The sequence below is a fragment of the Mauremys mutica genome, chromosome 1, assembly GCF_020497125.1.
Source record: "Mauremys mutica isolate MM-2020 ecotype Southern chromosome 1, ASM2049712v1, whole genome shotgun sequence".
NCBI lineage: Eukaryota > Metazoa > Chordata > Testudines > Geoemydidae > Mauremys > Mauremys mutica.
In genome coordinates this window covers 110338270-111385075 of record NC_059072.1, presented here as the reverse complement: position 1 = coordinate 111385075, position 1046806 = coordinate 110338270, and the positions used below count along the sequence as shown (strand labels likewise).

At 47.8% G+C, this 1046806-nt stretch overlaps 11 protein-coding genes and 1 long non-coding RNA gene across 28 annotated transcripts; 7 read left to right on the top strand and 5 right to left on the bottom strand.

The window, feature by feature from the left end:
- The first annotated feature begins 38071 nt into the window (after nucleotides 1-38071).
- NINJ2 (ninjurin 2) lies at nucleotides 38072-124045 on the top strand. Of its 3 annotated transcripts, XR_006578111.1 has the most exons (6): nucleotides 38072-38219; nucleotides 45285-45539; nucleotides 114984-115215; nucleotides 118250-118430; nucleotides 120979-121155; nucleotides 121650-124045. XR_006578111.1 is itself a non-coding variant. In XM_045010037.1 (5 exons), the coding sequence occupies exons 2-4, from the start codon at nucleotides 45507-45509 to the stop codon at nucleotides 118405-118407; spliced, it is 423 nt and encodes a 140-aa protein (XP_044865972.1). In that variant the 5' UTR covers nucleotides 38076-38219; nucleotides 45285-45506; the 3' UTR covers nucleotides 118408-118430; nucleotides 121650-124045. The 3 variants fall into 3 exon arrangements, 2 of the variants coding, with proteins under 2 accessions (XP_044865972.1, XP_044865982.1); XM_045010037.1 differs by lacking the exon at nucleotides 120979-121155 and having other exon boundaries at nucleotides 38076-38219; XM_045010047.1 differs by lacking the exon at nucleotides 120979-121155 and having other exon boundaries at nucleotides 38091-38167.
- On the bottom strand, nucleotides 72053-105156 carry LOC123366513. Of its 2 annotated transcripts, none has more exons than XR_006578114.1 (3): nucleotides 104772-105156; nucleotides 99988-100133; nucleotides 72053-72645 (listed from the first exon to the last, which is right to left on the bottom strand). It is a non-coding gene; the product is annotated as an uncharacterized LOC123366513 (long non-coding RNA). The 2 variants fall into 2 exon arrangements; XR_006578112.1 differs by lacking the exon at nucleotides 72053-72645 and adding an exon at nucleotides 76130-76753.
- Nucleotides 124046-124606: 561 nt separating the features above from the next.
- B4GALNT3 (beta-1,4-N-acetyl-galactosaminyltransferase 3) lies at nucleotides 124607-234726 on the bottom strand. The gene is made up of 20 exons (XM_045002548.1): nucleotides 234577-234726; nucleotides 168295-168398; nucleotides 161154-161231; nucleotides 149438-149533; nucleotides 148941-149031; nucleotides 147793-147893; nucleotides 147375-147442; nucleotides 142832-142910; nucleotides 142322-142388; nucleotides 140753-140896; nucleotides 140241-140350; nucleotides 139548-139648; nucleotides 138008-138087; nucleotides 135960-136986; nucleotides 134813-135111; nucleotides 134166-134319; nucleotides 131185-131257; nucleotides 129869-130022; nucleotides 128683-128809; nucleotides 124607-127898 (listed from the first exon to the last, which is right to left on the bottom strand). The coding sequence occupies exons 1-20, from the start codon at nucleotides 234716-234718 to the stop codon at nucleotides 127790-127792; spliced, it is 3204 nt and encodes a 1067-aa protein (XP_044858483.1). The 5' UTR covers nucleotides 234719-234726; the 3' UTR covers nucleotides 124607-127789.
- A 14264-nt stretch (nucleotides 234727-248990) lies between these two features.
- Nucleotides 248991-266004, bottom strand: CCDC77 (coiled-coil domain containing 77). Of its 3 annotated transcripts, XM_045005797.1 has the most exons (13): nucleotides 265861-266004; nucleotides 265325-265379; nucleotides 263163-263379; nucleotides 261277-261419; nucleotides 259559-259655; nucleotides 257985-258057; nucleotides 257038-257135; nucleotides 254385-254533; nucleotides 253816-254062; nucleotides 252266-252391; nucleotides 251984-252136; nucleotides 251055-251176; nucleotides 250558-250682 (listed from the first exon to the last, which is right to left on the bottom strand). In XM_045005797.1, the coding sequence occupies exons 2-13, from the start codon at nucleotides 265360-265362 to the stop codon at nucleotides 250679-250681; spliced, it is 1467 nt and encodes a 488-aa protein (XP_044861732.1). In that variant the 5' UTR covers nucleotides 265363-265379; nucleotides 265861-266004; the 3' UTR covers nucleotides 250558-250678. The 3 variants fall into 3 exon arrangements, with proteins under 3 accessions (XP_044861569.1, XP_044861646.1, XP_044861732.1); XM_045005634.1 differs by lacking the exon at nucleotides 251055-251176 and having other exon boundaries at nucleotides 248991-250682; nucleotides 265861-266003; XM_045005711.1 differs by lacking the exons at nucleotides 251055-251176; nucleotides 265861-266004 and adding an exon at nucleotides 265690-265738 and having other exon boundaries at nucleotides 248991-250682.
- A 16503-nt stretch (nucleotides 266005-282507) lies between these two features.
- KDM5A (lysine demethylase 5A) lies at nucleotides 282508-365472 on the top strand. Of its 2 annotated transcripts, XM_044991077.1 has the most exons (28): nucleotides 282508-283163; nucleotides 286122-286199; nucleotides 288408-288530; nucleotides 290888-291058; nucleotides 291539-291673; nucleotides 298248-298353; nucleotides 299806-299894; nucleotides 305051-305209; nucleotides 306354-306473; nucleotides 310305-310463; nucleotides 312666-312847; nucleotides 316084-316246; nucleotides 319076-319195; nucleotides 320028-320222; nucleotides 320352-320533; nucleotides 320793-320917; nucleotides 321235-321385; nucleotides 331280-331397; nucleotides 343074-343429; nucleotides 343982-344120; nucleotides 345088-345267; nucleotides 345634-345789; nucleotides 349178-349729; nucleotides 350463-350606; nucleotides 354238-354397; nucleotides 354722-354942; nucleotides 357650-358060; nucleotides 363582-365472. In XM_044991077.1, exons 1-28 carry the CDS (start codon nucleotides 282984-282986, stop codon nucleotides 363792-363794), a joined length of 5088 nt encoding a protein of 1695 aa, XP_044847012.1. In that variant the 5' UTR covers nucleotides 282508-282983; the 3' UTR covers nucleotides 363795-365472. The 2 variants fall into 2 exon arrangements, with proteins under 2 accessions (XP_044847012.1, XP_044847021.1); XM_044991086.1 differs by lacking the exon at nucleotides 291539-291673 and having other exon boundaries at nucleotides 282510-283163.
- An 8231-nt stretch (nucleotides 365473-373703) lies between these two features.
- Nucleotides 373704-877508, top strand: LOC123351545 (sodium- and chloride-dependent GABA transporter 2). 3 transcript variants are annotated; one of them, XM_044990950.1, is made up of 15 exons: nucleotides 373704-373777; nucleotides 387221-387436; nucleotides 396497-396631; nucleotides 398988-399128; nucleotides 400300-400384; nucleotides 404609-404741; nucleotides 413853-413987; nucleotides 432747-432850; nucleotides 437188-437312; nucleotides 438035-438147; nucleotides 439122-439259; nucleotides 442461-442563; nucleotides 443007-443107; nucleotides 443938-444108; nucleotides 445593-446075. In XM_044990950.1, exons 2-15 carry the CDS (start codon nucleotides 387226-387228, stop codon nucleotides 445710-445712), a joined length of 1815 nt encoding a protein of 604 aa, XP_044846885.1. In that variant the 5' UTR covers nucleotides 373704-373777; nucleotides 387221-387225; the 3' UTR covers nucleotides 445713-446075. The 3 variants fall into 3 exon arrangements, with proteins under 3 accessions (XP_044846885.1, XP_044846894.1, XP_044846904.1); XM_044990969.1 differs by lacking the exon at nucleotides 373704-373777 and having other exon boundaries at nucleotides 387257-387353; nucleotides 387386-387436; XM_044990959.1 differs by lacking the exons at nucleotides 443007-443107; nucleotides 443938-444108; nucleotides 445593-446075 and adding exons at nucleotides 875944-876044; nucleotides 877375-877508.
- On the bottom strand, nucleotides 476098-534422 carry LOC123351556 (sodium- and chloride-dependent betaine transporter-like). Of its 2 annotated transcripts, none has more exons than XM_044990984.1 (15): nucleotides 534210-534422; nucleotides 528447-528657; nucleotides 524421-524555; nucleotides 523526-523666; nucleotides 520646-520733; nucleotides 518255-518387; nucleotides 516434-516568; nucleotides 514296-514399; nucleotides 513121-513245; nucleotides 512547-512659; nucleotides 511476-511613; nucleotides 509126-509228; nucleotides 490680-490780; nucleotides 489095-489265; nucleotides 476098-477104 (listed from the first exon to the last, which is right to left on the bottom strand). In XM_044990984.1, the coding sequence occupies exons 2-15, from the start codon at nucleotides 528592-528594 to the stop codon at nucleotides 476943-476945; spliced, it is 1797 nt and encodes a 598-aa protein (XP_044846919.1). In that variant the 5' UTR covers nucleotides 528595-528657; nucleotides 534210-534422; the 3' UTR covers nucleotides 476098-476942. The 2 variants fall into 2 exon arrangements, with proteins under 2 accessions (XP_044846919.1, XP_044846924.1); XM_044990989.1 differs by having other exon boundaries at nucleotides 476990-477104; nucleotides 489024-489265.
- LOC123351576 (sodium- and chloride-dependent betaine transporter-like) lies at nucleotides 554647-635966 on the bottom strand. Of its 3 annotated transcripts, XM_044991018.1 has the most exons (15): nucleotides 635867-635966; nucleotides 603441-603651; nucleotides 598859-598993; nucleotides 597964-598104; nucleotides 595081-595168; nucleotides 592686-592818; nucleotides 590870-591004; nucleotides 584108-584211; nucleotides 582935-583059; nucleotides 582309-582421; nucleotides 581228-581365; nucleotides 578946-579048; nucleotides 568786-568886; nucleotides 567175-567416; nucleotides 554647-554701 (listed from the first exon to the last, which is right to left on the bottom strand). In XM_044991018.1, the coding sequence occupies exons 2-14, from the start codon at nucleotides 603586-603588 to the stop codon at nucleotides 567186-567188; spliced, it is 1695 nt and encodes a 564-aa protein (XP_044846953.1). In that variant the 5' UTR covers nucleotides 603589-603651; nucleotides 635867-635966; the 3' UTR covers nucleotides 554647-554701; nucleotides 567175-567185. The 3 variants fall into 3 exon arrangements, 2 of the variants coding, with proteins under 2 accessions (XP_044846953.1, XP_044846961.1); XR_006574041.1 differs by lacking the exons at nucleotides 554647-554701; nucleotides 578946-579048 and having other exon boundaries at nucleotides 567291-567416; XM_044991026.1 differs by lacking the exons at nucleotides 554647-554701; nucleotides 567175-567416; nucleotides 568786-568886 and adding an exon at nucleotides 575699-575813.
- LOC123351519 (sodium- and chloride-dependent betaine transporter-like) lies at nucleotides 680706-755919 on the top strand. Of its 5 annotated transcripts, XM_044990908.1 has the most exons (16): nucleotides 683069-683142; nucleotides 694917-695105; nucleotides 705512-705722; nucleotides 711646-711780; nucleotides 712544-712684; nucleotides 714054-714141; nucleotides 716448-716580; nucleotides 719872-720006; nucleotides 722102-722205; nucleotides 725408-725532; nucleotides 726036-726148; nucleotides 727087-727224; nucleotides 729426-729528; nucleotides 738410-738510; nucleotides 739892-740062; nucleotides 751859-755919. In XM_044990908.1, the coding sequence occupies exons 2-16, from the start codon at nucleotides 695100-695102 to the stop codon at nucleotides 752018-752020; spliced, it is 1866 nt and encodes a 621-aa protein (XP_044846843.1). In that variant the 5' UTR covers nucleotides 683069-683142; nucleotides 694917-695099; the 3' UTR covers nucleotides 752021-755919. The 5 variants fall into 5 exon arrangements, with proteins under 5 accessions (XP_044846863.1, XP_044846849.1, XP_044846843.1 ...); XM_044990928.1 differs by lacking the exons at nucleotides 683069-683142; nucleotides 694917-695105 and adding an exon at nucleotides 680706-680801; XM_044990914.1 differs by lacking the exon at nucleotides 694917-695105 and having other exon boundaries at nucleotides 683016-683142.
- LOC123378074 (sodium- and chloride-dependent GABA transporter 1-like) lies at nucleotides 833518-868540 on the top strand. The gene is made up of 15 exons (XM_045031556.1): nucleotides 833518-833834; nucleotides 837245-837376; nucleotides 838238-838338; nucleotides 842500-842523; nucleotides 844215-844324; nucleotides 844782-844914; nucleotides 846397-846531; nucleotides 848979-849082; nucleotides 850187-850311; nucleotides 851681-851793; nucleotides 859449-859580; nucleotides 861092-861194; nucleotides 861972-862072; nucleotides 863372-863539; nucleotides 866603-868540. Exons 1-15 carry the CDS (start codon nucleotides 833597-833599, stop codon nucleotides 866705-866707), a joined length of 1824 nt encoding a protein of 607 aa, XP_044887491.1. The 5' UTR covers nucleotides 833518-833596; the 3' UTR covers nucleotides 866708-868540.
- A 42171-nt stretch (nucleotides 877509-919679) lies between the features above and the next one.
- Nucleotides 919680-969613, top strand: LOC123351589 (sodium- and chloride-dependent GABA transporter 1-like). Its single transcript, XM_044991043.1, has 18 exons — nucleotides 919680-919913; nucleotides 929199-929330; nucleotides 931158-931258; nucleotides 937230-937339; nucleotides 937797-937929; nucleotides 939416-939550; nucleotides 942810-942913; nucleotides 943559-943683; nucleotides 949306-949418; nucleotides 955820-955951; nucleotides 956831-956933; nucleotides 957711-957811; nucleotides 959109-959276; nucleotides 960935-960999; nucleotides 961961-962263; nucleotides 963859-963978; nucleotides 968147-968303; nucleotides 968980-969613. Exons 1-15 carry the CDS (start codon nucleotides 919787-919789, stop codon nucleotides 961974-961976), a joined length of 1665 nt encoding a protein of 554 aa, XP_044846978.1. The 5' UTR covers nucleotides 919680-919786; the 3' UTR covers nucleotides 961977-962263; nucleotides 963859-963978; nucleotides 968147-968303; nucleotides 968980-969613.
- A 41409-nt stretch (nucleotides 969614-1011022) lies between these two features.
- Nucleotides 1011023-1045950, top strand: LOC123351565 (sodium- and chloride-dependent GABA transporter 1-like). Of its 2 annotated transcripts, XM_044991008.1 has the most exons (15): nucleotides 1011023-1011362; nucleotides 1016396-1016527; nucleotides 1017407-1017507; nucleotides 1023455-1023564; nucleotides 1024022-1024154; nucleotides 1025642-1025776; nucleotides 1027910-1028013; nucleotides 1028659-1028783; nucleotides 1030131-1030243; nucleotides 1038904-1039035; nucleotides 1039915-1040017; nucleotides 1040795-1040895; nucleotides 1042226-1042393; nucleotides 1043991-1044055; nucleotides 1045821-1045900. In XM_044991008.1, the coding sequence occupies exons 1-15, from the start codon at nucleotides 1011125-1011127 to the stop codon at nucleotides 1045834-1045836; spliced, it is 1776 nt and encodes a 591-aa protein (XP_044846943.1). In that variant the 5' UTR covers nucleotides 1011023-1011124; the 3' UTR covers nucleotides 1045837-1045900. The 2 variants fall into 2 exon arrangements, with proteins under 2 accessions (XP_044846943.1, XP_044846935.1); XM_044991000.1 differs by lacking the exon at nucleotides 1043991-1044055 and having other exon boundaries at nucleotides 1045821-1045950.
- The last annotated feature ends 856 nt before the right edge of the window (nucleotides 1045951-1046806 follow it).

The following is a 1046806-nucleotide window of genomic DNA, read 5'->3' as shown; positions in this document are numbered from 1 at the left end:
ATCTTTCCATGATTTGCTTTTATAAATTAAAAGAAAAATAGTTTTTATCTAACCAAAAAGGATTCAGGGATAGCTCCTCAGCTGGTGTGAATTGGCATAGCAATGCGGAACAGGCCCTTCAACTTGTAACCATTCCCACTCTGAAGCAGTTTCTCCAACCTACACATCACACAGCAAGCAACTAGTGCCTGAGACAGAAAATAAATATAAACAAAAGTGAAACTGACCAGTGTATTTTCATTTATATATGTTGAGCACAATGCAAAAGATAAACAAACAGTATAAATAGTGAAAGGTATGAGAGATTTTAAATTCAGTTTTCATAACAAGGTGTTACATGTAACCATGCAAGTAAAATATATTTTTAAATATAAGATTTTTAATCTGACTGTGGGCTCAATCCTGCAAAATGAGCAAAGCATTTAGGCACATGCTTGATTTCAGCTGTGAGGGCAGTTAACCATTAAACACATCATTTGCTGGATCAGGGCCAAAGTGTTCAGCACCTTACAGGATCAAGCACTGAATCCCTTAAAGGTGGTGTTTCAAGTTCCCCTCCTACAATGAATGATTTTTGCTCTATGTATTATCAGGCATTTGGCTTCATATTTTTAACCAGCCCTCTCTAGCAGGTCTCCCATTTTCCTTCCACAAAACCATAGGCACATATAATTGTGGAAGCTATGTTGCACCCACAATTATTTATTTGTTTGTTTGTTTGTTTTTTCTAGTCACAGTTTAGGTCACTTGGACTTGTGACCTAAACAGCAGGAGCAAATAACTGCTGTGCAAAAGTGTGCCCCCAATTATTTTGCAGCTCCTAAAAGGCCAGCATTCTTAAATCTGACCCTTAAAAATGATCATTAGTCTAACTGTCACAGTTTGACACTCAACTCCAGTTATTATAGTTTAAATGGGGAAGATATAACACTCAGGATAATAAGGAAGGCAACATGAACATTCACACAAATCAGGAACTTCCAGAGAGTAAGAGGCACTGATAGAAACAACTCATGTGCTTTATTTATAAAGTATTCATCTTTTGTATAATGCACCAAGACCAAACATTTCTTCTTACACACAAGAGCAGTATATTAAAGTGGATGAGACTACTCTCATGAGTAAAGTAAAAGGGTTTGGACCCAAGTCTTTTATGCAACTGCATTTTTTAAATAACTGTAATAGAAATATTTTTGGAGATTTTTCTGTATAAACTATACATTTTATATTGGACAAATTAACACATATATTTCAAATACATCATTAAAAAAATTAAAACCAGCTAATATAGGAAATTGTGCATTACATCTCCCACAGAGAGGTCCCGATTCAGTCTACGTGCCTACACAGACTTTCAGGTGGTCCACAACACTGAACAATACATAACACTGAACTTGAGTGATTCTCTCACATACATATAGTCTTTATAGATGTTGATTGTAATACTGCACTACAAATGGAGCACCCATTATTTTCTGTATATCCATATACATATCTTATTAATAATAAAAATAATAATTAAAATACATAAATGATGAAATTCAACTCATTGCAGAGGGCCCATGTAAAGTCCTACTTGCACCACTTAGATCCTTATGAGTGGTGGGGCAGGATTTGCCTATAAGTATAGAAAGTGCTCCTTCTTTTGCAGTGTAATACGTGCAGCTCCACTGTGCAAAAGGGGGAATAGGATTGGGACGGTCATACAGAGAGTTTGCAATCCCTTAACAGCATGGATACCAATCTGTGAGGGCTCCAGGTTCAGATTTGTGTTTGGGAGCCTGGGACAGAGAGTGGACAAGGATGGAAGATCCACAGCTATACAGATCTTCTGGTTCTTTTCCTCTCCGGGAGGTAGGGTAAGGAGTAGGGTTGCAAGCTATTCCAGCTACTAGGCTGGAGCAGTGGCTGAAGAATGGTTTTGCTGCAGGTCTATGGCCTAGGAGGCAAGAATCCTTCTTTCTTGCCTTCCGAAAACATCCATAGCCCACAACCCAGTTATCCAGGCTGGGTGCTGAGGAAAAAAACATTGATCCTGATTTATCTTTACATTATTCCAGTTTTATGCCAGTGTAACTCTATGAACATAAAGCTGAAATAGCATTGGGATAAATCAAGCTTCTTGGTCTTAACATATGGTTTAAGTGGGGCTTACGTGTTGTGTAGGGCTTTGTCTGGGTTATATGTCACCGACAGTGATTAAATATATTTGCCCAGTGTTAGTTAAGTGAAACCCTTTAACAAAGAACGTTAAGCTTTGCAGGGTCTAAACACAAAAGGGCCTGAGGCTGACACATCAGAAACTGGGAGCATTATGTAAATAAGCATGTCATCCCAAGGGTCTGATTCTGCAAACGCTTAAACTCATGAGCAATCTCATTAAAGTCAAACAGGGTTATTTACCTGAATACAATATTTTCAGGGCTGACTCTCAAATTTCCTAACTCCTCTCACTAGCACCTCCGATGGTGAGAGGTGGGAGCAGTGCTCTGCCTCTGAAAGGCATAAAATGCCTCCTAGGCATTAAGTGACATGCGGGGACATGCCCCTTGCTATACATGATGTACAACAGATGTACTCAGTGCTTCCCCTCTTGCAGCACAACCATCCTGCAGCAGTACCTGCACTAACCTTGGCCCACAAACATCTTCTCTGTGGCTGCTAGCTCTGCCTACTGCCAGGAAATCAGAGGACAGGATGTGGTAGCAAAAGGATGAGGGCAGAACCACAGGCTATGTTCATACATGGAATGATGTAATCCTGAGGCTGCAGAAACAGCCATTTCATGGCTTGGAAGGGGGAAAACTCTTTTCCCAATGGAACCCAACAAAAGTCCCCAGCCTACAACTTACTCTGGTTACTCTGGCTGATTTGGCACTAAATGTTGTATAGTACTATACATCTAGATAGGGTTTGGTGCAGCCCCAAATGGGCTTCATTCTCACGTCCAGCCACATTCCAGTTGGCCCAGAGCTGAGTGAGAGCAGAGGAGAGGATTAGCACTACCTTTGCTCCTTCCCTTTCCTGGATTCTTCTGGCATCTCATTAGGCCTCTAGAAGGTTATGCAGCTTCAGGGCTGACCTAAGTAGCACCTGGCTGCCTATTGCCCCAACGGTTGCTCTCCAGCAACTCCCTCTTTCCTGATCATGGACCCTACCAACTCTCTGCAACAGGGGAAGCAGCACAGAGACATTATGGTATCTCTATGCCATATGGAGATACCTCCTATACTGGGAGAATTCCTTGGTGGCCAGATTTACCAGTTTTACAGTACCTTTTCCCAAATGGGGCCGGCATAATGGGCTCATTGCATGACAGTTAATCTGGCCCATGGCAGCCAATTATAAAACCCTCCCTGTCTTCAAGTTGTAGGATCAGGTCCCTGTCAACAATACATGTCAACTGTTCTGACTCGATCAGCTTGAAATATAGCTGATTAAACCAATTCTGTTAAAAGTACTTTCAAGTACTTCAGTTGTCATTGAGCTTCTCTGTCAATTTTTGTGGTTTTACAATCAGTTTTCTCTATGTTTTAATAGTATTTTTCTCTCCTGTTGCTGTGGGAAAGACCCACACAAACAACAGAAGAGTCTGACTCTACTGTAAAAACTATATACAAGGGAAAGACTGCCAATGACTTCAGTGGGCTTTTGATTAGGCCCAAAGTGCTGTCACATACATAAAGTAAAAACGTATTTTTTCTCTAATCTGTTCCAATTATAGTCATCTTGTTGTTACTTGTAACAATAATAGATAAAAAATAATTCTGATATACGTGTGACTTTAAAGTTGACTGGGACTCTTGAAACAGAAGCTGTTGTTCTGTTTTGTTTCATTTTGTATAATGCAGATTTCATTTGTTATTGGCATTCCTGACTTGCCCATGTGACACAATATTAATGTGAAACAGTTATATTTTTCCCACTTATGCAATACCTTACACAGTACAATTAGCATGTGATTTTTACTGCATAATTTAAATGTTAAAAAAAAACGTGCTTTCTACTATCGCAAAGTTTGACTGCACATTATGGAGCTATGATAGCACTCCATAATTAAGGTTATAACTAACACAATCGTGCCACCACAATTTCCTCAGAACAACTCCTTCCTTCTTGCCTTTTATCATGTCTACACTTCCGTCAGAGTATTTATTTATTTGTTGTTTTTTTTAAAGCTACAGGTTACTTCGACTTATTTCAGAACTACAAGAACTTGATTAAGAGTTTCACTTTCTGGAGAGTTTAATTTGTTCAGTATATTACATTTCATTGACATCTTGATTGAAAATCTTCACATTTATTTTATTTCTTTGTCTTTAATGAGGATTAGGGATTTACAGTAGTGTTGGAAGGTTGGGTGGTTCATTTTAGAAATATTAATTGGAAACTCTGAGAGGCCTCCAGGGTCTCTGATGGACTTAATTAAGTCTCCAAGGTCCCTGGCACTGTTAATAAAGTCTTCAGTGTCCTACATGGGACTTATGAAGGGTTTACAGACTGCAGAAGCAAAGACAACCTTCAGGACTGTGACACCCAGGAACATAATAAGTCCCGGTGGCCTAAGTTCCCTCTAAGTTGCATGGCTGTGCAGCAGGCTACCAAGGGCCATGCAGGTGCGCAGCCACAGGTGCCTGGCCTGGAGAGGAGAGAGGTAGGGGGCGTGCAGGGCTGCAGCTGGGAAAGGGGTTCTCCCCTTGCCCCGGGCAGTTGTGGCGAGAGAGGGCTGGGGGGAGTCCTCTCTCCCCGCTGTAACCTGCACTCCAAACCCTCAACCCAGGCCCCGTCTCAGAGTCCGCACTCCCAGCCAGAGCCCTCACCCCTCTGCTCCCCAACCCTTTGCCCTAGCCCCGAGCTCCTTCCTGCACCTAGGGCAGTGGTTCCCAAACTGGGGTTTGCGAAATGTTACAGGGGGTTCTTAGGAAAAAAAATCCCTAATGGTGTACAGAGCTGTCCCTGGGGATGCCAGGCAGCACAGGGCCAGCAGCCCAGAGCCCCTGGACTTCCAAGAGCTAAGCAGATCAAAGCAAGAATATCTATCACACTGAGGAGATTTAAACTTTAAGACTCCTTATAAGAATTGGAAAGGGAGGTGGATATTTTTTGCTGTTTTTTAAATTAAATAGGCAGCTAGTATTGTTTTTTAAATTATTATGAAGAACAAATTTAAGCTTTGTTGTAACGTGCGTTGTTTGCCTGGACTGCTCAAGACCTGAATGCTTGTGTAGGAGGAACTCTTTGAGTTGGCTTCTTAAATACCTTTGTGCTGTTTCACATCTGATACTCCTTGATGAAACATAGGAGCCTTGTCTTATAACAGGCTTATTCAAAGTGATACAAGCTACAAAAGTGAGATCTTTCATAATGTAATAAAAATACTGTAATGATATATAATAATTAATAATAAATAGTGTGTAATAAACAAGTCATAAAAAATGTTTTATATTTCCAAGATCACTGCTTTTATAATTTATACTCAGGTAAAGGAGAAAATCCCTGGAAATATTCATTTTTAGGCGGGGGTTTGCGAGACTTGACATTTTATTGAAAGGGATTCACAGGCTGTTAAAGTTTGGGAACCACTGACCTAGGGTGACCAGGTGTCTGGTTTTGGACTGGAATACCCAGCTGAAAAGGAATCCTGATGACTCTAGTCAGCACCGCTGACCAGGCCGTTGAATGTCCAGTTTGCAGGGCCACAGCAGGACTGGCAGACTCCCTGCTAGTGCCACGCCACGGCCCGTGTGGCTCCCGGGTCTGGAAGCAGTTTAGGGGCTGTCAGCGGGGGTCCACGTGCTTCCCCATCCCCCCACCCGCAGCTCCCATTGGCTGGGTCAGGGCAGGGGAAGAACTAGCACCACTCGTGAGCGCTCAACAGGCAGCTGTTGAGGGGTTGCCTGGCATATGCTTTTCCCACTGCTGCCCGGCCCTCTTCCCCTCACGCTCCTCATGTGGCTGGGCTTGAGCTGCAGCGTGTGCTCTGCTGCTAACTGCGGTCTGTTGCTCCATCACCGGCACCCAGGAGTTGGAGGTATGTGTACCCCCATCTCTGAGTGCTGGGAATGGGGCTGCACCCCCATCCCCCTTCACTGCATCCCTCCCTGTCCCAACCCTCCTGCACCCTCATCTCCCATCACTGCATTCCTCCCCATCCCAACCCCCCTGCACCCGCATACCGCCATCACTACATCCCTACCTGTCCCACATCCCTTGTCATTGCATCCCTCTCCCATCCCAGCCCATCCTGCCCCCCACACCTATCCATCCCAGCCCTGCACCACTTACAGCACTCTCTCACCCATCCTCTTCACTCCCAAAGCCGCCACCCCCATATCCCTCACCCCCCACCTCTGCACCCCATTCACCTCCATACACTGCTGCACTCCCATTGTGTACCTATACACCCCTGTGCCCCTCACATCCTCATGCACTTGTAACCTTCTGCCTCCCCCTGCATCCCCATCCATCCCACATATCCCTCCACCCCCTCCTCTCTACTTCACTGCCCCCTCTCATCCCCACCCTGCTCTTGTCCTTGGCCTCTTTCCAGGGGTGAAAGTAACTTAAGGGACTTACCGGCATGCAGGGAAGCCCGGAGCGCGGAGGGGAGGAGGGCCTCAACTGGAAGGGGTGGGGCTTCGGGCAGAAGGGGTGGGGCGGGGCCCAGACTTCCCCAGCCAGCTCTTCAGCACAGCCCGGCAGTGATTTAAAGGGCCCAGGGCACTGGACCTTTAAATTGCTGCTGGAGCCCCAGGGTCGTGGCTGGGAGCCCCAGGGCTCTGGCAGCAATTTAAAGGGCCAGGGGATCCAGCTGCAATAGTAGTGGCCAGAAGCCCCAGGCCCTTTCAATCATCACCGTAGCCCCATGGTAGTGGTAGCCGCGGCCGTGAGCCCTTTATGGTTGGCTGTGTACTGGCTCTTACCAGTACGCCGGACTGGACTGGACCAGCTTGCTTTCACCTCTGCCTCTTTCCCTCCCCATCCTCTCTCTTTTCCTCCCCATTCACCCTTCCCCCCTTTTTCCCCTCCAGCCCACGCTCCTCCCTTCCTGGCTGGGTGATATAGTCAGCCTCTGGAAAAGTGTATGAAAAAGTGTCTCTGTGTAGGCAAGTGTGTGCATGCATGCATTGTATGTGTGTAAGAGACTGTGTGTCTTTGTGTAGGGAGGTGCGTGTATTGCCACGTGTGTATACCTACGTGAATAAAATTTGCAGCTTAACTCTCTGACTTTTATTCATTTTGCTGGCTTGCACACAAGACAATTTATGACATAAAATATGTGTGTATTCATTTCATAACATTTAAAAAAGAAGGGAACTCTAAAAGAAATGTATTATTTCTTAAAAAGTGAATGTTGTTGACTAGTAATTGCAGAAGAGCCAATGTATCATACATTTCTCCCCACCTTTGTCTAGCTACATTATAAACTCTTTGTTGCAGACTCTCTCTTTTTATGTGTATGTCCAGCACCTACCACCCCGGAGCCTTAATCTTAGCTGGGGGTCTCTAGGCACTAAACAACAATTGTAATAATAAATAATGTGGAAGTATATGTGTTAGTACATGCTCGATGTGTACACATGAATATACATGTGTATCTGCATCTAGGTGTGGGAGTCAGTTTCTATGGATTTAGTTTGATAGGTATTTGGACAGTTTGAACTCCTCGGCCCCACCCCATGTAAAAAATTAGAGGGAAATTGCCTGTGGCCCAGCGGAACCTGGATAACCCAAGAGTTTATGGTCCTGCAGGGCTTAAAACGCTAAAGAAGTCCCCTATCTATCACCTTTCTTGCCCTTCATAGTTTATAAATTTGGAAGGGATACAGAGTGCACTATGGCTAGAACACCTGCAGAAACTGTGAGCTCCACTGGACCAGAGAGAGAGATCAAGATTGGGCCTTACATGGAGTTTATAAACTTCATAGGAGTAAGACTTGAGTCAAAAGTATGTGTTGACTAGAATAAAAAGATTGATGTAAAGAATATGTTAGCTACCACATTCTAATGCTGTAGTGCAGACAAGGGACATGGTACTTTAGCATGTGCTTGCTGGTTGAGTTGAAGCCTAGGCAGGGTCAGCCCTGCACCAAATGGCGCCCCAGGCAAGGAGCATCTTCGGCACTGCCCCTCCCCTCCCCCCAACCTTTGGTAAGCTTTTGAGCACCTTACAGCACCCAGAGCCTGGCATATACACACACCCCAACACAGCACCTCATGTGGTTGCCTGTGTCGCCTACCCCTAAATCCAGCACAGAGCCTAGGCTTGCCTCGCATTCCTTTGGCTTGTCTGCTGGAAGAAGTTGTTTAATTCTCTATCTTTCCCCTCTCACACGTTCTTGTTGAGCCAAGAGAGAACTGATCAAAGTTCTTTGTAAGCATATATCCCAGCTACCTGAATGCAACATTTCTCTCAAGAGCTGGTGCAGCAATGCACAGGTGGCTCCTAACCAAAGTCTTTGATTGTCAAAATACAAATTTCAGTTACATTAACCACTATTTTTAGACTGGAGCTCTTTGAACTCTGCATTGCTGTCTACTGGTGGTTTATATTTAATCAAATATTTTCTTTATTATTAATCTATCAACATATGTACAAAAACATGGTCCCTCCAAGGAAACAGAGGTCAAACCACAGGGGAAAACAAGAATATTTAAAAAAACACCTGACATAATACTTACCTAAGATATTTACTGTCCTACTTCAGAGCTACCAAACCATAATGATCAAATTCATTATCTCCTCCTCTTTTTATGATAGCTGATTGCTCTGTGTATTAAGTTTCATTTTCATGCCATGGTTCTTTATGTAGCATGTGTGGCCAGGTGTGGGGGTGGGGAGAAGGATGGGGGGCATGCAGCAGCCTGTAATCTTTGATTTAAGTATTCCCAATTAATAGTTTAAAGATAAGGAATAAAGCCAAAGTGAATTCTTTAAGGTTCCAGCCTCTAGGGTGGTTACAGATAATTTAATTTAATTTAGTGGAGGACTGTGAATGACACACGTGATAAAATGAAAGAATTTATTTAAAACAAAGTAGTTAGTTAAAACAAACAGCCATTACAGCATAACCATACACTGCATTTACAGGTCTATCACATCTTACGCTGGCATTACGTTCCGCAGTCAGTGCGTAAAGCAAAAATCGCATATAGTCAAAATTACATTGAGTGTAATGGCGGGCGGAGTTGACTGCACTACAGGTACAGTATTAAAATTGTTATTTTTCTCTCTTTTTTTTTTTTGTTTTTTGTTTTTGCCAACCACGTAAAGCTGAAATTGTACATGTTAAATGCGCATAAGATGCGACAGACCTGTATATTCATATTCTAAGATGAAATGATGCATCTAGGGATTACCAGACCCTGGATAGTAAGAATGGGTATAATCCTTTCTCTAACAGTACCTTGACGTACCTATCTAAAGTTAGCATGCTACCCTTTTTATAATCAATTATAATAATGCCTCTTAATTAATTAACATTAAATCCACCTTTTACCATAGCTATATTTCCATAATTAAATTTTATACTTTCTCACTGGCTATTTAACATTAAGCATAATCTTAATTAACATCTGCATAAATGCCATACCAATAATTATCAATAAAGATAGCATTTTCCAAAATATTTACATTTTAAACACTGCAAAAACCAGCTAGGATCAAAATGCGTTTACAGCATAACCTGAGGTTATGCTCTCACTTACGTCTAATTTGCCTCTGCATTGTCTCACTTCACTTGACTCATTTTTCAAGTTTTGTTCGACTATTGTCAAGCCTATTTTTGAGAAATAGATTTTTGGGCCTACTTACATCAACACATTTCTATATAATACAAGCAAACACCATCTATACAGGCTACAAGTCTGGATAGTGGGTGTTTGTTATGGGATCCTGAGTGTTTGCCAGAATGAACCTTTTACTCTGCGCTTCTATTTCCCTGTGGTGATTGCATGGATTACCTCCTTTATCAGATTGTTTTATTTATTTAATTTGTTTGTTTATTGATTTATTGCCTCTTAGGCTTGAGACAGTACTGTGTTTCTGCATCATAACATAGCTAAGGGAAAGGGAAAGGCAGAGGCACTGTTTCAATGAAGAGGAGAAGCTGTACAAGAGAGAAGGGATAGAGGAAGGTGTGAAAAGTAATGGCTTTTCACATGGGGATGATACTGTGCTTTTATTTTATCTGTTAGTGCTGCTATGGCACTTTCAACCTGGCTTTCTTGCCATCCTCCAGCTACAGCTGCTGAAAATCAATGGTTTCCCCTTGGAAGCTCAGTCCTATTCCCCTCTACATCAATGTAAAACAAAGGGCTTGTACACTCTACCACTTATGTCGGTATAACTTATGTCGCTCAGGGGTGTGAATAAGCCACCTCCGAGTGATGTGTTACACTGACCTAAGCGCCAGTGTGGACAGCGCTATATCGGCAGGAGAGCTTCTCCCGCCGACATAGCTACTATCTCTCGTGAAGGTGAAGTTAGTATGCTGTTAAGAGAGCACTCTCCCTTCAGCACAGAGCATCTTCACCAGATGCACTACAGCAGCACTCCTAAGGGCTTGGCTACACTGGAGAGTTGCAGCGCTGGTGGTGGCTTTACAGTGCTGCAACTTACTCACCGTCCACATTTGCAAGGCACATACAGTGCTGCATCTCCCTGGCTGCAGCGCTGGCTGTACTCCTGCTCTGCCTGGGGTATAAGGATTGCAGCGCTGGTGATGCAGCGCTGCTCCGCAAGTGTGGCCACCAAAAGCGCTGTAATTGGCCTCCGAGGTATTCGGAGGTATCCCAGAATGCCTGTTCAGCCACTCTGCTGTTTTGTTGTGAACTCCGGGCTCCCGGAGCTGGTTATCTAAAAAACAAACACAGCTCCTGTTTGCTCCAGCAGAGGCAGGCAGGGGGATTCTTTTGGAATGTTCACAGCTAGTGTTTGCTTGAGGAGAGAAGCAACACAGTGGTGGTGGGGGGGAGGTCCGTTTTGGAGCAGCTGCTTCTCTGGTCTGAAGGCTATTTGCATTTAGTGAATAAGAGAGGGGTGGGGGAAGGGGTCAAAACTTTTTAAATGATTGAAGGTTGGTGCTGTGTATCTTCCAGTCCTTAGAACTTGCAAGGCAGGGAGCTGACACAGTGTCAGCTCCAAAAATCCACTCTCTCTGTCTCCCCCATACTCCCTGTCACACTCCACCCCACCCCGCTCTTTTGAAAAGCACGTTGCAGCCACTTGAACGCTGGGATAGCTGCCCATAATGCACCACTCCCAACAGCGCTGCAAATGCTGCAAATGTGGCCACACTGCAGCGCTGGTAGCTGTCAGTGTGGCCACACTGCAGCGCTTTCCCTACACAGCTGTACGAAGACAGCTTTAACTCCCAGCGCTGTACAGTTGCAAGTGTAGCCATGGCCTAAGTATTCCAAATGGCTGATACTGGGAGGGCCAAATCACTCCTAAGAGTGAAGCCACGGATGAGATTGCCTCTGAGGCCATTTAAGCCATCCAGTCAAAATTCTAGGTGGTTACATAATAGCTAATCTCTTTCTCCTCAACACAGGGTTACATGAAAGGTTCCAAGTCGAGATGACACAACTTACTACATTTCAAAATTCAAATTAAAAATTCTGGTGAAAACAAGAGTTCTCACGATTAATAAACAAATCCCAACCCATAAAATATGCATGTGTGATGTTATATGGGCTGTGGCAGAACTGAATTTTGTAAAAAAAAATTAATGGATAATATAAATGTTTATTTTAAAGCATTTTTTATTTTTACCGATTTAAATTTTCACAGTTGTGGGAAATTTGGGGGTGTCAGACAATAGGAATGGTCAGACAATAATTGTAGGGCTTCTTGTGTAGAGTAGCCCAAAAATACCACTGATTTCACTCAGAGGAGGAGCAGGCCCAGTGCACAGCACAAACCACTGCTCCAGATCCTTCAAATGCATGTGAAAATCATGAATCTGTTTCTGTGCTATCTATCCTGGCTGTGATACTGGAAGATTCGCAGCATTCCTGAAAGATGCTGAACATTCCTGAGGGGAACTGAGTGCTTTCAATTCCCATTGAAGCCAGTGGGAGTTACAAGCACTCAGCACCTTATAGTAGTGCTCAGTAATTGATAGGAACAAGCCTTTAATGAGGTAGGGATACTATGGAAAAAACAGTATGTGATCATTTGATCAAAGATCATTTCACAGTTCTTTAGTGAGCTCCTTGGATCATTCCTTCTTCTCTCTTTGGAAAGCATTTGGAACACTGTTACTGAAAGAAATAGTGTTCATTTTGTGCATTTTACAGAAGTTTATGAATAGTTTGTTTCTGCTACAGAGTCAGTTAATCAATTTTCCCTGCTGTCTGCGTGAGTCTTTGAAAAAGCATAGCAGGGTGGGTGTCAGGAGTGGGGAGAAAGGGAGGCTGGAGCATCCTGCACTCCGGCAATCCCAGACTGGTGGATGGTCCCTGAGGGCTGGTCTTTAATGGTGACTTTTGCAATGGAGCAAACCATTACAGTGATATATCTCCCCAGTGTAAAGATTAACTTACACTAGTGCAGCTTTGAAACTCACATAAATCTCACCAGTGTAAGGGCTTGGCTACACTGGAGAGTTGCAGCGCTGGTGGTGGCTTTACAGCGCTGCGACTCACTCACCGTCCACACTTGCAAGGCACATACAACGCTGTATCTCCCTGGCTACAGTGCTGGTTGTACTCCACCTCGACCTGAGGAATAATGACTATAGCGCTGCTGATGCAGCGCTGCTCCGCCAGTGTGGCCACCAAAAGTGCTGTTATTGGCCTCCAGAGGTATTCGGAGGTATCCCAGAATGCCTGTTCAGCCACTCTGCTCATCAGTTCAAACTCTACTGCCCTGTACTCAGGTGACTAACTGTCAGATCCGTCCTTTAAATGCCCCAGGAATTTTAAAAATCCCCTTCCTGTTTGCTCAGCCAGGTGTGGAGTGCAATCAGTGAATCTTTCCACGTGACCATGCCTCCATGCAGCAAACGAGCCCCAGCATGGAGCAATGGCGAGTTGCTGGACCTCATCAGTGTTTGCGGGGAGAAAGCTGTGCAGTCCCAGCTGCGCTCCAGCAGTAGGAATTACAATACCTTTGGGCAGGTATCAAGGGCCATGCTGGAAAGGGGCCATGACCGGGACGCGCTGCAGCGCAGGGTTAAAGTGAAGGAGCTGCGGAGTGCCTACTGCAAAGCCCATGAGGGAAACTGCCGCTCTGGTGCTGCCCCCACGACCTGCCATTTTTACAAAGAGCTGGACGTGATACTTGGGGGTGACCCCACCTCCACTCCGAGGGCCACCATGGACACTTCAGAGCAGGGCGGGGGAGGAGGAGGAGGAGGAGGAAAGCGAGAGTGAGGGTACTGGGGTGGGAGGAGACACCCTCTTCTCAAGCCAGGAGGAAGGTAGGCAGTCGCAGCATCTGGTACTTGGTGGAGGACAAACAGAGGAGCGGGTTCCTGGTAAGCAGCTTTTATTTTCAGGATGGAAATTTTTCGGGAGAGGAGGGAGGGTTAGGGCTGCATGCATGCATGCCTAGATGCGGAACAGTGCATTGATGTGGTCTATCACGTCGCGGTAATCGGCCTTGGTAATCTCTTCAAAAGTTTCAGCCAGAGTGTGAGCAATGAACTTGCGCAAGTTTATTGGGAAAGCCACTGTGGTCCTTGTCCCAGTCAGGCTAACGCGGCCGCACCACTGTGCCAGGAGGGGTGGGGGGACCATTGCAAGACACAGGCAAGCTGCATAGGGGCCAGGGCAGAATCCGCATTGCAGTAGAAGACCCTCCCATGCTTCCCAGGTGACCCGCAGCAGCGAGATATCTTCCAGGATAACCTCCTGTGGAAAATTTTGGGATAGTGTTCAGTGTAGGTACCCCCTGCAGCTGTTTGTTTTCCCCAATGCACAGAAACCCCAATACAGCCCTGAACCAGTACAGCCTTACTCACCATTTCGGGGCTCCCGTGGGTTATGTGTGCTCTCTTTGGTATGGGAAAATTATGCTATTGTGAAGACTGTTACTGTGGGGGAATAACTCTGTTACTGTGGGGGAATAAACAATGCTGCCTCTGTTAAGTGTTGCATTTTGGCTTTACAGATGCAACCTTGAGATCTCGGCTGTTTGTGTTATCACTGGCTGAGAGACTACAAAACCTCCGGAAGAAGCCGTGAAAAAGCAAAGAAGACATGCTGCAAAAAGTTATGCAGCAATCTCTTACAGAGAATCAAAAAGCGCAGGACTGGAGGGAAAGGGAAAGCAGGATCCGCCAGAAAAACGCAGCGCAGAGGAAGAAAAGCACGAAGCAGCTGATAAGGCTCCTGGAGTGCCAAGCGGACTCTAACCAGGCGCTTGTAGCCATGCAGGCGGAGCACTACCATGGCCGCCCCCCCGCCCCGCCACCCTTGTCCCAAAGCTATTTCCTTGTGCCCCCATGTCAGCTCAAAACCCCCTTCCCCAGCATCCAGGTTCTTACCACCACTAGCTGCCTCCAACACCTGTATGTTCACCAACCAGCCCTGAGAACTACGACCCTTACCCTCTGCACTCAACCCCGCTCACCATGCAGTATAGCCATCCTGAAGTGCAGCAGTCATTGCACAGCACTCCAGACAGGACATATTCAAACCTGTGACTGTACAGTTACCCATCCCACCCCCTTGCCCTTTTAGGTTCCCAAAAAGTTGTGTGTCTGTCAATAAAGTAATTTTCTTTTCAATAAATGAATCTTGGCTTTGAAAAGAGTCTTTATTATTGCAGAAAGTCAAAGATACCTTAGCCCAGGAAAGAAACAGGCACTGCAAATCAGCTTAGGAAACACAGATTCCTACTAACATTGTAACCACTGCACTTCACTCACGTGCAAGGCACCAAACATTACTGTTGGTTTTCAGCCTCAAATTCCTCCCTCAAGGCATCCCTAATCCTTGCAGCCCTGTGCTGGGCCTCTCTAGTAGCCCTGCTCTCTGGCTGTGCAGATTCAGTCTCCAGGCGTTGAACCTCGGAGGTCTATGCCTGACTGAATCTTTCACCCTTCCCTTCACAAATATTATGGAGGGTACAGCACGCGGATATAACCGCAGGGATGCTGCTTTCCCCCAAGTCTAGCTTCCCATACAGAGATCGCCAGCGCCCCTTTAAACGGCCAAAAGCACACTCCACAGTCATTCGGCACCAGCTCAGCCTGTAGTTGAACCATTCCTTGCTGCTGTCAAGGCTCCCTGTGTACAGTTTCATGAGCCACGGCATTAACAGGTAAGCGGGGTCTCCAAGGATCACAATGGGCATTTCGACGTCCCCTACTGTGATCTTCCAGTCTGGGAAAAAAGTCCCTGCCTGCAGCTTCCTGAAGAGGCCAGTGTTCCGAAAGATGCGTGCATCATGCACCTTTCCGGACCAGCCTGCGTTAATGTCAATGAAACGCCCCCGGTGATCCACAAGCGCCTGGAGAACCATAGAGAAATACCCCTTCCGATTAACGTACTCGGATGCTAGGTGGGGTGGTGCCAGAATAGGAATATGCGTCCCATCTATCTATCGCAGAATGGGAAGAGGTGCTCTGTGGGATAGCTGCCCATAATGCACCACTCCCAACACTGCTGCAAATGCTGCAAATGTGGCCACACTGCAGCGCTGGTAGCTCTCAGGCCTTGGCTACACTTGCAAATTTGCAGCACTGCAGCAGGGTGTGAAAAGCGCCAGTGTGGTCAAAGCCCCAGCGTTGGAAGCGCAGCTCCCAGCGCTGTACGTTATTCCCCACAGGGAGGTGGAGTACGGACAGCGCTGGGAGAGCTCTCTCCCAGCACTGGCGCTTTGACTACACTTAGCGCTTCAAAGCGCTACCGCGGCAGCGCTGCTGCGGCAGCGCTTTGAAGTGCAAGTGTAGCCAAAGCCTCAGTGTGGCCACACTACAGCGCTTTCCCTACACAGCTGTACGAAGACAGCTTTAACTCCCAGCGCTGCACACCTCAGGGTTTGGCTACACTTGCAGGTGTGCAGCGCTGGGAGTTACAGCTGTCTTCGTGCAGCTGAGTAGGGAAAGCGCTGGAGTGTGGCCACACTGACAGCTACCAGCGCTGCAGTGTGGCCACATTTGCAGCATTTGCAGCAGTGTTGGGAGTGGTGCATTATGGGCAGCTATCCCAGCATTCAAGTGGCTGCAAGGTGCTTTTCAAAAGAGAGGGGTGGAGCGTGACAGAGAGCGTGGGGGAGAGAGAGAGAGGATTTTTGGAGCTGACACTGTGCGTCAGCTCCCTGCCTTGCAAGTTCCGATCCCTTCCTTTCTTTTAAGTTTGCCCAAGGCGATATCAGTGCAACCCTCAGCTCCTCTCACCTCCTCGTTCATGCTCCCTGTCTTGCAAATTCTGACCACTTCCCCGACCCCTCATTCACTCTTAAATGCAAATAGCCTGCAGACCAGATAAGCAGCTGCTCCGACAGACTCCCTTTCCCCCCCTCCCCGGCCCCCGCCGTGCTGTTTCTCTCCTCAAGCAAACACTAGCTGTGGACATTCATCCCCCTGCCTGCCTCATTCACAGCTGTTATATATTTTTAGATAAGCAGCTCCGGGAGCCCCGAGTTCACCACAAAACAAAGAGAGGCATCATAACAAAACAAAGAGAGTTCTTTAGTTAAAAGCATTACGGGAAAATTCCAGAAGTCAGTTACAGCGTAGTAAGATTAATCACTGTTTACACTGGCATTCCAGCGCTGCAGCACCAGCGCTGCAGTCGTTATTCCCCAGGCAGAGGTGGAGTACAGCCAGCGCTGTAGCCAGGGAGATACAGCGCTGTATGTGCCTTGCAAGTGTGGACGGTGAGTGAGTTGCAGCGCTGTAAAGCCACCACCAGCGCTGCAACTCTCCAGTGTAGCCAAGCCCTCAGTCACTTTTTATAGTTGTGCAGTATGCTTGCACTGGTGTAAGTACTTTGGTTTAACTATAGCTGCAAAACTCAGCAGTGTAAACCATCCCCTAAGAACGACTGCTTGCTAGCATAGGTTAGAATAGCTCGCTCTAACCTGCACCCAAGGCGGAACAGAAAAATCAAAGATCTGTAACTGGCTCACTGAGAACATCCTGCTTTCTGCTGAACTCCGTATAAGCTGAATGCAGCAGAGAATCTAGTTCATGTTTTCCAGAGTTCTTGTAATGCTTCTGAATGCCGTAAGAATCTATGTGGGAAAGAAGGGATCTGGAGGAGATAGCTGCGAGGGTGTGCATGCATAAGTTAGATCCTTGGCACAGTTCCCAAACTTAACTGGCCCCTTAGTATAGAGCCTGAATTTAGTTAGTCCAGCGTCAGGACTTCAAAACCTTTGGCAGCTCCCTGACAGAATTTCAGGGCTGTAGCAAATTGCTAGTGAATAACTCTATAACAAAACATTTTGTCCTCTCCAAAGCACCATTGTGCACTAGATCTCATCAAGAACACTTGATTAAAACAAATGTGAAGTTTCTAGGCCAACCCATTTTTGAGAAACAATGTGACAAAAAATGTAGATGTATTTTCAATAATGAAATAACACCTATTGTTTTCTACAGTCCTTATCTCAAAAACAACTTGTCCAATTTGTCTCAACATTTCCATAAAAACACTCCTCCAGCCAAAGACCACACATGGAAAATTTAATGACCACTATTAATATATCAGCAGCATCACACTCAATATATATATATATATAAAATCTGATTCTCCTTTTGCTTACACCAATATAAATCAGGAGTAGTTCAAATTAAGTAAATTATTTACACCAGGGTAAAACCAGAGCAAGTCAGAGGAAATTGAGCTATAACAATTGTAACATATATGTTAATACTCTTTTCTACCATGCTTTTTAAACTCCTTCCACCAAAAAAAAAAATAAAAAAAAATCCCTAAGCAAATGAAGGAGAGAACTATACAGGTAATATCGTAAACCAGGCAATCCAGTGTATGAAGTATAAAAGTCTTTTACACAGTTGTGGCAATTTATAAAAATACTTTTAATCATACTGTTCTAAAACAAATGTAATATTGAAATAGTGTAAATTCAATATAAGGTCTTCCTTGGATTATACAACTATTGACATAACTTAGTGTGAAGTATAGACCAAGGGCAGGCAACCTATGGCACGCATAAGAACATAAGAACATAAGAAAGGCCGTACCGGGTCAGACCAGAGGTCCATCTAGCCCAGTATCTGTCTACCGACAGTGGCCAATGCCAGGTGCCCCTGAGGGAGTGAACCTAACAGGCAATGATCAAGTGATCTCTCTCCTGCCATCCATCTCCATCCTCTGACGAACAGAGGCTAGGGACACCATTCTTACCCATCCTGGCTAATAGCCATTTATGGACTTAGCCACCATGAATTTATCCAGTCCCCTTTTAAACATTGTTATAGTCCTAGCCTTCACAACCTCCTCAGGTAAGGAGTTCCACAAGTTGACTGTGCGCTGCGTGAAGAAGAACTTCCTTTTATTTGTTTTAAACCTGCTGCCTATTAATTTCATTTGGTGACCCCTAGTTCTTGTATTATGGGAATAAGTAAATAACTTTTCCTTATCCACTTTCTCAACATCACTCATGATTTTATATACCTCTATCATGTCCCCCCTTAGTCTTCTCTTTTCCAAACTGAAGAGTCCTAGCCTCTTTAATCTTTCCTCATATGGGACCCTCTCTAAACCCCTAATCATTTTAGTTGCTCTTTTCTGAACCTTTTCTAGTGCTAGAATAGCACTAGAAAACGCATGCCGAAGGCGGTATGTGAGCTGATTTTCAGTGGCACTCACACTGCCTGTGTCCTGGCCACTGGTCCAGGGGGCTTTGCATTTTAATTTAATTTTAAATGAAGCTTCTTAAATAATTTGAAACCTTATTTACTTTACATACAACAATAGTTTAGTTATATATTATAGACTTATAGAAAGAGACCTTCTGAAAAGGTTAAAATGTATTACTGGCACGTGAAACCTTACATTAGAGTGAATAAATGAAGACTCAGCACACCGCTTCTGAAAGGTTGCCGACTCCTGGTATAGACTGTCAATACTATGTTTCTTGATGTAGTGATATCTTCCGCCTCATTCTTTGAAACAGCTGGACCCTGACAAGTTAGCGTTCTTTTTATCTGGCAGGTGGGAGGAATCTGAACTCTGCAGAGTGGCCTTCTTCTTGAGACAGTGGGAGAGTGGTGGCTGACAGTTGTTGGGCATTTTCCTCTTCAGCCTGGGGGGGATCAGTGGTGGAACCAGGGTGTGCAGCCTTTTCTTCTAGTGGTGGACACGACCCTGATTGGATAGTCATGTCCTCTGACACCAACACATTTCTGATCATTACAAGGGCTTCCACTATTTCAGTCCTGAGACCTCCTTGCATCATCTTAAAGCCATTTTTGGGTCTTTCTGCTTCATTTCATGTTCTTCCCCATCTTTTTCCCTGTTCACCTTCTCCATTTGATAATTCAGCCTGTTTTTCTTTGAGTTAGTGAGTCCAACTTCCTACATTTAATATTTCCATCATTCTGTTAATTTCCCCCATTGTCTGTTTCTTGTCTTTATGCCTGAGATCTTGATTTTAAATTTTTTAATGTTATTATTCACCAGCTTCAGCTCCAATGACAGGCATTTAACTTAGTTTTTCAGACTCATATCCTCTTCCAAATCTTTCTGATCCTTCTTTTCCATCCTCCTTTCTTCCGCTTTCTTTGGGACTGATTTGATTTCCTCTCTGGCTATTAACAACTCCACTGTCAGGAATTTTATTTTTTCTCTTAGCATTTCTTCTTCCCTCAGCCTCCTGTTCTCTCTCCTGTCTCTCATTGCAAAGGACACTTTGTAAAACATAAACTTTCCCAAAGCAGTTTTCTCAAAAAAATGGCCATGCTCCAATTGCTTCTCTCCACAAACTGTTAACTGCAGACCATGGCAACTGGGCAAACACTATGCATTGTGGGGACACAGGTGACATCCGTAAAGTTCTTCATAATGACATGATTCCAAGTGCTGTGGTTAAAACACACAGCAGTGTATGCCAATGCAGTTTTAAACTCTTGGAATATATTAAAAGTCTTGAAAATCCTGAAATCAAACATCAGTAGCTAAACAGATTTCAATACAAGATCGTAATGATGGCTATTTGGTGTGAATTTCAGGTGAAAAATTTAAATCTGCAATAAATAGACACAAATATTAATACCTCTAATTTATTAGTGATAAACTATATTTCCAAAACATCTTGTGTTCCTGGGAACATATTTGCAACATAGATCTTCTTTGCTGTACTGAACAGCCTCTGTGAAGAAACACTGTTTGTCTGGTCCAAGAAATGATCTTCAGTGCCAGATAGATTCGGCATAAACTGAGGCAGACATACCATGAAAGACTGAGATTGTGTAAATTCTGTACTTAGACGTTGCAGGAGTTCTTGTATGCAGTGAAAAATTCCAAGACAAAGCTCTGCTTCTCTCACAAAAATTCAAAATGGAGGCCACCCTTGACAAAGCCTCATTATTCCTTGCAATTGAATTTTTAGTGTCCTATCACTGCACTTTTCAATATGCCACATGACAAATGATATGTCACTCTTTAATGATCAGATTTACTGTCAGATCATCAAAGAAGGATCAAGTTAACAACCATGTGGCTATTTTATTCTTGTGTGTGGGATCACTACTTAACTCTTTTGAGCAGTATGAGATCTACTGATAAAAATGCTATATAAAAAGCTTGGTATTCTTTGTTATTATTACCAAATATAAATAGTTGTTGGTTTTCATTAGCCATCTTCTCCTTTCTGCACTTGTATGTGGCAACAGAATGATCTCTGTAAAGATCACCTGTATCAACCCATCTTCATCTCTTTTTTTCAGACCCTCTAATCATTCTTGTTTGTATCTAATGTGACAAAGTTCCTCCTCTACCTTGGTGGGTCCTGCGCTTATTGGCGGATTTGCTCACCTCAGTGATCTTCCCCTCTGGTGGATCCCACAGTCTGGGTGAACTCCTCCTGTGTCTGATCAGGAGTTGGGAGGTTTGGGGGGAACCTGGGCCTGCCCTCTACTCCGGGTTCCAGCCCAGGGCCCTGTGGATCGCAGCTGTCTATAGTGCCTCCTGGAACAGGTGCACAACAGCTACAACTCTCTGGGCTACTTCCCCATGGCCTCCTCCAAACACCTTCTTTATCCTCACCACAGGACCTTCCTCCTGGTGTCTGATAATGCTTGTACTCCTCAATCCTCCAGCAGCACACTCTCAGCTCCTTGCGCTTCTTGCTCCCAGCTCCTCACACCCGAATCTCACTGACTAACTGGGAGGCTTTTAACTAGTTCCAGCCAGCCCTTGATTGGCTTCAGGTGGCCCAATCAATGTAGCTATCTCCACTGCCTTCTAGAAAGATCTTAATTGGCTCCAGGTGTCTTGATTAACCTGGAGCAACTGCCATTTGGTTACCATGGCACTAGGGATTTGGTTAGCCTGGGGTTAACATACCTGTTCCTTACTACTGTACTGTAGCCATCTGGCCTTGCCCCATCACACTAATCATCACTTGTGTCACCTAATTCTACATGGACTAGAAAGAGTACGCCTTCGCTGACAACCACCTGGCCATTGAATGGGGTGTGTATGGTGAGGGTGGGGACAGGGTTGTAAACATCCAAGAGAGGACTTATTTATAGGGTGATACAAGGAAGTAGCAACAGGAATACTGGGATGAAAAGGAAAATGTATGCAGAATATCAGGAAGAGCTTTCTGACTGATGGCTGTGGAATAGTCTCCCAAGAGATGGAAGTGGATGCACCTTTACTTGACATGCTTTGGGTGACAACCCCCAAATGGTGCCCACACTCTGCTGAATTTAAAAAAAAGCTTAAATAAGAGACATACATAATTGAAGCCTATTAAAAATCTATACTTATTATTTGCACTAAATCCTATAAACAGAACCAAGTAGCCCTAACACTACCAATGGAATGAGCTCATAACTGCTAGTGAATGGTATTGGGACAGGTATCTAATTCAGAAAAAGTATGGTATATCTTGGATTTCATTTCCCCCCCTCCATTCTCACATTGTAATTGCGGACAATTCCACAGCCATCCTACATATCCAGCTTCAAGACCTGGTTGCCTTCTCTTTGTATTCCTTTAAAACTGATACTTTGCCAGGGTATCAGACTGTATCATCATTTTATCTGTGTAGATTGGTTGCATGTGTAAGGTACTCCTGAACAGAAGAGGGGAGTAATCATCATCATATGTAAGTGGCCTGCTGTTACCATCTCAATTTACTCAGCTGGCTTGGTACAGATTTTGTAAGAGTCCAAACTTTCAATAAAATGTTCCAAACATCGGACTAAGTATTTTTAGGAAAGTATATTTATTTAGTATAGTAGTTTGGTTCCATCCCGTCCTCCCCACCCCCCAAGTGCCCCAAGTAAGAATGAAACATTTTGCCTTAAAGCACTGATGGTATTTAGGAAAATATGTTTTGCATTTTCCCAAGGACTGTATTTAATGTAGTCTGTAACACTTTATCTATGCAGAAGCACCTTCATTCTAAACTCGCAAGACTGGGACAACACAGAATCCTAGCGCAACCTTCATTATTTTTCTTCTACATTTCCAGTAGCTTCCGCTGATGCAAATACGATGATGCCCAATGCACAAAAGGAGAAAATGTCGATGGCTCCCTAAGATGTCTCCACATCCCACTAGTGAGAATTTGAGGAGATAAAGCAGGACAAACACACAGTCTCTTAGCAACTTGAGAAAAGATGCCGAGGGACAAATATTCCTGGAGCTGAAGTGGGAGATAAGGAAGGAGTTAAAGCTGCAGGAGAGGGAATGAGAGAAGGAAGCTGCTGAGACATCTAGCAGATTACAGAATGCAGGACAATTAGAGACTGAGACTGCAGATGAAAGAAAGGGACCTAAACCAACACAAATACTTTTATTTATACTATTATTTTTTCCTATTTATATAGTTTGCTTGTCATAGTATGAACACAACAACTTTAATAACATGTAAAATAGTGCATGGAACATGAGATCTATATCAGGCAGATGGTGATAAAAAGTTTGCCTTAATTTATTAGGCAGAAGATTGAGAGATTTCATGATGTCATGAGAAAGGAACACCAAGATCTTAGCTGAGCATAACAACATAGCATCTCCTCCACCAGCTTCAGTTAAGTACTGTACCTTCCAGTCTAACAACTCCTATTTTATATTCTTCACACCCTCCAGACTTCCCTCTCACTGACTCCTGCACCCTTTCCCCATCCACTCAAGCAGTTCATCTTCCACATATTATTCTGATTGTTTGGACACGGTACTTCTGCATTAAAGTAACCTACAAATTATATCCTTACTTGAGCCTTGGTTTGTCAGATTTGGTTAGTGTGTATTCAATGTTTGTTATAAAATCTGTGGTGTCATTTTTGTTGTTCTGCTAGAGGAAATGACACCTTATTTTAAATGTTTTGATGAGTGTCAACAAGAGAGGTATATTAAAATAACTGGTGATTATGCTATCAGAAAAGTGTTCTATGTTCCCACCCCTTCCCACATATATGATGAAATAACCAAACATCATATTGGAAAAATGATGACTAACATCAGCTAATTCATTGCTCAATCTGTTGCTGGACTGATTCAAATCTGCTGGCACAGAGGGGTGCAATTTGTAGCCCTAGAGCCTGAGGGCAAATTAAGTCCCAGAGGTTCTTTTGGGAGACCACAATTTTAAACTGTAGCCAGAACTCCACAAGACCCTATCAGCAGAATGGAATGTTCTGAATCAGCATGTCCCCTGAATATGCTGGCCATGACCCTCCCTGGCCAGCACTGTCCATTTTTGGTGCCGTGTGCTAGCCAACTTCAGGCTCCCTTCTAAAGCAGTGGCTGCAGACTTTCTGCTGCTACATCTCTCTGGAACACAGGGACCCAAGAGGAAATCAAGCTCATTGGGTCTGGATGTCCATTTATATTTTTCTCCCCATTTGCTGCTGCAGAAGCAAAACCTTGGCAGAGGGCTTCCTGTATCACATTAGATCTGTGACACTTGCAGCAGTGTTGGACTCTAGCACCCTAGGCGTTTCCGGATGATGAGATGTAGTAACCCGTCCCGACTCCTCATTCCAGTCCTTACAGAAAACCTCCATTTTGTTTTCTCAAATGCTGGGCCAAATAAAACATGGCAAAATAATATCATGGACAGAGAAGGCACCTCCGGCCTCAGATTTTTCTTCCAGAGTCAGTTCACCTTTTGACTCTAGCTGAAGCAGTAGGTGGAGTAATCCTGGTATAATCCAGGCAAGGTTTCACTAGCATCAAATTATAATCCAAGCAGGTTTGCCAAGAATTGTTTTATGAACACAGACCCCCTTTTTCTCTTGTTTGTGGTGGGAAGAGTGTCTCTTTCTGTCTCTTCTCATACAAGGCAGAGTTCTTTGTGATGACTGGTGTTTGTTGGTGGTACCACATAATGGTAAGAGGTTTAGGCCTCTGTAAACTATGCCTCTACTCTATCCCCTGGGCCATCCCCAGGCCGGGTGGCAGCTTTTCTTTCATTGGGGTTTGACTTGACCCATTCTTCCAATTCTCTTTCTATACCTTCTTTCTCGCAATTATAGTAATTGTGGACAATTCAATGAAAACCATTCGGTGCACTGTGGTATTAAAAATACAAACAAAATGTTAGGATGCAAAAGGAATCAGATGGAAAATAATGCTGCAAATATTATAATGTCAATATATAAATTGATGGTGCATCCTCACTCTGCTCAGTTCTGGTCGCCGGCCCTAATTTCAAAAAAAGATATAGCAGAAAAAGAAGGGATTCAGAGATGAGCCACAGAAATTATTAGAGGCATAGGAAAAAAATCATCTGAAGAAAAAATGATTGTTGCACCAAGGAGGGTTTCTCTGGGGTAAAGGGATGGCTGCCAACTTTTGTGCTAAAGGTTCCATACAGAGTACAAAAATAAGAGTTTTGCCTGTGGTTTCCTATTGTTTAAAGCTGTCAGTACTATGCTGAGATCGGTATTGTTATTGGTGTACTTAAGAATAACATAAAATAGTAGATGAGTGGAAAAAGGGGAGCGGTGAAGGAGGAATAGGAAATGCCAGTGCTGCTGGAAAAGCAAAATATGTAGGATTCTTATTTAGACCACTTTTACACCAGTTGAACACCACTGACTTTTTTGGAGTGATTCCTGATTGACATTAGGAGAGGAGAATCATGCATTTATAAAGTAAAAGGCATTTAAAATATGAATAAAAATATTTAAATATAATAAATGGGGTTTTGAAGTGGGTTTTATTTTATTTTATTTTATTTTTTTAGGTTTTCATAGCTGTGGAACAGCAAGTTCCATTCCTGGCAGGCTCCACCAGGTCTGAACTAAACAGAGTCCCATGCAGTTTTTTGTGGGGGGATCTTTCAGACTTTCAAAACTAAAGTCCAGTCCACTCTACACTTTTCTTACAAGATGAGTTTTGCTCAAGTGTGATTGAACAAAATTTCTCCTTCCTGTTTATAGTGCAACTTGCTGTGCATGAGCGGGCTGCTTCCCTCAATCCCACAAGAGGATGCACTTCAATGGGTCAATGGCACTGATTCTGAAAATGCTTTTGTTATCTTACATTTTGAAAAGTGTTCTACAAATATACATTGTAATGTGATTATTTCTTAAAAAATTGTGCTACATTTTAGTTCCTGCTTCTGTTTCTGCAATTCAGTTTTCTAACATTTTTCTGTTGTTTAACCCAACACTCTAGCATGTAGGTATCAGGGATGGTTTAAAGCCCAGAGTGACTCAGTTTTACATACACAAAAACTCACGCACACGTGTAGGGCCCTACCAAATTCATAGCCATGGAAAATGTGTCACGGACTGTGAAATCTGGTCTCCCCCTGTTAAAACTGGTCTTTTGTGTGCGTTTACCCTGTACTATACAGAATTCACGGGGGAGACTAGTGTTTCTCAAATTGGGGATCCTGACCCAAAAGGGAGTTGTGGGGGGGAGGGGTTGCAAGGTTATTTCGGGGGGGGTCACGGTATTGCCACCCTTACTTCTGTGCTTCCTTCAGAGCTGGGCGGCTGGAGAGCAGTGGCTGTTGGCCAGGCGCCCAACTCTGAAGGCAGCCTCCCACCGGCAGCAGTGAAGAAGTAAGGGTGGCAATACCATACCATGCCATGCTTACTTCTGTGCTGCTGCCTTCACAGCTGGGAAGCTGGAGAGTGTCGGCTGCTGACTGAGGGCCCATTCCAATCTTTTTCTCACTCTTCTCCAGCCCACATCCCTCCGTGCCAGCGCAGTATTGCCCAGCACACTGCCAGCAACCTTTAGAGGAGAACAGCTTGGTTTGACACTCTCAAAGTAGAGAGGTGCTTAAGGCTCCAACCCTATATTTACAAGTGATCAAAATAAAATTTCAGTTTCATGGGAAGATATATCAGTCTGAATCTTTGTGCTGTCTGACAGAGAATTTTCCAAGCACAGTTTTCAAGGAAACAAATGACTGTTTATGCAAAAATAGTTCATATATTGACGTAGAGAAAAAACAAAACTTAGCCAGAATAAAGTACAGAGGGGTTTTAAATGTGGTTTTTTTATCTCTACTTCAGAGCTACAGAACCAAAATGAGTGGCAGTCCTGCCAGAATGGACATTCACAGTCCCCCTTTCGCATGGAAGCCGACCATTCCACTAAGTATTATGTCACACACAGACTGTGATTCTCCCTTGCCTGCCTATGTCACAATGTTCTATGTAACACCTACACCTTGGAATAGTCTAGAGACTGACTACCTCTGTGATAGAATCACCAGGGGCGTCTCTAGACATTTTGCTGCCTCAAGCACGGAAGGTCCGCTGGTCCTGCGGCTTCGGCGGACCTCTCGCAGGCACGCCTGTGGGAGGTCCGCTGAAGCCGCGGGACCAGCGGACCCTCCGCAGGCACGCCTGCAGGAGGTCCACCGAAGCCGCGGGACCAGCGGACCCTCCGCAGGCAAGCCGCCGAAGGCACCCTGCTTGCTGCTCCAGGCACGCGCTTGGAGCGCTGGTGCCTGGAGCCGCCCCTGAGGATCACAGATGTCTAACATAGTCAGTGTTGTACTTCACATTTCTATGAAGCTGTGATATTTGTATGGAGTGGCTCTATTATCATATTTCTTGGCATCTTCAACTCAGGCTTTTCTGTCCTACAATAACAATGTGTTTAATGGGCAAATGAAAAAATAGAATATTTTTCCTTTGGGAACATTTTTTTTCTATCATAATGATAGGGTTAGCTAGAAAAATTCCTAGTTTATTCCAAAATAAACTGTTAATGTTCTAAACTGTCTTTTGTAGGTTTCTATCTAATCTAATCTATCTAAAGTATTTCCAGAGCACCAGTCACGATAATACATTACAACACTGGTCTGCGTGAAACCAGTTGGGGGGTCTCAGTCCAGTTCCTAGTGGACAGCTATATCACAAAAAGCAATTGACACCTTTGTTGTCAGTCCCAGCAGAGAGGTCAAGGACTTAATGGGCCTGGCTTATGAACTCTGCTCAGAGTTAAGACATATTACCAGGGACCAGTATGAAGTTGGGTTCTAATGTTGCTTCCGGTGTAACTGTTCTGTAGATGGAAAAAGGACTCCATTGTCCAGGGCTATCAATCTGGCACCTTCCAAAGTATGAAATTCTCTAAGACCTAAGTTTGAGTTAAGTGGTTAGAAGTATTTATTTTATTTGCTGGCATGTCTAGGGTGCTTATCACCTAGTATATGGCTGTTGGCACATGTAGAGTTGCCAACAGTCCCTTATTATAAAGGATGTCCCTTATTTTTTTATCTCTGGTACAACAAGATTGGGAGTTGCTGAGTGCTGCAAAAAGGATCAAAAAATGCCCCGGCAAACGTAGGTGAGTACTGATTATTATTATTAAAATAAGGGACTGTTGTCTTAGCACACCCTCCCCATCCGTCCTCCCAATAATAATTAGTATTGGGAGGAAGGGTGGGATGGGGTGTTAAGAAAACAGTCCCTTGTTTTTGAAATACAATGTTGGCAACCCTAGGCACATGTAACCAGCCTCTGGGAATGGAAGGTCTTGGAGCACAGAAATTAGATCTTTTAATTACATAGTGTGGTGGCAGTGGTGTCCAACCCTATTACACAGGAGGGCCACATAAACCTAAACACAACCTTGTGTGGGCCAAATAGATTCTACATATTGTAGTAAGATATAAAGTCACCTGTATTGAGTTATATTTTAAGTTCAGCTTGTTTCGTATGTATTTAGATAGGTTGTTGCTATGTACAGTATTGTGTATTTACACACTTGTGTAAACCAAAATGATGTAAACATGACGACAAAACACTAAAGAACCAGCTATTAGTATAGTGTTTGAAGCAGGCCATGGGCCTTATGAAATGGTGGGCCGTGTATTGCCCATGGGCTATAGGTTGGGCATGATCCAACCTAGGGCATGATCCAATGCCCATTCAAGTCAATAGGAGTCTTTCCCCTGACTTCAATGCCCTGTGAATCAGGCCTGTCACAGTATTCCCTCCCCAGGGTGCCCCATGGCTCTTGGTGGGGCCCTGTACTCATTCAGGGCTCTGCTCTGCTGTGTCTGAGTGTTCCACCACATCAGTCCCGTTGTAAGAAGCTCAGTCCTCCAGCTGAGCCCTGGATAGTCTACCTCTTCCACAAAAAGAAATTAACACAAATGAATTGTTCCACAGGTGGACTAAGGGTCTCTTTCTTCAGAGGGCTTCTGTTAAGATATGGCCCCAACCAGCCTCTCCCCAAAATCATGGGGAAATAGTCCCATCAAAGGTGGCTCAGCATCAGGCCCCCCAGCCTTCTTCTTTCAAGTCTGCTCTCCTCTCTGGTCTGCTCAGGGCTGGTGCAACCATTTAGGCGACCTAGGCGGTCGCCTAGGGAGCTGGGATTTGGGGGGCACCATTTTCTTCGGCAGCAACCACAGTGGCCGGGTCTTCAGCCACCCCGGTCGCCTCCGGCATTTAGGCGGAGGGAGCTGGGGCAGGGGAGCGTGGGGAGGGCCGCCTGCAGCAAGTAATGGGGGGGGGCAGCATGCAGGGTAACTCCCCGCCCCAGCTCATCCCTGCCCCCACCTCCTCCCTGAGCACGCCATGGCTACTTCACTTCTCCCGCCTCCCATGCTTGCGGCGCCAATCAGCTTAGGCGCTGCAAGTCTGATAGGCGGGAGAAGTGAAGCAGCGATGGCATGCTTGGGGTGCTCGTGCATGGAGCAGGGGTGAGCTGGGGTGGGGAGCTGCTGTGGGGGGGGTGCCTCAGGGCAGAGTGGGGGAGCTGCCGCGGGGGGTGGAGGGGCACCTCAGGGCACGGGTGCGGGGAGAGGCGCAAGGTGGAAGTTTCACCTAGGGCGCAAAACATCCTTGCACTGGCCCTGGGTCTGCTACCAATTGTGTTGCATTTTCTCTTTTGAAGCTCCTCCCTCCCAGTCTGACATCTTTCACAGGTGTGGTGTGGTGGGGCCCCATAAGCCCACAATAACTCATTAACCTAGTGTTCCCTGGTATGCGGTTTGTATACCGCATCACACGGCCCTTAGAACTTTTGAAGTACGCATGTGTGCAGTCTTAGGATATCTTTAGCGTTCATGTCACAAAACCATCATTGCACCAGAGTTCAAGAAACTTGAGCACTTGGCATTGAACTTCTCTGATTCCTAGAGGTGGTCCCTTCAAGTTAGGGATGAAACACATTGGTAGGGTAGCATGGAGGAAAGTTTACACTGCCACTGGTAATTCTGTAGCCATATTATAGATAAAGAGAGAACTTTGTTTTGGGGGGGCTATTTAGCACTTCCCACAAGTACAGTACCACATTCTTTTTAATTTTATTGTTTCAAGAAAATAATAATTTTAAAAATATAGAAATAAAACAGAAAGAGGAGAAATATAAATAATCACTCTAAGGATTTCTTGCTATAGCCTAGGACTGACTGTTCTTGGATTCTCAGCACTCCTAACATTTCTATTGCACCTGTCATCCAAAGATTCTACAAGCACTCTACTAGATAATCACTGGTGTGTATATAGTATCTTTCATCCAAAGATCTCAATGCACTTAATAAACTTTACCAACTGCATATTAACTCTATATACAAATCGATTTTCACTCACCACTGAAATTCAGCCATCTTTGGGATGGAAGGTAGTATTTTAAATAGGGCCTAGCAATAGTACTTAATTGTTCTGGGCAGAAAGTTGAGAATACCATCTTCCAAGTGAAACTAAAAGGGAATTTTAGACAGGCAGAATTTCATTACCTATCTAGAATTTAGTCAGGATAATAGGATTAATGATACCCCTGCTCTTCAAAAAAAGTGTCATGGGATTCTTAATTGCCACAGATAGTCAGGACCCTAGTTTCAAAGCTGACTCAAAAGACGACACTTTCCAATAAATAGCCTGCTGGGAATTAACTCAGTTTTGACTCACAAGAAAGAATGCCACCTATTGAATTACCAACATCACTTTCTGTGGTACTAGATTTTCCTTGGGGGATGTAACCCCATCCCCCAACTTCTAGCACATAGAAACTGGTAGCACCATGAAAGATGGATTTGCAGGTCCACTGAAAACAGATAGGACAGGCGATTTCTCTCATTTTGTACCAGTTCCCCTCAGTGATATCAGCATGATTTACACAATAGTGGGAATAGGTTTAATCAGTCATCTGCTGGCTGTAGACTAGCAAAGAGAGCTTATACATTGTTTTTGGTGTGGCGGACAAAACTGATGGCAATTTTTTTCAGTTTACCTCCAGACACACACACACAGAGGAATGGATATGCTGATGTAATATGTTACAGGTCCTCCCTCTGGGCTGATCTGCAGAAGGTATGAATCTCTTATACCCCCCACTTCAATAGCCTTGCTGCTTTAGCGCGTTATGTAGCAGCTCATGTTTTTAATTCTAGAAGTCCCTGGTTCAATCCCTGGTATGTTGGCCAAGCTGGCTGTCATCACACTGACCCAAAAGTGGCTTTCTTCATGCATGCTCAGTGAAAGGTGACTATGCAGGCAGACTGCACCCCATTCTGCTCTCATTTAGTAATTGTGATGGGATTTCACAGGTACAGTGGAGAGCAGGACTTGGCTTACTTAAAGATATTCATTGGACTAGATTCAGATCTCAGCTACACCCATGTAAATTTGGAGAATCTCCAGTGAAACCAAATGAGTTACTTCAAATTTATACCAGAGTAAATGAAAACAAAATATGATCCCATAATACTTTAGTTAGGCCTGCTCCCTGCATGATTCCCAGTGCTATAAGAAATTATTCTAAACATTTCTCATCCCAGAAGACTAATTAAAGAAACAATGCTTTAACAACTGCTTGTCCTCACAGTCAGAAACATAATTTCTGACTTGGGATACACAGATGAATTCTGCTGTTGATGCGCTCTGGTTTTTAGTTTCCATGAATTCATGTCCCAGACCTGGTCTCAAAAGGTGCTGAACATGTGCAGTGGTGATGCCTGAAAGCAAGTGCATCATTGTTAATGCAACATAAAAGCAACTGAAGTCCAGAATTTACTGTACAAAATTTGCATTAATTTTTATATATGTAGAGAACCCTGGGCCAGTTTCTTAGATTGTTAACTTTTAACTTGTCTTTGTATGTGTTCATATAATACTTAGCACAATGAGTCTCTGATCCTGATTGAGTGCTACTGTAACAGAAATATGTATATATTGTTATTACCTCAGTTCCCCTAGTGTAAATCAGAAATAACTCTGCTGAAGTAAATGGAGTTGTTACACGAGTGCAAAACTGGTGAGAGTTAGATCAAAAATGGGACCACTGGGGGAAAAAGGCCATGTTTCATTTAATTAATCCTTCCGGTCTGACACTTTGGAGTATCCACTCAACTCACAAGCACATTTGGTGTTTTAGGAGCATTGTATTCAACAGTAGTAAATGTACTCAAGAACCAAGACAACAAATGAGAAATGAACACACACTGGGCCTGATTCAGATCTCACACCGGTGTAAATGAGAAGTGATTCCAACAATAACTGTGTTTGTTCGGAATTAAGCCCTCAGAAATAAGCAGAAGAAAAGACACTGTTGGGACTGATATTCATACATCTTGAACTACAAAGCTGTAATTGCATGGCTCTTCAAAAAGTTTCTTCAACAAATGTCATAAATGCTATGGAATTGACAATACAAAAGCAACAACATTTTACTTAGGTTTCACATAAGCACTGCAAAACGCAAGGTACCTGTCAGGCAGATTAAGAATAAGTTTTTGATTTGTAATTTGCAGCACAAAAATGAAGTCTGTCTGCAGGTTAAGCACACAGTTTACATTCAGTTACTTGATTGTCTGAAGCCTATTGAAGCCAAAAGAGAGTATTTCCACTGACAGACCCTAAGGGTACGTCTACACTACGGGATTATTCCGATTTTACATAAACCGGTTTAGCAAAACAGATTGTATAAAATCGAGTGCGTGCGGCCACACTAAACACACTAATTCGGTGGTGTGCGTCCATGGTCCGAGGCTAGCATCAATTACTGGAGCATTGCACTGTGGGTAGCTATTCCGTAGCTATCCCATAGTTCCCGCAGCCTCCCCCGCCCCTTGGAATTTCCGGGTTGAGATCCCAGTGCCTGATGGGGCAAAAATAATTGTCGCGGGTGGTTCTGAGGACAGCCTCACCGCTCCCTCCCTGAAAGCAGCAGACAACCATTTCACGCCTTTTTTGCTTGGTGAACTGTGCAGACGCCATAGCACAGCAAGCATGGACCCTGCTCAGCTCAATACCGCAATCGTGGATGTTTTAAACACCTCGCGCACTCTCGTGCAGTATATGGTGAACCAGGACCTTCAAACCGAGGCGAGTAAGAGGCGGATACGGCAGCGCGGCGATGACAGTGATGAGGACGTGGACACAGAATTATCTCAAACCGCGGGCCCCTGCGCTTTGGAGATCCTGATGGTAATGGGGCAGATTCTATCCATTGAACGCCGATTTTGGGCCCGGGAAACAAGCACTGACTGGTGGGACCGCATTGTGTTGCAGGTGTGGGACGATTCCCAGTGGCTGCAAAACTTTCGCCTGCGTAAGGGCACTTTCATGGAACTTTGTGACTTGCTTGCCCCTGCCCTGAAACGCCATAATACCAAGATGAGAGCAGCCCTCACAGTAGAGAAGCGAGTGGCGATAGCCCTGTGGAAGCTTGCAACGCCAGACAGCTACCGGTCAGTCGGGAATCAATTTGGAGTTGGAAAATCTACTGCGGGGGCTGCTGTGATGCAAGTAGCCAAAGCAATCACTAAGCTGCTGCTACGAAAGGTTGTGACTCTGGGAAACGTGCAGGCCATAGTGGATGGCTTTGCTGCACTGGGATTCCCTAACTGTGGGGGGGCGATAGATGGAACCCATATCCCTATCTTGGCACCGGAGCGCCAGGGCACCCAGTACGTAAACCGGAAGGGATACTTTTCAATGGTGCTGCAAGCACTGGTGGATCACAAGGGACGTTTCACAAACATCCACGTGGGATGGCCAGGGAGGGTTCATGACGCTCGCGTTTTCAGAAGCACTACTCTGTTTAAACGGCTGCAGCAAGGGAATTACTTCCCAGACCAGAAATTAACAGTTGGGGATGTTGAAATGCCTGTCGTTATCCTGGGGGACCCAGCCTACCCCTTGATGCCATGGCTCATGAAGCCATACACAGGCAGCCTGGACAGTGGTCAGGATCTGTTCAATTACAGGCTGAGCAAGTGCAGAATGGTGGTGGAATGTGCATTTGGCCATTTAAAGGCGCGCTGGCGGACATTACTGACTCGCTCAGACCTCAGCCAAACCAATGTCCCCTATGTTATTGCTGCTTGCTGTATTCTCCACAATCTCTGTGAGAGTAAGGGGGAGACCTTTATGGCGGGGTGGGAGGCTGAGGCAAATCATCTGGCCGCTGATTACGCGCAGCCAGACACCAGGGAGATTAGAAGAGCACACCAGGAAGCGGTGCGCATCAGAGAAGCTTTGAAAACGAGCTTCATCAATGGCCAGGGTACAGTGTGACTGCTGTGTTTGTTGATGAACACCCAACCCCCTTGATTGACTCATTCCCTGTAATCAACTCACCCTCCCCCTTCGAGTACAGCTTACTTATGCAAATAAAGTCACTCTCGTTTAAAAATCATGAATTCTTTATTAATTCATTATAAAAACAGGGAGAGAAGTAAGGGTGTGGTTTGGGAGGAGGATAGGAAGGATGGAGAAGGCCATTAAAAAAATTTCACAGTAACGACATCCTTCTGGTTGGGCTGTCCACGGGGGTGGAGTTGGCGGGTGCACGGAGCCTCCCCCCACGCGTTCTTACACGTCTGGGTGAGGGGGATATGGAACATGGTGAGGGTAGAGGGTGGTTATACAGGGGCTGCAGCGGCACTCTGTGATCCTGCTGCCGTTCCTGAAGCTCCACCAGACGCTGGAGCATGTCAGTTTGATCACGCAGCAGCCCCAGAGTTGCATCCCGCCACCTCTGATCTTCCTGCCGCCACCTCTGATTTTCCTGCCGGTCTTCCTGCCACCACCTCTCATCTCGGGTGTCTCTCCTGTCCTCACATTCACTGGCATCTTTCCTGTAATTTGATACCACGTCCTTCCACTCATTCAGATGAGCTCTTTCATTGCGTGTAACTTCCATAATATCCGAGAACATTTCATCTCTCGTCTTCTTTTTCCTCCGCCTTATCTGTGCTAGCCTTTGGGATGGAGGAGGCACGCTTGAAAAATTTGCAGCTGCATGAGGGAGAGAAATATTTAAAAAGATACATTTTACAGAACAATGGTTATACTCTTTCACAGTGAACAGCACTATTCACCTTACATAGCACATGTGATTTCCCTACAAGGTCGCATTTTTCATCTTAATAGTGAGTGCCTGCAGCTCTGGAGTTACAGATCTCACAGACACAGGTCCGGGCATCAGAATTCAGCTTGCATGCGGCCATGGTAAGCCACTGTCTTTCGGCTTCTGCAGTGATTTACCCCTCCCCCCAACGCATGGCTAATACCACGCTAGCTCCCTGCTAATCAACACCCTTCCCACCCCCCCACCCACTGCGTGGCAGGTAGCTTGGGGAAGATCGCCGGTGAACAAACACAAAAAAGATCATCGGCATTTCACTCCTCCCCTCCCCCAGCTTGGCTACGTGCAGGAAAGGTTTTTTTTTTAAGCTGCTGCTGTCCACGAACCCAGTAGGAAAATGGCCATCCCCCTTACTTAAATTCCTGATTTTTAACCAGGTTATCCTGAACGATATCACTTTGCTGAGGATCACACAGCGAGATAAAGAACGGATGCTTCTTGAATGCCAGCAATCACCAGGACCATACGCTGCTATGCTTTGCCATGCAATGATACCTGATTACTTGCTACATGCATGGCGTGGTAAAGTGTCCTACCATGGTGGGCGGAACAAGGCTGCCTTGCCCAGAAACCTTCTGCAAAGGCTTCTGGAGTACCTACAGGAGCGCTTCATCGAGATGTCCCTGGAGGATTTCCTCTCAATCCCCGGACATGTTAACAAACTTTTCTAAGTAACTATACTGTCTGCGAATGCATCCCAAGTCCTCAGGGCAAATCAATCATTAAAAAACGCTTGCTTAAAAAACAATGTTTGCTATTTGCAAAGGTACACTCACCAGAGGTCCCTTCCATGGCGTCATTGTCTGGGATAGTTGCTTGGGAGGGCTGGGAGGAGGGTAATTCCATCAGGGTGAGAAAAAGCTCCTGGCTGCTGGGGCTCACGGAGTGCTGTGTGCTCTCTGCTAGGTCTTCCTCCTCTTCTTCATCTTCATCTTCCCCGTCCGCATAATCCTCAGACATGGCAGAGATTACAACCCCCACCTCGGAATCCACGGTCAGGGGTGGGGTAGTTGTGGCGCAGCCCCCTAAAATTGCATGCAGCTCAGCATAGAAGCGGCATGTTTTTCGACCTGCCCCGGACCTTCCGTTTGCTTCTTTGGTTTTCTGGTAGGCTTGTCTGAGCTCCTTAACTTTCACTCTGCACTGCACTGAGTCCCTGCTGTGGCCTTTATCCGTCATAGCCTTAGAAATTCTTTCAAATACTTTTTCATTTCGTCTTTTGGAACGCAGTTCTGTTAGCACCGAATCCTCTCCCCATATAGCGATCAGATCCAGTACCTCCCGTGCAGTCCATGCTGGGGCTCTTTTTCGATTCTCAGGAGACTGCATTGTTACCTGTGCAGATGAGCTGTGCGTAGTCACCTGTGCTGATGAGCTCTCCACGCTGGGGAAGCAGGAAATGAATTTCAAAAGTTCGCGGGGCTTTTCCTGTCTACCTGGCCAGTGCATCTGAGTTCAGAATGCTGTCCAGAGCGGTCAGTGGTGCACTGTGGGATACCGCCCGGAGGCCAATACCGTCGATTTGCGGCCACACTAACCCTATTCCGATATGTTAATCCCGATATTAGCGCTACTCCTCTCGTCGGGGAGGAGTACAGAAACCGATTTAAAGAGCCATTAAAATCGATATAAGGTGCCTCTTAGTGTGGATGGGTGTGGCGTTAAATCGGTTTTACGCTCCTAAAACCCGTTTAAATGCCTAGTGTAGACCAGGCCTAAGTGAAATGTCTTCAATACCATCACTTTTTGAATGCTATATGTAGCTGCTCTTCTTATTTTTGTCTTGGCTTTATGCACTGTCCTTACCATAGCATTTGTAATACTAGGCAATTTAATAAATAGATTGTCTTTAAAAGGTGGGAATTTCTCAGTTGTATTGGAGAAACTTTTTGAAGATTCTAGAAATTAAATCCTTATAGTTCCCTATTTTGGGAGACCCAGATCCTATCAAGGAGGGACAGCATGTTTATAGCTCACCACGATGAAACTTTTTTTATCCCCGAGACTGAGAATTCTGTCTTCAGCCCAGAATCTGATGGCAAAGGATCAAACAAATATAGAAGTTAGAAATAATACCAATAACCACATTACGTTTTCCCATCTTATCTCCCTTTGTAGGATTTTTCCCTGTTGCTGTTGCACACTTACTAGCCAGGATCTGTTGCGAAGCCTAATAGATCATACTGTTAGGTAGGTTTTCTGATATTCAGCCAGAGTATTTCTTTAATTTAATTCCTTTGCTCCTAGTTATACCCTCGTGTACCTCCCTAAATTCCCCTCCCACCTTGATGTTTACATGCTTCCAAAATATGCAGATTATTTTTCTCTCCCAGCTCCTTTCACTCAGGGCTAAATCCAGAGCCCACTGTTATCAGTGGGAGTCTTTCAGTTGACTTCAAGGGGCTTTGGATCAGGCCATTAATCATCATTTAGCCAAGCACTGCTTACTTAACTTTTAAAAAGTTTCTTCATAAACTAGTCTTTCCAGTACCCCAGTAAATTTTTGTTATTCTTCGCTGAGTCGCTTGCAGTTTGTCAATATCTTTGTGGCAATGAGGTGTCTAGAACTAAATGCAGTGTTCCAGGTGCAGAGATGTATAGAAAGACTTGTGTCTCTGCCTTTTTACTTTCCTCTTACCTCATGATATCCTCTTAATGTCCACATTGCCAGGGGTCTCAAGTTATTTGACTTTGGGTGCAATGGGCATCAGATAAACAATAAGTAGAATCTTTGGCCTTAAGACTAGAAGTTCAGTAAGAAACATTTGGGTTTTGAGACAAAAGTTTTATGTAACTGGCTCCTGGATCTTTAATTGGTTACAGATTTCACAGCTGATATATCAGATTTTTTATTTCTCTGTTTTATCTGGGGATTTTGTCAGGCAGGGTAAGGGAGAGAATAGAGGAGACTGAAGTTTTTTACATGTTTAACTGGGGCATTAACCTGGTGTAATGAGGTGGAGTGGCCTCATTCCAATGCAGAGGGGATTAAATCACCCTATTGGACTCAGCTAACCCCACCCCATCCCCCTCACAGGAAGTACAGGATTGGGGCAGGAAGTATAAGAGCAGGGCCCTGCTGCTCAGTGAGAGCCAGGCCAGATGTCCTTTCCAGGGAGCCCATGACTGGCTGTGGTGGGTGATGACTCCTGAGAGCTGGCCTGAAGAGAAGGCAAAGTGCTCCCCCGTGGAGGAGCCCCACCAGATGCCGGTAGGAAGTAGTCCAGGGAAATCAGACTTTGGTCCTGTTGTGTTGCCAGGAGGTAAGGCAGTGACCCCATGTTTCCACGTTAAGCCTGTGATGGGGTCACCTGTTGCTTCTAGTGACTTGGGCTGGGACCTGGTGGAGTAGGGTGGGCCTGGGTCCCCCTACCCCAGGCCCTGCACTTCAGGTTGGGTGAGCGCTAACCCTTAGGCTGGACAGCCTGAGCTACTGACTGATTGCTCAGCCCTCATTCAGGAACAGTTGCCCAACTGCAAACCAAGACCCCCAATACACTAATCTGGCATGAGTGTTGATTCTCCTGATGCTGCTGAAGGGGACACCCAGACCCTGACATTCATAAACATTACACAAGGGAATGAAGAAAGATGTGTCCATGATTTTTTTTTTCAGGTTTACCGCACAACTTCATTGTTGGGTTAATTCCTTACCGTGCTTTTCATCTTCCTAACCCACATCAGGAGACCACAGTGGAAGGAAGCATGAGAGTCTGAAAGAGGGAATCAATTATCTGTTCTTTCCAGAGGCCTTCCTTCCTTCCTGCAGATGGGAATAACTTCCTCTGAAGCCAGTGAGAGTTATTTTGATCCTGTGAGGGAAGAATTAGGCTCCCCAAATGGCCCATGGTTGTGGGGCCCCATATGAACATCAAAACTTAGACCCTCATTCTGCCTCAAACTCATGAAATCTATGTCTAGGTTAAGTCTTTTTTTGCCATGGAAGGAATTCCATGAGAATGGATCACAGTGTTCAGAGGTGGAGATTTGGAGAGAAGAGGTTTTATGTGAGAACACTGGGAGGAGAGAGTGCAAATAGGAACACAGAGAGGTAGGTCACTGTTCTGACCATTTCCCAAGAGACAGGCTCAGAGGAGTCTCCCGGAAGAAGAAAAAGTGAGTGCATAAGAGGGAGTCACATGGGATTAGTTTTCTGACCTTCTCTCATCCTCACACTGGAGGATGGTTTTGAGAACTGCCAGTCACAGCAGGGTAGGAAACACTACTAGGGTCAAAGTCAGATCTGGGGTAAACTGGTCCAACTGCATTAAGGTCAATGGAGATACTCTAAGGATGATTTTATCCATATGAAGATAGTGAGTTTTTAGATTCAGAGATCCTACTGAAGGAGAAGTTCTTCTGGATGTTTGGAGAGTCAGAGGGGGAGGGTTTATGATGGCTATTGAAAGGCTGAGTTGCTGGTAACTATAAAGTAGCAGTAGCTGGGCCCTCTCCGATGTCGGGGGTGGGAAATAGGTATGTAAAACAAGACTCTGTGGTTGAATATAAACACAGAAAAAAACTAAATCGCAGGTCTGGGAAGAACTGAAACAGTCCCTTTAGTCTTATAATTCATATCTACAGGTTCCTTCTCTCTCCAGCTTCTTCGTCTCCTTCTCTTTTCTAACACAAGGACACCTATCTCTGAGTGGGGACCACAATACCAACTTTCTCGGAGACTGAAGACTGCATCTTGTAGATTGCAATCACCCTTCCCATGACACATATTTGTATTTTGCCTTTTGAAATTTTCCATCAGATTGATTGGAATCTTTTATTTGGTCTCTATTGATTTCTACTGGTCTTCATTTGCTTCTACTGGTCTCCCAGTTTGAACTGAAGAATCTGTAACCATATTAACTCATAGCCCCAGAAACCAGTAGCCCAGAAGATTTGTTGCCCTGTTCCTAATCCTAATTGTCATTTGGAATCAGTAAGAGCCAGCTGAAACCATTCAGCTGTAAGTTCCAGTACATATGCAGCCTATGGAAGGTGCAGTGTGTGGAGTAGCATGCATTGCATTGCTCTATCTTGATCCAAGCAGAAGGCTTTGCTCACTTCTTCTTCAAAGTACCCAGGGTGATGAGATTTTGCCTATTTCTTGAGTGATATCCTCTCCTGACATTGCTGTGGTTCTAATGTCAGCATGAGGCAGGGGCTGGAGCAGCTTCCTTAATCCCCAGTTCCCAGGGCAAGTGATGGTCTAGGAAAAATGATAAGCAGTCTGGCATCAAAGCCTTAAATTGAGGCTTCACCGAGATCTACTGCCCCTAACTGATCACAGTTTCACCTCTCTGAATCCTTCACTGAAAACCAAACCAAAACAAGACTGCAAAGCTTTCCTGGGAATTTCAGGAGCCATTTAGTAACAAGAGGTTTATCTGGTAATTGGAAGCTGATCTCTTGTAGCCTGGCCCATCCTCATCACAAAATTAAAATAAATTTAATTCTGCAGAAACAATCTCAGAGTGAATTGCCTGCCCTTTAGAGAAAAACACTACTTCCAGACAGAAGACCCAGGATAGTTACTAGACAAGAAAGAGATTGTTTCTGCAGAATTAAATTTATTTTAATTTTGTGATGAGGATGGGTGAAACTGTGATCAGTTAGGGGCAGTAGCAGCTTCCTTAATCCCCAGTTCCCAGGGCAAGTGATTGTAGACTGTGCCTTGAACTCCCACTATCAATCTACACATACAGGAGCTGCTTTCTCCACTGCCTAGAACCTTGCATTGCCATTTTCACCTTTGTAAAATGCCACCAAATCAGAATCATGCTACTAGCCTTTTACACTCACTCTTCCTGGGTGTGAATGACTACACAAGGTGCATGCAGAGGAAAACTGGACAAAGGGCCTCCCTGCTCCCACACAACCACTATCCATCTCTAGTCTGACTAGATCCTCAGCTAGCATAAACTGGCATAGTTCCATTGGTTTCATTGGAGCTACAGTGATTTACTCCTACTGAGGATCTGCCCCATAGTCTCACCCTTCCCTACTAGCCAGGTTGAGAACTGAGTCCAGAGCCTAAAGGTAAGGGGTTTTGAAAGGTGAACCCTGCAGAATTTCATTTCATAGGCTACCTATGCTGAAATGTAATATCCTTGAGCAGGTTAATTTGTAAAGCCTTCAGCTGTTGGAAACTGCTTAAGGAACACAAGCTAATGACATTTTACTCATCTATTAAAAAAAATTCATCTGGAGCAAGTAGGTGAGTAAAATTCCAATGTTCTGTCTTAGGGTATGATCAGCCAATGAGAGTTTATTCTTTTGATACAGTGCCTCTATCTTGTTTTCATTGGCTGAGCATGTTTTCACTCAGTATCCTGCAGAGAAAGTTTATAGATTATAAGGCCAGAAGAAACCACTATGAGCATCTAGTCTGAGGCCATACAATTTCTCTGAATTAATTTGTTTGAACTAGAGCATATCTTTTAGGTGGACTTCCGGCAGAATGGGTCTGAACTCAAATACACCGCTACCTCGATATAATGCCACCCGATATAACACGAATTTGGATATAACGCGGTAAAGCAGTGCTCCAGGGGGCAGTGCTGCGCACTCCGGTGGATCAAAGCAAGTTCAATATAACACGGTTTCACCTATAATGCGGTAAGATTTTTTGGCTCCCAAGGACAGCGTTATAACAAGGTAGAAGTGCATATTCTTGGTCCTGTAGTTTCAGTTAAACAATTGAATCAATCTCTTAATAAGAACAGTTGTTTTTCTTCTAACTCCCCATGAGTTTCATTTCCTCCAGTCAATACAATACAGTCTATATTCCCAATGGCCACCACAGGAGGAACTGATCCTGCCAGTTAATATTTAGACACTTAGACTATGTCTACACTAGAAATGCTGAAGTGGCAGCATTGTAAGCTCTGTAGTGTAGATACTTACTATAGCAATGGAAGGAGTTCTTCCATCACATAGGAAATCTGCCTCCACAAGAGGCAGTAGCTAGGTTGATGGAAGAATTAGGCTCCAAAATCACATAGGCACTTTTGAAAATTTTAACCTCTCTAGTATGCCCTACAATATGGGTTATCAGTCTGGGGGTTACAATGCCCCAGGGAAGGTGGCAAATGGGTCGTGATCATCCTCCTTTTCTTTGTGACAAGATTGCAGAGGTTCCCCAAAACTGTTGGAGGGAGAGTCTCAAAAATATTTTATCTTGTAACACGGGGTCACGGTATGGAAAAGGTTGAGAACTACTACCCTACAAACACACCTGTTCTCTTAATCAAGGCACAAGATTTGGAGCATCGCGATGCATCTTAGCGCTCCCAGGGAATATTTCTGTACCTCCCTAAAGACAGCATGTACTCCCCTCTGCAACCAGCAGTCTCTGCTGGCTAGTGCTGAGAGAACAGGGTCATGGCTCCACCTTCTTACCCAGTCCTGTTGCAGGTACTAGCACCATGAGTGGGACTAGCACTTTAAGTGCAAGAACTCCCTTTGTACCTGGGCCCTGTGTGAGGGGTGGGGAACAAAGGGAAGAGGCTCCTGTACCCTCTCACCCCCTAGCATAAGAGCTGGGTACAATCTGGCCCCAAATGGCAAATAGCTCCACAGTCACCTCATACTGCTCTCCTCTCTTTAGAGACTCTTTCCCCATCAAACTCCCCTTTGCATCCTCAAGTGTGTCTAAGAATTACTCTCTTCTACTCTGTTCAATCATCATTAGTTACACCAACAACCAACTCTGGAAATCGCTTGTTTTTCTGGTACATTCAAACTCTGTGCAGTATTTTATGTGCCCTAATTTACACCTTTAGCCATGTTGGTTGTGAAGAAAAGGCGTGGAGCTTAAAAGATTGTCTTTTTCACCAACAGAAGTTGGTCCAATAAAAAATATCACCTCACCCACCTTTCTCTCTAAGGATTATTAAAGGCATTTAAAAAAGTCATATTTACTCTTCTTTGCAATCAGAAGTAGTGATCAGAAAATATTTTCTGTTACCCTGGGATTTTCCTTTGATGAATTTCATCTTCCCCTGGCAGTTCTGAGAGTTAAATGGAAACAGACCCATTTTCCTGCATGTTTAGACTCATAGCTTTACTATTAATATGATATACAAAAATAATCTCCAAGAGAGATTTTGCTGTTTGAAGTTGTATCATTTTAATGCATTTGGCTCCAGATGCCCTCAGAGAAGCTGCATAGAGTCATTATTACTAATATGCTCTTGCAGAAAGATTCTTTCATGCTATCTTGGATTTAGCTTTGCTTGTCTGGAAGGACACAGGAGTTACTGTAGGTCTTGCTTAATTTCTCTGGATATTCTGAAAACACAGTTTAAGAGTATTATTCTTTGGGATATCTCCCCGGAGAGCAAAGCAAAAGTTTCAGCATAACACTTAGATAAGTGCTGGAGGGAAACTGGTATAAAAGACACATTGTTATATATCTTATGTTCTGGTCTGAAATTAGCTCCATACTAGTCTTTGGTTGTCTTCTAAAATAATAGCTAGACACTTCATCCAATTGTTACCAAAGAATGATATTTCTGGCCTACCACGATATAGGTAAGATACCTAAGGACAGCAAAACTTTGGCATGAACTCCTGGGTCTTTCCTCATAGACCCTATTCACAAAGAACAAGCTTAGCATGAACTCCTCTCAGGAGTAAGTTTGAAAGATGTGGTGGATGCCAGAATCAGATAAATGATTCATTAACAGACTGTGTCTATATATAATCTGAGCTGTGGCATCTTATTATAGACATCTTTAAGGAAAATAATTTAGAACAGGTAATTCTTTGTATTAGTGCCTCTGCAATAGTATGCTTATAGGGAAACGGGTAGGCAATACAGAAAGAGATTTCAATTCCTCCCTCTAAATAACAAGAAGAGCAAATCACTGCATGTTATTTTCAAAACTTCTTACGGAGAATTTAAAAAATCAAATGGGAAGCTGCTGTCATGACCGTCTGATGTAGATTAGGATTTAGAAGCCTGTATTCTGACCCCAACCTGTGCATCACAGGATAAAAGTAACAGTCACTGATTTCCATGCTAATAAGGCTCATGAATTGTGCATGATTACATGTGACGGACAGGTGACTTTAAAAATGGTTGTTAGATAAGTCTCTTATGTAAACTGATATAAACAGTAGTCACCTTTTAAGAGAACCAAAAATGTTTTTAACTTTTTCAGAAGTACATTACAATAGCTTTGACAGCTGCTGGTCTTTTTCATGCTTTCACACAAAAACTACATTGCCTGGCTCGCAAGGTACATGATGGGAGGAAAGTTGTTCATATAGATAAGCCACAGGACTGAGAGTAAGATGATCTGGGTTCTAGTCCTGACTCTGCTACAAATTTCCCATGTGAACCTTAAGCATGTCACTAACACGTACCTCTGTGCCTCAGTTTATCCATCTCTAAAATGGGGATATTATCTACTTCACAGGGATATTGTGAGGCTAAATTCATTAATGCTTTGAAATGGTGCCACAGAACTGCTAAGCATTAGTATCATTGTCAAATTAGGCCTCCTGTTGAGAAGTATCAGTACAATGGCAGTTCCCACTGAGAGAGACTTCAGCACCTTTCATAGGCCTGGAGATACAGAAACTGTGATGAACACTGGTTAACTACACAGCATGCTTCTTAACAAGATAATCTTCTTTAGTAATAATATAACTTTCTGTGCCATTGTAACTGATCAGTGAGGTTGTCCTTCAAAGGACAAAACCTCTCCACTTGAACCTTGGTTGATGTAAAACTTCATAGTTCCTCTGAAGTCAATGGGGCTATCCTGATTTTCACGGGCTGAGGATCCCACTTATATTCTGTTCATGCTTTGTGACTTGATTTTTGGCTGTGTACATTTCCATTCTAAATCAATTTTTGGTCACTTCTCACCTACCAATCAAAAGAAAACCTCATTTGGGGCTGATACCAGGAATAGAAATTCCAGACCTAAATGATGTTTTCTTGGTTGAGAAAGTGAGAAGTAACTGAGAATGGGTTTAGAATGGAAATTCCATCTCAGCCTTCTCTAGAGCTTTGCTGTAATGCTGTTCAGCAGTGAAGGAACGTGACTTTCTGGCCCGAACCTTCTCAGCCCCTAGTTTTCAAACCATCTTCATGTGGTAGCCCTGATATGAACAGAGGGGCTCTGTGGCTACAGAGGGGGTTCAGGATTGTTGCTAAATGCTCTGTACAGTCTGTGCCATGACCCTCATGGTACGCTAGCTGCATCACAGAATTCCAGCCTGAGTGATCTCACAGGGCTCAGCTGGACCAAGGGAGTTAGTGGAGATACATAGTGAACAAAACTGTCATAGTAAATCTAAGAGGGATGTTTATTCCACAGACCATTCAGCATTTTGAAGACAAAGAATTTGTATGCCACCCCTTTCTTCCCCCGCACTCTCGTGCCAAGACGGGCGTCTCACATCAGGCAGATGAATAGCAGGTCTGTTTCAGCAGCTGTGCTCTCCTACCCAGGGAAGCATTATAGAGTCCCTGGGACTGCAGAGTCCCAAGCTACTGTGCAGTCTGCAGAAGGCTGAGGAAGAGACCTAAGGGCAAAAGAATGGCATCAGAAGGGGAAATCATCAACCTTCAAGTGAGTCCATCTTGGGGAATTACCAAGAGGGAAGTGGGAGGGTAGAGGGAGGCAGTATCAATTCCTGTCATTTACACCTCTGTGTTGGTACTGTTTTGAAACATCTTTGCTGAAATTTTCAGCCCCCTTTGGAGAGAAGCTGATTGCAGGTTCGTCTCAACACTCTGCTAATGAAAGGGCTAATTAGCTCCTTATTGGGAAGGAGACAGGATGAAAGAAGAGCTGCAGGAGCTTACTAGAAAGAACTATTTTTGTGGAGAGAGTGAAACACCAGAGGTGGTTAGCGTCCAGGTCTGAGAGGGAAGCAGTGCGTATTTTACTAGCTGTAAGAGTTTGAGCTGTTCCCCTCCTCACAAAGCCCTTCTGTGTTTGGCAGAAAGTGCTCCCAGTCTAGAGAGGAGGAAAAGAAATACATATAGCAACTGCTGAGAGAGAGCACAAGCCGGGCTTTCCTATGTGGGGTTGATAGAGAAACAAAACGTACTGGTAAAGCTCCTTCAGTCCTATGTGTTTCCTTTTGCAGGTGTTTGTTTTTTAAGAAGCGTGTTTCTTTGGACTCAGTATGTCTTTTAGGAAAGGGCAACTCTCCAAGGGTTTGGAAAGACGTTATTAGAGATTGAAATCAAACCCCCGATCAGAAACATTTGCCAAATTTGGGAAAGTTCAGAGTCAGATCTGCACCTGGCAGCTGGCCCCTTCTCTAGAACTACACCAAACATAGTCCTAGACTCAACTCCCGGATCTGGGGAAGTTTGAACCAGTATCCAAACTTTGTAGTTGGCCTCCATCTTTAGAGGACTATAATGCAAAGAATTGGGCCTGTTGTTATGGAAATCATCAAAGGAGTAATGAAGAGGACTCATTCCCACAATCCCAAAATTTGATAACAGGGAATGGCAGAACAAAGAGAGTGACTGGCTGGGGCAGGGGCCTGATGCAGGCAGATTCACAAGGTCACTTCAGCAGCGGAATGAGATGCAGTGCAAGCTCTTAAAGGGCTGGAATGGGTGTCCTCAGATACAATAGGAGGAAAAAAGAGCAGTATTCAAAGATAGCTTTGCCAAGTGGTGAAGCTGGATACTGCTACGAATGCTTCTGTTTGATCAGGAAAGAGAGAGGGGTGATCTTTCCCAAAACAAGGTAGAAAGGGTGAAGGCAGAGAGGTATGCAAACCAGAACAATTGTAAAGGGAAACAGGTCAAGAAATATAAACTAAAGACAAGCCAAAACCCCTGCATATGAATCTACCACACTTGGGAAAAATTCAGATTTGTATCTGAGTTTTGTGCATGAACCCGGCCTCCATAACAGGACAAAACAACCCCCTGGATCCAGATACTCCTGACATTCAGAAAAGTTTTGTTCTGCATTCAGATTTGAACTTTGCAGCTTGGGTCCATCTCTAGTGTGACTGAAAAGCTGTTAAGGATCACTTCAGTCAAGGGAGGTAGTATGTGAACAACTGAGAAGAGAGAGATGGTTTGAATTTCAAAACTAAAATTAACATGTTTGTTTCTGAACCAGGCAAGGGCAGGATATCATCCGCTTCTCTGCAAAATCCCACAAGACAGAATGTTTTCCTGAGATTCTCCTAATGGCACCTCATGGGGATTTTGCTAAACCAGACTTTACAAAACTTAGGCAAATATTCATAGGTTCCTGCATACTTGTCACCAGGAAACCTCCTGGATGATACTGGCAAAGGAAAGAGAGCATTATGGATCATGTAGGCGAGGAAGTAGAGGGGTCCTTGGAGGGCCAGAGTGTAAAATAGCCTTAAAGGCAGAACAAAGGAAGCAGGAGATGAAAGAGAAAAAAAAGAAGAGTGAGGGAAAGATAGTGTATATGCTCTTTAATTAAAGGCACTTTTGACAGTACCCCTTGGTTCTTTGTTCTGGCTAATAAAATGCAGGTGTCCACTCTGAAGTCCAACAGCTACAGCCCTGGAGGCCCCTGTAGGTATAAGCACTGAACACTCTGGGGCAATCCCACAGCTGTTGCATTAATCTTTATCTGAAAGAACTACTGTATGCTATTACAGCAGTAGCCAAGAATTCTAACGTACATTTATATTGTTTTCATTTGGTTTTATTTTGTAGGCATTGTGTGCCCAAACGGCTGCTCACTGCCAACTAGAATTTTCATATTGAATCACATTTTGAGGCTTTCCATTTGAGAAAAGAATTCAAAACTTACGATCCTTTAGCCTGCAACGGAGGAGGTATTTAAGACTATGAAGGTTCTAGTGAGAACTGATTAGTCTCCTCTTTTTATTAGCCTGTCCCATAACACAAGAACAAGAGCTCACTAGATGAAGTTAACAGAATAAAAATAAATACTTCTTCTCTCAGCATGTAGTCAGCCTGTGGAATTCACTGTGTCCTGGAGCAGGTCACAGAGTTAAATATTGTAGCTGGCACTAAATAGGGGACAGGATAATTTTATGACCAATAACAACATTTGGAGTTATGCAAGCTACATGAGGCACTTTCAGATCTCCTACTTCAGCTTATGATATATGGACATCAGGAAGATTAGCCCTTCTGCCATCAAACACCACTATATAATTGCTCAGGTACATTGAAAAGGATACCTGCCAACTGTCCCAGTGTAGGAGCCACAGCTGCTTTCCTAACAGCAAAGTAGCTAGCATTTCCCACTCTCTTTCCCCCAAAAACTCTCCAAGTCCAGAGCACTTCTATGGAGTTTATTTTTCAACTCCCACTTCTAGGCACACGTACAAAATATCAAACTACACATAGATCCTAAAATGAGACGTCAACATGAAAAGTGCTCTATATCAAGCTAGAATTAAACCCCTCCCATCCAGCCAAAACCTGAGTAAACAGATAAAACTATAACCCGAATTCAAAGGTGTATCTGTATTTTTCACCCCAAACATCTCTATTTATGGCTTTCAGATTTTGCCAGCAATGGAAGCTTCATTTTTCTCTATAAAATATTTGGTTTTGGCTGTTGACAGGAAGTCAGACTAGGTGGACCAGTTTTCTGATCTGTTATGGCAAATTCCAAGCTGAGATAACTGGGAGCTGAAACAGCATTTGGGATATTGACATAAACAAAACAAAACCCATCACCAGGCAGCCCATCCTGCCTCAGAGTTGGTGTTTGATACCATGGTGATAAGTCCATTAGAAATTAAGAGATTGGTGAAATGTATTAGAGTTAGTTGAAAACCACAAGATAATATCAGTGAATGTATGCTCCAATTCTGATTGGCCATTCAGTGAGATCATAGTTGCCACCTTATTATTTGCTATCCATATATATCTGTGTGAATGGGTTTGGGTTCAAAGGGATGCTCACAGAATGAATATTGTTCATATTCCTAGGTGAACAATGATATTTGAAGATGACTGTCCTCTGTTCACTTTTGTCAGTTTTTTAGATAGCTGTTCTTAAAAAGTTCCAGTCATCCAATGCATGGGGCAGAAATTATATCTTGCAATCTAAGTGATTGATCACACAGTATAAATAAGAAAGAATGAACACATGAAGTAAGCAGTTTGAGAACACCCCATAGGCTAAAATTTGCTTGCATAAACTATTGAGTGATTACTTGCAAATATCAAGTACATTTCCAGAAATCAGAATGGATTCATAAACAATTTGTAACCAGAAAAAAAAGAGTTAAATTCATTACATAATTTACTCCCAACTGGTAGTTTGACCAGATCTAGATTAAATAGATTTTAGACAGGCAGATTAATAGAATTTGCATGACTTAATGAGTGGCAGCTGGGACTTTTCTAAAACATTCACAAAACGAATGGAAAGTCCCACATAAATCATAAATTCTCTCTCCCACATCTCACTTTCACACTGTGCCTGATGATGGAATGTAGGTAGGTTTGTGCACAACTGGATGAGACTTCTGTTTATTTTTGTTTTTGTGGCTTCAAGTTTTGACCTCAGGCAGCGTCGTGGTTACAAGTTCTCTGTCTGGATACATAGTTGTCTGCTTCTTCTGCAGGAACAGCCAATTTGTGCTTTCTAGTGCAGCAGAGACTTTTACCCTCATTCAGCAATTTCCAAGAAAAACACCTCTACCCCAATATAACGCTGTCCGTGGGAGCCAAAAAATCTTACCGCATTATAGGTGAAACCGCATTATATCGAACTTGCTTTGATCTGCTGGAGCGTGCAGCCCCCCCCCCCCCCCCGGAGCACTGCTTTACCACATTATATCTGAATTCGTGTTCTATCGGGTCATGTTATATCAGGGTAGAGGTGTATGACAATGTGATGTTATAGTCCAAGCAGTGTTCCTGTCCCAGAGGGCTTCAGTAATGTCATTTGGACACCGGGCAGAATTATAATACTGTATTTTAATAATGATACTCTGCATTCATATAGAGCCTTTCATGTGAAGATTCCAAGTGCTTTACAAACAGTAAGTAATATCCTTGGAAGGTAGGAAAGGATTATCCCTGTTTTTCAGATGGAGAAACTCAGCCACACAAGTGACTTATCTAACTGTGTGCGGTAGTTATTCAATGGCAGAGACAGGAATAGAGCCCAAGAGATCTCCCGTGCCCCCAACCTCTAACTATTAAATATCATTAACTCAAACTGTGAAATTTAGGAATAAGAACAGATTGTGTATAATGAAAAGTCTAGGGTAGGATGGGAGGAGTGTAGAGGGCTAGGGAGAAAATTCACTGTGAAAACAAAGCTCTTCTAATGTAGTCAGCAAAACAAGAGATGTGAAATCTGATATCAGACCGGGGAAAGGGAAAGATCTTATGTCTGTTCCCCAAGTCGTGGGGACTGTGATTCTGCACAGCACTATCCAGGCTATTCTCCAAGCTGCCTGTAACACTAATGCTAGAAGGCTTGGAGATGTGGTGCTAGCACATCACTGTGGAGAATGGGATTTTTTTACAGCAATACTAATTTGATCTTTGTTCTCGAATAACGTTGTGATATTTCTCCTCGCTCCTACAAATTCCTCCTGCTCCCCCTCTATTCCTCTCCCTGGATGTGGACAGCAACTTTACTTAGAATGGGAGGGGCACAATGGAAATTTTTCAAGCACAGTAATTTTGGGGGGGGAAGAGGGGTCTTGAAGAAATTGGATCAGTGCTAAAGGAGATCTAGAAACTGAGAGCATTGTGGAGTGTGATGCTCTCCATCACAGATTAGGGGCCAGATTCATCCATGGTGTAACTCCACTAAAATTAGAGGCCTTCAACAAGCATTAATTTGGTCCCAGGTGCTCCACCTCAGGGAGGTTTGGTGAGAGAAAGGTATCAACATTTTAATGAATGTTATTGAGGAGTCTTATCCATGCTACTTATTCAGAAGCACAGGACCACAATGGGGTTACAAATGTGAAAATATATATGGGAGTGGAAGATATTAATGGGTATTCTTTGATTATATGCAGAACACACTAAATAGTGAATTAATCCTGCTGACTGTAATTCTCCCTGAAACAATGTGCATGAAGAGGGATCATCACTGGATACCTGATCTTCCCCCAAATGCCACATTCAGAGACCCCATCAGACTATGTTGCCCCTCCTTCTAACCAAATGCTCTCCTTCATTCCCACTGTTAGATATATTGAAATATATATAGAAATACTGTTAGATGTATTTCACCTTTTATACACTGTGCACATGGGCTCCCTCACTGAGTGGATCGCTGTGTAGCAGAGAATCTGGCCCCCTATGTCCTGACATTGCATGGAAATTGACAGTGCTGCATTACCCCAATACATCTTTTGCTAGGTATCAATGCAGCAACATTCTCTTCTTGTTTTGTCACCTCCCACATGCTAAGTGGAGGTGTTTTGGCACTGTAATATGATGGGAGATCCTCGAGGATACCTAACTGCAAGAGGGAGTGGTGTTTAATGTTACAGTAGGTGGGACTTCTGATCATTTGTGGGCATCATAGAATCCATAGCATTCTTTGGAAGATATATTGGGCCAGACCCTCAGCTGGTGTAAATTAGCATAGCCCTACTCAAATCAATGGAGTTTTGTGAATTTACATGACTTGGGGATCTGGCCATGCTGTTCTGGCCAAAGTGCAACAGGGGTAATTATGTTCTCCTACCTAAACTGCCTCTGCAGTTTCTGCTGGAAACAGACTTTTGACTTCCAGTCCTTAACTGTTGTATAAGGCTACTGTATGCTGTTAAACAGCCACTCCACTTAACCCTAGGGGTGGATGGAGTGGATATCCTGTGTCAAGTTTGAAGATTAGTTTATGAAGATTAGTTTCTGATGAGAGCGCTACTGTACATGAAAACAAGATGTTATGTTTACTCTGTGCTGCCAAGCAACAGTTTGAATAATCCATGGCCTCACTCATGGGTAAGATTAGCATAATTCCTGCTACTACCAGGACCAGTATTAGAGGAGGAAAAAGTCAATGACTCAACACAAATGGTACCGTGAACTTTCCCTCAGGTACAGTGAACTTTCCCTCCAGTGCCTGTGAAGGTCACTTGCCATGCTGTAAATTACTCAAGTGAGAGGAAACAGATCCTGAAGATTCTTAAACTTAAGCCATGCTGGTAGTGAAGTCTGACCCTTGGCCTGCCTGAGTGGAGGACTGAGCAGGTGTAGCTGTTACATAAGCAATGTCCCTCTCTGTGCAATGGAAAGGGCTAGTGATGAGCAAGCCTCACAGGGTTTGGATGAAGATCCACACATTGTATCTATGCAGGTTTCTAAAAGGTAACCTACCTCTCAGAGTGCCTTCAGGTGCCAAATCTGTCCTTAGGGTAACTCTACGGAAGTCAATGGAGTTACCTCAGGGATAAATTTAATCCCTTAAATCTGAAATTCATGCGCCAACAGGCTCTCTCAGGAGGTTGTGGGTGCCTTCTTAGAACACCCTTCTTTATGTTTATTAAATATATATATTGCAGTACTGCCTAGAGACTTCAGCCAGATCAGGCACTGTACAAACATATAATATATGCACCAAAGAGTTTTTGTGACCCCTTTGCACAATGACTGGTGCAAGATTCCTTGTCAGCTCTAACCAATATGGGGCACAAGATGACAAACTAGAGCAGAAGTATAGTTTGTCCCTATTCTACAGTATCAGACCCATGAGCCCTATCCTGCTCCCACTATGTTTGTACAGCTCTGAGCACTCAGCCAGAGCTCATTATATAAAAATACTATCATCTGCTTCCATAGAATAGGCTTTTTCATTGCCTCACAAGTCCTCCTATCCCAGCCAGGATCCTGAAGTGAACAAAACCTTTTCTGAACATTTCAGAACCACCAAAAAACAATTAGTTCAACTCTGGAACTAGAAATAGGCGAAGGTTCTGGGAGTTTATTGTATAATAATCTGGAGTAATTTGCCCACCCCTAAAGAGGACAAAGGTGCGGCTGAGTCATCACAATGCCTTGAGCCAGGAGGATTCCAGCAATGGATCATATCCAATGCTGCAACATTCCCCAGGGTGAGCAAAAGCAGTGCTTGTGGATGTTGTGGCACAGGGTGTTGATACCCGACGAAGTGGGTATTCACCCACGAAACCTCATGCTCCAATACGTCTGTTAGTCTATAAGGTGCCACAGGACTCTTTGCTGCTTTTACGGTGTTGATACTAAAATCAGCCAATAGGATGAATGAGATGGAAACACATGATTCTTTGTCAGCAGTGCTTCCTGTGGACAGGGCTACCCTGAAATGTTTGGAAGCATGCAGGGTGAGACACAACGAGTTTGGGGAATGAAAGCATTTTAAGAATAAAATATAAGTGTTTTTCTTTGTCTGTTGTTAAAACTCACAAGAATGGAGGAGGAGGTAGTGGAGGGGGATGAAAAGCTTGGGAGAACCACAGAAACAGCAGGTGCATGGAAAGAGAGATGAGACACTCTGTGGCTGAAGAGGCAAGACAAACCCATGTGGATCTTGGGGAGAGGAATGGGGATGCCGAGGGCCTTTGCATTGAGTGGTACCATTTTCACACAGAAAGAGGCAGCAAGTCTGCACAGCTGCACCATGACCATGAACGAGGGGCAGCTTAGAAAAACAAGGTCAGCTGACAGGCGGAGTAAATAGGTCTGGGGACAAAAACATCCCCTCTTCCCTGTGCTCTTCCCTCCAGCCCATCCTGGTTTGTTTGGCAGCTTTTGTAGGTCAGTGGCCTTTGGTATTTTATTGTTTAGTTTTAGAGACTCCGCCTCAGCACACGGTAAGCGGGAGGCAGTCCAAAGCCACCTGGGAGCTCTCTTCCCTCAGAAGGGGCAAAGGAGAACACATGGCCTGTGAACTCCCCCACCTGCTCACAGGAAGGAACATTACAAGGCTGACAGTCCAAATGCCAAACAGCGAATGAGCCCTTGATTTCTGCTTAACATCACGGGGACAGTTACATGCCTCTGAACTAAGGGCCAGCCTGTGGTAAAGTCCCCTTTAGGGAAGGGGTGGCCAACTTGAGCCTGAGAAGCAGCCAGAATTTACCAATGTACATTGCCACAGAGCCACAGTAATAAGTCAGCTCCCACCCTCCAGCAGCCCCTCCGATCAGTGCCTCCTGCCTGCTGCAATCAGCTGTTTTGCATGTGCAGGAAGCTCTATGGGGGAGGGGGAGGAGTGAGGGCATGGCAAGCTCAGGGGAAGGGCTGGAGTGGGAGCAGGGCCTGGGGCAGAGCCAGGGGTTGAGCAGTGAGCACCCCCCGGCACACTGGAATATTAGCATCTGTAGCTTCATCCCCAGAGTTAGCGCCTATGCAAGGAGCCACATATTAACCTCTGAAGAGCCACAGGTTGGCCACCCCTGCCTTTAGGGGGTCTCACCCTCAGCACCAGCATGGAGTGTAGCCATCTCTGTTTTTTTCCAAATGGAAAAGCAGCTCTCCTCAGGCTCCTCCATCCTCAGTGTATCCCTTAAAAGCTTCTCCATGCTCCTGCTAGCCCACCATACAGCCCCTGCCTCCATATACAGAGACTTATGGTGCAACCCCACTGGGCTCCTCATTATTCAGTGCCAGTCAGTATGAGTAGAAGAATGGGTTTTGTTCAGCGTATAATCATAAGCCTAAGCATGGCTATGGTGATTTCCTGATCGTCCAGCTAAGATGATGAATTGTGATCTCAGAATAAAATAAAACAAGTCTTCCCCAGAGTTGATGGTTTTTGCGAGTAAATGTGTCCTTTGTAACTTACAAACCAAAGCAGATTAGCCAGGATGGGTAAGGAATGGTGTCCCTAGCCTCTGTTTGTCAGAGGGTGGAGATGGATGGCAGGAGAGAGATCACTTGATCATTACCTGTTAGGTTCACTCCCTCTGGGGCACCTGGCATTGGCCACTGTCGGCAGACAGGATACTGAGCTGGATGGACCTTTGGTCTGACCCAGTATGGCCATGCTTATGAATGACACTCCATATTGGTTTCCATGTCTTTCCTCAACGAGAACTGCACTTTATTGTCTACATCAGTCTGGACCTCTCCTCAGTTTCCACGTTCTCCCAGTTCCTAAGAATTGAGATGCTGTACCCATTCATCTTCCCAACTAGGGATCTATATGCTATGGTAATACAAATAATATATAATAATCATCACCAACCCTGCCATCCCAACAATTTAAACAAGAATTTAACTATCTTCATCTTTCTTCATGTCCTTCTTCTGTGAGCCAAACTCTTATGCTCGAACTAACCCTGAGAGTGCATAATCCTTTTACTAGAGCCTGTCTCAATTACACCAAGACCCCTTTTATAGTAGGTGTCATTTACATCCACTTTAATACCTCTTTACACTGTTAGAATGCTGTAAAGTCACCTTAGTGCAACTGAGACCCAGGCTAATTTTCAGTCTCTGTGTTAGCGCCTGTCCTCTACCCTTAGTCGGATCTCAGGTGCCTAGACAGTATGCTGATGGGTGCTCTAGAAATACATATTTAGATGGACAGCAAGTCTCTAAGTCCCTTCCCTCAATACCAGCTTTTGTGCTTCTTGCTTCCTTCCCTGCTAGAGCTGGGCCCATCCAATTTTCACAGCTTCTGAAAGAGTGGCTAAATCTGCTGCAGTAGCCACTAGATCTAGGGGATGTAAGACAATCTCTCCGAAGACTGGTGACATCTCTCAGAAGTTGTGGTTTCTACACCTGCCTCTTCAAGGGAGGTGCTGACTCTCATTCTCCATGACCTAAATGCATTCCTGTGCAAAGTGGATGTCATGAGCTATCATTCTGATTCTGTAGCATTTTATCCCCACTTTGCGCAGGTGTTAATGATGGCAGAAACTCATAGACTCATAGACTTTAAGGTCAGAAGGGACCATTTTGATCATCTAGTCCATTGTGTCATGGATGGATCATCTAGTCCATTTCAGCAAACAATCTGGACCAGAATTTTCAAATTCACAGCAAGGCCCCAAGATTGCTATTTAGGCACCTAAATAAAGGAAGTAGAGGGAGCTGACCACCAAATCTGAAGCTCTCATGATCTCCAGTGAGAGTCAAGGGTGCTCAGAAACTCTGAAAAAACAAGCCACTTGTTTGGGTGCTTGATTCTGGATGTAGGGGCATAACTTGAAGCCAACATTTTCAAAGTTGTCTGGTTAAACTGGTCAGGGCTTGCTTTCCTGTCTGTAAAATGGTGATAACATCACTTACCCACCTCACAGGGAAGTGAAGAGCCTGAGAGTTCATATTTGTAAAGCATGTTGAGAACCTTAGCTAAAAAGCACTACCAAAGGGCTAACTATTATTATACAAAGTGCCTGCAAAAATCTGCCTGTGTGTATACCATCATGTACAGATGGAGATATGTCCACAAGTGCAGGATTTGTGCTGGTACAAAGGGTGCAGGGGTGTTTTTAGTGGCATATCCATTGGGTCCACATCTGAAAATATGGCTTGGGAGTCAAATGTGTATAAAAACATCTCTGGAAGGATGGGATGTTCCTGAATCATCTGTACCTCATAGCACTCACCAGCACTATCATTTTGGATAGCCCCCAGCTGGGACTATGTAATAAGGAGTGTGTGAACTACGGCTACAGAAATCTGACACTAGTTTCTTTTTGCCTGGGAGAAGGATACACTCATGGACGCTGCAAGAGATTTGCATGTTAATGGCTACAGTTATAACTCATTGCAGCTTGTACACTGGGCAAGTCATAATTCCCTGTCATGTTACATAATGAAGTTGTGTGATGTTATAATTATGGTTGTAAAAACATTTCTATCCTGAGCTCTTATATTCATGCACGTATAAAGTTTCCCCCAAAATAAAACCCTTTGGGTTGAAATTTCTCATGCGTATTCTCAGCTCAAACATAAATTGATTCTGGAAAGTTTTGTGAAATCCCATCAGCTGTTTTTGAGTGATCACAATATGAAAAAAAGTTGTTGGGTTTTGGTTTCACCATTTAAAGATATTTTCGGGTTTTTTACTTTGCACACAGATACCGCAAATACAGCATTTTTTTAAAGAGCCCAAATTCACCACAAACTTTATTCCTCTGAAAGGACTTGTTTTTCTTCAATAGAAATGAAAGTGAAAGTACTCACCCTCACTATACTGTGTCTTTGTGTTGAAAGGATTCCTATTCACAGGCAATAACACAGTGATGCTTTACTCTTCCATAGCACTTTCTATTCCAAGATCTCAAAGCTTTTTGAAAACATCAATGAATTCGGCCTCACAATTCCCTTATGAAGTAGGAAGTCTTTTTATCCCCATTTTATTGATGGATAAACTGAGGCACAGATGGATTAAATTACTTTCCCAAGATCACATAGAAAGTCAATGGCAGAACCAGAAATGGAAGACAGGTCTTCTCTCACCTAGTCATGAGTTTTAAACAATGTATAGTGTGATAGATTTTCTTAAATATAGCAGTAGCACCAAGTAGGCAATCTGCTTTGAGCTTTGGCACATGGCTCGGATTGATTAATACTTGGTGGTCCTGGTGACACCATCAGTTTTTGAAAAAAATATTATTTTTTTTATCCATCACCATGGTATCTGGGCACCTCGCAAAACTTAAAGTGAAATATTAATTGAAGATCTCAATGAGAGGCTGAACATAGCACTTTTCTGCTACCTGTAGCAGAAGCTTTACCAGTCAGCTCGGAAGCAAATGTAGGGTTTGTCTACAGATAAAGTGCTGCAGCAATGCAGCTGCACCACTGCAATACATCTGGTCAGCATAATAAAACCACCTCCATGAGAGGCAGTAGCTATGTGGCAGGAGAAGCTCTCTCACCGACATAAGCACCGGTGTGGACAGCACTATGTCAGTGTAACTTATGTCACTCAGGGGGGCGGTTTATTCACACCCCTGAGCGACGTAAGTTATGCCGACATAAGCTGTAGTGTAGACAGAGCCTTAGTAAATTGGCAAGGCACAGAGGTATGTCTTGCACCTTTTTTGTGGCCAGATTCATGCTTAACCCTGTTTCTGCAGGGAGCAATTCCAAAGCCTTAGTATAACTGAGAATCAGGCCTCCAGTTGGGAAGGAAGGAAACCTTCCAAAGAATAACCAATGCTCTCCCATCTTCCCAAGTCTGCAGCCAGATGAAATTATAGCTATTTAAAAAGGCATGGAATGCCCCCATCCATCTCACTACAACATAATGATGATTATTTAATTGACCACATTTATTTCACTGTTGATCATTTTACCATCTGGCTCCCTTGGGATGGTGGGTAGAGGCCCTGTGCTGATTTGGGGTTTGCTCCAACCCTCCTCCTTTGCCCCCCTCCCTCTCCCTCACAGTCTCTTCACCTCAGTTTCACCTCAGTGACCGGCGCCTCTTGCCCATCCCTCCCCTTCCCTGTCTCTCTACCCTCCTTCCCTTTCTATGTAAACACAGCCAACAAAAATTAATAATTGTGGCACTAACATGACATTTGCCACATTGTTCACTCTGCTTGTGTGTTTTATCCCTTCCCTGTGTCTCTCTTGCTGTGATGGGGCACAAAGGCCCCACATGGGCAGCAAGGGGGTTAATGAGGCAGCTAGGCTCACTCTGGCAACCAGAGGATTAAGGAGCGTCTGTTGGCCCAACTCTGCTACATCTGCAATACACGTCAGGCATGGAGAGGGGCATTAAAAGGAGGAGACCTAGCTCAGCTCAGGGCTGAACAGGGAGGAGTGCACAGCTCTGCTTCGTCCTTGATGAAGGAAGCCTGGTTCGGCCAAGATCCTGAGACACTGCTACCTGGACAAGCCTCCCACTGGAGGAGACAACTAGACTCAGGAAGACTGATAAGAAAAGGACTAACTGAGACAAGCTCTGTGCAGAAGGGTGAGGTCTGCCAATGAATCCCGAGACTAGCCTGATTTTGAGTTCACTGGTTTTCCTTTCATGTTGGACCTTAATACCCCAGAAGAGGTCTTTAAATCATGATCTGAGGACTTCAGTCATTCAGCCAGTCAGAGATTATGGGCCCATTGCAAGTGTGGGTGGGTGAGGCTCTCTGGCCTGCCACGTACAGGAAGTCAGACTAGATGATCAGGATGGTCCCTTCTGGCCTTAAAATTGATGAGTTTAGGTAAGAGATAGGACTCAAGTGTGCCATAGGCAGAGGGCTAAAGCACCATAGCAATGGACCTGCGAGGAGCGATACTTAACTGTTGGGGACCTGCAGCTGGGTGAGCTGCCCCATGATGGGCCACAGGAGGGGACGGCTTAGGCAGCCTGGTTACACTTGTTTATTCAGATGATGTTGCCTAATTGTTTCCTTGTACTCTCCCATCTATGGTCTCTTGCCATATACATTAGACTGTAAACCCTCTGGGGCAGGAACTGTCTGTTCTGTTTGTATTTAGCACAATGGGGTCCTGGTATGTGACTGGGGCTTGGAGGTGCTATGATAACAGATTACAATAAAATGCCACTTGTGATACATGGAATCTATGGCTCTTCTTAAACAGAAGGCATTTAATAAAGAAAAAGATAGAAATACAGGCACAAAGAAAGGGATTTCCACACATGAACTCCAAATTTTTCTAGTTTGTTGACCAGGCACCACACCCTGTCTGGAACTCTGTACAGCACAGCGAAACAGCTAGTGACTGAATAGTGTATTGCAAGTAAACAAAATACACCACCACTTCTTTTTTCTCTTGATCAGACTAGCTTTGACCTCTGTCTTGATCTTCATGTGCTAGATTCTTGGGAGCTGGTGCTGGGCTGATTCCTTAGGCAGACTCCATTTCTGGCATGTAATCGTGAAAAAGTTGCTTGAGGAATATACACCATTTCAGTCTCACTGGTGAGCTTTGTCAAAAGGCTCTTGCTTTGACATGGTGGCTCCACATATATTTCTAAGGAATTTGGAGCTCTCACAAACTGTGGTTCTCCCTGTGGTGTTTGCTGTTCAGCTGCTCAGCAGCTTAGCCTTTAAAAAACATTGTGAAGAGGATCATGGGCGCCAACTCCATGGGTGCTCTGGGGCTGGAGCACCCACAGGAAAAACAGAGTGGGTGCTCGGCACTCACTGGTAGCCCCATTGATTAGCTCCTACCCTTCCCCCCAAGTGCTTCCTGCCTGCTGGCAGGTCCTACCAATCAGCTCCTCCCTCTCCCTCCCAGCGCCTCCTGCCCACCGGGGACCAATCAGCTGTTCAGCAGCATTCAGGAGGCGCTGGGGGGGAAGGAGTGGGAGCAAGAAGAGGCAGTGGAGGGAGCAGAATGGGGCAGGGTGGGAAGAGGCAGGGTGAGGATGGGGATTTGGGGGAAAGGGTGAAGTGGTGCCTGGAGTGGAGCGGGGGTCAAGAACCCCTCGGGAACTGGGGAAGTCAGTGCCTCTGAAGTGGATTGATTACATGTGAAAACTGTCAGCCTATTTAAATTCTGGGAATGGTGGGCAAAGCCCACCAGAACAACAGAAACCCCCTTCACAAATGAGGGCAGGGCCTCAGAACTTGACTGAATAGAGAGACGAAGAATGAAAAAACAGGGCTAGGGTGCAATCTGTCTGTCTTCTGGGAAAGGCGGGTGTGAGCCTACAGGAACAAAAGGCCCACCTCCCTTGGAGGTGGCATGAGCACAGGATGAGGAAACTACTAAATATAGGGGGCAATGAATGACAAAACAGGGACATGGGGTGAGGGTTGGGCAGACCTGGAGACTGAAATTCTCTATCCACAGAAAAGGGACAGCACAGACTTCCCCATGATACCCTGCCAATCAGCCACTAGCCTGAGCTGGAGGGACTCTATCAAGAGTGGGAGGTTAATTTAGTCTGAGTCTGCTGCAACAAAGGGTACAGTTAGCACCAACGGATGATGTTACAGAAGTGCTCTATGTCTGTATCTTTACACGGAGCTCCTAATAACCACTAGGGGTTGGACTCATTTCACAAAGGCCACTGAAGAACAGATAGCAACAGCTCTTGGTGACTACCGGCTTGAATCCATTTTCAGCTGGTGATGGCTCAGGAACCCATTACCAGCCCGCTGAGCTATCTCTGGCGATGAACCTCAAAGCACACTTCAGAGCTGCTGAGCTCAGTCAGCATTATAAGATTCACTCTCCGTGCAAGTTGAGTGTCAAAACAGTGATTCGCTGGGAACTAGTAATGGGGGAACAGTCTCAGAACTCTGGGAGTGGGATCACTGTGTTGGTGAGTTCAGGTGTTTACAACTCGGGCGGGGCAACGCTGATTTTAATAGGTCATTTGAAATCATTTCCTGTTGGCTCATTCCCACAATGTATAAACTGCAACATTATAGCTCCTATGGGAGAAGCTGACTCAGTCACTTGGCTGGCTGCAGAGAAAGGTGTTTGTCTAGCAGACTAATACACCCATGACAACCAATGGCAAAAAGCGGAGAAGAGATGCACCACCACTTGGGCACGTATGAGAGAAATCTACCCCTCTTTACTGTTATCTGAGCGTAATTCACTTTTTTGTCTGGTTCACTCCCTCTATTTTCTCCCTGTCTGATGAGAATTGGTTTCTCACTGGGCTAAGAGTAAGCAGTATCCTGTCTATCTATTAGTAATGTGCCCAACATCATTGTACCTGCACCCTAAAGTGGCTTCTGCTTTTGTTTATTAAATGCCACAGACATATTAAAAAGGGAAATGCACATGCTAAACAGACTGGTTTAAATGGTTTTGGACTGTTATCTTGGGGTTAAAACATAAAGTGGGAGCAATGAGCCCGAGGTTCTACTCCATACTCTGCCATTGATCATGTCACTTAATTGTTTTGTGTCTCAATTTACTGTGTGCATGTTTGGGTACGTCTACATTATAATCACAGGACAGATTGCAACTTGGATAGACATGCTTAAAGATAGCTCTAATAGCTAGCACAAATACCAATAACAGGGGGAAGATGCAGTGGCACAGATGTTGGCATGGGCTAGCAACACCAATAGGTACCCAGGATTCTGGGCAGGTCTGTGCAGCCTGTGCTGCCGCATCTTTGCCACTATTTTCAGAAGTGCTAGCTAAATTATAGCTAGCTCAAGTATGCCTGCATGAACTGCAAACCACACGTCCAATTCCAAGGTAGACATACCCTAAGTGTGTGTGCATGTACTTATAAAGAGTTTTGTGATCTTCAAATGAAAGGCACTGTGCATGTCCAAAGCGTAAGTCTGCTAGAGAAGCTCAGTATGCTGTGTTCCACTTCAACTGTTTTCAGACTCTGTTCCCTGCATACACTTTGCTGGGATAACCAGACAAACTTTCTTATTACCTGTCCAATCCTTACACCTTCTGAAGCAGATTCACTGATACTACTTGAGGAAGGACACCTACGGGAGGGAAGTCCTCCTTAACACAGGGAAAATACAAAGACTGAAGGGATTCTGGGATTTACTGATCACAACTTTCTTCTGGGAAGATTTGTGTTACTCCTGGAGGGATTCTGCGGGACTGCCCGCAGGAAACACCCCCCGCCCCCCCCCCCGCCAGATTTCCTGCGTTTCCCTACAGAAAATGGCAGGGAAGCAAAGGGAAGCCACCCTGGGGGAGGGGGCCATCATGAGGACAGTTTTGGGGGGGATTGCCCCCTCCAAGCAGAGGTGAGGCGAACAGAGTTACATGCCACTGCCCCGCACCTCCTTCTGCAAGCGCAGAGCTGCTCAGCTGAAGGAGGCTGTGTCTCAGCTCCGCTGACTCTGCAGCTGAATGCTGCCTCCTGGGTCCTAGTGCCAGTCAACCTCCCCTTCTGTGTGCGGAGAACCTTCCTGTTTTCTATTCTGTGCAACAGTGAGTGCCCACGGTGGGGCTGGGTAAGTGGGTGTGAGGGGAAGAGACAGTGGGGAAGAAAGGGCATGGAATAGGACAGGGCAGCAGGGGCGGCTCTAGCCATTTCGCCGCCCCAAGCACGGCGGCACGCCGCGGGGGGCGCTCAACGGTCGCTGGTCCTGCAGCTCCCGTGGACCTCCCGCAGGCGTGCCTGCGGAGGTCCACCGGAGCCGCCTGCCGCCCTCCCGGCGACCGGCAGAGCGCCCCCTGCGGCATGCCGCCTCAAGCACACGCTTGGCATGCTGGGGCCTGGAGCCGCCCCTCTGTGGGAGTGAGAGGAGGGGGATGGAGAAGAAAGGGGAAGCGGGAGCCCGGCATGCAGTGTCCCCTCAGCAGCAGCTGAGGCTCCCCTATTAATAAGGCCCATAGAACCCTCAACCTGACAAACCCTACCCCCTTACACCTGGACCCCCTACAGTTAGTCTCCCCCCACAGACCCAGACCCCGCCCCTCACTGATCCCCAACCAGCCGCACCTGGATCCCCACCCCATCAAGCCCCACTCCCTCAGCACCTGGACCCTCACCGACCCCCTGCTGAGCCCCATCTCCCCACACCCATCCCCCTCTCCTGAGCCTCAGCTACCTTCACCTGGATCCTCTGCAGAGTCCCATTGCCCCTGCACCCGGAAACCCCCAATGAGCCTCTACATCCAGATCTCCCACTGAGCCACCTGCACCCAGATTTCCCCACACAGAAACCTCTCACCCTACACCTGTATCCCCCCACACTAAGTCCCTCCACACTTGGATCCTGCTGGGCTGAGCCTGCATACCCACACCAGGTGCGCCTGGGGCAGAGGGGTGGGGCCCCAGGGTGTTTCTGGGGCAGGCCCAGCCCTTGCACTGTGTCAGGGTCGGGTGCATCCTCACTGCCGAGTCTCGGTACCAGAGGAGGTGGGGGCTTCAGGGTGATCTCCCACCTTAATACTGCCAGTGGCCTGTGCTCCCCACTGCCATGCAGGAGCCACATTTATTTATTGACAAATAACATTTGCAGAATTTTTCAGAATTTTAAAATATTGTGCACATAATTTTTAATTTTTGGCACATAATTTTTAGGCGCAGAGTTCCCTCAGGAGTATAATGTGTATACCATGAGGCCTATTCTCCTCTCAATACACTGGGGAGGGAGAATATACCTCTGTGACTTCTGTAGATAGTCCCAGAGCTTTTTGTCCAGAGAGACTATTAGATTAGTTACGGAGCAGCCTTTGGTCTGATTTTCACCTGGGGTACCTCTTGCACTTCTAGTCAGCACTAATATACCATAGTCTGAGAACAGAGAGAGGGCCATGTTAGGTGAATGAGGGCTGCTGTTTCACAGGGGTGAAGGTATTAGGCAGGTTGGTACATGCTAATTTTGCAAAGCTGTAAATAGGGAGATGTATAGGAAGAAGAATGGGGCAAACCTTTTAATAACAGCTAAATACACAGGGTTGGCAGAGTTAAGAGCCTCAAATAGGCTTTGGAAAGAATTATTTAGAATATTTTTTTTCAGAATATGCTTGACTTCTTCAGAAGGATCAACAAATACATGAATATTTGGTGCCAGATTCAAGGACAGAGGGAAACAAGGGTGAAAATTCTACTAAACAAATATCTTCCCAGCAGGGGTGTCCAGCATCTATGGAGGAATGTAGAGTTAGGAAGATGGATTATTGGAAATTATATTCTAATTTACTGAGGGAAGGGAATTTCTTTCCACACCCCCTTCTCTGATGGAGTATCATCTCCACTGCAGAAGTGTTCCTATATTTAGGAATGCCATAGACAACATGATGGAAGGATGCCTATGGTAACAGCAACAAGAAACAAAACTGCATGCATTTTTAGCTTGGGAGGGTGACTGGGGGGGAGCGGGGGAGAGAGAGAGAGAGAAAGAAGGGCAGCACAAAGCAGCTTCATGAGACCCTGTGCAACTTATGGGAAGTAAAGCTTATGGGACATGCAACACTGTGAGATGTAGAGACACTGAGACAAAGAGAATTACTGCAAAATAGCAAACCGTGGGGGAATTACTGCCACCTTTGCCTCCCCTGCCTTTGTGTCTGGACTTGTGTATCTAACTAGATGTACTATTGAGCAATAGGAGAGCAGAAGTACTGACTTCTTTGAGGATCTCGAGATAGCCCTGAGGCAAAATGTCTGCTCCAGATTCAGATTTCCTATCGCTTCTCTTCCCACCCACCCAACCCCCTACTCCCAAAAAATTCAAGAAGTTATTTGGATCCAAAGTTTTGTTCAACCCATTCTAATAATTAGCTTTTGCTGCAAAATTTGGGTTCTGGTTCTGAAATTCACCAGAGATCAGAAGCATTTGTTTTGCACGCTCCCCTTCAACTGTCCCCCTTATACAGACTCAATAGAGGATGGATATCAGATATATTAACAAATGCATACCAGTTTCTGGTGTTCCTGCTTGCTTCCTTTGTCCTGCCTTGGTGACTGAAATTTAAGTGCTTTCTAGACTTCAAGGAATTGCATATTATGTAATGATAATGTTCTAGTTGATAGACATTCCCTTCGACATCCCAGCTCAAAGGGACTTGCTCCCTTAACTCAGACTTTCCCCCTGCCTTGCACTAAGTTCTCATTTGCTATACTCACTCACGCAGTTAGGGCCGGCCCACAACATTTTGGCACCTGAGGTGGGGAGCTCAAATGATGCCCCCTCGCTTGGGCCAAAACTTTAAAAGGTCTCAATTCTGCCTTGTTCCTGTTCTACTCCTCTCATGGTACTGCTCTGATACCTACCCCAATAAAGGAGAACTAACAACTTAAAATGCCTTGTTCAAAAATTTTAAGTAACACTTAACTTTCAAACGCCTGAACAGCAAATGTAACTTTTCTTGTCTGCATAGTAAACACCGGCATTTTTATCTGTTTGAATAATCAAAGTGGTGCTTTCCGTGCCTTCTTGGTTGCAAAGATTTGAACTGCTTCCTGCTGATGATCCACAGTCTGGGCCAGCTCATGCTCTGTTGAGATGGTTGCAAGGCCAACCAGCCTCTCCTGTGTCATTGTGGAGCATAGATGGATTTTTATTAACTTCAGCTTGGAGAAGCTGCGTTCTCCACTGGCAACAGTTACAGAAAGTGTTAGAAGTATGCTCAGAGCAACAAAAGCATTTGGAAAGAGGATGGTCATCTTATTTGTGCACATATATTCCAGAACAGCCTTTGGAGTTGATCCTACTGAAATGTATCTTGAAAGGGCTTTCAGTTCATCACCTAAATCACTCGCATCAATATCGCGCATGCCATCATGTGTCAACGCTGTCTCTAGTGCCCTGCATTACTGGTGTAGGTCTTCTTCAGGTATAGTGAGGAGTTTTGGAATATCATATAACATCCCAAATATACTGCTGTGTTCCTTGGGCTGCATGAAACGTTCTTCAACTGATTGTATTGCACAATCTAGCATCTGGTTAAAGAATTCAACTTTGAATTGTTGTTTGGGGTCTCTCATGGGATTATCCCATGCCTCGTAATCAAAATGTCATCTTCTTCGGTGACTCTTGTATTCTTGAATGGGTGGGAAAATAGCTTCAGTGTGAAGTTTCTCTACCAACTTCTGTGCACTCTTCAGAACGTTTTGAAATCCCTCATCTGGCCGGTAAGACTGTAGATATGACTTTACTTTGTCCAGTTATTCCACTGCTCCATATATATCAAGGTCAACACCTTGGAGTTGGAAACTACAACATTTATTTGAAACAGTATGTCATGCCACAACACTAAGCCACACGGAAATTTGAAGTTATGTATGTTTCTAGTGATTCCATTTCCCTCTGCCACTGTTCTCCCACAAACAATTCCTGTCATAGGATTATCCTCCATAATGGCAACTATGGCATCATTGATCTTCCCAATTTGGTGTTTGATAGGCTTTATCGCCTCCACTTGACTTTCCCATCATGTGGCACTCGGTGATTTCAGTGCCAGAGAGGATGTTCCCAGATGTTGCTTCAAAATTTATCATCGATGAGCTGATGCAGAGAAAAATACATAGATGCTCTGAATTACATTAAAAAATTCAGCAGCCTCACTAGAAGCTGATGCTGCATCACTGAGCACCAAGTTCAGTGAATGAGAACTGCATGGGACAAAAAAACGCTCGAGGGTTTAACTCTCGGAGCTGTGTCTGCACTCCTCTGTTCTTTCCTCTCATGTTGGCATCATTATCGTAGCCCTGACCTGTCATGTCAGCTATCGCAATTCCCGTATCTTTCAGCTTTTAAAGAAGCACATTTGTCATACCAGCTCCTGTTTATTATTCAATGTCAATAAATTCTAGAAAATGCTCTCTGACAGTCACCATTGCAGGGACATTTTCACTAGGTTCTGTTGTTCTTACAAAACGCACCATTAAAGTCATTTGTTCCGTATGGCTGATGTCAGATGTGCAGTTCAGAATAACAGAGTAATATCTTGCCGACTTCAGATCTGCCACAATCTTCTATTTGACTTTTGTTGCCAGTAACTCTATGATCTCATTTTGAATTGTTTTTCCAAGGTAGTGGTGTGTGTACCTTTCTTGGGTGGTGACTCTTCTTAGATGCTCCCCGACTACAGCATCAAACTCAGCCCTCAGCTCCATAATTTTAAGGAAGTTTCCATTGTTTGACACATACAGCTGATCTGAAGTGCCACGCAGTGCTAGGTTTTGGATAGCAAGCAATGAGCCTTTTCAGAACATTTTGCCAGTAAAGAGACTCTGATGCAATCTTCTCTTAATGCTGATCATCTATGGTGGCCTTTAACCTTAGTCTCATCTCAAGCTCTTTCCACCTATGGAATGCTCTCTATTGATTTGCTGCCTTCTCATGGCATGCCAGATTTCTAGCCAGATTTTTCGAGTCCTTTGTTTCCGTAGAACCCAATGTGGCTGGAACATTAGACTGGAAGAGTTTGCAACAAAGACGGTATGCAGCATTCTGGGGTTTTGAGTACATAAGCCATGGCCTCTCCACTTTGTCACCATTGGGGATTTCATGCCAGTAATGTCTTCGATGGAAACTTCTATGTTCATTGTTTTTGGGGAACATGAAGTTTTTCACTTGCTGTGGCCCATCCAGTACAAGGAAGTCCCTCAGGCTACTGCTCAAATGGGTCCACAATTCTGTATCATCTAGACCAGGGGTCGGCAACCGGTGGCTTGCGGCTCGCCAGGGTAAGCACCCTGGCGGGCTGGCCCGGTTTGTTTATCTGCCGCGTCGGCAAGTTCGGCCGATCGCGGCTCCCACTGGCCGCGGTTCGCGGTCCCAGGCCAATGCGGGAGGCAGGAAGCCGCGGCCAGAACATCCCTCGGCTCGCGCCGCTTCCTGCCTCCTGCATTGGCCTGGGACCGCGAACCGCGGCCAGTGGGAGCCGCGATCGGCCGAACTTGCCGACGCGGCAGATAAACAAACCGGGCCGGCCCGCCAGGGTGCTTACCCTGGCGAGCCGCGAGCCACCGGTTGCCGACCTCTGATCTAGACTTAAGGAACTAAACTCAGCAGCAGCTGTTTCTTGCGCCTCCACCACACTCTTCTCTGATCTACACTTTTCTTCAGGAATGTGCATGGTTACATCCATTTGAGATGGAGATATGGATGCTGCAGTAGCTTCCAGGTCACCTGCACTCTGATTAACTGGAAGATCAGGCATCTCCTCACCACTCACGTCCTCACTGGGGCTGGAAGAATCACCGTGAACATTTGTGTCTATGTATCTCAGGAGAGCTCCTCCCTGCTTAGATAGAAAAGCTTTCTTTTGCTTTCTTTCTTTTTCTGAATGCTGCCCCCGAGGGGCATTTTCTTCTTTCACTCATGACTGCTGTTCTGTGCCAGCTATAGTGGCTCTCAACACTCAACTGAAGGGGACAAATAAGCAGGCTGGTAGCAGGGCCTGAGTGAGGTAAGATATCAGAGTCTTAAGGGCCTAGTTGGCTCCTACTACTTCAGTTGACTGTCTGTTCTCCTCAAGTGGGTTCAGGGAAGCAGCAGGAAACAGGAAGCTCCCTGAGAACCTGGTGTTAATCAATGCAGGCTTCTGGGGGTGCTAGAGAGGTACATAAGTGGCTCCTCCTCCTCTCTCTCCCTGCAGCTCCTGCTGCTTTCTGTTATTCCCTCTCACCTTTTCTCCTAGCTGCCTGTTCTGTCTCTTGTGCCCCCCTTCCTCCAGCACAGCACTCCACCATCTCTGTGCATCTAAAGCAGAGAGAATACATATGCTCCAGCAGCGGACACAATTTTCTATGCTCTGGGTCCTAGTGGTGCCCCCTCTCCCCCCAGTCTGCCACCTGAGGCTGCTGCCTCAGTTCTCCTCATGGTAAGGCCAGCCCTGCAGGCAGCATGGCCCAAAAGATCCCTGAAAATTATATCAACAAAAGTGACCTCTGCAAAACAAAGTCCTTACTGAGAGAGCAGGGGGATCTCACTGATTTCTGGGTGTATTGTGCCACAGCTTCCATCGCACACCTATCAGCCTCCCAAGGTCAGTTCTTTAGTGTTCAACCTCTCCACAGCATTCAGAGTTCACTGTAAAATCATGGGCCTGATTCTCCACCAGTTTGCCCTTTCACACTTGTGCAAAATTGGATGTAAAATGCTACCAAACCAGAATTTTCCACTCATTTACATCAGTGTTAACATTTTAAACCCACTTGGCACAGGTATTTTTTTTTAAAAAACCCTAGTAGCAAGATAGTGGGGGGAAAAAAAACAGGCTAAACTCTAAATGTGGCACCTGAACTACAAAAGGAAGGGGGTGGACATTGATCTAATTTGAGAACTCAATTCAAGGACACATGAGAAAACAGTAAATTTAGAGAGGATACCTAGGAATAGTTGTTGAAAGATTCAGAGGGTGTTCCTTTTGGCAGGACATCAGGTTCAAACAACAAGCACTGAGCTAACAATAACAATAATACTTTCTACACATAGGTAGTGCCTTTCATTTAAGGACCATGTCATAAACAAATAGTTAAGGGTTCATGTCTCTTTTACCTGTAAAGGGTTAAGAAGCTCAGTAAACCTGGCAGACACCTGACCAGAGGACCAATAAGGGGACAAGATACTTTCAAATCTTGGTGGAGGGAAGTCTTTTGTTTGTGCTCTTTGTTTTGGGGGTTGTTCGTTCTCGGGACTGAGAGGGACCAGACATCAATTTAGGCTCTGCAAATCTTTCTGAATCAGTCTCTCATGTTTTAAACTTGTAAGTAGCACAGGCAAGGCGTGTTAGTCTTATGTTTATTTTCTCAACCTGTAAATGTTCCTTTTTTGCTGAGAGGATTTTACCTCTGTTTGCTGTAACTTTGAACCTAGAGGGGCTAGAGGGGGAGTTTCTCTGGGCCATATAAATCTAAGTACCCTGTAAAGTATTTTCCATCCTGATTTTACAGAGATAATTTTTACCTTTTTTTCTATAATTACAAGTTCTCTTTTTAAGAACCTGATTGATTTTTTTCTTTCTTGTTTTAAGATCCCAGGGAATTGGGTCTGGACTCACCAGGAGTCGGTGGGGGAAAGGAGGGGGGGAATGGTTAATTTCTCCTTGTGTTAAGATCCAAGGGGTTGGATTGGTATCACCAGGGACTTGGTGGAAAAGCCTCAAGGCTATCCAGGGAGGGGAAAGTTTTGGGGGGACAGGGAGTGTGCCAGACACTGGAATTCTGGCTGGTGGCAGTGTTACCGGATCTAAACTTGTAATTAAGCTTAGAAGTGTCCATGCAGGTCCCCACATCTGTACCCTAAAGTTCAGAGTGGGGGAGGAAACCTTGACAGACCACAAGGGCTTTTACAAACAATTAATGACATGTTCTGGAAGAAAGGGGAATAGAGACTGTTGATAATTTGGTAGATGCCACAGATTCACTGATGTTGAAAGGCTTTTACATACACCTGGTGTTAGAGGAGATGGGGTCCCTATGTTAGTATTTGTGTGGAGGCCTTGTGAGCATTCTTTGTAGTAGACTTGGGTAAACTTTTTTCAATAACCCAGATGCCGAAGTGGTTACATGCAAAAATGTGTGTGCATGTGTGCAATCAGGTAACCATCCAAGCAAAAGATTAAATTGCATGTACTAGAGAGACATTTGGTGCTTGCATGTACAACTACCTGGTTTTGAATGTGTATTTTCATATACTGCGCTTGCAGTTGCCTGCATGCAGATTTATGTATGTTTTCTGGGATGAATTCAGTGACTTGTTTTTGAAAAATATCCATATGAACATATGAAAGGAGAGAGAGGCCCAAACTGAAACCCTATCTCTAAGTACTCCCAGACTCTGAATCCAGACCCAAACTTTGCAGTTTAGGACTATCTCTACTAGAAAGCAGCTCTAGCCTGTGCTACTTGCCTTTTCATAAGAACAAAGAAACAGGGCCATCCTTAACACACCTCCACTGGCTTCTTGTCCCTTTCAAGATGCAAGTCAAAATGTCCCTTTTTTTTTCAAAAACTTCCAAGGACTTGCTCCATCCTACCTCAATCATGTTAGGCCAAATACACATGGGAGTCTAAGGCAGTCTAAGATAGTGTACAGTTACACCTTCTTTCAGGCCACTAGGCACAAATTACACCATGTGGCTTGTCTACATAGCACTTTATTACAAGCCAGAGTGTGAAGCTACAGTGTAGCAGTTTGCCACACAGTAACGTCCCACGCGGACACTGCAATAGCACACTGAATATCCTGGAGTGTGGCTTAAGCCTTTAGACTACCCCCTGATTTTGGCACCGTATCTCTTGCTTTCTCTCCTCATTCACCGCAGTCCTTATTTCTGTCTCTTAACACAGTCTCACCATATATCACCCAGCAAGAGCTGATGATAAAGTGCCAGAGCCTTGTGACTTGTGCCCCTAAATCACTTAGCCTCTTTTGAAATCCCCACCCCGAGTCTGCATAAAAGAAGCTGCACAATGTGAGATATTTCTCTGTATTGCATTATGGTAATACAGACGCTCCCCGAGTTATGCAAGACCCGACTTATGCAAATTCATACTTACGGGGAAAAGTTCCATAAACCAGAAATAGGATTTTCAAGTTGCAGAAACTTTTGCGTAACGTACAGGTATACGTTTCCGACTTACTCCAAATTCGAGTTATGCAAGACTTTCTAGAATGAACAATTGCGTAAGTTGGGGTGGGAGGTCTGTAACTCTGAAGACTACGGCATGGTAATCAGTCTGAGGCATGAGTAACAGAGAGAATGAAAATCAGAGCCATGCGGATGTCACAAAACTATTCACTTTGTTTATGGTTTAATTGCTTTTATGTGGATGATTGAACCTTTTTTTCTCTTGGTATTTGGAGTAACAGTCAGGGCTGTTACCAGGGCAAGTGGGGCAGCCACCCAAGGCACAAAAATGTCATCCCCCCACAAGATTTCTGCCTGTCTTGTAGCACAGAGATTTTTCAAACTGTGGGGCACAGGCCCCAGTTTGAAAACCGTCACCTCCTGCCAGGAGCTGGTAGATTGGAAGCTGCCTGGCCCACTCAGGCTCCTGGCTCTACATGCTATGGGAGCTGGGGTGCTGGCTGGCTGCCCAGCAGCCCTCCTTGCCCTGCTTCCCGAGACTGGCTGCCTCTGCACTGCCAGGCACTCCCCAGGCAGGGTGGATGGCACAGCTCTGAGCTGCTCCTCAATGTGCTCTTGCCTCTCCCCCAAAGGAACCCAGCGCTGATTGGCAATGCCCACTGGAGCTGGCCCCTGCCTGCCGAACCCGGCTGCCATGAGATGCTCCCTGAGGTGCTCGCTCGCTGCTTCCCTGGTACTCCTGGTTCTGCTGCTGCTCCTCAGCCCAGAGGTGACGCACGGGGCAGTCATGTGGCTTATTCACACCCTTGAGCGACAAGTTCTACCGACGTACATAGCAGTGTAGACATAGCCAGAGTCTGGAAGTGAATTAGCAAATAACTGCTTTAGTGAGAAGCTAAATTCAACTATTAGACTAGGAGAAAGAAAAGACCGTCACCACTGTCTGTGTCATTCCCTAGAGAAGCTTCTGCAGCCTCTTGTCTTAGAATCTTAAGGAAGATTTTTATGCTCAGGTATCAAGATATATTTTCTACTATACAGGTGTTCATGGGATCCCATTACTCCAGACAGTATACCTAAGGCCTCTTTATTGAGTATAAATCCTTTCAGATCTTATCCATCTGTGTGAGTCATACTCACTGGGCTTCTCTCAGTCATCGGGCACTCTGTGAGCAATCACAGCTTCTGCTTCAACTGGGGAGACATCCCAATCCAAGATTACAGGTACAGTGTGTGCCCGAAGGCATGGACACCTGTGCAAGTGGCTAAGCCTGCTTCTCTGCACCAAATGGCTTTTGCAGTTTGTGACTCCACAGAAAGCACTCAGCATCTCACTTGCAGGATTGGGCCCTGATCAACAGCACATTCAGACAACATACAGCATTTTCGAGAGAGAGAGAGAGAGAAAAAACACTGTCCCATGATTATTTCCCCCATGCTGTATAAAACATCTGCCCAAATGCTTACCAGTTAGGTACACACAAAATGAATTTTTCCATGGTGGTTTGCAAAAGCCGCTCCTCTCAATAACACTGGTCAGCACAATATTGATGCTAACTTTATTATAATTATTTGTATTACCATAGCGCCTCGGAACCCCAGCTGCAAGCCAGGTCCCTGTTGTGGTAGGCTCTGAATGAACACAGAACAAAGACAGTACCTGTCCCAAACAATTTACAAATTTAAAAGGGTGAATTCCTTCAGTATCAACTGTGTCCTAAATTATAGTGTCTCAAAAAGGAACTTATTCCCTTTACTCTGAACCTGTAAACTTGTAGTCCACTTAATACCACTTCCAAGGGACACAAGTGCAGGTCTTTATTTCTTCAGATAAAAGAAGCCTAGTTCCTCAAGCTTCATGCCCTGACCTTCCTTTTTTGGGGACGGCTATCAAGAAAGTTGTGATGAAGCAACTTCAATATCATTTGGAATCCTCTGATTTTCTTGGCCCCTTTCAGCCTGGGATAGGATTGATAGCTGCCCAGCATCTCTGAGTGATCAACAAGGTCAGGTGTTGATATCAGTCCTTTTGGCTGCATCAGCAGGCTTGGATACTATTTACATTGATGTTTTGTTGACTCCCTTGTAGCTCACAGTAGCAGAGAAGTATTACTCTTTAATAATGGTTCTGTTCTTTCCTCCTACACAGAGCTCTCAGAAGGTAGTTATTAATTATACTGATGTATTATTTACTACAGCACCACAGCTGTATTTATCTCCAAAGCACCCTATGTGCAAGAAGACAAATCTCCTGCCCTCAAGACTTTACAATTTAAGGGCATAATCATGCAAGGTGATGAACACCCTACATTCTTAATTGCTTCAATGGGAATGAAGGATGCTCAGTACCTTGCAGGACTGATCCCTAAATTAGACAAAGGGACTTGATGTAACAAGTTATTTTAAATATGCATTGTTGACGTTTGGCAGTTAACGTGTAGGTCCACAATTTCTTTCTGAAAATACTGGGTGTTACAAAAATGTGAGCTTTTAGGAGGGATTTGAAGGAGGCACACAAGGTGGCTTGTAGCGGATCAGGGAGGCTATTCCAGGAATACTGGGCAGCAGGAAACAATTGCAGAGATTCTTGCATTTGCAAAGAGCGAACCTGCATGGAGGTTAATTTGAACAAATGAAATTTTATTAAGCCCGTAGACTGCTCTGTCCACATGGCTGAGTTGTTTCCAATCTAACTCCCCACATTCCTTGTTTCCTGGGTGTCTCCTCAGTAACAGTCTGACTCCAGTTCTGCTGAACTTGACTCAGAGATGTGAGTAAGAGGAGAGGAATAGTTTGCTGTGGCCAAAGGCATTGATAGAATATAGTGCATGAGCAGGGGTGTAGTATGAGTAAGGGCAAGCATTTAGGTGTAATTTAGACACATTAAACAGCTGCCTGAAAAGCCCCCCCTATCACCACTCCTGTTGAACTTCCATGTCAGGACACTGGAGGCAAGATGGTTTGGGCTGAAATGCCTTCAGCATGTGATGGATACATAGACTGACACCCTCCTTATTTTTTAAAATCAGACCTGGATGGTGAAGTCTCTGTTAGTTTTCTCTTATCAAAGCTCCTATTGCCATTTGGTGCTGAAGAAGCAAAACCTTTTGTCAAGGAAAAAAGAAACCTGTTGGTGGTAGGCAGGGAGGAGGATTAGGAGAGGAAGGTGAGTGTGGTGTCTACTCCTGTTATAAAGGGGCGTGTCTATCCTCTTACAAAGAGATTTGCAAGCCAGGGGTATTGTATTACATTGTATTATGATAATGGGAATTTACTGAAGACTTTTGTGTAGTGTCAGCAGTATGAAGCATGTATAATGGAGAATATGAAACTGGTTGTGTTATACTGTAATATTAGCTTTGTTTATGGTTTAATTCCTTTATATCCAAGTGATCCTGAATTTCCAGGTTGAATTGGTGGCCAGAAATGCCTCTTTTCCATCTGCAGTGGGCTAGGTAGTTGCACCCCATTTCGCTCTGATGTAGACCCCAATTCTACAGTGCAATGATTTCTCAAACAGATTACTACAACATGCTCTACAAAGGGGTATGTCCTGGCAAATTTCTTAGATGCTTCAGAGAGCACAGAAAGGGACTGTTGGCTTACTTACCCATGTCAGCCACAGCAACCATACAAGACCTGCTTTCTAATAGCTTCCCTGGTTTCCAATTCATTTCTAGATGTAATTTCAAGTGGTTGACTGTGATCTTGAAAGTTCCATATAATTTATGTCCTGTCTGTGGGAGAGGCCACCTCTCACCCGGTATATGTAGCCACAATAATTCAGATCAGCTGGGTGATTTTTCTAACATTCCATAGGTTTGAATGTCTTGGGGAGAGCAGCAGAGCTGTTTTGATAGAGCCTCTTGTTCTGTAATGTGCAACTAGTCCATCAGGGCCCAAATTGTTTAGTATCTCACACTGTGAAAATGAATCACTTGAGCTCTTACCTGAGTGAGAGTTGACTGCTGGGCAGTTATCAAGGTTTTTTTTTTTTTTCATATATTGGAGTCCATTTTGTACGATATTAACCAGTTGTGGGGATTTGGAATTTTTTGTGTCTATATCCAGATGTTGTATGACTGCGTAGAGCCCTGCACAGATACAAAGTTTGTATCCACATCTGATCCACAAAGATGGTCTTCAGATCTCCACATTTGCATCCGTGGATGCAGATATCCATAGATGGGTACATGTTATCAAGTTAAGAGGCCTGAAAAAACTAAAACAATTTCCCCTCGTGTTTCACACTGCCAAACCACATGTTTCACATCACTGGATAGCAGCCTCAGCTTTGAGATACTTCTGTAAAGTTATTTACAGGCGACAAATAATGATCCCCCCCCTATATTTTTCCATTCAGCTCTCTACATCACTAAAAGTCAGCATTATCAGATGCAGTTTTACATATTCACACTCTCTGTTCATTACATAAAGGCCCAGTTGTTTCATTATCTGACCATGTTTTCAAAAACAAAAACCAGACATTGTTATAGCAAGACGTTTTAGGGTGGCAAAATACTTCTACAAAAGACAATTGTTCACATTTTTAAATGTGTGCTGTTGTCACTACTGCCAGTTTCTGGCTCAGCAGTGACAGATGTGTATTTCTTGGGGAGGAGGATTTTTTCTAGTTTAGATTGTACCGAATGAGTTTTTCATGAAAAGTTGAACAAGTGTTACCGGTCACTTGGAGAAAAACGAACAACTGGTCAGTGTGTATTACAGATCTTCCTCTGTGCTTGATCCACAGAAGATGCAAGTCTGTTACTTCTTTTTTCAGCTTGAGAGTCTGGTTCTTAAACTCAAGCTGTAGAGACTTATGCTTTCACCTCTGGAGATACCCAGTTGAATCCCTGGAGTCAGCTCAAATAGCAGGTGTCACACAATAGTATCCTATACTAGAGCTGTGCAGGAATTGGAATTTCTGTTCTGGGGAAGTTCAAAGTTTTTCTTCTGTTGTCACTTGGAAAGAAGACAAATAATTTTGAAATTTCCCATGAAATGAAATTTCAGAAAAAGGTGGTGTGTGTCAATCAAAACATTTCAACAAAATAAAAAACTTTGTTTCAGTTTCAATGCTTTAAAAAAAATTGTTATAAGAAGAAATTTTAGAAATTAAAAGTAGTTTTGAAATGAAAAATCAAGATGTTCCATTTCAAAAGTATCAAAATGGAAAATCTTGACCTCATTTAAATATTTGTTTTAATTTTTTGCCCCTGAAATAAAATTTTGTTGAGATCTACATGTACACGCAGGAAACTGTTTGTCAAAACCAAAACATTCTCTGGTGGAAAAAATTGACAATATTTTTCCATCAGCTCTAACCTATCCTCATGGGATTTTCAGTTCCAGAACTGTTAATCACAGTGAGAACTTGTTCCGCTAGGCTGGTTGTTTCTGGTAAGCACAGAGAAAATTCTACTCTGTGTAGCAATATGTCTTGAACTAATATTTTGTAGTTAAAACACAATTAAAATGTTTTGATTGATTCAATGACAATAGGAAATTTCCGGTTTTCTGAAAGGGCATTGGGTAGAAATCTGGGATTCTCTCAATATAAACAGAACATATTTCCCTTTGTCTGCAGTTCTTTTTCTAAGATCTTTTGAAGATGTAAGACTAGCAGAAAGTACTCAACCATCTAGTACTTGCTTGTTGAGAGATTATATTATATATACACACACACACATCTTGTTAGCATTCCTGGGGTGCTAGGACAGAGAATGATGTCTGGGTCATGCTGATGCATTTTCTATCTTCTCCCAGTCCCCTTTTCCTGACCCAAAGACCAGCCTACCAGCTCCCTCCAATTTACCTACTCAGCTGAGCTTTTTGAGCTTGTTGGCCTTCATAAGGATCAGATGCTGTTCAGGCTATCCCCTGGCCCCAAGCCTCTCAGCCTCAGCTGGGAGGCAGCTGGTTAGTCTCCCCTTAGAAGGGCCAGTCACCCTGTGACATATCTTACCCTAAGAGCCTTGCCGGGTCCCAGGATAAGTTCTGCTCTCAATATTCTCACACAGAGTTCAGTCTCTACCTTTTAAAGCAGCCAACTCAGCTTTCAGGGTCTCTAATGTCTCATCCTTTTCTGCCAGGCTCTGGCTCTGCAGGAGGATTTCAGTGCCCAGCTTCATCAGCTCCTCCTCCTGAAGCAAGCGTTGGTGCTGCTCACTGTTCTCTTCTTTTACTCCAAGGCAAACCAGATCCTGCTCTCTTTATGGCTTGCATCCAAACCTTATCCCTGGAGGAGCATGTTTCTTCCAGCTCTTGCAAGCACTCTGGCATCTGAGTCAGTTGGCTGCTAAGTTGTGAAAAGACTTCAGCCCTATTCTTGTCAGCTACAGAAACCCTCTTTCCCCGATTTCTCATCTACTCCTAGATTAGTTTGCTCAGTAGCTGTTCAGACCGCTGCCATCACTGTCATGTCTGCCCCACACACCACCTCCAAGTTTGTGCTGGCCTATAGATCCAGTCCTCTACATCCCCAGTCTGGGATAGGACCCCAGTCTCCTCCTGCTTCACTTCAAGTGCCTCGGGCTGACATGGTTCAGTTAACAACCTGTGCTGTTCTCCCCCTTTTACTCTGAGGCCTACCTGTCTGTCCTTTGACTCTGAGTTCCTTGGGGCAGATACTGTACTTTCCTGAATGTCTAGAAATCACATTCTGGATGCTATCATAAACACACTTAACTTAGAGCAATTATTTATAATTGCAAAATGACTGTGTCCATAGTGGTCTCATGTTGAACCAGCATGAATATCAAGAAAAGTACATGCCAAAGTTCAGCCCTTCCCAAGCCTTTCAGTGTGAGAAACCCGTAATACAGCCTGAGCAGAAGGAGTAGGTCACCACATCCTGAATGTGGATGAAGCTTTAAACACACAGAGATGTGATTTGTAGGTAGGCTCATTAATCTATGCAACAGGCAGTGAATCTGGAAATATTTTTAAGTCATTTGCCTTCTGTGATGGGGTGTTTGCCTCACACCTGCCCTGAAAGGGTTAAGGAAGCTGAGAAAAGGCCACTTAGGGTACGTCTACACTACGGGACTATTCCGAATTTGCATAAACCGGTTTTGTAAAACAGATTTTATAAAATCGAGTGTGCGCGGCCACACTAAACACATTAAATCGGTGGTGTGCGTCCATGGTCCGAGGCTAGCGTCGATTTCTGGAGCGTTGCACTGTGGGTAGCTATCCCGTAGCTATCCCATAGTTCCCGCAGCCTCCCCCGCCCCTTGGCATTTCCGGGTTGAGATCCCAGTGCCTGATGGGGCAAAAATCATTTTCGCGGGTGGTTCTGGGTACAGCCTCACCCCTCCCTCCCTCCCTGACAGCGGCAGACAACCGTTTCGCGCCTTTTTTGCTTGGTGAACCGTGCAGACGCCATAGCACAGCAAGCATGGACCCTGCTCAGCTCCATACCGCAATCGTGGATGTTTTAAACACCTCGCGCACTCTCGTGCAGTATATGCTGAACCAGGACCTTCGAACCGAGGCGAGTAAGAGGCGGATACGGCAGCGCGGCGATGACAGTGATGAGGACGTGGACACAGAATTATCTCAAACCGCGGGCCCCGGCGCTTTGGAGATCCTGATGGTAATGGGGCAGATTCTATCCATTGAACGCCGATTTTGGGCCCGGGAAACAAGCACTGACTGGTGGGACCGCATTGTGTTGCAGGTGTGGGACGATTCCCAGTGGCTGCGAAACTTTCGCATGCGTAAGGGCACTTTCATGGAACTTTGTGACTTGCTTGCCCCTGCCCTGAAACGCCATAATACCAAGATGAGAGCAGCCCTCACAGTAGAGAAGCGAGTGGCGATAGCCCTGTGGAAGCTTGCAACGCCAGACAGCTACCGGTCAGTCGGGAATCAATTTGGAGTTGGAAAATCTACTGTGGGGGCTGCTGTGATGCAAGTAGCCAAAGCAATCACTAAGCTGCTGCTACGAAAGGTTGTGACTCTGGGAAACGTGCAGGCCATAGTGGATGGCTTTGCTGCAATGGGATTCCCTAACTGTGGGGGGGCGATAGATGGAACCCATATCCCTATCTTGGCACCGCAGCACCAGGGCACCCAGTACGTAAACCGGAAGGGGTACTTTTCAATGGTGCTGCAAGCACTGGTGGATCACAAGGGACGTTTCACAAACATCCACGCGGGATGGCCAGGGAGGGTTCATGACGCTCGCGTATTCAGAAGCACTACTCTGTTTAAACGGCTGCAACAAGGGACTTACTTCCCAGACCAGAAAATAACAGTTGGGGATGTTGAAATGCCTGTCGTTATCCTGGGGGACCCAGCCTACCCCTTGATGCCATGGCTCATGAAGCCATACACAGGCAGCCTGGACAGTGGTCAGGATCTGTTCAATTACAGGCTGAGCAAGTGCAGAATGGTGGTGGAATGTGCATTTGGCCGTTTAAAGGCGCGCTGGCGCACATTACTGACTCGCTCAGACCTCAGCCAAACCAATGTCCCCTATGTTATTGCTGCTTGCTGTATTCTCCACAATCTCTGTGAGAGTAAGGGGGAGACCTTTATGGCGGGGTGGGAGGCTGAGGCAAATCACCTGGCCGCTGATTACGCGCAGCCAGACACCAGGGAGATTAGAAGAGCACACCAGGAAGCGGTGCGCATCAGAGAAGCTTTGAAAACGAGCTTCATCAATGGCCAGGGTACAGTGTGACTGCTGTGTTTGTTGATGAACACCCAACCCCCTTGATTGACTCAGTCCCTGTAAGCAACTCCCCCTCCCCCTTCGAGTACAGCTTACTTATGCAAATAAAGTCACTCATTTAAAAAGCATGAATTCTTTATTGATTCATTATAAAAAGAGGGAGAGAAGTAAGGGTGTGCTTTGGGAGGAGGAAAGGAGGGATGGAGAAGGCCATTAAAAAAATAAAATTCAGAGTAACGACATCCTTCTGGTTGGGCTGTCCACGGGGTGGAGTGGGCGGGTGCACGGAGCCTCCCCCCACGCGTTCTTACACGTCTGGGTGAGGAGGCTAAGGAACATGGTGAGGGGGGAGGGTGGTTATACAGGGGCTGCAGCGGCACTCTGTGATCCTGCTGCCGTTCCTGAAGCTCCACAAGACGCCGGAGCATGTCAGTTTGATCACGCAGCAGCCCCAGAGTTGCATCCCGCCACCGCTGATCTTCCTGCCGCCACCGCTGATTTTCCTGCCGGTCTTCCTGCCGCCACCTCTCATCTCGGTTGTCCCTCCTGTCCTCACGTTCATCCCTCCTGTCCTCACGTTCACTGGCCTCTTTCCTGTAATTTGAAACCACGTCCTTCCACTCATTCAGATGAGCTCTTTCATTGCGTGTAACTTCCATAATATCCGAGAACATCTCATCTCGCGTCTTCTTTTTCCTCCGCCTTATCTGTGCTAGCCTTTGGGATGGAGGAGGGACGCTTGAAATATTTGCAGCTGCATGAGGGAGATAAATATTTAGAAAGATACATTTTACAGAACAATGGTTATACTCTTTCACAGTGAAAAGCACTATTCACCTTACATAGCACATGTGATTTCCCTACAAGGTCGCATTTTTCATCTTAATAGTGCCTGCTTGCAACTCTTGGGTTACAGATCTCAGACACAGGTCCAGGCATCAGGATTCAGCTTGCATGCGGCCATGGTAAGCCACTGTCTCAGTGATTTACCCCTCCCCCCCCAACGCATGGCTAATACCACGCTAGCTCCCTGCTAATCAACAACCTTCCCCCTCCCCCCCACCCACTGCTTGTCCGGTAGCTTGGGGAAGATCGCCTCGCCGGTGACCAAACAGAAAAGATCATCGGCATTTCACTCCTCCCCTCCCCCCGCTTCGCTACGTGCAGGAAAGTGTTTTTTTTAAGCTGCTGCATTCCACGAACCCAGTAGAAAAATGGCCACCCCCCCTTACTTAAATTCCTGATTTCTAACCAGGTTATCCTGAACGATATCACTTTGCTGAGGATAACAGAACAAGATAAAGAGCGCATGCTTCTTGAATGCCAGCAGTCACCGGGACCATACGCCGCTATGCTTTGCCACGCAATGATACCTGATTACTTGCTACATGCATGGCATGGTAAAGTGTCCTACCATGGTGGGCGGAACAAGGATGCTTTGCCCAGAAACCTTCTGCAAAGGCTTCTGGAGTACCTACAGGAGCGCTTCATCGAGATGTCCCTGGAGGATTTCCTCTCAATCCCCGGACATGTTAACAAACTTTTCTAAGTAACTATACTGTCTGCGAATGCGTCCCAAGTCCTCAGGGCAAATCAATCATTAAAAAAGGCTTGCTTAAAAAACACTGTTTGATATTTGCAAAGGTACACTCACCAGAGCTCCCTTCCATGGCGTCATTCTCTGGAATAGTTGCTTGTGAGGGCTGGGAGCAGGGTAATTCCGTCAGGGTGATAAAAAGCTCCTGGCTGCTGGGGGTCACGGAGTGCTGTGTGCTCTCTGCGAGGTCTTCCTCCTCTTCTTCATCTTCATCTTCCCCGTCTGACATGGCAGAGATTACAACCCCCACCTCGGAATCCACGGTCAGGGGTGGGGTACTTGTGGCGCAGCCCCCTAAAATTGCATGCAGCTCAGCATAGAAGCGGCATGTTTTTCGACCTGCCCCGGACCTTCCGTTTGCTTCTTTGGTTTTCTGGTAGGCTTGTCTGAGCTCCTTAACTTTCACTCTGCACTGCACGGAGTCCCTGCTGTGGCCTTTATCCGTCATAGACTTAGAAATTCTTTCAAATACTTTTTCATTTCGTCTTTTGGAACGCAGTTCTGTTAGCACTGAATCCTCTCCCCATATAGCGATCAGATCCATTACCTCCCGAGCGGTCCATGCTGGGGCTCTTTTTCGATTCTCAGGAGACTGCATTGTTAACTGTGCTGATGAGCTGTGCGTGGTCACCTGTGATGATGAGCTCTCCACGCTGGGGAAGCAGGAAATGAATTTCAAAAGTTCGCGGGGCTTTTCCTGTCTACCTGGCCAGTGCATCCGAGTTGAGAATGCTGTCCAGAGCGGTCAGTGGTGCACTGTGGGATAGCTCCCGGAGGCCAATACCGTCGATTGCGGCCACACTAACCCTATTCCGATATGTTAATACCGATATTAGCGCTACTCCTCTCGTCGGGCAGGAGTACAGAAACCGATTTAAAGAGCCATTAAAATCGATATAAGGTGCCTCCTAGTGTGGACGGTTGTGGCGTTAAATCGGTTTTAGGCTCCTAAAACCGATTTAAACGCCTAGTGTAGACCAGGCCTAATGAGACAGACCACACAAGGGGCTTAGGCTGGAGAACAAACCCCTGACTGAAAGATGAAGCTCAGTTGAGCAGATGTGGGCTAGGCAAGTATGAAGCCAGGAAGCTGGAAACAGAAGTGGCTGTAGTGAGAGAGTCTGTAGTTACCCTCTGTGCATTGGAGAGGGAAGGAGGGAACCCAGGGAAAGAATAGGACCCTGGCCCTGAGGGACGGGCATACCCAGAGAGAGAAGGGTGAGAAAAAAGCCTGTGGGCGGGGGTAGACAGCTCGGGGAAAGAGCAGCAAGGCTGGAGACTGAGCAGACCATGGCTGTGGGTTGTAGGGTCCCTGGGCTGGAATCCATAATAATCGGTGGGCCCAGGTTCCACTACCAGCCACTGATGTAGTAACATAGCCTAGACAGCAGATCCACTAAGCCTCCACACCCTGGAAGGGGGGTGCCACTTAGTGACCTGGCTGGAAGGCCAAGTCCTGAAGAGGGAGGGGCTACAGAGCGAGAGAGAGAAAGAGAGAGATCACAAGGAGAGGCGCTGCACCTGGAAGAGAGATAATCCAGGTGGAGGTACCACCTGCGGTGAGTGAGTTCCCTGTGACATCCTGACTAAGGGACCAGATAAGAATAGCTAAGACATTGCTCTTAAGGAGGTTGAGGAGCATTTCATTCCCCCAAAAAAGGACATGATACATTAACCGGCATGCTTTTACCAATGCGTGCAGAGGCCCAGGGAAAGCGTGAGAGCCTTTCTGAGGGTCCTGTATCTGCAAGTGGCGCACTGTAACTTTGGCTTCAGTGAGAAAGAACCTGTGAGCAATTGTCCAATAGTAGAGGTTTTAAACCAGGAACTTTAAGGAAAATTACAGTTAATGTTGGAGTGCCCTCTGGGTGCCAGTGGCATGGACACCTGAGCTAGTGAAAATGCAAGTCACCCAGTGAGAGAGAGTAGTGGGTGGCAGTATGGTCCAAGAAATAGCAAAGAAATAATTCCTTTGGGGAAAAGGGAAGTACCATTAAAAAAAACCCTATGGCTCTTAAAAGGACTAGTAGTGGGGGCAAAAGACATATCTGGCTTTAAGACTAAGCTTGATAAGTTTAAGGAGGGGATGGTATGATGGGATAGCCTAATTTTGGCAATTAATTTGGCAATTGATCTTTGATTATCAGCAGGTAAGTATGCCCAGTGGTCTGTGATGGGATGTTAGATGAGGTGGGATCTGAGTTACTACAGAGAATTCTTTCCTGGGTGCTGGCTGGTGAGTCTTGCCCACATGCTCAGGGTTTAACTGATCGCCATATTTGGGGTCGGGAAGGAATTTTCCTCCAGGGCAGATTGGCAGAGGCCCTGGAGGTTTTTCGCCTTCCTCTGCAGCATGGGGCACGGGTCACTTGCTGGAAGATTATCTGCACCTTGAGGTCTTCAAACCACGATTTGAGGACTTCAGTAGCTCAGACATAGGTTAGGGGTTTGTTACAGAAGTGGGTGGGTGAGATGCTGTGGCCTGCATTGTGCAGGAGGTCAGACTAGATGATCATAATGGTCCCTTCTGACCTTAAAGTCTATGAGACTAAATTCCATGGGCAGCTGGACTACTGTGTGATGCTAGTAGCAATGGTACTGCACAACCCAGCTGCTGTGAAAATCGATCTGAGAAGAGTTTTGCTAAATCCTATTGAATATGACTCTCCATCTTTTGGAATTTGATAATCTAGGTGAATCAATAAAGCAATCCTCAGTGCCAGAAGATAAACAGATCTGGATGAGCGGTCAAGAAAGTGACTCATGAAGATTTATGTTATTAAATATTAAGTCTTGTTAGATTGCTTACACCAGAAAAGTAAAAGGGGTATGCATGCAAGGGAGGGTGTGGCAGAGATCTGAGGATGTACGTGCTGTTTGCAGGAGTGGGGATGGGGAAGGTTTGCGGCAGAAGCTCTATCACCACACAGCGGGGTGCAGGGGAGAGGAGAGGAGAAGGGGGCTTTAGGGAGAATACTGTTTCCCTTATACTAATAAAACTCCTTGTTCAGCATAGAAAGAAAAGTGACTTTGTTTCTTCAACCTTGTCACATGACAGTCCCATCTATGAACACACTTGATGCTGTAATCTCTTACTCCTACATCTCTGCCATTAATGTTGAGTTCCCAGATAGTTAAAAACAAAACCTGATATACCTACTGGATTAGTTAGTAAAATGGAAAAAAAAAACTAATTAAGCCTACACCACGCCTATAATATTAGATGGATAGCTTAATTCGCCACTGAAATGTGGCATCTTTAGGGTGGAAGGCAATGCCATTTTAACAGTGCCCACCACACCTTTCAAGAGTTTAGAGGAGAAAGTGAAGAGTCATAGATTTTTGTTGTTGTTGTTGTTAAAAAGGCCAGAAGGGATCATTATATCATCTAATCTGACAATATCTAGTGGGCAATAGAATTTCATCCAGTTACTCCTATGCTGAGCCCAATAACTTGGCTTTGGCTAAAGCATATCTTCCAGAAAGCCATCCAGTCTTGATATGAAGACATCAAGAGATGGAGAATCCACCACTTCCCTTGGTACTTCTATACCATAACAAAATCAGTTCTTGATTATCTTTTTTATAAGCTAAACAGATTGATCTCCTTAAGTCTCTCAATGCGAGGGTCAATTTTTCCCAGTTCTTAATCATTTTGAGGCTCTTCCCTGCATTCTCTCCAATTGTTCAACATCCTTCTTAAAATGTTGAATTATATCCTAGAATTATATCCAGTGTCCATCTCACCAATGCTGCATAGAGGTAAAAATCACCTCCATACTCCTATGCACCACTCCCATGTTTATACAGCTAAGGATCATATTAGCTCTTTATGCTATAGTAGCGGTTCTCAACCAGGGGTACACATGCCCCTTGGAGGTACACAGAGATCTTCCAGGGGGTACATCAACTCACTTAGATATTTGTCTAGTTTTACCACAGGCTACATAAGAAGCACTAGTGAAGTCAGTACAAACCAAAATGTCATATGATTATACTGCTCTATATACTATACACTGAAATGTAAGTACAATATTTATATTCCAGTTGATTTATTTTATAATTATATGATAAAAATGAGAAAGTAAGCAATTTTTCATTAATAGTGAGCATGTTTATATCTGTTTATGTTTCATTAATAGTGAGCATGTTTATTTCATTAATAATCGTATGTTTATATCTGATTTCGCAAGCAAGTAGTTTTTAAGTGAGGTGAAAGTTGTGGGTACGCAAGACAAATCAGACTCCTGAAAGGGGTCCAGTAATCCAGAAAGGTTGAGAGCCACTGTGCTACAGCACTGCACTGGGAGCTCATGTTGAGCTATAGATCCATTTTGACCCCTAAATTCTTTTCAGAGAGTCACTACTTTCCTGGATACAGTCTCCTATTTTGTAAATATGGCCTACATTCTTTGTTCCTAGATGTATGACCTCGCATTTTATTTTAATGAGCCCAGCTTACTAAGTGATCCAGATTGTACTGTCTGATTGCCCAGTCTCGTCATTATTTACCATTGCCAATCTTTGTGCTAGCCACAAACTTTATGAGCAGTGATTTTATATCTATTTCCAGCTCATTGATGAAAATATTGAATAGCATTGGGCCTAGAACTGATCCCTGTAACATCCCACTAAAAACACTCCTATTTGATGACTATTCCCCTTTGACGGTTACTATCTATCTGAGATCTGTCAGTTAAGCAGTTCTTTATTCATTTAACATGCTTTATTTATATTGAATTTTTTACTTCATGTATCATGTACTAAGTCAAACACCTTACAAAAGTCTAAGTATGTTGGCCACTGCCTAGATGTATAAACCAAACTTATAATCTCAAAAAATAAAATCAGGTTTGGCTGACAAGCCCTATTTTCCATAAAACCATGTTGATTAGCATTAATTATATTCCCATCCTTTAATTCTTTATTGAGTGAATCTCACAACAGGTTTTCCCTTATTTTGCCCAGGACTGAGGTCAGGCTAACCCTCTTATAAATGACACAAGTAATTCCATTTGCCTCCCACTCTTCTAGAGTTTCCTTCATATTCAAGACTTATTAAAAAGTAACATCAGAGAGCCAAGTCTTGGGGTGCAGGTTATCTGGGTCTGCTAATTAAAGTAGATGCTTTCTAACATCCTTCTTAATTACTAATGGACTAGAATATACTTCATCATCCTCATGGTGTATGGGTCTATTAACCTGCTTCTTTCCAAATACAGAACAGAAATATTTATTTAACACTTCACAATCTTACCATCTTCCTCTTGAAATGGGTCTACAAATTTCTTAGGATTTCTTTTGTTCCTGCTGTATTTAAAAACTCTTCCTTACTGTCTTTAGGGAAAAATCCATGGCTGTTAAGGCTCTCTCTTTCCTTTTCAGTTTTCTATTGATTCCCATCTTTTCCCCCTTTTTTCCATTTGTTATATATATTTGTTTTGAAGTGTTATTTTTCACTTCCCCACTTAACCAGGGTGGGGTGGCTACTTTCACAACTGTGGAATTGTAGCTTTTGGGCCATCTTAAAAATAACTCCCAGTGTTCATTCAAATTTTTCTATCTAGATTTTTTTCTCAAATCAACTTCACTTAATTTCTTTAGTTTTTGGGAAACCACCCCTTTTGAAGCGCTAAGTGCATTCTGGTGAAATTTCACATATAACTGAGGCAGAAAGTAAATAGTGTACCTGAGTGAAATTTGGCCTGGGCCCTGTGGTTAACATGCCAACTCTTACAAAAATTGCACTGGAATAATGAGCACAGGAAATTAGGGCCTTGCTTTAACCATTCAGCAAAAATACAGTGCTTCTAGCATCCCTTCGCACTATACTGGGACATTGAGCCAGTACTGGCTCAAAGATGTCACAAAGTGAATCATTAATACCAATCATTAATACCATTTCCTGGTTGCCTCCCATCCACATATTAATCAAGAGCTGCTTAGTTATGAGATCATTCAAACATTTGTTATTCCCAGTGATACAGTTGTTGGAACAAAGGTGAGGATAGAGAGAAGAGACCCGAAAGGCTCAGAAAAGCATCCAAATTGTCAGTGCTTACCCATCACACCTTCTGGAGGTCTTCCAGTTATTAATGGCAATGACTGACCAGGTGTTGCTCCTCATGAGCTATGGGTGAATGAGAGTTTTACCAGAAAAAGTTCTGGCTATAGGTTGATACAGCAAGATCATCTATAGTGAAATTTGGAACATCTTGTTCATTGAAGCAAGCAGCACAGAACATTAAAAAAAAAAATGGATGAGGTCACTGTCTTTTTGTTGCTTTGCTACTGAATGCTGGCCCTGATTGAATGCAGTAAGCAGGGGCAAAACCCAGATTTTTTCTAAAGAGAGGACCCAGATTACCTGCACGGCTACCCCAAATTTGAGTGGTGTTGCAATATTGTGCATAGGATCATGATACCACTCAAATTTGGCTCAGCCACCCCTCTGTCATGCCATCAGCTATGGCCTTGGATGAATGCAGTGAAGCAGCAACTGGGTGTCTTTGGCACTGTGGTAGAAGGCTATTGAATTTCAGCAGGACCCACAGAGTGGCCAGTGACGAAGAGACTAAAGTCCTGATCCTTAAAGGTATTTAGGCTCCTAACTTCCAGGATCTGGGCCTAAATGGCTGTTTTGTTCTGTCTGAGCACTGTTGCTCATGAGAAAAATAGCTACACTGGGAAATGGCTGCTGTTCTACCAGTGGAGGAGAGAGTAGGTAGGAAAGCTAAAGATATGAGACACTGTGTGTGGAAGGGTCTGGCTAATAGTGACATGCACAGGTGAGACAGCTGGTCAGAAAGGAAAGAACTATCCTGAGTTTCAACAACTGGCTGATTCATCCCAGAAATATTTTATATTATTACTGCAGGCAGTGTAATGACTGTTGGGGTTGGGGTGTGTACTTATGCATAGTATTATAGTGTAGTAATAACAAAACCATAGTTAGATTTGTCTTCAGTGCCAAACAAAAAAAAAAAGTTTCACATCAAGATAGCTATTTCATCTTCGCTAACTCAATGTAAAATCCCATTGGAGACAAGACACTATAGTTTTTACCCTGACATAGCTAGTTGAAGTCAACTCTCTACCTTTCACTGGGGATTGACCTCAGCTAGCTTTGTCAGGGTAAAAGCTACAGTGCCTTATTCCCACTCAGATTTTACATTGCTAGCTAAGATGAAATAGCTATCTTGATGTGAAACTTTTTTTTTTGGCAGTGAAGACAAAGCCTGTAAGACTGTGCAAGAGAATTGTGTTTAACATGGGGGGAAATTGATACCTGCTAAATATTTTACTACAGGAAAAAAGCTGAAATAGACTACAAGAGGGCTTTTATTTTTCTGTGCATTTGGAATTTGTAGAGAAGTATTTTGGAAATGAGAAAAGATGGCTTTTAATACTGGGTCTTTAGTATCTCACTTTTTTTGGAAACCTTTTGCAAATTATACACATGAAAACTCCACATTAAACTTCTGGTCTAGTTTGTGTGACCTTTACAGTAGATACCACAGTTATTTTTTTTCCATTTTAGAATTTAAGAACAATGATTTTTATTTAGTAATAGATTTGCACCAATTTGAAACGGCCATATTAATAATAACGTTGCTTCATAGGCTGCCACCTGTGCAGATACATAGCAGCAGATTCATCAAATTCCAATGGCCCTGTTTACTTTAGTGTCACCAGTTTGAAAAACACTGCTTTAACTAATGGTGACATTCTTTAAGGTCCATCTCTTTTACACATGACAGCAGATTCAGTTTACATGGCCACATTTAATCTAATGTTGACATTTCTCCATAGTTGAATTTGCACTGCAGCTGCCATGTTCATTCACTACATCGCTTACAAAGAATGATGACAGTTTGCTTTTTATATTCCTTACCCTGCACCCATCACCAATTTACAGTTTCTTTAAAAATTAGGGAAAGTCTCAAGAAAAATTTTGTTTACGGTAAGTTATGGATGCTCTGGGATACTTTAATAACATTTCCCTCAAACACTGACAAGCTAGGCAATACAGAGTTATGATCAAGAACTACACTTCTGTCTACCTACCCCAATATAAAACTTATCAGTTTTTTCCTATTACTATCCTCCTTCTACAGCACGCTTAACACACTCAAGGCTTCATAATCTACTACGCAGCCTTAACTCAGATATACATGCATGTTGAAAGTAATTTCTTTTAAGATACAATTCTCTTTTTGGATTTCTTGCCAGGCAGGGACAGGGAGGGAAATATGTGTTTTTCTTTTATGTAGGTTTCCGCTAGGTACAAATAGTTTATCCAGTACTGCCACAAAGGAAGGTTATTGGTTTCCATAATGGGAATGGTTATGTATTTCTTGTTTTGGTCTGCCTCATAACCGGGAAGATGATGCAGTATGTTTGTGTGGTGCTTTTGTTGAGAGCAGTGCTGTGGCTTTGCCAGTGGTGATTTCATAGAGATGCTGAGTTCTGGTGGGGATGATGAGAACAGTGAAAATGCTGGTTAAAAGGTCATGTTGGAGGTGGTTGTGGTTGGCACGGATGCTCACTGTGGTATTAAAATATGCATGTTGTTTCTTAGTGAGTGGACGATCTTTCTTCCAAAAGGCTGTCTGGTGAAACCAGAAGCAATTTTAATCTTTCCCCTAGATGGGGAGTGTGCTGCTTTCTACATGTGAAATAATTATGAGCTGAATGTGAAGTGAAGGATCACTTCCTCCTGACCTACTTCTTAGGCAATAAAGCAGAACTCAGTGCCCTCCTGTTTGGAAAGGTAAAGTTATCTCCACATTCCTCAGGCTCCACATAATCCTCCATTGTTTGGTGCTAACTGCCCAGCTAATTACTGCACCTGAGATGCAATTTCCTTTAACAATTTCCTTCCATCTCCTGTCATCACACAGGCTGACTAACCAGACTGGTTTTTTTAGGCAGCTGTGTCCCTGTTTACACCTGTAAATAAATGTCTCATTTTAAATGTTTACCTTTACAGAGTACACATTGAAAATGACAATGCAGGGTTGGCTCAGGAAAGAGGTGGATCAATGTGAAACACTAGTGGACTGTGTGTGTCTGAATTGTGGTGATAGCACACTGGCTAGTAGAGGCTATTGTACTCAAGAGGCTGAGGGATGTGCCTTCTTACTTGGTCCCTGATCTATGAACCCAACCATCCTTTCCAGTGACTCCTAGGGTGTTAGATTAGGTCCAGAGTCTGAGTGTATGAATGCTGGTACTAGTTTTCTGGAGTGAAAGTCCCAATGCACAATTATGGAAATAGAGGCATTGTGCATCACTTCCACTGCACTCGTGGAGCATGGATCCCACTGCATGCAATAATTTATAGACCCGTCTGCCTCATCAAGACAATGCTAGGAATGCCAAATGGGCATTGTTTCACATCTCCCCAAGAGCTTGTCCTATGGTCCAATAGCCGTAGTGTGGCTGACATTCTACGCACAGATGATGGTATAAATAAACAGAGAAGTGATGCTATTCAATGCAGTCTACATTCTTACTGGAGGCTGAAGAATTATTCCTGAATTTTTTAGTTACATTGTTTCTTCACAGACGAGTGAATCTGGTGGGACAGTTGGATGCAGAAGAAATTCCCACTAGTGAAATGTAACAAATCATCTGTTTGTTAAACACAAGGCTGATTTCAGATCTCATTTCCAACAATGCAAATCAGGAGTAACTCCATTGAAATCAATGGAGTTACAGTGGCATAAAAGCCATGTGAGAAGAATCAGACCCAGTAACTCTTTTTCTGACCGCTTTGCTTAAGGTAAGGCCCTGAAAACACACCTTTTCCTGAAAGCCTCCTGCAGGATATAGCCTGAATAACATCCAGCCTTTCAGATCCAGTGTATCTGAATCACCTGCCAGACCCTGGAGTGTGTAAGTGAGAAGAGTAGAGAGGTTGAGGTACTGTTGAATTGCAGCATCTCTAGTTAGAGTGGAGACTATAGTTAAAATGCAGAAGAACAAACCGGTGAAGATGACATGCCATTCTAATTATTCTTCTCTTCCCCCCGCCCCCCCGTAATTTTCCCAAGTCTAAAGATTATTCTTCTAACTTCCAGTGCTGCAAACCACCAGGAATCTGAACATTCAGCTAGGTTCTTTTAGCGTCCGTGCTTTCCAATCCATAGTTGCTATGAAAAGCCTACACATTGGAATGAAGAGTTTGGCTAGCAACCATAAATTTTAATGTGACCATATTAGAGTCCATATTTGTCTGATCTCAGCCTGTTTCCCTCCTGAGCTGCACAATGCACTGACAAAGCTCTTTCCACAGAGAATATATTTCTGCTGTCAGAGGACCAGTTATCGGAAATCTCCTTAATGAGATTTGTGTTAGAATAATTTTAAAATAATTATGCCAAATCCCAGTTTAGTCTAAGCACATACAACTTTCCTGCCTTCAATGAAGTTATGTTCTCTTCCATAAAAGTTTGAATTTGTCCTCATTTTCTTAATTTATTCCTCTGACCTAATTAGAATGCTTGGCATTTTAAGACTGGCAAATATCTGGAAAAATAAGGAGATTCACACAAGAACCAAGAAATTTATACAATCCTATTGATACCCCACATTGTTATATGCTTTTGAAACTTGGCAAACGCTAGTAACCCACAACAATTAACTTAATGCATCCCATCAGAGATGCTTGTAAAGTATACTTGGTATTTGCTGGTGGGATAAAGTACCCAGTGCTGATGTGTTACAAAGGACTGGACAGCAAACTGTAAAGACAATGATTGCAGAAAGAAGGCTGAAGTGGTTTGGACATGTTGCATGGATGTCAAAAAATTATATTCCTAGCTCTTGACTGGGAAGGTGAAAAGCCCTGGTGGGAAGATAGAATGGAGGAGGACGACAACAGATGACATAAGAAAACCATTGAGAAAGATGTTGCTGTCATGGGAACAGGTTATAACAGAGCAAGAAACATGGCATCAGACTGGTGAAGGTGGAAAGACTGGGTTGCCTCATATGTCACAAGGCACAAGAGCATCTAGTAAATAATTAAAATGCGTATGTTTTGTTAGACGATGTCTCCATTTATATAAATATGGTCTGATTCACAGAAGCACCAGTATTCACAAATCCCACTGAAGTCACCAGGATGTGCAGGGGCTCACCACTACTGTCCATTAAATGTGTGATCCTGTTCTCCCTCTGAAGTCAGTGGAACTTTTCCCTAGCTTTCAGTGGGTCAAGACTGAGTCAGGTCAATGTCCAACAGGATCTTTGATTTAGTGTTGCGGGAACTGACTCATTGTTCAAAACAAATTTGCTTAAATACTGCCTGGCGCAAAGTGTCTCCCTTTGAACTTCAGGTACACCGGCAGAGTGAATCTCATCACACATTTCCAATCTCAGCCTCTTTCCAAGGGACTAGGTAGTGGAAAGTTGTACGCAAGCTCCAGTTTAACCCTCTGCTGTATTGCTAAAGAGAACAGTTTGTGGTTGAGAGAAGATTAACAATTCTTCTCTTACAAAATTAAAAATAAGTACTATGGATAAATCAACTAATGTTCCTTGCACCAAGGACTCTACACTGTTAGCTCCATTTCTTATAGGTCTCATTTACCACTGTCCCATGAATTTCAGGATGGGTGGCATGACAACAGGGGTGGCTCTCCTACATGCCCTGCTGGAGTGATCAGAGAGAGGCCTCTGCCAAGTCCTGGAATTCCTGCAGTGCTAGCCAGGAAGTCAATATGTACCTTCCTCTCAACACATGCCTGATGTTTGTACAGTGCTGTAATGGACTGTATTTTAGCCATGTGAGTGTCTTCAATAGCCTGCCAATGTCAGTCAAGATGCTGGATTAATTAACTCCTTTCTCTTCAGGTTTCCACAGAGCACCTGCCATACTAAAAATACCAAAACCTAGACAGGTCCCATTTTTCTGAGATTCTAATGAGTCTCTTTGACAGCCAATTCCCTTCCCTTGTTCCCCGCATCCACAAACTCCACAAGTATGTTCTGGGTTACTGGCAACTGCTGGGTGTCCCTTCTTCCATTAGACTCTGGTCAGGAGTAGATTTGCCTTTGAATAATTGGACTGGAGCATTCAGGGCAGGATGAATAGCTTCCAAAACTGAGACAGCTGAACAAAATTCTGCCATTGCTTCTACCCTGTTCATCATCATCAAGTTAAGTGATGTTTAGGTCAAGGGTGAGTTGGGTCCTAAGACACTACAAAGAATCTGATAATTAATATTACTCTAATAGAGCTGCACTGGTGGGAGAGACTATGCCTGAGGCACAATCCCTCCCCCAGCTCCTAGTGCAGCCTTCTTATCTGGTGCACCACTGCGGAGGGGATGGCACAGCCATGACCCTCACATTTCCCCCGTTTTGGGGTGATTTGCACTCCTGGATGCTCCAGGAGGAAGCTGCTATTATGGACCTTTCAGAGGTGGGGGTGAGAAGGGAAAAGGCTCCTGTACACCCAAGCTGTGACTAGGCACAATATAGCCCTAAACTGACAGGGACTAGGTTTGGAAGCAAGAAGTATAGCCCATGAGGCTTGTCAGGGAGAGATCAGACAAGCCTATGAGACTCAGAGAACTTTGCTTGAAGACAGAAGGGGAAGTCTTTACTGAGATAGTGTTTGGGGTGGGGGGGGGGGGAGAGGGGTTAGAAATCAGGGGCAATGTGGTGTTTGGAAGGATAGTATAAAAGGCCACAGAGCATTTAGAAAAACCACCACAAATTTATGAAGCTCTAATTTAACCTACATGATCAAGAGAGGGAGAACTCTCCCAGCAGGACAATCACTGAGTGACACCTTCATCCAAAGAAACAAATTGGAATTATTACATCATTAGAATGCTTTGGCTTTCCTGGAATTGTTACCAAGGTTTAATATTCTAGTTACAATTTACTCCAGGATTTTAGGTTTCATTTTATTCCCTTCATAGTTTTTTCCCCATAGATCACTGATATCAGGAAAGTTCATACAGTGTTAGCTCATAGATGTTATATTTTCAATGGTTTTAAACCCTACAGCATCAATTCTGAATCCTAAATAAGGTACATAACATATGTTGAAATAAAACCTAACATTTGCCTTCTGAACTCTTCACCCATAGACTTCACCCCCTAATCATGTAGGCTGCTCAGTGCAGCTTCCAAACTACACAAGTGCACTTGTGGTTTCTCCCAGAATTAGGATATTATCCAGATAACATATGACCCCTTTTAGTCATTCTATCTAAATCCATAATGCACTGAAAAACTGCTGGTACATTAGCCACAGCACAGGGTAACTGATTATGTTGCAAAATAATCCTTTCAAATGCATTCATCAGTGTATTGTTTAGATTTACTACCCAGCACCACCTGCTGGTTAGCTGGTGTCAAATCTAATTTGGTGACCCCCCCCCCCCGTCCCTCCTCCCATAAACATTGGGACAAATCTTGATTTTTAGGAGTGGGATATTTATCTATATAGGATTGGGCATTTGACCAATTCAAAATAATTGGTCAATTAACAAGTCAAATATTTTAAAGCACTAATTTATTAGAACATTAACAAAAAAATGACAAACCACCACAAGACTGTAAAAGCAGCAAAGACTCCTGTGGCATCTTATAGATTAACAGACGTATTGAATCCGACAAAGTGGGTATTCACCCCAAAAGCTCATGCTCCAATACGTCTGTTAGTCTATAAGGTGCCACAGGACTCTTTACTGCTTTTACAGATCCAGACTAACACGGCTACCCCTCTGATACTTGACACTGCAAGACTATGGTCTCTAATAGGTTTAACCTTAGATAGATATTTATGCCTAATTATAAGAGACAAGTTACTTAACTGAGTTATTTTAATTCAAATACAAAACAATGAAATTAAGTTCTAAAAAAAGTAAAATAAAAATTATAGAAATGTAGGGTTGGAAGGGACCTCAAGAGGTTATCTACTCCATCCCCCTGTGCTGCAGCAGGACCAAGTAAACCTGGAAGATCCCTGACAGGTGTTTGTGTAACCTGTTCTTAAAAAAATTCCAATGATGGAAACCTCCATCCTTCCCTAGAAGCCTTTCCAGAGCTTAACTATCCTTGTAGTTAGAAAGTTTTTCCTAATACCTAACTTAAATCTCCCTTACTGCACGTTACTTGTCCTACCTTCAGTTGATGTGGAGAATAACTGAAGATTGTTATAAAGGGGATGGTTATCAAATATGTTAAGGGCTGTTACGAGGTTCCCCTTCAGTCTTTTCTCAAGACTAAACATACCTAGTGTGTGTTTTGTTTTTTAAAAGCCTTTCTTCATAGGTCAGGTTTCCTACACCTTTTATCATTTTTGTTGCTCTCCTCTGGACTCTCTCTAGTTTGTCCACATATTGCTTAAAGTGTGGTACCCACAACTGGATACAGTATTCCAGCTGAGGCCTCACCAATGCCAAATCATGGGACAATTACCTCCCATGTCTTACATATGACATGTCTGTTAATACACCCCAGAATGATATTCGCTTATTTCACAACCATTCCATGATGCAATCAAAAAAGTAGGCAGCTTCCTACATCAAGGCATTTTTGCTGGAATATTTGACCGTGAGGTGGCCGGCTCACTAGTCCATAGACATTCTCTGACCCTTCAATTGACCAGCTTGCCAAGTCTAGATCCATAAAGGATCAAATGTTTTAACTGATACTGCTTGATCTGACAGTGAAGTTTGTACCTGGGACCTACCCGTGAACTTCTACCACTTGAGAAAAAGACTAAGCTGGAAAAAATACACAAACCTCACGTGGACCAGCCTCTAAACAGGGACAAATACCCATCCTCTTCTAGAATGTGTTACGATTGTCACCAAATGTTCCTCAAACTTTTCATTCCACCCTGTTTTAGATACATACACAAAAGATGGAGCCCACTAACCAGGAACAAAAATGCAGAAGCTATTCCTTCCTTTTCTAGCTAGTACCATTAGTTGCTGATTCCCAGCATCACTCAGTGAGTAAGGCACTGGCCTGGTTTGCAGAAATTTTAACTGGCTTTCCTTGAAAAATAATTTAGTCCCACGTCCCTTAACCATCATTGATTTGAACATAAGTCATATTTAGTACCCACTTCCTCTGTGTTTCAATAGTTTGGTTAACTCTTGGCCAGTCTAAATTTAATTTCTTAGTCTAATTTTGACTAAAAGAACACAAATGTTGTTTATCAATGTAATATTAGATCATCTGATCCTGACAACTTACTTGTGCTGGCATTTTGCCCAGTATTCTAGCTATTGCACAGTCAATATGGTCAGAACTACATTGATGGGTTACTATTTAAGATGTCTGAATTTAGGTTACGATATTCAAAGCCAGCCAAGTGATTTAGCCACGCAACTTCCATTATTTCAATAGGAGTTGTGTGGCTAAATCACCTAGTCTGCTTTGCCTGTATCAGTTTTAGTCTTCCAGAATTTTTCAGAAATAAGATATTCCTGCTCAGTAGCCATTTCCATTGTGATGCATACACCACTTCAGTTCATAATGTATGTAAATTATACTTGATCATAGTGTTCATTATATAGAGTCTCATATTAGTTCCCTCAGTTTTCTACATTTGGCTTCCCCGTTGTCATCAGAGCGGGGTGGAGACTGGAAGCAGACTTACTCTGTGCGCCATATTCTAAACACCATCTACTCTACAACCCACACAAGAAATCCACCAGCAAAACCAGAGAAGACCAAACTTGACATTTCTAATGTTAAGGAAAAACAAGCAGAACACGCCTACTCCAGCCCCCACCCCTTAAAAAACCCCACTTTCCTGGCCTTCACTATTCATCATAGTGAAGTGTACAATCCCAACTTAAAATGTAAGTATTCATAGGCGACCATTGAACACTGGAATCAAATATTTCCAACTTAGATGCCTGAAGTTTAAAACCCACATAGAAGCCTGATATTCAGTTGTGCTCTGCTCAAGTTTTCTCCATGGACAAGCAGATGGATAGATGTTAAGAAACGGCAATGAAATATTCTGTTATTGGTGACAAGCAAAGGGCTCATGGTGTGAACAGGTAAGTTGTGTTGCTAGGTTTCTGTGCCCTGCTGCCCTCTTGTGGAACCGAAAGGACCTGCTTGGATGTATTAGTTCTTTGTGGATGGAAGTGTTCACGCTCTGGGAAGGAGAGCTAAGCTAGTCCAGCTGCAGAACTTTGATCCAAAGCCCCTGGGTGCTATTATTTAGGTTCTCCATCTGGGTGGGAAGGAAAATATTTCAACATGAAAAATCATTTCTCTCCCCATCCTGTTCTCCAGGGCTGACCTCCTGATAGATCGTTAGAACCTACAGGGCTGGAACCATGGGGGTTCAGGGCCACCGATGCCTCCACCTTGCCAAAAGAGGCTTAGGCTGGGCTCCAGCGGGAGCACTCTGTGTAACTGGGTGCTACAGGAAGTACTGCCCAGCAGGATCAGAGTGGCAGCCTCAGACACCTCCCTCATTGGCTGATACCAGTATATATACAGGGAAGCCATAAAGGGGAGCTGTCTGAGTAGCCACACAGACTTCCTGCCTGTCTCTGTTCTAGACCCTGCTCATGGGAGACCCTAGAGTCTGGCTTCTGACCCTGCCTGACACCTGTCTCAGTTTGGTCTACCCTGGACTCTGACCTCCCAGTACCTGACTCCTGATCTGACCACTAGGACTAGGAAACAGCATGAAAGTATCATGGTAATCCTGCTGCAGCGATCTTGCATTGCAATTCAGGGTGAGAGTTCAGAGAAGGGGGATGGCCCTACCTGGATTTTCCAGTTGGTTCAGAAATGTAAGTTCTCTGAACAGCTGAATTCCAGGGCAAACCTCAGCATTTCTTTGGTGATATCTCATCCCCAGCACAATATCTCTGCCCAGAAGAGCCTGTGTCATCGAGGATTAAGCATGCAGAGAAAAGAAGGGAAAGCTGGAGAGAAAGGGCTGAAGGAACTGGACTAGGACTCAGGATGATGATTAAAGGAAGTGAGGCAAAACTGTATGTTTCAGAGAAAGCTTGTTCAGATTCTGGATTCAGTTCCCAGCTCTACCATTGACACTTCCCAGGTGACCTCAGGCAAGTCTGTGCCTCCGATCCCCATTTGAGGATTGGGAATATAATCCTTTCCCCATGTCTTCACTGGTCTTGTGTAGTTAGACTCCGAGCTCTTCAAGGCAGGGACTCTCTCTTACAGGGTGTTTGTACAGGGTGTAGCACAGTGGTATTCAGCCTTTGGTCTGCAGACCCCAGAGGGTACACAGACTATGTAAGATTTCAAAAGGGGTCCACACCACCATTTGACTTGGTGTGTGTGGGGGGGGGGGTTGAAAACCACTGGTCTAACATAATGGGGTCCCAATCTCAGTGGTTTTCTCTAGGCATTATATGAGTAAAGATAGCAACTACAACCTCAACCCTGCCCAGCCCTGGCCCTCGTTGCCACCTAGCTGAGGTTGGAACTGAGGTGGCACAATCACCCCCTCACAGTTTGTCCAGAATGCGACCAACCTGAGGGACAGTCCTGGACCCGCTGACCTCAATTACAAACTCCCATTGACTTCAGGAGGCACAGGATTGCACCCAAGACCCCCGTAACTGGATGTAAATCCCACCAAAGCCTTGCCCAATGGAATAATATCTTCCCATCTTTGGTTTCAAATACTCTATTTGATACAACCTTGTCGTTGACTGACCTGCTTTGCAGCACCTAAACAATATGTTTCCAAACAATTGCTTGGTCCACTGGCACAAAAAAGAGAAAAGGAATTTAAATGAATGAATCTCCTCTCAGCGAAAAAGCTTAGGGACAGACCTTAAAGAATCAATGTCCTAAGTGTAGCTGATAAATGTCTGATCTCCTAATTTGTGCATTAGTTGTGCTCAGCTATATTAATGAAAAAATAAAAATTGTACTTACTTTTCATTGCTGGGGGCCATCTCACATTTTATTGCTCCAGGGCAGTAACAGTGCTGATAGCCAAGGACTGGGAGGCAGGAGGCCTGGGTTCTACTCCCAATTGCCACAATCTGTCACCCTACCTCTCCGCTCCTTTGATTCCTCATCTGCAGAAGAGGGGATAATGGTCACATGGGAAAGGCGTTGAGCTCCTTGGGTGATGAGTGCTGCGTGTGAGTAAAGTAGTAATCCTTGTTAACAGGAAAGTTACCCTTTTAGAAGCCTATTCCTCCAATCTCATCTGCACCTTATTATCTAAGACTACAACTGAGACCAGGCCCCTGCTCTGCAAGATGTTGTACATATATAAAGTAGGAGACATTCCCTGCCCTGAAAAGCTCTTGATTTAGATGGACAAGATAAACAAAAGCAATATTATCCCCTTTTGCAGATGAGGGGCTGAGGTGCAGAGTTTAAGTGACTTGCCCAATGTCGTGCAGGAATTCTATGATAGTCCACAATTTATCCCAGATTTCTCAAGTCTCAGTCCAATGCCTTAACCCGCAAGGCCAACCTTCCACTCATAAGAAAAAAACCCACTAAAAATGTAATTAATAAATGGGCAGCTTGCCAAAATAAATCCCAGAACAGGTGCAATACCCTAGCTCAGACAATAAACAGAACTTACCCATAAGTGCAATAAGTTGACCCCACAAAAAGCAACATAAACTCAGCAACGTAAGGACAAAACCAAGCAAAGTCTTGAGCCTTGCTCAGAAGATGTTTCAGATGTACTCTGGGGTACCTGGAGGTGCTCACATGGACACGGTGGAGAATTGTGCCTCCTGCTAAGCATGGTGTTTCTTGTCCTTTCCAGACTACATTATGGAGAGATCAGCAGTTCCAGTCTTGACAAGACAGTTTCAATAACTATTGCCACAGCAGAACATCTAGAAACAGGGACAGCCCCTCAAACAGGCGGATTTAGTTGAAGGCTTTAATGCTAACTTAGTTGAAAAGCCATTGCTGTGCAGCACTGTGCATTTTCTCACATAAATGTGGTAGCCATTTGCTAGACCACTCCCCTAATGTGTTTAAATCTCTTTCCAAAAACAATCCATTCTGTTGCTCAAGCTAATAACATTTCCATTTTTTTCTGCCACTCTGCAGGCACAACTGTTATTAAACACCACACTAAAAAGAAGCAGCCCACTGTGGGCTTCCCTACACTACCACTCATTGATAATGATAATTACCTGCCCATTTAACCAGCTTGCTATCTTTATTCAATATCTGACAAAAAGCCCAAAACAACCCCACCCCCACACCAACCATTTGTATATTGTTCAAGGGTTTATTCAAGTCGAGATGGGCAACAGCACCTGTTTTTTGCTTTTAAATGACACAGGGCCAGCTCCTCAGCTTGTGTAAGTTTATATAGCTCCACTGAAGTGAGTAGATCTGGCCTTTTAGATCCAAAGATCCTTTTAGTCATAGGACTAAATCAATCACCTGTGTAACTTTCCTGACTTCAATGCACTTAAATCAGAGATTATCTGGTCCATTATGTAGTACATAGAAATAATACTTGGCACTTCTTAGCCATACATTTCACAGGACTTCACAAAGGGGAGCCATTCCCATTAACTTCATTTGACAAGTAGGGAAACTGAGGCACAGAGCAGTAAATTGACATGTTCAAGACCCCACAGCAAGTAAGTGACAGAGACAAGAATAAACCCAGACCTCCTGACTTGAAGCCCAGTACCCTATCCACCATGTTGTCTATGTTGTCTCAATATACCTGAGCAAACTAATGAAGTAGCCACCAGAAGCTCAGTGTTCTCTCAATATCAGAAATAGACCTGACCCCAAGCAGCAGTCACCCAAATCCGAACTTCTTTCAGATTTGGGGAACCAAACTTCAGATAGACAGACACTAGCCAGTGGGTGTAACTAAAATGATGGGCATGAACTCACTTTACCTTTGAAGGTGTCTTCAATCTATGCAGCCCAGGCCCAGCTTTTCTAAATATTTCAGAACATAAGCTATTCAGGCCTGGGGATTTATTCATCTTTACATTTTTAGCTTCGTAAGCACAATGCAATAGTTACTGTTGTGCCTCCCGGCTGCTCTTCATTGTTGTATAGGCTCATTTTCTCTGCTAACCTACTTTTAAATTTCTCATGCAAAGCTGGATGGCTGGTTTTAGTTTCTACTTGCTTTCTCAAGCACTAGGATAAATCTACCTCGGGTGTTAAACAGGAGTTACTGGAGTGTCTAGCCTGTACATCCTGGCTTTAATAGTTGTTCCAGCTAATCCTTTTCAGTGCACTCCCAGTATTCTGCATATTAAAGGGGGTTCCTCCTCCATGCAACTACTTCTGTTCATCAACCAACCCTCCCCACCCCCACCAGCAAGTGGTGATTGCTGGGGCCATGCTGTTCTTGGATTTCAAGTTCATTAATTCCTCTGGATTATGGAAATAAACTCCCCCACCAGCACCCCCTTCAAAGCATCCCGACAACCTAGGAAGGAAAGTTATCTTTCTTCTAATAGCAGCTCAATCCTGCTGCCTGCCAGTTGATTCCTGGACACCTTCAATTCAGTACTGTAAATACACTTAACTAGGAGGATGGATATATAGATATTTATTTATTTATTTGATAGGACAGTTATTTAAGTGATACATTATTTATGTTGCTTTGTAGCCCAGAAAGCCATATGGCAGCTGAGATTTGAATGGATCTGAGAACAGCAGTGCAGAGTGCCATTATGTGTGAGGAAGAAAGAAGGAGCACCTATGGACACAAGGCAGGGGAAAAAAGGGAGATGGATCTGCACAAGAGAAAGGCAGAACTCAGTGGAAGGAGAGGTGAAAGAGAAAAGGGGGAAGTACTGATGAGGAAGCAAGCAAGGGAAGGTGATGCTAGATCAAGGGAGAGGAGAGAAAGGGAAGCTGATGGGGCAAGCCAGATACTGAGACAAAAAGACAAGAGGAGTTGGAGAGAGGCAGAGCACACATTTGATCCAACAAGCAGGTCTCTGCAGGCTGTGAGCACCCAGCCAGACAGCTGGGAAGTGGAATCCTGTTGCAGTGTCAGCCGGAGGGCAAGGGCAAGAGGAGGAGTGTGGGTCTACGTGCAGCTATGTTACTTCATTACTCACCCAGGCTGCTCTTCTGAGTTCCAACTAGTTAGAGGACCCTTCTGCGAGCCACAGCCAGGAGACATCCTGGGCTTAAATATTCCTTTCCAGACATTACCCTGAAGATTTTAAAGGCTAAATTCCTTATCTTTGTGTGGTGTTAGGTTTCCATTTTAATCTTCTGTTCCTGGATATCTTCAGTACAGTAAGAAGTAATCAGACGAGCTATTAGGCAGACTCTCAGCTGGTATAAATCAGGGAGACTCCATTGATTTCAACCGGCTGGCACACTGGCTGAGAATCTGACCCATTTTTAAATATTACAGTAGTACTTAGGAACTCCAATCAAGGAGGAGGGCCTATTGTGCTAGGTGCGAAACAGAGAGGAAGACAACATTCCCTGTCCCAGAGAGTTTACAGTCTAAGTGCCAGACAGGACATAACAGGTGAATAAGACAAATTAAAGGGGTTTGAGTGTGAGACAAACTGAACAGGGTTTAGTAGAAAAATAGGCATCTCAGCTGGCCACTTGCCTGACCTTCCATTCCAGAAGTGGAGCTGGCTCTAACCCCTCAGGCTGCTATCCGCTTGCTGGAAAGTTCCTTTCTGGTTTCACAATTCTCTTTTGAGTGTCTGGTTACTAAGACCACTCCTTCACATTTAGGTGCTGCTCTGATTCCAGGAGGGCTGCATCTCTTGTCATCACCGGGATACACGAACTCTCTGAGAGGGCTCGTGATTAAGGCCCTCCAGGGGCTTTACATACCAGAAAGGTATCTCTATCCTGATTCCTGGGCCTGATCCAATGCCCGCTGAAGTCAATGGGAGTATTTCCATTGATGTCAATGGGCTTTGGATCAGATCCCTAGTGAGCAGAACGAGTGGTCATATTACACAAACCAACCACTACAATTGACCTCCTTGCTGGAAGCCTCAGCAGAGAGGCAAAGGAGGGAATGGGCCCTGAAGACTGAATTCACCTTTTGCTTGTAGCCTGCATGGCAGGGTTTATTATTGCTTTTATCTGCTGAACACTGCCAATGTGTTTGTTCTGTACAAAACCCAGAGATAGGCACAATCTCTACCTAAAGGGATTTATAATCTACATGTTTTAATCATTGTCCATACTGCTCTGTATGTACATGCCCTTGTATATGCCTAATAATCCAGGACCATTCATGTCACCCTTTCTACATATCTGTCCATGTCTCAGCACATGTACACTGGCATATATCTCTTTGATGAGGGGGCTGTCACAGGGCATGCCCACCTCCATAGCATCTCTTTGTACCAGGCCATGGCACGGTAGTGGTTACTTTAGCACCACTTTGTCCATGCTCCTGTTCTGCAACAGTGGAGCTTCCATAGCCCAGCCCTGTCATCTCACTGTCCCATCCCTTTCTAGGGTTAACAGGAAAGTCCAAAATAGGAAAACTCAGAGTCTAGAGGCCTGCATGCCTGGCCCTTGGTCCCCAGCTGGGGCTCATCATTCTTGGCCTTTGTCCTGTACTTCCTTTTCCTCTTGGTCTGGAGGAGAGGTAGGTGGAACCAGGATCACCTACCTGCCTGCTCACCCACCAACCCTCTCCTCTGGGTTCCAAAGGCAGCCAAGGGCTGATCCTTCAATCCCTCACCACTTCTCTCTACTGCTCCTACCTTTTTCCTGTTTGTCAGCATCTTCCACAGGTCTGGTAACTCCCCTATTCCCAACCTTGTATTTGTGGCTCATCGGCACTTTTCCCCAACCAGCTACTGAGGAGCTTCCTCAAAGCAGTTCCCAGCAATGCTGTGTCCTCTTTAGCAACAGCTGAGCAGTATTTCAAACAGTCCTTCTGGTATCCCTCATTAAGACAGGAGTCCCTCATCAACTCTCCTCCTGGAGCTGAAGAAGTTGTTCAGCCAATCTCTCTGCTTCTCCCTAAGGCAAAAGTCCACCAGCTTTCTTTCCTGGAGCTGAAGTTGTAAATTAGGCCAGCTGTAGGGCCTTAGCTAGCTTCTCCTTCAGCTGGCCTCTCTTTTCCAATTGGTCCTCAGGCTCAGAGAGTTTACCAGGCAGACCTCTTTCTGTTACAAGGGAAGAGGCAGCATATATGCAGTGCCCCTTCCCAAGGCTCATCCCAACTGGCTGAGAGAGAAGGGAACCTTGCCCAGCTCACTTCTGCAAGGCTTCTGGTCCCCAACCCTTAAAGGAACAGTAATAGGATTTCCTTCCTAACACTATTTATTCCCAGGACTGCTTCTTCTCTACCAATAACTATTTTTGTCTTTTACCATTTTTCTGTACCTGAACAAGAGATCTGTGTAGCTGGAAAACTTGTCTCATCCACCAGCAGAAGTTGATCCAATAAAGATATTACCTCTATCTTGTCTATTTGATATCTCCTAGGTCCTTTTATATATCAGACTCCACAAAATCTTAAAGGGCCACACCACAGGACACGGTGGGCTGACTGCTATGCCCCACTACCCTTAAGGAGACAGACTATTCCGTCACAGAGATCAACATGGTTTAGTGGTTAGAAAATGGATGAGGGGGAGCATAGTCTACTGGCTAGAGTAGAGGTGGGGGAATCAGGTGTATCCAGATTTTGTTCCCAACACTATCACTGACCCTGTGCATATTTAGGTATGTTATTCAGGTCAACATTTTTTAAAGTGGCTTCTTATTTTCAGTACCCAAACTTGACTCACTTTGGAGTCGATATTCAGAATTACTGAATAGTACACCCCCAAACCCGATGAAATAGTCTGGAGCTGCAGGTGCTAAGCATCTCTGAAAATCAGGTCAGAAGTGTCTAAAATAGGGCACCTAAAAATAGAGGGGGTATTTGAAAATGTGGCCTTTAAACCCTGCATCAATTTCTTCATTTTTGTAAAATGGAGATAAGGATACTTTCGTACGTTTCAAGGTTATTATTATTTTTTTAGCTTGGTCAATAAGTGTTTACAAAATACTTTTAAATTGTCAGAAGGAAAATGCTATGGAAGTGCCAAATATTTGTGTGTGTGGTGTTCTCTATGCATGTTTTCATATGTTTGCTAATATGTATTCATCTGAATTCAGATGTTTATCTGCCAGGATCTGTGAGTGAAATGCATGTCTCTACTCCTTTCCCTGTGTGTGCATTACCTCTCTCTCTCTCTTTTTCTGTGTGGTTTATTTGGCATTCCACAGCAGCTCCTTTGGAACTGGTGCTCAATAATACAGTGTCTCCCTAGACACTCCCTCTGCCGGCAAACTCTCATGAAGAAGATTATCATTCACATCTTTCTTTTTCTGTCTCATGCTGTTCCAGTGTCTCTTTTAGTCTCCCCTCACGAGTGTAATAAAAAACAGACTTGCAATAAGAGCTGGTCTGAAAAAAGTGTTCCTTCTCATGGAAATTTTCAACAAAGAAAACTTTTGCTTCTGCTGAAATTTTCTAGGTACATTTTAAGTTTTTGGCTGAAAACCAGAAAGTTTTTGGCCAAAATATTTTGACAAAAAAATTGTCTTCATGAAAAGCAGATACTTCTTACAAAAAAAAATTCTTTAATCAAAACCCTCATTTTCCTTTGAAAAACAATTTCGACAGACATTTTTCTACTAGCCTTTCTTGCAATGGAGTTGGCCTATGTACAGTAGTAGGCAGAGGCACTTTGGTGCACCCTCTTGTGGCCATATTGAGAATATACTGTCACTGTGACTTCATTGTTTGCTACAGTACATGCTCAACTAAAAAAGTCATAACTTAAACCCACCCACCCGCATTTCCCTACTCTCATTTCTAACACCATCAACAAAAAGAAGTTTAATCAAAACTACATTTTAAAATGCATTTGTTTTAAATGAAGGAATGAGGTTTTATAAAACCTTTTTTTTTTTTACACAAAACCTAAACATTGGACCCAAGCAACCCAAGTCTATCACTTTAATAAATAATATCATTGTGTCATATTTCACAAAAGGGAAAATAAAGGGAATTTGTCCAAGATCACAGCGAGTTTTGCACCAAGGATAGTAGTGTCACGGGCAAGAGCTTTGCTTAATTTGGAACAAATAGGACAGGGACACAGAGGACCTGGGTTCTCTCTTCAGCTCAACTTGTTCTATGATGTTTGGCAACTCTCTGGTGGCCTGTGATATACAGGAAATCAGACTACGTGATCTGGTGTTCCCCTCTACCATTAAACTCTATGACTTTACGTCTCTGTGGCTCAGTTTCCCTGTCTGTAAAAGAAGGATAATTATACTTGTCCATCTTTGTGATGCATTTTCAGTTGAGGTTTGCCTCATACTGGTCATTGCTATACATTATTACATACAGCCCAGCTTCAGGACAGTGCCTGGTGTCTGACTGCACTCTTCCCTGACAACATGGAGGGAGAAAAGTGGATTTCCCTATGCTACAGGAGAGTGAATAATTTCAAGATGGGACAAGAGCTCAGTTCTTTCACGTCAACATATAAAATACATCAATGAACCCTCTTGCGTGTACCTGGCTTTGCTTTATCTCAGACGGCTGCTGGCTTTGATAAGGCTCATATTGTCAGCAATCCCAGAGTAAAGGGACAACCTTGAAGTCACTCCAGGGCTGCCTTTATCCTGTGAGCAAATGTAACATTGCTATCCAAATGTTTATAGGGAAGTTTGGCATTATTGTTGTAATGGGGAGAATCCTCTACAAAGGCCAAAACCTGAATGCACTGAATTTCTGCAACTCAGCTGAAGTCCATGGGAGCTCGAGGTGCTCAGCACCTCTGACCAATCAGGTCATTTATTTAGTTGCCTGAAGATAGCTATCGGTGCCTAACTTTTGGCATCAAGTGTGAACATTTTGGTTACACTGCAGTGACAAGAGCTAAGCAAGGGGTAAAAGAACCACAGACCCAGAAGAGGAAGCACTGACTGGACAAGCCAGTCCTTTGGCAGTGAGTGAGCGTGTGCACCCATGAGAGATGTAGCCCTGTCTTTGGTCCCAGTGAGACAGAAAAAAGTTGCTTGTTTGTATTTTATTCCAAACACATACAGCTCATCACCTTTTCATACTGCACCATGCTAGTCACATCCATTTAAACAAGGGGATGAAAGAGGACCCAGGAAACTATAGACTTGTCAGCCTAACTTCAATACCTGGAAAGATACTGGAACAATTTATTAAACAATCAATTTGGAAGCACCTAAACGATAATAGGGTTATAATGAATAGCCAACATGGATGTATCAAGAACATACCATTTCAAACCAACCTAATTTCCTTCTTTGCTAGGGTTACTGGCCTAGTGGATAGGGGAACAGTAGCCATTAAATATCTTTATTTTAGAAAGGCTTTTGACACAGTCCCACATAATAGTCTCATAAGCAAACTAGGGAAATGTGGTCTAGATGAAATTACTGGGTGGGTGGAAAATTGGTTGAAAGACCATATTCAAAGAGTAATTATCAATGGTTCACTGTCAAACTGGACATTATCTAGTGAGGTCCTGTGGGGGGGTCTGTCCTGAGTCCAGTACCATGCATTACTTTAATTAACAATTTGGATAATGGAGCAGAGAGTATGCTTATAAAGTTTGTGAATGACACCAAGTTGGGAGGGGTTGCAAGCACTTTGGAAGATAGGATTAGAATTGTGTGACTTTATCTGATAAAATATGACCATGTAGATCATTTTTTCAACCACTGTTATATATTTACAACAAATCTTGTACAAAGGTTGTAAAGTAAGGTGTCTATGGAAAGGGTATGATTTGCTGAATATGATTACGCTATTTGTATGCATGTATCATTTTTGTACCTATACCTGGATTTCAAATGTTTGTTCCTGGAGTAACACCCGCACATCATGAAGGGACTATTCAAATAAAGTGGCTCATCAAGGGACACTTAACTCACAATTGACCATGAGAGATGCCCATCTACACTAAATGGACTTTCCTGTGGACGTTCCATCTGAAGTATAGGTAATGGCTTCCTGCTATGACTAAGCGAAATTGTGCATAGACATGTGGCTTGCCCATGTGACTCCAAACACCATCTTGTCACCTGTGATTTTTCACTAGCTGTGCTGAGGTCTTTGTTTGAAACAATGGATTTCCCTCCACATGGCAAAAGCTGTAAAGGCCATGGAAACACCTCCATTTTGCCTCTTTCCTACTCAAACCTCTGGACTATGGACTTATACTAATGGGAGCATTCTAACCAAGGGATCGAGGACCTTCCAATGATCCTCAATCCTCTGGTAGCAACCAGAGACTTGACTTAAGCCTGCAGTTTATTCCATCACTGCTACAAGCCTGATCCAAGAACTTTGCAATTATTTTATGTATTTGATTCCTTTAACCAACTTTAACTCTCACCTTTCTTTTTTCTTTTTATAAATAAACCTTTAGATTTTAGATACTAAAGGATTGGCAACAGTGTGATTTTTGAGATGTATAGTGACCTGGTTGTGTGGCTGGTCCTTTGGGATCAGATGAACCTTTTGTTTGGTGAGACTGTTTTTAAAGAACCACTCATCTTTAAATCCAATGTTTTTGGTGGTGATACAAAGACTGGAATGCCTAAGGAAACTGATTTTCTGACCTCGTATTAGCGAGTGTGGTGAAACAGAAGTTTACTTTTGTTGCTGGCATGGTATATCTCATGGGTGAATAACCTCCAGTTTTGGGGTGTATCTACCCTATTTTGTCCTAAATTCGGTATTCTCAGTTGTGACCCCCAAAGGCATGATCACACCTTGACTAATTGGAGGACTGGTCTGAAATCAACAAGATGCAATTCAATACAGACGAGTGCAACATGCGACATTTAGGAAGAAAAAAATTAAATGTACAAATACAAAATGGGGCATAAGTGTCTACACAGTAGTGCTGATTTACAAGGAAAAGTTACAAAAACTGGCCATGTTTAGTCTTGGGAAAAGAGTGAGGAGGAGCCTGATAACAGTCTTCAAATATGTTAAGGGCTGTTATAAGAAGGACAGTGATTAACTGTTCTTCTTGTCCACTGAAGGTAGGACAAGAAGTAACTGGCTTAATCTGTAGTCAGGGTGTTTTAGGTAAGATATTAAAAAACTTTCTAACTGTAAGGATAGTTAGACACTGGAATCCAAGGGAGGTTGTGGAATCCCTGTCATTTGAGATTTTTAAGAACTGGTTAGACAAGCACCTGTCAGGGATGGTCTTCTAGGTTTACTTGGTCATGCGTAAGCACAGAGGGCTGCACTAGTTGATGTCTTGAGGTTCCTGCCAGCCTTACATTTCTATGATTTCTCACTCAAGCTTAAGGGCTCAGTACCAGATTAAAAAAGGAAATGTTTTAATTTGAAAAAAAAATTGCTTTATTTGTCTCTGGGTAAGTGACTGGGAACAGATGGCTAAGCCTACTTGTGCCAGTCACTTGTTTGACAGAAGCACTGTCTTGTTTGCTTAGCTTCATTGTTCTCACATCCTTAACTCATCATTACACAAAGAAGCTATCAATGCCTAGTGTTATCCCACTGGGATGATGTGCTGCTTCCTCGAGAATGGGAAAAGAACCACAGGAGAAAACAATATAAATACAAAATACAGTTGCTTTACTCTGGCTTAGTACCCCACTGTATGGCCACCAATTTGTTGTGAGTGGACCCACTCACTGGGTCCCACATGATTCCAGCTCAACTAGATACAGGTAGCGTCTAGTCACTGTTTCTAGATCTGGGACTCCAGGATATCCCCCCCAGGCTCCGACCGCTTGTCAGACGCCTTTCCTTGGACATGGGATGCCACTGTCCAGCTGCCTTAGACCTTGAAAGCAGTGTCTCTCCTGAGCTTCCTGTTCACTTACACATGCTTCCCCAAAGCTCCACCTAGGCTGTGGGCACTCTGGGCTTCTAGTGTAACCCCTCTGGAAACAAAGTGGCAGGAAAGCAAGGAACACAGGCTTAGCAAAGGAATTTCTTAACCACAGTCTTTAATCTGAAAGCACTTGAGAGTTACAGAACATTAGACATAACAAGAGTTCTCAGATGCACCCTCCACTAGTCTGAGCTCACCCCTTCTTTTGAGTCCAAGGGTCAGCAGTGTTTCAGCATGCACAGAGTCCCTCCTGCCCTCTGTCTCCCGTCCGTACTTAAATGTGCCAATGGTTGGCCCCTCTCTGTCCTGCACAGAGCAGAAGAACCCTGTTCTTAAATAGAGCCTCTGTCTCTGAGCCATGTGGACAGATGGTATAGTTACAGATCCAGCAATCAGGTCTGTGTTCCCACCCCATGTGGGCTCATGTAGAAAAACCATTGCTTCCTGGGAGTGGGTCAATAACAAAATCAGTGGCCCTAGCTTGCAGTGTGATGGCTCTTAGTGTAGTTCTTCAATGAGATGTTAAACACTTCTCCTGAGCTGTGCCCAGTACGATAGGTTGCCCTCAGACAAGGTTAGCCTAGTAGTCAACATCTCTACAAAAAGAGCTCACAATTTGATACAGACATATCCTATTGTGTCACAAGAGTACTCTCCTGCCAGGAGAGAGGGATCAACAGCTTACAGCACAGGGAGCTAAAATTATCACCTTCAGGCTGCAGCTGGTTCTCTCTCATAGACTTAAAGGGCCAGCTAATGGGAGAGCCTATGAGGAAAAGCTCAGATAAAGCGGTAAACTCAAAATGGGGAGTTCAGTAAGGCCATGTAGTCAGAAAATCATGAGGTGGCTGATTTTCCAGCTTTCTAAAGGCTCTGGTGGATATGGGTGAGAAACAGCCTGTGTTATCCAAAACTGCAGCCCAGCATGCTACAGATTTCAACTAGTTATATATTTCCTTTACTCTGCTATGGTGTTAGATTATCAGGGTTGGATGAGCCCTCAGGAGATCATCTAGTCTAACCCCCTGCTCAAAGCAGGACCAATCCCCAACTAAATCCCCAAATGGCCCCCTCAGGGATTGAGCTCATAACCCTGGGTTTAGCAGGCCAGTGCTCAAACCATTGAGCTATCCTTCCCCTCCCCATGTTCTGCTGATATATTCTGGTTCTTCAAGATCTTAGCTCTTTCCTTCACTTGAGATTTGCTACCATGTCACCACACTCCCAGTGAATATTTAATTAAAGATCATCATCTCCTTCTCCCCCCTGCTTCTCTCACACTCTCCCGGCCCAGTGTCATTTGGGTCAGGGCAATGAGTCTAAACAAGCTGCAGGACTCAGAATTCAGTCAGGATGGCTGACAAAGGCAAAGGAGAGGAATTAGCTGATGGGATGTAGTAGTAGCTGGCTCTTCTCCTCTGTACTCTTTATTAAGTCAGGGGTAGCCAAAGGTGCAATCTGTAGGCCGAATGTGGCCCAGCAAGCCCTAAAATGCATCATCCCACATAAGAACATAAGAAAGGCCGTACCGGGTCAGACCAAAGGTCCATCTAGCCCAGTATCTGTCTACCGACAGTGGCCAATGCCAGGTGCCCCTGAGGGAGTGAACCTAAAAGGCAACGATCAAGTGATCTCTCTCCTGCCATCCATCTCCATCCTCTGACGAACAGAGGCTAGGGACACCATTCTTACCCATCCTGGCTAATAGCCATTTATGGACTTAGCCACCATGAATTTATCCAGTCCCCTTTTAAACATTGTTATAGTCCTAGCCTTCACAACCTCCTCAGGTAAGGAGTTCCACAAGTTGACTGTGCGCTGCGTGAAGAAGAACTTCCTTTTATTTGTTTTAAACCTGCTGCCTATTAATTTCATTTGGTGACCCCTAGTTCTTGTATTATGGGAATAAGTAAATAACTTTTCCTTATCCACTTTCTCAACATCACTCATGATTTTATATACCTCTATCATGTCCCCCCTTAGTCTTCTCTTTTCCAAACTGAAGAGTCCTAGCCTCTTTAATCTTTCCTCATATGGGACCCTCTCTAAACCCCTAATCATTTTAGTTGCTCTTTTCTGAACCTTTTCTAGTGCTAGAATATCTTTTTTGAGGTGAGGAGACCACATCTGTACACAGTATTCGAGATGTGGGCGTACCATGGATTTATATAAGGGCAATAATATATTCTCAGTCTTATTCTCTATCCCCTTTTTAATGATTCCTAACATCCTGTTTGCTTTTTTGACCGCCTCTGCACACTGCGTGGACATCTTCAGAGAACTATCCACGATAACTCCAAGATCTTTTTCCTGACTCGTTGTAGCTAAATTAGCCCCCATCATGTTGTATGTATAGTTGGGGTTATTTTTTCCAATGTGCATTACTTTACATTTATCCACATTAAATTTCATTTGCCATTTTGTTGCCCAATCACTTAGTTTTGTGAGATCTTTTTGAAGTTCTTCACAATCTGCTTTGGTCTTGACTATCTTGAGTAGTTTAGTATCATCTGCAACTGCCTTCATGTCCACTACAAAGCTGCAGCTCACAGACGGCAAGTCCCAGCTTCTCTGACCGAGCTTGGCTAGTATCTGGTGTATTTACAAGTTTACCCATCACTTCGTGCCTCTTCTGCTCCCTGTAGAGGCTGACCTACACCTACAGACCTTGTGTGTCTGTGTTTTAAAACAGCTGACAGTTCGGATGAGTGTTTCAAGAGTAGGAACATAGGAACTGCCAGACTGGATCAGACCCATAGTCCATCAAGTCTGGTATCCTGTCTCTGACAGCAGCCAGCACCAGATGCTTCAGAGGAAGGTGTGTAAGAACCCTGCTGTAGGCAGACCTGGAGTACCTTGTCCACGGGGGAATATTGCTCCCTAACAGGGCCGGCTCCAGGCACCAGCCGAGCAAGCTGGTGCTTGGGGCGGCAGATTCCAAGGGGCGGCAGTCCGCCCAAACCGTTTTTTTTTTTTTGCGATTCGCTGCTTCCGCTGCCCCTGCAGGATTTTTTCTTTTGGTTTGCTGCTCCTGCCGCCCTCTAGGGGGTGGCAGCGCAGAAGAGGGGAGCGGCTGGGAGCGGTGCCAGGTCTGCAGCAAGCTCGGCACGGCAGCCCGTGTCCCTCCCTGCCCGCCCACTGGAGCAGCGCCGAGCCCTCCCAGCAGGCGGCGCGGCAGGAGGGGGCCGCATGGCGAGCGCCCCGCTTAAGGCAGCCCTGGCTGCCCCCTTCTCTCTCTCTCCCCCTCCCGCCCCTAGCTGGGGTGTGCACTCCGCTGCCCGGGGTCTGCAGGGCTGGGAGTCCCCCTGCACCCGCGCGCCCGTCGCCCCGCAGGTTTTTTTTTCTTTTTGTTTTTTTTGTTTTTTCTTCCCTTTGCCGCTCCGGCCGGGCGGTTTGTTTCACGCCCCTCCCCCCCCTTCGTTGCTCCGACTGGCTGGCAGGTTTCCTGGAATTCCTGCCCCCCCCCCTTTGCTGCTCCAGCCGGGCGGCAGGTTGGTTCCCCCCCCGCTTTGCTGTTCCAGCTGGGCGGCAGGTTGGTTCCCCCCCCCCCCTTTGCTGCTCCAGCCGGGCGGCAGATTGGTTTCCTGCCCCCTCCCCCGCTTGCTGTTCCGGCTGCTGTGCAGGTTTTTTTTTTTTTTTGCTTGGGGCAGCAAAAAAGCTAGAGCCGGCCCTGCTCCCTAATCCCCCGTTAATGTAAGGTTGCTTTGTGCCTCCAAGAATGAGGGTTAAATATCCTTTCTTTCATAACTCCTGGGTTTTGTTAAGCCATATGACTAACACTGGCTATTCTTATTAATCATACAAATGTCCAATTCTTTTTTTAATCTTGCTAAATTTGTGGTCTCCCCAATTATCTTGTAGCAATGAGATTCACAGGCCAATTGTGGTGGGAGGGAGAAGGGTTTCTTTTAAATTTTCTGCCTGTCAGGTTCATGGAATGTGCCTTCTGAAAGCTTTCTAGATTTACCCCCTTGGTGGGGCTAATACTCAAGCCAGAATGGACTGGCCAGTCTGCTTAGGAATCTTACTCTCACTCTCCCTTCTACCCAGGCGGGGAATCCTGGCTCAAGGAGGGACAATCCAATCAACATCAACCACTATGCAACTAAGAAGAGTGTGGCAGAAAGTATGCTGGATGTGGCGCTGTTCATGGCCAATGTCACACAACTCAAAGCAGTGCTGGAGCAGGGGGTTTCATTCCAGTATTATGCCACCCTGATATCGCTCATCAGCATCTCTCTCTTCTTCCAGGTGGTGATTGGAATTCTTCTTATCATCATTGGTAAGATATCTTCTGAGCTGGTGTTTGCCTCCACTGTCAGCAGCAATCAGGGTCATGAAAGGAGGAATGGGGTGGCTGGTGCAAAGACCCACATTATTTCTCCTTCAAATTAGAGAATCTACCAGCAAATGCATTTCTTCCTTCTCCATCTTAGCCTCGAGCTTTACCACTCCTTCACTCCTCTGCTTTCCCATCACTGCACCCCTGTACTAGGGATGGGGAATTGTTTCTCCCATCTCCCCACACTGCACCCCTTCATGTTGCACTCCCCCAGCATGACCTGCACCACATCCTTGCACTCTGCCCTCCTCCATACTGTCCCTGGCTTGTGGCCTAACAGATTGATTCAGCCTGCAGTTCTATCCGACCCTCATTTAATTGATCCCAAACCTGTCCTTGTGCTGTGTGTACAAGAGCTAACGGGTCCCTAGTGTTTCAGCTGGTCCTAGACATGTGCCCAAAGGCCCCCTGCTGTTGTGGTTTGTAGTGGTTCTGTAGTCCTCCTCCCTGTCAGACTCAGAGGGAGGCCACCCTGCCTCACAACATCAAACAACAAGCAGTCAATTAGCAGACTAGGGCTCTGGCCCTCTGGTCAGAGCAGAGTAACAGGGACTCTGTAGTCCAAGAGACAATTTACACAGTCTGTAGGTCTGGCCCTCTGGGCAGGGCAGAGCAATGAGCAGTCTTTAGCCAAAGCCTCCTGGCTTGGGTAGACAGCAATTAACACCTGGGGCTCAGTCTTTAGCTTTAGCTTCAGACTTCAGGCTGGAGCAGACAGCAGTCACAGTCTAGGGCAGAGATCCCCAAACTGTGGGGCACACTCCCTTAGGGAGTGCAGAGGAACATTCAGAGAGCGTAGCTGGCCCAGGCCAGCCCCCCTGGGGTGCAGGGAAGAGCACCACCCAGCCCCTCCCTGCCACCAGCTCTGCTCCAACCCTGGCCCAACTCCTGTCCCTGTGCCTGGCCCCGTCTCCAGCCTCAGCCTCAGCCGCAGATCCACTCCCAGCCACAGGCCCAGCTGCCAGCCCCCACTGCAGGCTGGCTGTGGCTCTGATCCTGCCCCAGCCTTGGCCCCTGTCCACATCCCTGCTCTCAAACTCACCCTCAGCTGCAGCCCCCTTACCCCATCCATGCCCCACTCCCCAAAGCTGCAGGCCCTGCTCCCGGTCTGGGGGGTTGCGAACAGGGGCAAGAGGGGGGGCATGACCCTGAAAAGTTTGGGGACCACTGGTCTAGGGGCTTTCAGCCCCCTGGCTGGGACAAGCCACAAACAGGGCACAGGCCTGCTAGCCTAAGGTAGTAGGCCACCTCCCCAGGGGTGGTTTTAGCAGCAGGGGGTAGGGATACCCAGGCTCACACTGCTCCACCAGGTCCCACCCCAAGGCCCTAACAGTGTCGGTGATCCTGCCACCTGGTCAGCGGGGAAGTCACCAAAACACGCTGACTCATTTCCCGGCAAAACAAGTGGACTAAAGTCTGGTTCCCCTGGGCTACTTCCTACCACCCATCCTTGGCGTGGCTCCATAGTCCACGGGTCCTCAGGCTCCTCGGGGTAAATGGAGGATGGCAGTCCCAGCAACTCCTGTCCACAGTCAGTCTCCTCCAGGGGCAGGGCACTGCACAGCTCGGTCCCTGGTCCAGAGTTCAGCAGCAAGGTACAGCAACTGAGCTGAAGGGCCCGTCTTATCCCGCCCCCCTGCTGCCGGTACAGGAGGCAGGGCTGTCTTGACTTTGCTCACCAGGGGCATGGAGCAGTTCCTCCCCCTCAGGCTCAGAGGGAGGCCACTCTGCCTCACTACAGGGTGCCTGCTCTGTCAGCACACGTGTCTCCAGGGCCTCCCACACCTGCTCTGGCCCCCTTCTCCACACACCCACTTTGAAGGAGGAGCCAGCTCTCCCTAAGCACCTTTCCCCTCCCACTGCCACCTCATCCAGTGCCCTCACCACTTGTGGAAACCTTTCCTGACCCTCATTGACAAGCACACCAGTGCCTCTATCATGTGTCTAAAAGCCTCCCATTGCCTCCTCCCATGATACCAAGAGCCCTTCCTCTGCACCTCTGGGCTGGGCTATGCTAGAAAGTTAGGTTGACCCAGCTAGGTCACTCAGGGGTGTGAAAAATTTGCAGATTTATCACAGAAACAGGAGACCCCCCTTCCGTCACTGTAATAAGAGTCTACACTACAGCGCTGCAGCAGCACAGCGGCAGCTATGCTGCTCTAGTGTTTCTAGCTTAGACATAGTCTTACTTGGCAAAAGTCTCCACAGACCCCATCAGGCCTGGAGCCGCCCTTCAGCTGATAAACAAAGGCCTGTCAGAGTCAGCACTTGTGTGTGCTCCTGTTTGGCGCTGTAAGGAATGACAATGGAGCATGAGCCTGGACTATAGACAAAGGTAACTCCCTTGTTTTTTACGTAGGGCCTGATTGTCAGATTGACGTCATCGGGAGCTGTGGGTGCGCTTCAGAAAACAAGGCCCCTCTTGGTAACTTGCACTGTTCTGCCCCCTCGCCCCCCACTCACAAACCCTGTACTATAGTATTAATAAAATCATCCTCTCAGCTCCAATCCCTGGGACAACTTGCTGCCACTACCTCTCATGTGTTCAGCAGTCTGACCAGGACATGGTTCGTTTAGGCCAGGGTTTCTCAAACAGGGGTTGCCGCTTGTGTAGGGAAAGCCCCTGGTGGGCCGGGCCGGTGTGTTTACCTGCCCCGTCCGCAGGTCTGGCCAATCGCGGCTCCCACTGGCTGCGGATCACTGCTCCAGGCCAATGGGAGCTGCTGGAAGCAGCGGCCAGTAAGTCCCTCGGCCCGTGCCACTTCCCGCAGCTCCCATTGGTCTGGACCAGCGATCCGCAGCCAGTGGGAGCCACGATCGGCTGGACCTGCAGACGGGGCAGGTAAACACACCGGCCTGGCCCGCCAGGAGCTTTCCCTACACAAACAGCGACCCCTGTTTAAAAAACCCTGCTTTAGGCCATAAGGCTTTGAGCCAGTTTTCATTTCTCCCTTTGTTTTGTGCTGTGTCTCAGCTCGGCTGAACCTGAATGATGTGTCAAAGCAGCATCGCCTGAACGTGCTCAATAACACTGCCACGGCTCTGATCTTCATCACTGTCATCCTCAACATCTTCATCACTGGCTTTGGCGTGCAGAAGACTGGTCTCTACCCTACCAGGAGACGTTACTGAGGCTTGGAGCGCAAGGGAATCAGGTAATGAAGGGATGAGGGTCGACTACCACCCACCTTTGGAAGGGTCAACTGCTTCGGCAGTCAAAGGGTCTCAGAAATCATCAATGCGGTTGTGGAAGGAAAGGTGGGGGACAGCCCTACACATACACACATAGCTCCTTTTGTGCATAGTGTTGTCCCTTGGGAAGCCTGGGCTGTGTGACATGATCTCTCAGGAAAAGGAATTTCCTTGCTCCATCTCTAAAGCCAGGATGTCATGAGGCCACATTTACGGGATTCATCAGATATCTGGTAGCAGCAGTTGGTGTCCAGCAGCTAGCAAATCCCAACCTGGATCATGATAGGCACTATGAGAGGGGAGTCAGACAGTGGAAAGGAGGGTGTGGCAGGTATGTGAGAAAGCACCTGGTTCCCAAGAGCTATTCAGGCAGTGGGAGAGATCAGAAGAGGGACCAATGCTGGCAAGGGTGGTGGAAGGAAAGAGAGGCAGTAGGGAGGGAGCTTTTCAAAATGGCCACTGCTATGTGGTGGTGGTGGTGGCCATTTTAAGAATCTGATTTTTGACCTTTATTCCTGGATGAGAGTCATGTGACTAGGAGCAGGGGCAGCTCTGGGGATTTTGCCGCCCCAAGCACGGCAGGCAGGCTGCCTCTGGCGGTTTGCCTGCGGAGGGTCCGTTGGTCCCGCAGCTTTGGCAGACCTCCCGCAGGCACGCCTGCAGGAGATCCACCGAAGCTGCGGGACCAGGGGACCCTTTACAGGCATGCCACGGAAGGCAGCCTGCCTGCCCCCTCACAGCGTCGGCAGAACACCCCCCCTTGGTTTGCTGCCCCAAGCTCGCACTTGGCGTCCTGGGGCCTGGAGCCACCCCTGACTAGGAGTCCAGACAAATGGCTGGGTTTCCAAATCAAATCCAAACCAGGGATCACAGCTTTAAATTAGAGTGGGCTCTCAAGCCTGAGAGGGAACTAATGGCTTGTAGCTTTTGCCTTAATGGTTCCCACCAATAGGGTGACCACATTTGCCTATACTGAATATGGGACACTTGGTAAAATTACTTGTATTCAAGTGAGTTCAATGGCAATCAATCGTACAAATGTTCAAATTAACATTGAGTTGACTGAGCCCCTGTTAAAAAGAAATGCTGCTTAGTTGGATTCTTTTTATTTACCTTCTTATCTTTAAGGCTTTAGGGCTCACATGGGGAGGGGTGACACACACACCTCCCCTCCCACCTCCCCCGCCACACACACACACATAGGGAGAGGTCTCACACACACACTCTCTCTCTCTCTCTCATACAGGGTGTGTGTGTGTGTGTGACTGACCAACCTGACCCTCCCTGCCCGGTGCTCTCCACCCTCCATGCCTGGGTGGGCCCCCGGGACAGACCCGCCTCTCCTGGTACCTGGCATTCTGTCTTCCCAAGGCAACACGTGGGCAGAAGGCATGCAGGGTCACATGCCTTCCCTCCCCAGATTTCTGCCAGGGCTCACACCAGAATGTGGCCAGCAGCAGCCTTTCGGCACTGTGCGAGAGGGAAGGGACAGGAGCTGCTTCCAGCTGGATGGGAGGAGGAGGAGGCATGACCTGGTCTGTGTCTTTGCAGAGCTTCTCTTCCCCCCCCCACCCCCACATGTGTGGCTGGAAGCAGCTTGTCCCTTCCCGCCTGCACAGTGTTGAAAGGCAGCTAACATAACACCTCCCGGCTGGCCACCGATATAACCCAGCTGCCTCCTGTCCCCGCACTACAGGGTGAGCAGGAAGGGGTTAAGCCCAAAGGATGCATTGTGCACCAGGGCCCAAGGAACCTGACTGCAGGGGCTTCAGCGAACCAAGCCAGCGAGGTGGCTCAGCAGGGGAGGGTACGTAGGAGACAGAGCAGCCCCACGCTCCCTGGGGACAGGGCCCAGGGAGGGGCGGGGGTGGGAGGCGCAGGTGAAGAGGGTGCTAAGCCCCTGCCCCAGGGGCTGCTGTGACCCTGCAGGTTTGGGGCATAAACAGGCTGAAAATCGCTCCCACGCCGCTCCAGAGCTTAGCTGAGGGGCAGAGAGGCTTCCCCGTGCCAGCGCCGTGCAGGGCTTTGGCACATGCAGGGCTCGGCTCCTCCTGGCCAGTGCCCCAGGCATGAGGGTCTTGGGCTTTTCCAGGATGCCAGCCCAGCCAGAGGCAGTTGGGGAAGGAAGGAGCCTGCTTGCCAGGCTGCTAGTGAGCTGAGTCCTGGGACACTTGCAGGAGGGCTTAAATACGGGATTGTCCCTTTAAAAATTGGACATCTGGTCACCCAACCCCCAAGGATGCTGGGGCAATGGCCTGCAGGAGTGTCCCACGGAAATTTGGATTGGAGAGGGAGGTGGGATCCTGGATTCAGTGCAGAGGCACAAGGCTTCCATGAAGATGGCACTGGCTTTGGAGTTGCGAAATCTGTGGGATTTAGGGGCTGAACACCATATTTATTACGGCGGCAATTACTTCCCCTTTGAGTGTGATAGAGAACAACCCCTACAGATTAATACACAGGGAACCATACAACATTTTTAACTCCCTTCTCTGGGTTTTACTTCCATAGAATCAGTCAGGACTGGTTCATAGAATGCTTTGAGATTCTTCAGCTTGAAAAGCATGAAATAGCATTGTAAGGCCTCTAAATGCTGCCATAAGCCCTGATCCTGCAACACTTATGCGCATGTTAACTACAAGCACAGAAGTCATCCTATTGGACTAGAATGATGCAGTGCTAGAAGAGGTGATCACCATTGCTGGATGGAAATAAGGGAAAACTAAATGAAAACTAAGGAACGATGCTTTATTTTAAGGGACATTTTAGGGAAACCGCCATTTCCCTTAGCATAACACGTATTTTCTTTCAAGGGTATGTTTCTACTGCCTTCAAGTTTATGATACAATTATCATAAGCTTCAATGTTTAAAATGGTCACAGGACATCCTTTAAAATAAGGGACAGGCAGTCACCCTAGCTGGGGCTCCAGTATGAATTAAGGAAACTACTTAGGGCAAATAGCATGAAAAAATGTGACAATGGTGGCAAGCTTTCTTGGAATGGCCCTGTAGATGGGGTGGGGGTGGGGGGGTAGGGAGGGAAATGGATTGTGATAGGTAACACAGGCAGAGAGTAGAGGGAAAGCTGTCCTGGGATCCTGCTTATGAATCTTCTATGAAATACTTGCTGACCTGAGGAACCTAGTGGATTCTTATCTTGCATCTTTTGTTTTTCTTGCAGGTTGTGTGTGTGGCACCAACTTTAGGGTCCCTTCTTTCAATTTTTTTTTTACTGACCTCAGCAGAATCCTACCAGCTGAGTGGAGACAGAGAACTGAATTACTCTTTAAAAATTGTTTGCAAAGTATTTTATGCAGGTTGTTTGTATAAAGCATGTGTAGCTTTGCAGGAAAGAAATTTCCATTGATTTTTTTCAACGCTAGTGCAAGCTGTGCAGTGATTTCTAGAGAGCTTCACAAAAAGTTGCAAAAAAGCATTTTCCAAACATGCTCCTGTGCATAGGTAACAACAAACTTTTCTCTGATTTTAATTCTCTGCTTCTCATATTCAGTATTAACTAATTTTAGTTCCAGGTTGAGTTATATTTATTTGGTAAGCAAAACTAACCATACCGTGTCCAGATATTTTGTAACTGGCAACACTTAAAGTAACACTATCAAACAGTTTATGTCTCAAATATAGGTTGGTTGGTTGGTTGTTTTTGTGGGAGGAAAGGAGCGGGTGAGTGTGTTATGATGACTCATAGGAATAAAAATGTTTTCTTCAAGGTTGCTTAAAAAAAAAATCAAATGAGATGTTTTTTGAAAACCATTGAACATTCCTCTGCAGTGCAGGAAACCTAAACCCCACAGCAAATAGATACTTATGCTTAGATACCACCACAAGGACCTTGTTAGAAATCCTCTATGGATAACATGGGGGTACTGTAGGAGAAATAGGAAATGAAGCTGACTAAACACAGAAAGTGAAACAGACCAGTCTAGCTTCACTTGTCTACATTAACTGAGGTGCAAAAAGTAAACAAACAGCATATACATGTTCAAGAGCAAACTGGGTTTAAACCTTTTTTTGGTGTTATAATTAAAGGTTATCAGTAACAGGTATGCTGTTAAATACATGATTTTTATCCTGCTAGTTCTGATGAGAATTCTACTGTATTGGAAAGTGGTTTTACACAACCTCAAAGCAGTAATGAAAAGAAAAAGTATCTTCAGATCATTCTGAGTTATTTAGCAGGTTCTTTCTGGCAGCCTGATTTTTGGATTATTGGTGTTAAGTCAAAAATATCCAATTTTTGAGTGTGTCAGTTATTTGCATACTTGAGTACTATGTTTTCCTGTTTATTAAATGATTTTTCACTCAACGACAGAGTCAGATTTCAATATGGGTGAAATCCTATGTATCCAAGAAACTGATAGAAAATTCCTAAGGTTGACATGTACATTCCCATCACAGCTGGATAGGAAAGGAAAGGCAACAGTAACTGCATGATGATATTCACATATTCTCCTCAGAAGAGCTTCTAAGAGATACTGGATAGTGCTAATATGGCTGTTGCTGGCATGACTTTGGCAGGTGTCACTGTTTACCTCCCACAAGCTGAGCTGACCTCCTGTGTGTTTGACTTTTCAGATCTCCTTCAAGAAATCTACTCTGTTGCATTTCAATTTAAATCGGAGGTATTAGCTTCATCCTGGAGACAGGGGCAAATGACATTTCTGTAGCGTGTTCCACCCATGAATTAGCTGACTATAGAAAAGCAGAGGCATCATTACATTTCTAACTCTCCAGTAATTTGCTTTATAGGATATTGCCTACTGATCCTTCTGAGGGTTCTTCTATAGGCAAAAGCCCTATGGTGGGTATTTCTTAGTAGTAGCCATGACAGACTGTTTAGATTTTCTTGCTTCAGATTATACACACAATAATATTAATGATTACTTTGTAGTCATCCACCTTTGGTTATTTTGCCCAGGGGTAACTAAAGCTGCCTCATCTACATGCTAGAGGCACCGTCTCTAAAAGTTAGAGGGTTGTTTGCTCTCTGTGGTTATTTCATTCCTTGGCCTCTCTATGGAGCCAGCCAAGAAGTTGCTAGCAGGCGCAGCAGTGAGGATTTATGAGGTGGATATTTCCCCACTAGCAGCTAGACTGAGGCTATTTCAGACAGGCCACCAAGGAACTATCAGGTCATGGCTTTCAACTACTACTGACCTGACTGGGTTTAGGCAAAGGTGACAAGCTTCATATCCTTTTCTCAGGTGCAAACCACCCACTCCCTCATGGCCACAGCCTGCTCCACAGAGCCAGCGGCTGAGCAGTAATGGCTGAATGTCAAACAAATGACTCAGCAGAGGAGGAAGAGTTAACTTGGATGGCCTTCTCTCTCACAGAGATGCCAAGCCATGTAGTGCTGCATGTGAGGCATATTTGTGTGGGGACTGCTTCCCATTACTGAACATGACACAGCAGGAGACCAGCACACAGTGGGCAGGGGTGGTCTGCCCTTTATCACCTCTCAATCATGGAGTCAGAAGCACTGGCACTCCTGGCTGCCTTCTCACTTCTATGTATCAGACCTCAGCTCTGTTCTGACCTGCTTGCACTCCCATAGGCAGCAGGGAGGTTGTTGTTTGCTTTTTTAAACCAACCTTTTAAATAAACAATGTCTATGAAAGAACTGTTCTAATGTTTGTCCACTGTCTGTCTCAGAGACTGGGCTAAGCTCTGTGTTCCCTCCTGCACCTTACTGCATGAGATGGCCCCTGCCAGCTGAGGCAGAGATTGGTTTATCATTATGACTCTGTCACATTCCTCATAGTGCTCCTTGCTGCTTGGGGTAGAAATCTAGCCTGTATCAATGTTCTGTTCCATCTCCTGTGATGCATCCCTGATTAATAGGAGAGAAGCTCCTCTATGTCCTCCTGTCCCATTCCCTGCAGCCCCCATTGCTTGAGTGAGGAAAAAATTATCATGATCTGACCCCTGAATCCTCCCCTCTTTGTGTTGATCTCTGAAGCACCCCCGCTGGGGTACAGAGTGATCTATATCCCATGTATTAACTTTGTCTTTTGCCGGGTGAGACAAAGAGAGGAACATTTGACCTTTAATCACTGAAGAGTGTTGTTGGCAGATGTCTGAGGAACACACAGACAGAAGTGAGCTTTTGTAGGAAGAAACTGTATTTATAAACCCCTTGGGGTGCCAGCCTATCCCCCCTCCTAACAGAGGGGAGGCCTGGGAATCATCTTAAAGGCACAAAGCCACTTTAAGGTGTGGAATTCAGAGGTACAGTACAGAATTGAAACACCAGGCATTGGTGTCTGGATAACATTTCAGACATTTACAAACAATGAGAGAAGGCAAGACATTCATATGAGGGAAACATTAAAGACAATGACAAAACAGTCACATCGTGATCACACAACAGATTCTTTCATGATAAAACCCATTCTCTCCCAACCCCTTTGTTGGATTGCGAAACATCATGGAGTTCACAAGGCAGTGGAAAGGGTTGGATGCCTTCAAATAATGCCAATGGAAATGAGATTGAGTTTATGGAGAAGCCCACTTCCCCACTTTGGTAAAGCCAGGCTCCCCGTAGCCCTTTTGTGATCTCTGGGGAGCTGCCATTCCTGAGACATGTCTCCTTTCTGATAGAGGAGAACCCCATGACCCACCCAAATCCCATCAGTGCGTAAACTAGAGTGACATAGGCCAGAATCTATGAGTCTCAGCTTCCGCTCTATTCTTGATTTTGATTGGGGCAGGTTGGGGAGAAGAAGCATCCTTGGGGTTAAACCCTTGACTTTTTCGTATGCATTTCATGCTGGCCTGACAGCCCTGGAGCAGGTACTCCTCTCTTTCCCCACAACAAGTGGCAGTCTCAACCCGGACCTCTACTGACTACTTCAAGGGCTGATAGGCAGGTTCAGTCTCCATGGAGAATTTCCTCTGAGGATTCTCTGCTGAGGCTGCCAACTAGTGCCAATTGTGATGGTGGCTTTTGTGGTGTGCATAACTGCCCTCTGGGAATAGGACTGAGACTCTACCACCTATTTCACATAGACAACCAAAGAGCCCTTAAGGAAGTAAACAGTTTTGATCATTACCAATCTCACTGAAAGGCACAAAGGAAGGAGCATAGCTGAGTGAGCACCAGAAGACACCGGGTGAAATCCTAATCCCATTGAAGTCAATGAGAGTTTTGCCATTGATATTAATGGAGCAAGGATTGTACATAAGAACGGCCGTACTGGGTCAGACCAAAGGTCCATCTAGCCCAGTATCTGTCTACCCACAGTGTATCCCTTTTGATATGCCCAGCTCTATTACTGTGAGCCCTAGGGGCAGTCTCTGACCCTTCATGCTTCACTTTCCCCATTGGTAAAATGACACTCTTCTTCGAAAGTAAGTAATATTTCTAATTCATTGGATCCCACTGCTTATCTTCTAGGCCAGCCAGTCCCCATTCCACATGCATTTCTTTACAGAGCCAGTTCAGACATGCTATGAGACTTGCCATCCCAAGGAATCCAGAGTTTGGAAAGAGGGTTTGCAAGTATTAGAGATTTGTTATGCCCTGCAAGTATGTGCACAAGCCCCTGAATAAAGCAGCCCGATAGGACATGCACTAAAGATGCATATCAACTATTCCAGTCAGAAAACAATCAACTGCCACATTATTAAACTTCTAAAAACAGAGTTTTCATCTATCACCTCTTTTCCCCTCCAAAAATCATTTTCATGTTATTTCTCAGTCTCTAAATATGAAAAGTACCTTCCCTAGTTACAAAGACTGCTGTGATTTGCACTGGGTTTGATACTGCATCTTCTTAGATCCCAGATGGCTACAGTCCTACAAATATTTAATGGATTAAAAGACTCAGTAGCCCCTTGTACATTTTTCACCATTGCTCCACTCTGCATTGCATGCCCTCCCCAAACCTGGAGGTTGATGGTTAGTGGAGCACTGACTTAGCCCATACCAGCCAAGCTGTGGATCTCTGCACTCCTTGAATTATGAGAAAGGACCATACCCCAGTCATCAGGGGTGAAATCTTACCCCTACAGGAGTTTTACCATTGACTTTGGTGGGGGCAAGATTCCACCCTAGGTTTGGGCAGAGTTTGAACAAGGTCCCCTCCATATTCCTTTCACCAAAGCAAACTCCTTTCATCAGTGCAGTCACCAAACTTCCTTGGTCCTGTCACCAGTGCAAGCCCCAGGTCCTAAGTCCATCTCCCCAGTGCCAGCACAAGGCTCATCTGGTCCTTCTGTAAGTGCAACATTGTGAACTGCTCCTGTTCTTCCACTATGCAAACAAATAGTTCTTCACATACATAGAATCTACCATGGAAAACAACCGTGAAATCATAACTTATTAAATTAACCCCCAGATGCTGTGTTATAGACCAGGTCTGAGGAGCAGAAAAGTTCTCCTTCTCACTGACAAAGATATAGTATTTCAGACAATCAAATATTCCATTTCCCTCTGTTATGAGTTCCCAGCTATTGCTGGGACACACCCTTGTCTGACTGGGCTACAGCTGTCGATATGGCTTCCCAGTTCCTACTGAGATGGCCTCACCTGTCCTCTCCAAGTACCCAGCATGAGCCTCAGGCAGGAAACAACTAACCAAAGTGGGTTCTTAACATTAGCTCCAACCAGCTGCAGGCAAATGAGGTCTCTCATGAGGGAAAAGTGTTTGAGTCTCCAGATACAGCCCATGGTTTGTTGAACAGGAGTGTAAATTTTCCCAGTGATTTAGATGAAAGGGTGGCAAATAGGGCTAAGCACTGGCAGCCTAGAGTGCCTAACAGCTCCTCAGACTTTTCTGGGCTGGGCTGGTATATGGGGATGAGGACACAACACAGTTCAGAGAAGTTCCTTTGGTCCCCTGTCCAAAGACATGGGTGTCAGAGTTTTTCAAGTATCAAAAGAAGCAGCAGCTTTATTGTAAATAATCCATTCTGGTTGTACCTGGGATTTGTTCCTTTTCTTAAATTTGCACCATGCAAGACACTCTAGACAGCTTGCCACCACTTCTATCGTACCATCAGTCAGGGGCTCTAGGTGCCTCAGTGTCAGGGGTAACCAGTCCTTCGCTTGTCTAAGGCTCCCCCAAATACAGAGCGAGTCACTGATCCCCATGTTTGGGACCCAATAGCTCACGAGCGCCAAAGATAAGTTCCCACTTCTATATACTGATCATCCCTTTTCACAAACACCTATAAGTCTGATCTCCTAGGATGACTCTGGAGAGAGGAGGAGTGTGTACTCTCGGCTACGTGCCTAAACGAGGTGCATGCGCTGATATAAGGATGTTTGGCTCTGCCGGGCAGCTTTATGGCCGAACATTATAGTGTCCTCAGCTGTTGTCGGTTCCACATGCCCCGCTTGGAGTGAAATCGGTGAAAGAAGTTCCTCAGGGACAGTCGTTCCACTTCCAGGCCAGCCTGCATGATCCTGTGGGGGGAAGGAAGAGGAGGAAATTCAAGAGGAGATTAGTTCAATAAGACACTCCAAGGAAGGGTTGGCAGGGTTGGCTAGGGTCATGTGAAAGTCGCCTCTGTACAGTGTCACATACCAAACCATTGCACTAATATAATGGCCCAAAAGATTGCTACGGCCTACAACCAAGGGCTGCTGAGATCTAGGACTTGTACAGCATGCAAAAGAGCTGTCTGGCATGAAGGGGTGAAGGAAAGGGATACCTCATATCACAAACTTTTCAAAAAATGTAACTGCACCCCATGGAGTGACCTTACTCCAAATAGCTGCCTTGTTGGGCATTTATTATGTGTATTATTATGGAGCTTAGAGGCCCCAGCTGAGATCAGGGCCCCATTGTACTAAGCACTGTTCAAAGATCAGGAAGGGGTCGAAAATATGCACTGGGAGCATCTATGTGTGTCTGATCTACCCAATGCCTGCCAAGGGTGTGGCAGGAAGGTACCAGAATTCTGGAGATAGCTCTCTCCTTTCCTATGTCAGTGGCTATGATAAGGCATTCTGGTTATAGTAGCCCCCTTAGCTCTGACAACCAATGCGTTGCTCAAGGGGACATGCTCAGGGAGTCGCCCACTGATGGAGAATGCACACTGTGACCTTTGTCACCTTCATTTCTTACTTCTCTACTTCAGCAGGAATTCCAGCTCACTTCTCTCTCCGTCCCTACCACCTCAGAATCAAGGGGGACCGCTCTACTGAACTGCAGCATGGGCAGAGCTGGTGGAACATCTCCACTCACCTGTCCACGAGTTCCCAGTCCTCTCCTCCCCAGCGATCCCGGAACTCTTTGGTGTTCATCCCTCCAATCTTATCCAGGTCAGACTTGTATATGCCTAGGAGACCAAATCCATTCACCTCCCAATAGCCTGCGGACAAAACCAAAAGTCATCAACCATGCTTGCATCCTAAACCACTATTGAATGAAGCAGGAGATTCCCAGCCCTGGTGTTTCCTGCTTCCACAGAGACAAACAACCACACTTCCCTGGGACAATAACTGATCTAAACAACTGGGAGGGACACACAAACTAATCCCAGCACCCCTAGTCACAACAAATCTAACACCCAGCACCAAGGTACAAGGTGTTAATGTTTATGACACCCCAAGAACCAGTTCTGAAAGTGGCTAGAGAGCACATGCTCCTTTTAGCTCTGACAGATGCCCTCACCTCTCATGTAAAAGCAACATACTTTCTAATTCACCTGTATTATCCCAACATCGAGGGTCTGTCCCTGTCCCCTGGGTGTTAATACTGAAACTGGAATTTTGCCCTGATTTTGAGAGAAATCACAGGAAGTCCCACACTCCCTTCTTGGATGGCCCCCGTATCTAACAGCAGTGCTGCACTGTGCACACCTACACAGCTGTGCTGCCACCTGACCCAGGGCCTGCTGTCTCACAGCTCTTCTCAGCAGGGATGATCTATGCCCACTGAAAACAGACGAATGAGCTCAGACCAAAGCGAGACGTTCTAAGGCAGTGGCTTTGGTGGCTCTTGCATCAGTCCTCTTTGGGTCAGTCGTGGGCCCAGTGGAGATGAGTCTGGGAACAGTTATGGCCACAGCAGAAAGAAAAGAAGAGACCAGACAAGGAGCTGGAGTGAGGGGAGAGAATCTGAGAGAGAGGAGGGATTTTCTTGAGGAAGCCAAGTGTATAAAAAGACCCTAAATGGTGTCCAGCATAATCTTTGCGCATCCTGCATCAATACACCACTCACATGCATTATATGGCTCTGCTTGCTTAACACTCCGATACAATGCACAGTAACAGTCCCCTGGGCACCTGGCATTGAGATTTTAGCTCAGTTAAACCCAGTCCTACATCTAGTCACTCTCTTAGTGGCCCTGGTAATACCCACAAGGTCAAGATTTTGGAAGACCCTGATAATAGCGAAAGAACATATCCATAGAGCTCTGGCCTCTTACCCTCAGGCCATTGCGGAGATGCGCCACACTGCAACCTCATAACCATGGGTGCAAAGGCCATCTTGCCCTCTACGCAGTGCTTCCGAATTGAGTCGATGATGCTAGCCGGGAAGTGGATGTGGAGATCACACAGGAAGATGATACTGTGTGGATCCTGGAACCAAATCACACAGATATCAGTCATAGGGAGATTTCATCCACTGCCACAGACCTGGCACCAGAGTTTATCCATGGTGGGTGTGTGGGCACCACTTCGCTGACACTGCTATCAGCCACAGTATCCTACACTCACTTTCGACGATCTGGACTATCCAGCTTTTACCTATTGTTAAAACTGTTGAACTAGGGCAATTTTCCAACCCAGTCCTGCTGAATGATCCTAGTTATACACAAAGACTACAATGCCCACCTCTCTCACAGCCCAGGTAGGCAAAAGCCAACCACCAGCCAGCAATTGTTGCCCCATAGCTGTCCAAGATCCATAGGGTCTCATCCTCTTTCACAGTAGGGTCCCTTCACACTGCTCTGACATATATTGTACACCCCCTTTAAGGCCCCTCTATACTGACAGAGAAGTGTAAAGGGGCCCTTGTGTAAATAAGAATCAAGCCCCTAGTCTCTGCCCCACCATCAAGCCCAGAGATCCTGCCTAACTTGGGGCCATGGCTCTCATGCCACAAACAGCACACCCTCAGCTCACATAGGGCCCAAAAACCTCCTCTCAGATCTTAAGCCTGTACTGTGGCAGCACAATCAAACATGCTTCGATGTGATCTGTTCCCGCATCTCACTCAGAGCCTCACTGGGGAGTCTGCCTGGGGGACGGTGCTTTCTCATTTGGAAAATACAGACTGGATTAAAACAGGCCTGTCTAGGATGACCAAGTGGTGGGGGGTTAGGAATGAATTAAAACAGCCTTTCACCTCTAGGTCACAAATCCAAATCCAGCTTCAAGATGGTAAAGTTGTTGCCATGCAATGGCTGTTCAGTCACTTGTGTGAATTATGTTGTTGCCACAGTCTAGTTCCTTGCAGGCAGTGTTCACATCACAAAAGGAAGTCACTACAATTAGTATAGTCACAGGGGGGTTAAGAACTGAATGGGCCACAGAAACTGATCTCCTCAACGTGGCCTCTCCAGGTCATGATTGAGGCACACTGTCAAGGTAGCATGAACAGGACACTTGCACTGACCCTAGCCACACTGAACGACCAAGGTTTCAGTATGACAGGTGGTGCCTGAGTACACGGTGTCTGTGCTGTATAGAGACTACAGATTTTTCTGCAGCTCGGGCTCCACAGCAGCCAGGCACTCACCTTCACTAGGTCTATCCCAGCCTGCAGCCCTGCAGAGCGCTCAAAATTCCCCGTCAGCTTCAAGTACTGGTAACTGTTGGCAAGACAAACAGGAATTGGGTTAAGTTCCTTAGCCACACAACAACTTCTTCTAGCGAGGGATAGTGGGAGAGGAGAAAGGCCCTTGGTTCACTGCTCACTTACAACTCTTGGGAATGTTCAGTTTTACGTGTGGATGTTATTGTATTACACATTCACCCTTACCTTCAATCCCTATGTAGCACAGTGAACACCTTCCAGGGCCCAACAGGTGCCTGATATAATCAGGGCCTGGACAACCGAGATGTGTGCTTAACTGAGACCTGCATTCCAGAACAGATATCTCAGAAGTGCTTTGAGATCCACACACAAGTGCTTTGTCAGCACAAAGCACTATTAGTTGTATGATTTGGCACATATCTGAGATCTCATTCTGTGGAACTGCTCCTAGCTGGTTCCAAAGCAACCAAAGGGCAGCTCCACGACATGGTTACGAAAAAGGGGAAAACGCATTTGTAACTTTAATCAAACACTTTGTTAGTTCGCATCCCAGTCTTGTGTAATGGGGCTGTATCATGCCGTGTTTCTTTTTATTTACAGTATAGGGTCTCTTGTGAGGGCAGTCGTCAGTAGCCTGTTCAGCACCATTTGGCATTCCAGAGGTATGGACTAGTCTGCTAATGGGATGTGCTCTAGAACAGGGGGGTCTCAAACTTTTTTTTGCTGGGCCCATCTTTGAAAATATTTCAGGCTGTGATGACTCCCTCCCACCCCCTCCAGGGTTACCATATTTCAAGTTCCCAAATAGAGGACACTGCCAGGAGAAGTTGGAGAGGGAACAGGGGTACAGCCCGCTGGCTGCCCAGCTCTGAAGGCAGAGCCACCAGCAGCAGCAGTGCAGAATGGTGGCATGGTATGGCATTGCCATCCTAACTTCTGTGCTGCTGCTGGCAGTGACACTGCCTTCAGAACTGGGTGCCTGGCCAGCAGCCGCTGCTCTTGCGACTGCTCTACAATAGCCTTTTACCTCCTTTTGCATCGGAAACCCCAGTTTGAGAAAGGCTGCTCTAGCACACACTGGGGGGAGGGATAGCTCAGTGGTTTAAACATTGGCCTACTAAACCCAGGGTTGTGAGTTCAATCCTCCCGGGGCCCATTTAGGGATCTGGGGCAAAAATCATACTTGGTCCTGCTAGTGAAGGCAGGGGGCTGGATTCAAGGTCCCTTCTAGTTCAAGGAGATATACTTATCTCCAATTATTATTAAATTAAAATTTAGGGAAGGTGTGACAGTCTGTACCTCATGAGAACATCCTACAACCCCATGTTCATCCTTATAAAATGATTGTGTGGTATCCAATGCAGTTTGTCATGTTAGGTGTCTCTGGAAGGCTCATGATGCACTAAGCATTGTTGTTATAGTGATGTTATAGCAGCAAAGAGTCCTGTGGCACCTTATGCATCTGATGAAGTGGGTATTCACCCACGAAAGCTCATGCTCCAAAACGTCTGTTAGTCTATAAGGTGCCACAGGACTCTTTGCTGCTTTTACAGATCCAGACTAACACGGCTACCCCTCTGATACTTGACAGTAATGTTATAGGTTGTAATTTCATATATATAGTTATGAGGCTGAAAATGTGTCCTCCTGGCTTAAAACAAGCCCAGGCAAAACTCTCCAAGAGCAGAGGGGCAGTTCACACCTCATCAGGGCATATATGGGACAAACCCAGCCCAGCCGCACAGGAACAAAGGACACTGGCCTAGGCAGCAACAAAGGATCTGTTGGACTCTCGAGTGAGTCACCCCACTTCCTTTAGTCAGTAGGGACTACAATGAGGTAATGCTCACCTGACTCTGAAGGGGGGGGCGCAAAGCCAAGAGGGAAGGAGGACATGATAAAAGGGAGAGATGTTTGCCATGCTCTTCCTCTCTCTTCCACCTCCATCTATAGACATCAGCACCAAGCAACTGAAGCACTGATCAAAGGGGAGAGTCTGGCTGAAGGGCAACCAGCCAGCCTGTGGTGAGAAGCATTTAAGTTTGTAATGGCACTGAAAGTGTTAAGATCAGCTTAGAATGCATTTAGCTTTTCTTTCATTTGACCAAATCTGACTTATTAGGCTTGGACTTATAATCCCTTAAAATCTATCTTTTGTAGTTAATAAATTTGTTTGGTTTGAAGCATGTCAGAGACTCCCCTTGGAATAACAAGCCTGGTACATATCAATTTCTGTGTTAAACTGATGAACTCATATAAGCTTGCAGCGTCCAGCAGGCATAACTGGACACTGCAAGACGGAGGTTCCTAGGGTTATGTCTGGGACTGGAGATATTGGCTAGTTTCATTCGACTGTACAATCCAAGGAGCAGCTTACATGCCAGAAGCTGTGCGTGAACAGCCCAGGAGCTGAGGTTCTCACAGCAGAGCAGGGTAAGGCTGGCTCCCAGAGTCAAGGATTGGAGTGACCTAGCAGATCACTGATCTAGATATCACCAGGGGAATATCACAGAAAGTCCTGATGGTACTGTGTTGCAGATGACCACTTTAGATAATTGCTAAAGTTAGACACACAAGTTGGCTGAACGTGCAGCTTTCTAAATTTTCCCTTCTCTCAGTCTCATTCGTCACTGATTTGTCACCTTCTTGGTCTTTCCCCTTTCTCCATCACTAGGAGACTTGCCTTTGACCTTTTACTACAAACCTGAACAGGAGGTACAAAAAGGGAGATGCATCTGGATGGATGAACTGTGCAATAGGCATATGCGTGAAGTCAGATGGTGACACTGTACGTGGTATACAGGTGCAAGAGTGTGTGTGTGTGTGTGTGTGTGTGTGTGGCTTGTGTCTGTAGGGGTGCATGTGTTTGGCTTGCTATATGCAGATGGATGTGGATGGCCTGTATTCAGAGATTAATGTGTGTGCTGTGTTATGTAGTCCATGTGAATAGGTGGTATGCTCACCTGCGTAAGCTGGACCTTTTCAGAGCCTTCTCTACATCCATGTCATCACTGCTGTAGTCTGTGATGATGACATTGAAGTATGGGTCCTTGGTGACTCTAGACAGTTCCTCCATGTCAGAAATGAACTGCAGCACCCAGCGTGCCTGGTTTTTCACTAATCATGGTGGGGACAGGGGTAGGGAAGGAACAGAATCAAAGCAAAATTGATTTCATGCCTTGAAATGACTGCAGACAGCCAAGATTTTCAGCCTCCTGTCAGATCCAACTGAGACAGACAGGGGCGTCTGGGAGCAATCTAGGGACAGGCCCAAACTAAGCTTTGGGGCCATCTGGATCCAGATCTTAGCACTGCAGGGCGAACTCATTCCTAGTGTATTTTGGGAATCAGATTTCAGAGAGTTCAAACCACTCGTGGGGGTTGGGCCAGTTATATTTCTGATGCAATTTCATTTGGAGGGGAAGGAAGTTGAGAGTGACGTGAGCAAGGTGGTGGAGACTGGCACAGACACGGTGTTCAGAGCTGTCTCAGAACCGGTCCCTAGCAGCTTCACACTCAGAGGCTGGCTCAGGACCAGGCCCCACAACCTCCCCACTCATGTTCTATTTTGGAAGCACCTGGATCTCCTGCCCCATTACAAGGCCTTTACCTGGCACTATGAAGTGGACAACAGCACGATGGTTCCAGGAGAAGCCCAGTGGCCAGCACAGGTCTGGCTCCTTTGCAACTCCCATCAGTTGGCGCCGGCGGCCCCACGCCAGGTTCTTCATGTTCATCTCCTCCTGCTCGTCGCCGCTGATGCCCTGCCAGCCTCGTGCAAAGACATACTCTGAAAAGCGCACAAGTTGCCCTCCCCTCTCCAGCAGCTCCAGCTCCAGCAGGTAGCGGCTCCCACGCAGGCGGTCTTGGCGCTTCTCCACATTCACTACGCGCTGCAGGTGGAATCTCCTGCAGGGACGCAACATGGTTATATATGTTCCCCACACCAGTGCCCGGCAGCCACTTCTCCCCAGTTCATCTCAGCCAGTCCCTTGTCCAGGAATGTTATTAACCCTTTCACTCCCAGTCCACAGCTTTACTGCACCACTCCAGAACCCATGTCAGAGGGTTTAGGTTTTTGATTATCACCTGGCCTCAGGACTATTCACTTGGGATTAGATCTGGAATCCCAACAAAGATAAAATAGCTGATGAAGGAAGGGAAACAAAGATCATGCCAAAAAATAACTGTTTAAAAGTGAATTTAAGTTATGCTGGTGCTGATGAGAGGTGCTATATGCACAGCCCTGGAGACTACAGGCTTCTTAGGCACAGCATGGGTGACTGTAGCCTTCTTATATCCTTTCAGTGTATCTGAACCCTCAACTGGCAGGGAGAAGTTAGCTCAGTTCCTATGTCCATTCAATGCTTGGCTGTTCTGAGGAGACAGCCAACAGAGGGGCTAATGATGATGCTGGTTTACACATTCTGGGAACGTGCTTACTGGGAACTGGACTGAAACCTCCACTCATTTCACACCAGCCACCACCCAGCTGTCAAAGACCTTTCAGCCACTACTGACCTGGGTTACTGACCTCTTAGTGAGCTACAGTGAAGGTGTTTTCTCCCATTCTCATTCCACTCAGGTGTTTAGTGCCCCTTCCACTTTCACAGTTCATTTCCTAGGGTTGTATTTTCCACCTCTGGAGTTTGCTCCCTAACTTCTATTGGTTCCTTACACTGTCCTGTTGTTCCTATGCAGCATGGTATGGAGACCATAGGAGAGGACCACGGGCTGTGAGAGAGAGTTTGCCTTACCCTTTGTTTCTCTGGTTGAGTTTCTTCAGGAAGACGCGTGTGACCTCCAGGGCCTCCCTCTCTTTCAACAGCAGGTTCCCCGATGTGTTGCACTTCAGGTCAATCCAGTCTGTCCGCAGCGTGTGGAAGTCCAAGTTGCTTGCGCTGAAGGTCTGTTCCCAGTTCACTACCTGGTCAAATGGCATGTACTCAAATCCCTCCTTCTGCCACTCTGCTTCCCCTTCCACCTCTTCCTCCTCCTCTTCCACTGCCAGCACAGCAGGCTCAGGTTGAGATTCCACCTGCCCCCTTTCCATATCTACCTCAATGCCGTCAGCTGCCTTCTGCTCAGCAATGTACGACTCCACCTGGTTTAGCCACTGGGCCTGGTAAAGGGTCTGCTTGCTGAGGCTGGCAGCACTCACAGCTCTACTGCTTATTTTGCCAGAGACTGGACTTCGTCTCCTTGCTTGCATGTTGCCTGCTGGCTGGTCCTTGGTGCTGGTTGCATTGAGGTCTGTCTGAAGAGGGCCCACCTCCCCTGGAATCCTGTCAGTGGAGTTCCTGGAATTGCTGGGTATATGTTCCCAGGGCTCATGAGGTCTTGTGCTAGAAGGAGGGTCCTGGCCTCCCACTCTCCTCTTGGGCAGTGACTTCCTATGGATGCCCCTAACATGATGAGGAGGGTTTCTGGAACTGTCCTTGACCTTGATTTTTAGATGGGGCCTGCTCACTGGTAGGTTTCTTTCTAGACCAGTTTGATTGATGCTCTGGTTGGCTGAAGTCCTGTGAGCTGGCTTGATGAGGGGCGTTTTTGCGCCTCTCTTCTGCAGCACCTCTCCCACCTTACCATCTATGAGCGAGAGGAGCTTCCGAAGCCCCGGGAGGGAATAGTCATTGTAAATGTCATCATAGCCTGCTATCATGGTGGGGTTTGCCTCGACTCTCACCGGCTCTGCTCCCCACTTGCTGGGATTCCTTGTGAGGTTGGTGCTCTCTGCATCCTGGTCTGTGTACTGAAACTCATCAGGATTCCCATCCTCAGAGCCTGCAATATCAATCCTAGTTACATCTCTCATACCTGCTCTGCTGCCCCCGCCACCTTGACCCACACCCAAAAGGTGAAGGGAGTTAACCCATCCGCTCATCCCCCTTTATGTGTCCACCACTGAGGGAACTGTCTTTCTTGTTCTCATTCACTGTCGTAGTGTGGATGGTGAATATTCCCTCTTCCAATGCCCTGGGGGTGCTCTGGGGAGGGGAAGTAGTGCTAATTCTTGTACTAGTCTCCTTGGCATGTGTGGGCCAGTCTCACCAATGGCCATGGGTCTCTGGCATGTGTAAACTTGCCCCTCCCACCCAGCAATGGCCCTCTTTCACATGTGGACCAGGGTGGCCAAATGTGCACATTCGGCACTTCTCTCATGCCAGCCTGCAGCTCAGGTTGAATCTTATGTATGAAGATGTGAGCAGGAAACGCAGTTCCTACTGAGGCCATTAGAGCCCATGGTGGTGCCTGACAGGTGCCCATCCAACATGGAGCCTGCCCTGAGGAAGAGGCAGGGTGACAGCAGGGATCAAGGAGAATAGTGAATGAAGAACACTGAGATTGTGGAGGGGACTGAATGTTGAAACTGGGTGGGCTCTAAGGTAGGGGAGGGGACTGAGGTTTAGGGAGCAGATGGGGGAGAGAATAGGGCAGGGTCTGAAAAGGGCAAGGGGAGGCTGCCCCAGCCTGAGCTCTCTGTGATACCTTTAACCAGCAATAAAACCACATTTTTTTTTAAGATGAAGTTTAAGGCTTTATGCAAAATTATTAGTAAATAGGCAAGTCATATAATTAAATAATTTGCATGATGTGTCACATGTGCAGCTTCACAAAAAAAAAACTTAGCAGGTCTGATGGCCCTGCCCCCTCCTCCTGGCCACGGCTCTCTGGCACACGAGGGCCATGCTTTTCATTGCACGTGAAATCAGCTGCATCTTCCATCCATTCCAGGGAAAGGGAGCCAGAAAATTTTTTTTGACAAACGGGAGAGTCCTCCTGTCTCTCGCATTGGGGTCTCTACCTGGCTGCTTGGTTTTCTCCCCAGACTCCAGATTTCTCCTCTCTGGAAGGTCGATTTTCATATACTTATAGAATCCAAACCTTCAGGAGTAAGGAGGCAATGTAAGCACAACTGTATGTTACAGAGGAGTGTTTCTCTGCTGGAAGTATCACACCATGATAAATGCCGTCTTACCATCCCTTAAATCCATTCAAAATATGGCTGCAAAGACCATGTCTCATCACTCTGACTTTCCCAACCCCATTCTTGGCACCCCCTGGTCCCCTCTTTTCCTCTGTGTCAAACACAAACTACTTGTCTTCATGCTTATACTCGTTTCTAACACAGTTTTGAGTCATCAACCCCTCCTTTATTGTCCATCATGTCAATGTCCCCTCGAACACCTTCCTTCTTTCTCCCATGCTGCCCGGTATGAATAGGAAGAGCTCTCATTCATAGGGAGCAGCAGGTGCTGGGTGGTTACCTCTCTGCCCCTCAAAGATAAACCCTGCAGGGGGAAGAGAAGCCTTCATAGATTCCATTTGCAAGGTCCAAAGGGACTATTGTGATCATCTAGTCCAGTGGTTCTCAACTTATTTACCATTGTGGGCCACATATGCAGCTGTCTGTGTTTATGTGGATCGCATCCACCCAATATATATGTTACCTGTATGGCCCTGAGGATGTCACATGGGCCGCAGCTGTGTGCTGGTTGGGCCGCAAGCGGCCTTGCGGATTGAGAACCACTGAAGACTGACCTCCTGTATAGCACAGGCCATAGAACTTTCCCAAAATGATTCCTAGAGCTGATCTTTTAGAAAAACATCGAATCTTGATTTAAAAATCGTGAGTGATGGAGAATCCACCATGACACTTGCTAAATTGTTCCAATGGTTAATTATTCTCACTGTTAAAAATGTAAGCCTTATTTCCTAGCTTCAACTTCCAGCCATCATGATTGTGTTATACTGTTCACTGCTAGACTGAAGAGCCCATTATTAAATATTTATTCCCTGTGTACATACTTAACATACTGTAATTAAGTCATCCCTTAACTTAACAAAGAGAAGGTAAAATAGATTGAGCTCTTTGAGTCTAACAGTATGAAAGGCATGCTTTCTAATCCTTTAATCATTCTCATGGCTTTCTCTTACAGAAAGTCTGTATGTCAATACTATTACCTTTATCAATCAAATCTGCAATCTCATAGATTGACAGGATGTATTTTCCATAAACCCATGTTGATTTCCATTCATTACATTTCCCTCTGGGGGGCAGTTTTCTTTTAGGAGTTAAAAACATTTTCATTTAAAAAAAGTACATTGGCTATCTGCAGGATTTAAGCTCCAAGCTGGCGCACTCAATTCCCATTAACTTCAGTGGAGACTCTGGGTGTTTAATAAGAGAATTCTACAAATTTGCATGTAAAGTTCTATCCCAGTCTAAACCCTCATACTTCTCTGCTCCCCTTCCAGTGGTTAAATCCTAGAGTCTCAGCTATATGCCAAGGCAGTTGCTTCACCAACCAGTCCTGGACTGTGACTCAGGAGGATTGTTTTACCTCTCCAAGTAATAGTGGCTCTCCTGGTAGAAACATTTGTTGTCTGTCTCCATATGGCTCAAGCGGCTGTAATCATTTGGGTAAACAAAGGACAAATGAACCTGGGAAAGAGGGAAAAAATGCATGCACAAAAAATTATTGTATAGATGGGCATGAGCATCAGTGTTCAACTCCAGATGTGAGCTGTCAGAGCATGCAGATCTGGGGTTGTCCCATTACAGAAATCCAATCTGTCCTAGGGATGTTGGGATCTAGAGTTTTGATTTGGGCCCTGTATGAAGACAGGGGTGAGCTGCACAGTTCAGAAATTTATCCCAAGTTTTGCAGTGTTTGGCACTATCTGGACTTTGGGTTTGAGCCTAGATCTGTTTATTGTATGGCTTTAGAACTGATATTGGGGGATATGTTCTTCAAACCCCCCATTTGCATCTTGCTGTGTGTATCCAGTTGAGTAACAGTTCCCGCTGAATAGGAAATAGGGAAGCAGACATTGGATTGTTATACAGACAATGGAAGCAACACCCAAACCTCAGCAGGTATCATCTCTTGGGCTGCTCCACACATTATGAAAAGAACACCCTCCCTGCAAACAGGCATTGGTCCCAGCTACGTTCCATGTTCTACACAATGTACACTTTCCCCCACCACAGGGATGAGCTGGGCATACATCTCTGTTTAAGGAATTAGACTTACAAACTGAAGTCCTTGATAGCGCTGCAGTGGGAATCCATTCACTAGGTAACTGGGCTTGTAAGGGCAGTCTGGTAGGGTCCTGGGCAGGCGTGACTTACTAATCAAAGGCACTGAGAGGTAGAGAGAGAGAGAGAGACACACACACACACACACACAAAAAGAACAGTTACATGGGCAATGCACCAAACCAAATCTACCCTAAACTGATGCAATAGGACAGCCATCACTGTGGCCATTCCCTATTAATGTACCAATTTGCCACCACAGTGATGTCAGCTGCGTTAAACAAGCCATCCCACTGGGGTTATCCCGCTACATTAACCTCTTACATTTATAATTTAACCTTCATATGCTACAGCTCTCTTGGGTGTCCTGAAATGACAGGGCAGAGTGTGGAGCAGCTATTTCCTTATCCCAGTTTGGGGGAAACAGCTTATGAAACACCACTTTACTCAGTTGCCCCAGTTCATGTGATATGATCAGCTGCAACTGTCTGTTTGATGGTCTCTTACCTTTATAAATAGTATCTCGAGGGTCGGGCTTCAGCATGTCAGCTGGGTGTACCATGTTGCCCAGATTGGCCATAGGTGGGCTTGCATGGGTGGCCAATGTCTGTGGGATATGACCAACCTCATCCATCTTGAAGAGAGTCTCATCTAGAAACCAGAGACAGAATGAGGGAGGGAGGGAGGGAGGGAGGGAGGAAGGAACAATCCATCATTTCATCCATGCTAGTATTGTTCCACTCCTTCTAAAATTTGGCATCTCATCCCCAGAAATGGTTAAATATTATTTATATTATGGCAGTGTCCAAAAGCCCCCAGACAGGGTCAGGTCCCTCATTGTGCCAAGGACTGTACAGACACTTCCCTGGAAAGCTCAAAATCTAGAAGACACCAGAACAGATGAAGGGTGGAGATGGGGAAATCACACTCAAGCAATGAATGTAGTGACAATTGACACCACTCTGATAATTTCCTGATTTGCTATTTGAAAAAGGGGGCAGTGGCAGGGTGAAGGGGAATGGGGGGAATTAGTAAGAAGCAGGGAGCAAGGAAAGGAAGGGGACTGTCACAACTCATCATCTGCCCAGTCATGGTCACCTGGCAGGTTCTGAAGACATCACAGCAAAGGTGGTTTTCAAGGAGGGATTTGAAGAAAGAAAAGGTAGTGGCTGTACGGATGATATCAGGGAGTCTCCCCTATGCATGAAGCGTGGCCTGGGAGAAAGCCCAGGCGTGTTTGAGAGTGAAGCTGACACGGATGGTCAGTAAAGGCTGGGAACACTGGCAGAATGAAGGTGGGGTTGATACTAGAGACACGAGGTAGGGCCAGGCTAAGCTGTGAAGGGCCATAAATGCAATGACAAAAAACTTGTATTTGATGTTATGGAGAAAGGAGAGCCAGTGGAGGGACTTACAGGGGGAGGGTGACAGGGTCAGAGGAACAAGACAGGAAGATCTCAGCAGCAGCATTTTGAATGGACTTGAGGGGGTCAAAGCTGTAGTTGCATCCTCAGATATCTTCGGTGGCTTTCCTTTCATTCAGCATCCAGCACGAGAACTTCTCTCTAGCTTTAAAAAAATCCTTCACAGATCCATCCCCCTCATCTCGCTGTCCTCATTCCTGTCCATCTGCCAGCACATTCTCTTGGCTCTCATATTCCAGGCTCCATTCTGCTCCCCCGGGTCCCTGCACAGCAGGCAGTAGATCTTTCTCCCATACTACCAACACCATCTGGAACAGTTTCTCTGTTCCTTGCAGGCTCCTTTATGCTCTTCAGATCTCATCTCTTCTCCCTTGCAATGGACTCCAAATCTCTCTACATAACATTGAGATCCCACTCCATGAACCTCCCAATTTCCCCATGCTTAATAATGTTCCCCAAAACTTGGCCAGAGCGCATCTTCTGACCCAGACCCTGTTAAACCTCCAGCTGCTCCATGCTGCATACACTGCACATTATTTCCATGTGCCTGGATAGGCTGCAATCAGCTGTGAAGCATCTGTGATGCTTTGGAATGAACAATGAGATACATAGATAAATCTGTGAGGCATCAGCCTGTGGAGGAGACACTTACTAGCAAAAAGGGAGAGGAACTGGGAGTCGATGACGGTGAACTTAGTTTCTGGGTCACTCAGTCTCCACTGGAATAGAAAAAGAGATTAGTATGAAGCGTTTATTGAATTATTTCATCCAGCAGGAAAGGAAGAGCACGCATCTGTCCATAACCATATGGGACCTCTGAAAAGCCGCCTTCCCCAAATCAGTACAGAACATCTACCAGGAAAGGGAAGGGAATGGGAGCAAGTCTAAAATTCCCCAGGACTCAGTCTAATGGCAGGAAAGGAAAAGTATGGAGAGTGGGGGAAAGATGGAAGAGGTCAGGGACTAAGTGGGCCTGTCCCAGGCAGAATGAGATAAGGGGCCAGGATGGAAATAGGGCTGTCCCTCACTGAACAATGTAAAGGCTCAGGATGAGACGTCCCAGGCAAAGCGGGGAATTGGTAGGGGAGTGAAGTTGTCACCTAATCTCACTCTCAAACTCCATCAGTGCACACGCAGAACCTGGCTGCACAGGAGCACTTACTGCCACTTCCACATGGTCTGTTCCTCTGTCATTCTGTTTGTGAAGCACTTCAAAGTAGTACCTGCCTGAAGCTGATAATCTGTGAAAGAGAGAAACTCAGGTCTACCATTGGAAACATTCAGTGGCATTTGCTTGCTTCATTGCTCTCACACAGGGACTGTGGAGCAATCCTACCACACCTTGGCTTGCAACCTACCCTGGTCTCAAACTAAGTAAGGTTGGGCCTGGTCAGCTGTGGGATGTGAAACCTCCAGAGGAAGCCCAGATGCTGTACGCAGGGCGTGCTAATGATTTTGTACATGGCACTCTTCCTTGGGAGGCCATACTCAACTAATGCTCCCAGCCAGTCCTCTCCATGCTCTTAAAGGGTGCAAGGTGAGCCTCTACTTTCAGCTAATGATTCTGAACACCGGAATTTTAGTCCCACTGTTGGGTTTCTTGGCCTTTAGGAAACCTGGCCAGTTGCTAGGTGGAACCCTCTGCAAAATGTTGAATACGATCTCCTCTCTCTCTCTTTTTTTTTTCTAGAGGAGATTGTTGGATTCTTTTATTTTTGTGTTTGTTTCTTTAGGAGAAACCGTCTTCTCTCCTCAACATCAGTTCCCCAAGGACCTCTGCAAAATGTTGAATACGATCTCCTCTCTCTCTCTTTTTTTTTTTTTCCTAGAGGAGATTGTTGGATTCTTTTATTTTTGTGTTTGTTTCTTTAGGAGAAACCGTCTTCTCTCCTCAACATCACAGTTCCCCAAGGAATTCTAGTAGGCAACCACCAGGGGGAACACTATCACCATTTTAATGTACTCTGGATGCATCTGATAGGGATTCAAGCAGTTTTATAATCTAGCACAGTTTCCCCACTTTTAGGTCTCTTTCCCAATATTGCCACCCTAAAACATTCAAAAATCATGACATTAAAAATATATATTCTTTTTATTTCCCTTCTGGTTTCTGAGCCCTTAGGGTACATGGATTCACTCAAATCGCATTTTCAAGCTTTTCTCCAGTCATCAAGGCTAGAAACTTGCCTTTTTTTTTTTTTTTTAAGGAAAGTTAGGAGTCTCATGTGGTCACAACTCCAGATGCTGAGGTTATCAGTAAAATATCAAATACCGCAGAACTTGCAATAACATTGCAAAAACTGACAACACTGTTTTCTCGCGTGGTGGATTCTGTACAATCTGTCATCTGCCGGTGTCATGGATACCCAGAGCGTAGAGATCTTGGGGCACATCAGGGTTTACCAGGCCTGGGATTATTGGCCTGGGCCTTTTGGTAGGCCATCATAAGCTCCTTGGTCTCCCAGTACAGTAGCCCAGTTGGGTGGATTCCCATCTTGGCCAGTGTACAGCTTTGCATTTCAATTCTTGCTTCCAAAGCAGGGAGTCTTGCATCAGAATTCCATAAATGCCTCAGAGATGGCCTCTGGCCAGCTAGTGGCACACTCAGGGCATGTCTACACTTACCTTCAGAGTGATCGATCCAGTGGGAGTTGATTTATCGCGTCTAGTGAAGACGTGATAAATCGACTGCCGTGTGCTCTCCTGTTGACTCAGGTACGCCACTGGAGCGAGAAGCGTAGGCGGAGTCATTGGGGGAGCATCAGCAATCAACCTACTGCGGTGAAGACACCGTGGTAAATAGCTCTAAGTACATCGACTTCAGCTACACTATTTTCGTAGCTGAAGTTGCGTAACTTAGACTCACTTAGCTCCCTCCCCAGTGTAGACCAGGTCTCAGACAATGCACTCAGTGGGCACTGTAGAAGCTCTATACCAGAGATGATTGAAGTTGCTCGCATTGGAAGTCACACGTGACTAGGAACCAGGACACTGAGCAGTCTTATATACAGTGGTCAATGACTTCTAGCCAGAGAACAGAGAATAAATAGATGGCAAGATAGCAGGGCCGCCGGGGGGGGGGGGGGCAAGTGGGGCAATTTACCCCAGGCCCCGGGCCCAGCAGGGGCCCCCACGAGAGTTTTTCGGGGCCCCTGGAGCAGGGTCCTTCACTCGCTCCGGGGGCCCCGGAAAACTCTCGCGGGGCCCGGGCCCCCGGAGCTTCTTCGCTCCTGGTCTTCGCTGGCCAGGGGGTCCTTCCTCTCCGGGACAGAAGGACCCCCCCGCCGCGGAATTACCGCCGAAGCGGGACCCGCCGCCGGAGTGCAGCCGGGTCTTCGGCGGTAATTCGGCGGCGGGGGGGTCCGCCTAAGTGCCCCAAAGACCCACGGTGGGGGCTGCACTTAGGCGGCGGGTCCCGCTTCGGTGGTAATTCGGCGGAGGGGGGTCCCCCCTGTGGGTCTTTGGGGCACTTTGGCGGCGGGTCCCGGAACGGAAGGACCCCCCCGCCGCCGACTTACCGCCGAAGCGGGGCCCCCTGCCGCCGAAGACCCTGGGCCCCCGGAATCCTCTGGGCGGCCCTGCAAGATAGGCCACTGGATGTGGAACCTGGGGGGTTGTTGGAAGGCCCGGGAGGACCAGCAGCCATCGGCAGGGCCGGCTCCAGACCCCAGCGCGGCAAGCATGCGCGTGGGGCGGCATTTGCCGGCAGGGGCGGCGGGCTGGGCCGGTGGACCTGCCGCAGTCATGCCTGCGGGAGGTCCACCGGAGCCCCGGGACGACCGGACCTGCCGCAGGCATGACTGCGGAGGGGGCGCTCCTCCCGCGGTTCCAGTGGACCTCCTGCAGGCATGACTGCGGACGGTTCGCTGGTCCCGCAGCTCGGCTGGCCCCCCCGCGGGCATGACTGCGGAAGCTCCACTGGGAGCCGCCGGACCCGCCACCCGTCCGCAGCTGCGGGAGGTCCAGCCGAGCCGCGCGAGGGTCCGCTGGTCGCGCGGCTCGGCTGGACCACCCCCAGCTGCGGACCGTTGGCTGGTCCGGCGGCTCCCAGTGGAGCTTCCGCAGTCATGCCTGCGGGAGGTCCAGCCGAGCTGCGGGACCAGCGAACCGTCCGCAGTCATGCCTGCAGGAGGTCCACTGGAACCGCGGGAGGAGCGCCCCCTCCGCAGTCATGCCTGCGGCAGGTCCGGTCGTCCCGGGGCTCCGGTGGACCTCCCGCAGGCATGACTGCGGCAGGTCCACCGGCCCAGCCCGCCGCCCCTGCCGGCAAATGCCGCCCCACGCGCGTGCTTGCCGCGCTGGGGTCTGGAGCCAGCCCTGCCGATGGCTGCTGGTCCTCCCGGGCCTTCCAACAACCCCCCAGGTTCCACATCCAGTGGCCTATCTTGCAGGGCCGCCCAGAGGATTCCGGGGGCCCAGGGTCTTCGGCGGCAGGGGGCCCCGCTTCGGCGGTAAGTCGGCGGCGGGGGGGTCCTTCCGTTCCGGGACCTGCCGCCAAAGTGCCCCAAAGACCCACAGGGGGGACCCCCCTCCGCCGAATTACCACCGAAGCGGGACCCGCCGCCTAAGTGCAGCCCCCACCGTGGGTCTTTGGGGCACTTAGGCGGACCCCCCCGCCGCCGAATTACCGCCGAAGACCCGGCTGCACTCCGGCGGCGGGTCCCGCTTCGGCGGTAATTCCGCGGCGGGGGGGTCCTTCTGTCCCGGAGAGGAAGGACCCCCTGGCCAGCGAAGACCAGGAGCGAAGAAGCTCCGGGGGCCCGGGCCCCGCGAGTTTTCCGGGGCCCCCAGAGCGAGTGAAGGACCCTGCTCCAGGGGCCCCGAAAAACTCTCGTGGGGGCCCCTGCTGGGCCCGGGGTAAATTGCCCCACTTGCCCCCCCCCGCCCCCCCGGGTGGCCCTGCTATCTTGCCATCTATTTATTCTCTGTTCTCTGGCTAGAAGTCATTGACCACTGTATATAAGACTGCTCAGTGTCCTGGTTCCTAGTCACGTGTGACTTCCAATGCGAGCAACTTCAATCATCTCTGGTATAGAGCTTCTACTGGGAGGTCCGCTGCTCCCGGGGCTCTGGGGCGTCTCCCGCGCCTGACTGCTTGGAGCGGCCAAATATGTAGAGCCGCCCCTGGCCATCGGCTATTGTGTCATGGCACTAACCTGAATTCACACTAGAGAAAGTGAGGGAAGGTGGCTCATTCAGAGTCTGCCTTATACCCCAACCATGCCACCTACCCTGAGTAATGTCACCAGCAACTGGGGAGTTGTGTCTGGATAGGAAGCAAGTTAAAGGGAGCAGTCAAGCAATAACTTCAATTCAATTGCTTCAATTCAAGCCCTTACAGATAAGAAGGGATCAAACCACTGGATCCCAGCCCTGCATCCACACTCTGCTAGTAGGGAATTAAAGAAAGAAAAGAGGCCCATTTTGAAAATAAAATTTTTAGTTTTGACCCCCCCCCCCATGTGATTAAGATGACCAATCAGAACTGGGGCGGGCGGGGGGGGGGGGGGACACAAACAGAAAACAGTAAATGAAAACCAAAACCGGTAAATGAAAAACTGAAAATGGTAAATGAAAACCTTTGTAATTAGAGACACCAATAAAGCAAAACAGCAGGAAGTGGGTAAGTTTGGGACTAAACCCAACATGTGTAGATAGTGCTCTGAGCACTGGGGAAGTTGCAGCAACCCTTCCCGATCACTTACCTCACAGGCTTTGATTGCTGGCTCCGGAATTTCCCAAATTCTCCTGGTGCAGTCCACTCCTTGCCAGTCTGTGAAAGACAGAAAATTCCCAGGTTCCCTGGTTACTGTCCAGCTGTGGGGATTGTGCCCATCCTCCAGAGAAATCTGACATGAGCTCCAGTAGCTGGAAATAGAGCCAGGTCTGTTGATTACAGCCCAGGACTCCAGCAGCTCGGGAATAGGCCAAGCTGCCCCAGATATGCCATGTGGTGTAAATCCTCCATTTGCGGAGGCCTCCCACCGTTTGATCAGGGGGACAGCTTGGCTATTCCAGCCACCCTTTCTTCCTCCTGAAATACAACATAAACCATGAGGATTTTCATCCCCGCCCAGACATATTAGAATCTTGACTACAACAGCCATGCAGCATGCACTGTACCTTGCCTACACTGGCCAGCAGCTGGAGACCAGAGGTCTTTTCATCTGGACTCAACCAGAACTCAGCATTGTCATCTGCAGCAATAGCAAACTGAAAGTCCCCTGCCAAGAGATTTCTGGGATTAAGTGGTGCTCTCCATTAACAGGATCTATACACAAACAGAAAAAAGAGCTTCCACTCCTAGAGAGACGTAGCCTGATCCCCTCTGACACAGCACTTTCCCTATGCCCAACTACCCCTTCCCCTCTCTCTTTCAGAATTGTAAAACACTGCTGATGCTTTTAAATCTCATCTTCCCATTGCAACAAAATGAAGATTGTCTTCTTGTGCTCTACTTAGTGCAATTCCCCGTGCTATGCAGTTTGGCTGAAATCTAACAGAGGGGGAAGCTGAGAAGTCCACACAGATTCTCCTAAGATTCTCCTTTGCTTACTGAGTGTATGTCTGGGAATGTGCCCAAGGAAGCTCAGAGGCAGGCACAGATGTGTGGGCTTAGGTGTGCATGAGGCTTTGGAGTGCTGACCAGGATGCATGGGTGGAGGATTTCATAGGGGCTCAAGGGTGGTGTGTGCAGGTGCACATGGGTGGGGGTGGGTGCTTGGAAGGAGGCTGTGCATAGACAGAAGCATGTGGATGGGTGGATAGGGATGGGGTGGGTGGAAAGAGCATGGGTTGTGTGGATGCGGATAGGGACAGTGTGTGTGTGTGTGTGTGTGTGTGTGTGTGTGTGTGTGTGTGTGTGTGCACATGCAGGAGAATGTGGGCATGCGTACATGTGTGTGTAAATGCTAGTAGGTTGTGTGCATATGCATGTGTGGACAGCTATGTGCTCATGGGGAGCGTGCCTGAGCGTGCGTTTGTGTATGCGAATAGATGTTGTGTATGCAGGAGTGTCTGGTTTGCTTGTTCAGAAATTACATATGTTTTCTTCTGTTTTCTCCCTGCCCACCCCCCAGTGAAGAGCATGCACATATTATCCACGCCAACCAGTCTCTGTTGGAGTCAGAGCTGGACAGTATCTCTGGCTCCTGGCTAGAGAGCCATCAAGCTAGGATTTCCTGCATGAGAGCATTTCTGTTCGGTCTCAAGCAGGGGAAGGGAGGGCTAGGGCAGCATGACAACCCTGATCTGCCATGGCACCTCCTCACCATCAGTGAAAGGATGCAAATAACCGAAGAGACGGAGCCCATAGTTTGTCCATTTTGGTGATGCTGCTAGTTTCTTCAATGTGGTTCGTGTCTAAAGGTGGAAGAAAGAACAAAAATAATTAAATGGGATGGGATTGGGAGGTATCAGTATCAGAGGGGAGGGGACTGACAAAAGGAGAGACGGTGAGGAGGGGCCGATGAAGGGAATAGGATGGAGGGAGGGGCAGGTGGAACTGAAGGGGATGGGAACAGCAGGAGAGGGTGCAGAATGGGCAAGGGAGGAGCAAAAGGGAAAGAAGGGCCCGGGAGCAATGTGAGGAAGATGGGAATGGGAGGAAGAGTGAAAGGTAGGCTGGGGAGGGGAGAGGAAAGGGAAGAGGAGCAGGAGGAGAGGCAGTGAGGGTACAGTTAAGGGAAAGAAGAGGAAAGGAGGGGCAGTCTGGAGTAAAGATGCTGAGTTGTGCAGGGAAGGGGATAGGGAGTTGGCGTACACTCACATGGGGGTACAGTGGGAAGTGGAGGTTTCTTCTGAGCTGCTCGATGGAGCTGCCACACCAGTCTTCAAACACATGGAGATTGACTTGACCCTGGAACTACAGGAACATAGAAGCACAAGGAGAGATTCCCATTAATGGCTGTATCCCTCTTGGCTCCTCATAACTCTGCAGCAGAGCATGTCATTTGAGGACCCTGTGCCTATCATGGGAGAGGGTGGGTAACACTTGCCATTACTCTGGGAGTCTGTCTTACGGCAGCTGGCCACTTAAGGGGGGATGGGTTCAGCTCCTCCCCTGTGACCAACCAGCTGCCTCCCAGCTGAGTCTGTGGGGCCAGACGACAGAGGATAGTCTGAAGAGCACTTGATCCTTCTGGAGGCCAGCAATTGCTCAAGTGAATAGGTGACCTGGGAACAACTGTCCATGTTGGACTGAGGAACCACTTTAGATATTTTGCCAAGTTTTTATTTAATCAATACATTGCATCCTGAGGCAAGGGCCTGAATCAGAGTCCAGTGTGGCATCAGTCTTTCCTGGACTGGTATGAGAGAGCATCAGCTTACACTCGCTGAAGAAAAAAGGCATGTGGATTTGCCCCTAAAAATGAGATTAAATTGAGCCATTGTCATCAGAAAAGACAGGGGCAAAAATTTTTTTTTTTAAATGATATAGTTGGTGAGGTTTCTCTGGTGGACCCTCCTTCCTTCACCTTTCTTTGAAAGCAGCAGGAGGCAAAAATACTAGCAACAGGAGCGACTTCTGAAACAACTAGAGAAATAGGTTCCTGGAAGTCTTGCTGGTCCTGGCAAAGGTAGCACAGGCAGGCTGGGCCGTGGGTTAGTGATGTTGGGGTCAGAAGATAAATGTGAATGGGAAGCCAGAGCTGCCAGCTAGGAGGAGTCAACCTGGGTGGCCAGAGAGGTACCATTTCTGAAGGGAGAGACTGGGCAGTGTGCCAAACCTTGAGCGATGAGCAGTCTGGCTCATATCCTTCGGTAAAAGCTGCCATTTTAGACAAATTGGGACTGACTCCATAGGCATATCGTCACCACTTCCACATTGAACTGTTTCCACTGGGACCACACCTGAATGTAGCAGCACAACAGTTGCAGGACCTTCCTACCTGTTGGTTGTGTGTCCAGAGATGAGTTCTATTGACAGAATCAGGAACCTGGCATGCTTGCAACAATTTTGGCAGGTCCTGTGTAACCGGACTTCTGAGTCAGGAGCTGACTCAACAGCCTGTCACGCAAATCCCCACCAGTACAGGTTAACTGGGATCTAAGTGGAAGACCAACTAACAAGTAGGGCCACAGCTAAAGGGCTAATGAAAGGGAGAAGCAATCCCTGCAGCTGGGAGCTGATCAATAGAGAGGAAAGAAGCCCTGGGAAGAGGTGGTGCAGAGCCTGAAGGAAGGCAGAGCTGGTTGCTGCTAGTGCTGCTCCCTGTTCCCCTCGAAGAGAGGAGCTGACTGGGACTTGTATATATGTAAATAGTACTACGGGCGGTGGCCTGACAGAACACTATAATAAACAGTGTGATGATGAAGGTGGCCTGAGCATGGTTTGTATCTAAGGCAAGAGAGATTCCCAGGGGACCACCCTGTAACATCCTGCCTGTGGGAAACTCAAAGCTGGGCAAGGTGTTTCTGACCATCATCCATGAGTGAGGCAGTGGACAGTGGGTGGAGATGAAGGGAGCTGAGCAGCATGCCAGACCAGGAGTCTTCTTGGGAAGGCAAGAAGAGGTGATACCTTGACCTGGGGAGACCTCTGAAGGGGAGAATGTCCTTGTTAACTCTAGCCATAGAGTTCTGGATGAGCAACCAGCCTCCAATCATTCCCACAACCTGAGGTAGCAGGGAAACCAGTAGTATATTTTTCATGAGGGAAAGCAGGGCACATCAAAAGAGTGCTCACTAATGGGGTGCTATTTCACCCAAGTGGGTAGGCTGGGATCCCCTATTAACAGCTTGTCCCCTAGGCTGTGAGCAAGGTGTATCGAGTCACAGTAGTGGAAGGGTCACCCCAAGATCTCCTTTGGATGTTTGAAGATATAACATGTAGTGAAGGCATTACCTTTTGAGGACTGGGATCTCAGAAGTGGGTGATGGCCCTGGGAAAAACAGGGTCTGTGCACCAAGAGAAACAGTCCTCAGGCCTGAGAGTAAACAGGGGAGAACAGCGCAGGTTGTTAACTGAACCATGTCAACCCCAGGCACCTGAAGCGAAGCAGGAGGAGACAGGGGTCCTATCCCAGATTGGGGATGTAGAGGACTGGATCTATAGGCCAGCACAAAGTTGGAGGTGGTGTGTGGGGCAGACATGACAGTGATGGCAGCGGTCTGGACAGCTACTGAGCAAACCAATCTAGGAGTAGATGAGAAATCGGGGGAAGAGGGTTTCTGTGGCTGACAAGAATAGGGCTGAAGTCTTTGCACAATTTAGCCGCCAACCGACTCAGATGGCAGAGTGCTTGCAAGAGCTGGAAGAAACATGCTCCTCCAGGGATAAGGTTTGGATGCAAGCCATAAAGAGAGCAGGAGCTGGTCTGCCTTGGAGTAAAAGAAGAGAACAGTGAGCAGCACCAACGCTCGCTTCAGGAGGAGGAGCTGATGAAGTTGGGCACTGAAATCCTCCTGCAGAGCCAGAGCCTGGCAGAAAAGGATGAGACATTAGAGACCCTGGAAGCTGAGTTGGCTGCTTTAAAAGGTAGAGACTGAACTCTGGGTGAGAGCATCGAGAGTAGAATTTATCCTGGGACCCGGCAAGGCTCTTGAGGCAAGATATGTCACAGGGTGACTGGCTCTTCTAAGGGGAGACTAACCAGCTGCCTCCCAGCTGAGGCTGAGAGGCTTGGGGCCAGGTGATAGCTTGAAGAGCATCTGATCCTTATGAAGGCCAGCAAAAGCTCAGCTGAGTAGGTGAACTGGAGGGAGCTGGTAGGCTGGTCCTTGGGTCAGACAAGGGGGCTGGAAGAAGTATGGGAAAAGCCCCTGGGAGCTGTATTGGGCAGAGGCACTACTTTATTTTGATGTTTTGACCAAGTTTCTGTTTAACCAATAAAATTGTACCCTGTGGCAATGGCGTGAAATGGACTGGCTTGGCATCAATCCTTCCTGAGCTGGTGAGAGAGACCACCAGCTTACAGTCAGTGCTCCTACTACCGCTCCTTGTGAACTGTGCTCTGTGGTCGTGTACATAAAAATAATCTCTACGCACAAGAATACACACACTTTATTCACATCCACTGCTCCTCCTACCTGGTTTCTCATCAGCACTCCACCCTCTCTAGCTGAGTAACAAATGCTCCTGTGATGAGTGCTCCACTTAGGGTGACCAGACAGCAAATGTGAAAAACTGGGACAGGGGGTGGGGGGTAATAGGAGCCTATATAAAAAAAAAGACCCAAAAATCGGGACTGTCCCTATAAAATTGGGACATCTGGTCACCCTAGCTCCACTAGCTCTGCCTGGGTTCAGGATTTGCATTAGAACCAGCTGTACTTCAGCCATGAGCCCATTGTCTCCTCCTTTCCTCCTCTGCTGCCTTCCCACAATGAACTCAGTGCTGCCTATCAGAGGCAAGGCTACAGAAAAAAGTTCAATTCTCTAAGGTGATGCTAACTGAACTGTTCAGAATTACAGAGAGGAACAATAAAGAGGGTTCAGGGCAATGAGTTTCCTCTGGTGAAGGATTCAAAATCCTTGGAAGGATCTCACTGTTGGGTACTTGGGAATAAGCAGAGCATTATGATAGAAAGCATCTACTATAAAGCTGCTAAGATGGAATAGATCTCTGATTGCGGTGAACAGACAATGATACCACACAGTTATATACAGATTGTGGCCCAACAAGCTCAACGCTCTTTCTCAAGGCAGGTAAGTATTGTTATCCCATTTTACAGACAAGGAAGCTGAGGCCCAGAGAGTTTAAGTCACTTGCTCATGGTCCCACGGCAAGTCAGTGGCAGCGTCTGGAATAGAACACAATGGGTTCCGACGATGGGTGCCACTTTAACTGCTAAGTAATGTTGTCTTCTCCTTCACTCGCTGGGGAGGGAATCACACACATATCTCTGCACTGTGTGCAGCAAGCACACTACAGTATAAAATGCCTCTTGCAGAAGAGCACCCACAGGCTGTGGAGAGACTGGGCTGCTCCTTTACTGCTCCACAGACCATTACTTCATGGGTAATAACAGCTCTGTAGGCACTTCTCTGGATCCAAGACCTCAAAGGGGCCATAACAGTGGCAGCTGAGACACCAGAGCAGGACTTAAGTATGGAGAGCTCACAAGACAGTGACTAGACTTGCTCAGGTTATTGTAGGTGAGACACAAAGCAGGCCAGTCATGGTACAATTCACTTCTGAAGGAAGTCAGATACTGGATTTAAAGAGACTGGAGGACCAATAGCCCCATTTTAACTACCTTATAAGTTAAGTAAAGAGCACTCGGATTTCATGCTCCAGGGCATAAACTGATCACTGCTGGAATTGCCTCAACCCTACCTATACCATTGAACAATTAAGTGCATCTTTCAGGATGAGTTTCAGAGTAGCAGCTGTGTTAGTCTGTATCCGCAAAAAGAACAGGAGTACTTGTGGCACCTTAGAGACTAACAAATTTATTTCAGCATAAGCTTTCATGGGCTACAGCTCACTTCTTCGGATGCATAGAATGGAACACACAGACAGGAGATATTTATACATACAGAGAACATGAAAAGGTGGAAGTACACATACCAACAGGAAGAGTCTAATCAATTGAGATGAGCTATCATCAGCAGGAGAAAAAAAAACTTTTGAAGTGATAATTGAGATGACCCATAGAAGGTGTGAGGAGAACTTAACATAGGGAAATAGATTAAATTAGTGTAATGACCCAACCATTCCCAGTCTCTGTTTAAATCTAAGTTAATTGTATCTAATTTGCATATTAATTCAAGTTCAGCAGTCTCTCTTTGGAGTCTGTTTTTTAAGTTTTTTTTGTTGCAAAACTGCCACCTTCAAGTCTGTCGCTGAGCGGTTGGAGAGGTTGAAGTGTTCTCCCACTGGCTTTTGAATGTTATGATTCCTGATGTCAGATTTGTGTCCATTTATTCTTTTGTGTAGAGACTGTCCGGTTTGGCCAATGTACATGGCAGAGGGGCACTGCTGGCACATGATGGCATATATCACGTTGGTAGATGTGCAGGTGAACGAACCCCTGATGGCGTGGCTGATGTGATTAGGTCCTATGATGGTGTCACTTGAATAGATATGTGGACAGAGCTGGCATCGGGCTTTGTTGCAAGGATAGGTTCCTGGGTTAGTGTTTATGTTGTATGGTGTGCGGTTGCTGGTGAGTATTTGCTTCAGATTGGGGGTCTGTCTGTAAGTGAGGACTGGCCTGTCTCCCAAGATCTGTGAGAGTGAGGGATCATCTTTAAGTATAGGTTGTAGATCTTTGATGATGAGCTGGAGAGGTTTTAGTTGGGGGCTGTAGGTGATGACTAGTGGTGTTCTGTTATTTTCTTTGTTGGACCTGTCCTGTAGTAGGAGGCTTCTGGGTACTCTTCTGGCTCTGTCAATCTGTTTTTTCACTTCAGCAGGTGGGTACTGTAGTTTTAGGAATGCTTGATAGAGCTCTTGTACGTGTTTATCTCTGTCTGCTCGTTCACCTGCACATCTACCAATGATCTACCAACCAGAGACTGCTGAACTCGAATGAATCTGCAAATTAGATACAATTAACTTAGGGAAATAGATTAAATTAGTGTAATGACCCAACCATTCCCAGTCTCTGTTTAAACCTATATTAAGTTCTCCTCACACCTTCTATGGGTCATCTCAATTATCACTTCAAAAGTTTTTTTTCTCCTGCTGATGATAGCTCATCTCAATTGATTAGACTCTTCCTGTTGGTATGCGTACTTCCACCTTTTCATGTTCTCTGTATGTATAAATATCTCCTGTCTGTGTGTTCTATTCTATGCATCTGAAGAAGTGGGCTGTAGCCCACGAAAGCTTATGCTGAAATAAATTTGTTAGTCTCTAAGGTGCCACAAGTACTCCTGTTCTTTTTTCAGGGTGAGGTTGACCTTTACTTTCGTTCAAAGCATCAGATGTCAGCCACTTCCAGAGAGACACCATAGCTGAAGCAACAGTCTGATCCATTGCAGCATTGTCATTATTAGGACTGTAGCAATGCCTAGAGACACCAGTCAAGGATCAGAACCCCTCTATACACAGTAAGACAGACTCTGCCCTAAATCTAGGTTATTTTAAGATGCAACAGGTGGAGGAGAAGAACAGATGGGGGTGGAGGAGAAGAGGTCACAATAAAGTGAGTTAATCAGGATATCTGATTAGACAGAGCAGTTGTTTGATCAGGACTGCAGGAGGCAGCATGAGAGACTAAGACCAGTGGCCTGATATGGCACAGCAAATACTATAGGACATATTCTTAGGGTACGTCCATACTACCCGCCCGGGTCGGCGGGTAGCGATCGACTTCTCGGAGTTTGATATATCGCGTCTCATCTAGACGTGATATATCGAACTCCGAAAGCGCTCCCGTCGACACCGGAACTCCACCACCGCAAACGGCGGTGGCGGAGTCGACGGGGGAGCCGCGGACTTCGATCCTGCGCCGTGAGGACGGGTAAGTACTTCGAACTAAGGTACTTCGAGTTCAGCTATGCTATTCGCGTAGCTGAACTTGCGTACCTTAGTTTGAACCCCCCCAGTGTAGACCAGGACTTAGTAATACTGGGACCCCTTCATACCACTTTGGCAGTGTAAAGGGCCCTTAATATAAATGAGAATCTGCCCCTAAGTCACTATGATCAAAGGCAGCAGAGCAGGGCTTTACAAGGTGAGCTGAGGGCAGCCTCTGGTAGGCCCAGCTGTTAGGAGCTGATGGACTGGCCTCCCTTTGCTGGGCTCATGGCCACAAGAAAACATAAAGGCAAATAACAGTAATTCTTAGAACAGCAGTGCACAGGTTCAGAGTGGCATTTCCAAAGCAGCAGAGTTCAGTGGTACCAGAACTGGAGCAATCCAGTTTTACCTATGGGGAACAACAGGAGCTGCACAGACCATGTTTCTCCTGGATGTGGAGCAGAGGAACGCTATCAAACAGACAAGTGCCAGTTGCTGAAGGTGCTGCTGCAGGAGGGAAATCTGGAATTGGGCTTTAATTTTAGGTCCCTAAGAGTCATCAACACAGCAGCTGCAGACTGAAACCGTATAACCCTTGTTTTCTCCCAGCCTCTCCAGCTCAGGTCACCATTCCCTCTAGGAAGTGGGTGAGAAATTACTTTGGCTGCCATTGGGGACGGCAGAATAAAGGAATCATCGTTGGCACTTGTCACTGCATATCACAATGGCAGGCAAGTATCACAGTCATTCCCATTTTACATATGGGGACACTAAGGCAGAGAGAGGCCGACAGTCATATTTTAAGACGTGGCTTCTGATTTTGGGTTCTGAGTTGAGGCATCTCAGGCCTGGTTGTCAGCGATGCTGAGCAGCCTCCATTTCCACTGACTCCAGCGAGACTGTGGGTACTCAGTGCTTCTGAGAATCAGGCCTTAGGTGTAACATGTTGAGAACTCAAAAAAGTGGAAGCTCTCACCATCAGTGGCAACTTTGGAAAATTTTGGCCTAAGTGATTTCCTAAAGGCCACACAGCAAGTCATTGACAGAGCTAGGCATAGGACCCAGGAGTCCTGACTTCGAGTCCCGTTCCCTAGCCACTGGACCATGCCCCTGCCCAGCTGTACTACCAGCCTGTTCTCACCTTTAGAAAATCTCCATACTGCTAAGGATTATTTCCCACATACCCCTGGAGTCTCCTACCCAGTAAAGGACCCCTCCTGATGTGAAGTGTGGAACACTCCCTGAAGCTGCATCCTCTCTGGGCCACAATGAAGAGAGGTTGTCATAACAAGATCTTATGTGATTCCCAGTTAATAGAGCTCCATTTGTCTCACAGGTCTCTCCCCACCATCTTCCTGTCTCACTGCCTCTACCCCTCCTCCTTTTTACCACATCCTATGGAGGTGCTTACTCTAAACATCCCCCCCAGAATCAAAATGACTGTAGGGGGTATGGCCGGATCATTTTCACAGTGCACAGGAGGGTGGGCGCAGCAGTTGCCTGCAATAGTACTAGCAGAATTGGCACCAGGGATAAAAGGAAATTGTTCAGCGAGGATGGTTTATCGCAGGCCACTATCACCCTAAACTAGATGTCAGGCTGAAAGAAGGGGCTCTAACTCTGGAGGCGAGAGGATCCAGGCAGTATGTGATCACTATAAAGTAGCATTTGCAGGGAAGGTGGGGAGAAGACACTCCCAGTTTCACGTGTTCAATTAGCACTGGCACATTTGAATCCCTGGTTTTAAGGCTTAAATATTTCCACTTATTCCAGCAAGGAGTTTCAGGTTATCAGCACCCAGCCCCACCTGGAAAAACTACCTCAAGGAAGAGGCGGGTTCAGACACAGCAAAATTTCCTCCTCGGGGCCTGTCTTCCTCTATTCTGAAAGCACCACATTAGGGGCTCATCACAAAATAACACTTCCGTCTAAAGTGACAATGCCTGGGGAAGAAAGGCTAAAAGGGAGCAGAGATGAGAGACTCGCATAAAGCACTGCTACACACACAACCAGAAGCAAGGTGAAGGGACACAGGGGCAGGGTTACAACCCTGGAGAGGTGACTCCCTAGATTGTAACTGGAGCAGGAGGGAAGGAAAGGCCTTGCCTAATTTAATCTTTGATTGCTTGGTGTTTCAGGGGCAAATGAGCTGCTTACAATCCAAAGAATGCACAGCCCTGGGGAAGATAAACTGGACAAAAAGAGGGTCTGAGCCAGGGAAGAATGGAGACATTGTGCTGCCGATTAGAAATTCTGTAAGACGAGTTTATAAGACTCTTCTGTCTCCTCACAGCAGCCCTGGCCCCTCCTCTCGCCTCCATGAGCTCCCTTGACTGGGTGATATTCAGGAGCGAGCAGCTGGATGTTGCTGCAGTGTCTTCTGAAATGCAAGAGGGGGGGAAAAATCCCTCCCCCTCTGCACTGCACTGCTGCAAAGTTACTCAAACCCCTTTAATTATTCAAGTTTGTCATCAATATACATCACCTGTTCAAACAAAGCCTGGCTTCATGACCTGTAGGAACGGCCCCTTCCTCCCCCCCAGCACAGGAATCAGGCTGCAATTATGTTCTTATAGATGTCGTAGAGGGGACACAATAGGATCATAGATACCATGTAATTAATTTGTGCAGAGTTAAGCCTCTAAAACTGTCAACAGGTGATTAACAGTAAAGCAAGCAGCTCTCTAGTCCTATCTGTTCCCTCAGTGGCTGTGTTATACCAGGCACAGTGTAAACAGTAACACTGGAGTAACTCAGATGACTTCAGTGACACATTTACACAGGTGTAACGAGTAGCTAGAGTTGACCCTTTGGGTACAGGGACTGTGTCATGACAAACACAGGGGCAGAAAATATAGACAAGGACTGGGAATTGGTGAGAGAGGCCCTCACAGGGAGGTGAGCAGAGCAGGAGGAACCTTATGGGTGTGGGGGAGGACAACTGAATTGCCCACCCTCCAATTTGATTATTGTATCCACCAGTTTTCTCTTGTCAGATACCTAGAGACTGAAAGCCCTTTGGGGCAGGGACTGTCTTTGTTAGGTGCATGTACAGTGCCTACACTATGGGGGCCAATCCATGATTGGGGCTCTCTAGGAACTACTACAATAATATTAATATTAACAATAATCCTGTCCCTCCCTAACCAAACCTTGCTCTTCCTCTACAGTGCTATCAGAGCAGCCTTGCTACACAGCAGAGCATGGTTTTTACAGAGGGCCATACAGAGAATGACACAGGATGTCCTGGTCCCAGGTCCTCACCAGCCATTGGTGGGGTGCTGCCCTAACCCAGGCTGAGGCTCTCTCCCTTTGCTTTGCATGGTGCAGCATCGCTTGGGGCTCTCTACTTGTTTCCTATTTGGCAGCGTTGCAGGAGGAGAAGGTTTATGCCCTTGCTCTGTGCTTTGCCTGGCACAGCACTGCACAGGGGAGTGAAATTGTCTCATGTCCGGCATGATGATGGTTGGCACTTGCCCTGCTTGTGGTGTCCTGCATCTCCAGAGTACAACGCACATGCCACAGTCACACTTCTGTTACTGCAAACATGCCGAGCAATGGGTCTTCCTAAAACAAATCACACGGGCACCAAAGCCGTCACCAGAGACAAGCATGCTTCACATTGTTCTAAGCAATCGCTGGGAATCAGGGCCGCCCAGAGGATTCCGGGGGCCCGGGGTCTTCGGTGGCGGGGGGGCCCGTCCGTTCTGGGACCCGCCGCCGAAGTGCCCCAGGGGCCCCGGCGGAGACTCGGCGTTTGATGCGCTGAGGCTCCAGGAGAGGGGCGGAGGCGGGAGCCTCCGCTGTTCTCTTGGGGGCCCCTGCGGAGCCCGGGGCAAATTGCCCCCTTTGCCCCCCCCTCTGGGCGGCCCTGCTGGGAATTAGAGTCAACGAGCAAAACCCTATGCTGGCCAGGGAGGCACAAATGCCCATTACTGATGCTGTGGGAGAGGAGAGAAGAGAAGTTAGATATACCATGTGCATAGCAGCAATACCAACCGTGACATCCTGATGCCCTTCCGACAGTAGCTGCTCATGAGACACACAGCCCTGAGGCAGGGCAAAGTGCCAGGCACACAACCTACTACTGGGACAATGCCATGCAGGGGAAGGACTACATCAGACTCAAGCTGTCACCAGTCACCATAGCAGTTGCCTGCACAGCAGAACACAGTAATGATCCATCTTCCAGACTGGTTTTCTGTAGCGGACAGTGGCCACTACTGGACGCTTCAAGGAAAGCTTTAACTCCCTCATCATGCCCCAAACTATCCAACGCTATAGCCAGTGGGGAAATTCCTTCTTGCCTCCAGCTGGTGATCAGCTTATGTCTTGAAGCATCAGGACTGTAGTTTGTTTCCTAGCTAGAGCAACTGCAGAGGCCATTCTAATTTTTGTGTGTGTGGGTGTGTGTGTGTGTGTGTGTGTGAGAGAGTGTGTGTGTGTGTGTGTGTGTGTGGTCAGCTTTTGGAACTTGCTAAGTTAGCAAAACACCCAGTGGTTGGTGCTTCTCTCATTATCAACTTGCTGCATTGCTCTATTATCTGAAGAGAATTAGTACGATAAGGGGACAGTGGAGGGAAGAGTAAATGAGGCATTAAAAAAAACAAAGGAAATATTTATTCAGGTTCTTAAAGGTCACGTGAGAAGGTCTCCGCTCACCAGAAGGGTCAGTGAAGTGACGAGACCTCTATGAACAAGATACAGGGATTGGATAACAGGCAAGTACCAGAACAATAGCGCAGTGTGAGGCACTTACATGCCACAGTCATGTATTTGCCTGTTGAATTCTTTGTACTATTTCTCAGCTCCGAATAAACATCACCTTTAAGGGGGAAGCAATTTGGCTGCTTTCCAGAGGCTGAAGGTGGATTCCTGGTGCCTTGGTGGCTGGGTCAGAAGCCAAATCTCCAGGAATCTAGGGATTCCTGTCTTTCCAGATTTTTTCTTTGGTCTGCAGAACCAAAGCTTTCATTAAACAAGGATGGGGGTGGGAAACACTGGACTCCCAGAGAAGCAGAGGTCTCTAGTTACAATCCTCTAATAGGAAATGGTTCCAGAAAACACCAACCTCTGGGATCCAAGGGACGGAGATTTCCCTGGCTGGATAAATAGACCTATTCCTTGCACCTCTTTGCTGCTCTTGGTTCTAAGAGACATGGAGATAAAAGAAAAATAAACAATCTTATAAGTGACTGATCACATACATACAAGGTTGAAAAGCTTTCACAAGTCCATGTGAGCATGGGTACTGAACTCGGGGGGCAGGAGTTGCTGACACACGCTCTGGCTTGAGTGGTTTCTATCACATACAGGGTTTACAGTTTGGTTCAATGGCTCTCAGCACCCCCACTATACAAATTGTTCCAGGACCCCTGCATATGAGCAAACAGCAAGTACCCAGCAGCTTCTAAAAGGCCACAAGTAGTACTGGGTGGGAAAATGTCCTCGCAGCCCAGGGAATTTTTTAAGACTGAATTTTTCCAATCCTGAATCAGATTGAAAAGTTGGTTTGTGCAAATTTGCAATTTCAACAACCATGGGGAAGGGAGGGGTATATTGGTGTGGGTCAGTTGAACATTTCATTTTGATTTTGACCTTTTAAATTTTGTTAGTTTGTTTTTACTATAATTAGCTTAAATTTCTAAACAGTCATTTTGAAACAGAGGTGGCTCCAGGCCCCAGCACACCAAGCCCCCAGAAGCCGCGGGACCAGCGGACCCTCCGCAGACACGCCTGTGGGAGGTCCACCGGAGCCGCAGGACCGGCGAGCGGCAGAGCGCCCCCCGTGGCATGACGCCGTGCTTGGAGCGGCAAAATGTCTAGAGCCACCCCTGTTTTGAAAGCCCCCCTGCACCAAAAAGGGAATTTTTTTTTTTTTTTTTTTACAATATTGCATTTTTTCCCCTCCCAAAACTTGTCAAAGTGAGAAATCCATCAAAACTGATCTTTTCCCCATGAAACAGTTTTGGTTTTGACAAATCAGCATTTTTCCAATGGAAAAAACATTGTAAAAAAATTCCTGACCAGTCACAGGTGTAGTGAAACATAAGCACTCTCTGCCTTTGGGACTGATGACTACGGGTTTGTCTACACTACAGAGTTTTGTCGGCAAAAGTTTTGTTGACGATCAAAAAGCGCTGTAAGAAAATCGGTACTGCATGTTCACACTTCACTCCCGCTGTCTGCAGAGTGTGCCCACACTTGGGGCACTATCGACACTGAGAGCTGTGCACTGTTGATAGCTATCCCACAAGTTCAGCTCGACACCTTCTACTGCTAGGTCTTGTGGAAAGGTGAAGTGGATTGCAGCACATCATGGGTCTAGGCTCAACATCCCATGATGCATTACTTTCCTTCCAAGCATTCCAGGTGCTTCTGTCTTTGGTCTGTGGCATTTTTCAGTGGCCCTTGTTTGCTGTTCGTCCCACCATCTGTCTGAATGGATGGATCCTGCACTGCGCTCCAATGCTCTTCTGTCATTAACACATCACGGATGGAAGTGCAGTTTATTGTGAAGTTCCTAACTCAACAGGATTCACAGTTGCCTGATGTGCTGTCTGACATGGATAGGAGCAACATTAGATTACTTTTGGCATTCATGGAACAGTTGCACATGGTGGGATTGTATTGTCATGCAGGTCTGGGATGACAAGCTGTGGCTACCCTCCTGGAACTGTGTGCAGAGCTCCCCCCAGCTCTGCGGCGCAAGGACACCAAAATGAGAGCTGCCCTCTCAGTGGAGAAGCACATGGTGATTGGAGTCACCAGATTCCACATGCAGACTGCTACCAGTCAGTCACAAATCAGTTTGGAGTCAGGAAGTCAATCATTGGGGATGAGTTAAAGCAAGTGTGCAAGTCTATTAATCACATCCTGCTACGAAGGACCGTGACTCTTGGCAATGTGTGTGACATAGTGGATGGCTTTTCAGAAATGGGTTTCCCTAACTACGGAGGGGCAACAGATGGCACACATATTCCAATTTTGGCACTGGACCACTTTACAGTGGAGTACATCAATAGGAAAGCAGCAAAAAATCCTGTGGCACCTTATAGACTAACAGACGTTTTGCAGCATGAGCTTTCATGGGTGAATACCCACTTCTTCGGATGCAAGCAGTGGTATTCACCCACGAAAGCTCATGCTGCAAAACGTCTGTTAGTCTATAAGGTGCCACAGGATTCTTTGCTGCTTCTACAGAACCAGATTAACACGGCTACCCCTCTGATAATCAATAGGAAAGGGTACTTCTCCATGGTGTTGCAGGCACTTGTGGATCACCACAGGCATTTCACTGACATCAAGGGTAGGTGTGGGTCCAGAAAGGTGCATGACGACGTATCTTCAGGAACATTGGTCTGTACAGAAAGCTGCAAGTGAGGACTTTTTTTTCCAGACCAGAAGATTAAAGTGGGGAATGTTGAAATGCCCATAGTGATCCTGGAAGATCCAGCATACCTGTTAATGCCATGGCTCATGAAACCTTACATGGGAAACCTAGACAGCAGTAAGGAGCGGTTCACCAACAGGCTGAGTAGATGCAGGATGACCATGGAATGTGCATTTGGCAGATTAAAGGCGCACTGGCAATGCCTTTATGGCAGGTTAGATCTCAGTGAGGATAATATTCCCATGTGTCACAGCCCTGTGCTGTATGTTGCACAATATTTGTGAAGGTAAGGGTGAAAAGTTTGCTCAGGGGTGGACTGTTGAGGCTGAATTTGAGCAGCCACATACCAGGGCTATTAGAGGGGCACAAGGGGTGGGGGGGAGCAATTGGAATCAGGGAGGCTTTGAGGCAACACTCTGAAAATGAGAACCAGTAATGTATATTACTATGCTTGGGAATGCAATGCTTAATGAAATTGAGTTTTCCTAGGAAGTACTTGTGATTTTTGTGGCCTAGGATTCCAGTTAACAAATGATTAAACTGCTTGTGTATGTCTTGCTGCTGCCTGCTATCATATTTTTCAGGAAACAAATAAAGATTGCTTATCATTCAAAAACTTTGCTTTTATTGCACAGAAACCACCACCACCACCACCACCACACCACACGTGTTTGTTGGGAAAGGAGGTACCAAGGAAGGGCTGACTTTCAGAGCTGTGCATAAGTGCAGCTATCATTTGAAAAAGTGTCCATGGGGTGGAATGAACAGGAAAGCGAGAAGTCCAGGAAAGCAGAAAGGAATGCTCAGGTGGAGTTTGGGGAGGGCATGGGAAAGAGTTCTGAATGTGCTGAAGGGGAGGGTAGGCATGCATCTGCTCAGTCTATAGTGTTATGAGGGACTTCAGCATCTTAGTTTGCTCCTCCATAACTTTAATCATCCTCTTAGTAGTGTCCTTAACAAGGCCTAATTTTTTTTTCGGTCCTGCCTTTTGACTTCCCTCCACTCCATGCGTTCCCTCTTTTCTGCATCTGAGTATTGCAGCAGCTCCCAGAACGTCCCCGTTGCTCCATCTCGGGCATTTACTTAACTGGTGGAGGCGCTCTGCTGGTGTGTAGGGGGTGCCTCTGGAGGCCACATCTGCAGAAGCACAAGGAACAATACACAGAAGCATGATTGTTAAGTACATGCACAGCATGGAAACAGTACAGTAAAATACACCTCTAATAACATACCAATCACTTTCTCACTGACCCTTGACAAGCACACATGTCGGCGAACACCCCAAGCTTGGTGAGTTTACCCTGGGACAGAAGGCATTCTACATGCCTAGGACAATATTCTAAATTTTCCCATCCTTTTCCACAGGCAGGGGTCATTGTACCAGATATCTCACTCCTGAGGGTATGCAAGGACGCAAGGGTGCATTTAGTGCACAGTTGCGGCTTCTGACCCAGTCCCTATTCTGCTCATCTGTGTGCCGCTTTGGTCCCTGTGCAAGTGATTGCAGAATGGCACGGCAAAGTTTCCTTCAGTGGGGGAAGGAACAAAGCAGCTCTGCCAAGGAACCTTTGGCAGAGGATTGCTGGGTACCTCCAGGAAACTTTCCTAGAGATCTCTCTGGAGGATTCCCGTGAAATCTCAGTGTGCATCAATACCCTGTTCCACTGTACCTAGCTGCTCAAGGAAATGTCCAGCACACAGAAACACAGCCAGCCTTGTACATTTTTATGCCCTCAACCCACCTCCGCACTTCACAAAGCAAAGCCACTTACCAGGCGTCTCCTCTCTTGCTTCTTGCTCGCTGGAGTACGAATGCCAAGACTGGCTAGACACCTCCAGAGTGGAGAACAGCTCCTGACTGGACACACCACTGGGCAACCCCGCAGTGGGCTCCAAATCATCATCTAATTCCGCCTCTTCTTCAATGACTTTGTCCTTTGGGCTAGGCCCACTTTCCGCCAGCTCTGGGATCACTGAAGTATCCACGGGGCTCTTGGCACTGGAGGTGGGGTCGCCACCGAGGATAGCATCCAGCTCCTTATAGAAACGGCAGGTCCTTGGTGCACACTGGAGTGACAGTTTGCCTCCCTTGCCTTCTGGTACGCCTGCCTCAGCTCCTTGATCTTTGCTCTGCACTGCACCGTGTCCTGATCATAGACCTTTTCGCACAAGCCTCAAGAAATCTGCCCGTAAGTATTGAAATTCCTACGGCTGGAGTGCAGCTGGGACTGCACCGCCGCCTCTCCCCATATACTGATCAGATCCAGCAGCTCTCCAGTGGTCCAAGCGGGAGAGAGTCAGCTGTGTGGAACCGTCATGGTCAGCTGGGAAGGTGCGATGTGAGCTCTCCACGCCAAGCAAACAAAGCAAAATTCGCAGGGCTTTAAAGGGCAAGGGGCAGATGGTTGTTTACCTGGCTGCAGGGCAGCAGAATTGGAACTGGTGACCAGAGTGGTCAAGATGGGCATTGTGGGACACCTTCTGGAGGCCAATTAAAGCGATAAAATCACTGGCGCTTTGTCGACAAAACTTTTGCACAAAAAGCCTTATGTCCCTCGTTGAGGTGGTTTTATTTTGTTGCCAAACCTAAAGAATTTTGTTGCCAAAAGTGGCATCGCAGTGTGTACACCTTCACTCTTTTGCTGCCAAAAGCTGCCTTTTGCCAACAAAACTGTGTAGTGTAGACAAGGCATAAGCTAATTAAATCTATTTTTTCATGTCTCAATATCAGTGACATCATAACAAATTTTGAAAAGCCTTCACAATCCATCACTAACTTCGAGCACTCAGCAGCTGACCTTACAGTGATCTGCCACACATCATCCATCCATCTCCTTGCTGATCATGCCGTACTACGATGACCCTCCACCATTCCTTCCACAATAACTTTCTCAAGGTTATTTCCATCTCTATGCCTAATGTGACCAAAATATAGAAGTTTGAGTGTGTTGATTTCCAACACCATGGTCTGCTTCTCTCCAATAATATTTCTAGATTAGTGCAGGCTAGTTATGTAGTCTCTACTCTCATTCATGTCAGCTGAGGGACCCAAGTCACCCTAATAACTCCCTTTGTCCCCTTCACAAACTTTGAGCTTCTAGCGGGGTGGTCCCCTGCTCCTGCCCAGAAGGGCTTAAAACAGCCCTGGCAGAGGGCTGGGGCAAGGGAAAAGCTGGGCTGAGTGGGGAAGTGGCCGCAGCTGGGCCATGCCCCAATCGGGCCACAGCTGGCCTGTATAAAAAGTCTGTGAGCCAGAGGCCCAAGAGAATTCTCTCTCTCCCTCCAGGCTGGGAGAGAGCAAGGCCTGGCTGCCAGCAGGAAGGGTACTGGGAGTGAAGCAGGGCTGGGGAGAGCCAGCAGAGCCGGGGAGCTCCAGGCTGGCAACTCCCCAGGCTGCAGGGCCTGGTCCAAGGCCCATAGAGGTACTGGGAGGCAGAGGAAGGCAGCAGGTCCGAACCCCCTTGCCTATGATGAATGGCTTTTACACTGCAGTCTGCCACAGGGAGTGGGGGCTTGGTGATGACTGGCAGTAGCCCAGACTGAGGCAAGGTGGGGAATAGAGGGTTGGGGGTTCCCCAGAGAAGGGAGACCCATAGAGACTGGTGGGGGTGTTGCCAGGGGGAAGCCCCAGGGTAAAGGGGCACCGGGGTCCGGGAGGGACACGGGGCCAGCGACAAGCAGGATACCCGCCTGCAGAAAGTGCTCCGAAGGCTGAAAGAGCTAATTCCCTGAGACGACCAGCAGGAGGCGCTGCAGGGGCGAGTCCTGCACCTCTACAGAGCTGTAAATTAATTGTTAACATCTGTTTATTCTCCAGTGCTTTGACCAATCTCTAACACTTCCTTTGGAAGACTATTCCTTTGTGTGATACATCTCACCATTCATTACAAGCTTTTCCCTAGCAGCGATGGGGGTGTACCAACCCTGCAGTGCCTGACCAATCACTGTGGGCACAGGAGACCACACCCCGTCGCCCCTGCTGTGCATGCTCCAGGTGGAAGGGACAGATAAACGGAGGCAGGCCAGCTCAGTCTGGGCTGGCTGAGGAGGAGGAAGGATGTGTGCTGCAGGCTCCTGCAACTTTCCAAGCGGCAGGAACCATGGACCTGGACTATGCTGAACATGACCCGCTGACCGCAGAGACTGATTGGGATGCTGAGCCACTGCCAGCCGAGGAGATGCCCGAAATGCACCTTGCTGAGGAAGTGACCCAAGGAATGTAATAGAAGCTGATGCTTAAACCCTTAATGGGGAATTTCCCAACTTTATAGGGCCCTGGATCAGAACCCGGTAGAGTAGGGTAGGCCAAGGTTCCCCTACCTCCCACACCCGCCCCTGCCACTCGGCATGGTTAGTGTCTGCTGGATCTGCCCCACCCAGGGGCTGCAGACTGATTGTTTGCTCAGCCCCCCAGGGGTCCTGAGCCCTCCTTACTGCAATTGCCTGATCTCACAGGGACACCCGACACTTGTGTGGTGGGGTGTACCAACCTGGCACTGGGCCAATGGGGGAGGCCCTGCTCGAACACGCAGGACCCCACGCGACACTAGCTTTTAGCTTAAGTTCTCCTTTTCTTAATTTCATCTCCTCATTCTTAGTTATCCCTCCATTGTACTGATGTAAATCCAACATAACTCCATTGACTGCAGTGGGATTGGTTCTGTATTTACATTGGTGTAACTGAGATCAGTATAACTGAGATGAGAATTTGGTCCATGGGCTGCTCTCGTTCTGTGCATGAAGGAGTTGGGATCTGCCATGCAGATCTAGAGGGAGAATTTTCCCCTGAATGTTTAAGACGACCCCTGAGCCTCCTTACCTGGTGTACTGGCTTCTGAGGATAGTAAAATTGAAGGTTTGGGTCTACAGCAGGGATGTTCCTGTTTGCCAGGGCTTTAGCCAGTTCCCTCCAGCTCCCATATCCTGCAAAGAGGAGGGGAAAAGAGATGTCAAAACCCACCTCAAAGAAAAAGAAGAAACAACAGTGATGACTTCAGGTTGCACCCTCTCCTTCTGGGGTTTTACAGTAATGGGAGCCTAAATCTCCCTCTTCCCCCGGAAATATTCAGCTTGGCCAGTCAGTGACACAACTCCTGTTCTGTTATTGTCCAGCACCTTTCATTCAAGGTGCTCAAAGTGCTGCACAAAAAGTTAACAAATTAAGTCTACCAGGACCCCGCTATTGAAGCCAGGCCTGCCAGCTCCTTAGGTGGCTTCCTTAGCCACTGAACCATCGTGATACGTTGAACCGGTGCCTAACCAACAGCCTTAGTGCTCAAGGCTTACAGGCCCACAGCAGCCATACCACAGGCCCCTGACTGGATGGACAGGCTGCACTCATTAGATACCTGGGCTATATAAAGGCCCCAACAGCAAGAGGACCATTGCCTGCCGGTTGTTCCCTAGACCCCCTTGCCCTGCTGCCTCACCTGACCCTACCTTGCTGCTTTGCCTGACCTTGCCTCCCCAATCCAATGAACCAGCCCCTTGGGTTGGATCGTCCGGCTACTGATGCCTGAGAAAACTGACCGTTGCCCCAGATTGCTTCTGATATGAATTGACCTGCTGGCTACCTGACCATTGGCACATACTTGAGTACTGCTCCAGACTGTTCCCAATCCTGCCTCAGCCACCAGGCATTACAGTTTGCTCAGACCACTTCCGTTTCCTCCTAGACTCATCTTACCTGAAAGGGGTATGGAACTCACAGGTACGGCCAGGGGCGCTGGAACAATGTGTATAGTGGGGGTGGTTGAGAGCCATTGAACCAAACTGTAAACCTTCTATATGATGGAAACCACTTCAAGCCAGGGGGTGCAGCAGCATCTCAGCATCTCTAGTTCCAGCACCTATGGGTATTGTGCCACAGGGGCCACTGAGCCTGCAGGAGCAGACCGCTCACCTACAGGTGGAAAACCAAGCCTTACACGTCACAGTGGACCAGCTTCAGGCAGAAAAATGCACCCTGCAAGAACAGATCACAGGGCCACAGGTGGGAACATCTCCCACAGCACCACAGTACTGGTACCAGAGCTCTACAATGGGACCCTTAGCAAATTTGGGGGCTCCATTTACTGCCATGGCCCAATGCCTACCAGATGGACCAGGCAAAGGTGGGACTAGTCATGATTTTCTAATAGGTGAGGGTCTGGACAGGGTGACTGCTCTGCTAGAGCACCTATGCCTACCCCTACCCCTCTGCTAGAGGCCTACACCTTCCTGAGGGCCATTATGGCAATCTTCAATGACCCACACCAAGCTTGCACTGCAGAGGCAGCCCTACAAAGACTCCATCAGGCCTTGGGGTCAGCTCCAACAGATGCCGCCTGCTTCTGATTCCTGGCGGCAGATAGGGCTTGGAATGAGGCGGCCCAGCCACACCAATTCTGTCTTGCTCTCAGCGAAGAAATAAAAGATGAGCTTGCCTGCGTGGAGCCTCCCACTGATGTAGATTCATTTATTAAGCTGGGCCTCCAAATCGACACCAGACTTAGGGAATGGCATCTCGAAAGGAAAGGGATTCCACCCTGCATCCAGGCACTGCCCACAACCCCGGCAAAGGTCCCCCACCCAAGCCCACATAGGTGGACAGGGTATGGACCTGGCTGGACCAATGGTGAGAGTACTTGTGCTTCTACTGTCATGGCAATGACCCCATGGTGTTCGTCTCTCTCGCTATGTCCCTGAACTATGTGGTTCCAGTAAACAACCACGCCCAGCCTTGGTAAGGGGGTCAAGCCTGAGCAACATCGAGAAAACTCCCCTAAGTCCCCTCCAGCAATCCATTCTGGCTGCCTGGCCCAACATATTGAAAGTGTACCTGCACCTACAACTCCAGTTATGACTCTGGCTTCGGGACTCTGGACAGATACTTTGGCCCCAGTGTCAGTCAGGGCCATCTGTGAGGGTGATAACTTAATGGACACTATCTTGGCTCATGTACTCAGCCTATCCAAACAACCTAAGATGCCCCTGATTTAGTTGAGACAGTTGATGGATCACTGCTCACCTCCAGTCTCATCAGTCAGAAAACTATAGTTTTGGAGGTGATGGTTAGGGAGCACTATGAGCTTCTCCAATTTAGCCTGATCTGGTCCCCACAGTTCCCTTTGATATTCAGAATATCCTAGCTAGAGAAATGTGACCCGTATATCTCCTGGTGTCAGCAAACCATTACATTTAATTCTAAGTTTTGCCAGGACATCTGCCTCCTGACTTCCAAGCTTGAGACTCCAGAACCTCCAGTTGGATGCCTTGCCCGAGCTTCAGCAACACGGAGGGATGTTTGGGCAACACAGGAGGCCTACTTGCTACTAGGGTCAACCGTCACTCTCCGCAAAATACCAACTTTTCAGACGTATTTGAAAAACAAAATGGAGACACTACTTTCTCACAGGGAAAACATCTGCCTGATTGACTTAGAGCCTGGAGCCAAGATTCTGTTCAGCTGAATGCATTCCATGTTGGAACACGAATCAGCTGCCCTTAAGGATTACAGAATCTGAGAATCTGGAGAAGAGTTTCCTTGAGCAGTCCACATCCCTGGCTGGGGGCCCCGTCCTCTTTATGAAAAGGAATCATGGACTCATAGACTTTACGGTCAGAAGGGACCATTATGATCATCTAGTCTGACCCTCCTGCCCAATGCAGGCCACAGAATCTCACCCACCCACTCCTGTAACAAACCCCTAACTTATGTCTGAGTTATTGAAGTCCTCAAATCGTGGTTTAAAGACCTCAAGCTGCAGAGAATCCTCCAGCAAGTGACCCGTGCCCCACGTTGCAGAGGAAGGCGAAAAACCTCCAGGGCCTCTGCCAATCTGCCCTGGAGGAAAATTCCTTCCCGACCTCAAATATGGCAATCAGCTAAACCCTGAGCATATGGGCAAGACTCACCAGCCAGCACCCAGGAAAGAATTCTCTGTAGTAACTCAGATCCCAACCCATCTAACATCCCATCACAGGCCATTGGGCATATTTACCTGCTAATAATCAAAGATCAATTAATTGCCAAAATCAGGCTATCCCATCATACCATCCCCTCCACAAACTTATCAAGCTTAGTCTTGAAGCCAGATATGTCTTTTGCCCCCACTACTCCCCTTGGAAGGCTGTTCCAGAACTTCACTCCTCTGATGGTTAGAAATCTTCGTCTAATTTCGAGTCTAAACTTCCTGATAGACAGTTTATATAATAGATTTTGTGGTCAGAAGGGACCATTATGATCATCTAGTCTGACCTCCTGCACAATGCAGGCCACAGAATCTCACCCACCTACTCCTGTATCAAACCCCTAACCTATGTCTGAGCTACTGAAGTCCTCAAATCATGGTTTAAAAACTTCAAGGTGCAGAGAATCCTCCAGCAAGTGACCTGTATCCCATGCTGCAGAGGAAGGTAAAAAAACCCCAGGGCCTCTGCCAATCTGCCCTGGAGGAAAATTCCTTCCTGACCCCAAATATGGCAATCAGCTCAACCTTGAGCATATGGGCAAGACTCACCCAGGAAAGAATTCTCTGTAGTAACTCAGATCCCACCCCATATAACATCCCAAAGCATCTCAAGACAGGCAGATGTGTATGTAATCTAGACCACCAAGTACATAGGACCCTACTAGATCTGCAGGCAAATAAACCCAGTAACCTTTGAACTTCAACCTCCCCATTCCTTCAAGGTGCACCCTCTATTCCATGACTCCCTCCTTAAACCCTTCTCTGACAATCCCTTTCCCGAAAAAAAAACAGCCTCCCACTCCGCCAATCCAAGGCCAAGAAGAGTACCTTGTCCATGAGATCCTAGATTCCCAGATACAAAGAGGGAAGACATGATACCTCATCAACTGGGAAGGGCCTGAGCCATGTGAGGGTCCTGGGAACCAGACCATTTTGTGCACGCTTCCAAAGAAGTCAGAGCCTTCCACAGAGCCCATCCCGACAAGCCCAGCCCTTTGGTACCCCAAGGAAGGGGGATGATGTCAGGATCCCAATACTGAACCCAGGCCTGCCAGGTCCTTGGGTGCCCTCCTTCGTGGTTGTGCCACAGTGATTAACAGAACCGCTGACCCTGACAACAGCCCTAGTGCTAAAGGTCCACATGCCCATAGCAGCCATGCCCCAGACCTGACAGGATGGACAGGCAGCACTCATTGTTGTACCTGGACTATATAAAGGCCTAAACAGCAAGAGGAAACTGTCCGAGCAACAGACCACTGCCTGCTGGTTGCTCTTGAAACCGCCTTGTCCTGCCACCTTGCCTGACCCTGCCTGGCATGAACTTGCTTCCCCAAATCACTGACCGGGCCCCTTGGATCTTCTGGCTACTAATACCTGAGAGAACTCTGACCATTGCCCGAGACTGCCTCTGATATGATTGACCAGCCAGCTATCTGACCACTGGAGCACACTTGACTACTACTCTGGGTTGCCCCCAATCCCACCACAGTGAACAGGAATTAGTCTCACAAGCCCCTCATAAATTGGGTAGCGCTATCTGCATTTTGTTGGTGGGGAAAGTGAGGCATGGAGAGATGATGTCACACAGCAAGTCAAAGGCAGAACTGAGAATAAAACTCTTGGGCCTTATTCCTCTGCCACAGGATCTGAGCAACTTCCATTGAAACCAACAGGGCTCCAGTTATCTTGACTTCCAGATAGGGTGACCACATGTCACAATTTTATAGGGACAGTCCCGATTTTTGGGTCTTTTTCTTATATAGGGTCCTATTACCCTCCACCCCCTGTCCAGATTTTTCACATTTGCTGTCTGGTCACCCTACTTCCAGATGAGGCCCGAGGGTTGCCACTGTGACCCTTGGTGTTACAAAGTCTATTTCTCTTTCTCAACAATTCTTTGGGGGTGCCATCTGGAAAATACCACTGTTCTGGGGGTTAATCCCAGAAACCTTTACAAAACACAAAGGAGTGACCTTCAAAATCAAAGACTATTAGGTCAAAGATGCTGCTATTTGCAAATTAATAACTCAGTCTTCTTCCTGTGGGAAGTTTTAAATGACTGTGATGACAGTCCTTGATGGGGACGTTCAGCTGTAATGACTGAATTATTAGCAGTGAAATGGTTAACAGTGTCAGGATTTAAGTGGCCAATTTTCAGTTTCAAATTTAATTCCATTAGACACAGGGAAGAGACCCCTGTCATCCCACACACACCGGTTATCCTGTCACGAGCCTCAGTGAAGCCTCAGCCCAGATCTGATCTGATTTGCACCACTACAACCTCCTAATGTCTTTGGGATAACTCCTGATCTACACTAGGTTAAATGAGAGCAGAGCCAGGCCCTCTGCGTAACCAATCAGAGCATACTATTCAGCACAAGCCACACCTCCTTTCCAGAAACCTGCCTATCCTCAGCTATTCATATTCCAGGATGCCAGCTCTGAAGTCCATCTGAGCCAGTCGCCAGTTTTATTAGCAGTGCCAAAACCAGCATGTGAATTGGTGCCCTATAGAAATAATTGTTCTGATGAGGCTGCTGTGGAAGAGCAGTATTTCATGGTCTTGGGTAACATGCTCGTACTAGGTGGTTTTCAGGTCTGATAAATGCCTTGTCCTGGCTTTAGAGAGACAAGGTGGGTGAGGGAATATCTTTGACTGGGCCAACTTCTGTTGGTGAGAAAGACAAGCTTTCGAGCTTCACAGAGCTCTTCTTCAGGGCTGGGGAAGAAAGTTGTCTTTGCTTTGGCAGTTAAGTGGCCTGGCAGGAACTTAAAGCCTTGTGTACTGTTTGAAACAACACATTATAGCTTAATTAAGATGAAGGGAGAAAGCGCAAACACCTCTTGCTGCAGCTGTTTCAGTCTGTCTGGCTGCAGTCCAACAAAGTATCTGGGTTCAGGTTAACTTATCAGGGCTTTTTGTGCCAGAAGCCACTTTTTCTTTAAGAGAGAGTTTAGGTGGTAGAGAATACAGCAAATCTGTGGGAAGACTTTACATTCTCTGAGCTCACCCATGCCCCCGGATTTCTGTTGCCCCAATATGAAATGAGAAAACATACCCACTGAAGTAGATGAGAGAGCCAGATGAGAGAGCTGTCTTTATATAGGTACCACGTTCTCTCGGGATTCAGACAAGTTACACAACTGATATGGGCTCTGCTCTGGCTCTTATGTACAGCTCTTACAGAGCAAAGTGAACTAAAAACTGCCCTAAGTGGATAGCAGAGGATTCCCTTGACAATGAGGAATCATATACTGGCATAGCCATCTCTATGCCACCATCCTGCTGCACATGCTCCAGCAGTTCCCTTGAGGGCTGATGACAAGATAGCATTCTCTTGAGCACTCCCTGAGACTTCTTTCAACTGTGCTGAGGACAGTGCCAGTTGAAATCTAGCCCCAGGAATTGGATGCCACAAATGGCTCCCTTTCAGCAGCCCTTTCAGCTGTGCCCAGCCCTTTATCCATGGATTAGATCTACAGACAAGATTAGGGAGCTCAGTCAGCACTTGCTCCTGAATCTGAATACTGTGGCTCAGGACCACTGGCTTGCATATGAGCAGACTTCAAAGTGAGGATGATTTAGCCTGGAATGAAGGCAGAGGGAGGAGGGGCCTGACTGAGGTGTTATAATTGCAAAGGCTATAGAGAAGTCTCCTCGCTTCCTCTTCTTTACCCTGCCCCCTAACCTGTGAGAACAAGGGGGTCACTCAGCAAAATTAAAAGGCAGGACATATAGAACAAAAAAGGAAGGAAATAATCAGAGAAACCCAAGAAACCAAAATTCAGATTCAGTTTGGGATTTCACACTCCACAAAGTTTAGGGGCGACTGGATCTGAAGTCCAAGTTCAAATCAATAGAATTCAGCTATAAAATTGAAATCCAGGTTTGGACTCCAAATCTCATCCCACACACCCCAAAATTCTGATCTGAAGTTTTGGTCCATGCTTAGAAATAATACTTCACACTGTGTATTGTTAACCTGTGGAACTCACTATTGCAGGAGGTCATCAAGTTGGCTAACCTAATTCAGTGAAAAACCTTTCCAATTATGCAGCCTAATATCTAATCAAATGTCATGCTTCAAGGCACTAACTGACTACTACAGAAGTCAGGAAGGAATTACCTGCTTCCCACATAAAGCAATGCACAATTGGCTAGTTTCATCATTATGGGTATTTTCACTTTACTCTGAAGGACTAATCATTGGCTTATGTGATGGAGCAAGGCCGGGTAGCTACAGGAAAGTACTGAGGAACAGGTATGTTAGCCCCAGGCTAAGCAAATCCCTAGTACCATGGGAACCAAAATGGCAGTTGCTCCAGGATAATCAAGGCACCTGGGGCCAATTAAGAACTTTCTAGAAGGCACAGGAGAGAGCTACAGTGATTGGAGCACCTGCAGCCAATCAGGGCAGGCTAATCAAGGCACCTGAGAACAATTAAGAACTTTCTAGAAGGCACCGGAGAGAGCTACAGTGATTGGAGCACCTGCAGCCAATCAGGGCAGGCTAATCTGGGCACCTGGTATAAAAAGGGGAGCTCACGCCAGTCAGGGGAGGAGGAGCCAGAGAAAGGAAGTGTGAATGAGGAGCTGGGAGTTAGAGACACAAGGAACTAAGAGGGTGTACTACTGGAGGATTAAGGAAACACCATACAATCAAGCCGTATCAGACACCAGGAGGATCCTATGGTGAGGATAAAGAAGGTATTTGAAGGAGGTTATGGGGAAGTAGCCCAGGGAGCTGTAGCGGTCAATCAGTGGTTACAAGTAGCACTTTAGAGACTGCTACAATTCACAGGGCCCTGGGCTGGAACCCGGAGTAGAGGGCGGGCCCGGGTTCCCCCCAAGCCTCGCTACTCCTAATCAGACATAGGAGGAGTTGATCCAGACTGTGGGTTTCATCCAAGGGGAAGACCACTGAGGGGAGGAAATCCGCCAATAAGCGCAGGACCTACTAGAGGAGAGGAGGAACTTTGCCACACTACTCATTCTGAAATATCTCTAGATGAACCAATGGTCTGGTCTGTAATTGTGGCTTGAATGAGTGTTATGGCTCACAGTATGAATTCAGTGCTGATTATCTTCATGATTTGTTTTACCAATTTGGCTGCATCTTCCATAGGAGAGAGTGAAAAGAACGGAACTGTTAAGATTAGAGAGGAGACAGATAAGATGCAGGTATATAAAACAATGAATGGTATTGAGATGGTAAACTTGGCACTCCTAATTCACCCTTCCTGATAATAAAAGAACAAGGGGACCTTTGATTAAGGTGAAAGGTGTCATTTATCACCGATAAAAGGGAATCATATTTTTTACACAACTCAGAATTAAACTTAAAGGTTTAATGAGTCTTGAAAAGTGCTCAGGTGCCATGGTGATGAAGTGTCTAGAATCAGCCCCTACTGGAAACAGAATACAGGACTTGGTGAACCACTGGTCTGATCCAGTGTGGCAATTAAAAAAAGAAAAAGTTCCTGAACACAATTGGCACCAAACCCATTCCTGTAACGAATACAGCAGCCTGGCTTGAAATGAATGCCAGCTGCCAATATCGTGCTGGCATCAGCAGATGGCCTCAGAGATGATGAAGGAAGAGGTGGGGCTAATTCTCAGCACTGTACAAATATTTGCCTAACACACCAGTCACACTAGGAAACAGACACAAAGCAATTATAAGTTATTTGAGTCAGAGGTTTCCTTGCTATGTAATTTGTATTTCTATGGCTCGCTAAGATCCCAGGCAGTGGGAAATGCCTGGGAAGTGACTGAGAAAATAATGGATCTATGCATCCGAAGAAGTGAGCTGTCGCTCACGAAAGCTCATGCTAAAATAAATGTGTTAGTCTTTAAGGTGCCACAAGTACTCCTGTTCTTTTTACGGATACAGACTAACACGGCTGCTACTCTGAAACCTGAGAAAATAATGAGATCAAAATCCCTACCCCCTCTAGGTCTTCCCTTGGATTTCCCAGTTTCACCTCACAAGGGCCAACCTTTCCCTTGGGATTTCACACCTTTAGAGAAGAAACTGACTTTTCCCCTGGAGTTCTTGGTGCCTCTTGGAGAAATGGGAAGAGGGAGGCATGGAGGGTGAGACTGAAACATGTAAAACAGATGGGCGAAGGGGAAAGACAGGGCAGACAGAGTGGTACATACAGGGAGTCACAGACATTGATTGTAACCCCCAACCAGATTTGCAAAGTCCAGCTGATGGCATAGAATATCTACCCTATTATCATGGGTGGTGCATGAACCCTCCATTCAGGGAGGCTAGCCCTCCGTCCCACCCCTTCTGCCTGCTGGGGCCAGAGGAGCCCTGAGCCCCACACTGTGGCCGGAGCCGCCCCAAGCCCCAGCTGCCTGGAGGAGTCCCGAGCCAAAGAGGAAGCAATTCAGGGCTCTGCTCTCCCACTGGATCAACTGACTCAGTGTTTCAAATTGTTTCTGGCTCATGCAGGAAGATGCACTGGGTGGACACTGAGCCATTGGCACTATTGTTAGTGTAGGCCTCAGCTGGAAACAAGTATTCCAATGTCAGACCAGCCATGTAAGTAGCAGTGGTACTTGTGGCTTCCAGCATTTAAGTCCCTTCATCCTCCATACTGAGGTGTGACATGTTGCAGGACCAGCGATGCAACGTGCAGTATTTAGCAGTAGGGCAGCTACTTCTGTTGGACATGTCAGTGTAGGTGCACATGTGGGCAAACCAGTATTGCAGGGCGAGCTTTATGATTAGTGAAGACCCCAGCAAGAACCCAGGGGCGGAACTGGGCCTTGTGCATCACTGCTTCTCCAGTCCGGCTGCTGGAGGACGACACTGTGTGCTGAGTGAATACGTCCCTCATTAGTGTGATGAGGGAGCTGAAACATGAATTGCTGATGTTACTTGAGTCCGTGTGCTTTAGACCAGCTCTGGACTAGTAACAACTAATCGCACCTAGTGAGACCCCACTTCCAAGCCAGTAGCCACTGTTCACAAACTGATCTGCATCCCTACCCTGCACCCGTAGACATAGGGGCCAAATAGAGCAGGGGGTGCAAATAGTAGGTTTAGACATTGGATGTGAGGCCATCAGAAAATGGACGTAGCCTACAAACCAAGGGGCCAGAAAGACAGGTAAGGAATATAAAGAACACCCTGCTGTTAGTTATGGTAAGAGAAAGAAGGATGCCTCTCTCCTTATACTAGGCCTGGTTAGGGCCCAGGCACACTCTCCCTCCGAACGATGGCTGTTATTGCAGTCACGATAAGCCAGTCTCTTGGCAATGGCAAGGTCAGCAAACACAAGACAGAAAGAGAAAGAGAAGGTCTCATGTCTCATTCAACAGCAGGTGCTCCAGCTGAACAATTCAGCTTAAGCCCTCCTACAGAGTTAACAGTCCAAGAGCCAGAAATAATGACATACTAGAAGCTATCAGGTTTCAGGTTAGGAACATGATAGGAGCTGCCATATCTATTCAAACATTAGGTCCATCAAGTCCATTGTCCTGCCTGTGGCCCCAGCCAGCACTGATGTTTCAATTAGCCACATAAAGCACCTGGCCAATTGTGCAGGGGAAAATCTAGAGCATGTCACCCACTCCCTCAGATGATCAGTTTACACTCAAAAGGATGACAATTGACTCCCCTTGTGTCATTACTGTTGCTTGCTTAGCCACAAATGCTATTAATGCCCATAAATTATCCAGTCCTCATGATTAAGGCTGTGAGTTTGTCATGGATTCTGGGATCTCCGTGACTTCTGCAGAGGCTGGTGCAGCTGGCCTGGGGGCTGCCTGAGAAGCTCAGGCGGTCCCTGGGCCAGCTACACCGGCCACTGCTGGGGTAGTATCGGGCCACAGTACTCCCCCTCCTCCCCCCACAGCAGCAGGAGTTTGGGTGTGGGAGGGGGCTCAGCACGGGAGGGGGTGAGGGCTCTGGGTGGTGCTTAACTTGGGGAAAGGGGGCTCCCTGGAAGCAGTGACATCCCTCATCTCCTAGGTGGAGGCATGGCCAGGCAGCTCTGTGCACTGCCTCTGCCTGCAGGCACCCCCCCTGCAACTCCCACTGGCTGTGGCTCCCAGCCAATGGGAGCTGCGGAGCCAGTGCTCAGGGTGGAGGCTTCACGCAGAGCTGCCTGGCCACGCCTCCACCTAGGAGCTGAGGGAGGGGGATGTCGCCACTTCTGGACAGGCGCAGAGCCAGGTAGGGAGCCTGCCATCCCTGCCAACTGCCTCCCCAGCACCAGTGAGCGTCACAGGCTGTGTACTGCCCCCTGCCCTTCCCAGCACCAGTGGGGGGTCCCAGGCCTCCCCTCCCAGCACCCATGGCACCCCCTAGCCACCCCCCCACAAACACCAAGATTTAGTCAGGGGTATATAGTACAAGTCATGGACAGGTCACGGGCAGTGAATTTTTGTTTACTGACCGTGACCTGTCCATGACTTTTACTAAAAATACCCATGACAAATGTAGCCTTAATCATGATAAATTATTTGATTTAACAGCTTCCTGTGGCAGTGAAGTCTATAGGCTGGTTTCACATGAGGTATACAATCATAGTGAAGTGCTAGACGGGACCTTGAGAGATCATCTAGTTCATCGCCCTGCTCTGAGGCAGGATTAAGCATACCTAGGCCATCCTTAGACCATGTGGAAACATTTCCTTTTGATTTTAGTGTCCCACACAGTTCTCATGTTATAGGGAACAGGTTAGGGAAAAAAAAGAAAAGAAAAGAAGGGCAGACAAGGCTGATGAAAGGAGAAGACTACTGCACCAGCAGTTTTATCCTCAGACAGTCTACAAGCGAGGGCCAAGGCTTGCAGACACTTTCGCTGGAAGGACTGCTTAGTTCTAGGGTAAAAGGCGGCTTCCATCTTCAGAACCATCCACTGAACATGGGCTTCCCAACATTGCTGCACCAAGAACTAACTCTGTCCTTGATGGACTTACCCTATAACCATTCTGACCGTCTCCACGCTAGTCCAGCAATAAGACACTAAACACACCTCCCAATGAGTGTTGTACAGAATGAGGAAAGGTTTCAAGAAGAGGATACACTGGGGCCTTGTGTACATTGCAGTTACAAACATATTCGGTTCTGTCCTAACCATGTTACAACAAGGCTGGGTTTCTATGTGCTGACCTGAACAAACTGTGTTATAGCCAAGTTAACCCTGAGGGTTATAGCACAGTGCCCTTCACACAGCTATAACATGATGTGATCTGACCTACACAGAGAAAAATCAAAGCAAAACTGGCGTAACTAGGTTCCCAAACCTGGTTGTAATTGTAGCATAGACAAGGCCAGAGAGGGGAAGAATACAAGGGGCATGAGATATAGATGGAGAAGGATTAGAGAGAATGCTAGTGAAACTGGACACTCTTCCAGTTTGTCACTCTTGCCAGGTGCTTAGCCCTTGCAGGTATCTATGATGGATCCTTGTGGTCCTCACACGTTGCAGTGTCTATCACACTCCCTGATGCACAGGTCCCATTTACCTTTGCATCAAGTACGTAAACTCTAAATGAAGGGCTCCCATGCTGAATACCCTCCTGCCATTGAAAAAAACATCTACACCAATGCTGAAACCTGCTAAATGCCGTGATTCAATTGCATTCCACTTCTAATAACACTCCTGTCTGAGCAGCCAAGCCAGTACCATACACTTTCCAAGTATCATTAAAGGTGCACGAGAGAAATAGGCCTGAGAAGCCTGCGTCGTTGTTTGGAACAGTGCTGGGTAGAAGGTGACAGAGGTGCTCAGTTCAGTGGAGGAACTATTTTCAGTGTTTCACATACGCACACCACGCTATGATTGGTTACAGACGTTAACGGAAAAACGTTCCCCTAGCAAATGTACTGACCCAACCTCTCATCACACTATGCAGGAGAACATGCACTAACTTACTTTTACAGCACTCACCGACTAACGTAGACTGACCTATATCATTACACAAAAGGAACACAGAACTTAAATTAACTTTCCTAAAGACACACAGATGTGGTGGAATGATCAGGAAAAATGAAATGGCATTCAGTGATTTCTGGCTATACACCACGGGTGAAGTTTAAGTTAGGTGACGGAGAAGAGGGAGGAGTATTTTTATACATAAATGAGACCATATATACTGTGATAAATGAGGGGGGGGGAGGGGTAGTTCCTTTTTATGGACACCCAGCCAGCCAGTAGCTATAAAAATCCCTCTTAGTAGCTGTTCTTCAATTGCTCTAGCTGTAAAGAGTTAAAAAGTCTCACTGCTATGCATAGGTAAAAGGAAGTGAGTGGACACCTGGCCAAAAGAGCCAATGGGAAGGCTAGAACTTTAAAATGGAGAAAAGACTCTTCTTTTGTCTGTCTCTGTTTGTTCTCCTGGGGAGAGGCGGACAGGGCAACAGCTATGCTATAAGAAGCTTGGGCGAGGTATGAAAAATCATCAGTATCATGCCTAGAAACTACTAATTTAAAACCCCAGATATGTAAGTAGATCAGGAAACATCTAGGAAGATGCAATTAGGTTTATCCCTTTTATTTCTTTATGGCTTGTGGATTCCTCTGTGCTAACCCTGGGTGCTTTTGTTTTGCTTGTAACCTTTAAGCTGGACCTCAAGAGAGCTATTCTTGGTGCTTAATCTTTGTAGTTGCTCTTTTAAAATCTAGCAATAACCTGAGTTCTCAGATGTATTTTCTTTCCTTTTTTGTTTAATAAAATTTACCTTTAAGAACAAAATTGGATTTTTGTGTCTTAAGAGGTTTGTGCATGTTTAATTAGCTGGTGGCAACAGCTGATTTCCTTCCCCCCCCCTTCTCAGCTCTTCCCTGGGGCGGGGGGGGGGGTGAATGGGTTTGAGGGTCCCCTACAGGAAGGATTCCCAAGTGCACCTTCCTGGGCTCTCAAAGGGGTTCTACATTTGGGTGGTGGCAGCATATACTAATCCAAGGTCAGAGAAAAGTTATAACCTTGGAAATAATACAAACCTAGAGTGGCCAGTATTAATTTTTAGAGTCCTTGCGGGCCCCCACCTTCTGCACTCGAAGTGCCAGAGTGGGGAATCAGCCTTGACAGATATGATCAAAAAATCACTCCAGGGTGGAGATGGCTGTGATATGGATTCTATGTGATTACAAATTCCAGTTAATAAAATCTACAGGCACAAAGGAGTGAACCCATGCCCCCAGATCAGAATCTGAGTGACACTCATGTTTACAGAGATTCAAGAAGTTGCAAAATCTGCTTAGACTATGAGGAAATCAGTGGAAATCTCCCATTTCTGCTCTGCACAGGATTCTGCAAACCCCCTTGTTGGTCTTGCTCATGCAAAGACCACAAGTTGTAAACAGTTTGCGTTTGTGCAAACACAAATCCCTCCATTCGACTAAGCTCAAACACCAGCATTCAGGGGTCTGGTTCATTGCTTGCAAGTTTGCAGGATCCCAGTGCCTGTGAATTTGAGAGAGTCTGTAGGATCCTTCCATTGTTAATGCATAACCAAACCATTACTAAAATCAGACTAGGGTACTGAACGTAGGAATAAAGGTGATTTGAAAAAAAAAAGAAAAAGCTTTAAACAAACAATATACACAGGCAGCATCAGTTCCAGAGTTACACTCCTCAGGTGGGAGCTCACTATTGTTATTATGTAGCAATAGAGAACACATCGTTGTAGAAAAGAGACCAAAGATGGCCCAGTGGATAGAGCCCTAGTTTGGGCTGTAGAAAACCCGGGTTCAATTCCTGCGCTATTAAAAAAAAAATCCTTAGTGTGTGTGTGTGTCAGTTCCCAATCTACAAAATGGGGATAACAGCATCTATCTTATAGGGGCATTGTGAGGTTAAAGATTCTGAGATGTGAGGACAATGGAGTCTGACCTCAATGTATGAGGATTCAGGAAATGTTATAGTGAACATGTATTTGCAAGGTCAGACCAGTGCAAGAACTGCACACACAGTTACACATGGGACAGACAAGATTGTCCATGACCATCGCAGGCTGTTGAGTTCTTACTTTGTGCTGTTCACAAGGTGTTAATGTGCCTTGCTTCAAAACAGCTAATGGCGACGTGACAAAGCTACTCTGTCATGGGCTGTTGCTTCCTAACTGCTGGGGTCAACCTCTGATATGCTTTCAAGTTTGACTTCAGTGTGCCTTTATATTGTTTGTACTGGGTGCCCAGCTGACCAAAACCATGGCCTTGGGTATCCTCAAATCAGCCATATGAACAAGATGCTCAGACCAGTGTAGCTGAGCTTTTACGAGCCAGACATCTGACAATGATTAAGGATTATGATATTGGGAATTTTGTCCCCACTGTTTAACCCTGCAAACAGACCAAAGTCAGCACATATGGAACTGATCAAGTTTCTTAATGTGGTGCCACATGAGGCACTCGGGTACTAAGGTGATGGGGGGGGCCCCTACAAGATAGAGAGAGAGCATCCAAGCTGAGCACTGCTGTCAATCACAGCTCCATTGGGTTACAGTGATCATTGCACAGGAAGGATAATAGCATTCCTAATAGGGGCCTCTCCTGCAAGAGGGAACTATACAAGTTCATGGAGGATAAGTCCATCAATGGCTATTAGCCAGGATGGAAAGGGATGGTGTCTCTAGCCTCTGTTTGCCAGAAGCTGGGAATGGGCAACAGGGGATGGGTCAGTTGATAGTTACCTGCTCTGTTCATTCCCTCTGGGGCACCTGGCATTGGCCACTGTCGGAAGACAGGATACTGGGCTAGATGGACCTTTGGTTTGACCCAGTATGGCTGTTCTTATGTAACGTCAGGAGTGAAATTCATCCCTATTCATAAGGGCCTCTGAACCACTTAAGTCTCTAAACCAGCAGCGCCTCTGCACACGGGTGAAATTTCACATTGAAAGAGTAGAATCCAAGACTAGGAAGAAATATTTAATGGGAGATTGAATGGCAAAGTAGAGTCTATAAATGTAAAACCCACTGATCACACTATTTTCATTATTATCGGCATTCAGTTTGAATTAGAAGTGCAAATGGTTTAAGTAGCTCTGAGCACAAACAAACAAATATCCCACACCAAAAAGAGGAAGTAAAATCTGCCTGGAAAAATATAGGAATTTGTTTGTTTTTGTATAGAAATTCATAAAAAAGTGGAAATCCTGTCAAACACCATGAACATAATTGAAACCCAGATTGTGTAAGATCAGGATGGAAATGAAATGTAATAAAAAGAGAAAAGATGACAAATTAAAAAAAATCACCCAAGATATTTAGGCTGGCATTTTAAAAAGGTGTTAGGCAGCTAACTCATGGTGTAAGAACTTCTAAAGAATAGAATAATCCTTTAAGACTGCAATAAATTGACCTTTTCCCCAGTTCACAAAGGACTCACTGCCACACCCAGAGTCTTTTTCCAGGTGGTTTAAATTTCACAACATATGCACAATTAATAAAACCAGTTCCACAGCTCATCATGGGCTACAGCTGCCAGGGGATTTTCCCCTTTACCTCTCACCCTTCTTGCTTCAGGGTTTCCTGCAGGAATCTTCCATGCTCTATTCACTGAGCACTACCACCTAGGGCTTTCTCCATGGAAGCCTTTTTTCCCCAGCAGGTTCCCACTGCCTCCCATCCCTGGGGACTCTGGCAGCCTCTCCCAGGGGACTTCCACCTATTGCTAGTTCTTGTAGCTCTGAGTATGTCTACACTATGAAATTAGGTCGATTTTATAGAAGTAGATTTTTAGACATCGATTTTATACAGTCGATTCTGTATGTCCACACGGAGTGCATTAAGTCAGTGGAATGCATCCTCACTACCGTGGCTAGCATCGACTTACAGAGTGGTGCACTGTGGTGCTCAGGAACCCGCTGCTGTTGTGAACATTGTAAACACCTTGTGCATCATCCTGCAGTATGTGAAGAACCTGCAAAAGCAGGTGAAGAGGCGACGACAGCGCGATCACGATAGTGATGAGGACATGGACACAGACTTCTCTCAAAGCATAGGCCCTGGCAATTTGGACATCAAGGTGGTAATGGGGCAGGTTACTGCCATGGAATGCCAATTCTGGACCCGGGAAAGAAGCACAGACTGGTGGGATCGCATAGTGTTGCAGGTGTGGGATGATTCCCAGTGGCTGTGAAACTTTTGCATGGGTAAGGGCACTTTCATGGAACATTGTGACTTGCTTTCCCCTGCCCTGAAGTGCAAGAATACCAAGATCACAGCAGCCCTCACAGTTGAGAAGTGAGTGGTGATAGCCCTCTGGAAGCTTGCAACACCAGACAGCTACCAGTCAGCCAGAAATCAATTTGGAGTGGGTAAATCTACTGTGGGGACTGCTGTGATTCAAGCAGCCAATGCAATCATTGAGCTGCTGCTATCAAGGGTAGTGACTGTGGGAAATGTGCAGGTCATAGTGGGTGGCTTTGCTGCAATGGGGTTCCCTAACTGTGGTGTGGTGATAGACGGAATGCATATCCCTATCTTGGGACCGGACCACCTTGGCAGCCAGTACATAAACTGCAAGGGGTACTTTCCAATGGTGCTGCAAGCACTGGTGGATCACAAAGGGACGTTTCACCGACATCCATGTGGGATGGCCGGGAAAGGTGCATGACGCTCACATCTTCAGGAACTCTAGTCTGTTTGAACAGCTGCAGGAAGGAACTTACTTCCCAGACCAGAAAATTACTGTTGGGGATGTTGAAATGCCTCTAGTTATCCTTGGGGACCCAGCCTACCCCTTAATGCCATGGCTCATGAAGCCATACACAGGCACCCTGGACTGTAGTAAGGAGCAGTTCAACTACAGGCTGAGCAAGTGCGGAATGGTCGTAGACATAGGCGTGCACAGCACATTTCATTAGGGTGTGCACCCAGGGAAATTTATTTATTTATTTTTAAAGGCCGAACATTTATTGAATACTCAATCATAAAGGACATTATTTTTATTCATCAAACAAGCTAAAGAAACTAAAACTTAACTAAAAACTTAATTTTTTTTAAATTAACAACTAAACTTTACTTAAAAAATGAGACACCGTTCTTAACCGAGGAGTCCGAGGTATTTGCACTACTATCAGCACATGCATTATAATTCAGTTTGTCTGCTCCTTTTTTTTTTTTAATCTTAACTATGAACCGATCCATATTTTAAAATTAAAAGGGGGTATCATACGATTGAATTAAAATGTAAACCCATGGGCTTGTTATGCTATTTCAGTAGAGTACACGCGACAAAGATTACAAACACTGTTAGACACTGCTGGGCAGGCTTGATGCGGCCGCTTATATAGGTCAAAGAATTTTCTAGAATAGTAGTCGGAGGGGGAGGGGAGGACCAATGGTAATGCGGCGTCACAGTAGTGGGGACGCATGCTGCGAGCAAACGCAGGCTTTCTATACATTTCTACAACATCTATATTACACAATTTGGCACTTATTGCATAATACACCTCTACCCCGATCTAACGGGACCCGATATAACACGAATTCAGATATAACGCATTAAAGCAGCACTCCGGGGGCGGGGGGGCGCTGCGCCCTCCGGCGGATCAAAGCAAGTTCGATATAACGCGGTTTCACCTCTAACGCAGTAAGATTTTTTTTTTACTCCCGAGGACAGTGTTATATCGGGGTAGAGGTGTACAACAATCCATACTTTAAAACTAAAAGAGCATATCATGTGATTAAATTAAAATGCAAAGCCGAGGGCCACATCGGGGTGGGGAAATTGTATGCAGGGCCGGGGCAGGGGGTTGGGTGCGGGAAGGAGTGCGGGGTGTGGGAGGGAGTGCGGGGTGTGGGAACAGGCTCAGGGCAAGGGATTGGGGCAGAGGAGGGGTGCAGCATGTATGAGGGGGCTCAGGGAAGGGGGTTGGGGTGCAGGAGGGGTGTGGAATGCAGGCAGGGGGCTTAGGGCAGGAAGTTGGGATGCATGGGGATGCAGGGTGTGACGGGGGCTCAGGGCAGGGAGTTGGGGTGCAGGATGCAGCAGGGGGCACAGGGCAGGGGGTTGGAGTGAGAGGTGCAGGCAGAGGGCTTAGGGCAGGGAGTTGGGGTGCAGGAGAGGTGCGGGGTGCAGACAAGGGACTTAGGGCAGGGAGTTGGGGTGCAGGAGGGACCATCCCTGACAGGGGTTTGTCCAACCTGTTATTAAAAACCTCTAGTGATTGGGGATTCCACAACCTCCCTTGGAGGCTTATTCCAGAGCTTTAACTATCCTTATAGTTAGAAAAGTTTTTCCTAATATGTAACCTACATCTCCCTTGGAGATTTAGCCCATTACTTCTTGTCCTACTTTCAGTGGACATGAAAAACAAGTTATCACAGTCCTCTTTATAACAGCCCTTAGCATATTTGAAGACTGTTGTCAGGTACCGCCTCAGCCTTTTTTTCCCTCAAGATTAAACATGCCCAGTTTTGGTTTTTTTTAACCTTCCTTTGTAGGTCAGATTTTTTCAACCTTTTTCATTTGTGTTGCTCTCTAGTTTGTCCACATCTTTCCTAAGATGGGGTGCCCAGAATTGGATACTGTACCCTCCAGCTCAAGAGAAACATCTGGGGTCATCTGTGTATCAGTAAAGGGCAAGGAGAGAGCAGTCACTATTGTGGGTTTTTCTGTGTCACTGACAAGATCAAGGTCTGAGAACAGGGACACACATGCCTGGAACACATGATCACTCTGAACAGGTGAGAAGGCTTTATTTGGCATGGCTTTATGAGGCTGAGAGGCAAAGAGGGAAATTAATGAGGGTAAGGAGTTTGTTAGGGGTTACATACATTATTTTTAGGCTTGCCACAATTATGGCACAATTAGATTTTTATTTTTTTATAATTTTGATTGATAAAATTTGAAAAAATGCTTAAAATAAACATTGATGTTGCCGGCACAAAAGGCCTGAGGCTACAGCAACAGTGATTCGTTGCCCGGAGTGCCTCGCTCCAATTAGACACACCAGGGTGGAGAAGCAAAAAAAAGTTTATTTGAGATCTCAAAGCGCAGGATGCTTGGAGACACAGAAAGGTCTCAGATCAAGCACACCCCAGACAAGCAGCTCTCTGTCTTTATACATGATCTTAGCTAAGCATGTCTATTACCCCCAATGCCCAGCTCCCCCCTCCCTCCCCCTTTTCTCCCTCCTTTCTAGTTCCCATACATCAAGCACATTATGAAGCAGCAATTACTCTAAACAGGTTAGATCATACTTGGCAAAAAAAATACATTATCTCGTTAGTAACTTTTCTTGACCGGTCATTCTGTTTCACTCCCTTTAGCCAGGTGCAAGCAGGCTGTATAATTGCCTCCTGGTACTGATAACTAGTTGCCACACATTCCATTCTTTCCATCTAGCCTGTGGGGTTAATTAAAGTTTAAACATGGAAGCGGTTCAGACAAGCAGAGGCCTAATACAGGGAGCCTTCATTGGCACTGTCATTTTCCACCCCTCTGTCAACACTGGGTCATGCCTGGTGCCACCAACAATATTATCTATTTAAAATTTCACAGTTGAGGGAAATTATAGGGGGCAGAGAGTGATTATTTAATGACAGTAGACGTTGAAATTCAAAAATTTAAAGCTTTATAAATGTAAAGCTTTGTTAAAACACAAATTCTAACATTATATGTCAAAATAGATGAAGTAAATATCCTTAAATCAAACTCTAATAAGTTCTCAAACAACATTTTTCTTGCTTTGCCTATCAGTAAACTTTGATGATCATCAATGGAAATATTGTTTCATCGGTTTGTATGCGTATGGTGTAATGGATGTTTACCGACCTTTACAGATTAAAATCTATTCCTTTCAAGCCTAAATTATTTTCCTCATTCAGTATTATTTGAGACGATGGAGAAACTCCTCTTCTGAAGACACTTTGTATCGGAAACCAAGAATGCTCCCCTGACATAGACTGACATCTTGAAGAAGGAAGTTAAGAAGAAACTTGAGACTCTCAAGATGTAGGACCAGATGATTCTTATCTGAGAGTTCTCAGGGAGATCAAATGTGAAATAGCAGTCATACCAAGAAGGAAATGCAATATTAAGCAAAGGCAGGAAAGACAAATGAGTGTAACCCTTAGAGAAGTAGAACCTCATAGGGTAAAAGCAGAACAGCTTATGTGGGGAGAAATTGTGCCTCTCTAACCTGTGGTAGTGCTTTGGAAAAGTTAGTAGAGAATGCTGACTCAGTGGACACAGTTTACTGGGATTTGCACAAAGTTTTTAACAAAGACCCTCATATAAGCCTGTTATTAAAGAAAATAAATATCCAAGGATACAATGGGACATATTGTCAGAGCTTAAAAACTGGCTAAATCACATGCAAAAAAACCTTTGTTAACATGAGGAGCACAGGACACTGCTGAGTGCCAGGGGGATCTATGTGCTGCCCCTGCCCACAGGCGCTGGCCCCACACCTTCAATTGGCCATGGTTCTCAGCCAATGGGAGCTGTGGAGCCAGTGCTTGGGGTGGTGCCTGCAGGTGGGGGCAGTGCACGGAGCCCCCTTGGCCATCCCTCTGCCTAGGAGCTGGAGGGACATGCTGGCCACTTCCCAGAAGCCATACAGAACCTGCTGGTCCCACTGCGGCCAACCAGACTTTTAGTGGCCCAGTCAGCTGTGCTACCGGAGCCACCAGGATCCCTTTTCAAATGGGTACTCCAGTCGAAAACTATGCCTGGCAATCCTAGGGGGTATCCTGGTGCACTGTTTCAGTGTCAGTATTATTTTATGTGCGTATTAATTAGAGATGGATTAACAGGTTGGATTCAAAGTCCATTGAAGCCAATGAGAATCTTTCCATTAATTTTAGATGGCTTTGGATCAGGTTCTAAAACTGATACCTTCCTTGAATTCAAACTCCTGGATCCAAACTCACCTCTATGGTTTAGGTTCCAAATTCAAATCAGAAGGAGAGACTGTTTTCTGGTTTGGGTTTGAATGTGGCCAAACTCTCCCAAGAGTATTTTAGCATAAAACAAGGAATCTCATGTCATCAGTTGAGAGTGCCTGAAGTTTTACAGAAATACCTCCTGAGATTTTGACCCCACCAATTGTGAACCCAAAGTGCCAGCCTAAATCTAATCTGGCTCCACCTATAAACTCCACCTCTTTGGAAGAAATTATCATCCCAGTCATCAGCATGTAAAACATTGCCTCAAATTGCACCTAGCTATTTGTGCACTTTCATCTCCCTATGAAGCATAAGGTATTGGCCACGGGCAGAGGCAGGTAACCAAGCAAGCTGGTTCAGTAGTTTGATCTGCTATAGGAAATCCTATGTTCCTTTGCACTTGCCCTCTTAAAAACATAATAGGCCTCTCACACAGCATGGGAGTCAAGAGCTCTTCCAAACTCAGACAGATGGCACAGAACCAGAATTCTCGCACACAAATCAGGCCGCTCACCCTCCCATTCCAACACCCTGCCTCAGAGGGAACATACATTCCATAGTGGAAAGGACCTCACCGTAGACATTGAGTTCTGGGATCCCTTTACCAGGTTTATTTATATAGCCCTGTGTTGCCATGGCAAAGAACATTATTATGTAAAGGAAACTCTCTCTGTAAACTCTTACTCAATGGCAACAGAATGCCAAAACATGAACTTTTTTCATATTGTTATTCCTCCTCCTGCTGTGCTAACTTCCACCTAGCATCCTGCTCAAGGGCTCAAGCCTGCCTGTAAGACATTTATGGCAAAGTTCTTCCTAGGGATGAAACTAATCAGATTCCACAGAAATTATCCTAGCATTCACTAGATAACTGTCTCCTTTTGATAGGTGTTTTATCCATTCCATATAAGTGATATAATTCTCTATTAAACTCCATAGGGTGGTTCAAAAACCCCATAATAAAATTATCACTTTCAATTCAATTCAATTGGAATTTTCCATCTGAAGAGGAAGAGGGTCTCTTATTGTGTGATTCCAGGCCAGTAGGTGCCTAACAGATTCACAGGGCCAGAAGAGACCATTATGATCATATTCCTATTGACTGTATAGCACAGGCCAGAGAATGTCACACACTGCCTCCCACATCAACCCAGTACAAGAGTATTAGGATTAAAATCTTGCAGTGGCACTGCCAGCTTCACTTACTGGCTCTGACAGAGGACATTTACAGCCTCACCTGAGACTTCATCCAAAAACTGCTTCTGACCTTTATGGAAAAGTCCAACAGAATTTACCAAGGGCATGATCAACTGTCTATACCATTCTAGAGCAGGGATATAATTCCCTAAAGCATTCTACAGGTCGGTTCTAGAAACTCTATAGAAAGGCAGTCATTCTCTTTTAAATTCTATGGGTTTTTAGAGTAATTTCTAATGAACCCTTTGATTCTATCCCTTGTGACAAAGTTCCTCCTCTACCTTGGTGGGTCCTGCGCTTATTTGGCAGATTTGCTCACCTCAGTGATCTTCCCCACAGTCTGGGTCAACTCCTCCTGTGTCTGATCAGGAGTTGGGAGGTTTGGGGGGAACCAGGGCCTGCCCTCTACTCCAGGTTCCAGCTGTCTCTAGTGCCTCCTGTAACAGTTGCATGACAGCTACAACTCCCTGGGCTACTTCCCCATGGCCTCCTCCAAACACCTTCTTTATCCTCACCACAGGACCTTCCTCCTGGTGTCTGATAACACTTGTACTCCTCAATCCTCCAGCAGCACACCCTTTCACTCCCAGCTCCTCACACACACTCTCTCTCCTCTGGCTCCCCCCTCCCTGACTGGAGTGAGCTCCTTTTTAAACCCAGGGGCCCTGATTAGCCTGCCTTGATTGGCTGCAGGTGTTCTAATCAGCCTGTCTGCCTTAACTGGTTCTAGCAGGTTCCTGATTACTCTAGTGCAGCTCCTGCTCCGGTCACTCAGGGTATGGCTACACTTGAGATTTGCAGCACTGGCGGAGGCTTTCCAGTGCTGCAATTAGTAAGTGTCCACACCTGAAGGGCACATACAGTGCTGCAATTCCCTGGCTGCAGCGCTGGCCGTACACCTGGGTCTGCCTAGGGAATAAGCATTGCAGCGCTGGTGATCCAGCGCTGCTCATCAAGTGTGGACACACACGAGCGCTGTTATTGGCCTCCAGGGTATTAGCAGATATCCCAGAATGCTTTTAACTAAATTACTCTTTGTTTTGTTATGCAGCCTCTCTTTGTTTTGTTGTGAACTCAGAGCTCCGGCTCTGCTCCCAGAGCTGCTTATCTAAAAAACAAACACAGCTCCTGTTTGCTGTGATCAATCAAACGAGATAACCCCTGTGAATGAGGCAGGCAGGGAATGAGTGTTTGCTTGACAGAGAAGATGCAGGCTGTTTGCAATTAAGAGTTAAGAAGGGGTCGGGAACATTTTCTGATTTTTTCAAGGCAGGAAGCTAACATACAGTGTTGGCTCCAAAAATCCACTCTCTCTCTCTCCCCACGCTCCCTGTCACATTACACCCCACCCCACCCCCCTCTTTTGAAAAGCACGTTGCTGCCACTTGAACGCTGGGTTAGCTGCCCATAATGCATCACTCCCAACAGCGGCCACACACCAGTGCTGTTCCTACACAGCTGGATGACCAGCGCTGCAACTCGTAAGTGTAGCCATACCCTCAGGGAACAGAAAACTACTCAGCCAGTGACCAGTATATTTGCCCTCTTCCAGACTCTTGTACCCCACTGGCCTGGGTCTGTCACATCCTGTTCAATTCCACATGACTTTTCCATAAGGGGAAGTTTATAAACCCTTATACAAATTAACCACCCTGTCAATATATCAATATCTAATTACTTCTGCACAGGACGAACTAGCGAGAAGGCAGCTAGCCTGTTTACTATCTTTTTCACGTGAACCCCATGGGACAAGTTGTTAACCATCTTTCCCCAAGTGCCAATCAGGTACGCACTCATAAAGCTCCAGGTACATTTAACTGGAAACAGAGCTTTAGACCTCAGCGCTGACTGCCCATAAATGTATGCTGTAACTGACATGTTACATATTGTTATACAGCAATGAATTCTTACACTACAACACTTTCTGGGATGAAGGTGACTCCATAACTTTCTAACATCCACAAATAATCCATTGCAGTTTACACAATGATTGCTTGCTAAATCTATTCATGTTCAGCACACTGACACTCCTAAGGTACTTTGCAGATCCATTCACCACTGAAGGATAAACAGCATTTGTGGGAGTAAACTGTCCCACTCATGTCAATGGGTTGGTAACTCTGAAACCCAACATTTACAATTAAAGAGTGGAAAACTGCCTAAGTGACTTAGGAGCACAAATCCCATTGAAAAGCACTGGGACTTGTGCTCTGAAGTCCCACAGGAGCTTTTGAAAATCCCACCCTAAAATGGCAACATTGTGCTGATTGGTTTACCAGAAGCATCCAGCTACAGTAGCTCTCCCAAAATCCTAAATTACATGCCAGATCTTTTCAGGTTCCAGATATCTCAACTGCTCCCTGCCCAGCTGTCAAAATATCCAGCTTCACCCCTGACAACTTTCAGACAGTTATCACTACAAGAATCTGCAGCATATTAAACACTGAAAATGTAGGGTCAGTGTTAAATAAATTTCGTTTACTATCAAAATTAATTCCACAAGAGTTACTGGGCTAAAGTGTATTATTCTTGTTCTTAATTTATTCATGAAAACCTTTTATTTTCCTTTTAAATGATGCTGCCACAGAATTTTCAGAGTGCCAAGGGACCCAGGAATCTTGTTGTAGAATTTGGGCCCAGCTTGCTGTGGAGTACACAGGATCTTGCCTATTATATTGTGCAATATATACAGACAACATTACTACAGCCTACATACAATACCCAAAGTGGCGAAATTAGACTATCCCATTACCTGTGAACTTACCCACACAAAAAAAGTTCAAAATGTGGGTGCAATCCACTACTGTGTGCTAGAAAGTTAAGACATTGGCTGCTTATGTCAGGCCAGATGCTTTGCTGATGTAAACTGGTGTAAGCTCCTTGACTTCAATGGAACTATGCCAATTTAAATCAGCGCAAGATCTGGCCCATATTACGAAATGCATTCTGCACTGCTTCAAGGATTATTCAATGGGGCTCCCTTAGAAATCGATGGTAATTAGGAGGTGTACACTACACATCTTATTTCCTGATTTCCCAGATCAGATGTGCTGGTTGATAGAGATGTATCAGATATTTTCTAAGAATCAGTTTACTTCACAATTGTGACACAAGCCATTCTTGATTTCCACAGTATCTCCATTTTGGTGATGAATGGTGCTCCCAGCGCTGCACTATGTGAAAAAAGGTCTGCATAAGATAACCTAATATTCCAACAGCCTAAACGCAGCACAGATCATGCGCAGTACATACATCATGGGCTAAATTCAGAGCTGGTGCGAACTGGTGCTACTCTGTAGACAGCAGTGGAGATGCACTGGTTCACCACGCCATTAGTTTAGCTGGCGACATTTAGCATATTGATTTTCCAGTAGCACACAAATTGTTGCTTCAACCAAGACAGTATTTAAACATGGAAAGATAGATATGTAGAGACAAAGATCAGTCATTTCCTCTTGATCCAGCGCCTCTAGTCACATGCTGGAATATGTGGTTCAAAGCAGTGAAACATTACAGAGTATTTGGATACTTGCAAGGATGTCTTGAAGCAAAACTTGCTACAACAGGGGTTCTCAAACTGGGGGTCGGGACCCCTCAGGGGGTCGCGAGGCTATTACACGGGGGGTCACGAGCTGTCAGCCTCCACCCTAAACCCTGCTTTGCATCCAGCATTTATAATGGTGTTAAATATACAAAAAAGTATTTTTAATGTATAAGGGGTTCACACTCAGAGTCTTGCTGTGTGAAAGGGGTCACCGTTACAAAAGTTTGAGAACCACTGTGTTACAACAACTGACGCTCACAGCCCCTAATATTCTAAGGCTACTCCCCTGGCTGCAGCATAGCTGTAATTTGTAGCTTGTATTGGCAAACCCATGCTAGCGTTCATCTAGCTAGCACAGCTAAATATAACTGCGAGGATGTGGTTGTGCAGGAGTCAGTGTGGGCTGCACACCTGGCCTCCCAGGTATGCATTCACATTGTTAGCCTGTGCTGGAGCCTGCACCTCATTGCTATTTTTAGTGCGCTAGCTAGGTTAAAGCTGGCATGCGTACGTCTGCACGAGCTGCAAATGACCTCTGATTTTAGTGTAACTATAGCCTAAGTTTGATGCAAAAGGATACTGGTTTTATGATACTGCTTTCACAGCAGTGAATGCAGAGTCAGTCACTTCAAAGCCAAAGTGATGGGCCTGGTATAAGAACCCATATAGAATAGAAAAGAAACTCACTGTGGAATTTAAAAGGTGTTCTGTATCTAGCCATCTAATATACATTCATATAGCGGATCTCCTGCAAAGTGCGCACAACAGCATCATGTTGCTAGACAGAGGTGTACTATAGAGATCTGAGCACTGGTGTGGGAGCCAGGTATTCTCAAATTCCAATCCTAGCTCTGATACAGACTCCCACTTTGCCCCCTTCTACATACAGTTTCCCTTGTGTTAGGAATCTAGTTCTGAATGCAGTTTTTCGAAACATTTTCTGCAACGTGATTATGCTGAAGAGGTGCATAATATTTCAAAACTGATCAGTACCCAGTCCTGAATGCTTTACAAAAGGTTTTGCTTTTACAAAAAACAAACAAACAAACAAAAAGCTTTGTCTTGTTCACACCTCTAACATAACAGCATTTGCAGAAAAAAAAAAAAAAAGACTCTTAGTTAGGGCCTTAACCTCTCTGCCTCTCTTTCACCATCTATATAACGGTGAAAGTAATACTTAATTACCTCCCTCCCTCCCAGGAGTGTTGAAGCTTAATTAACTTGTGTTTGCAAAACACTAAAGATGAAAAGCACTAAGAGCCTGATTTACAGTAGGTGCTGAGCATTCAAGGTTTCCACTGACTTGATTTGCAATTGTAAGTGGCCATCACTTTTGAAAAATTGTGCCCCAGGTTTTGTGATTCTCATTAATAAAAAGAATCAGAGCTTGTCAATGAAATAAACGATGAACTGCAACAAAAAACGTGAACAGAGACTGGCTTGGCTACACTTACAAATTTGCAGCGCTGCAGCAGGGTGTGAAAACACACCCTCTCCAGCGCTGCAAATTGCGGCGCTGCAAAGCGACAGTGTAGTCAAAGCCCCAGCGCTGGGAGCACGGCTCCCAGCGCTGTCCGTTATTCCCCACAGGGAGGTGGAGTACGGACAGCGCTGGGAGAGCTTTCTCCCAGCGCTGGCGCTTTGACTACACTTAGTGCTTCAAAGCGCTGCCGCGGCAGCGCTTTGAAGTGTAAGTGTAGCCAAAGCCTGGACAAAAAAGAGTTCTCTCATCCTGGGATGTTTGCATTTCCTATCCATTGCAAGCACTAAAATTTGTAAATGAATCCGCACTGAATGTTATTTCAGTCTTTAACAATGCAGCATGGTCAGACATTGCAGCTTTCCAGTTCTGTGAATCTCAGCACAGCATCAAGGAAATGATAGTCACAGAGCTTTGGTTTGAAGTTAATGTACAGAGTTTGATCATATAGCTACTGTACAGTGACCGTATAGAAAGATCCTATACAATTGAATACATATTAATAACTTTGTTATTGTCTTTTTGGACCATCCTATAGAATTTCATAGAGAATTATATCCCCATTATAGAAATGTTAAAGGATAGTTTTAAAAGACTGTAGCAAGGATCTAATTCTCTATTACATTCTATAGGTTTTCAGAGTAATTTCTATAGAACCCTATTACATTTCTATAGAGCTCAACTGATTCTTTATTAAATTATATAGGACTTCTTTTAAGGGCAGGGTCTGTGATAATGATGCAGAAGGAGAAGTTTCTAAGTATAGATACGTGCTCACTAACCAATGCCACAGAATGAAAGGAGAGACTCTCTAGGTACCACATAATCATCAAGTTATTAGCAAACTAGAAGGAGATCACAGAAGTGCAAAAAATATGTGGGTTTTCTCCTGTCTTCAGTACAGTACGCCGGCTGGCTAGCCTTTCCCATCCCCTCCAGCGCCCTCTCTCTGCTGGCTTCTCTTTATAGTTCTCTTTAACCTCCCTTCTTTCCCCAGTTATTCCACAGCATTCTCTGACTCTCCCATTCTCCCCAGTTCTCAGTGGCCCTGTTCGCCTGCCCAGTTCACTGTGACCTCTCCTCTCTATTCCCAGCTCTGTGGCTCCCACCGTGACTGCAAGGTCTCTGTAAAGCCCCCTCCCTCTCTGAGTCTCTCCTTAAGCATCTCTGTGAGCTCAGTCTCCTTTTTCTCCATCTCTCCATAAGTTCTGCACGAGTCTTCCAGAGACAAAAGGAAACTCAACACTACAGTATTAATAAGTCATAGCCAGTCCCCTCGTTTCCCTTTCCTCTCCTCTTCTCAGGCAGGCAAGTAGTGATCTGCCTCTGGTAGGGATAACAACAGAAAGCCAGGCTTCCAAACCCAGCCATTACACTTTCACTCACCCCCACTAGACCATTCTGGGGCATGCTGCAGGCTGCAAAACAGTCTTCCAGACAAGTTAGCACCTGAACAGGTGGATAAGTGAACTAGGACTCATTGGCTGCTTCACAGCTCACACCAGCATCTCAGCTGACCAAAAACTGACAACAGGGGTCTGTTTTGGGGCCAAGATACTACATTATCTCCTCTTAATGGCTGTGACTTGCCGGGAAAACACAATCCGTCTTTTTTGCCACTTGCCCCAACCCTGGCAAGAACACGGGGCATCCTGGACTACCTGTTGTAAAGTTCATCCCTAACATGTGGGCACGGCCGGCTCTAGGTTTTTTGCCACCCCAAGCAACAAAAAAAAAACCTCCAAGAGCGCAACTGCTGAAGAAAAACAAACAAAAAAACCCCAACCCGGAATGCCGCCCCTGGAATTGTGCTGCCCCAAGCACGTGCTTGGTTTGCCGGCGCCTAGAGCTGGTCCTACATGTGGGGAAGGAGGTGGGACTAGAGACCACTGTGCAGCTAGGGTTAAATAGAGCCATCAGGACCCTGCGGGTACTTGTACTCCCCTGTCTTTCTGCATCCATCTGTTGTGTCTTGTCTTGTACTTAGATTGTAAGCCCCTTGAGGCAGGGACCATCTTTGTGTTCTGTGCTTGTACAGTGCCTAATGCAAGGGGGCCCGGCCCACGAATAAGGGGTGCTACAGCGATAGATAGATAGAAATAGATAGAGTGAAAATAGAATGGATTAAAGATATGCTGTATGTTCCTTTAAGCAGGAATGAGGAATGTTGAAATAAAGTTGTCAGGAAGAGAAACATTAAGGTATGGAACAATGGGTCCACCTAAGCTAATGGTGGGACATTAGCAAGAGATGGTAAGAGTTAAAAAGGAAATAAGAGATGTGTGTCTAGCCCCAGGTAAACTTATCAGTTCTGTTCCCTTTGTTATCTTGTTAAGTTCACACCTTTTTTATCTGTATAAATAAAGTAGTTTAAGCCTGGCATGGCACTCACACATTATCTGGGATCAGAGGGGTAGCCGTGTTAGTCTGGTTCTGTAGAAGCAGCAAAGAATCCTGTGGCACCTTATAGACTAACAGACGTTTTGAAGCATGAGCTTTCGTGGGTGAATACCCACTTCTTCGGATGCAAGTAGTAGAAATTTCCAGGGGCAGGTTTATATATGCTAGCAAGAAGCAAGCTAGAGATAACGAGGTTAGTTCAATCAGGGAGGATGAGGCCCTGTTCTAGCAGTTGAGGTGTGAAAACCAAGGGAGGAGAAACTGGTTCTGTAATTGGCAAGCCATTCACAGTCTTTGTTTAATCCTGAGCTGATGGTGTCAAATTTGCAGATGAACTGGAGCTCAGCAGTTTCTCTTTGAAGTCTGGTCCTGAAGTTTTTTTGCTGCAGGATGGCCACCTTAAGGTCTGCTATTGTGTGGCCAGGGAGGTTGAAGTGTTCTCCTACAGGTTTTTGTATATTGCCATTCCTAATGTCTGATTTGTGTCCATTTATCCTTTTCCTTAGAGACTGTCCAGTTTGGCCGATGTACATAGCAGAGGGGCATTGCTGGCATATGATGGCGTATATTACATTGGTGGACGTGCAGGTGAATGAACCGGTGATGGTGTGGCTGATCTGGTTAGGTTAGATGGTGTTGCTGGTGTAGATATGTGGGCAGAGTTGGCATCGAGGTTTGTTGCATGGATTCGTTCCTGAGCTAGAGTTACTATGGTGCGGTGTGCAGTTACTGGTGAGAATATGCTTCAGGTTGGCAGGTTGTCTGTGGGCGAGGACTGGCCTGCCACCCAAGGCCTGTGAAAGTGTGGGATCATTGTCCAGGATGGGTTGTAGATCCCTGATGATGCGCTGGAGGGGTTTTAGCTGGGGACTGTATGTGATGGCCAGTGGAGTCTCTAAGGAAAAGGATAAATGGACACTGTGACGGGGCGGGACAGCCCCGCACTGGTACAGCGGGGGTTAACCCTGCTTTGATAGCAGAGGAAGCCACGCCCAGGAAGCTCTGCTGGGCGTGCTCCAACTGGCAGACCGGTATAAAAGCCTGCAGGTCTGCTCAGTCGGGGCTGACCACCGGGGGAGAAGGACGCAGACCATCAGCTCCTGCAGAAGGAGAGCCAGTGCGCCTGGACCAGGGCGTCAGCCGAGCAGAGGCCGTACCGGAGACCCCGGGGGGGGGGGGGTAGGCGCCTGCCGGGAGGGACCTATGGGGGAACCGCTCCCACAACGCCGACGTCCGGCTAGACAGGGTAGGAAGTGACCCAGGGGACTGTCAAGACTGACAGCCTTAAAGCTGCAGTACCGCTCGGCGTGTTGCGGGCGGATCCCCGCCGAGCGGGGGAAGGGGTGTCTATGGACTCTGGCCGCTAGGCCGTGCTACCCCGCTGCGAAGAGGGGGGTCGTTGGACTCCGGCCGCTAGGCCGTGCTACCCCGCTCCGAAGAGGGGGGTCGTTGGACTCCGGCCGCTAGGCCGTGCTACCCCGCTCCGAAGGGGTGTCTATGGATGCCGGCCGCTAGGCCGTGCTACCCCACTCCGGAGAGGGGGCTTGTTGGACTCCGGCCGCTAGGCCGTGCTACCCCGCTCTGAGGAGGGGGGGTTGTTGGACTCCGGCCGCTAGGCCGTGCTACCCCGCTCCGAAGGGGTGTCTATGGACGCCGGCCGCTAAGCCGTGCTACCCCACTCCGGAGAGGGGGGTTGTTGGACTCCGGCCGCTAGGCCGTGCTACCCCGCTCCGAGGGGGTGTCTAGGGACTTTGGCCGCTAGGCTGTGCTACCCCGCCCTGAAGAGGGGGTTGTTGGACTCCGGCCGCTAGGCTGTGTTACCCCGCTCCGAGAGGGGGTGTTTATGTGACCTCTGGCCAGTAGGCCGTAATACGCCGGTTACCAGGGGCAGGCCGAAGAACAAGGGAGTGGCGGGGCTAGGCTCCAGCTCGCCCCCGCCACCAGGGGGTGCTGGGGTACCAGACCCGTCACAGACACAAATCAGACATTAGGAATGGCAATATACAAAAACCTGTAGGAGAACACTTCAACCTCCCTGGCCACACAATAGCAGACCGTCTTCACTGGGGCCGTGTGATTCCTGACCGTTTTTGCAGGATGACCATGGCAGCCAGCACCTGGGCATTTGTGTGTTGCACTGGGCATCACTCTGACAAACCCGAATTTCCTTCTTGTGCGACTGGTGTGTGTAAAGTCCTCCTGTATGGTAAACAGATGTCTAAGTCCGGACAGTTCCCTAAAGGAATGCCGGCTCATTTTATGCATTTTAGGAAGGGTCTGGACTCCTGTAAATTTCTGGAAAAATGGTCTAGGCTAACTCAGGGGAAATCCCAAAACTCAGTGGCCACTGTTAGGATCTTGGGACAAAGACCGAGTGGACATCTTAAAAGACAAACTCGGCCAACCTAAAACTAAATTGGCAAAAGGAGAGGTTGATTGTTTCATGCAGTGGTGGGAAGAGGCAAATTGCAGGTGGACAGAATCAAAATTCGCCCCTCTCAAAAATTCAAATGATAAGTTAAAAGCTTTATTGGAAGCCTCCTCTCCCACCACCAAACTGAGCGCTCCCCTTTACCCCGTTCTCCGAGAAGACTCGGATCGATCCCAATCCCTTATCCCCTTTCAAAACCTCTACCGGTCCAGGTTGGTCCCCTTTCTGCGGATCATGCATTCCTTCTCTCTGATTCCACTCTGGTAAACCTTTTGGGTAGGGATCTGTTACGTAAACTTGACTGTACCATCTACTGTTCCCCGGATGGTGTCTACTTACAAATCCCCCCCGTCCTCTCTGAGTGATTCTGTGGCCTCTCTGCTGTCTGAAACTTCCCTTTCCACTCCGGTCCCCTGTTGCCCATTGATCCCGTCCCTTGAACACCTAATTTTGCAGGTCCCATCCTCTCCGTGGCCAACCCACCCATCTGAAGTGGGCTGCTTAAATACTGACCCCGTCTGCATTACTGTTGACTTCTCCAAACCCCTGTCTCAATATCCTTTAAATCCCAAAGCAGAAGCTGGCATTGCTCCAGTCATGACCGCCCTGTGGGAACAAGGCATTATTGTCCCCTGTTCCAGCCCCTGTACCACCCCTTATCCTCCCAGTTTGAAAAGCTGATGGTAAATTGTGGCGGTTTATTCAGGATCTTCGAGCCATTAACTGCATTGTTATACCCGCCTTTCCTGTTGTCCCTAACCCAGCAATGATTCTGGCTTCTATCCCACCAAGTGCAACTCATTTTACGGTTGTTGATTTGTGCTCTGCTTTCTTTTCTGTCCCGGTTCACCCTGACTCCCAGTATCTTTTTGCCTTTTCTTACAAGGGGCAACAGTACACATGGACCACACTCCCTCAGGGGTATACTGAAAGCCCATCTTACTTTTCCCAAGCATTAGCCCGAGACCTCACTGACCTTGTTTTCCCATCCGGGTATGTAGGTGATCTACTCCTCTGTTCCCCTTTGTTGTCTGCCGCAAACTGATTCTTTAGTGCTCCTTACTGCCCTAGCAAACAAGGGTCACAAGGCTTCCCACTCTAAGCTACAGCTCTGTCAAGCCTCTGTCACATACCTTGGCTTTCTCCTCTCCCAGGGTTCCCGTACACTTTCTCCCACCCGCGTCCAAGCTATCCTTAGCTTTCCCCGACCCCGCTCCCCACGCCAGGTCCGAAAGTTTTGGGGCATGGCTGGATTTTGCAGGCAATGGATTCCCCAACATGCCTCCCTTGCAAAACCTCTCCAGGAACTCACTCGACTCTCTGTGCCTGACCCCAGGCTGTGGCCCCCTGAGGCCGACTCTGCCTTTCTTCCCCTCAAACAGGGTTTGCCTTCTGCCCCCACCTTAGGCATGCCTGACTATTCTAAGCCTTTTACCCTTTTCTGCCACAAAACAATCGGGGTGTGCACTAGGAGTTCTCACTCAGATGCACGGAGACAAGAACCGCTCCGTGGCTTATTTCTCTGCCACTTTGGACTCTGTTGCCCAAGGCTTGCCCCCCTGCCTGCGTGCTGTGGCTGCCGCAGCACGTCTAGTCGACATGTCTGAATCCCTTGTCCTCCACTCTTCTCTTACCCTCATGGTCCCTCATTCTGTGGAAACTCTCCTGCTACAACGTAACACAGGCCACCTCTCCTCCGCCCGCCTTACCAGGTACGAACTTTTACTGCTGTCGGCTTCGTATATTACCGTAAAGCGTTGTTCTCAGTTAAACCCTGCCACTCTCCTTCATTTATCTGATGATGGTGAACCACACGAGTGCCTTGCAACTGTCTCTGCTGTCATCCCTTTCTGATGTCCCTCTCCCTAACTCTGACCTTGTTTTGTTCACTGATGGTTCCTGTTTTCAAGACAACCAAAGTTGTCTCCTTGCAGGATACGCTGTAGTGTCACGCTCTGAAACCCTAGAAGCTGCGCCTTTACCTTCTGTGACCTCAGCGCAAATCGCCGAACTAATTGCCCTCACCCGTGCCTGCTTTTTGGCGGAGGGACGCTCCGCCACCATTTACACTGACTCCCGCTACACTTTTGGGGTTGTACATAACTTTGGCACCCTCAGGGTTTCCTTACCTCCGCCGGTACCCCTATTAAAAATGGCCCCTACATTGCTGCTTTCCTGTAAGCAGTTTTACTTCCCTCTGCCCTAGCTATTGTTAAGTGCCCTGGCCACTCGATGGCAGATACTGATATTGCTAAGGGTAACGCATTTGCTGACGCCTCTGCTAAACATGCTGCTGCCATAGAACCTTCCCCAGATGCATTTCTAGGTTCCCTTTCTATTTCTATACCACCGCCGTCCCTCACTAACCTCACCCTGCTCCCAGACTCTGCCCCAGAAGCCGAGAAAGACTCCTGGGTTGCCCAAGGTTGCTGTCTACATCCTGATCCCCTTTGGCGTTTGCCAACTGGTGCCTTTGTGGCCCCCTTTTCACTCTACTTGTCTCCGGCCACCCTGCTACATGGTGTTTCGCATGCTGGAAATGAGGGGATGGTCTCTGCTGTAACTAAGGCAGGATGGTGGGCCCCCCACTTCAGCTCTTTTGCAGCCCGTCACTGTGCCGCCTGTACCACTTGCCAAAGCCACAATATTGGTAAATCTGTAAAGGTGGCCTGCCCCAAGCACCATTTTTGCATTGGCAACTTGATTTTGTACAAATGCTTAAGTGTCAACTATATGAATTGATTTTGGTTATGGAATGTTTATTTTCTGATGGATTGAAGCCTTTCCTTGTTGCAAGGCTGACTCACTGTCTGTTGCCAAATGTTTGTTAAATCATATTATGCCTGCCAAGGGAATTCCTGCCACTCTGTCCAATGACCAGGGTACACATTTTACCGGACAACTTGTTCAACATCTGGATTGTATATTACAAATCACACACCTGTTGCACTGTCCCTACAACCCACAGAGCGCAGGTGCAGTTGAAAGATGAAATGGTGTACTTAAGAATAAGCTTGCTAAAATTTGTGACTCTACAGGGTTAAGCTGGCCAGCAGCCTTACCGTTGGCGCTTATGGAAATGCGATCCACTCCATCCCAAAGGCATAAATTGAGTCCCTTTGAAATTGTTATGGGACACCCTATGCGAGCTATGGCCACCATTACTCCAGTCCCAGACTTGAACTTGACTCACAGTACGCTCCTTCAATATTGCAAGGGACTAATGCAAGCTGTAAGTCACTTTCATTCATAGGTTCGAGCGGCCTGGCGGACGGAGGCCACCTCTGATGCTTGCCACGACCCTGAGCCATGTGATTGGGTCTACGTACGGTACCATCATCAAAAACACGCCTTGGAACCCCGGTGGAAGGGTCCTCATCAAGTACTGCTTACTACCCAGACAGCTGAAACTATCTGGCATCGCAGCGTGGATACATGCTTTGCAGTGTAACAAGGCACCATCCCCAGTGAACCAATCACCTCAGAACCAATTTTGACTCCTGAAGAAGACGTAGAGGAACAGCCTGCAATACCTTACAATCTACGGTCTCATAAGGGTTGCCAGAAGCAGACGACGACCTAAAGCAAGGCCTAAAAAGAAGCAGTAGCGAGCCTAGTGCCTACTGCCTGGTGGACATAAAACCAGGACTGTGATTCCCTCAGTTGAGGTTGTCAGAACCAGAAGGGCCTTGCCTCCAACATGCGCCTCTGGTGCTGTTCCTCAGCTGCTGGTGTCTTAAGGTCTGGGGAGTCCACGATGACAATTCTTTTATCCAGCAGCAAGTATGGATAGCTCAGACCTTTAATATTTCTAATTGCTGGGTCTGCAGCCACATCCCAGCCCACTCTCAAGCTGGTGTTCCTGTCCTGGCAATCCCACTCAATTCCCCAGACCTCACTGGAGGATCTCGTCCATTTAACAAAACATAGAACCAGGGGTGGCTCCAGGCCCCAGCATGCCAAGCGCGTGCTTGGGGCAGCATGCCGCGGGGGGCGCTCTGCCGGTCGCCGAGAGGGCGGCAGGCGGCTCCGGTCGACCTCCTGCAGGCGTGCCTGCGGAGGATCCGCTGGTCCTGCGGCTTCGGTGGAGCATCCACAGGCACGCCTGCGGGAGGTCCACCGGAGCCGCGGGACCAGCGACCGGCAGAGCGCCCCCCCCCCCCGCGGTGTGCCGCCGTGCTTGGGGTGGCGAAATGGTTAGAGCAATGACACTTGGGAAGCAGTGGGAATAAATGTATCTAAATGGATAAGTGTGGTGGAGGGAAAAGGTCACTGGTGTTGGGTGTGTAATGAGACCGGGCTGGATCTGGGGAAAAGCAGTTGCCTTCAGCACATTGTGGCCAGTGGCGTATGGGATTATTTGAACAAAACTAAAAAGTGGCGGGCTGGGTATGGGGATACGAATTTTTTTCTCAACCTGGGATCAATCTCATGTTCCCCCTACAGTAACCTTAGTGAAAACAATACAATCTTTCAATGCCATGCAAATAACATCACTCCTCGTAAGGAGAATTACCATGTGCCCTTTGGGGAATATTACTCCTTGTAGTGAGTCGGTGTGGCTCCCCTCCTGCCCGGCAGAGGGAGCTGCCCTGCCAACACCTCAGTGGGCGGAACTTCTGCCCCCAGTCCCCGCCCCCGGAAGTCAAGGGGCAGGGCAGGAAGTAGAAAAGGAGCACGCCCAAGCTCAGTCAGCACCCCGCCACCGCCGAGAGCAGACGTGCCTGCGGGAGCTCCCGGCTGGGAGCCCTCCTCGGCCCAAGGTAACTGCCCTGCCTGGCCGGAGCTTCCCCGCGCCCACTACCCAGAGGAGCCCGCGGAGCCTACCCGGAGCCCGTACTGGGAGGAGCCCCCAGGATTGCCGAGCGCCCGCTACGAGGAGGAGCCCCCTCGGCCCTGCTGTTACCCAGAGGAGCCGCCCGAGCAGTCCTGGCCCAACTTCCCAGAGGAGCTGCCGGACCTGCCGCCAAGCCCTCCACTGGAGCCGATGCAGACCGACTGGCCTGAACCGGGTGCGACGGACGAGGTAGGCCTTGAGGGGGAGATGGAGTGTAGCCCGGGGGTAGCCGACCCTTGTCCGGCTGAGGGCACTGATGTGCCCATGTCAGTGTGTTGCGGCCAGGATCCCCACTGACTGCAGCGGATCCACGCCGCTGCTAGGGCCCCGGGCTGGGACACAGTGGAGTGGGTGGGCCTGTGTGTCCCCCCCCTGCCACCCCACTCACGGGTGGCAGTCTCCCCCTCAACCCAGCGCTCCGGCATAGGAGCTTATACTTGCCTGTTGCTGCGCAGTTCCTGCTGCAAGGATCTGAGCCCCCTGAGCAATTGTTTGCTGCCCCGCCCTGATCGAGGGCTTGGGCTTTATAGACTTGAACTGCTGCTCAGCCCTGCCTGAGGGTCTGAGCTCTGCCTCTTGCTGTTGCCCGGCCCTGCTCCAGAGGGCCAGGGCTTATTGAACTGCTGTTGCTCTGCCCTGCTCCAGAGGGCCAGGGCTCATTTGAGCTGCCGTTGCTCTGCCCTGCTCCAGAGGGCCAGGGCTCATTTGAGCTGCCGTTGGCCTGCCCTGCTCCAGAGGGCCAGGGCTCATTTGAGCTGCCGTTGGCCTGCCCTGCTCCAGAGGGCCAGGGCTCATTTGAGCTGCCGTTGGCCTGCCCTGCTCCAGAGGGCCAGGGCTCATTTGAGCTGCCGTTGGCCTGCCCTGCTCCAGAGGGCCAGGGCTCATTTGAGCTGCCGTTGGCCTGCCCTGCTCCAGAGGGCCAGGGCTCATTTGAGCTGCCGTTGCCCTGCCCTGCTCCAGAGGGCCAGGGCTCATTTGAGCTGCCGTTGCCCTGCCCTGCTCCAGAGGGCCAGGGCTCATTTGAGCTGCCGTTGCCCTGCCCTGCTCCAGAGGGCCAGGGCTCATTTGAGCTGCCGTTGCCCTGCCCTGCTCCAGAGGGCCAGGGCTCATTTGAGCTGCCGTTGCCCTGCCCTGCTCCAGAGGGCCAGGGCTTATTTGAGCTGCCGTTGCCCTGCCCTGCTCCAGAGGGCCAGGGCTTATTTGAGCTGCCGTTGTCCTGCCCCGCTCCAGAGGGCCGGGGCTTATCTGTGCTACTGTGTGCCCAGCCCCTGCTCCCGAGGGCCTGGGCCCATTTGAGCTACTGTGTGCCCAGCCCCTGCTCCCGAGGGCCTGGGCCCATTTGAGCTACTGTGTGCCCAGCCCCTGCTCCTGAGGGCCTGGGCCCATTTGAACTACTGTCTGCCCAGCCCCTGCACCAGAGGGCCCGGCGATCTAACGTTGTTCCCCGTGACTCCTAAAGGCTAGCAGGCGAACAGAAGTGAGTCGGTGCGGCTCCCCTCCTGTCCGCTGGAGGGTCGAGCCCCGACCAACCGATTACACTCCTCCTTTGTAGACACCTATATGACAAATGGGTGCAACTGACCCTTCCTGGCCTTAATAGGGCATCATTGGATTTGTGGGATCAAAGCTTATACCACGTTACCAGCTAACTGGTCAGGTATCTGTTATCCCGCCCGACTCATCCCACAATTCCAAGTGCTAGGGTCCTTCCCGTGAGAACGCCTCCATAATTTCAGGCGGAAAAGAAGGGGCTTACCAGATGCCCAATGGTATGTAAATAACATAAGCCCCTTAACCTGGGAAGAGGCTATTAGCAGTTCCTTTATCCCACTTGGAGGAGTAATACACCAGGCAAAAAGGCTCCTGAGGTTACAAGCAGTAGTTGAAATAATGGCAAATGAAACCAGAGAAAGTTTAAGAGCCCTGGCCAAAGAAACAGGGGTGATCCCACAGATGGCCCTCCAAAACCGTCAGGCATTGGACATAGTGCTGGTGGCCAAAGGAGGGACCTGTGCTCTCATTGGAAAAGAATGTTGTGTGTATATACCTGACAACACCAATGAGGTAATAGATCGCGCTAGCCACTTAGAACAGATCACCTATCTTCCCCAGGAAGAGCCGAGTTCTTTATGGAAGTGGCTAAGTAACTTGTTCAATTTCTCTGGCATAGGAAACTGGTTGTTTCAGGGAGCCCTGACTATCCTGTTTGGAATCCTAATGATTTTTGTATGTTTTCAGTTAATCTCCTGTTGTGTCCAAAATTGTGTAAGTCATGCCACACAGATAGCTGCCCCAAACCAGAGTGCTAATATGATGGTTTTAAATATAGCCGATGAACAAAGAGACAAAGAACGGTTGATATATGGAACCCAGTAATTTTTGGTCATTGCATAGCTTGACCAAAAGGAGGGATTGTAAAAGTAGAATGGATTAAAAATATGCTGTATGTTCCTTTAAGCAGGAATGAGGAATGTTGAAATAAAGTTGTCAGGAAGAGAAACATTAAGGTATGGAACAATGGGTCCACCTAAGCTAATGGTGGGACATTAGCAGGAGATGGTAAGAGTTAAAAAGGAAATAAGATGTGTGTCTAGCCCCAGGTAAACTTATCAGTTCTGTTCCCTTTGTTATCTTTGTTAAGTTCACACCTTTTTTATCTGTATAAATAAAGTAGTTTAAGCCTGGCATGGCACTCACACATTATCTGGGTGTATTAGCAGAGCGCTTTGCTAATAAAACAGAGTGGTCTGACAAATTGTGAGTCCTGAATCTGACTTTGACAAATGATAGATAGATTACTTGTGGCAGGGGCTCTGGTGAACTTGGAGGTTAGTTGTAGTTACCCTCCCCAATGGACAGCTCCCCCATCAACCAATATTGTGCAAAACCCAGGACTCCTCTCCCCACAGCAGAGCATCCAGTCTGCTTACCCACATCTGACCGAGTGCTTGCTCAATGCCACCACCCATAAGGGCCTAGTCAGTGCCCTTACTCAAAGCACTCTCATCCAACTGAGCACCCAAACCCTAACCCAAGAGAAGGGTCTCACTCAAAAGAGCACCTGCCCAGCGTCCTCACTAAAAGGAATGCCTACATAGCACTCTCACCTAATAAAGCCCCCCAACTCACTGCCAGCTCAATTTAACCATGGCAGTTCCATGGAAACGATGAGACAACTGGTCTACTTTTCAAAGCTCCTCAGAGAGCTCAGCAGGTGCTCCCTTGTCCCCTCCCTCTCTGTGCCCAGCTCTCTTGCTTATTAAACCAATTAGACTAAATGATTCATATTGCACCCTTGGGCAAGAAGCTGAGAAAACAGCTAATGAAAGGACAGAGTGAAGGGTGAATGAGTTTTGTGTAAGTGCGCATTATAACCTCCCCCCTTTCCCTGGTCTCCCAGGCCTTTCCAGACCAAAAATAAAAAGCAACAATTAAACCTCTCTGTAAGATTCTGAAAGCTGTTGCTATGGCTGAATGTGACAGCAATTAAAAGGCTGCACTGATTCCTTATTGATACCTTGGAAAAACCCTCTCAGAGTCAAGGCTAATATGATGTGGGTTATTTATGATCTGGGATTTGACTTACTAGGGACAAAGAAGTCCTCCTACCCCCATCTGACAAGAGGTGACATTAAGGTCTGATCAACCAGTCAGAGCAGTGCTCAGTAAGATATGGGTTCTGCAGACCTCAGCTTGACTCCCCAAAGACATCCGTGCAGCATCAACACTGATGAACAGGTGAGGAGCTGCAGTTGAGAACACCTGCCCAGGAGGCCAATATGTTCACTTTAATCATGCACTGAGAGACATTAAAATGCACACATATAATTGACAGTACAAAAACATCAAGGGGTTCCACAGTGAGTCTCTCTCAACTGCTTCTTCATCCATTTTGCTCAGTTTCAAAATCAAAAGAGGTTGTTTATTTTAACTGCCAATGTCACAAACTGCAACCTCGAATCTGAAATTCAAGCCAGGTGCTTTGTGCTCCTCACTAGTAACAATGTTCATGCCCCTGGCACCCCGTGGTCAATTACCTTACAAACTGCACAGCTGCCTACTTATATTTAACCAGTTGTACAGCTATTAGTGCTGACTGACTACTTCAAAAATAATCACAAATATTAATTCAAATTTGAAAATGAATTTGCTTGGGTCCTGTCAATGCTCCTGTTGTGTTCGCTTGCCAAAAGTGTTTGTGACTGACTTATACTAGCACAAACAATTGAAAAGAGCGAACTTTAAGGCAGGGGTTCTCAAACAACCCCTTGGTGGGGGTGGGGGGCCCAAGCCCAAGGGCTTCAGCCCCAGGAAGGGGGCCTATAACCTGAGCCCCGCCCCCCCAGGGCTGAAGCCCTCAGGCTTCTGCTTTGGCCCTGGGCAGCAGAGCTTGGGCTTCGGCCCTGGGCCCCAGCAAGCCTAAGTCACCCCTGGTGACACCATTAAAATGGGGTCGCAACTCACTTTGGAGTCCCAACCCACAGTTTGAGAACTGCTAATGTAAGCTTAGACTTTTGATTTCTCAAAGAAAACAAAGTTTCAATTCACTTTCTACAAGCATTTATATCAGAAACTTGATTCTTATTCAGTCAGGAGACAGAAACAATATCATGTACCAATCACAACTAAACAACACAGATCCTATTTTGTCAAACATTAAATACATTTGAGAAGATTGTGCTCTGGTCATAAATGTTCCCTAAGCAAAACCCAGGTGAAATGTATTATATAAATTATTTTTTGAAAATTATGTACTCAGCACTAACAGTTCAACAGTTGTTGAACTAAACACAACTCACAGAGACCTATCAGCTTGCAGATGCTGTTCAAAAGCTCACCCAAGTTTGCTCATTTCAATTAGTGATCAATATTGGCACTTTAACTCCATGTAAGGAAGAGTTCTCTCTGAACAGGCATTGCCCACTCTACACCCTATGCCCATACATAATGCTCTCCCTGAGCATGCAGTGCAAGCTCAATGCAGGAATTTAGTGTTTATTATCCTGGATCAGACCATTGGTCCAGCCCATCAGATATCCTGGCTTTGGCAGTGGCCAGTTCCAGATGCTTTGGAGGCAGGACAAAAGAACCCTCAAGCACCTACAGTAGTATTGCTTTATGTGAAGGGAAAATGTCCCTCTGACCTCACATAGGCAATCAGCTTATGCCCTTAAGCACAAGAGCTAATTAGCTCTTATCTTAGTATGCATAGCTGTAAATGTTATTAGTCATAAAATTATCCAGCCTTCTAAAAAATTCAGCCAGGATATTTGCCTCATTGACCTCCTGTGGCACTGAATTAATGACGTTGACAATAGCCTACCCATTGCAGGATTGATTTGATTGCAAATTTACTGCTCTTAAATGGAGTGACTCCTTGTTCTTGTGTGATGGGTCAGGGTAAAATGGAGGAGACTGATCAATTTTCAGTGTAGCCTGCATAATTAAAATACCACTTGCAGGCCTGCTCTTAACTCTTCTCATTTCTTGGCTAAATATTCTTGTGAATATCTTCAGCCCTTAACTATCTTTGTTGGCCTTCTCTGGTCCTTTCCAAACTTCATTCTATCTTTCTGAATGTTGAAGTGTCCAGAATTAGTCACGGTGCTCCACATGGAGACGTATCCTTGCCCAACTAAATGTCAGAGTGCAATGAAATCAGAGACCCTCCACTTATTTCAGTTGGCTTTGGATCAGACCCAAAGCCTCCATCCTACTTGTTTTTTTAGCTACTGTAAACTGGACAGACAACTTAATCACTTAGCCAATTTTTAATACATGAAATATTGAACATAAGAATGGCCATACTGGGTCAGACCAAAGGTCCATCTAGCCCAGTATCCTGTCTTCCAACAGTGGCCAATCCCAGGTGCCCCAGAGGGAATGAACAGAACAAGTAATCATCAAGTGATCCATCTCCTGTTGCCCATTCCTACCTTCTGGCAAACAGAGGCTAGGGACACCATCCCTGCCCATCCTGGCTAATAGCCATTGATGGACCTATCCTCCATGAATTTACCTAGTTCTTTTTTGAACCTGTTCTAGTCTTCGCTTTCACAACATCCTCTGGCAAGAAGTTCTACAGGTTGACTGTGCGTTGTTTGAAGAAATACTTCCTTTTATTTGTTTTTAAACCTGCTGCCTATTAATTTAATTTAGTGAGCCCTAGTTCTTGTGTTATGAGAAGTAAATAACACTTCCTTATTTAATTTCTCCACACCAGTCATGATTTTATAGACCTCTATCATATCCCCCCTTAGTTGTCTCTTTTCCAAGCTGAAAAGTCCCACTCTTATTAATGGCTCCTCATATGGAAACTGTTCCATACCCCTAATCATTTTTGCTGACCTTTTCTGAACCCTTTCCAATTCCAATATATCTTTTTTGAGATGGGGCGACCACATCTGCATGCAATATTCAAGATATGGGCATACCATGGATTTATATAGAGGCAATATGATATTTTCTGTCTTATTATCTATCCCTTTCCTAGTGATTCCCAACATTCTGTTCGCTCTTTTGACTGCCGCTGCAGTGGATGTTTTCAGAGAATTATTCATGACTCCAAGATCTCTCTCTTGAGTGGTAACAGCTAATTTAGACCCCATCATTTTATATGGATAGTTGGGATGATGTTTTCCAGTGTGCATTACTTTGCATTTATCAACACTGAATTTCATCTGCCATTTTGTTGCCCAGTCACCCAGTTTTGTGAGATCCTTTTGTAGCTCTTCGCAGTCTGCTTGGAACTTAAATATCTTGAGTAGATTTGTATCATCTGCAAATTTTGGCGCCCCACTGTTTACCCCTTTTTTGAGATCTTTTATGAATATGTTGAATAGCACTGGTCTCAGTACAGACCCCTGGGGACACCACTATATACCGCTCTCCATTCTGAAAACTGACCATTTATTCCTACCCTTTGTTTCCTATCTTTTAACCAGTTACCAATCCATGAGAGCACCTTCCCACTTATCCCATGACAGTTTACTTTGCTTAAGGGCCTTTGGTGAGGGACCTTGTCAAAGGCTTTCTGAGAATCTAAGTATACTATATCCACTGGATTCCCCTTGTCCACATGCTTGTTGACCTCCTCAAAGAATTCTAGTAGGTTGTTAAGGCATGATTTCCCTTCACAAAAAACATGTTGACTCTTCCCCAACAAATTACGTTCATCTATGGGTCTGACAATTTTGTTCTTTACTATAGTTTCAACCAGTTTGCCCAGTACTGAAGTCAGGCTTACCGGCCTGTAATTACTAGGATCACTTCTGGAGCCCTTTTTAAAAATTGATGTCACATTAGCTATCCTTCAGTCATTTGGTACAGAAGCTGATTTAAATGATAGGTTACAAACTACAGTTAGGTTACAAACTACAGTTAGTAGTTCTACAATTTCACATTTGAGTTCCTTCAGAACTCTTGGGTGAATACCATCTGGTCTTGTTGACTTATTACTGTGTAGTTTATCAATTTGTTCCAAAATCTAGACACCTCAATCTGCAACAATTCCTCAGATTTGTCACCTAAAAAGAATGGCTCAGGTTTGGGAATTTCCCTCACATCCTCAGCCATGAAGACCAATGCGAAGAATTCATTTAGTTTTTCTGCAATGGCTTTATCGTCCCTGAGTGCTCCTTTAGCATCTCGATAGTCCAGTGGCCCCACTGGTTGTTTAGCAGGCTTCCTGCTTCTGATGTACTTAAAAAATAATAGCAAAAAAATTTTTTTTAAGTCTTTGACTAACAGTACTTCAAATTCTTTTTTGGCCTTCCTAATTATATTTTTACACTTAATTTGCTAGAGTTTATGTTCCTTTCTATTTTCCTCATTAGGATTTAACTTCTACCTTTTAAAAGATGCCTTTTTGTCTCACTGTTTCTTTTACTTTGTTGTTTAGCCACGGTGGCACTTTTTTGGTTCTCTTACTATGTTTTTTAATTCAGGGTATATATTTAAGTTGAGCCTCTATTATGGTGTCTTTAAAAAGTTTCCATGCAACTTGTAATTTCTGTTTAACTAACTTCCTCATTTTTGTGTAGTCCCCCTTTCTGAAATTAAATGCTACCATGTTGGGCTGCTGTGGTGTTTTCCCCACCACAGTGATGTTAAATTTAATTATATTATAGTCATTATTACCAAGCGGTCCAGCTATATTCACCTCTTGGACCAGATCCTGTGCTGCACTTAAGACTAAAATCAAGAATTACCTCTCCTCTTGTGGGTTCCAGGACTAGCTGCTCCAAGAAGCAGTGTTTTAAGGTGTTCTGCATCCCGTCCTGAGATGACATGTAGCCACTCAATATGAGGATAGTTGAAATCCCCCATTATTGAGTTTTTTATTTTTATAGTCTCTCTAATCTCCCTGAGCATTTCAGAGTCACTATCACCCTCCTGGTCAGGTGGTCGGTAATATATCCCCGCAGCCCAAGACCTGCAATCTTTGTCAGCTGATCCAGCTGTGGGTCTTTTACTGCTGTTTAGACGTACCTTTGGAGTCCAGACACAGGGCTCTGCAGCAGGGAAGCCGTCAGAGCCCCAGCTTGTGCCAGGTTTTTAGAAGCCGAGCTCCGAATGGGGCTCTCAGGTCTTCCAGGCTCCCTGCCTGGAAGAATGAAAACACACACACACACCCCTACCTTATGTCTACAATGAATTCCTCACAATTAGGCTTCTTGGCTGAGGTCAAGAGTGGACACGATTGGATAGGAAGGGAGTTACTAGCAGGAAGCGACACTCTCCATGGTATCATCTCCTTGGAAACCTATATGAACTTTCCCAAGTTCATGCTGACCTGCCAGCAGTAATTTACATTAACTCCCACTACTAGATGCCTTCAATTCTACCCCCATCCCCGAAGGAAAGCTTTTGAGCCAGGCACTGTTGGATAGGTCATGACAGCAGGTGACAGACCACCCGATGAATATCACAGAGGTCTGAGATGCCACATAGACACTCTGACTCTCTGCATGATCTCCCTATGGATCTGCGATATCCACAGATAAGGAGGGCCGTATCCCTGCTAACTTTGTGGGTGGCAGTATAGGCGCAGAGTTTCTAATGTGCTGGGGGGGTGCTCTGCCCCAGTCCCCACCCTATTCCACCCCTTCTCCCAAGGACCCAGCCCCACCCTGCCGCCTCTCCCAAGTGCGCCCAGTTCTCGCTCCTTACCCCCAGCACCTCCTGCACACCACTGAACAGCTGATAGCAGCAGGTGGGAGGCACTGATGGGAGGCTGCCAGTGGGTGCTGAGAACCCACCATTTTTTTCCCCATGGGTGCTCCAGGCCTGGAGCACCCACGGAGTCAATGCCTATGGGTGGCAGTGGGCCTTCTGATAGCCTAGATTGTGAGCGCTCTGGGACATGTACTGCCTTTGTGCCATTTGTCTGTACAGTGCCTTGCACCATGGAGCAGTACGGTGCTCCTGTGACAGAACTAGTAACCGGTAATAATGTGCGTTATGCTGGCTACGTGCAGGATGTGAGGACAGGGATGAGGCTGTTTTCAAAATGTCAAAACTTAATTATGGCTTCTCAGACTTTTAGACACTTGATTTTTTAACTACAACATTCTTCTGATGCTTAAGTGACTTATAATAACCTTAGCTCTGTTAGCAAAGACTTCGCCTAGAACTGTGAAGGTGCCCAAAAGCCTTTGGGCACTGGCACACCTGCCAGCATCTGAAAGGTGCAGACTGAGACATTTGGGATGACAGACAGGCAGACAACTTGTAACTTCAGCTAAAAAAAGATTAGACAGAAGGCATGATTACACTGAAGTTAGAGGTAAAATGCAGCGTGTGTATACATACTCCAGGCAGCTTTAATCTAGCTAGTTCAGGTGCAAATGGCTGTGAAGCTGTGGCAGCACGGGATCACCACCTGAGTAAGTGCCCGTGCTTCCGGGTGGGCTTGTAGAGCCCATGCAACTGCGGCTTAACTGCTACTGGTATCGGAGCTTGTCAGATTAATGCTAGCTTGGGTATATCTACGTGCGCTGCAAACACAACTTCAGCTGCAGTGCTGACATACCCTAAGAGGCTCTTTGAGAGGGTAGACTGGGGAAATGAGGAACATTATGCTAAAGATAGTGGGGATGGTCTCCCCTAAATTGGGATTCTGGGAATGGATGGCAATAAGCATCAACAAAACATCATCATTACGGTTACAGCCTTGTGCTTGGGGAGGTATGAACATTTCATTCAGTTACATCATTATCTGGAGCCCCACTTACACTCTTGAATGAGGAGAGGCCCAGGGTTGGGATAGCAAAGGGCGCGGCTGATCAGGGCTGAGGTGCATTTGGAGGGCTATGTGGGAGCTCAGATCTGACTTATCAGAGGGTGCGGAAGAACAGGAGTGAAACTTGCTGGCAGAGCAGCGGAAGGGCCAAGACTACAACAGCTAGAAATGCTGTACATTGGGGCCCAATTTCGATGCACAACCAGGGTGCGTTTTTCAATCCCATGAGCTCAATCAAGTTAGCCTAACATGACTGAAAAGCCCCACTCAGATGCAGCCTGAAGCCATATTAGCAGGCTGAGGGCTTGGCTACACTTGCAAGTTGCAGCGCTGGTAGAGGCTTTCCAGCGCTGCAATTAGTAACCGTCCACACCTGCAAGGCACATCCAGCGCTGCAACTCCCTGGCTGCAGCGCTGGCTGTACACCTGGCCAGGTTGGGGTGTAGCGATTGCAGGGCTGGTGATCCAGCGCTGCTCATCAAGTGTGGACACACACCAGCGCTTTTATTGGCCTCCAGGGAATAAGGAGATATCCCAGAATGCTTTTAACTAAATTACTCCCTTTGTTTTGTTATGCAGCCTCTCTTTGTTTTGTTGTGAACCTCCGGAGCTCCGTTTCTACCGGAGCTGCTTATCAGCTCCTGTTTGCTGTGATCAATCTGTGAACAATCAAATGAGATCCTCCTCCCTGTTGTGAACGAGCTCTGTGGAGCTCCTCCCTTGCTGCTGCTGCTATCTAAAAAACAAACAGAGCTCCTGTTTGCTGTGATCATCTGAACCTGGCTGTAAACAATCAAATGAGAGGCAGGCAGGGAAACAGCAGGGACTCGTGTTGCCTGCAGGCTGTTTGCAATTAAGAGTTAAGACTAAGGGGTGGGAAAAATGTTCTGATTTTTCAAGTCAGGAAGCTAACACACAGTGTTGGCTCCAAAAATCCACTCTCTCTCTCTCCCCCCGCTCCCTGTCACACTAGACCCCACTCCACCCCCCTCTTTTGAAAAGCATGTTGCGGCCACTTGAACGCTGGGATAGCTGCCCATAATGCATCACTCCCAACAGCGCTGGAAATGCTGCAAATGTGGCCACACACCAGCGCTGGTAGCTGTGAGTGTGGCCACACACCAGCGCTGCTCCTACACAGCTGGATGACCTGCGCTGCAAACTACCAGCGCTGCAAACTGTAAGTGTAGCCAAGCCCTGAGTTGTAGTTTGGTGGGGAACTTGCCTATGAGGGAAAGGGGTGGGGCAGGACTGAAATAACACGGGGTGCTGCAGGTCAGGAGTGAGGTGCTTTGGCAGAGCTCTGAAGAGTCCCAGGGCTGGAATCTCTGGAGATGACAGCAAGTCAGGACTGAAGTGCACTGGGAAAGCTGTGTGAGAAGCCTGGGAGGGTGGGTGCTGGAGGTATGCACGGAGGTGCACAGTCAGAAATATGTAAGGGAAGTTTGCAAATGCCATACTCACATCTTAATTTAGCTAACGTCCTTCATTTCCATTAGCATTACTCACCCTCCAAAGAAACCAGGAAGAGAAAAATATTGTAACAGAAAATGAATTGTACAATGTGCATTGCCTGGCAAAACTGAGCAGTGTCTGCCATGTGCATGTCTTTCAGGGGCAAGGGCATGTGCAGGGGAGCAGCATGCATGTGTGGGAATTCTGTGGATCCAATAATGTTTAGATACATGCATGTATGAGGAGGGGTATGCATGTGGTGCCTGTTTGAGTGAATGGCAGGAAATGTGTAGGGAGTGTATCTGTGTTCTGGGAAAGAATGTGGAGGAGCACGTGTCAGTATGTAGGTAGAAATATGGTATGTATTCAATAGTAAATGCAGGAATGTAGTGTGCAGAAGGGAGGAGGGGCAGTCTGTATGTGGGAGAGGTGGAATTGCTCTGTGTATTGGCATTGGGTGTGTTTCTGTATGCGTTAAATGTGAATGTTTATATGGGCATATGGGTGGGTGGTTGTATATGGGAAGGGGTGCACTGTGTGAGCGGTGTGTGTATACCACAGAGTGTGGGGATAGTGTGTGTGTGGTGCATGGATGCAGGGCCGCCCAGAGGATTCCGGGGGCCCGGGGTCTTCGGCGGCGGGGGGGGCCCTTCCGTTCCGGGACCCGCCACCAAAGTGCCCCGAAGACCTGCGGCGGGAGCCCCCCGCCGCCGAATTACGCCGAAGCAGGACCGCCGCCGAAGCGCAGCCCGGTCTTTGGCGGTAATTCGGTGGCGGGGGGGGGGTCCCCGCCGCGGGCCTTCCGGGCACTTAGGCGGCAGGTCCCGGAACAGAAGGGGCCCCCCGCCGCCGAAGACCGGGCTGCGCTTCGGCGGCGGCGGGTCCCGCCCCCGGCCCCGACGGTCCCGCTCCTCCCCCCCGCCCCGGTCCCGGCCCCAGCCTCTTACCGAACACGTCTCCGGCGGGGCCTGAGCTCCGTCCCGCTCAGAGCCGCGTGGTGAGGGGGCGGGGCTGTGAGCTCCACGCCGAGCGGAGGCAGCTGCCCCGCCCCCTCCCCACGGCGCTCTGAGCGGGGCGGGGCTCAGGCCCCGCCAGAGACGTGCTCGGTAAGAGGCTGGGGCTGGGGCCGGGGCCGGGGCGGGACCGTCTCTGAGCGGGCCGGGGCTCAGGGGCCCCGCCGGAGACGCTGAGGCTCCAGGAGAGGGGCGGAGGCGGGAGCCTCCGCTCTTCTCTTGGGGGCCCCTGCGGAGCCCGGGGCCCGGGGCAAATTGCCCCCTTTGCCCCCCCCCCTCTGGGCGGCCCTGCATGGATGTGGGTACAGGATTGTGTAGGGAAACAGTAGCATACACATCTATAGTGTGTGTGCACACACAGTTCCTTAGGATCCCATGGCTGGGCCACAGCAGCACCAGCAGGGACCTCTACAAGCACTTTTTGTTTTGAATTAACTCTTTCACCTCTGATGCCCTCACTGATCAGTAGCTCCCACAACAGGATCTCTTGGCACCACAACTATGGCAGGGAGGGAAAAAGGCAGCAAGTGAGGTCCTATTATAAACACTCTTTAGTGTTTTTTTTTTTCTTCTCTTATCTCAATGACAGAACCATGATGAAAACCAGTCCCTGCCCCAATAGGAGAATGCAGCCTCCTTCCCTCGCTCCTAGTAATGTAATACAGTTTCTAAGTCTGCTATCAAAAAATCATAGGCTGTGATTTAATATTAACCCTGGGAAGTCTCACAGGGTGTAATTACTGGACACGGTGCACAGCCACTCCACAGAGAAAATATCATTGACTACAGGCACATTAGGGAGGAGTGACATCCAGTCAAGCATACAGGCAACACTTGGCCCTTGACTCTGGCACAATGCACCAGACAGTGCTACGAGGTGGCTTACACATAACAGTGCCTCTGACAAACTGCCAGATTCCTCACCCCCCACTCCACACCAAGGGGATTCTGTACTCAGTGGAGTGAAGGAAGATCATGCTGAATCTAAACAAGATGTTCATTGCTAGCCATCTCCAAAGACCTTCTGTGCACAGGCCCGGCCTGTGTAACACCTTTCCTACTCCCTCAGTGATGTGCTACATGAGGAAATTCAGAGCAAAACTGTGATGTCACAGCCACTGGGAAAGGTAACAGTGGCCTGTAAGGTGTGTGTTCCACAGCTACTCCACTGGGAATGCCAGGTTCTTGGGTGCTTGGACTTACTTTCAGACAGGCACTGGTTACAGTTGCTTTGGAAGCGTTACGAACGTGGGCATATTGGAACAGAATACAGGTACAAAGATCATGTAGATAGGACCCTCTTTGTCCCCCTGAACATAATGCAAAGTTGTGGTGCAGCATTTTCCTTTTAAAGGTTTCTATATTTTATTTTTGAGATATTCACCAGCTACTTCTTGGTGTCATTTCTGGTCTGAACAGCCATACGCACACATCTGAATACTCATACTGACGTGACACACAAGAGCAGAGACACCAACACAAAGTCATCCACAGGGAAACAGCTACAGAAAAACTTGCGCACACATGTTTATTCACAATCATGCAAACACACAGAGAGACATGCACACATATGGAAAAAAACCATGTATCTAACTTCCTTGCTAACCTCTTCCTGATTTCATTCCCCCTCCTCTTTTTTTGTTCAAACACATCCAGCCTGACGCTCTCCATGAAGTACTGCCAAGTTCAAAGACAACTCTGGTAATACTCACCTCTGCTATCCTCACCAGCAGGCTTCATAGCTAGACTGATGATGCAAGCAGCCCAATGCACCCTTTGCCCAGAAGAGTCCCCTGTTACCACTCAACCAGTACTAAAGACTAAGTTACTTTTGCACTGACCTATGTTACTCGGCAATAAACAAACACACGTGGAACCAATCCTAGCAATAGCTACAGGGCCCAGGAAGTGGCAGCTCTGAGTCAACCTGATCATGAAATGCTCTGTTAGCAGGTTTAAACCACTCCTCTCCTGTCGAGTTGATCTGAGAATAATGAGCAATCTTAACATCTACAGATCCAAAGGAAGAGATCTCAGTGGAAAATTCAGGAGCTTGGCCCAGAGGGCGGGATCACCTTCAAGAATTCAAATGCCTGGCTGGAGAAAGGGGGAAGTAGGATACTGTTACAGTGGGATTTAACAGACTGGTTTAATGCCTTAGTTCAGTGGTGCCCAACCTTATTACACAGGAAAGCCACATAAACCTCAGCACAACCTTGTGTGGGCCAAACAGATTCTACATATTTTAATAAGTCACCTGTATTGATTTATATTTTAAGTTCAGATTGTTTCATATGTATTTAGATAGGCTGTTTCTATGAACAGTATTGTGTATTTACACACTTAATGTAAACTAAAATGATGTAAGCATGATGACAAAACACTAATGAATCAGCCATTAGTATATTGTGTTGAAGTAGGCTGCAGGCCTTATAAAATTCTCCAGCGGGCTGTAGGTTGGGCATCCCTGCCTTAGCTGATAGGGTCCAGCTAAATGTATTTGTCCAGCAGGCCCAGCTAGTCTTGATTTTCTTCCAAGTGAAGCCTTGGGGGCAGTTCAGTCCCAGCCTGAGGGTACCAGCATATTGGAGTGCAGCAAGTAACCTGAGTTTTCAGCTCATGATAGTTACCTATCAAACTTTACCATCCAGCCCTTTAAACGTCCCATCAGTTCTGACAACAGGAAATCTCAAGCATCTGCTAATGGACTGCAGAGTGAGGAAGCGATTCCCAACAGCCCCCAACCATATACATACAGCCTTCTTCACTTGGCCAAATTCATTATCAGGATTTGGGGGGGGAGGGGGGACTTCCTCTGAAACATCAGGCACTGGTCACTGTCAAGTGGCAGGACACCGACTTCATAGAGCTACGCTCTCCTCCACTGTGGCTGATCCTAATGCATGTTCCCATGCACTGTGATTTGGACCCATTCCTAATAAAAAAGCAAGGCTAATGGATCTACACTGGGGGGGTGTTGCTTTGATCAGCGTCCCCTCCCCCAGTGGCCGAGCACAAATTGTCTCTTTCTTTTTTCATGTTAAAAATACCCTGATGGCCCCAAAGCAGCCACTTCTTCTTTGGCCTCTGGCAAAGAAAAGGAAAGGGAAGCCAGAGACCCACTTGAAAGTTTGATTCTTATTTAACTGGAATGAAAATTACAGAGCGGTGCTGCTGGGAGGGAGGTGTCCTTGTTCAGATCAGTTGTGCACATGGTTGACATGACAGCAAGGCGGGGAAGCTGTCACTCCCTTAGTTCCTCCTCTTGGAGCCCTCTCTCTCCACAGAAAATGGTCAGCTTTAGTCCCCAGCTCATTTTACTGTAACATCTAATGAAAAGGAGACCAAACAAGGGGCTCCCTAGGATGACCAGATAGCAAGTATGGAAAATCAGGACAAGGGGTGGGGGTAATAGGGGCCTTTATAAAACAAAGCCTCGAAAATTGGGACATCTGGTCACCCTAGGGCTCCCACACATCTGTGTATGTCCTACCAGGGGGATTAAGTGGCTGCATCACAGCTAGGTGGACAGATGCCCAGACTCTCCAACTTCATCCATCCCATCTGCCCTGGTTTCTCAGTTAATAATAGGGAAAGTGGGATTTTGCCTCCATTTCAGTGCAAGTTGTTGTCTGGCAACCACTCCCAAGCTTGAGATCAGGCCTCTCTTTGTTTTTACTGCCCTTCTGATTGTAGTCCTTCCCTCTCTGGGGCTCAGATTCCTTCATGCTGGGCCTTTGTGCACTGCCTGTTGGCATCCCTTTTACACTATCTGTACCCAATAGAGTATGGACATTCTGTATCTCTTAGCTACCCTAGCCTATGGCCTCAACTGTCTGCTGCTGAACAGCCTCACTACCTCCTCCCCATAACATGGTTTCACCTCCCTACTCTCCCTATTTTATGCAGCCCCAGCTCTCACACCCATCGTGACACCCGTTGGACTCAGCTCTACACCACTCCAACCTCTTGCTGAATATCTTAACTTTGGCCTTTAATACATTATTTTGGACTTCATTAAAACACGGGATTTGCCAAACTGGATCAGACCCAGTGTCTATCAACTCCAGGATCCTGTCTCCGAGAGTGGCCAGCACCAGGTGCCTCAGGTACATGAAGCCCTGCTGATGCTGAAGGCAGATGGGGGGTAATCTGCCCCCCATATTAGGTCTTATCCTGATCTCTAATAGCTAGAGAGTGGCTTAAGCCTTAAAGCAGAGATTTAATATCCCTTAAAAATGTGTTAGCCTTATTTATAACAACTCTGCATCGTTCTGTTAACCATGTAAATGTGCCACCCCTTTTTGAATCTTACTAAGTTCTTGGTCACATCATCATCTTGTGGCAAAGAGTTCTATACTTACTTTTTCACAACAATGTGTAATTATTTCCTTTTATCCGCTTTGTACTTGCCACTTATTAATTTCATTGACTGTCCCCTTGTTGTGGTGTTATGCAACGGGGAGAGCAGACGTTCTCCATCTACCTTCTCTGTACCATTCATTGTTTGATACACTTTTATCACATATCCTCTTATTTGACTCCTTTCCGAGGTAAACTATCCCAGTCTTTTCAATCTCTCTTCATCTGAGTGTTTCCAGGCCCTTCATCATTACTGTTGCCCCTCTCTGAGCCACCTCTAATTCTGCAATATTCTCTTTGAGATGGGGTGACCAGTGCTGTACACGGCATTCCAGGAGACTGCATCACTGATTTCTACAAAGGCATCATATTATTCTCTGTATTGATCTCCATCCAACCTATAGGAATCCTAACATCTGGTTTGCTTTTCTGATCACAGCTGAATGTTGAACCAAGGTCTTCATTGAGCTGTCCTGAGTGACATCCACATCCTTTTCCTGAGCTCATATAGTTAATTTAGAACATTCTAAGGTGTAGGAATAGTTTAATTTTTCTCTGCAATGTGCATTACTGTGCATTTATTGACACCAAACTTCATTTGCCATCAGGCTGCCCATTCACCTGGCTTGACTGAGTTCCTCTGAAGTTCACAGTCCACTCCAAAACTAATTCCTCTCCTCCACCCTCTCTTCTCTTCTGGAGGCTACAGTCCAGGCAAGTTTCGTGAGTGGGAAGCCATGAGACGTTCGAGTGTGACCCATGGCTGCCTCATTGGATTTTGTTGTAGTAATGCACTCATCAGCAGAGCAGGCTACATAATAAAGGCAGAACAGGTAAGTGCCTAGACTAGCAGTGGCACGAAGGCAGAACAGGCTGGGTCTAGTATAAAAGACAGCAACAATACAGCCTACTCCAGAACTCCTACTGAAGCCTATATAAGGCTTCACATCTATACATATTAAGCACTTCACAAGGATGAGTAAAGCAGCAGCAGCAATTTTACAAACTCGGTAAGCTGAGGTACAGATAGAACAAGTGACCATTTAGGCAGCTAAATATTAGCGGCAGTAAAATCTTTGGTAGCTGGTTATTGAGGGTCTGGGAGGGGGCGTGGATAGATGCCCATTTTCCTAAGGCAACAAAACCCCAGCTCTGCCCATCAGTGAACCCCTCCTTAAAAATGGGGAGATGCCTGCTCCAAAGAGCGATACTGAGACTGATGGAAGAGTAGGGTTTCCTACGAAGCCCTATGACTCCACCTGCACTGCCCCATCCTAGCTGGGACTCCCAAGGTTTGCCTCTGAGGCACCTCATATCCCTGAGTGTGACACTTCCGCTTCTCATCTCAAAGGGACTTTTGAAAAGCAAGGGACTCTGGGCTCTCTGCAGAGAGATTTAATACCATTCTCCTCTCTGACCCAGCCAAGCCTGGAAAGACAGACACAGCTCTTGGCAAGAAACATCCTATCTAAATTTAGCCTCCAGCTCTCCACCCAGGCAGCTCAAATGCTTTGGAAGCCTGGGCAATGGTGAGGTAATGACTGGGAGATTCTTTCTTTAGGCAGCCCACATGGCCACATACTGCCAGCTAAATATAAACCTGGTGAATGGAAGAACTTGTGTTGGTTCTGGATGAAGCAGCTCCCATTGAGCGTCTCACAAAGAGGGAGAAAGACCAATTTCAGCTTCCAGGGAACCTTGGGTTACCAGATGTCCCAATTTTATAGGGACAGTCCTGATATTTGAGGCTTTGTCTTCTATGGGTGCCTATCACCCCCTGGCCCCTGTCCTGATTTTTCAAACTTGCTCTCTGGTCACCCTAAGGGAACCAGGGTTTTTGGCGCAGGGAGACGTCATTAGTAATACTCAGTCCCCATCAGAGCACAGGTCTGCCTTTGCCTATTGGATTTTCAGGCCTCTTTCACAAACATATGTGGTCTAAATCTTTAGAGAAAGATCAAGGCCCAATACCTTGGAAACCAGCGCACAATTCAAAGCAAATTTATTCATTGGAACATCACATAGCTGATAAGGCATGAATGAGAACTGGCCTCATTCCCCATTCCTTTCCACAGTGCTACATCTGGCGAGAAAGGCACAGCTGATGAAAAGCTAAAGCATACAGCATTCTACCAGGATGCAGCTTTTCTTGAACCACTACTGCCTCACAACTGCCTGAGTTTGCACGTGCAACATAGTATGATACTAATGCTACTGGTTTCAGAGTGGTAGCCGTGTTAGTCTGTATCAGCAAAAAGAACGAGGAGTACTTATGGCACCTTAGAGACTAACACATTTATTTGGGCATAAGCTTTCGTGAGCTAAAACCCACTTCATCGGATGCATGCAGTGGAAGATACGGTAGGAAGATATATATACACAGAGAACACGGAAAAATGGGTGTTGCTATACCAATTATAACGAGACTAATCAATTAAGGTGGGCTATTATCAGCAGGAGAAAAAAAACTTTTGTAGTGATAATCAGGATGGCCCATTTCCAACACTTGACAAGAAAGTGTGAGTAATATTAAGGGAAAAAATTAGCATGGGGAAATAGTTTTACTTTGTGTAATCACCCATCCACTCCCAGTCTTTATTCAAGCCTAATTTAATGGTGCCCAGTTTGCAAATTAATTCCAATTCAGCAGTTTCTCAGTGGAGTCTGTTTTTGAAGTTTTTTTGTTAGAGTATTGTGACTTTTAGGTCTGTAATTGAATGACCAGGGAGGATGAAGTGTTCTCCGACTCGTTTTTGAATGTTATAATTCTTGATGTCTGATTTGTGTCCATTTATTCTTTTGCATAGAGACTATCCAGTTTGGCCAATGTACATGGCAGAGGGGCATTGCTGGCACATGATGGCATATATCACATTGGTAGATGTGCAGGTGAACGAGCCCCTGATGGTGTGGCTGATGTGATTAGGTCCTATAATGGTGTCTCTTGAATAGATATGTGGACAGAGTTGGCAACAGGCTTTGTTGCAAAGATAGGTTCCTGGGTTAGTGTTTTTGTTGTGCGGTTGCTGGTGAGTATTTGCTTCAGGTTGGGGGCTGTCTGTAAGCAAGGACTGGCCTGTCTCCGAAGATCTTCAAAAACAGACTCCAATGAGAAACTGCTGAATTGAAATTAATTTGCAAACTGGGCACCATTAAATTAGGCTTGAATAAAGACTGGGAGTGGATAGGTCATTACACAAAGTAAAACTATTTCCCCATGCTAATTTTCCCCTACTGTTACTCACACCTTCTTGTCAACTGTTGGAAATGGGCCATCCTGATTATCACTACAAAAGTTTTTTTCCTCCTGCTGATAATTGCCCACCTTAATTGATTAGTCTTGTTATAGTTGGTATAGCAACACCCATTTTTTCATGTTCTGTGTATATATAACTTCCTACTGTATTTTCCACTGCATGCATCCGATGAAATGGATTTTAGCCCACAAAAGCTTATGTCCAAATAAATGTGTTAGTCTTTAAGGTGCCACAAGTACTCCTCATTCTTTTTACTAATGCTACAGTTACATGTGGTTCAAATGCAAACCTCATGCCCAGATAAACTCTCAAGAGACATTAGCATTCACCTGACACAGAAAGAAGGAATCAGGCTGTTGCACCACCAGGACACAGGTGCAATGTGCCCTTGAGTAATCACAGCCCAACCTGACTCACCAAGGCAGGAGGGAGTAGCTTGGGAACATGTACTGTGCAGAAGTCTTGGCATCTCCGCATATGCCAGTCATACATGTCATGGGTAAACAAATGGGGTTTTACAACAGTCTGTTAGTCTATAAGGTGCCACAGGATTCTTTGCTGCTTTTATAGTCCCTTTGTAATAATCCTATATAACATTTGTACGGCACCTTCACCACAGAGGGATCCCCAAACCTTTTACAAACTATGGGCCTCATTCCAAGAATGCTAAGCACTTGCACCTCACATTGACTGCAGTGGGAGGCACAGACTCTCAGGATCAGACCCTGCATATACACAGGAATCACATCACAACTGAAATGAAGTGCAAGGGAAACAGCTAGGCAAACATATAACTTGCAGCATCCCACAGAGCAGTGGTGAAGAGGTATTTTGTCCCATGACAGATAATAATAGGCAGTGTTAGTCCAACATCCCCCACATGGCCCTGCCAACATGCCTCATGACTGACCTGAAGGGACCATCTGCAGGAACAAGAGAGAAGATCAGTCTTGGTGGCCTTAGCTTCTCTGCTGAGAATGCCAATAAAGAAACCAATTATAATGGTGGTTCTTGTGATGTGGACACACATCCATTAGGGTCTGGACTGAGATCCATCAACTCCACCCAGGCCATTAAGCCGCCGACAGATGGTAATGACTTCTGCTCATTCCCCCCCTCACCTAGAGTTAAATGGATGATGTAGAAGAGAAAGTCTCCATACCCCATTAGCAATATCCAGTGGCATCTAGTGCCTCCTTCCCCCTCCCTTTAGTTTATTAGATGGCAATGCATCCTGTGTTCTAATCTAGGGAACTAGATTCCTGGAAAAGTGTGTGTTTGAGGCTATATGGAAGAACATCTCCTAGGTCCTTCAAAAGCATAGGAACATCACAGGCAGACCTGGAAGTGAGGGCATTTTTCTGCTGCTAGCACCTTCCATGAGGCAATCATTTTGAAGGTGTTACCTTTTAGTTTGCTGTCTTTTCCCTTTGGCTTATAGTTTGTACTCAATGCATACAAGAAAAGTACATGCAGCCAGAAATCAGCGAGTCTCTGCCCATGAGCATTGCATAACCCTGCATGCAAATAATCATGCACAACACTGCAAATGTATGTGTAATGTGTGTGCCCATGAACCTCTGTATGTAAATCTACTCTGAAAGATCCCTCTGTGTTTCTGGGCACACTTGTTTCTTAGTGTGCTTGGGCACAGCAGCTAGAGAGAGAAGATGACACACTTGAACAAACCGGGGTTAGTTTCAAGGTAGTAGCCTTGGGCTGCACCCAGCTTGCTGCTTTCCTTGTACACAAATGCACACACATCTGCCACTACTATGTCCAGATTCTGAGCAATTCATAGTGCTACATCATACCCTGGAGGCAAAAGAGCCCACTCCCAGGAAAGAGAAAAGGGCCTGCTCTGGGGAGGCATGGAGGGAAGGGAGCCAGGAGTTGCATGCTGGGAGAAGGAAAGAAGGTCCTGCCAAAAGAGGCCCATGGCCCTTTAAAAGGGGTATTATTAGCTCATTTGTCTAGTTTCTTCGGAGCCCTCCTCATTCTCCACCTCAGACACTGGGACTATGCACTATTGTGTTAGGAGAGCTGCTGCACTAGACTCTGGAAACCAGACAGAACCATTTGTTGCTCAGTCCATCACAAACAAGACAGAAAGACAGTACACTCCTAGCATCAGTGAACGACGCAGTGGGGTAGAGCTGCCACCAAAGTGCCACCAATCACGGCTTCTTTCCCCTCTCCCTCCCCCCCCCCACTTGGGGCAACAAAAACACTGGAGCTGGCCCGTGTGGCAAATTGCCAGCACTATTATGATGGGGGCTCACACTGTCTCTTCTTTGGAAGGGGTTCAGGGCACCATTTCTTGCCCCTGAATTGGAATATTAATTGCTCCACTAGTGTCCTTGAGGAGGGGAGTGGAGAGGGAGGGACCTGGTCCTGCCCTCTACTCCAGGTCCCAGCCCAAGGGCCCTGAGGATAGCGGTGAACCACTTGAACTGGCAGTTCCATCCCCTGGGCTACTTCCCTCTCCTGCCCTTTAGCTTGTGGGGGGCTTCCTGCCCTCCCTCTGCACAAGCCAGGTGCCCCTTACCTAGGATCTTGGACTTCTTAGCCCACCACAGCACTCCTCCAAACTTTCCTCTATTTCCATTCAAACTGTTCTCCACTCCAACTCCCACACTGTCTGATTGAAGCAGGGGGGGGTTTATTATGTGACTGACTGCAGGTGCTCTAATTGGCTTCAGGTGCTCTAGTTAATCTATAGCAAACTTTCTTCCCCTTACAGGGAATAAGGCTCCCTTCTAACACTCTCCTGCGGCCCTCTGGCCAAGCTGTATCACACCCTGCATAAAGAAATGAGGAGGAACAGAGAAGAGTGGGAGGGACAAGTTTAGGAACGGCCTCTGATTACCTTGTTCCAACCAGTGACCCCCTCCAAGCAATCTAATCCAATCCTTCACACAGAGGTCTTGATTACTCAGTGTGACATTCACACCTGCAAGAAGGAAATTCAATGCTTGTTGGGACTGTTTGTACTTTTTATAGCTTCATGAGACACCTCTGCCCCTGCTGCAGAATGTATCACAGTCTATGCAAGAACAGCTGATATTTTCAAAATCCCTAAAAGCAGAGGAAAAGCTCCCCTGATGCTTCCGGCTTTGACCCTGCTCCCTTGACATTTCCCCTCCATCTTAGATGGTGACATGAGGATTTGCCAGGCAAGGGACTGTGAAATGAAAGCAGCAGGAGCTGGTGCTTGACTGGGCAGTTCCTATAGTTTCCAGGCTTTCCACCAGGGGATGGTACAGAAACAGCATCTGATGGGACAAGATGTAGTGGCCCAGCCAGAAGCCCTCTACCCACCTCCGTGCCATGAAGTCAATGGTGTTGTGTGTGAGCATAATTCAGAGCAGATAATTTGGCTTCCAGTGTTCTATTGAGAGAGGGCTTCAATTTCCAGTATGGTCAGTTCAGCACCTTTCCCGAACAATACATTCCATTTAGAAAAAACAAAGCTGCTCCATCTCCAGCACTCAAGCTGCAGGAGGCACTTGACTGCAAAGTTTTTCCACTAACAGCCCCACATCAAAGAGTTTAGCTCCTGTCAATGGTGGGGGGGATAAACAAACTGTCTATGACTCCTCAGATTCCTTCCCAGAGGGTCAATTTACTGCCTGCGGCAGCTTATTTCAAATGATGGCAGATGTACCCTGGGTGAGAAGAGCTGCCCATCACTGACCCACTGCTTTGCTTTCCCTGTGTTGTTTGCAGCTCATGCCAGTTTCCTTGTTTTTCCTCACTTGATTGTCAACATGTTCATTTAACGATCCTAAAAATCCCAGTCAGACAAACAAGTTATTTTACTACTGCCAATGAGAGGTCACATTCTTATCAGTCAGACTTCCAGGCAATAAGCAATAGCTTGGAAAAATTAAATGTGATCAGAAACTAACAACTTAATTGAACTGAAATCTGGAGGGCAGGGTGTGTGTGTGTGCAGTGATTGCTGATTCGAGCATCTCTCTGAAAGCAGTGGACTCAGTCCTTCAAGGATGATGGTCCATGCTCTAATTTGCTACTTTGATGTATTCCCTTCTGTAGCAGGGTGGCCACCCTGTTCCTGCCTGGAGGGGTTAAAACAGCCCTGGAGAGGGCTACAGCTGGGAAAAGAAAGGCTGATTGGGAGAAGTAGCCACAGCTGGGGTCACACCCCAATCAGGCCACAGCTGGCCCTATAAGAGGGCTGAGCACCAGAGACTGGAACAGACACTCTCTCTAGCTTCATTGAGAGAGAAGGACCTGGCTGCCTGGGAAGTTGAGAAGGGTATCTAGGGTGGAGCAGTGCTGGGGAGATCCAGCCTGCAGGCCAAGCTAAGGGCCCACAAAAGGGTACTAAGACTGCAGAGGGGCAGCCCAGATATAGGCAGAGGCAGCTGCTCCAACCCCCTGCCTTTGCTAATGATGAGTGGTTTATAGACTGCAGTCTGCCCCAGTGAAGGAGGGCTAGATAATGACCGGCAGTAGCCACTAAGGCAAGGGGAGTATAGAGGGTTGGGGGCTCCCTTGGGTGGGGAGACCCAGAGACTGTGGAGGTACTGCAGAGGGCAGAACCCTGAGAGAAAGGGCACTAGGGTCTGGGGAGGCAGTGGCACGTGAGCCACTAGCCTGCAGAGGGCGCTCTGGGCTGGAAAAACCTAATTCCCAGGATGGCCAGCAGGAGGCACTGCACTGGTGAGTTGTTGCCCTGCCATACCTTCATTCACAGAAAGTCCCCCCCATTCTACTATAAAATAGCCCAAACCACCCACCTCAGTCCAAACATCTGATCCAGACTGCATGTTCTGAATCAAAACTAGCAAAGAATCCTGTGGCACCTTATAGACTAACAGACGTTTTGCAGCATGAGCTTTCGTGGGTGAATACCCACTTCTTCGACTTGCATCCGAAGAAGTGGGTATTCACCCACGAAAGCTCATGCTGCAAAACGTCTGTTAGTCTATAAGGTGCCACAGGATTCTTTGCTGCTTTTACAGAACCAGACTAACACGGCTACCTCTCTGATACTTGACATCTAGAGACAGTTGAGAGAACTCAGTCACAAACCTAGTAATGGAAATATTGATCTACAGTAGGACCCCTTCCAATCCTAACAGTTCTAGGATTCTCTGCCACTGAAGGAGAGAGTCTAAGCTCTCTTGCCTGGAAAATTACTGAAAATGAATTGCCCATGGGTTTTAAAACAACAAACACAGAGGCTGTTGCATCAGAAAAGTTGCTAATATAAATGCTGACTGGTGCCTTGTTGTGCCTTGCAGCAGGTATTTCCACCTAGGAGACTGGGAAGGAAGGGGATCCAAAAACAAGAGAAGACTGAATAGCTCTGAAAACCTCCCTTCTCCTTCAGTTCTCAGGGGTCTCAGAAAAGACCACCACAATAGAATCAAAACCAAAGCTGCCTCTGCCCCCAACAGGTGGAACATTTACTGAGCTGTACTAGCCCAAGGGAAACAAACACTATTTGTTTTTCATTCCTACCTTTGATTTCTTTTCAAACAAAACAGGTCTTTGTAGGTAATGAGGTAGGAGGGAGAGTCACAGATGACCTTTTGTTACTGTTGGCAGTTAGCATGGTCCTCCCCACCATGCTAGGAAAATAGGACTCTAGATTATTAAGGTGTTGAGGGAGACTGAGCTCTCCGAGCACTCCTTGTATATGCACGTTTGCTCTGTCCCTGCTGTACTGCAGCCTAGTGCCCGCTATCTGTTTATTCATTTTAGCATTTTAAAAGTACTATCTGATCACCTTCTACATAAAACCAAGAGCAAGGTCCCCAGCAGGCTTCATGGAGTCTCCAGCAGGGGTCTGGAGAGACAAAATGTTTTGTGTGTGTGTGTGTGGTGGTTTTTTTTTTTAAGAGATGTTACTAGATTTCCTTATATGGTGGGAGGCTGGTAGGGGTGACAGTATTGTGAGTGCCTTTCTTAAGATGAAAAGGCTTTCACCTAGCACAAGGACTTTTCCCATGTGCTAGTGCAATTCATACCTCCAGGAGCAGAGAAGGAAACACAACACAAATCACAATAAGGTTTACTTGCTCCTTGTCCTTGTCTCTCTTTACTTTCTTGCTCTTGCTACTTGTGCCTTCCTACCATCTCCTCACTGCTAGTATGAAAGCTTTTTCTTTGGTGGCTCATGACATCTGAAACTATGACTCTTTTGAAATACCTCAAAATATCCCATTTTGAACTTTGTCCATGTCTCCTCATTCTACCATTCCTCTGTCATTTAGGAGTTTGCATTCAAGGGATACAGTTTTAGACACTTGATGGATAGATTGTATAGAAGGTATTATACAAAGGAAAATTGTATTGTACTCTATTTCCATTTTCTGCAGCAAACAAACCCCAATGAATGCCCCTAGTTGTAAAAGCTGTCCATAGCTGAAGGTCAGTTTAAATCAACAGGCTTGATTACAGAGCATCATAGCTAGGAGGATTAAACCTCTGTCATTGTTAAAAGCAGCAGTTCAACCGAAAAAAAAATGTTGTTTCACCCAAGAGAACAGAGTTGACATAACAGGTGGGCCTAGTGTAAAGCCCAGCTCCTGCAATGAACGCTGTGAAGGTGGACACCTGTGCGGTCATGAAGCTCAGGTTTTGGCTCAGGTTTTGATTTTCAGAATTTAGGCCCCGATCCCCTTGTCTCTTAAAACTAAGGATCAGATGATTTAAGATGTGTGTGGGAAATGGGATGCTTAAAAGCATTAATAGTTAAAAGGGCCAAAGTGGGGTGTGAAGAGAGACAGCTCAGATTTGGCCCAAAATGTAGATTTGTCTAAAACCTAAACAGGCCATCAAAATGTTCCTAAAATCCACTCATGGAAATAGTTGTTTCCAAATAAACACCTGCAATAGCAACATTTCCCAAACTTTTGAAAGCTCAGTCCTCTTCAGACAAATGAAACCAATTGTACCTGCTTACAACCCAGCTAGGTTATTAAGGGCCTCCCCAAAACGAGCAGTGACTCAGAACATCCTATGTAAATCTTCAAAATATACTTCATCTCCATTTTAACAGGCTTTAATGAAGATTGACATAGTTAACACCACTGACAAGTACCATAGCATCTGAGTTAGCACCCACCAAAATGAAGGAACGCGACAACTCACACCAAAGAGTTATTGTTCCAGGCTCTTTGCAAACTCAGGTAAACATTGCTGCATGGATTACAGTTGGGTCACATTTTGAAAGTTTTGTTTGCATCAGGACAGCTAGAGGCTCACAGTTTTAAAAAAATGAAAGCTAAGACTTTGGAGAGTATTGCAAAGCCTGTCTGCAACCAGGGCTAATTCTTTATGCATATGCCACACTGTGGGAAACACCATTGTATTAGGAACCAATGCTTTTGCAGGCTGGAGAACCTGAAAATAAAATTGACTAAAAACAAATGGGAAACTGACTTCTTTGATTTTCATGGCCAAATGGGGAAGAAATGCAAATAGGAAAGAAATAACGATCAGGAAACAGTGACTGTAAATGGGATATTTACCATCCTCTAGTGTTCTAATCTGTGTTACCAACCCAGGGAAGGGGATGGGTTTGTTTAGAAGACAAGCTTAGTCTGATAGTGTCCCACGTTTATGATAAGTGGGAGGGTCCTCTGTTTCCAGGTGTTCTCTATATGGAAGCAATACCGAGCGGAGAGAAGGAAGGGCCAGGTGGCAGGAAACACATAAGATTCCCCGTCCACGTCAAAATGCAGACGACAATGCTGCGCCCCCTCACCTTTCCCTCTCCCTCCCCAGACAGCACGCGTCCCCCCACGGGCAGCGTCCGAGCTAGGGATTCCGCCTTTCTGTGGGCAGCGACACCACTCGCCGGCGCTGGGAGGTAGCAGCCCGCCCGTGCCCCCGTCCCGATGAGCGCAGGGCTCTGCCCCGCAGCTCCGCCCTCGCCCCTTTCCGAGCTGTGCCGCGAGCTGCGGTGGGGCCACATGGCAGAGAGGGGGGGGCAGGATCAGGGCTCCCCTCCTGGGCCGGGGAGGCTCCGCACCCCGGCAAGTCCCGCGGACCCAGCCCTGCCCGCCTCGCCCCTGGGGAGACTCACTGTGGTTCAGGGGGTGCCCGCTGGCCTCCGCCGACGCCACCAGCTCCAGGTAGGCGGCCCAGAGCCCCACGACCAGCACCCCGAAGGCCAGCAGCAGCCAGAACTGCCTCCGCAGCACCTTCCCCAGCGGGCGGCTCCTCATCCCGCTGCTCAGGTCGCCCAGTGCCAGCCTGCCGCGGGGCTCCGGGACATGCTGTGCCCGCGGGGGTTGGGGGGAGCCCCGCCCCAGCCGTCACCTGCTCGCCCCACGGTCTCTAGGCTCGGGCTCTGCTCGACTCCCACCCTGTCCCTCTCTGCAAGCGCGGCCGCCGAGCCCGGCTTGCCCTGCCGCCTCGCGCTCGGCAGCCCCAGGCACACCCCTCTCCAGGGGCGGGACTCCAGCCTCCTTCTCCGGTTACCCCGCGGCTCTTCCCCGCTGCCTCTCTCGCGCCGCGCTTGGCCCTGCTGGTGGCTCAGGCGGGGGAGCCCTGGGCGCCAGCTGCCCCACGTTCGCCCTCCTGCCAGTGCCAGCCACCCCCGGCGGGCTTTCCCGGGGGCCTGGCAACCTGGGAGGGGAGGGGATCTCGCTATGTGTCCTGCCCTGCGGGGGGGAGGACAGGGGGCCTGTCCCAGTCACCGGAGAAGGCTAGAAAAGCCTGGGGGATCCTCTCCCCGAGAAGGTTTTGGCTAATCCTTCCCCTTAGTGCAATCCGGTGCTTTCTCCGAGAGTGGGGAGGGAGAAGAGGATGTTCGTGGGGACAGCCAGGCCACAGAGGGGAATGTGCTCCCACAAGGCATCCTCTGCTCCCCCTCCCATTCGCCCCCTCAGATCAGCAATGGCTGTTCCTTAGAGCATGGGCATCTCCCACTCTTTGGAGTCCTATGTGGCCTGATTTTCCAGTGGTCCTAACACCCCCCCCCCCGTGCCTGTTATTGAATTCAGGGAGCTACAGGTGCCCAGCACCTATGCAATTTGGCAAATCAGGCCAGTGCAGAATGATCTTTACCCAGTGTTGTTGATTGGCTGCAGTGGCACATTTAAGCCTCAGTTTTGCCTACCCAATTTCAAATGTAACTTTTGGCCACTCTGTTCAAAAGGAAGAGTCTAGCTAAGATCCCAGGGTCCTGGCAGTTTATTTCATGGTTGGAATCCCCAGCGCCAGCCACTTACCCATAAGGTGCTGTGGACAGTCTCATCTGGTCAGTGACGCTCACTCAGGTGTGAGGATCTCTGAGAGAGCAGCTTTTGTTGACTATGCGGAATCTGTGACAGTCTGTACCTCTGGGGAACACCCTGCACCCCCATGTTCATCCTTACAATATGATTGTGTGGTATCCAATGCAAAGTTTGTCATGTCGGATGTCTTTGGAAGGCTCATGATGCACTGAGCATTGTTGTTATAAGTTGTAATTTCTTGTATATAGTTATGAGGCTGAAAAATGTGTCCTCCTGGCTTAAAACAAGCCCAAGCAAAACTCTCCAAGAGCAGAGGGGCAGTTCACACCTCATCAGGGCATGTATGGGACAAACCCAGCCCAGCCTCACAGGAACAAAGGACACTGACTGCCCTAGGCAGGAACAAAGAATCTGTTGGACTCTTGAGTGAGTCACCCCCCTTCCCTTGGTCAGATTGGGACTATGATGAGGTAATGCTCACCAGACTTTGAAGTGCGGGGTGTGGGAAGGGGGGGGCAAAGCCAGGAGGGAAGAAAGAACATGATAAAAGGGAGAGACATTTGCCCTGCTCTCTGTCTCTTCCATCTCTCTGTACAGACACCACCACCAAGTGACTGACATGCTGATCAAAGGGGAGAGCCTATCTGAAGGGCAACCAGCCAGTCTGTGGTGAGAAGCATCTAAATTTGTAAGGGCATTGAAAGTGTTAAAATCAGCTTAGAATGCATTTTGCTTTTATTTCATTTAACCAAATCTGACTTCTTGTGCTTTGACTTATAATCACTTAAAATCTATCTTTTGTAGTTAATAAATCTGTGTTTGTTCTACCTGAAGCAGTGTGTTTGGTTTGAGGTGTGTCAGAGACTCCCCTTGGGATAACAAGCCTGGTGCATATCAATTTCTTTGTTAAAGTGATGAACTCATATAAGCTTGCAGCATCCATCGGGAATAACTGGACACTGCAAGATGGAGGTTCCTCGGGTTGTGTCTGGGACCGGAAATATTGGCTAGTGTCATTCGGTGGCACAATCCAAGCAGCGGCTGGCCAAAAGTGCTCACTAACGTACCTGGGAGCAGCTTACATTCTAGAGGCTGTGCGTGAACAGCCTGGGAGTGGGGGTTCTCACAGCAGAGCAAGGTAAGGCTGGCTCCCAGAGTCAACGATTGGAGTGACCCCAGCAGATCACTGGTCCAAATAGCACCACATCATCACAAACCTTTTGTAATTATTTTTAGAAAAATAGAAAGAAAGTAGAAATTTTTTTTGTAAATTTCCCTGGTGTAGACATGGGTTGAGTGTGAAGAATCAAGCTGGCCACACAGCAGTCATATTAGCTAAATCCATTTTTATAGTGGTTTCAGTCTAACGTGGGTTTAAGATGCTCCTCAGGAGGGACGAGGCTATTGGCATGTGACCATGTTTCAAAAGTTGTTTTCTAAAATGGACTGCACCTTATTTTACCTGTCCCGTGCCAATCAGAGAAGTGTCCTTTGTATTGCATTCACACCTACAGACCCCAGCCAGGGATTGGAGCCCTCTTTGTTCTAGGCACAGTACATACATAATGAACCTGTGTTAGATTGAAACTCATTTTAAAAATGGGTTCAGCTAACATGGACATTGGAGGGTACAGGCCTTTAACTTCTTTGTGTGGTGTTCTGCCTGAGTGGGAGGATAGGAGAGATGAAACTTGCTTTATGTTTAGCTACAGACAAAGTGCCGGGACCCTGCAGGGAGCATGATGGGGCATGCAAATTAAACGGCTAAAATCACTTTGAAAAAAAGAAATGCCCTTTCTTTTTAAAAATCATTGTAGCGCCCCAAAGCCATTCCTTTACAGCAGCTTAGTGAAACAAGAGGTGGCTTCGCACCCTAGCGTTGCTTGCTGCTACGGCAGAAAGAATAAGAGGGGGGGAAGGGTTATCTGCTCAGATTATTTTGAGATTGATTTGCCCTAAGTTATGATTGCATTTAAGTAATAAAATGATGCTGGAGGCCCTGTGTCTATTATTAGTTATTTAGCACAGATGATGGACTTGGTGCAGGACAGTACACAAAAATAAAGACAGCTGCTGCTCCCAAAGAGCTCGGAATTTAAAAGGCAGACATAGAAGACAGGATGCACTGGAAAATCGAGAAGGGGCTGGGGGGGGGAAGGAAGATTAATTATATTTTATTAATATATATATATATATATATATATATATATATATATATTAACTTCTTATGAACAGGTCTGTGAGTGCCTCATGACATTTTTTCTCCCTCTCCTTATCCAGAGGGCTTTTATTGTGGGACATTTACAACAAGCAGAGAGATTTATATTTTGTTCTGGAGGTGGAGAGAATTGAGGTGGTTCTGATATCAGTTGGAAGGGAATTCTGTGGGCTGACAAAATAGCTTTGTTTCCTGTGCCTCCAAATCTCACCCTTGTTGATGGCTCTTCTAATCTTCCTATGGAACGTGGCTGTCATGGGAAGTCACTGCTGCAAATGCAAAGTGGCTGCTCATGCATGTGGGGTCAAGTCAATGGAGGTCTTTGAACAAAAGGACTGACTCTTTAAACAATATCACCCATTATTTACTGGGGAGCTAATGTAGTGAGCAAAGCACAGGGTGATGTGCTCTAGGTGGCCTGTGTCACTAAGCCAGCAGGCTGCTGCATTCTCAACTACCTGAAAACACTTCACCCTGAAAAGCTTCATTCCTAGGTACAATCGCTATATTAGAAGTCACAAATGTGAAGTCACAATGATCAAAGTCTGAATCTGCCACTGCGGGGTGCAGCCTCCTAATCAGCTGTTGGTGGAATTTTAGCAGACCTTGCTGTCTGGATATCCAGTAGCCATGAGTAGCCCTAAGGAAACTTGACCTTGTGAGCCATCTTGATGATCTGAAAGGTGGACACCTGCATAGGCGGCAGGTTTGTATAATTTTTGGTGGGGCCCAAAATGGTGGTGCCCCCCCGCTCCCACCCTGTAAGCCGATATAAAATGAAGCTACAACGCGTCAGTGCCACAAGATTACAAGGGTCAATTAAAAGTGGAAAGTCAGAAGCAACACTTGCCTACTTCAATATACAGTATTATATTTTGTTGCACCTGTTGTGATGAAGTGGGAATGTTCTTAATATTTTCTCTGAATACTGTGTGGGTGCCTCAGTTTCCCCTGCAAGATGCCAACTGAAGGTGTTGGGGACAAAGAGATCAGGTGGCCTCCTTGTCCAGAAGAGACACAGAGGCCAGAGGAGGGAGTGTCAGTTTGGAGCTGGCTGGGGAAATGGGGAGAGACCCAGAACTTGGTTCTGGGCTCCCCACCCCCCAAGATGGACCTGACAGAGGGGTTCTGTTTTCTGTACCAACAAGCTCTGTTTAAACTGTGTTCCCATCATCTAATAAACCTTCTGTTTTACTGTCTGGCTGAGAGTCACATCTGACTGCGGAGTTGGGGTGCAGGGCCCTCTGGTTGCCCCAGGACCAGCCTGGGCAGACTCACTTTGGAAAGTGCATGACGTGGAAGGGCATGCTGAATGCTCCGAGGTCAGACCCAGGAAGGTGTAAGCTTCTTGCCCTGGAGACAGTATGCTCAGAGAGGAGGCTCCCCCAGAGTCCTGACTGGCTTTGTATGGAGTTGTTCCAAAGCATCACAGCATCCCCTTCCACACCATGCGCTTCCCGGAAGTCTGCACAGGCACTGACACTCCCTCCTCCGGCCTTTGTCTCTTTTCCAGGCATTAGGAGGCCACCCGATCTCTCTCTTCTCCAACACCTTCAGTTGGCACCTTGCAGGGGAAGCTGATTTGGGAGAAATGAAGTAAAAGCTGCCCAAACCGAGCTTGAGCACTCCTGAATTTTGAGGTGTTCAAATCTAGAAGGCAGGTGCTGGGGGTGGGAGAGGGCTGTGGGCTCCATGGGGGAGCACGGCAGCAACTGTCTGGAGCTGCACGGAGCCAGACACGCTGGTCTGAGTGGCACAGTAAGCGGTTTGGGGGTTGGAGAAGAGGTAGGGAGTTCCGGGGGCAGTCAAGGGACAAGGAGCAGGGGGGGTTGGATGGGGCAGAGGTTCGGAGCGCAGTCAGGGGACAGGCAGCAATTGGATAGGCATGGGAGTCTAGGAGGTTTATCAGGGGACGGGTAGGGGGTGCGGTCCTGGGGGGGAAGTTGGGTGGGGTCTCAGGAGCGGGCAGTTGGGGACAAGGAGAAAGGAGGCTTAGATGGGGCCGAGGTCCCAAGGGGCAGTTAGGGGCAGGGGTCTCGGGAGGGGGTAATCGGGGAACAAGGACCAGTGGTACTTAGATAGGGGGTGGAGGTCCTGGGGGGCAGTTGGGGCAGGAGTCTGGGGAGGGGGCAATCAGCGGCCAGGGGCTGGGATTTAAAGGGCTCTAGACTGCTGGCAGCCGCGGGGATCCCAGAGCCCTTTAAATCCCAGCCCCGGCTGGGAGTCAGAGGGCTCTGGGCTGCCTGCAACCAAGGGAGCCCAGAGCCTTTTAAATCCCAGCCCGCGGCTGGGATTTAAAGGGCTCTGGGCTGCCTGCAATCGCGGGGAGCCCACAGCCTTTTAAATCCCAGCCGCAGCCAGGAATCAGAGGGCTCTGGGCTGCCCGCTGCGGCGGGGAGCTCAGAGCCCTTTAAATCTCAGCCGCGGCTGGGATTTAAAGGGCTCTGGGCTGCCTGCAACCGCGGGGAGCCCAGAGCCTTTTAAATCCCAGCCGCGGCCGGGATTTAAAGGGCTCTGGGCTGCTGGCAGCGCAGAGCAGGGGAGAAACCTAGCTCCAAATATTGCTGGAGCAGAGCCCCTGTCTGTGAATATTCCTGGGGCTAAAGCCCCAGGAGCCCATATAAGTTGGCGCCCATGGACACCTGGGATGATATTGTGGTGATGGTGAGTTCTTCATTAGCATTAACTCCATCTTGTTTGGGTTTATTTTCAGCCAGGTGCTCCTCATTCAGGCACTGATCTCTCTCAGGAAAGGCCCTTGTCCATCAGCACCAACAGTAATAATTCTGTGTGGTGGTATGAATCCCATGTGGGAAAGAAGCCTTTTATGAGCAGTGGGTAGGTGAAGTTGAAATAGGCTCTTTGCTAGGTTCTCTATTAGCTTGTTCAGAAAGGGGAGGTTAGACACTGGGGCTGGTGTTGGCATAGTTGATTTCCTTGAGCAATGGTTTCTTCAATACTAGTCAAAAACACTGTATGTTTTAGGGGTGGGAGGCATAGTTCCCTCTTCAAAGGAAGTATCAATAATCTGTCTATTGAACCAGCTAGAATTTTTTGGTTAATTTCTTGATAAAATAAATGCAGCCTTTGAATTGAGGGCCTACTCTGTAGCTATACTATACAGGCATTGTGATGGGTTGGATCACAGAAACCCCCTCAGGACTACCAGCTGATGTGCTGAGACTACTTCTAACCTGTTTTCCCTGCCAGCTTGGGACTCCAGAACCCTGCCTGTTTCAGCCAGACACGCTAGCCTGCTACAAACCCAGACCCAGGTCTGAACAACGTCCAGCAAAAGCTGCAGGCTTAACTGAAAACAGCTTAAGAAGTGTTCCTGTCTCCATCACCCAGATGCCCAGTTCCCAATGGGGGTCCAAACCCCAAATAAATCCGTTTTACCCTGTATAAAGCTTATACAGGGTAAACTCATAAATTGTTCGCCCTCTATAACACTGATAGAGAGAGATGCATAGCTGTTTGCTTCTCCCCCCCCAGGTATTAATATATACTCTGGGTTAATTAATAAGTAAAAAATTATTTTATTAAATACAAAAAGTCGGATTTCAGGGGTTCCAAATAGTAACAGACAGAAAAAAATGAATTACCAAGCAAAATAAAATAAAACACGCAAGTCTAAACCAAATACAGTAAGAAAACTGATTACAGATAAAATCGCACCCTCAGATGTTTCAATAAGTTTCTATCACAGTTTTGCTTCTAGTTACCAAATCACTGTTTCTACAAATGGCTTTTAGCGCTGTGCCAAGGCCCCTCCTCTGTGGAGTTGCAAAAGTTTCAATTCTCTGCCTTTTTTCCTTTCTGTCTACCACTCCCATTTCCGTCATATTTTCACTAATTACCAGCTCTATAGTGATGATACCCAACTATACATAACTTTCAGCAGCTTTACTGACTCTTTTTTGCCCCTCCATCCCCACCTACATTCTGTATGATGGTCTCAGTCACATTATGTCTCAACCACATAAACTTGGGGCTTCATCTCAGCTTCCTTAATCAAAATGTCTCAGAGGCAGAAGTGTTTCTCTTAGGCAAAAGCAGCATCTTAAAACACAACTCCTAACCTCCCTTCTTGACTCAGACTTCCTATTCGTTTCCATCATCTATACCACAGTTCACCTGCTCCTTGTACAACTCCTGTGTCTGTAATATCTGTTCATTGCCACCCATTACCTTCTAGGCTTCTGTATACTTGACAGTTACATCAGCATAACGACATCTGCCAGGGGTGTGAAAAAACACACCTCGGACTGACATAGCTGTGCCGACATTACCCCCAGTGTAGATGCAGCTGTGTTGACAGAAGAATGCTTCTGTCGATGTAGCTGATGTTGTTCGGGGAAGTGGTGTTCCTTTACTGGTAGAAAAACCCCTTTTGTCGGTGTAGACTATGTCTATGCTATAGGGCTACGCAGGCACAGCTATGACAGTATAGTTCCCTTAGTGTAGGCATACTCCTTCACACCATTGCATCAGCAGTCCCCACTCCCTCCCCATTTGCTGAAAGCTTCATTCATGCTTTTATCTCCTCAGGCCTTGACTATGGAACTCCCCAAGTCCCAGCTGTCCAGACTCCAGAATTAGTGTTGCCAGGTGTCCGGTTTTCAACCAGAACGCCCAGTCGGCAGTGCTAAAGCAGGCTAGTCCGTACCTGTCCTGTCACCGTGCTGCACCCTGGAAGTGGCCAGCAGGTCCAGCTCCTAGGTGGGGGGCCGAGACTCTGCACGCTGTCCCCGCCTCAAGCACTGGCTCCATACTCCCATGGTCTGGGAACCACAGCTAATGGGATCTGGGGGTGGGGGGTGCGGCAGTGCCTGTGGGTGAGAGCAGCGCATGGAACTTCCTAGCCCCCCCGCCTTGGAGCTGGACCTGCTGGCCGCTTCTGGGGTGCAGCACGGAGTCAGGACAAGCAGGGAACCTGCCTTAGCCCCACTGCGCCGCTGACCGGGAGCCGCCAGAGATAAGCCCACACCGCAAGCCCCTGCCCCATCCCTAAGCCCTCCTCCAAACCTGGAGCCCCCTCCTGTACTCAAAACCCCTCATCCTTGGGCCCACCCCAGAGCACACACCCCTAGCTAGAGCCCTCAGCCCTCCTGCACCCCAATCCCCTGCCCTAGCCAAGAGCCCCCTCTCACCCTCTGGCCCCACCCCAGAGCTCATACCCGCTCCTGCACCCAACCCCCTGCCTCAACCTGCAGACCCCTCCCACACTCCAAATCCCTCGGCCCCACCCCCAAGCCTGGAGCCCCTGCCTGCACCCCAAACCCCTCATCCCCAGCTCCACCCCAGAACCCCCACCCCCAGCCCAGAGCCTATATCACCCTCCCACACTGCAACCCCCTGCCTCAACCCACAGCCCCTTCCCATATTCCAAATCCCTTGGCCCCACCCCCCAGCCTGAAGGCCCCTCCTGCACCCCAAATCCCTCATCCCCAGCCGCATCCCAGAGCCTGCACCCCCAACCAGAGCCCTCACCCCCTCTCACATCCCACCCCTGCCCCAGCCAGTGAAAGGGAGGGAGGGAGGGAGGGGGAATGTAGTGAGCAGGGGGTGGAGCCATGAGGAAGGGGCAGGGCTAGGGTGTCTGGTTTTGTGCGATTAGAACGGGAGTTCTCAAACTTCATTGCACTGCAACCCCCTTCTGACAACAAAAATTACTACATGACACCAGGAGGAGGGAATGAAGCCTTGGCCCACCCAAGCCCCCAATTAGGGCAGTGGGGGGCCAAAGCCAAAGGACTTCAGATCTGGGCGGGGGAGCCTGTAACGTCCAGGAATGAAGCTGAAGCCTGAGCCCCACAGGTTTCAGCTTTGGCCCTGGACAGTGGGGCTCAGGCTTTGGCTTCGGCTCCGGGCAATGGGGCTCAGGCTTTGGCCCCAGGTGGTGGGGCGTGGACTTTGGCTTCAGCCCCAGGCTCCAGCAAACCTAATGCCAGCCCTGGCCACCCCATGATAGGGGTCGCCAGGTGTCCTGATTTTATAGGGATAGTAGCGATTTTTGGGTCTTTTTCTTATATAGGCTCCTATTACACCCCACCCCACCACCTCCATCCTGATTTTTCACATTTGCTGTCTGGTCACCCTACCCCATGAAAACAGGGTCATGACCCACTTTGGGTTCCCAATCCACAGTTTGAGAACCGCTGGATTAGAAAGTTGGCAACCCTATCCAGAATGTGTGGCATGAAGCTCCGTACCCTTTTTAGATGTACTGACAATAGTTTTAATATCAGCTCCTTCTCCAAACATCTCCACTGGCTCATTCATTTCAAGATCCAGGTGAAAACTACCATCCTTGACTGCAAGGCACTTTGTCTTTTTCTATTCAGGACCTCACAATTGCCTCTCCTTGCATATCTAGAGCCTATCTTCTTTTAATCTCTTCCCACAGTTTGCATTTTCAGTTCCTGCAATCAGGAGCAGATTTTCTGCATCTCTCCACCTCATGGATTCTCCAGCTGAGATTTTTCAAAGCAGTCTAGGGGATTTATAAACACTTTTCATTAATTGTAATGGAAGGCATATGTCTGAATCCCTTGAAAAATCTCAACTTCCCTCTCTCTCTTTTTTTTTTTTAAATCTCATATTTAAAATACATTTAGTGCCTTGCCTACATTTCCTCCTCTCTCTCTTATTTGCCTTATAACTAAATGCTTTACATTTTAAATTACAAAATGTGTTGCACATGCAATATGTTTTCTGTAACTTATATACTATCCAGTTTAATTCTGTAAAGCATGTTGCAGTCATGGGCAGCAGGTATCATAGGCAAAGGGAGGCTTTGCCTCCCCAAACTGCCTAGCGTGGCCCCACCCCCAGGCCAGAGTGCCTCCTGTAGCGACTTGGGGCTGCCAGGGCAGCTGGTGCTGGGCCGCTTGAGCACCGCAACTGGGGGCGCGGCGACCGCACTGCCTGGCTCCCCGGAGCCCTGGGGCTGCAGGTGCTCTGGCCACACTGCCCAGAGGTAGTGGGCGCTGAGGCTGTGGCACACAAGGGCTGGGGCCTCGCCCACCCAGACGTCTGGCGCTGGGGCCACAGTGGGGGTGCTTTGAGTTCCTGCAGGGGAGGGGGAGGCAGAAGGGAAAGGAGGGCCGGGGCCTCGGGCACAAGGGGAGGCCCCGGAGGTTAGCCTTCCCAGGAGGCTGGTCACCAGCCACTCATGGTTGCAGTAGTTTTTATGAAAGATGCTACATAAAATAAAACTCTGTAGTATTGTGTCTGTGAAAATGCTGAGCAGGTTGCAATTTGCACATCTACAACTGAAAAATGATGATGTATTGGATAACATATCAGAACCTTGGTACTGTGTGTTATAACCACAGCCTAAGATAGATGTTTACAGTAAAAGCAACAGCAGCAGATCTTTAAATCAATATAGCAGAGTTCAGAGAGTCCTGGATAAGTATGGTTGGTGAAATCCAAGCTTGTTCTTTAAATCACACTCATTTCAATCAATGCAGCCCTTGTTGTCTGTGTAGCAAGACACCCACTTGCATTGGTATTGAAGCTCTGTTGTGTAACAAAGCACCCACTTGGATTTCCTTAATAAAACAATAAACTACTATTATTAATAACTTGTAATGTGTTCCCGCACCCAAAGCAATAGAGTTCATAAGACATGGTTTTTACTCAGTTTAAGTGGACATCCAGTCCCTGTCTAGATGCCCTGAGTATGCAGCCTGACTGCTAGTAGGAGGGGTTCAAAGCAGGCAGTTGTACAACTTAACTGAAGGGGGGGGGCAGCTGTTTGGACACTTCAGTAAAGAGGTCCTTTCTTCAGATCGTTCACTAGTCACTGGAGGGATTAACAACAAGCAACCAAAAAAAAAGGTTGTAAATAATCTGCCTAAGACTCCTTTACCCTCTCAATTGCTCAGCATTTGGTCACTTGTGATGGCACAGTTTCACTAGTTCTTCATTCACCAAGGAACCTCCCAGAGCAGAGAAGGCCTGCACTAATGGGAAACACAAATAAGGAAAATTCACCTTTCCTGTTTTGGCTCAGGCCTTACACTAAAATGGGGCACAAGTGAAAGCCTGCCTTGTTTTTATTTCACTATCATCTCCAACCCCATGTCCCTGCCACCCTTGCTGTAAACTAAATATGTGGTGCAGAATCCCAGCTAGTAGGAGATCTTAAAGCTGTGTACCGTGGCAACTTGGCTCACATGCTTGGGAATGACTGTTTAGGCTGTGCCATTTTCCAAGGGGAAAACAAGGGTAGAATTACAATTCAGAGTGACTTATGAATATTAGTACAAAATAGTGTCAAACTTTTTAAAGCCAGCTGTCATACAGTTTTTCATTTTTTAAAAAAGGCCCTTTGTCAATTAAAAAAATCAACTGAAAAATTTCAACTAACTCTAGTGATTATGCAGTTTTGAATGTGGGAGAACCTGACCTGCATACTGGCCAGGATCCTGATTGAGCAGATCTATGTACTTTACTGTAACAGACAGTATTAAATGCATGTTTGTTATAAGAAGAAATTATCTGACACCATTACACCATTTCATAATATGCAAAAATCTAACTGTAGAGGAAAGTGAGACATTCAGGAGGGGATCTTGGTCCGTCAATTAAAGGCTTTAAAAGTTAAAACTGAACTCAGTCTCATATCCTGTTGAAGTGCCTGCTTGCGTTATCATAGAGTTGTTTATGATTACTGGGTTGGTACATTCCAGCGCCTGAACGCTGGACTGCATGCACAAGGTCCATCTACACTAGCAACATTTGTAAGTGCTTTTCCAAAGCAGTGTTACTAACGGTGTAAGCAGTTGTGTAGACTGGACACAGGTGTTTTTACCTCTGAGTCGTGTAAACTTGCTCTGAGCAGGTTAGCTGAGGTAATGGCTATAGTATGTTGTTGATAGAGGTGCAACTGCATGATGGCTGAAAAAATCTCACAAATATTCCACTTATAGAAAATTCTGAGTTTAAGGCCAGATGAGACCATTAGATCATCTAGTCTGACCTCCTATGTATCACAGGCTATTACATTCCACCTATGTACCCCTGTATGGAGCCCAATAACTTGTTTGCCTAAAGCATATCTTCCAGAAAAGCGTCCAATCTTGATATGAAGACATCAAGAGAGAGAGAGAATCCCCCATTTCCCTTGATAGTTTGTTTCAATGGTTGCTCACTCTCACTGATAAAAGATTTGCATCTTATTTAAATTTGTCTGGTTTCAGTTTTCAGCCACTGGTTTCTGTTATGCCTTTCTCTGCTGAAGAGCCCTTTAGTATTTGGTATTGTCTCCCTATTAAGGTACTTACACACTGTCATCAAGTCACTTCTCAATCTTCTTTTGGGAAGCTAAACAGATGAAGATCTTTAGGTCTTGCTGCAAGGCTTTTTCTTGACTCTAGCGATAAAAATTAGTCAGTCATTCTCCAATGTTTTAACATCCCTTTTAAAATATGGATACCAAAATTGTACACAGTATTCTGGTATCGGTCTCACCAATGCTGTATACTTCTCTACTCCCTTGTGTATACATTCAAGGATCACATTAGCTCTTTTTGCCACAGGATTGCACTGGGAGCTCATGTTGAGTTGCTTGTGCTAGTCTACTATGACCCCTAAATCCTTTTCAAAGTCTCTGCTCTCCAGGATACAATTCCCCTATTCTGTAGATATGGCCTGCATTCCTTGTTCCTAGACGTATGTTAATACAGCCAAATGCAAAGTTATACATTTTGCTCAAATGGGTATGTATGACGGCCTTCTCCTTATCATGTACCACTCCACCAGTCTCTGTGGCATCTGCAAATTTTACCAGCAGTGATTTTATATTTGCTTTCAGACCATTGATTAAAATGTTGAATAGCATTGGGCCTAGTACCTTTCCCCATGGAACCCCACCAGAAACACCCCCCTTTGATAATGATTCTCCATTAGCTACTACTTTTTGAGATCTGTCAGTGGCACAGTGATCGGTTATTTAGAGTCACTTTTGAGCTTTGGACCCCTGGCATGGTTTGTTTTGGATACGGACATTGGAAGCAATGCTTTTAAATATACATCACATGGATTTATCAGATGTAAGAAAAACTAAAGTAACACTTTGTGCCTTCTGCCCTTGGAGGTGACCTATGACAGTTTCCAAAATAAAGAAAGGGATTTACAGAGTCAACAGTAGTATAATTTTTGCAGTGGGGAGGGGTTCACGTCCTAGGGACACACTGAAAATCAAGCGGCTTGGGCAGCGCTTGGGTTTTGCTGGATAGATGCCTTGACAGGCACAATAGCAGTACCGGGAGGTTTGCTTTGCAATAAGCACAGGGCCGTTGCCATGCTGCTGGGTTTTGCCTTTCACATGACACTCAGTACTGGAAATAGGGAGCTGTGAAGAGAGAAAAATTTATTTAAATAACCCGGAATTAAACAACCTGCACCTACTGGCTGTCATGTAAGGAAATGCAAATATCTAACTCGATGAGCAATTCCTTAACTCAAAGGAGCTGAAAAATTGATAGAGCTCAGGAAGCCAAGTGCTAGCTTCTTATGAGCAAAAACTTAAGGTAGATGGAAGCTGCAGCACAAGCAGCTAACATTTCATTACATAGTGTGCTTCAGTAAGGCCATCAGGAGCCAGATTTTTATATCTTAACTCACAGTGAGGAGAGCATATGAGAACTCCCATTGACTTAAGGGAACTCTTGAGTAGTAAGGTGAGACTATTGGGACCTCCGGCCACAGGAATATGCCCCCACCCACCTGGCTAATTAGCAGAGATTGTCAGAGGCAGCAAGTCTATTACAAAGAGATTGCACCCATGCAAGAGGACCCTTTGCCTCACCTTCCTCTCACACACAATATGAGCCAGGATCCACTTTGGCTACCACCCACCAGCCTGACTGAGAGGTTGGCTATACTTATCCTTCTTGTGGGACTTTCAGCAAGAAGAAGCGCTAGCAGTATATCTGATTGGAACGGGGAGGGGGCCCTGTGTTAGCCACACCCTTCAAAGAGAGAAGAAAGGGAACCACTTGACAAGGAAACTTCCAACTTCATTTTTAATTTTAAAAGTCTGGATTATAAAAATTAAAAAAAAATCACAAAAATTGATTCTTTGTCCAGTAAAAAAATAAATTAATTAAAAAAAATCAGAAGCCCTGGTGGGGTATGCCAGAGATCCCAGAAAGGGATCAGCTTTCTGACATCACATTTGGGAAGAATGGTAGAGTTACAGCAAGAAACTCCATCAGGGCACTGAGACATCTTTATAAACACGTCTTCTTCCCTTAGTTTGTGCGTAGGAGGTAAAGTGGGGAGTTCAAGTTGCAATATGCTGCATTACAAGTAAAGGACTGTATACCCTGCAAATACAATTAGGCTTTAGACTAGTTACAAACCACTGCTAAGGTCTAGCCTATGCTCCAAACGGAAATCATCTTGTTACCTGGTTTGGGAACGAGGGTAATGCAACCAGGGTTGTATTTATAGTATAGACAAGCTCTTTGGCCTCATCTGCTCTAGCCTTTATGCTCCTTCAAAAGTTTTCCACCATTGTTACTGCCCATTTATATCCAGCAGCAGTCAGAGGTGCCAAGGGCTGCTAGTAGTTTAACCACCGTGTTGTTCAGACTGTAGGGTTAGACAACATTGGCAGTTAAAAAGGCAATGGCTGGTCTTTATCAGGACTTCCATCACTGGTGGAGATGAACTGATGGTGCCCTCAGTGGGACCTTTTAGTGAAAAAAGTGTTAGAGGGAACACAGCTCTGGAGTGGGGGGGGGGGGGGAGAGAAGGTTATGGAGATTTGAGATGAAATATCACAAAAGGAGCTTTATAAGGTGAATGTTTCTCTTTCTGGCCTGTCCAGGCTGGCAGAGAATCATGTGAAGAGAAGCAATTTGAAAACACGCTTATGCTGCCCAGGATATATAGGATTTCAGAGTGTTTAGGCAGAATTAAATAGACACTTTCCAGATGTAGTAGGTATCTAGTTTAGAAAATGCAAATTATGTCCTGGGTGCATTAGACATCATCATAATGTTTAGTCTTTGTTTAAAAACTGTTCTCTTAATACAGTTCCCATGACTGTAGAACAGGGCCTTATACAGTCCCTCACTTCTTGAACAGAGTCAGGAGAGAATATTTGAGTCCTGGAGGATTAGTTCCTCTCCATGATTATCAGTTACACATGTAGCTTTTGTTGTGTTCGGCTGCATTCTGGACAGCAGGACATTTTGCCCTGTGCTAATAGTAGGTGAAGGTGCCTAGAGGCTGTAAATATGTCCTATGGAAACACTATAGAAGTTACAAGATGACTTCGATACAGTCTACAAATGATCCCATCTACTAGGAAAGGGCAGTAGAGCAAGGCATGCTAAGATGAAAGGAATTTCCCCACACACACAACCTAGCATTAATTTCTACAAACTATCCAAGCCCCACAGCACACTGATATACCCTTGATTCACAGCAGGTTATGTGTTCTGAAGTTTCTGTCACAGGATGCCGGAAAGCAGATTTATGAAAGTTTTTCTTGAGAATGTGACCATCCTAGCCAGCACTGGTCATGTTCCGTGCACCATTGTGCTGGGTGATGCATCTATGTCAGCAAATCCGTAGCTCGTTCTCCAAGCCATAGATTTTTGCCTTCAGGTTTCTTAGCTCCCCTTGAATTTTCCGGGTTCGTCTGTTCCCTTGGCGGACCTCATGCAGAATTGCGAGGTCCTGGTCTGGTCCAATGTTCATGGTCACCTAGAGAGAGAGAGAGAGAGAGAGAGAAAAATAAAACCAGAAAGACTTGGTCTATAGTGTATGATATGGAGAAAGTTATGAAGAGAACAATCCTGTCCAAGGAGATTCACTGTGCCTAGCAAGGGGGAACTACAACCACAGTGTGTCTGAGCTGCCCTGACATCATACATGGAAAGGAGCCCCAGGATGGATTGTAGATAATGTAGGTGTCTTGTTAGTACCATGTGGGTGTGTCCTGCAAGTGCAGTGGAAGAGGGATCTCTAAAGTGTAACCGGAAATCTATCAGTAAATGGTCAGTTGTTTAAGAAATCATTTCCAGTATGATTTAAAAGGACTCATTAAAATGTGACAAATTATATATTTCTTATTACCCAGCTTTTTTGTACTTAAGTCTCAATTGTAGTCTCAGGAGACATCCTCTACAGGTGGTAGTGAGGATCATATCTTGCCTTGGCAGAAGACTGCATTTGGTTATCAAATAGTTCTTTTTGACCTAGAATAACCAGAATGATTTAGGATCATGGTTGTTATTTCTCACTTGTATGTTGTATTTTACTCATGCACCCCCTTCTGGTCAAGTATGTAATAAGAACAGGACAATACAATTAGGCTGAAATAATTAACTAGGTATTGACATGGATTTGATTAACCATTTCCTTTTCTTTTCTTAATTTCTGCAAGTTAACCATTCCTTGTGGTACCATGTGAATAACCCTTCCTATGCAGGATATTCCAGAAATCATTATATTCTATACACGACCACCTGAGCTTACTTCTGCACTTTGAGCCTTAATTCTTTGCGCCAAGTACACAGGTCTGCTCACACTGAAGTTGATGACAAAGCTCTCACTGACTTCACTGAGAGCAGAATCAGTATCTAGAACCATCAGGAGAAAAGCCAAACAGGTCTGCAACACTCCATACAGAATATACTTCTGCAGTCAATACTTGCCTCACAGTGGTGTTGGAAGAATCAGATTTTGTAAAGTGCTTGGAGATATCAGATGAAAAGCATTAAAGTAGCAGCATAACTCGGTGCCCTAACTACATCCACTGTATAATCATACCAATCCCTAGTAATCTGGATGCCTATTCAATTAACAGCTATGAGTATTTTTCTCTTCACAATATACATATAACCTGTAACTTTCCATAACACTGAAAGGTACCACATGTTACAAAGGCCCAAGTGAGGAAACACAGGAATTTCCAATAACTTAGGCTCCAAGGATCCGAATATTCAACCCTCCCACAAGCCAATTCCATCTCAGCCCTTGCCCCAAAGATGATCAATTATTACCTTGAAGAGCTGTTTCTCTATGTCCTTCAACCTCTGCCGAAGTTGCTTGATATCATTCTTGAAGCCCTCCACTTCCATGCTACGCCGTTTCTCCAGGGCCTCATATCGTTGGGTCATTAGCTGCAAACGCTTCCCCATCTTCTCTGAGCGCTCCTGGGGATAGGAAAGCACAATAGAATTTGTAGGGAAGGGCACCATCAACAACACAAATATGGAGAAGGGGAAATCAGACAACCCCAAGAGGCTGCAAACCCGTCCTGCAGCTGCAGACAGAGGAGTTACCTTGAAAAGCTCTCGGCCAACATCTCCTTCTTCACGAATTCTAGCCAGCTCACCCTCCAGAGCAACACACTGCTCTCGGTACATATCTGCCAATCGGTGTGCCTGTGTTAGCTGCTCCTGTAAGGACTGGAGCCCAAGAGAAATAATTAGGATTAACAGATGCTGGAGGCAGGCACAACACCTCCCTCCCTAAAGAACAAAGGTGGGGCGCAAGGCAATTGTCACAGCTCTGTGAGTGCTCTTTGGTGGAGATATGGCAGAAAATAACCAAATGAGTAGCCCTAGAAATTGGAGTTGGTGCAGGTAGCCAGACAAGAAAGATTAGAGATCTAAGTATGCAAAAACTCCTTCAAATTACAGGAGCAACTCTGTTCAGATGAGACATTAAAGGACAAAACAAGCCTGGTTCTATCCACCATGTAGTCATTAGAACCCACAACTTTTTAAAAAAAATAGCAAGAGTTGGTCCCACTATCCTCAGTCAAAAATTCCCCATCTCACATCTGTTTGGTTGCTGCTCTCCATCTCAGAGGTGGCTGCATTTCAGTGGTGGATAAAGCAATTACTTTAGGTATATACCAGGGGTCGGCAACCTTTCAGAAGTGGTGTGCCGAGTCTTCATTTATTCACTCTAATTTAAGGTTTCGCATGCCAGTAATACATTTTAACATTTTTAGAAGGTCTCTTTCTATATATCTATAATATTCAACTAAACTATTGTTGTATGTAAAGTAAATATGGTTTTTAAAATGTTTACGAAGCTTCTTTTAAAATTAAATTAAAATGCAGAGCCTCCCTTAACCGGTGGCCAAGACCCAGGCAGTGTGAGTGCCACTGAAAATCAGCTCTGATTTTCCGAAGGCAGCACGCGTGCCATAGGTTGTCTACCCCTGGTATATACTGTGGTTAGTAAACTATTATGGGTACATGTAATATGAGGGCAGTACAAGTTCCCATGGTTCTCCGTGCAAGTACATTAGTTGATGAAGAAAAAAAACAAAACAGACTGCTGGATGGGAGCAGCAGAATTGTGAGCAATGTTATTCCCAAAAAAGCAGTGTTCTCACAACAGCAGGCAAAACTCAGAGTGTGTTCTTCCTGCCAGCAGTCAACAGAATTTATTCCAAAGGATGATTGCCCATTTCATGTTTGGAAATACCTAGTCCTAATAAAGAGCTTGAGAGCTGTGCAACGATATGCCACTTGGCAGGTGGAACAAGCTGAGGAGCTACATGCTTGTTTTGGGTGCGGAAGGAGAGGGGGATATTAGTCTTGTGAGACAAAATCCCTGGAGCGCCATTATAAACTAACAAGAGTTCTAGCTACACAGCATTTTATCTTTAAAGTCAATAAGCAACAACATCCCCTGTAAAGTGAATCTTTCTATGCTTCAGACAGCATAACAAATGTATCCCGGTATGGAGAATTCCCTCTCTAAAACAAGGAACACCAGTTTTTCAGTAAAGCACCATGGTGAGATCCAATCCTAGACTCTCTCAAACCTCCATCCATAAACAGGTGGATTTCTTTTCCAAGGGAACAGCAATTACCTTGAGTTCTCCACTCTGTGCTTTCCAAATTTCACTCTCTGCTTGAGAAATTGGCTTGATGTCTCTCTCCTTCTTCTTCTCTCTCTCTGGCTCCCTGCTGATGATAAGCTGATCCCTACTTACATCAAGCTTCCTCAACAGACAGTCCTTCTCTGCCATCCATGATTTCTCATTGGCTCGTGCATCGAACTTCAGCTGAAGGAAGTCACGCGTACTCTCATACAGCAGGTTTTGAGTCTGATGGAGCCTGAAGACAGGGATTGCACTAAAGTAATAATATCACTGCCTTCCCCAATTCCCTTCATCATTCACCTGTATTCTCACTGGGAGTTGGGGTGGGCATGGGAAGAGAGAGGCCAGGAGCTTCCCTCACATATTTTCAAGGGCCAAGTTCTCCAGGGATGAAAAAGGATTTTTAGTTTGTAATTTATTCAATCAATCTCCAATTACATACCAAGCAACTGACCAAATACTCTGCTTTTCTGCCTATTAGGTTGCAAACCTGTAGGTGATTTTTATATTCTGCGTTTCCTGCCATGATTAAACCAGAACCATTCTCTTGCACTCACTTATCTGTTAGGCTTTTGATCCTGTCCTGGTCCCTCTGATGCTGGACCTGCACTTCTTCTATGTGAATCCGCCTGTCCTCTAGCAGTGCATCAAGCTGCTCTTTGGATAACCGGGTCTGCTCTTCCATCTGAGCCTGCAGGGCCTCCACCTGGATTGGCCCACAGGGAAGGCATAGAGTGAGATCCTACACCAGGCATGCTGCCCTGCTTGAGAGTCCTGTTTAAATTCCAGATTAGGCACACAGTGAGAAAACACCCCCTGCCCTGTAATGCTTTATTATATAGGTCTAATTTCTCTGCAGGCCTTGAAGTTAGGAGTAATCTGCTTTGGCGCTCTAGAAGTTTCCTGTAACAGATTTCCCTGCCTGGTGTGAGAGACACTTTACAGAAGGTGGGTCAGATTCTTCATTCATTTCCTGCATTGGGCACAGGAAGGAAAGTGGAGGGGCAAAGATGAATTCAAGTCCCTTTTGTGCATCACTAATCCTGGCCACTGTTGTAATTTAGAGCAGCCCTAGGGCTCTGTAGACGGGCCGGACTCACCCCTGCGGCGCCTCCTGCTGGTGACTCCGGGAATTAGCTCAGTCCAGCGCTGGAGCGCCCTCTGCAGGCCGGTGATCCGCCTGTCCTCTGGCCCCCATGTCCCTCCCTGGACCCGGTGCCCTTTCACATGGGGTGCTGCCCCTGGCAGTAACCCCTTTCTCTCTGGGTTTCCCCTCCTTGGGGAACACCCACCCTCTATCCCCACCTTGCCTCAGTATTGGCTACTGCCAGTTATTGTCTAGCCCCACACTCTGGGGCAGACTGCAGTATCAGCCTACTCATCACAGGCAAAGGGGTTTGGACCTGCTGCCTTGGCCTAGCCCTGGGCTGCCCCCTGCAACCCCCAGTACCTGTTGGCCCTCTGCTAGGCCACAGCCTGGGGCTTTCCAGACTGGAGCTCCCCAGCTCCTCAGCCTTTCCCCAGCCCTGCTCCCCTCAGGTATCCAGTCTCAAGCTCCCTGCAGCTAGGCCCTTCTCTCTCTGAAGGCAGAGAGAGACTGTCTTGGCTTCTGGCTTCCCTGGCCTTCTTATAAGGCCCTCTGGCTCAGTTTGGGGCATGGCCCCAGCTGCAGCCACTTCCCCCAATCAGCCCAGCCTAAAGGCTGTTTTCTTGAGCCTCGGCCCCTTCCCAGGGCTGTTTTTAACCCCTTCAGGGCCAGAGCAGGGATCCACCCTGCTACAGGCTCTCATCACCCAAATGCTATTCTTGTTTCTTGCCAACCTTACCCCCTTTGTAAGTCCACTGCAGAGAGAGCTAAATAGATTGGGAGTAAGTGGGAGGCACTGCCAAGGTAGCATAGAGGGGAGATGGGCATGCCCAATGTAGGGATAGAGGGGATAGGCAAGCAGCATGTTGTGTCGTATAAACCCATGTGTGACATTGTATGGAATATGTGGAACACCATATGTGGTCACCAATATTATAAAATTGCAAGGAATCTGATCAGATATGTTGTGTGAGGTATCTACAAAAATGTTACAATTTGCCAAGCATGATAATCTGTTTTTTTTGTATCACCTCTGTATTATGAGTTATAGATATGTATGGTATATCTGTATTTCAAACTGGTGCTATGCATCTGGATGACACCCCCAGACAGATTGGCATCAGCACCACCTAGCCTGCTTGATGGCCCATCAAGGGACATCAGCTGTACAATAAACCAATTAAAAGATCAGGGACCACACCTGATGAGTCAGCAAGCCATGTATGGATATGCCTATGGACAGAGAACTCTAAGGTTTTTCCATGTGCTGTGAAGCCAGTGTTTGGAACACAGGAAGTGCAAGCCTTACGGCAAAAGAATACAAAAGGGAGCTGCATCTTCTCCATTTTGCCTTCAATCCTGCTTCCTACCTCTGGAGTAACTTTTCTATAACTGAAGCTCTGAACAAAGGACTGAATGACCCATCCAAGCTGTGGATGTGTTCCAGAGTGACTTTCAAGCCAGCAAACTCACCAACACTGCTAAGAACCTGATACAACATGGACTTTGTAGTCTGATGTATGTACCAAATTGCTTTACATTTAACAACTCTCATCTTGTTCTCTTTTATAATAAATGTTTAGTTTTAGACACTAAAGGATTCTCTGGCAGTTTGGTATTTTGGGTAAGAGCCAAACCTATACTGACCTAGTAAGGTGACAGGTTTCAGTGGTAGCCGTGTTAGTCTGTATCAGCGCAAAAAAAAAAAGAGAGGAGTCCTTGTGGTGTATCTAAGGTGCCACAAGGACTCCTCATTTTGGGTTTTTTTTTTGACCTAGTAAGGTGGCTGTCACTTTGGGTAAGAAGAACATTTTGTATATGTGAGCAGAGTTTTAAAATAACTCCTCATTGTACTGGACCGAGTGCTGACTGGGAGCCAGAGAACTGGAATGCAGTAAGAGGGCTGTGTGATTCCTACCCCCCTTGATAACTAATGTGGGGGATCAGAAGCACAGTTTGTGACTGGTTGGTGAGTGTTAGCCACCAGTCTATGGGAGAATCTGCTCTCCCTTTTGCAGCGTGCCCTGACCTTGCCATTTCCAGTGAAGGCACCCCTGTGTCACCACGGGTCACACCATGCACAAGCAGAAGTTGCATCTGTTGATCAGTAAATGCTCTTTTACCTGCAGTAAGAGTGTTTGATTGTCTCTGTGATATCTCTCAGGACTTTCTGGTTTCTCTCCTTTTGCTACTGGCTTTGATGTGCTTCTTTTAGTGCCGGCTGCAAAGAACAAGATTAATTGAGATTTAAAAGCAGCAAAGAGTCTTGTGGCACCTTATAGTTTATCAGGTGCCACAAGACTCTTTGCTGATTTTACAGATCCAGACTAACACGGCTACCCCTCTGATACTTGAGATTTAAAAGTTTATTAGAAAATGTTTAAAAATAGATGATACAGAGAGTTTGAAACGTCAGTTATTGGTCATCGGGGGTAACATACAGAGTATAGGGGGATGCTAGTATTTTGGTATTGGACAGCACATAACATATACAGTCTGCAATGTCCCCAATGGGGGGGTATACGGTGGGTGAGATCAAGATACAGTCAGCAAGCAGTGAGGGTACATCACTCATACAAAAAAGTTACAGACAGTCATGGGTATAAATAAGCGGGCCGGGTAATGGGGATAGGATGACCCTCACATGGTGGAGTTCAGTTCGGTTCGGTGGGTACAGGGCTCAGGGGATAAAGTCCAGCAGGGGAGGTTTACAGGTCTCTTCCCCCTTGTGGGTGCACAAAGTCACGCCGGCTCACTCCTGGTATTGGCGGTGGCTGGTGATGTGCTCTGTAACTACTCTACTCCTTTCTCCTAGCCTATGTGTGAGACTTTGCCCAGCAGGGAATATTGTAGGTGTGCTGGCTGGCCTGAAGGAAAAGGAAAGGGAGAGCTTGCAGCTACTGCACCACAGCATCTTCCGGCAGGAGTCACTGCAGAAAACATTCTAGCACTGGCTTTGGGGAGCTCCTGGAGACTGCATGCTTTTTACACATCCAGCACTATTGTGATATTTAGCCACCCTCCAAGTACTTGTCTTCTTGGCTGGTATGGAAAGTCACTTTTGGGGTACCTGTTCTGGAAGTGTAAGTATCGCTCCGTTCATGTGGATCCCTGGATTTGATTGGTTTTTGAGGAACGGTGACCTAGAGGAGCAAAAACAGATTTGTTACCTGAACGTCCTGCATTCTGTTCTCTGAGCCCAGTCATCAAGAATGAACACTAGGGTGTGTGGAAAAAGACTTAAAAGCGCAGCATGCCCATCGGTGCAGCAGGAGCAAGGTAAAGACATTTGCAAAAGAAATACCAGCATTGAGAGCAGATGCCCGCTACGATGGGGTGCTTGAATGTTACATTTTCCACCTCTTACACCACTGTATAGTTCTCAATGATTGGGGACTGGTGACTTCAATGGGAACAGGATTAGGCCTTTAGCAGAAGATCCAGCATTCAGATGTGGGAGGGAAAGGAGGAGCAACAATGTGCTTTCTTCTCCACTTACCCTCTTGCCAGCTGGCGCACTGAGAAACATTTATACAACAAATCTACGTATACCCATCCACTTAAACCCAAGAAGAAATCAAAGGCAAGAACTAACTGCTTGGTGCAGCTATTGATCCTGATCTAACTTGTGTGCTGAGATCCACTCAATGCAAGAAGAAAAAGCGGCCATCAGGGAGCTGATACAGTTCCCTTGTTCTCATGGCACTTCTGCAATGGCTCCAGCTCCAGTGTTTACACCAGCTGGCCACAATCCCCAAGACACAGTATGCCAGTAAGGAATTAGCTCTGGACATGTCCTTTCCCCACTCCCTTTGCCAGGGCCAGTTAAACTATCTGAACCAACTGAGAGCTCCCGCATACCAAAGTAAATTCAGGGCTGCTTTCAGGGACTTTTGCACAACCTGAGCAGTGCAGAGAGCAGCAAGCAACCTTTTAAAGCTTTTTTTTTTAAAGCAGATTACACAACCGGGAGCCAATCACGCTCTCCGGCGAAAAATTAAAACAAACACAAACAAAAAAAGCAGAAGCCCAGCCCTCATGGGCAAGCCCCAAAACAAGCAACACAACACACTACTTAAAGAAATGAATAGGCAATTACATACACAAAAGAAGTCTATATAGGCTTGCTGGGCACCACTTGGCAGCCTGCAGGAGGGACTAGACAACAGCAGAGAATGTGGCCCATTATTTCAAGTCTCACACTGCCCCCCCTTCATGCCCTGAATCAGTCGTGACCTTTCTGGTCAAACAGGATTTGTGTATGAGACTTCAGATCCATAAACACACTGCTGCTGAGAGTCACCACTCTTGAAACCTGTCACACTTGCTCACCTGGAGGACAACACACTTCCTTTGCAGCTTTCCTGCACAGGAAATGAAACCCTGATTTCCCAGCACTAACTACCAAAACAGAGGGAAGGCCTCACTCTTTGTCTCTAGTCCTATCGCTAGCTTATTACAGCACATATCAGACCAACACAAAGCCAGCTGAATTCAAACATCCATGTTTTCTGGCAACACTCTCCATAGTTCTGTTTTGTCTCTTTGGCTCCTCAGTGGCAACACACTGCGTAAAGCTTCTAGGGGCTGAACCCAAAGCAAAGTCTGCCAGAGAAACAGGCTATTCCCAATGAATGGTCTTACCTTGTGTGGAGGCTCCTTATGAAAATAAGTAATTTCTCCTGTGTCTGTTCCCACCAAAGCCAAGAGATGCTGAATCTTTTTTCTGTCTTCCAGCTCCCTGGAATTCATGGAGAAGCATCAGCACATTTCTATTCCAAAATGCATCAAGCCTGTACTCTCTCTAGAGGTTGTTACTGTAGTTAAAGGAGCAGCTCTAACCTGTTCTTCACATTGTCACAGCCCATGAGACAATGTTGTCCTTAAGCCAGACTGCTAGAGATCCTGTTAACACTGAAGATGCATGCAGGGGCGCCTCCAGGCCCCAGCACGCCAAGCGCGTGCTTGGGGCGGCATGCCGCGGGGGGCACTCTGCCTGTTGGGCTGCAGGCGGCTCCGGTGGACCTCCCGCAGGCGTGCCTGCGGAGGGTCCGCTGGTCCCACGGCTTCGGTGGAGCATCCGCAGGCACGCCTGCAGGAGGTCCACCGGAGCCGCGGGACCGGCGACCGGCAGAGCGCCCCCTGCGGCATGCCGCCGTGCTTGGGGCGGCGAAATGGCTAGAGCTGCCCCTGGATGCATGGGAGGAGTTTCCATTTCTGCTGGTGCAGTGAGGAATTCCCCTTTTAGTACAGCCTGATAGTGGTACATGAGCTTATATAGGGAAGGCAGATGCTGAAAGGACAGGGTCTGTGAATTTATTAATAAAAGCTCATAGTCCAGGGGGAATATGACCTAGTTAGGATGATTTCAATCCTGTAGATGTTCTACTTTTCAGAAGACTGAGAACCTTGTTTGCCTTAGAAGCCCATGTATTCCACCACAATCTGGAATGTGATGGATATACAGGGTTTTAGGCACCCCTTTGAGGGTACACAAGAACACTACCCACCACACATAAAAGGAGACCCCATCAAGCCAACCAAAAATCGCTGAGATTAATTCTCAGCCAGAGTTCAGAAGCATCTTAGGGAGATGTGCTACTGAGAGCTAATTTGGTGCAGCTGCGCCTATTCAGGCTCATTACTTTAAGAAAGACAAACAGTGACCAGAAGACAAAACAGGTAGCTCTGGGGAAAACAGAGAAGTTACCCTCTTTGGTCTGTTTTCTATGAGTTTCCTGCTTCTAAAACTGCAGAGAGGAAATGCAGCTAAAGAATTATGCCAAGCTCATGTCAAGTTGAGTTAAACCAGAACTTCCAAGCTGACGTAGGTGATTTTGTGATCGAACCTGACCCTTTGGTAAACTTTTGCTCTTTGTTATACCCCGGCCCTGTTTTGTGGGCCTATATTCTGCAGCAAGATCCTTGGATCCTCGGTTTCTCTGGTACAGCAGACTAGGAGTCCTGCAGCACAGTCATCTCACTTTTTTAAAAAAAGGAAGTTTGGAATAATTGAATAATGGTCAGATCTGCATAGAAGGGAGAAGCAACACTAGCATTTCTTTTGTCCAGTTCAGCATTTGGGAAGATTGCATAGGGCCTGATCCTCAGAAGCGTGGCACACCTGCAACTTCCACTGACTTTAGACCCATAGTGAGATTAATAACAGCTTGTATTACAGTGCCTAAGTGCTCCAGTTACAGAGCAGGACACTGCAATGTGCTGTACAGACACAGAATAAAAAGCTTTCAAGATGGCTCTACTAATTCACATGGCTTCTAGAAACACTACCTGCCCATGAGAAACAGCAAGAAAACTCTTCCCCCTACCATCTCCATCCCTATCCCCTCCCAGCTCCGCACCTGATTTTCAGCCGGTCATTCTCAGCATAGAGGCGCAGCACATGTTCCCTCTCCTGGAAGAGGTAAACTTGCATGTCACTCAAAGCCTTCTGTAACTCTGCAATCTCCTGTTCCCGTTGACGCATTTCCCACTGTAGTTTGTGCTATGGAGAGAAAACAGGGCACGTGAAATGATACTGAGCATCTGACAACAGAGACAAAGAGCATCTTTTGCCTCAGATGACCCTAGTCTGCATCTAAAACTAGCAGCTGTTAGTGTGTCAAATGACTAGGATTGGCAGAATTTGCTTTTTATTTTTTTTATAATTGATTAATACTACTGAATTTTATTTTTATCAATTTAAGTTTTCACGGTTGAGGAAAATTATGTTTTAAAGCATTTTTTTCAATATTTATCACTTAAATTTTCACAGTTGTGGGAGCTTATGGGGATGGGGTAGGTCAGACAATTTGATGACAGTAAACATTGAGATTCAAAATATTAAAGCTTTATAACCATTAAAACATTAATTATCGTATGTCAAAACATACAAAGTAAACAGACTTAAATCAAACTCTAACAAGTCCTCAAGTGGCATTTTTCTTACTTTGCCTGTCCGTAAATTTTGATCATTGATGGAAATACGTTTTTCATTGGTTTGTGTGTGTACCCTGAAATAGATTTCTCAATATTTACTGATAAAAACCCAATTCTTCCAAGCTCACAAATGACTGTCTTAAATTGGACCACCAAACTTTAACCAGCAGAGGGCAGTATTGGCAGCTTGTCTGGAGAAGACTTTTCAACAGTGAGCAACTCCCACCATGCAATCCTCTTCCTTGATCCAAGTGATCACAAACTATTAAACATGATGGAGCAACCTACCCTACATGTTATTCTCAAAAACCTCCCCTGGGTTAAGGTTGGGGTACTGCGGGCTTTAATAATAAGCCTTCTGACCAATTACAAAATTGTCTCAGCGATCATGGTTTTCATGGGGGAGAAGTAACTAATTCATCAGAAGAGCATTCCTGTAGGAAAGGGACTTGGGAGATCTGCAATGTTTGGCGCCTTTCCCCACTTTGACCCAGATGTGCAGCTGAGATATTTCCTACATCTCCTGAGGGTTCTCAATCTGGTTCAGAGCTGGCTGATTCACGAGCAGCTCAGTGCATAATGTTTTAAAAGGTGGTCACTCCTCACTCCTCTGCCAGCTACCTCCTCAGCAGAAAAAGTGCCAATTTTACAGGATACAGCTACACAACCACCCTGTGTCTGATGTAGTGAGGCATTAGGAGATCATCCTGCTTGTTAGAAGAGGCTCCATTTTGTAGGATAGTTTTTACTTAGATTATAAGCTCTTTGGGCCAGAAACCATTTTTACTGTGTTTGTACAGCACCTAACACAATGAGGTCATGGTCCATGACTGGGGCTTCTAGGTGCTACTGCAATATAAATAAAGTCTGTCCCAATAAAATGCTCATTAATTTTGGCCAAATGACCATTCACTCTTCACAGGTCCACTGTGGAGTGCAGGGCAAAGAAAAAGGGTAGTGCAACAGACCAGGTGAACATCTAACCCAGTGTTCAAAGGTTAAGAAAAGCCCAAACAGTGTAAAGGCTTCCCAAAAGGAGAGCCCAATAAACTAAAACAAAAGGACTTCTCTCAGTTAGCATTTTTCCTCCACTGGCTCCTAAATTGGGAGACCAGATGGCAAGAATTCACTCACTTCTAGTAGCTCAATACATAGTGATTCCCCTTCAGCTCAGTTCTGCCACATTCCCCAGCAATTCCCTTCATGAATTATGTCAGCTATGTTAAGTCTTCAACTAAAGGAGGGTATTAAACCTTTCTCTGACAACCAATGGTGTATATATATAGTCCATCACCAGTAAGCTATTTACCTGCTCATCATACGATCCTTTGTATCTCTCTAGCCTTTTCAAAAGGTCCTCGTGTTCTTCATCAAACTCAACGATCTTCTTGCGATAATATTCCAGCAGCTCCCGGGAGGGACGGAGGAAGGCCAGGCGCTCACTGATGGAAGGGAGAGGAGTAGAATCCCCCTGACTTGGAGCTGGAGAATTGGTATATCTGGAGGAGACACGGGGGGCTGCCAATCTGGACAGAATGGTGGAACACACACACAAACACACACACAAAAATAGGTTTCAGAGTGGTAGCAGTGTTAGTCTGTATCAGCAAAAACAATGAGTCCTTCTGGCACCTTAGAGACTAGGGTTTTAGCCCACAAAAGTATATGCCCAAATAAATTTGTTAAAGTTGGTCCAATGAAAGATATTACCTCACCCACCTTGTCTCTTTAGTGTGGAACTGTTTGCCCACCCAAGTGTGATGGGAAGGGGGAAAAGGGTGGGTGATGGTTTTTGTGGGAGAAGGGTCAAGGGGAATGGGACAAGGTTGATGGGGAGAGGGAATCTGAGAAAAAGCAGGGGCAGAGAAAGAATAAGCGTTACTGGGGATAGTAAAAAAGTCTTCTGCTAGACATAAACACACAAAAACCAGACACTAGATAGAGGATATACACACAGAGGAAAAAGATGTGAGGTACCAGTAAGCCAGGTCAATCTAGGGAAAGATGTCAGAGATGACAGTATCAGAGCACTGAAGTGAAGGAGGAGGAGGGAGAGAAGAAAACTCCATTCAATCAGAAAAGATGTCTGACTGCTGAGTCTAATGTACATTCTCAGGGTCCTACTGGATTATCTCTGCTCCTTGACGCAACAGCAGCTAGAAATGGCTTTACAAGTTCTGGTTCAACAGGAGACTGCACCCTTTCTTTTAAGCTGCACAGAAATCAAACTCTCACACTCTGACAGCGAGGGACAGAGAGAAACTTTTAAATGTGTGTATTTGGCACCTAAATAGGATATTTAGGGATACACTATCATCACATTCATATATATATATATGTCAGCATGCAAAATCCACATGCAATTGTGATTCTTAATTTTGACACAAAAACTGAGCTTTGTGAATCATTAATTTGTAAATTTGGAATGTGTTTGAGCAAGTGCAAGTGTAGATGTGCATCTGCACACAGACCTCGGGCTTTGCTCTGAAAACTTGGCCCTTAGTAGCCATGTTGAGTAGACTGCCTGGGTTTTCAGATGTCAACTGTAAAAGGACTCAGAATAAGGGTACGTCCACACTACCCGCCGGATAGCGATCAATCAATCGGGGATCGATTTGGAGACGTGATAAATCGATCCCCAAACGCGCTCCCCGTTGACTCGCGAACTCCACCAGGGCGAGAGGCAGAAGCGGAGTCAACAGGGGAGCCGCGGCCGTCGATCCTGCGCCGTGAGGACGGGAGATAAGTCAATCTAAGATATGTTGACTTCAGCTACGCTATTCTCGTAGCTGAAGTTGTGTATCTTAGATCGACACCCCCCTCCCCCCCAGTGTAGACCAGGCCTAAGAAAGCAGCTTAAGTAAGTAATTATTTGCTAAACAAATCCATTGCCAGAACCTGGCTGGACACTTAGACCTCAAGAGCCAGCCAGATGCCTCATGAATGCATGAGATCAAAGTGATGTTCCCAATAGTGTCACTATCTAGAGACCTGTTATCAATATTGCTGCTCACATCAGGTTTTTGATATATTAGAAACCTGAGGAATTCAAGACCTTTAATCTCCAGACATCTTAGGTGAGTGCTGAAGATACATTAATACAACCATTTTGTATAGCAGATTTCACACCAACTGTATATGAAATTGCTTTAGAGTTAAATAATACAGTTATAGACAGACAACAGCAAAGGGAGAAAATAAATATAATTATGAGTAAAAAAATGGTTTTAAATTATTTGACTTAGAGTACTGTTGAGGAGTTGCAGAGTAGAAGACTCTCACAGCAACAGTGATAACACTATGGGATAGAAGAGATTGGACGCTGGCGTTAGACCAGTGTAACAAGTGGAAAAGGAAGATTGGAGCTATGCAATATGACAGAGGTTAGAGCAAGTCCCAGGAGAGCAATTTAGAAGCTAAATGAATGGGGAGGCAGAGGAGCTGTTTGAGGACAGCAGCAGTCACACTCACCTTTTGGAGGTGGGGGACATTCCTGGAGAGGAATCCATGGTGTTCACTCCACCACCTACAGAAATGACAACAATGTACATTCTAGGAGCAGAGAGCATATGGCCAGCTAGGCCGGAAAAACATATTAACACCTCTCTAGTGACGGGTATGGAATCGGGGTCCCTGGTAGAACAATGACTAAGACTGTGCCAAACATGCCCAGTGATGTTCAAAAACCACTGACTGGGCAGGATTTGTGCAGTTCCTTCTCAATTGCATGAAACTGGTCCCTAGATTCCTGGGGGGGGGAGGGAGGGAGAAACCCAAACACCTGTGAAACACTCAAACCCCCCCCCCCCATCCCTATAGCTATTGAGAGCAAACACCTTGCACTTTCCAGAGTTCTGAATTTCCCTGTATTTCAAATTGCCCCGCGCTGCCCAGCCAGCCGGTCCCTGCCCCGCGCCCCCAGCCAGCCGGTCCCTGCCCCGCGCCCCCAGCCAGCCGGTCCCTGCCCCGCGCCCCCAGCAGCCCGGACGGGCCCCCGCTTCCCCCACCCTTTGCCGCCTCCCAGCAACGATCCCAGAGCGGCGCCCTCGCCTCCCGGAGCGCGAACCCAAGCGCCAGCGGCGGCTCAACGGACACGAGCCCGACCAAACAGCGCGGCGGCGCCAGCCAACCACACGCCGCTGCCGCGTTCAGCTCCGCGCGCCGCGCCGCGCGGCGGGGCCAGCTCTGCGCAAGGCCCTCTGGGAAGCGTAGTTCTCAGCGCCCTCCGCGGGTGTGCGCGGGAGGCCGGGCCCCACGAGGCAGAACTGGGGGCGCTGTGTGTGTACTTAGGCATCAGATGTTGGGGCTGCGTGCGGACCTTATCTCTATTTGCTGTTTGAATGTGTTGGAACTGACAGGCAAAGTTGGAAATGAGAAAACCCTGTAGGTGAAAAGAAAAAACCCTAGAATTTCTGTTCCCATTAGTGTGTAGAAATTTCGAACTTTTCCAAATTTCCTGATCAGCTCTAATTTATGTTAAAATGTTACCATGTACTGGTCTATGCAGGCTGTGTTGTGATGATGATCTCTCTCTCTCTCTCCTTTGCACACACACACTTTATTTCCTGAACTGGGGTAGTTCCATGTTTAGAACTAGTTACCAGCCAGCCTTGCACAAAATAGATCCTAGCTTTAATATACATTGATTCAGTGCCATATACACTATACTATTAAGTACATTATTATTAATACCATATGTGAGTGCAGTGTTGTCTCTGTAAATATTAGGGATTAGGATAAAACCTTCATGAAGAGCAGATTATCCCACCTCTATCTACTGGGGGCTTTTTTTATACCTTTCTCTTTCCTTTTATACTTCCATATTACAGTATGGCAATTCCTATGTTCCTAACAAAGCCATCAGCTGTTAAATAATATAAAATATTACTTGTGTACATTAGTAGCATAAATCACAATGTACACTTACTGTAGCATAATGTATCTCACCTACTATTTCTTTCAAAGTGACAAGATTATTAATTATTAAGCCTGCAGAATTGGATCATTGCTGTCTCTTGACAGAAAAAGCTGGTCAGTTGCATGGGCACTGGAACAATTTGTACAGTGGGGGTGCTGGAAGCCAATGTACCAAACTGTAATCTCTGTATATAATGGAAACCATTTCAGGCCAGGAGGTGCAGCAGCACCCCTAGTTCCAGCACCTATGGTCAGCTGGTAAAAGAAAAAAGAAGATTGTAATATCCTGGCAACATTTGTCTGAATGACGCATCTCTGTATGCACTAGCAAAACCCAGTGTATTTTAAACTTTCTGTGTATTAGAGGCCCCCGACTCTGGAGGTTTTGGAAGCTTCTTCTGAAAACCTCCCACATATTCTACATGTAGTTTTCTAAAATCAATCTTGTTGTCAGTTGGAGGCCCTGGTCCATTTTGTTAGGAGGGAATCTGAGGTGCTGGATGCTCCTATGATGGAGTATAAACTTAGGATAGAGACTGACAGGGAAAGAGTTAACCTCTCCTTCTGGGTAGAGGCAGGACCACAGTGGCCTGTCATGAGCAGAGGGTTTTACATGGTAGCAAGGCTCAGCCTTCTGAGGGGAATGAATTAATACAAGCACCATGATGGAAAATCATCACCCAACCAATAGCAAACAAGTGATATGATTTAAATTCAGCTAAAAGAGGAAAGGTTCATGATTTCATTGTCAGAGATCCCAAGTTCAAATGTCATGGTTTATGGATTGTTTAGGTCAGTAGTTCTCAACTTTTGTACTGGTGACCCCTTTCACATAGCAAGCCTCTGAGTGCAACCCCCCCCCTTATAAATTAAAAACACTTTTTTATATCTTTAACACCATTATAAATGCTGGAGGTAAAGCGCGGTTTGGGGTGGAGTCTGACAGCTTGTGACACCCCATATAATACCCTTGTGAACCCCTGAGGGGTCCCGACCCCCAGTTTGAGAACTTCTGAATTAGGTGTTACTCTTGCACCCCACAACCAGTGCTTAGTGTTATTTTCACAGTCTGAGGCTCACTTCTCATGTAAAATATTTAATCTTCTAAAGCAGGGGTCGGCAACCTTTCAGAAGTGGTGTGCCGAGTCTTCATTTATTCACTCTAAGTTAAGGTTTCGCGTGCCAGTAATACATTTTAATATTTTTAGAAGGTCTCTTTCTATAAGTCTATAATATACAACTAAACTATTGTTGTATGTAAAGTAAATAAGGTTTTTAAAATGTTTAATTAGCTTCATTTAAAATTAAATTAAAATGCAGAGCCCCCTGGACTGGTGGCCAGGACCCAGGCAGTGTGAGTGCCACTGAAAATCAGCTCTCGTGCCGCCTTCGGCACGTGTGCCATAGGTTGCCTACCCCTGTTCTAATGAAAGTGTAGTGTAAGTATGCAGGAAAAATTGCAAGTTTCCAAACCAGCTTTGTTTCTTAACCCCTTTCTTAAATATTACAATCAAAACGTTCTTAATATACTTATAAAGCTGTGAGTTTTGTCAGATCACTTTCCCCAACAAAACCCAGACTGACAAACATAAACAATAAGAAGACAGGAAAGTGGAAGAGGAAGAAAGAACAGATGCTTTTTTTAAGGGTCCACTATTAGCTGGCTGGTGATTGTTGCTAGCTGCAGGCTGGAGTTGTGGCTGTCTCCTTGGATATGCAGAGTTCTCTAGCTCATCTGAGGTCAGGTTGGAAAGGCTAGATCAGAGGCGAAATCCTACAGCATGACAGTTTCCTCTTCTTTCCCAGGGGAAGGAGACTATGCAGGTAGCCTCACATGAGCAAAAAACAAACAAAAAACCCCACAAATGTATGACTGGCTTGTGTACATTGATAATATTTGATAAACACCATGGCCTAAGGTTCAATAAGTTACGCACCCTAAATTGGAGCAGAAAGTTAGGGGAAGCAAAATTAAAACACACACACACACACAATACAAGACAAACTGTCCTTTCCAAGTTATTCTGGGGTTTATACTTCTCAGTCCATCAATTTAGAACTACTATGCTGCTCACAGCAGTCTTTTCCAAAGAGCTCCACTAGTCTTTTAACCCAAACATTTTAAATCAAAACCAAAACAACCTTGAGCAGTCTCAAAACATATCAACTAGAAACCAGCTCTCAAAACAAGATTCTCAAACATATCGGGCCCTTTCTAGCATGACTTTTAGTTAAATGATTTTAGACTTTTCCCAAGTGTTCCAAGGGCCTTTCTGTTGTATCAAGCAGGCAAGGTACTAACAAGCTTCAACAGGACTTTATTTTTACAGTGGAAACCTCTTTACCAAGCTGCTGCTGCACACTCTGTAACTCTCACTCAGCCTCCTCAACTCCTCCCCCCTCGTTCCTGTTTCCTGTCCTTTCAGACTCCCAACAGCCAGTGCTCCCAGTTCTAATAATTACAAGCACATCTAAACACCACATTCCCTCCTCTCTTAAGAAACTCTCCCAATTAAGATAAACATTGTTGTTCTAACCACAGGAACAAATAGGAAACAAGACACTATACTATTGGCAGAAATATTACACTGGAAACACTGTAGATACTACATAACATAGTCTTGAGTCCAGACAGGTGGTCGTCTGGGTCTGACAGGCCATCTCTCAAGCCCTGGTTCCAGTGCAATGTCTTGTTGTGTTGGTTCTATGGTGAAGTCATCCAATGCAGACTGGGTGTTGGCATAACCTCCTCTTGGTGCATAGGCAGGTGCAAGATAAGAAGCATTCCATACCCGCCCATCAGAAAGTCGATAGATGTAAGGTCTCTTCTTCGCTATGATTTTAAGAGGAGCTGTGAATTTATGGTCCCCTTTGCGTAAAATTCCAGGTTTTTGTATTCTAACTAGGGTGACCAGGTGTCCCAATTTTATAGGGACAGTCCCAATTTTGGGGTCTTTTTCTTATATAGGCTCCTATTACCCCCTACCCCCAACCCCATTTTTCACACTTGCTCTTTGGTCACCCTAATTCTAATGAAGGAACCACACTCAAACTTTGGTTCCTTAGCACCCCGCCACTTGTCTGTGAAAGCCTTATACTTTGCTTGGTTCTGTTCAACTGTTTTTCTCACATCATCCTCATTTGGGGCATCAGGTCGTGCCTTTAACAATCCAGCAATGTTCAGTTTAGTATTCATCTGTTTCCCATGCAGTAACTGTGGGTGATCTTTGCGTTGTGGCACGTCGTGTAGCCTGGTATGCTTGCAAGAAATCAGTAGTGAAGTATCCACAATCACCCTTCCAGTTTAGCTGTTTGCAAACTCTCTTTCAAACTTCTGTTAAACTGTTCCATTTCCCCATTGGCTTGAGGGTAATATAGGGATGACCTTCTGTGTAAAATGTTCCTCTCTGCTAGAAAGGTTTCAAACTCCAGGGAAGTAAATTGACTACCATTATTGGAAACCAGTTCTTTGGGGTTACCTTCCCTGCTAAAAACTGGAGAGAGGAACTTAATTACTGTAGCGGAAGAGATTTGCGATGTAAACGCTACCTCAGGCCATTTACTGAAATGGTCTATTAAAGTGATGGCATAACGACAGTCAATTGGAGCAGTATCAAAGGGTCCTACAATGTCAATTGCCACTTTTTCCCATGCAGATTCAGGAAGAGGAACAGGCTGTAATGGAGGGGTACATGTCACTGCTGTCTTATGCATTTGGCAAGTAACACAGGATTTTATGAGTGCTTCAGTCTGAGAGTCCATCTCTGGTCACCAATACAGATCCCATAGTCGTTGTTTGGTTCTGACAATTCCTTGATGAGTATCGTGTGCCAGGTGTATGAGTTTTGACTGTAATTCTTCTGGAACAAGTAGCCGGTGTGTACCTCGTAGCACACAGCCATCGAGTAAAGAAAGTTCATCCCGAACTCTCAAATAAGGCAGCAAAACTGGGTCAAGGTTTTTAGGGTTACTGGGCCATCTCTTTGTCAGAAATTCCCATAGTTTTTGTTGAATTGGACATGCTGAACAAGCAGCTTGAAATTGTTCTCTTGTAACTGCAGTAAGAGTGCTTGTAATAAGTGCAACTACTACATCCTCATCCTCCGGTGGACCATCTGGTGAAGGCAAAGGCAGGCAAGAAAGGCAATCAGCTACCACATTTTTGTTTCCAGGCTTATATTCCAGGTCATAATTGAAAGAGAGTAGTCTTGCAGACCATCTAGCAATATGATAGCCTGCTCTTCCCAGTCCTTTCGTGATGAGCAATGTCGTCAAAGGGCTGTGGTCTGTACACCACTTGAACATGCGGCCCCACAGGTAAGTTCTCCATTTTTCAGTAGCCCAGACACAAGCAAGTGCTTCTTTTTCGACTGTAGAATATTTTCTCTCAGCATTACTCAGTGTCCTAGAAGCAAATGCAACAGTCCTCTCTGTGTTGTCCTCATGGAGTTGTGCGAGGACAGCCCCAAGTCCATAATCAGAAGCATCAGTAGTTACAATTGTGGACAATGCGGGACTGAATAGTGCAAGTACTGGACTACGTACAATCAAGTCTTTCACCTTTTCGAAACTAGCTTGTGCACCCAGTGTCCACACTAAGGTTGAACTTCTCCGTAGTAATTCTCATAACAGTTCAATGACAGAAGCATAATTGGGAATGAATTTGGCATACCAGGAGGTAAGACCCAAGAAGGAACGTAAGGTTTGCAAATCTGTTGGAGGAAGAGCATTTGAAATTGCCAGGATATGATCTGGATCAGGTTTTAGTCCAGCCTGTGAAATTGTATGCCCCAGAAAGGAGAGTTCAGTTTGTCTAAATTTGCATTTGGACCTATTGAGCTTGAGGCCTGCTTTGCTGATGCAGTTTAGTACAGACTGCAGGTTATTGTCATGCTCCTCAGTAGTATTTCCAAACACGATAATATCATCCAAATAGCACTGAACTCCATGTTGATTCTTCAGAATCAATGACACCATTTTTGGAAGGCACTTGGGGCTGATGCGAGACCCGTATGGAACACATTTAAAATGAAATAGTCCCTCATGTGTAATAAATGCTGTGAGGTCTCTGCTCTCTTCATGCAACATAAGCTGGTGGTATGCGCTCTGCAAATCAAGAGTAGAAAACATCTTTGCTCCACAGAGTTCTGCAAATACTTCTTCTGTGTGAGGAAGAGGATGTCTGTCAATCACAATAGCTTTATTTGGCTCCCTTAAGTCCACACAAAGGCGAATGCCTCCACCCTTCTTCTGCGTCACTACTATAGGTGAAACCCATTCCGAGGAGTTAATCTCTTCAATAATGTCATTTTTAACAAGTTTTCTAAGTTCCTCTGAAACAGCTTCCCTGACTGAAAATGGTAAGAGCTGTAATTTCTGTTGTACAGGCATCACGTTATTCCGCATTTTAACTTTATGCAGAAACCCATAAGCACAGCCAAGTTTCTCCTCAACCTGGTGTTGAGTCCCAGCTGAAACTGGTGTGTGTACCGCAAGAGTGCTTTGCTGAGGAAGATCAATTTGTCCATTAACTACCCTGAGATTTAAAGCAGCCAATAAATCTCTGCCAAGGATAAAAGTGCCTTTGTGGACAATGTAGAACTCTGCAGTTACACAGCAATCACCAAAAGTAACTATTGCTGGCAGGCAGCCATGTACTGGAATATGTTTTTTCAAATAGCACACCAACTGAAGTTTGGGTTCAGTAAGAGGCACATCTTTAAAGTAATGCAAATAAATGGAATCAGGTAGTATAGATACTGCTGAGCCAGTGTCCAACATTAGCTGAATAGAGTGTGATTTGCCTGAGGGTATGGCGGAAATGTTTATAGCGCACTTTATCTGTTCTGGGATATGTGCACTAGTGATTTTGTCCACACTCAGCACAGTAGCATCTGGTATTGTAACTGCATTCACCTGTTGATTGAACTGGCTACTGCAACATACTTTAGCAAAATGCCCAATCTTTTTGCAATGATTGCACTGAGCTACTTTTGCTGGACATCCTGTGTAGCTTGCAAGATGTTGTGGGGATCCACAGCAAAAACATGCTTTTACTGTATTTTGCATTTGCTGATTCAGTGGCTTTTTAATAGTTTTCCTCTTGCAATTGTTTGTCTGCAGCGATAGTGAACTTTTCTGCAAAGGAGTCACACGTGGATTGTGCCTCCTGTATCTCTGTTCATTATTTTGGCTTCAGCTGTAGCTGACTCAATCCGAGTAGCAATGGTTATTGCTTTTTCTAGTTTAAGTTGTGGTTCTAGAAGTAAGCGTTCTCTTACACGAAGCATGGTTGTTTTCTCAATGAGCTGGTCTCTAATCATCTCATCTGCCATGTTCTCAAAGTCACAAGTTACAATCAGACTCCTCAGGGAAGCAATATACTGCATTATAGTCTCCCCTGGTTTCTGCTCACGCTGGTGAAATCTGTAGCGATTAGCTACTACATTCACTTTTGGCACAAAAAAGTTCTTTAATGCAGTGAGTGCAGTCCCATATTTATCATCTGCAAGGGGAAAAGTGTAAAATATACGCTGCTCTTCTGCTCCAAGGCAGTAGATTAGCAGAACACACTGATTGCAAGCAGATAAGTCTCAAACATATGGATCCAGACAGTAAAAGCAATTAGAGGCTCACCTGGGCTTTGCAGAAAGGGTGCAGGTGGGTTCAGAGGCAGGAGATCCATCCTCATCGCCAAAATGTTGTGTCAAGCAGGCAAGGTACTAACAAGCTTCAACAGGACTTTATTTTTACAGTGGAAACCTCTTTACCAAGCTGCTGCTGCACACTCCAACTTTCACTCAGCCTCCTTAACTCCTTTCTCCCCTTCCTGTTTCCTGTCCTTTCAGACTCCCAACAGCCAGTGCTCCCAGTTCTAATAATTACAAGCACATCTAAACACCACACTTTCATCTATTATATTCTCTCTCTGTGAGGTCAGCCATGTTGGTTGGTCTGTTGACATAACAGACCCGGTGGGAGTAGAGAATGATTCATCTATACACCCACCTCCAAGAAAGTGTCTGGTGTAGTTCCTGAGGGACAGCTAAGAAGCTCAACAGAAGCACTTGCGTCCCCCTCCCCATGGAACATGGAATGGTTTATTGGGGTGGGATGGGGTTGTTTCTCTCTCTTGAGAGAGACAGCTGGTGTTGGGTGTCATATACACAGCCAAACTCATCAGACGTTAGGGCAGCCTTGCGAACGGGGGAAAAACAACTTTCTGCAAAAATATTATAGGTAGGTAGCAATGCCTGTAGTTAAGATTGCCTAACATTTTCTATTATAAGATCTTTATCAAGTTTAACTGTTTGGACTTAAATTTTCTGTCAGGTGTCTGCTTCAGGCTGAATGTTTAGGGAAAGTTTCAGTATACAGTTAAACCCTGTTATCTCGACGGCCTAGGGGTTTGCCAAAAGCCATCGAGATAACCAATGATCGAGATAACGGACGGGCGGACGGGCAAGCGGAGGGCGGGCGGGCGGCAGGCGAAGCCGGGACCAGGTATGTGGGCGGGGACGGGCAGGGACCAGGTATGCGGGCCGGGCGGGTGGGCGGGGACAGGCAGGGACCGGGTATGCGGGGCGGGGAAGCGGGGACCGGCGGCGGGGAACCGGAGCCGGCGGGCGGGCGGCAGGAGAAGCCGGGACCAGGTATGTGGGCGGGGACAGGCGGGGACGGGCAGGGACCAGGTATGCGGGCCGGGCGGGCGGGCGGGGACAGGCAGGGACCGGGTATGCGGAGCGGGGACCGGCGGGCGGGGAAGCGGAGCCCAGGAGAAGCCGGGACCAGGTATGTGGGGCGGGCGGGCGGCGGCAGGAGAAGCCGGGACCAGGTATGTGGCGGGGACGGGCGGGGACGGGCAGGGACCAGCGGCGGGGACAGGCAGGGACCGGGTATGCGGGGCGGGGAAGCGGGGACCGCGGGCGGGGAAGCGGAGCCGGCGGGCGGGCGGCAGGAGAAGCCGGGACCAGGTATGTGGGGCGGGGACGGGTGGGGACGGGCAGGGACCGGGTATGCGGGGCCGGGCGGGCGGGCGGCGAAGCGAAGCGCGGCGGAGGGGCGGGCGGCAAAGCGGGGAGCCGGGCGGGCAGGCGGCAGGCAAAGCGGGGACCAGGTATGCGGGGACGGGCTGGCAGGGACGGGCAGGGACCGGGTATGCGGGGCCGGGCGGGCGGGGACGGGCAGGGACCGGGTATGCGGGGGTGGGCGGGTGGCTGGGGACGCGGGGAGCGGGCGGCTGGGGAACCGCGCGGCTGGAGAGCCAGGGAGCGGGTGGCTGGGGACGCGGGGAGCCGGGCTCGAGATATTAGGGTTGGGCAAATCGACATAACAGATGAGAAGCCCATAAGATAAAGAGGGAGTTTGGCGGTTCCACTTCTAAAACCTCGAGTTAATAGGATTGGCAAGTTAACCGAGGTCGACATAAATGGGTTCGACTGTAAATGGTTAAATGATTCAGACTAGGAGAAAAATACATTGTTTTGCCCATTTTAAATTTTTTTTCTTACAACTGTTTTGTTGGGAAATACTAGTGTCTCCATACATTGGAGCAGGGAACTGAAATTGGCAGGGGTGACCTTTGTGTCAGGAATGTGTTTTTTGCTGTCCCTGTGAAAAAACACCTATATTTGACCAAGGTATAAGCCTTTCAAAAAAGTCTCCATAGGGACATATTCAGTAGAGACCTGTTAAAATTTGGCAGCTAAATTCTGTGAAGATTCCGTCTCAGAGAATTCCATCTGTACTGAGCATGCTCCAGCCCAGGATGTAGGAGGCTGAGTAGGACTACATCTTAAATTGCTGTTCCTGGCTGCAAGGTGACTGGGACCCAGAGGAGACAGAGATTGGATGATGAGCTGGAGTAGTGTTGTGGAGGAGACTGGGACTGGCTAGGTGAGGACCCCTGCCTTATTCAGTGCACAGGATGGATGGTGCTCTGGGTAGGCATCAGGATTGTGTAGTGAAGACAGTTGTTGTCTATAGGACCCTGCCTCCTGTGTTGCAGAAGTCGGTAGGTATATAGTGGATCTGGGGCCATATGTTGAACCATGAGAATAAAACGAAATACTGAACAACTGCTCATTCAATGGGCACTCTCAGTCCTGTGCTCTAAATGAGGAAGGGGACTGACTGGTGGAAAAAATAGTATGTGATCACGCAATTAAATTCTTTATCATGCATTTGCATAAGGGAGCCAAATTAAAGTTGCAAAGGCAATCTTAATTCTGGCACATCCTAGCTTTTGAGCAATTGATAGAATTCCATGATTTTTTTGTTATTTAAAAAATATTTTTTCATTTATTTTTGAATTTCATATTATTTTGTTTTACCCTGCCCATGGGGGCTAGGTGGCTCTGGGGGTGGGGGGTAGGGTCCTGCCCCTGGGAGTTGTGTGGGAGGTAGGGTGACCAGATAGCAAGTGTGAAAAATCAGCAGAGGGCGTGGGGGGTAATAGTTGCCTATATAAGTGCCAGCAAGTTAAAAAGTATGGATTGGATGAATGGACTGTAAGGTGGATAGAAAGCTGGCTAGATTGTTGGGCTCAATGAGTAGTGATCAATGGCTTGATGTCTAGGTGGCAGCAGGTATGAAGCGGAGTGTCCCAGGGGTCAGTCCTGGGGCCGGTTTTGGTCAACCTCTTTATTAATGATCTGGATGGTGGGATTAATTGCACCCTCAGCAAGTTCACAGATGACACTAAACTGGGGGGAGAGGTAGATACGATGGAGGGTAGGGATAGGGTCCAGAGTGACCTAGACAAATTGGAGGACTGGGCCAAAAGAAATCTGACGAGGTTCAACAAGGACAAGTGCAGAGTTCTGCACTTAGGAAGGAAGAATCCCATGCACTGCTACAGGCTGGGGACTGACTGGCTAAACAGCAGTTCTGCAGAAAAGGACCTGGGGATTACAATGGACGAGAAGCTGCATATGAGTCAGCAGTGTGCCCTTGTTGCCAAGAAGGCTAATGGCATATTGGGCTATATTAGTAGGAGCATTGCCAGCAGATAGAGGGAAATGATTATTCCCCTCTATTTGGCACTGGTGAGGCCACACCTGGAGTATTGTGTCCAGTTTTGGTCCCCCCACTACAGAAGGGATGTGAACAAATTGGAGAGAGTCCAGCAGAGGGCAACGAAAATGGTTAGGTGGCTGGGGCACATGACTTACGAGGAGAGGCTAAGGGAACTGGGGTTATTTAGTCTGCAGAAGAGAAGAGTGAGGGGGGATTTGATAGCAGCCTTCAATTACCTGAAGGGGGGTTCCAAAGAGAATGGAACTGTTCTCAGTGGTGGCAGATGACAGAACAAGAAGAAATGGTCTCAAATTGCAGTGGGGGAGGTCTAGGTTGGATATTAGGAAACACTGTTTCACTTGGAGGGTGGTGAAGCATGGGAATGGGTTACCTAGGGAGGTGGTGGAATCTCCATCTGTTGGTGTCATTAGGCATGACTCTAGGTAACTCAGGAGGGTGGAAAACCATAAGTGTCAATAAAGCCTTCTGTAGTAGGCCTGAATGAACTAAAGTCACTCCATGTCTGACCAAAGCGCTTCCATGTTTATGTTTGAACTTTAATTGACCTAACAGGCCGGCAACAAAGAATGGTTATCAGTTACAACACCTGTACCAGCAAACAGGGAGTAAAACAAGATAACTGTTCACAGAAGAGTTACTAACGAGCTAAAGTGGTTTTTGCCAAGTATGATTTAACCTGCTTAATGTAATTGCCATTGCAAAGTGTATTTGCTACATGTGAATAGACGGGAGGGACAAGAAGGGGGGGTAAAGGGGAACGAGTAGTGTGGGGGGTGATGGGAAGGCTTAGCTGAAATCATGTGTAAAGAGGGGAAAACTGCTTGTAGGGGTGTGCAGGATTTGAGATTGCTATGTCTCCCTTGCACCTTATTTGGGCTCAAATAAACATTGTTTGCTTCTCCACCTTGGTGTGTTTATTGGAGCGAAGCACACCGGGCAACAAATCACTGTTTGCTGCCTCGGGGCCTCTGTGCCGGCAACACATCCTTAGAGGTTTTTAAGGCCCAGCTTGACAAAGCCCTGGCTGGGATGATTTAGTTGGTGTTGGTCCTCCTGAGGTCTCTTCCAACCCTAATATTCTATGATTCTAAAACAAAGCCCCGAATATTGGGACTGTCTTTATACAATTGGGACATCTGATCACCCTAGTGGGAGGAGAGGGATCTGCAGGGGGATTCACCCTACACTCACCCTGCAGCCCTGTAGGACAGGAGCAACAGGAGCCACAGTTGTAGGATGAGTTTTCCTTTTATGAGTTCTCTTTCATTTTATGTCACATTTGCAAAAAACATAACGCTCTAGTGATTGATTTAGCAACCTTACCGTTCTCTAATGTAGCTTTTTGTGTGTAATGGGATAGAGGACAAGGGACTATGTGTGACATGCTGCAGGTGAGCTCAGATGGTTAGTCATCTACTAGAACTCTTGAAGTCTCTGCTTGCTTGTTGGATTGAGAGCTGCTAGCAGTCCTACTTTGCTCCCCACTTGGCATCCTTTGATCTACACTGAAGAAAAGGAGAGAGGAGATGGGGCCTGCGAGTGTCCCCTTATATGCCAGGACCTCTCTCTCTCTTCTAGGCTGATCTTACTGTGGGAGAGGACTTGGGGGTGGGAACACTCAAAGGATTTGTCCCCTCCACTCTCAAGATCAAAGGGCAACCAGAAGGGGAGTGCATCGGGCTGTGCTGGCTCAGACAGGAAGTAGTGAGGAGGGCAGGAAGCTCAGCATTCAGGGCCTAGGTTGGTATAGCTGCCAATGGACCTGGCATATTGATTGTAACATCAGTTACCTGATATAGGTTTTAAAAATCCAAGACTATGCTGGCCAAAGCAGGGCAGTTGGCCCTGACAACCGCTGTTCTTTGGCATTAGAAAGATCCTCTGGGTATTGCAAATGTGGAATAATTGTCCATTGGGTTGTGCAGGCAGTGGGCATAGCCTAGAGGAATGAGTTGGCGTTGCAGACCCAGGATATGTCTACACTACCATTTATGTCAGTGTAAGTTATGTCGCTCAGGGGTGCGAATAAGCCACCGCCCTGAGCAACATAAGTTACACCGACCTAAGTGCTGGTGTGAACAATGCTATGTCAGCGGGAGAGCTTCTCCTGTCGACATAGCTGCTGCTGCTTGTTGGGGGGTGGATTAATGAAATTGAGGGGAGAGCTCTCTCCCATTGGCTTAGAGCAGCTGCGTGACATAGTTTACAGCAGCGCAGCTGCATCAGTTAATCTGTGATGCTGTAAACTCTCTATTGTAGCCATAGCCCCAGGAAATCCTGATTCTATTCCTTGCTTTGCCATGAACTTGTGTGACCTTGGCAAGTCATTTAACATCTCTGTGCCTTTGTTTCCTCTTCTGTATAATGGGAGTAATTTTTCCTTATCTCGCAGTACTGCTGTGACATTTAGTAAATGTTTGTACAGCACTTTGAATATATAAAACACAAGTTCCTTAATATGGATGCATGTAGTAGGGACTGGTGGCCTGGGTTGGGCAGCCAGTGGCACCTAATGGCTGATGTCCTGAATTCCAGACAGAAAAGACTGAGGCTATGGCTACATTAGAGAGTTTACAGTGGTGCAGCTGCACCAATGCAGCTATGCTGCTGTTAGCTCTCTAATGTAGCTACTCTAAGATGACGGGAGAGAGCTCCCCATCGGTTTAACTACTCCAGGCCATGTGAGCGAAGCGCTGCCCACACCAATGCTTATGTCAGTGTAACTTATGTAGCTGAGAGGGGGGTTTATTCACATCCCTCAGCAACATATCATGCTAACATAAGTTGTAGTGTACATATGCCCTTAGTAGCCCAGAAGCATCCTTACAACCTAGCAAATATCTTAGAAGAGACACAGGAAGTATAAAGCAGGAAAATAGATTAAGAATATATAGAGAAGAGAAGGAACACTAGTTGTTATAAAGGCCTATGCATACTGTTGCTGGTGTAGTATTTGGGGATAGAGTGAAAATTAGAAACAGGTGTGTTTATACATATTTTAAAGAGAGTCACAGAGTTTCAGATTAGTTCTTGTCACTTGCGAGGACTGCAGAGTTAGTGTTAGTTGATAAGAATCTCTTCACCAGTTTTTTAATTTTCAGAGTTGCAGACATTTACTTTTTCAGCTTTAAAAATAACAAGGCTTATCTGTGCATGGCAAACTCGAATACCTGAACTTTAAAAACTGAAACTTTCTCTATGGTTACTCACTGCTGAAGACTAGTTTCCTGACATTTTTAATGGAAATATGGACTAAATTAAAAAAATTATAAACTACTGAAAAATTCCTTCTGCTGTGTGCAGTACAGAACTTCTAATTTAAGGGATATTTTATTATTTAAATGACTGACACACTGTAATGGGATACTGGCCTTTTAAGGCCAGAGGAGGTAGTTATCTTGTTCCATGTGTCCAGGGAGGCCTTGAAGTCATCATTTGGAGAGAGGAAGTTGGTTCTAGAGAAGTCACTTTCTGAGAGAGAGAAGGTATAGGAAAAAAGTCCAGATTACCATTCCTTTAACAGTTGTTGGACCAGGAATCTTGTAGAGTGGGCGAGACAAGGCTTCTCTGTCTTCCAATTGGCACAGGTGTTTGGGATAACCTGGGAAGGGTCAAGGAGTGGTCAGGTGATTGGGGGTGCAGGTGACTCAAACAAGAGGGCCCAAGCCCAGTCAGGGAAAGAGCCATTTAAGCTAGTTGCTAAGGAAAAAGCTCAGCCTTAGTGCCCAGCCTGAAGGAGAACAGCAGAAGGGAAGGCTAGGGTTGAAAGCAAAACACCCAGCATCAGGAAGAGGGGGAGGCTGTGAAAGCCCCTTAACTTAAGGGGACAAGAGTTGGAAGCTAGGGAGGACAGGACTTAAAGGACACAGTCCCTTGCGGGAGGGCTGTGAAATCCTGGACTTCGAGAGGGGCGAAAAGCGGCTCTTTAGAGAAGTGGATGGTGCTTTTTGCCGGAAGTTGGGAATGAGCAACAGGGAATGAATCCCTTGATGATTACCTATTCTGTTCATTCCCTCTGGGGCACCTAGCATTGGCCACTGCTGGAAGACAGGATACTGAGCTATATGGACCTTTGATCTGACCCAGTATGGCCATTCTTATGTTCTTCTTAATAAATTAGACCCTGGGAGAATGGGCATATTACCCTAAATACTTCTTGCTACAAGTAAGTTATTTCTGGGGACCACAGAGGGAAACTGAGGCAGAGCCTCTGCAACACCACCCCAGGCCACGAATGGGCACCTGGGAATGACATCCATTTATATATACAACCACTACAATAGGATTGTTGGATAACGACATATGCACTTTTTGATGTTTTACTGCATAATTTAATAGCTGCATGTGCTTAATGTACTTTTTGAAAGCATATGAGAAATCAGTAGAGAGAGAGGAGTAATTGTTGCCTTTTGTTTTTCTTAAGTACACTGCTACCTCGATATAACGCCACCCAATATAACACAAATTTGGATATAATGCGGTAAAGGAGTGCTCTGGGGGTGGGGTGGGGCTGGGCTGCACACTCCAGTGGATCAAAGCAAGTTCAATATAACACAGTTTCACCTATAACATGGTAAGATTTTTTTTGGCTCCCAAAGGACAGCGTTGTATCGAGGTAGAGGTGTATCTACAAAATTAGGTAACTAAAGTCAATAAAAGGTTATGAAATGAAAAAGTTCTTCTAGGAATTTAAGATTGTTCAGATTACACCTAGAGGCCCAAATTGCAGTTTGGTGCAGGCAGATGTAGCTCCTGTTGTCTTTAGTGGGAGATGCTGCTGCTGCTGGTGGTGCTGAATGTTTCCAGTTAGTCTGTTAATTATACCTTGCTGTTTATAAAGGTTTCTAACTTTTGTTTTTCTTTGATTACTAGCTACCTTTGCAACTTTTACTTTTTTTTGTTGTTGAATTGGTTTATACCCATTTTATAGATGGTTACACGGAGCCACTGGGAGGGTGACCTGCTGCTAGCTCCCTGTCACCCTGGGCAAAGCTGGAACTAGAATCCCCTCCCCCTAGACTCTCCTCTCCCTAGCTAATACTCTTTAGCTTATAGCTAAGAACGAAGTATGAGTGGGAGCTACTTGGATACCTTTGGTAAGAGGCACAGTATCAGACACTCAAAAGTCAAGCAGCACCAAGTGGACCTCACTCCCCACCTTGCAAAACTAAAAGGTGCCTAGAACACCACTGAGACTTCGGGCCCCATTTTGGATCAGTACAATCATCATGGGATAATCCCGTGGAGCAAGAGGAGGTAAAAGTCTGAGCAATTACTCTCTGGGCAGGAGGCAACTAGAGTTGCCAATTTTGGTTGGACGTTTCCTGGAGATTCCATCACATGGTATAATCTTTAATTAAAAAGCATTCTTTAATTCCTGGAGACTCCAGGACAATCCTGGAGGGTTAGCAACCATAGAGGCAACTGTTTTCAACCAGGCTGGACGGCGCTGGCCCCCTCTCAGCCCTGCCAGTCACACTCTGCCGGCAGCGAGGAGAAGGGGCTGCGGCCTGGGGTGAGGGATCTGCGGGGAGGGGCTGTGGGCGGTACTAGAAGGGGGGGGAGGGGAGAGGTCAGTCGCTCCCTTGCATTCGTCCAGACAATGGGGGAAATGGAATGTCGCCACCGGAAGTGAATCCGTCCAGCCGCTTCACACATTCCTCCGCGCCGGAAGTGGATGCGGCTGCCGCCGTGGCCGGTCTCAAGGGCAGGGAGCGGGCTCTAGACCGGCTGTTGCCGGATCTCTGCGCCCCGGAAAGGGTGCGAGGCGTAGGCTTCCGCGCGTCCTGCTGGGCTCAGGGACTCTTTTTCTGAGTTGGAGGCGGAGGGGCACCGTGTCCTTCGCTTCCGGCGGAGGGATTTTTTCGGTACACGTAACTTCCGGCCGAGCCGGAGTCAGAGAGGAGGAGGAGGAGGAAAAAAAAAAAACCCCGAAGGGGAAACAAAAACAAACGGGAGGAGCCGCCGCCGCGGCGGGCACCTGAGACCCCGGCCTGGCCAGCGAGCCCGGGCCCCTCCCCAGCTTCCTGCCCGGCTGCAGCCGGGGCCCGTAGGATGCGCCTCAGCCCCCGGCCCGGCTGGCCCTGGCGGTGACCCGGCCCCGGGAGCGGAGGAGAAGGAGCCCGTGGCCCCCGTCCCCGGCTGTTCCTGCGGAGCCGGTGCCCCCCGCGCCGCCATGTCGGGGGGGGGCGGCGGCGGCGGCGGCGGGTCGCGCTACGCGGCGGAGTTCGTGCCCCCGCCCGAGTGTCCCGTGTTCGAGCCCAGCTGGGAGGAGTTCAGCGACCCGCTCGGCTTCATCGGCCGGATCCGCGGCCTGGCCGAGAAAACCGGCATCTGCAAGATCCGGCCCCCCAAGGTACCGTGCGGAGGGGGGGACTGGTCACGCCCACGAGCAGAAGGGGCCTGAGGTGACTCGGGGGGGGGGCGGGCCCCCAGGGGTCCCGTTTCCTACGATCTCTCCCTAGTGGGTGTGAGAGGCCCCGAGGGCACCTCCCCGTCGCCCCGGGGCTTTGCTCAGCCTCGGGAGGCGGCTCCCGGTTCTCCGGCTTCGTGAGGCCGGGAGCAGCCACGGACGCTCCGGCATTTGCACTGCGGCCAGGCCGCAGGTGATACTTGTGAGAGCCTTTCGCCACTGCGTGCGATGTAAAAAGCAGCTGAAGTAATATGTCTGATAATGATGCAAAACTGTTGTCTACCCCCCCCCCCCCGAAAAAAACATGGCTGGGATTTAAAGCCCTTCCGCTTGTGTTGCCTTTCGGGTAGCAGATCAGTAAACCATGGTGTCTGTGTTAGGGACACGCAGTTTCTGTGTATTTTTTGAGCCTCAGAAACAGGGTTGTGATAAGCCCGTGGACACGTTAATACTGGTGAATAATTGTACCCACTGCTGATGTCTGAGACTTCACTGATCTGTTACTCTTCAAAACATCATTTGTTTGGATCTTAAACTTGCAAAGTGGCTTACATTAAAACTGTAGTTGATTCTTTAGGGGGGAAGAAGGATTTGTCATTATAACATACTACTGTGTAGAAACATATTTCTCTAATTTTCATAAGAACTGTCAGTGATCTGTTTTCAAACAGGAAAATTGGTATTTGTGTATTGTAGTTTAAAAAATAAAAGCCTAAAAACTAGGTCAGAGTAGCCAGATTATATCTGCAGCATTATTTTATGACAACTTGCCCTGCAGAGGCTTCTGGTAAATGCAGCAGCTTCTCAGTAAGATGCACTTGAAACGATTTCACATTACAATACAATTCTTAGGTGCAGACAAGAATAAATCAACTTTAAAATAGAGTAGCAAAAATAAAAAGATGAAAATGGTTGAGGGAGGAAGGAGAGGTGAACCCACAGAGCTGGTGTAGCAGTGAAGGTAATAGTGGCAAAAGCTATTGCTTACATTTTGTGTTCCTCAGGTTTTTTGCTTCTGTTCTCTCTGATTTCCTGGAATCTGCTTAGTTGGCTTTGTGATATGGTGAAAGCTGGACTTCCAAGGAGTTACCCTTTCTAAACAAAGCAGAAACCTTTGGCTTGATTGTGGAAACCAGGAGATCTGAAGAAACTATTCAAGATTCTGTCCAGTAAAACAGCTTTTGATTTTTTTTTTTGCAGCTGAACTCTTGGTTTTGGCTTTGTGTGATTGATTATCAGGTTGCATTGCAGTGATCTTGAAGTGGAACAGTCGGGTTCGGTTTAAAATCTGCAGTAATGATTAGATGAAACACTTTACACTAATCTTACTTATTCATTATTCTTCTCTGTTGTTTGAAGTTGCACATATTTTATAGCCCTGATCAGGGCCTTTAAGTGCTACTGTACTACAAATAATGAACAATTTTTAGTTTGTCAGCTGGAATATCGTATTCTCATTTTATTGTAGATATGCTGTATAATTTCTTAAATGTTTCTTAAAGTACTAGAAAACATATTTTGCTTCCTTGGACGTTAACACCAAATTTGAGTAACAAAGTTGGGTTGCACTGAGTTTTTTCTGTCTGTTTGACTTTTTTGGCCTGTGATGCTCTAAGATCCCATATATGAGGGTTAAATTTCTCATCTTTATTACATGTCTATCTCCCTTCACGTCCATATGTGCCATCATCTCTGCCTCAAGCACTGTAGTTGATTTGAAGTTAGTTGCTTTTATTAGTTAGACTTTGAAATATCCAGTGTTTACAGACCTTTTTTAAAAGTCCTACAGGTGGTAGCCCTACTATATGGTTCTGTCCTTGAAAGCCTCCCCTATGTTCTAACTCAGTCTAAGGCAGTGGTTCCCAAACTGGGGTTTGTGAGCCCCTGGGGGTTCACAAAATGTTACAGGGGGTTCTTGGGAAAAAATTCCGTAATGGTGGATAGAGCTGTCCCTAGGAAACGCAGGCAGAATGGGGCCAGCAGCCCGGAGCCCCTGGACTTCCAAGAGCTAAGCAGATCAAAGCAAGCATATCTATCACACTGAGGAGATTTAAGCTTCAAGACTCCTTATAAGAAATGGAAAGGGAGGTGGATATTTTTGCTGTTTTTAAAATTAAATAGGCAGCTAGTATTGTTTTTAAAATTGTTATGAAGAACAAGTTTAAGCTTTGTTGTAACGTGTGTTGTTTGCCTGGACTGCTCAAGACCTGAATGCTTGTGTAGGAGGAACTCTTTGAGTTGGCTTCTTAAATACCTTCATGCTGCTTCACCTCTGATACTCCTTGATGAAACATAGGAGCCTTGTCTTATAACAGGCTTATTCAAAGTGATACAAGCTATGAAAGTGAGATCTTGGAAGAGTGTTGCTGTTTTCATAATGTAATAAAAATACTGTAATGATAAATAAGTAGTGTGTAATCATGTCATAAAAACCAATTTATATTTCCAAGATTACTGCTTTTATAATTTACACTCGGGTAAAAAAGAAAATCCCTGGAAATATTAATTTTTAGGAGGGGGTTCGTGAGACTTGACATTTTAGTGAAAGGGGTTCACGGGCTGCTACAGTTTGGGAACCACTGGTCTAAAGTAATATCAATCTAAATATTTTAAGCTATGGTATAGTTTATATTTCTACTTTCATAAGCAACTCAATAGCTTTTCCTTACTCCTAACTCAAATATTGGGAGAAGCTAATTAATTATGAAATTGTTGTGGTTTTCTAAAATGGAAAATTCTCAGACGGATTAGAATACTAAAAATCCTTGATTTGCTCTTTCTGTGATCATCTGATGATTTGCATTGTTTTGAAATTCTCAGGAGACTTTTTTGCATTTGTGGAGAAGTTATGGCACAGCCCTTATATCTTTGAAGCAGTAAAATCTCTCTCTCTCTGTTTAGGACTGGCAGCCTCCATTTGCATGTGAAGTACAAAGTTTTCGTTTTACCCCACGAGTCCAGCGCTTGAATGAACTGGAGGTGAGCTTTTGCACCATTGACATAATTCTGTATTTACACACAAAGCAATAGGTCTCCTTGCTTGAGTTTTGCATCTTGACTGCTTTCTGGATTCGTAGACTTTAATATCCCACAGACCACATGAGTGCTTACAATTGGCACTAGCAGAGTTTGGATAAAGTAACCCTCAAAGACTTTGAGAAGTCTGGTTTTTATTTTATTATTCAAAATAACCGCAAGAAGTTTTTTGTCCTCAGCTGGAAACGTCTAAAATGAATGCCAAGGACCATGTTGTGTAGTAAGAGTAGCTAGTGTTCAGCCCTCAGAACTCCCCACTGTTTTTTCATAAGGTATTTACTGCTGTTCTTAATCCCCAAATTGCCTAATATTTAACCACTTTGATAATATCTCTTAAATCCTTTAAAACAAACAACAAAAACTTCACCTCTAATAGTTCCTTTTATAGGTCTAGCCAGGTTAATTTTTAGGACTGAAAATTAACGGAAGGCTTTTTAAAAATTAGTGCAAGTACCTTTGGAAAAATCTGGACAGAAAGGGATCTCTCCTTTCCCCATACTAGTTTTTAAATCCCCATCCTATTCCGATACCAAACCATCATGAGCTAGGTTCACAAAAGGACCTAAGGGCCTTATTGCCACTTTAGTCGCCTGAGTTCCAGAGTCAGTCCCCACTGGCATTCACAAAATCCCTGCTCAGCTACCGCCAAACCTTATAGGTTCGTAAACTGGTTTGGTGCCTATGTTTTTGCAGTAAAAGTTCCCTAGATGCCTATGCTTTTGCCTCTGTATATGTGCACTGTAGCCTCACTCTAGGCGTCTGGATGTCTAAGCTCCGGAGTGATACATGAATCAGGGGAAGATAGGCATTCCTCTGCCTAACATGCTTGCAGGGCCATATCAAAGTAGAAGAGAACCTCCCTCATAATTTTGAGCCTGATAGAGTACTCACTTGGGATGTGAGATACCCCCAGTTCAAGTCCTCCCACCACCTGAGTGGGAGAAGGGATTTGAACAGGGATTGGCCACCTCTCAGGTATGTGCCCTAACCACTGGCCTATAGGATATTCTGATGTGGGGCTCCCTCAGTATCTGGGCTAAAAGTTAAGGTAGGTCCTGTCTCCCTCCCGCCCTTTGTCAAGCCTCCCCCTCCCCGCCCAGCTTCTTGCAAAAAAACAAACAAAAACCCAACCAAACCAAAAAAAAATGTAGGTGCCTAATGCCAAAAGAGTGTTTGCAGCTGAGAATCCCAAACAAATTGGGGTGCCTCCCTGTAACAGGAATTAGGTGCTGAACTCCTGGAGAGTGGCAGGGCTGAGGACACATCCCTCAGCTGGGCATCTCCTGTTGGCTAGCTTGGGCAAGAAGCCACTCAGAATGTTCGCTTTTGTGAATCCTGTTCTGACGTGCCTATCTGCCTCCATTTATAAACCTCTCACTGCCGGATGCTGGGTCTGCTTGACAGGGGATGGATCACTTGATAATTTCCCTGTTCTGTTCATTCCCTTTGAAGTATCTGGCATTGGCCATTATTGGAAGATGGTACTGGGGGTAAGTGGACCACTGGTCTGACCCAGGATGGCATTCTTATGTATTTCTTTGTTGTATGGGACGTCTGAGTACCTAACCCAGCCTTTGTGAATCCCAGTGATTTTCTAGACACCTAAAAGTTAGGCAAGGTGATGCTGAGCATTACCATGCTTAAGTTCTTCTGTGAATCAAGCCTTATTTGTCTCTTGGCTTGTGAGTGAGTCTCCTTGTGCAACAAGAACACTGAGTGCTCCAGAAATACTCCAGGAGACCACCTTGCATAGTCCAAGGCATGTAGTAGGTCTGCTGTTCCTAATTTTTTTTTAATATTAACAGATAATTTAATAGATGATCTTACATTCCTGCCTAGAATGTTTGTTTGTTTTTTCACGACTTTACATCTTGGCTTTAAAAAGAAAAAATGTTCTGGGTAGGAAATTGTCTCATAAGATATCAACAAGAGTGCAAAGTTTTTAAAACAAAAGTTTATGAAGATTTTCTCCATTATTGACATTTCTGCCTCCAGTTGTTTTACAGGGCAAATTAATAGTAAAGTGTCACATTCATAGTTATATTATGAACATGTAAATACTGTTCTTTGATGCCTAGAATCTAGACAGAAAGGAATTTCTTTCATGTCTGACTAGGTTCAGACCCATGTGTATTCTTGTTGTGATTATAGGCAATGACCAGAGTGAAACTCGACTTCTTGGATCAGTTAGCAAAATTTTGGGAACTTCAAGGTTCCACTTTAAAAATTCCTGTGGTGGAGAGAAAAATCTTGGATCTCTATTCTCTGAGCAAGGTGAGTAAGATTCTTCGGGATTTGGGGAAGCAGGACTACCTGGGGTGATGGTAGTGGTTTTGTGCAGATTGTGTGCTGGATAAACCGTGAAAATGAGATACTTAAAATATTTGTAACCCGAATGATTATAAGGAAATGGCAGACAATTACAAGTACAGATAACAATTACATTTGTTGTGTTGGTGGCTCAATATGCAATATGAAAGTCCAGCAAAATTAACCAGTAGCTTTATTGGCCAGTTCTTCTTAGTTGCTCTCTACACATTGTAGGGCAGAGCTGTAGGAGTGTAGAGCTCTTGGCAAGATTAAGGGCATGTCTATACTTGGAAATTTACCAAAATAGCTACTCTGGAATAATTATTTCATAGGGGGCAATGTGTGCCAGCATAATAGGTGCCAGCCCCAAGTCGGAAGGAGAGCTTAGAACAGCTATGTTGGTATAAGTTGGAATAAGAGTGCTTTTTTCCAATTTAGCTGCTAAAAGCAGCATTTTGCCAATATAAACTGCATCTACACAAGAAAGGTTTTGCTTATATAGCTGTAGCAACAAACCTTTTTTAGTGTAGATTAGGCCTATGAATGTGTGGTGGTACTAGCACTGCTAGATCAAAGACCCAGTTTCCACTTACTCATTAAAATGTACTTGTCTCAGGTGAGTGGAAATTTGTGGGGTGTGCAGTAGGGTAAGTGGCACTGAACAATTTGTAGAGTGAGGGTGCTGAAAGCCATTGAATAAAACTTGTAAACCCTGTATATGATGGAAACTACTTCAAGCTGCGGGTGCTGCTGCATTCCTAGTTCTGGCACCCTTGGGTAGGGTACATTGCTTTAAAAGTTTAGAATAATTTGTTTTTCATAGACAGCCTTATGGGGAATGTGTATGTTTAACTTTGCTTAGCTATCTTTGGAAAGAATTGAAGGTTTATTTCCATGTCTGCCATGGTTTGTTAGGAAATGATACAATAGTCTTTGCATAATGCCAATGGGAATGATATTTGGGACACTGGCGTGAGTTAGAGCAGGGACCTCAGTTCTGTATGAGTTAAAACTTTAGTTGTCTAACTAGTTGATGGCACAAATTACTTGTTTTGTTTAGGTTTCAGAGTAGCAGCCGTGTTAGTCTGTATCCGCAAAAAAAACAGGAGTACTTGTGGCACCTTAAAGACTAACAAATTTATTGTAGCATGAGCTTTCGTGAGCTAAAGCTCACTTCTTCAGATGCATAGAATGGAACACACAGACAGGAGATATTTATACATACAGAGAACATGAAAAGGTGGAAGTATGCATACCAACAGGCAGAGTCTAATCAATTGAGATGAGCTATCGCCATCTTAATTATCACTTCAAAAAGTTTTTTTTCCTCCTGCTAACGATAGCTCATCTCAATTGATTAGACTCTGCCTGTTGGTATGCATACTTCCACCTTTTCATGTTCTCTGTATGTATAAATATCTCCTGTCTGTGTGTTCCATTCTATGCATCTGAAGAAGTGAGCTTTAGCTCACGAAAGCTCATGCTACAATAAATTTGTTAGTCTTTAAGGTGCCACAAGTACTCCTGTTTTTTTTGTTTTGTTTAGTGGAAACTCATTGCCCTATGATTGCAAAGGTTGTTTTTATTATGTTAGTATCTAGGTAATTGGCCATTATTGTTCAGAATGAGTGGGTATAAACTTTGGTTGCTTTCACTGTGTTGCTCATCTTATAGAGTGAGTCACAGCTGCATTAACTCATTATGGGCACTCCATGAAGCTTGGTTATTCTAAGCTAAGGGATAATCATAGCTTTACATAAAGGATTCTCTAATTACTTTTAAAAACTGAACTGGAGAATACCTTGTAATGTGAAAAAACAAAGGAAATAGAGGAAAGTGTGATTTTAATTTTTACTTGTGTTAAATGATTATAAAAACTGATTACTTAAAATCTAAATTACTTTTCACTTAGGCTGTTACACTTTTGCACTCAGTTTAGAAGCTAAATTGATAAGGTTTTCACTTTTTAGTTCCACTGCAGTAATAATGCTTTGGTGTCTGGGTTTCCATCAGTCCCTGCAGTGTTAGGCATATAACTTGGGCTCTTTGAGCAGGGAAAAAGTTTACCACCAAACTTTAGATGTGTAGAAATGTTGAGAATCTTTACAAAATGTAAATGAAACCAGGATTGGTATATTTTGCTTTTAAACTGTTTCTCAGTGACCCAGGAAAAATCTCCATATCATAACTATGAGTCTCTGAGTTTCACAGAACCTCTGAAGGTTTGGTCTGTATATCATGTATGGTTCATACACAATGGTTAAAGGAACCCAATCTTCCTTTAAAAAGTTTCTAAAAAAATAAAATGTGTTTTGTTTCAGATTGTTGCCAGCAAAGGAGGCTTTGAGGTGGTCACTAAAGAGAAGAAATGGTCCAAAGTAGCTAGTCGGCTAGGCTACCTGCCAGGAAAAGGCACTGGGTCACTGCTGAAGTCTCACTATGAACGGATACTGTACCCCTATGAACTCTTCCAGTCTGGGGTTAGCCTTATGGTGAGAGACTTGTTCCCTTTCATGATAGAAAGATCAAACGGCATCCGTTTGTTGGCATGTGACCAAACTGTCACATGTGGTTCTGTGCTCCTGAAAGCAGCAACTACTTTCATCAAAGCAGCACCTCTTCACATTTGGAAGAATAGAGTTAGAAGTTGCATTGTGATCTGGAGTAGTGATTGTACTTTTAGGTTTCTTTTATAGGTGTGAGATCAGTTTTGTTGGGAATGGGATACAGGGCAAAGAGTGATGTACCTGTTTGGGAAGGTGTCTTTATTACTCTTCGTTAGGCAGCAGTCAAGATTCAATCTTCTTATTTCAGACTGCATGCAGTGATTTCTGTCTGGTCCAAATGGCATGTGTACTGCAGTATGACTTCACTGGTAGCCCTATTCCTCAACAAACAGGATGATTCACAGACCATAGAGTCTGATCCCCTGATCAATCAACCCAGTGTCCTTCTGTGCTCTGATCCTTTAGGGCATCCAAAAGCCAAACTTGGACCTTAAGGAAAAAGTGGAGGCAGAGGACCTCGGCTCTGATGCCCAGGCTTCCCCAAAGCAGGGCACAAGAATGAACGTTGTGCTGAAGAGAACCAGACGCATCAAATCCCAGGTACCCACATTACTTGGCCACTACAGACAGAGTGCATTTATTTTTTGCACGAGTGCAATAGCACTGAGAGTGCAACAGCCTTTGTCTGGCCATGGGAGCCCACTCAAACGTGCCACGAGGAAGCAGTCCTTTTGTTAAACTCCAGAGACATGTATCTCTTTGGCCTGGTCTATTCACAGAAATCATATCAGCTTAACTAAAGTTTGCTTTTATAAACAGATATAGTTAAACTATTTTCATATTTTCAACTGGCTTATATTGTGTTGGTATGCATCAGTGAATGCACCAATGCAAGCTAAAGAGATATAAGCTAGTTGTAAATTGATATAAAAGTGTGTCGACGTGAGGCTTGCATCCATTTAACTAATTTTTTTTATTTTAAACACACCTTTATTTAAACAGATGTAAGCTTGTGTGCAGACAAGGCTTTGCAGTCAGTGGAAAACTGTGGAAATGGGACCAATTATCACAAGATTGACTGACAGTTTTTTGTGAAGAGCTTGCAGCAGGGAGGGAAAATGCAGAGTGATGGCTGGGAAATCTGTTCCAGTTCCACAGCTTTTCTCCTGAAAATAAGCAGTCTCTTTTGTGTAGGTTAAGGCTGCTATTGCTACAGTAACATCTGATATTTTACTAGGCAATATCGAAATTCCACAAAGATGGTCAGTAACTTTCCCTTCAAACTGAAACAGCATCACTTTACATGTCAGTACATCAAAAAAGACCTTGCAGTCTTGGCCTGTTTTTCCTCCTCTTTGTTTCTTTCCCTGCAGTCTTGTTTAAGCAGGCCATCTCTGTTTCTTATAAAATAACATGCTTGTAAAAAAAGAATCTCTGAAAGTTTTTTGGACTGGGTCCATGTGGCACGTTCTAGTGGCTTCTTGCTGGCCAGTCAGTGGGACGTGGCTGAAAGCTGGGTTTTAATTTAATCTTTTTTGCTATTTGCGCCATGCCATTCTGGACATATTTTAAGCACACTGAAATTTCTTTTCCATATCTAATGCTATCAAAAACATGTCTGTCTCTTTCCAAAGTGCACATCTCATGCCACTCAGGCTTCTTGCTTTTGCTGGGTATCCCTCAGCTTTAGTAAATAGTGTGTTTTGTTTCTCTTAGGTTATGGTTCATTTAGACAGGGTTGTCTTTTATCTGATCTCCTCACTTTCTGGCAGACTTGCTACATTTATTTGTATAATGTAACCATATTAAAAAACATCAATAGTCCTAGGCTGTGATCATGTGACATCTCTCAAACTATGTTGTCTTGGGTATGGTCAGTACATGGATGGGAGATACCCACCCAAGAAAAATCCAGCATGTTACAGAAACTGCTGCTCCTCACTAAGTATGTGGAACTCTTCTGAGTTGGAATTGAGCCATTGTCTAGGGGGCACTATGCTGTTGTGTCTTTTTCAGATGAGGTATAAAAGAGACACTACATCATTAAGATCTCATCGCTCTTTTTACAAGACTGCTTTCAGTAGTTTCAGTAAAACAATGGTATTCCTCACTCTCCCTTCTAAAAACTGTTCGTAGTGTTCCTGGCACAGAACAGCTGCTGCATTTCATTGGTGGGTGAGTTATCTTTACACATATAGTCTGCAAAGCTCTTTATTGTTGACTTGTACAAAAATGATTTATAAAATCTAAGCATGCTTTCAATTATTTTAGCACTTAATACAAGAAATGAAAGAAGTGAATTCTCCAACCTGTGAGAAACTCAGCTCACTCACTTCACTTAATCAGCAAAAGCCCAAATATTTTTTATGATGCATTCAGAAGGTCTAATAAACTTGTTGGACTAACTGGGGAACTGAGTTCAAAGCAGAGACCTGTCCCTTATTCTCCTGTTGAGAACACCCTGCTGCCATCTGCAAATAGCATGACTGCAAATCTATGGACTGTTTGCAAAATGTGCCAGGTTTTAGTTGCAGGGCAGGTGCTTATGGAGAGAAGCAGTCTCTACTGTAGGCAGGAATCCAAACCACCTAGCCCTTTGTAGATTAAAGTGAACACCTTGATTTGTATCTAAACCAGCTGGGGAGCCTCCAGAACGCTCATGTTTAATATGCCTCAGATGTGAATATCCATCAGATAAACATGCTCCTGTATTCTGCATCAGATGAAGATGTCCTATGTAGAGTTTGTTGCCAGTAATCCAACTGCAGGTAACAGTTATGGCTAACTGGTGATCTCTTTATCTGAGAAGAGTTTCTAAGTGACAGGCAATATTACATTCTAAAAAGCAGAGAAAGCATTGTGGACCTATTCTTTACAGATCAATTAGCTAAGAATGAGAATAGCAACAGTTTGGAACTAGCGACTGCAAGTTACTTGAATTAAGTATGGTACTGCTGCATTTGTGAAACAAAGGTACTAGATTTCAGGAAAGCCAGCTTTTAAGAAATTTAATAGAGATGTGAGAGAAGGATATTTTAAAATTCTCTATTGTAAAAGAAGGCTGGGAATCTTTAGATACTATAATTAAACCAGAACTGGCTACAAACCCTCTGAAAAATAACTGAAGGAACAAGAAGAGGCAGATTGGTTTTGGAAAGACTTGGCAAAGATCTATTTTAACCAGTCCCATTCTTTTTCCCATTACCCCAAAATAAAACTCTTGTAAATGGGAATGGTGGGGAAGGCAAGCAATAACTTAGTAAAGGCGTGCAAGGAAAGGAAGAGAAGTGAAAAAGATTAACTCTACAAAATTAGGATGACTTTACAAATGTTGGAAAGCAGGTCACTTATTAGATGAGGAGTGATATTAATAACTGAAAAATGGCTTAGGTACATTTTTGTTTTACTGCTTAATTTAACAAAGTTTTAAGGGAAATCCTGTTTAAAAACAAAGAGCAGATTGGGAATACTGGAAAATATGGAGTAAAGACAAATAAGCCATAAGGATGCATCTTGGGCTGTTAAGGGATTTGACTAATGAGCTTACTGAACCGCTGATAATTTATTTCTAAAAAATCATTGAACTGGAAGGAAAGAAAAACCAATGTTGCTCTAATCTTTTAAAAGGTGATACTATTAAAGTGACACGAACAGCTTCAAGTTTTTAGAAGAGTTAAGTTGCAGGCAACACTTCTGCCCCAAGTTACCATACCAATTTTTGTGGTTTGACAATCACACTTTAATATTTTGAAAACATTTCTGTGTTAGTGTGGGAAATAATTGCAGTGGAAACTGCTCAAAAAACAATTTAACGTACTATATAAAAAGTGCTGGGAAATGCACAAAGTAATAATAAAAAAAAAGTTATGTTATCAATTATAATAATCTTAGGTACTACTTGTAATAATAGAAGTTTAAAAATACACCTCTACCCCGATATAATGCGATCTGATATAACACGAATTTGGATATAACCCGGTAAAGCAGTGCTCCAGGGGGGCGGGGCTGCGCACTCCAGTGGATCAAAGCAAATTCGATATAACGTGGTTTTACCTATAACGTGGTAAGATTTTTTGGCTCTCGAGGACAGCGTTATATCGGGGTAGAGGTGTATCTCATAGAAGTGACTTTTGAAGTTGATGGTGTCTCTTGAAAGGATGAAGTACTTAAACCCATAATTGGATCCTGTTACAGTGTTTTCTGATGTGGAGGAAAAATACTTGATTTTTCAGTTTAGCAATTGTGGGATGATGGAGTAAATAGAGAAATCCGTTAAAATAGAGGAAAAAGATGGTGATGACAAGTCTACTTCATTGCATGCTCACTCACAAACCCTAGTTAGGAATAATAACATTGTGCGCTTATTAAATCACAATGTTAAGGCAGAATAACTTCATAAAAAACTTGTATTGTGTGATTGTTGATAGAAGTGTGTCTGAGGTTATTCATTTTTTTTTTTTGCTAGAGTGCAAGTTTGACATTGTGATATATATGGCTTTTTGGTATCTGTTGGAGAGGGAAGTGAAAAGCCTCATGGAAAGTTGGAGCACGTTCTGCTGTAAAAGTGGCATGAGACTTTTCTAATCCTATCCCTTTAATTCCATGCTCTCACAATTTTGAGTTTGGAGGTGGCTTGATGCAACCTTAAGTGTCACCAAATGAAGTGTGGGTTTTAATAATCTTGAATGTTTTTGATATTTGTTCTACAGGCATTTATTAGATTTTGTTTTGTTTGTTTGTTTTAAGTATGTTTTCTTCTGGTCACAACTTGTACTTTTGATACATATGGTGTTCCCTTTACCGATGAGAAGAATTAGTGGTTATAGATGAACTCATCATTACCTTTTAAAATTGTGTTCACTTAGAAGTATAATGGAATTAGAAGGAATAAGAATTGAGAAACATGGTTTATACTAAAAAATAAACTAGGCAGATAAACTTGATTTAATTTTATAATTCTATCAAAAAGCAATATGAGAAGAGAACTTGATAGATGTAATTTGTGGATTTTAGTAAAGAATGATATTCATGTTAATTTTTTAAATGAAAGTAAGGATTGGGATTATGACAGGCAAATGGACTAAAAATCGCCTGAAAATCTGTAAATAAAGAGTGAAGATTTAATGAGAACATTGTGTTATTTGGAGGAAGGAGGTAATCTGATACCACTGGGATCTCATAAATCCCATTTTATCTGTTTTCATTAATCAGATGGAGTAGCAGGAAAACAGTGTTCCCATAAAATTAAAGGGACGCCAACTTGAAAAATCACATTTGTCTGAATGGTGTACCTCAGCAATAAAATATTTTAGTATAATGTTTTTGGTTTATATGCTTTGTACAGTCTCATGGACATCAAGATCAGTTACACCATTGTCCAATGTCAGACAGTTTTTCACTTGCTAGAAAGATTTCTATAAAAATAAAGAGGTGAACAGAAAAACCCTTTAAAATGTAAGGAATAAAAAAAAAGTCGGGATGTATCACTTAGAGTGCTGTATCAAACTGGATTTTAAAGTCAATTTTTAAAAATTCAGGTTGATAAGTGTTGCTTTAAATTATAAGGCATTGCGATTACTAGTGAGAACAGAGGCATAACACAGATGATCTACAGATATTTGAACATGAATGGAAAATAACTGATATTCAGAATGGAAAGTTACAAGTTAATATACTGGGTGAGAAAACAAGCCCAAACACTGAATCCAGTCGGAGGGAAATATCTGGACAGCAGTAGTGCTTAAAACAAACAAACAAACCTATGGTGACTAGCAAATGAGACTTGCATTTCAGTCCATTTTGGCAGCCAACTAAAAGAACAAACATGAAAATTTGACATGAATACATGGAAATTATATTATCTGTTTGTAGCATTATTGTCACTGCACATGAAGTTTCTCATTCAGTGAGCACCCGATTACCAGAAAGCTTTTTTTGTTGTTTCTGTTGTTGACGTCACCGCAGATTGTGATAGGTGCCTTGCAGTACCAGCAGAGACCTGATTCATGCCCTCAAGGAGCTAGCAAACTTATCTCAGGCATAATACAATAAGAGTAATAAGTTTGTAAAGGGGAGCAGGAGAAGGAAGGGCAGGGTAACATCAGTAAGATACTGCAGTTTCTCAGTGAGCATTAGTGGGCAGCGTGATGGATTAAAAATGTTTTAGTCGACTGGCTTGAAGGCTTTGTAGGAGCAGCAGGTCTTTAGGAGAGACTTGAATGAAGAAAAGGTAGTTTCCTTCCTGAGCTGGTACACCAGGCCATTCCAAGAGTAGGCGGTAGCATAAAAGAAAGTTTGTGGACTAAGTGAGAAAGTTTTTGAGAAGTAAGTGGACAAAAGATGTATTGAGGTTCCCATCTCTGGTGGAGTGGAGGCAATGATGGAATAAAACAAGGTTGGATAAGCCTATAGCACCTAGTACAGTGGAGGCTGGGTTCATGACTAGGACTCCTAGGCACTATGGTGATACAAAAATAATGAGAGGCTCAGAGTTATGTAGGACTGTGAATGAATGGACAGGAAGGGACAAACCAACATTAAAGGAGAACAACCCTGCATTGTCAGGGGGATGGCCTGGATGACCTAATAAATATTTTTCACATGATTTAAAGCACACCATGCGTAGGTAGGGGCTGTGGGGAATAGTAATTCTGCCATTGCATCTGAAAATCCAAGCCCAGCCAAGGAATCAAGAAGACCTGTGAACATCATTAATAGTTTGTGGATATATCCACCCACTCAAGGGAGCAGATGAAATGTGCCACATAAATAATGTATTTATTAATATCAAACTTTTCCTGATCCATAGTAACTTGGAAAGTGTTGCATTGGTGATTAATTGTTTTTGCCAGAAGTCAAACCTAGTTCTCCGTGATCACTTGATGTATAGATCAACCTTTGTAACAAAACTCTTTAATGCTAAACGTGGAGACATCTGTTTGGAGAATTGGAAGAGAAGTTCCAGTCTGTTTCATTGCATTCCCTTTCTTGCATCTGGATACTGGGTTTGGGGATGAAAAATCAGGCCTTCCATCTTCTAATGGGTAAAGCGGATGATGTGATTGTGAATGGGGCAATGAGAGGAAGAGAGTAGAGATACAAGTGTACAGTGAGTAGTGGAGACCTGGAAGGTGAATGCTGATGGTGTTGTGTTGTGCTTTGGTCTTGTTTTCAGGCAGAGGCAGGAGAGATGAGTAGAAATACTGAGCTGAAGAAGCTGCAGATCTTCGGAGCTGGACCCAAGATGGTGGGACTGGCATTGGGAGCAAAGGATAAAGAAGGTAAATAAACTTCTGGCTTATCTTGTGGGTAAGGGTGGTAAGGGCACAGTAGCCTGTCTCTAGACTCTGAAACAGTCTTTTGAACCAAACCTCTCTGCTCTCTCTGGAGACAAGTGGGAAGAGGTAAAAATGAGCCACTATGATGTGAAAAAGTTAATCATGTGGGGATTTAATTCATGTGGAGGTTGACAGAACTCATGGTGGCTAACCCCATTGGCTGGGCTCTTTTAATTTGATAGTCATATTTCTTTATTATTTAGGAAATGTACTGTACCAGTTGAGAATTACTAGACTTGAAAAAAGGGTTGATAAATGTTGACACCAATCATACTAGATAAGCACCTAAATTATGAGGGTAATCCACTTTGCTTCATGATGTTCCTGGATCTCCTGTGAAGATCAGCAAGGGAGAGTTTACTCTTTCCCCAGTCATATACAGCTTGATACAACTGACAGTTTACTTCTGGGGGGATTCTGTGCCAAAAAATTAAAAATTATGTGCACAATATTTTAAAATTCATATTTTATTTGTCAAAATAACACAATATGATCACTCCAGTTTCAATTATTTATTTCAAAATACCTGTCAACAAGTATGTCGTCAATACAGACAACAGCAAAAAAGATTCTCCCATGAGTAAAGAGTTAAAGAAACGCCTACAACAGCCCAGTTCCAGTTGGGAGGTGCCTCCAGAGCCTAGACACCTGCACTCCCATTCGCTCAGAGCCCAGCTGCGGGGCAACCCCTGGCCCAGACACCCTCACCCTCTGCCTCCCAGAGCTCAGCCACAGAGCACACCCTACCCCTCCCCCCCAGCCCAGACACCAGCATCCCACCTCCCCCACAGAGCCCAGCCACAGGGCACCCTCTGGTCCAGACACCTATACACCCCTCCCCATGGAGCCCAGCCACGGGGCAGTCCCTGGCCCAGACGCCTCATGTCTCCTCCCCATGCCCCCAGAGCTCAGCCGTGAGGCAGCCCCCAACTCACACACCAGCACCCTCTTTACTCCCCCCAACTTCTTTACTGTCCCGCCAGGGGACATGGTGTGGTGCAACCCTGCCCTTCCTCACCCTTTGCCGGAGCTGGCTGGGTCTCCCAGGCCTCTCCTGTCCCAGGAGAATGAGGATCCAAGAGCGTGCAGCCTCAAGCCCTGCCAGGCTGGGCACTCCACTCACTGCGAACTGGGCTCTGCAGAGTCCAGTGACCCCTTAGTGGCGGCCAGAAACAGGGGGAACCAGGGAATTCTGTGAAATTCTGCAGTGGCGCAGAATTCCCCCAGGAGTAAACTGGTCAGGTACACCAAAGAGTTCTGGCTTTCTCTCTACAGCATTAAGTAGTAGTTGCTGCCAAAGGCAGGGTAGCAGGCTGGTCTCTATATGATCCCTATATGTGGGATCTTTCTTTATGCTAGATTAATGAAATGTATGTAACTTTATTTTGCTTCAAGACGAGGTCTCTCGAAGACGCAAAGGCACCAAGTCAGAAGCATTTGGCATGCAGATGAGGCAGCGCAAAGGGACAATTTCTGTCAACTTTGTAAGTGTGATTTCTTTGCTCTGGAGCACATGAGCATAGGATATGAAGCGGTCAGCTTGGGTTACTTTTGTGCCATTGGGAAAATATGGCACTGTAACAGATAACATTATCTGCTGTAAGGTGAGAATTTGAATTAATCACAGTAAAAACGTTCCATTCTAGGTTGTGATTCCACCTTAGATTATCAGAAAAGGCTGATAAAGCCTAAAGACTGGCCTGAGACTCAAGAGATCTGGGTTCAATTCTCTGTTCTGCCACAGACGTTCTGTATGATCTTGGGCAAATTGCTTAGTATCTCTGTGCTTCAGTTCTCCATCTGTAAAATGGAAATAGTAGTACTTTCCTTCCTTAGTGGTATTATAAAGAAAAATACATTAGATTATGAGTGCTCATATACTACAGTAATGGAGGCCATATAAGTATCTGAGATAGTTTAAACTTTTTGATACAAGGGACTGGCTTGCTGCCATCCTAAGCTGTGTCAGGGAAATCTCTGGAACCAGTGCCAGTCAACCGACTGGTCGTTGAGAAACACTGGTTTAAACTACAGAAAACAGGACTAATTTTGTCTCAAACAGCTGTCTTGAGTTGAAATGTCTAGTTTATTAGTCTACCAGGGAGAAAAATAAAGGGAAGAAATAAAATCTGTGTAGCTGTTTGATACTTGAGCATGGAAAAACAGGGTATAGTTTCTTTTATTTTATTAGATAATTCAAATGGCTTTATTTAAACTATCATACTTGGTACATGTAGAGTCCTGAATAAGAGTCTTCTAACATGTTTGAAGAAATTAAGTTCTGTGCACTTCAAAAACAGCATATTGAGCATACAGAATGCATTATTTTTCCTTAGCTTCAGAAAGTCTTCCCAAAACTTGTTGTGGTTATTTGAAATGTTAGTTATTCCCAGTTCCAGGAGAGGCCGTGAGACTTTAACAAAAACTCAGATGAAATCTTTTAGAAGAAGAAATGGCTTCTGATTTGAAGTATGGGGGCTATAAACTGCCATTTAAAGCAGCAGCAACTAGGTGCTTGGAAGCAGATGGGGTTACCAGTGTGAATAGGCCCGAGATTGTCTCATTTTCAAAACTAAAAGCATTGGATCCCTTTAGTGCTTAGATGAGTTACTTGCTGAGAGTATATGGTATTTCTAGGCTTGCTGTTTCTCCATGGCAGGAATGGCTGCTATTAGTGGTTTTCATTTTTTAAATAAGATTTTATTGGAAAAATTTTCTGACCCAGTCAGTTTTCACTCATCAGTACACCTGAGTTTGATTCTTATTTGTGTTATCTCTCACTTGTGGCAGGGGTTCAAATAAGGTAGCAATAAACCCAGACCTTGCAGCTATATTGCCTTGGCTGTGGTCTTGTAGAACCTCTATAAATGAATGCTTGTTGGGCATGGATAGTACTTGAATGAGAGACCTTCAAGGAAATGAGTCTCTGAAATGTACATATCTTGTACGTCAGTCTACAGTTGTCATCTGAAGAATATACTACTGTAGTTCTGGTTGTCCTTCCCTACCCATTTATTATTTTACCTTTGTGTAAAATGGTAATTCTGTGCAAAAAATGCACAAATGCAAAAAACTTGAGGATTTAATTGCAAAAAAGTCAAGATTTGAGATTCCCACAGCAACCATAAATCTGCTTTTGCATGTTTGCTTTACAGTAGGGCTTTGATATTTAATCACATGTTAACTGTGCTGTAATATAAAATGTTGCACATATTTATGAAAAAAAGGCAGTACCTTAGGATCATAGTGATTGCTTGGTGGCAGTTGCTATAGTAAGTGTGCAAAACAGTTTCAGTTGTAATCCCCTATTTTCTACACACTGTGTTTCTGAAAGTAACCTGTCTGGGTGATGCCTTCCATCTAGAGCCTCTGCCATATCCGTTTTCTTGAGTTTGTTTGAGATGAGGGTGTATTTTTCCTCCCCCCGCCCCTTCTCTGTGTTTATAAAATAAATAAAACCCCAAAACAAAAATCCCACCTGTAGAGGGGCTTTGGCGAGGTTGGTCTCTCAGCAGGGCTGTGGGGTATCCCACCGCTTCGTTCTAAGTCGCCGTCAGTCCGGGCTCTGTGACAGTGTGGGATGGCAAGCACACGGTTAGGGGCTCAGACCTTTAAGCAGGGGCTGAGTCAGTAGTGGAATAGCAGCCCCGGCCCTAGGTCAGGGCGGGGCAGCAACTAAATAGTCGAGGACTCAGGCCCTTAAGCAGGGGCTGAGTCAATAGTCAAGTTGTCCTAGCCTCCCCAGGCCAGGAAAAGGACAAGAGGGAGCCTGTCACCCAGGAGTGGGTGGCAGGGGGGGACGCAGGCCCTCCCTCTCCACTGCGTCCCAGCCCGGGGCCCTAGCAGCAGCAAAGACTCGCTGCTGTCAGTGGGGATCCTGGCCACAACACACTGACTTAGGTTCAGGCAGTGCTGCAGCCAGACTGGGGTCGGCTGCCCCCGGGCTACTTCCACACTCCCCCTCGTAGGGTACCTGGGTCGTGCTAGCGTCCTTGGCGGTCTCGAACACCATCGGTTCCTCGGGGTACGCAGCGAAGGGCAGGCTCGGCTCCTCCTTGGGGTAGCTGGGAAGGGGCAGGCTCGGCTCCTCCTTGGGGTAGCTGGGAAGGGGCAGGCTCGGCCAGTCCTCGGGGTAGCTGGGAAGGGGCAGACCCGTCCAGTCCTCGGGGTACCGAGCGAGGGGTAGGCTCGGCTGGCCCGGTGCGACCTCCGGCCAGCCGGGGCCTGCTGCTGTCTCCCAAGAGGGAGCTCGGTCGCAGACGTCTGGTCTCTGCGGCGGCTGGTTCTCCACTGAGCTCTGCCGGTGAACTTTTATACTTCCGGGTCGGCGCCGTGACCTCTGAGGGGCGGGCGCAGGACCCAGTGGCTCCGCCCACCTTGGTGTTAGGGGCGGTTCGTCCCTCAGCGGGGCTGTGGGGTATCCCACCGCCTCGCTACACCACCACACTTTTAGACATTGTTAAAACACAAATAGCTTAAGTTTGAAACTTGGCCTGGATGTGATCTTCCATGAGGAGGGCTAGTATTTTCACTAAGTCTGGAAAATGGTGGACTTTTGCAGAATTTTGACCATTTGAAAATTTCCTGTCAAGCATGTGTAATTGAAAATGGTGAGATTTTTAAGGAGCATTGCATGCTTGCACACCTAGGGTGTGCATACTCTCCTAAACAAGGTGAAATAACAGTAAGGCTTTGTCTTATATGATGCATTCCTATTGTGTTTCAATTTCTTAAAAGACTTAATATTGTAGTGACTTAGTTAAAACTAGTGTCATCCTGTCTTGCTTTTTGGGCTACATAATAAAAAGATACAAGCTGGGTTGTCTCTCATCTGATGGGAATAATGGGAGAATTTAGATCAAGTAATGTATTAAATTTGAGTGCTTCCAATAAATGATTAAACATAAAATCATTCTTCAGATACAGTAAGTGAGTAACTGACTAACGTATTTAGATTGGATCACAGCTCGGTAGTTTTCTAAAACATTTTAGGGGCTTGGGTATATTTTAGGGAGAAAAATAGCTGATCTTTACTGATACTGGAGCTATACTTCTGTGACAAGCTCTAGCACAGCGGTGGGCAAACTTTTTGGCCCGAGGGCCACATGTGGGTATGGAAATTGTATGGCGGGCCGTGAATGCTCATGAAATTGGGAGTTGGGGTGTGTGTGTATGGGGGGGGGGTTAAGGGCTCTGGCTGGGGGTGTGGGGTCTGGGATGGGGCCAGAAATTAGGAGTTCAGGGTGTGGGAGAGGGCTCCGGGCTGGGGCAGGGGGTTGGAGTGCGAAGGGGGGGTGAGGGCTCTGACTGGGGGTACAGGCTCTGGGTTGGGGTTGCAAGAGGTTGCTGTGGGCTGAGACCAAGGGGTTTGGAAGGTGGGAGGGGGATCAGGTTAGGGGTTCTGGCGTGGGAGGGCGTCGGGGTGCAGGCTCCAGACAGCACTTACCTCAAGCAGCTTCTGGAAGCAGCAGCATGTCCCTTCTCCAGCTCCTGCGTGGAGGCGCAGCCAGGCGGCTTGGCGTGCTGTTCAATCTGCAGGCGCCACTGCTGCAGCTCCCATTGGCCCTGGTTCCTGGCCAATGGGAGCTGCGGAGCCCCTTGGCTGACCCTATGCATAGGAGCCGGAGGGTGGACATGCTGCTGCTTCCGGGATCCGTGCGGCTCCATAGCACGCGCAGAGCGGGGCAAGCCCCCGGCTGGAGTGCCGGAGCGGGGCGAGCCCTGGACCCTGCTCCCCAGCAAGAGCTCAAGGACTGGATTAAAAAGTCTGAAGGGCCGGATGTGGCCTCTGGGCTGTAGTTTTCCCACCCCTTGCTCTAGCAGGAGGGAATTTGTGACCTTGATTGTGCAGTAATCTCCTTGGTTTTTGAGACAGTTCTTCAAGTCAATGCTTTTCTGGTTGGGCAGACCGTAAATGAGGAAGTGGTGTGCTGGAGCATGAATTCTTACACTTTTACTTTGATACTTGGAATCCTTACCTTTGTGTAATCAGAGAAGAGTAAAGATCAAGGGGAAGGATTGTTAGCACCAATGCATGTAGCTTTTGCCCTTGGATTCTCAGCTTGTAATTTGCAATGTTTCTCTGTTCCTGGCCTGGTCTGTTTTTTGTCCCTGCATTTGAGAACAGCTTCAGATATAATTACACTTGTATCATGGATACTGATGCAGTGCCTATTTTTGATCTAGCCATGGGGGCTCTTGCAGAGTGCACTGTGCAGAGATCTAATTTGAATTAACCTTCATCGTTGGGGTTCAGATGGATCCTCATCTTCTCAAATTAAAATTAATGTAAATGAATTCTTCAAGTTATCTGTCTGGAAGATACTTGATCATGCCCTTCCTCCTCCTGTAGCTCAGCTGGATGGATATTCCCTGGCTCCCTACCACCTTGTGTTTTTTCAGATTCTCAGATGCATGGCTGCCTTGGGAAGCAGGAGCTCAGTGGAGGTTTATCAGTGCTTCTCTTGTGGGCTAATGGGGTGGGAGGGAGAGGATTACCTAATGTCAAAGTATCATATTTCAGCACTGTGTACTGTGTTATATAGCTAGTAAGACTCTAGCAAGGCAGCTTATGGAAGGCAGCATCTGGGTAATGGAGACTGATCATAACATTACACTGACTTTTTTTTTTCCTCCACAGGTTGATCTGTATGTTTGCTTGTTTTGTGGCCGGGGAAACAATGAGGACAAACTGCTACTGTGTGATGGGTGTGATGATAGCTACCACACTTTTTGCTTGATTCCCCCTTTGCCTGATGTGCCCAAGGGTGACTGGAGATGCCCGAAATGTGTTGCTGAGGTACAGAGAACTACTCAAGCTCTCTGCATCTATTTATGCTATTAGGAAGAGCCATTTACAATGGTTGCTCAGCCCTTTGAGCTCTGTCCTCTTCCTCTCGTCTTTGGAGCAGAATGTGTAGTTTTATATTTAGTTGGGGATATTGTCAAGATGTGATCTGTGACTGCTGCTGTGACTGAGTCTCCAGAAGCCCCTTGTTCAGCAAATGAAGCTGTTGGGCAGCATAAGAAGGAAGAGCGTCTGCCAGAGGAAGCCTAAAATTCTCTGGGCAGCCGAACTCTGCATGTTAAGAGCTGGGATTGAATTTGAGTTATTAGAGGGTGTTAATAAAAAAGTAACTAGCCATCAGCGGTCTGGCATGTTTGCATGTTCAGATACACTGTCAGAGGGCTCTATTGGTATTGAAAGGGGCATTGCGGAAATAGGGAAGGTGGAATAGCCTGTCATGTGACTGAGGCTGCTATTTCCCCCCTCTCTGTGGATAAGACAGTGAAAGAAGCTCCTCTGAATCTATGCATGTCAGATGACTTGAGTTACTAACCAATTAGCATAAAACTATTATACCAAAGCAGTTATCCGAATAAACCCTCTTACCCTTCTCTCCCTCTCTCCACATATGCTTATCTTCTCCACAGCTAAACCAGCTACTGACTTACTAAGACACGGTGGGTGAGGTAATATCTTTTATTGGACCAACTTCTGTTGGTTACCTCTCCTGCCTTGTCTCTCTAACATCCTGGGACCGACATGGCTACAATTACACTGCATTACTAAGACTAAGGCAGTTGTAAGTTTTGCTGTAGGACAGTTCTGCTACAGCTGCTTGTCTTAGTGCCTGAATCTCACATAATCCCCTTTTAGCTTAAGGCTACCTCAGTATCTTTGCTGTCCCTTGTCGTTCTGCCTACTTCAGCAAGTGCTGAGACGGTGCCTTTGGTAGTGCAGGTGAAGCTGCATGGCAGTTAGTTTGGCTGCCCAACTGGTAGTTGTGTGGTAGGAACTGCCCCATCTGGAGAAAGCAGTTGAAACCAGTGTTTTGCGTTTGTATTAGCCAAGGAAACTGACTTAGACACTGATCTCCTCCAGTAAGAGCCTGGCTGCTTGTCATCAGTTGCAGGAGTAATATTTGTATTGCCTCTCTTAGGAATGTAACAAACCACGTGAGGCCTTTGGATTTGAGCAGGCTGTCAGGGAGTACACCCTCCAGAGCTTTGGAGAGATGGCAGATAACTTCAAATCTGATTATTTCAACATGCCAGTCCATGTAAGTATCCCTATTTGTCAGGATTTGTTACTGGGGAAGGCACTGAAGTGAAGCTGACACACAGTTTTTGATGGGCATCTCATGATTGACTTAAAGGGACAATATCAGTTTGAAATATGTAAACAAATGGTTTAGCTCTCTGGCATCTGGTCACGTCTCCTTCAGTTTCCCCTCTTTCTGCTGGTGGTCTGCTGTTTCCTTCTGATGGATGGGTGACTTAGGCCTATACCCCAGCAAAGTACTTTGGTCAAACTATTAAATTCCTTCCTTTTTCAGGGTTCATCAAACCAGACAGTCCAAATAATGTATTTATTCTTCCTTGTTGGCACAGGGTTCTTCCTCCAGCCCTTCACCTTGTATAATCCTTTTGACTCAGGCATGGTTCAAGTCTTTCGACCCCTGTTACAAACCTGGCTGAGTGTCCTCCTCACCCCCTCCATGGATGGTCACCAGACTGCTGTATTGGAACCAATATTTGAATTGCACATGCGTCCATATCCATTGGGTTTGAGCAGCATCCAGACTCTCATTCTAGTTCTTGCTTCTCAGGCACACTCCAGGGGTGCAGACTCCCTGTCTGGCATCCTCTCCCTTAGGATGTGGGATCCTGCAGTCGAGCTGCCTTGGGTTCAAAGTCAAGTGTTGACACCCTCCGCCCCTCCCCATCCTCCCACTTAAGTCTCCACACCAGCTAGTGCACGTTTTCCCTAGCGATCAGCTCTCATGGACATTCTGGTATTCAGTTGAGCTCTTTGGGGATGCATGGCAGATAAAGTAAGGTACACCAGTTTTGTAAAGGAACTTTTTAACCACACATGCATGCACATGTGTGTATGTGCACACACACAACTTTACTCTTAGACAGTACAGGGAATATACATCTCTATGCTTAAACAACAAAGAGCTGAATGCATTTCCTTCCTTCAGTCCTCTACTTCTGAGACACTTTTAGGGTTTAGTCTGCCTTCTTCAGGGGAACCAGGTCATTCTGACTCTCCACTCCTTCTGCTCAGTCTTCTGGTTCTGGTGAAGGGCTTCCCTCCTCTTGTCAGAGTGTATGTGTCCCTTTTAAAAGCAAGGTCTGATGCTTCTTCCTGCTTCTTTTGTCATACTGGGATTTTCCCTTCTCCCTGCTTTCAGGTAGGGTTGCTGAGAGAGGGTCAATAAAATCAGTGCCACAGACTGTTGCACCCACGGTACCATCTGGGAATGGCTCTTCAGTTGTTGATGGTCCTGTTTCAGATTCTCAGACCTAGTCTATCTTCTACCATAAAATGGAACAGATTAGTCATAAATAGAGTTCATAAAGTCAAATGGAGTTCAGACCTTTCTTGAGTTCAATCAGTGGTCTTCACTAGGATTAACCAGCTGATGCAGGGCTGAAAGGAGGACTTTGTCCCTTGCTGGAAGCCCCCAAGCAAAACCAATCCCACCGGGTCTTGAGCTCCTACTAGTGATGTGCTGCCTCAAGCCTTTCCTCCTTATTTCACCTCATCCTGAGCCCATTCTATGAACTCTGTTCTTGTTTACAGCCCACTTTCTGGACTTGGTGTTCTCTTGATGGAGAGCCCTTCAGTTTTCACTTCCTGGTCTCTGCAGTCACCTTCTGCTCCTTGCAGATATTTGGACTCTGAATAGCCTTCTTCCAAGTCCTACCCTCTCTCTTCTTAACTGAGCCATAGGCTTCTTGTATAGTTCAGTCATTTGACTGCCCACCCTCATGATCACATGAGCCTCTGGGACTACATTGCTCATCAATCCCTCCTGGGGACTATCACCCAGCATGATGCTCTTTAAAGGGCTGAGCTCTATAAGATTTGTATTAGTGGCACTTGCTCTTAAAGAGCCCAGTATACTCTGTTACCCTAGCCGGTTTAACAAGTTTCAGATACCTCTGCCCTCAGCTCCTTACCAAGTTTTATTTTTAAAAACTACTTTTTCTTGTTTATAAAAATGTCTCCGATGTTGTGTGTGTGAGCCATACAAACTGGAGAAACAGACTGTGGTCTGATTATACCGAAAGATCTGTCAAATGTGTAATACACAATATATGAGCCCTCAAATATGAGAGAGGTTTCCCCAGTAATCTTTTTTGCTGTAATAATCTAGGGATGGAGTTGTGATTCAGTCACAGGACTGAAATGGAAGCTCTAGGTTCTGTTACTGGTTCTGCTGTAGATTTCCCGTAGCATAACACTTTGAACAAGACACATAATCTCTCTGCTTTGTTTCTTCCATCTGTAAAATGGAGATAGTACTTCCTTAGCTGATAGGGTATGTGCAGCTAAATTAATGTTTGTGAAATACTGTGGTGATAAGCACGTAGAAAAGCCAATATTAAAAAACGTCAGTGTTACTTTCAGCAATGATAGATTAAAAAAAGCTTCGGACAAATGCGATTACGTTTATGGTATCCCATTAACACTCCAGAATTAGTGAATAGTTTCCTTTTTGGAAAGGAGCACCCTTGCTGAAGTAGAAACAAAGAATCTTTCTGCCTCTTGTATTTCTTATAAATCTGTGGGTGGCTGAGAGCTTAGGGGTTGGGGGAAGAGGACATTGGTCAGCTTGATCCAAATGGGCAGCTGTTATCCAATTTGTTGTGATAGATGCACAATCTGGTTCTTTGTTCAGTGAATATCAGTCTGTTCTGAAGACCCAATTGAATTATTGGATATGTCATGGTTGCTGTCTTCCTTTCTGATGGGTATGTGCATAACCTGGCCTGGTGATAAAATTACTTAAAAACGGCCATACTAGGTCAGACCAAAGGTCCATCTAGTCCAGGTTCCTGTCTTCCAACAGTGGCCAGTGCCAGGTGCCCCAGAGGGACTGAACAGAACAGGTAATCATCAAGGGATCCATCCCTTGTCGCCCACTCCCAGCTTCTGGCAAAACAGAGGCTAAGGACACCATCCCTGTCTATCCTGGCTAATAGCCATTGTTGGACCTATCCTCCGTGAACTTATCTAGTTCTTTTTAAAACCCTGTTATAGTCTTGGCCTTTACAACATCCTCTGGCAAGGAGTTCCACAGGTTTACTGTGTGTTATGTGAAAAATTACCCCATAGCATGATGTAGTAGTCCTTAATGGACACATTTGGAGTGCAGGGCATTTGCTCACTTTTTTTATTCTTACAGAATTATGGGGCTATTTGTTTTTATTAATTTTTCTAACTAGAACTGTAGCTGGGCACTTTGCCTCTAATCATCCTACCTTTTTTTTCCCACCTACTCCTTACCACACAATGTGACATACTGCTTCTAAAGCCTGGTAAGCCTGTAAGGCTCCTTACCGTTGCTGCTGACATAAGTTGCACAGTACACCGACCTAACAACTCCACCTCAGCAAGAGGAATAGTGCTTAGGTTGATGTAGTTAGGATGACGCAGTGTCCGTGTAGACACTGCATTACTTACATTGCCTGTTGATTGTCAGCCTCCAGAGCTGACAGCTGGAGCTCTCCTTGTGCCCCTGGGAGTGACAACTGTCAGCCCCCCACACTATCCCACTTAAGTCAGTGCAGTCACGCACCACCTACAGAAGGAGGGTAGTGTGGACATGAAAAACCCCAGTAATTACTGTGGTAGCTGTATGTTGACCTTAATTAGGTCAATTTAATTTTGTGTAGATAAGGTGTAAGGAATGGCAAAAAAAAAAAAAAAAAAAATTCCATGGAATTTGATTCTCATGTGTGGTGTGGGAGGAGACTGGATTTAATGTCTGATCTGTGAGGTGTTGGGAAAGGTACATTATCAGTTTTGGGTGTTTTTTTTTTTTAACCCTGGGATAATGCTGTATGTATGCCCTGGAATGCCTTTGTCTTTACAGATGGTTCCCACTGAGCTGGTGGAGAAGGAGTTCTGGCGACTGGTGAGCAGCATTGAGGAGGATGTCATTGTGGAATATGGGGCTGATATCTCATCCAAGGACTTTGGAAGTGGTTTCCCTGTGAAGGATGGCCGTCGAAAGATGATGCCAGAAGAGGAGGTGTGAACGGGGAAATGTTAACTGACCCAAACTTTGCAGAACAGGAAGTTGCACTTCATTTAGGACTGAAATTGATGGGGATTTTTACAATTTTGTGAAGAAAAATGGTGATAGCTTTTACATGTGCCAACATTTCTTTAAGGAGAATGTGATCTGGAGGCTAAAGCAGGGGGATTAGAGTCAAGAGACCTAGGTTTCATTCCTGGCACAGTCACTGCTTTACTATGACTGACAAATTATTTTTCCTTGCTGCAGTCTGCACCTGTTTTGCGTGGCTGTTCCAAGGGTTAATCTTTGTAAAGTGCTTAGATCTTCAGGTGAAGGTTGTGATAGAAATGCAAAGTATTAAGGCAGTACTCGGCGTGCATTTCTGAACAGTTCTCAGCATAAGGAGACTGACAAGATTTTTTCATGAACTCTTCAACCTTCTGTTAACTACCAGAACATCAGCCTTCTCATCCAGATGTCCTATATTTAGAATCTATTGAGGATAAGTTAAACGGATTGGTTTTCAGTTGTTCTCCTTACCTGTATCTTCTCATACTCACAGCATACAGCATATGCCATGCTATCATAAGTAGAAGAAAGGGACTCAAGTTATCTCAGTACCCACTAGGACTCAAGTTATCTCAGTACCCTTTCATGGCTTCTGCTCTGTTTAAATTAATTTTAGCCAATATGAGTTGCTGATGATAGCCTGCAATACATCTGCCATCCTGGAATGTGGTCTGGTGTGAAGGAACTATGATGAGCATTTGAGGCATGTTATATATGAGCACAGTTCTTAACTTAGTCTTTCTGGTGGAGGCATGTTGAGGTGTCTGTAGTTAGAGGTGAATTTGGGATCATCTGAGTGGTGATTGTTGTTCTTTTGCCTCTATACTTTTTTACCATTGCAAGTGTTATTTACTCTATCCCATAATACAAAAACTAGTGTCACGTGATAAAATTAATAGGCAGCAGGCTTAATTCAAACCACAGGAAATAATTTTTCCATACAATGTACAGTTAACCTGTGGAACTCATTGCCATGGGGTGTTATGGTGGCCAAAAGTATAACTAGTTCAAAAACTAACTAGATAAGTTCATGGAGGATAGGACCATCAATGACTGTTTGCCTCCCTGACCATCTTGGCTACACCAAGCTTGGGGTTACTAAACCACTGGCTGCCAGAAGCTGGAAGGGAATGATGGTTGTATCACTCCAACTGCCCTATTCTGTACACTCCCTATGTAGTTCTGGCATTGACCAATGTCGGAGACAGGATACTGGGCTAGATGGACCATTGGTCTGACCGGGTATGGCAGTTTGTATGATCTTAGCAAGGACAGTGAGGGAGTTCTCCTGTTTTAAGTATGTACCCTTCAAGCAGTTTTTGTAAAGAAGGTTAAGATCAGTCATTCTGCAGTAAAATGGGCCTTTGAGTAACTGATTTCCCAGAACATGTTTCATAAAGATGTAGTAAGGCTTGGGTTTCATGATTTCTTTGAAGTGTGTTCCAGGCTTGAATTTTGTCTTCAGGATATCATGCAGATGTCATTTGCCACCCACTTTGTAGGGACCAGTGCTTTACTTAGAGCAAAAGAACAGGGAAAAGTGAAAATATCTTAAGCATGTTTAGGTTACTATCTAAACCAATATCTAGTGAGAGAATTACTTCAGTGCAGTCCTGCAGGATTGGCTGCTAGATTAAGGTCTAAGGAGTAGTTGGAAGACTTGATTAAGGGTACGTCCATACTACCCGCCCGGATTGGCGGGTAGCAATCGACTTCTCAGAGTTTGATATATCGCGTCTCATCTAGACGCGATATATTGAACTCCGATCGCGCTCCCGTCGACTCCGCAACTCCACCACCGCGAACGGCGGTGGCGGAGTCGACGGGGGAGCCGCGGACGTCGATTCCGCACCGTGAGGACGGGTAAGTAGTTCGAACTAAGGTAGTTCGACTTCAGCTATGCTATTCGTGTAGCTGAAGTTGCGTACCTTAGTTCGACCCCCCCCCAGTGTAGACCTGGCTTAAGTGCTTGATATAAAGAAATACTTCCCACTTCTGAAGCTTCAGCATGGCAGAATACCAATCAAAGGTTAATATATAAATTAATAGGCTGCTCCATTTATCCTGAGGGCTACCTTCTCCATAGGCTTGTTAGAGTATTTGAATGGTCTTCTAACTTCACAGCTTTCTCTCTTTCTTTGGCAGGAGTATGCACTTTCTGGTTGGAACCTGAATAACATGCCAGTGTTGGAACAGTCAGTCCTCGCTCATATCAATGCAGATATCTCTGGCATGAAGGTGCCCTGGCTGTATGTAGGGATGTGCTTCTCCTCTTTCTGCTGGCACATTGAGGACCACTGGAGCTATTCCATCAATTACCTGCACTGGTATGGTCTCTCTTCCTGTCACCCTCTTTCCTTGCACTGCCTTGATTGCTCTTAACTGATGCAGTTCTTCATTTAATACCTGTACCTGGTGATATCCATTCTTCTTATTGTTTGTCTGAGACCAAAGGCCTATAAGAGAGATAAGCAGTTCATTTCCTTAGAATGAGACTGACACTAATAGGAGAGATGGATGCAGATATCACTGTATAAGGCACCTCATTGTTAACCGTTTGGTTACATGTAGATGTTTAAACACCATCACCAGTAACAATGGAAAATTCTATTCTACAGACATCCTTTCTTAGCAAGTCTTGGTGCACTCATCTAATCAAGCAATCCTATTGGCTGAATGATAAGCTACTTTATAATGCAGTTTAGAAGTTAGTACTCGTTCATAAGCCGAATATTTTTGGTAAAAAAGTGACGCATCAAAGAACGGGGGTTGGCTTATAAATGGGTCTACACCAAAATTTGATGATTTTAAACTCTGTGGAATCATCAGATTGAATATCTAATACTTTGTCGTTTTGTTTACCTGGAGCGTCTGCAGGCATGGAGCCCTCAGCTCCCAGTGTCCGTGGTTTGCTGTTCCCAGCCTCTGGGAGCTGCGGGAAGTGGTTGGGAACAGCAAACCGCGGACACTGGGAGCTGAGGGGCTCTGTGCCTGTGAATGCTCCAGGTAAACAAAATGTCCAGGCCCGCTAGCAGCTTACCCTAACAGGCCAGGAGCCAAAGTTTCATGGGTTGGCAAATATAAGGTCAGCTTATGAATCGATCATACAGTTTTTGCTATTTTTACCTAACCATCTTGGGGCGTCAGCTTCTAAACAAACGGGCTAATGAACGAGTATATACGGTATGTTACATGAGAGCAAATAGCTGAGCAGCTCTATATTGATCTAGTGGTGCTCACATTGCTTCCAGTTAGGAATCTCACAATGACGTTAACTTGATGTTAGGCTCTCCCAAAATGTTTTGGTGGTTGGATTTTTATTTAAAAACCAACAACCACCAAATTCACTGCAAACAGACCACTCGTACTGTAATTTCCCCATGTCCAGGCTCAGTAATAATGGAGCAGTTTTCAGGGGTAAGCTGTGGGAAGCACCCCTATTCAAAATGAAAAGTGTGTGCTTGTGTGTACATCTTGTAACGGTCAACTTGCCTTTGAACTGTGATTGTAGTTTTCTGGAGAAGTATGTTTGCTAGTAACCAACAGCCTAGAGTATGTTTTGTTTAGAGTTCGGTTATTGGCTTCAGCATGCCATGAGCCAGATCATTGTGCTGGGCTTTGGTGCCAGCTGGTGAGTTTAAAGATGTAAGGGGAAGGTTTGCTTAGTGGGATTGGCCTGGTTGTGTCCTACTAGCAGGTGTCACTGAAGACTTCAGGAATCAGATGAGGGGTTGGTGTGAACAAAATTAGACTCTTGAGTGCAATATTATTTTTCTTAGCTTTTTGGCTGGCTTCTGAATAATTTTGCAATGTATTGAGACAATGAATGCTAGACAGACATTGAGGTATTTAGACAGAGTTGCTTGCACTTCTGAATTAGTAGATAATATTTTGAGTGGCAGAAAACCATTGACAAATTCTTGGGCTCACAGGCCAGTACAGAGCATTGTGGTGCTAAGATTTAACTGGAAAGGCTGGAATAATTTGGCAGTTACTCGTTTTTATCAGTGGATTTCACTCTTGTTTGTCCCAATCCCCCTTCATATTTAACATGTTAGGCACATTACCTGTCACTAGGTGTATAAATCTTCGCCACAGGTATCCCAGTCAGCTGTCTTTCTCTTGTGGTTCAGAACAGTGGTTTCTAGTAATTGGTTATGTGTAACAAAGTGGTGGCTGCATCTCCTTTCTGGAATGCTGAGGTTTGTGTGCCATTGTCATCACTTCTGATGCAGTTGTGCACTCTTCTGCTGGTGTCAGAGTTTGGACTGTTCCACACCCATCCTAAACTCTGTTCTGGATAAGTGCGTGGTGTTAGGAAGTAGCTTTGCAGTTAAGATCTTAGTCTGATAAAACCCGGTCAGTTGTCTGGAGACAAAACAGGAACCCTTTCCTTGAAGAACATGGTATTTGGCATCTGTCTTCTCACTTAGGCTTCTCATGGCAAAGTGCCTGCTGGTACTCTGTCAGATAATGGTAGAAAATGCAGCTATGGATTGTGTTCTGGAGGCAATTCACTTAATTGTCAAGTTAGAACACTGTGTTCATTTTAGCCCAAGAAAGTGAGTTTGAGAATGTTGTTTCTTGCCATGTGAAAAGTGTCTCAGGGAGAGCGGTGGGAGGCTCGGTGAAATCACTAGAGTATACCTTGTGTGACACTGACAGTATCCTAAATGGACTTTATTGAATTAGGTTTAATACCTTTTGGGGTCCATTGTATTAAAAATGCAATTGTGTGTGTTATGGAATTGTATGTATATAACTTCTCTAGGAGACTGGCTAATGAAATCTCTGGAAGGTATTAGGAACTTCAGAAGGCTTTTTGGAACAATCCCTGTGAAGTGGATTTCCTAGGAAGTACCTGGGGAAGGGGGATGCAAATGTGATCCACTTGAATCCATCCTTTTGAAGCTATGCTCTGGGGAAGAAAACCCATTGTCTTCTAATTACCTGCTCCTGGAAACTCCAGATCTGAGACCCCCTGTGAGATGTATAAAGGGTGGACTAAACATTATGAATGTGCTTGTTCTGAGCTGAAGCTGTGATGAACTTGTGAACACAAAAGAAACCCCTTGGGTGGAGTCTGGAAGGACAGCTCCAGCCAGAGCCCATATTAGGGTTGGGGTGATCTCTGGTAAGCGTATTAGCATGTGTATAGGCTCTTCTGTTGTTTTTAATGTGTTCTCTGTAGTGCTTCCACCTTTAGAATAAAATAGGTTTGCATAGAAAGAACTGTGTGGTAACTTATAAGTGTTGCCAATCACTGTTATAAATCTCTGAAGAGAAAGTGAGCAGGTGTGCTTAAATAGCCTGTCTTGGCTTGGAATAACACAGGAAAGTGTGGCAGGGAACTGTGCTACTTGAAAATACCCTGATCAAAATGGAGTGAGACGCACATCTACACCCAAGAAAGGCAACGTCTGGGGAGTTGGAAGCCTGAGAGTGGGTGTCATTGCTGAGGGGAAATACAGGTGCAGTTGTCCTTAGCTGACACACCTTGTGTTAGGATGACATCCTCACTTTCCTTTAGGTAATGTGTATTGTGGGCTATGTTTTCTGCCAGGGGAGAGCCGAAGACCTGGTATGGAGTGCCCTCTCATGCTGCAGAACAACTGGAGGAGGTGATGAGAGAGTTGGCTCCTGAACTGTTTGAGTCACAGCCTGATCTCCTGCATCAGCTTGTCACCATCATGAACCCCAATGTGCTGATGGAACATGGTGTGCCTGTGAGTAGTACATGAGAATTTCTTCCATACCTCTGTAACTCACTGCCTGTTTTATATACCTTTTGCTTTGTGACAGATTTTCCTTATGAGGTGTTGGAATAGCATTTAAGAACTCTTATGGTGATCCCTCGGATCCTGCTAATCAATTAAGAGGTGGTCTTTCATCTAATTCTCTAGCATGCTGCAGTAGAAGGAGGTAATGTTCTGCTGAAGGACTTCAGTGTGAAATTTGAAGTCAGTGTAGATGTAGCAGAATTCAGTTAGGTTGCCCCTAGTGGGTTCTCACTATTAAATGATCTTAAGTGGCTCATCCGATCAAGAGAGAAACCTCTTGCAAAAAGACCCCCAAAAAGCTGTAACTAAAATAAAATACGATATAGAACAAATGTATTCACTGTATATCAGAAAGCCTTTGACAAGATCCCTCACCAAAGTCTCTTACGTAAATTAAGCTGTCATGGGATAAGAGGGAAGGTCCTTTCATGGATTGAGAACTGGTTAAAAGACAGTGAACAAAGGGTAGGAATTAATGGTAAATTCTCAGAATGGAGAGGGGTAACTAGTGGTATTCCCCAAGGGTCAGTTCTAGGACCAATCCTATTCAACTTATTCATAAATGATCTGGAGAAAGGAGTAAACAGTGAGGTAGCAAAGTTTGCAGATGATACTAAACTGCTCAAGCTAGTTAAGACCAAAGCAGACTGTGAAGAACTTCAAAAAGATCTCACAAAACTAAGTAATTGGGCAACAAAATGGCAAATGAAATTTAATGTGGATAAATGTAAAGTAATGCACATTGGAAAAAATAACCCCAACTATACATACAATATGATGGGGGCTAATTTAGCTACCACGAATCAGGAAAGAGATCTTGGAGTCATCGTGGATAGTTCTTTGAAGATGTCCATGCAGTGTGCAGAGGCGGTCAAAAAAGCAAACAGAATGTTAGGAATAATTAAAAAGGGGATAGAGAATAAGAAGGAGAATATATTATTGCCCTTATATAAATCGATGGTACACCCACATCTTGAATACTACGTACAGATGTGGTCTCCTCATCTCAAAAAGGATATACTGGCACTAGTAAAGGTTCAGAGAAGGGCAACTGAAATGATTAGGGGTTTGGAGAAGGTCTCATATGAGGAGAGATTAAAGAGGCTAGGACTTTTCAGCTTGGAAAAGAGGAGACTAAGGGGGGATATGATAGAGGTATATAAAATCATGAGTGATGATGAGAAAGTGCATAAGGAAAAGTTATTTACTTATTCCCATAATACAAGAACTAGGGGTGACCAAATGAAGTTAATGGGCAGCAGGTTTAAAACAAATAAAAGGAAGTTCTTCTTCACACAGCGCCCAGTCAACTTGTAGAACTCCTTGCCTGAGGAGGTTGTGAAGGCTAGGACTATAACAGCGTTTAAAAGAGAACTGGATAAATTCATGATGGTTAAGTCCATTAATGGCTATTAGCCAGGATGGGTAAGGAATGGTGTCCCTAGCCTCTGTTTGTCAGAGGGTGGAGATGGATGGCAGGAGAGAGATCACTTGATCATTACCTGTTAGGTTCACTCCCTCTGGGGCACCTGGCATTGATCACTGTCAGAAGACAGGATACTGGGCTAGATGGACCTTTGGTCTGACCCAGTACGGCCGTTCTTATGTTCTTACATAATAATTATTTTATTTTTGTTCCTGTATTTATCAGCTGTTGAAGAACCAGATATCTGAATTCAATATGTTAATTAAATAGTAATTAACCACTAGACTTTGGTTAAATGTCACCATGAATATAGTCCAGTATTTGAGGGTGGCCAGCAACAGATGCTTCAGAGGAAAGTGTAAAAAACCCTGTTATAGGCAGATGTGAGGTAATCGGCGCCCACATTAAGTCTCATCATGATCTCTAACAGTTTGAGTTTGATTTAAGTCTTGAAGCTTGAGGTTTAGTATCTCTTGGAAAATTTTTGTTAGCATGAATTATAACTGTGGCTATTCTTGATAGCAATATATATGTCCATTCCCTTTTTAATCTGGAATTAAGAAAATATTGTAATACGAACCAAATTAATGGAACATTGTCAATTTAAAATCTTCTGTAAACAGATTTTGTTTCCTTTGTTACTATTGATGGTTGTAGCTTATTAAAACTAAAATATTTTAAAAAGTCATGGACACAACTTTTGCTGTTTGCTTCTTAGTTAGCTTGGCCAGTGAAAATCAGTGAAGTCGGATTTATAGATTCACTTTTTTGTTTTAAACATTTTCATTTTCAGGTTCTCTACAATGCAAAATTGTAGCAGTGGCTACAAGGTAGTTAAATTCCTTTGGAATTTAAAAATATAATGAAAACCTTTCTATTTCTCAGGTTTAGTAAAATCTACTTTTTTGTAAAATGAATTGTGTCCCTTTAAGTCACTACCATTCACTTTCAGTAGGCTAAATTGCATCTCTGGCAGATGTCCAAACAAAGCAAAGTATACTCTTTAAAAGCCTCTGGGAAAAACTTTGTGGTGTGAAGGGTTAAGTGACGATCCACTAACTGATAGTAGAGAAACTTCCTACCTGAATCCCAAAAGTGACAAGCCCTGTGATGGGCCTTAACTGCTGATTGATTTATTCAACCTTTTGTAATAAGGTTGTCAAAGAGGATTTAATTTTCAAAAGGTTAAACACCCTCCTAATCTATCCTGCCCTAGCTAAATTCCCTGTTGTCTCCTACAGGTGAAAGGAGATGGTTTCACGGTGTCCTTTTTTTATGAATTATTTTAACTTTGTCTGCTGCCAATCTCAGTTTTCTTCTTCCTGTCCCCCACCCTGATTTGTATTTAGGTGTACAGGACCAATCAGTGCGCTGGTGAGTTTGTTGTGACTTTTCCTCGTGCTTATCACTCCGGATTTAACCAGGGCTACAACTTTGCTGAGGCCGTGAACTTCTGCACTGCAGACTGGGTGCGTTCTGTTGCACATGTCTGTCCATGTCTCTGCTAGTTGGCCTTTATTAAGAGAATGTTAGTAACTTGTTTATCTGGATAGTAATCTCACATGTTACAGCAGTACCTGGCACTGCTATAGTTAAGTCATTCGAGTTTCCATTACAAAAAATGCGTTTTGAAGGGCTTACAAATCAATTCTAAATAGCTTATAATTGACAACTATGAGTATTGGCTTTCTTTTAAGCATGTGTCTGAACTCATCCTTACAATTCACACTTCAGTTAACTGCTAGGGCTGCTGAGGTGCTCTCTGATTCAGTTGTCCTTTCTGCACTTGTGTAGAATAGATAACCCACTGTGCTAAACCCCAGAGAGAAATGCTTGCAGCTGTGTTCTCCCTTTCCCTTGCTGTGGCCAGTGACTGCAGTTCTTAGTGCTATAAGCATTAGCTCAAAACCCCTATTGTACCATGACACTGCATAGCTAAAAACAGATGCGGGGCTCACTTTGGTAACTAGCTATATAAGATTCCTTTTGCTTAGTCTAAAATATGAACCCATTGGGCTTCAGTAATCCATATACCTACGTCCATTAGCTTTTTGTATATTTAAAAAAAGATGCAAAACATGGCTCTCATTCTGTAGGTTCTGGAGACCTTGTCTTTGATAACTGACGCAATTTGTCCATTATAATTGGTTACCTCCATAAAGACACTGTTCCTTAGTTGATGTATTTCTAAGTATGCCTTTTCCCAACTCTTGTTGAGGGAGGCAAAATGGAGAGATGTGGGACAGCCCCTTGGAACATGCCCCCCAAATAATGACTGTGTTATTGCTTGGCATTTCCTAGCTTCCCATTGGACGTCAGTGTGTGAATCATTACCGACGGCTAAGGCGTCATTGCGTCTTCTCTCATGAGGAGCTGATCTTCAAGATGGCGGCAGATCCAGAGTGTTTGGATGTGGGGCTTGCTGCCATGGTCTGCAAGGAAATGACTCTCATGACAGAGGAGGAAACACGCTTAAGGGAATCAGTTGTGCAGATGGTGAGTACAGTGAGTGCAGCTCCTGCTTTTCATCCTGTTGGCGCGGTGCAGGGCTAATACAAGACTTCTTGAAAGGAAGTGTTCTGTTTCTCTGACTCATGTCCTTATCAAGTGTCAAATTTTTGTCAGGGAGTGCTGATGTCAGAAGAGGAGGTGTTTGAACTGGTTCCAGATGATGAGCGTCAGTGTGCAGCCTGCAGGACCACGTGCTTCTTGTCTGCTCTTACTTGCTCTTGTAATCCAGAGCGGCTCGTATGCCTGTATCATCCGACTGACTTGTGTCCCTGTCCCATGCAGAAAAAGTGTCTCAGGTACACAAGTTTCCCCATCTCTCCTTTCCCATGTGCATTCTGTCTTGTTACCCAGAAACTTATGGTGAAATACAGCAGTTGTTTTCACCTACCTCTTTCTAACCAGCAGGAATAGCCTCCTCATTTCCCATGAGGCCAAGGAATCTTGGTGTAATACAGAGCTTCTTAACCCTCATCTGTTGATCTCTATGAATAGAAACTGATTTCCTATGTATTACAGGAGGTTTAATGCTTTTGCTTTTTCCCTGTTTTTCTACAGGTACCGGTATCCATTAGAGGACCTCCCTTCTCTTCTGTATGGAGTGAAAGTTAGAGCACAGTCCTACGACACTTGGGTCAGTAGAGTTACAGAGGCACTGGCTGCCAACCTCAACCACAAGAAAGGTCAGACTTCCATTGTGGCACACTGTAGCAGGTTGTTTGGGGGAATCCCCCCTTTGTTCAGCCCATTTTTCCAGTGAGTGACACAGGTATTGGATTGAGGTGGGGTATTCCAGCTATGTGAAAGGAGGGATATTCTTAGTGGAAGTGGAGAGAGATGGATCTAATTGAAAGTCACACAAATACTAGATAGATGCTTTCCATTGCTGCTGTGCATTTCAGATCTAGGTAGCATGTTGGGAACTTGTTTGGGGACTAGTGAAACAGACTACGATGGTGTTAATTTTTGCGCACAGACTACTTGTATCCTATTATTGCAGATGTGATTGAGTTGAGAGTGATGTTGGAGGATGCTGAAGACAGGAAGTATCCAGAGAATGATCTCTTCCGCAGGCTCAGAGATGCTGTGAAAGAGGCAGAGACCTGTGCTTCGGTGGCACAGCTGCTTCTGAGCAAAAAGCAAAAACACAAGTAAGGCCAGAAGCTTTTCAATCTTTTCTACATATGTCATCTTATACCCTCCTCCTGCCACTCGGATGCTGAAGTGGAAGGCCCCTGAGGCTTCCAGCATGGCTGGATAGAAGCCCACCATCTTCTTTCTCCGGTGGCAGGGTAGTGGCAGGAATGCTGTGGTAGGGGACCATACTTTCACAGATCTGAGATGTTTTCTGCTGACAAACAAGCTGCTGAACTTTGTACTGAAGTATGGAAGCATGAGGGAGGGAGGCGGGGGTGCGGGTGCTGATTAGGGTTTCAATGACCATGGATAAAGCCACATTTTAGTTACGGGTATTTTTAATAAAAGTCATGGACAGGTAACGGGCAATAACAGTCGTGACCTGTCCATGACTTTTACTAAAAATACCTGTGACTAAATCTTATCTGCTGGGAGGGGGCGCTCCTGAAGACTGCTGCTGAGTGCGGGGGGACAGCCTGGGGCCCTGCTGCAGCTGGGGGCGGCCCAGGGCCCCCTGCCATTGGTGGGGAGGGGAAGGCGGTGGCCTGTGTTCCCAACGCCTATCTGTGCAGGGGGTAGCCAGGGCCCCCCTGCCGCTGCTGGCGCAGGCCAGGGGTGGCCTGCGGCCCCATCACTGTTGGTCCCAGACCGCTGCTCCAGGGCAACGTTGGGGACCAGCTGCCTGGGGCTGCCAGAGCAGCAGCCGGTGCGCATGGCCCCTGGGTTTCCCCAGCTGCTGGGGTGGTCCTGGGGTCAGCCGCACCAGCACTGCAAAATTCACGGAGGTCACAAAGTCATAGAAGTCGTGACTTCCGTCACCTCTGTGAATGATTCGCAGCCTTAACCATGGACGGGGTTGCAGGGAAAGAGACAGATAACAAAAATGTAAAAGTAATGAAAATGACAAAAAAGCAGCTTGTTTGTCAGCAGAAAACATCATAGGGTTAAACAACATAAAAGTGTAAGTGCAAATTAGTGTGGGTCAAGTACATAAGTGGAAATGGGAAACGGCCCTCTGCTTATTTGCAGCATCAGAGATACTGTATTGCCCTCTCCTGCCCCCCCAGAAGCCTACCTCTTCCGGCAGTACCCAGGTGTTCTCTGTATGTTCCAACCATGCTAGTGCTGCGATGGTGGTATCAGCCAGAGTTATTAATTTGGCAGGCCACTGAATTTTTCTGAGGAATGCAAGGGAGGGAAGGGAAATGTTAACTTTTAGCAGTTTATATCTTAGCCAAAGCTGAAAGGAGTTTCAAGGAAAACGAAAACGGTTTCTGTAGCTTGAGGACTGACGTCCTCAATATCATAGGTTTCCTGCAAACAATTCAGGTGTGAGAAGTATCAGAGGGGTAGCCGTGTTAGTCTGGATCTGTAAAAGCAACAAAGAGTCCTGTGGGACTTTATAGACTAACAGACGTTTTGGAGCATGAGCTTTCGTGGGTGAATACCCACTTCATCGGATGCATGTAGTGGAAATTTCCAAGGGCAGGTGTGTATATATATGCAAGCAAGACGCAGTTTAGAGATAACGAGGTTAGTTCGATCAGGGAGGATGAGGCCCTCTTCTAGCAGTTGAGGTGTGAAAACCAAGGGAGGAGAAACTGGTTTTGTAGTTGGCAAGCCATTCACAGTCTTTGTTTAATCCTGAGCTGATGGTGTCAAATTTGCAGATGAACTGAAGCTCAGCAGTTTCTCTTTGAAGTCTGGTCCTGAAGTTTTTTTGCTGTAGGATGGCTACCTTAAGATCTGCTATTGTGTGGTCAGGGAGGTTGAAGTGTTCTCCTACAGGTTTTTGTATATTGCCATTCCTAATATCTGATTTGTGTCCATTTATCCTATTCCGTAGAGACTGTCCAGTTTGGCCGATGTACATAGCAGAGGGGCATTGCTGGCATATGATGGCGTATATTACATTGGTGGACGTGCAGGTGAATGAACCGGTGATGGTGTCAAGAACAAGAATGGGAATTGCTCACCTGCATAACTTCAGCACTGACGACAGTACCAACACTGGAGAATGGAGAATCCTCCAAACTTTTACACTCAAGTTACTGCTAGGCTGCTGATACACTGTTCCAGCTCACAGATTCATCAGACCCTTCTTCTGGGCTTTGGCTCCGGTTCCAGACAATGATTAGCTTAGATGAACACTAAGGATAACACTAGTAACTGCACACCGCACCATAGTAACTCTAACTCAGGAACCAACCCATGCAACAAACCTTGATGCCAACTCTGCCCACATATCTACACCAGTGACACCATCACAGGACCTAACCAGATCAGCCACACCATCACCAGTTCATTCACCTGCACGTCCACCAATGTGTAATATATGCCATTATATGCAAGCAATGCCCCTCTGCTATGTACATCGGTCAAACTGTGGAATGGCAATATACAAAAATGGCATCCGACGAAGTGGGTATTCACCCACGAAAGCTCATGCTCCAAACGTCTGTTAGTCTATAAGGTGCCACAGGACTCTTTGTTGCTTTTACAGGTGTGAGAGAGACTCAAGAAAATTCTCAAGAATCCTTTCTAATGGTAACCTAAACATAGTGGTCACTATCAGTTCTCCCTTTAATACACACACACGTATTTTAAAATAGTTTAAAAAAAGTAAGAGACAGAGATAAAAATAGCTAAAGCAGAGCAAATCTGCTATTTTAATACTTTCAAGGAAAACGTGGCAGTCAGGCACCAGGTTTTTTTCTATTCACTTTTTATTAATTTTTAAAAGTCTGTACTGAATAAGCAAACATAGCTATAGATAAACTTCTCTTAATCTATTAACCATTTCTTACATAACCTTAGTTTGAAACATTTGATTATATATAATGTGAATGGTTAAAATATAAATCAATTATTTGTATTACCCAATTTACAATCAAACAAAATTTGTTTATAAAAATCCAGCTAGTTAAAGAAAATATTTTAAGTTTGATTCTACTCTTTATTTTACTTTCAGAGGATGGTGATAAAGTTGGGAAGGGAACGAAGTGGGTAGAGAGAAGGGGGAAGCGAGGGACAGAGCATGGATCATTTAGATACTTCCAGGAAAGGATTTCATAGCTCTGAGAATTTTTCTTGGATATTTCTGTTATGGTATACAATTCTTCATCTTTGTCTCCTTCGAATAGTGCTCCTGTGCATGATCAACTGTAGGTGTATCTGCACAGGCAGTGTCGGTTCATCCTGCACATCCAGTCTCCCTCCCTTGTGCTCTGACTTGAAGCTAACTAGCGCTGCACAGGCAAATCACCCTCAGTTCCTTTTCTATCATCCCTGGCCTGAGACTGAGCGAAAAGCAGTCCTTTTCTCTTTACTTATTTTTATAATGTTTAGCTCCTGTTAGTTTATTGCTCTTTTTTCCTTAGCTTTATAGGGTTTCTGTTGGCTTTCCTGTTTAAAAAAACCAAAAACCTGCAAGGCATAGGCACCTAAGTGGTGGTACTGCCTGCCAAACGCAAGAGCAAAGACTTTACTGTCTCTGTGAAATTGGTACCAACACGACTACCTCCAAAAAACCCTTGTCAGACTGATCTCATGCAAGATCTCCACCAGTTTCCTCGGTACCGCCGAGTCAGGACGGACAAGATCTGATAGTACCCATCACCACGATACCACAGGAGTTTTGATTTTCCAGAGATCTCATGGTGGCTGAGATTCTGGAGTCCTGCTCCTTGGTACCGGGGCTCTGGTAACGAGCACCTCTCGATCCCTGGAATCATCACCAGCATCTGGTCATTCACCTCCAGTCTTTTTGTTGGCTCCACTGCTATCCAGCAAGGACTCAGTGACCAGGAGGATATCCACTCACTAGCCTCACACCAGGGCGCTCCCAGTTGCACCCTCGGTCCGAGCTTCAACACCCTTGATATGGCCACCTTGGGTACCACCACCCATGCCCTTTTCCCCAGTGGCCATAGTGGGATCCATGGGCAGCCTACAGGTACCATACTTCTCGGGTGTCTAATGTCTCCCACCAGAAATCGAGACGGTCTCCATCAGCCTCAGTATCCAGAGCCCCAGAACCTCAAGAGGCTACTTGAGGAGCAAAAGGCCAGACTAGAAGAGGAGGTTACACCAATGACAAATAGCTCCTTCTTTTGCCCCAGATGAGGCAGTGATGTCCCCTCCACCATGCATTGTGAATGGTTTTAAGCTATTTCTGGATCTAACAAAAAGGTTGGCATACACACTTCAAATTCCGCTCGAGGAGGTGAAAGATACCCACCATAAGCTACTGGGCGTATTGCATACCTCCTCTTCCTCCTTGAGAATCACCTTCCCAGTCAACAAAGTGCTTTTAGCTCTTGTTAAGGTCATTTGGCACATGCCAGCCTCTATTGCACCAACATGCAAAAGGGCCGATAAAAAGTACTATGTGCCCTCCTTTTTTCTCACCCTCAATCCAGCTCTGTTGTGGATGTGGTAAATTCCTGTGGCCAACATCACAATAAATCTACCTCTCATGACAGAGACTGAAAAATACTTGATTTATTTGGTAGGAATGCTTATTCCTCGGTGTCTTTACAATTCAGAATTGCGAATTACCAAGCCTTAATGGTGAAATATGACCACATGAATTTTGCTAAACTGAATGCATTTATTGACCACCTGCCAAAGCACAGTGGGACTAGTTTCAGGCCATCAAAAATGAGGGGCAGTTGGTACAGAGAATGGCACTCCAGACTGTGCTAGATGCTGTGGATACAGCAGCCCACTCAGTGTCGACAATGGTCATGATGCTACAGGTGTTGTGGTTACACCTCTCAGGACTGCTCAGGGAGGTACACATGACAGTTGAGGACCTCCTGTTTGAAGGCTTCAAACTTTTTGCAGATAAGACTGATTTATTACTCCATACTCTAACGGACTCCAGAGCCACCCAATGCTCACTAGGGATCTACACACTGGGACAGAAGAGGAAATCCAGTTCCCAGCCATCCCAACTGCTCCAGTGCCCAACAGCAGAATGTGGCTATGAGGCCTTAGGATTCAGACGTGTAAACTGTCAGCTCTTCAATCCTCAACATCTCAGTCTTCAACCTCAAAACATCAGTTCTGACGCCTTGGTCAAGCCCTTGGGAGACCATTCCCCACAACATCAGCTGCGACCTACAGACCTCCCATGTTCCTTTGAATGTCACCTTGCTCTTTTCCTTTGAAATTGGGAAGACTTAACTTGTGAAAGATGGGTCTTGGCGATCATTTCCATTGGGTACTCTATCCACTTTGCATCCCTCCCTGTTCTCCTTCAGAGACCCTTCTCACAAGAGACTGCTAAGACAGGAAATACAGTAGAACCTCAGAGTTACAAACTGACCGGTCAACCACAAACCTCATCTGGAATCAGAAGTACACAATCAAACAGCAGCAGAGACTGAAGCAAGTACAGTACTGCGTTAAAAGTAAACTACTAAAAAAAACACAAATGGAAAGTTTTAAAAAACGGTTTGACAAAGTAAGGAAACTGTTTCTGTGCTTGTTTCATTTAAATTAAGGTGGTCAAAAGCAGCATTTGTCTTCTGCATAGTAAAGTTTCAAAGCTGTATTAAGTCAATGTTCAGTTGTAAACCAAAGCATTTTGTTTAGAGTTACAAAACAACCTCCATTCCCGAGGTGTTTGTAACTCTGAGGTTCTGCTGTAGATCACCTGCTCTGCCTAGGGGCCCTAGAACCAGTTCCTGTTCACCTCAGGGGCAAATGCTTTTATTCCCAATATTTCCTGATTCCCAAGAGAAATGGAGATTGGTGACCCATGTTAGATCTAAGAGCACTAAACGAATACGTGAAGGCACAAAGATTCAAGATGGTTGCACCAGCAGTGATTATACCAGTGGTTCTCAACTTTTGTACTGGTGACCCCTTTCACGTAGCAAGCCTCTGAGTGTGAGCTCCCTAATAAATTTAAAAACACTTTTTAATATATTTAACACCATTACAAATGCTGGATGCAAAGTGGGGCTTGGGGTGAAGGCTGACCGCTTGTAACCCCCCCATATAATAACCTTGCGACCCCCTGAGGGGTCCTGACCCCCAGTTTGAGAACCCCTGGATTATACCATCTCTGGAACAGGGAGATTGATTCTCGGCCATCAACCTACAGGATGTCTACTTCAATGTATCAATCCAACCATCCCACAGATCATTCCTCAGGTTTATCTTCCGTCTGGATCATTACCAATACGGGATGCTTCACTTCAGCCTCTTATCCGCATCCAAAGTATTCTCCAAGGTCCTCTCTGTAGTAGCGGCCCATCTGTGCACCTTGGGGAACGTGATTTATCCATATTTGAATGACTGTCTCCTCAGAGCCTGCTCCTTGAACGATGCCCTACAGGCCACCCACAGGATGATAAACATTCACACAACTGGGCTTACAAATCAACACTCAGAAATTGACCTCGAGTCCAGTACAGTGCTTGAAGTTTATATGGGTCTATCTTGATGCAGCAAGAGCGTTCCTCCTGTGACAGATTTCACACCCTGCCCACACTAATAGAGACAGTTAAAGCCAGCCCACAGATGACAGCCTGACATTGTCTCCAGCTTTTCGGACACATGGCGGCATGCACATTTTGATCTCTCATGCCAGACTTCACATGACATGTTTACAGGTATGGCTCAGGTCTGTCTACATACCAATCAAGAACATGCTAGATAAACCAGTGTGTATACCCTCCAGGGTCAAGCACTCCCTGGAATGTTGGAAAGACCCAGTGAACATCTGTGCAGAGGTCCCATTCACACAACCCCAAACGTTTTTTCTAAAAATGGATGTATTCCTAATAGGTTGGGGAGCCCACCTGAACAACTGCAAGGTTGAGTGCAAATGGTCACCCCAAAATCGACTCTCCATATCAACTGCTTAGAACTAAGAGTGGTTAGAAATACTCTCACACACTTTTTTCCACTAATCAAAGACACCACACAAAAATCACGACAGACAACATAACATGCGTGCTCTATATAAATTCACAATGGGGCACCAGATCATTCTCCCTGTGCATGGAAGCACTATAACTATGGAATTGGTGCATTTGCCATAATGTTGTCATATCAGCTGCTTACCTGCCAGGAAGATAACAGCCGGCAGTCTCAGCTGCAAGTTCTTACAGGACCATGAATGGAAAATGAACCCAATTGTGCTCCACCACATATTCTCTCACTGGGGAGCTCCAGAAGTTGACTGGTTTGCTATTTACCTGAACAGGAAATGCCCACTCTATTGCTCCAGAGCCAGTTTCGGGAAATGCTCCTTAGGAGATGCTCTCCTTCTCCCATGGGATAAAGTCCTTCTATACACCTTACCTCCATTCCTTCTGCTGTCGAAGGTCCTGATAAAAATGAAGAGAGAAAAAGCAAAAGTTATACTGACTACTCCCACCTGGCGGAGACAAATGTGGTACCTGTATCTACCAATCCCTTTCCAACTCCCTCCTCTTCCTCTCCCAGAATGACTGGCAAATCCTCTATCCCAACCTACAGATCTTCTGGCTCAAGGCCTGGCTTCTTCATGGTTCCAACATGTAGAGCTGCTTCTCTGAAGAGGTGAAAGAAGTTTTATTACACAGTAGAAAATTGGCTACTCATCGCACTTACCTGCAAAAATGGAGACTATTCCAGGTCTGGTGTAATTCCAAACATAGCCCCAATATCTTCGTCCCTCCCCTTTCAAATGTGCAACCCACCCTTCTCCCCTCTACTTTGGATGCCCAATAGGGGCTCTGCAGTGGAGAAGAAACTGAACGTGGTTCACCCGTGCAGCACTAGTTAGCCTCGAGGTAGAGCACAAGGGAGGGAGAGCGCTGGTGTGGGCCAAACGGACACTGATATCTAAAATCTCCAATCAGAGTTGCAGGCACACAGATACACCTATAGTGGAGGACCCATAGAAGGACACATCTCAAAGCACCATCTTTACTGCACAGGGAGAGTAACTTCCTCTTTCCCATGGTGGCCAGGCTTACAAAATCAGTACTCCAGTCTTCAATTGTTGGTTTGCTTTTTGGATTTTGGTTTTGGAGGTTCCAATCATTTAGTAATTATTAGTGCTCTGCTTAGCCAAAGTCTTCAGATTTATTCAGCTTCCAGTTAACATCCAATAGATTTAAAATTGCATGTTTATCTTGTAGCACAATTTTATTTGATAAGAAAAAATAAAACTGCAATTAAGTTCTGCTCAAAGCATACAGGTTTAGGAGCATTCCCAGAGCACATGGAATCACAGTGCCAAAATTTGTCTGTCTTGATGGCATCTGTTTGAACAGATGGAGAGGAATCAGGTTATTTAAAAACAAATGAACTCCTAACCAGATGTGTGCCCATTGCTCTGTTCTTGTATGGTGTCCTTTTTTTAATAAAAGACTATAAGTTCTTAGGGCAGGGACTAGCTTATGTATTTGTGTAGCATCTAACATAGTGGCAGCTGAATCTTTGCTGGGACCATTAGGCAGTGAGAGGCTGGAACTAACATAAAGTAGAGTTCTTCAAGCATTTGTCTACACAGATCCTGCTTTAGGTGCATGCACGCAAGCCCAGAATCCGTGGAGGCTGCATGTGCTTCCTGTGCACCCTCACACCCCCTAAAGAGATGGTATAAAAGGCAGAGCCGTCCCAACCGCCACTCTGTTCCTTCTTGCCACATGAGGCAGCAGAGTGAACAAAATTCATGATTTGGCTGGCCCTCCATATACTGTGATTCATAAGGGCAGAGTTACGCTCAAGCTATGTCCACAATTTTTACCAGAAGTCATTTGAATTTATTTTAAACCAATTTAATGGCTTACAGTATTTTTACCTAAGCTTCATGATTCTCCTGCAGAAACTAAGCTCCACACACTGGACGGTTTCAGGACTAGAATCTTTGAACTTTCCAGAACAAAGCATTTTTTAAAATCAGTTAGACTTCTTGTACCTTTTGGTAATAAGTATAAGGGGCAGGCTGTATCCTCTGACTTTCTAAATGGGATGCAGATTGCATGAAAATTCACTAGTTGAGTAAACTACCTGGTCCCTCACGAGTTAGGGTATGCTCTTCAAAGTTCACATCTATGCCTTGTTTCAGAGGGGGTCCTTATTTCTAAAATTGTAGAGCAGCTACTTGAAGTTCAGTTAATACATTTATCAATCACTACTCCACTGTGATAGCTTCTAGACCACATGTGCAGCTTGGCAGGGCAGTTCTACAGTCGTTATTTAGTTAGGATTCCAATCACCTACCTTGTAAAGAAAAGTGGTTATTTACCTTACACTTACTGAAGTTCTTCAAGATCCTTTTGTCCACACACATCCTAGGACCCACCCTCCTTCACCACTGATAAGGAGCCCTTATCTGGATTTCTGTATTAGTGAAGGAATTGAGTGCTGTTTGTGGCAGCTTCCTCTTAACCTCTCACTATGGGAGTGCGAGGGTGCACAGGACACACATGCAGCCCCAAAGGACACACTTCTGGCTAAAAGTTGCTAGGCTTGCACATGGATACAGTTGGGATCTGTGTGAACAAAAGCATCTCAAAAAGCTCCAATTTCTGTAAGGTAAGTAACTTCTGTTTGCCACATCCGCTACTCCTAACCTATTGCCAGTTGTGGCTCCTCCTGATGTAATGGTACATTGTGTTCACTTCAGTAGAAACTGTTTGCCATTGAATTACAGTGCGCAAGTTGGGGAGATGATGGAGATTTTACTGGCTTCTTGTTAATAACACTTGGTAGCTCTGTGGTGCCTGTGAATAGAATTGACTGGAGATTCAATGTATGGTCCCATGAACACTGAAGAGATGAGACTTTTAAACTTCTTGATAGTCGTGAAACTCTCTACTGATCGGAGCTCACGCAAGTGTGTTGCCCCCTGTTTCATCTAATCTTGTTTGTAACTTTGCATCTCTTTGCTCATACAGCAGGCTGAGCCCAGAAAGCGGGAGGACTCGGACCAAGCTGACGGTGGAGGAGCTGAAAGCATTTGTCCAACAGCTATTCAGTCTTCCATGTGTCATTAGCCAGGCCCGACAAGTAAAGGTAGGTTTTGCATCCATTGTTCGGGGATTGGGTTTTGTGACACCAGGTGAAGTTTCCCAGTATAGAGTGCAGGGTAATTTTACCTCTCCTGTAGTTTTGCCCTTTCTGATTTTTTCTTTGTCTCTTTTTCCCCCACTTCTCTCAGAACTATACTATTCTCCAGGCTTCTTCTTTCTTAGCTAATAAGAAGGTTTTCTGACTTCCATCAATCTGCTTTGGTGCAATTGAGCAGAGTATGGGCATTGTTACTGTGCTTTGGCTGACTGGGTGACAAAGGTCATGAAAAATGATCTTAACTCAGATGGGAAAAAAATTCAAAATGAAAGAGAGTTTTTGCTATCTCCTGTTTTATCACTTGGAATGTGAGATCACCCCCATTTAATCCCAAGGGGATGGGAAGCTGTCTGGAGCTTTTGTATGTAAGCATCACCTGGTATGGGGTACAAATAGAGTTACAGTACTTGCCTGTACTGTTTTCAGTTCTAGGCACCACATTACTAGGAAAACTCTGACTAAGTGGAAGAGGTTGCGAAAGAAAAATGTAAAGGGCTAGAGAGCATTGATTTGAGGAAATGTTGAAACTGCCAAGTGTGCTGAGCTTGGTTAAGAGATAGTGGTGAACAAAAATCTACAAACATTTGAAGGGTGTAAACACCAAGAAAAGGAGGGGAACTATTTAGAATGGTTTGAGGGGACCTAGCTAAGAGTAAAGAGAAGATATTAAAGGGAAACTTAAATTGAATTGCAGGGAAAACTTACTCTGAGAAGGTTGTGGAATAGTCTCTCAACAGAAATTATGGAAATCTCATCATCTGGGATGATTTAAAACTAGATCAGACAAAACAGTAAAGTGCATTAACAGTTCTTCAATGGCAGGGTGATGGACTGAATGGGATTTTTCATCGTTTAATTTCTAATTTAAGACAAGTAGATATTTGCCATGACACTCTGGGGCCTGAGGAGTAGACTCAAAAGTGCTGACTCAAATTTGGGATTTTTCAAGTGCTTGCACATGTCCATTCCAGTATAGGGTGCACAGCTGCTGAATTCTTTTCCCCTCAGTGGCATCTGTCGGATCAGCTCTGATATGCTCTGGAGTCACAAGCTCAGAGCACCTGTATGAAGCCCCCTGCCGACCCGCGCGCTCTCAGTTCCTTCTTACTGCCCATGATGGTTGCTGGAACTACTGTTCTTGCTTTACAAGTACTTTTCTCAGTGGACTTTTCTGTCTATTACTGTATATAGTTAAGTTTGTTAGTATTTCTCCATTTTATTCTTCACCCCAGGGTATGCCTCAGTCACTGGGCTTCAAGACTTGTGCCTCTTGTAACAAGGCTATGCCTTTGAGCAACTCCTCATTCCAGCCGCCTTTAGTGCCTGGGGGAAGCTCATGTGCGGGAGTGCTGTAAGATCTGTAGGGACTTTAAGCCCACCACCAAAAAAGATTGGGATGTTAGACTGAAGTCCATCTTAATGGAGGCAGTGCTAAGACCTCTCTTGGCGCTGAGACATTGAGACTCTGCACCAAGTACCTCGACATCAGTGAGCTCATGGCTTCAATCTTTGGGCCTGCCTCATGAGGTCCAACAGACTATGCAGGACCTTCCTTTTGAGGGCACTTCGCTCTGTCAGTTTGGAGTCTTTTCCAAGCAACATGGCCTAAATGATTCCAGGGCTAACTTGAAGTTCCTAGATCTTTATACCCAGGCACCCATGAGGAAGCATTATAAACCTCATCCAGCCTCTCGAATCTTTCTGCCAGCTGTCTGACAGGACTCTCACAGGAAGAGGAGCAGGGACTTTAGATGAAGGCCTCCCCAATCTTTGTCTGAGTCCATGCTCCTCCTCCCCCCCCGACACTCGGGGGGTTCCAAGCAGGCCTTTTGATGGGACGCTCGGGGACAAAATACCAGCACAGAACTTGGATCCAGGCTCCCCTTTATTTGCGGACCGTTTATCCCATTTCTGTTGGGCATGGGCCCGTATCAAGACAGACATCTTGGTGCTAAGCAAGATAGAAATGGAATATACCATTCAGTTCATTTTTTCCCCTGTCCCTATTCAGGCACTATTCTCATGAGAAACTTCTAACCCAAGAGGTGCAGTGGCTCCTTAGGGTGGGAGCCGTGGAAGACGTTCCTCTGGAATTAAGGGGCCTCAGCGGTCTACAACCGCTATTTCCTAATCCCAAGAGCCAACGGTGATCTCAGATTAATTCTGGACCTTCAAAAGCTCAGCAGATACATGAATAAGCTAAAGTTGCGGATGGTCTCCTTGGCTTCCATCATCCCCTCTCTGGATCCAGGGGACTGGTATGCCACCCTTGATTTGAAGGACGCTTACTTTCACATTTTGATTTTTTTTCCGGGACACAGAAAGTTCCTCAAGTTTGTCATGAATCACGTGCACTACCAATTCGCAGTTTTCCCATTTGGCCTGTTGGTGGCCCAGAAAGTGTTTACCAAGTGCGTTGGACCAGGGTCCAGGTGGAGTCCCAATATAAAGTTAATCCATTCAACATTCCAGGACTTCGGTCTGCTGATGAATATGCAGAAATCTACCCTCTTCCCCGGTTCAGAGGATAGAGTTTATCAGGGCAACCCTATTTGGACACAGTCATCGCAGCTCCCCTGTCAATGGTAGTCTCCCTCAGCTGGTGGCTAGACTTCTGACTGTGCACGTGGGAGTCCTGTTCTCAAGATCCCAACCATCTATATCTGTCATTATGGATGCTTCAGTGATGGGCTGGGGTGCTCACTTGGGTTCCCTCAGAACTTAGGTCTTCTGGTCTCCGGAAGAGCGCTCTCTACACATCAACGTCAGGGAGCTCTGGCAGTTCTCTTGGCTTGCCAGATGTTCCAGCAAGAAAGTGTCTGTTCTCACAGACAACACGATGGTGTTGTTTTATATCAACAGGCAGGGAGGCGCTTGCTCCTTTCCCCTGTGTCAGGAAGTGCTTCGCTTGTGGGAATTTTTCACAGCACACTCGATCCACCTCAGGACCTCCTATCTTCTGGGGTCACAGAATGAACTATTGGATCACCTCAGCAGATCCTTCTCCGACCACCACGAGTGGTCCATTCTTCCAGATGTCGTGAAAGCCATTTTCCAGAGGTGAAGAACTCCCCAGGTAGATCTGTTCACCACAAAGCACAACAGGAAGTGTCTCCAGTTATTCTCTCTTGTAGGCATAGTGCTGGATCTCTCGCAGTCTCCTTTCTCCTTCCTTGGACAGCTCATCTCTTCTACACATTTCCTCCTATTCCTCTCATACACAAAGTCCCGCTGAGGATCAAATGAGACAGAGCGTAAGTCACCTTGATAGCCCCTGGCTAGCCCTGCTAGCATTGGTTCACCGTTCTCCTCGATCTCTCAGTGGGGACACCAGGTATCGGTACAGCGATAGAAGGATTGATCTCTCAGGACCGTGGCCACTTGCATCACCTGAACCTTGAGTCACTCCAGCTTCGGCCTGGAAGCTCCATGGCTGAGCCCTTCAGATCTAGCATGCTCTGAGCATGTCCGCAAAGTCCTAATAGGGAGCAGGAAGCCATCCACTAGAGCAGGGGTAGGCAACCTATGGCACGTGTGCCGAAGGCGGCACGTGAGCTGATTTTCAGTGGCACTCACGCTGCCCGGGTCCTGGCCACTGGTCCAGGGGACTCTGCATTTTAATTTAATTTTAAATGAAGTTTCTTAAACATTTTAAAAACCTTATTTACTTTACATATAACAATAGTTTAGTTATATATTATAGACTTAGAGAAAGATCTTCTAAAAATGTTAATGTATTACTGGCTCGCAAAACCTTAAATTAGAGTGAATAAATGAAGACTTGGCACACCACTTCTGAAAGGTTGCCGACCCCTGCACTAGAGCCACTTAGTAGCCAAAGTAGAAGAGATTCTCTATCTCATCTGCACAGAAGGGTGTCTCACCTATAAACTCATCGGTACCTTTTATTCTGGGATACTTGCTGCTCTTGAAATGACCAGGTCTAACCATTGCGTCTATTAGAGTCCATCTTGCTGTGATCTCAGCCTTTCATCCCTGGGTAAACTGCCAATCTGTGTTCTCAAACAACATCTCTGATCTGTTTCTTAAGGGCCTGGAGAGGTTGTACCCCTGGTGCAACAACCAGTCTCTCCCTGGGACCTCAACCTGGTATTATTAAAACTGACAGGACCCCCATTTGAGCCAGTGGTGACTTGCTCCCTGCTCTTCCTGTCCAGGAAGGTTACCATCTTAGTGGCCAGCTCTTCTTCCAGAAGAGTCTCGGAGATCCGTGTCCTCAGATTAGAACAAGCATACACTGTATCCTTCAAGGGCAAGGTCCAATTGCGTCTTCATCCAGCTTTCCTTCCAAAAGTGGTTTCACAGTTCTATAGCAATCTTCCTCTAATGGTCTTCTATCCAAAATCACATGCCAACCAGGGAAAAGCAAAGGCTCCACTCACAAAATGTTAGAGGTGCACTGGCCTGCTACATAGAAAGAGTTAAGCTGTTTCAGAAAACTAATCAACAATTCATGGCCATTGTAGGCAGGATGAAAGGTCTTCCTGTCTCATCCCAGAGAATTTTATCATGGATCACATCGTGCATCCCCGTATATTACAACCTGGCAAAGGATCCTGCTCCGCCTGTCCTGACAGCACATTCTACAAGAGCGCAATCAACTTCAGCATTTATAGCAGAAGTTCTTCTAGGTGTGTGCACGTGCGCAGTCATTGGAGTTTTTGCCTTAGCAGTATCTGTAGGGCCATCTCATGCGTCGGCATATTGGGCGCTGCCGCCCTTACACCCTCCCATTTCCTTCTTGCCACCCGTGGTGGTTAGTCAGAGTGCCTTTCCTTGCATAGCAAGGACTAGCAGTTTCATTTCTTCTAACTTCGAGTCTTAGGGTCTTGTAAATAGTTTGTTTATAGTAGTTAGTGTTAAGTAGTTAATTGTAGTTAGAAGTTAGTTCCAGCAGGGACTTCGCCCCAGGTGGGGCATGCCTTAAATCTCTGAGGTTTAATCCCTGCCTGGATTGTAACAGGCCTATGCCTGTAAGTGACCCCCACAGCAGCTGCCTCAAGTGCCTGGGGGAAACACATGTGAAGGACCAGGACAGCCACCTTAACGCCAGTCCAGCGAATAGAGTTCATTGGGGCAGTTCTCGACTCCACCCGAGCCAGAGCCTTTCTTCCAGAAGCGTGTTTTCAGGCTGTGTTGGACGTGATTTCTCATGTCAAGGATCACCAGCTCACCACGGCTCACACCTGCCTGCGGTTGTTGGGCCACATGGCCATGTGTACCTATGTTGTAAATCATGCTTGGCTCCATCTCCGTTCCCTACAGTCATGGCTGGCGTTGGTCTATAGCCCCAATAGGCATGACCTAGACCAGGTAGTGAGAGTGCCGGATCACGTTAGGTTGTCCCTGGATTGGTGGTTGAACCCCAGGTCGGTGTTGGAAGGAGTTCTCTTTGTGTCCCCGTTGTTGACTCTGGTCTCCAATGCTTTGGACCTGGGCTGGGGAGCCCACCTGAGTGAAATAAGCACTCAGGGCTGCTGGTTGTGGGATGAACTGGCGCTCCATATCAACATCAGGGAGCTCAGAGCAGTTCACCTGGCCTGCCAGGCTTTTTTGCCCCACCTGAAGGGCAAGGTGGTGCAGATCCTGATGGACAATACCACCACAATGTATTACATCAACAGGCTGGGTGGAGCGAGGTCATCGGTCCTTTGCCAAGAAGCGCTCTGCCTTTAGGATATTGTGTGTGACATGCCATTCATCTGGTAGTTGCGCGCCTGCCTGGAACCAGGAATGTTTTAGCAGATCACCTCAGCAGAACCTTCTTGTCTCGCCACAAGTGGTTGCTCCATCTAGAGGTGGTCAGCAATAATCATCCAGAGGTGGGGAACTCCCCAGGTGGACCTGTTTGCGTCCAGGCAGAACAGGAAATGCCATGTGTTCTGTTCAGTCTGGGGGATGGACAAGTGCTCCCTATCAGATGCTTTTCTCATTCTGTGCTCGGGGGCACTGATGTATGCCTTCACGCCAGTGCCGTTGATTCACAAGGTCCTTGTGAAGATCAAGCAGGACAGGGCAAAGATTATCCTAATAGCATCCGCGTGGCCTTGCCAGCACGAGTTTGGCACGTTGTCTAACCTTTTGGTAGCCGCCCCACTGCAGCTACCCCTCTGTCCGGATTTACTGTTCTAGAACCACGGCAGTCTTTTGCACCTGAACCTGGCAGCGCTGCACTTGATGGCTTGGCTGCTGCATGTCTAAGTGCAGATGAACGGGCCTGCTTGGCCCATGTTCAGCAGGTCTTGCTGGGTAGCAGGAAAGCCTCCACCAGAGCGACTTATCTGGCCAAATGGAAAAGATTTACACGCTGGGCTTCGGAGCGGCATGTACAAGCCAAGCAGGCCCCACTGCAGGAGATCCCGGATTATCTGCTGCACCTCAAACTCCCAAGACTTGTCCATGTTGTCAATTAAGGTCCACCTGGCCACTATCTCTGCTTTCCCATCCTTTGTTCCAAGGCAGGTTGATTTTTCACTCACGACATGATGGCCTGGTTTTTGAAAGACCTGGAGCATCTCTACCACATGTCTGGGATCCCATCCCTCCCTGGGACATGAATCTTGTGCTGTCGAGACTCATGGGGGCCCCCCTTTGAGCCTTTGGCTTCCTGCTCTCTCGTGGAAGGTTGCGTTCCTGGTTGCAATAACGTTGGCCTGCAGGGTGTCTGAAATCAGGGTGCTTGCTTCAGAACCACCATTGTACGGTCCTCTACAAGGACAAGCATTGTGGCCCAGGGTAGTTTTATACTGGCCAGGACATATACTTACCTTTCTTCTTTCCGAAACCTCATACGTCAGATGAGGAGCACAGGCTACACACCTGGGACGTCAGGAGGGCGCTGGCTTTCTACATAGATAGAATGAAGCCGTTCCAGACGTCTATGCAGCTGTTAGTTGCGGTGGCAGGCAGAATGAAAGGTCGCCCAGTGTCTGCTCAGAGGATTTCGTCTTGGATTAAGGCCTGCATTCAGCAGAGTGATGAGCTGCGAAAGGTGCCTCCGCTGGCAATTGTGATGGCACGCTCGAACAGGGCACAAGCGTCATCAGCGGCCTTCCTGGCACAGGTACCAGTTCAAGAGATCTGTAAAGCTGCTACCTGGTCGTCTCTCATTATGCACTTACCTAGCAAGCTCGAGATGACGCTGGCTTTGGCAGAGCAGTGCTGCAAGACTGTGAACTCCGAGCCCACCTTCATGGACACTGCTTGTGGTCATCTAGAATGGAATCAACATGAGCAAGCACTCGAAGAAGAAAAAACGGTTACCTACCTTTTTGTCATGGTTGTTCCTCGATGTGTTGCTCATGTCCATTCCATTATCTGCCTTCCTGCCCCCTGTCGGAATTGTCAGCAAGGAGGAACTGAGAGGGCATAGGGACAGTGGCGCCTGATATACCGATGCATGAGCACAGCACTCAAGGGGGCACCACAGCTGGCCCTACGGATACGGCTAAGGCAAAAAAAAATTGATGACTGTACACATGGGCATGTGCACACCTAGAATGGAATGGACATGAACAACACATCTCAAAAAACAAGAGTTACAAAAAGGTAGTAACCATTTCCCCCCACTTTACCAGGTAATCTGCATTGTTTTAAATGCAGTTTTGCCTGACAGACACGCTACAAACTGTACCTCAAATGGACAGTCTGCTAATATCTGTGTCCTGCTCATTTGCAAGTGCATCTGAAAATACTAAGGCCTTGTCTACATACAGAAATTGTACCACTTTAAAAAGGGTAACTTTTTTAAATGTTTGAAATATTGAAAAGGGTAAACGGGATGATCTGGATAATTATAGGCTTGTCAGTCTGACACCGATCCAGGGCAAGATAATGAAGCAGCTAATATGGGACTCGCTTAATAAAAAATTAAAGGAGAGTAATGTAATTATTGCCAATCAACATGTGTTTATAGAAAATAGATCCTTTCAGACTAACTTGATACTTTTTTGATAAGATTACAAGTTTGATAAAAATAAGTGTTGCTGTAATAGGTTTATATTTCTGTAAGACATTGGACTTGGCATCACATGATGTTTTGATTAAAAAAAAAAAAAAAAAAGCAACTCCAGAACTATGTAAAATTAACACACATGAAGATTAAAAGATGGCTAACTCATAAATCTCAAAAAGCAATTGTAAAGGGGAATCATCGAATGGGTGTGTTTAGTGAGGTCCCGCTGGAATCTGTTCTTGGCCCTAGGGTAATTAACATTTGTATTAATTATCTGGAAGAAAACATAAAATCATTACTGATAAAGTTTACAGATGACCCAAAATTGGGGGAGTGGTAAATAATGAAGATTACAGGTCACTGATAGAGCAATCTGGATGGCTTGGTACATAGGACAGAAGCTAACCATGTTTTTTAATATGGTTAAATGTAAACGTGTACATTTAGCAGCAAAGAACCTAGGCCATATGTACAGGAGGAGGGACTCTATCCTGGGAAGTAGAGACTCTGATTTTGACCCGGAGCTCCCAGAATGATTAGGTGGGCAAAAGGGCTAATGTGATCCTGGGATGCAAAAATTGGGGAATCTTGAGTAGGAGTAGAGGGGCTATTTTATCTCTCTATTTGGCACTGGTGAGACCGCTGCTGGAATACTGTGTCCAGTTCTGGTATTGACAATTGAAGAAAAAGGTTGAAAAATGGGAGCAGGGTCAAAGAAGAGACACAAAAATGACTAAAGGATTAGAAAACATGCCTTATAGTGATTAGACTCAAGGAGCTCAATCTGTTATAGTTTAACAAAGAGAACGTTACGGATTCCTGTGGAATGGAAGTCTGGCATTAGTTAAGTGCTCTGAGCATTCTTTATCTGAATGTATCAAGAAATGAGGTCCAGATTTCTTTGAATTCATATAATTATTTTCTACGTTGATAAGCTATTTCTTTTGCTGCTAATCAGACAGGTTCAAATACCACTCCTCTATTCTGGGCAGAAGTCTACTCCTCTATTTTTGTAAAATCATTCGCCTGGTAATAATTGTGGCCCTTGAGTCAGTGTCTGTGTGGTGGAGTTAAACCCAGCATAGTAGGTACAGTTACCTAGGATATAATTTTCAGCTGAGGCTAGGTTACTGAAGCGGAGCCCTATTTTCACTCTTGTATCCCCCTCTTTCTGCAGCTGCCTGATTGTTGGACAGTCTCACAACACATGCGTCAGAGTTCCTTTTTCTTTATTAAAGCATCAACAAATGTCCGAGGACAAGGCCCCCATCTTGCACTACCTCTGTGGCACCCAGTAGATTTGGAATAGAATCAGTTGTAGCCTGAAATCCACAGAAGCATTTTTAACACGCCGTAACATGGTCTGCAATTGGGGTTCTTTTAATGGCTTGATAACTTCCCTTCCAATGCTTTCACAAAATTCCAAACCAATGCAGTTCCTCTTTGTTAGTAAAACATGCATTGTGGACGTGGGCCTGGGAGTTTATGAAGCTGTTCCTGGTAGCTCTGGGGCCTATGGCCGTCTTAGGACATGCAGACCAAATTGATACATTAGTAAGGGTTTTAGCTGTAAGTACTGCCGCTCTGCTGAAGGTGGCAAATGATATCGTTGTTTTAGTGTTGGAAAAGAGAGACCACCCTCATCTGTGAGGAATTGGGAAATCCATATAATTCCCTTGCTCAGCTAGTTCTTCCAAATTATATTTTTTCCCCCTAAATTTGCAAGACTGGGTTACCCCAGATATATGCTGTTGTATGACAGTGAGGATGAAATTGCTATCTCTCAGGATAGCCCAGACTCTTCTCACGGCTGCTACCGTAGGCACCTTGTTTTTCTCCATCAGATAAAAAGAAGAACCCAGCAGACCTGCAAGGGGAATTGGATGCATCAATAGCCACCCATGTGGGTATAAGAGTGGCTGCATTTGGAACCAGTTTACACCTGTAACATGATAAAAGCATAGTAATAATTTGGGGGTGTTTGGGAACCCAATCCCCCCATCCCCTTAGCTATAGGGAGTTGGAATTTAAGTGTTAGTAGTGGGCATTGACCAGGACCCTGCAGAAAGGCTCTAATAATATTGTTGTTAACTTCTCTAAAATAAGATGGAGGGGTATATACAAGTGGGCCACTTAGAATACAGGGGAGCCTTGGCAGATTATTATTTTTTATTGTATTTACCCTCCTCCAGAGGCTCAGGGAAAGAGGATGCCACCAATTTGTATCATTAGTTACTTGAGAGAGTACAGAATTTAAATTTACCGTTACAAGTTCTTAATATTTCTTGGTACTTTTATATCTAGGTATTTGATTGCATCTGTGACAGTTCCATTGAGAAAAAGCCTTGCCAGATGACAACCAGGAGATTGCCGTAAATTTTTAACAGTGAGGGTAATTAACCATTGGAACAATTAATCAAGTGTTGTGGTGGATTCTCCCATTACTGGCAAATTTTAAATCAAGATTGGATGTTTTTCTAAAAGATGGATGCTCTATGAAATGTTTTGGGGAAATACCATGGCCTGTGTTATACAGGAGGTCAGACTAGGTGATCACAATGGTCCTTCTGGCTTTGGACTTTATGAATCTATGAACCTCCCTAGAATAGATGCAGTTATACCAGTATAAATGTGCTTGACTGGTAGATCTTCCTCCTGTATGAGTAGAGGAGTAAGCTATACCAAAATAAACACATTTATACTGGCATAACTATGTCCACCTTCACTGTTGTACCGATATAGCTATCTCACTTAGAGGGTTAATTTTTCATCAAAATAGTTGTAACAGTACAAAAACGGTTATAGGGCAGGCCTTAGTGTCCCATTCAATAAAGCTCATGATATAAAGTCATTAACTTGCAAATTTTGGGGTGTCACAAACCAGAAGCTTGTTGACTCTCTGAAGATTAGAGGGCTCTGAAACAATGAGATTATTTGCAACTGCAGGTGTTCCCCTTAAGTAGGTGGTGGACATTGGCATTAATGTTACTCATTGTTAGGTATTGGATGAAAGGGACAGTGATCCACGCAATCCCACCACCAATGGATTTGCAAAATGAGGAAATTCCCCCCCCCCTCGTATTTTCCACTAGATTCATAGTTTAAAGCTGGAAGAGACTATAACACAGGAGGTCTGACTTCATGATCTATCACCAGCCCTTACATTTCACCAAGTCACTCCTGTGCTGAAGCCAATAACTTGTGCTAGTGTTTGGCTAAAGCATATCTTCCTTAAAGGCATCCAGTCTTAATATGAAGAGCCCAAGAGATAGAGAATCCACCTCTTCCCTTGCTATTTTGTTACAGTGGTAAATCACCCTCATTGTTAAAAATATATGCCTGATTTCTAACTTTCTAATTTGACACTGTCTGGCTTCAGCTTCCATCTATTGGTTCTTTTTCCACCATCCTGAGTAGGTTAGCAAACACTGGTACGTGTTTAGTTTAGATCATCTGTTACCTGCAGCTGTGAATGTTGATGGTTTAATAGTCTAGATGGCATATAGCTGGAATAGCTCTGAACCTTTACGTGGCCGGTCATTTTAAGTTGAAACAGCTGGTTGACCAGCTGGACAGCTCTTGCTTTGATTCTACTGTGCATATTTGTAGCTGAATGGCTGCCTATGCTTGCTGTACATCTGTTTCAGAACCTTTTGGATGATGTGGAGGAGTTTCACGAGCGTGCTCAAGAAGCCATGATGGATGAGATCCCAGACTCTTCCAAGCTGCAAATGTTGATAGACATGGGCTCTGGCCTCTATGTGGAACTTCCGGAACTGCCCCGGCTGAAGCAAGAGCTGCAGCAGGCACGTTGGCTGGATGAGGTGAGGTTGACCCTCTCAGACCCTCAGAGGGTCACTCTGGATGTGATGAAGAAGCTGATTGACTCAGGTGTGGGGCTGGCACCACATCATGCTGTAGAAAAGGCCATGGCTGAGCTGCAGGAGCTGCTTACAGTGTCCGAGAGATGGGAAGAGAAGGCCAAGGTCTGCCTGCAGGCAAGGTGAGCATTCCCTTGGTAGCTATGCTATGTCATAGAAGTCCTCTTTAGTTCGAAGGAGAATGTCCCCTTAAGTAAATATCCTGTCTGTCTTAGGAACGTAGTGATGAGCAGGGCTGTGAAAATCTAGCCAGTTTCTTCACTGTTTGACGCTGTCTGTCTCACTAAGTTTTTAGACTGCGAGTAGTGAACTGTTGTAGTGGAGATTATGCCCTGTTGGGGTTGGCAGTGGCCCGGGGAGGAGACCTAAGCATTCCCAGAATGACTTTACTGTTGTTTCTTTACTCTCATGAGATTGTCACCACCACCAGCTTCCTGTCAAGGTCATAAGATTGAATTTGAGGTCAGTTGCTGGTGCAGTGTCCTCTGACCTTGGTGGTGAATAGGCCATCAACTGCCTCATCTCTGCTGGCATCTAGTAGTGAACAGCTCCCTCTAAGACAAGTGCTGTGGTATCTTGCACTGCAGTGCAGTGATACAGCTGCCCTGCCACCTGACTTCACTTCACTGACACTTTGTTGAGATAAGGCTGGAATCAGGTTTTTCTCATGCTAGACCACGACAAAGTATGATGGCCCTGGAAAGCATTGTGAATGAAGCAAAGAACATCCCAGCTTACCTGCCCAATGTATTGGCACTGAGAGAAGCCCTGCAACGAGCTAGAGACTGGACAGCCAAAGTGGAGGCCATTCAGGTAGGGCTAATAGCAGGCAGTGAAATCTGTTGGCATGTGCTCCTTTCTCTTAACAGCTCTGTCCTCGAAGGTGTTCAGAGGGGAAGGGAAGCTTATTTGAACTTTTAAACTTGCTTACCTTGTTCTTTCCATGTTTTAACTCTTTGCTCTTCATTCTGGGCTGCCATCTGTTCCCCCATGGGAAACCTATTCCTTTCTTTTTCCCTTTCTTACGGGCCCCACCATGAACCACAAAGGCCATCAATTTTCTCCATTGCCCCAAATGCAACTCGGTAAAGGCCCTTATTTGGTCTTAATACTGTTTGGTCTACAAATTGCCACTGGAGGTGCGTAGCTGTGATGCCAGACTCAGTACATCCAGGTGTCCAAGTCATTGAGCTGACTGTGCAAAGGATTTTTTTTTAATTTTGATTATTCCACATGTATTTAGTGCTTTCATTCGGTGCCAGATTTGACAGCCCTGGAGACAGAAGTCTTCTATCTACAGAATAGGTACAACATGAGCAAGTCCCCTTGGCACTACCCTACCTATGTACCTCAGCCTTGGCTAAGAGGGTCACCTTTAGGGAAGAGAGGACAGTTATCTCCATGGTCCATGCAGTTCTTGACATCTGGGCTGAGTCTGCCATTGGTGGTGGTGCTGTGTTTTTGATGCAGTCACATGTTTACTGGGAGGTAGACTGAGAACTATCAACATTTCACATGGGCTTCTGAGCAACCATCAGCTAGTAACTTTGGGCTACTGTTAACCTGGTTGGATTTGAACAAGCAACCAAGGTGAAATGCTATCTGATTACTAGTTCCCTGAGCCAGCCAGTTCCATCAGAGATTGTCCATTAAATGGTAAGTTTATATTACACAGGAATAGCTATCCAAATATCAGTCAGATGGTGGGTGGGTTTCAGAGCAAAGTTTGGTCAATGATTAAGTTCAGTGCTGGAGTTCAGAGTATTGTGTTCTACCCCAGAACTGTAGCAACTACGCCTATCTGGAGCAGCTGGAGAGCTTGTCTGCAAAAGGCCGTCCAATACCAGTACGTCTTGATGCCCTGCCACAGGTGGAGTCACAGGTAGCAGCAGCCCGTGCCTGGAGGGAGCGCACGGCAAGGACTTTCTTGAAGAAGAACTCAAGCTACACCCTGTTACAGGTGAGCAGCAGTCAGTTATGTATCAAAGCCAGGAAATTGGCCTTGATGTCCCTCTGCAACCTTGGAAGAGGGCATACAAGTTATAGGTTACCCCTCCATATGATGTCAAACATAAATTTCAGTTCCGTGTCAAGGAGGGACTTGGTCATATACAGTCTCCTTTGGGTGAGTTTGTGTATTGAGGGTTTCTGCTATTACTGCTAAGGAGGTGGAGTAGAACTTGTGCTTTGTGGGAAGAAGGAAAAAGTTTCTACTATGATGTGTAATCCTTCCATAGTATATTGTTCTCATCTGTGCTTCAGTGCCTTGGATCGGTTCATCTGACTAGTGTCCTTGGATTTTACATTGTTGCCTTTGTGTTTAAAGGTTCTGAGCCCTCGGAATGATATTGGGATTTATGGAAGCAGTAAGAATAGACGGAAGAGGGTGAAGGAGTTAATGGAGAAGGACAAAGACCTTGATCTGGAATCCCTGAGTGAACTGGAGGATGGTCTGGAGGAAGCCAGGGACACTGCGTCTGTGGTGAGGAGCTATGTAGAAGGGCTGGTGTCTTCTGCAGCTTGGGGGGTCCTGTTTGTTTTGAGAGATCCTGTCTCTTTTAACCACTACTAGCTCACTTGCATTTAAAGTCCAGCCTGCTAAGTGTTCTTGTCCTTGTGGAAATCTTGAGGATTATTAAATAAATCCCACTAAAATGAATATCTCAGTATTAGGCCTGATAAAAGCAGTTCAGGTGTTTTTAGGGATGTTTTAAACACATTTGGACGGTGGGAGATGAGGGAAGTACAATTCAGAAAGAAAATGCGTTGGGGTAGAATGGGAGTTTGCTGAGGAAAGCTTTAATTGAACAAGGGTTAATAAATGTGCACTCCTCCATTCACCATTTATGAACATAAACTGAAACCCTTTTGAAATACCTGAAAAGAATAAGGCTGCCACCACCCACAAAAAGCAATGTGTGAAAGATGTGATTAGATTTCATCCTGCCATGCGCCAAACTGAACTAAGTTCTACCCAGACAATGTAGCCTTCAGAAATTTACAGTTAAAGAAACAGACCTGTTTAAAGCAAAATGTTGGTGCAAGCAGATGAAGTATTTGAGAAGTTTTTTCCCCCCTTTTGGTAGGGGTGTGCACAATTTTCCCTACTGAGGGCTGTGTAGCCACTTACCAGTAGATGAGGTCATTACATTATTGATATAAGGAGACCGTTATGGTTTCTCCCAGATCTTTAATGAAGACAGCAGCCGTTATGTTCTAAAAACCCTCTTACATATGTATGAAGCTATTCCATCCCCCTCCCACACAAACTGCAAAAATAGGGTTGAATCACTTGTTGCCTGGTACTAGTTTTTTGGGGGGGGGCGAGGGGGAGTTGATGGGGTGTTTTGTTTGTTTGGTATTTTTAATCGAGAAAAATGTTACATAAGACTACTCCATAGTGACTGGATGATACCAGAAATTAAAGTAAGGCCCCAATAGACATTATCGGGGGAGGGATAGCTCAGTGGTTTGAGCATTGGCCTGCTAAACCCAGGGTTGTGAGTTCAATCCTTGAGGGGGCCACTTAGGGATCTGGGGCAAAATCAGTTCTTGGTCCTGCTAGTGAAGGCAGGGGGCTGGACTTGACTTGACTTGATGACCCTTCAGGGTCCCTTCCAGTTCTAGGAGATAAGTATATCTCCATTATTTTATTTTTATTTTATTTATCTAGATTTCCTTCCTAAAGGAGTGAGGAAAATTGGCGCAGGCTGAGAGCCTGCAGTTATGCCACTTTGTGTGATCATTAAGGCTAAGATTTAATCATGGGTAATTTTAGTGAAAGTCATTGACTGGTCATGGCCAATAAACAAAAATTCACAGCCATGTGACCTGTCCATGACTTGTACTATATTCCCCTGACTAAAACTTGAGTGTTCTGTGGGGCTCTGGGGGTGCAGATGCTGCTCTGGAGGGGGGACTCTGGGGTCCCCACTGGTGCTTGGGGGGGGGGACAGGACGGGGACGGTCCAAGACTGCCACTGTTGGGGGGGTGGGGCGGGCGGGCAGTGCAGCTGGCCCCGGGCCGGCCAAGCTGCTCCACCAGCCCTCGGGTCAGTCGCACCTGCTGGCTGCAGAAGTCACGGTGGTCACAGAATCTGTGTCCTCCATGACAGACTCGCAGCCCTAGTGATTATCCATCAAATCTCAAGTTTAGCATGGTTTGACCATGTCTTTACTTCGATGAGAGACACTAAGGAATACCCAGGTGCTACTGGGAAGGATGGTGGTGATTCAGTAGGTGATGCTCTTCTTTCTGAATTGGTGTTAAACCTATGCCTAATTATATTGCATAGGGAAGGTGAGGTGGGGCACTGTGCTGTTGATGACTTGTCTTAGAGCCAAGCCCCTCTCTCCTTGTGGTCATTAAAGAGCTCATTGTCTTTCACGTGGGATACTCCTGGGGAAATTCTGCACCCAAAAATTAAGTTCTGCGCACAATATTTCAAAATTCTGCACAATTCTGCATATTTTATTTGTCAAATAACACAATATAATCATGCCAGTTACAATTATTTTGGTAATTTATTTCAAAATATCTGTCAGCAAGTATGTCTGTAACAATACAGACCAAAAAATATTCTGGTAATTTTTTTTTGACGAGGCATATTAATACAGAACTTTGTGTAATTCATTTAAATTACAATACAGAACTGTGTTTCCTGCACCTGTCAGAAACAGTGCAAAGGCTTCGGGGAGTCAGCGGTAACGGAGGAGCTCAGAGAGAGGGAAGGAGCCTAGGAGTGAACCTGGAGGGTGTTGGGTATAGGTGGGAGGTTTTCCTTGGGGGAGGGAAGAGTCGGGGGGGGTGGGTGGGATTGTTAGGGTGTTGGGAAGCTTCCCCCATGCAGACCCTGGCTGATCCCAAGTCTCTCCCTTCAGTCAGGCATGTCTGCCCCTGTCCCCACACCCTTCATCCCTGTGGGTCTCTGCAGCCCCCCCCCCCCGCCCTCCAACGCTGTCACCTCACTAGCTCCTGAGACCATGCTCCAGTCTGTCCCCCCGCCCACCTAGCCATTCTGAACCCCAGTCTGTGACCCCCCCACACACACACCCCAGAAGCCCTGTGTGCCCCACTCTGTCCTAACCTGGGTTCGCAGGCAGGGTGCTGTTATGAACTCTACTCCTGGGGGAATTCTGCAGCACTGGGCATAGAATTTTGTATTTTCCGGCATAAAATGCATTTTATGCCTATGTACTGCAGTTCCACCTTTGCACACCAGAGGCCACTGTGGCACTAGAACAGCAGCATGAATGCAGCTGGCTGTTCTGGAGCCACAGTGGCCTGTGGTGGGCAAAAGGCAAAACTGCAGCACTTCTTAGGCAAAATGTTTTTTATGAGGGGAAATACAAAATTATGTGAGACAGACGAATTCTGTGCATCTGCAGATGCGCAGAATTCCCCCAGGAGTAATGGGAATAGGGGGCATTAGTATGGGTTTCTGATCCAAACTCCAATTTGCGTAATTCCATTTTGCCCTCTAATTTCCCCCTGCAATTTAAATTGGAAAACACGGCATTGCAGTAAGTCTTAGACCAGTGCTTCACTTAAGAGGTGGCTGAATTTCAGTGGAAAGTGTTTCCTGGTACAGCTTGGGTCTCTGTTTAAGTTTGCAGAGTGCTTTGTAAGCTTTTGGGAAAACCGGTACTGTATAAATGTTAGGTGCTGATCATATGTCAGAAAGTCAGGGAATAGCAGGGTTCTGGGGAGGAAATTGTAACTAGAATTTCATTTTCTTCTGGTTTTTGAGTCACTATGCTTAGGAGATTCTTGATATGTCCTTGCCTTTCAGTGTTGTTTACTCTGGTAGCAAAACCTTGTGTCCATTTGCTGTGAAGGGTTATCGGCTATCACTCTCTGTGCTGTGCAGGTGGCTGTATTCAAGGACCGGGAGCAGAAGGAGATCGAAGCTATGCACGCCCTCAGGGCAGCTAACCTGGCTAAGATGACCATGGTGGACCATATAGAGGAAGTCAAGTTCTGCATCTGTCGCAAAACGGCTAGTGGGTTCATGCTACAGTGTGAGCTCTGCAAAGACTGGTTTCATAGCAGCTGTGTGCCCCTCCCCAAAACCAGTTCCCAGAAGAAGGGCTCCAGCTGGCAGGCCAAAGAAGTCAAATTCTTGTGTCCACTCTGCATGCGTTCTCGAAGGCCCCGACTTGAAACCATCTTGTCTCTGCTGGTATCCCTGCAGAAGCTACCTGTACGGCTGCCTGAGGGGGAGGCATTGCAGTGCCTGACAGAACGTGCTATGAGCTGGCAGGACCGAGCACGGCAGGCTCTGGCCACTGATGAACTGTCCTCTGCTTTGGCCAAGCTTTCTGTTCTCAGCCAGCGCATGGTGGAGCAGGCAGCTAGGGAGAAAACAGAGAAGATAATCAGTGCAGAACTACAGAAAGCAGCAGCTAACCCTGACCTACAGGTAGGGAGTGTGGGGGTATCTTACTCTTTACCTCTTCACTATGATTCGCCAGTCTTCTATGGGTACATTGGGAAGGAAGCCGTTATGTATTGAGCATTAGGTGTCAGTCATTTAGGTTATTGATTTGATTGCAGCTCCCAGGTAATGACAAGAAGTTATCAGTAGGCTTAGGTATTTATAAGACACTATAGGCATCTAAATGCCAGTACTGTCTGGCAAGTTGAGTGGCCTGTATGAGATGTTGGCCTTAGTACTGTTCCCAGTAGATAGTTGTCCGTAAAGCAGTTGATGCCTTTTTGGCAGTTTCAGGGAGAACTGCAAGTGTTCTACTACAACTGCTAAAGATGTTTTCTCCATATCGAGATTGGGGCTTACTGAGATGATGTGGTGGTGAGGCAGAAGCTTGTGCTACCACTGACCGTGCTTTGACAGTTCGGGATAAAATGAGGAATCAGTAGGGCTGTCAGCCAGTATTTCTCAAAAGGATTGGAGAAGATAAAAAATAAATCCCCCGTGGCTTATTTCTTAGACATCATCCGAGGTTTTTGCCCATACCTTAAGAAATGGTGACAGTTTTACCTGGGTTCTGCTATGCATGTACAGACTGTTTCTGAAGCCAAAGGAGGGCAACTAGCCTTCGTATAATCATTCTTTCCAGCAGTGACTTTTGCTGCAGCTTCTTACTGTATCCATTTGTTTGCTGCTTCATTCATATTTTCCTTTTGTCACTTAGGGTCACTTGACTAGTTTTCAGCAATCAGCTTTTAACCGTGTGATAGGGAGTGTGTCGTCTTCCCCACGGCAGACCATGGACTACGATGATGAAGAAACAGATTCCGATGAAGACATCAGGGAGACATATGGCTATGATATAAAGGTAATAACCCAGCATTGGTACTAAGGGCTTGTCTGTACATGGATTTATTTCCACGTGTGAACATTGCCCTTTTGGAATAATAGCACCTTTTTCCAAGTTAGTTTAATCCCCTTTGGAAGGGGATTAAGCTAAACCAGGAAAAAGCATTCTTATTCCAAAACAAGTGTCCATACATGCAGTTTACCCAGAGCAGCCGTTTCATTTAAAAATCAGATGCTACCTTATTCCAGACTAATTTCTATTTGTAGACAAGACTTAAGATACATAGTGTGGCCTTGTGCCTGTCATGAGAGGTTTTTGATGGTTTTCTTCTGTACATAATAGATTTGGAGTGCTGAACATTTTTGGTCATAGCATTCTTGCTTAAAACTCCATAACGTATTGTGTGACTAGATTTAAAACAACACTTCTCTAGTACTAAATTCTACATATTTGCAGTTTTCAGGGATTTGGAGCCACAAAAAGATGAGGAATTGTATTTTATGCTATGTAGATCAGGATGGGGGCCAGGTTCTGATTTTGTACTTTTTCACAGACGTTATATACTTGTCACAGATTAAATTAGTGCCCAAAACAGGATCTTTTCACCAAGCTACAGTGTAGCAGAAAGTGGGATTTGAAAACTCCTTGTTCTAGAAGAAGTTTTCTGGTGCTCCATCTCCTTCGGCATTTTGCTATCCATCTGTTCTCTGCCCCACTTGTGCATGCGGAGGAGGTCAGGACTACAGCTCTGGTTCTATATGTAAACTAAGCTCTTGGAACTGACTCAGAAACTAAAACTGCTTTTATCCTTAGGCTTCAGAAATAGTTTTGCTGCAGAAGAATTTTCATGAGAAAACTGCAGAGATTAGTCAGACTACCTTAGGTAGTTAAGTGTGTTTTCAGTGAGACTATATTGAGATGAAAAGTAAAACTGTTCTCCGAGATGCTGCTCACGGTTTTCAGTGAAGAATGTGAGACAGTGTTCTCCTAGTGCAGGTGGTCACCTTAGTGATACAGCGTTGTATTTCCTTCAGGAGGCATAATGCTGAGAAAATTTGAGGTTCCATTAGATTACTTTAAAAGGCAATGAAATCTTTGTAGAATCATAAAATTAAACATGGGAAGTCCTGTTAGATAATCTGGTACTTCCTCTTGTTAATGCAGGATTATTGCCATCAAAATACTTAACTTGTATTGTAATCAGTCTTGTCTACATGCCCCGGGCAATGGGACTGAGACTATTTCACAGCTAGATAAACAGACCAATTCTCCAATTTATTACGGTCATTTTGAGTTTTAATCCTGTTCTCCATACCCCTGCCATCTTGGGGTCATTGTTAATTTTATAACTGAAATGTTGAATGGTACTGGACCCAGCACAGACCCTTACAGCACCCCTCAAGATACTTCCTCCCAGTTTGACAGCAAATATTGATAACTTCTCTTTGATTACAGTCTTCCAGCCAATTGTGGTTCATCCCATCACATTTAGTTTTACACTTTTGACTGCATCTTTGGTGGTTAACTCCATAAATATTTGATTACTGTAATCACAAGAGGCTCTTAATTATTCTTTTCTGGACTTCCTGCAACCTTGATAATGTGGTGTCCAGGACAGGACACAGTATTCCCATTGCGGTTTCACCAGTTTTGTAGATGGAGGTGGACTCTTGCCTTCAGCTTTGATGGGCCCAATATTGCTTTGACTTGTTTGTCTTGTAATGCAAACTCGTATTTGATTTAATCTCCACTTTCACCTCTTCGAGCATTAGTCTTCCAGCTTTCTCTCTCCCATTGAATGTTTCAGAGTTTTTACCCAGACATATTGATGTTGTCCCCAAGCTGAAGATCACAACTTCTTCCCATGTTTCTCACTTTTCTAGGGCTATTTGTATTTTTCTTCTGATGTTCCTGCTTCTCAAAAGTTTTCTGCAGGTTGCACTAATGTGTAGTTTACTCCCTCTTAAATGCTTATGTGGAATGAAAAACTCAGTTTTAAGACTAATATTTGAGCTCTTGATCCCCCCCCCTTTTTTTTCCCCAGTCACTATGGGCAACGCAATTCTTTGTCACTCAGCACTATAATCTGTGTCCTCTTCAATTCTGTCCTTTCTAGACTCTCACAACCAACCCATATCTAAATCTTGCCACTTATTCCTGCATAATGTCTCTCTAAAATCTGGCCTTTCCTGTGTCCATGCTTCTAACCCTCAGTATATCTGTTTATTTTGTCTCCTGCTTTCTCCTCTTTGGTCTTAATAAATGCCGTCCCACCACTTTAAAATCTGTCGTTAAAGCTACTGCAAATATCTTAAATTATTGCTTAGACCATGTCGCCCCCTCCTGTTTACCTTCTCCTACCAGTCCTTCCCCCTTTTCACTGCAGCAAGCACAAACCTATATTTTCTTCATTTCTAAATTCCTTCATGACTTCTCTGTGCAGTACCTTTTATCCATTCTCTCATATAGAACTATACACCTCTGCTCTGCCAAAGATGCCAGCTCTTGTTGTTCACTAGTCGTATTTTCCCACAAGCATCTCCTTGCATAACGGATGACATGGGATTTACTCCCTGTTAACAATCTGCAGTCAACTACATTATTCTCTAAATATCTCCTTAAAATTCACTTATGCAATGATTCTAATAAAATTCTTGATATTAGCCAGGCAGCTGGTGTTTTGTGACTCCTGCTTATTGCACTGATCATAGTTACCTTACGCTCCCCACATCTTTTTATCCATTTGTTGTTTCTCATCCTCTTCTTAAACTGTAAGCATTTTGGGGCTGGGACCATGGATTTTTGTTTGTGTGTATAGTGCCTAGTGGACCAAAGCCTTTAGATGCTACTCCACAAACTACCTGTGTCTAAGTAGGCATATAGTAGCTGATTCTCTGTCACCTGTTTCATGTTGGTTTCTTCACACGTTATGTGGAGTCATGAATATACTGTTAATGAATGCCTAATGAGCCCTAATTAAAAGCATGAACAAAACAGTCCACTAATTTATCATTTAATCTGGAGTCAAACTTTGTATAGAAGATGTCAACTGCAAATAGAAGTCCTTGGTTCCACACTAATAGGTGTAATGGCCCTAATTTAGCCACTGAATGTTTTTTCAAAATCCTGGGCTTGATGACAAGAAATTCATGGCATTTCTGATTTAAAATTTGCCTTAGGATCCTATTCTCTAATGAATTTCTCTCTATCCATAGACAGATGCCAAATTTGACAGCCCTTGCAGGGACACAACCTGACCTGAAATTCTTCCAGAACTGCAAAGAGTACCTGTGCATATGTCTATAAACCCCTAGTTCCTAGACCTCAAAAGCAGGGACTTCCATGGAATATCATTCTGTTGACAATGGAGTTCACACCTGAGGACTAATCTGTGGGGAAAGTTGGGAAATCACTCATTCTTCTACTGCACTCAATCAGTGTATATGGAACACGATCTCTCTCTAGAGCTGCTGCCATCTCATTACTTAAATAGATAAGTTAATTGCACAATACGCTGGCACTATCAATTTCTGTGGCAGGGTAGTTCTGAGCAGGTTCTAGAAGCATTGGGCTTTCGAAGATTCTGATAGGATCTGCTCCGAAGTAGATAAATTCCAGCTGTGTTTTTCTTGCTATGTGACTTCTTCAGGATAATGCTAGTGTGAAATCTTCAAGCAGCCTGGAACCCAACTTGTTCTGTGATGAGGAGATCCCCATCAAATCAGAGGAAGTGGTGACACACATGTGGACAGCTCCCTCATTCTGTGCTGAACATGCATATTCATCTGCTTCCAAAAGCTGTCCTCAAGGTATTGCCTTTTCTATGCATTAACCATTGAGAGGGATCTGAGCTGGTGGTTGGGAACCCCAGCCAGTGAATGATAGTGCTAATCACCTCAGGTAAGCTCAGAGGGCATCATGTCTATATGTGGGAAAGGCAACTAGTGGTCAAGGAATATACAGTAGAAATATGACAAAATTCTTATTTGCTCATGCTCAGTGGCTGTGCCAATGCCCAAAGTTTCTGTTTGAGCCTTCTCCACCCTCAAACTGTTACTGAAAAATAATGCACTATTGTCTTGTTTCTGACCACCTTCCTGTCTGATCTATGTGATTTGCCTTCTGTTTGAAAGGTCCTAGCACCCCAAGGAAGCAGCCCCGGAAAAGCCCCTTGGTACCTCGCAGTTTGGAACCTCCGGTGCTAGAGTTGTCACCTGGTGCCAAATCTCAACTAGAAGATCTAATGATGATAGGAGATCTACTGGAGGTATCTTTGGATGAGACCCAACATATTTGGCGGATTTTACAGGCCACGCATCCACCCTGTGAAGACAGATTCCTTCACATCATGGAGGTATAGATGTGAAGGAAAAATTGTAGCATAGAATGAAATTGGGTCAATGTTGTACTTTTTTTTTTTTTTTTTAAATGGAATTTCAGATCATTTTTCAGTGGATTTTCCCCTGGCATCTTGTCTTTTTGCAAAGAAATAGCCTCAGATCCAAAAAAACCTCAGACCTCACTCACCACTTTGTTTAACTTGCTCTAAATAATTACTTAGCTCTTGTAAGTTCTTCCATTGTTCTTTTCAGCTCAGCATTCCTTTGAGGGGGGGCATCTGACAGCAGGTCTTTTCAGAGACACCGTGTCATCTTCCATATGCTATAGCAAGAACTCCTGCCTCATTGATTGTGCTTACTGTACAGTAAAAAACATTCTACTTCTGTCCAGAAGTTAGTGGAATTGCTTTTATTAAAAAACCTGTGTAAAAAACTAGGAAATTCCATACACCAAACCATAAAATTAAAATTGCAGAGCAAAGCATTCAGAAGTCATGAATGAATGGTTCAGAATCTGAACCAGTTGGAAAGGACAGTGGGAAGACAATTATTTCAAAATAAGTAACTCTTGCCCCTACTGTCTAACTTTGTATCCACTTATTACAGGTGTGCAATATTTTACTGGTTGGAAAGGAAATTGTGTGTATACACATGCTTGTCCACATTTAAAAAAATTTGGGGGGGGGCGGGGGGAGACGAGAAGAAAAAACTGTGCAACTTAAACTCCTGCTCCTATTTGCATATGTATTGCAGAACCAATTGTTACTTAAGGTGAGAAATACAAAACAGCAAGTGGTGAACTCTAAAAACAGGTCTTTTTTTCAAGAAGATGCCTTAAGGGTAGAGAGAAATACAGGATGCATATCTAGAATTGATTCTAAATTGAAATACATTCTAAGTGCCACAGGTGGCACCAGTGTCTCTTTAGAACAATGTAAAGGTCTGATTCAGATCAGCGGTAAGGGTTGGTGGGGGGGAAAAAACAGGCAACCATTGCCATTACCGTTAACATCGTTAGCACCAAGCCCTATATTTACATCCAAAGGATTCACAAAATAAACCATCTCCTTTGCATGAGTACAGGAGCCTTGCATTTGCAGTCAAAGCATGTGCTAAAAACCTAGTTACATTGACAGAGACTAACTGCATGCCTCAAATCATTTGTAAAGCAAGAGTCCTTTTATTTATTATCAAACTTCCGATGGAGTTATTGAGTCTAAAACAAATTCATTACAAATTTCCATTTTAAAACCCCCTCAACTAGAACCTATGCAAACTAAATGAGCATATAAAGATTTTCCATTTAAAATTAGTCGTTTTGGCCAAAACAAGCTTTCCCAAAGGTTAACCTAAAACTCATCTGCTTTATAGACAGCTATGGGCTGTGTCTGCCGAACAAATTACTTTGCTTGGAGGTGCAATGACAGCCATTTCCTGGCACTCAAGCCATTTTTTCAAAATCATTCCACATTAAAACAATATTAAAGGAATATTAAGGTTACAGAGCAAAGCACTCAAGTCAGAAAATCATTAAGGAAGCTTTTTGGGGGCACGGACTCTTTTTCTCTTTGTATAGCACCTAGCTCAATGGGGACTTCATCCATGACAGATTCATGGGTGCTATGACAATACAAATGGTAATAAATTTATGGCTGCACACAAAACCTTAACTCTGCCCATTTGTGTGTGGGCATTACACTACATTCTTCTTAGATAACATACTATGTTTTCCTTCAAGATCCATACCTTACTTAGCATATAAGATAGATGTGCTCAGGGAATGAGGCAGCTATTCAGTATTTCTTTCTGTCCTCATTGTTCAGTATGTAACCCCATTCCTCAATGCATACTATTGAAAACTTTAAGTGAATAAGGAATTCTCTATTCTATGAAATTGTCTGTGGAGCTCATCAATGTGCCTTAAATAATTTTATCCTCCACATCTACATGAAGTCAGAAATCCTCATTATTCCCCATTTTACAGATGCAGAAAAGAGGCAGAAAGATTAAGGGACCTTCCTGAGGTCCCTTAGAAAGCCTATAGGTATCCTGAGTTCCGATTCAGTTTAACCACAAGTGCTTGCTTTCTCTCCCAGAAGATGCATAACTTATTCATACACACTATGCAGCTTCTGGAATGAATGAGGCAAGGGGCTCTGGAGTGGACCTAAGACCAATTCACACAACCGTGACTCATTCTTTGTCCAACATGTGAAATGAATGAGACTGGCGTTGTGAGGAAAAAAAACAGTATGTGATTATGTAATAAGAGTTTTGGTAAAAATAATTATCACAAGCAAGATCAGCTTAGGATTGGGAATAAGCAAGAACAGACAAACGCTTAAGGAACAAATGATTCATCTTCCTACAAATATCTTTTATGTAACTTAACGAAGTATAGCAACTGCTTATTCAAAATCCTTTCTCTTAGATTGTTTTGCTTTTCCATAGGCCATCATTGATTCTTAACCCTTTCTCTTCTTACACAGTTGAATCTGATTTCATTCATCACTTTACTCTGGCAAGCTGAAAGCTAGGAAAGAGTCCCCTTTGTTCAGACTCTGCCGTCCTGCCTGGTGGTCAGGCAGGGTCCTTTCTGCACCCAAAATGTGGGTAATGGGAGGTGAAGGTGGGAGGATGTCTCCAACAGACCATGGGAATGTAGCATGTGGAATTCGCTTGATATATATATATTTTAAATCTCGTCTCCTTTTTATGAAGGATGACAGCCTGGATGAGAAACCATTCAAAATGAGAGCGAGAGATTCTTCTGAGCGGAAACGGAAGCGGAAACTGGAGAGGGTAGAGCAGTTCTTTGGAGAAGTGAAGCAGAAGTCTAAAGAGCTGAAGAAACTAGAGAAACCCAAAAAGAAAAAGTTGAAACTAACCTTGGACAAGACAAAGGAGTTGAATAAGTTGGCCAAGAAGCTGGCCAAAGAAGAGGAGCGGAAGAAAAAGCGAGAGAAGGCAGCTGCAGCAAAAGTGGAGCTGGCAAAGGAGAGCACAGAGAAAAAGAGAGAGAAAAAGGTGCTGGATATCCCATCTAAGTATGATTGGTCAGGAGCTGAGGAGTCTGATGATGAGAATGCTGTGTGCGCTGCACAGAACTGCCAAAGGCCCTGCAAGGATAAGGTGAGTCCTAACTTAGTTTTGCCTTAAGCAACTGCGGGAGGGTAATGAAAACCCCTCTAAGAGTCATTTAAGGTTAACAAACTTTGAGCAGCAGTGAGGGATGTAGTTAATATGCTAGACATAATGAAGGCTAGTAGGCAGGTGTGACTTCTAGAATACTGAGCAGTCAGGCCAAAGAAGCTCATAGAATACGGACCTGCCATCTGTTCCAAGCCTGAGGAATTGAATTCTGAGCATCAGCATGCTGCATAGTGACTATGAACTAAACCCAGCATTCTCTATATTGCCTCAAGCTGTTTGAGTAGGGTGGGTGGGGAGGTAGAATCTGGGAGTAATTCTTCCATCTGAATGGAAAAGTTATGCCACCCACAAGCCACAGGTTGCCCACTACTGTTCTATATCCTTTGTTGCTAATAATGTGGAAGACATGCTGACTTGACCCCCAGGGGTTAATTCTGTGTTTTAGCTAGAATTGTTTCCTGGCCCTGGTCTGTTTCTGAACGAAAGTCTGAAATGAACATGCAGTCCCATAAATGAAAATTAATCTTCCAAAGCTCTTAAATAAAGCCTGTGAGCCATGAGGCAGTGGGTTGAATGAAACACAGGCTGTACTGCCCCGCTTTTCTTGTCCGAGGTAAATCTACAGTGCTTTGGGAATTGATCAGATTATAGCAAAAGAAATCTTATCCGCCTTCCGTGGTCGTTTCCAGTTGTGGTCTTGGCTCTTCTAAGCAGCTGATTTTAGCTCAGAGTAACTGATGGAGGTGATCATACTTCATTCAAACTGTTTTTTTTAGATAAAATGAATTTTTCCACAGGAAAACCCTAGTAGAAGCTGTTGTTGTGGAATTCAATGAGAGGTACAGGAGTGCATGAATATGATTTTGAGACAGGGGTTGTGGAGTTAGTGTCACGATTGAAGTGGTAAAGGCTAATTACTTGGAACTTTTAAATAAAACTATAAATTGAGCAAAGCGCTAGAAAATAGTATACTGTAGAGAAAAATCCTCCACTGATGGGATCTAGTTCTTTCCCATCTATCTTATAAATGATATTGCAGAATTAGTACATTTTGACTGGAAGTGAGGTTCCTAGTAAAGGAGTAGTGTCTCTGAGTTTACGTTCTGATAAAGTACGTATTCATTTAAATCAACTTGATATAAGCTATACTAACAAGCAAATTCTTAGCATTATGTGTAGCATTCTTAAACTAGTCCGAACATTCCTTAGAATTGTTATTTTCTGTAGGATAGACAGACATATTTTTGTATATGTATGTATACAAAATAAAACTTAAAAAAATGTTCTAGCCCTGTGAATAGAAGATGACCAACACTGGAATATAATTCCTTACTTTGGGGGAATTTGGTGTCACTGCACGTGTGCAGAATTCATGTTCTCCGCAGATTTCTTTGCTTTCCTGCAGAAAAATTACTTCTGACAGGGGAGCAAAGGGAAGCCACAAGAGCAGTCACGCACCCCTCCCCAGCAGCACAGACAGGTCGGTTCAGGTGCCCAGACTAGCCAGTAGATATGTAAATCACCACCAGTGGTGTGTGAAGGGATAGGCAGTCGTGTGTGAGAGAGAGAGAGAGAAACACTCTGTCTCTCTAGCTCACTATTGCAGCATGGTCGGCGTGGAGGGGCAGGGCTTCAGGGTGTGTCTGAGGAGGTAGGTGTGGTGCAGGCTGTCTCTTCAGGAAGAGCAGAATGTAGCAGCCTGCCCACTTAGTGAATTGTTCCCATTGTCTTTGTGAATTCCCCCAAGAGTATAAAACAAGTGTAAAAATGTTAAGGCTCCTTTACATTGCCAGAGTGATTTAAAGAACAGTATGGTGCTTTAGTGATTAGAACTGGTCTATATTTTTGGACTGAAAAAATTTCTTAACAAAATGTGCACCATGAACTGTTTGCTACTGACCTTTCTGGATATGGTCAGTAGCCAATATAAATTGTGAGTTTGATTCCCCAGCCCTCATTTGCTCTCCAGTTGCCTATGATGTAACACTGAGCATGTGGCTGCACATATTTGTTGACTAATAACTAGAAATAAAGAGTCAAACCTAGTTACATTACTATTAGGCAAGGGGGTTTGGGGATTTCCTCCAGTGCTCCCGACTCCCATTCTCCATCCATTGTATTGTAGTTTAAATAAATTACCTAAATAATTGAAACCAGCTTGATTATATTGCATTATTTTGACAAATAAAATATGCAGAATTTTAAATTTTTCGGCGCAGAATTCCCCACGGGAATAAATTCCTGGAACTGCAGGCTTTAATGTCTATTATCAGTCACTTTTTCAACTGATACAGATATAGTTTGATTATGAACTAAAGTAAAACCTTCAGTTAATTTTGATCATTAATTGTTGCTTTGCTTCAAAAATGTTACAATTTCAGTTATTTTCCAGTATATCTTGAGTTCAGTTTCATGTGGTCCTATAAGCAGAGTTCCAGCAGTTAATGCCTTTGATAAATGTACCAGTAAGTTGTTTTTTATTAATACGGCAGTTCCTTAATCTTCTAATTCCAGTTTCTTCTTATCACATTCAAATTAAAATCTGCTTTTACTCAGAAAATGGTTGACCTGCTGGTGCCTGTGGGCTTTTAAAGAGTTTTAATTTACTTTTGTTTCTCTTGAACAGATTTGTTTGTTTTGTTCTACAGCAAATTCATCTAAAAGTTTAGGGTTTTTCCCCTTAAATGTATGGCAACATCAGAGTTGTAAGTTAGTCAGGTAACTTTGTCAGCCACTGGCTACCAGCTCAATAGTTTTGGACTCTTACGTGATCTAAGGTTATTGGAAGCAGTAGTGCAACTAAGTTTATATGGGCCTGTCTTGGCCAAATGCAATAATTAGGCTCCTTTGTTTTCTGAAATTCTTGTGCTGCAGAATCCACACAGCTACAGAGTTTGGCCACAGAATCTAAACTTTCATTTAAGACTTTAGTCTTTATGGTTGCAAAAATAATCTTCCAAATATAAATCTCTGCAATGTTGTATTATTCATTTTTGTATTTAATTGAATTAAAATGTCTATTTTGGCATTTACATGAAGCTGCTGCAAAAAATTCAGTGTGCTGCAGAAATTGAGGGCTTTGTTGTAGAATTTAGGTTCAGTGTGCTGAAAGACTCCATGAGGGTGTGAAAGTATATATCCACTTCTACCAGCTTCCTTCATGTGCTATTGCAGTTTTCTACATGCATTAGGTGTTGGGGGAGGAAGAACATGAGATAAAAGAATAAAGGAAGGATTTAAGGCAAAATTAAAGAAGTGACTTGGTAGCTGAGAGGAGGCAGGGAAGAATTTCAGCTAAATAGGATAGCACCAGTGAATGCGCTCCCTAATTGTGGACAGAAATTGAGGGAGGTTAGAAAGTCCAGAGCGAGAAAGAAGCCAAATAAATCTGGGTAGACCAACTCCATGAAGTGTTTGGAATACTAAAGAGCAGTTCAAAATGGATCCTGATATGCAGAGTAAGTTGGTGGAACCAGGAAGATGGGAGTAATGTTGTTCTGTTTCCTGGAGCGAGACTAGCCTAACAGACACATTCTAGACCCCCGCCCTCCCGGGTCTAAGAATAAAAATTTAAGAAAACGGTAGGGAGAAGATTGCAATTGGTAGTGAGTAAGGATGTCATCTGAGAGGGTCAAAGGAAGGGGGGATGAATTCTGGCAGGGTTCCTCAGATTGCAAGTCTTCCTATTACTGCCTGTGCAATGTGAGAACAAAGAAAACTTAGATCAAGTCAAAGATGATTGGTTGTCCAACTTGGGCCTGGAAGTGAAGGTAGGACTATGTTAGGGGGAATGTTAGAAGATAGTCATGGGACAAAGGTTTTTCCCTTAGGAAAGGGCTTCATTATTTGGAGTTAAGCTTTAATGTCAAACTTAACTGGTAGATGGTACATGTCGCTTGATCAGCTGGATCAAAATATTAATGGTTGAATCCAGCAATGAAAAGTCTAGGAGGGAGAAAAGAAATACTTCGAGATGAGCTCTAGCGAAAGGGTGAGGGAACAGCAAAGCCGTTAGTTTCTTCTTGTACCAAGTGAAGATCATTGGCTCCTTGCTGAAGGTCCTCAGGGAAGAGCGACTGATGGTTCTGAAAATTTACATAGGCGAGGAGACAAACCGAACAGTTTTAGTACTTGGAAAATCAAAAGGACGATGGTCTAGGTAAAGTGGTAAGTGAAACCCTCTTATTCCAGAATATTGTGGAGGCTAGGGAGCATGGTCACGAGTGAGGGAGGATCAGGTAAAGCAAGGAGGTGCTTTTGCTCAGAAAAGTTGAGATAAATAGTGGCTTTGACGAATCATGTTTGAGCTGGTGTTATGTTGAAGATTCACAAGGGGAGACAGAAGTGGAGCTTAATTGCCATTTTTCAAAATAAAAATCAGAAAACACCTCATGGTGTAAAGTGATCAGGTAGTTGAAGTAGGGAGTCTGGAATGGCACTGAGAGTATCCTGGCCTAGGATAGGAGAAGAACTGGGTCTTTGTAGTAGACAGAGGTTTGGTAGATAATAAGTTATGATTTATGCATTTCTCAGGAGGCACATTGAGTCCTGGTTGGTACCATCCTCTCCGTCTATTTAGGTGAAGGCAGCTGGACTGAAATTCATGGAGGTGACCTGGATGGGAGAGAAGGGGGGTGGGATTGAAGAAAGGGAGAGTAGAGAAATGGGTAAATTAGTATGTTTTAAATGAGAAACTGTCAGTTATCTGTGTTGGATTCTGCTGGGAGGGAGGATACTTACAGCAAAAAAATGAAAATAAATACAGTATTTTTGTCTGAAAAGTGGTCACCATATAGGCACTGTAGTTGCTCTTTCCCAAGGGCTGGTCACATGTCCTTGCCCTCTGGTAACATGTATTCTAGGTTTTCCTGGATTTCAAAAGGCGTTTTCACCCTAACATTTCCATTGTAATTGATCCTTAGAAATCAGGATAGTGCTAATTCATTCCCTTTGAGTGTATTACTAGTGCTCTTTGTTTGCCTGTGCAACTGACTAAACTTGTGCTTCTGCTTTCTTGGGTACTTAAGGAGATATTGACATAAATACAACAGATTATCTTGGAGGAACATTCCTGAATGTTTAGGCTGGGTATTGTGCAGGTAGCTTTGGGCAAGTTGGACTTATAAAATTCCCCACATCTGACTGAGAAGAGAGTCATCACGTTATAGGATGTGATCCTTTATCAGAGTCTATTGCTACTACTCAACTGTACTGAAATCATACCTAAACTATAGGCCACACTGAAACCATGCAGCTTCTGCATTTTCAGGACAATACAGGTTGAGTGTGAAGTGATGCAGCTGTAGAAGGCAATGCCAAGTTTGTCTAATTATCTTCCTTGGTTTGGTCCTAGCAAAGAACTGTAATGACTTTAGCTGCCATTGACTGTTTACCCAAGCAGAGTCCCAGGCTTATTTTCTGACACTGGTCTGGAGAGTTGAATCTGACATCTTTCTCCCTTGTAGTGTTCTTCATGTGTTGTTGATCTTGTCTCTTGCAGGTAGATTGGGTGCAGTGTGATGGTGGCTGTGACGAGTGGTTTCATCAAGTTTGTGTTGGCGTCTCTCCAGAAATGGCAGAGAATGAGGATTACATCTGTATGAACTGCGCAAAGAAACCGATGCAGGGCCCAAGTAGCCCAGCTCATGCACCACCTCCCCCGTTCTTACTGAGCTACAAGCTACCAATGGAAGATCTCAAGGAGACAAGTTAGCAGCTACTCAGTTTCTCTGGGACTTGGGGAAAACGGACCACCGAGACCCTACTGAAAGAGGGTGTTTGAAGCTAATGTAGCCACTCAGCCTCACTACCAAGGATGTACAGCCCTGCAGCAGAGATGGTCCCCTATTGCTGGCTTCCTCTGTACAACGGGGATGTCAGAGGCACAGTGGTTCCAACCCATCAATGCAGACACCACCTCTGTGGGAGTTCCAGCCAATATTTTAAATGAAAGTGTTCCCAGCTGAGTGGGTGCCGCCTTCAGAGACTGAGCAGACATGGGGCTGTTAGATTAGACACTTGGGTGTGTTAGAAGTGCATCTGTGAAACAGGAAGTGGGGTTGGCCATTGGCTGGAGCTCTCAGCCCTACCAGGTTGCCCCATGGAGTCGTATTGTCCATGCAGAGATTTGGAAGTTACCTTCAGCCCAGTGGTCTCTCCATACCAACTGAGCCAACAGGGAAATGTATGGGAATAATGAACCTGCCTCAATGGCCAGGCAGCTCACACTACATTATAGGGATGGAAGGGGGTGGCTGAATAGCTCTTAGTGTCTCTTTTGTAGTTAGAGGGCAAAGGAGCTCAAGGTCTCAGAAATCAGCACTAGTTCTGTTTACCAAAAAGACACCCAGCCCCGCCCCGCCCCATCATGTATATTTCCCTGACGGGGAAAGTCAATCTCCCCGTCCTGAGGAGGGCCACAAAGCATCAGTTACGATGTCAATCTATGCCAGAGCTTGGAAAGCAAAGAGCACTTTCCCTCTCTACAGGGGTCATCTCTCCTGTTCTAGGCATTGTTAGTGTTCCCTGCTCCTGTATATTACAGTTGTTTGACACAGGCTGGAGCTGGTGGAGAGATACAGCAGCGTGATCTGTGCCTAGGGATGGGGAGGAACGAGGACAGCCCACTTACCTCACGGGTTACCCTGACATGTGCTTCTGTGAAAACTTCCATTCACAAGTATTTCCAGTATCACGAGGCTACAGGCATGGCCTTGAGCGATACCAGCAAGCAGTCTGCAGATACTGATCACAGCGCAGATCCCCTCCCTTCTGGCTTTGCCTACAATCAGCAGCAGATCCTGTTGGAAGTTGCCCCCAGCTTTGCCGGTGGACAGAGGACGTGGGGTAATCCTGGGTGACAGTTGTTTTAGTAAATCCATTTTTTAAAAAGGACTTGTTTTTACTTTTTTCTAAATGTCTCAGACTACTGACTTGTTCTATAAATAGATTATTTTTCTTTGATTTTTTTATACTTACCACTGTTACCAGCAGCACAGAGACAGAGGTTCACAAAGCAAAAAACCTGCCCACGGGCTTGGTTTTTTTTACTTCATTCCTTCCTTGTAGTACAAGGAATTAGCAGTTATCTTCCCCATCCTAGCCTAACCAGCTGCCTGTGTTTAAATAGGTAAATACATTTCACGTGCTACCTTCGTGTTTGGGATTGTTCCTGTTAGCGGGGCACCTGGGCCTTGCTGACTCCAGTCTTTGCTGGCTTTATGTATGTGAGTGTCTGAAGCTGGCCACTGTGCTGTCTTGCCCCCCTTTCCCTGTTGTGTTTCCATTCTTCTACAGTTCTAGGAGTGTTGTAAGTAGTGTCCAGGCTTAGTAGAAGCTGGGCTGGGATTTAAAAAAAAATTGACAAAAACAAGTGTTCTGTCTTGACTGTTCTGTGTCCCTTTTTTTGTACTTCAATTTTTGGAGGGTTTTTTAGCTGGCAGATACCAGCCAACATTTTCCAGGCAAAAAAGTAACTAGAAATTCAGCTCAGTCTGCTTCATCTAGATTAACTTCACCTGACAGCTTGTCTGTTCCTGACACCTGGGAAGTGGTGGTGGTGGCAGGGACTGATTTAAAGGGGACGGCCTGGGCCTTTGGCAGAAGAAATAATGAGTTTAGACACAGAGGGATAGGGCAGACATTTTAGGGCATTGAGTGCCTTGGGGTGAGAAATTGATGTGGTCATAGCCAAAGGTCCATCTAGCCCAGTATCCTGTCTTCCAACAATGGCCAATCCCAGGTGCCCAAATGGAATGAACAGAACATCAAGTGATCCATCCCGTCGCCCATTCCTACCTTCTGGCAAACAGAGGCTAGGGACACCATCCCTGCCCACCCTGGCTAATAGTCATTGATGGACCTGTCCTCCATGAATTTATCTAGTTCTTTTTTGAACTATGTTAAAGTCTTGGCCTTCACAACATCCTCTGGCAAAGAGAGCCACAGGTTGACTACGTGGTGTGAAGAAATACTTCCTTTTGCTTGATTTAAACTTGCTGCCTCTTTCATTTAGTGACCCCTAGTTCTTGTGTTATGAGGAGTAAATAACATGTCCTTATTTACTTTCTCCACACCAGTCATGATTTTATAGACCGCTATCATATCTCCCCTTAGTCTTCTCTTTTCCAAGCTGAAAGTCCCAGTTTTATTAATTTCTCCTCATAACGGAAGCTGTTCCATACCCCTAATCATTTTTGTTGCCCTTTTCTGAACCTTTTCCAATTCCAATATATCTTTTTTGAGATGGGGCGATCAGATTTGCATGCAGTATTCAAGATATGGGTGTACCATGGATTTATATAGAGACAATATATTTTCTGTCTTATTATCTATCCCTTTCTTAATGATTCCCAACTTTCTATTCACTTTTTTGACTGCCGCTGCACATTGAGTGGATGTTTTCAAAGAACTACCCACAATGACTCCATGATCGGTCTCTTGAGTGGTAACAGCTAATTTAGACCCCATCATTTTATATGGATAGTTGAGATAGTTTGTTTTCCAATGTGCATTATTTTGCATTTATCAACATTGGGCAACAAAATGGCAGATGAAATGTAGTCACCCAGTTTGTAAGATCCCTTTGTAGCTCTTTGCAGTCAACATTGGGCTTAACTATCATGAATAGTTTTGTATTGTTGCAAATTTTGCCACATCACTATTTACCCCTTTTTCCAGATCATTTATGAATGTTAAATAGTACTGGTCCCAATATAGACCTCTGTGGGACACAACTATTTACCTCTTTCCATTCGAAAAACTGACCATTTTTACTAATCTTTGTTTCCTATCTTTTAACCGGTTACCAATCCTTGAGAGGATCTTTCCTCTTATCCCATGACAGCTTACTTTGCTTAAGAGCCTTTGGTGAGGGACCTTGTCAAGGGCTTTCTGAAAATCTAAGTACACTATATCCACTGGATCCCCCTTGTTCACATGCTTGTTGACCCCCTCAAAGAATTCTAGGAGATTGTTGATTTCCCTTTACAAAACCATGTTGACTCTTCCCCAACAAATTATGTTCATCTATGTCTCTGACAATTCTGTTCTTTGCTATAGTTTCAACCAGTTTGCCTGGTACTGAAGTCAGTCTTACCAGCCTGTAATTGCCGGGATCACCTCTAGAGCCCTTTTTAAAAGTTGGCATCACATTAGCTGTCCTCCAGTCATTTGGTACAGAAGCTGATTTAAACGATAGGTTACAAACCACAGTTAGTAGTTCTGCAGTTTCACATTTGAGTTCCTTCAGAACTCTTGGGTGAATACTATCTGGTCCTGGTGACTTATTACTGTTTAGTTTATAAATTGGTTCCAAAACCACCTCTAATGACATCTCAATCTGGGACAGTTCCTCAGATTTGTCACCTAAAAAGAATGGCTCAGGTTTGGGAATCTCCATGAAGACCGAAGAAAAGAATTAATTTAGTTTCTCCACAATCTCTTATCCTTCTTGAGTACTCAACATTTTTTTTTGCTATTACTTTTTAGGTCTTTGGCAAGCCGTTCTTCAAAATTTTTTTGGCCTTCCTAATTATATTTTTACACTTCACTTGCCAGAGTTTATGCTCCTTTCTATTTTCCTCACTAGGATTTAACTTCCACTTTTTAAAGGATGCCTTTTTGCCTCTCACTGCTTCTTTTGTTTAGCCATGGTAGTACTTTCTCGGTTCTCTTACTATGTTTTTTAATTCGGGGTATACATTTAAGTTGAGCCTCTCTTACGGTGTCTTTAAAATGTTTCCATGCAGCTTGCAGGGATTTCACTTTTGGTGCTGTATCTTTTAGTTTAACTAACTTCATTTTTGTGCAGTTCCCATTTCTGAAATTAAATGCTACCATGTTGGGCTATTGTGGTGTTTTCCCTGCCACAGGAATGTTAAATTTAATTATATTATGGTCACTATTACCAACCGGTCCAGCTGTATTCACCTCTTGAACCAGATCCTGTGCTCCACTTAGGACTAAATCAGGAATCACCTCTCCTCTCATGGATTCCAGGACTAGCTGCTCCAAAAAGCAGTCATTTAAGGTATCAAACTTTTTCTATGTCCTGTCCTGAAGTGACATGTACCCACTCAAACGGGGGATAGTTGCAATCCCCCATTATTATTGAGTTTTTTATTTTTATAGCCTCTCTAATCTCCCTGAGCATTTCAGTCTCTATCACCATTTTGGTCAGGTGGTCGGTAATATATCCCTACTGCTATATTCTTATTATTAGCGCATGGAATTACTATCCATAGAGATTCTGTGGTAGTTTGGTTCATTTAAGATTTTTACTTCATTTGATTCTACGCTTTCTTTCACATATAGTGCCACTCCCCCACCAGCACGACCTGTTCTGTCCTTCCAATATATTTTGTACCCTGGTATTACTGTGTCCCATTGATTATTCTCATTCTACCAACTTTCTGTGATGCCTATTATATCAATATTCTCATTTAATACGAGGCACTCTAGTTCACCCATCTTATTATTTAGACTTTTAGCATTTGTATATAAGCACTTTAAGAACTTGTCACTTTTTAGCTGTCTGCCATTACATGATGTAATTGAATGGGACTCTTTTTCATTTGACTGTTTCTCATCAGATCCTACCCATACTTTATCATCTTCCATCCTCTCCTCCTTACTAGGGCATAGAGAATCTCCATTAATAGATCTTCTCCAATGGGATGTATCTGTCCGAATCCTGTGCTCCTCCACACCTGTTGGCTTTCCCCCAGCCCTTAGTTTAAAAACTGCTCTATGGCCTTTTTAATTTTAAGTGCCAGCAATCTGGTTCATTTTGGTTTAGGTAGAGGCCATCCTTTCCTCTACAAGCTCCCTGTTTTCCAAAGGGTTCCCCAGTTCCTAATAAATCTAAACCCCTCCTCCCTACACCATCATCTGATCCATGCATTGAGGCCTTGCAGTTCTGCCTAACTGGCTCTGCGCGTGGAACTGGAAGCATTTCAGACAATGCTACCATGGTAGTACAGTAACTGCATCAGTTAAACTGTGGCAAAGGAGTGGTGAGTGATGCATCGAAAACTGAACAGGAACTCCCATTCCTATTTATATCCTTTCTTTGCATCCCATCATAACCAGAAACTCCAAATTTAAAAACATCCCTCTTGTTAACCCACTATTTTGGTAAATCAGTTAAGACAAGTCTGAGTTTCCTTTACATTCTAAAAAGGTTGGTACTTTGCCTTCTTTTAATCAGGACTGAATTAGTGTCTCCGTATAGAAGGACCTGTCACCAGTGAGTGAACACTTCAGTAAGTAGAATTATTCGGTTTAAGAAATCTTTTAAAAAAAAAATAAAAAAATCCAAGTTCTCTTACATTCTTTCATAACTCCTAAAATCCATGACAGTGGGGAAAATATGGTTACATCTCCTTTAGACTAATGATTTGAACATATTTTGTCTTGGTGGAGGCAATACTGCATGTGATTATACTGCAAAGAGAACCCTGAAGAGTTTCCCTTAGCAAACAAGGTGAATGTTCATGTTCCTCTGAGCCAGGATATGGAGAATTTTCATCCTGGTGCCTTCCAAAGAATAAGTGAGCCAACGGGGGAAGAATCACCAGCCAGAGAATGGAGTGTTCAGTTGCTCTGCTGGTTCCTTGCAGGCTTAGAGAATTGTAAACAAAAAGCCAGTGGGTAACTACTGGAATTGGACATACTATTGATTGCTGCTTTTTCGGGTTAACACCCCTTTGAAATGCTAGATGTACTTACTTTCTCATGAATGAGGGAGTGTGCCTAATTTATTTGATGTGCTTTCAAGTTTTCAGAACCAAGACAAAAGGCCATAGCTACTCTACATTGTATGTGTAACTTTTTTTTTAAAGGGGGGGGGGCCCAAAATGGCTCTCAAAGGGTAAGCGATAGGATAAACTACCCTGATCAAATAACTCTCTTGGAAAGTTTATGAAAAAACTAGTAGCGGTAGAAGATAACACTATTCAGCACCATAAAATGATGCTTAGAATTACATTCACAAATCCCTAATTGTTTAGTAATTTGGATTTTGTCTTTGTGAGACCACAAAAAACCAACAACAAAAAAACACATAATCTAAAGCTAACCTGTGGCATACACTTTCCTTAAATGTCTACATTTTTTTCAGACTTAGTAAACAACCTCACCTGCAATAGCCAGGACTAAAATTCTGTGTTCTGGTGCATACAGATGACACCATAATAGTTTAGTAAAGTAAACTGTTACTGAGGGAGCCTCTCTTAATGAGGATAATTTTTGCATTGAACCTGAGAGGGGAACATCCATTGCACAATTACCATGTGGAACATACTGCCACAATACTGAGACCAGGATTTAAAGAAGGATTAGGCATTTATGTGGTTAATGAGAATACCCACATTTAAGTTAAATAGGCTGTGTGTATGTGTGATATGATTGATATATATCAATGTGTGTGTGTGTATGTGTATATATAATAATTTGACTTGGAAAATCTAAGCCCTTTATGCTTCAGGGTGCAGATCACGTAACTGACATATTAGGAAGAAGTTCTCTCTGTAGGTTATTCCAGTATTGTTCATTAGAGATTCTTGCCCTTTTCTCTATATTAACTACTGATTGCAGAAGACAGGGATTGCTTTATCCATCGCTGAAATGTAGCCACATCTGGGCTCAAATAAAATAGCTGCTTAATAGTGCATGGCAACCCTATGCAGCTATTCAGCTCAGTGAAGAATATGTTATCCTATTGAAACTGTAGCAAGTATTTTATGTATCTAGAATGCAGTAACCTAGACACGAATTTCCTTAGGTCAGTAGGGTTTAATATTTTATGAAAATTGCCATGGAATCTTTAGAAATAAAAAATGGGCAGGGCTTTGGTTGTAGCTCTCGTCCAAAGACTGTACCTCCAGCACTGTATAGCCCCCTAATGCTAGGCATTGGTTCTGCACTAACAGAGAGAAAAAGCCATCTGTTGAACTACAAGTACAGTTTCTTGCAACAGTTAAGTCGTCTTCAGAGGTCTCACCTAAATGTTGACAGCCCGAATCTGCTTAGTTATGAGAGCCCAGCCTGAGTTGCCAAGGCTCTCAACAGCTTTCTGAGATAGTTGTCTATTACGCCCATTATTATAGATAGGAGCACTGATGCAGAGTGAAGTTAAGTTGACTTGACTATGGTCTCAAAGTGACGGAATAGAAATGAGGACTGATCTCTCATTCTCCTGTCTAACCACAAGATTACAGTGAAGACTGCATAAGTGTTTCTAGCATTCACAAAAGAACTTGAGACATTAGGTGAACAGGAGAATGATGGACCCTGAAGGGTTAATAGAACTGATACTGCAAAAAGCTATTTCCTGGCCGGCATTCCCCATTATGGTACACTGGGGCAGATAAGATAAAATGGCTGCTAGAATGCAGCAAGGAGTATAGGAAACTCCAAATGGCAGATTCAAGGTCCGAAAGATGCTGCTGCACCTTCAGCTAATGTGGACTAGTAAACACGAACACTTGACCCAGATGATAAGACATACTGCATGTACCAACTTGCTCTAGCTGGTGCAGCCTTAATGGTGGGTAATCCTTGCGTACACAGCTGTTTACACAGAGAAGTTGTTACAAATTAACCTGGACAGAGTCATCTAGTCAGCTCTTGCCCTAGGTTTTTCCCCTGCTCTATTAAACTAGAAAATGTCCAAACCTTTTGTCCACTGACACAAGTAGTTTTCTTCCCTAGAGTAAGGGTCTACTTTGCTAATTGTGGCTATGGTAGAATCATCTCGTCACCAGGTAAGTTAATAAAACAAAGGTTGCTAAAAAATGGACAGTAGGAAGACCAAAGAAACCTAAGAGTTGCTGGTTTCTCCTTCCATGTGTGTAGTGATTTGGGTGTTCCTAGTCTTCAGCTCTTGCAGACAAGTTCACTCATCTTCCATGTTCTAATTGAGAAAATGAAGCAATTTTAAAAATCATCAGTTTTATAATGTGTTTGGGGGAAAATGGTGTGAAGGCTGAAAAAGGCTGAGAAGCTTTGGCTGTTTTGTTATGAAGAGTTAAGGCTTCTTTATTTAGAAAAGCAAATGAAAATGGTAAAGATTGCAATCTCCCTCAATACCTACTTTCCTACAATCATAGGAACATACTCAGACCACCCACCCCCACCCCAGCCCCAACATGATCCCTGCTTGGTGCAAGCACAGTCAACACTGAGAGAGAATAAATTCAACCCTTATCAAACTCTAATCATGCCAGAGCAGGAGGATAACAAATGCAGTATGGCAGCTGGAAACTGCACAATGACTTGAGATTCAAAACAGCGAATCTCATGCAGAGAGATGTTTCAGTACAAATAAATGTAAAGTCACATGCCAAAGGCAAAGAAATGAACAGCAGACATACAAATGAGGAAACAGCTATCTGTATATCTAATGAGACGTATAAAAAGATGTCTCTTACTCTGGGTGCCTTTTGAAATGAGGGCTAGTTCAGTGAGCCCCCAGCAATCTTCAATAAAAATTCAACTCCAATACTAAAATGTTCCTTTCCTCTCTTAAAGGCCTGGGTAAAAAGGCAGGCCCTGAAAATCAACACTCAGTTGTTGCAGTGCAAGGTGGAGAAGTGGTTCCGAAGCTGAAGGACTCTCAGTGAATGTGTACCATAGGTTGGTGGGAACGCCAAGTTGAGTGCCTCCACTGGACTGCAGCTGTGGCAATATTTCCTGTAAAGGTGGGGGGGGAGGCCATTTCTGAAGAGGATAGGACCCCCCTCCAGCCTCTTAGAACTTCATAGAGCAAAGCAGTACTTGTCTCATCAAGATTGGATTAGTGCAATGCCCTGTACATGGGGCTGCACTTTAACTCAACTTGGAAACTAAAACTGATGTAGAAGGTAGTGGCCTGCCTGGTAAGTGGTGTGCCTTGATAGGACATCAATGGTCAGCCATCTGCACTGGAGAAAGGCACAAATCACAGTAAATAGAGTGCAGGGTCCTGTTCCCAGACACATGAATAAAGCATTATGAGGCACAGCTGTTCCATGGTCAACTGACGGTAGCTGGAGCTCCAACGCTAGTCCCAGAACGTGAATGAGAGTGACTGATGGTAGACACATCCTTCCAGTGGGGTGTGAGAAATCAGTGTCACATCTACTCACTACTTCCATTTGCCTATGAACTTCACTTCAGCCATATCCAGACTGAGTTTTAAACAGCTTGCCTCTCTTCCAAGCCCCAATCTCCAAGCATGACCGGGTGCTCAACAGCACTGGCAGAATCAGGCATGGTAGAGAACAAGAGCTGGGTGTTGTCAGTACACTGATCATTCTGCATCCCATACTTCCTCACTAACCCTCTTAAAGGCCATATATGCACGTTAAACAGGAGTGGAGTGGGGATGAGATGGAACCCTGCTAAACTCCAAATAACAGCACTCTAAGGGGGACAGAACATTGATTCAGGACAAGTGGCTCATGCCAACTTCTGGGAACACTTGGTTGGGGAGGAATGGAGCTGCCCAAGAGCAGCCCTATCAATTGCTGGTGCAGTCCACAGGTGATGCAATGACACCTCATGGTCATTGGTATCATGGCAGCTGATAGTTCTAATGTCAGAGTGAACACATGATCTTCATCCATTGCCAGGAGGTGATCAACCAATGGCACCTGTGCAATTGCTGTCCTATATCCAGACTGACAAGAGTTAAGGAGATCTGAGGCACTTAAGGTACTCTGGGAGTTGTCTCAGCACAGCCTTCTCAATAACTTTTAACCAGGAATGTAAGATTGGATACTGGACAAGAGTTAGCCAAATAGTGTTGTGTTAGTTTCATGAGCGAAGACCATGCAGCAGCTTCCTTAAGTGAAACTGGCATCTTGCCCTTCGTAAGAGAGGAACTGATAGATACAGGTGCGGTCTCTGGGTTGTCAGCAGAGTCCCTGCTGCAACAGCACGTTCTGGGATGTAGAGGTGTGTCGTTTGCTCTTTTGCGCTTCATCAAAGACAATGTTATGCAGGGGTCCCAGGTAAATAACAGAATCAAAGTCTCTCCTGTCTCCCTTGATCCCAGTTAGGGTGAATGCCAATACTCAAAGGCTTGGCTGGCTCAGTGGTTTTTTTTACTCCTCCGTCCTTTACCTCCTTGTGCCTGAGTATGATAATGGTTGCATGATTGTGGTTTGCTATGTGGCTGAGGAAAGCAAGCAGCAGTATCTTCCACAGCTGCTGTGCAAATTGCACCTCCTGTCCGTGGCAGACTGAGTCAAGCTGCACCTCCAGCAGTGTCTAGAGACTGACACTCATTTGACTCAGAGCTCCATCCCCCGCTTGCCAGAAATTCAAAGACGGAGTCTCCTCCACAGTAATGTTTAGTGGCATCATGGCACCATCTGACTGAAGGCAAGTATTTTAATATATAATTGAAATGAAAGTGTCTCTCCAACCACATGTGCTTTGCTGCACATGGTTTTCTGGTGACAGTTCTGTCTATTGCACACGCTGGTCCCAGAATTTCACTGCCATCTCCCCTGTAAATTGGAGTGGATTATTTTGTCTCCCTTATGACACCATCCTGATCCCTGCTGAGGCTCCTCTCTCTCAGGCGCTGTACTTTCTGTACTCCCTGTACTTACCACTTTCTGAATGATATACAAGCAGGTGGGAAGAGAGAGGCTTCCTGAAATTATCAGGTACCATAAAAGACTTTTCACCTAAAAGTGTTGAGGAAACACTGCCTAACCCTGGGAGAAAAGAGAGATGGCACAGTACTATGTAGGAAGCTATCCCTGGCTCAGGAATAGATTGGAATTACAAATGAGTGTGGCATCAAACCCAAGACATAGTGCACCACCTGGTCCTGGACAGATCCATCCTACCTCTGATGATCCCTTAGGAATCTGTGTTTCTCTTGTGCGTTGGTAACACCTGTGTGCTTTGTCTTATCAAATATCGAATCAGTACAGAGTGTTCAGCATTGGCAGCACACACTTTGCATGTGAGGGGAGTTTTTACTTTCTGCACCTATTGCAGTATTCTCATGCACAAGAGACCAGACAGACTGTACGTTAGAGGAGATGTACCCGGTTCCCCTTTTATTCCATCCTCCCATCTCTGTTCCTTGAGCTGGAATCAAATGTCAGATCAAAATAGTAGAGACAAAATGTTCCTGACAAGAAGCAGCTGGAAGTTGATGTATGCAGGGGTTGCACTGAACCGCTGATGAACCTGACAGGGATGGATGTGACAAGACCAAGCTCAGTAACTCCCCTTTGAAATCTCTGCTGACACTGCACCAAGCATGGATCACTGTGCTCCTATCTGTGTTCCGCTGGCAGCCCCAGGATCCTGTTGTCATCTTCTCAGTGCCAGATCGGTCAAAGTTTTTTGTTTTATTTTTATCTACAATTTTGCCCAACTAACTAGTGGGGTTTGTCAAAATTAAACAATTTTCACAGGAAAATGTTTTGATGAAAATTTTTTTGAGGGGATATTGGAAACTTTTTACTTTCTAATTCAAATTTTGAAATGTCATTTTTTTTTCATTTTGACATTTCCACAATGTTGGAATGTTTCTTTCCATGAAGACTTTTCATATTTTGACTTTTTATTGAGTTTCAGCAAGAAAACAAATGTCAAAATATTGGATTTTCTGGTGGGATGGGAATTCTGTGTTAAACAGCTGTAGTTGGGGCAGTTTTCTGTTCGTTCAGTAAATCCTCTGACTTAACGATGAACATTTTTCAAGCGTCTGTAAATGAGTCTGAACAAACATTTTAAAATAACTTACTACTTCCTGCCCTGTCTGTGCATCTTTGTTACAGTCTTTTGGGGCTTGATTGCAGGCTTTGTGTGGAAGAAGCAGGAGAATAGGTGGAAACCCAACTGTTTGAGATACGGTCATCCTAGAACTCTTCAGTTCCCTTTCACAGGTGGGAAGGTGAACACCCAGTTGATGGTTGTGCTCTAGTTCTTATTGTAAACAGCCCAGTTCTCAATTGTAGTCTTTGCCTTTGTTTAATCCCGATGTCTAGAAGAGTAGATGAACAGAACATAAGAAGAAAGGCGTGTCCCTATTGCAATAGATGGTCACATTTCTTACCTTTTAAAAAAAAAAGCGATCAGGTGATTTTTGCATATGCCCAGTTCTTAACCAGCACTGGGGGGACCACCTTTACACTGTAGTGCTACCACCACTCACCCCAAACAGTGACCTCCTCCCATGGCACACAATCCCCACATTTGGTGTGAGGCATACTCTCTCTGGTTCACCATCAATAGTTAACTATTCATTATCTGAGTTAATTGTCTTTTATGGAAACTTTACAAACATTGCCCTGTCCATGTTCATGCGGTGAGGTGTCTGACTGCAGGGGGACTGGGAGGCATACACTGGCTACTGCTCACACATCTTGCCATAGAGCCTTGCTGATTCAGGTTACCGGTTTGTGTAGAAGTGGGACTAGCAAGGATTCTAGGGGTATCTAGCTGATGGAGGGAGAAGGCAGGAGTAGGGAGGAGCTGATGAAAGTGCTGGTGTGAGGACGAGGCTGGTGTTCTAGTGGGGGATCAACACAATACTAAGTGGAAATCAAAGCAAAGGTAGAATATAGAGTATTACAATTGTGTGTGTGCACTCTGTTTACTTCCTGCCCACATGCAAGCTCTGGTGAGTCCTGTTCTCTCTCATGTACACTGTCATGAACTGCTTCTCCCATGTACAATACACACTTGCGCACTCTTTTAAAACCCAGTTTTGATGCTGCACTCACATGAGCATGTACACAAAGATCACTGTGTTCTTGGTCTGGTTCCCAAATGGGATAGAGAAGCTTTTCTCAGCAGTTGACTCTGGTTCTGTGCCCACACTGGGTACAACATGAACGTTGATTTTAAGTTCACACTGCTCACACAGAGAATATTCTCACCAGTGTGCTGTAATCCTGGCCTCAGACTGGAGACAATGGGGATATATTCACCCAGCTCAGAACACACAGAAATCACCTGATCCATCAGGAATATTCTCAGCAGCAGGCTGTCTGGTTCTGTACTCACCACGGATAGAATAGACAATTTCCCTGCAATGCGTTCTGGTCTGGGTTCATATTGGCCAGTGAGCTCTGGCGATCACTGTTTATCTCCTGTGTACACAGCATGGTCTCCAGACCAAAAGTGTGGGGCAAGGCCCCTGGTTTTTGCAGCACTCCAGTGTGGAAATTCTGTTTCTCTTTGGCTCAGAATTCTGGTAGTTCACATAATTATAAAGACAAATGCTCACAAGGAAGGTGGCTCCTTCCATTTGATCCTTTGATCTTTTACACTAGTAACTCCTACAGAATTAACTGCCTCTACCTGGTCTGTATGCTCCTGAGCAATTAAGGGTTTGGCTACACTTGCAGATGTGCAGTGCTGGGAGTTAAAGCTGTCTTCATACAGCTGTGTAGGGAAAGCGCTGGAGTGTGGCCACACTGACAGCTACCAGTGCTGCAGTATGGCCGCATTTGCAGCGGTGTTGGGAGTGGTGCATTATGGGCAGCTATCCCAGCGTTCAAGTGGCTGCAATGTGCTTTTCAAAAGAGGGGGGTGGGGTGGAGTGTGACAGAGAGTGTGGGGGAGAGAGAGAGAGAGTGGATTTTTGGAGCCAATACTGTGTCAGCTCCCTGCCTTGCAAATTCCGACCCCTTTCCCCCACACTCTTAAATGCAAATAGCTTTCAGACCAGATAAGCAGCTGCTCCTACGGACTCCCTTCCTCCCCCTCCCCCCCGTGCTGTTTCTCTCCTCAAGCAAACACTAGCTGTGGACATTCATCCCCCTGCCTGCCTCATTCACAGCAAACAGTAGCTGTGTTTGTTTTTTAGATAAGCAGCTCCGGGAGCCCCGAGTTCACAACAAAACAAAGAGGCATCATAACCAAACAAAGAGAGTTCTTTAGTTAAAAGCATTATGGGAAAATTCTGGAGGTCAGTTACAGCGTAGTAAGATTAATCACTGTTTACACTGGCACTCCAGCGCTGCAGTCGTTATTCCCCAGGCAGAGGTGGAGTACAGCCAGCGCTGTAGCTAGGGAGATACAGCACTGTATGTGCCTTACAAGTGTGGATGGTGAGTGAGCTGCAGCGCTGTAAAGCCACCATCAGTGCTGCAACTCTCCAGTGTAGCCAAGCCCTAAGCCTCTGCCATGGTAAACTCAAATCTGGCTAGCAATAAGGATGCCTTTCTGTAAATTTAGTCCTGGTTCAAGCAGGAATCACTCACATATGCTTGTTATGGCTGCTTCCTCCATCAGTTGGTCTCAAGTCTGACATAGAATCATAGAAATTGAGGATTGGAAGGGACCTCCAAAGATCATCTAGTCCAGCCCCCTGAGCTGAGGCAGGACCAAGTACACCTAGACCATCTCTGACAAGTGTCTTTGTCTATCTCGTTCTTAAAATCTCCCAGAGATGGGGATTCCACAAACTCCCTTGGAAGCCTGTTCCAGTACTTTATCCTTGTAGTTAGAAAGTTTTTCCTAATAACTAATCTAAATCTCCCTTGCTGCAGTTTAAGCCCACTATTTCCTGTTTTACCTTTATTAGACACACACAACAATTGATGACTGTCCTCTCTTTAACAGCCCTTACCATATTTGAAGACTGTTTTCAGGTTTCTCTTCAGTCTTCTCAAGACTAAACATGCCCAGTTTTTTTTTACCTTTTTTGTATAGGTCAGGGTTTCTAAACCATTTATCATTTTTGTTGCTCTCCACTGGGCTTTCTCCACTTTGTCTGCATCTTTCTTAAAGTCAGGCACCCAAAATTGGACAAAATATTCTGTCTGAGACCTCACCAGTGCCAACTAGAGTTGAGACAATTACCTCCTGTATCTTAGATATGACACTACTGTTAATATAGCCCAGATTGAGATTTGCCTTTGTTGCAACTGCATCACGTTGTTGACTCATAGTTAGTTTGTGGTCCACTATAATCCCCAAATGGTTTTCAGTGGTAGGCTGCCTAGCCAGTTATTCCCCATTTTCTATTTGTGCATTTGATTTGTCCTTCCTAAGTGGAATACTTTGCACATGACTTTATTAAATTTCATCTTATTGATTTCAGATCAACTCATCAAGGACACATTGAATTCTAATCCTGTTCTCCAAAGTGCTTGCAGTCCCTCCCAGCTTGCAGTTATCTGCTAATTTTATAAGAATAGTCTTCTCTCCATTATCCAAATAATTTAATGAAAATAGTGAATAGTATTGGACCCAGGAAAGGGACCCCTGTGAGACTCCAACAGATATGACCTTCCACTTTGATGGTGAACTATGGATAACTACTCTGAGTACTGTTTTTAACCAGTTGTGCATCCATAGAATCATAGACTAGCAGGGTTGGAAGGGACCTCAGGAGGCCATCTAGTCCAACTCCCAGTCTAGTCCAACCTCCATCTTTATAGCTACTTCATGTAGATCACATTTTCCATAGTTTGCTTATGAGAACGTCATGTAGGACTGTCAAAAGTCTTACTAAAATACATCATGTCAACTTCTTTCCCCCCATTCACTAGGCCAGTAACCCTGTCAAAGGAGGAAATTAGGTTGGTTTGGCATGCTTTGTTCTTGACAGATCCATTACTTATCACTCCATTATCCTCTAGATGCTTACAAATTGATTGTTTAATAATTTGTTCCAGTATCTTTCCAGTTAAAGAGAGGCTGATTGGTCTATAATTCCCTGAGTCCTCTTTGTTCTCATTTAAAAAAAGATAGGTATTGTGTTTGCTCTTCTCCAGTCCTCTGGGACCTAGCATATTCTCCACGAGTTCTTGAAGATAATTGCTTATGGTTCTGAGATTGCTTTAGCTAGTTCCTTAAGTACCACAGGGTAAATTTTGTGAGGCCCTGATGACTTGAATACATCCATCTTATCTAAATATTCTGTAGCTTGTTCTTTTCTTTTTCTGGCTTGTGTTCCTTCCCTCTTGTTAATATTAATTGTGTTAAACATCTGGTCACAATTAACCTTTTTAGTGAAGACTAAAGCAAAATAGGCATTAAATATCTCTCATCTTGATGTTGTCCGTTATTGGCTCTCCTTCCCCGCTTAAGTAGAGGACCTACACTTTCCTTCGTCTTTCTCTTGCACCTAATGTATTTGTAGAACAACTACTTTTTGCCTTTTATGCCCTTGTCTAGGTATAATTCATTTTGTCTTAGCCTTTCTGATTTTAAGCAAGTTCCTATAACCTGGCAGGATATTGGTCAGTATATTATCCCCCATCTGTACATATAGGCAACATTTCTACTACCTCTTTCTACAAACACACTCAATTAAGGCCTAGCAGAGTTTGAAAAACTGAAATGACCAGTATTCTGTTGGTTATCAGGTAAGTGGAAATGGATAACATTTACCCTGGCTTTCAGTTCCCAAATTGTTTTAATGCAAATTTTGGTCCTGGCATCTGGGAAGTCTCCTGCAGTAACTGCATGAATATATAATTCTGAAACACATGAAAAACATTGATAATTAGTGGGACAGAACTGCAGAGGAGAGGTGGGAATGGGAGAGTAGCAACTCTCCTTGTCCAAATGTTATAGATTGTAATTAGGACAGAGCAAATGCAAAATACAGCGAACAATTTCGTTATTCCAGGAATTTCTAACCAACAACAGATTGTGCGTCAACCACTTTTCTGGCAACACAGGTTAAACTTTTCGAAAACATCTGAGTGATAAAGGAGCATAAGAGCTGAAAGTAGCTAGGACTTGTGTTTCTGAGGCACTTTTGAAAATCCCACTCTCCTACACAAAGGATGCACCTACGTCATCTAGCAGACGCTGAGGGGAACTCATGTCGCTATGCCTTGCCCAGAAAACAACTCTAAGGTTTCTTTTCCTTTTGCAGTTTCATTTGAGTAACTGGCTTTGATTCACCCATACTTTAATTTTATACAGCACCTTAGATGCCTGGAGATGGATGGGTCCTTTAGAAAACAAATGAATAAACTATTCCCTCTCTTACCCATTTAATGAAAATGTGACATTAGGCCAGACCTAACTGTGATTCCTGTGACACCCTGCTAGAGACTTCCCTGCAACTAGTTATGAAGACTTTCTTTCTTTCTTTGCACGCAGTTAGCAAGCCGGGTGCCCTGTGCTCATGTATGCTTGTCCTATAGACTTCACTTTGAGTGGTGGGTGCGCAGCCCTTCTGCAAACCCGGCCCTTAGTGTTTATGAAGCACTTTGACTCCCTCCACTCTGAAACTTACTATAGATGTGCAAGCTATTGTTTGTTGTTATGCTGACAGTTACCACCCAATCAATGTAACTTCAATTGCTAATGGAACAGATTTAAGAGAAAATCTTTGTAAACACTTTCAGGTAAATGGAATGAGGAGTAATAAAATCAACCTAAGTTTATAAAGAGGGGACATTAGTCTTAGGCCTAAAGCAGGTGCCTGGCAGACAGGTATCTCGGCTCTACTCCTGGATCAGACTTGATCTGTGACTGTAGAGAAGAATAAAAAACCCCACAACATCTTTTTGTCCCCAAAACAACCCCCCTATTGAACCAAAATTCTCTGCTGTGCACACAATTCTCCCCCTGGGGAGAGGATGAGAGCGAATGAATCACGTGTGATAGGTTTTAGTCATGTCACTTAATGCACCTCTGGAAGTTGCTCAGATACTATGGTATAAGAATCTGTATAGAATAGAAGCCACTGAATAATTAAGCTTCACAATAGTCCTGTGAGGTAGTCAGTTTCACTCACCACTGAAATGAGCTACTTCTGAGATGAAATGGGGTAGCTGTTTAAAAGCACACAGCAATTCTGCATGACAGGAAGCAGAGGATACCGTGTCCACTTGAAATGGCAGGAGGAATTTAAATAGAATAATTATTTGAGATGGAATTTGCTCAGACATCAGGGCAAACAACCTTAATCCTACAGAGAGTTCTATGGGATATTTAATATCTATATGTGGTCAGACTTTGATAGGCAATATCACAAGTAACACAGTCCCCCTAATACCGTGATGGGGCATTGGTTTAATAGTTACTCAGATGGGAGAGCACTGCCTACTGAATTGTCACTACAGCACCTATGTACCCATTGGACGTCAGTCTACTATAATCTATACAACATAACCTGGCTCAACCAAGATTATCTTGGGAGATACAACCTCTCATTGTGGTATCTCCCATGTCAAAGCTGCAGGATCCCTTCTCTTTCCTTTCTTTGTGGATTGGTACCGCATTTGCTTTTCCCTGGTTCTCTGGTATCTCCCCACTTTTCCTTTATTTTAAAATGTATCAGTATCTTGGTAAATTTGATAACTAAATAAGTCTCTTAAGCTGGGACGCATATTGTCCAAACACACTTATTCTATGTTTGTATTTTCCAGTATTCCTTTACCTGCTTTTTATGATGTTATTTCCGTCATATTTCTGATTGTTTGAACCTCTTTTATTCATTCTTCTTATTGAAGACATTTTTAAACATTCTGTATCTCAACCATTCTGAGTTCATCCCTTTCCACTCTTTTCCCTACAGACCTTTTTTATCCCAACATATTGTTTCAAAGCCCTTCTCATTCCCATAACTCCTTTGGCTGGTATAACTCATTTAAATATGTTGTTGAACTCTCAGAATCAATTAAGGCTTATGAGGAAAAGGTATTTGTTCTTTCCTTCTATTTCCAACAATGAGCTTTTTTTTTTTTAAATCCTCAGATCTATTGAATTAGTACCTGAATTATACTGACTGCTTGTTCTTTTCCCAGAAGAACTCTGTGGTGTACCTTAATTATGTTATGTTTTAGTCTTCTCCAGCCTTCTTCTGTGCTTGTGGATTTTAATACCTCTTCTCATTGCATTGTGCTCATTCAATACTTTAATTCCTGAAAATGTGCTTTCCTTTATTCTGCTGCATTCTGTGCATTCTTACCTGACTTGGCTCAAGTTGAATAGTTTGTTATGACTGGTAATGGACTTCCCAGTTGTCCTCCACTGTTCCTCCCAACTGGCTTCTCTTCTGCCTGGAGCTCTACTTTCTAGATCATAAAGTTGTTGTCTTTGTAACTTGGGAACATCTTTGCATATTTACGCTGATTATCCAATACATGTCTGGGTAGCTAAGTCCCTTGTGAGTACAATATACAGTGGTTTCAAGAACTTCCAGGAAATTTTCCATAATCCATCTTTTTTTGTCCTGGGCGGGTCTGTAGCAGATGCAACCTATAATTTTGCCCCCTTTTAATCCACTGTATCATTGTCCAAATTACTTAACCACTACACTCCTCATTGTTAGATTGTATTTCTCACTGGGATATTCCCTAATGTCTCACCCATTAAAAGTGAGATCTGTGGCAGTTCACTAGTTCTGTAGCTATGCCTTCCTCTCTCTTGCGAGACACCAATGACGTATTATTGGAAGACACACCTAAGTAAGAGCTCATTGGCCTGAGAAAGGGGTGGGGCAGAGATTAGTGGAATGTACTCCCACCATTGATTAGTGGAATGTACTCCCACCATTGGAGCCTGCCTCCTCCTCCTGCCATCTTAATATCCTGCTTGTGAAATAATTACGGTGTAATAATCCATAATGGAGATTTAAAAATTTGCCCCACACTTTCCCCCATCATTAGGAGGTAAATCCATGCAGAGAGGTCACTGGGGTTTGCGCACGTGCTGTGCTCATTCACTAGCATTCCAAGGGAAGGCTTAAATCTGTGTTATAGAGACAGCAGTGAAAATTCACTGTAAGTTAGGTTCTGGTCTTACCTGTTTCTGATGCAGCCTGGAACGAGAACTTGCCTCTGGTATGGCCTTGACAGGCATGTGTGAATTTTTCATTTTTTGTCCCTTGAACTGAGGGAAGAGAGACACAGAATGAGTAACAGAGGGAAAGAGGAAGAGAAGTAGATAGAGAGGGGGAGAAACAAACAATGAGAGACAGAGGGACAGAAGTAGACACAGGGTGAGAGACTGACAGGCAAAGCAAGGTAGAGGTACACATGGAGCCAGTCCACCCACCCACACAAGGAGAAAGTAAGACACTCACATGGACTGGGGAGAGAGCCCCTTTTGCAATGGCCATAAAATCAGTCATGTGTAGATTGTTGTCCAGCCTTGGAGGAGTGGGGGAAGGAATGTGGGTTGGGCAAAGTGTAGAATTGCACCACTGCAGAATTTTTCTTCCACACTTTAAATAGCCAGTACCTTTCCCGACTGCCTTCACATTTCCCTCCAACCAGATCCTTGACAGCTCCTCCCTTAAGGTAACTGGCTCACTGTTTTCTTCTGCTTTCCTTCCCCCAACTCCTTTTGTTACTGTGTGGTTGGCTATTTGTTTAATAATTTTCTAGTGTGTAAAATTTTTTTCCCCTTATTCTTCTGAGGAATTGCTGTCAGATGCTTGGGAGTGTTCAGTGTGTGTGTGTGTGTACACAAGCACACCTTCTGGAGTATGCTGGGGTAGAACCCCCACTCTTCCGGGGGCAACACCACTTGTTGTCATTGTGTTTTTCTGCTCTTTGTGAGAAATGGCTGTACAGGAGAATTAAACGGGGCTTTGACAAGCCACCTCAGTGGGACACAGGAGAGATCAATGGCAGATGCTGTGTGCAGGAATGTGCTTCCATTGCTCAAATAGTTCTCAGCAATCCTTGCTTATGCACAGTACCTAAATACCTGGAGCCATCCTCCTCCTCCTCTGCTGATACGTCCTGCTGAGTTTTGCTGCCATTAGTATTCCTTGTAGGGAAGGAATAGGCACAAATATCCCATGAATTGCTGCAGCAAAATCATGGTACAATCAGCACCCCAAGTCAATGTTTCCCTGCAGTATTCTGAAAACACTGGCTGTGTAGGAATTTGCACTTAATTCAGTCCCAGTCTTTCTCAGTAAAAGACTTTTTTCTCTAGGGAACTTTGCAGGACAGTGAGCAAATAGCTCACCGCTGCTTTAATCCTTTCCTGCCTGCAGAAGCACTTTATTAAATAGTGTCTGAGCACCAGCTCTGCAGGAATCCACAGCTACTGCAGTCCCAGACTCTGCTAGCAGGAGTCACTGTAGGGAGTAGCTTGGAAGCATTGGCTTTGGGCTGCTCACAGCTATTCGTTTCTAGCCTCACCTAGCAGACATTGTAGGGCAATGGCTTTAGGGAATGGAGCAGGGGCACTGGCCGGGGAGGAATTCACAGCTGTCACCCCTCTATGTTACACATAATTTCATAACTACTCTGCCTTTTCCTCCCCTGTAAGCTATACCTTTAAATCCCTGAGAACTCAGCTCTCTGCAGAGAGAGGCAGCTATTCTGAGAGGCAGAGCTGCTGCAGCCTGTCGCAGAGGAAACTCACACTGTGCCCTCATCGAAGCCGTACTTTACTGATTGTTCTTGTTCTCCTAAAGGGACGCTGTCAGCGTGGAAAAAAATCCCATTTCTCTCTGAAAAACTTGTATCTTCTCTACTTACAAGTAATACTGGTAAGATCGCTTCACCTGACAGTGAAAAAAACAAACACTTTTCCATCTGTCAGTTTGTTTATGCATGTGATGTGGTTGGTGCATGTGACATAACTGGGTATAGTTAATCTCATGACTTCCCTGTGAACTTAGTTAATCAGCTTCTTCCTTGCTGAAAAAACCCTTATAAACTACAATAGAGGAGTAGAAAAACCCTTATAAAATATCTTCAAGACATTTAAAAAGATTAGTTAAGGCTTGTCTCCTACATTGGTACAGCTCCTGGGACAGCGTGGCCTCAGTCCAGATTGGGGCCTTTGGGTGCTAGATTAATATACACAGCTAATAATATGAGTAATACGTGTACTATTTAAAGGATGCGCTTTCAGAACTGGAGTGTTTTGAAAAGAATCCGTTTTAAATGATAATAAAAAAGGTAGCACCCCTTTAAGCCAAAATAAATCCATTAGATTGAAGGTATGTAGGTGCTTTTAGTATATGGGGAAAAACCCATAACATCCCCTATCAGGAATTGTAAGGAATGATACAAGAGTAACTAGTGCTGTGTGTGTGTGTCTGTATCCCTCAGCTGCTCTAGCCTGAGAGAGAGGTAAATAGCGGGGTCCCCCAAGGATCTGTACTGGGACCAGTTCTGTTCAACACGTTTAATAAATGATCAGAAAAAAAGGGGTAAACAATGAGGTGGCAAAATTTGCTGACGATACAGAATTTTACTCAAGATAGTTAGGTCCAAAGCTGACTGTAAAGAGTTACAAAACTAGGTGACTGGCCAACAAAATGGCAGATGAAATTCCATGTCGGTAAGTGCACCTTGGAGAAAACAATCCTAATTATACATACAAAATGATGAGATCTTGGAGCCATTGTGAAACAGCTGTTCAATGTGTGTAATCAGAAAAGATGATAATGTTAGGAACCATTAGGAAAGGGATAGATAATAAGACAGAAAATATCACAATGTCACTATATAAATCCATGGTACACTCGCACCATGAATACTGCATGCTTTCTGGTTGCCCCATCTCAAAAAAACATATTAGAATGGGAAAAGGTACAGAGAAGGGCAACAAAAAATGATTGGGGTATGGAACAGCTTGCATAGAAGGAGAGATTCAAAAGACTAGGACTGCTCATCTTAGACAAGAGATGACTAAAGGGGGATAAGATAAGAGGTTTATAAAATTAAGAATGGTACTGAGCAGGTGACTAAGGAAATTTTATTTAATCCTTGACATAATGCAAGAACTAGGGGTCACTTGATTAAATTGACAGGCAGCAGGTTTAAAACAAACATAAGGAAGTACTTCTCCACACAACGCAGAGTTAACCTGTGGAACTCATTGCCAGGGGATGCTGTGAAGGCCAAAAGTATAACTATGTTCAAATAAGGACTAGATAAGTTCATGGAGGATAGGTCCATCAGTGGCTATTAGTCAAGATGGTCAGGGATGCAACCCCATGCTCTGGGTGTCCCCAAGTCTCTGACGTCCAGAAGCTGACCTTGGATGATGGGAGATGGATCACTTGATAATTGCCCTGTTCCGTTCATTATCTCTGGAGCATCTGGCATAGGCCACTGTCGGAAGATAGGCTACTTGGTTAAATGGATCACTGGTTTGACCCAGTATGTTCTTATAAATTTCTGACTTGTTGAATGACTTGTAAACATAATGCTGAAAAATGGTACCAATCCTTTGAAGGTGGGATGGATTACAGAGTCCCTGGGGCAGTTAGCAATGGAGAGACGATACCTGCTCATCCAGGCATGGAAAAGCAGAAGGAAGAAGAGAAGAATCAAACACTGGAACGAGGCCATTGGAACAACAAGCTGGAATATGTGCTATCGGTGGCTGGGGAGATTATTGGCCTTGGTAACGTCTGGAGGTTCCCTTACCTCTGTTACAAGAATGGTGGAGGTAAGTACAGCTCTAGCTCTAACCACTTACATCAGCTACCCCATCTAGCCACTGATTTCCCTCTGTTGTTCTCTACTGGCCTTAAAGCTCCATGGTCACCTTGCATTTTGAGTTGCTCTGTGTCTATCTGCACTTGAGAGCTTTGTTTCCAAGAGGTGGTCAGTGAACTTGTTTGCATCTCGGGGGTATACACCTGTGTGCACAGAGGGCCTGATTCCTAGAGGTGCTATGCTTGCCCAAGAAATGCATTTCCTTAGGGGGCAGAGGCAGCTGTATTCGGTTGGCACCATACATCTTGCAGTTTTTCAGAGTGTCAGTCTGTGCCAAATTTCCCACAAGTGCTCAGTGTGTTTGTCCACTGCTAGGAAGCTTCTTTCCTAGAGGTTTCCAGAGTCCACATCTGTGTCCCAGGGACCCATTCCCTGAAATGCCTGGGGCCTGGCTGTCTATGCCCAAGAGGCCAATTTCCCAGCAGTGACCAGGCTGGAGTTCTTCACATACAGGCCTGGCATATCTGCATATTTCCTGGAAGCTCCTGATGAGTTAAGGACTCCTGGTGTAGCACAAGGGTTCTCAACCTTTTTCTTTCTGAGGGCCACCCCCAATATGCTGTAAAAACTCCATGGCCCACCAGTGCCACAACGACTTTTCCTGCATGTAAAACCAGGGCCGGTGCTACGTCACAGGGGGCCCCACAAAGCTAAATTGCTCAGGCTTCAGCCCCATGTGGCAAGGCTCGGGGCCCTGGGCTGCAGTCCTGTGGGCTGGGGCTTTGGCTTTCTGCCTTGGGCCCTAGCAAGTCTAATGCCGGTCATGCTTGGTGGACCCCCTGAAACCTGCTTGCGGCCCCTCAGGGGGCCCAGACCCCTGCTTGAGAACCACTGGTGCAGTACACATCCTGGAGGGTACCCAGCATGTCCGTCTGGCCCTGCAGGGATGCCTGTCGTACTCACTGTGTGTGTGGCAGGGATGAGATCCTGTAACATGTATGTATTAAACCATTGTAAGCGAAGGACCTGTCTGCCATGAAGGTGAACATTTAATAACTAAATGCCTGTGCACCCCGAGGGCACCAGTTTTCCAGAGGTGCCAGGCACGCAGCATTACTGAGGGGATTCAGGCCTAGTTTCTCTATCCTATCATCTGCCTCTCTTCTGGTATGTATTGCTAGTCAATGGGTGCTAACGTGAGTGGTACGCCGTCTCCAGGAGAGACATTGGGGGGAGTGCAAGCGCAGAGACAGCAGTGTCTGTGAGGTGGGCTTTATGGGGAAAAGAGCTGAGGTAGTATTCAGAGTCTCCTCTGGCATCTGTGAAGAACCCCAGCGTTGCTTCCTTTCCCTGCAAAATCATCTTGCCTGACTGCGATGGTGTGTACGTGAGATGCATGCACACTCATGTACGTGTGTAACGTGTCTGACACAGTGTGATGTAGGTGGGAGATGGAGTGTGCATCTTTGTGTGTGCGAGACACCTGCGTTCCAAGCACCCTGGGGCTTTGCAGGTAATAATTAGTAACAGATACATGAGCCTGTGGGGGGTATTTCCATGCATCTTCTCTATGGGGAATTCCCCAGTGCAGCAAATTCACTTTGTGGGTGGATTGTTGGTTTTAGGTTTTGCTGTTAGACTTTTTTCTTAAAGAAAAATTGAAATCCTCTCCCCTTCCCCCAAGTCCTGCTAGAAGTCAGAGATGTTTCTGTGTTTTCTGTGGAGAACTTCTCCAAGGTGTGGAGCAGGAATTCCCCCCGTTTGTGTTTGGTGATTTATTGCTAATCAGACTCTCCGGAAGTTCTCATTTGGCAAAGTGAGTGGCCTGGGGACCTTGCATTGAAATCTCCTGGATTTCACTTGGAAAAGTCTCCTGGATCTAACTAAACCACTTTCTCATGCCATTGGCATGAAGAGGATTAGCCAGTTAGCTACTTTCACTTGGTATTTGCTGCTTTTCACCTGGTGCTTGAGAATGTTGTTTTATTTTTGAGGGGGGATTAGAAGGGAGGATTTTTCTTGTTTTTCATTTTTAATCTGGAACGTATCTAGGTCACTAGCTGCATGGTTTCTGCTTTCATTCACTGTACTGTTCCCATGGGCTCCCTGCACAGCCCCTGGAAGTACTTAAGGATAACGTGAAGACTGGTCACTGCTGGAATGGGAAAAGCAGCTCACAGAGCCACCTTCCTGCCCCTGTTGCTGGTGTTTGTTAGTTTGGTTATCAAGTGCTAGAGTCCTGAGAGGAAAGGGATGGTTTTGGGTGGTGTAGAACCTTTGTGAAACTGTCTTATCAGAGAGAACCCGGTTTGGTCAGATAGTTCAGGATATAGAGAGATGGACTTCCCAAATTTCATCAGTGCTAGAGGTGAGCCAGACTCAGAACTATGGATCCAAACACTCACAGACTGGGGTGGAGTTGAAATCTGTATCAGAATCTGGCATCTGGGGACAGAAACTGTGTGAAATTATTTGTGCAATATTTTTCAACAGAAAATGCAGATTCAGTCTGACCAAAACAATTTGTGAATTCAGGTTGATTTTCATAAATTGTTTCAGTTAGGGGGAAAAAACCCTGGAAATGTCAAAATGGTTTGTTTCAGCATTTCCAAAACAAAATATTTCATTTTGGAAGGACATTGTTTCACAGCATCCCTCAATTATATTTAAAAAAATTAAACATTTCAGAACGTCAAAATCAAAACGAAACTTTTTTGACGTTTTGGTTCACTAAACATGTTTGAAATATTTTTCTTTTGCATTGACCAGAAATTAATATCTTATTTTTCAAAAAAAAATTTGGACCTGCACTTGAACTGGATATTTTGCACGTGGGACCTTTAGCTGCCTTCCCCCAAGGTTAGAACAAGAATGATTCATACGGTGACTCTTTTTTGTAAAGTGAGGAAGTGGTTGCCAAACAGCCTTTATTGGGGAAGAGGAAAGTGAAATGCAGGATAGCTGAGAAATTATCTATTTGAATTACGTGAAACAGGGCAGCTTGTTACTTTTCCATTCTTTTTGGCTCATTTCCACTTTGCAAACAAAGAATCATCTTTTGAATATTTAGAGTTCAGTATCCAATACCCAAGTCCAACATGAAAAAATAACTGTTCCTCCCTTTTCACTCTGACTGGGCTTAGGTTGTACCCCCCTGGAAGGGGTTAAACCCTGTCTACGGACGTTGGCCTCTCTGATTGAGAAGTATTGGGGAAGCATGGCCGTGTGGGTGTGCGTGGGTGTGCCTCTCTCCTCTCTCCCTGTGTGTCATCCCCACGTACACACCATCTCTGGTCTTGTGCTTGGTTGGAATCTTATTTGTGAGAACAAAGCAATAACACAAAGGAACAGAGGGAGGCTAGAATTACAAAGTAAGACCTCAGAGTCCTTTATTGGGGTCAAACTCCCCCTGGCTTCACTAGATTAAAAACTCTGTAAGGGCTTCAGGATTTGACCTAGCCTGTGCCTGGGGCAAGATAAAATGAGATTCAAACTGGGAAAATTGAACCGAGACTTGAGCCTGTTTCGGAGATGCAATTAAGAGGCGTCTCTTGAAGTACAAAACGGAAACCTAAAACCAGGTTGGCTCTGTTGTAACTGCTCCCTCTGACTGTTGTCCTGTCTGTAGGGCCTCAGGCCTGAGCAGTTGTGAAATGTCCTTGCTCCGCTACATTATACCACTCTTCGACTGTCTGTGTAGCGGCAATCCTACCCCCATCCCCCACTGCTGTAACTACATCAGAGGTCCTTGTGTTTTACACCTGGTACATAACCAGTCTCAGTCATAGTTCCTTATCATGGTTGTGACATGTATTTTCCAGTCTGTTCAGGCAAGAAAAAATGGTCATGTAATGATTTTATGTGTGTGATGCCAACTGCTGGCTGGGCCACAAGTAGGATAAGAGACTGCCAGACCTAACAAAGCATCCTCCTGTACTACTAGATGTCTGGGAGCCTATGAAGGGGCCTATAGGGCTTCATTTTCAGACTCCTTGCGCGTCTTTCCTGTGAGCGTGATACAAATAGCATGCTACCTGTTATCTGAAGGGGTCCAGTGTACTGCACTGTCACCGTAACCCCCTGCAAGGCACAAGGTACACATGGAGGTTCCAAGAGAAAAGAATGGTGGAGGCTGTTTGGCAAGTCAAGTGTGACAATGCCACAGGTAATCGGTGTGGGAAAGCGCTAAGGGTGGGACTAGGCTTTGCTTGGAAGTGAGACAGGGAAGTGATAGAAGAGGTGTCCCAGGTATGTGTGTGTGATGACCTACCCGTGCAACCTCGTGCCTGAGGTGTGCAATGGAGTGGTGTCTCAAACACAGGTGCTGTTGCACACCCTGGCTTGAAGTGGTTTCCATCATATTCAGGGTTTACAGTTTTGTTCAATGGCTCTCAGAACCCCCACTATACAAGTTGTTCCAGCACCCCTGGTCTCAAAACAGGAAGCCCTGTAATTGACTGGCATTGAAGGCCCCTATGCCTCACACAAAGACAAAGCGAGGATGTGTCAGCTGGAGGTCAGGCAGAGGCGAGCCTGCCGAGCTTTGGGTTGTACGCTCCAGGAAATAGCCACTTGGCATTCACACATGTGCAGACTTGATTGTGAGTCATTTTATGATCCATGCAGTAGAAGGGGAGTCCGAGGTAGGATTCCAAAATGAGCAAACCTTTAGGTTTATTGGAAGCCATCATGCTAATGGACAAACTAGAGAAGTGTTTCTCAAACTGTGGGTGGGGACATCAAAGTGGGTTGTGACTCCATTTTAATGGGGTTGTCAGGGATGACATTAGATTTTCTGGGCCCAGGGCCAAAGCCTGACTCTCACTGCCTGGGGCCGAAGCCGTTGCCTGAGTCCCACCACCCAGGGCTGAGGGCTTCAGCCCTGGGTTGCAGGGCTCAGTTTACAGGCCCCCTGCCTGAGGCTGAAGCCCTTGGGCTTCGGCGTTGCCCTCCCACCCCCCACGTCCAGGGTGGTGGGGCTTCAGCTTTGGTTCCCCAGCCAGGGGCAGCGGGACTCACGTGGGGTCAGGCTTTGGTCCCCCCTCCGGGGGTCATGAAGTAATTTTTGTTGTCAAAAGGGGGTCACGGTGCAATAAAGTTTGAGAACCCCTAAACTAGAGATAGCCAGAGATCCTGAGGAAGAGGGAAGGCCAGAGCTCAGGGTCCAAGTGGATGAAGCCCAAGACAACTATTGTTGCTAGGTAAGGGAGGTCATTTGGTAGCCTGTGTGAAATAGTGAGGGAGGCTGCAGTACTTTTCCTACTGGACAGAGGTCCCCCTCAGAAAGACACCCCCCTCCACATGGCACCAACAGCCTTGAGGGCATTCTCAAGAGAGGTCAAGGACTGTGAGTAGGCCATGAAGACTGGTCTCCCCTCTTGTTCCTGGAAGTGGCCTCTCTGGCTCAGGGCTGAACCTTCCTGGGGACGGGGACAGTGTGGGGAGGCTGGTGTTGCTGTCCCCTGGTGAGCCTGTTCTGTGAGTGAGGAGAGAACGTTTGCCTCCAGAGCTGTCAAGCCAGCCCCTTTTACTAATATTACATTCATGTGGATTATTTTTCGAAGTTTGTGTGGGAAGATAGCAACCCAACCCGAAGAGGCCAGCTTTAGCTCAGCACTGAATTTTAAAAAACAAGAGAGAGCAATTCTGAAGCAAAAGCATCTGACTGGCTGAAAGGCTGAACTCCTTTCTGTTGGAGGAGGTGAAAGCATCACTTATGGGCTCCCATTCAGTCAGTAAAGCAGCCCCTTTCTGTGTCATAGCCCAGTGCCTCTATAGAAGTACCAGTCTACTTCTGCACTAGCTTGGGCAGACTTCAATGGCAGAGTGTCAGGACCAAGTAGAAAGCAGACACAGCAGCTTTGCTAATTCAGGGCTGAATGAAGTTCACTATAATTTGCAATTTCTCACAGGTACAATATTGGCCTGGCCCGGGGATGGAGGAAGGCGTTTAATAACAGCAGCAATTAGTGCACAGGGACAGTGTTATACCTTGAAAGAGCCCGTTAGAGTAGGAGAACCAGGCAGAGAAACAGCTCTTGAGTTTTTCTGAGCAAGTTCACCCATTTCATTCAGCACAAATTACTCCATTAGGTAAAATGGATGTCAGCCAGATCCATTCTCAAGCCAATGCTGATGTGATGTAAACTGGAGCACCTTCTGTGTGTGCCATGAGATCACTCCAGAACCCTACTTGGATACACACTGCGGAACTGTGGTGCTCCTGCAGCTCACCCAAAGATGTCTTTAGAAAACTTTTCTGGCCAAAAAATTAATTTCCCTAAAATCGTTCCCACTCCTGTGTCAGCAGGATGCCAGCTGGCTCACAGGTGGGGTATATGGTGGTGTGGGAATAACTGTACTGGAGTAGCAGCAGATTTGAAAAACAAGAGATTTCGTTAAGAAACTTAATTTAACTATATGGGTAGGAGAGAGAAGAAAAGCTTCTAGGCTTGTTCCAGAACTCCACCTCCACAATTCCCCCAATAGGACACTGAGTGATGACTGCCTGAGCCAATAAAATGCAAGATAGCAGTATTGCATCCTCAGAACTTTTGGTGGATCAACTTACTGTGAGTGGGGAGGATGCTGTTACCTAGCAACTTTGGGGACATGATTAAGGCCTGGTCTACACACAGGTGGTTGGGTGTGATTTTTTTTTTGTACCAATTTGGTTATACAAGTACAAGCCTAGCATGGACACAGTTGTATCAGCACAAATGAGATGCCCCATAGTTTATTCCCCTTTTCTCATAGGAATAGTCTATGTGTAGGAATGAACAATATCGATATAAGCACCTTTTTACTGGTATAACTTGTCCACACTAGGCAGATGTACTGGTATAACTATACTGCGTAGTTAAAGTGGTACAATTTTTGTGTCTAGGCAAAAAGTAACTCTCTCATCTCCCACACTCCTCCCCAGCATTCTGGCACTGCAAGTTGCACGAACAAGTGAAAAGCTGTTAAAATAAAATAAAACCATGCAAGATTAGAGCTCATTGACAAATAAGAATGAATTACATACACCAGTTATAACTGGTTTCATTTTTTGGTGACATTTTAATTAAAAATGTGAATCGAGTTTTGTTATTTCCCATGTTTTCAATTTTTGGAATATTTTTCAAAAAGGTTTTTGGTCACCGTAGACACAAGATGTGTGTGTGTGTTTTAAATCAAAATACAGTAATTAAATAACAATTCATTTGAAAATTGAAAACAATAACTAATTAATGAAAAATTTCGATTTAAAATATTCCATTAAAATGTTCAATATTGGGCATTTTTGGACAAGATTTCATTAGAAAATTTTGGAGCAGCTCTGCACAATATTCCCCCCCACACCCTTACAGACTTAGGCTCTAATCCTGCAAAGATTTATGCATGTGCCTAACTTTATTTATGTGAATAGTCCCAGGGACTTCAATAGGGACTATTCACATAAGTAAAGCTACACATGTAGGTAAATCTTTGCAGGTTCAGGGCCTTCCTAGCACAGTGACGTCTGGCTGACCCATTAGTTCTAATCTCTGCAGACCCTGGGCCTGGTCCAGTCATGGTTTTGCTCAGTAATTACTGTGGGAATCTTCATTTGTATTGTTGGAAAAGTGTGGAATTTCTCAACTGTACACTGTCATGTTGGACTCTGCAGACCCCTCAGAGTCTGCCAGGTGACTTGCTAGCATCTGATCCACATGAGTCTACTCATCTTCCATTTATTTCTGCTACATATATTAAACTCTAGACTGACCTACAAGCATGCACTGTAATGGGCCATGGTTCAAAAACATCTCAAGAAGAGGGAAAGGAGGCAAAAGGAAGGAGGGCGTTTCTGAGTTCACTGTTAAATGTGTCCATGAAATAGACAAGCTGTGCAATGTGGCTGTTTGTTGATGCAGGCATCTTAAAGTTGATCTTTCCTGTTATTTTTGTAATATTAATTGAGCAACCTTGATGATGCATTAATAAAGCAGGGAGAATAGACTAGCTCTGGGACCTTTCCCTTCAGTTGTGTAGTGGAAGAATCAACTGCAAGTATTACCCCAGCATGGAGTAATCACAGACCTGATTCATTTTTTTACTCTTCTGATGTTCCCTGGGCCTCTCACTCCCACTGTAGTTACTGGGAAATTTGCCATGGGCTCCAGTAGCAGCAGGACTGGGTTCCCAATGTAAGTGAAATACCTTTCTGTACTACTTTCCTTTCAGTTGTGCTTCTGTTTCTTAACTGCTAGGGAGCAAGATGAACAAAAACTCAAATTGGGTGGAATGGTGGGAGCAGGCTGAGTTTATCCAATATTTGTACGTTAGCATCCTGAGTATTACCAACTCCAAGCATTCAAAAATCATAAATCAGCTTCCAAAAAAATGCTGAGATTTCTTAAAGAAGTGTAAGTGTGTGTGTGTCTGGAGTTTCTTTGTATTTGCCTTCTGGTTTTTGAGCCTTTAAGGTTCATGTTTAAGCTTTTCTCCCCATCTTAAGAGCTAGAAACATTTATCAAAAGATGAATCTGAGATTCTCATGGAGTTGCATGACTCCAGGAGCTGAGGCTTTAAGAAACTATCAAGAGACTCATGCTAAAATTTGCGAGAACATAGGCCATGTAGGCCTGTGCAAATACATGTAAAGACATAGACCCTGCCCAGGAGAGCTTACAATTGAAGTAATAACAAGACTTGTGTAATGCGATCTGGTCTCTTCACCACAGATGCAGATTTTAATCTTCTGAGGCAACGGGCAGGTTTGTCTTTATACCCCATCAGGTTTTAATGCCTCATTCACACTATGGTTGAAGCTGTGCAAGCAGTAATTGTGTTTTGAACTGGGTTATTGCTAGCACCATTTCCTTGATAAATTGATAGGGATTTTTTTCTTTGCCGTGTCTCCCAGGCCCCTTGCATCCTGGCCCTTCCTTCCTCTGTTCTCTACAGCCCATATTGCCATCTGTGTCTGCTTTCTCAGGGACCCTTCTTGGAGCATTCTTTGTCCTGGGGGAATTTTTCAGTCCAGGCCTAAGTTGGTCAATGGTCTAACGTTTTTTTTTCCATGTACAATGCTTAAATCTGCCAGGTGCTTTCTTTATCCCTTACCTCATCTTCCTCTTCACCTGTGGGATCCCAGTGTTCTTCCTGGAGACAGCGCTAGGGCAGTACACCAGCCAGGGAGGGATCACAGCCTGGCGGAAGCTCTGCCCTCTCTTTGAAGGTGAGTAGACCTCAGAGCGCAACCCTTTTTTGGTTGGGGGGATGAGGGGACATGTAGTGCAAGGGTCAGGAACTACAGCTGGGACATCTATCCCTCTTAAAAGAGACCCTCCCACTATACCCATGCTGTTCTCTGTGAAATTCTTTGGAAGTGCCTGTGATGTTACCATGAAGAATTGTGTTTACCCTCTCAGATCAGTTCATGATGTACCTCATCTGGTATTCTGCTGCCTCTCTCACCATCAATGTGTGATGATGCTTTAGAGGAATGTTGAGAGCCTGCCATAAAAGTCTCCTTGACTTTCTCCTCACTCCCCTATTGTTCATCCAAAATGGTGCTGAAAAGAAATCTCTTGTCTTTCCCATAACTCTGGTCACGTTCGCTCTCCTTGTCAAATCACATCACCGGCTCTCTTCACCTCCTGCTCTGAGGTATGAGCTCTGGCTATGGAATTTGCCCACAGGCAGAATTGTGCTCCTGGATCTAAACTTTATTTAAATAATTAAAACTGCTGTAACCCTTATAATTGCAAAGAAAACCTAAAATCTATGAACTCACATTTAAACTGATGCTGTGTCATCTTCCTGAGTTTGCAGACAACCTGAAACAATAGCTCTGAGAGGTGTCTTCTTAATGTGGTGTTAATTCTCAAATCCAATTATGACATCATTTTAGCATAATCATCCAATGGGGTGTTTATCCCTCAATCCCAAACACTTCCAATGCTTTCTTAGCTACCAAAAGTCTCAACCGTCTCCTATCCATCTGCCAAAACCCTCCAGCTTCTCCCTTCCCTGTAGATGACTTCTACAGACCTGGTAATTTGCTGCTCAAATAAAAACTTTAGCACATTGAAAACTAAAAATGTGAGGTGAGTAAAATCAAAATTGAGTGTAATATTGAACTGAATGACAGGAGAGACATTTCTCACTTCCATATTTAATTCAATAAAAAAATCTTCATGTTCCAACTTCCCTGAAACGGTCGCAAGATATTCTGTCCATAACACCAGGTGGCGTGGAAAGCCAGGGAGATAGCTACAGAATTAATTGAGGGTTGCCAGAGTACATGAGGCCACTTGGCTAGATGGACTAGTGGGGTAAATTTCTGTTTCTTTACATTAGTAGGTGGCTGCTCACTCTGCTGTGCAAGTACAATCCACATACTGTGCAAAGTTCAAACTCCCATCCCTTCCTGGGTCGTGTCTTTATTAACAAACAACTACGTTAAGTGAAAACACAAAGAGCAGCTCACATCTCCTCAGGCATGGCTGCTCCTAGAGTGCCTCCCTGAGGACTGCTTAGTCCACTCATAGATCCTCACGCACCAGGAAACCTCCCGTTCTCCATTACCCCTAGATGAAGTAAGAAGTTACCTGCAAAGCCTGCTTAACCCTTTCCCAGAGGAATCATCCCTTACTAACAGGAGGCAGTATTTCAGGAAAACACTGCAGAGGCTGGAACTGCTATGGCTTGGAGCACCCTATACAGCTACAACTCTGCAGCCATTCTCCTATTGTGAGCTCCTTACAGAGATGCCTGCTGGCAGATATTGCTTGGGATACCTGTAAGCAACACCTTTCTTTCCCCCCCGATCCCGCCCCGCTCTGCAAATGCTCCTGCATCATTCCCTAAAGTGAGACCTGAGTGGAGTAGCTCATAATAGACTGTGGTTTACTTGAACCATGGACATCACAGCAGCTGTGTCTGAATTGAAGGTGTAGGAGACTCTGGCCTATAGAGGACCCCAATGTGTGCAGTGCTTTGCCTTTGGAGGTTGTTGACATCCAGGACAGTTTTAAACATTATTCCATAGCTTTGACTTTTTTTTTCTTTTCTCTGCTGGTAAAAGTTTGGTTCCAGTGACATTAAAGTGTAATTCTGACCCTGCTGTACTCATTAGTCTCTACAGACTCTAGCCAGAATTCTCCTGCCACTTAGCAACGTGGGTAGGGCAGTGGTCATGAGGAAACCCTGACACCTGTTGGCAACTGCCCTGAAAGTTGCAGCCCCCAGGTGCAATAGATCACAAACGCTTTCCTTACGTGGACGTCTGTCTCCCAGGGAAGCTTCCACTGGCTGCCATGATAATGTGAGGCAGTGGAAGGTAGTCTGGATATCACTGGGAAGACGGTGATGGATCGGTCACCATGCCAATATTCACACTGCAGCATGGGAACCCCAAAATAAGAGTCGAGGAGGTGGGCAAAAGGGGGAGAGAACCAGAGCAGTGGGTGGTACAGACAGAGGTGGGTTTGGAGTGCTGGGAGAAGCAGGGTGCTGTGGCAGGCTCTGGTCCTGAGGCTGTTCCAGCTCATGTTCCTTGTTTATCAACACCGAGGCCCTTCTCTCTGCAGGAATTGGTTATGCTTCCCAGGTGATCGTTGTACTCCTGAATTTCTATTACATTATCGTCCTGGCCTGGGCCTTGTTTTACCTCTTCAGTTCGTTCACCATAGACCTTCCCTGGGGCAGCTGTGACCACGAATGGAACACGGGTAACACTGAATTCCCCTCTATCTCGTCTCCTCCTCTAACTCCCCATCAGTTTGCTGGGGAAAATCTGCCACCAGCAAATACCATCTAACCTGAAAAAGCAACATCCTGCCTGCTGTGGGGGAGGGACCAAGCCCAGTGCGAGTGGGGAAAAGGCCTGGTGTATTGCCATACTACCTGACACAACATCAGTCCCTGCTGATGGTAGAGGAGAAGAGGCTCAATTTGATTTGATAAGCTGGATCTCATCTAGAAAATGTCCTAATGTGCCAGCCGCTCACAGATCCCATTGACTTCAGCCTTTCACTATGCCTGATCAGAGCAGTAAAGCAGTTGGTGTGTTATGCAGGCTCCCCCATGCTGCTCCAACAATGGATCTCAGTCCTGGAGGGGGCTCCCCTCTCCTGGCAGCTGTGGGGACGGGTGGGAAATTCAGTCTATATTCAGCCCTCTGCTTCTTGTGCTCTGCTTCAATAATGGGAGCCCGTTGCTATCCGGGAGGCCCACCCCTCCCCTTGGAGGGAAAAGGGGAATTTAACCTTTATCATCATACAGTCCTTGGTTTCTCCCCAGCACTGCTTTGCCAATGGGACCCCAACCCTGCCCTGGAAGGACCTCTTGTTCTGAGCAAGAATAGGGATTTTAGAATATTTTTCTCCCTTTGAACATTATGCTGCTGGATGGAAAGGGGATCTGCAGCATTTCCAGAGGTGAAAGTGGGCTGGTTTGGCATACCGGTAAGAAAGCGGACGCCGATACACAGCCGATGTTAAAGTGCTGCTGCGTCAGCGCTTTAAGCACTGTACCGGCAGGGCCGCTGATGGGGGGAGGGAAGGCGGGCAAAAGGGGAAGCTGCCCCCGGGCCTGGCAATTTAAAAGGGCCCGGGGCTGCTGGAGCCCTGGGCCCTTTAAATCGCTGCCAGAGCCCTGGGTGGCGCAGGCTGTGCAGTGCTGAAGGGCTGGCTGGGGGAGTCTGGCCCCAGCCCCGCCCCTTCTGCCTGAGGCCCTGCTACTTATGGGGGCCCAGATCTGTGCCCCCACTTTGCCCAGGAGCCCGGCCACCCTGCGTACCAGTAATTCCTTTAAGTTACTTTCACCCCTGAGCGTTTCCCCGGGGCTCTGCTATTCCAGTTGTATCTGTTTATTTTCTCTCTCCCTGGGCCTGTCCTGCAGAGAACTGCGTGGAATTCCAGAAGGCAAACGCCTCTCTAAATGTGACGACTGAAAACGCCACCTCCCCTGTCATCGAGTTCTGGGAGTAAGTGAAAGGCTTGTGTTTCTCTGACTCCTCTGGGAGTTACAATCCCCCAACAATGATTCTCAGCCCCTCCAGGCATTTCCTAGTTTATACACCTCAGGGTTTTCACAACACTTCAAACGGGACAGTACCCAGGAGAACAACATGGGCCAAATTCTGCTCTTGATTACTGTTCTGTTAATCTAGAGTAACTTCACTGAGGTCAGTGGAGTTGCTCTGGATTCACACAGGTGTGCCTGAGAAGATACTCTGGCATCCTGTCTTATTTAGATCCTCCCTGTCTTTCCTGCCCCAAATGTTGTCCCCACACCTATGTAGTCTCACTGACTTCAGTGAGGGGTCCAGAGGGATAAATGAGGTTAGAATTGGCTCTCTGCCAACAAACATCATCTTCACTGCTCTTTCTCCTGCCCCCTGTCCTACTCATTCTCTGATCATTCTCTTCTCACATCTACCTGTTTCTGTTCTCCCCTCTCGCTCCCCTTTTGGTCACAACACAACTGTTCTTTTCTTTCTGTTCTTTTCTCCCATATCCTTTTTCTCTTCAACCTGCTCATGGTCACTCTATATGATCGTATCCCTTCTCAGCGTAGCCCAGCGGGTTCGCAGATTTTCAGTCCAAATCTCTTTTTGACACATCGGGTCAAGTTCATCCTGGGGATAAACTCCACTGACACAGTGGAGTTAAAGTAGGATATCAATGGAGTTGCACCAGGGATGAATTTGGCCCTTGTTTCTGCTCTAGAGAGAAGCTGAACTGGCCTCAGAGTTACTCTATGGGTTATCTTTGTAATTTCATCCTGGGCTAGTATAACGTGGAAAACACTGGCAGTACATGGCTCTGTGGATGAGGGGAAAGCAGTGGACATGTTATTCCTTGACTTTAGCAAAGCTTTTGATATGGTCTCCCACAGTACCTTGCCAGCAAGTTAAAGAAGTATGGGTTGGATGAATGGACTATAAGGTGGATAGAAAGCTGGCTAGATTATCGAGCTCAACGGGTAGTGATTAATGGCTCCATGTCTAATTGGCAGCCAGTATCAAGCAGAGTGCCCCAAGAGTTGGTCCTGGGGCCGGTTTTCTTCAATATCTTTATTAATGATATGGAGGATGGTGTGGACTGCACCCTCAGCAAGTTTGCAGATGACGCTAAACTGGGAGAAGTGGTAGATACGCTGGAGGGTAGGGATAGGATACAGAGGGACCTAGACAAATTAGAGGATTGGGCCAAAAGAAATCTGATGGGGTTCAACAAGGACAAGTGCAGAGTCCTGCACTTAGGATGGAAGAATCCAATGCACAGCTACAGACTAGGGACCAAGTGGCTAGGCAGCAGTTCTGCAGAAAAGGACTTAGGGTTTACAGTGGACAAGAAGCTGGATATGAGTCAACAGTGTGCCCTTGCTGCCAAGAAGGCTAATGGCATTTTGAGCTGTATAAGCAGGAGAATTGCCAGCAGATCAAGGGCCGTGATCATTCCCCTCTATTTGGCACTGGTGAGGCCTCATCTGGAGTATTGTCCAGTTTTGGGCTCCACAGTACAAGAAGAATGTGGAAAAATTGGAAAGAGTCCAGCAGAGGGCAACAAAAATGATTAGGGGGCTGGAGCACATGACTTATGAGGAGAGACTGAGGGAACTGGGATTATTTAGTCTGCAGAAGAGAAAAATGAGTGAAGATTTGATAGCTGCTTTCAACTACCTGAAAGGGGGTTCCAAAGAGGATGGATCTAGACTGTTCTCAGTGGTACCTGATGACAAAACGAGGAGTGATGGTCTCAAGTTGCAGTGGGGGAGGTTTAGGTTGGATATTAGGACAAACTTTTTCACTAGGAGGGTGCTGAAGCACTGGAATGGGTTATCTAGGGAGGTGGTGGAATCTCCATCCTTAGAGGTTTTTAAGGTCCTGCTTGACAAAGCCTTGGCTGGGATGATTTAGTTGGGGATTAAGTGCTGCTTTGAGCAGGGGGTTGGACTAGATGACCTCCTAAGGTCCCTCCCAACCCTATGATTTTATGATTGTACAGCTGGGAATGGGATGAGATCAGTGGACATCCATAGGGTAGCAGCCACACCTCTTGTATCTTGCGAGGTTGGGCCTTCTCAGTGTGTGAATTTGGGGGGCCCTCAAGAAACACTAGTGCTGCAGGACTCAGTGCTGGTGACTCAGCAGGTGGTACTCTCCCTTGGCATCGGTACTCAGCCCAGCATGTTGACCAAGGGCTGGAGGATGGGGACGTTTGTATAAGATGTAAAAACAAGGGCTTGTGATCACTGAAGATTCCACAGCCCCTGGTGGGAGGAGGAGAATTGCTAAGCACGGTGTCTTGGCTTCATTTCAATTGGAGTAAACTCCCTTCGGCGACTCTAAATCCCCCCTTGCAGATGTAAATGGCTGCAGTGTTCCTCCCTGCGTGTCCCAAACTGTTGTACAGAGCTGCTGTGCACTGTTGAGCAGCAGCCTGTGGCAGCTCCAGTTGAGCACAGGGATGTGATTCTGACCTCTATAATCCCCATTGGAGGGCGGGGGGCGGGGGGGGGTTCCTTCTGGGAGGGAAGGAGCTGTGTCAATGTGTTGTTAATAAGCAAACAGTTCTGGCCATAGTCAGCTTCTCTCCGCTCTCATGCTGCCTTTCGCTAACTCTCCTCTCTCCCGTGGCCTCTCTCGGACTGTCACGTGTACAGCGTGAGCTGCAGGGCTGGCATTTCTTGCCCCTGCTGCGCCTGTGGCTGGCAGCTAAGAGACTGAGGTTAAAATCAGTGTTTTGAACAGTTCTGTAGTACTGGGACAACAGCACACGGGAGTGGAAATTTCCATTGTCCCAGCTCCTCGGTCACAGCCTCTGATACAGGGGAGAAGCAGGCTCTGCTCTCAGTCTTTGGGAAATGGAGGGTAGAGGCCAGGGGAAGAGGGTAGATGTTTGCTTGAAAGATGTGAATCTGCATTGTATTGTGTGCCCTTCTGGGGCTCCCTTGAGCTACACTTGGTGTGCGCTTCGTCTATAGTCCCATGCTCTGTTACCGTTACGCTCCTGTACCCTGCCAGGGTCCTTTCATGCTGTATGCCCTTGTGCCGTTCACTGCTGCATGCATGCAGGAGGCCTCCATTTAGCTGGCACTAGGAAAATAAGTGAGATGGGGAAATGCCAGAAAGCGAAGGGGGATTTCCCTTGGGCTCTGTGAGATCCCGTCTTTGTGCGGGGCTGTTGATGGGGAGAGTAGGTATTTTCTTGGTCCCTGGCTGATGGGGCTGTGGATGCAAGTGCATCACGCATCTTGGATTGTTGGTGTTCCAGGAGGTGCATCTTTTAGTTTTTGGATGCTGCAGCAGGAGAGGGCACATGTGCATCACCTGCCTCTAATTGCTGAGGCTATAGGGTGTTGCTTGGCCCAACCTTTGCGGGCTGGGACTGCAGAACAGATGAGGGGTTCGTCTTCTGATCTCTGGGTGTGGGCGATGTTGTGGGAGAGGCCAGCAACTTCCATTCCCCAGCAGCTGGGGCAGCACAGCTGGGAAAGAGTAGCAGAAGCTGCAGCGTGGGAAGCTGCTATGTAGTTAGCGTCCTCAGTGATCTCCATTATTCTCTTGCTTTGTCACGTGGTCTTCTACAGTCCTGGGCATGGCACATACTGCCTTGTGGCTTTGGCTCCTAAAGGGGAATACCTTTATACTGTGTGATCCCAACCCTTTGTCATCCTACCTAACGAGGTTGGAAGGAATTAGCTGAGGGTGGTTCTTATGTAGGATCCCTTGTGATCTATGTCAGAACACCAGCTGGTTTAAAGCACTTCCAAGGGGTAGGGAAATCTTATTATTTGTAATGCAGTATGCAGCAGCTGTGATCGGAGGCCATGGTGTGTTAGGTGCTGTACATTTACATTGTAAGAGATTTCCTGACCCAAAGACTCTGCAGTCTAAATAGACGACAAAGGGAGGGAGAGGGAATGGAGGTGAAGTGTCCTGCCCAAGCAGGTCAGTGACAGAGCTGGGAATGGAGCCCAGGTCTCCTGCCCCCTAGGCTGGGACCCTGCCCACCGGGCCTTTCATTTCTGAGAGGGAAACAGTTGAGGAATGTCCTTTGCGCTTTCCTGAGGTGCACAGTTCAGGGGTAGGGCTTGATCTCCCTAAACTGCAAGGCATCACCAGGGGCCCTTGAGGACTGGCTGGTCACTGAGGATCTAATGGCTGAACTTAGCAAGATTCAATGTCTGTTTGCCTTCCCAGGAGGAGAGTGTTGAAGATTTCCGCTGGCATACAGCACCTGGGGAGCCTGCGCTGGGAGCTGGCTCTTTGCCTTCTGCTCGCCTGGGTCATCTGCTACTTCTGCATCTGGAAAGGAGTCAAGTCCACAGGCAAGGTGAGTGCCTGGCTCAGGTCTGGCCTCTGCCTTCATTGCAGTCCAAGGTGCTACAGCTCCTGAGCTGAAACCCAATGAGAGCTGGCAATTCCCTCTAGCGCTGGGCAAGCCCAGCAGGGTTCACCTCCCAAAGGGATTTGTGAAATGGAATCTGCAGAGGATGGGAGCAGATGGGTTCCTGTGAATTTGAAACTCCAAGAAGAACACTTGTCTTTGGACCCCTCCCCCAAAGAGGACTCTCTTTACCACTCTCAGCTACCTCATGACTCCAGAAAACACTGGGACCCATTCTTATAATAAATGTCTGCCGGGGAGGCCCAGTGCTCTCCCCCCACGTTCCCACTCCTTCAGGCCAGGTCCTCAAGGAGCTGCCACCTTCCCTCCATTGGGGTCTTCAGGAGAGGCTACCTGGCATGGGCTGGTGCTTCTCCCATGTCCTTAAAGGATCTTTTTTAGTTGGGGGCATGTGTGATGTGCCAGCCACCTGTCCCCCACTTATACAGAAAGATTAGGGAGAACATTCCTTCTCCAGCTGGCAGCTGGGCTTCAGAGTAGCCTCCAAATCTTTCAGGTGATAGCTAAGGAAACCCATAAGGACCAAAGGGCCCCCTCTGCCTCAGGGCCAAAGGAATTTTCCATCTCCTGCCCTTGGCCCCAAAGAGAACTGTATCCTAGCACAAGTTATAGAACTGGGGGATTGCCAGTGAATTTACTCCTGTGGTGTAACACAGCCCCAGCTTACTCCTTTCCATTCCTGCTTGCTCACCCACTTCCGGACTGAGTTATCTGTGAGTTATTTGCCAATCTGAGACATCACTAATCCAAGAAAGTCCAAGGTGTTTCACTTTTTGCATGACATTTTGATTACAGAAAACCTAGAACGATATAAAATTAACATGCAGTGTAGCTGTAGCCATGTCAGACCCAGGATATTAGAGAGACAAGGTGAATGAGGTAGTATCTTTTATTGGACCAACTTCTGTTAGTGAGAGAGACAATTTTTCAAGCCATACAGAGTTCTTCTTCTCCTTTTCCTTCTCCTCCTCGCTCGGTCTGCCTCTAAAGCTTGTCTCAATCAACAACAGAGGTTGGTCCAATAAAAGATATTACCTCACCCATCTTGTTTATATAAAATTAACATGGCACAAATTCAGTGGATTAAAAGCTGGCTAGCTGATGAGTCTCAAAATGTAGTTGTAAATGGGGAATCATCGTTGAGTGGGTGTGTTTCTAGTGGTGTCCTGCAGGAGTCAGTTCTTAGCCCTCTGTTATTTAACATATATATCAATGAACTGGAAAAAAAACATAAAATCATGACTGATAACGTTTGCAGATGACACACAAATTGGGGGCATGGTAAATGAAGAGGACAGGTCATGGATACAGAGTCATCTGGATTGCTTGGTAAACTAGGCACAAGCAAACAATGTGATTTAAATGTATACAATGCAACATGGACTGTAGGTTGTATTTCCAGGCTGGGAATGCTATCCTAGGAAGCAGAGACTCTGAAAAAGATTTTGGGGTTGTGGTGGATAATCAGCTGAACGTGAGCTTCCAGTGCAATACTGTGGCCAGAAGGGCTAATGCGATGCTTGGATGTAGAACAGGGGAATCATGAGTAGGGGCAGAAAGGTTATTTTACCTCTGTATTTGGCACTGGTGCGACCATTGTTGTAATACTGTATCCAGCTCTGGTGTCCACAATTCAATAAAGATGATAATAAATTGGAGAGGATACAGAGAAGAGCCACAAGACTAATTAGAGGATTAGAAAACATGCCTTATAGCGATAGACTCAAAGAACTCGGTTTATTTAGCTTAACAAAGAGAAGGTTAAGGGTTATCTTGATTAGTCTATCTAGGTACGTACCTATCTGGAGAACAGATATTTGATAGTGGGCCCCTCAGTTTCGCAGAGAAGGGCATAATATGATGTAATGGTTGGAAGCTGAAACTAGACTACATTCAGACTGGAATTAAGGGGTCAATATTTAACAATGAGGGTAATCAGTCATTGGAACAATTTACCAAGGGTCATGATGTAGTCTCTATCACGGATAATTTTTAAATAAAGACTGGATGTTTTTGTAAAAGATCGGCTCTAGGAATTATTTTGGGGCAGTTCTATGGCCGGTGTTATACATGAGGTCAGGCTAGTTGATCACAGTGGTCCCTTATGGCCTTGGACTCTATGAACCTAAGTGTTGTATCTCAGTGCTTTGAAGTGTGGCGTGCCCTGGTCTGCAGTGCCTGCAAATAACTGGTTTGGGAAGTGGACAGGAAGATGAACTAGCATGACCAGGGCCTAGCAAAGAGGCAGCCATACCCCAGGGTCCTTTAACAAAGGTCGGGGGCGGGGGGGGGAGGGAGAGGGAGGAGGCGGGTGTTCCAAGGAGATATTGCCTACCTGACAGGAGATGGGGCGTAATTCACTCGTGTTTGTAAAGCAACTTGTTATCTTCAAATAAAAGGCACAGTGGAAGTGCAAATGATAATGAATGCAATAATGGGCAGTGGATGGAGGGAAACTGGAATTAGCAGGGAAGAGAGAATAACTCCTCTGCTCCATGATAAGCACCCCAACCTAATCTGCTCAGCTACCAAGCCCTCCCTTACCCTTGGTGATGAGACTAATACTCTTCTGCCTGCATCCCTTTCCCCCCTGTGACCATAAAGGTGTCTCGGTTAATTGTCCTGCTCACCTTAGCTGTACTTCCTTGGTTGCCTGCATTCTCTCTTACTCATTCTCTTCTGGAACAGAGCTGTGTAGCTCTGGCCTGACTCCATCCCATCCCTGCTTCCTTGATCTTTGTTAATTCAAATGACAGTAGTATGTTCTGTAAGATCATTAGTTAGTTTCTGCTCCCCCTCTTGAACCATTTCCAGCCGGCTTTATGCTTGGAGTCAGCAAGTGCAGAGGGACGTAAAAAGATTTTAATAACAAATGGCGTCCTCTTCACGCACTTTAACCAAAACAGAACCATTACGTGGTGGTAGAGCTGACCGAATCCACTTGCCATGAGCGATAGCATGGATGTCAGTGGCTTTCCTGAGTTCACTATGGCCTCAGAAGCTGGCAAACCTATTAAGAATTTGTAGGAGTAGGAGGGGTGGAGTAAGGGAAATCAGCTTGTGAAGATAATCCTCTCTGGTTCCTATGGAGCAAAATATGAAGAAGAAAAAGGCAGTTACTTACTGCTGTGGCCTGGTGAAACAAGGCAGAGGCATCTATAACACATGACTACTAGCAGGCATGATGCTAAGGCACTGTAAACTAATTTACAAAGCATATGCTATGCAAAAAGCAAACCCAGTTGATGCTAGATACATATTCCATGCAAAAACACCAAAGGATTTTAACAAAAAAGAATAGTGGGAGTAATTTCTTTGGCACAGATCCCGTGGTCAGAGAGAGACTTCTCAATGAAGGAGCTCCGCTTTCCCTAGAAACAGACCTAGATGCAGCTAGGGCTGATCAATGTACAGAAACCCAGCATGAAACAATGGCTGCCGGAACGCAAGCCTATCCGAGGAGAAAGGCTTTGCCAGTATTGGGGAGTTACCTGTTGCCAAAAGAAAGGGACAAAGAGTGACCTGAAATCACCCCCCACTAAAAGCAGCAGGAGTGACCTCATGCATCCCAAGGCACAGAAAACTGTGCATGGATATCCAGGAAGACACATGAGTATGGACATTTTCCTGGAGAAGATTGTCACAGATGGAATCACTTTGCAGAGGCACGTGGCTCTGACTCAACATGACCATGTATGTTTTTGACCAGTGTGTGACAGAACAATGTTTCTGATCTCAGCAAGGTTTCTAGCGATATGGTTAGTGCTAACAATGTTCAAGAAATAAAAAGATTGTGCCTGAGCCAAGCATCGAGTAATACCTCATTAGACCCAGATGTTCACATTGCTGGATACATTCTTAAACCGTAGAAAACATTCTCCAAATTGAGACTGCCAGTTTCACAGCAGCTACTTGCAGGCATTAAATGAAAAGCTTAAAAGAGAAAGCCCATGCAAGCTAAAAAGCAGATATACAACTACCACAATGAAGCCTGAACAGGGACGCCCAGAGGGGGGGGCAAGAGGCGCAATTTGCCCCAGGCCCCGGGCCCATCAGGGGCCCCCACGAGAGTTTTTCGGGGCCCCTGGAGTGGGGTCCCTCACTCGCTCCGGGGGGCCCGGAAAACTCTTGCGGGGCTGGGCGCAGGAGCTTCTTCGCTCCCGGTCTTCGCCGGCGGGGGGTCCTTCCGCTCCGGGGCAGAAGGACCCCCCGCTGGCGAATTACCGCCGAAGACGGAGCGGGACCCACCGCCGAAGTTCAGCTCGGTCTTCGGCGGTAATTCGGGGGCGGGGGGCCCTTCCCTTCCGGGACCCGCTGCTGAAGTGCCCCGAAGACCCGCGGCGGGGAACCCCCTACTGCCGAATTACCACCAAAGACCGGGCTGCACTTCGGCGGCGGGTCCCGCTTTGGCGGTAATTCAGTGGCGGGGGGTCCCGCCGCGGGTCTTCGGGGCACTTTGGTGGCGGGTCCCGGAAGGGAAGGGCCCCCTGCCGCCGAAGACCCCCGGACCCCTGGAATCCTCTGGGCGGCCCTGAGCCTGAATTATCTGTTGTGGGCACTTGGACAGCACCATTTTATGAGCCTGGAATTGTATTTGGATCTTGAACTTCTAAAACTGGTGCAATCTCTAGATCCAAATGCGAATGCAAAGCCTGATATTCCCACAGAAAGCGTCAAAGCAGATGAGCTATTACCATCAAACATTTCCTTTTATCTTACCCCAATTCTCACCCCACTCATCTGTGGGCCAGGAAAGACCTCACCTGCATACTCTGATCACATGAATCAGGTAGTAGATCACATAGTAAATATAGGGATAATTATTAAATCGACAACCTGCAGACTGGACTTACTTGCTAGCTACTGTACAGAAGCCCTCAGCAGGCAAATTTGGAGCCTGCATCAATCCTTGAGACCTTAAATGAGTTGCAAAACCTTTGCCAATATTTGAAGACATTACTTCTAATGTCATTACCTCTACCTCAGTGTCCTGGATGCAAGGTCAGCGCGTCAGTCAAGTAAACGTCCTGAACTGTCAATCCAAAAGACCACATATTTTGTGGCTATGCATTCCTTCACCTACCTTTTTGGCACAATCTGAGCCTGAGATAAAATACAGTGCAGTGCAAGGCTGATGAAATATGTGAAGGATTCATTGGAGCTGTAGCCGTCATCAATGACATTCTAGTATTTCCTTATTCAAAGGGAGGACATCATGCAAACCTTTCTCCCCTTCCCTACTTCAGAGCTGACCAAAGGTGCTGGAACAATTTTTATAGTGGGGTGCTGATGACAGAAACCATGTATTTGGGTTGTTATTACTACTTCAAGCCAGGGGGTGCAGCAGCAGCCCCAGCACCTCTAGTTTCAGCACCACTGGAGGTGACAGAGAAAAAGATGTGCACCAGACCTAGGAAAAAGCATGATTTGCCTTCCAGCAGAACATGGGTTGGAGATTGCTTTACGGCAGATAGAATGAATCCAGATCCAGCAAACATCACTGTGGTAGAGGATATGGAATTACCACCTAATCCTGCAGAATTGGGGGCAATTCTTGTATAAGAAATATGACAGAATATAAAGAACATAGTTCTATTGTGAGCTTTTGGGGGCAGGGAATCATCTTCAGTATGTGTGTGTAGAATGCCTTGCATGATGGGGACCCAGTCCCTGACGGGAGCCTCTAGGCACCACTGCAATACCAATGATTGATGATCCTAATAAAAGAAACGGATGCAGTAGTTTTCCTACTTTGATCATAACAAAACTATCAGCAGACAGGTCTGGGAAGGGAATTGGTGCAGCACTGCTCTAGGAAGGCTAGTAACTATGTTGTATATCGAAGTCCTTCATGCCACCAGAAGAACAGCATGCACAAATGGGAAAATGTATGTACATGCATGTATGTAATTGTATTTGAGTACAATCCCTTTTGTCAGCATATGTAAGCATATGTCACCGTTGAATCTGACCACTAACTGCTTGGATCAGTCCAGAAAAAACCACTCATCACATCACCACCCAGGTTATAGACAGGGTCTTCAGTTGCAGAGGGATAATGGCCAAATTGTGTATTCCCCAGGAAAATACACCCTGCCCCCTCAGTGCTAATGCTGACTGGTACTTGGGTCAAGACAAATGTTGGAGTTAGTATGCAAGTGCATAAAATCTTCCAACATACAGGCGAAGATTAGAGGTAACTGATGGAAGGATGAGCAAATGAAACAAGTAATACTGGATGGATAGGGAGAAATTAGAAAGAAAATGATTTCAAATCATGCAATACAGGCACCATATAGATGAACTTTCACTCTCGTGTGGCATAACCTTTGAAGGTGAAAAAACAGTTATCCTATTGCATTCAGACTAAATATGCGGAGATAAACCTCACTAGGCACATGGCCATGGAAAAGTCCAAACAGAGACTTTGATGTATTCTTTTGGCCTAGTACATGTTAACCATCATGTCTTAAGATGTCTGATATGCCTTAAAAAGTATATAGTAAATGCAAGCGCATCAGCGATACTGCAAGAAATGCCAACAAAACCATGTCAACCCATGGGCACTGATTTGTTTATGTTGAACAATGAAGACTACAGTATGTCATTGTTGTGGATTACTATAGCAATTAGTTTGAACAATCCCCAATGTATCACAATAACCCAAGTTATAGTTGCAAGACATAGAATCCCAGAAAGGATTAGCACTGACATTGGACTTCAGTATTCCTCAAAGGAATGCAACTACTTTGCCAAAGTAAGGGCTTTCCAACATATCTAAGTCCATCTTATTCATAAGGGAAGTAGGCTAAGCTGTAGAACACATGATGCATAAAACAAAGCCTAATGGTAAAGACCCCTATTTTGTACTACCTGAGTATTAGAACATGCCTTGCAACAGCTCTAAGTCACTCGGTCCTGATGTTGATGGGATGTCTGTGTTCAGCGTTGCTCTTTATGTAGGAACAGCTGAAACATGAATTTGCCCCAGGCCTCCAGGAGAGTTTTTCAGGGCCCCTGGAGCAGGGTCCTTCACTCGCTTCGGGGGCCCCAGAAAACTCTTGTGGGGCCTGGGCCCCCGGAGCTTCTTCCGCTCCGTGTCGTTGTCGGCAATTCGGTGGTGGGGGGTCCTTCTGCCCCATGACCTGCTGCCGAAGTGCCCCAAAGACCTGTGGTGGGGGGTCCTTCCGGCACTTTGGCAGTGGGTCCCGGGGCGGGTCTTTGGCGGCAATTTGGTGGCGGGGGGGGGTCCTTCCGCCTCAGGCCCCGCTGCTGAAGACCCCAGGCCCCCTGCATCCTCTGGGTGGCCCTGTCTCAGCCAAATGCCAGCTGCTAGTCCTAGTGCTCAATGCTGATGCTTCAGTACAAGGGAGACAGGATGGTGGCCACTGGAAACCCCTTGCTCTGGCAAATATTGAAACAACGTATCAGGTTCACATCCTGAATGCATGTGAATGTTAAGACAACCATTGTTTGCTTCAGACACCAGAAAACCATCACATTCTCTGAACTTGCTGACTGTATCCTGGCTCTAACATCAGTATGGAATTCATCAGTCCAGAAACTGATATAGACACACCCATCATTTCCACATACTGTTTCTCCACCTGTAATCACAACTTGTGAATTACTGTAAGTAGTGGCAGGTACAATAGCCATATTTGGGGTCAGGAAGGAATTTTCCTTCAGGGCAGATTGGCAGAGGCCCTGGAGGTTTTTTGCCTTCCTCTGCAGCATGGGGCATAGGTCACTTGTTGGAGGATTCTCTTCACCTTGAGGTGTTCAAACCACAATTTGAGGGCTTCAATAACTCAGACATAGGGTAGGGGTTTGTTACAGGAGTGGATGGGTGAGATTCTGTGGCCTGCATTGTGCAGGAGGTCAGACTAGATAACCATAATGGTCCCTTCTGACCTTAAGTCTATGAATGGCACAAGTGCCCCTACCTATGAACCCATTTGTTACCAGGTCTATCTGACCAGCAGAGCCAAGGGAAAGTTTAGACTCACAAGGTTTTTGATGTGACATCACAGTTGAAATGGGCTTCTGTCTTACAACACCCAGGCACCCAGTGCATGTCTGTATTACTTCAATAAAGAATTGAAATGGCTATTTGCTGCTAGGTTACATTCACCTCAAACAATAAGACTAATTATTATTACTACTGATGATTCCTTGATGATATCCCAAGGACTGTCTCATCATGAAGGGAGATGTACCAGGACAAGCTGCTGCTGTTTGCATCCATCTGGTTAGTTTTAGATTATGCTCTCCTGGCCTACTCCTAGCTAGGGAGAGACTTGCTTGGTATGAATCCTTCCTTTGCTTTCCTGTCAGAATGAGCAGATGGAAATAAGGGCCCAGATTCTCAGCTGGTGTAGATCGATGGAACTACATTGAGTTCAGTGGAGCTACCCTGACTTACGCCAGCTAAGACCAGGCCTGATGTTTAGATCACTACCAAGGGTATGTCTACCCTACCCACTGGATCAGTGGGCAGTGATCGATCCAGCAGGGATCGATTTATCGCGTCTAGTCTAGTTGACCCCCGAGCCCTCTCCTGTAGACAGCTGTAATCCAGCACCGCGAGAGGTGCAGGCAGAGTCGACGGGGGAGCGGCAGCAGTCAACTCACCGCGGTGAAGACACCACGGTAAGTCTATCTAAGTACGTCGACTTCAGCTATGTTATTCATGTAGCTGAAGTTGTGTAACTTAGATCAATCCCCACCAGTGTAGACCCAGGGCCAAGACTAAAGAGGGATTATCTAGTTGTAGATATAATGGCCACATTGTGACTTTTCTAACCAATCAATAAAAGTGAATTGCTTTCTACTCTGCTTTAAAGAAGACCTGAAACATAGTAATCCTGTCCCTTCCTTGCCCCTATCTTGCTGATCCTGTCTCATCCTGGCCTTTCTAACTTGCTCTTGCACTGCACTTGCTCCCCTTGTGGCAAGATTTCATTGGTGTCCTAGGTTTCTGGCCATTTCCCCAGGCTGCCCTCTCACATTTGCTCTGTTGTGTTCTCCTGCCAGGTGGTGTATTTCACTGCCACATTCCCGTACCTCATGCTGGTAGTTCTTCTGATCAGGGGAATCTCTCTGCCGGGGGCGATGCAGGGCATCCTGTTCTACCTTTACCCAGACCTCACTCGTCTCATGGACCCTCAGGTAAGATAGAAGGAGAACTGATTGGCTGAGCTCTGCTTGGGTGTGTGCATGTGTTTGTAATTCTCTCTCTTTCTCTTCCATCCAGTTCCCTTCTTTGCCCCCATTCCCCTTTTTAATTCCCCCGCTGTTCTTTCTCCTTCTCTCTCTCCACTCCATCACTTACTCTTTGCCTTTTCCTTTTTCATTATCTCTTCTTCTCCTCTTCCCCCCTGTGAACGTAATGCACGTTGACATTCACAAGCATTCAGCTGACACCATCAGGGTCCCCCAACTAAGCTAGCTTCACTGTTCAGTTTTCACCAGCAGAATTCCTAAAATCCCAAAGCCCTTTCTCTCCACGGCTGATGCTATTGGTAAATGATGTAGGCTTCAAACACTACTGATGGGGCCACTAAACTTCTTAGCTGCTTGGTGACACCAGTCAATCAACTCTGTCTTCAGGAGATACTCACTGTAAAACTCCTCTCCTCTCCTGAGCCAGATCGAAGGGGTATGGAGGCCCCAGAGCCACAAAGATTTAGGAATCTTTATTTTTTGCTGGCATGCTGTGATATTTAATATCATTGGAGGCAAAGCAGAGGTCATCAGCCCTTCCTACCCCATCCTAGAGTATGGGTGGAAGGTACTTCTGAATGCTGCTGTGGTGTCAATCCACTAAACATCTTGCTCCCCATCTCCCTTGTTTTCCTCTCTCCCCTTTCCCTTGATTAGAAATTCCTGCCAGTTTGACTGAAGGTTCAGTGCCCGATTGCCGTTTTTAATCTCTTCAGGACAAGTTCCTCCACGTTAAATCCTGGCTCCAGCTGAGCTGCTGTACCAGCCTTTGTGCGAAGGTGTCTCCAAAGGAGATTAAAGGGTGCCTGCCTGGAAAATAGGTCAGCGAAACCCTTCGTAACCCCTTTAACTCTTTCCGGTCCAGGCCAAGCATTTTTTATTTTGAATATAGATGCGTGAATGCACAGTGTGCGGGGAGGGGGATGACTGAGGGAGGCCATGCTATAGCAAGCCCCTGATGCACAGCTCTGAGCATGGAGAATGGATTTCTTTGGATGCGAGGCGGAATTCTCTAATGCTACCAGTTGGGGAGTTGGAGTCAGGACCTCCTGGGTTCTGTGCTTGGTTCTACCATTGATTCTCTATGACCTTGAGCAGGTCATTTAGGCCAACATTTTCAAATCTGGGTGCATAAATGTGGAATCATGCAGTTAAGTAAAAGCTGGCCTGATTTTCTGAGTCAGCAAACACACTCAAATCCTGCGCAAATCAGTGACAGCTAGAGCTCTGCACTTCTGAACATCAGGCCACTTTTAACTATGGGCCTAAACAATGATTTAGAAGCCTTAAGTCAGGCACCCACGTGTGAAAATGGTGGCCTTTTTCTCTCTGTTTATGCATCAGTTAAATGGAGGTGACCTCCCTTGTGGTAAGGATGTTACAAGACTTAGGCTCTTTTGAACTCCCTCCCACAAGTGACTTAGGCCAGGTCCACAGCAGAAACTTGTGCCAGCACAGTAATGTTGGCTAGGGGGTGATTTTTTTTTGACACTTTTACCCTGGCAAAAGCCAGAGTGTAGGCCCAGTTACCCTGGCAGAAAAGATCGTTTGCTTAGGGAACTGGTATAAGCTATACCAGGAAAAGCTGTTTTTGGCTGGAATAAGCTGCATCTACCCTATAGCTATAACAGCCAACCCTTTTTGGTGTGTACTAGAAGCACAGCTGCCAATGAAAGTCACTGACTCCCAACTCATTTACATACATTTATTAATTGTACTTTTAATATAGCACTTTCAAGTTCCCTGATGGAAAGTACTATGGAAACCCATGTATGGGAACGTCCCATAGAACTTAATAGGGATGAAATTCAGCAGGTGGAGAGGTTGTTTCCATCCATATGTCGGATTTGGGAAGCTCCTCATTTCATGCCTGACACTTCTCCTATATGAAAAACATCCTATAGAATTCAACAGAAAATGATCATCTTTCTATAGTGGTTTTAATCATCCTGTAGAATTTAACAGCAAGGCTGTAAGTTTTAATTAAATTCTAGAAGACTTTCACATGAGGGAAGGAATGGTCAGCACCCCAGTCTCTGCCGTGTGTCATAGAAAAGCCTCCATTTTGCAAGGACAGTGTGACTCCTGCTAGCCATTCTGATACCCAGTCAGGTCGAGCAGGCTCTAATTGGCTCTAGATGGCACTCCTGCAAGCTGTAACTATTTTTGACCTTCAGTTTGTTGGTGGCAAATCATTATAGAAAATAAAACACATCCGTTCCAATCTGATCCTCGCAACCAGACGCCTCACTGATGGGCAAATGATACATCAGAAGAGGGGCAGCTGATAACCACTTACAAATATTTGAAAGGTCTCATTGCCGAGGAGGGAGGGGAATTATTTTGGGTGATACAAAGGAGGATGTACAGTTGAGGCATGGTACAGTAGCCAGGGCATTGGATTGGTATTTAGAAGACCTTGGGTCTGTGACTGACTCTACTGGGTAATCTTAGGCAAGGTTTTGAAATTCTCCAGCCTGTATTATACAGGAGGCCAGACTAAATGATCTGATGGTCCTGCTCGGCTTACATGTTCGGGATCTATGAAAGTCCCTGAAACCTTTCTGTACCTCAGTTCTCCCTCTGCAAAATGCTTACATTTAAAACACCAAATATAACGGACTCCTTATGGGCAAGCCAGCGACCAAGAACCAGTCACTGAAATAATTCCACCAAGAATTTTGAGTAATAAAGAATTCTGAGAAAATCTTGATCTGCTCCTGGACGATATGCAAACAGGACGAGGTAAAATTCACCAAACAAACGATTCATTTGGAATGATTTGACTAGCTCTAATGACAATTTCCTTTTTAAAAAGGAGTTGAGTATCCCAGCCATTTTGGGGGCAGTATTAATCTAACCTCCCTTCTCATTTATTACTGATCCTCTGTTCTCTCTACCCAGGTCTCATGCTTTCACAGCAGGTGGTCCGTTTCAATAGAACGAGTGCCTCAAGGAAACATACTGATCACATAATTTCCCACGTAGTTACATGGGAAATTAATACTGGGAAATTTCTGATGTAATCTAATAGCAAAAGGCACTGAAATCCAGTGCTTTGAGCTGAAACTAGAAAATTCAGACTATGTTAAGCAGGAGGACAGTCTAGATCACTGGTTCTCAACCAGGGGCCTGGGGCCCACTGGAGGGCTGCGAGCTGGTTTCAGGGGGTCCGCCAAGCAGGGGCAGCATTAGACTTGCTGGGACCCTGGGTAGAAAGACGAAACCCCACCGTATGGGGCTGAAGCTGGGGGCCCAAGTCCCACCACCCGGGGCTGACGCCAAAGCCTGAGCAACTAAGCTTTGTGGGGCCCCTTATGGTGGGGGACCTTGGGAAATTGCCCTGATTGCTACCCCCTAATGCTGGTCCTGGCTTTTATATGCAGAAAATCAGTTGTTGTGGCACAGGTGGACCATGGAGTTTTTGTATCATGTTGGGGGGCGCCTCAGAAAGAAAAAGGTTGAGAACCCCCGGTCTAGATTTATGATAGTTGACCCTTTTAGCCTCAACCCATGAATCTATTCTAGCTCTCTTTCCTGTGATTTAGCAGGCGAAAATAGGAAGGAGGAGCAGTTAGCTCTCTGGACCAACAGCAAGGGTTCCAGAGACTGCTGTTTGAGAACCTGTGGTCTAGTGTTGGTTTCCTACTGACCTTTCTATTCTCCCTATTCTCTCTGACCCTCTGGCTAGCAGGAACTCATTCTGCTTGTATAAGAACTAATTAATTATGCTCAGTAGTGCTGAAAAGCCTCTGTTTGGTGGTTGGGGCCCCTCTCTGCTAGGCATTTACAGACACGTAGGAGGACATTGTATAGGAAGAATTTGCAGTCTGTGCCCCCGATTCTGCAGTGAGACCCACATGAGGGAACACTTACAGCTGCCCAGAGTCCCAATGAAGTTGATGAGACACATCACAGTTAAAATGTCTGTCCCCAAGGATCCAGGCAGGACAGGGGCTTAACTTGACACAAGACGCAACAAGAAAGTGTGAGAAACAGGATGACGGGTGAACATAACAGTGATAAGCTCCCATGGTTATAGAGGCTAACGATGAGCTCAAGCCTGGAAGGGGCTGAGCACTCCGGCCCTGACCCAGGAAGCACTTAGCTCCCTGAGGAGCTCCACTGACTTCAGAGCGACTGCTTGAGCGTAAGGTTAAAAATGTGTCAGTGCTTTCCCTGATCCAGGGAGCACCACCCCTGGCAGGTTTGGGCCCTATGTGCCTAACTTGCTGGCTCTGAAGCATTTATCTTTTTTAAACCTCTGTCTATTTCAATTTTTTTTAATAACCTCTGCCTAGTCGATTTTATTTTGTCAGATAGCTGCCTCTTTCTTTCCTTTATTTTGCAAAAAGAACTTGTCTATGCATATTTTCCCCCTCTCTCGTTATTAGTTAATAACACTGCCTGTGTCGGTTTCCTTCTGTTAACTTTTGCCTGTTTCTGGGTTGTTAGAAATAGCATTGATCTTTAGTACAAAAATCTGAGCTTAAGCTGTTCTATTACCCTAGGCCCCATCATGCACCATCCTCCCTCCAAACAGTGAGGTCGGCCTCTTTCCTTGTAGCCTGCCCACACCCCTCTCTGCCAGCTGCAGTGCACAGATCAGGGGAGAGATTCCAGAGGAGGGTACAGCAAAGGTGGCTTGGGGGAGAGGGGTTAGGGTGCCCTGGGGAAGCATCACCTGGTGGATGGAGAGAGGTCCGAGAGGGTGGCCAATCAGGAGGGAGTGGGAATCTGCAGGTTTGTTTCAGAACATGCCTTGTGCTGACATCACTGCTAGGGACAAAGGGCTGTGAAGGAATTTGCTGTCTGAGCTACATGGATGAGGGAGGAGGGAAGCATGGGGCTTTGTACCCATGGTAAGGGAGGGATTTTGAATCCCCTTGCTTCAGCTGGGCCCCTCCCCACCACTCTGCTGCTGCTGTCACTGCTTGGGGAACCTCACTGCTTCACAGCCAGGGGGGAGCCTGGTTGGATCCAGCTAAATATTATTTGTTCCCCTTATTTATTTTCCCCGGCAAGCCTTGAACTGACTCTGTACATTCTTGTTTGATTGTTGCCTCCCCTGCCCCCTTTCCATTTCTGAGAAAGAGAGAGAATATTGGCGGATGTGTTTGTGTTTTGCCTCCTGCCTCACCCAGGAGGGCAGAGTGCTGGGGTGTGTGTGTGTGTGCAGAGATGTTTGTTTACATGATGTTCTGCTCTCTTCTGTGGATGCCTATGTCTAATAGTATCTCCAGGCATGTGTCTGTGTGGCCTCCTGATCTCTGCTCCCATGTGCATTGGTAGGGGCTTGCGGGACGGCATACATCTATCTGTATCCAGTGAAATGAGCCTGGCTTGTGGCTGCACTGGAGCGGTACGTGTATTGCTACCTGATTGCACTGAGCCTCTGCTTGCTCTCTTGCTTTGCATCCCCAGGTTCTTCCCTGTCACCTGACAGGTGTGCGCCAGTAGGGTAACGTTGCAAAGGGATGCTACTTGCTCCTCTTCCCTGGGTTTTGCGCCCTGCAGTCTAGATGGCTCTGGGCTGGCTTTCCTCTTCCAAGGGCCAGTTCCACAGCTCCCCATCTCTTCTTGTTTTTGGACCTCCGTGCGCTGTCCTAGTGGAATGATGTACAGCTGTGTTTATCTTGCTGCCCCCTCTCCACCGTCTCTCTTGAACCCCTCCAGTTTGTGGAACTGGGAATTAGTTCTGCTGGCCAGATCACTCAGCCTGTGACTGCACCCCCATGCTGATTTTGTCCACGGTGCTGACATCCAAAGAACAATTAGTTGTTTTTAATTCATCAAACAGTGGGAGGGGACCGAGCAAAGACAGGCTCTAGAACTCTGCCTCCTGGGCTGTGTAAACAAGGGGCAGGGAGTGGATTCCCTCCTCCCACCTCCTGTCTACAAGCAGCTGTGCTTTGCAGTTTCAAACAAAAACATATTTGCTTTCTTGTGGGGTTTAAAGGGTAAGTAAAGGAAACGGGCCCCTCTTTTGCTCAGCCCAGTGGTTGGAAAGTTCACAGAGGCACAGAGCCCTTATTGCTTTCTTATAGAATGCAATGCTGTTAGAGCCGTGTTGGTCCCAGGATATTAGAGAGACAAGGTGGGTGAGGTAATATCTATTATTGGACCAACTTCTTGGTCCAATATCGTACAGAAAGTGAGTGACTGTGTTAGGCCTTTCTGAGAGGCAGCACAGGCTAGAGTGGAGGATGAAGCACGGGGCTGGGAGGCAGGAGCTTCCAAGCTCGGGTCCCATCTTTGATTTGCCTTAGGTTTTGGGGTACAATTTCCGACACCTATGACCTGGTTTTCAGAGAAGGAGGGGCAGGGAGTATGGTGCCCTGGCTGTGCCCTCTGCCACTGTCTGGCCAAGTTAAGGGTATGTCTGTGCAGCGAAGGAAAACCCTCAGCTGGCCCATGCCATGTAGACTTCCAGGCTCTGGCCCACAACACTTTGGCATCTGAGGCAGGGAGCTCAAATGATGCCCCCATGCTCCCTCGCTTGGGCCAAAACTTTGAAAGGTCTCAATTCTGCCTTGTTCCTGTTCTACTCCTCTCATGGTACTGCTCTGCTACCTACCCCAATAAAGGAGAACCAACAACTTAAAATGCATTGTTCAAAAATTTTAAGTGACACTTAACTTTCAAATGCCTGAACAGCAAATGTAATCTTTCTTGTCTGCATAGTAAACACTGGCATTTTTATCTGTTTGAATAATCAAAGTGGTGCTTTCCCTGCCTTCTTGGTTGCAAAGATTTAAACTGCTTCCTGCTGAAGGTCCACAGACTGGGCCAGCTCATGCTCTATTGAGATGGTTGCAAGGCCAACCAGCCTCTCCTGCGTCATTGTGGAGCGTAAATGTGTTTTTATTAACTTCAACTTGGAGAAGCTGCGTTCTCCACTGGCAACTGTTACAGGAAGTGTTAGAAGTATGCGCAGAGCAACAAAAGCTTTTGGAAAGAGGGTGGTCATCTTATTTGTGCACATATATTCCAGAACAGCTTTTGGAGTTGATCCTACTGAAATGTATCTTGAAAGGGCTTTCAGTTAATCACCTAAATCACTCGCATCAATATTGTGCATGTCATCATGTGTCAACACTGTCTCTAGTGCCCTGTATTGCTGGTGTAGGTCTTCTTCGGGTATAGTGAGGAGTTTTGGAATATCTTACAACATCCCAAATATACTGCTGTGTTACTTGAGCTGCATGAAATGTTCTTCAACTGACTGTATTGTGCAATCTAGTACCTAGTTAAAGAATTCAACTTTGAATTGTTGTTTGGGGTCTCTTATGGGATTATCCCGTGCCTCGTAATCAAAATGTCATCTTCTTCGGTGACTCTTGTATTCCTGAATGGGTGAGAAAATAGCTTCAGTGTGAAGTTCCTCTACCAACTTCTGTGCACTCTTCAGAACGTTTTGAAATCCCTCATCTGACCAGTAAGACTAGCTTTGACTTTGCTTTGTCCAGTTGTTCCATTGCTCCAGATATATCAAGATCAACACCTTGGAGTCTCTTGGTTACAACATTTATTTCAAACAGTATGTCATGCCACAACACTAAGCGACACAGAAATTTGAAGTTATGTATGTTTCTGGTGATTCCATTTCCCACTGCCACTGTTCTCCCACGAACAATTTCTGTCATAGCATTATCCTCCATAATGGCAACTATGGCATCATCTATCTTCCCAATTTGGTGTCTGATAGGCTTTTTCACCTCTACTTGACTTTCCCATCATGTGGCACTCAGTGGTTTCAGTGTCAGAGAGGATGTTCCCAGATGTTGCGTCAAAATTTGCTATCGATGAGTTGATGCAGAGAAAAATACATAGATGCTCTGAATTACATTAAAAAATTCAGCAGCCTCACTAGAAGCTGATGCTGCATCACTGACCACCAAGTTCAATGAATGAGAACTGCATGGGACAAAAAAAGCTTGAGGGTTTAACTCTCGGATCCGTGTCTGCACTCCTCTGTTCTTTCCTCTCATGTTGGCACCATTATTGTGGCCCTGACCTCTCATGTCAGCTATCGCAATTCCAGTATCTTCCAACTTTTTAAGAAGTACATTTGTCACACCAGCTCCTGTAGTATCATCAATGTCAATAAATTCTAGAAAATGCTCTCTGACAGTCACCATTTCAGGGACATTTTCACTAGGTTGTTGCTGTTGTTACAAAACGTACCATTAAAGTCATTTGTTCCATATGGGTGATGTCAGGTATGCAGTTCAGAATAACAGAGTAATATCTTGCTGACTTCAGATTTGCCACAATCTTCTGTTTGACTTTAGTTGCCAGTAACCGTATGATCTCATTTTGAATTGTGTTTCTAAGGTAGTGGTGTGTGTACATTTCTTGGGTGGTGACTCTTCTTAAATGCTCCTGGAGTACAGCATCAAACTCAGCCATCAGCTTCACAATTTTAAGGCAGTTTCCATTGTTTGGCACGTACAGCTGATCTGAAGTGCCACGCAGTGCTAGGTTTTGGGTAGCAAGCATTCTCACAATGGCAATGAGCCTTTTCAGAACATTTTGCCAGTAAAGAGACTCTGATGCAATCTTCTCTTGATGCTGATCATCTATGGTGGCCTTTATCCTTCGTCTCATCTCAAGCTCTTTCCACCTACGGAATGCTCTCTGGTGATTTGCTGCCTTCTCATGGCATGCCAGATTTCTAGCCAGATTTTTCCAGTCCTTTGTTCCTGTAGAACCCAATGTGGCTGGAACATTAGACTGGAAGAGTTTGCACCAAAAACAGTATGCAGCATTCTGGGGTTTTTTAATACATAAGCCATGGCCTCTCCACTTTGTCACCATTGGGGATTTCATGCCAGTAATGTGTTGGATGGAAACTTCTATTTTCATTGTCTTTGAGGAACATGAAGTTTTTCACTTGCTTTTGCCCATGCAGTACAAGGAAGTCCCTCAGGCTACTGCTCAAGTGGGTCCACAGTCCTGGATCATCTAGACTAAAGAAACTAAACTCAGCAGTAGCTGTTTCTTGCACCCACACCACACTCTTTGATCTACACTTTTCTTCAGGAATGTGCATGGTTACATCCATTTGAGATGGAGATATGGATGCTGCAGTAGCTGCCAGGTCACCTGCACTCTGTCTAACTGGAAGGTCAGGCATCTCCTCACCCCTCACATCCTCACTGTGAACATTTGTGTCTATGCATCTCAGGAGAGCTCCTCCCTGCTTAACTAGAAAAGCTTCCTTTGCTTGCTTTCTTTTTCTGAATGCTTCCCCAGAGAGGCGTTTTCTTTTTTCACTCATGACTGCTGTTCTGTGCCAGCTATAGAGGCTCTCAACACTCAGTTGAAGGGGACAAATAAGCAGGCTGGTAGAAGGACCTGAGTGAGGGAAGATATCAGCATCTTAAGGGCCTAACTGGCTCCTACTACTTCAGTTGATTGCCTGTTCTCAGGTGGGTTCAGGGAAGCAGCAGGAAACAGGAAGCTCCCTGAGAAGCTAGTGTTAATCAGTCCAGGCTCCTGGGGGTGCTGGAGAGGTACATAAGAGGCTCCTCCTCCTCTCTCTCCCTGCAGCTCCTGCTGCTTTCTGTTATTCCCTGTCACCTTTTCTCTTGCCTGCCTGTTATTTCTCTTGTGCCCTCCTTCCTCCAGCAGAGCACTCCACCATCTCTGTGCATCTAAAGCAGAGAGAATACATATGCTCCAAGAGCAGACACAATTTTCTACACTCTGGGTCCTAGTGGCGCCTCCTCCTCCCCCAGTCTGGCACCTGAGGGGGCCGCCTCAGTTTGCCTCATGGTAAGGCCAGCCCTGGCTTTGGTACCCTCCCATCTCACAGGGTCCTACACCCTGGGTTCCAGCCCAGGTTCCTGGCCAGGTTAAGGGTATGTCTACACAGAAGTGAAACAGCCCCACAGCCTGAGCCCTGTGAGCCCAAGTCAGCTGGCATGGGCCAGCTGTGGGTGTCTAGTTCCTGTGTAGACATACCCTTAACCTGGCCAGGCATGATGGGAAAAGTAAAGGGAAGGACATTTTGAGAAGCTGCAGTAACTTATTCTGTGCCTTCCTCCCTCACCTTGGAGTGAGACGGCAGCAGGGGAGGAATTGTGTGATTTCCCCCTCAGTTCTTCTACTCCTGGGTGTTGCGTTGCACACCACCCTTTGCTAAAGGCTGTGCCCAAAAGGTGCACTGTAGCCCTTAGGCTGTACACTCTTTGGGGCAGGGGCCGTGTTTTCCTATGTTTGTACAGTTGGCAGCACAATGGGGCCCTGAGCCTGAATAGGGCCTTTGAGCACTGTGCTTAATATAAACAGTGTAAATATTAATTAACTCAGCACCTCTGGAAATCAGGCCCTAGGTGTCTCAAACACAGCTCCCAAAAATCAGAGGCCCTGCTTGTAAATTTGGACCCAGGAGACTTGTTCAGTGTCTCTCACTGAATCAGTGGCGGTCAGGAACAGAATCCAGGCCCAACTTCCATCCACCAGGCCATGCTGCAAAGCAGTGTGCACAGCCAGGTGCTCCAGTTCTCTCTGCCCATGGCCTTTGCTCTGCACAATTGCGGGGGCAAGCAGGTTTTTGTTCCCACAAATGTCTGGGGCAAGGTGAAATTCTGATTGTGAATGAAGAACAGAGATTCGTGGGGGAAATGATGCTGTTTGCTCTTCTCCTGTTTTTATAAAGTTTGTCATCCAATTGGGACAGATGTGTCACGCGGCCAGTTAGTCTTGTGGCATGGTGGCAGCCAAATAGACTCTGTACAATCTTTCTAGCCCTCGGCACTTCAGCTGACTGATGAGCATGCATACGAGCCACTACCATGTACAGGACAAGCTGAGGCCAGGTGGCAACTGATGGTGTGCATCTCACTCTCCTGCTGCTGCTGTGAAGCCTTGGCTAGCCGCATTGCCAGCATCACAGGGCATGGGTAGCCTCTGGATGTCAGCAGCTTTCTGCAACAGAAAGAGCATCAAGGGAAAAGAGGCGAGAGGAAATTACGGGAGGAGAGTTCAGTAGAACAGATGAGCAAAGCAATTCTGCAGAGTGAGCTGGGAAGGTAGGGCCAGGGGACAGAGAGAAACGATAGTTGTATGGGAGGGGTAATGATGGTCAGTGTATCACCACATCTCTCATTTTGGTGGTCTAAACCCTGCATTGTAGCCCTGGGAGGGTGGGAGGCTGCTCTTGCACAAGGCATTTAAGGAGACTAGGCAGAGGGGTGCAGGCACTGTTCCTACTCTGGAATCCATAAGCTGGGCAGGTGACGAAGATCTCTGCAGACATTTTCAAGGTGGCAACTTGGGAGGTAGGATGCTCCCAGCTTGCCCCTTCATTAAAAGCTTTACATCCTGCTATGATGGCTGATTAAGATGACCCATTGCTCCCAGGAGAATTTATTTGAATGCCCCATATCTCCAGCTAAGTCAATAAAGCAAGTTCACTAATTCAAAAGAAATGTTTGCAGCTCAGGCAACCAGTGAAAGTGGTTTTCGATTGTGTTCTCGGGCCTCTCCCCAGAGTAGCTGGGTGCAGGGTTACTGGGCTTTCCCCTCGGTCACCACTGCCTCCTGTTGTTCACCTCTGACTAGGTCTTGTGGGGCCTAGTCCTCCAGCCGTCACTTAGAAGTTCAATCCCTTTGTGGGGTATCCAAGTCCAGCTGTAGCTGGTCAGACCCCAAGCTGGTATCACCACAGTCCCTTTACCAGCAGCAAAGTCTTTCCAAAGAATCACACTCTTCTTTAGCTGAGTAGCAGGTCCCAGGGCTTCTCTCTGGGCCGCTCACTATAACAAACAAAATTAAACACTATCAAAACATCTCTCAACCCTCTATGGGCTTGAGCCTCTCCTCTCTCTTGGGCTCCTCTTCAGCTCCTTGTTCCTTGTGTGGATCACTGGCCCTGGAGCCTGGCCCCTTGTTCCAGGGGCATGTTAGAGCAGTTAGTTCCACTCCTGTGTGTCTGCGCTCCAGCCACAACCCAGCTCAACTGTTCCCCTCGGCAGCCAGCCCCTAACTGTTGGGCTTCCTCTCTTTTTAAGTCCTACACTCAGCAAAGATGTGGCAAAACAAGGCTAATTACACAGGGCTGGCTAGCCCCAGGATCTTGGCCTTTACGGATATGTGCACACTAACCAGAGGCTCTGATTCAGGTTTGAGCCCAAGCCCCCCTTCTGTCCACACACAAATCAGTCTGACCTGGGTCAGCAAGTACTCAGGACCTGTGTCCTAGGACCTGGTGGGTCAGAGCCTGAGTCCCACTGTGACCTGAGTCCGAGCCCTGTCATTCTGCAGTGTGGATGCAGGGAAAGGCTCCAGCAGCAGGCTAAAAATAGCAGTGTAGGCATGGGAGGCACTGCATATAGATGTGGGAGGCAATGCTTGGTTGTGTGGAGATCCATGTAGGGTACATACTCTGAGGTTCTGGCATGTCTTTACTCTGCTTGTCTAAGCAGTGCCTCCCTGTCTACTCTGCTGTTTGTACTCATGCTAGGTGTGTGTGCCGTGCATGTACTCTACACATTACCATATGTGTAGACATAGCCATAGAGTCTAAGGCCAGAAGGGACCACTGGATCACCTAGTCTGACCTCCTGTATATCACAGGCCATCAACACCACCCAGCACCTGAACAACTGAAATTAGACCCAAGTTTTACAGCCCCACAAGAGCCTAGAATATGATGTGCCATGGGCAGAGAATAGGAGGGACCAAGGTGCACCAGTGCCCAAGGCCCCTGCAATGGCAAGGAAATGATTAAGTGAGATGTACCCAGGGCCAGCTCCAGACCCCAGCGCGCCAAGCGCGTGCTTGGGGCGGCATTTTGCCGGCAGGACGGCAGGCGGCTCCGGCGGACCTTCCGCAGTCATGCCTGCGGGAGGTCCACCAGAGCCGCGGGACAGGTGGACCTCCCACAGACGTGCCTGCGGAGGGGCCGCTCATCCCGCGGCTCCGGGGGACCTCTTGCAGGCATGACTGCGGAGGGTCCGCTGGTCCCGCGGCTCCGGTGGACCTCTGCTCCACCGGAGCCGCGGGACCAGCGGACCCTCTGCAGGCACGTCTGCAAGAGGTCCCCCGGAGCCGCGGGACCGGTGTGCTTGGGGCGGCCAAATTCCTAGAGCCGCCCCTGGATGTACCCAGATAATCCTGGCAAGTGACTCGCACCCACATGCTGCAGAGGGAGGCAAAAACACTCCAAGGTCCCTGCCAATCTGACCTGGGGGAAAATTCCTTTCTGACTCCACATATGGCTTTCAGTTATAGACCCTGAGCATGTGAGCAAGAACCAGCCAGCCAAGCACCTGAGAGAGAGAATGCTCGCTGCCATTTCAGGGCCCTAGCCCTCCTCATCCAATGTCCCATCTCTAACCATGGCCATCCCTGTGCTGTCAGAGGGCTCTAGTAGCCATGATTGTTATAGTCCATATGGTAGGATCCTCTAGAGCAGTGGTGGGCAGCCTGCGGGCCACATGCAGCCCATCAGGGTAATCCGCTGGTGGGGCTGCGAGACAGTTTGTTTACACTGACCGTCTGCAGGCATGGCCGCCCGCAGCTCCCAGTGGCCGCGGTTCGCCATGCCTGTGGAGGGTCAATGTAAACAAACTATCTTGTGGCCCACCAGTGGATTACCCTGACGGGCTGGAGGTTGCCCACTACTGCTCTAGAGGCTCAACCCACAGTTCCGGGAGCTGGCAAATTCCAAGTGGGGGTTACCTGTGCATTGGATGGTAAGAGCATTTTGCTCTGAGACAGCTCCTTTTGTTATTTGTAAAATGCTTTGAGATATTCCAAAAGGAGGCGCTATTTCAGTGCAAAATATTATTAAAGTCCAGTACTTATAATAAATTAAATATATCTGGGACAAGTAAGAGAGGAAGTGCCCTCTAACAGGTTATAACCTTTATGGCTAACTGCATCTCAGGTGTTGGAGGCTCAAGTTGAAAACAGAGTAGGAAGTTATTTTGGTGAACAAGAGTAAATAAAGCATAGAAGGAAAATGAATTAAATAAACTGGACAATTTAGAAAACTACATTCAATAATCAAATTAATATCCAGGTGGGGAGGGGGCTGGAGAATTCTGAACACCAACATACACAGTACCATTCTCCTTGGGAATGATATCCAAGGAAGAGCTGTACTCTCTTAAATTGGGTGCAAAGAGCTCTCTTTTAGCAGCAATCAGGTTCACTTAGGTGGATTGATATAAATGAAGTGGAAGCCTCAATTTAAATCAGCAATGTTTACTGGCTATTGCATTTGTACTTCAGTTGTTTGCTAAAGACAGGTGTATTCTCATTACCATATGTGTAGACATAGCCATAGAGTTTAAGGCCAGAAGGGACCACTGGATCACCTAGTCTGACCTCCTGTATATCACAGGCCACCAACACCACCCAGCACCTGAACAACTGAAATTAGACCCAAGTTTTACAGCCCCACAAGAGCCTAGAGTATGATGTGCCATGGGCAGAGAATAGGAGGGACCAAGGTGCACCAGTGCCCAAGGCCCCTGCAATGGCAAGGAAATGATTAAGTGAGATGTACCCAGATAATCCTGGCAAGTGACTCGCACCTACATGCTGAAGAGGGAGGCAAAAACACTCCAAGATCCCTGCCAATCTGACCTGGGGGAAAATTCCTTTCTGACTCCACATATGGCTTTCAGTTATAGACCCTGAGCATGTGAGCAAGAACCAGCCAGCCAAGCACCTGAGAGAGAGAATGCTCGGTGCCATTTAAGGGCCCTAGCTATATTCATTTTTAAAAGAAATTATATAGCTTAATATTTTCAGATTCTTATTCTATATTTTTAAGTATGTTAGAAATACTCAGTGAAAGAGCCTGATGAGATACAGGATGATGTCTCCCAGAGTCACAGGCAGGGTCCCAACACTTGTGATGGCTTTATCAATCTCTTGAATCCACACATGGGTACCACACATGATCAAGCCCTTAATATAGTAAATGATCTATTGTGCCATATTTATACAGCTTGATCTCAAAAGTTAGATATTTCCCCCCGATTCTTTCTTTATCTAGAAAAGCATCTTTTAACGCAAAGTTTTTGATAGAGGTTCATGGATTCAGCATATTTATTTTGTATTTAAATATTTTAAGAGATTGTAATATGTTTAGGCCTTAGCATCTTTTCTACTAAATTCAGATTTCATTTTAAACAGGTTTATTTTTAAAAAGAACAATTTCTTATTTAAATTAAAAAATCCAATTTAAATTAAAAAAAAATCTGACTAAAATTAATTTTAGTCATCTGGTAAAAGGACATGACCAACTATCATAAAATTAATAAATGACAAGGAATTTTTGTCAGACATGCAGAAGGAATTTTTTGTTGGAAAAATGTATTTCTCCCAAGACCTTGTGGGAGAGAGAACTCAGCAGTTGCAGGAGACAGGGTTTTGTTTTTGTTTTGAAAGTAACTCCTGATCTGTGTAATCCAGCAAAAAATATTGTTCCCAGGATAGCTCTGGATCAGGTGTAGAGAGGCACCTTTTATGATGAACTAGAGGTGGTTTTACCTGTGGAAGAGATCTGGAGCACTTGGGACTATCACAAATGGAGGGAAGTCAGAGGGGACCTCATCATAGAAACATACACACCCTAAGAAGCCTGCTTGAGCAACAGCAGGAAGCTTCAGTGAGGCCGAGAAGACCTGTTTTCAAACCACAAATGGAATGTCCCCTGGCTCAAGAAACATATTTATCGTTTTACAGTGAGAATAAAGGTAGCTATAATCTGAGTTGGTGCTCACTCTGATTACGCTGATTTACAGTAGATCCATATGTTTATAGATGATTATAGGATGGAGTAATATTAACACTTATCTGTTTTATGGACTACTGTATGGCCCTGAGGATGTCAAATGCAGGGCCGGCTCTAGGCACCAGCATTTCAAGCATGTGCTTGGGGCGGCCCTTTGGTGGCGGAACTCCAGCTTTTTTTTTTTTTTTTGCTTGGAGCAGCAAAAAGCCTGGAGCTGGCCCTGGTCAAATAGGCTACAGCTCTGTGCTGATTGGACTACAGGTTGAGAACCACCGGGCTAGGGCTAGGGCCTTGGGGGAATAGATGTATCCCCGGCGCATAGGCCAAGCTTAAGCTTTGTTTGCATTAGTTTCAACACAAAGTGTTTTGATTAAAGCATTAACTCTTGCTAGGGCAAGTACTTCTTTCTCTAAGCACTTGCCCGAAGTGGCAGAGCTGCTCTCTCCACCCTTTGCACTTTGTAGGTGAACTGAAGCCCCTTGCTCAAGTGCTCAGTGATTGCTCCAGCTTTGTGAGGCTCTGTCTTGGGTGGGCACAGGAGAATGGATAGTGTAATATGTAGGTGGCACTGATCTCTATTATGCAATCAACAGTTTTGTTGGCTGGCTGGATTTTTAAAAAATACAACCAATATGGTGAGTTGGTGGGGTTCAAACTGAGCTCTGATGGTAACCAAATCTCTAACACTGGAAATTCAAAATAAAGCTATGGTCTTGCCTACATGGAGGCACTCAGGAAAATTAATCCAAATTAACTAAAGTTGTGAATTTAAAGTGGATTAGTTAAACCACATTAAAACCCATTAATTCAATTTATCTTAATTCACAAACTAAATTGAATTAAGGGCACTTTAATTCTGAATTTAGATGAACTTTCCTGATTTTCCCCATGTAGACAAGCTTTGACCTGATTAAACTGGGATCTGTTCACCTTAAATTGCCAAAAGACAATATCCTACACAATAGCAAGGGTGATTTATTTTTAACCCTCTGCATGCCTGCTATCTCCAGGCAAACTTCATTCTCTGTTCCCTCTGGCCTCACAGATCCATAGACCTCTGACATAACACCCAATGAAATCACTGGGAGTCTTTCCACTGAGTTTGATGTAGGTTGGATTGAGAATTTTGGCTGGATCCCTTACAGAAAGGAAACAGTCTATGGAAGAAATCAAAAGAAAGTTTAACATAAGGGCTCTGCCTTTTCTACCATCCTTACAGATTTTGCTACTTTACGGTGATTGCAGGAAAAACATTTAATGCAGCCGCCTAATGAGCTAGAACAGATATCCCTCTAGAAAAAAACAGGGAAAGGGATCACAGCATCCTGTTACAATGCACATTGATGTGGGAATAAGAATAAAAAAAGACAAAACCAAACCACCAATGACAATTGAATCAAATCAACACTGACACACACAATAGCCTGGGAGAAAGAAATACAAACAGATGAACCAGAAGAGTTCTGGGAAAGAAACAATTCAACCACACTTTTGATCTGAATACCTACCCTGATAGTCTACATTGGGCTTGCTTGCTGTTCATCGGAGAACTTGTACAAAAGAGAGAGAACAAAGTTATCTCTTTTGTGGGAGCAACTACAGAGAGAGGTGATTTGGGGCATATAGGGTGGGCTTTCCCAAAAGTCAAAGTGTTGTGAGAGATGGTTCAGCTGTGCTCTCAGAAGATGCAGGAGGGGACCATCTTTCTTGTTGCCTGAGAGAGAAGGGTCTAATTCAAAGCCCATTGAAGTCAATGGGAGTCTTTCCATTGATTTTAATTGGCTTTGGATCAGGCCCTAAAACCAAGGCCCGGATTGCTTGTAGTTTATAGCACTTCTCGCAAGAGATAGGAGAGGTGTTGACATTGGTGTCTTGGCTACATTGTAATTTAGCTAATTACATTCTTCCTATTGAACTAGTCCTCATTGCCTCTCTTTTTGTAAATAACCCAGTGAACTCTCCTGCAGTGTTATTAGCTAAGACTGACTTCCTTCTTCTTCCTATCCTGTTTTTCACTGCCTCCCTGAGTGCTAAAGGTGAAAGGTGGTATGAAATGGGCGGTGTTATCATTAATAATTGTTATTATTTCCTTCCTCATTAATGTCTTCTTTAGCTTGTCTCTACATCAAGCTGTAATGAAGCCTTTTGAAATAATGTGAGTGTTATCGGTGATTGCATAGCGCTAGGCTTTTAGATTAAAGCTGGCATTGACAGACATATGATGTGACTTTCTTAGAACACTCAGACATGTCCTTGACATGTAGTTCAAATAGACCTCATGATCTCTGACAGGGACTAAAATCTCTCTTCTGTTTCCTCTTTTAGTAACTCTTTATTGTAACAGTTTCAAGTAACTTTTTTCATGAGTTTGTTTTTAAGGGTTTGAATCTTAATATCAAGCCTCAGAGCCAAGTAATACTATAATACATTGCCAGACTCTATGTTTAGCATTGCCCTCTAGTGGATGGAATCAGAACTGCCACACTCTGTGTCATAGCTTCTAAACTGCTAACAGCAAATGGAGAACCTCCTTTAGCTCCAGTAGTTGGAGTCTCCTCTGTGGCATCTGATTTCCTGTCGCTGTTTGGAGAGCTCTTATAGCCACAAAGTCTTGTAGGTTGCTCTAAGGGAAAAATCAGAATCCTTACAAGGTCCTTGGAATTCCCACACACGTGACTCTAAACACCAGTGGGTGCTTTGACCATACTCTAGAATGTAGGAGATCCTGTACATGGCAGCTCTAGAACCCAGCTGTATCTAGACATTCTTGTACATGCTTATCTGCATACCCCTTGTTTAATTTTTCTCACTGTCACTGTTCATGCTGTTTAGGTCAGATCTTTGGCCTCTGGAACCCAGCTGTCTCTCTTCACTTTCTGGAATCTGTGTAGCTGCCTGCCATGTTGGCCTTTTTGCCTCCTCAGCTGTGTTTCTCTTCCTTGCAGGTGTGGATGGACGCAGGCACGCAGATCTTCTTCTCTTACGCCATTTGCCTGGGGTGCCTGACAGCCTTGGGTAGCTACAACAAGTACCACAACAACTGTTACAGGTAATCAGGATGAGATTCTATTGTTCAGGGACCCCCATTCCCACTGTATCCATGTTTTTCCCTGAATGCCATTGAGTCCTTGCAGATAGCAGACAGCTCTGCCAAAGGAGACAGCTGACCAGGTTAAGTTTGAGGAAGTGTCTCATGCTCTCTTTCCTCTTGAGGCAGAAGAGCGCTCTTGCCAGTTGCTGCTTTACTTGAAAACCAATTTCTTCTGCCGTATTTCTGAAACAAAATCCTCCATGATCTGTCCTCAGGAGGAACTTCAGTAGTTTTCCAGCTGCTTCACAGGTGAGAGGTTCCCCCCGCCCCCCAGCTTGCTGCTTGCTCACGTCATAACCCTTTAAAAGCTCTGAGGCAGAATTCTGCTTACGGTGCCATTAAGCAGAAGCATTCTCCCCTTTACAAAGGCTTGTGAGTGGATTTTTCACTAGGAGGGTGGTGAAGCACTGGAATGGGTTACCTAAGGAGGTGGTGGAATCTCCATCCTTAGAGATTTTTAAGGCTCAGCTTGACAAAGCCTTGGCTGGGATGATTTAGTTGGGTTTGGTCCTGCTTTGAGCAGGGGGTTGGACTAGATGACCTTCTGAGGTCTCTTCCAACCCTAATAGTCTACGATTCTATGATTAGGAACACACACAAATGATTTGCTGGTAGCATTTGATTTGAGTCTTTTCCCCCTGAAGCTCTGCCATTCCAGTCAATCCTCACCGTGCAATTCTCTTTGCTATTGCAGTCCTGGTCCCTCACACAACTCTCACTAAACCTCACTTTTGTCCTACAGCAACCACGGGCACGCCAGTCCTGGAAACCACATTCAGTCTTGCCAGTGCATCTGACTCCTAAAATGCAGCTTTCCCCCTGTTGTTCTAGTTAGCGCTGGGCTATCCTTGAACAGAAACTGGCATTCCTATTAAATTATACCAAGTTGTCTGGTAGTCTTGTGAAGTGCGCAAGTGGGGAAGAATGTGAGAGCCAAGTCATTTTCACATTAGATGCTTCCAGCATTTGGAACCATGTCTCCAGTGGTGAAAGGCTCGTGCAGCCCCAGAATGCTACCCACTCACCAGTCAGAACACCTTTTATCTTGATGTGATGTTTATCTGTCAGCACGGTATCCAGATGAATTGTACGAAATGGGAAGAACTGGGGTGTTGCATTTATATACAGACAAGTCCCTCGTACTCTGTCAGTTTAACTACTCTTTAAACTGGGATTTCTTGTCTTTAAATATATTAGAATTTGTTTGTTGTTATTGTGCCCCCTGTAGGTTTGCATGGTGCTTCTCTAAAAGCTAAAGACATGGGCGGTGCTGTGCCCTGAGGAGCTTACACTCCAGTGCCGCAGTCTCTTCTTCCCTTAAGATTAGGTTCACTGCCAGTTGTGGTGGCATGGACACCTGTCCAGTGAGAACTGGACTGAGAGCCCCCCATCTCATTTGAGGGGAAGAAGGATGGCAGAGGAAGGAACAAAGGATTTGTGTTTGAGGCATGGCACAGGAAGACCTGGGTTATTTTCCTGGCTCTGTTGCTGACCTACTGTGACATCTTGGTAACACAGGCAATCTATCTGTGTCTCCATTTCCCTACCTGCAAAATGGAGATAATAACAATTACCTACCTCACAGCAAGGTTGTAAAGAACTTTGATAGCCTCAGATGGAAGGTGCCTTTGAAGTAGAAAGTGGTGGTGGTCCATTCAAGCCATTTAACCATCTAGCCATCAAATAGTAACAACATTCCTTTACTGCTGAGCTGTGCTAGATGAATAGCTCTTTATTTTGATGCCAGTCCTTCATACCATCCTCTTCCCTAGGTAGCTCTATTTCTCATGGATCTGTCCTACATTCTGCAAGCCTGAGGCTTACATAGGAATAAACAGTCAATTTTCAACATGGCAAAAAAATAACAGCAGGGTGCCCCATAGATCACCAAGACCAGTGTTGTTCCTTATAGTCACTAACGATTTGGAAAATGGGGTGGACAGTGAGACAGCAACAAGATGATTTAGGTCAGTTAAAACTAGAAAAGATGGTGAGGAATGTCAGAGGGACCTAACCAAGCTAGGTGATTGGCCAACGTAATGGTAGATGCTGTTCAATGTTGACATATGCAAAGTAATTTATGTAGAAATGAATAATTTGCACTGCTCTCACCTTGTGCGTCCTAAATTAACTGTAAATTTTCTGGAAAAACAGCTGGGTGGTGGTGTGGATGGATCAATAAAGAGAATTACTCATTGTGCAGGGGGTCTGAAAAGCAAATGCAGCATTAGCTTTATAGCCTTATTGATGGATGGATTCATTAATATTATTAATCTGTTAGAGCATAGTGGTCAATATAGGTTCAGTCTCCAAAGGGCTACAGTATCTCCAGAGGGCTATTATCATCATTCCTATTAGAATCAGAGACCCTAGAAGCACATGAGAAACAATTGCAATTAATCACAAGTCCCTTTAGTAACAAATCCACTCTGCAGATAAACCAATCCCACAAACACTGAAATACAATAGCAGATAGAGAGTGCAAAGTGTTTAGCCCTTTGACTGGCATCACATCTCCTGCTGGCAGACCCTGGAGTGTCAGTTGTCATCTTCATCACCATCATAGTCACCTGGTGTCATCCTGGCATCTTCCCATGCGTGTCGTCCCCCTCCCAAATCCCTTGCCCCCAGCACACAGGCCAGTCAACACCCATTTATCCTGAGTTATGCTTACGTCTACTAAGGCCCATATATATGCAGGGATTCAATCCCTTTTTCATACTTCCACATCCCACTAATTTAGGGATGCCCAATTTTCTATAGGCTATTTCCTTAGTTCCCTTTATTTTCATTAACATCTATGTTAATAAGTTACTATAGCAACTTAAGGTTATTAGAGAATCCCACAAAATGTCACTGTTGGCCTTTTGTCACTAAACTTACACACCTGTAGGCTCTGTGTTAAAACATTAACTAATACTTACATTTCACCTCTATATCCTAAATATACTTAAGGTCTTGAATTCTTGGCTACAAATTTTATAAAAAAAGGATATAGATAATAATACTGAATATATTAAATGCCATAAATTAATAGAAATCAATGGTATGGCCTTTCCTGGAATGTAGTGTTCAGTTCTGGTCTCTTCATCTCTAAAAGACAGAACAGAAACCTAGCAGTTCAGAGACAGTGAGAATGACTAGAGGCATGGGGAGACTCGAGTATGATGAGAGACTGAAAAGATTGGGATTGTTTAGTTTAAAGATTTGGTGAATAAAATAAGATGTGATAGAGGTATACAAAATGAACGGTTTAGAGAAAGTGAATTGGGTGCTTCTGTTTATCATGTCTCATCACCAAGGGACAGCCAGTGGCACTGAAAGACAATGAATTTAAAATTGATACAACAAAATTCCTAATGTGCGTAACGTGGAATTCACTGCTGCAAGATATTCTTGGGGACAGAAGTTGACTAGCATTCAGAAAAAGAATCAGGCATTTATATAAGCAATGAGACTATCCACAGGTACATTAGATAAGCTGAAACATAAGAGTTTGTATCCTATCAGACAATCACTAACTGATCGGGTTGTGGTGGGAAGAAACTTCCCTTATGGGCAGGTCATCCTATAATTACTCTCTCTGCAGTTTTTTGCACCTTCTTCTGGCGCATCCAGTACTGGCCACGATCATAGCGAGGATACTGGATTAGATGGGTCACAGGTCTGATTCTGTATGGCAATTGCTATAAGAAGTAGGATGGCCTGGTGGTTAGGGTTCTAGTTTGGGACATGTGAGACCTGGGTTCTATTCCCTGTTCTGTTGCAGACCCACTGTATGACTTTGGGCAAGTCTCTTTGTGCCTCTGTTCCCCATTTATAAAATGGACAAAATATCCACCTCATAAGGGTATTGAGGATAAATAAAGATTGTTAGGGACACAGACGCCATGGTAATGGAGGGCCAGCTGTACCTGATCTAGAGATAGACACGTTGATGTTAATAAATAAAGAGTTCTGAATTTATTTTAGGCTTTGTGACATTATGAGGCTGTCAGTATGTGGGATGAAGAAGCAGCATCAGTGTTATGATGTGAAGATGCACATGTCCTATATTTATCCCCAGATGAATCCACAGCCGCACACTGTCAAGACATTTGCTCAAACATCTGCATAGAAATGATTAATATAGACATATGTGCGTGTCTCTATGTGGGTGCTTTCATCTCATTGGCTGCTGTGCCTCACTGATACTTCTTTCTGAATGGCTTCTCTCTCTCCCATCCCATGCTGATGTTCTTGTCTGATTGACTGGCTGGCTCCCCCGTTCTGATGCTTGTGTTTTCTCCTTCCAGGGACTGCATTGCGTTGTGTTTTTTGAACAGTGGTACAAGTTTTGTGGCTGGCTTTGCAATCTTTTCCATCTTGGGCTTTATGGCACAGGAACAAGGCGTGCCTATTTCTGAGGTAGCGGAGTCGGGTGAGTAGGCTCGGTGTGCAGGAAGAGCAGCGTGCAGGATAGGGTGGGCCATTGCTAATGTGGGACAATCTCTGGTCGCCTAACACTGACCATGGACTCCTTTTCTGCATTGTCTCTGACAAAAGAGCTCCTGTAAAGAGACCAAAGCAGAGAACAGTGACTAAGGGGAGTCCCAAAGCTGCTGACCCCCTAAGAGGCACAATGAACCACAATAAACTAGATTAATTGCAACCCCAGGTTCGAATCCCAGAAGGGTCAACTCAGCTCTTCTGAGATAAATAAACTGAGTCCCAAGGTGGTTACAGCGTGTGGATCTTTGGCATGAAACATTAAGATCTGAGTTCCTGTTTGCTCTGTACAGACATGAGGAATCCACCAGCTCCCAGCCCCAGCCATAGAGGTGGAGCCCACAGCCTGCTGTGACTCGTCTGCCCTCACTCCTGGCAGTAGAGCCGTAGCCTGCTCTGGTTCCTCTGCTCTTCCTCAGCCAGCAATGGAGGCACTGTTTCTTGAATGGTGCTTCCTAGTGCCAGGAGTGAATTCATTGGGGAAGGTGGGGTGTGTTTTGCAGGTGGGTGAGTGCCATAGACCAGTTCTGAGCTGCTAATCTCCCTGATTCTGCTTTGGAGACCTCTTTCTCACTGCCTGTCAGAGTGATGGTGCAGCTGATGGCTTCTAGATTTGGTCCCTGCCATCTACTATAAATGACCCTCTTCTCACAGGGCCTGGCCTGGCATTTATTGCATACCCTCGAGCTGTCGTCATGCTGCCTTTCTCCCCACTCTGGGCCTGCTGCTTCTTCCTGATGGTTGTTCTGCTGGGACTGGACAGCCAGGTACAGATGCACAGACAGGACACGAGTGCTTCCTTCTTGTCTGGCCAGCTTCCCTTCAAACTGACAGCCAACACATTCCACTTGATAAATGGCCAGGTGGTGAGGGAAAGACCTGGGTTCAAGTTCTGAGGTAGCAAAGCACATTCCCCTGTCCAGACAGAGTAGAGCGCCCCAGTCAGCTCTCACTTAATCTAGTATGGGCTCGGCCCATCCGTGTGTCTCAGTGGACAGGGCACTTGACGGGGGTTCAGGCAACCTGGGTTCTATTCCCAGCTCTGCTACTGACCTGCTGTGTGACCTTGGGCCAGTAACTTCACCTCAGTTGCCTGTCCGGTCTATCTAGAGCGTAAACTCTCTGGCGCAGGAGCTGTCCCGCTATGTGTTTGTCTAGTGCTTGGTACAATGGGGCCCCAATCTCAGCTGGAGCGTCTGTGCGCTATGATAGTAATAATGTCATGCTCACTGCAAGCCTCCTCCTTCCATCCAGCTCCTGCAGCATAGGGAAGAGCTGCAGCCCATTCTGTGGTTGTGTGGGAAGGGGTTTGAGCAGATGTCTTGTGAAACCAGGATTCTGGTTTCCAGCAATACCTTCTGGAGTCAGGGCTGTGGTTTCAGCAGCACCGCCTAGTGGGAACTTTCAGCATGGCACTGGTATGGATTTTAGAGCTCCGCTGCTGGAGCATGGAAGGAAGGCTGTGAGCTGATTTCAGCAGCATGCCTAGTGGGGGATTGGGAAATGGCCTAGCGCTGGTTTCCAGCAGCACGACCTTAGTAAGGGATTGAGGCATGGATGCGAATGGAAGTTCCTAGGACAGCCGTGGCACGGCTGGGGCTAGCTCTCAATGTTGAATGTATGCGGTCTCTCCTGGCTGAGGGAAACCTGTCCTGAGAGCAAGAGGCCGTGGAGCAATGAAGCCCGGCCAGCTGGCATAGTAGGAGCGTGCTGACAGGTGTGTGAATTCTCTTCTTCCTAGTTCGTCTGTGTGGAGAGCCTGGTGACAGCTGTTATGGACATGTACCCCACCATCTTCCGAAAGCAAAACCGCCGTGAGATCCTCATCTTGCTTGTCTCCATCCTCTCCTACCTTGTAGGACTGGTCATGCTCACGGAGGTAGAGCTCAGAGACAGGAATCCCTCCCTCCATCCCTCCTGTAGCTCACAGTCTGTGGGGTGCTCCAGTCATCTCTGACTGAAATCCTCCTGGGCAGAAAGAGGACTTTAGACCCTGTGGCTGGATTAGGAGCCCAGCTGCAGCAATTCCACCTTGGGCTGCAGTCTGTGCTCTCCTAAGATAAGCAGTGTTGGGTCAGTGCTCAGATGGGAGACCTCTAAGGCGCACCCCAGGTGCTGCAAACAGTGGTGTTACTGATTCAGTAGGTGGTGCTCTGCCCTCTTACTTCAGTACTGAATCTCAGCATGGGACTAGTGGGCACTGTGCTGCTGGAGTTGGCAGCTTTGGGGCGGGGTTTAAAGGGGACTCCTGACCCGAGTGGTCAGTAAGGATTCCGGGGTGTCTTTTACAAGAGCTGCTCTGCAGTGATGTGGCCCAGTTCCAGCGCAGGGTTTTACATTCTGCCTCGCTAAACATTCTTTCAACTGGATAGTGCAGCTTTCATTGCCTGTCCTAAACTCTCGTGGACCATTGCTCTGTGCTGGCCTGTGAGAGAGTGTTTTGAAGGTCAGGACTTTTCAGAGTTTCATGCTGCAGCCACTTCCTCAATCAGCCCAGCCTTGAGAGCAGCTGCTCTCAAGCCCTGCCAGGCCACTTTTAAACCCCTCACAGCAGGAGCAGGGTTTCACCCTGCTACACCCCCCCCCACCTCAAGAACCCCTCCACCGGGGGGAGGGGGCAGGAGTGTTTGTCCTACCGGCCCAGCTTTCTCCTCAACTGGGCCCTCAGGACATCCCTTTCCTGCCGCAGGCTCTCCAGTGTTTGGAGCAGTCTGCTGGCTTCGTCCTTAGTCTGGGTCCCCATTGTAGACCTTCCTGGTCCTACGTGGGTTCCCACTTCCATTTGGGTTCCCACAACAGCCCTCCCGGCCCTTGTGTGGGTTCCCCCTTCAGTTTGGGTTCCCACATTGGCCCTTCTGGCCCCTATGTGGGTTCCCTTTTTTAGGTGGGGCCTCTCTGCCCCAGCCCCCTTCTCTCTGGGGGCCTCAGTCTGGACTACCCCTTCCTGGCGGCTAGTCCCAGACCGAGCCTTGGTTTCAGGCACTTCCCTTTTCTGTCTCGGGGGCAATGCCTCTTTAGGTGGCCCTTGGTGTGGCAGTGGAAGCACCCTTGGCGCCTTCCCCCTGCCACGGCCCCAGTCCTGGTTGTGTGGGCCCTAGCCCTTTCTTCTGGGCTGGCCCGGGCCTTGGGAGCTCCATGAGGGCACACTCTCTTCAGGTGTCCCTGCTCCCCACAAGCCCAACAAGTTGGGGGCCCCCTGTTACTCTCACAGGGGGAGCCTTGTCTGGGTGAGGCCTCTCTGCCCCAACCCAGTAGGGGCACACCCTTCTCCACTGTCCCCGTCGCCCGTAGGCGAAACAGTCTTTAGGCCCCGGCCCTGGCCTCCAGCCCAAGGTGCCTGGCCCCCGTTGAGGTCCGTGTGCCCTCCCCCACAGCAGCTGAAGCAGCCCTGCTTGCTGCTCAGCGAGCCGGGCCACACAGGCTCTCCAATAATAGTCTCTGTTCATTTCTTCAGTCTGTCAAGTCTCAAAGTCCAGGCAATAGTCCCATAGTCCTTGCCCCGGCCCCTTGTATCAGGGGCGGACCGCTATACCCGCATTCTCCGCCACGTGTAGATGGGTCGGACTCACCCCTGCGGCGCCTCCTGCTGGTGACTCCGGGAATTAGCTCAGTCCAGCGCTGGAGCGCCCTCTGCAGGCTGGTGACCCACCTGTCCTCTGGCCCCCGTGTCCTTCCCTGGACCCGGTGCCCTTTCACATGGGGGTGCTGCCCTTGGCAGTAACCCCTTTCTCTCTGAGTCTCCCCTCCTTAGGGAACCCCAACCCTCTATCCCCACCTTGCCTCAGTATTGGCTACTGCCAGTCATTGTCTAGCCCCACACTCTGGGGCAGACTGCAGTATCAGCCTACTCATCACAGGCAACGGGGTTTGGACCTGCTGCCTTGGCCTACCCCTGGGCTGTCCTCTGCAACCCCCAGTACCTGTTAGCTCAATGTTAGGCCGCAGCCTGGGGCTTTCCAGGCTGGAGCTCCCCAGCTCCTCTGCCTTTCCCCAGCCCTGCTTCACTCAGGTATCCAGTTTCTAGCTCCCTGCAGCCAGGCCCTTCTCTTTCTGAAGGCAGAGAGAGACTGCCTTTCCTTCTGGCTTCCCTGGCCTTTTTATAAGGCCTGTGGCTCAGTTTGGGGCGTGGCCCCAGCTGCAGCCACTTCCTCAATCAGCCCAGCCTTGAAAGCAGCTGCTCTCAAGCCCTGCCAGGCCACTTTTAAACCCCTCACGGCAGGAGCAGGGTTTCACCCTGCTACACATGCAAACCAAGCCCTATCCCGTCTCATTTGAAGGCTATTGGAGCATCTTTATCCCTTTCTTCCTTACTTGATGGGACCCTCATGAGCACTATGTGCACAGTAAGCTGCTGGGCCTGGTTCTGACCTCACGTCTATTTGTGTAAACTGGGATTAGCCCCATGGAAGTGGATAGAATTCCGTTGGCGTAAAAACTGGCGTGAGATCAGGATTGGGCCCAGGTTCCCTTTTGGCAATGGGAGGGGGTGATTCTCTCTCTCTCTCTGGCTCCTTCTGTCTCTCTTTGGGCCTGGTGTTTGAAAAGCGGCCCCCGATTTTGCACCTGCAATTTTGTGCCTGGAATTAATTGCAGGCCTGTATTGTAGCAGCGCCTGTAGAATTAGGCAACTAAGCCAGCTAAAATTTGGGCCGTCAATGATTTGGGCCTGCAAAATTGCACTCACAGTTATATCTGGGTGCAAATTTGGAGTCTGAGTTGATTTTTGAACATTAGACCTGTGGGTCTCTTTTCCCATTTCCCACTACCAGGCTTATTTTTAGGACAGTCTGAAAAAAATAACTCTGAACATCTGGGCAGTGACTTATCCTCTCCTGGAAACGAGAGGCTGCAGAGAGAGCAGGGATGGAATCTCGGGACAACAGGATTTCCACAGAGGTCCCCAGTACAGATCAGGTTTTGGCCAGGTTGGGCTTAAAAGGGGAATGCTTGTCATTGGGCTCTGTAAGGAGATGGTGGGGCAGGAAGGTGCCAAAGACCTGAGTTGGTTCTTTCTCCAGCTGAACGGCTTGACTTGTCCCTTAGTTAGATTTCTTCTCACTCTCTTCTTGGCCCCTCCCAGGGTGGGATGTACATCTTCCAGCTCTTCGATTACTACGCTGCCAGTGGCATGTGCCTGCTCTTCGTTGCCATCTTTGAGACGCTTTGTATCGGCTGGGTGTATGGTGAGTATGGGCCTGGTGGCCAGCAGCTTTCACTGACTCCGAATCCCTGCGTGGACTCTTGTCCCCTCACTGGGGCTGGTGTCTCTGTTATCCCCAAGAGCACCAGGCCACAGATCCCCTTCGTAAACCTGGCACATTGGAACCCTTTACAAACAGTAGCACAACGTGCCTTCACTTCAATGCCCAGGGACTTAGATGGTGAGAGCTTCCTGACAGCAGAGCCCTGGGGGAGCTGGCTGGAGAAGCTGCCTCATGCCAGCAAGGAAGTCCATGACCCTAACAAATTTCCTGTTTGCGCTTATCTGTATTACCCATAATGCTCCATTTCTGAGCTCTCTCCTCTCCACATGGGTCTTCCTGTTGGTCAGTATCCTCTCTGGGCCATGCAGACCATTACTCTTGGTCCCTTTTGTTAACAGGGTCTCATTCCTTGTCTTTCTCAGGTGCTGATCGTTTCTATGATAACATTGAAGACATGATTGGTTACAGGCCATGGCCTATTATCAAATACTGCTGGCTCTTCATCACGCCAGCTGTCTGCATGGTGAGAGCTTGGAGGCCATTGGTCTGGGGGCCTGAGAGAGGAGTGGGGCTGGTTGGATTGTTGTGGGAGTGGGGAAATGGATCGCTCTGGGACCCCTGTGTTGGGGACATATTGAGTAGGTAGTAAGCACTTTCCCATGGAGCAGGCAAGCTTGTAATGGCTCACTGGCTCAGTGTGGCCATCACGTTGTCCTCCAGCAGCTGATCCTTAGAAGGTAATAACCCTACTGCTACTGACAGCTATGGTACGTCTACACGGCCAGCAGAAATCCACGGCAGCAAGTCTCAGAGACAGGGTCTGCAGACTCAGGCTCATGCTACGCCACTAAAAAAAGCTGTGTAGACATTTGGGGTGGAGCTCAGGCTCTGCTTCAGAACCTGAGCTCCAGTCCAATTCTGAATGTCTGCATAACTATTTCTAGTGCTATAGAATGAGCCTGAATCTGTAGACCCAGGCTGTGAGACCCTCTGCAGCAGGTTTCTGCTGGCTGTGTAGACATACCCCTAGCGAGCAGACTCCCACTTTAGCTCAAGTGGCCTGTGGTTTGCAAGCCACAGGTTCTAACCCAGCTGCTGCTGTGTGGTCTATCTGATCACTATGGACATCCATGAGTGGGGATGGAATAACAGGGAGGGAACAGATCACCAGGGACTGCTGCTAGGATGAGCTCTTGGCTGAGATAACAAACACTAATTGAAGGGGCAGCAGCATCCAAGTGGGTCTGATGGATGCTCTGATTGTTGCTCCTCGGGGGCTGTCTGTCCCAAGGGAGATCATGTTGGCTAATGCTTCCCCGCTTCCTCTCTTCTTGACTTCTTCCACCTCCCCAGGCGACCTTCCTGTTTTCTCTGATTAAATATACCCCTCTGACCTACAACAAGAAGTACGTGTACCCCTGGTGGGGAGACACCCTGGGCTGGCTGCTGGCTCTCTCATCTATGGTCTGTATCCCTCTCTGGATTGTCTACAAACTCTCCATGATCAAGGGTTCCCTGAGAGAGGTGAGGCTGCTGCTTCAGGAGGGGGTCTGGGCCACAGAGGGGTGATGGGGGGGCTTTACAGGTCATTGGCATATTGAAGTGACAGCCTCTTGAGGTGTGATTGGTGTGTTGTGGGTTAATAACAGGAGTGTAGAATTAAGTTACTGGAGCTCAGTATATTACTGTAAAGAATTAGTGGCTTTATTGAATTCAAGCTGGCTGGAGGGCTACACAGAACTAGCTGCCTTCCTGTGCCTCGCAGTTATTGGCTCTCCATCACTTGTCAAACACTGAAGGAAAACAGCTTTGTGGGAAGTACTGATAGGAAACCAAGTGCAGGCCCGAGGCCAAACGCAGTCCACTGGGGTCTATGAATAGCCTGTGGGCTGCCCTCATCTCAAGTGTGGAGGTCTGACCTGTGGGGACTATGGATCCCAGTGTATGATCCTAGGCTGCATGCTGGGACCTGTAGGTCCTCTGCTGAGTCCCCACCATCTCATTGTTGGAATGGAGAGTGGTGGGGGCATCAATGGAGGCTTGAAGCCACCTTTACACTGCCTGTGTTGTGAGGCAGCCAGGTGCCTACACAGCATTTGGTGTAAGTTAGAGCAGCCTCAGGGCTGCTCTTGCACTGTTTTTCTCCTGGGCCAGAACACAGCGTGCTGTGACCATGCACCTCCCTCCAGAATGTCCTCTGCCTGCCATGAGGCTCCTCTAAGCTGGCTTTAGAGACCTTCTGCACTTGGGGATCCCTGAGATTTCTTCACCAACTTTCGCCCCCTAGAGCAGTGCATGGGGATGGACTGTAAGGAAGAACTGGGCCCGTAACCTCTGTTATCTCCCTGTCTGTGGAGAAAAGCCTCTGCTTTTTGCTGACATTTCCATCAGCAGAGCACCTGTTGATGTCCACAGGGGCTGGGTTAGTGCTGTTCTGAACACCCTAGGAGTGGCCTTTGGATGTGTACAGCCCTGACTATGAGGAAGCAATGGCTGGGTGCTGCTGCTCTCAAGCATTGTGGGGTTGGTCTGCATTTGAAACGTGCCGGATGGCTCAGGTGTAAAAAGCTGGGGTCGATACGTGGGAGGCTGACTTTTTTTTGGCAGCGTCACAGCGTTGGTCAGGGACATGGAAGGGAATTTTACCCTGGGTCCCACACAAGTCCTGGGGATTCCCAGCTGCTGTTCAAACAGCCAAGGTGGTCTTCAACTGTCGTTTAAATTGTTATATCTGGATGTGGGAACTGGGGCTATTCTAGGGCATCCCTGGACTTAAGGGGCTGGTGTTCCAGTAGGGGGAGGGCCTATGTGTATGAACTGGGAATCATTCAGCCTGAGATCCAGACGTGATTACCAAATTCCTCCCTGCCTCTCCCCTCCGTGCTGCCTTTGCTGGAAGGCTACTTAGAAAGGGGCTGTTTGCTGGGGGTGCAGTTTGGGGGAGGAGGCTGTGGTTGAGCCAGATCCCACCCCTACACCCTTGTTCAACATCCGACTTTGTCTTTCAGAGATTCCGCCAGTTGGTCTGCCCAGATGAGGACTTACCTTTCAGTCTGGGTGCAGGGCAGCCCCTTCCTTCCACCAGACCCGGCCTCCTGATGCTGACAGAGCTAGAGTCCCATTGTTAGGGCCACTGTGGCCCCCTGGATTGTTTGATACACTCCTTCCAGCTGTCAGATGACTCAAGGATTCTCCACTTGCCGAGGGGAGCAGGACTTGTGAGCTGATCTCTCTTCCACTGGAGGATTTGATGGGCTCAGCAGGGGCTGCCATAGAAGGGTCTCCAGGGACAGTGTGGAGTCAGCAATGCACCTTAATTGTCTCCTGGGGAGCACACACAGGAGCTGATTCAAACAGCTGAGAGTCCCCAACACTCCAGTGGGTGGGACAGGAGATACTCAGCCCTGGAATGGAGACTGTCAAAGGGTCACAGAGGCTCTTCTCCAACATGGACTTTGAGGACCTCTCCATTCATTCCATTAAATCCTTTATCTTATCATTTCTGAGTGGCTCTGCCTCAGTTTTGTCTCTTGTGCTTTTTTTGTAAGGGAACTCTCCCCTCCACACCAGGAGTCATTGCTCCTAAAGGTGCTGCTTGTTTCCAGAACTACACGGAGTCCAATCTGCCAGGACCACCACTCTGGGCAGGGGTGATGGGTATTTTGGTGGCCCAAGAAGCCAAGTTCAAGGCGGTGATGTGGTGTGTGTGGCTAGTCTAAAGGGGAAAGTCCACACCAAATTAGACGTGACTTCCCCTCACTCATCTCCCAGAATTAGAGAAATATTATATACTGTTACTCCTTTTTGACCCAAGTGGTTATTAGAAAAAACTGATGATGGAGTCAGGCATTCCTGTTTATTTATGTAACCCTTCTGCCCCTCTGAGTTGGCAGCAACAAGGGCCGGGTTCAGTATCCAGGGGTTCCGTTTCAATAACACAATGCAAAACCGGCTCGAGCCCCCACCCAGTGACCTGGGACAATTACCTACCACCCCCCCGGGCGCCTCTAGGAGGCAATACTTTCCCACTCGCAAGCACAGAGTCTGAGTGTAGCAAAATCCTTTTAATAAAGGAGGGAAACAATGCGGCATCACGTTGGAGAGACATCACAAACAGGACTATACCCAAACCATAAGCAAAAAAACCCCACTTCCAAGTACATTTGGCACTGTCCTTTCCCCCTTAGGGTCTTAAGTCCAATCACCCCAAAGTCCAACAACCCAAGAGTCTCTGTCTCTGGTCAGTGACACCCCAGAGTTCAAAAGTTTATCTGCAGAGTTTTACCCCCCCAGCCTGGGTGGAAACGGGGCGGGGGGGGCACACACAGGGTGTTAAAGGACACCTTACGTGGACCAGGGCCGACTGCCCCGCTTCTCCGTGGAGTTCTGCTGCAGCCTTCACCACGACTGGCTCCACTCCATCAGCTGTGCCGCTCCTCCAGCCAACCTGTGAACCGCATCAGCCGTCCCCACGAACCGCTCCACACTGCTCACTGTTCCACAGGCTGCGCCAACGTGCTGCAGACTGCTCCGCTCTGCCAGCTGCTTAGCAATCAATCTTCAGGCTCCCCCACTCAGTGATCTCAGCTCAGTAAGCTTAGCTCTTTTAGTGATTTCAGCTCTTAGTGGTTTCAACTTGAGCCCCAGTGCCACCTTGGCCCAACATGAATTCAGGTCAGCAGCCTCCAGATGGACTCCTAAAGGATTCAAAATTAGCTCTGCTCTTTAACAGTGGAGAGAGGAGGATGTGCAATTGGTGTTCCAGGCCCTCAAAAGGGGCCCATACCATCAGGTACACAAACCAGTCCCCAGCCTCTCTCCCTTCACTGGGTTTTGGAACCCATGTCCCTTGTCTAGCAAGTACTATTTAATGTAGGTTGAGTCATTTCTGTCATAAAGCAGTCTCATAGTTCCTCATTCACATAATTAAGGTAACAGCACTTTTTTCTCCTTCCTGCCCCAATAACAAAGAAATTGGGGATTCCACAGTGTGAAAATAACCATCCCATGCTGCTGTGTGTTATGCTAAGTGGAGTGGGTTTACCAATGCAAATGCACATTCCTAAAATTCCTTTGCCCACTCCTCATAATGTACCACCAGATGTCAGGGTAGATCTCATCCTGACTCTGCTTACATTTACAAGGAATGTACAAAGTCCCATTTCTCTGACCACAGTAAGAATTAAATAAGAGATTGTGTCTTTACTCACAGTTCCAAGCCTCTAGTCAGCACTTAGCCCCAAACTCTCTCTCAGCTTTTGTTCAGGGCCACATTCCCAGTGCTTATCCTGACTCTGTCCTTGCTGTGATTCTCCCTGCTTCTCTGCCTTTTGGCCTCTCTCTTCCACAGACACACAAACCTTCTCAAAATAATATCCAGCAAAACCTCTCCACTCATGCCTTGTGCCTGTGTTGTGGATGGAGGCCTCTGTTGTTTCAGCTACCTGGTTCCACATAGGAGCTTAAATGTTTTTTTTACAATTATCTTAAATGAAGGGCAGCACTTACATCCAACCTATAACAACCATCCCCAGGAAGACCACACGGATGCCTCTTCCTTCATCAGGCCCTGAACAGAGCTGATAAACCCAAAGGAATGTAGCAGCTCAGATCCGTGACTCTGAAATCCAAGAGTAGAGGCTGCTGCAAGGCAGGAGTGAGGTGTGCTGGCCAAGCTGTGTGGGGATGCAGGACTGAAATGGCAGGAGATACAGCAAGAGCAGGCGTAGAGGAATGCATTGGCAGAGGGTTTGTGTTTTTTCCAGGGGAGAGGCTTGATTTTAGGACTAAGGAAGTCTTTGCAGGTCAGGACTATGGTATTAGGGCAGGTCTGGAGGTTTGTGCAGGTCAGGTGCTTTGCAGGACAGATGGGAGGGAGAACTGGAGTAGCAGAGGATGCTGCAGGCCAGCATGGAGGTGCATTAGCAGAGCTGCATTGGGCCCCTAGGATTGCAATGGCAGCTAATGACTGGTGTATTGGGAGGTCAGAATTGAGGAGCTCAGGCAGAGCTGTGCAGCACAATTTAAATGTAATACTTATTTGTGAATATTATTGAGATAGTATCTTTCAGCAGTAAGTTCCCATGTAAATATTCAGGGTGGGTGGAGACCATAATGTCTCCCTGGCTCCAGAGGTCAGGTGCTCTTTTTGCTCTCCTCACGTAATGTGTTCCAAAGCAGGAGCACACACGAAGTTAAGCCAAGTCTCCCAGCAATTTCTGGATTGCAGCTGAATCCTTGTATATGTTACTGCATGATTTCAGTCCCCTGAGCCCTTACTGTGATCTCTCACTGGGACTGCTCAGGATATCCCAATTGGGTGTTTAATCAAAAACAAAACAGAAAAGGTGCAATTGCTGCTGGTAGTCACAAGGTGGCCTCGCTACTTTAGATCCTGCTAATATATTAGCAACCATTGCAAAAATATGTCATTCGGGTGAATTTACAGCTAAGCCGGCCAGAGGCTTGGGAAGCTCCCAATTTGTGAAGGCAGCAAGATTCACATTCCAGAAATCACATTCCTGGTGCAAGGAGGAGCTACAGCCCAGAACAGCTAGTGTTCAGCTTCTCATTCCCAGCCTCCTCAGGCAGCAGGATCCTGATCCTCACGTGGGGACTTAGACATTAACTTGGGTCTGTTGTGGTCAGAGCTGGTGCCATAAGAAGTGGGCAGAATGGTAATTAAAATCCCTACAGGGGACAAGAAGGATTTTTACACAATTGAGGCTTCAGCAATTGATCACAGCTGGAGACAGGACACCAGACAGGGTGGACCGGTGCATTGAGGTGGTGTGCAGAAGCCTCTTTCGTTGGCTATGTCTGCCGTGCAGTCAGAGGTGTGATTGCTGCTCGGGCAGACATAACTGCACGAGCTGTAATCTACTGAGCACAGCTAAAAATAGCAGTGAGGACGCAGTGGAATGGGTTGTTCCACATGTTCCTAGCCCACACTGGAGCCCGTGCCGCCATGGCTTCATGGCTAGTTTTAGCTGTGCTAGGTAGACTACAGCTAGCATGGATATGTCTGTCCAAGTTGCAATATCACCTCCATCTGCAATGTGGAGATCTACTTAGGTGCATGGCTGGTTCTTGCTCACATACTCAGGGTCACACTGATCACCAGAATTGGGGTTGAGAAGGAATTTCCCCCCAGGTCAGACTGGCAGGGACCCTCGAGGGGTTTTGTCTGCCTCTGCAACATGGGGCATGGAACACCTAGTAGCATCATCTGGGCATGTCTTCTCTAATCAATTCCCTGCCAGCTTCAGGAATTGGTAGCATCTCTGTATCCGCTGTTCTCTGCCTGACACACACAACAGTGTGCTCTCCTGAGGACTGAAATGCTTTGGTTGAACTAAAGTCATTGGGCTCAACATAGGGGAATCTGAGTGAACTATAGTGGCCTGTGATATACGGGAGATCAGACTGGGTGACTTGTGGTCCTTTCTCGTCTGAAACTCTGGTAAATTCCAAAGGGCTGAGCAAATCTTTTCTTCAGAAGGATTCTTATGAAGTCATCAATATGAGAGCACTTTTAACAACAGGGTCACGGCACTCTGACTTCAGACCCTGGGGTGGATCATGTACACAGAAAAGGCCCATAACTTATCAGCACGTGTGGCAGCATTCACCCTCTTTCAGAGTGGCAGGTTGCAAGAGGTGGGCCTGGGAAGCCTGATTTCTGTCATCCAGAGCAAAAGTACCAATTTTCCTTTTCCCAGACAGGGGCGGCTCCAGGCACCAGCACACCAAGCGCGTGCTTGGGGTGGCAAGCCGCAGGGGGTGCTCTGTCGGTCGCCGTGAGGGCGGCAGGCAGGCTGCCTTCAGTGTCATGCCTGCGGAGGTTCCACTGGTCCCACGGCTTCGGCGGACCTCTCGCAGGCTGCCGCGGGACCGGGGACCTCCCGCAGGCAAGCCGTCGAAGGCAGCCTGCCTGCCGTACTTGGGGTGGCAAAATACCTAGAGCCGCCCCTGTTCCCAGAATTGCTCATGGGACCATGGAACATTTTGATTCATTTATAGGATTTTATTTGTATGTGGGACCTGTGGCCGGACTCTGTTGTCATCCCCGGCAGGGTGCCATTTAAAGCCCCAACCGATGACTTGGATTTCTGAAAAGACTCCGTTACTGTTCCTGTATATGGGCGAAAGGCTGGTCTGGTTGTTCAAGCACAGGACTGGGAGGTAGATGATCTGTATTCAGTTCTTGGCTTTGGCACAGATTTTGTGTGGCCTCGAGCAAGTCTTGTAACCTTATTGTCCCTCAGCTTCCCCCATTTGTGATAGAGAGAGTAATACTTCCCTACATTGCAGTGGTGGTATGAGAGTCAATATTTGAAAGTACTTTGAAATCTATGGAAAGTCCCTTATGGAAAAGTCCCATAGAATTTAATAGAGATGTTACCAATAGGATTCCATATGAAATTAGTACAGACCTATAAAAGTGACACTGAAAACCAATGGGATTTAATAGAGAATGAAATCCTTTCCGTAGGGTTCTTGGATTTCTTTGTTTTTCAATCTGCTGAAGAATGCAGTAGCAGGGATACTATCCTCCACTGAATTTTATAGGATTGTTCCCCAAAAAAATCTATAGAGATTTTCATTTTCCATTGATCTCTGTAGGGTTTTCCTGTGCAAGTTACTATTAATATAAATATTACCGCTGTGTAATGTCCAGTGAGTTGTATTTAATCAAAGAGGGAATCCAGAGGTCCATGGAAAGGGTTCTAGCTCAGTCTGCTTAATCAAAATAGTCTTTTTTTCCAGTGACTAGGACACATGGACAAAGCCAGCTCATTGCTGGGGTGAAATGTCCTAGCTGCTCTAAGTTCCCCCAAAAGGCAAAGTGATGATGCAGCAGGTAAGTTAAATGTGAATGCTCTTGATAAGGACTCTTGGAGCTGAAATCAATCTACAGGGTCATTACAAAAGAACCAGTAAAACAAGGCATGTGAATTTAGCATAACTCTCGGAAACCAAGAAGCCCAGCTGGGATCTACGCTATATACCGAGTCTAAGGCAGGGGATTGAGTTTGAACTGATTATATTTGAAATTCTCTCTCCAGACCTCCAGTTCCAAAAGTCTTTGCATGGCTCTTCTCTGGCTACACTTGCAAATTTGCAGCGCTGCAGCAGGGTGTGAAAACACACCCTCTCCAGCGCTGCAAATTGCGGCGCTGCAAAGCGCCAGCACGGTCAAAGCCCCAGCGCTGGGAGTGCGGCTCCCAGCGCTGTACGTTATTCCCCACAGGGAGGTGGAGTACGGACAGCGCTGGGAGAGCTCTCTCCCAGCGCTGGCGCTTTGACTACACTTAGCGCTTCAAAGCGCTGCCTTGGCAGCGCTTTGAAGTGCAAGTGTAGCCATAGTGGCAACTTCCTGAGCAGGGTAGGAATATGCACCAGAATTTAGCATATGCAATTTTCAAGCACTCACGTTGGCCCAACTCTGCTGCCATTGAAATCAACAGGAACTTTACCATTACTCCTGCCTTCTCCACCTGGGGAGACTTGTATGTTACATTAGCTCAGAGGCATGCACAGATTTTGAATACCCCACTCGTGAAGTCCCTAATCGGACACCTACCCTGAAAAGTGAATTTAATAGTTTGGGAAGATGGGGCAAATATAGAGAGCTGTGTCTCTTCTGTTACGTGTTCTTTAAAATTAGAGGTTTGCATAAAAAATTAAGAGGCTAATGAGATTGTGAATTGCCTCAGCAATCCCTGGAAAGAGGTCAGACACTTCTTTTCCATCTGATCTTAAAAAGAAATCTATCCTCCTCCCCCTCCCCCTCCCATCAGCACTTGCATCAGTGATGCCTGGGGAAAAATCTGGAGTTCCTTTAACCAGAAGAAGATGCGGTGATGGTGATACAACATGGAGAATAAGCGAGAACACCACCCCACATCCAGTGCTTCCCCATCTGTTGTTGTTTTTGTTGACTGGAGTTCTGCTGTTTGTGCTAGATCTGCTTCTGGGCCCAAGGAGTGAGATTTTTCCAAAACTGACCGCTCTTTTGGCTATTCTAAATATGATGCAATTTCCCCAAGGATTTCTTAGGTTGCAGAAAGGATCATGTGACATCTCTGTGACTTCAGATAGTGAGAGAGATGAATGCTGGGTGTGTGGGGGGGTGCCCCCCAGCCAGCGTTAGGTGGGGCATCTTCTTAGGCGGCACTAAGAAGAAATTTAAAAAATGCAGAGTCCTGAGTACAAGAGTAGGGATGAACTGCTTGGCAACACTGCAGGATCCTGCCAAACAGAGATCCACCGCCATGTTGTTAAGACTCTCGCCTAGATGCTTGTGTGAATGAGCATTTCAGTGGAGAAAATGATAGGTGTTTGACAACCAAGACAATGTGTCATTGACCTGTAATCCAGGGAGTCTCTATACCAGCCTCCTTTTGGAGCACCAGGCACAGCCGTGGTAAGGAGAAGTGTATCTGGGGGAGTTAGGGTATAACTACTTGTGAAGGGGCTGTACCAGGTGATTCAGAGTCTCTGCCTGTCCCTTGTTCTACCTTAGCTGTTCACAGTCTCACCACTGTGCCAGCAGGTACCACAAGCAACCCCAATTTGACTGTCCTCCCAGATCCACATTGCTCTTTGCACCCGCACAGCCTGTGTAGTCCAGATATCTGCTGGTCTCCTGAACCTATGTCTTGTTCCAACAGGTTCATCTCCTGTTCAGTCAGCCACCCAAGCATGGAGAGAACAGATGCCCAAGACTTCACTGTATTCTTTCTTCTGGGGCCCTCTCTGCCAGTGTCCCTAGCAGAGCAAATGTCTATGTTACAGAATCACACAGGCCAACTGTCAGCAGATGTCTCCATTATCTACATACCCCTGCATACAGACACCTCTTCTACTGCTACCACTGAGATCTTTGATGAGGCTCCTTCTGCCTTCTCTCCATCTCAGTCTGTGTCCCTACTTTTTGGTGCAGTACAATAGATGATTCACCTCATCACATCCATCCTGAAGCGGAGAGACTTGACAGCCCTTCTCTACCCAAACTAGTGCAAAAGGCTGTGAATGATGTGCTCCCATAGGGGAAAGCACTGGCATGGAATCCCAGCTTGTGAATCTTTTGTTGACTTTGTGACATCTCCTGGCCAGTATTCAGGATGACGGTTGATGGATGCATGGAAGATGTGAGCCAGTCACTCAGCTAGCTTCTGGGATATGGTGAACAATACATGGGCAGCCCCCAAACAAACAAAACCAAAACCAAAGCCTCATAGGAGGGATGGAGAGTTTAGGATAAGAAATGTGGATCTACCACAAATCTATGTGTCACTTCAACAAGGCATGGCGAGTACATCCAATTATAGTTTTCACTGTGTAAGGAAAGACCAAGCCTATTTTCAGTTCAATGGAAGCCCAAGTAGCAACATTGTGGACTTAGTTACAATTTTGGTAGGAACTGAGGTTGGAAGGACATTGCCAAGATTTTTGGCTAGGATTTTTTGGTCTAACTTAATTAGTGCATTGGGGTGATAGATGATGTCATTAGTCTCCTTTCCCTGCTGAAGAATTCAGGGCAGATGTGGTGTTTCAGGAAGACAAGAGCCCCAGGGAGGTGAGATCAGACAGAATTCATCCTCATCTAATGGGATGTTGGACATCTTGGGGAAAGGAACCGAAAGAACTGCACTGAGCTGTGTGGAATTCTTGGGGATATATCCGTGTAACTCGTACTGCGCTGCTGAACTTCTAAGGCATCAGTCTATCTGTGTGCACAGCTGCCATTTTGCGAAGCAGAGTAGACGTAGCATGTTCTACGGAAGACGTGCACTGTGTTCTCTCACTGAGATTTCACTACTTGTTGCTTCCCTTGATTCAGGCTGGAAAGAAATACCAGGAACACTCAATTCTAGAGCCGTCATGTCTTTGGAAGCCCTGTGTGTGTGTGTGTGTGTTACCTCTTTATCTCAAAATCTAGAAGGTTTCTTTTAAGGGTTATGAGTCTTGCAGGAGGGGAAGAAAATGCAGCATATTCAAAAATAAGCTTCTGTGCTTTGTGGCACTGTCAGAATTGCTAGCAGATGAGATATTACGGAAAAAAGCAAATTCATGGGAAATATCATGAATGACCCCAATATCTTTTGCCTTGTGGATCAAAGCAATTGGGCGACCAGCTGTGTTGCTCCTGAGGTGAACCATTATTTCCCCAGCTTTATTAGCAAAAGCATGAATGCAGGACTCTTGCTAATTGATTGCAATGACAGCTTTTCTTGAAGGAGGGAACTGTGGTAGGGGAAATGTGTGTGTGGGTGTATTGGCTTCAGGGGTACAGATCTTGCGCAGGGAAAATGATACAGCTGTGTACAAGGGTTAGCTGGGGCTCGACCCTCTTCGGGGCGGCAGGGAGCCACACAGGCTCACTACACACAGTTGATGTTAGGGGGAATTAGTCCGTCCGCGGGGGTCTCCCTCAGCAGCCCTTGCAGCAACTGGAATAAGCACCGTAAACCCAGGCCCTGGGTCAGGGCGGGGCAACAATGAGTCAGGTGCTCAGGCCCTCAGGCAGGGCAGAGCAACCGCAGTTCAATAGGAATAAACCCCGGCCCAGGGTCAGGGCTGGGCAGCAATGAATCAGACACTCAGGCCCCTGTGGCAGGAGCCGAGCAGGGGCAGTATAAACAGTAGCAATAAGCCTAGGCACTGGGTCAGGGCAGGGCAACAATGAATCAGGGGCTCAGGCCCTCAGGCAGGGCTGAGCAGTGACCGTATACGATATAAGCAGTAATGAGTCAGGAGCTCAGGCAGAGTAGGCCCAAGCCTCCAAAGGGCCTAGGAGAGGGGGAGTCTGCCACCTACGAGTTGGGCGGCAGGGGGGGACACGCCCCTCCCACTCCACTGCGTCTCAGCCTGGGGCTCTAGCAGCGGCAGAAGACCCGTTGCTGCGTCAGTGGGGATCCTGGCTGCAAAACACTCTGACATGGGCTCTGGCAGTGCTGCAGCCAGACTAGGGTCGGCTGCCCCTGGGCTACTTCCAAACTCCCTCTTGGGTAGTACCTGGGTCAGGGTGTTGTCCTCTGGGGGGTCCAGCACCATGGGTTCATCGGGGCAGTGGAGGTGGGTATCTGGACTGTTGGGTGCCATGGCTGGGATCTAGGGAGGAAGGGGTTTGGGTGTATTAGCTGGGGGATGGGGGCCGTGGTTGGGCTCTGGGGGGAGGGGTTGTGGGTGTCAGGCCCCCCTGGCTGGGCCCTGGGGGGGAGGGTAAGGGGGCAGAGAAACAGGAACTGGGCTGTCATAGGGGTTTCTTTAACTCTCTATTCCTGAGGGATTTGTTGTGTCAGTATTGTTCCAGACATGCTTGCTGATAGGTATTTTGAAATAAATTACCAAAATAATTGAAAGTGGTGTGTTTATGTAGTGTTATTTTGATAAATAAAATTTGCAGAATTTTTAATTTTGGGGCACAGAATTTTTAATTTTTTGGCACAGAATGCCCCCAGGAGTAATTCTAGGAGCTAGGGGGTTCCAGAAAAACGTGACAATGAGACTTGTGATAAAATCACAAGAGATGGCAACACTGTAACTATGCAGCCATGAAACTGTTGGCACCTGCTGAGGGCAGAGAGTGGTTCCCAGGAACTTGAGCACTGGGATGGGCTGCAGCATCTCTGTGGGCATGTTGGGATGGCTCTGCTTTTCCACAAACGAGATCCTGGGAACTGATATTGCCCCTGGAAAAGGTTTGCATGCCTCCTATAGGCAGCCCCTCCCTTCCACACCCACAGTGTGTCTCTGGTGTGCCAGGAAGGGAGTTCCCAGGCCCCAAGCTGATTGTTTAAACGACATGTCATGACTAAACAGAGAGGTGAAAGAGTGAAAAATAGATCCAAAGAGTTTGACTAAAACCTGCACCTGCTTGAAGAAGAAAGGGGCAGGGAGAATTGGAGGCAGGGGAGCCCTGCCAGCTGGCAAGAGGTGAATAGAGAGTAGAGATTAGAAGAATACTGCTGCGATACAACTTGTTCCCATTGTCAGCCAATGGAAAACAACAAAGGCCTCCATGGGCTGAAGGGGCAGAGTAAATACTAGCCTGTCAAGCTCAGCATCAGTCCCTTAGGAGTCTCGGAGTTCATGGCCCATGTCTGGCAGGCACGTTGTGTGCCTGGCAAGCTGAGAATAGGCTCCAAATAGACGAGTGATCCTCCAGACAGTGCAAAAGGCACTGGGCGCCACCCTTGGAAACCGAGGCCCCTCTCCATAGAATAGGTGGAGCATGTGCAACAGTGCTTTGGGCTTCTCAAACTGCTCTCTTTCCATTTACTTCATGCTGGACCAGGAGGGATCACTTCTAATGTGGCCCAGTCTGTTCTCGGCCTCTTTGTTGAGACAGCCTACAAGAGGACATGGTGCTTCCTGACATCAATGGTGCAGGAAAATCCTTCCCCAAGGATGGGGTCCTCCCATCTAAAGCAACTTGTAAATTATCACTGGAAACAGCACTATGAATGGCAAAGGCAGTCGAACCTTTAGATGATGGGCAGAATGGGATCAAACCATGCACTGGTTCCCTCTGCCCCATGGATATGCTGAGGAAAAGATAATACATCCTGATGAGGTGACTAGAACTGAATTTAATGTTCTACATGTGGTTGTAGCAGAGCCATCTGAAGGAGGACTATTCTTCTCCAGTCCAGGACATAATATTTTTGTGTACACAGCTCAAAACTGCATTGGGTTTAGTTTGCTACCAAGTCAGTTTGCAAACTCATGTCTGATTTACTTTCCATTATAGCTGCTAGGTGCTTTCAGCTAGGGCTCAGAAACAGCCAGTATGCCCATATACACCCTACTGGCACCTCTAAACTCGAAAATGAGAATCAAGTGTTACCAATATACAAATCATTCTGCAACAGAGCCTGGAACAACAGCTCTGAGAGGTGAGAATTTCCTCATTCATGTCAGGGAAGTGATAATGTAAGATGCCCAGTGATGAGAATTTAAATTTCAACATCCTTAACTATTTCATTACTCATGTAGAAAAGGAGAGGGAGGATCACAGATCTGCACAATTCCCTGCAAATGATGTCTCATTTTGATGTCACAAATGGGTGGCATTTGGGAGATACCACCAGCATTCCCCCCTGCAATCACAGAGGAGCAAAGCCCAATGATGTAGTAGAACAGTGGTTCTCAAACTTTTGTACTAGTGACCCCTTTCACACAGCAAGCCTGAGTGTGACCCTCCTTATAAATTAAAACCACATATTTTTTATATTTAACACTGTTATAACTGCTGGAGGCGAAGTGGGGTTTGGGGGTGGAGGCTGACAACTCAACCCCCCCCACATAATAATCTCATGACCTCCTGAGAGGTCACGACTCCCAGTTTGAGAATCCCTGTAGTAGAGCCTATGGGCATACTGAAGTTGTACTGAGGGGGATGTGAGGTCAGGGAGCCCAGTGGAGTGAAGTGACGCACATGATCATATATTGAGTATCTGTAGTCTACTGTGAGTGGCACCTCATTTTGGTGACTCAAATGGGTGGAGTTTATTTTGAGGGTGAAGCTTGTAAAATACCACGTCCTACCCTTTGAACCCCCAACCTGAGCCCCGCTTTCAGAATTAATGTTTTCTAGGTTTCTCCCTGTGCATAGCTGTGCTTCAAGATATTATCTCAGAGGCTTGGATTTATTTTCCAGCTTGAATCTCATTTTGTTGTTTCCTGCCCATGTTTCTTACCTCTATGCTCGTAGGTCCCTTTTTTATTATTTCTCTCCCCTCCACATTTTAGTAGCTGCTGTGAACTTCATGTACATGCTGTTTATTCCCTAGAGTTGCCTTTGCATTTTAGGAACTCCAGAAAAGAAATCCTGAAATGCAGAGATCAGTTTGCTGTCATGTACTTATTGTTCGCAGGTATGCTAGTTAGGAGTCTGCATATGGTGTGCCTCAAAATGCCTCTGGTTATCAGCACAAGTTATGCATCCATGCGCTGTCTGATCTGGGACTGTCTCCCTCATCCCCAGAGAGCTGCTAGAGAGCAGTGAGTGTATTCCAGCTTTGATAGGCCTTTCTCAGGCCTGGTCTATGCACAGAGTTTGTACCACTATAGCTATTTTGGGGATTGGGAGGGAGTGGAGGGTGAAGAGATTATTTTTTTTAAACCAAAACAGTTGTACCTGCATCACTCCAAGTGTGCATGCAGTTATAGCAGTACAAAGGTGCCTCATACTAGTATAACTAGGTAAAAAATGGAATTCCCATCCCTTGGGAAAATCTGAGATGTTGAGTTTTCATTTTGTCCCGAATCAGGATGAAAAGTAGAAATCTCTGAATTTTTCGCAAAATGAAATATTCCAAAATATTTTGTTTGGCCCTTATTTATCTGTTTTGGTTTTACAGTATATAAAAGTTTTAAACATGCTGATCATTTCCATTTGAAAAATGTAGTGAAATCAATATATTTCCTCAAAATGTTTAGGCGTTTTCTAATCAGTATTTTCTACCAGCTCCACAAATGTCAGTATATTCCCTTACCCATCTAGAAATAAGCGATGCCAATATAAGCCATTTTATCCCACGCTACTGTGGGTTGTACCACTTGAACTTTATTGCTATGGTTTAAAGCAGTACATCTTTAAAAGACGCCCTTGATGTTCAGACTTATCCCTGTTAGATCTTAAATCTAGCCCCACTAGAGATTTATAGAGCTGGACTCTCCTGTCATTAGAGAGACAAGAATAGGCTTATTTCTGTGCCCAGGTTGGGGGACCTTACTGCTGCATCAGCCCATCTCTTGATTAAAGCCAAGTGCTTTGACCATGGCTAGCATGCTCATGTTTAATACTGGAACTAGGTCTCTGATCCTTAGATCAGGCCATGCTTTGTTTGGCCACAAAGACATCTTCATGCTAGGGTTTCACCCGAACAGTCTGGATTTCAGCTTGTGTGTCTGGGTGCCATTTGACAAGCCCCGATGTCCATTTCTTTTTTAATCTGTGGCAACCCTAAGCAGAGGGAAGGAGGCAGCGCAGCAGCAGCTGCCTTCGGGGCCAGGCTGCTTGTGCAGCTGGCGGGGTGCAGAGGTGGGACCTTGGGAGGAAAAGGTGGGGTAGGGGTGGGGCCTTGGGAGGAAGAAGCAGAGCAGAGGTGGAACCTTGGGGGGGAAGAGGCAGGGCAAAGGGCGGGGCCTCAGTGGTCCGGTTACTATCCATTAGAAAGGTGGCAACCCCCAAGTCCCAAGGGTGCTGTAGGCCAGTTTGGTTCCCAGTGTAACTTCTTTAACTTACACTGGCTGTAATAGCTCCAAGGGATTGTTCTACCAGCCAGAGATCAACAGAACATAGCAGCCTTCTGGTCCCAGCCTGGATCTGTCCCCTATACTGGGAGCACTGGGGCAGGGAAGGGGCAGCACGCAGCTTTTCTCCAAGCTGGAGGAATTCCCAGCAGCCCGAGTAGAGCAGCTTTAAAGTCTCTTTATGTGGCACTGGCAGCCCAGAGGACTGGTAGAGTGGATCAGGCTCTGGCCGTACGGGTCAGTGGTTGTATGGAGAAAAATGCACTCCAAAATAGAACGTCGGCTCTTTCCCCCTGCTTTATAAAACACAATCCTGACTTCCTGTATTATGGCTTATGCTGATGGAACTACCATTCACAGGTGGCCATCTGAACACTGCCCAGACTTCTCTGGGCTCCTCGCCTCCATCAGGAGTCATTGAGTATTTGTAGATATGATCTTGCCAGCTCCCTTTTAGAGTCTAAGCAGGATTTTGTTGGTAAAGGATATAAAAGAACCTATAGAGTCTCTCAGAAGGCCCAGCACAGCCAGGGGCTGGGTGCTTCCTGCTGCTCCCCAAGTGCCCTCAACTTCCACCTGATGGGCTACTGCTGATGGCAATTGAGGGTGCTCAGCACCCAGGAGTGTCCAACCCAGATAAATGGATCAGGAAATGTGCTAGATCCCTGTGTGAATGTATAGGCCCCGATCCTGCAAACACTTAGCTTTAGCACATGGGTCTGTGTCTGCAGGATGGGGGTCTAGGAGAGGGGAAGATACTGAATGTTAATAAGAAAACTGGAGGCACTGGCACCCTAGGTCCTGCTACTGATCATGTGAGTATCTCTGCCGAAATCACTACAGAGCGAGATACAAATATAGATACAGAGAAGTTGCTCTAAAGAGGAAATTGGAGCTGTCATAACTATAAAGGGAAGGGTAACAACCCTCCTGTATACAATACTATAAAATCCCTCCTGGCCAGAGGCACCAAAATCCTTTTACCTATGAAGGGTTAAGAAGCTCAGGTAACCTGGCTGACACCTGACCCAAAGAACCAATAAGGGGACAAGATACTTTCAAATCTTGAGGGGAGGGGGGGAAAGGCTTTTGGTTGTGTGCTCTTTGTTTTTGGGTGTGTTCTCCCTTGGGACTAAGAGGGACTGGACATCAATCCATGCTCTCCAAATCTTTCTGAACAAGTCTTTCATATTTCAATTTGTAAGTAACCGCCTGGCAAGGCGTATTAGTTGATCTTTGTTTTTCTCAACTTGTGAATGTTCCTTTGCTAGAGGGAGGTATCCCTGTTTTGCTGTAACTTTGAAACTAAGGCTAGAGGGGGTTCCTCTGGGCTCTTTGAATCTGATTATCCTGTAAAGTTATTTTCCATCCTGATTTTACAGAGATGATTTTTACCTTTTCTTTTTAGTAAAACCCTTCTTTTAAGAACCAGACTGATTTTTCTGTTGTCCAAAGATCCAGGGGTTTGGGTCATTGATCACTTTTGTAACCAATTGGTTATGATATTATTCTCAAACCTCCCCAGGAAAAGGGGTGTAAGGACTTGAGGGGATATTTTGGGGGAAGAGGAACTCCAAGTGGTCCTTTCCCTGTTTCTTGTTAGAGCACTTGGTGGTGTCAGGGTAGTGGGTTTTAACCTAAGCTGGTAGAAATAAGCTTAGGGGGCGTTCATGTGGGTCCCCACATCTGTACCCTAGAGTTCAGAGTGGGAAAGGAACCCTGACATTGTGGCAGATTGGTGGGATGTTTTTTGAACCAAAAATACAGCAGGATTTTAAAAGGACAAATTTTTCTTGTTAGAGTTTTTTTAAATCTGCCTGAAGGCAGAGGGGTCCAGTTACAGTAGCAAAGGAATTCACAGGCTGGGTTTTTTTTTCTAGGTCTCGTGTATAGCTAGGTTAAACACAGAAAGGCTAAACATTGAATGTTGTGAAAGTCTCTGTTAACTAAGCAGCCCTTGAGCTGAGTGCATCTGAGTTTCAGTGAACTGCAGAGGAGGTGTGACCAAGCACAAGAAAGCAGGAAAATGAGAACCAGTGACGCTGCTAATAAACTAGAGCTGGCCAGACTGGAAGCACAAGAGAATGAAAAGAATCATAAGAGACTGCTCGAATTAAAACAACTCAAGAAAGAAGCTGCTGAAAGAGCAGAGAGAGCCAACGAGGCTGCCCACAAGAGAGCGATGGAGGAGAAAGAAAGAGAGAGGAAGCATGAACTGGAGTTAGAGAGGGTAAGGGCTACGTAAAATATACCAGACAACCCTAGCAACCCCTCTCCAGGTACCACTTCCCATCCCAGAAAATTCCCCACCTACAAGGCAGGCGATGAAACTAAGGCCTGCTTAGAAAATTTTGAAAGGGCCTGCCTTGGGTATAGCATCTCTACAGACCAATACATGGTAGAGCTGAGGCCTCAGCTCAGTGGACCCTTAGCAGAGGTGGCAGCTGAAATGCCTAAGGAACACATGAATAGCTACAAACTTTTTAAAAACAAGGCCAGAATCAGAATGGGGCTAACACCTGAGCATATCCGTTGATGGGTCAGAGCCCTAAAGTGGAAACTGGATGTGGCATTTTCCCGACATGCCTACCACATTTGAAAAAAATTGGGATGCCTGGATATCAGGAGCAAGCGTTAAATCTCTGGAATATCTGTCTTTCCTAATGCAAATGGAGCAGTTCCTAGAGGGTGTTTCTGAGGAAATAGAAAGGTACATCCTAGATGGGAAGCCCAAAACTGTAATTGAGGCAAGGGAGATTGGAGCCAAATGGGTGGAGGTGGCAGAAAAGAAAAAAAACTAGTAGCAGTTGGAGTGGATATCAGAAGGGGCAACCCAAAACAAAACCCTATCACCAGGGACAACCCAAGGCCCCACCTACATCCCAAGGAAAGCCCCAGACACCTTATCGTCCCACCACACCAGTCTCCAGCAACCCACCTCGCCCCAGTGACCAGTCAGCTGGGCGATGTTTTAAATGTAATAAGCTGGAGCATGTGAAGGCCAACTGCCCCAAGAACCCCAACAGACTGCAGTTCATTTCACCAGGGTCACACCCAAGGTCCTCAGGCCCAGATGCCTCTCAGGTACCCTGAGAGCAAAGGTAAACTATGAGTGTGGGCTTGAAGAAGCTTACAGCATGGAGGGACACTGGAGCACAGGTGTCAGCTATCCACCAATCCTTAGCGGACCCCAAATTCGTCAACCCAGAGGTCCAAGTGACGATTCAACCATTCATGTCAAAATCTTTAAACTTGCCTACAGCTGAGTTCCTGTCCAGTACAAGGGCTGGTCAGGAATGTGGACTTTTGCAGTCTATGATGATTATCCCATTCCCATGCTGCTGGGGGAAGATTTGGCCAACCATGTGAAGCTAGCCAAGAGGGTGGGAATGGTCACCCGCAGCCAGGCTAATCAAGCTTCCACACCTATCCCTGTTCCTCAGCCTTCCACCAGGGCCCCATCTGTGTTAGAGACCCAGACAGAGCCAGTCCCATCTACAACTTCAACACCAGAGGGCACCACCAAGGCTGCACTAGCAGCAGCAGCAGATAACCCTACACAAGAGGCTCAGCCAGAGCCTGAAATACCACATTGTGCACCAGCAGAGAGCGGTTCACAGTCAACGAAAACAGCCCCGTCACCTGCATTGCTTCCAGAGGGACCAAGCCCAGGCCCACAGTCCAGTGAGGAACTGTCGTCTCCAGCATCAAGGGAACAGTTCCAGCCCGAACAGGAAGCAGATGCCAGCCTCCAGGGAGCTTGGATGGTGGCACGGAGCAACCCACCACCTCTCAGCTCCTCTAATCAATCCCAGAAAGAGGACTTTTATACAAGGAAACTCTTTCTGGTGGGCATCAGGAAGGTTGGCATCCTCAGAGTCAGTTGGTAGTTCCAACTAAGTACTGGGTAAAGCTCTTGAGCTTAGCCCACGATCATCCTAGTGGCCATGCTGGGTGAACAGGACCAAAGACCGTTTGGGGAGTTCATTCCATTGGGATGGAATGGGCAAGGATGTTTCTACTTATGTCCGGTCTTGTGAGGTGTGCCAAAGAGTGGGAAAGCCCCAAGACCAGGTCAAAGCCCCTCTCCAGCCACTCCCATAACTGAGGTCCCATTTCAGCAAGTAGCTGTGGCTATTCTGGGTCCTTTCCCAAAGAACACACCCAGAGGAAAGCAGTACATACTGACTTTCATGGATTTTGCTACCTGATGGCCAGAAGCAGTAGCTCTAAGCAACACCAGGGCTAAAAGTGTGTGCCAGGCACTAACAGACATTTTTGCCCAGGTAGGTTGGCCCTTTGACATCCTTACAGATTCAGGGAACTAATTTCCTGGCAGGGACCATGAAAAGCCTGTGGGAAGCTCATGGGGTGAACCACTTGGTTGCCACCCCTTACCACCACCAAACAAATGGCCTAGTGGAGAAGTTTAATGGAACTTTGGGGGACATGATATGTAAATTCGTAAATGAGCACTCCAATGATTGGGACCTAGTGTTTCAGCAGTTGCTCTTTGCCTACAGAGCTGTACTGCCTCCCAGTTTAGGGTTTTCACCATTTGGACTTGTGTATGGCCGTGAGGTTAAGGGGCCATTACATCTGATGAAGCAGCAATGGGAGGGTTCTATACCTTCTCCAGGAACTAACATACTGGACTTTGTAAGCAACCTACAAAACACCCTGAGACTCTTTAGCCCTTGCTAGAGAAAACCTACAAGAGGCTCAGGAGGAGCAAAACGCCTGGTATGATAAACATGGCAGAGAGCGTTCCTTCAAAGTAGGGGACCAGGTTATGGTCTCAAAGGCGCTCCAGGACCATAAGATGGAAGCATCATGGGAAGGGCCATTCACAGTCCAAGAGCGCCTGGGAGTTGTTAACTATCTCATAGCATACCCCACCTCAAACCTAAAGCGTATCATGTTAATTCTCTAAAGCCCATTTATTCCAGAGAATTAAAGGTTTGTCAGTTTACAGCCCAGGGAGGAGATGACGCTGAGTGGCCTGAAGGTGTCTACGACGAAGGAAAAATTGACGGTGGTGTGGAAGAGGTGAACCTCTCCATGACCCTTGGACGTATGCAGCGACAGCAAATCAAGGAGCTGTGCACTAGCTTCGCGCCGATGTTCTCAGCCACCTCAGGATGGACCGAACGGGCATACCACTCCATTGACACAGGAAATGCTCACCCAATTAGAGCCCAACCTTACCGGCTGTCTCCTCATGCTCAAACTTCTATAGAACGGGAAATCAAGGATATGCTACAGATGGGTGTAATCCGCCCCTCTGACAGTTCATGGGCATCTCCAGTCAGGGCCGGTGCAAGGATATTTTGCACCCTAGTTGAAACTTTCACCTTGTGCCAAACCCCCGGTAACATCGGTTCATTGAGGGACAAATCCCAACGAGCCTTTATAGACCCCAGGGGCCAGCCTGCCCAGGGGCCAGCTATGCCCTGGTTGCTCCCCAGACCAGATTCCCTACTCCCTGCCCCCTGAACTCCCCTGGACGGTGCACAGCCCCACCCCCCATGAGCCCTCCCCTCCCACCCCAGTGGCCCCCACCCTGAGTCCACTCACTGGTTTTGCTGGGCTTGGGCCGCTGCAGCAGCTTGGCACGGAGGAGCTGCCTTCTGGGGGCTCCTGCAGCGGATGCATGCTGGCAGAGGCCCCTGTGCGCCCCCCACCCTCCGGTCTCTCTTTGCCACGCTCGGGCTCTGTGGCTCCTGGGAGTGTGAGCCGCTGCCCCTCCTGGAGCAGGATCAGGGCCCCGCGCCCTGGCAGTGACTCACATGCCCAAGAGCCACAGAGCCCAAGTGTGGCGAGGGGGGAGCTTGGGGGCCTCTGCCTGTATGCATCTGCTGCAGCCTGCAGGAGCCCCCCAGGGGGGTGCCAGGCCGCAGCCTGGGCAGGAGGAGCAGGGGGCATGGCTGCTCCCTGGGCAGGAGGGGCAAGGGAGATGGCTGCTCCCTGCTAGCGGCTCCGCCGCCTTTGCAGGGTTTCTGCCCCCCTGTACCACGCCGGCTCCTCCATGGCTGAGGCTTGCCCCGCGCTGCAAGCCGACGCTCTGGCTCTCCGGTGCCTCCGGAAGGCGGCTCCTCCCTGCGGAACCAGGGCCATCCCTAGGATTTATGGGGCCCTATGCAGTATTATTAAACTGGTGCCCCTATGCCCGACGGCAGCCTGAGTTTGCAGCCCAGCGGGGGCAGAGGGACAAAGCAGAAAGAATGACAAGATGCCTGGCCCGCCTCCTGGTGGCAGAGAGTCACAGTTCCCCGCAGAGACCGCTGTACCCTCCCCCTCACGCGGAATGGACATGTAGAAGGTACCTGATTAAAAGTACTGAACTTAATAAAAAATGTCAGTCACAGGTTTCTTGATATGCCCTGAAGTTTGTCAGACATTTATTTGCAAAAACTTTGTAGTACGGGTGAGTCAGCTGTCTTGCTGAATACAACATTAAATATTGAATACATGATGCAGCTCTTCTCTGTTTTAAAATATAAAATCAGCTTAGAAATACTGATTAAGAAAATGTAAATGTGCTCTTTTGCCTTCATAAAGTAATCATTCCAGATTTAACTCACTGAAACAGACATTAATTTAAATTAATCAGTCACAGAGATTTAGTGTGTTCATAACAATGTTCATTGCTTTTAGAAAAAAGGAACACTAAGGGTATGTCTACACTACAAGACTATTTCGAATCAACTTAATTCGAACTTGTGGAATCGACCTTATGAAGTCGAAGTTGTGTATCCACACTAAATACACTAGTTCGACTGTGTGAGTCCACAGAAACAGGGCCAGTGTCGACTTTGGAAGCGGTGCACTGTGGGAAGCTATCCCACAGTTTCCGCACTCCCCGCTGCCCATTGGAATTCTGGGATTTCCCCCCAATGCATGCTGGGGGAAAAAATGTGTGGAGGGTGGTTTTGGGTAACTGTCATCATTGAACCGTCAATCACGCCCTCCCTCCCTCCCTCCCTCCCTCCCTGAAAGCGCCTGCGGGCAATCTGTTCATGCACTTTTCTGCTCAGTGACAGCACGGGCGCCACAGCACTTTGAGCACGGATCCCGCTGCAGTTATGGCCGTTGTCAACTCCTTGCACCTTATCGTCCACCTCTTCCACAGTCAGCTGCTGAGAAATAGGGCTACTTTTCAATGGTGCTGCGAGCACTGGTGGACCATGGGGGACGTTTTACCAACATCAACGTCGGGTGGCCAGGCAAAGTTCATGACGTGCGTGTTTTGCCCACCCCGCTTCCCCAACTTCCAACACACGTTTAAAAATAAAATACATGTTCCACTGTAACTTTACAAAGGTTTCTTTATTGATGACTTTGCGTTACAGGGTTGAAACTGGGACACGGACTGTGCTGGGTAGGGTGTGCAGTGATGTAAAGACCGCCTGTAAACTCGAGGAATGACAGGCTCCTGCTCCCAGAGCAGTCTGCAGTGCTGGACTGGATGTTTCAATGGAGCCTGCCATCTCTCCTTTTTGGGACTCTGTGTGCAGGGGCTATGTGGCCTTTTGGCGGGGGAGGACGGATACAGATTCCTCTGCTGCGTGGCTCTGTGGTCCAGGACAGGGACCGTTGCATGAGATCTGTAACCCCCCTCCCCCGCTACAAAGTCACGTACCCCCCCACCCACACAGAACCTGCAAACGACCTCCCATACCGATCAGGGTGCGTACTGAGTTAATGTGTGTGTGACCTGCTGCTGATCCTGCCCACATGTCTGTACCCTGGTAAAGGTGATTGTCCTGTCCAATTACCAACCCCCTTCCCCCCCTTCAAACACAGTCTCCTCTAAAAGAACATGACGGAAACAGTAATTAACAGAAAAGTATTTTTTATTATCAACTAGACAGTTAGGGGATGAAACTGGGATGGGGGCTTGGGTGAGGCGGGAAGGAAAGGACTTCTCAAAATTTAGGGTATGAGAGCTTTTGGGTACTTGAGCACTCTGCTGGGGTGCAGTGACAGTTTTCACGGCCTCTGGCGCCCCTCCTTCTGGTTATTTTGGGTGAGGGGGGTATGGGACTTTGTGGCGGGGGAGGGCGGTTGCAGATACACTGCAGGGGGGCTCTGTCCTCCTGCCTGAGGTCCTGCAGAACATGCACAAGGCGCCGGAGCATGTCCGTTTGCTCCCTCATTAGTCCAAGCAGCGTTTGAGTCGCCTGCTTGTCTTCCTCACGCCAGCTCTCCTCCCGTTCGCTGTGTGAGCGCTGGTACAGAGAGAGGGTCTCCCTCCACTGGCTCTGCTGGTCCGCCTCGTCTCGGGAGCACCCCATAAGTTCAGCGAACATCTCATGCCATGTCTTTTTCTTTCGCTGCCTAATCTTTGCCAGCCTCTGTGAGGGGGATGCTGTGGCAGGTCTGGACACAGTCGAAGCTGTGTGATGGGAAAAAGGGAGTGAATTCCTTGCAAAGATAAATTTTTGCGAACAATGAACACAGTCTAGTCTGTCTCTGTGAATTCTGGGTTGAGATCCCAGTGCCTGATGGGGCAAAAACCATTTTTGCGGGTGGTTCTGGGTAAATGTCGTCAATCATCCCTTCCTCCGGGAAAGCTACAGCAGACAATCATTTCAAGCCCGTTTTCCCTGGATTGCCCTGGCAGACGCCACAGCGTGGAAACCATGGAGCCTGTTTTGCCTTTTGTGCCTGTCACCGTATGTGTACTAGATGCCGCTGACAGAGGCGGTCCAGCAGCGCTACACAGCAGCATGCTTTTGCTTTTGCATGACAGCAGAGATGGTTACCAGCCATACTGTACCATCTACCATACCATAAATTGGTAATAAGATGGTCATGGTTACCAGTCCTTTTGCACTGCACCATTTGCTGCTGTCATAAGTGCCCCTGGCTGAGATCAGCCAGGGGCGCAAAAGCCAAAATTGGGAATGACTCCCTGAGTCAATCCCTCCTTTTTGGTATCTAAAAATAGAATCAGTCCTGCCTAGAATATGGGCAAGTGTACTAGAGAACCACTGTATCAGAGAACCAGAGAGCATAGCTGCTCTGTGTCAGATCCTGCATAGATTATGAGCTGTATGCTATTCACAGGGGGTGCTCCTGCAACAACCCCACCTGTTCATTCCATTCTTCCCCCAGCCTTCCTGGGCTACCATAGCATTGTCCCCCCACTTGTGTGATGAAGTAATAAAGAATGCAGGAATAAGACACAGTGACTTGTTAGTGAGAAATGAGTGGAAGGCAGCCTCCAGTTGCTATGATAGTCCAGATAGGACATTAAGGAGTGTGGAGGAGAGGAGCCCAGCATCCTGCTGCTAGTCCAGGGGCAATTGAATCTTTTCTTTACACATGAAGGGTGGGGGCTGATGAAGCTCAGCACCCTGTTGCTATGATGAAGACGGTTACCAGCCATACTGCACCATCTACCATGAAAAATTAGGTTCACCTGACATTGGGGGACCTGACAGATGCTAGTCGGCATGGTTACCAGTCCTTTTGCACTGCCCCATGTGCCAATAGGCTGATGATGACGATGGATATCAGTCATATTGTACCGTCAGCCACCCATGGCGGGGGGGGGGGGAGCAAGGATATTGGTGTTGAGTGCTGCAGCATCGCATCTATCTGCAGCATTCAGTAAAGATACGGTGACATGTAAAAGAGTCAACAGAGGATTGTTTTCCCTTTCACTTCTGGGGGTGGGGGTGGTGTGCGTAAATTGCCGAGCTATGCCCTGACCCACCGCGGACACTGTGTTTGACCCTAGAAGCATTTGGAGCTCAGCCAAGAATGCAAATGCTTTTCGGAGACAGCAGGAACTGTGGGATACCTTGCGTCCTCAGTCCCCCCTCCCTCCATGAGCGTCCATTTGATTCTTTGGCTTTCCGTTACGCTCGTCACGCAGCAGCGTGCTGAGTCTCTGCTATGCCGTCTGTCCGGAGATTTTTTAAAAATACTTTGGACCAGGCGTAACATTACAGTAATTCCCCTAATTAGATGCAGGAGTCTCCGAGCGAGATCACCCTGAGGATGGTCACTGAAGGAGATAGAGAGCGCATGCTGCGTGAAAGCCAGCACAAACCAGGGGCCTATGCAGCCGTGCTCGGGGAGGCAATGCTCCCTGAGTACCTCATGAAAGCCTCGCGCGGAAAAGTGTGCTACCACGGAGCACCCAATAAGGCAGCTCTCCCCAGGAACCTCCTGCGGAGGCTTTTCGATTACCTCCAGGAGAGCTTCGTGGAGATCTCCCAGGAGGATTTCTGTTCTATCCCCATGTGACGTTATCACTGTGATATAATATCTCATTGAAAGGGGAAAGGGCCAGAAAGAGTTAATTAACTCATAGACTGACCTGACCCATGGGTAAACCTTGAGGACCGGTTAGGAAGATCTGTAAATGACTAGAGCTTTGAAATGCAAGTCTGCATTGTTAGAGGTAGAAAGGAAAATGTTTGCTCAGGTCTTGTGATGCAAGCAAACAAGTCTTGTCTATTGCTATAGTTTTAATTCAAAGATCAAAAGAGGAATATTAACATTTATGATGATACTTGAGTGAAATAGTATTATTGTCTATGTGTCTCTTTGAAGGTTGTGCTAACCTGTATCTGAACTGTTTAATGGATAAATTACTCTGTGCTAATTGCCAGGATGTTTGGGAGAAGGAGTTGAGCCTATTGTTTTCTCAGGCCGAAAGGCTGCTGGAAATGTATAAGAAGCCTGGGACACAATCCTTCTTCATCTCAGATCTGCTTTGGGTTTCAAGAGGGGGAAACCTTAAGCCATAAGGATTGAGATCACCAGTCATTGACTGGAGCCACCCTGAATATGGAACTTGGACTATAACCTCTGGACTATTTCTAAAAGGACTTTTGGCAACTACAAGCTCATCTCTACTGTGTATCTGAACCTCAAGAATTGAATTCAAGACTGTCTGTAGATTAATCTTTTAACCAACACTCTCTATCTTTTCTTTTTTAATAAATTTTAGCTTAGTTAATAAGAATTGGCTATAGCGTGTATTTTGGGTAAGATCTAAGTTATAATTGGACCTGGGTATGTGGCTGATCCTTTGGGATTGGAAGAACCTTTTCTTTTATATGATGAAGTAAGATTCTTAGGAATCATCATCATATCTGACAGGTGTGTCTGGACGGAGGCCTGAGGCTGGGCACTTTAAGGGAACTGCAGGGTTTGGACTTCTAAGTGACCAGTGAGGTGCTGTAGAAGCTGTTTTGTGCTGGTTGGTAAATCTAAGTATTGGAATAACCACCAGCATTTGGGGTTTGTCTGCCCTGTTCTGTTTGCAGTTCACCCTGATTGAGTGACCTCAGCTGGCTCCCACGGGCAGCACCGTCACAGTGGCGTAGTCGGCAGGATCCACAGAACCAGGTCAATTAAGCTTTGGGTCAGAACCCCACGCTATCCAAATTCAAAATTTGGGATTGAGAGTTTGGTTGGTTAAAGAGCAGTGACCGTGAGGCAGAAAGTAACAGCAGAAGCAATGAATCTGCAAGCCCTGATGGACAGCCTGCAGTTTGAACATGAGCAAAAACTGGCAGAAATTCGAATGAAAGAGAAGCAAGCCTTGGCCCAGCTGGAGGAAGAGGCTGCTGAAAGAAAGAAAGAAGCTGCTAAGAGAAAGAAAGAGGCTGCTGAGAGAGAAGAAAGAGCTCGTAAGGGGCGTCTGGAGCTGCTGGCTGCTGAGGAAAAAGCTCGACAGAGGCAACAGGAGCTGGAACAGGAGACCCGGAAGATGCAACAAGAAACTGCCAGACTTCAGCTCCAAGTCAAAAAAGCAAGGGAAGAACAGCAGAAACTGTATCCTCTTGAAAATCCAGTTTATAACTGTGTTGATAGGTGGTATTACTCTGGGCAGTTTACTGCGTTTAACCAGTTTTGCTATGGCTATGCAGAGGGGGATTCTAACCTGGTGGGAAATAGCTGTTTGTCTGTGAATGAAGTTTCTGAATGTCTGTCTAATGTCTCAGAAGTGAATCTGGAATTAGATCAGGAGCAAAAAAATCTCATTGGTGAGGAGAATATTTCTCAGAAGCAGATTAAAGTAGATGGTCAGGTGAAAGCCCTAACTGAGGAAGGAAAGGGTAGATCTGTGATGGGTGATGGATTGGTGGCTAGTACAGCTTGTAAAAGTGAACCTAAAATGGGTAACTGTGATTTGCTGGAAGTAGCTCAGTGTAGTGAAAAGAGCAGCAGCTTATCTGTTGGGAGTGGCAATGTGCCTGGTAGGAAAAGTTTGGAGGAGCCTAGGCAGCCGTGTGAGCCGATGGCTTTGTCTAGTCAGCAGTTTGGGAAGGGAGGGATAGTGGAAGATGAGTGTCCCTGTCCCTTACCTGTTTCCTGTGTGGAGAAATGTGACAATGGAGGGAATGTGCCTATGTCGGTCGGGGGTATTGACTTGCCTATGAAGGAAGCTACCCCAGTCTCCAAGCAGTTGTCTGTGAACAGCCCTGTGTGCTGGGACAAGGGAAGTGAAATCCCAAGCTGTGTGTCTGGTAAAGGAGAATGTGTCTCCGGCTCTTCTGTGTCTGTGAAGCAGACAGAAGGGGCCTTCCAGCCTGTGATGGTTGAGGGTGATTCAGTTGTCTCGGAGTCGGTTGTAGATACAGCTAAAGCCCAGGAAGGGAATGGTCCTGAGTTTGTGTCTGCTGGGGAGAATGGCACTGTAACTAGGTTGCATCCAGTTAGTGTCTTAGCAAAATCCCAGAGAACAGACAATTCTGGTGCTTGTAGTTTGCCAGTTGCTGATGTGTGGTTGGAAAAGGGTGTAGCAGCTCTGTCTGATCAGGGTGATACCCTAGCCAGGGCACAAGGAGAGCATGAAGGTGATTTAAGTGTGTTACCTACTGACAGTTTAACAACTTATAGCAAGAAGGAAAAGATTCCTGAACTAGTTCATGGCCAAGGGAAGGAGATTGCTTCTAACCTGTTATCTAGAAAGTCTGTAGGTTTGCCTAAAAGGGAATTGTCTAGAAATCTGCCTGAAGGGCCAAAGGTGATCATGGATGTAAGTAAAACCCAAAAAGAGTCTGTTGTGGCTCAGGAAAGTGTTCCTTTAGAGCAAACCCTGGGTGAAGAGGGTAAGAGCAAAATTTCTGTGAAAGGTAAATTGTTGCTTAGAGAAGCTGCTAAGGAGAGAAATCCTCCTGGTAATCTGTGCAAGCAGTTTACTGCGACTGAAGGGTGTGAAAGTAATTTAATCAAGACAGTTTCAGTTCCTAACAGCCAGAAATTTTCTGTTGTGAATGGATCCACTGACTTTCCTTGTGAAAAATCCAGTGTGGGTAGCTTTAAAAAGGTCTCAGATGGAGTAAGAGCTGTTAAAAAAGTTGAGCAGCCCCATAACCAAGTGGCTGTATGTGGCCAGCGTGTTGTGAAGACAATGGTGTTGGAACAGGAATGTCTCCATGCTGATTCTGTGAGTGAGCAGTCTGTGCTTCAGGGGCTGAGGACAGATTTGGTTACTGGTGTGTCAGAGCGAATCCAATCCACTATTGTTCTAAGCGAGCTTTACCTTGAGTTCATAAAAATATTCAATCATGTTATTGAACATGAGCTGGGTAAACCATTTCTGTTATACAGTGACATGGCTTCTAACCAATACAAACTGTAATAAAACAAAACCCAGGATGGGGAGCTTTTGGGATGCAGTCGGTGATGTTTGTGTCATCCCTTCCTGCATCAATTTTGCGTTGGGGGTGTGACGTTATCACTGTGATATAATATCTCATTGAAAGGGGAAAGGGCCAGAAAGAGTTAATTAACTCATAGACTGACCTGACCCATGGGTAAACCTTGAGGACCGGTTAGGAAGATCTGTAAATGACTAGAGCTTTGAAATGCAAGTCTGCATTGTTAGAGGTAGAAAGGAAAATGTTTGCTCAGGTCTTGTGATGCAAGCAAACAAGTCTTGTCTATTGCTATAGTTTTAATTCAAAGATCAAAAGAGGAATATTAACATTTATGATGATACTTGAGTGAAATAGTATTATTGTCTATGTGTCTCTTTGAAGGTTGTGCTAACCTGTATCTGAACTGTTTAATGGATAAATTACTCTGTGCTAATTGCCAGGATGTTTGGGAGAAGGAGTTGAGCCTATTGTTTTCTCAGGCCGAAAGGCTGCTGGAAATGTATAAGAAGCCTGGGACACAATCCTTCTTCATCTCAGATCTGCTTTGGGTTTCAAGAGGGGGAAACCTTAAGCCATAAGGATTGAGATCACCAGTCATTGACTGGAGCCACCCTGAATATGGAACTTGGACTATAACCTCTGGACTATTTCTAAAAGGACTTTTGGCAACTACAAGCTCATCTCTACTGTGTATCTGAACCTCAAGAATTGAATTCAAGACTGTCTGTAGATTAATCTTTTAACCAACACTCTCTATCTTTTCTTTTTTAATAAATTTTAGCTTAGTTAATAAGAATTGGCTATAGCGTGTATTTTGGGTAAGATCTAAGTTATAATTGGACCTGGGTATGTGGCTGATCCTTTGGGATTGGAAGAACCTTTTCTTTTATATGATGAAGTAAGATTCTTAGGAATCATCATCATATCTGACAGGTGTGTCTGGACGGAGGCCTGAGGCTGGGCACTTTAAGGGAACTGCAGGGTTTGGACTTCTAAGTGACCAGTGAGGTGCTGTAGAAGCTGTTTTGTGCTGGTTGGTAAATCTAAGTATTGGAATAACCACCAGCATTTGGGGTTTGTCTGCCCTGTTCTGTTTGCAGTTCACCCTGATTGAGTGACCTCAGCTGGCTCCCACGGGCAGCACCGTCACACCCCATATATAGAGAGACCTCCTTTTCACATACTTCAGATTCCTGTTATATTAAGAATAAAAGTTTACATGGTTAAAGCACTTACCGACTGCTCCTTCCCCTGATTCAGGATCCAGGTTAATGGCCGGGGAGGGTTGGTAGGGGATCTCCGTGACGGTGATGAAGAGATCCTGGCTGTCGGGGAAACCAGCGTTGTAAGCGCTGTCGCCTGCCTCGTCCTCCACAAACCCTTCCTCATCTTCCCCGTCCGCGAACATCGCCGAGGAACTGGCCGTCGACACTGTCCCATCGTCAGAGTCCATGGTCACTGGTGGGGCAGTGGTGGCAGGCTCCGTAGCGTCCGTTTGCCGCTTTGATTTTTTGGTAGCCTTGTCTGGGGTCCTTGATTTTCACACGGCGCTGCGTTGCATCCCGGCTGTATCCTCTGTCTCTCATGGCTTTGGAGACCTTCTCGTAGGTCTTTGCATTCCGTTTTTTGGAGCGCAGCTCCGAAAGCACAGACTCCTCGCCCCACACACCGATCAGATCCAAGAGTTCCCGGTCAGTCTATGCTGGGGCCCTCTTTCTATTCAGAGATTACATGAACTTCTCTGCTGGAGAGCTCTGCATTGCTGCCGGTGCTGCTGAGCTCGCCCCGATGTCCAAGCACGAAATGAGATTCTAACTGTCCAGACAGGAAAAGGAATTCAAATTTTCCCGGGACTTTTCCTGTGTGGCTGGTCAGAGCATCCAAGCTCGGACTGCTGTCCAAAGCGTCAACAGAGTGGTGCAGTGTGGGATAGCTCCCGGAGCTACTAAGTTCAATTTGCATCCACACCTAGCCTAATTCGACATAGCCATGTCGAATTTAGCGCTACTCCCCTCGTCGGGGTGGAGTACCGAATTCAAACTAAAGAGCCCTCTAGGTCGAATTAAATGGCTTCCTGGTGTGGACGGGTGCGCGGTTAATTCGAATTAACTCTGCTAAATTCGAATTAAAGTCCTAGTGTAGACCAGGCCTAATTTACTGTGTGCGATCTCCATAACAACACACATTTAAGAAATTTCACCCACTTTAAAAAATATGTTTCCAAACATTTTAGGCATAACAAAGGATTTTATATCGTACTAAGGTACTGATTTTGCTTAAAGCTAGTTCATCAGATAGTCAGAAGTAAAGAAAGGGAAACTCTTTGTCCAGCTATCTGGAAGCAAAGGGCTGTTGCTTCCTTCAATGCGGGGTATGGGGAGAAGGGGTGAAGGGAGAAATGGGTGGACAGAAAGGACAGGAAGACTTTGGAAGTAAGTTTTTTTTACTATAGTAATTAAAAATGTGTATTTTAGACAAGGGTGATCTTTTGAAGAATTTATTTTAAAAAAACTATATGTCTGAAGATCCAAGCATTTAAGGCTAAAGATGATTGTGCATCTAAAAATCTATGCAAGGATTTTTTAGAGATGTGATTTTATAATCTTCACCAACTCACTAATGAAATATTTTTAAAGCAAATTTTAAACTAAGGTCCTGTAGACTGACATGTTCTGAGTAAATATTACAGTCATGCACAACTGTTTTTGTCAGTACATTCAGAAATAATAATTAGAGACATATCAATCTCCTAGAGCTGGAAGGGACCTTGAAAGGTCATCGAGTTCAGGCCCCTGCCTTCACTAGCAGGGGGTTGGCAAATGCCTGTTAAATGTCATTACCCCTTGAATGGCTCTTTAACAGGTTCAGTGTTGTACTAATAGGTCTGGCAGGCTGGAGACTCTCTTTTAACTACTAGATCCCCTTCCCAGGAAGACTCAGAGCCTGCAGTATGTGATTGGCTCTCTCTCCCTGGTATGTAGGTGACCTACCTGTGCACTCTCTTGTGTCAGCTGCCTGCTTTTTATGTACTTATAAACCGTTTAACTTGTTCCTTTTGCTCACACCCCCTCATTTTGTGCCTTTACCTTCCTGACTTTACTTCTGAACCTCTCTACTCTTTGCAATTTCCTTTCCCCATTATTTTATATCTACTGTTCTTTTTTCAGTGTCAGGGCTCTAAATGCCTCTGGTGAAGTCACACTGCTCTTTCCCAGGTGCAGAAGGAGAGAGCTGTCCCAGCGGTGTCAAAAGAACTGCCATCCCAAGTCTGTACAGTTAACTACCTGATAAACTTGGGGAGGGAGAAGGATGTCCCAGAGTCACTGACTAGGATGGCTTTGCCTCGGTGTGCAGAAGAGAAATGAGGAGTGCATTGTCCCAGGTGTGAAGAGAAGCCACCTCAGGAACGAAAGGGGGAATCACTCCAGAATGCAAAGGCAAAATCCTTTCCCATATGCTTTACAAGTGAGTTTCCTTCTCCGTGATTATGAGCACTTCCTTGGCTGATGGGGATGAGATCCTGTATTCTGCTTTGGGGCTCTCCAATGGTTCAGACACGCTAGCCCGGTGCTTCTTTGGCTGAGGCAAGTCCTCCGCTGGGGAAGTGAGTTGCTTTAGCCTCTGCAGAGAGACAGGCAGACAGAGGGAATCTCTGTTAATTAAACTGACACCCAATAGCAATCCACAGTAATTGCTGTGGGCAAAGGCATTTCAGAGAGCTAATCCTCTCCTCTTTCCATTCTTCTCACCCACCCACACGGCTGGCTCTAGTTTTTTTGTTGCCCCAAGCAAAAACATTTTTGCCTGCCCTCTCCCCCTCACCGCTTTTTTTGGCTTTTACATGTTTGCACTTTGCAGTTTTGTTTTGACTGTTTAAACTTTTTAAAAAATGAAAACAGAATTTGTAGTTAGTGAAATAAAACAGTTTCCTACTAGGGTAATTTTAACATTTAATTTTAACAAAAACACAATTACAAACAATTTGAGTTCAACTATACACTGTAATAAAAATGTTAGTGTCTTCCAGTTTCTCATAAATTAAAATAATTTATCTGAACTGAATTTTTCTGGTTTTTATACTTGCGGTCTTTTAATAAGTCAGTGAATCTAATTTTTTTTGCAAAAAAGTCCTGACATACGATTTTGACATGATGGACCTCAAATAATTTTTTAATAATTTCAATTTTGAGAAACTGTGCTCACCAGAAGCCCCTGATACTGGTAATGTTAAAAGAATGCGTAATGCTATAGCAGTGTTTTGAGTGAAAAAATAATTTCTTGCTATAAATTCTAATACTTTTAGAGGAGAAGTTTTAGGCCTTATTAGCTCATATACAGTAGAATTGTATGATGAATTAATAGCTTTATCAATGTCAGCAGCGTTATCAGTACTCAGCGCTAAATGTAGGGCTTGGCACTGCTTCATGAGGTCTTCTTTGGAAAACTGATTTTTAATATTTCCAATATCCTATAAAAATTCAAAAGTTTCACAATGACCATGCAACTGACAAAATCTTTCTTCAATGGAAGTTATAGCTACATCCAAAATACAATAGAAACATTCAACTTTAAACCTTTTGTTTGGCTCAAGAATAGGATCATCGTGATCATCATAACAAAACTGTCTTGTTTTTCCCCCGAGGATGAATGAATCGTTGAGGTGCAAACGTCAGTTCAAAATCAAGATCCTCTGCTATTATTGTTGCTTCTTTGTCAGTTTCTTCAAATCCTTCATCTGAACGGTATTTTTTTTTAAAAATATTCCAGCGTTTTATTCAAAATAGTCTTTCCCTCGGATATGTCTATTATGTTCTGCATAACTTTGCTGGTCAAATTAATTTGATTTAGAATATTGTGCCAAATAACCATGCAACATGAAAATTGAAACTGCATCATCTTCTGAGCCAATGTTTCAGCTTCATGTCGAAATGAAGGATCATATGACAAGTCCTGGCTTATTTTGAATAGTGCATCGTAAATCTCTCCTGATGAATATTGGAATGGTCTAATAGCATCTATCCTGCCTTCCCATCTAGTTTGACTTAGAGGTTTAAGTGTGAGTTTTTCTTCAAGATGCTTCAAGACTGCCCAACGGTGTGTGGAAGCACTAAAAAGTTGTAAATTGCTTGCACTGTGGTAAAATATGAAACGGCATCTTTAGATGATTTGGCGGCATCACTGAGAACCAGACTGAGCGAATGCGCATGGCAAGGAATGAAAAAAGCTCGATTGTTTAAATTCAATATTCTTTGCTGTACACCTGCATGTCGTCCTTGCATGTTTGAGCCATTATCGTACCCTTGGCCGCGCATATTTTCTAAAGGTATTCCATCATGTTCCAATCTCTGTAGAATTACATGTGTGAGGGCTTTCCCAGGAGTTTCGTTCACAAATTTCACTTCTGCATTTTCATCAATTTTCAGAAATCGTAACACTATTGACATTTGCTCTGTTTTGCTCAGATCTTGAGTACAATCAACTATAATTGAGTAATATTTGGCATGTTTCAAATTCAATAAAATTTCATTACACTCCATTAGAAATTAATTCTATTATCTCATTTTGTGTATTTTTACCCAAATAATGGGTGTGAATCTCTCCATCTTTCACTCTTTGTACATGCTCAGCCATAACATTATCAAATTTTGCCAATAACTCAACCAATTTTAAGAAATTTCCATTGTTATTCTCAAATAAAATATCCGAGGATCCACGGAATGCGAGGCACTGTTTGGCTAGGAAATTAATGATTGCCAGTAAACGTTCCAACACCGCTTGCCAACGTAGAATTTCTGAATTTAGCTGATGTTGCTGTACTGCATCGATTGTTGTACCGGAACATAATCTGTTTGACAGCTCAATCCAATTTGTCAATGAGCGTAAATGATTTTTCATGTTCTTTCAAATGCTGATGCAAATTTTGCCAGTCATTAAAACCTGCAGTTGCCAGAAGAATGTCTGAGTTACAGAACAGTTGGCAGCAAAAACAAAAAACTACATCTTTGATCTGTGAATACACTAACCACGATCTATTAATCTGTTCCCCATTTTTCATTTTTTTTCTTCATACTGGATGGCATAAATCAACGATTCGACTCATTAAATGGATATTCAAATGTAGGATCTAGTTTTGAAAGACCTTTTTTCACAATAATAATTCGCATTGCATCAGTAATTATTGTCGGCCATGTACTTGGATCTGATCCTATGTCAGTCTCTTCACCTTCCAATAATTGTTCTTCAGTTTTAGATTTGGATAACAGTTCTTCATTTCTGGACTTTTCAGCTGAAATAGTAAATCTTTGGATGGATTGTGATTGTTCGTCTTTATCAGTTAGCGAAGATAATCTTTGGTCAGATTGTTGTTCATCTTTATCAGTTGATAAAGGTAATCTTTGGTTCGATCGGTCTCCATCAGTTGATGAATAATCACCTTCAACACATTGCTTAGAGCTTTCTCCTTGATTGTCAACTTTATTTAAAATACTTTTTTGAAGTATGAGATTTTTCTAATTCTTTTTGCTGTTTCTCTCTTTGTTGCTGGCAAGCAGCACCGGAAAGTCATTTTCATTTTTGTCCCAGCATTTTAGCCCTATAACCACTGGCACCGACGCAAAACGGAAATTAGCACAAATGGCGCCGATAGGGCAGCACCGTACACACATGTAATCGTGATTTGAGTGACTGTGTCACAACGTGACATGATATTTTTCACGTCATACTCCTATTGCACTACTGTACTTGCCGTAAGTAAGGTGCTAGTCATTGGGGCGAGAGAGCTCCCCACGAGCTCGCATACACATTGGACCCAGCCCTGCTGGCATTTTCCCAGTGCCAAGGGCACCCAACTGGGAACCCGAGGGGCATGCAATGGAGAGAGCTCTGGGGCTGGAGGAGCCAAGGAAGTGTTGCTGGGCTTGCTGAACAGATGCTGCCCCTCTCTGCCAGGTCACTCACCCCCTGCAGGAGGGGAGGCAGAAGGAGTCTCCAGACACTGGAGTGCTGTGAGGGGCTGGGGAGGGAGGCAGCAGCCTCTGGGGCTCCAGCAGGCAGAAGCTCCCCAGGGACCCTCCTGCCCGGCCCAACTCTTACCTTGCTGCGGATCTGGCCCAAGGTGGATTCATCTCCCATCACCACCACTCCCAGGCCCAGGGGTTGGGGCTGCTGCTGGATCCCAGCCCAACTCATCCTTGGTCTTTGCCTTGGCCCTGGCACAAGCTGGGCTCAGCCCAGGCTGCTGCTCTGCTCCCCTCTCCCCTCCCCTGGCAGGAAGCGGCACAGAGGGAAGGAGGAGGAGGAGAAGTCAGAGTCAGAGGCGGGGACAAGCCAAGGAGGAGCGGCCTGCCCGGGCGCCATGTTCCCTCCGTCCTCTGCAGCCGGAGCAGGGCCATACTACCAGCTCCCGCCTGAGGGGTCGGGGGTGGCCGCCGCCCACAGGAGAGCAGCAGGGACACGCTCCCCACTTAACCGGCTCCCTGTCCCGCTGCACCCAGCGGCAGAACAACAGGCTGGTTAACGCCCACAGGGCAGTCAGGATATAGCCCAGGACGCTGCTTTAGGTATGAGCTGGGGCCCCAGCATTATGCCACCCCATATATTTTGCCGCCCTAGGCACCTGCTTGTTTAGCTGGTGCCTAGAGCGATATCTCTCTCTCTTTTTACACACACACACACACACACACACACACACACACACACACACACACACACACACACACACACACACACACACACACACACACACACACACACACTCACTTTTTACTTATCTTTAGCCAGTTCTCATCCATGATTATTCAACCTCCAGACTTACAATGTTGCTATTTGTTTACATTTTGGGACATGTATCACAAGGTGCACTAGAGATGTATTTATGGGAGGAGGGACGGTCTTCTGTTTAAGGCACAGGAGTAGGCATCAGTACACAAGGGTTCTATGCCTGGTTCTGCCTCACATCTCCAGTGGCCTCAGACAAGCCCCTTGTGACTTAATTTGTCTGTGGTGCTGAGTAGTCACACCTTCTGCTGCCTTCAATGGGAGTTGTGGCTCCTCTGAACTCATCCGATTCAGAGGGCTGATAATAAAGAAGTGCTGCTCAGTCACAGATCCAGTTCATGTCAATAGAAAAATCAGCATCTTCAGCTCTTTGCACCCATGTCATCAACTGTAAAACAGGGTTACTAATACTGCCCTTCTTACAGGGGTCCTGGGAGGCTTTCATTAGAGGCTGTGCCATGCTTTGTGATCATTGGATGGAAAACGCTAGGTGGTAATATTATCCCACTGCACACACCTACCCACAGAGCAGTCTCAGAGAGAGAGATGCTTTTAGCTACAGATTTCTCCCCCCTCCCCCCACTCCATGTTTCTAGCATTCGTCTCACACCCTATACCCTCCTGAGACCTGCACTCCCTGGGACTACCACAAAGTGGTTTTCAGATTCATTGAGCATCAAAACACTTCTCTAATAGACATTGATATTCATAGATACATGGGTCTTTCTGTGCAGACTGTCTGGCTCAGCACACACCACTCATCTGATCACATGCTTACAGACCGTATCACAAACAAGGCTGAGCAATTAACTCATTTATATAACTAATTTTGACACTCTTGCTCTCTGTTTGTGAATTGCCTGCCAACAGATTATTATTTTCTCTAATTTATTCAAAAATATTCATCCAGTAATTTCTGGCATAGTTCTTGGCCTGTAGCTTGTTTGTGATTCCATGTTTGGAATTTGAGCTGTTTTTAACTGGACACATAACGTAACAATGTTTGTGTTTCCTGATTGGCCCAGTGGAACTCTGGGAGTCAGCTTGCTGGTGTGAATAGTCACAATTACCAATTAGAAATGTGCTTTCCATGAATATACTGCAATATTCACTTTAAATACAGCATGCTGTTCCTTGGAGCTTTGCTGCCAGTACATGCATTGCTTAAAATATTCATAGGCAGTAAATGAAAGAGGGGCACAAGCACAGTCAGGGAGACTCCATTTCAAAATCAGAACAAATATTCATTGAGGATTTTTTTGGAGGTGGGGGGGAGGGGCGGGGAAGGTGGACAGACCCCTTCCTGCATTTCTAATCCATGTCCTTGGAAGCTTCTTTATAAAGAGGCAGTTAAAAAGTCCATGGAAGTTATATCTGACATTTTATAAAGTGAGAGGTAAACACAAAAATCCCTTATCTGTACTTGACTAAATCAGTCACTTGAGCACACTATAAATTAGCACTAACATATCATAATAAAATATTTGGCACCTACAGGAACTTTTTGGCTATAGATCTCAAAAGGCTTACCAAAGGTGGATAAGTATCATTCCCATTTTACAGCTGGGAAAGTTAAGTCACAAAGGCCCCCCCATCTACCTTTAATAGCAGACAGTTTAACATCTTTCAGCTGTGTAAGCTGGTTGTGTTGTAGACTAGGTAGCTGAAGTCTTGTCTACACACAAGTTTTACCACTTTAATTATATTGGTCTCATTAATGCAATAACCACTCCTCCAGTGTGAGGACAGCTATAGTTTCCCCAGCAACTGCACCTTGATGTGGTGCATATGCTTGTGTGCTCCAGATACCCTGAGAGCTATGTTGGCAGGGGTAGAACTCCTGGTAGGGTCATCCAAGACAGAAAGATCAAAGGGTAGGAGCCAAACTAAAGGCAGTCCACTGGTCTCACAAAAATGCTCTGTTACAGAAACATCCCAGAGACAAGATGAATCTGTCATTATCAACTGTGGAGAATCATGATGTGCTGGATGTAAGACAAAATGGTACTGATCAACTAGCAAATCCGTCTGACATTCTGATGCTGGAGAATCAAATCCGCAAGGAAGTTGTTAATCTGAAATGGGGTATCTTCACGCTAAAACTAAGTCAAGAATTGGGAGTTGGAATGGTAGATCACTTCAGAGCACAGGCAGACTGACCCAAGTTATCGAGAAATGAAAATCTCTGGCCCAAGTATACTTGGAGTGATAGAGATGAGGTGGACTGGACCCATCTAATTATCATTGGAAGGCATGGTTGAAGAGAAGATGATAAACATTGGGAAGGTTAAATTTAGCAAGGAAGCTACTACAGCACTGAAGGAATGGGTATCTGCACATTCAAGAATACTGACCGCTTGTTTTATGACAAACCAAGCAAAAGTCATACACGTTCAGTGTTATGCACCTAACAAATGATTGCGATGAACAAGGCAAAGATTGTTTCTCTGAAAGGTTGCAGAGTGTCCTTGGCAAGATCAATAAATATGATATTGTTATCTCTATGGGAGATCTAAATACACAGGTTGGCGATGATAATACTGGATCTGAGCACATTATGGGCAGAAATGGCATATTAGAACAGACTGACAATGGAAAATGTTTTTATAATTCTGTGTCCTATGCAGTCTATGCATTTTCACACAAGGAAAGACAAACTGACGTGGAGATGAAATGATGGCTTCACCCAAAAACAGCTTGATCATGTTGCCTTTAGCAGGTGCTAGAGAAGATCACAGTTGAACACCAGGCTGTATAGAAGTGCTAGTATCAGAAGTGACCACCATCTTGTTATTGGGACAATCAAAATAAAATAAATAAAAAAACAACAACAAAAAAGAAAACTACTCCTCAAGGCAGAAGGAATGTATGATACTAGAAAGTTAGTAGATCCAACAGTGAAGGCACATTTCAAGATGCATTTTAGCAATAGATTTGAAGAGAGTTAAAGACACAGATGGATGACAGAAAAACAATGGGAGTTTTTCAAAAAGGCAAGTGAGGATGCATCCAGGACTACCATGTGGGATGAGCAGGGGTGGCTCTAGACATTTTGCCACCCCAAGCACGGCGGCATGCCGCGGGAGGCGCTCTGGTGGTCGCCGGTCCCGCGGCTCTGGTGGACCTCCCGCAGGTGTGCCTGTGGATGCTCCACCGAAGCTGCGCGGGACCAGCGGACCCTCCGCAGGCACGCCTGCGGGAGGTCCACCGGAGCTGCCTGCCGCCCTCCTGGCGACCGGCAGAGCGCCTCCCGCGGCATGCCACCCCAAGCACACGCTTGGCGTGGTGGGGCCTGGAGCCACCCCTGGGGATGAAACTATCTAAGAAAGAAGAATGGCTCCAACCAAATACATGGAAGCTAGTTGAAGAGAGGAAAGAATTAAAGACAAGAAAGCAAGAAGGAGACAGCAGTAAAAGAACTATTCTGCAACAAGAATATGTGGACAAAGACAAGGAAGGTAAAAGATTAGCCAGAAGAGATCTTAGAGAATGGATGGAAAAAAAGCAAGAGACACTGCGGAGGCACATAGGAGAGAGGATTCTAAAAAGCTCTCTAGTATCTAAACAACTGACATCACAATGCTCTAACCTTTGTAGAATTGTGTAGAAAAGCTCAAGATTGTACGATTTTAACCACAAAGGATGGACAGAGTACCCATTGGATGGTACATTTCCAGGCTGTGCTAAACCAGCCAGAATCATTAATACATACTGAGAAATGTGAAGACATAGTGGTCTTATCTATACCACTACAAGTAATCACCTTGGAGGAAGGAACTAAGGCTATAAACCAGCTGAAGAGTGTTAAAGGCTAGGATAAAACAAATGCTGAAATGTTAAATGCTGGGGAGGAAGTGCTGGTGAATTACATGTGCAGGCAGTTGGAGTGGTCTGGAGAAGGGACACCTGTCCAAAGATTGGAGAAGAGGGGTTATCTGCAAAATCCCTGAAAAGGTAGAACAGCTTATTTGTGATAACTAGAGAAGGGTGATACTCCTAGCTGTACCTGGGAAAGTGTTTTGTATTATCATTTTGAATGGGATGAAAACTGCTTTTGATAAAGTACTCAGGGAAGAACAGGCTGGATTTCAATCTGGTAGGTCATGTTCGGAACAGATTTTCACCTTGAGAAGACTCAAGGCTTAGAATACCAGAAGAGTATAGTTTTAAACATCCTTGATTTTATTGAAGTATTTGATAGCATGCACAGAGATGCCCTCTGGAAGATCTTGAGACACTATGAAGTTCCAGCAAAGACTGTTAATTTGATAAAAGCTTTGTCTGGCGAGGTTACATCAGGACCAAAAGTAGAGTCACAGACTGGTTTAAGAGTATTACTGGCATAAGGCAAGGTTGCATATTTTCTCTACTTGGCTTCTGTATTGTCATAGATTTTGTGATAAGACTTACAGCTACTGACGAGAACACTGGTATCGTTTAGGCAAGAAATAGGCTGCAAGACTTAGATTTTGCAGACAATATAGTCATGCTGGATACCAACTGGGATGGAATGAAAGGACTCTTTATGAATCTAAAAGCAGAAGCAGCCAAAGTGGGACTTTGTATCTGTATACAGAAGACCAAAATCATGGAGATAGGAGAGAATGCTATCAACACGGGCAGATGTGTGATTGATGGAGAAGAGTACAAAAGAGTTAATGACTTAATCTATTTTGGAAGTACAATATCTGCTAATGGCCATCTCCCTAAAGATGTGAAGGTAAGAATTGGCAAAGCCAGTGGATCATTTTCCCATGTGTCAAACATCTGGAAGAGTAAGACACATCTACACACAAAAATGAGATTGTACAGTTCTATTGTGCGAAAGATCATGTAACCAATGTGGAAGTGTTGCATCACATGGGTCAGCAGACTGAGGACTCAGTGATTCATAGATGCCAAGGGCAGAGGAGACCATTGTGATCATCTAATCTGACTTCCTGTATAACACAGGCCATAGAAGTTACATTTTAGAAAAACATCCGATCTTGAATTAAAAATTGTCAATGATGGAGAATCCACCAGGACCTTTGTGACCAGATAGAGACTGGTTTGGTGCACTTCGACTGTCTTCTCTGCCTTCCTCCCTTCCCCATTCGCTCAAGTCTTTTCTCCCCCTCTTCTCTGAATGGGGCTTTGCCTTGTATCTCATTAGGCACCTGAGGTGGGCACTAATCAGTACTGCCACACAGCCTGTCACTTCCAATTAAGTTAGAGTTCCTAGCCAGGAAATAAGAGCCTCATGGGCACGGATTCACCTTCCCTGAGGTGACTGAGCTGGAAAGGATGTTGTGAGCCCAGTTTTTTTCCCTGATGCAATATTACTGCAGGGTTCTCCTCTCCACTCATCTCATTTAGCGAGATTTGAATAACTCCCCCCAGCGTTAAATTCCACCCTCCCCAATTCATTTGCATTTCCATCAGCCTGAGCTGTCACTCAAACTGGGACAAACCGGGAGAGACTGTGCTTCCCCAGGTCTTCACAAGGAAGTAACCCAGTGTGTGTGGGCCTCGGAATAGGGGGTGGCCACCTCCATGGCCCCTTCCCTTCCCCCCCCCCACAGACATCTTAGAACCTTGCATAAGGCTCTCCACAGGTTCAGGATCCCTGTGATGGAAGAAGAGGGGACTGGGCAGGGGAAAGGCAGCTTTGTATAGACTGGGAGAAAGTCATATGTCCTGCCCGTACTGACCCTGGTGAGATTGCCTAGGCCAAGGCAGGGTTAGGTAATACACCTTGTGAAGAGTTATCTGGGGCAGCCCTGGCCAAGGGAGACACTGGTAAGGAGTAAAGGGGAAGATCAGAGTTAAGAGCCAGTGTCTGATCCAGGACTTGCACTTGGCACAACTCAGGAGGGTGCTCTATGCACCTTCACTCCCCCTGATCCTGGGGGCAGCTGATCTCCACTGGAAATTTAAGCCCAGAAGCCTGTGTCCTCAGGGGGCCTTTCTGGGAGCCAGGCATTGACGGAGTATAGCATTGCCTCAGTCAAACTCCCTTTTCCATCAACACTCTCTGCACCAGAGAGTGGGAGGGGTAGAGATAGATGCTGCTATGACAGCTCTGTGCCACACTGAGGGAATCCTCCACTAGCCAGTTAAGTCAGCATTATGGTTGCCTTGCATCATCATACTCATGCATATTGGTTGCACATAGAACGGCAGATCTGGCCCGCTCCAGGAAGGCTGAAGTGCTTGTCGGTCCCCTGGGAGCTGAGCAAATTCACGAGAACCTTCCCAGTGTAGCGACAGCCGCTGCAGGTCATTCTGCAGTAGGCAAATGCCAGGCCACCCAGATGGAATGATCGGGGAGGACTTAGCCAAGGAGGTCCTCACTGAGATGTCCTCCTCTGAGCCCCATCCTGTGAGGAGGTGATCCTGACCACTTTTTTGTGTATCACCCATTGACCATGGACTCTTAACTCCTTATACAGGCAAATCTTCCAATGAAGTCACTGGGAGTTTTGCCTGAGTAAAGGCTTCAGGATTTGGGCTCCCATAAACTGGCAGTACCAAATTAAGGTACCTTTGTCCCACAAAACCTCAACACATCACCTTCAGCCACAGCTTCAAATGACCCTGCTGCTTCCCCATTTTCTCCAGCATCCAGTCCAAAATGTTCCTCTTTCTTTTTAAAACTCTCCATGGACTTGTTCCAGCCAAATGCACAATTCTGGTTTCTCTCTGCACTCCTTCCAAATCCCTCCGTTCATCTACACTGGCCTCTTCCCTATCCTTTCATGGTCTCAAATGATATTGGCAAGAGAACCTTCTCTTACACAGCTCCTTCCATTCTCATCACCTTACAGCACTCAGCTAGAGAATCAAAGGGCTGACAGGAAAAGGGATGCATTGGAAAGAACTGACAAATATGGTCATGTGCCTATAGAGAGGTAGATGATAGGAGACATTTCTATTTGGTCACACCATTGATTCACTATATTCTTTTTTGAAGCACTTCCAAACAGTTCGGGCCAGATTCTCCATTTCCCTGCATCTTGTGTCATCATTTTACATTACTGCAAATTGCTCCCATTCTAACTTATGCCCTCTTTACACAGATGTAACCAACGAACACGGTGTCAAGCCTCAGTGAGCCAGGCCCTCCTCTAGGTCTATCCCTTTAAAGAAATGCTACGCATTGAATTGTTTGACATTCACGATCGTGAAAACTGCTGTACTGACAGGGCCACAGATCAAGGACAGCATAGTCCTTATGCTGCCTATCTTCATCCCCACTGTCCCACTCATGTGTCTCAAATGTGATCCACAGTGACCACCTCTGGGAGCAGGAGGGTACTTTATTCCCCACACCTCTATTCCTCTGTGGCCTCTCTTCTAAGCCTCTCAACAAGAGGTTCAATTAGGACCAGTTGCTGAGATGGTTTCTTACTAGTACAGTAGAACCTCAGCATTGCGGGCATCAGAGTTATGAACTGACCAGTCAACCACACACCTCATTTGGAACAGGAAGGATGCAACCAGGCAGCAGCAGAGACAAAAAAACCAAACCCAATTACAGTGCAGTTCTGTGCTAAATGTAAACTACTAAAAAAATAGAGAAAGCAGCATTCTTCTTCTGCATAGTAAAGTTTCAAAGCTGTATTAAGTCAATGTTCAATTCTAATATTTTGAAAGAACCACCATAATGTTTTGTTCAGAGTTACGAACAATCTCCATTCCCAAGGGTTCATAACTCTGAGGTTCTATTGCACTGGATGGAGACCATCTATTATTTCACACAAGCCAATGGGAAGCATTCACACAGTCTTTAGTCACTGATGACCTGGGCTGGATTTGAATCTGGGACCTAGAAGTTCCAGACCTTCTTTTACCTTCTTTAGTGATCCCCTGGTTTTCAGCAGGATGAAAATGACGTAGAGTGGAATGCAGATCATGGAAGAGAGAGCCATCAACCAGCCCAGAGCGTAGCCCCACAGAGGGTACACGTACCAGTTGTTGTATGTGAGGGGGGTGTACTTGATCAGTGAAAATAGGAAGGTCGCCTGAGGAATGAAGAACATAAGTCAGAATAGCAGGTGGGTACATGGTGAGTCAGAAACAGGTGGTGAGAGACGGTTCCTGACAAGGGATGTATAAGCAGTAGAAGATTTGTGATCTCCTTACCTAGTTATATCCTTGGTCTTAAGTGTTTGGGAGTTGGAAATATTGTGATGGGTATGTACACTGCTGTTACTTACCAGCCTTAACTGAGTTTTGAAACATTTTTTGGTTTTGGAATTTTTCCTCCCCCCTGTGCTGTTTTCCATTCACCAACCCCTCCCCTCCCCTGAACCTTTGGGATGTGAGTCTCAGTGCTCTTCTACCTCCTATCCCTCACCTTTCCAGCTCCTACCCAAATCCTTACCTCACCTTGCCCTCTCCAACATGGATCCTCTAAATCTCCAGGAAATTCCCTCTCTCTCCAATGTATGTGTAGGAGGAAGGTCCTTATTTGTAAGCTCTCTGTAGTCAGGGTGCGGAAACTCTGGAGCAGCCAATCAGGGGCTGCAGTTTGGGCACCTTCTCTGGTGACTCCTGGCTTAGTCATGCCTCTGACAGGACTGACTCTGAGCTGTTCTCAGCTCTGACAGGGCTGTTCTCAGCTCTGAGAACAGCCCTGGGGCACCCAAGGCCCTCTCTGAAAATACTCATTGAAAGATGAGCTCTCAGCCAGCACCCAGCCCTCCAGAGCACTCAAACCACTGAGCTCTCAGCAACTCATGCATGACCAAGCAGCAGCTCTGAAAACTCCCTGATTGTTTTCAACTCTCACTGGAGCCCTCAGGTGGCAGCTCCAAAAGCTATTTGTGCCTATCCAAGCTGTTGAAGATTTTGGCCATAGTGCCTGATCCTGATCCCATTGAAGTCAATGGCAAACAAATGTCATGACAGTCACGGGAGCAGGATTAGGCCCATACCATCTCCTGAAATCAATGGAAACAGAACTGGGCACAAGACAAAAATAGTTAATATCTTTCCTTAATTATAAACTGTTTTCTTCAAACATAGTCGGTGGGTGCATTTTCAAGGTGACTTGACTTTATGGAAAGCAAAGGGCAGGAACAAGATGTTTTTGAACTAGTGGGAGTCATAGAAATGTAGACAGAAGAGAACATTTCAGAACAAGGTAATTCTTTAATGGGCTGAAATTCAAAAATGATTTGATCAATTCCCTTCAGGCTTTGCAGATACATTTTCCTTTGCCTGCAGAATATATATGCCAATTTTCAGGCTAAATGAAATTTCCAGACCTAAGACAAGGCTTTACAATGGAAATTGATTTCAGCTTCAATTATGGAGAAGCTACTGCTCCTCCACAGCAATTCAATGAAACAATAGTGCCCCTCTCAAAAGTCTCTTCTTCACTCAGATTCTAGGATCCCTGTACAAACATGCCTCACCATAGTTTGTACCTACCAGGCAAACACCAGGGGTGACAACCTGCCAGCATATCTTAATCAGCGGCCCCGGCCGATAACCAATCATGTCCTCGATGTTGTCATAGAAACGGTCCGCACCTTGACCACAAGAGGAAGGGACAGAGAAAGTGAGAGGTAAGGGGTGTGTGTGTCTGTGTGTGTGTGTGAGAATTTTTGTTCTTCAGAAATTAATCATGCCAAGTCCAGGTTCAGTTATGCTTTACTAAAATGGAAGCTCTAATTCCATACAGCAGGGATGTATTTGGTCCTCCAGGTGCTCAGAATTTCTGGAATTCAGGCCGCTTATTTAGATGCCTAAATACGGAGATAGGTGCAGGGGCGTTATTTGCTATGGGGCAAGAGGGGCAGTTGTCCCTTGCTAGACCTTGGTTTTCACCCTCACCCATGCTCCATTATGTCTTCCACTTTTTGCCCTCCTTTTCTCTCCCCCCTGCCTTGGGATGTGGTCATCATGAAAGCACATTTTGCCCACCTGAATTTTTCTGAAATGACCCCTATGGCTAGGCGTCTCACTTTAGGCACCCACTCTTAACAAATTTGGGCCTAAAAGAACTCCCTAACCTAGTTCCCTCCCCAGAATAAACCTGTGGGTATACACAGGCTTTGTAATGTGCCCCGTAGGTCAACAAGACACAGTTCTGTTACATTAACTGTGTGGCTGTGGGTGGAGGGGCTCTCCGAAGAATATTGAGCCCTAGTAACCAGACCGATACACCTGGCGCTTTCAGATTAATCCCCCTAGCTGGTATCTAGGGCTAGTCTAATATTTTCCCTCAAAATGTTTAAGGCAAATTGGGTTTTTGACAAAGCAAAATTTTCCATGAAGTGTCAACTTTCCATAGAAAATTGACCTTTTTTGTTTAAAATCTGAAAACTTGGAAATCAAAACTTTTTGCTGAAATAATAATAATAAAAATTCCATTTGCAAATGTTGATGTGGTGCTTAATGGGAGTTGAAGTGGATGGCTCATGCCCTCATTCTCTGTGGCTGGGTTTCCCAGCTGTATTACATCTTCCATGGGAATCACATGGATGTGGTGCACCATGATGCACTGCAGTGGCTCAGTAAAGAGGGGAGATTGGGGGCATATCAAGGGATATATAGTCTGGCCAGGGAGCCCACTGTCCACCCCTAGAGGAATTTGGGCATGAGGCACCAGAAAACTCCCAGGAGGCAGCATTTCTGACTTTGGCCAGAAATATTCAGTGTGGTGGGTTTCTTTTTTCTCTTGAAAAGTTGAAATTTTCCATACAGGGGAAAAAGCGTTTTTTGGACCAGCTTTACTGATATCACTTTCCAGGTTCAAACAGGCCCATGGAATAGTCTGTGTGACACTGCACAATCTTTCCACAGGAACACATTGTGATGTTAAATACAGCATGGGCAAATTCATTCCCGGTGTAAATCTGCTGAAGTCAATAGAGTATCATGAACATAACATAAGAACAGCCATACTGGGTCAGACCAAAGGTCCGTCTAGCCCAGTATCCTGTCTTCTGACAGTGACCAATGTCATGTGACCTAGAGGGAATGAACAGAACAGGTAATCAAGTGGATCCATCCCATCACCCATTCCCAGCTTCTGGCAAACAGAGGCTAGGGACACCATCCCTGCACATCCTGGCTGATAAATTCATGGAGGATAGCTATTGATGGACCTATCTAGTTCTTCTTTAAACCCTGTTCTAGTCTTGGCCTTCACAACATCTTCTGTCAAAGAGTTCTACACACTGTGCATTGTGTGAAGGAAAACTTTCATCTTGGATTTCTCTACAGGATCAAGTGGAAGGGAAATCCTAACTGGGGAAAGAGCTCTTTCTCAAAAGCAAATATACCAAACAATAGTTAGGAGAACACAGAAGACACCTCTGCACAGGAATCCATATTCTACTAATTATATTTAGTAGCAGCATCCTTAATATTTCCTTTTCCAAATGTGTTCTAGATAAACACCATTTTCTGTGGTTCCAGCGCGCCCATTGCAAGCAGTGGAGGATGTAGTAGAACACAGTAGGACCTCACATGAATGGATTCAGCATGCCCTTGAACACGAGGTTTGCATGATCTACCTTTCACAAGCAAATGACAAAGTAATCAGGCTGAAGAAGTTATCAGTTCACCCAGTCACTATTGCTTTCTAGCTGAGAAGAAGCTGGAGGCACAGCATGTGTTGCCCTTTCTCCCCAGTACAGATTTGGAAGGATTATATGCATTACGGGAGGGAATGTCCTAAAGATCTCCCCAGAGTGATCTTTGCTGGAAGGAACAGAGGTGTCTGCTTTTATCCTGTGCATCCTCAGAGTTGCCATACTGTAACAAAGCAATAGTCCATGAACCCTAATATCGCCTCTGCAAGTGACCCGTGTTGGATGTTTTAGAAGACAGAAAAACCCCATTGACAGTTCCCCTAATTTTGCAAACATATACCCAGAGAGGAAGTTTCTTTCTGAACCCAGCTGGTGATCTGTTTATGCTCTGAAGCATCAGGATGCAGAGCCTTTATAATGTTTTATCTAGTCTATAAGAACCACAGATGCTGTTCAAGTTCAAGTGTGCCTAATCCATTTTTGAAGTTATTACATTTTGGTTCTCTCAAGACTATCCAGCAATGGTGAGTTCCTCAAGTTAATTATACAGTGCATGAGGGGAAAAAAAGATTTCCTTCAATCCATTTTAGATTTGTTGCTCTCTGTCTGCCCTTGTTCTTGTACGAGAAGATTAAAAGGTGCAATTGGTCTACTCATACAGTAACTACCATCCTCAGTTCGATTGCCCTTCTTTCTCTAATTTGAGATGAACTCAAAGCCGAAAGCAGAATTAAACTATAGCATAATTGTCATTTGCAGTCCTATAGAACCTTTCATTTGAGGATCTCAAAGCACTTTACAAAAGTAGATATTATTGTCCCTATTCTACCGAGGAGCAAGCTGAGGCACAGAGAGGCCAAATAACTTGTCCAAGATCTGCCCAGCTAAGCAATAGGAAAGCCCAGAATGGAAACCATGGCCCACATCCTTAGCTGGTTCACACTGGCATAGCTCCAGTTGAGGATCTGACCCAAGTTCTTCAGACTCTCAGTTCTTTGAGCTATCCACTAAACAGCAGTGTTGTCTGTTTTATTCTCTTTTCTTAATGCAGCCTCAATCACATCTTCAACTAGCACCACACACTGAGCAGACATCTTCACTGACATGACCATAGCGATGCCTAGATCTCTTTTCTGAGAGGATCAAACAAATTCAGAAGCCATCAATGCATGTGTGTTGTGACGGGTTGGATCACAGAACCCCCTTGGGAGCTGCCACCCGATGTGCCAAGACTACCTCTGCTCCTGTTTTCCCTGCCAGCTGAGGACTCCAGCACCCTGTCTTGCTGAGCCAGACACTCCCGTCTGCTCCAACACAGACCCAGGGTCTGAATTACTTGCCCCAAAGCTGCAGGATTACCTGAAAACAGCTCACAGAAGTGTGCTTGTCTTTAGCACTCAGATGCCCAACTCCCAATGGGGTCTAAACCCAAATAAATCCGTTTTACCCTGTCTAAAGCTTATGCAGGGTAAACTCATAAATTGTTCACCCTCTATAACACTGATAGAGAGATATGCACAGTGGTTTGCTCCCCCAGGTATTAACACATACTCTGAGTTAATAAGTGTGGAAGCAGGGAAAGCTTCAATAAGGATTTGAAGGGGATTTTAATGCATGTCAGTCAGTTAGCAAGAGTCAGGCCATACTGTAACCCTAATGACGTGAGACTTGTAGGAGCAAAGATAGTGCGAGGCGACAGGACAAGAACTGTGTACAAAGTTATTACGACCTTGCAATCACTAACCAAAATGCAGGCTTGCTTTTCTTAGGAGTGAGACAAATAAGATAAGCCTTTCTGCTATGTATAAACAAAATGTATTTGTTGCTTTTTACTGTCTCCATGATTGCTAGAAATTGTCTGTAACAAAGGTATAAAGGCTTGATGTAATTGTTTACCAGTTGAGAGACCTGTCCAGGACTGGGGCGACCCTGTGTCCTATGGCACTCTCTCCCTCCATTGTAATTACTGGAGAAATAATAAATAATAATAATTTGATTTTGCTGCACCCAAACAAAAAGCGAGAACTGAGTTTTTCTTCGACAATTTGGGGGCTTGTCCAGGATGGCAACGCCCACGGACCCACAGACGGCTACTACGGATCATTCCCCTTCGAACCCCATGGCGCCACATGAGAGGTATGAGACCTTTTGAAATCTCTATTGGGGTATCGGAGGAGGACTTTCCGTGAGGATGTCTGTCTCTGTTGGGCTCACGCCATCTGAACTTATTGACTGTGCAGCAGGATCAGATGCAAAGTGGTATTGGGGAGAGGCCCCAATAAGGTTAGTTTATAGCAGTACTGGGAACTGCTGAGTTGGCCAAGGTAAATGCATAGGTAAATGCATAAGGTAATGCATAGGTAAATGCATTAGAATGCACCGGTGCTGAGGGGTTTTTACCGCCTCAAGAGGGGTTGTCATACCGCCTCATGGTATTGGTCCGGACCAGGTAAAGATGCATCGTGGTTAAAAAAAAAAAAATTTAAAAAGAGATAAAAAGGTTAAAAAAGGGTTAACAAAAAAGGAAGAAAAGAGGCCTTGGTGTGTGTGTGTGTACACCAGTGTGAGTGATCGTTATCGGAAGACGCCCAGAGTACCCTGTGAAGCGGAAGCTAATGATCAGGACTGCTCTAACGCAAGCCCGGTAACTAGTGGATCTTTAGGAGATCCGACCCACGGTGGGCTGACTCAGCCTGGCATAGTCCGGCGAGGAAGCTGCCTGGGTCTAGGGGTGTGTGAACCCATCTTCCCTCCCCTTTCCCTTCCGTGTGGGCTACTGACAGTCTGATCATCTCACTGGATGCAATCAGAGTAAGCGGCGCCGTCTCCCAGAGACTAGCCGACGCTTTTTGCTGAAGGGAGGTGTAGGAGAGTCGTAGTCTTCCTTGTGAGTCTCTCCTGTGTGAGTGCCCTGTAGGGAAAGATCCTTAGTTTCTGAGCCGCTAGCGCAGACAGGGCACCCTCTCTCTGTGTGTAAGTGGAAAATGGATAAGGGACAGTCTAAACATTCCTCCTCACCCCCTAAGGGTACCCCAGCATATTACATGTACGTACATTATGGTCCTAAAACCTGCAGGTATTTAGAGAATTGGAATCTTCACACGCGTGAAAATCCATCTAAACAATGCCCATTAGAAGGTACCTTCAATCTAGATAAGATCATATATCTCAGAGGGGCTTTTAATCACGAATGAAAAGCCTCTGACACAGTGTGAGCAATTTGTCTAGGAACGGGTTAATTTGAAATTCAGCTTAGCCCAGAGATAAAGGAGAACTTGTTTTGTGTTCAAGGTCAAGAATCAGTGCGGACTATGCTAAGTGCAAAGAAAAACTGCTTTCAGCCCCAGCTGCTTGTGGAAAATAGAGACAGGGGCAAACCAAAGGCAGTACAAGTTACAGAATTGGAATTATATTTGCAAAGCTTAACTTTCCAGTGGGACATGTGTGAGTATTAAAGTGGCTTAAGGCTTGGGGCATTCATATTTTTCCTGTGTGAGGTGGGAGCATTCCCAACACTCTCCATTGTTGTTTTATTATTTTTAATGAAGCTTTAAAATTTGATTATATGCAGTGTCAGTCTGATCACCTGACATGAGGGATAAATTAGTAACAGGAATTTGTCACAGTTTGGTGAGCAATTATGTATGGGGGAGCCCTGCAGAATTTACACCATCTATCTCTTTTACCCTTGTTATTTTATGTTTGTTTTGTTTGGTGCTGTTGGTGTTATATGTTAAGAATAGCATGATTAAAGGTGAGCCCTAATAGAATAAGGAAACACTATCTGGTTTTGTTCTGTTTTGTTTAACCGGTTACTGTGGTTTTTCTGCTCTGTTCATTTGGGCGTTAGGTGTGTGGGCGGAACTGAACTTCTCGTTCGTAATTCCTCAGGGTGGAAGCCATGTGTGCGATGAAGCTCTGAGGTTGTATTGAGATCCTACTGTCCCGCCCCCTGTGACGGACAATGTAATAGAAGTGGAAAAATCTGGCTTAGACTGTAATTTTCTCTGCTCTCTGTGTAATTTTCTTTTCTGTTTAAGTGTCAGCAGACAAATGGGTGGGTCTCTGGGTAGACCCCCAAAGGGGTTTGGATTATGTGTTAAGTAAATGGCCTTTACCCAATGGCCATGTATTTTTGCCCAGGTGGCAAGCCTTACTAGGGAGGACTCGGGTAGTTTTGGAGTAAAAATGTTTTAGGGAAAAGACCAGAAGGGTGGGGGCTAGTTGTGAAGCCCACCCTCCTAGCTAAACTGGTAGTAGAACAAGTTGTGCCTAGGATAGGGACGATTCAGCGAGAAAAGCAGGATCGGGCCCAGGCGGGCAGGCAACAGACAGAGAGATTGGAAAACAGGTTGGAAACTTTTGAGGGTGTAGTGGAAAGAAGGAGTAAGTGAATATAAGCATGAGAATTTCAAATACCCGGAAGGATATTTGGAATGGTGATTTGAATTGGTAAAGTGGCTGTTGGAAGGGAAAAGCAAGTGATTTTTAAGGGAAAGTGAAAAAATTGACTCTGTAGTTGCTGGAGGGAACAGCAGTTGAACTTTGTAAAAATGCTAAAGAGAACAGTTTTTTGGTGTCTTTGAAATGTTTGTAAATAAATTCAGGCAAAGAAATTATTAGATTGCAATCGTTTGGCTATGAACAATTTTGTTAAATCAGTTGAAGAATGTATACAGTGCTATGTAATGAAAATTTTATTAGGCTCTACAAGCACTATAAGTGGTGATGTTTTCTTTCAGTGTTTAAAAGCAGGAGTTAAAAGTAAAAAAAGCAAGCCAGAAAGCATCTGTGTTAATGCAAATTAACTAACTGATAAGGTAGAGGCCGCTGAACCAGGGCTGTCTAAGAAACACATACGAGAAAATATGGGGTAATTCCTCTGTTTTGCCTAGAATCAACAAGAGTATTTGTATATTTTAAGTATTTAACTGCCCAGAAGGGGTGGACCTCTGTTTTTGTCTTTCAGATAATCAAAGAAAACTAATGCCAGCTGCACAACATTCAACGTACCTTGATTTACTGGCACAGTAAAAATTATGTTGTGTGTTCTATGTTCTGTCTTGTGGTGTTTGTCTCGTGGCCAGAATTGTTGTGTTTAATATTTTCATGGGATGGTCTGATTTGAACTCAAGCGGAAGTGTTGGCTTGAAATGCAGATACTTGTTTTGTTCAACTTAGAATACAAAGTGTTTGGTTACATCAGAAAAATGTGATATACTAAAGTCTAATACATTTTCTTCAGTAAGAGAAAGAAACTACATTGGCCAAATCTTTTAATTAAGAATTGTTGTTAAAATTTGCATACCAACAGTCTTTGGGAGCAAGGACATGAAAAGTTAACCCACTCCCCATATTGTACAAGGGATCCTTCTGGCTACCTCAGACTTTTAGCCAGAGGGCTGGGGATGGTGGAAAGCTATTGGACTAGAGGTTACATTAAGTGAACTTCTCACAGTGGGTGTACTTGTCCTGGCTTGTTGTTCCAAAGTTCTGTAATAAGGTTATTTTAGTGAAAGGGTATATGTGGCATACATTGAATAATGAGACTAATGTACTGTATAACAGTAATGTTTATGTGTTCATGGTATAAAAGAAGGTGTATAAGTAAAGAGTAAAAGTTTCCTTTGTATGTTAACGAAAAAAAAAAGCCAAGAAGGGAGGAAAAAGAGAATAGCTAACATGCTCAGTCTAGGAAAGGGGGGATGGTTGCTGCAGTTAAACGAGGTTGGTGTGCAGCAGGCAGCCCATCCTCCTCCTTGGGGACCTTTTGTAAATATTCAGATTGATTTTATTTCAATGTCTAAAAGTTGTGGTTATGGATATATATTAGTTTTAGTTGATGTATTTACCAATTGGGTTGAAGCTTTTCCCTGCAGAAAAGCAGATGTCAGGACTGTTGTGAAATTTTGCTTAAAGATTTTGTGCCACATTTTGGCATCCCTGTGAGTATCAACAGTGATCGTGGAACTCATTTTACTGGACAGATTGTAAAGGAGTTATGTGCAGCTCACTGCCCTCACCACCCACAGTCTGCTGGGACAGTGGAACGCCAGAACGGGATTTTAAAAAATAAACTGGCCAAGATTTGTGCTGAAACAAACTTAAAGTGGCCAGATGCCCTTCCTTTGGCACTGATGAGTATGAGAGCCATTCCCAATCGAAAGACTGGACTCAGCCCTCATGCAATTTTGACAGGACGCCCAATGTGACTACCAGCTGCACCCCCACTAACCCCAGCTCAGATGGACATTCATTTGATGGATAACATAATGCTTAAGTATTGTCAGGCACTAATGAAATGTGTTAAGTCTTTTTATACACAGGTGAAGGAAGCACTACCAAAGGATCCTGTGCAACCTTGCCACTCCTTGAAACCAGGAGACTGGCTCTACATAAAGATCCATCAACGAAAGACTGCTTTGGCTCCACGCTGGAAAGAGCCTTTCCAAGTCCTGCTGTCTACCAACACCGCTGTGAAGTGCCAAGGACTGACTGCCTGGACCCAGGATTCTCACTGCAAAAAGACCCCTCCACATCAGAAGAATTTTCCTACTGATGATTAGCCTATTCTTCTTCTAGCTCTACTGTGCTTCTGGACAGCAGGGAAAAAGGACAAGGTGACGTACTGGCAACCTCTCCCTTGTCCACTGACAGACCAACTGTGCCTTTAGACTTTTCAAGAAGAAGCAAAGCCATTACAGGGTGATATGTGCTGGCAACCTCTCCCCTGTAGGATGCTAAACCACAATTGTTTTGGGAAAGAAGAAGAAACACTCACTCCACTGACATTGCCAAAGTCCAGGAATTCCTGACTAAAAAGGACATTGAGAACTGACCCTGGTGAAGAAACAAAGAATTGTACACTGGCAGGAAGAAATTTATGGGACCCATGCTTGGGGATGTGGTATTAATTGGATTTTGGGGTTTGATCTACAGGCTGCGCCCTGTGTTTTGGATAAATCCTTCAGGATGTATTGCCCTCCCTAATTGGATTTTAAATGACATTGCCCTTATCAGGTTTTCAAATCACTTCTACATACCCAGATTGCTCACAAGGGGCTGCCATTAGATTAGCACAACAGAGGGCCTGGGTTATTTCCTCTGGTAAGAAAGAGAATTGAGCAGATCCCTGTGGGCTAGGGCCAATATCTTAAAAGCCAAGAACATGATAAGAAATTGGGCCAACTGGAAAAGGCTACTAGCCTTATTCTTGAAACTCAGCTATCTTAAGTACAGGCTGGAGTTGGTGAGTTACATGTCATTTCCACCCTTAGTTCTATGACCCAGAAGTTATTGACAGAGATGGTATTGAATATCACTGAGGCTGGGAAGGCTTTGCAGTGGGATCTAGACCAGACTTGGCCCACTGCCCTTACAGACGCATCAGGAGTACCATCTGATCTGTGGTCATGCCGACATACTTGGACACTTTCTGGATGGAAGTGTGGACATTTACAGTGCTCCTTCCAAGCATATGGACCGGTGAGGGGGGGGGTGGGCTCCCACATACCGAATCCTGCCAGGTCCATGGGGAGGATGCATGTGGGATTGGGTGATTCACCGAGATATCTGGGAAGTGAGACTGCCTGATTCTCCTAATCAATTTTTAGTTAGTGCTCCTGGGATTACAGCTGATATTTGGATGAGGTTAGGAAATCTATGGACATTTTGGCCGTTAGAACCACCACAGCTTCAGTGTGTACAGAAACTGAAGCCAGGGGAAGTTGTCACTGTTTATGCCAATATTTGCTGGGAGGGTAGAGGTCAAGGAACTACCCTGACAGGACACCCACTTTTTCAAGCTAATGATAGCTGTGTGTACGTTAAAGCCACCACATTGCAAGATGTACATATTAATCTTACCACTGCTGCAGGCAATTATATCATTTCCTGGCCTGCAGATAGAATGTTGCAAGTAGCTTTTAGATTTCAGGTATATTTTAATTGGACTAGAGTAGTGCCTGATCGGTTTCAAAATTTGCTTTCATTGTTACCAAAGGTTCAAAGAATCTCTGAATTGCAAGGGCAAATTCATATGCTTTAGAATATATATCAAGCTGAAAAGAATGCCTTTCATACAGCTTACAGAGTGTTTACTTTATGTACTAAGTATAATGTTTTGTGCTTTGTAACCAAAATTGTACAACAGCCCCATTATATTATTCCTATGGGAATGTTATTGTTTGTAGTGTTAGTTAGCTTAGGATTATATTGTTGTTGTTGTAAAAAACGTAAGAATAGCTCTACCTTTCATGTTCATGCTAATCATGCTTTGTCATTACATCCAATCGAAACCCCTAAGGTTGAAACATCTGATGTAGAATCTGAACTCCACGAATTAATGCAAATGGAGATTTGAAAATATTTGTTGTACTAGAAGTACAAAAGGGGGGAGTGTGGAAGCAGGAAAAGCTTCAATAAGGATTTGAAGGGGATTTTAATGCGTGTCAGTCAGTTAGCAAGAGTCAGGCCATACTGTAACCCTAATGACGTGAGACTTGTAGGAGCAAAGATAGTGCGAGGCGACAGGACAAGAACTGTGTACAAAGTTATTACGACCTTGCAATCACTAACCAAAATGCAGGCTTGCTTTTCTTAGGAGTGAGACAAATAAGATAAGCCTTTCTGCTATGTATAAACAAAATGTATTTGTTGCTTTTTACTGTCTCCATGATTGCTAGAAATTGTCTGTAACAAAGGTATAAAGGCTTGATGTAATTGTTTACCAGTTGAGAGACCTGTCCAGGACTGGGGCGACCCTGTGTCCTATGGCACTCTCTCCCTCCATTGTAATTACTGGAGAAATAATAAAGTATTTGATTTTGCTGCACCCAAACAAAAAGCGAGAACTGAGTTTTTCTTCGACATAAGTAAAAAGTGATTTTATTAAATACAGAAAGTAGGATTTAAGTGGTTCCAAGTAGTAACAGACAGAACAAAGTAAGTCACCAAGCAAAATAAAATAAAACACACAAATCTATGTCTAATCAAACTGAATACAGATAATCTCACCCTCAGAGATATTTCAGTAAGTTTTTTCTCAGACTGGACACCTTCCAGGCCTGGGCACAATTCTTTCCCCTGGTACAGCTCTTGTCCCAGCTTTGGTGGTAGCTAGGGGGATTCTTCATGATGGCTCCTCTCTTTGTTCTGTTCCACCCCTTTATATATCTTCTGCATAAGGCTGGAATCCTTTGTCTCTTGCTGGGTTTCCACCCCCTCCCCCCACTGGAAAAGCACCAGGTTAAAGATGGATTCCAGTTCATGTGACATGATCACATGTCACTGTAAGACCCCAAGCTTTCATTCCTCCCAGCCTGACTCACAGGAAGGCCTGCTTGCAACCAGAGCTCCAGTCAATTGTCCTGGCTGATGGGAGCCATTAAGATTCCAAGCCACCATTAATGGCCCACACTTGGTATAATTTGAATAAGCCCTCAGAGTTATATTTTATATGTCTAGTCCCAGATACAAGAGTGGTACATTTACACAAATAGGACGATCACACTCAGTAGATTATAAGCTTTGTAATGATACCTTACAAGAGACCTTTTACATTATATTCACTTATCATATTTGTATAAAGCCATATAGAATTCACAATGTCACATGTATTTTAAATTATTCCTCCCAACATGCATTTCTTTGCACTTGTCTACACTGGAACTCAGCCATGGTGTTGGCTCATTTCAAAAGTGGCTCAAACTCATTTCAGTTCAGGATGGGATAGAGGGGAGTAGAAGTGTGAGCTACTGGGACTTGGGAGTCTGCAGATTAAATTATAAGCAATCTGCACAGTAGGCAGAGACATAGCTCTGAAATGTCTCATGCAAATGTAGAGCAAGAGTAGATCATAGTGGCCGGGAAAGCTGCTAAAGTGGATGCTTGCCTCAGATAACCAGTCCCTGTTATACCAAAGCAGAAGGAAGAGCTGAGGAGAAGACTCCAGGATGGACGGGAAGCTGAACAACATCACGAAGAGTAAGAGGCCTCTCTGTTTGAAGAGATCAGGTTGACACTTAACCTTCCATGGAACAGAAACATGGGCTCTAAGGAAAGTGATGAAGAATGAAGCAGAGAGATGGTGTGTGGTGCATGTGTGAGTGGGAAGAAACCAAGGGCCAGCTTACTGACCATGAAAGTGCTATAGTCATGGGCAAGAGTGAGCTGTGTCACGGGGTGGGAGAACTGGAAACCAGCACAAGGCACGGGCAAAGAGAATTCATCAGAGGTGAACAAATGGAAAGACACTGGCAGTCTCCAATGCAAACCTTATGTGGCAATATTTAGACCAGGATAAAGTCCCCAGAGGCCTTGCCCGCAATAGAGGGAGACTGATGAGGTGGCATTAAAGACATGAGTTTACAAAGCATAACCAGACAGAAGCTAAAATAGGGCAGTCTGGCAAAGAGGCAGCAGAGCCCTCTAAGCAACCCATCCATTGGATGGCAGGGAAAGCACAAGTACCTGTTCAGCAGGCTGAAGCTGCAGAAGGGAAAGGAAAGCAGAAGAGTGAGTGGAGGCATGAGAGGGGAAGGAAAGGGCACCAGCCAGGGATCATGTTATGAAAGAGAAGAGGCGACGGCAAAGATTAGTTGTCCAGGAATCCACGCTGAAGACGGGAGGAGGGCCAAAAAAAAAGTGTAGTTCATTCTTGTGTTAATTACATTGCTGTAGCACCCAATCAGGATCAGGGCCCCATTCTGCTGGGTGTTGCACAAACACACAGGAAGAGTCCCTGCCCTGCGAGTTTACAATCGCAATGACAGCAGAGCTCCTGAAACGCAGCACCCCAGTGAGGCGGGAAGAGCTCTCACGCCTCTTGATGGGCTTGGTGCAGCTGGGGCTAGGGCACAGAACTGCCCCCTGGAGCTCCTCAGTCCTAGACTGTGCAAACACAGGGCCTGTTCCTGGCATACATTAGACAGGACTGGTGGATTCTCTACTACACATTGACTGCTAATGGTCCCAAGGGGGTGTTGTGGCACCCAGGGGTCACTGGAGCTATGCTCCCTTCCTCTGGCCTTATCTCCTGCACAGACTATGGGGAGAGGGGTTGGCATAAAGCCACTACAGCAACTACCCCCTCCTGAGGTTCTCCTATGCAGGTGGAATCCTCCAGTGGCTGGCTACACTGCTTGCCAAAGGCGCAGTGTAAGGTATCCCGGGTGCAGTCACAATAGAGAAACAATGGCTTCTCTCTCTCCAAACTCAGTCTGACAGTGCTGCCTCAGCTTCCCTTTGGAAGGTTCTCTCCACAATCATAGGAGCTAGAAACCTCTTCTCCTCCCCACCCACCCCTCCAAAAGAGCTTAATTCCTGCAGGAACTGATTATGGGCTTATCTTCATTGCAAAGTTTCACTCAAGTTATAACTCGAGTGTTGCCGCTAATCTGAGTCCCATCCACATACAAAAACCCTTAACTCAACCGTGGTGATGCTTTTAACTCAAGTGGGCTAGGCCATCAGGGGGTACAAGCTAAAACTCAAGGGAGCCCAACGCTGCAGTGTGAATGCGGGCTAGCTCCACTCGAGTGCCACTAGTTCTCAGTTGTCTTCCACAATTCCTCCCATGTGCCTAGACAGGACAGACATGTTCTCCTACAGTTGCCTGGGAAAGAAATCTGAGTGGATCAGCTTGCTGAAGTGCTAAGAACTCTGGGATATGTTCCCAGAAGTCTTAGCCCCACACACAAGTGAGTGCAGCACCAAGGTGGTTTCAGAAACTCAAGTGTTATATCTCAACTGTGCTGCTCTCACTCCAGTGAGGCTAACTTGAGAGGAGTAACTTGAGTGCAGATAACTTAAGCTGACTCTGCAGTGAAGGCTTATCCTGCGTCACCCAACAATACTGTATGGCATGCTGCCAATGCTGGTCAACCTGGCCCCGTCCACTGGACTAGAGTAAGGAGTTAGCAACTTCTGCCATGGGTGGGAGAAGCCCTGTTTCTGAACCCTGGCAAGGAACCAGCTCGGAGGAGCCTGCTCCAGTGAGATGAGACTCCATAATAGACACCCTGAAAGTCCTCATGAGGGCTAGAACAAGCACTAGCCTTGAACTCCCTGTAAAGGGATCGACCAGAGGAAGCTCCAGTATCAGGCACCCCAGGAAGAGGATCCAGCTGCGGAGAAAGTCCCAGTAAAGTGCAGGCCTGATTCCCCACTGCCCTCGATCTTGTATATTATTTATCACTCTGCAAAGTGAGTGCAAAGCCAGCATCAAATGTTACCACTCCCTGAAAGGACAATGAGGCCCTAAAGGGGAAGGATAACCCAGTGGTTTGAGCACTAGCCTGCTAAACCCAGGGTTGTCAGTTCAATCCTTGAGGGGGCCATTTAGGGAATCTGGGGCAAAATCTGTCTGGGAATTTGCCCTGCCTTGAGCAGGGGGTTGGACTAGATGATCTCTTGATGTCCCTTCCAACCCTGATATTCTATGATTCAAGGTCTGTCTACACTGCACTGGGGAGATGTGACTGCAGTACGTGTAGGCAAACCCAGGCTAGCTCTGATCTAGCCAGCTTGCTTAAAATAGTAGTGAAGCCACAGCAGCACAGGCTAGCTGCCTACATAGGGACCCTGGCTACATACATGGGCAACTAGTCTGTGCAGCTGCAGCTTCACGGCTCTTTTTAGCAAGCTAGCTCGGATGTGCCTACATGTGCTGCAATCACACCTCCCCTCCCAAATGCAGGGTGAACAAAACCTCTGTGTATAATAATGCCCTGCACTGCCTGGCTCACAGAGAGGAGACGGGACCTACTGCCAGTGCGAACTAAAGGTGCATTGTTTTTGCTCGAGTGGCAGGAATCAGTACGGAAGCAAAGGATTCAATCATAACAAATCACTTGCCTATAGTTGAGAACATAACAAAAATAGCCCATTGCACTCAGACCTACTGGAGAGCTACTGTACACAAACAAAATACAAGTGGTCTTATCAGAAAGTGCTTAGAGATCAGACATTTCCAGACCTGGGGTCTAGTACTGAGCAGTGCTGAGCACCCACATCTCTCCTTGAGTTTAGTGAGAGCTGCAGGCATTCAGCACCTCTTAGAATCATATCTGACTAGGAGCACAGGATTGATCAGACGAAGTGGGTGGATTATTAAGTCCAGTATCTGATGGTCAGTGCTAGTGCTCCAGAGAAAGGGATAACCCATGCAATTAGCCAGAGGAGTAATGCTCTGTGAGGGTGGTGAGGGGGATCCCTCGTTCTTCGTAAATCTTTATATGCAGGAAGGAGCCCAGAGCAGTCGTAGCTGGACACATTACAGAAATTAGTGAAAGAGTCCCATAAAGGGAGCTACTCTCCTCTCTCCCTCTTACTAAAAAGGGAAGAGACCCTGGGGCCCCAATCCCTGTGTGACTCTATCTCCACCAGGAGAAGGTCTGTTTGAGGGATGCATCCTCAAGGTGAAGCTCCCCAGGTGATCTTGTGGAAGAAAACCCAGGCTGTGTTTAAATTCTAGGGGGAGGATTCCATTCATTCTATGGCAATGAGATTTCATTCCCCCTCATGCAGGGCTTCTCAAACACTGCCAGGGCGTGGACCACATTTACAGACAGAGGGCCTCCTGAGCATCATGCCTCCCCATTCACAATTCCACAGGCCACATCCCTTCCCAACTGTGATCATATAACATCCTGGTGACAACCTCACCGATTGCTCATGTAGAAAAGTATTACTAGCAATGAAGTCAGTGCACTCTTAGCAGTCTGTAATGGGACATAGCAGCTGGGAATGAAGAAGAAAGCCAGCCCTGTTGGGAGCCACTATCCTGCTGAGTGTTAGCATGCATGCTTATTCATAGAATCATAGATATGTGAGGCGGGAAAGGATCTCAAGAGGTCATTGAGTCCAGCCCCTGCTCAGAGGCAGGACCAAGTGAACCTAGACTATTCCTGACAGGTGTTTGTCTAACCTGTTCTTAAAAACCTCCAGTGATGGGGATTCCACAACCTCCCTTGGAAGCCTATTCCAGTGCTTAACTACTATTTATAGTTAGAAAGTTTTTCCTCATATCTAACCTAAATCTCCCTTATTTTACATTAACCAATTATGTTTTGTCCAACCTTCAGTGGACCTGGAGAACAATTGATCCGACTTTTTTAGAACAGCCCTTAATATATTTGAAGGCTGTTCTCAGCCCCCCCCCCAACCGCATCTTCTTTTCTTAAGACTAAACATGCCCAGTTTTTTTTTTTATAAAACATTTCCTCATAGGTCAGGCCAGGACAATACATGTTGTGATTGTAATGGCTTTACTCTAATTTGCACTTGCTGACTTCATTTCTAAGAGTGAAGACATGGAGTCAGTAGAAAAAAAATGGGGGAGTTAGTTAAAAAAACAGTGACTAATGCCAGTTAATGAGTTTTCCCCTGCCTATGGGTTGGCGGCACCGAGTCTCTGGCTTACTGTTATAGGTTTATTCCCCACTTTGAACTTTAGCGTCCACAAGATGGGGACCTGCATGGACTCCTCTAAACTAAAGTCCTAGTTTAGATCTGGTAAAGCTGCCACCAGCCAGGTTTTTAGTGTCTGGCACACTCCCTGTTCCCCCAAACTTTCCCTGGGGAACACAGATCCAAACTCCTTGAATCTTAACAAAGGGAAATAATCCATTCCCCCCACCTTCTTCCTCCTCCCCCCCCCCCAAGTCCTTGGGAAAGGTACCTTGAATCAAACAAAGAGGGATTCCCTGTCCCCCTTCCCTTCCCCTGAAAATCTAAACAAGGGAAGAAATCAATCAAGTTCTAAAAAGAAAAGGATTTTATTAAAAGAAAGTACGCTATCTCTGTAACACCAGGATGGAAAAAAATTACAGGGTCTAACTTATAAAACTGGAGAGACTTCTCCCCCCTTCTTTCTCAGAATAATCAAAGTAACAGCAAACAGAAATAAAGATATTTCTCCAGCCAACACACAATTGCAAATGCAGAAATTAATTATAAGACTAATCCACCTTTCTAATACTCACTATACTGGATAGTAGGAAATACTTCAGGAAAACTTCGGAGAACTTGAAGATATGTCTGGCCTCTCTTAGATCCAAAAAGAGAACGGCAACCCAAACAAAGAACACAGACAAAGTCTTTCCTCCACAGAGATTTGAAATTATCTTGTCCCTTGATTGGTCCTCTGGTCAGGTGTTCATCAGGTTACTGAGCTAGTTAATCCTTTACAGGTAAAAGACCTTAACCCTTAACTATCTGTTTATGACACTTACGCTGCCAAGTATTACAGCAGTGGCGCTAACACAAACACACATTCCAAGCTTCCCTACTGCCAGCAATTATGATGCTATCCACCACTAGGCAGCTTCCTCCTGCCTGTCAGCAAGGCATCGTTACAAGGATTTCAGATTTCCAGTGCACAGCTTTAGTCCTGTAAACAGACCAGGCTGTGTCAAACCCACTGATGGCATTTGCCATAGGGGAAGCACTAATTAATTTTTTCCCAGCTCTGAAAACCAAGCATAGAATAAGTTGATAAGTTTTCGGAGCTCTGGATTTGAAGGCTGATGCCACAACATGCTGCAGGGAGCATTCTCCAAACAACTCCAGAAGAGAGCTCACATATAGTCCTCTCGCTGCATCAGAGCTGAGATTGAAACCATGAGGACTGTTTTAGATAACCAGAGCACATATGAGGTGAAGTGATGCTCTAAGGCAGTATTTTGGGTGGTCCTGCAATGACTCCATGCTCTGTTTTTTGCATTTGTATAAATCTCTCTCACACAGACACATGCACACACAGAGGCAGCAGGCACAAGCTTTGGGGGTCCAACCTTGCTCCTCTTGAAGTCATTGGGAGTTTTGCTATTGATTTCACTGGGCGCTAGATCAGATCTTTAATTTCATTTGTAACTGTGGCCAGACACTATGCAAATGAGTTTTATGCATGCTAATTCACAGTGTGTATGTATATGGAATTTCAGATTAAATAAAAATTGTCAGGATTAAATTAACAGAAAGACGGAGGGAGATCACATGACAGGTCAGCCATAAAATGGCAGCCACTGCCACTCCTACGTGGAGCATCATCTGTGTCAGCCAGAAAGGGCTAGTGGTCCACTGGCAGAACAGCACAGTGCGTGGGAGACAGAACCTCTGCCTGAATGAGCAGGAACACTGAATTCACTTCTCTTTCTGGGAAAATCCCTTTCCAAGCAGAGATAAGAATCATTCCTACACAATGTATGGCGACTGAGGAATCCCATGGGTGAACAGATTAAAATCAGAAGCACGAGGCACTTCTGCTTTTCCCTGAGGCTGACACGGCTATTCCCATCCCTCCCATAGCAGCCTGGGTCCTTGTGTTCCACTTACCATACACCCAGCCAACACAGATGACTTCAAAAATGGTCAGGAACAGTAGGCACGTACCACTGGCAGCATAATAATCAAACAGCTGGAAGATGTACATTCCACCCTGTGTCAAGCAGAAAAAGGGGAGATATGGAGGGCTCAGCAAAAGGGTATGTGCAAGAGAAAATGGCTTGGCTGGAATTTGGACAAATACAAAAACAAGGCTGAGGGACAGGGGAACTGCACACAGAGCAAAGGGGCATAGGAGAAGGGATCTCTCTCTAGGCCTGTCCACACTAGGAAATTATACTAGGTACCACCTTGCACTAAAATGATTGTCAGGCATGGGGCCAGGATGATGTTTCACAATCATTTCATAGCATGATTTCAGTGTCCACAGAGACCAGGGATTTGGGTTTTTTTTTAAAACGCTGCTATAGACCATTCTCCCTGGCAAGTTTCTAGCACTGTTTCTAAATGTGGTCCTTGGCTATGTTGAGCTTTGGGAATGAGCCGCAAAGTTTAGATCCAGGTGTGAACTACCCTGAAGTTCAGTATGTTTAGATGCCGGGTTTCTAGTTTGAGCCCATCTCTACATGTTGCAAAGGTCCCGAGCATAGTTGGAAGCCCTGTGGGGGCAACGGCCTTTGGCTCTGTTGTGCCATGACAGTACAATGGACTGAGCATTTGTTCTACTCTCAGGAGAGCTATTTGTACAATCTGACTCTCTCTTGTGTTCTCACAACTTGTCTTGACAAGAAAATAGCACCTCCAAGGAAAGAAAAAAGTGGAGCAGACACATTGGAAAATTATTCAACCCCTTGAATGGCCACTGAGACAGAAGAAAAGCTTTCCTATTAATCCCACCAAACACTGAGCCGGCTTTGTGCAGTGTTTAGGTTATCCCACAGTGATGGGCAATGTGTAAAAGCCCCAGGGAAATTAAGATAGAACCTGAAGTCCTGATGCAGTTGTCACCCAGTCCTTACTCAGGCAAAACTCCTATTGCCTTCTGCGGGAATTCTCTCAAGTAAAATCTCAGCAAGGACCTCTGACTTTTCAGATGACTGCAGGAATTCCAACGAGAGGTTAAGGGTTGTATCAGATAGCAGGATCTTGCTGTCTCCGGAGTGTGGGGAGCAGTTATCAATGACTTCTTTCCTCTAAATCAGTGGTTCTCAACCAGGGGTACATGTACCTTGGGGATACTCTGAGGTTTTCCAGGAGGTACATCAACTCATCTTGATATTTGCCTCGTTTTACAACAGGCTATATAAAAAGCACTAGTGAAGTCAGTACAAACTAAAATGTCTTACAGACAATGACTTGTTTATTCTGCTCTATATACTATGCACTGAAATGTAAGTATAGTATTTATATTCCTATTAATTAATTTATTAATTATATGGTAAAAATAAGAACGTAAGCCATTTTTCAGTAACAGCGTGCTGCAACACTTGTGTATTTTTATGTCTGATTTTGTAAGCAAGTCGTTTTAAAGTGAGGTGAAACTTGCGGATATGCAAGACAAATCAGACTCCTGAAAAGGGTACAGTAGTCTGGAAAGGTTGAGAGCCACTGCTCTAACTTAGTCTAGGACCTGCTATCAACAGCCTTCATACCCCCAGTCCTGTTTTCCACGGATGACAGCCAGCCAACTGTGCCTTCCCTTGGAAGGCCTCTACCACGGCAAAGACTGGCAGCATTCTCATCTCACTTGTAGCTCCTCTACTTTTGACCTGAGAGCCATCCGGACTGGAGTTTGGATATAAAGTTCCTTTCAGGTGGCCCTTCCCTGGTGCTAGGTTCAGGTGTAAGCAACCTATGGCATGTGTGCCAAAGGCGGCATGCAAGCTGATTTTCAGTGGCAATCACACTGCCCGGGTCCTGGCCACCAGTCTGAGGGGCTCTGCATTTTAATTTAATTTTAAATGAAGCTTCTTAAACATTTTTAAAACCTTATTTACTTTACATACAATAGTTTAGCTGTATATTATAGAAAGAGACCTTCTAAAAACATTAAATTGTATTACTGGCACGCAAAACCTTAAGTTAGAGTGAATAAATGAAGACTCGGCACACCACTTCTGAAAGATTGCTGACCCCTGTGCTAGGTTCTCTGAGACATACCCCAGAGGAAGGCTTAGCTATGCAGTACGACACCATCTCACCTGGCACTATATAAGAAAGAAGAACTACTGGTTCTGATATTCACCAGCTAATAAACTAAGCTAAAGAGAGAGAGAGAGAGAGAGAGAGAGAGAGAGAGAGAGAGAATAACTAACAGTGTGAAATACAAACTTGCTGCAGATAATACTGCTTCAAACAAGTCCATATCCCTCTCCCCCCCACCATGTACTTCCCTTCTTACCTCAGTGACTAGCATCAGCCCAAGCAGGTAGCATATGATTGCAATGGCCAGGGTCAGCAGCTCCCGGTGCCCTTTCCTCTGGAGAACTTCTGGGTACATGTCAACAATGGCCGTCACCAGGCTCTCAACACAGACGAACTGCAGAAGAATTCATGTCAAGAAACCAAGGACCTAACGTCTCTTTCCCTACCCATCCTCTTTCCCAATTCCATTCTTCCACTCAGTCTCACTCCTTTTTCCTACACCTGAAGCATGAACTGCTTGCAAACAGGGAGGTGTAGCTGCATCTGAGTCCAAAAGAAGTGGAGTTACCACTGGTGCAACATCAGGAATTGAGCACCCCAGAGGAGTGACTGGAACCACATCTGGAACCGAGTGAGATTATCCCAAGCCTTGCACCTGGAGTAGGGAGGATGTTCAGGTACAACAGAAATGACACATGGAACCTGGAGACAATAAGGGAATTGCACCTCACCACAAAGGATTATCAAGAAATAAATAGTGTATCACAAGGAACCACTGTGGTATAAAAGAAGTTACTGCCAGGAAGCAGCTACTCTGGAGCCAGGAGACAGTGAGGGTCACAAGTCACACCTGGAATCAAGAACACTCGTAGTACAGTTGGAGCTGCCATCAAACTACCATTACAGAAGGTGCTTGTCACAATACAAAGGGAGTCCTAGTGAACTTAGAGGCGATTACTACACATTCTGTGTCAAAGTGCCTGGTTCATGAGGGATGACTACTAGCCCTTAAGGGCAGACTTGGTGGCAAGGACAAAGAAGTGTGGCTGCTGATTGTCACTGGATTGTCAGAGACTTATGCTGGAAGATACAGGTGCTTCAGGTTACTGGTAAGGAGTAACACTTAACACCAGCTGGCTGCTGGGATGTACCTGCCAGCTCTAAGTATTAACATTCTGAAGTAGTAACATGGATGTTTGACAGGTGTTCCAGGTGGCTGAGAGGCACATCACCATTTCCCACCCACGAGTTATTATCTACATGAGGCTCTCAAACATGTGACAGACACCTTGGAGTTCGAGGGAAAGAGGAGGGTTATTTACTGTACCTGGCTGTCCAGTCCCAGGAAGATCAACATAAGGAAGAATAGGCAGGACCAGAGCTGAGACACAGGCATCATCGTTACAGCCTTTGGATACACAGTGAATGCTAGGCCCGGACCTGCTAATCAGATAGCTGAGTAAGGATGAGGTTTCCCCAACAACATGACCCAGCAACACAGACTAGTTTGATGTGCTGTTTAAAAAAAAAAGTGGTCACTGATACACGGAATATTAACTGCTGACATGGGCTGAGTGGCTGGTTTTGGAAAGAAGAATCAGGGATTTCAAAACAGGGAATGGAGCTCTGCTTCTGGACAGTGGCACTAAGTACATCAGGATAGCAGAGAATAAAGCAGTGGTTCTGGATGACTGGGCCTCCGAGTCCACAGAAAAGGCAGAGGGTTGTTCTGGGCAACTGGACTGGGGACACTAGCAATTACAGAGGATGTAGGATTGGTTCAAGGTAGCAGCACTGCTAACCTCATGGGTTGGCTTCATATTCAAAGGTGTCAATTCCTAAAAAGTCCACCCATGCTTTAAGTTTTTCTTTTGGCCCTGCCACATTTAGAAAGCACCTACCTGACTCAGCCACTTCTGAAATGAGCACGCCCTGTTCTTGTGCCATGAAGCCCAGCACAGAGAAGATAGCAAAGCCGGCCACAAAGCTGGTGGCACTATTCAGGAAACACAGCATGAAGCAGTCCCTGTTTGGGACAGAACCAAAGAGAGAGAGAGACGGCATTGTTTTCCTCTGCAAATTTACCACTCTGGGCAATTGCTTTTGTGCTCAGCTTTCTGAATGGGACATGAATCCATGCACTTGCTTACACCAACACTAGCCAGAGACTCCTCCAGAGGCCAGCAGCCCAAAACAGAAGTCAGCAGCCTACAGCCTTGACCCCTGGCACTACAAGAACTACATGATTATACTTGGCAATAAAAATGACAGGGGGCTGCAGCCATATATTGTAAGCAGGATGCCCCAGTGAAGTCACTAGGGACTTGGCACAACAAGGGGCAACAGGAATCATCATATGAGGGTAGAGCAATGGAATAAATATTGAGAGAAAAGGATCCTTAAATCATAAGGGCCCTGATCCAAAGCCCTGTGAAACCAATTCAAAGACTCCCATTGACTTGAATGGGCTGGGGATCAGGCCTGAGACGAAAAGGGAACTAGAAGCAATAAGCACTGGATGAAAAAGAACCTGTCATGCCAGACAAATCTTTCTGTTGCTCTTTCAGATCGAATTAAAACACACGCAGGGGGCACTAAAGGGGCTGCCATTTTAATAAGGCATTTGATGCCATGGGGCAGATTCTCCTCTTCTTTAGACCACTGTGAAGCTGGCTAATTCCCCTGAGATCAGACCCAGGTAACTGAACTGAATTTGGCCACATGCATTACTAAATCTTATTTCCATATCAGGTAACATTTACAATACCCACATCATCTCAACAATGGCACCTCCAGGAGTCCCGTGCCCTCTCTCTCTGCCCTGGTGGCAGAGTGCCACTAGCAGAACCACCAAAGGCATTTCTTGTAGCCCCTGGGTTTTCCTGGGTAGTCTCCTATCCAGTCGCTGAGCCCTGCTTAGCTTGTAAGAGCTGCCAAGAGCATAGGATGAAATGATGTGGGCCCCACGTGTGATTTCGAAGCAGTGAGTGCCACAGCTCCAACTACATTCTGCTCGCCTGCCCACATGGCCCTCAGCTGGATGTGAGAGGGAGAGAGAGGCACAGGCTGCTCCTACCTGTAACAGTTGTTATTGTACTTGTTGTAGCTGCCCAAAGCTATCAGGCATCCCTGGCAGATAACATAAGAGAAGAAGATCTGAGTGCCTGCATCCATCCACACCTAGAACAGAAGAGGACAGTGATTTCCAGCCATGGCTAAGGAAATAAATGGTAAAGTCCTGTCAGGGTACACACACTTTGGGGCAGCAGCTTGTCAGACATGGAGAAATCTACATCAGGCAGAGAAGGGAAGAATACATACAGGGTGTGACATGTCTCTGGATTGATTGTTCCAACTTGAGGGACTGGAATGAAGATTCCACCATGAAAAGGGAGGGTGCATGGGGATGTGGCATGGTATAAAGACTGTACCAGCACAAGTTGGAGATCACATAGCCGCTTGGTAGTGAAAAAACTATGAGTATCTCACAAAGCCATCCCAAACAAGTGCCAATAAAACCTCTCTATGACACCACACCACCTCGTATTCCCTACACATGAGGATGGAGGAAGATCAGGACAAAGGGAGCAGCCAGGAGATGTTGGGTTCATAGTATCTCACCACCACCATGGTTTTCATTAACTCATCCTGGCACCCATCGAGAGCAGCAGAGCTTATTTCAGCCTTCAGCCGCTGGCTCCTCCTCCACTGTATTGATAGCACTTTCTCTCACACAGTGTAATGCTAGTATACAGAGCCATAAAAGATGGGCAGCAGTGCTCTCAATCTTCCACACAGCCAGGGAAGGATATTAGTAGCAAGTTAACAGCCAGGAAGGAATACCTTGTCCACTATCCTTGCTGTCCCCTAAACAGTGCCCAGCAGGCTTCTAAGTGGCTGCAAATTGGCAGGCCTTCAAATACATGCAGACAGCCACTGCTGTTTGAATTAACTGAGATCCCTCATGGATCCAGACCTACAGATTCACGCCTGCTTCTCTTCCCTCCCCCCGACATTATAATCAAGGTCCAACCTTCTCCACAGCAAACTGGACTCAAATTCCGCAGCAAGGTGTCTGGCTCCTGCAGCTCTCCCAGGTGGCAGACCAGAAATTCCATATCAACTTCATTTAGATTAGAAAATGGAGGTTTTTAGTGAATTAACTGAACACAAATAAAACACTCAGCCCCTGCATTGTTTATTTTCATATTAAAATTCCATTTAACTTAAGTGGTCTCTATGTTTTCAACATGTCACTGATTTTTGTGTTGACAAGACATAACTGCATCTGAAAGTCATCGGGGGAAGCTGGAGGTGTTAGCAGCTGGGTAGGGAGCAGTTGGGCCTTTTGCCATCCAGGAAGATGTGGGAGACAGTTTGAGGTTGTGGGAAAAGAACATTAGCTGATTATTGTAGCAGAAGCATTCAGCAATCAGCAGTGAAATAATTAACGTTTAAATACTCTCCGTTAGGTCTCAGAATTAACACCCCATTGGGATGCATAGAACAATAGTTTGGAGATCTGCAAAGTCAGGGAACTAACATTGAATGCAAGTTACAGAGTTTCAAGCTCCGCCCCCCCATATGGATGAGGGCTAGAAACAATGTTTTTTTAAATTAAAGCTGAGATTCTGGAGCACAATTCCGCAAGAAGGTGCTGATTTCACAGCAAATGCCAGAAATGCCGAATCTCAGAATAAAGGGGCTCCTGTTTATAAAAACTGACCATGTGTAGCTCCAATAGTTACCTACACACCTACTGCAGTTTGTCTTATACTAGGAAGCTCGTCTCCCTGAGGAAGCTCCAGCCTCTTCCAAGAAAAGCTCAAGCTGGGCCAGAGAGCATGGAGAGTTTTTTTCTCCTTTTGTTCATCATCATTTCACTTAAGGCTCAACAAAACCATCTGTCATACACTGAATATTTAATAGATGCTTCTGCATTTGCCAAGCCCCTAAATGGCAATGACCTAACACATCCATATGTTTAAAATACACTGACAAAAAGGCTATGTTTGTGCTGGGCTGAGATTTCCCCATCAACCCTTTTAAAGAGGCCTCAGTATGTTGTCGGTCTCTTAGGGGAGGGAAGTCCAACCTGATCTAGATAACAGTCAGTTAAGGCCTGATCCTGCAAGGTGCTGAACCCCTGCTTTTCCTGTCACCACTTTGTTGGAGTCTCTCCACTCCTCACAGTATCAGGCTGTATTCACTCACCTGTGGGTCTGCAAGCCTGGAAATGTCAGGCTTCAGGTAGAACATGATCCCCTCAGCAGCACCAGGCAGGGTGACCCCTCGAATCAGCAAGACAAAAAGCATCAAGTATGGAAATGTTGCAGTGAAGTAAACAACCTGGAAGCAGAGAGAAGGATCAAAAGGGAATGTTGTCACCCTATAGATTATACATCCAAAGCAAATCCTCCAACTCTATTAACAACAACCCAACACCTGAGTCTTTAAATCCCCAAAGCCTCTGCTTTCACTGAATTCTAATTAAAGGTCTTGGAAATCTTGGCCATGAATAGAAATATTTTCATGGCCAAGATTTCCAAAAGTGAGCAGTGAATTTGAGAGGGACAAGGCAGCAATTTGAGACACCCGACAGAGGCCTGATTTTCAGAGTGATTGCTCATCACACTGAAAAATGCAGCCTTTTAAAGGCATCTCAACTTGAATCTGAGAGCTCCCAAAATCTTGATGTATTTTTGAAACCCTTGACTACAGTTTTTGTAAAGCCCTCCTGTCCTCTCTTGTGTGGGAAATGAAACGCATCATGATTGGTCAAATAAGTTAGATGGTGCTGTTTCTGTTCCCCGATTGGAGGAGCACACAAGCACTTCTGGCACTGAAAGTTGTCTCTGAAATTCACTTTGTGAACATTTATGCTAGTAAACCAGATTTATTCAAAGTATGAGGAAAGTGAACTCAAAAGGAACACAAATGTGGCGAAAGTGAACTGGTTTTAAAAAACTACTCATTCAGACTTTTCATATGAATTAGTCTCCCAGATCTGGTATGTGGTACCGGGCCTTTAAGTATTGACTATTAAAAATTATCTTTCAGTCAAGAGTTGACTTCCTGTTGACTACAAAGTGATGGGAGCTTCATGGATGGAGAGAGAGCAAATCGTGGGAAACATCTTTTATGGAAGAAGGGGATTGAAGAAACTGGCCACTCACCCCTCAGCAATTGTCACAGGTCCTCTAGAAATGTGCAAGACTAACCCTGAGTTGTATAACCCACCCTCGCCGCTGCTCAGGGGGATTATACTCCAGCCCTGCACCACTGAAGCCTGAGTGGCTTCTTTAAGCCTCCTATGTGAAATACGTTATGCTCATCCAATCCAGGAATAGAAACAGTAACATGTGACGTACGCAATCACAACCAGCCAGCCCAGCTCACACTTTCAGTATTGAGTGTGGAATGCTCACAGCAGCACCCTGTTTGTGAGCAATCCATTGAGTTAAAGGAAAAAAAAAAGACAAAAATCCCAAACTGAGCAATTACAGTAATAAGGAAGTGGGAGGTAACCTCGATGAATCCCTTAAAGAGATTATTTCTAGTGGGATATTCACTCAGCTCTGGTGTTTAATTATTATTGGTGACTGGAGATTTGACACTAAAACAGGCCAATGTTGCAAAAGCCACCAGACCACTTGGGGACTGTGCATCAGCAACTGGATGATTGTCTGTTGCTAATGGTGAAGCAGCGTCTTTCACAAGGCTTCCCTATTACAGTGGACCATGCTGGTCTAGGACTTCACCATTTCTTCTAAGATCCTTCCCTTGTCTCCCCTCTGATTGATTTTCTTTGCTCTTCTCATAATGGACTAAATTCAGACCCAGCGTAAGCAGCTGTGACTTCAATGCAGTTGCACCCACCCATGCCAATCCGAGTATTGCCCTATGTCTTGTGTGTTCCCTGCCTCCTTTCTTCTTCTCCTCTCTCTGTATCATGGAGAAGACTAAGAAGGTGGAAGAGAGATAATGGCAGCTTGGAGGAGGTTTAGGGGCTAAGGGGATAGAGTTTGCTCTTACTTTGCCTGTGGACTTGACTCCTTTCCAGATGCAGAAGTAGCAGATGACCCAGGCGAGCAGGAGGCAGAGAGCCAGCTCCCAGCGCACAGTGCCCAGATTGTGAATACCATCTGTGAGTCCCAGGACTCGCTTCCTGACAGTGCAGGAGGTGAGAGAGGTTAACGTCCCAGACTTGCAGCCCCTCCCCCAGAGTTTTCATACACATCCCATAGCACAGCTGCCCAATCTCCTCCATCACTCCTGCTTCCAGTCACCCTAGCCCTGGCAGCAATACTGTGTTCTTGGTCACCATAATGCCTTAGGTGTCTCTGGGATCCCCTCACAGCCTGGCCCCTGCAGTTCCACCTCATCCTTTAATCAGCCTGGGCTCTCCAACTCTCCCAAAGCCCTCAATAGCCCCACTGCAGCCCCCAACCATTCAAAGCACAGTCACTCCCGATCTCACATCACTGCCATCCCTTTGGCTGCCTCACAGGCCACACTCCATCAACTGCCTCCCCTGCAGCCCCCCCCACCCCCCCAGTAGCATCAAAGGCTTCTAATCACCTGCTGGCTACTTTGTTTCCTCCAATCACCCCATGTTCTATGGCTCTCTCCAGGAATTCTTATGGTTGTGGCCCTCATTCATCCCTACAGGTTCCCCTCAGCACCCAGGCTCCCTAAGGCTAGGTATGCACGATGAGCGGGGGATGGGGGGTGATTCCCACTTCACCTAGCCATACTCGCCCTCACCTGAGTTAGCACACTGACAATAGCAGTGTAGCTGTGGTAGCATGGGCAGGGGTGGCTTGTGCTAGCAGCCCCTGCTACATGCCCATGGAGTTCAGGTGGGTTTGTACTCAGGGCATCCAGCACGGTGCTGTCTCTGCCCATGCTACCATGGCTACACTGCTACTTCTACTCTTAAGCACGTTAGCTCAGATGTGAGCTGGCATCAGTATATCTACAAGAGCTGGGACCACACAGCCCCGTTCATAGTGTAGACAGTGTAACAGGGACCATGTGAGCCTGCAGCCTCTCACTACCCTAATATCTATGATAACTATGTCCTCCTGGCCAAACCTCCCCCCAGAACTCTAGGGTCTCCCTTGTAGCTAGCAATGTTGTACTGAAATCACAATGGTTTTTGTAGCTATTGGTGGATGGGCCCAGGGCACGGCAGCCTGACACAGTTCTTCCTCTGACTCATCCTGTGGCATTCTACAAGTCACTTCACCAATGGGGAAGCTGAGACACAGCAAAGAAAACCCCGCAGCTGGCCCGCGCCACCTGAGTCAGGCTCGTGGGGGGTGGGCTGTGAGGCTGTTTCACTGCAATGTAGATTCCTGAGCTCGAGCTGGAGCCCAGAATCAGGGACCCTCCCACCCGGAAGGGTTCTAGAACCCAGGTTCCAGCCCAAGCCTGGACGTCTACACAGCAATGAAACAGCCCCGCAAGCCCGAGTCTCCTGGCACAGGCCAGTCGTGAGTCTCTAGTTGCTGTGTAGACATACCCAGACAGGCTAAGTGGGATAATGGATACTGATCACCTTTGCAAAGCACTTTGAAAGCGATGGATGAAAATGTGCTATTGTGATTGAGCCCGATTCCTACTTGCTTCCTGTCACTTCCCTAGATTGGGTGGGGGCATGGTTGTGAGTGTGAGTCCTTAGAATTACAACTCCCATATTGTTCACGCCCCCTGAGGGCCGGTGCTGGATGATTCCCTACAGTGTATTCTGCAGCATTTCTCCTGTCAGCACTCCTCTTGGGTGCTACGTCTGTTTGCCCTCTGGGTGTTTTCATGGGGTGCGTAGGTGCCCAGCAGTAAAGAATCACAGAAAAAGTTGCTTTCCTCTAACACTGAACAAGGAACTCAATTAGAATAAGGGGAAAAGCTACTGTGTCTCTTCCTGCTTCACCGCAGAGCATCTTTGCAGAATCTCTTCCAGCCCCCTCCCACCTGGCCTCCTGCTCTAGATAGATCATCACACTTGGTGTGCATACATGCGTGCCCGCTAGGTGTCTGTCAGGGTGGCCCTGCCAACATGTATTCAGGCCCTGTGTATCCACAATCTGCAGGTGCTGAGTGCATCTGCCATGTCAGAAAGAATGTGTCCGTGTGCGTACATGCATGTGTTCTCGGTAAGGGTCAACGTCCGACCTCTGGGGCTGTGTGGTGCATGGGGTGAGACAGCGTGTGTCTTGGGAGTGCCCACGTGCCCCATGGATTTCTGTCAGTGTGCCCAGTCACTATGCAAGTTTGCATGTGCAGGGAATGTGCTCATGTGCCCCATGATGTGCAATGTGCCATAGGTCTGGGCTCTGAGATGTGGCCTTACAGAGACTCCATATGGAGTATTCACACTGCTGTGACCACTTGAGGAAAGAAGTCTGAAACCGGGGTACGTACTCCCAGAACTCAGTAACAGGGGAGGTGGCATTAGCAGGCGCTGTCCAGTTCTCCATGTTAGAGTGATTCAGAAAGTCCACGCAGCGATCTACAGAGGAGGAAGCAAGTCGGTGAGCCTGGAGAATTCTTGTGCTTCTCAGCCTTTGTGCTCCTTCCCGCCTCCTCCCTGTTCACTCCAGCTGCAAACAAACACTTCACACTGCCCTGTAAAACATCACTTTCCCCCCACCCCTGCCAGAATCCTAGTCCAGGAACAGCCAGAGGGATGGGGGAAGTGGAGGCTCCTTACTGAATAGAACCCAGGTGGCTGTGGAATGCAGGGTACTGTGGGGCAGTGATTATGGTTACCCAGGCTGGGAAGTTACTTAATGTTAAGAGATAGCTCAGAGAGGAATTTCCCTGGCTTCCCCACAAATAAAGCTCTGCTTGTGGAGCTGCGAGACTCGGATCCTCCTTTGGGGAAGGCAGTGACCCTTGTCAGGGGTATGGCAAGGGAAGGACTGAGAATCGACTGAACATGGAAAGGGAACTTCTATAGATCCACAGATTCCACAGCCAGAAGGGACCACTCCGACCATCCAGTCTGGCCTCTTGGATGACACAGGCCATAGACCTTCCCCAAAATAATCCCCAGAGCAAATCTTTCAGAAAAACATCCAACCTTGATTTGAGACTAAGAGTTTTGCCAGGAAAGCTTATTTTACTCAGGGAACAAGGGGTGGAATAAGCGATACTGGACAAAGCACAATTTTGCCAGTATAAGCTGCAACCACATGAGACGTGCTTTGCCTGTACAGTACACTGGTGCAGCTATACCGACCGTGCACTCCTAGCAGAGACCTGGCCTGAATAAGCCAAAGACTGACTGAACGAACAGTTCTCTGCTGTGACGGAGGCTGGCCCAGATGCTTGAGGGTCTGAGGTGCAATGAGTGGTTTGTGCTGTACCCCGTTACACTAGATAAGGGCAGTGCCAGCTCCAGTGAAAAGCTCCTTCCATGGCTTAGAGTGGGGTGAGGACTCCAGACTAAAGCTGGTCTGAAAATGGGCTTTTTTTGCTGCTGAAAATTTTGAATTTCCCATGAAAAAAATCAAAAACCAAAACATTTATTCAGAAATGCTGCCATAGGAGCAGGGGCGGCTCTAGGTACTTTGCCACCCCAAGCATGGCAGGCAGGCTGCCTTTGGCAGCTTGCCTGCGGGAGGTCCCCGGTCCCGCGGCAGCGCCGCCGAAGCCGTGGGACCAGCAGACCCTCCGCAGGCAAGCCGCGGAAGGCAGCCTGCCTGCCGCCCTTGCGGCGACCAGCAGAGTGCCCCCTGTGGCTTGCTGCCCCAGGCACACGCTTGGCAAGGTGGTGCCTGGAGCTGCATAGAACTTGTAGTTTGGCTGCTGCATGCTCCCGCTATGAGCTGAGTTCCCCGGTCAGACTACCTGACCCATGATGCACCATGGTCTGTCCTCATGGTGGCAGGAGGCTGTTGCATCCTGGCCATGGTGCATCATGGGAGAAGTAGTCTAGCTGGGGAGCCCAGCCCATAGAGAAGAATGGGCACAGGAGCAGGGCTGGATTTCCCATTAGGCTCAGTAGGCACGTGACTAGGGATGCCTAAAAATTAAATTTTTATCACTCCCAGGTCCTAGCACAGGTGGGGCCAGAGTCGGCTGAGCGAGAGATGGCCCCATGCAGCCCTGCTGGATCGCTCCTCACTCAGCCCAGCAGACACAGTGCACTCACCAGCCCCACTGGGAAGTGAGTCAGGGGGCAGAGCAGGTCTCTGGGGGGTTGTGGAGAGGCTCTGGGTAGTGGGGGGATTGTGGAGGGGCGCTGGGCAGTGGGGGTGGGTGAGGGAGGTATGTGTGTTTGGGGCAGTGCAGGGTCTGTGATGGAGGGGGTTGAGTGGCAGGATGCCTAAAAGTTAAAAGTGGCAGTACCCCCACTGTCCACAATGGTTAGGCGCTCTGAGCCACTGTGGGGGTACCCCACAGTTCCCATCTGCTGCCAAGCAGTGGGGACCCCTGGAGCTCCTGGCCAGAAGTGGATAAGGGGTTTGTGGGGCTGTGGGCCAGAGCAAGTGGGGGATACACCCCACACCTTACACCTGCAGTCCCTCCCACCCACACCCCTGCACTCCTGCTGTGGTCAGAGTACAGGGGGCTTCTCTCACTCCCCATCAAGAGTGCCAGGTGGGTGGGGGCAGTGGGGCAAGCCCCTGCGCCCTGACCCTGCTCCCAGGCAGGAATGCCGGGGCAGGCAGTGGAACAGGTCAGGGCACCAGAGTGCCCATTTTTCCAGGGGCCCCCTGTTGACCAGTGGCTAATCTGCCACAGCTTCCAGCTGCTGCGGGTGGCTGGGAATCACCCCACAGCTCCCGGATTCTTCCTGGCAACGGGGGCCCCGGATCTCCGAGCTACCACAAATGGTGGGGGACTCTGCTGCTCCTGGCTGCCATGGGGGGGGGCGCGCTGCTCCCAGCCTCCGTAGGCAGTGGGGGACTCCAGAGTGCCGAGTCATGGGTGGCAGGAGACTCTGGAGCTCTGAGCCCCTGTGGGCGGGGGTGGGGAGCTTGGAGCTAGGGGGCCCCGCAGCTGCCTAGACACCAGGGAAGGTGTGCAGACCCTGCCTAGGGACATGCAAAGTGTAAATCCAGCACTGCACATGAGGAAACCAAACACCCATTTGGCCCACAACTGCATACTGAAATCAAAATATTTTAGTTTTCAGCTGAATATTTCAATGAAAATTCAAAATTTTCCACATAAAGCAAACAATGCGAAAAAATGGGTTTAATCAAATACCCAATTTTCTCTCAAAAAGCAGTTTTGATCAAAAGTTTTCAAACCCAGATCCTCTTTCCAGAAGCAGACTAGCTGAAGCTGTACCTGAGTTCCAAGGATTATTACAGGTGGCCCAGGGAAGCACAGCAGTAAAGGAGCTGAACAGGTAGAAGATAGCCCAGGACAGGATGACGATGTAGTAGATATTCAGATAGGATTCGATGACTTGTGAGGCGTATCCAATTCCTAAGAGGGAAAGGGGTTAGGAAATGGCCCCAGGCTAGCCCCAAATAGATCAGACTTTAGCTTCAAATAGTGCTGTAGGCCATCCCACTGGAGCTGCGGGCAGGGCAGATTAATGAGCAATTTGGTTCACCAAAGAATCCTGTAAGACTCAGGTTGAGGGTGGGCGATCCAAATGTGGTTCATCATAGTGGAGAAATCAGAAATAAGAAAGGTTTTCACTGCTAATTACATCCCAAGCCCAAACAATGGGGCCAGAGCAAAAGCATAGGGTCAGGAGGGTGGTGGAATCTCCATCCTTATTGTTTTTTTAAGGCCCAGCTTGACAAAGCCCTGGCTGGGACGATTCAGTCGGGGATTGGTCCTGCTTTGAGCAGGGGGTTGGACTAGATGACCTCCTGATGTCCCTTCCAACCCTAATCTTCTATGATTCTAGGAGGTAGCTTCTAATCCTGGCTCTGCCAATATCAGCAAATGCCACTCTGAGCAATTCATTTAATCTTTTTGTGCCTCAGTTTCCCCCACTGTAAAATGGAGATCATAAAACTTCAGGATAGTTGTGAGATTAATTCTCTGCGGTTTTAAAGAAGAACTGTCCAGAAAACAAGAATTCAATTTCACAAAAAAAGTCCAGGTTTTATCATTTGTTTTTGTTCTGCTTCAGAACAAGAAATAGACATTTTGAAATTTTTCACACCAAACCCCATGAGACCCAGAAATTCCATCGTGGACCCGAGAAACCCATTCATTGACTCACCTTCAAAGAGAGGGCAGATCTTCCGCCAGGCGGTGACCCCTCCCTGGCTGGTGTACTGTCCTAGCGCTGTCTCCAGGAAGAACACTGGGATCCCACAGGTGAAGAGGAAGATGAAATAGGGGATAAAGAAGGCACCTGCAGAGAGAGAGAGAGAGAGAGAGAGAGAGAGAGGCAAATGGAGGAATCTTTACTACTCGACATCATCATAATCACCCATTACCAGGTATACTAAGAAGCGAGATGCACCATCAAGGCTCAGGTAAATACCCTTGAATATAAATGCCTATCTGAACTAAATGGACCTGGTGGGCCTGCAAAACTGTGCAGATCTTGCAAGAGAAAAGCCTCTCGGCTTTCTTCTTCTTATCCTGGAAATACCCCATCACCCCTGTCCTCATGCTATTTCAGCACTGCCGCGTCTGGTCCTGGCCAGAACCTGGAAGAGAATGGCAAGAAGACCAAAAAAGCCACAGAAAATAAATGTTGACTATATTTTTCAGCCTTTAAAACCAGTTTGAGCAAAGGTTTGGGAAGATAAGAGGAAATCTTATTGTATCCAAACTGGGTCCTCCTTACCCAGCAGTCACAGGACAGCTCTCTCCAGCTGATTCTAAACTGCTGCCAGGATCTCATTTAGTCTCCAGCCTTTCCTTTGCCCATCTCCTAATTTGCCTTTCCAAAGAGCAGCTGGACTCCACACTTCAGAACCCACCCACCCCAGTCTAATGGCAGACATACGGCAGGCAAATGCCATTCTCCCCCTGGTTAAAACAGCCCTCAGGGCCTCATCAGACACAAGGAACAAATGATAAGTGAATATATTCCCATCCTTTGCCCCAGTCCTCTGATAAAAATCACAGATGTTTGGAATAAAGATTTGGGCTCCTTCTCTCAAAAGCAAATCTGGTTCTTCTTAGATCTGTTTCTCCCTTGCCAGAATCAATCATGCAGACCCACTTTCCTTCCCATGAAGGATAAGGAACAATTGGGTCTAAATAAAGAACATTTCTCCTTGTTCTTATGCCAGTAATGTTAAAATAAAGAGCAACATCAAAATGTTCCCTAAACACGGATGTATTATAGTTGCAGGGGACGTAGGGCCAGCAGACCCTTCATATCTAGACAGGATCAGTCCAAGTTCATGAAGTAGGAAACATAGATCCTGTACGTATTCAGCTAAAGGCAGCTGCTCCTTTCACAGCCACATAAAAGACCTTCAGTCAGAGTTCTTTGGAGACAACAGTATTATCCAGTACTTGATTAGATGAATCCTTCAGGAGATCCCATACCCTGTTTTCATTTTCTGATCATCCTAGTTGCTGATCAATTTAATGAATAATCATTTCTAAGAGTGCCACCTTACATTTATAAAGTTTCTTTCCATTCTGAAGTTCCCAAAGTGCTAGCCAGGGTATCAGGGTTAACATCTATTTTTGCAAAAAAATGACATGGAATACCCACTTTCATGACTGTACAAGTGGTCAGCCGATCCCCCAACACAGTTCTGAGCCATTGTTTCTGAGTGGGAAGGGTGCTTTGTATTAAAACATGAAAACCACTTTCTGCAGCATCCTGAATTTTCTGTGGTAGTCTCCCAGCCAAGTTTTGCCCAGACCTAACTGTGGTCAGTTTGAGAGATCCAACAAGATCACAGCCTGATATGTTACAGCTACATTAGAAATAATCTTGCATTAAAAATTACTAAATTTGCCTCAACTGACTGTATGAAAGTAGCCTTTTCAGTTACACTGGTCAGGATAGAGACTGCAAGGATTATCAGTCCTGATACTCCTGCTTCACCTGGCAGAAGAGACCCAAATGCAAGGTCACTAACTTGGCCTATATACCACTTCCCATTCAGTAAAGGACTGTAAACATTATCTCAGGACCTGCCCGTGGAATGAGAGAACAAGGTGTGGTCTTAATACCTTACAGGACTATATTATTTTAGTTTTCCTTAATAAACCAAAGTCCAACCATTTTTATAAACAAACTCGTGATGTTCAGTTCTCTCCCTCACTCTGTTTCATTTTACGGTCACTAGAAAATCTCATTTTTAACCATGTAAAAGATCTTACTGCAGTTTTACTGGAATAAGGAATTAAGCAAGTCACACAAGAAGCAGCAGTAAAGGGGGATGGACTCTCTCTGTGGGAATAGGTTTCAGAGTGGTAGCTGTGTTAGTCTGCATCAGCAAAAAGAACGAGGAGTACTTGTAGCACCTTAGAGACTAACAAATTTATTTGAGCATAAGCTCATCCAATGAAGTGGGTTTTAGCCCACGAAAGCTTATGCTCAAATAAATTTGTCTCCAAGGTGCCACAAGTACTCCTCGTTCTTTTTTCTGTGGGAATGTTTCCCCTGGCCAGGGGTTAGCTACTTATAGATCTATTACTGAGGAAAGGACACCTCTACCTCTTCCCTTCTCATCCTCCCAGGCACACCCTCCTGAAGCTCCTCAAATTCATCTTTACTCCCAGGACTAGTGCCTTGCCCTTTAGCTTTGAAAATCCAGTGACCTTACTCAGCTTTAGAATTCATTGGGGACAACACACCTCTGTTTGGATAAGTGTTTTTCCTGATCCCCGATTACCAGAAATACCGAAATACTGGGACAAAGGCTACAATCATGGGCCAGTCAGGCCTGAAGGGTGAGTTTAGTGTGGACGGGAGCATCACCTGGGCCACAGAACATACAGGATGAGGGGGCAGTTGTCCAGGTGCCCTTGAGGAGGAGCCCAAGCCCTGAAGGAGAGCATAGAATATCAGGGACGGAAGGGACCTCAGGAGGTTATCTAGTCCAACCCCCTGCTCAAAGCAGGACCAACCCCAACTAAATCATCCCAGCCAGGGCTTTGTCAAGTCTGACCTTAAAAACCTCTAAGGAAGGAGATCCCACCACCTCCCTAGGTAACCCATTCCAGTGCTTCACCACCCTCCTAGTGAAAAAGTTTTTCCTACTATCCAACCTAAACCTCCCCCACTGCAACTTGAGACCATTACTCCTTGTTCTGTCATCTGCTACCACTGAGAACAGTCTAGATCCATCCTCTTTGGAACCCCCTTTCAGGTAGTTGAAAGCAGCTATCAAATCCCCCCTCATTCTTCTCTTCTGCAGACTAAATAATCCCAGTTCCCTCAGCCTCTCCTCATAAGTCATGTGCTCCAGCCCCCTAATCATTTTTGTTGCCCTGTGCTAGACTCTTTCCAATTTTTCCACATCCTTCTTGTAGTGTGGGGCCCAAAACTGGACACGTTACTCCAGATGAGGCCTCACCAACGTCGAATAGAGGGGAATGATCCTCGATCTGCGGGCAATGCCCCTACTTATACAGCCCAAAATGCAGTTAGCCTTCTTGGCAACAAGGGTACACTGTTGATTCATATCCGGCTTCTCGTCCACTGTAACCCCTAGGTCCTTTTCTGCAGAACTGCTGCCTAGCCATTCGGTCCCTAGTCTGTAGCAGTGCATGGGATTCTTCTGTCTTAAGTGCAAGACTCCGCACGTGTCCTTGTTAATAACAGGAACAAAGTGTTTTCCCCTGCCAGAAGATCAGCTGTGATCAGAGAGAGCTTGGGAATAGCTGGGAGGAGGGGGAATGCATGGGGGCTGGGGAGGAAGGGTCCCAGGGACTGTTGGGTGGGGGAACTGACAGGGTGGGTTCCCTGGTGGAGGGAGCCCCCAAAGGTTCTGATAATTCAGCTGTGTTTTAGATAAGCATCTCACCTGTTGGCTGCCTCTACAAATGGCAAAGCTAGAGGTTCATCCATTATTAAAACGGGGAGCCTACTGAAAGCTGGATTGCTCCTCTCCATCTGGCAGAGCTACTCTGAGCATCCACCTGTGGAGTGTGATTTGTCTCCCACAGCCCAGCTTACTTCACTGTGTGATTGCTTCACTGGAGGTATGAGGGGTGGGTGTGCTCTCTGTGTATGGGCGTGTATATATGAACAGATGAAAGTGCTTGCTCTGGTGCTCATATTCCTGGGCCAACATCTCACACAGCCTGGGCTTTATGGACTTACCACCTCCATTTTTGTAACAGAGATAAGGGAATCTCCAGACATTGCCCAGGCCGATGATCTCCCCAGCCACAGAGAGCATAAACTCCATTTTATTACTCCACTGGCCTCTTGGCTCCATTTCCGGCTTCTCCTTTTTGAGCAGCACCATGCCGCCATTGGGATCAACCTCTACAGGTGCTTTACTCTCCGTGGCCCAACGCAGCAGGGAAAACTGGGAGGGAAAACAGAGCACAGACTGTAAAAAGCTGTTACAGGACACACAGGAGTGGTATATCCAGTGATGAGCTGCCAAAATCTTAGGAACCGGTTCCCTACTGGGTCTTCGGCGGCACGGCTCCGGCGGCTGAAGGACCCACCACCGAAGACCCGGTAGGGAATCGCCCAGTGAGTACACCCCCCACCCATGTCCTGCCCCCCCTCAGAAACCACAACCCATAACCCCCCTGCCCTGCTCCTTGTCCCCTGACCACTCCTTCCCAAGACCCCCAACCCTAACTCCCCCCCAGGACCCCACCCCCTGCCAAACTTGCCCCGCTCCCTGTCCCCTGACTGCCCCGACTCCATCCACCACCATCCCAACAGACCCCAGGAACTCCCACGCGGCGCCTACCCAACCCCCCCTTCCCCATCCCCTGTCTGCCCCCCCAGAACCTCTGCCCGATCCAACCCCTCCTCCCCCACCCCAGTCCCAGCCCTGGCCTCTTACCCCTGCCAGGGTCGGGACCGGCGCCGGAGCCGCAGCCGTGGGGCCCGACTCCCCGGGCTGGGTCCGAGCCGCGCAGGCGGGACCAGCCCAAGCCGGGGGTGCTTGGCTGGGACCTGGCTGGGGCGCCCGGCCAGGGCCAGGAGGAGCCGTCCCACCCCCTCCCCCACATGCCCGGCTTACCTGCCTGCTCCTTTTTTCAGGCTTCCCGCGAACATTTGATTCGCGGGAAGCAGGGGAAGGGGAGGAGAAGGAGGGTGGAGCGTTCAGGGGAGAGGGGGAGGTGAGCTGGGGCCAGGGCCGGGCAGACAGCTGCCCGAGCCTTTGTTAAATTTAAAAGCTTTTTAGAATCGGTTGTCCTGGAACAACCGGTTCTAAAAAGGCTTCTAAATTTAACAACCGGTTCGCGTGAACTGGCTGGAGCTCACCACTGAGTATATCCCTCAATAGTATTCATCACCATGCGTTTTTGACAGGTTTCCATGCCCCATTTGGGGCTTTTGTCCTACCTTCCCACCCCATTTCCGTTGGCGCCAAAGTTTGGCGGTCGGCCATTTTGAAATTTGTGTGTGTGTGTGTGTGAGAATAGGGGAAGTGTTGTGTGTGTTTGTGCTTGGATACATTGAGAGAAAGGTTGAAAGACTAGAGAGAGTTTAAAGATGAAAAGAAAGTTTGGGTAAGGTTTAGAGAAAAAAGGAAATTTGAAAGAAGAGGTAAGTTATTCAAGAAAAGAGATGATGGTGAAGGCCTAGTTTGGTATGCTGGTAAAGAATAGAAAATTTTGAGATAAATATAAAAGGTGTATTAACTATCAGGGTGGGTTAAGAAAAAAGTTAAACAACATTGAAAACTAGGTTTAAAAAGAAAATGTACTAAGGGAAAGCCTGTTTAGTAAGCACCTGGTAAAAAAAGTGACTAAAAAAGCATTCAGTACCAGCTTAGGTATATAAAAAAAAGGTCAGAGAAAAAGAACAGGGCAAGAAAGCCCCCTTTGCAAAGGGCAAAGATTGGGAGCATGTGGTTGAATCGGAGAGAGACAGAATCTTTACTTTTCCTGTCTTCCTGTAGAATGAGGCAACTACTCGGTTCAGAAACTTTCAGACTTGTTATCAGCGCCATTGGATTGGACCAATCAGAGTTTGTTCTATAGCAGCGTCATACAATTCATTTTCCTGAACCAATCCTATAGTCTCAAGATTTTAAACAAGAGCCAATTCCCTTCTCTCTCCCTCCCCTCCTTTCTCCCCCCCTCCCTTGTAAGTGTCTTATTCTTATCTAAAGAAACAGACCCTCAGCATTTTTTTCCACCATGTAGCCCTTTTACATCGGGTTTTTTAATAAAAGTTAAAACCATAAGCTTTTAGTAACAAACAATTTTAAAAAGTTTTCCCGTAGATTTTAAACTAACGGGGTTATTTTTTTTTTTTTTAGTAAAAACAATGTGAAGCTGCAGCAAAGCTCCTGTTAGCAAAACAGCATCTGTGAGTCAGCGGATCATAGAGAAGGAGTTTGCTTCTTCACCTGCTTTTTAACAAACACAAGTAAACGTTACATTAAGTTTTGCAAAGGTATAATTACTTGAAAAGACAAACCTATCTGAAGACACCTCCCTTTTGCATGTGTTTCAATAAAAAATCATGCAGAAGCTCCCCAGGTTTAAAGCCACAGGTTTTTAGTGACAGTTTATATTTTCCTTATTTTGTAAAACATTGGATCAGAGAGAAGAAGTTTGTTGTCCATCCCCCCCACCTTTTTTTTTTTTTAAAACAAATAGAGGTGAAAGGTTTAGAAAGGAATAAACACTTGAAAAGACAAGCCTATCTGAAGACACATTTCTTTGGTATAGGTGTTTTAATAACATGTGAGTTTGCAGAAATAGTCCAGAGTTAAAAACAGAAAGCCTGTTTATAAAAGTAATGTACAGTCATAACATTTTCCCCTATGTTTTAGACTAATGTTGTTATTTTTTAGTAAATCCAATATGAAACAGGCTTTTTCAGCAAAGCCATTGTTAGCAAAAACAGCCTCTGTGATTAGAGAGAAGAAGGCCAGAACATTAAAAGCAGGCCTAGGGCTTTCTTGTTAACAAAATTATACTAAAAACTTGTACTAAAAAGAATAGTAACTATATAAAATAAAAACTTTTTACAATAAAAGTTTTAAAAAGCTAAAGTAAGTAGCTAGAGGCCCCTCGTGTTTTTTTCAGAAAAGGCCCCCTGCTCTGTTCTTATCTAAACAATCAGGACCCTGTATCAAAGCTGACCAACACATACTATAAACAATTTTAAAATGTGTTTTTTAAAGTAATGTCTAAAACCCCCTCTTTTTAACTTATTAAATAAACACATGAAAAAACAATCCTATCTGAAGACAGATTCCTTTTGCATATGTTTTAATAAAATAGAGCAGGCAGAAGCACCCCAGACCTAAACCCACAAAACCCTTACTAAGAAAAAGTTTTTCCTCAAGGTTTTTAGTGAGAACCATTAGAAACAGCCTTTTGAAGGCAGTGGATTAGAAAAGACGACCCCTTTGAAAAACAGGCTATATTACACCCTGGGCATAAGTGTTTTAATAAAATGTAAGTCTGCAGAAAAGTTCAGGGTTAAAAACTTGTTTATAAAAGTAAAGCTTTCTCCTAGGTTTTAGGCTAAGGTGGTTATTTTTTAGTAAGCACAATGTGAAAACAGCAGGCTTTTGCAGCTGTCAGCAAAAACAGCCTCTGTGACTAGAGAGAAGGCGGCCCTAGGCCTGTTTTTAAAACAAAATTATGCCAAATACTTGTATTAGAAAGAATAGTAACTTTAACTGTAAATAAGCTTACTATATAAAATAAAAGCCTTTTAACCATTAAAGTATGTAGCCAGAGGATTTTTGCCTTTTTCCCCCTGCAGAAAAAAAAAACAAGTAAAAGGGCCCCTGCTCTGCTCTTATCTAAACAACCAGGACCTTCTTCCCCCCCCCCCCCTCTCACTGTAACGAAAGCTGATCAACACATAATATAAACAATTTTAAAATGTGTTTTTTAAAGTAATGTCTAAACCCCCCGTCTTTTGTAATTTATTAAATAAACACTTAAAAGACAAACCTACCTAAAGACACATCCCTTTGTTTACAGGAGTGTTTCAATTAAATTAAAAAAACAACCACACATGCAGAAGGTACTGGATTAGAAAAGAAGACGACCCCTTTGAAAAACAGGCTACCTGAAGACACTTTTTTTTTTTAAATTTAGCCCCATTGGCATAAGTGTTTCAATAAAATGTAAGTATGCAGAAACAACCCAGGGTTAAAAACACAGAAAACCTGTTTATAAAAGTAATGTATAATGATAAAAAAGTTTTCCCCTAGGTTTTAGGCTTGTATTAGTCATTTTTTTTTTAGTAAGGACACTTTGAAACAGTAGGCTTTTGCAGCAAAGCAGCTGTCAGCAAAAAAACAGCCTCTGTAAAGTAGTAGATTAGAGATAAGAAGGCTGCTTCTTTGCCTGCTTTTTAACAAATACAAGTGAAAGTTATATTAAGTTTTGTAAAGGAATAAACACTTTAAAGCACAAGCCTATATGAAGACAGAGCCCTTTATTTAACATTTTTACAAGTGTTTCAATTAAAAAAATGAGCATGCAGATAACACCCCCAAGTGAAAACCACAGTGTTTGTTTTGGGTCCATAGATTTTATTAAAATAATACAACATAGGCTGGAGCTTTCTCTACATTTTAAAAACAGATAAGACTAATTAGACTAGCCAGTGCTCCATGCACTATAGTCTGTATTAGCAAGGCTCTAGGGGTCACTCCTTCAGTTTGCTTGGTTTTTTTTACACAGACTGCTTTCCTAACTTTTTAAATGCTGTTAAAGTTTTTAAAAAATCATGAGATTGCATTGAAAGATACTTTATGAAAGTTATAACAAGTATTTTATTCCATTTACTGATTGTAAAAGAAAAAACCACTTTGTGACTGCATGAAGCTTAGAGATAGCCTATCTGAAGAATACCTCACCCCCTGATTCCCCCCACATACTTCTAACACTTGCTAAACATACAGTGTTTTATTATATACAGGTTTTTAACATGAAAATACAGAATTGTCTGAGATGTAACTTAACATGACCTCTTTAAAGGATATTCTGTATGCAGTGAGACCTATTTGAAGCATTATGTTTTTTGTAAAGTTTATTATGAAAAAGCAGTATTGACTGAGCTGTAACAAAACAAGGCCCCTTTTGAGACATTTTGTAGAAGTTTAGTGAACTAAAAAGGCTTAATATACTATCCTGTCCTTTTAAAAATAGTATCAAAACAACAACTGGGTAAGGAATATGAAAACTGGCAATTGAGGGGAGTTTACATATGTGTTTTAATAAAGAAAATTGCTTTTTAAAGCTTGGATTTATACACAAAACAGAAGAAAAAATAGCTTATGTAAAAAAAGTTAACTTTTTTTTTAAACCAGAGATATGGAGCCTACCTTCCTCCCTCCCTCCCACTCCCACCCCCAACATTTCTTCTTTTTTAATGTTTTTTTTTAAATTTAAACCAAGAACAAACAAATTTAAAAAGAAGCCAGAACCACAGAGATTAGGCCCTGGGGGTAACAAAGCTGTCCTGAGTTTTAGGGGGCATGTTGATAACTTTTAGTGAAACACTTTTGCAGGCAGCCTGTCTGGGTTAGTTGTTGTGCTTTAGCATGGGCAAGCATTTATTATTCAGAAGTACTTTCCCACTTTATGAGGTATTATTGCCCTCATTTTACAGGGTATCAGAAATATTAACAAAAACAAGCTTAAAGATACTGTGACAAAGTTCCTCCTCTACCTTGGTGGGTCCTGTGCTTATTGGCAGATTTGCTCACCTCAGTGATCTTCCCCACCGTCTGGGTCAACTCCTCCTGTGCCTGATCAGGAGTTGGGAGGTTTAGGGGGAACCCAGGCCCGCCCTCTACTCCGGGTTCCAGCCCAGGGCCCTGTGGATTGCAGCTGTCTATAGTGCCTCCTGTAACAGCTACAACTCCCTGGGCTACTTCCTCATGACCTCCTCCAAAACCTTCTTTATCCTCACCACAGGACCTTCCTTCTGGTGTCTGATAACGCTTGTACTCCTCAGTCCTCCAGCACCTCACATGCACTTCCTCTTCTCTAGCTCCTCCTTGCCTGACTAGAGTGAGCTCCTTTTTAAACCCAGGTGCCCTGATTAGCCTGCCTTGATTGGCTGCAGGTGTTCTAATCAGCCTGTCTGCCTTAATTGGTTCTAGCAGGTTCCTGATTACTCTAGTGCAGCCCCTGCTCTGGTCACTCAGGGAACAGAAAACTCTTTCTTCAGTGGCCAGAAGACCTTCCTTTGGCTTCTCTGCTGTAGAGGGTAGGAGGGAGAGGGCTGCTGCTGTTCCTGCTGGGCCCTCGCTGCTGCTGCTACTGCTCCGGCTGCTCCCCTGGCTGGGCTAGACACCACCACCCACCCCCATTCTCTGCTATCTGCTTGCTGGCTGGCTGGTAGATTTTCCCCCCCCCACCACCACCTCAGTTGCTGCTGTTACTCCACCCACAGCCCCTTGGGGGGGGGGACTGCTGGCCTGCTCCCTAGAGGAGGGGAGTGAGGGACCCCAGCTCCAGCCCTTGTTGCTGAGGGCTCCACCACCACCATCTTCTGAGCGGGGTCCCTCCTGCCTGGCCACCAGACCACCGCCTGGAGCTGCTGTGTTTGCTACTGGGGAGCTGCTGGAGCCCCGAGCAGAAGGAGAGGACCGCCTGCTGCTGGAGGACCTCATGGAGGCTCTGAAGACCACTCTGGAGGGGGCACTTGAGGACTGAGTATTTTTTGGACTGTGTTCTTGTGGTGGGGGTTTGGACTGTGTCTGTTGGGACACCGGGGGTGTGGCGTGGAGCCTGCCCCCGGTCCATCCGTGTCCCCCTTCGCCCCCACCACCATTGTTGCCCCCTCCACCACTCCCGCTGGCTGTTTTCTCTCTACCTCAATCTCCTGCCTCTGGGACTGAGCTGCTCACCTGCCTTGCCACGCCCACTTCCGTCATTTGGGCCTGCGGCAGCAGCCAGCTACAATTGACTTTTTGCACAAGTGCCCGTGGGCGCACCCCCCACCCCCACCCTCTTGGCCTGGCCCCCTCTCCTTTGCCGCATTTGTCTGCCCCACCCATTTCCTCTGTGGCCCTGATTGTCCTGCCCCAGCCCTGCAGCTAGCCCCGTGGTCCCTCTGCCCCGCTCCTAGCTCAACTTTTCCCCCACTCCCTGTGCTTCCCCAGCCCTGATTAGCCCCTCCCCTTGTGCGCCCATGCCCCCTTCCATGCGCTTGTGCTCTTCCCCCATTTGAGTTTGCCCTTGTTCACTGCACCCCCCTATGCTGTTAGCCCCCCTGATCCCCTAGTGCAACTAGAGGAGCTGGAATTCCCCTCTGAGTAAGTAACCTGACACCCTCCCACCCCTGGGTCCTTGATTGCTCCCCACGCCCCTTTAGCCTTACGGGCACCCTCCTCCCCTGCCTGCAGCCTAGCGGGGAGAGGTGGTCGCCTCCCTTCCCTCCCCTCGCTGTTTGTCCCCCTCCCACTCTCATTATGGCGGGGGAGACCCCTCGCGATGCTTCCACCGCCCCTCCTCCAGAAACCCCCATGTCCATTCCCCAAGCCTCTACCTCAACAGCCGCTGCCGGTCTATCTGCCACCGCTCCCGCTAGGGTACCGGCAATGGCGAGTACCGGGGAGACGTCCGCTGCTGCCACGTCCCTCGCCCCTTCCGATTTGGGGGGAGCCCCCCCAGCCGGTGGGAAATGTCGGGGTGGGAAAAGGGGTAAGGGCCCCGCTAAAAAGGCCAAGCCCTCCATGGCGGAGACTAACCCCGCTGCCGCGGCCCCGCTACCGGCAGCGGCATCCCTCCCCACTGTTCCCTCTACCAGCTCCGTGGGTATCCCTCCCCCGGCCCCCAGGACGTACGCCCAGGTGGTAGTGGCCCCTCCGCCTGCCGCTGCTCCTCCGACTGCCGCTTCCGCTTCCATCTATAGCGGCCAAGGCCCCTTCCCCACTTTGACCAGGAAGCACGGTGTCTGTTGCCTCCTTGTGCCTGCCTCACCCCACATGGAGACCTACGTGCGGGCGATGGCGAGGATGGTGGGGCCCACGGCCATCGTGGCGGCCTCCAAAATGTACGGGAGGGTAGTCTTCTTCCTGGCGTTGGAGGCCGCCGCCCAGGACCTCACCTCGGTCCTCCTGTCCCCGGGTTCCCTTCCCCTGACTGCTGCTTCTGCTCCCGCCTCTGAGGGTCCCCTGGAGTCTTCCATCAGCCCGGCTGTGGATGGCACCCCGCTGATGGCCGCCGAGCCCATTGGGGCGACGGCTGGTGCCCCACTGCCCGGACCCGACTCTCAGGGGGTGCCCCTCTTGGGTGTGGGGCATCCGACCTACTTCCTGGACAGGGACCCATTGCTGACCTTCCATCTCCAGATGCCGTGGTTGCCGCACCTGCCCTGGTGGCTGAGCCCGGCATCATTGAGGGTCCCCTTCCCGCTCCCACGATCCCTGAGCCTGACCGGGAGGGGCCACCTTCCTGCGGTCCAACTATTGAAGCTCAGGATCCTGCTTCTGCCCCTCTCCCCGATTCTCTTCCCGATCCCACCCCTACTCCTGACTCCTGCCCTATCCCTGATGCCGGCCCCGTCCTTGTCTCCTCCACCTCCCATGACGCCATTGCTGCCTCTGGGGTAACCCCCCAGGGAGCAGCCTCAGTTGTTTTTCCCTGCCCTGACCCATCAGGGGCTGCTGTTCTCCTTCCGCTGCCCCCTGTTGAACCGGGGAGTGGGGCGGGCCACGTGGCGTTGGCCCATCGGACGCCACGTCGAGGGTCTGCCCCCTGCCTGCCCACCTCGGTGGGCCACGGGGCTGTGACAGGGGCCCCGCTGGGGGACGGTCATCGGTCCGTTTTCCCGCCCCCCCCCATGCGCTGAGGGAGGAGCTGCGGGAGTTCCTTGAGGACGTCCGTGGCTCCCGTAACAAGGTCCAACTTGCGCTCCAGCGGTGGGGGGATTTCCATCTGATCCTCTGGGCCGTGAGGGCCCTCATGGGGGAGGGTAAGAGGACCAGCAAGCAGGCGGCCGCAGCCTACCGGTGGGTCTGCCTCTTCCGTAGCTCTCTACTCACCTACGGGGTTGGTCACGGATTGCTGCGTGGACCAACGGAGGCCGTGGGCATGTCTGCCGGCAAGGATCCCCCCCCAGCCCTCCTCATGGCGCCGATCATCTTTGCCACTTTAAACACCTGGGGCTGTAGGATGGGTCTCCGCAGGAGCCAGGTGCTCTCCTTCCTTTGGGATGGGAGGTACTCTGTGGTTTTCCTGCAGGAGACCCATACGGATCCGGCTGCTGAAGCTAGCTGGCGGCTGGAGTGGGGGGACAGGGTCTACTTTAGCCACCTCTCGGTTCGCTCGGCTGGAGTGGGGACCCTGTTCTCCTACGGCCCGAGGTGCTGGGGGTTGCCGAGGCTGTGCCGGGCCACCTGCTGCACCTCCAGGTCCGCATGGAGGGGCTTGTGGTTAATCTTGTCAATGTCTACGGCCCGACATCGGGCCTGGAGAGGTTGCGTTTTTATCAGCAGGCGTCCGCCTTCCTCGGCTCCCTGGATCCTCGTGAGTGCCTGGTCCTGGGCGGGGACTTTAACACCATCCTCGAGGAACGGGACCGCTCAGGGAGTGCCCGGCCGCCGCAGACGTCCTCCAGGAGATCGTCGAACACCACTTCCTGGTGGACGTCTGACGCGACCACCACCCGGACGACGTCTCAACGTTCACCTTCGTCCGGGTGGAGGCCCATCGGTCGCGCCACTCCTGGCTGGACTGCATTTACCTGTCACGTTTCCACCTTTCCCGAGCCCACTCCTCCAGCATTCGGCCGGCCCCCTTTTCGGATCACCACCGTGACGGCCTCTCTCTGCGCAGAGAGGCCGGAGCCGGCCTATTGGCACTTTAATAATAGTTTGCTGGAAGACGCGGGCTTCGTGGCGTCCTTCCGGGAGTTCTGGCTGGCCTGGCGAGGGCAGAGGTGCGCCTTTCCCTCAGTGCGGCGGTGGTGGGACCTGGGGAGGGTGCGCGCCCAGCTCTTCTGCTGCGACTACACCCGGGGCGCCAGCCGATGGAGGGATGCGGCGATAGAGCAGGTGGGACGGGAGGTCTTGGAGCTGGAGAGGCGTCTGGCCGCCAGCCCCGAGGATCCATCCCTCTGCGGAGCATGCTGGGAGAAGCGGGAGGAGCTCCGGGCCCTCGAGGATCATCGAGCCCGGGGTGCCTTCGGGAGATGGATTGCGGCTCCCGCTTCTTCTACGCCCTGGAGAAAAGGAGGGGGGCCAAAAAGCACGTCACCTGCCTCCTGGCGGAGGACGGCACCCGCTCATGGATCTGGCGGAGATGTGTGGGAGGGCCAGGACCTTCTACGCGACTCTTTTCTCCCCGGATCCGACCGATCCTAACGCTTGCAAAGTGCTCTGGGATGGACTCCCGACAGTCTCTGTTTAAACCTAAGTTAATTGTATCTAATTTGCATATTAATTCGAGTTCAGCAGTCCAGGGGCGGCTCTAGGAATTCCACTGCCCCAAGCACGGCGGCACGCCGCGGGGGGCGCGCTGGCTGTCACCGGTCCCGCGGCTCCGGGGGACCTCCCGCAGACGTGCCTGCGGAGGGTCCGCTGGTCCCACGGCTCCGGTGGACCCTCCGCAGGCACGTCTGCGGGAGGTCCCCCGGAGCCGCGGGACCAGCGGACCCTCCGCAGGCACGTCTGCGGGAGGTCCCCCGGAGCCGCGGGACCAGCGGACCCTCCGCAGGCACGTCTGCGGGAGGTCCCCCGGAGCCGCGGGACCAGCGGACCCTCCGCAGGCACGTCTGCGGGAGGTCCCCCGGAGCCGCGGGACCAGCGGACCCTCCGCAGGCACGTCTGCGGGAGGTCCCCCGGAGCCGCGGGACCAGCGGACCCTCCGCAGGCACGTCTGCGGGAGGTCCCCCGGAGCCGCGGGACCAGCGGACCCTCTGCAGGCATGCCTGCGGGAGGTCCACCAGAGCCGCCTGCCACCCTCCCGGCAAAATGCCTCCCCAAGCGCGCGCAACAGTCACTCTTTGGAGTCTGTTTTTGAAGTTTTTTTGTTGCAAAATTGCCGCCTTCAAGTCTGTCACTGAATGGTTAGAGAGGCTGAAGTGTTCTCCCACTGGTTTTTGAATGTTATGATTCCTGATGTCAGATTTGTGTCCATTTATTCTTTTGCGTAGAGACTGTCCAGTTTGGACAATGTACATGGCAGAGGGGCATTGCTGGCACATGATGGCATATATCATGTTGGTAGATGTGCAGGTGAACGAGCCCCTGATGGCGTGGCTAATGTGATTAGGTCCTATGATGGTGTCACTTGGATATGTGGACAGAGCTGGCATCGGGCTTTGTTGCAAAGATAGGTTCCTGGGTTAGTGTTTATGTTGTTTGGTGTGCGGTTGCTGGTGAGTATTTGCTTCAGGTTGAGAGGCTGTCTGTAAGCGAGGACTGGTCTGTCTCCTGTCATAAACAGATAGTTAAGGGTTAATGTCTCTTTTACCTGTAAAGGGTTAAGAAGCTCAGTAAACCTGGCTGACACCTGACCAGAGGACCAATAAGGGGACAAGATACTTTCAAATCTTGGTGGAGGGAAGTCTTTTGTTTGTGCTCTTTGTTTGGGGGTTGTTCGTTCTCGGGACTGAGAGGGACCAGACATCAATCCAGGCTCTCCAAATCTTTCTGAATCAGTCTTTCATGTTTCAAACTTGTAAGTAATAGCCAGGCAAGGCGTGATAGTCTTATTTTTGTTTTCTCAACTTGTAAATGTTCCTTTTTGCTGGGAGGATTTTACCTCTGTTTGCTGTAACTTTGAACCTAAGGTTAGAGGGGGTGCCTCTGGGCTATATAAATCTGATAACCCTGTAAAGTATTTTCATCCTGATTTTACAGAAATAATTTTTACCTTTTTTTCTTTAATTAAAAGTTCTCTTTTTAAGAACCTGATTGCTTTTTTTCTTTCTTGTTTTAAGATCCCAGGGAATTGGGTCTGGACTCACCAGGAGTTGGTGGGAGAAAGGAGAGGGGAATGGTTAATTTCTCCTTGTGTTAAGAGCCAAGGGGTTGGATCGGTATCAACAGGGACTTGGTGGAAAAGCCTCAAGGCTATCCAGGGAGGGGAAAGTTTTGGGGGGACAGGGAGTGTGCCAGACACTGGAATTCTGGCTGGTGGCAGTGTTACCGGATCTAAACTTGTAATTAAGCTTAGAAGTGTCCATGCAGGTCCCCACATCTGTACCCTAAAGTTCAGTGTTGTATGGTGTGCGGTTGCTGGTGAGTATTTGCTTCAGGTTGAGAGGCTGTCTGTAAGCGAGGACTGATCTGTCTCCCAAGATCTGTGAGAGTGAGGGATCATCTTTCAGGATAGGTTGTAGATCTTTGATGATGCGCTGGAGAGGTTTTAGTTGGGGGCTGAAGGTGACGGCTAGTGGTGCTCTGTTATTTTCTTTTTTGGGCCTGTCCTGTAGTAGGTGGCTTCTGGGTAATCTTCTGGCTCTGTCAATCTGTTTTTTCACTTCAGCAGGTGGGTACTGTAGTTTTAAGAATGCTTGACAGAGATCTTGTAGGTGTTTATCTCTGTCTGAGGGATTGGAGCAAATGCGATTGTATCTTAGAGCTTGGCTGTAGACAATGGATCGTGTGGTGTGTCCTGGATGGAAGCTGGAGGCATGTAGGTAAGTATAGCGGTCAGTGGGTTTCCGGTATAGGGTGGTGTTTATGTGACCCATTGCTTATTAGCACAGTAGTGTCTAGGAAATGGACCGCTTGTGTGGATTGGTCCAGGCTGAGGTTGGTGGTGGGATGGAAATTGTTAAAATCATGGTGGAATTCCTTGAGGGCTTCTTTTCCATGGGTCCAGATGATGAAGATGTCATCGATGTAGCGCAAGTAGAGTAGGAGCGTTAGGGGACAAGAGCTAAGGAAGCGTTGTTCTAAGTCAGCCATAAAGATGTTGGCATAGTGTGGAGCCATGCGGGTACCCATAGCAGTGCCACTGACTTGAGGTATATATTCTCCCCAAATGTGAAATAGTTGTGGGTGAGGACAAAGTCACAAAGTTCAGCCACCAGGTTAGCCATGATATTATCAGGGATACTGTTCCTGATGGCTTGTAGTCCATCTTTGTGTGGAATGTTGGTGTAGAGGGCTTCTACATCCATAGTGGCCAGGATGGTGTTTTCTGGAAGATCACTGATGGATTGTAGTTTCCTCAGGGAGTCAGTGGTATCTCGAAGATAGCTGGGAGTCATGGCAGTGTAGGGCCTGAGGAGAGAGTCCACATAGCCAGACAATCCTGATGTTAAGGTGCCCAATTCTTGAGATGATGGGGCATCCAGGATTTCCAGGTTTATGGATCATGGGTAGCAAATAGAATACCCCTGGTCGGTGTTCTAGGCATGTGTCTGTACAGATCTGTTCCTGTGCTTTCTCAGAGAGTTTCTTGAGCAGATGGTGTAGTTTCTTTTGGAAATCATCAGTGGGATCAGAGGATAATGGCCTGTAGAATGTGGAGTTAGAGAGCTGCCTAGCAGCCTCTTGTTCATATTCCAACTTATTCATGATGATGACAGCACCTCCTTTGTCAGCCTCTTTGATTATGAAGTCAGAGTTGTTCCTGAGGCTATTGATGGTGTTGTGTTCAGCACAGCTTAGGTTATGGGGCAAGTGATGCTGCTTTTCCACAATTTCAGCCCGTGCACGTTGACGGAAGCAATCTATGTAGAAATCCAGTCTGTTGTTTCGACCTTCAGGAGGAGTCCATGCAGAATCCTTCTTATTGTAGTGTTGGTAGGAAAGATTCTGTGGGTTAGTATGTTGTTCAGAGGTGTGTTGGAAGTATTCTTTGAGTCGGAGACAGCGAAAGTAGGATTCTAGGTCACCACAGAACTGTATCATGTTCGTGGGTCTGGAAGGACAAAAGGAGAGGCCCTGAGATAGGACAGATTCGTCTGCTGGGCTAAGAGAATAGCTGGAAAGATTAACAATATTGCTGGGTAGGTTAAGAGAGCTACTGTTGTGGCTCCTTGTGACATGTAGCAGTTTAGTGTCCTTTTTCTTTTGTAGAGAAGCAAAGTTTGTGTTGTAAATGGCTTGTCTAGTTTTTGTAAAGCTAGTGGTGCTCCTAGTGGTAACCCAGCTGGATGCCCTGCTGATAGAACTGGCTGGAGAGGAGTGGAGAGCTGAGTTCAGTCCCTAGCTGGTCAAGCACCAGGATAGAGCCAGGAGGCCTGGCCTCAATACCCGTAGTTGGTGAAACCCTTGAGTGACGATCTGAGAGGTTAAGGTTAATCAGGTGAAATGCCTGATTGGTTGAGTTTTAAGTTAGTTTTTATTAGCCACTCTTCACTGGCCATAGGACACAACCTATAGATGAGACTTCTCTCCTCAGCCTATGAAGAAAACTGCAGTTTGTTGTCCTGGGCACTGGAAGGAGGTGTGACCTTTTACTAATTCCTGTTACTGGTTTCCTCCTGAATTTTGCTGTCATTTTATGCTTCATTTGCCATAGTGCCAGTTGTCAAGGAAGCAGAATTCACCTTGGAGAGAAGGGGGCAGCAGGACATATTCTTGCAACACTTAAAAAAACAAAAAAAAACCAGTAGATCCTAACCCCTCAATTGCTTTGGAGTACCAGCACTATTCTGTATCCCCTACCTGTGAGCCTTTTCTGCAAAGGAGGACATTTATTTTTGGAGCTGTCTGTTTTGGTTTGTCAAGCCTCAGCATGGAGAGTCATGTAGAAAAGAAAGGAATTCCCTCAGAGAAATAGATGCGGTTCCCCTGGAAAGTCAGCCATGGACTGTTCAGTGTTACCCTCCCTTGTGACATGCTGTAGAACAGTGGTCTCCAACCTTTTTATGCACAGGATCATTTTTTAATTTAAGTGCAATCCAGGATCTACCCTGCCCCTTCCCTAAGGCTCTCCCCTTCCCCGAGGCCCCATCCCACTCACTCAATTCCCCCACCTCCATCGCTCGCTCGTCTCCCTCACTCACTTTCACCAGGCTGGGGCCAGAGGTTGGAGTTTGGGAGGAGGTGCAGGATCACGGCTGGGGCCGAGGGGATTGGAGTGTGGGAGGGGCTCTGGGCTGAGCCTGGGGTTGGAGTGCAGGAGTGGCTGAGGGGTGCAAGCTCTGGGAGGGAGTTTGGGTGTAGGAGGGGGCTCTTGGCTGGGGCAGAGTGTTGGGATGAAAGAGCGAGTATGGGATGTGAGGTCTGGGAGGGGGCTCAGGGCTGGGACAGGGGGTTGGGGTGCAGGAGGAGTGCGGGCTCCCGCCGGGTGTCACTTACCTCGGGTGGCTCCCGGTTGGGGGTGCAGTGGGGCTAAGGCAGGGTCCCTGCTTGCTCTGGCCCCACACCGCTCCTGGAAGTGGCCAGCACGCCCCTGCGGCCCCTGGGATATGGGCATGTGGCTCAGTGTGTTACTCCTGCCTGCAAGCACCGCCCCCACAGCTCCCATTGGCCACAGTTCCCCCTTCACAGCCAATGGGAGCTGTGGGGTTGGTGCTTGCAGGTAGGAGCAGCATGCGGAGACCCCTGCCCTCCCAGGGGCCACAGGGACATGCTGACCACTTCCTGGAGTGGCATGGAGCTGGGGCTGCCTTAGCCCAGCTGCACTGCCGGACTTTTAGTGGTCGGAGATTGCGATCGACTGTCAGAGGCTCCAGGATTGACCAGTTGATAGCATTGGTGACCACTGCTGTAGAAGCTATGAGCGCGCTTATGAAATGCAGTCACTGTACTTTCCCCTCCTGTAGACTCTCAGAACTACAGTAGTTTCCACTATAGGGCTTGGTTGCATCCCATGCAGGGGGCAGAGGGGCTACCATCTTTTAGGAAGAGAGAAATTGCCAGGCTGGAGCAGAACAGTGGTCCATCTATTCCATGAGCCAGTCTCTGCTGGTGACCAGCACCAGATGCTACAGAGAAGACATATTGCAGTACGTGAGAGCGTGGCGCACCCCTCAGTGTCACTGGCTGAAATGGGTCAGCGAGCTACTGAGTAGATTGAGTTTGGTCGTGTTCACAAGCTCACACTTTATTAGTAGCTGGCACAAAGTTTTAGCTCTCGCAGTGAAATGTCCAAAAATCCTAACTCTCATGCTTTGTTGAAGGTGCCAGTTATGCTCTTGTTGGTCTCCTCTGACACTACCTCTCCTTTCTGTGTCCCAGGCCTGGTCTGTATTACAAAGATGGGTCGATGTAAATTGTCTTGCATTGACCTCTTTGTATGTGTGTCTATACTCAAATTTGTCTCTGGTCGATGTAAATGCTTCCTGATGGTGATGCAGTACAACCACCTCCTCCAACAGCATGCAGCCATGAGGTCAATGCAGTGCAAGTGTAAACACTGTGTGATCTGTGTCAACCCTAACTGTCCCCCAGCAACCATCCCACAATGCCCCACTGTGGCAGTGGCCATTCTGATCACAATTTTAAACTCCAATGCTCCCCACCTGAAAGTCCCCTATGTGTTTTTGAAATGCCTTTTCCTGCTTGCCCACCTTGGTGAACACACCTAGCAGCTCCCCCGGGATGTGTCAATGGTACAGCCAACCGTGCTGGCTGCAGACACTAGACGCAATCCTGCCTGGAGTAGACAAGAGATGGTGGATCTCCTGGGCCTGTAGGAAGAAGAGGCTGTGCAAGCACAGCCATAGCACCATGGACATCTACAAGCAGATAGCACAGGGGATGAAGGTGCATGACAGGGATCAGCAGCAGTGCTGCATGAGAACAAAGGAACTTTGCCAGGAATACCAAAAGGCCAGAGAGGCCTTTAATAGATTTGATGGTGCCCTGCAGATCTGCTACTTTTTTATTGAACTGCCTGTCGTACTTGGAATAGACCCACCAGAAACCCATAGGCCACTGTGGATACCTCGGAGGAGCCTGAGCTAGAGACCCCGGCCATGACAAGTGAGGAGAAGGAGCGGAGAGACTTAGCGGGGAACTCCAGCGAGGCTGTGAGCCAGGACCTGTTCGAGACTCCATCACAGAAGACAGTCCTGCCAGGTAAACATGAATGAGCCTGAGAACGGGAAAGATAATTTGGGGGGGGGTGTATGAGCATTTTACTGCTTCATCAGCCCATATCTTGATTAAAGCCAAGTGCTTTGACCGTGGCTAGCATGCTCAGGTTTAATACTGGAACTAGGCCTCTGATCCTTAGATCTGGCCATGCTTTGTTTGGCCACAGGGGCACCTTCATGCTAGGGTTGCCACCCGTCTGGTTTTCACCCGAACAGTCCAGATTTCGGCTTGTGTGTTTGGGTGCCATTTCACGAGCCCTGATGTCCGTTCTTTTTTTAATCTGTGGCAACCCTAAGCAGAGGGAAGGAGGCAGTGCAGCAGCAGCAGCAGCCGCCTCTGGGGCCAGGCTGCTTGTGCAGCTGGTGGGGTGCAGAGATGGGACCTTGGGGGGGGGGGAAGAGGCAGGGCATGGGGCAGGGCCTCAGTGGTCTGGTTACTATCCATTAGAAAGGTGGCAACCCCCAAGTCCCAAGGGTGCTGTAGGCCAGTTTGGTTCCCAGTGTAACTTCTTTAACTTACACTGGCTGTAATAGCTCCAAGGGATTGTTCTACCAGCCAGAGATCAACAGAACACAGAAGCTCTCTGGTCCCAGCCTGGATCTGTCCCATATACTGGGAGCACTGGGGCTGGGAAGGGGCAGCACGCAGTTTTTCGCCAAGCTGGAGGAATTCCCAGCAGCCCGATTAGAGCAGCTAGAAGTCTCTTTATGTGGCACTGGCAGCCACGAGGACTGGTAGAGTGGATCAGGCTCTGGCCCTATGGGTCAGTGGTTGTATGGAGAAAAATGCACTCCAAAATAGAACGTCGGCTCTTTCCCCCTGCTTTATAAAACACAATCCTGACTTCCTGTATTATGGCTTATGCTGATGGAACTACCATTCACAGGTGACCATCTGAACACTGCCCAGACTTCTCTGGGCTCCTCGCCTCCATCAGGAGTCATTGAGTATTTGTAGATATGATCTTGCCAGCTCCCTTTTAGAGTCTAAGCAGGATTTTGTTGGTAAAGGATATAAAAGAACCTATAGAGTCTCTCAGAAGGCCCAGCACAGCCAGGGGCTGGGTGCTTCCTGCTGCTCCCCAAGTGCCCTCAACTTCCACCTGATGGGCTACTGCTGATGGCAATTGCGGGTGCTCAGCGCCCAGTAGTGTCCAGCCCAGATAAATGGATCAGGAAATGTGCTAGATCCCTGTGTGACTGTATAGGCCCCGATCCTGCAAACACTTAGCTTTAGCACATGGGTCTGTGTCTGCAGGATGGGGGCCTAGGAGAGGGGAAGATACTGAATGCTAATGAGAAAACTGGAGGCACTGGTACCCTAGGTCCTGCTACTGATCACGTGAGTATCTCTGCCGAAATCACTACAGAGCGAGATACAAATATAGATACAGAGAAGTTTCTCTAAAGAGGAAATCGGAGCATTTATGAAACACACACGGGGAGTGTTCCTTTTAAATAAGACATGGCATCGCGTGAAAACAACTGAGTGGGCATGTGCCAAAATAAAGGCTTGGGGCATGCTGATCCTGGCCAACAACAATAGTATTACATAAGCCATGAACTCAGAGAAGTTGCTCTAAAGAGGAAATTGGAGCTATCATAACTATAAAGGGAAGGGTAACAACCCTCCTGTATACAATACTATAAAATCCCTCCTGGCCAGAGGCACCAAAATCCTTTTACCTATGAAGGGTTAAGAAGCTCAGGTAACCTGGCTGACACCTGACCCAAAGAACCAATAAGGGGACAAGATACTTTCAAATCTTGAGGGGGCGGGAAAAGGCTTTTGGTTGTGTGCTCTTTGTTTTTGGATGTGTTCGCCCTTGAGACTAAGAGGGACTGGACATCAATCTGTTGGTGCCACTAGGCCTGAGTAAACCAAAGTTGTGACTTTGGGCCTATGTGACCCAAAGTACCTTTATGTAAAGTGCTTTTGTTAGCCTTACTAAACTTTTGTAACCTTTTGTGTTATGTGCTAATTACTGGCAGTGGCAAGGTTGCTTGATACTAGATGTAGCCAATATTAAATAAGATAGGCGGAAAGCAGGTGCTGTAATTAAAGTTATATGCATGAGAACGTAGCCCCCACGGTGGGAAAGTACAGTTAACTGATCACAGAAAAGTTGCTAACGAGCTAAGGTGGTTTTTTGCCAAGTATGACTTAACTGCTTCATGTGATTGCTATTGCAAAGTGTATTTGCTGCATGGGAATGAAAGGTGGGGGGAGAGGAGGAGTGTGGGGGTAATGGGAATGCTTAGCTGAAGTTGTGTATAAAGAGAGGAAAACCGCTTGTATCGGTGTGCAGGATTTGAGAATGCTTTTCTCCCTGGCACCTATTTGGGCTCAAATAAACCTGGTTTTGCTTCTCCACCCTGGTGTGATAATTAGTGCAACGCACACCGGGCAACGAACCCTGCTGTTGCTCCGCCTCGGGCTCTTTGAGCCGGCAACAAATCCATGCTCTCCAAATCTTTCTGAACAAGTCTTTCATATTTCAATTTGTAAGTAACCGCCAGGCAAGGCGTATTAGTTGATCTTTGTTTTTCTCAACTTGTGAATGTTCCTTTGCAAGAGGGAGGTATCCCTGTTTTGCTGTAACTTTGAAACTAAGGCTAGAGGGGGTTCCTCTGGGCTCTTTGAATCTGATTATCCTGTAAAGTTATTTTCCATCCTGATTTTACAGAGATGATTTTTACCTTTTCTTTTTAATAAAACCCTTCTTTTAAGAACCGGACTGATTTTTCCATTGTCCAAAGATCCAGGGGTTTGGGTCGTTGATCACTTTTGTAACCAATTGGTTGTGATATTATTCTCAAACCTCCCCAGGAAAAGGGGTGTAAGGGCTTGGGGGGATATTTTGGGGGAAGAGGAACTCCAAGTGGTCCTTTCCCTGTTTCTTGTTAAAGCACTTGGTGGTGTCAGGGTACTGGGTTTTAACCTAAGCTGGTAGAAATAAGCTTAGGGGGCATTCATGTGGGTCCCCACATCTGTACCCTAAAGTTCAGAGTGGGGAAGGAACCCTGACATTGTGGCAGATTGGTGGGATGATTTTTTTAACCAAAAATACAGCAGGATTTTAAAAGGACAAATTTTTCTTGTTAGAGTTTTTTTTAATCTGCCTGAAGGCAGAGGGGTCCAGTTAGAGTAGCAAAGGAATTCACAGGCTGGGTTGTTTTTTTTCCTCTTTCTAGGTCTTGTGTATAGCTAGGTTAAACACAGAAAGGCTAAACATTGAATGCTGTGAAAGTTTCTGTTAACTAAGCAGCCCCTGAGCTGAGTGCATCCGAGTTTCAGTAAACTGCAGAGGGGGTGCGACCAAGCACAAGAAAGCAGGAAAATGAGAACCAGTGACACTGCTAATAAACTAGAGCTGGCCAGACTGGAAGCACAAGAGAATGAAAAGAATCATAAGAGACTGCTCGAATTAAAACAACTCAAGAAAGAAGCTGCTGAAAGAGCAGAGAGAGCCAACGAGGCTGCCCACAAGAGAGCGATGGAAGAGAAAGAAAAGAAGATGGAGGAGAAAGAAAGAGAGGAAGCATGAACTGGAGTTAGAGAGGGTAAAGGCTACGCAAAATATACCAGACAACCCTAGCAACCCCTCTCCAGGTACCACTTCCCATCCCAGAAAATTCCCCACCTACAAGGCAGGCGATGATACTGAGGCCTGCTTAGAAAATTTTGAAAGGGCCTGCATCTCTACAGACCAGTACATGGTAGAGCTGAGGCCTCAGCTCAGTGGACCCTTAGCAGAGGTGGCAGCTGAAATGCCTAAGGAACACATGAACAGCTAGGAACTTTTTAAAAACAAGGCCAGAATCAGAATGGGGCTAACACCTGAGCATATCCGTCGATGGTTCAGAGCCCTAAAGTGGAAACTGGATGTGTCCAAGTGACGAATCAACCATTCATGTCAAAATTTTAAACTTGCCTACAGCTGAGTTCCTGTCCAGTACAAGGACTGGTCAGGAATGTGGACTTTTGCAGTCTATGATGATTATCCCATTCCCATGCTGCTGGGGGAAGATTTGGCCAACCATGTGAAGCTAGCCAAGAGGGTGGCTAGCCCTCACCCGCAGCCAGGCTAATCAAGCTTCCACACATATCCCTGTTCCTGAGCCTTCCACCAGGGCCCCGTCTGTGTTACCAGAGACCCAGACAGAGCAGTCCCAGAACCAGACCTGGCAAAGCAACCAGCCCCAGAACCATTGCCAGCACTGAGTCCAGCACTTGCAAACCCATCTACAACTTCAACACCAGAGGGCACCACCGAGCCTGCACTGGCAGCAGCAGCAGATAACCCTACACAAGAGGCTCAGCCAGAGCCTGAAATACCACATTGTGCACCAGCAGAGAGCGGTTCACAGTCAACGAAAACAGCCCCGTCACCTGCATTGCTTCCAGAGGGACCAAGCCCAGGTCCACAATCCAATGAGGAACTGATGTCTCCAACATCAAGGGAACAGTTCCAGGCCGAACAGGAAGCAGATGAAAGCCTCCAGGGAGCTTGGATGGCGGCACGGAGCAACCCACCACCTCTCAGCTCCTCTAATCAATCCCAGAAAGAGGACTTTTATAAAAGGAAGCTCTTTCTGGTGGGCATCAGGAAGATTGGCATCCTCAGAGACAGTTGGTAGTTCCAACTAAGTACTGGGTAAAGCTCTTGAGCTTAGCCCACGATCATCCTAGTGGCCATGCTGGGGTGAACAGGACCAAAGACCGTTTGGGGAGGTCATTCCACTGAGAGGGAACGGGCAAGGATGTTTCTACTTTGGCACACCTCACAAGACCGGACATAAGAGTGGGAAAGCCCCAAGACCAGGTCAAAGCCCCTCTCCAGCCACTCCCCATACTTGAGGTCCCATTTCAGCGAGTAGCTGTGGCTATTCTGGGTCCTTTCCCAAAGAACACACCCAGAGGAAAGCAGTACATACTGACTTTCATGGATTTTGCTACCCTATGGCCGGAAGCAGTAGCTCTAAGCAACACCAGGGCTAAAACTGTGTGCCAGGCACTAACAGACATTTTTGCCAGGGTAGGTTGGCCCTTTGACATCCTTACAGATTCAGGAACTAATTTCCTGGCAGGGACCATGAAAAGCCTATGGGAAGCTCATGGGGTGAACCACTTGGTTGCCACCCCCTTACCACCATCAAACAAATGGCCTGGTGAAGAAGTTTAATGGAACTTTGGGGGACATGATATGTAAATTCGTAAATGAGCTCTCCAATGATTGGGAACTAGTGTTTCAGCAGTTGCTCTTTGCCTACAGAGCTGTACCGCCTCCAGTTTAGGGTTTTCACCATTTGAACTTGTGTATGGCCGCGAGGTTAAGGGGCCATTACAGTTGATGAAGCAGCAATGGGAGGGTTCTATGCCTTCTCCAGGAACTAACATTCTGGACTTTGTAAGCAACCTACAAAACACCCTCTGAGACTCTTTAGCCCTTGCTAGAGAAAACCTAAAAGAGGCTCAGGAAGAGCAAAACGCCTGGTATGATAAACATGCTAGAGAGCGTTCCTTCAAAGTAGGGGACCAGGTTATGGTCTCAAAGGCGCTCCAGGCCCATAAGATGGAAGCGTCATGGGAAGGGCCATTCACAGTCCAAGAGCGCCTGGGAGCTGTTAACTATCTCATAGCATCCCCCACCTCAAACCTAAAGTGTACCATGTTAATTCTCTAAAGCCCTTTTATTCCAGAGAATTAAAGGTTTGTCAGTTTACAGCCCAGAGAGGAGATGATGCTGAGTGGCCTGAAGGTGTCTACTACGAAGGAAAAAGTGACGGTGGTGTGGAAGAGGTGAACCTCTCCATGACCCTTGGACGTATGCAGCGACAGCAAATCAAGGAGCTGGGCACTAGCTTCGCGCCGATGTTCTCAGCCACCCTAGGATGGACCAAACGGGCATACCACTCCATTGACACAGGAAATGCTCACCCAATTAGAGCCCAACCTTACCGGCTGTCTCCTCATGCTCAAACTGCTATAGAATGGGAAATCAAGGATATGCTATAGACAGGGGCGGCTCTAGGAATTGCGCCACCCCAAGCAGGGCGGCACACCGCGGGGGGGCGCTCTGGTGGTTGCCAGTCCCGCGGCTCCGGTGGACCTCCTGCAGATGAGCCTGCGGAGGGTCCGCTGGTCCCGCAGCTCCGGTGGACCTCCCGCAGGCACGCCGCCCCAAGCACACACTTGGCGCGCTGGGCTCTGGAGCCGGCCCTGGCTACAGATGGGTGTAATCTGCCCCTCTGACAGTTCATGGGCATCTCCAGTCAGGGCCGGTGCAAGGATATTTTGCACCCTAGTTGAAACTTCCACCTTGCGCCCCCCCACCCCCGGTAACATTGAGGGACAAATCCCAACGACCCTTTATAGACCCCAGGGGCCAGCCTGCCAAGGGGCTAGCTGTGCCCAGAGGCTGCTCCCCAGACCAGGTTCCCCCCTCCCTGCCCCCTGAACTCCCCTGGAGGGTGCACAGCCCCCCACACCCCATGAGCCCTCCTCTCCCCACTCCAGTGGCCCCCACCCCGAGTCCACTCACTGGTTTTGCCGGGCTTGGGCCGCTGCAGCAGCTCGGCACGGAGGAGCTGCCTTCTGGGGGCTCCTGCAGCGGATGCATGCTGGCAGAGGCCCCTGTGTGCACCCCCCACCCCCCCGCAGCTTGGGCTCTGTGGCTCCTGGGAGTGTGAGCCGCTGCCCCTCCCGGAACAGGATCAGGGCCCCGCACCCTGGCAGTGACTCACATGCCCAAGAGCCACAGAGCCCAAGTGGGGTGAGGGGGCAGCTGGGGGGCGCACGGGGGCCTCTGTCTGCATGCATCTGCTGCAGCCTGCAGGATCCCCCCAGGGAGGTGCCAGGCCGCAGCCTGGGCAGGAGGGGCAGGGGGCATGGCTGCTCCCTGCTAGCGGCACTGCCGCCTTTGCAGGGTTCCTGCCCCCGTGCCACGCCGGCTCCTCCATGGCTAGGGCTTGCCCGCCCCTGCAAGCTGACGCTGTGGCTCTCCGGTGCCTCGAGAAGGCGGCTCCTCCCTGCGGAACCAGGGCCATCCTTAGGATTTATGGGGCCCTATGCAGTATTATTAAACTGGTGCCCCTATGCCCGACGGCAGCCTGAGTTTGCAGCCCGGCAGGGGCGGAGGGACAAAGCAGAAAGAATGACAAGATGCCTGGCCCGCCTCATGATGGCAGAGAGTCACAGTTCCCCGCAGAGACCGCTGTACCCTCCCCCTCACGCAGAGTGGACATGTAGAAGGTACCTAATTAAAAGCACTAAACTTAATAAAAAATGTCAGTCACAGGTTTCTTGATATGCCCTGAAATTTGTCAGACATTTATTTGCAAAAACTTTGTAGTACGGGTGAGTCAGCTGTCTTGCTGAATACAACATTAAATATTATTGAATACATGATGCAGCTCTTCTGTTTTAAAATATAAAATCAGCTTAGAAATTCTGATTAAGAAAATGTAAATGTGCTCTTATGCCTTCATAAAGTAATCATTCCAGATTTAACTCACTGAAACAGACATTAATTTAAATTAATCAGTCACAGAGATTTAGTGTGTTCATAACAATGTTCATTGCTTTTAGAAAAAAGGAACACTATTTTACTGTGTGATCTCCATAACACACGTTTATGAAATTTCACCCACTTTAAAAAATATGTTTCCAAAGATTTTAGGCATAACAAAGGATTTTATATCGTACTAAGGTACTGATTTTGCTTAAAGCTAGTTCATCAGATAGTCAGAAGTAAAGAAAGGGAAACTCTTTGTCCAGCTATCTGGAAGCAAAGGGCTGTTGCTTCCTTCAATGGGGGGGAGAAGGGGTGAAGGGAGAAATGGGTGGACGGAAAGGACAGGAAGACTTTGGAAGTACATTTTTTTACTATAGTAATTAAAATGTGTATTTTAGATAAGGGTGATCTTTTGAAGAATTTATTTAAAAAACTATATGTCTGAAGATCCAAGCATTTAAGGCTAAAGATGATTGTGCATCTAAAAATCTATGCAAGGTTTTTTAGAGATGTGATTTTATAATCTTCACCAACTCTCTAATGAAATATTTTTAAAGCAAATTTTAAACTAAGGTCCTGTAGACTGACATGTTCTGAGTAAATATTACAGTCATGCACAACTGTTTTTGTCAGTACATTCAGAAATAATAATTAGAGACATATCAATCTCCTAGAGCTGGAAGGGACCTTGAAAGGTCATCGAGTTCAGGCCCCTGCCTTCACTAGCAGGGGGTTGGCAAATGCCTGTTAAATGTCATTACCCCTTGAATGGCTCTTTAACAGGTTCAGTGTTGTACTAATAGGTCTGGCAGGCTGGAGACTCTCTTAACTACTAGATCCCCTTCCCAGGAAGACTCAGAGCCTATAGTATGTGATTGGCTCTCTCTCCCTGGTATGGGCAGCAAAGAATCCTGTGGCACCTTATAGACTAACAGACGTTTTGCAGCATGAGCTTTCGTGGGTGAATACCCACTTCTTCAGATGCAAGGTATGTAGGTGACCTACCTGTGCACTCTCTTGTGTCAGCCTCCTGCTTTTTATGTACTTATAAACCGTTTAACTTGTTCCTTTTGCTCACACCCCCTCATTTTGTGCCTTTACCTTCCTGACTTCACTTCTGAACCTCTCTACTCTTTGCAATTCCCTTTCCCCATTATTTTATATCTACTGTTCCTTTTTTCAGTGTCAGGGCTCTAAATGCCTCTGGTGAAGTCACACTGCTCTTTCCCAGGTGCAGAAGGAGAGAGCTGTCCCAGCGGTGTCAAAAGAACTGCCATCCCAAGTCTGTATAGTTAACTACCTGATAAACTTGGGGAGGGAGAAGGATGTCCCAGAGTCACAGGCTACGTCTACACTACCCGCCGTATCGGCGGGTAGCGATCGATTTTTCAGGGATCGATATATCGCGTCTCATCTAGACGCGATATATCTATCCCCGAACGCGCTTATATTGATTCCGGAACTCCACCACCGCGAACGGCGGTGGCGTCGTCGATATGGAGAGCCCCGGAGATCGATCCCGCGCCGTGAGGACGGGTAAGTTATCGATATAAGATACTTCGACTTCAGCTACGTTATTCACGTAGCTGAAGTTGCGTATCTTATATCGATTTTTCCCCTTAGTGTAGACCAGCCCACTGACTAGGATGGCTTTGCCTCCGTGTGCAGAAGAGAAATGAGGAGTGCATTGTCCCAGGTGTGAAGAGAAGCCACCTCAGGAACGAAAGGGGGAATCACTCCAGAATGCAAGGGCAAAATCCTTTCCCATATGCTTTACAAGTGGGTTTCCTTCTCTGTGATTATGAGCACTTCCTTGCCTGATGGGGATGAGATCCTGTATTCTGCTTTGGGGCTCTCCAATGCAGACACGCTAGCCCGGTGCTTCTTTGGCTGAGGCAAGTCCTCCGCTGGGGAAGTGAGTTGCTTTAGCCTCTGCAGAGAGACAGGCAGATGGAGGGAATCTCTGTTAATTAAACTGGTAAACAAACTGACACCCAATAGCAATCCACAGTAATTGCTGTGGGCAACGGCATTTCAGAGAGCTAATCCTCTCCACTTTCCATTCCTCCCACCCACCCACACAGCTGGCTCTAGTTTTTTTGCTGCCCCAAGCAAAAACATTTTTGCCTGCCCTCTTTCCCCCCCCACCGCTTTTTTTTGGCTTTTACATGTTTGCACTTTGCAGTTTTGTTTTGACTGTTTAAACTTTTTAAAAAATGAAAACAGAATTTGTAGTTAGTGAAATAAAACAATTTCCTACTAGTGTAATTTTAACATTTAATTTTAACAAAAACACAATTAAACAAATTGAGTTCAACTATACACTGTAATGAAAAATGTTAGTGTCTTCCAGTTTCTCATAAATTAAAAGAATTTATATGAACTGAATTTTTCTGGTTTTTATACTTGCGGTCTTTTAATAAGTCAGTGAAATCTAAATTTTTTTGCAGAAGTCCTAACATACGATTTTGAGACATGATGGACCTCAATTTTTTTAGTAATTTCAATTTTGAGAAACTGTGCTCACCAGAAGCCACTGATACTGGTAATGTTAAAAGAATGCGTAATGCTATAGCAGTGTTTGGAGTGAGAAAATCATTTCTTGCTATAAATTCTAATACTTTTAGAGGAGAAGTTTTAGGACTTATTAGCTTAGATAAAGCTATTAATTAGTCATACAATTCTACTGTATCAATATCAGCAGCATTATCAGTACTGAGCGCTAAATGTAGGTCTTGGCACTGCTTCATGAGGTCGTCTTTGGAAAACTGATTTTTAATATTTCCAATATCGTGTAAAAATTCAAAAGTTTCACAATGACCATGCAACTGACAAAATCTTTCTTCAATGGAAGTTATAGCTACATCCAAAATACAATAGAAACATTCAACTTTAAACCTTTTGTTTGGCTCAAGAATAGGATCATCATGATCATCATAACAAAACTGTCTTGTTTTTCCCCCGAGGATGAATGAATCGTTGAGGTGCAAACGTCAGTTCAAAATCAAGATCCTCTGCTATTGTTGCTGCTTTGTCAGTTTCTTCAAATCCTTCATCTGAACGGTATTTTTTTTAAATATTCCAGCGTTTTATTCAAAATAGTCTTTCCCTCGGATATGTCTATGGTTATGTTCTGCACAACTTTGCTGGTCAAATTAATTTGATTTAGAATATTGTGCCAAATAACCGTGCAACATGAAAATTGAACCTGCATCATCTTCTGAGCCAATGTTTCAGCTTCATGTCGAAATGAAGGATCAAATGGCAAGTCCTGGCTTATTTTGAATAGTGCATTGTAAATCTCTCCTGATGAATATTGGAATGGTCTAATAGCATCTATCCTGCTTTCCCATCTAGTTTGACTTAGAGGTTTAAGTGTGAGTTTTTCTTCAAGATGCTTCTTCAAGACTGCCCAACGGTGTGTGGAAGCACTAAAAAGTTGTAAATTGCTTGCACTGTGGTAAAATATGAAACGGCATCTTTAGATGATTTGGCGGCATCACTGAGAACCAGATTGAGCGAATGCGCATGGCAAGGAATGAAAAAAGCTCGATTGTTTAAATTCAATATTCTTTGCTGTACACCTGCATGTCGTCCTTGCATGTTTGAGCCGTTATCGTACCCTTGGCCGCGCATATTTTCTAAAGGTATTCCATAGTGTTCCAATCTCTGTAGAATTACATGTGTGAGGGCTTTCCCAGGAGTTTCGTTCACAAATTTCACTTCTGCATTTTCATCAATTTTCAGAAATCGTAACACTATTGACATTTGCTCTGTTTTGCTCAGATCTTGAGTACAATCAACTATAATTGAGTAATATTTAGCATGTTTCAAATTCAATAAAATTTCATTACACTCCATTAGAAATTAATTCTATTCTCATTTTGTGTATTTTTACCCAAATAATGGGTGTGAATCTCTCCATCTTTCACTCTTCGTACATGCTCAGCCATAACATTATCAAATTTTGCCAATAACTCAACCAATTAAGAAATTTCCATTGTTGTTCTCAAATAAAATATCCGAGGATCCACGGAATGCGAGGCACTGTTTGGCTAGGAAATTAATGATTGCCAGTAAACGTTCCAACACTGCTTGCCAACGTAGAATTTCTGAGTTTAGCTGATGTTGCTGTACTGCATCGATTGTTGTACCGGAACATAATCTGTTTGACAGCTCAATCCAATTTGTCAATGAGCATAAATGATTTTTCATGTTCTTTCAAATGCTGATGCAAATTTTGCCAGTCATTAAAACCTGCAGTTGCCAGAAGAATTGGCAGCAAAAACAAAAACAGAACAGTTGGCAGCAAAAACAAAAAACTACATCTTTGATCTGTGAATACACTAACCACGATCTATTAATCTGTTCCCCATTTTTCATTTTTGTCTTCATACTGGATGGCATAAAATCGACGATTCGACTCATTAAATGGATATTCAAATGTAGGATCTAGTTTTGAAAGACCTTTTTTCACAATAATAATTTGCATTGCATCAGTAATTATTGTCGGCCATGTACTTGGATCTGATCCTATGTCAGTCTCTTCACCTTCCAATAATTGTTCTTTAGTTTTAGATTTGGATAACAGTTCTTCATTTCTGGACTTTTTAGCTGAAGTAGTAAATCTTTGGATTGTGATTGTTCGTCATCAGTTAGCGAAGATAATCTTTGGTCAGATTGTTGTTCATCTTTATCAGTTGATAAAGGTAATCTTTGGTTCGATTGGTCTCCATCAGTTGATGAATAATCACCTTCAACACATTGCTTAGAGCTTTCTCCTTGATTGTCAACTTTATTTAAAATACTTTTTTGAAGTATGAGGTTTTTCTAATTCTTTTTGCTGTTTCTCTCTTTGTTGCTGGCAAGCAGCACCGGAAAGTCATTTTTGTTTTTGTCCCAGCATTTTAGCCCTATAACCACTGGCACGGACGCGAAATGGAAATTAGCACAAATGGCGCCGATAGGGCAGCACCGTACACACATGTAATCGTGATTTGAGTGACTGTGTCACAACGTGACATTTTTCACGTCATACTCCTATTGCACTACTGTACTTGCCGTAAGTAAGGCGCTAGTCATTGGGGCGAGAGAGCTCCCCACGAGCTCGCATACATATTGGACCCAGCCCTGCTGGCATTTTCCCAGTGCTGAGGCCACCCAACTGGGAGCCCGAGGGGCATGCAATGGAGAGAGCTCTGGGGCTGGAGGAGCCAAAGAAGAGGTGCTGGGCTTGCTGGACAGATGCTGCCCCTCTCTGCCAGGTCACTCACCCCCTGCAGGAGGGGAGGCAGAAGGAGTCTCCAGACACTGGAGTGCTGTGAGGGGCTGGGGAGGGAGGCAGCAGCCTCTGGGGCTCCAGCAGGCAGAAGCTCCCCAGGGACCCTCCTGCCTGGCCCAACTCTTACCTTGCTGCGGATCTGGCCCAAGGTGGATTCATCTCCCATCACCACCACTCCCAGGCCCAGGGGTTGGGGCTGCTGCTGGATCCCAGCCCAACTCATCCTTGGTCTTTGCCTTGGCCCTGGCACAAGCTGGGCTCAGCCCAGGCTGCTGCTCTGCTCCCCTCTCCCCTCCCCTGGCAGGAAGCGGCACAGAGGGAAGGAGGAGGAGGAGTCAGAGTCAGAGGTGGGGACAAGCCAAGGAGGAGCGGCCTTCCCCGGGCGCCGTGTTCCCTCCGTCCTCTGCAGCCGGAGCAGGGCTGTACTACCAGCTCCCGCCTGAGGGGTCGGGGGTGGTCGCCGCCCACAGGAGAGCAGCAGGGACATGCTCCCCACTTAACCGGCTCCCTGCCCCGCCGCACCCAGCGGCAGAACAACAGGCTGGTTACCGCCCACAGGGCGGTCAGGATATAGCCCAGGATGCTGCTTCAGGTATGAGCTGGGGCCCCAGCATTATACCACCCCATATATTTTGCCGCCCTAGGCACCTGCTTGTTTAGCTGGTGCCTAGAGCGATCTCTCTCTCTCTCTCTCTTTCCACACACACACACACACTTTTTACTTATCTTTAGCCAGTTCTCATCCATGATTATTCAACCTCCAGACTTACAATGTTGCTATTTGTTTACATTTTGGGACATGTATCACAAGGTGCACTAGAGATGTATTTATGGGAGGAGGGACGGTCTTCTGTTTAAGGCACAGGAGTAGGAATCAGTACACAAGGGTTCTATGCCTGGTTCTGCCTCACATCTCCAGTGGCCTCAGACAAGCCCCTTGTGACTTAATTTGTCTGTGGTGCTGAGTAGTCACACCTTCTGCTGCCTTCAATGGGAGTTGTGGCTCCTCTGAACTCATCCGATTCAGAGGGCTGATAATAAAGAAGTGCTGCTCAGTCACAGATCCAGTTCACGTCAATAGAAAAATCAGCATCTTCAGCTCTTTGTACCCATGTCATCAACTGTAAATCAGGGTTACTAATACTGCCCTCCTTACAGGGGTCCTGGGAGGCTTTCATTTGAGGCTGTGCCATGCTTTGTGATCATTGGATGGAAAACGCTAGGTGGTAATATTATCCCACTGCACACACCTACCCACAGAGCAGTCTCATAGAGAGAGATGCTTTTAGCTACAGATTTCTCCCCCCTCCCCCCACTCCATGTTTCTAGCATTCGTCTCACACCCTATACCCTCCTGAGACCCTGCACTCCCTGGGACTACCACAAAGTGGTTTTCAGACTCATTGAGCATCGAAACACTTCTCTAATAGACATTGATATTCATAGCTACATGGGTCTTTCTGTGCAGATTGTCTGGCTCAGCACACACCACTCATCTGATCACATGCTTACAGACCATATCACAAACAAGGCTGAGCAATTAACTCATTTATATAACTAATTTTGACACTCTTGCTCTCTTTGTGAATTGCCTGCCAACAGATTATTATTTTCTCTAATTTATTCAAAAATATTCATCCAGTAATTTCTGGCATAGTTCTTGGCCTGTAGCTTGTTTGTAATTCCATGTTTGGAATTTGAGCTGTTTTTAACTGGACACATAACGTAACAATGTTTGTGTTTCCTGATTGGCCCAGTGGAACTCTGGGAGTCAGCTTGCTGGTGTGAATATTCACAATTACCAATTAGAAATGTGCTTTCCATGAATATACTGCGATATTCACTTTAAATATAGCATGCTGTTCCTTGGAGCTTTGCTGCTAGTACATGCATTGCTTAAAATATTCATAGGCAGTAAATGAAAGAGGGGCACAAGCACAGTCAGGGAGACTCCGTTTCAAAATCAGAACAAATATTCATTGAGGATTTTTTTGGAGGTGGGGGGGAGGGGCGGGGAAGGTGGACAGACCCCTTCATGCATTTCTAATCCATGGCCTTGGAAGCTTCTTTATAAAGAGGCAGTTAAAAAGTCCATGGAAGTTATATCTGACATTTTATAAAGTGAGAGGTAAACACAAAAATCCCTTATCTGTACTTGACTAAATCAATCACTTGAGCACACTATAAATTAGCACTAACGCATCATAATATATTTGGCACCTACAGGAACTTTTTGGCGGTAGATCTCAAAAGGCTTACCAAAGGTGGATAAGTATCATTCCCATTTTACAGCTGGGAAAGTTAAGTAACAAAGGCCCCCCCCATCTACCTTTAATAGCAGACAGTTTAACATCTTTCAGCTGTGTAAGCTGGTTGTGTTGTAGACTAGGTAGCTGAAGTCTTGTCTACACACAAGTTTTACCACTTTAATTATATTGGTCTCATTAATGCAATAACCACTCCTCCAGTATGAGGACAGCTATAGTTTCCCCAGCAACTGCACCTTGATGTGGTGCATATGCTTGTGTGCTCCAGATAGCCTGAGAGCTATGTTGGCAGGTGTAGAACTCCTGGTAGGGTCATCCAAGACAGAAAGGTCAAAGGGTAGGAGCCAAACTAAAGGCAGTCCACTGGTCTCACAAAAATGCTCTGTTACAGAAACATCCCGGAGACAAGATGACTCTGTCACAGATTTGCAAATACAAATATCAACTGTGGAGAATCATGATGTGCTGGATGTAAGACAAAATAGTACTGATCAACCAGCAAATCCATCTGACATTCTGATGCTGGAGAATCAAATCCGCAAGGAAGTTGTTAATCTGAAATGGGGTATCTTCACGCTAAAACTAAGTCAAGAATTGGGAGTTGGAATGGTAGATCACTTCAGAGCACAGGCAGACTGACACAAGTTATCAGAGAAATGAAAATCTCTGGCCCAAGTATACTTGGAGTGATTGAGATGAGGTGGACTGGACCCATCTAATTATCATTGGAAGGCATGGTTGAAGAGAAGATGATAAACATTGGGAAGGTTAAATTTAGCAAGGAAGCTACTACAGCACTGAAGGAATGGGTATCTGCACATTCAAGAATACTGACCGCTCGCTTTATGACAAACCAAGCAAAAGTCACACTTGTTCAGTGTTATGCACCTAACAAATGATTGCGATGAACAAGGCAAAGATTGTTTCTCTGAAAGGTTGCAGAGTGTCCTTGGCAAGATCAATAAATATGATATTGTTATCTCTATGGGAGATCTAAATACACAGGTTGGCGATGATAATACTGGATCTGAGCACATTATGGGCGGAAATGGCATATTAGAACAGACTGACAATGGAAAATGTTTTTATAATTCTGTGTCCTATGCAGTCTATGCATTTTCACACAAGGAAAGAAACTGACGTGGAGATGAAATGATGGCTTCACCCAGAAACAGCTTGATCATGTTGCCTTTAGCAGGTGCTAGAGAAGATCACAGTTGAACACCAGGCTGTATAGGAGTGCTAGTATCAGAAGTGACCATCATCTTGTTATTGGAACAATCGAAATAAAATAAATTAAAAAACAAAAAAAGAGAAAAACTACTCCTCAAGGCAGAAGGAATGTATGATACTAGAAAGTTAGTAGATCCAACAGTGAAGGCACATTTCAAGATGCATTTTAGCAATAGATTTGAAGAGAGTTAAAGACACAGATGGATGACAGAAAAACAATGGGAGTTTTTCAAAAAGGCAAGTGAGGATGCATCCAGGACTACCATGTGGGATGAGCAGGGGCGGCTCTAGACATTTCGCCGCCCCAAGCACGGCAGCATGCCGCAGGAGGTGCTCTGCTGGTCGCCGGTCCCGTGGCTCCGGTGGACCTCCCGCAGGCGTGCCTGTGGATGCTCCACTGAAGCTGCGCGGGACCAGCGGACCCTCTGCAGACACGCCTGCGGGAGGTCCACCGGAGCTGCCTGCCGCCCTCCTGGCAACCGGCAGAGCGCCCCCCGCGGCATGCCACCCCAAGCATGCGCTTGGCGTGCTGGGGCCTGGAGCCGCCCCTGGGGATGAGACTATCTAAGAAAGAAGAATGGCTCCAACCAAATACATGGAAGCTAGTTGAATAGAGGAAAGAATTAAAGACAAGAAAGCAAGAAGAACGAGACAGCAGTAAAAGAACTATTCTGCAACAAGAATATGTGGACAAAGACAAGGAAGGTAAAAGATTAGCCAGAAGAGATCTTAGAGAATGGATGGAAAATAAAGCAAGAGACACTGCGGAGGCACATAGGAGAGAGGATTCTAAAAAGCTCTCTAGTATCTAAACATCTGACATCACAATGCTCTAACCTTTGTAGAATTGTGTAGAAAAGCTCAAGATTGTACGATTTTAACCACAAAGGATGGACAGAGTACCCATTGGATGGTACATTTCCAGGCTGTGCTAAACCAGCCAGAACCATTAACACATACTGAGAAATGTGAAGACATAGTGGTCTTATCTATACCACTACAAGTAATCACCTCGGAGGAAGGAACTAAGGCTATAAACCAGCTGAAGAGTGTTAAAGCACCAGGCTAGGATAAAACAAATGCTGAAATGTTAAATGCTGGGGAGGAAGTGCTGGTGAATTACATGTGCAGGCAGTTGGAGTGGTCTGGAGAAGGGACACCTGTCCAAAGATTGGAGAAGAGGGGTTATCTGCAAAATCCCTGAAAAGGTAGAACAGCTTATCTGTGATAACTAGAGAAGGGTGATACTCCTAGCTGTACCTGGGAAAGTGTTTTGTATTATTTTGAATGGGATGAAAACTGCTTTTGATAAAGTACTCAGGGAAGAACAGGCTGGATTTCAATCTGGTAGGTCATGTTCGGAACAGATTTTCACCTTGAGAAGACTCAAGGCTTAGAATACCAGAAGAGTATAGTTTTAAACATCCTTGATTTTATTGAAGTATTTGATAGCATGCACAGAGATGCCCTCTGGAAGATCTTGAGACACTATGAAGTTCCAGCAAAGACTGTTAATTTGATAAAAGCTTTGTCTGACGAGGTTGCATCAGGACCAAAAGTAGAGTCATAGAATGGTTTAAGAGTATTACTGGCATAAGGCAAGGTTGCATATTTTCTCTACTTGGCTTCTGTATTGTCATAGATTTTGTGATAAGACTGACAGCTACTGACGAGAACACTGGTATTGTTTAGGCAGGAAATAGGCTGCAAGAATTAGATTTTGCAGACAATATAGTCATGCTGGATACCAACCGGGATGGAATGAAAGGACTCTTTATGAATCTAAAAGCAGAAGCAGCCAAAGTGGGACTTTGTATCTGTATACAGAAGACCAAAATCATGGAGATAGGAGAGAATGCTATCAACACGGGCAGATGTGTGATTGATGGAGAAGAGTACAAAAGAGTTAATGACTTAATCTATTTTGGAAGTACAATATCTGCTAATGGCCATCTCACTAAAGATGTGAAGGTAAGAATTGGCAAAGCCAGTGGATCATTTTCCCATGTGTCAAACATCTGGAAGAGTAAGACACATCTACACAAAAATGAGATTGTACAGTTCTATTGTGCGAAAGATCATGTAACCAATGTGGAAGTGTTGCATCACATGGGTCAGCAGCCTGAGGACTCAGTGATTCATAGATGCCAAGGGCAGAGGAGACCATTGTGAACATCTAATCTGACTTCCTGTATAACACAGGCCATAGAAGTTACATTTTAGAAAAACATCCAATCTTGAATTAAAAATTGTTAATGATGGAGAATCCACCAGGACCTTTGTGACCAGATAGAGACTGGTTTGGCCATACCATCAGGTAACCCCGTGGCATAAGCACAAGGTACGTCTTAAATTGGATTCTTCCTGGGGGGAAAAGAAGGCATGGAGGACAATGAATGACTTATTGCAGGATGAGTGAAAATGATGTTGCCATCATGGAGACTACAAACATCTTGCTCTGGACAGACAGCAGTGGGGAAAATGAGTTGCCTCATGCCCCACTAGGCTCAGGAGATTCCACAGCTAAAAGCTAAGAACAGTTCCACTAGTATAAAAGTGCTTATGCCAGTCTAGCTTATTCCAGTGTGGGAAGGGGATTAAGGTATGCCCACAAAAGGCACCTTTATATCAATATAATTGCATCCACATTAAGGGTTGTACCAGTATAACCATTCCAGTTAAAAACAACAACCCTAACCAAAGTAGCAATATTGCTACAAAATAAGTGTAGACTAGGCCCAGGTGTTAAGGGCCTTTCCAATTGCATAAAGCTGGTCCAGCTGATAAAAGCACCCTTTCCCCTGTGCAGAGAGGGCCAGTAAAGCCAAGTCACTTGCCTAAGAGCACAGATGTAGTCAATACTAGAAGGGAGGTCTCCTGACTCCCAGTGCTGTTTCCAATCCAGGAGGCTGCACTCCTCCACTGTCTTCTCTGCCTTCCTCCCTTCCCCATTCGCTCAAGGCTTTTCTCCCCCTCTCCTCTGAATGGGGCTTTGCCTTGTAACTCATTAGGCACCTGAGGTTGGCACTAATCAGCACTGCCACACAGCCTGTCACTTCCAATTAAGTTAGAGTTCCTAGCCAGGAAATAAGAGCCTCATGGGCACGGATTCACCTTCCCTGAGGTGACTGAGCTGGAAAGGATGTTGTGAGCCCAGTTTTTTCCCTGATGCAATAGTACTGCAGGGTTCTCCTCTCCACTGATCTCATTTAGCGAGATTTGAATAACTCCCCCCAGCGTTAAATTCCACCGTTCCCAATTCATTTGCATTTCCATCAGCCTGAGCTGTCACTCAAACTGGGACAAACGGGGAGAGACTGTGCTTCCCCAGGTCTTCACAAGGAAGTAACGCAGTGTGTGTGGGCCTCGGAATAGGGGATGGCCACCTCCATGGCCCCATCTCCCCCGGCCACTCCCCCCCCACAGACATCTTAGAACCTTGCATAAGGCTCTCCACAGGTTCAGGATCCCTGTGATGGAAGAAGAGGGGACTGGGCAGGGAAAAGGCAGCTTTGTATAGACTGGGAGCAAGTCATATGTCCTACCCATACTGACCCTGGTGAGATTGCCTGGGCAGGGTTAGGTAATACACCTTGTGAAGAGTTATCTGGGGCAGCCCTGGCCAAGGGAGACACTGGTACGGAGTAAAGGGGAGATCAGAGTTAAGAGCCACTGTCTGATCCACGACTTGCACTTGGCAAAACTCAGGAGGGTGCTCTATGCACCTTCACTCCCCCTGATCCTGGGGACAGCTGATCTCCAGTGGAAATTTAAGCCCAGAAGCCTGTGTCCTCAGGGGGCCTTTCTGGGAGCCAGGCATTGACGGAGTATAGCATTGCCTCAGTCAAACTCCCTTTTCCATCAACACTCTCTGCACCAGAGAGTGGGAGGGGTAGAGATAGATGCTGCTATGACAGCTCTGTGCCACACTGGGGGAATCCTCCACTAGCCGGTTAAGTCAGCATTATGGTTGCCTTGCATCATCATACTCATGCATATCGGTTGCACATAGAACTGCAGATCTGGCCCACTCCAGGTAGGCCGAGGTGCTTGTTGGTCCCCTGGGAGCTGAGCAAATTCATGAGAACCTTCCCAGTGTAGTGACAGCCGCTGCAGGTCATTCTGCAGTAGGCAAATGCCAGGCCACCCAGATGGAATGATCAGGGGAGAACTTAGCCAAGGAGGTCCTCACTGAGATGTCCTCCTCTGAGCCCCATCCTATGAGGAGGTGATCCTGACCACTTTTTTGTGTATTGCCCGTTGACCATGGACTCTTAACTCCTTATACAGGCAAATCTTCCAATGAAGTCACTGGGAGTTTTGCCTGAGTAAGGGCTTCAGGATTTGGGCTCCCATAAACTGGCAGCTACCAAATTAAGGTACCTTTGTCCCACAAAACCTCAACATCACCTTCAACCACAGCTTCAAATGACCCTGCTGCTTCCCCATTTTCTCCAGCATCCAGTCCAAAATGTTCCTCTTTCTTTTTAAAACTCTCCATGGACTTGTTCCAGCCAAATGCACAATTCTGGTTTCTCTCTGCACTCCTTCCAAATCCCTCCGTTCATCTACACTGGCCTCTTCCCTATCCTTTCATGGTCTCAAATGATATTGGCAAGAGAACCTTCTCTTACACAGCTCCTTCCATTCTCATCACATCACAACACTCAGCTAGAGAATCAAAGGGATGACAGGAAAAGGGATGCATTGGAAAGAATTGACCGATATGGTCACGTGCCTATAGAGGAGAGGTAGATGATAGGAGACATTTCTATTTTGTCACACCATTGATTCACTATATTCTTTTGGAAGCACTTCCAAACAGTTCGGGCCAGATTCTCCATTTCCCTGCATCTTGTGTCATCATTTTACACTACTGCAAATTGCTCCCATTCTAACTCATGCCCACTTTACACAGATGTAACCAACGAACATGGTGTCAGGCCTCAGTGAACCAGTCCCTCCCTCTGTCTATCCCTTTAAAGAAATGCTACGCATTGAATTGTTTGAATGACATTCACGATCGTGAAAACTGCTGTACTGACAGTGCCACAGATCAAAGACAGCATAGTCCTTATGCTGCCTATGTTCATCCCCACTGTCCCACTCGTATCTCAAATGTGATCCACAGTGACCACCTCTGGGAGCAGGAGGGTACTTTATTCCCCACACCTCTGTTCATCTGTGGCCTCTCTTCTAAGCCTCTCAACAAAAGATTCAATTAGGGCCAGTTGCTGAGATGGTTTCGTTCTAGTACAGTAGAACCTCAGCGTTGCGGGCGTCAGAGTTATGAACTGACCAGTCAACCACACACCTCATTTGGAACAGGAAGGATGCAACCAGGCAGCAGCAGAGACAAAAAAATCAAACCCAAATACAGTGCAGTTTTGTGCTAAATGTAAACTACTAAAAAAATAAAGAGAAAGCAGCATTCTTCTTCTGCATAGTAAAGTTTCAAAGCTGTATTAAGTCAATGTTCAATTCTAATCTTTTGAAAGAACCACCATAATGTTTTGTTCAGAGTTATGAACAACCTCCATTCCCAAGGGTTCATAACTCTGAGGTTCTATTGCACTGGATGGAGACCATCTATTATTTCACACAAGCCAATGGGAAGCATTCACACAGTCTTTAGTCACTGATGACCTGGGCTGGATTTGAATCTGGGACCTAGAAGTTCCAGACCTTCTTTTACCTTCTTTAGTGATCCCCTGGTTTTCAGCAGGATGAAAATGACGTAGAGTGGAATGCAGATCATGGAAGAGAGAGCCATCAACCAGCCCAGAGCGTAGCCCCACAGAGGGTACACGTACCAGTTGTTGTATGTGAGGGGGGTGTACTTGATCAGTGAAAATAGGAAGGTTGCCTGAGGAATGAAGAACATAAGTCAGAATAGCAGGTGGGTACATGGTGAGTCAGAAACAGGTGGTGAGAGATGGTTCCTGACAAGGGATGTATAAGCAATAGAAGATTTGTGATCTCCTTACCTAGTTGGTTCTAAGTGTTTGGGAGTTGGAAATATTGTGATGGGTATGTACACTGCTGTTACTTACCAGCCTTAACTGAGTTTTGAAACATTTTTTGGTTTTGGAATTTTCCCTCCCCCCTGTGCTGTTTTCCATTCATCAACCCCTCCCCTGAACCTTTGGGATGTGAGTCTCAGTGCTCTTCTACCTCCTATCCCTCACCTTTCCAGCTCCTACCCAAATCCTTACCTCACCTTGCCCTCTCCAACATGGATCCTCTAAACCTCCAGGAAATTCCCTCTCTCTCCAATGTATGTGTAGGAGGAAGGACCTTATTTGTAAGCTCTATGTAGTCAGAGTGCGGAAACTCTGGAGCAGCCAATCAGGGGCTGCAGTTTGGGCACCTTCTCTGGTGACTCCTGGCTTAGTCATGCCTCTGACAGGACTGACTTTTGAGCTCTGAGAAGAGCCCTGGGGCACCCAAGGCCCTCTCTGAAAATACTCATTGAAAGATGAGCTCTCATCCAGCACCCAGCCCTATAGAGCACTCAAACCACTGAGCTCTCAGCAACTCATGTATGACCAAGCAGCAGCTCTGAAAACTCCCTGATTGTTTTCAACTCCCACTGGAGCCCTCAGGTGGCAGCTCCAAAAGCTATTTGTGCCTATCCAAGCTGTTGAAGATTTTGGCCATAGTGCCTGATCCTGATTCCATTGAGGTCAATGGCAAACAAATATCATGACGGTCACGGGAGCAGGATTAGGCCCATACCATCTGCTGAATTCAATGGAAACGGAACTGGGCACGAGAAAAAAATAGTTATTCTTTCCTTAATTATAAACTGTTTTCTTCAAACATAGTCGGTGGGTGCATTTTCAAGGTGACTTGACTTTATGGAAAGCAAGGGGCAGGAACAAGATGTTTTTGAACTAGTGGGAGTCACAGAAATGTAGACAGAAGAGAACATTTCAGAACACGGTAATTCTTTAATGGGCTGAAATTCAAAAATGATTTGATCAATTCCCTTCAGGCTTTGCAGATATATTCTCCTTTGCCTGCAGAATAAATATGCCAATTTTCAGGCTAAATGAAATTTCCAGACCTAAGACAAGGCTTTACAATGGAAATTGATTTCAGCTTCAATTATGGAGAAGCTACTGCTCCTCCACAGCAATTCAATCAAACAATAGTGCCCCTCTCAAAAGTCTCTTCTTCACTCAGATTCTAGGATCCCTGTACAAACATGCCTCACCATAGTTTGTACCTACCAGGCAAACACCAGGGGTGACAACCTGCCAGCACATCTTAATCAGCGGCCACGGCCGATAACCAATCATGTCCTCGATGTTGTCATAGAAACGGTCCGCACCTTGACCACCAGAGGAAGGGACAGAGAAAGAGAGAGGTAAGGGGTGTATGTGTGTGAGAGAATTTTTGTTCTTCAGAAATTAATCATGCCAAGTCCACGTTCAGTTATGCTTTACTAAAATGAAAGCTCTAATTCCATACAGCAGGGATGTATTTGATCCTCCAGGTGCTCAGAATTTCTGGAATTCAGGCCGCTTATTTAGATGCCTAAATACAGAAATAGGTGCAGGGGTGTTATTTGCTATGGGGCAAGAGAGGCAGTTGTCCCTTGCTAGACCTTGGTTTTCACCCTCACCCATGCTCCATTATGTCTTCCACTTTTTGCCCTCCTTTTCTCTCCCCCCTGCCTTGGGATGTGGTCATAAGGAAAGCACATTTTGCCCACCTGAATTTTTCTGAAATGACCCCTATGGCTAGGTGTCTCACTTTAGGTACCCACTCTTAACAATTTGGGCCTAAAATAACTCCCTAACCTAGCTGATGGCCCCCCCCCCCATAAACCTGTGGGTATACATAGGCTTTGTAATGTGCCCCGTAGGTCAACAAGAGACAGTTCTGTGAGATTAACTGTGTGGCTGTGGGTGGAGGGGCTCTCTGAAGAATATTGAGCCCTAGTAACCAGACCGATACACCTGGGGCTTTCAGCTTAATTGTCCTAGCTGGTATCTAGGGCTAGTCCAATATTTTCCCTCAAAATGTTTAGGGCAAATTGGGTTTTTGACAAAGCAAAATTTTCCATGAAGTGTCAACTTTCCATAGAAAATTGACCTTTTTTGTTTAAAATCTGAAAACTTGGAAATCAAAACTTTTTGCTGAAATAATAATAAAAAATCAATTTGCAAATGTTGACATGGTGCTTAGTGGGAGTTGAAGTGGATGGCTCATGCCCTCATTCTCTGTGGCTGGGTTCCCCAGCTGTATTACATCTTACATGGTGCACCCCATCCATGTGATTCCCATGATGCACTGCAGTGGCTCAGTAAAGAGGGGAGATTGGGGGCATACTAAAGGATATATAGTCTGGCCAGGAAGCCCACTGTCCACCCCTAGAGGAATTTGGACATGAGGCACCAGAAAACTCTGAGGCAGCATTTCTGACTTTGGCCAGAAATATTCAGTGTGGTGGGTTTCTTTTTTCTCTTGAAAAGTTGAAATTTTCCATACAGGGGAAAAAGCGTTTTTTGGACCAGCTTTACTGATATCACTTTCCAGGTTCAAACAGGCCCATGGAATAGTCTGTGTGACACTGCACAATCTTTCCACAGGAACACATTGTGATGTTAAATACAGCATGGGCAAATTCATCCCTGGTGTAAATCTGCTGAAGTCAATAGAGTATCATGAACATAACATAAGAACGGCCATACTGGGTCAGACCAAAGGTCCGTCTAGCCCAGTATCCTGTCTTCTGACAGTGACCAATGTCATGTGACCCAGAGGGAATGAACAGAACAGGTAATCAAGTGGATCCATCCCATCAACCATTCCCAACTTCTGGCAAACAGAGTCTAGGGATGCTATCCCTGCACATCCTGGCTGATAAATTCATGGAGGATAGGTCCATCAATGGCTATCTAGTTCTTCTTTAAACCCTGTTCTAGTCTTGGCCTTCACAACATCTTCTGTCAAAGAGTTCCACACGCTGTGCATTGTGTGAAGGAAAACTTTCATCTTGGATTTCTCTACAGGATCAAGTGGAAGGGAAATCATAACTGGGGAAAGAGCTCTTTTTCAAAAGCAAATATACCAAACAATAGCAAGGAGAACACAGAAGACACCTCTGCACAGGAATCCATATTCTACTAATTATATTTAGTAGCAGCATCGTTAATATTTCCTTTTCCAAATGTGTTCTGTGGTTCCAGCGTGCCCATTGCAAGCAGTGGATGATGTAGTGGAACACGGTGGGACCTCACATGAATGGATTCGGCATGCCCTTGAACACGAGGTTTGCATGATCTACCTTTCATAAGTAAATGACAAAGTAATCAGGCTGAAGAAGTTATCAGTTCACCCAGTCACCATTGCTTTCTAGCTGAGAAGAAGCTGGAGGCACAGCATGTGTTGCCCTTTCTCCCCAGTACAGATTTGGAAGGATTATATGCATTACGGGAGGGAATGTCCTAAAGATCTCCCCAGAGTGATCTTTGCTGGAAGGAACAGAGGTGTCTGCTTTTATCCTGCGCATCCTCAGAGTTGCCATACTGTAACAAAGCAATAGTCCATGAACCCTAATATCGCCTCTGCAAGTGACCTGTGTTGGATGTTTTAGAAGACAAAAACCCCATTGACAGTTCCCCTAATTTTGCAAACATACCCAGAGAGGAAGTTTCTTTCTGAACCCAGCTGGTGATCTGTTTATGCCCTGAAGCATCAGGATGCAGAGCCTTTATAATGTTTTAATCTAGCCTATAAGAACCGCAGATGCTGTTCAAGTTCAAATGTGTCTAATCCATTTTTGAAGTTATTAAATTTTGGTTCTCTCAAGACTATCCAACAATGGTGAGTTCCTCAGGTTAATTATACAGTGCATGAGGGGAAAAGAAGATTTCCTTCAATCCATTTTAGATTTGTTGCTCTCTGTCTGCCCTTGTTCTTGTATTATGAGAAAAGATTAAAAGGTGCAATTGGTCTACTTATACAGTAACTACCATCCTCAGTTCGATTGCCCTTCTTTCTCTAATTTGAGATGAACTCAAAGCCGAAAGCAGAATTCAACTATAGCATAATCGTCATTTGCAGTCCCATAGAACCTTTCATTTGAGGATCTCAAAGCGCTTTACAAAAGTAGATATTATTGTCCCTATTCTACCGAGGAGCAAGCTGAGGCACAGAGAGGCCAAATAACTTGTCCAAGATCTGCCCAGCTAAGCAATAGGAAAGCCCAGAATGGAAACCACGACCCACATCCTTAGCTGGTGCACACTGGCATAGCTCCAGTTGAGGATCTGACCCAAGTTCTTCAGATTCTCAGTTCTTTGAGCTATCCACTAAACAGCAGTGTTGTCTGTTTTATTCTCTTTTCTTAATGCAGCCTCAATCACATCTTCAACTAGCACCACACACTGTGCAGACATCTTCACTGACATGACCATAGCGATGCCTAGATCTCTTTTCTGAGAGGATGAAACAAATTCAGAAGCCATCAGTGCATGTGTGTTGTGATGGGTTGGATCACAGAACCCCCTTGGGAGCTGCCACCCGATGTGCCAAGACTACCTTTGCTCCTGTTTTCCCTGCCAGCTGAGGACTCCAGCACCCTGTCTTGCTGAGCCAGACACTCCCGTCTGCTCCAACACAGACCCAGGGTTGGAATTACTTGCCCCAAAGCTGCAGGATTACCTGAAAACAGCTCACAGAAGTGTGCTTGTCTTTAGCACTCAGATGCCCAACTCCCAATGGGGTCTAAACCCAAATAAATCCGTTTTACCCTGTCTAAAGCTTATGCAGGGTAAACTCATAAATTGTTCACCCTCTATAACACTGATAGAGAGATATGCACAGTGGTTTGCTCCCCCAGGTATTAACACACACTGAGTTAATTAATAAGTAAAAAGTGATTTTATTAAATATAGAAAGTAGGATTTAAGTGGTTCCAAGTAGTAACAGACAGAACAAAGTAAGTCACCAAGCAAAATAAAATAAAACACACAAATCTATGTCTAATCAAACTGAATACAGATAATCTCACCCTCAGAGATATTTCAGTAAGTTTTTCCTCAGATTGGACACCTTCCAGGCCTGGGCACAATTCTTTCCCCTGGTACAGCTCTTGTCCCAGCTTTGGTGGTAGCTAGGGGATTCTTCATGATGGCTCCTCTCTTTGTTCTGTTCCACCCCTTTATATATCTTCTGCATAAGGCTGGAATCCTTTGTCTCTCGCTGGGTTTCCACCCCCTCCCCCCACTGGAAAAGCACCAGGTTAAAGATGGATTCCAGTTCATGTGACATGATCACATGTCACTGTAAGACCCCAAGCTTTCATTCCTCCCAGCCTGACTCACAGGAAGGCCTGCTTGAAACCAGAGCTCCAGTCAATTGTCCTGGCTGATGGGAGCCATTAAGATTCCAAGCCACCATTAATGGCCCACACTTTGTATAATTTGAATAGGCCCTCAGAGTTATATTTTATATGTCTAGTCCCAGATACAAGAGTGGTACATTTACAAAAATAGGACGATCACACTCAGTAGATTATAAGCTTTGTAATGATACCCTACAAGAGACCTTTTGCATGAAGCATATTCCAGTTATAAAAATATGATAAGTGAATATAATGTAAAACCATATAGAATGCACAATGTCACATGTATTTTAAATTATTCCTCCCAACATGCATTTCTTGTCAACACTTGTCTACACTGGAACTCATCAGCCATGGTGTTGGCTCATTTCAAAAGTGGCTCAAAAACTCATTTCAGTTCAGGATGGGATAAAGGGGAGCAGGGGAGTAGAAGTGTGAGCTACTGGGACTTGGGAATGTGCAGATTAAATTATAAGCAATCTGCACAGTAGGCAGAGACATAGCTCTGAAATGTCACATGCAAATGTAGAACAAGAGTAGATCATAGTGGCCGGGAAAGATGCTAAAGTGGATGCTTGCCTCAGATAACCAGTCCCTGTTATACCAAAGCAGAAGGAAGAGCTGAGGAGGAGACTCCAGAATGGACAAGAAGCTGCTGGGGAAGCTGAACAACATCACGAAGAGTAAGAGGCCTCTCTGTTTGAAGAGATCAGGTTGACACTTAACCTTCCATGGAACAGAAACATGGGCTCTAAGGAAAGTGATGAAGAATGAAGCAGAGAGATGGTGCGTGGTGCATGTGTGAGTGGGAAGAAACCAAGGGCCAGCTTACTGACCATGAAAGTGCTATAGTCATGGGCAAGAGTGAGCTGTGTCACGGGGTGGGAGAACTGGAAACCAGCACAAGGCACGGGCAAAGAGAATTCATCAGAGGTGAACAAATGGAAAGACACTGGCAGTCTCCAATGCAAACCTTATGTGGCAATATTTAGACCAGGATAAAGTCCCCAGAGGCCTTGCCCGCAATAGAGGGAGACTGATGAGGCGGCATTAAAGACATGAGTTTACAAAGCATAACCAGAGAGAAGTTAAAATAGGGCAGTCTGGCAAAGAGGCAGCAGAGCCCTCTAAGCAACCCATCCATTGGATGGCAGGGAAAGCACAAGTACCTGTTCAGCAGGCTGAAGCTGCAGAAGGGAAAGGAAAGCAGAAGAGTGAGTGGAGGCATGAGAGGGGAAGGAAAGGGCACCAGCCAGGGATCATGTTATGAAAGAGAAGAGGCGACGGCAAAGATTAGTTGTCCAGGAATCTACGCTGAAGATGGGAGGAGGGCCAAAAAAAAAAAAAGTGTAGTTCATTCTTGTGTTAATTACATTGCTGTAGCACCCAGTCAGGATCAGGGCCCCATTCTGCTGGGTGTTGCACAAACACACAGGAAGAGTCCCTGCCCTGCGAGTTTACAATCACAATGACAGCAGAGCTCCTGAAACGCAGCACCCCAGTGAGGCGGGAAGAACTCTCGTGCCTCTCGATGGGCTTGGTGCAGCTGGGGCTAGGGCACAGAACTGCCCCCTGGAGCTCCTCAGTCCTAGACTGTGCAAACACAGGGCCTGTTCCTGGCATACATTAGACAAGTCTTGTGGATTCTCTACTACACATTGACTGCTAATGGTCCCAAGGGGGTGTTGTGGCACCCAGGGGTCACTGGAGCTATGCTCCCTTCCTCCGGCCTTAGCTCCTGCACAGACTATGGGGAGAGGGGTTGGCATAAAGCCACTACAGCAACTACCCCCTCCTGAGGTTCTCCTATGCAGGTGGAATCCTCCAGTGGCTGGCTACACTGCTTGCCAAAGGAGCAGTGTAAGGTATCCCGGGTGCAGTCACAATAGAGAAGCAATGGCTTCTCTCTCTCCAAACTCAGTCTGACAGTGCTGCCTCAGCTTCCCTTTGGAAGGTTCTCTCCACAATCATAGGAGCTAGAAACCTCTTCTCCTCCCAACCCACCCCTCCAAAAGAGCTTAATTCCTGCAGGAACTGATTATGGGCTTATCTTCATTGCAAAGTATCACTCAAGTTGTAACTCGAGTGTTGCCGCTAACATGAGTCCCATCCACACACACACACAAACCCTTAACTCAACTGTGGTGATGCTTTTAACTCCAGTGGGCTAGGCCATCAGTGGGTACAAGCTAAAACTCAAGGGAGCCCAATGCTGCAGTGTGAATGCAGGCTAGCTCCACTCGAGTGCCACTAGTTCTCAGTTATCTTCCACAATTCCTCCCATGTGCCTAGACAGGACAGACATGTTCTCCTACAGTTCCCTGGGAAAGAATTCCGAGTGGATCAGCTTGCTGAAGTGCTAAGAACTCTGGGATATGTTCCCAGAAGTCTTAGCCCCACACACAAGTGAGTGCAGCACCAAGGTGGTTTCAGAAGCTCAAGTGTTATATCTCAACTGTGCTGCTCTCACTCCAGTGAGGCTAACTCGAGGGGAGTAACTTGAGTGCAGATAACTTAAGCTGACTTTGCAGTGAAGGCTTATCCTGCGTCACCCAACAATACTGTATGGCATGCTGCCAATGCTGGTCAACCTGGCCCCGTCCACTGGACTAGAGTAAGGAGTTAGCAACTTCTGCCATGGGTGGGAGAAGCCCTGTTTCTGAACCCTGGCAAGGAACCAGCTGGGAGGAGCCTGCTCCAGTGAGATGAGACTCCATAATAGACACCCTGAAAGTCCTCATGAGGGATAGAACAAGCACTAGCCTTGAACACCCTGTAAAGGGATCGACCAGAGGAAGCTCCAGTATCAGGCACCCCAGGAAGAGGATCCAGCTGCGGAGAAAGTCCCAGTAAAGTGCAGGCCTGATTCCTCACTGCCCTCGATCTTGTATATTATTTATCGCTCTGCAAAGTGAGCACAAAGCCAGCATCAAATGTTACCACTCCCTGAAAGGACAATGAGGCCCTAAAGGGGAAGGATAACCCAGTGGTTTGAGCACTAGCCTGCTAAACCCAGGGCTGTCAGTTCAATCCTTGAGGGGGCCATTTAGGAAATCTGGGGCAAAATCTGTCTGGGAATTTGCCCTGCCTTGAGCAGGGGGTTGGACTAGATGATCTCCTGATGTCCCTTCCAACCCTGATATTCTATGATTAAAGGTCTATTTACACTGCACTGGGGAGATGTGACTGCAGTATGTGTAGGCAAACCCACGCTAGCTCTGATCTAGCCAGCTTGCTTAAAATAGTAGTGAAGTCACAGCAGCACAGTCTAGCTGCCTACATAGGGACCCTGACTACATACATGGGCAACTAGTCTGTGCAACTGCAGCTTCACGGCTCTTTTTAGCAAGCTAGCTCGGATGTGCCTACATGTGCTGCAATCACACCTCCCCTCCCAAATGCAGCGTGAACAAAACCTCTGTGTATAATAGTGCCCTGTACTGCCTGGCTTACAGAGAGGAGACGGGATCTACTGCCAGTGCGAACTAAAGGTGCATTGTTTTAGCTCGAGTGGCAGGAATCAGTACGGAAGCGAAGGATTCAATCATCATAACAAATCAATTGCCTATAGTTGAGAACATAACAAAAATAGCCCATTGCACTCAGACCTACTGGAGAGCTACTGTACATAAGACCACTTGTATTTTGTTTGTTTATCAAAAAGTGATTAGAGATCAGACATTTCCAGGCCTGGGGTCTAGTGCTGAGCACCCACATCTCTCCTTGAGTTTAGTGAGAGCTGCAGGCATTCAGCAACTCTTAGAATCATATCTGACTAGGAGCACAGGATTGATCAGATGAGGTGGGTGGATCATTAAGTCCAGTATCTGATGGTCAGTGCTAGTGCTCCAGAGAAAGGGATAACCCATGCAGTTAGCCAGAGGAGTAATGCTCCATGACGGTGGTGAGGGGGATTCCTTGTTCTTCGTAAATCTTTATATGCAGGAAGGAGCCCAGAGCAGTCATAGCTGGACACACATTACAGAAATTAGTGAAAGAGTCCCATAAAGGGAGCTACTCTCCTCCCTCCATGTTACTAAAAAGGGAACAGAGCCTGGGGCCCAATCCCTGTGTGACTCTGTATCTCCACCAGGAAAAGGTCTGTATGAGGGATGCATCCTAAAGGTGAAGCTCCCCAGGTGATCTTGTGGAAGAAAACCCAGGCTGTGTTTAAATTCTAGGGGGAGGATTCCATTCATTCTATGGCAATGAGATTTCATTCCCCTATTGCAAGGCTTCTCAAACACTGCCAGGGTGTGGACCACATTTACAGACAGAGGGCCTCCTGAGCATCACGCCTCCCCATTCACAATTCCACAGGCCACATCCCTTCCTAACTGTGATCATAACACATCCTGGTGACAACCTCACCGATTGCTCCTGTAGAAAAGTAGTACTAGCAATGAAGTCAGTGCACTCTTAGCAGTCTGTAATGGGACATAGCAGCTGGGAATGAAGAAGAAAGCCAGCCCTGTTGGGAGCCACTATCCTGCTGAGTGTTAGCATGCATGCTTATTCATAGAATCATAGATATGTGAGGTGGGAAGGGACCTCAAGAGGTCATCGAGTCCAGCCCCTGCTCAGAGGCAGGACTAAGTGAACCTAGACCATCCCTGACAGGTGTTTGTCTAACCTGTTCTTAAAAACCTCCAGTGATGGGGATTCCACAACCTCTCTTGGAAGCCTATTCCAGTGCTTAACTACTATTTATAGTTAGAAAGTTTTTCCTCATATCTAACCTAAATCTCCCTTATTTTACATTAACCAATTACGTCTTGTCCAACCTTCAGTGGACCTGGAGACCAATTGATCTGACTTCTTTAGAACAGCCCATAATATATTTGAAGACTGTTCTCAGCCTCCCTCCCCCACCCCATCTTCTTTTCTTAAGACTAAACATGCCCAGTTTTGTTTTGTTTTTTTAACATTTCCTCATAGGTCAGGCCAGGACAATACATGTTGTGATTGTAATGGCTTTACTTTAATTTGCACTTGCTGGCTTCATTTCTAAGAGTGTTGAAATGGAGTCTGTAGAAAAAAAATGGGGGAGGTGCACAGCTTTAGTCCTGTAAACAAACCAGGCTGTGTCAAACCCACTGATTGTATTTGCCAAATGGGAAGCACTAATGTAATTTTTTTCCAGCTCTGAAAACCGAGCATAGAATAAGTTGATAAGTTTTCGGAGCTCTGGATTTGAAGGCTGATGCCACAACAACATGCTGCAAGGAGCATTCTCCAAACAACTCCAGGAGAGAGCTCACATATAGTCCTCTCGCTGCATTAGAGCTGAGATTGAAACCAAGAGGACTGTTTTAGATAACCAGAGCACATACGAGCTGAAGTGATGCCCTAAGGCAGTATTTTGGGTGGTCCTGCAATGACTCCATGCTCTGTTTATTGCATTTGTATAAATCTCTCTCACACAGACACATGCACACACAGAGGGAGCAAGCACAAGCTTTGGGGGTCCAACCTTGCTCCTCTTGAAGTCATTGGGAGTTTTGCTATTGATTTCACTGGGCGCTAGATCAGACCTTTAATTTCATTTGTAACTGTGGCCAGACACTATGCAAATGAGTTTTATGCATGCTAATTCACAGTGTGTATGTATATGGAATTTCAGATTAAATAAATTGTCAGGATTAAATTAACAGAAAGACGGAGGGAGATCACATGACAGGTCAGCCATAAAATGGCAGCCACTGCCACTCCTACGTGGAGAATCCTCTTCTGCTCTAAATGAGCATAGTCTGTGTCAGCCAGAAAGAGCTAGAGGTCCACTGGCAGAACAGCACAGTGCATGGGAGACAGAACCTCTGCCTGAATGAGCAGGAACACGGAATTCACTTCTCTTCCTGGGAAAATCCCTTTCCAAGCAGAGATAAGAATCATTCCTACACTAAGCGTATGGGGACTGAGGAATCCCATGGGTGAACAGATTAAATCAGATGCACAAGGCACTTCTGCTTTTCCCTGAGGCTGACACGGCTATTCCCATCCCTCCCATAACAGCCTGGGTCCTTGTGTTCTACTTACCATACACCCAGCCAACACAGATGACTTCAAAAATGGTGAGGAACAGTAGGCACGTACCACTGGCAGAATAATAATCAAAGAGCTGGAAGACGTACATTCCACCCTGTGTCAGGCAGAGAAAGGGGAGATGTGGAGGGCTCAGCAAAAGGGTATGTGCAAGAGAAAATGGCTTGGCTGGAATTTGGACAAATACAAAAACAAGGCTGAGGGACAGGGGAACTGCACACAGAGCAAAGGGGCATAGGAGTAGGGATCTCCCTCTAGGCCTGTCCACACTAGGAAATTATACTAGGTACCACCTTGCACTAAAATGATTGTCAGGCATGGGGCCAGGATGATGTTTCACAATCATTGCATAGCATGATTTCAGTATCCACAGAGAACAGGGATTTGGGTTTTTTTAAACGCTGCTATAGACCATTCTCCTTGGCAAGTTTCTAGCACTGTTTCTGAATGTGGTCCTTGGCTATGTTGAGCGTTGGGCATGAGCCACAAAGTTTAGATCTAGGTGTGAACTACCCTGAAGTTCAGTATGTTTAGATGCTGGGTTTCTAGTTTGAGCCCATCTCTACATGTTGCAAAGGTCCCAAGCATAGTTGGAAGCCCTGTGGGGGCAATGGCCTTTGGCTCTCTGTTGTGCAATGACAGTACAATGGACTGAGCACTTGTTCTACTCTCAGGAGAGCTATTTGTACAATCTGACTCTTGTGTTCTCACACCTTGTCTTGACAAGAAAATAGCACCTCCAAGGGAAAAAAAAAGTGGAGCAGACACATTGGAAAATTATTCAACCCCTTGAAGAGCCCTGAGACAGAAGAAAAGCTTTCCTATTAATCCCACCAAACACTGAGCCGGCTTTGTGCAGTGTTTAGATTATCCCACAGCGATGAGCAATGTGTAAAAGCCCCAGGGAAGTTAGATAGGTCCTGAAGTCCTGATGCAGTTTTCACTCAGTCCTTACTCAGGCAAAACTCCTATTGCCTTCTGCGGGAATTCTCCCAAGTAAAATCTCAGCAAGGACCTCTGACTTTTCAGATGACTGCAGGAATTCCAACTAAGAGAGGTTAAGGGTTGTATCAGATAGTAAGATCCTGCTGTCTCCAGAGCGTGGGGAGCAGTTATCAATGACTTCTTTCCTCTAAATCAGTGGTTCTCAATCAGAGGTACACATACCTCTGGAGATACTCTGAGGTTTTCCAGGAGGTACATCAACTCATCTCGATATTTGTCCAGTTTTACAACAGGCTACATAAAAAGCACTAGTGAAGTCAGTACAAACTAAAATGTCTTACAGACAACAACTTGTTTATACTGCTCTATGAACTGAAATGTAAGTACGATATTTATATTCCAATTAATTTATTTTATAATTATATAGTAAAAATAAGAACGTAAGCCATTTTTCAGTAACAGCGTGCTGCAACACTTGTGTATTTTTATGTCTGATTTTGTAAGCAAGTCGTTAAGAGAGGTGAAACTTGCGGATACACAAGACAAATCAGATTCCTGAAAAGGGTACAGTAATTTGGAAAAGCTGAGAGCCACTCCTCTAACTTAGTCTAGGACCTGCTATCAACAGCCTTCATACCCAAGTCCTGTTTTCCACGGATGATAGCCAGCCAACTGTGCCTTCCCTTGGAAGGCCTTCACCATGGCAAAGACTGGCAGCATTCTCATCTCACTTGTAGCTCGTCTACTTTTGACCTGAGAGCCATCAGGACTGGAGTTTGGTTAGAAAGTTCCTTTCAGGTGGCCCTTCCCTGGTGCTAGGTTCGTGGGTGTGCCAAAGGCAGCACGCAAGCTGATTTTCAGTGGCACTCACACTGCCCGGGTCCTGGTCACCGGTCTGAGGGGCTCTGCATTTTAATTTAATTTTAAATGAAGCTTCTTAAACATTTTTAAAACCTTTTACTTTACATACAATAGTTTAGCTGTATATTATAGAAAGAGACCTTCTAAAAAACATTAAATTGTATTACTGGCACACAAAATCTTAAAGAGTGAATAAATGAAGACTCGGCACACCACTTCTGAAAGGTTGCTGACCCCTGTGCTAGGTTCTCTGAGACATACCCCAGAGGAAGGCTCAGCTATGCAGTACAACACCATCTCACCTGGCACTATATAAGAAGAAAGAACTACTGGTTCTGATATGCACCAGCTAATAAACTAAGCTAAAGAGAGAGAGAATAACTAACAGTGTGAAATATAACTTGCTGCAGATAATACTGCTCCAAACAAGTCCATATCCCTCTCCCCCACCCATGTACTTCCCTTCTTACCTCAGTGACTAGCATCAGCCCAAGCAGATAGCATATGACTGCAATGGCCAGGATCAGCAGCTCCCGGCGCCCTTTCCTCTGGAGAACTTCTGGGTACATGTCAACAATGGCCGTCACCAGGCTCTCAACACAGACAAACTGCAGAAGAATTCATGTCAAGAAACCAAGGACCTAATGTCTCTTTCCCTACCCATCCTCTTTCCCACTTCCATTCTTCCACTCAGTTAGTCTCTCTCCTCTTTTCCTACACCTGAAGCATGAACTGCTTGCAAACAGGGAGGTGTAGCTGCATCTGAGTCCCAAAGGAAGTGGAGTTACCACTGGTGCAACATCAGGAATTGAGCACCTTAGAGGAGTGACTGGAACCACATCTGGAACGGAGTGAGATTATCCCAAGCCTTGCACCTGGAGTAGGGAGGATGTTCAGGTACAACAGAAATGACACATGGAACCTGGAGACAATAAGGGAATTGCACCTCACTACAAAGGATTATCAAGAAATAAATGGTGTGTCACAAGGAACCACAGTGGTATAAAAGAAGTTACTGCCAGAAAGCAGCTACTCTGGAGCCAGGAGACAGTGAGGTCACAAGTCACACCTGGAATCAAGAACACTCATAGTAGAGTTGGAGCTGCCATCAAATTACCATTACAGATGGGGCTTGTCACAGTACAAAGGGAGTCCTAGTGAACTTAGAGGAGATTACTACACATTTTGTAGTAATTTTGTGTCAAAAGTGCCTGGTTCATGAGGGATGACTGCTAGCCCCTAAGGGCAGACTTGGTGGCAAGGACAAAGAAGTGTGGCTGCTGATTGTCACTGGATTGTCGGAGACTTATGCTGGAAGGTACAGGTGCTTCAGGTCACTGTTAAGGAGTAACACCTAACACCAGCTGGGATGTACCGGCCAGCTCTAAGTATTAACATTCTGAAGTAGTAACATGGATGTGTGACAGGTGTTCCAGGTGGCTGAGAGGCACATCACCATTTCCCACCCACGAGTTATGATCTACATGAGGCTCTCAAACATGTGACAGACACCTTGGAGTTCGAGGGAAAGAGGAGGGTTATTTACTGTACCTGGCTGTCCAGTCCCAGGAAGATCAGCATAAGGAAAAATAGACAGGACCAGAGCTGAGACACAGGCATCATCGTTACAGCCTTTGGATATGCAGTGAATGCTAGGCCGGGACCTGCCAATCAGATAGCTGAGTAAGGATGAGATTTCCCCAACATGACCCAGCAACACAGAGACCAGTTTGATGTGCCATTTAAAAAAAAACAAAAAAAAACTTAGCCTGCCAAGACCTCTCTTCCCCAGAATGTATCGTGCAATGGTCACTGACATACAGGATAATAACTGCTGACATGGGCTGAGCGGCTGGTTTTGGAAAGAAGAATCAGGGATTTCAAAACAACGGGGAATGCAGCTCTGCTTCTGGACAGTGGCACTAAGTACATCAGGATAGCAGAGAATAAAGCAGTGGTTCTGGATGACAGGGCCTCTGAGTCCGCAGAAAAGGCAGAGGCTGTTCTGGGCAACTGGACTGAGGACACTAGCAATTACAGAGGATGTAGGATTGGTTCAAGGTAGCAGCACTGCTAACCTCATGGGTTGGCTTCATACTCAAAGGTGTCAATTCCTAAAAAGTCCACCTATGCTTTAAGTTTTTCTTTTGGCCATGCCACATTTAGAAAGCACCTACCTGACTCGGCCACTTCTGAAATGAGCACGCCCTGTTCTTGTGCCATGAAGCCCAGCACAGAGAAGATAGCAAAGCCAGCCACAAAGCTGGTGGCACTATTCAGGAAACACAGCATGAAGCAGTCCCTGTTGGGGCAGAACCAAAGAGAGAGAAACGGCATTGTTTTCCTCTGCAAATTTACCACTCTGGGCAATTGCTTTTGTGCTCAGCTTTCTGAATGGGACATGAATCCATGCACTTGCTTACACTAACACTAGCCAGAGACTCCTCCAGAGGCCAGCAGCCCAAAACAGAACTTGGCAGCCTACAGCCTTGACCCTTGGCACTACAAGAACTACATGATTATACTTGGCAATAAAAATGACAGGGGGCTGCAGCCATATATTGTAAGCAGGATGCCCCAGTGAAGTCACTAGGGACTTGGCACAACAAGGGGCAACAGGAATCATCATATGAGGGTAGAGCAATGGAATAAATATTGAGAGAAAAGGATCCTTAAATCACAAGGGACCTGATCCAAAGCCCTGTGAAACCAATTCAAAGACTCCCATTGACTTGAATGGGCTGGGGATCAGGCCTGAGACGAAAAGGGAACTAGAAGCAATAAGCATTGGATGAAAAAGAACCTGTCATGCCAGACAACCTCTCTGTTGCTCTTTCGGATCGAATTAAAAAACACATGCAGGGTGCACTAAAGGGTCTGGGATTTTAATAAGGCATTTGATGCCAGGGGGCAGATTCTCCTCTTCTTTAGACCACTGTGAAGCTGGCTAATTCCCCCGAGATCAGACCCAGGTAACTGAACTGAATTTGGCCACATGCATTACTAAATCTTATTTCCATATCAGGTAACATTTAGAATACCCACATCAACTCAACAGTGGCACCTCGAGGAGTCCTGTGCCCCCTCTCCCTGCCCTGGTGGCAGAGTGCCACCAGCAGAGCCACCAAAGGCATTTCTTGTAGCCCCTGGGTTTTCCTGGGTAGTCTCCTATCCAGTCGCTGAGCCCTGCTTAGCTTGTAAGAGCTGCCAAGAGCATAGGATGAAATGACGTGGGCCCCACGTGTGATTTCGAAGCAGTGAGTGCCACAGCTCCAACTACATTCTGCTCGCCTGCCCACACGGCCCTCAGCCAGATGTGAGAGGGAGAGAGAGGCACAGGCTGCTCCTACCTGTAACAGTTGTTGTTGTACTTGTTGTAGCTGCCCAAAGCGGTCAGGCATCCCAGGCAGATAGCATAAGAGAAGAAGATCTGAGTGCCTGCATCCATCCACACCTAGAACAGAAGAGGACAGTGATTTCTGTTGTGTATTTGGTTGTCATGGGTTTTGTTACTATGGCAACTGAGTTAGACTATTAAGGGATAGCTCAGCCGGTTTCAACCGGCTGAGTGAGCTCTCTGTATATCTGTAAATAAAATGGAGGTTTTGGTTAGCTGCCTGCTCTCTGGCCTCAAGTGATTGCTTCCTACACCGGCTGCCCCAAGGATATAACACTGGCGACGAGGGTGAGACTCCGGTGCTGCTCCAGTAACAGAAGGAAGTAGAGGTTAAGGTAAAGAACAAACAAACAAAAAAAGCTGCTTGTTTGCACTGACTGTGAAAGTGAAACTAAAAATCATGGCTACTCTGACCAGGCCCCTGGAGCCTTTTGATGAGAATATAGAGCAGTGGCATGTGTATACTGAGCGTTTTGAGCTTTTTGGTATTGCAAATGACAGAAGCGAAGAAGGTGCCAATATTCTTAACTGTTGTAGGGGCTAAAACCTACTCTCTGCTATGCAGCTTACTACACCCTGTTAAGCCTGAGACTAAATCTTACAGTGACATTGTGGAAATCCTGGGGTCTCATTTCTCCCCAAAACCACTGGTAATTGCTGAAAGATATAGGTTCCACAAAAGAGACCAAAAGGAAGATGAAACAGTTGTACAATTTGTAGCCATTTTAAAAAAGCTAGCAGAACACTGTGAATTTAAAGAGATGTTAAATGATGCCCTGCGTGACAGGTTAGTGTGTGGCCTCTGCAGTGAAGCTATACCGAAGCGCCTACTGACAGAGGCTCAGCTTACATTACAGAAGGCTGTTGATATTGCTGTCTCCATGGAACTGGCTACAAGGGAGGCACAATACATCGGTGCATCCCCTAGGGTGCAAAAAGTGTCACAAGAACTGACCCACAAAACGGTGCAGAGTCAAGAATGTTACCGCTGTGGTAAGCTGGGTCACCAGGCATCAGAATGCTGGTGTAAGGACCTGGTGTGTCGACACTGTGGCAAAAAGGGACACATTGAGTATGCCTGTAAACAAAAGAAAAAGAGGCCTGTGGTCTGGCCGACAAAAAGAGGAACCTTGCATACCCTAGAGCAGACCCAGGATGATCAAGGTGACACCTCCTCACAAGAGGAAGTGCCACTGCATGTTTTGTCTTTGGCAGCGGGCTCACATGAATACTGGGTAACCCCCTTATTGGAGGGCAAACCTATACGCATGGAACTAGACACCGGTGCAGCTGTCTCGCTGGTTCCTGAGACTGTGTATAAGGAAAAGCTACAGCATCTTCCGCTTAAGGCAACAAAAACTGTTCTGAAGACGTATACAGGTGAAGCTGTGCCCATGTTGGGCACTATTGATGTTAAGGTGGAGCTCAATGGACAGGCGGCTAAATTGCCACTGTTTGTGGTGAGAGGTGACTACACAGCCTTAATGGGTAGGTCTTGGCTTGGGAAGATTCAGCTGAACTGGGCAGAAGTGCACCGGATGACTAAAGAAGAAACCAGTCTAACCCCTATACTAAGGAAACATGCTGCTGTTTTTGGAGATGATTTGGGAAGTATGAAGGGAATCACTGTGACATTGAACATTAAACCTGGCAGTCCACCAAAATATCTGAAAGCCCGAACTGTGCCATATGCCATCAGGCCAAAAGTTGAAGCAGACCTGGAGCGCCTGGTCACCAATGGAGTCCTAATACCAGTTACCCATAGCTCATGGGCCACTCCTATCGTTCCAATAGTGAAGAAAGATGGCTCTCTCCGGATTTGCGGTGATTTTAAAGTCACTGTCAACCCAGTGTTGTGTGCAGAGCAATACCCGCTTCCCCGCATCGATGACCTCTTCGCAGGCCTGTCTGGGGGACAAAAGTTCAGTAAGATTGATCTGAGTCAAGCATATTTACAGATGCATGTCGATGAAAAGTCCCAAGAGCTGTTGACTATTGTGACTCATAAGGGGCTTTATCGATACTGTCGCCTACCCTTCGGAATCACATCGGCTCCCGCCCTGTTCCAGAGGGCTATGGACCAGATCTTGTGTGGCTTGTCAGGAGTTCAGTGCTATCTGGATGATATCCTGGTCACTGGAAGAAATGAAGAGGATCACTTAAATAATTTAGAGGCTACCCTACAAAGACTGGAAGAGTATGGCCTACGAGTTCGCAAAGACAAGTGTGAATTCTTCAAGCCCTCTGTTGAATATTTGGGACACATCATCGATTCTGCAGGTCTTCATAAGGCCCCTGCAAAAGTTAAAGCTATTGTGGAGGCTCCCCCACCTCGAAATGTAAGCCAGCTGCGCTCATTTCTAGGACTACTGAACTATTACAGGAAGTTCATCTCACAGTTAGCCACACTGCTAAAACCACTTCATGAGCTCCTTGGGCAGAACAAGGCCTGGAAGTGGACTGAAGCCTGTGATGTTGCATTTAACAAAGCTAAGGATGCATTGTTAAATTCTGAAGTTCTAACGCACTTTGATCCATCCTTACTCCTGCAATTGGCCTGCGATGCTTCCCCTTATGGAGTGGGAGCGGTCGTGTCACACATTATGCCTTCGGGAGAAGAAAGACCTATTGCTTTTGCTTCACGCACTCTAAGCAAAGCAGAAACTAACTATGCCCAAATCGAACGTGAGGCATTAGGAATTGTTTTTGGAATTAGGAAGTTTCATCAGTACCTGTTTGGGCGAAAGTTTACTCTTCTTACAGACCATCGACCTCTGACATCAATTTTTGGACTCTACACAGGCATTCCCCCATTAGCTGCTAGTCGTATGCAACGTTGGGCATTGATACTTTCTGTACACACATATGAAATCAAATATCGGAAATCCACTCTGCACGGCAATGCAGATGGCCTCTCAAGGTTGCCTTTACCGGTCAAACATCAAGATAGTGCCCAAAAGGAAATCTTCTACTTTGAACAGGTAGAGAATACACCCATCACTGCTACTCAGATAAAGAAGGCAACCCGCGTTGACCCAGTATTATCCCAAGTTATGGACCTGGTGATGCATGGAACATCTCGACAAACCTCTCCGGTCTCACCCGACCTTGTTCCCTACATGTCCAGGCGGACGGAGTTATCGGTCCAATCTGGTTGTTTGTTGTGGGGGAGGCGTGTCATTATTCCACCACCCCTGAGATCACAGATGTTAGAACAGCTACATTCCGGTCACTGTGGAATAGTGCACATGAAGGAAATTGCACGAAGCTATTTTTGGTGGCCTAGATTGGACAGTGCTATTGAAGAGAAGGCAAAAGCTTGTATGTCATGTCAGGGTGTAAGAAATGCACCCCAGTGGGCACCCCTACACCCATGGGACTGGCCTGAAAACCCGTGGCAACGTATTCACGTTGAGTTTGCTGGCCCCCTTGAAGGAAGCATGTTCTTGGTGGCAGTAGATGCCCATTCTAAATGGCCAGAAGTCTCTATAATGCAGTCCACTACTGCAGAGAGTACTATCCAAAAACTACGAGGACTCTTTAGTCGTTTTGGTCTGCCAGAACAACTTGTGAGCGACAACGGACCGCAGTTCGTCTCTCAGGAGTTTCAAAATTTTATGAAGGCAAATGGGATACACCACATCACGTCAGCACCATATCATCCGTCCACCAACGGATTAGCTGAAAGATTTGTGCAGACAATGAAAAACGCTTTGAAATCAGCAAAGGGACAACACTCCATTCAAAAGCGTCTGAATACCTTCTTACTTTCCTATAGAAACACACCTCATGCTACGACCCAGGCTTCCCCAGCCTTTCTAATGATGGGACGACAAAGCAAGTGCGCAGCTGATCTGCTGAAACCTTCTGAACCCAGACAAACTGTGCAACGTCAGCAGCAATATCAAGTCATCAGACGGGCACCCAGAGCAAAAGACCGAACCTTTAGCCCAGGACAGCCAGTTTTGGCTCGGAATTATACTTCCAGAGCTAAATGGGTCCCGGCCACAGTCATCACTCAAACAGGACCTGTTTCCTATACAGTCCGGACTGCAGAGAATCTTACCTGGCGGCGACATGTAGATCAGCTGTTGCCAGGTCATGCCAGTCTTCAGGACCCATCTGCAGTTGAGGGGTCTGACTTCACCCCTCCTGGTGAGACACCGAATCATGAGTCACCTGTTCCTGACTGTTCTCCTCCATTACTGCCGGCAGCTGAGATACCCCTTTGCCCAGCACGAGCTGATACCACCTCCTCACCTATTCGTGCTGCGGACCTTGAGCCCCTAGTACTTTCGGGTGCAACAACACCAGACGTTCGCCGTAATCCACCTAGAGACAGAAGGCCTCCTCATCGGCTGGATCTTTAGTTAGGGCGAACCCATGGGTATGGGGCAAAATAATCCCCATGGTTTAGCCGGGAATGGAGGCAGTCTACCCTCCTTCTCTAGTTTAGTGTGTGTTTTATTTAGGGGATGTTCTTATTAGGGGGGGAGGAATATGTTGTGTATTTGGTTGTCATGGGTTTTCTTACTATGGCAACTGAGTTAGACTATTAAGGGATAGCTCAGCCGGTTTCAACCGGCTGAGTGAGCTCTCTGTATATCTGTAAATAAAATGGAGGTTTTGGTTAGCTGCCTGCTCTCTGGCCTCAAGTGATTGCTTCCTACACCGGCTGCCCCAAGGATATAACAATTTCCAGTCACGGCTAAGGAAATAAATGGTAAAGTCCTGTCAGGGTACACACACTTTGGGGCAGCAGCTTGTCAGACATGGAGAAATCTACATCAGGCAGAGAAGGGAAGAATCCATACAGGGTGTGACATGTCTCTGGATTGATTGTCCCAACTTGAGGGACTGGAGTGAAGATTCCACCATGAAAAGGGAGGGTGCATGGGGATGTGGTATGGTATAAAGACTGTACCAGCACAAGTTGGAGATCACGTAGCCGCTTGGTAGTGAAAAAACTATGAGTATCTCACAAAGCCATCTCAAACAAGTGCCAATAAAACCTCTATATGACACCACACCGCCTCGTATTCCCTACACACAAGGATGGAGGGAGATCAGGACAAAGGGAGCAGCCAGCAAATGTTGGGTTCATAGTATCTCATCACCACCATGGTTTTCATTAACTCAGCTCAGCACCCATTGAGAGCAGCAGAGTTTGTTGTTTATTTCAGCCTTCAGCCGCTGGCTCCTCCTCCACTGTATGGATAGCACTTTCTCTCACACAGTGTGATGCTAGTATACAGACCCACAAAAGATGGGCTGCAGTGCTCAGAATCTTCCACACAGCCAGGGAAGGATATTAGTAGCAAGTTAACAGCCAGGAAGGAATACCTTGTCCACAATCCTTGCTGTCCCCTAAACAGTGCCCAGCAGGCTTCTAAGTGGCTGCAAATTGGCAGGCCTTCAAATACATGCAGCCAGCCACTGCTGTTTGAATTAACTGAGATCCCTCATGGATCCAGACCTACAGATTCATGCCTGCTTCTCTTCCCTCCCCCCATTATAATCAAGGTCCAACCTTCTCCACAGCAAACTGGACTCAATTCCGCAGCAAGGTGTCTGGTTCCTGCAGCTCTCCCAGGTGGCAGACCAGAAATTCCATATCAACTTCATTTAGATTAGAAAATGGAGGTTTTTAGTGAATTAACTGAACACAAATAAAACACTCAGCCCCTGCATTGTTTATTTTCATATTAAAATTCCATTTAACTTAAGCTGTCTCTATGTTTTCAACATGTCACTGATTTTTGTGTTGACAAGACATAACTGCATCTGAAAGTCATCGGGGGAAGCTGGAGGTGTTAGCAGCTGGGTAGGGAGCAGTTGGGCCTTTTGCCATCCAGGAAGATGTGGGAGACAGTTTGAGGTTGTGGGAAAAGAACATTAGCTGATTATTGTAGCAGAAGCATTCAGCAATCAGCAGTGAAATAATTAACATTTAAATACTCTCTGTTAGGTCTCAGAATTAACACCCCATTAGGATGCATAGAACAATAGTTTGGAGATCTGCAAAGTCAGGGAACTAACATTGAACGCAAGTTACAGAGTTTCAAGCTCTGCCCCCCCCATATGGATGAGGGCTAGAAACAATGTTTTTTAAATTAAAGCTGAGATTCTGGAGCACAATTCCACAAGAAGGTGCTGATTTCACAGCAAATGCCAGAAATGCCGAATCTCAGAATAAAGGGGCTCCTGTTTATAAAAACTGACCATGTGTAGCTCCAATAGTTACCTATACACCTACTGCAGTTTGTCTTATACTAGGAAGCTCGTCTCCCTGAGGAAGCTCCAGCCTCTTCCAAGAAAAGCTCAAGCTGGGCCAAAGAGCATGAAGAGAGGGTTTTTTTTCTCCTTTTGTTCATCATCATTTCACTTAAGGCTCAACAAAACCATCTGTCATACACTGAATATTTAATAGATGCTTCTGCATTTGTCAAGCCCCTAAATGGCAATGACCTAATGCATCCATATGTTTAAAATAGCCCAGCACAAACATAGCCTTTTTGTCAGTGTGAGATTCCCCCATCAACCCTTTTAAAGAGGCCTCAGTATGTTGTCGGTCTCTTAGGGGAGGGAAGTCCAACCTGATCTAGATAACAGTCAGTTAAGGCCTGATCCTGCAAGGTGCTGAACCCCTGCTTTTCCTGTCACCACTTTGTTGGAGTCTCTCCACTCCTCACAGTATCAGGCTGTATTCACTCACCTGTGGGTCTGCAAGCCTGGAAATGTCAGGCTTCAGGTAGAACATGATCCCCTCAGCAGCACCAGGCAGGGTGACCCCTCGAATCAGCAAGACAAAAAGCATCAAGTAGGGAAATGTTGCAGTGAAGTAAACAACCTGGAAGCAGAGAGAAGGATAAAAAGAAAATGTTGTCACCCTATAGATTATACATCCAAAGCAAATCCTCCAACTCTATTATTAACAACACAAAACCTGAGTCTTTACATCCCCAAAGCCTCTGCTTTCACTGAATTCTAATTAAAGGTCTTGGAAATCTTGGCCATGAATAGAAATATTTTCATGGCCAAGATTTCCAAAAGTGAGCAGTGAATTTGAGAGGGACAAGGCAGCAATTTGAGACAACCGGCAGAGGCCTGATTTTCAAAGAGTGATTGCTCATCACACTGAAAAATTCTGCCTTTTTAAGGCATCTCAGCTTGAATCTTAGAGTTCCCAAAATCATGATGTATTTTTGAAAGCCTTGACCAGTTTTTGTAAAGCCCACCCCCCTTTTGTGTGGGAAATGAAATGCATTGTGATTGGTCAAATAAGTCAGATGGTGCTGTTTCTGTTCCCTGATTGGAGGAGCACACAAGCAGTTCTGGCACTGAAAGTTGTCTCTGAAATTCACTTTTTGTGAACATTTATGCTAGTAAACTAGATTTATTCGAAGTATGAGGAAAGTGAACTCAAAAGGAACACAAATGTGGCGAAAGTGAACTGGTTTTAAAAAACTACTCATTCAGACTTTTCATATAAATTATTCTCCCAGATCTGGTATGTGGTACCAGGCCTTTAAGTATTGACTATTAAAAATTAACTTTCAGTCAAGAGTTGACTTCCTGTTGACTACAAAGTGATGGGAGCTTCATGGATGGAGAGAGAGCAAATCGTGGGAAACATCTTTTATGGAAGAAGGGGATTGAAGAAACTGGCCACTCATCCCTCAGCAATTGTCACAGGTCCTCTAGAAATGTGCAAGACTAACCCTGAGTTGTATAACCCACCCTCGCCGCTGCTCAGGGGGATTATACTCCAGCCCTGCACCACTGAAGCCTGAGTGGCTTCTTTAAGCCTCCTATGTGAAATACGTTATGCTCATCCAATCCAGGAATAGAAACAGTAACATGTGACTTACGCAATCACAGCCGGCCCAGCTCACATTTTCAGTATTGAGTGTGGAATGCTCACAGCAGTGCCCTGTTTGTGAGCAATCCATTGGGTTAAAGAAAAAAAGACAGAAAAACCCCAAACTGAGCAATTACAAATAATGAGGAAGTGGGAGGTAACTGCGATGAACCCCCTAAGGAGATTAGTTCTAGTGGGATATTCACTCAGCTCTGGTGTTTAATTGTTATTGGTAACTGGAGATTTGACACTAAAACAGGCCAATGTTGCAAAAGCCACCAGACCACTTGGGGACTGTGCATCAGCAACTGGATGATTGTCTGTTGCTAATGGTGAAGCAGCGTCTTTCACAAGGTTTCCCCATTACAGTGGACCATGCTGGTCTAGGACTTCACCATTTCTTCTAAGATCCTTCCCTTGTCTCCCCTCTGATTGATTTTCTTTGCTCTTCTCATAATGGACTAAATTCAGACCCAGCGTAAGCAGCTGTGACTTCACTGCAGTTGCACCCACCCATGCCAATCCGAGTATGGCCCTATGTCTTGTGTGTTCCCTGCCTCCTTTCTTCTTCTCCTCTCTCTGTATCATGGAGAAGACTAAGAAGGTAGAAAAAGAGATAATGGCAGCTTGGAGGAGGTTTAGGGGCTAAGGGGATAGAGTTTGCTCTTACTTTGCCTGTGGACTTGACTCCTTTCCAGATGCAGAAGTAGCAGATGACCCAGGCGAGCAGGAGGCAGAGAGCCAGCTCCCAGCGCACAGTGCCCAGATTGTGAATACCATCTGTGAGTCCCAGGACTCGCTTCCTGACAGTGCAGGAGGTGAGAGAGGTTAACGTCCCAGACTTGCAGCCCCTCCCCCAGAGTTTTCATACATATCCCATAGCACAGCTGCCCAATCTCCTCCATCACTCCTGCTTCCAGTCACCCTAGCCCTGACAGCAATACTGTGTTCTTGGTCACCATAATGCCTTAGGTGTCTCTGGGATCCCCTCACAGCCTGGCCCCTGCACTTCCACCTCACCCTTTAATCAGCCTGGGCTCTCCAACTCTCCCAAAGTTCTCAATAGCCCCACTGCAGCCCCCAATCATTCACAGCACAGTCACTCCCGATCTCACATCACTGCCATCCCTTTGGCTGCCTCACAGGCCACACTCCATCAACTGCCTCCCCTGCAGCCCCCCCGGTAGCATCAAAGGCTTCTAATCACCTGCTGGCTACTTTGTTTCCTCCAATCACCCCATGTTCTATGGCTCTCTCCAGGAATTCTTATGGTTATGGCCCTCATTCATCCCTACAGGTTCCCCTCAGCACCCAGGCTCCCTAAGGCTAGGTCTACACGATGAGCGGGGGATGGGGGGTGATTCCCACTTCACCCAGCCATACTCGCCCTCACCCTCACCTGAGTTAGCACACTGACAATAGCAGTGTAGCCGTGGTAGCATGGGCAGGGGTGGCTTGTGCTAGCAGCCCCCGCTACATGCCCAGGGAGTTCAGGTGGGTTTGTACTCAGGGCATCCAGCACGGTGCTGTCTCTGCCCATGCTACCATGGCTACACTACTACTTCTACTCTTTTAAGCACGTTAGCTCAGATGTGAGCTGGCATCAGTATATCTACAAGAGCTGGGACCACCACCTCCGTTCATAGTGTAGACATAGTGTAACAGGGACCATGTGAGCCTGCAGCCTCTCACTACCCTAATATCTATGACAACTCTATGTGCTCCTGGCCAAACCTCCCCCCAGAACTCTAGGGGCTCCCTTGTAGCCAGGAATGTTGTACTGAAATCACAATGGTTTTTGTAGCTATTGGTGGATGGACCCAGGGCACGGCAGCCTGACACAGTTCATCCTCTGGCTCATACGGTGGCATTCTACAAGTCACTTCACCAATGGGGAAGCTGAGACACAGCAAAGAAAACCCCGCAGCTGGCCTGCGCCAGCAGAGTCAGGCTCGTGGGGGGTGGGCTGTGGGGCTGTTTCACTGCAATGTAGATTCCTGAGCTGGAGCCCAGAATCAGGGACCCTCCCACCCGGAAGGGTTCTAGAACCCACGTTCCAGCCCAAGCCTGGACGTCTACACAGCAATGAAACAGCCCCGCAAGCCCGAGTCTCCTGGCACAGGCTAGTCGTGAGTCTCTAGTTGCTGTGTAGACATACCCAGACAGGCTAAGTGGGATAATGGATACTGATCACCTTTAGAAAGCACTTTGAAAGCGATGGATGAAAACGTGCTATTGTGATTGAGCCCCTGATTCCCACTTGCTTCCTGTCACTTCCCTAGATTGGGTGGAGGCACGGTTGTGAGTGCGAGTCCTTAGAATTACAACTCCCATATTGTTCACGCCCCCTGAGGGCCGGTGCTGGATGATTCCCTACAGTGTATTCTGCAGCATTTCTCCTGTCAGCACTCCTCTTGGGAGCTACGTCTGATTGCCCTCTGGGTGTTTTCATGGGGTGCGTAGGTGCCCAGCAGTAAAGAATCACAGAAAAAGTTGCTTTCCTCTAACACTGAACAAGGCACTCAATTAGAATAAGGGGAAAAGCTACTGTGTCTCTTCCTGCTTCACCGCAGAGCATCTTTGCAGAATCTCTTCCAGCCCCCTCCCACCTGGCCTCCTGCTCTAGATAGATCATCACACTTGGTGTGCATACATGCGTGCCCGCTAGGTGTCTGTCAGGGTGGCCCTGCCAACATGTATTCAGGCCCTGTGTATCCACAACCTGCAGGTGCTGAGTGCATCTGCCATGTCGGAAAGAATGTGTCCGTGTGCGTACATGCATGTGTTCTCGGTAAGGGTCAACGTCCGACCTCTGGGGCTGTGTGGTGCATGGGGTGAGACAGCGTGTGTCTTGGGAGTGCCCACGTGCCCCATGGATTTCTGTCAGTCAGTGTGCCCAGTCACTATGCAAGTTTGCATGTGCAGGGAGTGTGCTCATGTGCCCCATGATGTGCAATGTACCATAGGTCTGGGCTTCGAGATGTGGCCTTTCAGAGACTCCATATGGAGTATTCACACTGCTGTGACCACTTGAGGAGAGAAGAGTCTGAAACCGGGGTACGTACTCCCAGAACTCAGTAACGGGGGAGGTGGCATTAGCTGGCGCTGTCCAGTTCTCCATGTTAGAGTGATTCAGAAAGTCCACGCAGCGATCTACAGAGGAGGAAGCAAATCAGTGAGCCTGGAGAATTCTCGTGCTTCTCAGCCTTTGTGCTCCCTCCCGCCTCCTCCCTGTTCACTCCAGCTGCAAACAGACACTTCACACTGCCCTGTAAAACATCACTCTCCCCCTGCCAGAATCCTAGTCCAGGAACAGCCAGAGGGATGGGGGAAGTGGAGACTCCTTATTGAATAGAACCCAGGTGGCTGTGGAATGCAGGGTACTGTGGGGCAGTGATTATGGTTACCCAGGCTGGGAAGTTACTTAATGTTAAGAGATAGCTCAGAGAGGAATTTCCCTGGCTTCCCCACAAATAAAGCTCTGCTTGTGGAGCTGCGAGACTCGGATCCTCCTTTGGGGAAGGCAGTGACCCTTGTCAGGGGTATGGCAAGGGAAGGACTGAGAGTCGACTGAACATGGAAAGGGAACTTTCATAAATCCACAGATTCCATGGCTAGGAGAGACCACTGCAACCATTCAGTCTGGCCTCCTGGATGACACAGGCCATAGACCTTCCCCAAAATAATCCCCAGAGCAAATCTTTCAGAAAAACATCCAACCTTGATTTGAGACTAAGAGTTTTGCCAGGAAAGCTTATTTTACTCAGGGAACAAGGGGTGGAATAAGCGATACTGGACAAAGCACAATTTTGCCAGTATAAGCTGCAACCACATGAGATGTGCTTTGCCTGTACAGTACACTGGTGCAGCTATACCGACTGTGCACTCCTAGCAGAGACCTGGCCTTAGTAAGCCAAAGACTGACTGAACGAACAGTTCTCTGCTGTGACGGAGGCTGGCCCAGATGCTTGAGGGTCTGAGGTGCAATGAGTGGTTTGTGCTGTACCCCGTTACACTAGATAAGGGCAGTGCCAGCTCCAGTGAAAAGCTCCTTCCATGGCTTAGAGTGGGGTGAGGACTCCAGACTAAAGCTGGTCTGAAAATGGGCTTTTTTTGCTGCTGAAAATTTTGAATTTCCCATGAAAAAAAATCAAAAACCAAAACATTTTTATTCAGAAATGCTGCCATAGGAGCAGGGGCGGCTCTAGGTATTTTGCCACCCCAAGCATGGCAGGCAGGCTGCCTTCGGCAGCTTGCCTGCGGGAGGTCCCCGGTCCTGTGGCAGCCTGCGGGAGGGCCGCCGAAGCCGCGGGACCAGCAGACCCTCCGCAGGCAAGCCGCCGAAGGCAGCCTGCCTGCCGCCCTTGCGGCGACCAGCAGAGTGCCCCCTGTGGCTTGCTGCCCCAGGCACATGCTTGGCAAGGTGGTGCCTGGAGCTGCACAGGACTTGTAATTTGGCTGCTGCATGCTCCCGCTATGAGCTGAGTTCCCCGGTCAGACTACCTGACCCATGATGCACCATGGTCTGTCCTCATGGCGGCAGGAGGCTGTTGCATCCTGGCCATGGTGCATCATGGGAGAAGTAGTCTAGCTGGGGAGCCCAGCCCATAGAGAAGAATGGGCACACGAGCAGGGCTGGATTTCCCATTAGGCTCAGTAGGCACGTGACTAGGGATGCCTAAAAATTAAATTTTTATCACTCCCAGGTCCTAGCACAGGTGGGGCCAGAGTCGTCTGAGCGAGAGACGGCCCCATGCAGCCCTGCTGGATCGCTCCTCACTCAGCCCAGCAGACACAGTGCACTCACCAGCTCCACTGGGAGGTGAGTCAGGGGGCAGAGCAGGTCTCTGGGGGGTTGTGGAGAGGCTCTGGGTAGTGGGGGGATTGTGGAGGGGTGCTGGGCAGTGGGGGTGGGTGAGGGAGGTATGTGTGTTTGGGGCAGTGCGGGGTCTGTGATGGAGGGGGTTGAGTGGCAGGATGCCTAAAAGTTAAAAGTGGCAGTACCCCCACTGTCCACAATGGTTAGGCGCTCTGAGCCACTGTGGGGGTACCCCACAGTTCCCATCTGCTGCCAAGCAGTGGGGACCCCTGGAGCTCCTGGCCAGAAGTGGATAAGGGGTTTGTGGGGCTGTGGGCCAGAGCAAGTGGGGGATACACCCCACCCCTTACACCTGCAGTCCCTCCCACCCACACCCCTGCACTCCTGCTGTGGTCAGAGTACAGGGGGCTTCTCTCACTCCCCATCAAGAGTGCCAGGTGGGTGGGGGCAGTGGGGCAAGCCCCTGCGCCCTGACCCTGCTCCCGGGCAGGAATGCCGGGGCAGGCAGTGGAACAGGTCAGGGCACCAGAGTGCCCATTTTTCCAGGGGCCCCCTGTTGACCAGTGGCTAATCTGCCACAGCTTCCAGCTGCTGCAGGTGGCTGGGAATCACCCCACAGCTCCCGGATTCTTCCTGGCAACGGGGGCCCCGGATCTCCGAGCTACCACAAATGGTGGGGGACTCTGCTGCTCCTGGCTGCCATGGGGGGGGGCGCTGCTCCCAGCCTCCGTAGGCAGTGGGGGACCCCAGAGTGCCGAGTCATGGGTGGCAGGAGACTCTGGAGCTCTGAGCCCCTGTGGGCGGGGGTGGGGAGCTTGGAGCTAGGGGGCCCCGCAGCTGCCTAGACACCAGGGAAGGTGTGCAGACCCTGCCTAGGGACATGCAAAGTGTAAATCCAGCACTGCACATGAGGAAACCAAACACCCATTTGGCCCACAACTGCATATTGAAATCAAAATATTTTAGTTTTCAGCTGAATATTTCAATGAAAATTCAAAATTTTCCACATAAAGCAAACAATGCGAAAAAATGGGTTTAATCAAATACCCAATTCTCTCAAAAAGCAGTTTTGATCGAAAGTTTTCAAACCCAGATCCTCTTTCCAGAAGCAGACTAGCTGAAGCTGTACCTGAGTTCCAAGGATTATTACAGGTGGCCCAGGGAAGCACAGCAGTAAAGGAGCTGAACAGGTAGAAGATAGCCCAGGACAGGATGACGATGTAGTAGATATTCAGATAGGATTCGATGACTTGTGAGGCGTATCCAATTCCTAAGAGGGAAAGGGGTTAGGAAATGGCCCCAGGCTAGCCCCAAATAGATCAGACTTTAGCTTCAAATAGTGCTGTAGGCCATCCCACTGGAGCTGCGGGCAGGGCAGATTAATGAGCAATTTGGTTCACCAAAGAATCCTGTAAGACTCAGGTTGAGGGTGGGCGATCCAAATGTGGTTCATCATAGTGGAGAAATCAGAAATAAGAAAGGTTTTCACTGCTAATTACATCCCAAGCCCAAACAATGGGGCCAGAGCAAAAGCATAGGGTCAGGAGGGTGGTGGAATCTCCATCCTTATTGTTTTTTTAAGGCCCAGCTTGACAAAGCCCTGGCTGGGACGATTCAGTCGGGGATTGGTCCTGCTTTGAGCAGGGGGTTGGACTAGATGACCTCCTGATGTCCCTTCCAACCCTAATCTTCTATGATTCTAGGAGGTAGCTTCTAATCCTGGCTCTGCCAATATCAGCAAATGCCACTCTGAGCAATTCATTTAATCTTTTTGTGCCTCAGTTTCCCCCACTGTAAAATGGAGATCATAAAACTTCAGGATAGTTGTGAGATTAATTCTCTGCGGTTTTAAAGAAGAACTGTCCAGAAAACAAGAATTCAATTTCACAAAAAAAGTCCAGGTTTTATCATTTGTTTTTGTTCTGCTTCAGAACAAGAAATAGACATTTTGAAATTTTTCACACCAAACCCCATGAGACCCAGAAATTCCATCGTGGACCCGAGAAACCCATTCATTGACTCACCTTCAAAGAGAGGGCAGATCTTCCGCCAGGCGGTGACCCCTCCCTGGCTGGTGTACTGTCCTAGCGCTGTCTCCAGGAAGAACACTGGGATCCCACAGGTGAAGAGGAAGATGAAATAGGGGATAAAGAAGGCACCTGCAGAGAGAGAGAGGCAAATGGAGGAATCTTTACTACTCGACATCATCATAATCACCCATTACCAGGTATACTAAGAAGCGAGATGCACCATCAAGGCTCAGGTAAATACCCTTGAATATAAATGCCTATCTGAACTAAATGGACCTGGTGGGCCTGCAAAACTGTGCAGATCTTGCAAGAGAAAAGCCTCTCGGCTTTCTTCTTCTTGTCCTGGAAATACCCCATCACCCCTGTCCTCATGCTATTTCAGCACTGCCGCGTCTGGTCCTGCCAGAACTTGGAAGAGGAGAATGGCAAGAAGACCAAAAAAGCCACAGAAAATAAATGTTGACTATATTTTTCAGCCTTTAAAACCAGTTTGAGCAAAGGTTTGGGAAGATAAGAGGAAATCTTATTGTATCCAAACTGGGTCCTCCTTACCCAGCAGTCACAGGACAGCTCTCTCCAGCTGATTCTAAACTGCTGCCAGGATCTCATTTAGTCTCCAGCCTTTCCTTTGCCCATCTCCTAATTTGCCTTTCCAAAGAGCAGCTGGACTCCACACTTCAGAACCCACCCACCCCAGTCTAATGGCAGACATACGGCAGGCAAATGCCATTCTCCCCCTGGTTAAAACAGCCCTCAGGGCCTCATCAGACACAAGGAACAAATGATAAGTGAATATATTCCCATCCTTTGCCCCAGTCCTCTGATAAAAATCACAGATGTTTGGAATAAAGATTTGGGCTCCTTCTCTCAAAAGCAAATCTGGTTCTTCTTAGATCTGTTTCTCCCTTGCCAGAATCAATCATGCAGACCCACTTTCCTTCCCATGAAGGATAAGGAACAATTGGGTCTAAATAAAGAACATTTCTCCTTGTTCTTATGCCAGTAATGTTAAAATAAAGAGCAACATCAAAATGTTCCCTAAACACGGATGTATTATAGTTGCAGGGGACGTAGGGCCAGCAGACCCTTCATATCTAGATAGGATCAGTCCAAGTTCATGAAGTAGGAAACATAGATCCTGTAGGTATTCAGCTAAAGGCAGCTGCTCCTTTCACAGCCACATCGAAGAACTCTGACTGAAGGTCTTTTGAGACAACAGTATTATCCAGTGCTTGATTAGATGAATCCTTCAGGAGATCCCATACCCTGTTTTCTGTTTCTGATCATCCTAGTTGCTGATCAATTTAATGAATAATCATTTCTAAGAGTGCCACCTTACATTTATAAAGCTTCTTTCCATTCTGAAGTTCCCAAAGTGCTAGCCAGGATATCAGGGTTAACATCTATTTTTGCAAAAACATGACATGGAAGCTTTCATGACTGTACAAGTGGTCAGCCGATCCCCCAACACAGTTCTGAGCCATTGTTTCTCAGTGGGAAGGGTGCTTTGTATTAAAACATGAAAACCACTTTCTGCAGCATCCTGAATTTTCTGTGGTAGTCTCCCAGCCAAGTTTTGCCCAGACCTAACTGTGGTCAGTTTGAGAGATCTAACAAGATCACAGCCTAATATGTTACAGCTACATTAGAAATAATCTTGCATTAAAAATTACTAAATTATTTGCCTCAACTGACTGTATGAAAGTAGCCTTTTCAGTTACACTGGTCAGGAGAGAGACTGCAAGGATTATCAGTCCTGATACTCCTGCTTCACCTGGCAGAAGAGACCCAAATGCAAGGTCACTGTAACCTGGCCTTTACTGAATGGGAAGTGGTATATAGGACTGTAAACATTATCTCAGGACCTGCCCATGGAATGAGAGAACAAGGTGTGTTCTTAATACCTTACAGGACTATATTATTTTAGTTTTCCTTAATAAACCAAAGTCCAACCATTTTTATAAACAAACTCGTGATGTTCAGTTCTCTCCCTCACTCTGTTTCATTTTACGGTCACTAGAAAATCTCATTTTTAACCATGTAAAAGATCTTACTGCAGTTTTACTGGAATAAGGAATTAAGCAAGTCATACAAGAAGCAGCAGTAAAGGGGGATGGACTCTCTCTGTGGGAATAGGTTTCAGAGTGGTAGCTGTGTTAGTCTGCATCAGCAAAAAGAACGAGGAGTACTTGTAGCACCTTAGAGACTAACAAATTTATTTGAGCATAAGCTCATCCGATGAAGTGGGTTTTAGCCCACGAAAGCTTATGCTCAAATAAATTTGTCTCTAAGGTGCCACAAGTACTCCTTGTTCTTTTTTCTGTGGGAATGTTTCCCCTGGCCAGGGGTTAGCTACTTATAGATTGTTCGCCAAAAGGGCTTGTTTCCCCCCGGAGCTTACCTAATTACACCAAGGAGGCACGGAGACAGGAAGACGAGTACCATGCCCTTTATTGATCGGTCAGCTGAGCGGGTGCTCCTCTCGGCTAGTGCCAGAGAAAGAGACACACCCCACAAGCCCAAACGGGCCTCTTTATAATCAGTAACAAACAACTTAGCCTACGTTTGTCTACATCATTTGGTTGACCTGTAGAACCTGTACATGCATCTATTAGGGGATAATTGGATACGCAGGATACATATATCATTTTGTGGGGGCTACAAGATACATACAGCTGTTGAGGATACATTTGTCATTCTGAAGGGGAAACAAGATACACCCGTTGACCCTTTGTGCTATATACTTTGGAAACATACATGGAAAAACAGCTGCATACACTTGAGGAGCCAAAATGGCTGATAAGCTATCCAAACAAGCTAATAAGCAATTAGCCGACATAGGTAGATGTACGTCCCTCGTTCCTGTTAGGTCGATTAAAGTTTCAGGCCTACTACAGAAAAGCTTCATTGACACTGGTTTTCACCAACAAGATCTATTACTGGGGAAGAGGTAGAGGTGTCCTTTCCTTTCTCATCCTCCCAGGCACACCCTCCTGAAGCTCCTCAAATTCATCTTTACTCCCAGGACTAGTGCCTTGCCCTTTAGCTTTGAAAATCCAGTGACCTTACTCAGCTTTAGAATTCATTGGGGACAACACACCTCTGTTTGGATACGTGTTTTTCCTGATCCCCGATTACCAGAAATACCGAAGTACTGGGACAAAGGCTACAATCATGGGCCAGTCAGGCCTGAAGGGTGAGTTTAGTGTGGACGGGAGCATCACCTGGGTCACAGAACATACAGGATGAGGGGCAGTTGTCCAGGTGCCCTTGACGAGGAGCCCAAGCCCTGAAGGAGAGCATAGAATATCAGGGACGGAAGGGACCTCAGGAGGTCATCTAGTCCAACCCCCTGCTCAAAGCAGGACCAATTCCCAACTAAATCATCCCAGCCAGGGCTTTGTCAAGCCTGACCTTAGAAACCTCTAAGGAAGGAGATCCCACCACCTCCTTAGGTAACCCATTCCAGTGCTTCACCACCCTCCTAGTGAAAAAGTTTTTCCTACTATCCAACCTAAACCTCCCCCACTGCAACTTGAGACCATTACTCCTTGTTCTGTCATCTGCTACCACTGAGAACAGTCTAGATCCATCCTCTTTGGAACCCCCTTTCAGGTAGTTGAAAGCAGCTATCAAATCCCCCCTCATTCTTCTCTTCTGCAGACTAAATAATCCCAGTTCCCTCAGCCTCTCCTCATAAGTCATGTGCTCCAGCCCCCTAATCATTTTTGTTGCCCTGTGCTGGACTCTTTCCAATTTTTCCACATCCTTCTTGTAGTGTGGGGCCCAAAACTGGACACAGTACTCCAGATGAGGCCTCACCAACGTCGAATAGAGGGGAATGATCACGTCCCTCGATCTGCGGGCAATGCCCCTACTTATACAGCCCAAAATGCAGTTAGCCTTCTTGGCAACAAGGGTACACTGTTGATTCATATCCAGCTTCTCGTCCACTGTAACCCCTAGGTCCTTTTCTGCAGAACTGCTACTAGCCATTCGGTCCCTAGTCTGTAGCAGTGCATGGGATTCTTCTGTCCTAAGTGCAAGACTCCGCACTTGTCCTTGTTAATAACAGGAACAAAGTGTTTTCCCCTGCCAGAAGATCAGCTGTGATCAGAGAGAGCTTGGGAATAGCTGGGAGGAGGGGGAATGCATGGGGGCTGGGGAGGAAGGGTCCCAGGGACTGTTGGGTGGGGGAACTGACAGGGTGGGTTCCCTGGTGGAGGGAGCCCCCAAAGGTTCTGATAATTCAGCTGTGTTTTAGATAAGCTTCTCACCTGATGGCTGCCTCTACAAATGGCAAAGCTAGAGGTTCATCCATTATTAAAACGGGGAGCCTACTGAAAGCTGGATTGCTCCTCTCCATCTGGCAGAGCTACTCTGAGCATCCACCTGTGGAGTGTGATTTGTCTCCCACAGCCCAGCTTACCTCACTGTGTGATTGCTTCACTGGAGGTATGAGGGGTGGGTGTGCTCTCTGTGTATGGGCGTGTATATATGAACAGATGAAAGTGCCTGCTCTGGTGCTCATATTCCTGGGCCAACATCTCACACAGCCTGGGCTTTATGGACTTACCACCTCCATTTTTGTAACAGAGATAAGGGAATCTCCAGACATTGCCCAGGCCGATGATCTCCCCAGCCACGGAGAGCATAAACTCCATTTTATTACTCCACTGGCCTCTTGGCTCCATTTCCGGCTTCTCCTTTTTGAGCAGCACCATGCCGCCATTGGGATCAGCCTCTACAGGTGCTTTACTCTCCGTGGCCCAACGCAGCAGGGAAAACTGGGAGGGAAAACAGCACAGACTGTAAAAAGCTGTTACAGGACACACAGGAGTAGTATATCCCTCAATAATATTCATCACCATGCGTTTTTGACAGGTTTCCATGCCCCATTTGGGGCTTTTGTCCCACCTTCCCACCCCATTTCCGTTGGCGCCAAAGTTTGACGGTCAGCCATTTTGAAATTTGTGTGTGTGTGTGTGTGTGTGTGTGTGTGTGTGTGAGAATAGGGGAAGTGTTGTGTGTGTTTGTGCTTGGATACATTGAGAGAAAGGTTGAAAGACTAGAGAGAGTTTAAAGATGAAAAAAGAAAGTTTGGGTAAGGTTTAGAGAAAAAAGGACATTTGAAAGAAGAGAGGTAAGTTATTCAAGAAAAGAGATGATGGTGAAGGCCTAGTTTGGTATGCTAGTAAAGAATAGAAAATTTTGAGAAATATAAAAGGTGTATTAACTATCAGGGTGGGTTAAGAAAAAAGTTAAACAACATTGAAAACTAGGTTTAAAAAGTAAATGTACTAAGGGAAAGCCTGTTTAGTAAGCACATGGTAAAAAAAGTGACTAAAAAAGCATTCAGTACCAGCTTAGGTATATAAAAAAAAAGGTCAGAGAAAAAGAACAGGGCAAGAAAGCCCCCTTTGCAAAGGGCAAAGATTGGGAGCATGTGGTTGAATCGGAGAGAGACAGAATCTTTACTTTTCCTGTCTTCCTGTAGAATGAGGTTCAAAAACTTTCAGACTTGTTATCAGCGCCATTGGATTGGACCAATCAGAGTTTGTTCTATAGCAGTGTCATATAATTCATTTTCCTGAACCAATCCTATAGTCTCAAGATTTTAAACAAGAGCCAATTCCCTTCTCTCTCCCTCCCCTCCTTTCTCCCCCCCTCCCTTGTAAGTGTCTTATTCTTATCTAAAGAAACAGACCCCCAGCATTTTTTTCACCATGTAGCCCTTTTACATCGGGTTTTTAAATAAAAGTTAAAACCATAAGCTTTTAGTAACAAACAATTTTAAAAAGTTTTCCCGTAGATTTTAAACTAACGGGGTTGTTTTTTTTTTAGTAAAAACAATGTGAAGCTGCAGCAAAGCTCCTGTTAGCAAAACAGCATCTGTGAGTCAGCGGATCATAGAGAAGGAGTTTGCTTCTTCACCTGCTTTTTAACAAACACAAGTAAACGTTACATTAAGTTTTGCAAAGGTATAATTACTTGAAAAGACAAACCTATCTGAACACACCTCCCTTTTGCATGTGTTTCAATAAAAAATCATGCAGAAGCACCCCAGGTTTAAAGCCACAGGTTTTTAGTGACAGTTTATATTTTCCTTATTTTGTAAAACATTGGATCAGAGAGAAGAAGTTTGTTGTCCATCCCCCCCCCTTTTTTTTAAACAAATAGAGGTGAAAGGTTTAGAAAGGAATAAACACTTGAAAAGACAAGCCTATCTGAAGACACATTTCTTTGGTATAGGTGTTTTAATAACATGTGAGTTTGCAGAAATAGTCCAGGGTTAAAAACAGAAAGCCTGTTTATAAAAGTAATGTACAGTCATAACATTTTCCCCTATGTTTTAGACTAATGTTATTTTTTAGTAAGTCCAATATGAAACAACAGGCTTTTTCAGCAAAGCCATTGTTAGCAAAAACAGCCTCTGTGATTAGAGAGAAGAAGGCCAGAACATAACAAGAAAGCCCTAGGCCTGCTTTTAAACAAAATTATACTAAAAACTTGTACTAAAAAGAATAGTAACTTTAACTGTAAATAAGCTTACTATATAAAATAAAAGCCTTAACCATTAAAGTACGTAGCCAGAGGATTTTTGCCTTTTTTCCCCTGCAGAAAAAAAAACAAGTAAAAGGGCCCCTGCTCTGCTCTTATCTAAACAACCAGGACCTTCTCCCCCCCCCCCCCCGCGCCCCCTGTAACGAAAGCTGACCAACACATAATATAAACAATTTTAAAATGTGTTTTTTAAAGTAATGTCTAAACTCCCCGTCTTTTGTAATTTATTAAATAAACACTTAAAAGACAAACCTACCTAAAGACACATCCCTTTGTTTACAGGAGTGTTTCAATTAAATAAATAAAAAAAAAACACGCATGCAGAAGCACCTCTGGCCTAAACCCTGACTAAGAAAAAGGTTTTAAAAGCTTTCCCCCCCCCAATGTTTCTAGTAAGAACAACTTGAAACAGCCCTTTGAAGGTACTGGATTAGAAAAGAAGACGACAACCCCTTTGAAAAACAGGCTACCTGAAGACACTTTTTTTTTTTTTTTTTTAAATTTAGCCCCATTGGCATAAGTGTTTCAATAAAATGTAAGTATGCAGAAACAACCCAGGGTTAAAAACACAGAAAACCTGTTTATAAAAGTAATGTATAATGATAAAAAAGTTTTTCCCTAGGTTTTAGGCTTGTATTAGTCTTTTTTTTTTTAGTAAGGACACTTTGAAACAGTAGGCTTTTGCAGCAAAGCAGCTGTCAGCAAAAAAACAGCCTCTGTAAAGTAGTAGATTAGAGATAAGAAGACTGCTTCTTTGCCTGCTTTTTAACAAACAGAAGTGAAAGTTATATTAAGTTTTGTAAAGGAATAAACACTTTAAAGGACAAGCCTATATGAAGACAGAGCCCTTTATTTAACATTTTTACAAGTGTTTCAATTAAAAAAAATGAGCATGCAGAAAACACACCCAAGTGAAAACCACAGAACTTTAGTAACAGTAGTTTATATGCCCCTTATTCTGTAATCCAGTGGATTAGAGAGAAGTTTATTTTCCTCTCCACTTTTTAACAAATTCCTATGAAAGTTATAGTAAGCTTTTATTTTCCTAGGACTTTTAGATTTAAGTATGAATTTTTTATTGCATTATCAGGATGTTTTTGTTTTTAAATGTTTGCAACCCATGTGCTGAGACACAGGTACAAGCTCCTGTGTTTGTTTTGGGTCCATAGATTTTATTAAAATAATACAACACAGGCTGGAGCTTTCTCTACATTTTAAAAACAGATAAGACTAATTAGACTAGCCAGTGCTCCATGCACTATAGTCTGTATTAGCAAGGCTCTAGGGGTCACTCCTTCAGTTTGCTTGGTTTTTTTTAAAACAGACTGCTTTCCTAACTTTTTAAATGCTGTTAAAGTTTTAAAAAAATCATGAGATTGCATTGAAAGATACTTTATGAAAGTTATAACAAGTATTTTATTCCATTTACTGATTGTAAAAGAAAAAAACACCACTTTGTGACTGCATGAAGCTTAGAGATAGCCTATCTGAAGAATACCTCAACCCCTGATTCCCCCCACATACTTCTAACACTTGCTAAACATACAGTGTTTTATTATATAAAGGTTTTTAACATGAAAATACAGAATTGTCTGAGATGTAACTTAACATGACCTCTTTAAAGGATATTCTGTAGGCAGTGAGACCTATTTGAAGCATTATGTTTTTTGTAAAGTTTATTATGAAAAAGCAGTATTGACTGAGCTGTAACAAAACAAGGCCCCTCTTAGAGATATTTTGTAGAAGTTTAGTGAACTAAAAAGGCTTAATATACTATCCTGTCCTTTTAAAAATAGTATCAAAACAACAACTGGGTAAGGAATATGAAAACTGGCAATTGAGGGGAGTTTACATATGTGTTTTAATAAAGAAAAATGCTTTTTAAAGCTTGGATTTATACAAAAAACAGAAGAAAAATTAGCTTATGTAAAAAAAGTTAACTTTTTTTTTTAAACCAGAGATATGGAGCCTCCCTCCCTCCCACTCCCACCCCCAACATTTCTTCTTTTTTAATGTTTTTTTTTTTTTAATTTAAACCAAGGACAAACAAATTTAAAAAAAAGCCAGAACCACAGAGATTAGGCCCTGGGGGTAACAAAGCTGTCCTGAGTTTTAGGGGGCATGTTGATAACTCTTTTAGTGAAACACTTTTGCAGGCAGCCTGTCTGGGTTAGTTGTTGTGCTTTAGCATGGGCAAGCATTTATTATTCAGAAGCACTTTCCCACTTTATGAGGTATTATCACCCTCATTTTACAGGGTATCAGAAATATTAACAAAAACAAGCTTAAAGATACTGTGACAAAGTTCCTCCTCTACCTTGGTGGGTCCTGTGCTTATTGGCAGATTTGCTCACCTCAGTGATCTTCCCCACAGTCTGGGTCAACTTCTCCTGTGCCTGATCAGGAGTTGGGAGGTTTAGGGGGAACCCGGGCCCGCCCTCTACTCCAGGTTCCAGCCCAGGGCCCTGTGGATTGCAGCTGTCTATAGTGCCTCCTGTAACAGCTGCAACTCCCTGGGCTACTTCCTCATGGCCTCTTTCAAAACCTTCTTTATCCTCACCACAGGACCTTCCTTCTGGTGTCTGAGAACACTTGCACTCCTCAGTCCTCCAACACCTCACATGCACTTCCTCTCCTCTGGCTCCTCCTTGCCTGACTGGAGTGAGCTCCTTTTTAAACCCAGGTGCCCTGATTAGCCTGCCTTGATTGGCTGCAGGTGTTCTAATCAGCCTGTCTGCCTTAATTGGTTCTAGCAGGTTCCTGATTACTCTAGTGCAGCCCCTTCTCTGGTCACTCAGGGAACAGAAAATTCTTTCTTCAGTGGCCAGAAGACCTTCCTTTGGCTTCTCTGCTGTAGAGGGTAGGAGGGAGAGGGCTGCTGCTGTTCCTGCTGGGCCCTCGCTGTTGCTGCTCCGTCTGCTCCCCTGGCTGGGCTAGACACCACCACCCACCCCCTTTCTCTGCTATCTGCTTGCTGGTAGATTTTCCCCCCCACCACCTCAGTTGCTGCTGTTACTCCACCCACAGCCCCTTGGGGGGGGGGTTGCTGCTGGCCTGCTCCCCAGAGGAGGGAAGTGAGGGACCCCAGCTCCAGCCCTTGTTGCTGAGGGCTCCACCACCACCATCTTCTGAGCGGGGTCCCTCCTGCCTGGCCACCAGACCACCGCCTGGAGCTGCTGGAGCCCCGAGGAGGAGAAGGAGAGGACCGCCTGCTGCTGGAGGACCTCATAGAGGCTCTGAAGACCACTGTGGAGGGGGCACTTGAGGACTGAGTATTTTTTGGACTGTGTTCTTGTGGTGGGGGTTTGGACTGTGTCTGTTGGGACACCGGGGGTGTGGCGCGGAGCCTGCCCCCGGTCTATCCGTGTCCCCCTTCGCCCCCACCACCATCGTTGCTCCCTCCACCACTCCCGCTGGCTGTTTTCTCTCTACCTCAATCTCCTGCCTCTGGGACTGAGCTGCTCACCTGCCTTGCCACGCCCACTTCTGCCATTTGGGCCTGCACCAGCAGCAGCCAGCTACAATTGACTTTTTGCACAAGTGCCCGTGGGCACACCCCCCACCCCCACCCTCTTGGCCTGGCCCCCTCTCCTTTGCCGCATTTGTCTGCCCCACCCATTTCCTCTGTGGCCCTGATTGTCCTGCCCCAGCCCTGCAGCTAGCCCCGTGGTCCCTCTGCCCCGCTCCTAGCTCAACTTTTTCCCCCACTCCCTGTGCTTCCCCAGCCCTGATTAGCCCCTCCCCTCGTGCGCCCATGCCCCCTTCCATGCGCTTGTGCTCTTCCCCCATTTGAGTTTGCCCTTGTTCACTGCACCCCCCTATGCTGTTAGCCCCCCTGATCCCCTAGTGCAACTAGAGGAGCCGGAATTCCCCTCTGAGTCAGTAACCTGCCACCCTCCCACCCCTGGGTCCTTGATTGCTCCCCACGCCCCTTTAGCCTTACCTTTCTGGCACCCTCCTCCCCTGCCTGCAGCCTAGTGGGCTGCCCGGCACCTGAAGCTGCCCCTCCTCCTTCTCGGTCCACCGCTGTGGGGGAGGGTGTGGCGGGGATACCGCCAGGAGTGGGAGAGGGCCCGCCCCAGGGAGACTCCTCCCTCGTTCCTGTTGCCCCTCCATTGCCTCCTCGAGTCTCTAAGCCATCGCACTTGCCCCCAGACCCGACCCCTGTTAGCCAGCCCCCGGATGATGCCATGGAGGGCTGGTCCTTGGTGCAAGGGAAGCGGGGCAAGCGGAAGGCTCGGGCCCCGTTACATCTTTTGGATTCGGAGACCTCCCGGAAGAGCAGGAAGGGGGTCTCTGATGACGAGCCTTCTGCCTTGCCCCCTGACGATGCCCGTTTTGTGGTGCCGGCTGGGGACGCCGTGGCAGCACTGGACGGCAACGCTGCCCCTCCTCCGGAGTCCCTTCCAGAGGAAGCCCCCGAGGGAGCCCCTCTTGCCCCCTTGCCATCCGAAGCCCCCGCGAGCGCTGAAGTGGGGGTCGGTTCGGGTGTTGGCGGGGAGGGCCCCAGGGTGGCGGACGGCGATCTCCCCTCCATCTACGAGGAGATCGAGGCCCTGGGTCTGACCCCAGTTACGCAGGGGGAGGACGACCCTTTGCTAGCGGGCCTCGATCTGAGTGACCTCACCTCGGTCCCCCTGTCCCCGGGTTCCCTTCCCCTAACTGCGGCTTCTGCTTCCGCCTCTGAGGGTCCCCTGGAGTCTTCCATCAGCCCGGCTGCGGATGGCACCCCGCTGACGGCCGCTGAGCCCATTGGGGCGACGGCTGGTGCCCCGCTGCCCGGACCCGACTCCCAGGGGGTGTCCCTCTTGGGTGTGGGGCATCCGACCTACTTCCTGGACAGGGACCCCATTGCTGACCTTCCATCTCCAGATGCTGTGGTTGCCGCACCTGCCCTGGTGGCTGAGCCCGGCATCATTGAGGGTCCCCTTCCCGCTCCCACGATCCCTGAGCCTGACCGGGAGGGGCAACCTTCCTGCGGTCCAACTATTGAGGCTAGGATCCTGCTTCTGCCCCTCTCCCCGATTCTCTTCCCGATCCCACCCCTACTCCTGACTCCTGCCCTATCCCTGATGCTGGCCCCGTCCTTGTCTCCTCCACCTCCTATGATGCCATTGCTGCCTCTGGGGTAACCCCCCAGGGAGCAGCCTCAGTTGTTTTTCCCTGCCCTGACCCATCAGGGGCTGCTGTTCTCCTTCCGCCACCCCCTGTTGAACCGGGGAGTGGGGCGGGCCACGTGGCGTTGGCCCATCGGACGCCACGTTGAGGGTCTGCCCCCTGCCTGCCCACCTTGGTGGGCCACGGGGCTGTGACGGGGGGCCCCGCTGGGGGACGGTCACCGGTCCGTTTCCCCGCCCCCCCCATGCACTGAGGGAGGAGCTGCAGGAGTTCCTTGAGGACGTCCATGGCTCCCGTAACAAGGTCCAACTTGCGCTCCAGCGGTGGGGGGATTTCCATCTGATCCTCCGGGCCGTGAGGGCCCTCATGGGGGAGGGTAAGAGGACCAGGAAGCAGGCCGCTGCGGCCTACCGGTGGATCTGCCTCTTCCGTAGCTCTCTACTCACCTACGGGGTTGGTCACGGATTGCTGCGCGGCCCAACGGAGGCCGTGGGCATGTCTGCCGGCGAGGATCCCCCGCCAGCACTCCTCATGGTGCCAATCATCTTTGCCACTTTAAACACCCGGGGCTGTAGGATGGGTCTCCGCAGGAGCCAGGTGCTCTCCTTCCTTTGGGATGGGAGGTACTCTGTGGTTTTCCTGCAGGAGACCCATACGGATCTGGCCGCTGAAGCTAGCTGGCGGCTGGAGTGGGGGGACAGGGTCTACTTTAGCCACCTCTCGGTCCACTCGGCCGGAGTGGCGACCCTGTTCTCCCCCGACCTACAGCCCGAGGTGCTGGGGGTTGCCGAGGCTGTGCTGGGCCGCCTGCTGCACCTCCAGGTCCGCATGGAGGGGCTTGTGGTTAATCTTGTCAACGTCTACGGCCCGACATCGGGCCCGGAGAGGTTGCGTTTTTATCAGCAGGCGTCCGCCTTCCTCGGCTCCCTGGATCCTTGTGAGTGCCTGGTCCTGGGCTGGGACTTTAACACCACCCTCGAGGAACGGGACCGCTCAGGGACCGAGCAGTGCCCGGCCGCCGCAGACGTCCTCCAGGAGATCGTCGAACACCACTTCCTGGTGGACGTCTGACGCGACCACCACCCGGACGACGTCTCAACGTTCACCTTCGCCCGGGTGGAGGCCCATCGGTCGCGCCACTCCCGGCTGGACCGCATTTACCTGTCACGTTTCCACCTTTCCCGAGCCCACTCCTCCAGCGTTCGGCCGGCCCCCTTTTCGGATCCCCACCTTGCCACCGTGACGGCCTCTCTCTGCGCGGAGAGGCTGGGGCTGGCCTATTGGCACTTTAATAATAGTTTGCTGGAGGACGCGGGCTTCATGGCGTCCTTCCGGGAGTTCTGGCTGGCCTGGCGAGGGCAGAGGCGCGCCTTTCCCTCAGTGCGGCGGTGGTGGGACCTGGGGAGGGTGCGCGCCCGGCTCTTCTGCCGCGACTACACCCGGGGCGCCAGCCGATGGAGGGATGCGGCGATAGAGCAGGTGGAACAGGAGGTCTTGAAGCTGGAGAGGCGTCTGGCCGCCAGCCCCGAGGATCCATCCCTCTGTGGAGCGTGCCGGGAGAAGCGGGAGGAGCTCCGGACCCTCGAGGATCATCGAGCCTGGGGTGCCTTTGTTCGATCCCGCATCCGCCTCCTTCGGGAGATGGATTGCGGCTCCCGCTTCTTCTACGCCCTGGAGAAAAGGAGGGGGGCCAAAAAGCACGTCACCTGCCTCCTGGCAGAGGACGGCACCCCCCTCATGGATCCGGCGGAGATGTGTGGGAGGGCCAGGGCCTTCTACGCGACTCTCTTCTCCCCGGATCCGACCGATCCTAACGCTTGCAAAGTGCTCTGGGACGGACTCCCGATGGTCAGCGCGGGCGACCGGGACCGGCTAGAGCTGCCTCTCACTCTGGCCAAGTTCTCGGAAGCCCTCCGTCGCGTACCCACCAATAAATCTCCGGGCATGGACGGGCTGACTGTGGAGGTCTACCGCGTGTTTTGGGACGTCCTCGGCCCAGACCTAGTCACCGTCTGGGCCGAGTCTCTGCTGGGCGGGGTCCTCCCTCTCTCATGCAGGTGAGCTGTGCTCGCCTTACTGCCGAAGAGGTAGGACCTCCGCGATTTACGGAATTGGCATCCCATCTCGCTCCTCAGCACGGACTACAAAATGGTTGCGAAGGCCATCTCGATGCGGCTAGGGTCCGTGCTGGCGGACGTGATCCACCCGGACCAGACCTACACCGTCCCGGGCCGCATGATTTTTGATAACCTGTATCTGGTCCGGGACCTTCTGGAATTAGGGTGTAGGGATGGTCTGTCGTTCGCCCTCTTGTCCCTGGATCAGGAGAAGGCGTTCGACAGGGTGGACTACGGGTATCTCCTGGGCACTCTGCAAATGTTTGGCTTCGGACCCCAGTTTGTGGGTTTTCTCCAGGTGCTGTACGCTTCCGCGGAGTGTCTGGTTAGGCTCAACTGGGCCCTGACCGAGCCGGTCAGCTTCGGTTGAGGAGTGTGGCAGGGGTGTCCTCTCTCGGGTCAGCTGTACACTCTGGCGATCGAGCCCTTCCTGTCTCCTCCGTCGGAGGCTGACGGGGTTGGTGCTCCGGGAGCTGGAGCTGCGGCTGGTCCTGTCGGCGTACGCCAACTATGTGCTCCTCGTGGTCCAGGACCCAGGCGGTTTGGCGTGGGTGGAGGCTTGCCAGGCCATTTATTCGGCGGCCTCCTCTGCCCGGGTCAACTGGGTCAAGAGCTCTGGCCTGGTGGTCGGGGACAGGTGGCAGGCGAGCTCCCTCCCACCCGCGCTTCAGGCCATCCGGTGGAGTGCGGGTCCACTGCTCTATCTCGGCGTTTACCTTTCTGCCATGCATCCGTCTCTGCCGGAGAACTGGCATGGTTTAGAGGGCGGGGTGAGGGCGCGGCTCCGGAAATGGACAGGACTCCTCCGGTGCCTCTCTCTCGGGGGAGGGCGCTGGTGCTGAATCAACTAGTCCTGTCCATGCTCTGGTACCGGCTCAACACCCTGGTCCCGGCCCTGGATTTCCTGGCAAACCTCCGGACGGCAGTTCTGGAGTTCTTTTGGCCAGGGACACACTGGGTCTCTGCAGGGGTCCTTCACCTGCCCCTGGAGGAGGGGGGACAGGGCCTGAAGTGCCTGCGCACTCAGGTCCACGTCTTCCACCTCCAGGCCCTGCAGAGGCTCCTGTATGGTGCGGGTAGTCCGGCATGGAGAGCACTGGCACACGCCTTCCTCCGCCGCTTCCGAGGGCTCCGATACGACCGGCAGCTCTTTTACCTCCATCCGAGAGGTCTTCCGCGAGACCTCTCCGGGCTGTCGGTCTTCTACCAAGACCTCCTCCGGACCTGGAAGCTCTTTTCAATGACCAGGTCCGTGGCAGCCACCGTGGGGGTCGATCTCCTCGCGGAGCCCCTGCTACACAATCCCCAGCTCCGTGTGCAGGTGGCAGAGTCCCCCGCGGTGCGCCAGAGGTTGGTCTTGGCAAGAGTCACCAGGGTCGGAGACCTCCTGGACTACGACCAGGGAGACTGGCTGGATCCCCTTACGCTCGCACAGCGCATGGGGCTCTCCAGCCCTCGTACCCCCCGGCGCGTACTTCAGGAGGTGAAGGCCGCTTTACTGCCCACTGCTTGGGTTTACCTCGACCGGGTCCTGCGAGAGGGCACGCCCCGCCCACCTTCCACCCCGGGCACCTTTTTATCGGGCCCCTACCCCATGGACCCAATCGACCCCTTGCCCTTTCACGGCGAGCCGGCTGCCCGATCTGCAGCCGGTTCTGTTCCAGACCGCACCAAGAAAACATCTGTACACACTCGTGCTCCACACTCTTCACTACCTCACCCTCGTGTCCCGCCCCGATACAAAATGGCGGGACCTCCTGCCACCTCTTGAGGGTGAGGAGCCCCGGTGGGCCTGCTTGTATTCTGCCCTGGTCCCAAGGCCCGCCGGGGATGTCAGTTGGCAGCTTCTTCACAGGGCCGTGAGCACGGGCGTGTACTTGGTGCGGTTTACCCCTGTCCCCAACACCTGCTCCTTTTGGGGCGTGAAGGAGACCCTGGCACACGTTTATTTAGAGTGCACCAGGTTGCAGCCCCTGTTCCGGCTCCTCTTGGATCTCCTATTGCGTTTTTGGTTGCACTTTTCCCCACACCTGTTTATCTATACACTCCCCATCCATGGCCCCACAAAGTTGCGGGATCTCCTTATCAACCTCCTCTTGGCCCTGGCCAAACTGGCCATCTATAAAACCAGGGAGAGGAGGTTGGCCGACGGGATTTCCTGCGACTGTGGGGCCTATTTCCGCTCCTCTGTCCGTTCATGCATCCGGGCAGAGTTCCTCTGGGCGGCGTCCACTGGCTCCCTTGACGCCTTGGAGGAGCAGTGGGCGTTGTCTGGGGTTCTCTGCTCGGTGTCCCCATCAGGTTCCCTTCGTTTAGCCCTGTGACCTCACTCCCGATCCTGTTTTTTTTCATTGGTCGTCCCACGTACTTAGTTAGTATCCCAGACCTGTGGATCCTCCCCTTAGGCTGGGGGGAGGTCCTTTAGCAGTGGGCGGGCTTCGCCCGCCCACTTCCTGGATACTAATAGGACCAGACTCCTGTACCCCACTGGTTTGGGTCTGTCACATATCCCTCCCCCCTGCTCAACACCAAGGAGTTGGGCAGCTTGGGATGCCAGACAGTGCACACGTGACAAGCTATCAGCATTGCCGTGATGGCTCCCTGCTCTGTGTTGCACACGGAACTGGAAAGGTTGAAGGGATAAGAACCAGGGGTGGTCCCGGCACCAGCGCTCCAAGTGCGTGCCTGGGGCAGCAAGCTGCGGGGGAGGGGGGGCACTCTGCCGGTCACCGCTAGGGCGGCAGGCAGACTGCCTTCGGCAGCTTGCCTGCGGAGGGTCTGCCTGCGGGAGGTCCGCCAAAGCCGCGGGACCAGCGGACCCTCCGTGCTTGGGGCGGCAAAATGTCTAGAGCTGCCCCTGATAAGAACCACCTGGTCACCCTTGTGTTCTTCTCCTTGTTCTGCTGCATCCATTGAAGAGGGGCATGGTTGGTCATGAGGACAAATCTGCACCCAAGCAAGTAGTAGCGCAATGCTTCCATGGCCCATTTTACGACGAGGTACTCTCTTTCCCCATGACTGCATATTTTTGTTCCCTCGGAAGGAGTTTCCTACTGAGGTAGAGAATTGGGTGTTCCTCCTACCCGACCATCTGTGATAGAATGGCCCCCAACCCTACTTCTCATGCATCTGTCTGCAGGATAAATTCCTTGGTGAAATCAGGGGCTAGCAGTACAGGGTTACTGCAGAGGGCAGGCCATAGGTCTGTGAATGCTTCCTCTGCTGCGTCAGACCATCTCACCAGATCAGGTCCACGGGCTTTCACTAGGTCTGTCAGGAGGCTTGCCCTTGTGGCAAAGTGGGGGATAAATTGTTGGTAATACCCCACTACACCTAGGAATGCCCAGACTTGTTTCTTGCGACGTGGTCGGGGCCAGTTTTGGATGGCCTCCAACTTGTTCACTTGGGGTTTTAACAGACCTTTTCCCACAATGTAGCCAAGATATTTGGCCTCCGTAAACCCTACAGTGCACTTGGCAGGGTTTGCTGTAAGGCCAGCTCGCATGAAGGTATCAAGGACTGCCTCCACCTTCTCTAGGTGAGTTTCCCAGTCTGGGGTATGAATGACCACATCGTCCAAGTAGGCAGCAGCATAAGTTATGTGGGCGTAATAGCTTGTCCATAAGGCGCTGGAAAGTAGCCAGGGCCCCATGTAGTCCAAAAGGGAGGACAGTATATTGAAAAAGACCCTCTGGTGTAGAGAATGCAGTCTTTTCCTTTGCGTCTTCCGCAAGGGGAATCTGCCAGTACCCCTTTGTCAAGTCTAGAGTAGTCAAGTACCGGGCATTACCCAGACGGTCCACTAGCTCATCTATGCGAGGTATGGGGTACGTATTGAACTGGGATACTTCGTTTAGTCACCAGAAGTCATTGCAAAACCTTGTGGTGCCATCAGGTTTGGGCACCAGCATGATTGGGCTGGACCATTGACTGTTGGGGACCGATGATCCCCAACTCCAGCATTTTTTTTTTACTTCTGCTTTTATTTCCTCCCTTTTGGCTGCTGGCACCCGATAGGGCCTCATTGTTATTCTGGCCCCAGGGTTCGTGACGATGTAGTGATATGTCTCGGTTGTTTGACCTGGTTTTGTCGAGAACACATCTTGGTTCCGGAAGATCATCTCAGACACCTCATTCTTCTGGTCTGATGTTAAATCGGGAGACACTCTCACCTGTTTGGAAGGCTTGTTTTCCTGGGTTAGGTCTTTTTGGATAGTTGGGCATGCCAGGGTTTCAGAAGGCTGATGTGATAAATCTGTTCTTGTTTTCGGCATCCTGGCTGCCACATCTTGTAGGGTTCAACCACCTCATAAGGCCCCTGCCATTGGGCCAGAAGCTTGCTTTCTGCTGTGGGTACCAACACCATCACCCGATCCCCTGGTTGGAACTGTCGGACTTTTGCCTGGCGATTGTAATAGGTTCTCTGGGCCTCCTGTGCCTTTTCCAAATGTTGCCGTACAATAGGGGTGACACGGGCTATCCGGTCTGGCATCTGTATTACATGTTCTATTATATTTCTCCCTTCATTGGGTTCCTCTTCCCAGATCTCTTTGGCGATGTCTAGTATGCCACGGGGGTGACACCCGTATAATAACTCGAAGGGGGAAAACCCAGTTGAGGCCTGAGGTACCTCCCGGATAGCGAACATAAGGTAGGGTAGTAAGGTGTCCCAATCCTTCCCGTCCCGACTTACCACCTTCCTTATCATAGCCTTGAGGGTTCGGTTAAACCTTTCTACCAATCCATCAGTCTGCAAATGGTAGACTGAAGTTCTCAGGGTATGTATATGGAGCAGCATACAGAGGTCCTTCATTAGTTTTGACATAAATGGGGTTCCTTGGTCTGTTAATATCTCCTTTGGTAGCCCTACTCGGGCAAAGATCCCCACCAGCTCTTTGGCTATCGTTTTAGAGGCTGTGTTCCACAGGGGGACGGCTTCTGGGTAGCAAGTAGCATAGTCCAAAACAACAAGTATATATTGGTGGCCCTGAGCAGTCTTCTCCAGGGGTCCCACTAGGTCCATGGCTATTCGCTCAAAGAGGACCTCTATGATGGGAAGGGGTACTAAAGGTGCCCTCAGGTGGGGACGGGGACTGTGCAGCTGACACTCTGGGCAGGACGCACAGTACCTCCGCACTTCTTCATGTACTCCAGGCCAGAAGAACCGTCGTAGGACTCGTGCCAGGGTCTTCTCTACCCCCAAATGCCCCCTAAAAAGATGACTATGAGCGAGACTTAATACAGCGTTCTGGTGTTGTTGAGGTACTAGGATCTGCTGTACCTTCTGCCCCTGTACTGGTGCAACCCGGTATAAGAGATTCTTCTTCATTATGAAGTAGGGTCCTGGTCCCTGGGTTTTCCCTTCCACGGGGATCCCATCTATTTCAGTCACCTCCTTCCTAATGTTGTCGTACCTTGGGTCTTCGGCCTGGTCCAGTCCAAAATTTCCTCTCCCAAGGCTAATCTGTCCAAGATCTAGGGGCCCTGTCTCTGTTACCTCTACTGGTTCAGAAGCGTTAGGGTGGGGGTCAGACTCGGGTGCTTCTCCCTCCTGGGTAGCCTCCTTTTCAGCTGCTCGGGTCCATCTACCTATGAGAGCGACCCTCTGGCTTTGAGTCAGTATTGGGGTTCCCAAGGCTTTAGCTGCCCTCCTTTCCCTTTTCGACTCTCTACCCTGTCTGGGAATGGAAAATAAATCTGGGAATATTTCAGAGAAGACTGGGGGTTGACAGTCTACTGTGGAGGCCTCACTAACTTCAGGGTTCCCCTTTTCCTCCAATCCTCCTACTGGGAGTAAGTTTCCAAACCCTGGGAAGTCCCTCCCTATGAGCACCGGGTATGGGAGTTTAGGGACTACATCTGCTGCTACCTCAGTAGTGTTCCCCTGAATCTCGAGTTTTACTGGGATGGTGGGGTAATAACCAACTGTCCCATGGACACATGTTATCCCCGTACGCTTAGCCCACAGCAGCTGACTACACTTCACGAGCTTCCCTGAGACAAGCATGATAGCACTCCCTGAATCAACCAGTGCTGTGGTCTCTACCCCATTTAGCTTTACTGGTCTGGTGTACATATGTGGGGTTAGTGAGACCCCCCACAAGGTGGATTAGGGAGCATGGGTCCGCCCAGTTCCCCAGGTTACACTGCATCGGCTCCTCAGCACTGGGACACTGTGCAGCTATATGTCCCCACTCCCCGCAGGCATAACATCTGTATGGGGCCTTAGGCATTCCCCGGTCTCTTGGTTTGGGCAGTCTAACATCATGATCCTCTTCTCCCTCAGTGCTCCGACTCTTTGTGGCTTCTGGTGAGCCTTCAGCCCCTCTTTTTCCACCTGGGCCCTCCTGGTGGCCCAGTCACCCGAGCTCTAGGGCTTGGTGTTGCTAGTTTAACCCAGGGTGCCTCTTCCTTAACTGGTCGGGTCAGCTCCCTTGCCGTCCTCTTCTCCTCTCTACCAGTGCAACAACCTCATCATAGGTGGAGGGTTCGTTCTGGCTTACCCAGGCATGAAGGTCTGGCGGTAGTCCCCTCATGTATCGGTCGATGACCAGAACCTCTAGTATCTCTTCCGGATTCCGGGACTCCGTTCTCAACCACTTGCGTGCGAGATGGATGAGGTCATACAATTGGGACCGCGGTGTTTTGTTTTCCTGGTACCTACACTCGTGATACCATTGGGCCTGCACTGCGGTCGTTACCCCAGATCTGGCCAGGATCTCTGCTTTCAGCTGGGGGTTGTCTGCTGCAGCCTCTTCAGGCAGATCATAGTAGGCCTTCTGGGCCTCCCCACACAGGAATGGGGCGAGGATGCCAGACCACTGATCTTGAGGCCAGGCCTCCCGTAGGGCTGTCCTCTCAAAGGCCAGAAGGTATGCCTCTACATCATCCTCTCGCGTCATTTTCTGCAGCCAATGCCTGGCCCGTATGATCTGCGTCCCATCATGGACACGGTTCAGCTCTGTAAGGGTCTTTACCTGGTTTACCAGTTTGCGCAACATAGCTTGGTCTTGAGAAGCCTGGTCTATCAGCAGACGATTAGTCTCTTGCTGCAGCCTGTAAGCCGGGGGGTCCTTCACTACCTCTGCCGGCGGCGGTGGAGGGGTCCCGGGCACGTCCCTCGGGCAGGGGGGACGCTGGCCAATGCCCACGGTGCGCCCCTCAGACAGGGGAGCGCCGGTTGTAGTCCCTAGCGTGCCCCTCTAGCAGGGGAACGCTGGTAACTGTCCACAGCGCGCCCCTCAGGCAGGGGAGCGCCGGTCGTAGTCTCTAGCGTGCCCCTCTAGCAGGGGAACGCTGGTAACTGTCCACAGCGCACCCCTCAGGCAGGGGAGCGCCGGTCGTAGTCTCTAGCGTGCTCCTCTAGCAGGGGAACGCTGGCAAAAGTCCCGAGCGTGCCCCTCTAGCAGGGGAATGCTGGCAAAAGGCCCGAGCGTGCCCCTCTAGCAGGGGGACGCAGGCCAATGTCCAGGTAGATGAACCTCCGGGTCGGTCGGGTAGACCGCGGCGGAAAGCTCCGGCTCCTCAAGGAGTCCTCCGGGTCCTCCGCCTCCCCGGAGTCGGCAGCTGGGTCGGGCAGAAGCGGCTCGGCGTCGGGCCTTACCTCCGTCCGTGGTGCCGCGCGTCCGGAGCAAAGGGCCCTGCCCTTTGTATTCCTTGCTCCGCCCCTCCCACAGCTGGGGACGGAGCGAACGCGCCCTGGCCCCGCCCCCTCCGGCGGAGACCGCGGCGCGTCCCGGTTCGCTCTGCCCCTCCCACAGCTGGGGACGGAGCGAACGCGTCCTGGCCCCGCCCCCTCCGGCGGAGACCGCGGCGCGTCCCGGTTCGCTCCGCCCCTCCCACAGCTGGGGACGGAGCGAACGCGCCCTGGCCCCGCCCCCTCCGGCGGGGAACACGGTGCGTCCTGGACCGGCTCAGTAGGGGGCCACCCCGGCTCCCTACATACCCCACCCCTCAAATCCAGGTCCCGTACATCGGAGCTGGCATCCTCAGCCTCGCCGAGGCGGGACAGGAAATCCGCATTAGTGTGCTCGCGCCCCGCCCGGTGGCGAACCGAAAAGGCGTAGGGCTGCAACGTGAGGTACCACCGTTGAACCCGGGGGTTTGTGTCCTTCATTTCATTAAGCCACTTCAGGGGGGCGTGGTCTGTAACAAGTGTAAAGGGGGCACCAAGGAGGTAATAGCGGAGGGCGTCCACTGCCCACTTAACGGCCAGGGCCTCTTTCTCCAGGACGGAGTAGTTCCGCTCCCGGGGGAACAGCTTCCGGCTCAAGTAAACAACTGGGTGCTCCTCCCCGTCCACCTCCTGGGAGAGGACCGCCCCAAGTCCGGCGTCGGAGGCGTCGGTCTGCACGATAAAGTCGCGATGGAAGTCCGGGCTGAAAAGTACCGGCTCGCTACACAGCCGGGCCTTGACTGCTAGAAAGGCCTCCTCACAGTCGGCGGACCAGCACACTCGGTGGGGGCTATTTTTCGTCAAGAGGTCGGTCAAAGGGGCCGTAAGGGTCGCGAAGTGGGGTATGAACCGTCGGTAATAGCCAGCTAGGCCCAGGAACTGCCGTACCTGCCTTTTGGTAGTCGGCTGCTGGCACGCTTGGAGTGCTTGAACCTTCCCGATGAGGGGCCGCACCAGCCCCCGGCCTAAGGTGTAGCCCAGGTACGTAGTTTCTTCACGTCCGATTTGGCACTTCTTGGGGTTGGCTGTAAGTCCGGCGGCGCGAAGGTCGCGGAGGACAGCCGCTACCTGGTTGAGATGGCCCTCCCAGTCGCTGCCGTAGATGACTACATCATCGAGGTAAGCTGCAGTGTATGTAGTATGGGGCCGCAAAACCCGATCCATCAATCGCTGGAAGGTTGCGGGGGCCCCATGGAGGCCGAACGGCATTCGCGTGAAATGATAGAGCCCTGAAAGGGTGGCAAAGGCCGTCTTCTCCTTAGACTGAGGCTCCAAGGGGATCTGCCAATACCCTTTCGTAAGGTCTAGGGTGGTAATGTATCGAGCGTCCCCAAGCCGCTCCAGGAGCTCGTCTACGCGAGGCATGGGGTAAGCATCAAACTTCGACACGGCGTTGACCTTCCGAAAGTCGATGCAGAATCGCCGGCTCCCATCGGGCTTGGGGACGAGAACGACAGGGCTCCGCCACTCGCTCTGGGAGCGCTCAATAACCCCCAGCTCCAACATCGCTTGGACTTCGTCCTCGACGGCCTCGCGCATTCGCCTAGGCAACGGCCGCGTCGTTCCCCGGACTACCACGCCAGGGTCGGTCTGAATCACATGTTGGGCCAGGGTAGTTCGTCCGGGCTTCGAGGTGAAGGTCGTGGGGAACGCGTCTATCAAGCAGGTAGCTTGGATCTGCTGCTCGGGGGTGAGCGTCTCGGCGAGCTGGGGCCGGCTGGTTCCCGAGACCTCAGGGAGTTCAGGGCCCAGGTCTGGCTCGGGGGGGTATGGAGCAATTAGTAGCCCTTCCGGTTCCTTCCAGGGTTTTAACAGGTTTATATGGTAAACCTGTTTTTCTTTCCGGCGGCCGGGCTGTCGGATCTCGTAAGTAACCGGGCCCAGTCGTCGAAGCACCTCGTAGGGGCCTTGCCAGCGGGCGAAGAGCTTCGACTCCTCCGAGGGGAGTAGGAGGAGGACCCGGTCCCCTGGTGCGAATGTCCGGGCCTGGACGCCCCGATTATATTGCCCCTCCTGGGCGGCGCTCAGGTTTTCTCTGGCCAGCTCACCCACCTGTGCGAGCCGCCCCTGTAGTCGTAGGACATACTGCAGGAGACCCTGCGTCGCGGACGGGGTGTGTTCCCACGTCTCCCTCAGGAGGTCCAACACGCCGCGTGGTCGTCGCCCATAGAGGAGCTCGAAGGGCGAGAATTTCGTGGAAGCCTGCGGGACTTCGCGAATTGCTAGTAACAAAGGGGGAAGTAGTTGGTCCCACTGGTGGAGGTCCTGCGTGGGGAAACGTCGTAGCATCCCCTTCAAGGTGCGGTTGAACCGCTCGACGAGCCCGTCCGTCTGGGGATGGTAGACGGAGGTTTGCAACTTCTGGATCCCCAGCAGGGCACATACTTGGCGGAACAGCTTAGATGTGAAGCTGGTTCCCTGGTCAGTGAGAATCTCCCGCGGGAGGCCTACCCGGGCAAAGATTTTCAGAAGCTCGGCGGCAATAGAGCGTGCGGTGATACTGCGTAAGGGAACAGCCTCGGGGAAACGGGTGGCATAGTCCATGATGACCAGAATGTATTGATACCCCGCCTGGCTTTTAGGGAAGGGCCCGACGAGGTCCATCGCCACCCGCTCGAACGGCACCCCTACGACTGGCAAGGGGACCAAAGGGGCCTTCCGGACTCCCGCGGGGGCAGCGTGTTGGCAGTCCGGACAGGACACACAATAGTCCTTCACCTCGCGGTGAATACCGGGCCAGAAGAATTTGGCCAGGATCCTGGCTGCGGTCTTCTCCGGCCCCAGATGGCCCGCGGCGGGGATGTCGTGGGCTAGCTTTAGGACGGCCCGCCGGTGAATGCGGGGAACCACGAGTTGGCTTCGCACCTCTTCGGTTCGGGGGTCTCGCTCGATGCGGTAGAGGCGGTTGTGGCGGAGCTCGAACCTCGGCCAGTGGGTAGTTCGGCAGGCATCCACGACATCCTCCTCGACCCGGGCTAATTGTTCGTATGCGAATCTGAGGGTAGGGTCTTCCCACTGATCCCGACTAAAGTCCTCGGTGCCGTCCCCGGGGTCCCCGGTCGGTCGCCCGTTCGGGCCGGGGAGGGGGAAGGGGCTCTTGTCCAGGTCTGCGCGGGTGCGGGGGCCGATATCGGGCTCAGAGGATGCGCCCTCGAATGCCTCGGCCGAGCCCGCGGACCGGAGCACGTCGACAAACCTGGGCCAGTCCCGGCCTAAAATGACCGGATCGGCCAGGGACGGGGCCACGGCCACGCTCAGCAGCTGGGTGGCCCCGTTCAGTGTGAGCGGGAGCTGAGCCGTAGGGTAGGGTTTCACGTCCCCATGGATGCATTGGATCTGCACTTCCCCCATGGTCTGCTGGCCCTCCGGAAGGAGTGCCTGCCGAACCAGAGTCTGTCCGCAACCTGAGTCGATCAGACCCACCACGTGGGTCCCGGCGACCTCCATGGGAGCCGTTATCTTGGCCGCTGAGGGCGGGCGGGCTCGACGTTCCCCCGCGTACACGTGACCAAAGTCACACTCCATTGCGGTACAGTCGCGTTGCAGGTGATCGCTCTCGCTGCACCGGAAGCAGGGGCCTAGCTCTGGGCGCCCGGAACGAGTGGGGGCGCTGGGGGCCCCGCGGGGTTGGCTAGACCCGGGGGATTGGATCCAGCGTCTGGAGCTGGTACGCGGTGGCGGCTCAGGGGGTCGGAACGAAGAGGTCCCCCCCGCCTTCTGGGCGCCGGGCCCGGGGCGGGGTCCCCGGCTTGGAGCTGGGGCTCCGCTCCGGCCTCTGGGTGCCTGGTCCTGCCGGGTGGCCGCGGGCGGCCAGCCCTAAAGGGGCCTCAGCTTCTAGAAAGTCCTCCATGAGGGTGACGGCCGCCCGCAGGGTTTGAGGTCGGTGCCGCAGCACCCATGCCAACCCGGGTGTCGGGAGGATGTGAGTGAACTGTTCAATGACAATTTGTTCTATCACTTCCGCCGCGGTTCTACGCTCCGGCTGGAGCCACCTGCTAGCGGTGTCCTGTAGTTCCTGGGCGATGGCTCGGGGCCGGGCGCCGGGAGGATAACGCTTTCCCCGAAACCGCCATCGAAAGGTCTCGGGGGGTAATGTCAAAAGCGTCCAAGATGGCGGCCTTCACTCGCGCATAAACGCGAGCCTCATCGTCAGGGAGTCCCCGGTACGCCTTCTGCGCAGGCCCCGTCAAATAGGGGGCAAGGAGAGTCGCCCACTGGTCCGGGGCCCACCCAGCCACTGCCGCCACCCGTTCGAAGGTGACGAGATACGCCTCGGGGTCATCGTCGGGTCCCATCTTAGCCAGACGTATCGGCGGGGCGGGGGGTGCGAGTGCGGCAGCCCCCCCGGGTGCGGCGCCACCAGGGCTCGACCACAGCATGGCAAGCTGCTGGAGGCATTGGGCCTGTTGCTCCCGGTTCTGGACCCCCAGGGTCTGGAGTAGCTGCTGCTGGTGGGCTCCCAGTTGTTGCACGAGCTGCTGTTGCTGCTGCTGCTGGCTTTCAGCCAGGAGCTTAATAAGGGCCTCTACCTCCATCTCCTGCCCAGGACGTCCGCTGCGCCCTGGCACGAGTCCCTTCCGGCAGGGACGGTTCAAGTCCTTGGTCAGGTGCCACTGTAAGCCGGGGGGTCCTTCGCTACCTCCGGCAGCGGTGGAGGGGTCCCGGGCACGTCCCTCGGGCAGGGGGGACGCTGGCCAATGCCCACGGCGCGCCCCTCAGACAGGGGAGCGCCGGTCGTAGTCCCTAGCGTGCCCCTCTAGCAGGGGAACGCTGGTAACTGTCCACAGCGCGCCCCTCAGGCAGGGGAGCGCCGGTCGTAGTCTCTAGCGTGCCCCTCTAGCAGGGGAACGCTGGTAACTGTCCACAGCACGCCCCTCAGGCAGGGGAGCGCCGGTCGTAGTCTCTAGCGTGCCCCACTAGCAGGGGAACGCTGGTAGCTGTCCACAGCGCGCCCCTCAGGCAGGGGAGCGCCGGTCGTAGTCTCTAGCGTGCCCCTCTAGCAGGGGAACGCTGGCAAAAGTCCCGAGCGTGCCCCTCTAGCAGGGGGACGCTGGCAAAGGTCCCGAGCATGCCCCTCTAGCAGGGGAACGCTGGCAAAAGGCCCGAGCATGCCCCTCTAGCAGGGGGACGCAGGCCAATGTCCAGGTAGATGAACCTCCGGGTCGGTCGGGTAGACCGCGGCGGGCAGCTCCGCCTCCTCGAGGGTTGCCGGGTCCTCCGCCTCCCCGGAGTCGGCAGCTGGGTCGGGCAGAAGCGGCTCGGCGTCGGGCCTTACCTCCGTCCGTGGTGCCGCGCGTCCGGAGCAAAGGGCCCTGCCCTTTGTATTCCTTGCTCTGCCCCTCCCACAGCTGGGGACGGAGTGAACGCACCCTGGCCCCGCCCCCCGCGTCCCGGTTCGCTCCGCCCCTCCCACAGCTGGGGACGGAGCGAACGCGCCCTGGCCCCGCCCCCTCCGGCGAGGAACACGGTGCGTCCTGGACCGGCTCAGTAGGGGGCCACCCCGGCTCCCTGCACAGCCACACTGCCTCCTGTTGGGCAGCTGCCTGGACACGGGTAGCCTCCTGCTGGGCTGCCGTGGCTTGTATCAGTGCCCGTACTAAGTCATCCATTGTGGCGGGAAAAAAAAACCCTCTACTTTTTTTTTTTTTTAAATCACTCTCCTTCTTCTGCCGCGCTGTGCACATCAAATCCCACCTCTGACACCAGTTGTGACAAAGTTCCTCCTCTACCTTGGTGGGTCCTGCGCTTATTGGCAGATTTGCTCACCTCAGCGATCTTCCCCACAGTCTGGGTCAACTCCTCCTGTGTCTGATCAGGAGTTGAGAGGTTTTGGGGGAACCCGGGCCCGCCCTCTACTCCGGGTTCCAGCCCAAGGCCCTGTGGATTGTAGCTGTCTATAGTGCCTCCTGTAACAGCTGCATGACAGCTACAACTCCGTGGGCTACTTCCCCATGGACTCCTCCAAACACCTTCTTTATCCTCACCACAGGACCTTCCTCCTGGTGTCTGATAACGCTTGTACTCCTTAATCCTCCAGCAGCACTCCCTCTCCCTCTCCCTCTCCCTCCTCTTGCTCCCAGCTCCTCACACACACTTCCTCTTCTCTGGCTTCCCCATGCCTGACTGGAGTGAGCTCCTTTTTAAACCCAGGTGCCCTAATTAGCCTGCCTTGATTGGCTGCAGGTGTTCTAATCAGCCTGTCTGCCTTAATTGGTTCTAGCAGGTTCCTGATTACTCTAGTGCAGCCCCTGCTCTGGTCACTCAGGGAACAGAAAACTCTTTCGCCAGTGGCCAGAAGACTTCCCTTCTGCTACTCTGCTGTAGAGGGTAGGAGGGAGAGGGCTGCTGCTGCTGTTCCTGCTGGGCGCTGGGCCCTCGCTGCTGCTGCTGTTACTGCTCCAGCTGCTCCCCTGGCCGGGCTAGACACCACCACCCACCCCCTTTCTCTGGTATCTGCTTGCTGGCTGGCTAGTAGATTCTGTCCCTCCCCCCCCAGTTGCTGCTGCTACTCCACCTACAACCCCTTGTGGGGGGGCTGCTGGCCTGCTCCCCAGAGGAGGGGAGTGAGGGACCCCAGCTCTAGCCCTTGTTGCTGAGGACGCCACCACCACCACCACCATCTTCTGAGCAGGGTCCCACCTGCCTGGCCACCAGACCACCACCTGGAGCTGCTGTGTTTGCTACTGGGGAGCTGCTGGACCACCGAGGAGGAGGTGGAGAAGGAGAGTGCTGCCTGCTGCTGGAGGACCTCATAGAGACTCTGAAGACCACCGTGGAGGGGGCACTTAAGGACTGAGTATTTTCGGACTGTGTTCTTGTGGTGGGGGTTTGGACTGTGTCTGTTGGGACACCGGGGGTGTGGCGTGGAGCCTGCCCCCGGTCCATCCGTGTCCCCCTTCGCCCCCACCACCATCGTTGCCCCCTCCACCACTCCCGCTGGCTGTTTTCTCTCAACCTCAATCTCCTGCCTCTGGGACTGAACTGCTCACCTGGCTTGCCACTTCTGCCATTTGGGCCTGCACCAGCAGCCAGCTACAATTGACTTTTTGCACAAGTGCCCGTGGGCGCACCCCCCACCCCCTTCGCCTGGCCCCCTCTCCTTTGCCACATTTGTCTGCCCCGCCCATTTCCCTCTGCAGCCCTGATTGTCCTGCCCCAGCCCTGCAGCTAGCCCCGTGGTCCCTCTGCCCCGTTCCTAGCTCAACTTTCCCCCGCCCCCCGACTGTGATTCCCCGGCCCTGATTAGCCCCTCCCCTCGTGTGCCCATGCCCCCTCCCATGCGTTTGTGTCCTTCCCCCATTTAAGTTTGCCCTTGTTCACTGCACCCCCTATGCTGTTAGCCCCCCTGGTCCCCTAGTGCAACTAGAGGAGCCAGAATTCCCCTCTGAGTCGGTGACCTGCCACCCTCCCGCCCCTGGGTCCTTGATTGCTCCCCGCACCCTTTTAGCCTTACCTTTCTGGCACCCTCCTCCCCTGCCTGCAGCCTAGCGGGGAGGGGTGGTTGCCCTCTCTCCCTCCCCTCCCCTCGCTGTTTGTCCCCCTCCCTGCTCTCGTTATGGCAGGGGACATGGTGGGAGAGACCCCTCGCGATGCTCCCACCACTCCTCCTTCGCAAGCCCCCGTGTCCATTCCCCAAGCCTCTACCTCAACTGCCGCTGCCGGTCCACCTGCCACCGCCCCCGCTGAGGCACCGGCAGGGGCAAGTACCGGGGAGACGTCCGCTGCTGCCACGTCCCTCACCCCTTCCGATTCGGGGGGAGCCCCCCCAGCCGGTGGGAAAGGTCGGGATGGGAAGAAGGGTAAGGGCCCCGCTAAAAAGACCAAGCCCTCCGTGGCGGGGACTACCAGCCACGGCATCCCTCCCCGCTGCTCCCTCCACCAGCTCCGCGGGTGTCCCTCCCCCGGCCCCCAGGGCATACGCCCAGGTGGCGGCAGCCCCCTCACCTGCCGCTGCTCCTCCGACTGCCGCTTCCGCTACCATCTATAGCGGCCGGGGCCCCTTCCCCACCTTGACCAGGAAGCATGGCGTCCGTTGCCTCCTGGTGCCTGCCTCGCCCCACGTGGAGACCTACGTGCGGGTGTTGGCGAGGGTGGTGGGGCCCACGGCCATCGTGGCAGCCTCCAAAATGTACGGGAGGGTGGTCTTCTTCCTGGCATCGGAGGCCGCCGCCCAGGAGTCGGTAGAGACGGGTCTGGCGGTGGGGGGCGTGTTCGTCCCCCTGGAGCCCTTGGAAGACCTGGGGGTCCACTTGATCCTGACCTCCGTCCCTCCCTTCCTGCCCAATGCCGCCCTGCTGCCCGCCCTTTCTGCACTGGGGTGCCCTATCTCCGTCATCAGCCCTCTCCCGTTGGGCTGCAAGGACCTCACCCTCCGTCACGTCCTCTCGTTCTGCTGGCAAGTGCAGCTTCAACTGCCGCTGGCGGTGCGTGACGGAGAGGCGCTCTAGGGGTCCTTTGTGGTCCCGTACCAGGGAGCCCGCTACCGGGTGCATTACTCGACGGGGGAGCCCCGGTGCTACCTCTGCTGGCGATGGGGCACGTCCGGAGGGACTGCCCCTTGGCCCGGCATGGAGGAGCGTCCGGGACCCCCGAGCCCCGGCAAGGCACCGGCCCTGTCGCCGCCAGTGCCCCTGGTTGCCCGGCACCTGAAGCTGCCCCTCCTCCTTCTCGGTCCACCGCTGTGGAGGAGGGTGCGGCGGAGATATCGCCGGGTGTGGGAGAGGGCCCGCCCCAGGGAGACGCCTCCCTCGTTCCTGTTGCCCCTCCATTGCCTCCCTGAGTCTCTGAGCCATCGCCCTTGCCCCCAGACCCGACCCCTGTTAGCCAGCCCCTGGATGATGCCATGGAGGGCTGGTCCTTAGTGCAAGGGAAGCGGGGCAAGGGGAAGGTTTGGGCCCCATTACATTCTTCGGATTCGGAGACCCCCCGGAAGAGCAGGAAGGGGGGCACCGAAGCCGAGCCTTCCACCTTGCCCCCTGATGACGCCCGTTTTGTGGTGCCGGCTGGGGACGCCGTGGCAGCACCGGCAGGTAACACTGCCCCTCCTCCGGAGTCCCTTCCCGTGGAAGCCCCCGATGGAGCCCCTCTCGCCCCCTTGCCATCCAAAGCCCCTGTGAGCCCCGTGGTGGGGGTCACTTCGGGTGTTGGAGGGGAGGGCCCTTGGGGTGGCGGACGGCGATCTCCCCTCCATCTATGAGGAGATCGAGGCCCTGGGTCTGTCCCCGGTTACGCAGGGGGAGGACGACCCTTTGCCAGCGGGCCTTGATCTGAGTGATCTCACCTCGGTCCCCCTGCCCCTGGGTTCCCTTCCCCTGACTGCTGCCTCTGCTCCCGCCTCTGAGGGTCCCCTGGGGTCTTCCATCAGCCTGGCTGCAGGTGGCACCTCGCTGACGGCCGCCGAGCCCATTGAGGCAACGGCTGGTGCCCCGCTGCCCGGACCCGAATCCCAGGGGGTGGCCCTCTTGGGTGTGGGGCAACTGACCTCCTTCCCGGACGGGGACCCCGTTGCTGACCTTCCATCTCCAGATACCGTGGCTGTCGTTCCAGCCATCGTGGCTGCGCCCGGCGTTGTTGAGGGTCCCCTTCCCGCTCCCACGATCCCTGAGCCTGACCAGGAGGGGCCACCTTCCTGCGGCCCAACTATTGAGGCTCAGGATTCTGCCTCTGCCCCTCTCCCCGATTCTCTTCCTGATCCCACCCCTACTCCTGACCCCTGCCCTATCCCTGATGCTAGCCCCACCCTTGTCCCCTCCTTCTCCCATGATTCCATTGACACCCCTGGGGATACCCCCCCCAGGGAGCAGCCTTAGTTGTTTTTCCCTGCCCTGACCCACTAGGGGCTGCTGTTCTCCTTCCGCTGCCCCCTGTTGAACCGGGGAGCGGGGCGGGCCGGGTGGGGTTGGCCCATTGGACGCCATGTCGAGGGTCTGCCCCCTGCCTGCCCGCCTCGGTGGGCCATGGGGCTGTGATGGAGACCCCGATGGGATACGGTCATTGATCCGTTACCCCGCCCCCCCATGCGCTGAGGGAGGAGCTGCGGGAGTTCCTTGAGGATGTCCGTGGCTCCCGTAACAAGGTCCAACTTGCGCTCCAGGGGTGGGGGGATTTCCATCTGATCCTCTGGGCCGCAAGGGCCCTCCTGGGGGAGGGTAAGAGGACCGGGAAGCAGGCCGCCGCGGCCTACCGGCGGGTCCGCCTCTTCCGTGACTCTCTACTCACCTACAGGGTTGGTCACGGATTGCTGCGCAGCCCGATGGAGGCCGTAGGCGTGTCTGCTGGCAAGGATCCCCCCAAGCCCTCCTCATGGCGCCGATCATCTTTGCTACTTTAAACGCCCGGGGCTGTAGGATGGGTCTCTGCAGGAGCCAGGTGCTCTCCTTCCTTCGGGACAGGAGGTACTCTGTGGTTTTCCTGCAGGAGACCCATACAGATCCGGCCGCTGAAGCTAGCTGGCGGCTGGAGTGGGGGGACAGGGTCTACTTTAGCCACCTCTCGGTTCGCACCGCTGGAGTGGTAACCCTGTTCTCCCCCGACCTACGGCCTGAGGTGCTGGGGGTCGCCGAGGCTGTGCCGGGCCGCCTGCTGCACCTCCAGGTCCGCATGGAGGGGCTTGTGGTTAATCTTGTCAACGTCTACACCCCGACATCGGGCCTGGAGAGGTTGCGTTTTTATCAGCAGGCGTCCGCCTTCCTCGGCTCCCTGGATCCTCGTGAGTGCCTGGACCTGGGCGGGGACTTTAACTCCACCCTCGAGGAATGGGACCGCTTGGGGACTGAGCAGTGCCTGGCTGCCGCGGATGTCCTCCAGGAGATTGTCGAACGCCACTCCCTGGTGGACGTCTGGCGCGACCACCACCCGGACGACGTCTCAACGTTCACCTTCGTCCGGGTGGAGGCCCATCGGTCGCGCCGCTCCCGGCTGGACTGCATTTACCCGTCATGTTTGCACCTTTCACGAGCCCACTCCTCCAGCGTTCGGCCGGCCCCCTTTTCGGATCACCACCTTGCCACCGTGACGGCCTCTCTCTGCGCGGAGTGGCCGGGGCCGGCCTATTGGCACTTTAATAATAGTTTGCTGGAAGACGCGGGCTTCATGGCATCCTTCCGGGAGTTCTGGCTGGCCTGGCGAGGGCAGAGGCGCGCCTTTCCCTCGGCGTGGCAGTGGTGGGACCTGGGGAAGGTGCGCGCCCGGCTCTTCTGCCGCGACTACACCCGGGGGGCCAGCCGAAGGAGGGATGCGGCGATAGAGCAGGTGGAACGGGAGGTCTTGGAGCTAGAGCGGCGTCTGGCTGCCTGCCCCGAGGATCCATCCCTCTGTGGAGTGTGCTGGGAGAAGCGGGAAGAGCGCCGGGCCCTTGAGGATCATCGAGCCCGGGGTGCCTTTGTTCGATCCCGCATCTGCCTCCTTCGGGAGATGGATCGCGGCTCCCGCTTCTTCTATGCCCTGGAGAAAAGGAGGGGGGGCCAAGAAGCACGTCACCTGCCTCCTGGCTGAGGACGGCGCCCCCCTCACGGATCCGGTGGAGATGTGCGGGAGGGCCAGGGCCTTCTACACGACTCTTTTCTCCCCGGATCCAACCGATCCTAACGCTTGCAGAGCGTGCTGAGACGGACTCCCGACGGTCAGCGCGGGTGACCTGGACTGGCTAGAGCTTCCTCTCACTCTGGCCGAGTTCTCGGAAGCCCTCCGTCGCATGCCCACCAATAAATCTCCGGGCATGGACTGGCTGACCGTGGAGTTCTACCGTGTGTTCTGGGACGTCCTCGCCCCAGACCTAGTCACCGTCTGGGCCGAGTATTTGCAGGGCGGGGTCCTCCCTTTCTCGTGCAGACGAGCCGTGCTCACCTTATTGCCGAAAGGGGGGACCTCTGCGACTTACGGAATTGGCGTCCCGTCTCGTTCCTCAGCACGGACTACAAAATCATTGCGAAGGCCATCTCGATGCGGCTAGGGTCCGTGCTGGTGGACGTGGTCCACCCGGACCAGACCTACACCGTCCCGGGCCGCACGATATTTGATAACCTGTATCTGGTCCAGGACTTTCTGGAATTAGGGTGTAGGGATGGTCTGTCGTTTGCCCTCCTGTCCCTGGATCAGGAGAAGGCGTTCGACAGGGTGGACCACGAGTATCTCCTGAGCACTCTGCGAGTGTTCGGCTTCGGACCCCAGTTTGTGGGTTTTCTCCAGGTGCTGTACGCTTCCGCGGAGTGCCTGGTGAGGTTCAACTGGACCCTGACCGAGCCGGTCAGCTTCGGGTGAGGAGTACGGCAGGGGTGTCCCCTCTTGGGTCAGCTGTACGCCCCGGGCTCCGCAGAACTTTTTATCGGGCCCCTGCCCCGTGGACCCAATCGGCCCCCTTGCCCTTTCACTGCGAGCCGGCAGCACGATCTGCAGCCGGTTCTGTTCCAGACCGTGCCAAGGAAACATCTGTACACGCTCGTGCTCCACACTCTTCACTACCTCACCCTCGCGTCCCGCCCCGATACAAAGCGGCGGGACCTCCTGCCACCTCTCGAGGGTGAGGAGCCCCAGTGGGCCAGCTTATACTCTGCCCTGGTCCCGAGGCCTGCTGGGGATGTCAGCTGGTGGCTCTTTCATGGGGCCGTGAGCACGGGCGTGTACTTGGTGCGGTTTACCCCTGTCCCCAACACCTGTCCCTTTTGCGGCATGAAGGAGACCCTGGCGCACGTTTATTTAGAGTGTGCCAGGTTGCAGCCTCTGCTCCGGCTCCTCTTGGATCTCTTATTGCATTTTTGGTTGCACTTTTCCCCTCACCTGTTTATCTATGCACTCCCCATCCGTGGCCCCACAAAGTTGCGGGATCTCCTTATCAACCTCCTCTTGGCCCTGGCCAAATTAGCCATCTATAAAACCAGGGAGAGGAGGTTGGCCGACGGGATTTCCTGCGACTGTGGGGCCTATTTCCGCTCCTCTGTCCGTTCACGCATCCGGGCAGAGTTCCTCTGGGCGGCGTCCATTGGCTCTCTTGACGCCTTGGAGGAGCAGTGGGTGTTGTCTAGGTTTCTCTGCTCGGTGTCCTCATCAGGTTCCCTTCGTTTAGCCCTATGACCTCACTCCCGATCCTGGTTTGTTTTTTTTTCATGGGTTGTCCCACGTAATTAGTTGGTATCTCAGACCTGTGGATCCTCCCCTTAGGCTGGGGGGAGGTCCTTTAGCAGTGGGCAGGCTTTGCCAAAACACACTCTAACTGTTAGTGTTTTTTCTTAGCAAGATTTTGTAATTTGCTAAACCTTCAGATGTCCTGATATTATTGGGACTGTTCCGATATTAGGAGCTTTGTCTTATATAGGACCCTATTGTCCCCGATAGGACCCTATTGTGACACACTGTATCTTTAAAATTAGCACCCTGTAACCCCAGTATTCATCATTTGTAGCTGGTTGTGAAATTTCATACACAGCATGCCTTGTAAGGTATCATATGAGAGGTCATGATCTGCTGAAACTCATTGTTCTGTCAAAATATGTATATCAGTAGTGTGTAGGAAGTTATAAGATTTTGCCATGTGGTTGTTATTGAAATATGTTGTGAGGCTCGGAGGCACCTACAGCTAGCTGCCCAGTGGCAACAAAAGAGGGAACCCACACCCAGGTGAGGATTAAATGATCACCAGCCATTCACCAGCAGGGAAACTGTAAATAAGGGATTTACAATTCAATAAAATACAGTCCTGCAAGCACCACACAATGGGGATTACTCAACTCTCAGCAAGGCCCACCAGGACATGCCTGTGCCAGTATCTTCCCTGAGACATGAATTGAGAATATAAAATACTGGATAGTGGCATCATACAATCTCCTCTCTCCTCCCACTCCTGCACGGAAGGCAACAGGAACACTGGAAAGACAAAGACTTTGAACTGGGGAGATTGGTCTCAGGCTGAGCAGAGAATTCAGACTGTGTATTAAGAACCATAACCTGCCTGTAATATCCAGTGGGGCAAGAAAAGCTGCTTGATTTAAAACTTACTGAGTCTGATAACATTTAGGATGTGGAATGCCTGTTTATTTTTATTTCTTAGGTAACAATTTCTGACCTTTATGCCAACCACTTATCACTTAAAACCTATCTTTCTGTAGTTAATAAACTTATTTTAATGTTTTTATCTTAACCAGGGAGTTTGTCTGAAGAGCTTGGGGAATCTGCTCAGATTACAGGCTAAGGGTATGGCTACACTTGCAGCTGTACAGCGCTGCCGCGGCAGCGCTTTGGAGTGTGAGTGTGGTTGCGGCGCCAGTGCTAGGAGAGAGCTCTCCCAGCACTGCAGGTACTTCACCTCCCCGTGGGGATTAGCTTACAGCACTGGGAGCCGCGCTCCCAGCGCTGGGGCACTGTTTACACTAGTGCTTTACAGCGCTGTAACTTGCTGCGCTCTGGGGGGTGTTTTTTCACACCCCTGAGGGAGAAAGTTGCAGCGCTGTAAAGCGCCAGTGTAGCCAAGCCCTAAGGCATGTCCACCACCCTTTGAAGGAATGGCGAACTAATTAATGAGCTTGCACTGGGACAGGGGAGATTTACTGGTTTTTCCCTGGGTATGGTTCGTGAATGGCATAGAGAGCATTCATGCAATTTAGCTGGGTGTGTCCCTGCATGTTGTTAACTAAGTGATCACAGTGCCTGGAGGGGTTTGCTGCTTGTCACTAGCAAAGCAGTGTGAGAGACAGCCCAGGCTGGAGAGTTCAGGGGCCACAGTGATCCCACAGTCCCAAGCTTCCCTCTGGGGGTCCCATCACACCTATTCCCCTCCCCACAAGCTCCCATCCCAATTTTTCACACTTGCTATCTGGTCACCCTAGTTCAGTTCTGATTCAGTAGGTAGGACAAAATTATGGGTCAGGTTCAGTTCCAGTTCAAATAAAAATAGCAGTTCAAAATGGTTCTCTAGTTTCAGTTAGTTCTGTTCCCTCTCCCAGTGGTGCTGGACCATTTTTAATAGTGGGGGTGCAAAAAGCCAGCCCCCTTACCCCTGTCTGCACCCTGCCCCCCAGAGCTGGGGCTGGGAGCAGGGCTGTCTCTACAGGAGCAGGGGAACCAGACAGGGATAAGAGGGCTGAGTCTGGGGCCAGCAGCCGAGACCCCAGGTGCGGGACCAGCAGCTGGGACCTCCTGGCTTGGGGCCATAACCCTGCGTGGGGGACCAGGAGCGGAGCCCAGGCGCGGGGCTGGGAGCCAGGACCCCACATGCGGGGCAGGGAGCAGAGCCCCACATAAAACCTGGGGGTGCTGCAGCACCACCATACCCATAGCTCCTGCCCCTATGCCCATTCCCTGACCACAAACTACCCTGAATCTCAGAGACATCAGGCCATGGAGCTGGACTTTGCAGATGGCCCTTCTCTCTATAATAGGCCAAACCAAACTGCAGTGACTCTGAGGTAGTGTATACAATAGCAAGCATGGGATAAACACCTAGGCAGACAGATGGCAAGGAGTGCTGTCTACTAACAGCAAGTCACAGTGCCTTTATAGCCTAATTTTCCTATAAAAAAGATGAGATTAAAAATATACCCGTTATGTCAGATGGCATCCAGGCTCTCTTCTTGGGTCCCCAAGTAACTGGCAGGGCTGCAAGTGACACAGATGCTCAAGGTTTTGTGGCTTACTCAGTTAGTAACAGCTTCTCTCTCTCTCTTTCACCAGTCACACTATCACGCAGTGTTGTGTATTTTGTTGCTATGGCAACTGAGTTAGATTATTAGGGGATAGCTCAGCCTGTTTCGGTCGGCTGGGTTAGCTCTATGTCTGTAAATAAAATGGTAGTTTTGTTAGCTGTCTGCTCCCTGGCCTCAAGTGATTTCTTCCTAAACCGGCTGCCCCCAAGGATATAACACGCAGCACAACAGTTATGCAGCCTTTGGTCAGTTCACCACCTTTGCTTTGCCTGTTGCTTCTAAGAAAAAAATCTCTGCACAACCCACAGACATGAGGCCCTATTTCATTCCTTTCCCTCGTGCTTTCAGGTCAGAGGAGATCCTGGATAGTTTCTTGTTTCCTTTTAACAGTGTCCACTCTCAGGGACCAGCAGCAGCCTCGCCACGTCATTTTCAGACACAAAGCGTAATGCATTCAGCATCTCCTAAGAGGCTAGTTTTTCCCATCTCCACCTGTTTTGCTCTCTCAAATACAGAGGTGCAAGTAGAAATCATGTCTTGCTGGTACGCTGCACTCATGGGAGGGACACAAAGGGGTGGGGCGTGACCTCCCCAAGTGACCCCTCCCTGCTCTGCCCCCAGCCCGGGGCCCCCATCGTCTCCCCGTCCGTCCCCTTCCCATGATCCACATCTGTCCCACATTAGCTGGGGGGGATGGGCTCTGTCCTCCTCTGACTGCGATGGAGGATTCAGGCGATGCAGCTGCATGGAAGAGCTGGGGGTGCTACAGCCGCACCAGAGGAGCTGCCGGTGTGGGTCCTGGCAGTCCCATGTTCTGCTTCTTTTGCTGTTGTGATTCTCAGGAGATCAGGGCTCTCCGGAACTGCAACGGGGAAAGGAGCAGAATATGGAGCCACCAGGCAGCCCCACACTGGCAGCTTCTCTGGCACAGCTGCTGGACCACCCTCAGCCTCCTCCCACCGCCCCTCCACTCCCCTGTCCTCTGGCAGTGCTGCTGTACAGACCTCAGGCAGGAGGACTCAGGAGATGTAGCTGCGTGGAAGGGCTGGGGACGAGGCTGGTGGCACACTCCTCCTGTGTCTTTCTGCTACACCGTACCAGCTATACATATCTTACTGGTACAGCATACCGGACCGTAGCACCGTACTTACACCACTGCTCAAATACCTCGAACTGAAGTAAAAGTCACTTGATAGGCGCATTCTGCAGTCTATTAACATAAAGATGCTTCCAGTCGGTACCATCATTCTCAGTCTCTTTCCATCTTCACCAAGCACCTTCACCAGTAAAGTTTTCCTTCCATTTACATTAAAAAGATTCTATGCTCTGTAAAAATATCCTGGCTCAGTGTTACAGCCACCTCTTCTGTTCTGTTCCTGATTCTCTGACCACGCTTGCTGACAGGGCTGGCTTTAGGAAGTGTGGGGCCCAATTCGATAGCATTTGATATATCACACTATTTAACAAACACTTCATTAGATTTACTTATAGGATAATGGGGAAGTGGGAAGATCATTCATAAGTACCTAAGAGACACAACATGGAAAACTGTTTTATCATCTCTATAAACTTGTGTTTGATTCTCCCCTTCTTCGCCTCAATATGTTTCTAAAGTTTTTCTATCAGTTCAAGTCAGTGATGAGCTGCCAAAATTTTAACAACCGGTTCCCTATAAAAAGTTCTGATTTAAGCGGGGGAGCGGGGGAGGGGCCGGGGCAGGCGGAGACATACTTGTGGGGCCGGGGGACCCTGCAAGCCCTGTGGCAAATTGCCCCACTTGCCCCCCCAGGAGCCCTAGAGCTTGCAGCCCCCTCCCCCCTTACCTTGCTGGCAGCTCAAAGCAACTTCGGAGCTCAGCTGAGCTGCCCAGCTGGTGCTGGCGGCTGGCCACGCTGCAGCTGGGGGGAAGCAGGGGAAGGGCCGGGGAAGCCTCAGCCTCCCCAGCTGGGAATCCTGGGAGCAACAGGATGGTCCGGCCCGCAGACCGGAGTTCTTTGCCCATCTCCTGGCCCTTTAACAACCGGTTCTCCACGGAGGTCTAATTTTAGCATCCGGTTCTTGGGAACCTGTGGGAACCTGCTCCAGCTCACCACTGGTTCAAGTGCTGATGAAGTGGTTGTACTGTCCCAGCAGGTTGCCATGAGATGTTTGCAGAAGCATCTTCAGTGACTTTCAGTCAGGTTGAGCAAGACACAGGGAGAAAGCGTCAGTGGTAGTGACCGTGAGGGTTTGAAAATCTGAGTGGCAGTATGCCCCCCTGAGCCTGAGCACCGGGACAGCTTGAGCAACCAGTCCTGAGAGCAGATTTTCAAAGGACAAGTGCCACACACTCTCTCTTTTGAATATCACCCTTGTTGGTTGAGGGTAAGATTTCCAAAGGCACTGAGCACCTGCAGCTCCCATTGACTTCAACTGGAGCAATGGGTGCTATCGCTACTGAACATCAGAATCTGAGAGCCCAAGAGAGGGCATCCAAGTCCTCTGCTGAACAACCAAAAAAGGAAGATGCTCCTCCATATATTTTCTCCCTCACCCTCCAGCAAACAAGGTGATTGTTTTTGTTAATGCTCTAGGAGGAGGGGGATTCTGCTGTCTTAAAGTTCACATCTATATTTGACCACTTCAGCCACATTATCTCGAGGTACATGAGACCCTGACAAATCTTAACACTGAGCAAGGCAATGGCAGATGAAACTTACCATTGAAGTTTCAATGGTAATGCTTATTGTAAGGAGCCATTTAAAGCACCCTCCTGCCCACTGTCAATTCTGAATGAGCTGTAATCTTAGGCCTGGTCTACAAGGGGGAGGGGGGGGTGTGTTGATCTAAAGTATGCAACTTCAGCTATGTGAATAGCGTAGCTGAAGTCGAAGTACCTTAGCTCGAATTACGTACCCGTCCTCACGGCGCGGGATCTACGTCCACGGCTCCCCCGTCAACTCCCCCGTCAACTCTAGATGAGACGCGATATATCGAACTCCGAGAAATCGATTGCTACCCGCCGATCCAGCGGGTAGTGAAGACGTACCCTTACAGCAGAGTAACCTAGTTGGCCCTGTGGACAGCGGGATCACAGTTTCTCAGCATCACTTTTTATTTGCATCACAGTAGCATCCAAAGTGAGGTTCAGGGATACAAACAGTCAAAGACATTCCCTTTCACAAGGAACGTACACGCTAAATAGGCACAAGAGGCAACAGGGAGCGTAAAACACAATTGAATGGGGCAAGGGAGGAGTCAAAGAGTGAATAGGATGTTGGCCTATAAGACGGGAATAGAATAACCTGGAAAATGCTACAATACTGTTATATAAAGTGACAATATCTGGTCAGCTAAAATACTGCATTATGTTTTGATCACTGACAAACAAAACAGCGTGGAAAGGGCGGTTAAGCCAGCCTGTAGTGGTTCAAAAGCTTGGGTACCACACTCAGGGCAGACTGTTAGGGAGCAGGGCACAACCCCCAAATTGGTTGTGAGCTCTATACTTAAATTTCATCAACTAGTTCTAGGTCAGTGGTTTGAGTATTGGCCTGCTAAACCCAGGGTTGTGAGTTCAATCCTTGAGGGGGCCATTTAGGGATCTGGGGCAAAAAATCTATCTGGGGATTGGTCCTCCTTTGAGGAGAGGGCTGGATTAGATGATTTTCCAACCCTGAGATTCTAAGTATAGAACAACCTTAACATGGAGGCCCCTTGGATACTCCAATCTATTTATCTACCCAAGTAAGCTTGTCTATGTAAAAGCAGCAAAGAGTCTTGTGGCACCTTATAGACTAACAGACGTTTTGGAGCATGAGCTTTTGTGGGTGAATCCGACGAAGTGGGTATGCTCATGCTCCAAAACGTCTGTTAGTCTATAAGGTGCCACAGGACTCTTTGCTGCTTTTACAGATCCAGACTAACACGGCTACCCCTCTGATACTTTGTAATAGATGGTCCCTTAGAATTCAGGTTACTCCCAGTCCCAAAAGACTAGTCAGGTCAATTGCACATTAGATCTCACACCAAAGACAAGGCTTGTAGCCAATCCTGTAATAAAATATCTAGCTCTTCATCATAGAGGAAAATGACACAAGAGTTATTTACAAGGTTAAAGCAGGTAAACATACGTACACACAAATGAGTTCCAATGTTAAGTTTCAAAAAAATAATTGAAGCATGGGTGGTGGGCAGAAAATGCTTGGGGAGGCTGAGGCAAGAAATGCCAAACGTGACACTGCCCTTTGGAGGCACACCTGCCCACTGCCTTTGGAGCGCCACCGCCGGAAGCTCCTGAGAAGTGGGGGGGCCGCCGGAGCCCAGACTAAGGCTCTTCCCCCATGGCCCTGCCCATGCTGTGCCTCTTCTCCCTGACGCCGCGCCATTGCTCCCCCGAGGCGCTCCTTCCCCCCCACGAGGCCTTCCCCATCCGCGCCTCTCCACCCCCTGCCCCGAGGCCCTCCCCACCCACTACTCACGCTTTTCTGCCCCTTCCCCCACCTCCCATTGCTCGCCCTTAAGGCGGGGAAAAAAGGAGGAGGGCAAAAAAAGAGGAGCGAGCGGCAGTTGTGGGGGTCTCGGGAGAAGAGGTCGAGTCTCATTGGGGCCTCAGGACGGGGCGGAGGTGGAGCATGGGCAGGGCCTCGGGGGGAGGAAGTCGCGCAAGGGTGGGGCCTCGGGCAAAGTGGGGGGCAGAGCCACAGTCCAGCTGCCGGTGGCCCCCCACCTTCTAGAGACCTTCCGGCGCTCACACCAGCCAGACACATGCCACCGATGAATAGAAGCTTCTATAGTGAGCAAGCTCTACGTGTCCTTTAGGGCTGACCCAGGCTGAGCACTGGGGCTCTTTTGCTTATCCTTAGCACTTCTTGCCCCTCACTGTCCAAGCAGCATAATAACATAGTTCCTCCCTGTTATGGGTTTTTAATCCCTGCCCCCTTCTGCTGCAAGTTGCAAATTTAGCTGATGGGTAGAATTCACTTGCATGTCTGCTCTTCACTGGGGGTACAGGGAGGGGGGAGAGCCAGCAGCAATATTTTTTGTCTGATGTTCCATAATGGTTTGCCTGGTATGAGCGGGACTTTGTCCGGCAGGACATCACCCCGTCTGTTGGAGACTAGTAGTTCACACTAGTTAATGCTTCTCTCCTGGCTGCTGATTTATGCAGTGACAAAGGCTTACAATGCAAATGTTCAATTATCACCTTACGATATGGGATAGAGATGTTAGATGTGAGATTGATGCCTGCAGGAACTTACGAGCATTCAATGCACAAAGCACATCGTTATTAATCTAATACCAATTTGACCAATAGTAATACCCAGGGTAGCCAGACTGGTTCCAGCTATGGATTTGTCAGTGTTCCACTGAGGCCTGGGGTCCTTAGCATAAGCTGGCACCTGATTGGCCAGCATCACAAGGGCAACAACAATGGGGAGAGATACCAGGGGAAGGAAATCCATAGAAGGAAATATTAAAAACCAGGATTATTTAGTGCTGGCTGACACACAGATTTTGTACTGCTAGTACTGTATTGGTTAAGAAAGAGGTATAGTTAAAGCGGTACAGAAGTGCCTCTACTGGTACTGTTTATGCCTGTAAATTTACAGGAAAGCTATAGCAATGGAAATGTCTTTGTACCCATATAACTACATCCACATTAGGAGGTTGTACTGCTTTAACTATATCTGGTCCTAAAGCAATGTATTACGAGCAGTACCAAACTGTGTGCAGACCAACTCCCAGTGTAGAAAGGAGAATGGCAAAGAGGATGAGGATGGGGAGCATGCGCTCAACATCCCTATTTACCCTGGCCTACAAGACAGCACTCAAAATTAAAGAGATGCTCATTTGAAACTGAAAAGGGGAAATTATTTTTTTTTACTCCTGTTATAATTGATTCGTGATACTTGCTGCTGCAGGGTATTTTCAAGGTGTCTGCTCAGTGAGATTCATGGAGGCCAGTGACAGGAATGAGAAGTTGAACAATGGACCAGATGCTGCTCTCAGAGTCACCAGTGTTAAACCAGAGTAACTCTACTGAAATCAGATTAGTGGTTCTGGATTTACACACGTGTGGGTGAGATCAAAATCTGACTCTGCATCTGCAAACACAGTAACTAGGATTTCAATTACAAGGATTATTGATCCTCATGCTTCAGGGAACAAGCACCCTGCTGAGTTCAGAAAGGAACTTCTCCTGCCCGGCCCCTTTGCGTCATTATTGCACACTGGTCAGGAAAGGTTCACATTGTATCTAATGTACAGAGAGAGAGACAGATTCTGCTCAACTCCCAGGCTGGTCCTACCTGCTACCAGAGAACAAAGAGCTCCCAGCACATTGCGAAGTAACAGGGAGCTGTACCTCACAGAAACACCACGGCTCACATTCTTCCAGGTACACGCCACACACAAATACCCCTGACCAACATAAGTTTCGCTGACATAAGCGCCTGTGTGCACAGCACTATGTTAGTGGGAGATGCTTTCCCACCAACATAGCTACCGTCGCTCGTTAGGTGGTTTTAGTATGTTAATGGGAGAGCTCTCTCCCGTTGGCATAGAGCGGCCACATGAGCGATCTTACAGCAGCACAGCTGTATCAGTACAGCTGTACCACTGTAAGCTTGCTAGTGTAGACATGGAGACTTCAAGAGAGACAAGAAGGTGAATAGCAAGAACCTTATCTCCAGACTTGGAATAAATAAATACTTGTGACTCACCAGCCAGTCAATCCCAGACCCCATCTCAAATATACCAGGATGGGAGAGGAAGGCCAATTAGTGACACAGGGGAGAGGACTCCTGCCTGGAACCACATCAACTTGGCTGCTTTCCACTGATCCAGGCCAGCATCTAACACGGGGCTGCACAGATAGGTGCTGGAACTAGGGGTACTGGGGGTGCTGCCGCACCCCCTGGCTTGAAGTGGTGTTCATAATATACAGTGTTTACAGTTCTATTCAATGGCTCTCAGCATTCCCCACTATATACATTGTTGAAAGGGTTCTTAAAGCCTGGCTGGGGATTAGAGGAACTATCCTGCCAAGACAGAGATAGGCCCAAACCAAAAATTCCCAGATCCCAACACCTCTGCATTGTGGAGTATCGGAAATCTGGATCTGAATTTTGCCACTGGGGCCGATCGCCACTTCCAAAGTCTCACACGTGAGGCCACTGCTTTGGGGGCAGACTCAGAGCCTCAGAGGTCACTGGTGGCCAAAGGAGCCAGTGCCTCCAGTTCTCTGAAATGAGACCACTGACTCCTAAGGTTCTTTACCAAGGTTCAGGGGAGACCTAGTCTCTAAGATAGGGTCACAGGGATAGCACCTTCGTGTGGGGGAGCCAGCCTCTGAATCTGGGCCAAAAGGTGTGCTTGATAGATGGTGCCAGAGCCTCCGGTTCCGTACTGTTCTGGACACATTTCTACCAAACCCTCCCAAACCTGCCTGTGCTTTATGGAGTCTAATCTCTCCTGAAGTCACAGAGCAGGATACACAGAGCCAGCCCTACGTCCTGCAAGGCCCTGGGCAAAGATTGCTAGGGGCAGTGTGGGGAAGGAAGAATTAGGCAAGATTTTCATAAGCCGGGGAAAGGGTTTGCCAGCTAGAGGGAGAATTGGGTCCCTGTCTTATCCCTTTACCCCTAGCAAATGTATCAGCCTATGTAAATGCACACTTGGCAGCCACTGAGGGTCAGCCCTGCTCTCTACAGCTGGCACAGTGCTCTAGGGGCCTTCTGCAGGACTCCTGGCACCTCAGGCAGTGTCCCTGGACAGTCTGGGCAATACATACAGCAGTACAAAGTGCGCACTGCCTGCTGTCTCCAGGAAGTCATTAACCTCATCCTTCTGACCACAGCGAGTGCACTGACCCTGAACTCCTGGTCACGTGCAGCACTGTCAGGAGCTGCCTTCCCTGCTGACAGACAGTCCCATTCTGTTGGCAGGTAGGACAGACATACTGCGAGAACAGAGCAGCCGTGCTCTCACTCTCTGTGGGTCCCACGATAGGAACAGAAGAGGGTGCTACAGGCTATGACAGAGGAGCATTGGCAGAGATGTGTGTGGCCCAGGACTGGAATATCAAGGGGTCAGACAGTCGCAGTTGGCAGAGCTACGTAGGGGAAGCCAGCATGGCACTCGTCAAAGCTGTGCTCAGCACTGCCAAGGTTACAGCTCGATTTGCTTTCACAAAGCATTGAAATTCCCTTCCCAAGTACAGATGCACACAAACCAACAGCAGCTTTCAATTGCAAGCTTTCCTCCAGAGCATCTCTTTAGCCTGCACCCAGACATCAGGTTTGGACTGTGTCCTTGCCAGTTCAGGGAAATCTGGCAGTTACATCCAAGGTTATGCTAAAGTCCATGGCTTACTCATCCACTGTCAGCAGCTGCTGACTGGAGAATTGGAGCAAAGATATTTCCAGTGGGATTGGCGGTGACCATCCAAGACTACACTGAAAGCTCTGCTCATTCAAAGGAGATATGGAATATCTTTCATGACCTTTTAATATGACCTGTTGCATGTACACTCATCCAACAGGCCTATGCGAACATAGTAAGCCACATGAATGTTCATGTGTGCGTAGATGTGTACTTGCAGACAGAATGGCACACAGGCACAGACACACAGACCAGTGCCCTCCAGAATCACACCACCGATAAATGGGAGCAACTCCTATGAAGACCAGCTGAGGATCTGGCGCACAGCTATGCCTGCTGGTGCATAGGCGTGTTACTTGACCACTCTCACCAGTGTGCAGACAAAACTCCTTCTTCCTAAAGACATCTTAGCACCACCCATTTTCTCTCGCTCTCAGCAAGGGATTCACAATTCGAGCTTGGCACATTTTTTCAGGTGAAGAGTTTTTCTGATGAACACTATTCAGTCAACCTGGAACTATTCATGAATCTAATACAAATTTGCTGAATATTTTCAGCCAGAGAGAAATTTCCAGGCTAGATTCACAAAACAGCCAGAGGAGCCAGAGGTTGGGGACTTTATAGCTTTTAGCCCAGTGCACTCAGCAGGGATCTGGGAAACCTAGGTCTGAATTCCAAGCTCTGGAGCAGGGATTTAAACCCAGGTGTCCCCGAAGCTCTGGAACAGGAATTTGAACCCAGCTCTGCCCTAACCAGCAGACTCTTGGCTCCTCTAAGGTGGGTCTCTCTCTCCATCTCACCTGTTGAAATTGTTGTGCTTTGTCTAAAATACTTGAATTGTCATTGGGCCAGCGAGCAAGACACAATGAGAATAGCTCTATAGTCTGGAGATTAGGGCACTCCCCTAGAATGTGGGAGATCCAACTTCAAGTCCCTGTGCCAATGAACATTCAGTCAGGGGGGTGAAAAGACACACCCCTGACTGACATAAGTTGCACTGACGGAAGTGTCAGCGTGGACAGTGCTATTTCGGTGGGAGAGATTCTCCCACCGACATACCTAATGCCACTTGGTGGGGGTGGTTTAATTATGCCAAGCGGAGAGCTCTCCTCCGTCAGCATAGAGCAGCTACACAGGAGACCTTACAGCAGAACACCGGGCATCGGTACAGCTGTGCCACAGGAAGGTCTCTAGTGTAGACATGACCTAAAAGTTACAGGGGGGCCACCACCTTCGTTCAACCCAGCACAGATTTCTTCAACTCACTGATATTTTCCACAGTGTTCAGATCTGGGTCAACCAAACCCCATATTTTCTCCAGTACCAGCAAACCAAAAAAAAGTGCAGTTCTTCACACTACCCTATTCACAGCGCTTCCCCCTCCCCTCCGCAGAATCCTTGGATCAGGACATTCCCCAGCAAACACACACCCCAGGAGACAGTAAAGTTCTTCTCACAGAGCAGCAGCCTGCAGGCGCCCAAGTACATGTCAGGACACTGTTCTCCCCGGGGAGATGGTGTTTGAAGAGAAGGAATTTCTATACTTTGCTTACACCAAATGAAATTCCTGCAGCCTGTCCCACTGAGTCCTCCCTCCCACTCCCCATACACCCTCTCTACCCATCCCTGCTTTACAACCCCGTCACTGCCTGCTCCCCTCAGTGCGTGTCCTTCTCACACCCCATAACTGTCTCTGCCCATCCCTTTTGCTACCTGGCCCATGCACTCCCTAACCCTAATGGTACTTGTTGCCTGTCCCTCTCACAGCCCTGTGTTCTCCACTCCACTAGCAATCCCTCAGTGCCCATTCCCTTTGCTATCCATCTACCTCTCTGCCAATCTCTCTAGCAGCCCTTGCTGCCACGTCCCCTCACTACCCATTTCCCCCTCTGGTGTCCCTACCTTCTCGCCTCAGAATTTCCATTGGAAATCAATAAAGAAAGTTCCCCTCAGTTGGTCCCTCAAAATTATTCCTTTACTTTCTTCAGGTCCCTCTTCCTAGCCTAACAGCAGTGGGGGCTTCTCCCTCTCACAGACTCCTTTGCCCGCCCATCAAAATACTCCATGCACCCCTGGACTCCAGCGAGCAGTTCTGTTGAAATGTTCAGGATGCCTGCAGGGTCACTGCCTAAGCGACAGTCAGGGGCTGTGGAGTTCCCTATGGCCCCAGCACACAGGGGCAGCTCCAGGCACCAGTGCACCAAGCACGTGCCTGGGGCGGCAAGTCGTGGGGGGTGGCCTGCCGGTCGCCATGAGGGCGGCAGTCAGGCTGCCTTCGGGGGCATGCCTGCGGGAGGTCCGCCAGTCCCACGGCTTTGGTGGCAATTCGGCAGCGGGTACGCCAAAGGGGCAGGACCTGTGGACCTCCCACAGGCATGCCGCCCAATCCACGTTACCAGCGGACCTCCCATAGGCATGCTGCCGAAAGCTGCATGACTGCCGTGCTTGGGGCGGTAAAATACATAGAGCCACCCCTGCCAGCACAGGCAGCATGACGTACAGACTCAGACAGACACATGGACAGACCAATTACCCAGCTCACCTGATTCCAGCTCAAGTCTCCGCAGGCAGCGCGGTACTGTCCCACTGAGTCACTGGGTGGCCAACAGGCAACTCATTATATGCAAGAAGAGGCAAGTCAAGGGGCCTACAACTCTGGGAGAAAGGGAGTTGGGAAAAAGATCTCTTCCTCTCTCCCCCCTCCATCAGATCTCCTTGTTAAATTATTATCAAGTTCACTTGTGGGTGGAGAAGGAGAGAGGGGGAGTGTGTGTGAGCAATGGAAATTCCTCTGCACCTCCCTTCCAATACTTCTGTGGAAGCAGGGAAAGAAAGAGAGGGTTTAAGTGCAGCCATTTAAGTGTCAGAGACAGAGCAACTGTTCTGTCAAGTCTTAGTCTAATATCGTGAGATCTGTAGAAGCAGGGCTCACATCAGAAGTGAGTGGAAAACAGCAGAATAGTCAGTGTGATCTAGCTTTGAGATAACGATGTTTGAGAAGAGAAAGTGAGAAAATACTGGAATAGATAGCAAATGGTCTAAATAAAATGCAGACTTTTTTAATTAATGCATGTCACAAAGAGGTATAAATGCTTGTGTGATTTTGCTTGTACTTTAGAGAAACTGAGGCAGAGATGCTCTCTGTCAGCTGTGTTCTTCCCTTGCAATTGCGTGTCCTGAATAAAGCTGTTTCTGATTTTGTTGCTTCCAACCTGAGAGTGAGGTTCATTTCTTCCACACTTCCCTCTCCAGACCTTTAACTGTAATAGGAAGCACTGGCCGAGAGAGAACATGGTAAATAGAGGCCATGCCAGGCAGAACTAAGGCCAGAAGTTTGCAGGCAGCAGTTACAACATTCAGTGGAACTCAGGGGCGGCTCCAGGCCCCAGCACGCCAAGTGCGTGCTTGGGGCGGCAAGCCACTGGGGGCGCTCTGCCGGTCGCCGTGAGGGCGGCAGGCAGGCTGCCTTCGGGACCTCCGAAGCCGCGGGACCAGCGGACGCTCCGCAGGCAAGCTGCCGAAGGCAGCCTGCCTACTGTGCTTGGGGCGGCAAAATGCCTAGAGCCGCCCCTGGTGGAACTAATCCAAGTCCCTTTACGCTCACTGAAACGAAGCAAGCTCTCCTCTCACACACAGTTTGATAAAGCCTAACCAGATCACCTCACATTCCCAGCTCTTTAAACTGTGGAATCCCCTTACAGTGCCCTGGGACATGGAATGAATCGCCTCATACTCCACCGGGAATGATTATGCTAAACCTGTTTCAGTGCTGGAGCTCAGCACAGAATAACAAGAATGAAGAATCCAGCTGACTACCTGCAAAATGCAATGGAGGAACTGGGAGCTGTACAAGGGGGATATATATTTATTCTACTGCACTCAGGGCAATATATTGAAATGTCTGTGTTTTTACCATGCACACACACGTACACCCAGTCTGAGTTCACGGCTTATTTAATACTATTGTTGGCCAGGATCAGCATGCCCCAAGCCTTTATTTTGGCACATGCCCACTCAGTTGTTTTCACATGATGCCATGTCTTATTTAAAGGAACACTCCCCGTGTGTGTTTCATAAATGCTCCTGTCAGGGTTCCTTCCGCACTCTGAACTCTAGGGTACAGATGCGGGGACCTGCATGAAAGCCCCCTAAGCTTATTTCTACCAGCTTAGGTTAAAACCCGGTACTCTGCCACCACCAAGTGATTTAACAAGAAACAGGGAAAGGACCACTTGGAGTTCCTCTTTCCCCAGAATATCCCCCCAAGCCCTTACACCCCTTTTCCTGGAGAGGTTTGAGAATAATATCCTAACCAATTGGTTACAAAAGTGATCAATGACCCAAACCCCTGGATCTTTAGACAATAGAAAAATCAGTCAGGTTCTTAAAGGAAAGGTTTTATTAAAAAGAAAAGGTAAAAATCATCTCTCTAAAATCAGGATGGAAAATAACTTTACAGGATAATCAGATTCAAAGAGCCCAGAGGAACCCCCTCTAGCCTTAGTTTCAAAGTTACAGGAAAACAGGGATACCTCCCTCTTGCAAAGGAACATTCACAAGTTGAGAAAAACAAAGATAAACTAACATGCCTTGCCAGGCGGTTACTTACAAATTGAGACATGAAAGACTTGTTCTGATAGATTTGGACAGCATGGATTGATGTCCGGTCCTTCTTAGTTCCAAGAGTGAAAACAAAGAGCACACAACCAAAGGCCTCCCCCACCCAAGATTTGAAAGAATCTTGTCCCCTTATTGGTCCTTTGGGTCAGTTGTCAGCAGTGATGAGCTGCCAAAATCTTAACAACGGGTTCCCTATAAAAAGTTCTGATTTAACAACGGGTTCCCTATAAAAAGTTCTGATTTAAGGGATGTGCGACAGCATGTATTTTTTGTACCAATAGGGTTACCATACATCCATATTTTCCCAGGAAGTGATTAAGAACCGAAAAGCCTGACATGTCCAGGAAAATACAGATGTATTTTAACCCTACCTAAATTCTTTTTTAAAAAGATGGGGCTGAACTAGAAATGAGCTCCGTTTCACATGTGTGGGTGGTGATCAGGGACAGTCTCAATTTTTGGGTCTTTTTCTTATATAGGCTCCTATTACCCCTCACCCCCGTCCCGATTTTTCACACTTGCTGTCTGGTCACTCTAGGGTGTGCACATGTGTGGGTCCCAGCTGCTCCCTGCCCCCCCTCCCCTCATTAAAGCAGGTGTGCAGGGTTACTGCCCTGGGAACTGCAGGGCACCAGTGGATGTGGGGCTGGCTGCAGATAGGGGCGTGGGGCAGGGCTAGCTGGAGGCAGGGAGTGACACGGGCTGGCTGTGGGCAGGTGATGCAGACGGGCGGGCTGCGGGTGGCTGTGGGCAGGGGGTGGCTGCGGGCGGCTGTGGGCAGAGGCTGGCTGGGGGCAGGGGCTGGCTGCGGGCAGAGGGCGGCTGTGGGCAGAGGGCGGCTGCGGGTGGCTGTGGGCAGGGGGTGGGGCAGGGGGCGGCTGTGGGCAGGGGCTGGCTGCAGGCAGGGGGGTGGCTGTGGGCAGGGGCTGGCTGGGGGCAGGGGCTGGCTGGGGGCAAGGGCTGGCTGCGGGCAGAGGGCGGCTGTGGGCAGGGGCTGGCTGGGGCTGGCTGTGGGCAGGGGCTGGCTGTGGGCAGGGGTGGCTGTGGGCAGGGGCTGGCTGCGGGTGGCTGTGGGCAGGGGGTGGGGCAGGGGCTGGCTGCAGGCAGGGGGGTGGCTGTGGGTGGCTGGGGGCAGGGGCTGGCTGGGGGCAAGGGCTGGCTGCGGGCGGCTGTGGGCAGGGGATGGGGCAGGGGGCGACTGTGGGCAGGGGCTGGCTGGGGGTGGCTGTAGCAGGGGGTGGGGCAGGGGGTGGCTGGGTGCTGGGGCTGGCTGGGGGTGGCTGTAGCAGGGGCTGGCTGTGGGCAGGGGGTGGCTGCGGGTGGCTGTGGCAGGGGCTGGCTGGGGGCAGGGAAGGCGGGGGAGGGGCGCAGACACTCACACGGGGGGAGGGGCTGGGAGTGGCTGGGAGCAGCCGGGGACTCACCAGGCAGCAGCAGCAGGAGCCCCAGGGCCAGAGGTCCAAAGAGCAGGAGCAGCAACAGGGCCAGGAGGCAGCTCACATGGCTCTCGCAGTGCAGCGCAGCGCCCCCCGGCGGCCGGGAGGAGGAATTACAGGCTTCCCAGGCAGAGCCCATCAAAGCTTCCCTCGCAGGGAAGCTAGTTAACAAGCGGTTCTAAAACTGCTTCTAAATTTAACAACGGGTTTGCGCGAACCGGTGCGAACAGGCTCCAGCTCACCCCTGGTTGTCAGACAGGTTACCTGAGCTTCTTAACCCTTTATAGGTAAAAGGATTTTGGTGCCTCTGGCCAGGAGGGATTTTATAGTATTGTACACAGGAGGGTTGTTACCCTTCCCTTTATAGTTATGACACGCCCCCCAAATCACAGATAGTGTTGGACAGCCGGTTCCACACTGACTGTGATTTCTTCCTGGAGCTCTAGGAGAAAACAGAGTTAATAAAACACATGCACCTTTAGATATACTACTGATTATATAAAAACTAACAATATGTTCCACATTTTAAGAACAATTTAACCAGTTGATTCTGGGAAACTTTCCCAGGAGAGCGCATCAGCCACTTTGTTAGACGTTCCTGAAATGTGTTGTATTTCAAAATCAAAATCTTGGAGAGCTAAACTCCACCAAAGAAGTTTTTTTGTTATTTCCCTTGGCGGTATGAAGCCACTTTAGCGCAGGATGGTCGGTTTGTAGTTGGAAACACCGTCCCCAAACGTATGGGCGTAGCTTTTCCAGCGCGTTCACAATGGCATAGCATTCCCTTTCACTGATTGAAACAGTGGCTTTCCCTCTCAGACAGTTTCTTGCTGAGAAACATGACAGGATGGAATTCTTGATTCGGTCCTTCCTGCATTAAAACTGCTCCCACACCATGCTCAAATGCACCTGTGGTTACTAGGAATGGTTTGTCAAAGTCTGGGGCCCTTAACACAGGGTCAGACATGAGTGTCGCTTTAAGCTGGTTAAAGGCCTTTTGACACTTTTCAGTCCACTGAACTGCATTTGGCTGTTTCTTTTCGGTTAGGTCTGTTAGTGGAGCAGCGATTTGGCTGTAGTGCGGTACAAATCTCTTGTAATATCCAGCCAAACCTAAGAAGGATTGGACCTGTTTCCTTGACTTTGGGACAGACCACTTTTGGATAGCATCCACTTTGGCCTGTAGGGGGTTTATAGTTCCTTGACCAGCCTGGTGTCCAAGGTAAGTCACTCTGTTTAGGCCTATTTGACACTTTTTAGTCTTAACAGTTAGTCCTGCCTGCCTTATGTGCTCAAAGACTTTTTCCAGGTGCTCCAGGTGTTCTGCCCATGAATCAGAAAAGATGGCCACATCGTCAAGGTAGGCGATGGCATATTCTCCCAATCCCGCTGGGAGACCATCTACAAGATTTTGAAAGGTGGCGGGTGCATTTTGCAGCCCGAAAGGGAGCACATTAAATTCATACAGACCAACATGGGTGATGAAGGCTGACCTTTCTTTGGCGGATTCATCGTATCGGTACCTGCCAGTACCCCTTGGTTAAGTCTAAGATAGAGATGAACTGGGCACATCCCAGTTTCTCCAATAGCTCATCTGTGCGTGGCACTGGATAATTATCTGGGCGAGTTACAGCAATTTAGCTTATGGTAGTCCACGCAAAAATGTATCTCCCCATCTGGTTTGGGAACTAGAACCACTGGAGACAGGGCCGGTGCAACCACTAGGCGAACTAGGCAGTCGCCTAGGGCAACAAGTGGTTGGGGGCACCCAGGGCCGTCCTCAGGCATAGGCAGCTGGGTAGGGCACCTGAAAATTTGGGGCACCACTGGGTCTTAGGGTACGTCTACACTACGGGATTATTCCGAATTTACATAAACCGTTTTAGCAAAACAGATTGTATAAAATCGAGTGCGCGCGGCCACACTAAACACATTAAATCGGTGGTGTGCGTCCACGGTCCGAGGCTAGCATCGATTTCTGAAGCGTTGCACTGTGGGTAGCTATTCCGTAGCTATCCTATAGTTCCCGCAGCCTCCCCCGCCCCTTGGAATTTCCGGGTTGAGATCCCAGTGCCTGATGGGGCAAAAATCATTGTCGCGGGTGGTTCTGGGTAAAAGTCGTCAGTCACTCCTTCCTCTGGGAAAGCAACGGCAGACAAGCATTTCGCGCCTTTTTTCCCTGGATTGCCCTGGCAGACGCCATAGCATGGCAATCATGGAGCCTGTTTTGCCTTTTGTGACTGTCACCGTATGTGTACTAGATGCCGCTGACAGAGGCGATTCAGCAGCGCTTCACAGCAGCATGCATTTGCTTTTGCATGACAGCAGAGATGGTTATCAGCCATACTGTACCATCTACCATGCCATAAATTGGCAATAAGATGATCATGGTTACCAGGCCTTTTGCACTGCACCATCTGCTGCTGTCATAAGTGCCCTTGGCTGAGATCAGCTGGGGGCGCAAAAGCCAAAATTGGGAATGACTCCCTGAGTCAATCTCTCCTTTTTGGTATCTAAAAATAGAATCAGTCCTGCCTAGAATATGGGGCAAGTGTACTAGAGAACCAGTGTATCATAGAACCAGAGAGCACAGCTGCTATGTGTCAGATCCTGCAGAAATTATGAGCTGTATGCTATTCACAGGGGGTGCTCCACCTGTTGATTCCATTCTCCCCCAGCCTTCCTGGGCTACCATAGCAGTGTCCCCCCACTTGTGTGATGAAGTAATAAAGAATGCAGGAATAAGACACAGTGACTTGTTAGTGAGAAATGAGTGGACGGCAGCCTCCAGCTGCTATGATAGTCCAGACAGGACATTAAGCAGTGTGGGGAGAGGAGCCCAGCATCCCGCTGCTAGTCCAGGGATGTAGCAGGGTGAACCTCTGCTCCTGCCCTGAGGGGTTTAAAAGTGGCCTGGCAGGGCTTGAGAGCAGTGGCTCTAAAAGCTGGGCTGATTAGGGAAGTGGCTGCAGCTGGGGCCACGCCCCAAACTGAACAGGGTCTTATAAGAAGGCCAGGGAAGCCAGAAGCCCAGACAGTCTTCCTCTGCCTGAAGAGGAAGAAGGGCCTGGCTGCAGGGACTGAGACAAGGTACCTAGGGTGAAGCAGGGCTGGGGAAAGGCTGGGGAGCTCCAGCCTGGAAAGCCCCAGGCTGCGGCCTAGCAGTGGGCCAACAGGTACTAGGGGTTGCAGAGGGCAGCCCGGGGTAGGCCAAAGCAGCAGGTCCAAACCCCTTTGCCTGTGATGAGTGGGCTGATACTGCAGTCTGCCCCAGAGTGTGGGGCTAGACAATGACTGGCAGTAGCCAATACTGAGGCAAGGTGGGGATAGAGGGTGAGGGTTCCCCAAGGAGGGGAGACCCAGAGAGAAAGGGGTTACTGCCAGGGGCAGCACCCCATGTTAAAGGGGCACCGGGGTCCTGGGAGGGACACGGGGGCCTGAAGACAGGTGGGTCACCAGCCTGCAGAGGGCGCTCCAGCACTGGACTGAGCTAATTCCCAGAGTCACCAGCAGGAGGCGCCGCGGGGGTGAGTCTGACCCGTCTACAAGGGACAATTGAATCTTTTCTTTACACATGAAGGGCGGGGGCTGATGGAGCTCAGGCCCCTGTTGCTATGATGAAGACGGTTACCAGCCATACTGCACCATCTACCAGAAAAAATCAGGAGTTTTTTACACAGGTGCCCATGGTCGACCTCACTGGATGCTAGTCGGCATGGTTACCAGTCCTTTTGCATTGCCCCATGTGCCAAAAGGCTGATGATGACGATGGATATCAGCCATATTGCACCATCATCCACCCATGGCGGGGGGGGAGTGAGGATGTTGACTGCTGCAGCATCGTGTCTATCTGCAGCATTCAGTAAAGATAGGGTGACATGTAAAAGAGTCAAGAGAGGATTGTTTTCCCTTTCAGTTCTGGGGGTGGGGGTGGGGGGCGTAAATTGCCGAGCTATGCCCTGAACCACCGCGGACACTGTGTTTGACCCTAGAAGCATTTGGAGCTCAGCCAGGAATGCAAATGCTTTTCGGAGACTGCAGGAACTGTGGGATTGCTTGAGTCCTCCAGTCCCCGCTCCAGTCCCCCCTCCATGAGCGTCCATTTGATTCTTTGGCTTTCCGTTACGCTTGTCACGCAGCAGTGCGCTGAGTCCCTGCTATGGCGTCTGTGTGGAGAATTTTTAAAAATGATTTTGAATTTTGTCTTCTATAACGGAGCGCTGATAGAACACATTTGCCTGCCCTTACAGCGATCACATCCGCATGGTCCATGCTGGAGCTCTTTTTTTATTTTGATTTTTAACCGCATCACCACACGTGCTGATCGGAGCTCCACGCTGGGCAAACAGGAAATATTCAAAAGTTTGCGCGGCTTTTCCTGTCTACCTGGCCACTGCATCCGAGTTCAGATTGCTGTCCAGAGCGGTCAGTGGTGCACTGTGGGATACCACCCGGAGGCCAATACCGTCGATCTGCGGCCACACTAACCCTAATCCGATATGGTAATTCCGATACTAGCGCTACTCCTCTCGTTAGGGAGGAGTACAGAAATCGATTTAAAGAGCCCTTTATATCGATATAAAGGGCCTCTTAGTGTGGACGGGTGTGGCGTTAAATCGGTTTTACGCTCCTTAAACCGGTTTAAACGCGTAGTGTAGACCAGGCCTTAGTGTCCAGCCTACTGGTTTTCCTATCCCTGTTCTGATCCTTCCTGCAGGCTCTGAGTCTTCCTGGGAAGGGATCTAGTAGTTAAAAGAGAAAAAGTCTCCAGCCTGCCAGACCTATTAGCACAACATTGAAACTGTTAAAGAGCCATTCACGGGGTAATGAAGACATTTAACAGGCATTTGCCAACCCCCAGGTATCTACTGTCAGTTTCTGAATGTACTGACAAAAAGAACAGGAGTACTTGTGGCACCTTAGAGACTAACAATTATTTTGGGCATAAGCTTTCATGGGCTGCAGACCACTTCATCAGATGCATGCAGTGGAAAATACAGTAGGAAGATATATATATACACAGAGAACATGAAACAGTGGGTCTTACCATACACACTCTAACGAGTGTTAAGTTAAGGTGAGCTATTACCAGCAGGAGAGAAAAAAACGTTGTGTAGTGGACCATTTTGATTACCACTACAAAAATATCCTTGCACTGGCCCTGCAGGGACAGGGCCGTCCTTAGGATTTATGAGGTCCTACGCAGTATTATTAAACTGGTGCTCCTATGCCTGACTTGGGGCACAGCCACCACCCCTGCCCGCGGACCCCCAGAACTGCACTCCCCCTCCCCTCCCCTCATTGCTGACATACACCGAGCTTCATACGCAGCAGATGCTGCAGCAGCCCGGGCTCGCAGTCGGGGGGGGAGGGACGAGGCAGCAAAGGATACCGAGTGGCCCGGCCTGCCTCACGGCAGCAGAGAGTCACAGTTTCCCGCCCCGTACCCTCTCCCTCACACAGAATGCACCGCACCGGCACATTCGGCTCTGTGAATACGGCCCCTGCCTAAAGAGTTTAGTTTCCTTTCCTTTAAAAAAAAAGAAAGAAAGATTGATTGCTGGTGCAAGTAATATTTAAATGGCCCCAGTTAAGTGTCAACATTCACACTTCTAAATTTTTTTCCCCCCTAAAATGGAGATATACCTATCTCCTAGAACTGGAAGGGACCCTGAAGGGTCATTGAGTCCAGCCCCCTGCCTTCATTAGCAGGACCAAGTACTGATTTTGCCCCACATCACTAAGTGGCCTCTGCAAGGGTTGAATTCACAACCTGGGGTTTAGCAGGCTAATGCTCAAACCACTGAGCTATCACTCCCCTGCTTCATGGAGGTGAATGGTTGGAAGATGTGGAAATTTGGTTGGAGACAATTTTTGGCGAGTCTGAGTGGATAGCAGGCCATCATCGCATCTGGTTCATTGCAAAAGTACAGCCATCGCAAAGAAAACAGGTCTTGTTTTAAAAAAGAAACTTTAGAATGAGCAGAAGGCAGCAAAGTTGTGGAATGGCCTGAAAATTATGAGATGAATTGTTTCCTGTGTTCATTATTTTCTCCTTCCCTTGTGTTAATACTGATGTGGCTTTTACTTGGAGGGTTGCTGTATGAGTTTCAATAAGACAAACGTTGCCTCAGACAATGTTCCTCATACAGATTGCCCTAGCAACAGCCTGAGTGCAGCAGCTGTGGCCAGCCTGGAAGTCTGTGCCAATGTGCAATATGAAGGCAGCAGAGCTTTATAAGTCTGCTAAAATTTGAGCAGATGCCCACTGAGCATGTTCAGAAGTGAACTTTTCAATTGCTTATAACTGCTCTATCGTTATTTCCACTAGCACCTCTCTCCCGCCCCCGCCCAAGAGGAGCACAAGTGCTCGCAGGATTATGCCTAGGCCAATTTTGTTTTTTAATTCCAAGTTTTAGGCTTCAGCAGTTTTTCTCGCATCCTTGCTCGAAAAAGTGTGGTACAGTATTAGAGGGGGAGTGTGTATTTTAATCTCTCTCCAGTAATTCAAGTGGCAGAAGGAGAAGGTTGGTTTTGTAGCTCAGGCACTGGAGTGAGACTCAGGCTATTGGAGTTCACTTCCAGGCTGTGACAGACTCCTTCTGTGTCCAGGGGCAAGTCACTTAGAGTTTCTGTGCTTCATTTTGTAAAATACTAGGGATAATAATACTTACAACCTCTCTGATACGTTGGGAGGATAAATTCATTCATGTTTGTGAGGTGCTCAGATCTGATGGTGAGGGGGCTGTGGAAACACTTGATAAATGATAATCTTTGCACCGAGGTTAAGGGTCAGATTCTGATCTGAGACTTGTTGACTCATGTGAAAACTGCGACCCTGTTTATGACCCTGTTTACCTGGAGAGAAGACAATGGACAGAGGCGGGGCTTGGGGCCGGTGATCTCAGATGCCCAGCTGAGAAGCAGGAGGGCTCTGGGCTGGAGAGAGGGAGCAGGCAGAGCCCATCAGGATGCAGGGGAGACTGGGATGTGCTGTACTGAGGGAGGCCAGGCCTGAGGCCCTGAGAGTTTCCTGTGCTGTGTTCAATGCTCAATAAACCCTCCTGTTTTACGCTTCCTGAGAGTCGCTCTGGTCTAGAGAATATGGTTGCATCAACCCCTTCAGGGGGTGGTGGCTCTGGGGGTCCAGAGCGAGTGGACTCTCTGAGGCCTGGTCTACACTAGGAGGTTATGTCGAATTTAGCCACGTTAAATCGAATTAACCCTGCACCCCTCCACACAATGAAGCTATTTAGATTGACATACAGGTCTCTTTAGTTCGATTTCTGTACTCCTCCCCGACGAGGGGAGTAGCGCTAAATTCGACATGGCCATGTCGAATTAGGGTAGGTGTGGATGGAATTCGACGCTAATAGCTCCGGGAGCTATCCCACAGTGCACCACTCTGTTGACGCTCTGGACAGCAGTCTGAGCTCGGATGCTCTGACCAGCCACACAGGAAATGCCCCGGGAAAATTTGAATTCCTTTTCCTGTCTGGACAGTTTGAATCTCATTTCCTGTTTGGACATCGTGGCGAGCTCAGCAGCACTGGCAGCAATGCAGAGCTCTCCAGCAGAGGTGTCCATGCAATCTCAGAATAGAAAGAGGGCTCCAGCATGGACTGACCGGGAAGTCTTGGATCTGATCGCTGTGTGGGGCGATGAGTCTGTGCTTTCGGAGCTGCGCTCCAAAAAACGGAATGCAAAGACCTACGAGAAGGTCTCCAAAGCCATGACAGACAGAGGATACAGCTGGGATACAACGCAGTGCCGCGTGAAAATCAAGGACCTGAGACAAGGCTACCAAAAGATCAAAGCGGCAAATGGACGCTCCGGATCCCAGCCCCAGACATGCCGCTTCTATGAGGCACTGCATTCCATTCTAGGTGCGGCCGCCACCACTACCCCACCACTGACCGTGGACTCTGACGATGGGATAGTGTCGACGGCCGGTTCCTCGGAGATGTTCGCGGACGGGGAAGATGAGGAAGCAGATGAGGAGGACGAGGCAGTTGACAGCGCTTACAACGCTGATTTCCCTGACAGCCAGGATCTCTTCATCACCCTCACTGAGATCCCCTAATAACCCTCCCCAGCCATTAACCCGGACCCTGAATCAGGGGAAGGATCAGACGTGCTTTAAACATGTAAACATTTATTTTTAACAGAGCAGGAATATTAACTATGTGAAAAGAAGGTCAATATATATGGGGATAGAACAGAAATCCTCTTGGGAGATCTCCACGAAGCTCTCCTGGAGGTAATCGAAAAGCCTCCACAGGAGGTTCCTGTGGAGAGCGGCCTTATTGGGTCCTCTGTGGTAGGACACTTTTCTGTGCCAGGCTATCAGCAGGTACTCTGGGAGCTTGCCTCGACGAGCATGGCAGCATAGGCCCCTGGTTTGTGCTGGCTTTCACGCAGCATGCTGTCTCTATCTCTGTCAGTGATCCTCCTCAGGGTGATCTCACTCAGGGCGTCCTGCTTTGAATTAGGGGAATGTTAGTATTGGGAATGCTTGACTGTTCCTTTACATAACAATAAGCATCGGTTTACAGTCACGTGGTGGAGGCGGTAGAGGGGCAGCATACAAGGATCTTTCCCGGGGACAGCTGCGAGGGGGTGGAACAAGGGCAGAGTTCATGCTTTCCGGATTGCCGGCAGCAGGAACTTGCAAACGCTATGACCATTGCTTTGAGCGTGAAAGGAGGGCACTGCTATACATTAAGTTTTAAGCAGCCAAAAGTCTACGGCTTACCATGTGTGCCTGCTCCACGAATTCTGCTGTCCTGCCCCGCTTGTCTGATCTCCAGTGCAAGACCCCAGGCAATGAATGCGAAGGCCAAAAATTCGAACTTGTCCTGAGTGCGCATGAGAGAGGTGCTGTGCATGGTCTTGTTCACAGAGACAGACTAGACTATGTTCATTGTTCGCAAAAATGTATCTTTGTAAGGAATTCACTCCCTTTTTCCCATCACACAGCTGCGACTGTTTCCCGACCTGCCCCAGCATCCCCCTCACAGAGGCTGGTGCAGATTAGGCGGCGAAAGAAAAGGACACGGGACGAGATGTTCTCTGAACTTATGGGCTGCTCCTGAGCCGAGGCGGCACAGCAGACCCAATGGAGGGAGAACATGTCTCAGTACCAGCGCTCACACAGCGAACGGGAGGACAGGTGGCGGCAGGAAGACCAGCAGGCGACTCAAACGCTGCTTGGACTAATGAGGGAGCAAACGGACATGCTCCGGCACCTTGTGGATGTTCTGCAGGACCGCAGGCAGGAGGACAGAGCCCCACTGCAGTGTATCTGTAACCGACCTCCCCCACCACAAAGTCTCATACCCCCCTCACCCACAGTAACAAGAAGGAGGGGCACCAGGGGCCGTGAAAACTGTCACTCCACCCCTGCAGAGTGCTCAATTAACAAAAAGCTCTCATTCCCTAAATTTTGAGAAGTCCTTTCCTTCCTGCCTCACCCAAGCCCCCATCCCAGTTTCATCCCCTAACTGTCTAGGTGATAATAAAAAAGACTTTTCTGTTAATTACTATTTCTGTCATGTTCTTTTAGAGGAGACTGTGTTTCAAGGGGGAAAGGGGGTTGGTAATTGGACAGGTCAGTCACCTTTACCAGGGTACAGACACGGGGGCAGGTTCAGCAGCAGGTCACACACACAGTGCAGTCACTAGGCACCCTGGTCAGTCTGGGAGGTGGTTTTCATGTTCGGGGGGGGGGGGGGGGATGTGACTTTGTGGCAGGGGAGGTTGGTTAGAGATCTTATGCAGCGGTCCTTCTCCTGGATCACAGAGCCACGCAGCAGCTGATCTGTAACCGTCCTCCCCTGCCACAAAGGCACATAGCCCCCACACACAGAGTCTTGAGAAGGAGGGGTGGCAGGCTCCGTTGAAACAACCAGTCCGCCACCGCACACCGCTCTAGGAGTAGGAGCCTGTCATTCCTCGAGTTTAGAAGAGGTCTTTGAAGCACTACACACCCTACCCACCACAGTCTGCATCCCAGTTTTAACCCTTTACCGCGAAATCAGTACTAAAGAAAACGGTGTTAATTAACAAAGTTCCATGTATTTTATTTTTAAACGTGTATTGGAAGCGGGGGAACGGGGTGAACGGGGTATGTAACTGCAGAGGATAGTCAACATTAACTGGGTAAAGAAACGGGGGCAGGTTCAGCTTCTCTGTAAACAAACTTAATAGTCACAGGTTACCCTGCTCACTGAGGAACCTAGCTTTCAAAGCCTCCCGGATGCACAGCGCTTCCCGCTGGGCTCTTCTAATCGCACGGCTGTCTGGCTGGGCGTAATCAGCAGCAAGGCTATGTACCTGAACCTCCCATCCCGCCATAAAGGTCTCCCCCTTGCTCTCACAGAGATTGTGGAGCACACAGCAAGCTGCAATAACAATGGGGATATTGGTTTTGCTGAGATCAGAGCGAGTCAGTAAGCTTCTCCATCTCCCCTTGAGACGTCCAAAAGCACACTCCACCACCATTCTGCACTTGCTCAGCCGGTAGTTGAAGAGTTCTTTGTCACTGTCCATGGCGCCTGTATAGGGCTTCATGAGCCAGGGCATTAGCGGGTAGGCTGGGTCCCCGAGGATCACTGTAGGCATCTCCACATCCCCAACCGTTATTTTGTGGTCCGGGAAGAAAGTACCTTCCTGCAGGTGTCTAAACAGACCAGAGTTCCTGAAAACACGCGCGTCATGAACCTTGCCCGGCCATCCAATGTTGATGTTGGTAAAATGTCCCCTATGGTCCACCAGTGCTTGCAGCATCATTGAAAAGTACCCCTTTCGGTTAATATACTGGCTGACCTGGTGGTCCGGTCCCAGGATAGGGATGTGAGTTCCATCTATAGCCCCACCGCAGTTTGGGAATCCCATCGCGGCGAAGCCATCTATGATGACCTGAACGTTTCCCAGGGTCACTACCTTTGAGAGCAGTAGCTCAACGATTGCGTTGGCAACTTGCATCACAGCAGCCCCTACGGTAGATTTGCCCACGCCAAAGTGGTTCGCTACTGACCGGTAGCTGTCTGGCGTTGCAAGTTTCCAGAGGGCTATGGCCACTCGCTTCTGCACAGTCAGGGCTGCTCGCATCCGGGTGTCCTTGCGCTTCAGGGCAGGGGACAGCAAGTCACACAGTTCAAGGAAAGTGCGCTTACGCATGCGAAAGTTTCGCAGCCACTGTGATTCATCCCAGACCTGCAGCACTATGCGGTCCCACCAGTCCGTGCTTGTTTCCCGGGCCCAGAATCGCCGTTCCACAGCATGAACATGACCAATTGCCACCATGATGTCCACGGCGCGGGGTCCCGTGCTTTGTGAGAGGTCTGTGCCACTCTCACACTTGATGTCCTCACCGCGCTGTCGGAGCCTCCTCGCCCGATTTCTCAGCATCTGACTGTGAAAAAGGTGGACGATAACGTGAGAGGAGTTGACAACGGCCATAACTGCAGCGATGATCGCAGCGGGCTCCATGCTCGCAGTGCTGTGGCGTCCGCGCTGTCACTGAGCAGAAAAGTGCGCGAACAGATTTCCCGCCGGCGCTTTCATGGAGGGAGAGCGGGAGTGACGGTTGAATGACAACAGCTGACACATATTTTCCCCCAGCAGGCATTGGGGGCTCGACCTAGAATTCCAATGGGCAGCGGGGACTGCGGGAACTGTGGGATAGCTGCTCACAGTGCACCGCTTCCAATGTCGACGCTTGTCCCGTTAGTGTGGACTCACAAAGTCGAATTACTGTCCTTAGTGTGGATACACACTTTCGACTTTGTAAGGTCGGTTCCACAAATTCGAGTTAAGTAAAATCGAACTACTCTGGTAGTGTAGACATACCCTGAGAGGGCCCATGGCGAGAGACATACGTGGTAAGGCTCAGAGAGGTGCGGCTCCAGGAGGTGGAGGGGCCTAACCCCGAGAGAGAGTTGACCTCCAGGAAAAGGGCTGTCTCACTGAAAGGGGCACCCCTCAGGGACCGCACGGGGCCAAGAGTGAGCACAATCTGTGAGTTCATGACACTTGCACACTCACCTGTTCATGGGAGATCTGTTATGAGGTTACATCTGGGATCTTGTCTTCACCTCAAGAAAAAGGTGTGTTCTTAACTTGAGTGAACTAAGTCAAGGTAAAATCTTAGTGTGGACAAAGAAGTCTGTGGTATTCCCATGAGCTAGCAGGTTAAATTAAAAACTAACCTCCCCCATAGTCTTTACCTAGACCTGCTGACTCATGTGAAAACTGCAAACTGGCTTGCGTTCACTACGCTATTACTGTGTGCTAGTTATCACCTGTTAGCTAACTTGAGTTAACATCCCTTTCTTCCTACTGCAAAGGGTTTGTCTACACTACGGGATTATTCCGATTTTACAGAAACCGATTTTCGGAAACAGATTGTATAAAGTCGAGTGCACGCGGCCACACTAAGCACATTAATTTGGCAGTGTGTGTCCATGTACCGAGGCTAGCGTCGATTTTCAGAGCGTTGCACTGTGGGTAGCTATCCCATAGCTATCCCATAGTTCCCGCTTCTCCCCCTCCCATTGGAATTCTGGGTTGAGATCCCAATGCCTGATGGGGCAAAAAACATTGTCGCAGGTGGTTCTGGGTACAGCCTCACCCCTCCCTCCGTGAAAGCAACGGTAGACAACCTTTTTTCCTGGGTGAACTGTGCAGATGCCATACCACAGCAAGCATGGAGCCCGCTCAGCTCAAGACAGCAGTCATGAACATTGTAAACACCTCGCGCATTCTCGTGCAGTTTATGCTGAACCAGGACCTGCAAAACCAGGCGAGGAGGAGGCGGCTATGGCAATGCAGCAACGAGAGTGATGAGGACATGGACATGGACATGGACACAGAATTCTCTCAAACCGCGAGCGCCAGCGCTTTGAAGATCATGCTGTTAATGGGGCAGGTTCCAGCCGTGGAATGCCGATTTTGGGCCCGGGAAACAAACACAGACTGGTGGGACAGCATAGTGTTGCAGGTGTGGGACGATTCCCAGTGGCTGTGAAACTTTCGTAGGTGTAAGGGCACTTTCATGGAACTCTGTGACTTCCTTTCCCCTGCCCTGAAGCACCAGAATACCAAGATGAGAGCAGCCCTCACAGTTGAGAAGCGAGTGGCGATAGCCCTGTGGAAGCTTGCAATGCTAGACAGCTACCGGTCAGTCGGGAATCAATTTGGAGTGGGGAAATCTACTGTGGGGGCTGCTGTGATGCAAGTAGCCAAAGCAATCACTGAGCTGCTGCTACCAAAGGTAGTGACTCTGGGAAATGTGCAGGTCATAGTAGATGGCTTTGCTGCAATGGGATTCCCTAACTGTGGTGGGGCGATAGATGGAACCCATATCCCTATTTTGGCACCGGAGCACCAAGGCAGCCAGTACAAAAACCGCAAGGGGTACTTTTCAATGATGCTGCAAGCACTGGTGGATCACAAGGGACGTTTCACCAACATCAGCGTGAGATGGCCGGGAAGGGTTCATGACGCTCGCGTCTTCAGGAACACTACTCTGTTTAAATGGCTGCAGCAAGGGAATTACTTCCCGGACCAGAAAATAACAGTTGGGGATGTTGACATGCCTATAGTTATCCTTGGGGACCCAGCCTACTCCTTAATGCCATGGCTCATGAAGCCATACACAGGCAGCCTGGACAGTAGTCAGGAGCTGTTCAACTACAGGCTGAGCAATTGCAGAATGGTGGTAGAATGTGCATTTGGACGTTTAAAGGGTCACTGGCGCATGTTACTGACTCGCTCAGACCTCAGCCAAACCAATATACCCATTGTTATTGCTGCTTGCTGTGTGCTCCACAATCTCTGTGAGAGTAAGGGGGAGACGTTTATGGTGGGGTGGGAGGCTGAGGCAAATCACCTGGCCGCTGATTACTCACAGCCAGACACCAGGGCAATTAGAAGAGCACACCAGGAAGCGCTGTGCATCAGAGAAGCTTTGAAAACCAGTTTCATGACTGGCCAGGCTACGGTTTGAAAGTTCTGTTTTTTTCACCTTGATGAAAACCTGCCCCCCTTGATTGATTTGGAGGGATAGCTCAGTGGTTTGAGCATTGGCTTGCTAAATCCAGAGTTGTGAGTTCAATCCTTGAGGGGGGCCATTTGGGGATTGGTCCTGCTTTGAGCAGAGGGTCCATTGATCTCCTGAGGTCCCTTCCAATCCTAATAATCTTTGATTCATTCCCTGTAAGCAACCCCCCCTCCCATTCAATCACAGCTTGCTTTCTAAGGAAATAAAGTCACTATCATTTAAAAATCATGTATTCTTTATTAACTGATTATAAAAAGAGCGAGAGAACTGACAAGGTAGCCCATGTGGGGTTTGGGAGGAGGATAGTAGGGAAGGAAAAGGCCACTTCAGAAGTTCAAAATAATGACAGCCTTTTGCTTCGGCTGTCCACTGGGGTGGAGTGGGCGGGTGCACAGAGCCTCCCCCCCCCCCCGCGTTCTTACATGTCTGGGTGAGGCTATGGAACTTGGGGAAGTGGGAGGGCGGTTATACAGGGGCTGTAGTGGCACTCTGTGATCCTGCTGCCGTTCTTGAAGCTCCACTAGACGCAGGAGCATGTCAGTTTGATCACACAGCAGCCCCAGCGTTACATCCCACCACCGCTGATCTCCCTGCCGACACCGTTGATCTTCCTGCCGCCACCTCTGATCTTCCTGCTGCCACCTCTCATCTTGAGCATCCCTCCTGTCCTCACGTTCACTAGCATCTTTCCTGTACTTTGATACCACATCCTTCCACTCATTCAGATGAGCTCATTCATTGCGGGTCGATTCCAGAGAACATTTTGTCTCACGTCCTTTTTTTCCGCCGCCTTATCTGAGATAGCCTGCGGGACAGAGGAGGGAGGCTTGAAAAATTTGCAGCTGCAGGAGGAAGGGAAAAAATGGGAGAGAAGTATTTAAAAAGATACATTTCACAGAACAATGCTTATACTCTTTCATGGTGAACAACACTATTCACATTACATAGCACATGTGATTTCAGTACAAGGTCGCATTTTGCATCTTAATATTGAGTGCCTGCGCCTTTGGTGTTAGAGATCACAGACACAGGGCCAGGCAACAGAATTTGGCTTGCATGCGGCCATGGTAAGCCATTGTCTTTCAGCTTCTGCAGCCTTCATAAAACCAGTGCCCTCCTTTCCCACATACCAAGCAAAGCCCGTTGAGTGCTGCGGCTTTCCTGTTAATGTGCAGCAGCAGAAACTAAACTACCCCCCCCATCCAATTATCTGGGATGATCGTTTCCCCCCTGCCCCCCCGCCCCCCGCATGGCTGGTATCAGGGAAGATCCCTGCTAGCCAAACGTGAAAAAGCTAAGCACCAATCCCCTCCCACCCCCACTTGGCTAACTGCAGGGAAGGATTTCTTTTCAGACACAGGCAAAGAGCCTAGTAGGAACAGCCACCTCTGTCCCCTTAATTAAATCCTCGTATTTCAACCAGGTTACCATGAACGATATCACTGAGGATAACACAGCGAGATAAAGAACGGATGTTGCTTGAATGCCAGCAAACACCGGGACCATACGCTGCCAGGCTTTGTCATGCAATGATACCAGATTACTTGCTACTAGCATGGTGTGGTCAAGTGTCCTACCATGGAGTACGGAATAAGGCTGCACTGCCCAGAAACCTTCTGGAAAGGCTTTTGGAGTACCTCCAGGAGAGCTTCATGGAGATGTCCCTGGAGGATTTCCGCTCCATCCCCAGACACGTTAACAGACTTTTCCAGTAGCTGTACTGGCCGCGAATGCATCCCAAGTCCTCAGCGCAAATTAATCATTAAAAAAAGCTTGCTTTTAAACCATGTTTTATATTTACAAAGGTACACTCACCAGAGGTCCCTTCCATGGCTTCATGGTCTGGGATAATGCCTTGGGAGGGTTGGGAGGGTACTTCAGTCAGGCTGAGAAAAAGATTCTGGCTGTTGGGGAGAACGGAGTGCTGTGTGCTCTCTGCAAGCTCGTTGTCGTTCTCCTCCTCCTCATCTTCCCCGTCCGCAGAATCCGCATGGCTGAGATTTCCCCCTCCTCGGAATCCACGGTCAGAGGTGCGGTAGTGGTGGCAGCCCCCCCCTAGAATTGCATGCAGCTCAGCGTAGAAGCGGCATGTCTGCGACTCTGTCCCGGACCTTCCATTTGCTTCTTTGGTTTTCTGGTAGGCTTGTCTGAGCTCCTTAACTTTCACGTGGCACTGTAGTGAGTCCCTGTTGTGGCCTCTCCCCATCATGCCCTTTGAGATTTTTTCAAATGTTTTGTCATTTCGTCTTTTGGAACGTAGTTCGGCTAGCACGGAATCCTCTCCCCATACAGCAGTCAGATCCAGTACCTCCCGTATGGTCCATGCTGGAGCTCTTTTTCGATTATCAGACTGCATGGTTATCTGTGAAGATGAGCTCTGTATGGTCACCTGTGCTGATCAGCTCTCCACGTGGGGCAAACAGGAAATGAAATTCAAAAGTTCGCGGGGCTTTTCCTGTCTACCTGGCCAGTGCATCCGAGTTCAGATTGCTGTCCAGAGCAGTCACAATGGTGCACTGTGGGATAGCTCCCGGAGGCCAATACCGTCGAATTGCGGCCACACTAACCCTAATCTGAAACAGCAATACTGATTTCAGCGCTACTCCCCTCGTCGGGGAGGAGTACAGATATCGATATTAAGAGCCCTTTATATCGATATAAAGGGCTTCGTTGTGTGGACGGGTGCAGCATTAATTCGGTTTAATGCTGCTAAATTTGAAGTAAACTCATAGTGTAGACCAGGACTCAGATGGAACCTGTAAGTCTAAGGACCCAGCTAGCAGGGTATTCTGCAGCAGAAGGCAAGAATCCATTGGCAGGGGCAGCAGAGGGAGAAGTGGGCACTGCTATACATTTGACATGTCATCTCCTGAATGTAGGGAGTTCTGGGTCCATCAGCACAAATTACCATGCTCTACTGTCAGAGGGGACCATGGGAAGAGAGGAACCCAGTGACAGAGCAGGCTGTTTGGTAGTAATCCACCTGTCAGGAGGCTGGCTACTCCTCATTTCCATCCAGTTACTCCAGAAGTGCTGGGGAAAGGGCCCCAAATTTCAGAGTTTGGGGGGGGAGGGATGTTTGTTGTCTGTGCAAATAGGTAGGTGAGTGGGAGGGTGTGACGCGGCTCGGCCGCGGTTTGTCCCTCAGCAGGGCTGTGGGGGACCCACGGCCTCGCTACTAATAGCCTGCAGCTTGGTCCTCGGCTAGGGCGGGGGAACAAACACAGAGTCAATATGCTCAGGCCCTCAGGCAGGGCTGAGCAGCACAGTTATAAGCCCAGCCCTTAGATCAGGGCGGGGCAACAAACACAGAGTCAATGGGCTCAGGCCCTCAGGCAGGGCTGAGCAGCAACATGAGGTTTCGGCCTCTTCAGGCCAGGGAAAAGGGGGAGTCCGTCACCCAGGAGTTGGGTGGCAGGGAGGGATGCAGGCCCTCCCACTCCACTGCATCCCAGCCCGGGGCCCTAGCAGCGGTGGAGACCCACTGCTGTCAGTGGGGATCCAGGCTGCAACGCACTGACATTGGTCCTGGCAGTGTTGCAGCCAGACTGGGGTTGGCTGCCCCCGGGCTACTTCCACTCTCCCCCTTATCGAGTACCTGTGGCGTCACCAACGGTCTCGACCACCATCGGCTCCTCGGGGTAAGTGTTCGAGGGCGGGCTCAGCGGGTTCTCAGGGTAGCTGGCGAGGGGCAGGCTCGGTTCCTCCTCGGGGTAGCTGGAGCAGGGTGGTCCCAGCCAGTCTTCCTCGGGGTAGCTGGAGCGGGGTAGTCCCGGCCAGTCTTCCTCCGGGTAGCGAGCACGGGGCAGGCTCGGCTGGCCAGGCGGGAGCTCCGGCGCACCGCGGCCGCAAGCATCTGGCCCCTGCAATGGCTGGCGCCCTACTGAGTTCTGCAGGTTCGCTTTTATACTTTCGGTTTTGCGCCGTGACCTCTGAGGGGTGGGCGCAGGACCCGGTGGCCCCGCCCACTGCAGGGATGGGGGAGGTTTGCCCCTCAGCAGGGCTGTGGGGGACACCACCACCTCGCTACACCCCCCCCGAGACAGACTCCCATCCATCAGGGTCAGCCCCCTCCACTTCCCCCAGGCGGGACAAGAAGTCCGCGTTAGCATGGTCCTTACCGGCCCTGTGGCGGATGGTAAACGCATATGGTTGTAGCGCCAGGTACCATCGTGTAAGCCGCATATTGTTGTTTTTCATTTGGGCCAGCCATCGAAGCGCGGCGTGGTCGGTGACAAGTATGAAGGGGGCCCCCAGGAGGTAATATTGCAGGGCATCGCAAGCCCACTTCACCGCCAAGGCCTCCTTCTTGATCACGGCGTAGTGCCGTTCTCGCGGAAACAACTTCCGACTAAGATAGTTAACAGAGTGCTCCTCCCCATCCACTTCCTGGGACAGGACCGCTCCCAGGCTCACCTCGGAGGCGTCCGTCTGGAGGACGAAACCCCGGGAAAAGTCCGGGCTGTATAAGACGGGTTCGCGGCAGAGGCATTCTTTGAGAGCCTGGAAGGCATGGTCACCCTCTGAGGTCCACTCCACCCGTCGGGGAGAGTCTTTAGTCAGGAGTCCCGTTAATGGGGCCGCGATGGAGGCGAAGTTGGGGATGAACCTCTGGTAGTAGCCCGCCAGTCCTAGGAATTGGCGCACCTGACGCTTCGTCGTGGGGGGTGGGGTGAGCATGCGGCTAGGGCTTGGACCTTCCCCACGAGCGATTTCACCTCTCCATTCCCAATAGCGTACCCCAGGTAGGTCGTCTCCCGCTACTTGATACGGCACTTCTTCGGATTGGTGGTCAACCCCACGGCTTGTAGGGACCGCAGGACCGCCGCCACTCATTCCAGGTGGTTTTCCTAGTGGTTGCTGTAAATGACAACATCGTCCAGGTACGTGGCCGCGTACTCTTGATGCAGACGAAGAAGGCGATCCATGAGCCGCTGGAACGTTGCAGAGGCCCCATGTAGACCGAAGGGCATCCGAGTGAACTGGTAGAGGCCCGAGGCGGTGGCGAAGGCGGTCTTCTCCCGTGATGCGGGCTCAAGGGGGATTTGCCAGTATCCCTTGCTTAAATCCAGGGTCGTAAGGAAGCGGGCCTCGCCTAACAGATCCAGCAGCTCGTCTACGCGTGACATCGGGTACGCATCGAACTTCGAAATAGAATTGACGCGGTGGAAGTTGATGCAGAAGCGCTGGGTGCCGTCTGGTTTGGGAACCAGGACTACGGGGCTGCGCCACTCGCTCTGGGACAGTTAGATAACGCCCAGTTCTAGCATTGCCCGAACTTCCTCCTCGATGACCTGCCACATCCGATAAGGTAAGGGCCTCGCTGCTCCTCGGATCACCACTCCCGGCTCAGTCTGGATGGTATGGAACTCGAGGGTCATGTACCCCGGCTGGGCGGTGAACGTCTTATGAAATGCATGCAGGAGGCATCCGGTCTGTTTTTGTTGCTCATCAGTGAGCGACTCCCCGAGCTGAGGTGTCGTGGGGTCCTCGGGCGGGGCAGCCCGAGGCCCTAGTTCCGGCTCTGGTGGGCAGGGGTTGATCAGGAGGCCTTCTCATTCCTGCCAGGGTTTCAAGAGGTTAATATGGTACCTCTGGGTCTTCCTTCGACGGTCGGGCTGGTTAATCTCATAGGTGACTGGCCCGACCTTCCGAACCACCTCATAGGGCCCCTGCCACCGGGCCAGTAACTTGGATTTGTTGGAGGGCAAGAGAAGCAGCACCCGGTTTCCAGGTTGGAGCTTGCGAGTCTGGGCCCCTCGGTTATAGGTCTGGGCCTGAGCTTCCTGCACCGCCTTCAAGTTCTCTTGAGCGAGCGTTCCGGCTCGGGTGAGGCGGCCCTGAAGCTGGAGAACATATTGTAGAAGGCCCTGCGTGGGTGAGGGGGCCTGCTCCTAGGTCTCCCTCATGAGGTCCAGGAGCCCTCTCGGATGCCAGCCATACAACAACTCGAAGGAGGAGAATTTGGTGGAGGCTTGGGGTACCTCCTGGATGGCCAGGAGCAACGGCGGGATCAACCGGTCCCATTGGCGCAGGTCCTCCGGGGAGAACTTGCGCAGCATGTCTTTCAGGGTGCAGTTAAACCGCTCCACCAGGCCATCGGTCTGCGGGTGGTACACCGAGGTGCGCAGCTGCCTGATCCCGAGGAGCTCACAGACTTGCCGCAGCAGCCGGGAGGTAAAACTGGTGCCCTGGTCAGTAAGGATTTCCCAGGGCAGGCCCATGCGGGCAAAGACTTTGACCAGTTCATCAGAAATGGTCCTCGCCATGATGCTCTGGAGCGGGACAGCTTCGGGGAAGTGGGTGGCATGGTCCACGATGACCAGGATGTAGAGGAACCCTGCCCGGCTTCTTGGGAGGGGTCCCACCAAGTCCATCGCCACCCGCTCAAACGGCGTCTTGATAATGGGCATGGGTATTAGGGGGGCCGGGGCCCTCCGTGGGGGGTGCAGCCAGCTGGCACTCCGGACAGGAGTTGCAGTAGTTCCACACCTCCTGGTGCACCCCGGGTCAGAAAAACCGAGACAGGACTCGGGCGAGGGTCTTTTCCTGGCCTAAGTGCTTGGCCGCGGGGACGTCATGAGCAACCCTCATTACTGCTCTTCGGTGGCACCGAGGCACCAACAGTTGTGTCTGTAGCTCCCCGGTGCGGGAGTCTCGATCGACCTGATAGAGACGGTCGTGCCGTAACTCGAAGTGGGGCCAGCTCTTAGCCCAGGCTGGATCGATCAGGGCGCCGTCGACCGCTGCGAGCCACTCATATGTCCGGCCCAGGGTGGGGTCTTCCCTCTGGTCCTGGCAGAAATCCGTGTCGACCGTGGGGTTGTCTGTGGGCGTCGGTAGGAGGTCCTCCGACGTGCCGTCTCGGCTCTTAGGCCCCGCCTCCTCAGCCTCCTCTGGTGGGTCCTCGGCGCAGTCCCCTTCTAAGGCGGGGGTGACCTCAGGGTTTCCCTGTGTGTGGGTCCGCAGAACGCCCAGAAACTCCGGCCAGTCCTGCCCCACAATTACGGGGTAGGCGAGTCATAGGGCCAGGCCGACCATGAGGGTTCTTGTGACCCCCATCCACGGTAAGGGAAACTTGGTCACTAGCGTACGGTCGGACGTTGCCATGAATACACTGTAGGCGGATAGTTCCCAGGCGGGGGTCTTCAGGGAAGCCGAGGCTTTGGCGGATGAGTGTCTGCCTGCAGCCCTAGTCAACCAGGGCCCGCGTCTGGCAGTCCCCGACGATTACGGGCACGGTGACTTTGGTAGCCTGCAGCACCCGGGCCCGGTTTTCTCCGGTGCAGACGTGCCCAAAGCTGCAATCCATCTCCATACAGCCCCACTGGAGGTGCCCCTGCTTCCCGCAGGAGAAACAGGGCCCGATTTCGGATCGTCCAGGTCGGGTCGCACCACCTTTTGGGCATGTAGCGGGGCTCCGTGGGACGCGGCCAGCCCCGGGCCCGGGGCCTGCAGGAGTTTGCCGAGGGGGGCTGTCGGGCCGCCTAGACCGGGGTTCCTGGCTCCGGGGGGGCGTCCGCGGTTCGGCACAGGTGCTCGCTCGTCTTTCGGGGTTGGGGCACTCGAGCCCTAGAGGACGCTCCCGCAGACCCAGCCCGACCGGGTTTTCCGCCGCAAGGAAGTTCTCCATGAGGGCAACGGTGGCGGCTACCGTCGGGGGCCGGTTCCGGAGGACCCAAGCCCTTCCCCGCGACGGGAGGATATGGAGGAATTGCTCCAAAATAATCTGTTCCATGAGCTCTTCGGGGTTGCACCGGTCCGGTTGTAGCCATCTTTTGCATAGGTCTCTCAGCTCCTGCGCCACCAACCAGGGCCGGGCGCCTGCGTTGTAGGCGAGACTCTGGAACCGCTGTCGAAAGGTTTCGGGGCTGACGTCCAAGGCGTCCAAAATTGCTGCTTTCACCCGGGTGTAGTCCCTGGCCTCCTCTGTGGATAACCCCCGGTACGCGATTTGCGCCGTCCCCGTCAAATAAGGGGTCAAGAGGGTGGCCCACTGGTCAGGGGCTCACCTGGCAACCTGGGCCACCCTTTCGAACATCACTAAGAAGGCCTCGGGGTCATCTAGGGGGCCCATCTTGGTCAGCCTTACGGGCGGGTTTAGCCAAGGGGTCCCGTCCGGGCCTCCCAGCTGGGGTTCTACAGGTCGGGACAGCGCCATCGCGAACTGCTGTAAACATTGTCGCTGGAAGTCTTCGTTCTGTGTGGTCAGGTCCTGAATCAGCTGCTGCTGCTGGGCTCCCAGCTGCTCGACCAGCTGTTGTTGTTGTTGGAGCTGGGCGGCCTGTTGCTCCTGCTGCTGCTGCAGTTGGGTCGCCTGCTGTCGCTCCTGGCTCTCTGTCAAAAAGGTGAAGAGCTGGGCCAGATCCATGTCTCCGGTGGGGGATCGCTCCCCCCAAGACCCTTTCTCACAGGGGTCAAGGGCTCGTGCCCACATTCTGGGCAGAGGCTCCCCACTTCTGGTACCACGTGTGATGCAGATCGGCCACGGTTTGTCCCTCAGCGGGGCTGTGGGGGACCCATGGCCTCGCTACTAATAGCCTGCAGCTTGGTCCTCGGCTAGGGCGGAGCAACAAACCCGGAGTCAATAGGGCTCAGGCCCTCAGGCAGGGTTGAGCAGCGACAGTTTTAAGCCCAGCCCTTAGGTCAGGGCGGGGCAACAAACACAGAGTCAATATGCTCAGGCCCTCAGGCAGGGCTGAGCAGCAACATGAGGTTTCGGCCTCTTCAGGCCAGGGAAAAGGGGGAATCCGCCACCCAGGAGTTGGGTGGCAGGGAGGGATGCAGGCCCTCCCACTCCACTGCGTCCCAGCCCGGGGTGCTAGCAGTGGCGGAGACCCACTGCTGTCAGTGGGGATCCAGGCCGCAACACACTGACATTGGTTCTGGCAGTGTTGCAGCCAGACTGGGGTCGGCTACCCCCGGGCTACTTCCACTCTCCCCCTTATCGAGTACTTGTGTCGTCGTGGTGTCACCAGCGGTCTCGATCACCATCGGCTCCTCGGGGTAAGTGTTCGAGGGCGGGCTCAGCGGGTCCTCGGGGTAGCTGATGAGGGGCAGGCTCGGTTCCTCCTCGGGGTAGCTGGAGCAGGGTGGTCCCAGCCAGTCTTCCTCGGGGTAGCTGGAGCAGGGTGGTCCCGGCCAGTCCTCCTCGGGGTAGCTGGAGCAGGGTGGTCCCGGCCAGTCCTCCTCGGGGTAGCTGGAGCGGGGCGGTCCCGGCCAGTCCTCCTCGGGGTAGCTGGAGCGGGGCAGTCCCGGCCAGTCCTCCTCAGGGTAGCTGGAGCGGGGCGGTCCCGGCCAGTCCTCCTCGGGGTAGCTGGAGCGGGGCGGTCCCGGCTAGTCCTCCTTGGGGTAGCTGGAGTGGGGCAGGCTCGGCTGGCCAGGCGGGAGCTCCGGCACACCACGGCCGCAAGCGTCTGGCCCCTGCGATGGCTGGCACCCTACTGAGTTCTGCAGGTTCACTTTTATACTTCCGGGTCTGCGCCGTGACCTCTGAGGGGCGGGCGCAGGACCCGGTGGCCCCACCCACCATGGGGTTGGGGGAGGTTTGTCTCTCAGCGGGCTGTGGGGGACACCACCGCCTCGCTACAGAGGGTTTAATCTCCAGATAGTAGAAAGAACAAGAGTACTTGTGGCACCTTAGAGACTAACAAATTTATTTCAGCATAAGCTTTCGTGGGCTACAGCCCACTTCTTCAGATGCATATAATAGAACACACAGACAGGAGATATTTATACATAGAGAGAACATGAAAAGGTGGAAGTACCCATACCAACTAAGAGGCCAATCAATTGAGATGAGGTAGCAGCAGCAGGAGAAAAAAAACCGTTGAAGTGATAATCGAGATGACCCATAGAAGGTGTGAGAAGAACTTAACAGGGGTAAATAGATTCAATTAGTGTAATGACCCAACCATTCCCAGTCTCTGTTTAAACCTAAGTTAATTGTATCTAATTTGCATATTAATTCGAGTTCAGCAGTCCAGGGGCGGCTCTAGGAATTCCGCCGCCCCAAGCATGGCAGCACGCCACGGGGTGCGCGCTGGTGGTCGCCGGTCCTGCGGCTCCGGGGGACCTCTTGCAGACATGCCTGCGGAGGGTCCGCTGGATGTACATGTCCACCGGAGCCGCCTGCCGCTCTCCCGGCAAAATGCCGCCCCAAGCGCGTGCTTGGCGCGCTGGGGTCTGGAGCCGGCCCTGCAACAGTCTCTCTTTGGAGTCTGTTTTTGAAGTTTTTTTGTTGCAAAATTACCGCCTTCAAGTCTGTCACTGAATGGTTAGAGAGGCTGAAGTGTTCTTCCACTGGTTTTTGAATGTTATGATTCCTGATGTCAGATTTGTGTCCATTTATTCTTTTGCGTAGAGACTGTCCGGTTTGGCCAATGTACATGGCAGAGGGGCATTGCTGGCACATGATGGCATATATCATGTTCGTAGATGTACAGGTGAATGAGCCCCTGATGGCGTGGCTAATGTGATTAGGTCCTATGATTAGGTCCAATTTCCACTGCTTGCATCCGAAGAAGTGGGTATTCACCCACGAAAGCTCATGCTGCAAAACATCTGTTAGTCTATAAGGTGCCACAGGATTCTTTGCTACTTCTACAGAACCAGACTAACACGGCTACCCCTCTGATATGGTCCTATGATGGTGTCACTTGGATATGTGGACAGAGCTGGCATCGGGCTTTGTGGCAAAGATAGGTTCCTGGGTTAGTGTTTATGTTGTTTGGTGTGTGGTTGCTGGTGAGTATTTGCTTCAGGTTGAGAGGCTGTCTGTAAGCGAGGACTGGTCTGTCTCCTGTCATAAACAGATAGTTAAGGGTTAATGTCTCCTTTACCTGTAAAGGGTTAAGAAGCTCAGTAAACCTGGCTGACACCTGACCAGAGGACCAATAAGGGGACAAGATACTTTCAAATCTTGGTGGAGGGAAGTCTTTTGTTTGTGCTCTTTGTTTGGGGGTTGTTCGTTCTCGGGACTGAGAGGGACCAGACATCAATCCAGGCTCTCCAAATCTTTCTGAATCAGTCTTTCATGTTTCAAACTTGTAAGTAATAGCCAGGCAAGGCGTGATAGTCTTATTTTTGTTTTCTCAACTTGTAAACGTTCCTTTTTGCTGGGAGGATTTTACCTCTGTTTGCTGTAACTTTGAACCTAAGGTTAGAGGGGGTGCCTCTGGGCTATATAAATCTGATAACCCTGTAAAGTATTTTCCATCCTGATTTTACAGAAATAATTTTTACCTTTTTTTCTTTAATTAAAAGTTCTCTTTTTAAGAACCTGATTGCTTTTTTTCTTTCTTGTTTTAAGATCCCAGGGAATTGGGTCTGGACTCACCAGGAGTTGGTGGGAGAAAGGAGGGGGGGAATGGTTAATTTCTCCTTGTGTTAAGATCCAAGGGGTTGGATCGGTATCACCAGGGACTTGGTGGAAAAGCCTCAAGGCTATCCAGGGAGGGGAAAGTTTTGGGGAGACAGGGACTGTGCCAGACACTGGAATTCTGGCTGGTGGCAGTGTTACCGGATCTAAACTTGTAATTAAGCTTAGAAGTGTCCATGCAGGTCCCCACATCTGTACCCTAAAGTTCAGTATTGTATGGTGTGCGGTTGCTGGTGAGTATTTGCTTCAGGTTGAGAGGCTGTCTGTAAGCGAGGACTGGTCTGTCTCCCAAGATCTGTGAGAGTGAGGGATCATCTTTCAGGATAAGTTGTAGATCTTTGATGATGCGCTGGAGAGGTTTTAGTTGGGGGCTGAAGGTGACGGCTAGTGGCGTTCTGTTATTTTCTTTTTTGGGCCTATCCTGTAGTAGGTGGCTTCTGGGTACTCTTCTGGCTCTGTCAATCTGTTTTTTCACTTCAGCAGTTGGGTATTGTAGTTTTAAGAATTCTTGACAGAGATCTTGTAGGTGTTTATCTCTGTCTGAGGGATTGGAGCAAATGCGATTGTATCTTAGAACTTGGCTGTAGACAATGGATCGTGTGGTGTGTCCTGGATGGAAGCTGGAGGCATGTAGGTAAGTATAGCGGTCAGTGGGTTTCCGGTATAGGGTGGTGTTTATGTGACCCATCGCTTATTAGCACAGTAGTGTCTAGGAAATGGACCGCTTGTGTGGATTGGTCCAGGCTGAGGTTGGTGGTGGGATGGAAATTGTTAAAATCATGGTGGAATTCCTCGAGGGCTTCTTTTCCATGGGTCCAGATGATGAAGATGTCATCGATGTAGCACAAGTAGAGTAGGAGCGTTAGGGGACAAGAGCTAAGGAAGCATTGTTCTAAGTCAGCCATAAAGATGTTGGCATAGTGTGGGGCCATGCGGGTACCCATAGCAGTGCCACTGACTTGAGGTATATATTGTCCCCAAATGTGAAATAGTTGTGGGTGAGGACAAAGTCACAAAGTTCAGTCACCAGGTTAGCCATGATATTATCAGGGATACTGTTCCTGATGGCTTGTAGTCCATCTTTGTGTGGAATGTTGGTGTAGAGGGCTTCTACATCCATAGTGGCCAGGATGGTGTTTTCTGGAAGATCACTGATGGATTGTAGTTTCCTCAGGGAGTCAGTGGTGTCTCGAAGATAGCTGGGAGTCATGGCAGTGTAGGGCCTGAGGAGAGAGTCCACATAGCCAGACAATCCTGATGTTAAGGTGCCAATTCTTGAGATGATGGGGCATCCAGGATTTCCAGGTTTATGGATCATGGGTAGCAAATAGAATACCCCTGGTCGGTGTTCTAGGCATGTGTCTGTACAGATCTGTTCCTGTGCTTTCTCAGAGAGTTTCTTGAGCAGATGGTGTAGTTTCTTTTGGTAATCATCAGTGGGATCAGAGGATAATGGCCTGTAGAATGTGGAGTTAGAGAGCTGCCTAGCAGCCTCTTGTTCATATTCCAACTTATTCATGATGATGACAGCACCTCCTTTGTCAGCCTCTTTGATTATGAAGTCAGAGTTGTTCCTGAGGCTGTTGATGGTGTTGTGTTCAGCACAGCTAAGGTTATGGGGCAAGTGATGCTGCTTTTCCACAATTTCAGCCCGTGCACGTTGACGGAAGCAATCTATGTAGAAATCCAGTCTGTTGTTTCGACCTTCAGGAGGAGTCCATGCAGAATCCTTCTTATTGTAGTGTTGGTAGGAAGGATTCTGTGGGTTAGTATGTTGTTCAGAGGTGTGTTGGAAGTATTCTTTGAGTCGGAGATAGCGAAAGTAGGATTCTAGGTCACCGCAGAACTGTATCATGTTCGTGGGTCTGGAAGGACAAAAGGAGAGGCCCTGAGATAGGACAGATTCTTCTGCTGGGCTAAGAGAATAGCTGGAAAGATTAACAATATTGCTGGGTGGGTTAAGAGAGCTACTGTTGTGGCTCCTTGTGACATGTAGCAGTTTAGACAGTTAGTGTCCTTTTTCTTTTGTAGAGAAGCAAAGTTTGTGTTGTAAATGGCTTGTCTAGTTTTTGTAAAGCTAGTGGTAACCCAGCTGGATGCCCTGCTGATAGAACTGGCTGGAGAGGAGTGGAGAGCTGAGTTCAGTCCCTAGCTGGTCAGGCACCAAGATAGAGCCAGGAGACCTGGGCTCAATATCCGTAGTTGGTGAAACCCTTGAGTGACGATCTGAGAGGTTAAGGTTAATCAGGGGAAATGCCTGATTGGTTGAGTTTTAAGTTAGTTTTTATTAGCCACTCTTCACTGGCCATAGGACACAACCTATAGATGAGACTTCTCTCCTCAGCCTATGAAGAAAACTGCAGTTTGTTGTCCTGGGCACTGGCAGGAGGTGTGACCTTTTACTAATTCCTGTTACTGGTTTCCTCCTGAATTTTGCTGTCATTTTATGCTTCATTTGCCATAGTGCCAGTTGTCAAGGAAGCAGAATTCACCTTGGAGAGAAGGGGGCAGCAGGACATATTCTTGCAACACTTTAAAAAAAAAAGATCCTAACCCCTCAATTGCTTTGGAGTACCAGCACTATTCTGTATCCCCTACCTGTGAGCCTTTTCTGCAAAGGAGGACATTTATTTTTGGAGCTGTCTGTTTTGGTTTGTCAAGCCTCAGCAGGGAGAGTCATGTAGAAAGGAAAGGAATTCCCTCAGAGAAATGGATGTGGTTCCCCTGCAAAGTCAGCCATGGACTGTTCAGTGTTACCCTCCCTTGTGACATGCTGTAGAACAGTGGTCTCCAACCTTTTTATGCACAGGATCACTTTTTGAATTTAAGTGCAATCCAGGATCTACCCTGCCCCTTCCCTAAGGCTCTCCCTTTCCCTGAGGGCCCGTCCCACTCACTCAATTCCCCCACCTCCATCGCTCGCTCGTCTCCCTCACTCACTTTCACCAGGCTGGGGCCAGGGGTTGGAATTTGGGAGCGGGTGCAGGATCACGGCTGGGGCCGAGGGGATTGGAGTGTGGGAGGGGCTCTTGGCTGAGCCTGGGGTTGGAGTGCAGGAGTGGCTGAGGGGTGCAAGCTCTGGGAGGGAGTTTGGGTGTAGGAGGGGGCTCTTGGCTGGGGCAGAGTGTTGGGATGAAAGAGCGAGTATGGGATGTGAGGTCTGGGAGGGGGCTCAGGGCTGGGACAGGGGGTTGGGGTGCAGGAGGAGTGCGGGCTCCCGCCGGGTGTCACTTACCTCGGGTGGCTCCCGGTTGGGGGTGCAGTGGGGCTAAGGCAGGGTCCCTGCTTGCCCTGGCCCCACACCGCTCCTGGAAGTGGCCAGCACGCCCCTGCGGCCCCTGGGATATGGGCATGTGGCTCAGTGTGTTACTCCTGCCTGCAAGCACTGCCCCCACAGCTCCCATTGGCCACAGTTCCCCCTTCCCAGCCAATGGGAGCTGTGGGGGTGGTGCTTGCAGGCAGGAGCAGCATGCGGAGACCCCTGCCCTCCCAGGGGCCACAGGGACATGCTGACCACTTCCTGGAGCGGCATGGAGCTGGGGCTGCCTTAGCCCAGCTGTACTGCTGGACTTTTAGTGGTCGGAGATTGCAACTGACTGTCAGAGGCTCCAGGATCGACCAGTTGATAGCATTGGTGACCACTGCTGTAGAATCTATGAGCGCGCTTATGAAATGCAGTCACTGTACTTTCCCCTCCTGTAGACTCTCAGAACTACAGTAGTTTCCACTATAGGGCTTGGTTGCATCCCATGCAGGGGGCAGAGGGGCTACCACCTTTTAGGAAGAGAGAAATTGCCAGGCTGGAGCAGAACAGTGGTTCATCTATTCCATGAGCCAGTCTCTGCCGGTGACCAGCACCAGATGCTTCAGAGAAGACGTATTGCAGTACGTGAGAGCGTGGCGCACCCCTCAGTGCCACTGGTTGCAATGGGTCAGCGAGCTACTGAGTAGATTGAGTTTGGTCGTGTTCATAAGTTCACACTTTATTAGTAGCTGGCACAAAGTTTTAGCTCTCGCAGTGAAATGTCCAAAAATCCTAACTCCCATGCTTTGTTGAAGGTGCCAGTTATGCTCTTGTTGGTCTCCTCTGACACTACCTCTCCTTTCTGTGTCCCAGGCCTGGTCTGTAAGTTGGTTGATGTAAGTTGTCTTGCATTGACCTCTTTGTATGTGTGTCTATGCTCAAATTTGTCTTTGGTCGATGTAAATGATTCCTGATGGTGATGCAGTACAACCACCTCCTCCAACAGCGTGCAGCCATGGTTGACCTGCTGAGGTCAATGCGGTACAAGTGTAAACACTGTGTGATCTGTGTCAACCCTAACAGTCCCCCAGCAACCATCCTACAATGCCCCACTGTGGCAGTGGCCATTTTGATCACAATTTTAAACTCCAATGCTCCCCACCTGAAAGTCCCCTATGTGTTTTTGAAATGCCTTTTCCTGCTTGCCTACCTTGGTGAACACACCTAGCAGCTCCCCCCGGATGTGTCAATGGCACAGCCAACCATGCTGGCTCCAGACACTAGATGCATTCCTGCCTGGAGTAGACAAGAGATGGTGGCTTTCCTGGGCCTGTAGGAAGAATAGGCTGTGCAAGCACAGCCATAGCACCATGGACATCTACAAGCAGATAGCACAGGGGATGAAGGTGCATGACAGGGATCAGCAGCAGTGCTGCATGAGAACAAAGGAACTTTGCCAGGAATACCAAAAGGCCAGAGAGGCCTCTAATAGATCTGGTGGTGCCCTGCAGATCTGCTACTTTTTTATTGAACTGCCTGTCGTACTTGGAATAGACCCCACTAGAAACCCATAGGCCACTGTGGATACCTCGGAGGAGCCTGAGCTAGAGACCCTGGCCATGACAAGTGAGGAGAAGGAGCGGAGAGACTTAGCGAGGAACTCCAGCGAGACTGTGAGCCAGGACCTGTTCGAGACTCCATCACAGAAGACAGTCCTGCCAGGTAAACATGAATGAGCCTGAGAACGGGAAAGATAATTTGTGGGGGTGTGTATTAGCATTTTACTGCTTCATCAGCCCATATCTTGATTAAAGCCAAGTGCTTTGACCATGGCTAGCACGCTCAGGTTTAATACTGGAACTAGGCCTCTGATCCTTAGATCTGGCCATGCTTTGTTTGGCCACAGGGGCACCTTCATGCTAGGGTTGCCACCCGTCCGGTTTTCACCCGAACAGTCCGGATTTTGGCTTGTGTGTTTGGGTGCCATTTGACGAGCCCCGATGTCCATTCTTTTTTAATTTGTGGCAACTCTAAGCAGAGGGAAGGAGGCAGCGCAGCAGCAGCCGCCTCCGGGGCCAGGCTGCTTGTGCAGCTGGTGGGATGCAGAGGTGGGACCTTGGGGGGGAAGAGGCAGGGCATGGGGTGGGGCCTCAGTGGTCCGGTTACTATCCATTAGAAAGGTGGCAACCCCCAAGTCCCAAGGGTGCTGTAGGCCAGTTTGGTTCCCAGTGTAACTTCTTTAACTTATACTGGCTGTAATAGCTCCAAGGGATTGTTTTACCAGCCAGAGATCAACAGAACACAGAAGCCCTCTGGTCCCAGCCTGGATCTGTCCCATATACTGGGAGCACTGGGGCTGGGAAGTGGCAGCATGCAGTTTTTCGCCAAGCTGGAGGAATTCCCAGCAGCCCGATTAGAGCAGCTTTAAAGTCTCTTTATGTGGCACTGGCAGCCCAGAGGACTGGTAGAGTGGATCAGGCTCTGGCCCTACGGGTCAGTGGTTGTATGGAGAAAAATGCACTCCAAAATAGAACGTCGGCTCTTTCCCCCTGCTTTATAAAACACAATCCTGACTTCCTGTATTATGGCTTATGCTGATGGAACTACCATTCACAGGTGACCATCTGAACACTGCCCAGACTTCTCTGGGCTCCTCGCCTCCATCAGGAGTCACTGAGTATTTGTAGATATGATCTTGCCAGCTCCCTTTTAGAGTCTAAGCAGGATTTTGTTGGGAAATGATATAAAAGAACCTATAGAGTCTCTCAGAAGGCCCAGCACAGCCAGGGGCTGGGTGCTTCCTGCTGCTCCCCAAGTGCCCTTAACTTCCACCTGATGGGCTACTGCTGATGGCAATTGAGGGTGCTCAGCGCCCAGTAGTGTCCAGCCCAGATAAATGGATCAGGAAATGTGCTAGATCCCTGTGTGACTGTATAGGCCCCGATCCTGCAAACACTTAGCTTTAGCACATGGGTCTGTGTCTGCAGGATGGGGGTCAAAGAGAGGGGAAGATACTGAATGCTAATGAGAAAACTGGAGGCCCTGGCACCCTAGGTCCTGCTACTGATCACGTGAGTATCTCTGCCGAAATCACTACAGAGCGAGATACAAATATAGATACAGAGAAGTTTCTCTAAAGAGGAAATTGGAGCATTTATGAAACACACACGGGGAGTGTTCCTTTAAATAAGACATGGCATCGCGTGAAAACAACTGAGTGGGCATGTGCCAAAATAAAGGCTTGGGGCATGCTGATCCTGGCCAACAACAATAGTATTACATAAGCCATGAACTCAGACCGGGTGTACGTGTGTGTGCATGGTAGAAACACAGATATTTCAATAAGTTGCCCTGAGTGCAGTAGAATAAATATATATCCCCCTAGCACAGCTCCCAGTTCCTCCATTGCATTTTGCAGGTAGACAGCTGGATTCTTCATTCTTGTTATTCTGTGCTGAGCTCCAGCACTGAAACAGGTTTAGCATAATCATTCCTGGTGGAGTTTGAGGCGATTCATTCCAGGAGGGCACTGTAAGGGGATTCCACAGTTTAAAGAGCTGGGAATGTGAAGCAGTCTGGTTAGGCTTTATCAAACTATGTGTGAGAGGAGAGCTTGCTTCATTCCAGTGAGCGTAAAGGGACTTGGATTAGTTCCACTGAATGTTGTAACTGCTGCCTGCAAACTTCTGGCCTTAGTTCTGCCTGGCCTGGCCTCTATTTCCCGTGTTCTCTCTCTGCCGGTGCTTCCTATTACAGCTAAAGGTCTGGAGAGGGAAGTATTGGAAGGGAGGTGAGGAGAAATTTCCATTGCTCACACACACTCCCCCGCCTCCCACTCCACCCACAAGTGAACTTGACAATTTAACAGGGAGATCTGATGGAGGGGGGAGAGAGGGAGGGGAGAAGAAGGAGAGAGGGAGGGATCTTTTTCCGAATTCCGTTTCTCCCAGAGTTGTAGGCATCTTGACTTGCCTCTTCTTGCATATAATGAGTTGCCGGTTGGCCACCCAGTGACTCAGCGGGACAGTAGTGCGCTGCCTGTGGACACTTGAGGTGGATTCAGGTAAGCTGGGTAATCGTTCTGTCCATGTGTCTGTCTGAGTCTGTACGTCATGCTGCCTGTGCTTTGGCCATAGGGAACTCCACATCCCCTGACTGTCGCTTAGGCAGTGACCCTGCAGGCATCATGAACATTTCAACAGAACTGCTTGCTGGAGTCCAGGGGTGCATGGAGTATTTTGATGGGCGGGCAAAGGAGTCTGTGAGAGGGAGAAGCCCCCACTGCTGTTAGGCTAAGAAGAGGGATCTGAAGAAAGTAAAGGAATTCATTTTGGGGAACAACTGAAGGGAACTTTCCTTATTGATTTCCAATGGAAATTCTGAGGCGAGAAGGTAGGGACACCAGAGAGGGAAATGGGTAGTGAGGGGACGTGGCAGCAAGGGCTGCTAGAGAGATTGGCAGAGAGGTAGATGGATAGCAAAGGGAATGGGCACCGAGGGATTGCTAGTGGGGTGGAGAGCACGGGGCTGTGAGAGGGACAGGCAACAGGTACCATTAGGGTTAGGGAGTGCATGGGCCAGGTAGCAAAAGGGATGGGCAGAGACAGTTATGGGGTGTGAGAAGGACACGCACTGAGGGGAGCAGGCAGTGACGGGGTTGTAAAGCAGGGATGGGTAGAGAGGGTGTATGGGGAGTGGGAGGGAGGAATCAGTGGGACAGGCTGCAGGAATTTCATTTGGTGTAAGCAAAGTATAGAAATTCCTTCTCTTCAAACACCATCTCCCCGGGGAGAACAGTGTCCTGACATGTACTTGGGCGCCTGCAGGCTGCTGCTCTGTGAGAAGAACTTTACTGGTCTCCTGGGGTGTGTGTTTGCTGGGGAATGTCCTGATCCAAGGATTCTGCGGAGGGGAGGGGGAAGCGCTGTGAATAGGGTAGTGTGAAGAACTGCACTTTTTTTTGGTTTGCTGGTACTGGAAAAAATATGGGGTTGTACAACCAGATCTGAACACTGTGGAAAATATCAGTGAGTTGAAGAAATCTGTGCTGGGTTGAACGAAGGTGGTGGCCCCCCTGTAACTTTTAGACCATGTCTACACTAGAGACCTTCCTGTGGCACAGCTGTACCGATGCCGGTGTTCTGCTGTAAGGTCTCCTGTGTAGCTGCTCTATGCTGACGGAGGAGAGCTCTCCGCTTGGCATAATTAAACCACCCCCACCAAGTGGCATTAGGTATGTCGGTGGGAGAATCTCTCCCACCGAAATAGCACTGTCCACGCTGACACTTCCGTCAGTGCAACATATGTCAGTCAGGGCTGTGTCTTTTCACCCCCCTGACTGAATATTCATTGGCACAGGGACTTGAAGTTGGATCTCCCACATTCCAGGGGAGTGCCCTAATCTCCAGACTATAGAGCTATTCTCATTGTGTCTTGCTCGCCGGCCCAATGACAATTCAAGTATTTTAGACAAAGCACAACAATTTCAACAGGTGAGATGGAGAGAGAGACCCACCTTAGAGGAGCCAAGAGTCTGCTGGTTAGGGCAGAGCTGGGTTCAAATTCCTGTTCCAGAGCTTCGGGGACACCTGGGTTTAAGTCCCTGCTCCAGAGCTTGGAATTCAGACCTAGGTTTCCCACATCCCTGCTGAGTGCACTGGGCTAAAAGCTATAAAGTCCCCAACCTCTGGCTCCTCTGGCTGTTTTGTGAATCTAGCCTGGAAATTTCTCTCTGGCTGAAACTATTCAGCAAATTTGTATTAGATTCATGAATAGTTCCAGGTTGACTGAATAGTGTTCATCAGAAAAACTCTTCACCTGAAAAAATGTGCCAAGCTCTAATTGTGAATCCCTTGCTGAGAGCGAAAGAAAACGGGTGGTGCTAAGATGTCTTTAGGAAGAAGGAGTTCTGTCTGCACACTGGTGAGAGTGGTCAAGTAACACGCCTATGCACCAACAGGCATAGCTGTGAGCCAGAACCTTAGCTGGTCTTCATAGGAGTTGCTCCCATTTATCGGTGGTGTGATTCTGGAGGGCACTGGTCTGTGTGTCTGTGCCTGTGTGCCAGTCTGTCTGCAAGTACACATCTACGCACACATGAACATTCATGTGGCTTACTATGTTCGCACAGGCCTGTTGGATGAGTGTACATGCAACAGGTCATATTAAAAGTTCATGAAAGATATTCCATATCTCCTTTGAATGAGCAGAGCTTGAAGTGTAGTCCTGGATGGTCACTGCCAATCCCACTGGAAATATCTTTGCTCCAATTCTCCAGTCAGCAGCTGCTGACAGTGGATGAGTAAGCCATGGACTTTAGCATAACCTTGGATGTAACAGCCAGATTTCCCTGAACTGGCAGGGACACAGTCCAAACCTGATGGCTGGGTGCAGGCTAAAGAGATGCTCTGGGGGAAAGCTTGCAATTGAAAGCTGCTGTTGGTTTGTGTGCGTCTGTACTTGGGAAGGGAATTTAGGAGTCAGTGGTCTCATTTCAGAGAACTGAAGGCACTGGCTCCTTTGGCCACCAGTGACCTCTGAGGCTCTGAGTCTGCCCCCAAAGCAGTGGCCTCACATGTGAGACTTTGGAAGTGGAGATCGGCCCCAGCGGCAAAATTCAGATCCAGATTTCCAATACTCCAAAATGCAGAGGTGTTGGGATCTGGGAATTTTTGGTTTGGGCCTATCTCTGTCTTGGCAGGATAGTTCCTCTAATCCCCAGCCAGGCTTTAAGAACCCTTTCAACAATGTGTATAGTGGGGAATGCTGAGAGCCATTGAATAGAACTGTAAACACTGTATATGATGAACACCACTTCAAGCCAGGGGGTGCGGCAGCACCCCCAGTACTGCTAGTTCCAGCACCTATCTGTGCAGCCCCGTGTTAGATGCTGGCCTGGATCAGTGGAAAGCAGCCAAGTTGATGTGGTTCCAGGCAGGAGTCCTCTCCCCTGTGTCACTCATTGGCCTTCCTTTCCCATCCTGGTATATTTGAGATGGGGTCTGGGATTGACTGGCTGGTGAGTCACAAGTATTTATTTATTCCAAGTCTGGAGATAAGGTTCTTGCTATTCACCTTCTTGTCTCTCTTGAAGTTTCCATGTCTACACTAGCAAGCTTACAGTGGTACAGCTGTACTGATACAGCTGTGCTGCTGTAAGATCGCTCATGTGGCCGCTCTATGCCGACGGGAGAGAGCTCTCCCATTGACATACTAAAACCACCTAACGAGCGACGGTAGCTATGTTGGTGGGAAAGCATCTCCCACTAACATAGTGCTGTGCACACAGGCGCTTATGTCAGCAAAACTTATGTTGGTCAGGGGTATTTGTGTGTGGCGTGTACCTGGAAGAATGTGATCCGTGGTGTTTCTGTGAGGTGCAGCTCCCTGTTACTTTGCAATGTGCTGGGAGCTCTTTGTTCTCTGGTAGCATGTAGGACAAGCCTGGGAGTTGAGCAGTAATTGTTTCTTTAACTTACTTGGATTAAAGCAGTTACTTTCTTTAATACAAAGGCAGAGGGAGCTGATTCTGCTCTTGCTTACACCAGTGTAACGCTGGTGACTTCACCAGTTCCTCCTGATATACTCTGGTCTATGTGAGAGTGGAATCTGGCTCTCTCTCTGTACCGTAGATACACTGTGAACCTTGCCTGACCAGTGTGCAATAATGAAGCAAACGGGGCCGGGCAGGAGAAGTTCCTTTCTGAACTCAGCAGGGTGCTTGTTCCCTGAAGCATGAGGATCAATAATCCTTGTAATTAAAATCCTAGTTACTGTGTTTGCAGATGCAGAGTCAGATTTTGATCTCACCCCCCTGCATCCTCATCCTCTTTGCCATTCTCCTTTCTACACTGGGAGTTGGTCTGCACACAGTTTTGTACTGCTCGTAATACATTGCTTTAGGACCAGATATAGTTAAAGCAGTACAACCCCGTAATGTGGATGTAGTTATATGGGTACAAAGACACTTCCATTGCTATAGCTTTCCTGTAAATTTACAGGCATAAACAGGGCCGCTCAAAGGATTCAAGGGGCGCGGGGCAAGGCAATTTCGGAGGCCCCTTCCATAAAAAAAGGTTGCAATTCTTGTGGGGGCCCCTGCGAGGCCCGGGGCCTGGGGCAAATTGCCCCACTTGCCCCCCTCAGGCAGCCCTGGGCATAAACAGTACCAGTAAAGGCACTTTTGTACCACTTTAACTATACCTCTATCTGAACCAACACAGTACTAGTGGTGCAAAATCTGTATGTCGGCCAGCACTAAATAATCCTGGTTTTTAATATTTCCTTCTATGGATTTCCTTCCCCTGGTATCTCTCCCCATTGTTGTTGCCCTTGTGATGCTGGCCAATCAGGTGCCAGCTTATGCTAAGGACCCCAGGCCTCAGTGGAACACTGACAAATCCATCGCTGGAACCAGTCTGGCTACCCTGGGTATTACTATTGGTCAAATTGGTATTAGATTAATAACGATGTGCTTTGTGTTAGGCTGCATTGAATGCTTGTAAGTTCCTGCAGGCATCAATCTCACATCTAACATCTCTATCCCATATCGTAAGGTGATAATTGAACATTTGCATTGTAAGCCTTTGTCACTGCATAAATCAGCAGCCAGGAGAGAAGCATTAACTAGTGTGAACTACTAGTCTCCAACAGACGGGCGATGTCCTGCCGGACAAAGTCCCGCTCATACCAGGCAAACCATTATGGAACATCAGACAAAAAATATTGCTGCTGGCTCTCCCCCCTCCCTGCACCCCCAGTGAAGAGCAGACATGCAAGTGAATTCTACCCATCAGCTAAATTTGCAACTTGCAGCAGAAGGGGGCAGGGATAAAAACCCATAACAGGGAGGAACTATGTTATTATGCTGCTTGGACAGTGAGGGGCAAGAAGTGCTAAGGATAAGCAAAAGAGCCCCAGTGCTCAGCCTGGGTCAGCCCTAAAGGACACGTAGAGCTTGCTCACTATAGAAGCTTCTATTCATCGGTGGCATGTGTCTGGCTGGTGTGAGCGCCAGAAGGTCTCTAGAAGGGGGGGGGCACCGGCAGCTGGACTGTGGCTCTGCCCCCCACTTTGCCCAAGGCCCCACCCTTGCGCGACTTCCTCCCCCCAAGGCCCTGCCCATGCTCCACCTCTGCCCCGCCCTGAGGCCCCAATGAGACTCGACCTCTTCTCCCACATTAAGTCCCTCCCGTGAAAAGTGGCCTCCTGCAAACAGTGTTTCAGGCCACATGCTGACCCACCCAGCTGCAGTTCTTTTGTGCAGTGTCATGTGTGAAAGCAGCCAGATAGGAAACCGCCCACGTGGCCTGGAAGCTGACAAACTGGGGTTGTTGCACACAGACAAGCTGCCTGCAGATGCAGCTAAAGGCACCAGACAGGAGCGTTGAGTTTGGAAAGCTGCAATAAAAGGCATCAGCGAGCGTGGTCAGAGAATCAGGAACAGAACAGAAGAGGTGGCTGTAACACAGAGCCAGGATATTTTTACAGAGCATAGAATCTTTTTAATGTCAATCGGAGGAAAACTTTACTGGTGAAGGTGCTTTCTGAAGAAGGAAAGAGACTGAGAATGATGGCCTCTGAGAAGTACCGACTGGGAGCATCTTTATGTCCATAGACTGCAGAATGCTCCTATCAAGTGACTTTTACTCCAGTTCGAGGTATTTGAGCAGTGGTGCAAGTACGGTGGTATGGTCCGGTATGCTGTACCAGTAAGATATATATAGCTGGTAGGGTGTAGCAGAAAGACACAGGAGGAGCCCGCCACCAGCCCCATCCCCAGCCCTTCCACGCAGCTGCATCTCCTGAGTCCTCCTGCCTGAGGTCTGTACAGCAGCACTGCCAGAGGACAGGGCGAGCGGGGCGGGTCGAGGCTGAGGGTGGTACAGCAGCTGTGCCAGAGGAGCTGCCGGTGTGGGGCTGCCTGGAGGCTCCATATTCTGCTCCTTTCCCTGCTGCGGTTCCGGAGAGCCCTGTCTCCTGGGAATCACAACAGCAAAAGAAGCAGAATATGGGACTGCCAGGACCCACACCGGCAGCTCCTCTGGTGCGGCTGTAGCGCCCCCAGCTCTCCACACAGCTGCATCTCCTGAATCCTCCAGCGCAGTGGGAGGAGGACAGAGCCCCCCCACCCCAGCTAATGTGAGATGGATGTTGATCATGGGAAGGGGACAGACAGGGAGACCATGGGGGCCCCGGGCAGGGAGGGGTCACTTGGGGATGTCACACGCCACCCCTTTGTGTCCCTCCCATGAGTGCAGTGTACCAGGAAGACACGATTTCTACTTGCACCTCTGTATTTGAGATAGCAAAACAGGTGGAGATGGGAAAAACTAGCCTCTTAGGAGATGCTGAATGCATTACGCTTTGTGTCTGAAAATGACGTGGCGAGGCTGCTGCTGGTCCCTGAGAGTGGACACTGTTAAAAGGAAACAAGACACCATCCAGGATCTCCTCTGACCTGAAAGCACGAGGGAAAGGAATGAAATAGGGCCTCATGTCTGTGGGTTGTGCAGAGATTTTTTTCTTAGAAGCAACAGGCAAAGCAAAGGTGGTGAACTGACCAAAGGCTGCATAACTGTTGTGCTGCGTGATAGTGTGACTGGTGAAAGAGAGAGAGAGAAGCTGTTACTAACTGAGTAAGCCACAAAACCTTGAGCATCTGTGTCACTTGCAGCCCTGCCAGTTACTTGGGGACCCAAGAAGAGAGCCTGGATGCCATCTGACATAACGGGTATATTTTTAATCTCATCTTTTTTATAGGAAAATTAGGCTACAAAGGCACCGCGGCTTGCTGTTAGTAGACAGCACTCCTTGCCATCTGTCTGTCTAGCTGTTTATCCCATGCTTGCTATTGTATACACTACCTCAGAGTCACTGCAGTTTGGTTTGGCCTATTATAGAGAGAAGGGCCATCTGCAAAGTCCAGCTCCATGTCCTGATGTCTCTGAGATTCAGGGTAGTTTGTGGTCAGGGAATGGGCATAGGGGCAGGAGCTATGGGTATGGTGGTGCTGCAGCACCCCCAGGTTTTATGTGGGGCTCTGCTCCCTGCCCCGCATGTGGGTCCTGGCTCCCAGCCCCGTGCCTGGGCTCCGCTCCTGGCCCCCCACGCAGGGTTATGGCCCCATGCCAGGAGGTCCCAGCTGCTGGCCCTGCGCCTGGGGTCTTGGCTGCTGGCCCCAGACTCAGCCCTCTTATCCCTGTCCGGTTCCCCTGCTCCTGTAGAGACAGCCCTGCTCCCAGCCCCAGCTCTGGGAGGCAGGGTGCAGACAGGAGTAAGGGGGCTGGCTTTTTGCACCCCAACTATTAAAAATGTTCCAGCACCACTGGGAGAGGGACAAGAAGTAACTGAAACTAGAGAACCACTTTGAACAACAATTTTTATTTGAACTGGAACTGAACCTGACCTATAACTTTGTCCTATCTACTGAACTAGGGTGACCAGATAGCAAGTGTGAAAAATTGGGATGGGAACTGGGAGTGGGGTAGGTGTGAAGGGACCCCCAGGGGGCAGCTTGGGACTGTGGGATCACTGTGCCCCCTTAATTCTCCAGCTGGGCTGTCTCTCACAATGCTTTGCTAGTGACAAGCAGCAAACCCCTCCAGGCACTGTGATCACTTAGTCAACAACATGCAGGGACACACCCAGCTAAATTGCATGAATGCTCTCTATGCCATTCACGAACCAATAGGGAAAAACCAATAAATCTCCCCCGCCCCAGTGCAAGCTCATTAATTAGTTTGCCATTCCTTCAAAGGATGGTGGACATGCCTCAGCCTGTAATCTGAGCAGATTCCCCTGGTTAAGATAAACATTAAAATAAGTTTAACAACTACAGAAAGATAGGTTTTAAGTGATAAGTGGTAGGCATAAAGGTCAGAAATAGTTACCTAAGAAATAAAAATAAACACGCATTCCACATCCTAAATGTTATCAGACTCAGTAAGTTTTGAATCAAGCAGCTTTTCTTGCCCCACTGGATATTACAGGCAGGTTATGGTTCTTAATTCACAGTCTGAATTCTCTGCTCAGCCTGAGACCAATCTCCCCAGTTTAAAGTCTTTGTCTTTCCAGTGTTCCTGTTGCCTTCCGTGCAGGTGGGGGAGGAGAGAGGAGATTGTATGATGCCACTATCCAGTATTTTATATTCTCAATTCATGTCCCAGGGAAGATACTGGCACAGGCATGTCCTGATGGGCCTTGCTGAGTAACAGAGTTGAGTAATCCCCATTGTGTGGTGTTTGCAGGACTGTGTCTTATTGAACTGTAAATCTCTTGTTTACAGTTCCCCTGCTGGTGAATGGCTGGTGATGATCATTTAACGCTCGCCTGTGGGTCCCCTCTTTTGTTGCCACTGGGGAGCTAACTGTAGGTGCCTCCCAGCCTCACAACATATTTCAATAACAACATGCAAAATCTTATACATCCTACACACTACCAATATACATATTTTGACAGAACAATGAGTTTCAGCAGATCATGACCTCTCATATGATATTTTACAAGGCATGCTGTGTATGAAATACCACAACCAGCTACAAATGATGAGTACTGGGGTTACAGGGTTCAATTTAAGGTACAGTGCATCACAATAGGGTCCTATCGGGGGACAATAGGGTCCTATATAAGACAAAGCTCCTAATATCAGAATGGTCCCAATAATATCAGGACATCTGGTCACCATAAACTGAACTGGAAAAAAATTGGGTGACTGGTTAAAATAAAGGTCCGGCATTTTTTAAGCCCAGTGCATTTAAACTACTGTGATCTTATTTTCAAACGAGACAACACAATAACAAATAGGCTTGTGATTGCTACAGCAAGGCCGGTGCCAGTAGAATGAGATGAGAATACAAAGATGCCAGCCCACAAGAGTAGGGAGGGAGAGAGAAGCTTAGGAGCAGCCTGCTCAACCATGAATCGTCTCTGAGATTCCCCCTGGGGAAAGAAGAGGTGGAATGTTACCTTGTCCTAGAAGTTAACAATAACAATAACAGAAGTTAACAGGCAAAGGTATTGGCACCCCAACCCTTCTCCCGCTTAGGCAGGGCTCCTCCCTCCCATCCCCAACCCCTGGGGAAGCCCCTCCCTCCAGTTGCTCTGCCTGAGCTAAAGCCCATGCCCCAAACTCAAATGTATCCTGTCACTGCAGAGGTCCAATATTATGCAGCAAATATTAGATGTTATTTTAGTTCACGCAAACAAATTGTTCATAAAGAAATGTGTTTATTTGACAACACAAAACCAAAAAGTTAAATGGTGAAAAATAAAAATAGTTTCAATTTTAAGTTTCAACTCTTTTTTAAATTTACCTCACTAAGATTGAAATTTGATCTGAACTGGTGTTTAATTTTTTTTTGAGTGGTTGGAACCAAAACTGAACCCGAACACAAAGAATACAATTGATTCCAAACCGAAATAAATACCAGTTTGACTCTCTGCCAGGTTAAGGTACTGGGCCGTGACTTAGGAGATCTGAGTTCCAGTCCTGGTTTTACCACAGATTTCTTGTGTGACTTTCAGCAAGTGACTGAATCTCTCCACTATCTGTAGAATGGAGATAAGCCTGCTTTTCTCTCACCCATGGCCTTGTCCATGTAGGGACTCTCTCTTTCTATGGTGTATGTGCAGCATCTAGCACAACGGGGCCCTCATTTAACCAGAGTCCCCTAGGGGCTTCCATAATACAAAGAGCTATGGATAAAAGGAGGCTGACTCTGTGGTTTTGCTTCAGATCCATCTCAAATAAATGAAGTTAAGCTGCCTGCTCCCAGCATCGAACAACATCTCCAGTATGCACAGACAAAAGCATCATCCTGCGTGATGATGTGCACTGGGCTACAGCAAATTGGAGAACAGTGAAGACTGTGACAGATCAAACGAGAGGCATCTAAACTTCCTCTCTCCTTCCTTGCTCTTGTGCAGAAGCATTGCGATGAAATCATTAGCTGGGTGGCCTATCTGCTGCAGATGAGGTGGCAACGAAAGACACTTTACCCTCTTGGGAAGCTTAGGGAAGCCTGTCAGGAGAAAGCTCTCAGAAGTGGCTAGAATTCAGAACGACATGTTGGTAGGAGATCTGGCTGACGGTGACAGTGTGGGGATCTGACAGGTTCCCCACCCCACTGAGCCATAGGGAAGTGCACTTGTGCTTCAGCAGTCAACAACCTGAGACAAGTTAGGGATTTCTGTAGATAACAAAACTTTATTATGAAAAAGCAGTATTGACTGAGCTGTAACAAAACAAGGCCCCTCTTAGGGATATTTTGTAGGAGTTTAGTGAACTAAAAAGGCTTAAGATACTAGCCTGTCCTTTTAAAAATAGTATTTTTGAAGTATCAAAACAACAACTGGGTAAGAATATGAAAACTGGCAATTGAGGGGAGTTTACATATGTGTTTTAATTAAAAAAACATGAATGCTTTTTAAAGTTTGGATTTATACAAAAAACACAAGAAAAAATAGCTTATGTAAAAAAAGTTAGCCTTTTTTTTTTTACCAGAGATATGGAGCCTTCCTCTCCCCCACTGTTTTTTCTTCTTTTTTAATGGTTTTTTTTTAATTTAAATGTAAACCAAGGACAAATAAATTAAAAAAAAAGCCAGAGCCACAGAGATTAGGCCCTGGGGGTAAGAAAGCTGTCCTGAGTTTTAGGGGGCATGTTGATAACTCTTTTAGTGAAACACTTTTGCAGGCAGCCTGTCTGTGTTAGTTGTTGTGCTTTAGCATGGGCAAGTGTTTATTATTCAGAAGCACTTTCCCACTTTATGAGGTATTATCTCCCCCATCTTTCAGCCTATCAGAAATATTAACAAAAACAAGCTTAAAGATACTTTGTAGCAAGGTCTGCAAAGCAATAATTACAATTTTGTTGATCATTATCTTGTCTAAGCCCCTAGAGAATATATTTTGTTTTGTTTTTATAAAACACTTTTATGCAAACTATGAAACAGTAGATGAGAGACCTGAGACATTGTTGAAATGAGAGGGGTCATGATTAAGTCCTAACGCAGAGGGCCTTGAGGTGGAAAATGAAAAGGTGCAGCCAAAGCGGAAGATGGTATGATTTAAGAGGGGCCCTGAGACTGCTTTGCAACGGTCCATAGGGAGTCTATAACCCTCACGCACAAACACCAGGGCTGGGTGAGGTGGGTGGGCCTTTGTTAGAGGATCAGGCCGTTCATATACTTTTTGCTGTTGTTGACAAACTGTAACCTACTGGTGCGTATTCTACGGGGGCAACCTACTGCCCTTTTGACAAACCCCACACCCCTTGAACTCCATAAAAATGCGCTTTACACAGTTATTTTTAACTGACATTTATTTTACAACACACCCCGTTTTGTTCCCCAAACACACTCTGTTAGTGTTTTTTCTTAGCAAGATTTTGTAATTTGCTGAACAAAGAAGATGTTCAACATTTTGCATTAAACATTTATCTGTCGGTTTGATGATTTCATCTAAAATGCTATTTGGGTCCTCGGCCTCTGTCACTTTGTCCACCAATTCTGCCCTTAGAGCTAAATGTTCCTGGGTTAAACAGAGGCACGGCAGCGCGTATCCCAGCATGATGATGATATTTAACACACTCTCCATACACAAACTACTGCTGAATTCTTTAATTTTACAATTCACATCATTTAAAGACCAGTACACGCAGGCACGATGCCTCTGACTGGGGGCATCTATGGCGCACCCAGGACAATCCTCATTTTGTTTCTCTCTCAGTCAGTGCTTGATGATTCCGTGCACAGCCGCTCGCACAAGTGCTCGCATCCAGGTTTTACGGTTAAGAACTCGCTCCGGCTTAATACTGCATTTCTCCCTCAACTTTAGATAGTACAGGCCTACAGAATAAGCGTCCCCTGCTGTTTCGGCATTCTGTGGAGCATCTGGTTTTGTGTCGGGGCAAAAACAGATTGGGCCCAAACCGCTCGGTCCTTCGGAGCTGTCGGTGTCCAAAACCTCCAAGTCCTCTGAAGAACCATCGCTCAGCTGCTGAAAAATTGACAGTAAGCAATGTGTGTAAGGCATCTTTGTACTTTTTCATAACATGATTTTAAAACCTTTTACACCATGCATCAAGAGACCCCTTCCGCATGCAGCTTTTAAAAACAACAAACAACAACAACTGAAATATGTCTCTGTGCAGGCTTGATCCAAAAGGCTCTAGCCAACCAAGCATCGGTCCCTGCCAAACCATTGCTTTGAATGTTCTTACATACAACGTACCTGTGCCTCGTCTCCATACAGACCTGTGTTTGATTTGTTTGGGTTTCTGCTTACAACGACAGCCAGCCCTAAACTATTGGCTAAGAGTATCATGCACCCTCCCTCCCTAAGTAAGGAGGAGCGCCTCTATTTAAACAGGTCAGCACCTCGAAGCGCTTGGCCAACGCCGCTAGTCAAGCTTCTCATGAAGAGACATTATACAGTTGCTGCTAGGGGACCTGAAGAAACAAACACACCATTGTGGCAAACAGTGTTTGAGACGGGTCATGGGAGAAGTGAGACAGGGATAGCTAACAATGCCTGTACCCACAGGAACAGCGCAGTGGAGAAACACAAGGCCAGACCACTGGGCCATGATTTGTTTGAGACTCCAGCTCCTGGAATCAAACGAGCCCCTCCTTACTTAGGGAAGGAGGGCGCATGATACTTTCCAGTGGCAACAAAAGAGGGGACCCACACCCAGGCGATTGTTAAATGATCATCACCAGCCATTCACCAGCAGGGGAACTGTAAACAAGGGATTTACAATTCAATAAGATACAGTTGTGCAAGCACCACACAATGGGGATTACTCAACTCTGTGACTCAGCAAGGCCCACTGGGACATGCTTGTGCCAGTATCTTCCCTGGGACATGAATTGTGTATGGAGAGTGTGGGATACGCGCTGCAGTGCCTCTGTTTAACCCAGGAACATTTAGCTCTAAGGGCAGAATTGGTGGACAAAGTGACAGAGGCCGAGGACCCAAATAGCATTTTAGATGAAATCATCAAACCGACAGATAAATGTTTAATGCAAAATGTTGAACATCTTTTTCGTTCAGCAAATTACAAAATCTTGCTAAGAAAAAATACTAACAGTTAGATGTGTTTGGGGAACAAAACGGGGTGTGTTGTAAAATAAATGTCAGTTAAAAATAACTGTGTAAAGCGCATTTTTATGGAGTTCAAGGGGTGTGGGGTTTGTCAAAAGGGCAGTAGGTTGCCCCCGTAGTATACGCGCTAGTAGGTTACAGTTTGTCAACAACAACAAAAGGTATATGAACGGCCTGATCCTCTAACAAAGGCCCACCCACCTCACTCAGCCCTGGTGTTTGTGCGTGAGGGTTATAGACTCCTTATGGACCGTTGCAAAGCAGTCTCAGGACCCCTCTTAAATCATACCATCTTCCGCTTCGCTGTACCTTTTCATTTTCCACCCCAAGGCCCTCTGCGTTAGGACTTAATCATGACCCCTCTCATTTCAACAATGTCTCAGGTCTCTCGTCTACTATTTCATATTTAATGCTGTACATCATCTAGGATTACAGTTTGCATAAAAGTGTTTTATAAAAACAAAACAAAACATATTCTCTAGACAAGATAGTAATTATTACTTTTCAGACCTTGCTACAACGTATCTTTAAGCTTGTTTTTGTTAATATTTCTGATAGGCTGTAAGATGGGGGAGATAATACCTCATAAAGTGGGAAAATGCTTTTGAATATTAAATGCTTGCCCATGCTAAAGCATAACAACTAACACAGACAGGCTGCCTGCAAGACCGTTTCACTAAAAGAGTTATCAACATGCCCCCTAAAACTCAGGACAGCTTTCTTACCCCCAGGGCCTAATGTCTGTGGCTCTGGCTTTTTAAAAAAAATTGTTTGTCCTTGGTTTAAATAAATAAATAAAAACATTAAAAAAGAAGAAGAAAAAAAGTGGTGGTGGGGGGGGGGTGGAGGGGGAGGAAGGCTCCATATCTCTGGTTAAAAAAAACTCAACAGCTAACTTTTTTTACATAAGCTATTTTTTCTTGTGTTTTTTGTATAAATCCAAACTTTAAAAAGCAATCTTGTTTTTTTGATTAAAACACATATGTAAACTTCCCTCAATTGCCAGTTTTCATATTCTTACCCAGTTGTTGTTTTGATACTTTAAAAATACTATTTTTAAAAGGACAGGCTAGTATCTTAAGCCTTTTTGGTTCACTAAACTTCTACTAAATATCCCTAAGAGGGGCCTTGTTTTGTTACAGCTCAGTCAATACTGCTTTTTCATAATAAACTTAAAAAAACCCATAATGCTTCAAATAGGTCTCACTGCATACAGAATATCCTTTAGAAAGGGTATGTTAAGTTACATGTCAGACTATTCTGTATTTTCATGTTAAATGTTAAAAACCTTTATATAATAAAACACTGCATGTTTAGCAAGTGTTAAAAGTATGGAGGGGGAGTCAAGGGCTGAGGGTATTCTTCAGATAGGCTATCTCTAAGCTTCATGCAGTCACAAAGCGGTGGTTTTTGTCTTTTACAATCAATAAATGGAATAAAATACTTGTTATAACTTTCATAAAGTATCTTTCAATGCAATCTCACAATTTTTTAAAACTTTAACAGCATTTAAAAAGTTAGGAAAACAGTCTGTGTAAAAAAACCAAGCAAACTGAAGGAGTGACCCCTAGAGCCTTGCTAATACAGACTATAGTGCATGGAGCACGGGCTAGCCTAATTAGTCTTATCTGTTTTTAAAATGTAGAGAAAGCTCCAGCCTGTTTTGTATTATTTTAATAAAATCTATGGACCCAAAACAAACACAGGAGCTTGTACCTGTGTCTCAGCACATGGGTTGCAAACATTTAAAAACAAAAACATTCTGATAATGCAACAAAAAATTCATACTTAAATCTAAAAGCCCTAGGAAAATAAAAGCTTACTATAACTTTCATAGGAATTTGTTAAAAAGTGGAGAGGAAAATATACTTCTCTCTAATCCACTGGATTACAGAATAAGGGGCATATAAACTACTGTTACTAAAGTTCTGTGGTTTTCACTTGGGGGTGTTTTCTGCATGCTCATTTTTTTTTTAATTGAAACGCTTGTAAAAATGTTAAATAAAGGGCTCTGTCTTCATATAGGCTTGTCCTTTAAAGTGTTTATTCCTTTACAAAACTTAATATAACTTTCACTTGTATTTGTTAAAAAGCAGGCAAAGCAGCAGCCTTCTTATCTCTAATCTACTGGTTTACAGAGGCTGTTTTTGCTGACAGCTGCTTTGCTGCAAAAGCCTACTGTTTCAAAGTGTCCTTACTAAAAAAAAAATGACCAATGCGAGCCTAAAACCTAAGGAAAAACTTTTTTATCATTATACATTACTTTTATAAACAGGTTTTCTGTGTTTTTAACCCTGGGTTGTTTCTGCATACTTACATTTTATTGAAACACTTATGTCAATGGGGCTAAATAAAAAAAGTGTCTTCAGGTAGCCTGTTTTTCAAAGGGGTTTTCTTCTTTTCTAATCCTGTACCTTCAAAGGGCTGTTTCAAGTTGTTCTCACTAAAAACATTGCGGAAAAAGCTTTTAAAAACTTTTTCTTAGTCAGGGTTTAGGCCAGAGGTGCCTCTGCATGCTTTTTTTTTTTTATTGAAACACTCCTGTAAACAAAGGGATGTGTCTTTAGGTAGGTTTGTCTTTTAAGTGTTTATTTAATAAGTTTCAAAAGAGGTTTTTTTTAGGCATTACCTTAAAAACACATTTTAAAATTGTTTATATTATGTGTTGGTCAGCTTTCGTTACAGTGAGGGAAAAAAAGAAGGTCCTAGTTGTTTAGATAAGAGCAGAGCAGGGGCCCCTTTACTTGTTTTCTCTGGGAGGAAAAAAAGGCAGATATCCTCTGGCTACATACTTTAACTTCTTTAAACTTTAATGGTTAAAAAGTTTTTATTTTATATAGTAAGCTTATTTACAGTTAAAGTTACTATTCTTTCTAATGCAAGTATTTGGCATAATTTTGTTTTAAAAACAGGCCTATGGCCTTCTTCTCTCTGGTCACAGAGGCTGTTTTTGCTGACAGCTGCAAAAGCCTGCTGTTTTCACATTGTGCTTACTAAAAAATAACCACCTTAGCCTAAAATCTGGGAAAAAACTTTTGTATTACTTTTATAAACAGGTTTTTAACCCTGAACTGTTTCTACAGACTTACATTTTATTAAAACACTTATGCCAAGGGTCATAGGCGGCAGGTTTGTATAATTTTTGGTGGGGCCCAAAATGGTGGTGCCCCCCCGCTCCCGCCCTGTAAGCCGATATAAAATGAAGCTATAACGCGTCAGTGCCACAAGATTACAAGGGTCAATTAAAAGTGGAAAGTCAGAAGCAGCACTTGCCTACTTCAATATACAGTATTATATTTTGTTGCACTTATTGTGATGAAGTGGGAATGTTAATATTTTCTCTGAATACTGTGTGGGTGCCTCAGTTTCCCCTGCAAGCTGCCAACTGAAGGTGTTGGGGACAAAGAGATCAGGTGGCCTCCTTGTCCGGAAGAGACACAGTGGCCAGAGGAGGGAGTGTCAGTTTGGAGCTGGCTGGGGAAATGGGGAGAGACCCAGAACTTGGTTCTGGGTTCCCCACCCCCTAAGATAGACCTGACAAAGGGGTTCTGTTTTCTGTACCAACAAGCTCTGTTTAAACTGTGTTCCCGTCATCTCATAGACTTTAAGGTCAGAAGGGACCATTATGATCATCTAGTCTGACCTCCTGCACAATACAGCCCACAGAATCTCACCCACCCACTCCTGTAACAAACCTCTAACCTATGTCTTAGTTATTGAAGTCCTCAAATCATGGTTTAAAGACCTCAAGGTGCAGAGAATCCTCCAGCAAGTGACCAGTGCCCCACGCTGCAGAGGAAGGCAACAAACCTCCAGGACCTCTGCCAATCTGCCCTGGAAGAAAATTCCTTCCCGACCCCAAATATGGTGATCAGTTAAACCCTGAGCATGTGGGCAAGACTCACCAGCCAGCACCCAAGAAAGAATTCTCTGTAGTAACTCAGATCTCATCCCAGACCATTGGGCATATTTACCTGCAAACCTTCTGTTTTACTGTCTGGCTGAGAGTCACATCTGACTGCGGAGTTGGGGTGCAGGGACCTCTGGTTGCCCCAGGACCCGCCTGGGCAGACTCGCTGTGGAAAGTGCATGATGTGGAAGGGCAAGCTGAATGCTCTGAGGTCAGACCCAGGAAGGTGTAAGCTTCTTGCCCTGGAGACAGTATGCTCCGAGAGAGGAGGCTCCCCCAGAGTCCTGACTGGCTTTGTATGGAGTTGTTCCAAAGCATCACAGCATCCCCTTCCACACCATGCACTTCCCAGAAGTCCGCACAGACACTGACACTCCCTCCTCTGGCCTTTGTCTCTTTTCCAGGCATTAGGAGGCCACCCGATCTCTCTGTTTTCCAACACCTTCAGTTGGCACCTTGCAGGGGAAACTGATTTGGGAGAAATGAAGTAAAAGCTGCCCAAACGGAGCTTGAATTTTGAGGTGTTCAAATCCGGAAGGCAGGTGCTGGGGGTGGGAGAGGGCTGTGGGCTCCATGGGGGAGCATGGCAGCAACTGTCTGGAGCTGCATGGAGCCAGACACGCTGGTCTGAGTGGCACAGTAAGCAGTTTGGGGGTTGGAGAAGGGGTAGGGGGTTCCGGGGGGCAGTCAAGGGACAAGGAGCAGGGGGGGTTGGATGGGGCAGAGGTTCGGAGGGGCAGTCAGGGGACAGGCAGCAATTGGATAGGCATGGGAGTCCAGGAGGTTTATCAGGGGACAGGTAGGAGGTGGGGTCCTGGGGGGAAGTTGGGTGGAGTCTCAGGAGGGGGCTGTTGGGGACAAGGAGAAGGGAGGCTTAGATAGGGGCTGGGGTCCCAAGGGGCAGTTAGGGGCAGGGGTCTCGGGAGGGGGTAATCGGGGGACAAGGACCAGTGGTGCTTAGATAGGGGGTGGGGGTCATGAGGGGCAATTGGGGCAGGGGTGTGGGGAGGGGCCAATCAGCGGCCAGGGGCTGGGATTCAAAGGGCTCTGCGCTGCCCGCAGGCTTTGCGGCAGCGGCTGGGATTTAAAGGGCTCAGGGCTCCCCGCGGCTGCCAGCAGCCCAGAGCCCTTTGAATCCCAGCCCCTGGCCGCTGATTGCCCCCTCCCCAGACCCCTGCCCCAATTGCCCCTCAGGACCCCCACCCCCTATCTAAGCACCACTGGTCCTTGTCCCCCGATTACCCCCTCCCGAGACAACTGCCCCTTGGAACCCCAGCCCCTATCTAAGCCTCCCTTCCCCTTGTCCCCAACTGCCCCCTCCTGAGACCCCACCCAACTTCCCCCCAGGACCCCACCCCCTACCTGTCCCCTGATAAGCCCCCTGGACTCCCATGCCTATCCAATTGCTGCCTGTCCCCTGACTGCCCCTCTGAACCTCTGCCCCATCCAACCCCCCCCTGCTCCTTGTCCCTTGACTGCCCCCCGGAACCTCCTACCCCTTCTCCAATCCCCAAACCGCTTACTATGCCACTCAGACTAGCATGTCTGGCTCCGTGCAGCTCCAGACAGTTGCTGCCATGCTCCCCCATGGAGCCCACAGCCCTCTTCCACCCCCAGCACCTGCCTTCCAGATTTGAACACCTCAAAATTCAGGAGTGCTCAAGCTCTGTTGGGCAGCTTTTACTTCATTTCTCCCAAATCAAATATACTGATCCACTGTAACTTGCTGTAGAAAAAGTAGGATAAAATTGAGCAAGAAATGCTTATTAGCACTGGAATTGCTACTTTCAACAGCCATTGCCTTTTTGTTTGTTTGAAAGGAAGACAGTGAGATTGCATTGGCAAATTCCCCATAGAAAGAAAGAGTGGAACAAAAGAATAATAAAGGCTCCTCAACTTTTCCTCATTTATGGAGGACAGTCTTATAATATGCATCCAGATATCCTCCAATCACACAAGCTGAAAATTGTTCCACTTTACTGCAGCTCTGTAAGCATATGGGAACCAATCCTGTCTGTGTTTTGTGCACATCCAAAATTCCTGCTGAATAACCCGCCCTGGGAGCGAGTTACCAGTGACCCAGTGCTGGGGCGGAAGGAGGTGTGGGGGGGGGGGGCACTGGTGTGGTGAGCCCAGGGCTAGGGCAGCAGCAGGGTGGAGGGAGGGCACTGGTGGGGATGAAAGGGGGAAGCCCAGCGCTGGGGTGACAGGGGGTGTGTGTGGGTGGGGGGAGAGCCCAGGACTGGGGCAGCAGGAGGGTACGGGGGGAGCCCAGGGCTGGGAAGGGGGACAGCAAAAACCCCCCAGCTGTGTCCTTGTGTGTGTCTGTCTCCATCATCCCTGGCTGTGTCTGTCTGTCCCACAACCCCCAGCTGTGTCCTTGTGTGTGTCTGTCTCCATCATCCCTGGCTGTGTGTGTCTGTCCCACAGCCCCCCCCAAGCTGTGTCTCTGTGTCTGGCTGCCCCCACAGCTCACCGGCTGTGTCTGTCTGACAGGGACAGACCCTGCTGCTGCTCTGCCCAGCGCTGAGAGCCGCTGCCTGTGGCTCCCTCCCCCTCCCTGCTGTGGAGGCGCGGCCAGGCAGCTCCGGCACCGCCCCCGGCAGCTCCCATTGGCTGGGGTTCCCGGCCAATGGGCTGTGAGCCAAGTCAGCCCCGAAGCCTCTCTGGGGCTGGGGAGAGCTGCCGCTGAGGTAAGAGCGCCCACATTGCTGGCGCGGGGACCCCCGGAGCACAGGGCCTGGGGCCCAAACATTGGTGGAGCTGGGCCCACCCTCGGGATTATTGGTGGGGCCTGGGCTCCACGGGCCCATAGAACTCGCCGCCTATGCCAAGGGTATAATATAAAGAAATTTGTCTTCAGCTAGTCTGTTTTTCAAAGGGGTCGTCTTCTTTTCTAATCCACTACCTTCAAAAAGCTGTTTCAAATGGTTCTCACTAAAAACCTTGGGGAAAAACTTTTTCTTAGGCCTTGGCTACACTGGCACTTCACAGCGCTGCAACTTTCTCGCTCAGGGGTGTGAAAAAACACCCCCCCCCCCAGAGCACAGCAAGTTAGCTGTAAACTAATCCTCTTGGGGAGGTGGAGTACCTGCAGCGCTGGAAGAGCTCTCTCCCAGCGCTGGCGCCGCAACCACACTCGTACTTCAAAGTGCTGCCGTGGGAGCGCTCCCGTGGCAGCGCTTTGGAGTTTCGAGTGTAGCCAAGCCCTTAGTAAGGGTTTTGTGGGTTTAGGTCTGGGGTGCTTCTGCCTGCTCTATTTTATTAAACCATATGCAAAAGGAATGTGTCTTCAGGTAGGTTTGTTTATTTAATAAGTTAAAAAGAGGGGTTTTTAGATATTACTTTAAAAAACACATTTTAAAATGGTTTATAGTATGTGTTGGTCAGCTTTGGTACAGGGTCCTGGTTGTTTAGATAAGAACAGAGCAGGGGGCCTTTTCCTGAAAAAAAAAAAAGTGAAGGGCCTCTGGCTACATACTTTAGCTTTTTTAAACTTTTATTGTAAAAAGTTTTTATTTTATATAGTAAGCCTATTTACAGTTAAAGTTACTATTCTTTTTAGTACAGGTTTTTGGTATCATTTTGTTTTAAAAGCAGGCCTAGGGCCTTCTTATCTCTAATAACTGAGGCTGTTTTTGCTAACAATGGCTTTGCTGAAAAAGCCTGTTGTTTCATATTGGGCTTACTAAAAATAGCCGCATTAGTCTAAACCTAGGGAAAAACGTTATGACTATACATTACTTTTATAAACAGGCTTTCTGTTTTTAACCCTGGACGGTTTCTGCAAACTCACATGTTATTAAAACACCTATACCAAAGGAATGTGTCTTCAGATAGGCTTGTCTTTTCAAGTGTTTATTCCTTTCCAAAACTTTCCTCTATTTGTTTAAAAAAATAAATAAATAAAAAGGAGGCGGCGGGGGAACGGACAACAAACTTCTTCTCTCTGATCCAGTGTTTTACAAAATAGGGAAAATATAAACTGTCACTAAAAACCTGTGGCTTTACACCTGGGGTGCTTCTGCATGATTTTTTTATTGAAACACATGCAAAAGGGAGGTGTCTTCAGATAGGTTTGTCTTTTCAAGTAATTATACCTTTGCAAAACTTTTACTTGTGTTTGTTAAAAAGTAGGTGAAGAAGCAAACTCCTTCTCTATGATCCGCTGACTCACAGATGCTGTTTTGCTAACAGGAGCTTTGCTGCAGCTTCACGTTGTTTTTACTAAAAAAATAACCCCCGTTAGTTTAAAACCTTGGGGAAAACTTTTTAAAATTGTCTGTTACTAAAAGCTTATGGTTTTAACTTTTATAAAAAAAACCCTATGTAAAAGGGCTACATGGCAAAAAAAATGCTGGGGGTCTGTTTCTTTAGATAAGACTAAGACACTTACAAGGGAGGGGAGGGGGAGAGAAGGGAGTTGGCTCTTGTTTAAAATCTTGGGACTATAGGATTGGTTCAGGAAATTGAATTATATGACGCTGCTGTAGAACAAACTCTGATTGGTCCGATCCAAAGGTGCTGATAACAAGTCTGAAAGTTTCTGAACCGAGTAGTTGCCTCATTCTACAGAAAGACAGGAAAAGTAAAGATTCTGTCTCTCTCTGATTCAACCATGTGCGCTCTATCTTTGCCCTTTGCAAAGGGGGCTTTCTTGTCCCTTTTCTTGTCCTGTTCTTTCTCTCTGACCTCTTTTTTTTTTTTATACCTACACTGGTATTGAATGCTTTTTTATTCACTTTTTTTACCAGGTGCTTAATAAACAGGCTTTGCCTTAGTAAATTCCCTTTTAAAACCTATTTTTATTGTTTTTGTGTTAAAGGCTCTTTTTTTAACCTACCCTGATAGCAAATAGTTTAATTGTGTTTTTCTTAGCCACTCTTTATAGTTTTTACCAGGTGCTTACTAAACAGGCTTTGCCTTAGTAAATTTCCTTTTTAAACCTAGTTTTCAATGTTATTTAACTTTTTTCTTAATCTACCCTGATAGTTAATACACCTTTTATATTTATCTCAAAATTTTCTATTCTTTAATAGCATACCAAACTAGGCCTTCACCATAATCTCTCTTTTCTGGAATAACTTACCTCTATTCTTCCAAATTTCCTTTTTTTCTCTAAACCTTACCCAAACTTTCTTTTTTCATCTTTAAACTCTAGTCTTTCAACCTTTTTCTCTCAATGTATCCAAGCACAAACACACACAACACTTCCTCTATTCAAACACACACACAACTTTTCAAAATGGCCGACCGCCAAAACTTTGGCGCCAACGGAAATGAGGTGGGACAAAAGTCCCAAATGGGGCATGGAAACCTGTCAGAAATGCATGGTGATGAATACTATCGAGGGATATACCACTCCTGTGTGTCCTGTAACAGCTTTTTACAGTCTGTGCTCTGTTTTCCCTCCCAGTTTTACCTGCTGCGTTGGGTCACGGAGAGTAAAGCACCTGTGGAGGCTGATTCCAATGGCAGCATGGTGCTGCTCAAAAAGGAGAAGCCGGAAATGGAGCCAAGAGGCCAGTGGAGTAATAAAATGGAGTTTATGCTCTCCATGGCTGGGGAGATCATCGGCCTGGGCAATGTCTGGAGATTCCCTTATCTCTGTTACAAAAATGGAGGTGGTAAGTCCATAAAGCCCAGGCTGTGTGAGATGTTGGCCCAGGAATATGAGCACCAGAGCAGGCACTTTCATCCGTTCTTATATACACGCCCATACATAGAGACCATGCCTACCCCCCGTACTTCCAGTGAAGCAATCACACAGTGAGGTAAGCTGAGTTGTGGGAGACAAATCTCACTCCACAGGTGGATGCTCAGAGTAGCTCTGCCAGATGGAGAGGAGCAATCCAGCTTTCAGTAGGCTCCCCGTTTTAATAATGGATGAACCTCTAGGTTTGACATTTGTAGAGGCAGCCAACAGGTGAGACGCTTATCTAAAACACAGCTGAATTATCAGAACCTTTGGGGGCTCCCTCCACCAGGGAACCCACCCTGTCAGTTCCCCCACCCAACAGTCCCTGGGACCCTTCCTCCCCAGCCCCCATGCATTCCCCCTCCTCCCAGCTATTCCCAAGCTCTCTCTGATCACAGCTGATCTTCTGGCAGGGGAAAACACTTTCTTGCTGTTATTAACAAGGACAAGTGCAGAGTCCTGCACTTAGGGCAGAAGAATCCCATGCACTGCTACAGACTAGGGACCGAATGGCTAGTAGCAGTTCTGCAGAAAAGGACCTAAGGGTTACAATGAACGAGAAGCTGGATATGAGTCAACAGTGTACCCTCGTTGCCAAGAAGGCTAACTGCATTTTGGGTTGTATAAGTAGGGGCATTGCCCGCAGATCGAGGGACGTGATCATTCCCCTCTATTCGACATTGATGAGGCCTCATCTGGAGTACTGTGTCCAGTTTTGGGCCCCACACTACAAGAAGGATGTGGAAAAATTGGAAAGAGTCCAGCAGAGGGCAACAAAAATGATTAGGGGGCTGGAGCACATGACTTATGAGGAGAGGCTGAGGGAACTGGGATTATTTAGTCTGCAGAAAAGAAGAATAAGGGGGGGATTTAATAGCTGCTTTCAACTACCTGAAAGGGGGTTCCAAAGAGGATGGATCTAGACTGTTCTCAGTGGTAGCAGATGACAGAACAAGGAGTAATGGTCTCAAGTTGCAGTGGGGGAGGTTTAGGTTGGATAGTAGGAAAAACTTTTTCACTAGGAGGGTGGTAAAGCACTGGAATGGGTTACCTAGGGAGGTGGTGGGATCTCCTTCCTTAGAGGTTTCTAAGGTCAGGCTTGACAAAGCCCTGGCTGGGATGATTTAGTTGGGAATTGGTCCTGCTTTGAGCAGGGGGTTGGACTAGATGACCTCCTGAGGTCCCTTCCATCCCTGATATTCTATGATTCTATGATCTCCTTCAGGACTTGGGCTCCTCCTCAAGGGCACCTGGACAACTGCCCCTCATCCTGTATGTTCTGTGACCCAGGTGATGCTCCCATCCACACTAAACTCACCCTTCAGGCCTGACTGGCCCATGATTGTAGCCTTTGTCCCAGTACTTCGGTATTTCTGGTAATCGGGGATCAGGAAAAACACTTATCCAAACAGAGGTGTGTTGTCCCCAGTGAATTCTAAAGCTGAGTAAGGTCACTGGATTTTCAAAGCTAAAGGGCAAGGCACTAGTCCTGGGGGTAAAGATGAATTTGAGGAGCTTCAGGAGGGTGTGCCTGGGAGGATGAGAAAGGAAATGACACCTCTACCTCTTCCCCAGTAATAGATCTATAAGTAGCTAACCCCTGGCCAGGGGAATATTCCTACAGAAAAAGAACGAGGAGTACTTGTGGCACCTTAGAGACTAACAAATGTATTTGAGCATAAGCTTTCGTGGGCTAAAACCCACTTCATCGGATGAGCTTATGCTCAAATAAATTTGTTAGTCTCTAAGGTGCTACAAGTACTCCTCGTTCTTTTTGTTGATGCAGACTAACACAGCTACCACTCTGAAACCAATTCCCACAGAGAGAGTCCATCCCCCTTTACTGCTGCTTCTTGTGTGACTTGCTCAATTCCTTATTCCAGTAAAACTGCACTAAGATCTTTTACATGGTTAAAAATGAGATTTTCTAGTGACCGTAAAATGAAACAGAGTGAGGGGGAGATAACTGAACATCACAAGTTTGTTTATAAAAATGGTTGGACTTTGGTTTATTAAGGAAAACTAAAATAATATAGTCCTGTAAGGTATTAAGAACACACCTTGTTCTCTCATTCCACGGGCAGGTCCTGAGATAATGTTTACAGTCCTATATACCACTCCCCCTTTGACTTTCCATTCAGTAAAGGCCAGGTCACAGTGACCTTGCATTTGGGTCTCTTCTGCCACGTGAAGCAGAAGTATCAGGATTGATAATCCTTGCAGTCTCTATCCTGACCAGTGTAACTGAAAAGGCTACTTGCATACATTCTGTTGCATTAAAAATTACTAAATTATTTGCCTCAATGGTTATTTCTAATGTAGCTGTAACCAGTGATGAGCTGCCAAAATCTTAACAACCGGTTCCCTACTGGGTCTTCGGCGGCAGGTCCTTCATTCGCTCCAGGTCTTCAGCAGCACTTCGGCGGCGGGTCCTTCAGTGCCACTGAAGACTCAGAGCGAGTGAAGGACTCACTGCCGAAGACTTGGAGCGCTGCCCAGTAAGCCCCATGTGTTTTTTTACGTGTTTTTTTTTTAAGTCATCCCTGCTGAGGCTCTGTCAAAACTGTTCAAATCGGGCCCCACACTTCCAAAGCTGGTCCCACACATCGGGGTTGCAAAATTGTATCAGGGGCCAGGTAGGGAAGGCTGTGTCTCCCAAAACAGCTGTCCTCCCCATCCAACACCCCCCCCCACATCCTGCCCCCGACTGCCCCCCTCAGAACCTGCAATCCATCAACCCCACCCCTGCTCCTTGTCCCCTGACCACCGACTCCCAAGACTCCCCCCACACTAACTACCCCCCCAGGTCCCTACCCCCTACCCAACTCGCCCCGCTCCCTGTCCCCTGACTGCCCCGACCCCCTCCACACTCCTGCCCCCTCACAGCCGCCCCCCTGAAACTCACTGTTGAATAATAGCTGACTGAATCTCCAGATATAATACGTATGTAGCCAATAAGTCAGATTTAATAGTCTTTATTGGATTCTGATATTTATTGCAAAATTGAACTAAGTGCTTTGATGAAGCAGTTTTTACAAGCACTAGTATGAATTGAAGCTAGCAGTTACATTAATTTAATCTCTGTTCTCTGGATATGATGAAAAGCTTGGCAAGAATTTAGACAGTAGCCATTGCAAATGTTACAGAACACCATTGTGGGGTAGGGGATTATATAGCTATTGCCAGTGGCTGTAAACAAAAGAAATGATGGTTTAACAGTTAGCCAGTGAGAAACTATAGTATTTCCATTATTATACAAACAGGTCCTAAAGTCATTGCCTTTCTTCCTGATGTGTTAAAAGCAATTACATTGATTAATAACATTCAAAGTCAAGTTTTGTTTTTCCTAGTCACAAAGTGTAACGGACAGATCCTCGTTAGAATGCTGGGTGATATAGTCTTACCATTATCTCTCTAGCTATTTTTCTATATTTACCCTGTCTGAAACAAAGAGACAGATTAACATGAATAGATAATATAGGCTTTAAAAACAGAACTATAGACTGGAGAAAATGAGGCAAAAATAGAAAGGAAATGTAGAGGAGAGGATTTTGCTAGGGGAACAGCTGCTATTATTTAGAACATACAGACAGGCAACTCACTGCCCCCCCCATCCCATCCCTCTCTCCCCCCAGCCTCATCACCCCACAATTCCTCCCCCCACGAGCCTCGTCATCCCCCGATTCCTCCCCCCACAGCCCAAGCACTCTCTGATTCTTCCCCTCCCCCTCTTACCTTGGGCTCCGCAGGCTGCCAGCAGCCTCGGCTGCTGCGGGGAGACAAGACACCTCGCTCTGTGCAGCTAGAGCATCCTTTGCCCGAGCGCTACCTTCCCCCCGGTTTGCCCCGCAGCCCCCCGAACCTCGTCACCCCCAATTCCTCTCCCCCCTCCAGCCTCGTCACCCCCGGATTCCTCCCTTCCCCCGATTCCTCCTCTCCGAGTCTCGTTTTACCCTGGGCTCCGGCAGGCTGATTGAATCAAACTGCAGCTCTCCTGCCCGAGCTGATTCACTCACTCTGCCGGAGCCCAAGGTAAGACGAGACTCGGAGAGGAGGAATCGGGGGAAGGGAGGAATCCGGGGGTGACGAGGCTCGGGGGGGGGAGAGGAATTGGGGGTGACGAGGTTCGGGGGGCTGCGGGGCAAACCGGGGGAAGGTAGCGCTCGGGCAAAGGACGCTCTAGCTGCACAGAGCGAGGTGTCTTGTCTCCCAGCAGCAGCCGCGGCTGCTGGCTGTATGGTAACCCTAACAACTGGTTCTAAACCGGCTTCTAAATTTAGCAACCGGTTCGTGGGAACGGGCTCCAGCTCACCACTGGCTGTAACATATCATGCTGTAATCTTGTTAGATCTCTCAAACTGACCACAGTTAGGTCTGGGCAAAACTTGGCTGGGAGACTACCACAGAAAATTCAGGATGCTGCAGAAAGTGGTTTGTCATGTTTTAGTACAAAGCACCCTTCCCACTGAGAAACAATGGCTCAGAACTGTGTTGGGGGGTCGGCTGACCACTTGTACAGTCATGAAAGCTTCCATGTCATTTTTTGCAAAAATAGATGTTAACCCTGGTATCCTGGCTAGCACTTTGGGAACTTCAGAATGGAAAGAAACTTTATAAATGTAAGGTGGCACTCTTAGAAATGATTATTGATTAAACTGATCAGCCACTAGGATGATTAGTATCAGAAAACAGGGTATGAGATCTCCCGAAAGATTCATCTAATCAAGCACTGGATAATACTGTTGTTTCTGAAGAACTCTGACTGAAGGTCTTTTATGTGGCTGTGAAAGGAGCAACTGCCTTTAGCTGAATACATACAGGATCTATGTTTCCTATTTCATGAACTTGGACTGATCCTGCCTAGATGTGAAGGGTCTGCTGGCCCTACGTCCCCTGCAATTATAATACATCCGTGTTTAGGGAACATTTTGATGTTGCTCTTTTTATTTTAACATTATTGGCATAAGAACAAAGAGAAATGTTCTTTATTTAGACCTAATTGCTAATTATCCTTCATGGGAAGGAATGTGGGTCTGCATGACTGATTCTGGCAAGGGAGAAACAGATCTAAGAAGAACCAGATTTGCTTTTGAGAGAAGGAGCCCAAATCTTTATTCCAAACATCTGTGATTTTTATCAGAGGACTGGGGCAAAGGATGGGAATATATTCACTTATCATTTGTTCCTTGTGTCTGATGAGGCCCTGAGGGCTGTTTTAACCAGGGGGAGAATGGCATTTGCCTGCCGTATGTCTGCCATTAGACTGGGGTGGGTGGGTTCTGAAGTATGGAGTCCAGCTGCTCTCTTTGGAAAGGCAAATTAGGAGATGGGCGAAGGAAAGGCTGGAGACTAAATGAGATCCTGGCAGCAGTTTAGAATCAGCTGGAGAGAGCTGTCCTGTGACTGCTGGGTGAGGAGGACCCAGTTTGGATACAATAAGATTTCCTCTTATCTTCCCAAACCTTTGCTCAAACTGGTTTTAAAGGCTGAAAAATATAGTCAACATTTATTTTCTGTGGCTTTTTTTGTCTTCTTGCCATTCTCCTCTTCCAGGTTCTGGCCAGGACCAGACGTGGCAGTGCTGAAATAGCATGAGGACAGGGGTGATGGGGTATTTCCAGGACAAGAAGAAGAAAGCCGAGAGGCTTTTCTCTTGCAAGATCTGCACAGTTTTGCAGGCCCACCAGGTCCATTTAGTTCAGATAGGCATTTACATTCAAGGGTGTTTACCTGAGCCTTGATGGTACATCTCGCTTCTTAGTATACCTGGTAATGGGTGATTATGATAATTTTGAGTAGTAAAGATTCCTCCTTTTGCTTCTCTCTCTCTCTCTCTCTCTCTCTCTCTGCAGGTGCCTTCTTTATCCCCTACCTCATCTTCCTCTTCACCTGTGGGATCCCAGTGTTCTTCCTGGAGACAGCTCTAGGACAGTACACCAGCCAGGGAGGGGTCACCGCCTGGCGGAAGATCTGCCCTCTCTTTGAAGGTGAGTCCATGAATGGGTTTCTCGGGTCCACGATGGAATTTCTGGGTCTCATGGTTTTTTGTGTGAAAAATTTCAAAAGGTCTAGTTCTTGTTCTGAAGCAGAACAAAAACAAATGATAAAACCTGGACTTTTTTTGGTGAAATTGAATTCTTGTTTTCTGGACAGCTCTACTTTAAAACTTCAGAGAATTAATCTCACAACTATCCTGAAGTTTTATGATCTCCATTTTACAGTGGGGGAAACTGAGGTACAGAAAGATTAAATGAATTGCTCAGAGTGGCATTTGCTGATATTGGCAGAGCCAGGATTAGAAGCTACCTCCTAGAATCATAGAAGATTAGGGTTGGAAGGGACCTCAGGAGGTCATCTAGTCCAACTCCCTGCTCAAAGCAGGACCAATCCCCAACTGAATCATCCCAGCCAGGGCTTTGTCAAGCTGGGCCTTAAAAAACAATAAGGATGGAGATTCCACCACCCTCCTGACCCTATGCTTTTGCTCTGGCCCCATTCTTTGGGCGTGGGATGTAATTAGCAGTGAAAACCCTTTTTATTTCTGATTTCTCCACCATGATGAACCACATCTGGATCGCCCACCCTTAACCTGAGTCTTACAGGATTCTTTGGTGAACCAAATTGCTCATTAATCTGCCCTGCCCGCAGCTCCAGTGGGATGGCCTATGGCACTATTTGAAGCTGCTAAAGTCTGATCTATTTGGGGCTAGCCTGGGGCCATTTCCTAACCCCTGTCCCTTTCCCTCTTAGGAATTGGATACGCCTCACAAGTCATCGAATCCTATCTGAATATCTACTACATCGTCATCCTGTCCTGGGCTATCTTCTACCTGTTCAGCTCCTTTACTGCTGTGCTTCCCTGGGCCACCTGTAATAATCCTTGGAACTCAGGTACAGCTTCAGCTAGTCTGCTTCTGGAAAGAGGATCTGGGTTTGAAAACTTTCGATCAAAACTGCTTTTTGACAGAAAATTGGGTATTTGATTAAACACATTTTTTTGCACTGTTTGCCTTATGTGGGAAATTCAGCCCTGCTCATGTGCCCATTCTTCTCTATGGGCTGGGCTCCGCAGCTAGACTACTTCTCCCATGATACACCATGGCCAGGATGCAACAGCCTCCTGCCGCTATGAGGAGAGACCATGGTGCATCATGGGTTAGGCAGTCGGACCAGGGAACTTAGCTCATAGCGGAAGCATGCGGCATCCAAACTACAACACCTGTGGCAGCATTTCTGAATCAAAATGTTTTGGTTTTCAGTTTTTCATGGGAAATTCATAATTTTCAGCAGCAAAAAAAGCCCATTTTCAGACCAGCTTTAGTCTGGAGTCCTCACCCCACTCTGAGCCATGGAAGGAGCTTTTCACTGGAGCTGGCACTGCCCTTATCTAGTGTAACGGGGTACAGCACAAACCACTCATTGCACCTCAGACCCTCAAGCATCTGGGCCAGCCTCCGTCACAGCAGAGAACTGTTCGTTCAGTCAGTCTTTGGCTTATTCAGGCCAGGTCTCTGCTAGGAGTGCACGGTCGGTATAGCTGCACCAGTGTACTGTACAGGCAAAGCATGTCTCATGTAGTTGCAGCTTATACTGGCAAAATTGTGCTTTGTCCAGTATCGCTTATTCCACCCCTTGTTCCCTGAGTAAAATAAGCTTTTCTGGCAAAACTCTTAGTCTCAAATCAAGGTTGGATGTTTTTCTGAAAGATTTGCTCTGGGGATTATTTTGGGGAAGGTCTATGGCCTGTGTCATCCAAGAGGCCAGACTAGATGGTCGCAGTGGTCTCTCCTAGCCATGGAATCTGTGGATTTATGAAAGTTCCCTTTCCATGTTCAGTCGACTCACAGTCCTTCCCTTGCCATACCCCTGACAAGGGTCACTGCCTTCCCCAAAGGAGGATCCGAGTCTCGCAGCTCCACAAGGAGAGCTTTATTTGTGGGGAAAGCCAGGGAAATTCCTCTCTGAGCTATCTCTTAACATTAAGTAACTTCCCAGCCTGGGTAACCATAATCACTGCCCCACAGTACCCTGCATTCCACAGCCACCTGGGTTCTATTCAGTAAGGAGCCTCCACTTCCCCCATCCCTCTGACTGTTCCTGGACTAGGATTCTGGCAGGGGTGGGGGGAGAGTGATGTTTTACAGGGCAGCGTGAAGTGTTTGTTTGCAGCTGGAGTGAACAGGGAGGAGGCGGGAGGGAGCACAAAGGCTGAGAAGCACGAGAATTCTCCAGGCTCAATGACTTGCTTCCTCCTCTGTAGATCGCTGCGTGGACTTTCTGAATCACTCTAACATGGAGAACTGGACAGCGCCTGCTAATGCCACCTCCCCCGTTACTGAGTTCTGGGAGTACGTACCCCGGTTTCAGACTCTTCTCTCCTCAAGTGGTCACAGCAGTGTGAATACTCCATATGGAGTCTCTGAAAGGCCACATCTCGGAGCCCAGACCTATGGCACATTGCACATCATGGGGCACATGAGCACACTCACTGCACATGCAAACTTGCATAGTGACTGGGCACACTGACTGACAGAAATCCATGGGGCACGTGGGCACTCCCAAGACACACGCTGTCTCACCCCATGCACCACACAGCCCCAGAGGTCGGACGTTGACCCTTACCGAGAACACATGCATGTACGCACACAGACACATTCTTTCTGACATGGCAGATGCACTCAGCACCTGCAGGTTGTGGATACACAGGGCCTGAATACATGTTGGCAGGGCCACCCTGACAGACACCTAGCGGGCACGCATGTATGCACACCAAGTGTGATGATCTATCTAGAGCAGGAGGCCAGGTGGGAGGGGGCTGGAAGAGATTCTGCAAAGATGCTCTGCGGTGAAGCAGGAAGAGACAAAGTAGCTTTTCCCCTTATTCTAATTGAGTTCCTTGTTCAGTTTTAGAGGAAAGCAACTTTTTCTGTGATTCTTTACTGCTGGGCACCTATGCACCCCATGAAAACACCCAGAAGGCAAACAGGAGTGCTGAAAGGAGAAATGCTGCAGAATACACTGTAGGGAGTCATCCAGCACCGGCCCTCAGGGGGCGTGAACAATATGGGAGTTGTAATTCTAAGGACTCGCACTCACAACTGTGCCCCCACCTAATCTAGGGAAGTGACAGGAAGCAAGTGGGAATCAGGGGCTCAATCACAATAGCACGTTTTCATCCATCGCTTTCAAAGTGCTTTCTAAAGGTGATCAGTATCCAGTATCCCACTTAGCCTGTCTGGGTATGTCTACACAGCAACTAGAGACTCATGACTGGCCTGTGCCAGGAGACTCGGGCTTGCGGGGCTGTTTCATTGCTGTGTAGACGTCCAGGCTTGGGCTGGAACCTGGGTTCTAGAACCCTTCCGGGTGGGAGGGTCCCTGATTCTGGGCTCCAGCTCGAGCTCAGGAATCTACATTGCAGTGAAACAGCCTCACAGCCCACCCCCCACGAGCCTGACTCAGGTGGCGCAGGCCAGCTGCCAGGGTTTTCTTTGCTGTGTCTCTGCTTCCCCATTGGTGAAGTGACTTGTAGAATGCCACAGGACGAGTCAGAGGAAGAACTGTGTCAGGCTCCCGTGCCCTGGGCCCATCCACCAATAGCTACAAAAACCATTGTGATTTCAGTACAACATTGCCAGCTACAAGGGAGCCCCTAGAGTTCTGGGGGGAAGTTTAGCCGGGAGGACATAGAGTTGTCATAGATATTAGGGTAGTGAGAGGCTGCAGGGGAACTGTCTGGACATGGTGGTCAGCTCTCACATGGTCCCTGTTACACTATGTCTACACTATGAACGGGGGTGGTGGTCCCAGCTCTTGTAGATATACTGATGCCAGCTCACATCTGAGCTAACATGCTTAAAAGAGTAGAAGTAGCAGTGTAGCCATGGTAGCATGGGCAGAGACAGCACCGTGCTAGCTGCCTTGAGTACAAACCCTCCTGAACTCCATGGGTACGTAGTGGGGGCTGCTAGCACAAGCCACCCCTGCCCATGCTACCACGGCTACACTGCTATCGTCAGTGTGCTAACTCAGGTGAGGGTGAGGGCGAGTATGGCTAGGTGAAGTGGGAATCACCCCCCATCCCCCGCTCATCGTGTAGACCTAGCCTTAGGGAGCCTGGGTGCTGAGGGGAACCTGTAGGGATGAATGAGGGCCATAACCATAAGAATTCCTGGAGAGAGCCATAGAACATGGGGTGGTTGGAGGAAACAAAGTAGCCAGCAGGTGATTAGAAGCCTTTGATGCTACCCGGGGGCGGGGAGAGGGGAGGAGCTGCAGGGGAGGCAGTTGATGGAGTGTGGCCTGAGAGGCAGCCAAAGGGATGGCAGTGATGTGAGATCGGGAGTGACTGTGCTGTGAATGGTTGGGTGCTGCAGTGGGGCTATTGAGAGCTTTGGGAGAGTTGGAGAGCCCAGGCTGATTAAAGGATGAGGTGGAACTGCAGGGGCCAGGCTGCGAGAGGATCCCAGAGACACCTAAGGCATTATGGTGACCAAGAAGACAGTATTGCTGCCAGGGCTAGGGTGACTGGAAGCAGGAGTGATGGGGGAGATTGAGCAGCTGTGCTATGGGATGTGCATGAAAACTCTGGGCGGGGGGCTGCTGGAAGAGTCAAGTCTGGGATGTTAACCTTTCTCACCTACTGCACTGTCAGGAAGCGAGTCCTGGGACTCTCAGATGGTATTCACAATCTGGGCACTGTGCGCTGGGAGCTGGCTCTCTGCCTCCTGTTCGCGTGGGTCATCTGCTACTTCTGCATCTGGAAAGGAGTCAAGTCCACAGGCAAAGTAAGAGCAAACTCTGTCCCCTTAGCCCCTAAACCTCCTCCAAGCTGCCTTTTTCACCTTCTTAGTCTTCTCCATGATACAGAGAGAGAAGAAGAAAGGAGGCAGGGAATACATGAGACATAGGGCCGTACTCGGATTGGCATGGGTGGGTGCAACTGCAGTGAAGTCACAGCTGATTACGCTGGGTCTGAATTTAGTCCATTATGAGAAGAGCAAAGAAAGTCAATCAGAGGGGAGACAAGGGAAGGATCTTAGAAGAAATAGTGAAGTCCTAGACCAGCATGGTCCACTGTAATGGGGAAACCTTGTGAAAGACGCTGCTTCACCATTAGCAACAGACAATCATCCAGTTGCTGATGCAGAGTCCCCGACTGGTCTGGTGGCTTTTGCAACATTGGCCTGTTTTAGTGTCAAATCTCCAGTCACCAATAATAATTAAACACCAGAGCTGAGTGAATATCCCACTAGAACTAATCTCCTTAGGGGGTTCATCGCAGTTACCTCCCACTTCCTCATTATTTGTAATTGCTCAGTTTGTTTTTTTTTCTGTCTTTTTTTCTTTAACCCAATGGATTGCTCACAAACAGGGCGCTGCTGTGAGCATTCCACACTCAATACTGAAAATGTGAGCTGGGCTGGCTGGTTGTGATTGCATAAGTCACATGTTACTGTTTCTGTTCCTGGATTGAATGAAAATAAGATATTTCACCTGGGAGGCTTAAAGAAGCCACTCAGGTTTCAGTGGTGCAGGGCTGGAGTATAACCCCCTGAGCAGCAGTGAGGGTGGGTTATACAACTCAGGGTTAGTCTTGCACATTTCTAGAGGACCTGTGACAATTGCTGAGGGGTGAGTGGCCAGTTTCTTCAATTCCCTTCTTCCATAAAGATGTTTCCCACGATTTGCTCTCTCTCCATCCATGAAGCTCCCATCGCTCTCACCTTTTCCTGGTACAGGTATTGGGACGCATCCTTCACAATAGACGCATCCCTTTAGTTCTGTGTCAATGAGCTGCTGAGTCCACAGGGCTGTCTTCATATCCCATATTTACAACCTTTTTACCACTGTGCTCCTTGGCTCAACTCTCAGATGAGAATGTGTGGAGCCTGCAAGACTCTTTGCCTTTAATGGAAATGTACTGAGTTGCTCTCTCCTGCTTGCTGCATATGTGTGGAGACACAGGGGACACCATTAAAATCCATGTCTCCTCCACACTCTTCTCTCTTTGCTCTTCAGAAAACAATCAAATACTGAACTGTAAACATGCGGATTAAAAAAGATACTTTAAAATGATGTTGAAAAATTGGAAGGATTCAGAAGAGCTACAAGAATGATCTGATGCCTGGAAAATCTGTCTTACAGTTAAAGCCAACTTGGAAACAGTTTTCCTGTCCTGTGAAAATTTTTGGGATTTCAAAAAAACTTTTCCCATCCTGAATCAGGACAAAAGCTCAAAATATTAAAATTTTTCACAAACTGAAAAAAAAATTCAATTTGGGTCAATTGAAATGTCTAGTTTCAAGAATTTTGCAATGCTTCATTTCTGTTACAAGTTTACAACTTTTCTTTACTTCCATTAGTTTAGTTTTCTAAACCTAAAATTGTTTTGAACTGATAAGCCAGAATTTGTCATGTTGGCAATTTTGAAACTTTATATACAAAACATTTTGAGTACCGATTTGTGGAAACCGACACTTTTCCATGAAAAGTTTTGGTTTTGACAAATCCACATATTTTGATGGGCAAAAATAGTTTGATCAAAATTTTTCCAACCATATCTACTGACAGTGAGAGACTAAAAGAAGTTCAATCTATTTATCTTAACAAAGAGAATGTTAAGAGGTGACTTGATCAGTCATAAGTATTTACGTGGGCAGAATATTTCTGACAGTAGATGCCTCCTTAATCTAGCAAAGTCATAACAAGAGCTCACGGGTGGCTGCTGAAGTTTGACCAATTCAGACAAGAAATAAGGTGCAAATGTTTAACAGTGAGAGTAATTAAACATTGGAGCAATTTACCTAGGAATGTGGTGGATTCTCCATCATTCCAAGTCTTTAAATCAACCCTAGATGTTTTTCTACAATAAATGTTCTAGGTCAGTCAGAAGTTATGGGCTTAATGCAGAAATTGCTGTGTGAAAGTCTATGGCCTGTGCTATGCATGAGGTCAGATTAGATGATCAGAATGGTCCTTTCTGCCTTAAAATCTACTAATCTGATGGGATGTTGTCAAGTAATGTAACTGTTCTGCTCTGTTTCTTACCGCCAGAAAAAGTTGTGCTTTGATATATTATGAACAAGCAGTAGAGAGTTCACAGAATCTCTTAAGAAGAACATACCTTAGTTTAATATTTGCAGTGGTGTAAGATTATATTCAGAGATCATCTACAGAACTTTGTAGTCAACAGGAAGTCAACTCTTGACTGAAAGTTAATTTTTAATAGTCAATACTTAAAGTCCCGGTACCAGATACTAGAGCTAGGAGAATAATTCATATGAAAAGTCTGAATGAGTAGTTTTTAATAACCAGTTCACTTTGGCCATATTTGTGTTCCTTTTGTGTTTACTTTCCTCATACTTGGAATAAATTTGGTTTACTATCATAAATGTTCACAAAAAGTGAATTTCAGAGACAAATTTCAGTGCCAGCAGTGCTTGTGTGCTCCTCCAATCAGGGAACAGAAACAGCACCATCTGACTTATTTGACCAATCACAGTCAAATAATACAGTTTGACGTTGGAATATTTGCCATCAATTCATAGTGTGAACAAAAATTCAAAAGGATATTATTTGAGTGAATCTGAATAATGAATACGTTTAGGGAAATTGCAGCTTGCTCACTGATATTCAATTCCATAAACAGAAAAAGGGGCTTGACGAATGATTCATTCTGCTCAAACTGTTCCCTAAACCCATGTGTTTCATTTCCCACACAAAAACTGTGGTCAAGGCTTTCAAAAATACAAGATTTTGGGGGCTCTCAGATTCAAGTTGAGATGCCTTAAAGAGGCTGAATTTTTCGGTGTGATGAGTAATCACTCTTTGAAAATCAGGCCTCTGCCGAGTGTCTCAAATTTCTGCCTTGCCCCCCTCAGATTCACTGCTCACTTTTGGAACTCTTGGCCAAGAATAGAAATATTTTCATGACCTTTAATTAGAATTCAGTGAAAGCAGAGGCTTTGGGGATTTAAAGACTCAGGTGTTGTTAATAATAGAGTTAGGGGATTTGCTTTGGATGTATAATCTATAGGGTGACAACATTCCCTTTTTATCTTTCTCTCTGCTTCCAGGTTGTTTACTTCACTGCCACATTTCCCTACTTGATGCTTTTTGTCTTGCTGATTCGAGGGGTCACCCTGCCTGGTGCTGCTGAGGGGATCACGTTCTACCTGAAGCCTGACATTTCCAGGCTTGCAGACCCACAGGTGAGTGAATACAGCCTGATACTGTGAGGAGTGGAGAGATTCCAACAAAGTGGTGACAGGAAAAGCAGGGGTTCAGCACCTTGCAGGATCAGACCTTAACTGACTGTTATCTAGATCAGGTTGGACTTCCCTCCCCTAAGAGACTGAACATACTGAGGCCTCTTTAAAAGGGTTGATGGGGGAATCTCAGCCCAGCACAAATATAGCCTTTTTGTCAGTGTATTTTAAACATATGGATGCGTTAGGTCATTGCCATTTAGGGGCTTGACAAATGCAGAAGCATCTATTAAATATTCAGTGTATGACAGATGGTTTTGTTGAGCCTTAAGTGAAATGATGATGAACAAAAGGAGAAAAAACCTCTCTCTTCATGCTCTCTGGCCCAGTTTGAGCTTTTCTTGGAAGAGGCTGGAGCTTCCTCAGGGAGACGAGCTTCTTAGTATAAGACAAACTGCAGTAGGTGTGTAGGTAACTATTGGAGCTACACATGGTCAGTTTTTATAAACAGGAGCCCCTTTATTCTGAGATTCGGCATTTCTGGCACTTGCTGTGAAATCAGCACCTTCTTGCGGAATTGTGCTCCAGAATCTCAGCTTTAATTTAAAAAACATTATTTTTCTAGCCCTTATCCGTATAGGGGGGCGGAAGCTTGACACTGGGGGAGATAGGGGGGGATGGGGCGGAGCTTGAAACTGTGTAACTTGCATTCAGTGTTAGTTCCCTGACTTTGCAGATCTCCAGACTATTGTTCTATGCATCCCAATGGGGTGTTAATTCTGAGACCTAACGGAGAGTATTTAAACGTTAATTATTTCATGGCTGATTATTGTAGCAGAAGCATTCAGCTAATGTGCTTTTCCCACAATCTCAAACTGTCTCCCACATCTTCCTGGATGGCAAAAGGCTCAACTGCTCCCTACCCAGCTGCTAACACCTCCAGCTTCCCCTGATGACTTTCAGGTGCAGTTATGTCTTGCCAACACAAAAATCAGTGACATGTTGAAAACATGGAGACAGCTTAAGTTAAATGGAATTTTAATATGTAAATAAACAACACAGGGGCTGTGTTTTATTCGTGTTCAATTAATTCATTAAAAACCTCCATTTTCTAATCTAAATGAAGTTGATATGGAATTTCTGGTCTGCCACCTGGGAGAGCTGCAGGAGCCAGGCACCTTGCTGCAGAATTTGAGTCCAATTTGCTGTGGAGAAGGTTGGATGTTGATTATAATGGGGTGGGGGGGGCGGGAGGGAGAGAGACAAGCTGGGGAAGGTTCCTGGGTGAATCTGTAGGTCTGGATCCATGAGGGATCTCAGTTAATTCAAACAGCAGTGGCTGGCTGCGTGTATTTGAAGGCCTGCCAATTTGCAGCCACTTGGAAGCCTGCTGGGCACCGTTTAGGGGACAGCAAGGATAGTGGACAAGGTATTCCTTCCTGGCTGTTAACTTGCTACTAATATCCTTCCCTGGCTGTGTGGAAGTTTCTGAGCACTGTAGCCCATCTTTTGTGGCTCTGTATACTAGCATTACACTGTGTGAGAGAAAGTGCTATCAATAGAGTGGAGGAGGAGCCAGCGGCTGAAGGCTGAAGTAAACAACAACTCTGCTGCTCTCGATGGGTGCTGTGATGAGTTAATGAAAACCATGGTGGTGATGAGATACTATGAACCCAACATCTCCTGGCTGCTCCTGTTGTCCTGATCTCCCTCCATCCTCACGTGTAGGGAATACGAGGCGGTGTGGTGTCATAGAGAGGTTTTATTGGCACTTGTTTGGGATGGCTTTGTGAGATACTCATGGTTTTTTCAGTACCAAGAGGCTACGTGATCTCCAACTTGTGCTGGTACAGTCTTTATACCATGCCACATCCCCATGCACCCTCCCTTTTCATGGTGGAATCTTCACTCCAGTCCCCCAAGTTGGGACAATCAATCCAGAGACATGTCACACCCTGTATGGATTCTTCCCTTCTCTGCCTGATGTAGATTTCTCCATGTCTGACAAGCTGCTGCCCCAAAGTGTGTGTACCCTGACAGGACTTTACCATTTATTTCCTTAGCCGTGGCTGGAAATCACTGTCCTTTTCTGTTCTAGGTGTGGATGGATGCAGGCACTCAGATCTTCTTCTCTTATGCTATCTGCCAGGGATGCCTGACAGCTTTGGGCAGCTACAACAAGTACAATAACAACTGTTACAGGTAGGAGCAGCCTGTGCCTCTCTCTCCCTCTCACATCCGGCTGAGGGCTGTGTGGGCCGGCGAGCAGAATGTAGTTGGAGCTGTGGCACTCACTGCTTCGAAATCACACGTGGGGCCCACGTCATTTCATCCTATGCTCTTGGCAGCTCTTACAAGCTAAGCAGGGCTCAGCGACTGGGTAGGAGACTACCCAGGAAAACGCAGGGGCTACAAGAAATGCCTTTGGTGGCTCTGCTGGTGGCACTCTGCCACCAGGGCAGGGAGAGGGGGCACGGGACTCCTGGAGGTGCCATTGTTGAGTTGATATGGGTATTGTAAATGTTACCTGATATGGAAATAAGATTTAGTAATGCATGTGACCAAATTCAGTTCGGTTACCTGGGTCTGATCTCAGGGGAATTAGCCAGATTCACAGTGGTCTAAAGAAGAGGAGAATCTGCCCCATGGCATCAAATGCCTTATTAAAATCGCAGCCCCTTTAATGCACCCAGCGTGTGTTTTAATTCGATCTGAAAGAGCAACAGAGAGGTTGTCTGGCATGACAGGTTCTTTTTCATTCAGTGCTTATTGCTTATAGTTCCCTTTTCCTCTCAGGCCTGATCCCCAGCCCATTCAAGTCAATGGGAGTCTTTCGATTGGTTTAAGAGGGCTTTGGATCAGGGCCCTTGTTGTTTAAGGATCCTTTTTCTCTCAATATTTATTCCATTGCTCTACCCTCATATGATGATTCCTGTTGCCCCTTGTTGTGCCAAGTCCCTAGTGACTTCACTGGGGCATCCTGCTTACAATATATGGCTGCAGCCCCCTGTCATTTTTATTGCCAAGTATAATCATGTAGTTCTTGTAGTGCCAGGGGTCAAGGCTGTAGGCTGCCGAGTTCTGTTTTGGGCTGCTGGCCTCTGGAGGAGTCTCAGGCCTAGTCTACACTACGCGTTTAAACCGGTTTAAGGAGCGTAAAACCGATTTAACGCCACACCCGTCCACACTAAGAGGCCCTTTATATCGATATAAAGGGCTCTTTAAACCGGTTTCTGTACTTCTCCCTAATGAGAGGAGTAGTGCTAGTATCGGAATTGCCATATCGGATTAGGGTTAGTGTGGCCGCAGATCGACGGTATTGGCCTCTGGGTGGTATCCCACAGTGCACCACTGACCGCTCTGGACAGCAATCTGAACTCGGATGCAGTGGCCAGGTAGACAGGAAAAGCCCCGCGAATTTTTGAATATTTCCTGTTTGCCCAGCGTGGAGCTCCAATCAGAACGGGTGGCGATGCAGTCCGAAATCAAAACAAAAAAAGAGCTCCAGCATGGACCGTACGGATGTGATCGCAGTAAGGGCAGGCAAATCTGTTCTATCAGAGCTCCGTTACAGAAGACGAAATTCAAAATCATTTTTAAAAAATCCCCACACAGACGCCATAGCAGGGACTCAGCGCACTGCTGCGTGACAAGCGTAACGGAAAGCCAAAGAATCAAATGGACGCTCATGGAGGGGGGACTGGAGCGGGGACTGGAGGACGCAAGCAATCCCACAGTTCCTGCAGTCTCCGAAAAGCATTTGCATTCTTGGCTGAGCTCCAAATGCTTCTAGGGTCAAACACAGTGTCCGCGGTGGTTCAGGGCATAGCTTGGCAATTTACGCACCCCCCCACCCACCCCCAGAAGTGAAAGGGAAAACAATCCTCTCTTGACTCTTTTACATGTCACCCTATCTTTACTGAATGCTGCAGATAGACGCTATGCTGCAGCACTCAACACCAACATCCTCACTCCCCCCCCCCCGCCATGGGTGGCTGATGGTGCAATATGGCTAATATCCATCGTCATCATCAGCCTATTGGCACATGGGGCAGTGCAAAAGGACTGGTAACCATGCCGACTAGCATCCAGTGAGGTCAATCATGGGCGCCTGTGTAAAAAGCTCCTGATTTTTCCTAGTAGATGGTGCAGTATGGCTGGTAACCGTCTTCATCATAGCAACAGGGGGCTGAGCTCCATCAGCCCCCGCCCTTCATGTGTAAAGAAAAGATTCAATTGCCTCTGGACTAGCAGCGGGATGCTGGGCTCCTCTCCTCCACACTGCTTAATGTCCTGTCTGGACTATCATAGCAGCTGGAGGCTGCCTTCCACTCATTTCTCACTAACAAGTCACTGTGTCTTATTCCTGCATTCTTTATTACTTCATCACACAAGTGCGGGGACACTGCTACGGTAGCCCAGGAAGGTTGGGGGAAGAATGGAATCAACAGGTGGGGTTGTTGCAGGAGCACCCCCTGTGAATAGCATACAGCTCATCATTCCTGCAGGATCTGACACAGAGCAGCTGTGCTCTCTGGTTCTATGATACAGTGGTTCTCTAGTACACTTGGTTCTAGGCAGGACTGATTCTATTTTTAGATACCAAAAAGGAGGGATTGACTCAGGGAGTCATTCCCAATTTTGGCTTTTGCGCCCCCGGCTGATCTCAGCCAGGGGCACTTATGACAGCAGCAAATGGTGCAGTGCAAAAGGACTGGTAACCATGATCATCTTATTACCAATTTATGTTATGGTATATGGTACAGTATGGCTGGTAACCATCTCTGCTGTCATGCAAAAGCAAAAGCATGCTGCTGTGTAGCGCTGCTTAATTGCCTCTGTCAGCGGCATCTAGTACACATACGGTGACAGTCACAAAAGGCAAAACAGGCTCCATGATTGCCATGCTATGGCATCTGCCAGGGCAATCCAGGGAAAAAAGGCGCGAAATGCTTGTCTGCCGTTGCTTTCCCAGAGGAAGGAGTGACTGACGACATTTACCCAGAACCACCCGCGACAATGATTTTTGCCCCATCAGGCACTGGGATCTCAACCCGGAAATTCCAAGGGGCGGGGGAGGCTGCGGGAACTATGGGATAGCTACGGAATAGCTACCCACAGTGCAATGCTCCAGAAGTCGACGCTAGCCTCGGACCGTGGACGCACACCACCGATTTAATGTGTTTAGTGTGACCACGCACACTCGATTTTATACAATCTGTTTTGCTAAACCGGTTTATGTAAACTTGGAATAATCCCGTAGTGTAGACGTACCCTTAGTGTAAGCAAGTGCATAGATTCATGTCCCATTCAGAAAGCTGAGCACAAAAGCAATTGCCCAGAGTGGTAAATTTGCAGAGGAAAACAATGCCGTGTCTCTCTCTCTATGGTTCTGCCCCAACAGGGACTGCTTCATGCTGTGTTTCCTGAATAGTGCCACCAGCTTTGTGGCCGGCTTTGCTATCTTCTCTGTGCTGGGCTTCATGGCACAAGAACAGGGCGTGCTCATTTCAGAAGTGGCTGAGTCAGGTAGGTGCTTTCTAAATGTGGCAGGGCCAAAAGGAAAACTTAAAGCATGGGTGGACTTTTTAGGAATTGACACCTTTGAATATGAAGCCAACCCATGAGGTTAGCAGTGCTGCTACCTTGAACCAATCCTACATCCTCTGTAATTGCTAGTGTCCCCAGTCCAGTTGCCCAGAACAGCCTCTGCCTATTCTGTGGACTCAGAGGCCCTGTCGTCCAGAACCACTGCTTTATTCTCTGCTATCCTGATGCACTTAGTGCCACTGTCCAGAAGCAGAGCTGCATTCCCCGTTGTTTTGAAATCCCTGATTCTTCTTTCCAAAACCAGCCGCTCAGCCCGTGTCAGCAGTTATTATCCTGTATGTCAGTGACCATTGCACAATACATTCTGGGGAAGCGAGGTCTTGGCAGGCTAAGTTTTTTAAACGGCACATCAAACTGGTCTCTGTGTTGCTGGGTCATGTTGTTGGGGAAACCTCATCCTTACTCAGCTCTCTGATTGGCAGGTCCGGGCCTAGCATTCATTGCGTATCCAAAGGCTGTAACGATGATGCCTGTGTCTCAGCTCTGGTCCTGCCTATTCTTCCTTATGCTGATCTTCCTGGGACTGGACAGCCAGGTACAGTAAATAACCCTCCTCTTTCCCTCGAACTCCAAGGTGTCTGTCACATGTTTGAGAGCCTCATGTAGATCATAACTCGTGGGTGGGAAATGGTAATGTGTCTCTCAGCCACCTGGAACACCTGTCACACATCCATGGTACTACTTCAGAATGTTAATACTTAGAGCTGTCCGGTACATTCCAGCAGTCAGCTGGTGTTAGGTGTTACTCCTTACCAGTGACCTGCAGCACCTGTACTTTCCAGCATAAGTCTCTGACAATCCAGTGACAATCAGCAGCCACACTTCTTTGTCCTTCCCACCAAGTCTGCCCTTAGGGGCTAGCAGTCATCTCTCATGAACCAGGCACTTTACTACACATTTTGTGTCAATCTCTTCTAAGTTCACTAGGACTCCTTTTGTATTGTGACAAGCCCCATTTGTAACTGTAGTTTGATGGCAGCTCTGACTGTACTATAAGTGTTCTTGATTCCAGGTGTGACTTGTGACCCTCACTGTCTCCTGGCTCCAGAGTAGCTGCTTCCTGGCAGTAACTTCTTTTATACCACAGTGGTTCCTTGTGACACACAATTTATTTCTTGATAATCCTTTGTGGTGAGGTGCAATTCCCTTATTGTCTCCATGTTCCATGTGTCATTTCTGTTGTACCTGAACATCCTCAGTACTCCAGGTGCAAGGCTTGGGATAATCTCACTTAGTTCCAGATGTGGTTCCAGTCACTCCTCCGGAGCGCTCAATTCCTGATGTTTCACCAGTGGTAACTCCACTTCCTTTGGGACTCAGATGCAGCTATACCTCCTTGTTTGCAAGCAGTTCATGCTTCAGGTGTAGGAAAAAGAGGGGACTAACTGAGTGGAAGAATGGAATTGGGAAAGAGGATGGGTAGGGAAAGAGAGACATTAGGTTCTTGGTTTCTTGACATGAATTCTTCTGCAGTTCGTCTGTGTTGAGAGCCTGGTGACGGCCATTGTTGACATGTACCCAAAAGTTCTCCAGAGGAAAGGGCACCGGGAGCTGCTGATCCTGGCCATTGCAGTCATATGCTACCTGCTTGGGCTGATGCTAGTCACTGAGGTAAGAAGGGAAGTACATGGTGGGGGAGAGGGATATGGACTTGTTTGGAGCAGTATTATCTGCAGCAAGTTTGTATTTCACACTGTTAATTATTCTCTCTCTCTTTAGCTTAGTTTATTAGCTGGTGGATATCAGAACCAGTAGTTCTTCTTTCTTATATAGTGCCAGGTGAGATGTTGTCATACTGTATAGCTGAGCCTTCCTCTGGGGTATGTCTCAGAGAGAACCTAGCACAGGGGTCAGCAACCTTTCAGAAGTGGTGTGCCAAGTCTTCATTTATTCACTCTAACTTAAGGTTTTGCATGCCAGTAAAACAATTTAACGTTTTTAGAAGGTCTCTTTCTATAATATACAGCTAAACTATTGTTGTATGTAAAGTAAATAAGGTTTTTAAAATGTTTAAGAAGCTTCATTTAAAATTAAATTAAAATGCAGAGCCCCCCCCAGGCCGGTGGCCAGGACCTGGGCAGTGTGAGTGCCACTGAAAATCAGCTTGCGTGCCTTTGGCACATGCGCCATAGGTTGCCTACCCTTGAACCTAGCACCAGGGAAGGGCCACCTGAAAGGAACTTTATATTCAAACTCCAGTCCTGATGGCTCTCAGGTCAAAAGTAGAGGAGCTACATGTGAGATGTGAATGCTGCCAGACTTTGCCATGGTGAAGGCCTTCCAAGGGAAGGCACAGTTGGCTGGCTGTCATCTGTGGAAAACAGGACTGGGGGTATGAAGGCTGTTGATAGCAGGTCCTAGACTAAGTTAGAGCAGTGGCTCTCAACCTTTCCAGACTACTGTACCCTTTTCAGGAGTCTGATTTGTCTTGCGTACCCCCCCCCCCCAAGTTTCACCTCACTTAAAAACTGCTTGCTTACAAAATCAGACATAAAAATACACAAGTGTCACAGCACACTGTTACTGAAAAATGGCTTACGTTCTTATTCTTACCATATAATTATAAAATAAATCAGTTGGAATATAAATACTATACTTACTTTTCAGTGTATAGTACATAGAGCAGTATAAACAAGTAATTATCTGTAAGACATTTTAGTTTGTACTGACTTCACTAGTGCTATTTATTTAGCCTGTTGTAAAACTAGGCAAATATCGAGATGAGTTGATGTACCCCCTGGAAAACCTCGGAGTATCCCCAGAGGTACGTGTACCCCTGGTTGAGAACCACTGATTTAGAGGAAAGAAGTCATTGATAACTGCTCCCCACACTCTGGAGACAGCAGGATCTTGCTATCTGATACAACCCTTAACCTCTCTTAGTTGGCATTCCTGCAGCCATCTGAAAAGTCAGAGGTCCTTGCTGAGATTTTACTTGAGAGAATTCCTGCAGAAGGCAATAGGAGTTTTGCCTGAGTAAGGACTGGGTAAAAACTGCATCAGGACTTCAGGACCTATCTAACTTCCCTGGGGATTTTACACATTGCCCATCACTGTGGGATAATCTAAACACAAAGCCGCTCAGTGTTTGGTGGGATTAATAGGAAAGCTTTTCTTCTGTCTCAGTGGCCATTCAAGGGGTTGAATAATTTTCCAATGTGTTTGCTCCACCTTTTTCTTTTCTTGGAGGTGCTATTTTCTTGGAGGTGCTATTCAGATTGTACAAATAGCTCTCCTGAGAGTAGAACAAATGCTCAGTCCATTGTACTGTCATTGCACAACAGAGAGCCAAAGGCCGTTGCCCCCACAGGGCTTCCAACTATGCTTGGGACCCTTGCAACATGTAGAGATGGGCTCGAACTAGAAACCCGGCATCTAAACATACTGAACTTCAGGGTAGTTCACACCTGGATCTAAACTTTGCGGCTCATTCCCAAAGCTCAACATAGCCAAGGACCACATTCAGAAACAGCGCTAGAAACTTGCCAGGGAGAATGGTCTATAGCAGCGTTTAAAAAAGCCCCAATCCCTGTTCTCTGTGGACACTGAAATCATGCTATGAAATGATTGTGAAACATCATCCTGGCCCCATGCCTGACGATCATTTTAGTGCAAGGTGGTACCTCGTATAATTTCCTAGTGTGGACAAGCCTAGAGAGAGATCCCTCATCCTATGCCCCTTTGCTCTGTGTGCAGTTCCCATCTCCCTCAGCCTTGTTTTTGTATTTGTCCAAATTCCAGCCAATCCATTTTCTCTTGCACATACCCTTTTGCTGAGCCCTCCATATCTCCCCTTTTTCTGCTTGACACAGGGTGGAATGTACGTCTTCCAGCTGTTTGATTATTATGCTGCCAGTGGTACGTGCCTACTGTTCCTGGCCATCTTTGAAGTCATCTGTGTTGGCTGGGTGTATGGTAAGTGGAACACAAGGACCCAGGCTGCTATGGGAGGAATGGGAATAGCCGTGTCAGTCTCAGGGAAAAGCCTCATGCATCTGATTGAATCTGTTCACCCAGGGGATTCCTCAGTCCCCATACACTGTGTAGGAATGATTCTTATCTCTGCTTTGAAAGGGATTTTCCCAGGAAGAGAAGTGAATTCGTCTTCCTGCTCATTCAGGCAGAGGTTCTGTCTCCCACGCATTGTGCTGTTCTGCCAGTGGATCTCTAGCCCTTTCTGCCTGACATAGACTATGCTCATTTAGAGCAGAAGAGGATTCTCCAGGTAGGAGTGGCAGTGGCTGCAGTTTTATGGCTGACCTGTCATGTGATCTCCCTCCGTCTTTTTGTTAATTTAATCCTGGCAATTTATTTAATCTGAAATTTCATATACATACACACTGTGAATTAGCATGCATAACACTCTGTTGCATAGTGTCTGGCCACAGTTACAAATGAAATTAAAGGTCTGATCTAGTGCCCAGTGAAATCAATAGCAAAACTGCCAATGACTCAAGAGGAGCAAGGTTGGACCCCAAAAGCTTGTGCCTGCTCCCTCTGTGTGTGCATGTGTCTGTGTGAGAGAGATTTATACAAATGCAAAAAACAGAGCATGGATTCATTGCAGGACCACCCAAAATACTGTCTTAGGGCATCACTTTACCCCGTATGTGCTCTGGTTATCTAAAACAGTCCTCATGGTTTCAATCTGAGCTGTGATGCAGCGAGAGGACTGTATGTGAGCTCTCGTCTGGAACAGTTAATCCTGGTGTGTACACTGTTGTTTGGAGAATGCTCCCTGCAGCATGTTATTGGGGCATCAGACTTCAAATCCAGAGCTCTGAAAACTTATCAATTTATTCTATGCTCGGTTTTCAGAGCTGGGAAAAAATTACATTAGTGCTTCCCCTTTGGCAAATGCCATCAGTGGGTTTGACACAGCCTGATCTGTTTACAGGACTAAAGCTGTGCACCGGAAATCTGAAATCCTTGTAACAATGCCTTGCTGACAGGCAGGAGGAAGCTACCTAGTGGTGGATGGCATCATAATTGCTGGCAATAGGGAAGCTTGGAATGAGTGTTTGTGTTAGTGCCACTGCTGTAATACTTTGCAGTGTAAGCCAGAGAATCAGTGCTGCCAACCCATAGGCAGGGGAAAACCCATTAACTGGCATTAGTCACTCTTTTTTTAACTAACTCCCCCATTTTTTTCTACTGACTCCATTTCAACACTCTTAGAAATGAAGCCAGCAAGTGCAAATTAGAGTAAAGCCATTACAATCACAACATGTATTGTCCTGGCCTGACCTATGAGGATATGTTAAAAAAACAAAATAAAACTTGGCATGTTTAGGCTTAAGAAAAGAAGCTGGGGGGAGTCTGAGAACAGTCTTCAAATATATTAAGGGCTGTTCTAAAGAAGTCGGGGATCAATTGTTCTCCAGGTCCACTGAAGGTTGGACAAGACGTAATTGGTTAATGTAAAATAAGGGAGATTTAGGTTAGATATGAGGAAAAACTTTCTAACTATAAATAGTAGTTAAGCATTGGAACAGGAATCCCTGGAATCCCCATCACTGGAGGTTTTTAAGAACAGGTTAGACAAACACCTATCAGGGATGGTCTAGGTTCACTTGGTCCTGCCTCTGAGCAGGGGCTGGACTCGATGACCTCTTGAGATCCTTTCCCGCCTCACATATCTATGATTCTATGAATAAGCATGCATGCTAACACTCAGCAGGATAGTGGCTCCCAACAGGGCTGGCTTTCTTCTTCATTCCCAGCTGCTATGTCCCATTACAGACTGCTAAGAGTGCACTGACTTCATTGCTAGTAATACTTTTCTACAGGAGCAATCGGTGAGGTTGTCACCAGGATGTTATATGATCACAGTTGGGAAGGGATGTGGCCTGTGCAATTGTGAATGGGGAGGCGTGATGCTCAGGAGGCCCTCTGTCTGTAAATGTGGTCCACGCCCTGGCAGTGTTTGAGAAGCCCTGCATGAGGGGGAATGAAATCTCATTGCCATAGAATGAATGGAATCCTCCCCCTAGAATTTAAACACAGCCTGGGTTTTCTTCCACAAGATCACCTGGGGAGCTTCACCTTTAGGATGCATCCCTCAAACACACCTTCTCCTGGTGGAGATACAGAGTCACACAGGGATTGGGCCCCAGGATCGGTTCCCGTTTTAGTAAGAGGGAGAGAGGAGAGTAGCTCCCTTTATGGGACTCTTTCACTAATTTCTATAATGTGTGTCCAGCTACGACTGCTCTGGGCTCCTTCCTGCATATAAAGATTTATGAAGAACAAGGGATCCTCCTCACCACCCTCACAGAGCATTACTCCTCTGGCTAACTGCATGGGTTATCCCTTTCTCTGGAGCACTAGCACTGACCATCAGATACTGGACTTAATGATCCACCCACCTGGTCTGATCAATCCTGTGCTTCTAGTCAGATATGATTCTAAGAGGTGCTGAATGCCTGCAGCTCTCACTAAACTCAAGGAGAGATGTGGGTGCTCAGCACTGCTCAGTACTAGACCCCAGGCCTGGAAATGTCTGATCTCTAAGCACTTTTTGATAAGACCACTTGTATTTTGTTTGTTTATGTACAGTAGCTCTCCAGTAGGTCTGAGTGCAATGGGCTATTTTTGTTATGTTCTCAACTATAGGCAATTGATTTGTTATGATGATTGAATCCTTTGCTTCCATACTGATTCCTGCCACTCGAGCTAAAACAATGCACCTTTAGCTCGCACTGGCAGTAGGTCCCGTCTCCTCTCTGTGAGCCAGGCAGTGCAGGGCACTATTATACACAGCGGTTTTGTTCACCGCTGCATTTGGGAGGGGAGGTGTGATTGCAGCACATGTAGGCACATCCGAGCTAGCTTGCTAAAAAGAGCCATGAAGCTGCAGCTGCACAGGCTAGATGCCCATGTATGTAGCCAGAGACCCTATGTAGGCAGCTAGCCTGTGCTGCTGTGGCTTCACTACTATTTTAAGCAAGCTGGCTAAGATCAAAGCTAGCATGGGTTTGCCTACACGTACTGCAGTCACATCTCCCCAGTGCAGTGTAGACAGACCTTTAAGGCTTCATTCTCCTTTCAGGGAGTGGTAACATTTGATGCTGGCTTTGCGCTCACTTTGCAGAGGGGTAAATAATATTCAAGATTGAGGGCAGTGAGGAATCAGGCCTGCACTTTACTGGGACTTTCTCCACAGCTGGATCCTCTTCCTGGGGTGCCTGATACTGGAGCTTCCTCTGGTCGATCCCTTTACAGGGAGTTCAAGGCTAGTGTTTGTTCTATCCCTTGTGAGGACTTTCAGGGTGTCTATTATGGAGTCTCATCTCACTGGAGCAGGCTCCTCCCAGCTGGTTCCTTGCCAGGGTTCAGAAACAGGGCTTCTCCCACCCATGGCAGAAGTTGCTAACTCCTTACTCTAGTCCAGTGGATGGGGCCAGGTTGACCAGCATTGGCAGCATGCCATACAGTATTGTTGTGTGACGCAGGATAAGCCTTCACTGCAAAGTCAGCTTAAGTTATCTGCACTCAAGTTACTCCCCTCGAGTTAGCCTCACTGGAGTGAGAGCAGCACAGTTGAGATATAACACTTGAGCTTCTGAAACCACCTTGGTGCTGCACTCACTTGTGTGTGGGGCTAAGACTTCTGGGGACATATCCCAGAGTTCTTAGCACTTCAACAAGTTGATCCACTCGGAATTCTTTCCCAGGGAACTGTAGGAGAACATGTCTGTCCTGTCTAGGCACATGGGAGGAATTGTGGAAGACAACTGAGAACTAGTGGCACTCGAGTGGAGCTAGCCTGCATTCACACTGCAGAGTTGGGCTCCCTTGAGTTTTAGCTTGTACCCCCTGATGGCCTAGCCCACTTGAGTTAAAAGCATCACCACGGTTGAGTTAAGGGTTTGTGTGTGTGGATGGGACTCATGTTAGCGGCAACACTCGAGTTATAACTTGAGTGAAACTTTGCAATGAAGATAAGCCCATAATCAGTTCCTGCAGGAATTAAGCTCTTTTGGAGGGGTGGGTGGGGAGGAGAAGAGGTTTCTAGCTCCTATGATTGTGGAGAGAACCTTCCAAAGGGAAGCAGAGGCAGCACTGTAGCAAGCAGTGAAGCCAGCCACTGGAGGATTCCACCTGCATAGGAGAACCTCAGGAGGGGGTAGTTACTGTAGTGGCTTTATGTCAACCCCTCTCCCCGTAGTCTGTGCAGGAGCTAAGGCCGGAGGAAGGGAGCATAGCTCCAGTGACCGCTGGGTGCCACAACATCCCCTTGGGACCATTAGCAGTCAGTGTTTAGTAGAGAATCCACCAGACTTGTCTAATGTATGCCAGGAACAGGCCTTGTGTTTGCAAAGTCTAGGACTGAGGAGCTCCAGGGGGCAGTTCTGTGCCCTAGCCCCAGCTGCACCAAGCCCATCAAGAGGCACGAGAGTTCTTCCCGCCTCACTGGGGTGCTGTGTTTCAGGAGCTCTGCTGTCATTGCGATTGTAAACTCGCAGGGCAGGGACTCTTCCTGTGTGTTTGTGCAACACCCAGCAGAATGGGGCCCTGATCCTGATTGGGTGCTACAGCAATGTAATTAACACAAGAATGAATTACACTTTTTTTTGGCCTTCCTCCCATCTTCAGCGTGGATTCCTGGACAACTAATCTTTGCCGTCACCTCTTCTCTTTCATAACATGATCCTTGGCTGGTGCCCTTTCCTTCCCCTCTCATGCCTCCACTCACTCTTCTGCTTTCCTTTCCCTTCTGCAGCTTCAGCCTGCTGAACAGGTACTTGTGCTTTCCCTGCCATCTGATGGATGGGTTGCTTACAGGGCTCTGCTGCTTCTTTGCCAGACTGCCCTATTTTAGCTTCTCTCTGGTTATGCTTTGTAAACTCATGTCTTTAATGCCACCTCATCAGTCTCCCTCTATTGCGGGCAAGGCCTCTGAGGACTTTATCCTGATCTAAATATTGCCACATAAGGTTTGCATTGGAGACTGCCAGTGTCTTTCCATTTGTTCACCTCTGATGAATTCTCTTTGCCCGTGCCTTGTGCTGGTTTCCAGTTCTCCCACCCCGTGACACAGCTCACTCTTGCCCATGACTATAGCACTTTCATGGTCAGTAAGCTGGCCCTTGGTTTCTTCCCACTCACACATGCACCACGCACCATCTCTCTGCTTCATTCTTCATCACTTTCCTTAGAGCCCATGTTTCTGTTCCATGGAAGGTTAAGTGTCAACCTGATCTCTTCAAACAGAGAGGCCTCTTACTCTTCGTGATGTTGTTCAGCTTCCCCAGCAGCTTCTTGTCCATCCTGGAGTCTTCTCCTCAGCTCTTCCTTCTGCTTTGGTATAACAGGGACTGGTTATCTGAGGCAAGCATCCACTTTAGCAGCTTTCCCGGCCACTATGATCTACTCTTGCTCTACATTTGCATGTGACATTTCAGAGCTATGTCTCTGCCTACTGTGCAGATTGCTTATAATTTAATCTGCAGATTCCCAAGTCCCAGTAGCTCACACTTCTACTCCCCTGCTCCCCTTTATCCCATCCTGAACTGAAATGAGTTTTGAGCCACTTTTGAAATGAGCCAACACCATGGCTGATGAGTTCCAGTGTAGACAAGTGCAAAGAAATGCATGTTGGGAGGAATAATTTAAAATAAACACATGCACTGAGGGCTTCTGAATTTGTTTCATCCTCTCAGAAAAGAGATCTAGGTATCGCTATGGTCATGTCAGTGAAGATGTCTGCACAGTGTGTGGTGCTAGTTAAAGATGCAATTGAGGCTGCATTAAGAAAAGAGAATAAAACAGACAACACTGCTGTTTAGTGGATAGCTCAAAGAACTGAGAGTCTGAAGAACTTGGGTCAGATCCTCAACTGGAGCTATGCCAGTGTGCACCAGCTAAGGATGTGGGCCGTGGTTACCATTCTGGGCTTTCCTATTGCTTAGCTGAGTAGATCTTGGACAAATTATTTGGCCTCTCTGTACCTCAGCTTGCTCCTCGGTAGAATAGGGACAATAATATCTACTTTTGTAAAGCGCTTTGAGATCCCCAAATGAAAGGTTCTATAGGACTGCAAATGATGATTATGCTATAGCTGAATTCTGCTTTCAGCTTTGGTGAGTTCATCTCAAATTAGAGAAAGAAGGGCAATCGAACTGAGGATGGTAGTTACTGTATAAGTAGACCAATTGCACCTTTTAATCTTTTCTCATAATACAAGAACAAGAGGAGACCGAGAGCAACAAATTTAAAATGGATTGAAGGAAATCTTTTTTTCCCCTCATGCACTGTATAATTAACCTGAGGAACTCACCATTGCTGGATAGTCTTGAGAAAACCAAAATGTAATAACTTAAAAAATGGATTAGACACATTTGAACTTGAACAGCATCTGTGGTTCTTATAGACTAGATAAAACATTATAAAGGCTCTGCATCCTGATGCTTCAGGGCATAAACAGATCACCAGCTGGGTTCAGAAAGAAACTTTCTCTCTGGGTATATGTTTGCAAAATTAGTGGAACTGTCAATGGGGTTTTTATGTCTTCTAAAACATCCAACACGGGTCACTTGCAGAGGAGATATTAGGGTTCATGGACTATTGCTTTGTTTCAGTATGGCAACTCTTAGGATGCGCAGGATAAAAGCAGATACGTCTGTTCCTTCCAGCAAAGATCGCTCTGGGGAGATCTTTAGGGCATTCCCTCCCGTAATGTATATAATCCTTCCAAATCTGTAGTGGGGAGAAAGGGCAACATATGCGGTGCCTCCAGCTTCTTCTTAGCTAGAAAGCAATGGTGACTGGGTGAAGTGATAATTTCTTCAGCCTGATTACTTTGTCATTTGCTTGTGAAAGGTAGATCATGCAAACCTCGTGTTCAAGGGCATGCTGAATCCCTTCATGTCAGGTCCCACCGTGTTCCACTACATCATCCAGTGCTTGCAATGGGTGTGCTGGAACCACAGAAAATGGTGTTTATTTGGAATACATTTGGAAAAGAAAACATTAATACTACTACTAAATATAATTTGTAGAATATGGATTCCTGTGCAGAGGTGTCTTCTGTGTTCTCCTTGCTATTGTTTGGTTTATTTGCTTTTGAAAAAGAGCTCTTTCCACAGTCATCCAGGATTTCCCTTCCACTTGATCCTGTAGAGAAATCCAAGATGAAAGTTTTTCTTTACACAATGGACAGCATGTGGAACTCTTTGTCAGAAGATGGTGTGAAGGCCAAGACTATAACAGAGTTCAAAAAAGAACTAGATAAATTCATGGAGGATAGGTCTATCAATGGCTATTAGCCAGGATGTGCAGGGATGGTGTCCCTAGCCTCTGTTTGCCAGAAGCTGGGAATGGGTGATGGGATGGATCCACTTGATGATTACCTGTTCTGTTCATTCCCTCTGGGTCACATGGCATTGGTCACTGTCAGAAGACAGGATACTGGGCTAGATGGACCTTTGGTCTGACCCAGTATGGCTGTTCTTATGTTATGTTCATGATACTCTATTGACTTCAGCAGATTTACACCGGGGATGAATTTGCCCATGCTGTATTTAACATCACAATGTGTTCCTGTGGAAAGATTGTGCAATGTCACACAGACTATTCCATGGGCCTGTTTGAACCTGGAAAGTGATATCAGTAAAGCTGGTCCAAAAAACGCTTTTTCCCCCATATGGAAAATTTCAACTTTTCAGGAGAAAAAAGAAACCCACCACACTGAATATTTCTGGCCAAAGTCAGAAATGCTGCCTCATGGGAGTTTTCTGGTGCCTTATGTCCAAATTCCTCTAGGGGTGGACAGTGGGCTCCCTGGCCAGACTATATATCCCTTGATATGCTGCAATGACCCCTCTTTACTGAGCCACTGCAGTGCTTCATGGGAATCACATGGATGTGGTGCACCATGGAAGATGTAATACATCTGGGGAACCCAGCCACAGAGAATGAGGGCATGAGCCATCCACTTCAACTCCCATTAAGAACCATGTCAACATTTGGAAATTGATTTATTTTTTTATTTCAGCAAAAAGTTTTGATTTCCAAGTTTTCAGATTTTAAACAAAAAAGGTCAAAATTTTCTATGGAAAGTTAACACTTCATGGAAAATTTTGCTTTGTCAAAAACCCCAATTTGCCTTAAAAAAACCATTTTGAGGGAAAATATTGGACCAGCCCTAGATACCATCTAGGACAATTAAGCTGAAAGCTCCAGGTGTATCCGTCTGGTTACTAGGGCTGAATATTCTTCAGAGAGCCCCTCCACCCACAGCCACACAGTTAATCTCACAGAACTGTCTCTTGTTGACCTACGGGGCACATTACAAAGCCTGTGTATACCTACAGGTTTATGTGGGGGGGGGGGTGAGCTAGGTTAGGGAGTTCTTTTAGGCCCAAATTGTTAAGAGTGGATGCCTAAAGTGAGACACCTAGCCATAGGGGGCATTTCAGAAAAATTCAGGTGGGCAAAATTTGCTTTCATGATGACCACATCTCAAGGCGGGGGGGGGGACAGAAGGGGAGGGCAAAAAGTGGAAGACATAATGGAGCATGGGTGAGGGTGAAAACCAAGGTCTAGCAAGGGACAACTGCCCCTCTTGCCCCATAGCAAATAACGCCCCTGCACCTATCTCCATATTTAGGCATCTAAATAAGCAGCCTAAATTCCAGAAATACATCCCTGCTGTATGGAATTAGAGCTTTCATTTTAGTAAAGCATAACTGAACCTGGACTTGGCATGAGTAATTTCTGAAGAACAAAAATTCTCACACACACATACACCCCTTACCTCTCTCTTTCTCTGTCCCTTCCTCTGGTGGTCAAGGTGCAGACCGTTTCTATGACAACATCGAGGACATGATTGGTTATCGGCCATGGCCACTGGTTAAGATGTGCTGGCAGGTTGTCACCCCTGGTGTTTGCCTGGTAGGTACAAACTATAGTGAGGCATGTTTGTACAGGGATCCTAGAATGTGAGTGAAGAAGAGAATTTGAGAGGGGCACTAGTGTTTCACAGAATTGCTGTGGAGGAGCAGTAGCTTCTCGGTAGTTGAAACTGGAATCAATTTCCATTGTAAAGCCTTGTCTTAGGTCTGGAAATTTCATTTAGCCTGAAAATTGGCATATTTATTCTGCAGTCAAAGGAGAATGTATCTGCAAAGCCTGAGGGGAATTGATCAAATCATTTTTGAATTTCAGCCCATTAAAGAATTACCGTGTTCTGAAATGTTCTCTTCTGTCTACATTTCTGTGACTCCCACTAGTTCAAAAACATCTTGTTCCTGCCCCTTGCTTTCCATAAAGTCAAGTCACTTTGAAAATGCACCCACCGACTATGTTTGAAGAAAACAGTTTATAATTAAGGAAAGATATTAACTATTTTTGTCTCATGCCCGGTTCCTTTTCCATTGATTTCAGCAGATGGTATGGGCCTAATCCTGCTCCCGTGACCGTCATGACATTCGTTTGCCATTGACCTCAATGGAATCAGGATCAGGCACTATGGCCAAAATCTTCAACAGCTTGGATAGGCACAAATAGCTTTTGGAGCTGCCACCTGAGGGCTCCAGTGGGAGTTGAAAACAATCAGGGAGTTTTCAGAGCTGCTGCTTGGTCATGCATGAGTTGCTGAGAGCTCAGTGGTTTGAGTGCTCTATAGGGCTGGGTGCAGGCTGAGAGCTTATCTTTCAATGAGTATTTTCAGAGAGGGCCTTGGGTGCTCCAGGGCTCTACTCAGAGCTGAAAAGTCAGTCCTGTCAGAGGCATGACTAAGCCAGGAGTCACCAGAGAAGGTGCCCAAACTGCAGCCCCTGATTGGCTGCTCCAGAGTTTCTGCACCCTGACTACAGAAAGCTTACAAATAAGGACCTTCCTCCTACACATACATTGGAGAGAGAGGGAATTTCCTGGAGGTTAAGAGGATCCATGTTGGAGAGGGCAAGGCAAGGTAAGGATTTGGGTAGGGGCTGGAAAGGTGGGGGGATAGGAGGTAGAAGAGCACTGAGACTCACATCCCAAAGGTTCAGGGGAGGGGTTGATGAATGGAAAACAGCACGTGGGGGAGGGAAAATTCCAAAACCAAAAAACGTTTCAAAACTCAGTTAAGGCTGGTAAGTAACAGCAGTGTACATACCCATCACAATATTTCCAACTCCCAAACACTTAGGAACAAGTATATAGCTAGGTAAGGAGATCACAAATCTTCTACTGCTTATACATCCCTTGTCAGGAACCGTCTCTCACCACCTGTTTTTGACTCACCATGTACCCACCTGCTATTCTGACTTTTATGTTCTTCATTCCTCAGGCGACCTTCCTATTTTCACTGATCAAGTACACCCCCCTCAAATACAACAACTGGTACGTGTACCCTCCGTGGGGCTACGCTCTGGGCTGGTTGATGGCTCTCTCTTCCATGATCTGCATTCCACTCTACATCATTTTCATCTTGCTGAAAACCAGGGGATCACTAAAGAAGGTAAAAGAAGGTCTGGAACTTCTAGGTCCCAGATTCAAATCCAGCCCAGGTCATCAGTGACTAAAGACTGTGTGAGTGCTTCCCCTTGGCTTGTGTGAAATGAACAGATGGTCTCCATCCAGTACAATAGAACCTCAGAGTTATGAACCCTTGGGAATGGAGGTTCTTTGTAACTCTGAGACGTTCATAACTCTGAACAAAACATTATGGTTGTTCTTTCAAAAGATTAGAATTGAACATTGACTTAATACAGCTTTGAAAGTTTACTATGCAGAAGAAGAATGCTGCTTTACCTTTATTTTTTTTAGTAGTTTACATTTAGCACAAAACTGCACTGAATTTGGGTTTTGGTTTTTTTGTCTCTGCTGATGCCTGGTTGCATACTTCCTGTTCCAAATGAGGTGTGTAGTTGACTGGTCAGTTCATAACTCTGACGTCCGCAACGCTGAGGTTCTACTGTACTAGACCGAAACCATCTCGGCAACTGGTCCTAATTGAACCTCTTGTTGAGAGGCTTAGAAGAGAGGCCACAGAGGAATAGAAGTGTGGGGAATAAAGTATCCTCCTGCTCCCAGAGGTGGCCACTGTGGATCACATTTGAGACACATGAGTGGGACAGTGGGGATGAAGATAGTCCTTATGCTGCCCGTTCTGTCCTTGATCTATGGCACTGTCAGTACAGCAGTTTTCACGATTGTGAATGTCATTCAAACAATTCAATGCATAGCATTTCTTTAAAGGGATAGACATAGAGGAGGGCCTGGTTCACTGAGGCCTGGCACCGTGTTCGTTGGTTACATCTGTGTAAAGTGGGCAAGCGACCAGGGGCTGCTAACAGGGAGTTTCGCAAGGGAGTTCTCCAGGTGAAAGAGGAGCAAATACAGCACCCTTGGGGTAAGTGACTGTCTGTAGTGTGTGTTTGTTTGTGTTTGGGGGTTACTTGTTGTGTGCAGAGCTTGTGTTTGTCCATCTGTTTGTTTGTTTGGTTGTTTGAAGGACCGTGTGCTGTGGCTGGCAGTGGGAAGCTGTGAGCTTCAAAGGAAGGTTTGAAAGCTAGAAGACTCTGTTAATTGGCTGAGCCTTAGTCAGTGGGTGGGGCTATCAAGCAGGCCAGGGCTTCATAAAGCAGTGCGCAAGCGACCAGGGGTTGCTAACAGGGAGTTTTGCAAGGGAGTTTGGAAGGGGAGTGGGAAGGGGGCAAGGGCCCCTTGCTGTTTTTCTTAAAACTATAACCTAAACTACATTCAAAACTTCTTGATTTTAAACAAAACCCTTTAATTAACTAGGAGACCATGCAGGCAGAAGCCCAGCAGCAGAGTGGGGGCTATCCAGTTTATTGCGCTGAGTGCAGCATGTATGATTACATGCCCTGTGAGCAGGTGGCATATATGTGCATTTGCTGCAAGGAGCTCCTGGCCCTCAAAGACCGTGTATAGGCTTTGGAGGCCAGGGTGGCAGAACTGGAGGAGCTAAGGGTGGCAGAGAGGTATGTTGACGAGGCTTTCTGGGACACTGTAGAATTGTTCCACCTCCGGTCAGACAGCCCCTGTGCTGTTGAGGAGGATGAAAGGTCCAGGGAAGCAGAGCAGTGAACGGGAGCAGAGGGAAACCTTCCCATACTTGGGACCCTCCTTCCAGATGATGTTGGGGTCTCCTCTCACTCTGAGGTTATCCCTCCGGGGGAGGGAACTCCAGTCACTAGGAAAAGGCAGGTGTTAGTAGTGGGAGATTCGATCATTAGAAACATAGATAGCTGGGTTTCATGGATTGTGTTCCCTTTTATCCCATGACAACTTAATTTACGTAAGAGCTTGCCTGGTGCGAAGGTTGCGGATCTCTTGAGGCATTTGGATAGACTTACATGTAGTGCTGGGGAGGAGCCGGTGGTCGTGGTACATATAGGTACCAATGACATAGGGAAGGGTAGGAGAGATGTCCTGGAGGCCAAATTTAGGCTGCTAGGGAAGAGACTGAATCCAGGACCTCTATGGTGGCATTCTCAGAAATGCTCCCAGTTCCATGTGCAGAGCCAGGTAGGCAGGCAGAGCTTCAGAGTCTCAATGCATGGATGAAATGATGGTGTAGAGAGGAGGGGTTTAGATTCATTAGGAACTGGGGAAACTTTTGGGATGGAGGGAGCTTATACAGGGAGAGATGGGCTCCACCTAAACCAAAGTGGAACCAGACTGCTGGCACTAAACATTAAAAAGATTGTAGAGCAGTTTTTAAACTAGGAGATGGGGGAAAGCCAACTGCTGCAGAGGAGCATGTGGATCAGACAGAGACTTCTCTTAGGGGAGAATCTAATGATAGAGAATCTCCAGGTTATAGTCAGGAGCAGAGGATGGAAGAGGATAATGTAAGGGCCAGATCAGATGAGAAACATTCACATAAAAAAGATTCTGACACATCAGAAAAGGGCAGACAAATAAACAGTGACAAGTTTTTAAAATGCTTGTACACAAATGCTAGAAGTCTAAATAATAAGATGGGTGAACTAGAGTGCCTTGGGATAAAGGAGGATATTGCTATAATAGGTATCACAGAAACCTGGTGGACTGAGGACAATCAATGGGACACAATCATTCCGGGGTACAAAATATATTGGAAGGACAGAACAGGTCATGTGGGGGGAGATGGAGGGGCACTATATGTGAAAGAAAATGGAGAATCAAATGAAGTAAAAATCTTAAGTGAATCCACATGTTCCATAGAATCTCTATGGATAGTAATTTCATGCTCTAATAAGAATATAACATTAGGGATCTATTATCGACCACCTGACCAGTACAGTGATAGTGATGATGAAATGCTAAGGGAAATTAGAGACGCTATGAAAATTAAGAACTCAACAATAGTGGGGGATTTCAATCATCCCCATATTGACTGGGAACACGTCACCTTGGGACGAAATGCCGAGACAAAAATTCTCGATAGTTTAAATGACTGCTTCTTGGAGCAGCTGGTACGGGAACCCACAAGGGGAGAGGCAACTCTAGATTTAGTCATGAGTGGAGCGCAGGAGCTGGTCCAAGAGGTAACTATAACAGGACCGCTTGGAAATAGTGACCATAGTATAATAACATTTAACATCCCTGTGGTGGGAAGAACATCTCAACGACCCAACACTGTGGCATTTAATTTCAAAAAGGGGAACTACTCACAAAATGTTAAACAGAAGTTAAAAAGTACAGTGACTAAAGTGAAATCCCTGCAAGCTGCATGGGCGCTTTTTAAAGACACCATAATAGAGGCCCAACTTAAATGTATACCCCAAATTAAGAAACACAGTAAAAGAACTAAAAAAGAGCCACCATGGCTTAATAACCATGTAAAAGAAGCAGTGAGAGATAAAAAGACTTCCTTTAAAAAGTGGAAGTCAAATCCTAGTGAGGCAAATAGAAAGGAGCATAAACACTGCCAAATTAAATGTAAAAATGTAATAAGAAAAGTCAAAGAGGGGTTTGAAGAATGGCTAGCCAAAAACTCCAAAGGTAATAACAAAATGTTTTTTAAGTACATCAGAATCAGGAAGCCTGCTAAACAACCAGTGGGGCCCCTCGATGATCGAGATACAAAAGGAGCGCTTAAAGACGATAAAGTCATTGCAGAGAAACTAAATGGATTCTTTGCTTCAGTCTTCATGGCTGAGGATGTTAGGGAGATTCCCAAACCTGAGCCGGCTTTTGTAGGTGACAAATCTGAGGAACTGTCACACATTGAAGTGTCACTAGAGAATGTTTTGGAATTGATTGATAAACTTAACATTAACAAGTCACCGGGACCGGATGGCATTCACCCAAGAGTTCTGAAAGAACTCAAATGTGAAGTTGCGGAACTATTAACTAGGGTTTGTAACCTGTCCTTTAAATCGGCCTCTGTACCCAATGACTGGAAGATAGCTAATATAATCCCAATATTTAAAAAGGGCTCTAGAGGTGATCCCGGCAATTACAGACCAGTAAGTCTAATGTCGGTACTGGGCAAATTAGTCGAAACAATAGTAAAGAATAAAATTGTCAGACACCTAAAAGAACATAAATTGTTGGGCAAAAGTCAACATGGTTTCTGTAAAGGGAAATCGTGTCTAATCTATTACAGTTCTTTGAAGGGGTCAACAAACATGGGGACAAGAGGGACCTGGTGGACATAGTGTACTTAGATTTCCAGAAAGCCTTTGACAAGGTCCCTCACCAAAGGCTCTTACGTAAATTAAGTTGTCATGGCATAAAAGGGAAGTTCCTTTCATGGATTGAGAACTGGTTAAAAGACATGGAACAAAAGGTAAATTAATGGTAAATTCTCAGAATGGAGAGGGGTAACTAGTGGTGTTCCCCAAGGGTCAGTCCTAGGACCAATCCTATTCAACTTATTCATAAATGATCTGGAGAAAAGGGTAAAACAGTGAGGTGGCAAAGTTTTCAGATGATACTAAACTGCTCAAGATAGTTAAGACCAAAGCAGACTGTGACGAACTTCAAAAAGATCTCACAAAACTAAGTGATTGGGCAACAAAATGGCAAATGAAATTTAATATGAATAAATGTAAAGTAATTCACATTGGAAAAAATAACCCCAACTATACATACAATATGATGGGGGCTAATTTAGCTACAACAAATCAGAAAAAAGATCTTGGAGTCATTGTGGATTGTTCTCTGAAGATGTCCACGCAGTGTGCAGAAGCTGTCAAAAAAGCAAACAGGATATTAGGAATCATTAAAAAGGGGATAGAGAATAAGAAGTAGAATATATTATTGCCCATATATAAATTGATGGTACGCCCACATCTTGAATACTGCGTACAGATGTGGTCTCCTCATCTCAAAAAAGATATACTAGAAAAGGTTCAGAGAAGGGCAACTAAAATGATTAGGGGTTTGGAGAGGGTCCCATATGAGGAGAGATTAAAGAGGCTAGGACTCTTCAGCTTGGAAAAGAGGAGACTAAGGGAGATATGATAGAGGTATATAAAATCATGAGTGATGTGGAGAAAGTGGATAAGGAAAAGTTATTTACTTATTCCCATAATACAAGAACTAGGGGTCACCAAATGAAATTAATAGGCAGCAGGTTTAAAACAAATAAAAGGAAGTTCTTCATGCAGCGCACAGTCAACTTGTGGAACTCCTTACCTGAGGAGGTTGTGAAGGCTAGGACTATAACAGCGTTTAAAAGAGAACTGGATACATTCATGGAGGTTAAGTCCATTAATGGCTATTAGCCAGGATGGGTAAGAAATGGTGTCCCTAGCCTCTGTTTGTCAGAGGGTGGAGATGGATGGCAGGAGAGAGATCACTTGATCATTACCTGTTAGGTTCACTCCTTCTGGGGCACCTGGCATTGGCCACTGTCGGTAGACAGGATACTGGGCTAGATGGACCTTTGGTCTGACCCAGTATGGTCGTTCTTATGTTCTTAAGTTAGAATGGGAGCAATTTGTACTAGTATAAAATGATGACCCGAGATTCAGAGAAATGGAGAGTCTGGCCCAAACTGTTTGGAACTGCTTCAAATAGAATATAGTGAATCAATGGTGTGACCAAGTAGAAATGTCTCCTATCATCTACCTTTCCTCTATAGGCACGTGACCATATCTGTCAGTTCTTTCCAATGCATCCCTTTTCCTGTCAGCCCTTTGATTCTCTAGCTGAGTGTTGTGATGTGATGAGAATGGAAGGAGCTGTGTAAGAGAAGGCTCTCTTGCCAATACCATTTGAGACCATGAAAGGATAGGGAAGAGGCCAGTGTAGATGAACGGAGGGACTTGGAAGGAGTGCAGAGAGAAACCAGACTTGTGCATTTGGCTGGAACAAGTCCATGGAGAGTTTTAAAAAGAAAGAGGAACATTTTGGACTGGATGCTGGAGAAAATGGGGAAGCAGCAGGGTCATTTGAAGCTGTGGCTGAAGGTGAAGTGTTGATGTTTTGTGGGACAAAGGTACTTTCATTTAGTGGCTGCCAGTTTATAGGAGCCCAAATCCTGAAGCCCTTACTCAGGCAAAACTCCCAGTGACTTCATTGGAAGATATGCCTGTATAAGGAGTTATGGGTCCATGGTCAATGGGTGATACACAAAACAGTGGTCAGGATCGTCTCCTCACAGGATGTGGCTCAGAGGAGGACATCTCAATGAGGACCTCCTCCTTGGCTAAGTCCTCCCCTGATCATTCCGTCTGGGTGGCCTGGCATTTGCCTACTGCAGAATGACCTGCAGCGGCTGTCGCTACACTGGGAAGGTGCTCGTGAATTTGCTCAGCTCCCAGGGGACCAACAAACACCTCGGCCTTCCTGGAGCGGGCCAGATCTGCAGTTCTATGTGCAACCGATATGCCTGACTACGATGATGCAAGGCAACCGTAATGCTGACTTAACTGGCTAGTGGAGGATTCCCCCAATGTGGCACAGAGCTGTCATAGCAGCATCTATCTCTACCCCTCCCACTCACTGGTGCAGAGAGTGTTAATGGAAAAGGGAGTTTGACTGAGGCAATGCTATACTCCGTCAATGCCTGGCTCCCAGAAAGGCCCCCTGAGGACACAGGCTTCTGGGCTTAAATTTCCAGTGGAGATCAGCTGCCCCCAGGATCAGGGGGAGTGAAGGTGCATAGAGCACCCTCCTGAGTTGTGCCAAGTGCAAGTCCTGGATCAGACACTGGCTCTTTACCTATGATCTCCCCCTTACTCCTTACCAGTGTCTCCCCTGGCCAGGGCTGCCCCAGATAACTCTACACAAGGTGTATTACCTAACCCTGCCCTGGGCTAGGCAATCTCACCAGGGTCAGTATGGGCAGGACATATGACTTTCTCCCAGTCTATACAAAGCTGCCTTTCCCCTGCCCAGTCCCCTCTTCTTCCATCACAGGGATCCTGAACCTGTGGAGAGCCTTATGCAAGGTTCTAAGGTGTGTGTGTGTGTGTGTGTGTGTGTGTGTGTGTGTGGCGGGGGAAATGGGGCCATGGAGGTGGCCACCCCCTATTCCAAAATCCACACACACTGGGTTACTTCCTTGTGAAGACCTGGGGAAGCACAATCTCTCCCCGTTTGTCCCAGTTTGAATGACAGCTCAGGCTGATGGAAATGGAAATGAATTGGGGAGGGTGGAATGTAACTCTGGGGAGCTGGGGGGAGTTATTCAAATCTCGCTCCATGAGATGAGTGGAGAGGAGAACCCTGCAGTACTATTGCATCAGGGGAAAAAACTGGGCTCACAACATCCTTTCCAGCTCAGTCACCTCAGGGAAGGTGAATCCGTGCCCATGAGGCTCTTATTTCCTGGCTAGGAACTCTAACTTAATTAGAAGTGACAGGCTGTGTGGCAGTGCTGATTAGTGCCCACCTCAGGTGCCTAATGAGTTACAAGGCAAAGCCCCATTCAGAGGAGAGGGGGAGAAAAGCCTTGAGCAAATGGGGAAGGGAGGAAGGCAGAGAAGACAGTGGAGGAGTGCAGCCTCCTGGATTGGAAACAGCACTGGGAGTCAGGAGACCTCCCTTCTAGTATTGACTACATCTGTGCTCTTAGGCAAGTGACTTGGCTTTACTGGCCCTCTCTGCACAGGGGAAAGGGTGCTTTTATCAGCTGGACCAGCTTTATGCAGTTGAAAAGGCCCTTAGCACCTGGGCCTAGTCTACACTGATTTTGTAGCAGTATTGCTATTTTGGCTAGGATTGTTGTTTTTAACTGGAATGGTTATACTGGTACAACCCTTAATGTGGATGCAGTTATATTGGTATAAAGGTGCCTTTTGTGGCCATACCTTAATCCCCTTCCCACACTGGAATAAGCTAGACTTGTATAAGCACTTTTATACTAGTGGAACTGTTCTTAGCTTTTAGCTGTGGAATCTCCTGAGCCTAGTGGGGCATGAGGCAACTCATTTTCCCCACTGCTGTCTGTCCAGAGCAAGATGTTTGTAGTCTCCATGATGGCAACATCATTTTCACTCATCCTGCAATAAGTCATTCATTGTCCTCCATGCCTTCTTTTCCCCCCAGGAAGAATCCAATTTAAGACACACCTTGTGCTTATGCCACGGGGTTACCTGATGGTATGGCCAAACCACCGTAGCAGTCTCTGTCTGATCACAAAGGTCCTGGTGGATTCTCCATCATTGACAATTTTTAATTCAAGATTGGATGTTTTTCTAAAATGTAACTTCTATGGCCTGTGTTATACAGGAAGTCAGATTAGATGATTACAATAGTCTCTTCTGCCCTTGGCATCTATGAATCACTGAGTCCTCAGTCTGCTGACCCATGTGATGCAACACTTCCACATTGGTTACATGATCTTTCTAGTGAGTTCCTTAAATTCTTTTTAAGCAATGCTTGTGGAGTGTGGAGTGCTTTCAGCATACTCTTGTGTACTTCTGCCATCTGCCATGTTCCTGGGCGCACAATAGAACTGTACAATCTCATTTTTGTGTGTAGATGTGTCTTACTCTTCCAGATGTTTGACACATGGGAAAATGATCCACTGGCTTTGCCAATTCTTACCTTCACATCTTTAGTGAGATGGCCATTAGCAGATATTGTACTTCCAAAATAGATTAAGTCATTAACTCTTTTGTACTCTTCTCCATCCATCACACATCTGCCCGTGTTGATAGCATTCTCTCCTATCTCCATGATTTTGATCTTCTGTAAACAGATACAAAGTCCCACTTTGGCTGCTTCTGCTTTTAGATTCATAAAGAGTCCTTTCATTCCATCCCGGTTGGTATCCAGCATGACTATATTGTCTGCAAAATCTAAGTCTTGCAGCCTATTTCTTGCCTAAACAATACCAGTGTTCTTGTCAGTAGCTGTCAGTCTTATCATCACAAAGTCTGTGCCAATATAGAAGACAAATGAAGAAAACATGCAACCTTGCCTTATGCCAGTAACACTCTTAAACCATTCTGTGACTCTACTTTTGGTCCTGATGCAACCTCGCCAGACAAAGCTTTTATCAAATTAACAGTCTTTGCTGGAACTTCATAGTGTCTCAAGATCTTCCAGAGGGCATCTCTGTGCATGCTATCAAATACTTCAATAAAATCAAGGATGTTAAAACTATATTCTTCAGGTATTCTAAGCCTTTCTCAGTGAGTCTTCTCAAGGTGAAAATCTGTTCCAAACATGACCTACCAGATTGAAATCCAGCCTGTTCTTCCCTGAATACTTTATCAATAGCAGTTTTCATCCCATTCAAAATGATAATACAAAACACTTTCCCAGGTACAGCTAGGAGTATCACCCTTCTCTAGTTATCACAAATAAGCTGTTCTACCTTTTCAGGGATTTTGCAGATAACACCTCTTCTCCAATCTTTGGACAGGTGTCCCTTCTCCAGACCACTCCAACTGCCTGCACATGTAATTCACCAGCACTTCCTCCCCAGCATTTAACATTTCAGCATTTGTTTTATCCTAGCCTGGTGCTTTAGCACTCTTCAGCTGGTTTATAGCCTTAGTTCCTTCCTCCGAGGTGATTACTTGTAGTGGTATAGATAAGACCACTATGTCTTCACATTTCTCAGTATGTGTTAATGGTTCTGGCTGGTTTAGCACAGCCTGGAAATGTACCATCCAGCACATTATGGTTCTCCACAGTTGATATTTGTATTTGCAAATCTGTGACAGATTCATCAGATTCATCTTGTCTCCGGGATGTTTCTGTAACAAAGAGCATTTTTGTGAGACCAGTGGACTGCCTTTAGTTTGGCTCCTACCCTTTGACCTTTCTCTCTTGGATGACCCTACCAGGAGTTCTACAGCTGCCAACATAGCTCTCAGGGTACCTGGAGCACACAAGCATATGCACCATATCAAGGTGCAGTTGCTGGGGAAACTATAGCTGTCCTCACACTGGAGGGGTGGTTATTGCATTAACAAGACCGATAAAATTAAAGTGGTAAAACTTGTGTGCAGATAAGACTTCAGCTACCTAGTCTACAACACAACCAGCTTACACAACTGAAAGAGGTTAAACTGTCTTCTATTAAAGGTAGATGGGGGCCTTTGTGACTTAACTTTCCCAGCTGTAAAATGGGAATGATACTTATCCACCTTTGGTAAGCCTTTTGAGATCTACAGCCAAAAAGTTCCTGTAGGTGCCAAATATTTTATTATGATGTGTTAGTGCTAATTTACAGTGAGCTCAAGTGACTGATTTAGTCAAGTACAGATAAGGGATTTTTGTGTTTACCTCTCACTTTATATAATGTCAGATATAACTTCCATGGACTTTTTAACTGCCTCCTTATAAAGAAACTTCCAAGGACATGGATTGGAAATGCAGGAAGGGGTCTGTCCACCACCCCCCGCCCACACACAAAAAAAAGAAAAATCCTCAATGAATATTTGTTCTGATTTTGAAACGGAGTTTCCCTGACTGTGCTTGTGCCCCTCTTTCATTCACTGCCTATGAATATTTTAAGCAATGCATGTACTGGCAGCAAAGCTCCAAGGAACAGCATGCTGTATTTAAAGTGAATATTGCAGTATATTCATGGAAAGCACATTTCTAATTGGTAATTGTGACTATTCACACCAGCAAGCTGACTCCCAGAGTTCCACTGGGCCAATCAGGAAACACAAACATTGTTACCTTATGTGTCCAGTTAAAAACAGCTCAAATTCCAAACATGGAATCACAAACAAGCTACAGGCCAAGAACTATGCCAGAAATTACTGGATGAATATTTTTGAATAAATTAGAGAAAACAACAATCTGTTGGCAGGCAATTCACAAACAGAGAGCGAGAGTGTCAAAATTAGTTATATAAATGAGTTAATTGCTCAGCCCTGTTTGTGATACGGTCTGTAATCATGTGATCAGATGAGTGGTGTGTGCTGAGCCAGACAGTCTGCGTAGAAAGACACATGTAGCTATGAATATCAATGTCTGTTAGAGAAGTGTTTTGATGCTCAATGAGTCTGAAAACCACTTCTTTGTGGTAGTCTCAGGGAGTGCAGGGTCTCAGGAGGGTATAGGGTGTGAGACGAATGCTAGAAATATGGAGGAGGGAAAATCTGTAGCTAAAAGCATCTCTCTCTATGAGACTGCTCTGTGAGTAGGTGTGTGCAGTGGGATAATAATATTACCTAGCGTTTTCCATCCAATGACCACAAAGCATGACACAGCCTCTAATGAAAGCCTCCCAGGACCCCTGTAAGGAGGACAATATTAGTAACCCTGTTTTACAGTTGATGACATTGGTACAAAGAGCTGAAGATGCTGATTTTTCTATTGACGTGGACTGGATCTGTGACTGAGCAGCACTTCTTTATTATCAGCCCTCCGAATCGGATGAGTTCAGAGGAGCCACAACTCCCATTGAAGGCAGCGGAAGGTGTGACTACTCAGCACCGCAGACAAATTAAGTCACAAGGGGCTTGTCTGAGGCCACTGGAGATGTGAGGCAGAACCAGGAATAGAACCCTTGTGTACTGATTCCCATTCCTGTGCCTTAAACAGAAGACCATCCCTCCTCCCATAAAATACATCTCTAGTGTGCCTTGTGATACATGTGTCCCAAAATGTAAACAAATAGCAACATTGTAAGCCTGGAGGTTGAATAATCATGGATGAGAACTGGCTAAAGATCAGAAAAGTAAAGAGAGAGAGAGAGAGAGAGAGTGTGTGTGTGAGAGAGAGAGAGAGAGAGGAGATGGAGGAGAGGAATGGAAAGTGGAGAGGATTAGCTCTCTGAAATGCCTTTGCCCACAGCAATTACTGTGGATTGCTATTGGGTGTCAGTTTGTTTACCAGTTTAATTAACAGAGATTCCCTCCATCTGCCTGTCTCTCTGCAGAGGCTAAAGCAACTCACTTCCCCAGCGGAGGACTTGCCTCAGCCAAAGAAGCACCGGGCTAGCGTGTCTGAACCATTGGAGAGCCCCAAAGCAGAATACAGGATCTCATCCCCATCAACCAAGGAAGTGCTCATAATCACAGAGAAGGAAACCCACTTGTAAAGCATGTGGGAAAGGATTTCGCCTTTGCATTCTAGAGTGATTCCCCCTCTCATTGCTGAGGTGGCTTCTCTTCACACCTGGGACAATGCACTCTTCATTTCTGCCCTGCTCACCTGAGGCAGAGCCATCCTAGTCAGTGACTCTGGGACATCCTTCTCCCTCCCCAAGTTTATCAGGTAGTTAACTATACAGACTTGGGATGGCAGTTCTTTTGACACCGCTGGGACAGCTCTCTCCTTCTGCACCTGGGAAAGAGCAGTGTGACTTCACCAGAGGCATTTAGAGCCCTGACACTGACAAAAGGAACAGTAGATATAAAATAATGGGGAAAGGAAATTGCAAAGAGTAGAGAGGTTCAGAAGTAAAGTCAGGAAGGCAAAGACACAAAATGAGGGGGTGTGAGCAAAAGGAATAAGTTAACTGGGTTATAAGTACATAAAAAGAAGGAGGCTGACAAAGGAAAGTGCACAGGTAGGTCACCTACATACTAAAGAGGCTGCAGTGTTGAGTAGCTATTTGGCTTCAGCTGTCACTCAAAGAGTGAGTGACAAGATACTTAACATAATCATAGTTAATGAAGAAAGGGAGAGACCACAGGACAGACTCAGGATGGAACAGGCTGAAGGATATCTGGGTAACTTGCGCTAATTCAAATCAACATGGGCCAGTGAAATTCATCCTTAAGAGCATGAAGCTAGCAGAGAGCTGGCGATTCTTTTGGGGAGAGCCTGGAGTGCAGGGGAGGTCCCACAATATTGGTCAAGTGTAAACATAGCACATAGGGGCCAAAAGGGGCTCCAGGAATTACACACGAGAAAACTTAACTGCGTTGCCTGCAGCTGGCTAGAAGAATCAACAGAGATGTCGATAGGCCTGTTTCCCTGCTACCCTGCACTTTGTGGCGTCATTTACACCAGGGCAAGTGATACCACATCAGAATGGCAGCTTTTTACACCACTTTGCCCTGGTGTAAATGACTGCACACAGCGCGGTCAGGCTCAAAACCTGAGCGCCTCCAGGCAATTACATGATAAATAGTAAGGCAACGAATAGCCAAGATGAGTTAATCAGAAAAAAGTAATGCCAAAGTATCTTAATCTCTTTCTTTGACAGGATAATGCCCAAAGGAAATGCAGGGACAGGGCCATCCTTAGGATTTATGAGGTCCTACGCAGTATTATTAAACTGGTGCCCCTATGCCTGACTTGGGGCACAGCCACCACCCCTGCCCGCGGACCCCCAGAACTGCACTCCCCCTCCCCTCCCCTCATTGCTGACACACACCGAGCTTCATACGCAGCAGATGCTGCAGCAGCCCGGGCTCGCAGTCTGGGGGGGAGGGACGAGGCAGCAAAGGATACCGAGCGGCCCGGCCTGCCTCATGGCGGTGGAGAGTCACAGTTCCCTGCCCTGTACACTCTCTCTTACACAGAATGTGCTGCGCCGGCGCATTCGGCTCTGTGAATATGGCCTCTGCCTAAGGAGACTGCAGCGTGCGCTGGGTGTGTGGGAACCGACCCGCTCTTACCTGCTGTCCCGGTGATGCCTCTAATTTTTGGGTGCCCTATGCAGCCACATATGCCTCAGGATGGCCCTGAGGAGACCGGAGGTATTTCAACTTGAATAAGACATTAGATAGAGTTTCACATGACAGTCTCCTATGGAGACTATAATAATAATAATTGGAGATATACCTATCTCCTAGGACTGGAAGGGACCTTGAAAGGTCATTGAGTCCAGCCCCCTGCCTTCACTAGCAGGACCAAGTACTGATTTTGCCCCAGATCCCTAGGTGGCCCCTTCAGGGATTGAGCTTATAACCCTGGGTTTAGCAAGCCAATACTCAAACTACTGAGCTATCCCTCCCCCATGACTGAATTCAAATGGAACAACTATAAACTGAAATGCCAAAAACTACATCGATGTATATCAAGGCTGCACAGTTTTAACTTCAGCTTTTCCTGTGATTTTAAGGGCCCATCAGCCATATTACCTCAGCTTCGTGGCACGTATATTGGTACATAGACTGTGTGACATAATAGCAGCCTATTGAACTGAAGCACACACTGAACCAGAAAAAGAGGAGGAGCAAATACTACACACTGTGGGACTGGTTCTCCATTGCACTGCACTTTGTGGGTTTGTCTACACTACAGCTGGGAGCGAGGCTCACAGCCCATGGGGAGAGACTTGGTGCTGGTGGGGCTGAAGCTAGTGCACTAAAAATAGCAGTGTGGACATTGCTGTGCTGGCAGAGGCTCAGGCTAGCCAGCCCAGCTTGGATTCTGTTTCATTCCTGTCCAAGCTGGGCTGGCTAGCCTAAGTCTCTGCCCGTGCAGCAACATCCACACTGCTATTTTTAATGCTCTACCTTGAGTCCCACTAGCGTGAGGTCTGTCTGGGCAGTTGACTCCCAGCAACAATGTAGACATAACCTGTGTGGTCACTGACACCTGTGCTGAGTGGGCATAAAACACTAACACTGAGGCAAGTGAGTGGAAAATCCATGCCTCTTGTGTGCAATGCAGTAGCATTTAGATTGCTGTTGGGGCCTTAGCTTTTGCTCCTCTTGTGAACGTCACTGTGCAGCCTTATTGTTGAATTAGCACAGTTTTTTGTGTTTAGTTTCCTTTCCTTTAAAAAAGAAAGAAAGAAAGAGATTGCTGGTGCAAGTAATATTTAAATGGCCCCAATTAATTGTCAACATTCACACTTCATGGAGGTGAATGGTTGAAAGATGTGGAAATTTGGTTGGAGACACTTTTTGGCAAGTCCGGGTGGATAGCAGCCCAGCATCGCATCTGGTTCACTGCAAAAGTACAGCCATCGCAAAGAAAACAGGGTTTTTTTTAAAAAGAAACTTTAGAATGAGCAGAAGGCAGCAAAGTTGTGGAATGGCCTGAAAATTATGAGATGAATTGTTTCCTGTGTTCATTATTTTCTCCTTCCCTTGTGTTAATACTGATGTGGCTTTTACTTGGAGGGTTGCTGTATGAGTTTCAATAAGACAAACGTTGCCTCAGACAATGTTCCTCATACAGATTGCCCTAGCAACAGCCTGAGTGCAGCAGCTGTGGCCAGCCTGGAAGTCTGTGCAAATGTGCAATGTAAAGGCAGCAGAGCTTTATAAGACTGCTAAAATTTGAGCAGATGCCCACTGAGCATGCTCAGAAGTGAATTTTTCCACTGCTTATAACTGCTCTATTGTTATTTCCACTAGCACCTCTCCCCGCTCCCCAGCAAGCGGAGCACAAGTGCTCGCAGGATTATGCCTAGGCCAATTTTGTTTTTTAATTCCAAGTTTTAGGCTTCAGCAGTTTTTCTCGCATCCTCGCTCAAAAGAGTGTGGTACAGTATTAGAGGGGGAGTGTGTATTTTAATCTCTCTCCAGTAATTCATGTGGCAGAAGGAGAAGGTTGGTTTTGTAGCTCAGGCACTGGAGTGAGACTCAGGCTATTGGAGTTCACTTCCAGGCTGTGACAGACTCCTTCTGTGTCCAGGGGCAAGTCACTTGAAGTTTCTGTGCTTCATTTTGTAAAATACTAGGGATAATAATACTTACAACCTCTCTGATACGTTGGGAGGATAAATTCATTCATGTTTGGGAGGTGCTCAGATCTGATGGTGAGGGGGCTGTGGAAACACTTGATAAATGATAATCTTTGCACAGAGGCCAAGGGTCAGATTCTGATCTGAGACTTGTTGGCATAAGTGTGGGGTTGTATTAACAAAAATATCACCTACGAGGAAATGATTCTCCTCTACTCACCAGTAGGCGGACCTTGGTGCATCACTTTTACATTCAGGCAGCTCCAGTTTAAGAAGTTAGAAGGTGAAATGAAAATCGTGAAAATGATCTCTCTTGTGTTTAAATAAAATTTTGATTTTTTTAATTAAAACCAAAAAGTGTTCAGTTTTTCCTTTTCCTCTTTTCTTGCTTTTTCACCCTTTGTTTCTTTTCCCCTCCTCCCCTTCCAGTGGCAAAATGGAAAAGAGGGAGTGTAGCAGGGTGCTGATGCAAAGGCACCCAATTAGCCCCTGCTCAGCCAGCCCCAGTCGGGGAAATAGATTGGGGCTGGGGAGAAGTCTGGTGCCTGGCCTCTAGAACTGGCTGCACCTGTGGGCCTGAAGGTTCAAGGGCTATAAAGGCTGGCTGGCAGCCAGAAGAGAGGGGGAATGGCTAGGGGAAGGTCAGTCTCCAGGCTGAGGGCAGACTCTGTGCAGAAGAGGAGACGGTAAGGCCTGCTCTGTATATAGTATATCACTGGTGGTGGGAGAACATGTATAAATAAATCCATGGGTGCTGCAGAAGGAGAAGCCTCTCTGTGTTTTATTGGGGCAGCCAGTGGGCCCCAGGAAGAGGGGTGGGCAGAGGACCCTGTTACAGGGAGGAAAGGAGGTGAAAAGGGGAGTTAAGAGAGAGAAACCGAAAAGCCAAACCCCACAAATTTTTGCTTAAAAAAATTCACCAACATTTTCAAGAAATAAACAAAACCAGTTCTTCTATAAACCAAACCAACCCCACAAACACACCCAACTTCTAAACCAGAATGTTAGTGAAATTTTCAAAAGTGTTTGTAGATGTTTTGTTGGTTTGTTTTTGTTTTGTGACCAGCTCTACTTTGTGGCAGTGCTAGAACGAGTAAACACCCCATTTCCCCTGCCCCACCCCCTGAATTAGTAGAGGTGGGTACTGAATCAGAAAAGGAGATGGGCTTTTATAGGATTGGAAAAACTTCCCTCAGCTGGAATCCTTGCTGTGATGAAGTGGGGGATTTTCTTGTTTTTTTTTGTGGTTTTCCAGTGGGTTGCATGGAGAGGGAGTTTGTTGTTACAGAGGACCGGAGAGGGAACTTGGGACCCCAGCTGATGGCCTGGAGGACGGATACCCCATTCTGGTGGTGGTAGATTTTGCTACTCGCTGGCCCAAGGCAGTGGCCTTGTCCTCTGTTGAGGCAGACACCATGGCAGATGCACTACTGACCATCTTCAGCAGAGTGGGGTTCCTCGAGGAGGTCTTTACAGACCAGTGGTCTAACTTCATGTCAACCCTTCTCCAGTTCTTGTGGGAGAAGTGTGGGGTCTGACACACCGGGGCCTCGGCGTACCACCCTTAGTCCAATAGGCTGGTGGAGAGGTTCAATGGGACCCTAAAGATGATGCTGAGAACCTTTTTTGGACCAGCACCCGCAGGATTGGGACGAGTATTTACCCCACCTGCTGTTTGCCTACAGGGAAGTGCCCCAGGAGTCCACAGGGTTTTCCCCTTTCGAGTTGCTGTATGGGAGAAGAGTGAGGGGACCCCTGGACTTGATGAGGGCCGAGTGGGAAGGGAAGGCCTCTCCTGATGGAGACTCAATGGTGGAGAATGTACTGACTTTCCGGGAAAAGCTCCTGGAGCTCATAGGCTTGGCCAGGGGAAACCTAGCAAGGGCCCAGAGGAAGCAGAATGTCTGATACGACTGCTCAGCACGTGCCTGCTCATATGCTACTGGAGACCAGGTGATGCTCCTCATCCCCGTGAGGAAGAACAAGCTGCCAGCTGCCGGGGACAGCCCCTTCAAAGTCATCAGACAGGTAAATGAGGTGAACTATGTAGTGGAACTGTCCAACCAGGCACACAGCCACTGGGTGTATCATGTGTCAGTTAGACTCAGGACTCAGTTTGTCAGACGGCTCTGTTTTATTAGCACAGTGCTCTGCTAATAACACCGAGATAACGTGAGCAAGACACAAACTATCTTATTTATACAGATAAAAAGGTGTGAACGTAACAAGATAACAACAAAGGAAGCAGAATCTGATAAGTTTACCTGGGCTAGACATGCATATCTTATTTCCTTACTAACGATTACTGATCTTCTGTTAATGTTTCACCATTAGCTTAAGTGGACTCATTGTTTATGTCTTAATGTTTCTTTCCCTGACACCTGTATTTCAACATTTTTTATTTCTGCCTAAAGGTACATACAGCATTTCTTTAATCCCTTCTTACTTTTACAATATAATTCATTCTACTTTCACACATGTCAACATGATGAAACCGTACTGGGACAGGGAGAAGCTGGTGCTGGCTGTGTGTGGGAAGTGGGAGGAGAAGGGAGAGGATCCCCTTGTGGGACTCCTCCCTGAGGCTGGGGCTGGCCCCTCACTGGAATCAATTCCCCTCGCAGACCAGCTAACCCCTGCCCAGCAAGCAGAGATCAGAGAGGTGCTGCATTCATACCGGCAGCTGTTCTCCAACCGGCCTGGGCTCACTAATCTGGCTGTCCACTGGGTGGAGACGGGAGCCAACCCTCCCATCAGGTGTTCCCCATTCAGGGTCACTGGGAAAACAGCCCAGGACCTGGAGAGAGAGGTCAGGGACATGCTGGCTTTAGGAGTGATCCAGCCCTTGGGCCTCACCTGTGGTGCTGGTCCCCCAAGAAGGATGGGTCGATCTGGTTCTGTGTGGACTATCGGAAGCTCAATGGCATCACCATGTCTGATGCCTACCCCATGCCTAGGATCTCATTGATCCTAGGTAAGTTGGGGGGCGCCCAGTATCTCACTACCTTGGATCTTACCAAAGGCTACTGGCAGGTGCCTTTGGACCCGGAGGCCAGGGCGAAGTCTGCCTTCACCACCCCAATAGGGCTCTTCCAGTTCCTGGTCCTGCTTTTCAGCCTCAAAAGGGCACGGGCCACCTTCCAGTGCCTGGTGGATCAGTTGCTAAGGGGGATGGAGGACTTTGCTCGGCGTACATTGATGATATCTGTGTCTTTAGCCAGACCTGGGAAGAACATGTGTCCCAGGTGAAGAGGGTGCTGGGTTGCCTCCAAGATGCAGGACTGACCATAAAAGTTGAAAAGTGCAAGGTGGGGATGGCAGAGGTTTCATACCTGGGCCACAAGGTGGGGGGCGGCCACCTGAAGCCGGAGCCGGCCAAAGTGGAGGTAATCAAGGATTGGCCCGCTCCCCAGACTAAGAAGCAGGTCCAGGCTTTCATTGGGATGGCAGGGTACTACCAGAGGTTTGGCCCCACTTTAGCTCCCTAGCAGCTCCCCTCACGGAGCTTTGTTTGAAGGGAAAGCCGGACAAGGTGGTCTGGACCGAGCAGTGCCAGAGGACTCTCTGTGCACTGAAGGGGGCACTTATCCAAGGCCCGGTGCTGGTAAACCCGGATTTTAACAAAACCCTTCCTGGTGTTCACCGACGCGTCAGACACAGGGCTGGGTGCGGTGCTGATGCAAACTGATACTAAGGAGGAGAGACACCCCATTGTGTACATGAGCAAGAAGCTGCTGCCTGGGAGCAACACTATGCAGCCATAGAGAAGGAATGCCTGGCCATGGTGTGGGCCCTTAAAAAACTGCATCCGTATCTATTTGAGCAGCGCTTCACTGTGTACACTGACCATTCACCTCTGACGTGGCTACATCAAATGAAAGGGGCTAATGCCAAGCTGCTGAGATGGAGCCGCCTTCTCCAGGGTTATGACATGGAGGTGGTCCATGTCAGGAGGAGTGTCAATGTTCTAGACGATGCTTTATCATGGGGTGGGGGCCCTGAACTTCCCCAGGTCACTGTCTGTGACCCTGCTCCATTCAGCCTCGAAGGGGGCAGAGATGTGATGAAGTGGGGGATTTTCTTGTTGGTTGGTGTTTTTGTGGTTTTCCAGTGGGTTGCATGGACAGGGAGTTTGTTACAGAGGACCGGAGAGGGAACTTGGGACCCCAGCTGATGGCCTGGAGGACGGATACCCCAGCAACTGGTGACCTGACGACCCAGAGACCCAGCTCAAGGGTCTCAGCTGGTTCTGGCCAGTGGGAGGACAATAGGCTGCGAAGAGAGGACCCCAGTGACCTAGCCAGTCGGTTGCAGGGCTGAGAGGAGAGGAGGCCCAGGCAACCCTGTTTATGACCCTGTTTACCTGGAGAGAAGACAATGGACAGAGGTGGGGCTTGGGGCCGGTGATCTCAGATGCCCAGCTGGGAAGCAGGGGGTCTCTGGGCTGGAGAGAGGGAGCAGGCAGAGCCCACCGGGATGCAGGGGAGACTGGGATGTGCTCAGGGGCAGCTCTAGAAAATAGGCTGCCCCAAGCAGCGCGGTGTGCTGCGCCGCCCTTCCTCGGTCCCGCGGCGGGTCCCCTCTTCCCGCGGCTCCGGTTGAGCTCCCGCGGCAGGTCCACCGGAGCCCCGGGACGAGCGGACCTCCCGCGGGCACGGCTGCGGACGGTTCGCGGGTCCGGCGGCTCCGCTTGAGCTGCCGCAGTCATGCCTGCGGGAGGTCCAGCCGAGCCGCGGGACGAGCGCCCCCTCCGCAGTCATGCCTGCGGCAGGTCCGCTCGTTCGCGGCTCCGGTGGACCTCCCGCAGGCATGACTGCGGCAGGTCCACCGGCCCAGCCTGCCACCCCCTAGATTTGGCCGCCCTAGGCAACAGCTTGGTTTGCTGGTGCCTAGAGCCGCCCCTGGATGTGCTGTGCTGAGGGAGGTCAGGCCTGAGGCCCTGAGAGTTTCCTGTGTTGTGTTCAATGCTCAGTAAACCCTCCTGTTTTATGCTGGCTGAGAGTCGCTCTGGTCTAGAGAATAGGGTTGCATCAACCCTTTCAGGGGGTGGTGGCCCTGGGGGTCCAGAGTGAGTGGACTCCCTGAGGGGGCCCATGGTGAGAGACAGACATGCGGCTCCAGGAGGTGGAGGGGCCTAACCCCAAGAGAGAGTGGACCCCCAGGAAAAGGGCTGTCTCACTGAAAGGGGCACCCCTCACGGACCGCACGGGGCCAAGAGTGGGCACAATCTCTGAGTCTGTGACACTCGGACACTCATCTGTTCATGGGAGATCTGTTATGAGGTTACATCTGGGATCTTGTCTTCACCACGAGAAAAAGGTGTGTTCTTACCTTGACTTAGTTCACTCAAGTTAAAATCCTAGTGTGGACAAAGAAGTCTGTGGTATTCCCATGAGCTAGCAGGTTAAGTTAAAAACTAACCTCCCCCATAGTCTTTACCTAGACCTGCTGACTCTTGTGAAAACTGCAAACTGGTTTGCGTTCTCTAGGCTATTATGTTCACTAGGCTAGTTATCACCTGTTAGCTAACTTGAGTTAACACCCCTTTCTTCCTGCTGTAAAGATGGAGCCTGTAAGTCTAAGGACCCAGCTAACAGGGTATTCTGCAGCAGAAGGCAAGAATCCATTGGCAGGGGCAGCAGAGGGAGAAGTGGGCCCTGCTATACATTTGACATGTCATCTCCTGAATGTAGGGAGTTCTGGGTCCATCAGCACAAACTACCATGCTCTGCTGTCAGAGGGGACCATGGGAAGAGAGGAACCCAGTGACAGAGCAGGCTGTTTGGTAGGAATCCACCTGTCAGGAGGCTGGCTACTCCTCATTTCCATCCAGTTACTCCAGAAGTGCTGGGGAAAGGGCCTCAAATTTTGGAGTGTGTGGGGGGGGGGCGTGTTAGCAGTAAAAGTTGGTTTACAGCACTTGTATGCACAGAATATGCCCCCATGTGCAATATTTTTACTTGTTTTTCATAGACGTGTGTATACTTTGGAAGACTTTGTACTGAACAATACTCTTAAAAATAAAGGTGTTTCGTCAGACTGGTCTTGTCTGTACAAATAAGTAGGTGAGTGGGAGGGTTTAATCTCCAGCTACTGGTGCTCCTGTTCAGTAATCCAGCTGGATGCCCTGCTGATAGCTCTCCACCCTTCTCCGTTCAGTCTCTAGGCCTGGGCTCAATACCTGTAGTTGGTGAAACCTCTGAGTGACAATTCGAGGGGTTAAGTTTAATCAGGTGAAATGCCTGATTGGTTGAGTTTTAAGTTAGTTTTTTATTAGCCACTCTTCACTGATCATAGGACACAACCTACAGATGAGACTTCTCTCCTCAGCCTATGAAGAAAACTGCAGTTTGTTGTCCTGGGCACTGGAAGGAGGTGTGACCTTTTACTAATTCCTGTTACTGGTTTCCTACTGAATTTTGCTGTCATTTTATGCTTCATTTGCCATAGTGCCAGTTGTCAAGGAAGCAGAATTCACCTTGGAGAGAAGGGGGCAGCAGGACAGATTTAAAAAAAAAAATCGATCCTAACCCCTCAATTGCTTTGGAGTACTGGCACTATTCTGTATCCCCTACCTGTGAGCCTTTTCTGCAAAGGAGGACATTTATTTTTGGAGCTGTCTGTTCTGGTTTGTCAAGCCTAAGCATGGAGAGTCATGTAGAAAGGAAAGGAATTTTCCCCAGAGAAATGGATGCAGTTCCCCTGCAAAGTCAGCCATGGACTGTTCAGTGTTACCCTCCCTTGTGACATGCTGTAGAACAGTGGTCTCCAACCTTTTTATGCACAGGATCACTTTTTTAATTTAAGTGCAACCCAGTATCTTCCCCAAGGGCCCGTCCAGCTCACTCAATTCCATCGCTCCAAGGGGTTGGAGTTTGGGAGGGGGTGCAGGATCAGGGCGGGGGCCGAGGGGATTGGAGTGTGGGAGGGGCTCTGGGCTGAGCCTGGGGTTGGAGTGCAGGAGGCGCTGAGGGGTGCAAGCTCTGGGAGGGAGTTTGGGTGTAGGAGGGAGCTCCGGGCTGGGGCAGAGTTTGGGGATGAAGGAGGGGGTACAGGAGGCAGGGTCTGGGAGGGGGCTCAGGGCTGGGGCAGGGGGTTGGGGTCCAAGAGGGGGTTTGGGGTGATGGCTCTGGGAGGGGCTGGGGGTTGGGGTGCAGGAGGAGTGCAGGCTCCTGCCAGGCAGCACTTACCTTGGGTGGCTCCCGGTTGGGGGTGCAGTGGGGCTAAGGCAGGGTCCCTGCTTGCCCTGGCCCCACACCACTCCTGGAAGTGGCCAGCACACCCCTGCGGCCCCTGGGATGGGGGCATGGGGCTCAGTGCGTTACTCCTGCCTGTAAGCACCGCCCCCACAGCTCCCTCTGGCCACAGTTCCCCCTTCCCAGCCAATGGGAGCTGCGGGGGTGGTGCTTGCAGGCAGGAGTAGCATGCGGAGACCCCTGCCCTCCCAGGGGCCGCAGGGACATGCTGACCACTTCCTGGAGCGGCATGGAGCTGGGGCTGCCTTAGCCCAGCTGTACTGCTGGACTTTTAGTGGTCGGAGATTGCGATCGACTGTCAGAGGCTCCAGGATTGACCAGTTGATAGCATTGGTGACCACTGCTGTAGAAACTGAGTGTGCTTATGAAATGCAGTCACTGTTCGTTCCCCTCCTGCAGTCTCTCAGAACTACAGTAGTTTCCACTATAGGGCTTGGTTGTATCCCATGCAGAGGACAGGGGGGCTACCACCTTTTAGGAAGAGAGAAATTGCCAGGCTGGAGCAGAACAGTGGTCCATCTATTCCATGAGCCAGTCTCTGACAGTGACCAGCACCAGATGCTACAGAGAAGACGTATTGCAGTACATGAGAGCGTGGTGCACCCCTCAGTGCCACTGCTTGCAATGGGTCAGCGAGCTACTGAGTAGATTGAGTTTGGTCGTGTTCACAAGCTCACGCTTTATTAGTAGCTGGCACAAAGTTTTAGCTCTCGCAGTGAAATGTCCAAAAATCCTAACTCCCATGCTTTGTTGAAGGTGCCAGTTATGCTCTTGTTAGTCTCCTCTGAGGCTACCTCTCCTTTCCATGTTCCAGGCCTGTTTGTATTACAGAGATGGGTTGATGTAAGTTGTCTTGCACTGACCTCTTTGTACATGTGTCTATGCTCAAATTTGTCTCTGGTCGATGTAAATACTTCCTGTTGTTGATGCAGTAAAACCACCTCCGCCAACAGCATGCAGCCATGGTTGACCTGCTGAGGTCAATGCGGTGCAAGTGCAAACACTGCGTGATCTGTGTCAACCCTAACAGTCCCCCAGCAACCGTCCCACAATGCCCCACTGTGTTTTTGAAATGCCTTTTCCTACTTGCCCACTTTGGTGAACACACCTAGCAGCTCCCCCCCCGTTGTGTGCAATGGTACAGCCAACCATGCTGGCTGCAGACACTAGACACAATCCTGCCTGGAGTAGACAAGAGATGGTGGATCTCCTGGGCCTGAAGGAAGAAGAGGCTGTGCAAGCACAGCCATAGCACCATGGACATCTACAAGCAGATAGCACAGGGGGTGAAGGTGTATGACAGGGATCAGCATGAGTGCCGCATGAGAACAAAGGAACTTCGCCAAGAATACCAAAAGGCCAGGGAGGCCTCTAATAGATCTGGTGGTGCTCTGCAGATCTGCTACTTTTTTTTTTTATTGAACTGCCTATTGTACTTGGAATAGACTCCACCAGAAACCCATAGGCCACTGTGGATACCTCAGAGAAGCCTGAGCTAGAGACCCTGGCCATGACAAGTGAGGAGAAGGAGCGGAGAGACTTAGTGAGGAACTCCTGTGAGCCAGGACCTGTTCAAGACTGCTTCACAGAACACAGTCCTGCCAGGTAAACACGAATGAGCCTGAGAACAGGGAAGATAATTTGGGGGAGGGGATGTACATGCATTTCCCCTTACAGTCTTTACACTTAATGATGGCACCCAGCTCATCCACAAGTTAACAAAACACAGCTATTGGAGACATAAGGTAGATGAGGTATTATTTTTCATTGGACCATCATCTGTTGATGGAAAATACAAGCATTCAAGCTACACAGAGGTGTTCTTCAGGTCTGAGGAAGGAAATTAGAGTGCCTGAGCTAAATACAAGTTGGAACAGAGTGTTAAGTAAAAGTGTTAAGCAAGTTGTAGGAGGCCACTTGAAAAGAAGTAGGCAATTGAGGGTTACATTGTTATGCATGAGGGATTTGAAGTAGGCAATTAAAGGTTAGCAAGCAGTGAAGTGTGTTACAAATTGTTGTAATGAGCCATAAAACCGGTGTCCCTGTTGAGTCCATGGTTTTAAGTGTCTAACAAAGTTATGAATTTAATTCCCAGGCTAGCCTTTTGAGGGTGTTGCGCAGATTTCCTTTGAGGAAGCAAAGAGTGCTTGTAAATGTACAGCAAGCACCACACAATTCATCTGAAGGTGCATCTGAAGTAGTGAGGTTTTTTACCCACGCAAGCTTATGCCCAAATAAATCTGTTAGTCTTTAAGGTGTCACCGGACTCCTTGTTGTTTTTGTGGATACAGACTAACACTGCTATCCCCTGATACTTGACGTAATTCATAGGATCACTAACATACCCAGTCCTATTTATAAAAGTACAGCAAACACCAGACCGTTCCTAGCAGCACCCTAATATTCAGACCAGAGAACACTGCTGTGAATGACCTTAAAGTGCTCATTGAAAGCCTCCCTTAGTTGCATAGCTTCAGGTTGGGCTCTTGTAATGGCCCTTGTGCCTGGCTGTTCAGAGTCAGCCTTCTGACCTCCCCGCAGGCAGCAACTTTCCCCCCTTTGCCTCACAGATATTATGCAGGACACAATAGGCAGCTATAACCATGGGACTATTGTGACATTGTATAAAAGATGGGTGACCATTTATAATATTATTGATCCCATTATTATATAATTGCAACAAATCTTGTACAAAGTACATCATTTAAGGTATCAATGGAAAAGTTAGTCTGTCAAGTATGATTATCCTGGTTAAATCCATGTATCATCACAGTATCTGACGTTCTGACTATTGGTGATGTATTTGTATCGCAGCTGTGTTTGTTCTTGGGGTGACACCCACAGGGTAATTTATATCCAGTCTCTCCAGTCCATTGTGAATGGACTAGTCAAGCTTGATAGGCCACTAAGAAGAATTAACTCTTCAGATGTCTCAGACAACAAGGAGCCAGTGGCCACTCCTGTGATTTAACAAAACATATTGGGGCATTTGATGCAGACATGTGACTTCAGACTCCCTCTTTGTCAGTAACTTTCCATACACAGGGGCTATGGGCTTTGTTTGGTATAGGTAAATTTCCATGCACATGGCAGAGAATATAAAAGACACCTGAGACATCTCCATTTTGCCTCTTTCCTGCTACAGTTCTCTGGACTGGATTGACAACTGAAAGGAGTGTTTTGAACTACAGACTGAGGACCTTCCAATCTTTTGGAAGTTACCAGCGGGACTTTTGCAAACCAGCAGACTATTCCTTCACTGCTACAAACCTCATTCAAAGACTTCCCAAACATTGGTGAGTATATGATCTTTTAACCATATATAACTCTATTCTTTACTTTTGTTAATTAATTCTTAGCAGAGTGGATTTGATTGAAATCAAATTGATTTTATACATCATGGTTTTCTACATTCTTGCGGGTGCTTCTGGGTGTGTGCCATCACTCGCTCCTCCCTCCGTGAAAGCTACGGCAGATGCCATGCTGTCAGCAGACGGTACAGCACGGTGCACCGCCTGTCTCCTGGTATGTTGAATCCACTTCCAATGTCCTCTCCTCTTTCTATCTACTCTTTCATCTAATCATTTCCCACCATTTCTCTGCCATCGTCAACAGAGCTGCACAGCTTCCGCTGCTTTCTCCAGATTGTATGTGCTGGGATCCCGTGGAAGCTACAGAAGGCAACAATTCCCCACCGTTTCTCAGCCATTGTGAACAGAGCCGCACAGACTCATAGACTTTAAGGTCAGAAGGGACCATTATGATCATCTAGTCTGACCTCCTGCACAATGCAGGCCACACAATCTCACCCATCCACTTCAATAACAAACCCCTAACCTATGTCTGAGTTATTGAAGTCCTCAAATTGTGGTTTGAAGACCTCAAGCTGCAGAGAATCCTCCAGCAAGTGACCCGTGACCCATGCTGCAGAGGAAGGCGAAAAACCTCCAGGGCCTCTGCCAATCTGCCCTGGAGGAAAATTCCTTCCCGACCCCAAATATGGCGATCAGTTAAATCCTGAGCATGTGGGCAAGACTCACCAGCCAGCACCCAGGAAAGAATTCTCTGTAGTAACTCAGATCCCATCCCAGACCACTGGGCATACTTACCTGCTGATAATTTGGCAATTGATCTTAGCCTAATTTTGGCAATTAATCAATACCAGCTTCCGCCGCAAACTCTGCTCACATTTCCACCGCAAACTCTGCTCTCACCACTTTTTCCATGTTGTTGGTCCTGGGCTCCCATTGAAGCTACAGAAGGAAACAATTCCCTCCTGGTTCTCGGTCATCGAGAACAGAGTGTCACAGACAATCTGGAGAAAGCAGCGGAAGCTGTCCTGGGCTCCTGTGGAAGCTACAGAAGACAACCATTTACCGCCTTTTATCGGCCATCTTGAACTGACCAGCTCATTTTGCGTCCTTTTTCAAGGATTACCCGTGCAGGCGCCATTGCGCGGCAAACATGGAGCCCACTCAGATCTCTGCTGCAGTTTTGACCATTGTAAATACCTCACGCATTATCCAGCAGTATGTTCAGTACCTGCAAAACTGGACAAGGAAGCGACGACAGTGCGATTACTATACCGATGAGGACATGGACATAGACATTCCTAGAAGCATGGCATGTGGCGATTGGGAGATCATGATGGCATTGGGCCAGGTTCATGCCGTGGAACGCCGATTTTGGGCCTGGGAAACATGCACAGACTGGTGGGATCGCATAGTGTTGCAGGTCTGGGATGATTCCCAGTGGTTGCGAAACTTTCGTATGTGTAGGGCCACTTTCATGGAACTTTGTGACTTGCTGTCCCTTGCCCTGAAGCGCAGAGACACCAGAATGAGAGCAGCCTTGACCGTTGAGAAGCAAGTGGCTATAGCACTGTGGAAGCTTGCAATGCCCAACAGCTACCGGTCAGTCGGGAATCAGTTTGGAGTGTGCAAATCTACTGTAGGGGCTGCTGTGCTGCAAGTACATAAGAACGGCCATACCAGGTCAGACCAAAGGTCCATCTAGCCCAGTATCCTGTCTACCGACAGTGGCCAATGCCAGGTGCCCCAGAGGGAGTGGACCTAACAGGCAATGATCAAGTGATCTCTCTCCTGCCATCCATCTCCATCCTCTGACAAACAGAGGCTAGGGACACCATTCCTTACCCATCCTGGCTAATAGCCATTAATGGACTTAACCTCCATGAATTTATCCAGTTCTCTTTTAAATGCTGTTATAGTCCTAGCCTTCAGAACCTCCTCAGGTAAGGAGTTCCACAAGTTGACTGTGCGCTGCATGAAGAACTTCCTTTTATTTGTTTTAAACCTGCTGCCTATTAATTTTATTTGGTGACCCCTAGTTCTTGTTTTATCGGAATAAGTAAATAACTTTTCCTTATCCACTTTCTCAACATCACTCATGATTTTATATACCTCTATCATATCCCCCCCTTAGTCTCCTGTTTTCCAAGCTGAAGAGTCCTAGCCTTTTTAATCTCTCCTCATATGGGACCCGTTCCAAACCACTAATCATTTTAGTTGCCCTTTTCTGAACCTTTTTCTAGTGCCAGTATATCTTTTTTTAGATGAAGAGACCACATCTGTTCGCAGTATTCGAGATGTGGGCATACCATCGATTTATATAAGGGCAATAATATATTTTCAGTCTTATTCGCTATCCTCTTTTTAATGATTCCTAACGTCCTGTTGCTTTTTTTGACCACCTCCGCACACTGCATGGACATCTTCAGAGAACAATCCACGATGATGACTCCAAGATCTTTTTCCCGAGTTGGTGTAGCTAAATTAGCCCCCATCATATTGTGTATATATAGTTGGGGTTATTTTTTCCAATGTGCATTACTTTACACATATCCACATTAAATTTCATTTGCCATTTTGTTGCCCAATCACTTAGTTTTGTGAGATCTTTTTGAAGTTCATCAGTCTGCTTTGGTCTTAACTATCTTGAGCAGTTTAGTATCATCTGCAAACTTTGCCACCTCACTGTTTTACCCTTTTCTCCAGATCATTTATGAATAAGTTGAATAGGATTGGTCCGAGGACTGACCCTTAGGGAACACCACTAGTTACCCCTCTGCATTCTGAGAATTTAGCGTTAATTCCTACCCTTTGTTCCCTGTCTTTTAACAAGTTCTCAATCCATGAAAGGACCTTCCCTTTTATCCCATGACAGTTTAATTTACATAACAGCCTTTGGTGAGGGACCTTGTCAAAGGCTTTCTGGAAATCTAAGTACACTATGTCCACTGGATCCCCCTTGTCCACATGTTTGTTGACCCCTTCAAAGAACTCTAATAGATTAGTAAGACACGATTTCCCTTTACAGAAACCATGTTGACTATTGCTCAACAGTTTGTTTTTCTATGTGTCTGACAATTTTATTTTTAACTATTGTTTCGACTAATTTGCCCGGTACTGACGTTAGACTTACCGGCTGTAATTGCTGGGACGCCTCTAGAGCCCTTTTTAAATATTGGTGTTACATTAGCTATCTTCCAGTCATTGGGTACCGAAGCCGATTTAAAGGACAGGTTACAAACCCTAGATAATAGTTCCGCAACTTCACATTTGAGTTCTTTCAGAACTCTTGGGTGAATGCCATCTGGTCCCGGTGACTTGTTAATGTTAAGTTTATCAATTAATTCCAAAACATTCTCTAGTGACACTTCAGTCTGTGACAGTTCCTCAGATTTGTCACCTACAAAAGCCAGCTCAGGTTTGGGATTCTCCCTAACATCCTCAGCCGTGAAGACTGAAGCAAAGAATTCATTTAGTTTCTCCGCAATGACTTTATCGTCTTTAAGCGCTCCTTTTGTATTTCGATTGTCAAGGGGCCCCACTGGTTGTTTAGCAGGCTTCCTGCTTTTGATGTACGTAAAAAAACATTTTGTTATTACCTTTGGAGTTTTTGACTAACTGTTCTTCAAACTCCTCTTTGGCTTTTCTTATTACACTTTTGCACTTAATTTGGCAGTGTTTATGCTCCTTTCTATTTGCCTCACAAGGATTTGACTTCCACTTTTTAAAGGAAGTCTTTTTATCTCTCACTGCTTCTTTTACATGGTTATTAAGCCACGGTGGCTCTTTTTTAGTTCTTTTACTGTTTCTTAATTTGGGGTATACATTTAAGTTGGGCCTCTGTTGTGGTGTCTTTAAAAAGCACCCATGCAGCTTGCAGGGATTTCACTTTAGTCACTGTACTTTTTAACTTCTGTTTAACTAACCCCCTCATTTTTGCATAGTTCCTCCTTTTGAAATTAAATGCCACAGTGTTGGGTTGTTGAGATGTTCTTCCCACCACAGGGATGTTGAATGCTATTGTATTATGGTCACTATTTTCAAGCGGTCCTGTTATAGTTACCTCTTGGACCAGCTCCTGCGCTCCACTCACGACTAAATCTAGAGTTACCTCTCCCCTTGTGGGTTCCCATACCAGCTGCTCCAAGAAGCAGTCATTTAAAGTATCGAGAAATTTTGTCTCTGCATTTCATCCTGAGGTGACATGTTCCCAGTCAATATGGGGATAATTGAAATCCCCCACTATTATTGAGTTCTTAATTTTGATAGCCTCTCTAATTTCCCTTAGCATTTCATCATCACTATCACTGTCCTGGTCAGGTGGTCGATAATAGATCCCTAATGTTATATTCTTATTAGAGCATGAAATTTCTATCCATAGAGATTCTATGGAACATGTGGATTCACTTGAAGTAAAAATCTTATTTGATTCTCCATTTTCTTTCACATATAGTGCCACTTCCCCCCCGCCCCCACCGCATGACCTGTTCTGTCCTTCCGATATATTTTGTACCCTGGAATGATTGTGTCCCATTGATTGCTCTCGGTCCACCAGGTTTCTGTGATGCCTATTATATCTATATCCTCCTTTATCACAAGGCACTCTAGGTCACCCATCTTATTATTTAGACTTCTAGCATTTGTGTACAAGCACTTTAAAAACTTGTCACTCTTTATTTGTCTGCCCTTTTCTGATGTGTCAGAATCTTTTTTATGTGAATGTTTATCATCTGATCTGGCCCTTACATTCTCCTCTTCCGTCCTCTGCTCCTGACTATAACCTGGAGATTCTCTATCATTAGACTCTCCCCTAAGAGAAGTCTCTGTCCGATCCACATGCTCCTCTGCAGCAGTTGGCTTTCCCCCATCTCCTAGTTTAAAAACTGCTCTACAACCTTTTTAATGCTTAGTGCCAGCAGTCTGGTTCCACTTTGGTTTAGGTGGAGCCCATCTCTCCTGTATAGGCTCCCCCCATCCCAAAAGTTTCCCCAGTTCCTAATGAATGTAATCCCCTCCTCTCTACACCATCGTCTCATCCATGCATTGAGACTCTGAAGCTCTGCCTGCCTACCTGGCCCTGCGCGTGGAACTGGGAGCATTTCTGAGAATGCCACCATAGAGGTCCTGGATTTCAGTCTCTTCCCTACCAGCCTAAATTTGGCCTGCAGGACATCTCTCCTACCCTTTCCTATGTCATTGGTACCTACATGTACCACGACCACCGGCTCCTCCCCAGCACTACACATAAGTCTGTCTAGATGGCTCGAGAGATCCGCAACCTTCGCACCAGGCAGGCAAGTCACCATACGGTTCTCCCGGTCATCACAAACCCAGCTATCTACATTTCTAATGATCGAATCTCCCATTACTAACACCTGCCTTTTCCTAGCAACTGGAGTTCCCTCCCCCGGAGCTTTAACCTCTGTGCGAAAGGCAACCCCAGCACCATCTGGAAGGAGGGTCCCAAGTATGGGAAGGTTTCCCTCTGCTTCCGTTGACTGCTCTGCTTCCCTGGGCCTTTCATCTTCCTCAACAGCACAGGGGCTGTCTGACCAGAAGTGGGACAATGGTACAGTGTCCTGGAAAGCCTCGTCAACATACCTCTCTGCGTCCCTTAGCTCCTCCAGTTCCGCCACCCTGGCCTCCAAAGTCCGTACATGGTCTCTGAGGGCCAGGAGCTCCTTGCACCGAATGCACACATACGCCACCAGCCCACAGGGCAGGTAATCATACATGCTGCACTCAGTGCAATAAACTGGATAGCCCCCACTCTGCAGCTGGGCTTCTGCCTGCATTGTCTCCTAGTTAATGAAAGGGTTGTTTAAAGCAAGAAGTTTTGAATGTAGTTTGGTTTATAGGTTTTATGGGGATGTAATAGTCCGGTGTTGGGGCCGTGCCCTCTCAGGGGCCGTCGGGAGCCAGGCCGCGTCACTACACGGCCCAAATCAGTCTCCGGGTTCTGAAGGTCTCGGGGTTCTGCCCCTCAGGCAGGGGCTGTACAAAAGGCACACGGTCACTACAATGAGCCCCAGCCCTCAGTCAGGGCGGGGCAGCAAACACTAGCTCTAGGCTAAGATCCTTCCTGCAAGCTGAGCAACAACAAAGTTAACAAGCTACGCCCAGGCCCTCAATCAGAGCGGGGCAGTAACACAGCAGTTCTGAGCTCAGATCCTCTCAGCAGGAGCTGAACACACAGGGGCACTAGCAAGCCCAGGCCCTCAGTCAGGGCGGGGCACCAAACACTTAGTACTAGGTTTTAGGGCTCAGGTCCTGGCCTCAGGAGCTGAGCAGTAATAATAGTCTCAGGGCTCAGGTCCTTGCCTCAGGAGCTGAGCACTAATAATAGTCTCAGGGGCTCAGGTCCTTGCCTCAGGAGCTGAGCAGTAATAATAGTCTCAGGGGCTCAGGTCCTTGTAGCAGGAGCTGAGCTGCAGCAATAGTCTCAGAAAGCCCAGGGAAGTGCAGGCTTCTCTGCCTGAGTGCTGGTAGGAGGGGGAGTCTGCCACCCGTGAGTGGGGTGGCAGGTGGGACACGGGCCCACCCACTCCACTGTGTCCCAGCCCGGGGCCCTAGCAGCGGCGTGGATCCGCTGCAGTCAGTGGGGATCCTGGCCGCAACACACTGACATGGGCACGTCAGTGCCCTCAGCCGGACAGGGGTCGGCTACCCCCGGGCTACACTCCATCTCCCCCTCCTCGGGTACCTGCTCGTCACTGGGCTCGGCAGCGGGGTCCCACACCATGGGCTCCTCGGCGTGCTGAAGGCGGTCTAGGTCGGGCTGCTCCTCCGGACTCGGGTCAGGGAGACGCTCGGGCCGCTCCTCGGGGTACCGGGCTCGGGGCAGGCTCGGCCAGTCCACCTCGGGGTACCTGGCTCGAGGGAGGCTCGGTCGGTCCGCGTCAGGGTACCTGGCTCGGGGCAGGCTCGGTCCAGCAGGAGCCCGATCAGGAACGTCTGTCCTCTCCGGCCACTGGGCTCCAACTGAGCGCTGAGGCCGGGCTTTTATACTTCCTGTTCCGCCCCTTGACTTCCGGGGGGCGGGAACAGGTGGCAGTGGCTCCGCCCACTGAGGTGGCTGTTCCGGTTCCTCTCTCTCTGGGGCCGTAGGGAGCCAGGCCGCCTCACTACACACCGCCCCCCCCGAGGCTGGTTCCCGGGCAGCGGGGCCAGCCCATTCCACACCCCCCAACCGAGAGAGGAAGTCCACATTCGCATGGTCCTTACTGGCTCTATGGCGGACCGTGAAGGCAAACGGCTGGAGGGCCAGGTACCAGCGCTCCACCCGCATATTGTGGTCCTTCATTCGGGCCAACCACTGAAGGGCGGAATGGTCGGTGACCCAGGTGAAGGGGACTCCCAGGATGTAGTACCGGAGAGCTTCACAAGCCCACTTCACAGCTAGGGCTTCCTTCTCGACCACCGCATAGTTCTTTTCGCGGGGGAACAGTTTCCGGCTAATGTAAAGAACCGGATGTTCCTCACCCCCTACGTCTTGGGACAAGACAGCCCCGAGTCCCACTTCTGAGGCATCGGTCTGTAAGACAAATGGCTGGTTAAAATCGGGGCTATACAAGACCGGCTCGCTGCAGAGGCACGTCTTAAGAGTCCGAAAGGCCCTGTCACACTCATTCGTCCAGTTCACCTGTCGTGGGCTGTCCTTTGTTAGGAGCCCCGTTAAGGGGGCTGTAATTGCTGCGAATTGGGGGATGAACCACCTATAATATCCTGCCAAGCCTAGAAATTGCCGCACCTGGCGCTTTGTGGTCGGTGGGGGGCAGTTTGCGATGGCCTGGACCTTTCCGATTAGGGGTTTTACCTGCCCATGCCCGATAGCATACCCCAGGTACTTAGTCTCTTGCCAGCCGATGCGACATTTTTTTGGGTTGGCTGTTAATCCGGCCTCCCTCAGGGACCTCAGGATGGCTGCGACTCTCTCCAGGTGGTTCTCCCACTGCGGACTATAGATAACAACGTCGTCTAGATAGGCGGCCGCATAGTCCTGATGGGGCTGGAGGAGGCGGTCCATTAGGCGCTGAAAGGTGGCCGGGGCCCCGTGGAGGCCGAAGGGCATCCTGGTGAATTGGTAGAGACCTGTGGGGGTGGCAAAGGCAGTTTTCTCACGGGAGGCGGGTTCCAGGGGGATCTGCCAGTACCCCTTACTTAGGTCCAGGGTGGTGATATAGTGGGCCTCCCCTAGGCGGGCCAACAGCTCATCTATCCGGGGCATGGGATAGGCGTCGAATTTGGAGATGGCGTTAACGCGTCGGAAGTCAATACAGAACCGCTGCGAACCGTCGGGTTTGGGCACCAGCACTACCGGGCTGCGCCACTCACTCTGTGATGGCTCCACCACCCCCAACTCCAACATCGCCCGTACCTCCTTCTCAACGACCTGCCTCCTATGATAGGGCAGGGGCCGAGTCGTCCCCCGGATCACCACCCCAGGCTCTGTTGGGATCCGATGGTATACCAGGGAGGTGTGTCCCGGTTGGTCCGTAAAAGTGTGGGAAAAAGCTCGGAGGAGGCACCGAGTCTGTCGGAGCTGTTCCTCGGTTAAGGTCTCCCCGAGCTGGGGTTCCTCGGTGTCTCCGGTATGGGGGACCTGGGGCCCTAGTTCCGGTTCTGGCGGGTAGGGGTTCATCAAAAGCCCTTCTCGCTCCCTCCAAGGTTGGAGGAGGTTGACGTGATAACGCTGGGTCTTCTTCTTCCGGTCCGGCTGATTGATTTCATACGTGACTGGGCCCACCTTCCTGACCACCTCATAGGGCCCTTGCCACCGGGCCAGGATCTTTGATTCACTGGATGGGAGGAGGAGTAACACCCGGTCCCCGGGTTGGAAGTCCTGAGTCTGTGCGCCTCGGTTATACGTCTGGGCTTGCGTGTCCTGGGCGGCTTTCAAGTTTTCCCGCGCCAGGTCCCCCGTCTGCTTAAGGTGCTCCTGAAGTTGCACCACATACTGTAAGAGACCCTGGGCCGGGGAGGGAGCCTGTTCCCAGGTTTCCCTCATGAGATCCAACAGGTCCCGGGGTCGCCGCCCATACAATAATTCGAAGGGGGAGAACTTCGTCGATGCCTGGGGAACTTCTCGTATTGCTAGGAGCAGGGGTGGAAGGAGCTGGTCCCACCGGCGAAGGTCCTCCGGGGGAAACCGACGCAACATCCCCTTCAGCGTCCGGTTGAACCTCTCCACTAATCCATCGGTCTGGGGATGATAGACGGAGGTTCGGAGTTGTTTGACCCCCAGGATTTCGCAGACTTGCTTAAGCAGCCGTGATGTGAAATTGGTCCCTTGATCCGTGAGGAGCTCCCGGGGTAGGCCGACGCGGGCGAAGACCTTCACCAGTTCCATGGCAATGGTGCGGGCTGAGATGTTCCGAAGAGGAATGGCTTCGGGGAACCTGGTGGCATAGTCCATCCTAACTAAAATATACTGGAACCCCGCGCTGCTCTTCAGGAGGGGCCCCACCAGGTCCACAGCCACGCGTTCAAAGGGGGTTTCCATTAGAGGCATCGGCACCAACGGTGCCTTAGGGGTCCGGGCGGGGGCGGCCAACTGGCATTCCGGGCACGAATTGCAATAGTCCTTTACTTCTTGGTACACCCCGGGCCAGAAGAAGCGCCCCAGGATCCGGGCCAGCGTCTTGTCGTGTCCGAGGTGCCCAGCCGCTGGGACATCGTGGGCCAGTTTCATGACCGCCCGGCGATGACACCGCGGCACGAGAAGCTGTGTCCGGATGTCCCCGGTGCGGGGGTCCTTCTCCAAGCGATAAAGGCGCTCTTGTCGCAGCTCAAAGTGCAGCCACTGCGCCGCTCGCTGGGGTTCGAGAATAGCCCCATCCACGGAGGCCAGCTGCTCGTAGATCCGTTTGAGTGTGGGGTCGGTCCGTTGGTCCCGGCAAAAATCTGTGGGTGTCGAGGGATCCCCTCTTCCCCCTCGGGGAGGGTCTTCCCGTCCTCCCGAGGGACTGGTAGGGACGAGGGTTTCCATCTCGTCCTCCCCGGTCCCCGGGGCCTCTCCTCCCAATGCCGGCGTGGCCTGTGGGCTACCCTCGAGGTGGCGGCGTAATACGGTGGTGAAGTTGGGCCAGTCCCACCCCAGGATCACAGGGTACGCCAGCCGGGGCGCAAGCCCCACTGTCATCCGCCGGGTGACCCCATCAATGGTCAGTTGGGTCTGGGCGCTGGGGTAGGGTCGGATATCTCCGTGGATACACTGCAGTGGAATCTTCTCCAGGTGGCCGTCCGCCGGCGGGCCTAAGGCCTGGCAGACCAGCGTTTGGCCACAGCCGGAGTCGAGGAGGGCCACCGCCTGGCGTCCCTCAATGACCACGGGCACGGTGATCTTGGCCCCTTGCGGGCGTCGGGCACGGCCTTCCCCGGAGTAGACTTGGCCAAATGCACACTCCAGTTCAGGGCAGTCCCGCTGCAAATGGCCATACTTTCCGCAGGAGAAACAGGGCCCCAGAGTGGGGCGCTCCGTCCGCGCCCGGGCTCCGGGGTCACCCCCGAGGGGGTTCCGGCTGTATCCTCTGGCTGTGGGCGCCGGGGTCCGTGTGGGTCTCCCGGAGGGCGCGGCCATCCGGGCTCGGCCCTCTACGCTGCGGGAGGGAACACTTATGGCCGGCAGGGACTGCGGCCCCCTCTTTTCTGGGTTGGGGCGTTCCGTCCGGACCGGGACCGCCCGGCCAGCTGACCCTGACGGGGCCTCAGCCGCGAGGAAGTCCTCCATTAATGTAACGGCCACGGACACCGTCGTTGGCCTATGGCGGAGGACCCAGGATCTTCCCCTCGGTGGAAGTACATGAGCAAATTGTTCCAATACGACCTGTTCCATCAGCTCTTCTGATGTCCGGCGTTCGGGCTGTAGCCACTTTTTGCAGGTCTCACGCAGTTCCTGAGCCACCATCCGCGGCCGGGCCCCTGGGGAATAGGCCAGGCTCCTGAACCGTTGTCGGTAGGTCTCTGGACTCACGTCCAGTGCGTCCAGGATAGCGGCCTTCACTAGGTTGTAATCCTGGGCCGCTTCCACCGACATCCCTCGGTAGATCGTCTGGGCAGTCCCCGTTAGGTATGGGGCCAGGATGGTGGCCCACTGGTCCGGGGCCCAGCCTGCGACGACAGCCACCCTCTCAAAGGTGACGAGAAAAGCCTCGGGATCATCCTCGGGTCCCATCTTCGTCAACCGAATTGGGGGGCTGGGTCGCGGGGCCCCTGCGGCGCCCCCGGGTAGGGGTTCCCCCGGTCGGGCTAGGGCCACTGCAAGCTGCTGGACACATTTCTGCTGGAAGTCCTGGTGTTGGGTAACCAGGTCCGCGATCAGCTGCCGTTGTTGGACCCCCAGCTGCTCTACGAGCTGCTGCTGCTGTAGCTGGTGGGCGGCCTGGTGCTCCTGTTGGTATCGCGCCTGAGCCGCCTGCTGTCGCTCCTGACTCTCGGTCATGAGGGTCAGGAGCTGGGATAGGTCCACCTCTCTGGTGGGAGGTCTTTCTCCCATCGCCCCTTTTTCTCCGGTGTCTAGAGTTCGTGCCCACATTCTGGGCAGAAAGGTTCTCAGAGAAGGCACCACGTGTAATAGTCCGGTGTTGGGGCCGTGCCCTCTCAGGGGCCGTCGGGAGCCAGGCCGCGTCACTACACGGCCCAAATCAGTCTCCGGGTTCTGAAGGTCTCGGGGTTCTGCCCCTCAGGCAGGGGCTGTACAAAAGGCACACGGTCACTACAATGAGCCCCAGCCCTCAGTCAGGGCGGGGCAGCAAACACTAGTTCTAGGCTCAGATCCTTGCTGCAGGCTGAGCAACAACAAAGTTAACAAGCTACGCCCAGGCCCTCAATCAGGGCGGGGCAGTAACACAGCAGTTCTGAGCTCAGATCCTCTCAGCAGGAGCTGAACACACAGGGGCACTAGCAAGCCCAGGCCCTCAGTCAGGGCGGGGCACCAAACACTTAGTACTACTAGGTTTTAGGGCTCAGGTCCTGGCCTCAGGAGCTGAGCAGTAATAATAGTCTCAGGGCTCAGGTCCTTGCCTCAGGAGCTGAGCAATAATAATAGTCTCAGGGGCTCAGGTCCTTGCCTCAGGAGCTGAGCACTAATAATAGTCTCAGGGGCTCAGGTCCTTGCCTCACGAGCTCAGCACTAATAATAGTCTCAGGGGCTCAGGTCCTTGCCTCAGGAGCTGAGCACTAATAATAGTCTCAGGGGCTCAGGTCCTTGCCTCAGGAACTGAGCAGTAATAATAGTCTCAGGAGCTCAGGTCCTTGTTGCAGGAGCCGAACCACAGCAATAAGTCAGGAAGCCCAGGCCCTTAGTCAGGGCGGGGCAATAAACAATAGTTCAAGACTCAGGTCCTTGTAGCAGGAGCTGAGCTGCAGCAATAGTCTCAGAAAGCCCAGGGAAGTGCAGGCTTCTCTGCCTGAGTGCTGGTAGGAGGGGGAGTCTGCCACCCGTGAGTGGGGTGGCAGGGGGGACACAGGCCCACCCACTCCACTGTGTCCCAGCCCGGGGCCCTAGCAGCAGCGTGGATCTGCTGCAGTCAGTGGTGATCCTGGCCGCAACACGCTGACATGGGCACGTCAGTGCCCTCAGCCGGACAGGGGTCGGCTACCCCCGGGCTACACTCCATCTCCCCCTCCTCGGGTACCTGCTCGTCGCTGGGCTCGGCAGCGGGGTCCCACACCATGGGCTCCTCGGCGTGCTGAAGGTGGTCTAGGTCGGGCTGCTATTCCGGACTCGGGTCAGGGAGATGCTCGGGCCGCTCCTCGGGGTACCGGGCTCGGGGCAGGCTCGGCCAGTCCACCTCAGGGTACCTGGCTCGAGGGAGGCTCGGTCGGTCCGCGTCAGGGTACCTGGTTCGGGGCAGGCTCGGTCCAGCAGGAGCCCGATCAGGAACATCTGTCCTCTCCGGCCGCTGGGCTCCAACTGAGCGCTGAGGCCGGGCTTTTATACTTCCTGTCCCGCCCCTTGACTTCCGGGGGGCGGGAACAGGTGGCAGTGGCTCCGCCCACTGAGGTGGCTGTTCCGGTTCCTCTCTCTCTGGGGCCGTCGGGAGCCAGGCCGCCTCACTACAGGGGAATAAAGGGAAACAGATAGAACCAGTAAGGGACCTCCGCTCCCTTCCCACTCTCCTTCCAAACTCCCTTGCGACACTCCCTGTTAGCAGCCCCTGTTCGCAAAGTAGCCAACACAATCATTGAGCAGCTGCTATCAAGGGTAGTGACTTTGGGAAATGTACAGACCACTGTGGATGGCTTTAATGATCTGGGGTTCCCTAACTGCAGTGGGGCGATAGACGGAACGCATATCCCCATCTTGGCCCCGGCCCACCGTGACGGTCAGTACATAGACTGCAAGGGGTACTTTTCCATGGTGCTGCAAGCACTGGGGGATCACAAAGGACGTTTCAGCGACATCAACGTGGGATGGCCGGGAAAGGTGCATGACACTCGCATCTTCTGGAGCTCTGGTCTGTTTGAACAGCTGCAGGAAGGGACTTACTTCCCAAACCAGAAAATTACTGTTGGGGATGTTGAGATGCCTATTGTTATCCTCGGGGACCCAGCCTACCCCTTAATGCCATGACTCATGAAGCCCAACACAGGGACCCTGGACAGTAGTAAAGAGCAGTTCAAGTATAGGCTAAGCAAGTGCAGAATGGTGGTAGAATGCCCTTTTGTACGTTTGAAAGGGCGCTGGCGCAGTTTACTGACTCGGTTAGATCTCAGCACAACCAATATTCCAATTGTAATTGCTGCTTGTTGTGTGCTCCACAATATCTGTGAGAGTAAGGGGGGAGACTTTTATGGCAGGGTGGGAGGTTGAGGCAACTCGCCTGGCTGCCAGTTTCACACAACCAGACAACAGGGCAATTAGAAGAGCGCAACAGGGCACGCTGCGCATCAGAGAAGCTTTGAAAGCCAGTTTCATGACTGGCCAGGGTACGGTGTGACAGTTGTGTTTTTCTCTTGAACTTACCCACACCCTATATATATGAAAGGAAATAAAGTCAAGGGAAATGCGGTGGATCTAATATATCTTGATTTCAGTAAGGCGTTTGATATGGTACCGCATGAAGAATTACTGGTTAAATTGGAAAAGATGGGGATTGAAATGAAAATCCAGAGGTGGATAAGGAACTGGTTAAAGGGGAGACTGCAGCGGGTCGTATTGAAAGGTGATCTGTCTGGTTGGAGGGAGGTTACCAGTGGAGTTCCTCAAGGTTCGGTTTTGAGTCCGATCTTATTCAATCTATTTATCACTGACCTCGGAACCAAAAGTAGGAGTGGGCTGATAAAGTTTGTGGATGACACGAAGTTGGGAGGTATTGCCAATTCGGAGAAGGATCGGGATATCCTCCAGGGAGATTTCGATGACCTTGTAAACTGGAGTATTAGTAATAGGATGAAATTCAATAGTGAGAAGTGTAAGGTTATGCATTTAGGGATGACTAACAGGAATTTTAGTTATAAGCTGGGGACACACCAGTTGGAAGTAACGGAAGACAAGAAGGACCTCAGAGTCCTGGTTGATTGGAGGATGACTATGAGTCGGCAATGTGATGTGGCCGTAAAAAAAGCTATTGCGGTCTTGGGATGCATTAGGCGAGGTATTTCTAGTCGAGATAAGGAGGTGCTAGTCCCGTTATACAAGGCATTGGTGAGACCTCATTTGGAGTACTGTGTGCAGTTTTGGTTTCCCATGTTTAAGAAGGATGAATTCAAACTGGAACGGGTACAAAGAAGGGCCACTAGAATGATCCGAGGAATGGAAAGCCTGTCGTATGAAAGGAGACTTGAGGAGCTCGGTTTGTTTTCCTTAACCAAAAGAAGGTTGAGAGGAGATATGATTGCTCTCTTTAAATATATCAGAGGGATAAATACCAGGGAGGGAGAGGAATTATTTCAGCTCAGTACTAATGTGGACACGAGAACAAATGGATATAAATTGGCAGTCAGGAAGTTTAGGCTTGAAATTAGACGAAGGTTTCTAACCATCAGGGGAGTGAAATTCTGGAACAGCCTACCGAGGGAAACAGTGGGGGCGAAGGACCTCTCTGGCTTTAAGGTTAAGCTTGATAAGTTTTATGGAGGGAATGGTTTGATAGGATAACGCGATTTAGTCAATAGGTCAATAACATGCCGCCACTGGTAATTAGTACCGAGGGTCAATGTTGGGATATTGAAAGTCTTTTTCCTGAGTGTCAGGCTGGAGAGTCTTGCCCGCATGCTCGGGGTTCAGCTGTTCGCCATATTTGGGGTCGGGAAGGAATTTTCCTCCAGGGTAGACTAGCAGTGGCCCTGGAGGTTTTTCGCCTTCCTCCGCAACATGGGGCAGGGGTCGCTTGCTGCAGGATTATCTGCTACTTTAAGTCTTTAAATCAGGATTTGGGGACTTCAACAGCTGAGTCAAGGGAGAGAATTATTTCAGGAGTGGGTGGGTCAGCTTTTGTGGCCTGTATTTTGCGGGAGGTCAGACTAGATGATCATAATGGTCCCTTCTGATCTTAAGTTCTATGATTCTATGAAGTCAAAATTGTTTAAAAACTATTCTTTATTATTTGATGCACAATGCATTGAGAGCAATTATAAGGTAGACTGGGGGAAGGGGTGTTAAGGGGGTGGAGGAGGGGGAGGAGGGAAGGACAAGTCCAGAAACCAAATCAAAAGTTCGCATATCCCAGGTTTCTGGTGCTTGGGCGATCCTTTAGGGTTGAGTGTGTGGGTCCCCATAGCCTCCCCCCTCATGTTCTTGGGCATCTGGGTGAGGAGGCTATGGAACTTGGGGAGGAGGGAGTTTGATTATACAGGGGCTGCAGTGGAAGTCTGTGGTCTTGCTGCCTTTCCCGCATTAGATCCACCATACAATGGAGCATGTCAGTTTCCTCCCCCATGAGCTTGACCACAGCGTCCTGCCTGCTCTCATCACATGCCTCCTTCCTCTCTTTGTGTTCCTGTAATGCTTTACGGGACTCCGCAATTGTTTGCCTCCATGCATTCAGCTGGGCCCTATCAGTGTGGGAGGACTGCATGAGCTCGGCGAACATGTCCTCCCGAGTTCGTTTTTTCCGCCTTCTAATCTGGACCAGCCTCTGGGACAGAGTAGATAGGGACTGCGTTGAAACATTTGCACCTGCAGGAGGAGAAAAGGGAGGGTAGTATTTTAAAAAATACATTGCGGGGTTCTGCTTCTTCTACATTCATTTCAATGCTTTCAAACTGCTGGGCCCCCTTTCCCACAGCAAGCAATGTCTGGTGGGTTTGCCATATAAAAGGAGGGCCTGCGGGCTCTCTGGGAGGATCACTGCACACAACAACCACCACCCCTGCCCCCCACCGCGTGGCTCTGATCAGGCTCAGAGCAGGGATGAGCCATTTACTGTAAACGCGAACAACCCTGTGCGGCTGGGTTCCCCCCTTCTCCCCCTTACCCCTCCTCCCCCTGCCCCTCACTGCGTGGCTCCGATCAGGCTCTCACTCACCAGAAGTACCTTCTCCAGGGTCATGAAACAGGAGCCCGCCTTGGGAGTGAGGGGAGGCTATTGGATCCAGCGTTAAGATTAGTTCCTGACTAGGGGGGAAAACGGATTCCCCCCTTGCCGCCTGTGCACTGTCCTCCTCTTCATCCTCCAATGTCTCTTCCTTCTCGCTCCATGCAATTCCCCCCTTGCAGGTGTCCATGGACAGTGGTGGGGTAGTGGTGGCATCACCCCCCATAATTGCATGGAGTTCACAGTAAAAGTGGAATGTATGGGGCTATGACCCAGAGTGCCTGTTTGCCTCCCTGGCTTTTTGGTACACTTGCCTGAGCTCCTTGATTTTTGTATGACACTGCTCTGTGTCCCTGGAGTAGCCTCTTTCCATCATGGCCCTGGAGACTTTAGCGTAGGTATTTGCATTCCTTTTTTTGGAATGTAGTTCTGCCATAACACACTCATCTCCCCAGCATTCAATGAGATCCAGTACCTCCCGTTCAGACCATGCTGGCGCTTGTCTGCGAATCCGGGACTGCGTGATCTCCTGTGATGGTGGACTGTGCAGATGGTCACCTGTCCTGCTGGTGACCAAACAGGAAATGAAATTCAAAAGTTCCTGGGGCTTTTCCTGCCCTGCCCACCTGGCTAGTGCACTGGAGTTGAGAGTGTTGACCAGAGCAGTCACAAGAGAGCATCCTGGGATAGCTCCCGGAGGCCAATAATGTCGATTTCTGTCCACAATACCTTTAACCCACGATTGTGATCTCAATTTAAGCGCTACTCCACTTGCCGAGGTGCAGTACAGAAATTGAATTAAAGAGCCCTTTACATCGAAAAAACCCATTTGGTCATGTGGATGGAATCTTTTTTTTTTTAAATAACTCGGCTAATTCCTAAATAACAGGCTAATGTAGACAAGGCCTTAGGTTTGAACAGAGACTGGGAATGGTTGGGCAATTACACTAATTGAAGCTATTTCCCCATGTTAAATATCCTCATACCTTCTATGAGTCATCTCGATTATCACTTCAAAAGTTTTTTTTTCCTCCTGCTGATGATAGCTCATCTCAATTGAATGGCCTCTTACAGTTGGCATGGCTACTTCCACCTTTTCATGTTCTCTGTATGTATAAATAGCTTCTTGATGTATGTTCCAGTCTATGCATCCGATGAAGTGGGCTGTAGCCCATGAAAGCTTATGCTCAAATACATTTGTTAGTCGCTAAGGTGCCAAAAGTACCCCTGTTCTTTCAACACACAAATACACTTTAACAAACCTATTATTATATTTTTAAAAATACAAGTCTCCCTCTGAAAACACAGTGCGTGTCATAGTTTTCGGGTCATTACAGATATCCCTAGAAATCCCATTACAAACCATTATTTGTAATGTCACGGAATGATGGATGCTGGGATACCTTTAGCAGATCAGAAAGTAAGAAGATTTCATAGATGGGGGAAACTATTTTAAAATGATTACTTCTAATATTTCTGTGCTGACAACCTCCAAAGCCTACTCAGTAGGGGTCTGCAAAAATGACCCTTTTAATAGGCACTGGGCCTTTTCACACATGGGTGATTGATAGGCTGGGAACTAAATTGAACCTGCATTTACAGCATTGCCATTACAAAAGTCACGTATTCCTCCCCCCAAAAGCATTATTTTTTTTTTAAAAACCAACACATTGGGATTCTTTTTCTTTGTTTCTGGTTTGTGAGTCTTTGGGGTGCAACCTCTGAACGTTTTCAAGCTTTTCTCTGCAACCAGGAGGGTTAGAGTCTCACTCTATTTTTTTTAAATGGAAGCTGAGATTTCATGCTGTCTCTTGATTCATACAGCTGGGGCATCAGTAATAACTCCAAATATCATGAGACACAACAAAATCACAAGAGGTGGCAACCCTGTTGAGGCAGGCTTTCACTGCTATATGCTGAGGCCTAAGGAGCCTGTATGGTGGCAGAAAGGGCCGGATATTAAAAAGGTATTTAGGTGCCTAAAGATTTTCAAAAGCACGTAAGGTACTTTTAAAAGTTCCATTAGGCACCTCTGAGCATCTTCAGTGTTTAAATCTGATGCAAAGTCTCCAGGGGCGTGGGGCAGGGCATTCTGATTGCAACCTCCCTTTCAATTGTGGGTCGGGGCATAAGACTCCAGAGCAGACCAAAAACAGAGAGTGATGCTGCCCAGGAAGGGAGTGTGGCTAAGTGATGAGCTCATTCAGCACAGCACCTGGGCAGCCTCCACTAGTGGGGCTCCTGTTCACAGATTTTCAAGGCCAGAAGGGACCATTGTGATTGTTTTGTCTGATCCCCTGGATAACACAGGCCACAGGATGTCCCTGAATTAATTCCTGCTTCAAGTCCAATAGCTGTGGTTGAACTAGAGCAGAGGTCTGCCATGGGGTACGTCAACTCATAGATATTTACCTAGGTGTACAACAGGCTACATAAAAAGCACTGGCGAAGTCAGTACAAACTAAAACTTCATATACACAATGACTTGTTTATACTGCTCTACGTACTGTACACTGAAATGTAAGTACAATATTTATATTCCAATTGATTTATTTTATAATTATATGGTAAAAATGAGAACGTAAGCAATTTTTCAGTAATAGTGTGCTGTGATTCTTGTATTTTTATGTCTGATTTTGCAAGCAAGTAGTTTTTAAGTGAGGTGAAATTTGGGGGTAAGCAAGACAAATCAGACTCCTGAAAGGGATACAGTAGTTTGGAATGATTGAGAGCCAATGAATTATGACATGTCTTATAGAAACACATCCAAACTGGCTTTAAAAATGGTCAGCGATGGAGAATCCACCACTCTCAGTAAGTTGTTCCGATGGTTAATTGCCTTCACTGTTAAAAATTAGGACATTAACTCAAGCCTGAATTCATCTAGCTTCAGCTTCCAGACATGGATGCTGAGCTATAAACAGCGTGTGGTGTTTGTAACAGAATTGTCTCTTGCTTTTCCCCAGGATTTTTGTTCCTCTCTCTTTCACTGACGGTTATTAAGCATGTAGAGTTAATATCTATTTAGTTATGTGTGTTCAGAATTCTGTGTATCCACCTCTTTGGTGAGTTTTAGCTTTTGCTGGTGTGTGTGTAAGTCAGATAGTCTGAGAGAGGATTATGCCCTTGTATTTTCAATTTTTTAATTGCGCCAATCTGATATACGTGTACTGACAGAATCCTGTTGAATAAATACATCACTGCTGGGATTCTAGTATGTGAGACTGGTTCACAGCTATAAATAGAGGTGGTTTATAACCTTGGCAAAACTTTCTGAAGTCTCCCTCCCTGTTTGGAGGAGCGGGAAGCTGTTTGTGCCACATTTATCCTGGGAAGACTTGTCAACAGCACTTTCAGGTCATGCTGGCAAGAGTCCTGCCAACGGGCTGACGTACGGCCCATCGAACGACTGTAAAACAATTTCAAACTATTCAATTCTATTGACAGCAGCAACTCCCCCACCTGGATGAAACCCTATTAATGAAACCAGGAGCTCATTTCCTGCCAGTGTGTCACATGAGCAAACAGTAGCAGGACACATTTTTTCTCTCTCTCTCACAGTTTGTCTTTCTCTCATGCACAGACACAAACAAACTATCTATCTATCCCTCCCTCCATCCATCCAACCACTGCAGTGTCCAAGCAATAAACTGGTAAGATACATCTGCCTGGCACTGTCCAATCGAATGTAGATTTGAAAGCAGATTCGGGTCTTTGCCCTTCCCAGGTTCTGAGGTAGCTCTAGTTTTCTTCTTTTCTCACTTGCTCACTCACAACTTGACTAAGGGCCAGCTCCAAAAGGCCATGCCCTTAGGAAACCTTTAGCTGAAGCTACCAGCCTCTCAAAGGCAATATTAGTAGTAGTAGCAGAAGTAATATCACTCTTTCAAGGATATAATTTTTCTGGGGAACTACACTTTTTGCCACAGTCACTTGGTGTAAAAACAGCCAGAAATGTGTGCCAGTGGGAGAGTGCTCACCCAATAACAAAAAGTAAGGTTCAAAAAATTAAAAATGAGGGTCACGCCCCACTATTTTTCCTCCTTTACGTCAAAAGGTTTGGGTCTTCCTTGTCGCTCTTCCCTCAGGAGGAGGCAGTGTGTCTGATCTGTGATTGACAGGCATCATGTGTCCAATGTGTTACATTTTTATCTCTTTTGCTGTGTTCTTCAGGTTCTGATACCACCATCATCACTGTGGAAGCTCAGATGGATTATTATTCCTCCTGTAATGTCTCTCCTCTCCACATTGCATGGCCATTGTCCTCCTCATGTTTCCTCCTCAAATCTGCTATTCTTCCCCCCCACCCCCATCTCCCATCCTCTTTTCCCACACCCAAGTGCTCGCGAGGTTAGATTCCAACAGCCAGTGTTTCGCATTCAGGCCTTCTCTACACTAGGAGGGTTTTGCCAGTGTGGTTATACCCAGGGAACCAACACAAGTTATACCAGTGGTTCTGAAACTTCGGTACTGGTGACCCCTTTTGCATAGCAAGCCTCTGAGTGCAGCCTCCCTTATTAATTAAAAATACTTTATCTATTTAACACCATTATAAATGCTGGAGGCAAAGTAAGGTTTGGGGTGGAGGCTGACAGCTTGTGACCCCCCTCTAATAAACTTGTGGCCCCCTGAGGGGTCCTAACCCACAGATTGAGAACCCCTGAATTATACCAATATAACCATGATAGCTCAGTGGTTTAATCATTGGCCTGCTAGACCCAGCGTTGTGAGTTCAATCCTTGAAGGGGCAATTGGGGGATTTAGTTGGGAATTGGTCCTGCTTTGAGCAGAGATTGGATTAAATGACCTCCTGAGGTCCCTTCCAACCCTGATGATATACCAGTAAAACAGCATCTTCGCTAGAGCTTTTATCAGCATAGTTACATTGGTAACAAAAATCACACCCCATCCTGGCATAGCTGCGATGGCAAAACTTTTAAGTGTAGACAAGTGTAGGGTGGTTTGGGTGGGGCTCGTCCCGCTCCGGGGCCGTGGGGAGCCAGGCCACCTTGCTACTTGGGTCCGGTGTGTCGGGGAATTAGCTTGGCTGGGCTGCAAACAGTGAGCAGCTCTGGCCCTCAGGCCGGGGCTGAGCAACCAGTTCAATAGTACCAAGCCCTGGCCCTAGATCAGGGCAGGCAACAAACAAACAGTCAGTAGCTCAGGCCCTCAGGCCGGGGCTGAGCAAACAGGTTCAATATTTGCAGGCCCAGGCACTGAGTCAGGGCAGGTGACAAACAGTGAGCACCTCAGGCCCTCAGGCAGGGGCTGAGCAAACAGGTTCAATATTTGCAGGCCCAGGTCCTGGGTCAGGGCGGGGCGACAAACAGTCAGTAGCTCAGGCCCTCAGGCAGGGGCTGAGCAAACAGGTTGAAGAACAAACCCCATGCTTCTGGCTCCGAGCAGCTGGGGAGAGGGGGAGACTGCCACCCGTGCAGTGGATGGCAGAGGGGACGCAGGCCTACCCACTCCACTGTGTACCAGCCCGGGGCCCTAGCAGCAGCAGAAGACCTGCTGCTGCATCAGTGGGGATCCTGACCGCAACACACTGACATTGGCTCTGGCAATGCTGCAGCCAGACTTGGGTCCGCTGCCCCTGGGCTACTTCCTACCTCGCCCTCTAGAGGTACCTGGGTCCGGACGGCGTCCTCCACGGGGTCACACACCATGGGCTTCTCGGGGTAGCTGGTGAGCAGTTGGTTTGGCAGGTCCTCAGCGTAACTGGCACATGGTAGGCCTGGCAGTTCTTCAGGGAAAGGGGCGAGCGGTAGGCTTGGCAGCGTCTCTGGGGTCGGGCTAGCATCAAGTGTTGGCTGGTCGGGCCAGTCCTTGGTTCAGCCACTGACCGCCATGGTCTCTCCACTGGGAGTTACACCACAGGCGTCTGGTCTCCCCGGTGCTTGAGCTTCAAGTGAGCGTTGGGCTTTTATACTTCCTGTCCTGCGCCTTGACCTCTGAGGGGCGGGTGCAGGGTATGCTGGCTCTGCCTACTTTGGTGTCCAGGGAGGCTCATCCCACTCCTGGGCGGCGGGGAGCCAGATCACCTCGCCACACAGACACAAACACACACAGACACATCTTTAAGTCTGGCTCCTGCTTGTTGGGGCCAGACTCTTCCATACCTCCCAGGCAGGACAGGAAGTCAGCATTAGAGTGGTCCTTGCCTGCCCTATGGCGAACTGTAAAGGCATAGAGCTGGAGAGCCAGGTACCACCACTGTATTCTCATATTATTATTGTCTTTCATTTTATTCATCCACTGAAGCGGGGCGTGGTCCGTGACTAGAATGAACGGAGCTCCAAGAAGGTAGTAACGTAGGGCATCACAAGTGCATTTCACTGCCAGGGCTGCCGCCTCCACCACTGCGTAGTTCTTCTCCCATGGAAACAATTTCCGGCTGATATACAAGACCAGATGGTCTTCCCCATCTATCTCTTGGGACAGGACGGCGCCCAGTCCTACCTCCGAGGCATCCATTTGGAGGATGAAGTCTTGGTTGAAATTTAGGCTGTAGAGGTCCAGTTCATGGCATAGTTCGAAGTGTGGCCACTGCTTCGCCCGGTGCAGGTCCCATCAACTGTGGCTAGTTGCTCGTAAGCGTGACTGAGAGTGGGATCTGCCCTTTGGTCACAGGGGTTCAGCAGCAGCTTCTGGAGGGGAGACCTCGGGCTCTTCTTCCGGTCTGTTGGGGTCTGGTGCTTCCTCCCCCTCTGACTGGGTCTCCCGGAGGCTCCCTTCCAGTGCTAGGGTAGTGGCAGGCCTCTCGTCGGCATTGGAGCAGAGGACTTCTGGAAAGTCTGGCCAGTCCCGCCCCAGGATCACCAGGTAGGCGAGCCGAGGAGCCAGGACGACCACCATCAATCGTGTGGCCCCATCCACAGTCAGTCGGACTTGGGCACTGGGGTAGGGTCGTACATCACCGTGAATGCATTGTAGATGGATCATCCCCAGGCGTGGGTCAACCTGGAGGCCTAGGCTTTGTCAAACCAGCGTCTGGCTGCAGCCTGAGTCAATTAAGGTTAAGGTTGGGCAACCACTGGCACCATAATCTTGGCGGCTTGTGGGTGTTGGGTGCAGGCTTCTCCCGTGCAGACCTGGCCGAAGCTGCAATCCATCTCGGCGCAGTCTCGCTGTAAATGGCCATATTTCCCACAGGAAAAACAGGGTTCGATATCCGAGCACCCAGGCCGGGACAGTGTTCCCACCTGGCCCCTGGGAGGGCTTCGGTTGGCCCCTCAGCAGGTAGGGGCTCCGGGCCCCATGATGGATTTTGTGGCTTGCTCTAGGTGGCCCCCCTTTTCTCTGGATTAGGGCGCTCCGGTCCTGGTGGGGCAGCTCGAGTGATTCGGCAGCAGGGAAATCCTCCATCAGTGTGATGGCAGCAGTTAAGGTCATAGGCCAATGGCAGAGGATCCAGGTCCTCCCTCGCGATGGGAATATATTGATGAATTGCTCCAGAATAATCTGTTCAACGAGCTCATCTGGGGATCAAGTTTTGGGTTGTAGCCACTGCTTGCAGGCTTCCCTTAACTCTTGGGCTAACATCCGGGGTCGGGCCCCCATAGGGTAGAGCAAGCTCCGGAACCGCTGTCGGAAGTTCTCTGGGTTAACGTCCAAGGCATTTAAGATTGCTGCCTTTACCCGGGTGTAATCCAGAGCTGCGTCCCTGGACAGGCCCTGATATACGGTTTGGGTGGTCCCAGTCAGATATGGGGCCAAAATAGTAGCCCATTGGTCTTAGGCCCAGCCTGTGACTAACGCCACCCTTTCAAAAGCTAGCAGAAAAGCTTCTGGGTTGTCGTGGGGGCCCATCTTTGTCAACCGGATGGGAGGGGCTAGGCTGGATGGTCCAGTGGCATCCGCAGGCTGGGGCTCCGCAGGACGGGGCAGCAAGGTCGCCAACTGCTGCAGGCATTGCTGCTGGTGGTCCCATATTCTGGCGTCCCAGCTCCAAAATCAGCTGTTGCTCTTGGGTCTTGAACTGCTGGACCAGCTGCTGCTGCTGCTGGAGCTGGGAGGCCTGCTGCTCTTGTTGGCTTTCAGCTAAGAACTTAATAAGCTTGTCCATATCCATGGTCGCTCAGGCACGCTCCACCGCAGATCCCTTTTCACAAGGATCGGGGGATCAGGGCCCCCATTTTCCACCACGTGTAGGGCGGTTTGGCCGGGGCTCGTCCCTCTTCGGGGTGGCGGGGAGCCAGGCCACCTTGCTACTTGGGTCAGGTATGTCGGGAAATTAGCCTGGCTGGGCGGCAAACAGTCAGCACCTCAGGCCCTCAGGCCAGGGCTGAGCAAACAGGTTCAATATTTGCAGGCCCAGGCCCTGGGTCAGGGCGGGGCGACAAACAGTCAGTAGCTCAGGCCCTCAGGCAGGGGCTGAGCAAACAGGTTCAATATTTGCAGGCCCAGGCTCTGGGTCAGGGCGAGGCGACAGTCAGTAGCTCAGGCCCTCAGGCAGGGGCTGAGCAAACAGGTTCAATATTTGCAGGCCCAGGCCCTGGGTCAGGACGGGGCGACAAACAGTCAGTAGCTCAGGCCCTCAGGCAGGGGCTGAGCAAACAGGTTCAATATTTGCAGGCCCAGGCTCTGGGTCAGGGCGAGGCGACAAACAGTCAGTAGCTCAGGCCCTCAGGCAGGGGCTGAGCAAACAGGTTCAATATTTGCAGGCCCAGGCTCTGGGTCAGGGCGAGGCGACAAACAGTCAGCACCTCAGGCCCTCAGGCCGGGGCTGAGCAAACAGGTTCAATATTTGCAGGCCCAGGCTCTGGGTCAGGGCGGGGCGACAGTCAGTCAGTAGCTCAGGCCCTCAGGCAGATGCTAAGCAAACAGGTTCAAGAGCAAGTCCCCAGGATCCTGGCTTTGAGCAGCTGGGGAGAAGGGGAGACTGCCACCCGTGCGGTGGGTGGCAGGGGGGATGCAGGCCCACCCACTCCACTGTGTACCAGCCCGTGGCCCTAGCAGCGGCAGAAGACCCGCTGCTGCGTCAGTCGGGATCCTGGCCGCAACACACTGACATAGGCTCTGGCAATGCTGCAGCCAGACTTGGGTCGGCTGCCCCCAGGCTACTTCCTACCTCCCCCTCTAGAGGTACCTGGGTCCGGACGGCGTCCTCCACGGGGTCACAGACCACAGGCTCCTCGGGGTAGCTGGCGAGTGGTTGGTTTGGCAGCTCCTTGGGGTAACTGGCACACAGTAGGCCTGGCAGTTCCTCAGAGTAAGGGGCAAGCGGTAGGCTTGGCAGCGTCTCTGGGGTCGGGCTAGCATCAAGTGTTGGCTGGTCGGGCCAGTCCTTGGTTCAGCCACTGACCGCCATGGTCTCTCCACTGGGAGCTACACCACAAGCGTCTGGTCTCTCCGATGCTTGAGCTTCAAGTGAGTGCTGGGCTTTTATACTTCCTGACCTGTGCCTTGACCTCTGAGGGGTGGGTGCAGGGTTTGCTGGCTCCGCCCACTTTGGTGTCCAGGGAAGCTTGTCCTCCTCCAGGGCAGCGGGGAGCCAGACCACCTCGCTACAACAAGGCATAAGGGTTTAATCTAACCAGAGCGTTACATTGGGTTAACATTAAGGGCATGGGTACACTTGCAGATGTAGAGCGCTGGGAGTTAAACCAGCCTTTGGAGACTGCAGCAGGGAAAACACTCCTGTGTGTTTACACTGTCAGATTCAAGCACACTGGCATGGCCACATCAGCAGCTCTTGCAATGCCACAGAGAGAAGTGCATTGTGGTAGCCATTCCAGTGTGCAAGTGGCTGCAACATGCTTTTCAAATGGGGGCGGGTGGAGTGTGACAAGGAATGTGTTGCGTGTATGTGGGGGGAGAGACAGTGTGTTTTGGAGGGCTGAGAGTGTGTCAGCATGCTGTCTTGTAAATTCAGACAGCAGCAGACTCCCCTCCCCTCCCGTCTCTCTCTCTCAGACACACTCACAGCAACAGCATTCCACAGTAATGGTTTGCTTTGTCCCGGAGCAGATAAGCATGCCGGCTGTCAGAAGCGGAGCTTTGAAAGGGGATATCCGCATTCCTACAGCCAATTCCAAAATAATGACAAGAGTGGCCACTTGACTTCAGGGGATTATGGGACATTTCCGGAGGCCAATCACAGTGCAGTAATGCAACACCTCGTTCACACTGATGCCCGGGCATTTCAGCCGGGGCACAGCAAACATTATGCTTCTCTTGGAGGTGGATTACCAGGAGCGCTCCACTGCAGAGTCCGGTCGCTCTACGTGCCTTGCCAGTGTGGACGCGTCGGAAGTTAAGGCGCCAGGAGCTGCTTTAACACTCTCTATCTTGCAAGTGTAGTCAAGCCCTAAGTGTAATTTTAAAGAGGTCTAGTTAAGCGGCTGCAGAAAGGTGTGTGGTCACTCTTATTTTGGTTTAAACCAGGCTAATTTCAGTTTAATTTAGGTTGATCAGGATCAGATTTAAGCTAAACTGAATTTCGGGCTGGTTTACAGACAGTTTTTACATGAATTAAATGATACAGTTCAGTTGGCACAACCTCTATTGTATCCCACTAAAGGTATCACAGTTTCCATTGGTCCATGGCATTACAGACAGCATGGTTTGCAATGGGATGCTGGGTATCTCTGGGGCATTCTTGATTGAACAAAAACCTATCCCACCAAGGTGTTTCAGAGGGAGGAGACTTTAAAAAAAAGAGTTAGTTAAAGTTAATATCGATAAACAGATGTTCCAAATCTTTAACTAAATTTACCACAGCAAGCCATTCTGATAGGAACTTCTTTATATTGATATAACTGCACCCATGCTAGGGATTGCACTGATTTAATTATACTACTATAAATCAATGCACAGATGGTGTGTAGACCATCCCTGAAATAGTCTTAAAGCAGAATAAGAGTGTCTACACTAGGGGTTTGAACTGTGTTAACTAATCTGGTTTAACACAAGATTGTGAGTAATGTAATCCACTGGTGAGTGTGTGTTACAGGTCCTCCTCTGTGCCCATTCCACAGAGGATGTGAGTCTGTTATAGCCTCTACTAGTGAACCTTGTAGCAGTTTGTGCTTTTAGCTCTGGAGGCACCTGATTCAATCCCCGGTGATTCAGCCAAGATGGCAGCCATCACAGTAGTACAATTAGAGATACCCAATACTCCGATGTCCCAAGTCATGCACAGCTGTGACAGGCACTAGGGACGGATGGTGGGGGGAGGTGGGGGATATCCAGGGGTTAAACAGAAAGCATATCTGCAGGCTTCCTGTACTCTAGGTAGTAGGACGCTCAAGTGCAGTATTCTCCATGGGGATGCTAAAACCTCACTGTATCCCAGACACACACGCTCTTGTGGCTGTTGCATTAACAAACAGCCTTCTTGGCATAAGTTAAATTCTCACACTCGGGTGGCCTGCAGCTGCCGGCTCTTACTTGGGATTAACCAAGTGAGAGTTACAAAGCTTTCTGGCAGCTCATGGAGGGCAGGCATTGATAATTAAATCTCACACTTTGCTGGCTGCAGCTATTTGGCTTTGCTGCTTTTGAAATGCAACATGGGTCCTTCCTTGGTCAGCATGAAACCAACGCATCTGACAGTGCTCTTATGGCAAACTGGGCAAGTAGCCTCTCAGTCACTAACTACATTGTACCAATAGCTTGGGACAGCCTTACTTTAGTGCCATCCTCATATGCAACTTTGCCAGGTTATGCTCCCGTTAGCAAAAGGACACTGTCTCAGTCCTCCTGACGTCCATGTTTTCCTCCTCCATCAACAGTTAATAGAGTCCATAGGCTGCAAGTTGTTACTTTTGCAGCAATGATCATATATCAATGTCTGTTTTCCTCCTTTCAGACTGTCCCACTCATATTGTCAACAGCAATGAGTAAGGATAGAAGAACTCACCTCATATCCAGAAGTATCATGCCAAAGGATGGGGATGGGGCTTTCATTCAAAGAAAAAAAAAGATAGAGTTGTGCAAAGAAGGGGAAAAATGGTCTCCCCTCTCCCCCGCATCTAGAAATATCAGGAATGTCAAATCTAGTTTTCTTCTCTAATTTTGCTGGAGAAGTCTTAAAGATCTCAGATGTGGATTAGGAATATTCTCAGTCTTTACCTAAAGGGGAAAGATATTGTATCTTCAGCAAAAATTTCTCTTCTCCCAAGTGCTTCTCAGGCACACAAGTTAAATTGGTGTTAACGAAAAAGAAAAACAAAAATCACCAAAAAATCCACCGAGTTTTAAACAGCCTGACCTTCTTTCAGCTGATGAAATTTCACTTGCACAGTGTCTCTGACGGAATTAACTCACTGGTTCTCCAGTCACCGGTAGAGTCCTTCAGGATAAATAGAGTAGACAAGCCCTGAATTTCTGATGTAAAAAACAAGCAGGGAAAAAACTTTAATTGAGTAAAAACCTTTCAGACTTCCTTTATACATCACAAACGGAGCAATCAAAGGGCACCAGCCCTATCTTTTTTCTTTTGCGGGTCACATTTAGCCTTGATCCAGGTTGGAAGCTTCTCTGGCCCACATGTTCTTAAGTCTCTGTCTCTTTTGTTATTGGCCTGTCTTTTCTTTCCTTGCCTTTCACTTTGCTCTGTTCTGTTTGTGCTGCTGGCAGTGGTGTGAAGGTGCTTAAGAGCTCCCACTCTTTGACACAGATAATTTCCTGGGAGAATTGTTCCCCAGGGCTCAGAGGAGCTGCCCGGGCAAATGGCATCAATTGTGTGTTGAGAGTAGTGGGTGACTGAAGATAAAATTGCTGGCTGCTGATCTTTTTGACAGGCTTTTGTTTGAAAGCTCTGTGTGGGGCTGTAGTGAGGCGGCCTGGCTCCCGACGGCCCCAGAGAGAGAGGAACCGGAACAGCCACCTCAGTGGGCGGAGCCACTGACACCTGTTCCCACCCCCCGGAAGTCAAGGGGCGGGACAGGAAGTATAAAAGCCCGGCCTCAGCGCTCAGTTGGAGCCCAGCGGCCGGAGAGGACAGACGTTCCTGATCGGGCTCCTGCTGGACCGAGCCTGCCCCGAGCCAGGTACCCTGACGCGGACCGACCGAGCCTCCCTCGAGCCAGGTACCCCGAGGTGGACTGGCCGAGCCTGCCCCGAGCCCGGTACCCCGAGGAGCGGCCCGAGCGTCTCCCTGACCCGAGTCTGGAGGAGCAGCCCGACCTAGACCACCTTCAGCATGCCGAGGAGCCCATGGTGTGGGACCCCGCTGCCGAGCCCAGCGACGAGCAGGTACCCGAGGAGGGGGAGATGGAGTGTAGCCCGGGGGTAGCCGACCCCTGTCCGGCTGAGGGCACTGACGTGCCCATGTCAGTGTGTTGTGGCCAGGATCCCCACTGACTGCAGCGGATCCACGCCGCTGCTAGGGCCCTGGGCTGGGACACAGTGGAGTGGGTGGGCCTGTGTCCCCCCTGCCACCCCACTCACGGGTGGCAGACTCCCCCTCCTACCAGCACTCAGGCAGAGAAACCTGCACTTCCCTGGGCTTTCTGAGACTATTGCTGCAGCTCAGCTCCTGCTACAAGGACCTGAGCCTTGAACTATTGTTTATTGCCCCGCCCTGACTAAGGGCCTGGGCTTCCTGACTTATTGCTGTGGTTCGGCTCCTGCAACAAGGACCTGAGTCCCGAGACTATTATTACTGCTCAGTTCCTGAGGCAAGGACCTGAGCCCCTGAGACTATTATTAGTGCTCAGCTCCTGAGGCAAGGACCTGAGCTCCTGAGACTATTGTTACTGCTCAGTTCCTGAGGCAAAGACCTGAGCCCCTGAGACTATTATTATTTGTGCTCAGCTCCTGAGGCAAGGACCTGAGCCCTAAAACCTAGTACTAAGTGTTTGGTGCCCCGCTTGACTGAGGGCCTGGGCTTGCTAGTGCCCCTGTGTGTTCAGCTCCTGCTGAGAGGATCTGAGCTCAGAACTGCTGTGTTACTGTCCCGCCCTGATTGAGGGCCTGGGCGTAGCTTGTTAACTTTGTTGTTGCTCAGCCTGCAGGAAGGATCTGAGCCTAGAACTAGTGTTTGCTGCCCCGCCCTGACTGAGGGCTGGGGCTCATTGTAGTGACCGTGTGCCTTTTGTACAGCCCCTGCCTGAGGGGCAGAACCCCGAGACCTTCAGAACCCGGAGACTGATTTGGGCCGTGTAGTGACGCGGCCTGGCTCCCGACGGCCCCTGAGAGGGCACGGCCCCAACACCGGACTATTACACGTGGTGCCTTCTCTGAGGCCCTTTCTGCCCAGAATGTGGGCACGAACTCTAGACACCGGAGAAAAAGGGGCGATGGGAGAAAGACCTCCCGCCAGAGAGGTGGACCTATCCCAGCTCCTGACCCTCATGACCGAGAGTCAGGAGCGACAGCAGGCGGCTCAGGCGCGATACCAACAGGAGCACCAGGCCGCCCACCAGCTACAGCAGCAGCAGCTCGTAGAGCAGCTGGGGGTCCAACAACGGCAGCTGATCGCGGACCTGGTTACCCAACACCAGGACTTCCAGCAGAAATGTGTCCAGCAGCTTGCAGCGGCCCTAGCCCGACCGGGGGAACCCCTACCCAGGGGCGCCGCAGGGGCCCCGCGACCCAGCCCCCCAATTCAGTTGACGAAGATGGGACCCGAGGATGATCCCGAGGCTTTTCTCGTCACCTTTGAGAGGGTGGCTGTCGTCGCAGGCTGGGCCCCGGACCAGTGGGCCACCATCCTGGCCCCATACCTAACGGGGACTGCCCAGACGATCTACCGAGGGATGTCGGTGGAAGCGGCCCAGGATTACAACCTAGTGAAGGCCGCTATCCTGGACGCACTGGACGTGAGTCCAGAGACCTACCGACAACGGTTCAGGAGCCTGGCCTATTCCCCAGGGGCCCGGCCGCGGATGGTGGCTCAGGAACTGCGTGAGACCTGCAAAAAGTGGCTACAGCCCGAACGCCGGACATCAGAAGAGCTGATGGAACAGGTCGTATTGGAACAATTTGCTCATGTACTTCCACCGAGGGGAAGATCCTGGGTCCTCCGCCATAGGCCAACGACGGTGTCCGCGGCCGTTACATTAATGGAGGACTTCCTCGCGGCTGAGGCCCCGTCGGGGTCAGCTGGCCGGGCGGTCCCGGTCGGGACGGAACGCCCCAACCCAGAAAAGAGGGGGCCGCCGTCCCTGCCGGCCATAAGTGTTCCCTCCCGCAGCGTAGAGGGCCGAGCCCGGATGGCCGCGCCCTCCGGGAGACCCACACGGACCCCGGCGCCCACAGCCAGAGGATACAGCCGGAACCCCCTCGGCGGTGACCCCGGAGCCCGGGCGCGGATGGAGCGCCCCACCCTGGGGCCCTGTTTCTCCTGCAGAAAGTATGGCCATTTGCAGCGGGACTGCCCTGAACTGGAGGGTGCATTTGGCCATGTCTACTCCAGGGAAGGCCGTGCCCGACGCCCGCAAGGGGCCAAGATCACCGTGCCCGTGGTCATTGAGGGACGCCAGGCGGTGGCCCTCCTCGACTCCGGCTGTGGCCAAACGCTGGTCTGCCAGGCCTTAGGCCCGCCGGCGGACGGCCACCTGGAGAAGATTCCACTGCAGTGTATCCACGGAGATATCCGACCCTACCCCAGCGCCCAGACCCAACTGACCATTGATGGGGTCACCCGGCGGATGACGGTGGGGCTTGCACCCTGGCTGGCGTACCTGGTGATCCTGGGGCGGTACTGGCCCGACTTCACCACCGTATTACGCCGCCACCTCGAGGGTAGCCCACAGGCCACGCCGGCATTGGGAGGAGAGGCCCCGGGGACCGGGGAGGACGAGATGGAAACCCCCGTCCCTACCAGTCCCTCGGGAGGACGGGAAGACCCTCCCCGAGGGGGAAGAGGGGATCCCTCGACACCCACAGATTTTTGCCGGGACCAACGGGCCGACCCCACACTCAAACGGATCTACGAGCAGCTGGCCTCCGTGGATGGGGCTATTCTCGAACCCCAGCGAGCGGCGCAGTGGCCGCACTTTGAGCTGCGACAAGAGCGCCTTTATCGCTTGGAGAAGGACCTCCGCACCGGGAACATCCTGACACAGCTTCTCGTGCCGCGGTGTCATCGGGCGGTCATGAAACTGGCCCACGATGTCCCAGCGGCTGGGCACCTCGGACACGAAAAGACGCTGGCCCGGATCCTGGGACGCTTCTTCTGGCCCGGGGTGTACCAAGAAGTAAAGGACTATTGCAATTCGTGCCCGGAATGCCAGTTGGCCGCCCCCGCCCGGACCCCTAAGGCACTGTTGGTGCCGATGCCTCTAATGGAAACCCCCTTTGAACGCGTGGCTGTGGACCTGATGGGGCCCCTCCCGAAGAGCAGCGCGGGGTTCCAGTATATTTTAGTTATGATGGACTATGCCACCAGGTTCCCCGAAGCCATTCCTCTTCGGAACATCTCAGCCCGCACCATTGCCATGGAACTGGTGAAGGTCTTCGCCCGCGTCGGCCTACTCCGGGAGCTCCTCACGGATCAAGGGACCAATTTCACATCACGGCTGCTTAAGCAAGTCTGCGAAATCCTGGGGGTCAAACAACTCCGAACCTCCGTCTATCATCCCCAGACCGATGGATTAGTGGAGAGGTTCAACCGGACGCTGAAGGGGATGTTGCGTCGGTTTCCCCCGGAGGACCTTCGCCGGTGGGACCAGCTCCTTCCGCCCCTGCTCCTAGCAATATGAGAAGTTCCCCAGGCATCGACGAAGTTCTCCCCCTTCGAATTATTGTATGGGCGGTGACCCCGGGGCCTGTTGGATCTCATGAGGGAAACCTGGGAACAGGCTCCCTCCCCGGCCCAGGGTCTCCTACAGTATGTGCTGCAACTTCAGGAGCCCCTTAAGCAGGCGGGGGACCTGGCGTGGGAAAACTTGAAAGCCGCCCAGGACACGCAAGCCCAGACGTATAACCGAGGCGCACAGACTCGGGACTTCCAACCCGGGGACCGGGTGTTACTCCTCCTCCCATCCAGTGAATCAAAGATCCTGGCCCGGTGGCAAGGGCCCTATGAGGTGGTCAGGAAGGTGGGCCCAGTCACGTATGAAATCAATCAGCCGGACCGGAAGAAGAAGACCCAGCGTTATCACGTCAACCTCCTCCAACCTTGGAGGGAGCGAGAAGGGCTTTTGATGAACCCCTACCCGCCAGAACCGGAACTAGGGCCCCAGGTCCCCCATACCGGAGACACCGAGGAACCCCAGCTCGGGGAGACCTTAACCGAGGAACAGCTCCGACAGACTCGGTGCCTCCTCCGAGCTTTTTCCCACACTTTTACGGACCAACCGGGACACACCTCCCTGGTATACCATCGGATCCCAACAGAGCCTGGGGTGGTGATCCGGGGGACGACTCGGCCCCTGCCCTATCATAGGAGGCAGGTCGTTGAGAAGGAGGTACGGGCGATGTTGGAGTTGGGGGTGGTGGAGCCATCACAGAGTGAGTGGCGCAGCCCGGTAGTGCTGGTGCCCAAACCCGACGGTTCGCAGCGGTTCTGTATTGACTTCCGACGCGTTAACGCCATCTCCAAATTCGACGCCTATCCCATGCCCCGGATAGATGAGCTGTTGGCCCGCCTAGGGGAGGCCCACTATATCACCACCCTGGACCTAAGTAAGGGGTACTGGCAGATCCCCCTGGAACCCGCCTCCCGTGAGAAAACTGCCTTTGCCACCCCCACAGGTCTCTACCAATTCACCAGGATGCCCTTCGGCCTCCACGGGGCCCCGGCCACCTTTCAGCGCCTAATGGACCGCCTCCTCCAGCCCCATCAGGACTATGCGGCCGCCTATCTAGACAACGTTGTTATCTATAGTCCGCAGTGGGAGAACCACCTGGAGAGAGTCGCAGCCGTCCTGAGGTCCCTGAGGGAGGCCGGATTAACAGCCAACCCAAAAAAATGTCGCATCGGCTGGCAAGAGACTAAGTACCTGGGGTATGCTATCGGGCATGGGCAGGTAAAATCCCTAATCGGAAAGGTCCAGGCCATCGCAAACTGCCCCCCACCGACCACAAAGCGCCAGGTGCGGCAATTTCTAGGCTTGGCAGTATATTATAGGCGGTTCATCCCCCAATTCGCGGCAATTACAGCCCCCTTAACGGGGCTCCTAACAAAGGACAGCCCACAACAGGTGAACTGGACGAATGAGTGTGACAGGGCCTTTCGGACTCTTAAGACGTGCCTCTGCAGGGAGCCGGTCTTGTATAGCCCCGATTTTAACCAGCCATTTGTCTTACAGACCGACACCTCAGAAGTGGGACTCGGGGCTGTCTTGTCCCAAGACGTAGGGGGTGAGGAACATCCGGTTCTTTACATTAGCCGGAAACTGTTCCCCCATAAAAAGAACTATGCGGTGGTCGAGAAGGAAGCCCTAGCCGTGAAGTGGGCTTGTGAAGCTCTCCGGTACTACATCCTGGGAGTCCCCTTCACCTTGGTCACCGACCATTCCGCCCTTCAGTGGTTGGCCCGAATGAAGGACCACAATATGCGGGTGCAGCGCTGGTACCTGGCCCTCCAGCTGTTTGCCTTCACGGTCCACCATAGAGCCGGTAAGGACCATGCGAATGCGGACTTCCTCTCTCGGTTGGGGGGTGTGGAATGGGCTGGCCCCGCTGCACGGGAACCAGCCTTGAGGGGGCGGCCGTGTAGTGAGGCGGCCTGGCTCCCGACGGCCCCAAAGAGAGAGGAACCGGAACAGCCACCTCAGTGGGCGGAGCCACTGCCACCTGTTCCCGCCCCCCGGAAGTCAAGGGGCGGAACAGGAAGTATAAAAGCCCGGCCTCAGCGCTCAGTTGGAGCCCAGCGGCCGGAGAGGACAGACGTTCCTGATCGGGCTCCTGCTGGACCGAGCCTGCCCCGAGCCAGGTACCCTGACGCGGACCGACCGAGCCTCCCTCGAGCCAGGTACCCCGAGGTGGACTGGCCGAGCCTGCCCCGAGCCCAGTACCCCGAGGAGCGGCCCGAGCGTCTCCCTGACCCGAGTCCGGAGGAGCAGCCCGACCTAGACCGCCTTCAGCACGCCGAGGAGCCCATGGTGTGGGACCCCGCTGCCGAGCCCAGCGACGAGCAGGTACCCGAGGAGGGGGAGATGGAGTGTAGCCCGGGGGTAGCCGACCCCTGTCCGGCTGAGGGCACTGACGTGCCCATGTCAGTGTGTTGCGTCCAGGATCCCCACTGACTGCAGCGGATCCACGCCGCTGCTAGGGCCCCGGGCTGGGACACAGTGGAGTGGGTGGGCCTGTGTCCCCCCTGCCACCCCACTCACGGGTGGCAGACTCCCCCTCCTACCAGCACTCAGGCAGAGAAGCCTGCACTTCCCTGGGCTTTCTGAGACTATTGCTGCAGCTCAGCTCCTGCTACAAGGACCTGAGCCTTGAACTATTGTTTATTGCCCCGCCCTGACTAAGGGCCTGGGCTTCCTGACTTATTGCTGTGGTTCGGCTCCTGCAACAAGGACCTGAGCCCTGAGGCTATTATTACTGCTCAGCTCCTGAGGCAAGGACCTGAGCCCCTGAGACTATTATTAGTGCTCAGCTCCTGAGGCAAGGACCTGAGCCCCTGAGACTATTGTTACTGCTCAGTTCCTGAGGCAAAGACCTGAGCCCCTGAGACTATTATTAGTGCTCAGCTCCTGAGGCAAGGACCTGAGCCCTAAAACCTAGTACTAAGTGTTTGGTGCCCCGCCCTGACTGAGGGCCTGGGCTTGCTCGTGCCCCTGTGTGTTCAGCTCCTGCTGAGAGGATCTGAGCTCAGAACTGCTGTGTTACTGCCCCACCCTGATTGAGGGCCTGGGTGTAGCTTGTTAACTTTGTTGTTGCTCAGCCTGCAGGAAGGATCTGAGCCTAGAACTAGTGTTTGCTGCCCCGCCCTGACTGAGGGCTGGGGCTCATTGTAGTGACCGTGTGCCTTTTGTACAGCCCCTGCCTGAGGGGCAGAACCCCGAGACCTTCAGAACCCGGAGACTGATTTGGGCCGTGTAGTGACGCGGCCTGGCTCCCGACGGCCCCTGAGAGGGCACGGCCCCAACACTGGACTATTACAGGGGCCTTGCAGTGTGGTTGGGAATTTGTGAGTGACTGAAAATGAGAGGACAGAACCTGGCCATGTGCTGTATTAACCCATGAGGCCAAGTACATAGGTGAAGCTTATAGGAGATGTCCTGTGGTAGGGATAGGAAGGAACCCAGACTCTGAGAGTCTCTGAAAAGAGAAGAGGGCAGCAGGATCCAGTGGAAATTAGGAGCCTGACAGTAGCTTACTGTGTGACTTCAGGCAAGACTGTCTCTGTGCCTAAACGTTCCTGTCTGTAAACTGGTATTAATGATGCTTGTCTACCTTTGTGAAGTGCTTTAAGATCTATGGAGAAAATAAGCACTTAGTATTAGTAGGGCTGATCCAGATTCCTTTTGACTGCCAATGACTGCACAGCACAGCTCAGGAGAGCAGAGGCAAGGAGGCATAAGAAGCTGAAGCCTGGTTTACACTTAAACCTAAGGTTGCTTTAGCTATGTCGCTCAGGTGTGAAAAATCCCCCTGCTGAGAGATGCAGTTAAGGTGACCTAACCCCCAGTTTAGACACTGCTAGGTTGAGGGAAGAAGTCTTCCATTGACTTTGCTACCGCATATAGATGTGGATTCTGTGGGTGCTCAGGGGCTCAAGCACCCACAGAGAAAATATAGGGGTGCTCAGCACCCACAGGGCTCTATGGAGCTGGCCACCAATCAGCTGTTCAGAAGCTGGCCCTGCGCCCCCATCAGCTCTTCAGTGGCTGCCCCACCCATTAGGTGTTGAGCAGGGCCGCCCTGCTACTCGCTCCTCTCTGCCCCCTCCTCCCCTCACTGCCCTTAAGGCAGGATGGGGCAGAAAGGAGTGAGCAGCAGGTGGGAGGTGCTCGGGGAGGAGGAGGGAGTTCTTGGGGAAGTGTGCGGAGCTGGGGCAAGTGACATGGGTCAGGAGAGAGGGGGCCAATAAATATATACAGTTTATATATATGCCTGGATACATTTGCTTTCTGGACATTATTATAACTAGATAAAGTCAATGGAGGTGATTCCCATCTGCCCCTCACGACAGCCACCACTGACTATCTGGTTTCATTGTTGTAGGGGTCATATCAGAGCTGTGTCTTGAGGCGGGATCTGAAGACCCAGAGGCACTGCAATGAACTGTCCCAAGGACTGGAGTATTCATGAAGTCGGTGAGCCTGAAGCCTCGCTGCAGAACTGGCTTTATGATAATTTTTGATTTGAGAGCTGGAGGACTAGGGGCTGGGTACAGGCTTCCCACCAAACATGCTATTTGCATGCACTGTGAACTGCCACCATTGGCCACTTCTCTTCCCACCTGGTTTTGCCCATGGAAGTAAACCTTGCCTACCTAACACAGTATCACCTCCCAGGCGACTAGGGATCTCCTTAAATCAAGACACTGAGACTCAACAGCAAGGTGTATAAGTGATTCAAAGATAATGACAACACTTAGCTCTTACATCAAGCTTTTCAGCCGTATGTCCCTGTAGTGAGGCTGAGTGGCCTCCCTCTGAGCAGGAGAGCGAGGCACCATTACACGCCCCTTGGAGGGCGGGGCCTAGATCACCCCGCTCCCCTTGCCAGAAGGACTGGGGCAGGGATGGAAGTATAAAAGGCCAGCCCTACAGCTCAGTTGGGGGAGAGCCTGCTCCGGATGAGGACGCTTGGCCTGTTCTCCAGAGGCCCCGAGAGGAACATGTGCCTGGCTGTCCCCGATCTCCAGACGTAGACGACAACTGACCCAGAGTACCTCCTGCGGTTTACCCTGAAGAGGCCTGGAGGCCGCAGGTACCAAACCCCAGGGAGGCAGGAAGTAGCTCAGGGCAGCCACGGAGCAGCCGGCGGTGGAGCCCAGCATGGCTCAGTCGGCGTGTTGCGGCTGGATCCCTGCCGACACGGGGCAGTCAATCCTGCCCCTGCCAGGGCCCTGGGCTGGGATGTGGTGGGAGTAGGGTGGGCCCGTGTCCCCCTGCCACCCCACCCCGGGTGTCTGACCCCCTACATGGTGCAAGGAGGCTCTAGCCCCGGATCGGAGCTCCCTTACCACTCACCTTTAAGGCTGATTGTTTGCTGGCTGCCTGAGCTCCACTCAGGCTAAAGCCAGCCCCTTAGAGACTTTGTTTCAGGGCTGCCTACTTCAGCTACTTAAGCCCAAGCTAAAGCCTGGTAGGGACTGTTAATTGCACAGCCCTATTGGGAGGCTCTTGCTGGTCTGACAGACTCTGGCCCTGATCTGACAGGACGAGCCTGAGTGGCCTCCCTCTGACCAGGAGAGCGAGGCACCATTACAGTCCCCAAGCACTTTACAAATGGGGTTAGCCTTATAATCGAGGTACAGGGAGGGATGTGACTTGCTCAAAGTTACTCAGCAGAGCCGGGACTAGAACCCAGGTGTCTTGAGTCCCAGTCTAGTGGGGCCAAATTCCGATCTCCCCTATACCAGAACAAACTAGGAATAATTCCAGCGGTGTTATCCCAGTGTGAGAGAAGAACTATTCCCCTTTTCTGCTCTGCTTGTATCCACATTGTACTACCTAAATGCCCACAGTTCAGAGCCAGCCTGCACTGGGCTCACTCTAAAACTTGAGATGGATTCCTTCGACGGTAGGGAACACAGACTCCTTGTTGTTTGTTTCAAAGTCCTGGTTGGAGTCAGCTGTCAGCCTCCACCTCAAACCCTGCTTTGCCTCCAGCATTTATAATGGTGTTAAATATATTAAAAAGTGTTTTTAATTTATAAGGGGGGGAGGGAGTTGCACTCAGAGGTTTGCTATGTGAAAGGGGTCACCAGTACAAAAGTTTGAGAACCACTGAATTAACCCCTCTGGAGCCTCGGGGAATGCAGGGTGGGGGGGTCTCCCTTGGTAGGGTTGGGAAGGAGATAGGTGGTGTAGATATTGCTCTTCTCATGTGATCCCTCCCCCATGGCTCTATCACCGTTAATCCAAAGTGGCTAATTTTTAAATGAAGCTACCCTTCCCTGACAAAAATCTCCCTATGGCACTGAAATTAAATGTAGGGAAAAGATAACTATTTAACACCAAGAGCCAAGCTATCTGCAAGCCTCAAACTGCTGAACGAGCTTTAGGGTAAGGAAAGCTGTGCCCCCCCAAACAGTCTGGCCCTGCCCCCATCCGACCCCAATCCACTTTCTGCCCCCTGACTGCCCCCCCACAGCTCCCCCAGAATCCCAACCCATCCTGCTCCTTGTCCCCTGACCGCCCCCCCGAGACCCCGCCACCAACTCCCCCTGCTCCCTGTCCCCTGACTGCTCTAACCCCTATCCACCCTGCTGCCGAGTCCTGACAGACCCCCAAATGCCCATGATCCAATCCCCCCGTCCCCTAACCCCCCCCCCCGAACCTCTGCCCCCTCCCTGTCCTCGGGACTCCCTGCCCCTTATCCAACCCCTCCAGTCCCTGGTTGAGCTGTGTGTAGAAGGAAATTCTATTTTGCAGAGGATTTCAATAGGGAGGGTGGAGCCCTGGATTCTGAGCCAGTCTGGCAGGTGGGTTGTTAGAAGCCAAGCAGGTGACCTGGCAGAAAACCATGTAGGTTTAACTGAAACCAAACCAATTTCACAAAACACTTGTATTTCAACAAATGCTTCACTGGAATATTTCTGACCAGCTCTAGGTCCTAGGACTGGGTGGGCTGCTGTGTTTAAACTCCAAATGCTTGGTCCAATCTGCTCCATTCCACAAGCAAAGTATTTGATCTTGAGAAGTATTTTATGAGCGCCAGGGTTGAGTCATCTCTGGCAGCAATGCTTTATCACATGCAGAGAGGAAGTAAATGTCTGTAGTGGCAGGGAAAAGCACCTCAGCTTCGTTTTGGATTTGGAATATTAACAGAGAGCCCCCAGAAAGAAAACATGGGTTTGTGGTTAAGGAGCTGGTTTGGAGTTTGCGTGATGTGTGCTCAATTCTGGCTGTCACAGACTTTCTGTCTCACCTGAGAGAAGTCATTTTATAGCCCAGGCCTCAGTTCCCCATCTCTAAAATGGAAATAAATCTTTCTTTGTTGGTCTTGTCCATTCAAATAAAAAGTGTTGTGGGGCAGGGTGTCTGTACAGTGCCTAGCATCATGGGGCCCTGATCTTACCTGAGGTCTCTAGGTTCTGTTGCAACATTAATAATCCCCTATGAATGCACTCCTGCATTCCTGGGTCCTGGGTCTCAAGAGATGAAAAAGCAAGTCCAGCAACTTCCATGGCTATCTAGTCCCTATATCTTTTCATACCAGATTTCAAGGCAGAGAAATTCTATTAACACCCTCATTGACACCTTGACTGTGATGGAAACACTGACTGGGCATTAGCTACATTGGTGCAAACCTCAATAGTGTAACTATAGTACAGAGGTAAAAGGACTCTTCAGTCCCCAGGACTCCTTGCCCCTTATCCAACCCCCGGCCCCAGCCACTTACCCCCTCTCTCGGAGCCTCAGTGTGGACATCTAGGAGCATCCCTGGACAGCGTTGCAGCTATGTGCCTCCGGCGGGGTCTGAGCTCCTGCCTGCTCAGAGCCATGTAGTAAGGGGGCAGGGCTGGGAGCTCCAGCAGAATGCAAGGAACTTCTCTGTCTTTGCACCCTTGTGAAAGGGTCACCCAGGGCCCCACTAAGGAGCACAACACCTGCTTCCTACTAGCACCACCTGTGAGCACTAACTGCCTTTAAGGAATTGAGGGAGAGGTAAGGTGAGACTCAGGCTTTGGTCTCAATTCCTTCCCCAGCACTGACCAGCATGGAATGAGGAGCAGCTGGCACCCTCTCTATGGGTTGCAGGGGTGCTGCTCCAGCAAGTGCACCTAGGGAACACCAGAAGATACTCTGAGTCAGTCAGCAGCATGGCCCCTCTACACCTTCCAGTATGGCCAATCCAGTGCGCCACCAGCACCCAGGGCAGAGACTTTCCCAGAGACAGCCTAGGGGGGTAGTGAGTGGGGAGCAGTCAACCATCAGTTTCCTTTCTGCTGTGCCCAGAACCACTCAGTTCTGGGAGGCCAGCATGAGAAAAAACCCAAACCTCAGGATGTGGAAGCCAGCAGCTCCCATGGCATTGGCTAGGGTCACCCCTACAAGTGAGGAATTTGTAAAACCTGGGCCAGGCCTGGCCAAATTGGTGCTGTTGGCAGGGAAATCCTATTGGTTCCTGCTGTGAGAGAAATGAGGAATATTTCCACTGCTGCCCTCCTTTCAACATCAGGAAGGTCCTCTCTTTGACTCTAAGGAGATCAGGACAGGGGCTGGGGTCAGAACCTTCCTCTCTCTCCTTCCTGTTGGCTATGTTGCAGGCTTGAGCTGGTTGGGGGAAGGGGAGGGGCAATTCTGGCAGAAAATTGTGACTAATAGATTCCCCCCCATTGTTTTTGTCAAAAAAAACAGAGGAAATTTTTGCTTTTCCATCAAAGCAATCACCCCCTGAAACACAGTAATTTCCACCTGAAAACAAACAAACAATCCAGTTTCTAGTTTCTCAACAAAAAGCCCCAAAATTTCCAAGGCAAGAGGGCACTTTCTGTGAAAATTTTGTTGTGAAAACCCAGCTTTCCTTTGAAAAAACATTTTGAGGGGAAATTTTTGAGCAGCCTCACTGCTGTGCTATGGGTGCCAGTAACATTAATGATCACAGATGCAAACGACTTAAACATATGCTGCTTCTGCAAAGAGCAGAAAATCAGCACAGACTGTTGTGGCCTGATCAGCTGGTCATAGTTCTAAACAAGAAGTAACTGCATGGGGGAGGAGCAGGGCTGCTTGGTTGTCATTAAAATAGTGTGGATGGAAGGAGCAGGCTAATTGACTGAACAACAGCCTGGGCCATGTGATTAAATTAATTGTGACTCTACCTGTGACATTCATTTGTGTGGTTAGCAGAGCTCTGCTAAATGGGGAGGGGTGTGAAAATATCTTTCACAAACCTTGCTGGGAGTATTTTTGCTGTTTCGTTTCAGGCAATTTCGTACCCCTGAAATTTTGTTTTTCTGTGAAATTTGAGGAGTCGGTTAATATTTCACGTTGAAGGATGTGAAAACACAAAAGGTCACTGCTGATCTCAATTTCAGCTTGCCACATTTGAAGCAGAGGTTGTGCATTTTCAGGGGGATTTTAAATGGAATTCTCCCAAAATTAAGGCTTTCGGAAACAGAGGCTTGATCCAACACTCATTGGAGTGCATGGGAATGTGGGCACTGGATCACGCCCCAGCAGGTACCAAAAGGTAGGCCCCTAATGGCTCAGTGGTTAGCACTTTTGAAATTCAGGTCACTTATTTAGCTGCCATAGATTTAGGACCCTAACTTTTGCCAAGTGCTTTTGAAAAATCTTAGCTTGAGTTTACAATGTATGCAAAGCAGGCTGCATGGAGAAACCCACCACTGCATCACATTTAAGCTCTCTGGCCTTGTTTTCAAGGTTCTGCAGAGCACAGCCTAACTCCTGTGTAACAGGGCGGTACTCACCCCTGCGGCGCCTCCTGCTGGTGACTCATGGAATTAGCTCCGTCCAGCACCGGAGCGCCCTCTGCAGGCCAGTGATCCACCTGTTCGTCTGGCCCCCGTGTCCCTCCCTGGACCCGGTGCCCCTTTCTCTGGGGTGCTGCCCCCTGACAATAACCCTCGTCTCTCTGGGTCTCCCCTCCTTAGGTAACCCTCACCCTCTATCCCTACCTTGCCTCAGTGTATGGCTACTGCCAGTCATTGTCTAGCCCCCCACTCTGGGCAGACTGCAGTCTCAGCTAACTCATCCCTGGCAAGGAGGGTTTGGACCTGCTGCTTTGTCCTACCCCTGGGCCGCCCTCTGCAACCCACAGTACCCGTCGGCCCACTCCTAGGCCACAGCCTGGGGCTTTCCAGGCTGGAGCTCCCCGGCTCCTCAGCCTTCCCCAGCCCTGCTGCACTCAGGTACCTGGTCTCTCTTTCCCAACAGCTAGGCCCATCTCTCTCTGAAGGCAGAAGAGAGACTGTCTGGGCTCCTAGCTTCCCTGCCTTTTATAAGGCCCTGCTACTCAGTTTGGGGCGTGGCCCCCAGCTGTAGCCACTTCCCCAATCAGCTCAGCTCTGTCAGGCCACATTTTAAACCCCTTAAAACCCCGGAGCAGGGTCCACCCTGCTATAGGACCTGCTCTGTCTGCTTGGGCTGCCCTGCTGGCTGGGGTGCCCCCCCTTCTCTGGCTGCCTTGCTGGCTGGAGCTCCTTCTCCCTTCCTGGGCTGCTGCTGCTGGCTGGAGTGCTTCTTCCCAGGACTGCTGCTGCTGCAACTGCTGCTGAGTGGGTGAGTGAGGGGTGGGGGGGGGCCTTGCTGGCCAGCCCCCACTCCCCCATCTCTGGAGGGAGAAGCCAGGACCCCACCACCACCACCACTACAGCTGCCACCTGTGGGGGGTCCTTCCTGCCTAGCCACTGGGGCTGCTAGAGAAGGAGCTGCTGCTGCTACTGCTGCTGGAGCTGTGTTTGTCCTGGGGAGCTGCTGGAGCCTGGAGGAGGAGGGAGAAGAGGACTGAAAAGACCACCGGCTGCTGGGGAGCGCACAGAACACCGAAGACCACTGTGGAGGGGGCTCCCAAAGACTGAGTAACCCTGTAACTGTGCTCTAGTGGTGGGGGTTTAGACTGTGTTTGTGGGGACACAGGGGGTGTGGTGTGGAGCCTGCCCCCTGGTCCATCTGTGTCCCCCCCCTACCCCCACCACCACCGCTGCCCCCTCCACCACCCTCGCAGGCTGCTTACCATCTGCCTCTGCTCCTGCCTCTGGGACCCAGCTGCTCGCCTGGCTTGCCACGCCCTATTGCCACCATTTGGGCTTCCAGCAGCAGCCAGCCGGCCATTGACTTTGCACAAGTGCTTGTGGGTGCACGCACCCCCCCCTTCCCCGGACTGACCCCTTCCCCTCAGCAACAGGCCCCCTAGCTTTGCCCCTTGTTGCCTGCCCCATTTGCCCCTCGTAGCCTCCCTGCCCCCCCCGCTTCAGTTTGTTTGCCTGCCCCGCCCACCTCCCTTTGCAGCTTTGTTTGTCCTGCCCCAGCCCTAAAGCCAGCCCCTTGGTCCCTCTGCCCCACTCCTAGCCTGGCTGCTACCTTCCCTCCGCGGCCCCTCACCCTGATTAGCCCCTCCCCCTGATTAGCCCCTCCCCTCGTGCGCCCATAGCTCTATCAGTGCGCTTGTGCCTCTCCCCTGTTTAAGTTGCCCCTCTTGCACTGCACCCCCCCATTGCTCTTGTTTTCCCCTCCCCTCCCCTAGTGCAGCTAGAGGAGCCGGAATTCGATCCTCTGTCGGTGACTTAAACCCCCCCCCCCCCCGAGTCCTTGGTAGTCCCCCTATCTGCCCCACCCGTTTTGGCACCCTCCTCCCCTGCCCACAGCCTAGCAGGGAGGAGTGGTTGACCTGTCCTTCCCCCCCCCCCGCCCGCCCCTTTCTCCGGTGTTCTCCCTCCCTCCCTACTCAGCATGGCGGGAGACGCGGTGGGTGGGACCCCTGGGACAACGCCTGTCCCCCCTCCCCCGCCTGCTCCCCCCGAAAACCCCCCAGTCTCGACCTCAACCGCCGCTGCCGGACCTCCTGCCACCGCTACCGCTGAGGCGCCGGCAGCGGCGACCGATGGGGTGCCCTCTGCTGCTGCCACGTCCCTCGCCCCTTCCACCTCTAGGGGAGCCCCCCCAGCCGGCGGAAAGGGCCAGGGCAAAAAGAAGGGAAAAGGCCCCGCTAGGAAGACAAAGCCCTCCATGGCGGAGCCTGCCACCGCGGCCCTGCCACCGGCCGCGGCGTCCCTCCCCGCTGTCCCCTCCCCCAGCTCTGCGGGTGCCCCTCCCTCGGCCCCCAGAGCGTACGCCCAGGTGGCGGCGGCCCCCCCGCCCGCCGCTACGTCATCTCCCCCGACCGCCACCTCCGGTGCCATCTACAGCGGCCGGGGCCCCTTCCCCACCTTGACCCGGAAGCACGGCGTCCGTTGCCTCCTGGTGCCCGCCTCGCCCCACGTGGAGACCTACGTGCGGGCGTTGGCGAGGGTGGTGGGGCCCACGGCCATCGTGACGGCCTCCAAAATGTACGGCAAGGCGGTCTTCTTCCTTGCCTCGGAGGCCGCCGCCCAGGAGGCGGTGGAGAAGGGCCTGGCGGTGGGGGGCGTGTTTGTCCCCCTGGAGCCGCTGGAGGACCTGGGGGTCCGTGTGGTCCTGACCTCCGTCCCTCCCTTCCTGCCCAATGCCGCCCTGTTACCCGCCCTCTCGACCCTGGGGAAGCCCATTTCCATTGTGAGCCCTCTCCCCTTGGGCTGCAAAGACCCCGCCCTCCGTCATGTCCTCTCGTTCCGCCGGCAGGTGCAGCTTCAACTGCCGCCGGCGGCGCGTGGCGGAGAGGCGCTCGAGGGGTCTTTCCTGGTCCCCTATCAGGGGGCCCAGTACCGGGTGCACTACTCCACGGGGGAGGCCCGGTGTTACCTCTGCCAGGCGGCGGGGCACGTTCGGAGGGACTGCCCCTTGGCCCGGCACGGGGGAGCGTCCGGGACCCCCGAGCCCCGGCAGAGCGCTGGCCCTGTCATCGCCAGCGCCCCCGGCCGCCCGGTGCCCAGAGCCGCCCCTCCTCCTCCCCAGCCCATCACTGCTCCCGCTCGGGCCTCAGGGGGCCGTCCTCCCGTGCGCCCAGACGAGCGGGAGTGCCCTGCCTCTGCTGCCTGCACTCTGGCGGGGCCTGTGGAGGAGGGTGCGGCAGGGGTACTGCCGGGCGTGGGAGAGGGCTCTCCCCAGGGGGACTCTTCCCTCTCTCCTGCTGTCCCCCCAGTGCCTCTCCGAGCCCCCGAACTGGCATCCTTGCCCCCCGACCCAACCCCTGTCGACCGGCCCAACGATGATGCCATGGAGGGCTGGACCCGGGTAGAGGGTAAGCGGGGCAAGCGGAAGGCTCGGGCTCCGCCCGTGCCACCTGAGGCGGAAGCCCCCCGTAAGACCAGAAAGGGGGCCGCCGACACCGAGCCTTCCGCCGTGCCCCAGGGGTTGACCCATCTGCCGATGACGGCTAGGGAAGACGTGGCAGCACCGGAGGGTACCACCATCCCTCCTCCGCAGTCCCCCCCTGCGGAGGCCTCCGCTGCGGCCCCTCCTGGTCCCTTGCCACCTGTACCCACTGCAATACCCGAGGTGAGCGTTGCCTCGGGCGCGAGTGGTGAGGACCCCGGGGTGGTGGGAGGCGAGCTCCCCTCCATCTTCGAGGAGATCGAGGCCCTGGGTCTGACCCCGGTCACCCCGGGGGAGGACGACCCTCTGCCCACGGGCCTTGATCTAGCCGATCTCACCCCAGCTTCCCCTTCCCCGTGCTCCACCAACCCTCCAGCTGCGTCTGCTCCCGCCTCCGAGGGTCCCCTGGACTCCTCGACTTGCCCGGCTGCGGATGGCACCCTGCTGCTGGCCGCCGAGCCTGTTGAGGCGACGGCCGGTGCCTCGTGGCCGGGAGACAAGCTACTGGGGGTGTCCCTCGGTGGTGTGGGGCGATCGAGTTCCTTCCCGGGTGGGGGCCCCCCTGAGGGTTCCGCATCTCCCCGTGCCGAGGCTGCTCTGCCTGCCATTGAGCCCGAGCCCGGTGTCACTGGGGACCCCCTCCGTACCCCTCAAACCCCCGTGCCTGGCTGCGAGGAGCCACCCACTGAGAGTCCAGCTCTTGCGGCCCAGGGTCCCATCTCTGTCCCTCCCCCCAACACTGCTCCTGACCCCAGCCCTGCCCCCTCCACCTCCCGTGATGTTATTGCCGCCCCTGGAGCTGTCTCCTTCCCGTTCCCGGAGGATGACTCCCAGGGAGCGGCCTTTGAGTTCCACAGTCCCGACCCACTAGGGGCTGCAATCTTCCCTCCGCCGCCCCCCACTGAGCCGGGGTCCGCCCCTTGCTTGCCCGTCCCAGTAGGCCACGGGGCTGCGCCAGAGGCCCCATCCCCCCATACGCTGAGAGAGGAGTTGCAGGAGTTCCTGGAGGACGTCCGGGGCTCGCGCAACAAGATCCCGCTTGCTCTCCAGTGCTGGGGGGACTTTCACAAGATCCTCCTGGCCACGAGGGCCCTCATGGGGGAGGGAAAGAGGACCGGGAAGCAGGGTGCCGCGGCTTATCATCGGGTGCGCAAATTCCGTGACTCCTTGCTCACCTTCGGGGTGGGCCACGGTTTGTTGCGCGGCCCAACGGGGGCCGTGAGCGCCCCTGCCGACGAGGATCCCCCCCAGCCCTCCTCATGGCACTCGTCACCTTTGCCACACTGAACACCCGGGGCTGTAGGATGGGCTTCCGCAGGAGCCAGGTGCTCTCCTTCCTTCGGGAGGGGGGGTACTCTGTGGTTTTCCTGCAGGAGACCCACACGGATCCGGCCGCCGAAGCTAGCTGGCGGCTGGAGTCGGGGGACGAGGTCTACTTCAGCCATCTCACAACCCGTCGGGCTGGAGTGGCTACCCTGTTCTCCCCCGACCTTCGGCCTGAGGTGCTGGGGGTCGCCGAGGCTGTGCCGGGCCACCTGCTGCACCTCCGGGTCCGCATGGAGGGGCTCGTGGTCAACCTCGTCAATGTCTATGCCCCGACATCGCCCCCGGAGCGGCTGCAGTTCTATCGGCAGGCGTCCGCCTTCCTTGGCTCCTTGGATCCTCGTGAGTGCCTGGTCCTGGGCGGGGACTTCAACACCGTCCTAGAAGAGCGGGACCGCTCGGGGACCGAGCAGAGCCCAGCCGCCGCGGACGTCCTCCGGGAGATTGTCACCCATCACTCCCTGGTGGACGTCCTGGGCGACCACCACCCGGACGATGCCTCCACGTTCACCTATGTCCGGGTGGAAGCCCATCGGTCGTGCCGCTCCCGGTTGGACCGCATCTATTTGTCACGGTTCCATCTCTCACGGGCCCAGTCCTCCAGCGTCCGGCCGGCCCCTTTTTCGGACCACCACCTCGCCACCGTGACGGCCTCTCTCTGTGCGGAGAGGCCGGGGCCGGCCTATTGGCACTTTAACAACAGCTTGCTGGAGGATGAGGGCTTCGTAGCGTCCTTCCGGGAGTTCTGGCTGGCCTGGCGAGGGCAGCGGCATGCCTTTCCCTTGGCGCGGCGGTGGTGGGATGTGGGGAAGGTGCGCGCCCGGCTCTTCTGCCGTGACTACACCCGGGGCGCCAGCCGACGGAGGGATGCGGCGATAGGGCAGTTGGAGCGGGAGGTCTTAGAGCTGGAGAGGCGTCTGGCCGCCAGCCCCGAGGATCCATCCCTTTGCGGGGCGTGCCGGGAGAAGCGGGAGGAGCTCCGGGTCCTCGAAGACTATCGGGCCCGGGGCGCCTTTGTTCGATCCCGCATCCGTCTCCTTCGGGAGATGGATCGCGGCTCCCGCTTCTTCTACGCCCTGGAGAAAAGGAGGGGGGCCAAGAAGCACGTCACCTGCCTTCTGGCGGAGGACGGCTCCCCCCTCACGGATCCGGCGGAGATGTGCGAGAGGGCCCGGACCTTCTACGCGCGCCTTTTCTCCCCGGATCCGACCGATCCTGCCGCTTGCAGAGTGCTCTGGGACGGGCTCCCGACGGTCAGCGCGGGCGACCGAGACCGGCTAGAGCTGCCTCTCACTCTGGCCGAGTTCTCGGAAGCCCTCCGCCGCATGCCCACCAACAAGTCTCCGGGCATGGACGGGCTGACTGTGGAGTTCTACCGCGTGTTCTGGGACGTCCTCGGCCCGGACCTGGTCAGCGTCTGGGCCGAGTCCTTGCGGAGCGGGGTCCTCCCTCTCTCGTGCAGGCGAGCCGTGCTCGCCTTACTGCCGAAGAAGGGGGACCTCCGCGACTTACGGAATTGGCGTCCCGTCTCGCTCCTCAGCACGGACTACAAGATCGTAGCCAAGGCCATCTCGCTGCGGCTGGGGGCCGTGCTGGAGGACGTGATCCACCCAGACCAGACCTACACCGTCCCGGGCCGTAGCATCTTCGACAACCTGTATCTGGTCCGGGATCTCTTGGAGCTTGGGTGCAGGGATGGTCTGTCGTTCGCCCTCCTGTCCCTGGATCAGGAGAAGGCGTTCGACAGGGTGGACCACGGGTATCTCCTGGGCACTCTGCAGGCGTTAGGCTTCGGGTCCCAGTTTGTGGGTTTTCTCCAGGTGCTGTACGCTTCCGCAGAGTGTCTGGTCAGGCTCAACTGGACCCTGACCGAGCCGGTCAGCTTCGGGCGGGGAGTGCGGCAGGGGTGCCCCCTCTCGGGCCAGCTGTACGCCCTGGCAATCGAGCCCTTCCTCTGTCTCCTCCGCAGGAGGTTGACAGGGTTGGTGCTTCGGGAGCCGGAGCTGCGGCTGGTCCTGTCGGCGTACGCCGACGATGTGCTCCTCGTGGTCCAGGACCCGGGCGACTTGGCGCGGGTGGAGGCCTGCCAGGCTGTGTACTCGGCAGCCTCCTCCGCCCGGGTCAACTGGGTCAAGAGCTCTGGCCTGGTGGTCGGGGACGGGTGGCAGGCGAGCTCCCTCCCAACCGCGCTTCAGGCCATCCGGTGGAGCGCGGGTCCACTGCTCTATCTCGGCGTTTACCTTTCTGCCACGCATCCCTCTCCGCCGGAGAACTGGCAAGGTTTGCAGGGCAGGGTGGCGGAGCGGCTCCGGAAATGGACAGGACTCCTCCGGTGCCTTTCCCTCCGAGGGAGGGCACTGGTGCTCAATCAACTGGTCCTGTCCATGCTCTGGTACCGGCTCAACACCCTGGTCCCGGCCCCGGGGTTCCTGACCGACCTCCGGACGGTGGTTCTGGAGTTCTTTTGGCCAGGACTGCACTGGGTCCCTGCAGGGGTGCTCCACCTGCCCCTGGAGGAGGGAGGGCAGGGCCTGAAGTGCCTGCGCACTCAGGTCCACGTCTTCCGCCTCCAGGCACTGCAGAGGCTTCTTTATGGTGTGGGTAGTCCGGCATGGAGAGCTCTGGCACATGCCTTCCTGCGCCGCTTCCGAGGGCTCCGATACGACCGGCAGCTCCTTTATCTCAACCCGAGGGGCCTTCCGCGAGACCTCTCCGGGCTGCCGGTCTTCTACCAGGACCTCCTCCGGACCTGGAAGCTGTTCTCTGCGACCAGGTCCGTGGCGGCCACCGAAGGGGCAGATCTCCTCGCGGAGCCCCTGCTACACAACCCCCAGCTCCGTGTGCAGGTGGCGGAGTCCCCCGCGGTGCGCCAGAGGTTGGTCCTGGCGGAAGCTACCAGCGTTGGAGACCTCCTGGACTACGACCGGGGAGACTGGCTGGATCCCCCGACGCTCGCTCGGCGTATGGGGCTCTCCAGACCTTGTACTCCCCGGCTCGTACTACAGGAGGTGAAGGCCGCTTTGCCGCCCGCTGCTCGGGCCTACCTCGACCGGGTCCTGCGTGAGGGCACGCCCCGCCCACCCCCCACCCCGAGCCCTCCAGACCTTTTCATCGGGCCCCTGCCCCGTGGACCCGACCGCCCCCCCCGCCCCTTCTCCGCCAGCCGGCTGCACGATCTGCAGCCGGTCCGTTTCCAAACCGCGCCAAGGAAGCAGCTCTACGCGCTCGTGCTCCACACCCTTCACTTCCTCACCCTCGTGTCCCGCCCCGACACCAAGTGGCGGGACCTCCTGCCACCTCTGGAGGGTGAGGAGCCCCGGTGGGCCAGCCTGTACTCCACCCTGGTCCCGAGGCCCGTCGGGGATATCAGTTGGCGGCTCCTCCACGGGGCCGTGAGTACGGGCGTGTACTTGGCGCGGTTTACCCCTGTCCCAGACACCTGCCCCTTCTGCGGCGTGAGGGAGACCCTGGCGCACATTTACATAGAGTGCGCCAGGCTGCAGCCCCTCTACCGGCTCCTCACTAATCTCCTATTGCGTTTCTGGCTGCACTTTTCCCCACACCTCCTTCTCCATGCACTCCCTATCCGTGGCCCCACGAAGTCGCGGGACCTCCTGGTCAACCTCCTCCTCGCCCTGGCAAAAATGGCCATCTACGCGACCAGGGAGAGGCGGTTGGCCAATGGAGACTCTTGCGACTGTGGGGCTTGTTTCCGATCCTTAGTCCGCTCACGTCTCCGGGCGGAGTTCCTCTGGGCGGCGTCCGCTGGCTCCCTTGACGCCTTCGAGGAGCAGTGGGCGCTGTCCGGGGTTCTCTGCTCGGTGTCACCGTCAGGCTCCCTTCTTATGACCCTTTGACCGCACTCCTGTCCCTGTTCTTTTATTAGTTGTCCCCCGCAATTAGTGGGTTTCTGAGGCTCTGTGGCACCTCCCCTTAGGCTGGGGGGGGTTCCGTTAGCATGGGGCGGGCTCGCCCGCCCCATTTCCTGGAAACCCAATAGATACAGGACCTGCTCTGTCTGCTTGGGCTGCCCTGCTGGCTGGAGTGCTCCCCCTTCTCTGGCTGCCTTGCTAGCTGGAGCTCCTTCTCCCTTCCTGGGCTGCTGCTGCTGGCTGGAGTGCTTCTTCCCAGGACTGCTGCTCCTGCTACAACTGCTGCTGAGTGGGTGGGTGAGTGAGGGGTGGGGGGGGGCCTTGCTGGCCAGCCCCCACTCCCCCCACCTCTGGAGGGAGGAGCCAGGACCCCACCACCACCACTATAGCTACCACCTGTGGGGGGTCCTTCCTGCCTGGCCACCAGGGCTGCTGGAGGAGGAGCTGCTGCTGCTGCTGGAGCTGTGTTTGTCCCGGGGAGCTGCTGGAGCCTAGAGGAGGACTGAGAAGACCACCGGCTGCTGGGAAATGCACAGGAATCTGAAGACCACTGTGGAGGGGGCCTTAAAAACTGAGTAACTCTTTGACTATGCTCTAGTGGTGGGGGTTTAGACTGTGTTTGTGGGGACACGGGGGTGTGGCGTGGAGCCTGCCCCCTGGTCCATCTGTGTCCCCCCCCCCAACCCCCACCACCACCGCTGCCCCCTCCACCACCCCTGCAGTCCCTTACCATCTGCCTCAGTTCCTGCCTCTGGGACTCAGCTGCTCGCCTGGCCTGCCACGCCCTATTGCCACCGTTTGGGCCTCCAGCGGCAGCCAGCTAGCCATTGACTGTGAACAAGTGCTTGTGGGTGCACGCACCCCCCCCTTCCCCTGGACTGACCCCTTCCCCTCTGCAACAGGCCCCCTAGCTTTGCCCCTTGTTGCCTGCTCCGTTTGCCCCTTGTGGCCCCCCCTCCCCCGGCACCCAGCTTCAGTTTGTTTGCCTGCCCCGCCCATCTCCCTTTGCAGCTTTGTTTGTCCTGCCCCGGCCCTGAAGCCAGCCCCTTGGTCCCTCTGCCCCGCTCCCAGCCTGGTTGCTCCCCTCCCTCCGCGGCCCCTTGCCCTGATTAGCCCCTCCCCTCGTGCACCCATAGCTCCATCAGTGCGCTTGTGCCTCTCCCCTGTTTAAGTTGCCCCTCTTGCACTGCACCCCCCATTACTCTTGTTTCCCCCGCCCCCCCGTGCAGCTAGAGGAGCCGGATTTCGATCCTGTGTCGGTGACTGACCCCCGCCCCGAGTCATTGATACTCCCCGTATCTGCCCCCCTCCCCCAGTTTGGCACCCTCCTCCCCTGCCCACAGCCTAGCGGGGAGGAGTGGTTGACCTGTTCTTCCCCCACGCCCCCTTTCTCCGGTGTTTGCCCTCCCTCCCGACTCAGCATGGCGGGAGACGCGGCGGGTGGGACCCCTGGGACAACGCCTGTCCTCCCTCCCCTGCCTGCTCCCCCCCAAAACCCCCCCAGTCTCGACCTCACCCGCCGCTGCCGGACCACCTGCCACCGCTCCCGCTGAGGCGCCGGCAGCAGCGACCGATGGGGTGCCCTCTGCTGCTGCCACGTCCCTCGCCCCTTCCGCCTCTGGGGGAGCCCCCCCAGCCGGCGGAAAGGGCCAGGGCAAAAAGAAGGGAAAAGGCCCCACTAGGAAGACAAAGCCCTCCATGGCGGAGCCTGCCACCGCTGCCGCGGCCCCGCCACCGGCCGCGGCGTCCCTCCCCGCTGTTCCCTCCACCAGCTCTGCGGGTGTCCCTCCCTCGGCCCCCAGAGCGTACGCCCAGGTGGCGGCGGCCCCCCCGCCCGCCGCTACGTCATCTCCCCCGACCGCCGCCTCCGCTACCATCTACAGCGGCCGGGGCCCCTTCCCCACCTTGACCCGGAAGCACGGCGTCCGTTGCCTCCTGGTGCCCGCCTCGCCCCACGTGGAGACCTACGTGCGGGCGTTGGTGAGGGTGGTGGGGCCCACGGCCATCGTGGCGGCCTCCAAAATGTACGGCAAGGCGGTCTTCTTCCTTGCCTCGGAGGCCGCCGCCCAGGAGGCGGTGGAGAAGGGCCTAGCGGTGGGGGGCGTGTTCGTCCCCCTGGAACCGCTGGAGGACCTGGGTGTCCGAGTGGTCCTGACCTCCGTCCCTCCCTTCCTGCCCAATGTCGCTCTGTTACCCGCCCTCTCTAGTTTGGGGAAGCCCATCTCCGTGGTGAGCCCTCTCCCCTTGGGCTGCAAAGACCCCGCCCTCCGTCACGTCCTCTCGTTCCGCCGGCAGGTGCAGCTTCAACTGTCGCCGGCGGCGCGTGGCGGAGAGGCGCTCGAGGGGTCTTTCCTGGTCCCCTATCAGGGGGCCCAGTACCGGGTGCATTACTCCACGGGGGAGGCCCGGTGTTACCTCTGCCAGGCGACGGGGCACGTCCGGAGGGACTGCCCCTTGGCCCGGCACGGGGGAGCGCCCGGGACCCCCGGCGGGGCGCCGGCCCCGTCATCGCCAGCGCCCCTGGCTGCCCGGTGCCCAGAGTCGCCCCTCCTCCTCCTCAGCCCATCACTGCTCCCGCTCGGGCCTCAGGGGTACGTCTTCCAGGGCGCCCAGCCGAGCGGGAGAGCCCTGCCTCTGCTGCCTGCACTCTGGAAGGGCCTGTGGAGGAGGGTGCGGCAGGGGTACTGCCGGGTGTGGGAGAGGGCTCTCCCCAGGGGGACTCTTCCCTCTCTCCTGCTGTCCCCCCAGTGCCTCTCCGAGCCCCCGAACTGGCATCCTTGCCCCCCGACCCAACCCCTGTCGACCGGCCCAACGATGATGCCATGGAGGGCTGGACCCGGGTAGAGGGTAAACGGGGCAAGCGGAAGGCTCGAGCTCCGCCCGTGCCACCTGAGGCGGAAGCCCCCCGTAAGACCAGAAAGGGGGCCGCAGACACGGAGCCTTCCGCCGTGCCCCAGGGGTTGACCCATCTGCCGATGACGGCTAGGGCAGACGTGGCAGCACCGGAAGGTACCACCATCCCTCCTCCGCAGTCCCTTCTTGCGGAGGCCTCCGATGAAGCCCCTCCTGTTCCCTTGCCCCCCGCAATACCCGAGGTGAGCGTCACCTCGGGTGCGAGTGGGGAGGACCCCGGGGTGGTGGGAGGTGAGCTCCCCTCCATCTTCGCGGAGATCGAGGCCCTGGGTCTGACCCCGGTCACCCCGGGGGAGGACGACCCTCTGCCCACGGGCCTCGATCTAGCCGACCTCACCCCGGCTTCCCCTTCCCCGTGTTCCCTCATCCCAACTGCCATGTCCGCTCCTGCCTCCGAGGGTCCCCTAGACCCCTCAACCTGCCCGGCTGCAGACGGCACCCTGCTGCTGGCCGCCGAGCCTGCTGTGGCGACGGCCGGTGCCTCATGGCCGGGAGCGGGGCTATCAGGGGTGTCCCTCGGTGGCACGGGGCAATCGAGTTCCTTCCCGGGCAGGGGCCCCCCCTCGCCGAGGCTACTCCACCTGCCATTGAGCCCGAGCCAGGTGTCGCTGGGGACCCCCTCCCTGCCCCTCAAACCCCCGTACCTGGCCGCGAGGAGCCGCTTACTGATGATTCAGCTCCTGCGGCCCAGGGTCCCGTCTCTGTCCCTCCCCCCCACCCCTGCTCCTGACCCCAGCCCTGCCCCCTCCATCTCCCACGATGTTATTGCCGCCCCTGGAGCTGTCTCCTTCCCTTTCCCGGAGGATGACTCCCAGGGAGCGGCCTTTGAGTTTCACAGTCCCGACCCACTAGGGGCTGCACTCTTCCCTCCGCCGCCCCCCACTGAGCCAGGGCCCGCCCCTTACTTGCCCGTCCCGGTGGGCCACGGGGCTGCGCCAGAGGTCCCACCGGTGGACCCCCGGAGGCCAGTGACCCCGCCCCCCCATACGCTGCGAGAGGAATTGCGGGAGTTCTCGGAGGACGTCCAGGGCTCCCGCAACAAGGTCGTGCTTGCTCTCCAGCGCTGGGGGGACTTCCACTGGATCCTCCTGGCCACGCGGGCCCTCATTGGGGAGGGCAAGGGGACCGGGAAGCAGAATGTCGCGGCTTACCACCGGGCGCGCGGCTTCCGTGACTCCCTGCTCGCCTTTGGGGTGGGCCACGGTTTGCTGCGCGGCCCAACGGGGGCCGTGAGCGCCCCTGCTGACGTGGATCCCCCCCAGCCCTCCTCATGGCAGTCATCACCTTTGCCACACTAAACACCCGGAGCTGTAGGGTGGGTTTCCGCAGGAGCCAGGTGCTCTCCTTCCTTCGGGAGGGGGGGTACTCCGTGGTTTTCCTGCAGGAGACCCACACGGATCCAGCCGCCGAAGCTAACTGGCGGCTGGAGTGGGGGGACGGGGTCTACTTCAGCCATCTCACCACCCATCAGGCTGGAGTAGCTACCCTGTTCTCCCCCGACCTACGGCCAGAGGTGCTGGGGGTCGCCGAGGCTGTGCCGGGCCGCCTGCTGCACCTCCGGGTCCGCATGGCGGGGCTTGTGGTCAACCTCATCAACATCTATGCCCCGGCATTTGCCCCGGAGCGGCTGCGGTTCTATCGGCAGGCGTCCGCCTTCCTCGGCTCCCTGGATCCTCGCGAGTGCCTGGTCCTGGGCGGGGACTTTAACACCGTCCTCGAGGAGCGGGACCGCTCGGGAACTGAGCAGAGCCCGGCCGCTGCGGACGTCCTCAGGGAGATCGTCGCCCATCACTCCCTGGTGGACGTCTGGCGCGACCACCACCCGGACGACGCCTCCACGTACACCTATGTCCGGGTGGAAGCCCATCGGTCGTGCCACTCCCCGTTGGACCGCATCTATCTGTCCCGGTTCCATCTCTCACGGGTCCAGTCCTCCAGCATCCGGCCGGCCCCTTTTTCGGACCACCACCTCGTCACCGTGACGGCCTCTCTCTGCACGGAGAGGCCAGGGCCAGCCTATTGGCACTTCAACAACAGCTTGCTGGAGGATGGGGGCTTCGTGGCGTCCTTCCGGGAGTTCTGGCTGGCCTGGCGAGGGCAGCGGCGCGCCTTTCCCTCGGCGCGGCGGTGGTGGGATGTGGGGAAGGTGCGCGCCCGGCTCTTCTGCCGTGACTACACCCGGGGCGCCAGCCGACGGAGGGATGCGGCGATAGGGCAGTTGGAGCGGGAGGTCTTAGAGCTGGAGAGGCGTCTGGCCGCCAGCCCCGAGGATCCATCCCTTTGCGGAGCATGCCGGGAGAAGCGGGAGGAGCTCCGGGTCCTCGAAGACCATCGGGCCCGGGGCGCCTTTGTTCGATCCCGCATCCGCCTCCTTCGGGAGATGGATCGCGGCTCCCGCTTCTTCTACGCCCTGGAGAAACGGAGGGGGGCCAAGAAGCACGTCACCTGCCTCCTGGCGGAGGACGGCTCCCCCCTCACGGATCCGGCGGAGATGTGCGAGAGGGCCCGGACCTTCTACGCGCGCCTTTTCTCCCCGGATCCGACCGATCCTGCCACTTGCAAAGTGCTCTGGGACGGACTCCCGACGGTCAGCGCGGGCGACCGGGACCGGCTAGAGCTGTCTCTCACTCTGGCCGAGTTCTCGGAAGCCCTCCGTCGCTTGCCCACCAATAAATCCCCGGGCATGGACGGGCTGACCGTGGAGTTCTACCGCGTGTTCTGGGACGTCCTCGGCCCAGACCTAGTCACCGTCTGGGCCGAGTCCTTGCGGAGCGGGGTCCTCCCTCTCTCGTGCAGGCGAGCCGTGCTCGCTTTATTGCCGAAGAGGGGGGACCTCCGCGATTTACGGAATTGGCGTCCCATCTCGCTCCTCAGTACGGACTATAAAATTGTTGCGAAGGCCATTTCGATTCGGCTAGGGTCCGTGCTGGCGGACGTGATCCACCCAGACCAGACCTACACCGTCCCGGGCCGTACCATCTTCGATAACCTGTATCTGGTCCGGGATCTCTTGGAGCTTGGGTGCAGGGATGGTCTGTCGTTCGCCCTCCTGTCCCTGGATCAGGAGAAGGCGTTCGACAGGGTGGACCACGGGTATCTCCTGGGCACTCTGCAGGCGTTAGGCTTCGGATCCCAGTTTGTGGGTTTTCTCCGGGTGCTGTACGTTTCCGCAGAGTGTCTGGTCAGGCTCAACTGGACCCTGACCGAGCCCGTCAGCTTCGGGCGGGGAGTGCGGCAGGGGTGCCCCCTCTTGGGCCAGCTCTACGCCCTGGCGATCGAGCCCTTCCTCTGTCTCCTCCGCAGGAGGTTGACGGGGTTGGTGCTTCGGGAGCCGGAGCTGCGGCTGGTCCTGTCGGCGTACGCCGACGATGTGCTCCTCGTGGTCCAGGACCCGGGCGACTTGGCGCGGGTGGAGGCCTGCCAAGCCGTGTACTCGGCGGCCTCCTCCGCCCGAGTCAACTGGGTCAAGAGCTCTGGCCTGGTGGTCGGGGACGGGTGGCAGGCGAGCTCCCTCCCACCCGCGCTTCAGGCCATCCGGTGGAGCGCGGGTCCGCTGCTCTATCTCGGCGTTTACCTTTCTGCCACGCATCCCTCTCCGCCGGAGAACTGGCAAGGTTTGCAGGGCAGGTGGCGGAGCGGCTCCGGAAATGGACAGGACTCCTCCGGTGCCTTTCCCTCTGAGGGAGGGCACTGGTGCTCAATCAACTGGTCCTGTCCATGCTCTGGTACCGGCTCAACACCCTGGTCCCGGCCCCGGTGTTCGTGACCGACCTCCGGAGGGTGGTGCTGGAGTTCTTTTGGCCAGGACTGCACTGGGTCCCTGCAGGGGTACTCCACCTGCCCCTGGAGGAGGGAGGGCAGGGCCTGAAGTGCCTGCGCACTCAGGTCCACGTCTTCCGCCTCCAGGCACTGCAGAGGCTCCTTTATGGTGCGGGTAGTCCGGCATGGAGAGCCCTGGCGCACGCCTTCCTGCGCCGCTTCCGAGGGCTCCGATACGACCGGCAGCTCCTTTATCTCGACCCGAGGGGCCTTCCGCGAGACCTCTCTGGGCTGCCGGTCTTCTACCAGGACCTCCTCCGGACCTGGAAGCTGTTCTCTGCGACCAGGTCCGTGGCGGCCACCGAGGGGGCAGACCTCCTCGCGGAGGCCCTGCTACACAATCCTCAGCTCCGTGTGCAGGTGGCGGAGTCCCCCGCGGTGCGCCAGAGGTTGGTCCTGGCAGATGCCACCAGGGTCGGAGTCCTCCTGGACTACGACCGGGGAGACTGGCTGGATCCCCTGACGCTCGCTCGGCGGATGGGGCTCTCCAGACCTTGTACTCCCCGGCGCGTACTACAGGAGGTGAAGGCCGCTTTGCCGCCCGCTGCTCGGGCTTACCTCGACCGGGTCCTGCGTGAGGGCATGCCCCGCCCACCCCCCACCCCGAGCCCTCCAGACCTCTTCATCGGGCCCCTGCCCCGTGGACCCGACCGGCCCCCCCGCCCCTTCTCTGCCAGGCGGCTGCACGATCTGCAGCCGGTCCGTTTCCAAACCGCGCCAAGGAAACAACTCTACGCGCTCGTGCTCCATACCGTTCACTTCCTCACCCTCGTGTCCCGCCCCGACACCAAGTGGCGGGACCTCTTGCCACCTGTGGAGGGTGAGGAGCCCCGGTGGGCCAGCCTGTACTCCACCCTGGTCCCGAGGCCCGCCGGGGATATCAGCTGGCGGCTCCTTCACGGGGCCGTGAGCACGGGCGTGTACTTGGCGCGGTTCACCCCTGTCCCGGACACCTGCCCCTTCTGCGGCGTGAGGGAGACCCTGGCGCATGTTTACCTAGAGTGCGGCAGGTTGCAGCCCCTATACCGGCTCCTCACCGACATTCTGTTACGTTTCTGGCTGCACTTTTCCCCTCACCTCCTTATCCATGCACTCCCTATCCGTGGCCCCACAAAGTCGCGGGACCTCCTGGTCAACCTCCTCCTCGCCCTGGCTAAAAAGGCCATCCACGCGACCAGGGAGAGGAGGTTGGCCGACGGAGACTCCTGCGACTGTGGGGCTTGTTTCCGGTCCCTCGTCCGCTCACGTCTCCGGGCGGAGTTCCTCTGGGCGGCGTCCGCTGGCTCCCTTGACGCCTTCGAGGAGCAGTGGGCGCTGTCCGGGGTTCTCTGCTCGGTGTCCCCATCAGGCTCCCTCCTTATGACCCTTTGACCTCACTCCTGTCCCTGTTCTTTTATTAGTTGTCCCCCGCACTTAGTGGGTTTCCGTGGCCCTGTGGATCCTCCCCTTAGGCTGGGGGGGGATCCGTTAGCATGGGGTGGGCTTCCGCCCGCCCCCTCTCCCGGATAACCCAATAGTACATCCTGCTTATAGCTCTGCTCTCATTAATTATGATTCCATGGGGTTTACAGTGCCCCAAAGTGTGCTAGGCAATTTACAGGACAATTAACATGACATGACGGAGAAGCTGAAAAATACTTTGCTCTCACCAGGGAGCCAATGTAGGGCCTGGAGCCCAGGAGTTGGTCTTTATGAAGACCTGTGTTCCTGAGGTAGAAGGGCTGTTGCATTTTGTACCAGTCAGACCTTTTGCATGGTGTGCGGTTACATTCCTAGACAGGATTGCAGAAATCAAAGTGGGAAGCAACTAATGCATGGGTCACTCTGGCCTGGGCGGTGTCTGATAGGAAGGGGTACAATCTCCTGGCCAGTCACAGAAGAGAGGGGGTGGTTTTTGCTGCCAAGGCTATTTGGGTATTGAGGAGCCTGAAAAATCCCCAAAGCTGCAGATCTGCACAAGCGTCTGAGGGCAGATGCCTTCAAAAGTGATGGATTTTGTGGCGTAATCGTTGTTGAAAGTGCTCCTCTCTTCTAAGCAGCACCACCTCAGCTCTGCCTAGGTTCGGTTGTAATCAGCTGCTGATTTTGGCTAGCCACTGAGAAAGCTGGGAGCAGGTGCTGTTCACATCTGATATAGAGCTGGGTGTCACCTGCAGGCTATTCGCATTTCAGCCCATGTGGCCTTTCCCAATAGACTGCATTTTTCCGCCACTGATGCCCATTTTCTTCCACCTTCAGTTACTGTCGCGCAATCATCCTACAACACTAGTGATGTGTGAAAACAGTGGGGTACGTGAGGCTACTATGATGTGAGTGTCTATAGCAGTAGTCCGAGGGTCGCTGTGATGCCTCACTGATTCTTCCTCTCCTTGGCCTCTTGGTTGGGTTGAGTTTCCTAAAAATCAGTTTTGGCAGCTTTCAAAAGTTTAGCCACCTCCAGGTGGAGATAAAACAATTTCCTCACTGCAAGCAAAGAAGAAACCTCCAGTACAGTCCAATTCCTCTCCATCTCCACCCTAAATATAGAAAGTGTGACATATCGTCATTTCTTTAAGCGATCTGACTGTAGAAGCTTGGGAAAGGAACAAAGGGAGAATTGATGTCTAAAAAAATAACATCAGCCTATATAAGCTTCTGTGTCTGAGCAAAAGAGTCAAAATGGCTTTGGCAGATCCTTGGTTACTCTAATTTGTTATGTCTCCAGGCAAAGCTAATTGTACGGAGAGTCCACCACTGAGTCTACCCATATGGGTTTTGGTGCTGCCTCTTCTGTGTTGTTTTGTAAATAGTCCTTTATTCCCTTTTATTTCCTGACACAATTTTCTACAATCTTTTTGCTCTACAAAATGAGTAATTTAAATACCAGGATTGGGTGGGTTGCTGGTTTGGATCAGGTTAGCAGATTGAGTAGGACAGAGAGATGATCTGATCATTTAAGCTTTCATTTCAAATGTCAGGAAATGGGCTATTCTGGCATTTGTGTCATGGGCTATTGGAAAGTGTCTCGTTTCTTGTGTCTCAAAGTATCAGCCAAGCTCTAGTTCTGAAGTGAAAGGCCTTGTCTACACTACAAGACTATTTCGAATCAACTTAGTTCGAATTTGTGGATTCGACCTTATGAAGTCGAATTTGTGTATCCATACTAAATACACTAATTCGAATTTCTGAGTCCACATTCACGGGGCCAGCGTCGACTTTGGAAGCGGTGCACTGTGGGATGCTATCCCACAGTTCCCACAGTCCCCGCTGCCCATTGGAATGCTGGGTAGAGCCCCCAATGCCTGCTGGGGGGAGAAATGTGTCGAGGGTGGTTTTGGGTAAGTGTCGTCATTGAACCGTCAATCGCAACCTCCCTCCCTCCCTCCTTGAAAGCGCCTGCGGACAATCTGTTCGTGCACTTTTCTGGTCAGTGACAGCGCGGACGCCACAGCACTGCAAGCATGGAGCCCGCTGCGATCATCGCCGTTTTCTCCTCCTCGCACTTTATCGTCCACCTCTTCCACAGTCAGCTGATGAGAAATCGGGCTACTTTTCAATGGTGCTGCAAGCACTGGGGGACCATAGGGGACGTTTTGCAAACATCAACGTCGGGTGGCCAGGCAAGGTTCATGATGCGTGTGTTTTCAGGAACTGTGGGCTGCTCAGACGCCTGCAGGAAGGTAGTTTCTTCCCGGACCACGAAATAACTGTTGTGGATGAGCAGATTCCTAAAGTCATCCTCGGGGACCCAGCCTGCCCGCTAAAGCACTTGCTCATGAAGCCCTATACAGGCGCCTGGGACAGCGACAAGGAACTCTTCAAATACCAGCGAGCAGCGTGACCTGTGACTGTTCAGTTTCTTTACAGAGAAGCTGAACCTGCCCCTGTTTCTTTACCCACTGACTGTTGACTCTCCTCTTCGGTTACATACCCCATTCACCCCGTTTCCCCCACTTCCAACACACGTGTAAACATAAAATACATGTCCCATTGTTACTGAAGAAAGGTTTCTTTATTCATGACTTTGCGTTAAAGGGTTGAAACTGGGAGGCAGACTGTGCTGGGTAGGGTGTGCGGTGATGTAAAGACCGCCTCTAAACTCAACGAATGACAGGCTCCTGCTCCTAGAGCGGTCCGCAGTGCCGGAAGGCTTCTTTCAACGGAGCCTGCCATCCCTCTTTTTCAAATTCTGTGTGCGGGGGGATATGTGACCTTGTGGCGGAGGAGTACGGATACAGATTCCTTTGCTGCGTGACTCAGCGGTCCAGGACAAGGACCGCTGTATAAGATCTGTCACCGCCCTCCCCCGCTACAAAGTCACATCCCCCCGCCCACACAGAACCTGGAAACCACCTCCCATACTGACCATGGTGCCTACTGACTGCACTGTGTGTGTGACCCGCTGCTGATCCTGCCCCCGTGTCTGTACCCTGGGAAAGGTGACTGTCCTATGCAATTAACAACCCCCTTCCCCACGCCCCCCATTCAAACACAGTCTTCTTTGAAAAAACATGACGGAAACAGTAATTAACAGCAAAGTATTTTTATTACTGAAGTAGATACTCAGGGGATGGAACTGGGATTGGGACTTGTGTGAGTTCGGAAGGGAACGACTTCTGCAAATGTAGGGTATGAGAGCTATTTGGTACTTGAGCACTCTGCTGGGGTGCAGTGACAGTTTACACGGCCTCTGGCGCCCCTCCTTCTGGTTATTTTGGGTGAGGGGGGTATGGGACTTTGTGGCGGGGGAGGGCGGTTGCAGATACACTGCAGGGGGGCTCTGTGCTCCTGCGGTCCTGCAGAACATCCACAAGGCGTGTCCGTTTGCTCCCTCACTAGTCCAAACATTGTTTGAGTCGCCTGCTTGTCTTCCTCACGCCACCTCTCCTCCCGTTCGCTGTGTGAGCGCTGGTACAGAGAGTCGGTCTCCCTCCACTGGCTCTGCTGGTCCGCCTCGGCTAGGTAGCAGCCCATACATTCATCGAACATCTTGTCCCTTGTCTTTATCTTTCTCCGCCTAATCTTTGCCAGCCTCTGCGAGGGGGATGCTGTGGCAGGTCTGGAGACAGTGGAAGCTGTGAGATGGGAAACAGGGAGTGAATTCCTTGCAAAGATACATTTTTGCGAACAATTAACTGAGTCTAGGCTGTCTCTGTGAATTCTGGGTTGAAACCCCTGTGCCTGCTGGGGCAGAAATCATTTTCGCGGTGGATTCTGGGTAAATGTCACCAGTCATTCCTTCCTCCGGGAAAGCAACGGCAGACAATCATTTCAAGCCCGTTTTCCCAGAATTGCCCTGGCATACGCCATAGCGTGGCAACCATGGACACTGTTTTGCCTTTTGTGTATGTCACCGTATGTGTACTAGATGCCGCTGACAGAGGCGGGCCAGCAGCGCTACACAGCAGCATGCTTTTGCTTTTGCATGACAGCAGAGATGGTTACCAGCCATATTGTACCATCTACCATACCATAAATTGGTAATAAAATGGTAATAAGATGGGCATGGTTACCTGTCCTTTTGCACTGCCCCATTTGGTGCTGTAATAAGTGCCCCTGGCCGAGCAGCCAGGGGCGCAAAAGCAAAAATTGGGAATGACTCCCTGAGTCAATCCCTCCTTTTTGGTATCTAAAAATAGAATCAGTCCTGCCTAGAATATGGGCAAGTGTACTAGAGAACCACTGTATCAGAGAACCAGAGAGCACAGCTGCTCTGTGTCAGATCCTGCATAGATTATGAGCTGTATGCTATTGACAGGGGGTGCTCCTGCAACAACCCCACCTGTTCATTCCATTCTTCCCCAGCCTTCCTGGGCTACCATAGCATTGTCCCCCAACTTGTGTGATGAAGTAATAAAGAATGCAGGAATAAGACACAGTGACTTGTTAGTGAGAAATGAGTGGAAGGCAGCCTCCAGTTGCTATGATAGTCCAGATAGGACATTAAGGAGTGTGGAGGAGAGAAGCCCAGCATCCTGCTGCTAGTCCAGGGGCAATTGAATCTTTTCTTTACACATGAAGGGTGGGGGCTGATGAAGCTCAGCCCCCTGTTGCTATGATGACGATGGTTACCAGCCATATTGTACCATCTACCGGGAAAAATTAGGTTCACCTGACACTGGGGAACCTGACAGATAGTAGTCGGCATGGTTACCAGTCCTTTTGCACTGCCCCATGTGGCAATAGGCTGATGATGACAACGACGGATACCAGTCGTATTGCACCATCAGCCATCCATCGCGTGGGGGAAGCAAGGATGTTGGTGTTGAGTGCTGCACCATCGCGTCTATCTGCAGCATTCAGTAAAGATACGGTGACATGTAAAAGAGTCAAGAGAGGATTGTTTTCCCTTTCACTTCTGGGGGTGGGTGGGGGGGTGCGTAAATTGCCGAGCTATGCCCTGACCCACCGCGGACACTGTTTTTGTCCCTAGAAGCATTTGGAGCTCAGCCAAGAATGCAAATCATTTTCGGAGACAGCAGGAACTGTGGGATACCTTGCATCCTCAGTCCCCCCTCCCTCCATGAGCGTCCATTTGAATCTTTGGCTTTCCGTTACGCTTGTGTCGCAGCAGCGTGCTGAGTCTCTGCTATGCCGTCTGTCCGGAGATTTTTTAAAAATACTTTGGACCAGGCGTAACATTACGGTAATTCCCCTAATTAGATGCATGAGTCTCCTAGCGAGATCACCGTGAGGACGGGCACTGAAGGAGATAGAGAGCGCATGCTGCGTGAAATCTATCACGAACCACGGACCGATGCAGCCGTGGTCGGGGAGGCAATGCTCCCTGAATACCGCATGAAAGCCTCGCGCGGAAAAGGGTGCTATCACGGAGCACCCAATAAGGCAGCTCTCCCCAGGAACCTCCTGCTGATGCTTATCGATTAACGGAAGTAGAGCTTCGTGGAGATCTCCCAGGAGGATTTCTGATCTATCACCATATATAGAGAGACCTCCTTCTCACACACTTCAGATTCCTGTTATATTAAGAATAAAAGTTAACATGGTTAAAGCACTTACCGACTGCTCCTTCCCCTGATTCAGGATCCGGGTTCATGGCCGGGGAGGGTTGGTAGGGGATCTCCGTGACGGTGATGAAGAGATCCTGGCTGTCAGGGAAACCAGCGTTGTAAGCGCTCTCGCCTGCCTCGTCCTCCACAAACACTTCCTCATCTTCCCCGTCCGTGAACATCGTCGAGGAACTGTCCGTCGACACTGTCCCATCATCAGAGTCCATGGTCACTGGTGGGGCACTGGTGGCAGGCTCCGTAGCGTCCGTTTGCCGCTTTGATTTTTTGGTAGCCTTGTCTGGGGTCCTTGGTTTTCACGCGGCGATGCGTTGCATGACGGCTGTATCCTCTGTCTGGATCATGGCTTTGGAGACCTTCTCGTAGGTCTTTGCATTCCGTTTGTTGGAGCGCAGCTCTGAAAGCACAGACTCCTCGCCCCACACACCGATCAGATCCAAGAGTTCCCGGTCAGTCTAAGCCGGGTCCCTCTTTCTATTCAGAGATTACATGAACTCCTCTGCTGGAGAGCTCTGCATCGCTGCCGGTGCTGCTGAGCTCGCCCTGATGTCCAACCACAAAATGAGATTCTAACTGTCCAGAAAGGAAAAGGAATTCAAATTTTCCCGGGTCATTTCCTGTGTGGCTGCTCAGAGCATCGAAGCTCGGACTGCTGTCCAGAGCGTCAACAGAGTGGTGCACTGTGGGATAGCTCCCGGAGCTACTAAGTTCGATTTGCATCCACACCTAGCCTAATTCGAGCTAGCCATGTCGAATTTAGCGTTACTCCACCTGTCGGGGTGGAGTACCAAATTCGAACTAAAGAGCCCTCTAGTTCGAATTAAAAGGCTTCCTGGTGTGGACGGTTGAGCGGTTAGTTCGAATTAACGCTGCTAAATTCGAATTAAAGTCCTAGTGTAGACCAGGCCAAAGTTAACAATTTGTTGGAGAAAGGAGTTACATTTATCAAAATTGGCCTTGTAGTGTGCAGGAAAGTGGTTTGAGTCTCTATTCTGTGTAGGGTGGATGGGAAGCAGAAGCTTTTGTGGATCCTCATTTATAGTATAAGAATTACAGTTATTTTCTCGTCTCTCCCATTCCCTTTTCTCATCACCATACTTTTTTTACCTTCCTTGTCAGATTATACGGCAGAAGAAAATCTATCTATTGCATTTAATAGGATGCCAATCACTGTAGTTGCTAGGACCCGATAATACCACTTAGCATGTTTGTGATAGTTACATTATGTTCAAAGCACTTTGGAATCATTCGCTAATGAATACTCACAGTGAGGCAAATGTGTATTATTATCTCTATAAACTGAGACTGAGAGGTTAAATGACTTGCCCCAGGCCAGCCGTAGCCACTAGACACTGCTGTCTCTTCACTGCATTATTTTGTGTTCTAATACTTGCTCTATTATTTTTTGAATTTGCAAATTTTGTTGCCCCAACAAATCTCTCTGGAGGATTGTGAGGATGGTTCTGTTGAGTATAATACAAGCTCCCCTTAGTGGAGGGTTAAATTTACCTGGTGCAGGGTGCCAACACAAGGCCAGTGCATGGCTTATGTCCTCTACTTAGGGCCTCAAGTCAATGGGAATCTTCAGTGGGCTTTGAATCAGGCTCTTCTGCCTTATGTTGAGGGCTTCAAAGGGACTTGAGTGGTGCAGAGGCCCATGCTGGCCCTCAGCACAGGGGTGAATTTCATCTGGAGAGATTACCAGTAGAAAATGATTAGATACATTAGCACACCAATATTGCGCAACAAAAGAGACTCAACCGGCAGAGCGCCCCCCGCGACATGCCGCCCCAAGCACGCACTTGGCATGGTGGAGCCTGGAGCCGGCCCTGGTGATATGGGGCAGCTGGGAAACAGGTGCGGAGAAGTTTGCATGACTTGCTGAAGGCTGTACAACGAGTCAGTCCACAACCATTCAGGAGGATGTGGCTCATAGTCCTATGTCTCTATCCCACTGTTTCAGGCAAAGAACAACTTCTCCCTCTACTTTCTCCTCAGAAGTACCAGCAGGAGTTTTGTCCAACCCACTGGTCCCATTTAATCTGAGATCAGCTGGGACTGAGAGTGTCATTCCCGCCCCTCCAACCCATGCAGTAACTGTGAGCAGCGATGGGGAAGATTGACAACACGTCTGTGGAGCTAAATTCGCCCTCCGAGGTGAAGCAGGCAGCCATTGAGGAATTTGAGCCAATCGCCCAAGGAGATGGGAGCACCAAGAAGATGAAGGAGCTCCCAGACAGAGGTTCTTGGAAGGGCAAATTTGACTTCTTGCTGTCCTGCGTGGGCTACGCCATTGGGCTGGGCAATATCTGGCGGTTTCCATATCTCTGTGGCAAGAATGGAGGAGGTGAGCATAGAATTCTAAACACATATTTTCCTTTACATCAGCCTCCACTCCAGGGTGTAGTTAGTGCTTTGAAATTTGTCTGCACACTGACTGATTCTTTTCCCTCCCATCCTGCCCTCAGTGTACACACGATTCACCACATCAGATAAACTGAGGCAGCATAAGCCAATTGCCAGTTGAGATCAGGAAGAAATCATAGTAATGCTTTGCATTTCCATACAGCAGTGCCTTTCACCCACAGATGGATTGTAGGGGCATGAATGAATTAAGCCTCATAACACAGCTGTGAGAGAAGTTAGTATTATTATCCCCATTTTACAGGTGAAGAAACTGAGGTACAGAGAGGTTAAGTGACTTAACAATAATCACCGAGGAATTCTGTGGCACAGCTGGAAATAGAGCCCTTCTCTTCATGTATCCAGTGTCTTGCTAAGTGCTATCACCTCTTACTCTTCAATTCCACTAAAATCCCTCTTTTCCTTACTGCCCCCTTAGCTAAATCCCTTGGCCTCACCTTGGTGAGCTCTTAAAGTGTGTGAGAGTGATGGTCTCTTGGAAGTAGGGCACTGGACTAGGAATCAAGGGAACTGGATTGAATTCCCCGCTCAGCCACAGACTCCTGTGCCTTTGGCAAGTCACATAATCTATCCTGTGTCTCCATTCTGTCTCTAGAAACTGGGGCTGTTTCTACTAGCCTGGCTCACGGGGATAAAATCCACCAGTGATTGAGGCACTCAGATACTCCAGTGATGGTGGTCATAGAAGTACCCAGATGGCCTCGATTTTCTGTAGTCCTCTCCTCCCTCCCCACCATTTTGTCAAAGCTCTGCTGCTAACATCACCTTCCTCTCTCACTGCTTCATCCATGTCACTCACTTTCTCCACTTGTCTTACTGGCTTTCCATCTCTTACCATGTCCAGCTCAAACTACTCCTCACCTCCAACACTGCCAATAATCTCAGCTCCAGCTGTCACTAGGTTCACATTTCCTCCTACTTCCTTCCCCACCCTCTTCACTTCCCCCACTCCATCTTTTCCCGGTCTTGGTTTTCCCCCCTCCAGTCATGCTGCCCTCTGTGCTTGAAAAATCTTCCCCTCCTAGGCCACCAGTCTTCTTTTCCCTCTCCTTTAAATTCCTCCTTAAAAACTCACTTCCTCTCTGACCTGCTTGTCCTTCTCATGAGCTCTCTCTCCCACCCCTTCCTTACTGTACTGTTGTCCCATGTCTGACATTGCCTTTGTGTTTCATCTAGTTTGCATGTTGGGAAAAGAGACCCGTCCAACTGATCACAGGTGTCCTGACTCCCTGTCCCCTACACTAACCACTAGACAATACTCTGCCCATGAAATTCCACCACAGCACATTATTGAATCATAGAAATGTATGGCTGGAAGGGACCTCAAGAGGTCATCTAGTTCTCAACCTTTTTCTTTTTGAGGCCTCTCCTGACATGCTATCAAAACTCCATGGCCCAGCTGTGCCACAACTCTTTTTTTGCATATAAAAGCCAGGGCTGGCGTCAAGGGATAGCAAGCGGGGCAATTGCCCAGGGCCCCACACTACAAAGCTGAGTTGCTCAGGCTTTGGCTTCAGCCCCGGGTGATGAGGCTCGGGGCCCCTGGCTGCACTTCTACGCAGCGGGGCTTTGGCTTTCTGCCCTGGGCCCTAAGAAGCCTACCACCGGCCATGCTTGGCAGACCCCCTGAAACCTGTCTGTGGCCCTGGACCTCTGGTTGAGAACCAATGGTCTAGTGCAACCCCTTGCACCAAGGCAGGACCAAGTAAACCTAGACCATCCCTGACAGGTCTTTGTCTAACCTGTTCTTAAAAAAACTCCAAAGATGGGGATTCCACAACCTCCCCTGCAAGTCTATTCCAGTGCTTAACTACCCTTATTGTTAGAAAGTTCTTCCTAATAGCTCACCTAACACAATTAGGTGCGCTATGAGCTTTTCCAGCTTCCTCTGAAGTATCAGGCACCGACTACTGTTGGCGACCAGGTGAGGTGGCCCAGGTGTCTCTCCCTTCTGTTCCTGTTTTCTTATGTCAATTCATAAGGAATAATGGTTTTATGGGGCAGTGCTGAGTGATGGGAGAGGTGGCTTTTATTGCTGGCTCTGCCACACTGTGGGTACATGATCTCAGACAAGTCACGGCACCTCAGCATGGCTTTTTTTTCATAACTCAGTTGCTGCCAACTTATGTTCCTGAATCACTGCCCTAGATGCATGTAAAGGGGCTTGAAGCCAAATTCCCCCTGTGAGGCTCAGCTGTCTATCCAGCTCCCGTTGGGCCTCAGCTGTTTACCCACTGAGTCAGCAGTCCTGACTGATGTCATGTGTCTCTGCAGAGCCATCCCTAGTGGTTTGATGGAGCCCAATAGTGTCACAGATGGACCCAGCCACAGTGATCCATGATTTCAGGTTGTCCAGGCTTGATTATTGCAAACCCCTATACCTGAGACTGAAGATGCAAATTCTGAGGGAGTGGGGGGGACCCAGCTAGTCCAGAATGCAGCAGCCCTCTGCTGAGTGACCCTGGGAGGTGGGAGTGTATCACTGCAGTGCTCCAGTCATGTCACTCCCTCCTCGTTAAACAGAGTTCCCATTCAAAGTCATGGTGCAAATCTTCAGAGCTCAGAGGGTTGGGTCTGAGGTAGCTGAGCAACCACCACTCTTTCCACAATCAGGACCCTCTGTGACAGCATCCATCCTAAGGGCAATGGACCTCTCTACAACCTGTGTTAGACCTGCGAAAGCTGGAGTCTGAGCTTTCTCAACAGCCATCCTATAGCCGCAGAACTGCCTTCCTCAAGAAATCCAACTGACCTCAAATCTCGCTGCCAGCAGGTCCAGCTGCAAGACCCAGCTGGTTTGCCCTAGCTTTTCTGTGACAATAACACAATAGCTAACAAATGAACTAATGGCTAATGCCAAAGTCTCCTGTCTGCTGTTGGGCTGGTGGGGAGAGAGAGAACAAATTGCCCATGAACTACCAGTTTCCTGTTTCTGTTTTCTTGCCTTGGTCTCAGATATCACGTTGATGAGTGTGGTATAAATATCTAGACTGATAAGTCAGATCAGCACATGGGTGATGGGGCAAAGGTGATGGGGATGTGAGAAGGAAGAAGTGATAGAGAAAGATACAGTCCAAATAGTAATTAAACAGCCACCATGGAACAAACCTTGTTCACTATCGAACAGAGGGATCAAAGCTGGGGGTGGCATTGTTGCTTGAGAACTGGAGCTGGAACAGAGCATTGGGACTGCAATGTGAGCCCAGGGATTTGTGCAGTAACTGTGAGCTGAGCTTTACATTTCTTGGGGAGAAAAGGTGGCCAGGGCCCCGAAAAGTCTTGTGGTGATGAGACCTTGCAGAACGTGCTGCTAACAGCTGTTTGTTCTTCCAGGGGCTTTCTTGATTCCCTATTGTCTGACGCTGGTGTTTGCTGGGATTCCTGTCTTCCTGCTGGAGACAGCTCTCGGCCAGTATACCTCTGTTGGCGGATTGGGGGTCTGGAAATTAGCGCCCATGTTCAAAGGTACTGTGCTGTAAGTCCATGATGCTGATGCCATATATCTAGCTTTAGAGCTGAAACCATTTACTGGAATGGGAAGCAACACCTCAGGGACTGGGACATAAGCCCTTGGGGAAATGGTGGTGAGTCCCTGGAGACTGTTATAGCTGATCTATGGTGTTTTTAAGGTCCCCTTCACCATGGTGTTTAGGCATCAGTAACACTCCAGCTCTCTGTTCGAATGACCTTTGATAGTGACAAAACACTCAGGTAGACAACACTGCCTTGATGGAGGCAAACGACTGAACGGAGCCACCTGGCCCAGCAGGATTGTACTTAACATGAGATGCAGTAAGTTGGTGGGGAGGACAGTGCTGCTCTGTACCAGCAGAACCCTGTTTACTGTACACTAGAAGGTTGGCTCTCCCCCAGTTGGGAGTAAACCTGTTGTTGTTGTGTTCACACAGTAACAACCTACGAGAGGCTAGCGGTGAATTAGAATGAATGTTTTTATTAAGAGAGACTAATTCAAGTACAGGAGCAGGCAGAGACACAGCTGGTTCCCCCTCTTTGATTTTCATAGAGCTCCACACATACAACTCTGCTAGCAGGATACTGAAGGACACCACCATTCAATCTTTGAAACATGGGAGAGAGGCATAACATCTGCACAAGCCTTCATTGGCTGATCAGTGAACTTGAGGCACCGTGCGCTGTCACTAACTGATCTCTGTGAGATGATTCACATTTCGCCTCTCCTCTGTGCAGTCACTTCTCGGCTTGCCGTCCCCACTTCAGCATAGGAGGCTTGTATCCATCTGCTCAGTATAACTCCATAGACTTTGGATGGCTTGTGTTGAGCACGCTCTGTTTCTTCTCTCCTAGGAGTGGGCCTGGCTGCTGTGGTTCTCTCGTTCTGGCTGAATATCTATTACATTGTCATCATTGCCTGGGCACTGTACTACCTCTTCAACTCTTTCACTGCAGTGAGTTTCAGCCATTTCTATAAACCTTAATTGGCTCTGTGTAATTTTGGCAGTTCCTGTTTCTCTCGTGAAATGTGGAATTTAACATTCCTTGCTGTTTGTGCCATGAAATACACAATATACAGTTTACAGATTGTGCAAAGGGGCTCGCTTAATGTTGCTTCTGGATCTGTTGCTGAGACATCCTATGATGACTTCAACTGATCTGCATTACTGTGTGCTATGTTCTTTTAGGGGATATGTTCACTTTATAAATCTTAGAAATCTGTCCCTCTGCCCCACAGCCTTTCACATTCTTCTTTCTGTCTATCATAGTCAGAAAGTGCCAATCACGGTAATAGCTACGTGTCCTATAAATGGCTTCTTCATGAGATTGTCTCATTACCATGGGCTTGGTAGTGAACTTAATTAGACTCCAATTACACTGCTCCCACTCCATTGATTCCAGTGGAAAAGCACTTAAGCACGTGCTTACATCTACCCCCTAAACAGGACTGCATTTAAGCAAATGACTTCTAGCATAGGCTTAAGTCCCATTGACTGCAACGGGATGCTTTCCTGAATCGGGGCCTTGTGCCAGTGTATACAAGATCCGAATGGAGCCTCGAGTCCAAAGTACATCTGAACCATTCTTATCAATCTAAAGGCTGAGAAGAGCTCCCTTAGCAATCTATAGACATAATTCCATGGGTCCTGTGAGATTCTATTTCGTTTAGACCCGCCTGCTAAATTGTTGTACATGAACCATTGTTCAGTCCAGCTTCAGTTTTTATTTGATTAAGTTTTCCAGCATCTGTGAAGCCATTTGTCAAAATGTTCTTGTGTGTTGTCTCCAGTGCCTTCTGAACACCTGCAGTATTTGTTGTTCTCTCTTAACCCCACACTAGGAATGTGTACAAGTGTCAGTTGTTGTGGTCCAGGTAGATCTCCTACATCTTCCTGAACAAGACTTTATAACACGGGAGGGCAAACTATGGCCTGCGGGCCGCATCCGTCCCCTCAGGGTTTCAGTCCGGCCCATGGGATTGTCAGCGGGACTAAGGCAGGCTCCCTGCCTGCTCTGGCCCCACACCGGAAGTGGCCGGAAACACGACTCTGCAGCCCCTGTGGGAGGGGAGGAGTAGAGGGCTCCGAGCACTGCCCTCGCCTGCAGGCACCGCCTCTCGCAGCTCCCATTGGCTGGGAACAGGGAACCGCGGCCAATGGGAGCTTTGGGGGTGGTACCCACAGGCAAGGGCAGCGTGTGGTGGAGCCACCTGCCCCATCCCCAGGAGCCACTGCCGGACATGCTGGCCACTTCCGGGAGTGGCACAGGGCCAGGGCAGGCTGGAAGCCTGCCTTAGCCCTGCTCTGTGCCGATATCATCCTGGAGCCGCTTGAGGTAAGCGGCGTTGGGCTGGATCCTGCACTCCGAACCCCTCCTGCACCCCAATCCCCTGCCCTGAGCCCCCTTCTGCACTCCTCCTGAACCCCAACCCCTTGCCCTGAGCCCCTTCCTGCATACCACACCCCCTCCCACACCCTGCACTATCTCCCGCACACCAACCCCCTGCCCCAGCCCTATATTCATGGCCCTGCATACAATTTGCCCATCCAGATATGGCCCCCTGCCTTACAACCACAAAAGGAGAGTCTGCACCCAGAGGATGCATCCCAACTTTCATCCTGAGCCCATTACACCTTGGAGCAGGACTTTGGGAGTTCAGTCAGTGCTGCCTACGCACCCAGGCAGTACAGACATGACCAATAAAGCTGATCATTATGTGCCTCAATGTAGAAGATCTGTGATTTTGATTCAAGGAGCTCACAGTTATCAGAGCTCCACCATCAGTTTTCTTTAAATTAAGAGGAGATGGGTATGAATCAAAATCTCAGACTGGAGTATCGCCAAAATTTGGGCCAAGGGGGTGTTAAATCAGACCCCTGTCTGAATTTTGCAGCTCAGGCCCACATCTAGAGTAAGATAAAGTGGGACAAAAATAAATAAATGTTATACAGACAAAACTACACAAGATCTTTTCAGGCGGCAATACAAAGATGCCACATTTATTACGATAACAATTTGATTTATTACCAATAACTAATATCTTAATCCTTACACACACACACACACACATCCATCAGATGTTCTGCAGCTGCTTGATAGTTACCAGTCCTGAATGTAGCTTGAGGTCATAGCTTGTGGCGGCTAACTGGCCAGGAAAGCTGGGCACAAGGACTAGCTGGGTCTCTGCTGGGCATGCACTGATGCCCTTCCATGTTGGCAGCAGAATGTTACCCTCACTCATCCTTTTTGTAGGTTTTAGTTTGAATTCAAAGTCTATGGGTCTTGCTGTGTCATGCTGCCTCTGGGTTTGGTGATTGATCACTCGTCAATTGCAGGCGTGACTTTCAGCCTTGGACCTGGCTTTGATCTTCCTTCTCTTGTACCTTTTCTTTTTAGGGTGGACTCTTTTTACTTTGCTAGGGCTCTTGTCTGCATCTTCAGCCATTGGTCTTTGAACTCTATTTCATCAGGACACGCTGGGGCTGGAGATTGATTCCATTATCCATCCATACCTCATTCACACATCTAAACTAAATGAATAAGATTACAGCAGGGTTTGCAAAAAATAAGATTACAGCAGGGTTTGCAAAAATGAAGGTTGGAGCAAGCTTTTACAAAATGGAGTAAGAGTTTTAAAATGGGGTTTGGATTACAATATGGCAAATGGTGAACAGAAGTTACAATACTGAAACAGTGTAAGTCTCAGTGATTTAAGCAGGAATTGGATTGATAGTGAAACTTTTAAAAGGCAGATGACTGAACAGCTATGGCTCCTAACAAGCATCTTCATTGTCAATTAGCCAGTTCATGGGCTAACCGGTTTTATGAATGAATGTTGTTTCATTCATAAAACTTTACTTATGAAGTTACGTTAATAAAGTGAACAATTAAAAACAATTTCATTAATCAGTTCTACATAAATACCATGCAATCCCCCACCCCTGCCACAACAGAAACTCCTTAATCATAGTCCTACCCAGAGATATTCCTCCCTGGGATCATCCCACTGAAGTGAATAGACCAGGGATGAATATGGTCAGTTGCCTCAGGCTCCAAGGGCTCTGGCTGTGGGGCTATAAAATTGCACTGTAGATGTTCAGACTCAGGCTGGAGCTTGGGTCCTGAGACCCTCCTGCCTTCTGGGGTCTCAGAGACCAGGTTCCAGCCCGAGCCTAAATATCTACACTGCTATTTTTAGCCACACATGAACCTGACTCAACTGAGCGTCAGGGACCTGACTCAATTGACCCAGGCTCTGAGACTCAGTGCTGTGGGTTTTTCATTGCAGTGTAGACATGCTAACACATCAAGTCAGTAAAGTACATGCTAAATCAGCCAGTATTTGTAATGGGACCTAAGTGGGTGTTTAAGTGTGTTGCTGAGTAGGGAGGGATGTGAGCACACACAGAAGTGCTTTGCTGAATTGGGGCCTTAATCCTGACTTTTGAAGTGCAATACAGATTGGTGTTTTAATCGTATAAATCTAGGGACAAATAATATTTCAAACTCCAGCCATATGTTTATTTTTTGTTCAATAAATCAAACCATTAGTTGCAAGTGAGGCTAACAAAAAGCTACAGTTACTATAAATATGCTATCCTTCAACCAATGAACTTTTGAGATCTAATGATGAGAAGCAACACGAGAGTGCCTGGTTTAATTAATAGCTATTAATTAGTGATAAGCAATTTTAAATACTTAATATTTAAGCAATTAATGTCATTGTATTAAGGTTTTGATATTGCCCTAATCATAGCCTGATATTATTTCAAGGAATACTTTCATTAATACTCTGGAAAGTGACTAGCAAGTCTGACTCCTGAGCTCCTGGCCTCTGATATTCAGAGCCCTTTCAAGTGTCTCAAGATGGGTTCCCAAACATCTGGGCACCAAACATCACTAACTAATTACCATTTCCATCGACTAATTCTATCAAGAAGATAAAGTGCGTGTGTGTCTGTGCGTGTGTGTGTGTGTGCACGTGCACATACTTCATTTTAATATATATGTATTTATCCACTTTCCAAAAAAGATACTTCTTTTTAAATTGCAGCGAACCTACTGTTCCTTATCCAGGAGTCATGTAGAGCAAAATGTGAATAAATCACTTTTCAATAGAGCAAAACCTCCTTCTGAAAGTAAGATAATTTTACAAGAAGTTTTGTGCCAGTATTCAGATGCATCAAAATCATTCCAGACCATATACCTGCCCATATGCTGCACTAGGAACTATGTGCAAAATTACTTTGGGATCCTGTAGGCCTGTCTCAACCATTTGGATCAAAGAATCAGTCCCTGTGACTGAATGCTGGATGCTTTGTATGGGCTCAGAATTCTGCTTTTCCTTATACAGGGCCTGATCTAAAGCCTATGAAGACCTTGGAAAGACTGCTGTTGACTACAATGGCCTTGGGATCAGGCCCACTGTACATTTAGTGGCATAGGCTGTTATATTTTGGGTAGATAATTTCAATAGAAAGCTAGATAAATCATTCCAGAAAAGCCTTCAGATGAAGGTAATAACATTGGACAAAGTATGGATGTTTCTCTGAAGCCATTGATGTAATATTATTTTAATAGTATTAAGTTTATAAATAAGGTTTAATCTTTCACGTAAACTTTGATCTTTTGTGGTGGTCGGGCATAAATATTTTACCTGATCTTTACCTTATATTGGCACAGGCTCATATGCCCAACAGCCCTCCTTCCATCATATCTTTGAGATGCCTACAGAGCCCTCTCCATCACATCTTCACATTATCTGCAGTCCATCCAGCACATCCTTGCCTTCCCAAGCACAACCTCACATTCCTCAGGTATTCCCTGGCATTCCCTCTACACTCCCCACTGGTGCACCCTCATAGTCCCAATGCACAGACATCCGTGCATCCTGGCATTCCCCACAGTCCCACTCGGGTGCTTCTGGCTATTCACCCCCAGAACATCCTTGTCTTCCCTACAGTACATCACAGAGCCTATTCATATTCCTCACAGTTCCTCAGGTACATCCTAGTGTTCTTCCCAGGTCCCCAGCACGCCCTCATGTTACACAGCGGCTCTGGCATGGTCCTCCTTTCCCTACAGTTGTCTGCCCAGTACAGCCTCATATTCCCAATGTCCTTGTGATCCACAACATGACCTTGGGATCTCCACTTTTCATGTTCCCCATCACATCCTTGAGCTCTCCCACCCCCTATGTGTACATGTTCCCCACAATCCCCCCAGCATGTCCTGATGCTCCCTGCAATCCTCATATTCTATAGGTCCCTTCTACCACCCAATGCATTTTCACATTCCTACAGTCACCCACATTCCCCACACCAATATGGCTTCACAGTCCCACCCCCTACTTGGTACATCCTTGCACTTCTGCAACTCCCCTTTGCCATGCCCTCATGGCTTCAGCTACCTATCCCTGTGTTTCCATGTTCCCCCCACACACCTCAGATATCTTCATGTTCCAACGGTCACGCTGCTCACCCGGCCTCACATTCTAGTTTCTCCACCCACCCTTCTGTTTACACAGCCCCCCAGAACATTCTGACATTCCCACCCTGCCCCCCAACCCGACTCATGTTTCCACACCCCCTGAACACCCCATACCCTCGAGGAAGTCCTCACATTCCCTCACCACAACCCACAGAATATCCTGTTGTTACAATGTGACTTTCTAAATCAAATGGAGCCAGGAGCAGCTTAACAAACAAGTATGTTCTAAATCATAACAGGGCAATGCATCGGGGATAAGTGACTGACAGAAGAGAGCATTTCGAGAACAGAACTGAGCCATGCTTCCCTAATTGTATCCTCTCCTTCCTCTTCCCATTAGGATCTGCCATGGCAAAGCTGTGGCAATGCCTGGAACACAGAGAGATGCTTTTCCAACTACTCCCTCAATGATACCACCAACCTGACCAGCGCTGTGACCGAGTTCTGGGAGTACGTCTCCAGCCTAAGTCAGGTTTCACCACTGCAGGGACCATCTCATCAATTCATGGGGGCTTCTTGCTCATCCATTTGAGAGTAGCTTTGAAAGTCTCTGTTGGCGGCATGAAATTGTTCCTCAGACCGTGCTGAATGGGTGCTTTCTGTCTCCAGAGGGGGCATTCCTGCTAAATGTCCAGTTCATGTGCAGTTAAACATTCAGACAGAGCAATGAGGGTCAAAACACATCCCATCATCCATCCTTCTTCCTTCAGTCCCTCACACTGTATCTCATTTTCTTTCTGACCTTCATGTCTTTTGCCAATGTTTGGACTCAGACCCACCTTTTGTGCCCTCTGCCCGCATCTGGGCTCACCCCCATCCTTCGTTCCTTCTGCCTGTGTCTGGAATCTCAAACCATTCAGTCTCTGTAGATTGTACCTTTTTCTAATTCCATGTCTTTTGTCTGCAGGAGGAACATGCACCAGATCTCTGGTGGCCTGGGGGAGCCAGGTAACATCCGCTGGCCCCTAGCAGGCACTCTCGCTTTAGCGTGGGTTCTGGTCTATTTCTCCATCTGGAAAGGAGTAGAGTGGACTGGAAAGGTACTTTGTAATAATCAAGCAATACAGTGTTGGCTTTTATTACTGTACTCATCTCTCATGGTGAAATGTCTTCCAGATTTAATTTTGAGTGCCTGTAATTAGGGTTTACTGTGTTGCAAGGAAGAATTGGAGTGTGTGCCATTAAATTGTTTATCTTTCACAGTGGTAAAAATTGCCACAGGACTTGCGGTATTCTAAGTATAGAACCATAACATCTCCAGACTGAGTACTGAACTTTCAGACTTTTGGAAAGATTTAAGCCAAGCTTTTCAAAAATGACATTCAAAGCCCAACTTGAAACACCATAAAGGGGCCTTTGCCTGTCCTTGAGCACCCACTCTCAAACTCATTTTAGGGGATCAGAAATTGAGCATCCAGAATCACTGGTCTCTTTTCACCTCATACTTTGAGTTTTGAGGCTGACCCTCGAAACAGAAACATATTGCTATTTCCTAGTGTATAACATTACAGAGCAGTACCAGAAAAAAGAAACACCTGAGAAATTGCTTAGTTTGGTAAAATGGTGCTACTGGAATATATTATGTAGGATGTAACTTGGAGTAATGGGATGACATTAAGAAAAGAGTAATCTAGACTGAATGTCAGAAAAAAATTCTTCACAGTAAACTTGCTTAGGTTGTGAATTAGTCTCCCAAGAAACGTGGGGGAAGCACCTTCAGGCAAACTAACATTACTTGAATCATTTAAATAAAGAAAGACAAGGCAAATCACTAGAAAATAAGGGCTAAGTTACTTAAATTGGTTACATCTCTGACTTCTTTGGCCCAAATTCATCACTTGTGCAATTCCACTGCTTTCGGTGCAGTTACACCAGGCTCTCATTTATGTGATCAGTAAAGCCTCTTGTCGTTAATAGAAGAAACCCCCAATATTCAGAAATATTACTTGAAGAGAAACATAACACAGAAAAGGCAAGAAAAGTCTCAACCAGTTTCTTACAAAAGAGCCATTAGCCCTCAATGTAAACTTCATGGAGGCCATGTCCTTCCCTAATTATCAGTCTTGGCAGGAAGAACTAACACACTCAGGGCATGTCTACCCTTACCGTGGAGCGACACTGCGGTGATCGATCAATCGGGGGTTGAGTTAGTGGGTCTAGTGCAGACTCGCTAAATCGACCACAGATCGCTCTCCCATTGACTCCGGTACTCCACCAGAACAAGAAGCATAAAGAAAGTTGACTGGAGAGTTTCTCCTGTCAACCCAGCATGGTGTAGATACCCCAATAAGTCGACCTAAGCTCTGTCAACTCTAGCTACATTATTCACACAGCTGGAGTTGTGTAACTTATGTCAACTTAACCCTGTAGTGTAGACCTTCCCTTAGAGCCCAGTTCACTTCTCACTTACACCAGTGCAGATCAGGTGTAAACCCACTGAAGCTAGGAGAATCAAGTCACTGCTGTAGCTCTGACTGCGAGTGCCTCACTACACAACTAACATCTCCCTTTGTCTCTCTCAGGTTGTGTATTTCTCAGCCACCTACCCTTACTTCATGTTAATTATTCTTTTCTTCCGTGGAGTCACTCTACCGGGAGCCAAGGAGGGAATTCTCTTTTATATCACACCAGACTTCAGCAAACTCTCTAAGTCTGAGGTGGGTCCTGCAATGTTTAAAGCTTTTACACTGCTGTATTCAAGTTCCTTGGCACTTTGAACATTTCAAATTTCTCTCATAACCAAAAAAGCCTCCCAATCTTAGGGTCTTAGAATCCCAGTAACCACAGTCTTCACAGTCAGAGACAAAACTGGGCCAGATCCACAACTGGTGTTGATCAGTGGTGCTCCATGGAAATCCTGTAGTATTATCAATGGAGCGATACTGATTTACACCAACTGCCGACGTGCCCCTCTGACATGCGGATGCTCCATTACACTGATTAGTCTAGGGGTAGCTATTTGGGTTGGATAGTGCAGTCCTACGTAGAGGAGGCAATGGAACCCTATATTGCCCATACCTGCAATGCTAGATGTAGGTACGAGTTCAGCATTAGACATAGCCGTTATTTTAGGTGGAAGTGTTTAAATGGCAAGTGAAAGCCATATACTGTTTGCCTGGCTCAATGGGAAGCCCAGTGCAGTAGAGATGCTTGAGAAGGCAAGTTTCTCTCTGTTATAGAGTAACAATTTCTTAGAGGTCTGTGAGGTCGCTCGTCATGCACAAGTGATGACAACCGAATAGTCCTGATTGTCTAGAGCTCCCAATGGTCCCTCTTTGTAGGAACCACTGCACTGTAACAGTATTGCCAACCCATGAGTAAGGCTCCCTGCAAAAAAAATTACAGGATTGGTTTAAACATCATGCCATATATCTCACAAAAACACCTTCTGTGGTCTTTTTATTAGCCCACTGGCTTTGGGGCCTTTAAGTTACACATGGGTCACATTTTCCAGCTTTTCTCTGCAACTCTGCAGGCTAGAAACTACAACTGTTAAACAATGAAAGCTGAGATTCTCATGTGATCAGCTGACTCCAGGGGCTGGGGCTTTAAGAAAACACACCAGCTATGGTGAGACTTGTGATAAAACACGAGTGTTAGCACTCCTGCTCTAAGTACAGATCTTCCGCAGACCCCTTCTCTTCCCCTTGCATTGTGAGGTGGAGAAAATGGTTCAGAATAATTAAGACACAATCTCAGCCCCACCCCTGTCTCTGACCATTTCTGGAACCAAACCCTGAACCAAAGTATTGTAAAGATTCTGGGATGTTCATTTTGAGCCAGGTTGCAGCTGGTTCTTGGTATGTCTGCAAGTTGGGGAAGGCTCAAGGAGATCTCCCCTTCTTGTGGCTGATGAAAAGTGCTGTATAAGAACTAGGTATTATTGTGCATCTCCCAAGCACAGGGACTGTTCTCGGCTAGAACCCTCTGGGACATTAGCAACCCCAAAAAGAGCAAGGAGAAGCAAAGGCTGTACCCCCCACCTCCTTCCCTTACCTGTATCGCTGGCTTGCTTTGGAGGGGTGTGCTCGTCTCATCCTCCCATATGGAGGTGCAGCATGTGCACACACACCCCCAAGTGCAAGAGGAATTATGTTTCTGTAACACTGGCAGACCCTGGTTGTCGGTGGGCAGGATCGAACCTGGGGCCTCTGGAGTTTAGTGCATGAGCCTCTACCGCATGAGCTAAAAGCCTCTTTCCTAAGTCTGTAGAGCAACCTCATTAATCTGTGTCTCTCTAAGTGTTCTCAGTGCCAGGAGGTGGGTGGGTTACACTTCCATGAGGTAACATGTCTCCACTTGGGACCTCACCCCCTTACCACACAGGCTAGTGTCTTAAAGCGCAATCTGGCCCTTAACAATTTTCTTCCGTTACTCTTCATCTCCACCTGTCTCTGTGCTTCTGAGTTCAGGCTGACTCTGGAAGTGCTGAAGTATGGGGAGAAAAGCTGTTCTCCTGGCATTTCTGGAAGCAGGAAGTACTGGAAATCAAGTGGGAAAGCCTGTTCTCATGAGATTTCCCATCCTGCCTTGCTGGCCCCAGAAGCTCTGGTTAGGTTGGATAAGCAGCCAACTTTTTAGGTGTTTATGTAAAAGGAACCCAAATTTGAAATCATTTGAGGTTCTCTCACCAGTTGTGCCAGACAAGAGCAGAGCCTGAGTTGCAGAGTTTAGGTCAGAGTTTAGTGCTGAGAGCGAGACGAAAGGTAGGGGGAACATGCTAATCAGGGCCCATCTCCAGCACTGATTTTTATTCCTGTTAGTTGCTGTGCAAGCAACCTGGGAGTCTCGCTGCAGCAGGCTCTTCTGTCCCAGCTAAACAGCAATACTGCACAGCCTGAAGGGAATCGTAGGCCTGTTGATAAGGACATTGACATTCATCTCTGGAGTATGTCAGTGTAGTGACAGTCTCTTACCTAAAACTTCATCAAAATCAACATTTTATATGGGGGTCCCACTTGCCACACTTCCCCTGCTACGTGCTTTAGACACGATACGCTGTCGTTCAAAGAAGATCTAGAAAGCTAGATGGACAGATTGGATTATGCAGAATATTCCGACAGTGCTACGGAATACTGAGTCATGGCTTGTTCTTCCTTTGCAGGTCTGGATGGATGCAGCCACACAGATCTTTGTCTCCTATGGACTGGGGTTGGGATCTCTGATTGCCCTGGGAAGCTATAACTCCTTCCATAACAATGTATACAAGTCAGTATTCTTCAAATACCTCTACAATCAGAAAGACACACAGAGGGAAACTATGAACCCCTGTGTGACATTGGCAAGCAGGTTCCCACAGGTTCTCAGAAACCGGTTGCTAAAATTAAACCTCCATGGAGAACCGGTTGTTAAAGGGCCAGGAGGTGGGCAAAGAACTCCGGTCTGCGGGCCAGACCATCCTGTTGCTCCCAGGATTCCCAGCTGGGGAGGTTGAGGCTCCCCCGGCCCTTTCCCCGCTTCCCCCCAGCTGCAGCATGGCCAGCCGCCGGCATCAGCTGGGCAGCTCAGCTGAGCTCTGGAATCGTCCTGCTGCCACTTTTTGAATGGCCCAGCAAGGTTCGGGGGGGAGGACTGCTGCAACTCCAGGGCTGGTCAGAGGAGAGGGGAGAGGGCAAGTGGGGCAATTGGCCCAGGCCCTGTAGGGGCCTCTGGCCCCATGACGATCTCTCCCTGTCCCCTCCCCCGTTCCCCCCCTTAAATCAGAACTTTTTATAGGGAACCGGTTGTTAAGTTTTTGGCAGCTCATCACTGGTCACAGGGGTATTCCCATTGCAGTCACCGAGACTACTCCTGTGAGTAACTACTCACCAGTGTAAGGGGTTCACAATCTGGCCCATAGTACCTGATGCTGTACGGTCTCTAATTCACCAGCATGCAACCCAGGCCTCACCACTGATCCTCATATCTGAATGTCTTCTGGCCACAGGACATCACCAAGTTACCCACCCCACCTCTGACCTTCACCTCTCACTGTCACCTGTTCACAGCATGGTAACATGCCTCCTCATGTAACCCACACACCTCCTGGGTGTGGTGTTCAGTCCCATCTAGTGGCACCGAAACCACTTAGAGAGAGAGATAAAATGATTCTGCTCTACAGCCTTAGCTAACAGACAGTTGGCTTTTAGCTCATGCGGTAGAGGCTCCAGAGATCCCAGGTGCGGTTCTGCCCGCCGACGACCGGGGTCTGTTGGTGTTACACTCAGGCCTCATTTTCACCCTCACCTCATCTGCTAACTCCGAAACTGTTCTGATTTGCTGACTGGGCCAGAAATGCAGAAGGTTTTCTCACATCTGTGTTTGCTTTTCCAGAGACTCAATCATCGTCTGCTGTATAAATTCCACCACCAGCATATTTGCAGGATTTGTCATTTTCTCCATTGTTGGCTTCATGGGTCACATCACCAAGAAGTCAATCGCTGAGCTGGCATCTTCAGGTAAGCAGACATTGCATGTGTAGTGTTCAGACTAGCAGTGTGATCCAGTGGGTGGGGCACTGGCACGGGGGTCAGGAAAGCTGGGTTTTATTTCCAGCTCTGCTACTGTTATGTCACCTTGGACAAGTCAGTTCACCTCTCTAGCCTCTGTTTCTCTCCCTGCCCTAACAACACTGCAAACTCATACCCTTTGTAATGCCATTGAAGCTCAATGGAGTTACAGCGGTATAAATGAGAGGACAATAAGGCCAGTTTTAGAGGAGAATTTTTATATATTGTGCACAACTAATTCTATTAAACTTAAGAGACCAGAGCCCCCACTGCCTTCAATGCAGCAATGCCAGTTTTCACAACTGAAAATCTGGCCCATGAAGTGAGTGAAAATGATCCCCAAAAAAGAAAACAGGTTCCAAATGTTCAGAATGTGATCATAGTGAATAGCATTTTGTCAGTCAGCGTGGTGTTCTCACGGAGCCTTCCTGACTGGGGCACAAGTGTGTAATTCAATTTCCTGAGATGGTACAGACTTGTAGGACTGGATGGCTCAGGAGATTGGGAATGAGCCATTTGGCAAATTCTTTGCCAAGCTGAACAGATGTGAGGAATGGCCTGGGTCCCAAAGGAATTTGGGAAGCCTATTCCTGATAGATTCAGGTGCTCTTTCCACTCAGGTTCCCAACACAGGAAATTCTGAGGTTTGTTGTTGTTCTACACCTGGATTGTCTATTGCTCAGGATTGCTGCACTTAAGGAGGCTCTTTATGGGCGTAGCCCTTTGTTAGAGTTTTCCCATGGAGTAGCTAAGCTCTGATCCGATCAGTATTCTCACAAGAGCTGGCTGAAACTCAAGGTTTCCTTTTTGTGGGAAATTCTGACATTTTCGTTCTGAATTCCATTTTCAACCTTATCAAAGACGGGTTGTTGTTTTTTTTTTCAATTCCCCCCCCCCAAAAACTAAATTTCATTGCAATCAACATTTTCCCCCAGAAAGTTTCAATTTTGACTAAATGGCATTTTGGGACTGAAAAAAATCCTCTTGGAAAATGTTTGACCAACCCTAATTCTCAGTAACACAGTATATGCATTTCCAGGAAAATGTTTGATCTCCCAGTCTGTTCCTGCATCACTGATTATGGTAACAAAATGGCATTGTTTAAATGGGGAAAAAGATGAATGGAATCTCAAGTCCCTCACCCCTCCTTTGTGCAGCACAGGCCAAGGGGGCAGATTTTCGTGGAAGCAATATTAAAATATTGGCAATTTTTTGCTGTTGCCATCTCTTGGTTTAATAGTCGTACTGAACTCCGACATGCCTCATTGTTAAAGCGCTTTAGAAATATAAACTTTTCAATATATTTTCATTCTGGTAGGTCCAGGACTGGCTTTCCTCGCCTACCCACAGGTTGTCACGCAGCTGCCCATGTCCCCTCTCTGGTCGATTCTCTTCTTCTCCATGTTAATGATGTTAGGCCTTGACAGCCAGGTGAGACAACACACCGGGGAAAGTGGGGTAAGAAGCAAAGTTGTGGTTAGATGAGAACCACCCCGGATGACAGTTGTCTATCCTCCTCTGTCAGTCCTGTACAGTGTTCCATCTAATTTTTTCCATCCATGTGCAGAATGAATTTTGTTATGTGCACCATATTGAGGTAATGTGTGGATGTGCGCCACCAATAGAAACCAAAAACCTAGATATAATATATATTTTTAAAAAGTTACCATAGGGATAATTACTCCATCCAGGCCAGGTTAGGCATTTTAGAACTCACTACTCAATGAATTAAATTTAAATGTAGGAAAGAAATAAAAATTATGAAATGCATAGACCAGTCAAAATACTAAAATAAAACACTTTCAGAGAAGTATCAAGAAGTAACAACAATACAAGTACGTGTTGGGAGGTGAGTGTGAAAGACTCTGTGTGTGTGTGTGTGTGTGTGTGTGTGTGTGTGTGTGTGTGTGTGTGTGAGAGACAGACAGAGAAGTGCATTGCCCCTTTAAGTATGCTGCCCTTTTAAGTAGATCAGCAAGTTCAGACACAGCAGCAACTGCCAGCAAGCTCCCTCCATCCTGAGCCTTGTTGTGCATCTCGGCCCCCCAGCTCTGTGGAGATGGTGTACAGGGGCAGGGGGACACCTGAGATCAGCACCCCACCCCCTTGCTCTGCACAGCAAGCAGGAGGCTCCTGGGAGCAGCTCCAGGGCAGGGCCAGCACACGGCAGTTGGGGGAGGGAAACCTGAACTGTGCGGCACTTGATAGCCTGCTGAGTGGCTTCCCAGTTGCACAGCTTACAGGGAATGTAGGTCCTGTATAGAGTGATTTCTCACTCAGCAGTGAGATCCTCCATTCTGGGCAGATATTCAATTGAGTGATCTCCTGTACTCTTGATGAGCCCTGTCCACATAACCAGTTATATATGAGGTGACCTCCTGTCCTGCCTTAATAAGTCCCTTTCCTATCGCAAATCTTTTGTGGCCGATTTCCTATAGACTTCAGTCTGTCCCATCCATATAATTAGTTATCTGTGGGGTAATCTCCCATTTGCTGATGAGCTCTGGCCCTGTAAAGTGTAGTGGGCAGGAACCATCTTTTTATTCTGTCTGTGCACAGTGCCTAGCATGGTGGGGCCTGATCACTGCCTGGGGCCTCCAGTCAGTGCCACAGTATAAAGCAACAATGGTAATAGTAATGATCAATATTCTGTGTACCTGCAAAACAAGGCAGTCTTAAAAAGTGGCCACCATTTTCCCATCAGTCTCTTTTGAAAGCTCTTTTTCATTCAAATGAAAAATTCAGATGTTAATTTGCATACATCTGAGCTGCCAAGGTGCCTCATGGGAGTTGTAATTTAGGTGTCTTATGCCCTCATTGTCCTTCTATATGGGCTCAGCTCCTTGGACAGACTACATCTCCCATGATGCACCATGGTCTCCTATTCTGTGATAAGTTTTGCTATTTCAGTTTGTCGTCCCCAATTTGGGATGTAAATTCCATTTTTTGGAACAGCTCTAGTCCTGAGCCTGGGAAAGAGCATGTCTATGCAATGTGCCAAGAGTCAGTCGCATCACAATGTGCTGGTGCAATGCTAAGGAGTCACATTTCAAAAAGTAGTGACAGGGCAGAGGTAGAGAGCTAGGCTTTGGCTCTGAACTCTTCCAGAATTTGGGGGTGTTCAGTGTTTCGCCTCAGCCTCATCTCTAGTAAAAAGAGACAACCCTAGTGGCAGTGAAAGTGTTCTCAGTTTCTCAAGCGCCCTGGGTAAAAGCGACTGGCAATGTCACGGAGGGAGCAGGCACAGCGTCTGGCTGGTGCTCTGGCTAGTACTGGCAGCGAGGCTCCAGAGGAGCTACAGCCAGACCTCTTTCCTGCCAGAGGAATGCGAGTTGTGGCTCTAGAAGATATCCTGTGAGGACACTGGAGGGTGTACCAGAAGATCCCAACCCACACACACACAAAACAGAAGGGACTGGATGGTACTTATGTATTTTGCACATGATAACTTGCATAACTTTTGATAATGGGTCTGCGGAGGGCTTGTGTACTCCTCAGCCCATAGAGAGCACACTGAGCAGGGGTGGGAATGCAGCATTAGGCAGGCTCAGGTGCCTGAAAAAAACATTTCTGGATAAACAGCAGAGCTCGGTGGATACCTCAAATTTATGAATGTTCACCTGGATAAAGACTTGAATCCCCTCCTGCTTTGTTTTCCATTGTTATTGGCATTAAGGTAGCATCTAGAGAACTCAACTAAGATCAGGCCCTCCTTGTGCTAGGCAGGTACAAATAGATAATAGGAGACAGTCCCTGCTCTGAAGATCTTATGATCCAAATAGACAAAACAGAAAAAAGGTGTGAGGGGAAATGGAGGCACAGGGAGGTGAAGTGTTGCCCAGGGTCAGCCAGCAGTTGAGTGGCAGAGCTGGGAATAAATGCCAGGTCTCCTCAGCCTTGGGCCAGTTCCCTGTCCACTGGCTCATGCTGCCTCTCTGGTGCCCCTTATTTGTCTGGTCTCTGCAAGTATTCATTTCTGCTGAACGAGTTTGCTGGCAGGAATGTTCACCTACAAGGGAAATTTTAAGCAAATACTAGAGAATATTTATAGAAGGTGTGAGTATTCACCTGGGAGACTTGATTCCAAGAGATTCCACTCAAAGTCAGAGAACACGGGCACTAGGATTTCTTTATACTGCAGTAGCTCCTGATCCTATTGTACTGGGTCTAGTACAGACACAGGCAAGTTAGCTTACTTTATCAAAAGAAATATCAGCTATTCCTGAGTGACACGTCCAAATCACCAGACACTGGCTGATTCCTGGAAAGGCTTACAGAAGCAGTGGGTTTGGAAGGGGAAGATGGTAGTGCCCTTCCTAGTTAATTCCGGGAGAGCATTCTGTGCATATGGGGCAGTGCAGGAGAAAACCCACACCTTATAGGAAACCTTGTGCCGTGGCCTGGTCTAATCCCACTCTCTGGAGGGACACCAGCCTGTTGTGATGGGATCTGACTGCTGAATCCTACATGCTTTCTAGCCCCTGGGTCCAGGTAGTGACATAATAGCCATAGAGCAGGTGCTTCCTACGGTGATGGAAGGGGTTTTTCTGTTGCTGTAGGTAATCCACCTCCACGAGCAGCAGTAGCTAGGTTGATGAAAGAATTCTTCTGTCAACCTTGTTGCGTCTATATCGGGGGTTAGGTTGGCTTAGCTATGGTGCTCAGAGGTGTGGATTTTTCACACCCCTGAGCGCTGTAGCTATGTTGATCAAAATTTTAAGAGTAGACTAAGACTTAGACAAGTTCTTTGCAGAGCCCACCTGATGGTGGGAGCTCTGGTTTCTAGTTAACCCCTTCAGGGCAATGCGTCTGTAAAACAAGGAAACACAGGCTTAGTAAAGGGATTTCTTAAACATAAACACACACCCCTTACTCTTAAAAAGCACAAGAGAGTTTTGTTTGTGAGTTCTGGGTTTGGTTCAAGTCCTTAGGGGAGGTACAGTTCTTCCTTCCTCCACTCACTCCAGCTTGTCTTCTGTTCAGGGGCGGCTCCAGACCCCAGCACACCAAGCTTGTGCTTGGGGCGGCATGCCACGGGGGGGGCGCTCTGCTGGTTGCCGGGAGGGCGGCAGGCGGCTCCGGTGGACCTCCCGCAGGCGTGCCTGCGGAGGGTCCGCTGGTCCCGCGGCTTTGGTGGAACATCCACAGGCACGCCTGTGGCAGGTCCACCGGAGCCGCCTGTCGCTCTCCCGGCATGCCGCTCTGCTTGGGGCAGTGAAATGTCTAGAGCCGCCCCTGCTTCTGTTTCTGGCAATGAAATGGCTTCCTAGGCTTAGAAAGCAGCTACCTTGTCAAAAAGATTGGATTAGATAGGGGAGGGGTGGGATTCCCCCCTCTCCCCAGACAAATTTCTGTGAAGAGAGTCAATTCAAAGCCAAAGGCCCTGCTGACAGAAACCCTATTGTTTGAGCAGGGTAAATTTGCTCAGTGTGGATAGCCCTTGATTGCTCTGTCACATCTTCCTTCCTCCCTCCCTCCCCTCACCCCTACATAGCCTCTCTAGTACAAAATGCTGCAAAATGGATGATCTGAGCTACAATTACAGACTGGTTGCAATTACAGATAGCGTTCATAAAACCACATGAAATTCATAAATGGGTGTGGGCATATTCCCCAAACTGTCACACCTAATGTCCAATCAAATCTAATCAACCCAGCTGGAGTTTCACATGCTGAATGCTCCCACCGAACAGCTCAGACCGGGACTTATTGCAGATATTATTTGGCAAACAATTTCAAATAATGAGTAAATGTTCCTAAAGTAGCTAAGTTCACTGGAAGAACTATTCTCTGTGGATCATTCACTCGGCTCTCGTAAATAGTTCGATACATGACAATAAGTCTCCTAATCACTGTGTGGAATTATTGATGCTTTTGCATCTCAAATATCACCTGAAAGTCTTAGAGTCCTGTATGACTGTCAGTCTCACAGGGCATGGAGCTCTTAGGGGGCTGTCAGTGCCTGGGCGAGGGGGTGCACGAGGCATCAAAAGCAAAACAAGCATTTAGAAAAACAGATACATAGATGTTGAGGGTTTCTATCTGCGTACTGGAGATTTCCTCATTCAGTGTATGATTTACACATAGAGCGTGGAACCCACGATGCCAGATTCTGCATGCAAAAAATGTGCCTACATTTGCTCATGCAGTAACAACTGTGCATGCAAATAGTTAGGTAGGTGCCTGGCTAGTCATTAGTACACACAGGCTCCTGATTTGCATGTGTTGCAATAACTGAGCACACAAATGCAAGCGTGCAATTGCACAAGTACTTCAGGCTGCCATTTTTGACAGTTAGCCCCACATGTTCTCAGAAAGCCTTGGTTGTGCACAGGAACATATTCTACAGGATGGTCAGCAGCCCAGTCCATGACTGCTTAGTCCAGGACAGGGGTAGCAAGGTGGTAAGACACTAGGGTGACCAGATGTCCTGATTTTTATAGGGACAATCCCAATTTTGGGGTCTTTTTCTTATATAGGCTCCTATTACCACCCAACCCCTGTCCCGATTTTTCACATTTGCTGTCTAGTCACCCTATAAGGCTCTCGTGTCAAACCACACCCTTAACAGGTGCTAGAACCCTTCAGAAGGCTGCTGAAGTTCTGCTGGCTCAGTGTAGCAGGTGCAGCTCGTTATTGCACCTGGGCTAGAAGGGAGGTGGGAGTGGTTCCCTGGAGAGAGGGCAGAGTTGGTCCTGGAGGGACACCCAAGCTTGGGAAGGAAGCTAAGACTGAGGTTTATGTTTGTTTATGAGCTACCAATAAAACCAACCCCCCTGAAGGTGTGTGTGTGGGTCTTTGGTCAATAAGGTGTTACTGCGCTCAGTGTTGAACACCTAACTGATTTAGGAGCCTAAATCTCATTTTCCAAAGGGGTTTAGGCACTTAGAACCCTAAATCCTATCGACTCTTAAGGGGGATTTAGACTCCGAAATCAGTTAGGCATTGCAATGCTAAGCGGTGCAACACCTAAATACCTTTAAAAAATGGTGCCTCAGGGCCCATTTCAGTGAAGCAGTTAGGCACATGTTTAACTTTCAACATGCGCTTAAGTCCATCCTGGTTCAACAAAGCCCTTAAGCATGTGCTTAAAGTGAAGAATGTGTTTAAGCACTTTGCTGAATTGGGGCCTAACTCCAGATCTGTGTGCTCTGGGAAGGACAGAGTCGGGACTCAGCCTGGTCACTCCTGGGCTTAAGGAGAATCACTTTTCATGACACTAGGCAGCACAGGTTGCTGGAGAGTCAAGGGGAATAACAGGGTCTGTCTGTCCAGTAGCATCAGTAAAGAATCCTTTGTGTATTTACTACCACTAAGTCCTGTCTCTTTGCGCCATGAGGGACATCACAAATTCTTATTCACAGCCGCAGTGGCATACATTGATACGCCCAGTCACATGCACCCGTTTTCACTCATGGATTTAGTTCTCTTGCATCTAGACCCTCTTGCATAATATACTAATGATTCCTTTTAACTACCAGTTTCCAGGTCAGGCGTTTGCTCCACCAGGGGAGTTAGTTGCGCCTTGTGATTCCAAGCCTGCGTGTGTCCCATGTGATGCCATCTCTTACAGGTTATTCATGAGCATTTCTTGCTGATGGAATCAGAGTCCTGCAGAGCAGAAACATCCACCCACAAGCCTGTCTGCCGCACAGCTGTTTTTCTGCAGTTAAACTCCCTTTAGGCCGTTGTCTTCTCCTGCATGATACAAGGAGCTCTTCTGGAAGCCAGTGCGAGTTTTTTGTAGCCTGTGGTGGGGGCTGAATGCCCCTGGGGCTGTCGGAAAACTCTCGTCTGCTAATTGATGTGAGGTGCCAGCCTGCCAGTGACTCAATATTCTACTGAGTCTCCTGCCCAACCATTGACGGAATGACCAGATCCCAGCAAGAGTGGGGAGAATCAGGAATGGAAATAAGAAACAGGAAATAACAGGATCACCAGGATCGGGTTTGGGGTGGGGGGCAGATGCCTATAATAGAAAAGTGACAGGAACAATGAAGAGACATGACAATATACTGAGGAAAGGGAAACATTTCAGAAAACACACCAAAGCCACTGTAAAGAGAAAGAAGGAAGGGAGTACACAGAGTAATAACAATTATTATTTATTATTTGTATTATGCTAGCGCCTGGGAGCCTCAGTCACAGACCTCAGACTCCCATTGTGCTAGGTGCTGTACAAACACAAAACAAAAGACTCTCCCTGCCTGTAAGGGTCCGTGTACAGGTCCCCTTGTCAGGTGAGGGGTCGCTCTTCGCCTTCGGGGTGCCTGGGAACCAGGCCGCCCACTACAGGAGGCTGAGTAGCCATTCAGTCTTAAAGTCCACGCCCTAAATCAGGGCGGGGCAACAGGCAGTAGTCCTAGGCTCAGACCCTCAGGCAGGGCTGAGCAAACAAACAATACTTTAAGCCGGAGCCCTAGGTCCAGGCGGGGCAACAAACAGTAGTCCTGGCCTCAGACCCTCAGGCCGGGGCTGAGCAGACAAACAGTAGTTCAGTTTGTCAAAGCCCAAGCCCTAGCTCAGGGCGGGGCAGCAACAGGTCCAGGGCTCAGACCCTCAGGCAGGGCTGAGCAGCAAACAGGTGAGTCCAGGCTTTTAAGCCTGAGTGATGGGGGTGAGGGGGGAGACTGCCACCCATGAGGGGGGTGGCAGGGGGGACGCGGCCCACCCACTCCACCACGTCCCAGCCCGGGGCCCTAGCAGCGGCGGGGATCCGCTGCAGTCAGTGGGGATCCTGGCCGCAACACACTGACATAGGCTCAGGGTCGGCGGCAGCCAGACTGGGATCGGCTATCCCCGGGCCACTTCCAATCTCCCCCTCCGTTGGTACCTGTGTCGTTGTAGCTTCGGCAGTGGGGTCCACCAGCATGGGCTCCTCAGGAGACGGGTGCACGGGTGGGCTCGACTCCTCCTCTGGGTACCGGGCTCGGGGCAGGCTCGGCCAGTCCTCCTCAGGGTACCGGGCTCGGGGCAGGCTCGGCCAGTCCTCCTCAGGGTACAGGGAAGGAGGAGGAGGAGTGTTTCAAGGGAATGCAGAAGGTGGTGATGAATTTATGTGTGTGCGTGTGTCTTTCCTCCTGCAGTTCTGCACTGTGGAGGGGTTTGTCACAGCCCTGATAGATGAGTATCCCTATCTCCTCAGGGCCAGGAAGAAGCTCTTCATTGCTGTGGTCTGTCTTATCTCCTACATTGTCGGATTCTCCAACATCACCCAGGTACCTCTCCCTGTGCTCACTCCAGCACCTGTTGCTGGTGCTCTTCCATCCACCTCCTTGTATAACAGCAGGAGAGGACGCCTGGGGGAAGGGCCATTGTCCATGAAAGGCACTAGGGCCACTGCTGGTCTGGGCTTTGCCCAGCACAGTCATCTGTCCAGCAAGCTGCAGTCTCCACATTAAATCTCAGTAAGTTACCATCATCCTTGTGGTCAGTCTAGCTGGGACTCCTGTCACTTCCAGGATGGGCCTATGCCCTGGAGGGTGACACATTCTCTGTGCAGAAGTTTGAGATAAACCAAAAGAGAGCAGGTCTGGAGGGGCTCTGAGGCAGTGACACTAAGGCCCAGTCTCCATGTTTACATGCCCTAGTGAGTGACCCAATGCAGAGATCCTTATACTGGGTGTATGGCAGTGAGGCCCAGGCTCCGTGTGCAGACTTTGGCACCTGACTCAGTGACATGGAGCCCAGGGTTTGGGTTTCTCACTTTGTGACTTCATGCTGGATGTGTCACAGAACATGGAACGTCTGCAGAGACATCTGAAGTGCAGCAGGAGGGACAGAATGGATTCATTTTACAAAGCGGCTTCTCCTCACACTAGAGGGGGAAGGCAGCCACTGGAGAGTCCTGCTTCTCTCCCCACCCTCAGCCAGGCCTCAACACTCACTCCTTGACCACATTCCAGAGTACGTCTGTTAAAATGGCAGGAATTAGATTATAACAAAATGATGCATCTTTCTTGGCTTTGTAGCGGAGTGGCTATCCGCTCCCGCCTGGTGGGGCTTTTGGCTGAGCTGACTAGGGAAGTGGCTGCAGCTGGAGGCCACGCCCCAAACTGAACAGGGATTATAAGAAGGCAGGGAAGCCAGGAGCAGGCAGTCTCTCTCTGTGGTTAGAGAGAGATGGGCCTGGCTGCTTAGAAGCAGAGCAAGAGTACCTGGGTGAAGTAGGGCTGGGAAGGCTAAGGAGCTGGGGAGCTCTGGCCAGGAAAACCCCAGGCTGCAGCCTAGTGGTAGGCCAGAAGGTACTGTGGGGGGGTTGCAAGGGACAACCCAGGAGTAGGCAAAGCAGCAGGTCCAAACCCCTTTTGCCTGTGATGAGTGGGCTGATACTGCAGTCTGCCCCAGGGTGTGGGGCTAGACCATGACTGTCAGTGGCCACTACTGAGGCAAAGTGGGGATAGTAGGGTGGGGGTTCCCCTGGGAGGAGGAGACCCCAATTATAGTTAAAAGGGCACCCGGTCCAGGGAGGGACGCGGGGCCGATAGTAAAGCAGGTGGACCACCGGCCTGCAGAGGGCGCTCCGCAGCTGGATTGAGCTAGATGCCAGGAGTAACCAGTAGGAGGCGCCGCGGCAGTGAGTCGGCCCATTTACAGCTTCCATGGGCCAAGGAAATTAACATACAAAGGCAAAATGATTAGATGAAAGTATTGATGATATTAATCCTCAGCTCCCCACCCAGGCTGTACTCCATAACCAGGCCCCCTCCCCTTGCCTTTGTCTCCTCAGGGTGGCATTTATGTCTTCAAGCTGTTTGATTATTATTCAGCCAGCGGCATGTGTCTTCTCTTCCTCGTCTTCTTTGAGACCATCTCAATTTCCTGGTGTTATGGTAAATGCAACTCACCTTGTTCCTTTGCTGCTTATCTATAGGCACAGAAGGTTCCATTTTCAAAAGCCCTCAACACTAGCCATTGAAGTTGGTGGGAGATTGACAATTGACTGTAGTGTTGGGCCAAAGCTGAAAGCTTTTGAAAAACCCCGGGGAGACACTCATCTTGCTTCCTCGGACAGCCACTCAGCTGAGCACATGTTTGCAGAGATTCCCATACAAATGGAAATATGCACAAGCCTCTAGATTTGGATTTCTCGAGGGTATGATATGAATATAGAATTTGTTAGGCCAAATCTGACTGCTGAGCCATCTGCCCTGGTATCCTGGCAGTGTCCGATGCCTGATGCTTCAGAGGGAGACCAGAGTCCCCCCCTTCAGTAACTTGCCCATCCAATTGTGCAGTGCTGGGATATCGGGGAATTCCTTCTTGACCTCTCCAAGGTCAATCTATGACCTAGTCTAGCTTATGATCTAGACCTTTCCTAGTTGATTACTATCACTGTGTTAGCTTGGGAAGCTGTAGATGTTTTAGTGGTCATAAAATTATCCAGGTACCTGTTAAGATCCCAGTTCAGAGTTTGTATCAATGGCATCTACGTTTTATCTGGGGAGTGAGTGTTACACTTCTCCACACTCACCTTAAATGTCTGCTCTCCTCTCTGATCTCACATCTGATCTCCTCCTTCTCCTGTTGTGTGTTGGGTCACTGGAGAGAGGTGATGAAAATGGTGCTGAGATATCATTGCTGCTGTTAACACACATTTCTCACTGTAGGTGTGAACAGATTTTACAGGAACATTGAAAAGATGATTGGCTACCAACCTTGCAGCTGGTGGAAGCTCTGCTGGGCCTTCTTCACTCCCCTCGTTTGCGTGGTGAGAACAAAGCAACTCTCTTCAGGGAGGTTGATCTAGAAGGGTCACCTCACTGGGATCATTCTGTAGGTGGGCAAAACACTAAAATTTTAATCTAGGTAACTCCGATCCAAATCCAGATCTGGCATTAAACTCAAGTTGGTCCTAAGAAAAGTCAAAGCAACTGGCAGGAAAAGAAATATGCGGAGACTCTTTTATTCTCCCACCTGAATCCCTGCAACTGACTCTCAGAAGAGAGGGGGGAGCTTGGCCTAGAACATGCAGTTAGTAATAGGTTACTCCTGTGTTTGATATTTCAGAAGCTGAACTGGTGATTTATGACTTTAAAAATCATTATTGGCTGTGGACAGGGCCGGCTCCAGACCCCAGCGTGCCAAGCGCGTGCTTGGGGCGGCATGCCACGGGGGGCGCTCTGCCTGTCGCCGGTAGGGCGGCAGACGGCTCCGGTGGACCTCCCGCAGGCGTGCCTGCGAAGGGTCCGCTGGTCCCGCGGCTCCGGTGGAGCATCCGCAGGCATGCCTGCGGGAGGTCCACCGGAACCGCGGGACCAGCGGACCCTCCGCAGGCAAGTCTGCAGGAGGTCCACCAGAGCCGCGGGACCGGCGACCGCCAGAGCGCCCCCCGCGGCGTGCCGCCCTGCTTGGGGCGGCAAAATTGCTAGAGCTGCCCCTGGCTGTGGAGAAAACTTTCAGCCACTGTAGCTCCAGCCTCAGCCACTCCCAAGCCTCTCCCAGCAGGAGGCACTTTCAGAAATAATAGAATTGGCACTGATGATCTCTCAGCTCCTCCGCCCACCCTCCAACCCTTCCTCTCCCAGCAGGAGGTGCTATTGGGATTGCCGCAGGAATGCTGGGTGTGGGGCGTTCCTAGCTCCTGAGAATCAGCTAAGAGGATGCTGTTTAGGAAATGGTTTGGGAGTGTGGGGTGCAGCAGAAGGTGAAGTAGGGAGGGGTGTAAGTACCCTGGCTGGGGCAGGGGAGTTTAGGGGCACTGACCATGGGGAGAACATTACCATGCATTCTCAGCCTGTCGGCTGTGGAGGGAGCTGTTGGGACTGGTCTGGGAGCCCTGGCTCTTGGGGGCAGCTCCTGGGAATGGTGCGGGAGCCCTGGCTTGGGGGGGAGCTGTTGGGAATGGTGATGGAGACCTGGCTGTGGGGGAGGGAGGGCTGTTGGGAATGGTGCGTGATTATTGACTATAACTCATAGTGAGAATTTAGGGAACTCTCAAAAGGACAAAGTCAGTGAATATTTCTGCTTGTGCCATACTACGCTGTGACTGCCGAACCTGTTTCTTCAGGGTGTTTTCTTCTTCAGTGTGGTTGAAATGACCCCTCTGACTCTGGGGAAATATGTCTATCCCCCATGGGGGCAAGGCATCGGCTGGCTCATGGCTCTGTCTTCCATGGTGCTGATTCCGGGCTATATGCTGTACTGCTTCTTCACCTCCGAGGGGACCATCAGGCAGGTAAAAGCAACTTTCCAACTTCTGCCTCTGCTCAATTATCTGTCCAGAGGGAATTTCCCACCAGCAACCCACTATAAACTTCATGCAGCCCCTGTGTCATGGCATTGATTCCTGTGGTCCTTGTAAGCCAAGACTTCCCAGATACTCCCTCCTCATCCCCCAATACCCTCTGCGCTCTTCTGATCTGCTCCTTATGCTTTCTACTACCTCCTGCATGACACATTCCATGTAAGCCAATAGAAAGCCCTTCCTCACTGAGGCAAATGAATGCCTTAGGGGATTGGGGTAAGGAGATATGTGCCTTTACCTCTTGGCTACCATCCCGCACAGGTCAGTAATGACCAAAAATTGTTACCATCTCATTCCTGTTTGGTGTCTTATGTGAAACAAGTCAAGGGACTCTTGGTCCCATTCCTAGCAGACTGCTCTCCACATCAGCATATCACTGTTACGTAGAGAGATGTTTGAAAATCTTCCACCAGAATGTTTTCCCATTGGCAAATGCTGTTCTGTCAGAAACACAACTTTCCAAGGGGACATGTTGATTCTGACAAAACTTTGTTTTGAAAAAAGAAATTGAAATTATGCATTTTGTCTGGACCATTTCAGAAATGGAACATTTTGATTTTTTTCATTTTGACTTTTCATTTTGAAATTTATTTTATATTATAATTTTTATTTCTTTTTTTTTTAAGTCAAAATCAAAAGGAAATGGTTTTTGACTGTCCTGGAACGAAACCTTTTCATACATCTTGTTTCATGGGAAATGTCTACATTCTTTTTTGTTCCGATTTGGAATGAAAGCAAATGTTTGAAATGGTGGAAATTCCAGTTCCTGCCCAGTTCTAGCTATGAATGTCACTATCAGGCAATCTCAGCAAAGATGCCACGTTCTGAATGAGCATGAAGCCTGAACTAGCTCAGAGCCAGGGTCTATTGGTGAGGGAGGTTTGCACTGGAACTGGCTGTCTCATGGATAAAAAGGCCTGTCAGTCTCCAATCTTTCACCAGCATTCAATTCACTTTAAAAATGAAGGAAGGACAGAGAGAGGCCCCAGCACTGCACCAGTATAGACCATAATGTCATAATGTCATTTTCTTTTGGGCCAGAAGAAGAGATTCAGTCAAAGGCAGTCACAGGGCATTACCCTTCTCTCTACTGATAGCAGTAGGCTGCAAATCGTGTTGAGAATTAAAGCGAACAATCCCCACTCAGACCCATCTCTGATCCTTACAGGTGATCCTTGCTCAGAGCTCCATAGGATGGTATGAACACTCACCACCCCTCCCTGCCACTCACTGGTAATGTGCCATGGGGGGAAATCCCTTATTGTCTCCTAATTGGGGCATCAGTTCCTTCCTGTGTTTGGTTCCAATTCTATTCCCATTGAAGCTGGGGACAGTATTCTCCTGACTTCACTGGGAGCAGGAGCAGGCTGGGAGGGCCAGATTGTGATGTCCTGACTCACAGAGTAGCATCGAAATCCTCAAGTAGTTCCGCTGACTTCAGCAGGGCGACTTGTACTATACCAAGTGATTAAGGATATCGCAATCTGCCCCTAAGTGAGCTGAATCCTTGTAGTTGTGCCTCTGAATCCATCTGTAATCTGAGATCCCACCTGGTGCCCACGTGATTATCCATGTTTCCACTGAATCCCTGTCTTGCAGGCCCATGGAGTGCAGTTATATTCTGTTGCTCCAGGAGCTCTCTGACCATCTGGTGCATACTGACAATGTCAGTCAATGGGAATTAGAAATAACAACAGTGTGACTGGCTTCTATTTACCTTCCCCTCCCTTTGCTCACTCTATCAGACTCAATATCCGCGAGTGCACTGACCGTTCTGCCAGTTCAGTGGAATGTCACTTTTTTTGGAGGCAGCCAACACACACACCCAGACCCCCGGCCTCCAGGATCCATTGCACTAGCATGTGGCAGTAGGGATATAGAGTGTGTGTGTGTGTGTGTGTGTGTGTGTGTGTGTGTGTGAGAGAGAGAGAGGATTCGCTTGTAACAGAGCTGAGGCTGGAGGGAAATTAGATGTCAGCGCAGAATAAAAGGGTTTTGACAGACAGGAAAGATTATAAACCATTTTAATCCTACTGAGCATGAATGTAAGAAAAAAGCACATGAATGGCAGGAGAGCCTCACTAAACAGTTCAGGGGCTTCACCCAGCAAGAAACACTTCAGATATGTCTGAGTACGGGGACTCTTCCCTCTCCTGAAGGGGCTCTTCTCCAGCTCAGTGATGTCCATTCACTTCAGGTCCCCTTCCCCTCTGCCTCATGTTCCATAATTTAAAGCACCACTTTCCCTCCTGGAATTTAGCCTCCATGTCCATTCAACCCTAGGCTTCAACCCATACTGCTCAGACAGTGAGTGCCCCCCTGCCTGAGGGACTGTACCCTCCCACATTCCATCTCCCTGGCTGCCTTCCGGACACGGCTCTACCAATGGACCTCAGTTTTATTTAGACTTTGATCCTGTCAGGTTAATATAATTGGGAACACATGCTGGCATAAAGGGCCATGCAGGATCAGAGCCATAAACTGTAAATTCCTTGGCGTTCTGTAACCATTGGATACCATTTTTAATGAGAACTTCATGAAAAATTGAATAGAAAATGAGAAGTGGGTCCTTTTTGAATCCTGTGAAATGGGAAGAACCTTGACATTTTTGGTCATTGAAAAACAGTTTTTGAATAGCTTTAGCATCTAGGTGCTGCTACAACTGTGCGGTAACTAATGGCTTACTTTGTAATGGTGATTTCTGTCATTCAGAAGAGAGAACTGTGTATACTAGAGGAGCAAAGGGGAATTGATTACATCGCCAGATGGAGGTGTGTGGTATCTGGAGCAATTGTCCTAATCACCTTCAGTGTTCACTATCCCCTTGGTAGCCCTCTTGCTGTAACTAGGGATGTCTCTTCAATTTGGAAAGAAGGGTTATGACCTTCAGCTTCAGCCACATGCCATGTGTGGAGGTGGTGGTGGTGAACGGGTCTCCTCATTTTCCCCTGGTTACCTGTGTCCTTCCTGTAATCTTTCTTTGTTCCTGCACAGCGTTTTCAGCAGATGACTCAGCCCACGCAAGAGGTGAATGTTCAGAACAATAGACTAAAAGCAAAGACCTCACTGAAGGGGAGAGTCTCCAATGCTGCTGTCTAGGCAAAGGGCAGAACCTCTTCATCCTGCTCTGTAGCTGCTCCTGCCACTGCCCTTTGACCTCCTCTGACGCCGCTTGTGTGTCCCCAACTCCACTGTTGGTTTCAGTCATCGTGGGAAGGATCTAACAGAGGAGCCCTTTCATGGCACTGCCCCCTAGCCCAGCTGATCAAGGCTCTGTTTTAAACTCCATAAGGACAATGTGCAGTGACTGTCTTCGTAATTTATGATCCCAATCCATACTGCCAGAAAGGAATGTCCCAGGCCCTAGTTTCCTGCTGACCAGAGGTGGTATTTTCTATAGTACAATAACTTCTCCTTTTTCGTTGTGTTCTTCAACCCCTCTTCTATACTAAAGTCCACCACGCACCTTCTAATGAACCACAAGGCTGTCACAGCATAAAACCAGCTGTATTTTGGCTATGGATTCAAATTCCAGATGATTATCAATTAATACAGCATAAAGCACCTTTAATGAATAAATAGTGCTAAGTGCTGTACAATGGATGCACCATCCAGGAATGCAGAATATTAGTGGCTACTGGATACCCCTCAGCAATCTGGACAGGCGTGAGGGGTGCTGTGCTGTTGGAGCTGCTGTCCTTCAGCCATGAACACAGCGTTATTATTATTATTATTATTATTTATTATTATTAGCAGTCATTTATACAGAGCCATAGATATAAGATTCCCTTGTACTGGTGGAGGAGACATCCTTTATAATGTGGACATGCTCCATCCCAACACATCCTGGCATGGTGTTACGTGGTGTCCTATGATGCTGTATGTGCCATATCCTCTATCTACTCCCTAAAATGCCATCATGATATCAAGGGGGTTGTTAGCGGGCTTATTCCTTCACCCTCTTACTTCCCTGGTCCTTCTCGCATGAACAGAGAGCAACAATACCCAGAGTCCGAAGGTGCAAACAATTTGATGTTTATTGGGGTGAACTTAGGGTTACCATACGTCCGGGTTTACCCAGACACGTCCGGCTTTTCGGGGGGAATTTGTAAATGTCCGGGATTTCCCCCTGGACCGCTATTTAAAGACCGAAAAGCGGCTGACAGCGGGGCCAAGCCAGACTGAGCTGCTGATTGGGGCCTCTCCGGCAGCCAAAGCCCCTCCCCAGCTCCTCCCCTCCCCTGCAGCCTCAGATCACCGGCAGCACCGGGGTAGTGGGGCTGGCAGCGGCAGCCAAAGCCTCCCCGCTCCCCTCCCCCAGCCTCAGATCGCCGGCAGCGCTGGGGGGCTGGGTTCTCCGTGGGGCGCAGAGCCTGACATGCTGCTCTAAGCTGCAGGTAAGGGGGTCGGAGAGTTGGAGAAGGGGCATGGGATCCTGGGGGGCAGTGAATTGCCTGTCTGTATGTTCTAAATAGTAACTGTTGTTCCCTTAGCAAAATCCTCTCCTCTACAATTCCTTTCCATTTTTGCCTCATTTTTTCCAGTTTATAGTTCTGTTTTTAAAGCCTATATTATCTATTCATGTTAATCTGTCTCTCTGTTTCAGACAGCATTAAATATGTAACTTGTTTTACTTAGAAAAATAGGTGGAGAGATAATGGTAAGACTATATCACCCAGCATTCTAAAGAGGATCTGTCCGTTACACTTTGTGAATGGGAAAAACAAAACTTGTCTTTGAATTTTATTAACCAATGTAATTGCTTTTAACACATCAGGAAGAAAGGCAATGACTTTAAGACCTGTTTGTATAATAATGGAAATACTATGGTTTCTCACTGGCTAACTGTTAAACCATCATTTCTTTTGTTTACAGCCACTTGCAGTAGCTATATAATCCCTCACCCACAATGGTGTTCTGTAACATTTGCAATGGCTACTATCTAAATTCTTGCCAAGCTTTTCATCATATCCAGAGAACAGAGATTAAATTAATGTAACTGCTAGCTTCAATTAATACTAGTGCTTGTAAAAACTGCTTCATCAAAGCACTTAGTTCAATTTTGCAATAAATATCAGAATCCAATAAAGACTATTAAATCTGACTCATTGCCTACATACGTATTATATTTGGAGACACAGTCAGCTATTATTCAACAGTGATACAAACTGTGGTGAATATAAGACCTGGCCTTTAAAACTTCCTCATAAAAACTCACTGCAAGTCATGCATTAGGAGAAGAATTAAGTGCAAGTCTGAAAATGACCAATATTTATATTTGACAATTCAAGTTCTTTGATCTGGCAGGGAGGTGAATATGAATCCAGAAGAAAATAAAAACACTTAAAGTGCTTAGCTTTTGGAGATCTTCTTGGAGCTTTCTCTATTGACAAAGATTTCAGACAACTTTTTAGAAGTTACTTCTATTCTGCTTTTATTTACTGAAAGATCCCCTTTTCTATGAACATTTATCAAGGTTTTTATTACAATGATGGAGAATGACTATTTTTGGTTTATGGGAGTGTAGCAGTAATTTTAAAATGTGACTCCCAAACTCTTGAGGACAAGTGCTGTGGCTGGGCATGTAACTCAAGTCACTGAGGTCAGGGGACAGGTAGGGAGCGGGATCCTAGGGGGGCAGTTAGGATGGGGGGGTCTCAGAAGGGGGCAGTCAGGGACAAGGAGAAGGGCGGCTTAGATAGGGGGTAGAGTCCCGGGGGGCAGGAGTCCCAGGAGGGGTGATCAGAGAACAAGAAGCGGGGGAGGGTGGATGGGTTGGGGATTCTGTGGGGGGCAGTCAGGGCAGGAAGTGGGAAGGAGTGGCTAGGGGGCGGGGCTACACCCCCCACCCCTGGTGTCCTCTTTTTTGAAACTTCAGATATGGTAATCCTAGTATTGGGTCAGTGCTCAGATGGGAGACCTCTAAGGCGCACCCCAGGTGCTGCAAACAGTGGTGTTACTGATTCAGTAGGTGGTGCTCTGCCCTCTTACTTCAGTACTGAATCTCAGCATGGGACTAGTGGGCATGGTGCTGCTGGAGCTGGCAGCTTTGGGGCGGGGTTTAAAGGGGACTCCTGACCCGAGTGGTCAGTAAGGATTCTGGGGTGTCTTTTACAAGAGCTGCTCTGCAGTGATGTGGCCCAGTTGCAACGCAGGGTTTTACATTCTGCCTTGCTAAAAATTCTTTCAACTGGATAGTGCAGCTTTCATTGCCTGTCCTAAACTCTCGTGGACCCTTGCTCTGTGCTGGCCTGTGAGAGAGTGTTTTGAAGGTCAGAACTTTTCAGAGTTTCATGCAAACCAAGCCCTACCCCTGTCTCATTTGAAGGCTATTGGAGCATCTTTATCCCTTTCTTCCTTCCTTGATGGGACCCTCATGAGCACTATGTACACAGTAAGGTGCTGGGCCTGGTTCTGACCTCACGTCTATTTGTGTAAACTGGGATTAGCCCCATGGAAGTGAATAGAATTCTGCTGGTGTAAAAACTGGTGTGAGATCAGAATTGGGCCCAGGTTCCCTTTTGGCAGTGGGAGGGGGTGACTCCTGTGTGTGGGTTTCTCTCTCTCTGGCTCCTTTGGTGTTCCTTTCGGCCTGATTTTTGAAAAGCTGCCTCTGATTTTGCACTTGCAATTTTGTGCCTGGAATTAATTGCGGGCCTGTGTTGTGGCAGCACCTGTAGAATTAGGCAACTAAGCCAACTAAAATTTGGGCCCTCAATGATTTGTGCCTGCAAAATTGCACTCAGTTATATCTGGGTGCAAATTTGGAGTCTGAGCTGATCGTTTTGAACATTAGAGATATTGACCTGTGGGTCTCTTTTTCCCATTTCCCACTACCAGGCTTATTTTTTTTTCCACACTATCCTAAAAATAACTCTGAACTCCCGGACAGTGACTTATCCTCTCCTGCAAACGAGAGGCTGCAGAGAGAGCAGGGATGGGATCTGGGGAAAACTGGATTTCCACAGAGGTCCCCAGTGCAGATCAGGTTTGGCCAGGTTGGGCTTATAAGGGGAATGCTTGTCATTGGGCTCTGTCAGGAGATGGTGGGGCAGAAAGGTGCCAAAGACCTGAGTTGGTTCGTTCTCCAGCTGAACAGCTTGACCTGTCCCTTAGTTAGATTTCTTCTCACTCTCTTCTCCCTGCTTGGCCCCACCCTGGTGGGATGTACATCTTCCAGCTCTTCGATTACTACGCTGCCAGTGGTGTTGTGTATTTGGTTGTCATGGGTTTTGTTACTATGGCAACTGAGTTAGACTATTAAGGGATAGCTCAGCCGGTTTCAACCGGCTGAGTGAGCTCTCTGTTTCTGTAAATAAAATGGAGGTTTTGATTAGCTGTCTGCTCTCTGGCCTCAAGTGATTGCTTCCTACACCGGCTGCCCCTAGGACTTAACACTGGCGACGAGGGTGGGATCCTGGTGCTGCTCCAGTAACAGAAGGAAGTAGAAGTCAAGGTAAAGACCAAACAAAGAAAAAAAGCTGCTTGTTTGCACTGACTGTGAAAGTGAAACTAAAAATCATGGCTACTCTGACCAGGCCCCTGGAGCCTTTTGATGAGAATACAGAGCAGTGGCATGTGTATACTGAGCGTTTTGAGCTTTTTGGTATTGCAAATGACATTACAGAAGCGAAGAAGGTGCCAATATTCTTAACTGTTGTAGGGGCTAAAACCTACTCTCTGCTACGCAGCTTACTACACCCTGTTAAGCCTGAGACTAAATCTTACAGTGACATTGTGGAAATCCTGGGGTCTCATTTCTCCCCAAAACCACTGGTAATTGTTGAAAGATATAGGTTCCACAAAAGAGACCAAAAGGAAGATGAAACAGTTGTACAATTTGTAGCCATTTTAAAAAAGCTAGCAGAACACTGTGAATTTAAAGAGATGTTAAATGATGCCCTGCGTGACAGGTTAGTGTGTGGCCTCTGCAGTGAAGCTATACGGAAGCGCCTACTGACAGAGGCTCAGCTTACATTACAGAAGGCTGTTGATATTGCTGTCTCCATGGAACTGGCTACAAGGGAGGCACAATACATCGGTGCATCCCCTAGGGTGCAAAAAGTGTCACAAGAACTGACCCACAAAATGGTGCAGAGTCAAGAATGTTACCGCTGTGGTAAGCTGGGTCACCAGGCATCAGAATGCTGGTGTAAGGACCTGGTGTGTCGACACTGTGGCAAAAAGGGACACATTGAGTATGCCTGTAAACAAAAGAAAAAGAGGCCTGTGGTCTGGCCGACAAAAAGAGGAACCTTGCATACCCTAGAGCAGACCCAGGATGATCAAGGTGACACCTCCTCACAAGAGGAAGTGCCACTGCATGTTTTGTCTTTGGCAGCGGGCTCACATGAATACTGGGTAACCCCCTTATTGGAGGGCAAACCTATACGCATGGAACTAGACACCGGTGCAGCTGTCTCGCTGGTTCCTGAGACTGTGTATAAGGAAAAGCTACAGCATCTTCCACTTAAGGCAACAAAAACTGTTCTGAAGACGTATACAGGTGAAGCTGTGCCCATGTTGGGCACTATTGATGTTAAGGTGGAGCTCAATGGACAGGCGGCTAAATTGCCACTGTTTGTGGTGAGAGGTGACTACCCAGCCTTAATGGGTAGGTCTTGGCTTGGGAAGATTCAGCTGAACTGGGCAGAAGTGCACCGGATGACTAAAGAAGAAACCAGTCTAACCCCTATACTAAGGAAACATGCTGCTGTTTTTGGAGATGATTTGGGAAGTATGAAGGGAATCACTGTGACATTGAACATTAAACCTGGCAGTCCACCAAAATATCTGAAAGCCCGAACTGTGCCATATGCCATCAGGCCAAAAGTTGAAGCAGACCTGGAGCGCCTGGTCACCAATGGAGTCCTAATACCAGTTACCCATAGCTCATGGGCCACTCCTAACGTTCCAATAGTGAAGAAAGATGGCTGTCTCCGGATTTGCGGTGATTTTAAAATCACTGTCAACCCAGTGTTGTGTGCAGAGCAATACCCGCTTCCCCGCATCGATGACCTCTTCGCAGGCCTGGCTGGGGGACAAAAGTTCAGTAAGATTGATCTGAGTCAAGCATATTTACAGATGAACGTCGATGAAAAGTCCCAAGAGCTGTTGACTATTGTGACTCATAAGGGGCTTTATCGATACTGTCGCCTACCCTTCGGAATCACATCGGCTCCCGCCCTGTTCCAGAGGGCTATGGACCAGATCTTGTGTGGCTTGTCAGGAGTTCAGTGCTATCTGGATGATATCCTGGTCACTGGAAGAAATGAAGAGGATCACTTAAAGAATTTAGAGGCTACCCTACAAAGACTGGAAGAGTATGGCCTACGAGTTCGCAAAGACAAGTGTGAATTCTTCAAGCCCTCTGTTGAATATTTGGGACACATCATCGATTCTGCAGGTCTTCATAAGGCCCCTGCAAAAGTTAAAGCTATTGTGGAGGCTCCCCCACCTCGAAATGTAAGCCAGCTACGCTCATTTCTAGGACTACTGAACTATTATGGAAAGTTCATCTCACAGTTAGCCACACTGCTAAAACCACTTCATGATCTCCTTGGGCAGAACAAGGCCTGGAAGTGGACTGAAGCCTGTGATGTTGCATTTAACAAAGCTAAGGATGCATTGTTAAATTCTGAAGTTCTAACGCACTTTGATCCATCCTTACCCCTGCAATTGGCCTGCGATGCTTCCCCTTATGGAGTGGGAGCGGTCGTGTCACACATTATGCCTTCGGGAGAAGAAAGACCTATTGCTTTTGCTTCACGCACTCTAAGCAAAGCAGAAACTAACTACGCCCAAATCGAACGCGAGGCATTAGGAATTGTTTTTGGAATTAGGAAGTTTCATCAGTACCTGTTTGGGCGAAAGTTTACTCTTCTTACAGACCATCGACCTCTAACATCAATTTTTGGACCCTACACAGGCATTCCCCCATTAGCTGCTAGTCGTATGCAACGTTGGGCATTGATACTTTCTGCACACACATATGAAATCAAATATCGGAAATCCACTCTGCACGGCAATGCAGATGGCCTCTCAAGGTTGCCTTTACCGGTCAAACATCAAGATAGTGCCCAAAAGGAAATCTTCTACTTTGAACAGGTAGAGAATACACCCATCACTGCTACTCAGATAAAGAAGGCAACCCGCGTTGACCCAGTATTATCCCAAGTTATGGACCTGGTGATGCATGGAAAATCTCGACAAACCTCTCCGGTCTCACCCGACCTTGTTCCCTACATGTCCAGGCGGACGGAGTTATCGGTCCAATCTGGTTGTTTGTTGTGGGGGAGGCGTGTCATTATTCCACCACCCCTGAGATCACAGATGTTAGAACAGCTACATTCCGGTCACTGTGGAATAGTGCGCATGAAGGAAATTGCACGAAGCTATTTTTGGTGGCCTAGATTGGACAGTGCTATTGAAGAGAAGGCAAAAGCTTGTATGTCATGTCAGAGTGTAAGAAATGCACCCCAGTGGGCACCCCTACACCCATGGGACTGGCCTGAAAACCCGTGGCAACGTATTCACGTTGACTTTGCTGGCCCCCTTGAAGGAAGCATGTTCTTGGTGGCAGTAGATGCCCATTCTAAATGGCCAGAAGTCTCTATAATGCAGTCCACTACTGCAGAGAGTACTATCCAAAAACTACGAGGACTCTTTAGTCGTTTTGGTCTGCCAGAACAACTTGTGAGCGACAACGGACCGCAGTTCGTCTCTCAGGAGTTTCAAAATTTTATGAAGGCAAATGGGATACACCACATCACGTCAGCACCATATCATCCGTCCACCAACGGATTAGCTGAAAGATTTGTGCAGACAATGAAAAACGCTTTGAAATCAGCAAAGGGACAACACTCCATTCAAAAGCGTCTGGATACCTTCTTACTTTCCTATAGAAACACACCTCATGCTACGACCCAGGCTTCCCCAGCCTTTCTAATGATGGGACGACAGCTGCGCACTTGCTTTGATCTGCTGAAACCTTCTGAACCCAGACAAACTGTGCAACATCAGCAGCAATATCAAGTAATCAGACGGGCACCCAGAGCAAAAGACCGAACCTTTAGCCCAGGGCAGCCAGTTTTGGCTCGGAATTATACTTCCAGAGCTAAATGGGTCCCGGCCACAGTCATCACTCAAACAGGACCTGTTTCCTATACAGTCCGGACTGCAGAGAATCTTACCTGGCGGCGACATGTAGATCAGCTGTTGCCAGGTCATGCCAGTCTTCAGGACCCATCTGCAGTTGAGGGGTCTGACTTCACCCCTCCTGGTGAGACACCGAATCATGAGTCACCTGTTCCTGACTGTTCTCCTCCATTACTGCCGGCAGATGAGATACCCCTTTGCCCAGCACGAGCTGATACCACCTCCTCGCCTATTCGTGCTGCGGACCCTGAGCCCCTAGTACTTTCGGGTGCAACAACACCAGAAGTTCGCCGTAATCCACCTAGAGACAGAAGGCCTCCTCATCGGCTGGATCTTTAGTTAGGGCGAACCCACGGTTACGGGGCAAAATAATCCCCAGGGTTTAGCCGGGAATGGAGGCAGTCTACCCTCCTTCTCTAGTTTAGTGTGTGTTTAGTGTGTGTTTTATTTAGGGGATGTTCTTATTAGGGGGGGAGGAATATGTTGTGTATTTGGTTGTCATGGGTTTTGTTACTATGGCAACTGAGTTAGACTATTAAGGGATAGCTCAGCCGGTTTCAACCGGCTGAGTGAGCTCTCTGTTTCTGTAAATAAAATGGAGGTTTTGGTTAGCTGTCTGCTCTCTGGCCTCAAGTGATTGCTTCCTACACCGGCTGCGCCTAGGACTTAACAAGTGGCATGTGCCTGCTCTTCGTTGCCATCTTTGAGACGCTTTGTATCGGCTGGGTGTATGGTGAGTATGGGCCTGGTGGCCAGCAGCTTTCACTGACTCCGAATCCCTGCGTGGACTCTTGTCCCCTCACTGGGGCTGGTGTCTCTGTTATCCCCAAGAGCACCAGGCCACAGATCCCCTTAGTAAACCTGGTACATTGGAACCCTTTACAGACAGTAGCACAACGTGCCTTCACTTCAATGCCCAGGGACTTAGATGGTGGGAGCTTCCTGACAGCAGAGCCCTGGGGGAGCTGGCTGGAGAAGCTGCCTCATGCCAGCAAGGAAGTCCATGACCCTAACAAATTTCCCCTGTTTGCGCTTATCTGTATTACCCATAATACCCCATTTCTGAGCTCCCTCCTCTCCACATGGGTCTTCCTGTCGGTCAGTATCCTCTCTGGGCCATGCAGACCATTACTCTTGTTCCTTTTTGTTAACAGGGTCTCGTTTCTTGTCTTTCTCAGGTGCTGATCGTTTCTGTGGTAACCAATCATGTCTTCAATGTTATAGGCCATAGCCTATTATCAAATACTGCTGGCTCTTCATCATACCGGCTGTCTGCATGGTGAGAGCTTGGAGGCCATTGGTCTGGGGGCCTGAGAGAGGAGTGGGGCTGGTTGGATTGTTGTGGGAGTGGGGGAAATGGATCGCTCTGGGACCCCTGTGTTGGGGACATTGAGTAGGTAGTAAACACTTTCCCATGGAGCGGGCAAGCTTGTAATGGCTCACTGGCTCAGTGTGGCCATCACATTGTCCTCCAGCACCTGATCCGTAGAAGGCAAGAATCCTACTGCTACTGACAGCTACAGTACATCTACACGGCCAGCAGAAATCCACGGCAACAAGTCTCAGAGACAGGGTCTGCAGACTCAGGCTCATGCTAAGCCACTAAAAAAAGCTGTGTAGACATTTGGGGTGGAGCTCAGGCTCTGCTTCAGAACCTGAGCTCCAGTCCGATACTGAATGTCTGCACAACTATTTCTAGTGCTATAGAATGAGCCTGAATCTGTAGACCCAGGCTGTGAGACCCTCTGCAGCAGGTTTCTGCTGGCTGTGTAGACATACACCTAGCGAGCAGACTCCCACTTTAGCTGAAGCAGCCTGTGGTTTGCAAGCCACAGGTTCTAACCCAGCTGCTGCTGTATGGTCTATCTGATCACCATGGACATCCATGAGTGGGGATGGAATAAATGGGGGAGGGAACAGATTGCCTGGGACTGCTGCTAGGATGAGCTCTTGGCTGTGATAACAAACACTAATTGAAGGGGCAGCAGCACCCAAGTGGGTCTGATGGATGCTCTGATTGTTGCCCCTCAGGGGCTGTCTGTCCCAAGGAAGTCCTGCTGCGGGTGTGAAGTCAGAAGGGAGATCATGTTGACTAATGGCATTGCTTCCCCGTGTGGAGGCCAAGAAATAATTAACAAGGATTTGAAAGGATCTTAAATGTATGTTAGCTAAGTTAGCATGAATTAGACTGGCTGTGACCCTAATGCTGTGAGATATGTAGAAATAAGATAATGTGGTACAGAGTGAATTGTGTGAAAAGTCATTACGACCTTGTAAAATGCAGTCTTGTTTTTGTTCTAGTATTGAAGACAAATAAGATAGCGAATAGGCTTATGTATAAACAAATGCAAATGTTTTCCTTTAATGTCTCCAGGATTGCTAGCCATTGTCTGTAACAAAGGTATAAATGATTGCTATGATTGTTTACTAATTGAGAGAGATCCGTCCGGGACAAGGGGCAACCCAGTTTCCTATGACACTCTCTCGCTCTTGTGATCACTAGAGAAAGTAATAAAGTATTTGATTTTGCTGTACCCAAACAAAAAGCGAGAACTTAGTTTTTCTTCGACACCCGCTTCCTCTCTTCTTGACTTCTTCCACCTCCCCAGGCGACCTTCCTGTTTTCTCTGATTAAATATACCCCTCTGACCTACAACAAGAAGTATGTGTACCCCTGGTGGGGAGACACCGTGGGCTGGCTGCTGGCTTTCTCATCTATGGTCTGCATCCCTCTCTGGATTGTCTACAAACTCTCAACGATCAAGGGCTCCCTGAGAGAGGTGAAGCTGCTGCTTCAGGAGGGGGTCTGGGCCACAAAGGGGCTGATATGGGGGGAGGGAGCATATTAAAATGACAGCCTCATGCTCCAATATGTTTGTTAGTCTATAAGGTGCCACAGAACTCTTCACCTCTTGAGGTGTGATTGGTGTGTTGTGGGTTAATAAACAGGAGCGTAGAATTAAGTTACTGGAGCTCAGTCTATTACTGTAAAGAATTAGTGGCTTTATTGAATTCAAGCTGGCTGGAGGGTTACACAGAACTAGCTGCCTTCCTGTGCCTCGCAGTTATTGGCTCTCCATCACTTGTCAAACGTCGTAGGAAAACAGCTTTGTGGGAAGTGCTCATAGGAGACCAAGTGCAGGCCCCAGGCCAAACGCAGTCCACTGGGGTCTACAGACAGCCTGTGGGCTGCCCTCGTCTCAAGTGTGGAGGTCTGACCTGTGGGGACTATGGATGCCAGTGTATGAGGCAGGCTAGGCTGCATGCTGGGACCTCTAGGTCCCCTGCTGAGTCCCCACCATCTCATTGTTGGAATGAAGAGTGGTGGGGCATCAGTGCAGGCTTGAAGCCACCTTTACACTGCCTGTGTTGTGAGCCAGCCAGGTGCCTACACAGCATTTGGTGTAAGTTAGAGCAGCCTCAGGGCCACTCTTGAACTGTTTCCTCCTGGGCCAGAACACAACATGATGTGACCATGCACCTCCCTCCAGAATGTCCTCTGCTTGCCATGAGGCTCCTCTAAGCTGGCTTTAGAGACCTTCTGCACTTGGGGATCCCTGAGCTTTCTTCACCAACTTTTGCCCCCTAGAGCAGTGCATGGGGATGGTCCATAACCTCTGTCTCCCTGTCTGGGGAGAAAAGCCTCTGCTTTTTGCTGACATTTCCATCGGCAGAGCACCTGTTGATGCCCACAGGGGCTGGGTTAGTGCCGTTCTGCCCACCCTAGGAGTGGCCTTTGGATGTGTACAGCCCTGATTATGAGGAAGCAATGACTGGGTGCTGCTGTTCTCAAGCATTGTGGGGTTGGTCTGCATTTGAAACGTGCCGGATGGCTCAGCTGTAAAAGCCGGGGTCAGTACATGGGAGGCTGACTTTGTTTTGGCAGCATCACAGCGCTGGTCAGGGACATGGAAGGGAATTTTCCCTGGGTCCCACAAGTCCTGGGGATTCCCAGCTGCTGTTCAAACTGTCATATCTGGATGTGGGAACTGGGGCTATTCTAGGGCATCCCTGGACTTAAGGGGCTGGTGTCCCAGTATGGGGAGGGCCTACATGTCATGAACTGGGAATCATTCATCCTGAGATCCAGACGTGATTACCAAATTCCTCCCTGCCTCTCCCCTCCGTGCTGCCTTTGCTGGAAGGCTACTTAGAAAGGGGCTGTTTGCTGGGGGTGCAGTTTGGGGGATGAGGCTGTGGTTGAGCCAGATCTGTCCCTACACCCTTGTTCAACATCCAACTTTGTCTTTCAGAGATTCCGCCAGTTGGTCTGCCGAGATGAGGACTTACCTTTCAGTCTGGGTGCAGGGCAGCCCCTTCCTTCCACCAGACCCAGCCTCCTGATGCTAACAGAGCTAGAGTCCCATTGTTAGGGCCACTGTGGCCCCCTGGATTGTTTGATACACTCCTTCCAGCTGTCAGATGACTCAAGGATTCTCCACTTGCTGAGGGGAGCAGGACTTGTGAGCTGATCTCTCTTCCGCTGGAGGATTTGATGGGATCAGCAGGGGCTGCCATAGAAGGGTCTCCAGGGACAGTGTGGAGTCAGCAATGCACCTCAATCGTCTCCTGGGGAGCACACACAGGAGCTGATTCAAACAGCTGAGAGTCCCCAACACTCCAGTGGGTGGGACAGGAGAGACTCAGCCCTGGAGTGGAGACTGTCAAAGGGTCACAGAGGCTCTTCTCCAACATGGACTTTGAGGACCTCTCCATTCATTCCATTAAATCCTTTATCTTATCACTTCTGAGTGGCTCTGCATCAGTTTTGTCTCTTGTGCTCTTTTTGTAAGGGAACTCTCCTCTCCACACCAGGAGTCATTGCTCCTAGAGGTGCTGCTTGTTTCCAGAACTACACGGAGTCCAATCTGCCAGGACCACCTCTCTGGGCAGTGGTGATGGGTGTTTTGGTGGCCCAAGAAGCCAAGTTCAAGGCGGTGATGCATTGTGTGTGGCTAGTCTAAAGGGGAAAGTCCACACCAAATTACATGTGACTTCCCCTCATTCATCTCCCAGAATTAGAGAAATATTATATACTGTTAACCACTTGGGTCAAAAAGGAGTATTAGAAGATACTGATGAGGGAGTCTGTACATCTTTGTTTATCCTTCTATTTAGTTTGAACTGAATTAGCTCATGGTCACTCGAACCAAGGTTGTCTCCTACAACCATTTCTTCTATGAGGTCCTCACTACTCACCAAAACCAAATCTAAAATGGCATCCCCTCTTGTTGGTTCTTCAACTACTTTGTGAAGAAATCCATCAGCTATCGCATCCAGAAAAATCTGAGCCCTATTATTATTACTAGAACTTGTCCTCCAGTCTGTATCTAGGAAGTTAAAGTCTCCCATGATCACACAATTCCCATTAGTGTTTACTTTGTTAAAAACATTAAAGAGGTCTCTATCCATATCCAAATCAGATCCCGGCAGTGCTTGGGGTGTGCTACAGACTATCTCAGGGGAGGATCTAGTAGTTTTCTTTCCCAATGTGATTTTTTGCCCTGACAGACTGTCTTACTCATTCCAGCACTTCTTATTTCTTTACAGTTAACCTCATCATTGATATACAATGCTACTCCACCACTTTTGCCTTTAGTTCTGTCTTTCCTAAACCACACATAGCCTTCAATACCTGTACTCCAGTCATGACTACTATTCCACCATGTTTCTGTTATCCCTATAATATCCGGTTTCACTTCCTGCACCAGTAGCTCTAGTTCCTCCATTTTGTTACCTAGGCTCCTCACATTAGTGTACAAAATGTTAATTTTTGCCATTTGGCTTCACTGACATTCTTTACCCGAATAGGCACAGACATTCTACCACCAGTATCACCTATTAGACTGGTATCTACAATACCCTTCCTCCTTATAAAAAGAACAGGAGTACTTGTGGCACCTTAGAGACTAACAAATTTATTTCAGCATAAGTTTTCGTGGGCTACAGCTCACTTCTTCGGATGCATAGAATGGAACACACAGACAGAAGATATTTATATATACAGAGAACATGAAAAGGGGAAGTACTCATACCAACTCTAAGAGGCCAATCAATTGAGATGAGGTATCATCAGCAGGGGAAAAAAAACCTTTGAAGTGATAATTGAGATGACCCATAGAAGCCACGGCTGTATCTTCTTACTTTATTTTCTTACCTCTCAATGTTAAATTCTGGCGTCGAGATTACCTGGACATCTCCCAACCATCTCCCACAAATTCCTAGTTTAAAGCTCTCCTAATCAGTTGTGCCAGCCTCCCTCCTAGAAGTCTATTTCCCTCCTTACTCAGGTGAAGTCCATCTCAAGAGAACAGTCCTCTGTCCATGAATGCTTCCAAGTGGCCGTACATCCCAAAGCCCTCCTTATAGCACCACTGCCTGAGCCATCTGTTGATCGCCATAATCTTGTTACACCTTTGTTGCTCTTCTCTAGGAACAGGCAGAATCCCACTGAAGATCACCTGAGCCTCAATTTCCTTTAGCGTCTTCCCCAGCCTGGCATAGTCTCCCTTGATACGTTCCAGTGAGAATCTAGCCATATCATTTGTTCCCACATGAAGGACAATCAGCGGATTCTTTCCTGCTCCCGTTAGGATCCGTTTCAGCCTCAGGTCCACATCCTATATCTTAGCACCCGGCAGACAGCACACCCTTCTGTTCTCCGGATCAGCTCTAGTTACAGACCTGTCTATTCTTCTCAGTAAGGAGTCCCCAATCATGTAGACCTGCCTTTTCCTGATGACAGTGCAATTCTCCGGTCTATCCCCTGTTCCCTCTGGCTGCAAGTCCTCTCGATTTCTATTGTCCCTTGCAATCCTCCGCAACCCATCCCATATCCTCCTGGGGCTCATATTTGGTGTTGTCTCCATTGACTCTTCCCCTCTTCCTATAGGACTAACTGCTCTTCTCTTCTTCTTTGCCCTCTCACCTTCAGCGACCACCTGCTGTGCCCCTTCTTCATTTTCCAACTCTGCAAACCTGTTCCTGAGCTCTATTTCTCCTTCACTGGCCTGTCTTTTCCTCTGCCTGGCTCTCTTAGTCACATGCTTCCACCGTCCACTTTCTTCACCCAGCAGTCTCTCCTCAGAATTCTTTGGTCCTGCTTCCATCTGCAAGTCTGAGCTTATCCCTTCAGCCTGCTCATATCTTTGCTTCATCATCTGCTCGGAACCCCTTCTAAACTCTACCAGAGTTTCCACCTGCATCTCCAGTCCTCGGATCTTTTCTTCCATCAGCAATATCAGTCAGCACTTCATGCAGACGAAACTCTTTTCAGGTACCCCCTCCAGGATCATGTACATGCGCAGCTTCCACATCCAGTCATCCTCATTGTATCGGTCATAGCCTTCCCACCTAAAACCTGTTAGTCCAGGAAACACAAACCAAAACAAACCCCCAACAGGCACCAGAACACCAGCAGAACACCACCCACTCCCTTCACTAGCCTGTCAGTTCCTCTGCCTAGGTCTCTAAGGGCTTGGCTACACTTGCAAGTTGCAGCACTGGTAGAGGCTTTCCAGCGCTGCAATTAGTAACCGTCCACACCTGCAAGGCACATCCAGCACTGCAACTCCCTGGCTGCAGCGCTGGCTGTACACCTGGCCAGGTTGGGGTGTAGCGATTGCAGCGCTGGTGATCCAGCGCTGCTCATCAAGTGTGGACACACACCAGCACTTTTATTGGCCTCCAGGGAATAAGGAGATATCCCAGAATGCTTTTAACTAAATTACTCTCTTTGTTTTGTTATGCAGCCTCTCTTTGTTTTGTTGTGAACTCCGATCGGAGCTCCGTTGAACTGCTTATCTAAAAAACAAACACTGATCACAGCAAACAGGAGCTATCTGTACCTGGCTGTGAACGATCAAATGAGAGGCAAGCAGTTTGCTTGACAGAGAAACAGTGTTGGATGCAGGCTGTTTGCAATTAAGACTAAGGGTTCGCAAACATTTTGTGATTTTTAAATCCAGGGAAGCTAACACACAGTGTTGGCTCCAAAAATCCACTCTCTCTATCTTCCCCGCTCCCTGTCACAGTACACCACCCTCCACCCCCCTCTTTTGAAAAGCACGTTGTTGCCACTTGAATGCTGGGATAGCTGCCCATAATGCAGCACTCCCAACAGCGCTATAAATGCTGCAAATGTGGTCACACACCAGCGCTGGTAGCTGTGAGTGTGGCCACACACCAGCGCTGGCCCTGCACAGCTGCACGACCAGCGCTGTAACTCCCAGCGCTGCAACTTTCAAGTGTAGCCAAGCCCTAAGTTTCCCCTGCAAACTCCCCCTGTAAACTCCCACTGAAACTCCCTCATTTACAGCTCTGTTTGCTGGCTCCTATGTCGCTGCCTGACTGGCTGGCTACCTTTATAGGACCCCTAAGCGGAGAAGCCTCGCCCACTTATTGAGTTGTAAATCCCTTGTTTACAGTTTCCCTGCTGGTGAATGGCTGGTGATGATCATTTAACGCTCGCCTGGGTGTGGGTCCTCTCTTTTGTTGCCACTGGGCAGCTAGCTGTAGGTGCCTCCCAGCCTCACAACATATTTAAATAACAACATGCAAAATCTTATAACTTCCTACACACGACCGATATACATATTTTGACAGAACAATGAGTTTCAGCAGAACATGACCTCTCATATGACACCTTACAAGTCATGCTGTGTATGAAATACCACAACCAGCTACAAATGATGAGTATTGGGGTTACAGGGTGCTATTTTAAGGTACAGTGCGTCATGTAGAGGAAAATCTAAAGAGGGGCTTTGGAACTTTGGTCAAGCTAGTCGGCCTGGAGTATTAGCTGAGCTTGTTTCTGTGTATAAAGGGCATAAGAAGGTGAAGTGGAATGGAAAATCCCCAGAAAGGAGAACAATGGCTTTCTGTGCATCGGGGGCATGAGGAGGTGAAATGGAAAATCCCCAAACACAATAATTTGCAATAGCCAAGCTTATGAAATATATAACCGCAATGGAAGCATTAGAAAAGTCAAACCGCAAGAGAACTAGATTGGGAATAACCATAACAGGAAAGGCCAAATAAGGGAAATGATTGTTCATTTTTGCTTTTGACCTATATCAAATTTTGCAATGTAGTCCAAATAAGGTAAATGACACAAAATGTACATGTAATTTGTTTGTGGTTTTAAGCTTTAAAAGCTTGTGTGTTTCTCAACTCGGGGGCACAGTTTCCGATAGCTGTCACCCCCTGCGCACTTGTAATCAATAAAGGAGCCTCAGGCTGATCTGATCCAAAATCAATTGTGTGGTCAATTTTCCACAACAATTTGGGGGCTCGTCCGGGATCCACAGCAGACCCCTAGACCGGAGGACCGTGGACCATTCCCCACCCGTACCCAGGCCCATCTGAAAGGTAAAAGATCCTTTTATAATCTCTATATTGGGTTCTGGTGGAGGACTGCCATAGGCTCTGGGTTTGGGTGAGTTTTGATATTTTGTTGCCAGACACGCCTGATGCCCTTCTGTTCTGTTCTGTTCCCCAGGAAGAGCCCTAAGTGTGGCTAAATAGACCTCTGTACTCATTTGTGTGCCAGTGTGAAAGTGAAGGTCGGTAGATCAGTGTGAGTAAGGATCACAGGAAGACATCCAGAGCCTTCTGTGAAGCCTGGTGGCTTATGACCAGAGATGCCTTGAACGCAAGCCCAGTGACCTCACCTTATTGGGTCAGTAAAAGGCCCTGACCAGGATAAGGCTTCCTCTGCATGGCATGCCTGGTTGAGGGGCCTGCCTGGGTCTAGGATTGTGTGACCCTATCCTTTTCCCCATCCTCAGATGGTCCCTGAGTTCTGTTCGATCCTCCGGACTGGAGTAAGTCACATTATCTGCTCCAGAACCACGATTGAGGGTGATTCCCAATTCCGTAACCTCTTTCCCTTCCCCTTCTCTGCCAGTAAAAGGCGGTCTGACGAGCCACTGCCAGGTCCAAACATGCTACCGGAAGCAACAGAGTAAGTGGCGCTGTTCTCTCTGAGACTAGCCAACGCTCTTTGCTGGACAAGGGTGTAGATAGTCATGGATGCCCTAAACAAAATCTTCCCTGTGTGAAAGACCCGAGAGAAAGTGATCTGTTAAAAATGGGGGCCGGGGAGACAAAAGGAATCCCTGTCCTGCCGAAAGGCACACCTGCCGCTTATATGTATTCAAAGTATGGTCCTCTCACTTGTAAATTTTGAAAAAATGCAATTGGCATACGAGAGATGATCCTAAATTACAGTTTCCTTTAGACCAGAGGTCGGCAACCTATGGCACGGGTGCCAAAGATGGCATGCGAGCCAATTTTTAATGGTACGCGGCTGCCTGCTGGGACTCCGTCTGCCATTAAAATTCCTGCTGACGCGGCAAGCCGCGGGGTCCGTGGTCCCGGGCCGGAAGGCCGGCCCAGTGCAGCAAGCCGCTGGCCCCTGCCCCGCCTTTCCCCTGGAGCCCTCCCACAGCGCGCGCAGGGCTCTGGGGGCCAGGGCTGCGGCTGTGTGCTCCCGCGGGGCAGCATTTGGCTCCGTGGGGAGGGAAAACCGCTCCCCGCTCATCCAGAGCCCTGCTGTTGCGTGCACATCGCTCTGAGGTGCAGGGCAGGGTTGGGCTGCGCACACGTGGCGGCGGCAGGGCTCCAGATGAGCAGGAAGCCTCATGGTAAGGGGTGGGGGCAGTCAAGAGACAGGGAGCAGGGTGGGTTGGATGGGGAGGTGGGGTCCCAGGGGTGGCTAGGGCTGGGGGTCTCTGGAGGGGGCAGTCAGGGAACAGGGGGGGTTGGATGGGGCATGGGAGTCCCGGGGTTTGTGAGGGGGCAGGGGGTGGATAGGTGTCAGGGCAGTCAGGGGACAGGGAGCAAGGAGGATCCTGGGGGAGCAGTTAGGATGGTGGGGGGTCTCTGGAGGGGGTGGTCAGGGGACAAAGAGCTGGGGGGGTTGGATGAGTCAGGAGTTCTGGGGGGGCTGTCAGGAGGCAGGGGTGTGGAGAGGGGTTGGGGCGGGCAGGCAGGGAGCGGGGGGGTTGTATGGGTCCAGAGTTCTGGGGGTCCTGTCAGGGGGCAGGGAGCGGTTAGATAGACCCCCTGGACTCCTATGCCTATATGGGTACAGGGGTGTGGATAAGGGTTGGGGCAGTCAAGGGACAGGTAGGGGGTAGGGTCTTATGGGGGCAGTCAGGGGATATGGGGCAGGGAGGCTTAGATAGGGGGTGGGGTCCCAGGTTGGGGTAGTCGGGACAAGGAGCAGTGGGGGTTGAGGGTTCTAGGGGGGGCAGTCACCCAGCCCTCTGCCCTGACCCCTGCACCCCGCCCCCCTGCCCTGAGCTCTGTACCACCCAGGCCTCTGTTGACTCCTTCACCCCCCCCATGACCCCAGCCCTGACTCTGACACCCCCACACATACCCAGCCCCCCTACCCTGACACCTTCACCCCTTCACATGCCCCCATCCCTCTGCCCTGACTCTTGCACCCTCCATATCCCCAGTCCCCCCACATCCCATGCACCCCGCACATCCCCACACCCACCCTGAGCACCAAACGGGAGTCACATTCCCACCTGCACCCCTCATACCAAATGGGAGCTGCCCAGGTAAGTGCCCCCACACCCAAACCTCCTGCCCCAGCCCTGAGCCCCCTCCTTCATTCTAGCTCCTGGCCAGACCCTTCACCCCCAGCCCTGTGCTCAGTGCACTCCCACCCTCAGCTCAGTGCAGAGAGAGGAAGAGAATAGGCCAGAACCAGGGAGAAGGTAGGTACCCACTGTATGTGGGCAGGGCCGGGACCCCAGACCAGCAGCGGGCTGAGCGGGTCTGGCACCCGGGATCCCAGCAGGCAGGAGCCAGAGGATGGAACCCCTGAGCAGCAGTGGGCTGAGCCGCTCAACTCACAGCCGGTCTGGGGTCCCTGCTGCTGGCCCCGCACAGCCCACTGCCGGCCTAGGTGAACAGAACCCCAGACCAGCAGTAGGCTGAGCGGGCCGGTGGCATAAGATCAACATTTTAATTTAATTTTAAATGAAGCTTCTTAAACATTTTGAAAACCTTGTTTATTTTACAATACAACACTAGTTTGTTATATTATATATAGACTTGTAGAGAGAGACCTTCTAAAAAACGTTAAAATGTATTACCGGCACGCGAAACCTTAAATTAGAGTGAATAAATGAAGACTCGGCACACCACTTCTGAAAGGTTGTTTTGACCTTGAAAAGATTGTGCACCTCAGAGGCACACTTATTGCCAACGTTGTGCCACAAAACCAATTCAATGCATCCTTTGATTGGTGTGAGGAAACAGAAAAACAGCGCCATGAATCTTGTATGAGGAATCTTAGAGGCTCCCAAGAGAAACTTAAATCAAACACAGGAAAAATTAATCCTTGCCCAAAACTCTGTTTGCCAGCACACATCCCTCTACCCTTCGAGGCCCCAATAAGAGGTTCATCCTCTTAGGAGTACCCCCTCAGCTCCATCTGACAAGCTTATTGATTTATTTGTAGAATGCAGACAGTGGCCTGCCCCTCCACTGCCCAATCAGGCACTGGTGCAACCCCACCAGGCTGGAGTAGGGGAGGTTGGAAGGAGGCCCATTGTTCAAAGAGCCCCCGGTATATAGAGATGATTCCACCTCCCAGGAATCCCAGTCACCAGAATTAACCTCACCCTCACTGGGGCCCTTGACGACTTATTCATCGTCTTTGGCTTCCCAAGAGGCTCAAATTGTCGACTTGACTAAACAAGCCGATCATCTAATAGCTGACCTAATGGGGAATCCAGTCCCAGAAGAAGAACCAATCCGATCTTTGTCTGCCCAATTCGAAATTTTAAAAAAGCTCATGAAATCCCCCAAGGTTACAAATTCACCCCCAGCAACCCGCACTAGATTGAAGATGGTCCTTAAAGGGAACCAAGGAACCTAACAAATCTCCCCTGAGATGACCCCAATACATCCCCTGCAGCAACTCCCAGGGGTGGATGATCATGGTCAGGGAACCATGGTTACCGTACATGCACCATGGTCTCCCAGAGATGGTAACCTGATTGATAAATTTCCAAAGATAAGGGAATATCCGGTTAAATTCCAGGACCAATTGAGAACAGTTATTCGCTGTTACGACCCCACCTGGGCAGACGTAGATCAACTCTTAAGAGCAATGCTGCCCCGGGAGACACTAGAACGCCTTTATAAAGAGGCTGAATGGCCCGAGATGGTCAAAATCTCAATCATGATAGCTTAATTACACATAAAGACAATCTGTTAAAGGCAGTTCTCATCATATGCCCAAGACGAACGGACTGGACAAAAATCAATGCTTGCAAACAAAGTAAAGGGGAAAACCCTGCTGATTATATGCGGGATCTCAAACAAGTTTTTGAAAGACATTCTGGCATAAACAATGCAGAAAGTGATGCCAAACAAGCAGTGGTAGCTGCTTTTGTACAAGGTCTAATCCCAAAATTGGGTGACCAATTAAAAGTTGGGATTGTAGATTGGGAAGAAAAGAGTCTGGATGAAATCCTAGGGCTGAACAGCACTACCATCGCCAGCTAGAAAAGAAAAAGGATGATACTGAAACTAAGTTAACGGCTCTCCAGATTCAAAACATGCAGGGATTCCGAGGTGGCCACCCTAAGCGAGGTACAGGGAAGTGGGGGGGAGCCAAATCAAGGTCCCTGTCGTCCACCACCCCAAGGACAGCGAATTGGTGCGTGTCACTATTGCAAAAAGGAGGGCCATTGGAAATATGAATGCCCATATCGCCCTGGCCAATCTACATACCCAGCCTCAGCACAAGTACAATCCCCTAACTGCCAAGTTACAGCCCCCTTGCTGTCACAGGACTACTAGGAGATCCAGGAGACTGGTAACGTCATTGCCCCGCTTATTCCTTTAGATCAAACGGGCCCTAATGCCCTTGTATAATCAATGGCACCCCACCTCCTGTTTAATAGATACCGGTGCTTCATGGTCCACTCTCCCCACTAGCGAATTCCCGTCCCTCCTGGTAACCTCTGAAATTGTAAATGCAGTAGGGGTGGGCAATACCCCTATTCTCCTTCCCGTCTCTTCACCTCTGTCCATTTCTATTGCTCCTCTTTCTGACTATCATGCATTCCTTCTCAGCCCTTGTTCTCCAGTTAACCTCTTAGGAAAGGATTTGCTGTATAAAATAAAAGGTACAATATACTGCACCCCTGAGGGTGTGTATCTGAACGTGCCTGATCCTGCCCACAAAGAGGTCCTGGCAGTTTTGCAGGAGCCCGCTCCAAAGGAGGGAACCGACCCCAGCCCTTCCTTGTTGCAACAGGAGCTGCTGGCTCAGTTGATGGCTCAGTTGATACAACAGGAACTGCTGGCTCAGGTTCCCCCTTCATTGTGGGCCGATCATGCCAATCAGATTGGGTGAATTGGGTCTGCCCGGCCGGTTAAGATTTGTCTAAACCCAGCAAAACCCCTTCCCCGAGTACTGCAATACCCCCTGTCAAAACAAGCTGAAGAAGGAATTCGCCCTGTATTTATCTCCTTAATAGAGCAAGGAGTTATTGTACCCATAGGTGGTGAATGTAAGTCTCCTATATTAGCAGTAAGATCCTGGCAAGCAGATTTGGCGTTTTGTCCAGGATCTTCGCGCTGTGAATGCTGCTGTCCTCCCTACCTTCCCTGTTGTTCCTACCCCCGCAGCTATTCTTTCCTGTGTTCCCCCTTCTGCTGAATATTTTACGGTTATTGATATTTGTTCGGTTTTCTTTTCCATCCCTATTCATAAAGATAGTCAGTATTTGTTTGTGTTTGCTTACCAAGGGCTTCAATATACTTGGACCAGATTGCCCCAGGGTTATACTGAGTCACCCACCTTGTTTTCTCAAATTCTCAAAAAGGATTTTGACGATGTTAAATTCCCAAGGGGGTTTACTCTGATTCAGTATGTAGATGATCTGTTATTAGCATCTAATTCCTTGGAGGCCTCTAAAACCGATTCCCTTGTGTTGCTGCAGGCTTTAGCTCAAAAGGGATATAAAGTCTCCAAATCTAAATTGAAGCGCTGTCTACCCAGAGTCCATTATTTGGGACATGATATTTCAGCTGGAGAGAGGCACTTGTCCTCTTCATGAGTTCAAGACATTCTCCAGGTACTCAAACGAACCATGAAAAAAAGATGTGTGGCTTTTTGGGAATGGCTAGCTATTGTCGGCAATGGATCCTTGGGAATGCAGCAATCGTTCGACCACTGCAAGCAATGACCCTTGACAAGGTCCCAGAACCCCTGTCATGGACCTCAAAAGCTGATGAGGCTTTTGTCCAGATTAAACAAGCCCTTGCCAGATCACTAGCCCTGGGTCTACCTGACTACAAAAAGCCTTTTACCCTTTTCTGCCATGAAAAGAAGTGGGTGGCCTTAGAGGTCCTCACTCAGAGTCATGGAAATGCACAGCGACCTATTGCATAGTATAGCTCACCCTTCAACCCTGTAGCCGCTGGCCTCCCTCCTTGCCTTCGGTCAGTGGCTGCTGCCACCACCCCATTGAAACTTCTGTTACTCTAGTTTTGGGAAACCCCCTCTGTGTTGTGGTTCCAAATGTCATGACTGCTCTCCTCTTGAAGGGTAATACTCAACATCTCTCTAACTCTAGGCTCACTAAGTATGAAATATTACTTTTAAATGCCTCAAATATAACTCTCACTCACTGCCCTGTCCTCAACCCCGCTTCCCTGCTACCCATTGCAGCTGATGGAGAACTGTCTAACTGTAATGGACAAACTCTCCACTCCTAGAATTGATTTACAGGACATCCCACTCCATAACCCTGATTTGTTATTTTATGTAGATGGATCCTGTCTTAGAAATCCTGCTGGCCAACTTGTAGCCGGCTATGCTGTTTGTTCCCAACATGACCCTGTAGAGGCCCATTCCCTTCTGGAGGCACACTCGGACCAAGTTGCAGAGCTTGTTGCCCTTACTCATGCCTGTTCCTTAGCAGAGAATAAGTCTGTTACCATCTACACCGATTCCCGATATGCCTTCGGAGTGGTTCATGATTATGGGCAGCTGTGGAAATACCGAGGATTTCTTACCTCGGGGGGGGGGGGGGGGGCGAAAAACAGTAATGGGCCCTGTGACATTGTGCAGTCTATATGGTTTTATAAAAATGTAATAATAAGTGAATATAATGTAACAGAAATATGCTTCATGCAAAAGATCTCTTGTAAGGTATCATTACAAAGCTTATAATCTACTGAGTGTGATCATCCTATTTGTATAAATGTACCACTCTTGTATCTGAAACTAGAAATATGAAATATAACTCTGAGGGCCTATTGTAATTATGTAAAGTGTGGGCCATTAATGGTGGTTTGGAATCTTGATGACTCCCATTAACTAGGACCATTGTCTGCGAATGGCTGTGTTTTACCTGTAAGTCTTCCTGTATTTGTGTGTGCTGGCAAGTGGGTAATGAAGTCTTGCAATGACATGTGATCATGTCACCTGAACTGGAATCCATCTTTAACCTGGTGTTTTTCCAGTGGGGGTGGGGGTGGAAACCCAGAGGGACAAAGGGCTCCCGCCTTATGCGAAAGATATATAAAGGGATGGAACAGAACATGATGGCTCTTCTCTCTCCCCCTTTGAAGAACACCTTAGCTACCACCTGAGCTGGAACAAGAGCTGTACCAGGGGAAAGAATTGTGCCCGGGCCTGGAAGGTGTCCAGTCTGGGGAAAAAACTTACTGAAGCATCTCTGAAGGTGAGATTATCTGTTTTCAGTTTGATTAGACATAGATTTGCGCATTTTATTTTTATTTTGCTTGATGACTTATTTTGTTCTGTCTGTTACTACTTGGAACTATTTAAATCCTACTTTCTGTATTTAATAAAATCACTTTTTACTTATTCATTAACTCAGAGTATGTATTAATACTTGGGTGAGCAAACCACTGTGCATATCTCTCTATCAGTGTTATAGAGGGTGAACAATTTATGAGTTTACCCCGCATAAGCTTTATACAGGGTAAAATGGATTTATTTGGGTTTAGACCCCATTGGGAGTTGGGCATCTGAGTGCTAAAGACAAACACACTTCTGTGAGCTGCTTTCAGGTAAATCTGCAACTTTGGGGCAAGTAATTCAGACTCTGGGTCTTTGTTGGAGCAGACAGAAGTGTCTGGCTTAGCAAGACAGGGTGCTGGAGTCCTGAGCTGGCACGGAAAACAGGGATAGAAGTAGTCTTGGCACATCCGGTGGCAGCTCCCAGGGGGTTTCTGTGATCCAACCCATCACAGGCCTTATGTTGATGCCCTTCTTTCTGCTCTTCAACTTCCCTCTGCCATTGCCATTATTAAATGCATTGCTCACCAGAAACCTTATGATGATGTTATGTGAGGAAATGCCTCGGCAGATGCTACTGCCAGACAGGCGGCCCTTTCCGGCTCTCCGGCTCCATTGGCTGCTATATGTCTTTTTGCACCAGTGCCGTCTCCCTCCATGCCTGATTCTCCTCACGATCTGGCCCTTATGCAGGAATCAACATCAGAGCAGGAAAAGGAGAAATGGAGACGAGACGAATGCTCTTTGCACTCTGATACCCTGTGGTGCTCCCCAGATGGCCACTTGGTGGCATCCAAGGTTTTGCTTCCCTACCTTGCTTGAGTGGCCCATGGCGTGGCGCACATAAGCAAAGGAGGGATGATTGCATCAGTATTGCAACATTGGTATGCCCCAAATTTCTCCATCATAGCCCAGCAGTACTGCAACTCTTGTCCTATCTACCTAGCCCACAATAGTGGCAGACCAGTAAGGACTAAACCAGCAGTCCCCCGTGGGGACCTTTTGTAAATATCCAGCTACAAATGGTACTGGCTATTTCAATGAAGCCAATGGCCAAAGCTTTCCCATTTAAGTGATGGAAGAAATTTTTGTTCCAAAAAATTATTCTTTAAAGACCAACAGCACCAGTATGCGCGCATGATTAAGTGGGGAGCAAATGGATTAGTAAAAATAAGAATATACAATATTACGGCAGCAAAACCCCAAAAGTGGAAAATTATACTTAATGGGGCTTATGGCAAAACCAGTATGTTGGCTATCCCTGGAATCTGTAACCTACCAAGTAAAAAGGGTCATTATTGCTATTTGGCCACCCAATGGGTAAATAATCAAACATATTCCCAAAGACTTTGCTCTGCTACAGAGGTAAGTACCTGCACTAAAAATACCCCAATAAATGCTAGTTTAACTTGCACTATACTGTAGTATACTCCATGTTATGCCATTGAGATAAATGCCCCTTTGTCCTTCGTGAAGGTATTTAGCCAACAAATGTGGTATAATACCTCACAAAGGAGAGATGTGTTAGGACACCAAAGGACTATAATTAATGCCACTTCAGGAGCAATTAGTTCTCACTGCCCCTATCCAGTTATCAAATTACCTCCACCTACCCAAATTGTTAGAAGGGAGCTGCCATTAGTTTAGCACAACAAAGGGCCTGGCTCTCTCCTAGAAAAAAAAGGGACTTGATGGGACACCTATGGGATAGTGTAGCTGCAATCTGGAATATCCATAAGAGTCAAGAACATGAGGAAAAGTTAGACCAATTAGAAAAAGCTACAGGCCTTATTACTGAAGCACAGTTAACCCAAGTCCAGGCTGGAGCTGGTGAATTACATATTATCTCCGCCCTTAGTGCAATAACCCAGAAATGACTAACCAATATCATGCTTAGTATTGCTGAAACTGGTACGGCATCACTGTGGGATCTGGCTTGTTCAGAGGTTCAGAACTCTCTGAATGACCAATTAAAGGTCATCCAGAGTGACCTCAACCATCAGGTCTGGCCCACTGCCCTGACAGCAAATTGGGGAGTACCATCTGGCATGTGGCCATGGAGATGTACTTGGAGATTTTCTGGATGGGAATGCAAACGGTCACAATGCTCCTTTCAAGCTTATGGCCCGATTGGAGGGGTATGGGCTCCCACATACCGAATCCTGCCAGGCCCATGGGGAGGATGCATGTGGGATTGGGTAATTCACATAGAAATTTGGGAAATTAAGCCACCCGGTAGACCTAACCAATTTATAGTCAGTGCTCCTAAAATAATTCCTGATACCTGGATAGGAATAGGAACTCATTGGACACTATGGCCATTAGAACTCCCACAGCTTCAGTGTATACGGAAACTGAAGCCAGGAGAAGTGGTCACTGTTAATGACAGTGTTTGTTGGGAAGGTATGGGACAGGGAGCGACCTTGACAGGGCACCTACTATTCCAAGATAATGACAGCTGTGTACTCGTTGAGGCCACCATATTGCAAGATATTCATTTAAATCTCATCACTATTGCTGGCAGTCATATCTTGTATTGGCCTGCAGAGAGAATTTTGCAGTCAGTCCTCCAGCCTCAGATCCCCTTTAACTGGACTACCTTAGAACCTGATCGATTCCGAAACCTGCTTACCGTCTTACCAGAAGTGCAGAAAATTTCTAAACTTCAAGACCAATTGTAGAGGAAAATCTAAAGAGGGGCTTTGGAACTTTGGTCAAGCTAGTCGGCCTGGAGTATTAGCTGAGCTTGTTTCTGTGTATAAAGGGCATAAGAAGGTGAAGTGGAATGGAAAGTCACCAGAAGGGAGAACAATGGCTTTCTGTGCATTGGGGGCATGAGGAGGTGAAATGGAAAATCCCCAAACACAATAATTTGCAATAGCCAAGCTTATGAAATATATAACCGCAATGGAAGCATTAGAAAAGTCAAACCGCAAGAGAACTAGATTAGGAATAACCATAACAGGAAAGGCCAAATAAGGGAAATGATTGTTCATTTTTGCTTTTGACCTGTATCAAATTTTGCAATGTAGTCCAAATAAGGTAATTGACACGAAATATAGGTGTAATCTGTTTGTGATTTTAAGCTTTAAAAGCTTGTGTGTTTCTCAACTCAGGGGCACAGTTTCCGATAGCTGTCACCCCCTGCGCACTTGTAATCAATAAAGGAGCCTCAGGCTGACCTGATCCAAAATCAATCATGTGGTCAATTTTCCACAACAGTCACAATAGGGTCATATTGGGGAACAATAGGGTCCTAAATAAGACAAAGCTCCTAATATCGGAACGGTCCCAATAATATCAGGACATCTGGTCACTCTAAACTGAAGTGGAAAAAAATTGGGTGACTGGTTAAAATAAAGGTCCGGCATTTTTTAAGCCCATGCATTTAAACTACTGTGATCTTGTTTTCAAACGAGACAACACAATAACAAATAGGCTTGTGATTGCTACAGCAAGGCCAGTGCCAGTAGAATGAGATGAGAATACAAAGATGCCAGCCCACAAGAGTAGGGAGGGAGAGAGAAGCTTAGGAGCAGCCTGCTCAACCATGAATCGTCTCTGAGATTCCCCCTGGGGAGAGAAGAGGTGGAATGTTACCTTGTCCCAGAAGTTAACAATAACTCTTCAAGCCCACAGGCAAAGGTATTGGCACCCCAACCCTTCTCCCACTTAGGCAGGGCTCCTCCCTCCCATCCCCAACCCCTGGGGCAGCCCCTCCATCCAGTTGCTCTGCCTGAGATAAGGCCCATGCCCCAAACTCCAGTGTATCCTGTCACTGCAGAGGCCCAATATTATGCAGCAAATATTAGATGTTATTTTAGTTCATTCAAACAAATTGTTCATAAAAAATGTGTTTATTTGACAACACAAAACCACTAGGACAATTCATGTAAAGTTAAATGGTGAAAAATAAAAATAGTTTCAATTTTAAGCTTCAACTCTCTTTTTTTAATTTACCTCACTAAGATTGAAATTTGATCTGAACTGGTGTTTAATTTTTTTTTGAGTGTCTGGAACCAAAACTGAACCTGAACTCACAGAATACAATTGGACCTGAACCTGAACCAAACCAAAATAAATACCAGTTTGACTCCCTGCCAGGTTAAGGTACTTGGCTATGACTCAGACGATCCGAGTTCCAGTCCTGGTTCTACCACAGATTTCTTGTGTGACCTTTAGCAAGTGACTGAATCTCTCTCTGCCTCAGTTTACTATCTGTAGAATGGAGATAAGCCTTCTTTTCTCCCACCCATAGCCTTGTCCATGTAGGGACTCTCTCTTTCTATGGTGTATGTGCAGCATCTAGCATAACGGGGCCCTGATTTAACCAGAGTCCCCTAGGGGCTTCCATAATACAAAGAGATATGAATAAAAGGAGGCTGACTCTGTGGTTTTGATTCAGGTCCATCTCAAATAAATGAAGTTAAGCCACCTGCTCCCAGCATCGAACAACATCTCCAGTATGCACAGACAAAAGCATCATCCTGTGTGATGATGTGCACTGGGCTACAGCAAATTGGAAACCAGTGAAGACTGTGACAGATCAAACGAGAGGTATCTAAACTTCCTCTCTCCTTCCTTGCTCTTGTGCAGAAGCATTGCGATGAAATCATTAGCTGGGTGGCCTATCTGCTGCAAATGAGGTGGCAATGAAAGACACTTTGCCCGCTGGGGAAGTTTAGGGAAGCCTGTCAGGAGAAAGCTCTCAGAAGTGGCTAGAATTCAGAACGACATATTGGTAGGAGATCTGGCTGATGGTGACAGTGTGGGGATCTGACAGGTTCCACACCCCACTGAGGCAGAGGGAAACGCACTTGTGCTTCAGCGGTAAACAGCCTGGGACAATTTAGGGATTTCTGTAGATAACAAAAGTTTAAGGAACGTCTGTGCCTAATAATAATAATACCTAGATATTATATAGTACTTTTCATCAGCTGATCTCAAAACACTTTACAAAGGAGGTCAGTATCATTACCCACATTTCACAGATGGGGAAGCTGAGGTACAGGGCAGGAAGTGACTTACCCAAGATCCCCCAGCAGGTCAATGGCCTGGAGTGGAAACCAGGTCTCCTGTCCACTAGGCAGCACTGTTCTATAGAAATGTGGGGCTAGATCCTGTATGTTGCTAGACATATGAGCCCTGATCCAGCATAGCACATAAACCATGGGACCGCTCACAAGCTTAAAGTTAAGCATATGCTTAAGTGCTGCACTCAGTACCTTGCAGGATCAAGCCCTCAATAGACATCTACAGAAATTCTAAGTTACTCTAAAATTCAACAGGGAGTGAGAGCCACACGAAGAGTTTTTTTAAGCCATCCTAAAGAATTCTACGGTAGGGTAGAATTCTCATAGACTCATAGACTTTAAGGTCAGAAGGGACCATTATGATCATCTAGTCTGACCTCCTGCACAATGCAGGCCACACAATCTAACCCATCCACTTCAATAACAAACCCCTAACCTATGTCTGAGTTACTGAAGTCCTCAAATTGTGGTTTGAAGACCTCAAGCTGCAGAGAATCCTCCAGCAAGTGACCCGTGACCCATGCTGCAGAGGAAGGCGAAAAATCTCCAGGGCCTCTGCCAATCTGCCCTGGAAGAAAATTCCTTCCCGACCCCAAATATGGCGATCAGTTAAACCCTGAGCATGTGGGCAAGTCTCACCAGCCAGCACCCAGGAAAGAATTCTCTGTAGTAACTCAGATCCCATCCCATCTAACATCCCATCACAGACCACTGAGCATACTTACCTGCTGATAATCAAAGCTCAATTGACAAATTAATTGCCAAAATTAGGCTATCCCATCATACCATCCCCTCTATAAACTTATCAAGCTTAGTCTTAAAGCCAGATAGGTCTTTTGCCCCCACTACTCCCCTTGGAAGGCTGTTCCAGAACTTCACTCCTCTAATGGTTAGAAACCTTTGTCTAATTTCAAGTCTAAGGGTAGGTCCACACTAAGAAGGGGGGTCGAACTAGGGTTTGCAAATTCAGCTACGTGAATAGTGTAGCTGAATTCAAAGTACCCTAGTTCGAACTACTCACCCGTCCAGACGCCACGGAATCAAAGTCCGCGGCTCCAAGGTCGACTCTGCCACCGCTGTTTGCAGTGGTGGAGTACCGGAGTCGACTGGAGCGCGCGGGGAGTTCGAACTATCGTGTCCAGATTAGACGCGATAGTTCGAACTCTGAGAAGTCGAACTCACCACGTCAATCCGGCAGGTAAGTGTAGACTAGCCCTAAACTTCCTAGTGTCCAGTTTATATCCATTTGTTCTTGTGTCCACATTGGACACAAGCTTAAGTAATTCCTCTCCCTCCCTAATATTTATCCCTCTGATATATTTATAAAGAGCAATCATATCCCCCCTCAACCTTCTTTTGGTTAGGCTAAACAAGCAAAGCTCTTTGAGTCTCCTTTCATAAGACAGGTTTTCCATTCCTCGGATCATCCTAGTAGCCCGTCTCTGAACCTGTTCCAGTTTGAATTCATCCTTCTTGAACATGTGTCTAACTCAAACTCTTCTACCACCCATGCTTTTACTCTTGTTGCTACAATCTCTCTTAGAAAAGACAGAATCAACTGCTTTTCTCAGGGCCCAATCCTCTTTTTATTTAAGTCAATGGGGGTTTTGCATACTGTTGTCAAAGAGAGCAGGTGAGAACGGGGCCCTCTAGCCCCCGGTCAGTTGCAGAAGTGAACGCAGTCCTTGCTTTGCTATGCATGCCCATAGAAGAAAGCACATTGCCCCACAATTTATGCTGTGATGTCTTTATTTGTTTGAAGTGTAGAGAAAAGATGCATTATCTCAAGTACTGGGAGCTTTGTTATGAAACTTAGATAAAAGTTGCCTTCTCAGCTGTCTGCTCCTTTCTTTGCCCTTGGCCTATTATGTACAGAAAGTTAGCGTTTATCAGCTCATTTTATTTGCATTGTGCAACCTGCAGACACAAATAAAACACAGTGATGATGATATTCTCTACTGCACAGTACTGTGTCAGCTTCCCCTCTTCCCCTGCCCATTTCCCACCTCCCTTCCCTCACCAAGCAAAATTCTGCTTCATCTTCACCCTGGTGTGCATTTCACCATTAAAATGCATGGAGAATGATTGATGTTTGTCACATTACCCAGTTAACACACTATTAAGACACCACCTATTAGAGCAGCCAAAACAAATAATGAAGGCCATAGTTATCCAGTTCCACTGTGCTCTATAATTAGTCTTGCAGGGGTAATGAAGACCCTGGGTGAAATTCAGCCTTGCTGTAAGCAAGAACTTCCACCAGGGCTCGATTTGGCTCAGAAAGTAGGTACAAAGTAGAGATGGCCCCTCACCAGAGCCTCTCTTACCTTTGGGGATGTTGGGATGCAGCTGTAGGGCTGAGCTTTCTGGCTCCAGCCTGTCTCTAGTGAGCTGAACTGTGACACATGTTGCAGGTGAATCTCTGTCTAGAAATCTGTGCTTAACATAAATCATGTAAGGATCCCCCCACCCCTGGGGCCATCCTTACGGTTTATGGGGCCCTACACAGTATTATTAAATTGCTGCCCCTATGCCCGACTTGGTTCAAGCCCTGCTCAGACTGCAGCAGGCCTGTGCCTGTGAGTGACCCCCACAGCAGCTGCCTTAAGTGCCCGGGAGAGTCACGTGTTAAGGAGCAGTGCCGGATCTGCAGAAACTTTCGACCCCGCACCCAGAAGGAGCAGGACGTCCTCCTCAGGGCTCTCCTGATGGAGTCCGCCCTCCACTCAGCTTCCAAGCCATCTGGCCAGGTTGCACCAAGTGCCTTGACCTCTGCGCACAGCACCTGACTCCTCCCAGCACCGTTCACCATTGCCAGGGCCGAAGAAGAAGACCAGGAAGTGCTCCTCGGCACCCCGGAAGAAGGCCCGGGGTCATCTATCAAGGGACTCGGACCTGCCTACCAGACTGCTCCAGAGCCACATCATTGTGCCTCCCCAGCTGGGGCACCCAGTCCCCTGAAAGGTCCATCACTGACTCTTGGGAGTGGCGTGGAACCCGCACTCCTGCCTGCACCTTCGTCAGCTCAGGCTCCCACGGCGTAGAGATCACCCAGGTCTCCACCTGCTCCACTGATGACTCTGGTGCTGCAGGACCCGGGTCAGGCTCCCCAAGAGGGCAAACCCACTGTTAAGACCCCTCAGGGAACACAGTACCAAAGTTGGTCGCCGGACAGAAGGTGTCGATCTTCGTTGCTGTGTCAGGAATCCTGAGGCAGATTCCAATCGCGTTGCTGATCGCCCAGGCGAGCTTCCAGATCCCTGCCGTGCTACTTTCCGGCATGGGGCCAACGCTCTCTTTACTTTTCCCAGCACTATTCACTGTCTGGACAGTTGTCCTCTAGGCGTCAGTCCTGATCACCCTATTCTGGCACTAGTTCCCCTTTCCACGCTGCAGTTACTATTCAGTTACGCCCACGTAACGGTCATTGGTAGGCACGACCAGCAAACAAACTCAGATGTCAACGGCTCCTCCCTGGTCGCTGGAAGGTGGTTCCTCCGGTACAGAGGGCCAGTTCAACCCATCGCCACAGTCTCATCGATGTGGCTGGGCACAGAAGCCTGCTCCCTCGTCAGCAGCACCTCAATGGCAGTATGACCAGTGGCAAGCGCAGTGGCCGTATTGGAGCACATGGACCGTACTGGGTGTAATGATGCCTCCTTCACATCACTCCTCGGTGGCTGCGATAGAACAGCAGGCGGCAGCCCCACCGGCACTGTACCCAGTACTGAAAGGCCATTCTGAGGTCAGGGCAGATGAACCTGAGCCCACCCCAAAGCCTCTTTCTCTGATGGTGGTCGAGACCCCAGTTCCCGCACTGGCAGTCCAGTCTTCATTATCGTCCCCAGACCAGGCGGACGCGGGACTTTCTAGAGCTAGCTCGCCAAATGATTTTCGGGAGCATCAAGCCCTTCTCTGGCATGTGACCAAAACCCTCTTCAATGTCCTCTCAGCATCTATGCCCAGCCGAGTTGCCCTGCCTGTGCATGAGGGGGTCCTCAAGATAGCCAAGGCTTTGTGGCGGACCCCCTTCTCCATCCCACCCACCTTGAATGAGCCGGGAAAAAATACTTTGTGCTGGCCAAAGGTTTTGAATACCTTTATTCCCCCCCACCGCTGGCTCGTTGGTTGTTTCTATGGCCAATGAAAAGGACAAGTAGGTCCCTCCCCTCCCTCAATTCCCAAAAATAAGGACGCTAAAAAACTTGATTTATTTGGGAAAAAGATTTATTCTACTATCAGCCTGCAATTTTGGGTGGCAAATCATCAGTCCCTGCTGGGCCGATACAATTTTAATCTCTGGGACAGTCTCAAAAAGTTCCAGGAATCCCTCCCTCAGGGGTTGGCCCAAGAATTTGGCACTCTGGTGGAGGAGGGCACCGTGGCGGCCAGATGCTCCCTGAAAATGGCCTGGGACTCGGTGGATTTGGTGGCAAGGGTGGTCACATCGACGGTGGTCATGTGATATAGTTTTTGGCTCCAGCCGGCAGGCCTCTCCCAGGAGATGCAGGCTGTGATCCAGGACTTTCCCTTTGATGGAGTTGGTCTGTTCTCAGATCAGACAGACACCAGACTGCACAGGTTGAAGGATGCCAGGGCTACCCTTTGCTTGTTGGATATGCACGCACCTCAATCAGCCAGGAAGCCCTTCAGACCACCAGCACTGCCAAGACCCTGGCTGCCTTGTCAGGGACCTACGAGGAGAAGGGATGCTAGTTGTTGTCATCATCGCTCTTCATCCTCCTGCTCGCCAGCCCACCCTGGGACAGTCAAACACTTAGGGGGCCAGAAGCAATCGTTTTGGGGATACGCACGAGAGCAATGCCCCAGTCAATCAGCCAGATCCTACCCGCCCTTTCCTCAACTGCCTTTCCCCCTACCGCTTGGCCTGGTCACGGGTTACATTGGACCTCTGGGTCCTGGACATAGTGGCTCGGGGCAATACCCTGCAGTTCATGGCCACCATCCCTTACTGCCCCCTCTCCCCATTTTCTCATCCCTCTTCAGGGACTCTTCTCACGAGCAGCTCCTCATTCAGGAAGAAGAGAAACTCCTAGGCTTGGGCGCTGTGGAGGAGTTCCTCGGGACATGGAAGAAAGAGGATTCTACTTCTGCTACTTCCTAATCCCGAAGGCCAAAGGATGCCTCAGGCCCATCCTGGACCTGCGTGGCCTCAACAAGTCACTCAAGAAGTTGAAGTTCTGTATGGTCTCCCTGGCCTCCATCATCCCCTTCCTGGATCTGGGGGACTGGTACGCCTCTCTCGACTTAAAGGATACTTACTTTCATGTCTCCATATTCCCAGGCCACAGGCACTTCCCGCACTTCATAGTGACCGGGTGTCACTTCCAGGGCCACCCAGAGAATTCAGGGGGCCTGGGGCAAAGAAATTTTGGGGGCCCCTTCTATAAAAAAATTGCAATACTATATTCTCCTGGGGGCCCTTGCAGGGCCCACGGCAAATTGCCCCACTTGCTCCCCTCCACAGGCATCCCTGGGAAAAATAAACCTTCCACATTTCGGCACAAACCCAGTTTTGAGAAAACTTCTTTACAAGATATCACTGGTTCTCAGCATCAGCTAGTGCTAAAAGGCACTGAAGCTCATTAAAAGGGTTGGACAAATATTTTCCATCAAAACTTTTTCTGGATCGAAAACTAGGGGGTTTTAAAAATCAGAAAAAAATCACGGACAATGTCTGCTTTCCTTCAAAATTTGTTATGGCTTTTTAAGTGAAAAGCTGAAATTAGTCTGCCAAAACCTGAATATGGTTTGAGGTTTCAGAAATGTGTGGCCAAATATTTGCTGCTTGCTGTATTTGATTGTTTAAAGAAACAATAAAAAAATTCTGCTTAAAAAAAAATCCAAAACTTCTGAACCACCTCAGCTTGTAACCAAACACCTGAGCCCATCCAGGCAGAGAGTTTTCCAGGTTTCTGATAATCTGCTGGCTTCCTTGACTCATATCTGTCTCCATAACTTTGGATTCATTTAGGTTAGAACATAAGAACAGCCATACTGGGTCAAACCAAAGGCCATCCTGCCCAGTATCCTGTCTACTGACAATGGCCAATGCCAAGTGCCCCAGAGGGAGTGAACCTATCAGGTAATGATCAAGTGATCTCGCTCCTGCCATCCATCTCCACTCTCTGAGAAACAGAGGCTAGGGACACCATTCCTTACCCATCCTGGCTAATAGCCATTAATGGACTTAATCTCCATGCATTTATCTGTTTCCTAGAGACTGGCTCCATGTGGTCCCTCACAAACTGGAGACGGTTACTGTGGGTTTGTCTTTAGTATAGCTTATGTACATACTCCATGAACCGAGCATTTGAGCTTGTTCCAGAGTCTGGGATGAGCCTATGTTGTCAAAACTGAAATGCTCAAAATAGCACATGCATGTGAATGGACACAGGGTGCTAAAATTAAATTAATCCAGGCGTTCTCAAACTGGAGGTCAAACTGGAGCCCTCAGGGGCTCATGAGGTTATTACTGGGGGTCGTAAGCTGTCAGCCTCCACCTCAAATCCCGCTTTGCCTCCAGCATTTATAATAGTGTTAAATATATAAAAAAGAGTTTTCAATTTATAAAGGGGGGAGGGTCGCATCAGAGGTTTACTATGTGAAAGGGTCACCAGGACAAAAGTTTGAGAACCACTGAATTAACCCCTCTGAACCCTCAGGGAATGCAGGGGAGGGGGGTCTCCCTTGGTAGTGTTGGGAAGGATATTGCTCTTCTCATATGATCCTTCCCCCCAGTGGCTAATTTTAAATGAAGCTACCCTCCCCTGACATGAATCTCCCTATGGCACTGAAATTACATGTAGACTATAATTTGGCATTTGAGAAGTGAAAGGGACGGTAGCCCTAATGGAAAAGCTAACAGCTTGGCTCTTCTGCAAGCCTCAAACTGCTGAATGAGCTTTAGGTAGGGAAGGCTGTGCCTCCCAAACAGCCTGGCCCTGCCCCCTATCCGACCTCCACCCACTTCCTGCCCCTGACTGCCCCCCCTCAGAATCCCTGACCCATCCTGCTCCTTGTCCCCTCACCGTCCCCCAGAGACCCCACCCCCCCAACCACCACCCTGGGACCCCACCCCTGCTCCCTGTCAGCCCCAACCCCTAGCCACCCCCCATGAGTCCTGACAGACCCCCCCCGGAATGCCCACAATTCAACCCCCCCATTCCCTGCCCCCTCCCTGTGCCCTGACTATCCCCAGGACTCCCTGTCCCTTAGCCAACCCCAGCCTCTTACTCCCGGCTCCCTCCTCACCTGGAGCCTCAGCGCCTCGCAGAACAGCTGCAGCGTGTCTCCGCCGGGGCCTGAGCTCCGCCCCGCTCAGAGCCGCGTGGTGAGGGGGCGGGGCTGCGAGCTCCACGCCGAGCGGAGGCAGCTGAGCTCAGCCCGGAGCTCCCAGCCCCGCCCCCTCACCACGCGGCTCTGAGCGGGGCGGGGGTCAGGGGCCCCGCCGGAGACATGCTGCAGCGCTGTCTGAGGACAGCGCTTGATGCGCTAGGGCTCCAGGAGAGGGGCGGAGGCGGGAGCCTCAGCTGTTCTCTTGGGGGCCCCTGCGGAGCCCAGGGCCCGGGGCAAATTGCCCCCTTTGCCCCCCCCTCTGGGTGGCCCTGGTCACTTCCAGTTCATGGTGTTATCCTTTGGCCTGTCCTTAGCCCCCCAGGTATTCATGAAATGTGTGGTGCCGGTAGCAACTTCCCTGAGATGTCAGGGGGTCCAGATCTTCCTGTATCTTGACAACTGGCTCATCAAGGGCAGGTCTCTGGGGTAGGTCTAACGGAGCCTCAAACTGGTGCAAGCCGTCTGCGATGATCTGGGCTTGTAAATAAACACAGAAAAGTCCACGTTAATGCCAGTCCAACATATATTGTTTATCAGAGGAGTTCTCGACTCCACGCAAGCCAGGCCCTTCCGTCTGGAGGCATGCTTCCAGGCCATGTCGGACTTGATTTCCCACATAAAAAGCCATCTGCTTCCCACAGCCTACATGTGCCTGCAACTGTTGGGCCACATGGCCGTGTGCACATACGTGGTCCGGTATAACCATCTTCATCTACGACCTCTGCAGGCATGTCTGGCCTCAGTCTATATTTCCAGCATGCACGCCCTGAACCGAGTGGTCACGTTGCAGAGCCACGTCCTTTCATCCTTGGACTGGTGGCTGTATTGGGAGTTGGTGTTGCAGGGGGTTTCCTTTGTGTCCCCAACTCCATCGCTTACCTTGGTTTCAGATGCATCAGACCTGGGCTGGGGAGCCCAACTGGGTGAGCTCAGCACCCAGCACTGCTGGCACAGTGATCTGGCCCTTCATATCAACGTGAGGGAGCTCAAAGTGGTTTGCCTGGCCTGCCAGGCATTCTTGCCTCACCTTAAGGGCAGGGTGAGCCAGGTCTTCATCCTTTTGTCAGGAAGCTCTCAGCCTCTGGGACTTTTGTGTGCGACATGCCATTCATCTGGTAGCCACCCACCTGCCCAGAGCCAAGAATGTCCTGGCAGATCACCTCAGCAGGACCTTCTTATCTCGCCATGAATAGTCACTTCATCCAGAGGTGGTCAGCCTGATCTTCCACAGGTGGGGGACTCCCCAAGTGGTCCTGTTCGTGTCCAGACAGAACAGGAAGTGCCACGTGTTCTGTTCTCTGCAGGGCAGGACAAGGGCTCCCTGTCGGACATCTTCTTGATTCTATTGTCGGGAACGCTCATGTACGCCTTCCCACCAGTGCTGCAAATACACACCAGGGTCTGTTGCTATCTTCGGTCAAGGTACATCTGGCGGCCATTTTGGCGTTCCACCCTCTGCTTCGAGGCGGGTCAGTCTTCACCCGTCCCATGACAGGAAGCTTCCTGAAAGGGTTGTAGCGCCTTTACCTGCATGTACGAGACCCGGTCCCCCCCTTGGGACCTGAATTTTGTGCAGTCCAGGCTCATGTGCCCCCACCTTCGAATCCTTGGCTTCCTGCTCCCAGCTGCTTCTCTCCTGGAAGGTCTCTTTTTTAGTTGCTATAACTTCGGCCTATAGAGTGTCCGAGATCAGGACATGTGCCAATCGAAGAGATCTGTCAGGCTGCGACCTGGTTGTCCGTTCACATGTTCGCATCACATTATGTGCTGATCCAGCAGGCACGAGATGACACTGGCTTTGGCAAAGCAGTGCTGTAAGCTGTAAGACTCTGATCTCTGAGCCCACCTCCATTCATTCTGCTTGTGGGTCACCTAGAAAGGAATCAACATGAGCAAGCACTTGAAGAAGAAAAAACGGTTACCTACCTTTCATAACTGTTGTTGTTCGAGATGTGTTAGAATCATAGAATCATAGACTTTAAGATCAGAAGGGACCATTATGATCATCTAGTCTGACCTCCTGCACAACGCAGTCCACACAATCTCACCCACCAACTCCTGTAACAAACCCCTAACCTATGTCTGAGTTACTGAAGTCCTCAAATCGTGGTTTAAAGACCTCAAGGTGCAGAGACTCCTCCAGCAAGTGACCCATGCCCCACACTGCAGAGGAAGGCGAAAAACCCCCAGGGCCTCTGACAATCTGCCCTGGAGGAAAATTCCTTCCTGACCCCAAAAATGGTGATCAGCTAAACTCTGAGCATGTGGGCAAGACTCACCAGCCAGCACCCAGGAAAGAATTCTCTGTAGTAACTCAGATCCCACCCCATCTAACATCCCATGTACATTCAATTTCTCGCCCTCCTGCTCCTCTGTTGGAGTTGTTGGCAAGAAGGAACTGAGAGGGCATAGGGTCAGTGATTCCTGATATATAGTGGCATGAGCGCGGCATTCCAGAGGGTGCCACAGCTGGCTCTACAGGTACTGCTAAGGCAAAAATCTCTGATGGCTGCGCACATGGGAGCATGCACACCTAGAATGGAATGGACATGACCAACACATCTCGAAGAACAACAATTATGAAAGGAAGGTAACCATTTTTTTCTCTTGTTATTGAGGGAGACTTAGGTCAAAGGAGCGTGTTTACATTCTGCTCCCATGACATGCTATGATATAATAAGCTGTGTTGGCTAGTGCAGTAGCATAGCTAGGGGGGTGCAGGGGAAGCAGCCGCTTCCCCTCAGCACATTTTTCAAAAGCAGTGCCTTAGTTAGGGGTTACCATGGCACCAGCAGGCACTCCCATAATAAAGAATCCTTAGGTGAGGCCGGCAGTGGGCGTGAGTGATTCCAGTGAGGTCAGCGGCGGGCAAGCCAATGAGCGGGATGTCTGGGAGGCAGCTGCCGGAGCTCTGGGTCCCTGCGTGGCACGGCTCGGCGGCGGGAGCGGGGAAGCTGCTGTGGCAGCAGCTCAAGACATTCCAGCACTAGGCAGAGCGCTGGCAGCGTCACATCGTGGAGGGGCTGCAGCGGGGCACCCGGCTAGGAGCGTGGGAGAAGAAAGTGAGGGACTGGAGGAGGTGCTGCCGCTGCCCAGGCACAGGTGCTGCTGCTGCTTCAGCTCTCCGGGCAGTGGGGTGCAAAGTGCCCCCTGAGCAGCACCACCCACAGAGGGCCTGGCCCCGGTACTGGTACTGGAGCAGGGCTCCCAGCACTGGAGGGCGGGGATCTGCTCCTTTCCTTAGGGGGCCGCTCTAAGGTCTCCTCCTCCCAACCTTCCTACCAGCTCCCATTTCTCTTTGGGACTTGGCTACGTTCTGCCCCTTGAGAAAGCCCATGACACACTCTGAACCCATCCTTGGGATCATCTTGTCACAGGAGCTCACTCAGCAGGGGGCTCAGGCCATGGTCTATCACTTCCTGCCAACACTGCAGTATCGATGGCCGGTGGGCACTCGGGGTCCCAGATCCCTGCCCTCCTGTGCCCAGTAACTGAGTTACTGCTGTTCCCCTCAGGAACCTGATCATTATAAGACACAGCAAGTGAGAGGGGGGAGGGACAGCTTAGTGGTTTGAGCATTGGCTTGCTAAACCCAGGGTTGTGAGCCCAATCCTTGAGGGGGCTATTTGGGGATTGGTCCTGCTTTGAGCAGGGGGTTGGACTAGATGATCTCCTGAGGTCCTTTCCAACCCTAATGATCTATGAAAAGGGGGAGAGGAGAGAGGGAGCAGAAACCAAGGTGGCTGTCCTTCTTTGGACTCCCAGTGGGATGCTGCACTGTGGCCTTCGCCTGCCTCTCAAGACATTTCAGTGAGGGGAGAGACACGTCCACAAACTTTCCATGGCTCTGACAGTCTCTCTGCCTCAGCCACTGGGTTTGCAGGTTGTGCATTTTGAGGGATTGTCTTGGCCAAATGTACAAATCCACCCTCGTGCCACCCTATACCACAGTCCATCTGAGAGAGAGCCAGTCCCCCAGGAGATTTATCACTCTGCAGGTAAAGTTCTTTAGTTTCTTGCTCCTCCTTCTCACCCCTTTCTCCCCCCCCCCCGCCCCCAGAGTGGGGTATGAATGAGGACAGCTCCATCACTAGATCTCTCTGCTGCCTTTCTTTGGCCACTAATAGTTGCTCTAAAGACCAGGTGGTTGCCTTCTGGAGATGAAAAGGTCCTTGCTCAGATTGCATCGGTGTTTGGTGCAGCTCTCTTACCTGTGTTAAATACCCCCCTGTCCCACCCCGCCAAGGTCTGGCACACTTTCAGACTCCATTTATCACGGAGCCAGGGGCAAACATCAGCACTCACATCTACCTGCAAATACATTTTTTTCTTGCACAATTTAATGGCTACCAGGAGCTAATGAGTGATTCACATTACGGAGTGCCAACCTGCGCACCCCTCTTATCATGTCACAGAGCCAGTAGGGACCCATTCATTGGAGAAGCAGGGAGCCAGTGATTCAAGGTCTGCAGCTACTGCTGTGGTTGTAGAACTCCAAGGCCTGTCAGTGACACCCCCGCGGGAGATAATCTCGTGGGGAAGGCCCTGGACTTAGACTCCTGAGATCGGGATGCAGTTCCTGGCTCTGTTACAGACTGCTTGTGTGACCTTGGGCACGTCTCTCTGTGTCTCTCTTCCCCAGCAGTGAACTGGGAATGATAATCCTTCCTTTTCCTCACTTTTTGCCTGTCTTATCTGGTTAGATTGTAAACTCTTTGGAGCAGGTGCTGTTTCTCATTGTGTGTTTACAGGGCCTAGCAAAACAAGGGCCCTTTCTCGGTGGAAGCCTCTTGGTGCTACAGGAATAGAAATAATAATTCATTTAATATCTAGACACTTACAGGCAAGTCCCAGACAGTGCAGTGTTGCTATATACTGCTAAATAATTGCCTCACCCCAATGGTGGACAAAATGATCCCTGTATGTAAAGCTTTATGGAACCCTTTGGGAGATAAATATCAGCCATTACTTTTATTCCTGTGCCATGTAAGGGAAGAAGAACTCACTTCCTTGAGGTTTTAACCATCATGGATCAATCTTTGGATTGTCACCTCCCACTTTTCCAGCCTTTCTTTCTTCTGGTTGTCATTTTCCCCACGAAGTCTCGATCTTTCACTGTTCCATTATAAAACCACAACAGTTAAGGTTGTAATTACCCACTACAATCCCAATTTTGATCTGCCACCTATCCTGTAGCTTCCTCAAAAAAAAATCTTTCTGCCTGAAATTTCTCTGTGTAATCTCTGGTGAGATGAGGGTTTTGTTGATGTGTTTGTTTTAGTGGGTAGGTGAACCTGAGGCAATCTGGCCAGGTTATTCACAGATATGAGTATCTCCCTTAATTAAAGACCTTAAGGGTAAAGACCTTCACTGGTCCCTTCTCTTCTGTAGATAACATTACCAAAAGGTTGTGGTCCATGCCATGACCTTAGCCACAGCCTCACTATGGTCTGGATACCCTCTGCATCCCATTCACCCTTCCAGCATTTAACAGACACTTCCATTCTCTAGATACAAGGTACAGATCAATTTTTCCCATTTCAGCCCTAAGTGTACAGGCCTCTAAAGCTAGAGGCACACACTACCCTACAAACCATAGTAGGATAGACTTAAGACACCCCCAACTTACTTTTACATAGACTGGAATCAAGGGTGCCGATTCTGATGAGGCAACAAGACTACACTATTGTAGTTCCAATATACACCAGGGAATGCCTGTGTTTCATTCAACTGACAACTCCTACATTCTCCCACTAGCACAGGAAGACTAAGTAAGGCCAAGGGGACAGAGTTAAGGTTGGTGTTGGAAGCTTAGCTATTCCCAGCCTTTTAATGTCTACAAGCTTCTAATTTCCTGTCAAACATTTATATTTTAAAAATCTTACTGCTCAGTTTCTTCATTTACCTATTTTTTTAAAACAAGTCAACATTCTGGTAATGTTGTTTTACAGCGAGAGATGCTTTTTACCAGATGTGTCCGTTACTTTGGGGTATGCTCATTTATTAGTGTTACTCTTGGGAGGGTGCGGGGGTTGGGTTCTGTAATTCTATTAATGCCCTGCTTGTGTCACTTGTGTGTTCATATGGAGCTCTACTTCTCCCTGCTGCAAGTCCTCTCCCAGTGGAGCTATTCTGCAGGACCTAGGTTCCCCAGGGCTGGGTTCCTCCAGCTCCAGAATATCTCTCTCTCTCTCACACACACACACACACTCACACAAGTCTGAGTGGACCAGGTCAATCAGCACTCTCAAGCTGACCCTCTTATATGTCCCTGTACTCAATGGGCTGCATCAAGTAGCACTTTTAGCTGCCACCCTTATATGCCATAGGTTCAGCACATCCCTATCCCCACTTTCACATTACAATTGTACTGGCAGTAACCCACTTGATAAGCAAACCCCACAGTATTTTTGGGCACTGCAGGGATCTTTAGCTTAGGTAAGAGAAGCGTTGCTACAGAGTAAATGGGGAAGCTAGAAAAATGGAGTAAAGTTCAGAGAGAGAGAGAGAAGCAACCAGCTTAACCATAAAAGTTATTTATTGAATAATAGTGATAACTACACAAGGAAGGCTAAAGAAACATAACAGTTACATTATTAAAGGTTAATGCCTGGTAGAAAACAGAGAGAGAGGGGGAGGGATCTCACCCACTCCATGAGGCTTGAAATGGTCGGGGTTCCCAGGTGATGGTGGTAGCTCAGGGTCCTGAGTGCTGGAGACAGGCAGAGCCCCCAGCACGATCAGTCAGGAGAATCACTTCAAAGGTTTTTTTTTCTCCTGCTGATGATAGCTCATCTCAATTGATTGGACTCTTCCAGTTGGTATGCGTACTTCCACCTTTTCATGTTCTCTGTATGTATAAATATCCCCTGTCTGTGTGTTCTATTCTATGCATCCAAAGAAGTGAGCTGTAGCCCACGAAAGATTATGCTGAAATAAATTTGTTAGTCTCTAAGGTGCCACAAGTACTCCTGTTCTTTTTGCGGATACAGACTAACACGGCTGCTACTCTGAAACCAGTCAGGAGATGGAGTCCCAGTGGAACTGATGCAGAGTTTGGGTCTATGCATCAGAACACGTACTTGGGCATAGATAGGGTTTTTTGTAGAGAAAACAGCATGGGGCACGGGACACTTGCTGGAGGATTCTCTGCAGCTTGAGGTCTTCAAACCACAATTTGAGGACTTCAATAACTCAGAAGTAGGTTAGGGGTTTGTTATAGAAGTGGATGGGTGAGATTCTGTGGCCTGCATTGTGCAGGAGGTCAGACTAGATGATCATAATGGTCCCTTCTGACCTTAAAGTCTATGAGTCTATGAGAAAATATTATGGTTCAAGGTAGAACACCAGATTTGTTTATGGGTAAACTGATGACTTAAGGGTTTTCTTTAGGTAAACAATAGGAGCTGATCACTCTTGGCTATGGGTGGTGTTTTCTTCCAGGGAGCTCACAATGAAATTAGGCTGCTTCAGTATTTTGGATATCAGTCAAGGATTCATTACTAGAATTGATCTGATAACTGCTGAGCTGGGTGTATGCAGGTGTAGGTTCATTAACATCTGGAGCAGAGATTCCCCATGATGCAGTGCTTCCCTGCTTTTCTGGTCCCAGAGTTCAGTGCGGTTCTCTGTTCTCCATTCTTATGCCAGCGTTTCCCAAACTTTTTTGGCCATGGAACACTTTTTAGCCTATTATGGAACACTTGTAATATTATTTTGTAGTCGTTTGGTTTTCAAGTAAAAAAGTGCATTATTTATGCTCAAATATACCGGTATTTTATTTTATAAAACAAAGCAAAAATACAAATTTAAAATAACTTGAACTAACAATTTTTAATTGGAAAGTGCATATAAAGTAGTACAAAAATCAAGTGCAAGGGTCTTTCATGGAACATTTATTCACATGGTGCGGACCACCAGTGCTCCGTGGAACACAGTTTGGGAAACACTGCTGTATGCTAATGGAGATGTCTCCCTGTCCCATCTTTCATGCAGATGAGGCTGGGGAGTTGTCTCTGTTCTACATTCTGCATGCTAATGGAGATGTCTTAATCTTGTCACCCTTGTCAGGAGGGGTCTAGGTGTGTCTCTCAGCTCCCTTCACTGCTCTCTGCAAGCCTGTTCTAAGATTGGTTTTGGTTCAAGCAGAGGCTGGGAAGCGGGCGGTGGGGTGTCATTCATGAGTCAGACAGGCTAGATACTGCACCCTGGTTCTCAAAGAACACAGAGCTGACTGGTATCAATGTTTCTTACATTGCCTGAAAGGTCTTTTATATTCCTAGTGCAGCTGTGCCTACCACATACTACTGTCGCCATTGGGAGTCTTTGCAAGTATGCGGTGAGTGACCCTTCCCTGAGAATGACCATGCCCTGCCAGTGACACTCCTGAACCCTGATGCTTGAGTAATAAGGTGTACATTTACCAACTCTGGTGCATTCCCCTACAGAAAGGCGAGGTAACGCCCTTGGGAATGGTAGCCTCCACATCTCCTGTATGCCACTGGATTCTGAACCTCACGATTCTAGAAAATGTAATGTGGATGCAGCATTCTAGTGCAAAAGCTCAGCTGAAATGCGGCCTGTGTCCATTTTCAGATGCTTCTGTCCTGATTATGTTTCTACTGAAGTCACTGGGAGTTTTGGCATAAAGTTCATTGGGAGCAGGATGAACCATTATCTTTTATAGAGGACTGAGTAGGAACAGAAAAAGCCCATTGATGAGCAATGGACATTAGTACTGGACAGTGTGTATGAGAAAGAGATGTGGTATGGGCGAAAGGAAGCTTCTGTACTAGGAGAGAAGAAATATGACAGGGCTAATTTAGCCTGGCAAAGTGAAGGGTATGACAGGGGTGTGTAAAATATTGGCATTGAGACGATCATCTGAGCATTTCTATGTACCCAGTTGTATTGTATAAGAATAAGGGAGCATTGGATTAAATTTAAAAAGCAAATGTAAAATGAATGAAGTTATACCCTTTTTTAATGCAATGGCAGTGCTGAGAAGGAGGGAGGCTGACACCCTTATGCCTCTTCCAGTCCTGGAACCAGCTGCGGGTTGAAACAACCCCAGTGCAAGAGCAGCTCTAACGTATGTCGGCTTGTAATGGCTGCCCAGAGGCATGGCTGGCTGGGGTGCCGTGTGTTCTGTCTTTGCCTCCTACACTGAAGGGATGGGGCCGGAGGGGCCAGGAGAAGCAGACATAGAGCTGTCCATGACAGCTTTACAACAGCTGAGGATTCCCCCACTAAAGCCATCTTCATCTGCCCTTTTCCGTCAGGTTTAAGGCCTCTTTGCACTATGCTGGAGGTGCTAAGAGAACTCAGCAAGGCCCAGGGTTTGGACCAACGCACACAGGTATCCTCTGGAACTCACAGCTTCAAGCTGTTATTTTACTGAGATGTATGACCAGGTGAGACACTGCCAAGAATAAGAACAGAGGCTGTCAGGAAACACTCACGTGGGGGTGAGAAACAAATGTCCCCCTCCCCTGGGTAGAATATTACAAATTAAAGTTCTGGAGATTACAGAGGGGTATCACTTTCCTCTGAAGCATCTGAGACCAGCAACTGACAGCGGCCGGGGACTGGACTAGACAGACCAGTGTCGGTGTTGGTATTTGATTCTGCTTTCAGGCATAGCAGTGTCAGCCCTGATTAAGTCCATTGATTTTGGCAGAGGCACTTCTGATAGTATAAGTGAGAGCAGGATCTCGCAGACATGGGATCCATTTCCAATGTCTGAAAGGAGAAGAGTTCATGGGGATTTAAGTGATGTGCAAAAATATGGAGGGTCTAAAGAGACGTTCCTTCTTTTTACATAGTATGAGAATTAGGGAATCGCTTTATGCAGTTACTGGGCAGTGACCTTAGAACAAAGGATGAAGGGTTAGTTCCTCCTATAGTCCATCATCCTGTGGAATTCTGACACTCCCACAGGACATCCTGGAGTCAAAAATGATAGTTCAGTGGTTCTTGGACTGTCTTCCCTGGGCCACTGGCAGCCCCAGTAGCACTTCCAGGTAGGTTACATCTACACAGCAATAGAAAACCCCGCAGTACCAAGTCTCAGAGCCGGGTCAATTGACTTGGGTTCATGGGGCTCGGGCTACAGAGCTAAAAATAGCATTGTAGTAGTTCTAGCTCAGGCCAGAGCCCGGGCTCTGAGACACTCCCCAAGAGTGAGGGGCATGAGCCTGCACCCAAACATCTACACTGCAATTTTTAGCCCTGCAGCCCAAGCCCTGAAAGCCTGAGTCAGCTGAGCCAGGTTAGTTGTGGCATTCGGTTGTACATGTACCTAGATCTGCTTCCATTAGAATGGTGAAGCATCAGTCAGTCCTACAGCAAGGACACTTCCAGCTAGCTGGGGGGTATCCCAGTCCAGGCTTCTCTTAGAATGTCTTGATGATTTGTTTGCCTGACTAATCTTAAACCATCAGCACTTCTCTGCACCCTCCCTCTCTTTCTTAGCCGGGTGTTTTCTTTGGAATAAATTTGACCAGTATCGAATGTGAGGATGACACTAACATTGGAGGGTCAGCACACCAACTTGAAGGTGGAGCTAAATAGCAAAAAGTGACTAGAGAGATTAGAGCAGTTGAGGGCTGCAAACAACAGAAGGAAATTGGGTAATAAGTAATGTCAGGACTGAGACCCAGAGAGAGAGAATAAACTGTGCAGATACAAAATGGGGAGGGAGGGGTGGAGAGGGAATGGGAGGAGGAGATGGACAGAAACAAAACAGCTGCACCTGTCAGATTAAAGCAAGTTTATTTACTTCTTGTCTCCTTAATACTGTGCTAATGTTAATTTTTCATGTAACCGAGCACTGAAGTCGCTTCAGGGAAAGCACAGAATCAGGATTAGGAGGGAGTCGATCTCAGCCTTTTTCACAACGTGGAACACTTCTCAGAAGCTGTCTGATGTAGCCAGCCATCCCTTTAGTTACTTGTATAGTGCCAGTCACTCAGTGCCATGCATCTTGCGAGAGTCTCCTTTGCCTGAAGCAGTCCACAGTGCAAAAGGCGTCGGAGAGCTGCTATTGGAGCAAGAGTGCTAAGGGGGCTGGTGTTAATAACCTCTGGCACTCTGCATACTAAGGTAATAGGCGGTCAGATTTCATGTTCAGGGCTGTCGCGCTCAGGAATCCCTTTCCCCTGTGCTCTCAGAGGGCCAGATTCTGCACCGGGGTGAAGAATGCAAAGAACTTCTCTGTCTTTGCAGCCTTGTGAAAGGGTCACCCAGGGTCCCACTGAGGAGCATAACACCTGATTCCTACTAGCACCACCTGTGAGTGCTATCTGCCTTTAAGGCATTGAGGGAGAGGTATGGTGACTCAGGGTATGGTGAGACTCCTTCCCTGGCACTGACCAGCATGGAATGAGGAGCAGCTGGCACCCTCTCTATGGGTTGTAGGGGTGCTGCTCCAGCAAGTGCACCTAGGGAACACCAGAGGATAGTCTGTCTGAGTCAGTCAGCAGCATGGCCCCTCCACACCTTTCAGTGCGCCACCAGCACCCAGGGCAGAGACTTTCCCAGAGACAGCCTAGGAGGGTAGTGAGTGGGGAGCAGTCAACCATCAGTTTCCTGTCTGCTGTGCCCAGAACCATCTGGTTCTGGGAGGCCAGCATGAGAAAAAACCCAAACCTCAGGATGTGGAAGCCAGCAGCTCTCATGGCATTGGCTAGGGTCACCCCTACAAGTGAGGAGTTTGTAAAACCTGGGCCAGGCCTGGCCAAATGGGTGCTGTTGGCAGGGAAATCCTATTGGTTCCTGCAATGAGAGAAATGAGGAATATTTCCACTGCTCCCCTCCTTTCAAAATCAGGAAGGTCCTCCCTTTGACTCTATGGAGATCAGGAGAACGGCCGGGCTCAGAACCTTCCTCTCTCTCCTTCCTGTTGGCTATGTTGCAGGCTTGAGCTGGTTGGGGGAAGGGGAGGGGCAATTCTGGCAGAAAATTGTGACTAATAGATTCCCCCCTTTGTTTTTGTCAAAAAAAAATTGAGAGGAAATTTTTGCTTTTCCATCAAAGCAATCACCCCCTGAAACACAGTAATTTCCACCTGAAAACTGCTGGAAACAAACAAACAATCCAGTTTCTCAACAAAAAGCCCCAAAATTTCCAAGGCAAGAGGGCACTTTCTGTGAAAATTTTGTTGTGAAAACCCAGCTTTCCTTTGAAAAAACATTTTGAGGGGAAATTTTTGAGCAGCCCTATTTGCAGCCTCACTGCTCTGCTATGGGTGCCAGTAACATTAATGATCACAGCTGCAAACGACTAAAACATATGCTGCTTCAGCAAAGAGCAGAAAATCAGCACAGACTGTTGTAGCCTGATCAGCTGGTCACAGTTCTAAACAAGAAGTAACTGCATGGGGGAGAAGCAGGGCTGCTTGTCTGTCATTAAAATAGTGTGGATGGAAGGAGCAGGCTAATTGACTGAACAACAGCCTGGGCCATGTAATTAAATTAATTGTGACTCTACCTGTGACATTCATTTGTGTAGTTAGTAGATCTCTGCCAAACGGGGAAGGGCGTGAAAATATCTTTCACAAACATTGCTGGGAGTATTTTTGCTGTTTCATTTCAGGCAATTTCGTACCCCTGAAATTTTGTTTTTCTGTGAAATTTGAGGAATCGGTTAATATTTCACGTTGAAGGATGTGAAAACACAAAAGGTCACTGCTGATCTCAATTTCAGCTTGCCACATTTGAAGCAGAGGTTATGCATTTTCAGGGGGATTTTAAGTAGAATTCTCCCAAAATTAAGGCTTTCAGAAACAGAGGCTTGATCCAACACTCATTGGAGTGCATGGGAATGTGGGCACTGAGTCACACCCCAGCAGGTACCAAAAGTTAGGCCCCTAATGGCTCAGTGCTTAGCATTTTTGAAATTCAGGTCACTTATTTATCTGCCATAGATTTAGGACACTAACTTTTGCCAAGTGCTTTCGAAAATCTTAGCTTGAGTTTACAATGTATGCAAAGCAGGCTGCATGCAGAAACCCACCACTGCATCACATTTAAGTTCTCTGGCCTTGTTTTCAAGGTTCTGCAGAGCACAGCCTAACTCCTGCTTGTAGCTTTGCTCTCATTAATTTTGATTCCATGGGGTTTACAATGCCCCAAAGTGTGCTAGGAAGTTTACAGGACAATTAACATGACATGACGGAGAAGCTGAAAAGTACTCTGCTCTCACCAGGGAGCCAATGTAGGGCCTGGAGCCCAGGAGTTGGTCTTTATGAAGACCTGTGTTCCTGAGGTAGAAGGGCTGTTGCATTTTGTACCAGTCCGACCTTTTGCATGGTGTGCGGTTACATTCCTAGACAGGACTGCAGAAATCAAAGTGGGAAGCAACTAATGCATGGGTCACTCTGGCCTGGGCGGTGTCTGATAGGAAGGGGTACAATCTCCTGGCCAGTCACATATGGAAGTGGGTGGTTTTTGCTGCCAAGGCTATTTGGGTATTGAGGAGCCTGAAAAATCCCCAAGGCTGCAGACCTGCACAAGCGTCTGAGGGCAGATGCCTTCAAAAGTGATGGATTTTGTGGAGTAATCATTGTTGAAAGTGCTCCTCTCTTCTAAGCAGCACCGCCTCAGCTCTGCCTAGGTTCGGTTGTAACCAGCTGCTGATTTTGGCTAGCCACTGAGAAAGCTGGGAGCAGGTGCTGTTCACATCTGATATAGAGCTGGGTGTCACCTGCAGGCTATTCGCATTTCAGCCCACGTGGCCTTTCCCAACAGACTGCATTTTTCCGCCACTGATGCCCATTTTCTTCCACTTTCAGTTTCTGTCGCACAATCATCTTACAACGCTAGTGATGTGTGAAAACAGTGGTGTACGCGGGGGCACTATGATGTGAGTGTCTATAGCAGTAGTCCGAGGGTCGCTGTGATGCCTCACAGATTCTTCCTCTCCTTGGCCTCTTGGTTGGGTTGAGTTTCCTAAAAATCAGTTTTGGCGAGGTTCAAAAGTTTAGCCACCTCCAGGTGGAGATAAAACAACTTCCTCACTGCAAGCAAAGAAAAAACCTCCAGTACAGTCCAATTCCTCTCCATCCCCACCCTAAATATAGAAAGTGTGACATATCGTCTGACTGTAGAAGCTTGGGAAAGGAGCAAAGGGAGAATGGATGTTATTTTTTTAGACATCAGCCTACATAAGCTTCTGTCTCTGAGCAAAAGAGTCAAAATGGCTTTGGCAGATCCTTGGTTACTCTAATTTGTTATATCTCCAGGCAAAGGTAATTGTACGGAGAGTCCTCCACTGAGTCTACCCATAGGGTTTTTGGTGCTGCCTCTTCTGTGTTGTTTTGTAAATAGTCCTTTATTCCCTTTTATTTCCTGACACATTTTCTACAATCTTTTTGCTCTACAAAATGAGTAATTTAAATACCAGGATTGGGTGGGTTGCTGGTTTGGATCGGGTTAGCAGATTGAGTAGGACAGAGAGATGATCTGATCATTTAAGCTTTCATTTCAAATGTCAGGAAATGGGCTATTCTGGCATTTGTGTCATGGGCTATTGGAAAGTGTCTCGTTTCTTGTGTCTCAAAGTATCAGCCAAGCTCTAGTTCTGAAGTGATAGTTAACAATTTGTTGGAGAAAGGAGTTACATTTATCAAAATTGGCCTTGTAGCGTGCAGGAAAGTGGTTTGAGTCTCTATTCTGTGTAGGATGGATGAGAAGCAGAAGCTTTTGTGGATCCTCATTTATAGTATAAGAACTACAGTTATTTTCTTGTCTCTCCCATTCCCTTTTCTCATCACCATACTTTTTCTACCTTCCTTGTCAGATTATACGGCAGAAGAAAATCTATCTATTGCATTTAATAGGATGCCAAACACTGTAGTTGCTAGGACCCGATAATACCACTTAGCATGTTTGTGGTAGTTACATTATGTTCAAAGCACTTTGGAATCATTCGCTAATGAATACTCACAGTGAGGCAAATGTGTATTATTATCTCTATAAACTGAGACTGAGAGGTTAAATGACTTGCCCCAGGCCAGCCTTAGCCACTAGACACTGCTGTCTCTTCACTGCATTATTTTGTATTCTAATACTTGCTCTATTATTTTTTGAATTTGCAAATTTTGTTGCCCCAACAAATCTCTCTGGAGGATTGTGAGGATGGTTCTGTTGAGTATAATACAAGCTCCCCTTACTGGCAGAGTGCCAACACAAGGCCAGTGCATGGCTTATGTCCTCTACTTAGGGCCTCAGGTCAATGGGAATCTTCAGTGGGCTTTGGATCAGGCTCTTCTGCCTTGTCGGAGAAAAACTCAGTTCTCGCTTTTTGTTTGGGTGCAGTAAAATCAAATACTTTATTATTTCTCCAGTAATTACAATGGCCCCCAGCAGCCTCTGCATTTCCCACCTGCCCCCTGGCCTTGCACCTTTCCAGATGAGCTCTTTGCTGTTGGGTATGTAATATGGGGCAGCTGGGGAACAGGTGCTGAGAAGTTGGCATGACTTGCTGAAGGCTGTACAACGAGTCAGTCCACAAGCGTTCAGGAGGATGTGGCTCATAGTCCTATGTCTCTATCCCACTGTTTCAGGCAAAGAACAACTTCTCCCTCTACTTTCTCCTCAGAAGTACCAGCAGGAGCTTTGTCCAACCCACTGGTCCCATTTAATCTGAGATCAGCTGGGACTGAGAGTGTCATTCCTGCCCCTCCAACCCATGCAGTAACTGTGAGCAGCGATGGGGAAGATTGACAACACGTCTGTGGAGCTAAATTCGCCCTCCGAGGTGAAGCAGGCAGCCATTGAGGAATTTGAGCCAATCGCCCAAGGAGATGGGAGCACCAAGAAGATGAAGGAGCTCCCAGACAGAGGTTCTTGGAAGGGCAAATTTGACTTCTTGCTGTCCTGCGTGGGCTACGCCATTGGGCTGGGCAATATCTGGCGGTTTCCATATCTCTGTGGCAAGAATGGAGGAGGTGAGCATAGAATGCTAAACACATGTTTTCCTTTACATCAGCCTCCACCCCAGGGTGTAGTTAGTGCTTTGAAATTTGTCTGCACACTGACTGATTCTTTTCCCTCCCGTCCTGCCCTCAGTGTACACACGATTCACCACATCAGATAAACTGAGGCAGAATAAGCCAATTGCCAGTTGAGATCAGGAAGAAATCATAGTAATGCTTTGCATTTCCATACAGCAGTGCCTTTCACCCACAGATGGATTGTAGGGGCATGAATGAATTAAGCCTCATAACACAGCTGTGAGAGAAGTTAGTATTACTATCCTCATTTTACAGGTGAAGAAACTGAGGTACAGAGAGGTTAAGTGACTTAACAATGGTCACCGAGGAATTCTGTGGCACAGCTGGAAATAGAGCCCTTCTCTTCATGTATCCAGTGTCTTGCTAAGTGCTATCACTTCTTACTCTTCAATTCCACTAAAATCCCTCTTTTCCTTACTGCCCCCTTGGCTAAATCCATTGGCCTCACCTTGGTGAGCTCTTAAAGTGTGTGAGAGTGATGGTCTCTTGGAAGCAGGGCACTGGACTAGGAATCAAGGGAACTGGATTGAATTCCCCGCTCAGCCACAGACTCCTGTGCCTTTGGCAAGTCACATAATCTATTATGTGTCTCCATTCTGTCTCTAGAAACTGGGGCTGTTTCTACTAGCCTGGCTCACGGGGATAAAATCCACCAGTGATTGAGGCACTCAGATACTCCAGTGATAGTGGTCATAGAAGTACCCAGATGGCCTCGATTTTCTGTAGTCCTCGGGTACGTCTACACTACGGGACTATTCCGAATTTGCATAAACCGGTTTTGTAAAACAGATTTTATAAAATCGAGTGCACGCGGCCACACTAAACACATTAAATCGGTGGTGTGCGTCCATGGTCCGAGGCTAGCGTCGATTTCTGGAGCGTTGCACTGTGGGTAGCTATCCCGTAGCTATCCCATAGTTCCCGCAGCCTCCCCCGCCCCTTGGCATTTCCGGGTTGAGATCCCAGTGCCTGATGGGGCAAAAATCATTTTCGCGGGTGGTTCTGGGTACAGCCTCACCCCTCCCTCCCTCCCTGACAGCGGCAGACAACCGTTTCGCGCCTATTTTTGGTTGGTGAACCGTGCAGACGCCATAGCACAGCAAGCATGGACCCTGCTCAGCTCCATACCGCAATCGTGGATGTTTTAAACACCTCGCGCACTCTCATGCAGTATATGCTGAACCAGGACCTTCGAACCGAGGCGAGTAAGAGGCGGATACGGCAGCACGGCGATGACAGTGATGAGGACGTGGACACAGAATTATCTCAAACCGCGGGCCCCGGCGCTTTGGAGATCCTGATGGTAATGGGGCAGATTCTATCCATTGAACGCCGATTTTGGGCCCGGGAAACAAGCACTGACTGGTGGGACCGCATTGTGTTGCAGGTGTGGGACGATTCCCAGTGGCTGCGAAACTTTCGCATGCGTAAGGGCACTTTCATGGAACTTTGTGACTTGCTTGCCCCTGCCCTGAAACGCCATAATACCAAGATGAGAGCAGCCCTCACAGTAGAGAAGCGAGTGGCGATAGCCCTGTGGAAGCTTGCAACGCCAGACAGCTACCGGTCAGTCGGGAATCAATTTGGAGTTGGAAAATCTACTGTGGGGGCTGCTGTGATGCAAGTAGCCAAAGCAATCACTAAGCTGCTGCTACGAAAGGTTGTGACTCTGGGAAACGTGCAGGCCATAGTGGATGGCTTTGCTGCAATGGGATTCCCTAACTGTGGGGGGGCGATAGATGGAACCCATATCCCTATCTTGGCACCGCAGCACCAGGGCACCCAGTACGTAAACCGGAAGGGGTACTTTTCAATGGTGCTGAAAGCACTGGTGGATCACAAGGGACGTTTCACAAACATCCACGCGGGATGGCCAGGGAGGGTTCATGACGCTCGCGTATTCAGAAGCACTACTCTGTTTAAACGGCTGCAGCAAGGGACTTACTTCCCAGACCAGAAAATAACAGTTGGGGATGTTGAAATGCCTGTCGTTATCCTGGGGGACCCAGCCTACCCCTTGATGCCATGGCTCATGAAGCCATACACAGGCAGCCTGGACAGTGGTCAGGATCTGTTCAATTACAGGCTGAGCAAGTGCAGAATGGTGGTGGAATGTGCATTTGGCCATTTAAAGGCGCGCTGGCGCACATTACTGACTCGCTCAGACCTCAGCCAAACCAATGTCCCCTACGTTATTGCTGCTTGCTGTATTCTCCACAATCTCTGTGAGAGTAAGGGGGAGACCTTTATGGCGGGGTGGGAGGCTGAGGCAAATCACCTGGCCGCTGATTACGCGCAGCCAGACACCAGGGAGATTAGAAGAGCACACCAGGAAGCGGTGCGCATCAGAGAAGCTTTGAAAACGAGCTTCATCAATGGCCAGGGTACAGTGTGACTGCTGTGTTTGTTGATGAACACCCAACCCCCTTGATTGACTCAGTCCCTGTAAGCAACTCCCCCTCCCCCTTCGAGTACAGCTTACTTATGCAAATAAAGTCACTCTCATTTAAAAAGCATGAATTCTTTATTGATTCATTATAAAAAGAGGGAGAGAAGTAAGGGTGTGCTTTGGGAGGAGGAAAGGAGGGATGGAGAAGGCCATTAAAAAAAAATTCAGAGTAACGGCATCCTTCTGGTTGGGCTGTCCACGGGGGTGGAGTGGGCGGGTGCACGGAGCCTCCCCCCACGCGTTCTTACACGTCTGGGTGAGGAGGCTAAGGAACATGGTGAGGGGGGAGGGTGGTTATACAGGGGCTGCAGCGGCACTCTGTGATCCTGCTGCCGTTCCTGAAGCTCCACAAGACGCCGGAGCATGTCAGTTTGATCACGCAGCAGCCCCAGAGTTGCATCCCGCCACCGCTGATCTTCCTGCCGCCACCGCTGATTTTCCTGCCGGTCTTCCTGCCGCCACCTCTCATCTCGGTTGTCCCTCCTGTCCTCACGTTCATCCCTCCTGTCCTCACGTTCACTGGCCTCTTTCCTGTAATTTGAAACCACGTCCTTCCACTCATTCAGATGAGCTCTTTCATTGCGTGTAACTTCCATAATATCCGAGAACATCTCATCTCGCATCTTCTTTTTCCTCCGCCTTATCTGTGCTAGCCTTTGGGATGGAGGAGGGACGCTTGAAAAATTTGCAGCTGCATGAGGGAGATAAATATTTAGAAAGATACATTTTACAGAACAATGGTTATACTCTTTCACAGTGAAAAGCACTATTCACCTTACATAGCACATGTGATTTCCCTACAAGGTCGCATTTTTCATCTTAATAGTGACTGCTTGCATCTCTGGGGTTACAGATCTCAGACACAGGTCCAGGCATCAGGATTCAGCTTGCATGCGGCCATGGTAAGCCACTGTCTCAGTGATTTACCCCTCCCCCCCCAACGCATGGCTAATACCACGCTAGCTCCCTGCTAATCAACAACCTTCCCCCTCCCCCCAACCCACTGCTTGTCCGGTAGCTTGGGGAAGATCGCCTCGCCGGTGACCAAACAGAAAAGATCATCGGCATTTCACTCCTCCCCTCCCCCCGCTTCGCTACGTGCAGGAAAGTGTTTTTTTAAGCTGCTGCATTCCACGAACCCAGTAGAAAAATGGCCACCCCCCTTACTTAAATTCCTGATTTTTAACCAGGTTATCCTGAACGATATCACTTTGCTGAGGATAACAGAACAAGATAAAGAGCGGATGCTTCTTGAATGCCAGCAGTCACCGGGACCATACGCTGCTATGCTTTGCCACGCAATGATACCTGATTACTTGCTACATGCATGGCGTGGTAAAGTGTCCTACCATGGTGGGCGGAACAAGGATGCCTTGCCCAGAAACCTTCTGCAAAGGCTTCTGGAGTACCTACAGGAGCGCTTCATCGAGATGTCCCTGGAGGATTTCCTCTCAATCCCCGGACATGTTAACAAACTTTTCTAAGTAACTATACTGTCTGCGAATGCATCCCAAGTCCTCAGGGCAAATCAATCATTAAAAAAGGCTTGCTTAAAAAACACTGTTTGCTATTTGCAAAGGTACACTCACCAGAGCTCCCTTCCAGGGCGTCATTCTCTGGAATAGTTGCTTGTGAGGGCTGGGAGCAGGGTAATTCCGTCAGGGTGATAAAAAGCTCCTGGCTGCTGGGGGTCACGGAGTGCTGTGTGCTCTCTGCGAGGTCTTCCTCTTCTTCTTCCTCTTCATCTTCCCCGTCTGCATAATCCTCAGACATGGCAGAGATTACAACCCCCACCTCGGAATCCACGGTCAGGGGTGGGGTACTTGTGGCGCAGCCCCCTAAAATTGCATGCAGCTCATCATAGAAGCGGCATGTTTTTCGACCTGCCCCGGACCTTCCGTTTGCTTCTTTGGTTTTCTGGTAGGCTTGTCTGAGCTCCTTAACTTTCACTCTGCACTGCACGGAGTCCCTGCTGTGGCCTTTAGCCGTCATAGCCTTAGAAATTCTTTCAAATACTTTTTCATTTCGTCTTTTGGAACGCAGTTCTGTTAGCACTGAATCCTCTCCCCATATAGCGATCAGATCCAGTACCTCCCGAGCGGTCCATGCTGGGGCTCTTTTTCGATTCTCAGGAGACTGCATTGTTAACTGTGCTGATGAGCTGTGCGTGGTCACCTGTGATGATGAGCTCTCCACGCTCTCGAAGCAGGAAATGAATTTCAAAAGTTCGCGGGGCTTTTCCTGTCTACCTGGCCAGTGCATCCGAGTTGAGAATGCTGTCCAGAGCGGTCAGTGGTGCACTGTGGGATAGCTCCCGGAGGCCAATACCGTCGATTGCGGCCACACTAACCCTATTCCGATATGTTAATACCGATATTAGCGCTACTCCTCTCGTCGGGCAGGAGTACAGAAACCGATTTAAAGAGCCATTAAAATCGATATAAGGTGCCTCCTAGTGTGGACGGTTGTGGCGTTAAATCGGTTTTACGCTCCTAAAACCGATTTAAACGCCTAGTGTAGACCAGGCCCTCTTCTCCCTCCCCACCATTTTTGTCAAAGCTCTGCTGCTAATGTCACCTTCCTCTCTCACTGCTTCATCCATGTCACTCACTTTCTCCACTTGTCTCACTGGCTTTCCATCTCTTACCATGTCTAGCTCAAACTACTCCTCACCTCCAACACTGCCAATAATCTCAGCTCCAGCTGTCATAGGCTCTCATTTCCTCCTACTTCCTTCCCCACCCTCTTCACTTCCCCCACTCCATCCTTTCCCAGTCTTGGTTTTCCCCCCTTCAGTCATGCTGCCCCCTGTGCTTGAAAAATCTTCCCCTCCTAGGCCACCAGTCTTCTTTTCCCTCTCCTTTAAATTCCTCCTAAATATTCACTTCCTCTCTGACCTGCTTGTCCTTCTCATGAGCTCTTTCTCCCACTCCTTCCTTACTGTACTGTTGTCCCATGTCTGACATTGCCTTTGTGTTTCATCTAGTTTGCATGTTGGGAAAAGAGACCCGTCCAACTGATCACAGGTGTCCTGACTCCCTGTCCCCTACACTAACCACTAGACAATACTCTGCCCATGAAATTCCACCACAGCACATTATCGAATCATAGAAATGTAGGGCTGGAAGGGACCTCAAGAGGTCATCTAGTTCTCGACCTTTTTCTTTTTGAGGCCCCTCCCGACATGCTATCAAAACTCCATTGCCCAGCTGTGCCACAACTCTTTTTTTGCATATAAAAGCCAGGGCTGGCGTCAAGGGATAGCAAGCGGGGCAATTGCCCGGGGCCCCACACTACAAAGCTGAGTTGCTCAGGCTTTGGCTTCAGCCCCGGGTGATGGGGCTCGGGGCCCCTGGCTGCAGTTCTGCGCAGTGGGGCTTTGGCTTTCTGCCCTGGGCCCTAAGAAGCCTACCACCGGCCATGCTTGGCAGACCCCCTGAAACCTGTCTGTGGCCCTGGACCTCTGGTTGAGAACCAATGGTCTAGTGCAACCCCTTGCACCAAGGCAGGACCAAGTAAACCTAGACCATCCCTGACAGGTCTTTGTCTAACCTCTTCTTAAAAAACCTCCAAAGATGGAGATTCCACAACCTCCCCTGCAAGTCTATTCCAGTGCTTAACTACCCTTATTGTTAGAAAGTTCTTCCTAATAGCTAACCTAACACAATTAGGTGCGCTATGAGCTTTTCCAGCTTCCTCTGAAGTATCAGGCACCAACTACAGTTGGCGACCAGGTGAGGTGGCCCAGGTGTCTCTCCCTTCTATTCCTGTTTTCTTATGTCAATTCATAAGGAATAATGGTTTTATGGGGCAGTGCTGAGTGATGGGAGAGGTGGCTTTTATTGCTGGCTCTGCCACACTGTGGGTGCATGATCTCAGACAAATCACGGCACCTCAGCATGGCTGTTTCTTCATAACTCAGTTGGAGATAATAATAGATATCTCAGGGGTGTTATGAGGCTAAAATAATTCCTCTCTGCAAATCATGCTGAGCCCCGAGGAGGGAAGTGCCAAGTGCTATTATTAGTGTTACAAATCCAGCACTATATGATCTCTAACACAACAGAGGCAGGGATGCAGAGCAATGCAGCAGGAGTTTCAGAAAATGCTGGATGAGCCTAGCAAATTTGCCAGTTGCCATAAGAAATGTTGCTCTCAGGAAATGTAAAGTCGTGCGCTGTGCCTGCGTAGTTTCAAGGCCCCATGCTGCTGGTCCATGCAGGCTGTTCCATTGCTGTCTGTATCAGTCACTCCTCTGGTCCTCTTCCAGTCTGGCTGCCAACAAGCAACTGTTTCTGCAGCCTGCCACAGTGAGCAGCAGTGGAGGTTGCTGACGTCTGAAAATAAGCAGGCAAAGGGACACACAAAGCACTGCTCAGACCCAATTGAAAGCAAAGAGGAAGGATCAGTCAGCTTCTGACTCAGAACCAGGTAGGCAATGCCTCCCGCGCCGAGGCTGAGGCACCTCCACTGCTGAGCAGACAGTGGGTGGAACTCCAATTATATATCAGCACGTGCAATGTTGAAAGCAAAGTTGTGTGGGCTGCTTCCATTACGCAAAGACAAATTGAATGGAATGACAATATTGTCGTTTCACTAACTGCTGTCACATTGGATCAACCCCCAGTCGATTTAATCTGTATTGTAATCAGGGATACAGTGAGGGTGAGATTCATTCCAGGTAGACATACCCTTAGCACTGAATGTAGCTCAGTAGGTCCTAACAATTGTCTGATGAGAAATTTAGACTGTGCATACCTGATAGTGAATGTTTCTTTAACTGCTTATGACAGGCATTTGACCTTGATTAAGGCTACAAACAAAAACATATTGTTGCTTTTAGTTCCTGGTAATTAATCAGTGGGCAGTGGTGGCCATTTTCTTTACTAATTATTATTAGTATTGGTTTGTATCACATTAGTGCCTAGAGGCTCCAACCAAGATTGGGGCTGCATTGTGCCAGGTGCAGTACAAACCCGGTCCCTGTTCCAAAGAGCTAAATCTAAATAGAGAAGGCAAACAAGGCGAGGGGAGGGAGGCAAGATTATTTTCATCCCCAAGAGACTGACTGACTTGCCCCAGATCACACTGGTACAGAACCCAGATCTCCTGAGTCCCACCCCTGTTTTTGCACTCAAAATTCAGTGTGCTCATTTTTAGTTCTACCAACATTTCTCCAAATCATTTCTGCCCAGGGTGTAATTTTCCTCCCAGAATGTTATAATAGGGTGGCCAATGATGCAGGGCCCCGATCATGGTTTGTCCATGTCTAGGATCTACCACAATATGACTAAATACTAATAGCCTCAGAGATTGGATCTGACCTTTCCCAAAGTTCTTAGAAGGCTTGACTCTGATTTCTGGCTTGCAGGCGTCCATTGCTAGCTAGAATGCTGTAGGGGGTGCTGATTGGCATCTTTCTACCACAGCGTTGGAGAGGTTTTTTTAAGTCAAGATGTTGTTGAATATAAGCTGGCACTTTTTGCCAGCTGGGAGTTCAAGCTCACGGCCGTCAAGCTGCTTGCCCGCAGCACACTGACCGTGTCCCCCTGCCACCTGCTGCCAACTTATGTTCCTGAATCACTGCCCTAGACGCATGTAAAGGGGCTTGAAGCCAACTTCCCCCTGTGGGGCTCAGCTGTCTATCCAGCTCCCGTTGGGCCTCAGCTGTTTACCCACTGAGTCAGCAGTCCTGACTGACGTCAAGTGTCTCTGCAGAGTCATCCCTAGTGGTTTGATGGAGCCCAATAGTGTCACAGATGGACCCAGCACAATGATCCATGATTTCAGGTTGTCCAGGCTTGATTATTGCAAACCCCTATACCTGAGACTGAAGATGCAAATTCTGGGGCAGGGAAACCCAGCTAATCGAGAATGCAGCAGCCCTCTGCTGAGTGACCCTGGGAGGTGGGAGTGTATCACTGCAGTGCTTCAGTCATGTCACTCCCTCCTCGTTAAACAGAGTTCCCATTCAAAGTCATGGTGCAAATCTTCAGAGCTCAGAGGGTTGGGTCTGAGGTAGCTGAGCAACCACCACTCTTTCCACAATGAGGACCCTCTGTGACAGCATCCATCCTAAGGGCAATGGACCTCTCTACAACCTGTGTTAGACCTGCGAAAGCTGGAGTCTGAGCTTTCTCAACAGCCATCCTGTAGCCGCAGAACTGCCTTCCTCAAGAAATCCAACTGACCTCAAATCTCGCTGCCAGCACGTCCAGCTGCAAGACCCAACTGGTTTGCCCTAGCTTTTCTGTCACAATAACAGAATAGTTAACAAATGAACTAATGGCTAATGCCAAAGTCTCCTGTCTGCTGTTGGGCTGGTGGGGAGAGAGAGAACAAATTGCCCATGAACTACCAGTTCCTGTTTCTGTTTTCTTGCCTTGGTCTCAGATATCACGTTGATGAGTGTGGTATAAATATCTAGACTGATAAGTCAGATCAGGACATGGGTGATGGGGCAAAGGTGATGGGGATGTGAGAAGGAAGAAGTGATAGAGAAAGATACAGTCCAAATAGTAATTAAACAGCCACCATGGAACAAACCTTGTTCACTATCGAACAGAGGGATCAAAGCTGGGGGTGGCATTGTTGCTTGAGAACTGGAGCTGGAACAGAGCATTGGGACTGCAACGTGAGCCCAGGGATTTGTGCAGTAACTGTGAGCTGAGCTTTACATTTCTTGGGGAGAAAAGGTGGCCAGGGCCCCGAAAAGTCTTGTGGGATGAGACCTTGCAGAACGTGCTGCTAACAGCTGTTTGTTCTTCCAGGGGCTTTCTTGATTCCCTATTTTCTGACGCTGGTGTTTGCTGGGATTCCTGTCTTCCTGCTGGAGACAGCTCTCGGCCAGTATACCTCTGTTGGCGGATTGGGGGTCTGGAAATTAGCGCCCATGTTCAAAGGTACTGTGCTGTAAGTCCATGATGCTGATGCCATATATCTAACTTTAGAGCTGAAACCATTTACTGGAATGGGAAGCAACACCTCAGGGACTGGGACATAAGCCCTTGGGGAAATGGTGGTGAGTCCCTGGAGACTGTTATAGCTGATCTATGGTGTTTTTAAGGTCCCTGTGACGGGGCAGGGCAGCCCCGCACTGGTACAGCAGGGGTTAACCCTTCTTTACTAGCAGAGGAAGCCACGCCCAGGAAGTTCTGCTGGGCATGCTCCAACTGGCAGACCAGTATAAAAGCCTGCAGGTCTGCTCAGTCTGGGCTGGCCACCGGGGGAGAAGGACGCAGACCGTCAGCCTCTGCAGAGGGAGAGCCCAGGAGCTCGGACCGGGGCGCCAGCCGAGCCGGGGCCGACCCGGGTCCCCCGGGGAGGGATGCCGGCAGTGACGGACCTACTGGGGAGCCGCTCCCACAACGCAGACGTCCAGCCAGGCAGGGTAGGAAGTGACCCAGGGGCATTGTAGAGACTGACAGCCTTAAAGCTGTAGGATCGCTTGGCGTGTTGCGGGCGGATCCCCGCTGAGCGGGAGGCAAGGAGAACTTGCCACAAACAGGGCCCTGGGTCGGGGCTCGGTGGAGAGGGAGGGCCCGAGTCCCCCTACCCCACCCCGTAATACCCCACCCCGAAGGGGGTATTTATGGACTCAGGCCGCTAGGCCGCACTACCCCACTCCGAAGGGGGTGTGTAGGGACTCCGGCCGCTAGTCCGTGCTACCCCACCCCGAAGGGGGCGCTTATGGACTCCGGCCGCTAGGCCGCGCTACCCCGCCCCGAAGGGGGCGCTTATGGACTCCGGCCGCTAGGCCGCGCTACCCCGCCCCGAAGGGGGCGCTTATGGACTCCGGCCGCTAGGCCGCGCTACCCCACCCCGAGAGGGGGGCGGTTACGGACTCCGGCCGCTAGGCCGTGCTACTCCACCCCGGAGGGGGTGTCCATAGACTCTGGCCGCTAGGCCGTAATACGCCGGCTACCAGGGGCAGACCGAAGGACAAGCGAGTGGTGCAGCGCTAGGCCCCAACCCGCCCCTGCCACGAGGGGGCGCTGGGGCACCTGGCCCACCACAGTCCCCTTCACCATGGTGTCTAGGCATCAGTAACACTCCAGCTCTCTGTCTGAATGACCTTTGATAGTGACAAAACACTCAGGTAGACAACACTGCCTTGATGGAGGCAAACGACTGAACGGAGCCACCTGGCCCAGCAGGATTGTACTTAACATGAGATGCAGTTAGTTGGTGGGGAGGACAGTGCTGCTCTGTACCAGCAGAACCCTGATTACTGTACACTAGAAGGTTGGCTCTCCCCCAGTTGGGAGTAAACCTGTTGTTGTTGTGTTCACAGTAACAACCTACGAGAGGCTAGCGGTGAATTAGAATGAATGTTTTTATTAAGAGAGACTAATTCAAGTACAGGAGCAGGCAGAGACACAGCTGGTTCCCCCTCTTTGATTTTCATAGAGCTCCACACATACAACTCTGCTAGCAGGATACTGAAGGACACCACCATTCAATCTTTGAAACATGGGAGAGAGGCATAACATCCGCACAAGCCTTCATTGGCTGATCAGTGAACTTGAGGCACCGTGCGCTGTCACTAACTGATCTCTGTGAGATGATTCACATTTCCTAGGTGTACAAACCTTCGCCTCTCCTCTGTGCAGTCACTTCTCGGCTTGCCGTCCCCACTTCAGCATAGGAGGCTTGTATCCATCTGCTCAGTATAACTCCATAGACTTTGGATGGCTTGTGTTGAGCACGCTCTGTTTCTTCTCTCCTAGGAGTGGGCCTGGCTGCTGTGGTTCTCTCGTTCTGGGATAATGTCTATTACATTGTCATCATTGCCTGGGCACTGTACTATCTCTTCAACTCTTTCACTGCAGTGAGTTTCAGCCATTTCTATGAACCTTAATTGGCTCTGTGTAATTTTGGCAGTTCCTGTTTCTCTCGTGAAATGTGGAATTTAACATTCCTTGCTGTTTGTGCCATGAAATACACAATATACAGTTTACAGATTGTGCGAAGGGGCTCGCTTAATGTTGCTTCTGGATCTGTTGCTGAGACATCCTATGATGACATCAACTGATCTGCATTACTGTGTGCTGTGTTCTTTTAGTGGATATGTTCCCTTTATAAATCTTAGAAATCTGTCCCTCTGCCCCACAGCCTTTCACATTCTTCTTTCTGTCTATCATAGTCAGAAAGTGCCAGTCACGGTAATAGCGACGTGTTCTAAAATGGCTTCTTCATGAGATTGTCTCATTACCATGGGCTTGGTAGTGAACTTAATTAGACTCCAATTACACTGCTCCCACTCCATTGATACCAGTGGAAAAGCACTTAAGCACGTGCTTACATCTACCCCCTAAACAGGACTGCATTTAAGCAAATGACTTCTAGCATAGGCTTAAGTCCCATTGACTGCAACGGGATGCTTTCCTGAATCGGGGCCTTGTGCCAGTGTATACAAGATCCGAATGGAGCCTCGAGTCCGAAGTGCATTTCTTCACAACTGAACCATTCTTATCAATCTAATGGCTGAGAAGAGCTCCCTTAGCAATCCATAGACATAATTCCATGGGTCCTGTGAGATTCTATTTCGTTTAGACCTGCCTGCTAAATTGTTGTACATGAACCATTGTTCAGTCCAGCTTCAGTTTTTATTTGATTAAGTTTTCCAGCATCTGTGAAGCCATTTGTCAAAATGTTCTTGTGTGTTGTCTCCAGTGCCTTCTGAACACCTGCAGTATTTGCTGTTCTCTCTTAACCCCACACTAAGAATGTGTACAAGTGTCAGTTGTTGTGGTCCAGGTTGATCCCCTACATGTTCCTGAACAAGACTTTATAACACGGGAGGGCAAACTACTGCCCATGGGCCGGATCTGGCCCCTCAGGGTTTCAGTCCGGCCCATGGGATTGCCAGCGGGGCTAAGGCAGGCTCCCTGCCTGTTCTGGCCCCACACCGGAAGTGGCCGGAAACACAACTCTGCAGCCCCTGTGGGAGGGGAGGAGTAGAGGGCTCCGAGCGCTGCCCTCGCCTGCAGGCACCGCCTCTCGCAGCTCCCATTGGCTGGGAACAGGGAACCGCGGCCAATGGGAGCTTTGGGGGTGGTACCCACAGGCAAGGGCAGCGAGTGGTGGAGCCACCTGCCCCACCCCCAGGAGCCACTGCCGGACATGCTGGCCACTTCCGGGAGTGGCACAGGGCCAGGGCAGGCTGGAAGCCTGCCTTAGCCCTGCTCTGTGCCGATATCATCCTGGAGCCGCTTGAGGTAAGCGGCGTTGGGCTGGATCCTGCACTCCGAACCCCTCCTGCACCCCAATCCCCTGCCCTGAGCCCCCTTCTGCACTCCTCCTGAACCCCAACCCCTTGCCCTGAGCCCCTTCCTGCATACCACACCCCCTCCCACACCCTGCACTACCTCCCGCACACCAACCCCCTGCCCCAGCCCTATATTCATGGCCCTGCATACAATTTGCCCATCCAGATATGGCCCCCCTGCCTTACAACCACAAAAGAAGAGTCTGCACCCAGAGGATGCATCCCAGCTTTCATCCTGAGCCCATTACACCTTGGAGCAGGACTTTGGGAGTTCAGTCAGTGCTGCCTACGCACCCAGGCAGTACGGACATGACCAATAAAGCTGATCATTATGTGCCTCAATGTAGAAGATCTGTGATTTTGATTCAAGGAGCTCACAGTTATCAGAGCTACGCCATCAGTTTTCTTTAAATTAAGTGGAGATGGGTCTGAATCAAAATCTCAGACTGGAGCATCCCCAAAATTTGGGTCAAAATTTGGGTCAAAATTTGGGGTGTTAAATTAGACCCCTGTCTGAATTTTGCAGCTCAGGCCCACGTCTAGAGTAAGATAAAGTGGGACAAAAATAAATAAATGTTATACAGACAAAACTACACAAGATCTTTTCAGGCAAGACAAAGATGCCACATTTATTACAATAACAATTTGATTTATTACCAATAACTAATATCTTAATCCTTACACACACACACACACACACACACACACACACACACACACACACACACACACACACACACACACACACACACACACACACACACACACACACACACACACACACCCATCCATCAGATGTTCTGCAGCTGCTTGATAGTTACCAGTCCTGAATGTAGCTTGAGTTCGTAGCTTGTGGCGGCTAACTGGCCAGGAAAGCTGGGCACAAGGACTAGCTGGGTCTCTGCTGGGCATGCACTGATGCCCTTCCATGTTGGCAGCAGAATGTTACCCTCACTCATCCTTTTTGTAGGCTTTAGTTTGAATTCAAAGTCTATAGGTCTTGCTGTGTCATGCTGCCTCTGGGTTTGGTGATTGATCACTCGTCAATTGCAGGCGTGACTTTCAGCCTTGGACCTGGCTTTGATCTTCCTTCTATTGTACCTTTTCTTTTTAGGGTGGACTCTTTTTACTTTGCTAGGGCTCTTGTCTGCATCTTCAGCCGTTGGTGTTTGAACTCTATTTCATCAGGACACGCTGGGGCTGGAGATTGATTCCATTATCCATCCATACCTCATTCACACATCTAAACTAAATGAATAAGATTACAGCAGGGTTTGCAAAAAATAAGATTACAGCAGGGTTTGCAAAAATGAAGGTTGGAGCAAGCTTTTACAAAATGGAGTAAGAGTTTTAAAATGGGGTTTGTATTACAATATGGCAAATGGTGAACAGAAGTTACAATGTAGGCAAGTGTAATAAATGGTGAACAGAAGTTACAATACTGAAACAGTGCAAGTCTCAGTGATTTAAGCAGGAATTGGATTGATAGTGAAACTTAAAAGGCAGATGACTGAACAGCTATGGCTCCTAACAAGCATCTTCATTGTCAATTAGCCAGTTCATGGGCTAACCGGTTTTATGAATGAATGTTGTTTCATTCATAAAACTTTACTTATGAAGTTACATTAATAAAGTGAACAATTAAAAACAATTTCATTAATCAGTTCTACATAACTACCATGCAATCCCCCACGCCTGCCACAACAGAAACTCCTTAATCATAGTCCTACCCAGAGATACTCCTCCCTGGGATCACCCCACTGAAGTGAATAGACCATTGATGAATATGGTCAGTTGCCTCAGGCTTCCAGGGCTCTGGCTGTGGGGCTATAAAATTGCACTGTAGATGTTCGGACTCAGGCTGGAGCTTGGGCCCTGAGACCCTCCTGCCTTCTGGGGTCTCAGAGTCCAGGTTCCAGCCCGATCCTAAATATCTACAATGCTATTTTTAGCCACACATGAACCTGACTCAACTGAGCGTCAGGGACCTGACTCAATTGACCCAGGCTCTGAGACTCAGTGCTGTGGGTATTTCATTGCAGTGTAGACATGCTAACACATCAAGTCAGTAAAGTACATGCTAAATCAGCCAGTATTTGGAATGGGACCTAAGTGGGTGTTTAAGTGTGTTGCTGAGTAGGGAGGGATGTGAGCACACACAGAAGTGCTTTGCTGAATTGGGGCCTTAATCCTGACTTTTCTAGTGCAATACAGATTGGTGTTTTAATTGTATAAATCTAGGGACAAATAATATTTCAAACTCCAGCCATATGTTTATTTTTTGTTCAATAAATCAAACCATTAGTTGCAAGTGAGGCTAACAAAAAGCTACAGTTACTATAAATATGCTATCCTTCAACCAATGAACTTTTGAGATCTAATGATGAAAAGCAACACGAGAGTGCCTGGTTTAATTAATAGCTATTAATTAGTGACAAGCAATTTTAAATACTTAATATTTAAGCAATTAATGTCATTGTATTAAGGTTTTGATATTGCCCTAATCATAGCCTGATATTATTTCAAGGAATACTTTCATTAATACTCTGGAAAGTGACTAGCAAGTCTGGCTCCTGAGCTCCTGGCCTCTGACATTCAGAGCCCTTTCAAGTGTCTCAAGATGGGTTCCCAAACATCTGGGCACCAAACATCACTAACTAATTACCATTTCCATTGACTAATTCTATCAAGAAGATAAAGTGCGTGTGTGTGTGTGCGCGCATGCACATACTTCATTTTAATATATATGTATTTATCCACTTTCCAAAAAAGATACTTCTTTTTAAATTGCAGCGAACCTACTGTTCCTTATCCAGGAGTCATGTAGAGCAAATTGTGAATAAATCACTTTTCAATAGAGCAAAACCTCCTTCTGAAAGTAAGATAATTTTACAAGAAGTTTTGTGCCAGTGCATCACAAACATTCCAGACCATATACCTGCCCATATGCTGCACTAGGAACTATGTGCAAAATTACTTTGGGATCCTGTAGGCCTGTCTCAACCATTTGGATCAAAGAATCAGTCCCTGCTTTTCCTTATACAGGGCTTGAGCTAAAGCCTATGAAGACCTTGGAAAGACTGCTGTTGACTACAATGGCCTTGGGATCAGGCCCATTGTACATTTAGTGGCATAGGCTGCTATATTTTGGGTAGATAATTTCAATAGAAAGCTAGATAAATCATTCCAGAAAAGCCTTCCGATGAAGGTAATAACATTGGACAAAGTATGGATGTTTCTCTGAAGCCATTGATGTAATATTATTTTAATAGTATTAAGTTTATAAATAAGGTTTAATCTTTCACATAAACTTTGATCTTTTGTGGTGGTCGGGCATAAATATTTTACCTGGTCCTTACCTTATATTGGCACAGGCTCATATGCCCAACAGCCCTCCTTTCATCATATCTTTGAGATGCCTACAGAGCCCTCTCCATCACATCTTCACATTATCTGCAGTCCATCCAGCACATCCTTGCCTTTCCAAGCAAAACCTTACATTCTTCACAGTTCCCCAGGTATTCCCTGGCATTCCCTCTACACTCCCCACTGGTGCACCCTCATAGTCCCAATGTACAGACATCCATGCATTCTGGCATTCCCCACAGTCCCACTCGGGTGCTTCTGGCTATTCACCCCCAGAACATCCTTGTCTTCCCTACAGTACATCACAGAGCCTATTCACATTCCTCACAGTTCCTCAGGTACATCCTAGTGTTCTTCCCAGGTCCCCAGCACGCCCTCATGTTACACATGGGCTCTGGCATGGTCCTCCTTTCCCTACAGTTGTCTGCCCAGTACATCCTCATATTCCCAATATCCTTGCGATCCACAACATGACCTTGGGATTTCCACTCCTCATGTTCCCCATCACATCCTTGAGCTCTCCCACCCCCTATGTCTACATGTTCCCCACAATCCCCCCAACATGTCCTGATGTCCCTGAAGTCCTCATATTCTATAGGTCCTTTCTACCACCCAATGCATTTTCACATTCCTACAGTCACCCACATTCCCCACACCAATATGGCTTCACAGTCCCACCCCCTACTTGGTACATCCTTGCACTTCTGCAACTCCCCTTTGCCATGCCCTCAGGTCTTCAGCTACCTATCCCTGTGTTTCCATGTTCCTCCCACACACCTCAGATATCTTCATGTTCCAACAGTCACACTGCTCACCCGGCCTCACATTCTAGTTTCTCCACCCACCCAGCTTTCTGTTTTCACAGCCCCCCAGAACATTCTGACATTCCTACCCTGCCCCCCAACCCGCCTCATGTTTCCACACCCCCTGAACACCCCATACCCTCGAGGAAGTCCTCACATTCCCTCACCACAACCCACAGAATATCCTGTTAGAATGTGACTTTCTAAATCAAATGGAGCCAGGAGCAGCTTAACAAACAAGTATGTTCTAAATCATAACAGGGCAATGCATCAGGGATAAGTGACTGACAGAAGAGAGCATTTCGAGAACAGAACTGAGCCATGCTTCCCTAATTGTATCCTCTCCTTCCTCTTCCCATTAGGATCTGCCATGGCAAAGCTGTGGCAATGCCTGGAACACAGAGAGATGCTTTTCCAACTACTCCCTCAATGATACCACCAACCTGACCAGCGCTGTGACCGAGTTCTGGGAGTACGTCTCCAGCCTAAGTCAGGTTTCACCACTGCAGGGACCATCTCATCATTTCATGGGGGCTTCTTGCTCATCCATTTGAGAGTAGCTTTGAAAGTCTCTGTTGGCGGCATGAAATTGTTCCTCAGACCGTGCTGAATGGGTGCTCTCTGTCTACAGAGGGGGCATTCCTGCTAAATGTCCAGTTCATGTGCAGTTAAACATTCAGACAGAGCAATGAGGGTCAAAACACATCCCATCATCCATCCTTCTTCCTTCAGTCCCTCACACTGTATCTCATTTTCTTTCTGACCTTCATGTCTTTTGCCAATGTTTGGACTCAGACCCACCTTTTGTGCCCTCTGCCCGCATCTGGGCTCACCCCCATCCTTCGTTCCTTCTGCCTGTGTCTGGAATCTCAAACCATTCAGTCTCTGTAGATTGTACCTTTTTCTAATTCCATGTCTTTTGTCTGCAGGAGGAACATGCACCAGATCTCTGGTGGCCTGGGGGAGCCAGGTAACATCCGCTGGCCCCTAGCAGGCACTCTCGCTTTAGCTTGGGTTCTGGTCTATTTCTCCATCTGGAAAGGAGTAGAGTGGACTGGAAAGGTACTTTGTAATAATCAAGCAATACAGTGTTGGCTTTTATTACTGTACTCATCTCTCATGGTGAAATGTCTTCCAGATTTAATTTTGAGTGCCTGTAATTAGGGTTTACTGTGTTGCAAGGAAAATTGGAGTGTGTGCCATTAAATTCTTTATCTTTCACAGTGGTAAAAATTGCCACAGGAGTTGCGGTATTCTAAGCCTAGAACCATAACATCTCCAGACTGAGTATTGAACTTTCAGACTTTTGGAAAGATTTAAGCCAAGCTTTTAAAAAATGACATTCAAAGCCCAACTTGAAACACCATAAAGGGGCCTTTGCCTCTCCTTGAGCACCCGCTCTCAAACTCAGGTCATTTTAGGGGATCAGAAATTGAGCATCCAGAATCACTGGTCTCTTTTCACCTCATACTTTGAGTTTTGAGGCTGACCCTCGAAACAGAAACATATTGCTATTTCCTAGTGTATAACATTACAGAGCAGTACCAGAAAAAAGAAACACCTGAGAAATTGCTTAGTTTGGTAAAATGGTACTACTGGAATATATTATGTAGGATGTAACTTGGAGTAATGGGATGACATTAAGAAAAGAGTAATCTAGACTGAATGTCAGAAAAAAATTCTTCACAGTAAACTTTCTTAGGTTGTGAATTAGTCTCCCAAGAAATGTGGGGGAAGCACCTTCAGGCAAACTAACATTACTTGAATCATTTAAATAAAGAAAGACAAGGCAAATCACTAGAAAATAAGGGCTAAGTTACTTAAATTGGTTACATCTCTGACTTCTTTGGCCCAAATTCATCACTTGTGCAATTCCACTGCTTTTGGTGCAGTTACACCAGGCTCTCATTTATGTGATCAGTAAAGTCTCTTGTCGTTAATAGAAGAAACCCCCAATATTCAGAAATATTACTTGAAGAGAAACATAACACAGAAAAGGCAAGAAAAGTCTCAACCAGTTTCTTACAAAAGAGCCATTAGCCCTCAATGTAAACTTCATGGAGGCCATGTCCTTCCCTAATTATCAGTCTTGGCAGGAAGAACTAACACACTCAGGGCATGTCTACCCTTACCGTGGAGCGACACTGCGGTGATCGATCCATCGGGGGTTGAGTTAGTGGGTCTAGTGCAGACTCGCTAAATCGACCACAGATCGCTCTCCCATTGACTCCGGTACTCCACCAGAACAAGAAGCATAAAGAAAGTTGACTGGAGAGTTTCTCCTGTCAACCCAGCATGGTGTAGATACCCCAATAAGTCGACCTAAGCTGTGTCAACTCTAGCTACATTATTCACATAGCCAGAGTTGTGTAACTTACGTCGACTTAACCCTGTAGTGTAGACCTGCCCTTAGAGCCCAGTTCACTTCTCACTTACACCAGTGCAAATCAGGAGTAAACCCACTGAAGCTAGGAGAATCAAGTCACAGCTGTAGCTCAGACTGCGAGTGCCTCACTACACAACTAACATCTCCCTTTGTCTCTCTCAGGTTGTGTATTTCTCAGCCACCTACCCTTACTTCATGTTAATTATTCTTTTCTTCCGTGGAGTCACTCTACCGGGAGCCAAGGAGGGAATTCTCTTTTATATCACACCAGACTTCAGCAAACTCTCTAAGTCTGAGGTGGGTCCTGCAATGTTTAAAGCTTTTACACTGCTGTATTCAAGTTCCTTGGCACTTTGAACATTTCAAGTTTCTCTCATAACCAAAAAAGCCTTCCAATCTTAGAGTCTTAGAATCCCAGTAGCCACAGTCTTCACAGTCAGAGACAAAACTGGGCCAGATCCACAACTGGTGTTGATCAGTGGTGCTCCATGGAAATCCTGTAGTATTATCAATGGAGCGATGCTGATTTACACCAACTGCCGACGTGCCACTCTGACATGCGGATGCTCCATTACACTGATTAGTCTAGGGGTAGCTATTTGGGTTGGATAGTGCAGTCCTACGTAGAGGAGGCAATGTAACCCTATATTGCCCATACCTGCAGTGCTAGATGTAGGTACGAGTTCAGCATTAGACATAGCCTTTATTTTAAGTGGAAGTGTTTAAATGGCAAGTGAAAGCCATATACTGTTTGCCTGGCTCAATGGGAAGCCCAGTGCAGTAGAGATGCTTGAGAAGGCAAGTTTCTCTCTGTTATAGAGTAACAATTGCTTAGAGGTCTGTGAGGTCGCTCGTCATGCACAAGTGATGACAACTGAATAATCCTGATTGTCTAGAGCTCCCAATGGTCCCTCTTTGTAGGAACCACTGCACTGTAACAGTATTGCCAACCCATGAGTAAGGCTCCCTGCAAAAAAAATTACAGGATTGGTTTAAACATCATGCCATATATCTCACAAAAACACCTTCTGTGGTCTTTTTATTAGCCCACTGGGTTTGGGGCCTTTAAGTTACACATGGGTCACATTTTCCAGCTTTTCTCTGCAACTCTGCAGGCTAGAAACTACAACTGTTAAACAATGAAAGCTGAGATTCTCATGTGATCAGCTGACTCCAGGGGCTGGGGCTTTAAGAAAACACACCAGCTATGGTTAGACTTGTGATAAAACACGAATGTTAGCACTCCTGCTCTAAGTACAGATCTGCCGCAGACCCCTTCCCTTCCCCTTGCATTGTGAGGTGGAGAAAATGGTTCAGAATAATTAAGACACAATCTCATCCCCACCCCCAGTCTCTGCCCATTTCTGGAACCAAACCCTGAACCAAAGTATTGTAAAGATTCTGGGATGTTCATTTAGAGCCAGGTTGCAGCTGGCTCTTAGTGTGTCTGGAAGTTGGGGAAGGCACAAGGAGATCTCCCCTTCTTGTGGCTGATGAAAAGCGCTGTAGAAGAGCTAGGTATTATTGTGCATCTCCCAAGCACATTAGCAACCCCAAAAAGAGCAAGGAGAAGCAAAGGCTGTACCCCCCCCCCACCTCCTCCTCTTACCTGTATCGCTGGCTTGCTTTGGAGGGGTGTGCTCGTCTCATCCTCCCATATGGAGGTGCAGCATGTGCACACCCCGCCCCCCGCCCAAGTGCAAGAGGAATTATGTTTCTGTAACACTGACAGACCCTGGTTGTCGGTGGGCAGGATTTAACCTGGGGCCTCTAGATCTTAGTGCATGAGCCTCTACTGCATGAGCTAAAAGCCAACTGCCTCTTAGCTAAGGCTGTAAAGCAACCTCATTAATCTCTCTCTCTCTCTAAGGGCATGGCTACACTTGCAGCTGTACAGCGCTGGGAGTTACAGCTGTCTTCGTACAGCTGAGTAGGGAAAGCGCTGCAGTCTGTCCACACTGACAGCTACCAGCGCACTGTCGTGACCACATTTGCAGCATCTGCAGCGGCATTGGGAGCGATGCATTATGGGCAGCTATCCCAGCGTTCAAGTGGCTGCAACATGCTTTTCAAAAGGAGTAGGGTGGAGTGTTACAGGGAGCGTGGGGGGAGAGAGAGTGGATTTTTGGAGCCGACACTGTCAGCAGCTGCCTTGCAAGTTCCAACCCCCTCCCCCACCCCTCTCTCACTCACTGAAAGCAAACAACAGCTGTTTGTTTTTTTCCTCACAAACCAGATAAGGAGCCGCTCACTGAAACGGACCCCCCCTTCCTCTCCCGCGCCCACCGCTTCTCTCTTCAAGCAAACACTAGCTGTGGGCATTCCAATGGGAGCCCCTCCACCTCTACTCATTCACAACAAACAGGAGCTGTGTTTGTTTTTTTGATAAGCAGCTCCGGAGGCCCGGAGTTCACAACAAAACAAAGAGTGAAACCTTCACTTAAAAGGATTAGAGGAAGTTTCCGGAGGTCAGTCACTGCGTACTAAGCTTACTCCCCGTTTACACTGGCGCTGCAGCAGTGCAATACTCTTTATTCCTCTCAGGGAGGTGGAGTACAAGCAGTGCTGTAGCCACGGAGATACAGCACTGTATGTGCATTGCCAGTGTGGACGGGGAGTGAGTTACAGCGCTGTGGGCGGCTTTATTGCACTGTAACTCTCAAGTGTAGCCAAGGCCTAAGTGTTCAGTGCCAGGAGGTGGGTGGGTTACAATTCCATGAGGTAACATGTCTCCACTTGGGACGCCCACTCCCACATAACACAGGCTAGTGTCTTAAAGCACAATCTGGCCCTTAACAATTTTCTTCCATTACTGTTCATCTCCACCTGTCTCTGTGCTCCTGAGTTCTGGCTGACTCTGGAAGTGCTGAAGTATGGGGAGAAAAGCCATTCTCCTGGCATTTCTGGAAGCAGGAAGTACTGGAAATCAAGTGGGAAAGCCTGTTCTTGCGGGATTTCCAGTCCTGCCTTGCTGGCCTCAGAAGCTGTGGTTAGGTTGGATAAGCAGCCAACTTTTTAGGTGTTTATGTGAAAGGAACCCAAATTTGAAATCATTTGAGGTTCTCTAGTCAGTAGTGCCTGGAGGTTCCGGGGGGGCAGACAGGGAACAGGGGGGTTGGATGAGGGGATCCCGGTTGGTGGTGGTCCTGGAAGGGGGTGATCAGGAGACAAGGAGTGTGGGATGGGGGGTTGGATGGGTCAGAGGTTCTGAGGGGAGCAGTCAGGGGCGGGAAGTGGGAGGGGCAGATAGGAGATAGGGGCCAGCCTGTTTGCGGAGGCACAACCTTCCCTACCCAGCCCTCCATACAGTTTTGGAACCCCGATTCAGCCCTCAGACCAAAAAGTTTGCCCACCCCTGGTGTAGTCTCTTACCTAAAACTTCATCAAAATCAACATTTTGACTGTCCCACTTGCCACACTTCCCCTGCTACATGCTTTAGACACGATAATCTGTCATTCAAAGAAGATCTAGAAAGCTAGATGGACAGATTGGATTATGCAGAATGTTCCGACAGTGCTACGGAATACTGAGTCATGGCTTGTTCTTCCTTTGCAGGTCTGGATGGATGCAGCCACACAGATCTTTTTCTCCTATGGACTGGGGTTGGGATCTCTGATTGCCCTGGGAAGCTATAACTCCTTCCATAACAATGTATACAAGTCAGTATTCTTCAAATACCTCTACAATCAGAAAGACACACAGAGGCAAACTGTGAACCCCTGTGTGACATTGGCAAGCGTTTAGTCACAGGGGTATTCCCATTGCAGTCACCGAGACTACTCCTGTGAGTAACCACTCACCAGTGTAAGGGGTTCACAATCTGGCCCATAGTACCTGATGCTGTACGGTCTCTAATTCACCAGCATGCAACCCAGGCCTCACCACTGAGCCTCATATCTGAATGTCTTCTGGCCACAGGACATCACCAAGTTACCCACCCCACCTCTGACCTTCACCTCTCACTGTCACCTGTCCACAGCATGGTAACATGCCTCCTCATGTAACCCACACACCTTCTGGGTGTGGTGTCCAGTCCCATCTAGTGGCACCGAGATTGCTTAGAGAAAGAGATAAAATGATTCTGCTCTACAGCCTTAGCTAACAGCCAGTTGACTTTTAGCTCATGCGGTAGAGGCTCCAGAGGTCCCAGGTGCGGTTCCGTCCCCCGACGACCGGGGTCTATCGGTGTTACACTCAGGCCTCATTTTCACCCTCACCTCATCTGCTAACTCCGAACCTGTTCTGATTCGCTGACTGGACTAGAAATGCTGAAGTTTTTCTCACATCTGTGTTTGCTTTTCCAGAGACTCAATCATCGTCTGCTGTATAAATTCCACCACCAGCATATTTGCAGGATTTGTCATGTTCTCCATTGTTGGCTTCATGGGTCATATCACCAAGAAGTCAGTTGCTGAGCTGGCATCTTCAGGTAAGCAGACATTGCATGTGTAGTGTTCAGACTAGCAGTGTGATCCAGTGGGTGGGGCAATGGCATGGGGGTCAGGAAAGCTGGGTTTTATTTCCAGCTCTGCTACTGTCCTATTATGTCACCTTGGACAAGTCAGTTCACCTCTCTAGCCTCTTTTTCTCCCCCTGCCCTAACAACACTGCAAACTCATACCCTTTGTAATGCCATTGAAGCTCAATGGAATTACAGTGGTGTAAATGAGAGGAGAATAAGGCCAGTTTTAGAGGAGAATTTTTATATATTGTGCACAACTAATTCTATTAAACTTACGAGACCAGAGCCCCCACAGCCTTCAATGCAGCAATGCCAGTTTTCACAACTGAAGATCTGGCCCATGAAGTGAGTGAAAATGACCCCAAAAAAGAAAACAGGTTCCAAATGTTCAGAATGTGATCATAGTGAATAGCATTTTGTCAGTCAGCGTGGTGTTCTCACGGAGCCTTCCCGACTGGGGCACAAATGTGTAATTCAATTTCCTGAGATGGTACAGACTTGTAGGACTGGATGGCTCAGGAGATTGGGAATGAGCCAAGCTGAACAGATGTGAGGAGTGGCCTGGGTCCCAAAGGAATTTGGGAAGCCTATTCCTGATAGACTCAGGTGCTCTTTCCACTCAGGTTCCCAACACAGGAAATTCTGAAGGTACGTCTACACTATGGGAGTATTCCGAATTTGCATAAACCGGTTTTGTAAAACAGATTTTATAAAATCGAGTGCACGCGGCCACACTAAACACATTAAATCGGTAGTGTGCGTCCATGGTCCGAGGCTAGCGTCGATTTCTGGAGCGTTGCACTGTGGGTAGCTATCCCGTAGCTATCCCATAGTTCCCGCAGCCTCCCCCGCCCCTTGGCATTTCCGGGTTGAGATCCCAGTGCCTGATGGGGCAAAAATCATTGTCGCGTGTGGTTCTGGGTACAGCCTCACCCCTCCCTCCCTGAGCAGCAGACAACCGTTTCGCGCCTTTTTTTGCTTGGTGAACTGTGCAGACGCCATAGCACAGCAAGCATGGACCCTGCTCAGCTCCATACCGCAATCGTGAATGTTTTAAACACCTCGCGCACTCTCGTGCAGTCTATGGTGAACCAGGACCTTCAATCCGAGGCGAGGAGGAGGCGGATACGGCAGCGCGGCGATGACAGTGATGAGGACGTAGACAAAGAATTCTCTCAAACCGCGGGCCCCTGCGCTTTGGAGATCCTGATGGTAATGGGGCAGATTCTATCCATTGAACGCCGATTTTGGGCCCGGGAAACAAGCACTGACTGGTGGGACCGCATTGTGTTGCAGGTGTGGGACGATTCCCAGTGGCTGCAAAACTTTCGCCTGCGTAAGGGCACTTTCATGGAACTTTGTGACTTGCTTGCCCCTGCCCTGAAACGCCATAATACCAAGATGAGAGCAGCCCTCACAGTAGAGAAGCGAGTGGCGATAGCCCTGTGGAAGCTTGCAACGCCAGACAGCTACCGGTCAGTCGGGAATCAATTTGGAGTTGGAAAATCTACTGTGGGGGCTGCTGTGATGCAAGTAGCCAAAGCAATCACTAAGCTGCTGCTACGAAAGGTTGTGACTCTGGGAAACGTGCAGTCCATAGTGGATGGCTTTGCTGCAATGGGATTCCCTAACTGTGGTGGGGCGATAGATGGAACCCATATCCCTATCTTGGCACCGCAGCGCCAGGGCACCCAGTACGTAAACCGGAAGGGGTACTTTTCAATGGTGCTGCAAGCACTGGTAGATCACAAGGGACGTTTCACAAACATCCACGTGGGATGGCCAGGGAGGGTTCATGACGCTCGCGTCTTCAGAAGCACTACTTTGTTTAAACGGCTGCAGCAAGGGAATTACTTCCCAGACCAGAAAATAACAGTTGGGGATGTTGAAATGCCTGTCGTTATCCTGGGGGACCCAGCCTACCCCTTGATGCCATGGCTCATGAAGCCATACACAGGCAGCCTGGACAGTGGTCAGGATCTGTTCAATTACAGGCTGAGCAAGTGCAGAATGGTGGTGGAATGTGCATTTGGCCGTTTAAAGGCGCGCTGGCGGACATTACTGACTCGCTCAGACCTCAGCCAAACCAATGTCCCCTATGTTATTACTGCTTGCTGTATTCTCCACAATCTCTGTGAGAGTAAGGGGGAGACCTTTATGGCGGGGTGGGAGGCTGAGGCAAATCACCTGGCCGCTGATTACGCGCAGCCAGACACCAGGGAGATTAGAAGAGCACACCAGGAAGCGGTGCGCATCAGAGAAGCTTTGAAAACGAGCTTCATCAATGGCCAGGGTACAGTGTGACTGCTGTGTTTGTTGATGAACACCCAACCCCCTTGATTGACTCAGTCCCTGTAAGCAACTCCCCCACCCCCTTCGAGTACAGCTTACTTATGCAAATAAAGTCACTCTCATTTAAAAAGCATGAATTCTTTATTGATTCATTATAAAAAGAGATAGAGAAGTAAGGGTGTGGTTTGGGAGGAGGATAGGAGGGATGGAGAAGGCCATTAAAAAAATTCACAGTAACGACAGCCTTCTGGTTGGGCTGTCCACGGGGGTGGAGTGGGCGGGTGCACGGAGCCTCCCCCCACGCGTTCTTACACGTCTGGGTGAGGAGGATGTGGAACATGGTGAGGGATGAGGGTGGTTATACAGGGGCTGCAGCGGCACTCTGTGATCCTGCTGCCGTTCCTGAAGCTCCACAAGACGCCGGGGCATGTCAGTTTGATCACACAGCAGCCCCAGAGTTGCATCCCGCCACCGCTGATCTTCCTGCCGCCACCGCTGATTTTCCTGCCGGTCTTCCTGCCGCCACCTCTCATCTCGGTTGTCCCTCCTGTCCTCACGTTCATCCCTCCTGTCCTCACGTTCACTGGCCTCTTTCCTGTAATTTGAAACCACGTCCTTCCACTCATTCAGATGAGCTCTTTCATTGCGTGTAACTTCCATAATATCCGAGAACATCTCATCTCGCGTCTTCTTTTTCCTCCGCCTTATCTGTGCTAGCCTTTGGGATGGAGGAGGGATGGTTGAAAAATTTGCAGCTGCATGAGGGAGATAAATATTTAGAAAGATACATTTTACAGAACAATGGTTATACTCTTTCACAGTGAAAAGCAGTATTCACCTAGCACATGTGATTTCCCTACAAGGTCGCATTTTTCATCTTAATAGTGAGTGCCTGCAGCTCTGCAGTTACACATCTCTCAGACACAGGTCCAGGCATCAGAATTCAGCTTGCATGCGGCCATGGTAAGCCACTGTCTTTCGGCTTCTGCAGTGCTTTACCCCTCCCCCCAACGCATGGCTAATACCACGCTAGCTCCCTGCTAATCAACACCCTTCCCACCCCCCACCCCCTGCGTGTCTGGTACCTTGGGGAAGATCGCCGGTGACCAAACACAGAAAAGATCATCGGCATTTCACTCCTCCCCTCCCCCCGCTTCGCTACGTGCAGGAAAGTTTTTTTTTTAAGCTGATGCATTCCACGAACTCAGTAGAAAAATGGCCACCCCCCTTACTTAAATTCCTGATTTTTAAACAGGTTATCCTGAACGATATCACTTTGCTGAGGATAACAGAACAAGATAAAGAACGGATGCTTCTTGAATGCCAGCAGTCACCGGGACCATACGCTGCTATGCTTTGCCACGCAATGATACCTGATTACTTGCTACATGCATGGCGTGGTAAAGTGTCCTACCACGGTGGGCGGAACAAGGCTGCCTTGCCCAGAAACCTTCTGCAAAGGCTTCTGGAGTACCTACAGGAGCGCTTCATCGAGATGTCCCTGGAGGATTTCCTCTCAATCCCTGGACATGTTTACAAACTTTTCTAAGTAACTATACTGTCTGCGAATGCATCCCAAGTCCTCAGGGCAAATCAATCATTAAAAAAGGCTTGGTTAAAAAACAATGTTTGCTATTTGCAAAGGTACACTCACCAGAGCTCCCTTCCATGGCGTCATTGTCTGGGATAGTGGCTTGTGAGGGCTGGGAGGACGGTAATTCCGCTTGTGAGGTCTGGGAGGACGGTAATTCCGTCAGGGTGATAAAAAGCTCCTGGCTGCTGGGGCTCATGGAGTGCTGTGTGCTCTCTGCTAGGTCTTCCTCCTCTTCATCTTCATCTTCCCCGTCTGCATAATCCTCAGCCATGGAAGAGATTACAACCCCCACCTCGGAATCCACGATCAGGGGTGGGGTACTTGTGGCGCAGCCCCCTAAAATTGCATGCAGCTCAGCATAGAAGCGGCATGTTTTTCGACCTGCCCCGGACCTTCCGTTTGCTTCTTTGGTTTTCTGGTAGCCTTGTCTGAGCTCCTTAACTTTCACTCTGCACTGCACTGAGTCCCGGCTGTGGCCTTTATCCGTCATAGCCTTAGAAATTCTTTCAAATACTTTTTCATTTCGTCTTTTGGAACGCAGTTCTGTTAGCACTGAATCCTCTCCCCAGATAGCGATCAGATCCAGTACCTCCCGTGCAGTCCATGCTGGGGCTCTTTTACTATTCTCAGGAGACTGCATTGTTAACTGTGCTGATGAGCTGTGCGTGGTCACCTGTGCTGATGAGATGAGATCTCCATGCTGGGGAAGCAGGAAATTAATTTCAAAAGTTCGCGGGGCTTTTCCTGTCTACCTGGCCAGTGCATTCGAGTTCAGAATGCTGTCCAGAGCGGTCACTGGTGCACTGTGGGATAGCTCCCGGAGGCCAATGCCGTCGATCAGCGTCCACACTAACCCTAATCCGATATTTTAATACCGATACTAGCGTTACTCCTCTCGTTAGGGAGGAGTACAGAAACCGGTTTAAAGAGCCATTAAAATCGATATATGGTGCCTCCTAGTGTGGACGGTTGTGGCGTTAAATCGGTTTTGCGCTCCTAAAACCGGTTTAAATGCCTAGTGTAGACCAGGCCTGAGGTTTGTTGTTGTTCTACGCCTGGATTGTCTATTGCTCAGGATTGCTGCACTTAAGGAGGCTCTTTACGGGCGTAGCCCTTTGTTAGAGTTTTCCCATGGAGTAGCTAAGTTCTGATCCGATCAGTATTCTCACAAGAGCTGGCTGAAACTCAAGGTTTCCTTTTTGTGGGAAATTCTGACATTTTTGTTCTGAATTCCATTTTCAACTTTATCAAAGAGGGTCTTTTTTTTCCAATTTTTCCCCCCAAACAACATTTTATTGCAATCAACATGTTCCCCCAAAAAGTTTCAATTTTGACTAAATGGCATTTTGGGACTGAAAAAAATCCTCTTGGAAAATGTTTGACCAACCTTAATTCTCAGTAACACAGTATACGCATTACCAGAAAAAGTTTGATGTCCCAGTCTGTTCCTGCATCACTGATTATGGTAACAAAATGGCATTATTGTTTAAATGAGGGAAAAGATGAATGGATTCTCAAGTCCCTCACCTCTCCTTTGTGCAGCACAGGCCAAGGGGGCAGATTTTCGTGGAGCCCATAATAAAATATTGGCAATTTTTTGCTGTTGCCATCTCTCGGTTTAATAGTCGTACTGAACTCCGACATGCCTCATTGTTAAAGCGCTTTAGAAACATGAACTTTTCAATATATTTTCATTCTGGTAGGTCCAGGACTGGCTTTCCTCGCCTACCCACAGGTTGTCATGCAGCTGCCCATGTCCCCTCTCTGGTCGATTCTCTTCTTCTCCATGTTAATGATGTTAGGCCTTGACAGCCAGGTGAGACAACACACCGGGGAAAGTGGGGTAAGAAGCAAAGTTGTGGTTAGATGAGAACCACCCCGGATGACAGTTGTCTATCCTCCTCTGTCAGTCCTGTACAGTGTTCCATCTAATTTTTTCCATCCACGTGCAGAATGAATTTTGTTATGTGCACTGCCTGGGGCCTCCAGTCAGCAGGGCCGGCTCCAGCACCAGCGGAGGAAGCACGTGCCTGGGGCAGCACATGCTAAGGGGCAGAATTCCGTCCATTCTTGGGGCAGCACAGTCCGTGCGGCTTGTTTTTTTTTTTGTTTGTTTGTTTGTTTGTTTGTTTTTCCTTTGGCAGTCCAAGCGGCCTTTTATATGTGACGTAATAGCCATAGAGCAGGTGCTTCCTATGGCGATGGAAGGGGTTTTTCTGTTGCTGTAGTTAATCCACCTCCCCGAGCAGCAGTAGCTAGGTTGATGAAAGAATTCTTCTGTCAACCTTGTCCTGTCTACATCGGAGGTTAAGTTGGCTTAGCTTGGTGCTCAGAGGTGTTCCTAGTCATGAAAAGGCTTCCTTGGCTTAGAAAGCAGCTACCTTGTCAAAAAGACTAGATTAGATGGGGGAGGGGTGGGAATCCAGCTCTCCCTCTCCCCAGACAGATTTCCATTCACAGCCAAAGGCCCTGCTGACAGAAACCCTATTGTTTGAGCAGGGGAAATTTGCTCAGTGTTGATGGCCCTTGATTGCGCTGTCACATCTTCCTTCCTCCCTCCCTTCCCTCACCCCTACATACCCTCTCCACCTCAAAATGGATGATCTGATCTACAATTACAAACTGGTTGCAATTACATATAGCATTCATAAAACCACATGAAATTCATAAATGGATGTGGACATATCCCCCTGTCATAACTATAAAGGGAAGGGAACAGCCCTCCTGTGTACAATACTATAAAATCCCTCATGGCCAGAGACACCAAAATCCTTTTACCTGTAAAGGGTTAAGAAGCTCAGGAAACCTGGCTGACACCTGACGCAAACTACCAATAAGGGGACAAGATACTTTCAAATCTTGGTGGGGGGAAGGCTTTTGGTTGTCCTTTTTGTTTTGGGGGTGGTTCGCTCTTGGGACTAAGAGGGACAGGACATCAATCCATGCTCTCCAAATCTTTCTGAACAAGTCTCTCATATTTCAAACTTGTAAGTAACAGCCAGGCAAGGCATGTTAGGTTTAACTTTGTTTTCTCAACTTGTAAATGTTCTTTTTTTTGCTGAGAGTATTTTACCTCTGTTTGCTGTAACTGTGAACCTAAGGCTAGAGGGGATTCCTCTGGGCTCTATGAATCGGATTACCCTGTAAAGTTATTTTCCATCCTGATTTTACAAAGATGATTTTTACCTTTCTTTCTTTCTTTCTTTCTTTCTTAGCCTTCTTTTTAAGAACCTGATTGATTTTTTCCCTGTTTTTTTAGATCCAAGGGAATTGGATCTGGACTCACCAGGGAATTGGTGGAGGAGTCTCTCAAGGCTACCCAGGGAGGGGAAGGTTTTAGGGGGGGAAGACAGAGTTTTCCAGAGAACTCAGAAATCTGGATGGTGGCAGCGAGACCAGATCTAAGCTGGTAGTTAAGCTTAGAGGTGTTCATGCAGGTCCCCACATCTGTACCCTAAAGTTCAGAGTGGGGAAGGAGCCTTGACAACCCGAACTGTCACACCTAATGTCCAATCAAATCTAATCAACCCAGCTGGATTTTCACATGCTGAATGCTCCCACCGAACAGCTCAGACCGGGACTTATTGCAGATATTATTTGGCAAACAATCTCAAATAATGAGTAAATGTTCCCAAAGTAGCTAAGTTCACTGGAAGAACTATTCTCTGTGGATCATTCACTTGGCTCTCGTAAATAGTTCGATACAGGACAATAAGTCGCCTAAGCACTGTGTGGAATTATTGATGCCTTTGCTTCTCAAATATCATCTGAAAGTCTTAGAGTCCCGTATGACTGTCAGTCTCACAGGGCATGGAGTTCTTAGGGAGCTGTCAGTGCCTGGGGGAGGGGGTGCACGAGGCATCAAAAGCAAAACAAGCATTTAGAAAAACAGATAAATAGATGTTGAGGGTTTCTATCTGCTGTAACAAAGTTCCTCCTCTACCTTGGTGGGTCCTGCGCTTATTGGCGGATTTGCTCACCTCAGTGATCTTCCCCTCTGGTGGAACCCACAGTCTGGGTCAACTCCTCCTGTGTCTGATCAGGAGTTGGGAGGTTTGGGGGAACCCAGGCCCGCCCTTTACTCCAGATTCCAGCCCAGGGCCCTGTGGATTGCAGCTGTCTATAGAGCCTCCTGTAACAGCTGCATGACAGTTACAACTCCCTGGGCTACTTCCCCATGGCCTCCTCCAAACACCTTCTTTAGCCTCACCACAGGACCTTCCTCCTGGTGTCTGATAATGCTTGTACTCCTCATCCTCCAGCAGCTCACCCTCACCCTCTCAGCTCCTCACACACACACCCCTCACTGACTAACTGGGAGGCTTTTAACTAGTTCCAGCCAGCCCTTGGTTGGCTTCAGGTGTCCCAGTCAATGTAGCTATCTCCACTGCCTTCTAGAAAGATCTTAATTGGCCCCAGGTGCCTTGATTAACCTGGAGCAACTGCCATTTGGTTACCACAGTACCAGGGATTTGTTTAGCCTGGGGCTAACATACCTGTTCCTCACTACTTTACTGTAGCCGTCTGGCCTTGCCCCATTACACTGCGTACTGGAGATTTCCTCATTCAGTGTATGATTTACACATAGAGCATGGAACCCATGATGCCGGATTCTGCATGCAAAAAATATGCCTACATTTGCTCATGCAGTAACAACTGTGCATGCAAATAGTTAGGTAGGTGCCTGGCTAGTCATTAGTACACACAGGCTCCTGATTTGCATGTGTTGCAATAACTGAGCACACAAATGCAAGCGTGCAATTGCACAAGTACTTCAGGCTGCCATTTTTGACAGTTCTCAGTTCCCACATGTTCTCAGAAAGCCTTGGTTGTGCACAGGAACATATTCTACAGGATGGTCAGCAGCCCAGTCCATGACTGCTTAGTCCAGGCCAGGGGTAGCAAGGTGGTAAGGCTGCAGGGTGACCAGATGTCCTGATTTTATAGGGACAATCCCAATTTTGGGGTCTTTTTCTTATATAGGCTCCTATTACTCCCCCCAACCGCTGTCCCGATTTTTCACATTTGCTGTCTAGTCACCTTATAAGGCTCTGGTGTAAAACCATGCCTTTAACAGGTGCTAGAACCCTTCAGAAGGCTGCTGAAGTTCTGCTGGCTCATTGTAGCAGATGCAGCTCGTTATTGCACCTGGGCTAGAAGGGAGGTGGGAGTGGTTCCCTGGAGAGAGGGCAGAGTTGGTCCTAGAGGGACACCCAAGCTTGGGAAGGAAGCTAAGACTGAGGTTTATGTTTGTTTATGAGCTACCAATAAAACCAACCCCCCTGAAGGTGTGTGTGTGGGTCTTTGGTCAGTAAGGTGTTGCTGTGCTCAGTGTTTCACACCTAACTGATTTAGGAGCCTAAATCTCATTTTCCAAAGGGGTTTAGGCACTTAGAACCCTAAATCCTATCGACTCTTAAGGGGGATTTAGACTCCGAAATCAGCTAGGCATTGCAATGCTAAGCGGTGCAACACCTAAATACCTTTAAAAAATGGTGCCTCAGGGCCCATTTCAGTGAAGCACTTAGGCACGTTTAACTTTCAACATGCGCTTAAGTCCATCCTGGTTCAAGTGAAGAATGTGTTTAAGCACTTTGCTGAATTGGGGCCTAACTCCGGATCTGTGTGCTCTGGGGAGGACAGAGTCAGGACTCAGCCTGGTCACACCTGGGCTTAAGGAGAATCGCTTTTCATGACACTAGGCAGCACAGGTTGCTGGAGAGTCAAGGGGAATAACAGGGTCTGTCTGTCCAGTAGCATCAGTAAAGAATCCTTTGTGTATTTACTACCACTAAATCCTGTCTCTTTGCGCCATGAGGGACATCACAAATTCTTATTCACAGCCGCAGTGGCATACATTGATACGCCCAGACACATGCACCCGTTTTCACTCGTGGGTTTAGTTCTCATGCATCTAGACCCTCTTGCATAATATACTAATGATTCCTTTTAACTACCAGTTTCCAGGTCAGGCGTTTGCTCCACCAGGCGAGTTAGTTGCGCCTTGTGATTCCAAGCCCGCGTCTGTCCCATGTGATGCCATCTCTTACAGCTTATTCATGAGCATTTCTTGCTGATGGAATCAGAGTCCTGCAGAGCAGAAACACCCACCCACAAGCCTGTCTGCTGCACAGCTGTTTTTCTGATCCCGGGGAGAATCAGGAATGGAAATAAGAAACAGGAAATAACAGGATCATCAACTCAGGTTTGGGGTGGGGGCGGGGCAGATGTCTATAATAGAAAAGTGACAGGAACAATGAAGAGACATGACAATATACTGAGGAAAGGGAAACATTTCAGAAAACACACCAAAGCCACTGTAAAGAGAAAGAAGGAAGGGAGTACACAGAGTAATAACAATTATTATTTATTATTTGTATTATGCTAGCGCCTGGGAGCCTCAATCACGGACCTCAGACTCCCATTGTGCTAGGTGCTGCAAAAACACAAAACAAAAGACTCTCCCTGCCTCAAAGATCTTATACTCTGGGCATACAGCAAGAGATAGCAGATGGAGACAGCCAGCCCGATGGGAGGGGAGGGGTAAGGACAAGGAAACAATGGGACACTATTGGCCAGCACGATAGGCAGTGGACTCAGCACACCAGCAGCCTAAGCAATATCAAAGAGGAAACACCACAATGGCCTACTCTTCAGAGGTACGGAGCACTTGCAGCTCCAGCTGACATCAGTGGGAACTGCAGGAGCTCAGCACGGCTATAAATCAGGCCACTTTTATTTAGGGGCCTAAATGGTCTATTTGGGTGTCTAACTTTAAGAATCCAGGTTTGAAACCTTTTGCCTTAATGACTTCTCCAAGGTCACGTAGCACATGAGTGTCAGGATTAGACCTTGGGGCCTCTAAGCCCCTAGCCAGGTGCACAAGCTGCTGGACCATGCTTCTGCTCTGGAATTTAGATCCACTATGTGTCAGTAATCATCATGAAAGAAGATACCATGTTACGTGGATTGCACTAGGAAAATCGCACAATTTTGCCACCTCTTCCTATGTGTTCCATGTGGTCTAGTTAGGACATGGAGAGGTGTGTATTCCTTCGGTATTTACTGCTTCAGCAGGGCCGGCTCCAGAGCCCAGCGGGGCAAGCACCTGCCTGGGGCGGCCCTTTCCCGGGGGGGCGGCAGGCTGGGCTGGCGGACCTGCCGCAGTCATGCCTGCGGGAGGTCCACCGGAGCCCCGGGAGCAGCGGACCTGCCGCAGGCATGACTGCGGAGGGGACGCTCGGCCGGCGGCTCCAGTGGACCTCCCGCAGGCATGACTGCGGACGGTTCGCTGGTCCCGCGGCTCGGCTGGACCTCCCGCAGGCATGACTGCGGCAGCTCAACCGGAGCCGCCGGACCTGCGAACCGCCCGCAGCTGCGGGAGGTCCAGCCGAGCCGCGCGACCAGTGGACCCTCTGCAGTCATGCCCGCGGGAGGTCCGCTGCTCCCGCGGCTCGGGGGCGCCTCCCGGGCATGACTGCTTGGGGCGGCCAAAAACCTAGAGCCGCCCCTGTGCTTCAGCCTTCCTCTCCCCCTCCACTACTCCTCACACAACTCCCCTAGGACTTCCCCAAGCACATCTGCTCCAGTGACTTCCTGTGCCCACTTCCCTCTCCTCCCATTCACCACTCTTAATCTGAAGTGACTTCCAGTTCCCTTCCGTTTACCCTCTTGCCCACAGCTTCCACACCCATATCTACCCCCACTTGATGATCTCCAATACCCAGGCCCGTCTCTATTTCCCCTACCTTCTCCCCGTGACTTGGCATATTCAGTCCTCCCTCTCAGCCACCCACCCCTTCATTTTCACACCAGCCCCTTTCCTTCTCCACAACACCAATCATCATCCAGCTACCTGTGGTAACTCCTGCAGTCAAGTGGAAGGAACGGATTTTCACTCACACACACACACACACACACACACACACCCCAGGCTTCAGCATGGTGGCCCTTCAGTATCGTGACTACATGCTGGAGCTCTTACAGGAAATGAGGTGTAGGTGAGGTCATCCACCACCTCCAGGCAGCAGGGAAGCAGTGGTCGGTTGGACACAGAGATAGAAGTGACACAAGTCCAGGCTGAGAGGTGGTGCGTTCTCCAGAGGGGAGGGAGGTGGCACCATGCCGGGGGAGTGGGGGAAAGAGGAGGAGGAGTGTTTCAAGGGAGTGCAGAAGGTGGTGATGAATTTATGTATGTGTGTGTCTTTCCTCCTGCAGTTCTGCATCGTGGAGGGGTTTGTCACAGCCCTGATAGATGAGTATCCCTATCTCCTCAGGGCCAGGAAGAAGCTCTTCATTGCTGTGGTCTGTCTTATCTCCTACATTGTCGGATTCTCCAACATCACCCAGGTACCTCTCCCTGTGCTCACTCCAGCGCCTGTTCCTGGTGCTCTTCCATCCACCTCCTTGTATAACAGTAGGAGAGGACGCCTGGGGGGAACGGCCATTGTCTGTGAAAGGCACTAGGGCCACTGCTGGTTTCGGCTTTGCCCAGCACAGTCATCTGTCCAGCAAGCTGCAGTCTCCACATTAAATCTCAGTAAGTTACCATCATCCTTGTGGTCAGTCTAGCTGGGACTCCTGTTGCTTCCAGGATGGGCCTATGCCCTGGAGGGTGACACATTCTCTGTGCAGAAGATTGAGATAAACCAAAAGAGAGCAGGTCTGGTAGGGCTCTCAGGCAGTGACACTAAGGCCCAGGCTCCATGTTTACATGCCCTAGTGAGTGACCCAATGCAGAGATCCTTATATTGGGTGTATGGCAGTGAGGCCCAGGCTCTGTGTGCAGACTTTGGCACCTGACTCAGTGACATGGAGGCCAGGGTTTAGATTTCCCACTTTGTGACTTCATGCTGGATGAGTCACAGAAGATGGAACGTCTGCAGAGACATCTGAAGTGCAGCAGGAGGGACAGAATGGATTCATTTTACAAAGCGGCTTCTCCTCACACTAGAGGGGGAAGGCAGCCACTGGAGAGTCCTGCTTCTCTCCCCACCCTCAGCCAGGCCTCAACACTCACTCCTTGACCACATTCCAGAGTACGTCTGTTAAAATGGCAGGAATTAGATTATAACAAAATGATGCATCTTTCTTGGCTTCCATGGGCCAAGGAAATTAACATACAAAGGCAAAATGATTAGATGAAAGTATTGATGATATTAATCCTCAGCTCCCCACCCAGGCTGTACTCCATAACCAGGCCCCCTCCCCTTGCCTTTGTCTCCTCAGGGTGGCATTTATGTCTTCAAGCTGTTTGATTATTATTCAGCCAGCGGCATGTGTCTTCTCTTCCTCGTCTTCTGTGAGACCATCTCAATTTCCTGGTGTTATGGTAAATGCAACTCACCTTGTTCATTTGCTGCTTATCTATAGGCACAGAAGGTGCCATTTTCAAAAGCCCTTAACACTAGCCATTGAAGTCGGTGGGAGATTGACAATTGACTGTAGTGTTGGGCCAAAGCTGAAAACTTTTGAAAAACCCCGGGGAGACACTCATCTTGCTTCCTCGGACAGCCACTCAACTGAGCACACGTTTGCAGAGATTCCCATACAAATGGAAATATGCACAAGCCTCTAGATTTGGATTTCTCGAGGGTATGATATGAAAATAGAATTTGTTAGGCCAAATCTGACTGCTGAGCCATCTGCCCTGGTATCCTGGCAGTGTCCGATGCCTGATGCTTCAGAGGGAGACCAGAGTCCCCCCCTTCAGTAACGCGCCCATCCAATTGTGCAGTGCTGGGGTATCGGGGAATTCCTTCTTGACCCCTCCAAGGTCAATCTATGACCTAGTCTAGCTTATGATCTAGACCTTTCCTAGTTGATTACTATTACTGTGTTAGCTTGGGAAGCTGTAGATGTTTTAGTGGTCATAAAATTATCCAGGTACCTGTTAAGATCCCAGTTCAGAGTTTGTATCAATGGCGTCTACGTTTTATCTGGGGAGTGAGCGTTACACTTCTCCACGCTCACCTTAAATGTCTGCTCTCCTCTCTGATCTCACATCTGATCTCCTCCTTCTCCTGTTGTGTGTTGGGTCACTGGAGAGAGGTGATGAGAATGGTGCTGAGATATCATTGCTGCTGTTAACACACATTTCTCACTGTAGGTGTGAACAGATTTTACAGGAACATTGAAGAGATGATTGGCTACCAACCTTGCAGCTGGTGGAAGCTCTGCTGGGCATTCTTCACTCCCCTCATTTGCGTGGTGAGAACAAAGCAACTCTCTTCGGGGAGGTTCATCTAGAAGGGTCACCTCACTGGGATCATTCTGTGGGTGGGGGAAACACTAAAATTTTAATCTAGGTAACTCCGATCCAAATCCAGATCTGGCATTAAACTCAAGTTGGTCCTAAGAAAAGTCAAAGCAACTGGCAGGAAAAGAAATATGCAGAGCCTCTTTTATTCTCCCACCTGACTCTCTGCAACTGACTCTCAGAAGAGAGCGGGGAGCTTGGCCTAGAACATGCACTTAGTAATAGGTTGCTCCTGTGTTTGATATTTCAGAAGCTGAACTGGTGATTTATGACTTTAAAAATCATTATTGGCTATGGACAGGGCCGGCTCCAGACCCCAGCGCGCCAAGCGCGTGCTTGGGGCGGCATGCCATGGGGGGCGCTCTGCCTGTCGCCGGTAGGGCGGCAGACGGCTCCGGTGGACCTCCCGCAGGCGTGCCTGCGGAGGGTCCGCTGGTCCCGCGGCTCCGGTGGAGCATCCGCAGGCATCCCTGCGGGAGGTCCACCGGAACCGCGGGACCAGCGGACCCTCCGCAGGCACGTCTGCAGGAGGTCCACCGGAGCCGCGGGACCGGCGACCGCCAGAGCGCCCCCCGCGGCGTGCCGCCCTGCTTGGGGCTGCAAAATTGCTAGAGCTGCCCCTGGCTGTGGAGAAAACTTTCAGCCACTCTAGCTCCAGCCTCAGCCACTCCCAAGCTTCTCCCAGCAGGAGGCGCTCTCAGATATAATAGAATTGGTACTGATGATCTCTCAGCTCCTCCGCCCACCCTCCAACCCTTCCTCTCCCAGCAGGAGGTGCTATTGGGATTGCCACAGGAATGCTGGGTGTGGGGCGTTCCTAGCTCCTGAGAATCAGCTAAGAGGACGCTGTTTAGGAAATGGTTTGGGAGTGTGGTGTGCAGCAGAAGGTGAAGTAGGGAGGGGTGTAAGTACCCTGGCTGGGGCAGGGGAGTTTAGGGGCACTGACCATGAGAAAACATTACCATGCATTCTCAGCCTGTCGGCTTTGGGGGGAGGTGTTGGGACTGGTCTGGGAGCCCTGGTTCTTGGGGCAGCTCTTGGGAATGGTGCGGGAGCCCTGGCTTGGGAGGGAGCTGTTGGGAATGGTGAGGGAGACCTGGCTGTGGGGGAGGGAGGGCTGTTGGGAATGGTGCGTGATTATTGACTATAACTCATAGTGAGAATTTAGGGAACTCTCAAAAAGACAAAGTCAGTGAATATTTCTGCTTGTGCCATACTACGCTGTGACTGCTGATCCTGTTTCTTCAGGGTGTTTTCTTCTTCAGTGTGGTTGAAATGACCCCTCTGACTCTGGGGAAATATGTCTATCCCCCATGGGGACAGGGCATCGGCTGGCTCATGGCTCTGTCTTCCATGGTGCTGATTCCGGGCTATATGCTGTACTGCTTCTTCACCTCCGAGGGGACCATCAGGCAGGTAAAAGCAACTTTCCAACTTCTGCCTCTGCTCAATTATCTGTCCAGAGGGAATTTCCCACCAGCAACCCACTATAAACTTCATGCAGTCCCTGTGTCATGGCATTGATTCCTGTGGTCTTTGTAAGCCATACTTCCCAGATACTCCCTCCTTATCCCCCAATACCCTCTGCGCTCTTCTGACCTGCTCCTTATGCTTTCTACTACCTCCTGCATGACACATTCCATGTAAGCCAATAGAAAGCCCTTCCTCACTGAGGCAAATGAATGCCTTAGGGGATTGGGGTAAGGAGATATGTGCCTTTACCTCTTGGCTACCATCCCGCCCAGGTCAGTAATGACCAAAAATTGTTACCATCTCATTCCTGTTTGGTGTCTTATGTGAAACAAGTCAAGGGACTCTTGGTCCCATTCCTAGCAGACTGCTCTCCACATCAGCATATCACTGTTACATAGAGAGATGTTTGAAAATCTTCCACCAGCAGGGCCGGCTCCAGACTCCAGCGCGCCAAGTGCGCGCTTGGGGCGGCATTTTGCCGGCAGGGTGGCAGGTGGCTCCGGCGGACTTCCGCAGTCATGGCTGCGGGAGGTCCAGCGGAGTCTCGGGGCCAGCGGACCTCCCGCAGGCATGACTGCGGAGGGTCCGTTGGTCCAGCGGCTCCGGTGGACCTCCCGCAGGCATGACTGCGGAGGGTCTGCTGGTCCCACAGCTCGGGTAGACCTCCCGCAGGCATGACTGTGGAAGCTCCACAGGCACGTCTTCAAGAGGTCCCCCGGAGCCGCGGGACCGGCGACCGGCAGCGCGCCCTCTGCGGCGTGCCGCCCTGCTTGGGGCGGCCAGATTCCTAGAGCCTCCGCTGTCAACCAGAATGTTTTCCCATTGGAAAATGCTGTTCTGTCAGAAACACAACTTTCCAAGGGGACATGTTGATTCTGACAAAACTTTGTTTTGAAAAAAGAAATTGAAATTATGCGTTTTGCGAAGGTCAGAACATTTTGTCTGGACCATTTCAGAAATGGAACATTTTGATTTTTTCATTTTGACTTTTCATTTTGAAATTTATTTTATATTATAATTTTTTTTCTTTGTTTTTTTCTTTGGTTTTTTTTTTTAAAGTCAAAATCAAAAGGAAATGGTTTTTGACTGTCCTGGAACGAAACCTTTTCATACGTCTTGTTTCATGGGAAATGTCTAAATTCTTTTTTGTTCCGATTTGGAATGAAAGCAAATGTTTGAAAAGATGGAAATTCCAGTTCCTGCCCAGTTCTAGCTATGAATGTCACTATCAGGCAATCTCAGCAAAGATGCCGCGTTCTGAATGAGCATGAAGCCTGAACTAGCTCAGAGCCAGGGTCTATTGATGAGGGAGGTTTGCACTGGAACTGGCTGTCTCATGGATAAAAAGGCCTGTCAGACTCCAATCTTTCACCAGCATTCAATTCACTTTAAAAATGAAAGAAGGACAGAGAGAGGCCCCAGCACTGCACCAGTATAGACCATAATGTCATAATGTCATTTTCTTTTGGGCCAGAAGAAGAGATTCAGTGAAAGGCAGTCACAGGGCATTACCCTTCTCTCTACTGATAGCAATAGGCTGCAAATCGTTTTGAGAATTAAAGCGAACAATCCCCACTCAGACCCATCTCTGATCCTTACAGGTGATCCTTGCTCAGAGCTCCATAGGATGGTATGAACACTCACCACCCCTCCCCGCCACTCACTGGTAATGTGCCATGGGGGGAAATCCCTTCTTGTCTCCTAATTGGGGCATCAGTTCCTTCCTGTGTTTGGTTCCAATTCTATTCCCATTGAAGCTGGGGACAGTATTCTCCTGACTTCACTGGGAGCAGGAGCAGGCTGGGAGGGCCAGATTGTGATGTCCTGACTCACAGAGTAGCATCGAAATCATCAAGTAGTTCCGCTGACTTCAGCAGGGCAACTTGTACTATACCAATTATTACGGATACCACAATCTGCCCCAAGTGAGCTGAATCCTTGTAGTTGTGCCTCTGAATCCATCTGTAATCTGAGATCCCACCTGGTGCCCACATGATTATCCATGTTTCCACTGAATCCCTGTCTTGCAGGCCTATGGAGTGTGGTTATATTCTGTTGCTCCAGGAGCTCTCTGAGCATCTGGTGCATACTGACAATGTCAGTCAATGGGAATTAGAAATAATAGTGTGATTGGCTTCTATTTACCTTCCCCTCCCTTTGCTCACTCTATCAGACTCGATATCCCCGAGTGCACTGACCGTTCTGCCAGTTCAGTGGAATGTCATTTTTTTGGAGGCAGCCAACACACACACCCAGACCCCCGGCCTCCAGGATCCATTGCACTAGCATGTGGCAGTAGGGATATAGAGAGTGTGTGTGTGTGAGAGAGAGAGAGAGAGAGGATTCGCTTGTAACAGAGCTGAGGCTGGAGGGAAATTAGATGTCAGCGCAGAATAAAGGGGTTTTGACAGACAGGAAAGATTATAAACCATTTTAATCCTACTGAGCATGAATGTAAGAAAAAAGCACATGAATGGCAGGAGAGCCTCACTAAACAGTTCAGGGGCTTCACCCAGCAAGAAACACTTTAGATATGCCACCTGTGGAGGTGGTGGTGGTGAACGGGTCTCCTCATTTTCCCCTGGTTACCTGTGTCCTTCCTGTAATCTTTCTTTGTTCCTGCACAGCGTTTTCAGCAGATGACTCAGCCCACGCAAGAGGTGAATGTTCAGAACAATAGACTAAAAGCAAAGACCTCACTGAAGGGGAGAGTCTCCGATGCTGCTGTCTAGGCAGAGGGTAGAACCTCTTCATCCTGCTCTGTAGCTGCTCCTGCCACTGCCCTTTGACCTCCTCTGACGCTGCTTGTGTGTCCCCAACTCCACTGTTGGTTTCAGTCATCGTGGGAAGGATCTAACAGAGGAGCCATTTCATGGCACTGCCCCCAGCCCAGCTGATCGAGGCTCTGTTTTAAACTCCATAAGGACAAGGTGCAGTGACTGTCTTCGTAATTTATTATCCCAATCCATACCGCCAGAAAGGAATGTCCCAGGCCCTAGTTTCCTGCTGACCAGAGGTGGTATTTTCTATAGTACTATAACTTCTCCTTTTTCGTTGTGTTCTTCAGCCCCTCTTCTATACTAAAGTCCACCACGCACCTTCTAATGAACCGCAAGGCTGTCACAGCATAAAACCAGCTGTATTTTAGCTATGGATTCAAATTCAAGATGATTATCAATTAATACAGCATAAAGCACCTTTAATGAATAAATAGTGCTAAGTGCTGTACAATGGATGCACCAACCAGAAATACAGAATATTAGTGGCTACTGGATAGACCTCAGCAATCTGGACAGGCGTGAGGGGTGCTGTGCTGTTGGAGCTGCTGTCCTTCAGCCACTAACACAGCGTTATTATTATTATTATTATTATTATTATTATTAGCAGTCATTTATACAGAGAAATAGATATAAGATTCCCTTGTACTGGTGGAGGAGACATCCTTTATAATGTGGGCATGCTCCATCCCAACACATCCTGGCATGGTGTTACGTGGTGTTCTATGATGCTGTATGTGCCATATCCTCTATCTACTCCCTAAAATGCCATCATGATATCAAGGGGGTTGTTAGCGGGCTTATTCCTTCACCCTCTTACTTCCTTGGTCCTTCTCGCATGAACAGAGAGCAACAATACCCAAAGTCCGAAGGTGCAAACAATTTGATGTTTATTGGGGTGAACTTAGGGTTACCATACGTCCGGGTTTACCCAGACAGGTCCGGCTTTTCGGGGAGAATTTGTAAATGTCCGGGATTTCCCCCTGGACCGCTATTTAAAGACCGAAAAGCGGCTGACAGCGGGGCCAGGCCAGACTGAGCTGCTGATTGGGGCCTCTCCGGCAGCCAAAGCCCCTCCCCAACTCCTCCCCTCCCCTGCAGCCTCAGATCACCGGCAGCACCGGGGTAGTGGGGCTGGCAGCGGCAGACAAAGCCCCCCCCGCCTCCCCGCTCCCCTCCCCAAGCCTCAGATCGCCGGCAGCACTGGGGGGCTGGGTTCTCCGTGGGGCGCAGAGCCTGACACGCTGCTCTAAGCTGCAGGTAAGGGGGTCGGAGAGTTGGAGAAGGGGCATGGGATCCTGAGGGGCAGTGAATTGCCTGTCTGTATGTTCTAAATAGTAGCTGTTGTTTCCTTAGCAAAATCCTCTCCTCTACATTTCTCTTCCATCCTCTTCCATTTTTGCCTCATTTTCTTCAGTTTATAGTTCTGTTTTTAAAGCCTATATTATCTATTCATGTTAATCTGTCTCTCTGTTTCAGACAGCATTAAATATGTAACTTGTTTTACTTAGAAAAATAGCTGGAGAGATAATGGTAAGACTATATCACCCAGCATTCTAAAGAGGATCTGTCCGTTACACTTTGTGAATGGGAAAAACAAAACTTGTCTTTGAATTTTATTAACCAATGTAATTGCTTTTAACACATCAGGAAGAAAGGCAATGATTTTAAGACCTGTTTGTATAATAATGGAAATACTATGATTTCTCACTGGCTAACTGTTAAACCATCATTTCTTTTGTTTACAGCCACTTGCAGTAGCTATATAATCCCTCACCCACAATGGTGTTCTGTAACATTTGCAATGGCTACTGTCTAAATTCTTGCCAAGCTTTTCATCATATCCAGAGAACAGAGATTAAATTAATGTAACTGCTAGCTTAATTCATACTAGTGCTTGTAAAAACTGCTTCATCAAAGCACTTAGTTCAATTTTGCAATAAATATCAGAATCCAATAAAGACTATTAAATCTGACTCATTGCCTACATACGTATTATATTTGGAGACGCAGTCAGCTATTATTCAACAGTGATACAAACTGTGGTGAATATAAGACCTGGCCTTTCAAACTTCCTCATAAAAACTCACTGCAAGTCATGCATTAGGAAAAGAATTAAGTGCAAGTCTGAAAATGACCAATATTTATATTTGACAATTCAAGTTCTTTGATCTGGCAGGGAGGTGAATATGAATCCAGAAGACAATAAAAACACTTAAAGTGCTTAGCTTTTGGAGATCTTCTTAGAGCTTTCTCTATTGACAAAGATTTCAGAGAACTTTTTAGAAGTTACTTCTATTCTGCTTTTATTTACTGAAAGATCCCCTTTTCTATGAACATTTACAAGGTTTTTATTACAATGATGGAGAATGACTATTTTTGGTTTATGGGAGTGTAGCAGTAATTTTAAAATGTGACTCCCAAACTCTTGAGGACAAGTGCTGTGGCTGGGCATGTAACTCAAGTCACTGAGGTCAGGGGACAGGTAGGGAGCAGGATTCTAGGGGGGCAGTTAGGATGGGGGGGTCTCAGAAGGGGGCAGTCGGGGACAAGGAGAAGGGAGGCTTAGATAGGGGGTAGAGTCCCAGGGGGAGGTTAGGGGCAGGAGTCCCAGGAGGGGTGATCAGAGGACAAGGAGCGGGGGGAGTGGGTGGGTTGGGTGTCCTGTGGGGGGCAGTCGGAGCAGTAAGTGGGAAGGAGTGGCTAGTGGGCAGGGCTACCCCCGTGTCCTCTTTTTTGAAACTTCAGATATGGTAACCCAATAGATAGGTTAGTGCTCAGACGGGAGACCTCTAAGCCGCACCCTAGGTGCTGCAAACAGTGGTGTTACTGATTCAGTAGGTGGTGCTCTGCCCTCTGTGGCAAACCCAGAACAAATGGCTACAAAGGGAGGGCTAGTAATTAGTCCCAGGGGGCTAAAAGGCCTCTCCCTAGCCACTGAGGAGAGATAACCTGGGGGAAATACGGTTCAGCTGGAAAAGGAGTTACCAGGGAACTAATTAGGTTCAGCTGGCCCCAACTGCTGGAGACCTTTTTAAACCCTCCCTGGGATGTAAGCAGGGGGGGAGGGGAGAGAGAGAGAGAGAGAGAGAGAGAGAGAGAGAGAGAAAAAGAAAAAAAAAAAAAAGGAAAAAAAAAAAGAGGCAGTTGGCAAGTTAGGAGCAGGTGCAAGGCTCTGAATTCTTCTAGTAAGAAAGGCTGCATGCTGTCCCCAGAAGGGGAGAAAACCAGCACAAGGGACTGACTGAGGGAAGGATCAGCCAGACCCTGTGCTACCTGGAAGGATTTGCTTTGCCCAAGCTGGTGTCTCCAAGGCTAAAAAGGACTGAGCCTGCTGAGGAGAAGCAGGTACTTTGCCACACCTCTTACTTCAGTATTGATTCTCAGCATAGGACTAGTGGGCATGGTGCTGCTGGAGTTGGCAGCTTTGGGGCGGGGTTTAAAGGGGACTCCTGACCTGAGTGGTCAGTAAGGATTCTGGGGTGTCTTTTACAAGAGCTGCTCTGCAGTGATGTGGCCCAGTTCCAGCACAGGGTTTTACATTCTGCCTTGCTAAAAATTCTTTCAACTGGATAGTGCAGCTTTCATTGCCTGTCCTAAACTCTTGTGGACCATTGCTCTGTGCTGGCCTGTGAAAGAGTGTTTTGAAGGTCAGGACTTTTCAGAGTTTCATGCAAACCAAGCCCTATTCCTGTCTCATTTGAAGGCTATTGGAGCATCTTTATCCCTTTCTTACTTCCTTGATGGGACCCTCATGAGCACTATTTGCACAGTAAGCTGCTGGGCCTGGTTCTGACCTCATGTCTATTTGTGTAAACTGGGATTAGCCCCATGGAAGTGAATAGAATTCTGCTGGTGTAAAAACTGGTGTAAGATCAGAATTGGGCCCAGGTTGCCTTTTGGCAGTGGGAGGGGGTGACTCCTGTGTGTGGGTTTCTCTCTTTCTCTCTGGCTCCTTTGGGCCTGATTTTTGAAAAGCTGCCTCTGATTTTGCACTTGCAATTTTGTGCCTGGAATTAATTGTGGGCCTGTGTTGTAGCAGCACCTGTAGAATTAGGCAACTAAGCCAGCTAAAATTTGGGCCCTCAATGATTTGTGCCTGCAAAATTGCACTCAGTTATATCTGGGTGCAAATTTGGAGTCTGAGTTGATTTTTTTGAACATTAGAGATATTGACCTGTGGGTCTCTTTTCCCATTTCCCACTACCAGGCTTATTTTTTTTCACACTATCCAAAAAATAACTCTGAACTCCTGGACAGTGATTTATCCTCTCCTGGAAACGAGAGGCTGCAGAGAGAGCAGGGATGGGATCTGGGGAAAACAGGATTTCCACAGAGGTCCCCAGTGCAGATCAGGTTTGGCCAGGTTGGGCTTATAAGGGGAATGCTTGTCGTCAGGAGATGATGGGGCCGGAAGGTGCCAAAGACCTGAGTTGGTTCGTTCTCCAGCTGAACAGCTTGACCTGTCCCTTAGTTAGATTTCTTCTCACTCTCTTCTCCCTGCTTGGCCCCACCCTGGTGGGATGTACATCTTCCAGCTCTTCGATTACTACGCTGCCAGTGGCATGTGCCTGCTCTTCGTTGCCATCTTTGAGACGCTTTGTATCGGCTGGGTGTATGGTGAGTATGGGCCTGGTGGCCAGCAGCTTTCACTGACTCTGAATCCCTGAGTGGACTCTTGTCCCCTCACTGGGGCTGGTGTCTCTGTTATCCCCAAGAGCACCAGGCCACAGATCCCCTTAGTAAACCTGGTACATTGGAACCCTTTACAGACAGTAGCACAACGTGCCTTCACTTCAATGCCCAGGGACTTAGATGGTGGGAGCTTTCTGACAGCAGAGCCCTGGGGGAGCTGGCTGGAGAAGCTGCCTCATGCCAGCAAGGAAGTCCATGACCCTAACAAATTTCCCCTGTTTGCGCTTATCTGTATTACCCATAATACCCCATTTCTGAGCTCCCTCCTCTCCACATGGGTCTTCCTGTCGGTCAGTATCCTCTCTGGGCCATGCAGACCATTACTCTTGTTCCTTTTTGTTAACAGGGTCTCGTTCCTTGTCTTTCTCTGGTGCTGATCGTTTCTGTGGTAACCAATGATGTCCAAAATGTTATAGGCCATAGCCTATTATCAAATACTGCTGGCTCTTCATCATACCGGCTGTCTGCATGGTGAGAGCTTGGAGGCCATTGGTCTGGGGGCCTGAGAGAGGAGTGGGGCTGGTTGGATTGTTGTGGGAGTGGGGGAAATTGATCGCTCTGGGACCCCTGTGTTGGGGACATTGAGTAGGTAGCAAGCACTTTCCCATGGAGCGGGCAAGTTTGTAATGGCTCACTGGCTCAGTGTGGCCATCACGTTGTCCTCCAGCACCTGATCCGTAGAAGGCAAGAATCCTACTGCTACTGACAGCTACAGTACATCTACACGGCCAGCAGAAATCCACGGCAACAAGTCTCAGAGACAGGGTCTGCAGACTCAGGCTCATGCTAAGACACTTAAAAAAAGCTGTGTAGACATTTGGGGTGGAGCTCAGGCTCTGCTTCAGAACCTGAGCTCCAGTCCGATACTGAATGGCTGCACAACTATTTCTAGTGCTATAGAATGAGCCTGAATCTGTAGACCCAGGCTGTGAGACCCTCTGCAGCAGGTTTCTGCTGGCTGTGTAGACATACACCTAGCGAGCAGACTCCCACTTTAGCTCAAGTGGCCTGTGGTTTGCAAGCCACAGGTTCTAACCCAGCTGCTGCTGTGTAGTTTATCTGATCACCATGGACATCCATGAGTGGGGATGAAATAACTGGGGGAGGGAACAGATTGCCTGGGACTGCTGCTAGGACGAGCTCTTGGCTGAGATAACAAACACTAATTGAAGGGGCAGCAGCACCCAAGTGGGTCTGATGGATGGTCTGATTGTTGCCCCTCAGGGGCTGTCTGTCCCAAGGAAGTCCTGCTGCGGGTGTGAAGTCAGAAGGGAGATCATGTTGACTAATGGCATTGCTTCCCCCCGCTTCCTCTCTTCTTGGCTTCTTCCACCTCCCCAGGTGACCTTCCTGTTTTCTCTGATTAAATATACCCCTCTGACCTACAACAAGAAGTACGTGTACCCCTGGTGGGGAGACACCTTGGGCTGGCTGCTGGCTCTGCATCCCTCTCTGGATTGTCTACAAACTCTCTATGATCAAGGGCTCCCTGAGAGAGGTGAGGCTGCTGCTTCAGGAGCAGGGTCTGGGCCACAAAGGGGCTGATATGGGGGGAGGGAGCATATTAAAATGACAGCCTCATGCTCCAATATGTTTGTTAGCCTATAAGGTGCCACAGAACTCTTCACCTCTTGAGGTGTGATTGGTGTGTTGTGGGTTAATAACAGGAGTGTAGAATTCAGTTACTGGAGCTCAGTCTATTACTGTAAAGAATTAGTGGCTTTATTGAATTCAAGCTGGCTGGAGGGTTACACAGAACTAGCTGCCTTCCTGTGCCTCACAGTTATTGGCTCTCCATCACTTGTCAAACGTCGTAGGAAAACAGGTTTGTGGGAAGTGCTGATAGGAGACCAAGTGCAGGCCCCAGGCCAAACGCAGTCCACTGGGGTCTACGGATAGCCTGTGGGCTGCCCTCATCTCAAGTGTGGAGGTCTGGCCTGTGGGGACTATGGATGCCAGTGTATGAGGCAGGCTAGGCTGCATGCTGGGACCTCTAGGTCCCCTGCTGAGTCCCCACCATCTCATTGTTGGAATGGAGAGTGGTGGGGCATCAGTAGAGTCTTGAAGCCACCTTTACACTGCCTGTGTTGTGAGCCATCCAGGTGCCTATACAGCATTTGGTGTAAGTTAGAGCAGCCTCAGGGCCACTCTTGAACTATTTTCTCCTGGGCCAGAACACAACATGATGTGACCATGCACCTCCCTCCAGAATGTCCTCTGCTTGCCATGAGGCTCCTCTAAGCTGGCTTTAGAGACCTTCTGCACTTGGGGATCCCTGAACTTTCTTCACCAACTTTTGCCCCCTAGAGCAGTGCATGGGGATGGTCCATAACCTCTATCTCCCTGTCTGTGGAGAAAAGCCTCTGCTTTTTGCTGACATTTCCATCGGCAGAGCACCTCCTGATGCTGACAGAGCTAGAGTCCCATTGTTAGGGCCACTGTGGCCCCCTGGATTGTTTGATACACTCCTTCCAGCTGTCAGATGACTCAAGGATTCTCCACTTGCCGAGGGGAGCAGGACTTGTGAGCTGATCTCTCTTCTGCTGGAGCATTTGATGGGATCAGCAGGGGCTGCCATAGAAGGGTCTCCAGGGACAGTGTGGAGTCAGCAATGCACCTCAGTCATCTCCAGGGGAGCACACACAGGAGCTGATTCAAACAGCTGAGAGACCCCAACGCTCCAGTGGGTGGGACAGGAGAGACTCAGCCCTGGAGTGGAGACTGTCAAAGGGTCACAGAGGCTCTTCTCCAACATGGACTTTTAGGACCTCTCCATTCATTCCATTAAATCCTTTATCTTATCACTTCTGAGTGGCTCTGCATCAGTTTTGTCTCTTGTACTCTTTTTGTAAGGGAACTCTTCTCTCCACACCAGGAGTCATTGCTCCTAGAGGTGCTGCTTGTTTCCAGAACTACATGGAGTCCAATCTGCCAGGACCACCTCTCTGGGCAGGGGTGATGGGTATTTGGGTGGCCCAAGAAGCCAAGTCCAAGGCGGTGATGCGTTGTGTGTGGCTAGTCTAAAGGGGAAAGTCCACACCAAATTAGATGTGACTTCCCCTCATTCATCTCCCAGAATTAGAGAAATATTATATACTGTTAACCACTTGGGTCAAAAAGGAGTATTAGATACTGATGAGGGAGTCTGTACATCTTTGTTTATCCTTCCATCTAGTTTGAACTGAATTAGCTCATGATCACTCAAACCAAGGTTGTCCCCTACAACCATTTCTTCTATGAGGTCCTCACTTCTCACCAAAACCAAATCTAAATTGGCATCCCCTCTTGTTGGTTCTTCAACTACTTGGTGAAGAAATCCATCAGCTATCGCATCCAGAAAAATCTGAGCCCTATTATTGTTACTAGAACTTATCCTCCAGTCTGTATCTGGGAAGTTAGTCTCCCATGATCACACAATTCCCATTAGTGTTTACTTCATTAAAAACATTAGAGGTCTCTATCCATATCCAAATCAGGTCCTGGCAGTCTGTAGCACACCCCAAGCACTATCTCTGGGAAAGAAAACTACCAGATCCTCCCCATGTGATTTTTGCCCTGACAGACTGTCTTACTCATTCCATCACTTCTTATTTCTTTACAGTTAACCTCATCATTGATATACAATGCTACTCCACCACTTTTGCCTTTAGTTCTGTCTTTCCTAAACCACACATAGCCTTCAATACCTGTACTCCAGTCATGACTACTATTCCACCATGTTTCTGTTATCCCTATAATATCCGGTTTCACTTCCTGCACCAGTAGCTCTAGTTCCTCCATTTTGTTACCTAGGCTCCTCACATTAGTGTAAAAAATGTTAATTTTTGCCATTTGGCTTCACTGACATTCTTTACCCGATTAGGCACAGACATTCTACCACCAGTATCGCCTATTAGACTGGTATCTACAATACCCTTCCTCCTTATAAAAAAAACAGGAGTACTTGTGACACCTTAGAGACTAACAAATTTATTTCAGCATAAGCTTTCGTGGGCTACAGCTCACTTCTTCGGATGCATAGAATGGAACACACAGACAGAAGATATTTATACATACAGAGAACGTGAAAAGGGGAAGTACTGATACCAACTCTAAGAGGCCAATCAATTGAGATGAGGTATCATCAGCAGGAGGAAAAAAAAACCTTTGAAGTGATAATTGATATGACCCATAGAAGCCACGGCTGTATCTTCTCTTACTTTATTTTCTTACCTCTCAATGTTAAATTCTGGCGTCGAGATTACCTGGACATCTCCCAACCATCTCCCACAAATTCCTAGTTTAAAGCTCTCCTAATCAGTTGTGCCAGTCTCCATCCTAGAAGTCTATTTCCCTCCTTACTCAGGTGAAGTCCATCTCGAGAGAACAGTCCTGTGTCCATGAATGCTTCCAAGTGGCCGTACATCCCAAAGCCCTCCTTATAGCACCACTGCCTGAGCCATCTGTTGATCGCCATAATCTTGTTACACCTTTGTTGCCCTTCTCTAGGAACAGGCAGAATCCCACTGAAGATCACCTGAGCCTCAATTTCCTTTAGCGTCTTCCCCAGCCTGGCATAGTCTCCCTTGATACGTTCCAGTGAGAATCTAGCCATATCATTTGTTCCCACATAAAGGACAATCAGCAGATTCTTTCCTGCTCCCGTTAGGATCCGTTTCAGCCTCAGATCCACATCCTATATCTTAGCACCCGGCAGACAGCACACCCTTCTGTTCTCTGGATCAGCTCTAGTTACAGGCCTGTCTATTCTTCTCAGTAAGGAGTCCCCAATCATGTAGACCTGCCTTTTCCTGATGACAGTGCAATTCTCCGGTCTATCCCCTGTTCCCTCTGGCTGCAAGTCCTCTCGATTTCTATTGTCCCTTGCAATCCTCCACAACCCATCCCATATCCTCCTGGGGCTCATATTTGGTGTTGTCTCCATTGACTCTTCCCCTCTTCCTATAGGACTAGCTGCTCTTCTCTTCTTCTTTGTCCTCTCACCTTCAGCGACCACCTGCTGTGCCCCTTCTTCATTTTCCAACTCTGCAAACCTGTTCCTGAGTTCTATTTCTCCTTCACTGGCCCGTCTTTTCCTCTGCCTGGTTCTCTTAGTCACATGCTTCCACCGTCCATTTTCCTCACCCAGCAGTCTCTCCTCAGAATTCTTTGGTCCTGCTTCCATCCGCAAGTCTGAGCTTATCCCTTCAGCCTGCTCATATCTTTGCTCCATCATCTGCTCAGACCCCCTTCTAAACTCTACCAGAGTTTCCACCTGCATCTCTAGTCCTCGGATCTTTTCTTCCATCAGCAATATCAGTCAGCACTTCATGCAGACGAAACTCTTTTCAGGCACCCCCTCCAGGATCATGTACATGCGCAGCTTCCACATCCAGTCATCCTCATTGTATCGGTCATAGCCTTCCCACCTAAAACCTGTGAGTCCAGGAAACACAAACCAAAACAAACCCCCAACAGGCACCAGAACACCAGCAGAACACCACCCACTCCCTTCACTAGCCTGTCAGTTCCTCTGCCTAGGTCTCTGTTTCCCCTGCAAACTCCCACTGAAACTCCCTCGTTTACAGCTCTGTTTGCTGGCTCCTGTGCCGCTGCAGCTGTCTATGCCGCTGCCTGACTGGCTGGCTACCTTTATAGGACCCCTAAGCGGAGAAGCCTCGCCCCCTTATTGAATTGTAAATCCCTTGTTTAGAGTTTCCCTGCTGGTGAATGGCTGGTGATGATCATTTAACGCTCGCCTGGGTGTGGGTCCTCTCTTTTGTTGCCACTGGAGAGCTATCTGTAGGTGCCTCCCAGCCTCAACATATTTCAATAACAACATGCAAAATCTTATAACTTCCTATACACTATCGATATACATAAATTGACAGAACAATGAGTTTCAGCAGATCATGACCTCTCATATGATACCTTACAAGGCATGCTGTGTATGAAATACTACAACCAGCTACAAATGATGAGTATTGGGGTTACAGGGTGCTATTTTAAGGTACAGTGCGTCATGTAGAGGAAAATCTAAAGAGGGGCTTTGGAACTTTGGTCAAGCTAGTCGGCCTAGAGTATTAGCTGAGCTTGTTTCTGTGTATAAACGGCATAAGAAGGTGAAGTGGAATGGAAAATCCCCAGAAAGGAGAACAATGGCTTTCTGTGCATCGGGGGCATGAGGAGGTGAAATGGAAAATCCTCAAACACAATAATTTGCAATAGCCAAGCTTATGAAATATATAACCGCAATGGAAGCATTAGAAAAGTCAAACCGCAAGAGAACTAGATTAGGAATAACCATAACAGGAAAGGCCAAATAAGGGAAATGATTGTTCATTTTTGCTTTTGACCTGTATCAAATTTTGCAATGTAGTCCAAATAAGGTAAATGACACAAAATGTACGTGTAATTTGTTTGTGGTTTTAAGCTTTAAAAGCTTGTGTGTTTCTCACCTCGGGGGCACAGTTTCCGATAGCTGTCACCCCCTGCGCACTTGTAATCAATAAAGGAGCCTCAGGCTGATCTGATCCAAAATCAATTGTGTGGTCAATTTTCCACAACAATTTGGGGGCTCGTCCGGGATCCACAGCAGACCCCTAGACCGGAGGACCGTGGACCATTCCCCACCGTACCCAGGCCCATCTGAAAGGTAAAAGATCCTTTTAAAATCTCTATATTGGGTTCTGGTGGAGGATTGCCATAGGCTCTGGGTTTGGGTGAGTTGTACGCTGGATCTGAACATTTTGTTGCCAGACGCGCCTGATGCCCTTCTGTTCCCCAGGAAGAGCCCTAAGTGTGGCTAAATAGGCCTCTGTACTGATTTGTGTGCCAGTGTGAAAGTGAAGGTCGGTAGATCAGTGTGAGTAAGGGTCACAGGAAGACATCCAGAGCCTTCTGTGAAGCCTGGTGGCTTATGACCAGAGATGCCTTGAACGCAAGCCCAGTGACCTCATCTTATTGGGTCAGTAAAATGCCCTGACCAGGATAAGGCTTCCTCTGCATGTCATGCCTGGTTGAGGGGCCTGCCTGGGTCTAGGATTGTGTGACCCTATCCTTTTCCCCACCCTCAGATGGTCCCTGAGTTCTGTTTGATCCTCCAGACTGGAGTAAGTCACATTATCTGCTCCAGAACCAAGATTGAGGGAGATTCCCAATTCTGTAACCTCTTTCCCTTCCCCTCCTCTGCCAGTAAAAGGCGGTCTGACGAGCCACTGAGGTCCAAACATGCTACCGGAAGCAACAGAGTAAGTGGTGCTGTTCTCGCTGAGACTAGCCGACGCTCTTTGCTGGACAACGGTGTAGATAGTCATGGATGCCCTAAACAAAATCTTCCCTGTGTGAAAGACCCGAGAGAAAGTGATCTGTTAAAAATGGGGGCTGGGGAGACAAAAGGAATCCCTGTGCTGCCGACAGGCACACCTGCAGCTTATATGTGTTCAAAGTATGGTCCTCTCACTTGTAAATTTTGAAAAAATGCAATTGGCATATGAGAGATGATCCTAAATTACAGTTTCCTTTAGACCAGGGGTCGGCAACCTATGGCACGGGTGCCAAAGATGGCATGCGAGCCAATTTTTAATGGCACGCGGTGCCTGCTGGGACTCCGCGTGCCATTAAAAATCCTGCTGATGCGGCAAGCCGCGGGGTCCGCGGGCCCGGGCCGGAACGCCGGCCGAGTGCAGCAAGCCGCTGGCCCCTCCCCCGCCTTTCCCCTGGAGCCCTCCCGCCGCGCGCGCAGGGCTCTGGGGGCCAGGGCTGCGGCTGTGTGCTCCCGCGGGGCAGCATTTGGCTCCATGGGGAGGGAAAACCGCTCCTCGCTCATCCAGAGCCCTGCTGTTGTGCGCACATCGCTCTGAGGGGCAGGGCTGGGCTGCGCGCGCGGCGGCGGCGGCAGGGCTCCAGATGAGCAGGAAGCCTCATGGTAAGGGGTGGGGGCAGTCAAGGGACAAGGAGCAGGGTGGGTTGGATGGTGAGGTGGGGTCCCAGGGGTGGCTAGGGCTGGGAGTCTCTGGAGGGGGCAGTCAGGAAGCAGGGGGGGTGGATGGGAGTCCCGGGGTCTGTTAGGGGGTGGGGGGTGGATGGGGTCAGGGCACTCAGGGGACAGGGAGCAAGAAGGGTCATGGGGGAGCAGTTAGGGTCGGGGGGGTCTCTGGAGGGGGTGGTCAGGGGACAAGGAGCTGGGGGGGTTGGATGAGTTGGGAGTTCTGGGGGGGCTGTCAGGAGGCAGGGGTGTGGAGAGGGTTTGGGGCAGGCAGGGAGCAGGGGGGTTGTATGGGTCCAGAGTTCTGGGGGTCCTGTCAGGGGGCAGGGAGCGGTTAGATAGGGATGGGAGTCCAGGGGGTCTGTCTGGGTGCAGGGGTGTGGATAAGGGTTGGGGCAGTCAGGGGACAGGTAGGAGGTAGGGTCTTAGGGGGCAGTCAGGGGACATGGGGCAGGGAGGCTTAGATAGGGGGTGGGGTCCCAGGATGGGGTAGTCGGGACAAGGAGCAGTGGGGGATGGGGGGGGCAGTCACCCAGACCTCTGCCCTGAGCAATGAGCCCTGTACCACCCAGCCCTCTGACTCCTTCACCCTCCCCCCAAGACCCCTGCCCTGACTCTGGCAACCCCACACATACCCAGCCCCCCTACCCTGACACCTGCACCCCTTCACATGCCCCCAGCCCTTTGCCCTGACTCTTGCACCCTCCACATCCCTTGCACCCCGCACATCCCCACCCCAACCCTGAGCACCAAATGGGAGTCACATTCCCACCTGCACCCCTCACACCAAATGAGAGCTGCCCAGGTAAGTGCCCCCACACCCAAACCTCCTGCCCCAACCCTGAGCCCCCTCCTTCATTCTAGCTCCTGGCCAGACCCTTCACCCCCAGCCCTGTGCTCAGTGCACTCCCACCCTCAGCTCAGTGCAGAGAGAGGAAGAGAATGGGCCAGAACCAGGGGGAAGGTAGGTACCCACTGTATGTGGGCAGGGCCGGGACCCCAGACCAGCAGCGGGCTGAGCGGGTCCAGCACCCGGGATCCCGGCTGGCAGAAGCCAGAGGATGGAACCCCTGAGCAGCAGCGGGCTGAGCCGCTCAACCCACAGACGGTCTGGGGTCCCTGCTGCCGGCCCCGCACAGCCCACTGCCGGTCTGGGGTTCTGGCTGCCAGACCCTTCCCAGCTGGGGTCCCAGCCGCAGGCCCCACTCAGCCCACTGCCGGCCTAGGTGAACAGAACCCCAGACGAGTGGCGGGCTGAGCGGGCCGGTGGCGTAAGATCAACATTTTAATTTAATTTTAAATGAAGCTTCTTAAACATTTTGAAAACCTTGTTTATTTTACAATACAACACTAGTTTGTTATATTATATATAGACTTGTAGAGAGAGACCTTCTAAAAAACGTTAAAATGTATTACCGGCACGTGAAACCTTAAATTAAAGTGAATAAATGAAGACTCGGCACACCACTTCTGAAAGGTTGCCGACCCCTGCTTTAGACGGTAGTTTTGACCTTGAAAAGATTGTGCACCTCAGAGGCACACTTATTGCCAACGTTGTGCCACAAAAACCAATTCAATGCATCCTTTGATTGGTGTGAGGAAACAGAAAAACAGCGCCATGAATCTTGTATGAGGAATCTTAGGGGCTCCCAAGAGAAACTTAAATCAAACTGAAGGAAACACAGGAAAAACTAATCCTTGCCCAAAACTCTGCTAGCCAGCACACATCCCTCTACTCTTCGAGCTACATCTGACAAGTTTAGTGATTTATTTGTAGAATGCAGACAGTGGCCTGCCCCTCCGCCACCCAATCAGGCTTCCCAAGAGGCTCAAATTGTCGACTTGCCTAAACAAGCCGATCATCTAATAGCTGACCTAATGGGGAATCCAGTCTCAGAAGAAGAACCAATCCGATCTTTGTCTGCGCAATTCGAAATTTTAAAAGAGCTCATGAAATCCCCCAGGGTTACAAATTCACCCCCAGCAACCTGCACTAGATTGAAGATGGTTCTTAAAGGGAACCAAGGAACCTGACAAATCTCCCCTGAGATGACCCCAATAGCAACTCCCAGGGGTGGATGATCATGGTCAGGGAACCATGGTGACCGTACATGCACCATGGTCTCCCAGGGATTTATATAACCTAATTGATAAATTTCCAAAGATAAGGGAAGATCCGGTTAAATTCCAGGACCAATTGAGAACGGTTATTCGCTGTTACGACCCCACCTGGGCAGACGTAGATCAACTCTTAAGAGCAATGCTGCCCCGGGAGACACTAGAACGCCTTTATAAAGAGGCTGAATGGCCCGAGGATGGTCAAAATCTCAATCATGATAGCTTAATTACACATAGAGACAATCTGTTAAAGGCAGTTCTCATCATATGCCCAAGACGAACGGACTGGACAAAAATCAATGCTTGCAAACAAAGTAAAGGGGAAAACCCTGCTGATTATATGCGGGCTCTCAAACAAGTTTTTGAAAGACATTCTGGCATAAACAATGCAGAAAGTGATGCCAAACAAGCAGTGGTAGCTGCTTTTATACAAGGTCTAATCCCAAAATTGGGTGACCAATTAAAAATTGGGATTGTAGATTGGGAAGGAAAGAGTCTGGATGAAATCCTAGGGCTGAACAGCACTACCATCGCCAGCTAGAAAAGAAAAAGGATGATACTGAAACTAAGTTAACGGCTCTCCAAATTCAAAACATTGCAGGGATTCCGAGGTGGCCACCCTAAGTGAGGTACAGGGAAGTGGGGGGGAGCCAAATCAAGGTCCCTGTCGTCCACCACCCCAAGGACAGCGAATTGGTGCGTGTCACTATTGCAAAAAGGAGGACCATTGGAAATATGAATGCCCATATCGCCCTGGCCAATCTACATACCCAGCCTCAGCACAAGTACAATCCCCTAACTGCCAAGTTACAGCCCCCTTGCTGTCACAGGACTATTAGGAGATCCAGGAGACTGGTAACGTCATTGCCCCGCTTATTCCTTTAGATCAAATGGGCCCTAATGCCCTTGTATAATCAATGGCACCCCACCTCCTGTTTAATAGATACCGGTGCTTCATGGTCCACTCTCCGCACTAGCGAGTTCCCGTCGCTCCTGGTAACCTCTGAAATTGTAAATGCAGTAGGGGTGGGCAATACCCCTGTTCCCCTTCCCGTCTCTTCACAGCTGTCCATTTCTATTGGTCCTCTTTATGACTATCATGCATTCCTTCTCAGCCCTTGTTCTCCAGTTAACCTCTTAGGAAAGAATTTGCTGTATAAACTAAAATGTACAATATACTGCACCCCTGAGGATGTGTATCTGAATGTGCCTGACCCTGCCCACAAAGAGGTCCTGGCAGTTTTGCAGGAGCCCGCTCCAAAGGAGGGAACCGACCCCAGCCCTTCCTCGTTGCAACAGGAACTGCTGGCTCAGTTGATAGTTCAGTTGATACAACAGGAACTGCTGGCTCAGGTTCCCCCTTCATTGTGGGCCGATCATGCCAATCAGATTGGGTGCATTGGGTCTGTCCAGCCGGTTAAGATTCGTCTAAACCCAGCAAAACCCCTTCCCCGAGTACTGCAATACCCCCTGTCAAAACAAGCTGAAGAAGGAATTCGCCCTGTAATTATCTCCTTAATTGAGCAAGGAGTTATTGTACCCATAGGCGGTGAATGTAAGTCTCCTATATTACCAGTAAGAGCCTGGCAAGCAAACTTGGCATTTTGTCCAGGATCTTCGCGCTGTGAATGCTGCTGTCCTCCCTACCTTCTTGCATCCGAAGAAGTGGGTATTCACCCACGAAAGCTCATGCTGCAAAACGTCTGTTAGTCTATAAGGTGCCACAGGATTCTTTGCTGCTCCTACCTTCCCTGTTGTTCCTACCCCCGCAGCTATTCTTTCCTGTGTTCCCCCTTCTGCTGAATATTTTATGGTTATTGATCTTTGTTCGGCTTTCTTTTCCATCCCTATTCATAAAGATAGTTAGTATTTGTTTGTGTTTGCTTACCAAGGGCTTCAATATACTTGGACCAGATTGCCCCAGGGTTATACTGAGTCACCCACCTTGTTTTTTCAAATTCTCAAAAAGGATTTTGACGATGTTAAACTCCCAATGGGGTTTACTCTGATCCAGTATGTAGATGATCTGTTATTAACATCTAATTCCTTGGAGGCCTCTAAAACCGATTCCCTTGTGTTGCTGCAGGCTTTAGCTCAAAAGGGATATAAAGTCTCCAAATCTAAATTGAAGCGCTGTCTACCCAGAGTCCATAATTTGGGGCATGATATTTCAGCTGGAAAGAGGCACTTGTCCTCTTCACAAGTTGAAGACATTCTCCAGGTACTCAAACCAACCACAAAAAAACTAATGTGTGGCTTTTTGGGCATGGCCAGCTATTGTCAGCAATGGATCCCTGGGTATGCAGCAATCGTTCGACCACTGCAAGCAATGACCCTTGACAAGGTCCCAGAACCCCTGTCGTGGACCTCAAAGGCTGACGAGGCTTTTGTTCAGATTAAACAAGCCCTTGCCAGATCACCAGCCCTGGGTCTACCTGACTACAAAAAGCCTTTTACCCTTTTCTGCCATGAAAAGAAGTGGGTGGCCTTAGGGGTCCTCACTCAGAGTCATAGAAATGCACAGCGACCTATTGCATAGTATAGCTCACCCTTCAACCCTGTAGCTGCTGGCCTCCCTCCTTGCCTTCAGTCAGTGGCTGCTGCCACCACCCCATTGAAACTTCTGCTACTCTAGTTTTGGGAAACCCCCTCTGTGTTGCGGTTCCACATGCCATGACTGCTCTCCTCTTGAAGGGTAATACTCAACATCTCTCTAACTCTAGACTCACTAAGTATGAAATATTACTTTTAAACGCCTCAAATATAACTCTCACTCACTTCCCTGTCCTCAACCCCGCTTCTTTGCTACCTATTGCAGCTGATGGAGAACCTCATAACTGTCTAGCTGTAATGGACGAACTCTCCACTCCTAGAATTGATTTACAGGACATCCCGCTCCATAACCCTGATTTGTTATTTTATGTAGATGGATCCTGTCTTAGAAATCCTGCTGGCCAACTTGTAGCCGGCTATGCTGTTTGTTCCCAACATGACGCTGTAGAGGCCCATTCCCTTCTGGAGGCACACTCTGCCCAAGTTGAAGAGCTTGTTGCCCTTACTCGCGCCTGCTCCTTAGCAGAGAATAAGTCTGTTACCATCTACACCGATTCCCGATATGCCTTCGGGGTGGTTCATGATTATGGGCAGCTGTGGAAATACCAAGGATTTCTTACCTCGGGGGGGGGGGGGAATCAGTAATGGGCCCTGTGACATTGTGCAGTCTATATGGTTTTATAAAAATTTAATAATAAGTGAATATAATGTAACAGAAATATGCTTCATGCAAAAGATCTCTTGTAAGGTATCATTACAAAGCTTATAATCTACTGAGTGTGATCATCCTATTTGTATAAATGTACCACTCTTGTATCTGAAACTAGAAATATGAAATATAACTCTGAGGGCCTATTGTAATTATGTAAAGTGTGGGCCATTAATGGTGGTTTGGAATCTTGATGACTCCCATTAACTAGGACCATTGTCTGCGAATGGCTGTGTTTTACCTGTAAGTCTTCCTGTATTTGTGTGTGCTGGCAAGTGGGTAATGAAGTCTTGCAGTGACATGTGATCATGTCACCTGAACTGGAATCCATCTTTAACCTGGTGTTTTTCCAGTGGGGGTGGAGGTGGAAACCCAGAGGGACAAAGGGCTCCTGCCTTATGCGAAAGATATATAAAGGGATGGAATAGAAAAAAGTGGGAGAGAGACGAGCCATCATGAAGAATCCCCTAGCTACCACCTGAGCTTGAACAAGAGCTGTACCAGGGGAAAGAATTGTGCCCAGGCCTGGAAGGTGTCCAGTCTGAGGAAAAAACTTACTGAAGCATCTCTGCTGGTGAGGTTATCTATATTCAGTTTGATTAGACATAGATTTGCGCATTTTATTTTTATTTTGCTTGGTGACTTACTTTGTTCTGTCTGTTACTACTTGGAACCATTTAAATCCTACTTTCTGTATTTAATAAAATCACTTTTTACTTATTCATTAACTCAGAGTATGTATTAATACTTGGGTGAGCAAACCACTGTGCATATCTCTCTATCAGTGTTATAGAGGACGAACAATTTATGAGTTTACCTTGCATAAGCTTTATACAGGGTAAAATGGATTTATTTGGGTTTAGACCCCATTGGGAGTTGGGCATCTGAGTGCTAAAGACAAGCACACTTCTGTGAGCTGCTTTCAGGTAAACCTACAGCTTTGGGGCAAGTAATTCAGACTCTGGGTCTTTGTTGGAGCAGACGGAAGTGTCTGGCTTAGCAAGACAGGGTGCTGGAGTCCTGAGCTGGCAGGGAAAACAGGGATAGAAGTAGTCTTGGCACATCAGGTGGCAGCTCCCAGGGGGTTTCTGTGATCCAACCCATCACAGGCCTTATGTTGATGTCCTTCTTTCTGCTCTTCAACTTCCCTCTGCCATTGCCATTATTAACTGCGTTGCTCACCAGAAACCTTATGATGATGTTACGTGAGGAAATGCCTCGGCAGATGCTACTGCCAGACAGGCGGCCCTTTCCGGCTCTCCGGCTCCATTGGCTGCTATATGTCTTTTTGCACCAGTGCCGTCTCCCTCTATGCCTGATTCTCCTCACGATCTGGCCCTTATGCAGGAATCAACATCAGAGCAGGAAAAAGAGAAATGGAGACGAGACGAGTGCTCTTTGCACTCTGAGACCTTGTGGTGCTCCCCAGATGGCCACTTGGTGGCATCCAAGGTTTTGCTTCCCTACCTTGCTTGAGTGGCCCATGGTGTGGCACACATAAGCAAAGGAGGGGTGATTGCATCAGTATTGCAACATTGGTATGCCCCAAATTTCTCCATTATAGCCCAGCAGTACTGCAACTCTTGTCCTATCTACCTAGCCCACAATAGTGGCGGAGCAGTAAGGACTAAACCAGCAGTCCCCCTGGGGACCTTTTGTAAATATCCAGCTAAAAATGGTACTGGCTATTTCAATGAAGCCAATGGCCAAAGCTTTCCCATTTAAGTGATGGAAGAAATTTTTGTTCCAAAAAATTATTCTTTAAAGACCAACAGCACCAGTATGCGCGCATGATTAAGTGGGGAGCAAATGGATTAGTAAAAATAAGAATATACAATATTACTGCAGCAAAACCCCAAAAGTGGAAAATTATACTTAATGGGGCTTATGGCAAAACCGATATGGTGGCTTTCCCTGGAATCTGTAACCTACCAAGTTAAAAGGGCCATTATTGCTATTTGGCCACCCAACAGGTAAATAATCAAACATATTCCTAAAGACTTTGCTCTGCTACAGAGGTAAGTACCTGCACTAAAAATACCCCAATAAACGCTAGTTTAACTTGCACTATACTGTAGTATACTCCATCTTATGCCATTGAGATAAATGCCTCTTTGTCCTTCGTGAAGGTATTTAGCCAACAAATGTGGTATAATACCTCACAAAGGAGAGATGTGTTAGGACACCGAAGGACTATAATTAATGCCACTTCAGGAGCTATTAAGTTCTTACTGCCCCTATCCAGGGCCGGCTCCAGACCCCAGTGCGCAAAGCGCTCGCTTGGGGCGGCATTTTGCAGGCAGGGCGGCAGTCGGCTCAGGCGGACCCTCCACAGTCATGCCTGCGGGAGGTCCACCGGAGCCGCGGGACCAGCGGACCTCCCACAGGAATGACTGGGGAGGGTCCGCTGGTACCGCGGCTTTGGTGGACCTCCTGCAGGCATGACTGCGGAGGGTTCGCTGGTCCCGCGGCTCGGGTGGACCTCCCGCAGGCATGCCAGTGGATGCTCCACCGGAGCCGCGGAACCTCCGCAGGCACATCTGCAAGAGGTCACCCGGAGCCGCAGGACCAGCAACCACCAGAGCGTGCCCCGCGGCGTGCCACCCTGCTTGGGGCGGCGGGATTCCTAGAGCCGTCCCTGCCCCTATCCAGTTATCAAATTACCTCCACCTACCCAAATGGTTAGAAGGGAGCTGCCATTAGTTTAGCATAACAAAGGGCCTGGCTCTCTCCTAGAAAAAAAAGGGACTTAATGGGACACCTATGGGATAGTGCAAACAGCGTAGCTGCAATCTGGAATATCCATAAGAGTGAAGAACATGAGGAAAAGTTAGGCCAATTAGAAAAAGCTACAGGCCTTATTACTGGAGCACAGTTAACCCAAGTCCAGGCTGGAGCTGGTGAATTACATATTATCTCCGCCCTTAGTGCAGTAACCCAGAAACGTCTAACCAATATAATGCTTAGTATTGCTGAAACTGGTAAGGCATCACTGTGGGATCTGGCTTGTTCAGAGGTTCAGAACTCTCTGAATGACCAATTAAAGGCTATCCAGAGTGACCTCGACCATCAGGTCTGGCCCACTGCCCTGACAGCAAATTGGGGAGTACCATCTGACTTGTGGCCATGGAGATGTACTTGGAGATTTTCTGGATGGGAATGGAAACGGTCACAATGCTCCTTTCCGGCCCGATCGGAGGAGTATGGGCTCCCACATACCGAATCCTGCCAGGCCCATGGGGAGGATGCATGTGGGATTGGGTAATTCACCGAGATATTTGGGAAATTAAGCCACCCGGTAGACCTAACCGATTTATAGACAGTGCTCCTAAAATAATGCCTGATACCTGGATAGGAATAGGAACTCATTGGACACTTTGGCCATTAGAACTCCCACAGCTTCAGTGTATACGGAAACTGAAGCCAGGAGAAGTGGTCATTGTTTATGACAGTGTTTGTTGGGAAGGTATGGGGCAGGGAACAACCTTGACAGGGCACCTACTATTCCAAGATAATGACAGCTGTGTACTCGTTCAGGCCACCATATTGCAAAATATTCATTTAAATCTCATCACTATTGCTGGCAGTCATATCTTGTATTGGCCTACAGAGAGAATTTTGCAGTCAGTCCTCCATCCTCAGATCCTCTTTAACTGGACTACCTTAGAACCTGATCGATTCCAAAACCTGCTTACCGTCTTACCAGAAGTGCAGAAAATTTCTAAATTTCAAGACCAATTGTAGAGGAAAATCTAAAGAGGGGCTTTGGAACTTTGGTCAAGTTAGTCGGCCTGGAGTATTAGCTGAGCTTGTTTCTGTGTATAAAGGGCATAAGAAGGTGAAGTGGAATGGAAAGTCACCAGAAGGGAGAACAATGGCTTTCTGTGCATCGGGGGCATGAGGAGGTGAAATGGAAAATCCTCAAACACAATAATTTGCAATAGCCAAGCTTATGAAATATATAACCGCACTGGAAGCATTAGAAAAGTCAAACCGCAAGAGAACTAGATTAGGAATAACCATAACAGGAAAGGCCAAATAAGGGAAATGATTGTTCATTTTTGCTTTTGACCTATATCAAATTTTGCAATGTAGTCCAAATAAGGTAATTGACACGAAATATAGGTGTAATTTGTTCATGATTTTAAGCTTTAAAAGCTTGTGTGTTTCTCAACTCGGGGGCACAGTTTCCGATAGCTGTCACCCCCTGCACACTTGTAATCAATAAAGGAGCCTCAGGCTGATCTGATCCAAAATCAATCGTGTGGTCAATTTTCCACAACAGTCACAATAGCGTCATATTGGGGGACAATAGGGTCCTATATAAGACAAAGCTCCTAATATCGGAACTGTCCCAATAATATCAGGACATCTGGTCACTCTAAACTGAAGTGGAAAAAAATTGGGTGACTGGTTAAAATAAAGGTCCGGCATTTTTTAAGCTCAGTGCATTTAAACTACTGTGATCTTGTTTTCAAACGAGACAACACAATAACAAATAGGCTTGTGATTGCTACAGCAAGGCCGGTGCCAGTAGAATGAGATGAGAATACAAAGATGCCAGCCCACAAGAGTAGGGAGAGAGAAAGAAGCTAAGGAGCAGCCTGCCCAACCATGAATCATCTCTGAGATTCCCCCTGGGGAGAGAAGAGGTGGAATGTTACCTTGTCCCAGAAGTTAACAATAAGTCTTCAAACCCACAGACAAAGGTATTGGCATCCTAACCCTTCTCCCGCTTAGGCAGGGCTCCTCCCTCCCATCCCCAACCCCTGGGGCAGCCCCTCTGTCCAGTTGCTCTGCCTGAGATAATGCCCAGGCCCCAAACTCCAGTGTATCCTGTCACTGCAGAGGTCCAATATTATGCAGCAAATACGAGATGTTATTTTAGTTTCGTGCAAACAAATTGTTCATAAAGAAATGTGTTTATCTGACAACACAAAACCACTAGGGCAACTCATGTAAAGTTAAATGGTGAAAAATAACAATACTTTCAATTTTAAGTTTCAACTCTCTTTTTTTAATTTACCTCACTAAGATTGAAATTTGATCTGAACTGGTGTTTAATTTTTTTTTTTAGTGTCTGGAACCAAAACTGAACCTGAACACACAGAATACAATTGGACCTGAACCTGAACCAAGCCAAAATAAATACCAGTTTGACTCCCTGCCAGGTTAAGGTACTGGGCTATGATTCAGGAGATCTGAGTTCCAGTCCTGGTTCTACCACAGATTTCTTGTGTGACCTTCAGCAAGTGACTGAATCTCTCTCTACCCAGTGGTTTCCCCAGGAATTGAAATTAGGGGGGGTGTTCGAATTTACAGGGGGGGGCGGTGTCAGGACCAATGAGATATATAAAAGAGATATGAATAAAGTAAATGTTTTGTTAGGATAATGCAAATTTAACATAAGAATAATGCAAGTTACACCAAAACACATAACAGGTCTAGATTTCTAAAAAATATATACTTTTAAAAAAAAAGTATTTAATTTAAATTGACTTTTGAAAAGTAAGCCATCATGGGGTAAGAGGGAAGTCTTCTCATGGATCAGTAACTGGTTAAAAGATGGGAAACAAAGGGTAGGAATAAATTTTCAGTTTTCAGAATGGAGAGAGGTAAATAGTGGTATCCCTGAGGGGTCGGTACTGGGACCAGTGCTGTTCAACATATTCATAAATGATCTGGAAAAATGGGTAAACAGTCAGGTGGCAAAATTTGCAGATGATACAAATCTATTCAAGATAGTTAAGTCCCAGGCAGACTGCGAAGAGCTACAAAGGGATTTCACAAAACTGGGTGACTGGGCAACAAAATGGCAAATTAAATTCAATGTTGATAAATGCAAAGTAATGCACATTGGAAAGCAATCTCAACTATACATACAAAATGATGGCATCTGAATTAGCTGTTAACACTCAAGGAAGAGATCTTGGAGTCATTGTGGATAGATCTCTGAAAACATCCACTCCATGTGCAGCAACAGTCACAAAAGCAAACAATCATTAAGAAAGGGATAGATAAGACAGAAAATATCATATTGCCTCTATATAAATCCATGGTACATGCACACCTTGAATAGTGTGTGTAGATCTGGTCACCCATCCTAAAAATATATATATTGGAATTGGAAAAGGTACAGAGATGGGCAACTAAAATGATGAGGGGTATGAAACAGGAGGAGAGATTAAAGTGACTGGGAATTTTCAGCTTAGAAAAGAGATGACTAATGGGGATATGATAGAGATCTACAAAATCTTGACTGGTGCGAAGAAAGTGAATAAGGAAATTTTATTTAATCCTTCACATAACACAAGAGCTAGCACTCACCCAATGAAATTAATAGGCAGCAGATTTAAAAAAAAACAAAAGGAAGTATTTCTTCACACAATATAAAGTCAACCCAGGGAACTCTTTGCCAGGGGATGCTGTGAAGACCAAAACTATAACAGGATTTTTAAAAGAACTAGATAAATTCCTGGAGAACAGGTCCATCTGTGGCTATTAGCCAGGATGAGAGGGATGCAACGCCATGCTCTGAGTGTCCCTAGCCTGTTTGCCAGAAGCTGGGAATGGGCAACAGGGGATGGATCACTTGATGATTCCCTGTTCTATTCATTCCCTCTGAAGCACCTGGCCTTGACCACTGTTGTAAGACAGGGTACTGGGCTATATGGGCCATGGGTCTGACCCAGTATGACCATTCTTATGTAAAAATTAATTATAATAAAAATGTTTAGTACAGAAACTCCCCAACATAATGACCTCCCAAGATAGCAACAATGTGAGATAACAACCTTGGCAAATATTACATTTTAAAAATCTTGGCCTACTGGGGAACATATTTATATAAGTTTCCATTCCCAGTCACAAATCTAGCATTCTGGAGCAAAGTGACTAAAATATAGTCCAACAAACAAATGTTTATTTAACATGCCCCTCACTTTTCCCTCCACCGCACTCCACTCACCGGTGTTGTCCTTGGTCAGTGGAGACTCAGAGTTCAGAGGTGCTTTCACATGAGTACACCTTCCAGGTGGGGGACAAAAAGGCACAGTTCGCTCTGGCCAAGGCTGTTCGTTGTGCCACCGTTCACTCCACCACTCTGTTGCCAATGGCCCTGCACAGTCACCTTCTGCTGTCACCTACCACTGTGACCTCTGCGAGTTGGTCTCTTGAGGTTCCACCAGCTCTCAGTGATTTCAGCTGAGCTCTCAGTGCGGGAACCTCGCTGCTAGTGCAGTCTGGGCTGTCTCTTACACAAAAACACTGTACCCACAGAAACACTGTCCCCACAACAGGACTAAGCACTTAGACCTGATTGTCAGTGATTTCGGCTGCAGTGGTCGCTTAACAGAACAAAAGTCTATCTATGGAGCCTAATCAGCTCTGTCTTTAAACAGTGGAGAGGGACAGGTCCCCACCCTCTCTCTTGATGCCTTCAAATCATCACAGGCCAAATACAGTTCTACTGCCCTTTACTCATACAATAAGAACAACATTTCATCCCCCCTTACCCCCACATTCAAGTTGTTTGTAACCCAACCCCGCCAAAATCTATCACTTGGACAACACAGCTCTGTTTGCTGGATACCTAGGTAGATTAAGTGTGAATGTAAATATAATCTGGCCCTGAAGCCTTAGCCCCCAGCTCATCACTAGCTGTCAGGGAGAGCTCATTTTGACTTTGCTTACAAATCATCATTTGAAATTATTAGGTTGGCCAACATCACCAAAATGAATGCACTGACATCATAAAAAGCAGCTGTATAAGGAAGCAAGGAAGCTAGTCTATGTTCATACTTTTCAAATCTATTATACTTTTTCAGATACACATATTTTATCATACACTGTATAAGCTTTTAAAGTGTGTATTAATGTTTCAGTTTAAATTCAGATTTCCAAACAGTCACTAAATTGGTATGTAACTAGCTCACAAAACTGGGGGGGTGTTGGGAAAATTCAGGGGGGGTGTAGGGAAATCACTGTCTCTACCTCAGTTTACTATCTGTAGAATGGAGATAAGCCTTCTTTTCTCCCACCCATGGCCTTGTCCATGTAGGGACTCTCTCTTTCTATGGTGTATGTGCAGCATCTAGCACAATGGAGCCCTGATTTAACCAGAGTCCCCTAGGGGCTTCCATAATACAAAGAGATATGGATAAAAGGAGGCTGACTCTGTGGTTTTGCTTCAGGTCCATCTCAAATAAATGAAGTTAAGCCGCCTGCTCCCAGCATCGAACAACATCTCCAGTATGCACAGACAAAAGCATCATCCTGCGTGATGATGTGCACTGAGCTACAGCAAATTGGAGAACAGTGAAGACTGTGACAGATCAAACGAGAGGTATCTAAACTTCCTCTCTCCTTCCTTGCTCTTGTGCAGAAGCATTGCGATGAAATCATTAGCTGGGTGGCCTATCTGCTGCAGATGAGGTGGCAGCGAAAGACACTTTGCCCTCTTGGGAAGCTTAGGGAAGCCTGTCAGGAGAAAGCTCTCAGAATTGGCTAGAATTCAGAATGACATATTGGTAGGAGATCTGGCTGACGGTGACAGTGTGGGGATCTGACAGGTTCCCCACCCCACTGAGGCAGAGGGAAATGCACTTGTGCTTCAGCAGTCAACAACCTGAGACAATTTGGGGATTTCTGTAGATAACAAAAGTTTAAGGAACGTCTGTGCCTAATAATAATAATACCTAGATATTATATAGTACTTTTCATCAGCTGATCTCAAAACACTTTACAAAGGAGGTCAGTATCATTACCCACATTTCACAGATGGGGAAACTGAGGTACAGGGCAGGAAGTGACTTACCCAAAATCACCCAGCAGGTCAATGGCCTGGAGTGGAAACCAGGTCTCCTGTCCACTAGGCAGCACTGTTCTATAGAAATGTGGGGCTAGATCCTGTATGTTGCTAGACATATGAGCCCTGATCCAGCATAGCACATAAACCATGGGACCGCTCACAAGCTTAAAGTTAAGCATATGCTTAAGTGCTGCACTCAGTACCTTGCAGGATCAAGCCCTCAATAGACATCTACAGAAATTCTAAGTTACTCTAAAATTCAACAGGGAGTGAGAGCCACACAAAGGGTTTTTTTAAGCCATCCTAAAGAATACTACGGTAGGGTAGAATTCTTATAGACTCATAGACTTTAAGGTCAGAAGGGACCATTATGATCATCTAGTCTGACCTCCTGCACAATGCAGGCCACACAATCTCAATCATCCACTTCAATAACAAATCCCTAACCTATGTCTGAGTTACTGAAGTCCTCAAATTGTGGTTTGAAGACCTCAAGCTGCAGAGAATCCTCCAGCAAGTGACCTGTGACCCATGCTGAGGAGAAAGGTGAAAAACCTCCAGGGCCTCTGCCAATCTGCCCTGGAGGAAAATTCCTTCCCGACCCCAAATATGACGATCAGTTAAACCCTGAGCATGTGGGCAAGACTCACCAGCCAGCACCCAGGAAAGAATTCTCTGTAGTAACTCAGATCCCACCCCATCTAACATCCCATCACAGACCATTGAGCATACTTACCTGCTGATAATCAAAGGTCAACTGACAAATTAATTGCCAAAATTAGGCTATCCCATCATATCATCCCCTCCCTAAACTTATCAAGCTTAGTCTTAAAGCCAGATAGGTCTTTTGCCCCCACTACTCCCCTTGGAAGGCTGTTCCAGAACTTCACTCCTCTAATGGTTAGAAACCTTCGTCTAATTTCAAGTCTAAACTTCCTAGTGTCCAGTTTATATCCATTTGTTCTTGTGTCCACATTGGAACTAAGCTTAAGTAATTCCTCTCCCTCTCTAATATTTATCCCTCTGATATATTTATAAAGAGCAATCATATCCCCCCTCAACCTTCTTTTGGTTAGGCTAAACAAGCAAAGCTCTTTGAGTCTCCTTTCATAAGACAGGTTTTCCATTCCTCAGATCATCCTAGTAGCCCGTCTCTGAACCTGTTCCAGTTTGAATTCATCCTTCTTGAACATGGGTCAAACTCAAACTCTTCTACCACCCATGCTTTTACTCTTGTTGCTACAATCTCTCTTAGAAAAGACAGAATCAACTGCTTTGCTCAGGGCCCAATCCGCTTTTTATTTAAGTCAATGGGGGTTTTGCATACTGTTGTCAAAGAGAGCAGGTGAGAACGGGGCCCTCTAGCCCCCAGTCAGTTGCAGAAGTGAACGCAGTCCTTGCTTTGCTATGCATGCCCATAGAAGAAAGCACATTGCCCCACAATTTATGCTGTGATGTCTTTATTTGTTTGAAGTGTAGAGAAAAGATGCATTATCTCAAGTACTGGGAGCTTTGTTATGAAACTTAGATAAAAGTTGCCTTCTCAGCTGTCTGCTCCTTTCTTTACCCTTGGCCTATTATGTACAGAGAGTTAGTGTTTATCAGCTCATTTTATTTGCATTGTGCAACCTGCAGACACAAATAAAACACAGTGATGATGATATTCTCTACTGCACAGTACTGTGTCAGCTTCCCCTCTTCCCCTGCCCATTTCCCACCTCCCTTCCCTCACCAAGCAAAATTCTGCTTCATCTTCACCCTGGTGTGCATTTCACCATTAAAATGCATGGAGAATGATTGATGTTTGTCACATTACCCAGTTAACACACTATTAAGACACCACCTGTTAGAGCAGCCAAAACAAATAATGAAGGCCATAGTTATCCAGTTTCACTGTGCTCTATAATTAGTCTTGCAGGGGTAATGAAGACCCTGGGTGAAATTCAGCCTTGCTGTAAGAAAGAACTTCCACCAGGGCTCGATTTGGCTCAGAAAGTAGGTACAAAGTAGAGATGGCCTCTCACCAGAGCCTCTCTTACCTTTGGGGATGTTGGGATGCAGCTGTAGGGCTGAGCTTTCTGGCTCCGGCCTGTCTCTAGTGGGCTGAACTGTGACACATGTTTTCCAAACCCTCCATGATTTTCTCATGAGTCTCATAATATTTGTTGGTTTTCTTACTGCCCCTGGAGGCGTTGTGATTGTAAAAAATAAATAAATAACTAATAGAGCGAGAAAGAAAGAGAGAGCTTAATTCTCATGTAATTCTCTATTCTCATAGTTGTGGAGAAAAGCTTGAAAATGTGACCTCAGTGCACCCTAAAGCCTCACAAACCAAAAAGTAAATAAAAAAATCCCCAAATGTATTTTTAAAAAATCATGTTTTTTATGCTAATATCACAAGTTTTTGACTTTGCGTGACTCCTGATTTTTGGGCCCTTGGGGTTAACAATAGTGGAAGCCCTAGAGCTGATTCCTGATCCTCACTTTGCAACTTGGACCCATCTCTGGTGCTGAGAGACCAGGACTACGGGCAAAGTCTATTCCATGGTTCCACAAATGAGCTTTAGCCATGACTAGGATTTCACTGGAATAATTCATTAGCTGACACTTTTCCCATGAGCCAGTTGCAGGTGAATCTCTGTCTAGAAATCTGTGCTTAACGTAAATCATGTAAGGATCCCCCCACTCCTGGGGCCATCCTTAGGGTTTATGGGGCCCTACACAGTATTATTAAATTGCTGCCCCTATGCCCGACTTCGTTCAAGCCCTGCTCAGACGGCAGCAGGCCTGTGCCTGTGAGTGACCCCCACAGCAGCTGCCTTAAGTGCCGGGGGGAGTCACGTGTTAAGGAGCAGTGCCAGATCTGCAGAAACTTTCGACCCCGCACCCAGAAGGAGCAGGACGTCCTCCTCAGGGCTCTCCTGATGGAGTCCACCCTCCACTCAGCTTCCAAGCCATCTGGGGAGGTTGCACCAAGTGCCTTGACCTCTGCGCACAGCACCTGACTCCTCCCAGCACCGTTCACCATTGCCAGGGCCGAAGAAGAAGACCAGGAAGTGCTCCCCGGCACCCCACAAGAAGGCCCAGGGTCATCTATCAAGGGACTCGGACCTGCCTACCACACTGCTCCAGAGCCACATCATTGTGCCTCCCTGGCTGGGGCGCCCAGTCCCCTGAAAGGTCCATCACTGACTCTTGGGAGTGGCGTGGGACCCGCATTCCTGCCTGCACCTTCGTCAGCTCAGGCTCCCACGGCGTAGAGATCGCCCAGGTCTCCACCTGCTCCACTGATGACTCTGGTGCTGCAGGACCCGGGTCAGGCTCCCCAAGAGGGAAAACCCACTGTTAAGACCCCTCAGGGAACACGGTATCAAAGTTGGTCGCCGGACAGAAGGTGTCAATCTTCGTTGCTGTGTCAGGAATCCTGAGGCAGATTCCAATTGCGTCGCTGATCGCCCAGGCGAGCTTCCAGATCCCCATGGTGCTACTTTCCGGCATGGGGCCGATGCTCTTTTTACTTTTCCCAGCACTATTCACTGTCTCGACAGTTGTCCTCTAGGCGTTGGTCCTGATCACCCTATTCTGGCACTAGTTCCTCTTTCCACACTGCAGTTACTATTCAGTTACGCCCTCGTAACGGTCACTGGTAGGCACGACCAGCAAACAAACTCAGATGTCGACGGCTCCTCCCTGGTCGCTGGAAGGTGGTTCCTCCGGTACAGAGGGCCAGTTCAGCCCATCGCCACAGTCTCATGGATGTGGCTGGGCACAGGAGCCTGCTCCCTCGTCGGCAGCACCTCAATGGCAGTATGACCAGTGGCAAGCGCAGTGGCCGTATTGGAGCACATGGACCGTACTGGGTGTAACGATGCCTCCTTCACATCACTCCTCGGTGGCTGCGATAGAACAGCGGGCGGCAGCCCCACCGGCACTGGACCCAGTACTGAAAGGCCATTCTGAGGTCAGGGCAGATGAACCTGAGCCCACCCCAAAGCCTCTTTCTCTGATGGTGGTCGAGACCCCAGTTCCCACACTGGCAGTCAAGTCTTCATTATCGTCCCCAGACCAGGCGGTCGCGGGACTTTCTAGAGCTAGCTTGCCAAATGATTTTCGGGAGCATCAAATCCCTTCTCTGGCATGTGGCCAACACCCTCTTCAATGTCCTCTCAGCCTCTATGCCCAGCCGAGTTGCCCTGCCTGTGCATGAGGGGGTCCTCAAGATAGCCAAGGCTTTGTGGTGGACCCGCTTCTCCATCCCACCCATCTTGAATGAGCCAGGAAAAAATACTTTGTGCTGGCCAAAGGTTTTGAATACCTTTATTCCCCCCCACCGCTGGCTCATTGGTTGTTTCTTGGGCCAATGAAAAGGACAAGTAGGTCCCTCCCCTGCCTCAATTCCCAAAAATAAGGACGCTAAAAAACATGATTTATTTGGGAAAAAGATTTATTCTACTATCAGCCTGCAATTTTGGGTGGCAAATCATCAGTCCCTGCTGAGCCGATACAATTTTAATCTCTGGGACAGTCTCAAAAAGTTCCAGGAATCCCTCCCTCAGGGGTTGGCCCAAGAATTTGGCACTCTGGTGGAGGAGGGCACCGTGGTGGCCAGATGCTCCCTGAAAATGACCTGGGATTTGGTGGATTTGGTGGCAAGGGTGGTCACATCGATGGTGGTCATGTGATATAGTTTCTGGCTCCAGCCGGCAGGCCTCTCCCAGGAGATGCAGGCTGTGATCCAGATTTTCCCTTTGATGGAGTTGGTCTGTTTTCGGATCAGACAGACACCAGACTGCACAGGTTGAAGGATGCCAGGGCTACCCTTTGCTTGTTGGATATGCATGCACCTCAATCAGCCAGGAAGCCCTTCAGTCCACCAGCACTGCCAAGACCCTGGCTGCCTTGTCAGGGACCTACGAGGAGAAGGGATGCTAGTTTTTGTCATCATCACCCTTCGTCCTCCTGCTCGCCAGCCCACCCTGTGGGACAGTCAAACACTTAGGGGGCCAGAAGCAATCATTTTGGGGATGCGCACGAGAGCAATGCCCCAGTCAATCAGCCAGATCCTACCCGCCCTTTCCTCAACTGCCTTTCCCCCTACCGTTTGGCCTGGTCACGGGTTACATTGGACTTCTGGGTCCTGGACATAGTGGCTCGGGGCAATACCCTGCAGTTCATGGCCACCATCCCTTCCCGCCCCCTCTCCCCATTTTCTCATCCCTCTTCAGGGACCCTTCTCACGAGCAGCTCCTCATTCAGGAAGAAGAAAAGCTCCTAGGCTTGGGCACTGTGGAGGAGTTCCTCAGGACATGGAAGAAAGAGGATTCTACTTCTGCTACTTCCTAATCCCGAAGGCCAAAGGATGCCTCAGGCCCATCCTGGACCTGCATGGCCTCAACAAGTCACTCAAGAAGTTGAAGTTCTGTATGGTCTCCCTGGCCTCCATCATCCCCTTCCTGGATCTGGGGGACTGGTACGCCTCTCTCGACTTAAAGGATACTTACTTTCATGTCTCCATATTCCCAGGCCACAGGCACTTCCCACGCTTCATAGTGGCCGGGTGTCACTTCTAGTTCATGGTGTTACACTTTGGCCTGTCCTTAGCCCCCCAGGTATTCATGAAATATGTGGTGCCGGTAGCAACTTCCCTGAGACGTCAGGGGGTCCAGATCTTCCTTTATCTCGACAACTGGCTCATCAAGGGCAGGTCTCTGGGGTAGGTCTAACGGAGCCTCAAACTGGTGCAAGCCGTCTGCGATGATCTGGGCTTGTAAATAAACCAGTTAATGCCAGTCCAACATATATTATTTATCAGAGGAGTTCTCGACTCCACGCGAGCCAGGCCCTTCCGTCTGGAGGCATGCTTCCAGGCCATGTTGGACTTGATTTCCCACGTAAAAAGCCATCTGCTTACCACAGCCTACATGTGCCTGCAACTGATGGGCCACATGGCCGTGTGCACATATGTGGTCCGGTATACCCATCTTCATCTACGACCTCTGCAGGCATGTCTGGCCTCAGTCTATATTTCCAGCATGCACGCCTTGAACCGAGTGGTCACGTTGCAGAGCCACGTCCTTTCATCCTTGGACTGGTGGCTGTATTGGGAGTTGGTGTTGCAGGGGGTTTCCTTTGTGTCCCCAACTCCATTGCTTACCTTGGTTTCAGATGCATCAGACCTGGGCTGGGGAGCCCAACTGGGTGAGCTCAGCACCCAGCACTGCTGGCACAGTGATCTGGCCCTTCATATCAACGTGAGGGAGCTCAAAGTGGTTTGCCTGGCCTGCCAGGCATTCTTGCCTCACCTGAAGGGCAGGGTGAGGCAGGTCCTGATGGACAATACAGCTGCGATGTAATACATCAACAGGCAGGACGGAGCCAGGTCTTCATCCTTTTGTCAGGAAGCTCTCAGCCTCTGGGACTTTTGTGTGCGACATGCCATTCATCTGGTAGCCACCCACCTGCCCAGAGCCAAGAATGTCCTGGCAGATCACCTCAGCAGGACCTTCTCATCTCGCCATGAATAGTCACTTCATCCAGAGGTGGTCAGCCTGATCTTCCACAGGTGGGGGACTCCCCAAGTGGTCCTGTTCGTGTCCAGACAGAACAGGAAGTGCCACGTGTTCTGTTCTCTGCAGGGCAGGACAAGGGCTCCCTGTCGGACATCTTCTTGATTCTATTGTCGGGAACGCTCATGTACGCCTTCCCACCAGTGCTGCAAATACACACCAGGGTCTGTTGCTATCTTCGATCAAGGTACATCTGGCGGCCATTTTGGCATTCCACCCTCTGCTTCGAGGCGGGTCAGTCTTCACCCATCCCATGACAGGGAGCTTCCTGAAAGGGTTGTAGCGCCTTTACCTGCATGTACGAGACCCAGTCCCCCCCTTGGGACCTGAATCTTGTGCTGTCCAGGCTCATGTGCCCCCACCTTCGAATCCTTGGCTTCCTGCTCCCTGCTGCTTCTCTCCTGGAAGGTCTCTTTTTTGGTTGCTATAACTTCGGCCTATAGAGTGTCTGAGATCAGGACATGTGCCAATCGAAGAGATCTGTCAGGCTGCGACCTGGTCGTCCGTTCACATGTTCGCATCACATTATGTGCTGATCCAGCAGGCACGAGATGACACTGGCTTTGGCAAAGCAGTGCTGTAAGCTGTAAGACTCTGAACTCTGAGCCCACCTCCATTCATTCTGCTTGTGGGTCACCTAGAATGGAATCAACATGAGCAAGCACTTGAAGAAGAAAAAATGGTTACCTACCTTTCATAACTGTTGTTCTTTGAGATGTGTTAGAATCATAGAATCATAGACTTTAAGATCAGAAGGGACCATTATGATCATCTAGTCTGACCTCCTGCACAACGCAGTCCACACAATCTCACCCACCAACTCCTGTAACAAACCCCTAACCTATGTCTGAGTTACTGAAGTCGTCAAATCATGGTTTAAAGACCTCAAGGTGCAGAGACTCCTCCAGCAAGTGACCCATGCCCCACACTGCAGAGGAAGGTGAAAACCCCCCAGGGCCTCTGCCAATCTGCCCTGGAGGAAAATTCCTTCCTGACCCCAAAAATGGTGATCAGCTAAACCCTGAGCATGTGGGCAAGACTCACCAGCCAGCACCCAGGAAAGAATTCTCTGTAGTAACTCAGATCCCACCCCATCTAACATCCCATGTACATTCCATTTCTCGCCCTCCTACTCCTCTGTCGGAGTTGTTGGCAAGAAGGAACTGAGAGGGCATAGGGTCAGTGATTCCTGATATATAGTGGCATGAGCGCGGCATTCCAGAGGGTGCCACAGCTGGCTCTACAGGTACTGCTAAGGCAAAAATCTCTGATGGCTGCACACATGGGAGCATGCACACCTAGAATGGAATGGACATGAGCAACACATCTCGAAGAACAAAAATTATGAAAGGAAGGGAACCATTTTTTTCTCTTGTTATTGAGGGAGACTTAGGTCAAAGGAGCGTGTTTACATTCTGCTCCCATGACATGCTATGATATAATAAGCTGTGTTGGCTAGTGCAGTACCATAGCTAGGGGGGTGCAGGGGAAGCAGCCGCTTCCCCTCAGCACATTTTTCAAAAGCAGTGCCTTAGTTAGGGGTTACCATGGCGCCAGCAGGCACTCCCATAATAAAGAATCCTTAGGCGAGGCTGGCGGTGGGCGTGAGCGATTCCAGTGAGGTCAGCGGCGGGCGAGCCAATGAGCGGGGTGTCTGGGAGGCAGCTGCCGGAACTCTGGGTCCCTGCGTGGCACGTCTCGGCGGCGGGAGGGGGGAAGCTGCTGTGGCAGCAGCTCAAGACATTCCAGCACTAGGCAGAGCACTGGCAGCTTCGCCGCGTGGAGGGGCTACAGCGGGGCACCCGGCTAGGAGCGTGGGAGAAGAAAGTGAGGGACGGGAGGAGGCGCTGCCGCTGCCGCTGCCCAGGCACAGGTGCTGCTGCTGCTTCAGCTCTCTGGGCAGTGGGGTGCAAAGTGCCCCCTGAGCAGCACCAACCGCAGAGGGCCTGGCCCTGGTACTGCTACTGGAGCAGGGCTCCCAGCATTGGAGGGCGGGGATCTGCTCCTTTCCCTAGGGGGCCGCTCTAAGGTCTCCTCCCTCCCAACCTTCCTACCGGCTCCCATTTCTCTTTGGGACTTGGCTACGTTCTGCCCTTTGAGAAAGCCTGTGACACACTCAGAACCAATCCTTGGGATCATCTTGTCACAGGAGCTCACTCAGCAGGGGGCTCAGGCCATGGTCTATCACTTCCTGCCAACACTGCAGTATCGATGGCCGGTGGGCACTCGGGGTCCCAGATCCCTGCCCTCCTGTGCCCAGTAAGAGTGACTGCTGTTCCCCTCAGGAACCTGATCATTATAAGACACAGCAAGTGAGGGGGGGGGGGAGGCAGAGCTCAGTGGTTTGAGCATTGGCCTGCTAAACCCAGGGTTGTGAGCTCAATCCTTGAGGGGGCCATTTGGGGATTGGTCCTGCTTTGAGCAGGGGGTTGGACTAGATGACCTTCTGAGGTCCCTTCCAACCCTAATGATCTATGAAAAGGGGCAGAGGAGAGAGAGGGGGAGCAGAAACAAAGGTGGCTGTCCTTCTTTGGACTCCCAGTGGGATGCTGCACTGTGGCCTTTCCCTGCCTCTTAAGACCTTTCGGTAAGGGGAGAGAAGCCTCCACAAACTTTCAATGGCTCTGACAGTCTCTCTGCCTCAGCCACTGGGTTTGCAGGTTGTGCATTTTGAGGGATTGTCTTGGCCAAATGTACAAATCCACCCTCGTGCCACCCTATCCCACAGTCCATCTGAGAGAGAGCCAGTCCCCCAGGAGATTTATCACTTTGCAGGTAAAGTTCTTTAGTTTCTTGCTCCTCCTTCTCACCCCTCTCCCACCCGCCCTCAGAGTGGGGTATGAATGAGAACAGCTCCATCACTAGATCTCTCTGCTGCCTTTCTTTGGCCACTAATAGTTGCTCTAAAGACCAGGTGGTTGCCTTCTGGAGATGAAAGGGTCCTTGCTCAGATTGCATCAGTGTTTGGTGCCGCTCTCTTACCTGTGTTAAATACCCCCTGCCCCCCCTTCCCCCCAGGTCTGGCTCACTTTCAGACTCCATTTATCACAGAGCCAGAGGCAAACATCAGCACTCACATCTATCTGCAAATACATTTTTTTCTTGTACAATTTAATGGGTACCAGGAGCTAATGACTGATTCACATTACGGAATGCTGACCTGCGCACCCCTCTTATCATCTCACAGAGCCAGGAGGGACCCATTCATTGGAGAAGCAGGGAGCCAGTGATTCAAGGTCTGCAGCTAGTGCTGTGGTTGTAGAACTCCAAAGCCTGTCAGTGACCCCCCCGCGGGAGATGATCTTGTGGGGAAGGCCCTGGACTTAGACTCCTGAGATCAGGATGCAGTTCCTGGCTCTGTTACAGACTGCTTGTGTGACCTTGGGCACGTCTCTCCATGTCTCTCTTCCCCAGCAGTGAACTGGGAATGATAATCCTTCCTTTGCCCCACTTTTTGCCTGTCTTATCTGGTTAGATTGTAAACACTTTGGAGCAGGTGCTGTTTCTCACTGTGTGTTTACAGGGCCTAGCAAAACAAGGGCCCTTTCTCGGTGGAAGCCTCTTGGTGCTACAGGAATAGAAATAATAATTCATTTAATATCTAGACACTTACAGGCAAGTCCCAAACAGTGCAGTGTTGCTATATACTGCTAAATAATTGCCTCACCCCAATGGTGGACAAAATGATCCCTGTATGTAAAGCTTTATGGAACCCTTTGGGAGATAAATATCAGCCATTACTTTTATTCCTGTGCCATGTAAGGGAAGAAGAACTCACTTCCTTGAGGTTTTAACCATCATGGATCAATCTTTGGATTGTCACCTCCCACTTTTCCAGCCTTTCTTTCTTCTGGTTGTCATTTTCCCCACGAAGTCTCGATCTTTCACTGTTCCATTATAAAACCACAACAGTTAAGGTTGTAATTACCCACTACAATCCCAATTTTGATCTGCCACCTATCCTGTAGCTTCCTCAAAAAAAATCTTTCTGCCTGAAATTTCTCTGTGTAATCTCTTGTGAGATGAGGGTTTTGTTGGTGTGTTTGTTTTAGTGGGTAGGTGAACGTGAGGCAATCTGGACAGGTTATTCACAGATATGAGTATCTCCCTTAATTAAAGACCTTAAGAGTAAAGACCTTCACTGGATCCTTCTCTTCTGTAGATAACATTACCAAAAGGTTGTGGTCCATGCCATGACCTTAGCCACAGCCTCACTATGGTCTGGATACCCTCTGCATCCCATTCACCCTTCCAGCATTTAACAGACACTTCCATTCTCTAGATACAAGGTACAGATCAATTTTTCCCATTTCAGCCCTAAGTGTACAGGCCTCTAAAGCTAGAGGCACACACTACCCTACAAACCATAGTAGGATAGACTTAAGACACCCCCAACTTACTTTTACATAGACTGGAATCAAGGGTGCAGATTCTGATGAGGCAACAAGACTACACTATTGTAGTTCCAATATACACCAGGGAATGCCTGTGTTTCATTCAACTGACAACTCCTACATTCTCCCACTAGCACAGGAAGACTAAGTAAGGCCAAGGGGACAGAGTTAAGGTTGATGTTGGAAGCTTAGCTATTCCCAGCCTTTTAATGTCTACAAGCTTCTAATTTCCTGTCAAACATTTATATTTTAAAAATCTTACTGCTCAGTTTCTTCATTTACCTATTTTTTTAAAACAAGTCAACATTCTGGTAATGTTGTTTTACAGCGAGAGATGCTTGTTATCAGATGTGTCCGTTACTTTGGGGTATGCTCATTTATTAGTGTTACTCTTGGGGGGATGGGGGGGTTGGGTTCTGTAATTCTATTAATGCCCTGCTTGTGTCACTTGTGTGTTCATATGGAGCTCTACTTCTCCCTGCTGCAAGTCCTCTCCCAGTGGAGCTATTCTGCAGGACCTAGGTTCCCCAGGGCTGGGTTCCTCCAGCTCCAGAATCTCTCTCTCTCTCTCTCTCTCTCTCTCTCTCTCTCTCACACACACACACACACACACACACACACACCAGCGGCTCCAGGGGACCACCCGCAGCTGCGGAGGATTCGCTGGTCCCGCGGCTCCAGTGGAGTATCCACAGGCATGCCTGCGGGAGGTCCACCCGAGCCGCGGGACCAGCGAACCATCCGCAGTCATGCCTGCAGGAGGTCCACTGGTCCCGCGGCTCCGATGCACCTCCCGCAGGCATGACTGCGGAAGGTCCACCGGACCCGCCTGCCGCCCTGCCGGCAAAATGCCGCCCCTAGCACGCGCTTGGCGCGCTGGGGTCTGGAGCCGGCCCTGCACACACACACACACACACACACACACACACACACACACACTCACACAAGTCTGAGTGGACCAGGTCAATCAGCACTCTCAAGATGACCCTCTTATATGTCCCTGTACTCAATGGGCTGCATCAAGTAGCACTTTTAGCTGCCACCCTTATATGCCATAGGTTCAGCACATCCCTATCCCCACTTTCACATTACAATTGTACTGGCAGTAACCCTCTTGATAAGCAAACCCCACAGTATTTTTGGGCACTGCAGGGATCTTTAGCTTAGGTAAAAGAAGCGTTGCTACAGAGTAAATGGGGAAGCTAGAAACATGGAGTAAAGTTCAGAGAGAGAGAGAGAAGCAACCAGCTTAACCATAAAAGTTATTTATTGAATAATAGTGATAACTACACAAGGAAGGCTAAAGAAACATAACAGTTACATTATTAAAGGTTAATGCCTGAGGTAGAAAACAGAGAGAGAGAGAGAGGGAGGGATCTCACCCACTCCATGAGGCTTGAACTGGTCGGGGTTCCCAGGTGATGGTGGTAGCTCAGGGTCCTGAGTGCAGGAGACAGGCAGAGCCCTCAGCACGATCAGTCAGGAGAATCACTTCAAAGGTTTTTTTTTCTCCTGCTGATGATAGCTCATCTCAATTGATTGGACTCTTCCAGTTGGTATGCATACTTCCACCTTTTCATGTTCTCTGTATGTATAAATATCTCCTGTCTGTGTGTTCTATTCTATGCATCCAAAGAAGTGAGCTGTAGCCCACGAAAGCTTTGCTGAAATAAATTTGTTAGTCTCTAAGGTGCCACAAGTACTCCTGTTCTTTTTGCGGATACAGACTAACACGGCTGCTACTCTGAAACCAGTCAGGAGATGGAGTCCCAGTGGAACTGATGCAGAGTTTGGGTCTATGCATCATAGGTAGGGGTTTTTGTAGAGAAAACAGCATGGGGTACGGCACAGTTGCTGGAGGATTCTCTGCAGCTTGAGGTCTTCAAACCACAATTTGAGGACTTCAATAACTCAGACATAGGTTGTTATAGAAGTGGATGGGTGAGATTCTGTGGCCTGCATTGTGCAGGAGGTCAGACTAGATGATCATAATGGTCCCTTCTGACCTTAAAGTCTATGAGTCTATGAGAAAATATAATGGTTCAAGGCAGAACACTAGATTTGTTTATGGGTAAACTGATGACTTAAGGGTTTTCTTTAGGCTAGACAATAGGAGCTGATCACTCTTGGCTATGGGTGGTGTTTTCTTCCAGGGAGCTCACAATGAAATTAGGCTGCTTCAGTATTTTGGATATCAATCAAGGATTCATTACTAGAATTGGTCTGATAACTGCTGAGCTGGGTGTATGCAGGTGTAGGTTCATTAACATCTGGAGCAGAGATTCCCCATGATGCAGTGCTTCCCTGCTTTTCTGGTCCCAGAGTTCAGTGCGGTTCTCTGTTCTCCATTCTTATGCCAGCGTTTCCCAAACTTTTTTGGCCATGGAACACTTTTTAGCCTATTACGGAACACTTGTAATATTATTTTGTAGTCGTTTGGTTTTCAAGTAAAAAAGTGCATTATTTATGCTCAAATATATTTTATTTTATAAAACAAAGCAAAAATACAAATTTAAAATAATTTGAACTAACAATTTCTAATTGGAAAGTGTGTATAAAGTAGTACAAAAATCAAGTGCAAGGGTCTTTCATGGAACACTTATTCACATGGTGCGGACCACCAGTGCTCCGTGGAACACAGTTTGGGAAACACTGCTGTATGCTAATAGAGATGTCTCCCTAACCCATCTTTCATGCAGATGAGGCTAGGGGAGTTATCTCTGTTCTACATTCTGCATGCTAATGGAGATGTCTTAATCTTGTCACCCTTGTCAGGAGGGGTCTAGGTGTGTCTCTCAGCTCCCTTCACTGCTCTCTGCAAGCCTGTTCTAAGATCGGTTTTGGTTCAAGCAGAGGCTGGGAACGGGGGGGGGGGGTGTCATTCATGAGTCAGACAGGCTAGATACTGCACCCTGGTTCTCAAAGAACACAGAGCTGACTGGTATCAATGTTTCTTACATTGCCTGAAAGGTCTTTTATATTCCTAGTGCAGCTGTGCCTACCACATTCTACTGTCGCCATTGGGAGTCTTTGCAAGTATGCGGTGAGTGACCCTTCCCTGAGAATGACCATGCCCTGCCAGTGACACTCCTGAACCCTGATGCTTGAGTAATAAGGTGTACATTTACCAGCTCTGGTGCATTCCCCTACAGAAAGGCGAGGTAACGCCCTTGGGAATGGTAGCCTCCACATCTCCTGTATGCCACTGGATTCTGAACCTCACGATTCTAGAAAATGTAATGTGAATGCAGCATTCTAGTGCAGAAGCTCAGCTGAAATGCGGCCTGATGCCTCTGTCCTGATTATGTTTCTACTGAAGTCACTGGGAGTTTTGGCATAAAGTTCATTGGGAGCAGGATGAACCATTATCTTTTATAGAGGACTGAGTAGGAACAGAAAAAGCCCATTGATGAGCAATGGACATTAGTACAGGACAGTGTGTATGAGAAAGAGATGTGGTATGGGCGAAAGAGAAGCTTCTGTACTAGGAGAGAAGAAATATGACAGGGCTAATTTAGTCTGGCAAAGTGAAGGGTATGACGGGGTGTGTAAAATATTGGCATTGAGACGGTCATCTGAGCATTTCTATGTACCCAGTTGTATTGTATAAGAATAAGGGAGCATTGGATTAAATTTAAAAAGCAAATGTAAAATGAATGAAGTTATACAATTTTTTAATGCAGTGGCACTGCTGAGAAGGAGGGAGGCTGCCACCCTTATGCCTCTTCCAGTCCTGGAACCAGCTGCGGGTTGAAACAACCCCAGTGCAACAGCAGCTCTAACGTATGCTGGCTTGTAATGGCTGCCCAGAGGCATGGCTGGCTGGGGTGCCGTGTGTTCTGTCCTTGCCTCCTACACTGAAGGGATGGGGCTGGAGGGGCCAGGAGAAGCAGACATAGAGCTGTCCATGACAGCTTTACAACAGCTGAGGATTCCCCCACTAAAGCCATCTTCATCTACCCTTTTCCGTCAGGTTTAAGGCCTCTTTGCACTATGCTGGAGGTACAAAAAGAACTCAGCAAGGCCAAGGGTTTGGACCAACGCACACAGGTATCCTCTGGAACTCACAGCTTCAAGTTGTTATTTTACTGAGATGTATGAACAGGTGAGACACTGCCAAGAATAAGAACAGAGGCTGTAAGGAAATACTCACGTGGGGGTGAGAAACAAATGTCCCCCTCCCTTGGATAGAATATTACAAATTAAAGTTCTGGAGATTACAGAGGGGGATCACTTTCCTCTGAAGCATCTGAGACCAGCAACTGACAGTGGCCGGGGACTGGAGTAGACAGACCAGTGGGGGATCGCTTTCCTCTGAAGCATCTGAGACCAGCAACTGACAGCAGCTGGGGACTGGACTAGACAGACCAGTGTCGATGTTGGTATTTGATTCTGCTTTCAGGCTTAGCAGTGTCAGCCCTGAGCAAGTCCATTGATTTTGGCAGAGGCATTTCTGATAGTATAAGTAAGAGCAGGATCTCGCACACATGGGATCCATTTCCAATGTCTGAAAGGAGAAGAGTTCATGGGGATTTAAGTGATTTGCAAAAATATGGAGAGTCTAAAGAGACGTTCCTTCTTTTTACATAGTATGAGAATTAGGGAATCGCTTTATGCAGTTACTGGGCAGTGACCTTAGAACAAAGGATGAAGGGTTAGTTCCTCCTATAGTCCATCATCCTGTGGAATTCTGACACTTCCACAGGACATCCTGGAGTCAAAAATGATAGTTCAGTGGTTCTTGGGCTGTCTTCTCTGGGCCACTGGCAGCCCCAGTAGCACTTCCAGCTAGGTTATATCTACACAGCAATAGAAAACCCCGCAGTATCAAGTCTCAGAGCCGGGTCAATTGACTTGGGTTCTTGGGGCTCAGGCTACAGAGCTAAAAATAGCACTGTAGTCGTTCTAGCTCAGGCCAGAGCCCGGGCTCTGAGACACTCCCCAAGAGTGAGGGGCATGAGCCTGTGCCCAAACATCTACACTGCAATTTTTAGCCCTGCAGCACAAGCCCTGAAACCTGAGTCAGCTGAGCCAGGTGAGTTGTGGCATTGGGTTGTACATGCACCCAGATCTGCTTCCATTAGAATGGTGAAGCATCAGTCAGTCCTACAGCAAGGACACTTCCAGCTAGCTAGGGGGTATCCCAGTCCAGGCTTCTCTTAGAATTTCTTGATGATTTGTTTGCCTGACTAAACTTAAACCACCAGCACTTCTCTGCACCCTCCCTCTCTTTCTTAGCCGGGTGTTTTCTTTGGAATAAATTTGACCGGTATCGAATGTGAGGATGAAACTAACATTGGAGGGTCAGCAAACCAACTTGAAGGTGGAGCTAAATAGCAAAGTGACTAGAGAGGTTAGAGCAGTTGGGGGCTGCAAACAACAGAAGGAGATTGGGTAATAAGTAATGTCAGGACTGAGACCCAGAGAGAGAATAAACTGTGCAGATACAAAATGGGGAGGGAGGGGTAGGGAGGGAATGGGAGGAGGAGATGGAGAGAAACAAAACAGCTGCACCTGTCAGATTAAAGCAAGTTTATTTACTTCTTGTCTCCTTAATACTGTGCTAACGTTAATTTTTCATGTAACCGAGCACTGAAGTCGCTTCAGGGAAAGCACAGAATCAGGATTAGGAGAGAGTCGATCTCAGCCTTTTTCACAACGTGGAACACTTCTCAGAAGCTGTCTGATGTAGCCAGCCATCCCTTTAGTTACTTGTATAGTGCCAGTCACTCAGTGCAGTGCATCTTGCGAGAGTCTCCTGGCCTGAAGCAATCCACAGTGCAAAAGGCATCGGAGAGCTGCTATTGGAGCTAGAGTGCAAAGGGGGCTGGTGTTAATAACCTCTGACACTCTGCATGCTCAGGTAATAGGCGGTCAGATTTCATGTTCGGGGCTGTCGGGCTCAGGAATCCCTTTCCCCTGTGCTCTCAGAGGGCCAGATTCTGCACTGGGGTGAAGAATGCAAGGAACTTCTCTGTCTTTGCAGCCTTGTGAAAGGGTCACCCAGGGCCCCACTAAAGAGGACAATACCTGCTTCCTACTAGCACCACCTGTGAGCACTAACTGCCTTTAAGGCATTGAGGGAGAGGTATGGTGAGACTCCTTCCCCGGCACTGACCAGCATGGAGCAGCTGGCACCCTCTCTATGGGTTGCAGGGGTGCTGCTCCAGCAAGTGCACCTAGGGAATACCAGAGGATACTCTGTCTGAGTCAGTCAGCAGCCTGGCCCCTCCACACCTTCCAGTGCGCCACCAGCACCCAGGGCAGAGACTTTCCCAGAGACAGCCTAGGGGGGTAGTGAGTGGGGAGCAGTCAACCATCAGTTTCCTGTCTGCTGTGCCCAGAACTACTCAGTTCTGGGAGGCCAGCATGAGAAAAAACCCAAACCTCAGGATGTGGAAGCCAGCAGCTCTCATGGCATTGGCTAGGGTCACCCCTACAAGTGAGGAGTTTGTAAAACCTGGGCCAGGCCTGGCCAAATTGGTGCTGTTGGCAGGGAAATCCTATTGTGGTTTCTGTTGTGAGAGAAATGAGGAATATTTCCACTGCTCCCCTCCTTTCAACATCAGGAAGGTCCTCCCTTTGACTCTAAGGAGATCAGGACAGGGGCCGGGGTCAGAACCTTTCTCTCTCTCCTTCCTGTTGGCTATGTTGCAGGCTTGAGCTGGTTGGGGGAAGGGGAGGGGCAATTCTGGCAGAAAATTGTGACTAATAGATTCCCCCCCCGCCCCGTTTGTTTTTGTCAAAAAAAATTGAGAGGAAATTTTTGCTTTTCCATCAAAGCAATCACCCCCTGAAACACAGTAATTTCCACCTGAAAACTTCTGGAAACAAACAAACATTTCAGTTTCTAGTTTCTCAACAAAAAGCCCCAAAATTTCCAAGGCAAGAGGGCACTTTCTGTGAAAATTTTGTTGTGAAAACCCAGTTTTCCTTTGGAAAAACATTTTGAGGGGAAATTTTTGAGCAGCCCTATTTGCAGCCTCACTGCTCTGCTATGGGTGCCAGTAACATTAATGATCACAGATGCAAACGACTTAAACATATGCTGCTTCTGCAAAGAGCAGAAAATCAGCACAGACTGTTGTGGCCTGATCAGCTGTTCACAGTTCTAAACAAGAAGTAACTGCATGTGGGAGGAGCAGGGCTGCTTGTCTGTCATTAAAATAGTGTGGATGGAAGGAGCAGGCTAATTGACTGAACAACAGCCTGGGCCATGTAATTAAATTAATTGTGACTCTACCTGTGACATTCATTTGTGTGGTTAGCAGAGCTCTGCCAAACGGGGAAGGGTGTGAAAATATCTTTCACAAACATTGCTGCGGGTATTTTTGCTGTTTTTGTTTCAGGCAATTTCGTACCCCTGAAGTTATGTTTTTCTGTGAAATTTGAAGAGTCGGTTAATATTTCATGTTGAAGGATGTGAAAACACAAAAGGTCACTGCTGATCTCAATTTCAGCTTGCCACATTTGAAGCAGAGTTTGTGCATTTTCAGGGTGATTTTAAGTAGAATTCTCTCAAAATTTAGGCTTTCAGAAACAGAGGCTTGATCCACCACTCATTGGAGTGCATGGGAATGGGGCACTGGATCATGCCCCAGCAGGCACCAAAAGGTAGGCCCCTAATGGCTCAGTGCTTAGCACTTTTGAAATTCAGGTCACTTATTTAGCTGCCATAGATTTAGGACCCTAACTTTTGCCAAGTGCTTTTGAAAATCTTAGCTTGAGTTTACAATGTGCGCAAAGCAGGCTGCATGCAGAAACCCACCACTGCATCACATTTAGGCTCTCTGGCCTTGTTTTCAAGGTTCTTCAGAGCACAGCCTAACTCCTGCTTGTAGCTCTGCTCTCATTAATTATGATTCCATGTGGTTTACAGTGCCCCAAAGTGTACTAGGAAGTTTACAGGACAATTAACATGACATGACGGAGAAGCTGAAAAGTACTCTGCTCTCACCAGGGAGCCAATGTAGGGCCTGGAGCCCAGGAGTTGGTCTTTATGAAGACCTGTGTTCCTGAGGTAGAAGGGCTGTTGCATTTTGTACCAGTCAGACCTTTTGCATGGTGTGCGGTTACATTCCTAGACAGGATTGCAGAAATCAAAGTGGGAAGCAACTAATGCATGGGTCACTCTGGCCTGGGCAGTGTCTGATAGGAAGGGGTACAATCTCCTGGCCAGTCACATATGGAAGTGGGTGTTTTTTGCTGCCAAGGCTAATTGGGTATCAAGGAGCCTGAAAAATCCCCAAGGCTGCAGACCTGCACAAGCGTCTGAGGGCAGATGCCTTCAAAAGTGATGGATTTTGTGGAGTAATCATTGTTCAAAGTGCTCCTCTCTTCTAAGCAGCACTGCCTCAGCTCTGCCTAGGTTCGGTTGTAACCAGCTGCTGATTTTGGCTAGCCACTGAGAAAGCTGGGAGCAGGTACTGTTCACATCTGATATAGAGCTGGGTGTCACCAACAGACTGCCTTTTTCCGCCACTGATGCCCATTTTCTTCCACCTTCAGTTTCTGTCGCACAATCATCTTACAATGCTAGTGATGTGTGAAAACAGTTGGGTACGCGGGGGCACTATGATGTGAGTATCTATAGCAGTAGTCTGAGGGTCGCTGTGATGCCTCACAGATTCTTCCTCTCCTTGGCCTCTTGATTGGGTTGAGTTTCCTAAAAATCAGTTTTGGCAGGGTTCAAAAGTTTAGCCACCTCCAGGTGGAGATAAAACAACTTCCTCACTGCAAGCAAAGAAGAAACCTCCAATACAGTCCAATTCCTCTCCATCCCCACCCTAAATATAGAAAGTGTGACATATCGTCTGACTGTAGAAGCTTGGGAAAGGAGCAAAGGGAGAATGGATGTTATTTTTTTAGACATCAGCCTACATAAGCTTCTGTCTCTGAGCAAAAGAGTCAAAATGGCTTTGGCAGATTGTTGGTTACTCTAATTTGTTATATCTCCAGGCAAAGGTAATTGTACGGAGAGTCCACCACTGAGTCTACCCATAGGGGTTTTGGTGCTGCCTCTTCTGTGTTGTTTTGTAAATAGTCCTTTATTCCCTTTTATTTCCTGACACATTTTCTACAATCTTTTTCCTCTACAAAATGAGTAATTTAAATACCAGGATTGGGTGGGTTGCTGGTTTGGATCGGGTTAGCAGATTGAGTAGGACAGAGAGATGATCTGATCATTCAAGCTTTCATTTCAAATGTCAGGAAATGGGCTATTCTGGCATTTGTGTCATGGGCTATTGAAAAGTGTCTCATTTCTTGTGTCTCAAGCCCTAGTTCTGAAGTGATAGTTAACAATTTGTTGGAGAAAGGAGTTACATTTATCAAAATTGGCCTTGTAGCGTGCAGGAAAGTGGTTTGAGTCTCTATTCTGTGTAGGGTGGATGGGAAGCAGAAGCTTTTGTGGATCCTCATTTATAGTATAAGAATTACAGTAATTTTCTCGTCCCTCCCATTCCCTTTTCTCATCACCATACTTTTTCTACCTTCCTTGTCAGATTATACGGCAGAAGAAAATCTATCTATTGCATTTAATAGGATGCCAATCACTGTAGTTGCTAGGACCCGATAATACCACTTAGCATGTTTGTGGTAGTTACATTATGTTCAAAGCACTTTGGAATCATTCGCTAATGAATACTCACAGTGAGGCAAATGTGTATTATTATCTCTATAAACTGAGACTGAGAGGTTATATGACTTGTCCCAGGCCAGCCTTAGCCACTAGACACTGCTGTCTCTTCACTGCATTATTTTGTGTTCTAATACTTGCTCTATTATTTTTTGAATTTGCAAATTTTGTTGCCCCAACAAATCTCTCTGGAGGATTGTGAGGATGGTTCTGTTGAGTATAATACAAGCTCCCCTTAGTGGAGGGTTAAATTTACCTGGTGCAGGGTGCCAACACAAGGCCAGTGCATGGCTTATGTCCTCTACGTAGGGCCTCAGGTCAATGGGAATCTTCAGTGGGCTTTGAATCAGGCTCTTCTGCCTTATGTTGAGGGCTTCAAAGGGACTTGAGTGGTGCAGAGGCCCGTGCTGGCCCTCAGCACAGGGGTGAATTTCATCTGGAGAGATTACCAGTAGAAAATGATTAGATACATTAGCACACCAATATTGCGCAACAAAAGAGACTCAAACATCACAACAAAATGCAGGAGGGTATGCCAGCGCACGGGAAGCCGTCTTCGTGTTGTGACCCCCTCCCTTTGATCTGAGCAGTTAGCCAAAAGCAGCGTGTTGTAGGTTGTTCCAGTTAGCAGTAGAAATTGGTGATAGTCAGGTATTTCTTTGATACAGTCCTGTTTATTTACAAAGTCCTGTTTCCATGAGCACAGGAAGAGGCAAAGAGGAGACAGTGTCCTTTCTTACAGGGCCAAGCCTCGTTCAGTCAGCACCCTGACCCAAAACCTCTCTCTTGGCTTCTCCCGGGGGCCACACCCTGTGCTTGCAGGCAGTGTCTGCTTGGCTTGCTTTCTGCTTCTCTCTGTCTCTTTCTCTGTGTCCTGTGTCTCCTGCTTCTCTTACACACAGCCCCTTATCCCCAGAGGCCACTCAAGCCAATCTGATGCCCTAAGCAAAACTTCGTTGTGCTGTCCCCCTCCTACCTTCTTAGAAGTTTGCAGCAGGAACTCACTCCCCATCTGCCCCCTGCAACTCTCCCCTGGCCTCCTCCAGCCCCTGGGGCCAGAACCTTCCAGCCCCCTGCAACTTTTCCCCTGGAGCTGCTCAGCTCAACTACAGCAGGACCTGGTCTTCCCCCGCCCAGCCCTCTGCACCATCCTAGTCTGCACCCCAAGCCCCGCCCCCTGCACACCCCATCCCCAACCCTCACCCCCTGCCTGGCCCCCAGCACCCTCTGCATTTCCCACCTGCCCCCTGGCCTTGCACCTTTCCAGATGAGCTCTTTGCTGTTGGGTTTGTGATATGGGGCAGCTGGGGAACAGGTGCGGAGAAGTTTGCATGACTTGCTGAAGGCTGTACAACGAGTCAGTCCACAAGTGTTCAGGAGGATGTGGCTCATAGTCCTATGTCTCTATCCCACTGTTTCAGGCAAAGAACAACTTCTCCCTCTACTTTCGCCTCAGAAGTACCAGCAGGAGCTTTGTCCAACCCACCGGTCCCATTTAATCTGAGATCAGCTGGGACTGAGAGTGTCATTCCCGCCCCTCCAACCCATGCAGTAACTGTGAGCAGCGATGGGGAAGATTGACAACACGTCTGTGGAGCTAAATTCGCCCTCCGAGGTGAAGCAGGCAGCCATTGAGGAATTTCAGCTAATCGATCAAGGAGATGGGAGCACCAAGAAGATGAAGGAGCTCCCAGACAGAGGTTCTTGGAAGGGCAAATTTGACTTCTTGCTGTCCTGCGTGGGCTACGCCATTGGGCTGGGCAATATCTGGCGGTTTCCATATCTCTGTGGCAAGAATGGAGGAGGTGAGCATAGAATGCTAAACACATGTTTTCCTTTACATCAGCCTCCACTCCAGGGTGTAGTTAGTGCTTTGAAATTTGTCTGCACACTGACTGATTCTTTTCCCTCCCGTCCTACCCTCAGTGTACACACGATTCACCACATCAGATAAACTGAGGCAGCATAAGCCAATTGCCAGTTGAGATCAGGAAGAAATCATAGTAATGCTTTGCATTTCCATACAGCAGTGCCTTTCACCCACAGATGGATTGTAGGGGCATGAATGAATTAAGCCTCATAACACAGCTGTGAGAGAAGTTAGTATTATTATCCCCATTTTACAGGTGAAGAAACTGAGGTACAGAGAGGTTAAGTGACTTGACAATGGTCACCGAGGAATTCTGTGGCACAGCTGGAAATAGAGCCCTTCTCTTCATGTATCCAGTGTCTTGCTAAGTGCTATCACTTCTTACTCTTCAATTCCACTAAAATCCCTCTTTTCCTTACTGCCCCCTTGGCTAAATCCCTTGGCCTCACCTTGGTGAGCTCTTAAAGTGTGTGAGAGTGATGGTCTCATGGAAGCAGGGCACTGGACTAGGAATCAAGGGAACTGGATTGAATTCCCCGCTCAGCCACAGACTCCTGTGCCTTTGGCAAGTCACATAATCTATCCTGTGTCTCCATTCTGTCTCTAGAAACTGGGGCTGTTTCTACTAGCCTGGCTCATGGGGATAAAATCCGCCAGTGATTGAGGCATTCAGATACTCCAGTGATGGTGGTCATAGAAGTACCCAGATGGCCTCGATTTTCTGTAGTCCTCTCCTCCCTCCCCACCATTTTGTCAAAGCTCTGCTGCTAACGTCACCTTCCTCTCTCACTGCTTCATCCATGTCACTCACTTTCTCCGCTTGTCTCACTGGCTTTCCATCTCTTACCATGTCTAGCTCAAACTACTCCTCACCTCCAACACTGCCAATAATCTCAGCTCCAGCTGTCATAGGCTCTCATTTCCTCCTACTTCCTTCCCCACCCTCTTCACTTCCCCCACTCCATCTTTTCCCGGTCTTGGTTTTCCCCCCTCCAGTCATGCTGCCCCCTGTGCTTGAAAAATCTTCCCCTCCTAGGCCACCAGTCTTCTTTTCCCTCTCCTTTAAATTCCTCCTAAAAATTCACTTCCTCTCTGACCTGCTTGTCCTTCTCATGAGCTCTCTCTCCCACCCCTTCCTTGCTGTACTGTTGTCCCATGTCTGACATTGCCTTTGTGTTTCATCTAGTTTGCATGTTGGGAAAAGAGACCCGTCCAACTGATCACAGGTGTCCTGACTCCCTGTCCCCTATACTAACCACTAGACAATACTCTGCCCATGAAATTCCACCACAGCACATTATCGAATCATAGACATGTAGGGCTGGAAGGGACCTCAAGAGGTCATCTAGTTCTCAACCTTTTTCTTTTTGAGGCCTCTCCCGACATGCTATCAAAACTCCATGGCCCAGCTGTGCCACAACTCTTTTTTTGCATATAAAAGCCAGGGCTGGCGTCAAGGGATAGCAAGCGGGGCAATTGCCCAGGGCCCCACACTACAAAGCTGAGTTGCTCAGGCTTTGGCTTCAGCCCCGGGTGATGGGGGTCAAGGCCCCTGGCTGCAGTTCTGCGCAGCGGGGCTTTGGCTTTCTGCCCTGGGCCCTAAGAAGCCTACCACCGGCCATGCTTGGCAGACCCCCTGAAACCTGTCTGTGGCCCTGGACCTCTGGTTGAGAATAAATGGTCTAGTGCAACCCCTTGCACCAAGGCAGGACCAAGTAAACCTAGACCATCCCTGACAGGTCTTTGTCTAACCTGTTCTTTAAAAAACTCCAAAGGTGGGGATTCCACAACCTCCCCTGCAAGTCTATTCCAGTGGTTAACTACCCTTATTGTTAGAAAGTTCTTCCTAATAGCTAACCTAACACAATTAGGTGCGCTATGAGCTTTTCCAGCTTCCTCTGAAGTATCAGGCACCGACTACTGTTGGTGACCAGGTGAGGTGGCCCAGGTGTCTCTCCCTTCTGTTCCTGTTTTCTTATGTCAATTCATAAGGAATAATGGTTTTATGGGGCAGTGCTGAGTGATGGGAGAGGTGGCTTTTATTGCTGGCTCTGCCACACTGTGGGTGCATGATCTCAGACAAGTCACGGCACCTCAGCATGGCTGTTTCTTCATAACTCAGTTGGAGATAATAATAGATATCTAGGGGTGTTATGAGGCTAAAATAATTCCTCTCTGCAAAACATGCTGAGCCCCGAGGAGGGAAGTGCCAAGTGCTATTGTTAGTGTTACAAATCCAGCACTATATGATCTCTAACACAGCAGAGGCAGGGATGCAGAGCAATGCAGCAGGAGTTTCAGAAAATGCTGGATGAGCCTAGCAAATTTGCCAGTTGCCATAAGAAATGTTGCTCTCAAGAAATGTAAAGTCGTGCGCTGTGCCTGCGTAGTTTCAAGGCCCCATGCTGCTGGTCCATGCAGGCTGTTCCATTGCTGTCTGTATCTGTCACTCCTCTGGTCCTCTTCCAGTCTGGCTGCCAACAAGCAACTGTTTCTGCAGCCTGCCACAGTGAGCAGCAGTGGAGGCTGCTGACGTCTGAAAATAAGCAGGCAAAGGGACACACAAAGCACTGCTCAGACCCAATTGAAAGCAAAGAGGAAGGATCAGTCAGCTTCTGACTCAGAACCAGGTAGGCAATGCCTTCTGCGCCGAGGCTGAGGCACCTCCACTGCTGAGCAGACAGTGGGTGGAACTCCAATTATATATCAGCACGTGCAATGTTGAAAGCAAAGTTGTGTGGGCTGCTTCCATTACGCAAAGACAAATTGAATGGAATGACAATATTGTCGTTTCACTAACTGCTGTCACATTGGATCAACCCCCAGTCGATTTAATCTGTATTGTAATCAGGGATACAGTGAGGGTGAGATTCATCCCAGGTAGACATACCCTTAGCACTGAATGTAGCTCAGTAGGTCCTAACAATTGTCTGATGAGAAATTTAGACTGTGCATACCTGATAGTGAATGTTTCTTTAACTGCTTATGACAGGCATTTGACCTTGATTAAGGCTACAAACAAAAACATATTGGTGCTTTTATATCCTGGTAATTAATCAGTGGGCAGTGGTGGCCATTTTCTTTACTAATTATTAGTAGTATTGGTTAGTATCACTTTAGTGCCTAGAGGCTCCAACCAAGATTGGGGCTGCATTGTGCCAGGTGCAGTACAAACCCGGTCCCTGTTCCAAAGAGCTAAATCTAAATAGAGAAGGCAAACAAGGCGAGGGGAGGGAGGCAAGATTATTTTCATCCCCAAGAGACTGACTGACTTGCCCCAGATCACACTGGAACGGAACCCAGATCTCCTGAGTCCCACCCCTGTTTTTGCACTCAAAATTCAGTGTGCTCATTTTTAGTTCTACCAACATTTCTCCAAATCATTTCTGCCCAGGGTATAATTTTCTTCCCAGAATGTTATAATAGGGTGGCCAATGATGCAGGGCCCCGATCATGGTTTGTCCATGTCTAGGATCTACCACAATATGACTAAATACTAATAGCCTCAGAGATTGGATCTGACCTTTCCCAAAGTTCTTAGAAGGCTTGACTCTGATTTCTGGCTTGCAGGCGTCCATCACTAGCTAGACTGCTGTAGGGGGTGCTGATTGGCACATTACTATGACAGCGTTGGAGAGGTTTTTTTAAGTCAAGATGTTGTTGAATATAAGCCGGCACTTTTTGCCAGCTGGGTGTTCAAGCTCACGGCCGTCAAGCTGCTTGCCCACAGCACACTGACTGTGTCCCCCTGCCACCTGCTGCCAACTTATGTTCCTGAATCACTGCCCTAGACGCATGTAAAGGGCTTGAAGCCAGCTTCCCCCTGTGGGGCTCAGCTGTCTATCCAGCTCCCGTTGGGCCTCAGTTGTTTACCCACTGAGTCAGCAGTCCTGACTGATGTCATGTGTCTCTGCAGAGTCATCCCTAGTGGTTTGATGGAGCCCAATAGTGTCAGAGATGGACCCAGCACAATGATCCATGATTTCAGGTTGTCCAGGCTTGATTATTGCAAACCCCTATACCTGAGACTGAAGATGCAAATTCTGGGGCAGGGAAACCCAGCTAATCGAGAATGCAGCAGCCCTCTGCTGAGTGACCCTGGGAGGTGGGAGTGTATCACTGCAGTGCTTCAGTCATGTCACTCCCTCCTCGTTAAACAGAGTTCCCATTCAAAGTCATGGTGCAAATCTTCAGAGCTCAGAGGGTTGGGTCTGAGGTAGCTGAGCAACCACCACTCTTTCCACAATCAGGACCCTCTGTGACAGCATCCATCCTAAGGGCAATGGACCTCTCTACAACCTGTGTTAGACCTGCGAAAGCTGGAGTCTGAGCTTTCTCAACAGCCATCCTGTAGCCGCAGAACTGCCTTCCTCAAGAAATCCAACTGACCTCAAATCTCGCTGCCAGCGGGTCCAGCTGCAAGATCCAGCTGGTTTGCCCTAGCTTTTCTGTGACAATAACACAATAGCTAACAAATGAACTAATGGCTAATGCCAAAGACTCCTGTCTGCTGTTGGGCTGGTGGGGAGAGAGAGAACAAATTGCCCATGAACTACCAGTTCCTGTTTCTGTTTTCTTGCCTTGGTCTCAGATATCACATTTATACCACACTCATCAACATCTAGACTGATAAGTCAGATCAGGACATGGGTGATGGGGCAAAGGTGATGGGGATGTGAGAAGGAAGAAGTGATAGAGAAAGATACAGTCCAAATAGTAATTAAACAGCCACCACGGAACATCCTTGTTCACTATTGAACAGAGGGATCAAAGCTGGGGGTGGCATTGTTGCTTGAGAACTGGAGCTGGAACAGAGCATTGGGACTGCAACGTGAGCCCAGGGATTTGTGCAGTAACTGTGAGCTGAGCTTTACATTTCTTGGGGAGAAAAGGTGGCCAGGGCCCCAAAAAGTCTTGTGGTGATGAGACCTTGCGGAACGTGCTGCTAACAGCTGTTTGTTCTTCCAGGGGCTTTCTTGATTCCCTATTTTCTGACGCTGGTGTTTGCTGGGATTCCTGTCTTCCTGCTGGAGACAGCTCTCGGCCAGTATACCTCTGTTGGCGGATTGGGGGTCTGGAAATTAGCGCCCATGTTCAAAGGTACTGTGCTGTAAGTCCATGATGCTGATGCCATATATCTAACTTTAGAGCTGAAACCATTTACTGGAATGGGAAGCAACACCTCAGGGACTGGGACATAAGCCCTTGGGGAAATGGTGGTGAGTCCCTGGAGACTGTTATAGCTGATCTATGGTGTTTTTAAGGTCCCCTTCACCATGGTGTCTAGGCATCAGTAACACTCCAGCTCTCTGTTTGAATGACCTTTGATAGTGACAAAACACTCAGGTAGACAACACTGCCTTGATGGAGGCAAACGACTGAACAGAGCCACCTGGCCCAGCAGGATTGTACTTAACATGAGATGCAGTAAGTTGGTGGGGAGGACAGTGCTGCTCTGTACCAGCAGAACCCTGTTTACTGTACACTAGAAGGTTGGCTCTCCCCCAGTTGGGAGTAAACCTGTTGTTGTTGTGTTCTCACAGTAACAACCTACGAGAGGCTAGCGGTGAATTAGAATGAATGTTTTTATTAAGAGAGACTAATTCAAGTACAGGAGCAGGCAGAGACACAGCTGGTTCCCCCGCTTTGATTTTCATAGAGCTCCTCACATACAACTCTGCTAGCAGGATACTGAAAGACACCACCATTCAATCTTTGAAACATGGGAGAGAGGCATAACATCCACACAAGCCTTCATTGGCTGATCAGTGAACTTGAGGCACCGTGCGCTGTCACTAACTGATCTCTGTGAGATGATTCACGTTTTCTAGGTGTACAAACCTTCGCCTCTCCTCTGTGCAGTCACTTCTCGGCTTGCCGTCCCCACTTCATCACAGGAGGCTTGTATCCATCTGCTCAATACAACTCCATAGACTTTGGATGGCTTGTGTTGAGCACGCTCTGTTTCTTCTCTCCTAGGAGTGGGCCTGGCTGCTGTGGTTCTCTCATTCTGGGATAATGTCTATTACATTGTCATCATTGCCTGGGCACTGTACTATCTCTTCAACTCTTTCACTGCGGTGAGTTTCAGCCATTTCTATAAACCTTAATTGGCTCTGTGTAATTTTGGCAGTTCCTGTTTCTCTCGTGAAATGTGGAATTTTACATTCCTTGCTGTTTGTGCCATGAAATACACAATATACAGTTTACAGATTGTGCAAAGGGGCTCGCTTAATGTTGCTTCTGGATCTGTTGCTGAGACATCCTATGATGACATCAACTGATCTGCATTACTGTGTGCTGTGTTCTTTTAGGGGATATGTTCCCTTTATAAATCTTAGAAATCTGTCCCTCTGCCCCACAGCCTTTCACATTCTTCTTTCTGTCTATCATAGTCAGAAAGTGCCAGGCACGGTAATAGCGACGTGTTCTAAAATGGCTTCTTCATGAGATTGTCTCATTACCATGGGCTTGGTAGTGAACTTAATTAGACTCCAATTACACTGCTCCCACTCCATTGATTCCAGTGGAAAAGCACTTAAGCACGTGCTTACATCTACCCCCTAAACAGAACTGCATTTAAGCAAATGACTTCTAGCATAGGCTTAAGTCCCATTGACTGCAACGGGATGCTTTCCTGAATCGGGGCCTTGTGCCAGTGTATACAAGATCCGAATGGAGCCTCGAGTCCGAAGTGCATTTCTTCACAACTGAACCATTCTTATCAATCTAAAGGCTGAGAAGAGCTCCCTTAGCAATCTATAGACATAATTCCATGGGTCCTGTGAGATTCTATTTCGTTTAGACCTGCCTGCTAAATTGTTGTACATGAACCATTGTTCAGTCCAGCTTCAGTTTTTATTTGATTAAGTTTTCCAGCATCTGTGAAGCCATTTGTCAAAATGTTCTTGTGTGTTGTCTCCAGTGCCTTCTGAACACCTGCAGTATTTGCTGTTCTCTCTTAACCCCACACTAGGAATGTGTACAAGTGTCAGTTGTTGTGGTCCAGGTAGATCCCCTACATGTTCCTGAACAAGACTTTATAACACGGGAGGGCAAACTATGGCCTGCGGGCCGCATCCGTCCCCTCAGGGTTTCAGTCCGGCCCATGGGATTGCCAGCGGGGCTAAGGCAGGCTCCCTGCCTGCTCTGGCCCCACACCAGAAGTGGCCGGAAACACGACTCTGCAGCCCCTGTGGGAGGGGAGGAGTAGAGGGCTCCGAGCACTGCCCTCACCTGCAGGCACCGCCTCTCGCAGCTCCCATTGGCTGGGAACAGGGAACCGCGGCCAATGGGAGCTTTGGGGGTGGTACCCACAGGCAAGGGCAGCGTGTGGTGGAGCCACCTGCCCCACCCCCAGGAGCCACTGCTGGACACGCTGGCCTCTTCCGGGAGTGGCACAGGGCCAGGGCAGGCTGGAAGTCTGCGTTAGCCCTGCTCTGTGCCGATATCATCCTGGAGCCGCTTGATATAAGCAGCGTTGGGCTGGATCCTGCACTCCGAACCCCTCCTGCACCCCAATCCCCTGCCCTGAGCCCCCTTCTGCACTCCTCCTGAACCCCAACCCCTTGCCCTGAGCCCCTTCCTGCATACCACACCCCCTCCCACACCCTGCACTACCTCCCGCACACCAACCCCCTGCCCCAGCCCTATATTCATGGCCCTGCATACAATTTGCCCATCCAGATATGGCCCCCTGCCTTACAACCACAAAAGAAGAGTCTTCACCCAGAGGATGCATCCCAGCTTTCATCCTGAGCCCATTACACCTTGGAGCAGGACTTTGGGAGTTCAGTCAGTGCTGCCTATGCACCCAGGCAGTACAGACATGACCAATAAAGCTGATCATTATGTGCCTCAATGTAGAAGATCTGTGATTTTGATTCAAGGAGCTCACAGTTATCAGAGCTACGCCATCAGTTTTCTTTAAATTAAGTGGAGATGGGTCTGAATCAAAATCTCAGACTGGAGCATCCCCAAAATTTGGGTCAAGGGGGTGTTAAATCAGATTCCTGTCTGGATTTTGCAGCTCAGGCCCACGTCTAGAGTAAGATAAAGTGGGACAAAAATAAATAAATGTTATACAGACAAAACTACACAAGATCTTTTCAGGGGGCAAGACAAAGATGCCACATTTATTACGATAACAATTTGATTTATTACCAATAACTAATATCTTAATCCTTATACACACACACACACACACACACACACCCATCCATCAGATGTTCTGCAGCTGCTTGATAGTTACCAGTCCTGAATGTAGCTTGAGTTCGTAGCTTGTGGCAGCTAACTGGCCAGGAAAGCTGGGCACAAGGACTAGCTGGGTCTCTGCTGGGCATGCACTGATGCCCTTCCATGTTGGCAGCAGAATGTTACCCTCACTCATCCTTTTTGTAGGCTTTAGTTTGAATTCAAAGTCTATAGGTCTTGCTGTGTCATGCTACCTCTGGGTTTGGTGACTGATCACTCGTCAATTGCAGGCGTGACTTTCAGCCTTGGACCTGGCTTTGATCTTCCTTCTATTGTACCTTTTCTTTTTAGGGTGGACTCTTTTTACTTTGCTAGGGCTCTTGTTTGCATCTTCAGCCGTTGGTGTTTGAACTCTATTTAATCAGGACACGCTGGGGCTGGAGATTGATTCCATTATCCATCCATACCTCATTCACACATCTAAACTAAATGAATAATATTACAGCAGGGTTTGCAAAAAATATGATTACAGCAGGGTTTGCAAAAATGAAGGTTGGAGCAAGCTTTTACAAAATGGAGTAAGAGTTTTAAAATGGGGTTTGGATTACAATATGGCAAATGGTGAACAGAAGTTACAATGTAGGCAAGTGTAATAAATGGTGAACAGAAGTTACAATACTGAAACAGTGCAAGTCTCAGTGATTTAAGCAGGAATTGGATTGATAGTGAAACTTAAAAGGCAGATGACTGAACAGCTATGGCTCCTAACAAGCATCTTCATTGTCAATTAGCCAGTTCATGGGCTAACCGGTTTTATGAATGAATGTTGTTTCATTCATAAAACTTTACTTATGAAGTTACGTTAATAAAGTGAACAATTAAAAACAATTTCATTAATCAGTTCTACATAAATACCATGCAATACCCCACCCCTGCCACAACAGAAACTCCTTAATCATAGTCCTACCCAGAGATATTCCTCCCTGGGATCACCCCACTGAAGTGAATAGACCAGGGATGAATATGGTCAGTTGCCTCAGGCTCCCAGGGCTCTGGCTGTGGGGCTATAAAATTGCACTGTAGATGTTCGGACTCAGGCTGGAGCTTGGGCCCTGAGACCCTCCTGCCTTCTGGGGTCTCAGAGTCCAGGTTCCAGCCCGAGCCTAAATATCTACACTGCTATTTTTAGCCACACATGAACCTGACTCAACTGAGAGTCAGGGACCTGACTCAATTGACCCAGGCTCTGAGACTCAGTGCTGTGGGTATTTCATTGCAGTGTAGACATGCTAACACATCAGGTCAGTAAAGTACATGCTAAATCAGCCAGTATTTGTAATGGGACCTAAGTGGGTGTTTAAGTGTGTTGCTGAGTAGGGAGGGATGTGAGCACACACAGAAGTGCTTTGCTGAATTGGGGCCTTAATCCTGACTTTTCAAGTGCAATACAGATTGGTGTTTTAATCGTATAAATCTAGGGACAAATAATATTTCAAACTCCAGCCATATGTTTATTTTTTGTTCAATAAATCAAACCATTAGTTGCAAGTGAGCTAACAAAAAAGCTACAGTTACTATAAATATGCTATCCTTCAAGCAATGAACTTTTGAGATCTAATGATGAAAAGCAACACGAGAGTGCCTGGTTTAATTAATAGCTATTAATTAGTGACAAGCAATTTTAAATACTTAATATTTAAGCAATTAATTTCATTGTATTAAGGTTTTGATATTGCCCTAATCATAGCCTGATATTATTTCAAGGAATACTTTCATGAATACTCTGGAAAGTGACTAGCAAGCCTGGCTCCTGAGCTCCTGGCCTCTGACATTCAGAGCACTTTCAAGTGTCTCAAGATGGGTTCCCAAACATCTGGGCACCAAACATCACTAACTAATTACCATTTCCATCGACTAATTCTATCAAGAAGATAAAGTGCATGTATGTGTGTGCGTGTGTGTGTGTGTGTGCGCGCATGCACATACTTCATTTTAATATATATGTATTTATCCACTTTCCAAAAAAGATACTTCTTTTTAAATTGCAGCGAACCTACTGTTCCTTATCCAGGAGTCATGTAGAGCAAAATGTGAATAAATCACTTTTCAATAGAGCAAAACCTCCTTCTGAAAGTAAGATAATTTTACAAGAAGTTTTGTGCCAGTATTCAGATGCATCACAAACATTCCAGACCATATACCTGCCCATATGCTGCACTAGGAACTATGTGCAAAATTACTTTGGGATCCTGTAGGCCTCTCTCAACCATTTGGATCAAAGAATCAGTCCCTGTGACTGAATGCTGGATGCTTTGTATGGGCTCAGAATTCTGCTTTTCCTTATACAGGGCCTGAGCTAAAACCTATGAAGACCTTGGAAAGACTGCTGTTGACTATAGTGACCTTGGGATCAGGCCCATTGTACATTTAGTGGCATAGGCTGTTATATTTTGGGTAGATAATTTCAATAGAAAGCTAGATAAATCATTCCAGAAAAGCCTTCAGATGAAGGTAATAACATTGGACAAAGTATGGATGTTTCTCTGAAGCCATTGATGTAATATTATTTTAATAGAATTAAGTTTATAAATAAGGTTTAATCTTTCACATAAACTTTGATCTTTTGTGGTGGTCGGGCATAAATATTTTACCTGGTCCTTACCTTATATTGGCACAGGCTCATATGCCCAACAGCCCTCCTTCCATCATATCTTTGAGATGCCTACAGAGCCCTCTCCATCACATCTTCACATTATCTGCAGTCCATCCAGCACATCCTTGCCTTTCCAAGCAAAACCTTACGTTCTTCACAGTTCCCCAGGTATTCCCTGGCATTCCCTCTACACTCCCCACTGGTGCACCCTCATAGTCCCAATGCACAGACATCCGTGCATCCTTGCATTCCCCACTGTCCCACTCGGGTGCTTCTGGCTATTCACCCCCAGAACATCCTTGTCTTCCCTATAGTACATCACAGAGCCTATTCACATTCCTCACAGTTCCTCAGGTACATCCTAGTGTTCTTCCCAGGTCCCCAGCACGCCCTCATGTTACACATGGGCTCTGGCACGGTACTCCTTTCCCTACAGTTGTCTGCCCAGTACATCCTCATATTCCCAATATCCTTGCGATCCACAACATGACCTTGGGATCTCCACTCCTCATGTTCCCCATCACATCCTTGAGCTCTCCCACCCCCTATGTCTACATGTTCCCCACAATCCCCCCAACATGTCCTGATGTCCCTGAAGTCCTCATATTCTATAGGTCCCTTCTACCACCCAATGCATTTTCACATTCCTACAGTCACCCACATTCCCCACACCAATATGGCTTCACAGTCCCACCCCCTACTTGGTACATCCTTGCACTTCTGCAACTCCCCTTTGCCATGCCCTCATGGCTTCAGCTACCTATCCCTGTGTTTCCATGTTCCCCCCACACACCTCAGATATATTCATGTTCCAACGGTCACCCTGCTCACCCGGCCTCACATTCTAGTTTCTCCACCCACCCAGCTTTCTGTTTTCACAGCCCCCCAGAACATTCTGACATTCCTACCCTGCCCCCCAACCCGCCTCATGTTTCCACACCCCCTGAACACCCCCTACCCTCGAGGAAGTCCTCACATTCCCTCACCACAACCCACAGAATATCCTGTTAGAATGTGACTTTCTAAATCAAATGGAGCCAGGAGCAGCTTAACAAACAAGTATGTTCTAAATCATAACAGGGCAATGCATCAGGGATAAGTGACTGACAGAAGAGAGCATTTCGAGAACAGAACTGAGCCATGCTTCCCTAATTGTATCCTCTCCTTCCTCTTCCCATTAGGATCTGCCATGGCAAAGCTGTGGCAATGCCTGGAACACAGAGAGATGCTCTTCCAACTACTCCCTCAATGATACCACCAACCTGACCAGCGCTGTGACCGAGTTCTGGGAGTACGTCTGCAGCCTAAGTCAGGTTTCACCACTGCAGGGACCATCTCATCAATTCATGGGGGCTTCTTGCTCATCCATTTGAGAGTAGCTTTGAAAGTCTCTGTTGGCGGCATGAAATTGTTCCTCAGACCGTGCTGAATGGGTTCTCTCTGTCTCCAGAGGGGGCATTCCTGCTAAATGTCCAGTTCATGTGCAGTTAAACATTCAGACAGAGCAATGAGGGTCAAAACACATCCCATCATCCATCCTTCTTCCTTCAGTCCCTCACACTGTATCTCATTTTCTTTCTGACCTTCATGTCTTTTGCCAATGTTTGGACTCAGACCCACCTTTTGTGCCCTCTGCCCGCATCTGGGCTCACCCCCATCCTTCGTTCCTTCTGCCTGTGTCTGGAATCTGAAACCATTCAGTCTCTGTAGATTGTACCTTTTTCTAATTCCATGTCTTTTGTCTGCAGGAGGAACATGCACCAGATCTCTGGTGGCCTGGGGGAGCCAGGTAACATCCGCTGGCCCCTAGCAGGCACTCTCGCTTTAGCATGGGTTCTGGTCTATTTCTCCATCTGGAAAGGAGTAGAGTGGACTGGAAAGGTACTTTGTAATAATCAAGCAATACAGTGTTGGCTTTTATTACTGTACTCATCTCTCATGGTGAAATGTCTTCCAGATTTAATTTTGAGTGCCTGTAATTAGGGTTTACTGTGTTGCAAGGAAGAATTGGAGTGTGTGCCATTAAATTCTTTATCTTTCACAGTGGTAAAAATTGCCACAGGAGTTGCAGTATTCTAAGCATAGAACCATAACATCTCCAGATTGAGTATTGAACTTTCAGACTTTTGGAAAGATTAAAGCCAATCTTTTAAAAAATGACATTCAAAGCCCAACTTGAAACACCATAAAGGGGCCTTTGCCTCTCCTTGAGCACCCGCTTTCAAACTCAGGTCATTTTAGGGGATCAGAAATTGAGCATCCAGAATCACTGGTCTCTTTTTGCCTCATACTTTGAGTTTTGAGGATGACCCTCGAAACAGAAACATATTGCTATTTCCTAGTGTATAACATTACAGAGCAGTACCAGAAAAAAGAAACACCTGAGCAATTGCTTAGTTTGTTAAAATGATGCTACTGGAATATATTATGTAGGATGTAACTTGGAGTAATGGGATGACATTAAGAAAAGAGTAATCTAGACTGAATGTCAGAAAAAAATTCTTCACAGTAAACTTTCTTAGGTTGTGAATTAGTCTCCCAAGAAACGTGGGGGAAGCACCTTCAGGCAAACTAACATTACTTGAATCATTTAAATAAAGACAGACAAGGCAAATCACTAGAAAATAAGGGCTAAGTTACTTAAATTGGTTACATCTCTGACTTCTTTGGCCCAAATTCATCACTTGTGCAATTCCACTGCTTTCGGGGCAGTTACACCAGGCTCTCATTTATGTGATCAGTAAAGCCTCTTGTCGTTAATAGAAGAAACCCCCAATATTCAGAAATATTACTTGAAGAGAAACATAACACAGAAAAGGCAAGAAAAGTCTCAATCAGTTTCTTACAAAAGAGCCATTAGCCCTCAATGTAAACTTCATGAAGCCCATGTCCTTCCCTAATTATCAGTCTTGGCAGGAAGAACTAACACACTCAGGGCATGTCTACCCTTACCGTGGAGCGACACTGCGGTGATTGATCCATCGGGGGTTGAGTTAGTGGGTCTAGTGCAGACTCGCTAAATCGACCACAGATCGCTCTCCCATTGACTCCGGTACTCCACCAGAACAAGAAGCATAAAGAAAGTTGACTGGAGAGTTTCTCCTGTCAACCCAGCATGGTGTAGATACCCCAATAAGTCGACCTAAGCTATGTCAACTCTAGCTACATTATTCACATAGCCAGAGTTGTGTAACTTACGTCGACTTAACGCTGTAGTGTAGACCTGCCCTTAGAGCCCAGTTCACTTCTCACTTACACCAGTGCAAATCAGGAGTAAACCCACTGAAGCTAGGAGAATCAAGTCACTGCTGTAGCTCTGACTGCGAGTGCCTCACTACACAACTAACATCTCCCTTTGTCTCTCTCAGGTTGTGTATTTCTCAGCCACCTACCCTTACTTCATGTTAATTATCTTTTTCTTCCGTGGAGTCACTCTACCAGGAGCCAAGGAGGGAATTCTCTTTTATATCACACCAGACTTCAGCAAACTCTCTAAGTCTGAGGTGGGTCCTGCAATGTTTAAAGCTTTTACACTGCTGTATTCAAGTTCCTTGGCACTTTGAACATTTCAAGTTTCTCTCATAACCAAAAAAGCCTCCCAATCTTAGAGTCTTAGAATCCCAGTAGCCACAGTCTTCACAGTCAGAGACAAAACTGGGCCAGATCCACAACTGGTGTTGATCAGTGGTGCTCCATGGAAATCCTGTAGTATTATCAATGGAGTGATGCTGATTTACACCAACTGCCGACGTGCCCCTCTGACATGCGGATGCTCCATTACACTGATTAGTCTAGGGGTAGCTATTTGGGTTGGATAGTGCAGTCCTACGTAGAGGAGGCAATGGAACCCTATATTGCCCATACCTGCAATGCTAGATGTAGGTACGAATTTAGCATTAGACATAGCCGTTATTTTAGGTGGAAGTGTTTAAATGGCAAGTGAAAGCCATATACTGTTTGCCTGGCTCAATGGGAAGCCCAGTGCAGTAGAGATGCTTGAGAAGGCAAGTTTGTCTCTGTTATAGAGTAACAATTTCTTAGAGGTCTGTGAGGTCGCTCGTCATGCACAAGTGATGACAACTGAATAGTCCTGATTGTCTAGAGCTCCCAATGGTCCCTCTTTGTAGGAACCACTGCACTGTAACAGTATTGCCAACCCATGAGTAAGGCTCCCTGCAAAAAAAATTACAGGATTGGTTTAAACATCATGCCATATATCTCACAAAAACACCTTCTGTGGTCTTTTTATTAGCCCACTGGCTTTGGGGCCTTTAAGTTACACATGGGTCACATTTTCCAGCTTTTCTCTGCAACTCTGCAGGCTAGAAACTACAACTGTTAAACAATGAAAGCTGAGATTCTCATGTGATCAGCTGACTCCAGGGGCTGGGGCTTTAAGAAAACACACCAGCTATGGTGAGACTTGTGATAAAACACAGGAGCTGTGTTTGTTTTTTTGATAAACAGCTCTGGAGGCCCGGAGTTCACAACAAAACAAAGAGTGAAACCTTCACTTAAAAGGATTAGAGGAAGTTTCCGGAGGTCAGTCACTGCGTACTAAGCTTACTCCCCGTTTACACTGGCGCTGCAGCAGTGCAATACTCTTTATTCCTCTCGGGGAGGTGGAGTACAAGCAGTGCTGTAGCCACGGAGATACAGCACTGTATGTGCATTGCCAGTGTGGACGGGGAGTGAGTTACAGCGCTGTGGGCGGCTTTATTGTACTGTAACTCTCAAGTGTAGCCAAGGCCTAAGTGTTCAGTGCCAGGAGGTGGGTGGGTTACACTTCCATGAGGTAACATGTCTCCACTTGGGACGCCCACCCCCACACAATACAGGCTAGTGTCTTAAAGCACAATCTGGCCCTTAACAATTTTCTTCCATTACTGTTCATCTCCACCTGTCTCTGTGCTCCTGAGTTCAGGCTGACTCTGGAAGTGCTGAAGTATGGGGAGAAAAGCCATTCTCCTGGCATTTCTGGAAGCAGGAAGTACTGGAAATCAAGTGGGAAAGCCTGTTCTTGTGGGATTTCCAGTCCTGCCTTGCTGGCCTCAGAAGCTGTGGTTAGGTTGGATAAGCAGCCAACTTTTTAGGTGTTTATGTGAAAGGAACCCAAATTTGAAATCATTTGAGGTTCTCTAGTCAGTAGTGCCTGGGAGTCCCAGGGGGCAGTCAGGGGACAGGGAACAGGGGGGTTGGATGAGGGGATCCCGGTTGGTGGTGGTCCTGGAAGGGGGTGATCAGGAGACAAGGAGTGTGGGGTGGGGGGTTGGATGGGTCAGAGGTTCTGAGGGGTGCAGTCAGGGGCGGGAAGTGGGAGGGGCAGATAGGAGATAGGGGCCAGCCTGTTTGCGGAGGCACAACCTTCCCTACCCAGCCCTCCATACAGTTTTGGAACCCCGATTCAGCCCTCAGACCAAAAAGTTTGCCCACCCCTGGTGTAGTCTCTTACCTAAAACTTCATCAAAATCAACATTTTGACTGTCCCACTTGCCACACTTCCCCTGCTACTTGCTTTAGACACGATACGCTGTCATTCAAAGAAGATCTAGAAAGCTAGATGGACAGATTGGATTATGCAGAATGTTCTGACAGTGCTACGGAATACTGAGTCATGGCTTGTTCTTCCTTTGCAGGTCTGGATGGATGCAGCCACACAGATCTTTTTCTCCTATGGACTGGGGTTGGGATCTCTGATTGCCCTGGGAAGCTATAACTCCTTCCATAACAATGTATACAAGTCAGTATTCTTCAAATACCTCTACAATCAGAAAGACACACAGAGGCAAACTGTGAACCCCTGTGTGACATTGGCAAGCGTTTAGCCACAGGGGTATTCCCATTGCAGTCACCGAGACTACTCCTGTGAGTAACCACTCACCAGTGTAAGGGGTTCACAATCTGGCCCATAGTACCTGATGCTGTACGGTCTCTAATTCACCAGCATGCAACCCAGGCCTCACCACTGAGCCTCATATCTGAATGTCTTCTGGCCGCAGGATATCACCAAGTTACCCACCCCACCTCTGACCTTCACCTCTCACTGTCACCTGTCCACAGCATGGTAACATGCCTCCTCATGTAACCCACACACCTTCTGGGTGTGGTGTTCAGTCCCATCTAGTGGCACCGAGATCGCTTAGAGAAAGAGATAAAATGATTCTGCTCTACAGCCTTAGCTAACAGCCAGTTGGCTTTTAGCTCATGCGGTAGAGGCTCCAGAGGTCCCAGGTGCGGTTCCGTCCCCCGACGACCGGGGTCTGTCGGTGTTACACTCAGGCCTCATTTTCACCCTCACCTCATCTGCTAACTCCGAACCTGTTCTGATTCGCTGACTGGACTAGAAATGCAGAAGGTTTTCTCACATCTGTGTTTGCTTTTCCAGAGACTCAATAATCGTCTGCTGTATAAATTCCACCACCAGCATATTTGCAGGATTTGTCATTTTCTCCATTGTTGGCTTCATGGGTCATATCACCAAGAAGTCAGTTGCTGAGCTGGCATCTTCAGGTAAGCAGACATTGCATGTGTAGTGTTCAGACTAGCAGTGTGATCCAGTGGGTGGGGCACTGGCATGGGGGTCAGGAAAGCTGGGTTTTATTTCCAGCTCTGCTACTGTCCTATTATGTCACCTTGGACAAGTCAGTTCACCTCTCTAGCCTCTTTTTCTCCCCCTGCCCTAACAACACTGCAAACTCATACCCTTTGTAATGCCATTGAAGCTCAATGGAGTTACAGTGGTGTAAATGAGACGAGAATAAGGCCAGTTTTAGAGGAGAATTTTTATATATTGTGCACAACTAATTCTATTAAACTTACGAGACCGGAGCCCCCACTGCCTTCAATGCAGCAATGCCAGTTTTCACAACTGAAGATCTGGCCCATGAAGTGAGTGAAAATGACCCCAAAAAATAAAACAGGTTCCAAATGTTCAGAATGTGATCATAGTGAATAGCATTTTGTCAGTCAGCGTGGTGTTCTCACGGAGACTTCCCGACTGGGGCACAAGTGTGTAATTCAATTTCCTGAGATGGTACAGACTTGTAGGACTGGATGGCTCAGGAGATTGGGAATGAGCCAAGCTGAACAGATGTGAGGAGTGGCCTGGGTCCCAGAGGAATTTGGGAAGCCTATTCCTGATAGACTCAGGTGCTCTTTCCACTCAGGTTCCCAACACAGGAAATTCTGAGGTTTGTTGTTGTTCTACGCCTGGATTGTCTATTGCTCAGGATTGCTGCACTTAAGGAGGCGCTTTATGGGCGTAGCCCTTTGTTAGAGTTTTCCCATGGAGTAGCTAAGCTCTGATCCGATCAGTATTCTCACAAGAGCTGGCTGAAACTCAAGGTTTCCTTTTTGTGGGAAATTCTGACATTTTTGTTCTGAATTCCATTTTCAACTTTATCAAAGAGGGTCTTTTTTTTTCAGTTTTTCCCCCCAAACAAAATTTTATTGCAATCAACATGTTCCCCCAAAAAGTTTCAATTTTGACTAAATGGCATTTTGGGACTGAAAAAAATCCTCTTGTAAAATGTTTGACCAACCTTAATTCTCAGTAACACAGTATACGCATTACCAGAAAATGTTTGATCTCCCAGTCTGTTCCTGCATCACTGATTATGGTAACAAAATGGCATTATTGTTTAAATGAGGGAAAAGATGAATGGATTCTCAAGTCCCTCACCTCTCCTTTGTGCAGCACAGGGCAAGGGGGCAGATTTTCGTGGAGCCCATAATAAAATATTGGCAAGTTTTTGCTGTTGCCATCTCTCGGTTTAATAATCGTACTGAACTCCGACATGCCTCATTGTTAAAGCGCTTTTGAAACATGAACTTTTCAATATATTTTCATTCTGGTAGGTCCAGGACTGGCTTTCCTCGCCTACCCACAGGTTGTCACGCAGCTGCCCATGTCCCCTCTCTGGTCGATTCTCTTCTTCTCCATGTTAATGATGTTAGGCCTTGACACCCAGGTGAGACAACACACCGGGGAAAGTGGGGTAAGAAGCAAAGTTGTGGTTAGATGAGAACCACCCCGGATGACAGTTGTCTATCCTCCTCTGTCAGTCCTGTACAGTGTTCCATCTAATTTTTTCCATCCACGTGCAGAATGAATTTTGTTATGTGCACTGCCTGGGGCCTCCAGTCAGCAGGGCCGGCTCCAGCACCAGCGGAAGAAGCACGTGCTTGGGGCAGCACATGCTAAGGGGCGGATTTCAGTCCATTCTTGGGGCGGCACAGTCCGTGCGGCTTCTTCTTTTTTTTTTTGTTTGTTTGTTTTTTTTTCCTTTGGCAGTCCAAGCGGCCTTTTATATGTGACGTAATAGCCATAGAGCAGGTGCTTCCTATGGCGATGGAAGGGGTTTTTCTGTTGCTGTAGTTAATCCACCGCCCCGAGCAGCAGTAGTTAGGCTGATGAAAGAATTCTTCTGTCAACCTTGTCCTGTCTACATTGGAGGTTAAGTCGGTTTAGCTATGGTGCTCAGAGGTGTTCCTGGTCATGAAATGGCTTCCTTGGCTTAGAAAGCAGCTACCTTGTCAAAAAGACTAGATTAGATAGGGGAGGGGTGGGAATCCAGCTCTCTCTCTCCCCAGACAGATTTCCATTCGGAGCCAAAGGCCCTGCTGACAGATACCCTATTGTTTGAGCAGGGGAAATTTGCTCAGTGTTGATGGCCCTTGACTGCTCTGTCACATCTTCCTTCCTTCCTCCCTCCCTCCCTCCCTCCCCTCACCCCTACAAAATGGATGATCTGATCTACAATTACAAACTGGTTGTAGCATTCATAAAACTACATGAAATTCATAAATGGACACAGACATATTCCCCAAACTGTCACACCTAATGCCCAATCAAATCTAATCAACCCAGCTGGAGTTTCACATGCTGAACGTAGAGAGCTAGGCTTTCGCTCTGAACTCTTCCAGAATTTGGGGGTGTTTCACCTCAGCCCCATCGCTAGTAAAAAGAGACAACCCTAGTGGCAGTGAAAGTGTTCTGTTTCTCAAGCGCCCTGGGTAAAAGCGGCTGGCAATGTCACGGAGGGAGCAGGCACAGCATCTGGCTGGTGCTCTGGCTAGTACTGGCAGCGAGGCTCCAGAGGAGCTACAGCCAGACCTCTTTCCTGCCAGAGGAACGCGAGTTGTGGCTCTGGAAGAATATCCTGTGAGGACACTGGAGGGGGCAATATCAGGAAGTACCAGAAGATCCCAACCCACACAGCAAAATAGAAAGGACTGAATGGTATTTATGTATTTTGCCCATGATAGCTTGCATAATTTTTGATAATGTGAGCGTCAAAATAGCCAGGTAGCCAACCAATTAATCCTGTAAAAGCTCTCTTTTGGTTGGGGTCTGCGGAGGGCTTGTGTACTCCTCAGCCCATAGAGAGCACACTGAGCAGGGGTGGGAATGCAGCATTAGGCAGGCTCAGGTGCCTGAAAAAAACATTTCTAGGTAAACAGCAGAGCTGGGTGGATACCTCAAATCTATGAATGTTCACCTGGATAAAGACTTGAACCCCCTCCTGCTTTGTTTTTCATTGTTATTGGCATTAAAGTAGCATCTAGAGAACTCAACTAAGATCAGGCCCTCCTTGTGCGAGGCAGGTACAAATAGATAATAGGAGACAGTCCCTGCTCTGAAGATCTTACGATCCAAATAGACAAAACAGAAAAAAGGTGTGAGGGGAAATAGAGGCACAGGGAGGTGAAGTGTTGCCCAGGGTCAGCCAGCAGGTGAGTGGCAGAGCTGGGAATAAATGCCAGGTCTCCTCAGCCTTGGGCCAGTTTCCCGTCCACTGGCTCATGCTGCCTCTCTGGTGCCCCTTATTTGTCTGTGGTCTGCAAGTATTCATTTCTGCTGAATGAGTTTGCTGGCAGGAATGTTCACGTACAAGGGAAATTTTAAGCAAATACTAGAGAATATTTATAAAAGGCGAATTTGGCAATAGTAATTGTGAGTATTCACCTGGGAGACCTGATTCCAAGAGATTCCACTCAGAGTCAGAGAACACGGGCACCAGGATTTCTTTGTACTGCAGTAGCTCCTGGCCTGTTGTACTGGGTGTAGTACAGACACAGGCAAGTTATTGCCTTTGATAAAGTAAGCTATCAGCTATTCTCGAGTGACACGTCCAAATCACCAGACACTGGCTGATTCCTGGAAAGGCTTACAGAAGCAGTGGGTTTGGAAGGGGAAGATGGTAGTGCCCTTCCCAGTTAATTCCGGGAGAGCATTCTGTGCATATGGGGCAGTGCAGGAGAAAACCCACACCTTATAGGAAACCTTGTGCCATGGCCTGGTCTAGTCCCACTCTCTGGAGGGACACCAGCCTGTTGTGATGGGATCTGACTGCTGAATCCTACATGCTTCCTAGCCCCTGGGTCCAGGTAGTGACATAATAGCCATAGAGCAGGTGCTTCCTACGGTGATGGAAGGGGTTTTTCTGTTGCTGTAGGTAATCCACCTCCCCGAGCAGCAGTAGCTAGGTTGATGAAAGAATTCTTCTGTCAACCTTGTTGCGTCTATATCGGGGGTTAGGTTGGCTTAGCTATGGTGCTCAGAGGTGTGGATTTTTCACACCCCTGAGCACTGTAGCTATGCTGATCAAAATTTTAAGTGTAGTCCAAGACTTAGACAAGTTCCCTGTAGAGCCCACCTGGTGGTGGGAGCTCTGGTTTCTAGTTAACCCTTTCAGGGCAATGTGTCAGTAAAACAAGGAAAACACAGGCTTAGCAAAGGGATTTCTTAAACATAAACACACACCACTTACTCTTAAAAAGCACAAGAGAGTTTTATTTGTGAGTCCTGGGCAGGGGCGGTTCTAGATATTTTGCTGCTCCAAGCACGGCAGGCAGGCTGCCTTCGGCAGTTTGCCTGCGGAAGTCCCCGGTCCTGCGGATTCGGCGGCATGCCTGCAGGAGGTCCACCGAAGCCGCGGGACCAGCGGACCCTCAGCAGGCATGCCGCCAAAGGCAACCTGCCTGCTGCCCTCACGGCGACCGGCAGATCGTCCCCAGTGGCTTGCCGCCCCAGTCGTGGCGTGCTGGTGCCTGGAGCTGCCCCTGGTCCTGGGTTTGGTTCAAGACCTTAGGGGAGGTAAAGTCCTTCCTTCCTCCACTCACTCCAGCTTGTCTTCTGTTCCTGGCGATGAAATGGCTTCCTTGGCTTCAAAAGCAGCTACCCTGTCAAAAAGACTAGATTAGATGGGGGAGGGGTGGGAATCCAGCTCTCCCTCTCCCTAGACAGATTTCCATTCAGAGCCAAAGGCCCTGCTGACAGAAACCCTATTGTTTGAGCAGGGGAAATTTGCTCAGTGTTGTTGGCCCTTGATTGCTCTGTCACATCTTCCTTCCTCCCTCCCTCCCCTCACCCCTACATAGCCTCTCCACCTCAAAATGGATGATCTGATCTACAATTACAAACTGGTTGCAATTACATATAGCATTCATAAAACCACATGAAATTCATAAATGGATGTGGACATATCCCCCTGTCATAACTATAAAGGGAAGGGAACAGCCCTCCTGTGTACAATACTATAAAATCCCTCATGGCCAGAGACACCAAAATCCTTTTACCTGTAAAGGGTTAAGAAGCTCAGGAAACCTGGCTGACACCTGACGCAAACTACCAATAAGGGGACAAGATACTTTCAAATCTTGGTGGGGGGAAGGCTTTTGTTTGTACTTTTTGTTTTGGGGGTGGTTCGCTCTTGGGACTAAGAGGGACAGGACATCAATCCATGCTCTCCAAATCTTTCTGAACAAGTCTCTCATATTTCAAACTTGTAAGTAACAGCCAGGCAAGGCATGTTAGGTTTAACTTTGTTTTCTCAACTTGTAAATGTTCTTTTTTTTGCTGAGAGTATTTTACCTCTGTTTGCTGTAACTGAGAACCTAAGGCTAGAGGGGGTTCCTCTGGGCTCTATGAATCGGATTACCCTGTAAAGTTATTTTCCATCCTGATTTTACAAAGATGATTTTTACCTTTCTTTCTTTCTTTCTTTCTTTCTTTCTTTCTTTCTTTCTTTCTTTCTTTCTTTCAAAGCCTTCTTTTTAAGAACCTGATTGATTTTTTCCCTGTTTTTTTAGATCCAAGGGAATTGGATCTGGACTCACCAGGGAATTGGTGGAGGAGTCTCTCAAGGCTACCCAGGGAGGGGAAGGTTTTAGGAGGGGAGACAGAGTTTTCCAGAGAACTCAGAAATTTGAATGGTGGCAGCGAGACCAGATCTAAGCTGGTAGTTAAGCTTAGAGGTGTTCATGCAGATCCCCACATCTGTACCCTAAAGTTCAGAGTGGGGAAGGAGCCTTGACAACCCGAACTGTCACACCTAATGTCCAATCAAATCTAATCAACCCAGCTGGATTTTCACATGCTGAATGCTCCCACCGAACAGCTCAGACCGGGACTTATTGCAGATATTATTTGGCAAACAATCTCAAATAATGAGTAAATGTTCCCAAAGTAGCTAAGTTCACTGGAAGAACTATTCTCTGTGGATCATTCACTCGGCTCTCGTAAATAGTTCGATACAGGACAATAAGTCGCCTAAGCACTGTGTGGAATTATTGATGCCTTTGCTTCTCAAATATCACCTGAAAGTCTTAGAGTCCCGTATGACTGTCAGTCTCACAGGGCATGGAGCTCTTAGGGAGCTGTCAGTGCCTGGGGGAGGGGGTGCACGAGGCATCAAAAGCAAAACAAGCATTTAGAAAAACAGATAAATAGATGTTGAGGGTTTCTATCTGCTGTAACAAAGTTCCTCCTCTACCTTGGTGGGTCCTGCGCTTATTGGCGGATTTGCTCACCTCAGTGATCTTCCCCTCTGGTGGAACCCACAGTCTGGGTCAACTCCTCCTGTGTCTGATCAGGAGTTGGGAGGTTTGGGGGAACCCAGGCCCGCCCTTTACTCCAGATTCCAGCCCAGGGCCCTGTGGATTGCAGCTGTCTATAGAGCCTCCTGTAACAGCTGCATGACATCTACAACTCCCTGGGCTACTTCCCCATGGCCTCCTCCAAACACCTTCTTTAGCCTCACCACAGGACCTTCCTCCTGGTGTCTGATAATGCTTGTACTCCTCATCCTCCAGCAGCTCACCCTCACCCTCTCAGCTCCTCACACACACACCCCTCACTGACTAACTGGGAGGCTTTTAACTAGTTCCAGCCAGTCCTTGATTGGCTTCAGGTGTCCGAGTCAATGTAGCTATCTCCACTGCCTTCTAGAAAGATCTTAATTGGCCCCAGGTGCCTTGATTAACCTGGAGCAACTGCCATTTGGTTACCACAGTACCAGGGATTTGTTTAGCCTGAGGCTAACATACCTGTTCCTCACTACTTTACTGTAGCCGTCTGGCCTTGCCCCATCACACTGCGTACTGGAGATTTCCTCATTCAGTGTATGATTTACACATAGAGCGTGGAACCCACGATGCCGGCTTCTGCATGCAAAAAATATGCCTACATTTGCTCATGCAGTAACAACTGTGCATGCAAATAGTTAGGTAGGTGCCTGGCTAGTCATTAGTACACACAGGCTCCTTATTTGCATGTGTTGCAATAACTGAGCACACAAATGCAAGCGTGCAATTGCACAAGTACTTCAGGCTGCCATTTTTGACAGTTCTCAGTTCCCACATGTTCTCAGAAAGCCTTGGTTGTGCACAGGAACATATTCTACAGGATGGTCAGCAGCCCAGTCCATGACTGCTTAGTCCAGGCCAGGGGTAGCAAGGTGGTAAGGCTCTAGGGTGACCAGATGTCCTGATTTTATAGGGACAATGCCAATTTTGGGGTCTTTTTCTTATATAGGCTCCTATTACTCCCCCCAACCGCTGTCCCGATTTTTCACATTTGCTGTCTAGTCACCCTATAAGGCTCTGGTGTAAAACCACACCCTTAACAGGTGCTAGAACCCTTCAGAAGGCTGCTGAAGTTCTGCTGGCTCATTGTAGCAGATGCAGCTCGTTATTGCACCTGGGCTAGAAGGGAGATGGGAGTGGTTCCCTGGAGAGAGGGCAGAGTTGGTCCTGGAGGGACACCCAAGCTTGGGAAGGAAGCTAAGACTGAGGTTTATGTTTGTTTATGAGCTACCAATAAAACCAACCCCCCTGAAGGTGTGTGTGTGGGTCTTTGGTCAGTAAGGTGTTGCTGTGCTCAGTGTTTCACACCTAACTGATTTAGGAGCCTAAATCTCATTTTCCAAAGGGGTTTAGGCACTTAGAACCCTAAATCCTATCGACTCTTAAGGGGGATTTAGACTCCGAAATCAGCTAGGCATTGCAATGCTAAGCGGTGCAACACCTAAATACCTTTAAAAAATGGTGCCTCAGGGCCCATTTCAGTGAAGCACTTAGGCACGTTTAACTTTCAACATGCGCTTAAGTCCATCCTGGTTCAACAAAGCCCTTAAGCATGTGCTTAAAGTGAAGTATGTGTTTAAGCACTTTGCTGAACTGGGGCCTAACTCCGGATCTGTGTGCTCTGGGGAGGACAGAGTCGGGACTCAGCCTGGTCACACCTGGGCTTAAGGAGAATCGCTTTTCATGACACTAGGCAGCACAGGTTGCTGGAGAGTCAAGGGGAATAACAGGGTCTGTCTGTCCAGTAGCATCAGTAAAGAATCCTTTGTGTATTTACTACCACTAAATCCTGTCTCTTTGCGCCATGAGGGACATCACAAATTCTTATTCACAGCCGCAGTGGCATACATTGATACGCCCAGACACATGCACCCGTTTTCACTCGTGGGTTTAGTTCTCATGCATCTAGACCCTCTTGCATAATATACTAACGATTCCTTTTAACTACCAGTTTCCAGGTCAGACGTTTGCTCCACCAGGCGAGTTAGTTGCGCCTTGTGATTCCAAGCCCGCGTCTGTCCCATGTGATGCCATCTCTTACAGCTTATTCATGAGCATTTCTTGCTGATGGAATCAGAGTCCTGCAGAGCAGAAACACCCACCCACAAGCCTGTCTGCTGCACAGCTGTTTTTCTGATCCCGGCAAGAGGGGGGAGTATCAGGAATGGAAATAAGAAACAGGAAATAACAGGATCACCAACTCAGGTTTGGGGTGGGGGCGGGGCAGATGTCTATAATAGAAAAGTGACAGGAACAATGAAGAGACATGACAATATACTGAGGAAAGGGAAACATTTCAGAAAACACACCAAAGCCACTGTAAAGAGAAAGAAGGAAGGGAGTACACAGAGTAATAACAATTATTATTTATTATTTGTATTATGCTAGCGCCTGGGAGCCTCAATCACGGACCTCAGACTCCCATTGTGCTAGGTGCTGCAAAAACACAAAACAAAAGACTCTCCCTGCCTCAAAGATCTTATACTCTGGGCATACAGCAAGAGATAGCAGATGGAAACAGCCAGCCCGATGGGAGGGGAGGGGTAAGGACAAGGAAACAATGGGACACTATTGGCCAGCACGATAGGCAGTGGACTCAGCACACCAGCAGCCTAAGCAATATCAAAGAGGAAACACCACAATGGCCTACTCTTCAGAGGTACGGAGCACTTGCAACTCCAACTGACGTCAGTGGGAACTGCAGGAGCTCAGCATGGCTATAAATCAGGCCACTTTTATTTAGGTGCCTAAATGTTCTATTTGGGTGTCTAACTTTAGGAATCCAGGTTTGAAACCTTTTGCCTTAATGACTTCTCCAAGGTCACGTAGCACATGAGTGTCAGGATTAGACCTTGGGGCCTCCAAGCCCCTAGCCAGGTGCACAAGCTGCTAGACCATGCTTCTGCTCTGGAATTTAGATCCACTATGTGTCAGTAATCATCATGAAACAAGATACCATGTTACGTGGATTGCACTAGGAGAATCGCACAATTTGGCCACCTCTTCCTATGTGTTCCATGTGGTCTAGTTAGGACATGGAGAGGTGTGTATCCCTTCGGTATTTACTGCTTCAGCCTTCCTCTCCCCCTCCACTACTCCTCACACAACTCCCCTAGGACTTCCCCAGGCACATCTGCTCCAGTGACTTCCTGTGCCCACTTCCCTCTCCTCCCATACACCACTCTTAATCTGAAGTGACTTCCAGTTCCCTTGCCATTTACCCTCTTGCCCACAGCTTTCCACACCCATATCTTCCCCCTCTTGATGATCTCCAATACCCAGGCCAGTCTCTATTTCCCCTACCTTCTCCCCGTGACTTGGCATATTCAGTCCTCCCTCTCAGCCACCCGCCCCTTCACTTCCACACCAGCCCCTTTCCTTCTCCACAACACCAATCATCATCCAGCTACCTGTGGTAACTCCTGCAGTCAAGTGGAAGGAACGGATTTACACACACACACACACACACACACCAGGCTTCAGCGTGGTGGCCCTTCAGCATCGTGACTACATGCTGGAGCTCTTACAGGAAATGAGGTGTAGGTGAGGTCATCCACCGCCTCCAGGCAGCAGGGAAGTAGTGGTCGGTTGGACACAGAGATAGAAGAAGTGACACAAGTCCAGGCTGAAAGGTGGTGCGTTCTCCAGAGGGGAGGGAGGTGGCACCACGCCGGGGGAGTGGGGGAAGGAGAAGGAGGAGTGTTTCAAGGGAGTGCAGAAGGTGGTGATGAATTTATGTATGTGTGTGTCTTTCCTCCTGCAGTTCTGCATCGTGGAGGGGTTTGTCACAGCCCTGATAGATGAGTATCCCTATCTCCTCAGGGCCAGGAAGAAGCTCTTCATTGCTATGGTCTGTCTTATCTCCTACATTGTCGGATTCTCCAACATCACCCAGGTACCTCTCCCTGTGCTCACTCCAGTGCCTGTTCCTGGTGCTCTTCCATCCACCTCCTTGTATAACAGTAGGAGAGGACGCCTGGGGGGAACGGCCATTGTCCATGAAAGGCACTAGGGCCACTGCTGGTCTCGGCTTTGCCCAGCACAGTCATCTGTCCAGCAAGCTGCAGTCTCCACATTAAATCTCAGTAAGTTACCATCATCCTTGTGGTCAGTCTAGCTGGGACTCCTGTCGCTTCCAGGATGGGCCTATGCCCTGGAGGGTGACACATTCTCTGTGCAGAAGATTGAGATAAACCAAAAGACAGCAGGTCTGGTGGGGCTCTGAGGCAGTGACACTAAGGCCCAGGATCCATGTTTACATGCCCTAGTGAGTGACCCAATGCAGAGATCCTTATATTGGGTGTATGGCAGTGAGGCCCAGGCTCTGTGTGCAGACTTTGGCACCCAGCTCAGTGACATGGAGGCCAGGGTTTGGGTTTCTCACTTTGTGACTTCATGCTGGATGAGTCACAGAAGATGGAACGTCTGCAGAGACATCTGAAGTGCAGCAGGAGGGACAGAATGGATTCATTTTACAAAGCGGCTTCTCCTCACACTAGAGGGGGAAGGCAGCCACTGGAGAGTCCTGCTTCTCTCCCCACCCTCAGCCAGGCCTCAACACTCACTCCTTGACCACATTCCAGAGTACGTCTGTTAACATGGCAGGAATTAGATTATAACAAAATGATGCATCTTTCTTGGCTTCTGTGGGCCAAGGAAATTAACACACAAAGGCAAAATGATTAGATGAAAGTATTGATGATATTAATCCTCAGCTTCCCACCCAGGCTGTACTCCATAACCAGGCCCCCTCCCCTTGCCTTTGTCTCCTCAGGGTGGCATTTATGTCTTCAAGCTGTTTGATTATTATTCAGCCAGCGGCATGTGTCTTCTCTTCCTCGTCTTCTTTGAGACCATCTCAATTTCCTGGTGTTATGGTAAATGCAACTCACCTTGTTCCTTTGCTGCTTATCTATAGGCACAGAAGGTGCCATTTTCAAAAGCCCTCAATACTAGCCATTGAAGTCGGTGGGAGATTGACAATTGACTGTAGTGTTGGGCCAAAGCTGAAAGCTTTTGAAAAACCCCGGGGAGACACTCATCTTGCTTCCTCGGACAGCCACTCAGCTGAGCACACATTTGCAGAGATTCCCATACAAATGGAAATATGCACAAGCCTCTAGATTTGGATTTCTCGAGGGTATGATATGAATATAGAATTTGTTAGGCCAAATCTGACTGCTGAGCCATCTGCCCTGGTATCCTGGCAGTGTCCGATGCCTGATGCTTCAGAGGGAGACCAGAGTCCCCCCCTTCAGTAACTTGCCCATCCAATTGTGCAGTGCTAAGGTATCGGGGAATTCCTTCTTGACCCCTCCAAGGTCAATCTATGACCTAGTCTAGCTTATGATCTAGACCTTTCCTAGTTGATTACTATCACTGTGTTAGCTTGGGAAGCTGTAGATGTTTTAGTGGTCATAAAATTATCCAGGTACCTGTTAAGATCCCAGTTCAGAGTTTGTATCAATGGCGTCTACGTTTTATCTGGGGAGTGAGCGTTACACTTCTCCACGCTCACCTTAAATGTCTGCTCTCCTCTCTGATCTCACATCTGATCTCCTCCTTCTCCTGTTGTGTGTTGGGTCACTGGAGAGAGGTGATGAGAATGGTGCTGAGATATCATTGCTGCTGTTAACACACATTTCTCACTGTAGGTGTGAACAGATTTTACAGGAACATTGAAGAGATGATTGGCTACCAACCTTGCAGCTGGTGGAAGCTCTGCTGGGCCTTCTTCACTCCCCTCGTTTGCGTGGTGAGAACAAAGCAATTCTCTTCGGGGAGGTTCATCTAGAAGGGTCACCTCACTGGGATCATTCTGTGGGTGGGCGAAACACTAAAATTTTAATCTAGGTAACTCCGATCCAAATCCAGATCTGGCATTAAACTCAAGTTGGTCCTAAGAAAAGTCAAAGCAACTGGCAGGAAAAGAAATATGCAGAGCCTATTTTGTTCTCCCACCTGAATCCCTGCAACTGACTCTCAGAAGAGAGGGGGTAGCTTGGCCTAGAACATGCAGTTAGTAATAGGTTGCTCCTGTGTTTGATATTTCAGAAGCTGAACTGGTGATTTATGACTTTAAAAATCATTATTGGCTGTGGACAGGGCCGGCTCCAGACCCCAGCGTGCCAAGCACGTGCTTGGGGCGGCATGCCGCGGGGGGCGCTCTGCCTGTCACCGGTAGGGCGGCAGACGGCTCCAGCGGACCTCCCGCAGGCATGCCTGCGGAGGGTCCGCTGGTCCCACGGCTCCGGTGGAGCATCCGCAGGCATGCCTGCGGGAGGTCCACCGGAACCGCGGGACCAGCGGACCCTCCACAGGCACGTCTGCAGGAGGTCCACTGGAGCCGCAGGACCAGCGACCTCCAGAGCGCCCCACCGCGGTGTGCCGCCCTGCTTGGGACGGCAAAATTGCTAGAGCCGCCCCTCGCTGTGGAGAAAACTTTCAGCCACTCTAGCTCCAGCCTCAGCCACTCCCAAGCCTCTCCCAGCAGGAGGTGCTCTCAGATATAATAGAATTGGCACTGATGATCTCTCAGCTCCTCCGCCCACCCTCCAACCCTTCCTCTCCCAGCAGGAGGTGCTATTGGGATTGCCGCAGGAATGCTGGGTGTGGGGCGTTCCTAGCTCCTGAGAATCAGCTAAGAGGACGCTGTTTAGGAAATGGTTTGGGAGTGTGGTGTGCAGCAGAAGGTGAAGTAGGGAGGGGTGTAAGTACCCTGGCTGGGGCAGGGGAGTTTAGGGGCACTGACCATGGGGAGAACATTACCATGCATTCTCAGCTGTGGGGGGAGCTGTGGGGGGAGCTGTTGGGGGGAGCTGTTGGGGGGGAGCTGTTGGGACTGGTCTGGGAGCCCTGGCTCTTGGGGCAGCTCTTGGGAATGGTGCGGGAGCCCTGGCTTGGTGGGGAGCTGGTGGGAATGGTGATGGAGACCTGGCTGTGGGAGAGGGAGGGCTGTTGGGAATGGTGCATGATTATTGACTATAACTCATAGTGAGAATTTAGGGAACTCTCAAAAGGACAAAGTCAGTGAATATTTCTGCTTGTGCTATACTGTGCTGTGACTGCTGATCCTGTTTCTTCAGGGTGTTTTCTTGTTCAGTGTGGTTGAAATGACCCCTCTGACTCTGGGGAAATATGTCTATCCCCCATGGGGGCAGGGCATCGGCTGGCTCATGGCTCTGTCTTCCATGGTGCTGATTCCGGGCTATATGCTGTACTGCTTCTTCACCTCCGAGGGGACCATCAGGCAGGTAAAAGCAACTTTCCAACTTCTGCCTCTGCTCAATTATCTGTCCAGAGGGAATTTCCCACCAGCAACCCACTATAAACTTCATGCAGCCCCTGTGTCATGGCATTGATTCCTGTGGTCTTTGTAAGCCAAGACTTCCCAGATACTCCCTCCTTATCCCCCAATACCCTCTGCGCTCTTCTGATCTGCTTCTTATGCTTTCTACTACCTCCTGCATGACACATTCCATGTAAGCCAATAGAAAGCCCTTCCTCACTGAGGCAAATGAATGCCTTAGGGGATTGGGGTAAGGAGATAAGTGCCTTTACCTCTTGGCTACCATCCCGCCCAGGTCAGTAATTACCAAAAATTGTTACCATCTCATTCCTGTTTGGTGTCTTATGTGAAACAAGTCAAGGGACTCTTGGTCCCATTCCTAGCAGACTGCTGTCCACATCAGCATATTACTGTTACATAGAGAGATGTTTGAAAATCTTCCACCAGCAGGGCCGGCTCCAGACTCCAGCGCGCCAAGCGCGCGCTTGGGGCGGCATTTTGCCAGCAGGGTGGCAGGCGGCTCCGGCGGACTTCCGCAGTTATGCCTGCGGGAGGTCCAGCGGAGTCGCGGGACCAGCGGACCTCCCGCAGGCATGACTGCGGAGGGTCCGTTGGTCCCGCTTCTCCGGTGGACCTCCCGCAGGCATGACTGCGGAGGGTCTGCTGGTCCCACAGCTCGGGTAGACCTCCCACAGGCATGACTGTGGAAGCTCCACAGGCACGTCTTCAAGAGGTCCCCCGGAGCCACGGGACCGGCGACCGGCAGCGCGCCCTCTGCGGCGTGCCGCCCTGCTTGGGGCGGCCAGATTCCTAGAGCCTCCGCTGTCCACCAGAATGTTTTCCCATTGGAAAATGCTGTTCTGTCAGAACTTTCCAAGGGGACATGTTGATTCTGACAAAACTTTGTTTTGAAAAAAGAAATTGAAATTATGCGTTTTGTGAAGGTCAGAACATTTTGTCTGGACCATTTCAGAAATGGAACATTTTGATTTTTTCATTTTGACTTTTCATTTTGAAATTTATTTTATATTATAATTTTTTTTCTTTGTTTTTTTTTGTTTTTTTTTTTAAAGTCAAAATCAAAAGGAAATGGTTTTTGACTGTCCTGGAACGAAACCTTTTCATACGTCTTGTTTCATGGGAAATGTCTAAATTCTTTTTTGTTCTGATTTGGAATGAAAGCAAATGTTGGAAAAGATGGAAATTCCAGTTCCTGCCCAGTTCTAGCATGAAGCCTGAACTAGCTCAGAGCCAGGGTCTATTGATGAGGGAGGTTTGCACTGGAACTGGCTGTCTCATGGATAAAAAGGCCTGTCAGTCTCCAATCTTTCACCAGGATTCAATTCACTTTAAAAATGAAAGAAGGACAGAGAGAGGCCCCAGCATTGCACCAGTATAGACCATAATGTCATAATGTCATTTTCTTTTGGGCCAGAAGAAGAGATTCAGTCAAAGGCAGTCACAGGGCATTACCCTTCTCTCTACTGATAGCAATAGGCTGCAAATCGTGTTGAGAATTAAAGCGAACAATCCCCACTCAGACCCATCTCTGATCCTTACAGGTGATCCTTGCTCAGAGCTCCATAGGATGGTATGAACACTCACCACCCCTCCCCGCCACTCACTGGTAATGTGCCATGGGGGGAAATCCCTTCTTGTCTCCTAATTGGGGCATCAGTTCCTTCCTGTGTTTGGTTCCAATTCTATTCCCATTGAAGCTGGGGACAGTATTCTCCTGACTTCACTGGGAGCAGGAGCAGGCTGGGAGGGCCAGATTGTGATGTCCTGACTCACAGAGTAGCATCGAAATACTCAGGTAGTTCCGCTGACTTCAGCAGGGCAACTTGTACTATACCAATTATTAAGGATATCGCAATCTGCCCCAAGTGAGCTGAATCCTTGTAGTTGTGCCCCTGAATCCATCTGTAATCTGAGATCCCACCTGGTGCCCACGTGATTATCCATGTTTCCACTGAATCCCTGTCTTGCAGGCCCATGGAGTGTGGTTATATTCTGTTACTCCAGGAGCTCTCTGAGCATCTGGTGCATACTGACAATGTCAGTCAATGGGAATTAGAAATAATAGTGTGATTGTCTTCTATTTACCTTCCCCTCCCTTTGCTCACTCTATCAGACTCGATATCCCCGAGTGCACTGACCGTTCTGCCAGTTCAGTGGAATGTCACTTTTTTTGGAGGCAGCCAACACACACACCCAGACCCTCGGCCTCCAGGATCCATTGCACTAGCATGTGGCGGTAGGGATATAGAGTGTGTGTGTGTGTGTGTGTGTCTGTGTGTCTGTGTGAGAGAGAAAGAGAGAGAGGATTCGCTTGTAACAGAGCTGAGACTGGAGGGAAATTAGATGTCAGCGCAGAATAAAGGGGTTTTGACAGAGAGGAAAGATTATAAACCATTTTAATCCCACTGAGCATGAATGTAAGAAAAAAGCACATGAATGGCAGGAGAGCCTCACTAAACAGTTCAGGGGCTTCACCCAGCAAGAAACACTTCAGATATGTCTGAGTACGGGGACTCTTCCCTCTCCTGAAGGGGCTCTTCTCCAGCTCAGTGATGTCCATTCACTTCAGGCCCCCTTACCCTCTGCCTCATGTTCCATAATTTAAAACACCACTTTCCCTCCTGGAATTTAGCCTCCATGTCCATTCAACCCTAGGCTTCAACCCATACTACTCAGACAGTGAGTGCCCCCCTGCCTGAGGGACTGTACCCTCCCACATTCCATCTCCCTGGCTATCTTCCAGACACGGCTCTACCAATGGACCTCAGTTTTATTTAGACTTTGATCCTGTCAGGTTAATATAAATGGGAACTCATGCTGGCATAAAGGGCCATGCAGGATCAGAGCCATAAACTGTAAATTCCTTGGCGTTCTGTAACCATTGGATACCATTTTTAATGAGAACTTCATGAAAAATTGAATAGAAAATGAGAAGTGGGTCCATTTTGAATCCTGTGAAATGGGAAGAACCTTGACATTTTTGGTCATTGAAAAACATTTTTTGACTAGCTTTAGCATCTAGGTGCTGCTACAACTGTGCGGTAACTACTGGCTTACTTTGTAATGGTGATTTCTGTCATTCAGAAGAGAGAACTGTGTATACTAGAGGAGCAAAGGGGAAGTGATTACATTGCCAGATGGAGGTGTGCGGTATCTGGAGCAATTGTCCTAATCACCTTCAGTGTTCACTATCCCCTTGATAGCCCTCTTGCTGTAACTAGGGATGTCTCTAGTTATGAAAGAAGGGTTATGACCTTCAGCTTCAGCCACATGCCACATGCCACGTGTGGAGGTGGTGGTGGTGAACGGGTCTCCTCATTTTCCCCTGGTTACCTGTGTCCTTCCTGTAATCTTTCTTTGTTCCTGCACAGCGTTTTCAGCAGATGACTCAGCCCACGCAAGAGGTGAATGTTCAGAACAATAGACTAAAAGCAAAGACCTCACTGAAGGGGAGAGTCTCCAATGCTGCTGTCTAGGCAGAGGGCATAACCTCTTCATCCTGCTCTGTAGCTGCTCCTGCCACTGCCCTTTGACCTCCTCTGACGCTGCCTGTGTGTCCCCAACTCCACTGTTGGTTTCAGTCATCGTGGGAAGGATCTAACAGAGGAGTCCTTTCATGGCACTGCCCCCTAGCCCAGCTGATCGAGGCTCTGTTTTAAACTCCATAAGGACAAGGTGCAGTGACTGTCTTCGTAATTTATGATCCCAATCCATACCGCCAGAAAGGAATGTCCCAGGCCCTAGTTTCCTGCTGACCAGAGGTGGTATTTTCTATAGTACAATAACTTCTCCTTTTTCGTTGTGTTCTTCAACCCCTCTTCTATACTAAAGTCCACCACGCACCTTCTAATGAACCGCAAGGCTGTCACAGCATAAAACCAGCTGTATTTTGGCTATGGATTCAAATTCCAGATGATTATCAATTAATACAGCATAAAGCACCTTTAATGAATAAATACTGCTAAGTGCTGTACAATGGATGCACCAACCAGGAATACAGAATATTAGTGGCTACTGGATACCCCTCAGCAATCTGGACAGGCGTGAGGGGTGCTGTGCTGTTGGAGCTGCTGTCCTTCAGCCATGAACACAGCGTTATTATTATTATTATTATTATTAGCAGTCATTTATACAGAGCCATAGATATAAGATACCCTTGTACTGGTGGAGTAGACATCCTTTATAATGTGGACATGCTCCATCCCAACACATCCTGGCATGGTGTTACGTGGTGTCCTATGATGCTGTATGTGCCATATCCTCTATCTACTCCCTAAAATGCCATCATGATATCAAGGGGGTTGTTAGCGGGCTTATTCCTTCACCCTCTTTCTTCCCTGGTCCTTCTCGCATTAAC

What these genes read in the sequence shown, in the direction of transcription:
- NINJ2 (XM_045010037.1), top strand. Translation starts at nt 45,507, where the DNA reads ATGGCATCAGAAGGGGAAATCATCAACCTTCAA. An exon ending in GGGAAATCATCAACCTTCAA is followed by an intron (nt 45,540 to 114,983) that starts GTGAGTCCATCT and finishes CCTTCTACCCAG; the next exon opens with GCGGGGAATCCTGGCTCAAG. An exon ending in AATTCTTCTTATCATCATTG is followed by an intron (nt 115,216 to 118,249) that starts GTAAGATATCTT and finishes GCTGTGTCTCAG; the next exon opens with CTCGGCTGAACCTGAATGAT.
- LOC123351519 (XM_044990908.1), top strand. An exon ending in GATCTGCCCTCTCTTTGAAG is followed by an intron (nt 711,781 to 712,543) that starts GTGAGTCCATGA and finishes TTTCCCTCTTAG; the next exon opens with GAATTGGATACGCCTCACAA. An exon ending in CCCGTTACTGAGTTCTGGGA is followed by an intron (nt 714,142 to 716,447) that starts GTACGTACCCCG and finishes CTGCACTGTCAG; the next exon opens with GAAGCGAGTCCTGGGACTCT.
- LOC123351565 (XM_044991000.1), top strand. Translation starts at nt 1,011,125, where the DNA reads ATGGGGAAGATTGACAACACGTCTGTGGAGCTAAATTCGCCCTCCGAG. An exon ending in CTGTGGCAAGAATGGAGGAG is followed by an intron (nt 1,011,363 to 1,016,395) that starts GTGAGCATAGAA and finishes TTGTTCTTCCAG; the next exon opens with GGGCTTTCTTGATTCCCTAT. An exon ending in CTCAATTTCCTGGTGTTATG is followed by an intron (nt 1,040,018 to 1,040,794) that starts GTAAATGCAACT and finishes TTCTCACTGTAG; the next exon opens with GTGTGAACAGATTTTACAGG.
- LOC123378074 (XM_045031556.1), top strand. Translation starts at nt 833,597, where the DNA reads ATGGGGAAGATTGACAACACGTCTGTGGAGCTAAATTCGCCCTCCGAG. An exon ending in GCTGTGACCGAGTTCTGGGA is followed by an intron (nt 844,325 to 844,781) that starts GTACGTCTCCAG and finishes TTTTGTCTGCAG; the next exon opens with GAGGAACATGCACCAGATCT. An exon ending in TGTTAGGCCTTGACAGCCAG is followed by an intron (nt 851,794 to 859,448) that starts GTGAGACAACAC and finishes TTCCTCCTGCAG; the next exon opens with TTCTGCACTGTGGAGGGGTT.
- LOC123351545 (XM_044990950.1), top strand. Translation starts at nt 387,226, where the DNA reads ATGGATTACAGAGTCCCTGGGGCAGTTAGCAATGGAGAGACGATACCT. An exon ending in TGCTGGGACTGGACAGCCAG is followed by an intron (nt 438,148 to 439,121) that starts GTACAGATGCAC and finishes TCTTCTTCCTAG; the next exon opens with TTCGTCTGTGTGGAGAGCCT. An exon ending in TCACGCCAGCTGTCTGCATG is followed by an intron (nt 443,108 to 443,937) that starts GTGAGAGCTTGG and finishes CCACCTCCCCAG; the next exon opens with GCGACCTTCCTGTTTTCTCT.
- LOC123351556 (XM_044990984.1), bottom strand. Translation starts at nt 528,594, where the DNA reads ATGGTGCTGCTCAAAAAGGAGAAGCCGGAAATGGAGCCAAGAGGCCAG. An exon ending in CCAGGCTTGCAGACCCACAG is followed by an intron (nt 514,400 to 516,433) that starts GTGAGTGAATAC and finishes CTTCTGTTCTAG; the next exon opens with GTGTGGATGGATGCAGGCAC. An exon ending in TACAATAACAACTGTTACAG is followed by an intron (nt 513,246 to 514,295) that starts GTAGGAGCAGCC and finishes TGTCCCAAACAG; the next exon opens with GGACTGCTTCATGCTGTGTT.
- LOC123351589 (XM_044991043.1), top strand. Translation starts at nt 919,787, where the DNA reads ATGAAGGAGCTCCCAGACAGAGGTTCTTGGAAGGGCAAATTTGACTTC. An exon ending in TCACTCCCCTCATTTGCGTG is followed by an intron (nt 957,812 to 959,108) that starts GTGAGAACAAAG and finishes CTGTTTCTTCAG; the next exon opens with GGTGTTTTCTTCTTCAGTGT. An exon ending in CCGAGGGGACCATCAGGCAG is followed by an intron (nt 959,277 to 960,934) that starts GTAAAAGCAACT and finishes TGATCCTTACAG; the next exon opens with GTGATCCTTGCTCAGAGCTC.
- KDM5A (XM_044991077.1), top strand. Translation starts at nt 282,984, where the DNA reads ATGTCGGGGGGGGGCGGCGGCGGCGGCGGCGGGTCGCGCTACGCGGCG. An exon ending in AGTCTGGGGTTAGCCTTATG is followed by an intron (nt 291,059 to 291,538) that starts GTGAGAGACTTG and finishes CTGATCCTTTAG; the next exon opens with GGCATCCAAAAGCCAAACTT. An exon ending in AGCAAAAAGCAAAAACACAA is followed by an intron (nt 321,386 to 331,279) that starts GTAAGGCCAGAA and finishes TTGCTCATACAG; the next exon opens with CAGGCTGAGCCCAGAAAGCG.
- B4GALNT3 (XM_045002548.1), bottom strand. Translation starts at nt 234,718, where the DNA reads ATGAGGAGCCGCCCGCTGGGGAAGGTGCTGCGGAGGCAGTTCTGGCTG. An exon ending in CAGCAATCAAAGCCTGTGAG is followed by an intron (nt 142,911 to 147,374) that starts GTAAGTGATCGG and finishes TCTCTTTCACAG; the next exon opens with ATTATCAGCTTCAGGCAGGT. An exon ending in GTTCCTCTCCCTTTTTGCTA is followed by an intron (nt 140,897 to 142,321) that starts GTAAGTGTCTCC and finishes TCTGGTTTCTAG; the next exon opens with ATGAGACTCTCTTCAAGATG.
- CCDC77 (XM_045005634.1), bottom strand. Translation starts at nt 265,362, where the DNA reads ATGGATTCCTCTCCAGGAATGTCCCCCACCTCCAAAAG. An exon ending in AATGACCGGCTGAAAATCAG is followed by an intron (nt 259,656 to 261,276) that starts GTGCGGAGCTGG and finishes CATGAATTCCAG; the next exon opens with GGAGCTGGAAGACAGAAAAA. An exon ending in ATCAAAAGCCTAACAGATAA is followed by an intron (nt 254,063 to 254,384) that starts GTGAGTGCAAGA and finishes CCCTGTCTTCAG; the next exon opens with GCTCCATCAGACTCAAAACC.
- LOC123351576 (XM_044991018.1), bottom strand. Translation starts at nt 603,588, where the DNA reads ATGGTGCTGCTCAAAAAGGAGAAGCCGGAAATGGAGCCAAGAGGCCAG. An exon ending in TACAACAACAACTGTTACAG is followed by an intron (nt 583,060 to 584,107) that starts GTAGGAGCAGCC and finishes CTGCCCCAACAG; the next exon opens with GGACTGCTTCATGCTGTGTT. An exon ending in CTGTGTTGGCTGGGTGTATG is followed by an intron (nt 568,887 to 578,945) that starts GTAAGTAGAACA and finishes CTGGTGGTCAAG; the next exon opens with GTGCGGACCGTTTCTATGAC.